At 29.6% G+C, this 1,153,433-nt stretch overlaps 5 protein-coding genes, 1 long non-coding RNA gene and 1 other non-coding gene across 10 annotated transcripts; 4 read left to right on the top strand and 3 right to left on the bottom strand.

Moving 5' to 3' along the window:
- Nucleotides 1–179,778: 179,778 nt before the first annotated feature.
- Nucleotides 179,779–295,402, bottom strand: LOC142329370 (uncharacterized). The gene is made up of 3 exons (XR_012757482.1): nucleotides 295,281–295,402; nucleotides 276,794–276,870; nucleotides 179,779–180,214 (listed from the first exon to the last, which is right to left on the bottom strand). It is a non-coding gene; the product is annotated as an uncharacterized LOC142329370 (long non-coding RNA).
- On the top strand, nucleotides 184,720–184,791 carry TRNAE-UUC (transfer RNA glutamic acid (anticodon UUC)). Its single transcript has one exon. It is a non-coding gene; the product is annotated as a tRNA-Glu (tRNA).
- On the top strand, nucleotides 207,806–710,555 carry LOC142329369 (uncharacterized). Of its 3 annotated transcripts, XM_075373889.1 has the most exons (17): nucleotides 207,806–208,210; nucleotides 361,950–362,015; nucleotides 501,751–501,811; nucleotides 607,016–607,209; nucleotides 629,605–629,668; nucleotides 633,481–633,576; nucleotides 639,973–640,073; nucleotides 644,948–645,079; nucleotides 645,694–645,867; nucleotides 647,226–647,466; nucleotides 649,169–649,356; nucleotides 650,287–650,516; nucleotides 653,933–654,509; nucleotides 661,123–661,240; nucleotides 692,493–692,618; nucleotides 708,336–708,481; nucleotides 710,203–710,555. In XM_075373889.1, exons 1-17 carry the CDS (start codon nucleotides 207,992–207,994, stop codon nucleotides 710,302–710,304), a joined length of 2,835 nt encoding a protein of 944 aa, XP_075230004.1. In that variant the 5' UTR covers nucleotides 207,806–207,991; the 3' UTR covers nucleotides 710,305–710,555. The 3 variants fall into 3 exon arrangements, with proteins under 3 accessions (XP_075230004.1, XP_075230005.1, XP_075230006.1); XM_075373890.1 differs by lacking the exon at nucleotides 361,950–362,015; XM_075373891.1 differs by lacking the exons at nucleotides 207,806–208,210; nucleotides 361,950–362,015 and adding an exon at nucleotides 244,846–244,954.
- Nucleotides 710,556–779,547: 68,992 nt separating this feature from the next.
- LOC142329182 (osmotic avoidance abnormal protein 3-like) lies at nucleotides 779,548–856,593 on the top strand. Its single transcript, XM_075373575.1, has 15 exons — nucleotides 779,548–779,619; nucleotides 809,545–809,700; nucleotides 811,032–811,317; nucleotides 812,637–812,876; nucleotides 813,601–813,740; nucleotides 815,371–815,617; nucleotides 821,936–822,122; nucleotides 832,672–832,894; nucleotides 837,137–837,297; nucleotides 838,090–838,190; nucleotides 841,834–841,920; nucleotides 849,215–849,219; nucleotides 852,398–852,503; nucleotides 854,316–854,540; nucleotides 856,469–856,593. Exons 1-15 carry the CDS (start codon nucleotides 779,548–779,550, stop codon nucleotides 856,591–856,593), a joined length of 2,361 nt encoding a protein of 786 aa, XP_075229690.1.
- Nucleotides 856,594–871,617: 15,024 nt separating this feature from the next.
- LOC142329473 (proton-coupled amino acid transporter-like protein acs) lies at nucleotides 871,618–920,176 on the top strand. The gene is made up of 10 exons (XM_075374142.1): nucleotides 871,618–871,798; nucleotides 877,158–877,389; nucleotides 883,469–883,619; nucleotides 891,862–891,986; nucleotides 900,434–900,518; nucleotides 903,595–903,873; nucleotides 909,966–910,144; nucleotides 911,947–912,116; nucleotides 916,210–916,338; nucleotides 920,118–920,176. The coding sequence occupies exons 1-10, from the start codon at nucleotides 871,618–871,620 to the stop codon at nucleotides 920,174–920,176; spliced, it is 1,590 nt and encodes a 529-aa protein (XP_075230257.1).
- Nucleotides 920,177–921,108: 932 nt separating this feature from the next.
- Nucleotides 921,109–934,841, bottom strand: LOC142329232 (gamma-interferon-inducible lysosomal thiol reductase-like protein). Its single transcript, XM_075373639.1, has 5 exons — nucleotides 934,584–934,841; nucleotides 931,334–931,468; nucleotides 928,095–928,265; nucleotides 924,305–924,466; nucleotides 921,109–921,478 (listed from the first exon to the last, which is right to left on the bottom strand). The coding sequence occupies exons 1-5, from the start codon at nucleotides 934,692–934,694 to the stop codon at nucleotides 921,311–921,313; spliced, it is 747 nt and encodes a 248-aa protein (XP_075229754.1). The 5' UTR covers nucleotides 934,695–934,841; the 3' UTR covers nucleotides 921,109–921,310.
- An 18,532-nt stretch (nucleotides 934,842–953,373) lies between these two features.
- LOC142329011 (ABC transporter G family member 23-like) lies at nucleotides 953,374–1,152,216 on the bottom strand. Of its 2 annotated transcripts, XM_075373254.1 has the most exons (18): nucleotides 1,152,057–1,152,216; nucleotides 1,057,398–1,057,452; nucleotides 1,014,125–1,014,233; nucleotides 998,607–998,774; nucleotides 997,239–997,371; nucleotides 994,895–995,049; nucleotides 992,811–992,918; nucleotides 991,130–991,223; nucleotides 989,240–989,374; nucleotides 981,538–981,674; nucleotides 976,614–976,836; nucleotides 975,651–975,828; nucleotides 972,325–972,440; nucleotides 969,367–969,437; nucleotides 968,424–968,512; nucleotides 963,002–963,178; nucleotides 959,706–959,792; nucleotides 953,374–953,923 (listed from the first exon to the last, which is right to left on the bottom strand). In XM_075373254.1, exons 4-18 carry the CDS (start codon nucleotides 998,723–998,725, stop codon nucleotides 953,703–953,705), a joined length of 2,043 nt encoding a protein of 680 aa, XP_075229369.1. In that variant the 5' UTR covers nucleotides 998,726–998,774; nucleotides 1,014,125–1,014,233; nucleotides 1,057,398–1,057,452; nucleotides 1,152,057–1,152,216; the 3' UTR covers nucleotides 953,374–953,702. The 2 variants fall into 2 exon arrangements, with proteins under 2 accessions (XP_075229369.1, XP_075229368.1); XM_075373253.1 differs by lacking the exon at nucleotides 1,014,125–1,014,233 and having other exon boundaries at nucleotides 953,375–953,923.
- Nucleotides 1,152,217–1,153,433: the final 1,217 nt, after the last annotated feature.

Here is a 1,153,433-nt window from a genome sequence, read left to right as displayed (position 1 = left end):
GATGACCGTCTTCGATTCTTTAATTTGATTTGAGTTTTCGATAGAAATATAACGACTAGTGGTTCATATTAATATTTTAATGAAGTCTTTGGTACTATTATTTGAAAATGTCTTTACAATCCGGATTGATTTTTTAAATTTCCCCATGTTCAAAACTTTACTCAGTGCTTTTTACTTATATAGGCAGAAGTTCGGAGATGAAACGTTCTTACAGTAGGTGAAAAATTAAAAAAATTATTAAAATCATTCAAATAAAGGATTCGTTTTACTGTAACAATTTAATAGTCCATAATCTTGTATTCACAAATCATGAAAAAATCATAAGCGTTTAGGCTTGATTTATTTGTTCTCTAAATACAGATGCCGGGAGACAATAATTTTAAAAATGTTGACATAAAAACAGTTGGAATATACGGCCTACCTGTTGCACCCTAAGATCGTTTCATTCTATTACTTATGTATTAACTTAAAGTATTTGAGTTACTTTTTTTTGGTACTACTTTGGATAATGCTAATTTTTTTTTTAATATATATATATATATATATATGATTTAATAATAAAATTACTGACGTAAATTGTGGTATGAAAAAAATATATTATATTATTTTTAATTTTATTTTTAAAAGATATTATTCATTTATATTAGAAAAAAGGCGGCCCTAGGGCCCGCCGCAAAAATGTAACATGGTTTATATTTTCTTACACGTGTTTTTGTTAAATGTTTTTGCCAGTTGTAACTAAATAACGTTCATTAATTTAGAGTACTAACAACAACAAAACCTTTTTAACGAAAGCTTCAAAATCCTCAACATTTTTAGCTGTTTCTTGAGTTGTGTTTTTTTAACACAGCTCTAATCCCAATGTTTTCCTTTGTTAACTTCAAAACACAAATATAATTATAATTTTAGATAAATCGTTCGTATCAAGAAATATAAATCGTTTGAACGAATAAATCATTCGTGCGCTGCGCGCAGCCACCCGGTGCACCACCATTGATCCCCTCCGCACCAATAGCAGTTAAAATAATAATGTGAGTACATGCAACAAACAAACTCACGCACCATCCTTTTGTATGGAGAGTGATAATATCCTTTTAAACGAATAAATGTACGTGTATATTGCCTTATAGTCCTTCTGACAGTTACGCTGGACACATCTGGTGGTGTACTGGGATTGTTAACTGTAAGCTACTTTTTTTTTATTTTAACCAATAGTAGCGCTATTATAGTTGTAAAAATTATGAAGGATTCTATTTTTACACTACTGCCAAAAAAGAGTGTAACTTATTGTTTATATATGAATATATGTTTGTTCCCCGTAGCAACTCAACGGCTGAACCGATTTTTATGTATGACCCCGCGTTGGAATCCTCACGTTACCGGGAGTCTCATAGGCTACATAAACACGTATTTATATTTAAATATGTTTTAAATACATTTAAAAAGTTTGAAGTAAAAATTGTACTATATACAAGATTGTCACCCCCACGTTTTTTATCCTATATTAAAGAGTAATGTTATCTATCAGTAATGTTTTCTTTTTGGCAGTCGTGTTTTATAATTCTTAATATTTATCTTTTGTGTTTTAAACTACTCAAGATTTTTCTATACAGTTTTATATATATATATATATATATATATATATATAATATGCCTATTCTATAGATTTGTATGTCTGTCCGTTCATGCAAATATATGATTCTTTAAAGGCTCTTTCTTTTATATAATTTCCAGCAGTATCATAATCTGGTTTGAAGACTAGCACAATTCTATAATTAGCTGAAGATCACCGAGTAATATTCTAATTTTTTATAACACAGTATACATTTTTAATTATCATTCATTCTTGTTGATTTATCTTAATTAAACTTTTCGTCATAGTTTATGATAAAGCAGATCCTTGAAGTTCCGATTCGAGTCCTATGTTTTTTTACGTAACGAGTATTAATTTTTAAGAGATGCTTCGATCTGGATGATGTTTTTTTTTTTTATTTCATAGACGAAATATTTTGGTGATCCCAAGGTAAATTTATTGTTGATAAAAAAATTTGAAACTAAAAAAAAATATATATTTGAAAGATTAGGTGCATGATCTGAAAAGACGATTTTTGCTCGAATTGGATTAATAATTGGGGATTGGTCGGATCAAAATCTTCAATTTTGATATGGTGCTTCTGTTTTACCGAGGACTGTTGCTACTAAGTTCTATATCGGGATCTCAAAGGAGATAGAGATTTAGAGGGGAGTTCGGGATCATATCTCTATCGGGGATGGACTTAATGAAAATTTTTCTCATTTAAAAAAATCAAGTATGTATAAACATTTTCTGAACATGTCTTTATTAACTCCATATTACTTCGATTTTAATCGAAATTTTGAAATTCCTCCTAGTACAATTTCTTAGTTCAAATGAGATTATATATATATATAATATGTGTGTGTGTGTGTGTGTGTGTGTGTGTGTGTGCGCGCGAGAGAGAGAGATTGAGTGAGAGAAAAAGCGTTTGTATGTAATGTATTGCTGTTCTAGTCCTATCAGGGTCGCCGTCTATTTTAACATTAATATCAAAGTATTTGATGAGCTTAACAATTTTCATCAAATGTAAAAACGATATGTCAAAACGTGTGTGAGATAAGAAAGAGATCGAAGAACATTTATTGGAAAAAGAAAAAGCAATCGTCATGGAAGTTTAGAGTAGCCGTTGTCGATTTTTCTTCTCTTTTATATTTATCATAGTCAATGATTGTTACTGCTATCATAATTTATAGCTGTGTCATTCTGTTCGAACTGATTTTATGCGGCACTTTAATTTGGAAAATTTATTCTAAACGTGCTTTAAATTTTAAAAAGATTTAATAATAAATATTTTTAAAAATGTTATGTGAATGTATAATTTTAAAGTTGAGGTAAAAAGTTAAATACTACCGCATCTAGAGAACCTTAGCTTAACCGCGGTGCGTAGTTTCTTTCCATTTTTTATTTTTATTTTTATTACTGTACGTTTTTCGCATTTGCAATTTTGCGGACCGTTTTTTTAACATAGGATAAATTTTCTTGTAGGCTTACAGATTTAAATTTAAAATAAAACCGATTTAAAAATGAATAGAATAAATCACACTTTTAACTATTATTCAATTAGACAACACCCAGTGTTTCTGTCAGCCTTTCATGAACGTAATAAATCATTCTACTTTAAGATTACGTACTGTTAATAATAATAATATTATTATTATTATTGCTATTGTATAATATTTCTTAGATTATATCTTTTGTTTTATTCCTGTATATTCATTTGAAAAAAAAACATCCGGAAATTAGCTCAAGGCCATTTTGATTTAATGTTTATTATTATACTGTATCTCAATATGAGGCGGTAATATAATTAAATAAAACAGGTGTGGCTTATGCATTTGTTAACGGATATGTAATGACATGTACCTGTTCATTAAAATGTTCGTATATATTATTTACACATTACATTTGTAGATATTTACCGGTTCGTAATATTATCTAACCTAACACAGCTTATGGTTACTGTATAATTTTGTGATAATATTTTTGTTTTCAGAAATGACATTTGAGGTAGTGTGTGTATGTGTGGGGGGAGTTCGTGCGCGCGCGTGTGTGTTATAAGAAAAACACGCGTACTCATATACAACCACTTAACAGAGCGCGCCCTAACGCTTGTCTTGGTCATGCATAAATAGAATTTTTTTTTTAAGTAATTTTCTAGAAAGTAATTTTTTTTAAGTAACTTTCTTGAAAATATTTTTTTTTCATAATTTTTGTACGAATTGTTTTGTTTGTTTTTTACTTTTTTTAAAGAAAAAGATCATTCACAAAGATCAAAAAAATTTTTAGCTAAATTTGATCGATTCAGCTTCTTTCCTGTATTATACACACACATATATATATATATATATATATATATATATATATATATGAAATTAATAATGGAATATTTTATTGTCACCTGACTAAGTCGCTGTGTAAAGTTTCACCATTGTATGATGTTGGGAAATAGTTTAATTAAAGCTGCAAGACTTAAGGAACTTTAGATAAGTAGCTAAAAGAAAAAGGTATACTGTTATGAATTAAATAAACGATTTGCCGACCTCCTTGGCTGAGTAGATTAAGTCTCGGCATGAATAGATTTAGTCTCGGTAGATTAAGTGTCGTGCGAAAGTGCCGGGTTCTGATTCCAGTCAATCATGGCATCTTTTCCTAATTTTTCGGAAGAATATGGGGTCAGCTATTTTTCTGTTTTCAATAAAATAAGATTGTATACCATAAACTTTTTTTTTAAACTTTTTAAGTAAAAGTAAGCGTTTTAAACCCTTTAAGGCGTTTTAAAGGGGAGGTATACCACATTTAGAAAACATATGGTTTTCTTCTTTCTCTTTTTTCTTAATAAAAATAATTTGTTTTTTTCTTTCTGTACAGGTAAAAGGGTTTAAAAGGGTATTCCCTTTTAAACCCGTTTTTCGTTTTTTAAAATTTATTTTTATTTTTAAATTTATTTTTGTATTTGTTAATGTGGTTATAGACTATTAAAGACAGTTTTTCAAAAGTATTTATGGAGTTTAAAATAATATATTCTTTAAAAATATTTTCATGCTTTTCATGCAAAAATAAATGTATTTTTATCTTCATTTCATCCTTTTATGTAAATATGTTAAATAGAAAAAGATTTTCCTTTATTTTCGCTTGATAAGCGATTAGAAAAAATAGCGTTAGTAATGTTTTATCTTCAACTTCTTAAAAAAAAAAAGGGAAAACAGTGAAAAATGTAAAATTATTCTCAAAACAATTTCCATTTTCGTTTTTGATTTATTTAAAAATGGTAGTACAATTTAAACATTTTTGTTAGTTACTTCTTCGACAACATTTCTTGTAAAGTTTTTTTTTTGTTACTAGCGAAAGATAATCTTTTTTAAAGCGTTTTTAAAAAAAATGTAATTTTAATTAGTCTCTATTTAGAAAATGTTTGCGTATTCGAATTGCAATGTGGTCCCTTGTTAGACGGAATGACGTATGTATAACGAATTTTCACAACATTTTTCCTTCAAAGTGGCGTAAAGTAGAACTGTTAGTAAGAGGGTTGATTGTCAGACCGTATTCTTTGGAGTCACCATCTGAGGGAAGTATTCATTGTATTGTAAATATTTGCTTTGTTGTGCCTATATTTTAGCGTAAGAATTTTTTTAAATTATAATAATAAAAGAATCAGGATATAACGGAAGCACCTTCTCGACAGAGACATCAGTTAGCGATGTCAGTATCCCTGAAAATAGTGCTTAAGATTTTTGTTATACCGTAAAATTGTATTGGGCACTGTCTAAATCTGTCATAATCAATTACATTTGTCAATTCCGTTTTGTAATTTATTTTAATTTTCAGTTTATTTACTGAAACTAAAGAACTTTTTTTGTTATGTTTAGTACCAAAGGAGAAGAAGGTCTACTGATCATAAAATTGCTAAAATGAAAAACCTTCTTTTTTTTTTTTCAATAAAATGTTTTACATAACATTCTATTGCTTTCTTAAATATACTAGTTATGGAATTTCTCGTTTATAAACGCATAAAATATTAACAGTATTGAACACTACTGCTACTTCTAACGGGTTACCGTTATTGAAAAACGTTTTTTAATTAATTCATTTTCCTGTTAAGAGGCATACTTTTTCATATAAAAAATGTGTTATAATGAGTCATATTAATCGTTGAAAAGTATTTAAAACAGTAATGAAAATTCTTCGTGAGTCTATCAATTCAGTAGTAAAATTTAACTTAGACATTGCCTATTGTAGGAACACTAATTTCGCCGCATTTATACGGTGTTTACAGCATTTATAAATGCTGTAAACACATTAGAATAAGACATCTAATTTTGCCTAATCTCAAACTGATCGTTTTTTGAAATAGTTTCTTTAATTTAATCCTAACATGTAAAGCGCATCGATTACAAGTATTTGCATCTAAAAGTTTGAGTTTAAACTAGGGTTTAACAGCATCACTAAACAGCTGTAGTAACTGCTAGTCGGCTGTAATAAAGTATATTAATTTACTAGTCATATATGATAAATGAGGAAAAGACAGATAGTTTGCCAAAGATTAAAAAAAAAGTTAGTTTTTGCGTGTATAAGGACAAGGTTATAATTTGTCCTTAAAAGTAGTGCATGCGCTCAAATTACTTCTTGTTAATGTTTTATTTAATTTATTCTAAATTTTTTCACGTGAGTTCTCAATGAATGCTATATATGCAATATTTTTCCAATATTATAACTTTGTAGTAAATCATGTTTAGAATTTACATATGAAAAAAAAAACACCAGGAAACTCTATCCTTTCTTTTAGCGGAAATATTTTTAGTAAATAATATTGTGGTATTTTAAATTTCAGGATTAAAATGTAGTAGGATAAATGGTTATCAAATCTTTCACGTTTATTAAATAACTAGAAAATTAAAGTTTGACGTAAGTAGGCCTAAGAAAAAATAAGTAAAAATTATCTTTAATAAAAGTCTTTGAAAGTTTAAAATAAAAAGGATGCCGAGACAGGAAGAATCTAATATTTGGGACCTGGTAGAAATTATTCTCTTTAGGTATTAAGGTATAACTAAGAAGCAATTTTTTCTTATGTCTTATGAAAAAAGGTGCAAATCGATTTTTCAAAACTAGAGATCTTCTGGTTTTCAGTGATTTCTTACATCAGTTGAGATGGAATGTTGAAATTTGTAAAAAAAAAAAATTAATTCTGGTCTATATGCAATAAACCAGGATAGTAGACTTAAGTAGACCAATAGAACAAAATTCAAGTTTTTGATTTCCCTGTTAAAAAATTTTCCATACTAAGTGAACAGAAAGTTTGCCCCTCTCTGTGTTAAACGAACTGTCGGCTATCTTAGACGGGACGATCGAGCGGGGTTTGTTGTACTATGTAACTTGATGACATTATCAGATTACTTAATAACGTGACACTATTGTGCATGAAATGCAAACACATTAATAATCTATTTGTTACTTACAGTTTAATTGTGAAGTAGTGCGTGCTGCGTAAAGTTAATTTGTTTATATTCGTTTGTGTTTTAGTTTTCCGTATATTTGCATTATGCTGCTTATAATAATTTTGTAGTTGTATTTTAATATTAGTGAATATTTATTTTTTTAGTGTTCTTCGAACAATTTTGAAGGGTTTTACGTCAAAACTTAAGTGAGCAAAATCTCTCCATAGAAAGCTCGGGAAATTACATGAAACGTTGATCAATTTATGGAAAGAGAGGCGGTTCCAAGCGTACCATTTATTATTCCTGTGAAAAGTATATAGAGGGAACTGCTGCTGCATGTGGGGTTTCGACCAGGACTGTTAAAATTATTATAAAAGGAAAGAATAAAATGTCGGAAGATGAATGCTCTTTTCAAACCCTAAAAATGTACAAACGGGAAAACAATTACTAATTTAGACTGTTTCGAGAGATGTTTAGTCAGGCGAATTGTTTACAATTTCTATTTGCTGGAAACAGTGCTCCCTACCGCTAACAAATTTTTAATTAAATGAAAGAGGCTATTAGTTTTCAGGATGGGTTATAGAGCGTCGGGAAAATCTTAAAAGCCTTAGGATTTCGATGGAGGGAAACAAAAAATAATAGAAATATTCTCATCAAAAATTATGAAATACGAGAACAAAGAATATATTTAAGATGTATAAAACGTTACAGAGAAGAAAAACGTCCCGTTATTTACGTATATGAAACGTAAATTTTATCTTTTCGTATCCCAATCAAAACGTGGTCTGACAATTCTGATCAGGGTATACATCATTGTATATCAAAAGGAGACCGAGCGATAATCGTGTTCGTTGGCGGCGAGATGGAATTCATAAACAATGCTTTGTTGATATTGAAAAGTAGTACGTCAAGACAGGATTATTACGACAACATGAACTCCGAAAATTTAACGCAATGGGTGAAAAACAAACTGTTCAAATCTACCCCCGCGATCGTTTGTAATATACGTAAGTGTAATACGATAAGCCACCTACCACAAAATCTAAGAAATCGGAAACGGTATCTTGATTACAGGAGAAACAAATACCGTTTCATCCTGAAACGCTTAGACCGGAACTTTACTAACTAGTTAAGCAGCACTAACCAAGGCATAAGACGTATATTTTGGATCGCCTTTTGGAAGCTCACGGTTATTCAGCCATTCGCCTGTCACCAGTCACCATACCACCCGGATCTAAACCCCTATCGAAATGATATGAGTAAATGTAAAAGGATATGTGGCCCAAAGAAACGTGACGTTCTAGTTAAATACCGTGATTACGCTACGTAAAGAAAGAGTTTCTAATACAAGAGAGAAAGACTGGTCACCGATGTGTGATAATGTGAAAAAACTAAAAGTTAAATATTTGGAGAAAGAACATTTAATTGATGATGTTGAAGAAGAATTTATAATCAATTTACGAAAAAGTGGTGATGGAGACAGCGATTATTCCTCTACAAGCGAAGACGACTTCGGCGACGAAGATTTTGCAACATGTTTAGATTAATAGTTTCTTTATTATATTAAGTCGAAATAAATATTTTTTTGTTATTAGTATTTATTTGTAGTTAAAGTAAAATAAATGAAATAAAAACAAGGACAAAAATAAAATAAATATAAATAAATACATATAAATAATACGTATACGTGGAATTAATAAATTTATACCCTGTAAAATAATGAATAAAAGATTGGAAATAAAAAGAAATGAATATGTTTAGAAGACGCATGATTTTTATAAAACTAGTACACCACAGACAGCAGCTGGCGAGGGGAAAACTTTCAGCTCACGTATTGTATGGTAAAAGAGTTAAAATTGATTGAAGTTGTATTCCCTGATATTTTTTACATTTTGAACCTGATGTAGAATTTTGATATCCTTTACGGATAATGAAATTTCAACTTCTCTCTTAAAATGAAAATGGTGTGCTGGATTATAAGTAAATTTCATATTTCTCTTATACAGAGTGATCCATTAAAAAAGTGACTATTTTAACTTGAAGAAAGGTGTTGATGCCTGCAAATGTAGGAAGTTTCGAACGATTATTATAACAAAAAATTGTAAGTTAAGAAATTATTTTATATTTATTTATTTCTTAAAATTTAATTACGTTTTTTCATATTTCTTTCCATTTATGTTTTTTCTATCGGGTCGCATGACTTTGCGCTCGGTTGTATTTTGCAATCCAATTGTGATATGAAATAAAATTCAGTTCTGAAAATAATGTCTGAAAAGACAAATTAAGGTCTGTTTTCTTAAACAACGCATTAAAAAAAAAAAAACGAAATAGGATGTAAGATAGAGGGTTCTTTGATTTTCTTGGGAAATTATCGTTTTAACTGAATAAAAACTAACAAATCAGTGCGGATGCCAATAATAACATTCTACAAAACTATATTTCGAGATAACCTTATATCATTTTTAAACTAGGTGAGGAGATCCGTAATTTCAAGGTTATATTTCGAAAGAGCTGGAAAATTTTTAACTAAGGCATCCAGTGAAGGATTAAATTTCAATATTAAATAATCATTCATTTATTCTGTTCAAAGAACGAATTTTTTTATTGCTTTTATAAACTGGTTTTTAAAAATAGGAAAAAAACACATTTTCTTATCATAGCTTTAACATAATTAGCCAACTTGAAGAAAATAATGGAATATTCTATTCTATAAACAACTTTAACAATTATTTAATTTAAAATGTTGCAAAATCTAACGGAGAATAAAATTACAAGAAAATTTTACTTTTTAATTTTTTTATTTTATAATTAAAAAATGTAATTTCTTTCTAATAATCTTTCCTGAAATTTACTCATTCGTTCTTAAAGTGGGCGATAACGCTCCCTTGTTGGCGTTGGAGACCAACAAGGTGGACAGTAGAAGGCGCACAAAAAATTGGGGGCGTTCAGGCGGTCTAGGTAGATAGATAATGGTAGCGTCTCGGGCTGTCATCCGGAGGTCCCGGGTTTGAATCCCGGTCAGGCATGGCATTTTCACGCGCTACAAATCATTCATCTCATCCTCTGAAGCAATACCTAAAGATGGTCCCGGAGGTTAAAAAAAAAGAAAAATAAACAAAAAGGTAGGCGATGGCTGATTAAAAAAAAGGCAAAAATTATTTTATCCGTATATTTCAAACTAAAATTAAATACCTACTACTCTAGTAAAAAAAAATTAAATTTAAATTAAAAAATTTTATTTTAAAAATAATAATTTTTATTTTTTTTTATTTTTTATTTTTTTAAAATTAAATTTATCCTTTTTTTTATAAAAAGTGATTGTTTTTAAATTATTTTAACTTGGCAACCAAGAGGTTGGCTGAGAGAGACGAATAAAAAAGAATTGAAGCTTGAATGCTTTACTTTTTGACAGTATACATCAGATTTCAAAAATAATCAATTTAAAAACAAAATCAGTGAGAAGAAAAACTTTAAAAATTTGAAACTTTTCTTCGTGCTTGATCGAGCGCATGGGGAAACGAAATTTTTTTCAATAAACTGCATTAAAATCGTTTAAAAGCTTAAGACTTTAGCTTTAATTTCTTTTTTTGTATGTCTCTACTATTTTCCTGAACCGAAATAATTCACTTAAAAAAATATTTCACCTTTTCGTTTATTGGTGCATATCTCCCGATCTAAGTAACTTATTGATACAAATTAGTAAGGAAATTAAAGGGGGGTTTAATTTAGCTGATCTAGCTTTAATGACAGATTGTGAAGTCTTTATTATAGCATTGCAGTTTTTGGCTTTAGTTCATTTTGTGTCGAGGTATTATGGTTTTAATTACATCATTGTTATATTGAATGTGCTATCACTTTTGTTGTTATATAAAACCAAATAGATACAATTGCAATTTTTTTAAAAGCAATTTTAATAAAAATACTTTCAAATATGATTAAATATGCGTTTTAATTGCTTTCATTTAAAATGTAAGTTTCAACTTAGAAATAAGATATGCCAGGTCTAAAAACAATAATTGCAATTGCTGTTTGTAAGAGCGTATCTTAAAAACAGTAATTGCAGTTATTGTTTTTAACAGATGGTAAGTTTAAAAATTTTGGGGGCGCTAGAAAAGTTTTGATTCTCAATGTGGGCGGTAGCCGAAAAAGCTTGAGAATCAATAGTTTAAATCATCAAAATTCATTTTTCACTTTATCCAATCGATATTCACTTTTACACCGTATAAATTATCACTATTATTCTTGTAGAAACATAGTCAGATTGAAATTAACAACATTTATTTGCCAAATAAATAAAATAAAGATTATAATGTATCGTACTGTATGGACATGTTATTTCATTTTTTTTCTCAAAAGCTACAGAAGATGGAAAGGATATTGGAAACTCAATTTTGAACTTTTTGAATTAGTTATAATGAGTTATCTCAAACGGGGATCTGACTAACCGGCTCGTATCTCACCTGGATACTTCTAAACGCTAAAATTCTACGCATGGGCAAAACTGATTCCAGGTGCATACTCCCTTTAGTAACTCGTTTGTTTTTTAAATTTATTAAAAGAAAAAAAAGTTTTTTTGATATACTACATATTTAATTAGTCAACGAAAATTCAGTGATCAGTAATAAGTTGTTCTACCCTTGGTAATGTACCCCAAGGGATTATGTATTGATGAAATAGGAACGTGCTGCCTGGAACGGTTTGTATCGATAATTATCTTTTGTTGCGGTTTCTCTGAGTGCAGATCGTCCTTTCTCATCGTTCACCTCTTTTCCTTGTACCTTCTTATCGGTTTTGGGCTCACTGAATTTACGTTCAGAACGATGAAAACTGTGTAGTTATACTAGTCTGTGAAATCACACAACGCTTGGGCGACTTTCTCTTCAATTGTGATCTTCCATTCGTTTCGTCTTATTATGCCATAAGTTGTAACTTAATCCCAATCTGCTACCCTTGGATTTTTCCTAATTGTTTTCATTGGCAATTTTTCAATTTCGGTTTTAAGGCTGTCGATTTGTGTTCGATTCATTTATGCAATATGTTTTCACTTATTTTAAAAGATTCAGTACAAAAAATATTGTAATATACAAAGATACAAAGAATGTATCGATTTTTCAGGATATGTTCTGCTGGTGAAAATAAAGAAGAGTGTTCATTTAAACATAGCTTTGGAAATGCTTCGTTATCGAGTATCGGCTAGCAAAAGATTTCGTCCTTATATTCTGCGCCTTGAGTAAAATTAAGCCAGACTAATTCTTGGGACCCAAATTAAGGGATAAAATTTATTGGTTTTATATGAAATCTGACCTGAAAGATTGGAAAAAATATGGGTAAAAGACAAATGATTGGGGGTCTAAAAACACACTATTTTATATTTGGCGTAAAATAACTGTTAAATGAGTAATGAATACGTGAAGTTCTAAATACAACTTATAGAGAATTTAATTCCGAAGAAAATAGTATGAATAAAATTCAAGTAAACTAAATCCAGGAGGCCACAAAAGACAAAAGGTCTGGGACCTATATATTTTTACTTCCTTGTACGAAGTAAAGGAAGTATTGTGATCACAAAATATTTCGGTTATCAGATTTCAACGGAAATATCCATTTTGACCATCCCTGAATACATTTTGACTAGTTTCGGCGTAACGTCTGTACGCACGTATATATGTATATATATATCTCGCATAACTCAAAAACGATTAGTCATAAGATGTTGAAATTTTGGATTTAGGATTGTTGTAACATGTAGTTGTCCACCTCCCCTTTTGATTACAATCGACTGAACCAAAAGTGTCCAGTCCAAAAAATCCAAAAAATTTGGATTTTGTACTTTTTCTTAACTGCAATAATAACCTCTCATTGAGAGCTTTTCAGTCTTATATCATAAGTGGTACTTATTTTCATTAGTTCCAGAGTTATAACCCAGAATCTTTATTAATGAAATATTTGGCTCCTACAAGAGGAAGGCACATAGGTTCAAATCTTTTTTTTAACTTTTTTTTAAATTTAAATATATTGATTTATTAATAATTATTAACCCGTGATTGTAAAAAACGTTTTACAATAAATAATTAACAATAAAAAAAAATAAATAAAAAAAATAGAAAGAAAAATCAGAAGTTATTAGTGAAAGAGAATTTTATGTACTTTTAAAAATGTATATATGTAATTTAATAGGCATTTTTACATATGTGTATATGTAATAGATTTGGAGAAGCATCTGATTATTTAATATTAATTGAAAATTATAATTTAGAATCGTATTATTTTTGGATTTTTTAGTTTAATTTCTGTTTAGTTCTATTTAATTATTCTGAAATCCCTGTTTAATTTTATCTACATTAAAGTTAACTACAGAGTGACTGAAAAATAAATCCTCACAAGAACAGCATATACACTGAATCATACATGCCCGATCTTTAATAAATTGCAAAAAATTCTTATCTTTTAGTTCATCACTCCTCTGATATTATCGGACAATATTCTCCCTAAGTCGGAGTTGATCATCATTTGTTTGTTGTCAATCATTTAATCGCTCGTTGGTTTGATATAATTATTCTGATGTTATTTCTGTACACGTTCTCTAGTTTTCAAATTTTCTCTCTCTTTTGTACTCATTATCCTCTCTTTAATTTTTTTATTCTTTCCTTGGTCTTATCGTTTTCTTCCTCGTTACATTTATCATCTTCTCTTAATCTTTTTATTCTTTTTTTGGTTTTAACATTTTCTCCCTCTTTCTATTTATCATCTTCTCTTATTATTTCTTCGGTTTTAACATTTTATTCATCTTTGTATTTATCATCTTCTGTTAATTTTTTTATTCTTCCCTTGTTCTTAACATTTTTTCCTCTTCATATTTATTTATCTTCTTGTCGTTTTTTTGACTTATATTTCTTGATGTTATCTTTCGTTTTGTGTATGATAATTTGTTTCTCATTTTTGATTATTCACCAAATAATCCAATAATATAAACTGAATATTTTACTCCATAAGGTAGAAATTAACATTTGTAACCAGTGCACAGGAGTTCACTAAACGGAATAGTTTAATTATTATTAACTTTTATTTATACAATACACCAGAAATCTGACATTTTTATTAATCACCAATTAACGAAGATACAAATAATACTGATCTAGTAATACAAGTAATAATTTTACTTTATCCTAATATTTCATGTAAGATTGTTGAATTAATAATTGTATAAATATTTGAGGTTAATAAAAAGCTAATATTTTAGCCATTGTGTTCACTTTATTAAAGAATTGGAGGATCGTATCTCACTTTCAAATGAAATAAGTTTAAATGAACTGCAGCAAAAAATCTGTATGTGTAATTTAATAGGCGTACAAGGAAGTCATTTGGTATCCACATCAAATTTGTTTTCAATTTTTCAGATCGGATTTAATATAAAACCACTAAATTTAACCCATAATTTTAGTGGCTGGAATTATAGTACGGCTTAAATTCACATATGGTGCAGTGATTAGGGGGGGGGGGGATATTTCGCCCGCCGATACTCGCTAACGAAGCGGTTTCTGAACCTATGTTTTTATTTTTTATTTTCGCCAGTAGAACATGTCTTGAATCGTTTTTACATTCTTCGTCAATTATTTTGTATATTATTGGCTTACGCTTAATGATGACTATTGTGAAGACGTTAATGGATTTTTTGACGTATCTGAAAAATAACGTGCCTGACTGGAAATCAAACATGAATGAAAGATAAGCGTCATTACCTTTGCACCTCGATGATTGACCAAATTGTATCATGATAAATATACTTTTACATAGGATTGATCTATTTGACTTAGCTAGAAGTACTTTCGGACGTACTATGTTGGTAAATTTTTGAAAAGACCTACAGTTATACGTTGACAGATTGTAAGATAACTGAAATTATTTAATAGGAAAGTGTTTGGCGAATTATAATTTATCATGTAGAATAACCTTCAAATAGATTTGTTTATTCGACCAAATAAAATCTATCATCTGCTACAATTCGGAGAGGTATGGGTTTTGCATAATTTTACGATAGTTGAATAAATGTCTGCTACTCGGTATTCTAAAAATAGTTTTCAATATAATCCATATGGTATTAAATTAATAAAAGTAAATAACCTAGCAACAAAAGTGCTGGATTCAAAACAGACTGACAACGCGCGATAATGCGCATACATCACGCTACAGAAGGTAATTTGTAATAATACCAAACCCATACGGTAATGTAAGGGTGGGGTGACTATTATCAACGAAAAAACTCCCAATCACCGGGTGATGTCGCAGACCTAGACGCTCGTTATAGCCGATGTAATCTTGGCCTGATTCTTGGCCCCTTGGGGGGGGGGGGCAATCCGAGGACTTGTTTTCTGTTCGACGACAGGACAATTGTCTGAATGATAAACGCCTTTTAATACTTGGTAAATTCAAATATGTTAAACAGCTTTTCTCTAAATAGATCTACCGCCTTTCTTTATCATTCCAGTGTCCTTAATGTATTTTGAAACGTCATAATAGAGAAAATAAATACTGTCGTTTGAAATTACTAATTTATGATAAGTACAGTTTTAAAACTTTATAAAGTTTCATTGAGAATATTTTTTGGGGGGATTTTTTATTCACGTTACTGTTATTCATTATGTAAATTTTCAATTGAGGGGTGACTTAATAAAATATCCTCGGATTTCAATTACTTTTAAAATAATCAGAATTGTTTTATAATTGCTGTGATATAATTTAATTTCTTCCTAAATTAAGCATGTGGTAATTGTTCATTAATAATTAAGTTGGAAGAATGTAAGTCATGTCTTATTTCTACATGTACGTTCTCCATTGAACTTCTACGATTAGTTTGTAAATGAATTATGGATTTTGTACTTTTATTATTAAAATTTAAGCTTATTGGAATGTAGGTTTTAATAGAAGCTTATCTATCTAAAATAAGTTCGAAAGATACGCACCTTAGTTGACCTGTAAATTAATTGTAAATAGGGTTTTTGTAACTATTGCAATTTTCATGGATAAGAGGGATTATTCTCGTGTACATTTGCTAATAATAAATTTTACTATTCGAGCACTTAATAAGGATATATAAGCTTATTTACGGATCAGCCCTTTACTGAAATGGACTGTAGATATTTAAATAAAAAAAAAGTAGGATGTCTTCATTGAAACATCAAACATATTATTTCTTACGACAGATGTTTGAATCGATTCAAAAAAATACTGTTACCAAAAGTTTGTTTCTTTAAATAGTCAAGAACTATTTTATTAATAATAATAATACCGTGGTAATAATTAACTATCAGTAATCGTCAGTAGTAACTCTACTGAAGATTAACAAAAATTTTGATGCGCAAAATTACGAGAACATGTACACTACACATTCTTAATAACATTTTTTCTTATCTAATATGACGGTCTTAAATGATTCCGAATTTAAACTGATAGTAATAATGACCTTGTTAAATGACCTTGGACATTTGATAACATTAATTTATAACATAGATAATAATTCTAAGTGGTAATAATATCAGTAATATTAACAATAATTTAAAAAATGACGCATCGGGAACGCCCGTGGTAATAAGTGACTGTACTCGTATCTCATAATTTCATATCATAACACTGTAATTAACTGTGCCTTAATGTTATGAGTTAATTTAAATATAGTATACTACAGACGTTGGTATTATAATGAATGGAATTATATAATGTTTTATGGTTTAATAATATTAGGAAATAATAGTAAAGTCACGAGTTGAACTCATAACTTTTCAATTCTTCTGTTTTAGTTAAAATATTTTGGTTAAAGGGGTTTTCAGGTGCATAATTTTAATCGAATTAACGTTTTTACCCATGAAGTTAAAGCGTAATTATTCTTTTCACGATAAAAATGTAACGATAAAAATTATGTGAATTATTGAGTATTGCTGTTGTTAAAAATAATCCACGTTGTAATCGGTATAAATTTCGAGTTTTCTAATTGATGTTTTTATTGAAAATTGTTTTTATGTGGTATTGCGATCGGTTTGAATATGATATATACAAATTATTTAGAAATATTCAGTTTTTTTGATAGCAAAAGGAATTTCGTATTTGGCCAAATAAAAATTTAGAGGATTCTAGTTTAATTTGTTCTAATATGTGATTTGCTGAGTGGATTCAAATTGTAATTTGTTACAATTTCAGGGTCTTAATTTATCGTAATTAGAATTAATTATCATAGTTGTTTAGTATTTCATTTCGATTATTTAAATTAATTACTTCCTTGCACGAAGTAAAGGATGATCGCGAAAAATTTCGGTTTCAAGATTTTAACGGAAATATCCATTTTGACTAGTTTCGGCGTCACGTCTGTACGTACGTACGTATGTACTCGTAAAACGATTAGCCGTAGGATGTTAAAATTTTTGACTTTGGACTTAAGCAGGCAACGTTTGAGAAATGTAAAACCAATTGTTAGGGATGTAGGATGTAGGGGGTATACCGAAATGAAACGACAAGCACTAGATAGGGAATCTTGGAGAGCTGCATCAAACCAGTCAAATGACTGAAGACAAAAATAAATTTTAACCAGTATTTTAATTTTAATTTTTTTTAAAGCTCATCATTGTTCATGTTGTAACATCTAGTTGTGCACCTTTCCCTTTTTTAGCAATAGACTGACCAAACCTGTTGAAGAAAGCCCAAAATCCCAAAATTTTAGGATTTTGGACTTTTTCTTAACTGCAGTAATAAGCTCTCATTAAAAACTTTTCAACGATATATCGTAAGTGCTACTTATTTTATTATGAATTAACAAAATTAGAACATTAGATAAAGATGCTACGATTTGCTGATGATATAGAAATTCTAGCTGAGAGTAAAAAGGATTTAGAAGAAACAATGAATGGCATGGATGAAGTCCTACGCAAGAACTACCGTGTGAAAATAAAAAAGAACAAATGGAAAGTAATGAAATGTAGTAGAAATAACAAATATGGACCACTGAATGTGAAAATAGGAGGAGAAAAGATTGTGGAGGTAGAAGAATTTTGTTATTTGGGAAGTAGAATTACTAAAGGTGGACGAGGCAGGATCGATATAAAATGCCGAATAGCACAAGCGAAACGAGCCTTCAGTAAGAAATATAATTTGTTTTCATCAAAAATTAATTTAAATGTCAGGAAACGATTTTTGAAAGTATATGTTTGGAGCGTCGCTTTATATGGAAGTGAAACTTGGACGATTGGAGTATCTGAGAAGAAAAGATTAGAAGCTTTTGAAATGTGGTGCTATAACAGAATGTTAAAAATCAGATAGGTGGATAAAGTGACAAATGAAGAGGTGTTGGGGCAAATAGGTAAAGAAAGAAGCATTTGGGAAAATATAGCTAAAAGAAGAGACAGACTTAGAGGCCACATATTAAGGCATCCTGGAATAGTCGCTTTAATATTGGAGGGACAGGTAGAAGGAAAAGATTGTGTAGGCAGGCAACGTTTGGAATATGTAAAACAAATTGTTAGGGATGTAGGATGTAGGGGGTATACCGAAATGAAACGGCTAGCACAACATAGGGAATCTTGGAGAGCTGCATCAAACCAGTCAAATGACTGAAAACAAAAAAAAATTTAAACCAGTATTTTAATTTTAATTTTTTTAAAAGTTCATGATTGTTTAATCGTAATTGTGTAATTTATTCATAGCCATTTATTACAGGCGGTGAAATGAAGAAAAAAAAAATCCGGTTTGTAATATATATTATTTCCGGTACCTTTTGAATCTTTTTCATTATTTTTTTACACAGTAACCATGTATGTTGTTATATTTATATGCATTACTACTATTAACATTTTTCAATTTTTTTGCCCAAAAATAAATAAAAAATGACCAAATTTTACTTTTTCGAACTTTTAAGAATGAAGATTGCTGGATAATGAAATTTTATATATTTAAATTAATGGAAAGAAACAGCATCTTGGACTACAAAAAATTGAATCCAAAACAAATACTTTGATTAAAATATACGAGCATTCTCCTCGGTGTACCGGCAGAGAACAATGCGAATAACGCACCAAGCATACCACTAGTCATTAACATGTTATTAAAAGAAAAATATTTATATATTTATATTCTATTTGTTTTACGTATACGGGAAAATGTACTATATCGGAAAATGCACTGTCTCCACCAGTGATGTGTGCCGGTTTCACAGATCGTTTAGAAAGAACAAGGAATTTCTGCAAATTATATCATTTGCATTTGTATAATTTAGAATTTAAAAATGTATTCATTTTTTAATTCAGGTTTTCGTATTATTACAGTATTATGTGCATTGGTATTTATTTAATCTTGGTAAACGGTATACATTCGTATGTTTTAAAATGTCCTAATCTAGGCTGAGTGTACTGACTTTTTTACCAGGTACTTGGAGCGCAGTTTCGAGCTTCGTAATGAACAGTGCCACAATGTTTGTTTTAGCAAATATTTGTTTCGTTAATTAGAATAATTTTGTTAAGCGTGGCCCGTTGGTATAAATATATAATTATAGTTAATATACTGAAAAAACCGCTTACCAACAATTGAGTTCTCAACTGTTTTCCATCTAACAATTGGTGGTTTCAACTCTTAGGTTGAGACCACCAAATTGACGTTTACGTTGACATAATTTTAAAACATCTGACGACCAGCTGTTATGTTTTAATCAAATATCACGATTTTATTACAACTTGATATGTGACGTTTTAATTAATATTATAAATAGGACGAATATGAGAGTTCCTGAAGATAGAATTTAATTTCGAAAGCGCTTGAACGCGTAGAAATCAATTGTTGGTATGCGGTTTTTTGTGTATATTAACTATAATTTTTTATTTAGGTTTTGTGGGCGTGCTAATTTTAAATCTGTATCGGATGATAGTGTAATGTAACCCAACCCACCGGGTTGAGCAGGCTTCCGTGGCGCGAGTGGTAGCGTCTGCTCAGCCTTTCATCCGGAGAGGTTTCCGGTTCGAATCCCGGTCAGGCAAGGCATTTTCACAGACGCTACAAATCATTCATCTCGTCTTCTGAAGAAATGCCTAACGGTGGATCCGGAGGTTAAACACACACAAAAAAAAAAACACCGGGTTGATCTAGTGGTGAACTCGTCATCGGAAATCAGCTGATTTCGACGTCGAGGGTTCTAAAGTTCAAATCTTAGTAAAGATAGTTTTTTGTATGAATTTGAATACTAGATCGTGGATACCGGTGTTCTTTGGTGGTTGAGTTTCAATTAACCACCCTATCTCAAGAATGGTCGACCAGAGACTGTACAAGACTATACTTCATTTACATTCATACATATCCTCATTGATCCTTTGAAGTAATACCTTACCGTGGTTCCGGAGGCAAAACAGAAAAAAGGGAGAGGATAATTTAACCCGGTTGTCCCAGTATGCTGATTTAATGCGATTTTTTTTGCATATGTTTGTATAAGTTATGCATAATATTTCTTTTTTAAAACTTTTTCTATTTAATTATAACTGTTTTAGAACAATTTACGTTAAATGTTATCCAGAATGGAGAAAACTATTACAGTTCCTAAATCCTTTACATTATATGACTTAAAATTTACTGAAATACTTAAAACAATATGCCAAAATATCTCATCCGAACGATAACTTTTTACGTAGTAAATTGCAAGGTCTTCATGGTTTCAAATTCGCTCTACTTTAGAAATAGATTAAGGATTGTGTCTAATTTTAAGACTTTAAAAACAATTTACATTTTAACATAAATTCCGAAAAGTTCAAACTTTAAAACACGCCATATAAACTTATTTTATTTAATTTTCTTAATTCAGAATTTATTTAGAAGGTTTTTTGTAATGGATGTTTATGATTCTTTTAGTATAATTATAAAACTATTTAGTGTATTAAAAGAGGATATAAGTATGTTTTGGTCGGGTTAATGTATTTTTTTACCAAATAAATATATGATATATTTCTAGGTATTGATTCAATATATTTTTCTAATCAACGACTGGTGCGTGATTTTTAATCCTTTTTCATGGACAGGGTTATCGAGGGAAGAGTTCAGGAAAATTACCGCTAATGGATAATAAACACACTTAGTAAAGACCACAGAATGATCCTGTTTCCTAGCTATGTAAGTTTGCTTTTATTATCTGCCCGAAGAGAATTACTCGTATAATACGGTTAAGATTTGTTTGCCTCTTAAGAAATGTATAACCCCATATTTATATAAATCAGTAATGAAACAGTATAATTTTCAGGTAAAAAAATATTATCTTTCCGAGAAAAAAAACACCGAAAAAATTACAGTTATGAATTATAGTTTAAAATTTTATTTAAATAAAGATTTGTTCCTCATATTTTAATGGTATTGGTTTTTTTTTAAATTGTATTATTACAAAGTACTTGAATTAGTTCTTGAATTAGCGATGAAAAACCCGGCGTGTAATACAATATTTCGGAACCAAACCCATAATTATTAGAAAAAATTGTACACAACGGAGATTACGTTAATATATTTTTTAATCAACTACAAAAAAGGTAATAATTTTGAATTTGACCCGAGTACAACTTTTTTCCCATACATGTACATTCAAGCTACGCTTCACACATAGATCGATTTCGATGATTCTTTTTTAAAATTTCATATAGGGTATTCCTTTAGTGATTTAGTTGTAAGTTTTTTGAGGTAACTTAAATGGAAAATTCTTTTGAGAAAATTTCATTGTTAAACCAATATATTGTTATAAAGTTTTCTTTTCTCTTTATTGTTTTGCTATGCTTTAGAAACCATCATTATGATTGATATTCAATGTATTTCAAAAACCTTTTTTGGAAAATTATGGGTAAAAATGTGTATTTTCGCTTTTCGTAGAACCTTAACTCAAGTTTGGTAGCAATTTTTTGGGTAAATTTTCTCCGTTCCTTTTTTTTTAAAAGAAATACAGGTTTCTACCCTTTTCGTATGTTTTTTTATACGTACCTATTTTTGTTGACTTAAACAAAATTAAATAAAATACTATAAAAAAAAAAAAAAAAGAATTAAAAGATGTAAAGCAAATTAAAAAAATAAATACGAATAAAATAAGAAAAACTTGCTTTGAAAATTAAAGATCAAAATAAATAATTTTTGAATTTTGATTTTTCACAGTCAATGATAAGTTGTTTTAATTTGGCAAGTCTAAAAATCTAAAATTAAAAAAAATAATTTCTTTCCAGTTTTCTATTGTGATAGATTAAACAAAATATTATTTTATTTTTTTTTAGGTAAAATTTAAAAAAAAATGTTACCTAAATTAAAAGTATATATATATATATATATATATATATATATATATATATATATTTCTTTTCATTCATTGTGTTCTCAAAATGGCCCATCTCCACTTTATACTATCTTGCGCCAATATTTTCGCCTATTCGTATTTTGCGTTTTCCCATTCAGAATGTGAAACCTTTTTCTAAATTTACCAAAAACTCCATTACACATTTTCTTCTCATACAATGTCCCAGCCAGTTCCTTCTCTTCTTTTCAATTACAGTTTACATTCTCCTACTTTCTTTTATTCTATCTAATTCCTTATTCGCTACACGATCTTGCCATCTTTATTTTTCTGCTATAGCCTCCAAATCACCGTAAAAGGATGAATGTAAATGAAATGTAGTCTCAGGTGTAGTCTTGTCTCAGGTCAACCATTTCTAAAATGTGTGATTATTTGAAACCGAACACCAAAGAACACCAGTATCCACTATATAGTACTCAAATCCTTGTAAAAGTAACTGTCTTTACGGGAATTTGAACCTTAGAACGCTCGACTTCGAAAACAGCTGATTTGTGATGACGAGTTCTCTACTAGACCACCCCGGTGGGTACGATCTTGCCATCTAACAATCATTTTACCCACACCTACATCTCAAATGCCTCAATCCGCCTTCTGTCCATCTTCGTTAATGTCCACGTTTCAGTTCCGTACAGTACGGCACTCCAACATAACATTTTTCCAATCTCTTTCTTAAATCCCAGCTCAATTTTTCAGACAACAGTTTTCTCCTCCTATTAAATACTTCCTTACTCCTAGGTATCCTCGTTTTAACCTCTGTGATGCAAGTAAGGTCTTCAGTTATAATGCTGCTAAGTATTTAAATTTCTCCACCTGCTCTAATACTTCATCTCCCACTCTGACTTCAATCTTTTTTACTTTTATATGTGATAACATGAATTTTGTTTTCCTTTTATTTACGACATTAAGCATTTCGATTAGCTTTGTTTCACTCTTCTGTTACCACCACCATATCATCAGTGAATCGTATACTTCCACTTTCCTTCCCCGACTGCCACTCCTATTTTCCCATTAAAACAACCTTTAATTATCTCTTCTAGATCTATATTGAACTAAATAGGCGACATGAAACATCCTTTCCTAATTCCACTTCCAGTCTCTAACCTTTCTTCCTTTCTGGCGTCTCATCTCCCACTTTAACTTTTATTCTCTGGTTACAGTAGATTACGTTTATTAGGAGTTTCTAGTCAATCCTTTTCAAAATTAACATTAATTTATACCATCGTATTCTGTAGAAGGCCTTCTCCAGGTCAACAAATACACCTTTCATCTCTTTTCCACGTATTTCTCCTCTGTCACTCTTAGCAGACCTATAGTATCTCTAGTTCCAACTCCCCTTCTAATGCCCATACAGTTTTTCCCAAATATTTTCCTCCAATTTTTTGAAAAGCCTCTTGTTTAAAACTCTTAGCACACCTTTACTGCATGAGATATTACGGTAATAGTCTTGAGTTCTTCACACTTTTTTGTATTTCTTTTCTTTGCAGTTGGTACAATTTTTGTTTCAAGGAAGTTCCTAGGCCACTTCGCTTCTTCATATAATTATATAATGTCGCTTAATTGGTTTTCTTATACATATTTAACTATGTGGTTTTATGAGGACTACTTGATCGCATAGCGCATTTTAAACATTTTTTATGAGAATTTTTTTTTTTTAATAATAATCTTTTTATCTACTACCCAATTAAAGATATCTTTTCTATGTATTTAATCTCGGTTTATTGTATAATTAGTATTTATCGCTGGTGATGGTCATAATTCGGGATAACCTTATTGCCAAGGCGGCCTCAAATAGCTGTAAAATAATTTTTATACGAGTAAAATTATTTTTCTTATAACTTTTATAAAACTAAAACGTACGTGTCATAAAATCTGAATTACATTATCTAAAAAAAAAAAAAAAAAAATTGTCCATTTACGCATTTAAAATATACAAAACACTTGGATGTATTTTCAGAAATTTCCGCATTAATTCTTTTATTTTTAAATTTTTTGCCCTTTAAAATTAGTTGTTTGATATTTATTTTATTTATTTATTTTAGTGGATCTCATGAGGGTTTTTTAAAATAGTTTCATCGTTTCGTTTTTAAATCAAACTAAGAAAAATTCATTTCATTGAGTACGCAACGTTAATTAAAAATGAGTGTTTGTATGTATAAAAGAAGTTAGTTATTTTAGATTGTGTTATTTGTACTGGTGGTTAGTTTGTCGGTTGTGTATTTGGTTATGAAAAGAGTTTCCCGGGTAAAGGGTATATATACATCGAGACGCTTTCACTCACTCACTCAGTCATTCATCCACAGGGCTAAGCAAACTTTTTTCAATTAACCTTTCGTATCAAAAATCTCTATCCTCTCGTGATATCTCGCTATATCCACTTACCCTTTGACCCTCTTTAACTTTAAACTCGGTCGGTTTTTCTCTTCACCAAAAACTCATGTTCCATAAACTAAATGGCTTTACAACTTTTCTAAAATGGAGTGTCGAGTTCAAAGAGAAATGGGCAAATTAAAGAACTGGGCTTCAACTCTTCCATTCCTCTAGTAATATTACTGATGTTTCTGCACATCACCGTGTAATGTTTTTTTTTTTACATTGAAAATTTAAATTCATCTTATAATTGAGTTAAAGGATTATGTTGGTGGGGGGAAATGTTGCGTCCACGCATGTCCTCTTTTTCGTTATCATCTTTCTTCCCCTTCTTTCGTATTCAGTGATTTTTTTTAAATTTCTATTTTCTATGTACATTCTTCTTCAAAGTTTGCTCATCTACTCTTATCCCTTCCTCCCTTTCTACCGTATCTTTTTCATGTTAACTTAATTATCCTTTTTCTTTCATGTCAAACAGCTCGGAACCTTTTTATATTCTTACTATGTTCGTTCTTTTTATTATTTATATGTATTTTTGAATCAAAAGATTTATTTACTTAAAATAAAAATAAAAATGTATTTCTCTTTTGTATGTTAATATATTTGAAAATGTTTTATATTTGAATAATATTTATTCAATTTATTTAACATAATATTTATTCTTAGTATTAAATTATAACAATGGTTGCATTAAATTTACAAGCAGATTTAACAATTGTGATTCTAAGCAGTTAGAATTAAGGTTTCTAAAATCTTGATAAACCCTTTCTATTTGTTGTATTTAATATCCCTGCAGAGTAGAGCTCCTCTTTAGTAAAAAATTGTTTTATTCATTTTTACACGATTTCTTTCCGGCCAGTCATTTTCGCGTCGATCTTCTAATTATATGGAAAAATTTAAATTACATTCTTCGTTTTTTTCTAAGATACCTTACCAAATAATTTTTATTAAACGTACATTTTTGTGTTTGTTGAAATATTTTTCTGAGTTATATGAGAGCCAAATTGTTGAATAATAGTTTTACTATCAGAACACAAGAACTACCGTATGAAAAAAACAAGAACAAAACGAAAGTAATGAAATTTAGTAGAAATAACAAAGATGGATCACTGAATGTGCAAACAGGAGGCGAAAACATTATGGAAGTAGAAGAATTTTGTTATTTGGGAAGTAGAATTACTAAAGATGGACGAAGCAGGATCGATATAAAATCCCGAATAGCACAGGCGAAACCAGCCTTCAGTCAGAAATATAATTTGTTTACATCAAAAATTAATTTAAATGTCAGGAAACGATTTTTGAAAGTATATGTTTGGAGTGTCGCTTTATATGGAAGTGAAACTTGGACGATCGGAGTACCTGAGAAGAAAAGATTAGAAGCTTTTGAAATGCGGTGCTATAGGAGAATGTTAAAAATCAGATGGGTGGATAAAGTGACAAATGAAGAGGAGTTGCGGCAAATTGATGAAGAAAGAAGTATTTGGAAAAATATAGTTAGTTAAAAGAAGATACAGATTTATAGGTCACATATTAAGGCATCCTGAAATAGTCGCTTTAATATTGGAGGGACAGGTAGAAGGAAAAGATTGTGTAGGCAGGCAACGTTTGGAATATGTAAAACAAATTGTTAGGGATGTAGGATGTAGGGGGTATACCGAAATGAAACGACAACCACGAGATAGGGAATCTTGGAGAGCTGCATCAAACCAGTCAAATGACTGAAGACAAAAAAAAAATATCAGAACGTGTGAAGCAGTCTAAAAATAAAATAATAATTGTGATAATAGTAGAGAAAAGTTCAATACTTAATTTTTTTTTTGTTTGTTGTATAAAGTTCAGCGTAATGGAAACATAATAATGAACTTCTTTATTAATTCAGGGTTATTTTTTTAATTAGAATATGAATTCAATATTAGCATTATTTTAATATAAAAAATGAATTTATAATAAACAAAGCTATTTTTACATTAAAATTAATTGTGCATAATTAGGTATATTGTCTACATAAATATTAATTTCGATTCTTATATATTAGAGTGATTATTATTTTTTTTTTTAATATTTTATTTTCTCTTTTTTTTCTGCTTGATGAATTAATTCACTACAGAAGCATTTGAAGCTTGTACATGGGAATATGGAAATGGAATTTTGTAGCCTATGAAAAATTCCACACCTGACCTGGATTCAAACCCGGGACTTCCAGATGAAAGGCCGAAACGCTATTTCAAATACAGTTTATACATATTTATCTCTCATCTACTTTAAATAATTAATACGTTTTCCATGTAATTTAATATAAAAATTAGTAATTACTAATTACAATTATATTTTATAATTACGTAATAAACTTAATTATGGTATTATATATATATTTTTTAATCAGTAATTTTAACTCTTTATTTTTTTGTTAATTAACAAAGTTTGATGTTCATTATTTTTTATAGTAGTTATATATATATATGTTAATCGTAAACATGTTTAATATTTTCAATATCTCTAATCAAATTTATTAGAGAGTAATATTTTTATTATTTTATTATTACACACGTGTATTATATAATTATTATTTTCATGTTTTATTATCAATTTTAAATATATTTGTTTATAACGTTTAACTTATTTAATTACTTCATTAAAATAAATTATCTACCTACTTTTATTTCTTGATTTTTAATATTATTCCGTTGATTAATACATAAAAATAATAATTAAATGAACTAATCGTTTTTTTTTTTTTTAATATGAGCATCGACTTCCAAGGCCATTAACTTTCGTCACTGTTAAATAAAATATAATAAATTCACCAGCAAGATCGTCAGATGTAATGGTGTATAGAGCCCTTACATTTTAATAAAACACAAGAATAAACGTAATATGGAATATTTAAACAAAAATAATACATATAACACTTACAAGGTGTAAAGGGCCCGGACATATACATAAAACACAAAAATATAAATAATACATTATGTACACAGTAAAATCAAATACACCATAAAAAATGTTGAAATACCATGCAAATTTGAGAACCCTAAAATGCCTAATTATTGTAAAGTGCCTTCACAGAAAGGGTTCTCAGTCAAATATATCAGACACTGACTTCTTTAAAGACTTACAAACGCATTAGAAACGCAACTTATAAACGCATTAGAAATTTGCTAGCATGTAAGTAAGCAAGTATTTTTTCTTTTTGGCCTTTTTTAAATCAGCAGCAATATTATTTCTTATTCCGTACTTCTTTCAGAGATTTTCATGTATTTTACTTTCTTCCAATAGGTGGTTAACAATAAGTGGTTTGTCACTTACACTGCACATTGTTCTTTCTTCTCCGGTTAACAAATACGAATTTGTTATTCGCCTGTGACCGATTCTGAGTCTGTTCAACACCGCTTGTTCCCGGCGAGTCAGTTTTGTGTCGCGCTTCCATTAATATAGGATAATTTTAATTTCATTCAGTTTCGTATTTAATCTTCTCCTTCATTAGTATTTTGGAAATCATTATTAGATGAACGTCTGCGCTTTCATTTCCTGAGATACCTGTATGCCCAGGAAGCTATACTAATACAAATCGCGGTCCATTCGTTTTATACGTATAGAATTTCTGATGCAGAAGAGTTACGCGAGGAATTTGGATATTATTTTAATTTTGTATTTCAAGGGAATAACCCTGCCTATACTATTTTCTACGATGGAGATTACTACAGTACGGTTACTATTGGTATGTCTTTTGTGTCAAAGTATAGATTTTAAGGGCCATCAAGTCTCATAGACCTAGAGCTTTAGTTAATATTGATGGTATTTCATCATTTATAATCAAACATATGGATGATTTTATGGGTCTAGTATTGCATGCAACAGCTGTTTAATGAAGTTTAACTAGTGGAATTTTTCCCAGTTAATGGAAGGAAGTTCTGGTTTCCCCTGTTCTCAAAAAGGGAAATCTCTATTTAATTTCACACCGTATGCCTGAATCAGTGTTGAATGTGGTTTCAAAAGTCTTTGAAAAGGTTTTCCACCAATATTTATATTCTATTCTCTATAATAGTAAAAATTTTCTTTTTTTTAACATGGGTTTGTGTCTATGAAGCCTACTGTAACTAATCTTAATGAAATGTTTTCCTTCATAGGCCCTGAAGTAAGAGGTAGAAAAAAGGCTGATTGATGTACATTTTATACTTTCAGAAAGCCTTTGTCAAGGTATCTCATGGTTTACTTTTGCAAAACCTTCTTCTTTTTGGTACAAAAAGTAGTATGTTAAGTTGGTTAAAGTCCTACCTTTTCGTGCGAACATTTAAAGTAAAGGTGTTGGGTAGGATTTGTAGTATGTATACTGCTCTATCTGGTGATCCCAAAGGATCTAATTTTGAACCTCTGCTTTTCATTCTTTATTTAAATGGTATCACCACTTTTATTTTTCAAAGATCCTTTAATTGCAAATGTCAAAAATGTACCTTATGGTGAATTGTAAAGGTGATCGGTTGATTTTGTAGGATGACATTAATTGAATATGTGTATGGAATGGTCAGTTATTAATAGAATGCCACTCAATCTAAAAAAATAAGTTGTCGTTACGTATTCTATATAAACATTAAAGTTAAAAATATATCTGATTTGTCATTGTAGAATTACGTAAAAAAGATACAGTCTTGGATTTTTTGTTTGATTGCGTATTGTTTGGGTTACAATAATACGCAATCAAACAAAAAATCCAAACAGAAAACAAGTTTTCTGAACAGCATCCAAATCAAGGAGAAACCTTGGATTGCTTTTATGGGTCTGTCACTTGTTTCAAGATGTCCGACCGATCGATCCTTCATCTTAATAAGACAATGGTTAGGCCAGCGCTCCACTACTGCACCCCAATGTGGAATTACAATAAAAACTACATTTATAATTTAATTGTGGCAGTTCAGAGTCCTCTTTTTTCATTTTTGACATACATTGGTTTTGGTAAAGCGTCTTCTGATTATAAAGCTCAGTGTAGTTTCTGGGGTATTAGCTTTCTGATTGATCGACGTTTGTTTCCGGATGTTATATTTGTTACTGAAGTTCTCAATAGAAATATTCTCAGTGTTATAACCAAAACACAAAAAGAAAAACTTTTTTTTGGATGCAGCAGCCAGCTTCATCGGTTCCTTTAGCAATATGCTTAAAAAAATGAATGTTTGTCTTTCTGATTCTGTGGATGTTGTTACTGATGGTACTTTATTAAGTGAAGCCATCTATTTTTAGTAATTGAGTAACTTATAGTAAAATCTCTTATAATTATTGTAGCTTGTTTCGGTAATTTGACTGAATTCTTATCTCTGGTCCTTTACTTTTATTATTATGTATGGATTTTATATTCTGCTTTGCCTCAATGTTATTGATTTTCAGTATGTTTTATACATATTTATTTCTTATTATATTTTTTGGAATTATTAAGGTTTAAACTATTATGTTGCACTTTCGACTCTGGGTCATTCCAGCTTCCCAGTATTTTACTTCAGTGGTAAATTATGTATGGCTGAAAGGAGAGATGTGAAGGCCATAAAAAAAGAAAAAAATATTATTATTTATAAACGTATCAATTGAGTAATATTGTTTCAATAACAAAAAAACGTATTTTTTAATAGATTAGTTGAAGTACTTTTATATTCAAAAGGCATTTTATTGAAAATAGAAACTGAAGCATAATGTTCTCTCATAGCTCGAAATATTGTAACGCAAAAATATCTCTTTTTGTGGTTTAATTCAAATAATTTTTTTTTTTATAAATGATTTTATATTTTTAGCAAAAGTTCACTTTTTTTTATATAAGTGAATGAAAATGTCAGAATTTTCATAATGTTAACATGAATTTTCTGGCACCAAAGAATTGACAACCTATTTTTGTATCCTTAAAAGTGTGATTTTTATTTTTTGAAGTATTACTAAAATATAATATTATATTTAAGGCGAGAGTCTAATAAATATTTAATAATGACGACTAGCTTTAGCGATCAATTAAGGCGCTTCAAAGCAAAACGGTACGGTCTGATCTTGTTGCAAACGAAGTATTTCCTTTGTTAATCAAATTTTATGTCATAAAGCTACTTTACATTGATTACACTTTTGAGTAAACCGTCACTTGCTCCGATAAATAAAACTAATTAACCTATCATGTTTATCCAAGATGTTCTGTATTTTTTATTGGAAAATAATTGTGGATTTGTTATATCTTCAATTGAAGTTTTGATGAGAGATTTATTCTATTAAAATAAATTTTAAAAAACTTGCTGAACTTTTCCAATGTTTAATTAAATATTATAGTTTATCATTTCTCTGATAAAAAAAAAATATTTTTACTTCATATTTTTGAATTCTCTTACATCTTGAAAGTCCGTTTTCAATTTTGTTGTAAATAATAAAACTGACGGAATCATTACGGGAGTACAGCTTGAAGTAAGTGCTTTGGTAGATAGCGTTAACGCTTTGTTTTGCTACAGAGATATATGCAGCGTCCGTTTGGAAACTATTTGCAAGTACATTCAAGGCTCGGAATGAATAGTTACGGGATGCTTGAAACCGAAGCATTCTGGATATTTATCCTTTGCTTGAAGTAGCCCCTTCAAACAGAAGACGCGGAATGGCTGGAGATATGAAAAGTAGGATGCTTAATGACCTATATATTAGATACCTTTTGTACCATAATAGTATTATCATCCCTCGTCACACAACCAGGAATAGTTTACTCGTACTGCGGAGAGTGGCACTTATAGCAATTTAACCTGAAAGTCATCGAATATTGTAATGGAGAGATACAGTTTTAATTAGTTTTGAACTACTAGAGGGACTCGTGAAAGGGTATTTTTAATCGTATGTTATCTTAAAAACAATTAAAATATTAACAACAGACCTTCACAAATGCAGAAGCATTGATTAGAAAGAGCTTTGGTGTAGGAATATTTAATTTTAATAATTGAGAGGATGATGAAAATTGCAAAATTTTGAAAGAGAAAGGTAGGGAGTGATGTTTTTCCGGAAACTGAAAATTTTAATAAGAGAAAATAAATCATCAATCGATTGTTAAATTAATGTTTAGAATGTTTAAAAAACTGTTGAAAACCCACAAATCAGTAAAAATATAATATTATTCATTAATATTTAAAATTTTTATTTATTAAAACCGATTCCAAAAAGAAAATCTAAGGCTTTACTCGGTACAGTTATAAAAAATGTTTTATAAAGAAGGATTAAATAATTTTGCCTTTTTAATTTGTTTGTAATTTTGGTTTTATTATGTCTTAAAAGTTTGTTAAAAAAAAAATTATACTTGTTTAAGATATAGGTTGCCTATAAAAATATCGCCGCCTGTAAAAAACAGATCCGTTTGAAAAAAAAATTAAAATTGAGAAACTGGCATTTGATAAAATAAGATAAAAAAACCCCAAAGAATCGATGTTAAGTAACTTACAGCAAGCGTGTGCTAATGCTCTTTGAATACTGGAATATGTGTTAATTTTCAGAATGTTTTATCCAAGAAACGCTCTTGGAACTTCATGTATAATAAATACTTAAATAAATTAATTCAGGCAATTATTATTTTGCTATATTATTGCAGTACTAAGTACAGTGTGGCACAAGGAAACGGGAAATTTTGAAATAACTCTCATAAAAGTAAAAAAAAAAAATGAATTTACAAGTTTTATTGTTGAAAACAAAAAGTAAATTACATGCCATTAAGTGTCCCAACATAAAAAATTTCGATAAGATTATGTCGTTCGAACGTATGCATTCCTGAAAGCGAATGCTAAGATTTTACATGGCACTTTGAAATATTTCCGTGGGAATTCATGGGACCACGTAGTCTGATAGTTTCAGTTTCTGTACAACTTGAATTTTGCAAGGGTGAACTTCAAATCTCTGTGGAATACTCGACGGACGATTGTTTGGGTAAGGTTCAATGCAGCAGCGTGTTTCCTTGCCGATCTCGTGGGCTCCTTCCAGTCGGGACCCAAACTGCTTCAATGTTTTCTGGGGTTCGTTGACCTGGTTGTTTCTTTTTTAGAGCTGAGAACACGTCTCATCAAAATTCTCAACTCATGTCTTGATGGTATGGCAAGATGGAACGCGACCATGACGTCCTATAACAACGGAATTCACGTTGAGCAGTAGTCACACTGCCACCATCTTGTAAAATGCCTTCATGGCAAATACACGATGTGTATCCACTGGTCATGATCCACTGGTTCATGATTACTAAATGACAGGTAGTTGTGTGCAGAAGGATGCCACTCCCAGCTTTCTACCATCTCCTCAAGGCTGCCATTACGACTTTCAAAATGTCCCGTTTTCCTGCGCTACCTTTACAAAAGACAGATTAAAAAAATCTGTAAATAAAAGATAAAAAAAAAATCAAATCATATTTTGATCTATCAAATTTTTTATCAGATAAAAAAAATCTGATAGATTATGTAACTGTGTATTTCTTATTTGGTAAATTATTCACTAACATTATGTAAAGAAATTACAATCGCGTCATCACAAGAATTTCCTTTATTAAAAATGTCTGTGGTATCCATTATTTGTCTGATATTGCTTTTCATGTATAATTTTAATCTACTTATACTTTTACAGAAATAAAAACTGGTGTGGACACCAAATAACTTCGTTGTACGACTGTTAAATCACATATAAATTTTTTTTAAAATGAAACGTACATAAAATTCTATTTCATTAATAACTATGATATTTTTTCATTTTTTTAAATTGTTATTGAATCATTATTTATCGTAAATTTTTTTACAGACAGAGGTTAATAATTATTAATAAATCAATATATATAAATTAAAAAAAAAGTTAAAAAAAGGAGATGAAGTCTGTTCGAACCGATGTGTCTTTCCCTATGATCCAAATACATATTTCATTAATTAAAATTTTATTTGGATATAACTCTGGAACCAATGAAAATAAGTACCTTTTATGATATATCGTTGAAAATCTCTCAATGAGGGCTTATTTCTGCAGTTAAGAAAAAGTCCAGAATCCATTTTTTGGATTTTGGACTTTTTTTGAACACTTTTGGTCCAATCAATTCCAACCAAAAGGGAAGGTGCACAACTAGATGTTACAATACTACTAAATTCAAAATTTCATCATCCTACGACTTATTGCTTTTGAGTTCCGTTAAACTGAAACTTTTCGCGATCACAATACTTCCTTTACTTTATACTAGGAAGTAAAAATCTAGTAACACTACGTAAAATCTTCTTATAATACCCCTTTCTTTTCATCTGAATTTTTAAAAAAAGGATGGAGGTAATATTTAAATCATTTACATTCATAATTCCGTTAAAAATGGATAATCTGTTTGTTATAAAGGTGAGCGATTGCGTGTTCACATCAGTACTTTTGGTAACCAGTTTTATTTTCAACATGACGTGTTACATTAATTTACGTTCATCACCTGTAATATAATTATCTCAATGAATCAGAATTAAGACCATCATCGAACATTTACTCCATTATACATAATCTAATATCGGAACTAATAAAGGAACTATTTTTATTATTATGTCCGAGCGCTTTCGAATATTCATCCATCATCAGGAACATAACCGCTTTTATAACAATTGTGATCTTCATATTGACATGACGGAGAAGCTCGACATTATTTTTACATTTTGACGATCGACTGTTGTATTTATAATTTTTTTTCCTTTAAATTCAGAATTCATCTAATATATTAATTTGTGAAGAAAATAATTGTAATCCATAACACATAAATGTTCCTGGTGATGGATTAATATCCGAAAGCGCTCGGATATAATAATAAAAATAGTTGGTAAGTGGAAATTATTATATAATTAACTCCTTTAATGTTTTACAGATTCAAATGAACTGATTGTGGAATTATAAGGCTTTAGATAAAGTGTTACTGTACCTTTTTATTGTAATAGAACACCTATCTTCAAAACTCTGAACATCTTTATTTCAAGAAAAAACATACTTTATAAAAACTAATTATTTTTTTCTGTTAATTGAAAAAATAATCGTTAAAAAAAAGTATAAATTTCCCACGAACCATTTTATAAAAGTTTTATCGGTACCTCAATTCATCTTTTCTTTCTTGTATGTACTCGTATATACTTTTATAGGTTATGAATATTCTATTTTATACTAACAATTTGAGTTAGTGCTTTTAGCGCGAGCACAAGGTATAAAGATGATAACGTAATTTGAGGTTTCTTGTACGCCAGATTCAGTACGTGCTGAACCGCCGGAAATGAACTTGTTGCTATTTATATCCAGGGCAGGAGGTCTTCCTAGCATATTTATACTCCCAACAATTCTAGAGTGCGCTTTTGTGCTAGTTATAACATACAGTATTTCGTGGGAGAGAAGAAATAAACCAATAAGAACTTCTGGCACCTCATCTGTCCCTCCTTTTAACTTTTAAACCCCTCCTACGAATAATAATTTAAATAGATAATTCTATTTTTTTTATTGTTTTATTATTGAGTTTATATTTTTTATTTATACTATGTTTCTAATTTATTAATAATATTTCTATTTTTATTTAAGCTTATTATGATTTCCAGTTCAGTTAAACGTTGATCACATTTATTATTTCATTATATGAGTTTACGAAAATTTCTTTAGTGTGATAAATATATTCTTTTCTGTATGAACGTGTTTTATTTTTAAGTACGTTTCGTTTTAATTAATAGAAAGGTGCACTCTAGTGTAATAATTAGTAATTTATATATGAGACCAAACTTCATAAATATCATTGCATATTATGTTTCATCCGCTTAAAATTATAGTTTTGAAGCAGAAGGAATTATGGTATTTTATTTCATTATTTACACCTAACCCACACACAAAATGTATTTAATAACATTCCAGTGGTCACATTAACCATTGCTAAAAAAAGAGTATCAGGTATAAACAAGATTGCTTGTCGGTATACCGTGTTCGTATTTATTAATTATCATTTTCATAATAGTGCATATGATAGGAATTCGTTGTTGCATATAACCGGATAAAAGTTTTTATCGTCAACTAATAAAATATAACATTTATTTATTGCTTTAATCGTTTATCACGTGATATTGTGGTGTATTTGTAAAGTTGTTTAAGTGATTGCTTTCTGAACTGTAGGCCACCAATTCGAATCTGATAATGGCTAGTAAAAATTTATTATTTAACTGATTACTCCCTAGTCATTTCGGCTTTAACGGATTTTACTCTTTTCATTGATGGGAAATTTTAAACGGAGATGAGTTTGCTCAACTACATTGAAAACCCGGGGTTTTTTTACTTTTCTTTCTCAATTTTTTTAATTTATTATTTCATTTTAATTTCTATACAATATTTTGTAAATTTCATTGTAATCCGTTTTTTGTTTAAATTTTATTTTGAGAAAAATAAATTAATTTTAAATAGTGAACGCCGATTTCCGTGGCAGAAAATATGAAAAACGAATTTATCAGGAAAATTCAGAATTTGTATCTTTTTCAGAGAGTAGCCATTTTTAATTCTCTATATAATTTTCATTCTATATTCGTACGCATAAACTTCCATTATTCGGTGAATTGCTTATAGACCAACAAATGTTTCATAACGCTTGTTCTTTAAGAAGACCACTCATAAAATTATTTATTGAATTTATTAATTTAATACAACGACATTTTAATTGATCTTAATTTTTTTAAAGTCAGCTGTATTAGTTTTTAAAGGTGAATTGATGAAATACGGTCATGTTGTATTTTGATGTAAATCAAATTAAACATTTATATACTCATACAATACAATTTATTTATTATTATTATTTTTTTTTTTTTAAATAACTCAATGCTGCTGTTAATATTATAATCTTAAAAACTTGCAAAATAAAATAATATTAATTTCTCAAAGATGGTACCGTTGATATGTTAAATGAATAAATTAACAATTAATGTAATCCACTTTACCAGCACGTTGATAGGCCGAAAGATCTAGAGTGTACTCTAGATCTTTCGGCCTAGCTGGAAGCCATCATTAGGAGTTAAACTTAATATATTTAAAGTCAAAAGTTTAAAGAATCTTAGTTAAAATTTAAAAATTATTTTAGAGTATACTAGTAGAGTAAACAGTCATGACTGTTTTAAAATTTTTAAGTATGATTTTTTAAACTTTTGACTTCAATTTTAACTCCTGATGATGGCTTCCGGGAAGGCCGAAAAATCTAGAGTACATATCAACGTGCTGGTAAGGTGGATTAGATTAATAGTTAATTTATTCATAAAATAATATGTATATATATTTTTTTCGATTTTTTTATATTCAGCGACGTAGTGGACAGTGGGAAATCTTACGCGCCGTTTTATTGTTTTACTTTTACTATAGTTTTCTTCAATTAATTTTGATATTCCAAAATTAAGCTATTAACTAATTCTTAACTCTAATTCTAAACTCTTGTTTAAATTTACTTCTAAATTTAAAAGTAAACAATTATAATTTGTTTCTAATAACATCATTTTGCTTTCTTTATTTTAGAAAATTGTTCATATTTAGGTATGTAGTTCATTAAAACTCTTACAGTTTGTAGTGTTACACGACCTCATCAGTGTTATTTCTTGTTTGTATTTTTTCCTGGTAAATCTTCATTGAAATTAATTTGAGTTGTCTTTTTCTTGTTTCAGGTAAAATTTTCATTGAATTTACTAGATAATTCTAACTGTATTGAATTAAAGGAATCACGTTAATATTTTATTTGTAAGTATATATCTTTAATTGATTTTTTTTTAGAAACTAATTTATGTATTTACAAAACAAAAAAATTTCATTCTTTTGTCGTATTTTGTTTTCACCATTGATATATCTTGGTTTTTTGATTCATTTATTCTTTATTAGATTATTTTTAATATTTTACTTACGAATTATAAATATCTATCAATTATAAATGTATAAGCTCGAACTCGTTTATTTATTCTTGTATTTTAGTTTTATCGATTGTTGTGGTTAAAGTATAATATTTTTAATTTTGTTTTATTAATATATATATTGTCGCCGAATGGCTTCGACGGCACGTGGCACATACTAACTTTATGGTAGCCCTGAAAAGGGCCGTTTTTGTCCTCGATTGGCTTCGACAGCTTGTTGGAGTCGCTAACCGTATGGTAGCCCTGAGAAGGGCTGTTGTCGAACGGCTTCGACGGCTCGTAATCCATAACCTTGTGGTGGCCCTGAAAAGGGCCAAAGAGCTGTTGAGTCCGGAAGCTGGTCTTCGGCGAAGTCGGGAAGTTGCGGCTCGTCCATTGAAGTCCGACCGGGCTTTCCCTCAGCGCCAGTTGGGTCCCCACTACAGCGTGGTAGTGATGGCCCCCAGAGCCCCGCATTGTCGGGTCGGTGTCGGTGTCGTTCATCCTTTGTCGACACGACCGAGGCGGTGCTCCGCGAGCGATTCCACGCTGGGCCGGCTACTCCTGCTGATTCCGCCGGCCAGGGCGATTGAAGCCCGGCGAGCTGGAGCGGGAAGGTAGCGTCCGCGTCCAGCGGCTCCCTCGGGGGGCCGTCCAGGCCTGCTGCTCCGGCGGGGATGTTGGCATCCGCCGGTGCAGGCCAGGGAACTTCTGCAATCTGCCACCTTCCATCTTCTTCTTCTTCTTCTTAGTCTTCTCCAGGTGGTGGTCGACGATGAATTGAAAATTCATTCTCGTGCACGCTCTTTTATTGCAGCCTGAGAGTGCTGGGGCTGCAGTGCTGCTATGGTGGGAAAACTGCGCGGTCATCTGCGGTGGGAGTGATGCTTGTATCAGCGCGTCCGTATACTGTGCGCCAGCTCACATCGTTGCTATCGTGTTCGCCCGCCCTTATTAAATTAGGCATATATGTGGTAACAATATATATATATATATATATATATATATATATATATAATATGAATTTAGTATGTATAAAATTACTACTACTTAATAGAAAAAAAACAAACAAAAAATATGTAATTTCCATCTTCATTTTCTTAACAATAATATAAAAGAATTATAATGATGATAATAATAAATAAAAAAGGAAACCAACCGTATTGTTTTATATATAAAAACAGGAGGTATTCATTGAAAAATGTATCATATATTTTTTTTTATTCTTTTCTTTACAAGATTTAAAACAATATTAAACTGAAATGCAAAAAAAAATGTAAGAATATATATATATATATATATATAATTGTTAAATTGAAAATTAAAAGTTATTAATAAAGATAAGGAAAAATAAAATTTTTTTTGCCTAAAACAGTTAATTCATTTAAATTTTACTTAATTTTTGCGTCATTCTTATAAAACACATTCGAATGAACATTTCCAAGGCTTTGCTGGAGCAGTTTAAGCAAAACGAGTCAGCTTTTTTGCGTCGATTCATAAGTGTAGCTAAAACGTGGATCCACCACTACACTCCTGAGACGAACCAAAACAATAGACTGCAAAGGGTGAACGTGCGAAGACGATTTCATCGGCTGGGAAAGTGATGGCGACTACTTTTTGGGATATTAACAGAATTTTGTTTATCAATTATCTTTAAAAAGGTAAAAAAAACAACGGGACACAGTATTACGCATCATTACTTGACAGGCTGTAGGCAGAAATTGCAAAAAAACCATCACATTTGAAGAAGAAGAAAGTGCTTTTCCATCAGGATAATGCGCCTGCTCTTACTTCGACGGTCGCCATGGCTAAAATTCATGAATTGCACTTTGAATTGGTTGACCATTTACCGTATTCACTAGATCTGGTCCCAAACGACTTTTTCTTGTTTCCTAAGCTTAAAGTTTCGCTTGGAGGAAAGGAATTTTCATCGGAAGGAGGTGATCGCATACGTAAACGTCTATTTGGCATAGAAAAACGCCAACTATTTGGAAGGTTAAAGGAGTTAGAACATCGCTGGAGTAAGTTTATCGACTTGAAAGGAGACTTTATTGAAAAATAAAACTATATTTGACAGAAAAAATACGTCTTTCTTTGTTAGACTCAAAACTTTTCACACAACCTTGGTATTTCTTGAAAAAAAAAAGTTAAAATTTTGTTTATTTAGAATTATAGATATTTATTTGTACGTTTTAAATTTACTGCCAACACTTACGGATTATTTTCTTAAAGTTAATTTTACTCAAACGCTTTCCCTTCAGTATGGGAGCCCCAGAATGAAAAAAAAATTATTTTTACTTCTTTCAACGTAAAAAATGAAAAGCATAACTAAACCGGCGTAACCGAGAAAGTATGCTATCCATTCCCGACTTTTCTGAAAAATTTATATGCTTTATCACAAATTATTCGAGTTTAATATAAACTTTCTACTACGGGAATGAAGTGAAATATAGTTGTATTTTTTTATCTCAATTTTATTACCTATAAATCAAATAACAGGTGTGTTGTTATTCAGATAAATTTTGAAAGTAAACAAATGTTAAAAATAATTATTTTTATCACATAAAATTAGAAATATTTTATCAAATTTAAAAGCATAAACTGTGAGCCATCTTGTTTTAAAAATATAAACCTCGCTTAGTATTCGTTATTCATTTTGTTTTTTCTATTAATACGATAGGTTTATTGTTGGAAAAGAAACTAGAACATACTAGATACTGTACATACTACTAGATACTGAACATACTAGTACATACTGTACTAGAAACTAGTACATTATTATTTAATATATATGAAAAATACTATGCTAATCGCCTAATGACATTTAAAAAAGATATTCACGTTTAGTTTACATAAAGTAAAATTTTAGAAATTTATTAAGTGCTTATTAGAATTCTTGTTATCAAAAAATTATAGTCTGTAAGTAATATTAATAGACTAGTAAAAATGAATACATTAAAAAAAAAAACATGAATCAATAAAAGAAAATAATTATCCGAAGTGTATCTAATAAAACAAAAAATGAAATTTAAAAAAAAAATTGCTAACAATTGTCCAAGCGAAAAGCAGAAAGATACTCTCGTAACGCTTGTTTATTTCAGTCTAAACCATCTTATCCTGTTTTTTGAACAGAGATTTGTTTTTACTGTAAATAAAGAAAAAAAAATTATATTAGTTCAATTCAGTATTTCTTATGAAGAATATAGACAAAGAAAACACAAGGTATTCTTCCCAGTAAACTGAATCGAGAACATTCATGTTTTCAAGCATATTAAAAGTAGTTTTTCTTTTCACAATGAGGTAAATCTCAAAACAAAAAATTTATTATTTCTACTGGTTTTTTTAAACTTGTTTCAGAAAAGAGTAGATGATTTATAATATGTGTTTTCTTTCTTTTCACAAACCATACTCTTCTTGAAGTGGATTGATTTCGACGATTCTTTTTTATTTTCTAGCTAACTTTCCTCTGTCGATTGTGTTTTTAAAAACATACCTTGTTTATATATAGACGATAAGAAAATATTTTTTGTTTTTATTTTTTTGTCTTCGTCGTTGCTTTTTATTGTTTTTTTTATAGCATAATTATATCTGATACATTTCTTATATTACAAGTATATTTTCTCATTCGAGAAAGCCGTAATATCTTTCAGTAATAGTCTCATTATATCATTTCACGACGGAAATCTCTTATTTTTGCGATTTTTCCAAACTATTTTTAAAAATGAGGGGCCAGTTTCTTCGTAGCCTTATCCATACTAAATAAAATTTTGAGAAAAATAATGATCTTATTCGCGGTAAAATATTACTGAGGATATTTCAATACTGAGTTTTTCGGTACCGTACCAACCAAATTAAGATTAAAAAAAAAGAAACCGCAAATAAAAAATACTAAAAGATATTTTAATACTCTTTTTAATTTTCTTTAAAATTTGACTTTTTATACAGCGTTTCAAATTAAAAATAGATGAGCTGTTTGTGAACTTTTTTGTCAACGATTTTAAAATTTAAAGAGCTATCGAAATGGCATTTTTTTATTATAATTTTACACGAATATATTTAGAAAATTGTATTTTCTGTAGTTTTCTTTAAATGGTAATTTCACGCTTTTTTATTAGAATTAAATTATGTATTTTAATACTGTTAAGGATTTATTTTTATTTTCTCAATTAAATTTTTGTATTTACTTAACATTCTACTTATAATTGGACGAAATATTTTTAATTTCATTCCAGTTATGTGAAATCTATATTAAGTAGTAATTTTATGAAGCGGCATATCATCAGATTAATTAAAAATTACAAAAAATAATTTTGAAAAAATATACATATTTTGTGAAGCGATATCATAGTATTCTATAGAAACGATGCTTGCCATTTCGTAAAATAACCGTTATGGAAAATAATATAAACGATTTGCGCTATATAGAGTGGAATGAAGTATAAAATCAAACAAATAAAATGACAGATGTTTAAAAAGATAGTAACAAAAAAAATTTATATTTTATCGATAACAGTTTCTGCTTGAGATTAATATGGAGTATTAAAGAAAATGTACGTATGAAGTGATAAAAGAAATAGGGTTGGTTGCGAGCGATAGAGGACTCTCTCTCACCGTCTCTATTTCGGTTGAGATCGGTTGAAAGATTTTGAAAGAGTTATTCAAACGTTCTTGAAATGATGTGAAGCCCTTTATCAAACGGTAAAAAGGAAAGAGAGATTCATTCTACATACGTATAGTATATCCTACAGAACTAAAGGAGTCTGTAAAGGAAGTGCAGTAAGCAGATGATATGACGTGATGTGTGGTGAAGGTTTTTGGTAAACCGTAATCTGTGTTTCACTTAAACCGCTTTCTCTTCTTTTCAACAAATCTTTAGATATTTTTTTTTCAAGGTAGATAATTTAAAAAAATGAAAAGTTAAGTAGCAAATATTTTAAACGTTATGTAATATTTTAAACCATCTTAATGTATAAATGGTTATTGTTTTTAAGGCACGAATATGTTCAAAAAACATAATAATTCTTTAGAATTAATAATAATTATAAATCTTTAGAATGTTGAAAATAAATAAAATTAAACTAAGCTTATTCCAGAAATGTTCCCAAATGTGCGTCGTAGAACCATTAGAAGCATCCATCACTGCTAGCTGAGTCAAAGATCTAACAAGCGGGATGAATTCAATATGTTTGTACTGTAGTGTAGGAATGAGTTGTACGGCAATCGTCGGGTTTTTTCAGAGATAAAGTTGAGTAGGGATGAAACTGCTATTGCCATTTTGATAAGCGTTTAGTCGCAGTGTGGAGCAGTGGAGAGGCGAACAACGTGCCTTTGCTCTGAAAGCGTTTCACAAAAAACTGTGATAGTTGCGTAATCGCTCAGCGTGAATTTAGAATAGCTTATAAACCATACAAATACCTTATAAACCTATAAATCAAGACTTGGATTCGTAAGTTTGTGATCACTAGTTTTACGTTAAAGAAGAAAGGTGGTTGTGATTAGGAGAGAGACATTTGAGCGAAGTTCATGCCGATCAACGCGTCGCCATTCTGTGTCGTTCGGAATGTCTGGCCACAGTATAATGTCTGGCCGCAGTATACGGCGAATTTTACACAACGTTCACAAACTTCACTCGTATAAAATTCAAATAACTCGGGTAGTGTACGAACGTGACTATAAAAACAAGGTAAATTTCTGTCAAACCTTATTGCAGTTAATGAAAGGCAAGACCTTGTTGAAAATTTACTGATGAATGATGAGGTTCATTTTCATTTATCAAGATTTGTAAAATTTCTATATTTATTAAAATTTTTTATTAACACGTAAAATTTCTGGTACTTGGCTTCCAAAAATCTTAGTCCCTATAAATCCTAGGGTAGTCTCTCAGGGTAAAGAGTAATGGGTGACTTTAGCAAGAGACTTACTGAATGTGTACGGCGGAGTGGCGGTCATTTGCAAGATAGATGTCGTTTTTGGAAATAAATTTCTCTTTGTGGTGATTTAAAATCAAAAATAGTAACTGCTTTCACGTCTATGTTGTGTTAATACTTGTTAAAACCAAATAAAATTAACAATCTACTCTTAATCATCCGATTTTAAAAATCCGATTCGTTGAAAAATATCCGAGGTCTGTAAATAAAGTTATGAGAATAATTCAGAAAAACGTTTTATTTACAATCCAATTACATGGACTCCGTCATGTTCGAAATAGTTCCCTTGGGAAGCCACGCAACGCTTCAAACGGTTTTCCCATTCTTCATAGCAGTGTTGGAACTCAGAATCCGGAATATCCTTCAGATGGGCGGTTACATTTTTTAAATGTTTTCTACTGTTCCAAAATGGTGTTCTTTGAGGCGTTTTTTTAAAGTCAGGAACAGAGAAAAGTCGCAGGGACTCAAGTCAGGTGAGTAAGGTGGTTGAGGAACCTCAGAAATATTTTTCTTTGCCAAAAACTCATAAATTGAGAGTGAAGTGTGACAAAGTGCATTGTTATGATGCAGCATCCAGTTGTCTTTGGTGGCTGGTCTCACGCGGGCAATTCTTTTCCGCAGTCTTTCAAGAATTTCTTGGCAAAAATTTTGATTTACAGTCTGTTCTGTAGGAAAAAGCTTATGGACAATGCTGTTACTATCGAAGACATAAATTAGCATGGTTTTGATTTTTGATTTGCATTTTTGAGATGTGGTGAATTTGAAGTGTGACACTCCTTGCTTTAGCGTTTTGTTTCTGGATCGTACTCAAATATCCAAGTTTCATCACCGGTAATTACATTTTTTAGAAAATCAGTTTCAGTTCGCCCTAGAAAACGGTGCACTAGAAGACTGTTATTGTTTTTCTGCTCAACAGCGAGGTTTTTTGGGATCAGTTTTGCACAAACTTTTTTCATGTCCAATTCGTTTGTCAAAATTTAATGGACTGTGGTGGTATGATTCAAATTCAATTGTTCTGCAATCATTCTGACAGTTAATCGCCGGTGGTACCGTATCAAGTCTCTGATTCGCCAATATTGTCGTCACTTTTTGACGTTAACAGTCTTCCAGAGCGTGGATCATCAGCTACTGATTCTCGGCCATCTGAAGATGCTTTCAACCACCTAAAAACTTGGCTCATGACAAAGCATCATCTCCATACGTCATTTTCAATTTTGGAAAGGTTTCAGTAGCATTCTCACCGAATTTAACACAGAACTTGATTGCACAACGTTGCTCATAATTAGTATCACTCATTTTGTAACGCACAACAAAAACTCGTTTCACGTAAAGTTTGTTTACGTCTCACGTGGCAACATTAGACTAAAAATATTACCTAATATAAATCAGCTGTTCATATAACCATATCTTTACTAGTAACTTTACACTGTTGTCACTTTGGCTGCCAAAAAAAAACTAGTCTCATTACTTTATTTACGATAATTCAAGTAATTTTCATGGAATAATTTGTAAGTGTTAAAAAGTTCTGGCCGATTTATAATCATGTTTTTTTTTTTTTTAAATAGGTAATAATTTCATTCATTAAGAAAAAAAATAGGTAATTTTTCTGAAAGATAAATTAAGTCAAAATAATTACCTAATTAAAAAATCAAATTAATAAGCCATGAGCCAATAATTTCCCCTACTGAGTTGAAGTAGCTCAGAAATACTCGTATGCTGTTTCACAACAAAATTGGGTTCATTTACTCGTTGCTTTACACTATATTTTTAGTTTTTATTACAGATGTGATGCGCATATCTGAGGCACAAGAAGGATCAGTGACTGTTGCTTTCTCTGAAAGTAATGTTGTTAAATTTATAGTCAATTCTTGTGGTGAACAGAGTGATGTCATTTGTAGGACATTTTACATTTTGATATTATATGCTGCAATGAATATTATTATATTATATGAATAATATAATAGGAAACCTTCCCACTTCCCACTTTCTTTTTTAAGTAAGCATGAGAAACTTATAATTCTTGTAAATGTTTACCATTATAGGAGCAACCTGTACTTATGTCAGTTACTTTTATAATTATTCCTACTCCTTCATACCATAACTACTCAGAGCTTAGATTCGGGTAACATCTAGGAGCATGTCAGAATTATTGAGATGAATCAATGTTTTATTTGATTTTGCTGTCAAAATCTATATTAGAATTGTATTTTATCTCCGTCTAAATTTTTTCTCCTGAGCTCTAATCCTTTTTTTCTTAATTTTATATTTTGATTATCTTTTTACCTTTGCATGCCATTATTATTAAGTAAATTTTATAAACAGCGGCGGAAAGTTTAAATCCATGTTACTACGTACATAAACTACATTACACAGTTTGGTAAACCGCTCTATTTCCTGGAACACGTTGGCTAGAAAACAATATCCGCCGTCAGATTGCGCAACCAAACCAGCATACGGTTTGGCTGTTTCAAACTTTTTCCCGTTGTTTTCCTTTGATGAGTTAATTCACCACAGAAGCTTTGAACTTTGTACGTGGAAACATGGAAATGATAATAGATGAAATAGCAGATCATCTTCATTCAGTTACATAATATAAATAATAAAATGTATTCATTTACTTAATTTGTTGTACTGGTTGAATTCAGAAATATATACTCTCTCTCTCTGTGCGCGCGTGTGTGCATGCGTGCGAGTGTGGTGTGTATGAATAGGGGAGTCGCGAGTTTTAAAGATTGTACTTACCAAATGCTTAATTTTAATTGTATCAATTTATGAAGTAATAAATTTAATAAGTTTCATTTATAATTATGTTTTACTATTTTTCTCCTAATGTTAATAACAGAAGAGAAGGATTAGTTTCTTTCCTTTTTTTTATAATAAATTTGTTGTTTTTTGTACACGATGTGCTTGGCAAATTGTATTCATTCATTCGAACTATATTCATTTATGAGACAAGCAAAGGAATTTTTCACTAATTAAGTAGCGAAGCCCACTGGGCTGGTTAACTCACTGTCGCAAATCAGTTGTTTAACAGCTGATTGTTGAACTCTAAGGTTCTTAGGTTCGAATAATAATATATGATTTCACGGATTTAAATACTAGATTGTGGATACCGGTGTACTTTGGTGGTTGGGTTTCAATTAACCACTCATCTCAGGAATGGTCGAACTGAGACTGTACAAGACTACACTTCATTTACATTCATAAATGTTATCCTCTGAAGTATTATCTGAACGGTAATTACCGGAGGCTAAACAGGAAAAAGAAAGGGTTTTCAATTAACCACACTTCTCAAGAATGATCGGCTTGAGTCTGTACCTCAAGACTGAGGTCTGAGGTAGAAGACTGTACCTCATTTACATGTACTATATATCACTTTCATTTCATTGAGCAACGGGAGGGTTGCTTATTGTTCAATAGTTGAACAGATTTTAACGTAAACATTAGAGGAAAATATTACGTGAATGAACAAAGTTTTGGATTCAAATTTTGCAATTAGTATACATTTTTTTTTACAAACACTCTTATTGGGAATAACATATAAATAAGTTTTTAACTTAAAAGGATCTTTGTATCCTAAGGGAATTTTATAATCAAAATATAATTTTTTTTAATTATTAATAAATCCTAGTAATAAACGTAACCTGTTCGTACTTGGAAAATTTTTGTCTTTAGTAAAATCTTTCTTTATATATAAAATATTTTAGTTTTATTCGACTAAAATTTATTCAAAAAGCATCTGACCTTATTTTTTTTCTTAAGAATTAGCTACAATCAAGATGCTGGTGTTATTTTACTTAGCGCAAAGCATCAGTTTTTTCTAGTCACGTTGATGAAGCCAATTTCCTCCTATCTTTCTGTATAATAGTGTTAAATGCTTTTGTCAAAATGAAGTTTTCCTACAAGCTAATTTTTGAAACTATACGTAAGAGCCATCATTAATAATCAGCGATGACGCTATGATGATGTTACATGAATAAAATTGCATTAACTTTTCAGAAATAGCCGCATCCAATAGAAAGTTACGTCAAGAAATTTTTACTTCTTGATGTTACTAAAAAAAATCGTAACTTAATTATTAAAAATTCTTTCTTGGATATATAAAAGATTACTGCAATGTCTGTGTTAAGAAATGTTTAGAGAATGTAGTTACAGAGGATTTGAATATATAGGATGGTTATAAAAATACTTTATCGTTTTTAGGAACTGTTCTTTGATATCACAGTTGGAAACAGATATCTCTTTATTATACGGCTATTAATTAAATCAGTTGTAAATAAATATATAAATTCATAAAAATGTAGAATCATAATATTGTTATTAGTTAATCTCTAAACGAACGAACAAAAGGAAATTAAGTAGCGAAAATTGTTGCGTTGTTCCAGTACGAAAGTAGAAAAATGTGACAATGACGCCTCGTTAACGGAAAAGTACTGAATTGTTTAATCTTGCGATTCACTAGCTTTGCCACTAATTTCTGATCATAAGCTGAAAATTTTGTCTTAAAGTTATTAATACATTGTTAAACAAACTTAACAGCGATGCTGAATATTACACCAAAATTTTTTTGGTTCAAAGTTTTTTTTTCAATTGGAATCCCTCTGCCCTTACCTTGTTAATTATATTTTTAAAGAGATAAGGAGCGAATCTAAATATATATCTACTTTAAATTCGGATAAGTCTTTATAAACCTAGTGCATAGGAGATTTAGATGACGTAGTTTTACTATTGTGCCGGCCTCCGTAGCGCGAGTGGTGGCTTCTCGGCCTTTCATCCGGAGGTCTTGGGTTCGAATCCCGGTCAGGCATGATATTTTTACACACGCTGCAAATCGTTCACCTCATCTTTTTCTTTCTTTTTCTTGTTTAGCCTCCGGTAACTACCGTTTAGATAATTCTTCAGAGGATGAATGAGGATGATATGTATGTGAGTGTAAATGAAGTGTAGTCTTGTACATTCTCAGTTCGACCGTTCCTGAGATGTGTGGTTAATTGAAACCCAACCACCAAAGAACACCGGTATCCACGATCTAGTATTCAAATCCATGTAAAAATATCTGGCTTTACTAGGACTTGAACGCTGTAACTCTCGACTGTTCACCTCATCTGCTGAAGCAATATCTAACGGTGGTCTTGGAGATTAAACGAAAAAACGTTTACTTTTGTAATGAAATAAAAATTTAAAGATATGTTCATCGTTTTTCAATTAATTTCGATCGGGTTTTTTTTATTTGAACTAGCCTCTCCTTTGGTTTGATTTATTATTAGCTATTTTCAGATGATCTCATTTGTTTGGAACGTTTAATTTTCTTTGAATGACTTAGTTATCTTTTTTTTCTGCCTACGTTTCTAATCAAATTACAAGCGGATAAATCTTAGGAAAAAAAACAAATAATGAATTGACAACAGCTAATTTACTAAGGAATTTCTTTAACCAAAACTAAAATATTCAGGAATTTCATATTACAGTATACGGTCACACTACACTACACGGTCCGGTGTTAGAAACACCGGACCGTGTAGTCCGGTAAGCTTATGACATCGTTTTGAAATGTGACCATACATTACTACTAAAATTAATTTTTTTTTTAAACTTTGCACCCACCGTAATTATTATTGATTCGTCGAATTTTTTCTCAAATAAGGTACCTAAAATATTTCATAATGCATAAACCCCTCTTTAATATCATTAACATATAAAAAGGGGACGGTTTTAATGTAAATTCTACAAATTATTATTATATTTTGTTCCTGTTTATAATTTTTATGTATGTTGTTAAAAACGGATTAATATTGTTTAATAAATATTAAACTATGTTAGTATTAGGTCTAGTTTTTGTTATTATTTAAGTTATCTATTAATTCAGTTTTAATGTGCTTGGTTTATTTACGACGACCTGGAAAATAATATTAGAACAATTTGTTATTTGTAATTTCTTGGAAGTTTTTTTTTTTTTAAGAAAAAAATGACGAAATAACCTTCATGTGATGTTTAAACTGATTTAAATATTAATTTTAGTTATTAATTTAAGTTCCTTGTTTTATGATTTTTTTTTTTCAATTTATATGATTACATAGTAACATGGTTTTAAGGTTTGTTTTTTAATATTTATTGGTTAGTTCCTGAAGTTACTAAATTACATTACATATACCTTATGAAATTTTTTTTACGTAATTTTCATTTCTTCATTCATGACATGAAGATTTTATTTATTAGACATTTTATGTTTTTGTTGGTAATTGTATTTATCAATATTGAATAGGCTTTTTTTATCAAATTACCCCAAGATGATGGTAACGTATTTTCGCCAACTCCTCCCACTCTATGTGCATTACAAAAAAAAGTTGCAATACGGAAAAAAATGAATTATTTCTTTACATATAGAAGAAACTTAACAGTTTTAATGTTAAAAAATAATACAGAATTTTATCACTTAAATTTCTTTTTATGTAATTTACACATTAGTTATATGAGTATTTATCAAAGTTTTACGAGTTTTCTTCGTCCAACCTTAGAGTTTGTATATTATTAAATAAAAAAGCTACTTTGGCATTTCGTAAAAGCTTAGTTGTGTCGAAAATTATAATAAAAAAAAAAATGAATTATTTCTTTACATATAGGAGAAACTTAACAGTTTTAATGTTAAAAAATAATACAGAATTTTATCACTTAAATTTCTTTTTATGTAATTTACACATTAGTTATATGAGTATTTATCAAAGTTTTACGAGTTTTCTTCGTCCAACCTTAGAGTTTGTATATTATTAAATAAAAAAGCTACTTTGGCATTTCGTAAAAGCTTAGTTGTGTCGAAAATTATAATAAAATTTAATAATAAACGAGGTATTCATAATCAAAATATAGAGCCTACAAAAATGAGCTAAATCAGTGCCAACGAATTGACTCCTTGTATTTTTGATATCTAATAAAAGAACTGTACTGTAAAATGAATTATATTTAGATAATGGAAATATTACCTTTATTACATGGTAAGATTACCAGTTATATATGAAAGAGTATACAGAATTATTGAAAAAGGTTGCAGCAGTTTAAAAAAAATCGTACTTCAGAAACTACTAGAGGTAATCAAACGAGTATTTTTTTTTCCAAATTCACCAATTCAAAAGGGTTTTTTATATACTTTAAAATATTTCAATATGAGCTTCGTTGATCGTTCTGCAAACATCCAGGCGATAATCGAATTTTGCCCAGGTCCGCTAGATCATTGCCTAGGTTAAAGTGTGGGAGCGCACCATCTTATTGAAACATTACTTTCGTAATTAAACGTGCAGTAGTACCATAACTAAATAAACATTTCCTGTGATAGTAGGCTCATGAAAAAAGAATGGGACAATCACACGATCGGACATCAAACCGTATCGCACGTTTATTTTTGGGGAATCTCTGATATCCTGAATGATTTCATTGGGTTACTGTAATCCCCATATCCTGCAATTATGCCAGTTGACACAACCACGACACGGAAAGTCGCTTCATAAGTAATCAAAACACGTTTAAAAATATTTCGTCATCGTCAATGTTATTTAAGCATTTTATTTTTGAGTTCAACAGGTTTAGGACAAACCGTAAGGTTTAATTTGATGTTTATGTGTAAAAAACTTCTTGAATTGGCGATTTAAAAAAAAAATACTCGTTTGATTACTTCTAGTAGTTTCTTAAGATACGATTTTTTTTTAAATTGCTGCAAGCTTTTTCGATGGACCTGTATAACCAAACCAGTAATAGTCAACCTCTTTGTACCTACCGCCTACTTTTATGTTTCTGTTAGTGGTAAAATTTTTTAACGGCCCACAGGTTCCACACCTCAATTGATTCCGAGTGTCGTGGCAGCAGATCCCACCCCACCCTGTATTAGCTCCTACCAAGGCCGCCCATGGGGGTCACCCTTGGATCACTAGAAGAATCATTCCGATTCTCTCTTCTGAATGGCTGAAATGCTCCTCCTCAGGAGAGCTACTCAATCCGGCCCTAGCCTACAAGGATCCGGACATGCGTTGCACATGTCCTTCACCTGCCTCGCGCCCTCACATAACTCGAGGGTCCCCCATGCCATCATAAGAAGCACTCCGACTCTCCCACTCTTGCGTGTGAGTAAGCCAAGGTGTTCTAGGCAAGGGAGTAGTGATGATTTATAAAGTAGGGAAGTATCTTTAATTTATAAAATTTATAAAGCAGAATTACGGCAAATTAAGGCGTATAATAATAATTACTTAAATACTTGTACTGACCGATGCGCGAGCTATTCAGTGACGAGGCTCTTTTGCTTGTGGTTGCACTACAGCGCCATTTAGTTTCACTTACGTAAAGTGAACGAAACTTATGCGCGGGCGATAACAAATAGTATATTTTTGGAAAATTTTTATTGTCACGGGGAATTTTATGAAAACCTAATGAAAATGTTTTTAAATAATGCTATGAAATTTTTTTAAAGTCAATTAAATTAAAAAAAAAGGCAAGTGCTACAGTATCGGACAAAACCCCTGCCGCCCACCGAAATCTGGAACGCCCACTAGTGGGCAGTAGGGACCAAACAATGGCGCTGAACTAAACAATGTAGATACATCATTTCGCTTTTATCCTAAATTTTGTAAAATTCTAGCACTATAAACGTTGGTTGTTTTCTGAAGTATGTAACGGAGCAATAACCAATGATAATTTATGCTTAGTTACAATTTATATGATTTTTCACCCAAGTATTGCTTTCTCACCACTTTATAATCTGTCCTAATTCTATTTGTTCTACTACGCAACCGTCTTTATTCCATCGCTGATTTCTTTATTATTATATTGTTGATATATACGTATCATATAAAATTTCACAATATTATATTGCATTAAAATGGTAAATTATAATTAATGGACTTAAATACAACAGTGATATGCTTACTTGCCTTGAGTTATGTGAATAAATAAATATTAATTAATTTAATCACGAAATTAAAAAAAAATAAATTATAAAATGGAATAAAATTAATATTAAACAACACGGAGAATAAAATTTATCTTCTTCTAAAATACTTTTTCCATCGCTTATAAAATTACTGTGAATACTTTATTTAAATCCACGATATTAGTTCCATTGTCTACGGATCCATTATGGTTTTTTTATGCGTACCATTTCCTGATATGTTCTTTTAGTTTCACATTCCAAAATCTTGATACTTTTTAAATAGATTGCTATCTTGTTTCTTTATATATATTTTTTTTTCCTAGCACTGCAGTCTCCTTTTTCATGTATTGGTAGGTTTTATTTTATTATTTTAATGCCGGATTCTTTTTAATTATATCAAGGTTATTTATTTATTCTTGTTTAATTATTTAATATGCATTTCTTATAGTCTATTACTTTGCGATACAATAAATTGATAATAATATTTGTGTTGTCTGGATACAATTTATTATACGAAAAAAATATTGTGTGTGTGTATATATTTACACACATCTCTCGTTGTAATTAGACACTTATGTAGTTTATAACCACCTAAGTAGAATCATGTCTCACGCTTAAGGTCATCCCTGTTTTTGTTACTAGATTTCAAGTATGGATACCATATCTTTCTACAAAAAATATTTCGTTCACCTTGGATATTCTGAAAAATAAAATTATTTGAAATTTGCATTAAGCGTGGTATAAAAGTTCTTAAGTAGTTTTATATTATTAAAATACTGTCGTACGATGAGACCTAATGTCAATAATACGCGCGAAAAATAATTTAAAATCATCATAAAAATATTAACGCTTGTTAGAAGAAAACCTTGTTAATATTTTTATGATGATTTTAAATTATTTTTCGCGCGTATTATTGACATTAAGTCTCATCGTACGTATCTCTTATGAAATCCTCTGGTTTACAATTAAGCTCTTCTTCTCTTACGGCAATCGTTTGTATTATTTTCTTTTTAGCTTTTTTGCATTCAAATCAGTTTGTATCCCATCTCGCACCTCCAGTCATCTCCTGGCCACCGTCCAGCAACCTTCACGTCTCTAACAACAATTATAGATCTTTCTCTTTTATTAATATATCGCACATCTTCTAAGGCGAGCTTCAATCATATTGTTAACAAGCTAAAGTTTCATATTTTATACATGGAATATTTGTATTTTCTGTCCTGACCCCCGTAGGGAAGACGCCCGCCTTGTGACGATACCGGTCGTCATACCACTTTGTTCTTAGCCGTAACGGGATATACCGGAGGTCATATTTTAGACTCTCTAAACTTGATAACACAAGTCATCGGTTTGGCTTCTGTCAGGATTCCAGCGATGCAAATGTCTCGGCAGACATTTTCATTAGTGTAGCATCACGTTCGAGTGGCTTCTTCCAATCACGACCACCTACCATAACTTACAATCTCAACTATCAAATTAACCGATTCGCGAAACCGCGATCCCCACGCTTTCCTCTAACACCGAAGGTTTCACACAAAAACTTCTCCTATACCTAACTTTAATTAGATTATGAACTCAGATCATTTCTCAAATGAGTCTTTAAACACCAAATCCACTATCCTTATATCAACAAAACAAATGTTGATCGAAACATCCCAACCCCGTAAGGGAAGACGCCACCTTGTGACGTTACCGGTCGCCATACCATCCCCTCCGTTCCCTTGCCCTGAGGGGCTTTACCGGAGGTCGTCTTTAGACCCCCTTTAGATCTCACAGTCATCAGCCAGGCCTCGGTCGAGATGCCACTGATGTAAATGCCTCGGCAGATATTTCCATCAGTAAAATACAAATCAAATTTTGCCTTCACTGCAACAATCTTGTCCAACAATTCAAATTACTCAAAGGCCTCTTCATTCAGTTAAAAATAGAGAAACAAATTCACAACAAGTTTAATAAATCTTTAATGTAAACATACCCTATTACTTTTTGTTCTGGTCTGTTTTCGGGAGCGAGGTCAATGCCTACACCCTCCCACACTGCAGCTCCATTACAGAATTTTCCACACATCCATTTTCATCCTAACAGCCAATATATCGGCTAACCGGGACTCGATTCCAAAACGACTACTTTGGCGAAGAAAATTACCCAGGTGGGCCACTAGCCACTCGGCTTGCTATTCTATCTTTACATCTGTAACAGCATCAGATGTCCTCAACCATTCTTCGCAGGGCTAAGAATCTAAGGAATCCAACAATTATGTTCCATTCCCTTTCGGTTTTCCATTTAACTTGCGAATCAAGACCAGAGTTGTTCCTCGCAAACTTTCTAGCTTTGGAACCTGGTAGCTTTGCTTCTACTTATTTTGTTACGTTTCGTTCTGTCGGGGGACTTGTTGAACTCGAGGGAAAATTTGATAAGATTTCAATTAATTAAATTCATTGCCTAATTAAAATAAATCCATTTGCCAAATTTCTTGAAACAGGTTTTTTCTTTCATTCCGTAAAAATTGCAAAGCGAACATTTCTGACTTGCCGATCTCCGTGGCAGAATGATAGAGTCTCCGGCTTCCAATCGGAGGTCCTGGGTTTGAATCCTGGTCGGGCATAGCATTTTTCATGCTCACAAAATGTTCACTTTATATTCTCACGACATAAGTTTCCAGCGTATTTGGTGAATTAATAATTAAAAAAAAATAAATAAATAAAGATAGTAAGTCACAAATGGAAGTAATCGGAACCATTGAAGTGAATATATCTTTGTTTTGTATGGAATGTAAAGATAATATGAAAAAAATACATCTTAGCAATCATTTAAATATGTATCCTTAATTATCTAAGAAATACATAGATAGCGCTACGAAGAACTATGTCGTTCGCTTATTTACAGTAATCACTGTATAATAAATTGATAAATTATAAATATATTCAGAAAAAAAATTGAAAAATGAAAGACGAAGCAGTGTTCAGAGTTTTTTTTTTATTAATTTCACTGGTGGGAACTACATAGCTATCTCTTCAGAACGTGACTTTGTCAGACAATACGTCATGTAAAATAAGACACGTTCTATTTAAGCCTAAACTTCTCACGCCTGTATCAGACAATTAAAATAATATTTAAACACAATGTTATATAAATATCTTTACATAGAAGTAGCAGTTAATGATGTTAAAGAACAGTTTAGATCCGGTGTAACAGTACAAGGTGAAATGATAAAGATGCTACGATTTGCAGTAGTAGAATTACTAAAAATGGACGAATCAAGAGGGGTATAAAATGCCGATTAGCACAGGAGAAACGAGCTTTAAGTCAGAAATATAATTTGCTTTCATCAATAATTAATTTAAATATCAGGGAAGCATTTTTTAGAGTATATGTTTGGAGTGTCACTTTATATGGAAGTGAAACTTGGACGTCGAAGTATCTGTGAAGAAAAGATTAGAAGCTTTTGAAAAGTGGTGCTATAGGAGAACGTTAAAAATCAGATGGGTGGATAAAGTGACAAATGAAGAGGTGTTGCGGCAAATAGCCGAAGAAAGAAGATGAAAATATAGCTAAAAGAAGAGACAGACTTATAGGCCACATATTAAGGCATCCTGGAATAGTCGCTTTAATATTGGATGGACAGGTAGAAGGAAAAGATTGTGTAGGCAGGCAACGTTTGGAATATGTAAAACAAATTGTTAGGGATGTAGGATGTAGGGGGTATACCGAAATGAAACGACTAGCACTAGATAGGGAATCTCTGAGAGCTGCATCAAATCAGTCAAATGACTGAAGACAAAAAAAGTTTATATTTTGTCACAAAAAAAATTTATCTTTAATATCTATTTCTACGTAAATGAGTCTTTACATAAAAAAAATAAAAAAAATAAAAATTACAAAGGGTATTATAGAATTACAGGAACGGTTAGGTTAAATTTAGTATAATTTGACTTTTATTTATGAAAGATATTTTATTTTTATTATAGGAGGGACTTTTAAATGTGTAACACTTAAATTTAGTTGACTGATTATGGGTAGAGAACAGAAGACCCAGATTATTCGAATCTCTCTTCACCAACCAAAATATTTTTTTCATATTGCAAAAAATTGCAATATGAAATGTGGTTTTTAATATAAATTTATTACGTAATGTTTATTTATAAAGATGTACATGTTTATTAAATATAAAGTAATAAATTATTCTGCATTAATATATAATAAAAACAATCATTTGAATGCTTGTCTTTAAATGCATTTAGAGCTGGTGGCTTAAATTTTATGCTATGTGACGAATTCGTGAAAGAAATTTGGCACTATATGATTTGCTATGCGTTAAATCATTAAATTATTAAAATTTCTGGTCTAAAAAACACGCAGTAGAACAAAGAAAATGAATGTTATATTTCATCAATATTCTCATATTAAAAAAATGAAAAATTCCAAATGAAAATAAGGAGATTATTAAATTAATTAATAATTAATAAATCAACTTAGATTGTACAACCAGTATGCAAATAGGTTTAACTTTGTAATACATTACAGCAATGCGCAGTTATACATACATATATTGCAAGCTATATATTACAACGTTTGCATATTAAAATAAATTATAATTTACTACATGACACTTAATTTTATATACGAATATTTTTACAATGAAGTATATGTATTGCGATACCGTAAATGTTGAACTAAATAAAATCTATTTGCCAAACCGAAAATAATTTATACCAATACCAAAAAACCGTTTATATATATATATATAAAGTAGAAGAGCGAAAAAATTTATTAATTTGACAATCCATTATTAAAACAATCCTGGGATCGAATCCTAACCAAATGATGTCACATAAAGGTACGCTATAACATTTTGTCCCGCTAACTTATCAATTATATTCCGTTTTTGTATGATATACGAAATTATTACCTTTTGTGTGTAGTTTAGAGGCGGGTTACGCTTCTATTACAATATATCTATTTTAAATACGGATATTTTAAAATTCCTATTTTGACTGTGGATATGACAGAGTATTTTTAATAACGTCTATTTCGTTACTACTTTCAAAGATTTTATAATTTTACTACACAAATATTTTTGTGATTATCTCCGCTAGTTTTTTTTTATCGAAGTGTTGAAACATTTTTGGTTGCTCATCAGTTAAAATTAAGAAGGCGAAACTACCAAAGTTGCGTAGGCATTTTAAAAATAAGATAAGCTAAAAGATTTAAATATTTCAAGATATATTACCAAATGTAACTGTTAAATATAGGGGGTGCACCTTGCAAACCTATCGATTAGGTTTGTATATATACGTAAGATGGTAAAATGGTGATTTAACTAGTCCTTGATTCGATTCCAGACAAAGGTTTTTTGTATCGTTTCACCCACTTTATCAAAAATATAAGCCTTGTCTTTAGATTTTATGTATCGAGAGAGAGAGATAGAGAGAGAGAGAGAGAGAGAGAGAGAGAGAACAAATTAAAAATTAAAAAATGGCTAACTCTAAACTTAGAAGTATATTTACTTTCTAAACTTTAAATATATTTAAAGTGAAGTTATTTTTAAATACTTTTTTAAACCATTTTCTAATTACTAATTAATTGGTTGAACCAATCGTGAAAACAAACCTAATTGATGACTCAATTTCTAAAGTTTAGAAAGTAAATATACTTCTAAGTTTAGAGTTAGCCATTTTTTATTTTTTTATCTGTTAATTTATTCTGTTTAAGTAGGGTTTCTGGGATCAGTGACAATTAAAAATTATTTCTTTAAAAGCTTTACGAACATTTATTAATATGTATTTTAGATTGTCATCCCCGTCGCGGTTTCGTCCGCTCTATATAGTTAATAATTGACCACGACGATTCCCGTAGCGGTCAATTATTAAATTTTTTTTTAATGTTTTTTATTCAAGCAACCGGAGGGAGGTAGGTGCATCCAGTCGCGTCGCACATACAATACCATTAGCAGTAGCTGTGTTGGTTAAACCACCGCACTGTGCACTATCACAGCCCTTACAAAATCGAAATTCAAAAACCCCGAAAACTCTGTTTTTAGATATTTACCTGAAGAATACTTGCAAGTCCAAATCTACTGAATACCTCAATTAGTATAGTCGGAAATGGGGAAACTTTATAATCATTGATGAACTCGTTTTTTAGCTTTCTTTTCTCCTTTTTTAGAGATCAAGTGACATCTACAATTGTAAACAGGAAAAAAATAGCCAGGTCTCAAAAAAATTAAACAATCCATTTTACTCCTTTAAACAAGGAATTTGAAAATCTAGAATTTGGTTTTCAGGCATTCGAATGAAGATTAGCCAGACCAAAAATTAAGTTGATATCTAGATTTTTTACCAAGAAATGAAAAAAAACCGGTTAATTTCACTGTTACTCCATTTTCATTCTAGAAATTCGGCAAAAGCATCGGCATCCTTTCTCAGCGTGCACTTATAGCATAAGAAGAACGTGTATACAAATCGTCATCAATTTATTTTCTGTAGTTCTTGCTGGGCGTTGATTGTGAATGACTCACTACATGTTATTTTATATATATATATCTTTTTTATATATATATTATGTGTGTGTGTGTGTACAAATACACATATATACAGTAAATATCATTTGTAGTGACCTCCAAGAGACTGACGATTTTAGGTCATTATAAGCGATAGCACAGTAGCCGTTTAGGTATCTTAGAGGTACTATTGTAATAAGCCATCTACACGAGTATTGTAATACAGTAATAGTAATAATAATTATTAAAAATAATAATTTATTTTCGCAAAAATATTATTAAAAAAATTTAAAAAACTATAGAATAATAAATATAAATACGGTAGAATAAAACAAGATAGAGAAAAATTGTAGAAATTATTTTTTCTGCAAATAGTAGGTTATTTTGCTTTACATCATTATGTTGATTAGGCCGTAATTTTTTTGATTTCACAGAATTTGTTTCAACATTTTTTCACAGTGTTCCACATCAACGATATTGTCGAATGACCTACGCCTAAATCTTTGACGATGTCCTTATTAGTTTCACCATTCTCTAACCTCCTAATAATGTATGCCTTTTCCTCTATCGTGAACTTTTTTCGCTGTCATATTTAAATCACAATTGAATGAATTACTCAGGATACATAAAATAAAATACTGTACCTGCAATATATGATGCTCTCACAGCAAAAGATTAACAACAACTGAATGTGGCAACTTCAGTTTACAGTAATCTTGTACAGGAAGAAGATAAGAAAAACAAGAACTATAGTACATATGAAAAGGAAAAGGTGACTCATTAAAACCGTCAAAATATTTTTGTAGCTACAATATTGATATACTACGGTACTGACTAGTCTCTTCCGTCCGTCATTATAAGCGATAAAATGTTGCATTGTAGTAGAAAGAATAAGTCATAATAAACGATATGTCACTACAACCGATGTAATTATAAACAATATACATACTGTATTTAGTATTAACAGCATACCAAACCAACCAAGAGACAATTTTTTGGTCACTATATCCGATATGTCATTATATCCGATGTCACTATAAACGATGCTTACTAATAAATATATATATATATATATAGTAGCAGACCCGGCAATACTTCGCTATTGCTCTATATATATATATATATATATAGAGAGAGAGAGAGAGTGAGAGAGAGAACACAATTGAAAATTTGATAAAAAAATTAAATAACTGAATTTCACAAATTTTACCTTTCACTTATTCTTCTTCCCCTTTTCCCTTTCCAACTTCTTCCTTTCACCCTTCTCCCTCCCCCTCTCCTAGTTTCCTTTTCACCCTTTCTCGTTTTCCCTTTTTCTCTTTCCACCTTTTCCATTTTCCCCTTTTTACCGCACGTAAATCGCTCCATTAGTTTTTTGGTCTTTAGCGGACACACATACGAAAATGCCTTTTATATATATATAGAATAAAATATGTTTGTATATTTATTTGTTTGTTTCGTAAATATCTCGACACCGGCCCCACCTAGGATAAAGTTTCTGCAAAAAATATTTCTTTTCACGTAACTAATATTCATATTCTGAATATGAACCAAATCGGTCCATAAATATAATTTTTCTAAATATCTCAACCCCAGCGCCATCTAGCGGGTTAATTTTTTGCAGAGATAATTCTTTCCGTGTAAGTAACATGTATTCTGAATATGAGGCAAATCGGACCATAAATACAATTTTTCGAAATATCTCGACGCCAGCGCCACCTAGCGGGTCTAAACTAATTCAGAAACTTTCCCTGGCATGCGTCCAACCATTCCCAAAAGTTTCATCGCTATCGGATGGATAGTTTAGGAAGACATAAGAGACATACAGACAGACAAACATTCATTTTTATATATATATAGATTACCAATCACATTAATTTTATATGTACTCACTTATTAAACGGTTTTAAAATAAATAACAAACGTGATAAAGAGTTGACTGTATATTCTAAGTTATAATTTGAAATAAATTCGTGTAAAATTCCTCAGTGAATATTCAAGCCTTATAAAATTTCCAAACAGGTAAATTTCCATTTTTCATTCAAATGGAAGTAAATTTTAACGGAAAATCGTAAAAATACATACGTATATAGTAAATAAATATTGTAAATTTTGAAGTGGCTGATTCCAGCGTAAGAATGTGTAAAAGATTAAGATACGAGCATTCATTAATTTTTAATAATAGTGCAATTTGATGAAAATTTATTTCATGTTTGGCCTGGTGTTTTAGGTTAGCTCCAGGAGCTAGTTAGGACACTGGTCGCTAAACTTTGTCGAGGCTCAATAGCCGTTTGTGGCATTTGGTTTTATGTTTTAGGGCGACCGAATGGGGTGGTGGTGGCGGGAGAAATGCCACGAAAACCAATCTTCACTGTGTAACACTTAAATTTAGTTGGCAGATTATGGGTAGAGAACAGAAGACCCAGATTATTCGAATCTCTCTTCACCAACCATATTGGCCAAAAATGCCCTGGCTCTACAAGTCTCGGTAATCGTAGTATAGATGCGATACTTCCTACCTTCATCCGTCCGACTAAAAATAAGGAAGAAGACATCAACCATAAGAAAAAGGGATGAATAATAAGATACAATGATGTATTGTTTGTCTATGATAAGGTTGCCCTTCGCAGAGGTGCGCAAAATGCAACCATTTCGTTGAAGGTTCACTTAAATTTATTATTAGTAAATGTAATTAACTCGTTTAAAATAAAAAATGTTTCGTGAAATAAAAATTAGAATAGCAATAGGCAAGGAATCATTTAATAGAGGAAAAAATACAGTTATAATGTAGTAAGATAACATTTAAACTTGAAGAATCATCGTTTTATGTTATAGTGTACTTCTTTATGGATGTGAAACGACGCACAAAAAAAAGGGGGAAATGAAAAAGTGGAGTCTTTTAAAATATGAGCAAGATAGAGTTTAGAGAAGATTGATACGTTAAATGAAGAATAACGAGGTGTGAACGAAAATAAAGGCTTAGTCAACAAAAATTCTGAATAATAAAGGTTGGAACATATCAATGAACATAATAATGGCTGGAACATATCAGTCCCAGTCATAAAAGTTTACAAAATTTAAACGGGAATAGTGGCTATCAATTATTCAACAGTTTTGCTGAAAATTGAAGAAAATGGAGCTGAATAGTACATGGACCTTTCTCGGGATAATTATCATATTATAATGAACATAAAATAACAAAATTTTCTAAATTCTCTATAATTGTTCAGTAGATTTACATTCTAACATTTTTTGTGAGATTTTTTCTTAATATCTTCCAGAAATAATTCATGAAATATACGGTGTCCCACGAAGAAACGGAAAAACTTTCAGATGTACTGGTGAAAATAATGAGAAAAGTTCATGTAAACATAAGTCTGGAAATGCTTTGTTTTCAATGGCTTATGGTTTGCGAAAGATTTCGCTCGAATTTCAGCTCTTCTAATAAAAAGAAGCTCTACTGTAATTTTTGGGACCCAAATTGATTCTATAATAATTCTATTCTAATTTTAATAATATAAATAACCTCATTCTTATTCTGGAATAACCTATTTCTGAATTAGAACAAAGTAAATAACTAAAACTGTTTTGAGGAACTTTGAAAATTTATATTTCATTTACTTTATATTAACTTTATATATTTGTTTATATTTTTAATATCGGAATATTATTTACACGAAACGAATTTTAGTATGATATATTAGAATCCGTATTTAGTTCATCTCGGTGAAGGGCAACGATTTCTTTTACATAATTTGTATCCAGTAGCTGTTAGTTATTACGATTTTTTTGTTATACATATTACATATATGTTAACAAAGATGACCTGTTTAAAAATATTTTGTTTCTCTAAACTAGAACTATATTTACGGGTAGACTTACAACGTATTTCTAACTTGTAATGTTATGCAGCAAGTTTTTTCCATTTTTTTAATAAAGCCGATATTAAGAATTTAATTTTAAAAGTTATTTATTAAGTTTACATTTAAGAAAAAAAGTTGTTGCACTATAAATTAATTTTTCATTTTTATAGTTTAATTAACTATAAATTATTTATTCTATAAATTTGTGATAAGGCAGGAAGATTATTTTTAAAAATGCATTTTATTTTAGTTAACTTCATATTTTTTGTATAACCTTTTATGTACCGCGTTATTGTTTTTATGAGATGAATTTATTATTAAACTTACGTTTAATTCTGATTTATAAGTTCTACGTTTTACAAATTTTCCATAGTATTATTATTTTTAGATTATTTACGTTTACAAAATTTTTAAATATTTTACGAATATTTAATCCAACCAAATTACACTTAGAGAAAAAGAAATGTTACCTGGACTTAAGTGGAAATGGTAAAGGGGCTTATAATAAACGTATAAAAAATAAATGCGTGAGTGGAGGTAGTGGAGAGTGATTTTGGGGATTGAAAAAAAAATTTCCAATACAAAAGTTGTAATCAAATTTTGTAGAAAAATTTTCCGGGAAAAATGCGAAAAATCTTTCCCTTTTTTCGTTTTTATTTTCAATTTCCGCAAAAATAATTTAATTTTGACAAAACTTTGTGAAAGTATACCTTTCTGTGTCGTAATTAACCATAAATAAAAATTTTTTTGACGTCAACTTTCGCCGGAAATCGCAATAATACAATTTTTCATCGCTTTTCAACCCTCCACCACCACCGCTCACGAATTTATTATTTTTTTTTATTTGTTATAAACCACTTTACCATTTCCACTTATAAATAAACCAGGTAAAATTTTTTTCCCCTCTAAATAAGTTACTTTGATCGGACTAATTACATGCATTTGTCTTTAGATCGTGTGCTGTATTATTATTTGTAAGCTTATTCACATTTGTCTGCGTTTCTGAAGACAGAGGGGTGGTTAAGTTATTGTATTTGTCTTAGTGTAAACACCGGCTTACAACTTAAGTCCTTCTAGCTGTAAGGGGTTATAGTAGGGTAAACCGTACAACATTCTGCAATCTGTATGTATGTGTGTATATGTATATGTTTGTATGTATTATGGGCATCTTTGTTTATAGGCTTGTGTTTGTTTGACAGTTGTTTTGGTTTAGCCGACAATCTCCTTGTTCTAACCTTGGCTTATGTTCACTTGCTGGTTGGTTAAGCCTTATTTGTTTTTAAGTTTCTATAGTATTGGTATTTCTCGCCTTTGTTTTATCTTATTGAAACTTTAAATTATACATCGCTTTTCATTATTGCTACTATTGTTGTATTTCAAAATATTTTTTATTTTAATTATTTCTTTGAAAAAATGAATTGTTTCTTTGATGAACTTTAAAAATCAAGACTTGTGGATGGTCATCAGATTTATTTCCCTCATTCCTCTTTGCTAATTAACCTTGCTTGTATTTTAGCAATTTGTTTTTCTTTGTCTGGGTACAATTGTAACATATTTTTAAGTTCACGATCAATTCCGATTGGCTGTTGAAAATAAACCGGCTGTCGTAGCAAGCAATACGATAATTCTGACTGGTACTTTTTGTATTTCAGGTACTTAACCTGCATAATGGACATTATAAAGAATGGGTAGATTAATTTACCTCTCTTTGTCGTGAAACAATTAATTGTTTTTATACAATGCTTTAACTCGGCAAAATGATTTTTTAGACTGTTGTAACATTTTTTTTTATTTGTTATTTTTTCTCTATTTTTTAATATCCAAATAAAAGTAACTTTTTTAGTAGCTCTTGTACCTTACAGCGTATACTAATCGAGAGGAATTGAGTTATTAGGTAAAAATAGGGGATTTTTTAACTTTCCTTATTTTATGAAATTGATATATAAAAATGTTTGTGATTACCATTTGGGAATAAAATATTTAATAAATCTCAGTTAATTTTATAAATTTCGTTGCAATCTAGTTCTTATCTATTTACCGGAAGGGAAATACCGTCATCCATTTTTCGTATCAATTTTATTTTTATAATTTATTTCCTGTGTATATTTATTCTTGATGTACAGTGGTGTATTCGGCTACGTGACGAAAAAAGGCAACGTCTAACCACCTTATTTCTCGTTTGTTTATTAAGCTTCGCATTGGATGTTGTTTATTCTTAGTAATAGCTTTACTGTTTTCGGTAGTGGCTTATGTTTCTTATCAGATCTTTCTATAGTCCTTCTACCCCCACCCGCGTCCCTTGAAGGCCTCCAGCAACCACAAGGGGGCGTTATTGCCCACTTTGAGAACGAATGCTCTAGAACTATGCTGCTAGAAGAAAAAGCGTGATTTTTAGTCAAATAATGAATATGGTTTTTTGCATTTTTAGGATTGATTACTAACCGACCCAGATGACGATTTCTATGCGTATAATTTTCTTTCTGGTAACTAGGAAAAGGTATTTGCGATAAACATTATTTTTCCACTATATAAGGATAAATAACTAATTCCAGGAAAGCATTACAACTTTGTTGTTTGCATCCTTGATTTCCGATTTTGTGTTTAATTAAAATGTTTTCATTTTTGCTTTATTTTTTCTTTACAAAGTAATCAAATAATTGTGATTCTTATTAAAAGTTGTTTTCTGTAGAAGTGATGGTTTAATTTTTTTTTTACGCCAGAGTAGGTATTTCGGTCATTTTATTCCTCACAGCCGCCATATTAACATGGCTTTTGTCAGTTACCATAGGTAAAATTGCTGGACGTACAAATATATGATCGGCTGTCATTTCTTCTTCGTTGCATAGGACGCACTGCGGAGTCTCATGCTCCTGTTCTGTTAAATGCGCAAATAATTGTGTCCAGTGATGGGTTCAACATGACGGTTTGCTACACAAACACGTAGGATAAAATGAAGGTGTCCCTTGTTGATCTGAATATCACTAACTTACTGTTGGGATTAGTATGCTTATAACAGTACATTCAGCTCGATGAAGAAGGCAAAGGAAGACCTTTTCTTATAATAGCTGTCTGTAGCGCTGAGAAGAACAATGGCAGGCACTGGTAGACTATTATGCACTGTAGGAGTCATTTTATACTCCTACAACCGTTTTTATATACACGTGTTGTGAAAGAAGTGGAGATACCGTGTTTTGTTCGTAAAATTGTAGTATCGATCGCAAGACCTAAATGCCGGTTGTGATCCTATCCGATAATCATTAAGGAAGTTATTTCTCTTGACTTGACAATTTGTACCGATAATAGCGCCTACTTTTACCTTTTGTGACGCTTTTAAATCCCTTTTTTATTTATTATCTGTTGTTTCTACTTATACGACGAACAATATTTTATTTAAAACGGCGTCAAATAGAAATATAAATTTTAAATAAAACATCTCCAATCGGCTACATTAATTTCATTTATATATGAAATAATATAACACAACATTCATCTTAAAACCTTCATGATCTTATTTCAAATAATAAATAATTTATTATTTGCATCTTTTGATTACAGAATTATTTCCTGGTTTAATAATTATATTTCATTTAATTTAAAGTATTTTAACGGAAGATATTTTATCTGACAGGAGTTTATTTTAAATCAATATTTTCTTAAATGAGAGTCAAGACTTAAAGAAGCTTTTTGTTGTTTTAAACTTTTTTCTAGATCTACTAAGAAAGTTTTTCTATGTTTACGAAGAAAAAATTAATATAAATTTAATATGTTTTAATATAATATGATTTATACATACAATTAATTACAATTAAATATACGCGTAATTTAATAAAAATGTAATATATAAATTTTCAATATATTAGCTTATAGTTTTTCTTGGTCGGGATATATATATAGAATGAAATATTAAATAATTTTTAATTTTCTGAAGATAACCAATCATACAAGATTATACAACACGCTATCGTGCAAAAAGTTTAATTTTTAAGATATTAATTAATTCATATACCGCCTACCCTTATATGAATGTTTTATAAATTTTATAAATGAAATTGAATGTTAAAACTAAGCATAGTTTTTATTAAAGTATTTTTTCTTTATTAAAATAATATGAATCTAAAGAGTAAATGATTATATTTATTTAAAAAAATCGTTATAAAATTGCTGATATTCTTGATACAGTTAAGCTATAATAAAATTGTGTAATCTTTTTTTATATATCCTTATGTAAAACTAAACTTTTTTGTACTTTGTGCGTTTTATATAGTTTTAAAAGTGTTCTTATAATCACTATAGCGCCTGCATATGGTCGTGTATACAATTTTCGTAGCTTCCTGTTATCCGTATTGCATTGGGTTAGAATATCTTGTCTTCTTAAAATAATATTGTAGTTAACTATGATCGGGGCGATTCATAAAACCATAACTCACCGGTTTGGTCTAGTGCTGAACGCGTCTTCCCAAATCAGCTGATTTGGAAGTCGAGAGTTTCAGCGTTCAAGTCCTAGTAAAGTCAGTTTCTTTTACACGAGCCTGAATACTAGATCGTGGATACCGGTGTTCTTTGGTGGTTGGGTTTCTATTAACCACACATTTTAGGAATGGTCGAAATGGGACTGTAAAAGACTATACATATCATTCTCATTCATTCTCTGAAATATTATCTGAAAGGTAATTACCGGAGGCTAAACAGGAAAAAGAAAGAAAAGATTCATAAAACTATAGATATAACCATTTCCTTTTCTTCTTCTTATTCTTTTGAGTAATAATAAGTAATAAAATGAAAGTATTGGGAAAATTCTTTTCATGATACTAAATAAGTAATTCATTATTCATACGTTATTTATTAGTATATTTTTTATAGTTTTAATTAAGGAAAGTTACACACACACACACACTCACACTCACACACGCGCGCGCGCGCGCGAGAGAGAGAGAGAGAGAGAGAGAGAGAGAGAGAGAGAGAGAGAGAGAGCATACACAACACATGTGTAATTTTTTTTTAATTTACAGTTTTTGTTGCATCTTCCATCTTTATGTTTAATCTGTACTTACAAGTGTCTAAATATTATTCGAGTTACCTATATTATTACATGTTACTAAATAACAAAATCCTGAAAAAATTTTACATTCAGGTTAATTTTTACAATTTTTTTAACTAATTAGTTAGTTCAATATATATATGTTTATCTATATCATAAAAATATTGAGGAAATTCGTTAATTCATAATAACGAGAACGTATTTTTAAATTAAATTATACAGTTTCTTTTCAGTAATTTTAATTAAATAAAAAAAGTATTGTAAGTACAAAAAAGATAATCTGAAAAGAGAAGAGTATATCTACATGAAAAGTAATTACAAAAAATATTTTTTTTTTTAATCACAGTTCAGTATTGATTCTAGGAAACTTTTTAATTTAAATGAACAGCTTCAAAATCGGATGAAATGATCTGGTGGTTGGTATTTAAAACATTATAGTTTTTGAGATTGTATTGGGAGTGATACGTAAACTGTATTGTTACAACCAAAATTATTTCACATTTATCTGGAAATTTAGTAATAATTCAAATATTGCAGTTTATAACGTAAAACTGTACATAATTTTTTTTTTATTTCTTCATTCGTTCATGATAAATACTATTTTTGTTCTTTTTAATTATTTTTTGATTATTAAACAATCATCAATGCGGTGATATTATAGAAAAAAGGGCAGTTTGAGGTGGAAGTTTCAGTGGATTTTATGTTGTTTTAAAGCTTGCTTTAAGATTTCGTTTGGGATTGCTTAAATAGACGACAGTCGTTCTCAAATATTACGCTAATTCGGTTTACGGTTGAATAAACAGTTAAAGTGCAGTTTTGCATTGTGAATATAGTACTTTCCTCTCTTTTGTTTTCAGATGGTCATATTTTAGTGGGTTTATTACTATTTATAAACTAAAAGCATCATTATCTTTATTTGTGTAATTTTTGTGTTCCGTATAAATTTAAAGCTAGTAAAATTATCTTTTCTTAAATTTTCTTATGTATAGAATGTTCGTACTACTACTACTATGTTTCGAAGAGTATAGTTTACAAAATTTCAAATTTTCACTCGGAATGGAATTATTTTCGTCACGATTATTGTAAGTTGTTATATAGTTAATTCATAAATTTTTATAAATAAGTTATTATTTATTGATTATTATTTGAGACACTTCCAACGGAGTGATTTGGAAGCGCTTGACTTCCATCGGGAACCACTGGCGGCTCGTAGCTAAAATTAGTGGGGCTGCAGGCTTCAGAAAATTTTTAGCCTTTGTTTTAAAATTGCGTAACAGGAAACAAACATGCATAAAATGGAAATTTATTCAGAAAATTAAATAAAAATCCTAAAAGAACAAAATCAAACCTTTTTTACTTACTGTAACCTAAATTGATACAGTTCAAGCTTGATCTCTTCATTTAAAAATGAAATCCACACACATTTAAAAAATAAAAAATTGAATACAGACGGAGTAAAAAAAAAACTATCTTCCACCAGCACGCCAGGATCGGCACTGTGGAAACGACAGGGCTCTCTCTCCCTCGCAGCATCGCGTGCAGCTTCCTATGTGCGCATGCGCACAGCAGCCAAACACCATGCCACTGGTACTGTGAAGCGCACAGTTCCATACAAAGATTTTTGTATCTTTTTATCTTTTTCATAAACTGGGGGATGGCTACTGATATTAAGCTTAAGAATTATATATTGTACAAGCATAAAGAAAGAATTACATCCCAACCCCGTAGGGGAAGACACCCACCTTGTGACGCTTCCGGTTGCCACACCCCCCCCCCCCAATTCCTACCCCTGATGGTATTTAACGGGAGTCGTCTATCGCCTTCTCACTTTTTACATCTAATTGTAATAAGCCTGGCCGCGTTGGGATGCCACCGATGTAAATCGGTAGACATTTACATCGGTGATTTATTAACAGAAAGAATTACAGAAAAATGGACTCTTATATTAAATGTTATCTATAATATCAAGTGAAAATAGGAGGTGCTGCAGTTCAACAGTGTCTACATGTGAGCCGACACTTATCGGGAAGGCTCTGCTTTCGAATTACAATTATGCTTAGTATTTTTCATATGCTAAAATGTTCAGCTGACATCAAGAAACTATAATTGGGCGTCAGTCGGTTGTTTCTGAAGTAAATAAATATTAAAAAATAAAATAAAGCTTAAAAAATTAATATTAAGAAAAACCCGATTTCAAAAATGAGAAATTTAAAAAAATAATATTTAATTATTTTTTTATTTATTTATGTCTACTAGGTTACGGAGTAACAGCACACCTGACATGATGTCAACATTACTCTGCAGATGCCAAGGCATCTGTGCTCTGAATGGCTTGTAATTGTAAATGTACTGGTAAATTTGAACAGACCAGGCCGACCACTCCTGAGACGTGTGGTTAATTAGAATTCAACCACTAAAGAACACTGGTATCTACAGTCTAGCATTCAAATCCATATAAAAACAACTGTCTTTACAAGGACTCGAACCTTAATACTCTCGACTTAAAATCAGCTGATATTGTGATGACGAATTTGACCACTAGACTATTTCAGGCTAATTTATTGACTAGACTAATTTATTGTATGAAAATTTCCAAGAAAGTTCTATTTTTATCTGAATCTAGAAATGCACTCCAGACGTTTGTAATATTACAGCTTTACCAAGGATTCCGATAAAACTTTTAAAAATAAGAAGTCTAGAGATCCAGAATAATTTTTTGTATTCTAATAGACTTACTTCCAATTTACCTGTTATACATATGAGTTTTTCACTTTTTTACTTGTCTATTAAAATAATTAAAATTAGATTCTAAAGTACAAAGATACTAAATTAATTTATAATAAAAAAATTTCAGAAATTGCCCGTAAATCCTAATTTTTATTTTTTTATTTTTATTGTTACTCTTCGAAATTATGCAACAGTATTGTTATAACGTATAGTATAAACTTGAATAAAACATTTTATATTAAAAAAATAGTATTTTGCTAAACCTGAGAGCTAATCCCAGTCAGTCGTGGTATTTCACACGCTTCAAAAATTGTCATTCATCTCAACCTCTGAATTAATACCTAACGGTGGTCCCGAAGGTAAAAAAAAACCTGACAGCTACTTCTAGGTGAAAGTGCTATTCTTATCAGGAATGTAATTTTCTTTTTCTTGGTTTTATTATTTTATTATTATTACTCTTATAAAAGTAATTTGTTTGCTTTTTCATTAGAAGATTTAACATAATTTCATAAAATAGATTATTTATTATAATATGATGTTTTTTCCCTTGTCAGATTTTTATAAACAGATTTTTTTTCATGAGTTTTTTTTATTAAAAATAATATATAGCCGGTGTAATAGAGTAGTATTGCAAAATAGGAGTGAAAGAGAAAAAAAACTTGTGAGCTTTTTTTAATAAACTAGGATGGTACATTTGTTTAGTGCATAATTGAATACGAAAAACTTTGATCGTAAATTTTGCTCAGTGAGTTCACCTATTGTAATTTTTTTTTGGATTTATTAGACTGCATTCGGTGATGGTAATTGCACAGTGAGGGTCGGATAAGATGGTTATTTTATTTTCCGGTGACCGAGGTTGTGTTATGCGGCGGGGGTGGGGGGGAGTGTTTGTGAGGAGGAGTCGGTATGTACCGGTTATATTATAAATGTCAATAAGCCTGGGAGACCTGTCATTGCTTTATGAGGTGAAGGGTACTAATAGTAACAAAAATAATAATAATAATAATAATAATAGTAAAAGTAATAGGAGTAGTAATCAGGAGAATGAGATGTGGAGGGGGAGCCTGGGGATGTCGGTCGGTTTGTCGTGGGTGGAGGGGAGTTAAACATAAGGTTTCGCGAGCCCGGGGCTGCCAAAGCACAGCCAGCAGCTGTGCAGCTCGCGCTTTCCCGGCGGCACCAGGAGGCGAGGCAAGCCATCCTCCTATATACCGCTCGTTTGTACGCTCACCGCCTGCCTGGATCCTTGCTCGGTTGCTTTTGCCACTCACTCTCTGCACTTACTTCCTGCCTGCTGCATCTATCTTCGTCTGCTCGTTCGATATCTTTTTATCTCTCTCTAACACCCTGGATGTCGCCCATTCCTCAAAATTATTGCCGCATCCCACTAGTTGTATCTCATATCTATCTATATCTTTTACAAAATTTATCTCTAAATAATAATACGGTTCCTAATACCGTACATATGTTTGTGAAAAACCCGTTTATCTCGGCTATAATTTTTTTGGGATACCCGGAAACTATTTGTGTATTTGAATTTTAAAATTTCTTTCAGGGAATTTTAGAGTAATATCTCCTCTCATTCCTTGCCACGATCTATAAACAAAATTAACCATTTAATTTATTTTGACGTTAAACAAATTAATTAGTAGTTATTTTAGTTTTAACATAACAACATATCGTCTATTTCTTAATATTCTGCGCGAAAGTATTATTTGGAATTTTACATTATAAATATCGTTAGGTTTTTGGCATAACATTACCGGCTCCCACACCGGGAAAGTTATGCTAATTTCTCAAGCTGGGAAAATTATTTTATTGTTTAACAAAATATGTTTTGAGGATCAAAGATTTGAATTTTTTTTCTAATGTGTACGTTGCAATGTGTACACATTAAATAAGAAATAATTTCAAATTTTTAATCCTCAAAACGTATTATTGTTTAACAGTAAAATAACTAATAAGATTTGAAGTTGCGAAAAATTTTTTTTCATTCGGGGGTTCCTATACTTAAGGCAAATAATTTTCGGTAAAATTAATTTTTAAGAAAATAATCCTGAAGTGGTGATAGTAAACTTAAATAATAACTTCTTAAATTTGTTTATAACTTACAAAGATACTGTCATAATTCTAAATAAACAAAGTTGTAATTTTCTTCGAAGGGGTGATAATTTTTGGCTAATTTTTTCCTCAAGAAATATTAAACAGTAAGGGTTATAAAAAAATTAAGATTTTTACATTTTAAATGCAACGGGCAACTTGTGAGATGGATTTAAATCTAAACTAAATTTTTTTTAAATTAAAAAATATTTTTTGTTACCTCAGGTCATTGGAGTAGGTAAGAAATTATTAAGTAGTTTTAAGATTAATTAAATTAATTAAATTATTAAGTAGTTTTAACTATACAGTAGTTTTAAGATTAATAAAGCAGTAGTTGTTTTTTTATAGATGCAAAAAACTCCCATTAACTTCTTTTCTAACGCAAGATGTAGTTAAAAAAAAATGTAAAGTAATTTTTTGGGCGGTGGGGATGATGAATATTAAATAAATCTTTTTGTAATTTGTAATCTTAATAAAAAAAATACTTCAACTTTTGTAAGAAAACTTTTTGGATAAACTGCCTCGTTAAAGATATTAAATTTTATTTCTCCCAAAACATCCTCGCTGTTTTTCCCAGTTTTTAAACAAATTTAGTACATTTCTCTGAAGTTAGTACCCGCCTACCGAATTTAAAGAAAATCGGTCTACGTTATACAGAATTATAAGACCAAATATAGAACAATATAATACTTACGTACATATCCACAAACGTCCGTTTGACAAAATATAGATTTTTTGAGAATTAGAATAAATTTTTTTTAAGCAAACATTTACAAAAATTTAATGTCTGCTTGAGGTACAAAGACCAATTTTTTTAGATTTTTTTTACCGATCTATACACTTTTCCATTATAGCTGCAGCTATCTGTCGCTATATAATAACATATATCGATATAGCCGGGAAAGTAAAGGCATTTTTTTAGTTTTTGTCTGAAAAGGGCAAATAGTGGATAGCTTAAAATCTGCAAGTCGAAAATTTTTATATTTCTCGGCCTACTAATTCAGAATCTTTAAAATTGGCGCGTACGCTTGTATTTAAATATCAAAATTTTTTTTTGAAATTTTTTTTACGATGGAAGTGATTTAATGCAACTGAAGTTGTTAGCGCTGCGCTTACGCTTTATGCTTCTTGTTCTTGGGATCTGTTGTTAACAGTTCTGTTAACAACAGATCCCTGTGTTGATTTATTGCAACTTGAGTAAAACAGTTTATTAAACTATGTTTTGCGATTATTTAAACGCATATGTTTATTTTAATGTTTAGAAAAAAAATTAATTTTGGAATCGTTTTTTTTTTTTATTCATAAATATTAGTCTGCATCCCGTACTCCTTTTGCTCCAACACTAACCAAACGGCTACACTTACTATTGCTAATGTTATCGTTGAATAAGAACAGGTGTTACGGGTTTAACCTACGGGTTAGTCTAGTGATGAACGCGTCTTCCCAAATCAGTTGATTTGGAAGTCGAGAGTTTCAGCGTTCAAGTCCTAGTAAAGTCAGTTATTTTTACACGGATTTGAATACTAGCTCGTGGATACCGGTGTTCTTTGGTGGTTGGGTTTCAATTAACCACACATCTCAGGAACGGTCGATCTTGTGAAAAAGACTATATTTCATTTACAATCATACATATCATCCTCATTCATCATCTGAAGTATTATCTGAAAGGTAATTACCGGAGGCTAAACAGGAAAAAGAAAGAAAGAAAAAGTGTTAAGGGTTTGGTTAATTATTTGTAAACATTGTTAAGAAATATTCGTATTTAGAAAATATTCGTATTTAAAAAATTTTAATCAATGTTTCTAGTAAATAATTAAAATAATTTTGGTAGTTTTTTTATTTTTAATACGGCAAACCTTTATTAAAGTATAAACATTATTACCAAAAATGTATAAGATAGTTTTACGAACTAAGAAATATATTTATCTGCGAAATTTAACGTCGTTTTTGTAGTTTTCCCCCCTAAATATAACTAAAAAACAACCATACAAAAATTAACTTCTAAATGTTAAGTATTTTAAAAAGGACTAAATCATTTAATTACGTGCAATTTATTGCGTTGAAAGATTATATGTTTTTCGACTTAATTTGTAAATTTGTTTGATATGTTTCCTAGTTGACCATAAACCTAATCGCAGTTTTGCGAATTATTACCAATAATTCACGAGGCAGTGCTGATTATTAAACCTAAATAATTATCAGTTATCTTTTAATATGATTTTATGAATATTTAAATTGTATGAAAGTAAATATTTGTTACTTATCTGATGAATCATTTATACATCTGCAGCAAACTAAATTAATGGCAGTGCGTCCAACAGGTCTCCTTTTGGTAACGGCTGTGTTTGCGTGTCAGGATAGTGGTCATGTATTTAAATATATTTTATTAAGTGCTGGAATTTTAAAAAAATAAATAAAATAAAGATACAAAAAAGGGTATTTTAATGCATTTCATGCAGATTTCAACATGAAAACGATTTTTAAAAACTTTCCAGTAGAATAAAATAGGCATAAACCTCGATTGTTATAAAAGATTACGTTTATAAAAAAGATGTACGCAACAAATTTTAATGAATTTCAACTCCGTTTGAGTTATAGGACATTCTTAATTTTTCTACAACTCCTTATTCGATCTAGTAACAAAAATTTAATAAAACAAATCCCGCTAATATAAAAGCTATCTGGCAAAATTTCATGTTATTTGTTTATATTATTGTTGTCAAAAGTGGGAGACCAGCACACATGCGAGTAGACTGTAAAGATTTTATTAAAGTTAGACTTTTATTAGTTATGGACTCGAAGAACATCAAATGGTCGAGAAATACTAATATCCGAGGTTTTATGTTTTTATGATGTTATAAACGGCCGGAAAAGCCGATAAAAAAATGTAAAAAGCATGATAACATTTACTGTAGTAACTTTTGGTTTCCGCTAAAGACGTAGTTGGAAAATCTAAATTAAAAAATGCAATATTTATTTAATGTAAATCTGCTGCACGCAGAGAGTTACATACATAGAAAAGCATATAAAATGAAATGTTTTTAGTTTTAAAACATAATCATAACCGCAACGAATAAAATTTATATTACTTTTATTATAAAATATAATATTAAGAGTTGAAAAGAAAAGTATTTACACAATAAAAAGATTTAGCATAAACGTTTAACTATTAGCCACCTTTGGAAAGTGAGATTTCTTTCTCATTTTTAAAAATGTCTTTTTAATTTCATGTTAAAAATCAATATTATTTGTATTTGTTTCATTCAAATTGTACAATCTCTTTAATTGGTGATATAGAAAAATAATATTTATGAAAATTCTTTAAAAAATTTGGTGAAAACCCACAACTGTAGTATCCCTGTTTCTCTAGTAAGATATAAATAAAAAAAATTGAAAACACAGTTATAGGTCTTTCTCGTCACGCGGCTAAAACCGCGTTCCGGGAGAGTCCTACAAGTGGATTGTTTCTAATGCACACCTTATATACACACACAAAACTTAATTTAAAATATTTGTCATTTTATTTAAATATATTTAATTTGCGTGGGCTTGGCGGTACCAGCGGCGACGGTAGGCACTAACTAAACTAATGTAATTTCACAACTTACAGGCAGACTGATGTAGCCGCGAGGCTTAATGCTCCAGGCCCCGAGTCAACCAGGCATTCGATTTCCAGACCCAGCCAGACCGGCTTATTTTTTACACTTAAATATTATTCATTTATTTAATTTTATCGCTCACCTGTGACGTCACAACATAGTAGGCGACTACAACAGCATTTTTTGGGGTTGGGGTTTGAGTTTGCAGAGTTTTGTTATTTTTTAATTGTTAACAAATGTGCCTAAGAAAAATATGACCTTAATTTGGCGAAATATCGGTAGTCAATTTTAAGAAAATTGAATGGCATCAATTAATGGCAAAATTATACAAAATTGCATCAAATGCATCAAATTGCATACAAAGACATCAATTAATGGTAAAATTAAATGGAAAAATTTAATTCCCCATATATAGAAGTAACCTGACAAATTTTTGTCAAAATCGGGCCTGTAGGTCTGGAGATATATGGTGATATAGAGGCCAACGCTGAACACACGTACATACGAACATTAATATCCGGAAAATTTTTATCTTGCTTTCTGGGTTCCTTAAATGTCAAAACTTCAAGATTCTATGAAAACCGCATCTGCCAAAATTGGACCGATTACAATATATTCCCTTGTAGAGCTATAGCTTTGTTATAGCGCTATCTTGACGGTAAAGTAAAATATCGATCAGTAACAATTTCTTTAAAACATTAATTGTTAATGTATCGAGCGTCTTTACATCTATATTAAATTCATATAAGGCATGCTGAATAGATTAAATAATTTATAGAGACCGATATTTTTTCTTAGCGGATAGTTCGCTCACTACACACAATCCCCATTTATTGTTTATTAGACTCTCTCTCACTCGCTTTGTTTCATCTAGTCTTGTTCTACTCGTGAGTTAGTGTGCGTGCTCGTATGTCATCCAATAATCTTAGCTTTCTGCTCTTTTTCATTCTTGATTTTTTTCCCCCTAATCTTGACTCCCAGTCTCCTTTACCCCTCTTTTTTCATCATTCTTCCTCTTTTTTTTATATTAATCCTTCCTTTTTTTCTATCCAGTCACATCTCTACCGCTTCTGTAACTCAAAAGTAGTTCTTTCTTTCTACTCGTTTCTGCTTCATTGATTTCTTTTATTCATTTCTTTTTTTAATAACTAAATTAACATTTCTTTTAATCTTATCCTGTTTAATTTTTTCTCAAGATTCTGTTTGATGTATTTTTTTATCGCCCGCACGCACGCATTCATTCTCTTTTTCTATCCCTCTGTATTTTATTTTTTTTTTGTCTCTGATCTTTTAAAAAAATGTTATATATCTTTTGATTAACTTTTAAATTATGTATTTTTAATTTTTTTTATATTGGTTCTCTTGGTTATTATCTTCTTTTATTCTTTATTTTTTATTATTATTATTTACCTGGTATTTAATTAGGTCCAGTTCTTCTGGAGGAGGGTTATATATTCTACTGTTTGTGTGTTCATTTTTTCCCTATAATTACATAACGACTGTACTGATTTTTTTCAGTCGTGCTATTGAAAACAAGGTATAAGACGATTTAATAAAAATAGCGAATTTAAAAACCACTAGATGAGTTTCAAATAGTATATCAAACAAAAATGCTGGAAAAGAAGATTTCAAAAGTATATAATTTATAAGGTTTCATAGTAACTTAAAAGCATCATTTTATTTTACTTTTATTTTTAAGCATCATTGTTATAAATAAAATAGTGCAGGCCTCAGCCGATCTCCATGGCCTAGTAGGTAGCGCGTCTCAGCATTTCTTGCGGAGGTCTCGGGTTCGACATTTTTTCATACGCTATCAATTTTCACCGGACTAATGACCGTAGCTGTTGATGCTCGCTCTTTCGTAAAAAAAAAATGTATTATTTGAATATTGATTTTATGCAAAAAAAGAGAAAAAATTTGAATTAATAAGTTCTTTCTTTTATATGAGTGACACTGCCTAAATACTATTTTGGAAAGAAAACTATTTATTTCCCATAAAAAAGGATGGTGCATGGGTTTGTTTTTGATTAATGCGCTCACTTTATTTTAGTTGCTAACGTAATGCGCCGAACGATTCCTTCGTTCGAACGATTTACATACTTCTTTACACAAACGTTTTATCTAAAATTATATTTCTATTTTGGGGATAAAAAAGGAAAACATTGGGGTTAGAACTGCGTTAAAAAATCACAACTCAAGAAACAGTTAAAAATTTACAGCAGGATTTAAAACAGTTACAACAGGATTTTGAAGCTTTTCGTTGTAAAATTAAATTCATGAACGATTTTTGGTTACAGTTGACAAAAACATTTAACAAAATCAGGTGAAGTGAAATATAAACCATAACATTTTCGCTATGGGCCACAGGCGTTCCGCCTTTATTCTAGTATTCAAATTTAGTTGAATACTGATTTTTGTGTTTGTGAAGAACTTCAAGGTTGCATAATCCCACCGTAGTTTTCTTTTCCCCTTTCTTTTACAACGAATATATTTGCCGCATGACCAAATTAATATATTATTTGGAGTTGATCTGCACAGCGCTGTGATCACCACCAGTTAGTCAATTTAATTTCACTTGATTGAAAATTTGAACTAACAGCTTGCGATTGATATAGAGGAATCGTCTTCTTGCTTTTTTCTCATCAAAATATTTTACAATACATCTAACAATATTTCTATTTTTACTAAAAATATGGTATTCTCATGTTTGGGGACTTTTCATTGTTTTCGATCTTAACCGTTCCAAAATAAATACTAAAAAGACTGACATAAAATAATAAATAAAATCGTAAAAACATAAGTAGACTAAATTTAATGACAACTGAAAACTCTGTAAATAAATAGCACAAAATTACAATATCTATACAACAATTTCAGCCACGGAGCAGTTCGTTGCAATTCGTTGTAAACTGTATACATTACGTAATGTTAGATAACCAATTATTAATAATCACTTCCTTTATTTAATTTTTAATTTACATTAAATTAGTTAAAATTGTAATAAATTATGACTTTTAGAATATTAAATGACATTTACAGAATATTAAACATTCTGGCTATCACAGATTTACATTCATTTTAATTCTTTCTCATTATAAAGGAAAGTAAAATCCATACCATTAATAATTCTAACAGTAATTCAAACAATCTGGCACAGTAATAAATCAGAATAAAGAAGAATATGACAGGTTATGTTTACATTAAGCAAGAGGACAAAGAAAACAAATTAATCTGAACATACTACCCGTCAAAAAAGAAGTTCTTTTTTGTTATAATAACACGAGAATATCAATATAATTAAGTTATAATATAAGCTACATAAATGTTATACTAATACAAATATAAATTATATCATTAAATGATTCAGTAATACAAGTTAAACAAAGTATATTTACAATTTTGTTTATCAATATAATATATGATAGTGACCACAAATCAATGACAATGTATAAAAATAGTAATACAATAAGAATAATCATAATGCTCATAATATTATTAACTTTGTAATATACGTAAATATACATATTCTTGAAACTTGTACCTATAATCTAATAGCGATTAGGATTTTTTTTAAATATATTGTTCGTGACGCACTTATTGCGAGAAGTCATGAGGTGTCCACATCAGATGTTTAATGAAAAAATACAAAAGATGGAAAGAGGGGAAAATAAAGGGAGAAAATGAGGAAGTACTTTTTTTATATATTTTGATGTCTTGAATCGGCCCTTAAGTTTGACTAACACCTTCTGGATACCTGTAATGTAATGATTAATTCTTATATGAATGGATTCTTACAGCGATAACGATATAATAATGCTAATCTTTTAAAAAATAATACCATATATAACATTATAGAATTTATGCCTCTTCAGTAAATATATTACTAACGGAAGATTGTACTTGAGCTGGGATTGCACTGTGAACTTTCATTCTAAAAATTACGACTAAGGTGCGCTTACCCTTTCAGTAATAGCAAACGCTGTTTAGTAACGGAAAAATTCAAAAGGTTTTTTAATTAAAAGATAGCTATCTGATTTAGGATCGTTATAATTTTGTAACCGCCGCTAAAAAAAAAGTTTACCAGTACCAAATTAAAACCGTCCTTTTTATACAATTTTATCAGAAAACTGCTTAACTAGGAAGTAAGGCATCGTTTATATAAGAAAGAGACTGAAAAATGGTTTTTGCCGTCATGTTTTTGGGGTATGCAATTTCAGGGTTCTATAACTTCGGCCAATAATCCAGAAAAAACATGTAGTAAAACAAAATATATTAATTTTTTTTTTTATTATGTAAAAATATATACTTTCATCTTCCGTCAAATTACAGGTCGTTTTAGAAATTATTTCGGCTTTAAGATGCGTTTTTAAAAATTGATATTTCCAGATGCAGTAAACAAGACCTGGGCTAGTCTAGTGGTTAACTCGTTATCGCAAATCAGCTGATTTCGAAGTCGAGATTTCTAAGGTTCAAATCTTAGTAAAAGCAGTTACTTTTTACTGATTTGAATACTAGATCGTGGATAACGATGTTCTTTGGTGGTTGGGTTTCAATTAACTTCACATCTCAGGAATGGTCGACCTGAGACTGTACAAGACTAAATAAACTTCATCTACATTCATACATATCTTCCTCACACATCCTCTAAAGTAATACCTTACGGTGGTTCCGGCGGCTAAACATAAGAGCCAGAACTGCAGCAAACAAATCGAAATTTTAACACTATTTGGAAATATGGTTTCTATAAAATTATAATTATATTTTTTAAGAAATTACAATTAATTTATTTACATTTTCTTTTCGATTCTGTGGATCATTCGTAGAGTAGAGAAAAACAATTAAATACTCAATGCTCCGTAAACTGTAGCAACACAACTACTATTCAGTTATACATCGGCACTAGACGATTGATTACCATTTTGCAAAACGAAGATCTTCCTGATAGAAACGCAGTAGCTTAATATTCTTTATTAAAAATGAAAGCAATTCTTTAAATGAAATGTGTGATTAATATAAAGAAACTTTACTGGCTCGTAATGGCCTTTAATGAAGTAAATATACGTACAAAGTTAATTAATAGAATCGTTATTTGTTAAAAATGTAACGTTAATTAATCATTTTAGTTTTACCTTGAATTGAACTATTTTCTTATAACTTAAGAATATTTTTTGTTTTGACTATATTATAACGACGATTTATCGATAACCAAACAAAACGTTACGTGTGTTATAATATTTTAAATATTATAAAAACTTATCAGTGTAATGTAACTGTACCAGTAATGTGTAGTCTTGAACAAACTCAGGCCGACTATTCCTGAGACGTGAGGTTAATCGAAACCCAACCTCCAAATAACACCGGTAACCAAGATCTACTAAAAACTCCTAGTAAAGGCAGTTACTTTTACTAGGATTTGAATACTAGATCGTGGATACCGGTGTTCTTTGGTGGTTGGGTTTCAATTAATCACACATCTCAGGAATGGTCACCTGAGACTGTACAAGAGAACACTTTATTTACATTCATACATGTCATCCTCTGAAGTAATACCTTACGGTGGTTTCGAAGGCTAACCAAAGAAAAAAGAAAATATTATAAAAACGATATGTCTGCAATATTATTCTGCATATAAGAAATAAACAATTTTATGGACTAAATTATGGATAAACAATGATTTAATTTTTAGATAATTAGATCTACACCTAGCTGAAATAAAAGTGTAAATAAATCTATTCTCAAATAACGAATACACCTGAATAATAAGCTTCCATAACCTAACAATATAAAATAAACACAATTTACATAAATAAATATTAATATCCATCTGCAATGTATACCCATTAGGATTTTTTTCTAATATCAAAAAAGGGGGTTTAATAACTGTTTTCTTGTAGTCTTCTTTAGTATAAACGATTTTTTTCTACACTAATTCTTAACAAAATATTGTAAAACAAAACAGTCGTTTATTTGGTATATACTACGATTTTTTTCTATCTGTTATTTACAAAATTGTGACAGCTCAAACTTAAATATCTTCTTTTATTAAAATAAATTACAATTAGGTGGATGTAAAACAGAACAGTGTGGAGTAGTCAGATAAAGGTAATGAAATTACTTCAATTCTGTTTTTATCCAGTTTTTCTACTGGAAGAAAAAATGTAAAAAAAATAATGAGTTGAACAATGAAAATGTAAAATAAACTGTTTTATAGAAATACGTTAATATATTAATTGGATTTACAGAAACATCTTTATTAAATCAGATTAAAAAATTTATTGACAAAAAGTATCTATAATGAGTTACTTCTAAACAATGAATAAAAAGCATGGAAAATGGCATTAATTTATTGAATGTCTCCTCTATAATCCGTTAATTCTGGCTGGCATCGTGCAACAGGTGCAGATGTATGATAATAATAATTATTTTTTTAAAAAACTGCCATATCTGACCGGGGATTCCAACCTAGAACATCTGTATGAAAGGGAGAGTCGCCATCACTTGGAAACTGAGAGATACACATACTAGGAGAACTAAGAGATCCTTATACGAATTGGAATCCGTTACTCTTTGCAACTTCATTAAGAGCATTGATCGCTCGTTGCAATTTGTACCTCACCATAGCAGTCTTGTTGCTGGCATACACAATTGCCAGATCATCAACATAGACGCTTTTGCTGATTTCTGCTGGTATGGCTAATATCAATTTATTGATGGCAATGGTAAACAAGGTACCGCTCAACGGCGAACCTTGTGGTATGCCATTTTCCAAATTTCTTACAGATGAATATTCGCTACTGATTCGTACTTGGAAAGTACGGTCATTCATATAGTTGCTGAGCAGAATAGGCAGATTGCCACGAATGCCCCATTCATGTATCTGGAGCATTATACCATGACGCCAGGTCATATCGAAAGCCTTCTGAAGATCAAAGAAGACTCCGACACAATGTTTCCTTTTAATGAAGCTGTTATATATAACGTCCTCTAAGCTGATCATTTGATCAGTGGTAGAATGGTATTGCCGAAAACCTGCTTGATACGGTGATATAAGGTTTTCTTTTTCCAAAACCCAGACGAGTCGATTAAAATCATTTTTTCCAGTATTTTTCCCATACCACACGTCAACGAAATAGGACGATAGCTATTGGGGTCTGTTAAATTTTTATTTTTCTTTGGTACTGGAACAACATGAGCTTTTTTCCACTGCTGCGGGTACGTTCCATCCCGCCATATTCTATTATAAAGTTCTAATAATCTACGCTTTGCAGTGGTATTCAGCTGCCCGATCATATTATAGTGGATTTCATCCGGACCAGCAGCTGTGTTACCTGATTTTTCCAACGCTTTCGCGAATTCTTCCATTTTAAAAGGTACATTATATGAGTAATTATACTCAGTTCTGAAGTTTAGTAGACCTTCAAGTTGTTCTTTTTTAGTACGAAACTCTTCTTCGTAGCGGCCGTTCTGCTGGCCTTTTCGAAGTGATTGTATAACAGCTCTGCAATTTCATATGGAGTGTCTTTTATTTCATCTTCATCTTGAAGGCTAGCTATGGGAGCAAAATCATTACGCCCACAAATCGCCTTCACTTTCCTCCAAACATCTGATGCAGTAGTAGTTTTCTCAATGGATGACACGTATTGCTGCCAGGATCGTTTTTTCGAGTCTATCATAAGACGTTTTGCATACGCCCTGTATTTCTTAAAGGCAACAAGATTTTCTATACTAGGAGGCTTCTTAAAGGCGTTATACGCCCTTTTCTTTCTTTTTATAGCTTCACTTATTTCATCGTTCCACCATGGAACGGGTTTCTTCGTAAGTTTCCCAGATGTTTTGGGAATATATCTCGATGCCGACTCAATTATTGCATTTGTTATGGCGTCGACATCGTCTCCGATAACTCCAGTTGTTTCTGGGAGTATCGTTCTAGCTGTGAAGCTCGTCCAGTCTGCCTTTTCAAATAACCATCTTTTAGGGATGGGATATATTGTTCTTGTAACATCAGTTACAATTTGCACCGGGAAATGATCGCTTCCATGCAGATCGTGTATGACATGGAAGCTGTACCTCGGTGCTATCGATCCGTTTTTAAGTGCAAGATCTATACAGGATGTCGATCCATCTCTGGCATTGAATAAGGTTCCTGATCCGTCGTTTAAAGTAATAAGTTCTGAATTCATCAGAAACCCTTCCAGTTCTCTTCGACGGGGATCTACTCGATCCGATCCCCAAAGAGAATTATGAGCGTTAAAGTTACCCACCAGTAAAACAGGTGAGCATAGGTTGTTGTTGCTCTAGGTCTGCGGGCGTTTACGATCTTTTTTGCTTCAAATTAGCTGACTTTTTGCAGGGTTTTTACTTCCTGCACAGCTACTTCGTCTTTGTAAACAGGACAGTTCCTGGATCTACAGGAATGCTGTCCTCTGCAGTTTTTACAGGTAGGAGGCTCCTTACACGGCTCTCCTTCGTGAACTTCATCACCGCACACGCATATTTGCGGCCTCTCACACCTAACAGCGGTGTGTCCAAAGCGTTGGCATTTAAAGCATCGCATTGGTTGCGGGACAAATGTCCGCACATCCAACCGATGTATGCCCGCTCTTATCTTCTCCGGCAAAGTAGGCCGGTTAAATGTAAGAACATGGGATGCTGAAGGTAGGACTTCGCCATTCCTTCTCATGTTCAACCTCCGACATTCTAATACTCCTTGCGGCGCTAATTCTTCTACAATTTCCTGCTCCGTACAGTTAAGAAGATCCCGACAGACCACAACACCCCTTGAGGTGTTGAGCGTGCCGTGGAGATCAACACGTACAGCTAGTTCTCCAATTTTTTTAAGACCTAGGATCTTCTGTGACTGTATATCATTTACAGTCTCTACATGAAGTCCTGTGAAAGTTTTCCTAATTTCCTTAACAGAGCTTCCAGCACATTTTGTTATTTCTCGAGCGATGAGGAATGGACTCACCTTCGAGAAATTACCGTCTTCTTTTGTAACAACTAAGTATTTTGGCTTTGGAACGTTGCTTTTGAAGAAAGCTTTTTGCAAGCTTTTCCTAGCCTCAACTTCAATTTTACGAGATTCCGCGGTCTTTCCCCGTTTTGCCTCAGGCGAAACGGCCGGTTCTAAACGAGGGTGTTTACGTGAACCCTCTGCCACGTTTAGTTGTTCAGTTTCCATGAACAAATAATCCCTTCTGTAGTAAGGCTAGCCGCCGGGGTACACGTCCACTCCAGGGCTACCAACCCTGGAGGTCCGTTCCGGTACTCCGGTGGAACCGGCATATGTCCTGGCAGAGAGCGGATGCGCAGTCTCTGCACTGACTCCAGGCCCTTACATACCGAAGCTTTCAGGGCTCCCATGCTCCGAACATGGGCACCTTAACTACATGCTTGCCATCGCGGGGGGCATGTGGACGACGAAAGGTCTCCGTTACACCTGCAAATAACTTTGACCGTGGCCGCCACATCGCCAGCTCTAAAGGCGGTATTAATCCATTTCCATAATCGTTAAGAATTTCGTATCTGCAGGTGGCCGCAAAGTCCAGTCCTGTAATTCGGCCTATAGATGAAAATCGGCCGAAAAAAGCATATCCGAGAAACAACACTCGGAACCCCGTTAGTCAGCTATATGTAATGTACTTAAGTACAGCTGTTGCCGCCCTGGACGTGGAACGTAGATGTTGTGTTCCGGACGTGGGGATTATCTACCTCAGGGCCGTACATAAAAGGTTTTTTCACTAATAACTTCTGATTTCTCTTCCATATTTTTTTTCTATTATTATCGAATAATTAATTATTGTAAAACTTTTTTTACAATTGCGGATTAATAATTTATTATAAATCAATATATTTAAATTTAAAAAAAAAAAGTTATAAAAAGGAGATGAAGTTAGATTCGAACCGATATGCCTTCCCCTTGTAAGATCTAAAATTTCATTAATTAAAATTTTATTTAAGTATAACTCTGGAACCAAAGAAAATAAGTACCACTTATGATATATCGTTGAAATGCTCTCAGTGAGGGCTTATTACTGCAGTTAAGAAAAAATCCAAAATCCCTTTTTTTGGATTTTGAGCTTTTTTGGATACTTTTGGTTCAGTAGATTACAGTCAAAAGTGGAGGTGCACCACTAGATGTTAAAATAGTCTAAAATACAAAATTTCAACATCCTACGGCTTATCGTTTTTTAGTTATGGAAGATACACATACGTACGTACAGACGTCACACCGAAACAAGTCAAAATGGATTCAGGGATGGTAAAAATGGATATTTCCGTTGAAATCTGAAAACCGAAATCTTTCGCGATCATAATACTTTCTTTCTTCGTACAAGGAAGTAAAAATGTTTTTCTCAAGATGGGATTGAGATATTTTAAAAAAATTTGGTATACATGTACCCAAATTTTTGGTAGGCGGAAAGTGGGTGAATGGTGGGCGGATAGCGGTTGGTAGGTGGGCGAATAATGAACATGGGTAGATGGATGACGGGCGGTTAATGGGCGCAGGGTTGTTGGATGGTAAACGAATAGTAGTCAGATTTTGGGTGGAAAGTGGCTGGGAAGTCCTGAATAAATTTAAGATGATATTTATTGTAAGCGTTGTTTATGATGGGAATTAACAATGCTTACAAAATAAATAATACGTCTATAAATTTTATCTAATTCCACTGAAATCAGGCAAACAATTTCCAGATTCCATAATTTTTACGATTCACATTAACAGTTCCAACCATACTTCAGCTGTTTACCAATTTGAAAAAATGAGATGTCATTTTGTTCACAATAAAAGACCATATTTTATTTAGGTTATTTATAAATTTTATCTAATAAACCATTATTCAATAAAACTAATATTTACAGAGCTATTAATGACTAAAAACTTGGCCACTATTTTGAATGACTAAACTTGGCAACTATTTTTGAATTTATTTTGAGGAAGTCGTTCTATACGAAATTTGGTATATATATAGACATAATTTCGTTAAAGTATCTAAATTCGTTCTTCGTTCTTAGGAAAACATTTTAATTGAAAAGCACAAAATAGTGAACAAAGGGAAAATGAAGCGTTATAGAGCATTTGTCTGCCGGAATCTTTTTGTATATTTTGATACATTGAATCAGTCCTTTGCCCAATAGTTCCCTCGATATTCTGTGTAAGTTAAAAAAATGTAATTAAAGAGTAGGAGTAAAAATAAATTTACAACCGAAGTAAAAGTTTCGGATTCGCCTTGCTCTGTTGATTGCGTGGTTGAACTGGCGCATATGTACATTTTATCGAGTATTAAAAACGTAAACGGAAAACAACAAAAATTTTGTTACATTTTTATCAACAATTATTTCAAAATTTCGAAATTATTTCAAGCTATTTCATATAGAATTGTAAGATTTTCAGGATATATTATGACCTTGTTAAAGATAGTCAAATTTTTACATGTTGAGATTGAAAATACACCTTGGAAAACCCCCAGGAAAAACTCCTAAAAAATTTTAAATGGCAGTACTCACTGTATACCTTTTATGAAAAGTGTTGTTTAAGACAAGAAAAGTGGTACAAAGAAAATTTCATTTATCTCATAATTTTTCAGTTCAAAATGGAGAAGAAGAAAATATCAGATTCATTGTAAGTTCAGAATTTATTTATTCTCAAAAAAAATGGGAATATTTAAAAAAAATAACAATATTTAATGTTTACCAAATCAGACACAAGAACTGTTTTCGTATGACTCAACACAATACTTCGGCTTACGGTAAAGAGCCTTATTATGCTACCTTTACTATTTTTATTAAATTAACGAACCATATGAAAATTTTCCCACTAATATATTTAAAATACAATTAAAAGATTTTCTGTTACGGGTACAATATTGTTCTATGTTGATGAATTTATAAATAATATTAATTACAAAAAAAAAAATTAATCAGAAAAAAAACATGATTGATCTGATCCTGTTTAACACGTACAGTTATATGTGCTCAATATAATTTTTAATATCGCAATCTGAATTTTGAATATTTAATAGTATTTTTAATGTCTTCGAAAAAAGTGCGGTGTTATTTTCGGTCGGTGTGAATGGGGAATGGAAATAACTTTTCTTCACGTTTTGAGGTGTACGAAAATACCATTTTTCTCAAATTGGAGTTTCCTTATATATACATATATATATATATATATATTTGTAGATTATGTATAAAATTTTGTGGGTCGAAAATCTCCAAAACTACTAAATTAATTTCGTTGAAATTTAAATACGCGTAAATGTGTATCTGAAGTTGTGCATCTGAAAATTTGATGAAGATTGTTTGAGTCGTTGTTGAGTTACGCTCAAATTAAGATTAAAAAAAATTGAGTTGGACAAGTTAGAAACGTGGTTCGTTATGATGCTGCAAGATGGAACGTTGAAGTTTCTTTATCTGCAGTATCTATAGTTAGCAATATTAAACAAAAAAAAAAGAAAATTATTAATAATACCAAATTAATTTAACGAAAAGTCTGTTTTTTTTTTTTTGCGAAGAACTGCACAAGTTTCTTTTAATATTTAATGTATCTACCTCAACAGACAAAGCTTGTATTTACGTTATAAATACAAGCTCATGAAATGAGTTTGGATTTAAATAATTAATACGGATTTTAAACATATGTTTTTTTTTTTTTTTTTTTAATTTGTTTTAATATTTATAATTTATCTTATGTTGACGTGAATATGTATAAATGTACTTTTGTGTGCTGATCAGAATAAAAATTTATTTAGATGTAATAAAAATTAAAAAAAAATCTCGTATTTTATTAAAACGAAAGAAAATTACGAAAATTAAAGCTGTGTTCACCTTTTATTTTATTTATGTATAATATTAAAAAATCATCTATTTAGATAATTAATTAAAGAAATAAATTTAATATATCAACTAAAAATAAATTTAAAAAAATATATCAGATATTTACTGAAGTATAACTATGTAAAACAATAATATAGTAATTAAAATTATATTATGTTGCCTTATTCAAGTTAACCCTAATATAATTAAACAAAGTAAACTCTAATTAGATAAAATTAATGAATCAATAGTTCAAGATTAAACCTTTCTTATTGTTGTTTGAAGCGAGACTAACTTCATCGTTGTGGATATTCCTTGACTGTTTTATTATTAAATTACTTATTTATCTTGATCGTTATTGTGATCAGTTCAAATGATACAAAATTAACATTTGTACTTTTGTTTAGTAATCTGTTCATTACTTGTTTCTGGTCTGTTTATTAAGACTATTTACGAAACGAACTCGAGAGGATCTCAGATTTAATTAATAGAAGCTTTGGTAGCCGGATTAGACCGTACAGCCGAGTTGGTAAATGGTATTATTAGCGTGATTTTCCCTTTTCAATGATAGATGAGTGAAGTTCAAATTGACGTCTTAACTGTTTTAAATCAATCTACTACTTCAAATAAGCAGATGGAGGAATATTTTTATGTAAAAATTAGGTAAAAAATTTACATCTCTTTCATTATTTCAAATATATTTCGGAAAAAAATTGTAATATCTCCAATTCTGTAATTTATGTTTAAAAAATTCAAGTTTACAAATTTAACATAGTATACATACTGTATTTCTTTATTTTATTGTTATAATTTTATAATAATTAAAATTAATTTACTTTTTCTATCTCTTTAAGTTTAAAAAAAAAATTATTGAAAACGTTTACCATCACGAAATTTTTTTTTCGTTTTTGATGTGTTTAATCTTTTTCAGTTTTTCCGTTTCAGTCCAGCTAATTGTAATTTAAAGAATTTGATCTCGATTGGAGATTTGAATATAATTTTTTCATTTACGTCTCGTTCACAAGATTCTAAGTAATTTTTTGAGTACGTATTTAGTAGTAAATATTTTTCTTTCAGTTCACAGTTAAAAAACTGTTTCGTTATTACTAGGAATAGCACATTATATATCTCTAGTTAAAAAATGTATAATTAAAAACAATGAACTCTGTAGTAAAAGCGTATTAGTGGAATTGGACAATATTAGAAATTATAGCTATTCGGATTTATGGATGAACGATTTCCAAGGAAAAATTTCCAACGACCTGTGTCAATATACAAACTTCAGCAATCCAACAAAGTTTTTTTTTTTATTTTCAAGAATTTTGTAGTACCAATTCGTCAAACTTAGGGAATTTAATCAGCTGAAATAAAATATGTTGTTTAAAATAATTACTTCTTTATTTGTAATTATGAACCACTTAAGTGTACAATGTTTTTCTAACATTCGATTCGCATCGGTTAAAAACTTTCAATAATAAGGTTAAGTTAAAAAATATTTATTTTTATTTAAAGTCGCATCAACAGTTAAAGTCCTTAGCGATTTATCAATGTAATGTAACAGTACCGGTAAATGTGTAATCTTGAACAAGCTCAGGCTGACCATTTTTGAGACGGGTAATTGAAACCTAACCACCAAAGAACGCTGGTATTTATAATCTAGTATTTAAATCCGTATAAAACAACCTTTATTAGGATTTTAACCTGAGTACTCTCGACTTCGAAATCAGCTGATTTATAACGCGTTTATCACTAAACCAGCCTGGTGGGTTGGAAATATAATTTTGTTGCTGAAATTGTATTAAGAAAAAATATAGGACAATTACTTTTAGTTATAATTTTGTAATATTGTTCCGATTGCATAAAGTTTGATAAAAAGATTTTTCTCTTTTTATCTATAAATTAGTTGATGTACCCGTTTATCGTACAATGTGTTTCTGGATTTTTAAACTGAAAGAGCAGAAATATTTGTATACTTTTGCTCTTTCAAGATGAGGAAGATGTTATTTTATCTTTATAAACAAATATGCAATTTTAAATTAGATCTACGAACGAAATGTATGAAAATCTATGTGAAAAAAATTATCTCCAGCTTTTTCGGAATATTAACAGAAAATATTAACCAGTTTCATCCAATTAAGGATGGTTTGAAATGAAATCCCATAGTTAGTTTTTTAGTTAGCGATTTGTATTTTTTCTTCAACATATTTGAAATATCTACGGGAATTAAGGAATTAATACTTCTCCTGTTACATTATTTTAGTTGTGGTTGGAGTTAAAAAAACAACAAAAAAAAGACACAGTTTTTTAGTTATATGGCGTTGAAGTTAACGAGCCTAATTTCAGCTTCTATTTAAATTAAATTACAAAGTAATACAGCCCCAACATTTTGAGCTTCTGTCATAATAGATTCAGAATAAATGAAGACATTAGAATTATACTTTTAATCCGATTTGATTGTATTAAAATTGGTTTTAGGGAGAATTCCTAAAGTTATCATCAATAATTGAATGTTGGAATAAATATTTCTAGAACAATTTTAACGTTGCATCTCAATTCATTTATTTTTAAAGAGAAGATTACTTCCTATTTATCCCCTTACTTATGAACGAAAAAAGAAGTCCTTTCTTAACGTTAGTTACTATATTGCTGCCAAGTTTTAAGTTTTACTTTCAGTTAAAACCGGTTTTAATTTTTGGATAAACAAACCGTTGTAATTCCCCGCGTAAGCTTAAACATTTGATGGGATAAAATACACGGAATAAAAAGTTTTTAAAGTTTAAATGACTTACCTGACCGGGATTCGAAAACTGGACCTTCTGATGAAGGATTATTATACGCTACTACTACTCCGCCATGAACTTCGGCGGAGTAGAATATATATTTTTTACAGATTTAAATTTGAATAGAGTGAAAGAGCTTAATCGTTGTTGAAATGGAATATACGAAAACGCTCAAAAATGTTTACGAAATTATTTATTATTTAAAATCTGAAGCCATTTGGCAATTTTGATCGTTAAATAATTATCATCAGTCGCTACTTAGGGAATCAGTATCGCGTAAAAAAAAAAAAAGATGAAGAAATAATAAATATTAATTAACTAGGAAATAATACTTGTAAAACTAGTATTTTTTATTATAGTGCTATCTTTTTCATTCCTCAAATGCATTAGTATCTTTATTTTTAAATGGGATTATCCAATTTTTTTACTTTATTTTTTAATCGATATTTCACTCAAAAAAAAAAAAAAAAAAACTAAGTGTTTTGTAATATTTCATAAATTTTATTTATCTTTGAATTAATATTTATTATTATTTGTTCATTATTATTTAAATTTATTTTTATATTCTATTTTCTCAAAATACTGATGATAATTATTTCTTATTCGAAATGACGTTAGGAATAATTTTAGATTTTAAGTAAAAAAAAAAAATACTTTTTTGTTAACCGTTGCAAGCTGAAATAGAGTTTATTGTTGTGCTGACAGTGTCATAAAATTCCGCTAGAAAGCGGGTCATTTACAATCATCAATAAATGTTAGTTTACTTGTTAAAAGCTTTTCTTTTCTGTTGATTTTGTATATCTTATCAAACATGTTTATTTATTAGGGTGAAATAAAGTTTTTTGATTTGAATATATGGGGTTGAGTTCGATTTTGAATTAGTATTTATTTGAAGTTATTTTTTCATTAAATTTTCATATAGAAAAAAATTACGTCATAAGGTTTGCATGTTTGCATGATTTGGTAGCAGGTAAATTTTTCTTGTAACATCGTATGATATTTTATTAGTTGATATTTAATTCGCGTGCATATGTGTATTTTCATTTAGTTAAACATAAATTGTGTATGCTTGTTTGTTTGTTTTCTCGCTTATTACAAGAACTACTGAGCCGATCTTAGTGATGTGTTTACAAATGTTATTTTTATTATTTGAGAAAGAATTTAGGTGAAACGTTATCCAAGTGAATCAAAAATTAGGTGAATAGTAAAATTTAAAAAAAGAAACTTCAAAACACATGTTCTCTGTAAAGAAGCTGTACAGCTTTATTTTTCATGAACTAATATTCCTCGATTCAATAATATTCTAAAAGAGATTGTTAATCGGTTTCCGTGGATGAAATTTGGAGAAAAACTCAAGTTTATTTTATCATTTAATTTATTAGAATCGGTCTGGTTTCATTCTAAACATGGAGAACGCATTTTAAAAGTCGTAATTGATTATGATAAAGGTGGGATTAAGGATTTGGAAAAGAAGTGACGATGAGTATTAATCTTTCATCTGCAAGTTTTTTTAAATAAAAATAATAACATTTTTGCATATACTTATAATAATACAAAATTATCCTTTACAAAAGTAAAACAGAAACAAAATATTGTATTTATATACAGAAAATAATTTGTAAATTTTTAATTATTCGTTCAAATTTAACTAATATTAAAAAAAAAAATGAAATTCATTAAACTTTTGTTTTATTTTTTTATCTCTATTTAGAGGTTTTCCTTTAAAAAATTTCGTGCACTAAAAAAAAAATCAGTCATTTAACAAGTTTATATAAACTTGTATAAGAAATTATATAATTTCTTAGGAAGTAAAATCGAAGTGTTCTTTTTTCTCTCTCATTTTCTTCTTCATGACGTTGAAACTTCATTTTCACTCTTAGAAACAGTTACAAATGAACTTTATTTTTTTAATAAGTTTTTTAATCACTTCCTAATCACTTTTTGTTTAATTTGTGTAAAGTTATATAAGTTCTGTACAATCTGAATTAAACGTGAATTTCTTTTGAGATCCCAGGTGCGTCATTGTTGGCGCAATTGGAAATCTTCAAACTAATATTTTCTATTTTATCATTATTATCATCAGCTAATTTTTTTTCATATTATTTTTTCTCTGAATGATGCAGTTTAATCTTAAAATCTATTTATTTTTTAAGAATTTCCGGAGTTACGACAAATTACGAATTTGGAGTTTTTTTTTTGTTTTTTTTTTACAATCGCAACAATTATAGTCATTTGCGACTAAAGTAACACTGTCATGTAGTATTATATAAAACAACAAAAATAAACAATAAATAAACAGGAACAATAAAGAATAAACATAGACAAATAATAACAATAAATACAAAATAAAATACATAAATCACACAAAAATCACTAAATCGTATTCTACATTCCACTGTAGGAGAGGAACCGCAATAAACAATTTTCACTTTCGTTCTGGTTTAATAGAAATTTCATATCCGAACCCAGGTCTAAGTTTCGTCGGATGGTTCCAAAGATTGGGCAATCAAAGAACAGATGGTGCACGGACCATTTGACCTTGCAAGCCTCACAGATCTTCTGAGGAGAGCCAAGTAGATGAGCGTGGCTAAGCCTGGTGTGTCCAATCTTTAGCCGAGTTAAGATGACTTGGTCTCTTCCGCTGCTCCGGGAAGGAGGTTTCTGGAGCACATTCTCTCGGTTGTTATGTAATGCCGTGGGGGAACTCAGCAACCAGAACCTATTCCACTGAGCCTGAACCTATTCCAATTTTACACGGACTGATCTCATGAAGTCGCTTGATCTCATGAACTCTCACATGTCGCTTGTACTCGGATGTCATTTATTGCAGCTTTCTTGGCACCCTCATCGGCCCGTTCGATCCCGAGGATGCCACAATGACCAGGAACCTATACCAGTACCACAGTCTTATTCATCCTTGCAAGGATATTATGAATAATCTGGACGATGGATTCAGAACGTAAAGTGAGTAAAGTTTTATTTTACTTGATTAATGTAAAAAAAAGAGTAATTATTTAATTATTAAACTTTTTTAATGCATTATTTCGTATAAAAAATTTGTTTTAATGAAAAAATAAGTGTGAATATAATAAATAAAGCTTTAAGTGTTTTAATTTTGATGTTAAAACATTTCTGATACAGAAGGGAAATTTTTATATCATATCTGCAATATGATTTGTTAATGTGCGTGAGAATGTCAAGTACCGAGATCTATAAGATAATTTAAAAAAAGAGCGGATAAAAGAAATAATAAAAATAAAAAATCCCACTACGAATACCATGCAGGTGAAATATTGCGTGACTGAGTTATAAATCATAAATATGGGTTACATACGGGGCTGGGTCCATTTCTCACTTAAATATGATATGGCCTCTACTGGTGTTTACTTCTTTCTCCTGTACACCCTTAACATTTTCTCTCATCTCTTCTTTTTTCTCTTTTCTTTCTTAAACTTTTCTTTCTTTACGTGTCTTTCTCATCTCAGTCACATCCGTACCGCTCTTTAATTTATACCTTTCTGCCTTTTTATTTCTTTTGTTAACGTGCATTATGAGTAAACTCTTTTCTTAATAACCTTATTATACGCACAACATTTTTTTCACATATATAGTTCTGGATAATTGGACCGTTAGTTAATTTAATGCTTGAATTATATAATAGCAAAATTAAGGATTTAACGGATTTAAAAATTGGTCAATCAATTCTAAACGTACAAAAAATGAAATCCCGTTTAACTTTTGATAGTGGATGTTTAACGACCGTAGGATTAGTTTTAGCGGAAGAACCGACAATAGCTCAATATGACTTGAATGCATGGAGCAGTTAAAATATTTTAAACTTTGAAATTTATGTGAGGGTCCTATAGAGTTCTATGCTTCCCATATCTTATAGCCCATCGATATTTGTCCTGTGGTCATTATAACTCTTGTCATCGTGTTCTTAGAAATATTGCTCTTCTTGGGGATTTTCTTTTCCTCTTTGCATTAGGGCACTGAATGAGCGATCGTTAAGAAAATCTATTCTTTGTAATCTTAACATTTACGCATCACATTTTTTGGCAAATCTCTATTCTTTTTAAGTATAATATCAGGAGTGTTAGTTTATTGTCGATACTTATTTCTTATAGGCTCCAATGTAGACATATAATAAACATTCAAAGCCATACCATTATTAGTGGTATGCTTATGGTATTATTATATGGTATTTACCTTTGTTAATGGTATGGCTTCCTTTGTTCCTGAAGGTCCAGCTTATATATGAACCTTTCCTGCTTCTGTACTGCAGGCTGTAGTGTAGCCCGACATATTAACTTTTTTCGTCTTCAGCAGTAATTTACTTGAAAGTAAGTAATGCTATTGACTTTCCTGATAAAGTATTATGTACTTTATAGAAAGGAATTTATTTGAAGGACTGTTCTTTCACTTAGTATATGATATATGATGGTACAGTCTCTGATAGAAATATTAAGTCCGTTGAAATAAATCCGATCAAATAGAAACTAACAGTCGTTGATAACTGTGTGATCGCGTCAAAATTGGAAATGCAAAATATTTCACAAGAGTTTCTTAAAGCAAATGACATTTATATCAATGGTTACGGGCTGAAAAAATAAGATATTTTTGAGGATTAAAAAGTTAATACTTTAATCGATTGAATTATCATTTCTAGGCCGTTCATTCTTACAGCCTAAATTTTATAAAACAGATCGGTTTAATTCGGAAATTAAATCGATACATTATTGAAAGAAATTTTCTTAAAAAAAGAAATGAATAAATGAACTTCTTTATAAACACCAAATTAAATCGCATATCATTGAACTTTAGATTTAGAAACATTATTATTTTATTTTGATACACTATTTTCCTTTTCGCGCAAACCTCCGGGGCAGTATTTTGATACTAGTTCAAGAGATATTAGAATTAAACTTGGACGACAACTGACATTCCCTCAGGATCTACTTGAAGAAGAGGGGGATGAAGAATGAGGATGATCAGTGGCTGGGCAGTCTCTGATGGTGGTAGTTCTATATTTGAGCAGTTTCAGATTTAGCCATGCGTCTTACCAATAGTTCTTCATTGTGTCACGTACGTAAAATATAAGCTATAGGAAATTGTGTGTCGTTTGAATTTGTAATTAAATATTATTAGGGAACATTTTGGAAGTGCAAGAAGAAGAAGAAGAATTGAACCGTTTATTTCAGACGAAGGAAGTAATATAAGTTGCAGCTAAATTAATGTGCAGGGGTTCTCAAACAGTAGATGTTTTTTTTATTAGATAATGAAACTTAAATTGACATTAAGCTGTATTTTTATTACTGTGCGAATAGTAATATTATTTTTAAATTAATCCACATAATAATAGGGCATTGATAATTTCCGATGCGTTATCATCTTTTTTATAATTTGTTTTTTCTTACATAAAATAAACTTATGTAGTAGGTTTAAAAAGTTAGCTACCATGTTGCTAAACTCTTCCGATTTGCGTAGACGTAAAATATAACCTAAACTAAGTTGTAACTTGATATTGCTTAAAATACTATTTTATTTTATTATTTAATGAAAACTAATAGAAAAGTTTTATATAAAAAAGTATGTGTCACAAAAGAGAAAAAATGTCTTTAGTGTTTTATTATATATCGAATCGCATTACATTAAACTTTGTTCTTTGCCTTATTCTAGAAATTACCAGTTTATTTAAAGAAAATCTTTAAGAACGATGTTAAATTACGCATAACAAATAGGCTACTCCGTTTGCCTCTTGTTTTTGCGTTACTGCAATTTAACGTTCCGGTACTTAATTAGTAAGTGAAATAGAAGTTTAATGATTAGTGTACTTAAGAGCAAATTTTTATCTATAATTTAATAATTTTAAAAAAATTTCGTCGGCTCATGCGTGGTTTCAATATGGCCCCTTTTTTAAGTGCTATTCCGGCTCCCGTTGAAAATAAGAACACGTATTTGCAATTAACTTTTTTTACATTTTTATATGGATATAATTTATATAATAATTAATAATTTATTTATAATTAATTCTATTATTAGTATTTTTTGAATTAATTTATATATTTATTAATTTATATAATTTTTATATGTATATAATTTTAATTACTGTTAGAATAACGTTTCTAAAGGAAAGACAGATTTTGATTAAACCGCTGGCAAGCTCGGTGTTTTGTTAAAAGATTTTTGACTACCTCCCATTGTTACGCAGTGAAAAGCTGTTCGGTACATCGGACGAATATATAAGCTTTACTATACGAGACAGGCTGTTGCTGCGATACGCATTACACTACTCATTACCGTAACGTACTGAAACAATTATGTGTTAGCATTGTAATATGTTGCAGTTATTGATTTGAAAAATTAAGACGCAGATGAAATTAAGTTTTCTTTCTTCAGTTTGTTATTCTACAAGGTGTGTGACGGGGATCTAACTTTTTTAAAGAAAAATAGGTTGGCAAACCTGATATGAAGGTGGGAATTGAAACGGTTGTGTACAAGTGCTTCTATATTTAGATGCAATTTAAGTAATATGGGAGCTGTGGACTGCTATATACTGCGTGTTCGTAGTAGAAACACATTTTAAAAATAACGATTCGGTTGTGATTGTTCGTCGGTATTTTAATATTCCGCTCTTGGTACTGTTTCCAGCCCTTAACGATAATGGGAAACTTCCCGAATTACTGCTTCTTCCATGAAAACCAAACTACCAAAATCTGTGTATTCCGTGAAAACTCTTTCAATCACTGACAAAATCAAGCAGGCGATGATGAGGAGTCCTCAACGCTCAATCAGAAAGCTCGTTCGTTTATACCGCGGCAGTACCAGAAGAATTTTACTCAAGAATTTGAACTTTTATCCGTATAAAACGATGGAGGAGCAAGATCTAAGTGAGTAGGACAAAGGAAATCAGATGACATTTTGTGCGAATTAGCGATGAAATGATCCTGCTAATGAGTGACGTAGAGCATTTTTATTTATCAGGGACAGTGAACGAATAAAAGTTTTGTAATCGTTGTGATACAGATCTTAAGGGGCTTCATGCGCGTCCGCACACACAGTTCACTGTTCACGTGTAACTACTGTCTGGTCAGCTCTGGCAAGTTTTGGAATCCTCAAATGGAGTTCCTCAATTCTTAGAAGAGGTGACAGTCAATTAAAGAGCTTGAAGTGTTTCGTCGTGGGATCTTGAATGTTGTGTGGTTGCAGCAGAATTGAGCAACCGCCTAAACCGCAGAGTTTCCATGACGGTATTTCGAGGTATGTTCTCAGGCCACATGATTTCCAACGAAGGAGATATTGGATGGCCGGCACGTTTGTTAATAAGCGATTATTTCCTCCGAGTTTATCTAAACTCTAGATTGTTCATCGTAGCCCTAGTAACATTAACGATCCCAAAACCTCCATATAAGAAAAAAATCAGAGCAATCCCAGGCAACTTGGTGTAAGGAGCGATGCGAATTCTGCAAGTCAAACTACAACAGTGAATAGAAAATGATGTGGAACATTTATTTGATATATATTTTTTTAAAACAAGTTACACCAATAAATGGCATTATACTTGCTGTAATTACATACTTACGTAAATTATATTTTGTATATTTTATGTATAAATACTTTATGTATAAAGAAATTTAACTTCGCGTTTACTGTACGTTATCTTATATATACTTTTATATATTTATTTTGAATAGCAGTTTTTTAAACGTTATTTATAAAAACAATGTGTTACTGCGTGATATTATTATTTTTATGGTTTTTTTTCTTGAAGAAAACATAAATTAGTATTATTACGAGAAATACGTCTACTCCTTCCTGCTAAATCATATTTTGTATCTACATTCAATTGATAGTTGAGCGCCTATGCGCGTGTTCCTACTTGTGTTAGTATTATTACATCTCTCCCTTATAAATGCAACCTATGTACGATACTCGCCCGTTTACTTTAGCCTATGTATGCTCCTTGTGTATATTTTAAACGCAGTTTCTTCACGATGTGAATTGTGCTAATCTAGGTGCATAAGACGAGGCGAAATCTTACCTTGTTGTACAAAGACTTTTGGTAGTGTTACTTTTTACTCTCCCTTATCTACCGAAATGTACGCTTAAAACGATAAACGTATGAACTATGATTAAAAATTTGGTGCACACAAGAGATTATTAATGTTATCAACGTTCACGGTGTAAAAGAATCAGTCTCCTCACAATTTATAGGATACTTTACGTGAACATTTAAGTGTTGATAGGCGACTTTACATGAACCTTTATGTGCGTTTTGTAAAAAGATTGTATATGTAAAGCGTGAACATTCTCACTCGTCTTCGCAAGCCTAACTCCCCCTCTCAATATTCTGTACTAACAAAATTTTGGGGGGGAGGGTTGGAAGTTTGTAAAGTTAATCAAAAATTAATTTCATAGACAATAACAGTTGTTTGTGTAACAACATGTAAACGCTATTGCAGAAATGAGAATTAATTAACATTTCTGTAGTTATAATATTTATTTATTTTCATTTTTTCTTGTTGTTGAAAGAAAACTGTTTAATAACGTTAATTCAACAAATTTTGTAGGAAATAGAATTTAGTAATTGATCAGTTTTATATATATATATATATATATATATATATGTATTTTTTTTTCTCAACTTAAACCAAAAGCAGAATTAGTGTTAATACCTTACTTTTGACTTTTTAAGTTTTACAAGTTGAAGTAAACAGTTGCCTAATTGCTCAAGATTAAGAGAAAAATGGTTTTTCAGGTACGCGCACATATTGTTTTGGAGTGTGTGTGTGCGTGCATTTGCGCACAAACGCACACACAAGTTAAAGAGTATGAGAAATGAATTTCTTCTTTGGTTTGGGTTACAAAAATGTTTATGCAAGCTTTTTCTACAAAACATACTCTCACATGGTTTGGGGTTATTTCCCCAAATATATAACTGAGTACTGGTAATATCCTTTTTCAGGGTAAAAAATTGTGTCCTAATTCACTTCTAATCGTTCTGACAGGAAAGTGAAAATGTAGACAGAAGTCTTTCATAAATTATCGTGAATAAATGAATTAAGTCTCACATTTAGCGCGCCTATAATAGAACGTAGATTGTGTTACATAGTCACTTAATAAATATTTGCTTATTCTTTATTACATTTCATAGTTTTTCGGAAATTATTTGTGTAGTTTACACGCTAATTTGTATTCGAAACTGCCTGATTTTGTGCTATATTATCATTTGTGATAGTTATACTGTTTGAATTTATGGTAAAATTTAAATCCTTACCAAGGATGCCAAAAGGTTAAAAAAACTTCATAGGCAAGTAGATGAGTCTATCAATAATGTTTGCTATTTTTTGAAGAAAGAATTTCTGAGGATTGGAAAATTAATAGACTGCAAGCATATATAGTTGGCATCGATAAATGCAAAGTAAGAACTGCCGGTACTTTTTTGATATCGATATAACACGTTCAACAATTTTCTGTTAAAAAAAAACTATTTATACCGGCATAAAATCATAGTGATGAAAAATATGTGTTCAAATGCACAATAGTTATCCACTGTCAAGTTATAAACTTGAATGTTGATTAGTTGGAATGTGTGATTTACTACTACGTCAGAATGTTCAATAATATTTCTTAAAATAAAATTTATTAGTTGAATCTTGTAGTAATCTATTATTTTTGATAAATTAAGTTTAGTTTTTTAAAAGTAAATCATTATTGTTTGTAGATAGCAGGGTGTTCGACATTTTTTGTGTCTTCACTTTTCAATAAAAATACTGACAAAAAGAAACACAATTTTCATGCATTTCATTTTATCGTTTTTTGCAATAATTTTTCGTTTCTGCTTGAAGCAGTTAAATTATAATATAAGTCCTAAAGTTGCATAAGTTGGGATTAAAATTGAGTACCTGCAGTAGTTAATTAGAGCCACCGTAAATTTGTGTATCGTGCATTATTTTTAATTTGTTTTTATTATAATGCTATTTGTAGCTCAGATTGTAACCGTTTGTATTAAAAGAATAAAGATAGTTGTTTTTTTTTACAATGAACCTACTGGAAATATATATTATTTAAAAAATGGAGTTTTATTTTAAAGAAATAATATTAAAAATTAATGCAATTCATCTTACCAACACATTGATATGAACTCAAGGTCTTTCGGCTTATTTGAAAGCCATCATCAGGAGGTAAGCTTATTGCATTAAAGTCAAACATTTAAAAGATCACAGTTAAAATGTAAAACAGATATGACTGTCCGGTCCTACCAGTATGAGTATACTGGTTTACATTTTAACTGTATTTAAAATTTTTGATTTTAATGCAATAATTTTATCTGCTAATGATGGGTTTGAGAAATTTTCTCATGTTTGAGAAATTAATTTATTTTAAAGATTCACATTTTTTATCTTCCAAACAGACTAATATCTCACATCATAAATAATAATAAATAATATTTGAGTATTTAATATAAAAAATAATATTTTTAATATTAATGTATAATATTTTATAACTTTTTCTATTTCCATTCGAAATCTATCCATACTGTTCGGTAAGTAATAATATTGTTAACCAAACAATGACGTAAACTTGTTTTATAACAATCGGCACAATATCCGCCAAAAAGAAATGAATGTATACAAAATATTAATTTTTAGACGGTCCGGAATTTAGATCTTATTCGCCGATTTAATCCGGTGTTGCTTTACTTAGTGAAAAACAATAATGTAACGAATGATAAACAAGTAACTAGGAGACCTCAAAAAAAAAATATATATATATATCTATAAATAAATAAAAGATACGTATATTATGGGAAACAGAAATGTTTATACAATTGCTGACTGTTTCGTCAGCAATTGTATCGAATGAACCGTTTGGGCGATCTACACATATACACGTATAATTGATAAATGTGCAAGATATATATTTATTATCATCCTTATAATATAAAATAACGAAAACTATTGGGGAGAGTTTTTTTATTGATTTTTTTACCGTAAATTAATCGTCGCGGTAAAAAGTAAAATAAACGTTTTGTTTAATTTTCTCCTGCTTTAAACCATTCTTTTTTTAATCGCAACTTCCACGCGGTAAGATAGTTTGCTAGCAAATAATTGATTAATTATCGATTGATTCTTGTCAAAGGGAATAATTACATCATTTTTTTATTATACTTTAAACTATTACGGACGAAAATTTATAGAAATCCAGTTTAATATCTGTCGTGATTGTTCAATCCCAGTTGCAACATTGTATTAGAATATAACAACAAATCTGTTATCGGCAGTAATTTCATGGGATTCATGATGGCTATTTAGTTTTGTTCAGGTGTATGCACTCACTTGTTAGAAGGGAAACGGTTCCCCCATCTGGTATAGTATATAATGTTGAGAGGACGATTGTATATGTTGTCTGCCTGGTGAAACGAGGGAATGGTACATAGTGAATGCAGTCGCTAGTTCTAATCAATTGCTGTTAATTCACCACTCGTACGGGCTATAAGACATTCAGGAAGAACCTCTCATATTGTTAACACAATAGAATATAACAACCGGGATTGTTGTCTCCCCACTCATTCTTCTAATAGATTAAACCCCCGCCCGACTTTTCGCTCTCGTCAATCGTTCTCTCTCGTAGTATTCTTTGTCACTCTTTTCATTCATATTTTCATTGTACCTCATACTATTTTATCGTTGCAGTCCTGACCCGATCTGTGTAGTACAAGTAAATACAGCCATACTGTCTGTGCTGAAACATTATTTCGGGGTGTTAAAAAAAATTGTTTACGTACAATTAAAATATACTCAAACATACGCGTGTTACTGCTGTCATTATTATTTTTTACTTTATTTGAAAGAAATTAAGGGAATGTGACTACTTTTTAATTTAAAACAAATTTACTCCTACGTGAAATTTTAAGAATATGCCTTATTTACTGCGGAATAATTAATATTTTTTCATTGTTCTCGCTCAATCGGGGCGTTTTTTTAATTGGTAATTCCATAATAGTAATATAGTTATCGATTATTTTTAAAATAATAGCTAATTTAGTCAATTTGTATATTATGATTGAAATATTAACTCGGGTAGAGAAAAAACAAACTATTAAAAGTAGTTTATGGAAAATAAATGTTCAGGTATATGCTTAATAAATTTACTTGTGTTCAATTAATTCCTATTCCTTGAAATTATATACTTTCTTTTTTTTTCATTATTAAATATGACATTAATATGTGAAAATTCCCTAATTGTTTTTTCTACGGATTCCTTTTTAGAATGTTCGAAAAGTATTACCAAAATCATACATTTTTATATATATAATTTGTAAATAATTCTATAGGTAGGTGAATTAAAGGGCAGATAGGAGGTGGACATTCCACACAGTTGCTCCGTATAACATGGCATATTTGTACTATTTGGCTAACCGACTGTTTGGAGAACTAGAATTAGTTATTTGACTTCATAACCATTCTCATAAATAATAATCATCCATTTTAAGCTTACCGGGAAAAATGAGGATTAAAGTGACTCGTTTACGTCTTCATTGACTACCACCTCGCTAAGGCCACCGAATTGAAGGCGAATTTCATTTTGTAAGCGACTTCTTAAATCCATTTAACAAAGGATTTATGAAATAAATATCATTATTCCCAGAGAAAGGTATATCATTATTGTACTAGATTGCTTACACGTATTCCTTGACGTAAGAAGAGCAAGATTGCTTGTCGAAGCAGCTAATGTAATATTTTACACATAACATGACATGACATAGGTCATTAAAAATCAAGATTTTAATATTTTTCAACAGTTTTAAATTTATAAACATGTTAAATCTAACAAAAATAATACATTAAATGAATAAAACACAATTTAAACGGAGTGTGTGTTATTTGATTACATATTATCTAAATTTTTTTACGAGACGTAATTAATGGCCACATGAGTCGTAACCTGACTGAAGAAGGAGTCATGTAATTCTGGAAAATTAAGTACAGTAAAATTGTTGTGTAATTCTGCAAAAGAGCTGGAGCTTTTCAGAATTCTTTGGAAGTGCAAAATCAGGTTGTTTTATTTTTTTAATAATTACGTATAATTAGATTTGTCCTGTATTTGAATGGAAATACTTTTATATCGAACTTCTTTTAACATTTTATTTTCCACGTACGCTGCTGGTATATTATTATCAACTAAATATTCTGTATGTGTTTAATGATTTTTGTGAAAGTTATAATTGACCATTAATTTTTTTTGTACTTTTTTTGAGCAATTTATTTTTACAATCGGTCGCCAAAAGGATTGCGACCATAAGTAACATTTTTAGACTAAGACTAACGTGTCAGGAGACCATCCAAAATAGTCCACTTCAAATATAATATTAATATACCTCTCACGACACAAACAAAGCAATTAGTTAAAAGGTAATAGACAACAAATAATAAAGTCACAAAACATTAAAGTCATCCAAGTAAAGTCATAAATATTAAAGTCATATAAAGGAAGATAAAAAGAGTACAGATTCCAAAAGTTTAAACACTCTTCAACATAATAACCTTGTATCATCCTACGGGTCATGCACTCTAATGATCATCTATGCCCTCAAAGATCAGCGAGGTCCAGTACATGTAGCCACATGTACTGGCTACAATTTTCTTCCTCACCATTATCAAGTAAATTCAGTGCCGGATGATTCTTAAGCTTGTCCAGCTTTGATATGTAGTCCCTACTGTTCTTACGTATCTTATCACGAACCACGCGACACCCCAAGATATCCGTGCATCTCATCGTTCCTAGCGAACCATGAAGCCCCTGAGACCATCCTAAACACCTTGTTTTAAAACCGTTTTTTTTAACCTCCGGGTCCACCATTGCTTCAATGGATGATGAGATGAATGATTTGTAGCATGTATGAAAATGTCATGCCTGACCAGGATTCGAACCCGGGACCTCCGGATGAAAGTCCGATAGCTACCACTCGCGCCACGGAGGCCGGTTTTAAAACCGTTGGATGATTTCAACGTTACTATTACAAGTAGTCCACCAAACCTCCATACTGGTTTCAGGAAAACCTATATAACAAAAATTTATTTTTCAAGGACAATGAAACCGTCTACCATGAAGCCATTCGTGCAAGTTAGCGTTCAGTTATCTCCATTTCTCTCTGAAGTGATCCTTCCAGGTCAATCGACGATGTAGACATATCCTTAGGTTGACCTTTACCCACCCAAAGCTACGCAATCATTCATTGATAAGGACGAATCCAGCTTGCAGTTTGGCCCAGGCAAGGTCGGGCTCACCCATTTACCGCCAGATTCGCTGTGTCGTTTGCGCAGGACGCAACTGTAATCTCTTCTGTACTGGGAAGGTCTGCAGTGTATATCAAATATAGAATCGGACTTCTGATAAAGTCCGGCAGAACTTCTGATAAATTGTCTATGCAGATAGACGATTCCTGGTTATATTTGATCTGAGAAAACCGCTTATCTAGGTAACTGCATAAGACAAGATAGACCGGTTGAGGTAGGTTTGGCTTCGGTTCGAAAAGGAAATCGGGAAGCCAAACTTTCTTGAATGACTGTCGAACGTCTAGGAAGGCTGTCGAATATTATTCCTTTCTTTATATGCAACCACTAATCACAATTTTGTGGACCAGCTCGATGCATGAATGGCATTTTGAAGTCTAACCTGGTGATCAGGGATTAACGTTACCCTTCTCTAAGACTGGCCATAATTTTTGAAGGAACAGGCTTTCAAAAACCTTTGAAAGGATAGGAAGCAAACTTATAGGCCTGTACAAAGATGCGTCATTTGCGGGTTTATTCGGCTTCAAAACATAGTGACCTTCCGTTCTGAAGGAAACCGTGCAGTCCGAAGTATCGCATTGAACAGGTGGGTTATACAAAGCGATCCCGAAGATGGTAACATGCACAACATTTTACCAGTCACCGAATCAAATCCTTCGGTCTTCCTCGAGCTCTTCGAGGAAATTGACCATTAATTCAATTTAATAAAAAATAGCATTTTGATTCGGAGTTTAAATTTATTTCACGTGATCAATCACAAAAAGGTTTTATTCATTTCTATAATTTTTGTAGTTTATTATTTACAATTATAAAGTAAAACGAACTTAATTGTATTCATTTAGTAAATGTTATTGTACCATTCTTTAAGATTTTATTATTTTAACGTAGTAAACACCACCATTACTGTGCTATCGACCGGTCAAATTGTTTGATTTGCCAAGTAATAGTTCATTTGAAATCAACTGAATCACGTTATTTTGACTGCAAGCCGTTTCAAACAGCTCACTACCAGATGTCCATTTACTAATTTATATTTATCATACTGTCATTACCTTGATAATTTATTAACGAAAATTATATTTCAAAATGATACTGAAAGTAATGGAAAGAATAATGAGTCGGTTCATCACGTACTACAATTAAAAACCCGCTTTATTAACAGTGTTGCCATTTGGTGAGAAAGAAACAAATCCATTTTTGTAAAAGAAAGAAACATAAACCCCTCTAATATAGGTTTCGCTGTTAACGGTACAATCAGCACGATTGCTACAAACATTGTCATCAGATGTCTTGAATATAATGATTAGTCGAGTTTAAATCTCTTTTTTTTATTAAGCTTCGGAACCACCGTTAGGTATTGCTTCAGAGAATGAGATGAATGATTTGTAGCGTGTGTGAAAATGTCATGCCTGACCGGGATTCAAACCCGGGTCGAGTTTAAATTCTACAAAATATTTTTGTAAAACTGGGTTTTTATTCTGTAAAGGATACAGAAAAGTGACTAATTTTCTCCATCAGAATATTTTTTTAATGGAGAAATATTTTTTAATAAAATTAAAAAAAAAATATTTCTGATTTACAGAGAAGACGATTATCTATTTATAAAAATATTTAAAAACGTGCCACAGCAAATTTTAAAATTATTCCGATAAAATACCATAAGTAAACGCCCTTAAAAAGGATTTAGCATATATTTTAATTAATTAAAATTTAATAAAAAAGTTTTAATTAAAACAATATAAATGCAGTTTTTTTATTATTTCAAATAAGATACCTATTAAAACGCTTGGTCTAATGTTGTTACGTAATTAATTAATGTTACTGATTTCCATAATCGGATTTAAAACTTACAGTTTAAACCCAATGGAAAAATTAGTTTTTAATGACTTCGAATGTATTTTTCAGTTGTAAAAATTAATTAATTATATATTGTTTTGATAATTGTCAATCTGGAATTAGACATTTCTATTTTATATACAATCAAATATATATACTATGCTGGTTTTTCAATCAGTTCCTCACTCACTCTGTCACCCTCTCTCTCTCTTTCTCTCTTTTTATCTCTAACTCCCTTTTCCTCTCCCCCATTCTCATCCTACAAGCTCACAGGATTGCACGTTAACTGTATTTAAATTACTTTAGATATTATGTTAACACCTGTAATAGGAAATTAATCTATAATCTAATTATCGATTTTTTTTTAAATTTAAATGGGTCCAAATACATTTTAATTTTTTTTATGGAATTATCTTCCTTTTAAAATAGTATTAATTTTATATTTAATGATTTATAAGATTCGTTACTATGTTTACTAAAAATTATGTTAAAACGGTCGTACTTTGATCATTGACGTAAATGCACTATAGTACTTTTTTACTTTGTCTACCACACCTTACCAACTAACTCGATTATTTTATTATTAGCTGATATAGGTTATTGCTGTACATTGTTATTTACATAGAGTAATATAAATATATATTGAAGACAAAAACCCAGGTATATTTAAGGAAAATATGAGTACAATAATATTTTATTTAAAAAATATTTCTTTAATTTTCTACAATATACATTACACTATTTTTGTGATAAAGGTTTTTTATAATTAAAATATTTTCATTATGCAATAATTTATAAATAAATCGTATTGTCTTATTCCCGTTACCGCGTATTATAATAACGGTTTAAATTTTAAAATAACTGATAACTTTATTCCCTATAACTTTTCTTGAATTAATCTTAAGGTTAATTAATCTTATCTGAAAATTCAGTACTAATAAAATGCTTCCCTTATTCTTATATATTCTCTACGCGACTGTAATGGTCATTTCTTTATTATATAATTTTGTTCGCTACCGGTTATGAATTTCATGTTAATTTAGATGATTTCCTTATTTAATATTAAAATAAATATAGGAATCAATTTTGTGCTTGCGGTCGGGACGGGAAATTAAAACGTTGACCGTGGTAATATGCTACGATTTTACCGATTAACTTTCATTCCCCATGCCCCTTATTTATCGTACGCGGTGCACGTGCGCGCACACACATACAGTATATATATATATACAGACACCCATAAAAAAACCTTTTTAAGTTGTGAAAAAATAATTCTATAATGGAATTAATTAAATATATATGATGCAGAATTAAATAATGATTTTCACACAAATGAGATAACTAAAAACAAAAAAACAAAAAATTAATAAAAACCTAATAAAAATATTTTATTATTTCATTTTCCTCATTTTTTTGGTGAAATTTGTTTAACTAGTGAGCAATAAGTAACCCTCCTCCACGGCCATTGCGATGAGGGTGATATTTATGACGTATTAATGAGGTGTAGTTTTGTACATAGTTAGGTCGTCCATTCTTGAGACGTGTGATTAATTGAACCTAAACCACTATCCGTTTGGAGAAGGAAAAGCAAGAATGTTCCACCGAAACAGGAATAATAGATCCCAATAACGTGATTACTGTTATGTTGATCGGAGCAGAAAAATTCGGGGCGGTTTCTGTTTCGTTTACAAAGTCTTGCATCAAAAGAAAAATGAAGCGTCCAGAGATGTAAAAAGCTTGTAGTACGGCGGCAGGTGTGCCCCGGCCGCTTGGTGGGGTTCTGGGAACGACATAGTTGGACCTGGTTCCCTTCTTGAAGAAGGGGGCGGTTCTGGCTGCTGGGTGGGGGGTTCTGGGAACGGCATAGTCGGGCCCAGTTCCTCTCCTCAGAACAAGCAAGACTCCTGAGGCTCGGGACAAGCAAGAGGATACACAGAGACCATGATACAGGTAAAAGTCCTGGAACCCAGGTAAAGAGCTTGACCGGAGAGCCAAGGGGTGATGGACAGCCCCCTGCGGAGCTGCCGTTCGTCTGCACTTGTGCGGATGGGCGGTGGTGATGAGGCACGGGGACTCCTGACCCCCCCCCCAAACTCAACGGCACCCCCGGGGTCGTGTTATGCTCAATTGCTGATCGGACCTGGGGTGGGGAGGAACGGTGAACTAGAAGTTGTAGTCGGAAGGGTGCGGGCACATAGGCTTAATAATAACATTTAGCCGAACCCTTGCGAGTTCAACACTCCCCCACTCGTGGGGATTACGTAAATGGTATTTCTTTGCAACATCGACAAAAAAACCACCTAAGTACACCGGTATTCACTGTTTAATATTTAGATCCGTATAAAAGCAACTAACTTTTACTAGGATTTGAACATCAGAACCTTCTACTTCGAAAATTAACTGTTAAATAACTGATTGCTACAAGTTAACTACTAGACCAACCTGGTGGGATATATATATATATATATATATATATAGGGTGAGAGAGAGAGAGAGAGCAAAGTTAGTCTTTAAACATTTCACGAAATTTGATATAAATAGTGTTGTTAAATCTTCTTTTTTTTATTGACTGTATGAATGTCCTACAAATTGTCTGTACATATGAATAGATTTTTTTTTGGTTATGAAAGAGTGGGCATTAACAACTGTGATCGTGTGCCTGGTGTAAATCGGTAGCGCATTAAACGATGCTATGCCTGACCGAGATTTGAACCCGAACCTGTGCACAAAATGTCGGGATGCTACCTACTAAGCCACGGAAGTCGAATTGATTTTAATATAATTCAAACATTTCTTTTTCTTGCTTTGATTATTATTTTGCGTAAATCATCGCTTTCTTCCCAAATCAAGTATATGTAATGAACCTCACACTCGATAACTAACTCGAAAGGATGAACATAGAATAACACACAATTATGTAAAATACGAGTAAGTGGGGAAATTTAAAAATAAATGTCATTTTAAAATTTAATGAATTCTATTAGTTTTATTAGAATTACGATAGTGTTCTCTGAAATACCGTAATTTTTACAGTTTGACGATAAGATATTCGATAAGGATTTTTAATTTTAAAATTTTGCCGGCCTGCGATGTTAGCGTCTCGGTCTTTCATCCACAGGTCCTGGGTTCGAACCCCGGACAGGCACGGCATTTTTCATACGTTACATTTTCATATTCCACGCACAAGCTTCAAGCTTATGTGGCTATCATCAAGAAATACAAATTGTGAAATGGAATTTTTGAAAACTTGACGCAACAAACATTGTAGATGATGGTAAATAACAACATTCACAGGTTTGTAACTGAAATGCTTGGTTTAATATAAGTTTTAGAAATATTTTTAGAAAAAAGTCCTTAAAAACAGTTGAGTTTTATTTACATTTTTATAATCCTAATCAAGTTCCAATATATCAACTTTGAAATTATTTTACTGTGAACGAGGAATAAAAAAAAATTGATAACAGTTTGACACCCTATCCTACAAATGAGGGTCACATCCCTAAAAGTAGAAGTTCTATGGTTTATTTTTTTTTTCATCGAATAAGCCTATTCTTAGAATAGCTGTATTACAGGGGAAAGTATGCTGATTATGTCAAAAATATCGGGATAACGGGTCTTTTACAAATCTTTACGTTTTAGGCTTGGTGGAAATTATTCAATAGACTGTGGAACTAGCTCTTTTAGACAAAAAATCATATGTATGTATGTGTATACATATGTATCGTACTGCTTTTGGCCTTATATCTCAGAATTAACTCAAACGCTTTTCTTCAAATTTGGGTTAATTATTTCTATATATATATATATATATATATATATATTTTAAAGAGGTGGAGGAACCCCATTTACGGGCGCATAGGCAGTGTCGGGCTCACTAACAGATTCCGCAAGATGTTATTAAATGCGTTTGTGTTCCTGCGCACTACCGACTGAACCTCCACCCTTGGCGACCTACCCTTCCTAGTACAGCTGGTGTGCATTACTTCAGGAAGGGAGAAATACGCCCTCACACACATTCAGACATCGCAGTCAACGGACATCGACCTCAAGGTACTTCACATTAGACTAAAATCACACCACACTACGACATCCAATCATCACTCCAGATTACATATCTCACGATGCACACTCCACACAACACATTACATCCAATCATATAAGCAAACACCTCACAGGCAATCGAACAGAGTACTTACCTCACTGGTCACCATCGGACGCGGGAGCGGAGTATCCACAGCCTCATCACATCCAGGCGACCCCCATACGTATGACGAACCCCCTAGGCTCTCAGCCGCGCGCCTGTCCGTCCTCGCACTCTCCGTCGACCCCTTCTTGGCCTACGATTTTCCTCGACGATGCGTAATTTCGTCATTACCGCTCTTGCAAATCCGGAAACGGCACACTAATATTCTTCACCATTCAGCATAATCTCCATTAGTTCCTCTGGTTAAAACATTACCTCTCTTCCAATGGCATCCATCATCTCCTCTCTTTCTGTGTTAAAACGAGGACAACAAAAGGACTCACGGAACGCCGACTCCTCAGTCTCACAGTCGGGGCATCCATTCGAATAATCCAATTCAAAACGAAATAAATATTTTCTTAATCTCCCATGGCCCCTTGGTCAGCAACTGAGTTAAATTAAAATCCAGCGAGCCATGGGTTCTTCTGGACCATCTTCCAACATCCTTTATTACTCTATAGGTTCACCTGCCCTTCTCACATCTGTCCCATCTTTCTTGTCTTGTCCTCATCAATTCCTCCGTGATCGCTGAAATCGCCTCTCTCTTCTCAGTCGGATTTACGGTACCAAGTTCTCGTAGTCTTCTCCTGCGTTGCGAACGCTATATCTTTCTATATATAGGGCATATTAATTTTTTCAAAATTCATTTAAGGGGTGAGAGGATATCGGGAAAAAAACAATTTCGTTTTTCTACAGAGGCATTTTAAAGCAGTCTTGTTATCTGTAATGCTTATATAAATAATCAAAGTAAAGCTTTTTCAAAAAATCAACCCCCACGTCTTAAAATTTAAATATATGTTTTATTGTTCTCCCTTCGGTTTAAATATTTTAAATACATTTTCGAAAGTTTATAATTCCTATAAAGAGGTATCGAAAAATGTATAAAATGTTTTTTAAACTATCGACCGCGGACCTAAAATGCAGAAAAGTGTAGTATTGTATGATTTGACTGGTGTAGACGGGAAAGTCGTGTATTACTTTGCCTGATTTATTTTTTATACTGTTTCAACTTAACAGTGTGAAACTATATTATTTTTTTGAATTATGTGTTATGAGAATAATACTTCACGATGAACAACAACCTTTGTCATCAGTGAACAGAGATTTACTTACGAAATATTTTCATTTATGAATAAAATAGACGTCTAATTTTTTGTTTTTAAGTTGCTCGAAGTTTAATTAATGTGTACATAATTTTTTCGTATTTAAAAAAAAAAAATTAAATACTCAACAGTTAGATATTTAAAAATGCAGGAAAAATAAAGTTATTGTCTTAAAAATTAGTTATTAATTGAACCTTTGATACTCACAGTAAATTATTACAGTTTTACTAAAATTTAAATATATATTAAAAATGAATAGAATGTATGAAACATCTGTCTTACGAGTTAAATATTGATTAAATTTAAACCATTTACATTTTCTTAAATAAAGAAAGAAATAAACGTGTGTTATTCTTATATATATATATATATATATATATATATATATATATATATACTATTGTAATTATTTAAAGTGTAATAATAATAACAGTGATAATATTTTTCTCACTTTATACAATTATATGTTGTCGTGACTAGTCCGTCTTAACATCGATGTTCCTTCAATTTTGTTAAGTAAACGTCTTGTTTTTTCATCCTTTTTTATTTATATCTCCGTCTTTAGTTTTCTGAATTTTTTTCTTTATTTTGCTGCACAGAGTTTAGAGAGATGGCTGTAAAGGTTAGAGGAATATCAGGGGATGTTGTTGGTAGTGGAGGGGGTTGAAGTTTAATAGAAAAAGAAGGAACGAATGAGTATAGAAAAGTGTAAGAGTGAGAAAGCGAAGTGTTAAGAATAGCAGCAGTGGGTTGACGGCCCAGTGGACCATACTGCACAATTTCACACTTAACGATCTAATAACCTAAACTTATATTACCTTCCACATTTTTAATTTCTTCACCATTAACTGGTCTTCTCTGATCTTTTACTGCAAATATCATCTCTCTCTTTTTTCTCCCTTATCTTGTCTTCTTATTATTTCATATTTCCTACATTTTTTTAAATTTTTTAATCAAAGAATATAAACTTCCAAGTTTTTTTAATATGATTTCTGTTGTGTATTTTTAATTTTAATTTTTTTAATTCAGCACCTGATATCTTTAAAATCCCTTCTCCTCTCTCCCTTTTTTTATTTCTCTCTTTCTCTTGAAGATGCATATATATATATATATATATATATATACAGGTGTCCCATATAAAACGACACCCATCAATCATTCATCCATGAAATTTCAAAAGTCAAGCTTACTCCCCTACTCGTTACTGAAATGGACTCGTCCAAAATCTGAACATCGCGGCGACGCAGTAGAACACTACCGATAGCAACAACAATGCAATCATAACGTTCAGTGTATTGCTAGAGACAAGATGATTTTTTCGCTAGATGAACGTGTTTTCATTGTTGAGTCGTACTTCAGTACGAAATCAGTGGTTGCAGTGCAAGGTTTGTTTCGCTATAAGTACCGAGATAAACCAGCTCCTAACAAAACATCAGTACTGAGGTTAGTTGCAAAATTTATAGAGACTGGTTCTGTTAATAACAAGGAACACAAAAGATCTGCGTCAGTGTTGAATACAGATACAGTCACTGAAATCAAAGACTGATTATTCGTCCCGCCAAATAAATCGATCACACGTTTGTCTGCTGAAATTAATTTGTCTAAATCAACTGTTCATCGGGCCACCAAACAATTACAATTACGACCTTATCGCATTCAATCGGTTCATCAACTTCTTGGGTCCGACAAAGAAAAACGGCTACAATATTGTCAACGGTTCCGTCGATTTCTGCGCGAAGGAAAATGTTATGGATTCGTTATTTTTCACGGATGAAGCATGGTTTCATTTGGATGGCTACGTAAACAGCCAAAACAGTATAATTTGGAGTGCTGAAAATCCCCACGTTTATCACGAAAAACAATTACACCCGCAGAAGTTGGGCGCGTGGTGCGCGATATCGCGGAAGAAAATAATAGTTCCTATTTTTTTCGAATACGCCATTAATGCAGAACGATATCAGGATATTTTATTTCAGTTCATTGCACTCTTGGAAGAGGAAGACAGACACTGCTTGCTACAACATGACGGTGCGACATCGCACTACGCAGGTTCAACTTCTGATTTCGTTGAGGAATTCTTTGGTAATCGTGTTATCGGTCGAGGCTTGTGGCCACCAAGATCTCCAGATTTGACTGCGGCGGATTTTTTTCTATGGGTTTACCTCAAAGAAAAAGCCTACAGCAACAAACCACGAACACTTGAACAATTGAAAGTCAATATTGAACAAGCTGTATTAAATATCCAGCCATAAACTTTGAAAAAAGTTGTAAGAAACGCTGTAAAAAGAATTGAAGCTTGTATTCAAGAAGATGGCGGCCACTTCCAACATTTACTCTAAATGTAAGGTAATGGATGGTAATAATAAAAATTACATTTACATTTACACATGCCTTTTTATTATTTCAATACCTACCACTATAAGGTTGGGCTGCATTTTATATGGGACACTCTGTGTGTATATATATATATATATACACCGGATGACCATTTGAAAAGTTACCACATTTATTATTCAAAAGCTATCAGTTTAATCGTATTTCTGTTTGCAGGCATGTATATCATTCTCGGGGGGAACCTTTAAAAAATTAATTCCAAAGGAGTCCCCCCCGAGCACCTCTCCACTACACCTACCCCAATTCAAAAATCTTAAATGGCAATGGTAACATTTAATTACATTAATTGACAATCCACCAAAAAAAAAATTGGTGTAAAGAAATTAAAAACTCGCCCACCCCTTTGCTCGGTAGGTGCGTAAAACCATTTTGCATAGTACTTTGTTAAATTTCAGTCAAAATAATTATAAAATTACGTGATATTACTACTTAAACCGTTTGAAATAATCATAATCTGTGAATTAAAACTATGAAAATTATTTTTTAAATTATCAACACAAAATTTCGTCCTTAAATATTTTCTAAATTTTCAAGGTGTGGAGCATCCCTCTTGATAAGGGTAATATTATATTTGAAGGTAAGTGCACTTACCTTCAAATCACCACAAATATTCTATTCATACACTGCATATTGAAGCTTTTCCAGTATAAATTTAAAGTTTTCATATGTTTCTTTCATACTAGCAGAATGACTCACAGGTACTGATGAAAATATAATGCCATTATACAGATGCACAGTGTTTAAACTAACTTTAGAGAAGCCAATGAACAGGTGCCATTCTGCTGGGATATGTTCATTACAAAGTATCTTCGTAAGAAAAGTAATGTCATTACAAAACACTGAGACATTTTCTTCAGAAAAAATGGTCTTTAAATTCAGAATGACGATTAGGATCAGTACGTATCTTTGTATTCTTTTGAAGAAGATTCCATGCCTTTAGCCGGGAAGCAAGCATTTCAGACTTTTTTCTTGGATGACTTTAAATCTCGTATGAGATCGTTAAAATTTTTTTGAGTCAGTAAATGAGGCTCAGATGAACTGTTTTGTTCAAACGTTGCATCACCAGAATCTGTCTGTTTCTTTTTCTTCCTTATTTCCACCAGATTCTGAGCTCTCTTCATCCTATGTCAGATTTCTGGAGGCTTTGTTATGGACAATTCTTCGCAGTGTAGAACTGGTCTCATTGCAGATTACAAGTTAGGATACAACACTGTATTTTTTGATTTTGACGTAATCCCTTTATGTTTGTTAAGCAGAATTAACAATCAGAAGAGTGATCTTTGGGTTCCCTCCAAATCATAGGGATAGCAAACGGCATGTAGCGTGTGCCATTTTTCCATGTAGTGAGAAGCCTAAAACACGATAAACAACAGATATCTGGAGCCCAGGCCCGTGTTTGGTCTCCGACCAAAATATAGTTCATAATACTTTTTGACTAATGGAGTAAGGTTTCGCCTTTGGGACTTGAGCGTCACTTCACCACATATATAACAAAAATTGTTAGGATGATTTAAACAAACTCTAGGCATTTTGTAATTAACGTAATTGAAAGAAATAAAGTTGTAAATACACAATAAACAATAATTCAGATTCACAAAGCACTCACAACTACGTGTTTACTTGTTCACTACTATCTCACAGCTGATATCGTTCTGATGAATGTGTGCTACGCTAGATCACGTTTGTTCATGTCTAACCAAGTCTGAACCTGCACAATAGTAGCAACGCTAACCGTTGGGTTAGCTCATCTGGTTCCATCATATTTACAATGCTAAGGAGCTTTTACTTGACAAAGGACTAATGGACGAAAAAAGGTTTTAAAATTATTTTAAAAAAAATTAAAATAACAAAAAAACTGTAGGTGATGGAGAAATTTCGAATATATATTTGAAAACAGGATAAAAAACTGCATTAATTACATCTATTGGTACTTGTGAGACAAAAATCATGTTGACCAGTGTAATTAATGAATCATATTTTTTAAGGTTTTATGTAACCCTATTTTAAATTTAATAAAATGTTAATATAAATTTATTCAACTTATTTTATATTTAAAAGCATACGTTTATTAATTAAATAATTTTTGTATCTAATCATAAGAGGTGAGATGATGAAATAGGGTAGATTTTTTTGTAGGTAGATATAATTTGTATTCAAATTTATTTCAAAAGAAGCTTGAAGTAATAATGTTTTTATTTTTTATTTTATGAAAATGTGTAACCTCTTTCAAAGAAATTAACTAAAAAGAAATTAAATTAAAAGTAAACATTCTTCTTACTTAGATCTTCGCTTTTAAATTCAACGCAAAACAATTAACTTAGACAATTAACTTGGTTGTTTTACGTAAACTTCAAAATATTTTAAATGAAATATGGATCGATTATGTTTTTTTTTTACCATTTTCTTACTTGAAGCTTGAAATATATATATATGTATATTTATTTAATTATATTTATTTATTTATTTATCTATTTATCTATTGTCAACTGAAAATTACATATGCAATATTATTCAACATATTTATCCTTGACGCAGATAGTAAAATAAAAACCTTAAGCGTTACCTGGCAGTTCATATCATTATAATAGGACGATTAATAAAAGAAGTAATTAAAAGCACAATATTTAACTAAATAAAATATATGAGTTTTGTAACATGATACCATAACCATAAAAATGTAAATTGAAGAATAAAAATATTAAGTTAAAAAAATACATACACTCAGAATGTAAAATTATTTAAATTTACATTGAAATCCAATAAAATAAAATACAATAAATTTATAATCTAAAAAAATTGAGAAAAAATAATTTCATTATGGAGAAATAAAAAAAATTACATTATAAGATAACGTAAGATAAGACAACTGAATACTATTATAAATTTATACTGCCTTAGCATTCACTTAAACATTCAGAGTTTTATATAAATAGATTTTTTAATGTTACGTAGTATATTCATTTATTTTGTTGTATGTTATTTATTATAATAATATGTTTAATTTATTGTTATTAGTGTGGATTATTTTTGTTTTTCATTTTGATAATTTAGAATATATATTGTTTCACCCATTCATCTATTTCATTGGTTAGAATACTATTTATTGTTTGAACATTAAAATGATTGAGTACTTTCTTAGAAAATATACTGGCGTAATACGAAAATTGACGTTTACATACAGTTAATTTTGGAACGAATGTGGTTTAAGTATTTGTTCCTACTGGACGAGTATTGTACGGTGAATTTTTAAATTTAAATTCATTTATATATTTTTTATGTGTAGTATTACATTCCTGATATATACTTGTCTCAAAATAGATACTTCAAATTCTTCAAATAAGCGTTTACCGGGATATAACCTTAGTCTACCAAGAGCTGCTCTAATTATATTGGTATCATGTTCCGGCCCAAATCTCGATTCCATATTGAAAAAGCGAATAAAAATATGCAAAATATATAATTCTTATTATTTCAAGATCTTTAATTTTGATTATTTTATAAAACGTATGAATAAGGTATTTTAGTCTTGATGTTGAATACTGTACTTGAACGTTCCACTTCATTATGATCGTCCAATATCATTCCGAGATATTTAATTGACTTGACTCGTCTGTTGACTGAAAACGGCGGTTACTGTTTATCGATTCGTTATTATTTATATTTATATATATATATATATATATATATATATATATATATATATATATATATATATATATATATATATATATAATTAGTATCCTTGTTAATAACAACGCGTTTTATGTTTCTATTATCTTGAGTAAACGTTATTAATTTTTACGTCTTTATTTGTTGGTATAATATAAATTTTAAATTTATATAAATAAATACAATAAATACGAATAATACGAGGCACAGTGAAACAGCAAACCGGCGGCTTGGTAAACTAAACTTTTTGATATTTATTTGACATACAATTCCATTATTTCTAGATTTCTAATTTTAATACATTGTATGTATTATTTATTTATTATTCTCAGAAGTTTGTCATTTTAATTATTTAATATTATTTTACGTTTGTATTTTATGAATTTATTATTTTAACGTTGTTAATAATAATTAAGTAAAACTTTATTTATGACAATAAGTTCGGTAGTTGAAGTTGGTCTAATCGTATACATTTAGTAATAGTGATTGTACCACTCTATAAATTATCTCTTGTTACCACAGTTATTAATACTATCGCTGCACACTCGTCTGTTTAAGTACATGGCGGGTCGAGTTTTACTTATGGCTTTTAATTATATTTTGTTTAACTTAGTTTCACATTTGTTTCTATTGTATTAAATGAAATCAGTCATTTAAAAATAATTTATTTTAGGATATTTTACATACATAACTTTTGTTCTACGTTTCGTATATTTTATATTCTGGAAGCATTCTGTTCATAAAGCTATCCAAATATTTTACATGTTATACGTTATTTATTTAACGTTTCTTTGAGTACAGTAAAGTCAATTATTAGAACAATATTTCATTTCGCAGCACGCGAATATTATATTCGCGTGAGCTATTCGAATGTGGTATTAAAGGATTAAAACATATTAATAAAATCTTACATAGTATATTTAATTCATTAAAATTTATTAAAATTTTCACTCTTGAAAATATTAAATCACAACCCATGTTGAATATATATTTATTTATTTATTTTTTATTACTGGGATTGCTGCACTACTCTATATTTTGAGCACCGTTACATATTTTGTTTAAATGCTTACATGACATGTAATATCCTCTATCTAACTGCAGAATAGCTGAATAAATAAAGTTATTTATTAATTTATTTTCTTCATTGCGGTCGTTAATCAAAAAATATCTTGTAGTGTCTTGTTTTAAAAATATTTTCTGTTATGATAAATTGTCAATATTTGTCGTGTTATATTTTTTCCAATAAATTTTAAGTCGAAACAAACCGCTTCGTAATACGGGTAAAAATCACAAATTTGTAAATATGGTGAATAAGAATATATGTAAGATTATAAAACCACAACTATTATTACGTAGTGAATTAAGTAATATTTCTAAATAAAAATTTCTTTAAATATTACTGATATAAATATTAATTGAAAAAAATATGTTAAAAAATTGAAAACCACCTGGAAAAACAATCAGCATATTATAGACGTTAAGTATTCTTTAAATTTTAATTTTTTTCAAGTAGGTGCCACATTAAAAACAATTTTCAATAATTAACTAAACCTTAATTTGGCGCAGACTTGGAAAGTCAACTTTAAAGAAAAGTTTTAACTAATTTTTTATATCTATGTTATTTAAAATATAAATAGACTCAATAATTCTACTCGTTTTCAAAAAAAAAAAAAGAAAAAAAAAATTCGTTCGTTACAAAATGAAAGAAAAACTTACATTTCAGAAAAAAAAAAGATGCCTTCTGTTAACCTTGCAAGCGTGAGTTAAGGTGTAATGCGAGAATACTATTTTTTTTTTGCGTAGTTTATAATTAATCTTTTATAATTTAAGATATATATATATATAATATAGTTTTCCATAATTAAACTAAATTTTCTTATTTTGCTACCATTTTTTCGTGAATTATTGTTTGAAAATAGATTGTATTACAGAGTTACATCTTACTGTTTACGCCAATAATTAAAAAATATCATTAAATCGTCAATCTATTTAAGTCATCACCAGGGAAACTTTCTCTAAAAAATATTTGGTGTAAAAATATTACTTTTTAGTTAATAGAAAATGTATAAAATCTTCTTTTTCAAAATTATTTCGTGCGTATTATATATCTCCAATAAAAAAGGATGGTGCGTTGGTTTTTTTGTTATATGTGCTCACAATTACCATAAAGTTTTTCTCTTTTTACCACAAAGTTATTAATATTATCGCTGCACAGTCGTCTATTTAAATACCTGGCGGTATCGAGTTTTACTAATGGTTATAATTGCATTTTTATTTTAGCTGCTATTAGCGTAGAGCGGACCGCCGGGCGGCTGCGCGCAGCGCACGAACGATTCATTTGTTCGAACGATTTATATTTCTTGATACGAACGATTTATCAAAAATTACATTTGTGTTTTGGAGAATTAAAATTAAATTAAATTAGGTTTTTAAAAATTAAAGCGCATACCTTAACAGAAAAGCGATTGGAATATAAAATATTTCCTTCAGTATTTTAATATTTACTATGAAACTTTTTATACATCTTCAGATATATCGGCGTAAATATGAAGTGACTAATATAAACTATATTATATTAGTAATGTAAAATTATCGTATAAACTAATATACATATCGTAATATAAACTATCGTAATGTAAAATTATATATATAGAATATCAGGTAAAGAAAACCTTAGTTTCTAAAAGGATGATATTGATTGCTTTTTGATACTGTCACGCAACACTATTTCAGACACTCAGATGGAACTACTGCGCGTCTGTGTATTTAGGGTTACTAAACTTTGACAGGTAATATTTGTTTCAGTGATGAACCTTAGTAGCATTTAAGCGCCTAAGTGTTAGATTAACATCTAGAAAAACCAAACTTTCAGCTGTAAGTATCCCCACGCATTCCAAAAATCGCTTCTACATATTGAAAAAAATTGGTATTTCAATTTCTGTTTCGCGGAAAAAATTATAGGACTGATTTTTTTTTTTTAATAATAACGTAAATGACTTTATAACTAAGTTTAATGCCTCTACAAAGCCGGAAGTCTTTATCAGAACATAAGACGGATATCAGCGCACAGCAACCGAAGCCGTGATTATTTTGATAGAAATTTTTTAAGATCATCTTATTTCAAAAGAATTACGAAGCATATAGTCTCTTCATCTCATATCACTGGATTTTTTCTCTGGGGATTTTCAAAAGTTTAATATGCATATATATATATATATATATATATATATATATATATATATATATATAAAATATTATAATATAATATAATTAGATTATACTAATATAATCTAACCAAACTTAACCTACGCTCGCTTCGCTCGCTAACCTTGTTTTTAAATAAAGCTGTAGCTGCGGTGGCGTTAATACGTAAGTACCATTGTTTAACTTAGATTAACTGAAATTTTTATTTCTTCTGTTTCAGGTAAAATATTTGGATTACGGACTCTTTTTAATTCACGAGTTAACGTATGAATTGTATTTAGTTGGAGACTGTTTTACTGTTCTGTAATTGTAAGTAAAAATATTATAGGTATTTATTTATTATTGAAAATTAATACGCGTAATTTTAATAAATTATTTATAAACAAAATTTATAGTTTTTGTAAACAGTATTTTTATTATAATTTAATTCTTAAGCACGAAGCGGAGTTACTTTCTCTGTGAGTAATGATATTTTATATACGTCTAGTCGTCCTCTTCGTGAATAGAATAAAGGGGTCGCCTGAATATTAAATATCGTCTGTATCCATTATGAATGATTCCGTTTATAAAACTTAATTTCGTACTAATGTTTTTTGAATGATGGTATTTTACAGTTCTATATTTGGATTACAATTTTTTACTTCATATCGATTTGTGTTTTAATCGAGTCTTTTTAGTTTTAATTAGGGTATTTACTTAATAAAATGATAGTAAATGTGAGAACAACACCATTATGGATAATCAGATTTATTTTTAAATTCAGTTTAGTAAATTTTACATAAAACTTTACATTTTGATTATTTAGTCAGATTAAATGATAAAAAAGAAATCACTATGCTTTTCGTATATATTATTAGTTTGCATAATTGGCACAAATTAATCCCACAATCTTAGTATATTTTGATTAACTGGTATTACAGTTGGATAGTTCAGTATTTAATATCATTTGTTTGGTTAATAAAATATAAATAAATAAGAATGTACGTGGTTAAAATCTTTTTACTTGTACAGTATAAATATCTGAAAATTAGACGCTATTTGTTTGTTGTGTGCAAACAAATACTTAGCGTGTTTGTTGTCGTAACCGAATGATTGCAGGAGATTTAATGCAAGAAAGAGTTTTTTATCATAAATAATAAGTATTCTATGTCAGGATTACTAAGGAAAGTGTGAAATCAAATGGTTTTACCGTTTCTTTCTTTTTCCTCTTTAGCCTCCGGTAATTACCTTTCAGATAATACTTCAGAGGATGAATGAGGACGATATATGTATGAGTGTAAATGAAGTGTAGTCTTTTACAGTCTCAGTTCGATCGTTCCTGAGATGTGTGGTTAATTTGAAACCCAACCACCAAAAAGAACACAGGTATCCACCATCTAGTTCTCAAATCCGTGTAAAAATAACTGACTTTACTAGGACTTAAACGCTGGAACTCTCGACTTCCAAATCAGCTGATTTGGGAAGACGCGCTCACCACTAGACCAAGGCGATAGGTTAAATGGTTTACCGTTTGTTGCCTTCTTTGTTAACTAGATATATTGCTGCGTACCGTAATGCTACGTCTACGAAAATGCAGGTCATGTAGCTCTCCTCTTGACTTATACTCTGTTTTTCACAGAGATAATGTGTATAATTTACGTCGTGTTCCTGAAAAGGGGTTTTCAATAATGCCGCTTACGTAAACGTATGTAAAAATTATTTTTAGTTGAAATTTTTTTTATTATTAACGTTTTTTTTTTGTCTTCAGTCATTTGACTGGTTTGATGCAGCTCTCCAAGATTCCCTATCTAGTGCTAGTCGTTTCATTTCAGTATACCCTCTACATCCTACATCCCCAACAATTTGTTTTACATACTCCAAACGTGGCCTGCCTACACAATTTTTCCCTTCTACCTGTCCTTCCAATATTAAAGCGACTATTCCAGGATGCCTTAGTATGTGGCCTATAAGTCAGTCTCTTCTTTTAACTATATTTTTCCAAATGCTACTTTCTTCATCTATTTGCCGCAATACCTCTTCATTTGTCACTTTATCCACCCATCTGATTTTTAACATTCTCCTATAGCACCACATTTCAAAAGCCTCTAATCTTTTCTTCTCAGATACTCCGATTGTCCAAGTTTCACTTCCATATAAAGCGACACTCCAAACATACACTTTCAAAAATCTTTTCCTGACATTTAAATTCATTTTTGATGTAAACAAATTATATTTCTTACTGAAGGCTCGTTTAGCTTGTGCTATTCGGCATTTTATATCGCTCCTGCTTCGTCCATCTTTAGTAATTTTACTTCCCAAATAACAAAATTCTTCTACCTCCATAATCTTTTCTCCTCCTATTTTCACATTCAGTGGTCCATCTTTGTTATTTCTAATACATTTCATTACTTTTGTTTTATTCTTGTTTATTTTCATGCGATAGTTTTTGCGTAGGACTTCATCTATGCCGTTCATTGTTTCTTCTAAATCCTTTTTACTCTCGGCTAGAATTACTATATCATCAGCAAATCGTAGCATCTTTATCTTTTCACCTTGTACTGTTACTCCGAATCTAAATTGTTCTTTAACATCATTAACTGCTAGTTCCATGTTAAGATTAAAAAGTAACGGCGATAGGGAACATCCTTGTCGGACTCCCTTTCTTATTAGGGCTTCTTTCTTATGTTCTTCAATTGTTATTGTTGCTGTTTGGTTCCTGTACATGTTAGCAATTGTTCTTCTATCTCTGTATTTGAACCCTAATTTTTTTAAAATGCTGAACATTTTATTCCAGTCTACGTTATCGAAAGCCTTTTCTAGGTCTATAAACGCCAAGTATGTTGGTTTGTTTTTCTTTAATCTTCCTTCTACTATTAATCTTATTAATAAATCTACTATTAATCTACTATTAACGTAAAGATAATTTTTTTTATGTAACAATATTTCTTAAAAATAAATCGTTCATATATACGAGTAGATCAGATTTTGTGACGATGAAAGCTGTTATTCTGTTTTTGTAGCAAATTTCAAAGTTGCAAAAAAAACTTTTTTTAAATGTGTTAAAAAATATTAGCAGTCAGATAAAAGTAACGTTTAACTTTGTTTTTATTTTTAAATGTACCGTTGTAATCATGTTTATGACAGCTTTAACAGTAACATTTATAAAGAATAATTTCTTTTTTCAAGCACGAATTTTTAATTTAGAAAAAAAACATTTTTTTTATATTTTGGTTATTTTATTTTATTTTTATATGATCATTCAAAACAATTAAAAAGACTTTCTTAATGAAAAAAAGAACAAAATTTTAATTAATATAAATTTATTTACCCCGTATTCTGATACATTTCATTACACTGAATATACAAGTGTAGAATTTTTTTTTATACTTTAAAAATATTATATTATTATTATCTTCACTTCGTGGCTAGTTGGAATTACAAATACTGCAATAGAATTTATCAATCAGCTAACCAAAAAACGAATTTAAAAAATATATGTCCTGTCCTGTCCTTCCAATATTAAAGCTACTATTCCAGGATGCCTTAGTATGTGGCCTATAAGTCTCTTCTTTTAACAATATTAAAAAATATAATAATAATAATATAAATAATAATATAACTATATTAAAACTATATTATAGTATATATATAATAATTATCTGTAAGTTCATAGTTACAAATGGGAAGTACGTTTTTTCCCACATTCAACACTTTTATTTCGCTAGGTTGATTCTAAAATTTTTATATTACTTTAAATTCCCATTACATTACCATTACCAGTTATTCCCATTACTTCTTATAATTATGACTCAGTGCAAATCAGGGACTAGTCAGAGTTGTTTAAAGAGCAATGATGTTGATTATATCAGAATGAGATTATATCAGAATTACAGTTTGAATAGTTCAGTATTTGATATCATTACGTTCTCTTGGTTGATAAAATACAAGAGGTTATCTCTAAAGTAAAGACCATTTCATTGTAAAAAAGTGTATTCTGAAAATTTTTTTAAATTTTTTATTTCTCTGTAACTACATACCTTCTACTTTTCTAAATAATCCCCACCTGAATTAAGACATTTATCGTAGCGATACACCAGCTTCAATATATTCTCTTACTCTTCTGCCGCCAGTCCATTTAGCCATTGATTAACAACATTTTTAAGTTCATCGTCACCCGCTAATCACTTACCGCTCAAAAATCCTCTCAATTTCCCAAACCAGAAATCAGAAGGAGCAAAGTCCGGACACTATGGCGGTTGATCATAAATTTCCCATCCAAATGGTCTCAGTAAATCACATGTCGGACTCCCAACATGTGGACTTGCATTATTGTGCAGCAGGACGACGCCTCACCTCAGTCCCTCACCTCCCCAATTTTAAATGGCGCGCCGTAACTTACGTAGAGTTTCGCAATAAGCTTCTGAGTTTACTCCTATAGTCGTTTTTCACGTGGATGAAATCGATCAGTAGTACCCCAAACTGATCCCAAATGGCTGTGGCTTGACCTTTGTCGGTATGGTTGGTGATTGAGGATGACGCCATTCACTTGACTGCCGTTTTCTTTCTGGCGTGTAATACGAAATCCACGTTTCGTCGCCGGTAACAATCGAATTAAGGTTCTCATCACCTTTTCCTGCGTAGCGCATAAAATTCCAAAGCAGATCCCATTCGGATTTTTTTGTGATTCCGTTAAGACGTGCGGTACCCGTCGTGCCTTTCTGAAACCTAAGCGGTCGTGAACGATGCGATCATTAACAGCTCTTTAAACATCAGGAAATATAAGGGGCAGGTTAGAAATCGTTGAGCGACGATCTTTTCTGATTTCATCACCACCAAAGCGTTTCAACAAGTTCTCGGTGATTATCGAGGGCCTTCCTGAACGTTCTTCATCGTGCACATTAATTCTGTTTTTTTAACCTTTCCTACCATTTTTGGAGGTTTCATTCATTAATTTATCACTGTGTACAGCAACCAACTGCTTATGAATTTCAGCCGACTTAACGTTTCGATGGTTTAAAAAACGTACGATTGCAGGTATTTCACAGTTGGCGGCAACATCGATTCTCCTGTTCATTTAATACCGTAATAATTCACACGTAATTAAAGATACTACAACACGACAACTTACAGACAACAATGGAGTGTGTATATTACTAGCATGGTCAGGAACGACTCAGGTTTGCCAACCTTAAGGAGAAAAATTTCCCAGCGGTCTTTACTTTAGAGTTGTTCCTCGTATAAGTAAATAACAATGTTTGTGATTAAAATTCTTTTACTTTTACAGTATTAATATCTGGAAATTAGATGATATTTAATTGTTGTATGCAAATAAATACTTTGCGTGTTTGTTGTCGTAACCGAATGATTGTAGGAAATTCGATTCAAGAATGAGTGTTTCTCCAAACAATAAGTATTCGATGCCAGGATTACTAAAGAAAATGTGGATTATATCATTATATCAGAATGAAATTGCTGCTTGTAGGATTGAATCTTATCTGCATTATGTTGAGCTTGGTATTTTGTTATTATATAACATATTCAACTAAGTTAAAAAAAAATATATAAATCATTTTTCTCATTTTTTTGTCACATCTGACATGGCATTTTTTGAGAATGGTTATGTCTTTTCAAGAGTGACGTATCGGAGTTTCATTCCCGTCTCGGATAACCAATTAGTAATAGCAAGCGATGAATTGGATATAACGTATAATGTGAAAAGACAAACATCTTTTCAGTAAATTAGGAAAAAGTGAACATGGTCAAATCAGAGTCAATAGCGCTTATAGAATTTGAAAAAGAGCCTATAACGTATAAAATAAATATAGACATTTCTATATTGATTATCACATTTCATAGAGAAATGTGATGATTTTCGCCGAAGAGTTGCCTTATCAAAGATGTAATTAGAGATTTCAACTATTTTTTAGAGGCTGTAAAAATCAGACGCAGCATATAATTGTTATTATGTAAGGGTGTAGGTGTTGTATCAGTCAGTAGCTATGTATGATTAGCTGATTAATCATCAAAGTAAGAGCATGTTGGAAGCCCTAAAAATGAGTAATTATTTGGTGCGTTCAGCAGAAATTTCAAGGCTGCAGCACGTTACTAACGAGACAATCAGAGACATAATAGTCAAGAGGTCCCAGTGATGGGACTCCGGTCTTGACGCCATGCTTCAAATGAGGAACCCCAAAGGAATCCCCCACCGGAACAACGGCCTTACTTTGCCCTCCTCATCGAAGTTCGATAGGAACATTAAGGGAGTCCCTGTCCAATCACCGGCAGCGGGATATCTAAGGGCCCACCCCTCCTGGACAGGGCTGTCCCAACCCAGGTATTCCCCAAAACACAGAAAAAATACCTTATGATTTGGTCTTGGTCCGGCAGCCGCGTCCCTTGAGAGAATACCCCCGAAAACAAAGGGTACATTTGGCCTTCTTGGGCAATCCTTACGTAGATGCCCCGCAGTTCTACAGTTAAAGCAATGTTCTCGCCTATCGAAACCGCCGCAGGACCCAGCTCGGTGCCCAACTCCCCAACATCTATAGCAACGCTCCTCAGCTGACCTCCTTGAAACCCGGCAAGACACCCACCCAATGCGGATGCGGCCGTCCTTCAGAAATTTATTCCCGAGCAGAAGCGGAACCACCATCTTCGCCACTTTTGTATCCCCAAATGCGGGCCGCAGGGAGAGGATATCTATCATCACTGAGTCTCCAGCCGTCTTGCGGATATCACGCACAAAATCCACTTCAGAGGTAAGGGCGCCTACGTCCTTTATGAGCAAGTGAACACGTCGAACGCTCCTGCCGGCTGTAACTGTCGTGGCCTCCACCTTATCCAAAATTTTCCGGCGTAGATGTTCAGTAACTTTCCAGTGTCTGTAACTCTGATGTGAAGGTCCTCTTCCTGACCTCGATGCGCCGAGAGTATACCTCCTTCCCCCGGCGACACGGAGTCCTTTACAGTGTGAAGGAGATGCGCATATGTTTAGCCTGCCGCCTTCACCACCACTGTCGTGGTTGGGGAGGTACACTCTACCTGAATCACGCAAACCGTAATATCTGTTACAAGAAGGAAATGATTTTAAGTGTTTGCGAATTAAATCTACTGTTGAATCTGGACTATTAGGTCTATTGAAAAGGATTTCTTTGAATAAATTCTGTGTGATTTCAAGTCGATTTGCCCTTTAACCTATTTCATGAATTCCCAGCATTTTTTTCCGAAAACTTCATATTCCTCCACTTCATTTTTAAGTGTTCCGTGAAGTTATATTTGAAAAAGCTCCACAGTCTGAATAATTTACCTCTGATTTAATGGCGGTTAACAAAGATATAACTTTTGAGCATCCTTCTAGAATTAACTGTGCTTTTTTTTATGGCTTTTCTAGTGTTTTCTGAAACCCGATCAAAACATTTTCAACTTACAGTCAATACCCACCTCGTGGCTCATTAAGTTCATCATTTTCGTGTCACCACTCATTCATCTGTTTTCTTTCTTTTTCAAACAAAGCCTTCATTATTCATTTAAATCGAAAATTTTACTTTACACAGAAAATTTTAACTTAAAATAAGTAATTGGATAGACAAGCATTAATCAACTGGTGTTCAATGAAATAGAGAGGTCATCCTTACAAATAGAGTAATATGTTGTCATCAATCGATAAGTTATAAAATGTATTCAATACAAAAAAATGAATAACATTGTGAACAAAGAAATTAATACAATCTTTTTATTGATATTTACCGTTAATCGTAGACCGAACGGAAGGATAAGCCCCTTTTATGCTAGGAGACAAAGACCGGCATTGAGATATCCTTTTTATATGAAAATTATAGATGGAGAGATCACCTTCATCTCAGGTTCACGACCTCTTTAAATGAACTTTTAACCCGGACGGTTATTCTATCCAATAATACACGTTTCATTTCAGCTCATTATGGATGACATATAAATGCCGTAGTATCAGTTGTAGTTCGATAAAAAAACGAATCCAATTTATTCTATGCGTCCTTCACATAAAATATACGTAAAATGTAACATTATATGTTGTAACATGACCGGTATAGCGGACCTGAGTAACGGATTCCTACCAATTAAGAAGAAAATAGTAGAAAATATAATAATAGGAGGAATCCAGAAAGGGCCTAAAAGGAATCTTTTTAGTATAGGTAAATGGTTCGTTTAACAAATCGTCTTTTGTAATATTGCCCACTAACACACAATAAATGGATGTTCTTCCGTGAGAAGAGTTACCGGACCAAGGTTAGAAATGGGTAGGAATGAAAGGGCTCGATCGATCGTTCTCACGCTCAACTGGGGTCTGGTGCGGCAAGTAAAGAAGATAGGAGTATAAATAGTCCGGGGAAGACCAGGTAAAATTAGTTCTGCGAATCAGTCTAAGCGAGATGTTATGATGTCAGCCTGCGAGATGTCAGTCAGCGAGAGTATTCTGCGAGGAGGTCAGTGAAGGAGCGAATTTCTAGTGAACTAAGTTCGACGCAATTACGGTGTCGTTACAAGTAATTCCAGTACATGAAAACAAGAAATGGTTCGGTGAGTTACTGTAAGACTATAAGTGAAAGAGATAGTGTACTAAATTTCATTTATAAACTGTTAGGATAGTTTTATTTGTGAGCAGAAAAGGTATTTGCAGTATAAGAACTTTATACTTGTCTTATCGATTGTACTATTGTTGTTAATTTAAGACTAGTGGATAAAAGTATTAAGACTAGTGATCATGCTAATGTATTTTGTCGATGGAACTGAATTCTGTTTGTCATTATTTATTTACATGTGATCACTGTTTATTATTATTATTATTGACATTTATTGTTATTATTATTGTTATGGTTGTGATTACTATAATTAATATTTGTTTATTTATTATTGTCATTATTCCAATTATTATTGTGTGTTGTATTTTTTTTTTTACTCTGTTTACCTCGTCCCCAAAGCCGGACCCGCAATTAAGCATAACAGCTTCGGGGGTGCTATCGCCTCAAACTACATCGTCAGAACTCAAGACCCATTCAGGTAGCCGGGACTCGGTCTTTTGATTATTTGTCATGTGTCAAATGAGGGAACCCCGAAGGGATCCTTCCACGGGGACTCCGATCTTAACGCCTTGCTTCTTGTGTTATCAGTTGTCAATCTCAATATCCTGATCGAGCCGCCAACACACGACATTATAATGGAATATAATAAATTAATGTAATTCTTTCCACAGGTAATAGTGCATCATATTAAGTACTTTCACTCATAGGAGATTTTTTCCTGATATTAACGGAATTTTTAAAAAAATATATATATATACAGGGTCATCATAAAAGAATGGTGCGGTTTTGAACATGGTTTAAATTAAAACAGAATTACTTACAGTTTATGTTTTTTATTTTTCAAATTTGTCTTCTCAAATATTTTTTTACATAATTAATAAATTTCAATATGTGCGCCCTTAGTCGCTCGACAAATGTCCAAACGATACTCAACTTCTCTACAAACATTGGTTAACATTTCTTCGTTAACGGTTGTCATTGCTTCATTAATTCTGTTTTTTAAGTGGTTTAGGTCGCGAAGTTTTTGTGTATAAACAACGCTTTTGATGTACAAAAAAGTACAAGAAAAAGTCACAAGTCTGGACTCCTTGGAGGCAAAAGTACGGGTCCTTGCCGACCTATCCATCGATCTCCAAATTTTTCGTTCAAAGCGTCCGTGACCAATGCATTGAAGTGCGGGGTAGCACCATCTTGTTGGAAATGAAGTCGATGAATGTTTTCGAGTTCATCCAGCTGAGGAAAGCAATAATTGGTTAACATGTCAAGATACACAACTCCATTAATTGTTTTTTCAGCAAAGAAGAAGGCCCTATTACACGATTTTTCATCACACCACACCAAACATTAACTTTAGGCGAATCGCGTTGTTTCTCAATAATTGCGTGAGGATTTTCAGAGCCCCGTATTCATGAATTGTGTCTGTTAACACATCCATTCACATGGAATGTAGCTTCGTCTGTAAAAATTATATCATCTAAAAATGATTCGTTTTCACTTATTCTGTCCAACATTTCAACAGCGAAATTGTAACGTTTTACACCATTCATTTTTTTATGTAAAACTTTGTGAACTGTTGATTTTGGAATACCTAATTCGACGCTTCGACGGGAGATGGACTTCCCAGGACTTCTAATTGCCGATTGTCTAATTAGTCCAACCTTTTCGTCTGGTACACTTGGTCTGCCGGTTGATTTCTGTTTCTTAACCGATCCAGTTTCTTCGAATCGTTTGAACCAACGTAATTTTTGTGTGGTGGATCTCTTCCGAATTCACGTCGAAACGCACGTTGAACTAAAATTACGGATTTTAATTCAGGTATCAATAAAACACACTTTGCTTTGTCTTTATCCGAGAACATAGTAACTCACTAAACTCACCGCAACAACAATACAAGAACTGACATCGTGGTTACAACTGCTGACAAACAAACTTTTGGGTTGGAGGCTTTCAGGGATACCAATAAAACACCTAGAAATTTCCCTACAATCTTCCTATGAATTACTGAAACCGCACCATTCTTTTATGATAACCTTGTATATATATTAATATATATATGTACCGTATTCAATATATATATATATACGGTATTTATACATTTACATACGATTCTATAAATATTAAAAATCTGTTTATACGTAATCTCTTTTCTAGAATTTTAGGTATAAATATATAATTTATTGTAATTTTCCATTAAATATGTATATTTTAAAAAAAATTATATCTTTTACGATGTTAAATTTTGTAATTTAATTACGGAATTTATATACAATTTGAATAATAATTTATTAATTATGTTAATTAGCATATTCAATTAGTTAAATTAGTAAACCTAATATTAATGTTATTAAATTAACATTTTTTATATTATATACAACCCGTCATTACTTACATAATTATTATAGTTAATTAAATGAATTTCCTAACTGATGATAGCGCTTGTTTTGTGTTTATATGTATGTAGCATATATTTATTAATAAGGAGATTGCTCTTGAAGCGGCCATAGATGCATTCGTTGTACGACTGTGAGCGCTGTTGTATAATGTTGCATACTTGAAATGCGTTTGTGTACGTATGTGTTTATCCTTGTGCGAGTACTTTGGTTCATACAGTTGTATACATAGCGGGTTTAATCAAAGCATATACATTAATATACTCTGCATGGTTTTGTACATACATATGCCTAGAGATATATATATATATATATATATATATATATATATATATATATATATATATTATATATATTTATATACGTATGTATATGTTGCGTGTACTTTGAAATTACCATTTATGTGTAGCACCATTGATATTTATGTTTGTATTATGTTAGTTTTAGTTATTATTACATTATACAACATTTCAAAATCATGTTCAGGGGTTATGTGTTTGTTTGATGTATATATATATATATATATATAAATATATATCTTTGGGAATATACATAAAGATAGATATTATAACCGAAGTTAAACATATTATATTCTCCTTTCTTACCCTAGTCTACTGATTATTGGCTATTCCTTTTACTGGAGTTCAATTCAGTAAAAAGACGACTTTCTTTGAAGTACAGTTGCACAGTTATTATGTTTGTCTCATAAATTATTATGCTAGCTTTATAAATTTTTGTATGATATTTGATTATTCTTGAGGAGCTCTACCATTCATATCCTGAATCACAGTTTTTGAAAAATATTAGTATATAAAATTTTGATGACAGAGATAGAAGAACAATTGCTAACATGTACAGGAACCAAACACAACAGTAATAATTGAAGTACATAAGAAAGAAGCCGTAATAAGAAAGGGAGTCCGACAAGGATGTTCCCAATCCCCGTTACTTTTTAATCTTTACATGGAACTAACAGTTAATGATGTTAAAGAACAATTTTGATTCGGAGTAACAGTACAAGGTGAAAAGATAAAGATGCTACGATTTGCTGATGATATAGTAATTCTAGCCGAGAGTAAAAAGGATTTAGAAGAAACAATGAATGACATAGATGAAGTCCTACGCAAGAACTATCGCATGAAAATAAACAAATACAAAACAAAAGTAATGAAATGCATTAGAAATAACAAAGATGGACCAATGAATGTGAAAATAGGAGGAGAGAAGATTATAGAGGTAGAAGAATTTTGTTATTTGGGAAGTAGAATTACTAAAGATGGACGAAGCAGGAGCGATATAAAATGCCGAATAGCACAACGAAACGAGCCTTCAGTAAGAAATATAATTTGTTTAGGTCAAAAATTAATTTAAATGTCAGGAAAAGATTTTTGAAAGTATATGTTTGGAGTTTCGCTTGAAATGGAAGTGAAACTTGGACAATCGGAGTATCTGAGAAGAAAAGATTAGAAGCTTTTGAAATGTGGTGCTATAGGAGAATGTTAAAAATCAGATGGGTGGATAAAGTGACAAATGAAGAGGTATTGCGGCAAATAGACGAAGAAAGAAGCATTTGGAAAAATATAGTTAAAAGAAGAGACAGATTTATAGGCCACATACTAGGGCATCCTGGAATAGTCGCTTTAATATTGGAAGGACAGGTAGAAGGAAAAAATTGTGTAGGCACCACGTTTGGAATATGTAAAACAAATTGTTAGGGATGTAGGATGTAGAGGGTATACTGAAATGAAACGACTAGCACTAGATAGGGAATCTTGGAGAGCTGCATCAAAATGACTGAAGACAAAAAAAAAATCAAATTTTGTTCATTATTTTACTTTTAGTAAAATCTTTCATTGACCGCCTCGTTGGCATAGTAGGTAGTTTGCTTGCCTGTTATTCCGAATGTCCCGTGATCGATTCCTGGCTAGGTTTTGAAAAACGATTTGAATCCAAAATAATCTTAAACGTACTTAGTAGTTGGTGTGAATTTCTTTTTTTTAAATTTCTACAACTTATCTTTTGCGATATAATTCTAAATAATTGTTTGTCATATTTTGCAATCGTTTTGTTAACGTTTAGGAACTCTTCGCATATTTGAGTGTTGATCTGTGAATACGTATATCATATTTAGAACTAATAAATTTTTTCTGTTAAACATTTAATTTAATGGGTATATATAACTGAGCATCGTGTGAGACCTATAAATGCATTTAAATATATTATTATGTTGATAAACTCTGTTCAATTTAAATCATTTTTTTTTTTTTTTACTTCTTACTACTGATATTACTTTATTGTAAAAAAATTACTTATCGTGAAAGGCAGCATTAGAAGAATGAATTCTGCAAATGAAAATAAAAGATACTTAAAGGATTTTTAATGCACTGTGTTTTATATTATAAAACAGTACATGATTTATATATACACTATTGGACCAGGAAATGCTTCGCTATTGCTAAATTTGAGTATATGAATTAAATAAATCTTGTGTTATATTTGACAAATTATATTATTTATAATAATAAAATGTACAATATTAATTCATTATTAATTTTTTTTCTTTCTTCTTATAATCCTCAAAATGTTTACCAAAGTTCAAACCTCACCAATCTCACTGCTATATAAATCATAAAAAAAAAGCTGACAACACAGTTGTAGGACATTAACGTCATTCGGCTTTTTTCTGATGCACAACTTAATTTAATATATTTATAATTTTATTTAAATACAATATTTTTTGTTTATTTAATTCAATGATTCTAACTAAAGCACGCGCGCATACCGTATTTCATTCGCACCGGGTGTGGCGTTACTAGCGTCACTTGAAATACATTTTTACACTTTAAATATTATTTATTTATTTAATTATGTCGCTCAATTGAGACGTCACAACATACCAGACGACTACAGCATCTGTACGTCAGCGCTACACTAGGGCTTCTTGTGGATGAGAGGGGGTACTAATGACAAAGTATACTTCTTAGCCAGTAGTTTATTTACAGAATTTTTTGGGGTGAGGGGTGCGACTTAGTAAAACCAAGTTTAGCGGCTTTTGAAAATGTGAAAATCGATACCCCACACCTCTATGTTTGTAACTTTCAGTGCGAACCCCACATGGGATTTTTACGGTCCGACCGAAACGTGGTGTGGTTAGAGCCCCAATTTTGTGAAGAAAAAGGTTTTGGCGCAACGAGAAGCCAATAGAAAAAACTGCAACCAAAATCATCCCTTGCATTGCCTTCTATACTCTTCAAAATTATAACCATTTTTAGTGTTGGGGTTGAAATTTAGCAAAACATTTTTTTTTTTATTAATATTCACAAAATTGTCAAAAAAAGTATAACCTTAATTATTCAAAATCTGGTGACGATTTTGTTTTTTCTACCTATATCACCCTCTCCGTGACCTGTTAAATTGAAAAATTAGTAGCATTCATCCCCTGCTAAAGAAATATTATAGTCAAGTTTGGGGAAAATCGGATGAGTAGTTCTGGAGATATAAGACGATTTACACGCCAACATACATACATACGTATGCACATTTTGTTGAGGAAATTGCTATGCCATTTTTCGGTTTTCTGGGGTCCTTCGGGATCAATTCATCAAGATTCGGTGAAAACCAGATATGCCCAATTTTGACCGATCACCATACTTTCCCTTCTCTGTAGTTATAGCTGCTAGATAGACGGGACAGTAAAAACGTATGAATAAATAACCTAAAACTTCTTTTACTAAATTTAATATCGTTGTCTATATCGAGAGATATCGTCTATATCGGTTGTCATTGTCTATGTCGATCGTTGTATATCGAGGAAGTCAATATCGACTTCCTCAGACAGTTATTATGTTATCACGTATCATGTTATTAAATTATTAAATATTACAATTGTTACCGTTCACAATGTTCCGTTACATTATGATAATATTCCATGGTTACTGATTTACTTACTATTAAAATAGATTTTATAAAAAATTTGTCATTTTTATATTTAATGGTGTTAGATTATAAATAGTTTTGAACCGCTGATTTGTTAAAAATAGCGAATAAATATGCTTGCGTAGTCTAGTTTGAAATGGCTTTGTATAAATTAAGTTCTATTTTTTACAGAAATTTTAACCGTCGACTTTTAATATTTTATGTCGCTATTAATTCCTTGTCTTATTATCTTCATCATTGTGTTTTTTCTCTTAGTTTCCTTTATTTTTATTCTTTAATTTGTATAGTTTTATCTAATAAATAAATAAAATTAAAATAAGTTTTTTTTGCATCTAATTAATAAAACAAATTAAATATAAGTTTACTATACTTTATAATCATCGTAATGTGTAATTTAAAAAATAATAATAATAATAAACCTTCAAAGAAATGTTTAAAACTGTTCTGTTCTATTGAAAAACCGATCAAAGAATTGTTGAAAAATAATAAACCAATCGAAGAACTGATTTCTTTTTCTGTTTTATGGCTTGATGACTAATAACAATTTGTGATCGTTGAGTATATTTCCCTTTATAGTAACTAATATTTTTATTTATCAACCAAATGATTTTATTTTTAACATAAAAATTGAATATATTAAAATTATTTAACTTAAAAATAATGATAATATATATATTTTTTGTAATCTTGGTGCGTACGTTGCAGTCTGTTCAACTAGTAAACAATAAGCAACCTTCTATGACCCAGTGAAATGAGGTTGATTTGTATGACTTGTATTCTTGTTCAAACTCAGGTCGACCATTCCTGAGACGTGTGATCAATTGAACCCTAACCGTCAAAGTACACCGGTATCCTCTGTCTTTATCATTTAAAATTGAAAGTTATGTTACGCAAGTTTTATTGGGTATACGTAATTAACATCATTTGAACTCAGGCTTCTTTGATTTATTTATATTTTAATTTATTAATTATGCAGTTTTAAAGTGGAACTAACTTATGTATTAATTACATTAAATACAGTTGTTAAGAAAAAATATTCATGATGTTATTATATTTTTATTAAATAGATGTTAAAATATTATTTTTCGCATTTGAAATCAATTAATATATCAATTAAGTTATTACAAGTAATTTATATTTTACTAAGGAAAATTTAAATATTCCTCAAACCTCCCTTTCATTTAATGAATTCTCTTTAGCAGTTTCAAATGTCGTCGTTTGCTGACGACATTTAATTTACATAAATACATATTTATGCATAACTAGTATAAGTTATACCAATACAAGTAAGTTCATCCCTTTTCCTCCCTCAATATTTTGTTTATTTTACTCGTTGCGTTTGCATACATACACATGCAAGCGCGTTTGCCGTTTTATAAATAGATTTCCCCTATTGACAGTATTATTGTACATTAACAACTTTGAGTTAATTGATTTGCAATTGTTTTTTTTTCTTTGTTCTAAAATAAAGAGAGAAATTACAATTTGTTTTTAAAGAAAATAAATTAATTTTATTTTTCCTTTTTAATAAATGTATAAAATTGGTAAAGTATTGCTATTTATTATTAAATGATCTCGGGTTTTTATATTTCGTGACGGTCGATATATCTTAAGTATTAATTTGTATTATTTATAATTTGAAATTCATAAATTTTAATTTATAATAGTAAAATCAGATTTTAAAATTAAAATTTATAGTTAATTGATTTATACAATTAATTCATACTTATAAGAAAATTTAATTTGAAAATTACTGTATAAATCGGTATGTGGTTGGTTTAGTTTTTATATTTTGTATCACCAGAAACGGTTTTAACTACCAGTCGTAAGATTCGGTGTATTAGTTTGCTTGTTAAGGGAATTGATTTTGTTAATTTTAAAGAAATTAAATTTGGGATTAAGGGATATTTTGATATCCATTATTACATCTCGAAGTAGGTTGGGCTTAGGAATATTTTACTTGTAAATTTTTTTTGTAGTTGATTCCATGGGAATTACCATTGAAAATAGATTTCAATTAAAGAATCTTCGAAAAACAAATTTTTAAACCAATCTCTTCAGTAGTTTTGTATTTGTATGTATTTTATTGTATGCCGTAATTAAAATGGTTAAAGTCTTTCTTATGCAGGATAGAAAGTACAAGAAAAACTGTCATAGCCAAAGATCAAATAACCTATGTTCGGCTTATTAAGGAAATTGAATAGTGTAGTGGTTTCCCTTTACATTTTTCATTGAGCCAAATATTCTGCATATTAACATGTGAAATCATATCGTATCGGTATATTGATATGTAAAAATAGAACGTGATATAAATTTTCAGCTCTGTAAGTGTCACTTTTATTTTGTTCAGTGTAGGTACTGTCAATAGCAACATTACTGTCAAAGGAGCAGCTCCTGGCTAATGCCTTTTGTACGAGTGTATCAGATGCTTTATTTTATAACAAAAAAAAAATGAAGTGGGCATCCCACATGACTTCCTTGTACTCCTACTAAATTACATGTACACATTCTTTGCTGCATTTCATTTAAAGTTATTTCATTTGAAAGTAAGATACGATTCTCCAATTCTTTAATAACGCGGACAGTGAAATAAAATGAAATAAAATTTCACACATTTTTTTGTGTTGTCCGTATCAGTATTTTATATTAGTTTATACATTAATTTTGTTTCACGTCACTCAAGTAGTTATGTGGTGTAAGTGAGAACGTGTCGGATCTGTAACCATGCACAGATCGGTTCGAATCCAACTTCATACACATATATATATTTAACTTTTTTTTAAAATTTAAATCTATTGATTTATTAATAATTACTAACCTTTGCAAAAATTTTTGAATTAAAATGAAAGTGCATAAAATTTTATTTCACTAGTAACTTCTGACTTTTTTGATTTTTTTTATTGTTATTATTGAATTATTATTTATTGTAATAGTTTTTTAGAATCAGAGGTTAATAATTATTAATAAATCAATATATTTAAATAAAACAAAAAAGCTAAAAAAAATATATATGTATGTGAAGTTGGATTCGAACAGATGTGCGTTCTACTTGTAAGAACCAAATATTTCATTAATTAAATTTATTTGGCTATTTATTTGAACCAATGAAAATAATTACCACTTATGATATATCGTTGAAAAGTTCTTAATGAGGGCTTATTTTTGCATTTAAGAAAAAGTCCAAAATACAATTTTTTTTGATTTTAGGCTTTTTTGGACAGTTTTGGTCCAGTCAAATACAATCAAAAGGGGAGGTGCACAACTAGATGTGATAACAATCCTAATTCCAAAATTTCAACATCCGACGGCTAATCGTTTTTGAGTTATGCAAGATACATACGTACGTACAGACGTCACACCAAAACTAGTCAAAATAGATTCAGGGAGGTCAAAATGGATATTTCCGATGAAATCTGAAAAAAAAATTGTTTTTCCGTTCGGAATTATTCTTTGCGATTTACGGCATTAATATTGAAAAACAATTAAAGAACCGCGTTCACACCGTATAAATTTTTATAATACATTTTCTAACTGTTAATTCATTTTAAAAATTTAAATAGCCGCAGTATATATTAATCTTTAAAATTAATTAAAAAATTTCCACATATTAATTTTAAAAATAAAATCTGCATTTTTAGTTTCTGCATAGAATTTTGATTTTTTATTAAATTTTAATTAAAATCATATTAAAGCTTTAAAACTGTTTTCATAGATGTTCGCTCGTAGTTATTGAAATAAATATTTTTCATTAATTAAAAAATTCAATGATTGATTATGAAACATGTTTATCCATGTCAACAGATATAGATATAAATGTAGATATATAATTTTAAAGTTTTAATTACGTTTTTTAATTAATATTTCATTTAAAAAACTGGTCTCTGTGAAAATTTTAAAAGGAGATTGAAAAAAGAAAACAATTAGAAAGTTTTCTAATTAATTTTAATAAATTTTCTGGAATCTCATTGTTTTGATCTATTTCTAATTTTTCTCTAAATAAGGTATTAATTTATTTCATTGTTTGTTATCCTGTGTTTATATGTTATGATTCCAGAAATTTTTAACTTATTAAAATTTATAAACGTAAACTATTTGTGCTGATCGATGATTTTAATATCGATATAATTTTTAAAAAAATGTTTCACTAATATAAATGTTTATATACTTTTTTTTTATCAGTAATTAATAGTTTAATTGCAATAGAGTTTCTACATAATAGAGACAAAGTTCAGAATCTTCTTTTTTATGTTACTTTTGCATAACATCGTTATTCGATACTATATAATCAAAGGAAGTATATGAAGTCGGTTTTGTTCCGATGTTTTGTAACCATTTTTATTGTGTATTTACTATAAACTGGGCTTACAAGGTGCTGTTGAAAGTAGTGATGTCGGTCTACAGAGTCGGTTGTATCTTTTTATATCAAATTTACTACTTAGACCTTATTACGACTTTCATCATTTTGCACTTTTCCATATAACACCGATCCACTCTTTTGTGATCGCGTACAATCCTTTAGTTTTTTAAACCTACTCGTTCAGTAATAACTAAAATATCTTTAGAATTAATATCATTTTTCAATTACGGTATAATTAAAATAATGGAAGTAATTTGATATTTTAGTAATGGGGTTTTTATATTATTTTTTGCTATATTTGTAGTATTTTCTCCTAGCGTATTATTTATAACAGAACTTTTAACATTGATGAAATATGCGGATACCCTTTTTCAATTTCCGTGTTTAATCATCCTGAACTTAGGCCTTTAGCAGTTTTTTATTTATTTATTTTTTTTTTTTTTTACGGTATTAAGAGCTAAGTAACCCGGCGTTCTTTATTTACGTTATGAATCATAAAATATTTTCAAGTATTATTAAAAAAAAATTAGGTTTTAATTTAAAATTTAATGTTCAACATTTTTTATTGTGTATCTATAGTAAATTTTTAAAATTGTAAATTTCAATTTCATTGTAAAAAAATATTCCACTCGGACGAAATGAAGCATCTGATTAAAAGTTTATATTATTGATTAAAATAAATATTGTGATCGGGAAAAATTTTGGTTTTCAGATTTCAACAGAAGTATCCATTTTGACTATCCCTTAATCCGTTTTGACTAGTTTCGGCGTGGTCTGTAGGTACCTACGTATTTACCTCGCATAACTCAAAAATGATTAGCCTTAGGATGTTGAAATTTTGCATTTAGGGCTTTATAAATCTAGTTGTGCACCTCCCCTTTTGTTTGCAATCGACTGAAACAAAAGTGTCCAAAAAAGACGACAATTCCAAAAAAAATTAATTTTGGACTTTTAATTAACTGCAGTAGTAAGTCCTTATTGAGAGATTTTCAACAATATATCATAAGTGATACTTATTTTCATTGGTTCCAGAATTACAGCCAAATGAAATTTTAATTAATAAAATTTTTGGATGTTCTAAGAAGACACATCGGTTCGAATCGGACTTCATCTCCTTTTTTTTACCTTTTTTTTAAATTTAAATATATTGATTTATTAATAATTATTAACTTCTGATTTTAGAAATAATTTTACGACGAATAATAATTCAATAATCACAATAAAAAAAATATATCACAAGTTATTAATGAAATATAATTTATGTACTTTTCATTTTAAAAAAAAATGTTTATATGTAATTTAATAGGCGTACAAGGAAATCATGCGGTGTTCACTTCAGATTTTCTTAATCTCTTTTTATGAATTGCTGATTTACTAATAAAGTAAGCTACTGACGTCTAATGGCAATTTAAAAAAAAAAAATTCAAGTAATTTCTCGATAAAACACAACATAAAAAAAATAATCTGTGTAAAATAGGCAGCTGGAATAAATAAACTGAGTAATTAGAAAAATGGATTCATTCACGCATAACCTGATACCTTGTTATCGTGATGAGAAAATATTATAAATCTGAAGACATGAATTTATGACATCGATTTCGTTGAAGATATATTAAATAGATAGATATATTAAATACAGAAGAATTGAGAGGAGAGTGGAAGAAGTGTTAGGAGAAGACCAATTTGGTTTCAGGAAAAGTATAGGGACAAGGGAAGCAATTTTAGGCCTCAGATTAATAGTAGAAGGAAGATTAAAGAAAAACAAACCAACATACTTGGCGTTTATAGACCTAGAGAAGGCTTTCGATAACGTAGACTGGAATAAAATGTTCAGCATTTTAAAAAAATTAGGGTTCAAATACAGAGATAGAAGAACAATTGCTAACATGTACAGGAACCAAACAGCAACAATAACAATTGAAGAACATAAGAAAGAAGCCGTAATAAGAAAGGGAGTCCGACAAGGATGTTCCCTATCTCCGTTACTTTTTAATCTTTACATGGAACTAGCAGTTAATGATGTTAAAGAACGATTTAGATTCGGAGTAACAGTACAAGGTGAAAAGATAAAGATGCTACGATTTGCTGATGATATAGTAATTCTAGCCGAGAGTAAAAAGGATTTAGAAGAAACAATGAACGGCATAGATGAAGTCCTACGCAAGAACTATCGCATGAAAATAAACAAGAACAAAACAAAAGTAATGAAATGTAGTAGAAATAACAAAGATGGACCGCTGAATGTGAAAATAGGAGGAGAAAAGATTATGGAGGTAGAAGAATTTTGTTATTTGGGAAGTAAAATTACTAAAGATGGACGAAGCAGGAGCGATATAAAATGCCGAATAGCACAAGCTAAACGAGCCTTCAGTAAGAAATATAATTTGTTTACATCAAAAATTAATTTAAATGTCAGGAAAAGATTTTTGAAAGTGTATGTTTGGAGTGTCGCTTTATATGGAAGTGAAACTTGGACGATCGGAGTATCTGAGAAGAAAAGATTAGAAGCTTTTGAAATGTGGTTCTATAGGAGAATGTTAAAAATCAGATGGGTGGATAAAGTGACAAATGAAGAGGTATTGCGGCAAATAGATGAAGAAAGAAGCATTTGGAAAAATATAGTTAAAAGAAGAGACAGACTTATAGGCCACATATTAAGGCATCCTGGAATAGTCGCTTTAATATTGGAAGGACAGGTAGAAGGGAAAAATTGTGTAGGCAGGCCACGTTTGGAGTATGTAAAACAAATTGTTGGGGATGTAGGATGTAGAGGGTATACTGAAATGAAACGACTAGCACTAGATAGGGAATCTTGGAGAGCTGCATCAAACCAGTCAAATGACTGAAGACAAAAAAAAAAAAAAATATTATATAGTTTTAGCTAGTTTATCTAATGTATAAATAAAGGTTATATTACCTAATACCTAATTTATTGTTTGTTCTTTCTTCTTTTGAACGTTGTGTTTTGTTGACGATTGTGATCACGGATTGACTGAATTAAGAAATTCTAAGAATTATAATAAAATAAAATAAAAAGTTTCTAAAACACACTTTTTAGGTTTCATGTACAATAAGTTCGTTAAATTGCCCGTAAACAGACTTTTGGAAAAAAAAATTTGTGAAGAATTTAATTCTGAGAAAACTTATGTAATGAACATGAAAAAGAGCTTAAGAACTTTGTAGTTTACTGAAAATAAAACATAACAAAATGTGGCAGATAAATACTGTATTACATTCTAAATTAAAACAAAAATCATTTCAAATTGGAAAACATGTAGAAACAAAATCTATTATTAAAAATTTGGAATAATTATAAACTGGCTTGTTGTAATACTCTTTTTCTTCTGTATTCTTATTTGTTGAACATTTCCTGAAATTCATTCCCTTTCTTCATGAGATACTCATGAATATACTCATGAATTACCAGTTATCTATTCGTGGGTGCTTACGTAAATATTTTTTTTTTTATTAATCAGCAACGGAAAAATAAAAGTATTAAAGTTCTGTTCCAAAAAAAAAAAGAATATTAAATATCAGAAGAACATACAGAAAACATAAACAACCGTAAAATTCATATTTATTTCATTAAGATACGACGCCCGAAAGAATACACGAATGGTAAGAAGAAAATATTAAAAACAAAATCAAATAATGATTTACAAAATAAATGAAGGTATAATTTAACAAAAATAATAATCAATTGAAAATATTAAAATAATCCATAAAAATAAATGCACAAAAACCAATTTATATATATAAAAAAAAAATTGCGGATATTTTATATAATTTAATCATAAAAAAGTTTGCATGTACGAGTATATGAAAAAAAACAAATCTGTAGATTTTAAACCAAATAATAGTCTACAATTTGAACATATTTACGTATTCTCAAACTAATTAAATGAAGGGTAAATTCTCTTCTAAGGAATACATAAAATACACTATAATGATGTGATCAAATTTTTATTTGAAAAATAAACAGATCATTTAAAAAGATATTTTCTGAGTATTTACAACCCCAGTTAATAAACTTAAAATTATGAACTCGAGAATAATTTAATTATTCTAGTAAATAATGTTAAGAGAAATAAATTCCTAGAAAAATATATCTATATATAATTTTTTTTTATTTATCAGTTATATTATTGATTTAATGCATAGCCCATTCTAGATAATGCTGTTCTAACTAGTTGTATATAGCCTCTTCAAATGTATACGTTATCTATCGTATATGTTTTGGTTTTTATACAATTTTAATACAGCATTCTCTTATCAAATTAACTTAACTGGATGTTCAAATGAGTAGATGTATATGACCTACTAACCTATTTTATTTGTTTTTAAGATTTTTCCAGAAATTTTTCTTTTTATCTTTTCAGCTTTAAAGCTCTTTATTTTAAATTATATAACAATTTAATTTTCACCATCCCATATTTTTTTTCCTATCTGCTTTTCATTTTATCCATGTTTCACTATTGTAAAGGGATACTGCCAAAAATAAAAAATTAATTTTTTTTTTATTCATAATTCTACATTTAATAATAGAGCAGTTTTTTTTTTGTAGCCCTTTTTTATGTCTAACTTACTATGCTCATTATTGATTTCGTATTACCTAAATAGGAAAATTCTGTAACTTTTGGCACATTTTGTTATCGAATATTAGTTCCTCATTTTTATTAAATTTCCTTTCGATCCTCTCCACCCGAATAGTTCACCTTGGAAAATATTAGATAATTTTTTTTATTTATTTGTGGTTCTTTCTTTTGTTTTTCTGTTTGCTCACTACCTCTCAATTTTTTCTGATATCTCCGTCCTTCGTTCTTCAGAATGTTCACCTCTATTGTTCTTGCGTTTTGACAATTCTTGGAATCTTTTTTTCACCTTTTAATATTCTCTTTAAAATTTTTATTTTTCTTATTATTTTTTTCAGTTAACTTCATTTCTTTTAGGTGCTATTGGACTTAGGTAAACCATTTGCCTTTAACATTTTTTTTTATATTGGAAGAAATAAAAAATTTGTTTAATCGATTCATTCTAAGTAAATGGGAGTAAAATACAATTCATCTCTTTCTTATTTTGTCTGACAAGTTTTCAATTATAATATAAAGTTTGTTATTTGGAGAATTAATTTTACCTGATTATTTTGAAATTTAGGACCTAAAAGTTTTCTTATAATTTTCCTTTATTTTTTATGTTACTGTATGACCTTTGTTGCGCAGTATTAGGGTTTCTGCCGCATAGAATGCTTCCAGTTTTATCACAGTTTCATGGTGTCGAAATTTTGAGTTCCATGATAAAGACTGTTTGGTTATATATGTTTTTCGTTTGTTTGAAAGCTAATTCCATTTTATTAGCTGTAACTGTTAACGTTTTTTTATCTAAAGAATTCCAACCGATCCATTCTCGGAGATATTTGAAAGTGTCCAGTTTCTCTATTTTTTTTTTTTTTATCTTTATACTTTAGTTTTTTTATTTATTTTCAGACTTAAGAATTTCTCTTTTAGCAGTAAATCTATGCCATTCTAACTCGTACTTTATTTTATATCAAACGAACCAAATATTATCAGCGAATTATGATGTCTTTATTTTTTCTTCTTAGGTTGTATTTTTTATGATTCAGCATATAAGTTGGAAACTTGTGCATTGGAATATGAAATGCAAATTTTTTAGCGTATGAAAAATGCAATGTCTGATCGAAATTCAAATCTGGGACCTCGGGATGAAAGGCCGAGACGCCTCGGTATCTTAATCATTCAGTTTCATGTGAAATAAAATTAAAATAACAACCAGGATAGATTGCATTTTTGTATATAATCTTTGTGGTTAAGTGCATATATTATTCAACAAAAAAAGAAGAATGATAACGATCTTGAATGATTGTTTATATAGACTTGTAAGTAACATAATAGGATGGTGATCGATCTGGAACTATATTGACAATATTTTTAATTATATGGTGAACTGTAAACTTTAGTATATGTTTGAAAACCGTGTTTTGAGAATGAAAATGTGATAACATTCAACAAAAACACAGTTTACCTCGTAAAACCTATTTATATAATTTTATTAACTTACATCGAATGTAAACAGCTTCCTTGTAGTCTTGTCACTGGGTGATCGATAGAATTTAATCGACTCCTTGGTGAAGGTAATTTTATCGTGTACTCGTAACTTCGAATAACTGAACAATTATTGTGCGATTAATATAATTTTGAATGGATTAGAAACGGAGCTTTTGATTTAATGCTTTTCGTAAATGCTGTTAGGCTTTACGTAACAGCTAAACGTACCGTTAGTGAACAAAAATATATAAATCATAGTGTAAATTAATTAATAGAATACTTAGCGGAAAAGCAAATAAGGTTTTAATAACTTTAAATTTAAAAATTACGGATAATGATAATTAAAAAAAATGTTAGATTAAAATGACGTACGATTTGTGTAATCCATTAGACATTAAAATGTAAAGAAATATGGCCTTTTTCTTGATGTTTATACCACAGTTGGTTTTTTATTTTACAGTGTTTTATTTTAAGTAGCCTATATTTTATATAGAACTTATTTTTGTTTTTTTTACATTTTGTTAACTTGAGAAATTTAAAATGTAATTATGAATTTGTTTTAAATGACTCATGACTTTGAATTAATCGATAGAAATCACCCAATTATACTACTTTTTAAGCTATTAAAAATATTATTATACTACTTTTAATCGATTCTAAAAACTTCGTAACCTAACAAAGAACTATAATAATAATAATTATTATTATTTAATTGGCTACATAGCCCCCTTATTGAACGAAACTATATTACTTGTTCTGAAACTTTACAAAACTAAAAAAAAAAAAAATGAAGTGTTGAATTGTTCGTGGGGGATTGGCCATGCAAAGCAAGATAAATAAATATATTGAAAATTGTGTGCAGCAAAGGTCCTAAAAGACCTAGAAACGAAAAGTTCGACAACATATAATTTAATGTATAGTAAAAATGTGAATCTGTTTGTATGATCTTCAGTAGACTTCGAAACCGATAGTGTAACTCAAGATTTGTTATATGTTATTTTTATTAGTTTAATCTTGGTAATTAGAAATTATGAAAAATTTTTTGTAGGTTTCGTCCTACGTTAGGTAAAAATTGATTTTTTAATTTATTTTCATTTAGGTAAGATATTAATAGATAGATAGGTAAGAATATAATTAATTTAAAATAATAATTAATTATAATATAATTAGCGGCTCAGTAGCCGGTAAGTATGTAATTGCAATCCAAATAAAATACTTTACCCACCGGGTTGGTCTAGTGGTGAACGCGTCTTCGCAAATCAGCTGAATTGGAATATGAGAGTTCCAGCGTTCAAGTCTTAGTAAAGTCAGTTATTTTTACACGGAATTGAATACTAGGTCGTGGATACCGTTGTTCTTTGGTGGTTGGGTTTCAATTAACCACACATCTCAGGAATGGTCGAACTGAGACTGTACAAGACTACACTTCATTTACACTCATAAATATCATCCTCTGAAGTATTATCTGAAAGGTAGTTATCGGAGGCTAAACAGGAAAAAGAAATAAATAAAATACTTTATCGTATTACATTTTTACCCAACTACCGAGCATAGGAGTGGTAATGTGTTTTAACTTGTGTTTTGTATATTTGTTCCCTTCTTTAACTTCATAGATTCAATCAATTACAACTAACTTTTGGAAAGTAATAGGTCCTCGGTCTGAAGTAACGTCAGCTATCTTAGTAAATTGTCTTAACCAAAAAGGGGGGACGCTAGACTGGGGGACAACATTTTAAAATTACGCTATTTTCAAATTTTAATGATGGTATTCCATAAAACGATAAAAAAGAAACAATTTTTATCTCATGATTGTTTTGAAAAAATCATCGTTCTCGAGATGTAAGCGAAAAATTACTCAGGAAAAGGAAGGAATTTATAGCGGTTAGCGCCCGCCCGCGTGCTGTATATTGCCGGTATGCGTTGCATTGCATCGTTATTAACATTTAAACGGTATCGTATCTAGATGATTAGTACATTAAATGGTGAAGTTGTGGAAACAGAAAAAAAAGCGCTAAATAAATAAATTTTTTAAAAAACAAAAAATCCGACAACTAATTGTACACATTTACCTAGAATAATTATGAAAAAGGAACAAAAAATAAATAAACAGTTTTTTCTTTCTTTTTTTTCGGACATTATTTCTAGATAACTTAGTCAGCGATGTGAAATTTAATAGTATTTCTACGTTTTTGTTATAAACGGGTACCTGTGTAGGCTGTATAAAATGATGACTTTAATGGCCTCCACTTTGTTAAGAAGATTAGGAGATACCCGAATATTATGTAAAATGAAGAAGTAATGTAAAATTTCACATCGCAGAGAAACTTACGGTAATCTGAATAAAATGTCTGTAAGAAAAGAAAGAAAAACTTGTGTAATTTATTTTCGTTTTTCATAATTATTCTACGCACATGTCTACAATTAGTAGTAGGTTGTTTAGTTTTTTTAATAATTATTTTATTTACCTCTTTTTGTTTTTAGGTATGCTTTAATCTTATTCCTCATGAAATAAACCAATCCCGATGATTTCTTCTTTTTTTTTTTGAATAAGTTACTCTGGTAATTTCTCGTTGTAAGTTTTTTTTTTTAGATATCTTAAATGGAGAATTTTTTAAACAGAGGATTACATTGTCTACATTAAAGATTTGAAGATATTTTTACAATGTTTTTATTACAATCACCGTTTAGTTATGACATACAATAATAATATTGCTTGATAAAAAATCAATCTATATCAAATTACTTTCATTTGATAAATCAAGAAAATTATTTGAATAAATTAAAATTAAAAAAAATTAATTTCACATTCCATTGAGCCTTATTCTCGCTCGGTGGCAGTCTTTTTAACTAGTTTCTTTGAGTTTCTTTTTTTTTATTTTTAACATTACATAAGTTAAGCAAACACCTTCTGTGTTTCTTTGCAATAAACCTTTCTCGGTGTAGGTGAAGTATTATTTTTATTTTTTTTGGTAGACAGTCATATTTTGACTAGAAATAAAACAGTGTAGATTAAATTAAACTTAAATAAACAAAGTTAATTAAATAAAAAAAAATCCCTTTCGGCATGCCTGAAGGCGTTGATAGATTTCACCGGTGCTAATTATGGGATAAAAATGATTTCCACCTTAAAGTTAAGAAAAACTTCAAATCTACTCAATACGACAACGGTTGCATGTGAAAAAAGGTTTCACATGATCAGCATACGACAAGCCCCTTATTATTACAGCAAAATTTTGGTCATCCCTTGACATAAAGGTTGGTCGTATCAAAAATTGTTTCAGATGAAAGTTTTAAGTAATGCTTAGAGAACTAACGACCACTTTAAACCGATTTCATATTGTGCCTATTAAAGGAGGTATGATTTTTTTGTAATCGAAACCCCATTTTTTCAACCCCCTGGGCCAATGGTTGGTGATTTAAAAAAAACTTTACTTACCTATGTTTTAGGCCCTTATTCAAAGAATAGTAGGAACTTTAAACGAATTGGATATTTTACTTAATAAGAAAGTTATAGCGATATTTTGTTTTTTCGAAAAAGCTCCCCCATTTCCACCCCTATGATGATTAAATTTTGACTGTTAACGAACTCGACCGAGATTTTTGGACGAGTTTTTTTTAAGGAATAATTTTAAAGTGATTGGCACAAAATTACGGCAGTGATCGTGTCCACAAGAAAGTGAAATTTATATATATATATATATATATATATAAACCTTTTGCTGACGGTGGTTTTGAGGTCTGGGGGATGTGAAACGCTAAGATATGTCGAAATTTTCCGTAAGTCGAATCATTACAATAGGTAGCTTTCTTAGGAAATCTACCTAAAAAACGCATTAATAAGTAAGTTATATTATTCCATTCTTTTACAGATTTAACATTTTTGAACCCTGACCAAATGTATACCTGTGCCCAAAAGTATAATTAACTTGCTTTTAGGTATTGCTTTTAATTTTGTGTCGATTTTTAAAAAAAAAAGTCGAAACATTATCCCTGGTTTTTTTAGTCTATTTTTTAACTTTTTTTTAAGTATGTACTCAAATTGTAACTGTACAAATAATTTGTGAGTATTCATCCGCCTGGTCTCCCTTTTACACGATAATTCCTGAAGAGTGAAGTTATTGTCATGAATCTTTTTTAGACAGTATTACCTCATCGCATCAATAACTTAGATGAGCCGGATTCTCCTGGAATATACTGGTTTACTCTGCGGTTAAAGTAGAGCAAACTTTACTAGCATTTTACTCGCTTTCGTAAATGTCCCCCATGATTTAAAAAGTAGCTTTATTTTTATATCGCTGTTCTGAGATTTTTACGCTATTTTCTATAGTTTCTTTAAAATTATTTTCCATTACTAATCGTTTTATTTTTTTATTTGAATAATTTATTCATGTTTTTAGTTCATGGAATGAAATTTAATTGCTGACATAAGTGCGAGTCGAATTATTAAGGATTTGTTTATCAATTATATGTTTAAACGGTTTATGATTTATCTTCAAATAATTTTAGGACGAATGAATTGATTTTTATGAAGTAAATATCAAACGTTTTCCCCAACATGTAAGTGAAATTTCACAACTAAAATAAACAAAAAGCGGAATAAATTTGCTTTTTTAAGCCGAAAAACCGAAATTGTTTGAAACTCTCTAGTGGGGTAACAAATAAAAGTATAAGAAAAAGAGAATTTAAAAAATTTATTTCTTTTAAGCTTACTTAATAATATTACGCGAGAAAAAAAGTTGAATTTCATACACACATGCGCACGCGCGAGTGTGTAGAAACTACTATTTTTTATAAAAAACATAAAACTACAAATATTAAAATAAATTTAAAGCTGATTTAATAAATCAATAAATATGACAGTTAATTTGAATAAATAATTTATAAGACATATGGATTCATGGGAGAACTTTCTTTAAAAAAAAAATCTTAAGTGGACACTACATGACTTCCTTGTATGTTTATTAAATTATATATACTCATATTTTTACAATCAGAGGTTAATAAATTATTAACCTAATTATTAATAATAAATCAATATATTTAAATTAAAAAGAAAAAACTTAAAAAAAAAGAAGAAAGGAAATGAAGTCTGATTCGAACTGATATGTCTCCCCCTTGTACGATCCAAATATTTCATTAATTGAAATTTTCTTTGGATATAACTCTGGAACGAATGAAAATAAGTACCATTTATGATATGTCGTTAAAAAGCTCTCAATGAGGGCTTTATTACTGCAGTTAAGAAAAAGTTGAAAATCAAAATTTTTTCGATTTTGGGTTTTCTTGGACACTTTTGATCCAGTCGATTGCAGTCGAAACGAGAGGTACACAACTAGATGTTACAGCAGTCCTAAATCCAAAATTTCAACATTCTACGGCTAATAGTTTTTGAGTTATGCCAGATAAATAGGTTCATACGTACGTATGTGTAGACGTTACGCCGAAACCAGCTAAAGTGGATTCAGGGATGGTCGAAATGGATATTTCCATTGAAATCTGAAAACCCAAATTTTTCGCGATCACTATACTTCCTTACTTCGATCAAGGAAGTAAAAAATTGAAATTGTTGTTGAATAAAGCAAAATAAAACAGTGATTATCTAGATCATCTAACAAATACAATTTACATATATGGATTTATATTATATTAATATGCTTCATAAAGTTTAATATTGTTTTGCCTTGTGAAACCAACAAAAAACAATTTTGTTTCAATTTTTGTTTATTCGTGTTTTATTTTATGCTGGAGCTGACTATTTTTTTAAGGAGCTTTTAAGACCTCTTGGATTTCGTAAAAATTTATTTATGTTTAGTTAAATTTTTTGCGTTTTTTTATAATAAACATTCTTATTTTTAATAGTACGACTGTGATATTAGTTTTATATAAGTTTTTGGTTTTAAGATTTTAGTTTTGGCCTGTTTTTTTTTGTGTTTGTTCGGGCAATGATAACTCGAAAGCGTTTTTCGCTCTCAAAAAAAAAAAATGAAAAAAATTAGTTAAAATCTTCCTCTATATTCTACTTGTGATAATCGGTGTATGTTATATTAGTAATATGAAAAAAATAATTAGAAAATCATTTGCTATTTAGTTTTTACTTGTAACGATTTTCTTTCGGAATGCAAAATTCTTCGAGATATCAAATGATTTTCTTTTATACTAAAAGGAAATAAAATTTTAGATATATTGGCGCAATGTAATACGTTCTCGGATTTTTCTTTTGTTAATATCTTAATATTTGATACATTTCAAAAAAGGAAGAGGCTTTCAATTTTTTCTCTTATCAGGCACGTTAGGTGTTCCGGGTGTCTCAACCACACCTCTGAATTAAAGATGTGTAATTTAACAATTATATTTTGAAAAATACAATATTTATAATGATAATATATATATAATCATTTTGAAATGCTTATTATGATCATTTGTAAAGGCAAATCGGTTCTTATTTTTTATCTGTCCGCCACGTATTTTTGCATTCCAACGGGTTCAGACAGTAAGTAGTAATCAATTTACATGCTAGCTATGTATTATTTACTTAAATGTCATTATATTTTAAAATGAGTGAAACAATTATTACAATCTGATAATTACTCTATTGACAGGAGCGCGTATCATTCAACTAATATCTTCTTGTTTTTATTTTAGTTAGTATTTCACTTCAATTAGATCGATTCGGAGTTTTACTAATTTACATTGTACGAAATAAACATTTGGCAATTACCAATCACGGAACAGAACGCTTTGCAGTTCTTTATTAATGCCGGGGTTCTATCGAAACATTGCCTACGTCCAAAAAGTCACAACATAACGTTGCGTATAAGCGCTAGAGCGAAATTAAGACAACAGAATTAAGTTGCACTGCATAAGTTAGTTGCAAGTTCAGTTAAGTTGTAACAAATTTTAGTTGTAGACTAGCGGGAGGTTTGATTAAAAAATTGATTTAAACAATGATTGTACGTGGCCGGTAAGTTTCGGAAAATCAGTTGAATAAATAATAGTTCCTCAGTACAGTTTATAAAACACAGCATAACAATAAAACGCAGTTAGACACGGTTCTATCTGGACAGTATTCTTTTTATTTAATTACCCGGTTTGTGATTTGTCGTATTCCGAGATGACATAACCAAACTTTACAGTTTCGTAACGGGCAATTCAAGAATATCAAACTCTAACTTTTTTATGTATCTCGTATTAAGGTGAAGATAAATTAAACAAAAGGACTTTTACGAGTTAGAGTTTTACCTAATCTTTTTATTAAAATAACAAATTTTCTTATTTTTGTTTCTTGGCTTAAGAAAGAAGGTAAAAACTGCAATGTTACTATCCTACTGACGTTAATATAGCAAAAATATTTCGGATTTTTCAATAAGTAATAATTTTGTAAATAAGGTACATTCATCAAATTTTGAATGCAACATTGTAATTTTTTAAATTCACAAACTTAATAAAAATGCTAACGTGCTGTATGCATTTCTGATTTTTATTTACGTATGTTCAAGCATCTTCATCGAGATTTCGGTGGTAATTTTTCATTACACAAGGGAAGTTACATAGGTGGTTATTTTTCCACGAAAAATTACATTTTTTATATGTTTGAAGATATTTTCCTTATTTTATTGACATCATCGTTTGTTTCAGATTTATGTATTGTAATTAAGATCTATTGTTTGATTTAATTTTGATATTCAATGTATTTTTGCGTGAAAAAAAAGAAGAGAATTAGTTTGAAAACGTTTGCTGAACAATATTTTAAATTTTCGCATTCCAGAAAGCCTAAGCTCATTCTCAGCAGTAGTCGTTTACTGTTATTCCTTTTCTTATTTTTATTAAGACGGTGGTTTTTTTACTTTCTCTTTAATCATTAACGGTTTTCTTTATATCCGGGAGCATTTTTTTTATAGCTGTAAATACATTTTAATTAATTTGTACTTTATTCTAGAGTCTGGTAGTTAGTGTAACGGTTCTGTTTAAATATTTCAAAACCATACAGACATCTTAAGTATAATAATTTTTTAATTTTTTATTTGCTTTTTTTACATTAATTTTCAAGTTTATTATGAGTGTATAAATTAATAATTTAATTCGGTGATGTTAGAATAACTCCCGTGTACGGGTGTGTGTGTGTGTGTGCGTTCGAATGTATGTGTCGTCTCGACCAGTCCAGATGTCATATGCCGATGGGACTGTTGTGTCATTGTTCGTGGTGTTGATTGGCGGACAGTTGCTGTTATCGGTTTTAGTTAATTTACTACTCGTATATAATATGACAGAAGTTATTTTTAAAATCTAGAATTCACCAGATAATACACAATCGTTCGAATTACGATTACGTTAATTCGGTATATGTATGTATAATTTTTACGTGCATACGTACTCGAACATTGAAATGATATGAAATGAGCGATTTGCAAGTTGTTGGATATTGATCAGTTGTAGCAGAGCAAACACACTTACACACATACAAACACTATACTTACAGATACATACACACACATTCACAGTATCAGGTGCTGCGCTGCGCAGGGGTGTGCGCCCTGTTTTAAACCTCCCTCGACAGTCTGGCCGCGCCCTGGGAAATTCCCTCTACTATACTATCTATCTATCTATCTATCTGTTTCCATCCGTACTTGTGTGTATGTATGTATATACACACACTAACACACACACATACATTCATACATTACTATCATCTGTACGTAGGATAGCTCCTGTTTCCCTTCTACAGCCTTGTTACCACTTGCTTCTTACCAATCGTAACAGCTCAGGTGGAATGAACGTTCTTGAGCGTATCTCTATGATGAGTTCTGCATCAAGCTACTCAACCGCATGATATTCATATGTGTACTAGTATGTGTGCCGGCGTATGTGTTTATAGTATCAATTTTAAATTTATTCATAATAGTTTAAAATTCTTAAAATTTACCACTATTTTAAATAACCGTTTATCTTATAAAGTAATAACCTAAAAAGATATTAATTATTAATAATATTTCATATTTTTAATTTGATTTTTAATGTGTAACTGCGTTTTCGACCTTTGAAAAATCAACTTTTAAATAAAGAAATTAAAATATTATTAATAATTTTAAATACTTTCGCATTTAGAATAAATTTATCCTATTCAAAAAGTGAAAAGTTAATCTATTCTTTTGATAAATTAAAAAATATATTTAATTAAAATAATATTGTAATTGACAATTTAAAAGTAGATGTAAATAAAAAATAAAAATCGCTCATGCTGCAGGAAGGCTGTGAACCTACTGGGTGCTTTTATAAAAGGAAAATCTAAGTTTGAAGTATTTAATGATTAAAACATAATAAAATTAGTACAACTGCTGAAAAAAAATATATATATCTACGGTGATTTTATTCATCTTATCTTCATATTCAGCTCATATAACGGTGATTTTTTGTCGACGAATTGAGTCATGAGTTATAAATTATGAATTATTACGTAAATAGCCACCCAAATACAAATACCAATTCTAAAAAGTATGCCCTTTTTGTTTTCACAATAAAATACCTTTTTCTTCTTCTTTGTTCTGACGGATTAGGTTGTGTAGCCAATTCTGAAATCCTATCAGATCAATTTTTCATCGGTCTTCCAAGATCTCTTGCGGTTTGTACTTTCATATCCGCTTGTTGATTTTTTCCTCGTTCATTCTCTCTTCAGCTTTAGTATTATAATTTTATAATGCAAAGCGACAACTAGTAACTCCTTTCGTATGTTAGCACTTCTTAAATTATTAAGCTTTAAGCATCCCTGGTTCGCTTTTAGGAATCTCATTTCGATTGATTCTATTTATCGTTTGTTTACTTTTATTTTGTCAATACCCAGGTTTATTGAGTAACATAGCGACAACTAATCTTATTTGAGTATCCTTTCTGGTCTTATCCTTTTAATTATTCTGCTTACACTCAGGAATCGAGTGACCTTTTTTTTCACCATCGGCCTCTCCATTAACGTACACATTACACCGACGTAAGTAAATCGCCTTACTTAATCTGGGCTTTTGTCGTTCGAAATTATGTTAGACTTTATTAAATCTTTGCAGAGTAAAGCCAGATCATTGTCTTAGTTGTGGATATTATCAAGTTAACGTATTTAAATTATGAGAGAATAATTGATAGATTGATTTTTTCATACAATCTTTAGATTCGTCATAAGGATCTAATTACTCGTAAAAGGTTCTGGCGGGGAACCAACGTCAAATAGATTTCAACAATAAATTCCAATTATGCTTACTGTTACTGTTTATATTTTATTTAACATAATCGATCAGCTTTACCGATAAATGATATTTGTGTCGACGATCGGGACATGTGGGTTGTTATTATCTGACGGGATGGAAACGAGTGAAAAGACGAATCCTTGGGATCTTAAAAGGATTACGGTATGATAAACCTAACATAACCTAGGCTTCTAGACTGCTTCTCCAAGTCGGGGATACCGGTCAATGTTTTGCTAAACAAAAGGAATCCTTATGGTTAACATAAAGGATTCTAAGGAAGAAAATCTCGATTGGAAATTTTGTAGTATTGGAGGCAGTAAGGTGGCAGCCCCAATACCATTATTAATCTGCACAGCGCCCTGATGCAATCACAGCATTCTGAAGAATGACAAAAATCATGATCAATCCTCGATTAAGAACAGGAAAACCGGAAGACGATAAAATATATAAGAGTAAATAAATATAAATAAGGATTTAAGCTTACAAATAAAACAACTATGATAAGAGATAAATTTAAGGAATGATCTAATGCTGGTGTACGAAACAATAAGTGATGATAAATCTTTCTGATCGGATTATTTTCTTTTTATTGCAAAAATTTATTTATTATTTTTTTTCTTCAGTTATTTGACTGGCTTCTCTCCTCAAAAATTAGATTAATATTGTCCGTCCAGCTGGAGTACTATGTGTACAATAATTCATGAAAGACTTTTCCGAATTTTCACATCGTTATCTCGTTTGAGTTTGAAGATTAACCCAGCTCACCTAATATTTATTAGGTTGCAACAAAAAAATTGCCTAATTCGATGATTTGCAAGATTCGATGTAAATATTGAACCGGAAAATTTTCATGACGCAAACATTTTTTATAGTTAGAATAAAGCTTTTTATAGTTAATAGAAAATAGTCAGTAGAAAATTTTACTGATTACAAAATAATGAAGGCGATAAAAAGTTTCTTCTTTGTCATACATTTTATTCATAAAAAATCAATTTAATTTGACTATCTATTTTTTTCTATTTTTTTTTTTTTTTTTTTTTGTATATTTTACTTGTCCTAATTATATTGTTTGGAAATTAGGGGTCCAAATATCGCCCACGTATGATTCTAATCCCACTTATGATTTAACTTAAAAGACTAATTCAAGTTCCATTTGTCTAAAAGTAGTTGTAATCTATTATCTAGCGTGTTATCTAAAAATAAACTGAATCTAAAGAATAATTTTTTACACCCAAAAATATTATTTTTGCAACTGTCATTATTCCCCATTCAAAAAAGTGTTCCTAATATCGCATACGTCTAAAATAGATTGAACTAAAACGTAGTTTTTGTTATGATCATACTTTCTTTATTAAACGTGAAAATTACACACAAAAAAATTGAAAGTAATACAAAACTGCTTTTTTATATTTTTAGGAATATAGTTAACTTACCATTTTAACACGTTTTCTAAATGCAACATCAAAATAAAAAATAACTTATGAACATTTTACACTAACGTAACTGTTTGTTTTATTTACTTTCCTCTTATCGCATTTTTCTTTCGACCATTTGTAACATATTATACATTTTAACCATATTTTCTCATGATAGTCGTTTGAGTAAAGTCCTTCACAAATTGAACATTGGGCATCCATGATTTTCTTCTTCACCGCAACTGTTGTCGCTGTCATCAGTTGACACATAATTATTGAGATTCTTCATCATCTTCTGAAAAGGAAAAAACTTCCGTTTTTCAGAGCTGGTTTCTTTACAGCTTTGCCTGATGTTTTTCCAGAACTTGATGGACTTTCATATGAAAGTGTTTTTCCATTTTTTCCTTTTTCGTAGATTCTATGAGAAAGGTTTTTAAAGAAAACCTTTGACAAGAGCAGTAGATGTAGCTCGAATGATTGATGTGGAGGGAAGTGTGAGGGTGGGTATTGGACGAATGTCTTTTAGAGATATTACAGGTTTTGGATTGTGAGATAGCTCTAGAGGAGAATTTAGCTCTTCAGGATTGTTTGTTTGTTGCTGCTCCTCTTGAGTCACAGATTGATGGTGATGTAAAAAATGTGCATCTGTAAAAATGTTAGGATTAAAAGGCAGAATTCCATTTGCCTAAAAAACCTTGTACAGCGACTGCTATAGTAGCTGTTGTTATGTAGGCCTTTCCTACCAGTTTTTTCTTTATTCTGTTTAGCCTCCGGTAAGTAAGAACCACCGTTCTTACTTTAGAGAATGAATGAGGATGATATATATGAATGTAAATGAAGTGTAGTCTTGAACAGTCTCAGGTCGACCATTGCTGAGATGTGAGTTTAATTGAAATCTAATCCAAAGAACACCGGTAGCCATGATCTAGCGCTTAAATCCGTATAAAAGTAACTGTCTTTACTAGGACTTGAACCCTAGAACTCTCGACTTGGAAATCAGTTGACTTTCGATGACAAGTTCACCATTAGACCAACCCGGTGGGTCTTCCTACCAGTTCTGCTATTTGGTAAACTGTTGTAGACCGGAATGGACGCATAGCAGCTTATTTTCAAACTCTTGAGCGTAGTATGTTTTTAAGACCTTCATAAACGTTTTGTCTAGTGGCTGCAAGTGATTTGAAGAATGAGGAAGAAGACATACCAAAAAGACAGAATTTTCACGACCAAGGTCAATCACACCAATGTTGCGCGCGCGTGTGACCATCTAGGATAAGGACTACAAAATCATCCTTCGTCGGTTTACGTATGAAATAAAATGATTCATTGACTTGGTAAAGAGATCTAATTGTGTCCACCCGGAGGGATGACATCCTGATATACTTCCAGGAGAATTTGCATTCACGAGTTCGTCTTTCATCCTTTTTCTCGGGGAACACGATCATTGATAGTACAAAGTTACGAGAAGATGACATGCAAGTCACGATGGTTAAAAGGTGACCGTGTTGAAGAGAATTTATGTTCTTCAGGTTTTCCTTTCGAAGTAACAGCTTTCATATTCTTGTGTTGCGCACTGGTTATTCCAGTTTATCTACGTTAATAATTCTTTTTGAAAGAAATTTCATCGCTGCAATTCAGATTTAAGAACATCAAAGGATTATTTTAAATTCTCAAGCGGGAATCCCTTGATTCGTGCCAAAGAAAGCGGTTGAGGTTTCCTTTGAGATAAGCCATGGTCTTTCTTGAAAAAAAGACGAAGACACTTCCTACGTGCATTTTTTTCAGAAAGTGGGTGGTGTATATTATTTTTAATGGCAAGTTGAAACAACCATTCTTTTTACATCTTTTGCCGTAAATTAATAATAAGTTTTATCCATTTGTAAATAATACTCAACCGATTGATCTTCTATAACAGGAGATAAAACAGGTCTAGAGGTACATCAAGTAATTTTGGAAATTCATCTTCAGGTTTTTTATATAATCTTTTAATTTAAATCTAGGCTCTTGTTAGAAAGTGCTCATTATATCGCCTAGGGCGATAATGGAAACACTCAAGTGGGCGATATTGGGAAACACAAAGATGGCGGCCTCCACCTTCGGAATTGAATCGAAAACCAAGAAATAAACTACACAAAAGGTAGCCTGTTACAGTAACTATCACTGCTTCAAATGATATAATATTATCACTTGAACTTTACTGATTGTACTAAAAGTAATGAAACACGTTTATTAAGTCACCGTACAGCAAAAATCATCAAAACTTCCGGTAAAAAAAAACAACATAAATAGTTTGGCTTTCACAAAAACTACTGAAGAGAAAAGCTTTGTAGTTCCAGTAGTGGCCAGCAGCTAGCAGCACTGTTCAAGAAGCAACCGTAGTAAGGACGACGATATTTGAGCCTTCTATCCTAAATATAAATTTATTTAAGAGATTGGTTCCTACTTAGAACAAAAAAAAGAAAGATTTATAAATAAATAAAATATTTGTTTATCGAAAATGTTTCGAAATATTTTATAATTAATTAATTCATCTTTCTCTTCGTAACCTTTTGTAAACCGGTAGGTTTACACATATGTTGGCTACATAAATGTTTACTATATTGCGCGAGCCGATCTATCTTTACTCATTTATAATTAATCTCCTAAAATACCAATTGCATGAGTTTTTATTTTAAAAAATCTACATCTAGTTTGCTTTTTAAAATAGAAAAAAAAATGTGAAAAATAAGTTGAAAGGTTGCTACATTTATTTAATAATAGTATGATGTTAAAAAAAAATTCAACGAGAATACTCACTCCCCCCTCACATCTCAGACGATGTATACAAAATTATATCAACATATCTTTTGAAAGAGTATGTAAATTATTTTTACTATAAAAAAGTGACAAGCAAATACAATATACTTTTTTAACGGTGGGATTCTCCAGTCAGGAAATGACTTTACAGGCTTCACTCGTACTAAATTATATTTTAAAAGTGTTTTAAAATAAACTTTTTTGTGCAAGTTAGTATTGTGTTTCGCTACTAAATAGAACGGGTACTGAGTTTGACTTATAAACTTAAATTTTTTTGAAATTTTATAAAATTTATCTTCACTAAAACATCGTTTGATATAAATATTATAAGATTTGCTTTTTGTTATAGTCCTTTGTTAATGCAAATTTTTATCTATTTCTTTGATGAATTTCTTGTAATTCAATTTAACTTTTAACCTACAGTTTAAACTTTCTACTTATTATGTTTATCTATTAATTTATTATAATTTTTTTAATTATCGTATTTTATTATTATTAATATTTTCTTATTTATTTCTAATAAATTATATCCCCGCTCATATGAATAATCTACATAATAAATTATTTTCACAACAGGATGGAATATTATACATTTTATACTATTTGACTTATTCTTTCTGATCTTTCTTATTGTAATATATATAAATAAACCACCTTAGATTCAGACGCATTAATTAGAATTATTTTATTTGTGAGCAATGATGTTTGGTGTACAAATAATCTCTGTGATAAACAGAATGAAGGTGTAACTTGTAAAACTGAATTTAACAGCATTTAGTTCGGTTTGACGTAATGAACAACCGTATATTTGGCTTATATACAGCAACCTGGCTTATGTCCGTATATACAGCAACCGTGTATTTGGCTTACTACTATTAATTAGGATGGCAAGAGGAGATACTTGTTATTTTAAATAAAAATATTTTTGTAATTTTTTGGAGTGATTTGATTCAACATGATGGTCGCCTACAACTATTACGATTGTAGCACATAACGTACATGGTTATATAACTAGTTTTGTTTTTACTAAATAATATATCGTTACGAAACTCTGCAATACGTAGAATTTTTATAAACATTTGATTCCTACTTAACGCCTCCACTGGAGGGAGATTTCTGAAAGGATTGTGTCATATTGATGTTTACTCTTGCTATTTTTAAAATTCTTGAGCTTGTTCATTTAGGAACCTTCACTTGTTTTTGGATCTGATAATTTTTGGAGTATTTGGTTAACACAAAGTCATTGATAAACAATAAATATTTCATATTGGTAAAAATGCCTTGATTTCCTTAGGTATTGCGGTCGTATTTGTGTGTAATACTTGAACGATCCTTATGATTTATTCTGGATCGGATTGTTTACCTCTTGCTGCAGGTTTCCACGAATAGATTGTTCTTTTTTGTATTCTTGCCTATTTTGTCCCCCTTTTCTGTTCTGATCTGTTATTAGCCTGATTTTGTTGGGACCTGTTGAGCCTGTATTTTTTGGTATAACTTGGATGAAGGCTATCCTGTGAGCCGAGGTAACGACTTTTGTGGGTCCCAGTTTTCTGTTCGTTACTGCACAATAAGTGTAATGGTTTAGGGTTTATCGGGTAAAGATGATTCTCCTAATTTCTTAAAAATACGAATTATAAATACAACAATATATATTTGAGATAATTTTAGTTTTATCAGCTTTTTCCAGCGTTCGCCATTTTTTTCTAATCTTTATTTACTCATTTTCACAAGTTACAGATGTACAAGCAACACACCATTCAAAGAGATTCTTTCCTTACCTGAAGAGTTAAGTAAAAGTAGTACAGTATTAACTATCTGGTCATTAAACAATTGAAATTTTATGTAATTACTGTAAACTAACCTATTCATCTCCCGAAATTTCACTTTTTTATTCTACGAAATAATTATATTTGAAGTTGCTTACAACAGCCGGGTTCTGAAAAATCGCAGTATTGCTGTACTACTGTAAACAATAATATCTTACCTCCAACACGCCATCATACAGAGTTCTATTTCTGTTTTTTTCTTCATTTCCAAGAAAGGAAATAAAAGAAGTATACTTTTATTCCGTACATGTACTTATTTCATATTCTAGCCATCGGCCTGCGTGTATACATCAGTTAGAGGTAAGGATATAAATATAGGCTGCCTTCCGATACATATTTTTGGAAGTGCACTGATTACATAACTCTTCACCTTTCTCTTAAAATTTTTCTAATGATCGTTTAACCTCATGCAGTTAACATCACTTACTGTACTGTAAAATAAAATTCAAAACTTTCTAGATCATAAGTTTAAATAGAAATTTACTTTTAAAGAATTTGAAAATTTTGTTAACGGTAGGACAGCTTAAGGAACGTAGATAAAGAAAAAAATAATATTATAAATAACAGAGTAAAAGTTAAGGGACGATAGGTTGTGGTTGTGTTGACCAATTCGAAGAAGATATAGAAAAAGAGATTGAAAAGAGGATCGTTTCATTAATAGGGATTTCTCTTTTGAAGTGCCCGGAAGCAGCAAAAACGGACTAGTGTAAAGAGAACTATGTTGGAAAGGCTCTTTCTAACTTATAGACTATGACGCTCTCTTAATATAGAAAAGTGAAAAATATAATGATGTCCGCAAACGATGAAAAAACTAAAAAAAAGTATCTCTCATTTTTGTATTTCCTTGTAAAAAATTGCTGCATATTTTTCGATGTTCTCTCAGGAAAAAACTGCGCTGTAGTTAAAAACTGGATTATTTACCTTTAGAAAATCTATTAACAGTTATTATGGTAAATTATTTTGAAAAATTAACATTTGTTTTGTAATTTGTGCAATGTTATATAGATAATATTTTTTTATTACTATTACTTCAATAGTTAATAAAATAAAATGTATCTAGTAGTTTACTGATTTGGGCGTCGGTGATACTTTACATTTAATTTCCTAGTAAGTGATCGTTTTGTTGGATGGATAGACGTATTTCTTGAGATTGATTCTTATTATAATATTACAATATAGGGATTTTTCGATTTTATTTTGCAAGTTATGCATTTAAATCGTTTCATGAATTTATATTAAGTTATTATTTCATTTAAATTCATATTTTTTTAACCTTAAAATCTATCCTTAATATTAACGTCGTTATTAACAACAAAAAATAGTATTATTTTAGAATTAATGGATTAAATTTATTATAAAAAGTCTTATCCGTACATTCGGTAACATTTTGCCTTTGATTTTGATCTGTAATATAATAAATATTATATTCGTAAGAGTATGTTTCTTATTTATCGTTTTGCTATTAAAGTTAACGATTAACATTTATCAAATAGTTTCCGTTATTATTGCCGATCAAATAAAATCATCAATATGAGAGATGCAACGTAGGTTGGCGGAAGTTGCCAGTAACATTACTTTACTACTTTCCGTACGTTATTTTCGCTACTGTATAAATTTAAAAAATGTTAGCTGCGATTTATTTTTAATCAAATTATTTTTTATGTTTGTCGAATTAAATTAATGCAGAGGAACCGGTGGATTAAAACGTAAGCTTAACCTGATGTAAAATTTAAATAATTTTGAATAAAAAACGTTTTCTATCTGATAATATTATTATAAAGTGATGAGTGCTTCAATTTAAAAATACAATGCGTTTTTTTTTATTCACTATTATTGTATCATAAAATAAATGTTTTATATATATATATATTTTTAAATTATTACAATTTTTTGGAATAAATTAGAGTGTAATACAAAAAAGTTCCAGAAATCACAAATAAAAAAATTATAACTGAATGATTGACATAAGTATAACATCTTACTTGCCGTCATGTCTGAAATAACTCGTGATATAACGTTCTACAACTGAAATAATATAGGAAGGCCGGTTGTAACCGTTACAAATTACAGACATACTCTAACCACATTCCTGAAGCTTTTTTTTTAGCCTCCGGAACAACTGTTAGGTATTGCTTTAAATGATAAGATTATCGCATTTTTGTATCGTATGAAAATGCAATGTCTGACTGGGATTCGATCCGGGACCTCCAAATGAACAGCCGAGATGCTACCAATAGTGGCACGGAGGACGACGATGCCTCTTGTGAGTACAGAACTATATATATCAAATCGAGTAAAATAATATAATATCACATCTCACTTAATCTTTTAAAAAAATTATTTTTTAGCAAAAAAAGACTTGCAAAAATTACAGAAGTTAATGTTTTCCTGTTACGTTATCATGCAACTACTGGCCAACCTAAATAATTTCTATTTAATTTAATCATTCATAAATTAAATATTGTACAAAAAATATAATACTATCTAAACGGTCATTGAAATAAAAAGTTAGTCCTGATGATAAGTTTACAAAAATCTTTTGGGTTGATTTCTTTTTTACCTGGAAATCTTAAGAAGTTGAAGGAAATTTTCTTAAATCTGGTCAGTAATTATACTTGGATGCTATATCTGTAGGTGTATAGTTAATTATTATATTAATGAACGGTGGCCGATGACAGTAAGGAGGAACCATTAGCGTTCAACGATAAACGTATTCGGCTGGATCTTTTAAAAAAATTAAAATCTTGTCCGATAATAGTATTTTGATTATTTCAAAAGCATTGTCATTAGGTAGAGAAAAAACCAACGTATGCAAAATTTGTAAAATGTAACATTTAATTGAAAGGTAAAAAAAAAATAGTACATCCATAGGAAAATAGTACATCCTAGTAAAGTTAAAGTAATTTTATTGTAAAATATAGTCTATGCTCTATACTATACCATAGACCACGGGTCGGCAACGCGGCGTCCGCGGGTGCCATGGCGCCCTCGATGAGACTTTTACAGGCCTCACACACCTACTAAACCCAATAACCGTATCGGCGTCGCGCGTATATAAGACAATATAATTGCGCAAGTTCAGTGTCAGTAAATAGCAATCAAGGTCATACACTGACACACTTGCTACTTAGCACGTAGGAATATTTTCGCTTCTGATAAATTTGGTAGTATGTTACCGTATTCTGTATGTTACGTATTTTGAGTGTTATTATTAATGACTATAATTTATTATTTACGTATTATGAGTAACCATAACACGCAAGATTGTGGCGCTTTTCACTGTCAAATACGTATCGTGCTGGTTAAACGGATTTTATAAATAACCCATCATGAATAAGTGTAAAAAAAAAAGAATTTATTGTTTTATTAAGGGGACAATTTTGTTTTATTAATTTTAAAGGCAAATGTATCTGCTTATTATGTAATAATAGTGTGGCACCCCCCAATCATTTTTGAATTTATTTTGCGCCCTTACTGGCAGTCTCTGCCATACTAAACTATCACCTTGGAGTAATAGATTTTGTATACTTATTTCCATTAATTTCTTTACATCTACTGATGATTGTCTCTAAAATTTGGAATGAGCTAATGGTCATTTATATTACTTTCCCGTCTAGATAGCTCTGTAGCAAAGCTATCGCTCTAGAAGGGAAAGTATAGTAATCTATCAAATTTGGGCATATGCGGTTTTCACCGGATCTTGACATTATGACACCTAAGGAATCCAAAAATCCTGATGAAAATTTTCCGGATGATAATGTTCGTATGTACATGTGTATGTATGGTGTTGACCTCTAAATCACCTTATATCTCCAGAACTATTGAACCGATTTTGATCAAACTTTGTGTCTGAGTACTTCTATATAGGTGTATTGATGCCATACAATTTTCAACTTAAAAGGTCAAGGGGATGAGGCTGTAGAGCAAGGTCACCCACAGTATCTCGAGATTTCGCCTAATTAAGGTTATATTTTTCTTAGGTACGTTTGTTAACAATTAAAAAATAACAATATCTGCAAAAAAAAGTATTGCAAAATCTCACTACCACCCCATAAAATGATGTTGCAGTCATCTGCCGTGTTGTGACGTCATAGGTAAGTGGTGTAGTATTAAATAAACGAATAATATTTCAAATGTAAAAAGGTAACACGGTCTGGCTAGGTCTCAAACGCGATCGCCCGGTCGACCCGGTACCTAGTACTTAAGCCTCGCGGCTACACCAGTCTGCTTACCGTATAAGCGAACTTGTGAAATTACATTAGTCTAGTTAGTGCCGACCGTCGCCGCTAGTACCTCCACATACGCGCGAATTAAATACGGTATTTTAGTTAGAATCATTGAATTAAATAAACATAAAAATATTATATTTAAATAAAATTTTAAATATTTTAAATTAAGTTCTATGTGTAAACCCACCGGGTTGGTCTAGTGGTGAACGCGTCTGAGCAAATCAGCTGATTTCGAAGTCGAGAGTTGCAACATTCAAATACTAGTAAAGGCAGTTACTTTTAATACTAGATCGTGGATATCGGTGTTCTTTGGCGGTTGGATTTCAATTAACCACACATCTCAGAAATGGTCGATCTGGGATTGTACGTCACTTACACTCTTGTATATCATCCTCATTCATTCTTTGAAGTAATATCTGCCGATTCCCGGTGGCTAAACAGGAACAAAACGTTTTGTGTAAGCCGTGCATCAGAAACAACCCACAGTTAGGACGTTTTCAGAATGCGGATTTAACCATGTGACGGGAAAGTCCTACAACTGTGTTGTCGGCTATTTTTTTATTTTTAATCTTCTTTGAGATTTTTCTTTTTTGTTTTTTCTTGTACTATTAGTAGTGTTTTACTTAAAGTTATCGATAATATTTTAATAAAATTATTTGTTTACTCAGTGCTAGGTTCAAGAAGAATTATACATCCGCTATAAAAAAGTAGGTTTTATGATCTATATTTTTATCTTGCAAATTATTCAAGTTACGGTAGTAAAATTGTCATAAATATACAATAACATTTTATATCTAATTTAAAATATTTTATTTTATGGTGGTAAGCGGTACAGTTTGAAAAGTGTAATACAATGAATCTACTGACTTTGTCAACTTAAAATATTTTTTCTACTGTAGTTTTTTTTTATAGAACTTCTTGCAAAATGATCTGTTTTAAATATTGATATGATTTATTAGAATGTTTTTTTTTTTGATAACAAGATGTCTGTTGGAATATATTTAAATACGTATTAAGTAATATATATTTAAACGAAAAATTAATTTCAATTTCATCGAATTTCCTTTTTGGGTTATGAACTTAGTGATATACCAAAAAATACCCTAAATCTGTTAAATTCCAGTATACTAATTTGATTAAATTGTTCCATTCCAAAGACAACGCGAGTAATATAGATCTATCGCCCTTTTATATTTATTTGCAATAATCCTTGAAAAACTAATTATAAAAAGGCTGGCTAAATTTTCAATCAAAAATGAATTTTATTGCAAAAACCAGTTTGGGTTTAGAAAATGACTAAATACAGAGGATGCTTTGTCAAAAATGTTGACGCAAAATTTATAAAGTGGTAAGTAAAAAGAAAAATGTGCATGTCTTTTTAATGATATCAGACAAACGTTTGACACTATTCACCACGAAAGTCTATTTAATAAACTCCGTAATACAAGAGTAAGAGGAGTGTGTAATGACTGGTTTGGAAGTTTCCTTTCAGATATAACCGAGCAAGTCAAAGTAGGTAATAATTTAGGTATAAGCAGATCAGCAAAATGTGGAGTCCCTCAGAGCTCTGTCTTCTCGGACAGAGCCTGGTGTACTATTTTAATACAGTAATATATCAATACATTATATTTATTAAATATATGTACTATATTGTAATAGGAGGACAGAGCCTGGTGTACTATATTAATGACTGATGTGAAGGAAAACCAAACGGATACATCACATTTGGTTATGATACAGACTGAGCTATTGCACTGTCAATGAGGACCGACTAATTGAAATAGTTTATAGCTTTTTCCGAGACATTAACCTGTGATTTCAAGTTAACGCTTTAAGTATAAATGTAAACAAAACTAGAATAAATGAATTTAATTTAAGAACTAATTCAGTTTAGCCATTACTGTTTCAAATGTACATCATAAAATGTAAAACTATTAACTGCGACTGCGAGAGTGTACAGGAAGCGGTTAGTGCGAAGTATTTAGCCATAGTGATTGATTTCATGACGTCTTGAGCACATCACTCAGCGAAATTAAAAAAAGAAGTAAACTATGCTTGTAGAAAACGTTATTTTATTCGTAATCTTTCCCTAGAGTATATTATAAAATCTTTAAATTACGCTTTAGTTAAATGTAGTCCTCAATACAAAACATCAGTGCGAGGAGGAGCTTACCCTGAATTAAAAATTCTTACAATTGGACAAAAATATATCATGAGAACTATTTCCAAAAAAACCTCGGAACATTTAATTTCCTACCCATTTCCAGGGAATGGAATCTCTTACCCCTTCGATACTTGTACTTATGTAAACGACAAAACTATATTCGCACTGCTTACAGCATGCGAACATCAGCATCAAACCAAACAAAGAGATTTTTCCAAACAAAAAGAAATCTCTTTGTTTGTTTATATTTTATATTTTTATCGCACATCTTATTTTAAATGAAATCTTTGCAGACATCACACAACTAAAAATAATAACAAAATTTAAATCGGCACTAAAAAAATGGTTATTTGAAGAGGATTAGAATGAAAGTTTCTTTTCAAAAATAAGCTAATTTATCGAAGTATTATATGTATTATAAGTATAAATAAGTTATATTTTGAATATAAATAAGGTAAGAATAATAAAATAAAGTACATTAAAATGAATAATATAACTAAACGCTTATTCAGAAATCACATCACCATATTCCACACCATGAATCATTTTACACCACTATTATTTCTCATTTTTTTCTGTTTTTCGAAAAGTTGCATGTTAATAATAGTCCTCAGCGTAAACAATTCAGTTGTTTAATTATTACAATTTTCACATTTGTTAAGTTTGGTAACTCCCAAATAAGATTTCCTGGGAATCACCTAGTTCTCATATTTTTAATGATCAAAAAATCGTAATATATCAAGAATATGTTAGGTAATTTTCTTTCATTGTTATTATAACAGTACTATATATATTAGTATATTTTCATATAGCTGTATATATTTATGTCGATATAAGAGTTTTTTTTAACATTCCCAGAGCTACTGGTACAGCCTTAAGCATTACCTCGATCGCTCCTTAGAGTGTCGTAGCAGCAGATTGCCCCACCTTGACTTGGCCCCCCTAGAGGCCCCCATCGGGGTTTCCCCTGGATCATAGGAACAACCCGACTTTCGCTTCTGAATAGCCGAGATGCCCCTCCCCAGGGGAGTTGCCCTTCCATAATCTACTAGCTTCCAGGCATGCATTTCGCATACCCTTCCCCTCATCGCGACCTCTCAGATATAAGAGTATTTATTTATTTATTATTTTTTTTTAAGTTTACAAGAATTGTTACTAAGTTACAACGTAACTTTGTACGAAATACGTACTTTGTAAAAGATGAGCATAAAACTATTATTCTTATTATTAATTTATTGTTATTTATTTAATTTTTATTATTAATTTCTTATTTGATATATATGTGTGTGTGTGCATATCTTTTCTCAGACTGAAATTTAATTTACATATATAGTATACTAAAACACTTATTAATAATAGTGGATCATGATACGAAATGAAAAAATAAAAGCATAATTGTTCAAGTATGCCAAAAACAGAAAACTAATGTTTTACTCGTAAAAAATCGTTGTATTATAGTCAGAATAATAAACCATATTGTTAATAGTTGTTATGTGATTCAGTTACAACAGTAAATTGAAAAAGAGCCGTTTAAATTATAAAAGAAAAAATAGTTACATCTTCTGTTTAAAATTGCTAATCCAGCTGTAATAAATACGATAACTATTAATTATCGTAGGTTTTTATGTATGGATAAGATAAATATGTCAAATCGATTTTCCTCTTTCAGATTAATATATTTATTTATCTGAAAATATCCAGTGTTGTAGAAAATTGAGTATGTTAATATGCAATTTCATTTTTCTACTATTTTTCAAAGTAGTTTTATTTCTTTATTATCTATCTCTTTCACCTTTCTTTTTTTTTTTTTTGTGAAACGTAATAATAAAATAGGATTCTCTATAATTATTCCTAGAAATTATATCTCTTTTCTGAAAAATATGATGTGGACACCACATGACTTCTCCTTGTGTGCGTATTTAATTACATATACACATTTTTTGCTGCACTCATTTAAACTTATTTCATTTAAAGGTGAGATTCGATCCTCCAGCTCTTTAATAAAGTGGACAGTTACTCAATTTCATTGTGGTGGACACCACATTTTTTTTTGGTGTTCGTATCGGCATTTTGTATTATTTTATTTATTAATCTTGTTTCACGTCAATCAAGTAGTTATGTAGTGTAAGTGAGAACGTGTCGGATCCGTAACCAGGACACAACGGTTCGAATCAAATTTCATATCCATATATTGTTTTAACTTTTTTTAAATTTAAATTGATTTATTAATTAATTACTAACCTCTGTAAAATTTTTTGAATGAAAAGTACTATAAAATTTTATTTCAGTAATAACTTCTGATTTCTTTTTTATTGTTATTATTGAAATATTATTTATTGTAAAATTTTACTATCAGAGATTTTACTGTCAAATATATAAAACTATATATTTAAATTAAGAAAAAAAATTAAGAAAAATATATGTATATGACGTCAGATTCGAACCGACGTGATTTCCCCTTGTAAAATCCAAATATTTCGCTAATTAAAATTACATTTGGCTATAACTCTGGAACCAGTGAAAATAAGTACCTCTTAATGATATATTGTTGAAAATCTCTCAATGAGGGTTTATTACTGCAGTTAAGAAAAAGTTTAATATCCAAATGTTTTGGATTTTGGGCTGTTTTTGGACACGTTTGGTCCAGTCGATTGCTATCAAAAGGGGAGGTGCACAACTAGATGTTAACAGTTGTCCTAAATCCAAAATTTCAACATTCTACGGCTAACCGTTTTTGAGTTATGCGACATACATACGAACGGACATACAGACGTCATGCCGAAACCAGTCAAAATGGATTCAGGATGGTCAAAATGAATATTTCCGTTGAAATCTGGAAACCGAAGATTTTCGCGATCACAATACTTCCTTTACTTTGTACAAGGAATTAAAAAACACAGGTAATGAATTACATAATTTTCCCCGCTGCCCCTTCAATTTAATTTTCAATTAATTTTTGAAAAAAGTTCTGAGGTAGCCAGAAATCTTTTTTTCATCAGTCATTTTAAGCTCTATTTGTATCTTTATGTAACCAAAATTATGAATTCTTTTTTTTCATATCATTATGTAAAAATATTTATTTTTAACTTTATGATACATAGTTAAATAAGTAAATATAATAAACTGATTATTTCTGTACTTTTGGAGGACTAACTGAAAGTTGAATGGTGGGATTACTGTTTTGTGTTCTTGTTCTCTTCCAAATCTCATAACTAAAACCGAATACAGAATGACTTTTGTTGATATGTCGATCAGCTGTACTCTATGCTTGATATTATTTGTATCTACTATTGCTGATTTCACCACCTCTTGTGTCAACTTTAAAATTGATTATAATTAAACTAAAATCTAAATGAAAAAAAAGGCTCAATTCTTTTAATAATTTCGGAGTGGTCCCATCGGGAGAGGGGTTATTTTAGACAATTTATTGTTTAACAAAATACATTTTGATCATCAAAAATTTGTAATTGCGAAAGTATTTATTTTTTCATTTTGGGGGTTCTCATACTCAAGTGGAAGCATTCGGGTAAAATTAATTTTAAACAAATAATTCCTAAGTGATGATAATAAATTTAAAAACAGGACTTTTCAAAATTGATAAAAAAGATACAAACATACAGCATAATTTTAAATAAACAATGTTGTAATTTTTTAGAAGGGGATGAAAATTTTGACTACATTTTTTTTCAAGAAATACTAGTAAGGAGTATCAACAATTTTTAATTTTTGCGTCTTAAATACAATGGATAATTTTTTAGGTGAATTAAGATGTAAAATAGATTTTAAAAAATTTATTATTTAAAAAAATATCTTTTGTTACCATACACCATTAGCGTGGGATGGGCAAAAGATTTTTATAGGTTTGAAAGACTATTGATGTAGAAAATATAGTTGCAAATAACTCCCATAACCCTTTTTCTGAAGCAAGATATAATTAACAAAATAAAATTATATGGTCATTCTTTTAGGAAAGAGGGTGAATGTTAAATAAAACGTTTTTGTAATCTGTGATCTCGATAAAAAGAACATCAAGTTTTTATTTTAAAAAAACCTTGTTTTTATGTGTATTGCCCCAGTAAAAATTTGAAATTTTATTTCGTCAAAACATTCTCCCATTCTCCCAGAAGGTCAAAACCTTCTTTTTCCAATTTTTTGGAAAAACCCCCCCACCATCAATACCCGTCTATCATGTTTGAAGAAAATCAACCAACTACGTACAAACATACGCACAAATGTGTAAATCTGACAAAAATAAATTTTTCGGACTTTGGAGCATTTGAATAAAAAATTATTTTTGCAGATTTAAAATGTATTATTTATTTTAACGTATTTAAAATTTTTTTACTGTGTATAGTATTGGTATATGCAATGAACAACTTTTGTATTTCTCTTTCTACCATTAAGATGGGTATAAACTTGTTTGTTTATCAAATAACTGTATCTTTTTGATTTTTTTTTTTGGCTTTCTTTTAGAAATGAATATCATCAAACCATTCCGTTAACCGATTTGATGATATTATTCATTCCTTTCTGATTTGTGCTAACCTTTTAACTTAACATAATTATTAAATCTTTCACCCTCAATATCTATTTTATAAAATCCAGTTTTCTTCCCCTACACTTTCAACTTTCTAGATTCTTCTGTTACCCAATTATCTAAAATTGAACATTTTAATATATGTTTTACTAATTTAATTTGTATCTGTATAAGATTCTACCAGAAATTCTTCTTCTCTGCAATTCGTCTTAAAAACTCTTTTCATTTCAATCTTTATCGATTTTCTTAACTCATTTTCCTGTAATACCATATTTTAGTTTAATATCCTTTATTCTTTTCCTTTCTGTTTTTCGTATTACCCATGCTTAACTACAAAAAAGTTATAAATGCATTTAACTCTACACCTATGGTGATTGCACTACATTCCAGTTTGATTTAAACACTCTGATTTGTTCAACTTACCAGTATTTTTATTTCCTTGTACAAAGTAAAGGAAGTATTATGATCACGAATAATTTCGGTTTTCAGATTTCAACGGAAATATCCATTTTCACTAGTTTCGGCGTGACGTCTGTACGTACGTATATATCTCGCGTAAATAAAAAACGATTAGCCGGAGGATGTTGAAATTTTCCATTTAAGACTGTTGTAACATCTAGTTGTGCACCTCCCGTTTTGATTGCAATAAACTGAACCAAAAGCGTCCAAAAAAGCCAGAAATCCAAAAAATTTGGATTTTGGACTTTTTCTTAAATACAGTAATAGGACTCATTGAGAGCTTTTCAACGATATATCATGTGGTATTTTCATTGGTTTCAGAGCTGTAACCAAATAAAATTTTAATTAATGAAATATTTGGATCTCTGGGGAAGGCAAATCGGTTCGACTCAGACTTCTTCTCCTTTCTTTTATTAACCTCTTTTTTTTTAATTTATATATTAATAAATCATACTAATTAACCTCGGATTGTAAAAAAAATGTACGATGAATAATAATTCAGTAATAGCAAAAAAAGTGAAACTATCAGAAGTTTTCTGAAAAACTTTCTCTTCTAAAAATGTAGTTTGTATGATTGATATGTTTTCTGATACTAGTTATGTTTCTGGATTCACTTTTGTGGTTTTTCTTTTTGTAATATGTTACATAAAACACCTAAGGGTTTATTATCATGCATTAGAAATTTAATATGGTTAAATTCTCCTTTGTACCAAAGAATTACAGTGAAGAGCTGTGTGGTGTGAGTGAATATAAAAATCCGGTGGAATTTCTGTAAAACGGGGATGAAGGTTTTTTAAACCTGTAAAAAAGTTTGTAATTGTTTTTTTTTTATTGAATTTTATTAATATTACGTCTAAGGTACTTTCATCGTCTCGATAGTTATTTTAATCGTGCTAATGCCATCTCTCATCTGCTAAAAAGCCTAATTAATAATGTATAACATAATAAACCTTCAGTCTTCAGAAAATGGATATTTTTTTCTTTATAAACGTTACATGCAGGTAGATAGTAATAGATTCAGTTTTTCGTGATAACATTGTACCCACTAAAAAAAATTGTATCATATCATACATAATACGTTAATTAAACGTGAGTTTCATTAAAATTATCACATTTATATAACCTCTTTGTATTATGGAATCCCTGTAAAATTCACTTTACGTACTAATTCATTAATAAAACATTTTACGTAATGCATAAATCAGTTGTTATCTGTACGCTTTAATTTTTACTACTGGTGTACCATCAGAACTTAAAATTGAGATAAGATTCACCATTTACTACTTAAAACGCATTGAATACTTATCATATGACGTCTATGTATTTTTTCGTTGAGTACTACTGTAGATATCGGCCCGAGAGAAAATTTAAGTACTCGTGGAACTAAATAGTAAATAATTTTCTCTCTCTCTCTCTCATAAAATATGCCTGTTTTATACGGTAAAATTACATATATTTTTTCGGATAGATGTTATCAGGCAGATTTAGTAACTATTTTAGTAATTCGTTTTACGCCGGTCACCGACTTTTCCACACCCTACCATTTATTGGTTTACATCCAGTAACAAAATGAATTCTCTAATTCAGCAGTAGTATGAATATAATTTAAATAAAATTTACTAATCTCAGCAAGGCTCTACAGCATCTACAACAGCTCTAATAACAATAAACTAATTGGAAATAATGCTAACGGGTTGGATAACTATTCTGTAGAATGTTTTAAGCAAGAAAATCGTTAAAAATCGATTTCTTTAACTATTAACATCTAAAGAATTAAAAGAGCTGTTTCGTTTACCCCGTTAATTTAAATGTAAAATGAAAGATGGTGTCAATTAACTTACGAGTATATTTCGTTTCTATTTATCTAGTTAGTCGGTAATTTATACGTTGAATCCGTATAGTTTTTCATCAGGATATCTAATGTTTTCAACACGAGAATGGATTTAACAATTACTAGTACGTATTTCTCTAAGACAATACAGATTGTTTGTAATCCGGTCATAATTATGTTTCATTATTTTACTACTTCAGGGGGCTGAACTGTTGTTACTTTTTCCTTTTAGCCTCCGGAACCACCTTAAGGTATTACTTCAGAGGATGGTATGCATGAATGTAAATGAAGTGCAGTCGTGCACAGTTTCAGTTCGACTATTCCTGAGATGTGTGGTTAATTGAAACCCGACCACCAAAGAACACCGATATCTACGATATAGTATTCAAATTCGTATAAGAATCTTTATTAGGATTTCAACCGTAGAAGTCTCAAGTACGAAATCTGCTAATTTGCGACAACGAGTTCACCACTAGACCAGTCCGTTGGGTTTCAGGAGACTGAACAGCAACGACCAATCAATACTAATAACAATGAAGTTTCTCTATGCACATTTTTTTTATATAAATGATTTTTGGAGTTTTAATTAGATAAATTAAAAGAAATTGTTGTATCTTTATTATTATTATTATTATTAATTTAATTTATAACGATAATTTTTTAATAGTACCGAAAAAAATGACTTCGAAGAAGTTCCAGAATACAAATTAATATTCGTATTTTATATCGTTAAGGACCATCGCAATATCTATAAAAATGATTGCTGTTTTCTTGATATCATGATGGGTAGAGATGTTATTTTTCACTGTTATTTTGTAATAATGCAATTATTATTTATGAATACACTTTATATTTACGTAAATGTATTTAAGTAAATACATTTTCATAGTATTGGAAATGAAAAGTAAGTGCTCTCTATGTCCAAGATAATCTTATTCTTTCAAAAAAAATAAAAACAGTAGCAAAAATAGCTTTATCAGTTGAAATGTCTGAATTTTATCATTAAATCATTAAAAAATTCATTGATTTTTCTAATGATGTCGAGTAAAGAAGAACTCGTACGATAAACTAGATTCTAGACCCAAAAACTCAATTTTTTCGTATTATATTTTTGAATGTCAACCTATTCCATGCAATCTACCTCGGGGTAATCTGTCGCTGGCTAATTCCTTCTTTAAATTTCCTTCCAATTCATTCTTTAAATTCTTTTATACGGGTCTCCTCTTGAGAGCCATGAAATACTTTGGATCTTAATAAGAATTTCTTCCTAGTTCAAAGGCATCGAACTGGTGGGATACAAGACCTTTATGAGGGTCTTCTTCCTTCTTTTATCTTTTGCCATATTCGTCGTGTCTTTCCAAAATAGGAAAATTGCTTACATTATATATATTTTACTAAATAATGTGAATAAATAAATATTCTTTTGAACGTTAATTCATTTGTATTGCCAGAAATAAATAGGATTATAGATAATAAGTCCGCTTCTTTAAGATTCATGAGAATGTATTGCGAGATAGCTTCGTGCACTTGAGGAGATGTAGTTTACATGCACGTTGTACTTGGCGAACTGTTGCACTATTTTACTAAAAGTCATTAGCTTTCATAAACAATTATCCATTAAATTACATTGTTCTACAATAATATATATATATATATATATATATATATATATATATATATATATATATATATACAGACACACACACACACACCTTTTTTACGTGTAAATACTGATTTGAAAGCATTTAAGAAGATGGACCAATATTATATTTCCGTAATTAGAATATTAGAAATAGAAGTATAATCAGTAGTACGTTTGTTGAGGTGGATTGAACTTTGGTGGGCAGACCTACGTAGCTCGGTCTCACGCAGTGCACTTAAACGGCGGTTACAGAAGTGCAAGCCAGCTAGCGCTTGTTTGAGCGAGCGGCTTTTTCAAGCAAATAGCTCATTGTATGGTTACAAAACCTTCAGCACGTGTTGCCTAAAATAAGTCCTCAGTAGCCGGTCTACCAGTTTGTGTATTCATACATTTTTGTTAGCCGAAATGAATTATTCTTTAAATGAAGAAATATTTTTATTGGAAACTTCTCTTTTAAAATATAACTATTTGCATAAACGAAAGCAAGTAGTATATCCTATTTATAAAATACGACAGAAGCTGGGTGAATTACACCCATTTACAGAAAATGTTTAAGGAAGATAATAAAAGGTTTTTTAACTATTACGGAATGTTATAGGCAACTTTTTATTACACAATAAACAAAATAAAAAAAACGGTATTCAGAAAAAATACGATTTCACCAGAGGAAAAACTTGCAGTTACAATAAGGTAAACATAATTGAAATAATGAGCAGAAATTTTTAAAAAACTATAATTTATTAGGTATTATTAACTATTATAAACTGTTGGTGTCGGAGTGGATTCGTTTATTACTTGGAGAGCCAATTCTCTCATTTTCATTCGGAAATGAAGTTTCTGAATTTCAGTCTGCATCATAAAGGGATTCTCTTTCTGTTGTCGCCTCTTTTTTTTTTGCCGATTCATTTTTGTCAGAAGTAGTTTGATCCGGCGAATGTGTCAAGGATGGTAAAGGGGCCGAAATAGGGTTCACAATTTTGCCCTGAAGTCGTGGGTTCGGAATTACTTCTTCTAAATTGAAAGAATTGCTGGAACACTTCCAGTCAATGGTGATGGTGCCATGATGTCTTTTAAAAAAGACATCTGGTCCATACAGATCCATTTCTTTTGAATACAACTGAGGAATCAGTCCCGGATTTATTACAGCCTGCCAATTTACTTAATTATTGTCTGTAATTATCTCTTAACACTTTCCCATCGTTTCGTAGCATCTTGTTCTGAAACAAAACAGAACGAATTATCTTAATTCTCAAATAATTACATAAGGTGATAAAAGCACACAATTACTGTAAAGTAATAATTAATTTGTTCTAGATTTCTTTCGACTGGAATTTCATACCGGAGTTGGGAATTTTTTTTATTTTCTCTGAATCATATCGCTGATAGTGATAGAAGTTTGTGAAGTTGTATGGAAATCTAAGCAATACATATGGCAAAGCCTATATACGATGATAATAAACAAGTAGCAAAATATATTTTTTTTTAAATGTTGATTTCCAAATTATATAGAAGCGATAGTTGGGAAACATATCTAAATTAAACTTCCTGCTAAATCAAGAAGTATTTACTACAACTACAAACATTATTTTTCCACTGTTTTACAAGGTGTTTAAGATGCAAATTACAGTTTGCATTGAAGTCGGAACATTCGGAAAAAAAAGCGACGGGGGCGTTTTCGAGTTCTCCAAACTTTTCATATTAATCAAAAGTAATAATTTCAATATTCCACAACCCGATTTTTTACCAAACACTGATATCATCTGTTATGTTAGTAGATGAATATACGTTGAGAACGTATCTCATGAGACCGCTTCCGAAAAATAAACTTCTGAGGTAAATTCTCATCATGTATAATGAAAGACTTTCAAAAGCAAGGCACACTATTGAATGTGCTTTGTGATCGCTACAGCTAACTGGTGAATATTAGGGAAAGCGATCAACACCGATGTGAAAACAGCTTACTTGTAACGAAGACAATTTGTCTCCTACACGACATAATTTTAGACAAAGAAGGTGTTAAAAAAACAGTACTAATGCGATTCCAAAATTCAGCTTCCATTTCTGAACACAATAACACGTCACAACGTCCGGAATCAGCAACAGGGAATCTTGCAACACGTTTTACGACTACAAGTACGGGTGATTTAATTAAGGGGTAAATTTACTTGGTGTGTCCAATTCTTTTACTCTTTCTTCCTAGAATTCTGCAACTATGTTCTTTTTACTATATTGTTTTCTTTTCATGTCCCATAGAGAACGCCCTTTTTTAACTTCTAATATTAATCTTTCTGTATCCACTGTAAAATATCGTAAGTAATTTATTTAAAAAAAATAAAATAAAAGTTTACGCAGTAAAAATAGAATATATATGATATATAGAATATAATACTCGGCATGTAATGTTTTACATGAAACTTCCACTTCCAACAGTACTACACGCGCTAGTAGATCAAATTCAACTGACCTTTTTTTTATTTAACCTCCAGTGACCACCGTTAGATATTGCTTCTCAGGATGAGGTGAATGACAAGTAGAGTGTGAAAATGCCATGCCTGACTGGGGATTCGAACCCGAGACCTCCGTATGAAAGGACGAGACGCCACTCGCGCCACGGAGCCGGCAAAAAATTCAACTGATTTGCAAGCTAGTTTCTGAACTGCTAGAGTCAGCTGATGCGTATTAAAATTTTAAAACTTACCAAACCTATTAAAAATTAAAGCAATCGAAAGTAGCGCTTGCAGTTCTGAAACCATCGCCAAATACTTTGTGTAGTTAATGCAGTCGTTTAATTGATCGGTGAAGCTTACTAGAGGGAATATTGTTATTTTATAAATTAATTTTGTACTTAAAATTCAATAATTCGTTAAAAATAATTATTTTTTTTTAAGCGTTTGATTTTAATTAAACTAGAAATTTTGGAATAAAACAGTTATTTATAATTATTTTTATTATTAAATATGTGTATATCAATCTTCTACTTATAATTTACTATGAAATTAAAAAACAATTTAACTTTTAAAATTCCCAGTTGTATTAATGATTATATTTTCATAGTATTTCATCATGTTGTGGTTTTTTCTTCTTTCGAAATTAGATTAAGTATTTAATCGCTACCAAAGTATTTAACATTTTTATTACTTATGTAAGTTTAATAGTAAGTGAATGAGGAAAATTTGATTATAAGATTAGTAATCTTTTTTTATGAATTTATTTAATTGTATATAATTTTACGGAATGGGAAAAGATATGACTCATATCTGTATCTCTATACGTATAATGAATGCAATTATTGTATTTGACATTTTCATTCATATTATAATTGACCGGGGTTTTTACTTATTCTTTGTTATATTACTATTTGGAAGTTTATTCTACGATATTTGTATCTATTAAATTCTAGGAATGTGTTGCCTTGTTTTAGTGAATTTTAATTTTACTTTTTTTTTGTTAGACTAAATAAAGTCTAAAAGAAAAAAATAAAGTCTAAATAAAGAAATACTAGTAGTTTTGCAAGAATTATTTATTTTTTTTTACAGATAATCATCTAAACATTTAAATAATTCTATTTTTTTTTTTACAGTTATTTTTGTTAATAAAAGTCTTTGATTTTTAAAGATATTTTAATTGTGACACGTTACTAATAGAGCATAGATAATAAGAAAATTAGATTTTTCGTTCAGAATTCCGATTTTTTGAATTTAGGACCGTAGGATTACTACCGTAGGATACCGTAGGACCGTAGGATTTTAGATTTAAAATAAGACATTATTAAATTCCGAGCAGTAGAAAATTTTTTATGAATTTTTTTCTTGTTCGTTCTCATAGTGTCTGTGGATCTCTTTCATTCGTAGTTCTAAATCTTTTTAAAAATTTTCTAAATTTTTATTTCGCAAGTATATCTGCTGTGGTTATAATAAAGGCAAAAATATAACTTTCAATACACCCCCAGAGAAAACAGTGACAGCTATTAAGCCTGTATATACTGACTTTAACGCAATCAAAACTACAGAAACGCTGCTTACATGGCTAAAATCAAACCCCGAATTAAAGCTTTAACGGCTGCATATGACAAAAGATAAAAAAAAAAAACTGTATTTGTAGGACTCAAGATTCTTCAACTTGGTGTAACAGATGTTGCTACTTTTTTTTAATGATGATTTTTAAAACTATCGTTTTACAAAGATAAACGCGGAAAGTTTATGACAGACAGTTTAAATAGACCGAAAAGGTTGAAAAATCTGAAAAATGCATCAGAAGTACATAAAAAGAGGAAGTTGTAAAAGATTAATAAAAAGAAAAGGGCAGGACACAGAAAAAGGTGAGTACTGATTTTACACCTTAGTAAGTAAATTTTCAATAAATATTATCTTTAACGCTCTTTTACTGAAAAATGTGATTTTTGTAACTTTAGGTACACGTTTCGGAAGAACGGAAGTAATTAACTTGAAAATTTTTGCGCATGTGGACCACCATTATTAACCATGTAAACTGATGTACTATTATTACCAACATAAAAAACTGATTGAAGAAAAAATTAAATAGTCACTATTATTATGCAAAAACTAATACATAATTTTTTTTGTACAGAACTGCAATTAAGCTTCAGCCTATTTTTATTCGTATGAAAAATAAATACGTATTTTATTTATAGGTTATATGAGGATATAATAGGTAAACTGCTCTTCAGATAATACAAGACTGCTTGATCATTTTCCTAGAAGTTCTATATTTCTATAATTTTTGGTACTGCATATTAGTTTTATACTTAGAATACGATTTAACAACTTATAAATAAATGAAAAAGAGGTAGGAGTCTGTAATAAATGAACGAAAATGTAATACCTCTGTTATTTTTCCTTCTTTTTTAATAATAAGGGAAAATAAAGTTTTATTAAAATTTGATTGAAAGATCTATTTTACTTATTACCATGGAACATAATTTTTTTTTTTCATTTTTTAATATAGATAACTTTTACAATCTTAACAAGGGAATATTTACTCCCGAAATCGTTGGTATAAGTTAGTTATTTCCGAATAAGATACTAAACTAATTTGATTTTGAAAGGGGCCGTGTTCAGTCTTTAAAATATTAACTTATGGGTTTTTTAAGAAAGAAAATATGAAAATAAATATAACATAGATTTTTTATGGTACATAATATAAGCTGATATATGAATATATTTTGTACAGCGCATGCTATGTTTTAAGAATTATGATTTGATGTTCAGCATGAAATCAAGGGGTTATTGTTTCTGAAATCAGATGACGGGTTCATTGCTTCTCGTTTCTAGTTATAAGCGTTAACGGTTTATATCCATGAGGTATTATGATTTTAAATCAAAACCGTACTGTACCATTTATATTATTACAGCGTGCTCTATTATTTACTTTAACCAGTAGATATAGATAATGTGTACATGCACATGCGCGCATACACAAAACACCTCTAATTTACAAATATTTTATTATAAAAAGCTGTGTATAATTATCGGTAATCTTTTTTAAATACTGTAGTTATTAAGATAATAATAATTTTTATAGGCGTTAAGTAATATAGCGTAATGTGTAAATAATACTTATTTCAAATTATGGTTACGTAAAAAAAATCCTATGTAACAAATTTTTAATATTCACTTCATGAAATGTATCTATGGAAATAATTTGAATAGCAATGTACAGCTTGTTTTTTAAATTGTATATAATGTAGCGTTGCAAGCAGTTCTCCCATGTGGTCTAGTGGCTAGGATATCTGGCTTTCACCCAGAAGGCCCGGGTTCGATTCCCGGCATGGGAAATTTTTTTCAATTTTTTTTTTAAACTATTATTTTTTTATTATCGTAATTTATTTTTAAATATATATATTTTTTAATTAAAATCTACATATATATAAATATATAAGCTTTACAAGCTTGATTTTAATAATTTTTCTAGTAGTTTCTTTTTGAACATTCATACAATCATTTTTATTTGTATCTTGGGTTTTTTTAATGAAACAGTTGAAAAAATAAGTTGTATTTTTAAATTATTTGAATACCAGAACTATATTTCTTTTTTTAATTGACGGATTTGAAACGGTTTTGTGAATTTAGATGTTTTTATTAAACTAGTATTTGTTTTTGGATGTGACTTAAATAAATATGACTTTTTTTAAACGATTTTATGCCTTTTTTTAAAATAACAATGAAGTGTTTAACATCGAAATCATTAATTTATTTTTATAATTTTTTTAAACAGTTTTTTTTTCGTAAGAATTTTAAACTTGTAAAAAAATTAATACTTTTAATTAATTTTTTTTCATGCAAAAATGATTTATCCGACACTTTTTTGTTTTATGTATATATTGCAAGATAATCTTGTTATATCTTTGCCTACAAGCTTGAAGCTTGTGCGTTGGATATAGAAATAAATTTTTGTAGAATATGAAAAATGCCATGCCTGACCGGGGATTCGAATCTGTGACCTCCGGATCAAAGGCGGATTCCCTAGCACGCCGCTACGGAGATCGAAATTCCGTTTAAGTAAGTTTATTAAAAAAAAAAAATACTTTTCGAGTTAATTCCACTTTACATCGATGTAATACGAGCAAAACAAATCTAAAAATACATCCTATTGACCGTTTGATTATTCATTTTTCCTCATTGTTCTTCTTCCTCAGTTTGGGTGATTCGGACTAACGACCAAATTTTTTTTAGTTAAGATCATTCTGCTAATAATTGGTGTATCTGTAAATAATTTTTAATTATAAAAAAAACTATTTGTTAATTTTGCTAAGCTCTGTAAGAAAATGTAATTAAAATTACACTAATAGTATTATGGTAGGGACGAAATGGTATTCGAAAAAAATAAAATTGATTACTTTATCGATAAATTGATGTTCAGAATGGAAAATGCTGTTAACAATATTTAAAAAGTGATTGTTACTGGGTCCCAGATAATCATTATCGTCGGAAAGTTACTGTAAATCTCCTTTATTGGCACGAAACATAATCAAATTTTTTACATTCTCGGCTATATATATATATATATATATATATATACAATAGCCGGGAAATTAAAAGTAATTTTTATATATACATAAAGGAATGCATGGTGATAATCAGCCAAAAAAAATATCTGTACGTTTTTGATAAAGGTTGACGTTTTCACCCTAAAATGGTATTTCTAAGTACGTACGTGCGTACTTACACGCATGAACGTTTGTTGCATTGTTTTTCGCTGATTAGCTTTAGATTGGATGGACCGATTTTGTTTAAACTTGATTAGTACATGGGTTTATCGTAGTAAAATTTTGTGCAAATATTTCGAGGGGGCGTAAAAAATTTGCGATTCTTTTATTTTCGACTTTTGCTTAAGGTTTAGAAAAAACTTTCGTAGAAAATAATTTTGCGCTTAGAAAGTTCGTAAGAAATTCATAGAAAGTTTATATAACTTTAAGACCATTTTTTTTTTACCACGGAGTATTTGACCCATAATTTGTTAATATTTTGTGATGAATTTAAGCAAAGATTTTTGATTTTATAATGTAACTTAGATTTTAATTTTATTATCATTCAGTAATAGTTTAAATGAAAATAGCTATAAATAAAATTCTTGAAATCGTTTGAGAAATTAATTTTCAAAATACAGTTTCGGTTTCTCAATGCAGAAAAATATAGTAATTCCGTTACCATTTTTTTGGTTACAAATATGTATTAATTCTCTACTTAATAATGACTGGTTATTTTAAGTTATGCACATTTACTTGCTCACTGTATTTAAAAAAAGAAGTGTATATAAAAACTACTGTTCCTGCATTTTCTTAGTTCTTGAGAAATAGCCGATAATTGGTAAACCATAAATGAGAAAAGATTAATCAAATGGATATTTTCTTTCGTTTTTTTTAATATAAAATTAGTTAGAAATGAAATAAAGTTGTATAAACAAAAAAGTAATTTATATAAATAAAAGACAATCTTCGTTTTTGTTTGCCCTAATAACTAAAAAACTACCTAATAGATTGCATTGAAAATTTCACAATATATTATTATTTTTTCCAGGAGTACTTACATGTTATTACTTACTTAATATTTAATAATATAATAATTTAATAACACAGTATTTAATCACATAACTTTTTGAGGAGGTCGATATTGACATAGACAACGATCGATATAGACGATATCTCTCGATATATACAACGAAAAGCACACTAAGAAACAATTTTTTGAAATTCCGAGTAAATAGGGTTAAAATGGAGTAACAATAAAATGAACTATTTTTTTTTTTTACTTTCGGTAACAGATGAATATATCAACTTGATTTTTGGTGTGTGTAATCTACATATGAATATCTAAAATATAGATTTTTGAAATTCGATCTGGAAAGGGATGAAGAAAAGCAAAAAATTTGAACAGTAATTGCAAATTTGCCCCATTTCCGATTATATAAACAAGATATTCAGTAGATTTGGGCTTGCAAATACACTTTAGATGAATATATAAAAACCATTTTCGGGTGTTTTTTAATTATGATTTTTTTTTATGGAGTGCGACGGTGTTTAACCCGGAGGCTCAACCAACATAGTCACTGCCACTGTTACTGTATATGCGACGTTTCTGCCTGCAATTATTTCCAGTTACTTTACTGAAAAATATAAAATAAAAAAAACATTGACTCCGACGAGAAACGGAAGTAACCATCCATGACACGGCTACGCGTGCGAAGCCGTGTCATGGATGCTAGTAGCGGAATAAAATAAGATCATCCTTGATTTTTTATCCTTATTTTAAGCAAAAATCTGTTTGGAAAATACATAACATGGTTAATATCGCTTGCGTTTATATTAATTGTTAAAAAAAAAAATTAATAATTATATTGGATCAAAAATCTTTATCAATTCTTAAATGTAGGCTACATGGGCCTATTTATTTATTCGTAATACAGTATTTTTATTTTGTTGTTATCAATTTGCGTTGTTTTTTAAAATTAAATCTCACCAGCTGTGGACGATCGTCGAGCAAATTCATTAAGAGGCAAGCTAAATTTCTCTCGACTTTACGATTGGAAAAGTCTTTTTTTACAACCTGGGAAAATCAGAACTTCTTTTCAACAACTGGAAACAATCCACCAAATAAACTTAAATAATTTTTGCAAGTCTAGAGTAGTACTCTCTTCCATACCTTAATCGTAAACGGTAGAATAACATGAATACTAGTTCCAGCTGTAAATCTTAAAGATTGTCTTTAATACTTTTTTTGTAACAATAAGTATATTGTTATTCATATTGAAATCTCCATAAAAATCAAGAAAATATGCGACATTATTCACTTGGAATACAGATTGAAAATATTTTCCTAACTCCTCGTACAATTCGTATGCACCAGTGATTCCTTTATTTTTCCTGTATAGCCTCCGGTAATTACCGTTCAGATAATACTTCAGAGGATGAGTGAGGATGACATATGTATGAATGTAAATGAAGTGTAGTCTTGTACAGTCCCAGTTCGACCGTTCCTGAGATGTGTGGTTAATTGAAACCCAACCACCAATGAACACCGGTATCCACGATCTAGTATTCAAATCCGTGTAAAAATAACTGATCAGTGATTTATCTATTCTAAACTTAACGTTTCTGTATATCTTTGCTTACTTTTTGTACACCATATTAGGGTTTTTTCGTGTACTGCTGCATTTTTTCCATGCATAGAATTTCCCTTCTTTTCAGAGAAAAATTTTCAGTGGATTATTTTGCTTGGTTGCCTTCATATATTATTATTATTATTAATAATAATAATAATATTTTTAAATTGATTATAGCTATGTTTGATAAAACTATAAAAACCGTTCTTTATGTATGTATTATTAAAACGTTTGTAATTAATATATTACTCGACGAAAATAATAATTTTAATACTATTTTTTGACTATATATTGCTAGGCGGATTTTTTTAAAAGTATTAAGTTTTTTATTTATTAAAAATAAATTACTATACATTTTCACTTCATTTGTTTGAAATTAAGTTTTGTTATTGCTGTTTGTGACGTAGACCAAAGGTAATTTTAGCTGGGGTCGGTATGTAGGTAGATAGAACAATAGCAAAATCAAACTCTTGAAGGGGAAGATATTTAATGACAACCCACTCGCTGGACCTTTGTACACCTGTTTAATTGGTTTAGATACTTTGCCCTTAGCTAAAGTTATATTAGTAACATAGATGTATTCATTTATATTTCACATTAAATGCGGTGCATGAAATCTATTTTTATATTTTTTTACGAAATTAATAATAAAATTATACATTTAATGAATATAAAATATAAATTTTGATCGTACTTTGGTTAAAATAAGTTTCATAACCGTACCTCTCACTCATGAAATATTGAATACAATTATTCGATTATTTTGATACATATTTTTTGTTATGGGGCCGTATACAATAAGAGCAGAGACTATATATATGAAACAACAATCATTGAAACAAGAAAAAAATCAATATAAATAAAAGAGAATAAGAAAATAAAGAGAATAAAGATCTACCGTTATTTATTCATTTTCTTAGAATTGTATGAGAAATATGGTCATTGAAAAGAGACTTCCAACAGAGAACCATCTAAATCCAAAACTACTTCCTCAAAATGTGTCCGTTACTGACCTACCTCATAAAAGGATTTAACTTTTAATGTCTTCCCCGATATGTAATGATAATAGCTTTCCCCTAGATCTAGAGGCTTCCTGTTATTAATGGACTTATTAGATTTTTAATATCACTATGCACAATCGATTGATTCACTTTAAATTTCACCTAATTCGCAAATTTGTAATCATCAACAAAGAGAAAATCTTAAATGTAAATGATGGAAAACAGAGTACCCAAATTAGAATTGAGGAACACCTGATTAGCAATAAAAATCCTACCTAGAATAACTTGAAAGTTCTAAAAGATGAGACAACTCATCTTTTCTATCAGATCGATCAACTTTTATAAAAAGTATATCATGAGACACCTTGTAAAAAATTTCCTGAAAGTCTAATGTAGATTTATCAGCTTATTTTCTAACTTCGACGTTAGAACGTTTCATTAAGTTTAGTAAAAGTGAGATTTTACATTTGTTCTTAAACTGAAACTTTGCCAGAAGATCCCTTTCAGAAGACCACTTTCCAGAAGACCACTTTTCCAGAAGACCACTTCTGACATGAAAGACATGAAAGTGGTACCCGATTGGAATCTGATTATATTGTTTTTCTTTCTTTCCATATCTATCATGTAATCTTTTTTTTTTTTTAAATTTGAAACTGAATAAAAAATTTGCTTTTCAAACCTTTGATATTTAAAATATAATACTGAAATTATAACTAAAGATATTATCTCTGCAAGTTATCATTAGGAAAACTTTTACCATCTTTTCATAAAAAAAAAAAAATTAAATAAGAGTAGTAAGTAATTCTTCAAAATTTGAAGCAATCTGATGGTGAATTTCATTTGTTTGAATCAATCATGTAAGATTTATAATATCAACGCTCTAAAAATTGGCTATTTTTTCAGATTTCTAAAAATAACCACCTAAAAAAATGTTAAAAAAGAATGTAAAACTGAACGGGCTAAATTTTAACGTCTATTTTATGAAATAAGCTGACTACATTTCCCATTATTCTCAAACTTGACTGGACATACGACTATTAGTACTTAAGAGGATAGTATTATGCTCTATGATTCCATAAGTTTTTTATGATAAAAATAAGACAGGATAAACTGCTGTAGTTAATGAAGTTTGTTTTGGTATTCAGTAAAATAAATTTTCATAATGGCTTTATAACAAACTTTATTATATTACGTTGTTTTACTCAATGAAAGAAAATGATGGGAGTACTTTACACGCGTGTAATTATACCGGCTTTTGTTTCCTTACTCATAATTCAATTTATATTTTTAGAATATTAATAAAGTGGAATTTCAGCGTAAACGGTGGTTGTTTTATTACACGCACAAAATTTATCCATATTCAAATCGCTTATTCCTTATTCAACTTAATATGCAAATAATAATTTAATAATTATCCGGAATTACAAATAGGATTAAGCTACCAAATAAAGTATAACAAAGAAACATCTTTAATATCATACGCAATTTGCGGAAGCAATTAATGACAATTATAATCTCCAATCACACATTTATTGACCTCTTCCTTTGTCAAAACATCAACAACATTCCGAAGTCCAAACGGCGCTATTGGTGTCACACGCAAACACACACATACAAACAACTACTCTTTAACACAAACTTCATTTCTTCGTGGGTTCCCTTCATAGAATAATACAGAATATTATAATTATTTATTTCAGCACCTTCAATTTTATTTGAGGTTTAACTCATATTGTGGTCTTTTTTATTTCTTTTATATTATCATATTTTTCTTTTTAACTCACGATCCAAACAGAAGGAAGTAAATGAGATTGGGTTTTATGTAAATGGATTATTTTGTACAGATTAAGAAGAGATTAATCTGTTACGATTTCATAGAATTTTTAAAAGTAATTTTACGTAGAATTTATGTCAAGAGATTTTAAAGTTTGTTCCAAAGGACGTTTTATTTGATAACTAAACCGAATTATTTTTATTACAATTTATTGAATTTATAGTGTAAATTTTTTTTTTACAGTGAACAGTGGAAAACTCAAAAACCTTTCTTTGATATTTTATTACATATAAAGAGTAATTCTGCAAATATTATTTTGAATTTTTCTAGGTTATATTTTTCTTATATTATTAAGCTGATTTACCTACTTGGATATGACTTTCATTTTTTATTGCATTTTAATGGTTTTTCTATAGCTGTTTGATTACTTTTGTTTTGTAAATCAAACAGCCACATATTAGATATCGATTACCTATATATAATGAAATTACACAAGGCAATAAATATTTTATATTTATACCCAAGGATGACGATAAAGCTAAGCCCTTATTACAAAATTAATTTTACAGGTATCATCAGATCATATATTGTAGCTTGTAATCGTATATCACGTTTGTTGTTCATAGCGTCTCTACTGATCCTTACTTTCCATTACAGTTGTTTCCGTTTACACTAGTAACGTTGTTAAATCATTCATACTGCAGTACCGCTATACCATAACTAATAAAATATTTTCGGTTATTCAATTACGATTTATTTTAATGATTCTTCATTCTGAAGTGCTTTTCTATTTCTGATATCACAAATCAGTAGTAAACAGATATTTTACATTGTAGTAAAATTAATTTTGCAGGTTTTAATGAACCCTTAGATTTGTTTATTACTTTCTTTTTTTTTAACTTGTTATAACAAAAGGAATTAATGAATTATTTCAATACAGATACAAATTTCCCTTAATTTTTTTAAGATAACTTATTTTTGAAGAAACATTATGTAGCTCAGTTCGATTTATGTGAAGTGCTTTGTATTAGCAAAGTTTAGGTAGAAAAAAAACGTTGCTCTTACGGAAAAGAATGTTGCCAGTTGTATTCTTTTAATATTCAAAAACACATGCGTGCACGTAATGAATTACACGACGGAAGGGTTCATTTGTTAACTATTTTAGAGTGTTGTCACGCTTCCTGCAGTATTCCCATACGCATTTTATAACCATAGGAGCAGCCGAAATAAAAGGAAAATAAAATGCAGTACCTTTTTCAAAGAGCCACGAGACGATAGTAAACAGAGAGGAAATGTTGTGGCTGCAGCTAACAGTTAACTTAGGCAACAGCAGTTATTAAGTTATAGACCCACCGGGTTGGTCTAGTAGTGAACGCGTCTTCCCAAATTAGCTGATTTGGAAGTAGAGAGCTCTAGCGTTCAAGTACTGGTAAAGGCTACTAGTAACTACTTTTATATGGATTTGAATACTAGATCATGAATACCAGTGTTCTGTCGTGGTTGGGTTTCATTTAACCTCAGGAATGGTCGAACTGAGACTGTACTAGATTACACTTCATTTATACTCATACATATCATCCTCATTCATCCTCTGAAGTAATATCTGAACGGTAATTCCCGGAGGCTAAACAGAAAAAAGATAGTTATTAAGTTATAAACTCACCGGGTTAGTCTAGTGGTAAACTCGTCGTCGTAAATCAGCTGATTTCGAAGTCGAAGTTCTCAGGTTCAAATCTTGATAAAGGTAGTACTTTTATTCGGATTTGAATACTAGATCGTGGATACCGATGTTCTTTGGTGGTTGGGTTTCAATTAACCGCACGTCTCAGAAGTAGCCGATCTAGTTTGTTCAAGACTATAAATTTACCGGTGCAGTTACATTGCACCGATAAGTCGCTAATGACTTTAATTGTTGATGTGACTATGAATAAAAATATTTAAAAAAAAGTTATTAAGTTATACATTTCCTATTACTAGTGCTGTCTACTAAGCTTTTCCTACACTATAACCTTATTAATTATAAACTTCATTATACTGATTTGTCAATAGAAAATAACATTATACTCCAGGCATTGTGTAAAATAATGCGATCGGTTTTCTTAGACACCACTTACTCACTTCTCCCACCGGCCATACAGTATGAAATGACATTAGTTATAAAATCGTGTGAATTGGATGTTAATTTTTAATTGAGATTTAGCGAATTTGAGACGTACTTTAAATTATTTTGGCACTGGGATTTTATTGTATTTTTAATTACAGTTTTTATCACCCACCGGGTTGGTCTAGTGGTTAACGCGTCTTCCCAAATCAGCTGATTTGGAAGTCGATAGTTACAGCGTTCAAGTCCTAGTAAAGCCAGATATTTTTACATGGATTTGAATACTAGATCGTGGATACCGGTGTTCTTTGGTGGTGGTTGGGTTTCAATTAACCACACATCTCAGGAATGGTCGAACTGAGAATGTACAAGACTACACTTATTTACACTCATACATATCATCCTCATTCATCCTCTGAAGAATTATCTAAACGGTAGTTACCGGAGGCTAAACAGGAAAAAGAAGAAGAAGAAGAATTACAGTTTTTATATAGCATTTATGAAATCCACCGGGTTGGTCTAGTGGTGAACTCGTCATCGGAAATCAGCTGATTTCAAAGTCCAGAGTTCAAATCTTAGCAAAGGCTACTACTTTTATACGGATTTGAATACTTAGATCAAGGATACCAGTATTGTGTAGAGGTTTGGATTCAATTAACCACACATCTCGGGAATGATCGACCTTAGACTGTTCAAGACTCTACAGTTAATTTACATTCATACATATCATCCTCATTTATCCTCTGAAAATGATTCTGGAGGCTACTCAGAAAAAAATCTGGTGTGAAATTCACATGACTTCCTTGTACCTATTAAATTACATATAGGCATTTTTTCTAAATGAAAAGTACGTAAAATTTTATTTCATTAATAACTTTTGATATTTTTTCTTATTTTTTGTTTATTCTTATTATTGAATTATTATTTATCGTAATATTTTTTTTTAAATCATAGGTTAATAATTATTAATAAATCAATATATTCAAATTAAAGAGAAAAGCTTAAAAGAAAAGCAAATAAAGTCTGATTCGAACCGATGTGCCTTCCCATTGTAAAATCCAAATATTTAATTAATTAAAGTTTTGTTTGGCTATAACTCTGGTACCAATGAAAATAAGTACCACTTATGATATATCGTTGAAAAGCTCTGAATGAGAGCTTATTATTGAAGTAAATAAAAAGTCCATAATCGAAATCTTTTTTGATTTTGGGCTTTTTGGGTACTTTTAGTCCAGTCGATTGCAATCAAAAGGAGAGGTGCGCCACTAGATGTTACAGCAGTCCTAAATCCAAAATTTCAACATCCTACGGCTAATCGTTTTTGAGTTATGCGAGATACGTACGTACACGGATCACGCCGAAACTAGCCAAAATGGATTCAGGGATGGTCAAAATGGATATTTTCGTTGAAATCTGAAAACCGAAATTTTTCGCGATCACAATACTTCCTTTACTTCATACAAGGAAGTAATAAAGGAAAAAAGTAGAGTATTTATAAACATCTAACAGTTTTTTCTCGCATCAAACAGACAATCATTTATAATTACAATTTAGCATATGATTCGTTGTAACAAAATTATTTATTGCAAGAGTAGGTGTTATTAAAGTATTTATTGTTTGTGATAAAGAAATATGATATTCTTTGCCTATAAAATAATAGACAGTAAGAAATAATAAAAAAATTTCCCTAAAATGTTAATGTGACGTAAAAAAAATCTTTGATAATCCAGATAAATTAAGTTCCTTGCCGGCTTATTATAGTTATTGTAATAATAATCTGGTTATGCTTAAAAAAAATAAGTGCATTGTTTAGAATAATATTCATTTTGGCACATAGAGTATAGTTTTGACATATTATATAAATATTTAGCCATCCCCATGACAGTTTGTCGTCGTTCCAACTAAAACCAGATGTTTGCGAAATTATTTTGGCAAAATGTCTTAAAAGGTTGTGAACTGGATTTTATATACATGTATTTACATCATTACCGCAATAAATAATGGGTTATCAGTTTTCTGATTATGTTTTCTGGTACATCCGTGTGTTTTTATGAGTTAATATAAAATTAATTGTTTTTGATTTATATTTTTACGGATGAATTTGAAGATTACAAATTTGTTTAATAATAATGGTAAAAAATGAAAGGGCATGTTATTTTATTTTCTTATTATTTTTCTGTTAACTTAGGTGTGTTTCATTTTTTTATTCAAATTTTTTATACAAAAAAACTGAAGCTAAACCAACAAAAAGTAATTTTTTTACGAACTTAATTAACGTTATAAATTTATGAAAAGCATAATGATCTAGAAAAAATCTAATAAATTCATCACAATTTGAAAAAAATAATCCCTTCTAATTCGTCATTTTCGCATAATTTAGACATTTTTGAATCAGTGGTTTTGCGGTTATCGTCCTACTTCTCAAAGCTTTTTTCAATCAAAGACGGCTATTTTTGAAAATTATAAAAACAGTGTCTCTTACGATAAAGTCTCTTATAATAAGATAATATGTGTAGTGATGAAAAACAACTATTATTGTGTTTCGGATGATGTGTTACTTGTAATAAACAAAAATGTGATTAATATATCAGATATACGTATGATGTACAATAACCTTCAAAAGAAAATGATAGCTGGTGTTTTATTTAGCGAGTAATCTCTTAATTACACTCATGTATGAGCAGTTAAAAAGGAATTATTACAATTATTATTTTTGTACTCTTTTCACGTAGCCGGAAAAATTCGAATTAATTTAATAAGTTTGTAAGATACGTTTCAGTATTTATACAGTTAATACGATTATATCTAGTTATTATATTTCTAATTCATTTTCAGCATTTCCTTATCTTAAATAATCAAAGAAATGACTTAAATTTGAAATACATCTCTTTCTTACATCTTTTACTAACTAATATCGTAGGTTTTTATTTTTTGCTGGTATAAAAGGTATTAAAATCGTACTATTTTATTTGTATTTCTCAGCTCTGATAATTTTATCGTAATTCTGTATTATCTTTCAAATACTATTGTAACATTATCTGTAAATCGTATTTTGCATAATTTTAATGACCTTGAGTTTTAAAAATATACTACAAAGTATTATGTAGCGAATATTAAATTATAAATATTTTGTTGATAAAAATTCTTTTTTTTTCCTTACTTCTTTTTTTATTATTTTTTTATTCCATTTCTTTAGCAATATTGTTTTTTTAACATAATTTATTATCAGCGTCGTTCTTTCGCCCTTTAAAATTGTATCTCTTATCATAAAAACAATAACAAAATACATTTAACCAGTTATTTTTAATATTATTTATTGTTGTTTACGTTTCGTTTAATTGAATCAAATTATTAGTATTGTTTCTCCGAGAAAACAAAGAATATATTAGTTTATTTTTTCCGTTATGATTTATCAAAATTAAATGTAATTAATTAAAATTGCTTAAGTAAATAAAGAGATTTTTATCTCTTGCTGTATTAAGGGTTTAAAAAAATGAAAATATATAAACTATTTTGTAATTTTGATCAATACTGTTAGTTTTTATTTATAATTTATATTTATTTATGATAACTTTTTAATTAAGTTCACTTACTGCGATACCGTTGTAGCACAGCACTCTTAAATATAATTTTAATATAACCGATATTCATTTTTATGGAAATAAATGGTTTTGCATTATAAATTATATAATTGTAATTAATTATTTATAATTTTAAGAAGAATTATAATTGAAGTTTGGACGAGGAAAAAAAGAGAATCAATTAAGCTATATTTCAAGAACCGAGTATCTGTGATAAATATGTAAGATCAGGAAGGTAAATTCCAATACGAAAAGGAATGGGTAAACGATGTAGATTATCGTTATTGCTTTTCAGTTCAACGATGAAAAGATTAAGAAAATGAAATTTAAACGAAGAGAATTATTTTTTTTTACCTGCAGAGAAATTTAATTTGAAAATTAATAACAATTAAACGAACTTAATGAAATTTAATAAGCGGAAGATAATACCGCGTGTTTAAAAAGCGAAGCAACCTCTTTGTTTGACAATGTGAATTTATTACAAAAATATAATGTTAATAAAATACTTATACAACAAATCTCAAATTACCTTTAACAACTTTACTATAGATATTAAAAATAATTTCCTGTGATCCCGATGCACGTTTGTACACGTTTCATAACATTTGCAGCTATTTTTCTTAATGTTTACTCAGTAATATTTGAAATCTCACTTTCAATTTTAGCCTTCAATTCATCAAAAGTATAAGGATCCTTTTTAAAAACTACACAATTTAAATATCCCCAAAGGAAAAACGCCTATTGATGTAAGATCTGGAGATCCTAGGTGCCACAACCCTTTTGATATCAAACGATGGTCAAAAAATTCTCGTAACATATCCGGCGTTTCATTAGCAGTATGACACGTTGCTGGAACCAATATTTTCAGCAATAAATTGTTCGATTAAGTTGTGATAAACTACACCATCTACAGATTTGTAAAAAAATAAATACCCTTTTATTCAATGCCGGGTTTTTATCTGATGTTTGCACAGCAAACATCAATTTTACGTGCGTGTAATGATCGTTCATGAAACGCGTGAGAATTTTCAGGGCTCCATATTCGGCAGTTTTGGCTGATAATGTAGCCATCCGAGTGAAATCATGCCTCGTCATTGAAATAAACACGATCCAAAATTTCTTTACCATCGTCATCATCAAGAGAAGGAAACCGACTCAGAACAGTCTGTAAATGTTTCCCGTGGTCTACTTCTTTAACATCTTGAACGATACCGATGCGATTGTAACTTTTTAGTAGCCCTGAAAGCTGTAGATTGTAAAAGCCCAGTCTGTGAAGTTAACTTTCTGAGCGATTTACTGCATGAGCGAGATAAACGTTCATTCACATCCTCCAGAACTTCTACTGTTAACAGTGATGGTCGGCCTGTGCTTTTCGATCGTGAAACTCCCAGTGTCACGAAATTTATTAATGAAACGCGATATTGTCGACTTATTAGGAACTGAAGAATTGGGAAATTTTATCCAAAACTTGTCTTTCACCCGTTCGTAAGATTTTTACACGCATTAAGTTTCAATAATAAACCATGTTCGTCCTTGGAAAACGACATAGTTAACACAATAAAGACGAATTTATATTGGTATAGCACTAGTGCATAAGAAGGATATTTCAAATATTACAAGCCGATAACCTTGAGTACAGTGTTGCCAACTGACTTGTAGGGAGAAGTAAAATTTACCTATGCATGACTTCTACGTTCTTAGTCTTAGGGTTACGTCCATTTTGAAGCACTCGTTAGAAAGCCAAATATTTAGGTAGGTTCGCTACAAACCATGAATTCTATTATTTAGGTGGTAAAATTACATTGTTATTATAAAGGAAGAAGGTTAGCGAATATAAAAATATTATTTGTATAGAGCAAATCATTTATCTTAGGGCAAAAATAGAGTCAGAAAGACATTTCAATCGAAGCTTTTGAAATGTTATTCTAGATTAATTAGGTTAGGTAATTTGATAAAGTTGAAAATGAAGGGATTCGAAGCCCAAAGGCTGTTTGTGACAAATTATCAGCTGTTGCATCATGTAGACACTTGCTGTTAAATAGTTTACTTCTATAATACACCCGACTACTGCTGAATACCGGCTCACTGTTACATATTACCGGGGTGAATTGAAAAATTAAAATGCGGTTAATGTTTAATTTTTAGATTAATAGTTAATGATAGTCGGAAGATGTTTTATGCGTATTAGATTGTATGAATAATGTTCCTTTCTAAAAGCAATACAATCTCTGATCAATGGCTGATGTTAACCGAAATCTTTGAGCTTAATTTATCTAATTCTTTGAATTTGATTTCACAATTGTAGTATACATTACAAACATTTTACATTTTAATTTCATAAAATAAAGACCTGTGAATATCTATTTATAAATAACATTATCTTCTCAAGAAGCTAACAATCTGAAATTTGAATTTTTTATAGTTTTCAAAAAAGAGCATTTGTTTAACAACACTGATTTTTTTAAACATAATTTTTACATGCTTTTCTTTAACTTAGAATAGTTCAACCATGTCCTCAAATTACCTTAATTATACTCATTTCCGACGTCATACAATGGTGAAATTTTATACAGCTGCTTAAGTCGGTGACAATAAAATATTCCATTATTAACTCCATATATTTTAATATGTATAATGTCTATATATAATACAAGGGGAACATCTTGAGAAAGGGAGTTGAATCGGTAAGGTCCGATTCGATTGATTTTGACTTTCTATTCAGAACGAGTCGTTTTTTTTTAAACCTCCGGGACCACGGTTAGGTATTATTTCAGAGGACGAAATGAATAACAATTTTTGTAGCGTGTGAAAATGCCATGCCTGATCTGGATTTGAACCCGGGACCTCCGGATGAAAGGCGAAGACGCTACCAGTCGCGCTACGGAGGCCGGATCTTTGATGGTTGGGTTTCAATTAACCACACATCTCAGGAGTGGTCGATCTGAGACTGTACAAGACTATACTTCATTTACATTCATACACATCATCCCTTATTCATCCTCTGAAATAATACCTTTCGTTAATTTCAAAGGCTAAGCAGAAAAAGAAAGAAGGTGGCTGTTGAAGCGGAATTTAATGTAACTAACTTAAATTTACCTTCTAAAATTTATGTGCGCTAATCATCAATTTAGTTATAAGTAACTGGTATCATTTATAATAATGAAAACTAATTATCCAGGTTATAATTCAGAATAAAAGTACATATAGATATTTTTTTGTTTGGTAAAGAATTAAAACTACTAAAGGAAAAACTTATCATTTTATATACTTTAAACAATTAAAAAAAAATAGTGTGGTATAATTAGCACTTCACGAAGAAATTTTATAACTTAATAGAATTTATATGTTCAAATAGGATTTCAAACACCTCAGTTCTGTGGAAGAAATAATAAATGAAATAATATAATTCCTCAGAATAAATTTTATATTTATATTTATATTATATTTTACATTATTTACATGTAAAATTTGATAATTTATTTCGAAAAAGTAGAAAATACTCGTAAAGTAATTTTTTTTTCAATTTTTATAAAACATGCTTTTCTTTAAAAAAAATGAAACAATTCGCGCGTTGTAAAAAGTAAAAAATAGATTTTTTTCAATTTTTTTTTAGATTTGATAAATTTATGTCGAAAAAGTATAAAATACTCGTAAAATAATTTTTTTCAATTTTTAAAAACCATTCTTCTCATTAAAAAAATGAAACAATTCGTACTACAAACTACAAAATAGATTTGTTTTCAAGAAATTTGCTTTTAAAAAACTACTTTTAAGAAGATTACTTTAAAAAAATATTTTCTGTTTATATTTGAAAAAACTAAAGCATGCTTTCATATACAACCACTTTTTATTTGAACGCGCCCCACGCTTTTTTTTTAAATTATGTATAGAATGAGTTACAGATAATTTAAATAATTTAAAAGAGTAGGTCTCTAAGTTTCGAATAACTGCCTCATGAGTGCGTTAGTTATAGTGACCTCAAAATGGCGAATCAATAACAAAAGGCGTTCTGTGTTCTCGCGTTCGCGAAAACAAATTCGGTAGTCACGGTGCAGCGTGCTTTTCGAAGGCGATTCGACATCAATTCGCCCTCTCCGAAGAATATTTGACAATGGCTTCGACAGTTTGAGAAGATTGGGTGTCTGTAAAGGAAAAAATCCAAGACGACCACGGTTTCGGAGGGAAAAGAATTCATTGTAGGAACAAGAATTGTAGCGAGAATTCATGATGCGTTTCGGCGTAGCCCAAATAAGTCCACAAATCGAGCTGACATCAGCGTGTAATTCCTCAACCATTTGGCGTGTGCTAAGAAGACATTTACAGGCAGCTCGTTCAACAACTTTCCTATAACGACAAAAGGAAGCGACTGGAATTTTGCGAATCGATGCAGGAGAAAATAGAAGACGAAACCTTTATTTCACGTTTAATTTTCACTGATGAAGCGACTTTTCACTTAAATGACATCAATCGTCATAATGTTCGCATTTGGGGATTGGAACCCACACAAGTAACAGTTGAGCATGAGAGAGATTCTTCTAAAGTGAATGGTTCTGTGCAGTGTGTAAGGACAAGGTTTACAGTCCTTTTTTCTGTGAGGGGAAACACCGTTACAGGACAAACCTTTCTCGACATGATCCAAAACTGGCTCTTCCCGTTACCGCAAGCAGATTTAAATGACTTTATTTTACAACTGATGGAGCACCACATCATGGTACAAGCTTTTTGAATGAAAAATTGCCCCGATGATGGATTAGTAGAAACGGTGCCCAAGATCTTGCTCTTTGTACTTGGCCTGCGAGATCACCAGATTTAACCGTATATGATTTTACCTTGTAGGAATATGGGTCTTGCTTTTTGGACCACCGCTACCCACAAACATCGATGACCTTAAACATAGAATATCATCTGCGATCGAGTCAGTGAATCGTGACATGTTGCTACGCATCTTGAAGGAATTCTCTTATCGCCTCTAAGTTGTCCGTGCTGCTTCTGGTGGTCACATTGAACACTTGTAAAACAGGAAATAAAACTCGGATATGAGTAGAATATATACGATTTGGTAAGAATTTTCTATTACTTTTCCTTAATAAAATATTAAGTTAGGAAATCGGTTCATTCTTTTTAAATAACTGGTTATTGTTATTATTACTGTTGTTGTATTCTATATAAGGTTAAATTAATGGTATTATTCCCGAAAAAAAAATAGTTAGATAATTCTGAAGAATAACAAACATTCGATATCGCTGCTTACTAGAGAAAATGCAAAATGGAGAGGGGTACCGTTGCATTTATCACTGATCGTAACAAACGCTTGCATGTTATAATACAAAGCAGAACTAAATTGAATTGATTTTCACCACTAGTAGTTTTCACTTATACTCTGTTCACTTCAGGGATTGGTAGTGAACATCATGCCATTCAACGATGGTAACTCAAATTAGTGCCTCTTGAGCGTCAAATGATAGAAGTTGACAGTTATTACAGTTACGTGTAAATAAATAACTGTTATACGTTTATAAAGATTAAGAAATAATAATAAAATTGTTATTAAATGTTAATAATTAAAATCAAATAATATATTTTGTTATGCAATAAATTAATAAATCCGTTGAGTGAAATAAATTTAAAATAAAAATATGTCACCTTTTATTGTAACTACAGATAGCTACAGAATTTTTTGTAGTACTTAACTATATATAAAATTCTGTTTCAGATTCGTTTGGTATAACAGCGATCAACCCTAGTTTAGTTCGTTATACGCTCATTCGTGCTGTCGTTATGACAGCTCAACGTCTTTTAATAAACGTCTTGTCCAATTTTCATCGTTTCCACCCAATTCTTCTACATCCTGTATCCTTATCTTTTTTTCAAAAAATCGAGGTATTTTGTTCTTTTTTTGCGGATTTTTTTTAATAAAGTTCTTTATTTTCAATTTATATGCATTAACGTAATATTTAATTTTTTTATTTAATTTTTTTTTCATTATGATTAACAATAAGGCAATTGATTAGAATAATAAAATCCAAATGAACAAAAATGAAGAGGTTGGTATTCAAAACCTCCGGTTGGTATTAAATCAACCTGTTATTTAAAAAGAATGAACCGATTTAATAACTTAATATTTTATTAAGGAAAATTAATACAAAATTCTTACCAAATCACATGTATTATGCTCATTAAGTTTCCTGATTTTCTACGACCCTGTATTAAATTAATCGATTTTAGAAATATCAGTTTTAATTGCTGTGAAATATTTTAAATAATTTTCTGTTAACATAGTGTGACCCATCGACTAAGTTTCTTGTATGTGTGTATATGTATATATTCACATATCAACATCATTTTGTTTTTTCTAATATTTATATATATTTTTTTTTACATAGGAGTCTCATGAGAAATTTATGAAAAATGTATTCTCTTTTTTTACGTAGTTTTATTCTTGGTATTTCAATTTTTAATTTGATGTATAACAGATAAAACTTGGCCAAATGTAATTAATTATTCAATCAGTCTTTTTTTATGGTGCTATCCACAGCTATATACAATTTTAAATAATTCTAATTTCTTTGGCTTATCAAAATCTCTCCAGGAATATTTTGGTTTCCAAAGGTTGATAGTACGCATTATCACTGAATATTAATATCGCATTTTTACAAAATACTATTACTGATACTTTTAGTAAATGTATAGTAATACTGTTACTAAATTAGTACGCATTGTCACTAAATATTGAAATATAATTATATAATATTTTATTATTAGTTTATTGTATTTTAATTAATCCTTGAAATACATTTTTCTAGATTGATGTACATTTAAATTAAAAAAAAAAAAGTTAAAAAAAGGAGATGAAGCCGGATTTGAACCGATGTGCCTTCCCTTTGTAATATCCAAATATTTCATCAATAAAAGTTTACTCTGGAAGCAATGAAAATAAGTACCACTTACGATATATCATTGAAAAGCTTTCAATGACAGCTTACTACTGCAGTTAAGAAAAAATCCAAAGATTTTAGTCTGAGCTTTTTTTGGACATTTTGGTCCAGTCGATTGCAATCAAAAGGAGAAGTACACAACTACATGTTACAACAGTCCTAAATCCAAAATTTTTCAACATCTTACGGTTAATGGTTTTTGAGTTATGCGAGATTCATACGTACGTACGTACGTACAGACGTCACGCCGCCGAAACTTGTCAGGATGGATTTGTATTTGAATTCAAATACAAAGCGTTTCCAGACTTATATTTATTTGAGCTCTTTTCATTTTTTTCACTGTAGAATATGTCTTGAAAGTTTCTCCGTGGGCCGCCATTCTGTATGTATATATATATATATATATGTATATATATACTTTTCCTTTGTGTCTACTAATGATGATTGTTTACCATTTGAAATGGCCATCTATGTTGAGATTAAAATTTTTTTTTGTCTTCTGTCATTTGACTGGTTTGATGCAGCTCTCCAAGATTCCCTATCTAGTGCTAGTCGTTTCATTTCGGTATACCTCCTACATCCTACATCCCTAACCGCATTTTAAAAGCTTCTAATCTTTTCTTCTCAGATACTCAGATCGTCTATGTTTTACTTCCATTTCAAGCGACACTCCAGACGTATACTTTCAAAAATCTTTTCCTGACATTTAAATTAATTTTTGATGTAAACAAATTAAGATTATAAATAAAGTCGAATCTACGTGCTGTTATATGAAACCTTTTAAACAAATGTAATTTATGATAGAGAATGAGCGACTTAGAGAGAGAGATTTTAATACTACTATCTTGCATACATTTATTCGTATATGTCACTATTTCTGGTGACCATTTCCTAATTTTCTATTTTATTTTTCATTGATTTAGTTGACACTCTTCAATGTCTAATATATATGTGTTATTTTTTTTTTTTGTATAACAACCATAAGATTAGTGCTGAAAAAATTTAAGACCCGTACATTGAATCGAACTGGAGACTAATTGATAAGAAGTTAATATGTTAAAAATTATAAAAATTGCTTAATGAATGTACGGATTTGTGTTTTATCTTCACAAAAGATTTGCCATATCTTGTTATAGCGATTTTAAGTCATGAATATGGTTAAATTAAAAAGTAATTTTTTCAATAATATTTTCTATTTTAAAGCAGTCGGATTTTGCTTTACTAAACACGTATATGTGTGTATACGCGCGCGCGCCCGGCCGACAAATCCTAGCTGAATATTGAATAAACTCGGAATTTATTTTTAAGTAAAAACAAATGATGAAAATTAAATTTTAAGAAAAATCGTGTAAGGGTTGTAAAATTAGTAAAAGTAACTGCATGATGGATAAGGTATGCATTCAGAATATTTATGGGACAACCGGTAAAAGGCCGTGGTTCATTTTTTCACTTATTTATATTTCTGAATATATAGCTTCTTTTTTTTTGTTCTTTCTTGGGGAAAAACTGCTCAAGTTATATTTTCATTATTAAGAAAGGTGTATAGAATGATATGATGTATATAAATAACCGTAAAGGATTTAACCATCGGTTAAAATATGTTATATATATTTTTAATATATTTCTACCCTTGTTTCTTGTTCAGTATTTTCTTTTAAATGAAACAGAGTTCATAAAATTAATGATGTTTTCCCGATACGATGTATATTTGTTATTATTTAATTTATTTTTCAAGAAAATATATGTACATTAACAAACATACATTATCTTTTTAAAACCCCTGAAAAATCCGAAACCACCGTACATATTTGCACTTATTTAGTTTGATTTTCTGAAGATTTGGCAGTAAAAACACATCAGTAATACCTTTTTTGAAATAACATATAGTAATAATTTATTAGAAATAAAAAGTAAGTGCAATAAGCTTTGTCATTGTCATATCGCTACTTATTAAAGTCGACGTTGATATTGAACATACATACTCGCAAAATACTTTCGCTAGACCATCGTCCGCGTATAGCGGAGATTAACAAAACTTATGTCAAATATATTAGCCATATAAGATCGGGTTATTAGTAATTATTAATTTTATTATAATTATAATTACCGAAATAATATACTAATTACGTAATGTTATAAACAAATAATTATTTTTTATAATATTATGTAATTGTATTGCCGACATAAAACAAACTGTAAGTTAATATAAGAATATTTTTTTTCTTTGAAATAGTAACTAATAAATTGTTTTAAAAAATAAATTAAAAACATTTCTCCGAGATCTGTGATTTACAGGATTTTTTTGAGGTTAAACCTTTTGTACTATTAATTTCTGTATTTAGATTTGCTTATTTTTATTCGGTAGCTCAAGGTTTTTTTTTCTAAGCGAAGAAACTAATAATATGTATTTTAGTAATGTAAAATAATAAATAAATAAGCTGTTCTTAAGAAAAAATTTTTGAGTTTTTTTTACATAGTTAGTATCTTACTGAATATATATATTTAAATCGGAGAAACGATTTATAATTCGCATTGATCTTGATCTCTTTGTAATTGATAAACTTTTCAGTTTATTATCATAGCATATCAATCAACTGGAATCTTTTTCATTATTCGGGTCATTTCTCTTATTGAGTTAAGCAATTTATGTAAGCCATTCGCAACTTGCATATTTTTTTATTAATTTATACTGTCTGATTTTTTTTTCTTTTAACTGTGACGTTTGTAAAGAATTTTATAAACGATATTCTCCAAACTGAATTTTTTTTTTTGAAGTAATGATATTCGCTTAACTGTATGGTTTTTCTCTGCGGTGAATCGAGAATAAAGTTATAACATGGTAAGGATTTTGATATTCAGTATCATATCATATCGTATCATATCAACAGCGATAGGAATCCTTTGAATTCATTGTACTTAGCATAGAGAGCTTACTTTTCTTGAGGTTGGCTATTTCATCAATAAAAATGTTTTTATATGATGTCAGGTCACCTACACTTGGTATGTTATCGCACCTAATATACAATCGCACATTATTCAGGAATACAACGTAAATACGTTTTTTGAACTGTGTAAAGGATATGTTATTTTATGATTTTATTTAATAATCCTGATTTATTTAATAATTCTGAGTTGAAAGGTTAAATTATATTTTTATATTTACTATATAACACCATAATTTTTTATTATCTTGCGGTATTTACGGTTAATTGTTTTACAGCGATTTACGATTGTGATATATCGACTATAAACTGGTGAATTAAAAAAAATAATACTAAAAAGAAATAAAATAAAAAAACAGAACTGTAATTAGTGTCGAAGTAGTTAATTTTAATTTCGTTATTTTAAATGTATATACTCGTAAGTGTGTTGATTGATGTGTTAAAGGGTGGTCGTTATTTTTTCTCTGTATTTTTGTTCGATTGAAGCTGAGGTGAGTTGAAACCTTCTTGATTTTCCGTTAGTGTTATTACGGTTGTATTTTGAGTTATTGAATCGAAGGGGGTTATTTATCGGACGAGGGGTAAAAATGTTTATAAGGATTGATGTGTGAACGTGTGATTGAAAGGGGATCCGCACATTTTGGGGTAAAACGATTGGAAAATATTAAAGTTTTATCGGTCGGTAAGAGATCGGTGCGAGGGGAGTTAAGAGGGAAGAGAGTCAGGAGGGAGGGAATTTCGGTAGGTCGCAGGGATATCGGCGGCGTATCGGGATGACGGGCAGACTGTTAGCAGGAGCGGCGCAGCAACGACTAGGCAGGAACAAGAAGCGGTGGAAGTCGGGCGAGGTGCGGAGTAGAGGCGATACGAGCGAGCGCAAGCCCGGTGAAGCGAGTGAGGTTAGGTGCGGAGGTGGGGAACGGGGGAGCGGTAAAGTAAGCAGGGCAGCCGCGGTCTCGGCAGCGCTCTCTCCTCGTCGTCGTCGTGTTTCGTTCGCCGTCGTCTCCTCAGTCAGTAGGCAGCATGTGGTGATGTATGTGTGATGCAGCAACAGTGTGGACTGTGCTCCGCCCTAGCGGAGGTGTTTCGGCGGATTATGTGCATCGGTGCAAGCCGAAGAGGTTCCGCGGATTCTTATTATCAGGAGGTGGCACCGGCAGCAGCCGCAGCAGAAACTAGTACTTCTGTAACGGCTACTGCCGGAAATATTATCGAACAACAGGAACTGGCCACGATCTGCGCTAGTGCCAAATCAACTCCCGTAAGTATTCGAATCCGTTATTCGTTAACGTTTTTTTAATGAATTGTAAAAATATACTTCACCGATCATTTTACCGCATCGATAAAGGGCGACGGTGAAGGTAGAAGGGAGGCCATTTCCCTATCGTGCCGATGAAACCGGTGTTTAATATATACATTTAAATATACTACTACAACTACATATACAACTACATATACTGTTATCGAACACAAACACCACATGATTTTTTCATTTCTTATAACAGTTGTTTTAGCCTCTGGGAGTCATTTTTTATCTGGTTGATATATTATATTTTATTTATTTTTAACGAAACCGTTGATAACTTTTAAAATAAAGATTTTAATATATTTGTTATCGCTATAGCGTGCTTTCAATTCTTATAATTTATGATCTTTTTAACATGCATCCGTACAGTTTACAGTTCATTCACTATTTATTCTGCTAACGTTAAATTCAACGCGTTAATTTGAGCTAATTCATATTTTACACGATTAAGAATAATTTTAATAGATTAAACATTTCAAAGATAATTAAAGAAATAAACTATTGCGAGTTATTTAATTGTAAATATCATTTATTTGTTATTTTAACTCTTTGTTTCTTATTTTTTCTATATTTATTTAGTAATAGCGTTTCTTTTAATTGTAGTAAAATTGTAAAAAATCGTGATCGGTTAAAATAATAATATATAAATAATTATGTTTATAATAATTTAAAAATAATCGGTATGAAGGTACGTAACCTATTAAATACGGTTAACATAAACTTTCAAGTTATGATAATTATGTGTTTTTTCTTGAGCTGATATTTTTTTGTCATTTATTTTTTTAATTATATTCATAAGATGTACATCATAAAAATATCTACATTTAATAACACATGTCTACCTTGTTACTTTTGTAATTTTTTGTTAGTTACTTTTATAAAGTTACTCTAATTTTTTCATTGTAAATAATAAAATTTCTAGCTGTTATTCGTCTTGCATGTTAACGACTTAATGAGAATCTTTAATAAAATTCTTTGTGTAGTAGAACCGAATAATAATTAAAATTAGTCAGTAAATAATATTATAAAAAACCGATACGTGCTTTTCAAAACATTAAATATTTTCATTCAAATGATCGTGATTTCTATCCGATTATCGATAAAGAATTTGATCATTTTATGTTATAAATAAATAAAAATTTGACAGTAATTGGATGTATAGCCGTTTAACTAATATGTAAATAAATAAAATTTTTCCTAAAAATATTAGTGTTAGATAATTGGAAGGAGATAAAAAACAAAACCGGAAATTAGATAACACATGTTGCTTTTTCCTAATAATAATAATAATAAATAAACAAAAACTATTAATAGTAAAGTTAAACAGAAATAAGTTTCAGTTTGTTTAATTTCTAATAACCATGTTACTGTTAATATATATATTTTTTGTGCTAAAGAGTTCTTTGGCCGGAAAAATGTATTAAGTTATTATTATTAATATAATTTTTTACAATTTATTTAAATATAGGATTATTATTACTATTATTACTTTTTAATTCTGCTTCAGAACTAATTTGGGTTAAATAAAAAATCGGAATAAATTTATTAATTTCCTTAAAATTTCTCGTTAACACCTGAACTATCTGAACGTTATAAATAGATCATTTACAAAAAATATATATATATAATTTTGCTATGTATAAATTTGTTTTTAATTAATCTTATTTATTTTTTTATTTTTTTGAAATTTTATTTATTTTAAATCGAGATTAAAACTTTTTTTTAAAATAAATTTCGTTCCATCTTTACATATTTGTCGACATACTATAAATAAAACTTTTATGATATTCCCGTAAACAACACACACGTACACTGCACATTTTTATTTTTAAATTTTTGAATGAATTTCGGTGTTATTAAATAGTTAAAAATTCACCGTCGAAAAATATTAACAATCACAATATTATATTATTTTCTTCCGTTGTTCAGTGTTATCTATATAGCGTAGTGTTATCTAAATAACGCAATCTGTTGGCTACAATGAGTAGTCGGAGTTTAAAATGATTTTGTTATTAATTATATTTGTCGAATAATGGGAAAATTGAAAACTTAGCGAGAACTCTTAAATTTGATAAATAAAAAAATTATTGGTGTAAATTATCGTAGGTCATATATTATTGTAAGTCAGAAGTTTATACACACTTAATGAAAATTAAAAAAAAAATTGCTGAAATTTATTTGGCAGAACTAAATGTTGTTTTTCTTTTTTTAACATCTGCTCTTTTTCCTATTTGTTCTTTAAATTCAGATTCTTAGGTAATTGTGTTTTTATCATTAAATCTTCCTTTCCATTACTATAACTTCATTTTGTTATAGCTTCCTGTTAACGGAATTTCATCGTTCTAGAAATTTTAATCTGCCGTCGACTTTTCTTTTCTTTCTTTTTGAAAATCATATTTTTTATATTTTAATAAATAAAAATGAAATCCATTAAATCTCTGGACTATTTACTGTTTAAAAAAAGAAGAAATATTACATTAAATAATAAATAAATAAAGTAATAGTAATAATAAACAAAAAGTAAAAATTATACCTAAAAAAAAAATTCTGAACAAGAGAAATTTTTTTTTGCCTGTAGTTAAGCAGAATATTTGACAAAACTTCTTATACAGCACCGTTGTATCTTAATAACCTAATGAATTGTTTATTAGTTCGAATAACCAGTTCGCTAAATAATTTCTGTATTTATTATAATAAATTATTTATTATTATTATTATTATTATATAGAATAATAGTAACTTAGAAACAATAACTATTACTTTTATGTAGATATTAATAAAGACATTCGATCAATTGCTCAATCATTATCATTAAATTGTAATGATAACACTAATTGGTTTGATTTATATAATTTTAGTTTGTATCAAATTAAATTTAAATCTAGATGTTTATTAAAATATGAATGAAATAATTGTATGTGAGAGTGTAATGTTGGCCATTTATTTTGTTTCATGGGATTTATCCAGTTAGTTGTAATAAATAAATATTTAAACAAATTTTATATATATATATAATTTTTGGTCGGAAATTAAATTGATTGTTATAAAAGTAACTGCTTAATGATTTTACAAAGAACTGTATTGGTAAAAAGAAAAAAAAAACATTCTTGTAATTTCGTCTGACTGAGATTTCATAACGATTATTTAATTTAAACTGAGTGAAAATTTTCAAAGCAAATATATAATATCGTAATTTATGTTCAGTTTACCCATTAGATTCCTAAGTAAACATTTGTAATCGATCTTAGATCGTAAGTAATTTCTGAAAGTCGTATAGTTTTTTCAGAAAAACAAGGACTAATATCATATATATTAGAGAAAATGAGAATTGTAGAATTTCCTGTTTTCTTCTTTGTAACGTATTTGATGAACCCAGAATAAGAATAATACAGGTAAAGTTCAACTTTACAAAAACGATACGTATTTTTTTCTTTAAAGGGTTTAATTGTATTGTGAACCATATTAGCTTACGATAATCAACTTCAATTTTAAATACCTCGGGTGCTTAGATATGTATGAAAGAGTGGGACATTCAATGTAAATTAATATATCTCTTTCTGTTGCGATACAGTGCATTATGTTCATTTATTGCCTCTTTGTCTTTAATTGGTGCAGAAACATTTAAATTATAATATTTTTCGATATTTTGCTCTTTAAAAATTGTGATACGCTTTAAAATCAAAGGTAAACGTTACTATTTATTATTGTTAATACAATTTGAAACGTATTTTTGGAATTAAATTAAAATGCAATAGTTCACAAGATTTTCAATATACGATAGTTTTGTTATGTTTTTTTTCACTTGGAACAGAGCATAATGTTTCAAGAACACCATCCTTGAACCTCTGATTACAACAGTTCATCCTCCACTTAACGTAAATTTGGAAACGAAAACTATTAAATATTTTAAAGTAGGATGTGCTGGCTATTACCTTTTATATAGTGCAAGGAGTACAATAATAATCGTTTACTTCTCGGAATCAACAGATTATTGTATTGCTGTCTGTTCTCCGACCGGCAGTGTGTAAAACAAAACATAGTTTTTTACCTATGTATAAACAGTCTTCCGTTTGTTCGATGTGTACTGTACTTGTAGGAATATGTTTTTATGACTATTCAATAATGAGATTATTATTCGAAAATTGGTATTGAAGTCGTTGTGGTTGATACAATTCTTTTTTAATTAGTTAAGCTTTTCTTTTTAGATTGTTATAGTATAAAAAAAATTATAAAATGGTTAATTTTTTAACCCCATTTTCTCAAACAATTTGATAAATATTGAATTTAAGCGGCTGGTCCTCGTCAATCTAATAATACCCATCTTACCGCAAAACACATTTTTTTCACTAATTTCTAAATTAATTATTTTAAACTGTTTCTTTTATTTAACTTAGTTTTAAAAAGAAAAGTACGGTATTATTTTCAGTCGCATGGTGTGAATGGAGAGTAAAATAACTTAAAATTCGGGTTTCCGAATTATATATATATATATATATATATATATACCTATGTATAAAATTTTATGGCTGGAAAATTTCCAAAACTATTAGATCAGTTTCATTGTAATTTATATATGCTGTAGTAGTGTATCTGAAGTTGTGCATGTGAAAATTTTATGTAGATTGGTTTAGTTGTTCTTCAGTTACGTTCAATTTAACCTCAAAAAAACATTTGAGGTTATGTTGACTGTGTAGTGGTGTATTTTTCGTGCGCGCTATGCAATTCGCTCACAGTGGTGAGCGAATTCAAAGCTGATGCTTTTGCGTCGGGGTCTACTGGTTAATCGAGCGTATGTAGGGAACGTAGTGCGTATGTACTTTAAAAATTAGAAATCGGTATGTTTTTGACTGTGAAATAATGAGGATGTCGGAAACGAAAATTCGGTGTTCTTGCGGAGAACTGCGCTAGACTTTAAAAAGAAATTAAATGAAAATATAAAAAGTTACAAAATTTACCTTTGAGAACTTTAATATTATTCTATAAAAAAATTAATTTATAAAATCCTTAATTTTTAACAAGAAAAAAAAGAATCTATGTTGATAGAAATTAAGCTGCATACTTGCTTATTTATTCTCTTAGAAAGGGAATCTTGAGAGCTGCATCAAACCAGTCAAATGACTGAAGACAAAAAAAAAACACTTGCTTATTTGTAATTTTGTTTGTGAACTATAAGTAATATGGAACAACAATTTTCGGAATGCAGCCTTTATGTAAATGAGGGACCGAATGAATAATTTCTTTGGTTGAGGTTTTTTTATCATCTGTTAGTAATAAACACGTAATCGATTTATCTTAAAAATTGTTAATCGATTAAATACAGGATTGTTTATATGAAATATAAATAAATTGTAATAAATTAGTTAAAATGTTTTTTTGAGTTATTGTAGTATTAATTTGTAAGTTATTATCTGCTGAATTCTCTAATTATCTCTGATATAAATGATGGAATAAATTAATTTATACCTCTTTTACCAATTTCTTATCGGTAAAGTGAGGAAGTAGATAACAAAGAAAAAAGAAAAAAGAAAGTTGGAAAGTAATAAAATCAATGAATCATTTATACTTGCAGAGTTTTAAGTAACTTTTAAAAATAAATAAAATACTAGTTAATAAATAAATAATTATTGTTCATTTATGTATATAATTTTAATACAGATAATTAGAAATTTCTTTTCAGAATTTTCGTATTATTTTATTTTAATTTTTATTTCGTTGAAATTTAAGATACTTTTACTCATCGTGGATGGAAAGAGTAACTAACTTGCTTTCCGGTAGGAAAAGAGAACTGCACTTAAATGCAGTTACTATTATTGAAATAAATTAGCTAACAAAAGCGTAAGAAATGATTTTAAAAAAATCTACAACTCGATGCTAATTTTAAAAGTTTAAAAGACTTTAAAAATTATTATAAATGTAAAAAAAAATTGAAATTAAAAAACTACCAACACTAAAAAAAAAAAAAATAGAAGTATAAAGTTTTGATTAATTTTTTTTTTGTAGGATTGTTTTATCTACAGCAAAGTTTCAGTATTTTTTATAATATTTAATTTTCTATTTTATTTCATTTTTAGTTATTATTATATACATATAGAACATTTTTCTGCATTGTATTTTAAGTATTTATTTTGTTTATTAATTATGTTTTATTTTACTTATTTATTAATTATTATTTTGATTTTATACAGAATATAGATTACCATCTAATTAAAAATTTTTATATTTTGTTAACAGTTCTTGAAAAATTAAAAAAAAAGAAGAAATTAATGTACTCATGGTTAATTCATATTTTCTTTTACGGAAACATTAATATTAATTACGGAACATTATTTATTTTACGGAAAACATTAATGTGGTTTTCTTTAACTTTAAAAATCTGATGTGGACACCACATGACTTCTTTGAACGCCTATTAAAAAATTACATATACACATTTTATTAAAATGAAAAGTACATAAAATTTTATTTCATTAATAATTTCTGATTTTTTTTCTTAATTTCTTTTTTTTTGTTATTATTGAATATTATTTATCGTAAAAATGTTTATACAATAAGAGGCTAATAATTATTAATAAATCGATATATTTAAATTAAAAAAAAAAAGTTAAAAAAAAGGAGGTGAAGTCTGATTCGAACCGTTGTGCCATCCCTTGTAAGATTCAAATATTTCAAATTTATTTGGCTATAACTCTGGAACCAATAAAATAAGTATCACTTAAGATGTATCATTGAAAAGCTCTTAATGAGGGCTTATTACTGCAGTTAAGAAAAAGTTCAAAATACAAATGTTTTGTATTTTGGACACTTTTGTTCCAGTCGACTGCAATCAAAAGGGAAGGTGCACAACTAGGTATTACAATAATCGTACATGTAAAATTTCAACATCCTACGGCAATCGTTTTTGAGTTATGCGAGATACATACATACGTACGTACGTACAGCCGTCCCACTGGAACTAGTAAAAATGGATGGTCAAAATGGATATTTCCGTTGAAATCTGAAAACCGAAATTTTTGCGATCACAATAATTCCTTTACTTTGTTAAAAGAAAAAAAAAACAATTTAAGTTATTTTTAAAAATTGTTTCTCATGATATTGTTGGCCTGTCCGAGGCATGAGTGAATAGTGCTACTTACCCTTCAAAAGTATTAGACAGGTTTTTTTAAAAAAATAATATTCTTAAAAAAGGTTGTGTTCAGATGTTTATTTGATTATATACGACTATATTAACAATCAGTAAAAAAAAAATAGAAATTAGGTCGTAGTTAAATTTTTATGGAAATAGGAAAGACGATGTGCGTTTATTCAGTTCATATTCTTATAACTTCCTTTCTATTATCTAATAACGTTACAGTTATCATAAAAAAAAAATTAAATTTAATAGCTATTTGGCCTGAATATTTGTAATAATAAAAGTATTCTAAAATTCTTATTACAGGAGAAAAAAAATTATTTTTTTTTTTAATTTATTAATTTATCATTTTATTAATTTTTTGTGTTTCTGATTTTATCCCTTTTTTTTAAATAAATTAATGGGTTCCAAAGGTTCGTATTATTACGAATTTAATTATTTTTACATTCTAAAAATAAATACGGACGTAAAAAAAATTAATAAAAAGATTTCTATATTATAATACAATTATTATTACTTTTTAATATTAAATATATTTATTTATGGATATTGTATTATATTTCCGATATAACAAATTTATGGAAATGGAGTAATTCATATAACAGTAGTAAAAATTACAACGTAATTTTATATATATATTTCTGTTTTTTTCTTTGACACCGGTTACTATAAAACCAAGCAGAACAGTTTAGTTTCTGGCTAATTTTTTAGCTCTCAAGTACTTCATTCTTTCACAATGCCGCTTCTTTCTGTTGATCCCTTTAGGTTAACGCATTCTTTCTTCTCCTTTCGGGTGGGTTTCTTTAGATTTGAAGATTTTTTCTAAGCTTCCTTCGGTCTTTTAAATCGTTACCCTTAAGTATTTGTCTTGTCACAATTTCAGTTGTCAAAAATTCTCTTCCTTAGCCTGTTTGAATTCATTCTTGTCAGATGTCCGTAGAACGCTAGTCTTTACTTACGTATTGTTTTCGTGATTCTGACTAACACCCGGTAAAGTTTCTCATTCTTCGTTAACTTCCAGTTATCTTTAGTTTTTTAAGTCCTAGGATTTTCCCATCTTTCAGCAAGTTCCAGTTTTTGTATTTTCCCTTGGTTCAGAACTACCGCATTCTGCCGCGTATAAAACTCCTGGTAGGATTACCGTTGTATGCCCGTCTTTGAGATCCGTTTCTTATTTTATACGTCCTTCGTTAGGCCATAGGATTTTAGAATCTTATTGATCCTGACGTTGTTTGCTTCCTTCGTTCAAGTACCTAAATTTTCTCGTCTTCTGAATTCTTCCGAGCTCTGTCCGTATAAATTTTGCGCCCTTAATATTTGTCTTATTCTCTGTTTTTTTCTATGGAAATTTATAATTAAAAAAATTTTTTTCTGGCTATTCCGTGTAGAATGGCCAAAAAGGCAGGTTTATTTCCGTTTTATTTGTTAAAATAAAAATTAATGATATTTTTTAAAATCAATTACCTTTTTCTTATCAGAGCTGTTATTTCTACCGACTTTTCGAAGAAAAGAACGGTATTTCTTACGGTCACATAGTGAGAGTAGCGGGATGAAAACGATTTTCTTTACGTTTTCAGGCATGACGAATACAAAAATATTATTCACTTATATTGGTGTTTCCTTATATATTTATTTATAGCTCTTATATAGGCCTATGTATAACATTTTGTGGTTCGAGAATCTTAAAAAAATACTACATCAATTTCATTGAAATTTAAATATGCTATAGTGGTGTTTTTGAAGTTGTGGTTGTGAAAATTTAATAAAGAGTGGGGTCAGTCGTTCCTTAGTTACTCTCAATGTAAGGTGGAAAACATTTGAGAGAGATAAATTTGAAGCGTGGTTCGTTATGGTGCTGCAAGTCTAAACGTATGTTTTAAGTATTTACCAATAAGATAGCAGCTCAAGATTGTTAATCCATTAAAGCAGAATTTTAAACATAAATATCTGAATAAATCATTTTTTGAACATCGTATTTATTTTATATAAGAAAAAAAAATTTTTTTAATTCATTAAATTACGGATATAATAATTTAATTTTGTTATAAAAAGAAAATATATTTTAATATTAAATAAATAAAAAATACACCTTTTTTATTTTTATTTTTTTTTGTAATATCTTAGAGTTGAATGACTTGTAATTTTTTTGAGTTTTATTTCAATACATACCGTTTTAATTAATTTAATGTATTTTTTTTTTTAGATAATAGCGGATCTTATTCGGATCGAATTGATTAAGAAATGAGTTAAAATATGTTATTTTTTTAACAACAAATAAAGTATATTTAATTAATTAAAATATGTTTTTATATTTTTCTTCTCTTTTTGTACGTTTCTGAAGTTTATTTTTTATCGCTAGATGGAATAATGATATAAATGTTTAATATTTTTCTTTGTAATTAATTTTTACTGTTTAAAAATTAAAACCTTAGATTCATATTGTTTATATTCGTTATTATACGGTTTAAGTATAAATATATTTGTATTTACGTACAAATATATTATTATTTTTATCATTCTACAGGCATTAAGCTGCTTTGTAATAGAATGGATAATATTTAGAAAAACTAGAGTTTTCTAAACTAAACTGAACTAGTTTTTCTAAACTAAAAAAAATTAGAGATTAAAGTTAGAAAAGTAGAAAAAGCAAATATTTCCTGGATTGTTATTTGTTTTATTGTCAATTTATTAAATTGCTTATTAAACTGTATTGTATCATGCATAATGATACATTTTTATGATTGACGACGACTTTTTTCTCAATTTACATTTTTATTTTTCATTTCTTCTTTGTGTATTTATTTATTAAAACTGTGTTCAGTAATTTGACTCGAAAAACATTTAATTACTGTGATGATATAAAGAGATTAAGTTGTAGTTATGATAAAATTAAGGCATACTAATAAAATATTGAACAAAAACAGATTAATAAAGAATTCTGCAATTGAAAAATGTTGTGAGTATTTTTGTACTAAATTATAGTTTGAAGGCGTTATGTACCGTATGTCGCACGAAGAGGTATACGCATTTTATTTAGTATCACTCCTCGTTCATTCACCCACCGATTCTATTTAAACTTTACAGACCTTTTAACGAAGGTTTTAAAAATATTCTGTTGAAATTTCAACCTTCTAGGATTAAAAACAAAATGGCGGTTTTCAAATAAAAACATCAATTTCAGATAAACCAAATTTTTTATTCATTACAAAATAGCTGGTAAAAATGATTAAAACCAGATAATATATTGTTAAACAGCTGTTCAATTTAATAAAAAAAGTTAATAATTAGTCATAACCATGACTAATTATCTAACTGTTTTTAATTATTCTAGTTCTAATTTTAACCTGTTTTTAATCATTTTTACCAGCTATTTTGTAATGAATAAAAAATGTGGTTTATCTGAAATTGATTTTTTTTATTTGAAAGCCGCCTTTTTCTTTATATAAATTCTAGAATGTTGAAATTTTCATAGAACATTCGTTAAAAGGTCTGTAAAGTTTCAATGGTATCGGTAGAGGAATGGGAGAGTGATACTAAATCATAAGCTTATATACCTCTTCATGGGACAGTATATGTTTATATGAATTTTTAACATATATTTTTTTTTTTAATTCTCTGGATGAATTTTTGTTTGTTAATAGTTGACGTTACTAATATTTTAATTTTTAAAAGATTTTTATCGATATAAATATTTTATTCATCTAGAAAAGGTATTAAAATAAAAAAATAAAAATTAGGACGTAACTATTAATCTTACTGTCTTGATCATTATTTGTTCAGGATAATAATTTTCAAAAACAACTTTAATCCTTTTCAAGGTAATCCCATTTGTATAATTATCCATCACTGTGACTCCACTAACTTCAATTTGACCAACATTCGCACTACTTCATTCATATGTACGAGATCTTTTCAGAAAATAATCGAACATTTTTAATTACACGCCAACGGAGATATTTAGTGACCTGCGGTTGGCAGTATTGTGTTTCACACAACTTCCTGTGAAACCACAATTTCTTGGATTGTTGATATCTCGTTTAGTTTTGGTGTTATTGTTGTTTGAGTGCAACATGTTTAAATGTTAGTAACGATTTTTGTAATGTGCGATTTTTTCTGATTGAACTTTTGTCTCGATGTCGTAGCCGTAAACCCAGCTTTCGTCTCCCGTAACGATCCTTTGCATGAATGTTTCATCGTCATCGGCTTGTTCAAGAAGTTGCCGAAATACGTCCAACCGATATTCTTTTTGCTGGTCGGTCATCAAACTAGGAACAAACTTTGCTCTTATTCGATTCATGTTCAATTTTTCAGTGAAAATGTCATGGAATGATCTAATCGAGATGCTAACCTCTTCTGCAAGTTCTCTGACAGTCAATCGACGATTTGCACGCACCAGATCGTTGATTTTCTGAACTTGGGTGTCATCAGTTAAAGTTGAAGGCCTTTCTGGTCCAGGATCATCCTCAGTCAACTAACGACCACCTTTAAATCGTGAAAACCATTCGTAACATTGGGTACGACCCAAAGTATTGTCTCCGTAAGCTTGTTTTAAAAGTTGAAACGTTTCTTTGAAAGTTTTTCCCAGTTTTACACAAAATTTTACATTTTGTTGTTGCTCCCGAAAAACTTACATTACAAAAATCGCTACTAACACTTAAACACCTGCACTCAAATAACAATAACACGAAAAGTAAATTCAAGGACTGTAGTTACGTGGGTGGTTATGCGGAACACAACACTATCAACCCCACGTCACTAAATATCTCCGTTGGTGCATGATTAAAAATGATCGGTTATTTTCTGAACAGACTTCGTACGTAAGAATTTTTTTTTTTTTTTTTTTTTTTTTTTAGTGTGGACTCTTGAAATGTCGGGAAAAACGAAAAAAAGTGGGAGGACTGAAATATTGACCGATAGCATATTGTTGTGTATTGTATGTAACATGAGACAAAAAAGGAATATTTAATTAATTAAATCCTCTTCCGTCACAATTTTCATACTTAATCCATCTCTTTGTTTCTGATTCTTTTAACATGAGCTTTTTACAGGAGCATCCCGTATTACTGCACCATCATGGAACGTTTAGGATTGTACTTTCTTTTTAATTCATTTTGTAAATACAGTGTATCTAATAAAAAAAAAACAGTTTTTATGAAGAAAAAAAGAATTATTCTTATAAAGAACTCTTAATGGAAGGTAATGAGAAATTTTTTATAGGTTTAAATTAAATACTATTGTTTTATTTTATGTGCTAGACGATTATTTTACCTGACGTCTCTATAATTAAAAGTAATAAAACATCATTAAATATCTACGTGCAGTAATTACTGATTGAATTTATAAAGTTAATGATGGATGATACCTAAGTGTACATTTAGACAAATATGAAAAAAAAGACAAAAAACATTAAACTACTATTTTAATTAATAAAAACATTATTCTTGCGTATTTATAATGTTATTATTATATCTCCCCCTTTTTTTTAATATTAACTATTTTTCCATCCCTAATTAAAATCGTATAAATTATAAAATTATAATTTCAGCACCACTCATATTGTGCGATTGTATTTTTATTGCCTTTTTTATTTTATTTTTTTTATTATTCTTGCTTGTGTGACCTTGGTTTTTATAGCCCGATAAACATATTAAATAGATTGTATATAAATCTAAATTTTCATGTTCAGAAAAAACTTAATTTTGATTCTTTAATAGTTTTAAATTAATCAGTTATATAATCTTTAATTTTAAAAATATAAGTAAAATTAAATTTTAAGAAAAAATCTGTTAAAAAAAATCCTAGGAAATTTAATTAATTTAATTTGAAAGGCGTTATATTTTAATTATGTTATTGTTTAATTATATTTTTTTTTATTTCTCTGGATGAATTCTGGTTTAATCTATTGGAATAGTTGTTACTACTACTTTAATTTTTAAAATATTTTTATCGATATAAATATTTTATTCATTTAGAAAATGTATTAAAATAAAAATAAAAAAATTAGGACGTAACTATTGTTCTACTTCAGAATATGGTTAAGCTTAAAAAACTAACCGTTTAAAAAAATTCATGAAATGAAAAATATTAGATAAAATCGTGTATCTGGTAAAAAGTATGAAAAAAAATTGCTAAGGAGACTAATATAGGTTGTGAGTTAATGTTATCTTGATTGGAAAAAATTCCTTAATATTTTTACTTTATGTTTTCCAACTAATTCTCTTAATTTTTTAAAATTAATTATCAACACAAAAACTTAAAAAATGTCTAAGTTGTCCATGTAAATAATGAAATTTTTCGTTAAAATTTATTACTTTAGTTAACTGGAAAGTATCTACAATGGGATCGGTAAAGGAATTTTCTAATGATAAAAAAAAATCCCTTTCGGCACGCCGGAAGGCGGAGGCAGATTTCACCGGTGCTAAGTAGGGGAGAAAAAGATTTCCACCTTAAAGTTAAAAAAAACTTCAAATTTACTCAATACGACAATGGTTGCATGTGAGAAAAGGTTACAAGTTTAGCAAACGACAGCTCCATCTTCTTACAATTCCAGCAAAACTTTGGTCATTCCTTGCCATAAGGGTTGGTCATATCAAAAATTATTACAGATAAAAATTTTAGGTAATATTTAGAGAACTAACGACCACTTTAAACCGATTCAATGCTGTGCCTATTAGTATGTTTCATTTTTTCCACACCTTGGGCCGATGGTTGGTGATATCAAAAAACTTTACTTAGATAAGTTTTAGGCCCTTATCCAAATAATAGCAGGAACTTAAAACGAATTCGATATTTGATTTAATAAGAAAGTTATAGCGATATTCGTATGTTTTCATAAAAGTCCTCGCATTTCCATCTCCATGGTTCGATTTTAGCCGTTATCAAAATCGACCGAGATTTTGTGACGACTTATTTTTAAGAAACAATTTGAAAGTGGTTGGCGCAAAATTACGCAATAAATGTATATATACATTTTTGAGCTGACTGTGGTTTTGGAATCTGGGGGATGTGAAACGCTAAGATATGTCGAAATTTTCCGGAAGTCGAATCATAGTACCAATTATAATAGGTTGCTTTCTTATGAAATCTACCTAAAAGGGTATTAGCTAAATAAATTTAATAAAAAAATAACGTTTGAACATAACATTAACAAAATCTTCCATTTTTCTTCTTTTTTTTTTTTTGAAGCTGCTTATAAAATGATAAGCATTACTGTAACTGCTATAACAGCAGTGAATAATTAATGGTGAAATTTTAATAGCAAAGCAATTCTAGTTTTTTTAAAAGCATTGTTTTATTACTCAGCGATATAGTGCCTACTTAATTAATATTTTATATCAATCTTTTTCTTATAGAACGTAAAAAGGTTAACAAATTAGTTGTTTATACGAGTGTGTTAATTTCAGTATGTGTTATCTTTAATTAAGTTAATTTATTTAAGATTTTAGTATCCGATGTAAGTCGAAAAAAAATTCTTTTATTACGTCAAGTTTGTGTTATAAGCTATATTTTTTAAACTAATTTTTTTTAAATTTATCATCAGTATTTCGTAATATCGGACATATTTTGATGAAAGTTCTTTTACACGATACTAGAGCAGATAATATCAGTATATATATATATATATATATATATATATATATATATATATATATGTATATACTTTTTTAAATTAAAAATAGCTAGCGTGTGGATATTGTCATTACAAAGAAGATAACTGAAAAATAAGACGATAAGGCGTTTTCTTTGGAAATCTGTAACAGAGTACGGTAGAAGGCTGATAAAATCGATCGCCTACGTTTTAAGGAATTTAATATATTTCCGAACTTATTTCCGTGGGATAAACTTCCCAAGTATTTATAATTGAAAATTTTTTTACGTGAAATTAAAAACAAAAATCATTTAGTTTCAGCTCTAACATTGCGGGGGGGGGGAGGGGAAATAATATTTTTAAATAACCATGTGATTTTTAAATTCCATTTACTTTAGAATACATTTTTTTTTTCTGAGAAAGATGTTATTATTTGATTTTTTTACGTTTAGTATCAGCTGACTATACAGGTTTAGTTCATTTTGTTTAGTTTTAAGACGGCAATTATTGACACGTTGCCGTTAATTAAACTCTAACAGTAAAAAAGCCTAGTAAGTCTATGGTAACTTTAATAGGTTTTTTTTTTAATGTAATTTTTCATTTTACCCTCATTACACTCTGCTTTTTATTTCCCCAAACTCTTCCATTTAGTTTTTTAACAGCCCTTATAGTTTTTCACAACCAACTTTTTTTCTTGTTTAGACTCCGGTAATTACATTTCAGATAATACTTAAGAGGATTATATGTATAAATGTAAATGAAGTGTAGACTCTTGTACAGTCTCAGTTCGACCATTCCTGAGATGTATGGTTAACTGAAACCCAACCACCAAAGAACACCGGTATCCACGATCTAGTATTCAAAACCGTGTAAAAATAACTGACTTTACTAGGATTTGAACGCTGGAACTCTCGACTTCCAAATCGGCTAATTTGGGAAGATGCGTTCACCACTAGACCAACCCGGTGGGCTAACCATTTGCTATTATATATTATATACTTGGCCGTATTGTAATTTTACGTTCCCGAGTGTTGTAGAAAATAACGTTGGGTAAGTATCACTAGTGTACCGAAAATAAACAGTCGAGATATACAATTTTTTTTAATTTTTTTATTTAAGGGACTTGGAAAATTAAGGCCAAAACCGCTTACAAAAATAAAATAAATAAATAAAACTGCGTAGCCCTTTTTTTATATTATTCAGGAACAAATACACTTAAATATTTAAAACTTGGTTGGTTGATTTCTGATACAGGATATTATTGTTATTGAGTTTTTAAAGATTCCGTCGAATTGAATAGGTAAATGGTATGTAGATACGCTTATGTAGATAAAAATGACCGAAGGGAAAGTTTTTCTTACATATTTATTGACTTTTCGATATAATTAATGATGTAAAATGCTTTCTCATAAATCAACCCTTTCACAAAAAATTTCATACGTAAAACGTTTTGTTATATGTAATGGTTTGTTTCAAAATTCCTAATGTAATCTGGATGTTACTTATTAATTTAAATTATATTTTGTAGATGTTAGTCTTACTTTGGTTTGTGTTTACTTACAAATTTGAAATTGAATAAGATGATTCCCATTTATAAAACATTGATGTCGTTAATTTTTTTTTTTTAATTTAAAAAAAGGGGCAATACAGATGTCACATCTCGATATATTTATCCAAACAACATTTTTTGATACATGTTTATTTTTTTCAATACTGTAATATTCGCAGAAAATTATTTTAAAAAATGATCCAAATATGTAATATATATATATTTAACTAAGTTTGGTTTTCAGTAGTTCTGCTATAATTTAATAGCCTATTAGTATGTGATAGATTTCTGGAGGACAACCGGGAAAGTTATGATTATACATTACCACAAATTTCGAAATAGTGGAATACCATTATTAACATATTTTTATATGTTTCTCTGTATTTTCGTACAAATTTATTGTAAGAATAATTTTTGTATATTCATTATGTTTTGACGTAAGAGATTTTCTGTTTAGATGATATCATGTTATTTAAATTAAATATTCCTCTTCTATAACAGTCTTCTGCTGTATGTTTGATAGTATTGTAGTGAGACTCGACAATCACTCTCACGGGATGAAATCCATCAATGTTTGAAGTGCATTACTCTACATCTGCCTTGTACCATCACATTGTAGCTAATTTAATAATAATATGCTTAATTAAGCTATGCGTCTTGTATAATATATTAGAATCCATAGAAACACGTAAAGTACGGTTTACCTCAGATTTTATGGAATAATAGTACATAATTAATGCTGTAATGAATTGAAACGTGAATCGCTGAGTAGATAAATATCAAAAAAAATTGAAGTGTTTTATCATTTGTTAAAATTCTATATGATAAAATAAGTAATTGATAAGAAATGTAATATAAGTTGAAAATTACAATCCTACTTGGATAAACAAGGATTGTTCCAGGAAAACATATCCGGATTACATGACAATCTCCTACATATCTAAGAAAATTTTTTTTCAAAAAATATATTGCTCGCGTTTATTAAAGGCTTCACATAGTATGATTGAGTTAGACCTAAATAAGCATCTAGTGAAGTGGTTATGTTTGAAGTGTATTTTTTTTTATGGATATGGAACATCAACACTAAGAAAGAGGAAAGGTTTAAAGGGTTTTGGAAGCATTTAAAATGAGGTCATGGAGAAGATTAATGATTTAGTTAATAGTGAAAAATTTATAAGTAAAATATACGAGAATTGGAGCTAATAAAAAAAAAGTTTAGAGTAGGGAAGTTAACTAACTGAGTGGGACATAATATTACGAAGGATATCTCTAAAGTAAAGACCGCTGGGAAGTTTCTCTCCTTAAGGTTGGAGAACTTGCGTCGTTCATGGCCACGCTAGTAATCTGTACACTGCATTGTTGTCTGTACGTTAACGCGTTGTAGTATCTTTGATTACGTGTGAGTTATTACGTTATAAAATGAATAGGAAAATCGATGTTGCCGCTGACTGAAATACGTGGAGTCGAACTTTTTGAAAACATTAGAACGTTAAGCCGGCTGAAATTCATAGACAATTGGTTGCTCTGTACGGTGATAATGTAACGAATGAAATTGTGTGAAAGGTTTAAAAATAACAGAATTAATGTGCACGATGAAGAACGTTCAGGGAGGCTCTCGATAATCTCCGAGGACTTGTTGAAACGCGTCGATGACGAAATCAGAAAAGATCGTCGCTAAACGATTTCCGAACTGGCCCTTCTTTTTCCTGATGTTTCAAGAGCTGTTATCGGTCGCATTGTTCATGTTTAGGTTTCAGAAAGGTTTGTGTACGTTGGGTGCTCACGTCTTAACGGAACGTCACAAAAAAGTCCGAATGGGATTTTCTTTGGAATTTTTGATGCGCTTCACAGAAAAAGGTGATGAATTCTTTAATTCAATTGTTACCGGCGACATATGAAACATGGATTTCGTGTTACACGCCAGAGAGAAAACGGCAGTCAAGTGAATGGTATCATCCTCAATCATCAACCAGACCGATATAGATCAAGCCACAGCCATTTGTATGTAAACTGATGGCCACAGTCTTTTGGGATCGGTTTGGGATATTGCTGATTGGTTTCATGCCTCGTGCAACGACTAAAAATTCAGAAACTTAATGCAGATACAAGGGACCTGTTTCAGGGCAGATATTCATTTGGTGATGACTAAATTATGAATTTGTCTTAACTCTTATTAAAAATCGTATCCATATTTATATTAAAATTACTTCGGGAAGGCTCATTCCTTTCTCTGGTAACCAAAAATAAGTATTTGGTATTTGACAGCTCAAGTTGCATTCCGAAAAGTATAGAAAATAATCGTATATACGATAAAGCAAATAATTTTATTGCAGATTTAGTACGAAGCCTTCTAAAATTTGTATGAATTGATTTCTTCTCACGGGTTTTCTTTTATCTGCTGGCTGAAGATAAAATTTTAACAAAAACTTTCAGCGGAAAAAATTACAATTAGAAATTTTAATTAGAATAATTACAATAAGCGGAATAATAATTCTAATTAGAATAGATTTGTAATACTTTTCTTGAAGTGATCAACGACGATTATTCAGAAGGAACATTTTTACTTCCTTGTACGAAGTAAAGGAAGTATTGTGATTGGGAAAAATTTAGGTTTTCAGATATTTCAACGGAAATATCCATTTTGACCATCCTTAAATTCATTTTTACTAGTTTCGGCATGGCGTTTTTACGTACGTATGTATCTCGCATAACTCAAAAACGATTAGCCGTAAGATGGTGAAATTTTAGGACTTTGTATCATCTAGTTGTGCACCTCACCTTTTGATTGCAATCGATTGGACCAAAATATTCAAAAAAGCCCGAAATCAAAAAAAAAATTGGATTTTCGACTTTTTCTTAACTGCAGTAATAAGCTCTCACCGAGAGCTTTTCAACGATGTGTGATAAGTCGTACTTATTTTCATTGGTTCCAACTTATAGCCAAATAAAAGTTTAATTAATGAAATATTTGGACCATACAAGGTGAAGGCACATCGGTTCGAATCTGAACTCATTTTCTTTTTTTTAACTTTTTTTTTTAATTTAAATATATTGATTTATTAATAATTATTAATTTCACTGTAAAAAAAAAAATTACAATAAATAATAATTCAATTATAACAATATGAAAAAAAAAAATATCAGAAGTTATTAATGAAATAAAATTTTATGTACTTTTTATTTTTTTTAGATGTTTATATGTGATTTTAATAGGCGTACAAGGAAGTCATGTGGTGTCCATTTCAGATTTTTTATTTTATTTTTTATTTGTGTTTAGCGTCAGTAGTTAAGGTGTATTTATAATTATTTAATACAAAAGCTATTTATATACAACTGGTTTCTTTTTTTAGGTGAGATAATAATTTTCTGGCACTAAATACGTGTTTCTGTTGTTTTTCATTTCTCCTGTTTATAGTAATTTATCCTAAGATCATAAACTTTATGCTGTTATTAACTAAAGTTTTTTTAATCGATTAAGCACAGTTCGTGAAACGCAGTGTATATTTCTTCGTTTCTCCTTAAAGTATTTATATGCTGTTATTAAAAAGTCTAGACTCTAGACTACTCTAAAACGGGGTGACTTGGAATGCAGATATATTTTTAATAGTACTTAGTTTTTAAAATAAGTAATAACAGTTTTAAAGTAGTAATCATTGTGTGGGTTGGTGTAATTTAATTTTTTTTCTTAGATGTGATTGTAAACAACATAATAAAATGATCACAATAGCAGTGACAAATCTCAGTTGAATTTTTTGGATTAAATCCAAAATTTAGTTTTATTGTAGTCGAACTAGCATCTTTGTAATTAAAAAAAAAAAAACAAAAACAAAGAAATCGATATCTTCTGCTATAAACTTCCTGTTATCATTTAGTAATCTTTTTTATAGAGTAGTGCAATGAACTTATAAATATTATTTTATGATTTTGTTTTATTATTATTTTTTCCTTACGTCTTAATTTCTTTTTTATTGAAAAGATATAAAAGAAATTTATTATTATTATCCCTCATAAATATTATAATAATATATCAGTATATATACTTACAAGCATTTCATAAGAATATCTTATGAAATGTTATCTTAATAAGAATATAAGCAAATTTAAATAATTACCTTATTTCATATAAATAGATCAAACTTTAGAAAGCATAAATAAACAGGTAGGTGTTTCTGAAGTAGTATTAGCAGCGGGAATATTTCAGTAGAGAAAATAATGTACGGCGTTATGACGTCATAGGTACCAAAGGTGCCAGCCATAATCCATCCCTACCCTGCGCGTCAACTGATCTTTCTAAACTTTACGAGTAATTTTTTTTTTAATACTTGGTTACTTTTGCATAGTGCTTAGAATTTACAACTTAAGTATATTTCGTATTTGATACGTCAGACCTATTTTGTTTTTTTGTTTTTTTGTAAATTTTATACCACATTGGTAATTGAACTTAGAATTTCAGTATATTAAGGAGTATACCGAAATATGCTTCCTGCTTTTAGTTTATGCATTTTCTACATATATATTTTAATAGTTTAAAAATATATATATATTTTTTAAATTATATAAATAATCTTCAGATTTGTTTCTTTTCAAATATAAAAAAATTATTATAGCATTTAACTTTTATACTAGTTCACGTAATGACTGACGTAACCTGATAATATACTTTTTATAAGTAGGTTTTGATAATTTATTTTTATAAAATGGTAATAAAAAAAGAAGAATTCAAAATATTTGAAATATGCTTACATGATGTATGTATTTTTAATTGGTATGTTGTAAATGTTATCTGTAATTACAAAAATAGTAGTTTACCCATTCCATTTTTACTCCTTTATATTTTTAAAGTAGCTTAATCGATAAGATATATTTAGAACAGTGTTACATAAGTAGTTAACCTTTTTGTTTAATGATTTACTTGTTAGTTACTTAAGAAAAAATTGTGGGTGAACTGTTATCAGTAAATAAATAACAGTGCATATTCCTTTTGCAAACGTTATGTTGAGTTTTTTTTAAAAATATGTGTTGTATTAATACTTTATTTTAAGCTCTGTATTACTGAAATATGCCTACCGTTATTTCGATATTGCAATATACTTATCTAATTATGTATGTAGCCTAACACTATATTACGTATTTTATTTATTATATTTTGGAAAAAACATATTAAAAAATATGTATAAGATCTAACAAAACACACTTGACAAACGCAGCAATTTATAAATATATAAGTTAAACTGTTGTGTTTGTTCTTAATACTAGATCGGACAAACTGGACGCTCATTCATTCACAGTTTGATTATCTCATACAGGCGGACGTTCACGAACTGTGCACTCTCTTAATATCTTATCTTCTGCTGGGTGCATCTGTAGGGAACAACACGAATAGAGCACCAAGTCTACCACCCGTTATTACCTGAAAAATACTATTTGTTTTTATTTGTATCTTAAAATATAGTGCTTCCACCGACAATATGGGCCGACTTCACAGCTAGTTTAGAGAAAACAACGGAATATGGTGAATCGTTTCATTGGGGGTTTAAGTGAAGGGTTAACATAGCCGTCTCATTTTTAAATAATTTTGTAAATATTCTTTCAGAATTTCACACAGACTGATATATTAAATTGAAGAGTGTAAACTAACCTGTTATATTTAAATATCTTATAACCAGACGTCGAAAAGAATTCTTAAAAAATACAAAAAAAAATATATACAAAAAAAATACAAAAATATATCACATTACATATAATCTTTTATTTAACTAAATATTTCCATTACTTTTCATTTTAAAATTTAATAATTATCGCATTTATTTTTTATTTATTGGTTATTTATTAGATATTTATATAATTTATTTTTTACTTTTCAGTGCATTTTTATATTTGTTAATATATTATATTTTGTTGTTTAAAATTATCAATTTGATTTAATTCTTATTTTTTACTTTTTAGAGGGGTTTTCTAATTTGTTTCCTTTTTTTATTTATCTTAATATTAATATTAGTTAAATAAAACCTTTTTTAAAAAATAATTTTTTATATGTAATCAAATATATTTTTGTAATTTTTTTTTAAGACTAAAAATAAAAGCTTTTAAAAAGTAAAAATATTTATTTTTACACATCGAAGTTACATACGTGTACCAAATTTCATTGATTTTCATACTATAGATCAAAAGATATAGTAGTTGCAAGATTTGATCGTTCTTATAGCGAGTTAAATAAAAGATTTTAAAAAACAAAATAAGTAAATATCATAAAATGGGCAAACTGTAGTATGTTAAATGTTTGAGGCATTTTAATAAACAAATGTTAAACTAGAATCTTAAATTTTATAAGTTAAATTATATTATTTGTATTCTTATAACTAATTTTATTAAACAAACTTGCATTCATTTTTTAATTAGTATTTTCATATTATAACAATATTATCAGCATTAGTATTTATTTATTTAACTCAGGAAAATGGAGCACAGTTTGTCTGTAATAAATTGTTCTAATCTAGGGTGCAGTGCACTGTTCGTGTAATGATTTTTATACCCAGGTACTTGGTACGCAATTCTGGGATGCCGATACAGACGTTATACAAAAGAACGGAATCAAATTTTATAATTACCTCATAAAAACATTCATTTCATTTCATTAACTTTCCTTTACTTTTGTAAAATCAGGATACATTCCTTTGAATGTATCCTGTCTTTACAGTACCGCAACATTATTATTTAAGTTTTATATATCGCACATGACAATCAAAATCTTAACATACTTGTTACCGATCAAAAATTTACACATACAAAATTTGAAAAAAAAAAAATTAACACTATATTTGATTAACAAACGCTACGAAGGTGGAATATATTGTTCGATTACATTCTTAAAGTACAGAGTTATTACAAACAATCTTTCCGATTACAAACGTATTAACTTACATTTAATAACACTTAGATACATGTAAGTAGCATCAATGGAAAGGAAAACTCAAACCTTTTTAGTGGTTGGTACAGTTGTGTAGTTTTTGATTTCGTTATTGATTATTGAGATGGATTAGGCGTGCTGGCCGTGACGATAGTGAATGTTTGCGTTGGCCTCTACGATTCCCTGACCTTTCACCCTATGACTTTTTCTCTGGGGTTTTGTCAAACAACGCGTGTAGTACCGGTTACCTTTACCGCCTACCCTCTAGGATCTTCGTGTTCGCATCACAGAGGCCACTGCATTAGTGGTTATTCCAATGTTACAACGTGTATAGCAGGAACTGAACTACAGACTCGATGTAACCCACCGGGTTGGTCTATTAGTGAACGCATCTTACTAAAACATCTGATTTGGAAGTCGACAGTTCCAACGTTTAAGTCCTAGTAAAGTCGGTTATTTTTACATGGATATGAACACTAGATCGTGGATACCGGTGTTCTTTGGTGGTTGAGTTTCAATTAACCACACATCTCAGGAGTGGTCGAACTGAGACTGTACTAGACTACACTTCATTTACACTCATACGTATCATCCTCATTCATCCTCTGAAGTATTGTTTGAACGGTAATTATACCGGAGGCTAAACAGGAAAAAGAAAAGTACACCAGTCAAACGGCGGCTGACTAGACACACAATAATTCGCATACAGTATGTAGCGCGCATGCGCGCTACATACTGTATGCGACACACATCACACATACTCGACACACATCGAGTCTGATGTGTGTCGCGTGGATCAGGGAGATCACATTGAACACATATGATGTAATGTGAAACAAATATAATACAAAAGTATTTCCTTTTCATTTGTAGTTTCCCTTTTAATTGATGCTACTTTCGTGGGTCTGAGTGTTGTTATTAAACGTGAGTTACTCAAGTTTGTAATCGGAAAATTAATTTGTAAAAATCCTGTAGTTTTTTTCCAACCTTTTGAAGATGAACTATATTAATAACACTACTATCGTTAACTTCAATGCAAAAAGTGCTGCTAATTGGCCATGAAAGTCCTTTCAAGAAAATATTACCGTATTTCGAATGCGATTCGTTTAATCTTATATCTATATAAAAAGGATTGTTTGTCTGTTTGTCCCGTATGCGTTCGTATACCATTCATACAATTGCGATAAAACTTTGGTGAGTTGTGCGCACGCCCGCAAAGATTTCTGAATTAATTTGGACCCGCTAGGTGGCGGTGGGGTCGATATATTTCGAAAAATTATTTTTATGGTCCGATTTGGCTCATTTTAAGAATATATATTAGTTACGTGAAAAGAAATATTTTTGCAAAAATAGGATCCGTTAGTTGGTGCTGGGGTCGAGATATTTCGAAAAATTGTATTTATGTTCTGATTTTGCTCATATTCAGAATATGTGTTGCTTACATGCGTACCTCTGCAAAATACCTCTCCAAAAAATGGACCCACTAGATGGCACTGGGGTTGAGATATTTAAAAAAATTGTATTTATGGACCGATTTGGTTCATATTCAGAATATATATTAGTTACGTGAAAAGAAATACTTTTGCAAAAACTATACCCGCCTAGGTGGTGTCGGTGTCAAGATATTTACGAAACAAACAAATATACAAACAGACTTTCTTCTTCTATATGTATAGAAGGCAGTGTTGGTATGTATGTCCGTTATAGACTAAAAAACTACTGGGTCGATTTCCACGCGGGGAAAAGGGAGAAGTGAAAGGTTAAATTTTGTGAAGTTCCGTAATTTTCACATTTTTAATGTTTTATCAAACTATCAATTGTATTCATTTAATCTATATAAATATTCTTAATCTAGCAATAGCGAAGCATTGCCGGGTCTACTAGTATTTAATAATTCTTAACTACTATTATCACGTTTAGTAATTCTTTTTAAGCAAATAACAAATAGCACTTTCGTTCGTTTTTATATTTAGAGTAGTTTCGTTGAGCTACCTTTATTTAATATCAGAATTATGAATATTGTATATATATGTGTGTGTTATTTTCTGTTCAAAAAATAACCAAAGTTTTTTTTTACTCTTTATTATTAATTTTACAGAATAAGTCCTGGATAGCTTCATTTGAAATGGCCTTTAAGGTCCGTGACAAATTTGCTTTAATGTCATCAATAGTCACAAAACGGCGTCCTTTCATCACTGATTTTAATCTCAGAAATAAGAAAAAAATCGCAAGGAGCAGGTCTGGCGAGTAGGTAGGCTGAGGGAGGACAGTCATCTAATTTTTTGGTACAGAACTGACGAAATGACAAAGCTGAGTCTGCGGGCGCATTCTCGTAGTGAAAGAACCATGAGTTGTATTGCCACAACTCTGGTCTCTTTTTGTGGAATTTTCCACGTAACAATTGTAAAACGCCTAAATAACACTCACGGTTCACTTTTTCACCTTGAGACAAGAATTCAAATTGCACAATTCCATTAAAACCGGAAAAAAACCAGAGATCATCACCTTCAACATTGGATCCAGATTGATATACCTTCTTGGGGCGTGGAGATCTTTTGCCAATCCATTGTGATGATTGAACTTTTGTCGTAATGACGTAGCCGTAAACCTAGCATTAATTCCTGTTATGATCCTTTGCGTGTTTCATTGTCAGTGTTTTGTTCAAGAAGTTGTCGACAAACGTCCACTCGATGTTCTTTCTGTTGTTCAGTTCATCTGTTGTTCAATTTATCTGTCAAAATGTCATGGGATGATCAAATTCAGATGTTAACCTCTTCTGCGAGTTCTCTTACAGTTAATGGGCGATTTGAACGTACCAAATCGTTGATTTTCTGAACGTGGGTGTCATCAGTTGATGTCAAAGGCTTTCCTGGTCGAGAATCGTCTTCGATTGACTGAAGACCACTTTTAAATCGTGAAAACCATTCGTAACATTGTGTACGACCCAGAGCATCATCTCCGTAAGTTGAAACGTTTCTGTGAAAGTTTTCCCCAGTTTCATGTGAAATCTTACGTTGTATCTTTGCTCCCGAAAATCGCACATACAAAAATCGCTACCCACACTTAAATAACAGTAACACGAAAACTAAACGCAATATCAGAAATCCAAGAACATGGTGTTACAGAGGGAGTTATGAGAAATATAATGCTGCCAACTGCACCTCACTAAATATCTCCGTTGGCGCGTAGTTAAAAATGTTCGGTTATTTTCTGAACAGACCTCGTGTAGGAAGTTGTACGTTAATTGATGTGTATGAGATCCATTACATTGTTGGTAACGAATTTGGCTCTATTAGAATATATAAGGTACATTTCTTTAAACGTGTAACTGAATTTATGCAGCCGTTTTATAACGGCTGAATAAATAACGGCTAACGTTTTATAACGTTATTTAATAACGTTGTAACGGCTGAATTAGCCGTTATATAACGGCTAATTGAGGTAATAATTTACATATTTAGTTGTATTTATATTCTGTTATGAATGAAATTATTGTAGGCTGAAATTTTTATGGTAGAGTTTTACGTAAATCGAACATTAAGGTTAGTTAGTATTAATGTGAAATGACACATGGTAAGATAGCCAACTTGAAATTAATATAATCAAATAGAATAATTCGTTATGTACATTATGGAAGTAACAAAATGTTTTGCTAAATTATGGAACTTTTTATCAACCATCGTACTGGTAGAAAAACTACTATTTTTTTTATTTAAATGACGCCACTGATAAAACGTTTTACTAACCCTTTTATTTTTATTCATGGGTTCTCATTATCAAAACTTGAAATATTATATTTTTTAAATACTAGATAAGAAATGTTTACAGTTATTTTATCACTGATAAAAGCTTCCTGTGGTTAAAAGCTTTATTGTGCAGAAAAATTTATTACGACCGTGGTTAAATTTCAGTTATCTTTAATATTTTTGATTTGGTTCATTTCGATAATAATCATTTCACGATACAATTTTCTTCACCCATTTTATAAACGATATGAATAATTTTAAATTTGATCTGGAGAATAATTTTGCTAACTGCCATTGTATATATATATATATATATATATATATATATATAAGAAGTAAAAACTATTTGCTATTAATAATAAAAAAAGGAAAAATTTTGGAAAATGAAATTAGACTGGTTTTTGTAAAGAATTAATATTTGATTTTATAAACTTCTTTCTTTGATGGGGAAAAAATCAGAAAAGCTTCTGGTTTTCGATGGCAATATTTTTGCTTTTTATAGCCAATGGAAGGGAATAGGTACTTCAGGGAAAATAATATATATATATATATATGTGTGTGTGTGTGTGTGTGTGTGTGTTTGTGTTTGTGTGTGTCTCTTCTGTTTTCTATTACCGAATAGATTTTGCAATACCTACCCAATAGCGCTTCAGCCGAAAGCGTAATGCACATATTTAAAACCTTCTTGCTTCTATAAAGTTAAAATCGATTGTATAAAAGGTGTACAGATATTAAACGATTTTTACTGTCGCGTGAATAATTAATAATAACATGGTAGATTATCGGAGCAAGTGCCTTTTAAGTTAATAATTCAGTATTTCATTATTTCTCGTAGTTAACCACGTACGAAGGGGGTATCCCTTTCTCTTGACAGTTTTATGATTCACCTTTTTATTATAGCGATTTTGCATTAATAACATGTATAAAACTAGAAAAGGAAAGGTATTTTCCATTTTCTTTACGAGATGTGTCATAGCGTTACGTTACGGGTTTAATCAATTTGTTGTTACAGTAATTGTTTATAATCATTATGGAATGATATACGTCAGATTCTTGTGTTAATCCTCCGTCACTTGGAGTAATTTTATGTTAGCGTTTCAACTCCATTGTTTACATTAAAATAGCGATAATTCACAGGTTTAATCTTTCACTAAGACAAATGAAATCGCTTATACCGGATTAGTTAGACAGATTCCCATTGTAAAACTTTAACGAATACTTATTACATTGATTTTTTTCCTTTTCCTTAGAGTTACGTGATCAATTCGCTAAAATAACTCTTATTTATTGAAGTGATATCTATTTAAGTTAAAGAAAATAGAAATAGAAAATTGAAAAATATCCAAATCAACAATATTTTCCTTTATTTATTTATTTATTTTTATTACAATCGGTCGCCAAAAGGATTGCGATTATAAGTAAATATTTTGACTGTGAATAACGTGTCAGGAGGCCATCCAATGATAGCCCATCTCAAATATAAAAATTAATAATATGCATCAGCTCTCAAAAAAAAAAAAAAAAAAAAACTAAGGTAACAGATTGCAAATATTAAAGTCAGATAAAGGCAATCAGAACAATAGAGCTATCGTACATGAATTGAAAATTTAGTTAAAGAGCCTACGACATTTTAAAACTTATGCGTCTGGTAAATTGGAAAATTGTCTAGCAATTTCTAATCAGCCTGATATTTCTCAGGCTTATTGTAATGAACCCATACAACTTTGGGCTAATTAGAAAATGTGTAATTGTTAGGAAATTTTTTCTTCCAAATCAGTTGGTATTTGGAGGTATTTGCGGAGAAATTATAAATATAATCTTACTAAACTTAACTTACACTCGCTTCATTTGCTAATCAAGATTAGGGAGCGTAAGTTCGTTTGGTTATAAGCAATAATGCTTATATTGGATCTCTATTTCTTTTTAATGATCAAACAATTGCACATTTTCTATATAGCCTAAAGCTTATGGGCTCATTACAATAAGCTTGAAAAATATCAGGGTGATTAAAAATTGCTAGATAACACTGGGGAAAAATAGAATTTTTCCTTATCTCAGGAAGAAATATGTGATTCTGGTAGTATTATTTCTCCTGAATTCAAATATGATATCGGTTTTTCCCAATTACGCAAGTTTTCTGAGAGTCAGGCATTTATAACTTCAAACATTTCAGTACTTTCTGCATTCTTAACTATACAATATTCAAACATTTGATACATAGAAAGTAAGAAATGACGATTTTCTGCTATATTTCGCCTGTGGAGCATCCCTCTTGATGGTTCAACAATAATCGGCTCGTAAATTAGGATTCCATTTTCCTTGATACCTCTTTTCAATAGCTGAAATCTCTTTATGAAAATGTTCCCCGTACTTATCGCTCCACTGCGCCAAGATTTTCCGGGAAGAAATCTAGGTGCGAGTGCAGGAAGTATAAGGACATATTTCAACCCAAATTTTCATTACATGTTATAAGATGTTGACAATATCACGGTAATTTTCCGCCTTTCGATTTCCCAAAAAACTCTGAGTAACATGTTTGAATGCTTGCCAAGCTGATTTCTCTAGTGGATTCAATAGTTGCTCAAACTTTTCATCATACATTAGTGATCGTATTTGTGGACCCACAAATATTCCTTCTTTAATTTTTGCATCACTAATTTTAGGAAACTCCTGTTTTAACTACATGAAACCAGGAGTATTGTCCATGGTCTCGTCGAAATTCTTCATTAATTCTAGTTTGATATATAACGGAAGTAGATACACATTTATAGGATTACACAGTAGGTCAGGTTACACATTTTTCTCATATGATATCGTTAAGATTTTCTTGAGTCAGTAAATGAGGCTCATATGAACTGTTTTGTTCAAAAGTTGCATCAACAGAATCTGTTTCTTCCTTACTTCCATCAGACTCTGAGGTCTCTTCATCTAATGTCACATGTTCTGGAGGCTTTGGTACAGGCAATTCTTCGCAGTGTGGAACTGGTCTCATTGCAGATTGCAAGTTAAGGTACAGCACTGTATGTTTTAATTTTGACGTAATCCCTTTAAAGTTTGTTAAGCAGAAATAACAGTCAGAAGAGCGATCTTTGGGTTCCCTCCAAATCATAGGGATAGCAAATGGCATGTGGCGTGAGCCATTTTTCCATCCAGTGAGAAGCCTAGAACACGATATACAACAGGTGGGGCCAGACTCTTGTTTATCCCCCACTTTAAAGCCAAAATAAGTCATAACACCTTTTTACCAATGGAGAAAGATTTCGTCTTTGGGACTTGAGAGTCACTTCACTACACACATAAAAAATTGTTAACAATTGTTAAGATGATTAAAAAAAAATCTAGGCATTTTGTAACTAACGACTAATTAAACGAAATAAAAAGTTGTAAATATATATTAGACAATAATTCAGACACACAAAGCACTCACAGTGACGTGTTTACTGGTTCACTATTATCTCACAACTGGCATCATTCTGATGAATGTGTGTTACATTAGATCACGTTTGTACATGTCTGAATCTGCACAACAGTACTAACGCTACCCTTTGAGTTAGCTCATTTGGTTCCATCATATTTACAATGCTGTAGGAGTTTTTTCTTGACATTGGACATATGGCCGAAAAAGCTTTTTAAAATATTTAAAAAAATTAAAATAAAAAACTGTGGGTGATGGAGAATTCCGAATACACATTTGAAAACAGGATAAAAAACTGCATTAATTACACGTATTGGTACTCGTGAGACAAAAATCATGTTGACCAGTGTCATTTTCCAATTTGCCGGGTGCATTGTAAAATAACAGCAGTCTTTACAATAATCCTGATTTTTCAGTTCGCCAACGATAGATTCAGAAAAAAATAAAGACACCGAATTTTCAGCAGAGAATCTGACCGCCGACTCTAGAATCAAGCACCAGCTTTAAAGACATGTCAAATTGTGGTGTAGATTCTTAAAATTTAAACTATCTTTGACCGCTGTATCATCCCACGTTTCATGCTTTTCAATGATCATCCATCCTTTCAAAGATCAGAGAGGTCCAGTGCATGTAGCGTTCTCAATCATCATATTTCCGTACCATTGTCATATAGATTCAGCGCCAGATGGATTACATGTTTGTCCAGATTAAATAAATTATGTACTCCCTACTGATCCTCTGTATCTCCTCACGAACACGTGGCACTTTAAGATATCCGTGGGCCTAGCGAACCATGGATCCCCTGATACCATCCTGAACATCTTGTTTTGAAACCGTTGGACAATTTCAATATAACTATTACAATTAGTCTCCAATACTTGTGCACCATACCTCGATATTGGTTTTAGGAAAACCTTATAATTCAACAATTTATTCGTCAAGGACATATTAGGTCGTCTACCAAGGCGCCAGTACATTCCTGCAAGTCTAGCATTCAGTTGCTTCCGTTTCTTCCTTTAGGTTGATCGTTTTATTTTTAATTTTTACCTTAATTATGATCTTCAGTTTGATTTAATTTCGTAACCATGAAGGCTACGATATTGTTAGTTGATCAAATAAACATTTAATAATTTTTTTTATTTATCAGAACATTCCAAGGTCTAGATGATGTATTGAAAAATTAGCCTGTAGTGAGCCCCAAATAACAGTGCATAAAACTAGAGGAATTCAGTGGCCTGGTATAGTGGCTGAAACGGATAAAATTCTATATTATGATTGCGAAGATTGAAAATTCCGGATATGACAATTATTTTGTAGGCCTAATCAGAGATTAGATTCAAGTTTTATAAAACGCGAACGTTTTTCAGATATTTTGCTCAAAATCTGATGTGTACGTAATTATGAGATTTATCGTTAGTTCATGCCTATCGCTCTGAGTAAATGCCAATCAAAATAAATGAGACTTTTATTCCGTTACAAGTCTTCTATAAGTTATTTTACCAATGATGAAAATTTACAGAGGAAAATTTTTCAAATGTCATGTAATTTAGACTTTCAAAAAAAACGACTGAACTTTTTTCGACTGTTATTAAATACTTTTATCATGGAAATATTCTTCATAAACTTCATTTTAGATAGATTTCATTAAAAAACCTACTTATTGTGACGGATAGTATGATTTGACTTCCGGAAAATTTCGACATAACGTGTTTCACATCCCCCAGACCACAAAACCACCGTCAGTTCAAACGTTTTTATATATGTGTATATATATATATATTTCACTTTCTTGTGAACACGATAACTGCCGTAATTTTGCGTCAATCACTTCCAAATTTTTCCTTAAAAATAACTCGTTCCAATATCTCGGTCAAGTTCGTTAACGGCCAAATTCGGAGCATGGGGAAGGGAATGAGGTTGTGGACTTTTTCGAAAAAACAAAATATCGCTATAACTTTCTTATTAAGTAAAATATCGAATTCGTTTAAAGTTCCTACTATTCTTTGGATAAGGCCCTAAAACCTATAAAGTAAAGTTTTTTGATATCACAGACCGTTGGCCCAGGGGGTGGAAAAAGTGGGATTTCGAAGACCGAAAAAAATCTAACTTCCCTTAATAGGCACAGTATGGAATCGGTTTAAAGTCGTTGTTAGTCCTCTAAACATTACCTAAAAATTTTTCTGAAACAATTTTTGAATGACCATCCCTTACGGAAAGGGATGACCAAAATATTGCTGGAATTGTAAGAAGATGGGGCTTGGTGTATGCTAAACATGTGAAACTTTTTTTCACATGCAACCTTTATCGTATTGAGTAAATTTGAAGTTTTTCTTAACTTTAAGGTGGAAATCTTTTTTATCCCCTACTAAACACCGGTGAAATCTATCTCCGCCATCCGGCGTGCTGAAAGGGATTTTTTAAAAATATGCTAAAAAAGATTGTTCTAAATTTCAGTAACATATTATTTACATCAATATAAGAAGAAAGAATCATATAAGCGATCCGGAAACGTATTTTTTATTGACTGTCTTTCCTCCGTTTTTAAAATTTAAACTTCATAACTTGATGGAATAACTGTATCCTGATAAAGTTTGTGTGCACATTTACGTAAGATTTTTTGATAAATAATTAAACATGGTAGTATTAATTATTAATAATAACTTCTTTAATATTAATTAATTCTTATATTTTCCGGTATTTTCTTTCATACGTATGGTTGTAAGTTAAAATTCCCGATCAAGTTTGGCGTTTTTTATATGCTGTAAGTATATCTTTTCTTATATTTTATGTGAAATTCTGGAATTAAATTATGAATTAATCATCTATAAAATAGAACAACCAGTAAACAAACATTAACTTGCAAAATCTTATTTACTTCCATGGCGGATATAAAATGTGATGCAAAACTGCATCTTAAGGTTTATAATTACTTTCCGGTAAAACTCATTCGTTTGCAATTGAATTTCAATAAATAAGATGCAATTCTGTTTTCAATAAAATGTTTGACATTTATGTAATGACAACATAATTATACCAAACTAACTTTGCAGAAATATTAATGATTTATATTTTAAAGCGTCAATCTACAATGTTAACTTATTTGTTTATTGTAGAACTTTGATGGAATTGTTTCCTGTTTACGCCAAATCTTATCCAGGTACTATTGTTTATATATGAATTTACGTTTTAAATTGGTTGAAAAGACATGAGAATTTATATTTTCTAAATATAAGTTTATATGTAATTTTTTTCTTATATTGGCTTCAAGAACACTTTTCAGAAGAACTGATGGTATTTTTGGTGTCAATGAACAGCCGATTTCTTATTAATATCTTTTATTGAAAATTCAACAATACTTTTCTTCTATATTACAGAGCGAGTAAAAAGTATAGAAACCTCTCAAAAACTTTGAAACCGTTCCAGGTAGAATATTAACTTCAGAATAAGGGAATACGCGCACCCGGATCTGGTAGGTTAGGGTTGGGAAGGGCAGCCCTCTAATGGAGGAATGTGTCGGCTACCAGAGTGGAAGTCGGTGTGTTCCGATGAGTCTAGAGGGCAAGAGGTGGATGCCTCTTGGTTAGAGGAAAGACAAGATGGGCACAGACTGCTGCCACGACACACTGAGGCGACTGGTTTTGTTTAATGGCGAGAGATCAGTTGGCTTGGAGATGTGCTTAATGATTAAAAAAAAGCTTTAGGATAAGGTATAGCTCAGCTCCTTTACCTTTTGATGAGAAATAGAATTTCAACCCCTTCTTGGGGGGGGGGGGGGTGGCCCAGGGGTTGTAACTCAATTATTTTAAATAGTGTGATACATCATTTTAATGGTGTCTTTAATACAAAAAAAATGTAATAAATAAAAAATTGGTACTATGTCTGTATCCAGAATGGCGGCGGGATAAAAGTTTGGATTTTGAAAAAATTACACTGATCAAGAAACTGTCGTCGGTAGTAAATAAAATTTAAAAAATATGATTAAATGGATATTATCGAATAGATTTATTTTTTTTAAATTGTTTATTAAGCATAACGTTTGCTTATTTTCCTTGCATTTCATTTTAATAAATGTTTGAGTTGTCTTCATTCTGTTGTTTGACAGTGTGCCAATCGGTTGTAAAAGGATGATACTGCATTATTCAACAATTCCCTAGTGATATCTTGTGTTAATTCTCAAATTCTGTTTTGTAAGTGATCGATATTTTGGGGCTTATTATGTTAAACAGTACTCTTTAAGTGGCCTCTTGGAAATAATCTTATGATGACAAGTCTGATGATCTCGCCTGTCATTCTATTTGATCCCTTCAGCCGATCCATCTTCCAGGAAAAAAATGAATTTAAATTTCACGTACATAAGTTCAAAATGAGACGAGGCACCATCTTCTTGAAGATGTTTTGGAAGTTCGGACCAAGAACGTTTTGAATGTTTGAAACGATATGGTCGAGAAGAAAAGCCTCATATTTCACTGCCTTTAAATTTCCATCAATAGCCCTATCAATCATCCACCAATACCTGCCCGCCCGTACATTTACTTTGACTGGATACTGTGTCTGTGCCTCACGATACCAGTGTGGATTAATGTCAGTTTAGTATCGATAATAATGGCGGCTTACATTGTCGTTTAAAAAAAATGTGGCCTGATCATTAAAAACTATGTTGTTCAATAAATTAGGATCGGCAGAAATATTGTTCATCATAATTTCGCGGAACTCAAGTCTTCGATCGTAGTAATCTTCATTAAGTTTTTGCACTTGACGAATTCCGGAGGATTTGAAATTTTCACATTGTAATGTTCGAATCACTGAACTTTGGCTAATATTGGGTTCTGGTGCTGCTGTTCGAGTCGAGGAATGAGGATTCTCAAAAACTTCTTATGTAATCATTAACGATTTGTTATTATTTGTTGCTGATTTCGGCTTCCCTGGTTTTCCCCTATTATTAATACTCTCTCTGTTTCTTCAAATCGTTTGATGGTTTTTGACACTGTACCTTTTGAAATACGGGTACGATTTTTAAGTGTCGCATTAAAGTTCATAAACTTCATTACACGATCTAACTCTATTACCAAAGCCGCACATTATTAAAAGTGTGACGCAGTACTGTTCATTAAGTGATATGTTGATAGCAATTTTAGCAGGTAGCACAGAAAAAAATTAATGCAGTTAAAAACAATTACATAAAAGGTAGAAAAAGATGTAAATTACAAAAATAGATGACAAATGCGGTAAAGGTAGACAAAATCAATTACCCAAACGATCACAATAAATTCTAATAAGAAACTCATCAGTGCAGTTATGAAACACTAAATGAATATTACATAACAATAAAGTTAGCCTCATTTTTGCAACAATGTTAAGAAATCAATGATCAGCTGATGGGCATTATTAGGTGACAATAATTTATTTATTCATTAAACTGGAACAAAAACAATTTTTTTTTGTTAAATCATTAATTTTTTTTTAATTTTTAAAAATTTTAATTTACTTTTAATTTAATTAAATTTTAATTTAATCCAGTTTAATTTATTTTTATTTAATTTTATTATTTGAGCATACTAAATTTAATAATTTTCAAAATCCAAACTTTATCCCGCTGCTATTTTGGGTAAAGACATCGTACCACCTTCTTTATACACAATTTTTCTTGTCTTTTAAAGAGACCTTTCAAAAGATTTATCACAAAAAAGATGTTACCATAGAATATTTGAGTTACATTCCCTTGGACATCCCCGCGAAAAAAGGTTGAAATTTTATTTCTCGTCATAAAAAGCAAAGTAATTAACCGATACCTTATTCTGAAAATTATAGTATTTTGTCTGGAACGGTTTTAAAGTTGTTAAGGGGTTTCATACCTTTAACTACCTTTGTTATTTTTTATTTTCTAGGCTTCTTTCTTATTCTCATTTTTCCTCAACCTCATTCTCCAATTATTTCTAATTTGAATATTTTTTTGAAACTATACTATTAATTAAAATTTTAACCTTTTATAACAGATAATTAATTAATTTATTTTTTATTAATTTTGGATTTTTAGGAGCTCTCAATCTTTTTTCTATGAAAGTTATTAATATTTAAAATTTAAATGCACAAGAAGTGTTTTTTCTGAGGTGATATGGCATAATGAACCAATTTTTATTATAAAATTACTTTTTTACTATCTGTTATTAATAAATATATTATCTTACTGCTATTCACTAGCAGTTACACATAATTAATAATTATTGTTTCTGTTTGTTTCAGGTAAGTCACCAGTACAGTTTTTCTACAATATTTCAGGAATTCATAATTTGTGGATGTCGATTATCAGTTTATTTATTGGCATAAATAGTCACAAATTTTACCGTATACAATAGTTATCGTCATATGTAAGTTAGTACTTTTTTTAATTAATCTTTAAAAAAATTAAAGTAATATTACCCTTTTGTATTATTTTATTTATTAACGTAGATGTATTTTAGTACTTTACTTTTAGTACTTTAACGTATGTTCCTTTTAAATCTCAACCCTTTATCTTTTATTTCACGAGTTATTTTTACGAGAAGAAAATTAATTAAATATCTATATCTTAGAATAACAGTTGGCTTATTTAATGCTCCATTTAATATAATCGCTTTTTAAAATAAGAAAGTTTTATGAAAGTCTTACCTTTGACAATTTTAAGATAACGCACTTTATACTTTATTTTTTAAATATAGTTAATACATATTTCAGATTAAAAGCACTTACGTAAAAAAAGATTAATGATGAAGTGAAAATTAATTTTGAAGTAGTTTTTTTATACGAGTGTTGTACAATACTGTAAATTACTCCTACACGTTAATTTAATACCTTAGCCTACGGTATTGTGTAGGATGTATGAAGTGGTTTCGAAGTATTTTACCAAATTTAGAAAATTGATCATCTGTAGAGAATACTTTTGTTAATATTAGGATATCACTTAACTTATTAAGTGGTCAGGTTGAATTTTTTAAGAGAATAGTATTGTTTTCAGTAAAATAAACCTTTTAAAAAATAAAAATAAAACCAATTCCAAAAAAACTCTCACAAAATAAAGTAAAAAATATAAACATTAAATTCTTTAATATTTTATCTTTTTAACGATTTTTCAAAGTAAAGTACGGTATTACTTTCGGTTACATGGTTGGAGTGAGAGGTGAAAAAGGGTTTTCTGTGCGTTTTGAAGTATAAGAAGTATGAAAAATACCATTAATTTATATTGTGGATTTCGTTTTATATTTATGTATCAAATTTTGTAGCTCGAAAATCCTCAAAAGTAATCAGTTTAGTTGAAATTTTGGTATGTTCTAGTAGTATTTCTGAAGTTGTGCTTGTAAAAATTTGACAGATTTATTGAGTAGTTACGCTCTTTTTAAAGCACAAATTTTGTAGCTAGAAATCTCCAAAACCACTTTATTAATTCTATTGAAATTTATATGCGCGGTAGTAGTGTATCTGAAGTTGTGCATGTGAAAATTTGATGAAGATTGGTTGAGTCGTTCTTGAGTTACGCACAAATAATTTGAGCGGGATAATTTAGAAGAATGGTTCGTTATCTTGCCCCCTTCAAATTCCCAACTTCAAGATGCTGCAAGTTGGAATGTTGATGTTTTTTTATCTGTGGTATCTATTGTTAGCAATATTAAACCAAATAAAAAAAAAAGATATTACAATCTTAAAACCAAATTAAATTAGTGAAAGTTGGTTTTCTTGCACAGATCTGCGGAAGAGTTTTTTCCTTTTGAAATTAGCTACAAGTAAAAAATAAATAACTATCTAAAAAAAAAAATTATTAACCCGAGTGCCGATGAAGTAAAAGATTTAAAGATGAATTAATTATCATTTATTTTGGTTTATGTTTTTTACTGTTTTAAAAAATTATATTTTATAAAAATTATGTTATGGCTGCAAAACCCATTGTTTTGTAAAAAATAAACCGTTCGCAAAAAAAAGAATGCTGATTAATTTGGGTTCTTAATAAAATAGAAGAAAAAAACAAGCAGAGAAATAATGAAAAGAGATTACTACAAAGAATGAGCTAAGGCTTCTTTTTGGAATTCAGATCTTTTTTTTTTTTTTATTTTTTTTTTTTAACGTTCCCCAATGTTTGCCTTTTTTTACTTTTACATTTTCATCCGGTTTTATTATAAAATCATTTTGTATCCCATTATTAAGTTATAATTTATTTTTAATATATAAAATTATATGTAGTGCAGTATATAAAACAGCACATTTGCATAAGTGATTGGTTTTCAATGTGGTTGATTAATTTGACCACAACTACATTTTAAAGCTCTGATCATTCTGATAAATTAATATTCAATATTAATTCAAACCAGTAAATTATTTATATTATAAGTATTTGGTTATACAATATTGTAAATGAAACAATAATATCTTTTAATTAATTGTGTAAATAAAATTTTAAAAATCGTCTCGTGTGGTAAAAAGAAAAAATTAACAAATTTAATTTTGTGACAGTGAAAAAAGTTCACTGAAAGTAAAGATAAAAATAAATTCTAACTCGACCTGAAGTTGCACTGTTAATCTTTGTACTAACCTAATTCAAAGGTAAAGTGGCGCTTAAACTTTTAGTTGTAGAGAATAGTGTCTATTAATTATAAAAGTATTTTTTTTTATTTACCTTTAAAGTATGAGTATTAATTTTCTTTTAGTATATGTGAAAATAATTATAATGTCAGCATAATTTCGATTATATAATAGTATCATTATCGCTACATGAATCCAATAATAAATTAAGAAAACTATAAACAAATCATAATAAACTGAAATCGTCTTCGTGACCATTTAATTTTTATTTTAAAAATTCTTACGTTGATGTTATTTGGAAGAAACTTAATAAGATATCACCAGAAATTTAACATAAACAAATAAAATAGTTTAGATTTTGAGTAATTCTGTCTTTTTTTTTTTGAAGTTTGTTTAGAACAAATATGCAGTTGTATTTTTTTTCATCAGGTAAATTGTTTACATTTTTACTAGGAAATAGTTACGAATTGCATCCTCAAATATTGATCTGGTGTTGCTTTTGGTGGTTACATAACAGATTTTTTTCATGTATATGTTGTTGACTGAATTAATATTCTACATGATTCAGTACATGAAAACGTGGAAATTATTAATATAAATTCCTGTTGATTGGATTATATCATGAACTGATTTTGTATTTATAAAATTTCAATTCATTCGTTTTCTGAATGATTTTGTTTATAATTTAAAAAAAAATCTTTTCCTATAAGAACATAATCTTTTCCAAAATTTATGACAAATTGATTTTTTAACCGTCTAGATAAGAACCGTTGGATTTTGATGCTACACAATATGAAAATATTTAAGAAAATATATTGATATCAGTTTTTTCTTCTCTGCAATATTATCATAGATTTTCAATAACCTTAATGAAGGTTCAGGGATCTTAGTCGAGAAAAAATGGTAACTGAGATACCAAAAAAATTCTGTCAATACAACAGGTGTACTTCATCCTCGCTGGAATAATATATGTTAATCATAAATTGCCTGATTAATTGGATGAAGCTCGAATTTATATAATTAAATTATTGTATAATTAAAAGTTTTTCATATTTTTTATTTTACCTATAATTTACTATTAAAAATAACTAACTGACCGATGATTTGTATCATTTCCAGAATTTTGGATATTCTCCGTTAAAGATTAATATTTAGAGAACCGTTAATAAATATTTTCTTTGTTCACGGTTGTTATAATATTAGGTTTTTGGATAATCAGATCAGAGAGAACTGTTTGATTAACACCAATAATAAATACAGAATGTTCAACTTAAAAAAGATCCCATTACTCAGTAGTTTATACTAAATGCATATTTTTGTTAAAATGCATATACTGGTATGAGATGTGTAAAATAATGTGGAAGATGTTGGTCGGATAAAACCTTATGTTGTGTGTCAGCGAAAGTTTACGGAGAAATTTGAAAAGGAAGCATCAGTGAAAAGTGTTATTCAGAAGTTAGTTAAAAATTTCGTGAAACAGGTTCGGTGTTGGATCAGAAACGTCCCCGACACAGGTCGTTTTGACAAGGCAGGTGTACCGAAAATTAAAGTAGTTACCCGATCTCCTCTTAAATCTTTGCGGAGGCTAAGCCGAGTAAAGAACATTTCACTAGGTGTAGCCCACACTGCAGTGAGGAGAATGCAGAAATTTACCCTATCAAATGCTGGTTTTCCATGAGATAACTAATGCTGATTATACTGAAAGTATTATTAATATCACTGGTACATTATTGGCAACATTGGAATTGTAATCAAGTGTTTTTCATAGATGAAGCGTAGTTTCACCTTGGTAATTATGTTAATAGTCAGATCTACCAGACCTGGGGTACTGAAAACCCTCACATTTCCTTTGAATCTCCCCTTCACCTACAAAAATTAAGCGTATGGTATGCGATTTCAAGGCGACGAATAATCTTCCACTATGACAACAATTGCGTTGTTTACGCTCGTATTACCAGCCCTACATTCATCGAATAGATCTCGAATTCTATCGATCAATTCATTTGGATTATCCCAGTAAAGATATTCAGGTCTCAACTGTTGTCGATTGAAACGCAGGCTTAGCAGTCCTGAGCTGCTTAGTCCTGTGTCATCATCAAAAACCGCCGTCACTCTCATAATGCATTCTTCTTCTGATGAATTCTTTGAATGTCGTCTTGGCGATGAGTGTAGAGAGTCGTTTCTGATCATATGTGCCGTTTCTGATCTGTACATTCATGCCGGATATACAGCCGGTTGGTGGGAAGGCTCGTTAGAGTAATCAGATACTCCTCTGGCTGGAGTTATACCCAACAGTCCGGACCGACCTAGAGGAATAGGAAAAAAAAAATCGTTCCTGATCAGTTACTAGTTTGAAGTTGATTCGATTCCGGATGTTTTCTATTCATTTGGCTAATACAAGTTTTTTATTAACTTGTGAAAGTCTTTCTTGAAATCATTCCTAGCGTTTTTCTTAAAGCGGTATTGAGGTCGATGTAGTCTATTAGCCAAGGTCCCAGGCGGAACTGTAACACCGTATGCACCTTTATCACGACCAAGACGTTTCTTATTGCCTGCTTTAGCACTACATAACGCGGACATAGTGATTTTTTAGAAATAGAGTGGTCAGTAGATTTCTACAGTCGGAACCGGGTGGCATTTCTTTCGTTGGTCGTCAGGAAAGCCAGCTCGTTGTGCAAATCGTGGAGATGAGATGTAACTCATCTCATCGAACATGTAACCGTTCTCGTCATTGTCAGTATGTAACATTAGACTGACGAATACTCGTTGGTTTTTTCGTTCATCTATCCATTCGAATTGCGACTGTGACGACACATACTCAGCCGTAGGGATTATTGGAATCTACAAACGCAATATATCGATTAGATAGACTCGGATGGTACACCTACCATCCGAGTGATATCCTTATTACAATCTCACCGGATTGTTGGCCTTAGCGTGTTTCTTTATGCATGTCGTTATACCACCTCTTATGCCTGACAATAGGGGTATGTACATGTTCGGATCGCTGAGCAGCTGTATAAAATGCACTTTCAAATATTTCATTAATATTGTTTAGTGCGTATACAGTTACCGAAACCTTATTTGCTTTCTCGAAACGTCTTTGATTTCAGCTGGAAATTTAACTGTGCTAACGATATATTTGTCTTCCAAAGCTTAGTGTCGCTCATTTAACTACTGAGGATCTCGTCCAGTTACATATTTAGATACTGCAGCCCATTTGAAGCAGTAGTTATCATCATTTCGAACATTGATCACAGCCTTCTTAAGTTTAATTACTTAGGGAGATCGATGTATGTCGATCTCCCGATAAAGGGAAATAAAGGGAAGTATTTATGCGGATTAACAGACCGTCTATGCTCAGCAAGACCATCCGCTTCCTTTCGTTAGAAAGTCTGTCTCTTCGTTTATTATTTTATCGAAGGCCTTTCCTAGAGCTTTATCTATATCGGTTTTGTTGTTGACTAGGATCAATTCTGTTTTAAAGTTTGTGTTTTTAGTTTCGTATTCTTCGTTACCGTCTGCTTTTTTTCTACGTCTTTTGTGTGTCCTCTTGAAATAAGTTGTATTTTATGGCTTTTTCATATTCGTTAAGCCACTTGGTAAATATATTTATAAAATTTTCTTTTAGGCTGAATAGAAATAGGTTTATGTATCTTTTTCACCACTCCTTTTATTACTGTAGTAGTATGTAACCAGATCGCTATTGAATGTGCTTTCAATTTTGTTGAATAGTGACAGTTCGCACAGTTTTAACCTAACATATTTTATTCTTGATTCGAGAGAAGGACGGTTTTCGAGACCTGATCCCACTTTTTCGTTATCATCCGGTAATCGCACTCTTTTACAATTTATGTTATACGAAGCAACAAGCAGTTAACGCTGACTAAATGTCGACTGTTGTTCGCCTTAGTAGATTGAGAAACGATTTTTCGGCCACCTTTTCTATTTAACCTATATCGTTTATTCTAACATCACCGCTGTAGATTTCTATATTGTCTTTATTCCATTTCATGTAACTTTCGTGTTCTGTACAAAACCTTCACGTTCCATAACAAGGCTGAAAGTAATAGACCCCATATTTTTAACTGTATTTGTAAGCAAGCTTTCTATATCTACCCCGATGTTAATCAGAAATGCGATATCGTTTGCTTTATAATCAGAATGGTTTTTATGCTGATGTAACATCAGGTTACATTTTTGTACTGTTGTCGCCCAGAGATTGAGTACTTTTGATTCGTAGAGATCTAGTCTGACCTGTTTCAGTAGGTTTGATTCGCTATCATGAGTAGCTGTATAACTGTACTCTCTTAAAAGTTGACATGATAAACGTCCAACTGTTACTTGCATGATAAGTAAGGTACTCTCATACGGTATTGCATTATAGCCGTAGCTCCGATACGCAATCTCGAGCACCGGCCGGAGGCAACATCTGCTGTGACGTCACATGATCTCAAATTGCGCTACCACCCGGTCTATAAGTGCAGAGACCGGCCCGGTCTCTGCACTTATACCGATGGACCACTACTTTCCAACACACTTCTGACGTCACATGACCTTGAATTGCGCTTCCTCTGGACTCAGATTATATACCTAGACAGATCGACCACTTCGAAACACCCTCAACCTCTGACGTCACACGCCGTGGCACATCTCTTCATCAATCTGTGACGTGTATGACCTTGAAATGCGTTAGAGCCGGCGTTTTATATACTACTCACACACCTTGCAGGAATTGAAGACAAACATTACCTATGCGATCCAGGAAATAGACAGGGTATTTAACAAGAGTAGCCAGAAACATGGTCAAACGTGTTAACAAGTGCATAGAAGTTGATGAACATCATTTTCAACACTTTCTGTAAGTTATTATGTAAATTTTTGCCAATAAACTATTATTTATAGAGTAAAGTAAGTGACGGGACCTCTTTTAAGTTAACACTCTGTAGCTGCAAGAAAGTGATACATAAATAAAACTGATTTTAGTTCTGGTTCGTGCAATTTTCGATCTTGTTCGGAAAGAAACTTGTTAACCTATGCAAAAACATTTTGTTTCATCGTAATGTAATCTTTAATTTCTTCTCATTGTAGGCTAAATTAAAAGTAAAATCTTCTATCCTTTGCTGGAATTCGTTAAAATTTGTATCAATTCTCACTTTTTATAATGAATTATATTCTCATTAAACTTTCTTCCATACTGAGATGATTTCCTTGGCTTGAGTCAGTAATTAATTTCCTTGTTTTGTCAGTTATTTAATTTTAATTTTCTTTTTCTCAATGTTTACCATAATTGGCGCAGTTTATAATTTTTTCTCTAATAACTTTCAGCTATCATCGTAAAACATTTTAAAATCATTAGGCCTATTAATTTGTTTAACCCATTCGGAACAAGCACTTTCCTTCTATAGATAATAAATTAATGTTTTTAATTGTTAAAAAGAGTACTTTTATCGTTGGGATGTTATTATTGGTACTGTTTATGAGCGGTAATCCATACCTGTAAGGTAGCTAAACTATTCTTTCATAATCATTTTTGACTTTGTTGATTGAACTTTAATCCTCTTCGACTTTTAGTTGACACTCTCAATAAATTATTTTCGAAAACAAACAAAAATTAAAAATTATATAAATTCATAGTACTTATTTCTGTTTATACATTTATTTCATGGTTATTATATTATTCGTCTAGAAATTCGAAATTACATTTGGCTATGGAAATTATCATTTGCTTTATTTGATGGGAAAGTACACGATATAAGGTTAATAGTAGCCGGGTTTATTTTCCGTTGCCAGTAATCAAACGGCTTATTGACTTTTTATTAACAGTTTACGTACATGAAAATTGCTATTTACCACTACGAATTGGTTTTTAAATCGGTTTGTTATTTCATTCTATTTATGTCCGTTTAAACATCGGAAAAAATGTAATGTGAAAAATAAATGCTTAGTCGTTATTGAAAATATATTTTGTTATATTTAAAATGGTTATTAAAACGGAAGTTGTCAATGCAAATAAAACGGGAAAGTAGAAAAACGAAAAAAAAAATTGCTGAAGAAGTTTTACTACAATAGTTGAAAGTTTAAATGTAAGAGTAGTCCGAGACATGTCACCGATTTACTTTTCGGACATTTTTTCTCTTAATCGTGGATACTTTTTTAAGAATATTAATGTTTTGAATATAGAGGATATTCTTTATTAAGGTTATACAAATTATTTTTTTCACTAGACAAAGTCGTTTCTTCTCTTGAAGGACATAAAACGTCAAAAGGACACAAAAAATGATTGTACTATTCACATGTAGAATAGAAAAGAAATCTAGATTGTCATGTGATTGTCATGTTTTCCAAATTTCTTTCAAAGTGACAACTGATGAAACTAAATGATTTTTTTGTTTTGTTATTATGTAAAGTAGGAAGTGCGAATGACAAAACATTTCATTTGTATGAATTAATTAATTCGAGTTTATTTTACATTAACTCATTTCAACAGTTATTAAAACTATGATTGTTATACTCGTATTCGTACACACACATATTTATACGCAGACTAATTAAATGTTTTTAAATGAACACATGAATAAAATCTGCTTAGTAGATTGTGTAAAATTATGATTAATGGTTGTAATTATAACTGTTAAAAGATAATAAAACAACCTGTAAGTAACACTGAATCTTTTAAATTTAACTCCCCTTTAATAAAATTATATGTATTTTTCCCCCTGTCTTTTATTTTTAAGTTGCTTTAACGGATTATGTTGTTTTGATTGTTGCAAAACGTTCACCCAGTTCAACAACTGTACATGAATTTTTAAAGTTATTGTTACCTCTCTCGGAATTATATTAAAAAATCTGATGTGGACACCACCTGACTTCCTTGTACGCTTATTAAATTACATATATACATTTTTTAAGTAAATAAAATTTTATTTTACTTCTGATATTTTTTCATTGTTAATTATTAATAAATTAATATATATTTAAATTAAAAAAAAGCTAAAAAAAAGAGATGAAGTCTGTTTCGAACCGATGTGCATTCTCCGTGTAAGATCCAAATATTTTATTAATTAAAATTTTGTTTGGCTATAACTCTGTGGTGGACACCACATTTTTTGTGGTGTCGGTATCAGCATTTTATATTAGTTTATGTATTAATTTTGTTTCACGACACTCAAGTAGTTATGTGGTGTAAGTGAGAACGTGTCGGATCCGTACCCATGCACACATCGGTTCGAATCCGACTTCATACACATACATTTTTTTAACTTTTTTGTTAATTTAAATATATTGATTTATTAATGATACTAACCTCGGTAAATTTTTTTGAATTGACTTGAAAAGTACATTAAATTTTATTTCACTAATTTTTTCCATTTTTAATTTTTATTGTTATTATTGAATTATTATTTATAGTTTTTTTTTTTTACAATTAGAGATTAATAATTATTAGTAAATCAATATATTTAAATTAAAAAAAAACAAAAAAAAACTACAAAAATATATATGTATATGAAGTCGGATTCGAACCGATGTGCGTTCCACTTGTAAGATCCAAATATTTCATTAATTAAAAGTTTATTTTGGCTGTAACTCCGGTACCAATGAAAATAAGTATCACTTATGATATATCGTTGAAAAGTTCTCAATTAGGGCATATTATTGCAGTTAAGAAAAAGTCTAGAATACAAATTTTGAGCTTTCTTGGACATTTTTGGTCCAGTCGATGGCAATCAAAGTAGATGCATAACTAGATGTTACAACAAGTCGAAAATTGTAACATCCTACGACTAATCGTTTTTGAGTTATGCGAAGATGTCTACCTGAAACTAGTGAAAATGGATTCAGGGATGGTCAAAATGGATATTTCCGTTGAAATCTGAAACCCGACATTTTTCGCGATCACAATAATTCTTTTACGTCGTACAAGGAAGTAAAAAATGCGTTTAAATCAAATAAAGTTCTTGCGGTTGCCAGGAATTCTGTCGCCTAACTTCTCCGGTAAGCACTAGTTCCTTTTTGTTTTTTTAAAATATCATGACATTCTAGATTTGCTTATTAATGTAAGTTTTACTGTTTTTTTATCCAGTTGTTAAAAATATGTTTATAATAGGACCACTATGGTGTGGAATTACAGGAAGGGAATCATCAATTCTTTTCAGTTTCGTAAAGATGCGAAACCCCTTTACCCCTTAAAACAGGTTCCGATGAAAAAATAAAATATAGCCATAATCGAACTGTTCATTTTCAAAACGTGTTTTACCTTCATGAACAAGTAAAAATATTGAATAGTGGCAAAAAACTTTAGCCTCCTTATTTTTATCCAAGGCTCTGTACTTCCTTTCCCTTTACAATAAACAGAAATTGAGTTATTCCGATATTCAACTTAACTGTTCAAAATAATTTTTATCAACGTATTTGCTGGAATTTAAATATTTAAAGAAAAAAAGTTGATAAAAAATATTTGATTTAATAACAAAAAAATGACTTGTATAGATTGTATAAAAAAAGGATAATTTAATAAAGTAAAAATATAATTGAAAGTTTAATTAATAAAAAGTCACAGTTTATAGAATAATTTTATATAAGTAATTTAAATTGAATAAATTCTAATTAGTCAGATACATACTTTCACTATCTTACTTTGTCTGGTCAACGTCAGCATTATCACGTATTAGGTCATCTTCTGTTTCATCCATGGCATTTGTAATTTTTTAAAGGAATGAAATATTTCATTAGGGATTTTATTCCAGGTGATAGAAACCATTCCCTATTATTGAAGAGCTTTTAATCTTTCTGGAAGCAGTTAGAGGATGGTTTGCTGAATATAAGCACCAGTTTGCGTATTCTTTTCTTACGTCATCTCTGAAAGGTTTCATAATCTCGAACCATCGAGTGACTGGAGCCGGCTGTTCATACCGCCCGAGATTATCACCAATTCACAATTTTCTTTGTTAATTTATTTTTCGCTGAATTCGCTAAATGTCCTTTAAATTCATCCATTACAAGCTGCTTTTAGGTTTTCTGAGAATTCTTAATATTCTGTTCCACGCGACATTTACCCATTTTTCCATAATTTTCGGAAGTCATCTAACCATTCTTGTGGACATGCAATGTCATGTCATCGAGAAGTTTCTCGTTTTTGGGTTATTGTTTTCCTATTTAATATTAAGAATGACGGTAGTTTTTGGGCGTCTGCCGTGATACATAGCATTACACTAAGACGTTGTTTTTCTTATCCTATACTAGTGTTTTAATTCTTTTTCATCCTTTGAAATTGTGTTTATTTATGCGGTGTATCAAAGTAAAGGGAGTTTTAAACGAATTTCCTATATTCTTAAATTCATATCTGTGTTTGATTGATTTCCCTGAGACTGAACCAGCTTATCTACAAAATCCATAATAAGTTTCTGTCAGATTGAAGTTTATCTGAAAAAAAATTCCTCCCTATTCATAAATCTGTACTGGCCTCTTGATGCATTAAAATGTTAAATTTATCAATAGCCTTTTTGGGTTTCAATTGTAAGATTTTTATTGTTACGGCAGTATAAATCGAGCAATATAATCCTTTATTTCTGGAAATCTTACTATTTTAGGTCATGCGAAACTCTTTGTTGTAGATTTCCGATTAAAAATTAAATCACGTTGTTTACGGCATCGACGAACATTTGTTTCTTCTATATCGAACTTTCTGGCAGCTGATCTATTCTCATTTTCTTTCACGTATAAAATCACCTTCCTTTTTTATATTGGCTACGTAAGGAAGTCTTCTTGATGCCATTGCTAGGACACTGATGGATAAGACTGACAAAAATATAGACGATAAAAAATGTAGTTTGTAAAAAAATTAAATAACTAAATAATAGAAATAGGTAAGCACATAATAACCAACTTATAAGATAGACTAAATATTTTATAAAGTTTACCACATGCATTGGTATTTCTCAGATCATTATTAAAAACTAAAGGATTATTAACCTCTAAACAAAGTAAAAGGACTCATTATTGTTCCTTGCTTTTACTAATGATCCCGATATCATTGTGAAAAACTATCTAAGAAAATAAGTTAAAACTACTGAAAAAAACTGTATTAACTCTGGAAAGAGGATGCTTTATTTTCAATTGTTAACTTTCTTAAAATATTAATGTTAAATCGTAATAATGTAAAGTTCTTAAGGAATTAGAAAACAAAAACCTGAGGATTGTAAAAAATCTACAATAAACTTTTTTTAATTAAAAAAAAAAAAAAAATAGTTTGTATCTAGCCGCACCCGATTTTTTTTTTATATCAGAGGGAAAAAATGTCGCTTCTATTCAAGTAAATAACTGTCAGATATTACTGAATTAAATGAAACTACAATTAATTATTGTGCATTATCTTTTAATTATTTATCTGCATTAATTATTTTAATTGTTGCCGTAAGATATATTTACTTTTCACAAATAGTCTAAATTTGCGGTCAATTAAGCTTTCTTATTATTTCAGATTAATTTTAGTCTTAACTTATTCATCTCCGACATTCTATCTTAATTAGATATACTGCTTTGCGGATACCGGTGTTCTTTGGTGGTTCGGTTCACACATCTCAGGAATGGTCGAATTGATACTACGAGACAACACTTCATTTACACTCATTCATATCATCATTCATCCTCTGAAGTATACCTGAATGATAATTCCCGGAGGCTAAACAGAAAAAAAAAGATATACTGCTTATTTCATTTCCAGACAATACAATCACTCTTTCAAGATTCTGTAAGATCAATTTTACCCTCACATTCTCTTCCACCATACATATTCTTGCTAGAAAGCTGGTATAAATCTTGACGTATGAAAGTCAACCAAACCAAAACGCAATATGTTACGTTTATATTTCTAGTCGAAATATACCCTCCCATTTTCTTTTATAAATCCTTTTCCGGGATTTGATCATGTGCGCTATTTAGAGTAATTCTTTTACAACAATTAACATAAAACCGTATTGTTATCAGAGCTTCTTTTCTAATAAAACTAGTCAGTGTTGCTTAGTTGTAGTTTTCTACTACAGATTTTTAAAAAAAATATATTTTTATGATAAAACTTTGACAGAAAAGGTAAAATATTTAATATTTGTGTATTCTCAAAAGTTATATTTGCTAAATTATTATGTAATCACTTGGAACAAGCATGATACTGTTAAAGATAGAAGACTTCACACTCAACGATTCAAACAGATACTTCTACAATCTAAAAGTACTGTTTTTCTCAAAATTAATTATATACGAATACCTTTTGTGACGTATTTGAACTTAACGTGGGACAAGTATGTGGCTTTAAAAAATTTTCCATTATCGGACGTGTATGTAGATTCCAATAAAAAAACAATGCGATTACTGATATATGTGCACCAACGTATTTATGAAATACAACACTATTCACTATGACCTACGCATACCCTTCAAATTATACCAATATTTAAGACTAATTAATGAATTACTCTTGTCCATTAACTAATCGTTTGTCCCACCTCACAGTCTCTGACATTCTCGTAAGACGATTAATTTGACAATGGAACAGAGATATTCTTGATAAAATAATAATACGGGTTAGATCATAACCCATTAATTAGTTTCATTAAAAAATTATGCACACTGTATTGTTCTGCATAAAAGGATATCACTTCAATATTCAATATTTCATTATAAGTTCTTGATGTAAAAAAAAAGTGGTTTGAATTTGTTTTAATAATAACAAAAATATAGAGATAATAAAACGGTTTGTTATAATCTACTACCTCGAAAAGGAAGGTTTGTCAAGATTATTACAGGATTCGTTTTATTTCGATACTTCAAGCCTTCTTTAGTGAACACAAAAATAAAAAGTAAACCGGTTTCCTGTATAGTTGTTGGCATCTATTTCCCTTTTTTCTCAGTGACGATTTAAACTAAAAATCATGAAATTTGGCATGGACATTTACTATTTTTTCAGTTCGGAAATAATCGGAGATATTTGTTGATATATATATATATATATACACACACACACAGCACAGATTGTTCCGGGACGTGTTCGCCGAACTTCAGGAATTAATTCAGGACACCAAAATGAGTAAAAAAGTTAATATCGACATAAGTCCTATTTTTCTTTGTTTTCCATCTGGAATCCATTTTGTGATTTTCCAACAAAAAAATTATTTCTCAGGAACGGGTAAACCTACTTTAATTAAATTTGACAATTCTAAGTAGTGTTTTGTTCTACAAAATAAACAATATTGAAAATTCCACGTTTAAAAATTTCAAAATGGCGGCCATCTTAATGTTTTAATCTTCAATATCTTTTTAATTATTTGTTTGATCTAATTTTTACTTTTACATATTTATTAAGCATTTTATTTTTAACAAAGTGACACATCATTTGTAAAAATCCGTTGACAAACAATCGAGTTATTCCAGACAACCCGGCAGTGGTTGTAGAAGAATGGAGGTAGAAGAATTTTGTTATTTGGGTGGTAGAATTACTAAAGATGGACGAACCAGAAGCGATATAAAATGCCGAACAGCACACCCGAAACGAGCCTTCAGTCTGAAATATAATTTGTTTACATCAAAGATTAATTTAAATGTCAGGAAAAGATTTTTGAAAGTATATGTTTGGAGTGTTGCTTTATATCGAAGTGAAACTTGGCTAATCGGAGTATCTGAAAAGTAAAGATTAGAAGCTTTTGAAACGTGGTGCTATAGGAGAATGTTAAAAATCAGATGGGTGGATAAAGTGACAAATGAAGAGGTGTTGCGGCAAATAGATGAAGATAGAAGCATCTGGAAAAATATAGTTAAAAGAAGAGACAGACTTATAGGCCACATACTAAGGCATCCTGGCATAGTCGCTTTAATATTGGAAGGACAGGTAGAAGGAAAAAATTGTGTAGGCAGGCCACGTTTGGAATATGCAAAACAAATTGTTAGGGATGTAGGATGTAGGGGTATACCGAAATGAAACGACTAGTACTAGATAGGGAATCTTTGAGAGCTGCATCAAACCAGTCAAATGACTGAAGACAAAAAAAAATTAACTTAACTTCAATTTTATTGAATTTATTCTTAAAACAATAAAATGTGTTGGGCTTATTGGTTTATTACTTTAAAATAATCAATATTAAAAAAAAAAATTGCGTAATATAATTTTATTTTAAAATTATCAGATTATAAATTAAACTAAAATTTTATTTTTAACAGTTCTGTAAGTATTCTTTTAAAGTCTGGGAGCAGACTTTTGAGGGTGTTATTTAGTATATCATAATTTATTCAGTATGACTATAAACAAAAAGAAGATCCTTACAAATTTCGTATTTTTAAATTCAGCGTTTCTTTAAATGAAAAATTTACAATGCAAGCGCTGTAGGAAAAGAAGCGGTGTTAAGGAATGTGGATGCTATTATGCTATTGTAAGGAACCGTATGACTAATCGTTGTGATATCCTACTGGTGCTTAGATCCGTTTACTCATTCAGCTTTAAACTGACTTCCTTAATCGCGCGTATTTTGTCATCTTGATTAGTGGAATTATTTCTCTTAATTTTATGGTAATCTTTTTCTTCAGTTTTTAAATTAGTTATATTTATAAAAGTTAAGAATGGAATCTGTAATTAATTACCGAGTGGTAACTGACTTCATTTAAAAAAGTATTATAAATAACTATTTAGTTCTATAAAAAGTAAATTTCTAATTCATTATTTAATCCGTAAAAAAAACAGAGAGAAATACAAAGAATATATTACTGTTTTGTTTTTACCCCTGAAATTCTTATCTTTTTTTTTCTCTCTTATTAACGAATTTCTGTGTAAAATAAATGGAAGTACGGTTCAATAAAATTGGTATCGATGAAATCGTTGTTAAATTTACAGTGCCGTATCTCTTTTCCAAGATATCACAAAAATCCTTTATCAGTGGATTAATGGTATTAATGGATTAATAGTATTGAAGTTAGGAAAATAAATTATTTAAAGATAACAATTTAAACTAATGAGTGGTGTTGTTAGAAGTTGAAGAAAGATAAAGATGAAAGTTAAGAAGATGAATCAAAGTGCTATCGACAGATGATTTTAAAATTATATTCATTCAAATTGAACAAAACAATTGAGACCTTCATACTGACATGACGAATACGTTGACATTATTTTACCTTTTGACGATCAATTGTTATTTTTATCATTTTTGTTTTTAAAATTCAAGTTACTTTAATTAATGATATGTGAAGTAAATAATTATAATTATAACACATCAATGTTCCTAAGGATGGATTACTAATCCGAAAGCGCTCGAACATACTATTAAAGATTTATGGTAAGTGGAAACTATTATATAAATAAATTCAAAATTATGGCAGTAAACTGTGCGAAAATACAAACGATAAGGGCAGGATACAGTAAACCAATTAACATTTATACAAAAAAAATTAAGAATTAAACAAGTAAAAACAGTAATATACAGCTTAAAAAGCACTAATTTTAAAACACTAATAGAAAAGCCAGAGAGTAGCAATTATTAGGAAGAATCTAATAAAAAGAGACTATTATTATATGGTAAGATAGAATTACACTCGGAAAAGTATCTTCTTCAGTATTATGTTACTTCCTTATAGACGCGAAACATGCATACTAAGAAAAAGAGATTAAGAAAGGCTGGTCGCATATGAAATGTAAACGTGGATGAAAAATACAGTGGAGCGTAAATAAGAATAGAATCTCAATTAGAACAACTTAAAATAGTGAAGGTAATAGAACAGGACGCATCATGAGAGGAGACGAGTATTATTAAAACAGTGTTAGAAGGTGCGAAGAATAGAAAGCGCTAAGGAGTAGACATTTAGACGATTTAAAGAGAAATGAAAGTACAGTTTTAAAATTTAAAGTTCTAATGCTTGAAATAGAATAGAACGAAGACAGATTTTGTGCAAGAGATCCGCTTCAGGAAGGTAAGTTATTACGATTTTTTATCCGTGTCTTTCCTAGTAAATTGACTGTGATATGATAAAATATTTAATGAATAATTTTGCAAATGTGTTATTAAAATCCATAAATGTTTTATACATTTATAATTAATGTTTGTCCTTCACGTACAAACATTAATAAGAATTTATTAACATATCATACGTTTTGATTGGACAACTTTCGTTCTTATTTATGTAGTGAAAATGATACTATTAAATGAAAATTATGAAATTTGATTCAGTAATCTAATCGCATTTTATTTCTACATCTCTACTTATGTATTTACGTTTGGTATATTGGGTAATTCTTATATTTTTATTGAACATCTATAGCATTAATATTTAAAATTGTTATGTACAGGCCGGATGTTAAGGAGTGAAGTATACTTGGTGTAGGGGGTAATAGTTGTTATGGAAACGGCATTCCTCCAGCTCATCTCGTTGGCTAACAGCGTACGTTTCCTTAGAAACGTCTACCACTACCAGTTTGTTCATTTTCCTCGATTTGCCTTTCCTGGAAAGTACATTATGTATACGAGCCTCATTCTGTATCACTAGGTTTTTTACGTGTTCTTATTTTGTCAACAAGGATATTCTGTTATATTAATTGATATTGTTCTGATGACGTCGGCTATCTTTGTTGTTATATAAGCAACTTAATTATACTAAGATGAATAAATAAAGTTTAAGAAGAAGTAAAATTAGGAAAATTTAAAATTTCGTTCGTCGATTAATTAATACGTAATTTAAAAAAAAAGTAATTTTTTCCGTGCTATTTAATTGCACAACATTTTAAATATTAGAGTATACTTTTATTAGACTACTGTTATTAATAGTGCAATAACATTTTCATCTTATAATCAATTTTTTGCTTATTATCGTGTCTTATGATGTAAATTTTACTAATGCAGTATAACTTATATCCCTCCATACACATATATATACACAATAAATCATCTGCTGGCTGCTATTGCGATGTAATTGAAAGTTTCTATCTACTTTTAAAGGTAATGATGTATTTCTATATAGAATTGGTTAGTTATGACATTATACCAAGTTATAAATAAAAAGTAACATCCCTAAAGTATGTTTATAGAAGATAATTGCCTATCATGTATGATAGTCTGTTGTTTATACTTCAGTTTTTATTATATATTTTTGTATTAAATATTTGTTAGCAGATTTCGTCCTGTACTATTCGCTCAGACTCCTGTACATACTAATATGATGGTTGAATGTTACTCATATGAATGAATGAAAAGTTAAATGTATAATATAGGCAGTATTTATGAAGCCCGTAGCTTGTATTTGAAAGGATTAGGATACTCTATGTAGCATTTCGATCCGAGATTTTTTTTGTACAGTAACTATATACGAAGTAGAGCTCCTGATAGGGCCACTAACAGAACCCCTTTCGTACCACTCCGCTGCCTCCACGGAATTTGTGCGGTCATACTAAGGAAGTTCGGATCATAAGAGAAAAAGCCTCTTCTAATGATCCTCACTTCCGTAGTATGAATCCAATAAGTGTGTTGTAAAAATCCTTACACCACCGAGGAGGGAAGGAAAAGTTAAAATAAAGAGAAAAACCGATCTACTCATAAAAGAATAGGGTTCAATAACCTTTCGGTTTGTACACACTTTCGTTATCTTTAATAACTTGTTAGCTGATATCTCGTACAGCTTTGTTGATCGAGAACCTGTGTATAACTGTGCCACTTGTTCGTGTGGTGAGTGTATCTATAGCTTGTTACAATCTCTGAATCATCAGATTAGAAGTTTACGTAACTAAAGTCCTTTTAAAAAAATGCTGACGGTTAGTAATTTAGTAGTAACAACTATTACCATCTGCTTTACAGCAAATGGCATGAATACTTGAAACACTCTATAGTAATTCAAATACCTGAATATTAACGGACGGCCCTAAGAAATCGTAAAACATAGATAACATTTCATTATTTCCTAGAATAGTTCGCTTGTTAGCCCCTAGGTTAAACTTGCGACGCAATTCCGTATAACATATACAATCTACAGGGATTTGATGCACTGTTAGTTGGCATTCGCAGCGTGCACAAACGGTTGCATCTGTTTACGTCATGAGATATTCATGAGTGAGTCTATTCGTAAACGACAAATATTAAACTCCTCTCGACGGTTATTTCTGCTTGATGAGTTCCACGGTGACACTTTGTTTGCAGTTGGATGAAGTATATTGTTAATATTGTTGTATTCCATTCACTTTACCACTCATTATAAACCAATCTCTTTAAAAAACAGACAAGATCGTTCGAAGCGACACGATAGGTGAAAGGAGGCTGGAAACAAGCTCCTTGCCAAGACTGGAACGTGTACGTACCTCGTAAATAGCGAACATTTATGCCACTCTGACACACTTCAATTTAATCATGGCCTCAATAAATTTGTTTACATCCATCCAGACTTACAACATTTTTATAATATCAGCAGCTGAAATATTTTCTAAAATAAAAATAAAAATCGTTAGTTTTTTTTTAACAGCCTAGGCGGGCGGAACATCCTATGTCTCACTTTCTCGTTCGCTTTTTTGTTAAGTTTCTAAGGAGCAACAAATATTTTATACTCTTGCTTATGCAACCCTCTATATTGATTTAATGGAACACATATGTAAGATTTTAATCGAGTTTTCAAATTTAATATGAAATATAAGTAAATTCAATCATACATTCCAAAATTCCTAGATTATCTAATTCTATTGTCTGTTTGTAAAAAAAATAAAATGCTAGAGTAGTACTTGTATTTTTAAAATGGATCATTCACAGAAAAAATATATTGTCATGGAATTTTAATTTTTAAAGTTTTACCCGGATTTTTGTAATTTAAAATTAGAAACCAAATCAAATCTCTACTTTTTTTGTAAAATAAAATTTTAAGTAGTATTTTTTCTTTTAATATTTTTCAGGTTGTTTTTTAAATGTATTAAGTAAGTTTTTGTAATTTTATTTATTTTTTTTTTATGGAAGATTATTAACCTATTTCTTTAATCGAATGCCTTTTTATATTTTTTTAATAAAAATTAGTCATGTATAACATAATTGTGTCGTTTGATTTAGTTAATACAATGTAATATAAAATGAGATAGAAATAAGAAGAAGAAAAAAGTCGTCTTGTAGTAGCTACGTTACAGTTGAGACTATTCACTGATGGGTGATGATACCGTGAAATTGATTCTTAAAATTGGAACCACGCGCCATCAATCCATAAGTACCTAACCTTTTTCACGGGTTACTACCCGTCATGACTGATATTCTCTGTGCTTGTGCTTCATTCCATTGCCTTATCGATATTATTATTTTTTACTATTGATACATGATACGTTTGTTTTTATAAGCGTAAAATGATGACAAAATTGAGTGGACGTATTTTATTGATTAAGTTGATTGAAAAATTATGTGGAAAATTACATTTGATAAGATTTTCCTACAAATTTATTATATTTGATTCCATTAAAATTTCTTTATGCGTTATAAACTTATAAAAACATTCTTCTTCATATTATATTTGTTTTTTATTGTTCGTCTACATATCTCCAGTTTATTCTTCATTTTTAAAAGATTCTAATATTTTCCTTCGTGATCGAAAGTTTTCTAAAATCTAGTTTACCTATTTGTGGTTTACTTTTGTTATTATAAATAATGTGCTCTGTATTTTGAGAATCCTTTTTAATTACTTTTGGAAATGTAATGCATTGGTAATGGTTCATAAAGGTTCAAGGTTCAATAAAAAAATCATAGGAAAAAATTATCAGAAATCTGCTTGATCAATTCCATGCGCCAAGGTTTGCCCTAAACAGATATCGTATACTATCCCATCCACACTACTTTTCTGATTGTAGTACTTGACACACAAATTACGACTAACCTCAACTATATAAAATGAACTAGTATAGTACGAGGGTCGTTCAGTAAATAAAGAGACTGTTGAATAGTTATTATTTATTCAATCACAGTGAAAGTAATGCTACATTCAACATAATCACGGGCTATATTTAGGCTTATGTCCTATATTTCTGTGAGATTTCATATTCGAGTAGTAAAGAATTGTTTACCCTTTCTGTCTGAGCCATTCTTGACTCGTTAAGACTATTTCCGAACTTTGTGTCCAATTTAAAAGCTTTGAAAAGACCTAACAAAAAAATCTGATGCTGCGAAATCGGGATTTTAAGTTGGATATAGCAACTCTTCTCGACTCAATTTTTGAATAGTTCCCGTGTCTTTTGAAAGGTATGGAAACAGGCGAATCGTACCTTTTGAGATAGAATCCTGGACTTTTCCACTTTATTGCAAGATTCACTGCTTGTATGTTGTTCTTATAATTAATCGCAATAAATTGGACCTTTATATTCCCAAACACCGTTAGCTTCGCTTTACCGGATGACACGACATTTTTTCCTGCCGGGATAAATCGGATGTTTCCATTTCTTATTCTGACGTTTGGATTACGGCTCAAAATGGTGAATCCAGGTTTCATAATAAGTTGTTATACAATTTAAAGAAGGAATTTGCAATTACCTTAAGGAAAAATCCATTGTTTAAGTTCCGTACAAATATTAATTCGGGTCGTGTTTGTGATTTTGAATCAATCGACGTAGAACCCACCTTGATTGAACACGTTTGCGTATTCAGCTTATTAATAATAATGGAATTGGTAGTGCCGATACTCGCATACAAATTTGCCATTATTTTATGCATCTGTTCTCACGAGTAATATCATTAATGCGATTTCCCAAAATGTCATTCGAAACTTTCATCGGTCTTCTGCTATAAAAGAAATCAGTGACACTTATTCTACCCGTATTAACTGTTCAATCCACGTATAAAAATTTGCGCGGTTAACACTTTCTACCTTACTATTTTAAAATCCGATAGTGAATTTTGGCCTTTACAAGAGGTTATAACAATGAAAATTCTTTTCGAACAGCTGATATTTTCTATGTGTGATGCCACTTTGAACGTCAGACACTTTCAGTTTATTTTACTATATAGTTTTTTCCGCTCTTGCCATCTATCTCTTTATTATTCAACTATCCTCTTACACAGAACTGTAAAAAACTGATTTACAGTGAGAACGTTACATGTTGTTTACTTTTGTCATTAAATTAGTTCGAATATTTCATCGCTGATGTTAAAAATCGTTTAATTTGATCCGAAATCCAAATTTAATTATTTTTTTTCTTAGAAAATAAATTATATCTTTTTACGACATTTTATCGGCAGTATTTGTAAAACGCCTAAAAATGTTTCAGTATGGTTTTTTCAAGTTAGCTCGAACACTAATCACAATTTTGGGAAAGAAATGTCTGTCTATATTATTTAACATCTTTAACGGAAAATCTGTATTTATTGACGGAGCGAGCAAAGTTTTGTTTTGCTTATTTATATGTTACGCAGCTGTTCCAAAAGTGATTTCTGTTATTTATGAAATTCTATTATGAAATGGAAAGATGTATTTATAACAAAATTTTGAAAAATGTTCTGCATCAATATAGCTACTAGGATGTGGTGCAAGGCAAATTACAGTCATTAAGCCACTCTCTGTTGACAGATTAAGCAACTGAGCCAGTAGTTTTCCCCTTCTTTTCTAACACGTCCTATTTCACATCTCCAATCTATCTCTTACCGACTATGAGATTGACAGTTATTCTTTCGTATTCTACTCCATCTTTAAACCTGATATTTGTCTCTGAGACCGTTCTCCTGTTATTGTACAACGTAATCTCAGTTGTTAGCGGATTCAAAATTTTATATTGATTTTTGATAATCTTATTTTTTTTTCTCTCCTTGAATACCTCATTTACAAAAAGGTAGGAAAATATACAAAAAAAAAAAAAAAAACGTGGAAATGTGATTGGCTTTCAGTCAACTATGTCCAGTAATGTGCCTGGAAATAAAGCTTACGTTGCTGTTAATTCGTTAAGATTATTTTTACAACTGCCTATACGTTTCACAATTAATTACGATCAACAATCTTTGAGTCACATTGTTTTACTTTTGACTTCATCAGTTCGATTCATTAAGAGGTCAGTTTGTTATATATAAAAAAAAGGTTTCAATATGAAATGAGCGAGGTTGTTTACAGAATTTTTGGTAACTATTATTTTTTCGTGCAATATCAGAAATTAATATATATAATTTAATTACTTTCTAGTAATAGTTATACTTTTTAGTGGTAATTGTAAAAACTCGGGTTTTTACAAATTTATAAAACAAATTTTACTGGAAAAAAATTATTTTTTTAATTGCACTAATTAACGTTAATTAGTGCAATTTAAAGCAATTACTATTAGCAAGTAATTTAAAACAGTTACTATTAGCAAGATTACTTAAAATTGTAGCATGTTAGTTAAGTTTTAGGGATTACAGTTCTGACCTTCCACAGAATTCTCGTTTCCTTAGATAAATAATTTATATTTTTCTTTCAACAGATTTTCCACTCGTTTCGTATAGTGGATGCGACAAATGTTCGTCAGGTGTTATTTTCCTAGTTTTTATTTTTGTGGGGGAGGGAGATATTTAATATTATTTTTTTTAATAAAAAATATATTGATAAAAATGTTTGAACAGATTATTTTTCGGATAAATTATGACCTTTGGTGGTAAAAATTTTAGAATGTTTTATTTTGCGGGTATATTTCGGAGAGACGAACTTGACTGCATAAATTTTAAGCATTGTTAATGGCAAGTATGTAAAGTGGAACTATTGTTGTATAGTAATGTTCATCCGATGATGTGTCTATTTTACTAGGATATTCCTGGGTTCCAAACTGGCAATATATTACATTGCTACCACTAAATAATACTAGACCTAATAATTATCCCTTAACACCAAACCACTAACTATTAAGCTGCAATTCAACACAGTACGGTCTAAGTCGACACCACAACCTACATAATACATATACATGTTTTAACCGCTGCTTGTTATATTGTGTCAGTTAATCAGAGATGTACCGTATGTGAATACTGATTACTTTTAAAGTGTGAAGTTTTAAATTTTCCTTTTTGAATGTCTATTTTTATAACATTATAGCATATGTAATGACTGTTTTTAATATAAAGCGTAGACAAATGATGAAGATTAACGCGAATTTATGTATTTAATACTTTTTTCTGAAAAATTAACTCACTTCTGTTTTCTTTAAACTTACACAAAAACGTGTAAAATATTTGATTTTGTTACTAATATTTTCTGCAGGCTTCTGTTAATAAAAGTCCAGATTAAGAAGGTGCTTCCAAACCAACCAGGGAAATATCTTCCTGACTTCCTACTAGCATGTTGTCAAATACTTCTGTTATATCTCATCAATTTAAAAGTCAGATTTATATAATGTTTTGAGATTTAAATGCATCCCACGAATTAAACAATCTAGTTTTCTACACACAGTTTCTTTTATTATTAAAGTTTGAATTGTATTATCCTTACGTTTTGCCTGTGGGTTACTAGTTAAAACTTGCTTATTAACCGCGAAACAAATTACTGTTAGCTTGAATCCTTGTGTTTCCAATTTACTTAATCGTTGGGTTTTAATTTAAAAATTGTGCAGTTTCATTTTGATTCAAAGTAGCATAAATATGTAATTGAACCTCATTTTCTATATTTCCACCTGTTTTGAGATTATAAAAGCCATAAAGTACATTTTGGTTGCGTTTCACCCACAAATTTATTAACCTTAATTAACAAGAATTTATATATAAACATATACGTATATGTTTAAATAAATTAAAAAAATTATACTATATAAAAATACTATGTACAAAATTGTCACTAGACCGCTCTTCAGTTGTCTTATATTAAACAGCATTGGTTTTTTGGGCAGCCGTTTTTGTTTTAATTTTTAACAGATTTAAAACTTGTTTTCCAAATTTATAAACTATATATGCCAAGTACATAATCTAGAGTACATATCATAATCACCTGCATTGAATAGAATGAAGATAGTTACGTGTCATTTTTTTTTTATACAAAATACCCAAATATTATAAAAAATTCGACCTTCAGAAATGGTGTACGTTGATTCGCTCTGATACTTGTAGGCGTGTACAGTACTCCAGGAACTTCTCAGATTTTTTCTGCAATTCCTGAAGATACTTTAAATATATTATTTACTATTATTATTTATACATAGACGTGAAAGCCTTAATAAATATATCTGAATTTGTCAATTTTTGTTGAGTTACTTAACTTGAATAACTTTTTTTTCTTTTTTCCCCGCCCCCTGGAGCCGGATACGCGACTAAACATAAACTCGGGAACACCGAGGGATGTCATAGCCTCTAACTACCTGGTCGGGAACAAAGTTCCCGCCAGTGCCGGGACTCAGTCTTTTAGGTGTCATACCGCTAGTAAGGGGACCCCCAAAGGATCCTCTCATCGGTACTCGGTATTTATACTTTGCCTACAAGTATCAGAGCGAATTAACATACACCGTTTCTGAAGGTCGAATTTTTCATAATACTTTGGTATTTTGTAAAAAAAACCCCTGATAAGCAAACTATCTTCATTCTATTCAATGCAGGTAATTATGATAAGCACTTAAATTATATATTTGGTATATATCGTCATATAAATTTGAAAAAGAGTTTTAAATCTGTTAAAAATTAAAAAAAAAAAAACAGCTGCCAAAAAAATATTGCTGTTTAATATAGGATAATTAGACAGGGTGCTAGTGACAATTTTGTACATAGTATTTTTATATACTAAATTTTTTTTAATTTATTAAACATGTATATATATATATATATATATACACGACTTGATAACTTAACTCATTTAATGTTACGATGCTATATTTAAATATAATTCTATATCATTATTATAATTGGAAAATTTATTTTAATCGTCTATCAGTGACTAACGTTTAATTTTATTGATTTTTATTACATACATATACTGTTAATTATTTTTTCTCTTAAAATGCTCTTTAATAAATTGCACGATGGCGCCTACTTTTTAAAAGTTTTATTTTTCTGTTTTATATCTATTTATTTACTATTATATTTTATCTTTCTGGAGTTAAATATATGCAGATTTATTAGAAGATTTAATAATTTTTATGTTGGAACTGAGGTGGATTCATTTATTATAATTTGTTTAAATTATATAATACACTCATCATCTGTAAAATTGTTTTATACGTATGCTTAGAATTTATGTTTGTTCTTCAGAAACCTAACCATTATTGGTTTAATCATGATTTTAATATTCTAGTCACGTTTAATATAAATGCTTTGCAATATATGTCTTTATTTTATTAGTATTATTCCTTGTAGGCCCATATATATATATTTTAATCCACTTCCTGTACCTCTGTAGTGAAATATATATTGTGCATTGTCATTATTTATTATTATTATTGTTACTGCTATGTTGTTTTCAGGTACTGTCACCTACTTTTGTATATTTAGTAAGTCTTGTAATAAAGTACCTACTTACTATAAATAATGGTATTTTGATTTTTTTGTTTATTTATTTAAAGGCCTAACGTACGGTAATATTATCTATATTAACAGTTTTGTTTAGATATTATATATAGTAGATTTGCTGTTGCGTAGTTCGCCTAATATTAGTTTATGTTTTGGAAGTAAGTCGCCGTACTTATAAATGATATAATATTCATTTGAAAAATATCAGATCGGTAATTTTCTTTGAAGTTTTAATTTTTTATTTTTATATTACAGTTATTAAGCGAAAGTATTAGGTTATACTTTCATTATGCAACAAGTTTGTTGTTATAAAATGAAATTAAACGATTGTTATCGAGTTATCTGTTCATTTTATTACTATTTTTTACAAGAATACAATGGGAAGAAAATGATAATATTTTCTACGTGAACGTTACATGATTTTGTTACTGCTGCGTAAAAGAATCTATATTTACATTGGAAGAAGATAACGGTCAATTGTTATAATAAAACTCTTAAAAATATGAATTTCTATTCTGATTTTAATTTCTTTTTATAGAAGAAAATTTGAATATCTAAGAATATTTTCTAGATGTTGAATAATGATAAGTTATAAAAACTCTAAACCTTTTACTGCAGCATTTCTTCTTCATCTACTACAGCATTTTTGTTATATTTGCTTCCTTTTTGTTATATTTTATTTTTTCCTAACTAATGAACAATAAGCAACCCCCCCCCCCAACGACACAATGAGATGAAGATGATATGTAAAGTAAAGTCTTGTACAGATTTAAGCCCACCATTCCTAAGACGTGAGGTTAATTGAACCCCAACCACCAAAGTAAAGCGGTATCCACTATCTAGTATTAAATTTATTCACTAGCAACCAAAATTTAATAAACCTCTCAACCTCCGACTTCGAAAATCAACTGTTAAGCAATTGATTTGCGACGAAGACTTAACCAATAGACTAGCCCGGTGGGCTTTAGCGTTAGCTTTCTCATAAAAGTATAATTATTTGGAGTCGGTTTCTGATAGATTAAAATACTCATATGTATTCCATAAAATAAGTATTTATTTGTAATATTGTGGTATCGTACGTATTTATTTATTTAGGAAATAAATTTATAAAACTTGACTAAAAAAAAAGTCCTGGATTAGAAAACATACCTGGAAGTTCCAAAGAGCAAAACAGTATTTTTAGTTATTCTATTGGATTATCCCCACTATTAATGACGTTAAAACTATTACAGATACAATTTTTTTGACGTTACTTATTAGTTTTTTTAAATTTCTAAGTTTATTTGATATCGTGGCAATTTGTTTAGTGACGTTTTCAAAGTAAAAAGTAAATAAATTAATATACATTTATGTAATTAATAACCAAAAGCTATTTATGATTAAATTATTTAATATTTTCTTTGACGTAAGCCTAATTATATGTTGTATTTGCTTACTGATAAATAATAATTATCAACAATATTTTTATTATTGTGATTACAATAATAAAATTCATGAATCGTGTTTGATTATGCTTTTATCGAAAATTCTACGGTTAAATTACATCGTAACGTATCTATTTTACCCTGGGAATTTCCTGAACGTATTTTTTTTAAAAGTGGTTTTATTTTTTTCGTCATGCATTTTAAATATTAAGTTATGTAATCTTTTATTTATATAAGATATATTTTATAGTAACCTACGTATTATAAATGCATATTTTAAATTATCGAATTAATATTTTATTATTTATTTGTGTTTTATTTAAAGCAAATTTGTTTTATTACAACCGCAAATTATTTTATTACGATTTAATCGATGTTTTGTGAATCGTTATTAATATGTTGGTACTGCAAAAAATAAATAGAATGTATTGTATCTTTTTTTTTTCTAGATCTTTTCCTATGACTTTATTTAGAAACGTAGTAACTTACTTCATAATAACGAGGCTCGGCTGATAAATTTTGCACAGTAGCGTGCTATACGGAGACAAAATGTACTATCGAGTTGGGCGTGGAAGCATATGATAGCTAAACTCTCCCTCTACAAACCTGCTATAATGCGTTGAAATGCGTTTATCGGTTTGCTTTTAGTAGCAGTTAAATTGGAGTCGAGTACGGTCAATATGTCAACACGGTCAAAACAGCGCGCAGTGATCGATTTTTTAACAGCAGAAAATGTGAATAGTACGAATATTTTTCATCGTTTAAAGCAGTTTACGAAAGTGAAACTATTGACAGATGGGTGAACAGGTGAACAGGTGGGTGTTGAAATTTCGTGAATGTGAAGCTGGTAAAGCGACAATTGAAAATGCACCTCGCAGCGGACGACCAGTTTCTGGGACTGACGAGAAACATTGTAAGGAGGTGGACGATTTGCTTCAAAGTGACCGGCAAATCACCCAGCAACGCAATATTCAATATTGTGTCCGGGGATGAGAGTTGGGTACATCATTATGACCCAAAAGAAAAATGGCAAAACATGGAATACAGACATTACGAATCGCCAAAACCCCAAAAATGTAAAATTTAAGCCTCGACAAAGAAACTCCTTTTTACGGATTTTGGGATGCCAAACACGTTTATGTGACTGGAGTATCTGGAACATGGAACGACTGTGAACTCCGAACGGTATACTGAGATGTTGAGACATCTCAATAGACGAGTATGTCTATTGACGACGAGTATGTCGCGTTCGAAAGATCACCATTCCCATAATCTTGCAACATGATAATGCGTGGCCTCACACATCGCACGCCACTACAGAGGCTTTCCGCAAGCTGAAGTTTGAGCCTGTTTCGCATCCGCCATACTCGCCGGATTTGGCTCCGTGTGACTTCCACTTCTTCCCTCATCTCAAAAGGGATCTCAAAGGTAATCATTACACCATCGAAGATGAGGTGAAGGAAGCTGTGGCAACTTGGATCCGAGAAAGACCGCCAGAATTTTTCAGTGACATGCAAAAACTTGTCACATGTTGGGAAAAGTGTCAGTGTAAACGGGGGTTATATTGAAAAAGAAATACTGCATTTTTTAGCTAAGGTATTGTACTTTAATTCATTTTTTATTTCATTCCAATATCTGTTTTCATTCTCATGTTACGAATATATGTGCAAACTTTATCAACCGAGTCCTGTACAGTAAAAAATAGCGGACGGCCTTAGTTTTATTTTCCATCCAGTTTTCTTTTTCTATTGATATAGTTAAAAAACTAATTACTTTGCTTACGAGCAAAAATTTCTGTTTAAAAAATCCCTTATTAGTTGTCTAAAATTAATGTTTTCTAATTTTCTAGTAATTAATCACCAAATTTGTGAATTTTTAGTCTAAAAGATTTTTATTAATCAGTCATTTTTCATCCTTTCAACTCTTTTTCAGTAAGGATTGTTATTTTTATGAATTAAAGATAGATAAATTAATTTATAGGTTTTGATATTCTCAATTATAAAATGTGAGTAATGGTTAACAGTAACTATTAGTAAGATATGAACGAAGTAGTGTTCGAAAAAGTATTATTTTTATGTTAAATTTACTTATGTTAGGAGGAAGGTTCTATAAAGGCCTCGTGATGGCGTAGACTACGTAGTTATTGTGACTGCTGGCCAGTGGACAAGACGTCAGAGGAGGATGAACTATTTGCACTGGAACTTATCCGAAAATTCTATTGGAATTTTTTTTTTATATATCATTTCATCAACTACGTAATAATAATTGTTTTTCATTTTTATATATGTTTTCTTATACAACTTTAAAAAACGAATATGCTAGGGGTTTTAATTTTGTTTTTATAATCATTGATTCATTGTACCATGATTCCCTATTAATATTTCTAATTATCATTTAAATTTTTTATTAATAAAGATTATTTCAATTTTTTCCTTCTTTCGGAGTGTTTTTTTTATTTTAATTAATTTATATATGATTTGTTGTAATCTTTCATTTGCTTTACAAACTCTCAGATTGGCATATTAATTCGCTTGTATTGTCAACAAAAAATAAGATTATTAAAGCCAAATAGAATTAAAAATTTTTAAAAAAAATATATCGAAAGAACAGTTATTTTATATTGTGTAAAAAATAGGTAGTTATAATAAGAGTAAAATATGATAAAATTCATCCTAAAATTGAAAAAAAGAATGAGAAAACAACGTAAATTATTACCATTACTACTCGATTGTGTGTAATATCATTAAATATTAGAAAAGAAAGTTAAACCCGGACTTAAGTCTAAGATAAAAAGTATTAAAATTCGTTCGTGGTGTTTTTTTTTTTTTTGAAAACGTACCTCACTAGGAGATTCAGATATTAAATAAATAAGAGCAAAAAAGGTTTGAAATGTAAGGTTTGAAACGAAAATGATAATATACTAGTACTACACAAGCGGTATGATGAAAAAACGGGAAAGAATTTAAGTGAAAATAAAGAAAAAAAATTATACAAACGTGTAGATCCCGAAACGCTTTTTTTGTTATAACTTGCGAAAAAGTTTTCCCCTATTTTTGCTTCAAAAGTAAAATTAAATCCTACTGAAATTTTTGTGATCTAACTTACAGGCGTAAATTTGATGGTTTTATTTGAAAAAATTAATAAAAAACCCTAAAGCTGTATTCCTAGTAATTTTCAAGAAAATTGTTTCAATAGAATCGCAAAACAATTTTTTAGGTTTTACGTACAATATAACTTCGTTCAATTACCAATAAAAAAGAATTGTTGAGAATTTAATTCTGACAAAATTTATATAAGTAAAGTAAGATAAACGTATATAACAGTTTATTAAAAATAACAGACCGAAATGTGGCAGAAAGATAGATATTGCATTATAATTTTACACCAAAACAACAATCACTTCAATTTTGGAAAATACTTGGAAATAAAATCAGGTATTAAAATAAAAATAAATAAATAGAAAAATTAATAAGGCTGTAATTTAATAACATTATTTAAATTAAATTGTTTTATGTTAAATACATTAATAAACAAAAATTCATTGTTAAAATGAAACCTTTCCGTGTTTATTTGAACTTTTGTCTTTTTTTTTCGCTTGTTGAAGCGACCCTGAAATTCTTTTGTTTCTTCGTGAAACAAATTTTATTGTTGAATCGCGTTCTGTAATGTAGACTAGACAAATCTTGTCCGTGTTTATACGATCTATAAATAAATTTTGTAGCTTTAAATTTTTCGATATCGTTTTTTTCCCTTGAGATGCCGGAGAATTGATTGAAAATCATTTAACTAATCGTAGGCGTTCTATTGTTCTTACCAAATTATTTTAGCGGTATGTGACATATGGCTTGAATTATATCTTGCCTCTATTTCTGTACTGACATGAGAAGGATCCTGAAAAAAAAACACTCAAATGACAAACATACCATACATAACTTATCATAAAGACATTTTTGATTAATTAAATTACAACAGAAAGTAAGAATAATTTCTAACTTCATTAGACCAAACTAGTTTATTTATAAAATTTATTTATTTATAATTAGTTTTAATTCAAAACTAAAAATGTTTATGAATTCGAATTAAAAAAAAATAAAAGTAATTTTTTTAAATTCATTTTTTTTATTAAGTCGCTTGGTGATACACGTGCTGTAAAACGTGTACCACTACTAGAACGGTAACACATGGTTTATTGATTACTGATTTACTGCTTCTGTTTTGATTATTAGTTTATATCGATGATGTAGTACGAATATAATACCATAGTTATTATTTGTTCCAATTTGAATAAGTAAAAATATCTTAGTTTTTATATGAGATTATAATGCGGTCTTAGCTTTGGTATAGTTATCGATAATTGAGTTTTGTATTCTTTTACGAATATTGTACGCTGCCTTAATATTTCATAAACATTTTCCTCTTGATATACTATAATAAATTCTGAATGGTGTTAATCAGCGGATTTATGTTTGTAGTCATAATCAGCGTAATGTGTTATGTTGGTATATTTTTGTAGCGGTTAGATAACAGTTAAACATTACTTTGTATTAATGCGTTTTAAAATTTTTGTTAATTAATTCTCGGTACTTTAACCTACTTTTTTGTTTTTCTTTTTTTTCTTTAAATGTTATTGTAAAGTTTAAAACTATGCGTTTAAAAATGTTACTGTTGTAATAATAAAATAACCAGAACGATTATTGTAACAATTTAGTTTATTTTTGAAGGTTATTTAGATATACGTTTATTTATTTAGTTTTGCTATGAAATTTATTATCCATGTTTGAACTATTTTAGTATACTAACGAGTTTTACTTTTAAAAATATATTAAGTTGTTTTAAAATGTAACTTGTTTTATACATATACTGTGTTGATCGATTATTACGAAATAAGGTTATCACGTTATAATGATCAAGATTTTAATTTTCTATTATTACCATTATAACAACGTTTACACTTAACATCGTTTTCAGACGTGTAATATAATTGCGTAGAGGTAAGTTAGCGATGATAAAATTTAACCTAATTATTAAAATTAATTTGTCGCTTCTATTCTTATTTTTATTTTCGTAATTCATTCCTTTACATCTCTAAAGAAATAATTGGTATCCTTTTACTCAGCATTACCCTCTCCCTATTATTATAACTCATCACTTGACTTCCCTTTTTTTGTTTTCAGTCAAAAGAGTGTTAATTGAGCTTTCAACCACATTGACGCCACCCTATACCATCTGTTTTGTCTACAAATGAGGCGGAAGTGTTCTAATTGTGGATTTTTAAACTGTTCAGTTTTTGAAAAGCAATATTGTTATTCAAGTTTAAAATGTGTTTTATTATTTCGTTCTGTAGCTATTTTTTTTTTAAATACTGTGTAGGGATTTTTTTAAAAATTAAATATACTGTTGAGAGATAAGTGCAATTCTGAAGTTGATACTCAGATGAGCGGACGTGATTAAAGTTATTTGACAGGAAAGATGTATTACAGATTTTTTTCGAAAGGATAGAACGATATACTGCTTCATCATACTTTATTTCACAGTTGTTTTTTTAACAGAAAATTCATTGAATTTTACCTATTTAATTTTACGTAGATTAATCAAATAACTAGTTATATCTCGTTTAAGAGATGACGATGATTTGTCTTCTGTAGATATTCTAGGCTTTCCGTAGAGTTTTTTTTTGATGGTCAGCAGTTTTATTTTCTGGGAGCCCAGCCAGATTTTCAGAAATGTACTTATGCTTTTTAGAGTCTATATGCATTATGAAGCTGGTGTAGCCGTACGGATTAAGGCGACAGTCTAGGCAAAGGTCTACTTTGTAATATAAATAGGTTATTTTTTTTCTACTCGTGGACAATTTAACTTTTAATCAATCGAGTACTTGCTTTGGACATTATACCAAGGGGCAGAATCTTGAAACTAGTAATATCCTCATGTTATACATAATATCTCTATCAAATTGCTTAAAATATCTTCTTAAAGTGAGCTCCACTCTTAAAAATAGAATAAAAAAGTAGAAAAATTCCATTTTCTCCTCTTTAGCGTTTGATCACTCATCTAGTTAGCTTTATACTAGATTTTACATCTGATATTGGAGTTATTCTAACTTTCATAAGGCCCATAGATCCCAAATTATTTCATGTGGTCTTTTTTCTAACATGGCATCGAAGTTTATCATCCGTTTTCTCGGCTAACTTAGATCTTTTTTTTTCAAAAAGAACCTATTCCACAACCACTTTGCTCCAGTCTTTATGAGTTTTGTCCGATTTTTTTTTTACAAACATATCTTTTACAATGATCAGTAAAAATAGCCTATACTTGTTAATTTTCAACTGGTATTTTGAAGAAATAATATAAGATTTAAAGCAAAAATTTAACAGTGAAATTAATTATTCTAGCAGGAAAAATAACGGTGTTAAGAGTAATTGAAAACTTTTTCTATGTTTTGGCAGAAATAAAAAATTAATTAGAAAAAATTATGAAAGGCGTAGAATTGTTACTAGGTGAGAACTTTCAATCTGGAAATAAATAAGAGTAAAAAAAAAGGTAATGAGATATGACAGAAAGAATAATAATCAGAAATTAAATATTATAATTGCAGAACACAATATATCATATGTAAGGGGTGTGAAAAGCAGATTGTCATTAGCAGGTAGAACTTCGCTACTGAAGATAAATTTGCTACTATCAAAGATAGATCTAAGAATTAGAGAGATAGAATTTGAAAATGCAAGTTGGATTGTAGCGCTTTATTTTAGTGAAACATAGAAAAATGAGAAGAGCGGAAGGAAAAGAACAGAATCGTTTAAAACCTGGTGTTACAGGAGGAAATTGAAAACTGGGTACGTTGATAAATTTCGGAATAAGATGTCTTGACAATAGAAAATAAGTTTTTGGATAGTTGTAAAGAGGTGAACTAGATTGGTGAGCTGTGTAATAAGTAATACGCTTAACTATAAAGGCTTAATTAATTTGATGATGAATTTTTTAACTGAATATACAGAAAATAAAACTTGGAATATAGAGAATAAAATAATCGAGGATGTTTATTTTAAATAAGTTAGTCAAGTATGTTGAGCTTAAAAAAGATTAGCACAGAACAAAAAGGAGTAATTAATAGCATCAAACCGGTCAACTGATTGATGAAAAAAATAAATATGATTCCAGTTACTGTAATCGAATTTAACGATGCATTTCTTATTAGTCGCAAATTAGAGGCTTGTTCGTATCCCAAAAAAGCAGATTTTTTAAATTTATTTGCCAAAACTGTGAACCGTAGTAACAGCAGCTACAACGTCATTTCATCTTCTTGATTCCCTTTTATATTTTATTTCTCCTGAAGATCAAGTTGAAACGTTCTATAACGTGTTCTGTCTTGTGATATCAAATTCATTTCAAAGTATTTGATTCTGATTCCAGAACCTCTTTTAAAAAAACAATCGTTTGTTATTCTTATTCTTTGATCCAATATTTCTTTCGTTTCATTCTGATCTTTCTGGGCATATTCATATTTTTTCTTTTCAGGATTTTCCGAAATATTTTTCTTTTGAACATCTATTTTTTACCATAATGAATTATAAATATCTTGTTTATTATTTGAAAAGTTATTTCGTTTCTTACTTTATCAGTTTATGTAATAATTTTCTCCATCGTGATCTCACAAATTTTTTAATACATCCGATTATTCCGTATATCTTTTTTGTGAATTTCACATCGTTAATTGTAATTCAGATTCAAAAAGTGAAATTTTGACTTAATATATGTTTTACAGTTTATTTCATTACAAATAGTAACAGATGCTTCCTTTTTCAATATTATTTTAATTTTATTTGTATGTCATTAAATAATATGTTTACGGATATATCAGTGTAATTAGAATTATTATTTGATGCAACCTGTATATTATCGGCTGTGGTAGATGATTGAGCAGAGATAAACTCTCTCCGTTAAATTGCATGTCATCTTTAAGAATAACAAGCATCCCATGTTAGGTGTACTAAGAAGAATGATAACTGATATGATTTCTCGTTGCCCTTTCCACTGAGCCAAGTACACTATTGTATATCAGCATACTAAGCGCAATTAAATGGTGGTGACACCATCATTTTGTTTATCGCGATGGCTGCCTTTCTTTTTCCTATTTAGCCACCGGTAATTACCTTTCAGATAATACTTCAGAGGATGATATTTATGAGTGTAAATGAAGTATAGTCTTGTACAGTCTCAGTTCGACCATTCCTAGATATGTGGTTAATTGAAACCCAACCACCAAAGAACACCGGTATCCACGATCTAGTATTCAAATCCGTGTAAAATTAACTGACTTTATTAGGACTTGAACGCTGGAACTCTCAACTTCCAAATCAGGGTGATTTGGGAAGACGCGTTCACCACTAGACCAACCCCGGTGGGTCGCGGGGACTGCCTGTGTATAAACAACTTTATTACTCTGATAAATAGTAGTTGTACCTCTAGTGTGTTATAATGTGAATTTCAGTAGTGCTCTTTACTCATCACAGTATATAGACTTTTCCCAGTCATTCATTTATGTTCTTCGACCATTACCATTCTGCGTCTTCCTTCGACTTTTCCTTCTAAAACTAAAATGTTTTATCGGCTTAAAGTACTGACTCGAGAAAGATTACGTTAAGCAACTAATTAATGTAATCTTTTCTACGAGAACAATTCATTATTCACACTGCCTGCATCCAGTCAGATGAAAGATACTGCTACGTTAAGTAAATTGCACTACATTCCATCTATGCATTATGATGAGTAAATCATAATGATGAGTAATGAGCAAAATGATGAGTAATGAAATTCAGATTAAAATGTTATTAGAACTATTATTCGTTTTTAACTTAGGGAATAAATTGTGTAGTCCCTCAACAAGATGAATTACTAAAAGGAATTACGGAAGGAGACATATTTTACTCTTTAAGAGTGATTATTTACCGTATAAATCTTAATAAATTTTTTAGTTTTTTCAAAAATTTACATTTTTAAATAGCCTTAACTGTCAAACACAAAAAAATATTATTAACAGGACAATGTGGGTTTACCATTACAATCGATATTAATTTATTACCATTATAATTTCATTATTATTATAATAGTAATAATAAAAGAAAGAATTTATTGTGTAGGAAATTTGCGTAGGTGATGAAATTTGTATGCAGCCGACGTTATCAAATAAATGGTGTTCCCATATTATGGGTTATTAGGAAGCTATATTAAAAAAGAAGAATTACAGTACAATTTTAAACAATACAGTAATTATTTTTGTTTTATTTTGTACGCAGCCAATCTTTTGCGTTTTATTGAATAGTAAAATGAATTCTTTATACGGTTTTGGCATTAGGCTTTATTATTTTTTACGTCATAAGAAAATAGGGTAGGCTTTCTGCGGGGTTTGTGATTTAATGGTACACCAAAATTACGTTTAATTTGAAGACTTGAAAGAAAATAGTATAGTTTTCAGAATTTAAGGATGTAAATTAATGATTTTTATATTTATATTCAAATTTTACGTGTAGCATACAGATTTCATGGATCTGTCACAAATCAAGAGGTTATAAGATTCATGGGTGCAGATCGATTATTATTTGATACCATTAAAAGCAGAAAGCCAGCCAATTTTTGTCGTACTTGTGTGTGTGCGCGCGCGCGCGCGCGCGCGCATGTTAATGAGAGAGAGAGAGAAGATAAATACAGATTAATTTTTTAATTATAAAAGTGAAAGTTGAGGCGGCTACTAATATTAATAGTTTAACATAAATGAACGATTACAAAACACGCACACTTTTCTGAAGAAGGTAAAACAGCGGTTTTACTAGAATTGTGGTTAAACTTTAATAATGGAAACCGCAGTACGCTAAGAAGATAACGGCGGACTGCCGCAGATTTTGTAGTTTTGTTAACTGCTAAAAATATAGATAAGGTTAGTTTATTTTTGTGATGACTACAAAAACAATAGCTAATAGTTTAATTTATTCTACTCTAATCTTTTATTTATTATTTCTAATTTTTAATGTTTACAATTTTTAAAATACTGTTAAAAAACAGCGATGAAATATAACAACTACTTCCTATATTTTCAGAACACCACTTTAACAGATTACAACCAGCTTTAAAATACAGTATTTTATTAATGTATAGATCTAATTGAAATCAAAAAATCTCAATTTTTGTTAGTTTTTGAAGTATTTATTATTCTTTTAAATGCATTCTTTTTTTTTTTTGCAAATCCCAAAATATTAGGAATATTTTTACCAATTTCCTATTTTACTTTTATTTATTTTACCTATCTACTTATGCTGTCTTTTTTTTTTTTGTGCGATATATTATTAAAAACCTGACGTCTACGTATATTTTTATAACAAAAATTTAGGGGTTTGGGATTTGTTTATGTTGCTTTTTTACAGTTTCCTACTGGAAAATAAGTTTTCATTCAAGCAGAATCATCACAGAGACTTGACAGTGAATGTATATAAAAACAATGATATAATATATAAGTAATGATAAAAAAAAGAAAAAAAGTATATATGTATATATTCCTACAGGCTTACATATTTATTTTTCTATAATTTCATTACCTTTGTATAATAATATACAATGATATGTGTATAAAAACAATGATCGATTCGCTCCCACAGAATAAATAAATATTTCTTTACTCATTCAGAGAAAATAGTATACTAATTTTAATAATGTGAATAAAATGTAGTCTTCAGAGGAAAATTTCCCTCAAATAGATAAATTAAACAGTTGCAACTGATTGATTTCTATATTGGACAAACGGGACGAAGCTATAAACAAAGATATTATGAAAAACCACTCTCAAGCGACACAGGATCGACATTTTACCAACCATCTAATAAAAGAAAATCCCACCAACGTTGCAACGTAAGTTAACCTAGATTACATCTTAATTATTTGAAGATTTTGAAATTACAATTTAACAACAATGATATGTCAAATTAACAGTTAGAATACAATTTCATAATTCTCAAAAATCAAATTTTCGGCCACATTCTAATTCGAAATACATCCATTTTAACTAATTACAATTAATAACGACAAAAAACGACGCCAGACTACAGCAACAATTGACGCCAGATTAGCAAGAAGAAGAAGCTAATTGAATCAATAGAAAAATGACTCATCGAAAATAGACAAATGGAACTTTATGGTGTATTTTTTTAAATTAAATTTCACGCTTTTTTTTATTAAAAATTAATAGTTTTGTTTATGTAATTTTCAATTTTCTCCAGAATAACTTTACTGTCTGATGGTAATTAAAATATAGAAAAATAAATATATATATATATATATATATATATTTTCCCCTTTTTTTTCTATTAAGTTCGTAAGTAAAAAAGTTTTAAAAAAAAGTTTTAACGTTTGCTAGTTTATTAAAAGAGTAATTTATTTGTATTTATCTGTTCATAATCCATTTAAAACCGGATATTTAAATCAACCTGAGAAACGTTTAAAAAAAATTAAAAAAAAAATTATGTTTGGTGATTTTTTAATTTTTTCATTAAATTATCTCTTTGTGATCACGTCCTTAAAATGACCTCATTTTCTTGCAATATATATTTGTTTTTGTGCTATCATTTTAAATGTTTAAATGGTATGGAAATGTAGAAATAATGATACAGATTTTCTTTCTTTTTTTTTTTTTAACTGTTTATTATAAAATTCATTTGTGTTACGTTGTTACGCCGCATCATGGGAAATAAGCGTGGGAGATTAAAGCTAATACCTGTCAGACATGAAGGTCATTTGTAAAATACCATCGTTGTAAATTTAAATGCTAAGCGGAATTCTGTATGCTTGTATTCTTCCGCATTTTTTATTTTTGTTTTGTTGGTTCCAAAGTTTTTATTTAAATACTGGATTTAAAAAAAAATCACGTATACGTACGTAATGAGTATGGCTGTAGCTAAAGAAAAATTTATGCGAAAATTGAGAAAGGAAGATTTTTATGTAAAAAAAGATGTTTTGTATATTAAAAAAAAAATCTTTCTTTATTTTATATTATTACTATTAATTAATTTGTAATGTATTGCTTTGAAAATACATGTAAGTAGTTGACTTTAATTTCTATTTTTACACGACGGCCCAAAAAAGTGTGTAATGTATTTAGGGTGTATATATGTTTGTTTGTTCCACCGTAGCACAGCACAACGGTTGAACTGATTTAGATGTATGACCCCCGCGTTGGAATTCGTACGTTACTGGGAGTGTTATAAGCTATATAAATATGTATATATATTTATTTATAAATATGTATGTCGTAATGGAGATTTGACGGTTGAAGCACAACCGCCAAATCTCTTTAACCCATCGGGTTGATCTAGTGGTGAACGTGTCTTCGCAAATCAGCTGATTTGGAAGTCAAGAGTTCCAGCGTTCCTAGTAAAGGCAGTTATTTTTATACGGATTTGAATACTAGATCGTGGATACTGGTGTTCTTTGGTAGTTGGGTTTCAATTAACCACACATTTCAGAAATGGTCGACCTGAGATTGTACAAGACTGCACTTCACTTACACGCATACATATCATCCTCATTCATCCTCTGAAGTAATACTTAACGGGAATTCTCGGAGGCTAAACACGAAAAAGAAAGGAAGGTTGAAGCACAAAGTTTAATGAATTGAATTAGTGAACTATGAGCCTCTATTACCGTGTGATCTGGGTTTGAAGTGAATAATTCAAATCAATCGAATGAATAATATTACAAAAGTAATAGAATTAAATTTACTTTAAAATAAAATATTACAAAATAAATATAAAAAATTTCTGTTTAACAATAATGGGCTTCCCGTGGGGCAGCGTGTGGTGAGGTTGATGGGAGCAACTCTTGCGGGGCTAGACCAGTCATCACCATCAACTGGTAACAAACGGAATTCTCCTGGGGCGCTGTTTTGGGATGTGCAATGGGATGCTCTTATAATATCTTTGCAAAAAATAATCCGATTTCCAAACTTCAAACGAGATATTTGTTAGTAAGTTTAAGGTTAACTTTTGCGTGTTAGAACGAGTATGTTGTAACTGATAACAGTTATTCGGAAATTTTGTTATATTTTCGCAACCAATTTTCCGATTTTCAAAATTCAAACGGGGTATTTGCTAGTAGTATGATACAAAATTACGATGGAACCAAAGTAGTATAAAAATTAACTGACGTGCTCAGAAATGGACCTTATTTATACGACTGCCCAAAAAAGACTGTAATGTATTTAGAGTGCATCTGTGTATTTATGTACGTTTGTTTATTTCACCGTAGCTAAACGGTCGAACCGAACTATATGTATAACCCCGCCGGCCTCCGTGGCGTGAGTGGTAGCGTCTCGGCCTTTCATCCGGAGGTCTCAGGTTCGAATCCCGATCAGACATGGCATTTTCACAAACGCTACAAATCATTCTTCTCATCCTCTGAAGCAATACCTAACGGTGGTCCCGGAGATAAAAAAAAAGAAAAAATATAACCCCGCGTTGAAATCCTTACGTTACCGGAAGTGTTATAGTCTATATAAATATGTATGTATATATAAGTTTCAATAAATTTATAAAATTTGTAAAAAGTCATACTGTATACAAAATTGTCTCCCGCACGCTGGTAATTATCCTATAAAATACCAATGTTTATCAGTAATATTTCTTTTTAGCAGTCGTGTTTTTTTAATTTTTAATGTTTATCTCTCGTTTATTTATTATTATGAAAGAGCGGGCATCAACAGCTATGGTCATTAGCCCGGGGGAAATTGGTAGTGTATGAAAAAACGCCATGCCTGACCGGGATTCGTCCCCGGGACCTTCTCACGAAATGTCGAGACGCTATCTACTCAGCCACGGAGGTTGGCGTTGTTGTTTTTTTTATCGAATTTTTTATAGGTATTAGCAATGAAATAAAATTATTAAATAATTAAAATAAACGACTTAAAAACCCCGAAATAAAAAGTAACAAAAATAATAATATTAATTTTTCTTATTTTGTCTTTTTGAAATCCACGGTTTTAAAAAGGCTTCAAAACTACTATTATAAATACATTGATTAATCTTAATTTGAATCCGACTTCAGAACTTCCATATTTTAAAAAAGATTGAAACAGTATTATGGGGCTACTTTATAGCTGTTTTTTTAAACCGATTTTATTGGTTTTTTAAGTTTATTTTACGTTTTTTTAGTTTATATATACATACATCTTCAAAAAGCACTACTCTTATTACAAAAAAAACCTTTTTCTCCAGTAAGTTGTGTCTTGTATTAATTAGAAAAGGAATGTAGAAAGAAAAAAACGATATACATAAAATCATTATAATTTTTAGCTGAGATTTTCTGGAGCATTAGAATATATTTTTTTATTCTAAATTTTTCAAATATATTTTTGAATTTTCACATGAAAATACTTTGATTATCAGAATGATATTGCATTATATATTTCATTATGCTGTAATAATCTAACAGTTTTCAATAATTACGACAAAAAGAGTAATATATATCTTCAAATTGTCTGTGTAGACATTAAAAACAAATAGATTCTACATTTAGTTATCTGTAAGATATTTATAATGTGACTGCTAGAGGGACTTGCTCAAGAAAATAAAAATGTAATATTTAAGTTGATCCATTTCGTCACATAAAACTTTTACTTGAAAAAAAAAACCAATCTAACTGAGACCTCTTCCTTTTTTTGAAGATTGTTTAATTACCAACATATAATGACTCAAATATAAAACCGATTATATAATTAAATATGTATTTGCTTTGCTGCATTAAATACAATAAGGGAGCATATATTCATAGCATAATTTCAAGATTTCTGAACTAATGAACTGGCGCTGAGAATAATTAAGTTTAGCCGGGACGGAAATAGTTCTTGGCTTGATATTATACAAATGGGGTACAAGTTAAGTAAAAGATTTTTATCGATTATTGATATTCAGTCAATTTCTTTTATTTCTTCATCTAAATTTTTATACTCCAAGATTGCTCCATTTCAGTTGGTTTCAGCAAAGTATTTGAAACAGCTATTTGTATGTAATGTATAGTATTACATCTCTTATCTGTTAAAGCAATATTGGACTATAACTAGGCCTAGTTTTCTTAATGAGAATAGTTCGATTCCAATACGACGTATAATTATTATTTTTCTACTTTTGAATGAATATTGCATTGCTATTTGTTCTGTACATGGTTTACTTATCGTAGTATTTTTTTTTTATCAATTGTTTTAATTAAATTTTATGTATTTAAAATTTTTTAATCATCGGTCTTTGTATCGTAATAATAATATATTTACGTATACAAAGAAAGAATTTATGTTTATTGTTAAAAATTCCATTTTAGAAATCTTTTTTTTTTATACATTATATATTTGCTTGTTATATTTATTATTAAAAATAAAATTGATCGCTTTTAGATAAGATAAAAAGTGTGAAAAATTAGATAAGTACAGTTGCAGTCGGTGAGTGAAAGATGATGAGGCGAGGTACGGTAAAGCTTGTTAGTCTAGTCGGAGGAATTATGATGGTATGACGGTCAGAAGTAACAGAACGGATGTAGGATCAATATATGTACATACGTGATCTGTTAAACGAATAGGGGACCACGTGCTTTATATCACACATCTCTCTGTTCAAGTTTTTAACACCCACCGCTTTCTAACCGAAATTATTTATCTATATATGGTTTTGTTGATCTTTATTACGGTTTAAATAAATAAAAGTTTAATGCACATATATATATATATATATATATAAAACTGCATCTTGAATTATCCTTTTTATTTTTATTAAATAGATCGTTCCTTTATTTATTTTTAAAAAATCTGATGTGGACATCAAATGACTTCCTTGTACGCTCGTTAATTAAAATTTTTTTTTCCCCTTCAGTCATGTGACTGGTTTGATGCAGCTCTCCAAGATTTCCTATCTAGTGCTAGTCGTTTCGTTTCAGCATACCCCCTACATCCTACATCCCTAACAATTTGTTTTACATATTCCAAACGTGGCCTGCCTACACAATTTTTTCCTTCTACCTGTCCTTCCAATATTAAAGCGACTATGCCAGGATGCCTTAGTATGTGGCCTATAAGTCTGTCTCTTCTTTTAACTATATTTTTCCAAATGCTTCTTTCTTCATCTATTTGCCGCAATACCTCTTCATTTGTCACTTTATCCACCCATCTGATTTTTAACATTCTCCTATAGCACCACATTTCAAAAACTTCTAATCTTTTCTTCTCAGATACTCCGATTGTCCAAGCTTCACTTCCATATAAAGCGACACTCCAAACATATACTTTCAAAAATTTTTTCCTGACATTTAAATTAATTTTTGATGTAAACAAATTATATTTCTGACTGAAGGCTCGTTTCGCTTGTGCTATTCGGCATTTTATATCACTCCTGCTTCGTCCACCTTTAGTAATTCTACTTCCCAAATAACAAAATTCTTCTACCTCCATAAGATTTTCTTCCCATATTTTCACATTCAGTGGTCCAACTTTGTTATTTCTACTACATTTCATTACTATTGTTTTGTACTTGTTTATTTTCATGCGATATTTCTTGCGTTGGACTTCATCTATGCCATTCATTGTTTCTTCTAAACCCTTATTACTATCGGCTAGAATTACTATATCATCAGCAAATCGTAGCATCTTTATCTTTTCACCTTGTACTGTTACTCCGAATCTAAATTGTTCTTTAACATCATTAACTGCTAGGTCCATGTAAAGATTAAAAAGTAACGGAGATAGGGAACACCCTTGTCGGACTCATTTACTTATTACGGCTTCTTTCTTATGTTCTTCAATTATTACTGTTGCTGTTTGGTTCCTGTACATGTTAGCAATTGTTCTTCTATCTCTGTATTTGAACCCTAATTTTTTTAAAATGCTGAACATTTTATTCCAGTCTACGTTATCGAATGCCTTTTCTAGGTCTATAAACGCCAAGTATGTTGGTTTGTTTTTCTTTAATCTTCCTTCTACTATTAATATGAGGCCTAAAATTGCTTCCCTTGTCCCTATACTTTTCCTGAAACCAAATTGGTCTTCTCTTAACACTTCTTCCACTCTCCTCCCAATTCTTCTGTGTAGAATTCTAGTTAAGATTTTTGATGCATGACTAGTTAAACTAATTGTTCTGTATTCTTCACATTTATCTGCCCCTGCTTTCTTTGGTATCATGACTATAACACTTTTTTTTAAGTCTGACGGAACTTCCCCTTTTTCATAAATATTACACACCAGTTTGTATAATCTATCAATCGCTTCCTCACCTGCACTGCGCAGTAATTCTACAGGTATTCCGTCTCTTCCAGGAGCCTTTCTGTCATTTAAATCTTTTAATGCTCTCTTTAATTCAGATCTCAGTATTGTTTCTCCCATTTCATCCTCCGCAACTTCCTCTTCTTCCTCTATAACACCATTTTCTAATTCATTTCCTCCGTATTACTCTTCAATATATTCCACCCATCTATCGACTTTACCTTTGGTATTATATATTGGTGTACCATCTTTGTTTAACACATTATTAGGTTTTAATTTATGTACCCCAAAATTTTCCGTAACTTTCCTGTATGCTCCGTTTATTTTATCAAAAAAATAATAATTTTTTTTTTTTTTACAATTATTTATTGTAACATTTTTTTACAATCAGAGGTTAATAATTAATTATTAATAGATCAATATTTTAAATTAAAAAAAAAACTAAAAAAGAAATTTATGTATATGAAGTCAGATTCGAACCGATGTGCCTTTTCCTTGTAAGATTCAATTATTTCATTAATTAATACTTTATTTTGCTGTAACTCCGGAAATATGAAAATAAGTACCAATTATCATATGTCGTTGAAACGCTCTCAATCAGGGTTTATCACTGCGGTTAAGAAAAAGTACTAAATCCAACATTTTTTAATTTTGGGTTTTTTTGGACACTTTTGGGCTAACAGATTGCAATAAAAACGAGACGTGCACAACAAGATGTTACAATAGTCCTAAATTCAGAATTTCAACATCCTGTTGCTAATCGTTTTTGAGTTATGCGCGATACATATGTACGTATAGATGTCATGCCGAAACTAGTCAAAATGGATTCAGGGTTGGTCAAAATAGATATTTCCGTTGAAATCTGAAAACCAAAATTTTTTTGTCATCTCAATATTTCCTTAACTTCGCACAAGGAAGTAAAAAGGGGCAGTTAATGTATTTTTTTTTATAAAAATCTTTACTTCTAATTGTTTTAAATAATAATAAATTGTTTTAAATAAATTTATAATAATGAATTGTTTTAATACCAGTAAATATAAAATGACTGATTTTCAAAACTTTCTTTACACTCGTATATCATTACTTAAGCTGTTTTTTGTTTGTACAAAATTGATTGATGCGAGAATAAATATTAGTTGAAATATAATGTGTTGTATAAACATAATTGTAATGAAATCTATAAATTGGTTTATCGTTTTAATGGAATTTTTTCAATCATCGCTTGTATTCCGAGCAATCTAAAAACATTAAAAATCAGAAATACTACAGAATGCACTTATGTCTGAATATGTTAGTAGAAATTATTTTTTAAATTACGAATTATCGTTTTGTGTTTTGAATGTCTTTATTATATGAATTCAGTTACTTTTTTTTGGTAATTGGAAGGTGTCTTTTAATCTTGTAAACCGATATTTCCCCGTAATTGCACCGTATAATGTACTATTACTCACGGAAAAAAATTACATAAATTTTTTGGGTTTAAACTTTCTTTTCAAAATTAATTATGTGTTTAACGGTTTTAAAATATCTAAGAGGGCAATAATCAGAGTAGTTCTTTAAAAAGTAATGATGTTCATTGTATAACCAATCATTGTGGTGATCAGGATGAACGTAATCATCTCGGTGAATGCAACGGAAAATCACTACCCTTCATGGTTTCTAGTCGGGTTTGATTTTTTATATTTCGATACGGCAGTTTTATTTCTAGTAGACTGGTTTCTCATGTTGGATAATGTGAAGATAAAAAACGTTGACAAGCCTGTATGAAATATGATATAATTTAACCATTATGAGATATTTTTTATTTGAGTAAATGTACATAGATAAATTACGAGGCTCGGCTGATAAATTTTGCACATATATGCGTAGCGTGGGAATGAAAAGAGATATTGGAATTAAATAAAAATGAATAAAAGTACAATGCCTTAACTACAAAATGCAGTATTTATTTTTCAATATAATCCCCGTTTACACTGACACTTTTCCCTACTTGTGACAAGTTTTTGCATTCCGTCACTGAAAAATTCTGGCGTTCTTTCTCGGATCCAAGTAGACACAGCTTCCTTCATCTCATCGTCGGTGGTGTAGTGATTACCTTTGAGATCCCTCTTGAGATAAGAGAAAAAATGGAACTCGCACGGAGCCTAATCCGACGAGTATGGCGGATGCGGGATAGGCTCAAACTTCAACCATCAAAGAGTTTGCGCGGTACCCATCGTGCACAGATTTTATCGTAATCCAGTTACTAGATAATATGGCCTACTTGTTCTTTAGATATGCCTAACTGAATAGCGATGTGCTGCTGGGTGATTCGCCGGTCACTTTGAAGCAAATCGTCCACCTCCTTTCGATGTTTCTCATCAGTCACAGAAACTGGTCGTCCGCTGCGAGGTGCGTCCTCAATTGTCGCTTTACCAGCTTCACATTCGCGAAATTTCAACGCTCACCTATTCGCAGTATTCCTGTCAATATTTACATGCTGTAAACCGCTTTTAAACGATGAAAAATATTCGTAGGATTCACATTTTCTGCTGTTAAAAATCCGTTCACTGCCCGCTGTTTTAATCGTGTTGACATATTGGCCGTACTCGACTCCATTTTAAATGCTGCTGAAAACAAACCGATAAACGCATTTCAACGCATTATCGCAGTTTTGTAGAGGGGTATTTTAGCTATCATGTGCTGCTGCCACGCCCAACTCTATAGTACCATTTTTCTCCCTGTGGCACGCTAGTGTGCAAAATTTTTCAGTCGAGCTTCGTATAAAATTTAAAAAAAATAGTTTGACTAGAATTTATATTTCTATTACAAATAATTATTTAAGACCGTTATTAAATGTTCTGCCGAAATCCAAGTTCTGACTAGTTGTGACATAGGGGGGGGGGGGGCGAAGTAATAAGATGTGAGATATTGCCCGTACAAGTCGTATTCATATTACACAACTTTTGATTAACAACAGTTAGTTTCTGTCGATTAGTAGTAGTAGGTACTACTACAAAAACAACTGTAGTAATATTACACAGCAAGTTACTTCTACGAACATAATCCATCACTACAGTTTTGGCAAACTCCATTCCTTTCAAATACTTAGAGCTTCGACTTAGTAACTTAATTTTTCGATTTTGGATTTTTATAGCAGTAGTTGATAATATAAAATAATAGATATCGAAGAGTCAATTTAAAAAAAAAAATACCTTTGAAAAATATAATGACGCTATACATACCTAAATATATAATACATCTCGAATTTTCATCATCACCTAAGCAGCAGGTCCCTTACGCCTCTACTATTTCCCTCTTATCTCTGTACCAAGCCTTTTTCTTCGTCTTCTCGTGGTTTCTAATCTTCATTTAGCTCATTTATTAACTTTATACGTCCTTTTCCTCGCTTCCTTTCTCCTTCTATTGATTCTTCCAATGCAATTGTCAAATTGTCTATCCACATTCCTCACCGGTTTTCTTTTCTTTCGTATTCTTTCCATATAAGTGCGATTTTTTTTCTTTAATCCTATTCATTACTTCTTCAGTCCTCACTTTATTCATCCATCTTACTTTCTCAGTCCTTTTTCATAACCACATATCAAAAGTCCCGATCCACTCGCTCTCCTTATTCCTCTTCGTCCGTGTTTCACTTCCATACAACAGGACACTCCATACGTAACATTTGGCTAAGATCTTCTTCAACTCAAACCTAGACTTTTGTTTGATTAATTTCCTCATCTTATTGTAGGTTTCTTCTGCCAACGTTATCCTTCCTTTTATTTCCATTGTGCTCTTCCAGTCCTCTGTCACCATTATCCCCAAATATATGAAATTTCTTGTTGCTTTTCTAGTTCCTCCTCTTTATTGTTCTATTAATTAATTTTTTTTATTATTCTCATTTCTTCCTCCAGGATTGTTAATCTTTGAATCGTGTGCGTCCCATCAACTAGAATTTACCATTTCATCCGCAAACCTTATTACTTTTGAACCATATCCTAAAGATAAGTACATGTATAAACTAAGTATTTATATTTACCTTAGTATTTATTACTAAGTAATTCAGTTTCTTTACTATTTCATTCAACCAATCTCGTATTCTTAGCTAAGAAATTTTACATGCTTATTAATAGCACTTTTCAATTTCTGACAGGTGAAATAGTGTAAAAACTAAATGATTGCTTTAAGGTCGTTCAAGTAAACTAAACTAAATGTTTTGCTATTTGATAATTTAAAAATATGTTCCACGTATACTCTTTCTAGTCTGATAAAAATAAAAACGTTTTATAATATTTCTATTTATCAAGGATTTTTAGATTATTTGGATGGAGTCGGGGATGAAACATTTTTATTACAAACTTTAGTCTGGATTATAGGAATCATCCAGTTATGTTTCATTATATTTTAAATAATATTTCTAGGTCTGTCATATAAAAATTGTGCTAACATTACAATGAAAAAAATTACTAATTAATTGAGATAAAATTACAATGAAAAATTGTGATAACATATATAAAATTGTGAATTTAATTTTCAAAATAAAATAATTTAATTTAAGCTATGATTTTATTCTAATTAAATCGTGTATTATATATAGAATTTTCCGTTTGATGATTTAATTATATATAAATCTATGACTTTCGTTAAAAAATTTACATATATATATATATATATATATATATATATATATATATATATATATATATAAATGTGTGAGCTATTTAATTAATTAATGAAATTACGTAGCCAAAATAATTATTATTTACAATTTATTTTACGGTTTATAATTAATTTTCTATTTTTTTCTGAATATTTAAGATCAATTGGAAAAAATTATTTAAGTATACTATTTATAAATGATAGTGTTACAATTTATGTGTATTTATTAAGTATATATAAAAATAAGATTTGTTTTTAATTAATACTTTGGCATTATAAATTAAGGAAGTGTTAATATAACATAACACACATTTCGGTAACTTGTCTCGGTATAAACCTATTTATACGAATCCGTGTGTGTATGTATTAGTTATTCACTTACCTCTTAACTGGTTACAGGAAGCTTGTTATGTGTTTTGATTTAATTATTATTGATGAATATTAAATTTACACCTGTGATACATTTGGCTTTCAGTTATCATACTGAAGGTTAAAACTAGTTAATGCATTGATATATCGTGTACTTATAGCGTATATTTAATGCTTGTTATCTTGCTGACGATTAAAAAAAAAAATTTTCTTAAATAATATTTCATTATTTTAAAACAGTTAAGGTGGCACTAATGTTATAAATTTTATTAACATTTGCATAGAGCTTAAATTTAATTCTTTCTCAAATTTTAACTCTTATGACCTTGAGTTCTTATTTGTTTTCATTATTACAAATTTTAAATAATAAACTAATGCCTTAAAATTTCGATTAAAAAATTACCAAACAAATAGATATCTATGATAATATTTTGAAAAAAATTTCAGGTGAATAGTTGATAAGGTTACCAGTTATGCTTATCCAAACGTTGAACTCGAATTATTCAAAATAATGATAATTTTACTTTCCCGTCTATATAGCAGCTATAGCTATATATAGAAGGGAAAGTATGGTGATAGGTCAAAATAGGGCATATCCGGTTTTCACCGAATCTTGACGAATTAACCCCTACGGATACCAGTAAACCGAAAAATGGCTTCGAAATTTTCTCAACAAAATGTGCGTACGTATGTATGTATGTTGGCGTGCAAAATCGCCTTACATCTTCAGAAGTACCTCGATTTTCACCAAACTGGGCTATAATATTTCTATAGTAGGAGCGTTGATGCTAGTAAATTTTCAATTCAAAAGGTCAGGGGGTCGGGGATACAGAGGAAAGAAACGAAATTGTCTCCACATTTTGTATAATTAGGTTTATATTTATTTTTTTGATAATTTTGTGACTTTTAATGAAATAAACAACCTTTGTAAAAGAATTTTTTTACTAAATTTCACCTCCACCCCTAAAAATTATTTTAATTTTGAAGAGTTCAGGAAGCAGTACAAGGGGTGATTTTCGTTACATTTTTTAAAAAACTATTTTTGTGAACAAGTATAAAAAAATATCTTTTAATTTTTTTTTTTTTTTTTTTGTTAAATTGCACCCTCTCACCAAAAATAGGAATAAATTTGGAACGTTGTGGGTCTTATTCGTTGCAGTTTTTTCAATTAGCATCTCGTTGGTTCCACAAATTCGTTCCCCATCAAAGTGGGGTCATAACCCAGCTAACCTGCACCACTACACACCCCACATTCCACTTAGCGTCCGTACTACTGCTGTAGTCTTCTGCTTGTTGTGACGTCATAGGTGAGCGGTACAATTAAATAAATGAATAATATTTAAAATAGCCGCTAGTACCGCCGTACCCACGCGAATGAAATACGATATGCGCGCGCGCTTTAGTTAGAATTATTGAATTAAATAAACAAAAAATATCTTATTCAGATAAAAAAAAATATATTTTTAATTAATTTGTGTGTGTAACCCAGCTAACCTGCACCACTACACACCCCACATTCCACTTAGCGTCCGTACTACTGCTGTAGTCTTCTGCTTGTTGTGACGTCATAGGTGAGTGGTACAATTAAATAAATGAATAATATTTAAAATAGCCGCTAGTACCGCCGTACCCACGCGAATGAAATACGATATGCGCGCGCGCTTTAGTTAGAATTATTGAATTAAATAAACAAAAAATATCTTATTCAGATAAAAAAAAATATATTTTTAATTAATTTGTGTGTGTAAGCCGTGCATCAGAAAAAAACCACCTGACGGAAAAGTTCTACAACTGTGTTTTTAACTTTAAGTTCAGTTTTTCATATTATTCTAAATTTTATTTCAGATTACGCTATTTTTTTATAAGTTAAAAAATACAGGTTTTTAAAATTGTTTCATTTAATTCTAATCTATTCGACTTATTCAATCTCTATCAGTACCTCCTCATTGCCGTAGTTAAACGTTGTTTTTGTAATTAATAGAATCGATATTCATTATTTATAAGCTGCCATACCAAATTTTACAATTGATAACCGTTCTTGAAATGTAAACCAAAATTAATGCCGACACAATCATACTCGTATAGTTGAAATAATGTAGGTCGGTCCGTTGTGATAAATTAAAAAAATTTGTTATAACAGTAGTAACCTTTGTAAAGTAAAAAATAAATATTATCTCGGTATAACATCATCGAGCCTTTCATTTGTTCAGTCGATGTTCTTGTTTGTACGTATTATTTAATAACTGTTGTTTTCAATATGAAATTTTCACTTCTATACAAAAGTCTTCCTAGTCTAAGCAGTTTAATTTTTTTTCAATTGCGTTCTCTACTGGCCAGTTGAAATTATTCCTATAATTTGTACGCATACAAGTTTACAGTTAAAAATATTGTTTTTAACCGAAATGTTTTTTGTATTGGGTACAGGCGTATGAAAAGGTCGAAAAACACACAGAATTGTTAAGTCTTGTAATATATTCCTTCTATCATGATAAAAGGTACAACAGAATTTAATTTTAATATTTAATCAGGGTTTTATTTATTTATTATTTAGTATGTTTTCAATATTATTCTCTGAAATAATCAACTGTTTGTCCAATAATCAATAAATATTATATAAGATCTTTTTAGGATAATTATCTCGAATAAGGTTTGTTAAATTTTGTATTTGTAGATTGCGTTTAAAAATTTGCTACATAAATTTTATGACAAGTCTTTATTTAGATAAATCCTAATAAAGGAGAATAATTTGTTTTTATTTTGATTCCAATGACCTTATTTTAGTGATTAACTTGAAAAAAAACAATTTTTTTTTTAAAATTTGAAACATTATTCTTCATAGTATTTTTAATGGATCTGCTGAATTTTAAATCGTCTACAATTATATTTTTTATGAAGAGTTTTGCAACTATAACTTGTACCGATATGCAATACGCTGTGTTATTTTCTTTATCATTTTTATAGGTTATATATATTAAACCTCTTTGATTTTTAGAGAATAGAAATAAATCATTTTAGATGTTTAGCTCTTGAAAACGAAGTTATTAATGTGTACGTATGTTGTTCAAAAACTATATCTTGAAATTCAGCGTTTGTAATTTTGTGTTTAATTAATAATCATTATTTACGTTTTTTTTTTTTTGTAAAGCTTAAATAACATTTTATTGTTATTGTTTTAAAGTAGAATTTTCTGTAAAAATATTTCTCAATTTTTTTTTGTTAAGCAATTACGTTTTAATTAATTTATAGTTTTTGATTTAATTTTATTTTATTTTTGTAGAGATTTTTTCCAGTACGCACACCGTTTTTGTTCTTCATAGAATTAATATCGAATAAATTATTTAAATAATTGTAATATTTTTTGTCGAAAATAATTTTAAAAGTGTGACGTAAAATATAATAACCGTGAAAATAACAATAATAATTGCTATTATAAATTCATATCACGTTTAAAAATAATAGAAAACTCATCAAATACTTATTTGCATATTATTATAACATGTATAAATCTGTCTTGTGAAATCTGTTTAAAAATTAATTATTTAATTATTGTTTTGCGAAGCCTTTTTATTAAATTAACAATATTGATAACGGGAAATATAAATTTATATTTATGTTATACTTAGGGATAAGATGAAAAGAATTTGTTTGTTTACGCATCTTCAAATTTAAATAGATTAATGCAGTATAGATTACTATTGCAACAGCATCAGCGGTATTAAAACCTTAATTGATTTCTAAATAATAATAGCAATAATAATAAAAAAAATTACAACGCATAGGAAATTGAATGATATGAAGATTAGTCAAAAAAAAAAACATAAGTATTATTTATCCAAGCAGATAAATAGAACAAACAAATCAAAAGAGGATAAACGGCAGTAACTCTCTATTTAATACAAATAACAAATAGATCGAAATAAAAAGCACACACAAAATTACTAAAGAACAATTAGAAACGCACACAACCACACGCATCGATATTATAATACGGTGAAGTGTACTTCGTTGATTTACCATTAATTCGGATGATTTATGTAATTTTAATAATCAATAATAATAGTAATATTACCCTTGTGCTATTGGGGAGTAACGCTACCGCGCACTCGAGTCAGCCCACCTTGGTGAGGACTATCCTTCCTCACGGCAAATCTACATGTTCCGATCAGCGGAAGGAAAGCCTCGAACAAGCGCGACCCAAGCGAGGAGGAACACGAGACAAGCTGACAAGATAGAATGGACGCACCAGAACAACCTACAGAACGTGTTTTGCCGGTAGGTCATCCGGTAATCACTATGTAGGCTTATCAGACAACCTTTGACATGGAAAAAGGACGTAAATACGACAGTCATGGGTGTTATTACAGAGCCACGAATTTGAAACAAATAACCATCGGTTATAAAAAGACTATACATTAACTATTTATAGTTATGACACCAGAGTATGCAACGGTGTCAGAACAGAGACGTAGCGACTAAAGAAGGGTGATTATAACATAAGACTCGCCGATTTAGAGTTCAGCCAGATAAAGAAAGATGTACGCACAGAAATGGAGGGCAAGAAGAGTAAGCGAGCGCTGACTTCCTGGATCAAGAGTCGAGGAGCCAAGATAACGTTGCCACTGAAAGCTGCGTGCCAAAGGAAGCAGACGAAATCCGACATCACGGCAAGCAGAAGGAAGTCCCGAAAACCAACAAAAACAATATATTAAGGGAATATTCGAAAAGACGTTGGTGAGATTTGGAGATGTTGATCTACATCGATCAAATAATAGCAGAAAAAATCGAGGTTAAGGACTTACAAAATACCCAGCTATTCATATACTGCGAAGCGATCGCTGCATTCAAAATTAACGATCAAGAAATAACAACCAAAACCTGGAATGCCCATTTTTCCAGGAAACACGGCTGGCAGAAAAGTCATAGGCAGGTGACCCGAGAAAATCCAACGGCCATAATAAAAAGACTAGGAAACGCAATAATTAATTGAACAAAAATACCGCAATAATAGTAATTTAAATACTTGAAATAATTTTTACTGTATGGATTTTATTTAATGATTAAACCCTTCTATTTTCTGATAAAAGCTCTGCTAATATTACGAAATCTTAAGCTGATATTGTTTAAGAGTTTGGTTTTCTATTCGATAGGATCTCGGATTTGCTTTCAATTTGGGCCCTGGAGTTTATGGGATGGTTTCAAGAACGAAACTTTTGCTGTATTCTTTGAAGAAATTCCATTAAATTTCTGTCGGAACTCTTCGTTATTCATATTTAAACTGCAGCTCTTCATTGGTTACTTATGAATTATACTTTGTTCACCAGAAGAAATATATGATGAAGATTTGGCAGAAATGTTTTAACCGGTATGAGTATCAGTTGGTTTTGTACTAGACCCATACTAGAACTCTGGACAAGTTGAAAATATAGGCTGGCTTTTTCCGGGCCAATTCTGTTCTAGGAAAAGTTTTCGGTAAGATCGTTCATAAACGATCTATTTGTTGTTTATTGGTATATGTTCCTTATTGTTTATTGGCAGGAACAAATTCATAAAGTATATTTTCCTGATAACAGTGTTTTTATATATTTTTTTTAAGGATATTCGGAATTTGATGATATACTCGTATATAATCTATAGACATGTTCATGATCTGCTGAGGCCCACAAGTCATAATGGTGATCATGAAGAAAAAAAATTCTCAATTAAATCCTGTTTTACTAATATGAGCAATTCCCAAATCTATCGAAGCAAAATGTTAAGTAAAGTAATAATGGGTTTCCGAGATTGGTTTAGGAACCTAGGGATACAATTACGTTAAAACCCCTTGGTGGGTGAATAAGAGTTCACTTTCTCTCACAATCGCATGGTATTTCTACTAATATAAAAATGTATAGTGTATATTTCTAATTGTTTAAGTATTTCAAACTCACAGATTTCTTTTTTGCATGAAAATCTTCCTGTTTTTTTTTCATTTTCCTTTTGTCTCATTACCGTATAAATTATAAAATTATTCAAATTCTTTCACTTATGTCTTCTGATTTTATTATTTACCTACAGTTTCTTTTATTTCCAACATATTACATATTGTGTTCTTTAATTTACTTATTATCACTTGTACGGATGTATTTATTGAGATTGATATTATTAACAGAAGTAATTTGGTTTATTGGTGTACAATCTAAGATGCTGTGTTAAAAAATTTACTAAGGTTCGCTTGTTTTTAAAAAGAGTTCTTGATATAGAAACCTTTTACAACTTTCACCTCGAGTAAACCGATAACGTATAATTTTTTTGTTCTTCAGCTTGTATAGTTATTGATTTCAATTTAATTATGACATTATTGCATATAACGATACGATAAAATCGATATAATAACGCGGTAGTATTGTAGATTTTTTTTTTTTTTATCTATTAACTACTGCATCGGAGTATTACATTTTAATATTTTACAGCTGGTAATAGTAACGTTACATCCATTTTTCTATATTTTTAGTCGTTTAGGTTTATTTTCAGCTTTATGTTTAATTAATATCACTATTTATACTTATGTTTGGTATACGTTAAGCGTAAGTATTATTTTTTAACATATTTACAAGTAAAAAATTCAAGGTCATTGTTCACTGTTTATTGGTCGATTTACATTTCCTTGTAACTCTTTTTTTCTTTTTTTTTAAATTGTTTCACAAGTTAAAATAAAATTAGATTTTATTCTCAGAATATTGATTTCAAAATTATTACCAAATTGTGATATCGATTGAATGACTGACCGTGGTCGCAATGCATCTGTTAAAGAGGGTGTAGATTAAAATTTTTTTGGTCCCCACTTTTTTTTTTCTATTTAAAGATAATAACACGAACTCTGGAATAAATTTAGGAATGAAGCTAATTCATATATTAATCCCCCTTTTATATTCCTTGATCGGTTTAGCAGGGGATTTTTGAAGAAAGTCCATATTTTTAATTATTAGGCAAGGAGACCTTCAGTCATAATTTAAATCCAGAGTGATTTCATCTTTTAGGTTTGCAACTAGTATCCAGAATTGCCAAATACATCAGTTTTAAAATGAGAGAAGGTTTTCACGTATTTGGAACTCTCTTCGGGTGTTAACATTTATGATCTGACTGGAGAGGTTTGGCATTTGTCAGAGATGTAAAGTTGAACAGATTACGCGTAAATGAAACCGTAATTGGGCATCGGTTATTTTATTTCTGAAGTAAATAAATAATTAATGGTATATTTTGTTGCACACTGCTCTGGGAAAAACGGTTTCCCTTAATTTATCCACTTAAATTCTAAAGCAGTGGTTAAAACAATTATTTTTAATTGTAAAAGCGTACCTACCCGATCTTAACACAAACATACACACACATATATATATATATATATATAGTTAATATATACCCATCAAAATAAGATAATTTTAGACAAATAAGCATGCTTTATTTTTTATTTTTTAAAGTTTGTTAATGATTATTTATGATAGTGTAAATTGTATAATAATGAATAATTCAGGATGTTAAAATCGGTAAGAAGTAACACTTGGAAAGAAATAGTAAAATATTGTGAGCTTACCTCAAAAACTCGGATGCTTCACGTTCATTCATTAAGTCTTTGTTTAACTTAATGCAGTCGGAAGGGATCGTTATTTTAGAGCCGTAAATGAATTGTTAAAGAAACTTAATTACCGTTTGTAAAGAGAAGTTATTTTATTATTTTTTTTAAAAGTTGATTCATTTTAACATAAAGATAACATTTTAAACGATTTCGGTTTTATTTCATTTTTGTTTTATTGAAGTTGGAACCTTTTTATTCTTTCTTTTAAATTATGATGATTTACTGGCCTCAGGATCGGTAAAATATTTTAATTTATTTTGTTTGGTTTAAAAATTAACCAATCAGAATATAATTTTGAAATTTTAAATGTTGTCTTTAAATCGATTATATTTTTAATCGATAAAACTCTCTGCCTTACCATTTATATTATTTCTCCTTTTCCTTTTTATTTAAGATAAACTGTAATGGATAGTAACTGTGTTTTTTTTTTGCAATTTACGAATACAGCAGAGTATTTTCTTTGTGAATTTATATAAGTGTAGGTGTTGTATTTTTGTTCGTTTTGTGTACAACTGCCATACAATGCGTTTACTTTGTTAAATTGAGGTTAAAAAAAGGAATGAAAAATAAAAGTAAAAAAAGAAAGGGTAGTATATAAAAGCTTTAACTAATCTTTTGTTACCTTATCTTTTAATTTTTTATTTTCTAATTAACTGCTTATTTAAAAAAAAACTTAATACTTCATGTTTTTAAATAGTTAAACTACAACGGAAAAAGTTTAAATAAGTTCAGTATCTAACTAAGAGTAAATAAATAACAGAGTAAGAGTAAGTAAATAAGTTACTTTTTGTAATTCTTTCTTTGTCTGAAAATTTTTAATAATAAATTTTTAATTAAAAAAAATATATATATAAATAATTATTGTTTCTCTTTTTGAATATTTAAATGGAACATTTGAAACTTATAAATCGTAAATTGGAGGATACCGTAATCCGTATTATTAATTGAAGCTTACGGAACTACTAGTTCGTAGAATATTAATTGGCTAGTTAAAAATTTTTCTATAAGGAAGAGTTAGCATATATATATTTTTATATTTTGTGTTACCATGACCTTGTCGAGTTCATGGCTCGTTAAGGTTAGTTTCCTTTTGATTGCACCGTATACTATTACGTAACTTCAACGTAAATTGCTTATTTATACATATGTGGGTAATTTATTTAACATAATCCTATTAGTGTAAATTAAATTGAAAAAAAACGATACTTTCATTTATAACATTATAAAAAAATTTTATACTTGCTTTATTTATGAAATTTAAACATGTGAATGAACATATTTATCCGTTATTTATTAAATAAAAAATAAAAAATTGTTTTGTTGGTACTATCCAAAAAAATTACAATGCAATTTTTTACCTTCATAATAAGGTAAATTTACCTTACCTGAAGGATTGCCCTCCCACTTGTAATCCATCGGGACATTAGATATTTTTACCCGAGCGGAAGCAACGTATTTATGTTGACTTGTAAAATTTGTTTCATAAAAGTCGCTTTTCCTCGAGAATTTGGAATCATTCTCAAAATTGGTATAATCTCATTCACCCTCGAAGTTACAGAAGTATCAACCTTTTTTTCCTGTTTAGCCTCCGGGAAACACCATCAGGTATTACTTCAGAGGATGAAGGAGGATGATATGTATGAGTGTAAGTGAAGTGTGTTCTTGTATAGTCTTAGATCGATTATTTCTGAAATGTGTGGTTAATTCAAACCCAACTACCAAAGAACATCGGTATCCACGATTTAGTATTCAAATCCGTTTAAAAATAACTGCCTTTACTAGGATTTGAACGTTGGAACTCTCGACTTCCAAATTAGCTGATTTGCGAAGACGCGTTGACTATACTAACCCGGTGGGTCACAGAAGTATCAATCTAATTGAAGTCATCATGATCTCAACTAGAGAATCAGGATTAAAAAAAAATATTATAATCGATCGGACCCCTTTTTAAACTCTTGAAACTCGTTCGGAAAAAATTCAACTGTGTAATCCATCTTGTTTTCTTTTTATCAACAACAACTGTTGAATTTTTCATTCAGTCCTCTCTACACGTTAGAAATGTAAAGATTTTGTTTTGAATTTTGAGTATAAATCAGAAGAATTTATTGTTACAATTTTATGTGGTCACATAAATTTTTTTGAATTTTATGTATTTTAATCTCTACGATCAGAAATTGGCTGTTTTAGTAAATTAAGTAACTAAGATTATTCGGAAAATGGTCACTTCTGCTCGTATTTTACCCTCACGGTATTGAAGTTTTTGAATAGGAACCCGTGCATAGCATGTACAGACATAATTATTTGATTTTTCGCGTTTCTATTTGTGCATTATAACAAAATAATAAAGTAATCATTTTATTTATTTTTTTGTTAACTCATAGTTTTACTTCCAAGCGAAAAATTATTTTTGTAATAAGGGAAATAAAAAATTATGAATAAAAATTGCTACGTGGTCACTTCTTTTACGATTTATGCACTACGAATTCTTGAATCGATATTGTTACTTTTTTATGAAAAAATTAGGAATATAAAGAATTCTATGTGAAAGATCTGAATAGAACTATCTAAAGTAATAGTACTATCTGTTTAATTCAAATCGCACGTATGTTCCTTCACGCTTTTTATATTGGATATGCGGAATACCAACCGGTTGTAACGAAAACCTGAAATGATAATTACCTATGTTAAAGGCTAATTTTAAACAGATCTATATGGTTGAATAACACTGTAGAATTTCCAAATTGAATCGTTTAAATTGTATTTCTAAGCAATTGTTTTACACATTCGAACGTTGTTGGAAGTAAACGATTTTCCTAAATGTTTTATGCAAATATGCGAAATTTTAAAGAAGCGTAGTAAGAATAAGAAAAAAACTTGTTTAAATAGTATTTTTCAGTTTTTATTAAGAAAGAAATTTATGAATTATAAAAAGAATACATTATCTGTTAAACATTCGTGTACCTTTGACATTCTTTTAAATTGATTTTCATTTTAATCCTTGCTTTATTTTGTAAATTTAAAACAAAAATAAATAAATTTAGCTCTCTTGTACGACGAGATTGCTTTTTAATAACATCGTATCGTTTTATTAATTGTAAATATTCTTTATATTATAAAATCACTGGTATATCTGCTTTCTTTTCCACGTCTACAGATTTTACATAAAATTTCGTTTGGATATACAAAAAAAATTCTGTAAATTTAGAGTGATACAGAAAACATGGGTAATGCTTATGAATCAGTTTATTTCATATTTATAATTCAGTAATTGAACTAATGCGAGAAAACCGCTTATAAGATAATACAATTAGGTGAACGGTAATTACCGTACTAGAGAAAACCACTCTAGATAGTGTGGTTTTCTCTAGTACGGTAAAATGGTGGTTATGAATTCGAAAATTATCTGATATTTTTGTCACGTGATTTCATCATTATTTTATTATTCATCGCTTTTTTTGATAGTCAACTTAGACTATTTTTTGTTTAAAACACGTATAAATTTATTGATTAAACTGTCTTTTGAAAAATAATTATGATTTAAAAGAATATCCTACGTCCTTGTCTTATAATTTGGTAAGTTATGCAGTTCGGTTTCGTGGTTTATGTAGAAATATTGTCTTTGTTATAGATACCTATATGTTTAATCGGTTCTTGTTTTTACTGAACTGAGTTGTTCAATGTATTTCGAAATTTTATAAATTAAAAAGCTAACAAAACATGCCAAGTTTATAATAGATTTAATGAAATTGTTGTCGTTATTTTTACTTCCTTGTACTAAGTAAAGGAAGTATTGTGATCGCGAAAAATTTCGGTTTTCAGATTTTAATGGAAATATCCATTTTGACCATATCTGAATCCATTTTCACTAGTTTCGGCGTGACGTCTGTGCGTACGTATGTATCTCGCATAACTCAAAAACGATTAGCCGTACGATGTTGAAATTTTGGATTTAGGACTGTTGTAAGAATTAGTTGTGCACCTCCTCTTTTGATTGCAATCGACTGAAATAAACTTGTCTAAAAAAGCCCAATATCAAAAAAAAAAAAAAAAAAAAAAAATGATTTTGGACTTTTTCTTAACTGCAGTAATAAGCCCTCATTGAGAGCTTTTCAACGATGATTAAATGTTAATTACTTTCATTGGTTCCAGAGGTATAACCAAATGAAATTTGAATTAATGAAATATTCGGATCTTATTAGGGGAAGGCACATCGGTTCGAATCAGACTTCATCTTTTTATTTAACTTGTTTTTTAATTTAAATATATTGATTTATTAATAATTATTAACCTCTGATTGTAAAAAAAATTACAATAAATAATATTGTAATAAAAAATAAATATCAGAAGTTATTAATGAAATAAAATATCATGAAGTTTTAATTTAAAAAAAAGTGTATAAGTAATTTATATTTAATCGAACACAAAGTCATGTGGTTTCCACACTAGATTTGGTGAACCATCTAATTATTCGTTTTTGTTTTCAATTTCTTGATTATTACATCATAGTAATTTTAAAAAAACATAGTATTTTGTAGATATAAGATTTATATAAATACATTTATTTAAAGAGTAATAAAGGGACTTTTACTCTATCCTAATATTTCAGGTAAGATTGTTGAATAATTGTATAGATATTTGATGTTAGTAATTAATATTTTAGCAATTGTGTAACTGTCCACTTCGTATGTCACTTTCAAATGAAATAAGTTTAAATGAAGTGCAGTAAAAATATGTATATGTAATGTAAATTCCACAAATCTATTTTTTTTTTTTTTTTTTTTTTTTTTTTTTTAATCAATTCCCCGTTCGTTTTCAAAATCCTTCACAGTATAATGTAGGCTGGATTATTGTAATTGGATTTTACATAGAAAGATATGTACTAAAAGCACATGCAAAATAATAGAAATTGCTTTTATATTACTCTTAGTACGAAAGAAGCGAATCTGTTTCAAAGGTGCGTGCGTGCGTGTATGCGTTTGTTTGTATGCAAAAGACAAGTATCAATAATAGACGGCGTGATGCTGGACCCTTGTGAAAACAGATAACTACCATGAAGTAGCGGGGGCGTTGAACGTTCGTGCCTTTGCAATAACATCAGATGAATCGGTCACATTTTCAGAAAATCTCATTTTAACATTACTTCAATATACAAATTAATGAATGGATAAATTGTTTTAGATACATTATTACTTATGAACATATTTACTAATATCATAAATTAAATCAGACTATTAAAACACAATGTGTATAAAAACACTACAAATGTTGAAGATTATTTACTTTACTATTATAACATTCTTATCCGTACTGATAAGACATAACGAGTTTTGATTGTAAAATAAACTGAATAGAATATAGAATAATCGTTGTACTAAAGCTGTGAGTGGATTTTGATTGTGTGTATTGAGGTCCTCAAAAAGAAAAAAAAAGTTTCTTATTCCTATATTATCTTTCCGATAATTATCTTTTTCCAGATACAACAAATTACTTGATTAACGAGTACCTCTTCTGATGGAAGTTTTGTTTCAAGTTCAAAGTTGTTGTTTTATTTCGCATTATTCAATGATTATTTTGTAGTTAAGATTTTTTTACATTTAAATTTACAATGAAGTATCCTTCTCTTTAAATCTCTCTCTTTTTAAATTTTCTCTTAAATCTCTTTTTACTCCCAAGAGAACTGAAAAAGGTATGAATGTCTGTTATATTAATAGTACACGCAAAGTGCTACAATAAGATACGCTTTGCTTTTTCCCGGCTATAGTTATTAACGTTTTGATGTTAACAAACTTTATTATTTGACTGTATTTATAGTTAATACAAATAAAGAATTGTGCTAAACTTTTATTGAAGTAAATCAATTATAACACGTCAAATACTATTTACAAATATTTATTTTTGATCTGAACCTGATGGCCATTTTGATTGTTAAACGATACTCATTATCTGATACAGCGGAAAAGAATATAAAAGAGAATAAAATAAAGGAGGAAAAATTAATAAATAATAATAAAAAAAATATTAATTTATCAGTAGTATTTACCAAGCATATATAATCATAAACAAACAAATGAAACGTGTGTGTACACACACGTTTCATTTGTTGGTTTATGTTTCAAATTCGAAATGTTAAGCCTAACACCATCTTATTTTAATACATCTTTTATTGTTATATTTATGAATCGTTTCCTCTGAGTGTTGTTTTAAACTCTAAAGCCTCGACTATCATTTGAAATGCGAGTAAAGAGATATAATAAACTATTATTAAAATAAATTAAAAACCGATAAAACAGTCAAAAAAAATGATAAATTTTATAAATTGTATATATAAAGGCAAAGGATAAAAGTTTTCCCAAACTTACGTTAACTACCTGTAAAAAACTTATGTTAATATCCCTGCAAAAGATTTGACAAGGAAAAGGGTGATTTTGATTACCAAATACAATTCATTGTATTTTCAGATAAAATCACTTTTCGTAAAGAAATCTATTCTCTATCTTTGGTATTCAATCCTAAGATTGATCGGCAGCAAGTCTCCAAAGTCCTCTATCCTGAGCCTTCCTTTTCAGCTCGACTTAGGTTTCACAATTCACAATCCTCATAATCTGCTTGATATATTCCAGCCTTCCTCTCCCCCGATGATTCTTCCCTTCAATCATTACCTCGATAATAATTTGGAGCAGCATACTGTGTCGTAGTATGTGGGCAATTAGCACGTCTCTTCTCTTTGTAAGAACAATCATGAACTTCCGTTCGTCATTCATCGTTATTTTCTGTTTAGTCTCCGTAACTACCGTAAAGTATTACTTCAGAGAATGAATGAGAATGATATGTACGAGTGTAAATAAAGTATAATCTTGTGCAGCCTTGATCGAGTTCTTCTTTCATCTGGCTCAGTAATATATTATTTGTAATTCTGTCAATCCACCTCATCCTAAGCATTCGCCTTTGCCGGTCTCCGTGGCGCGAGTAGTAGCGTTTCGGCCTTTCATCCGGAGGTTCCGGGTTCGAATCCCGGTCAGGCATGGCATTTTCACGCGCTAAAAAAATTATCATTCTTCTCATCCTCTGAAGCAATACCTTACGGTTGCCCCGGAGGTTAAAGAAAAAAAATATATTCGCCTGTAGCATCGCATTTCAAAGGCATCCAGCTTCCTTCTACCCGCTTTTTCGATCGTCCAACTTTCGCTACCGTACAGAATTACATTCCATACGTACGTTTTTAGAAGCTGTTTCCTTATATCCAAATTTATGTTGGTAGTACAGAACAAGTGTTTCTTCTTGTTAAAGGCAATTCTTGCTTGGGCAATTATCATTTTTATTTCCTTGGAACTTCTCCCGTCTGAAGTAATTGCACTGCCGAGGTATTTGAATTCGTCAATCTGTCGGAAAGTCTCACCATTCAGTTTAATCTGTGCACTTCTATATACCCGACCACAAACCATTATTTTGGTTTTTGTTCTGTTTATTCTAAGGTTGTAATCTTTAGTAAATATGGCGTCCATTTTTTCAGTAATCTCGATCATATCCTTTTCATTATCTGTAATCACGGCAATGTCGTCCGCTAATCGTAGTATATCAATTTCTCTTCCTGGATAATAATGCCGGCTTTGACTTCTTCCCTCACTTGATCTAATGCCTCCTCTACATAAGAGTTAAAGAAAGTAGGTGACAGTTGACAACCCTGACGCATCCCTTTAGGTATTTTTATTCTTTCTTGTGGATTTGCGGATTTTTAAAATTTAGTTTTTTGGAACACATACATGCATCGTGTTCGGGCGATAATAACGCCGATGCGTTTCTCGCTCAGAAAAATGAAATAAAAAAAAATTACTCTTTCTTGATCTCCTCCCATTTTGATGAATTCCTCCTCATTTCTATACAAAGTCCAGATGATACTTCTATCCTTCCATTTCATCCCTCTTTTTTTGAGTATCATGATCATTTTGTCCCTATTCACATTATCGAACGTCTTTTCAAGGTCGATAAAGGCGATTTAGGTACTTTTGTTATTTTTTAGGCTCTTTCGTATTACTCATCTTGGTGTTAACATAGCTTCTCGCGCACCTCTTCTTCCTCTTTTGAAGCCAAACTGATCTTTACTCGGGACCGTGTCTAATGTCTTCTCTATTTTTTGCAATATTGTACATGTTAAGAGTTTATAATAAGTTATTATATTGGTTTTCTACAACAAATTATAGAAATCTATTATTGAACTTGATTCAGACGAAAACAACGTATACGTTTTAAAACACATCCAAAATGATAATTTTCAGTCTTTTTGTAATAAAATTCTTTGTATTTATAAAATTGTTTTAATAGATTAAAAAACTGTTTAAAATAGACATTAAAATTAAAAGTCTTAAGATTTTGAACTTTTAAGACTTACAAATAAACCTGTTATTCAAAGTGGTTTTAATAAATATTTATTTTCTGTTGTTTCGTAAGTATCGTAAATTTTTTTCTTATTCATACTTTCTTACATTTGTAATTTACCTATTTTCTCCTGATGTTGATTGAACAGTAAAACTGAGCTCTAATTTTAAATAAAAAATTTTACACGATTTTTTACTTTTTTATATATTTTTATTTATAGTCGCATCAACAATCAAAGTCTTTAGCGACTTATCAGTGTAATGTAACTATACCGATAAATGTGTACTCTTGAACAAACTCAAGCCGACTATTCCTGAGACGTATTGTTAATTGAAACCCAACCACCAAAGAACATCGGTATCCACAAAATTTTTTTTTTTTTTAACCTCCGGAACCACCGTTACGTATTGCTTCTTAGAGGATGAGATGAATGATTTTTCACTTGTGTGAAAATGCCATATCTGACCGGGATTCGAACCCGGGACCTCCGGATGAAAATTCGAGACGCTAGCATTCGCGCCACGATGGCCGGCGGTATCCACAAACTAGCATTCATATTCGAATAAAAGCAACTATCTTTATTAGAATTTTAACCTGAGAACTTTCGACTTCGAAATCAGTTGATTTACGACAAGTTTACCACCGGACAAATCAGATGAGTTTGTTCTTCTTTAATGTTTAAAGTATTGATTTTGTTTTGTTTTTGATTGTACTGACAGTAGTTACAAAATATAATTCGAATCAAGTTGAAATTGGAATAGCAAAGTCTTTAAACATAGTTATTAAAAATAAAAGCATGGTGTATTTACAAAACTAAATGAACTTTAAACTGTTAGTAATATATGTTGAAACTACGTAGGAGTTTTACTCCTTGTAAAGATTTAACTAACTATCAATTGTGGTTATCCCACGTAAACTAAATAAAATCATACTGATAAAGTATGAGTTTGCGATGATTTGTGACAGATAATAGACAATTACACAGTATTCTTTTTCTATTAAATTAGTAGTAATAGTAGTAGTAGTAGTAGTAGTAATAGTAATAGTAGTAGTAGTAGTAGTAACAACACACGTTCAAATGACGGTAGTTGACTTTAAAAAAATTACAATAATTCATGCTGTTGTCATTTATATAATGCAACCTTGTTCTTTTTCTATGATTATATTGTTACACCTGATTTAATATTAATAATAATGCACATTTAACTGTGTATTATGTAGATATGTGACCTCTTTTTTTGTTCAATTGTTTTATTTTTATTTTTATAATGTTGGTAACGTTACTGTGATGATTATTAATAACCTTGATTCATATATATATAATTTTTTTCTTTTCTAAAAGGGTATTATTATGCTAATAGTCCAATGTCCTTCGTGAAGGATTATCTATGAAATGATTCTTACATAATGTTTTACTTTTTTCTCTTCTAAAAGTGTAGTACCATTTTACTTTCCCGTCTATATAGCGCTATAGCAGAGCTATAGCTCTTGAAGGGAAAGTATTATAATAAGTCTAATTTGGGCAAATGTGGATTTCATCGAATCTTGACGTTTTGACAAAAGAAACCCATAAAAAACCGGATAGAAATTTTCCACATGTTAATGTTCGTAAGTATGTGTGTTCGGTGTTAGCCTCTAAATCATCTTATATCTACAGAAATACTGTACCGATTTTGACTAAACTTGGTCAGATTACTTCTATATATAGGTCATTGATGCCATTAAATTTTCAACATAAAAGGTCAAGGGGTGAAGCTGTAGAGCAAGGTCATCCTCAGCATCTCGAGATTTCGTCTAATTAAGGTCATATTTTTCTTAGGCGCATTTGTTTACAATTAAAAAATATAAATATTTGCAAAAAAATTAACATCCGGAAAATTTCCATCGGTTTTTTAGATGTTTATTATGTGTCAACATGTCAAGATCCGGTGAAAAGCCCAAATTGAACCGATTACAATAATTTACCTTCTAGAGCTATAGCGCTATCTAGACGGGTATGTAATAACAATATTTGCAAAAAAGTTTTGTAAAATCGCAGCCCCATCCCAAAAAATGCTTTAAACTAGTGGCTGTGTGTGAATACTACGTCAATAGTATCCACCTGTCAATTAAAGCTGATAGATTAAATAAATTAAGCCTCGGATATTTAATTTAATGATTGGTAGCACTGTTAAAGTGTAAAAAAGCAACTCGGTCTGTATCAGCAACTGCATCGCCCGGCTGACTCGGTAGATGGTGTGTTAGCTGCGTGGCTACACCAGTCTGCCGACCGTCACCGCTAGTACCTCCACCTCCGCGCAAATAAATACGGTATGCGCACGCGCTTTAATTAGATTCATTGAATGAAATAAACGTAAAAATATTTTAGTTAAAAAAGATAACAAATATTTTAAAATTAGGTTGTGCGTGCACATACACACACATGTGTGTAAGCCGTGCATTAGAAACAACTGTATTGTCAGCTTTTTCCTTTATTTACGGTTTCTAAATCACATTAAAAAATTCTAATGTGGACACCACATGACTTCATTGTACGCCTATTAAATTACATATACACATCTTTTTAAACTGAAAAGTACATAAGATTTTGTTTCATTAATAACTTTTGATAATTTTTATTTTTATTGTTATTACTGAATTATTGTTTATCGTAAAACTTTTTTTACAATCAGAGGTTAATAATTAATAATAGATCAATATATTTAAATTAAAAAAAAGAGATGAAGTCAGAATCGAATCGAGTGCCTTCCCCTTGTAAGATCCAAATATTTCATTAATTAAAAGTTTTTTTTGGCTGTAACTCTGGAACCAGTAAAAATAAGTACCACTTATGGTATGTTGTTGATAACTCTCAATGAGGGCTTATTACTGCAGTTAAGAAAAAGTTCAAAATCCAAATTTGTTTGGATCTTGAACTTTTTTTGGATACTTTTATTTCAGTCTCTTGCAATCAAAAGGGAAGGTCAACTTGGTCAATCAAGGGAAGAACAACTTCATGTTACAACAGTTGTAAATCAAAAATTTCAACATTCTACGGCTAATCGTTTTTGAGTTATGCGAGATACATACGTACGTAGGTACAAACATCACGCCGGAACTAGTCAAAATGGATTCAGGGATGGTCAAAATGAGTATTTCCGTTGAAATCTGAAAGCCAACATATTTCACGATCACAATACTTCCTTTACTTCGTACAAGGAAGTAAAAAGAATCTAGCTCATTAATTTTTGTGTAACCTAATAGAGTTAAATAGTAATTAATTAGTTGAACTATTTTAAATTAGCATGTTTTAAAAAATAACTCTTTCCTTTAAATATCATAGTTCTTTTTGTTACTTTATTAAAATATTTTTAACGAAAAAAAAATTCGATAAGTTTATTTACAATATTTCGTGGCGCCTCTGTGAAGAGGCCGCGGAATATTGTAAAAGCTTCATAATTAATTGAACCAAGACATTTATTTATAATAATTAATTTATTGTTACAAAGAAAAAAATTAATGAAGATACATGAGTTTTATTTACTTTTATCTCTTGCTTACGAGTAGTCATACTTTTACTTAGGGTAGGGCGCCATGGAAAACCTTTTATTGAAAAAGTGCGCCGCGACTCGGAAAGGTTTGGGAACCACTGCTCTAATAGATAAACCAGAGCTGCGTTATATTTCCAGATATCTTAAGCGTTTAAAACCAATTATAACCTGAGTTACACCTATAGAAACCAAAAGTAGAACAAAGTGTTTACTACGTTTTGCTTTGGAAATCTTGTTTTTCTTTCTTTTTTAATCATCAACTGGTGATTCAGAATCAAGAAGGGAGAGTCAAAAGTTTATTATTTATTTATTGGGGAAGAATATGAAATTTTTTAATAAATAAAAATTTGTTCGCCTTCTTATAAAGATTTCTTTTGTTTATAAAAATATTATCACAGGCCCCATTTTAATAGTGTAATTTCTTCATGAATTTTGTCTATGTATAATATAGCTTAATAAAAGAAAATCTATGTAGCAAACTTATTTTTTTGTGTCTTGCGTCATAATAATTTTAACTGTTTAATTCCTTTTAAAATCTGTTTGCCAAATTTAATTAATTGATTATTGATAAACATTTTATTGTAGATCTTTAAAAGGTTACCAACTGGTTTTTAATTTTTATTGTTTTTGTATTAAAGTTAATATGAAAGGTTTATGCACGGATTTTTAATGTAGTCTTGTCCGTTTTCTTATTTTAGAATCGACTAATACACGTCGATTCTATCTAGAATCTATCATTTTGGTCTAAAATTAAAAAACTTTCTATTGTGATTTATTAATAAATATGTAAATGATACGTGGGAATAAATTTACTGTGATGTACAACATATTGGCAACCCTACCGATTTCACGTTTAATTATCCTGTCTTCTGTTCTATTGTTATAGATTTTATTTCTAGTTTGCCGTTTGGTTTTGTATTTCTAAAAAATAAAGAGGTGTGTCGTGTAAGAATGCTACATTTCGGTTTTGTGAAATGAGGTATTAATACTTCTTACTTAACCACCTTTTAAATGCTTTGGTTTTTAAAATGTTGTGGTCAAATACAACAATGTAGTAATCAGAATATTATATATCAGTTTTGACAGCATTTTACCTTTAATAAATTTAAGTGTAGGTAGTTTTTTTATGTTACTTCATTATACATGACGGTAACCGAATGGAGAATTCTGATGTAATAGACAAACTAAAAGGTACAGCGATGAAACTAGAGTACCAATTTTAAATAGACTTTTTTCTTTATTTTCTGAAAGGTTTTATATTGATTATGTTTTTTTATAGAAAACCGAACGATACAAGCTCTTTGAATATACTTTCGAAATAAAATTACGTTACTTCTTTCCTGCGTTAGTTATAAAAATGGATTACTTATACATTTTAAAGCTATATATTTGTAAACATATTTTAATATTGTTATCTATAGTTTTGTGGTCTTTTTTTAATGTAATACTATGTAAATATTGTGTTTTATAATAAAAAAACACTGTTTTATATATATATATATATAATCACTCCGCTAATCTCCGTGGTGTAATAGTAGCGTCTCAGCCTTTTATCCGAAGGTCCCGGGTTCAGATCCCGGTCTGGCATGGGCATTTTTCATACGCTATAAAATATGCTAAAGTGGACGTACTCACACCAGAGGTCTTATCAATTTAACCGACCTGTTTGTACATATACTCGTATATAATGAAATTTTAATTTATAAAAATTAACAGGCCATAATCTGCAATTAAGTTAATCAATGAAAGGAATTTGAGAAGATATTCTACTTAGATTGATTAAAATATAAAGGAATATTATTTTATGACCTTGGAATGATAAATTGACTGTTTATAATTAGGTAGACTTACCTAATGTAAACCGTAATCAAATATTATTTTATGAAATGTCATCCTGTTGTATCTTGATAAAAGTATTTATTGATGTTGACATTTAACACTGTGTGGGAATTGAAATTTGCGAGATATGTTAGCATATGTTTTATTACAGCACGAAACGAATTACAGATAAAAAAAAGTATTTCATTTTGGCTTTTTACGTTGAACTAATTTTGTTAATTGATTCGTTTTGTAAATGGATATATTTGTTTTTATATGTTACGAAGAAGTTGTTGAAATATTCATTCCTTACTAGACATCTTTTTTTATTTAATTATATACTTTTTATTTTTCAAATATTACGCTTTCTTATAAAAATAACATTAAATTATTCAATAAAATGACTTTGGTCTAATCTGTAATATTAAGTAGTAAGTTTGATTAGAGATTTAATTATATAATTTATTGTTATAATAAAACCGGTTTTTTTTAATAGCCTAGTTGTTTTTAATTAGGGTAAATTTTTTTAAAACTAGTTAGTTTTATTTTTATGAATTTATTAGTACGGGATTATAAACTAAAAATAGAAATACAATTAACAAAACAAAATACAATCTTTTTTTACATAAAATACTTGTATCATTTCTTATATGTGTAATTTTTATTTGTTAAATTTTATAATTAATTATTTATTCGCAGTGTGCGTGCGTAGGATGTATTTATGTATATAATATAGGTGGGATGAATTGTCAGGAACGTCGGTCCGAGCATGCGCTCGTGTTGCTAAATACCGGTGTTCCCCTCTGAACCTATAATCCTTTAATGTGTTTCATGTAATATTAAAGAGAAAAAACTGACAGCACAGTTGTTTCGATGCACGGCTTACACACACACTTTAATTTAAAATATTTATTGTTTTATTTAAATATAATTTTTTTTCGTTTATTTAATTCAATGATTCTAAATGAAGCGCGTGCACACACCGTATTTAATTCGCGTGGTGTGGCGGTATTAGCGGCGACGGTCGGTACTAACTAAACTTACACAGATTAAATTTCGCTTGTACGGTCGGCAGACTGGTGAAGCTGCGCGGCTGAACGCATTAGGTACCGAGAGAACCGGGCGATCGAAGTCGAGATCCAGCTAGACCGAGTTACTTTTTTACATTCTAAATATTATTCATTCCTTTAGTTCTACCGCTCACCTATGACGAAACAACATAAAAGTAATTTAGAGCATTTTTTTAGGTCTGGGATGCGATTTCGCAAAAATAATTTTTTGCAGATATTGTTATTTTTTAATTATTAACAAATGTGCCTAAGAAAAATATGTGCTTAATTAGGCGAAATCTCGAGATACTGGGGGTGACTTTGCTCTATAGCCTTACTCCCTTGACCTTTTGAGTTTATAATGTAATGGCATGATTGCCCCATATTAGAAGTAATCTGATCAAGTTTAGTTAAAATCGGTTCAGTAATTATGGAGATATAAAGTGATTTACAGGACAACACCGAATACGTACGTATATACAAACATTAAACATCCGGAAAATTTCCATCCGGTTTTTTTGGGTTCCTCAGGTGTGAAAACGTCAAGATCCGGTGAAAACAGCATATGCCCAAATTGGACCGATTAAAATATTTTCCTTTCTAGAGCTATAGCCCTGCTATATACGGGAAAGTAAAAAGACTATAAAAATATACGGTACAGCATGTACATTTAATTTATTTTCATGTATGGTATTGTTTATACTAAGTACACTTTGTTAAAATATATATATATATAAATATATTTTTTAGCCCCTATAGTGTGAATCTGAAAGCAAAATGGTAACGATATCTTTTACTATAAAAACGTTTATTTTAAATTTGGAAAGTACATTTTGATATGTTCGATTTACCCATTTTATATTTAAAACAATAGCTTTTATTTTATATGCATTATTCATAACAAGGACATAAAAATCAGTGATTGATGATGAGATTTGAAAAAAATTAATGTTTATTATAACGTAATGATAAATCATATTTTTTTGTTTCGTTTAAACTATCTAAGGATCACAATGAATAGCATTCAATTTCCTGATATTTGTTTCCTTTGGAAATTTAACTTCTGAAATCAGTGTTCTGAAAAGAGACCTCTCCGCTACATATTCTTTTGATATCTTAAACAGTTTAAGATACTTCTCGACATCTTGAAACCAGTTCGTTTTAGTTTCCCTGTTTTCAAAAAAATGAAAATATTTATTTTGTTGAACTACTGTTTTCCATTGTGTATATAGATATCCATAAATTGATGAATCATATGTATTAGACAGACAAATTATTTATGCATTTCATTACTGTAGCTCTAAATGTATTCAGAATCCATTTTTATAACTTATGTACTTTTATCTCGATAGAAGTTCGATAAGCTTGTATACTTAGGTTGTTTGTAAAAAAACGTTATATATACTAAACCTTTGATAAAATATATTAGTTTCGTTAAAAAATATTAGTTCTACTGTTCTAAAAGATAGTTTTAGTAAAAGGTACTACAATTTCATCGCTACTAGGCTATCTGATTAGTCTACCTAGTAGATCAACTTTCTCCATTCGATAACTTAGGTGAACAAATTTTATGCCTGATTACTTTTTTTTAATATTTACTATGAGCTATAATATTCATATAATATCTTTTCTGATGAATTTGACACTTAATAACTCGCTTTATAGTAAAAGTAAAAACTTATGGTAATCTTATTTCGTTTTCTAATCATCTTTTCTTCTAAGTAGTACAGTTATTCTTAATTACTTTCAAATTTATTTTACGATAAAAGTTTAAGAAGATTGTTCTTATTGACATACTTTAAATTAATTGTTTTTACAATCAGGTGATAAGCTCAAAATTTATAAAAAACTTTACCTTTCTACCTAGTAACTAATTTTTATTCATTGTTATCTGCTAGTTTGGATGTATTTGGACTAACAATTTTTCATTTATTGGCAGCTTTTGAAGTAATACATGTTTCCCTTATTTTTAAAAATTGGAAATTCTCGTATTTTCATTTTTATTAACCAAATTTGAAAAAGTTAAAAAAGTAGAAAATTCCATGATTCCCGTTATTATAAATGGAATGAAGTAATATTTATAATTTTTTTTTAAATTAAATAACTCCTGCAATTATAGTTGTGTAAAGAAAAAAGTGCTGGAACGATAATGAAATGGGATGAACTACTTATTTGCTATTATTGCTCATCTTATAAATTCCCATTTTGACGCGAATTATTCTATTTATCATATTTTTGATTCCTGTCTAAATAGCGTTATAGCTTTAGAAGGGAAAGTATTGTAATCGGTCCAATTTGGGAATATCTGGTTTTCACCGGATTTTGATACCTATGGAAACCAAAAAAACCGGATGGGAATTTTCCGGATGTTAATGTTAAACCGGATGTTATGTCCAGAACGCGGCTTTAACCGCGTGACGGGAAAGTCGTACAACTGTGTTGTCAGGCAGGCAATATAAGACCGAGTCCCGGCTCCCAGGGTAGGGTCGCTGGGCACGTCATTGTCGGACCTGGTGGCTTTGCATTGGGGATTAGAGGCAGGACAAGGAAATTATGATCCCACCGGCGGGCCTGCCTGTCATGCCAGACTTACAGCCGGTAGGCGTGCGGTTAGGCTCGTTAGAGTAGTGGACACTCTCCCGGTCTGTGTTTATGCTTTACGTGGATCCGGCTCGGTGGAGGAGGTAAAAAAAAAAAAAAGTGTTGTCAGATTTTTTTATTTACAAATGTAACTTTATTTGCGTTGCAATAATTTTTTTTCCTTATTACGTGTAATTTTATTGTTCATTTTATCAGTTAAAAAATACCAGTTTTTTACTTTAAAAATAGTTATTCCTGATTGAAGTTGCTCGATAACCTACTACTTCTTCTATTACCTATTTAAAAGAACATATTTTTAGAATTGTTTATTTGTACATTTCATACTAATATTGTCTTTTTTTCTTAATATTTTTAAAAATAAAGGGGAACTTTTCTTTAGCTTTTTTTCAACATTTATGTAATTAAATATTACATAAACTTTAAGAGAAATTAGTTTGTAATGAAATAATAATAAAGACCATCTAATCATATTATATCATCATAATCATGTTATGATCATCTAATCATGTTTTTATCTTTATTATGCAGATAATAATTATTGTTAATTTCTAAGTAATCGGGAAAGATAACACAACTGAAATACTGGTTTGGTATTTATTTTTCTAGGATCATTTTTCGTGTATTATTTGTTCTATGTACTTTTCTCTTTGTTACGTTGTGTGAAACGACGGTTATAATATTAGTGTTTCACCGGTTTCTTTATTTAAATACTTGTACTTAAATAATACTTGTATTGCATCCTCACACTGTTCTACCGATTTTTTGTTAGTAAAATTTAAAAAAAAATTAAGATTGCTCATTCACTGTGTTCGCGCACGCGTGTGCGTGTATATGTGACTAGAAAATACGTGAAAAATGTCATTTTGATATTTGCCATTTCTTTTTAAAATGCACAAATACAAAATTAATTGTATTTTATATAATAAAAAAAATTACTCTGACAATAGCTTATTGTTCATTGTTATAATTTGGTTATATTAAAAAAAAGAGTGGTGAAGGGCTTTATTATATAAATATTTTTTTTTTTTTTTACTTTTATTCTTCTTACCTCACAAAAATAGTTAACAGTTAGTGTTATCCTATATTAAAGTATCGTTGTTTGTATTCCTGAGGTTCTTGCAATTAATTATTAATAAACACCATTTCTTTTTTATTTCTTGTCAGTTCATTTTTTACATTATCTATTTTTACTTTGCTAATTTTAGCCTAATTGAGGGTAATGTGATAATGTGGTATATTTGTGTCCCTGTAACTCCGAAACGAATGCATAGATTTTTATGAAATCGGTGTTAAAGCTAAGTTATTTGGCGTAATAGTACGAGCAATAGTTATATAGGACGATTTGAAAAAAACTAAATATGGAAAGATAAATGTAATTTTTCTGGTAACCATAAAAATTATTAAATTTATGAAATTCGTTAAGTCTAGTATCAAAACGCTTTTGGAAAGTTAGTTTTTAAAATATATATTGTGTTTAGTGGTAATGACAAGCTAGTTAAACAATAAAAATGTTAAATTCTAAAGTTTTTTATTATTGTACAATTTATTATTTTGTAAAGGTTCCATCACAGTATTACAATGAGGAGTATTTATAAAATTACATTATGGAAATATTAACTAAACTAAATGTTATTTGTAGTAATTCAGTAAAATTATATAGGTTATTTAAGATAAATTTAAATCCAAAGTTTTTTACAGATTTCTTTCTTAGATAGTATATATAAGTACGAGTATTATATGTCAAGACGTACATTTTCATAATTATCTTCATTTTATTCGTTAGGTTACAAACCATAAAAAATACAACAGATAAAAATTCAAAAACATTAATATAATGTATATTAAAAAAAAAAAATACATATTTGTATTAATGCAAAATAAAACAAAAATTGGCGAAGTTACTCTCCATCTTTCGCCTAATTTCAAAGAATCAAAAAGTTCAAAGAATCACACACATTTATTGATTAAAAAAATGGATTGACCTGAAGTCCGATCACAAAACCAATTAGATCAGTCCATTTTGGTCGGGAAACTGTATATGTGTATGTTGTTTTGCATGTCTGCCTACTTCAAAAACAAATTTTGGATTTTATAAAAAATTTTGTGTAAAATTTAGCTGTTTTATAAATCCAATTTTTTAGTAAAATATATTCTGTACAGTTGTAACCTAATCAATCAGATAAAAATTGTTTTGAAAACGTATTTCTTGACTTTGTTTTTAGAAATGTTAATATCAAGCCAACAAAAGTTTTATCTGCAGTTATTATTATTATTATTCTATATATATATATACCCGATCTGTTCAGAAAATAACCGAACTTTTTTTTTAATCGTTATTATTAATTTTACAGATTATTAGTCCTTGTCCCTTTCAAAGTACTTCCCTCCCTTATTCCCACACTTTTCCCAGCGGTTTTTCCACTTCGCTAAATAGTCCTGGATAGCTTCATTTGAAATAGCCTTTAATATCCGTGACGAATTTGCTATAATGTCAAAAATAGTCTCAAAACGGCGTCTTTTCATCACTGATTTTAATTTCAGAAATAAGAAAAACTCGCCAGGAGCCAGGTCTGGGTAGTAGTGAGTCTGAAGGAGAACAACCTGATTTTTGGCGCAAAAGTGACGAATAGACAAAAGACGAATGTGTGGGTGCATCGTAGTGGTGAAGGAACTACGACTTGTTTCGCCACAACTCTGGTCTCTTTTTGCCGATTTTTTCATGTAACCGTTGTAAAACGCCTAAATAGTACGCACGGTTCACCGTTTCACCTTGAGACAAGAATTAAAAATGCACAATTCCATTGAATTCGAAAAAACAGAGAGAATCACTTTGACATTGAATCGTGACTGATGTGCTTTCTTGGGGCGTGGAAATCCTTTGAACTTTTGCCTCAATGTCGTAGCCGTAAACCCAGCTTTCATATTCAGTTATGATCCTTTGCATGAATGAATCGTCATCGGCTTGTTCAAGAAGTTGCTGACAAACGTCCACACGATGTTCTTTCTGCAGTTCGATCATCAAACGAAAATCAAACATTATTGCAACTCGATGCATGTTCAGTTTTTCTGTCAAAATGTCATGGCATTATTCAATTGAGATGCTAACCTCTTCTGCAAGTTCTCGGACAATCATTCGGCGATTTTTACGCACCAGATCGTCGATTTTCTGAACGCGGATATCATCAGTTGAAATCGAAAACTTTCTGGTCGAGGTTCATCTTCAATGACTGACGACCACTTTTAAATAGTGAAAACCAATCGTAACATTGTGTACGACCCGGAAGATCATCTCCGTAAGCTTGTTTCAAAAGTTGAAACGTTTCTGTGAAAGGTTTTTCCAGTTTCACGCAAAATTTTACGTTGTATCGTTGCTCCCGAAAATCGCGCATTACAAAAATCGCTACTAACACTTAAACACGTTGCACTCAGATAACAATAACACGAAAACTAAACGAGATGTCAACAATCCAAGTATATGTGGTTATAGAGGAAGTTATGCGGAATACAATGCTGCCAACCTCACGTCACTAAAATCTCCGTTGGCGCGAAATTAAAAATGTTCGGTTCTTTTGTGATCAGACCTCGTATTCATATGTGTATATATGAATCATATATATATGATTTCTATACATTACATACATACATATATATATATATATATATATATAAATGAAAGATGCTTTTGCAATTAGATTACTAGTAAAATTTTCGACAGATATAATGGATGTTTCTTTTTTATTGAATTGTACACCACTTAGTGTGATTTATAACAAATATTTAATAATAATGTAAATCCTATGATTTTTACGCCTAATTTGATTAGGTAGCTGATGAGTAGGATAGTTTTAAATAAAATAAGTGTTTTATCAAAATAAAAAAGCACAATATTTACACTCAGGGACATTTCTATAAACTTTAAGTAAATTGGATCATACTCGCAATCACATTATAAGGAATTCCCAGCGGAACTCCTCAAAACTTTCACACTACTATTACAAATAACTTTTGTGACAAGCAGCACATACACTAAATAATAATGAACAATATTTAACATCTAACAGTACAATAAGAAAAAACAAAATAAAAGAAGTTAAAAATATCAAGAAAAATGATGATACAATTAGAAAAAAGGTAAAAGAAAGAATATGAAATAAATTTGAAAGTAAAAATTGAAGAGATAACGCACAGCACGCAGGTATAGTTACACGTAAGACACTATAGAGTCACTAAGGTCCAGAACGTGAAATCGTTTTAATTTTCTAACATCATCCTCGTTGTCTAGGAGGTTCAAGGCTAAGTGATTCACGTGATTTTTAAGTAATATGACTGAAATGTTGTATTTCTTTCCAGATGTAACATAAACCTAAATATTCGTGTTATTCACTGTTTTTTTTTTCTAATCCAAGGAGCCACTATTATATACACCTCGCTAGTTTAACTTGAAACCGCTTAAGATTTCGACATTGGACATAGTTTTTTTTCTTGCCTCTTAGATTAATTATTAATAAATTTTTCTCTGTGCGAGATATTTATTTATAACTAGCGTACCCCGTCACGACTTCGCCCACAATATAGATGTAGCTTCACTCGCAATACTTTTTTAATGTAATCAATTTAAGATAAACAAAAAATTTATTACAATTCCAAATCTAGCATTTCCATCGCGGCTTCGCCCGTGCCTATGGTTACTTACGCTTCCCGTCACGATCAGAGGGTCATTGCTCGCTTCGCTCTCCCTTCCCTTTTCCCGTTTATCTTTCCCTTACTTCCCTTTCCCGTTACTTTTACCCCATTTCCCTCTGACCGTTCCTCTTTACTCTTTTATTTTTCCCTTTCCATTTCCTTTTCCCGTTTTTCGTTTTCCCCTTTTTTATTTTTTCCATTTTCCCCTTCTTCCCTTTTACCTTTTTCGATTTTTTCCTATTTCCCTTTTCCGATATTTCCCTTTCTCTCGTCTTCCCCGGTTTTCGATTCCAGTTGGTTTTCGACGAATTTCGGTATGGATTCATTTTGCCGCTAAGCAGAAATCATGGTAAAATTCTTTGTTATTCCTAATTTAAAAACAAAGCCGTTTCACATGAACACATGTTTATTATGAACTTTTTTATTATTTTAAACAGAGAAATACAGCTGTAAAATTTAACGGCATTCTTCTGGAACACTCACACACTCATTCTGTCACTCTACGCGCGTATACAATGTATTAATATTAGTTATTTGACAGATGTAATGAATTACTTCATTTCCATGCTTTAACTACACTTTTTATCTCAACCAATTTTTTTTTCATCTGACATCTTCAGTTATTTGCTTTACATATTCCAGTTTTTTAATTTGATTTTAATTTAATTATTTATTTATTTTAATATTATTTTAATTAAATTTATTTAATCCCTTCCCTCTTCCACCATTTCCCTTTCCATTTCCTCTTCCCCGTTTTCCCCTTCTTCCCTTTTACATTTTTTATTTTTTCCTATTTCCCTTTTCCGATTTTTCCCTTTCTTCCTTCTTTCTTGCACGTAAATCGGTCCAGTAGTTTTTTAGTCTATAGCGGACACACATATCGGAAACATTGCAATAGAATCGTAAAATATTTGCGTATGTTGCTTTTACGTCAACAGATAGTGCTGTTAACACGAAATTTAGTTTTTTATCGATTTGAACCCCTTAAAAGCAAAATTTCGCAAATCCTTACTTAGTGCACGCCTACTTAAAGATAAGAATATACCCTGAAAATGTCAAGTCTCTACCTATAATAGTTTTGGTTGTACGTTGATTTATGAGTCAGTGAATCGGTCAGGACATTCTCTTTTATACGAGAGATTTGTTAGGTATTTTGTTTATAATTTTGACATTTTTACCTGTTGTTTAAGTGTAATTTCTTTTTATTTCTTAGGAATTTTAAAATTTTAGATCACATGTTATTAATTTGTTGGACGGTTCACCAAACAACTTTTCTTATATTACCTACTTTTACTTTAAAGTCTTTGAGAAAGCAAATATTTATTATACTGAAAAATATGTTGCGAGTATATTTTACAAAATCGCACACGGAATAGTTGTCTGAACCGGTGTCTCTGTGGATCATTTTACTCCTTGCTGAAACTAGATATAAATTGATAAATTTATTAAATGTAAAATGTAAATAGAATTGAATAGTTTTGATATTATACGAACCTTGTCGGATAACATTATTTTATTAAAACATAATATACTAATAAAATTAATAATGTTTGATCAATTTAATTAATATTTTTAAATTAAATTAATTTATAAGCCTGTTTAAATTATGTTTTATACACAAATAATTTGTATGATTAAAATCAGAATATTATCGCTACAGTTTTTTCCATTTAATTAATTTGATTTAATAGTTGTTATTTTTAATAATGTTAATTAATTAAAGAACAAGTTTTTTTTTAGAAATATGTTAAAATATAAGCGTGTAATACGTATATAAATTAATTTTCTTGTGATATAAATATTATGCCGGCCTCCGTAGTGATAGCGGTAGAGTCTCGGCCTTTTCATTTGGAGGTACCGGGTTCGAATCCGGTCAGGCATGGCATTTTCACACACGCTACAAATCATTCATCTCATCCTCTGAAGGAATACATAACGATGGTCCCGGAGGTTAAACAAAAAATGTGGTGGTATAAATAGTATGTTTTTAAACTAAAAATAAAAGTGATTAAAAAGGAGTAATATTTAAATGGCGTATTATTAAGCATGAACTTTGCTATATTATCTAAGTTTATTGTAAATCGGTGTTAATTTGTAATGGAAGTCTACTTTTGTGTTTTATTTTATTTTGCCAGTACCTTTATAGTAAAAAAAAATTTTTTTTAATTAAAAAATAAATTCATAGTTAATTAGATTTTAAGTCGCTATAGTTTATATTTTATAAGATAAGATGAATTTGTTTTATTTTTCAATTAAAAAAAAAATAATAATTTTGTAAATTATTTTGTTTTATTTAAAATATATTATCTTATTTTTTTTTTCTTAATCCCTGTATAAATCTAAATTTCAAGTTGGACTGTCTATACAAGATTATTACGGTTGTTTTGATTGAAAAATAAACTGACCAGTTTTAATTAAATTACTCATTAGCTTTTGTATTAACTACGTTGTTTCAAATGATCATTTTGTTTTTGTTTTTAATGAAGCTTCCTTTTTTATTTATAAAATGAAGTAGCGTTTTACGAGCAGCACGCTCTAAGAAAATATACGTATAAATAAACAAATAAAAAATGACATTGATGATAGTAATGTTCTTACAACATAAACCGGTTGAATATAAAAATGTAAATTTGATATTTAAAGTAAATTCGGGTCATTTTATTGATGCTAGTAAACCTTCACTTTCTCATATTTTATGTTAATTGTTAGCGTGAAATTTTTTTATCAGATACAAAATAATCTATACCCGAAAGTATATTGTAATTTCGTATTTTGTGCTGAGATAATATAGAGACAAAAAAAAAATGGTGTGTATAATGGATTTATGTATGCGTATATATATATTGTTTCTATTTTAATATATATCGGGAATAGTTTAACCTATTATCCTAACATCTTATATACAAATTTCTCTTTGAATATTAATTCTATTCCTTTTATTTTAATTTTGAGAAGTGAAAAAAATAATTTAGGGGTGGCACCACTTCATGGGAGTTGGGATTAACGAAAATATTACCCGTATAAATTTTTACTTGTCAATAAATAATATTTTTTTCTTTTTTAATTCGGTTTAATAAGCTCCTAAGTCATAAAATATTTATGGTAAGATAAAATATTTTATGATTTTATAAAATATTTAAAAATATTTTTTTGTAAGTAATAAAATACTTATCAATATTTTAAGTCACCCTATCGGGATGTACCTCATTCGAAGATTTAGCCCATTTTATATACATTTTGGTGTTAAGCACAGTGCAGAAAACCATTTACATCAAATTAATTTTTTTTTAATATAAATATATATATTATTTTCAATTTCCAAATAGGCTATTATTTTTATTTACATTACACAGTACTTTTATTTATTTATATAAACTTAGTAGTCGGCGAACATATAATTTAATTAGAAATTAAATGTTATAGTGTTCCTGATTAGAAAAATTATTGTTTAAATGGCGAATAATGAGTACAAAATGAAGGAAAATTAATTATTCGGTTGTTAGGAAGGAATTGAAGGAAAGAATCATATTGGATAACGGGAGAGATGGTAGTGGAATGGTAAAGTTCAACGTCCACCGTAGTTGACCGAACGTACATATAGAAAATTATTACAGTTATGATAGCCGTTTAAGTAATCTAACGATTACAACTTTAAAATAGATTTTTATTTTATTTAAACTTTTTAATTATTATTTAAGAAATATGTTTTTTTTAATCTTAAAGTATAAATTGAATAATAATATTTTTTTTTTGTCTTCAGTCATTTTGATGCAGCTCTCCAAGATTCCCTATCTAGTGCTAGTCGTTTCATTTCAGTATAACCTCTACATCCTACATCCCCAAAAATTTGTTTTACATACTCCAAACGTGGCCTGGCTACACAATTTTTCCCTTCTACCTGTCCTTCAAATATTAAAGCGACTATTCCAGGATGCCTTAGTATGTGGCCTATAAGTCTGTCTCTTCTTTTAACTATATTTTTCCAAATGCTTCTTTCTTCATCTATTTGCCGCCATACCTCTTCATTTGTCACTTATGATATTATGTCACTAATAATAATATTAATAAAATAATATCGAACAGAAGTGACATATTTTGAAAGTGACATGGCTAAACAAATGTATTTTTGTGTTGTTATTCACAGAGTTGATTATACATCTTAAATTTATTTTTAAATAAATCCATTTTATTTTTATTATTTTTTTTAACGATAATTATATTAATAATGTTTGTTATTCTTGTATTTTGTTATTTTTGTTGTTTTGATGTTTTATATATGTGTATTTTATTATAACGGTGGTAAAGATGATGTTCTGCTTCAAAAATACAATTTGGCACAGTGAAATATAAACAGGCCAATAATAAAATTACACTAATAACATACCATAATATTACTATTATTACAGAACCATATAATTCATTGAAATTTATAATTTTAATACTGTACTTTATTTTATTTTATTAAGAAAATACTATTTTAGTATATGATAAAATTTATATTTAAAATAATTATTCTCAACGACTAAAAATATATTTATATACATAGAATAGAATGTCTGTATGTATATTTGTGTGTTTATTTATAATGGAGTTTGTTTAAATGTATGAAATCGTTGATCCAATCTAAATCATTTTCTTATACCACTGTATTTATTTATCATTGAGATTTTGAATTTATCTATATAACTTCGTAATTAAAATTTAATCACTAAGTTTCTAATTAATGTATTACATCCGTACGTAAAATTTACTCAAATTCTCCATACCAACTGTTATTAATAATTTTTTCATTTTAGAAAATAGTTATTAATCTTTTTTTAAATATATTACTTTATTGATTAGTATTTTTGTTATGTTAACATTGATTTAAAAAAAAAATAATAATTTAATTTAATGTTTATATATATGTACAGAGCGATTCGAAATTATGGAAACCCTCAACAACTTTAGAATAGAATCCTGTAATTTTCAGGATAAGGTAACGGTCAATTGCTTTAATTTTTGACCGAAAATAAAATTTCAACTCCTTCTGGGAAAGTGGCTCGGTGGTTGTAACACAAATATTTTAAATGGTAACTCCCATTGTGTGATAAATCATTTTAAACGTTTCTTTTAAAACAAGTAAAATGGTGTAAATGTAGAATTGGTACGATGTCTGTACCCAAAATGGCGGCGTGATGAAGTTTGGATTTTGAAAAACTCAGAAGAACAGTAGATGGATTCAGGGATAACGAGAAATAAAGATCACCAATAAATAACCGCTAGAACGGAACATATTTCGAGACAAAAACAAGAATTTCGGTGGGTTTCAAAAACCAGCAAAACAAGTCAACAACTTGGCGTGGTCTGAGAAAAGAAAAAAGCTCCTTTCAACAAAAAAAAATTACTGGAGAAAAAAGCCGTACATAAAGTTGTTCACGCGGTTTATATATTGCCTAAATCGGGGGAAAATACATATAATTTTGGACATTCAACCTCTTTCAGAGGAAACGTTTTCGTGATCTTACTCGCTAAAAATGCAGTTATGCATAAAAATGTTAAGGATTAAAAATTTAAGAAAATATAATTTTAAATAGTTTTTAATGGAATTTAAAAAAATATTAAATTTCAGGTATGAGGATTCCGTCCTCAGTCTTTTGGAAGCGGTTCAGTTTTTGGGATTTAATCGTTAGGAGTACATGTTAGTGAAAGATCTCAAGAGTATAAGAATTGAAAACTTTTTTGTCGATTCAAATAATTTTAAAATAGTTTTACTTTATAAACAATATTACAATTTTTTTATTTTGTTTTATAGTCTTTAGTTTTATCAATTTTATTTTCCAATACCGATATGCAGTGATTTTTATTGAATGTATTTGAAACTTATAAAAAAATTACTGTAGTTTGACACATTTTTATTTACGGCGTCATATTGGAAATCTGTTATTAACTTCAGCAGTTCAAGAAATGAAATTTCCTTATTAAATTTTGATATTTAAATTACATTTTGTTACACAAAAATTGTTAACTCTCATTATTGTTTTTACATACCTGATAATTAAAAAGCTTGGATGGTTAGATTACAAAATTGTTTGGATATATAGTTCTGTTGTTATTTGGTCACATCTGTAAGGATTCCACCATTGAATTCATAAAAACGTAATATAGGTTTTTAAATTTTGGGAAGTGGGAGTTATCCTATTGTTACTTTACGTAGAAGTCGTTGATAAAATGATGTAGTATTATGAAAGGTGAGACTTCATACAAATGAAATTTTCTTTAATTATATTCTGTATTTATATACTAGCAGACCCGGCAATGCTTCGCTATTGCTAGATTTCAGTATATATATATATATTAAAGGAATACAATTGAAAATTTGATAAAACATTCACAAAATGAACATTAAGGAACGTCACAAAATTTAACCTTTCCCTTTTATCCTTTCGTCCTTTCCCCCTTTTCCTTTTCTCATTTTCATTTTTACAATTTCCTCCCCCTTTCTCATTCCTTTCCCCACTTATCTTTCTTTTATTTCCCTTTTTCCATTCCTCTTTCCCCTTTCCCATTTTATTTTTTATACTTTACCCTTTCCATTTCCTTTTCCCCGTTTTCCCCTTTTCCTTTATTTGCATTTTACCGTGCTTCCCTTTTTACCTTTTTCAATTTTTCCCTATTTCCCTTTTCCGATTTTTCACTTTCTCCCTTTTTCCCCGCGCGTAAATTGGTCCAAATGTTTTTAGTCTATAGCGACACACATACCGGAAACACTGAAATGGAATCGTAAAATATTTAGTATAGCGTGTGTTGCTTTTTCGTCCCAACAGATAGAGCTGTTTTAAAAAAAAGCATGTTTTTACCTGTCACAGGTGTGACATCTTAGGTATATAAAAAACGCGTGTATTCGAATGCAACGTTGTGACAAAATTTCAAAGCAATCGGTGAAGAACTTTCGGAAATTTAAGGTTTTGAACCTCCAAACATTTACAATTTTAATTATATAGATTAGAGCCATTATTTTCTCATATTAAGTTACGTAAAAGAGTTGAAGGAATGACAATTTCACACATTATAATATTATGAAAAGGGAGAGCTTATGGAATTATTTTAACTGCTGTTCTTGTTAATAGATTGAAAAACTGTATTCACTGTAGAAATAAATGGTAGCATGTGTGGAAAAGCAAGTCATTAATAGCGGTTTTTTTAAAAAATTTAAACCTATATTAATCTTAGAAATAATTACAAGAATCGATCACTTTAATTCAGTATAGGTCGATGTACGACTTACCTAAGAGGGATCACGAAGTGACCTTCTATATTCTCTTGTTTTTTTTATTTTTATATACATTAGTGTCCAGGCAGGTACATTTAATACGGTGAAAGGAGTTGTGCTTATAAACAAGTGTGTGCACGTACACATTCACATACAAAACACAGTTTTCTAAACCCGTCTTTCCTTTCACTGTCACCTGGCAGTATCAAACGTGCACTAATATCGTACACTTTCTTTCACGAATTTCTTTGTTTCACCTTTTAATTAAATTAATTTTCTATTATATTATTAACAATATATTTATTCAGTATTTATTATGTGAACTGTTCAGTATACATATTACTGTTCACTTGTATATTATGTGTAATTCTCAGTTTTATTTTTATTCTTATAAAATTTTATTTTATTTATTGAGTAATTGAAATTATTATTTATTTATAATGTATATTACGTTTTGTATCTGACTTTCACGGATAGTGTAAATTTCTGTCCTCTGCATTACCTCTCCTTTTTCAAATGCTCTCTATAATTTCAGCACCCAAAAAAAATAAATAATAAATTATATTATTAATGGCCAAATTAATTCATACTGAATAACTTTTAATTAATTTGGAAAAATCTTCTTTATATTTTAATGGAAGATAAAACAAGGTTTTTTATATTTCAAACAAAGTTTACTAAACCAAATATATGCCTCTTTATTTGACTACTGTTTACCTTTTTTTGTGGTAAAATATTAATTCCTTCACAGCGTTTTGTCGAGGAAAACTGTGATGAGTGATCTTCAGGCCTCTTTTGAAGCCAACTTTATTTCATTTAAAGAGTTCTATAGAGATCGAAACAAATGGTGTTCTAATGGTGCAAAATACATCTATACGATACTATACGGTGGACACATCAAAATCTCTTACCAAGTTCTCTCAATTTTCAACGGGTTACCAAATGTGCGTACTGATGTTGTCGCGATTGAAGACGCTTCCTTCCCATCGATCGACTCTGGTCGCTTTATCTCGATTGCTTGGCTGTAATGTTTCAGTTGTTGACAGTAGAGTTTAGAATCAATCACCGACATTGCGGCAACAGCTTATAGTGAATAGTTCTTTTCTACTCCCGTCTCATACACACAGCATCACTTTTTTTGGCGTCAATAATGTATTTGTCATCGTTTATGGAGGTCACCTCGCTTCGACCACGATCCTTTTGTTGCATTATTGCCGTATGTAATCCATTTTTCATCGTCTGTAATGAGCCGTTTAAAGATGGTTAGATTTCGTTCCGTTCTAGTAACGATTCTCAGTTGGAAATTCGATCCGTTAAAATTGTCATTGTTTCCATTAAATCACGTGGCACCAACCATCGAATTTTTTTTTTGTATTCAGCCTTCTTCAAAAAGTTTGAAAATATTTCGTGATCGATTCATTGTTCGTTAGTCATATTTCGAACGCTAATGTGCCGGTCTTGTTCAATTTTTTCCTTAATTTTATAAACTTTCTCAGTCATCGGCCGACTAAAGCGAGTTGCATTATTGACATCAAAATTTTCAGAATGAAAACACATGAACCACCTTTATGCCACGTCTACTGATACTGCATCAAGTTCATAAATTTCACAAATTTTTTTATCGGCTTGAGTCCCATTCTTCTCTTTTTTTTGTATGTTAAAATTTTAAAATGAATCTAATTTCTCCTTTATTTTCAGTCATTTTCATGATTCAGTAACTTTTAGATAAATAAACTAATATACTGAAAATCGTAACTTTTCTAAAAAATACTATTGTTATGTCACCTTTTAAAAGCAAGCAAGTGTTACCAGGTTTGATTGATATTAGTAGAGCTTTGCGAAAGCCGTCCATCAGAAGAATATGAAGAAACCTTTCCCCAACTCATGTAAATTGGTCGAAAAATTAAAATGAATAGTTAAAAAAAAAATTAGATTAAAAATTTTAAAAACCCAAGACGTAAAAACCTTAAGTAAAAGATATTAAAAAAGTGGTCCTCTAAAAAGAATTAAATAATTGCCTTTTTACCTTATAATCCTCTGTGATATTATAATACAATTCCTAGTATTAAACAATTATAAATATAAAAGTAAGTCTGTTAATTGTACCTACCTACAACAATAAAATTTAAGATTTTGTTTAACCGTCGTGCGTGACCCGTACACTGCGTAGATAAGCTTTAGTTATCATTATAGTCACGCTTATCTTTACAGTCTTTATTACTTTTTAAAGATTAATAGGCCTGTGTCCAACTGCGGGACGTTTATTATGATGATAAAAGTTTAGTATACTTGACCAGCGCAAATTATTTAATAATCCATACATGTAGGCTTGCTGGAGTTAGATAGACTTAGAAACATTCAAAAGCCGTTTTGAAGAAACATATCTATTGCAGTGTCTCGTGGCGGCTTATATCCGTAAAACTAATCTAAGAACCTGTTCTGAGGTGAGATACCTACGTAATGAAAAAACCGCATAGAAATCGTTTCAGTAGTTTTTGAGGAAAATGGTAACAGACATACGCACAATCTCTTACCCCAAAGCCTTATTCCGCCTTTCGTTCTGTCGTAGGTAAAAACTACCGATTTAAATTATACAGAGAAATATAATTCTGAAAAATAAATATAAATAGATATTATTTTTGAGATATAATCAAAATATGTATGTATTTCATAAAAGATATGAAAATTTGTATTAAAAAATGTTTAATTTGTAAAATAAGTCAAATTTTTATGTGTAACATACGACGATACGTTATAGAAAGTGGGTATTAAGTAAATGTTGTGGACATTCATTCTCAAGCTTTAAAACTTCATTCTTTATTATTAACGTAGTTTACATAACTTCCGTTAAAACTGAAATGGAATCGTATAAAAACAAATAATGATAATAATAATAATAATAATAAAACATGCTTAAAAACTGCATTAAAAGAGTCAGTATTTCTATAATTTCGTGCAATTTGTAAGCGATACGAAAATAGAAATAAACAACTGCCAACAACTTATTTTAACCCATATTTTAGCGCGGATTTCAAAAGTATTTTCAAATTCTCTATGTCGGTCATGAAAGTTTCCGTTAAAAATATTTTCCATGTAAGTATCTGGAAGAAACTTATCGAGGAACCATCAGAGAAAATTTAAAAATAAGAACTTCCTCAAAAATATTTAAAAAAAGGCTGAATTCGATTTATTATTCAAGTAAAACTTGTGGAACTGAAAAATGTCGGTCAATTAGAAATGACCAAAGAATAAGATACAAATCGAAATAAATTAAAAATTTAAAGAATTAAACTTTTAATAAGAATTTTGAAATATTCAATAGATTACAAAAAAAATATTATATCCCTTAATTATTTTAATGATTATAAGTAGTATAGTTTAGCTCAATAAATGTTACTAATCTTTTGAAATGACTGGTTTTTCTTATTTTTTCTTATCTTTTGTCAAAGCGATTTTTTTTCTTATAGATTTACTTTGAAGCATTTTATTATTTGAAATTGATATGCTGTAAATTTTTATCATAATACATAACTTAGATTATTAATCATACCTGTTAGTCTTTCCTTTTTTTTAATTTTCATCAGTTATTATAAAGTTTTTCATCTAATAAATGTTACTAATGCACAGGGAAATTAAATTTAAATTTGGCTTTTAATTCAGTAATGTATGAAAACCCGATTATTAAACAAACGAGTATCCATAAGCAAATACGGCTGTGTGCTTTTGTATATTTTATTTTGTTTTGTGCCACTATTATTTACCAGGATGATAATTTCTGAAACGTTTCAAAGACTTTTATGTAATGTATCACGTTCAATAAGTTATAATGAAACCTTGTTTTTTTTCTTCAATTGAAAGTTTATTTTTGTTTGTTTTAATAACTTTAATTTATTTTAGGCTGTATTAATTTTGTTCAGTGGTTTACGGTAGTATCGGTATATTGTTTAATTAAATTAAATTAAAGGCAGGTAGATTGTTAAATTTAGGCGGGGTGGACTCGTTGTTTTACAAAGCAGCCATATGATGTATGTATAGGGTAATAGGGGGTGAAGGAGTGTATCAGAGAGCTTTAGCTTTTATCCTAGCATCCCGATGGTTTGCACACTATGTATATTTTGTGTACATACGGCTCAATTCACCATTCAATCAAAGCGAATATTCAATGTACATAACAGCAATTTATTCTCTATATTGAAGGGGCAGTTTGTTGCTATGGTACTAAATATATGTAGAATTTTCGGCTGTGAATATGCGCTCATCCGCGTGAGGGAGAAAACATATTCACGTTATTTGATAAATTCAGCGTGCACACAGTTTTGTTTTGATGTAGTTGCTTATTAAAAATATGAAAATGAATGGTTTATGTAGCTCGGTAATAAATGAACACATTGGTTAGTTCAAAGAAGTGTAATTTTTAAATCCAAAATCGAATCAGTATAGTATAAAATTCGATATTTTCCAATCAGGTGCAAAAATATTATATTGAGACAAAACTATAGTTATAAATAGGATTTTTTTTTAATTATACTTGTATTTTAGCCTGTTTTCTCTGTTATTTTACCCCTGATAAAGTGACGTTCTCTACAGCTTGAATAATTTTGAACAGGAGGAAAAATGTTTAAATTTTACGAGAAAAAATTAACTACGAGTACACTGTAGTACCATTTTTCATACGTTTTTACTCGTATACACTACTGAATTTATAGTAAAAAAAAAGAGCGAAATATTTCGATGAAATTAACCTTTTAACGCAAAAAAACAAACTTAAAAACAAAAAAATAAATTATTTAGTTTTAAAATTAATTTTTTTTAAAAATCGGTACCCTTCATTTGGTATCATCTTCAATAGTTGGAGATTTAAGGAAAAATTGAAAAATCTTTTGTGAAATTATTTAAAAGTATGTTGTGTTATTATTTTGTTTTAAATTGTTCAGTTTATTGTTATTTTTTTAATGTGGATGACTTACAAACAAAAGCTATAAGTACGAAAAAAAATATTTGTAATTGATAGGCGAGAAACTGACTCTTGATGAAAATAAAAAAAGGATTGTAGAAAAATGACAAAGAAATTTTTATGAGTTTGAGATGAGGTTCTCAGGGTTCTCTGGACTGCAAATATATTAATATAATTCTATATTAATTAATATAATTCTATATAATAATTAATTATAATAATGTAATTCCATATTAATTCTGTTTTCGAATTAATTTTCTTGAATTTTCTATTTAAAGTACTTGAAATATCAGAATAAAATCAGGATATATATCATTACTTTGTAAAATACCAATATTGTCCAATTATGGCGAGAGAGATGAAAACAAATTATTAGTTGGTTAGTGTTATTTCTGTTTAAAAAAATCTTCGCATTTTATCTGAAACAATTTTTAATGGGCCACGAGAGGTGAATCCTTTACAGAATGCAATAAAGATAATCGAATTGTACCGGATTATCATACCTAATACAAGAATACGAATAATCAATACGAGATATACACATGACATATATTTTGCAATTTTTTTTACGAGTAAAAAAGTCTAATAATGGGATAAGTATTCTTTATCTTGCTTAATTACTATAATGCAGTGTATTTTTTCCAGTAATTCTATATGAGACTAATAATGTTATAATTATATTTTCCTAACTAGATTTAAGGAATGTCAGAATATTTATCTCACGATACAACACTGGTAATTAAAATTGTTATTATAATATTATCGGCATAGTATTATTATTCCATTATATATGATTAAATCTCATGAAAATGTTTTGTAGATAAAATAATTTAGAGTAAGATATCACTATTTTTTTATTGATTAATTTTTTTAATGTTTATGAAGTATTCTAAAACAGCTGATACGAGCGGTGTTTTTTTTTTAATTTTTCTTTAATTTTGGCTGGATGTTGTGTGTATGTCACAGTACAAAAAAAGGACTCGACCAGTCGAGCTGAAATTTTAACTGTTGCTTCTTCTATCCATGAAGTTGTTAAATTGGTATTCATAAATTAATATTCAGGTTCAGGACAAAGGTTTAGGTCTAACTTATGATATTTTAATAACGGCTCATTCATGTGGACTACAACTTTAACTGCAGTTTCTACTTCCTTTCACAGTAAAAACTTTAATAAAATTTAAATGAATATAAATGTTGAAAATGTATTTGCGCTTGTTCGTCATAAAATTCTGTCTATTTTCGACTTAAGGGAGTAATATTTTATTGATATACGTTGGATTTAAATCAATCCACTCCGGTAAACAACATCTGATCGAATGTAAACAAATAATGTCACGGCATTCTGAATACTTACAAGAGCGAACTTTAAACATTTGTTCTGACAGTGTGCACCCTTCACCTGCGGAAATGCAAAGGATCTGAGCTCTTGGAACGAATCTAATTTTTTTCTTGTATTAACTGGTTTCGGCTTGCGGTGTTTCTGGTATTCGGTGTTTTCAAGTGAATTAAATCAAAACAAGAATAAAATTTCATATATTTTTTCTTTACTTGATTCCTTTACTTTAAGTTAAAAATAAATAATTATTAATATAGAGTAACAAAGATGTTTGCTAAAAGAAATTGCCTTGTAATCTAAAAACGATAAAATAAATATAAAATAAAAAAATTTGTTCAAAAACAAAGTTTTTCCGATCTAAAATAAATATAAAAATAAAAATTACTAACTAGCGTTATTGAAACACGAAAGATTTTAATTGGCGAAAAGTTGGTAAATTGATATTTCACATTTCACACGGTATACCGAAACTGAAAAGTTAAATGTCTTAGTAGAATAAGTGCAAGAATAAAGAAATTGAAAAATCTTGTTAATGCAAATATGTTCTTCGGTTTAGTAGTAGAACAAATGAACCTAATAAACGATTATTAGTAGATGAATGTAAGTTGTTTGTATAATGCTGTTACATTAGTCTTCTGCAGTTCATAGAAATATCAGTTTCAGTAACACAAAACCTAAATTTCCCATGTTATCGGTTGATAATTTGCATTTTCTTAACAATGATTAATCTCACAATTCTATCTGCTGAGGGTGTGTATTGGTTGTTACAACATCAGTGGTTGTAACTCATACCCACGGGTATGCGTTATTTGTGGGAACACAGATCACCGGGCAGATGAGTGTGCTGCTCGCGAATGAGTTGCTGTCCTGAAATATGGCTGTTGCCCAGTGTTGGGGTGCTGGACATCCCCTATGGAGTCGGCGTCTGTCCACGCTTGTGTGGGTGGCCGTCGGCGATGAAGCATGCAGATTCTGATGCCCCAAAGCTGGTGAGACCTAGTCTCGGCAGGTGCGGCTTGTAGGTCGCGCTTGTTAAGAGGCAGGCAGTTGAAGAACCGAGTCCCGGCGGAGGTTGCCTTCGTTTGAGGCAGGCAATGGTGGTATTTATTTTCATTGGTTTCAGAATTATAGCAAAATAAAATTTTAATTTATGAAATATTTGGGTCATACAAGGGGAAGACACATCGGTTCGAATCCGACTTCATTTACTTTTTTTATATTTAAATGTATTGATTTATTAACCTCTAATTGTATTAACCTTAACCTCTAATTGTAAAGATATTTACAATAAAAAAAAATATGTAAAATATATTAGAGGTTATTAATGAAATGAAATTTTATTTGCATTTTAAAAAATATGTGTTTATGTAATTTAATAGGCGTACAAGGAAGTCATGTGGTGTCCGCATCAGATTTTTTAATTAATACTTAATCTACGATAGTTTTAAATAATAACGCTTATTGCATAGGCGCAGATAATTATTTTTGAAATGGAAAATTTGTAGCCTCTCTGTTTTATTGGTAGTAGCAGAACTATTCACTTGTAATGTTAAATGTTTTGTTTTAAATCACGGTACTTAGTGTGAGTGGGTTTCATCTTCTACTTATCATGATCCCTGAGAGATCCCTTGCACCTCATCAGTCTTATCTATTGCTGGATTATCTATTGCATTCATACCTGTGGCTGGATAAACTTTTAATATTCTCATAACTTTCCTTTTACATCCTCTACAACTTTTATTCTTTTTTTTTTTTGGCTCTTCTACTGATCCTTTTATCACTGTTCTAATTAACCCTTTTTTCATAGATGTCCCAGCTGGTTAGTTTTTCGTATGCTAAATTGTTCTTATTAAGCTGCTGCTTTATTCTCATTCTTTCTCCTCATTACCTCTTCATCTTTTTTTACTTTATTCACTTAATCTTTTCCAATCTTCTCCATGTCCACATTTCAAAAACCTCCACCTTTCTTTTTCTCTTTTTCTTACCTTTCTTGTTTTACATCCATACAGAGAATACTCCGTATATAACACTTTTTCAATAAACTTCTGGTCTAAATCCAGATCACCATTTGGTAATTATTGCTTTCTTTTCTTTCCTTTAAACTTACGTAATCTCCTGTTAACTTGGTATCTACGGTTTTAGTTGTTCAATTGTTACTTCTTTTGTATAGTTATTCATCGGATTTTTCTTAACAACCCTCACTATTTTATTTCTCATTATCATTATTTCTTTAGTATCATTCCGTATTCTATCACAGCATCTTGAAATTTTGAATTCATTTGTTAAATATCCTGCTTTTTATCTTCTAAGAGAACCATGTCATCTGCGAACCTTTTGCTATTAATTTTCCTTCCTTATACATCATTTTCTTCTACTTGATCATATAGTCAACTTACTTATTACCTGTAGCCGGGGATAGGCAACACTCTTTCCTTATTATTCTTCTACCTAGATCAAGCCATTCATTTTGGGCATCCTTTTTATTTTCATAGCGGTTCTCTTGATTCAAGTAATACTTTTTTTTGCGCTTTGGCTTCTTAATATTTCCCTTTTCTTATTATTTAAGAACACTGTATTACCATGGAGCTCCTCGTGCAGGAATAACCGTCGAGAGAACGGTTATTATTTTCCGTTTGCGAATAGGGAACACTAGGATCATTCGTGGATCTCTCATAACTCAGACCGATGCACTCGTTTGTGTTCGTCGCGACTGACAATTAAGGGTACACCACTTCCTTGTAGAATGTGTCTGTTATACGATATTGCGTCGGAAGTTTAAACTAGGGGCTAACATCCGAAATATCTTAGAGAACAATGAGAGGATGTTATCGAATATTTTACGATTTCTTAAGGGTGTCCGTTTACATTCAAATATTTGATTATTACTATGTTGTGTTTCATCTATTTATGCCATTTGGCCTATGGCAGATGGTAATTTTATTGTTTTAATTTAAATTTTTAATATTTTATTTCATTTCGCCTTTAGCATACAGTTTAGGCACTTTTACAGTACTTTGTGCTGTATTGCTTGTGGAATATTTTTTGGTATGATATTGTGCGTTTTAATTCTTTCATTTTATTTGTTTTATTATGTTGTTATTTCATTTTTGTCTAGTTTTAATTGTTCATTTTAATTATGTTTTGTTCTGTTATCTTAATTTTTAAATTTGATGTTGTTTGGCTAAATTGCTTATTGCAGTAATTTTGTATCCGGGCACAGATAACGAAACTTCTTTGTGCGCTCAAAAAAAAAAAAAAAATAAATAAATAAATAATCTTTGATTAAAGAGAAATTAAACTAACCGTCTTATAATCGTGACACTACTCCTTAATTTTTTTTGAGATTTAAACTATGATTCCCTTCTATTCAGACTGTAAACATGATGCTGCTGCTGTAGGTAGTTTTTTGACCTTTTCCTGTTTTAATATTTTGTTATATTCTTGTAATTTGTAAGTTATTATCCCCCTCTTTTATTTATTAAATCATCATTATATTCCTGTTCTGTTCTTTAGTATCCTCAACATAAATTTTGTTTTGACCTTATTTTTTTACTAATTTAAATATCCGTTCTTATTTGTACGAGTCACGATTCTAAAAACCGTAATTTATTTTCTTTTATGCATAAAAAGAAGATTCCAGTTTTAAAACCTTTACCTCTTTGATTTGTATTTTTAAATATGATTAATAAAAATATCTTAAATTATTGTTTAATAATTTAAGATATTAATCCTTAGAATTAACATTTAAACCTAGTCTAATTTAAAGATAGAAAACTATTTTGTTACAAGCTTTTTAAGTTTGAAACCGGTTTTTTGAGTTGTATGTTTAAATAATGTAATCTATTACCTTTTAAAAACCATTATTAAAGTGAATAAATCATTCATTAATGTGTTAAATTAATATTAATCTTTATTTTTTTATTTGGAAGATTCATTGTGATGGCATACAAATCGTATTATAAAATTGAATAATTTAAATGATTTAGGACATAGATTGTTTATAATATCAAAGGATGTGTTTCATGTCTTTTAATTTGATGAGAAGCATAATTATTAACTGTTTTGAATATAACATGTGTTAATTATAAACTACAGTAGATGTTAAAGATATATTCAGATGCTATATTATGATTATAATAGGCTACGTGTCATCTTTAGAAAGTGGATCAGGGTCATCATTTTTAAAGTTTAAAAAACTTAAAAATTACATTTATCTAATTAAATTAAAAATTTAAATACCTCAAGGGAATAAAATATTTTTTTTAATTTACAGGTAGTTTTTAATAAAGTATTAAGAAAATAATATAAATATAAATAATATAATATCTTGAATGACTTTTTGAAACCTTGTAAAATGTGATATATAAATTACTAAACAGTGTGCTTCTTATTCAAAGGTAAATTGCTAATATTAAACTGATCCTTTTGTTTACATTTATATGTACGTTTATATATATATATATATATATATATATATATATATGTTTATATATATATATATATATATATATATATATATATATATATGAAATTTTTATAGGGATTTTTCTTTACCTTATAACATTTTATTTCCGATCTATTATTTAAAGCTCAAAAAATGTAAATAATCTTAGCTTTTGATATTCGTTTGAAGTACATATAAAGTTTTCATTAATAAATAATATTACAACATGAGCCATTAGAAAATCTTTCTTTGCTACTAAGTTGGTTTTAAGAAAATAAATGTTTGTTTTTTTTTATTTAAAATAATAAATCAGCGCGTCATTTAATATTTTTGTTTTGTTTTATTAAATGTAATATGGATAATGTTACTTTTTCGTTCTTTATTTTTTTATTAATTTTTTTTCATATTTATTTTGCAGTTAAAGGACAAACTTTTTTTGTTTACGGATATCATCAGCATATGTTATGTCCTTGTGATTTTATTTTGTAGGATATTATCTCGCATTTTTCTCACGTTTTTGTTGCGTAAAAGTAATTTTTTACTTAAGTAGTTTTTTATCACGTTATTTAGTTTTTTTTTAATGTTATCTTTTCGGGAAATAAACTTGTTTATATCTGTTTAATATATTTATCTGCATATTTTGAATGACTAATATATCCAAAAAAAAGGATAATAAAAAACAAATTTGAATAATGGTATAATTATTTAAGATTTTATTTTCATTTATAATATTCCCATTTATTTAGGCTTTTTATTTATATTATATCCTTTTTTTTATTAATTTACCAATAAACTCGCTTATGCGTTTGAATGTGAAACACATTTTGTTGTTTTTTTAAAAATACCATAATTTCCTGGCCCGAGTGTAGCGTCTCGGCCTTTCATCCGGAGGATCCGGGTTCTAATCCCGGTCAGGCATTGCATTTTTCAAAATTCCATTTCTATATCCCACGTACAAGCTTCAAGCTTATGTAGCGATATCAAGCAAAAAAAAAAATTCCGGATGAAAATGTGATGAAACATTATCGCTCCGCTATGAAGGTAGATTTTGTGCACGCTGTTTATAATAAGCCGAAGTATTATTATAGGAATTATTATTTTGAAATCCTATTGCTAAACTTCCGTTATTTTTATAAAAATTCAGAAGCTTTTTTTATAAAAAAATAATTTTTTTTTTTTTTGTCTTCAGTCATTTAACTGGATTGATGCAGCTCTCCAAGATTTCTTATCTAGTGCTAGTCGTTTCATTTCGGTATACCCCCTACATCCTACATCCCTAACAATTTGTTTTACATATTCCAAAAGTTGCCTGCCTACACAATTTTTTCCTTCTACCTGTCCTTCCAATATTAAAGCGACTATGCCAGGATGCCTTAGTAAACTTCTAATCTTTTCTTTTCAGATACTCCGATCGTCCAAGTTTCACTTTCATATAAAGCGGCACTCCAAACATATACTTTCAAAAATCTTTTTCTGACATTTAAATTAATTTTTGATATAAACAAATCATATTTCTAACTGAAGGCTCGTTTCGCCTGTGCTGTTCGACATTTTATGTCTCTCCTGCTTCTTCCATCTTTAGTAATTCTACTTCCCAAATAACAAAATTCTTCTACCTCAATAATCTTTTCTCCTACTATATTCATATTCAGTGGTCCATCTTTGTTATTTCTACTACATTTTATTACTTTCGTTTTGTTCTTGTTTATTTTCATGCTGTAGTTCTTGCGTAGGACTTCATCCATGCCATTCATTGTTTCTTCTAAATCCTTTTTACTCTCAGCTAGAATTACTATATCATCAGCAAATCGTAGCATATTTATCTTTTCACCTTGTACTGTTACTCCGAATCTAAATTGTTCTTTAACATCATTAACTGCTAGTTCCATGTAACGATTAAAAAGTAACGGGGATAGGGAACATCCTTGTCCGACTCTCTTTCTTATTACGGCTTCTTTCTTATGTTCATCAATTATTACTGTTGCTGTTCGGTTCCTGTACATGTTAGCAATTGTTCTTCTATCTCTATATTTGAACCCTAATTGTTTTTAAATGCTTAACATTTTATTCCTGTCTACGTTATCGAACGCCTTTTCTAGGTCTATAAAAGCCAAGTATGTTGGTTTGTTTTTCTTTAATCTTCCTTCTACTATTAATCTGAGCCTAAAATTGCTTCCCTTGTCACTATACTTTTCCTGAAACCAATTTGTCTTCTCCTAACACTTCTTCCACTCTCCTCTCCATTCTTCTGTATAGAATTCTAGTTAAGATTTTTGATGCATGACTAGTTAAACTAATTGTTCTGTATTCTTCACATTTATCTGCCCCTGCTTTCTTTGGTATCATGACTATAACACTTTTTTTGAAGACTGACGGAACTTCCCCTTTTTCATAAATATTACACACCAGTTTGTATAATCTATCAATCGCTTCCTCACCTGCACTGCGCAGTAATTCTACAGGTATTCCGTCTATTCCAGGAGCCTTTCTGCCATTTAAATCTTTTAATGCTCTCTTAAATTCAGATCTCAGTATTGTTTCTTCCATTTCATCCTCCTCAACTTCCTCTTCTTCCTCTATAACACCATTTTCTAATTCATTTCCTCCGTATAACTCTTCAATTTTTCCACCCATCTATCGACTTTACCTTTCGTATTTTATATTGGTGTACCATCTTTGTTTAACACATTATTAAATTTTTATTTATGTACCCCAAAATTTTTTTTAACTTTCCTGTATGCTCCGTTTATTTTACCAAAATAATAATTATTAGTTTCATTTGAAAGTAAATAAATAAATATTAATTCCCACTATCTCTTCTTTTAGTTTCATTCTTATTAACAGGTTAACTGTTTCTTTCAATACATATTACTGTATTATCATAAACTGCTGAGAGAAATATCGGCTGGAAGGCCAATTTTGCTAGCTTTTTTTTTTCTATGAAATGTATTATGACGTTACTTTATGGGAAAGCTTCCAGAAATACAAAATTTTACATAACTAAGCAGTAAAAACTGAAAACATATGAGGGGTCAACAGACCCCTCACAGCGGTGGTGTTGACAAAACATACTTGATATTTAAAAAAATTATGAAATAAAATTCACATCATTTATAATCTTATGAGCATCATATTATTTTGTATTTATTTACCAGACAGCATTATCTTAAATTTGCATTTGCTGATCAGTTCGTCAATCTATAACTTTTACTACTACTTTTACTATATTTAAAATATTATATCCCAGTCTATAATTTCACTAACAAAATACACTACAAAACACTAAATATAAATCATACTATAACACATCACTCATTTAGTTTTATTTTTGTCTATCTAGGATTTGCAACGTGTGTTTTGATAAAGCATATTGGCAATTAAATTACCAAAATTTGTAATTATCATAAACGTTTGTTTATAACCCACCTTTAAAAATGCATCAAATAAACAACAATAATTCACAAACCACAACAAAAAACATACATTTTGACCTGTTATAAATTTTATAAACAGAAATTATGTTGTCTCTATCCAACAAAATAAAAAATTATGAAAATAGTAATATTGTATAGTAAGTTGTTCCTAGGGAATAAGTAAGATTCTATTACTTCAATTTAGCGGGTTTTAAAATTTACTAAAATCGTGCTTTCCTAATGCTGAGGTCATTTTCAGATTATTTGGAGTTTTTTACGCAGTTTGATACATATATCTGCTGGTACAATGTGGATATCTGAACAAACCCAATCTCTTTCTCTTATTAGCTGATGTGAGGGAATGTATAACCCCTCACAGCAGTAGCGGAGTTTTTACGTGAGTAGCATGATAACCCCTCGTAGCAAAAATGGCACTAACATAACTTAAGTCGTGGCGGTCAACTTGTTAAAGGTATAAAATATAATCTGTATCGGGAGTAATTTTAATGTAAAATTATTTACGAAAAAATTAGCACAAATAATGTGATGCCTGACGAAATTTTTAATTTTAAAAAAATAATATTTTATAGTTTAGTGTTTATAAAAATAAATTTGTTATTATTAAACTTTCTTAATTGATTTTTATTATCGTCCGGAAATTTTAAATATCTAATATAGTTTTCTTGAATCGAAGTCCGTAGGCATCTGCGTCCCACGTTTATGTAATGAATGTATCTGTCACTTGTTAATATCCATGGATGGCCTGGACAAGATTTGTAAGTAATTAGAAAGCAGAAATAGAATAGTGACGACTGGACAATATTAAGGAGCCGTTAGCATTAATTAAAACTGGTTCTTCGGCAAGCGATTCTGTCATCTTTCATCTCTGTTTCTAAAAGAAAGAAGATTTATAATTTAATGTTATTTATTTCAATGTATTAACATTTATGTGTTACCTTTTAAATACCATGTCCTGTTATAACATACAATTTTTAATTTAATTATTAACATATAATTTTTGATTTATAATTATAATTTTTTTATAATATGATTTTTGTTCTAGTTATTAGTGATTTTGCTGGGTACATGTAGATTTAATGTGGTGGTGGGGTTACTAATTGCATTATCATGTTTATTTTATTTGTTACACCTAATTGTTTAAATTTAGTATAAAATTTAATTATTTAACTTAATTTTATATCAATTTTAATTATTTACTTTTCACAACTTTTTTAAGTATTTTATTTCTATTTTTCTTAGCAAAACGATTTATTAGTTCATTAGTGTGTCTTTTAGTTGAAAGTATCTCTGATAACCAAATTTTTATTTTTAAAATAGAAAAAGAAATTATACATTTTATAGATTTATAATGCAAGGTATAGATTATATTGATTAGTGGCCGGAAATATTGACCTTGGTTCAATTTCACTAAAATACAGTTAACTTTTTTGTTGTTTTCTTTTTTTAGTTGTTATTTGAAATTGTATAATTTAGTTTTTAATTAACTACGTATATTTTTAATCAAAATGATAATCTGTAGCAAAGATAGCATAAAATAATAGAACAACGCTCGCGTGTGCGCGCACCCCACACACATGCACACAAAATACTACTTTCTTCAATAACTCCTGTTTAATTTATTATTGCCTATCAATATTTATTTATTGTTAAATAAAAAATTTATTTATTAATATTTATAAATTTCAAAACAGGATTTATGGGAATAGATTCTATATAAAACAAGTTTTTCATTGTTTTTATAACAATTATTATATAATAATATAAAAAAATAATTTTCCGAGTAAATATGGGTCGATAGTTAAATTACAACAGTAATGAAGTAATTGCTTGGTCATTCACCATAACTCAGCAACTTGATTGAATTTTTTATTTGTTTTTATAATGCAGTATTATCGTTATTTTTTGTTTATAAACATTTATTTATTAAATAATCTTGTACAATTTTAAATTATATAATAAGCGTGAATTATAGACATTTTATTATCTGCAAGTGTCTGACAGAATGATTCGTACTTTTTTGAACTCTTCGGGTTAATTATTTGAGGGCATTAGTTAAATAATTTAATAACAATAATATATATATATATATATATATATATATATACTAGCCGATTTGTCTAGCCAGAACCTGCATCCTTGGGGCTCAGATCAACCCAGGCGAATTCCGGATCCAAATTAGGGGCTCCTGGGGGCCTCAGGAGGCTCCAAGGAGCCCCTAATTCTTGGTCAGGTCAAGGGGCCTACCCTCCCGGAATGCTCTAATTTGTCAGGACATCCGCAGAACTTGCTTCGGTCACCATTCCCATCTACCTTGAGTGCTCCAGGATTATTATGTTACCCAGGATAACATACAATGCAGACTTTAAAAAATCTTGTCCCTCATTATCGTAACGCGTGAGGATCATTAAGGCTGACGCCTTTCGCTGCATTTTGTGATCGTCGCTCAACATTTTTGGGAGAACGTACACACAGTTTCCGGTATCCTACGTCTTTAGTAACAATTATGTACAGAGAAGATCTTGAAATTTATGGGATTTCTGCCAAACGTTCACTTATCGTAACCTCCGTTTGACGCGGACAAAATCATCAACACGCTCAATTAGGCGTACAGTAGCGACAGACTTCTGTCCTTGCCCAACTTCGTCATGGACATTCGTTCGCCCTTCTTACACCATTCCCGTACACTAGCATCACTCATAAAGTTTTCACCATATATTCGGTTCACTCCTGCGATGGATTTCAGCAGCGCTACATCCTTCTGCTTGCAGAAAACTTATCATACTTTACAATTCACACTTGGCGGGAGGATCGGTTGTGGCGGTCACAATCAATTTCCCGTAGCTCGGCTCAGACTGATGCAATGATGCAATGCAGACTGGAGCCGGCAATGGCAGAGGTTGTGGTAGGGAGACGGTGCAATCGCACGATGCGCAGATCTGGCTTCCGCCTATTTCTTGTTTACTTACTTGCACGATCGGAGGTTGAAAAAAACCCTTCTCGTATTATTGTTTCGAATCATTCAATTCAAACCCAGATCACTTAGGGATAGAGACTCACAGTTCACAGTTCATTAATTCATTTCATTAAAGTTTGTGCTTAAACCGGCAAATATTATATATTAGGTGTGTGTTTGTGTGTGTGTGTGTGTGTGTGTGTGTGTGTGTGTGTGTGTGTGTGTGTGTGTGTACATACATTTTTTCCGAAATTCTTTGTGTTGAAATATATCTAAAATCTTTTCAGTTATGCCAAGAAGCATGGGTGAAAATTTGGTCGCGTTTGATCGAGTAACGTTTTTGTTTACCTCGAATAAACAAAAACCCTCTTCCTCTTTATATAATAGTATATATATATGTGTATTTTACATCAGGGCTGGTTGTTCATCTTTGCTTGACTAACAACTGCATCACAAGAATAGTGAAATAGGGGTTTAATTAATTGCTTGTATTATTTTTCATAGTATAGTGTTATTATTAAGGTCAATCCACAGAATAATAAATTAAGGTAAACTTGTTGTGATCTTTACGAATGACGAAATTACACTTCGGCATTAATCTTATGCAGAAGGCCATTTTTTTTTTTAATTGATCATCCCCAGTAAGTGGATTTTCTACTACTTTTCGATTGAAAAAGAAAGCTTTATGAACAGTTTAGTTGCCGTTTAGTGGCTTTCAGAAGGCCAACCCACCGGGTTGGTCTAGTGGTTAACGCGTCTTCCCAATTCAGCTGATTAGGAGGTCGAGAGTTACAGCGTTCAAGTCCTAGTAAAGTCAGTTATTTTTACACGGATTTGAATACTAGATCGTGGATACCGGTGTTCTTTGGTGGTTGGGTTTTTCAATTAACCATCTCAGGAATGGTCGAACTGAGAATGTACAAGACTACACTTCATTTACACTCATACATATCATCCTCATTCATCCTCTGAAGAATTATCTAAACGGTAGTTACCGGAGGCTAAACAGGAAAAAGAAAGGAAAAGAAAGGCTTTCAGAAGGCCGAGCAGCATTGGGACGCCTACTACTTCCATTTATATCTTATGAATAATCGTTCTTCTTTATCAATCGGGTCACTAGAATCAACCTGCTGCAAAGGGCAAAGGTCCATATAATACAGTTCATAGAGAGAGGGATTTACACCCTCTGATATCCTTACATTTCGTTCCTTGTACTTGAGTTACATGCAACCTCTATTAGTGTATGTCTAGATTAACGTAGTTTTTCATCGCATAATTTTTAATTTATCAAATTTTTTTTAAATTTTTGTTTCATCAAACAATTCTGATTGATTAATCTAATTAGTATTTTAGATTGATTAATCTAATATCCATTATTAACCTGATTACGAAAATTACTTATTATTGATTACTTTTTGTTTACTCCCATTGCTATAGAATGATGTTACACTTTTACATTTTTCCCAAGTCTACATATCCATACCAAATAGTGATTTTTCAATTAGTTTCAAATAATTCATAAAAAAAAGGAAGTATTTACTTGTATTATTTATATATCCATACATACACTCGTACTATCAATTTTATTCCACTGAGTATCTTTAAGAACTGAGTATCCAGTATCATAATTTCGAACCTATATGCTTCTATTATTGTTGAACTTCTTATCAGGTTTTGAGTGCTTGGTGGAGTGGTGTGCCAAATAAAAATGATATAAATTTCAATTTTCTCTTACCTTTTAGAATAAAAAAAAGTAAATTTTAATTTATTAGAAAATAATTAATTTACGGATTTAAATTAAAAATTGTACCTTAAGTAAACCATTTTTTACTTAGGGAAGATCATAAAACTAGACTATTATTTTCTTTTCGTTCCGACCACTATGGATCTCACGTTTGCATAATTTTGATTTCTTTTTCTTTTCCCAGAAGGTTTTCATTCTTTTGCTGTGTTGTCGGCTTTCTTTCCTTCATCTATTCAGGCTTATATTCTTCTTCTATTTTCTCTCTGGAAACTTAGATTCTCGTATCACTTTTTTTAATTTATCTCCGTCTTTACACTGATCCTTAGAAATGTTTAGTGTTTTTAGATCTGTTTTTATTTCTTTAAACCGGTTAGTCTTTGTGACTGATTTTGTAGTGATTAAAAAATGTGTTTTGTCAATCTTTGATTGTTCATTCTGCGTATATGTCCATAAAACTGTAATCTTCTTTTCCGGATAAGTGCCGTATTTTTTCGGTATATTTGTAAATTACAGGAATTTGTGAATTATAAAGCAGACTATTTTGTTTAAGAGAAAATATTTATTTTTTAACCTTTATCTTTTAATCAATCATAAAGATAAATAGATATTTATTTGATACTTTTAATTAAAAGTTATGGAATAATCTAGATGATAACTAAATTATAATTTTGATTAGTTGCTTAAGTTATTTACGTGTTTGCCTATTTTAAATTAATAAATGTTATTACTTTCTACATCAAGTGCTAGTACTGTTATCATCATTTTACTCGTATTTTTAATATTAGGTTGTCTAAAATGTATTGAGTATTCGTGGTTAAATTTAGAATACATTTATGTTATTAGAAAATAATATTATGAGGCCACATCGCACCCTTTTTTCGATGCTCTGCCATTTTTCTGGCAACACCATAATCCCGTCGCCACAGAACTTCTGTGGTTTCTTGTCAAAAAATTGTGACACGTGGTTTTCAGGCCTCTTTTGAAACAACACCATTCAGGGAGTTATGTAGAGACCGAAACAAATGATAGTCTGACAGTGCCAGATACGGACTATACGGTGGATGCATTTAAACCCCCCAGTCAACTTCTCTCGATCTCTGACGGGTCGTTAAAGATTAATGCGGTTTGGCTTTGTCAATATAATATACGACGCCATTTCTGTTGACCATTTCAGGCCGTTTCGTTTGAATAGCTACGTGCAATCGCGCTAATTGTCGACAGTACAGGCCTAGTCTGACTCACCGGCTTGGTCTAGTGATGAACGCGTTTTCCTGAATCAGCTGATTTGGAAGTCGAGAGTTTCAGTGTTCAAGTCCTAGTATAGTCAGTTAGTTTTACACGGATTTGAATACTAGATCGTAGATACCGGTGCTATTTGATGGTTGGGTTTCCATTAACCACACATCTCCGGAATAGTCGACTGAGACTGTACAAGACTACACTTCACTTACACTCATACATATCATCCTCATTCATCTTCTGAAGTATTAACTGAAAGGTAATTACCGGAGACTAAACAGGAAAAAGAAGTACAGGCCTAGTCTATCGTTCTGCGTTGCGGCAACAGCTTGTGACACACGATGCCCTTCTAATCCCACCAAACCTTCCTGGGCGGCAGTGTGGGATTTGCGACAGACTGTCGAGCTTCTCCTCGCTTCGATCACGATGTTTTTCATACACTGGTGTCATAGGTTATCCACTTTTCATCACTCGCGATCAGCACTCGAGACATGGCTCGATTTCGTTAAGTTTCACTATTCGGTAGAGATTCTCAGGTAGAAATTCATTCAATTAAATTTTTCTGATCAGATCATGTGGCACCGAAACGTCGAGCTTCTTTTTGTAGCCAGCTTTCTTCAAATGGTTTAACATATTTGATGGATTTTTAGGTCATTGGCGATATCATGACTGCTTACATGCCGGGCGACCTTTGCCAGAATACGCTAACGCTATCTCGTGCGCAAAAGAGTCAATACTTTTTAGAAAACCTATTATTGTATACATATATACCTTTGTATATATGTATTTATTGTATATATATTTATATACATTTAATTTTTTCTTGAGATGACGGGCATCGACTGCAGATTTATAGCGAAAGAAATATGCCATGCCTGTCCTAGATTCGAACCCAGGACCTTCGGGTTACATTTTGTTGTTTTTATAAATTAAATATAAAATATATTTATAAAAAAAAAACAATCGAAAAATAAGGAAAGTTCTACGAATTTTAATCACTTTTAACACATTTCAACTTTGTACATCCACGTAAATCGCACAAAAAAATTCTAAAAATATCTCCTATTAACTACTTAATAACAAATCTTATCGTATTTTCTTGATTAGTTTTGAAGTTTTTCCTCCAATCATTTTATACTTAACGATCCTTTTTCGATTAGCTATTTCATTCAATCTGTCATCAATTTTTTTAATAAATAAAAAAACTGGTATATTTCGTTTGATAAATTAAATAAGAAAATGTTAGGTTAATTAAATGAAATTTATTTAAATTTCATTAATATTAATTTAAATAACAAGTATTTTGCAACACAATCTTTGTAATTGCAATTGTGGATCATTAATCGTTGATAATGGTTTTCTTACAAAAGATAATGTTTATTGTCCGTACTAATTCGAAATGTTTAATCCCACCTTTATATAAAAATTTCATTTAATTAGTAACTTAATCGGTTTCTGGGGGGATTTTAAATTATTGTACAGTTTTTCTACTGAGCTTATTAAAAAAAAAAATAGTAATTTTTTTAAATAAAAAACTTACTATTACTTTAAAAATGACCGGTAACTGAAAAACTGTTGATCCAGGGAAAACCAAATTTGGAGAGGAAATTGAGAAAATATTTCTTATTAAGCAGTTAAATGCTAATTCATGTTTAAAGAAATTTTTTCATAGGGCATAGTATTTGTGTAAGGTTACAATTTTTTTTTTTTTTTTTTAGCAAGTACATCAGTAATGAACGTCATGATATTGTGTAGGTTAACATCAAAGTAATTTTGGAATAAAATATAAGCACTTCCTCGATTTTTTTCGTAACTATGAAACAAACTTATTGAAATTCAAACATATTACAAAATTATAGTGCGTTTAGTATGTTTTATTTTATATATTATAGTGATTGTATTATATTGTTCTGAATAATTTAGATCCTAGTACTTAAAATTGTAAGAATGTTATTATGCTACCAGGAGTGTGGCCGATGTAATCGGTGGCGTGCGTTTCCATAGCAGCCGATACTTTAACTAATTTGCTTCTCATTACTTCGCTTTTTCAGAAACAGTGTTGTTATGTATATTCATCACTTAATCTTTTCTTTTATTTTAACTCAGCAAATTCTTTGAAATTATACCTTTATTAATCTTATCATTCCTTTAACGAAATCTTTATTTTCTGGTTTTTTTTTTGTAGTGATCCTTATCGATTATGTTTTATAAAACTCTGCATAGTTTATTTTATTCACACATAGTCATTATTAGTTAGTATTAGTAATAATTAAATTTAGCTGTTACTTTTTTTTTTTTTTTTTTGTCTTCAGTCATTTGACTGGTTTGATGCAGCTCTCCAAGATTCCCTATCTAGTGCTAGTCGTTTCATTTCAGTATACCCTCTACATCCTACATCCCCAACAATTTGTTTTACATACTCCAAACGTGGCCTGCCTACACAATTTTTCCCTTCTACCTGTCCTTCCAATATTAAAGCGACTATTCCAGGATGCCTTAGTATGTGGCCTATAAGTCTGTCTCTTCTTTTAGCTATATTTTTCCAAATGCTACTTTCTTCACCTATTTGCCGCAATACCTCTTCATTTGTCACTTTATCTACCCATCTGATTTTTAACATTCTCCTATAGCACCACATTTCAAAAGCTTCTAATCTTTTTTTCTCAGATACTCCGATTGTCCAAGTTTCACTTCCATATAAAGCGACACTCCAAACATACACTTTCAAAAATCTTTTCCTGACATTTAAATTCATTTTTGATGTAAACAAATTATATTTCTTACTGAAGGCTCGTTTAGCTTGTGCTATTCGGCATTTTATATCGCTCCTGCTTCGTCCATCTTTAGTAATTTTACTTCCCAAATAACAAAATTCTTCTACCTCCATAATCTTTTCTCCTCCTATTTTCACATTCAGTGGTCCATCTTTGTTATTTCTACTACATTTCATTACTTTTGTTTTGTTCTTGTTTATTTTCATGCGATAGTTTTTGCGTAGGACTTCATCTATACCGTTCATTGTTTCTTCTAAATCCTTTTTACTCTCGGCTAGAATTACTATATCATCAGCAAATCGTAGCATCTTTATCTTTTCACCTTGCACTGTTACTCCAAATCTAAATTGTTCTTTAACATCATTAACTGCTAGTTCCATGTAAAGATTAAAAAGTAACGGCGATAGGGAACATCCTTGTCGGACTCCCTTTCTTATTAGGGCTTCTTTCTTATGTTCTTCAATTGTTATTGTTGCTGTTTGGTTCCTGTACATGTTAGCAATTGTTCTTCTATCTCTGTATTTGAACCCTAATTTTTTTAAAATGCTGAACATTTTATTCCAGTCTACGTTATCGAAAGCCTTTTCTAGGTCTATAAACGCCAAGTATGTTGGTTTGTTTTTCTTTAATCTTCCTTCTACTATTAATCTGAGGCCTAAAATTGCTTCCCTTGTCCCTATACTTTTCCTGAAACCAAATTGGTCTTCTCCTAACACTTCTTCCACTCTCCTCTCAATTCTTCTGTATAAAATTCTAGTTAAGATTTTTGATGCATGACTAGTTAAACTAATTGTTCTGTATTCTTCACATTTATCTGCCCCTGCTTTCTTTGGTATCATAACTATAACACTTTTTTTGAAGTCTGATGGAAATTCCCCATTTTCATAAATATTACACACCAGTTTGTATAATCTATCAATCGCTTCCTCACCTGCACTACGCAGTAATTCTACAGGTATTCCGTCTATTCCAGGAGCTTTTCTGCCATTTAAATCTTTTAATGCTCTCTTAAATTCAGATCTCAGTATTGTTTCTCCCATTTCATCCTCCTCAACTTCCTCTTCTTCCTCTATAACACCATTTTCTAATTCATTTCCTCCGTATAACTCTTCAATATATTCCACCCATCTATCGACTTTACCTTTCGTATTATATATTGGTGTACCATCTTTGTTTAACACATTATTAGATTTTAATTTATGTACCCCAAAATTTTCCTTAACTTTCCTGTATGCTCCGTCTATTTTACCAATGTTCATTTCTCTTTCCACTTCTGAACACTTTTCTTTAATCCACTCTTCTTTCGCCAGTTTGCACTTCCTGTTTATAGCATTTCTTAATTGCCGATAGTTCCTTTTACTTTCTTCATCACTAGCATTCTTATATTTTCTACGTTCATCCATCAGCTGCAATATATCGTCTGAAACCCAAGGTTTTCTACCGGTTCTCTTTATTCTGCCTAAGTTTGCTTCTGCTGATTTAAGAATTTCCTTTTTAACATTCTCCCATTCTTCTTCTACATTTTCTACCTTATCTTTTTTACTCAGACCTCTTACGATGTCCTCCTCAAAAATCTTCTTTACCTCCTCTTCCTCAAGCTTCTCTAAATTCCACCGATTCATCTGACATCTTTTCTTCAGGTTTTTAAACCCCAATCTACATTTCATTATCACCAAATTATGGTCGCTATCAATGTCTGCTCCAGGGTAAGTTTTGCAGTCAACGAGTTGATTTCTAAATCTTTGCTTAACCATGATATAATCTATCTGATACCTTGCAGTATCGCCTGGCTTTTTCCAAGTATATATTCTTCTATTATGATTTTTAAATTGGGTGTTGGCAATTACTAAATTATACTTCGTGCAAAACTCTATAAGTCGGTCCCCTCTTTCATTCCTTTTGCCCAGCCCGTATTCACCCACTATATTTCCTTCCTTGCCTTCTCCAATGCTTGCATTCCAATCTCCAACTATTATTAAATTTTCATCTCCTTTTACGTGTTTAATTGCTTCATCAATCTCTTCGTATACACACTCTACCTCATCATCATCATGGGCGCTTGTAGGCATATAGACGTTAACAATCGTTGTCGGTTTAGGTTTTGATTTTATCCTTATTACAATGATTCTATCGTTATGCGTTTTGAAATACTCCACTCTCCTCCCTATCTTCTTGTTCATCATGAAACCTACTCCTGCCTGCCCATTATTTGACGCTGAGTTAATTACTCTAAAATCCCCTGACCAAAAGTCGCCTTCCTCTTCCCACCGAACCTCACTAATTCCTACTATATCCACATTTGTCCTACCCATTTCCTTTTTTAAATTTTCTAGCCTACCAACCTTTTTCAAGCTGTTACTAAAAAAATAATTTTAAAAAAAATTTCTGGCACTTCAAACATTCATGTCATCTTTCCTCATCATAATTATAAGACATTTAAAAATTACCTCTTAATCTAATGGCTTAAACTAACTATATTGATGATGGCATGAATAATCGAAAGAGATTGCTAGAATTTATGGTAAGAAGTAATTTTATTTGTTATTATATATTTATTTGCTGTAATTATTTATATATATTCAAATTATCATTTGCTAATTACTGAAGTTTGTTTACAACGTTTTTAATACCAGTTTTAGTTAATCTTAGCCGTTATATAGTAATATCATTTTTTTTTTGTTAACAGTAATCCACTGTTGTATATTATCATTCCTTTTTTTTAAATAACTTCATAATTCTGTAATTCGACTAAATATTAAAGGTTCACATTACAATAAATAAACCGTGGATGACATAATTTTAAAAAAATGTTTTTTATATGATGTTGACCTGTAAATTTGTATTCTATAAATGTTTTATAAGAGTTGTTTTCCTTATTTATTAACATAATGTAGTCCTTATGTAAGAACGAAAAGTGTTTGTGAGCTTGAACTGTATTGTGTTTTGTGCGGTACAAAATACATTTCAGATTGGCACAATTCCAAATAATTTATGATTATGATACAGCATGTTGTATAATTACGAGGCAGTATTATTCCTTGTATATACATTTAAGTGCTAGTATCGCGCTTGAGTTCAACGTTACGACGAAGCAGGAAGAAGAATCCCAGAAGCAAAATTCATTATTACACATTAAACACACGCTTTTACTACAAAAATACTTTATGACTGACGCATCAAAATTATTGTTTGACGTCAATGGACACAGACACTCACACTCATGTATATTTATATAAACATACATGTTTCTTATTATTACACTGAAAATAATAGTATAAAACTTTTTAATTTTATTCGACTCTACCCCACCCAAACCTTTGGGAATTTTAACAGAATGAATTGTTGACTATAAAATATATGTTTATTATTAAAGGTCAAATTTAAACAGTGGGTGTGTATGTATGTATTTGTTTGACTATATTCGTTTCTTTACTTTCTAACACGTTACATAAACAGCAGAAGCTTTTCGTTACGTATCTTGTACTAAAATTATAATCCTATTCTTACTACGGCTATCATGTCGTATCGATATACTAAACAGAATACGCTGCTAAGTTTATTTTACTACACCCCCTACTGAAATCCAATCAACGATCAACAAAAATGGTTCTATGTAATAATCTTTTATATAAAACATAAATAAATACCCATATACTTTCCTGCCCATTATATGATTTTATATATCTACTGTATTTTATTATATGATATATATGATTTTATTTATCGTATATATCAGAAGGATTAGGAGGCCGAAATTTGACCGATAATTCTTTAGTTTCGGATGAGGCTTTCTTATTAAGGACTCATTAACTGTTTGTTTTAATATCTTTAAAACGATTCTATTGCTGTATAGGCTGAAAAAACAACAGAATGAGATAAACAATCACAACAAAATAATGTGTAAAAGTTTTTGTTTATTGCTTCTGATGCCTCTCGATTGGGAGATCCGTTACAGAGATACCATCCTAGATCCCCTCAAAATTCCTTAGAAGATCGGAATATCTTTATACTTTATACAGTATGAAAATATCATACGACTTCTGAATAATTTCGTGCTCAAATTTGCTGTAATATTTTTTTACCTCGATATATAAGATCTAATGGAAAATAATTTCACTCAGCCTTTCCCAAAAATAATTCTTATCCATTCCAAGAGTAGTGTAAAAGTAATGCAAGTATCCAACTGAGTTCACTAGTAAACGATTTCTAGTTACAAACGTTTAGCTATATTGTAGAGTCCTAATATTAAATTAAATGAAATAGTTTTTGTATACTTTTAACTTAAGTCAGGTACGGTTTACACTGAAAATTAAGCTAAGGTAGGTTTTGCTGATATGTTTACAGAAATAACGGATCGAATATTTACATTTGCTGGTTTTTAGATGGAAAAATAAGATATGCCTGGTTACGGCACGTTATGATTTTTTTTCGGATTTCTGGCTCGGCTATTATTTCATTTTTCATCTTAATTCATTCAGGTGTTGAGATTTTGTTTCATAAATATTTATAGAACAGCTTAAATTTATTGGAACACTCAATGAAAAACAAAAAAATCCTCTTAATAGAAAAATTAATTAACAGTAAAGTGTGCAGACTTATATTTTAACATTTGATTTGTCCTCCCTTTTTCTTTATTAACTCCTGCTAACGTTTAGGTAATGATTCAACTAGTCTTTCAGATTGTTTTCTAAGTTCATCCTCATGGAACCGTACTTTGATTATTGAAGAAGTCACATAAATATTTGTTGTACTTCTTTGGCAAGTTTTAAATGAAAAATTGACCACAGATTCTCGATCGGGCTTAAGTTTGTTTAGTTTCCTGTCATGCCTGGAAGAACGTTTGTATTTTTTTCATTGAAGAAATTTTTGTACGTGGATTATTTAGATGTACGGTAACGTTCGAGATCTTGCTGATAAATCCCATGGTCGGCTGGAAAAGAATTTTGTAAGAATGGAACCGCTCTGAATTCATCATTCCTTCATCTGGAATCGATGGTTCTGATCCATTCATGAAGCAGGACCTCGTAACTTTTTCTTGAGAAGATGTTTGCAGAATGTGAGAAGATATGTAACCTCATTTGGACTTTTACGCATAAACTTTACGTTACCATGGACTTAAAAATGTGATTCATCAGAAAAGAGAACTCGTTTCCATTGTTTTACTGGGTACTCTTTATAGATTTTAGGTCGTCTTAGACTATATCTTGCGCATTATTGCAGTAAGCAGTTGCTTTTTCATTGGTCGGTGTGCTCTCCGATAGACTTCCCACTTAATATTTATTTTTCCTCCGTTTAACAGTACTCATATGAATATGATCACCATTTTTTCTTATTTCTCTATTTAAATCTTAGAACAGATAACCTAGGATTTATATTATTTTTTCTAATCAAGAAATGATTTGTTTGAGAATTGGTTTTCCTTTTACGACCGTATTTTACTTCTTTTTTGGGAGAAAAAGAATCAGGATTTTTAAATTTCTTTAAAATTCTGTTTACAGTAGCCAAAATCTTACATTCTTCAGCAATTATATTATGTTATTGCGTGCTTATATGTTAACATAAAGTAAAATTGGGTTACGTTTTCGAGGTATTGCGTCCAACTTGTTTGGTAAATGAATAACTAAGCTTTAAAAACTATTACATTATAATGTGGTATATTTGACAAAAAACTGACAACACACTGCAAACGACATACCAAACATGTGAGTTTAGAGATTGTCTGTCAGGGCATGTGTGCCCTGACAGACAAAGAGGTTATGTGTAACAAAATACATATGGTAAGAGTAGCTACAGTGTTGCCAACTGACTGTTACAAAATATAGCAAAATTCCCATAATGTTCTGAATTAATTTGAGCCGTATTGTAAGTAATACTACATTTTGGTTTATGTCTTCACTTTTATGAAATTGAAAATTAGCAGATTACAGGGAAAATTTTCAGAAGGAAAATTCTTCCTTTCAAAAAAGCAGTTTTCTAGAACATCAGAACTAACGTCTCTGGAATAGATGTTAAAGAATAATGAATATTAGGTCAATAAGAGAGACCATAGACTAAATTAGCAATGAGTTTGAACCGAACTTGAACAATATTATCATAGGTTAGCATCACAAAAAAAACCTGACAACACAGTTGTAGGACTTTCCCGTTACGCGGTTTACACACGCATACACACACACAAAACTTAATTTAGCACGTCAGTGCTACACTAGTGCTCCTATTAGCGACAAGGAGTACTATTGACGTATTACACCCACTTTTCCACTAGTTTAGAACATTTTGGGGAGGGGGATGCGATTTTGTAAAAATTTATCTTTGCAGATATTATTTTTCATTTGTTAACAAATGTGCCTAAGAAAAATAAGATCTTAATTAGGCAAAATCTCGAGATATCTGGGGGTGACCTTGCTCTAGAGCCTCATCACCTTGTTGAAAATTTAATGGCATCATTTTTCCATATGTAGAAGTAATATGACCAAGTTTGGTCAAAATCGGTCGAGTAGTTCTGATGATATAAGTTGATTTATGGAGCGACATCAAACACATACACGTAATATGAACATTCGGAAAATTTCCATCCGGTTTTTTGGGTTCCTTAGTTCAAAAAACGTCAAGATCCGGTGAAAACACTCATATGCCCAAATTGGACCGATTACAATTCTTTCCATTCTACAACTATAGGGCTAGACCGAAAAGTAAAATGGTTAGCCAACCTATCGCTAACCAACTTATAATGGTTAGCTTTGCTTTTAATAAACTAGTTGTAAGGTTTATTAAAATTTACCTGTAAGAAATTAGACCATCATATGATTTAAAAATGTTTACGCACACACGTTATTATTGATATTATTTATTATTTATTCATTTTTTTTTTTTTTTGCTGTTTCAGGTAAGTGTTGGATTGGCCCTGTGTTTGAGGCCAGCATTTGTCGCTGCTTCAATAATACCTCTGCTTGTAAGTTTTAACAAAGATATTTAATAAAAAAAAAAAGTGTTACATGTAGCCGCATCAACACCTCTTTGTTACATACTTATATTTCGCCTTTCCCCATCTACTTAGAATGCATTATTAATTACTCTATTTACGTATTCATATAATTATAATACAGTTATTAGTAGTATTTCTTTATTTTATGTATTACTTTTTTTTGTAACTGTATCATTTCATTTATTTAAAATATCCTTATTAATTCATGCAACTGTCACATGACCGACAATAAAAAAAGATAATTTATGTTCTATCGTGAGCCAGTTTATATAAAAGCGTGTGCTATGGGGCAGAAGATAGCCAGCCTTGTAGTATTTTTATGTTACTCTAGACACAACTTATTTTCCATTTATTTATTTATATATTTAATCTATTTTTAGTTTTAGTTTTGTCTAAATGTTTTCTGATTCATCTAAACACGTTACATTGACTGTTCTTTAGTTATTTCTAAAACTTACCCTCAATAAGGAGTAGTAAAAATAAATCGCAATCTTTTTATTTCATTTAAGTGTATATATGTTTGTTTTTACTTTTTAATTTTTTTTTTTTTTATTTTAATTTACTTTTGTATAAATTTTTATTATTTTTTACTACTTTTCTTTAAACAAATTGCTAAGCGACATAGTTTGTGATTCATCTGTCTGTTTGCTCATTTGCATAATTGTTATCTGTAAATAATTAGTTTTCTTGTTGTTATTTTAATATATGTTATAGTATTTTTAGTGATGCATGTTTTTTATAAGTTTTTGCTTATTGTTGATTAATTGAACTATTTTTTTATAAAAATGTCAAGGCTAAATCGGGATCGACGTCATTTAGTACATATTGATGTATATTACATTAAACTCTTTTACAGTTACGTAATAATTTGTTTATATATATTAAAAAAAAACTTTATTTGCCAGATATCTTAATAAAATGATTTGACCTATTTTATTGATTCATTTATAATTTTTAATTACGCCAAAGCGGTGGAAAATACTATGTAAATAAAATAACGTAAGGATTCCAACGCAGGGTCATACATCTAAATCAGTTCAGCCATTGAGAGGCTACAGTGGAACATACTACATCATACATACGCCATAAATAATACATTACTCTCCTTTTTGGATAGTCGCGTCGTGTAATAATTATTAATAACAATAATAATTCAGAAATTTATATTTTACGATTGAGTATTACATTTGTAAGAATTTCTATTAATAAGAACTACCATACGACACGTTTGAAGAAGAAAATCATTTAAATCAGTATAAATATAATTATTATTATGACAATTTGCTGACTTAAGTCTTTTTTGTCGTCACTAAATCTATGAATATAGTTTTACCTAAGAATATACTTTCACATTAATTTCTAGTAACAGATGTAGCTTTGTAAATTGTACTGTCGTATGCTATGCAGCGTTAAATAAGGTCCATTTCTGTGGTGTATATCAGTTAATTTTTGTTGTGGTTTGGTTCCATCGTCAAATATCCCGTTTGAATTTTAAATCGGAAGATTGGTTGCAAAGATGTAACATTTCCGAATAATCGTGAATTGTTAAATCGAGAGTGTACCTGATGAATGCAAATGTTACCCTTCAACCTACTAACAAATACTCAGTTTGAATTTTGAAAATAAAAAAACAAAGATTTATTTTTTTAAATAATCTTATTCAGTGTCAGGAACAGTAAAAAATTCCATCTAAGATTCGGTTTTTGACTCTGATTAGCCAACTGGGGTATCAGTGACATTCTGTTAAATTTTTTTATTAATTTTTTACAATAATTATGTGATGGAATTACCATATAAAGTCAAACTATATATTTGATTTTACAGAACTATATGGAATTGTGATAAAATTAATTAGAATAATTGTGTTTTTATTCGTTACGTTTTTCAATATATGAGTAGAGTTTACTACTGATTTTCAGATAATTTTTTTTAGTTTATCATAAAAGTATTTTTTGTTATATTGAACACCTGGTAAAGCAGTTTCATTTTAAATATTTTTTGAATTACTTTTAAATTACATAGGTTTTAAAAAGTTAAGTAATCCATTTAATCGGACGTACGTATAAATAACTTTCGGATAATCGCTATCTTTAAATGTATATTAATGTATATTTTACTGAGTTATAAACCCTAATATCGGCTATGTTGGAAGCTATGAATGAATGTTTTTCATATATTTGCAGTTGTTTTATGTATAAAATTTAATGTCTACATACAAAGAGGTTTAGGCGTAAAGTTCTTTGTTTACTTGAAATTTTTTTTTTAATAAATTAATATAATTAATTTTTATATTTTAATAATAAAAAAGTTAAAAAATATACACATATAGGGAAAGTATTTGTTTGGTTAAAATATTTGTTTTCTTTTTCGTTTTCTAAAAATTTCTACGTAGTTGCTTTAAAAACAAACTTTAACGTGGTTATCTCAAAATTATTTTTATTTACCATATTCGAAAGTACGTAATCATCTACGGTTGTGAATTATATAAAATAATATCTATAAAGACTGTTAAATTAATAAAAATTAATTTATAGTGTTTTAATTTTACCCTCTCACCGAAATGAATTATTTTGTTTACTTGTCATGATTTCTAGAAATAAGTAGTTAGTACTGCAGTATTAGCAGCAGCTTTTTTTTGGGTAAAATTATGGTTCAACGGTAAAAATATAAAATAATTTATAATTCATTATTAGTTTTTTCTTTAAAATCCTATGAAATAAGTATGCTTTTTTATTAGTAATACATTTACTTGAATAGTAAAAAAAAAAATAATAAAAAAAATAAATTGGCTTCCTATTTGTGCAGGAACCGTTTAAACAATTACACTATATAGTTTTGGGGCTGGGCCCGGGAACGCCATAGCCGGGCCCGGTATCCCTGGCCATAGCGGTTAGAAGCAGAAGCAAAATAAAAATAAGGAAAAGATCCGGAACCAGTGAGCCGACCTGCCATGCCGGACGTACTGCTGGTAGACGGGGAGACTCATTAGAGTCGCAAGGACACTCCCCTGGGCTGAGTAATGCTTGCTTGTTGAGCCGGCCCATGGGAGCAGGTGAACAAACATAATAAAAAGTATATGGTTTTGTAAATTGAAATCTGTAAGGTTTTAATGTATGATGAATTTAAAAGTAGACAAATTAAAAAAAAAAGTGCTTATTCTCTAAAAAAAATTTTTTCTTCAGTAATTTAAGCACTGTTATAATATTCAAATAAATTAAATACTTTTAATAAACATAATTGGTTAATAATTAAATAGTAAAAATTCCGTTGGTAGTTGATAACTGTAATCGGTACTTTGTTTGTTTATATATATATATATATATATATATGTGTGTGTGTGTGTGTGTGTGTGTTGTATATAAGTAATTGATAGTTTAATATCGTTTCGATTAATGTCTTTCGGTATTGCATAAAAGATTTCTATGTTATTAATATTCAGGTAAGCTACATCGGTAAAATTCCGTTTGGTTCACTTTCAAATCGGTTCTTGAAAGAAATAAAGCGTTAGTATAATGATGTATTTTTATTGAGATTTAACATAAAGTATAATTCCATCTAACTTTTGTATCAGAATTTAACCGATATAACCTTTCATCTAGTAAGTCCTCAGTTTGAATCCAGGTCATTTACTATACGAAAAAAAAGCGATAGATTTTAATTTTGCGCTTATATGGTGTGGAAATAATTTATTTCATTTATGTCTGTATTTTGTTTTATTATTTAATCTTCTGGCCGATTATTAGTCTATTATTTATTGAATTTGAACCGAGCTGCAAGTTTAGTAGCCAAACGACTTTTATGTGAAATAAATAATAATACCCAATCCTTTACAGAAATATTTGCAGGTTCCTCATTGTTGAATCAAATGAAAAATGTTACTAAAAATCTCTTTTTAGGAATTACAGAAATAGTTTTAAGACGGTGATTAGTTTCCTTATCAGATAGAGTATTTTCGAAATTTTTTTCTAATCTTCGGGTGATTTTTGAGTAGATCAATACTTAATTATGTCATTAATTTTATATAGTTGACGTAAATATACGTAGTAGATATTTACCCTTTCAGATTAAGTTACAAAATATGTGAAGGAATGTAATTTTTAGAGTATCTTCTATCCTGGTTATGATAAGTTAAATTCTACGTCTTCTAAAGGACATTCTTTTGAACTAGATTAAACTTACCCCCTTAATATAATTTCGTGAAGTTTAGAAGATAATAAAATTTCTCGTATATTGAACGAAAGAGTTGTTTTATTTTAAACTTTATACGAGATGTGGCTATTAAATAACAATGCTGTAAAATATATATATATTTTTTTTTTAATTTATACATATTTAGTTATTATCTCCTTCAATATACACCCCTCCTCTAACCCTACAATGCACCATGCGAATTTTCCAGTGTTCGAAACCGTGCTGGAAGTCTTCTTCTGTAAGCTGTTTCATGACGCGTGCTGCTTTTTCTTTCACAGCTTCAAGGGTCTGAAATCTTGTTACTTTTAATGCAGATTTGACCTTGGGGAGCAGATGAAAGTCACATGGTGCCAGGTCAGGCGAATAAAGCGGATGGTCTAACATCGGGGTGTTATACTTGGCTAGAAACGTCTTGACAGACAATGCTGTGTGAACCGGTGCGTTGTCCTGATGAAGAACCCGTGACTTGTTCTTCCACAATTCGGATCGTTTTATTCTTACTTTTTCACGGAGTTGAGCAAGGACCATTAAATTAATACAAGAATAGTTAACCGACGGTCAGATCGGATCAGATTACCAATTTTTAATATTTTTATCCGTTTTTGACGTGGAAGGGGGACCCGGGCGAACATCATCTTCAACGTCTTCTCGGCCATCTTGGAAACGCTTAAACCACTCAAAAACCCGGACACGTGATAAAAATTCATTGTCATATACTTTTTTTAATAAAATATGAGTTTCAGTAGCGATTTTTTTTAAGTTTCATATGAAATTTCACGACAATTCTTTGCTTTAATAAAACACTTATCATTTTTTCGGCAAAACAAAAACCAAATGTTATCCAAACGAAGGCCACGGCCAGAATAATATGTTTACAGAAACTGAAATGGCAACAATCGAAAGAGAAGGCTTCACGATACACAACTGTCGGTCATACGAATATGGCGCATGCGAAGTTCTTTTGTAGCAGCATTAGTCTCGTTATTTAATAGCCACACCTCGTAATTCCGAAGTTCAGCATTTTTTACATCAGTATAAACTTACTCACTAAATAAGTAAAAATCTACTTATCTATATTTTACAGACTATTTCATAGTGTGTCCATTTTTTGTCTGCACGTGCGAGTGTACATATCCACTAGTTGAGCGACAATTTTAGACCGATTCTGATAATCTTTATTTTTATAGAAAGGAGTCAATATTGCTTTAATTCTTTCTAATTAGTATTATTAAAATCGAAGCCGATAATGTAATATTGATTATATCTAATTAAAATATGTACTTTAATATATTCTGCATTTACTTAACATCGTAAAATTATATCATTCTCAGATATACACATTACCGATTTTCTGATGATGATTATCACAGTAAAATTGTCGATTACAAGTACTAAGTATCTTCTTTACGTTTTGGTCTGACTTCTGGTTTAATGTTTTGTTTTTTCTTTTTTTACTGTATGGCATTTAATTTGGATTTTTTTTACCTAGTCATTTTTGAAAATCCTTTATTACGTTTCTTTTTATTTCTGTATAAGCGTTTTCTTATTTGTATAAATATATAATATATATTTGTAGCGTGTGTTTAACATCTATCTGAGTGATCTCTCATAATTCTCATCCTCCATTCTATTTTACATCAGTTTATAATAATCTGCCATTCCTCTTTTCCTCCTTATGAGCCGTTTATTCTTGTTGCTCGATTTAAACACATCCTCTTTGCCATCACTTTGATGGTTAACTAATGTCTCCGTTAAAAGTGTCATCGTAAATGATACAGTACTTCTGTCCCTCTAATCTCTCTCTTTTAGCATCTAGCTAATTTTATTCTATCTTTATTTTTTCTTTCTTCAGTTGTTTTATTTGAATATTTGTAAATATGCAAATAAAACACACACACATATATTTTTTATTCATTACTTCATTTTATGTATTTTTTGTAGGTCACATGATTCATGCGATATAATCACGTAGTTCACATGAATATAAAATTGCAATACTGATTACAACCTGTTCCAGTTTAATTTTTGTATTGTAATCTACAACGGTAACTTTTAAACAATTGATAGGTTTCTGAGCTTTTATTTTACAGAACTTCAGAAAATGTTCTTTCATTATTAGACATTTTTCTCTGTTGAGGTGATTAAAGAGTGCTGTGTAACGACTGCAAGTAAAATACAAATTAAAGTGCTTGAATAATTAAATAAACATCTTCTCAATACCGTTAATTTTGTTCATCCTTTATAGTCTTACTACTTATATATTGCACAATATTGCAACTTTTTGTATTATCATCATACGCCCTTTGGCAGATTCCTTCTGTATCTCGTCTTTCTCCATTCTCCTCTATTCCAATTTAATTTTTTACGTTCTTTTACCTTCCTTTTCTTTTTAGATCGTCTATAATTGTTACTGTTTTTCCGGTTTCTCTTTGTTGTTATTAAACGTCTGTGTCATGTGTTCAGTCGAATAGTAGAAGTATTAAGACAAATTTTTATTTTAATTGTGGATTATTGTTTAAAAAAAGAAGAATTGTTTATTAATTGTAAAGCAAAAACAGGGTATTCAGAATTTTTACGCTTCACAATCACAGTACTCTGATACAACTTTAATAGAACGTAAAAAATATGAATTTTTAATAAATAAATAATATTAAAATTTTTTCCTCTATCTGTTTTTACTTTGTAGGTGTTTAAATCGTAATTTGTTGATCAGCATGACGGTACATGTTAGAACCTTTGAAAATTATTAAACATGTTTTTAAGTATAAAATAGTCACCTTCAAAATTGAACGGAAATTGTATTTCCAGAAGATGCTTACAAAACTGGTTACGTAACTTATCGAATATTGAAATTCTACTGAAAAGAGAAGGGTTATTATTAATTTCAATTTGTTTTAAATATAATTCCCACACTATTTTTTAATTGAGAAAAAGGATTTTAATTTTTAAATATACTGATTAAAGTGTCAATTTCCTTTATTTTTACTTTTACTGTAATTTAACTGAGGTTGACAAATTACTTTGTGCTATTTTTTCTTTGGCAGAGCTACACTCGTTTAAATACAACATAAAATACTGTAATATTTAAATACCAAGTAAAATTAATATTATTTTGAGTTCAAGTCCGGGTTATATTTATCTACGAAGATATATAACCTCGTAAAAGAGGGATGTACTCCTCTCTTTAAAAAAATAAATTAAAATTAAAAATTAAGTTTATTTTGATAACAGCAACATAATCAAATGCAAATGTTACCTGTGTACAAGTTAATTAAATTTCTTTTTCTATTTCTGAAGTTTTACTCTCCCGCAGTGATTAAATTCCATGTAGGAGCCGGCGTTATTCGTACAATTATGTTATTTAATACTTTTTTAAGGTCTGCAAGTGAAAACCCACCGGTGATGAACTCTTCATTGCAAATCAGCTGATTTCGATGACGATAGTTCTAAGGTTCAAATCCTATTGAAGGCGGTTATTTTTATACGAATTTGAATACTAGTTCGTGGATACCGGTGTTGTTTGGTAGTTGGGTGTCAATTTACCACACATCTCAGGAACGGTCGATCTGAGACTGTACAAGACTACACTTCATTTACATTCATATATATCATCCTCTGAAGTAATACCTTACGGTGGTTCCGGAGGTTAAACACAAAGAAAAGAAAGGTCTGCACGTGAGGTTATTATGCTAAGTTTTATATTTAACTGTTGAGTAATATAATGATCTATTATTATAATTATTGTTCTATTTAACTAGTTATATATGGTACTTATCTTGTTCCGAAATTCCTCATACAAGATGTCTGTTGATATAATTCTAACGTTCAGCAATACGTTCTGGGGACAGTATAGATTGTATCTAAAATCTGTGACATCTATCTTTCGGTAGGCTGTATTCACTTTTTTTTGTGTGTATTATATATCGTTATATTTAACTTATAGTGTTCAAATAATTTTAAAAGTCTCAGGTTTTCCTTTAATTCCTATATCTCTCTTAATATCTGTGTTAAAATTTCATGTTTAGGCGTATCAAATCCTTTCGAGAGATCTATAAATATCCTAGAATATTTTTTTTCTTACTCCATCGGTTTATTACATGATTCGTTAATTCTAAAAGATATTAGGTGCTGTACTCTTTCGGAATCTTAGTTGATTTGACAGTATATATTGTTTATCTCTAAGAATACCTTTAGTCTAGGTTTAATACATCTTTTGAATAGTTTAGCAAAACGATAAGTATGTAATGACTTATTTTTTGAAATTAAATAATACTTACTTTTGAATTTAAATAATGAAAATTTTTCCTCCGTTTTCAGTCTGTATTGTATAAATTTATACAATATTAAACCATACATTCTCATCTATAAAAAAAATCTTTATCTTTTGTAGAAATATTTTTTTAACAATTAACTAGCTAAGCTTTCCCTGAAAGTGTATTACACACTTGTTTTCCTTTATGATTAAATGAAGTTGAATAAATTTCTAATAAATTTAATAAAGTGTCTCGATTTATAAAATAGATATATAAATCGTTTTTAAAATTAATCTAGAACTGATTCATTACACTCGTCTTCATTAAAGAAATTATGTCAGTCAATATTTTTATTATTATTGTTGTTGTTGTTGTTATTATATTTATTGAGTAGTAAGAAAGAGGTCATAAATGCCAATTAAATGAAGGAACATATGGATATTGTTCTGAATGATATTACGGCCAGTAAATAGGATAAACAGATTCATCATTTAACAAAATACATATGTTTTTTGATTTGATGTTGTCAGTAAGTTATACTATTTTAAATTAAGTTTAAAATTAAGATTTTATTTTTATCAAATTAATTTATCTAATGAAAGAAGATTAAACTACAAAAGGAGATAATTTTTTAGAACATAAGAAATATACTGTTGTTAGATCTTATAATTATAAAATAGTTTCTTATCAGTCCGAACCAAATTAAAAAAAATTTTTTTTTTATTAAAATGTCACTGATGATGAAGAAGAATATCTTGGTTAACGGCAATTCTTCTGGACCTTAAGTTCAAGTTTTTTTGCATATTATTTTATCAATTATCTTAACGTTTGTTTCTGAGAGAGGGGTTTCATTATTCATTTGATACGATTCCTTTCTGCTGTGTGAAAATCTTTTAACCTTGACCCACTATTTATATTCTACATTCTCAGTTATTTGCGGAAAAAATTTGTGATATTAAGGCCATGAAGTCTTAAGACGAACTCTTCATTTCGATATTTCCATATAGTTTTCAACGCCTTTCTGTAATGCCGTATTTCAAATTATTTCTCTTTTTTATTTTTCTTCCTCTGTATTTCACTAACACATTGCTATCTACTCTATTCAAATAAATATATTAATGAATTTTTCTATTTTTAATTCCTAGATCAAAATTTTATATCAGAATACGTATTTTTTGTATAAAAGTTTCCTTTTAATTTTACTAACACAATAATGCAACTTGCAACTGTTTTTGTTTTGTTATATTCTCCTATAATATAACAACAAAATTTTATTTCTGAATAAAAAATATTTATAAAAAAAGCTTAATCAACATTTTATAGACACCAAGAACTGCTCGTCTGTCAGATTGAGTTTTCATATCTAATTATACTACTACAAACAAAATATGATTTCAAAAATAATCGCAAAATAATTTTTTTTTTTGTCTTCAGTCATTTGACTGGATTGATGCAGCTCGCCAAGATTTCCTATCTAGTGCTAGTCGTTTCATTTCGGTATACCCCTACTTCCTACATCCCTAAAAATTTGTTTTACATATTCCAAAAGTTGTCTACCTACACAATTTTTTCCTTCTACCCATCCCTCCAATGTTAAAGCGACTATTCCAGAATGCCTTAATATGTTGCCTATAAGTCTGTCTCTTCTTTTAGCTATATTTTTCCATGATAGATGCTTCTATCTCCATCTATTTGCCGCAACACCTCTCTCTTCATTTTTCACTTTATCCACCCATCTGATTCTCTTATAGCACCGTATTTCAAAAGCTTCTAATCTTTTCTTTTCAGATACTCCGATCGTCCAAGTTTCACTTTCATATAAAGCAACACTCCAAACATATACTTTCAAAAATCTTTTCCTGACATTTAAATTATTTTTGATATAAACAAATCATATTTCTGACTGAAGGCTCGTTTCGCCTGTGCTATTCGACATTTTATGTCTCTCCTGCTTCTTCCCTCTTTAGTAATTCTACTTCCCAAATAACAAAATTCTTCTACCTCCATAATCTTTTCTCCTCCTATATTCATATTCAGTGGTCCATCTTTGTTATTTCTACTACATTTCATTACTTTCGTTTTGTTCTTGTTTATTTTCATGCGGTAGTTCTTGAAAGTAGGACTTCATCCATGCCATTCATTGTTTCTTCAAAATCCTTTTTACTCTCAGCTAGAATTACTATATCATCAGCAAATCGTGGCATCTTTATCTTTTCATCTTGTACTGTTACGCCGAATCTAAATTGTGTTCTTTAACACAAAATAATAAATAACCTAATTTCCATTTTAATGGAAAATCCTACTGCTGTTAACCGCTAGACAGAATAAAATAAATCAAAAGCAATAATTAATACACCGCGTAAAAGATTTCCATGAATCTCTATCATTTAAGTTATTTTCAAGTACTTGCCGATTAATTTGTAACACATCCCTATAAAATTCTTTAAAACATCACACGACAGTCTTCATCTGATTTAAATTTCAGTCCTTTAAATAATAAATTATTACGTGTGCCCGGGTTTCGTAACTTTCCAGCCGACTCAAGATTTTGGCGTTTTCCTCCTTCAAAGATCGAAACTTCTTCTTTCAAGATCTATTTTCCTCCTTAAGATCGCGAATCGTAGCCGATATACCCAAAATATTTTCTTTTGTTGCCAGCTTGGACAAGTTTTCTTCGAAGAATTTCTTCATCATTGTTTTCATGCCTTATAGGAGATGCTCATTTTTAGATCCCTGGATTCGTTTTGTAGCCTGGTCTTCTTCGTCAAGCGAATTAAATATACGATCCCGTTTTCTTCCTCGGGACTGCGGCGTTATCCATAATTTAAATAAATATTTGTATGGAAGCAATGACAATCCGAAACGCTTTTTAAACTGTATATAAATAATATAAAAATCACAACTATTAAAAATAATACTGATTTCAGAAATGTTTCAAATTTAATAAAATACGCGGAAATTATAATTTACTAAATGCCAAGCACCGTAAAGCGTACAATACATCTAGCAACAGGCAACGCTGATAAGTGAGTGTACCGCACTACGTACTCACTCAATCAAGGCTACAACTCAACTCCTTTCTCTCAACTCATCCTTTCTGTCATTTCATTACTTAGTTTTATTTTATTAAAATTTTTTGTCTTTGAATTCAACCGACGCAGAACTTTTTTAACACCATTTTATTTAAAGTACATAGTTATTGGGAAAATTACGGAAAAACTTTTTTTCTGAATTATTACGCTGTCCTCAGATTTATCCATTAATTCCTTTATTGGTTCTTGTATATGTAACTAGTAAAATAATTTGAACAAACAACATTTTTTCTTATTCTCGTTCTTCTGTTTTTATCAGAGCTATATCTTGATTCTTATATAGATATAATTATAAAAATATATAATAAATAAGTTGCTCGCTTTTCTTTTATTTTCCGAATTAAAACTTCATTTGCATACTTATTATCTCGTAATATAATCGCTTGTAAACTCTTCTAGTCACTTTTTTCTTTTGGTAAAAAAATAAGTAATTTTTATAAATAGCAGAAAAATTAAAAAAAAAAAAATCCTTTTGACGCAACGAAAAAGTTAATTTTTAGATTTGATTTTGGTTTTTTAAATGTTATTCATAATCCTTTTGAATTATTCTCATATTAACCGTAGAATCGTACAATCTTCGTAAAAATAATTTAAGCACTAATAAATACACTTACCTAAATAAAAAGATTAGTTTAAAGTAGAACAAAATGCAGAAGTCCAGAAAACCAGCCAAGTTAGATATAAAATAAATATGTTATAATTTAGCTATTTTCATGTTGTTTTACCTCAAGGCTTTTACTTTCAGCTATTTTTTTTTAATTTTGTTTTTATACGCAAATGCTTGGGTAATGTTTTTAGACTTAATAATATGATTATTATTATTATTAGCCCTGCGGTATAGTTAGCTGGATATGAAGGGCCGGTCTTTTCATGGCTGACTGTCTAACTTGATTTTAATGGGGTTCACTTCCCTCACTTCATGACTTAATTAATGTGTTGCGGGCGCTTCCTTCTCCTTCATCCCTAGTAGTTTGAGAACATCCTGGTTTCTCATCCCTAATAATTCTTATTAAAGTTCATTATCATTACTTTCTGAACTTTCATAGTGTTTACTAGATTCCATTATCAAGTTTGGTTGGATACTTCCATGTCATGGTTAACGGGAGAAATATTACGAAAGGATCAAATCATGTTATGTGGTCTTTTATGTTTATAATTTTAGTGAAAGTTGAAGATTATCTTTTACTAGTTCTCTTAGAAACTAATTAATTAAAATTTTAATTAAAAAATTAAAAGTGTTGTATTCTTGTTTCATTTTGATTCAGATTATTAAATCGATATGAAATAACATACTTCGAAATTATTCAATATAACTAAGATTTTTTCATAATTTCTCTATCTGTTAAATTTTTGCTTATCACATGTTCCAAATACAGGGTTCTCAACTTAAAAAAGACCACATCACTTTTTTAGTCTATAAATAGTAGTCTATTGGCAAACACTTACATAATAATTTACAGAAGGTATAGAAAATGATATCCATCCACTTCTGTTTACGTGTCGACACATTTGATTGTTTTCCTGGTTACTCTTGTTAACTATACCCAGTCTAGTTCCTGGATGATGTCGGTGATCTTTGTCGTTAATTCCTACGGGGTGTGTGGATTGATCCTATAAAAAATTTTATTATCCACAGATATCTGGACTAGTCAGATCAGGGGGATCTTGGTGGCCACAATTCTTTAGAAATGTTTCTTTCACCAAACGACTATGTAGCATCTCCATAGTTGAACTAGCGAGCTGTATGTCAAGTGACGCTATCCTCTTTCAGCTAGCAGTTACGCTCATCCTGTAAGACTATACAGTGTCGGATAATTTCTTGATAGACGGCAGCATCCAGCTTCTTTTTTTTTTTTAAAGTCTCTTATTATTTGTCGCCTTACAACCGCATAGCATACGTGTATTTTTTGTGGGTGTAGGGGAAATTCAAAGAAAATGTGCGAGTTTCCAATACCTTAGGTTCAGTAGGTGTGACTATTAACATACCCCGCCGAGGTGAAATCACACTTCATCTGTGAAAAACATTCGATCCAAAATGCCAAAGTTGCCTCTAATGAAGTTCTTGAACCGTTGACAGTACTGAACCCTTTTAGCATAATCAGCGTCAGTTGGCTTGTGGAAAACCTACATTCGATACAGATAACATTTCAGCATTCTCCTCATCGCAGTGTGGGCTGAACTTAGTGGAATATTCTTTTCCCGGCTTAGTCTCTGCAAAGTTTACGAGGAGATCGTGTAACTGCCGCTTTATTGTCCTGTACGAACAGCATCGTTAAAACTGATCTGTATCTGTTTCTGGTCTTAGCACTGAAACTGTTTCACGAAATTTTTTAATTAACTTCTGAATAACACATTTTACTACACTTTCAGTTTTCTCCGTGAACTTTTGTCGACACACAAATGGGATTTCGTCTCTAAATAAGTTTTCATCACGATCACCTGTCACGATTACGCAGCCTTGTTCAAAAGTCAATCCTGAACACAGACTGACACTATTCAAATGTGCAGGCAATAAACAGTCTACTCCATTGCAGCTCCATCGTACTAACATCTTCCACACTATTTTACCCGTCTCACACCAATATATGCATCTTAACAAACATATGTATGTGGTATAAACTACTGAATGATGGGGGCTTCTTTTAAGTTGAACACCTGTAGTTGAAGCTCTACGTATAATCTTTATACAACTTTTTACCGTCTTAAATCAAACATGTACCGAGATCCAATAAAAAAGAAACCAAAAAAAAAGATTTTCAAAATCAAAAGAAAATTGCCTATTTTTAAGTTAATACTTTGCCTTCATTTATAGAAAAATAAAATGTACAATGGACAATTGTTACGTTTTTTTTTTATGTAATTACTTTTTATAAACACTTTCTTTTTTGTTACGATTTTGTGGATCGACCAAGCAAACAACCTAATTTTATTATTCGGATCGAATTCATATCAAAAAGCTATTATAAAATAAAGAAATGTATCATAAAAGATTAGTTAATATAGTTGATAACTAATTAACAAGTATAAATGACTAATTTTTCAATTTATTCTTAATATTTTAATTTTTTGAAGTCAAAATTTAAAAATGAAACCTAAAACTATAATGTTTTTACATATTTTAGTCGGTTTAAAGTTGATTAGTTTTATCTTTAACTGAAATATGAGTAGGCCTGCAAACCCCGCTGAATATGTGGATAAAAAATGGAAGCAAAAAACGCAAAAGGTGAGAAAGCTGCTTCTTGATAAAATAATAAGAAATGGAATGCAAAGAGATGACGTAAGGAACGCAAAGAACTTGCATGAGCTATCTGTCTTGAATGTAGAAATATTTTTATTATTTTACCTTACGCTTACATAAGTTTATTCATTAATAATATAAAGTCAAGAGGTTTTTTAAATCTACTTTTAAATTTTCGGGATTTAAATCTCCTTACAGATTGTTTGAAGTTTTGATGGAAAATTATTTGAAAAACAGAACGAAATTACTTTGGATTGACACTATGCTAAAACTAATTGGTGTTGAAGACAAACAAATAAAATATATCTTCAAATTGTGTACGTAGAACTCGTAATCTTTCGTTTAAAAGAATTTTTTAAATTCTTTTCATTTAGATTAATTTAAAAAAAACTACAAAATCACCAGAGGTTTTTTAATTGCAAAATAATAAATAAAAAAGTCATCCAAATTAATTAGGGTTCCTTTAGTTGAAAGTATGGATTGAACATAAGAAAATAATACCAGTAAATACGGCTTAAAAAAAAATCTGCTAAAAAAATATATTTATACCTTTTAAAATACTTTTTATGTTCACAAACTTTCTTCATTTATTCCTTCTCATTTATATTAATATTCTGAAATCTTGTATAATTTATTTTTTCCTAAATTTTTGAAAAATATCTACTAAAGAAATATTTTCTAAAAATACGTTTCCTCAAATTTATTTTTGTTTCCTTCTGGAATTATTTTTCATCTGGTAAAATGGTTAAACTTTAAACGTTTTTCTTTAAAGATTTATTAAAGTAAATTAGCTTTACCATTCAAACGTTTATTATTATAATTATTGTTTATTTTTATTACCATTATTATTTGTTATTATTATTGTAGTTTAATTTTGGTTATAAAGTTTATTTCTATTAATGAAGCCTTCTGAAACGAAATGATTTCTGTCTTAGGTATATTTTTATGGTATTTTCTAAATATATCATTCTTATTACTGGAATTAGACTAAATAAACATTTTATTTAATTGTATTCATATTAATTTATAATAGTTTTACCAAGATAATATCTCCTTAATTTCCACAAATCATTTAAATTTCCCATTAATGATATTATTCATGAAAATCGTGTTGCTGAATACCGATTGTTCCATTTCCGAATTATTAATGACAATATTCCATATACGTAAGTAGATGTTTGAGGGATTCTCCTCCCACACTGTTTTGTTCGGAGCTATTCAACCGCCCACTTTTGTTCCGCACAATTCATCTCTGGTATAACATTTTAGTAAGAAGGCGGAAGTATTATTTTGTAATTTTTAAATGATGTTTACGTAAGATTATAAAAATTACGTAGATGAATATCGTCTTTTAAAACCATCTGTGTAATACACCATATAATTTGATTATCTTTATTCATGGGTTATTATTTAATGAATTGATTTTACAGTTTTCTTTTTATTCATTTTTTCTGCTTTGTTATTTTAAATTAAATCGTTATATAATATAATAATTTTTTTTTACTTCCTTAACAGTTTCGTCAATTAAAAAACGAAATATTCTTTTTTTGTTTTTTAATTAGATATCGTAAACGGTGGGCTAAATATCAGTTTCTCCCGGATATTCATTTAAGTTCTGTTCAGATAGAAAATTTTTTTTAGTAATTGTCAAATTTAAATTACTACTAAATTATTTAGTTTATTTTGCTATCTATATTGAGAACAATGGTGTCTAAGTACACCGAACAGAAACTAGTTTTTATGTTTCACCGTCGGTGGAAAATTAATAAGGATACTGCTGCAGTTCATGAAGAACTTCCTGCGAGATTTACCGGTTCTCCAATACCGCTCAGTTAACATTTGCGTAAGTTAAACATAAAATTTTGAAATATTCTAGGGGTTGACGATGCTTCACCATCAGGTAGGTCTAAAACTAGTCACGCTTAGAAAACTAACAATTTACCATGGGTATAGTAGAAAAAACCCCAAACAGTAATCAAAAACGTTTCCATTTGGGTGGAAATAACCAGAACAAGTTTACGGAAAGAAACTGAAGTTTAAATGATTGAGATACCGCTATTACTTAACGTTTTCCTTGAAGATGGTTTTGACAGAAGAATGGAATTTTGTGAGGAATTTATTATTCGTTGTGTAGCAGTTTTTAGTTCAGCAATACGGTCTGATGAATAGTGCTTCAAATTGAATGCCCTATTAAACCGTCATAATAATGAAACAACTTACCGTCTATATTTGACTTGTACCATCCTAATATGACTTTTACCGTAATATTTGGTGTGGGATCGAAAAAAAGGAGTGCTGGGACCTTATACTTTCATTGAAAGTATAACTGGCAGTTCACATCTTGAGATGATTCCCGACCTATTTAACAACCGGTGTTAAATACACCTGGCATGACGTAAAAATATTTGGCAGCAAGATGAGGCAGTTCCTTACTATACCTTTCAAGTTAAGAAACTGCTTCAATCAAAGTTACCCCAAAATGGATAAGATCTCGATGAATAATTGAATGCTCTTCATGCTCGTTTGATTTGATGCTGTGTGATTTTTCGTTCTGAAATTATCACGGTACTTTATTCAAATAACGTGAACTACCTCAAGCTGTTGATTGAAGATTTAGCCGATTTTATTACTCGGAAAAGTATATCTAATTCGGTGGTTAAACGCTAATACGATTTCATACGGGCAGGACAACGAGACTGAATTCTTCGTCTAATATTTACTGAGCATTAATAATGACACGTTTTTTTGTTAATTTTTTTTTCATTAGTTGTTTTCTTATTGGTAATTGAGAAAAATTAATTTTACCCGGTAAATTATACGTGTGTATTATTTTCCATTGTATTATTCTGTTATTCCGTTGTATTATTTATTAGGTGCAGCATTATTTTCCTTGTGAATAGATGGGTAAAGGAATAGAATAATGTTAGGGAGAGTAATTAGAAATTCATTATTTTTGACAGGTGGAAAAGAAAATAAAGTAAATCTTTAAAAAGATTCTTACTTCAAGTAAATATTTTACTTTATATGAAGTCTTTTATTCTAGTAAATATTTATCTTTTTATAATTATATCCTTATGTTTAATTAATTCACGGTAATGTATACGTAAGTTAATTTGTTTATTAAATAACACTTTAGTTCTGTTTTTATCTTTTCTCTGATATGTACTTAAGTGGTTTAAAATACTTTAGGACGCTTTGGTTCATCAAATCATTGAACCTAAACAGTTTTGGCAGCTTTACAAAGTAACAGATCATTAATTGAAACAAATCTTCTTAAACATTTATGTAGAGGTTAAATAACTGATTTTCTCTTCTACATAAATGAAAAATGCTATTCTAATATGTATTTTTGTTTACGTATTTAGTCTATATTCACGAGGATTTATTTACTAGCCCGCGCAGTTTGTATTTATGTAAAAATAAAAACAATTTATTTAGGAAATGTGTAATTGTGTTATGTATATAATTGTTTTTTTCTTCGCGAAAGTGAGCAGATATATCTCGTATACGTACATCCAAGATAACCATTCATACCCGCTTAACAAAATCAGTTATTTTAAAGATTTAAAAAGATATTTTTAAACATATGTATATATTTTTTTCCGAATATCTTACTGATAAAAGTATTCTTTTTATTAATAGAAAAAATCAGTTGATGAGTTAAGAAGAAGTTATTTTATGTTATGAAGTTCATAATTTCTTGATAATTTTAAAAAATGTACTCCAATATACCAATAATGATATACTCCTGTACATGTTATTATTCCATTTTGGTGAAGCAAAATTTTCTATACAGTTTAATATGGAAAATCTATGAAACCGGAAGTGTACGTTGAAAATTTTAATAAAAGTATAATAATTGCAATCTCAAAAAATATAAGAACGTACCATAAAATATAAGTATTGTACCATTAGTTTGATATAGTATATATCTATAATACTTCCAACACAGTAATTTACGGACGAATAGAATGTTAGACGGAAACTTTAGTGTAGATCAGTGTTTCTCAACCTGAAGGTCGCGGTGATTTGAAAGGAGGGATGCAAAAATTAGATTACAACTTTACACATAAACAATAATGAAAAAATTTCACGAATAAAAAACCATTTATTATAAACATTTTACTTACATTTATAAGTACACATGTAAAGAAAATACATTAACGAGATGGTTGGATTTGTTTTTCATTTAAAAGTTTCTCCATAGTGGATTTATGTTAGAAAAACACAAAAGCAAATTGTTTTCAAGTAATAAAAGACAGTTCCTTACTTTAGTTTCTGACACAACCGTAGATAAAAACCCCTTTTCGCAGAGGTAAAACTTTGTGAAAGGGATTAATATTTTCAATGCTTCAGTGACTAAATTTCCATATGCACTTCGACGAGCAGCCCAAAACGTATCTAAATCTTGTGAATTGTAGTTGTAACGTTTTATCGGCAGACATTTCGATGAGCTGATCGTGAGTCCCAAATGGTAACTGAGCAGCTGCAACAACGTATTCACTAAATGGATTCGGTACTCATCTCTTCGACAAATCAATTTTATTCTTCCGGAAAATAATCCGCTTACTGAATTTTTAGCTCACCCAATTGCACCTACATGCTATCTAAACTATAGTGAATAATTATAATAATAATAGAATAATAAATGAATAATAAATAATAATAATAATAGTCTTCTTCATCAAAATTTTTCTCAATGTAATCAGAAGTGATTGGAAACATATCAAAATTTTTGTTTTGAAGGCGAATTATCCGGATATGAAGGTTCATAATGAAAGCATAAACTTTGTCTGTCAATAAAATGTTTGTATCACGTCCTTGTAAATTCACAAGTCGTTTAAAGTCGTTTAAATGCTAAAATACATCAGCTAAGTAAGCCAACAGCAAATTTTACTCATTATTCTGTAAAAACATTGAGAATTTTTTTTTATCCTGGAAAGATATTAATTAATTTCACAAATCCAATAACTGGGTAACCATCGACTTATATACGAAAAAAATGTTTTTATTTTCAACCGACCGGAGTTGTAGACGGATTGTTTGCAGAATTGTGGTTCTAATGTAAAAAAAAAAATTATCTGTCAACAGTAATTACTAATAGAGCTTCCGACTTACTTCCGAAAGTTTAAGGAGAGCCTATAAAAGAAAACTTTTTAATTTTGGCTTATAATAATTGTTTATAATAATACATTATTAAAAAAAAAAAGAAAAAAAGAAATAAAATACAAAATAATTTATGATAATTTTTTAAATTAAAATTATAATAATTAAAAACGGAACTTTTCAAGAACTTTTTGTTTGTTAATTTAATTAAATTTTTTAACAAAAATTGTAAGTTGATGAGCGAACAGAGTATCTTTAATAATGACCGACTAATGACGGTTATAGTGCTTTTTACTTATTAAAAGTAATTCATGTAGTATGAAATTCATTCCCTTAACAATTATGCTTGAGAGAAGTTTATTAATAACAGAGTTTAATTATTGTTAGATTAACGTGTAAATTTTTGTAGATTAATTTTTTCTCCTGTTTTCCCTGCTGTTATAATTAATATAGCTGAAGTTAAAGTATTATTATTTTAAAAAATGATCGTTAAGTCGGAATTTTTAAACTTAATCACTTTCTCTTGTTCCCTCCAAACAAAGATGTTTATATATGTATATGAGGTCTGTAAATAAAGTAATAAGACTATTTTTTTTTTTTTCAACCAAAGTGGCAACACTGTAAAGTAACTAGTAAACATATGGTTATATAAACAGCTGATTTATATTAGGTATTAATATTTTTAGTATATTGTTACCACGTGTGACTTAAACAAAGCTTTCGTGAAACGAGTTTGTTTACATTGCTGTGCGTTACAAAAATGAGTAATATCAATTATGAGCAGAGTTGTGCAATCACGTTTTCTGTTAAACTCGGTGAGAATGCTACTGAAACTTTTTCAAAATTGAAGAGGGCGTATGGAGATGACGCTCTGTCACGAGCTCAAGATTTTAGGTGATTTAAAACATTTTCCGATGGCCAGGAATTAGTTGCGGACGATCCACGCTCTGGAAGACCGTTAATGTCAAAACGTGACGACAATGTTGAGCGAATCAGAGACTTCATATGGTACACCGGCGATTAACTGTCAGAATGATTGCAGAGCAACTGAATTTGAACCGTACCATAGTCCATCAAATTTTGATTAACGAATCGGACATGAAAAACGCTTGTCCAAAATTGTTCCCAAAAATCTCACTGTTGAACAGAAAAACAAGAGGTTGGAAGGGTGCTACGATCTTCTAGGGCGAATTGAAACTGATCCTGATATTTCAAAAATTGTTATTACCGGTGATGAATCTTGCATATTTAAGTACGACCCAGAAACAAAACGTCAGAGCAAGCAGTAGCACATTTTAAACTCACCACGTCCCAAAAAAACAAACATGACCAAATCAAAAATCAAAACCATGCTAATTTGTTTCTTCGATAGTAATGGCGTTGTCCAGGAGAAGGAGTTTTTGCCTACAAGACAGGCTGTAAATCAATTTGTTTACCGAGAAATTCTTGAGACTGCGAAAAGAATTACTCGCGTAAGACCAGCCATCAAAGACAACTGGATGCTGCATCATGACAACACACCTTGTCACACTGCACTCTCAATTAATGAGTTTTTAGCAAAAAAAAAAACATTCCTGTAGTTCCTCAACTACCTTATTCACCTGGCTTGAGTCCTTGCGATTTTTTCCTGTTCCCGACTTTAAAAAACACCTCAAAGGACACCATTTTTAAATAGTAGAAACCTTAAAAAAAATTTAACCGACCATCTGAAGGATTTTCCGGTTTCTGAATTCCAACACTGCTATGAAGAGTGAAACCCGTTTGAAGCGTTGCATGGCTTCCCAATGGAACTATTTCGAAGGTGATTGAGTCTATGTATGACTGGATTGTAAATAAAAAGCTATTCTGAACCAGTATCATTACTTTATTTACAGAACTTTTATATGTTTTTGTTTACCATTTAACAGTATATATGTTACATTAATTAGAGGGATTAATTTTATTAAAATTTTGCAAAGACTTTTTTTTTGTAGGCTTTGTGTGTTGGTATTTTTCTTATGAAAATATTTTCAGGCAGTAAGAAGGTGATCTCTGTCAGAGATGCAGATGATTGCATATGTTGTTAGTGATAAGATATGAAAATGAAAAAAGCAACTTATGAATCCTGAGATTTATTATTACGCTACGGGAGGGGGTACTGAGGAAATAATGAGTTAACAGCCGTAAAATCATTAAAAAATTAATTCTTTTTTAAAGGGAATCTGAAAATATTTAAACCATAATTAAACCCCTCAAAACACACAAACGTGTTTGTGTGTTTTGAGGTGTTTTATATATATATTTATATATGTTTGGAGGGAACAACAGAATAAATAGTTTAAATGAATTAAACTTTGTAAGCATTGGTTGTTATTGTAGATAATTTATTTTAGTTTATATATTACTAGCTGACCCGGCAATCCTTCGCTATTGCTAGATTTGAGTATATATATTCAATTTAAATATATAAATTATTTAATGTTATGTTATTAAATGTTACGTTAATTTAATTATTGTTAGATTATTTATATATATATATATTTGTAACATTAGAAAATAAAATATAATTGCATTTTTTAAAGATTTTGTCCTTTAATTTTTGCTTATTATTTCCTCCACATCAATCCCTCTACAGCGTAAAAATCACAGAATTCATAAGTATTTTTCACATTCAATATCTTATCACCTATTTTCAATACAAAATTTTTTAACCATTACCCATCAAATGTTAATTAATATTTAACTGTAATTCATTAATCATATTAAACTGTAAGCACGTAATAAAGATAAATTAATGACTAACAATGATAAGACGTTGTAAAATGAAAAAAAAATAATTTAATAATATTAATAAATGCCTTTATTATTAATAATACATAAGCAAAAATTTCTTACAGAATGTTAATTTTTATTACTAAAGAATGCTTGTGTATGTGTAAACACAATAAATATGTGTAAGAAAAAACTAACCAAGCATTTTATCGTCGAAGGATTTTTAATATTTTAGTTATAATTAATTTGTGAATCCGTAAAAAATAATATTATTACTGCCGATAAAACGTTTTTAAGAAATCAGATCTATTTTTTCATGTATTCTTGGAATAGATGCTAAGATCATTCGATTGAGATATAATTAATTAATTCTTCTTTAATTACGTAAACACCTGAAACTGTATTGTTAGAATAAGTCCTCCAGCAATGAAATACGCCAAATTTTCCAGATATCTTTATCTTTTTGTAGTTCTTCTTAAATAATTTTTATTCAGTTATGTCGATTCCATTCTCGCTTTAATCATCCGTTTGAGATCAGTAATAAACAATCATTACTGCTGCGTATAACTGTTACGGTTATTGTCGATGTAGATCTACATACATTCAAATTTCATTTTTACATCATTAAAAATCAAAATATCTATTAACTTAAAATTATTATTAGAAAAAAGCGATCAAATTTTTTTCAATTTCTTAAACCAGAACGTTTTTTTATATCAACCTTAATTTTATTCTATCACTTTGACTGTGACATATTAAAGATATATTTTAACGAGAATGATGAGGTAGATGAAATGATAATGGAAAAAATGTTACACCACTGCCAGGAATCGAACCCAAAATTAGAGGATTTAGATACTGGGCTGGTATGCTAACCATTTACTGGCTAACGCCCAGTTGGTGTTCCCGAAAACTTTGTTGATAGGTTAATTGCGATATTTTAATGAGAATAAATAGTTTAAGTGAATTAAACTTTATAAACATTTTTTGTTATTGTAGGTCATTTATTTTAGTTTATTACTAGCTGACCCGGCAATGCTTCGCTATTGCTAGATTTGAGTATATATATTCAATTTATGTATTAAATCTTATTTTATATTTAATTTATATTTTTGAGTATTTATAGATTAAATGAACACAAATGAAAGTTTGATAAAATATTAAAAAACTGAACATTACGGAACATCACAAAATTTATCCTTTCCCTTTTTGCCTCTTCTCCTCTTCATTTCTTCATCCCTTCCACTCTTCACTTCTATCTCTCCCTTTGTCGTTTTTCCCTTTCTCCATTTTTTCCTAAAATATTTCTTTTCACGTAATTAATATATATTCTGAATATGGGCCAAATCGGACCATAAATACAATTTTTCAAAATATCTCAACCCCATCGCTACCTATCGGGTCCATTTTTTCAGAAATATTTCTTTTCACGTAACTAATATATATTCTGAATATGAGCCAATCGGTCCATAAATACAATTTTTCTAAATATCTCAACCCCCAGCCCCACCCAGAGGGTACATTAAAAAAAAAAATATTTCTTTTCACGTAACATATATATATATATATATTCGGAATATGGGCCAAATCGGACCATAAATACAATTTTATTCAACATTACATTACAGTTTTATCAACCATGATAAAACCTTGCGGCGTCACAATTAATTATGAAATACAAAAAAAATATGTATGACTTAAGTCCCGTATTAATTATTTAAAATATCAACACGTGAAATTATGTTAAGGTAAATATTTGAAGACTTGAATACTAAATTGTGGATACCAGTGTTCTATGGTGGTTGGGTTTCAATTAACCATACATCTCAGGAATGATCGACCTGAGACTGTGCAAGACTACACTTCATTTACATTCATACATATCTTCTTCACTCATTCTCTGAACTAATTAATACCTTACGATGGTATTAAAACTAGAAAGGTTTTCTGAATAACTATATAAATGAAATAATTAATTAATAGATAATTTGGAAAATTTGTTTCTTCTATTATAATTAATGCTATCTTTATAAACAAATAATAATCAATGGTTAGTGTTTTTACGCATATGTTGAATTCTATAACTATTATAAACGTTATATATTTGTAAGTGTATTCAAATGTTTATTGTTTGTATTTTTTTTTTTTTTTTTTGGTTATTTAATACTTTATCAAACCATATGCTATTGTTATTTACTCTGAATATAAAGTAACTCACTTTTTGTGGATATATTTACTAGATAAACCTGTACGAAAACTTAATTTTATTAGTTGCTCGTCAGTGATTCGTAAAATCGTTGTACGTTTAGCCTTGACATACTGTAGTTAGAATTTTGTTTAGTACACGTTCTTATACAAACGCTTAGCGGTGCTATGTTACGCTTGCTAGAAATCATTCATATAATTTTTTTTTTGCAATTAATTTCACTGCAAATGCTTATTTTATTTTAACTTTTCTTTGTATTTTTTAATAATTTTTAAGAAAAAATAAGTACGTACTTTATTGTGTTTATATCTTTTTATTAATACTGTAAAAATATTATTTCGAAGTATCTGTATGTTAAAGTATAGTTTACTTGTTTATATGTACCTATATTTTAATATTAAATTTATTTTGTAAAGATAAATGATGAACGAATGTAATAAAAAAATAATTGAAGATTAGTTAAGGAAGTTTTTAAAGTAAAGAAATTACCTATTTTTATTTTACTGAACAGTGAACGTAGTTTAAAATTCTTTGTTTGTGTTCGTTTATGTGAACAGTCGAACCAAATTTTATGAAATAAATAGAAAACAATTCGTCTCAATCATGGGGTGATTCCGAATATTGTAAAATTTCAAGAAAATGATACAGGAATATATATATTTTTTTAATATTCTAAACTCCAAACTCGTTTAAAATTTATCAAGTATCTGAAAATATCAAATTTCGGAAATATCAAGTAAAATTGCTTAAAAATTTTATAGTTTTTATATTTTAAGATTATGTAAAATAGTTTTTATACACGTATTTACTAATATATATATGTCTTAAAAATATATTTTTTTGTCTTCAAATAAATTTACAATCGGTTATATTATTACAGACACCATACGAAAATATTATCGCGTACAATCACGTTAGAGTGGCTTCCATTGAAGCTTCTCAAAAATTACATGCTAATAGTCCTTTGCAGAACATTTAATGTAAGTACACATATAAAGTAAGGTCAGAGAACAGCATTATCAGAAAATAAAAATAATCATAAGGATTCACAAACAAAAAAAAAAATGATAAAACAGCGAGAGAAATAAATTAAAATGAAACTAAAAGGAAACTAAAAATAAAAAAATAAATAATAGAACGAAGTGATATAATGAATTTATATGCAACATTCAGTTTATGCAGTTCCGCCTCAAATCACAGTCATCAAGATCCAACATGTGGAGTCGGTTTTCCTTTCTAACGTCTTGTTTTGAAAGAAATGCGATTTCCTTTTCCTTGTCGCCTTTGTAATAACGGTTATCAGGACAGGTGAATGGTCAGACGTCGAATTGTAGCTATTCTAACTTCACCATATAATGATGAAATACCAGAAGTAACATAGAAGACCAAGTCTGATCTTTATCGGATCCAATGGCTAGTGAGATGGTTGCATCCCAGAGATTACATTAAGGTGCATGTTAACTATGTAACCCTTAAAAGTCCAGCCTGTAATAGTTATATGCGGAGATCCCCAGAGAAGATGTTTCGCGTTCCAATCACTCCCTACAATAAAACGGGATCCTAGTGTTGAAAAGAACTCAGAAAATGGGCCATCCATGATCGTGCAGCGAGGAGGATAGTAGATCGCGACAGTCTGAGAGGTCCAAGCCAGTCTAGGATCTCAGTCCTGGTCATCTGAATGTGATTTGATCCGCACTCTGGTGGTTGGTGATGCTTTATCATATTTCTGATGAGTACTACTGTACCTCTATGCGCCTGCTATCAGGATGATTAGTTGTGAAGACTAAGTAAGACTTGTAAGACTGTAAGAATATAAGACTTGTAAGTAGTTGTGAAGACTGTTAGACTTGTAAGTAATCAGGATGATTATTACGAAGACTAAAATAATTACTATTAGTGAAGTGTATCTCAGAGAACAGAACATCTAACGGTTCTGCCATAATTAAAGCTGTAGTTCCTGTCCTCGACCAGCGAGACCATTGATTTTGCAGGTAACAACCCTTAGAAATCTAAACATCAACATATTTTGTTGATCACCTTAGCAAGCAAGACTATTAGGTTACCTATTTGCTGTTCTAGTAATTCTGTTATTTGTTAGTTTTGGTAGCTTGTCTTCGGTATCATCATAGTTGTCGCTATAAACAGCCGCGGAATAAGATCTAGGACAAAGCTTGGGATGTGTAGGTGGATCCCTAGTCGTTCGTTTACATAATGAAGGGAAATTTACATTCCCAAGTCAAAGGAAACGATCCATTTGTTCCGAGTTTCGAGTTGATTAGTATCTGTCCCTTTGTTTCTGTTCTCTGTCCAGGATTTTCTTATATCCCCTGCATCCCCAGTAGTTAGCGAGATGGTCCAATTGACAGAGCAATCAAGTAGTCGGAGTATTTTTGTTTTTAGAGCAGTCTGCAATTCTATGACCTGCTACACATTTAACACAGCGATAAGGCCGCAGGCAGTTGTTCTTTGTGTGGCTATACTATTGGCATCGCATGAACTATACTATCCCAGGATGTTTTCTGGGTGTTTCAAACGTAACCCCACGGTTCGCGATGAATTTCAAGTTAAACATCTTCCTGTTATGTTTGGGATCCAAGTTGATGAAAATCGTCAACAACGGTTCCTTTGTAACCCGATGACGGGCATTTATTGTGCTTCAGACTATGTGTTCTTGTTCGTCAATTCCCTATGATGATATCTATCGGAACCGAGAAGTGTAAGTTTCTCTGAAGAATGCGAAAAGCCCTCTCGTCCTTCACACTGTAGTCATAGACCTTCACATTATTTATTAAGTATCTGTTTTTATCAGCCGCATAACATCGGTAATGCGGTACAGAACTATCGGTGGGAGCTTAATGGCGTTCCTTTGACAAACTTCAACGTTACCATCCTACACTGGGAGTCCTGGTAACGATATGATAAAGGTAATTCAGTAGTGATATCAACGGAAGATCAAGACTCTAAGCGAATGCAAAATTGGAATAATCTGCTATGGTGTAGCAGTTGTCTGTGAATTTGTGATCATCGGTCTCGCTTCCAGAGGCGTCATCCATTTCGAATACAATGTTATGGCTAATTAGTTTTCGACGAGATCGTTTCCTGGGATCCATGTTTGACGGCGCCAAGGGTCCGCCTTTTCTAGAAGATAGTAGAGAAGAGCTATTCGTCTCTACCTTCTCCATTACAGGCTATAGGTTAACCCGAACATTTGATAAAAAAAAAACCGGGACAAATAGAAAGTAAGTAACATACAAAAAGCATTTTTGAATGCAATACCCTTCTCAACAGTTACATAATAATCCACATCCTCAATCGCTATTTAAATACCACCAACTCAAGAGGAAGAGATAAACAAAACCTCTCGCTGTAGAAATAGCTGACTTCATGAATAAATATTACTTTATTTTCGTAATGTGTACGTTGCAATCTGTTCAACTATTGAACAATGAGCAACTCCCCTCCTCGTGGCTAATGATATGAGGATGATATGTATGACATGTAAAATTTGGTGTAGTCTTATACAGACTCAGGCCAACCATTCCTAAACATGTGGTTAATTTAACCCCAACCTCCAAAGTAGACCGGTATTCACTGTCTAGTATTGAAATCCGTTTAAAAGAAACTAACGTTTACTAGATTTTGAACCTCAGAACCTTCGACTTCGAAAATCAGCTGTTAAATAACTGATTTGCAAAAATGAGTTAACCACTAGATCAACCCGGTGGATATGAAAAAACAATTAAAAACAAAAGTTAAGGTATTTGATGATTCAGTAAAATAAAAATAGTTAATACGAAGAGGTTTAAATAACTTACTGGAAATTCTTTAGAATTTTTATTGAAATTAGAACATTTATGAAAAAAATCAAACATGAAAAAAATATATGATAAATTTTATAACTATTTTTAACTTATCACTTTAGTATTCCGAAATTTATATGATTTTACTCTTTTTTCTCACAATAAACACTGTTTTATGTATATTCAAGCGATTATCTTTACCTAGTGAACCTATTTGCATGATTGTTAATTTTTATTTTGGAGAAAAACCTCAAACCTCAAGTTGAATATTTTTCTTAGCAGAAAAATTTTAATTGTGCACATGGGCGATTTATAAAAAAATAGTACTTTTTTGTCATCATTGCTTACTATTAATTGTTTCGGTGATATATTCTGAAATCATTTGATATTAATGGTATTTTGGTACGAAAATTTAATGGAAAATTACAGTAAAAATTTAATAAAATTTTTGCATTGCAGAGAATCTTAGTTCATGCTTGGCAGTTGTTTCTTTACGTTATTTCTCTCCAGTCATTTGTTTTTTTATCAGGAAGTAGGGTTTCGCTAAAGAAAATTAATTGATAAACATATAAACAACATTAATTAATAAGTAATAAACAGTAAATCATATTTCTACAGTCCAGAAAGTTAGCTCACATTCGTTAGTAGTATGTTTTTAATGTCACTTTCCATTTTTTTTAATTTTTAATGAGATGTTTTCGCTTTAGCATTTTTTTTTTGTGTCGGGAGGACACAAAATTTTCTTTATGAAGAGTGTTTTTTTTTTTTTTTTTAAACTAACCAACTTTAAAGTAATAATACAAAAAAAATGTTAAATAAAATTAAGGTATCTTTAATTAAAAATAATGCTTGTTTTTTTAGATTGTGACCTTTTAAAATTGGTGAAAATTATGGAATAGTAAATTCTTAATAGTTGTAAGTCTTTAATTTAACGCAGTCTTCTTAAGAGGTAGAAATGTAATACTGTATATTGAATTGAAAAGATTCAAACAAGTTCTAAGAATTTAATTTATCTGTAGAATTGATAAAAGTATTATTTCTTGGGGTTTACCTTGCAAAATGTTTCTGTCAATTTTATTACAAATTTATTAAATTTTATTTTATTACTTACTACTTTTATAATTTGAACTTTTTTATTCTTAATTATTATTGTTTCGTATACTACATATTATTTTCTTTTTTTTTTAATAAATAAAATATACTGTTTTTTTTGCTTTTTTTGGAAATGAAAAAAATGATTATTTTTATTTTTTCATTAAGCGATGTATAGAAAATTTTCTACCTAATAATCATCTCAGTTTTTCTATAAATTTGCTTAAACTAAAAATAACTTTATAAAAAAAAACTTTTATCTGGATACATTATGACGTAAAATATATCTGTGTTATAGTAAGTAATAATATATTGTCTATATATCTTGTATGGTATAATATTCTTTCTTGTTATTTTTCCCTTAGAAATAAATATGAAAATATTTTAATGAGAAAAATGATATGAATTAAATGAATGATAGATGAAAAAATGCCAAATACATGCCAGGCTTTTTAACCCAAGAACTTTGATGTATCACCCATTATGCCTACGAACTCAACCGACGCGACGGCGGTGCTTATATGATTAATGATGTAACTATACGTTATAAGTATTTTTTTTTAAATAGAAATAATTGAAAAAACTTATTAGATGATAAATGATAGTTAAATGTAAAGATATATACTGTAAATTCTATGAATGTAACATTGTTTATATTATGGTAAAAAAGTTATTTTTTTTTTTATATATTTTTTTTTTATTCAGAAAAATAAAATGTGGTGGGAAAAATATGAAAAAATTTGGATTACAGTTGCTTTTGAATTAATGTTATTGCTTTTAATTGGTATGATGAAAACTTCTTAAGTACAACTCAAGAAAAATACTGTATTTTTTGCAATATAATAAATTTTATGGAAATAAATGTGTATACTGTTTAAAACGTTCTCTTAAGACTTAAATTCAATTTAATATTTGTTTAATATTACAACACTATATCTTGGGATTTATCCTCTTCCAGTGTTTACTTAAATCTACTATTGAAGGATTGTAATCTGTATTTTATTACAATGTTATATTTGTTCTTTTTATTGTAATACAATGTAGAACAGTTCCACCGGCTTTTGTGAAATTGCATCTAATACAATTTAATAATTCATCTAAAAACCCGGGAATCATATATTAGATGTTTGATGGTTTGAAGAAATAGCGGTAATTAGACCAAGTTATGTCTTCAAGCATATTACAAAAGAGTTTGAAATATTATATTAGTGTTTGAAAAGCGAATTTCAAAAGAATATATAATATATATTTTTATGTTACACTCTCTGTGATATTTATCATTAAACATATCAGAAGTTTAAAAAAAGTAAAAGTACAATTGATTAATAGCTCTCAAATATTAATTAAAAAATTATTAAATAGAATTTTAATTAATAAATTGACTACAAGTATAGATTATTTAAAATATTTCAATAAACTATAAATTCGGTAGATGTTACTCATTTAGAAATTAGTAACTACAAAAAAAAGAGAAATATATATTTGTTACGTAGTGTTTAAATGGTTTACGTATAAGTTTTACAAAATTTATAAAACTGAATTTTCTTGTAATAAATTTTAATTTTTTTGTGTAAAGGGATATTAAAACAATGAATTATATTAATTGTGTTTTTGCTTACAATATTTACAGCAATGAGAATTATAGCAATCTTAAACATTGTAATTGTCATTAAGGCATTCCGTTTTTTGACAAATGATATTTTACCGCCAGTAAGATATCACATTTACACATTTAAACAATATCACCTATTGTATAAATGTGTAAATTTTCTTACCTACTGGAGGCAAATTATCATTTGTCAAAAAACGCAATCTATGTTTTAATTGCCTTAATAACAATCACAATATTAAAATATTTATAATTCTCATTGTGTAAATATTGTTAACAAAATCACCATTCAATTTTACATGATAAGCGAATTATATTTCACTTATGTTAAGTGGACCGTGAATAAAGCAAAAACTGATTCGAATTAATAATTATAGTGTAATACATCTTGCGATAATATAATGAATCAACAAGCTTGGCGACTAGGCGGTATCTTATGGTTGCATGGTTTTTTTTTTAACCTCCGATACCACGGTTAGTTATTACTTCAGAGAATGAGATAAAAGACAATTTTTGTAGCGTGTGAAATTACCATGCATGACCGGTGTTTTGAAGTGGTTGAAGAAATTTGTAGTGGACTATGTTATAGTAGTTTTCTATTAGGTACTGTTCGTCTGTAGGCCGAATAAATAAACTTTTTACACTTTTAATTGTTATTATAAACATAAATTTAATGAAGATTGTAAACACAAGCATGTATAAATTAAGAATACAAATCTACATCACCGGTGTGACCGATACTTATCGACCAAGCAATATTCTCGCCTTACGTGAAATTACCTCATACTAGTACACCAGTCAAAACCCACCGGGTTGGTCTAGTGGTTAACGCGTCTTCCAAAATCAGCTGATTTGGAAGTCAAGAGTTCCAACGTTCAAGTCCTAGTAAAGGCCGCCAGTTACTTTTATACGGATTTGAATACTAGATCGTGGATACCGGTGTTCTTTGGTGGTTGGGTTTCAATTAACCATACATCTCAGAATTGAGAATATACAAGACTACACTTCATTTACACTCATACATATCATCCTCATTCATCCTCTGAAGAATTATCTAAACGGTAGTTATCGGAGGCTAAACAGGAAAAAGAAAAGTACACCAGTCAAACGGCGACTGACTCGACACACAATAATTCGCATACAGTATGTATCGCCCATGCGCGCAACAAAAACATCAAACTAATCCTAAACAACCGGGATTCGAACCCGGGACTTCCGGAGGTTGCATGTTACGCATTAACAATTAATGAATAAAACACATTTTTAATAAAATACAAACAAATTATGTTGAAAAGAAGAAAAAACTATATTTAATATCAAATAGTACCATAATAAAGCACTGCCTGAAAAAATTAATTTATTAAAAAATTTATAAAATAAAAAATTGTCAAAATAAAATAAAATTTTCAACTAAATAGGAATTTTTATTGTTAAACGATCACCAGTAGATGGTAAAAAATTAATAATAAAAAAACAGTTGACAACAAAGTTGTTGTAATTTCCTGACATTATTTATTCTTATACGGTTGAAAAATAATAATACATGAAGTTAAAAACCATTAAAGGATGGATATTTTTATTTTTTTCTGCTCCTCACCACCAAAATAACCTCCCAAGAAAAATTATTGATTTTTCTACGATTACTATGTAAATTGGAAACAACTAAAAAAACTATCACTGAAAAATGTACAACCACTAAAAAATTACAGTAAGATTTCTTTTTTGGAAGTGGTCTGAATTATAATGATATTTTATTGTAATATTTTTATTAAAAGTTTAAATAAACCAAAAAAAGATTTAAAATTTCAGAAATCGATATTTTTAAACATTGATCGCCTCCCCCCCCTCCTGTATTGCCACTTTTTTTTGTTATTTTTTTTGGTGTCGTTTGAATCACTACTACGCTAGGAAGACGTAAAAAAATTCGGTTAAAAATATGCAGTAATTAAAAAGATAGTTTTTTTTCTTTTATGGAAGGTGGATTTTGGGGATAATTTTTTTTTAAATGGTAAGATAAGCTTTTTACTCTTGTAATGAGATTAATATAAAGTAGAGTTATGAGTTTGCGAAATTTTGAGAAAATTAACGTAAAGAAATTATCTACTCCATTTCTTGGTGATATCGATTCCAAACTTTTACCAACAAATTGCCTGATATACACTAGTCTCTGTGCGCAATATTTCATCAAAATCGGTTTATTTGTTGAAAGTAATTAAACTTCAAACACGCAAACAAGTACGTAAGAGCGAATATTACTCCCAACTTTTTTTTTTTGAGTCACTGGGTAATGAGACTCGAGAAGTGCCAAAATCACATACCCCATTTTTGGGACTGATTACCATACTTTTCTTCTTGAGTTCTAGAGCTATCATGCCAAGAAACCCAACAGTACAGAAAATAATAAAAAATGGGGCAGTTATAAAATCACTGATAACTCGTACGAAACCTGATAATTCTTACGAATCTCATTATAACTCTTACGAAACAGTCTAAAAAGAGTATTTACACGTTTGTTTATTAAAGATAATTATTAAATATATCGTTTTAGGCAGTTCAATTCGAAAGCGGAATGTTATCTTTAAAAAGCCTAAATCCCCTGTCAATTTAGAATAACCGTACCTTTAATTGCAGTTTTATTTTTTTCATTTTATAAGCATACTTTTTTGTGGTGTTTCGTAAGAATTTTAATTATTATTTTATCATTCTCTATTTTTATTTCGAATTCTTCAGTATTTACTGATTATAATTGCTTACAATTTGCTTAAAAATCTAGTTTCAAATTTTTTTTGGAAATTTTTTTATAGTGTTTTCTATATTCTAATTAACCCGCCAGGTTAGTGTAGTGGTTAAACTTTTCATCGCAAAATCAGCTGATTTTCGAAGTCGAGAGTTCTAAGGTTCGAGGCCTTGTTAAGGCTTTTATATAGATTTGAATGCTAGACTGTGGATACCTGTGTACTTTAGTGGTTTGGGTTTCAATAAACCAGAATGGGAAGGCGATGGCAAACCACCGTCGGGAAAATTTCAATGACAAAAAAATCAACGTGTATGGAATCGCCATAACGACTGAATAGTCAAATTTGATTTTTGATATTCTAATTTAGTTTAATAACCGTTTAGAGCATATTTATTTCTTTGAACGAATTTATTAAATTATTTTTAATATCATTTAATAATTTTTAAATCCTGTTTTTAACAGTTTTTTATTTTTTATCTGTTAGATTATTTCAGTCGGTTTTGATTTTTTTTCAGCTTGTATAAAACGGCGTCACGTTCGTCATTTTTTTTTTTTTTTTTTAATTTTTACTTCCCATTGTGTGTTAGTGTCATTTATCTAACACTAGGATTAATTGTTTGATAAATATATTATGAAAATTGGTTCAACCATTTAGAAGTCAAAGGGGCACTAACTAATGAAAATACCACTTAAACACATCTTTTTTAAATCTGTGACACTGTATTGTTATTGATATCTGTAAGTTATACAAGAGAAGATTTTATTTACCGGTATTTTTAATTTGTACATAACAATAGTATAAATTATAATTACGTGTATTATAAAATCATGTATTTTGATTTATTGTTTAACGTTTATTATTCAGATTAAGTATATTGGTTAATAGAATTATTTCAGATAATTTATTAAAGTAATTGTACATTATATTTTCATATATTGTTTATTCTTTTTCTATTAGAATATTTTATATTTAATTTGTTTATAACACTTCAATTTACGAGCTTTGTAATAAATTCGTTCTGCAAAAATAAATCAATTAATTTATCCTTACTGTGAATATTTAAAAAAAAATTACATTTAAATAAACCTGAAGGAGTTATTTAAAAGGCTATGGGTGGTTTAATTACTTTATCTGTAAATAAAATATTACATATTAATAATTATATTATGCTAATAAAATCAATTATAATTGATTATTTGTTTATTAATTAATATTATTTACTTTATTTATGTGATAAAAAACACTATTTCACGTACAGAATTTAAATGATTCTTTCAAATCACTTTTTTTTTCTTGTACAATGCGTTTAATGTACAAGTGCAGACATAACGCAAATCCACACGTTGATAAAAACTGGAAGACACTCGTTCCAATTTTTTTTAATTCTGGTTAAAATTAGTGGAAAACGAATTTCGATTAATTAATTAGTACACGGTAAATAAACACGAAAATGTTCTCTGTTGATTCCTCCCGTTATTAAACTGAGGAAGTCGCAGATAAGTGATCTATAAAAATAAAAAAAAATAAGTATATAAAATACTTGAAATAGAACTTGTTTTTGTTTATATTTGCCTAATAAATAAAGTTTTAATTTGTACCTGTTTTATGTGATTCTTTTTTTTTTTTTTTTTTTTTTTAATTAGGTGTACAAAAAACTTGTGACCGTGAAGTTCATGATTGAAAGAAGACAGGTCATAGTATAAGTTTTCTCCAAAATTTTGTTAAATCTTGTCATTTCATGTAATTCGAACGAAAAAAATAGTTTAAAATTTCTTTTAGATTTTTTACACTGTATCAAGACGGTTATCTGTTTAGACTGTATCGAATTTTTAGCCGCTGCCCAATTTTTAGTTATGAACAATAGTAAAATTAAAGAAAAAGGTATCGTAAATCTCCAATCATTTTAATCAACTATCAAGGAAACAAAAAAAAAGTAAATCGGAAACTTTCAAAACCGGATGCAATCATTTCCAACGGTAAATAATTATAATCCAAATTACAGGAGAATTTTTTTTTAAATAATGAAAGATAAACTTAAAAAATAAAAAAGCAAAGAAAAAAATTATAATTATTTAATAATTTAGTAAAACTTTTTTTTTTTTTAATAGCGGAATAATACATTTTTTCTTTCTTGCTAAACTTAGGTATTATAAGAATATAAACATGTCAAACATTTAAACCATTTTTTTTTTCGTTTTAGGAATAATATCCTATACTTTCGAAACGATACAAAAAGATTATTTCCAACCGTATCTATAAAACAGCAAAAAATAATATTGTAGTTTCAGGGTGAACAAGTCGAAATGTAAAGTTATTTTTTTTAAATTCCTTAAACTTTCAGTCGGATTGAATCTCCTTTATGAAAGTTATAAAGATAAATTAATCTCAATAAAGGTTAGTGATCTTATGTACCTTTATATTTCACATAGATATATCTCGTATTTCATAGGAAATTATTATTTATTTTTATTGTCAGTATTTATTTTATGTTCTTTCATTTATTTAAAGGTATTTTTTCTGATTAAGTTTACCTTTATTAATTTCCTTGTACCGGTTGTCTGAAAAGTTTTGAGCCTAACATAGAAAGACGTCTTTTTTTCTGTCAAATATAGTATTATTTTTCAACAAAGTTCTCTTTTAAGTCGATACACTTTTTCCAGCGATGCTCTAACCTCTTTAATCCTTCCAAATAATATCCGGCGTCTTTCTCCGCAAAATAGACGTTTACGTTTGCGATAACCACCTTGTCCGATGAAAATCTCTTTCCTCCAAGCGAAACTTTAAGGTTAGTAAACAAGTAAAGTCGTTTGGGACTAGATCTGGTGAATACGGTGAGTGGTCAACCAATTCAAATTGCAATTCGTGAATTTTATCCATGGCCACCGTCGAAGTGTGAGCAGATGTATTGTTCTGATGGAAAAGCACTTTCTGCCTGTTGTTGTTTTACCTTTTTAAAGATAATTGATAAACAAAATTCTGTTAATATCCCAAAATGTAATCACTTTCCCGGCCGATGAAATCATCTTCGCCTTTTTCAGAGTACGTTTACTCTTTGCAGTTTACTGTTTTGACTGTTGTTTCGTCTTAGGAGTGTAGTGGTGGATTCACGTTTCATCTAAACTTATGAATCGACGCAAAAACTCTGACTGGTTCGTTTTGCTTAAACTGCTCCAGCAGGGCCTTGGAAAAGTTCATTCCAATGCGTTTTTGATCCAAAGTGAGCAAACACGGCACCCAACGCGCGCATAGCTTACGCATATTCAATTCTTCAGTTAATATATGACGAACACATTCTTTGGATATGCCCATAGCCTCTGCTATCTCTCTGACCTTAATTCGTCGGTCGTCCAGTACCATTTGCTAAACTTATTCGATGATATCGGTGGTGTTTGCAGTTTTTGGCCGTTCCGAACGCTCATCATCAGCCAAACTGATACGATCATGTTTAAATTCAGCTGTCCATCTTTTCACGGTGGCAAAAGATGGGACAGAGTCCTCGTAATCAGCGTCCAACACGGTTTTAATTTGCGTAGGCGTATTGTCTTTCAAATGCAAATATTTAATCACGGCACGATATTCGATTTTTTCCATTTTCACAAAAACGCACACAGTGACTTACTGAAACAATTGTCAAACAACAACTGAGCTATCAAATTGGCTGAAATTTTAGTGAGTACCTTTAAACGCATGCGCGAATATATTCCCTAACTTTTGTTGACGAGTGCTGCCATCTTCATGTTGAGGCTCAAAACTTTTCATACAACCCTTTATCTTCATTGATGATAATTGTTTAACAACCTAAACCATGAGCAATTTTTTTAGATTAGGTTTTTAAGTAAACGCTTTGTTACTATATTCTGTTTAAAATTTTATTTGAATAATCGTTTGGAATAACTTTTCCTTTGCATTAAATATCTAATGTAATGTTTGGTATATTACGTGTAATATTTTTCTTTCATATTGAAAATTGTTTTTCAAAATTAAATTTTCCTTTATAATATTTAAGATTTTAAAAATCGTAAACATTATAGATACAGATTTTTAAATTACTGCAAATAATGTGCATTTTATAAGAAAAATTTATCTTATTTTCTTTTTTATTTAATTCGAGGAAATTAGGTCGAATACGGATATTTTCAGATTCTTCATTCTATTGTATTTTATTGTTACTACTGGATCGATGTATCTAATTTCATATTTTTTTTTTTTAATAAAAGATATTTTTTAAATATTGTAAATTTCTTTGAAATTTAAATCGATTACCCTTAGAATAATAAGAAATAAGTTCAGTAAAATTTTAATATATGTAGATTATTTTTCAGGTGTTACTTCATGTGTGTATATTTTTATTTGGATATTTGTCGTATTTTTGTAGATTAGTTATTCATGCACGCTACTCGTAGTACCCTTACCGAGTGTGAGAAATGAGGCTAATCTGTTGTTTTAGTTGGTTGTTGTACTTGTGTTATTAGTGTGATGAAACTGTTTAAAGGAGTGGTATAAATAACATAAAGTTGGCAGAACTGCCAGCGTAAACGAGGTGCTGTCAGTCAAGATGAACTGTCATACTTTTACTTCTTATTCTTTTCCAATCTTTTTACTATTGCACTACAGCTCACACTAAACAATCTCTAAACAGATCTTACCAGCTGTTGTTTGTTTTTTATTGTTTTGTTTTTATTTTTCCTTCATTCTTCTACGATTGTTGACTTTTAATTATGTCGTTAAAAACTGTACTCTTCTTATTATCTAATAATGTATTACGAAATGAAAAATATGGCATTGCTTTCGTTAAGAAGAGCCTATGTAAAGCTGATTTATTTTGCTACAGATAATGTAGTTTTTTAAATGTTTCCCAAAAATTTATGTTAAGATCTGTTAGATGCTTTGGTAAGTTAATTTGGACGTTTAAATAATTTTTAGAATTTAAAAAAAAATATTTTTTGTCATATGTTAATACATTTAAAAAATTAATAACTGTTACTACATAACACTTATAATAATAATAAAAAATTGTCATTATTATTGTTATAATATGAGACTTTAAAATAGGATTCATGCAGTGATTTCATTGATTTATACAAAACGATTATACTAGCCGTGTTGTATTTTTGCCGATGAATTTCAAGATAAACAGTCGTAAAAACTGACAATATTCGAGAGAGGTCTTATCTTAGTCATTAATTTTTCAGTGGTCATTTTGCAATTTTATACAATTTTAGAACTATATCCAGAAGATAAAAAAATAAAATTACCCTGTTCAGATCTTTTTTAAATCTTCTCAACTTTATATCCTTATGAAAAGCCAAAAAAAATTGTCTTTCTTAAGACAATTTCTTAAGACAAATCTTAAACCTACGGTCGTCCTAAGCGTGTTGAATTCGCAAGTAAAATGCTTAATAACATTGACTATGACGAAACGTTTTTAAAACGTATTAAGTTTACGGATGAAGCGACTTTCCATGTCTGTGGTTGTAACAAATTGGCATGATTGTATTACAATTTGGGGATTTTAGCAATGTAATAAAATTATTTAGTATGACAGAGATTTCCAAAAAATAAACGTGTGGTACGGTTTGATGTCCGTTTATGTGATTGGCCCATTCTTTTTCATGAGCCTACTATCACAGGGAATGTTTATTTAGACACGCTACAGTTGTTCCCGCAAGTTTATCAAATTGAACAAGAAATTAATGTTGCTGTAATATTTCAACAAGATGGTGCGCCCCCACACTTTAGCCTAGGCGTTCGACGCGCTCTGAAAGATTCCGTAATCTTTGGAATGGTCCTTTGCTTTGGCCTTCGAGAAGCCAAGATTTGACACCCCTAGACGTTTTTCTATGGGAATTCGTTAAAAAAATTGTCTACAGTAAAAAAATCAGGGATGTACAACATATAAGACAATGGATCACCGCTGCTATTGTCACAGTTACACCTGTGATGATCGAGTGGACCTGGGCAGAAGTCGATTATCGGCTGGATGTTTACAGAGCGACCAACGGAGCTCATATTGAAACATTCTTAAGATTTGTAAAAAAATCTTTTTGGTTGATGAATTTTTAAAAAAAATACTCGTTTGATTATCTGCAATAGTTTTTTTAAATTGTTTGTAGATTTGATAAATTGTTGCAACGTTTTTCGATGATCCTGTGTGAAGTGTGTATGTGTGGGGGGTGTGCGTGGGCGTGTGTGAGATATTTTTTAATGTACAGTAAATATATAATAAATTTTGCAAGCATGGAGCCATGTGTCTTATGAGCAGCAAGTCGTAGTTTCATATGTAATCTACTTATTGCGAGATCTTTAATTAAATTCTTCTTCTAATTAAGAATAAGAAATTTTTGATATTATTTTTCCTCCTCAAGTTAATATGTTCTTATCTACTTTAAAAACATTTTTTTTTTAATATTATTCCCGACTGATAAATGCGAGATAACCGAGAAGAAGTTGACGGTCCGTGAAGTGTAAATTCAGTTACAGAAAAGATTGTTAAAGACCGCATTCTTTGTCACCAGACACTCGCGATGTTTACATTTGTTACATGGGTGTAAAATCAATTTTGATTCCAAAGGACTCAAAAAGGGTAATCTTATTTAATCTTTTAAAAGAAATTTGAGTAATCAAGTGAAAGGGGATAAGTTAAAAAATAGAATGAGGTATAAAGTAACACCACTCTAAACTTTTTATCATTATTATAGAGTAAGTTAATTAATTACTGAGTTCAAATTAATCGCTATAAACATACGAGTAAGTTGACTAATAAAGCTAGATTTTGATTTCGTTGAACTTTTAAGTTTAATTTAATTTAAAAAGTTCTTGTCGTTCTCTGGTCATGGATTCTTACTTTTTATTCCGAAAGGGTATACTTTAAAAGTTAAAAAGAATTGTTTTCAGTGAAACACTGTTTTCATTCTTATTTCTGAAATCGTTTGTCAAAATGTTCCCTGGCAAATTAGTAGACAGCGTTGCACAAGGAACGGGAAATTTTGAAGCAACTTTCACAAAAATAAAAAAATAAACTTACAAGTTTTATTGTTGAAAAACCATAATGTAAATTACGTGCCATTAAATGTTCCAACACAAAAAATTTTAATTTCTATAATCAATATCCATAAGATGATGGCGATTCGAGGGTACGCATTCCTGGAAACGAATGCTGAGATTTTGCATGGCACTTTGAAACACTTGAATGGAAATTCATGGGACCACGTAGTACAACGGTTTCAGTTCCTGTACAACTTGAATTTTGCAAGGGTGAAACTTCAACTCACTGTGAAGTATTAGGGGAACGATTGTTTGGTTAAGGTTCAATACTGCAACGTGTTTCCGTGCCGATCGTCGTGGGATCCTTCCAATCGGGACCCGAACTGTTTCAATGTTTTCTGGGGTTCGTTGACCTGGTTGTTTCTTTTTTAGAGCTGAACCCGTCTCCTCGAAATTCTCAGCCCATGTTTTGATGGTGTGGCAAGATTGAACGCGACCATGACGTCCTCAACTGTAATGACTTCGGAATTCCCGTTGAGCAGTAGTCACACTGTCACCATTCTTGTGAAATGACTTCACGGCAAATACACGTTGTATACCGACCTACTGGTCCATGATTGCTAATTGGCAGGTAATTGTGCACAGAAGAAGTATGCCACTCTGAGGTTTGTACCACCTTCTTATGGCTGCCACTACGACTTTCAAAATTTCTCTTTTCCCTGTGCCACCCTATATATATATATATATATTCATATACCTTCCTATCATCAGCTCTAGAGCTATGCTGCAAGAAGGAAAGTATAGTAATCAGTCAAAAATTAGTGTGGTTTTTCTCATTTCTTGACGTTTCATGACCCAGGGACTCCTAAAAGAAAAATGAGGGGTTAATGTTCTTATTTATGTACGTGTATTGGCCTGTTTGAAGCTTTAATAAGTTTTGACTGGATAACCCGATTTTGTTGAAATTTTATACAGAGACTTGTGTATATTAGTAAATTTCTTGTTATGTTTTGCACACATAATCCCAATTTATATTAAGCTCGGTACATGCGTACATGCACCTTTAAAAATAGGATTTTCCCCCAAAAATTTCCCTTCTTCAAAAATTGAAAAAAATTATCTTTTTATTTCTTTGATATTTTTAACCGATTTTGTTTTGTGTTCCTAGGCATAATAGTTGTGTAACTAACCCAACATAATAGTTTGGGGGCAATATTGAGGTGGGGGAGCCGACCAAATTTTTAAAATGTTGATTTTTGAATTTTTAGAATTTTTATATATTAAAGTTTAAATAATTACGTTTAAATAATACACTTTTAGTAATAATATTACTATTAAATTTCATATAATTTACCCCCCCCCCCCACCACCAACCATGAAATCTTAGGTAACATTTTTTCATGTATCATTATTTTTCCACTACGTAAGAACAAATAATCAGTTTCAGAAAAGTATTATAAGTTTTTGTCGGCTTTTTTAATTTATTTTTCCAAGAAGTAAGTTAATTTGTACTTTTTATAAATCATAAAAAAACATTCTTAGGTAAGTTGTTTTTGAAACATTTATATTAAAATGTTATTTAATTTTAAATATAACATGTGGTGAAATTTTTCCTATTATGCCTTTTATCGTCTAAGTCGTTAAATAATAGTAAAAAAATTGCTTATAGAGAAATGGATCCCTCGTTTAAAATTTCAAAAACCATTTTTTAATAACTTTTTTTAATTTTTTTTTTCAAAAAAAAATTGAATTTATACAAGAGTATTCAAAATTTCGTCCTAATGTCAAAAAAAAAAAATAAAATAAAATTTTATTAAATTCTTTTTACAATTGCGTTTATATATATTTACATCCTGAGTTAGTAAATACAAAAAAAATTATTTATCATCAATATGAGATTTTGTATGTGTGTGCGCGCGCGCGGGTGTGCATATGTTTAGGATTTCCAAACCTGCAAACCTAATATATTATTTCGAAAAAGCATTACTGTGATGTAAACTATTACTTAAGATTTATTTTGAGAAATATTACCTTTTGCTGTATTTTTTTTATCAGCATAATGTTATTTAGTGATTCTTCTTTTATTTTTGTCTATTTCGTTTAGCTTAATTTTTCCTAACCATTGATTTTCAGCTTCATTTCATTTCCTAGTAATATGCAATCTTTGAGAGAATTCGATGCTATTTTTTTTTTTTTTTTTTTGCACATTATTATATGAATATGTAGCTTGCCAAATTTAGCAGTTTTGGATATGAGCCAGATTGGACTTTAGCTCCATTCAGATTGCCTTCATTCAGGAAAATTGAAAACATTTTTTTTATCTTTCTTTTATTCATGATTAGAATATTAATTTTAGTAAATTAGCATTGTTAGTTGAATGATTTAATTTTTTATTGTATTCCAAAATTATTATTTTTTTTGTTGTAATAATAGAGTTGTGTTTAGTACAATAAAGCTATTGTTTTATGAATATTAATATCGTTATCATTGTTTTTAATAATTACCTATTAACATAATAGGTTTAACGTAAATGTTTTCTTTGCATGATTTATTTATGTGATAAAATTGTTATTAAGATGTTAGTTATTGTTCAATTTAATAATTTAATTATTGTTAGTTCGGTTTAATTTATCAGTTTAATATTATCTCTGGTAAATTTTGCTCGGTAAATGATTAACATGTACCGTACGTACTCCTCTCAATCTATCATGTACTACATAACATGTTTATATGTTATCTTAATTTACCATGTATAATATTGTAATGAGAAATTTACGTTATCGAACTATACAAACTCTTTGGTAATTTGAATATTTAGTTTCTAAAATTATTAAATATTTTAATTAATAAATAATTTTAATAGAATCGATTGTTGTATTTTTAAAATCAGTCATGTTTTGCTAAATAAAAAAACTACGTACATAACTTGGAAATATACAGAATGTTAAGATTTTAAATCCGTTGTTATTAAATAGTACATTATGCAACGAGCCTATAATAGCTATAAATGAATGCGAAGTAAGTTACGACAAAAGTCTTGGCGAGTTTCGTAAGCTTCGCAGCAGTGCATTATTGACCATTATAGAGAGTTGTATACCGTATTTTTCCTACGGCTGAGAAAATATTGGGATTATTGATTTAAATGAATGATAGAAGACGTTTTTTAAGGAATATTTTTTTCTAATTTCTCAAAATACATCAAACATTACATTTCTGTGACGATAGGTTATTAGTCATAAATTTTGCCTTTTCTTTAATATCGATCGGTGTTACTATTAAATCGGATTAAAATCAAAGTAAAAAAAAAAACAGCTGATAGATTAAAAAATACCCGTTTCTGATTGATAAGTGCTAGGAAAAAGTTGGCTTTTGATCGGGTGAACACTTGTATTATAACAAAAATCTGTTTCTTAATGACCCTCATTATGATACAAGTTTCAGCCGCGTAATTCAAATGTTGTAAATACATACGAAAAAATAAGCTACATTTCCTTTATTTGGTCTATTAATAAACTACTAGTAGTGGCGAATGTGTATTAAGTTTTTTTTACAGAGTTAATATTTAGAGTAAGAATCATTTACGTATTAAAAACACCAATTAACTGGTCAAGAACGTGTTTATGATGGATTTACTGCAAGATCTTGTGTACATCAGACGTTATCTTTAAGTAGCATTTAATTAACCCTATTTATCGTCAATTGCAAAGTACGATTTACGATTAGTTTTTCTAAATGAAGAAAAAACACATTTACTCAGCCCAATTAAAACTATTATTAACGACAGAATTGTATAGGAAAAAGTGTGATTTACGTGGTAGATGTACGGAAATGATGTGTTTATTTAACTAAGCCAGAACAAGCGTACGAAATAAAATAAGCATGTTCTGAACACCCAAATATGATTACCGGAGCATTGAAAATTGCATTTAATGATTGTTTCGATGGAAGTTATTGAGTAGTATCCTCCCTACAGTCCGTATCTGGTGATATACCACTTTTATCTTTTCTTGAAATTAAAGAAATCTTTTAGCGGAAAATTTATGTATACTGATGATAATTTCCATCACACTATACCGAATGGTTATACATATGCAAGCGGTAGAGTTCTTGAACTGAAAGAGGCTCGATAAACTCGTCTTCCGACAAAAACAAATGCTTACATATCAATAGGAATTAATCGTATATTTAAAAAATTAGTTTTATATATTTTCATTTTACAAACAATTGTTATCAGTTGAGTAAATTAATCTTATATAAAAAATTACCTTTGTACATTTTTATCGGAGTAATATGTCGGTTATATTTAGTAAAACCAAGTTATAATATTTTCCTAACGAAAATTATGACGTATCGTTATTAATATCGCGTATAGAATTATCCAAATAGTATTTTGAATCTTCATACCTTCAAATACGTGGTTACGTGGACTGGCTGTGATGTAAGTCTGCATTCCCCCGCCCCCTTTTATTTACCAGTTGTCCCTCTAACAAAATTTCTATAATTTTAAACTAGAATCTAATATTGGTCCTTTTTTTACTGGATTTAACGTAGTCTTTTGTACATTCTGTATGATGAGTAGGAACGTTGTCATGTTATTTATTAATTACTTAATCATTTTCGAAACTGGTAGTAAAGTTTTTTTAATGAAAGATTTATGGTTTTTGTGTTTTGATTTTCTTATTACTATTTTTGGGTAGATTTAATAAGAAATTTACCTATTGTAATGGGTACCATGATTTGACTTACGAAATATTTCGACATATCTTCGCGTTTCACATCCCCCAGATCCCAAAACCACCGTCAGCTAAAAAGTTTATATATATACTCGTATATTTTATTTTCTTGTGGACACGATAACTGCCTTTCGAATTATTCCTTAAAAATAACTCGTCCCAAAATCTCTATCGAGTTCGTTAACGGCCAAAATCGGACCATGGGGTTGAAAATGAGGGGGTTTTAGAAAAACAAATATCTCTATAACTTTCTTATTAAGTAAAATATCGAATTCGTTTAAAGTTCCTACTATTCTTTGGTTAAGGGCCTAAAACTTATGTAAATAAAGTTTTTTGATATCACCAACCATTGGCTGGGCGGGGGTGGAAAAAATGGGGTTTCCAAGAAAAAAAGAATCATACTTTCCTTAATAGGCATAGTATCGAATCGGTTTAAACTGGTCTTTAATCCTATAAACGTTACTTAAAACTTTTGTTTGAAACAATTTTTTATATGACCAACCCTTACGGCAAGGGATGACCAAAATGTTGCTAGAATTGTAAGAAGGTGTCGTATGCTAAACGTGTGAAACATTTTTTCACATGCAACCAGTTTTGTATGGAGTAAATTTGAAGTTTTTCTTAACTTTAAGATGGAAATCTTTTTTATCCCCTACTTAGCACCGATGAAATCTACCTCTGCCTTCCGGCGTACCGAAAGGGATTTTTTCTTTTGTGGTAGGTAAATATGTTTGTTCTTAGTTAGGTATAATAAATTTCCAGTTAATTTTGTTTAATTTTATCATTCTGCAATAATAAACGAGGGTATTACTTTTATGGTACAAAATATTATCTGTGGCATATTTTCCTTATTTATTTTTCGATTTATTTTATTAGGAAACTTTTCTAATATTTCATTTCGTACAATTTATATTATATAATCTGTCATCCGTGTTCTTAAAATGTAATTGTATAGAAAATTGTATTAAGAAAACCTTAATATTTTTAAGAGACTTTTTTAAGATAATTCGTTGATAACGAATTATATTCTGTGTTGTGAATATACGGTAACAAAGATATTATTGTATATAACTTTTATTTATATGTGTCTTCGTCTTGACAAATAAATTTTACTTTTGTCGTTATCTTTTAACAATGATATTAAAAACTTTCTTTATTATCGTCTACCTTTTTATTTTACATCTACTCTTTCTTTTATTCACATTTGATCTTGTTTAAACATTTCTAAGTCGTGTAAATTATTATTTTTGTAACTGATAAAGTACCGTTGTCAAGAAGAAAGTTTTGCACCTTTGACATTATCTCGATGAAGAAAGTTTAATTATGAAATATATGGGATAGAATATTCGACATGCTCATTTTATAATATTTAAATTGCATACTATTATATATTTTCATCCATCTCGTAGTTAAATCGAAAATTCTTTTAATCAGGTCCAATTTCCATGAAAATTTTTGCGTAGCATTATTAGGATTTAGGTCGTCGAGTTCGAAGATCAGCCGAATTATTGCAGAATGTATTATTGATGTAACATAAATATATTAATAAATATTATATTGTAATCTGTAAAGCTAATATAGAACATTTTTGAGTTATCTATACTTTGATGATATAGTGACATTTCCTTTTTCGTAATTGAGGTAACCTTACCCGATTTTTTACGCTTAAAATATTATTTTTTATCGTACTAACAAAATCTGTAAAACTAATTCACCTTTTGTTTGGATATTTATCTTTTGATTTATAAATAAGAATCTGCATCAATTTTTTTTAAAGTACACTGGATTAAAATACGCTCATGGTTTCCTTATTTTCCCGTTTTATTATTGTGTTTGCTAAATACACAACTTTATTATTATTATATATGATATGCGTATATTATATTTGATGTGTCTCATTTATAAATCTTCATGAAACAACCAAAAGATGTTTTTTTTCTATTTGATTTTAATTCGGCATAGAAGGATTAAAAACAATTTACTTTGCCAAATTCCATCTTAAAATAAAAAAAAAACAACAAATTACTGTTAAAACGTTATATGAAAAAAAGGTCACTATCTTAAACGGCTTTGGTTGGTGTGTTGGTCTTATCAATGAATTTTTCAAATTAGACTTTTGTTTAAATTTCATTTATTTTATACATTCATTCTAATCTAAATTTAATACAAAAATATTTAATTGATAAAATTGACAATTAAATTATATCAATATTTTGTTTATATGTTATTAATTGAAATTTTTTAATATGTTTATCGTTATTTAACGTTAATATAAAGTTAACTTTTTTTTTTATATTACATTATAATTTTGATTGATTTGTATAGTAATACGGATGTCTTGAATATCTAGAACAGTTATCTTTATTCTGGGCCGTTAGCATTTACATCCCTTGTTTATTACGATTATACGTATTGCTTGATTTATTTATTTCTATTTTTTCCTTGGCGTTCATAACGATAGTCAGTTAAAAGGAAAGCTAGAAAATAAACTTAATCTCAGATGCTCAAAATTGTAGCATTTAACAAAATCTGTGTTGTCATTTAATTTTCAGTTTTTAAGGACTGTATTTTTGCACTTCATAGATTCCTAGAAATTATACAAATGGCATCCAATTACCCGAAAATCGTCAGAAGTTGCTTGATTTAAGTGTTTTTAGAAAAAATATCATTCATTGAGTTCCGATATATATATATATATATATATATATATATATATATATATTTTTTTTTGAAGTGAAAACCTTTTTCTTCATTGAATAAGTTTGATCCATTAGATTCCAAGATTAAACGCTCATTCGTGTAAACTTGGGCCTACCGAGTTTAGCTGAGTGAGGGACAAACGGGTAGTGAATACGTATGATAGATACGAGGCATTGTTGTGACACGCTCATTCGGGTAACTTCGGGGAGACGAGTTTTTCCGAGCGACAGAGAAGGTTAGTTGTGCGTAGCTTCTGTACTTGGCTGTGCCTCTTTTATGTTAAAATACAGTTATAATTTTGTTCGGTGTATGTGTAGTTATTTGTGTAACTGCTGTACCTATCTTACATTTACACATTGATCTACATTGATCACATTGATTATACATTTAGTGCATTATTGATCTAATATTGTAAAATATTATTGAAGAGTAATTCAGTCACTGTGTATGTAAGTAAATTTGTGCATATATTTCTCATGTATATATGAGATGCGACAGTAAAATTTTCAAGCGTATTTTTCATTACGTATACGCCTATTTTAGTGATATACGAATGGAAAATAAATAATTTGTCATATATAAATATGAAATATTAATTTATTTCTTAGTTCCTGATTCTTTCAGTTAACGTTATTCATAATATTAAGATCATTAATATAATATATACATATATATGCTTTTTATTGTTTCAGGTAATTTGTATTTTATTTCACGTTATGGCAAAAATATAGAATTTTTTTTTGTTTTTCAAAGAAAGGCCAGGATAAAATCTCATCTTGAATGTTATTCGTACTGTTAGTTGTAGGTCATAAATATTATAACTGCCTTCACTCTTTGTCCGCGCTGTACATATTTTAAATTTATTATTTTTCATATGATATAGATTTGTTTGGTTCATTATATCAAGATATTGTAATGAACAGATTAATCTGTTTACAATGACAAACAGGAATCATCTGTTTAAGATGACAGCAGAGGTTATATTTTGCTTTTAATTTCGGTTTTCTTTCTACATATATAAAAAGATCTTTTTCGTATTATTTTTTTAATATATATATATATATATATATATATATATATATACATTCACACAAACACACGTGCCTACTTTTTTTAAAGAATTACGAGAAAATATTTTTTGAACTCTGATTAATTAGATCTCCATTAAGTTCGCTGAAAAGGTGTGCATTCAAACAAATTTATATGCAGACGTGTAAAGTATTTAAAATGTTGTTTGTGTGTGTGTGTGTTCTGTGTACCAGTCCGTATATTTCTGTATTCAATCCTCTTTTAATGTTCAGGCTGAGAGCCAGATTTACTTTAATGTTATACTGTTGGAAACGACCCAGTCAGAACCTGTCAAATTTTAATCTGCTGGTAGATGTTTTTCGTTCGATTTCCCGATTAGGGAATACAGTACTATCATGTTTTTGTTTTAATTTTTGTCACTTATAAATAAAAAAATGAATGTTTTGTCATGTTAGTAATATTAAAACAAGAAAGTATTTATAGGAAATCATTTGGGAGTTACGAACAAATTCAGGGATTGAAATTAAATATTATTTCGTAAAAAAAAAAATTATTTTAAATTATTGTTTAATTTTAAAAAAAATATGCTTTATGAATTATTATGATTTCCTGAAGATTTTGTACTCTTTTAAATTAGATAGATAGAAGGTAAATATAAAAATCTGAAGTTTTATGTAAAACGAAGAAATTATTCTGTTCGTATAAACTTTATGATAAATTGAGCTGATTTTTTTTTTAAACAAACTTATAGGTGAATTTATAAAAGTAAAGATAACGAAATCATCATTTTTATTTTGAGTCTTATAAAACGGTTAAGCCTTAATAATGCTTTAATTTTTCTTTTAATGTTAATTAAAGGGTTAGGTTATTTGAAACTTACGAAATAATTTATTTTTGAAAAGTTTTGTTTAATATCTTTTGACTGTGCTATTTAATATCTTTTGACTGTGCTAAACTATCTGTAATAGTAGATTTATACTGTATTCGTGTGTGTACACACACCAGTGTTTTAAAAAAAAATATTTGTGTATATGCTAATACAAAATTAAATTACATAAATAATAATTTTGTGGTGTTAAACTATTAATTCTTTGTGTCATACGCAGAATTACTTAAAGTAACTCGTAACCCAAACTATTTAGTTACTAATGACAAAACGGTTAGTAAAATTGAACAAAAAATGTTTTTTTATTATTATAAAATAATACATATAAAAAAAAACTGACAATACAGTTGTAGAACTGATAACACATTTTTAGTCAACTGTGCATTGTGAGTTGTTTTTGATGTCCGGCTTACACACACAGCTTAATTTAAAATATTTATCATTATATTTAAATCTAATATTTTTTCGTTTATTTAATTCAATGATTTTAACTAAAGCGCGAGCGCATACCGTGTACTTATTCGCTCGGGTGTGGCGGTACTAGCGGCGACGGTCGGCACTAACTAAAATAATGTAATTTCACAACATATACAACTTTCACAACTTACATAGAACAAATTTCGCTTGTACGGTTGGCAGGCTGGTGTAGTCGCAAGGCTTAACGCACCAGATACTTAGTCAACCGGGCGATCGATTTCGAGACCCAGCCAGACCGAGTTACCTTTTTACAGTTTAAATATTATTCATATATTTAATTCTATCGTTCACCTGTTACAGCATAGCAGACGAATACAACAGCATTTTTTTGGGATAGGGTGCGATTTTGCAAAAAAATCTTTTTCAGATATTGTTACTTTTTAATTGTTATCAAATGTACTTAAGAAAAATATGATCTTAATTAGGCAAAATTTTGAGATAGTGAGGGTGACCTTACTCTATAGTCTCACCCCCTTGACCTTTTAAGTTGAAAATTTTACGGCATTTATGCCCCATATATACAATTAATCTGACAAAGTTTGGTCAAAATCGGTCCAGTAGTTCTGAAGATATAAGGTGACCTAGACAGCGATATCGAACATGCACACGTGCATACGAACATCCCGAAAATTTCCATCCGGTTTTTCGGTTTTTATTTTGGATTCCTTAAGTATCAAAACATAAAGATCCGGTGAAAACCGCATATACCCAAATTGGACCGATTACATTACTTTTATTGGGGAAACTCTAATTTCATTGGAGCGTTTAACCACTTAAATGCACATTTCTTCCGATTTATAAAATTAATTCAAAAAATTACAACAAAGTTGTAAACCGTACGGTAAGAGTCTCACAGATATCATTTCTTCCTCTCAAAAATTTAACAAAATGATACAAAAAAAGGTTAACATTTCTGTTATCGAAATCTGTTATTAATTTAGAATTTTGTTTAAAAAAAAAATACTTGTTAAATATATGTAATAGATAATAAATATAAAATAATAGATAATAAAATTGTTTAAGCGAAAAATTTTAAATAGAAAAATTTGTTACAAAACTCTTTGTTTAATAAATGAAATCGAGTCGGTAAGAGTTTTGTAACAAATGTTTCTATTTTAATTTGATTGACGCTGGTTGTCCTATCTATTTAGTAAAATTGTGAAAGGTTGAGGTATTCTTTAACTTGAAAGTGCCTAGTGAAGAAATAATTATTTTATCTTGCTCGGAAATGTATGGAACGTTTATTGGAGGGTCGGTAGTGGAAAATTCGGAAATCTCGCCTGGAATTCATTACGGATGGCTGCAGTAACCTCAGTATTTTTCTACCGATACTGAAGTATAAAGATGACTTCTTATTTTGGGTATTTAAACGCCATTATTCTTAATATAGATTCAAAAATGAACTGAACAAAAATCTAACAAAATAATTTTATGAAATGATTATTACCAACTACGAAACCATAATTTCCCACCTGTTAAAGACATTTTTTAGAATTTAAATCGGCAAGGAAAGAAAATGGTTTTTTAATCTGTCGTGTATAGGTCGTATTTTATTGCAGTTTTCCTTTATAATGAACCTTAGATAAGTATTCTAAATTTTCTTATCTAGAAATTAGTTGTGAATATAGAGTAAAGTATTTTACAATGAAACTAAAAATACACTCCCGGATATTCACGGATAACCCGTGTATAAAAATCTATTTGCATTTTAATAAATTTATTGAATTTATTAATTTAACTTACATAGTGTACTATATTTTAATAATTTAACTATAAAGGCCACATAACACAAGTTAAACTTCCTTGTGCAGTTCATTTAACTGAATCAGTGATTACGATCAGTTGGTATTTAAACCTAAAGCATCATATATATATATATATATATATATATATATATATGAGCATTTATACATATGTATGTGTTTAATTTGTAGATTGGACCTAAATGTATATTTTATATTGTATTTTTTATCTTTCTATTATGTTGTAATTTACATTCTAATATTAATCGTTCAGCTTATACTAATTGTATTGTTCTACAATCCTTAATTGGATTTATTTAATTATGTTTTATTATATCTCTAACCATTACTATTATTTTTTTAAATTACATTTCCATTGTTTGGTAATAATTACTTCCTTATTGTTATTTTTACTGTTACAGTTTTTACTATTAATATTAGATTCTTCTTGTAAATGATATTTGTTTAGATTAGTATTTTGTGCCTCACTTTTTAATTTATGTGAATTTAATTTATAGGATTATTAATTTAGATTTTAATTATTTTTTACTTTTTACCGGTACCGTCATATATATGTGCAAATATATCATAAATTAAAATTAGAAATTAAATTTAAATAATATATATATATATATATATATATATATATATATATATATATATATATATATATTAATTGAGTAAGCTTATTTTATTTATGTTATATATTTTTTATTCAATTCAATTAAATCTGTACATTAAATTAATTTTTTTATTATTATTTGTATAAATTCAATTAATCGTTTTTATTTAATTATCATGTTAAATAAATCTAATTGTCATATTTATCAACGCATAAATATTGCAAATTCAATTTACGTCTTTTATTGTAATGGTGAATTTAATTGTAAAAACTAGTCATAAATTAAGACGATTATTAAGTATTACAATCGTATTATTTATTTTTTTATAAAGCCTGAATGATCAAATTTATGTTTCTTTCTTTAGAATTTAAATGAAATTTAATTCATATATATATATATATATATATATATATATATATATATATTTATTAATTTCTCGGCGAATGAAGTAAGAACTACGAGTTTATGGAGTAGATATAGAGTATACGAGTATATAGAGGAAAGTATAGTGATCGTATAAAAAAACGGGGTATCCGGTTTTTTTTGTTGTAGATCTTAACGTTTCAGGGTACAATTAGTTCATTTAGAAAAAAAGCATTTGTATATATAAGTGCGTAGTATGTACGTATATGTGTCGCACTGCTTTTGGCCTATATCTCACAATTGACCAACAGATTTTCTTCAAATTGTTCTATATGTGGGGCATTAATCATATGAATTTTTCCAAAATTTCCATGGTGGGTGGGGGGATATTGCAAAAAAACGAATTTTGAACTTCTTTTAAGGCATTTTAGAAAAAAACTTTAAAAACAAATTTGTTGCTTATATAAAAAATAAATTTGCATATATAAATATTAATCTTATATAAATGGTTATATAAACTAAACAATCCAATTTTTTTCAAAAAATCAACTCCCACCTTTTAAAATTGAAATGTTTTCTGTTCTTATGCTCTATCTTCCTTCGGATTAGATATTTTTCAAAAAATGTTTGAAAGTCCATATTTCATATATAGAGATATTAAGAAACGCCTACAATTTAAAAAAAAAACTAAAGATCTCGTTCTTAAAATGCAGAAAAGGTTTTGAAATTTTTTTTCTTACTTTCGCCTTTATTGAAGGGGGTATTAGATATAAAGAAAACGTTAATTAGTCATATTATACAGCTTAGCATATATATATATATATATATATGTTTTTAGAAAAAAAATTCTTAAACTCTATTCTCCACTTCCAAAAAACATGTATTGTGATTTTTAGCTCTAACTCTGAATTTTTTTTTAGTTAATATTTTTTTGTATTTTTTTTCATCACTTAAAGGACTATTAAAATGAAAGTAGTTTTGGCACAGATATATTCAGGATCCAAAATGAGAAACAATTTTTCTGATTACTTTTATAAAAGTTAACCGGCGTAGCCGAGAAACTCATGCAATACTTTACAACTTTTTTTTAATTTAATTTTTTGTATTGTAATTGTATCGTTTGCCAAGCCTAATCCTGATAAACCTCATACATACAGTACACGTGGTCGAAAGACCACAGATGTTCATATGTACTGTCAATGACCTTAGAAGTAATTCGTATGTTAACAGAGAATCATATTTGTAAAGTATTTTTCAGTAAACTACTTTTTTTTCTAATGGGAAAATTTATAAAATATAAATAATATTTAATATTTTTTTACTAATTTAGTTCTATTTCGATTTATTTTCTTATGACCTTGAGAAATGCTTATTTGTTTTCTTAACATTAATTTTATTCATCTCTTAATAAAAATACAGTTCAAAATACGTTGTTCAACAACGTTGAAAATACAGTTCAACATTGCTGAACAGTTAAAATTGCGAGTGTAGAAACAAATAAAACTAATGACAAATAGGGTTGATGATCTGCGTTACGTTCTCATGTCGTTGATATGTTTACGTATTTATGTTATTTTATTATCATACAAAAATAAATAAATTCAACAATTAACTTAGTAAAGACAATTTTAATTAAAAGGTATATAATAACTAACTTTGATAAATAAATAATGCTGATAACTAGAGGGCGGAAGCAAATACTGATCGGTGAAGCCAGAACACCAATGTTTTACCCTTTATTATTCCACCAAAATGACCTCTCATAATTAGAAGTCTCCGAGCTCTTTAAGAAGGTAAATTTCATTTTAAATTTTCTTGAACACTTTAAATTTTAAATGCATTTGATTACTCTTTCTTTGTAACGTAATACATTTTCTTATAATAAAGAATTTTCTTTTTAAAAGACATTTATACTACCCTCATGAAGGAATGTCTATCTTTCCTATGAAAGACAGAGAAATTGAGGGTGTATAACACTTCTAGATTAATCACAATGTTTCCTTACGTTCTTGTGTTTGTTCTTTGTATATTTACACACATGTTGTTTTGTGTACGTGCAGCTGTAGTTTTTTGATACAGGTAGTGTGGTAGTTATAAGTGTAGAGTTAAAAGCTGATGTAAAAGAAGATGAATACACGTGTAAATATTTGTACATGTGTATAACCAATTCTTGTTCTATTTCTTTATATAATTGGCTTTTCCTTTTTTATTACGATCTAAGTAATTTATAAGGTTTACTCGTATTAATACGTTTCATAACAACAATAATAATTATGTTATTGAGTATGTTATTACTTTTTTGTTCCTTTGTTTGTTTGTTTTTTTGATGTTTTTTAATAATTATAATTATGATAATTATAATGATAATTCTTTTTTAATTTGGTGACTTTTTTTATTAATTTTTACCTTTAAGAATTTTTTCTATTAATAAATAGAGTACCGTTGTATAAATAACCTTTTTTTTTTTTTTACAAAGATCTGTTTAGAATTTTTTTATTTTGAAGTTTATCATTTTATTTTTACTGTTTATTTTTTAATATTATTTTTTCAAAAGCCTCTATTCAGTGCTTTTCGGCTTTACGATTGTCTAAGTCTTAATTTTATTGACCAGTAAAGCCGTATAAATAATTTAAAAAAAAAAACAAAAATATTTCTTTTATGTATGATTTTAAGACAGTTTATTGTATAATCACCTTTTTCTTACTTTTTCTTTTCACTTCCTTGTACAAAGTAAAGGCAGTATGATGGTCACGAAAAATTTCGGTTTACAGATTTCGGCATCATCATTTTAACCATCCCTAAATCCATTTTGACTAATTTTGACATCTTCGCATAACTCAAAAACGATTACGCCGTAGGATGTTGACATTTTTGATTTAGGATTGTTGTAACATCTAGTTGTGTATTTCCCCATTTGATTGCAATCGACTGGACTAAAAGTGTCCAAAAAAAGCTCGTGCATACTTACGTACGCACGTAAGAAGTTATACTTCTTTGGCGTGAATAAATAAAGAATCTTTTTACGCATTCAAACAAATTTTAACTGAGTCAAACGATTGGTAGACGACATTAAATACCATGAATAAAAGTTTGAATAAATAATAATTAAATTAATATATGATAAATATAATAAAAATAGTTTTATTTTATTACAGTGTATTTTATCAAAAATTTTGTTTTCGGTAATTTAAAATTATTTATTCAAAATCAAGAATTTCTCTGATGTGTGCTATTTTTTCATTAAAAAATATAACTTTACTCATACAAAATAATACTTACATAAATATAGCCTCAAATCTTGATACACAATTTTCACAAAAAATAAATAAATAAATAAATATACGCTGCAATATAAATAAAGTTTTATGAATATGAACAGCAATATTCACAGTTTAAAATATCCGTCTTCAGAAATCCGTGAATATAAATACATATATAAATATTTATTTATTACTACTCAATATCTGTTATGTTTATAACACGTGTTAATCACTTAATTGCATTGAACGACTGACTAAATTAGACACTACACGCATGTGCGTGCAAACTGATCCACTTGGGCCTGCGCAAATCTTCATGGTGTGTTACATCGGCGCGCGCAACTTCCGTAACTTACTGAAAATACACTCTGATCATTTTCACCTAACGCGTCAAAAGAAGTATAACTTCAAAATAATCTTTTATAAATTCCTAATACTCGTTCGTAAGCGATACTGAAAACTTTCTTCTTGTTTGTATTACATAGCTATTTTAATACAATGATCTAATTGGACAATATCTCTAGTTTTAATTTTTAAATTACAAATTTGTTCTTGTCGTATTTATATTACATTCATTTTAGCATTTTTAATTATCAAAAATTACATTTTTTTTCTCATAAGTGACACATTCCATTTAATATGCTTCTTTCTTTCATATTCCTTTTATGATCACACGCACGCACTTCATTAATATTTTTATAAAAAAGGGAATATTGGAATGACAGTAATGAGAGGATATTAACCAAACAATAAACGCGGGAATTTCTATGAAAATCTATGTGATGTTCTGTTGAATTTATATATTTAATAGTACACTGCAGTATAAATATTGACTTTACATGTATGCGCTTGCGCGTACTTAGAACATTAATTTATATCTACACAATATGATTAAAACACATAGCTTATGTTTGCGGAAATAGTGAATTAAGTTACACATAAGAAAATAATTAGATTTTTCAACAGAGATTTTTATTAACAAACAATTTTTAAACAAAGATTTTTGTTATAAATCGAGAAGAAAGCGATTCAATTTTTTTCTAATTCAGAACAGTGGTAAATTTAAGATTAAAATTATTATAAAATATTTTTGTTAAGGCAATTTACATACGTAATTGAATACTAAATATTGCCTCGGAGAACTAATTTGTGTGTTTACGCGCGCGTTCTTGCGTGTATGCATGAGTCGGAATATATACGAATATATATATGTACAGCAGTGTTTTGTTGGGAAGAGTATATCGTACGTTTTTGTTGATCGATATGAATATTCAGTGATCTCTCTCCCTCGGTCGTCTCTCTCTCTGTTTTCTATGGTTACGAAAGGTTCTCCTTCGTTCGTTGTTGCTCTTGTAGCTGTTATACTGTAAGTCCCTTTTTCCCGTCACTCAGCTTATCTTCACACTTCTCATTGATTATTTTCTCTTCGTATTTCTCCTACGGCTATTTAACTCTTGTCGTTCCGTTTCCCTTCTATTTCTCTCATATTTCTTGTTAAACATACATATTTAAAAAGAAAAAAAAGACAATATGATACAAAGAAAAAAGTTTATTGTTTTTAATTTTTTATGAAACGAAATATTCACGGATATTTTCATTATTTAACGTAGAATGTAACGCAAATTTTCTAATCTTTCTTATTGTTTATTTTGATAAAAGTTAGTTAAAGATTTATTATTTTATAATATAGCGTATCCAGGTTATATTGTGACTAATCTTTTATTTTTGAATGTTGTATATCGATTTACATTTTAATTGTGATAAAAAAGATAAAATATTGTTAATATTAAATTATGAAGTATATTTTATCTAACCTTGTTTGTTATCGTAACATTTTTTACGCGTTTTTATTAAAATGTAGTTATCATTCAGTATGAAGCATATAATAATAAGCTTCATTATGAAGTTGTACAATAAGTTGAATTTTTATTTAAATTTTAATTATACTAATCACGTTATATCTTTACTGGTGAAGTAAAGTTTTATATCTTTACTTGCTCCCTTCATATTGTTACAAATTGAAGATGTTTTTTTTTTTTACATATTTCTTTTTATAAACCTACAAACTCTTTATTTCTTTACAAAAATTTGTGTTATTACTAGCATCTATTAACTTAAAGTTCCTTATCGTCTCTCTATTTTGGCGTTTAGGATCAACGGGGCTTTTCGGTTGTCGGATATATTTTAAGTACTCTTAGATATTCCAGTCATGAATGATTAATTTTTCTTTAAATTTCCATCCGCATGAGAAAAAATTCATTATACATTGAGTAATGCTTGAAAATTAAAGTCCTATTAAGGGCGATATCTTCGTTATCTTTATCGTTTGTGTTATCTTTACAATATTTCCCTTTTCACAATAGTTAATTTAGATTTATTTTCAAATAATACTTACTCTCCTTTTTAATATCAATTATTTTGAATTGCTTTATCCATGTTCTTATACATTTTAACAAAACAGTTACATTTTCAACAAGTTATTAAGCTTCTAACTTATTGGTAAAGATATAACTCTTCTTCTATAATAAGGCGCAGTCTTCTTCTTTCTTTATCAAAAGGTCTTCCATGAAAAAAGGACTGTTTCACCCAAATATACTTCACCATAAAAATCCCAGAAGTATTTTAAATTTATCGATTTCCATATATACTAGCTGCAGGACGTACAGCTAGTATATATAAAACGCCTCCGCAGCTGGGCCCTCCGTGGGGGTTGCCCTGGTGGGCGGTGTTTCGGAATGCTATTATTAGGTGTCCAAAATTGATTACCACTTGTGTAAAAATGGTTTTTTTTTTAATGATGTAAATGATCAAGGAAAAGCGAAAAAAATATCAGCAAATCTTCCCAATTAAATTTAATTTAGATCGGTTTAGGCATCTTTTAAAGATTGCCCATTCAACGTTTTCATCAAGATCCATAATTTACGTATGCAAATTAACTCAATACGAGAGTTGGAAGCTTAAATATAAATTCAATTAATTAATTTATTATTTATATATTGTATTCAACTTGCACAACAAATTACCGTAATACGAAATTTAACTTCCTTGACACAATAACAAAAGAGAAGTTGGCTTCAAAATCAAACAAATCGCTAAGGAGGATATATAGGACTCAAAATTCTAATCTTGACCGTTACTGTTTCTTCTAATTTTGACCTTTATTGTTTACCATATGATTGATCCACCTGTTTTGCCTGTGCGTATGTTTAATTGTAACTACAAGGAAAAAATCATATATACGATTCTAAATGAATAATCGATAGTATTTTCAGTATCGAGTTTTTGTATCGAAAATAGTTGTGTTTAAGATATGCTACGATATTGACGATATATATTAACAATTACGATATTAAAAATAGAGAATTAGACAGATTCATTTAATAAGAGTAACCAAAAAAGTGAGAATTTATAAAAAAAAAAAATTAGTGCAAATTTATAAAGAGTAGGAAAAAGTGAAACATTTTTATTGTTGTAAATAAAAGAGGAGGAAATGAAAACAATTCCATAAATAAAAAATGTATTATTAATATATATTTCGCATATATATCGATATATGATAATATAATAGGTATAAACCTTTTCTTTCTTTTCCCTGTTTAGCCTCCGACAATTTCGTTCAGATATTAGTTGAGAGGATTAATGAGTATGAGTGTAAATGAAGTGTAGTCTTGTACAGTCTCAGGTCGACCATTTCTAACATGTGTGATTAATTGAAACCCAACTACCAAAGAACACAGTTATCTACGATCTAGTATTCAAATCCGTATAAAAATAACTGACTTTACAAGTACTTGAACTCTGGAACTCTAGACTTCCAAATCAACTGATTTGGTAAGACGCGTTCATCACTAGACCAACCCGGTGGGTTAACAAATATACACCTGACTACCACGAGACATGTACTAACGAATCGGGATTTTCCCCTAGCGATCGGTATATCGTGTATATATATATATATATATATATATATATATAGCGGAACTGATATTCACTTCCGCTCTCAAGTTGTAAAACGTATTAATTCGTTGATAATAAAACGATTTAACAGAAGTTAATTACGAAGCAGTCTGCGTTTTGGTTTTGTTTGTTTTTTTGCTTATGTGTTTTATTTAACTGAAATATTTTGTGGAAATCTCCCTCAACGGGTAAAAAGAAGGTTCGGCTAAGTAAATCTGTACTGATTTTTTCATACATATAATTTAGTTCTCTTTCGACACAGACCGATGAATTACAAGGATTTTTTTAAACAAACTTTTAATAGATATTATACAGATTTAACACAAATGATATTATTCCAATGTTTTTTCTTAGTTTGCTAAAAATTACATTCTAAAAGTTCTTGTTTTATGAATATTAAAGCGGTTTTACATTAATTACTTTCGTTCGCAAGTTGTAAAACGTATTTACCTGTTGATAAAAATGGATGTAACAAACATTAATTAAGAACCAGTTTGCGTTTTGCTTTCGTGTTTTTTTTAATTAGTTAGTTGTCAATATTTTATGTTTTTGGTTTTTTCTAGGTATTAGTATAACAATTATCAATACTGATTAATTACAGGTACTATTAATTTTTTCTATTTTAATTAACTAACAGTTTTACGCTGTATTTTTTAAATTGACGTTAATTATTATTAGAATATTTAATATATAATTTTTTCTTATGGACTTGAAAATATGTTGATTTGCAGTGGTCTTAAACCAACATAAATGTTAAAGTTTATTTGTTTATTATTCAGTCACGCAAAAACTAATCGCATCGATTTCAATAAATTTTTTTCTATCGAGAAACATACATGCTACAAAAAATCCTGCAAGCTATTTATCAAGCAGTATCCATACCTGCCTAAACTATCAAATAAATGAGCGACGACGAGTTCATGCTATACGTCCAGTACGAGTATGAAAACGCTTTACTTGAGTAATTTATTGGGTAAATTATTCAACTAAAAATATTTTTTTTTAACGATTAAAGCTAATATCTTTTATTCAAATATTTTCGTGATTTAGCGGAATTTTTACGGCCAGATGACCTCACCGAGTTATCTATTAGATGAGGTATGTACGGTATAGTAATTTTTATATATGAAAAATTCCATACCTGACCTAGATTCGAACCCGTTACATTACGATTAAAAATAATTATTTTTAATATCGGATAGAGTATTTTAAATATGTATAATGCAAAATACCCTTTGTTCTATCATAATAATTAGCCTTAAGTAACATTTACCTTTTATGAACTAGGAATAGTATATTGATACGGGTGCTATTAATTTTTTTTACTTTTTCAAATGTGCAGTTATGCTTAAAACGTAATTAGTGTCTGTTATTAATTAGAGAGTTTAAAGATTATTAAACATGCAAATGTAAAATGTAGCTCAATTCAAATACTTGTAATATCACTTGAAACTCTTCCATTAATCCCAATATTAACGTAGAGTATCGGTTTTGTTTGGTAGTTTATGCTTTAATTATGAGCTTAAACGATAAATACCTTTAATTACGTTACTGTTTCATCACATTGTTAAATTACGTGAATTAATGATTATCACAGTATACATACGTGTGTATATACAGGTATCCGGGACGTATTCCCTGAGCTTTAGGAACTGATTCAGGACACCAAAATGAGAAAAAATTTCATATCGGCATAATTTCTAATTTGCTTTGGTTTCTTTCTGGACGTCATTTTGTGATTTTCAACAAAAAAATTATTTCTCAGGAACGGGTTAACCTACTTTAATTAAATTTGGCAAATCTTAGACTAGTGTCTTGTTCTTAAAAATAAACAATTTTGAAAAGTCACCTTTAAAAATTTCAAAATGGCGACCATCTTAATTTTTTAATCTTCAATATCTTTGTAATTATCTGTTTGATCATTTTTTTACTTTAAAAAAATGTATTAAGGATTTTATTTTGAACAAAATGACACCACATTTTAAACATCCGTTGACAAACAATCGAGTTATTGCAGACAGTTAACCCGGCAGTACGCTTGCAGACCTAATGCAAGATGATAATTTTTATTAATTTACTAACTATTATTATTAATCATTTCTATTACGTTTAGTGGAGGAAATAAAAACAGGCAAAATTATCAGCTTGCATTACGATGCGCAAGCGTACTGCCGGGTTAATTGTCTGCAATAACTCGATTGTTTATCAGTGGAGTTTTACAAACGAAAATAGTTAGATAAAAAGTATTTACCCCATAAAAAAATAAACTTATATTTTGAGAAATGATATTACAGGATAATTTTAAAAATGAGGTAGGTTGATAGAATACGAATTGAAGACGTTTAAGAATGATTGGAAAAACGGGAAAGTTGTCTGGAAGAAATGCTTCTGGTCAATTTATTATTAAAACAAACAGATTTAGTGAATTTCATTGTAAAAGGAAATTTAGGGATATAAACAATAAATGAAAATAAATATTAAAATATATAAAATCGAAGATCTAGAGTACGTAAAAAGTAATTTGTGGCTCTTAATTGGCGCAGAATAAGAAGGAATGGAGAACTGCATCAAACCAGTTAAACAATAAAAGATCCCTTCCCGATCAAAATAAAAGGGAAGAAAATATATATTAATTATTTATTATTTTCTAATACTTTCGTTCACAGATAGAAAAAAAAATCGAAGTTGAACGTCGAAATTTCTAAGCGTCTATGATTGATCCGGGTTAAATATACTTTCACCAGATTTGCTCTGTATTTTTAATACTAGATCGTGGATACCGGTGTTCTTTGGGTGATTGGGTTTCAATTAACCTCACATCTCAGGAATGATCGACCTGAAACTGTACAATACTGCACTTCATTTACACTCATACGTATCAACCACATTCATCCTTTGAAGTAATACCTTACGGTGGTTCCCGAGTCGAAACGACATTAAAGAGAGAGCTTCGCTTTCTAAAAATACTTTTCTGAATTAAAAAAAAAAAAACGCTACATTATGCATTGCTTCTAAATCAACTGATTATCGAATTAATAATACAAAGCTAAGAATTTTGTTTAAAAGTGTTTCTAGTTCTCTATACAAAAGATAGATTCGTTCTCGGTTAATGAAGCCATCCACATCCCGTGGAAATAGTAATAAATTAGAATATCATTGACTAATACATTGAAATTATTGCTGCGTAGCTTATTATACGAATTTTAAAACGCGGAACTTTAATTTTAAAACGGTGAATTTTTAATTACGAAGTTAGAAAATACAACAGCATTTAGTGATAAATTATTTGATATCGTAGGAGGAATAATTTCCACTATCAGGACACGCCCACACTCATTTTGTTGTAATAACAATATTACGGCAAATCCGTGCGTTACTATGGATACTGTTCACAGATTTAAAGGCCGTTATTGGTTTTTAACAAACCCCGGCTGTTACACGATTACTCATTTTCCAACTGTCAGTGCCATTCTACTTTTAATATTACTTATTATACGGATTTCACTATGTGTTATTTCATGTATCTTTTCTACTGCTCTCAAAATTAATATTGCATATTATTACCGGAATAGTATTAGTTGTAATTTAGTCTATTTAAAAAATATATTTAAATATTTATAATATACCGATTATATTTCGTAACGTGTAACATAAAATCGAATAACCAGCAACGTTTTTAATTATTGTTAAATATCTGGTAAAAATATAAATTTTCAATTATGTTAAATATAAACTAATTTAATATTATAAGTTATATAAACTTTTGAATGTGCGCGCGCGGTTGAGTTTATGCGTAAAAGTTTTTTGTTTATATTATCGTCCGTTATCAAACTTATCTAATGTGCTACACTTTACTTTCATGGTCGTTACCTGGAGTGCTTAACGTATTCCACGATTCGTTTTTCTAAATTTGATGTTTCTTTTTCTTAAATAATTGTTTCATTCTCTTTTAGTTTTACTGCCTCTATCACCAGAGTTACCACGAACTTTTATACAGCTTTTAACTATACTTAAAAATTTAATTTTATTATTCTAGTTTCTTTATTCTTTCTATTTTCTTTCTTTTTTTGTCTTTTATGTAAATAAATTTTAACTTTACTCGTAATAGAAAATATTGATTTACGCAATTAATAAGTAATGTCACATTTAGATTTACTACGGTTTTTTTATCTTCTAAGTTTTTTCTTTCTTTTATACATTCTGATTCCCGTAGGGGAAGACACTCGCCTTATGACGATCCCGATTGCCACACAATCGCTTCTGTTCCTAGCCCTGATGGGCTGTACCGGAGGTCATTTTTTCGCAACACTGTCATCAGTTTGGTTTCTTTCAGGATGCCACCGATGCAAATGACACGGCAGACACTTCTGTTAGTGTATTTACACAACATACTATCGCCTTCATATGGTATTTTCCAACCACGACCACGTACCAAAACTTATACCACCCTTAACTATCAAATTAATCGATTCGCGGAAGCGCGATCCCCGCTCCTTCCTCTAATACATGCGGTTTCACACAAAAACTCTTCCTATTTCTAACTTCAATTAGACTATGCATGCAGATCATTACTTGATCGAGTCTGTAAACACCAAAAATACTATCCTCATATCAACAAAACAAGTTTTGATTACAACTCTTGTCGTCTCACTGTTTCCGATTTCCATCGTAATTTATCTTAGAAATTTTCATATTACGACGCAGTCTAATTTAGCAGTTGTGTTAATTATACGCCTATGAGAAGCCGGTACCACCGGAAGACCAGGGTATATTCTGTAGGGTTACCGTACCTTAACCGATAATTCTCCGTTTTTAAGCTACGAAAATCTTGAGGTTTAATTTTCATTTTCTTTTTTCTTGGAAGATGAAAATCCACCTTTCGTTTTCTTTTATTCTGCTTCATAGTGACAACTCACATACAGCCGTACGTTGTCTGGAAATGAATCCAAGGACTTAAGAAAGATTTCGACAGGGCTGACCGACTACCCACGTGTATATTACTTTGTCCTATTCCATGCTTGTAACAATTAATCCGCTAGTTCTTTTTACCAGCCTTTGATCAAAATCGAAGCTTCTCCAGATTATTTCGTAGGCCCATATTTTAATTTATAAAAATTATGAATAAACCTTTATATCCAAATTTAGTAAACTTATGTCCTATTTATTTTTAATGTTCACATATTTTCGTTTTATGTAAATGTAATCCTGTAGATTCAAATTTACAATTTCTTCAGTGCCATTAAAACAGTAAAATCTTGTATCAATTATAACTTGTGATTTTATTTATTTATTCTTTAATTTACAATGTACTGTTAAAAATTATTATATAATTCTCATTTTTTACATTCGTACGGTATATCTCTTTCATATTAGGATATTGTGAATTTGAAAATTATAAATAATGTATTTTTTTTTTTTTTAATATCCGAGTTGAAATTTTTGTTGTTATTACGCAGCACTTTTTTTGGATATTCATACTGGATGTTTGAAAAATAATTCTGGGGTTTCAAAATCGAATATAGTTTTTATTTTGCAAACTCAGTAGTATTTTATGCGTAATATTTAAGCGACAACAATTTCAGTTTACGCATTCTCGTCACGATCAGCTGCGTTAGGCTGTTGCACAGGTCAAGCTGTTGTTATGAGCCCGAACTTCAGTACCGCGGAATCACTATAAAAGAAAGCAGTCTACCGTATAAATTCTCAGTGATAAAAAAACGAAATTGTGTGAAAGATTTTTGAAAACTGAAAGTGTTTTAAAGGACACTACTCCCCAGATAGGTCTAAAGCAAGTTCCGAGAACGCAGAAAGAATTCGACTATCTTTACAACAAAGTTCAAAACGATCAGTTCGTAGTGTTAGTCGTCAAGTAAAACTTCTCTAAAAGCTCTTTCAATAATTTTGTTCGCAAGATTACAATTTTAAACTCATATACAATTACATTTTAAAGTTTTTTGTTTTGAGTCAATTATTTACGATTTTCATAATAATATTAAAAAAAAAATATGTAACTATGAACTCATATCGATAAGATATATGTTTATCATCTTGCTAATAGAATGATTACATATTTTTTTGTTGCTGCAGAAAATAATTATGAAATAAAAAAATTAATGAATTTAAAAAAATTGGTTCGAACGTTTCTTTTTATCGAACACTAAGATTTTTTTTTGTATATATTCCGATTGCATTTTCTTTCTTATATTCTTCATTATGATATTAATTTTCTTATAAATTTTTTGTAGTATTTTTCAACTTGTAAGTTTTTATAAAACGATTATTATTTATGCACTGTAAACTTTTTTTTTCTATTGTTAAGAACTTCCTTCTTTATCGGGTGGTTTTTTTAAACAATTAAATGTGGTATATATTGATATGTATACACATAAATTTCATTTGCATACAATGAAATGTCATAATAATATACACTACTTTTACTATTTGTGTGTGTATGTGTCTATATATATATTGTATGAATATATATACTATTCATGTGTGAATATGCATTGACACGTGCCTTTGTAATAATTTCCTTCTTTTCAATTTATTTTTGTTAATCTTTTTTTCTAGTTAATCTTCTTTTTGAAACGATTAAAATAATTTTACGTCGACTTTGAATTTTTGATAGCTTTTTTTTACCTGCATTAATTAATTTTATTCAAATTAATCATCTCCAAAATTTTTTATATACGTACACCACGCCTCTTAAATATTTATTCATCTTCAGGTTAATTAACTCTGTGTATGATTTATATTTTATTAACAAAAATCGATAAAGGGAGGAGATGCTTATATACTTCTTTTAGACCGCTTTGTCGTTTTTGAAAGATTCTTTCCATTTAATTTATGTTGTTCCTCTGATGGTCCTGTTGTACCTTTATTCCTTCTCTTCATATAAATTATTCCCTCCATACAAATTTTTAAATTTAAAGTTGTTTAGGTAGATATATGATTATCTACCTAATTTTGGTAAAAATGGATATTTCCGTTGAAATCTGAAAACCGAAATTTTTTGCGATCACAGCACGTTATTTACTTCTTACAAGGAGTAAAAAAAATTAAAATATTGAAAGAGTCAAAATAAACCATATCTAGTAGTCATATTTAAATTTATTTGTCTTAAGGAGTAATCTGCAACGAACGGAACAGTTAGGGAACCATCCCTATCGTATCTGGGCTTTGCCTTGGAAAAGATCGCCAACTTTTTGCTGTTCAACATGCATTCCGTAATGCAGTATACTTCAGAAAAAATCTGTTAATCTTGCTTTTTGTTTCAAGCCTAAGAAACGGAGCTAATGCATTGATCAGTTAATATTTTTCCTTGTTTCCTCCGAAGCTCGTTTCCCTAGAATGTAATGCATCTGGATGATACTCTATTTTTAACAGAAATTAAATTTCACTTTACAGAACATAGATAATTATCATAAAATAAATAGGTGTAAGATAGCATTTAATATTAGTTAAATATTGGTGTATTCATTCATGAATAAACATGAATGTATTTAATAGTTTGTAAAAATAAATAAAATTTATAATTTTCTTTCTTTTTAACATAAAAAAGAAAAATGCTATAATATTTTGTATTAATGTAAAAAAAAAGTATATAATTTGTTGCAAGTCAGCATTAAATTGCTGAAATGTTATTATTTTTACATTTGGGGTCGGTATAATGAATAATGATGGTATAATATGGTGATTATTGTTTTGAATTATGTTTGAAATATGTTAATTTTAGTTATTTTATGTAGTTGAGCGTGATACGGTGTTGTGTTTTGATCCCACGCACTCTTATTGTAATTTGCATAATGTTGTTACTCATTTATATAAGATTATATTATACAGCTTAGCTACATAGTCTGAAATAGGACAACATTTTCTTTTCAGGTTTTTCTTTATTATTATTTTTATAAATTTTAATTTTGTACCAAATTAATAAACGATTATTTATGAATTGTTTGTTTTGATTTATCTTCTTTATTTACAAAAGTAACTATTATTATCAATTGTAAAAAAATTTGTTTGACTATTTTTCTTTTACACGTAAAAATTAGAATTTGTTTGAGATTTTTTCTTTGTAAAATTCTCTGCTTTATTTTATGAAAAAAAACCTGACAACACAAAGTTGTAGGATTTTCCCGTCACGCCGTTAAAGTCGCGTTCCGGGAAAGTCCTACAACTATGTGTTGTTTCTGATGTACGGCTTACACACTCGTACATCCACAACTTGATTAAAAATATTTATCATTTTATGTAAATGCAATATTCTTTTGTTTATTTCATTCAACGATTCTAAATAAAGCGCGCGCGCATACCTTATTTAATTTGCGCGGATGTGACGGTACTAGCGCTGACGGTCGGCACTAAGTAAACTAATATAATTTCACAACTTGCATAGAACAAATTTCGCTTGTACCGGTGCTTAGCCGGGAGGCTTAACGCACCGGGTACAAGTCAACCGGGCGATCGAGTTCAAGACCCAGACAGACAAGTTACTTTTTACACATAAAATAATTTTCATTTATTTAATTCTACCGCTCACTTGTGACGTCACAACCTAGCAGTCGACTACAACAGAATCTTTTGGGATGGGGTACGATTTTGCAAAAGTTCTTCTTTTTTTAAATATTGTTATTTTTTAATTAAGAAATGTACTTCAGAAAAATACAACCCAAATTAGGTGAAATCTCGAGATACTGAGGATGATCTTAGCCTACAGCCTCACCCCGATGACCTTTTACGTTGAAGATTTAATGGCATCATTGCCCCATATAAAGAAGTAGTCTGACCAAGTTTGGTCAAAATCGGCCCAGTAGATTTGGAGATATAAGGTAATTTAGAGGGCAATGCCGAACACACGTACATATGAACATTACCATCCGGAAAATTTCGATCCGGTTTTTTGAATTCATTAGGTGTCAAAACGTCAAGATCCGGTGAAAACCGCATATGCCCAAATTGGACCGATTACATTTCCCCTTCTAGAACTATCTAGATGGGAAAGTAAAACTCTATCAGAATTAATTTATCTCAGGTAACTTGCAATGTTGTTCCAAATTTTTATTAAAATTAATGAAAAGAAATTTAAATCTTTGACCGACATTTTTATTAAAAATAATAATTGATACATCATAAAAGCTCAGTGGTTTTACATGGAAATTTGATATGAAACATTTGTGGCGTTTGAAAAATACCAAGTTTGACCGGGATTCAAACTCTGAAATTTCTGAATGAAAATTATTAGATACAATTCAGACTAAACACTTCAACTAATCACTTGTAAGCATTGAATGCTTACAATGAATCCGCCACGGATATGAATGGTGTGATTTTAAATTGAGACCTTCAGGATTACATTATGAATAATTTTCAACATTTATATGATTTGTAATTATTCTATCCCGTAACGTACTCGTGGGTTATTCATTAGTTCATTAATTATATAAATGGTAGTTATAAAATTCTATTACAGTTAACTTAAAAAAAAAAACTACTTATAATAATGCTAGAGTACGTCTTTGTAGAAGTTATGATAAACATTGGAAAGCATCGACGAAGTCGATATTGCCTTAAGCATAGTAGATTCATTTTTTCCCTGCTTCCCGCAACCAGACCCCCAATTAAGCATGAACATGATTCCGGGAGGTGCCTTTGCCTCTAGTCGCCAGACAAGGGAAACGCCAGGCCCGGCATGCCGTTCCCAGCCTCCATCACCCAGCTACCGGGACTCGGTCCTTTGTGCTTCACTCCCGAAGGGACGGCCCTGCCGGGACTCAGTCTTTTAGCTCAACGGCTCCAGAGTCCCCGCACTTCATCACCACCGGCCACCCGTGCAAGCACGGGCGAACGGCAGCTCCTTACGGAGCTGTCCCTCACCCCCTCGCTTTACATATTTCATTTACAGTATTCCCGACACAAACCCCGTCACAGTGTCGAAGTCCACCGAACTGTATAACATCGTTCCAACGATGGTCCCCACCTCGAAATGCCCAGTTACGGCAGTACAGTCGCGGCGTTCCTCGTCCCACCGCGGGCACTAGAATATCACATGTTCCGGCGTGTCAGCCAGAATCCCAGTTCACCAAATTTCCTCCTGGCCCACGGCTCAATGTGCGTGATCAAACGATGCGTTCACCTCCCTTTCGTGGATGCATCCTACCTGGCTTGCCAATTCCTACAGTTATGTTGGCATCGTTCTTAGATACACCCTGATAAACTTGCGTACGAGCCGCTACCAACTGCTGAAGTGGCGGCATCCCAGTCACCACCAGAACCGCCTTAGTCGAGACAGAGGCGTATGCCGACGCCACCTCAAGAGCGTGTGTTCGATGTACGGCGTCCTCCAACGTTCGATAGTAACTTAACCAAGTTCTTGACATTCTGCCCAGCTTTCTCACTTACCGCCTGAACGTGACGAGTGAATGACCGCCTATAATCCAACCACACTCCAAGATACTTGGCAGCCTCTCGCGATTGGAACATAAAAACCGGGAAAGGTACTAGTCGCCGCCATAGTAGATTCATTTAGAAGACGGATCCCTCACGTATTTTCACTCGTTATCAATTGTTTATCATATATCCAACGGAAAAAATCCGTAGGGTTGATATTCTTAAACTAATTAATTATCGGTCCTGCAATTCATCAGAATTTATGAATTAAATCTTCTCGGGGTTCGGTTATGGTGAATAGCGCATAAAATCTCAGAATTATAGAAACTAGAAGTAGCGTGTAACCTTTACATTATTTCTCTAATTATTCCCACTTTTACTTCAGATATTTTGCATACATCACAGAAAAACCTATAAACATATGTAAAGTAATAAATTGATATTCCCTATATTTGTGGGAAACAGTGTGTTAAACGTACTGTCTCCACACAGCAGAAGATTTAAATTTTCTTATTTTAATAGTTCATAATTTGCACAATTATAAAAATTTAATTAACATACCGGAATTTATATTTTATGAATTTGTTATAAAATTAAAATATTTTAATGAAAATATTTTAATAAATTCGAGAAATTTATAACATTTTAATTGTGTGTTACTGTAAATTAATTTTCTCCTTTAAATAATGGGGAAGTTATTAATATCAGACTACAGGAATAATTTCGTAAATGATAAAACAGTTAACTACTATTCAAATTCCGGAGGAACAGCGCATCTCCTCTTAGTATTATTCGTAGAAAGGTTGAAATTAATAACGCTATCATTCATTATTCGTTTCGTCTTTCTTATTATATTACATCTTGATATCTCTTTTTCTTTCTTTCTATTTCTCTCACTCGTTTTTCGTCTCCCTTTCTCTATTGGTATCTGTTTTAAAAATATGTAATAATATTAGCACGCTTCGTTGTTTGAAAATTTAATAAAATTTTGGTTGATGATATAAAAACAAAATAAATTATTCGTACGAATTAATTAAAAATATTTTTAATATTAAGATTTTATTGTTATAATTTCAAATTTATATTAATTTTTTTAAATATTAAAAATGTATATTATATCTTAAGAAGAATTCTAACAGAATAAAGAAAAAAATATCAACTGAAGAAAAACATTAAAAAGTAATGGAAAGGGATTCAGATTTTCTTGCGTCCACTAAAACACATTTAACTGTTTTTAGTTTTTAATATTTAAATTATTAATTTTTATAACATATATAAATCACTCCAAAAACCCGAATTCTATCACTAATTATACTATTACCGGGCGATTCAAAAAGGACTTTACTGCTTTAAAAGCATATAGAAATTTATTTAGATAATTTAAAAATCCGGTTGAGGCCTCCTTTCGTAGCAAATCACATCAAGTTGTGACTTTAGTTCATTAGTACCGAATTCGGCCAACAGTGATTTTAAAAATGGATCATTTGCTAGTGCGGAGCATGCTGTTTCCTTTTTTACTTTCTGTTTAGCCTCCGGAATCACCACCGTCAAGTATTACTTCAGAGGATGATATGTATGAGTGTAAGTGAAGTGTAGTCTTGTACAGTCTCAAGTCGATCATTTCTGAGATATGTGGTTAATTGAAACTCGGCCACCAAAGAACACCGGTATCCAGGATCTAGTATTCAAACCCTTATAAAAGTAACTGCCTTTACTAGGATTTGAACGTTGATACTCTCGACATCGAAATCAGCTGATTTGCGAAGACGCGTTTACCACTACACCAACCCGGTGGGTACGGAAAATGCTTACTGTGAGTTTAAGTTTCACGATTTGCTGTCAACAGCTGCAGGTCAACGTAATTTTCGGTAGAGAGCCTCTTAGCAGACACATAATTTATCCTCGGCACTAAATCAAAGGTCAATGTGTTTTGTGCTCAAAGCAAAGACTATACGTCCCGTTCTTCTTCCAGGAAGCAACCGTAAATGGTATCGTTCATCTGGACATGACTCAGACTAACGTTCCTGACATGTACGGTTAATTGAAGCCCGACTACCAAAGTTTACCGATATCCGGTTTCTTGTATTCAAACCCTTATGGAAGTAACTTACCTTTACTAGAATTTAAACATTAGAACCTTCGACTTTAAAAATCAGTTGTTTAACAACTGATCTGCGACGAGATTTTACCACTACCTGGTCGGTCATATTACATTAAGAAGAGAAAATAGCTGCAGTACACTTTAAGAATAGTACTAAAGTCTAATTTGAGGTAGAATTTATTGTGTACCAATTAATTTAAAGATTTATTTGCTAAATCACGTAATAAACAAATAAATGCGATGATATACTTTTGAACATGTTTGTAAAAGTTCAGACAAATACCTATCAAAATTTAATATATTTAATTCAGTTAATTAAAATAACAAATATAAGTGATGTTAAAGAACAATTTAGATTCGGAGTAACAGTACAAGGTGAAAAGATAAAGATGCTACGATTTGCTGATGATATAGTAATTCTAGCCGAGAGTAAAAAGGATTTAGAAGAAACAATGAACGGCATAGTTGAAGTCCTACGCAAGAACTATCGCATGAAAATAAACAAGAACAAAACAAAAGTAATGAAATGTAGTAGAAATAACAAAGATGGATCACTGAATGTGAAAATAGGAGGAGAAAAGATTATGGAGGTAGAAGAATTTTGTTATTTGGGAAGTAGAATTATTAAAGATGGACGAAGCAGGAGCGATATAAAATGCCGAATAGCACAAGCTAAACGAGCCTTCAGTAAGAAATATAATTTGTTTACATCAAAAATTAATTTAAATGTCAGGAAAAGATTTGTGAAAGTGTATGTTTGGAGTGTCGCTTTATATGGAAGTGAAACTTGGACGATCGGAGTATCTGAAAAGAAAAGATTAGAAGCTTTTGAAATGTGGTGCTATAGGAGAATGTTAAAAATCAGATGGGTGGATAAAGTGACAAATGCAGAGGTATTACGGCAAATAGATGAAGAAAGAAGCATTTGGAAAAATATAGTTAAAAGAAAGAGACAGACTTATAGGCCACATACTAAGGCATCCTGGAATAGTCGCTTTAATATTGGAAGGACAGGTAGAAGGGAAAAATTGTGTAGACAGGCCACGTTTGGAATATGTAAAACAAATTGTTAGGGATGTAGGATGTAGAGGGTATACTGAAATGAAACGACTAGCACTAGATAGGGAATCTTGGAGAGCTGCATCAAACCAGTCAAATGACTGAAGACAAAAAAAAAAAATATATGTGTTGTGGTATTATTAAAGTATTCAATCTTAATATTTTTTGAGCTACGATGATTACTTTTTCTACATGCTTCTAGTAAATTTTCTTACATAAATGTTAGATTTTTATAATAAATCTCCAGCTTGAAAGGTTCTGTTAAAAATATATATATATAACACAACTAAAGAGAGATATTTTCTCAGAATTAAAAAAGATTTTTTTCCTGTGAGAAACTACATTTTACACGTTCGTAAGATTAAATCATCGCGACTGTTATAAATAAGAGTAATAATGAAACCCGTATGTTGCGAATGAACGAACATGTTCACGAAATCCGGATAATAAATGTGCTGTTCTAGATGTTCTGTGAATTTATTGATATTCGTCCGTTCCTGTGTACTGTAATTGCCATTAATTTATCGAAATGTTTTTGATAAATAAAATCAATTAAAAAATAGTGTTTATCAAATTGTTCACGTATAAAATTAAATTAATCCAACCCTTTTTATATATATAGGATAATCATCAAAAGGCAGCTGTATAATTTCTTTTTTCGGTGCAGGCATCAATGAACTATATTGTTTATAACTAATTTTACAGTAAACCTCCCGTCAATGGACATTTCCAAACATGGACAATTTTATACTTCCTACCTAATCCCTTGAAATAAGTTTTCTCAGTAATTAATTTTTTATTACAGATAGAAAATTAATGAAATATATTTTTTATTTTTATTGTATAACAAATTTTTAATTTCAGCGTACGATAAAAGTAACAACAAAAAAATAGTTAACATAATTTGCTATTTGTTATGTTATGAAAACGTTTATTTTTAAGAAGGCGTTTTTTATCGTTTATAAATGACGCCATCGCGATTCCCACTTCATGAATCATCAAGATATATTCTCACGATGATGTTTTTTCTTACTCATTTGTGTATGTGATACGAAACATTCCACGTAATAACCTATACATTCCATGTTAAATTTAATTAGTTTTTGATAAAGTTTATCATGGTAGTTAAAGTTTAGTCATCAACTGAACAAGTTTCATTGCGTGCTATAACTTTCGTGTGAGCGTTGCGAGTAGTGTATTCTGTTGTTTTTATGTTAGTTAATTCGTTAGCCTTAATTCGTTTTGTTGTAAAAAAAACATTAGGCCTAACAAAAAACATTAAATGAAAAAATAGAATCAAAAAAGGATGAAAAATTTGGTGAAGATAGCAGAAATATTTCAAATATGGGACCAAGATTGATTTCTCTAACCTTTTTGAAATATAAATTTCTTTTTATAAAAGTTTCAGTTTATTATTAAACTATTTTATATTTATTATTTTTATTCTTTGTTAAAGTTCATGCTATCTTTTATCTTTCGTGAGATAATTTTTATCTAAGCTACAGATATAAGAGGCGAGAAGTAAGTCGTAGTGGGCGATCTGAAATTGAAGTTTTAAGTGATGTACTTGTTTTTAAGCTAAATTTCCGCTTTGGGATTACGTAAAACAACAGCTGCTTGTATTTTTTATACTTGTATTCTTAAAACCCCGTTAAAAATAGTTACTTATAGTGTTTCGGAAAAAAGTGTTTATTTGTCAATTAATATTTGAAGAGCTAAGGAAATAACGGGGTTTTTACATTAAAAAATAATTGTTGAGATTGATTATAAGGTTAAAAATCAATTAGAAATTCATATTTTAATTTAGAAGTGCAGTAAATTTATCTTAAATACAGTTTAGTGCTGTTAACTGGCTACAATTATTCAGTCGATTAATATTTTTGACGCAAACGTGCATTTTAAATGCGAAAAATATAACCAAATGTCTTGACAATTTACTTATCTATAAATGGTAAATTTTTTAATAAGTTAAGATCAAAATTATTTTTTTTCTAATTAAAAAAAAACTAAAGATCTTGCTAATAAGGTATTTTTTACAGTTTATTAGATTTGTGAGATTTTTAATTGCTTTATTTTTACTGCTAGAAATCTCTTTGAATATCTTTCTTATTTTATCCCCACAGAATTCTCCTTAAAACTACAAACCTTTACATTTTACGGTTTTACAAACTCTTCATTACTGTAAGGATGACGTATTTGTACGTGGATAGACAAATCTTACATTGAATTGATTTTATTAATGAACATGTTTTATAAGTCTCTTATAAAGAGCTATAACATCCAGGATTTCCTTCATCAAACAAATTATACATTTTATTTAAATTAAGAACTTCAGCTAAAAACAGACTTTCCTGGAATCCATCAAGTCATAGCGGCTATTCCTTAATGGATAGGATGAAATATGATTATCTTCTGGCATTTTCCATGAACGATTCCAGTATTTCCTCCTGTAGCTTTTTTTGCAGATAGGTATTTATTGTAAGAATTTATCTAGTTGCTTCACCGTTTCTTCATTAATTCCATGCATAGCTAAAAATACATTTTAAAATATCAGATTCATTTACTTATTCATCTAAAATATCCTTGAATGATTCTGAATTTGTCGTGTGCTTGCTTTAACTTTGACTCCATGCCACTTCAAGATATTCCGCGAGTAATGGGAAGACCTGATATAAGGCCGCATAAATAATCAGACAACTCCATAATTGAATTCTTTCAAACAAAACTTTCTTGCTCCAGAACTGAATTAAAACCTTTCACCATGTAAATATGTTAACTTCTAATCATGTGACATTAATTTTCTTCCTAATTTCAGTCATTTTGTAGTATTTTTTTCTCTTGTTTGATGTCTGACTGCAATGTATGTATTTTTTCTCTCGATTTTGAGCTAAATATTATTTACAATCAATTTACTTTAATATATTCAGTTAACACGCTAGAAACACAATCACTTTCATGAAAAATAATAGAGGTATAATCTAAAATAATTTTAAATAGGCAATATCGTATAAAAGACGTCTGAAAATATAATTGAAAAACAAATGAAATTTAACAACAAAGAATACACAAGACTGATGTTAATTTAACAACACTATTCGTTTAGTGTTGTTAAAATTCAAACCAACTTCAGAGAGCATACACAAAATAGAAGTACAATCTCATTTTATGAAATTTTGTTAACGATTGAACGTAATTAATTTTTTTTTTTTTTATTTGTTTTGTAAGCGGAAAATAAATGAAACAAGACAGAGTCTTTTATTCCCAGGATTTATGGAACGACCCTTTTATTCCCTATTAATTTTTTTCTAACTTACTTGGAAGAAAATATATCTTGTTTATTTATAAAAAGAAAAAAAAAAACATATTCAAAGCACTTTAAACAAAATTGAGTTAACAAAATGGTGGTCGTAACAAATTTTTAAAAAAGGGAACTAATCTCCTTTATTGTTTGTGACCTTCATGTATTATTATTGTTCTTTCTTTATTTATTATTTTTTCTTCAGTGTAAACTGTTTATTGATTTTCATAATTGAGATGGTCGTATATTTTATAAATTTAAGTAATTTTTTTCTATAAACGGTTTTTGGAATGCAGTTTTGTTTTTCAATATATTTATAAACGAGATTAAATGGAAGTTGATGGAAGATTAAATGGAGATACAATGGAAATTAAGTTAAATGGAAGATTAAATGGAGATACAATGGAAATTGATATAATTAACACATTTAAAAAATCAGTTGTATATAAATTCTCTACCTTATTTTGTCGATAAAAAGTTTTATCTAATATAAAAAATAATTTTCATTTGGATTAAATTAACGAATATTTAATTTAATTAAAGAATATGATATAATAAATTTTTTTCTGCGTGAAAAATATCAAGCCTCCAGGGATTTGAACTCTGAACTGTAACGATGAAAGGTAGAGACGCTACTACTTCGCTACGGAAGTTTTATGAAAATAAATTAAACGGGAAAAAAATATCATTAATAATAATCGTAATAATTGTTATGTCAAGTAATTAAAACATAAAAAATAATATTAAAAGTAATGCCATATTTTTTTAAATTTATTTTTATTAAGATTAATTTTCTTATAATCTTAGTGAATATTTTTATAACGTAAAATTTTAATTGGTCAAATCAACATGATAATTATTTGAAAACCGGAATGTAATACCTATAATAATGTTATCTTCGTGTATTTTAAAATGTATTATTCTTATTAAAATTTTCTATTACCTGCGTGTTTTACTGAAATAAAATTGGTGTACGCTGTTTTACTCTATTTTTAATATTTTTTAAAGTTTTTTACGTTTGGCTGTTTTCAGTCGGTTTACATTGGTGTGACTGTAAACTGCGGTTCTGTTTCGAGTTCCATAGAGTAAAGCCCCTACTGAAAAACTGGGGCGCCAGACGCGCGAGCTGCTGGCAACGCTTGCCCGGGCGTTCGCGTGTAGAAGCAATGACGTCACTCCTGGGTTGCTTTCTCCCAACTTCCGTCTCTGACGTCATTGGTTGCTACTTGTGTATATCTTTTTTCTCTTTCTCTGCAGGGGTTTCCACTTTCCATTGCCGGACCCAGGATGTAATACCGATTGTACATAGCACTTCGTTTCTGTATGTGTGTTGGTGTACGTGTGCACGCTCACACGCGCTTGTGCTCGCGCAGTTGGTAAATATACAATACTACTGCTGTGCTATGTCTATAGTTGCTATTTATCGATTACTGTACATGTGAAATATATATATATATATATATATATATATATATATATATATATATATAAATATCGCACACACCTCTCTCCATTCCTCTTGTCACCCTACTCTACCCTTTTTCCTCTTCAATCGCTTTTGCTATAATCTGCTATCTCTTATCTTAACACTCTTTGATTTAATTGCAGCCATCTCAACTTTGGCATTTATCATTGTGTTGGCCTAGTTTAGTGTGCCCTGAACCAGCTTATAGCAAGCTATTTCGCTGTAAAATATTTTAATTGCTGTTCTAACAATGCATACGAAATTTACTTATGTTTTGGATTCTATTGATTATTTTTGAAAACACAGGTAATTAACATTGGTTTATTATTTTATTTTCATGTATTATTTTATTATTAATAATATAAAAATATAGAGAAAAACAGCAGTAAGATTTAATCACATTTATTATTTTGTTTCTTGGCTTTTTTGGAATTAATCTTTGTAACTGTAAATTTTTTCCTATAAAAAAGTAATATGCTCAGATAATATTCTAAATAGAATTTATTGAGAAATTATAATTCTATAATTAATTATAATTATAAAACTATATTATTTTTCTATAAGTGCTATTTTTTTTCTTTTTCGGCCACGTTGGACTACTTAGTCAATCAATTTCCAGTGTTTCAAAGAGCATACTGCCTTAACCTTCCGGTCCTGCCAGTGCTTATTAAGAGGGTCTGATCTTTGTTTCCGCATTTCGTCTGCAACTTCCACTGTGCGTCTTTGGGTCTTTTCTGTAGAGAATCTGCGTTTTTTGAGAGTGTTGTTTATTTTTGTCTTGTCGTAAGCGTCCTTGATCCGCAGTCCAATTTCTTCGAGATCATTCTTAATTTCTCTGATGTATTTTTCACTAGTTTTCTTTTTCAAATTCTTGAGAACCAGTTGTTTCATAATTCGGCCTTCAGGCATTCTTATATGTGAAAAAAAATTAGAATTCCTTCTCTTCTTCATCGCTGATAATCGGGTCGATTTCTTAGAATACGGTTTCATTAGTGGGAATTTGCCAAATCCCATTTTTCTGGTAATTTTTGTTTAAACAGGTTCTGATGATCTGCGTTCTGTTTTAATTAGTTGGTCGGTTTTAGCTTCATTTCTAATAAAAAAATTGGTTTCAAAGGGCATACATTGTATTATAGTGGCGAATTTTGGAGTATATTGAAAGGCTTTTTTTATTGTAGATCTGTAAGGTTAAACCTTGTGCTTTTCTAATTTTAGATCTTTCTTTTAATTTGCAGTCGATGATTTTCCCTAAATATTTAAACTGCTGGACTAGTCAGATTTCATTCCTATTAATTTTGACTTTAATCGTGCAGAGAGAGTGAGTGGCCGTAATTTTTGGTTTTTTCATAAGAAATTCTTAATCCAATTTTTTTGGGCTATATTTTCGAGGCTAGAAATTTGTGAGCGAACGTCGTACATTTTCAAACCCAGGAGGGTCAAGTTGTCGGTAAATTCTAAGCGGTTTATTTAAATAACTTTTTCTCCTCTTCCAATTTTGGTTCCGGATTCCTATCCTGCTAAATTTTCATTATATAGTCCAAAGCAATGTTAAAAAGTAGAAGGGAAATTCCGTCCCCCTACGTGTCTTCGTCCAGTTTTAATGGTGAAGGGATCCAAATTTATCCTCGGAATTTCACTTTGTGTGGGTATTTTTTAACACCAGTTCGATCATTTTTACGAGTTTCGGGTTTAGCCTGTAGTACTTGATGAACTAAAATGCTATTTTATTATTATTTTTTTAATTAAAATTTTATTTGAACTTTCGAGTAAATGTTACTATGACTTCTATTAACGGATTCAATAAAGGAAAACATTTTTGAAATAGTTTTTAATTAAATTGTAATGTTACTGCTTATTTTACTAAAGAAAAAAAAGCTTTTGTATTCCAATCGGTTTCTGTTTGAATTTAATAAAAGGTTCAACATTGCGTTGAAATACAGCAGATGTTAGCGAAAATATTTGTAATTTATAAGTACACTTGATTAATAAATTACTGTGATCTTATTAGTTTTACGAAAATTAAGTATTGCAACTCCAGTATGGGATTTCAGTCGACAAATCAAATCATTATGTTTTTTTTTTAATACTGCATAATGGTCGATTCGAATAGTACACTACATTTACAAATATAGACTCGCCGGCACATAGGTTGGCGCAGGGACTGAAAGCCTATGTACTAGCATTTTGCTTGCATTGACCTCTGTTAGAAGCAAACTAAAAACATTGTCATTCTTTATATGTCTTTCGTGGTATGCTAATATATAAAAAACAGATTTCATAAGCTCGCTGTAACGTATATAATTGTTGAGTTTTATTCTAAATTGTATATTAATGTTGTCATCTAGGCCTACTTCCTGCATGAACGGCATGGCATTATAATGGAAAGAACGAAATTTCTACTACAAATTTTCCTGTTTCGCGAAGAAGGAAGACCGATTGTATACACAGATGTAACCTACATTCACATTAAATCATGCGACATTAAAATCGTGGGTAGACACAACAAACCTTCATGAGGGACTGAAAACACCAGTATCCAAGGGCTCACTATAAATAATTGTTCATGCCGTTTGTAATAAAGGATTCATTAACAGTGTTTTACTTAGCCAAACAACGAATTAAATGTTCTACTGCTATGACGAAGATTGAATTATATGTTGTATATTACACAAAGAAAATCTAATAGAATTTAGAATTTCTAATAAATGACATTTTCGAAAATTACGGTCACACAGTTCTACGGTTGCCACCTTATCACCCTGACTTAAATGCCATTGAAATGTTTTTGAGTCAAGTTAAAGGGCAAGTAGCTAAAAGAAATACAATTTTTAATACTTCGGACGTTTTTAAGTTAGCTGAAGCAGAATTTCATAAATTGTCTGAAGCTAAGCGAAAAAATGTCTGCGAGCATGTTGTCAACGTTGAAAAAAATATATTGAAATTTTGTGATAAATGAATTCAGAATCGAATACGAGGTCTTTAGAATCTACCGACGACAGCGACTTCGGAATTTGCGAGCTACAGCAATAAAGTGAGTAGAAAAAATAATTATTTAAGGTACTTTAAAATAATGATATTAATTGGGATGCTAAAATAGTTTTAATTAAATAGCATCGTATATATTTTTGGCTATAAATATCATCTATGATAATTGACAATGTTTTCAATCGGCCTAGTACCGAGCGAAATGTTTGCTGAATGCTAGTAGTTTTTTGTGCTAACTGATGTGCTGATAGTTATACGGATTAACAGATGTGTAATCATGTTCTTTCGTATAAGATATGTTATCACAAAATTTGTTGCTAATTTTATTGATTTATAATTGTATTTATCTTGAGTCTGTGTATAACATTTTATATCAAATAAATATCCTTTATCTGCTTTGGTGTTATAAAAAGTTAAATTTAAAAACGATATGAAAATATTAAAAACATTTTTAACATTAAACAAAGAAATTATTACTAAATTTAAGCTGCTTAAGGAAATACTATCTTCATTTCTTACCAGATTGTTTTTAACAGTTATATCTTAAAAAGTGTTCTTAAAAGATTTATTAAAATTACATTTTGTGTACGGTAGTTTTTTTTAACACTTATGAGAAAATTTCGGAAAATTATTATTATAAAAAATTTGCAAATGAATATATCTATTTTTTTTTTAAAAAAAAGCAGCACGCCTTAATTTCTGAACAAAATGTTCTTTTAAAATTTTAACCTAAACGGTTAATTTTTCAAGTACGCACTGACTTCTTTATTCGTATAATTGATAAAATAATTTTTTATAAAAAATTTGTTTTTGGAAAGTTTCTAAATTACCCCAAAAAAGTTTCTAAATTACTGTGATTTTAAAAATAGAATCCAGTTCAAACTGTATTTTTCATTAAAATTTTGTAGATCGTATTACAGTTTTAGAACTGATAAATAAATTGTGTAAATAAACAACAATATTGGGCCTCTAGTCCTGCTCCTTTGATTTTAATGTATGTATTTTTCTGATTCTATTAACCTAATTCGATGTCCTTGGTTTACCAATGGTTTATGTTGGCCGTACTAACTAAAACTAGTTTTTTTTAAATAGTATTTTTTCTGGGTTTGATACAAACGCAATTCAGTTCAGTAGTTTTCATTTCATTGACTATACTCTGTTAAATGTATACATAAACTGATTTTTCCAGGTTACAGTAGCTTACTGGGGATTGAAATTAATACATGATAAAGTTTGTTATTTTTTTGTTACATTTATACAATATATATATATATTTATTCTGCAACAAAAATAGTACATTATTGTCTTTTTCTGTCCAAGAATTATTTATTTGTTTTTGGAGGAAAAAAGAACACAAGAACAAACTATTAAGTTAGAATTTTTTTTGCCCTTATTTCCACTTTCCTTTCTTCTCATACTCTTTTTGTCTTGCTGTTTTTTCTGTTAACAAAAAATGTGTACTTTTTAAATTTAATGATTAATTAATACATTTTAAGAACTTTGATTGTGCGGATCCTTTTGAGTTTTGTCCTAGCGTTATTTGATTAAAGTTTTGCAAATTATTTAAATAATATTCTTTAACTTTTTTAGCCGTGTAATAATTTTTTTATGTTTTGAAAATCCATATTTGTGCTTTTAATATTGAGAAAAGGTTTTATGTGTTCTATTAACTTTTCTAATAACTTATATTTTTTCCTTTTTACTTGTATTCTATTAATAAAATTTTTTTCATAAACTAAACAATTAAACTGACCATTATTTAATGTCTTTTCATATAAAAAGAATGAGTAAATTATGTGAGATAAACTTGTACCAACAAATATTCTACTAATTTTTTTTTAAATATATTTTTGATACTAACAAAACTTGAAATTAATTTATGAAATTTCATTAAATCTTGTTTAGAAAATTATTCTAATTTTTTGATGATAGATTGATATACTGTAATTTTATATTTATTGTCCTAAATATAAACTTATGTAATTGATTCACAATTGCACAGCAGTACTTATAGGACTGATTTTAGGATATAAATATTAGCCGAAAAGTTTTTACAATATATATCCGGAAACGGTCTATTTTGAGTTACTATTAGCGAAATATTTCACCCTGATTTCTGTTCTAAGAATAAAATTAGGCTATGCTAAATATCTTTCTTTTTTCTGTTTAGCCTCCGGAACCACTGTAAGATATTTACTTTAGAGGATGAATGAGGATGGTATGTATGAATGTAAATGAAGTGTAGTCTTGTAAAGTCTCAGATCGACCATTTCTGTGATGTGTGGTTAATTGAAACCTAACCACCAAAGAACACCGGTATCCACGATGTATTATTCAAATCCGTATAAAAATAACTACCTTTACTAAGATTTGAACCTTAGAACTCTCGTCTTGGAAATCAGCTAATTTGCGATGACGAGTTCACCACTAGACCAACCCAGTGGGTATGCTAAATTTCTTAGGACCCAAATTAAGCTTAAATAGCTAAACTATTAATATTTCCTGTAAGTTCATAATGTGTCCTTATATTATTCAAATATATACATATTTCTCTTGTTTCCTGTTACGTATAATATTACAATAAACTCCTGTTACAATAAACTATTTTTTATTTTTTTATTTGTTAACCTAAACAGCGAAACGAAACTGCTAATAAAATTATTTTTATTTACTACACAAATCTTAAATTTTTATCAGTTGTTATTACGAACTTGTTAAAAAAAAAAATTTTTCGATAATTTAAATTGTTTTAGAACTAATATTTTTATTTATTATTTATTTAGGAATTATGAAGCAGTTTTTTCTGTGTAAAATTCTAATGTGTTTCTGCCATAGTCGGATTTGTTTTGAATTTAAGTCGAATTTCTAAAACCTGGATTTAAATTTGACTTTATTTATATAAATTCCCTCAAAATTAATGTTTTTACAAATTCTGTTTGATAATATTACTTGTTTGTTGGCGATTTAACAAAGTTAATTTACGGTAAATCTAAAAAAGCTACTATTTTTTCGATAATTTTTTAAGTCTTGTAACAATTTTCTCAAAAACTACTTGAGATTCACTTTAGGGGAGCATGTTTTATTCATTTTTTAAACTTAAATAATATGTTAAAAGTCATCAGATTTTCCCCTTAATTTGGTTACGATATTCTAAAAAAAAAACGATATTGTATAATAAATAAATATTATATTATATAATATTTATTACAAAAAAAAATATTCTACGTCATTCACTATTCTATGACATCCAAAATTCACAAAAAAACTGGTCTGCTACTGACAGTAACAGAACAGCTGTCAATATCGTCCTTAGAAAATAAAATTTTCATAAACTGTTTGATCAAACCAAATTTTCCTACCTTATCCATCTAACCCTACTTACTGGTATTATATCATACTGATGTAATATATCATATTACTGATGTATCATATTATATCATTATTGATGTATTATATACCTACCTAAAAGAGTATAAATTGCAAAATATAAATAATAATGCATAATTTTGAAAATAAAAATCATCATTCTCCCTCTCCCCCGATTCTTTAGATGCAGGTTAAAATAACCGCTTTTGATTATTTAGAAAATCTTTGCTAATTTATTTATGTTTTTGCCTGATGAATTATTCCCACACATAAGCCTGAGACTAGTCCGTGGGAATGTGAAAATGAGATTCTTTAGCGTATGAAAAGTGCCATGCTTGATCGGGATTCGAACCCGGGACCTCCGGATGAAATTCCGAGACGCTACCACTCCGTCACGACGTTCGCCATTGGAAAGATGTTTTTACCGAATCTGATGATGAAAAGACCAAAATACTGTCTTGTGTATAATTTTAATACCTGTTTTCTCTTTTATGTCTTTTCTCTTGTACTACTATGAATATATGTTCCATCTTAAAAAAAAAAAATAAATTCAAGTCTAATGAATGACAGTTTGGGTTTTCCGTCTATATTTAGTTTTCTTCCTTTATGGTATGTAATCATCTGCAATTTGTTTTCTCTTACTTTTCTAATTCTCCGATTTATATTTCTTCTCGTTCTGCGGTAATTTTTTAATTCCATGATATTTATTACACCTGCATATATGATATCCAATATAAAATTAATTATATCTATCTGTCTTATTATAAACAAACTATATCAATCAATCTTCCTGTTAACATGCGCTGAAATTCTCATTTTTGTCTAATTTATCGCTGATTTATTTTTGAGCCTATTTAATTTTTAATATTCTTCCGTAATATAAAGTTTCAAATCTTCTTTTATTTAGCTTTCATATTAACCAAGTTTTCCTACAATAAAGAGTTGGCCTTCAAAAAATTAATAATTTTTTTATGTTATCAATTTTTTTCCTGCAAAATTATTCTCCTTCCTTTGAATATATTTTGTTACGTTTATCTTGCATAATTCTTCATCTTTTTGCTAATATTAATGCCTAAACAACAAAATCTTTTATCTCTGTATTTTATTATATTAACGTTCAGTTAATCATTATATTCCTTTGTATAGCATTTCTTTATATTTATTTTACTCTTATTTATTTTTAGATCAATTAAATAAAATCATACTGATTCTTTTTAAATTCTTCTAAAAGAATGATATCATCAGTGAACCTTTATGTCTGTATTTTCTTGCCTTGTATTATTATATCGTTTTCAAATATTTCTTAATCTTTAATATTGTTTTATTTAATAAATGTATTAATAATTAAATATGAATATATAAATAAAATATTTAATTATACTATAATAATTTTATCGTTTGATATAAGGTCAAGTAAGAAGGGTTTTTACAATATGATATTTTTAAACGCGTTTGTGGAAACCGGTGATCCACATTATGGGTCAATGAAGCCGATACTTTTATTAATCGTACAGTATGTTGTTCTGTTTCTTATTTACCTACACAATTCCGCCTACGTTAGTTTATATTATGTTGGCTATAGGCCTATACAGTCGCATTAATTCGATTGTTATTATTTCTGTTTTATTTAATACTGTATTCCATATAAGTTTTATGTGTGTGCCTAATATTTATTGCGTTTCTCATTAACATTTGTTTAAGAATAAATATTTTTTAAAATGGTCTTCTAGATATTTACGGTAATAATAATAATAAACTCTGTCGCAGTAAGTACGTCAGAAGGGCGGATTTCTGGTTTTAGTTTAGAAAGAAAGTAAGTTGTACTGCTGTAATGATTTTTGAAAATAATATTACTTTCGGTGTTTTTTTTTTTTTTGGAATTTTATCTTTACATAAGTTGTGTCATCTTTAACTAACATGTGTCGTATTCAAAACAATTAAAACTTCAAAACTTTTTGGACACCGACCCCTTTATCCAATATGTGGATAAGAAATCCATATTCTGTGGATCATGTAGTGTGTAGGTTATGATTTGTAATTGCACTTGATAAAGTTTCACATTTGAAGCGAAACGTCATATCATTGGTTTGTGTTTTTTTATGTAATAATTGTAATATTATAAAATTTTATAATGGTTGAGTTACCTAAAGATTTAAGAAAATACAATATTTGTGATCTAAATAGTTTATCTGTGTATTTGTAACTATTTTTATCATCTACTTAGTGATTCATTTGATATCTGAATATTTTCTGCTTTTGTTTTTATTATAATATCCAACCGAGAATTATTCATTTATGATTTTATATATATATATATATATAATTGACCGGGTGCAATAGCGATTTCCAAATCTTTTGAAAATCTGGTACTAATAATAAGTAATAATAAGAATTGCACACCATTACTAAAGAATTCATGCCCCGCATATGGGTGGTTGAGGATGGAAATGGCAATCTCATATGTGACCGGGAAAGAGCTGTTGCAAGATGGAAAGAATATTGTCGATTCTACAATCTGTAATGGAACCTTATATCTTATGCAGTGAAATCGAGGTTGCAAACATCTTAAGAAAGGTTACTCTCCTGGTATTGATGTCTTATTAGGAGAATTTCTTAAAGCAATGGAACAAGAGGGTATAGATGTACTTCACTCACTGTGTACCAGCATATGGGAAATTCCAGAGTGGCCTGAAGATTGGACAAGCTACCTTTTTATTCTTTTACACAAGAGATCAATTTGTTCTAATTACCGTACTATTACAATCATATCTCATTGTAGTAAAATATTATTTGAACATAATCAATCAACTTCTTAAACTTTTTATACTGCGTCACATACCCATAGAACTGGCAAATTTCGTTCAGGGCAAGGGAAAACGGGAACAGATCTTAAATATAAGACAGATAATTGAAAAATCTCATGATTTTGGTGTTCCTGATTTTATTTGCTTCTTGGATAATAGGAAAGTTTTTGATTGTGTTGTCTGGGAAAATTTGTGGCAAATATTGGCAGAATTCGGTGTTTCATTTCACATACTACCTTTACTGATAGGTCTATACAGCAAACATACAGCAGCTGTAAAGAAAACGGAGTATCCGAATTCTTCAGATTGTATAAAGGCGTTCGACAGGGCGTGTTCTCTCTCACAACTGTACAGATATATGCCAAACATCTCATTAGAAAAGCCCTTGATGGCCGGACTTGATGCATCTCACTTTGCGGAAAACCGTTAATAATTTTCGGTTTGTTCACGATATCACTGGTCTTGCCAAAACTAAAGATGAACTTTCTGACTTACTAGTGAGTATCAAGGATACAAATCTGGAATACGAACTGGATAAACTGGCGTAAGGCTAGAAATAAACAACGTATCGATGCTTTTGAGACGTGTTCGTGTAGGATGCTACGGTTACCATGAATTATAAAACGAAACAGTGCGTCATTATCGAAGAACTTAATGTCTCACAACGACTTTCTTCTGTCGTGTCGATCAGAAAATCCTTCATTTTTTTGGACTTATTGTGAAAAGAGAAGAGAAGCTCAAAAAACCATTGTAGGAGGAAAGAATGAGGACAACAAACCACGGTGGGCAAACAGATGGATAAACCAACTCAAGAATGTTACCGGTTTATCTCTCCAACAGGGGAGCTGAAAAGTCGGGCAGGATGGCGACGCTCAGCTGTGAATAAATCGATTGATGATGACAATATTTACAAAATATTTCCGACCATTTTTCATTAATAATTTTTTGAAAATAAAATAACTGAATTTTATTTCAGTGTTTAAAAAATTAATAGTAAAAAAAACCCTCAAAAACTAAATAAAAGAAAAGGCAACTCAAAAGACAAAATTCTTATAGTTGCATTCTTTAAAAATCTTTAAGGCCATACATGAAAACTATAAATTTTAAAATATTTTTTCTTTTAATACTTGATTCTGATTGCCGTTTACTTTTCTTTTTTTTAATTTTCATCATAAATCTTTATTCTTGTTAAATTGAACTTCTTGCGTCTGATATTGTTAACTCGTGAAAAAAAAGAGTAATTCTGACATCTGTACTAAATTTTTAATTTAAATAACGAATCAACTTTTCCGGTTATACTCTCACACTTTCGTAATTATATTTATTATTTTACCAAACAGAAAAAATCATACAACAGCCTACAGCTTTTTGTTATCTTCGAAATTTTTTTTATTTGTAATATTTCGTATGGAATGAAACATTGAAATATAATCGGTATATAAGAATTTTGAAATTACAGCTTTTTTTAAATTTTAACTTTAAAAAAGGTTTTAAAATGAAGTCGGAGAGAAATTTATGGAAGGTGTTTTTTTTAGATTTGTGGTACACTATGCTATATAGAATATTAGATATTTTTTGGATGTGTATGCGCGATGAAAATTATAAGAAAAAATCTGATGTGGACACCATATGACATCTTTGTATGCCTATTAAATTACATATACACATTTCTTTTTAAATGAAAAGTACACAAAATTTTATTTCACTAAAAACTGTAAATTTTTTTACAGATATTAATAATTATTAATAAATCAATATATTTAAATTAAAAAAAGGAGATGAAGTCTGATTCGAACCGATGTGCCTTCTCTTGAAAGATCCAAATATTTCATTAATTAAAATTTCATTTGGCTATAACTCTGGAACCAATGAAAATAAGTACCACTTATGATATATCGTTGAAACGCTTTCAATGAGGGCTTATTACTGCGGTTAAGAAAAAGTCAAAAATCCAAATTTGTTTGGATTTTGGGCTTTTTTGGACACTTTTGGTCTAGTCAATTGCAATCAAATGGAGAGATGCACAACTAGATGTTAAACAGTCCTAAATCCAAACTTTCAACATTCTACGACTAATCGTTTTTGAGTTACGAGAGATACATACGTACGTAGGAACAGACGTATGCCGAAACTAGTCAAAATGGATTCAGGGATGATTAAAATGGATATTTCCGTTGAAATCTGAAAACCGAAATTTTCCACGATCACAATACTTTCTTTACTTCGTACAAGGAAGTAAGAAATATAAACAAAAAAAAAAGAAAAATGTAAAATGTAGCAAAGATGAAAGCATTAACTGAGAATAGAAAAGAATGAAAAAAAATCAACTATTCAAATGACTGATGCCAAAAAAAATAAAACGGAAAGCAAAAAACTTCGCAATTTTGTCTAAATAGATGGGGAAACAATTTTAATATACATATATATATATATATATATAGGGCCTCTCTTAACCGAGGTAGTTGGGATTGTTTCCTGTTGCCGGCTCGGTTAACGGTTTAAAATCGATATCACTAATCCACTCTCATCACATCGCATCGACTCACATAAACTTAGTGTGATTTTTTTAACGAAAACGTTTGTCATCTTCTTTTGTCTTAACTGAGTAACACGGTCCACAGCAGCGCGATCACGCCGGTTTTATACTAACGTTAAGTCAAACAAGAAACATCGTTTCGTTGTATCTGGAGCATTCAGTTTTTTCTTAAGGCTTTCCTTGCAAAATAGGGCCAGATACTGGTACCCCGAAAGTTCTCTGCTGCCTGAACGAAAAGGAATCGATATCATTTAAAGCATCCTAGACAGGTTTCTTCAGCGTAGATCGTTTATTTAAAAACTTTTCAGACACTTTTGAACAGTATTCTTCAATTTCTTTTTTGTTCCGTTTCCAATCGCCGACGTTTGTTTTTCCGAAACCAAACTCATTAGCAATTTTTTAATCGATTCTCCGGCATTTAATATTTTAATTGCTTTTAACTTTTTGTCCGTTGACACTACCACACGTTTACGTTTTGTGTTAGTAATGCCTTTGCTACAACTAGCCATTGTAACGCAATAACAACAATACAGTACATACAAATAAACAACACAACACACTACAGCTACTACACTTTATTACAATACGGCAGATACACACTCTCACAAAATATAAACCGATCTTTACGCGTATTGTAGATAACAGAAACTAAAGAGGACCTATTGTTCTGCTTTACTGTCACGCGCTGTAAATACGCATTACTAGTCATTACGCAATAGTAATTACGAACAACGATTCATATTCAGTAACAGACTATAATAAAATTCGTACATGGAGTAAATGGCATCTCGGTTAATTTTTTTTTTAGTTTTACTGTACTTCAGACTTTTTGTACCTGAGGTTAATTATGGATTTAATGAATGATTTGTAGTTTAATGAAAATATGCCATGCCTGAGCGGGATTCAAACCCGCAACTGTGGGATGAAAGGCCGAGACACTCGACGACGGCGGCCGGTCATTTTGGTTAAGGGAGGGCCTACTGTGTATGTATATATGGTTTTAGGCGACCTTATATGAGTGATACATCACTCCTGAAATTACATAGCAGTTTTCAAGAGTAACAGGTATCCTATATCAAGCGTATCTGAGGAGTGAAGCACCTCCATTCGCTTTTGACTGAGGTGAAAATATGTTTAAAATTCTTAAGATATAAGTACACTTAATCTCATAAACCATGTATTGCGCAACGTCTTTTTTTTTTGTTCAACCTCCGGAACCACCGTTAGGTGTTGCTTGAAAGGATAAGATGAATGACAATTTTTGTAATGTGTGAAGATGCCATGCTTGACCGGGATTCGAACCCGGAACCTCCGGATGAAAGGCCGAGACGCTACCACTCACGCCACGGGGGCCGGCTGCGCAACGATCTTACAATATTTAAGTTTTTGAGAATATTACATATATTTATACTACTTTTCATTGTTGAACAACTGGTCTGCTTAACTTTTACATGTATCAAATATCAGAAACTTTTTCTGTATTCAGACGTTTAAAAAAACATTGAAACAGTGACGTATTAAGTCCTCTAAAGCGGCACACTACATTTAATTAGCACCTCCATTCGCTTTTTGACTGAGGTGGATATAAGTTTTGCAATTCTGCCCTCCCAAAAGTCAGGTAATATTCAGTTCGACAAGAGATCACTGACACTCTCTTCACTATAGAAAATGGCTGCAATCTAAACCCCCGTTTCTTCTAGAGAAAGCAACTCGTGACTGACTCCTTTTATTCCTCATTTGTTTTCCACACATCATAGCCAGAAGAAAGACTGGAACGTATGGTGTAAAGTCAGCTTAATGTTGCGAAACATTCTACTCTGAAACAATGCTTAAAAACATTTGATTTAACAAAATTATATTTCTAACAAAATAAACATATATAAAAGGAGGTGCAATTAACAATGGATTTTAATTCATATATATAAATTAATTTTACCAAATATTTTTTTAAATTTATGTTTTGTATGAATTGTAGTAGTTCTTCAGAGGAAACTCTACAGAACAGAACAGGACTAAAATGGATATAACATGTCCCGTTTTGTATTTACCTACATGACTTTCCAAATTTTCTTGATGCAGTATTGTTACATTCACAGATTATATCTTTATTATCTCCATATCTCAAAAAGATATTCGTACTTTAGAGGATATTTACTAACTATTTAGAGTAGTGGCTTATTATCTGGATAATAAGAATTATTGCAAATAAATTACAAGAAATTACAGTAATCTATAGACTAACAATAACTATTAACAACATATCACTCAAAATCTCTAAGTACGTTGTTTATTCATTCTTAATTGACATCTCATGAAAACTTCCGTCCTCTTATTTATACTCTCTCTCTCTTGTACCTAAGAATTCGTAAATTCGATGGATTTGCTAGGATAAATGTCATCGCTCCTTCTTTGCATCTAAAAGTCGATAATCATACCTGTTTGAATGTACGATAGCTTCGCTTTTAGGGCTATCATAATTTAATTTCAAATATGTTTAAGAATATCAGTTAAAATTCTTAAGATATAAGTACACTTAATCTCATAAACCATGTATTGCGCAACGTCTTTTTTTTGGTTCAACCTCCGGAACCACCGTTAGGTATTGCTTGAAAGGATAAGATGAATGACAATTTTTGTAATGTGTGAAGATGCCATGCTTGACCGGGATTTGAACCCGGAACCTCCGGATGAAAGGCCGAGACGCTACCACTTGCGCCACGGGGGCCGGTTGCGCAACGATCTTACAATATTTAAGTTTTTGAGAATATTACATATATTTATACTACTTTTCATTGTTGAACAACTGGTCGGCTTAACTTTTACATGTATCAAATATCAGAAAATTTTTCTGTATTCAGACGTTTAAAAAAACATTGAAACAGTGACGTATTACTTCCTCTAAAGCGGCACACTACATTTAATTATTAATCAAATCACACAGTTAATCTAAAAATACTTCTTACGTAGATATATCGGATATCATTTCATTGTAAATCACAAATATAAATATACATCTCAACAGTCGACCATCGGGCCAATTTATGTCAGTTCTTCTATTTGTCATTCGCTTATTATACTTAATTATTTATTTGTGAAGTTTTGCATAATACAAAATTGAAGCTGATAATTTTTTTACATATTTCTATCGATTTAAAGATTTAAAAAATTTTTTAAAATAGTTGTTTATGCATAATATTATTATTGAATGGTATATATTTTTTTATATCGATTTTTCTTTAAAATTTTTTTTGACATCTTAACTTAATTTTAAAAAAGTTTTCCTTGTTGTAAAAATGAGTCTTTAGTTGATCATTTTATTTTTTGTAAATATTTATTTATTGATTATAATTCAGTATAATTAAGAATAATTATTTGGTATTTATTTCAATTAAAAGCTGTGCGACTGTTCTAAATTTATAGGGACACTAAAACTCAACATCAAAATGTATGTATATTTTATTTTAGAATCATAGAATAAAAATAAAGATTGGGTTTAACAACGTTAACTCTTAGCTCATAAAATGTAGTAAATTTTAAAAGAAATAATTCAAAAGTTTGTGAAATATTTCTTTCATATGTAGTTTAGCCCACCAAATTTTGATTTTTTAAAATACTATTTAAAAATTTTCTTTGAGATGAAGGTAAATTTAAAAAAAAAGATCATGTATAATTTAGAGAATAAAGTTGCAAATCTATGCCTATTAGATATATAGTCCAACGTAATATTAATGATAGGTCATAATTAATCTTATTATAATTGTATTTTTATTATTGTTGTATTTAATTTTTTTTTCATGATGTTTTACTCTTGTTAGGAGTTGTCTCGTGTTTTATTTGATGGACAATTGATTGAATTTGTTTCTGTCTTATTATTAAATAAGGTAGGAGTAACTTATTGTATGCAAATGTTACTCCTGTTAATGTTTTTATTTTTTTTTTTTATAATTATTTTTGATAGTTTTGTTTGACAATGAACGACTCGTGTTTTTTTTATGTACAAATTCAGGAAATTTATTTCTTTATTGCATATTTTTGTGTTTATTTTTTAACTCCTGTTGTCATTGCACGCTTTACATTTTCTTCTCAGTTTTATATCCTTATATTCCTTTTTTTGTCCAAAAAAATAATGTTTACACTGGTTTTTACTGTAAGCTTCTGTTTTTTTTATTGATATCTTTAAATCATTACTCATTTTTTGTTGCTTACTTATCTTAAATTTAAAATTCTATATACTGTAAATTTGGATGCTATAGGAAACTTTTCATTTCAAAATTAATTTTTTAAATTGTAGATTTATATTAATTATTGTAAACGGGTGAAATAGCTACAAAATTTATTATTCCAAATTTTTAAATCAAGGAAATGGTATTTCAGTTACAATTAAAATTATTTTTCCAGTAGTAATATGTCTTCAAACGGAGAATGGTTCCATTTTATTTTCCCGACGAATATCTCTTGAATCTTTATTTAAAGGAGAAAATAGTAAAGATGAACATGTCAAAAATGGAAAATCGGGATTTTTTAAAAAAATCTTTACGATTTAGAACCCCAGCAGTTCATCTAGACCAAAAAAACATGTACCTACGTATGTGTCGCACTGATTTTAGAAATATTTGAGCCAAATTTGAAAATATTTCAAATTTGACTCAAATATTTCTATATATATAGGGCATTGATCATGTAGATTCTTTCAAAATTCGTTAAGAGGTTGGGGGATATAGCGAAAAAATCAATTTTGATTTTCTTCAGGGGCATTTTAGAGAAATATATTAAAACAAATTTGTTACCAGCAATGCATGTGTATATAATCCAATTTTTTTTTCAAAAAGATACTTCTTATAATTCTTAAAACACTTCTTAAAATTGAAATATATGTTTTCATTTCTTTTGCTCTATTTTCATTTGATTTAAATATTTTTCAAAAAAATGTTGATAGTTTGTACTTCATATATAGAGAGCTATCAAGAAATATCAACAATTTTAGAAAAAATAATTGACCCGGTCTAAAATTCAGCAAAGTCTAAAAAATCTCTTTTCTTCTTATTTTAGCCTTTGTTGAAGGGGGTGATAGATTTAGAGAAAACTTTACTTAAGGGAATTTGTTTAGCTTAACATATATATCAATATTTTTAGAAAAATCTTTCTTACAATTTATTCACGATCTCCAAAACATATATATATATATATATATATATATATATATATATTGCATTTTTAGATTTTTTGCTCTAAATTCAATATTTTTAATAGCCGGAAAAGTCTTGCAATACTTGTCAGTTTTTTCTGGGAATAAATTGTTTTAAATTTTGTTTTCTTTAATTTAAAAAATATTTTGCTAGAATTTATTCTCAGTGAGTGAAATAAAAAAGCCATGTACGTCACAAGAAGATTGAATTTTCGTAAAAAAATTAAAAGAAAATATGCTTTGTTAAAATAATATTTTTTTGAGTTTTTTTTTATTACAACATAAATGAATAAATAAAATGTAACGAAAATTTCTAATTACAACAAAATGATATAAATTGTATTAGTGTTGATCATTTAAATTAGTATATAATTAAGTTTTCAATTAGTTTTAAGATGAGATCAACTTGCAATTTTTCTTAAAATCGACTTTCCATTCTAGTGTAATGCAAAACGAACAAATAAAAAGCAATAGTGGGTATATTTGTTTTGTAAAAACACCAATAGATTGCATAAAGGTAAAACACAGAACTACGACTAAGTCACTAATGAAAATAAAACTTCAGCGGTGTATATGTATATTTAAAATTCTGTATTTTGTAATGTTTATAATTTCGATATATTATCGTTATTTTTATTCACCAAGGCTGTAGTACATAAAACTCGATGTCAGTCATTAAACCGCTGCTTCATTAATCTTTTAAATAAAAATGCACAGAATCTATAAAAAAAAAAAAAAAAAAAAAAAAAAAAAAAAAAAAAAAAAAAAAAAAACTGAAGAGAGGCTATGATTACATTTAGTTTCAGAAATTAACAAGGTTTTTCTAACCGAATTTATCTGCATTTATTGATGACGGTGATATAGAGAGCTATGGCTCAATTGCAAAGTGGTTGTCATAGCTTGATGGGGAGCAAATATATTTTAATTGTATAAATTCCACGCGTTCCGGCTTGGAAGAGGGCCATGGCTGTGGGGCGCAACAGGAGAATCCTAGAGGGGATACAGCGTTGCATGGCCCTCAAGGTGGCATCAGCATTTGCCTTTGTGTCAGCACAGGCGATGCTGGTGATCATGGGGCAGCCACCTCTTCAGCAGCTGGGACAGGCTCATGTGTTGGGCCACGAGAGTTCCCAAGGGGGACATACATGCGGCCCTATTCCGAGATTGGCAAGCTAGGTGGGATGCGTCCACCAAGGGCAGGTGGACGCACCGCCTTATCGCGGTATAAAGCCGTGGACCAATCGAAGGTTTGGTGAGCTGAACTACTGGCTCACGCAATTCCTGACCGGCCATGGGATCTTCCGCGCCTATCTGTGTGGTAGGAGGAGGGTGTATGACCCCTACTGCCCGTACTGTGGCAACCCGGAAAGCGCAGAATACTTGGTATTCTGGTGCTCGCAGTGGGATGAATACCGCCTAGCTTTCTCGGCGATTACCGGACCTCTCAGCGTGGAGAACATCATTGCCACCATGTTGCGGAGCCCCAAGAGTTTTGAAACCATCACAGGGTTCCTGGCGAGGATTCTTCAGGAAAAGGATCGGGGGGGGGCTCTCGGGGATGAGGGACAGCACAGTGCGGAGCTGCCGTCACACGTGCTTGAACGAGCACGAGCATGAGTGGGCGGTAGCGATGAGGCACGAGAACTCTCGCATCCCCGAGCGATAAAGACCGTGTCCCGGCGGGGATGCCCCACTCAGGGTGTGATCCCGTTAGAGGCATAGGCATATTGACCGAGTTCCGGCTCCCGGAGTGGGGATCCTACTCTGGGGGTTTGAGGTGGGCGCAAAGTGAGATCCGACCGTCAGGCCGAGACGTGGAGGCCCGTTAGAGTAAAGGACACTCTCCTAGGCTGTGTAATATTTAACTGCAGGATTCTGTTTCTTCTTCCGGGAGAAGAAGATAAAGAGAAAAAGAAATTGTCTAAATTAAATTACCACTTACGAACAATTTAAAAGGTGTAAATCCTAGTACTTTCGAAGCTGTTACTCCATGTTAAGGTTTTTTCTAAAATATGTTAATTTAAATTCAAATTGAAATCAATCGTTTTTAAATTAAACTGTTATGTTCATAATAGTCAGACGTCGAGAATAAAATTAATTCGTACGTCAATAAGACACTAACGTCATGTTTGTAAGATGTTTGCGAGGATTATTTTTTGCGACTGTTGGTAAGTGGAAACTTATTTTATACAATTGTATTAATACCAACGGTGCCAAATGCTTAGTAAATTACGTATATATTATTTATATGATATATATATATATATATATACACGGCCATCGTATATATATGATGCATGAACATTTAAGAAATAAATTTCCTTGTAAAATAGTACTCGTACTTTTGTGGTTTTTCCACGTATTCAGCTTTGTTACCAAATTATAAATTATTTATAAAATAATTTATTACACGTTTTTAATTCGCTTGATATTGCTCCAATCCATTTTAAAAGTAATTTGTATATTAGACCACTTTTGTAAAATCAATCGCCCTTTATTTTTTATCGTGTGTAGAAATTTTTTGTTGCTTTGCAAATGTTATTATAATAGTTACTACCTAAAATTACATTAACCATGTCTGGAGGTTATATAATTATTTATAAAAATTAATTACTCTTTGGTGGGGAAAAAGGTAAAACTGTTTGAAAACATGAAAACAATTTTTTTTTATAAGATTATTTATAAATCCGCGAGACATTTTAAATCAATATTATTAACAAATTATTAAACAGGTCTAAATTGTATTATGTTAAAATGAACGTATATTTTTCAATTTATTTTTCTGTATATAATCTTAAAATGTTCACCGCGTAATACTATATATATTTAGACGACGCTCCTTTTCAGTCCAAAGACGTGTAAAAATCTCACGATCGAACATCCTTAAAATGTCTTAATGCAGTTTATATGTTGAGAACAGTAGGGATTGGAGCATAAAAACGATGTTTTTCAAAAATCTTCTCAAGAAAAGAAATTCATGGTATTAAATCTGATAATCGGGACGATTATCCCATTAATATCTCATCAACACGATCGGTGCATCCCATCCAACGTTGGAGCAAGTTTTCATTGATATATTCTTATATTTCATCGGGGCGAACAGGCATAGTGTTAGTAGATATAAACCATTCTTCTCTTTATTATGCTGTGTTATCAAATAGTTTTCCAAAATGTTTAAAGACGGTTATATCTGTGACGGTAAATTCCTCAAAAGAAAACGGCTCTTTTAACTTGATTTTTGAAACAGTATGTACACGCTCATTTGGTTTCCTTCATCTGTACGTTATGATGATACGGAGTCCTATGCACTAAAACATTACTTTAAAATTAATGATTCCGCGATACCGCGAACCTCGAAAATGTTGTAGCACTTTGATATGTAAAATGAAAATGCACTTCTTTATCATCAATACCGTGAGAACCTGCATAAATTTGTTGAGTTACATACACTTTGGACGCAATAGACTTTCAGTTTATTGTAATGTGATGACTCCTTATATAAGTTTAGACTTCTCGCTTTACGTATAGGTTTGCCTAAAACTATTCAGTCTCTTCATTTGACCCTGGATTTATCCGGTAGAGATGCAGTACACAGGCAGTGTTCATCCCGAAACTTTTCGTATCAATTCATAATAATCTTTTATATAGAAGGATATTTATATATTCCATTCGAAGTTGTTGTTACACTGTCATAATAGACTTGAATTTTGGGTATTCTAACGTAGAGATGACCTTTTCAGATTGATCCAACTTTATCTTTGCTACTACAGTCTTCTGTAGAAAAACTGTTAAAACTAAGTAGACGCGGTTTTCTGTATAGTAAACTAATATTTTTTTTTTTTTAATGTAATACAACAATTTATTTCATAATTTTTAATGGTAAACATTTGTTGGATTTATGAACGACGCGGTTTTACATTTTAAGAAATTGACGAAAATTAAATTTTAATTAAATAGTCTTTTTTTTTTATTAATTGCTTATTTTATAATAGTTATATAAATCTGGTGCTCGACTGTGCGAGACGTTTTAGAAAGTGGAGAATAAAAAATGGATAGTTGTGAAAGGAAAATAAAAGATTGTATATTCATTTCCGTAATTGAAATTGAAATGGATTAGTGGTATGCGAATACATTGACCTTTATTCACGCATATCACGTACATATGCCTAGTGAATATTCGATATGTTGTGCAGGGTTAAATTTTATTATCTCTTGTAGATTAACTTCCGCTACAACTAATAGAATGGTCTAGGGACTATAATATATTGTAATTTACATTGTTTGCTCTGCAGCTAGTTGTAGTAAGTTGTTCGGACTAAGCAGGGTTAGTTGAGTGTTATCATTAATAATTATTAGTTAGATTGTTCCTCGTTCCTGCATCCCCTTCTATTCTTATTCTCTCACCCTACTTCGTCTTTATATTTCTCCTCTTGTTCACACCCTCTACTTACCCTTTCTATCTCTCGCTTCTTCTCCCTTGTCAGTATTATTTCATTATATACGCTTACACTGTATGCTGCTAGTTGTTATGTGGTATATTCTAGTTTCCTTTACTTTCTATACGTTTTAGCTTGGCTATATGAATGCGGTTGGTGGTGCAATGGCGGTTCTTTCATGAATAGCCCTTTTACTCGTATTATGAGGAATTTCAATTCATTATTTCTGATATAGCCCCCACTACTAACGTCATCACACCTCCTTCTCACTAAGTCTTTAACTAATCCCTACTCTCTTTCTTCTTTTAAAAACCTCCTCCACTTCTTCACACTATTCTAACATCTTACAAACTTTTATTATTTTTTTTGTCTTACATTTTTCTTTCTTCATAACTCACATAGCTTGCGAATGAACTATTTATTAATTAGTCTTATTATTAATGGTTTTATTTAATTATACTTGGTTTAGTGTTTGTGTATGTATGAATTTATTACTTAATCTTATTTTTCACTTTAACTATATAAAAAAGTTATACTTACATTATATAATGGAAGTAATTTTTTGGTAGTCCTGAGTAAGATGCTATATCCGGTAGTAACTAGTACTTCCATAATACTTGAAAACTTTTTGGGAATTTTTTATTGAATATCCAAGGATATGAAGCAAGGATAAGAGAAAAAATAATTATTTTAGTTACTTTTAATAAATCAGTTTTCGTAGATTATTGAATTTAAATAACCTAAGTTACCTTTTTTCTTACAGCAGTTAACATAAATTTTTATTGTATAATGCTAGTAATACAAATCTTAAATAAAAAAATTAAAAATTAAAATTGAATGTTTGTCCGATTAGCGTTCCTATACCATTCATCTGATTGCGATGAAACTTCGGCGAGTTGTTGTGCACACGCCCGTGAAGGTTTCTGAATTAGTTTGGACCCGCTAGGTGGCGCAGGGGTAGAAATATTTTGGAAAATTGTATTTATGGTTCGATTTGGCTCATACTCAGAATATATATTAATTACGTAAAAAGAAAAGAAACTACGTACTAAGAAATATTACGTAAAATAAATAAATTTTGCAAAAAATGAACCCGCTTGGTAGCACTGAGGTTGATATTTGGAAAAATTGCATTTATGGTCCGATTGGGCTCGTATTCAGAATACATTTTAGTTACGTGAAAAGAAATATTTTTGCGAAAATGGAAAAAGGGAAATAGCGAAGAAGGGGAAAAGGGAAAATGGGAAAAAGGGAAAAGTTAAATTTTGTTTAAAGTTCTGTAATGTTCAGTTTTTTAATGTTTTATCAAACTTTCATTTGTGTTTATTTAATCTATATAAATGCACTCAAAAAGCTAGCAATGGCAAAGCATTGCCGGATCAGCTAGTTAAAAATAAAATAGTGCTAGCTTATTTAAAATTTGAATTAAAAGATAAATATCTGGGTAATATTTGACAGATCACTCTTATCCTGATGATAATGGAATCCATATCACAGGCTTAAAATATATTTAAAATACATCGTATCGGATCCTACAAAAATTATGTTTCCTCGAATACTAGAATTATTTTTCTTGATTTTTTCCCGTAGAAAATATCGTAAGCTAATTTTATTGTGTTACTTAAAAATATATTTTAAATATAAAACGATATATTGGTTTAATGTAATTTGTTGCGTACCGTATCGATAGGGTTATTGACATTTTGATAACAATTTCCTGAAAACGGATTAGAAATCTCAAGAATAAAAAGATTTCCATGCTGGGTTTAGGTAGAAAAGGTTTAAATAATTGGTTATATTCTTCAGTGAACCGATTAAAACTCGGTAAATTAGCATATCAAGTTTAAGTGAAGTTATTAATCGGTCCTTTAAGCGAAACTTTTACACTGTTCACCGGTTGGATTGGTCATATTTTGAACATCATTACTCTAAACCGAAAGTAGATGTCTGACGTCAACTATTTTACACGTCGGGAGTATAAGAATCATTTGTAACGTTTATAGTGTTAAACAGAAGACTATCTCTTTATATTTTCAAATAATGTATTAATTAACGGGGGAAGAAAATGTAGTTTTACGTTTGCTTATAAAGTTATTATTTACACTGATGAAGGTTTTTTTTAAATATTTTTATTTATAGTCTCATCTACAGTTAAAGACATTAGTGACTTATCAGTGTAATGTAACTGTACCGGTAAATGTGCATTCTTGAACGAACTCAGGCCAACCATTCCTGAGACGTGTGGTTAATTGAAACTCAACCACCAAAGAACACCCGTATTCGCGATCTAGTATTCAAATCCGATCTAAAGCAATTAACTACCTTTATTAGGATTTGAACCTGAGAACTTCGACATCAGCTGATTTACGACGACGAGTTTACCACAGATGAACCCGGTAGGTTATCGGTGAAAGTTGGAAATGAATTTTTGAAACTGGTTGATTTCTTTTATTATTGAAGAAACCGGAAATAAATTATTTGTTAAATGCTTGGTTTCGGTCTTTTTTTATGTCGTTTATGCATATTTTTCTTAGCATCATTACAATATTTTTGCTATGGAAATAGCAAATAAACTAATTGTGTGTTGTTTCGGTAAATTAAAGACAAAGAATTGTTAATGAAAATAACTACGTTAATATTTTAGTATCAAGTTGGTTTTTTTTTTATTTTATCAAATATTGAATCTTGAAAAAAATTAAAGAAAATTTACAGTCTGTATAAAATTTTGAATTATATACTTTTTTTAGTATAGAATTACATAAAAATTCGGGTTTCTTTAAAACTAATATTAATTTATATTGAAATCTCGTGTTGTATTATATGTACAAAATTGCGTTTAAGCGTGAAAACCATGTTTCATTGAAGTGCAAATATCTGTTAATGACACATATTGGCAGTATAGTAGTTTATTTTGAAGTTAGTCGTTTAAAGTTATACATAGAGGATCCTCGTTGTTTAGCTCAGCACGGGGCATTCAGATACTGTTTCTGAACATCGTTAAATAGTAATTTCCTGTCGGTTCTCTAACCTTCACTTCCCTTGTAAGACTCTACTACGATTACATGATACGAGTAAACCTCCCTTTTCCTAGTTATATTCGAACTCTTCCTAGTGATTTCTCATCTTTATTAAACGGAAGAAGACAGAATATTTTCGCAATATTTAGGCTAAAAACTGTGAAAGAAAACATTTATCTTATTGTTATATAATGTGTTTTTAATATTTTTATGTATCATTTATAACCATTCTATCGTGTAAAATACGAATAGAGCGGTATACAATTTACCAACCACAATGAACGTTTAGTTAACGTCCAGTTCGTATTTTCCTTTTACTATAAACTTTCTCTTGATCTTTGCTTTCTTTACTACTTTCTTCAAATCATTTTAATTTTGAGGTACTGTACAATATTTATATTTACTAATATCCACTTTTCCTTCGGCTTTTTTTTCTCCATTTTCTTTTTCATCAACTTTCTTTCAACTTCCCTCCTATTAATCCTCATCCCTTCCGCCTTTTCCTCCCCCCTGATGTTTTCCTTTTTTAATGAATCTTCCTTCTTCTTCCTAAAATTTGAATATTATCTGCTCCAGTTCACAAAAAAAATTTCATTTAAGTAAAGTTTCGCCGATAACTCTCAGTTGTTCTTCGGTTAACATTTATTTATATTTCTTTGCGGATTATCTTCCATTTATTGTTTTTTTTTTTTTTTTTTAATTTATGTCAAAAAAAGAAATCAAATTTAAATTATTATTTTTTTTAGGTACTCTGCATTTCATAAGTGCTGATAAACGCTTGCTTGAAGTTAAGAAATATAAAAAAATTAATTTGTTACTCAATGAAAATTTTAATCCAATGAAAATGTTTTACGTAAACTAAAACATTTTAGCAATGCTTCGCTATAGCTAGATTTGAGTACATGTATAAATTAATTGAACACAATTGAAAGTTTGATGAAACATTAACAAAATGAACTTCAAAAAATTTAACTTTTCCTTTCCCTGTTTTCCAAATTTCCACGCTCCATTTCCCCCTCTCACCCTCCCATTTTCATTTCCCCATTTCCCATTTTCTTCTTCCCATTTTCATTTTTACCGTATTCCCTTTCCCATTTTTCCATTTCCCTTCACAATTTACCCCTTTACCTTCCCCTTTCCTTTTCCATCTCCCGTTTTTCTTTCCCCTTAATCTTTTCCTCCTTTCCCATTTTATTTTTTCCTTTCCCCATTCCATTTCCCTGTTTTTCTTTTTTTAATTTTCCATTTTTTCCTTTTTACGTTTTAATTTTTCCCTTTTTCCCCGCGCGTAAATCGGTTTAGAATTTTTTTAGTCTACAGCGAACACACATATCGGGAATATTGAAATGGAATCGTAAAATATTTAATATAGCGTGCGTTGCTTTTATGTCCAACAGATTACCTGTCACCGATGTGATATCTTAGGTATATAAATAGCAGGTATATAAAAAAACGCGCGTATTCGAATGAAACGTTTTCAATATTTCAAAGCAATCGGGAAGAACTTTCAGAGATTTAAGATTTTGAACAAACGAACATTTAAATTTTTAATTATATAGATAATATATTTTTCAAAACCTTTTTAGAGTATAATATTAGTATTTTAATTAATTTTTGAAAATTTGTTAATTAATTGGATCTCTCTAAGAAGTAGTTGTTTTTAAAATGTTTTAAATTCACTAATACAATCTGTATTTTTCATTTTTATCACTTTTTTAAACAAATTAATTATAATATTTTAAAGTAAGTATTAAAATATATTTAAATTTATTTATATTTAATTTATTTTTAATATATATATTTGTATAGACCACATTTTTTTTTGTTTTCAAAGAATTGGCTTTAAAGTGCTGCTGTTACAAGATTTAGGTTTGTGTACTTAGCTACATTTATCAGTTGTAAAAAATATGCGTCAGTAAAAATGAAACTACTTATTCTTTTTTTTTATGCATTAAAATGTACGTACTCATGTTTAACTTTCGTTTCTTTGCAGCGTTGATTGAAAACTATTTTTATTTTTTTACCTTCTCATCTGTTTTTTCCTACCGAAATTGCACACTCTCTCCGTTGTGTTTATTTATGTAATATCGTCAGTTGTGTTTTACAATATACATATATGTGTGTTATATATATATATATATATATATATATATATATATGCGGGTTCATTTTTGAACATTTATTATATAAACTGCTACGTATAAATGCACTTTGGTTTAATGTACATTTTTAAAATAAAATTAGATTTTTTTTAACTTTTTTTATTTTATTCAAGTTATCTTACACAACTTTGTTCATAATTAAATTCTCTACAGGTTTTTTGTAAATGTTTTAAGTTTCTTACTCATTTAATAAAGTTATTTTACGTCAAACATAAAAAACAGGGTTTTTTACCCCAATAATTGGTTTTCACCCCAGATTTTTCAAAAATTACTGCAGATACGATTCTGGGATCTATGTTTTTAATTTTCCAGGTCAAAATCCATAAGAAATCACTAATTTTGCTCTTTCATTAACTTTGGAACGAAATCTTTCATTATCCGTAACTCGCAAACGAAGCATTTCAGGATATTTGTTTATATGAACTTTTCCAATATTTCCACGAGTAGAATAGGCTATGAACGAGGTTCATGGAAGTGATATACTCTGTATACACCCATATGTACGATTTATTATTAAAATTTTGTTTTCTCTTCTTTGGACAATTATGTTTTATTAATAACACAAATCTCTGTTCCGGAGTTTGACTATTGTGCTATTATGTCATTAATACTTCCTTATTTTTCAGTATCTACTTTACTAGATTGTGAATACCGGTATTCTTTGGTGGTTGAGTTTCAATTAACCACACATTTCAGGAATGGTTGACCTGAGACTGTACAAGTCTACACTTTATTTACATTCATTCATATCGTCCTCAATCATCCTATGAGAAGTAATACCTTTTGGTGGTTTCGGAGGCTCAACAGAAAAAAGAAAGGGCATCTACTATACTATAAAATTCTATAATTAAATGGTAAAATCAGTGAAAGCCCCAGGTATTTTTTTGGGGTTAGACCAACTACGGACCACCCAAAAAAAACATTTATTTTTCTTTCTCCGAATATTCATTCATTCTTTCTACGTTTTTGAGCTTTCTTACATCCGGCCGTTTCACTTGGTATGATTCTTTTTTCTTCTTCATAATTTTAGATTCAAATTTGTATATCTTTTGTCTGATTATGCATAACCTTCTCATAAAGTCTATAATACAAAATACCTCTTTTGCCGATTTTTCGTAAAATTATATAATAAAGAAAGCAAATTTAATACAGAATTAGTCTATCGTAATATTTATTTCTTGGGAAACAGTGAATCGTATCATGATAGGCCATAAGAGATATTTTACATCGCTATTTGCTACAATCTGAGGTATGTGCTGTGAAAGCGACCGTTTAATTCCGATAATTATACAAGTGTATATAAGAGATTAATTTGGGGATATCTGTATGGGGAAACCGCTTCACTTCTACTGTACCCTAGTAAGCTTGACATTGAATTCTATTAATTTTTTAAAATAGCTATGCTAGTTTCTCGAACGATTTGTAACTCATATCAAGTCGCTTATAACTATTAGGCTGTGGGATCCATCGTATATATAAGCGAAATATCACTTCCTTATGCATTAAGGTATCTCCTGAATACCATGGACGTACAAAATCTAAATTTTTGAATGGGAATTTCACCTATTTTTATTTATTACTATCTCGGTCATGCTAAATTTACTTTACCAGAGATGAAGTGGATGATTTGTTAAATGAAAACGTACCGGACACGCTAGTGGGAATCGAATTGGACACCTGCTGACCTATAGAACCTATCAGTCACCATTATAATTATAATTTCTTTGTTCTCTTAATTATAATCTACTTTGATTCTTCCTGGTAACCGCTAATAATTTTTTTAAATAAATTTAACTCGTAAGAGATGAGGTCTCTTGATCGTTAGGTCATTCTGCAGCTGGGTATCCTAATCAACCGCGAGTATTTTATAAGAAGATATTCCAATTTTAAGTTTCTATATCTGTTTTTTTTTAATTTTATTTCAAAGTTAGGTTTGTTTTGTTCTAAAATAGTTTTAAAAGAAATAATCGCAGAAAGCCAGTTGGAAAAACTGTACCTTGTAATGTGATAAAAAAATAATTATTTAAATAATAGATTTGAGCTACTAAAATATAATTTTTTTTATCATGATATTATTTTTACCAGCACTGTTAATAATATTTATTATTATTCTGAAAAGAACAACAAATTTTAATTATTATGCTTTTAAATTAATTACAATTAAAACAAAAAGAAGTAGAGTAAATCTGATTAGATAAAAATAACAAGCAAGGATATTAAGAATAATATTTTTACTATAGTATGGCCTATACACACACACACATACACACACACACACACACACACACACACACACACACACACACACACACACACACACAAGTTTCTTTTTGTTGGTGTAAGTACACGAAATATTTTCGTTTATAAATAGAGAAAACTGTCGTTTATGACATGGGCAACAAATTTGTTGGAAACGATGGGAGGGGGAGACTTTCTGCCTGTCAAGTTAACAAAATAAGTAGTTACGTTGATATCGGATGCAGGAAGTGAGTTATGCTACTGCATATAATAAATGGGATATTTTGGGTAAGGGGAAAATACTCAAAAGAGAGAAGGAAAGGAAAATACTGTGGTCTAATGGTAGTAGTTGTAATACTAGCAGTAAGTACTGAATTTAGAAACGGTTGCGTGTAAAGTCAATACCGTACGGATACCTTATACATTAACATACACACACACTTGTAATTCATTGTGGTAGTATACTCGTATGAGGTGAAATAATAGCATAGGGAAGATGTCTGACTATTAAAATAAATAAGGTTCAACAAATTTGCCTATGAGTCATGCATTAACCTATAAAACAAGTTCTCTTTATTTATTTAGAAGTTATCTACTTATTTATTAAAATCCTGACTATAACGTGTTGATATTTACTGTGATTTTTTTTTCACCAAAAAATATTGATACTGTATTTTTAATGTTATTAATGCATTCTGATCATATGTAGTAACAAATATATCACCTATAAATCTTAAATGCATACATTCCAATTAATATACTTTTTTTCTTTTTTTTGAAATGAAACATTTCAAAAAATCCATTTTTAATTTTATTCAATTAATATCTCGCTACTCAATATTTATTCATTTATTTTTTATTAGATGAGAACCAGTTTGGTTTCATAAAGCGTATAGTTGCAAAGGAGACAAACTTTTTTTTTTTTTTTTTTTTTTTTTAAGAGGTGGGGAATCCATTTACGGACGTCTAAGCAGTGACGAGCTCACTAACAGGTGCCGTAAGATGTTACTAATATACGTATGTAAACCTGCGCACTACCGACTAAACCGCCACCCCTGGCTACCACCCTTCCTTGAACCGCTAACGAAGCATTCCTTCTGGAAGGGGGATTACAGGCCCACTTATACACTCATACGTCATAGTGCAATCGCATCGTAATAGGAAAATCAACAGAAACACATCAGTTACAGCAAAACAACAGCAAACAAGATACATCACCATACATCAAGATACAGAAACCAGATTATGAAACTACATACAAAGAAAAAAGTCACACAATATATACAAATACAAGACAAGAAAAACTCAAGAAAACAAGCCTCACCACAATATAAACATAGAAAAATAATAAATAAAAAAATAGCAAAGGAGACAAACCTAGCTCTTTTTAAATAGTAAAATCATAAAACATGTATGTGGTACATTTAATCATAAATGGAACCACATTCATGATATTTGTATATGTAGTAAAACAATTTGATAATATGGAATGAAATAAACTGTTTAAAATTTCAGAGGAAATTTTAATAATAATATAGAAAAGAATACTAATATATTATCTGTAAAAAAAATCGTTAACAGGGATATAAAGTGAAGAAAGGTAAATTCCGATCCGAAAAAGAGTGAAACAGCCATTTAATGTATTCCTATTACTTTTTAGCTTGCGTATCTTCTGTATGCAAGTTAAAAATATTTAATTATTCATTTATATTTAAATATTGTTATATTTAATTCTTGAACTGAATTAAACGGAAAATATAGGAAATAAGAAAAAATAAAAATATCAATATTCGGTGATAACATTGTTCGTTTGGTCGAAATTAAAAATGGTTTGGAGAAAATGCTGAATAGCATGGATATATTGCTAGAAGAGAAATTTACTTAGAAAATAAATAAAATTAAAACCAGTTAATGAAATTTTACAAAAAAAAAGAAGATAATGAAAAAATACTGGAACCCAATATACTGGAACTGGGATATTCATAGAGTTTTTTTTTAATAATTTAAGAAAGAAACTTGAAAAAAACATGCATACTGTTGCATATGGTGAAATGTGTGCATGCTACAAGAGGTTGTTGAAAATTATGTGGGCTGATAAAATACGAAATGAAAAAGTCTTACGTTAGGTTACGAGAGAAATCTATGACAGAATACTGTATGGTAGACGAACTGAATTGATAAGACATATATTAAGAAATCCGCGTTTAGTTAATTTTATAAATCATGGAATATATACCGGCTGATTCAAAAAGGACTTCACAACTTTAAAAGCGTATAAAAATTTATTTAGATAAGTTGTAGATTAGGCTGAGATATTTCACAGCAAAACACTTCAAGTTTTGATTCACGTAGTTCATTAGTACCGAATTTGGCCACCAGTGCTGTTAAAAATGGATACAATTACTGGAGCGGAACGTGCTCGCTGTATGTTTTGGTTTCACGATTTGCAGTCGGCAACCGCAGTTCAACGTAATTTTCGTAGAGAGTACGGTAGGGAGCCTCCTAGTAGGCATACAATTAATTTACTCCTGGTTTCAAATCTACGTTGAAACAGGTTGTTCTGTTAAACATAAAAAGTCACCTGGACGCTTACGCGTTCCTGAAATTGATATGGAACAGCTCAGAGAAAGCTTTGCACGTAATCCGGAAAAATAAACTCGACTTGAGTCACATGAGACTGGAATTCCACAAACGACTGTTTGGCGCGTATTACGTAAACAATTACACTTGAAGTCATACACTAACCGTGGTTCAATAGAATACAGATGACGACAAAGTTGCTCGGTTACAGTTTTGCTTAGAGACGATGGATAGAATTGCAGATAACAAATTATTTTTAGACAATGTAATTTTTAGTGACGACTCAAACTTTCATATCGGTGGCAAGGTGAACACCCGTAACTACCGAATATAGGGTAACTAGAACCCTCGTGAAACTTCGGAGCATATTCGTGGTAGCCCTAAGGTCAATTTTTTTTGTGGCCTACGCAAACAAAGACTGTACGGCCCGTTCTTCTTCCAGGAGGCAACCTGTAGTATATCTGGATATACTTCAAGATTTCCTAATTCCTCAGTTAGACGATGATGACCAAGATGGACTCCATTACTGTCAGCAAGACGGGGCACCATCTCACTACAGTCTAGAAATCCTAAATTTTCTTGATACTCAATTCCTAGGTCCGTGAATCGATCGAGAAGTTCCAATTGCATGGTCATCTCGCTCCCCATATTTGACCCCGCTAGATTTTTTCTTGTGGGGTTTCATTAAATATCGGGTTTATGTACACCTTTGCCTGCTGATGTTGTTGAGATAAGACCTCGAATTAACGCCGCAGCTGCAGAGAGAACGCCCAAATTGCTGGCTGCTGTCTGGAATGAAATCGATTTCAGATGGGATGTATGTCACATTACAAATGGAAGCAATATCCAACCGAAATAAATGTTGGGTGACAAACGTGATATGTTTTTCTAAGAAATGAGAACTCAACCGAATCTGTAAGTTCTCAATAGATTTTTATATCCTTTTAAATTTGTGAAGTCCTTTTTGCATCACCCGGTGATGCACTTACATATAACGTAGTTTCTTTAGAAATGTTATTAGTCCACATATATCTTTTTATTTACTACCGTTTAAGAGAAATAATTATATTTATAATAGTAATAATTTCAGGGTTTTATTTTAAGTCCAGGTCTTGTCTCATAAAATGATGGAAACGTTTTCATTGTTTATGTTTTCATTCTTTCTTTCAACTAGTATTTTATTGCTTTTTTTTATGACATCTGTGTTATTATTATCGCTTTGTGTCGCTTTAGAGGTTTAAAAACAGAACTGTAAGTTTAAATCAGTGGTGCAGTATACTCTTGTGTCGTATAACAATTTATTTGACATTATAAAGTGTATTTATTTATAACTTTCTACGTACTTTCGACATAACGTCTTCTTATGTTGTAAATGTGAAGTTATAGTTTGCGGTCGTTTAAAAGTCTCCTGTGCTTTTACTTTGCCCTTAACTTTTAATTATATTTCATCGCACTTTTTATTTTTTAATTCATTGTTTATACGTACTGTATTTCCCTTACGCTGTAATATGTTTATCAAATGAGAAAAAGTTTTTAAGAGTATTTATTTTCATTATAGTACGTAGTCTAATCTGAGTTTGTGTATACTATTGAGTAATTTGTTTTTCAAACGGGAGAGGAATTTTCTTAGTATATTTAGTACAATATATAATTGAAAAACCTACTTTTGATTGAATAGTATATGTATTAAGTAGAATTAAATCAACCGGAAATATGGGGGAAAATTAATTTTTCATTATAATTAGAATTTTCTGCTTAATTTGAAAAAGTATGTAGCATCTTTTTATTAATAACGACGATATACAGTTAGTGAAGATTACGAATATGTCTGTCTGATATTCAATAACAAGGACGTTCCAAGCTTCTATAGTTCGGCTGAACTGCTAAGAGCGCTGATATGATCATGCGCAGTAGTTATTAAATACCTACTTATCCTTCTACGGCTCATAATTTCTAGAACAATCCGTGTACTATAAGATTAAAAGTAATACATAAAATATTTTATTACTGTATACACGCGATAGTAATCATGTTAAGATACAAAAAAAGTATTTCTAATCCTTAAAATAAAAATAATAATGATATTACGATTACAGTAACAGTGAATTCCTAAGCTACATTTCCTAATAATTATATGTTTTGACGTAAAAACCTTTCATTGAAAATTACTTCTTGGTGATTTACTTACTTCTTATATTTAGTAACAACTCGTTACTAAATACGATTTTTATTACACAACACGTTACTGTATATTAATATTTCATTACATAAAGAAAGCCGTAAAAGTTATTCAGTGGCTGATAACAATATTAAAAAATGTTTACGAATTAAATAATGATGAACTATATATATGCTCAAGCATATGAATTATGTTTTGGATTACGTTGTTCCAAAATGTATAAATAATCAGTTTTTATTACGGACTCAGTAAAGTTTTAATTGTATAAACATTCAATTATATTGCGTACGTTCACTTTTAATACGAAAACTATAGTTAGAAGCAGAAAGTGTAACATTTAAGAGTATCGTATGAATTTTTGTAATGGATAAGATAACATTGTTTATTTTTTTTTTTTAACCTATTTACGTGTCGAAATTGAATAACCATATTCTTTACATAAATTAATACCAATATAATTAAATAATATTTAATTCTCAGTACTTATTGTAGGAAATACATATAATATTTCATAAAATAGGAAAAAAATTAGCTTTTAGTTGACATTCAAAGTTAACCTACCGGGTTTGGTCTAGTGGTGAACTCATCCCTGCAGATCAGCTGATTTGGAAGTCAAAAGTTGTAATGTTCAAATCCTAGCAAAGGCAGTTACTTTTATACGGATTTGTTTAGTAAATCGAGGACACCGGTGATCTTTGGTGGTTGCGTTTCAATTAACCACACACCTCAAGAATGATCGACCTGAGATTGTACAAAACTACACTTAATTTACATTCATACATATCATCCTCATTTATTCTCTGAAGAATGGATCCGGACCTTACGATGGATCCGGAGGTTAAACAGAAAAAAAGAAGCTAACATTCAAAGATGTATTGCTTTCTGTTTACTTTATCTTGTAGACGAGCGTTCTCCGTTCAGTAGTCGAGCTATACGTGAATTTTTGTGTTTCAAAAGATTAATAATAAGATCTAAAACGAATTTATAATCTAAGAAATGTTATGATCGTTTTTGTCTTTATGTTCAACTATTAGCCGATTATGGTAAAATACCTTTTATCTTTTTTATATTATTATTTATCCTCATGTTTCTTTTTTTGAAATTAATGTTATTGGGACATATGGCTTTTTCATGCATGCATGCGTGTGTGTGTATGTGTGTGTGAGTGTGTGTGTGTGTGTGTTGTGCGTGCGTGTGCGCTCGCGCACTTGTGTTGGCAACTTCTTATTCATCATGTTCCTTCTTACTCACTGCTCCACTATCTATTGCAGATACTGCAGCTTAGTTGGTATACTTAGAAGTGATGTCATCGTTCTAAAATGATATTCCTAAAGCTTAGACTCTTGAGCTGAAAAAAGTAGGAATGTATTTGGACAAGTTGATAGATGTCACTTACTGTATCAGTCGATAGAAGAATATTCCCTATCTTTACGTCGGATTTCTCCTTTACTTTTTTCCTGTTTAGCCTCCGGGAATTATCGTCAGGTATTACTTCAGAGGATGAATGACGATGATATGTATGAGTGTAAGTGAATTGTAGTCTTGTACAGTCTCAAGTCGACCATTTCTGATGTTTGATTACCTGAAACCCAACCACGAAAGAACAACGGTATCCACGATCTAGTATTCAAATCCGTATAAAAGTAACTCTGCCTTTGCTAGAACTTGAACGCTGGAACTCTTGACTTCGAAATCTATTGATTTGCGAAGACGCGTTCGCTACTTGACGGGTTAACACGACAGGTTTCTCCTACTCCACTTATAAGAGTTTATTTTTATTTTTGTTTTGACCTATATCATTTAAAAAATTACAAGCCTGACGTGTTAGCTTTTTCTTCAATCTTTTCAACTATAAAACACTAAGCAACCCCCCACTGACCAATGAGATGAGGGTGATATATGTGACATGTAAGTGAGGCGTAGTCTTGTACAGTCAAAGGTTGACCAATCCAGAGTCGTGTGATTAATTGAACCCCAACCATTCAAGTATACCGGTGTCCATCGTCTAGCATTGAAATCGGTATAAAACCAATTAACTTTTACTAGGATTTGAATATCAGAACCTTTAACTTTGAAAATCAGCTGTTAAAATATTTGATTTGCGACGAGTTAACCACTAGATCAACTCGGTGGGCTGATAGCTAATTCTGTAGATATTAATCAGATCTCTTGTAGAATAGTTTATTTATTAATTTCTATGCCATGACTGCGTGGATTTAAGTTAAACTTTTAACTTTGGAGAAAACAGTAGTTTTGTGTTTTAAAATAACTTATTGAATGGGGAAAAAATACAGATTTGGCTTTTTTTTAAGGACATCTTTATTTTGTATTCGTTTTATTTCATTTATTTATTCTTCTAGTGATAAGCTCACTACCAATTATAATCACGTTATACCCGTATATACAGTTTTCCATTAATTATATTTTTAAGTCTATTTATATTAATGAATGTGAAAGTTTTCTCTTTTTTTTAGAGTAAACTTATAGAAAATGTAATTTTCTTTTATATATAAATAAATAAATAAATAAATATATATATATATATATATATATATATATATATATATATATATATATATATATATAAATAAATCACTTTTATGCTTCTGTAAGTAGCATATAAATTTTAGAAGTTATATATAAAAATTAGCTTGACTAATAATTTTATGAGGTCAAAATTCTATTCAATTTTAAAGTTGAAAAACAATTTAAATAACCCGCAGCTGTTATTAATTTGTAGGTTGTTTCTAAAAACAAAGTTTTGGAATGTTAAATTCCTACAGATTATTGTGTAATTCTGTTATGACACACAGACACGTATATGTATACAGATTAATATATATGTATATCTATACACACACACACACACACACACACACACACTCACACCAAAAAAAAAACCAGTAATAATGATAACGAAAATAAATAGATATATTTAAGAGAAGTATATAACAGTGCCAAGTATCAGTGCCAAAGCTGCATTTAGAACAAGAAGTAAAATACTATAACGTGTAACTCTCTCTTCACAGCATGTTTACTTGTGTTCATTTGTGTATTAATGTGTGTTTGTGTGTCCAGATCGACTGGAAAATGTGTGTGTCTTTCTTTCATTAGATTTCAACCCTATTCTATTCGAACACCTTTATAAATTCAATTTTAAAAAAAAAATAAACATACTAGTGTAATAAATAAAACAATGATGACGTATTATTTATTGTAGTTGTGAGACATGGTTTCTTTAAATTACCTTTAATAAATGAAATTAAAACTAACGTTTTGTAGACCACATAAAAAAAACTATTTTAAAAATTAATTATTAAAATTTATAGGTTCTAAATATAAATATATATAAAAAAATTGGAACAAAATTATATTTATTTTCGTAAAGTGTTTAATTAATATGTGCATTAGTAAATTAGTCCATTAATTATTTTAATGAAACTTTTTCCCGTTTCCGAGTGAGATACTCAGTTTATAGACGGAACACCGTAAGCTGCACGGTGTTCCAATTTTTAACATTTTCTAAGATACCACATAGTTTAGATTACTGTATTAGTTTTTAAGCTATAATTTTTTCTCATCTTGTGTGGGAGTTTGTTGATTTATTATTTTTATATTTAGAGAAATCAAAAATACGTATCTTAATAGTGTGTTACCTAAGGATGTGTATAATATACGATTTATGAAGCGGTTGAAGGCTAAACTAGTAGATTTGTGTTGATAATATTTTTATTTTTTTATTTATGTGTATGTTAATGTAGGTTAATTAATATCTTAAAGAGTTTTTTTTCTTTTTAGCAAACCATTTCTTATTTTTATCGTATTTTATTTTTTAGTATGATTTGTAGCTTAATTGACCGAGGCAAGCGTTTACTAAAATAATAAATTGGCTGTCTTGATTCTAAATTTTATGTTAACAGTAAATTAATCTATTTTGTATGATATAATTTTCAAACGACTGCTCAGAATTCATGATTTTTTTTTTAAACTTGTAATATTAGATATTCTACCTATATTAGTATGGCCTGCTGAATGTATTCAGATTCAAAGCCATTATCCTTATGCAGTATCATTAATTTAATAGCAACGATTAAGTTGGACTTTTAATAAATTATTTTATATTCAAATAAAAGTGTGACTTACTATACAGTTATTTAGATTGTATGTGGTTTCTTAGAACTGTAGAAAAACTGTTGTAACACAATTAATCAGGAATTATGCTGGATTGTCGTTATTACAGGATTTTAAAAATAAGAGTGTATGTTAATGAAGAACGCTGGAAAAGTTTCCAAATCATCTTATTAAAAATTTGAAATTATTTTCAACTTCTACCAATCAAATTGATTTTGTTCTTACTTTTTCCCCATAGAATTAGTTGAATATTCGTATTTGTTAAAATATTATTAACGAAAAGTTCTTAGAAAAAAAAATGTAACAGTTTTTTGTATACAAAGATATAAATAAGATTTTAACTAAATCAACCCAGTTGACAAATAATTACTACTGCAATAATAAAACTGATGTAAGTTGGCTTTTTTTAATTACACCTTAATACTTTCCAATAAAATTTTATTATGTTAATATTTTATGAATTAGAAAGGATTAGAAGGTCATCCATGTATCATAAAGACATTAGATCTAGGTTGACCCTTTTTGTAAAGCCGTACGAAGTACGGGTAACCAATTATAACTAATCTTTTTAAAATGGAGGCCGACTGTTTTGAAATCCACGTTTTTGGATCACTCAAAGTTGATTAGTCAAGACAAGTACTAATCAAACTGTTACTCTGAAGAAATTACAATGCGCTGATATTTTTAATAAATTTATTGAGTGGTAGTTGTTTGATTTACAGTTGGTTTCCTTTGTTCATTCGAACCTTTACTTTTTTTATAAGTATTAATTAAACAGGCATAATTTTTATTTACCATTTTATTTTCATAAGCATGAGTTTAATGGACACAGGAGGGTTCAAGTGGACAGACTCTTCTGGCTAGACGGGAAGGCCGATTGAAGCGAGCCATGACCGGCTAAATATTCCCTGATCGCGAGGGACACGTTACAAGTAGCTTATTTATTCTAGCACTATTCTTTCTTTTTCTGTTTATCTTCCGGAACCACCGTAAGGAGTAACTTCAGAGGATGAATGAGGATGATATGTATGAATTGATAATGTATTAATGAAGTGTAGTCTTGTACATTGTAAATGAAGTGTAGTCCCGATCTATCATTCCTGAGATGTGCGGTTAATTGAAACCCAACCACCAAAAAAAACCGGTATCTACGATGTAGTTTTTAAATCCGTATAAAAGTAACTGCCTTTACTAGGATTTTAACCTTAGAACTCTCGACTTCAAAATCAGCTGATTTGTGAAGTCGAGTTCACCACTAGATCAACCCAGTGGTTCATTCCAGCATTATAAATATCTGCTAATGTATTTAATAAAGAAGTCCTGAAATAAAAAACTCAAACAGCATTTTTCAGTGCTACATTCTAAATGGATCCTTATCAGGTCCATACATATTTAAGCACTGTGCAATAATTACTTGTTTATCGCATATTCCTTCAATATTTTTAATTAGAATTTTTATTTATCGTTTTATCAGAATTTAATGAAAAATATAAAAGCAATATTTTTGATTGCCGGCCTCCGTGGTGCGATTGGTAGCGTCTCGGCCTTTCATCCGGAGGTCCCGGGTTCGAATTTCGGTCAGGCATGGCATTTTCATACATGCTACAAATCATTCATCTCATCCTCTGAAGCAATACCTAACGGTAGTCCAGCAGGAGGTTAAACAACAAAAAAATCTTGATTAAATAATATTTATTTATAAATAAATAAATAAGTTTGTTATAAAAAAAAAATATTACGAGTGAAGCAGCATTGATAACGCGGGCGAAGCCGCAAAGGGAAAACGCTTATTTATATATTTTAATATAAGTAAAGACAAATTTATAAATTAAATTTAATCTAATTTAATTTTAAATTTATTGAATTCATCAAACAATATATACACTTGACAGTATGTACGAATTTTATCATCTAAAACGCCTGGATGTCTTCTAAATACGTCTCTGTAAATTAATGACTTGTAGCTCTTTGCCTTTATTTAGCGTATGTTTATTTTGAACAATGGTTGTCTATGCTTTGTCGTACGACGAATTAGTATTATTTTTAATGGATCGTTACTGAACTTATTTTAGTGGAATTAGGTTTACGGTACCGGAAAGTTTAAAAGTTTTTTTTTGTTACCTATTGTGTTAGTAAAAGCTGTTTTTGAGGTATATTCTTTTGTGCAATTCTTATGTTTATCTCCTTACTTTTTCCTTTATTTTTATTTATTTTTTTGCTCAGAAAAGTAATAATGTAGTGGATAATTGGCACGTGAAGGCTGTTCGCTTTTATTCATTTAAAATTTGATCAAAATCGTTATCTAACAAAAAAAAAAATCTCTAGAAGATATATCTAAAAAAGTATTTCTTTTGAAATGATTTTTTAATTTTCATTACTTTTATAGAAAAGAAGATACAGATTTATAGGCCACATATTAAGGCATCCTGAAATAGTCGCTTTAATATTGGAAGGACAGGTAGAACGAAAAAATTGTGCAGGCAGACAACGTTTAGAATATGCAAAACAAATTGTTAGGGATGTAGGATTTAGGGGGTATACCGAAATGAAACGGCTAGCACTAGATAGGGAATCTTGGAGAGCTACATCAAACCACTCAAATGACTGAAGACAAAAAAAAAATTAATAGAAAATATGTTTCCTATTTTTATTTCCTTAAGAAGGGAATTTAAATACTGTGGATAGCACTTAAAATTAATATCTTAGAATTTTTTTTTAAATTTACAAACAAATAACAATAACAGCAAGATTTATTACTGATTTTGATTAAAGCGTCTCTAGAATATTTTGTTTTGGCTAACATTAGATAACACCTATGATTGAACTGTAACAGTTTTGTAACTAAAAAATTGTAACATAATGTTTACCAAATTAAAACTTATTCTATTACTTAAAATATTTTTTTCATTGTGTTTTTTAATTTATTAGTAACTCGTTTAAAATAGCGTAGTACGTTTACATTTAAACAATAACATAGGTTAAATTACAGCTTTTAAATACCTTTTTTGGTATATGTATTGTTAGAGTTGTATCACTTCGAAAACACTTCTCTAAAGTAAGTAAGTAACGTTTATTAAAATATGGACTATTATAAAATAAATTAAAAGATTGATTTTATTTATATTACCCTTTGATTTTTCAATAGTGCTGAAAAGTTTAAAATAATTTTCTTTTTAAATGATTTAATTTTATTTTTAGTTTTTCTAATTATTCATAGAACGTTTTGCTTTTGAATTATTTCTAAAACCTTTCATTTAAAATATTATTTAAATATTAAATAAAATGCACCTATGTACCTTTATGCTAAAATAAGCTCCTGCTGTTCGTAGATTTAGCGCTTTATTATGTTTGTGCATTTTAAAATTATCAAACAAAATCTTGCTTAAAATTTAAAGCTATTTAGCGTGTGAATATGTATTATGTTAATGTTTCTCAGTCGGTAAGTAACTTTAAATACGTTATTGAATAGATATTTTTGGCTAGATGCAGATTTTGTAATCAGTGTTTTTGATTAATGGTTCTGAGGTAGTGTTAGCAAATAGAAGGGGATTTATTTACCCTTAACTGATTGTAACACAAACGATGAATTATGCAACGATTTCTCACTATATTACTTCCACTCTTATCCTTTATGCATACTCTATCCTTTCTTCTTGCTTTTCACCGATGAATAAAGGGAACTACAGATAAGGAAGAGAGAGAATCATGGAGAGAATGAATGAATGACAAAGTACGTCATCAGTTTAACGTACCTCCTTCTTCTATGTTGTTTTTTGGATATTTTTTTGTGTTGAAAGAAACATATTTGCTTCACCAAATTTTTTTTATATCCGCTAACAAAAAATGAAAAAGAATAAGCTTGAAATATTTAACTTTTTTATTGTCTTATTTTATTTTTCGATCTGTCTTTAAATAATACACTAATGTATTCGTAGATATGATTATATATAATTTTAAAAACAGCTTACCAAATTCCAGTTTAATTTCCTCGAGCGCTTTCGGCAACTATGTTACCTTCAAGAGGAATATAATTATGATTAAAATTATAAAACTACTATATTTCTAAATTTGAATTTTATATATATAACAATTGATCGTCATTTTACTATTCGTGAAATGTTAAGTTTAAGTCTAAGTGATTACGTCCGTCTTGTAATAGTTTCACAATTGTTTTCAATAATATATATATATATATATAATATATCGTGTTCGAAAAACTAAACTCGTAGATATGCATTTGATAAAATCTGTAAAATAAATATTTCTTTCCTATTAAATTAATTCATGAAATCTTTGTTGTCATTTATAATTTTGTATTCAAAAAAAACATATATATATAAAACACCCTTATTGAGCTTTCATCCCGCAGCCGATGAGATGTTTTAAGTGTCAACGATTCGGACACACAGCAGCAAGATGTGAAGCGCAGGAAATATGTATATGTGGAGAGAAAACACATGAGGGTTACCCAAGTAAAGACCCTCCAACCTGCGTTAACTGTAAAGGGCATCACAATTGTCGTTCAAGAAACTGCCCTACATATAAATTAGAAACAGCAATTCAGGAAGTTAAAACGCTTCAGAAGGTAAGCTATCCTGAAGCAAAGAAGATTGTTAATAAGCGTACACCACGACCATCGACTTCTTATGCAGAAGCAGCGGCTGCCCCTTCCACATCTAAAATTAATGTGGAGCAGTTGCTTAACACGATGGCACCAAGTCTTGCGACGATGATTGAAAGAATCATTGATTCAAAGATTGAGTCGACTCATCAGAGAAAACAAAGTAAAGATGAGAAGGCTCATCCCCGGACTGACGCCGTTGACATGAGAGACACACCAGCGCCGTTTAAAAAACCAGCTAAATCTGCGATTGTAAAGTCACCAACTTGTGTAAGAATTAAAAATCTTGATTTATCTGACCAAGAGAAACAGATCGCTCCGTCGTGTAGTCACAAATCTAAAGAAATTGTGACAAGAGAACCTGAATCTGCGGAAATGGAGGTGCAAGTTATTATAGAAAAAGCACCAGGCGCAGATGAAATAAATATTTTCAAAATGATTGGATCCTCAATGCGCTTTCTACTCGCACCGATCCAGACTCCAATTTTTGCTTCGTGTAATTCATAGGAGTAAATTGTCCACCACAGTCGTGTATTTTATGAATTAATATACCGTCCCGGATGAAACCACATTTCATTTATAAAAAAACATAATGTCGAGGATACCTACGGAATTTTGGTCAATAAAACGTTTAAACCATTGACAATAATTTACTTTTTTGGCACGATTTGTGGGGTTTAGTCCTTGAACACATACACTACTTTGTAGGAGGAAACGTTCAGTTCTTTTCTTACAGCTTCATGTTTGGTAGCAAGTCCGGTATCTTGCTGCTGTGCCAACTTTTGACTTTGATGCACTTTCGGCCATACATCCGAAATATCAAGCAGTTTCTGTTCGTTTAGTGAAGTTGGTCTTCTCCTTCGATCAGCGTTTTTAACCGTGCCTGTTGCCCGAAATCTTTCGATAAGAGTTTGATCCGCATTGCGGTGAATAACAGGAGTATTTGGAAACGTTTCAGAAAACCTCTTCTTTACTAAATCAGTACGCTTATTACCTTCATAAAAGACGTTCAACGAGAAAAAATGCGTTCCTCCATCGAAAGAACCACTACGTTTCTCGCAATTATTAATTTCGATAAACGAAACGAATCATGTTCAATCACAAGTCAACAACTGACTTCTTGGTTTATTATTGAGCAACGCTCAACGAACACACAGGACAACCAACACGCCGAAAGAATGTACCACATAATTCTAAACATATTGCACAGCGACTTTCCGAACGCACTATGTAGTTATTAAAGTTTTTAACTCATTTGCTTCTTCAGGCATTCTTTCTTATTTTGTTAATCTGATTTTTAAAACTTTCCCTCAGTCTTGAAAAATCCCTACGCTGAGGGATAAATCCCTCAACGTGGCAACAATGAACTCTCGGTTTATTACCAAGTGAAAAGAGTAAACTAAACATTGTTGCAGATGTTCACATCACTCAAAATTATCGGCAGGAAGAAAAATTAAACTCAGCATTTTTGCATGTATTGATTGATACAATCTGTCTAAAAATAAATTTTAGGGTATGTATAAATTAGGTTGTTCGAGTATACAGTTTTTCTGAATGGCATAAAACCTATTTTTAAATTCTAAAATTTTGCTCTTACTTCACGGGACTGTGTGACACACCAGTGTGTTGCGACTGTGTTGTACACCACTGTTCACCTCATTAACTCAAAACTAAAATCACCTGATGTTGTAAAATAAAATCAATCCAGCGTAAATATTTCAATGGTATAACAAGTGATAATTGTAATGAAATATATTTATTAAATAAAAACATCTGATGACTTCCTTGTATGTCTATTAAAGTACATGTACACATTTTTGCTGCACATCATTTAAACTTATTTAATTTGAAAGTGAGATACGATCCTCCAATTCTTTAATAAAAGTTGACAGTTACATAATTGTTAAAATATTAGTTTTTATTAATATCAAATATTTATAGAATTATTAATTCAACAGTCTTACCTGAAATATTAGGTTAGAGTAAAATTCCCTTGATTATGCTTTAAATAAATTGTTTACCAAATAATTGAAAAGCTCTCAATGAGGGCTTATTACTGCAGTTAAGAAAACGTCTAAAATACAATTTTTTTGGATTTTGTGCTTTTTTGGACACTTTTGGTACAGTCGATGGCAGTCAAAAAGGGAGGTGCACAATTAGGTGTAACAGCAGTTCTAAATCCAACATTTCAACATCCTACGGCTAATAGTTTTTGAGTTATGCGAGATACAAATGCACAGACGTCACAACGAAACTAGCCAGAGTGGATTCAGGGATGGACAAAATGGATATTTCCGTTGAAATATGAAAACCGAAATTTTTCGCGATCACAATACTTTACTTCGTACAAGGAAGTAAAAAAAATTACCAGTTCATAAGTTTGGAAAAAAATCAAGTTACTGCATTAAAAAAAACATGTATTACAAACCAAACATAACATTTATTTTAAAAAAACTAAATATCTTATGAATTAAATTAGCAAATTAAATAACAATCACTTTTACAATCAAATATTTAACTTAAATCTAACTGGATGATTATTTATTTAATATTTTGTATTTTATAACTTGGAAACAAATATTATTAAAATGATAATTTGGAGATTACAAAAATAAACGAATGGATGAACTCAACAAATAATAAAAAAAATTATCTTAACATGCATATATTTCTGTTGAAATTACATTTCAAATTTAATCTTTGTTGTTTAATTTATTTGTACAGTATTAAAAAAAATTAACCTTTTTATAACATTTTACATTGTATAAACCAGATCGATTTGTAACTAAAATTGTTAGATTAAGTACATTTAAGGGCAAAAGGGAGAAGAAAATTATTAGGATTACAGATCATTTTAGTAGGAACTGAGAAGGATAGCCAATAGGATTATAGATTATTTTAGTAGGATCTAGGGAGAAGAAAAGTAGGATTATAAATTATATTTATGGCGGGAGGAGAGATAAATATGGTTGTGAGGATGTGTACGTGAATTAAAGTTTAGATAATCTCTTGATCACTTTAAATGAAAAAGAAATTTTTAATGCGATTTTTTTTTACTATTTTTTTTCTACTTGAAAAAGTTCAACAATTTTAAACGAAATATTGGGTTGTATAATTTAATAAATTTATGGTCGATTATTTTATGAAAAGTACTGATATTATCAACTTTTTTACTTTGTCGGTAATTATTCCCAATGGCAGTTATTTATTTTTTGAGAATCTCGCTCCGGTTTTAGACGTTTACAAACAGAAATATATTGTAGAAGCAGTCATAATAATTAAAGCAAAACTATCTCTAAAATTCCATCCACAAAACTCTTTTTCCTACACGTAAAAGGAATATTTAGAGAATCTCATTATTGCCTGGCTAGTAATAATTTTTTTCCTGAATTAAATTTAAAACTTCTAAGCGGTTATCAGAATGAAATTAAAGTTCTAACGTAAAACATTTTGGAAAAACAGAATAATTTTGTTTTTTTGTTTGATCAGACTGAAAAAAGTCTTCCAGTTTTACATATAATCCATAAAACTTATTCCTCATTTATCCGATTAGATTTACTTTACTGTAAATATTGCAATATCCCTTGTAGTTAGTTAAATTATTGTTGTACCGTATCCCTCCGTACAAGGAACGTGACATACGTCTCACGTAGGGTTCTGTACAGTACAATAATAATTATTATGGAAATAAATTGTAGGGTGGTTAATATGAATCGTAGTGGGGGGTGAGATGTGGATTTATATACACCAGGGATCGATATCTAAACGTAGTAATATAACAAGCCGCAGTCTCACGCACTAAAAATACTATTGACACGCACATTTACTTACCACAGGACCACACGCACGCGATTGTAACAACTCGTAACTCAGTCGCAATTTCCTTCTTCTAACGTTCGTTCCCCTCATTTTATCGTTCTTCTTGATCACCTTTATAGCCAGATCTATTTTACATAGTATTGTTTATGTATTTCATTTTTATTACTTATTACGTAAATGCAAACAATTTATTTGTGTCACATCTAATCATAGATGTACATTGTTAAGTACGGAAGAATTGTATGAATGCTTTATTTTTACTCTTTATTTTTATATTGAATTTATTTTTAATTAGATTAATCTATCATCGTATTTTTGGTTTAAGAATGTTAACATGTAACAAAATATGAGATTATTTAGAGTAAGTAATATGTGGTTATCTCCTAATATTACTTTCCCGTCTAGAAAGCGCTATAGCTCTAGAAGTAACAAAAATTGTAATCGGTCAAATTTAGAAATATGGGGTTTTCACCGGATCCTTGATGTTTTAACACCTAAGGAACCCAAAAACCGGATAGAAATTTTCCAGATATTGTTGTTCGTAGTACGTGTGTTCGATGTTGGCCTCTAAATCACCTTATATCTCCAGAACTACTGGACCAATTTTGATCAAACTTAGTCAGATTTCTACTTTGTATGGGGTATTGACACCATTAAATTTTAAACTTAAAAGTTCAAAGGGGTGAGGTTGTTAGCAAGGTCATCTTCAGTATTTTGAGATTTCGCCTAATTAAGGCTATATATTTTTTTGGGACATTTGTTAACAATTATAAAATAACTGTATTTTCCAAAATCGCACCTCTTCGCCAAAAGATGCTGTTGTAGTCGTCTGCTATATTTTTACATCACAGGTGAGCGTAGAATTAAAGAAATGAATAATAACTAAAGTGTAAAAATTTAACTCGATTTGGCTGAGTCTCGAATTCGGGCGCCCGGGTGACTCGGAATCTGGTGCATTAAGCCTCCCGGCTATACCAGTATGCCGACCGTAATTTATTTTACGTAAGTTGCGAAGTTACATTAGTTTAGATAGTGCCGACCGTTGGCACTAGTACCGCCACACCAACCCACCGGGTTGGTCTAGTGAGGAACGGTCTTCCCAAATCAGCTGATTTGGGAGTCGAGAGTTCCAGAGTTCAAGTCCTAGTAAAGATAATTAATTACTTTTATACGGGTTTACAAAGAAAGCAGGGGCAGAAAAATGTGAAGAATATAGAACAATTAGTTTAACTAGTCATGCATCAAAAATCTTAACTAGAATTTTATAAAGAAGAATTGAGAGGAGAGTGGAAGAAGTGTTAGGAGAAGACCAATTTAGTTTCAGGAAAAGTATAGGGACAAGGGAAGCAATTTTAGGCCTCAGATTAATAGTAGAAGAAAGATTAAAGAAAAACAAACCAACATACTTGGCGTTTATAGACCTAGAAAAGGCTTTCGATAACATAGATTGGAATAAAATGTTCAGCATTTTAAAAAAATTAGGGTTCAAATACAGAGATAGAAGAACAATTGCTAACATGTCCAGGAACCAAACAGCAACAATAACAATTGAAGAACATAAGAAAGAAGCCCTAATAAGAAAGGGAGTCCGACAAGGATGTTCCCTATCTCCGTTACTTTTTAATCTTAACATGGAACTAGCAGTTAATGATGTTAAAGAACAATTTAGATTCGGAGTAACAGTACAAGGTGAAAAGATAAAGATGCTACGATTTGCTGATGATATAATTCTAGCCGAGAGTAAAAAGGATTTAGAAGAAACAATGAACGGCATAGATGAAGTCCTACACAAGAACTATTGCATGAAAATAAACAAGAACAAAACAAAAGTAATGAAATGTAGTAGAAATAACAAAGATGGACCACTGAATGTGAAAATAGGAGGAGAAAAGATTATGGAGGTAGAAGAATTTTGTTATTTGGGAAGTAAAATTACTAAAGATGGACGAAGCAGGAGCGATATAAAATGCCGAATAGCACAAGCTAAACGAGCCTTCAGTAAGAAATATAATTTTTTTACATCAAAAATGAATTTAAATGTCAGGAAAAGATTTGTGAAAGTGTATGTTTGGAGTGTCGCTTTATATGGAAGTGAAACTTGGACAATCGGAGTATCTGAGAAGAAAAGATTAGAAGCTTTTGAAATGTGGTGCTATAGGAGAATGTTAAAAATCAGATGGGTGGATAAAGTGGCAAATGAAGAGGTATTGCGGCAAATAGATGAAGAAAGAAGCATTTGGAAAAATATAGTTAAAAGAAGAGACAGACTTATAGGCCACATACTAAGGCATCCTGGAATAGTCGCTTTAATATTGGAAGGACAGGTAGAAGGGAAAAATTGTGTAGGCAGGCCACGCTTGGAGTATGTAAAACAAATTGTTAGGGATGTAGGATGTAGAGGGTATACTGGAATGAAACGACTAGCACTAGATAGGGAATCTTGGAGAGCTGCATCAAACCAGTCAAATGACTGAAGACAAAAAAAAAAAAAAAAAAAAAATACGGGTTTAAATACTATCGTGGATACTGGTGTTCTTTGGTGGTTGGGTTTCAATTAACCACACACACCACGCGAATTAATTACGGTATGCGCGCGCGCTTTAGTTAGAATCATTGAATTAAATAAACGATAAAATATTACATTTTAAGAAAATGATAAATATTTTAAATTAAGTTGTGTGTGTAAGCCGTGCAGAAACAACCCAACTCGGCTTTACTCGCGTGACGGGAAAGTCCTACAACTATATGGTCAGTTTTTTTTTTTAATAAAAGGAATGATTAATAATTTTTTATGTTGAATATTAATCAAACAAATTAAATGTATTTATTCTAATGAGATTATTTCCTAACTAAATTTAAATATGGTAATCTTTAAAATAAAAAAGGATGAAACTTTTTTAGAATTTTCTAACGGAAAAGAAGATCTAAAAATAATTTTCTTAAGAGATTTCCAAAAGAAAAATTCTCATATATAATTTATTTTTTTATTTTTAGTCGTTTCAAATTGATGGCTTAATATTCGAAGTACTGTTATAGTTTTATTTTGATCTCAATTATTAACAAATAAATAAATAATCAACTTTAATATATTAGTTGTTAAGAGATCTTTACTTTCATCCCGTAGTTTCTGGTTTTGGATACAAGTCAGGCTTTACTTTTTCAATCACTACAAAGTAACTGTTTGGGTAGTTACCCCTTTACTGGCTTTTATTTTAATAAATAAAATTTTAAATATAGTGCACTGTAACATTACAACATTATTGTTATCATCGTTTTTTACTCTTAAAGCAGTAATATATAATACTCATTAATTCATTAATCAAAACCTTTAAATAGCAAAGGAAGACTAATAGTAACTTATTTGAAAAAAAGGTTATAAGCTGAACATTGTTTTGTTCAACGTATTTTTTGTTGCTAACCGTTCTGAATTTGTACGCCAAAATCCATTTTTTTTGTTATAAACTGAGAAACAGTATATGCCTGATCGCTAATACTTGGTAATATTTCAACTTTTATTATCGTGGTACGATTAGGTATATTAAAAACGTCATTAAATTTATTTAATTTAATATGAAATTGCCACCTTTAGCGAAAATGCATTTATTGAATTTCTTGTGGAACTGTGTTTTAATACGTAATAATACTTTACTAATTTGTAAACAAGCTCTTAGTTTCTCTCAAACATAATATAGATTTTTTTTTTTAAATTCTTTGTATTGTAATAAAAAAAAGAGGAAGTTTTATTGTTTTTATATTTTATTATTTTAAATTCAATTTTAAAACATTTTTACGTATATAAATTTATTTACCCAATAAATTGGCAACATTTTTTAAAAATAAAAATTGTTGTATTACTGTTACATGTTATACATTGAGTAAATTAAAAAAAAATTTATCTGTCTGCATTTTATTAAATATTAAAAAAATAAATTTTAATTCGTAAATATAGAGAGGATTTTTGTCAAAAACTAAAATTAATATTTTGTTAAAATTAATTGTAGTCTAAAAACAATTCTATTTGAGAATTGAAATTTTGTTTTTGTTTTAATGAACGTATGTATATTGTAATTGTATGAAAATTGTAGTATTAAATATAATTATATAAAATGTAATATAAAATATTATTATAATTAAATTTCTGTTTTATTTTTCTATTTTAATAACGAATAAAAAATAAAATTTCAAAAGGTTATTGAGCTTTATAATGCATGTACTTGACATATATTTTTGGAATAATAAGTGTGAAGAATGATTAAAATATAATTTCATGAAGGTAATTTTAAAAAAATAAAGATTTTAAATAGAAATAAAAGATAATAAAAATAAAAGGAAATATTATAAGTCCCTTTGATACGCGCAAATTAATTTTAACGAGGTTTCCCATGAAGAAATATTTAAGAACTTTGGCTGGGCTTTAACTACCTGGGCTTCAAATTAAATACCATGATGACCTAATAGAATAAATAATAAAAAAAAGAAAATTAACATTTTATGCTTAGTTTAAGCATAAAATCACCTGAATGATTACCTTTTTGCAATGTCTCTAGTTATAAGAAGTACTAGACCGCTTAATACTTAAGTTTTTAAATTAGTAAATTTATTAAGTTTACACGATTGCATATCTTAATTTTCTAGTATAGATTTATTTATATTTGTCGTCGTTATATTATATTATGATTAAATTATTTTTAAAATGATTAAGTTCAATAAATCCCCTTATTTAAGATGAATTTCACATTTAATAAAATAATGATGTTCCATGAAAAGTGACTTATACTTATGTTTCGAATCTTCTTTTTCAGTTAAGTACCCTTTATTACGCCGGTTGTTCTCTCTTTTTTTTATACGACTGTCCAAAAAGAGTGTAATGTACAAGGGATATCTATAAAGTAAAGACCGCTGGGAAATTTCTCTCCTTGAGGTTGGCGAACCTGTATCGTTCAGTTACTACGCTAGTAATGTACGAATTGCATTGTTGTCTGTAAGTTGTCGCATTGTAGTATCTTTGATTACGTGTGAGTTATTACATTATAAAATGAATAGGAAAATCGATGTTGCCACAGACTGTGAAAAACGTATACGTTTTTTAAACCATCAAAACGTTAAGCCGGCTGAAATTCACAGGCAGTTGGTTGGGGTGTACAGTGATAATGTAATGAATGAAAGAAACGTCCGAAAATGGTTTCAAAGGTTTAGAAGTAACAGAATAAATATCCATGATTAACGTTTGGGGAGGCCCTCTATAATCACCGAGATTTGTGGAAACTCGTCGATGATGATCAGAAAAGATAGTCATTCAACGATTTCCGACCTGGCCCTTCTTTTTCCTAATATTTCAAGAACTATTATCGGTCGCATCGTTCACAACCATTTAGGCTTCAGAAAGGTTTGTGCACTTGGGTGCCGCATGTCTTAACGGAACGTCATAAATAATCTGAATGGGATCTGCTTTGGAATTTTTGATGCGTTACACAGATAAAAGTGACGAGTTCCTTAATTCAGTTGTTACCGGCGATGAAATATGGATTTCGTATTACACACCAGCGAGTAAACGGCAGTCAAGAGAATGGCGTCATCCTCAATCACCAACCAGATCAACAAAGGTCAAGACACAGTCATTTGAACGCAAACTGGTGGCTACAATCTTTTGGGATCGGTTTGACTTATTACTGATGAATTTCATGCTACGTGAAACGACTATAAATGCAGAATCCTTCTGCAAAACTCTATGTAAGTTACGGCGCGCCATTCAAAATCGGCGATACGGGCGGCTGACCGACGGCGTCGCCTGCTGTACGAGAATGCACGTCTACATGTTGCGGGTCTGACGCGTGATCTACTGAGAACATTTGGATGAAAAATTTACGATCACCCACCATACAGTCCGGATTTAGCTCCTTCTGATTTAGCTTTTTCTGATTTGTTTGGGAAATTGAAAGAATTTTTGAGTGTAAGCGATTCGCGGGTGACGATGAACTTAAAAATGTTGTTAAACAGTGGCTAAATGGACTGACGGCAGAAGAATACGACGAGGGTATATTGTTGCTGGTGTATCGCTACGATAAATGTTTAATTCATGTGGCGATTATATAGAGAAGTAGTATAAGGTATGTAGACTACGAGAAAGAAAAAATATTTATAAAATTTTCGAAATAAATTTGTTTACAGTGAAACGGTTTTTCCTTTAGAGATAACCTCTCGTATTTAGGGTGTATGTATGTATATTTGTCCCACCGTAGCAGCTCAATTGCTAAACCGATTTAGATGTATGATCCTGCATTGGAATCCTTACATTATCGGGAGTGTCATAGCCTATGTGTATATATGTGTGCTTAAAGTAAGGAAAACTTTTATACAAACATATGTCCGAAGACGCTTTGTTATCGAGTTGCGACTAGCGAAAAAGTTTGTTAGGATTTAAGTTCCCCCGGTAAAATTTCAGTATATTAGAGGTAAACTTGATGGTTTCTTATGTTTTTTGACCTGAATAATCGAATAAAACAGATCTCAGAACTGTATTTCCCGTAGATTTCGTGATATCCAACATAAAACAGAAAGTTTAGGTGACGAAAACATTTTTTTTAGGTTTGAAATAGAAGAAAATTGTTAAATGACCAATAAATCCGTAAATTTTTTATCAGAACTTGCAAAAAAATTATTCTCAGAAAATTGATGTAGTAAAGGCAATGTAAACAAAAAAGAATCATTTTTATTAATTGCAGATTTAAAGAAAAATCGTATGGATTGGTAAAAATTAAATACAGCTGTTTTTAGTACAATGAATTTAGACCTTTGAAAAATTAAAATATTATTAATTTACTTTTAAAAAGTACTCACTGTGGTTTAAACTCTAATAATTTATTACACGACTGCCCAAAAAGGAGTGTAATTGTTTAGAATGTATGTATGTTTATTTGTTCACCCGTAGCATTTCTGCTGAACCGATTTAGATGTAAAATCCCGCGTTAGAATCCTTACCCTTACCGATAGTTTCATAGGCTCTATATATATATATATATATATATATATATATAATACAGCTTAATATGGCAGGATGTTTATTCATATATCTGTTGAATTAAATAATAAAATTACCATACTAAATTTATTAGTAATGGAAAATAATATTAATTACCCTACAAAGACAAAGAATCTAATTCAAATAAGAGAAGAAGTTAATGAAAATAAAAATAAAAAGTAAAATAATATATATATATATATATATATATATATATATATATATATATATTATATATATATATATATAATATATATATATATATATATTATATATATATATATATATAATATACATATATATAAAACTGCCATTTCGTTTTTTTTTTTAGTTCTAAGGAAAATGTAATAAAACAAAGCTAGTAGCTTTGTTTGAAAACAAAAGGTGTATTTACTAGTACGTATATAATCGTATATTTATAATTATACTTATAGCATATATATATTTTTTATTTGTTTCTTTAAAATAATAATAAAAAAATAAATAAAAATCCCTTTAGTATATGCGGGATCACGTCTCTTATCTTTCCATTATCTTTTAGTTTATGGGTAGTCGTATGACTTGCCATAATTTTCTCATAAAATGTTCATGTTTGTTACTGTTTATAGAACCATTTCGAACTGTAATATACATACCTAGTAAACATGTAACATGCATACATAAACGTAGTAAAATAAGAGATGAGATTCGTTTAGGATTTATTAAAACAGTTCTTTGTACATTTTTTGTTCTCTGTCTTTTTCTTACTATTACGTTTTTTTTTTTTTTAAGTGAAATTAAAACATTTAATATTTTTTATTTCTTAAGTTAGAAAATCAGTTAAAAAATTATCCGATCAGTTTGTAATTGTATCGTAGCATTGATGTGTTGACCAAAGGAAGGAGGTAAGAAAAATTCCTGGTCTGGCAATTAAATAAAAAAAATCCGGCAATGAATTGCATAATTCCCGGCTAAAAAAAATTGGATGCTGAATCTGGGAACTTTTTTATGATTAAAATATTCATTAAAATTGATTTTAAATAAATAAAAGTAGAAATTAAATAAAGGATATTCGATTTTTTTAAAAATATTTATTTCCTTTACTGAAGAAGTATTACGTTATTTCAGTAACTTTAACAAATACGTTTTAAGCATTAAAAATTTGAAATATCATAAATATTTTTTTTTTAATTTATCATAAATTTTTTTTTAATTAATTTTTAAGAAAATATTCCGTAAGTAGTGATAGGTTTAAAAAAGCTTTTCAAATTGCTTAAAAAACACAGATATAGCTACAATTCTAAATAAAAAAAGTTTTAATTTTCTAGGAACAGGGTGAAAATGTTTGAATAAACAGTAATATCTATAAAAAAGAATTAAGACTTTTATATTTTAAATTGGTAACTTAAGAGATGGATTTAAATTTAAAATAAACTTTAAACAGATTTTTTTTAAATTAAAAAAAAATATTTTTTGATATCATACACCATTGGAGTGGAACGGACAAAAACGTTTTTTAGTAGTTTGAAGGCTTATATAAGTAACTCCAACAATATTTATAAAACAAAGATTCCTAGATAAAACAAAACTCGTTTTCTTTAAACTATTCCTAAAATGTTAAAACAAGATTAGGATAGATTTTCAAAATTTCATGAGTCTATCTAACACACTGAATTAAAAGAAAAAAATCTGATATGAACACCACATTACTTCCTTGTACGCCTATTAAATTACATATACACATTTTCGTTACACTTCATTTAAACTTATTTCATCTGAAAGTGAGATATGATCTTCCAATTTTTTAATAAAAGTGGACAGTTACACAATTGCTAAAATATTTGTTTTTATTAACATCAAATATTTATACAATTATTAATTCAACAATCTTACCTGAAATGTTAGGTTAGAGTAAACGTCCCTTTATTACTCTTCAAATAAATGTAAGTCTTATATGTATCTAATACTATGTTTTTTTAAATTATTATGATGTAACCATCAGCAAAATGAAATCAGAAAAAACAAGAGAAGGTTACTACTAAATTTTACAGCGATATTTATTATCAGTAGATTGAAACAAATGCATAAATAAAGATAACAGTTTATGCTTTTATTATTTGATGCTTGTGTGTGGGAACGTGAAGATGGAATTTTTAGCGTTTGAAAATTGCTATGCCCGATCGCAATTCGACGCCGGTATCTCCCGATGAAAGACCCAGACGCTACCACTCCGCCACGGAGATCGGTAAATATATTTACATTTATTGTATTATTCATACATACGGATATATTCTACATATTATATGCAGTGTATACGTGTACATTATATTTATATTTATTATTTTATTATTTTTATATATTTTAAAAATATTTTGCCAGTTGTTTGACTGATTTTTCGATCCGGGTGGCTAGGGGCCCACCAAGATAGGCGTTTTGGCATCTAGTCCCGGTTAGCTAGATATTTGCTGTTAGGATGAGAATGGAGGTGTGGAGAATTCTCTGATAGAGCTACGGTGTAGAAGGGTGTAGTCATTGACCTCACTCCCGAAAGAGGACCAGAGCATAGAGATATAGGGTACGTTTTCATTAGACTTATTAAATTTTTGAATACGGTATGTTTCTTGATTTTTAAATAAATCAAGAGGACATTTGAATAAATGGAATTTTAGAACAAAATTGTTGTTGTTGCGAACATCACTTCTTCCTTTTTGTATGAGAATAGTATATCTTTGGTGTTAAAGACTCAATCAAGTAATGATCTAAATGCATAGTCTAACTGAAGTTAGATGTGTGAAACCTTCGATGTTAGAGGAAGGCGCGGGGATCGCGCTTCCTCAAATCTGTTAATTTGGTAGTTGAAGTTTGTAAGTTATGTAGCTGGTCATGGTTGGAAGAGGCCAAATGAAGGTGATAGCAAGTTGTGTAAATACTTTGACGGAAATATTTTCTGAGACATTTGAATCGGGCGACACCCTAATAGAGGCCAAACTGATGTGTTATCAGGTTTAGACTTGATAATACAAGTCTTTTAATGGAGTTAAAAGACACCCTCCGGTAAAGTCCATCAGAGCTAGGAATTGAGAGGGTGGCGTGACGACTGGGCTCGCCATAAGGCGAGTGCCTTCCCCTACGGGGGGGGGGGGGTCAGGATTATATTTAAATTTTATGCAAGTATATTTACATAATTACATACCCGGTTTTTTTTAATATTTTGTTAGTCGTTTGACTGATTTGTTGCTATTCTCTATACCATTCTGTACTGCACTAATCTTTTAATCTCAAAATTTTTGCTAGATCCTGGAATTTCCGGTTATCTACTTTTTGTATGTGTTCCATTGTTATTCTGTATAATTTGTTCGTTCAATACATCCTTCTTTTAACAAATTATCCTAACCTGGTTTTCTTAATGAAGATTAACTGAGTCTGGGTATCTTCATAAAGTCCTACCAATCGAATTCGTCTGTTTACAACTTCCTCCTGCAAAATTCTTTCCTTTCCAATTCCTTTACATTTTCAATTTAATCGATCCATTTAATTTTAAAATTCTTATGCAAAAGAATTTGCATTTCAAAGGTTTCCATTTCTTTTTCTTTTTCTGTGATCCATGTTTCACTACCATAAAGTATTTCACGTTACAGTTATATTCCAAGAATGTTTTTTTTAATTCTTAGTTTCAATTTGATACTAGCAGGCTTCTCTGTTATGAAAATTCTTCTTGCTCGTGTCAGACCGCTCTTTTATACTGCATTACTTCTCATTACTTCTCACATCCTTTGTAATTTTACTACCCAAAAAAACATTCTTCCGCTTCTGGTACATTGCGTTTTCCTATCTCTATATTTAATTCCTCATTGTTCTTTCTATCACATTTTTCTTGTAGTTTAATTTATTTTGAAAACGGTTTATTTTCTCTCCTTTTGCAATAAATCCGTCCAGAATTTGTTTTACTCATTGATTTCCACCAAAGGAATAGAGTTACCTGTTAATTTTATAATTTTAATTTTCTTTTCCTTGAATAATTATTACGTTCTCAAACTTATCTTTCAGTTCCTGTAATTTTGATAAAATGAAAAGAAATATTTCACAGATGGAATAGTCATTTCTGGTTATAGAATGGTCAAGGTTGGGATTTCTTGGTGATAAATTTGTACAGATAAAAGCAAAGCTAGTTAAAAGCGAATTGCGATTACAATCTAATGTACTAACGTTTTCAGTGTTTGAAAATAAATCGTATATTTACCAAATTTTTATTTTTATTAAGTCAAAATCCAGCACGTTTAAATCTTTATTGAGTAGAAATAATCAGTTTTTAAAGAGATTTTTAATTTATTTTTTGTTGGAACTAGAACGGAAATTTTTTTATTTTTCGTGGCTCAAGATCCAATAAGTAAATTTAGTGCCTTCTATAATTAAAACGGATCATGTGATTGATATAAAATTTTAATAGAACATACATGAAATTATCCTTATAAAAAGATTCTTATGAAATTCAAACTGTATCATTAATTATTAAATGAGCAATATTTAAGCCGTCAAAATTTTTTTCAAGAATAACTTTTTCTTTTATAAATAAAAATTCGAAAACATGCAAGTGGCATTGTTATATTTATTTCATTTTTCCTTGTGAAATTAAAGTATATTTTTAACCGTAAGTTGCGTTTCGAAGTGAAAATAGATTTTTATTTGGTTTTTTTTAGTTTTGGTTCTTTTCATTTTCATATGCTTGGATATGCAAGTGCATATCCTTTAGCTTTGGAATATCAGTGAACTCATATCTTACAGTTTATAACGTATTTTGAAACTTAATTTATTTTTGATTCAATTTGTTGTATGTGACGATTTAGATATACTGTCATCATTTCTACAAATCGAGATTATTAATTTGTTATTCCAACTACGCCTATTGGACATTAAACAATGGTAATATTTGTTTATTATACTACTACTAATTAATTCTGAAAAAGTAAAAATGTCCGAGTAAGTGGGATATCTGTTGTTTGAAGATTTAGAATACAAGCCGAAATCCTGTTAATGAAGTAGTTTTTCATTAAATTTTATTTCCCAAGTGGGATACTTTAATAATTTATGTTAATTAACGGTAATGTTGCAGGAGTATTGATCGATCTACCTCTGCTGTCGCAATGTAATTACGGCAGATTCGTTTAAGGGAGTTTAGTTTCGTAATAGGAAAAAAAAATCTGATCTGGACATCACATGACTTCCTTGTACGCCAGTTAAATTACATATACACATTTTTTCTGCACTTCATTTAAGCTTATTTCATTTGAATGTGAGATACGATCCTCGAATTCTTTAATAAAGTAGACAGTAACACGATTGCTAAAATATTAGTTTTTATTAGCATCAAATATTTATACAGTTATTTACAATTTATACAATTATTTTTTTTAAACATATGTTTGTACTATCTTTTTTAAATTATTATGATGTAACCATCAACAAAATGAAAACAAAAACGAATAATCAGATGTTTCATCATATCTGATGTGGACACCACATGACTTACTTGTACTCCTATTAAATTACATATACACTTTTTTTTAAAAATGAAAAGTACATAAAATTTTATTTCATTAATAACTTCTGATATTTTTTCATGTTTCCTTTTTATTGATATTATCGAATTATTATTCATCGTACATTTTTTTTTTTGACAGTCAGAGGTTAATAATTATTAATAAATCAATATATTTAAATAAAAAAATAAAGTTAAAAAAAGGGAGATGAAGTCTGATTCAAACCGATGTTTGAACTTCTCATTATAACATCCAAATATTTCATTAATAAAAATTTTATTTGGCTATAATTCTGGAACCAATGAAAATAAGTACCACTTCACAAGTGGTACTTATTTTCATTGGTTATCGTTGGTATATCGTTGAAAAGCTCTCATTGAGAGCTCATTACTGCAGTTAAAAAACAGTCCAAAATCCAAATTATTTTGGACACTTTTGGTTCAACCGATTGCAAGCAGAAGAGGGGGGGGGCGCACAATTAGATTTAATAACTGTCCTAAATCCAAAATTTCAACATACTACAACTAATAGTTTTTGAGTTATGCGGGATACATTCGTACGTACGTACGGATGTCACGCCTAAACTAGTCAAAATGGATTCAGAAATGATCCAAATAAATCCGTTGAAATCTGAAATCCGAAATTTTCACAATCTTCACAATCACAATACTTCCTTTACTTCGTACAAGGAATAAAAACTATAAGATTAGGACGTACAGGGAATGTATTAGATTTCTGACGATATTATTTTCGATTTTAGTAATATGCACTTGATTGTTTTCGCTATGTACTATAGCATACTGTTTGTAAGAAATATTATTCTTGGTAAAGTTTCAGTAATAACTATTAAATACGTGTATTTATATTTAAAATAATTTTAAAAGAGAAATATTATTCATTTATAAATAAAGATATTTTGCAAAGTTTTTTGATTATCAACGACTTGAATTCTATTTGAATGTATTACTATTATTGCTTTCACTATCCGTAGCGCTTTATAAAAACAAAAAAAGGCATTTTTTTTTTTTTTATTGTAACTTAGGAAGTTACTTTGTTGGAGAAAAACAAATTCCCCAGAATCGTTGCCTAGATACTATATTAATGTGATTTTAATACAATTTATAATGTAGGATTCGGTAATTTATAATTCTGAGTAGATACTTAGCCTAAAATTAAGGAAGTTATAATTTTTCTCAAACTATTTTTTTTAATTTTTTTTTCAGTTTATTAATATCATATAAACCATTCGCTGTACATCAGAAATATTTAGGATTATTATCTTTATATATAATTCTTATTTTCTTATACACTTTTCTATAAAAAGAAAAACTTGCAGGAATATAGAATCTTAATAAAAAAGAAAGAAAATAATAATTTAAGAACAGTTTAATTCATTATTTTCCTGTCAGTGAACCAAATCTTACCCAATTTTCTTAGCAAACTTATTATTATTAGTATTTTTATAACAATAGTTATTAACTACTAAAAGATTTCGTTGAAAAAAATTAAACCATTTTAATGTTATTGTTCGGAGAAATATCAAAATATCAATACGAAGTATCGAAATAGCAAAGATGATTATTATTATTACTGCTGCATAATAGTATGAGAACTCTGCCAGTTACTTTTTTCTCATATAATTTTTATTTATTTGTTTATTTTATTTTTACTTGTATGTATTTTCCCATACTAGTAATCGATGTCTTACTGTTTACTGCTATGTGACATTTATATTATTATTTTTATTGTTGCATTTAACAGTTGTGGTATAATAAATACTTGATATCTAACTTGTTGCTAGGTGTTCCTGACTTTATAATAACTGGAAAATTCTTTGTGCTTTCACTACTCTTTATTTTATTTATCTTTATTTTTTTTCCTTTAAGTTTTTTAATTGACATTTATTTAAATATATACACATATAATATTATTAATGATTAATATATTTCTATATTTCATTTTTGTTGTAGAGAGGCTCTGGCATATCGGTTGACACAAATGACCCTCAGACTGTTTTGATACGACTACCTGGTAAGTGGCTTTTATTAGAATTTATCTTGAAAATAATCCCTACTATTTTGAATTTAATTTTTTTTAAATATATTATGTACAACGCCATTTCTTCTTCATCAAATTTTATCTACAAGAAAATCATTTCATATCCCTCATAAAAAAAAAACAAAAAAAAAATGTAATTTGCGTTTGACTATAAGTGCTTAAGATAATTTTTTATGTTCGGTTTGCACAAATTGTCATGAATAAGTAATATCCCATACCAGATGGAGAAAGTGATGTGTACCTTCTTCTTCGAGCAAAATATTCTGTCCCGCATCAGTATGGAAAAACCACAGAAATATTCGTCTCTGCATCTTTAATTTGTTCACCACAGCGATTCGCTGTATTGCAAACATCATTTACTGTCACAAAAAGCAATTATAATTAAGTATTTCTTGTACATCAGGTGCCTTACGTGTTCTACATAGCTACACGATTACGAGGCATAATTAATCATAATTATTGACTGATATTGTTAAGCAACTAATTAAAATAAACTTTTTACTTTACTATCATCATAGTTCTAGAGCTGTGCTGCAAGAAGGAAAGTATGGTAATTGTCAAAAATGTGTATGGTATACGTTTTTGCATTTCTCGATGTTTCACAACGCGGGGACCAGAAAACACCAAAAAAAAATAAGCGAGAGCAATGTTCGTACGTACGTACTTATGTAAGAGTGTTGGCGTGTTTAACGTTTAACTAGATTAACCGATTTTGATAAAATTTGGTACAGACTCGTGTGTAAGGGGTAGTTTGTTGGTAATAAAAGTTTTTGAACCAACCTGGTTGGTCTAGTTATGAACGCGTCTTCCCAAATCAGCTGCTTTGGAAGCCGAGAATTCCAGTGTTCAAGTCTTAGTAAAGTCAGTTATTTTTACACTGATCGGAATACTAAAGCGTGGATAACGGTGTTCTTTAGTGGTTGGGTTTCAATTAACCACACATCTGAGGAATAGTCGAACTGAGACTGCACAAGACTATATTTCATTTACACTTATACATATCATCCTCATTCATTCTCTGAAGTAATACCTGAACGGTAATTCTCGGAGGCTAATCGGGAAAGATGTAGGTAATAAAAGTTTGGGGTCAATATCTCTCCAGAGAGTCAGGTAGAAGATAGTTTCTTTGGGGGTCAGTTTTCTCAAAATTTTACAGACGTAACCCCACTTTGTATTAAACTCAGTATATGCATACATCCTTATCTTACCTTAGAAAAAATTCCCCAAAAAATAGAGCCTTTTTGAATTATTATTATTACCGATTTTTTAAACTTTTTTCATGTATAATTATTTTTCCACTATATACGAATAAATCACCAGTGCCAGGAAGGTGTAACTAGTTAGTTTTCTGACAGTTTTTTCATCATCAAATAACGGGTTCTAGTATATACATCATCTCAAATCAGTCCGGGATTAGTGGATACAATAAAAAATAGTTATATTTTTACAAATTTGTACAGACTTACGTACGTAGGTAGACTTTTTAAGTATTTAGATAACGTATTTGTAGGTCTGAATTTTGCATAAATCCAGTACTAGTGCTGGAAGATAGTATTATAAAGTATTGATTTACGCATAACTTAAATTAGAGTTTTACTAGTATACTTATATATAGATATCTTTAAATATATAATGTAACGTCAGAAATATAATTTTGCATTAATTGTGATTTTTGATGAAATAAAATTTTATTAAAAAAAAATAGGAAGATAATTGGTTTTGGATGTGGTATTAATGGAGGACGTTGAAAGTTAGATGGTTTGATGAAATACGAAATAAATGAAGAGGTCTCAGTAAAATAAATTGGAACAGAAAGATATTTGCGTCAGGAACATTTAAAATTTCAAACTAGATTAAACGGCCATTTATTATAATATTGAGATTTAGTTGGTAATAGATGGGTGTGTAAAGGATAAAGAATGTGAAGGAAGAAACAGATTGGAATTTATAAAACAAATCTCTGAAGGTGGAAAATCTATTAAATGTGCTGAGATTAAAAGGTTAGCGCGGAACTGAAAGAAATGAAGAATAGAATCAAATTAGGCAAATGACCGATTGCTTATAAAGAAAAAAGTTCTTGCGCATATCTCTTCTATCTTCATTTGTCTAATATTGTCTTCATTTGTTTTTTCTATTTTACACAAATCTTTTTGACATTAAATTGAACGTAACCCAACCAATCACAAATATGACTTCAGATCCATTACTACAGTATATTTAAATTTCAATTAAATTGATTTGGTAGTTTTGGAGATTTTCGAGTCAAATTTTATACTTAGGCGTATAAATAATTATATAAAAAACATAATTTAAAAGTGATTGTTATTTTCATACCTCAAAACGTAAAGAAAATTCATTTTCACTCTCCAGTCCCAACATGCGACCGAAATTAATTCCATACTTTCTTCTCAAAGTCGGTAAAGATTAGTTACAATTACAGTGTACAAAACACAATTCGAAGATATTATTTAATAAATAATTTTTAGAAGCAGGCAACGGTTTTGTTATTACTATTCCCACGTTTGACTGTAAAACGGGAATATTACTAACCAAGACTAACGGTATTTACCCACACGATTTATTTTTGGAGAAGTTAAATTATATTTTTGTTTTAGAAATCGAATATTTTTTATGAGATTGTTGACAAATGTTACTTTATCGTGTTGTCGGATTTTAAATTTGTTTGTTTGTGTAACAGTTATTTTAATTATATCGAGTAATATTACGGTGTTGCTTTATTATTTAGTTAGTTTATAGTCGTCTGGTTAGTAGTGAGTGTTACGTTGTTTTGAAACAGATGGTATATGTGGAGGTGTAATTTTAATACATGTGTGTATGTACACATATATATATATATATATGTAGTGGTTTGTGTCATTCCCCAATGTTTGCGCGGGAGGAGGTCGGATTTAGAAAGTCAATTTTCTATGTCATTATAGTGCCTGTGGGATTATTGCTTGGTAGTCTAGTAGTGTACTTAACGACACCAATGAGAGATGCACAGCGCTTGATGTACGCAGTCACTACACCACTATCTCTCTTACGCCATATACTATCTAGACTACAAGCAGGTCGATTGTCATAACGTCATAGCTTTACTGTACTTACCTCTTCCTTTTCCTTTTCTTTCTCATCTTTTACTTCTTGAAAACATTTTTGAATTATTTCACTTTACCCTTACCCTTTTCTTGTTTTATTTTCCCCTATTTTCAGTTTCATTTTTGCCTATCTGTTCCTACTTTTACCGCCTACATTACAGGTTTTTTACATTTTTTTATCCCATGGGAAATGAATGACGTCAGCTTCCACCCTTCATTATTTTTGATTTGTTTTTAAAGCGGAAAAAAATATATTACGAATTATGTTCTTTAACGTTCTCAGTGGATATTACTTCGTAATAATAATTTATTTTCAAAGTTCGCATTGTTTTAATTGAACCATATATTGATGTAGGATTTTATATAATTTTTGTCATACTTGATTTAATGTATTCTATAATTATTATTCATAAAATCTATTTATAGACTGAAATAATTGTTTATTTTGTCGATCTTTTTCGACCTACAGCAACTTTATATAAATATATATATGTATAAATAAAATTATTTAAAATATAATATAAATTATTTTACTTCAAAATATTGCTAATTTAAAGAAAAGTAATAAATAAAAAAAAATTCTGGATTGGTGTTTTAAACGATTAAAAATTTACAAAAATTTATTCTTCACTTGGAACGTATTTAACAATAAAAAATATTTCCCCCACTATAATCAATAAATAAGAATGATTCGTTTTGGTTAGTTAAAGCAGTAAAAAGGAAGAAAATTATACAACTGCATTTTTTTTTTTTTTTTATATAGAAGTTTTTACTTCAATCACTTGTGATATACTATTCGATTAATAGCTTCTCGATTGGAGAAAAAAATATTTGCGAAAATATTGAAGTGATAAGTTGAAACAAACAAATAAACATTGGGGAAAGTTATAAAACTCAAATTTTTTTTAACCCAGTGGTGAGGTTGGTTTTATGATATTTTTTCAACAATTTATTGCTATTATTTGTGACTGTATTTTGTTTTCGAATAGGCCTGCAAATACAACAGAACCACGCAAACAACATTTCAATTCCTTCTGTTCTGATTTACCCTCTTTCTCCTGCAGAATTCTTTCATTCTTTCGCTATGCTGTGTTTTTCATTCTTCTGTCCTGCATTTGCGCCCTTTTTTCTTTTTTGAATTCACAAGAACCTCTATTCTTTGGATTTTTTCTCTAAATTTTTCCTTTTTTGACAATCTTTTATTTTTATGTTTGCTTTATTTAGGTCTTCTTTTACTTGTTTTGTACATGAGGCTGGAATTCAACCGAATATTTCCAAAATTTATCAAAAGATTTTTGTTCAGTCTGTCTGAATCCATTCAAATCATATGCCCCACAAAATTTAGTCTTCTTTTTCGGATTGTGGTTTCTGTGAATTGTGTGTTTTTGTATGTGTGGTTTCTGTGGATTTAACTTGATTCTGTATCCTCTTTTGCTTTTTATGGGCCGTGGATTATTCTTAAAGTTTTCCTTTCGGTTTTTAAAATTGATTCTAGTTTTGTTATATTGGAGGATTCTGTCCCGTAGAGGATTACTGGTTTCTGTACTGTATTATAGTGTCTCAATTTTGCATTAATGGATAAATCTGTGTTGTACAAATGTTTAGTTAAAAATTTCAATCTTTCGATAATTATTTTTCTGCTTTCAAACGCCTTTTTATACGAATCAGTTGAGGTTATTATTTCGCCTAGATATTTAAATCTATCTTCTATTTAATTTTTCCAAATTTCATTTCTATACATTTCTTATTTTGTTTAGAATTTGTCGTTATTTCTGTTTTAGAAAAAAAAATTGTAAACCAACTTTTTCGGCAATTATTTTTGAATCCTCAACTTGGGAATTTTCCACATTTTCTGAATTCACCAGTAAAATCCAATCCTCTGCGAAAGCTAAACAATTTACTCTTATTTCTCCTTTCCCTGCCCTTCCAATAGCAGTTCTAATAACATTCCAAAATGTTTTCATTTTTTATCTAACAGTAGGTTAAAGAAAATAGAGTAAAGGATATCATCCTGTCTCAGACCTATATTTGTTTCAAAAGGATCGCTGATTTCACCTAAAAATGTTATTTTTGAGAATGTGTCTGTTAGAGCTAGTTTTAGTAACTTTATATTTTCTGATCGACTCCAAATTTATTCATCATATCAATAGTTTTGTTTACGGAATCATAGGCTTTTTGAAAATGTACAAATGTTATAAAAAGCGGGTTTTATCTTAACGACTTGTTTTTAATTTCAAACTTAAAATCTGTTATGAACATCCCTTTCTCTGAACCAATCCCTTTTAAAGTCTCTTTGAAAGTCACCTAATTTTGGATCAATTTGAATTTTTAGTCTGTTTAATAGAAATTTAGAGAAAAATTTATATGTTACCGGTTTATATGTTTTTTTAATATAAACATTGTATTACTAAAATAACGTATTTCATCCTAATTATTTTCCTCAATCGCTGCTAACACAGAAATTTGCAGTGATCCAACGAAATTAAAAATATTTCTCTTATATTTTTTTTCCTTCGCCAGTTCGTTTAATCGTTACCTTTCCGTTTGCCATCTTTGGTGGATATCCTGTTCCAAAAAAATCTTCTTTAAATTTTTGAAACGTATGGAAGTTGCTCGGTATGAGCTGTACGGGAGATAACTAAAACCGTCCCGTCCATCTTTTCTAAGCGGACATGCCACAGCTGCATAAGTATTCGTTATGGTAGATCAACTCTTTTTGTCAGCTGATCTAGTCGCTGATTTTGGATAGTGTGATGGGAATTTCAAAGTGTTTTTTTAAATAGACTTTTTATTAATTGATGTTCCTTATGATCAATCTACAGGACACAATACAGATTCAAAAATTATGTGGTCAAAGAAGTGGCAAAACGTTTTGTTGTTTCATTGGTGATTAAAAATGATGCTACCCACCGAAGTGAGACGTCTCATCCCGAAGTGCTATACGACAACTAATATCTAATCAACTTTTACAATCGAGACTTATCTGTATAATGTTTAAAAACTTTCCAACGCTTATTCTATAATATATTGGTTCGTGGTATTCCGTTATCATAAGCGGTTCCCGTATCAAACAAGAAACCTAAACTTTTTATTTCTTTTAATTTCAACATCAAAGCGCTTCTTCTATTAGTTGGTGTTAGTCGAGAGACGCCGGAACTTCTTTTGTTATGTATTTTCTTCTAATTATCCGAAATATTTCGTAACATTTTCATAGATTTCTTTAATTGATAGCATTTGTACAGCACGAAGTAACTAGTTTTCTATTAATTTTAGCCGGTATAAAGTTTAAAAGCACAAATTACATCACTGTACAAATTACACAGTTAGTATCTTATTCATTTTCAAATTTTAATATTTACTCGCAAATTAACTTAGAGAAGCGCTAGACATTGCAGCTAAACCCACCGGGTTGGTCTAGTGGGGGACGAATCTTCCCAAATCAGCTGAATTGGAAGCCGTTCAAGTCCTAGTAAAGTCAGTTATTTTTACACGGATTTGAATACTAGATCGTGGATACCGGTGTTCTTTGGTGGTTAAGTTTCAATTAACCACACATATCAGGAGGAATGGTCGAACTGAGACTGTACAAGACTGCACTCATACATATCATCCTCATTTATCCTCTGAAGTATTATCTGAACGGTAATTTGAGGCTAAGCAGGGAAATAAAAGACATTGCAGCAAAAAATATTCTTGAATCGACCGGTAGTATTTTAAGTCGGTTTACCACCTCCGAACAAGAAATTATTGTAGGACATTACGTCTATGATAACCGATATAAAAAAATTACAGGTATCATTAATATTCACGAACTGCAATATCCTTTAAAATAAGTCCTGCTATCGATATTTTGAATTTTATTTTTTTTAAATTTAACAAAATCAGTCCCTCTTATAATAAAGATGTGGAATATCTATTCAGTCAGGTTTTTAATCGTTTATAAATACAAATATAAAAATTCTGTCTTTGAATAAATAACATTATGAAGCTTAACAAATAAAGCTCAATAAATAACACGTGAAGCTTATTAAACAGCAATAGTACTATATCTTATGACTGTTATTGTCAAATTTAATTTACTTTTTTTAATTCCACAATATCCTTCTGTTTATTACGACATTGCCTTCGGTGGCTCAGTCTTTATAGAAATGCAATGTCGGTTGATGCTACTGAATGTGATAATGCTCATTTGCATCGTGTGAGCACGTGTGCTAGTGGAAATAGCGACCAACTTCAAAGTACAAAACGTAATCAGTGATCCTCCTCCATACCCCAAAACTACCGTCAGCTCAAAAGTTTATGTATATTCCACTTTATTGTGGATTTAAAAACTGCCCTAATTTTGCGCCAATCACTTTCAAATTGTTCCTTAAAAATAACTTGTCCCAAAATCTTGAACGAATTTGTTAACGGCCAAAATCGGTCTATGGGGGTGGAAATGGGGGGGGGGGCTTTTTCGAAAAACCAAAGTATCACTATAACTTTCTTATTAAGTAAAATATCGAATTCGTTTAAAGTTCCTACTATTTTTTGGATAACGGCCTAAAACCTATCTAAGTAAATTTTTTGATATCACTAACCATTAGCCCAGGGGGTTGAAAAAATTGGGCTTCGATGACAAAAAAGAATCCTACCTCCCGTAATAGGCACAGTATGGAATCGGTTTAAAGTGTTCGTTACTCCTTTAAATATTACCTAAAAATTTTGTCTGAAATTTTTGATATGACCAAACCTTACGGCAAGGGATGACCAAAATATTACTGGAATTGCAAGAAGATGGGACTTGTCGTATTCTGAATATGTGAAAGTGTTTTTCACATGTAACCATTGTCATATTGAGTAAATTTGAAGTTTTTCTTAACTTTAAGGTGGGAATATTTTTTTATTTCCTACTTTTTTTTTTTTTTTTTTTTTTTACCCCTACTCTCCCCGACCGGATATCCATTTAAGTATACTCAGTCGGGGAGAATGTCCTTTTACTCTAAGGGAGCGTCCCCCGCCCCGCCCACAGGTTGTACACCCGGCACGGCAGGTTAGCTCCCCCGGTCTCGGATCTTTAATTTTATTTTATTCGCCTGCCTCTAATCCCCTGCCTCGGAGACGGGGTATGGCTACGCCACCTCCCATCCCCTCAGCAGGGAACCGGGTCTCGGTCATTATGCCTTTGCCTCTAATCAGCGGTACCGCCCCCACTAAGCGCCGAGGCATCCGCAGGAGCGGCACCGCCAACCGGGACTCGGTCTTTTATTTGTCCCACACTCCCCAGGAGTTCCCCCCCTTCTCAGGAACCCGCACACCACGGCGTACGGGCCCTCCACGGAGGGACTGTCCTCCCTACCCTAATTTCACAAACCCCTTCTTCTGTCCTCTTCTTCCTTGGTGCGTAAGATTTCCCCGGCAAACCTACGGAACCAATCCCAGTTATCGTCACTATAGACCATCCAATTTAAGAGGTTTTCAGGTGTAAGTCCGTTGTCCGAAATTTCTCTTCTATTTGGAGCCCATCTTGGGCATACAAACACAGTGTGTTCCGCATCATCAGTCTCTGGGCAGTACACACATTGTGGGGTAGGTCTTATTCCAATTCTAAACAGATAATGGCCGAACGATCCATGCCCCGTCAACAGTTGTGTCGTATAAAAATCTGCATTACCTATTCTATTACTAGTCCACATATTTATGTTGGGGATTAGTCGCCTGGTCCAATCCCCAACTCTAGAGTGTGTCCATGTATCCTGCCACTCTTGATCAATTAGCCGTTCAACCTCATCTTTGGACATACCCCTATATCTAAATGTTCTTCCTTTAATTTGTAAATCAATGGGTAGAACCTTCGTTAATATACACAACGCGTCGTATGACACTGTTCTGTATCCCGCGGCTACACGCAGTAAAGCAAGCCTATGTACTCTTTTTAATTTTGTTTTGTTTCTTTGAATATTCATTGTATCTCCCCATATCGGGGCGGCATATAAAATTGCTGACGTGATAGCCGCAGTTATCAGTCTCCTTATTACCATTTTCGGTGTACCATGGTTCTGGGAAAGAGTCCTCAATGCCTTAATCAAAGGAGTGACCTTCTTACAAATCATCTCTACGTGTTTGCTAAATCTTAGGCTTTTATCCAAAAGAACCCCTAAATACTTTGCTTCTTTGACATCCTTAATTCTCTCTCCTCTAATGTTTATATTGAGGTTTCTAATAGGTCTTCTACCTGAAAACACCAAACAACAGGATTTGTTAGGGGATATCTGTAGCATGCTTCCAACCAGCCATTCATCAATTATTCGTAACGCCTGATTTGCTTTATCCTCTAGGTTATTAACTTCTCTGTCTTCTACTAGGATAGCAATGTCATCAGCATATTCAACAACAAAAACCCCCTCGGGATAATCCAATCTAAAAATTTTGTCATAAAAAATATTCCACAGTATAGGCCCAAGGACTGATCCTTGTGGAACTCCTCCAAATATCTCAAATGTGGATTTTCCTTCTAACGTTTTAACCTCAATGAACCAACCTCAATGAATTTATCTCCTACTTAGCACCGGTGAAATCTACCTCCGTCTTCCGGCGTGCTGAAAGGGATTTTTTTAAGTTGTGTGATTGTTACAAATGTAAAAAAACTTTATGTTTAATAAAAATATAATGGTTTTCTTTCAAAGATTTTGTGAAAATTTCTGCAAAAAGTAATACTGTATGTCAAAATACAATATATATATTGGCACCTAGCATAAATATAATGTATTTTAAATTATTTTATATATATATACTTACTTCTGGTAAATGAGATTATAAATTTTAGCAAACCAGTTGTTCCTAAGGTAAAAAATATAACTTTTATGTTAGCTTTAGGCTGACTGATATGTTAAAAGATATATTCTAATCAAAGAATCTTTTATTAAAAAACTATGATTTAGTACGACATAATGAATAAACAAACTATACGCCATTTGCTACCTAAATCACGCGTTCGTAATAATTCAAGGGCGTGATTAAAACATATTTATTACAATGTGTTATCTGATATTAATTTTTAACAAAAAGTAAATAGTTTTATAATAATAAATGAAATATGTTTGCCAATGACAGCTGTCGAGAGGATCTTTGTTATTATATCTATCAGTAAGTTAAGTTCATTGAAGTTACGTTAAAGTTAAAATAAAGTTTTAAAGTTTTTTGTAAAGTTATTTTGTTTAAAGTGTGTAAATGAGTTAGAAACTTTTAAAAAAGCGTTCTTTCACATTTTTCTGTTTTTTCTCCTTAATCATTTTTGTTATTATTACTACTATTGTTATTTTAAAACTTTTGAAAGGTAAATCTTATTATATGATTTTTCTTCAATTTTTGTTTTAAAGTGGAATAAAATTTAATTTAGTCACTTAAATTTAATTTATTATATTTATTTAACTATTTATTAAATAGCTTGTAAATTATTGTAGGATACTTATTTATAATTAATAAGTCAGTCAGCTTGTTTTCCGCTTTATTAATTGATTTTTAGATCTCCATTCATTTTCTGTTTTGTTATTTGATGACTACATAATTTTATTATAAATTATTTTTTTTGGTATCTAGGAAACACCTAAAAAAAAATCTAAAAACTGAATTTTACTAATTATGAATTAATAAAATTTGTAAACCTCTGTGTGGTTATTTTTAAAATTTAAGAAAGATTAAGATGAAATAATTTTTAAAGACAAAATTAAATGATAGAAGTTAATTTCAGATTTGTAAAAGAAATATAACTGGGTTGAAAGATGAATCATACGTTAAAAGACATCGTATCATTTATCTTCTTGCCTGATCTTATATTTACGTATCTATTTTCAAAGAAAATACTAAATTAATTTTTCTGAAATTTTGAAAACATACTAATCCAGATGTTTTACATTAATTGAGTTCATGTTGATGAATGTTTTACATTTTAAGTTGACATTCAATATATCAGATTTTTTCGCATTTAACTCTTTGTTTTGTTTATTCTAGATATTTATAAGATTCAAAGTATTCATATCTATTAATATTTCTATAGATAAAAGTAAATTTTTATTTAATTCCTTCAATTAAAAATTTCAGTACAAAGGTTTGTTTTTTCATTGACGTATGGTGTGTTGCAATGCGTGACCGTATATTTGTTAATGTATCTTGCTGCTATAAAATAATCCCCATTTTTCTGCTTTTCTGAAAGTTGTGAGTTGTAAGTTAAAGAATGGAGGTTCACTCAGGCCCATATATATATATATATATATATATATATATATATATATGTTTCTTATTATTATTGATATTTAGTTGATTTAAATCCCTATCGAAATGTGAGGAAAACTTAAATTCTAATTTTTTCTGAACTTAAATGTCCGTTAAATTCAACAATTCCACCCATATTTGCCTTTATTACATTGGATAAATTAAAATCATCCATCCTATCAATCGTTTAAATTATTAATTGCTGGGAATTGTACATGAAATTGTTTTCATCGTTAGGATTAGGTTCATTCAAAATATGCTATCAGAAGTTCACTTACGTCGTAAATCCATGATATTGTACTCGTAAACAAAATTTGAGTTGGCGGTTGCCCACCCTATCTGCTTTGCTGCTCGACCTCACTGCAGTGGAGCAAAAAGGTAAAATTAGTGTTTTTGGTAGAAAAATAGTGTTAATAATTATAATCTAGTAAACTATAATAATATAGTATAAATTATACTTATAGCGTATGTCGGTAACTTATTACTATACTATTACAGCTTGTCATTCAAAAATAGCTGGCCACACTACATTTTCTATAGCGTTGGTTTGTTTTCAGCATTTTACTTACCATTTTATAATTTAGGGAGAACCAGTTTTCACTCGCATCTCGACTCAGAGTTCAGGAAAAAATTGGTTGAGGCTTTATTTTGGTGTGACTTGATTTTTCCAGTGTTGTAAGTCATTGCCCGTCCCAGTATATAAATTATGTTTTGAGTTATTGCAATTTTCGTGTTTTCAGCATTTTTCTTAACATTTTATTTTATAGGAAGGATATTTAGAACGTTGAGTAATTGTTTTAATAAAAAAGTTGCAAAATAAAACATTACTTAACCAGTAATTAATATTAATATAATGAAATCATCAAATTTTTCAAATTTCAAAGCTAGATTTATTAAAACTTTTAGCATGAATCCAAATTTTGTATCTAGAAAACATGCTGTTACGTTGTTCTAAAGAATTACCGCCAAGTACTTCGGAATAACATGAAGTCATTGCTATTATTTTTTAGTAAAAGTTTTAATTATTTTTTCGCTTTTAAATCGAGTGTCTTTATATAAAATAGATTTTTTCATCTATCATGGACGCCTTAGAATTTTACGTAGATATTTTATTTAGAAACACATTCCATAATTTCAGGGTTAAAATCGCTCAATATACACGAACTTCAAAACCGTATTTTCAGACTGCTATTTCATTTCACTTTTATGCAACCATCTTAGATTCATTTGAGAGTTTTCCAGACAACTATTACGTATTTCTCACGTCAAATCAAGATGCATACTTTTCATTTTTATATGTATAAGTATTGAAGTTACAAAATCGTCATGCATTCTATGATTTTATGAGTTCAGTTTAATGATATTAATATTAATAAGTCCTCTTAACAATATTTTCAATGAAAAAAATATTATCAAACGTTATTAGTAGGTATAATATGATTCATTGCCCCATTAGATACTAATCAGCTAGACAAAATGTTAATTTTATACAAATTGTCTGAAGTAAAAAAAAAAAAATATTTATGTAAATTTTTTTTGTCTATAGTCGTTTAAATCGCCGTAAATTTGATACTTATGGATTTTTTATAGGTGGGGGGAAGAGATATGAAAAAAAAAATAAAAGATATGTTAGGACAATAAACTCTTACAGTCCACATACATCATTAGAATATCGGTGATTAAATTTACAGCATCTGTGCAGCATCCACTGGGTGCGAAATATTGAATCAAAATGTGTTTTGATCGATAAGGATCTAACCAATGTTAAGTAACGGCTGATTAACTTTTGGATTGTACAATCTTTTATTTGTGTATTTTAAACTCGTGTACATAATATTCTACTTTATATTTCTGTGGTATTTCGTTTTTTAATATACTTTCTTTTTAATCATATAAAAAAAAGCTGACAACACAGTTGTAGGTCTTTCCCGTCACGCGCTGAAGCGGCGACGGTTGGTACTAACTAAACTAATGAAATTTCCCAACTTACATAGAAAAAATTTCGCTTGTACGGTCGGCAGCTGGTATAGCCGCGAGTTTTAACGCACCAAGAACTGAGTCAACCGAGCGATGGAGTTCGAGACCCAGCCAGACCGAGTTACTATTTTATATTTTAAATATTATTCACTTATGTAATTTTACCACTCACCTGTAAAATCACAACGTAGCAGAAGACTACATCAATTTTTGGGGTGAGGATGCGATTTTTGAAAAACTTTTTTTTTGTTGAAAATACTGTTATGTTTTAATAATTAACAAATGTGCCTAAGAAAAATATGACTTTAATTCGGCGAAATTTCGAGATACTGAGAGTGACTTGTTTTGAAGCGTCACTTCCTTGACCTTTTAAGTTGAAAATTTAATGACATTAATGCCACATGTATTGAAGTAATCTGACCAAGTCTGTTCAAAATCGGTCGAATGATTATGGAGATATAAAATGATTGAAATGACCCACCGGTCTAGTAGTGAACGCGTCTTCGCAAATCAGCTGATTTCGAAGTCGAGAGTTTCAACGTTCAAATCCTAATAAAGGTAGTTACTTTTATACGGATTTGAATACTAGATCGTGGATATCGGTGTTCTTTGTTGGTTGGGTTTCAATTAATCACACATCTAAGGAATGGTCGAACTGAGACTGTTCAGGACTACACTTCATTTACATTCATCCTCTGAAGTAATCCTGACGGTGATTCTCGGAGACTAAACAGGAAAGAGGTGATTTAGAGGACAAGAAAGAACACATATACATACGAATATTAACATCCGGAAAATTTCCTTCCGGATTTTTGGGTTCCTTAGTTTTCAAAACGTCAAGATCCGTTGAAAACCGCATATGCCCAAATTCGACCGATTACAAATACTTTCCCTTCTAGAGCTATAGCGCTATCTAGACGGTAATGTAATATTATTACTTAGTAATAAATAATATTGTTACCACATAAAATTTAAATCATTATAATTTATCTCATACCTAACTATTTTAATTATTTATTAACTATTATAAAATTTGATTAGTTACCTGATTAAACATATGTTTTGAATTATTTGTATAATTTTTTTTTATAAATTTATTTTTATTTTTAGGCCGTATGTCATTTTGTTCAGTACAATGACAGGAATGAATGGTATTTATTTCTAGTGCCTTATTGAAGTATGATATTGAATCGTACTCTTTTATAGAGATAATAATAGCGGTTTGTAAAACCAACCGTTGTTAATGTATGACGTTGGTGAACTTTGCGTCTGTGTTAGATATATATTTTATTGTATTATGTTATATACGAGTATAATGGTATTTAATATTTATTTTATTAGTTCTAAAATATTGATCAATAAATGCCTTTATAGCTACCTCACATTATTTACTAATAATATAAATATCATTGCATTTTTTAATGTATTGTTCTTCCACCTTTATCCTAAACTATTGTTAATTAATTATAATAAATTAGTAAAACATCAAATATACAATTAATGCCATTATATTTGCAGCTATTAATTTGTATATCTGTTAGTTAAAATTATATTTTCCTTCCACTTTATCCACTCAGGTTTATATTTTTTTCTGTACTCACAAAGGTAATACAGTGAAGAATCATTTAGTTTGATCGGCCTTTTCTAAAAATTTTAAAAACCGTTGTGAGATTTTTTCCTATATAGATAACCGTTATCAAGGGTAACAAACATTCCATGCCAGGCGTATTAAGAAATAAAGCCGTTTATCGTTGCTTTCTTCATTTGCTACCTATATTACTAAATATTTTCTCTATACCAAGTCTCCAAAATGCTGGTGGTATTCAGGCCTACAAATGAAAATTTCATTTTGTTTTTTAAAGGGTGACTGGTTGTCTAAAGAACATAGGAACTTCGAGTTCGTATGTATAATTTTCCTATCACTTTCTCTTTGAGAAACCGATGCCTGTTGCCCGTTAAACAGAGTGGGCCAAATAAAACTGGTCACAGGAAATAAAAATTTAATGAAAAGCAAAAAGGTAATATTAAATTACTTACATTTATTGATTCTCGATTACAGGGCTTTTAGAAAAAGGGCTTTACTTACAGTGTTGCAGTGTAATTTTTAAGTCTCTGTTGAAAATGCTCGCCACCAGCCGTTATACAAAGTTCAGCACGGCAAATCGTGTTTAGAAAAACTTTCTGTAATTCTCCAACTGGAATCCTGCCAATCTCTTGCATGTTGTCTTTCAACTCTTCCAACGTCTGTGAGTTGTTCTTGTAGACTACCCTTTCAGATAATCTCAGAGGTAAAATTCGCACGGCGATAATTTTGGAGATCCAGGCCTTTGATTGTTCTATCCTTCTTGAAATCTCGGTTGATTCGATGGAAATAGATTAGAAATGTGACAGACATTGTAGGAATTATTCATAAGAAGGTTCTTCTGGAGTCAATTTATGCGTAAATTTTTCGTACGGTCGTAAATAGCCGTCGGTATTAACAATATCCTCAAAGAATACTGGGTTGATGATCCGGCTTCCAGAAATTGCACACCAAAAACGAATTTTTAAATCATGGAATGGTTTCTGATGAGTTTCATTTGGTTTTTGTGTAGCCCAGTGCCGCGTATTCTGAGAATTAACGTAGTTTGATAAGTGGAACCGCCCTTCACCTGTTGAAATGAAGAGAAAAGGACCAAGGAATCCTTCACTAATGTTCTATAAGAGCCACTGGCAATAATGTGCTTATTTACCTTATCATATTGTTTTAATTCATGTACAACACTCGCGCGATAGGCTTTCTTTTGTAAACCGTGAAGTATACGCCAAAACGATGTTCGAGAAACTTCCATTGGTTAGGATAATCGTCGTGTTGACTTGTGAGGACTTCTTTCAATAAAATTCGCTTTTTGCTACATGTGGAATTATTGATTCTGCAGGAACATTACTTTTGCAAAAGTTATGTTCCTTTACTTTTGCAGTAAAGGAACATTACTTTACTGCAGTAGTAAAGTAATGTTCTTTACTACTTTATATTTACGGATCGTTGTAACCTTTCTCGAACCAAATTTACTGAATTTGTGCGAACATATTCCTCCACAGTGAAAACAATTGATCAGTTGAATACACCATGGCGCAAAACACTACAGACTCGCTTAACGGGAGAGGAAGGGCGAGGGCTTACGAATGAACTAATGACCTTCAACTAATACGCATGCGCGACAAACATACCATCTTCTGACACAGTACGTGTCAAATGGCTGAGATCGGTTTCATATGACCCACTCGGAACCTCAAGTGCTTTTTATACATACATCTTTCAAAAGGTCTGGATCAGATATATATATATATATATATATATATATATATATATAAACCTGCTTTTTTAGTAATGGAATTTTTGAAACTATTCGAACTAATTTTGTGAATGCCGTTACTAAATCGCTTAGTTCTTTCAATATATTCTTTTAGATATTTGGATTAACAAATACATGTTCAATTAGTTTTATTTAACTTACAGTTAGTTTAGAGATATTGTAGAAAAATTGTATTACAGACTTCATTTAAATCAACCGTGTACACCTTGGTGGTGTTACACACCCCCAAGGCAACCGGTCCCCACCGGTTAGACATAACTCGATCGCCTCAGGGTGCGGTGGCAGCAGCCTACTCCTCCTAGTTTAGCCCAACCCAGAGGCCACCCACCGGGGTCCCCCTTGGATCGCAAGGATGCCCCGACTCCCTCTTACGGGCAACTTAATTGCCCGTAAGAGAAAGTTGGGGAGGGAGTTCTTACGAACTCCCTCCCCGTTCGTACCCTACTAGGATCCAGGCATGCATTACGCATGCCCTTCCCCTTAGTCGGACCCTCTCACACCGCAAGGGTCTCCAAGCCATCATTAGAAACACCCCGACTCCTCCGCTGTAGCAGGCAGGCGAGCCAGGATGTCCTAGGCAAGGGGGTTGCCTACCTGGCCCTACACGTCGCCACATTTCGGGTGGTTCCTTTTATTTTATTTTCTGCAATCCTAGCAGCAGACGCCTCCCACAGGAGTTCGTGGGCCAACCCACTCCTGTTCGCAGTGAGGTAGAAGTAGCCGTGACCACACCGCACACAGAGCTTCCAAATCTGTGACCCTCTAGGCCGTGTACTTTTTTAATTTACCTTATATAGACAAACAGATGATAAGAATTTCTAATTTTTCTACGAACATTTCTCTAAGCTAATTAGAAAAATAAGATGATTAATTTTTATTTATTTTTTTTTTTAAATTAAATCTTTTAAGAATATAAAAATTATTTTTTAGCAGGTAATAAACAAAATGATTCTGTATTCATACTGTATGTAAAAATTTCACTGTTATGAAAGTCCAGTATTCTAACTTTTGGATTTTTATTTTTTTAAATAACGAAGGTTTAGTTAAAAACATCATAAAAAACAGTAGAAAAAGAGAACGCAGCAAGTAATAATTATTTTACATGGTATTTATTTAATGTTTTTTATTTTTCTGGGTATTGGGTTTTGCGTTGAATCGTTAAAACGTGCCTGTATGTGCTTTATGTGAATAACGTGCCTATTGGCTTGTGTCACGGTCTTTGAGTTTTCATTTTATGTTCATCTGTTGGGAATACAGTATATTCGTTTTAAATTCTTTTCTTATAGTTATTATTTGTTTTCTTGTTTTTATTTTTAATATTTTAATTGGATTATTGAATTAAATATAGTTTTATCGAAGTCAGTAAGACCTTTTTTTTTTTTTTTTTGTTACTCAAGCGCTTGGCTATGCAGTATTTTTTGTATTACTCTTTTGTGATCTATTTTATTGCAACTGTTATTTTTACTTTAGTATTTCTGTGTAAGAACATTTGTTTATTTTTAGCTGATTCATAAGTAACAGCTGTGTTTGTCACACGTTTTAAATGGTATCTATTTAAAAGAGAAATCTTTTAAATACATACTATTTAAAAGATCTGTTCATTATGTGTTAAATCAAATGTGCTTGCGTGGTTGCGAACATAAATACTTTTGTTCGATTGTTAAACGCGTATTTATTTATCTAATATGCTACATATGGTTTAAATTTAAACTGTATTACTTGTGTAGATCTAATATTTTAATATAAATTCAAGTATTGCTACTCTTAATGTGTTAATATATATTGTTATGATAACCTTTGCTTAGTATAATTATTATTATTTTAAGTAAATCTTAGTATTATTTGCTTTTTTATACGTTGATTGAAAAATATCCATTTGTTGTCAGTTTTTTAGGTTACGTACACAAATATTTAGTTCTTAACTGTTAGAAAGACCTTTAAAAGTAAGAAAATATTTTAACGTGAAGGACTTTAAACTTAATTAGCAAAGAATTAACTTGCAAAAGTTTTAATCTGTTTATAATTATTTTACGATTGTTTCAAACGTTTTAATTTTTCTTTGACGTTGTTCTGAAGATGATGGTTAGAATTAGAAAACGCTAAGCGGTTAAATATATTGATAAAACATACGTAAGTAATATATTTACTTATATTTTAATAATTTAGCATTGTTTGCTTAATTATTCAGGAAATAATAAATAGATAGTGTAAATAATTTGGGGCTTGCGGATGTATGGAATGCAACATTTTAGAAGCCCTTGTTAATCTTTTGTGGTGAGAAAAGCCAAGTGTTAAATGATCCCAAATTTATATATCAATTAAAAAATAAAATAAAAATCAGCTGGGAATGGTTACATTTTTAATTATCTTTTAACAGGTCGAATTAAAATGATTAAGATCCAAAATTAAAAAGAACAAAATGTTTAGGACATATTGGAAAGGAATTTAGTTTTATTTAGAATAATATTTTATTATAAAATTTACATAAAAATGAACGATTAAATAAATAATTTCAGAGATCTTGTTTTTTTTTTAATTATGATGACTAACTTTTCTGCTAATTATCTCCTTCCATCGATTTAATCTTTATTTGAATTGACCAGAGCATTCAAACGTTAATATTTATCAGATAAACAACATTATATTAAAACACGAAATGCCGACATGTTTCTTCTGTTCGGCCTTAAATATATATAATTGTTTTTACGTAAGAAATTTTTTTAAAAAACCCACTGACTGTTTGATTCAAATCTTTTAAAACTTGATAGAAAGAATCTCAACCATAGAATGTAAAAAGAAACTCAGCCGTAAATAAAATTTTAATTGTGAGAAATAAAATATAATAAATAATTTATAAACAAATATTTAGACTCAAATTAGATGATTCTCTTTTTAACTTTTTATCAGATTACCTGAAACATTTTAAATATGATCCTTTCTAAGCATTTAAAATAATTTATGTTTGACACTAGGTTAAGTGTACTCAGTTTTTGTGGATATAGAATCAAAATTTTGCAGTTAACGAAGGAACTCTAAAAACTCTTTAAAATATATATAGGTGATTCCATATTGCACGGCAATCTCTTTGGAGATGATTCTATAGCCAAAAAAAAGAAAAAAAGTTCATATGATCATAGATCAGAAAACGGTTCGTTTGCGAGACTTTCGGCTCGCGAATCATGCTCCCTGTGTGAAATTATCGAGTTTGTGTGTTTTGTTTCTAATTCTAGCTGAACTTTTCAAATTTGTGTTTATTATACGTTATTTACATCAATTTTCTCAGAATTAAGTTCTCTACAAAAGTTAACCAGAAATTTTTATTCTTTTATTGGTAAATTAACAAAGTTATTTTATTCCAAACTAAACCTTTTTTCCGACTAAACCTTTTCTTGTTTTACTCCGTTTTTCTCATAATCTAAGTGTGATAGAGGGCTGCGAAAACTTTTATTCACTTTCATAGATAAAAAACCATAAGGAAGCATCAGATTTACCCCTCGAATCTTTACCTTTATTTTTGCACTCTTAATTTGTACCAGAAGTATTTTAATACGCTTTAAATTCACAGTGGGAGCGGAAATCAGGGCTAAATGTTTCGCGAGCCAAAACTCACTAACGATCTGACCTATGTTTATAGTATTCTTAAAACTGTTATGTATTAATGTTTTCATTTTTTAAATTATACTTTATATTAAGAGTGACAATAGTTGACTCTTATCCTGATCGGGATTCGAACCTGGGACCTCCGCACAAAATGCCTAGTCGCTACCTACTCGGTCATGGAGGTTGGAAATGTATATTTAGATTACTCGCAAACTCTATACAAAGAATATCCCAATAACAGATATACATTATATCTATAGTACGCGTATCTATCTAGTACACACTGTACTTGATTGGTGGTTTTTCTCACACAAAAAAAAAATGGAATATATAAATGTATACCAGAATTTTTATATATACATATAATTTTTTTTTATATAATCCTTTTTACAATTATTCAATTGTAAAACAACAAATATTTTTTATTTAATGCTAATACAACTTTGAATTTTTTATATTCTTCAGAAAGTAAGTTATTTTAAAAATAATCGGTAATTTTGTTTTTAAATATGATTGGTTGGGATGATTGCTTTTGATTGTTTAATATTAGCCAATAAAATTTGCAAGTATTGTTTTAAGTCAGTTTCTTTACCCCCTGCGCTACACTACATTTGGTTTTCTTAAATTTAAATTTTATTAAAAGATTTTGTGGCGCTGTTAATAATTATATATTTTATACGTAGGGGAGTTACATCGATATCAAGATGAAGGAAAGAGGAATTTAGAATTTGTTTTTTTTTTCTCTATTTTTCTTTTTTTATTTATTTAACAGTGAATTAAATTAATGCGGTGTAGAATGGTTGGTCGTATTTTATTATTGCTATTACTGTACTGCAGTATAGATTGGCATAGATATGTTACCGTAATGTTTTTCTTAACTATTCCAGTTTCTTCTTTTTTTTTAATGTGAACGATATAGAGATCGTCTTTTATAAGCTACTCTCAGTTCTACACTACTCATTTTAGCAGTATAGATGTTACTGTAACGTTCTCTTTAACTGTTATTAAAATACGTTTGATTCATAACTAACGTTATGTTATTCGTACCAATTTTAATTCAATGGGTTTACAGGATAGTATTAAGTAAGTATTTACGATTAGAAAATGTTTAATTATATAGATTTGTGTTGTAGATTAAACATTTTTTTTTTAATCCGCTGTATATTTATAAATGAGTAAATAAAACCTTTTTTTATCTCGTTAATGCTTTCAAAAGACGTGATAGATATTAAAAAAAACTTAATAAAAAAATTAATATTAACTAAAATGGATCTATTTAAATTTTAAGGACGGATCGGGATATAATTTTATGGTTCCTTATGAATTCGCTTTTATTAATATTTCGTAAAATTACAAATAAGCAAATATTTTAAATATGATATTAAAATAAAATCTTTGTGTAAAATTTTATATCTTTTAAAATGATTTGCCTTTTGAACTTGTAACTTTTGTACCCCCTCCACCACCCAATTTTAGTTTAAAGAACACTTATATATTTTATTAATTTTAAATATAAATTTGATTCAGTTATAAGCAGATTCCTTAAATAATTTTTTTTAAATTATAGATTCACGTTTCAATAGAACCTATTTACTTCTTTTATACAGCCCCTTAAAAAAAAAAAAAAAAAAAAAACAAATATTAAATATTAAGTTACAAGAAATAAAAGATTGTACCAATCATTTCATATCGTATCATTTTTATTTGCAGCTTAACTGTCAGGTAATATGTATATAAGTTGTAAAAAAAACAACAAAAAATTTTTTTTTGACATTTCTGTATTATTTTTTTTATTTGTACTAAAATAATGTTTTTATTGAAAAACAAGAAATTACAAGGTAGATTGTAAAATTTTAACAAACGTAATAAAATTATTTTAAATTGAAATTGATAACGCAGTTATCAGTTTGAGTTATATTACTTTTTCTGGTTTTGTTTTGTTTTTTTTTTGGGGGTGGTGGAGGGGCATCAATCGACTGGTTTAGTGCTGTTCTCCTGTTCCTTCTATTTTAAAAAAAATATTTTAACTAGTTGTAGTATTTGTTAGTAGTAGTGAAAAATATTTCCACGTAAGTTACATCTTATGTTTGTTATCAGTAATCTGTTTAATATTATATTCCAATCTTTCTCTTGCTCTAGAGTTTTTACAGTTTTTGCACATTTTTCCCCTCTCGTATCTAATGAAAAATACCTCTTCATTTCGTATTTTATCAGCATGTAATTATTACAGGGAAATAGTAAAGGTACATTTTGAAGTCATGAAAATTTTACTCGTAAGTTTTTTTTTTAGGTTTAATTCACCATATAAGCTCGAAGATTGTGCATGGGAATATAAGATAGAATTTTTTTAGCGTATGAAAAATGCTATGCCTTACCGGGATTCGAACCCGGAACCTCCAGATGAAAGACCGAAGGCCGAGACACTACCTCTCCGCCACGGACTTCGGCGGGGTTTTGGGTAGCTTATTAAAAATTTATTATCGAAAATTCTGTTTTACATAACTGAATATTATTTATTTTAAAATATCAGGAACTCTCATTTCAAAAAAAATTTTTTTAATTTTTCTAATTTTTAGGTGTTTTAATCTAACTTAAATTTTTAAAATTTTTTTAAAAATGTCTAGATGTTGCTTGCCATAGTAGGAGTGATTTTTTTTATAATAATCAGATAGTCAGGGTCTATAATACACCCAAGTCTTAATGAGGATATCTGTTAAATGTTTTTAAAGGGGTACCTTTTTTGATGCTATTCTAATATTACTTCCATTTCTACTCTCAACTAATTATTACATCCGAAGTCCTCAACTGTTCATCCTAAATATGTACGTTTTATTATTATTATTATTATTTATTTGTTTGTTTCGGGATTTAACTAGTAAAAATTAAGTTACCTAAATATAAATAATTATTTACATATAAACATTAAAATAAAAATAAAAAATCAACAGATCACAATTAATATACGAGATTTCAAAACAAATACTATATAATTAAATGGATTATTTATGAAGACTTTAAGATTAATTATACAAAATAAGATTTTGAAATTTATTGTAGAATTCATCAGAATTAAATTATGTTAAATAATAAAATAAATATTCTTATAAAAATGAAAAAAAATATATATCACTTATCTGTATGTGATATATTTTTTTTTTTGTAATCGCTTTAATTGAAATGTTGAAAACATTCATAATAAAATTAAATATTCCATTTATTTTGTCTTACTGATTGATTGATTGATTAGAGTAAATCATTAAATTGACCTTTTATTTCTTGAATATCTTTGAATATGAAATTCCGCCTTACAGGTTTATATACTACACAATTTAAAAAAATCGTTTGTCATAGTATTATGACAGATTGCACATAGACATAGTTTAACAGATTGCATTATGATCGACAATACATGAAAAGTTTTGTTACAATAAATAAGAGAGAAAGTTGCGTTTGTTCAAATATGCTGTCTTTCGGTGTGTTCCGATCTTTTTTCATTGAAAAAGTGATTTTAAAAGTAATTTTTTTTTATTATTTATTATTCCAAGTTTTTATTTTTATTACTTTTTTTGTAGTTATGCACTACTGTTTTAGATTTAGGCTTTAATTGATTCTGATCAATTAAAGCCTAAAAATGAAATACAAAGTATTTCTTTCACTTTACTGTTTTTACTCAACTACTTTTATCCTTTATTTATAAAGAGATATAGTTAGGCAGAGGGAATCAGGGGAACGGAATGTCTCCTCTACTCTTTAGTGTAGTCTTGGAAAGGTCATAAGAGAATGGAGGATAGCTTGAAACGATAAAGGCCTGAAGTAAGTCAGATTGGATATGCGAGGGAAAATGTAAACGTTCATTGTCTAGTCTTTGCAGGTGATCTCGCACTTTTGGAAAAAAATATAGAAATGGCAGAACAACAACTAAATGTTCTACGTGCAATGGCCAAAAAGGCAGGCTCACAAATTTCCATATAAAAAACAATAACGAATATTGAGAACGCACAAAGATTGTTACGGACAAAACTCGGAAGAATTAAAAAGACGAGTAAATTTATCTACTTGGATGAAGTTATCCAACAAAAGGGAATGATCAATAAGTAAACATCGTCAAGATCAGTAATATTCTGAAATCCTATGGTCTAACGAAGGACGTGTGCAATAAGAAATGGATCACAAGGATGGGCAAGATCAGGCGCTATACAAATGTAATCCGACCAGGAGTTTCATAAGCGACAGAATGCGTAGCTATGAACCAAGGGGAAATAGGCAAAGTGGAACTTGCTGAAAAACGGTTACTATTAAAAATCCTAGGAGCTAGAAAAATTAAAAATTGTTGGAAATTAAAAAACAAGATTTTGGGGAAACTTTACCGGAAATTAGACAGAATCAGAAAGTAATACGTAAGCAAAGACTGGAAATTGTACGGACATCTGAGAAGAATGGATTCAAGTAGGCTTACTAAGAGAATTTTTGACAAGTGTTATGGTGACAAGACGAACGTTAAATCATTCAGGCAAGTTAAAGAAAACCTAAGGGTAGCAAACATAAAATTGACGGATTCAAAAGACAGAAGGGTCTTTTAAAAAAAGAACCTGGAATTCAAAAGGATCCAGAAGGAAAAGAAAGAATGTGCTAGTCTAATGTGGTCAGAAGAAAGAAGGAAGCGGCACAATGAAATAATGAAGTATTGGAGAGCTAAAAAACTAGCCGGAAATGAACTATTTTACGTGGTCCTACAGTGACCGTTGTCGAAGAAAATAGGTACAGTTACTACTTTTGTAAATAATTTATGAACCATAAATTAGTTGGCTCTCTCAAGAACTACGGAAAGCTGCCTCGTCTTAGGAATAAACTTTTTGGCTGGTTTTCGACAGATACAAAATGAAAAACGAGGTAAAAAACTTTTATTACTCTATTATATTGCCTTACAATAGAGTAAGATAATGGTACTTATCTTACTCTATTGTGGAGTAAGGTAAGTTCCGTTAGGTTATTTAGGAATTGATGTACATTAATTTAGCCTTTATAAAATAGATTTTTCCTTATTTATAATTAAATTAGTACGTTGAAGCAATGTAACGAAGAATATTATTTTACATTTACAACTTATTAAATAGGGATATTCTATTTAAATCTGTCATATTTGTTTTAACATAAGAATTAAATTTTATTACTTAATGTTGTGAAATGTTATTGTATTTTTTAAAACGTTTATCTATTTTACCCACTCATATTATTTTTTTACGTTTTTTATAATATTATTAAACGTTCTAACATTTTTAAATATTTCGAAATATTTAGTTGTTTCAATAAATCTAATCATTGGTATAAAAAATATCTATAAAATCAACATCAAATTTATAAATAATACGTAAATACGTATTATTATTAGGTGTCCTCAATTTAATGATTTAAATTCTTGATGATGAGGAAATTTGACGTCAAAACTGTTATTTGTAAGTTGGACTGGTCGAGTGTAACAGAGTTTAAAAGCTAAACATATGTAAATACGTGAGAGTTCATTTGTTGAATAAATTACGTCTGATGCTTTAGTATAGCAGGTGTACAAGATATGTGGGTGATGCGGTTTTCAAATGTAGGGTAGTTGTTTATTTTGATATACTGTAATATTCTGGAAATTTATTACTGTGATTTTGTAGTAGCCAGTCGTCGCCATTGTCGTCGTCCTTTATCTTTATTCCTTTTATGCTTTATATTTCTTTTTGTTTTTTAAATTTATTTATCTTCATCTCTACCAATAATTATGAACTTTTACAATAAAACCGAATGTCGTTAATTTTTCTATATTAGAATTCAAACGTAACATTTATTTGGGATTATGACATACAGATTTCATTTCGGTTATATACTTCTAGCGTCTACTCTTCTCTTGTTTTTCACTATTACTATTTCAGCTACATCTAACCGTAGCACTTCTGCTATATTGGATTTGGCAACTTGTCAAAATATCTTCGACTCTTATTCAGCGCCCCGATCTATTGGCTAACATTTCACGATGATCTGTCACTGGCAAACAAAAAAGAAAAAAAAGTTCTATCTTCTTTCTTTATCTTTTTTTCGGTATTCTTCTTACTATTCCTTTTTTTTTATAAACATAAATTTGAAAATGTTTCTTTTGCTCGGAATAATTTTCGTTTCATGTATCTTTGAGTTTCATTAAAATACTGAAACAAATGAATTCATTATGTCAGTTTATATCTCTTTCGGTTTAGTTTTTTTTTTTTTTATTATTATTTATCCACAAGAACGGCTGAATTAATCTCAGTAAAACTTTTCCATATGCACTTATCGAGCCCGATTGAAATCAGTCTTTATCATCGGTTTAAAATTATATAATTTATAGTAGTCCTAGCTAGTAGTCCTTTTTGATTAAATTTATTATAAAAATACTATGTCGAAAGGATTATGTAAATTGTTAACATTTTTTATAGAGAACAGTTTTTGAGATTATGATCGGAATTGCAACACCTGATCGAAAGAAATTTTTATTACAGTTTACTGGATGATACGCATTCTGAAATGAACAATTCTAAGAAAATAATTTTATCGAACGCATTTTGTAAAGTTCCTCTAATGTCCCTAACTTTTTATTGAATGAATAATTGTGATGAAATTAAGGATGTGTTTTTAAATATTCTGTATTAATAAGTTCTGAAAATATTATGATCTTTTTTTTATTCCTGTATTTAATAAATAAATCATAAAACAAACACAAAAACATGGCATGGGAAAGTAGGCCACCGATCATAATTGATCATTCAATAATAAAAATTAAGATGATCATTCAATATTTTGCTAAATAAACTAGTCAAATATCAACCAAAAAAATTAAAAAAAGCTTTTTCATATACATTTAGTGATTCAGTATTGTTCAGAATATTTTCCCGTCTAGCGCTATAGCTTTAGAAAAGAAAGTATTGTAATCGGTTCAAATTGGACATATGCGGTTTTCACCGGATCTTTACATTTTGACACCTGAGGAACCCGAAAAACGGATGGAAAAATTTCCAGTGTTCATATGTACGTGTGTGTGTTCGGTGTAGCACTCTAAATCACCTTATATCTACAGAAATACGGGACCGATTTTGACCAAACTTGGTCAGATTATTTCTATATATGGGGCATTGATGCCATTAAATTTTCATCTTAAAAGGTCAACGGTGGTGAGGCTGCAGTGCAAGGTACCCTCAATATCTCGGGATTTCGCCTAATTAAGGTGTTATTTTTCTTGGGAACATTTGTTAACAATTAAAAAATAGTAATATTTCCACAAAAAACGTTTTTGAAAACTCGCACCCTCACTCCAAAAAAATGCTCTTAATAAACTAGTGGCTAATTGGGTATACTACTGCGTCGTTATTACCCCCCTCTCACCACGAGAAGCACTTTTGTAGCTCTGACGTAGTCGTCTCTCTCTCTCTCTCTTTTTTTTGCCTGTTACGCCTCCGGAACCACCGTAAGGTATTACTCCAGAGAATGAATGGGAATGATATGTATGTATGTAAATGAAATATAGTCTAGTACGGTCTCAGGTTGACCGTTCCTCAGGTGTATTGTTAATTGAAACTCAGCTACCAAAGAATACTGATATCCACGAACTGGTAGTCGTCTGCTATGTTGTATCGTCACAGGTGAGAAGTAGAATTAAATCAATTAATAATATTTAAAGTGTGGCTACCTTCCGCCACACCCGCGCGAAAGAAATACGGTATCCGTGCTCGCTTTAGTTAGAATCTTTGAATTAAATAAACAAAAAAAATATATTTAAATAAAATTATAAATATTTTAAATAAGTTGTGTTTACGTGTGTGTAAGCCGTGCATCAGAAAGAACCCGCGTGAAGGAAAGTCCTGCAACTGTGTTGTCAGCTTTGTAAAAAGCTATGGTATGCTACTAAATTGATGAATCTTCTGATTATTCCTCCTATATATATATAAAACATACAAATCATTTTTTACTTCAATTTATTTTTATTTATTTTTCAAGTGATTACTTCATAAGGGCACAAAAGTTGTGTGTGAAAATTAAGAACATTTTCGTGAGTAGAGTCCAGTATTCGATGGAGATCATGTTCGAAACAAAATCAATAAATATTTTTATTTTTTTAATGTATTATTCATATTATAATGGAGAAAAAAGATTCAAAAAATGGTTGAATTTTAATGAAAAAAAGGCATTTACTGGTGACTGACAAAGCTACGGTAACCGCTTTATAAGATTTGGCTAAGTTTGCTTTGAAGAAGTGTATTGATTGGTTGTTATGTCTACCCCCAATTGCGATCGACCACGTAACTTAGGCTAGTCAATATTCGTTAAACTAATCGTATAAGAATATAGGAACGGTATGTTATTTGTTTAACTTTTAAAAAAGTTAATTTTTGAAAAACTTTGTGACAATTTATACATTTTAAGCTCTGTTCGTATTCCTTCTGATAAAATAATTTGTTTTTATTGAAAAACAGTAACCGGACGTGAGAATTCTATTTTTTTCATATTTTTATGTAAAAGTATTTATTTCTAATTTTTTTTCTTCTTGCTATCCTGGAAATTTGTACCACCTTTAAACAGAAATCGTAACCACCAATATTTATTTTTAATTTTATGATTTCTGCATTTGTGGAGAACTTAATGAAAGTTGAACGGTAGAGCTATTATTTTATGTTATTGTTTTTTCCCAAATATATATTAATTAAAAGGTCGGCTAGTGAATACAGAACGAAAAATGTTCAATTAGTCCAGAGACTTCAGTTATTTTTTCATCGGCTATTAAAAAAAAAAAATCAAGTATCGTAATAAATCTTAATGTTAATAACATAATTTTTTTATTAAATTTAAAATTAATTATATTTAAATATTTTAATTTTTGAAGCCTTGATGCTTAACAAAATAAAGCAGTAATCGAAATATTTAATATTACTATATTACCATCGCAGTTTCGAAAATATTCGAATCATCCATAAGGGGATTTTTTTTAATTATTAAAATATTCACTAAAATTAATTTTAAATAAATTAAAATGAAATTTAAAAAAAAATAATTTTTTTTATCTTTTTTTATAAATTTGGGAGCTCCCCGTCTTGGAAGGGGTATTTAAGTTAATAATAGTGACTTTATTGTTTAAAAAACATACCTTTTGAGCATTAAAAATTAGAAATTGAGATTTTTTGGGCTCTCATACTCAAGGGGAAGCATTCGGGTAAAATTAATTTTTAAGAAAATAATTCCTAAGTAGTAATAATAAATTTAAAAAAAAGTAACTTTAAAATTGTTTTAAAAATAACAAAGTTACAGCATAATTATAAGTAAACAGGGTTGTAATTTTTTAAGAAGGGATGAAAGGTTTTGATTAATATTTTTTCAAGAAATACTTAACAGTAAATAGTATACAAAATTAAGATTTCTATATTCTAAATTCAATAGGTAACTTGCGAGAGGATTTAAATTTAAGATAAATTAAAAAAATATATAAAAAAATACTTTTTGTTGCCTTTGATCATTGGGGTGGGATGGACAGAAGGTTTTTGTAAGGTTTGAAGGCCTATTAATGTAGAAAATGTACATGCGAAAAATTTTCGTAACTCATTTTATGAAATAAGATGTAGCTAAAATATATACAGTAATTTTTAGGGAGAGGGTGAATTTTAAATAAAAACGTTTGGTAATCTGTGATCTCGATAAAACAAATTTCAACTTTTATAAGAAAATCGGTTGCTAAAGTACCCCAGTAAAGATTTAAAATTTTGTTTTGGTCAAAACGCGTACCTCTTTTTCCAATCTTTGCAAAAATTTAATGCATGCTTTACCCAGAAGGAAGTACCTTTTTTCTACCAACTTTGTCGGTTGGACCGATTTTGTCGGTCCAACCGTGGACCGATTTTCTTTCGTGGAAGAAAATCGGTCCACGGGGTTCAGAGTTATAAGACCAAATATAGGTCAACATAAACACGTACTTAAACATAAACACGTACACAAAAATGTCCGTTATTCAAAATAATTTTTTTGGATTTGAGACCATTGGAATAAAATATTTTTTCGCAGATTATGTACAGTTTATTTATATCTATCTTATTTAATTTGTTAAATATTCTTTTAAGAAATGTCTCCCTAAGGTACAAGAATTATTCAAAGACAAATTTTTGTAAAAATAATTTTTGTGCAATCTATACACTTTCCCGGTATATCTGTAACAGCATGTATCGCTATAGCCGGGAAAGCAAATATCGTAACTTATAAAAATAATTATATATAAAAAATATATATATATGTTATATATGTGCAAAACAAAACCCAATAAATAATAACAAATCTATCAAAAGAAACTACGAAAAGTAATTTTGGATCTTGATATCTTCACATAAAAAACCTTTTAATTATATCTATATAAAATATAATTACTTTTTAACTGTTTATAAACAAACATTAATTAAAGAAAGCCTAATCAAACTCTACAGCTAACGTATTTAACTGATTTTCTTCGTTAATTTTATCATCATTGTCTTTCATTGATGCACGTTGGCGTTTCTTTTTTTTGGTCTTGTTAATCAGATTATAGCTGTCAGATTACGTTAGCTAAATTAAGTATTAAAAAAACCCTTTTAAAAATTAGTGTGAAGAATTCCCTTCACTACTTAAAAGCCCTTGTTTATGCCAAGATTAATTTTTGTCAAATTTATAAGATTAAAACGGTTGAAAAATTTGTGTTTTTTTTCAATCTATAAGTAAATAAAAATATCAAGAAACAAATGGTGTGATTAATTTACATTATGTTAATTGTACATAATTTAATATATTACAGTAATTAATAGTTTAAAAAAAAAAATTAATCGAACATAATTTTTTAATTTTAATTAATAATATATTTGTATCGTTTATTATTTATATAAAAATGAAGCAAACTGCTTTATTAATTTTTCATAACAGTTCATTGGTCTTTATTTATATATTTTTATAACGTTAACATTATCCAGTGTTTGCGTGATATTAAATGACTGTCGAGCTACCATTAGTGAATTCATTTTATTATAGTAAATTATTCATAACTTTAATTCATTAAGCAATAAGTCCATTATTTTTACTTTCTTTTTTTTTAGCGTGATCGTGTAGGTTATATAGGCAAAAGATAATGATTAGGAGGCTGTAATTAATTAGCTGTGATCCTTCACACACTCAAATCTAACACTGATAATATTAGGAATAGTAAAAGTACTATCCAACGTAGTTTCTACGTCTTATCTACTGAATGAAAATTTAGTAGATTCATCATTTTTTTTTAAATTAATATTATCTGGTATTCTGCCTAGCGACACCCCCATTACACCAGTGCTTGCTTCTTCTCTTTCATCTCCTTATAGTTTATAAAAAGAATAAGTAGCTCTTTCTGGCCGGTAACTGAATCTAAAAATTTAATGGTCTCAAGAAATTGGTGAAGTAGGGTTAGGTTGTTAAATATTACAATTAAAATTAATTAATTCAAATAACGCTTACCTTGTAGAGATCAAATATTAACTAAGTTCTCATATCCTTTAAAGGAATGACTTTAAGATAAGCTAAACCAAACCTTTTGTAATATATGAAACGTATAATATATACGTTTATAATATATAAACGTGTAATATGTAGAAACGTATTTTGCATTATTTCAGTTTTAATAATGTAAACGTTAAAATACAGGTTCTATATTTGAGATGAATATTACAACTTAATACGAACCGTTGTCTTTAAACTACAATGCAGCATCTTTTGAATGAAGCTGTTTGATATTAATCGATATAACTGAGTTGTAATAGTGAATTTAACGATATTTAAAAAAATGGAAATTGTTTAACAATTTCATATACATTTATATTTAATTTATATTTATAATCGATATCATTATTATAGCTAAGAGTAAATCTATAAAAATTTAACATGAAATTATTCCTACCTACCCTTATGTTTCACGTATTAAATTCTTCCACTTATCATTTAACGTAATTTTGTTCGTATCATTCTAGTAATTATTTCAGGTAAACGTACTTTATTTTTGTGTATGTATTCTTTGATGTCATGAACAGTCTTTGTGACTGTTCCTAACTGTACCTGACTGTGATTCCCGAACGCTGAACAGGAAAAAAAAAGCATTATTTGATGAGTTTCGCCAAATGATTAGTTATAAATAATTATACGATACTGTTATTATTCACGTGCAACTGAAAAAAAAAAATCAAATATCATCTGAATGTATACGATTTAAAAAAAATGATATTTGTTACCTTTTCCATTATATTGAAATAAAATTCCTTATAATTTGAAATATCTTTTTCTGGATAAATAAAGCTTTTAATTCCTATTGGGTAAACCTTTTTATAACCGGCTTCAAAGGAAATGAGAGGTCTCAATTCGACTCCCCTTGTGTTACACACACACACACACACACACACACACACACACAACATATATATATATATATATATATATATTAACTTAAATGTAATTTATTTAAGTTTATTTTCCTCTTGATTGGATAGAATTAAATATAATAAAAAGACATATTTTACTTAAAAATATTACCTTTATTAATTTCTTGGGTTAACCAATCAACTATACAAACATATAAATTAAATATATAACATTTCACTTAAAATTCTCTAAGCTTCCTCAGGTAGCAACACACATCATACAAAATTCTCTTACATACTAACATCTTTTCATACTCTTAGTTGTGTATTTAATTTATTAGTTTGTATAGTTGATTGGTTAAACCAAGAGATTAATAAAGGTAATACCTGTAAGTAAAATATGTCTTTTTATTATGTGCGCGCGCACACACACAAATCCACACAAATATATATTCAAGCCTTACTTTTCATCAGATGGGCCAATTGCTACATTTTTATTTCGTATAGGAAGTTATTTTGGTGTTCACCATGGAATTTTTTTCCCATAACCTTAATAGAAAATGCTTAACGAAAAATTGCATTGTCTACACATACGATTTGAAAAAGATATTTATCTTTTGTCGTCGTAGTTTCATAGTATTGGATTTTTTTTCCGTAGAGATAGACATATAAAAAAACTGTTGCCATTCTGTTATTAAAAATATTTTCGCGTGAAAATTAAGAAAACCTAACTATAACAACAAATAAATATTAAAAATTAAAAAACACGACTGCCAGAAAAAAAAACCATTGCTGTTTAATATAGGATAATTAAAAAGCGTGCGTGTGACAATTTTGTATACAGTATTTGTATATTTTTAAAATTTTGTAAATTTATTTAAAAATTATATATATAACCTTACAACATTATAAAAATAAAAAATAAAATTAAAATTAAAAATTTGTATTATACAAATAACCTATCACATTCCCGATTACATAAGGATTCCAACGCGGGGTCATACATCTAAATCGGTTCAGGCGTTGAGCTGCTACAGTGGAACAAACAAGACATACATACATTTCTCTCCTTTTCGGTCAGTCGTGTAAAAACACTAGTAAGACAATAACTTCATACATTTGAGATATGAGGTTTTCGAATTGTTCAGAATGAATCTTTGAGATGCTGCAGGTTATTCAAAAACGACTCATTCATCTGATAGATTTTTCAAATTTTTTAAATTTATTTAATCATATATATATATATATATATATATATATATATATATATTTATTCATTTAAATAGCCTATGAAACACCCAGGAACGTAAGGATTCCAGGATTATATATCTAAATCGGTTCGGTCGTTGAGCTGCTACGGTAGAACATCAATACGTACACCCTAAATACAATAAACTCTTTTTTGGCAGTCGTGTAATAATAATCCGTATTCTTTTTTTTCTTTTCTTTTTTCTCCCTTGTGAGAGAGAGAATAGTGTGAGCGTGTAAAGGGAGAATACGTATTCTTCCTTCACATGCTAATTTTTGTAGCGTGTGAAAATGCCAAGCCTGAACGGGATTCGAACTCGGGACCTCCGGATGGAAGGCCGAGACGCTACCACTCGCGCCACGGAGGTCGGCCCTCGCATCATTTTAGCTTACGTTCACATATATCCTTTTTATATATTTTCTTTAAACTTGGTTATTTTGTTTTTATAAAGACGCAGGTTTTTTTTTTTTTGTATGCCTGTCAATATTTTAAATAACATAATATGAATAAATGTAAAATAAAATTAACTTCTTAAAATAAATAAAACTGACAAAGAGTCGACGCAGTAAAAGTTTAAAAGTAATATTTTTTAAATCTTCGTTAATTTTTTTTTGCCGCAATTTTTAATTTAAAATCGGTTCCAAATTGGAACCATAAGTAAATTTGAAAAAAAAAGACTATCATTATCTAACAAATAATTGATGTATTTAGCGGTCCTGAGACCAATTTGGATCTATGGAATCCAAGTATAGGGCACGACAAGCGAGAATAATATTGAAGTCGTACACGATTCCAGAACAAACATTTTGATAAATGTAACAGAAGCGCCGTGGTTTGCGAAAAACACTGTAATACACGATTATCTAGGATTGCCAACCGTTCGAAAGGAGATATGACGGCGATTCAGTACAGTATGCAAAATGAGTTTGAACAAACACGTAACTACCTCGCCATTAACCTTCTGAATAACAGCGAGGACGTTAGCCTAAAGCAACTGGAGGTGTTGTGCACCGTCAGAATTCTTCATTTCGTTTCGCCACTTGCTTTTGTTAGTTTTTTGATTAGTTTCATTATTTCTTTGTGTGATTAATTATTGTTTGTGTGATTGATAAGACTAATATTTTGGTGTTTTCTGTGCCTTTTATGTTTTGAAATTGATTAATGTTCCTTGGACTCATCTTTGTATGTACTTATGTTCATTAAATATTTTATGTGTACTATATGTTCAGTACCATTTGTTATTTACTATATATTTGTTGTGATATATTTTTGTAGTCTCGTTTTCTTTTTTTTTATAGCTATATATCTAGTTTGCCTAATTTTACAGCTGATGTTAATATATCCATTTATTAATATTATTGTATTGTTCACTCTCGTTCATAACTTAACGCAAACATGTTCATCTCATCTCATTTATTATAAAATACTACACAACAATATAAGGAATATAAAAATATAAATAAATATGTAAAAGTATACAAAGAAACATTAAATAATCATTTGATCAAGTGAATCGGTGAATTTTATTTAACGTAAAGTTGTTCTATGAATTACAGTATGTAGAAGTGGGCATGATCGCGAACACTATTCGACTTACACAGATTTTTTGTGAACATTTTAACTGTATACTCTTAGACCGTTTAGATACAATCATTGATCTAAAGTTTGAAAGAACTATACAGTTCTCTGAGGAATTTCGATGGAAACCCCTCTCTGCATACCATGTGAAATTAAATTAATAAAATGCAGGTAAAGTTCTAAACATATCTGAAGCCATTTATGACATTTTTCAATCGACTGTTTTTGTGGTATGTGTGTGATTTACTTATTAAGCTTTGTTTAGAATATTAAATTTTACGAAATACTTTAAAATTAATCACAGAGTTTCAGAATTGAGTAAACATTTTCATTTTGTCAGTCGATTCCAGAAGAAATGTAAATGAAATACGAAACGTTACTAATATTTTAATCTATTGTTATTTAATTTTATGATAGGTAATAAATTTCAGATATTGTTAATAACAACTATACTAATGTGGCTCATAATTTATAACTTAATGTTGCTGTAGAATGTGTTTCTGTGTGTCATACAGTGGAGTGTAAAACGTGACAGACTGATAGTTTATGCGGATTAATTATCTTGAACGTAACCTGATATATATGTACTCGTATGAATTGATGTTCTATGTGTGTACGTTAAATGAAAGTGGTAGTAGGGGAGTAACAGATTTGAGCTTTGATTGGTTAAATAGCGCATCCAATTAACCCTACGTGCTAACACCATGATCTACCATCCGTTTAAACCATGCATCCATGCACATATTTTCAAATAACCGTAAACTAGATGTAACAGCAATTTATTATCCGATTGATATTTAGGTCAGTAGCTTTAATAAAATATCTCTTTTTTTAAATGTATCAACTTTGTTGTTCAAAATAAAAGTAATTATCATAATGTGTGATATTTAGTTCTAGACTGAAATTATATCAGGTTATAATTTATTACCATTAAAATGTAAAGAATTTGTTTTTTTTTTAATATTTGATAAAATTATTTGAGCATTTATTAAAAATATTAAATATTAACGGCATAATTAATGACACGATATCGGTAAAAATATTAGAAAAAGATTAATTACAGAAAAGAAAATCCATCAGAATTCAGTTCCTTAGAAGCATAGTGGTGCAGTAGTATTATAATTATCGTTTAAATGACTAGTAAAACTATATGAAAAGGAAGCGGAAAAGAATGGAAACAATTCTTGAAAGAAAAAAATTCAGAGAAAGTAATAAAATTCTAAATGTACGTATAAGTTAAAAAAAAAATTTTCTTTATTTGGTGATTAAAATACATGTAAAAATAAATTTAGTTGATTTTTTCTTCACTAAAGTGTAGTTTTTAAATAAAATTAACAAGTAGTTGATTTTTATTTATTTTTTAAAGAAGCAGTTAAATTACTTAGCCAGGAACAATATACAAAAACTTGACTAGAGAAAAATAGGGAATTACATCACCCAACGCGATTTCTTAAATAATAAATATTATTTAGTATTTTCTAACGTTACATAGTTTTCTTTGTTATTGACTTCAAGAAACTAATTTTTATTATTAATAAGCATTTGTCAATCAATTTCAAATTCGACCTGGGAAGGAAATAGCGATATGATGTTAAAAGTTTTAATCTTTATATGATTATTACTTTCCCGGATATAGCGATAGATAAAGAGCTTGCTTTATTTATAGACTAAACATTGACTTATTAATGAATTTGTTAGCTTTCGTCTTGTAAATCAAGGATATACTTTCTAAGTAATATTTTAAAGTATTAATTATTTATAAATATATTGACTTGTTTGATGAAAAGTTTTGCTGTATTATCTTAACAAAGTTTGAAAAATAGTTATTTTTTTAGCGTCTGAGCTGCAATTAATCGACATATTAAAATAGTTTATTGTGAACTGTGTTATGTCTCTCTCTCTCTCTCTCTCTCTCTCTCTCTCTCTCTCTCTCTCTCTACATATATATATATATATATATACGTAAAAGTATGTTAATAACTACTAGATTGTTTTTTATTTTTAATAATGTAACAAATCAAGGTTGTTTTATCCGTATTTGGAAACAGGAAATGCTTTTGGCATTTATATGAAATTTGATTGTAAAAGAAAAAAATAATTAAAGCTGTAAGTATGGCAGATGTTATCCTTTCTCTTTTTTTACAGCCAACCAACGTATATGGCATTCCCTTTATCCTAACAAAAAAACGTTTATGCTAGACTAGGGTCGAATTTAATTTTTGTATTTTTTCACATTTCTGTTTTCTTATAGAGAATGTACTTGAGCACATGGATATGTAATGATTAATGAAAATGGTTTTAATTAAATTTGAATAACATAATATATAAAAATTGTATTATTTTTTTAAATTTAATTAATTTTTTAATTTGAATTTTAAATTAATGAAGTATTATCGTTAAGAAATTTTATTAGTGTATTCTTCTATATAGTGTACACTATTATATTAAATTAATTTTTTTTATTCTTAAAACGTAATGTACAGTTTTTTACTGATTGTTGAGGCAATGGCGTTTTTTAATATACAGACTGATGTACTGTGAAATAAATGATTAAACATTAAATGTGATTAAATAGGTTCTATGCCTTACATGACATTTTTATTATAATTTTTCCTGTTTTATTTTTTATGGCGATTTAATTTTTGTATGAATTTATTTTCTGGGTTTATAAAACTTAAAGAATTTACTTAAAATGAGTGTAAATGTGTTTTATTACAATTTTTCTTTTTTTATTAATTTTTACATTAGCCAGAAAATTATAAATTTTTTTGATGTTTTCTTGGTTATCTATCCTTAAATAAATTTTAATCTTTAATCGCTTATCTTATAACGTCAGTATATGTTCTATATACCACATTCAGTTAAAGACTTTTTAATTAGCAAAGAAATATATGGTGAGCGCCGTGACATATATATCTTAACATTTTAGATTTTTATTATAAATTTTCTATAAACTTTACACATCTTGTGTTTGATTTTGATTGCTTGGCTTTGAACTAAGTTAGTTCACCTAATTTTAAATGTCAAAATACCGCATATTCCGACATGCTGATCAAATTTTTTGATCAGATTTCTTTCTTAAATTAACTTACTCAAAAATATTTTCCTTTCTTTTTATATTATAGCCTCCGGAACCACCGTAAAGTATTACTTTATGGTGAATGAATGAGGATTTATATAAGAATATAAATTTAGTCATGTATAATCTCAGGTCGACCATTTCTAAGATGTGTAGTTAATTAAAACCCAACCACCAAAGAACACCGGTGTCGACGATCTAGTGTTTAAATCGGTATAAAAGGAAACTGCCTTTACTAGGATTTGAACCTTAGAACCTTCGACATCGAAATCTGCTGCTTTGCAATGAAGAGTTCACCAATAGACCAACCCGGTGGATCCACATAAAAACATCTTAACAACTTAAATTTCAGTTCTCATTGTTCCCATTACTTAGAGCATACTTCTTTTATAAAATTGGGTGGATAAACATTATCACAGGAAAGATAAAAATGTAATTAATCGTATATCAGTCAAAAAAAAAAAAACACTGCTCACCTATATAACGTTTTAGGGAAGGGGTAGCAATTTAACGTTCATACGATTAAAAAATTTAACAATAGAATTTAATCGTTTCTGATATCCATATGTGTGCGTATTTTTTTGGTTATAACAAAAGTGATTTTATTTTCTTAAGAATTAATTTTAAATCCAAAAGTGGTAACAACTTTTTAATTTCAGGTAAATAATTTTTTTTTTTTTTTTTATCTTCAGTCATTTGACTGGTTTGATGCAGCTCTCCAAGATTCCCTATCTAGTGCTAGTCGTTTCATTTCAGTATACCCTCTACATCCTACATCCCTAACAATTTGTTTTACATATTCCAAACGTGGCCTGCCTACACAATTTTTCCCTTCTACCTGTCCTTCAAATATTAGCGACTATTTCAGGATGCCTTAGTATGTGGCCTATAAGTCTGTCTCTTCTTTTAACTATATTTTTCCAAATGCTTCTTTCTTCATCTATTTGCCGCAATACCTCTTCATTTGTCACTTTATCCACCCATCTGATTTTTAACATTCTCCTATAGCACCACATTTCAGAATCCAAAGTGGATTAACTGCAGAACAAGCTTTCATCGAGAGCTTTTCAAGGATATATCATAAATGGTTCTTATTTTCACTGGTTCAGAGTTATAGCCAAATAAAACTTTAATTAATGAAATATTTGAATCTTACAAGGGGAAGGCACATCGCTTCGAATCCGACTTCATTTCCTTTTTTTTAATTTAAATATATAATTAAAAACTTTTGACAGAAACCAACAGAGGTTAATAATTATTAATAAACCAATACATTAAATTTAAAAAAAAAGTTAAAAAATATATATATTTAACTGAAGTCGGATTTGAACCGATATGTGCATAGTTATGGATCCGACACGTTCTCACTTATATCAGATGACTACTTGAGCGACACGAAGCAAAATTAATATATAAACTAATATAAAATGCTGACATGGGTACCACAAAAAATGTGACGCATGTGGTGTTCACCACAATACATTTGTGTAGTTACACAAATGTATTGTGGTGAACAATCCATTTTATAAAAGAATTGGAGAATCGTATCTCACTTTCAAATGAAATAAGTTTAAATGAAGTGCAGCAAAATATTTGTATATGTAACTTAATAGGCGTACAAGGAAGTCATCTGATGCCCACATCATATTTTTAATATACAAAAAGATGATCAAATAAAATCTTCTTTTATAAAATCTTGTGTGATGGTAAAACATCTTAGATTGGTATTTGGAGGCGAGGAACAAAGTTAACGGACTCTTCTTTAGGATGGCATTTTGTGATTTTTTTTTCAAAAACGTAAAATTAGTTAAAATAGATATTTAATTATTGTCTCAATCCTCTACAATTTATTGAATTTTAATGATAAATAATTTTAATTTAAGGATTATAAGGTTAAACACCATATCATGTATACAGTTGTTTTCATGAACAATTGATGCAGCTACCTAGGGGTCGTAATTAAATTGAGCTGCATCAAATAATTCAGCAACTTTTATATAATGCCCATTCATATTTATCCAGTTATTTTTTCTACTGTTCACTTATTTCGGTCGGTAAGCTAATTACACAAAAGTTAATTTATCAGTGAGAAAATATAATATTAAGGTAGCTTATTATTAAATTTGTTTTTCACGATGTTAAGTCATTTTTAAATGTAATTATCGGAATAACAGAAAACTTAAAAAAAATATAATTTTAAAAATACACTAAAAACTTTAATTCATGTTTTGTATTTAGGTGTACATTAAATAGAAGCATATATATGTTACGGTAAAACCCCCGTATACCGGTAAATCTTAGTTTTACCGGTAAATTCTAACATTTACCAAGTTACTTGGTAAAAGTCCGAAAAAATCTTGAAACCTCATTTAATTCGGACTTTTACCAAATCGTTTTGGTCATTGTTGACAATTACCATATTCTGTTGGTAAAAGTTGACAATTCTGTAACGAAATCACTTCCAAATAGGAAAGAGCATGAATTTAAAAATGCTGTTCTCAATTTCGGGATTTCAGTTCAAAAATTGCATTAAAATTAATCATTTTCAAACGGGAGAATAATCAGTTAATAGTTAACTCTAAAATACACAGTCTGGGTCTAACACCCGGATTGTTTTTTAACCCAATTTATTTTCAATTTTTGCTGGGGGAAAAAAGTTTTGAATGCCAACTGAACCGTTTTTCATTAAAACAGTTATTTGGTTCGTTCAAACCATTCTAAAAGGAAAGATATAAAAAACCTAAAAAAATAACTAAAAATTCTGTTTTTTTAAATGTAGCATTCCAGTTTTCTGTTTATCGTAAAATTCGTCTTTTACAAAACACCATGATTAAAAAAACATGCTGCTAATAAAATGTGATTGAATTTTATTTAATATTATTAAGAATAATTTTTACACAAAAAAGTTAATAGATTATTCTTAATGGTAATTGTATTCTACAGGCTTTATCCTTTGAAAAGGATTTACTCTTTCAAATTCATTATTTCATATTTATTCTTCAATTTATACGTTGATTTTATAATCTTTTAAATGTTTTGTTGTAATCTTTTGATTACAACTAATGTTTTGAATCTTTTGAAAAAAACCTGTTTCATTTTTCACCCGCAGTGCACTGAAATTCCTAAATTGGGAAGAGCATTTTTAAATACATACTTTTGAGTGATTTCATTACAGAATTGTCAACTTTTACCAACAGTCTATGCTAAATATCAGTAATGACCAAAACTATTTGGTAAAAGTCCAAAATAAATGTGTTTTCAAGATTTTTTCGGACTTTTACCAAGTGACTTGGTAATTGTTAGAATTTACCGGTAAAACTTAAGATTAACCGGTATTCGGGATTTTATATATATATATATATATTCTAAATGTAGGCTTTTTGAAGTTTGGGTCAAATTAAAAACTGTGGCAATAAAATTTACTCATTTTTAATTGTGCGCCGATTAAAAAAAAAGTACTTTAATTATTTAAAAAAGTATTTATTTTTTATTAAGTCTAATTATTGTTTTATAGTTTTTTTAACTTTGAGTTCTATTCATATTTAAAATATCAAAAGGCTTCATAAAACGCTGCCTGTTAGAAAAAAAAATCACCAATAAGATACGTAAGTCAAGAAATATACGTATTGATATATATTAGAAAAGAAATTGAGTAAACCAACGGAAAGAGGTTGCTACCGATCATGTGTTAAGGGTCTCTGGAATGCGAAAATTGAATTATAATTATTTATTTTTTTGTTAATTTATTTTTTCTATCATAAATTTCCAATAAATTTTTCTAATTTTCAAGTGAAAATATTGTAAAACTGATCTACGTTTATGTAATTTTTTAGAAATATTTTTTCATTAAACATTTGTTTAAACTTATCTGGAAAAATGTTAACGGGACTAGCATAGGAACTTCTGTTGCCATACGATAATTAACGAAATCGATTAAGGTGAATCTGAACATATAAAAAAAATAATAATTGAAAAAACGAGTCAAATTGGAATAATCTCATTAATTGATCTTGATAAAAAATTGTTCTTTCTCTTATGTTATCTAAGTTTGCGATTGTTAATGATCATTATCATCATCATTTTATCATTGCTTTTTTATCATGTTTTATTTATTATTAATTACTGTTTTTCAACTCGAACAATTTATAAATGAAGTCAATTATATGAATTATATTTTCTTCTTAACCTACTTCCTAAAGGTTCAGTAATTGTTTTATTTCTTTATTTCTCTTTTTTTACAATTAAGTAATTGAAATAATATTTTATTTATCTATTTTTTTAATATTTGTATTTATACCCACATCAACAATTAAAGTCATTAGCGACTCATAAAATTTGTATTAAACAATTACTACATTCTAAAAAAAAAAAAGTTAAACTTTTAAGTTATGCTATATTCCTTAATTTTAAAATTATTTTACCGGAATTATATTTATTAATTTTTTGTTAATGATACGGTTAAATCTTTTACATTACCAGTTTATCTCTTTTTAATTATTGAAATATTCTAGGTTATCTGTGTTTTTTAAATTTCCTTTCAGTTTGGATGTTTTTAATGACTTTATAAATGAATTTAAAAGAAAGTTCTGTTTTTAAAATGTATTTTCAATTTATCTAAGATTTGTTTTTATAAATAATAAGTGTGATTGTTGTAGACAATTTTTGAAAATAAAAAAATTATTCAAATTTAATGAATAAATAAATTATTACTTTCGTGGGATCATAACTGCTCTAAAGCAATGCTGCAAAAAGAAAAGTATGCTAAACAATCAGAAAATAGGGTACAGGTTTTTTTTTAATTTCTCCATATCTCATACCCCAGGGACCTCAAAAAAAAGAAAAAGAAAGCGGGGTAATGTTCGTACGTTTGTAAGTATGTTGGCGTGTTTAAGATTTAATTACTTTTAACTGGATTAACTGATTTTGATGAAAGTTTATACATGGTCTCGCGTACATGGAGCAATTGATAAAAGTTTGGGATCAGTATCTCCAGGGAATAAATAGCTTTTTTTGTCATTTTTTTTCAAAGTTTTGCTAATTTAAATTATCCCACTATATTAAGTTTAGTACATACATGTATGCTTATCGTTGTCATCCATGTTTTTTTTTAAATTTGCCTCAAAATTCTCCCTTTTCCAAAAATCTAAAAAAACTATGATTTTATTTATTGCCTATTTTTTAACCAGGATAAAAATAATTTACTGTGTGATAATCATTTGAGTATGCAAATAAGGAAGCAGTTCGCTAAAAATTATGTCTGGAGCGTTCTAACATATAATATGGACGCTTTGGGAAGCAGAAAGAAGAAGACTGGAAGCAATGAAAATGTGGATTTGAAGGAGAATAACAAGAACAAGCTGGGTGGACAGGAAAAGAAATGATCAAGTGTTAGCAAAAGTGAGTGAGAGGAGGTCCTTGCTGAATGTTGTACAAAGAAGTAGCGAAATTGATGGGACATGTGCTATGACATGACCAGTTGTTGACGAATATATTTGAGGGCAAGGTTTTGGGTAAAAAACCTAGAGGTAGACCGAGAATTAATGATGATGATGATTTTAACAGAATTTTTTTTGTCTTCTAGGCATAGTTCATATGACCCAAAATTATACTGTAGGTAATATTGGGATGGGGGAGCCAATCAGTTTTAAAATATGAATTTTTGAAGTTTTTAATTTTTTTTTTGTTTTTTTAAATTTTGCAGTAAAATTTCATCATAATTCATTCCCACCACTAAAAAAGAATTATTAGGTAACTTTTTATTATTTCTACAATTTTTTGTCATATTTTTAGCGGAATATTTTTATTTCATTTAATATATTAAACGTAGAAGAATTAAAAATATTTCTTGGAAGATAATTTTGGTGGTGGGGAACAGAAAAAAAGCACCTATATTATGATTTTTTTAAACCTTTTTTTATTTATTTAAACAAATAATGATAATTTTACAATAAAATTTCATTATAATTACCCCACTCCAAAAAAAAAAAAAAAATCTTAGGTAACCTAATGAAAATAATCTTAGGTAACATGTATCATTATTTCTCCACTTATAAGAATAAATGATAAATGCCAGGAAAGTATTGCAATTTTTTTTTCAGCTTTTTTTAAAAATAATAACTAGAATTTTAAAAACAGTCCGTGAATGTTAAGGTTATTATTACTTTAATATTCTGCATGAGCAGGCAATATATATTATTATAAATTGCTTCTAAATTTAATAAAATTGTTTTTTTGAAAATTTAATATCCTTTTTTTAATAAAAGACACATGTTGTATAACATATAGGATATTTTAATTATACACAGTTTTTTTTTTAAATTTATTTTTATAACATTGTTTTTTGTGGTCTTTAAATGACTGATTGATCGATTTTATACATGTTTGTAACTGAAAGATTGACATGAAAGCAAAGTTACGGTTTTTAAATTTTTTTTAAAGAAGTCGGTTTATGTTACATAAAAGGATAAAGTTGATTGTCAGTTTTTCTATCTCGTTTTATTCTCATTTTTTGCTTCAGAGTTGTTCTCTTTTTCTCTTTTACGTTTATTTTTATTGACAACCGATAAATATGTTATTCAGATACGATAATGTAATGCAGTAGATTAGTATATGTTTTGGTGTATTTCTTTGCGACACGGTGTAGCTAGAGAGTTGTTTTATCGTTTTTATTTCTGTTATATTTCATACAAAGATATTTTCCTAAAACAGTTTTAAAAGACTTTAATAAATTGATTATTACGTCGTAGAAAAAACTCATAATGATGTTGTTATCTTGTATTGTAATGCAGATTTTCTTCATTGTTTGACTCCAAAGAATTATGAAAATAGTACTGTATAGTGCGTACAATGAAAGTAATAGCTTGTGTTAATTATATTATAACCACAACAGTGTAGGTGATCATACATGATATATAAGTAGCTCTTGAAATCGTCAGCTCGTTAGCAAAATGATGCTTGTTCTTAGCAAAAAGCACTAAGGAAAGTGGTTTATCTTTGTGTTCTTCATTGAACTGAATTACTGTAACTCATTAGTATGCTAAGTGCTTAGCCCTTTGAAATGCAGGTGACATTTATATGTACGAGGTCTGTAAATAAAGTAATGAGATTGGTTCAGAAAAACTTTTTATTTACAATACAATTATACATGAACTCTATCACCTTCGAAATAGTTCCCTTGGGAAGCCACGCAACGCTTCAAACGGTTTTACCACTTTTCATAGCAGTGTTGGAACTCAGATACCGGAATATCCTTCAGATGGTCGGTTATTTATATATATATTTTTTTTTTATATGTCTTCTACTGTTCCAAAATGGTGTCCTTTGAGGTGTTTTTTTAAAGTCGGGAACAGGAAAAACTCGCATGGACTCATGTCAGGTGTATAAGGTGGTTGAGGAACTACAGGAATGTTTTTATTTTCCAAAAACTCATTAATTGAGAGTGCAGTGTGACAAGGTGCGTCGTCATGATGCAACATCCAGCTGGTTTCACGTGGACTATTCTTTTCCGCAGTCTTTCAAGAATTCTCGGTAAACATATTGATTTACAGTCTGTCCTGTAGGCAAAAATTCCTTATGGACAATGTTATTACTATCGAAGACATAAATTATTATGGTTTTGATTAGCTCATTTTTGCTTTTTTGGAACGTGGTGAGTTTGAAATGTGCCACTTCTTGCTCTGGGGTTTTGTTTCTGGCTGGTATTCAAACACTCAAGATTCATCACCAATAATAACATTTTTTTAGAAAGTCAGAATCGGTTTCAATTTACCCTAGAAGATCGCGCAACAGTGATTTTCTGTTCAACAGTGAGGTTTTTGGGACCAATTTCGCGCAAACTTTTTCATGTCTAATTCGTTTGTCAAATTTGATAAACTGTGTTATGGTTCTATTTCAATTGTTCTGCAATCATTCTGACAGTTAATCGCCAGTTGTACCACCGTATCAAGTTTCTGATTCGCTCAACATTGTCATCACCTTTTGATGTTAACGGTCTTCCAGAGTGTGGACTGTTGGTATCTGATTCCCGGGCATCTGAAAATCATTTAAACCACACATAAACTTGGGCTTGTGACAGAGAGTCATTTACATACGCCCTTTCCAATTTTGAAAAACTTTCAGTAGCATTCTCACCGAGTTTTAAGACACAACTTGATTGCATAACGATGCTCATAATTAGTATCACTCATTTTTGTAACGCACAACAAATACTCGTTTCATGAAAAGTTTGTTTACGTCTCACGTGGCAACAATAGACTAGAAATATGAATACCTAATATAAATCAGCTGTTCATATAACCATATGTTTATTAGTGTTACATTTACAGTGTTGCCACTTTGGCTGCCAAAAAAAAAAAACTAGTTTCATTATTTTATTTACAGACCTCGTACAAGTGAATATTTCATTCTTTTTCACTGTAGGGACTTAAATTGAACTTAGCATTATTTTCTTAGAATTCGACTCTGATTAGTAGTTGTTATAATGTAATTAATTTACATATATAACTGCTATAAAGAAGATTATATGTGATAGTTTAAAGCAGACAATATGTATGTATGTATGTATGTGTGTCTGCCAAGAAATGCCTTAATAATCATAACAATTATAGCTGACCTGACCCAAGACGTAGTCGCACGCTTAAAGCCATGAATTACAATTATTCCATCCCAACGTAACAATAGTGAAGAATAATGTAGTTTTCCGTTGCTTTGTTCATTGAGCCCAGTTGTATCAGCTATTCCTTACGAAATGTAACTATTATTCTCTTTTAAATTGTCACCTTCATTCTGTTCACTGCATTCACTTCTTGTATCGGTAACATCATAACTTTCAGAGAATAAAACTCTGTAAAATTCTTATTGTATCTCAAATATTTCATATTTGCCACAGCTATAAGAAAAAGTAGTACAGTTAATGAAAATTAAAAAATTATTGTACTCTTTATACGGTAAACAGTTGAATACACACTCTGCTTCAATTATTATGGGAAATATGTATTTATGACAATATAATTGTCATTATATTATAACTAAGTATTTTTTTTTAAATTTTAGTTTTATGTATATAAATGATATATAAAGATCTTTGAAACCAAGGTGCACTATTTTTTATAGTTCTGTTTTTTCCCGCTCAGAAAATATTTACGAAAATTTTCTCGGCGCAATTAAACTACAGTTCGAAAAAATAATTGTGGATATTTCTTAAAATTAAGGAGGTTTCTTGTTATGACAGGTAAAAATAATATGGATGCTGAGAAATTTAGTTAAAGGAATCAAAATTTTGTTTAAATATCAGTTTAAACACATTTAAGCTGTACAAAGTTCACATAAATTTATTAAACTTTAAAAATAAAATTATATTTGTGAAATTTTAACAACTTACGAACAACCTTTCTTCTTGGTTTTTTTTTTTACATTTGTTTATGTTAATTTTATACTCGACGTTAAGGAGTATAAAATCCAATTTGTTGATTAGATTTTGTGCAGACATCTGTGAATAATAAAAACAAGTTTACTGATTTTTATCAATAAATTATGTTAATAAAATGTGGTTTGAAATTTTATTCTTTTATGTTGTTTTATTGTGTATACAATAAAGGTTAGAATTTCAAGCAATCATTTACTTAATAATTCACTCTATTAAGTTTATAAGTTCACCTGCTTGTCAGTGTTATTGTTATGTATACATATATATAAATTAGTAATGGAGACACGTGATCTCAGTATTGTGTATAATATATTGCGTTATTAAATATCGTTGATTATTCTATACTTACTTACATTACAAGCCAAGTATAAACTTAAGCAATCATCTTATGTTACACGTCCAATTATTATGTGGTTAAAGCTGTTTGTAATTCGCTTATCAATTTATCTCATCTCATCTTTTGATGATGATATTATGTATTATATCTTTTAACATGTATGTGTTTTACGTCGCATATTACAAAGATTTTTTTTTAATTTAAATATTCTACATCTTTTCCTGCATCGTTTAACATAATTCGTCTTTCTTTGAGTGACACGTTTTGTTTTTTCTTCGTAAGAAAAAACTTCACCTGTCATTTTAGGTAGATTTCATAAGAAAGCTAGCTGTTGTAATGGATACTATGATTCGACTTTCGAAAAATTTTAACATATTTTCGCGTTTCACATCCCCCAGACCCCAAAACCACCGTCAGTTCAAAAATTGATATATACATATTTCACTTTCTTGTGGACACGATAACTGCCATAATTTTACACCAATCACTTTCAAATTGATATATAAAATATAACGACCCAAAATCTCGTTCGAGTTCGTTAATGGGCAAAATCGGACTGTGGGGTGGAAATGGGGGCTTTTTGAAAAAAACAAAATATCGCTATAACTTTCCTATTAAGTAAAATATCGAATTCGTTTAAAGTTCCTACCATTCTTTGGTTAAGGGTCTGAAACTTATCTAAGTAAAGTTTTTTGATGTCACCAACAATTGGCTCAGGGGGTAGAAAAAATGGGGTTTCAAAGATAAAAAAAAATCATACCTCCCTTAATAGGCGCAGTATCGAATCAGTTTAAAGTGATCGTTAGTCCTCTAAACCAAATTTACGGTAAGGGATGACTAAAATGTTACTGGAATTGTAAGAAGATGGGGTTTGTCGTATGCTAAACATGTAAAACTTTTTTCACATGCAATCATTGTCTTATTGAGTAAATTTGAAGTTTTTCTTAATTTAAGGTGAAAATCTTTTTTATCCCGTACTTAGCACCGGCGAAATGTATCCTTGCCTTCCGGGGTGCCGAAAGGGATTTTTTCATTTAATATGTTTTTAAAATATATCTTATTCGAAACAAATCAAAAATCAATATTCTATATATATGTACATATATAGTATATAATATACTATATATATGTATATATTCTTTATATATGTATATATACACACATATACAGGTGGTCAACTCAAGATGGCCATCATTTGCATCTCAGAAACTATAAGTTTTGTATGAAGCCTTAAATGGGGAACCTTTCCTAGTTTTCCCTACATTAAAAACTTTTGAAATCTTCACTCTTTTTCCTGTATGGCGGCTAACTTCATTATTTCAAACGAAAACCTCATGTTTTTTATTGAATTTTGGGATAGAATATTTTAAAACATTTTTATTCTGTTGTATTTTTTCTAAATGCAGCCGTTACGGAGCTACGGACAGTTGTAAAATCGAATATATGGCCATCTGCATTATTTTAAATGAAAACCGAATGTGTTATATTAGTACCTACTTGTCAGATTATGTATTTAAAGTTCGAAAATTAAATAAAGTGAAAAATAAAGAAGATATAAGATAAAAAGTACCTTGAAGCGCAGTGTGTATTTATTTTTATTTATTAGGAAGGAAGAATTACAACAGAATTGCAGTGTAATTTATAACAGACTTTCAAAATAGCACCAACAGTAAAAATGCAGGCAATCGATCCCCTGAAAATGTCATTAACAGTACTGCTTCCCATATGAAAATTGTAGGATATGCTTTAAAGTAAATCAGTCACAATATTATCAGTAACAACTCTTTCTAGCCATGTCTTTTTTTTTTCTAAAATTTCCCATTACTTTGTGGATTTCCAACTAATGTTGCAAATAGTTTACGGTGAGGTGTCTATCTGGATATCGCTGTACATATATATTTCTCGCTAATGTTGAAATCTTGTTACTTAAAAAAAATTTTCAGCCTATCCAGTTTTTCATTATTAACGAACTGCATTATTAAAATAAAAATCAGATATGGACACCACCACATGACTTCCTTGTACACCTATTAAATTACATTAAACATTTTATTTAAATAAAAAGTACATAAAACTTTATTTCATTGATAACTTCTGATATATTTTTTCATTTTTTTATTGTTAATATTAAATTATTATTTATTGTAAAGATTTTTTTTAAATAAGAGATTAATGATTATTAATAAATCAATATATTTAAATGAAAAAAAAAACTTTAAAAAAAATATGAAATCTGATCCGAATCGATATGCCTTCACCTTGTAAGATCCAAATATTTCATTAATTAAACTTCTATTGAGCTATAACTCTGGAACCAATGAAAATAAGTAGCACTTATGATATATCGTTGAAATGCTCTCAATGACGGCTTAATACTGAAGTTAAGAAAAAGTCCAAAATCCAAATTTTCTTGGATTTTGTGCTGTTTTGGACACTTTTGATTCTGTCGATTGCAATCAAAACGGAAGGTGCATAACTAGATGTTACAACAGTCCTAAATCCAAAATTTCGCATCCTACGTATAATCGTTTATGAGTTCTGCGAGATACGTACGTACGTACAGACGTCACGCCGAAACTAGTCAAAATGGATTCAGTTGTGGTCAAAATAGATGTTTCCGTTGAAATCTGAAAACCGAAATCTTTTACGATCACAATATTTCTTTTACTTCGTACAAGGAAGTAAAAATTATACAAACTGCTAATAAATAAACACTCCAATAAAAGAAACAAACACAATTAAAGAGAATTTAAAACTAAAGTATTTATTATTAACTTCTTGACAACTCAACTGCTAATAAATAAGAACTGCACTGTCTTCAGTGCGGGCTTGTCGGCGGCTGGCAGAGATTTTTCCTCTCCCTACGTAAAGAGAAAAAAAAATGAATAAGAACAACCAAACATTACAATCACTGAGTATATTTATAAATTTGAGACATTTTTTAAGAATTTAAAAAACTGGTGATAATTATATAGCATTAAAGTTTTATCTATTGTTTTCATAAGTTTACAAATGTCGCCTCGTAGCTCCGTAACGGCTGCGTTTAGAGAAAAATATCCAAGTATCGAAATGTCTTAAAATAATATTCTTTGTTATTATATGCGATAAAAACATGATTTCCCATTATTGAAATAATGAAATTGTCCGCCATATTGCAAAAAGGGCGAACATTTCAAAAATTACTAATGTAGGGAAAATCTAAGGAAGGTACCCAACAATTTAAAGTTTCTCTTAAAAGTTATACTTTCTGATATCCCAATGGTGGTAATGATGAGTTGATCATTCTGTAATATACATTTTTTTTTTTCTAAAATCTGTGTTAGAAAATTACGAAAATAAAGTTGAGTTTACTAATAGATACAAAAGATGTATAAAATAAATATTTATATTAATTGATACGGTTTCATTTTATTATTTCGATCGACTGTTACTAATATATGCTATACATGTTTACATATAATTAAAAGAAAGTACAGAATTATTACAGAAAATGAAACCGAAGAAAACAAACTGAAAAAGGTTTTTCATTATCATCAAATAGTTAACTGTGAGAGGCAGGTCCCTTGAACGATGTTCTTCGTCTTCAGTCTCATCCATTATCAGCTAAAGTGAGATATTGATAGCTCTCATTTACTTTATAAGTTAATAGTTTTTATTCTTTTCCACGTCCTCTTTGTTACTGCTATTTATCCTTCTAGCATTGTTTTAATCAAGCCTTCATTTCTTTCGATTCATCCCGGCCAGTAATTATTAATTTATCTTATCAAAAAGATTTCATGTTAATTCTGCTGACTATGTTTTCATTTTGTCTTTCCATTTAATTTTCTTCAAGCTAATCTAGCCCAAATCTCAGATGCTTCCGCCTTTCTTTCTCTCTCTATTTTTTCTTAATATCCATATTTCATATCCGTAGAGATATATTCCAAACATAATATTAACAAGAGCTTATTAAATTCCTATCGTATTTTATTAATAGAAAATCTTTCGCTACGTTTAATTAAAACATTTTTTCAACTAGTAGGCGGTGAACCTGGCAGTTTTTTTTTATTGAATTTAAAAGAATTGAATTCTACGAAGAATATTTATTAATAAGTTAAAAACTAAAATGAATTAAAAATGGAGTATTTGATCGTAATTGATTGTATTGTAGGATTATTCAATAAAAATTTGGTATACTAAAAGCAATATCATAAGCGAAGTTTTTAAAGACATCGTACATCATTATTTGACAAAGACTTAGTCTTGACAATCGCGTTAATGATTGTCGAATACGTATTTGTACCTGCTATTATATCCTAACTTTTTTTTTTTACTCTAATACGTACGTACTTAGTTTATCTAAAACATCTTTTAACTTTAAGTACGCGTATTCAATGGTAAACTGAAAAATACGCGATTGTGTTAAACAGTAGGACATAAATCTTGGAGACAAAATTTAAATTTAATAATGAATTAAAATGTGAAAGATTTTAAGAATCTTTCGCGTAGCAGTTGAGAGACGGATTGAAAATGACGTCAAGATGTTAAGGAAAGACCACTTGTTCACAAGTAACATCGGTAAGTAACTTGGCGACGGAAATTTTCTTTCTACAACCTCCCCTTTCCTTCGGCCACTATATATGAAAGTTTGTGGCCATTTTGAAATGTAAGATTTTTATGAAAAATTGTTACACGCTTGACGTTCCTTCTAAATATCATGGAAACGTACTGCAAAATTTCAAACAAATTCAGAAAGCCTGTTTGGCTGTAACTGTACCATAAAAAAATTATTAACATAGATTAATATGTAAATAATTAAAGTCATAAGTTGTTATATATTCTTTATTACATTTGAAAATACTTTTGTATGTATAAATTGAATGTTTAATATACTTGAAATATTAAATGTTTATTATAATTGAATAATAAAAAATGAATAATAATAATCGCAGAATAATGCGATTGCCATTTGTAGGCGACTGGCTGAAACTGAACAAGAGTAACGACTGAAAATGAATAATGACCACAAGAATGACGATGGACATCCCTAAATAATGTTGCTGGAGCCGCTGAATTATCAGCAGTCGAATGCATACGAAAGGAGCCGGGTTTATTGTAAATATCCGAATGAATTTGACCGAAGCCGAAGATATTTAAATATAAAAATTCTATTAAATACATTAAAGCTCCAACATTTAAACGATAATAACAAAGTATAAATATGTAAAGAGTATTTAAAAATTAAAGAAAGCTAAGTCCGAACAACAGTAACTAATGATTTTCCTCTACATGAAATAACCAAAACGAAATGTTTTTGCAAGATAAAACTAAAAAAAAAAAAAAATATTGTAGAAAAACAACATGAGTCTTTTATATTTTAAATTGTAGAAATACGTTGAAAATAACACACAAATAACATATATACAATACATGAATCGTTTAAGAAAAATTATAAAGTAAAATATCTTTTGTTCTGTAACTATTTAAATACATCATTAAAATACATAAAAATACCAATGTGTAAACAATGCTTAAAAATTGAAATTTTATATATACAGCTTATTACGTATTTTACATAATAAATCTTAGAAAAACACTGTATTTTTAATTAGTTAAACTTTACTTATAAAGAAACGTTGTCAATAATATTCCATTAAACTGTGCGACTTTGCGGTGTGATATCCGGTAACATCGTACTAGAAAACAAAATTTATTCAATATAGCTAAATTTGTAATAAAAATCGCAATACAATTTAACGATTAAAGTTTCCATGAAAGTATATAAATACTAGCCAGCCCGTGTAGCCAGAACCTGGATTCTCAGGGCCCAGGTCGGTCCAAGCAAACCCCAGAGCCAACTCAGGGGCTCCTTGGAGCCTCCACCCCCTTTTTTTTTTAGAAAAACCAATCAGTTGGTTGGTTCTTTGAGATTTTTCGAAATGAAATTTATCAAAAAACGTTCTCATTTATGCCAAGAAACGTGGGTAAAAATTTGGTTGCGATTGATCGAGTAGTTTTTTTGTTTATCCTGAACAAATAAAAACCCTCTTCGTCCTTATATTACATATATATATGAAGGGAAAGATACGAATAATTGGGACAAATATTTTCCAATTAATAAATTAATGATTTTAAACATTTATAATAATACATATTAAATCTTTTCATCATAAAAAGGAATACAAAAATTTGTTACCGTTCATCATCTGTCTTAGTTTTTTGTGTGGTTGCCACAACCACACGAAAAACTGTTACACAGAAATTTGACATCTTTAAGAAATTCGGATGGTATGGATAAAATTTTCATAACCATACAGCATTTTATGTACTATTACTAAATGTATAAACGTAGTTACAAACTGGTAATGGTAAATAACAATTACTGACATTAATTGTGAACTAAATATGCATATTGCTTTACGTAATGTAGCTTTGCAGATTTATTTACATAATGACAAACGTGTTCATTGATATCATGGAATAAGGATATGTTGAGGTGTACCAATAGACACATTTGGATTATTATAGAATAGCGGGGCAATCATAGATTAGTTTCAGCGTTATTTTACCTTGGTATCTATTTAAGATTCTCATACACAATTACAATCAATTAAGAACAATTGTGTGTGTAAAGCTCCTTGTTTCAAGGCCAAAAAAAGTCTTCAACTTGAGGCAGACATACCTTTATTGGAGGGGTTGACCGCTCACCAAATCTCTCTCAATCTGTTATTTACGACTAGTTATCGATTATTTCAGTTAAAATATTAAACATGTATAATCATTTACATTTATAAAAATATAAATGAATAAGAGAAAATTAATTGATATATGTTTTTACTTCCTTGTACGAAGTAAAGGAAGCATTGTGATCACAAAAAATTTCGGTTTTCAGATTTCAACGGAAATATCTATTTTCACCATCCTTGAATCCATTTTAACTAGTTTCGGTGTGACGTCTGTGCGTACTTATGTATCTAGCATACCTCAAAAATGATTAGCCGTAGGATGTTGAAATCTTGGATTTAGTGCTTTTGATTGCAATCTACTGGACCAAAAGTGTCCAAAAAAGCACAAAATCAAACAAATTTGGATTTTGGACTTTTTTTAACTGCAGAAATAAGCCCTAATTAAGAGTTTTTCAACGATATATTATAGTGGTAGTTATTTTCATTGGTTCCAGAGTTATAGCCAAATAAAATTTTTATTAATGAAAATTTGGATCTTACAAGAGGAAGGCACATCGGTTCAAATCCGACTTCATCCCTTTTTTTTAACAATAATTTAAATATCTTGTTTTATTAATAAATATTAACCTCGGATTGTAAAAAAAAATGTTTTTACAATAAATAATAACTCAATATTAACAATAAAAAATAAAAAATATCAGAAGTTATTAATGAAATAAAATTTTACTTTTAATTTTTTTTAAAAATGTTTATACGTAATTTAATAGGCGTAAGAGGAAGTCATGTGGTGTCCACATCAGGCTTTTTTTTGGGCAACTTTACTTTTAATTCTACGTATGACTGTCAGAATGTCTTTCATTTTTAATTTGCCGACCGGATACTAGAAGAATCTTAATTTTCTTTGTTCCTTATTATAAAAATCTTATTAGCCAAAAGAATCCTAGAAGCCAAAAGACCTGCTGATATATTGGATATTGAGTTTTTAAATGTGAACTAAAGTTTACAATTTCTGTAAATGACTCAACATGTATTTAGTGTAAAATTAATGAACATTTTAATAATTTAGAAATAAAATTTTAATTTATACGTAGATGTTAATTAGTAATTAGTTATTTTTTTAATTATTCAGTGATGTTATTAGTTTTAATTTAATTAACTAATGTTGTCTCCGTTATAAAATGTTTAAACTGTTATTCATAATTAAATAATTTAATTAATTTTATATTTTGCGTTGTTAATATTAGACGTCAATTTCGTTTATAATTATGAGACTAATTTGAGTTTAAAAAAATATAATTTTTTTATAGCATCGTTTTGATAAAAATTTTTAAAAAATGTGCTAAACTAATATATTTTGATTATCAGAGCAGTGTTTGCCTCAAATCAGTGGGCCAATTTTTAAATCATTAGATTTATTTAATTCATAAAAATAAAAAATAAATATTAGTTACAAATAATAGTTGAAATATTGAATACTAAATATCGGCTGATCGATACCGGATAACCACTGTTTTTTTTTTGTTTTTTTTTTATAATTTACTAGATTATATACGATATTTTTTTAAATAATTATTAAGTTTTTATGTCTTACAAACAATGAATCGTAATAAATTTACAAGGGTTGATACTATTATTATTTTCTATGTACTAGTCCAACGGAACTGGACTATATATATATATATATATTTATTTTTTTTTATTTTTTTTTTAGCAGTCAATTTTTACAATCGGTCGCCAAAAGGTTTGTGACTATGAGTAAAGGTTTTGGCTGAGAGTAGAGTAACGTATCAGGAGGCCATCGAAAGTTAGCACACCACAAATACAATATTAATAATATGCATCACCTCTAAATGACACAAAAGAAGCAATAACAAAGAAAAAACAGATAACAAATCAGATAGCAAAACAGATAGCAGAAAATAGACCGCTGATTCAAAGCCCACCACCAACTTCAAAATATGTCAAATTGAAATATAGATCCTTAAAGTTTGAACTATTTTTGATACTGTATATACATTTTGATACTTCCCACGGGTCATGCAATCCATTGATCATCCATGCCTTCAAAGATCAGCAAGGTTCAGTAGATGTAGCCTGTTTAATCGTCTTACTTTCTCACCACTATCAAGAAAATTCAGCGCCAAACGATTCACATGCTTGTCCAACTTTGATATGTAGACCAGACCCTAGTGGTTCGCCGTAACTGCTTATGAACACGTAGCACTCCAAGATACCCGTGCATCTCATCGTTCCTTCTGTTACAATCCCCTGTTACAAAAGCTACAAGTAATCCCCAATCCTTTTGAACCATACCTCCATATTGGTTTTAGGAAAGGAGGAGCCATACATTCGTACAAGTTTACCATTCAGTTGTTTCCTCGTCTCTCTGACGTGATCCTTTCAGGTCAATCGACGATGTAGTTGTAACTCTAGGTACCATGTTCGCGTCAGAGAGAAGAATATCGTCCATTTTAACCGGAGGGCAATTACTCCTCCTCATAGTAAATGTCACGTGACTCGATTTGGCAGGATTGACTTTTACCACCCTCCGTTTACGCAGCCATTCGTTGATAAGGTCGAGTGCAGCTTGTAGTTTGCCCGAGGCAGGCAAGATCGGGTTCATCATTTACCCCCAAAATCGTTGTGTATTCTGCGAAGAACATAACTGGTCACATATATTATTAATATATATGTGAATGTAATTTTTTTTTCTATCTCCTCGCGAATGTTCTCGGTAGATCTCATCCAGTCTCAGATCGATTACAACTGTCATAATTATAAGATCATGTACAATCGTATATAAAACTCCGGTAGTATTGACATTTTTAAGTGATAAAATTTCAGAAATCCATAATTTACCAATAGATTGAAAAGTTTTTATACAACATTTTATTAAAAAAAACTTGTTTTGGAGAATAAAAGTTTTAAAAAATGACATAAATTTTATTTTTTAATTTTTAAGTAAATTATTGTTAAATTTAATTATTAACTTAAATATAAAAATAATATTTTCATGTGTGTACTTGTTCTTGCTTTTTTTCCCTTTCACTTATATTTACACGTGTTGAAAAGATTAAATTTTTTATTGGCGGCGATTTATTTGTCTTAAGACATTTATTTTAGGATATGAACCATTACGCATTATTCTTTAATATTATTCGATATATTACGGGAGGCGGACGATTTAGTGAAGGATGAGGGAGTTATTCACTGCTGTTGCTGCTACTTTAAATTTAAGCTTAGGGCTATATATTATATGGTTTGCTCCCTATATGTATCGTCGTTGATACGAATAGCTCTCTTCCTGTGTGTGTATATATATATAATATATACATGCTGTTATATTTATCCATTTATTTTTGCTTATTTTCTTATTATATGTTCTTCATATTTATGAGAATAATAAATATATAAATAATTGATCCTGTGTCTTTATGTGTAACTTTTAAATTTTCCTTCTCAAATAGACTTTTACTAAATTTTAATAAATGATGATATTATCTGTATTCTAAAAAAACTAATAATGTAAGTCTATTAGAAGGTACACTAGTTCTGATTTCACCTCATTTGAGTTAAGATATTTAAAGTTCTTGCAGTATTCTAGATTGTCTCTGCTCTAAAATGGAATAACCATATAAAATAATTAGGAACGAGAACCTCCTTTGAATAGTCCAGCTATTAAGTTTAGAACTATAAAGATTAGTCTTGAACAGCGATAGACTTACATTGTAGGGTTCTCTTTAAGAGCACTTTATTCGTCTACAAATTTTAACTATATCTGCACCTTATAAGTACACCTTATTATAAGTATTACACTTTATTTTTATCATGTTAAATCTCAATTAACAAAATCTATAACGAGGACTTTTATTTGATGTCTTCACATTTTAATAATTGAGGGAAATTCATGAAATAATCAACACTAAACAGCTTTTGAACGTTTTACAGTTTAGATTCATCGTTGTTGCTACTCTATATTCCGTTGATCAGTGTTTAAAAAAAAAATTAAATATTTTTTTTTAGAGCGATAGAACATTGAATTTAAATCAAACACATAAAAAAGTAAGTTTGAAGCCAATTTTATTTTTATTTAAAAATAACTTTGTGACATTTAATTTTTGTAAATAAATTTCGACATATATTTACCACGACTAGCTTTGAGGAACCGGATTCAATCAATCCAATTTTGAACTATTTTTTCAAGTAATTGGGAACGTTATCGTTAATAATACGAGTTATGTTGGCTTCCTAAGCGTCAATTATTGTTGGTTTATTAGCGTAAATCAGAGAATTTACATATCCCCAAAGAAAATAATACAGTAGTGTTAGATCACATGATCTTGCAGGCCAATTCACTGGACCATTTCGTGAAATAATTTTTCGCTAAATTGTTCTTTCAATAAATCGATTGTTTCGGTAGCAGTATGAGGTGTGGCACCATCTTTTGAAACCAAAACTGTTGCTGGTCGATGTCATGCAAATTTGAAAACAAATAATCACTGGTCTGTAACAATCACCATTGACAATAATACGCGCTCCGTCCTCATTTTTAAAGAAATAAGGACCAACGATGCCTCTAGCATGTAGCCTGCAACATACAGTGCATTTTTCGGGATGAATTGGAGCTTCGAGAAATTCCTGAGGATTGGATTTACTCCTTATACGGCAACTATGTTTGTTGACATAACCATTTAATCAGAAATGAGCTTTGTCACTAAACACAATTTTTCGATAAAGACGTGGATCAGTTTCCGATTGATTTAAGCACCATTAATCAAACAAACGACATGTATTATTATCTTGCGGCTTCAGTTCTTACACCAATTGCATCTTGTATGGGTATAAATCAAGATCTTTACGTAAAGTTGTCCACGTAGTGGATGGACAAAGTCCAAATTGTTGAGAACGGCGACAAATAGACACATTCGGATGTTCTTCAACATTGGCACTGAGAGCACCGATATTTTCTTCTGTAGGTACAGTTCTTTGTCTTGTTGGATTTTCATCGAGTAGAGTAAATGTTGTTCGAAATCTATCAATATTTCGAGGAATACGTTGCTCTGATAGACTACTACTATGTGCACCATCAACGTTACGAAGTGCGCTATACGTTTGGCAAACAGAACATTGATTTTGGAGATATATTTCCACAATTTGTAAATGTTGTTGCGGCGACAGGTCTTTCCTTGATCATTTACCAATGCTCACTGATCTGATAGGTCAAAATAAAGTGTCATTGAAACAAAACAATATCAGCTATCTCTATCGAAAGTTCTATCACTCTAAAGAAAACACCCATATTACACACACGCGCGCGCGCGTGCGCACTAACACACACTTATTATTTTTATTAAGCTATAAAACACAATTAAACATGTCTGATTCTATCCATTCCTGAAGTACTTTGTTTTATTTAAACTTAAAAAAGAGTTACAGTATATTTATTTTCTCTTATATTTAAAAAAATAATGCATAAGAATAATTTAAAAAAATGCGAATATGTGTTTGCTAAAAAAAGTCCAATATTTAAAATTGAGTGCTTCAGACATTTTTAACGGTTCTGACATCTTTATTCAAGTTGTGACAGCTATCCTCGTTTTATATATAAACTTTAAAAATTATAACAAAATATTTTTTTTATTTCAGAAGGAAATTAATTTGTATATGGCTATGTTAGCATTAATGTAATAAAACTGCTGTCAGTTTGTTGCTGTGAGCATAACGACTAATTTTTGACGAGCGTGAACTTTCAGAAAAAAAAATCAAAGTTTATTCTATTTTTTATATTCTTTTTAAGATGTAAAATTCCTTCGTTTTAATTTAGTAATAAAGTATAACTTCATGTTTTCTTTAAAAGTTGTTAGACGTGCAGAATCTAACAGACCCATCACCGTAATTTTTAAGTATGTATTTTTTTAAATCTTAAAAAAGTTCTTCTGCTGGTGAAAATTGTTTTTATTATTATTATTATTAAATAAGTAAATATTATAAAAATATTTCTTAAGAAATTACTACTTTCTTAATTTTTTTAAAAAATGATTCAATATTTTTTTGCTTTTTTAAAAAAGGGTTTATATCTTGTCGGAACGGCGGAACATTTAAAAAAATTGTAAATTAAACGTGAAATTACTGTCGTTCAGTTATTTAATTGAATTTAGGTCCGATAACTTAACATCAAATTGGCAAAAACCCAGTAGAGTTTAAAAATAAAATTATCGAAATTTATCTTGCATGAGAATAATTGTTTTCTATTTTCCCGTCTAGCTCTATAGAAGAGATATAGCTTTAGAAGGGAAAGTACTATAATCAATCCAATTTGAACATATACGGTTTTCACCGGATTTTTACGTTTGATACACAAGGAACCCAAAAAACACAAAACCTGATGGAAATTTTCCGAATTTGTGTGTGTGTGTGTGTTCGATGTCGCACCTTAAATCACCTTATACCTTCCGAACCTCTCGACCGATTTTGACCAATCTTGGTCAGATTACTTCTATAATGGCATTGATGCCATTAAATTTTCAACTTCAAAGGTCAAGAGTGTGAGGCTGTAGAGTAAGTTCACCTTCAGTACCTCTAGATTTCGCCTAATTAAGATTTTATTTCTCTTAGGTACATTTGTTAACAGTTAGAAAATAATATTTCAATAAAAAAAATTTGCCAATCGCACCCCGTCCCCAAAAAATTGTCTAAATAAATTAGTGATTAAGTTGGTGTACTATGTCATTAGTACCCCCTCTTACCACAGGGAGTGCTATTGTAGCACTGACGTACAGCTACTGTAGTCGTCTGCTCCGTTTTGACGTCATAGGTGACCGATAGAATTAAATAAATGAATAATATTAAAGTGTAAAAAACTATTTAAAGTGGCTGTTAGTACCGCTTCACCTGCGCGAATTAAATACGGTATGCGCTTGCGGTTTAGGTAGAATCGTTGAATTAAATTTTTTAAAAATATTATATTTAAATAAAATGATCAATATTTTAGATTAAGTTTTGTGTGGTATGTGGTGTGTAATTCATACATCAGAAAAAAGCCGCGTAACGGGAAATTCTTATAACTGTGTTGTCAGCTATTTTAACGTATATTAGTTATTTATTTCGTTGTTAATTTTAGTTTTATATAAATAAATGACTCAACATAAAAACACCTCTTATAATTATTCAACTTATAATGCAGATATAGAAATTAACATGCTCATGTATTTGTCGTTTTAGAAACGTTAATAAACTATATAATTTGTTTTTACCTTGCAGCTTTTTTCTGTGTTTTATCCGAAAGACTACGGATTCGAATCCCGAACAGGCTTTGAATTTTTAAGACAATAAAAAATTAATTTCATCATTCATGAAAAAGGACACCCATGTTATTGTTATATTATTATATAAATAGATTAATCAATAAGTTTACAATAGTTTTATGTATGTTTTAATTTTTCTTTTCTTTCTACTATAAAATTTTCAAAAATGAATTAATGTTTTAGAAAAAATTATTTGAAAATGTTGATCTTTGAAAATACATTTTTTACTACTAATTCTTTAAATTTTCAATTAAAAAAAGAAGTGTGAAATGTACCGTTAAAATAAATTATAAAAATTAAACCCGATAACTCATCGGAGTGAATGAAGGTAAGGCAAAGTCACTTTATATCGGCCAAAAAGACAAAAAAAAGATAAATGTTTTACGGTCAGATAGACGAGAAAGTGGTTTAAAAAGAAAAGAATCTTTTATTAAAACCGCATTTTAATATGGACTAAATAAACACGGCTTATTTTGTTGTAAATTAGAACTTGATACATATATTTTAACCAAATTCACGTAATTATTTTTGACACTATCGATATCTAAATGTCATGTTTCAGGCATGTAGTAGTATAAAAAATAAACAATGCGATGATTAAATGTACGTTTCATTTAAGTTTAAAAATCGATAACTAAATTTTAATTTTTAATTAAAACATTGGAGATCAGTTAAGACGCTACCACTCCGCCGATCTCCGTGATGGAGTGGTAACGTTTCGGTCTTTATTCGGTGGTCACAGCTTCGAATCCCGGTCATGCATGGCATTTTTCATACTCTAAGAAATTTTCCATTTCCATTCACAAGCTTCGATGCTTGTATGTGAATTAACCATAAAAAAATTTCTTTATTGTTTATCAAAATTGACATCAAATTAACGGATTTTAATTTATTTAAAAAGTTGAACTTTTTTTTAATTTTTTATTTAAAGTTTAATTTATGGCTAATAAACGACTTAACGGTAAGATATACGAATTTTCAAATCAGTCTTGCATACTATATGCTTAATATGGATGTTTTTAGAAAACTTTTTTTTAATAAAAATTAAGAATTAAATTTAGCGAAAGATTTTTTTTAATGTAATGGAGGATTTCCTTTGTATCTAAGAACCGATAACCCGTTTAAGCTAAGTAATTCAGCTGATCGTTTTAATTAAGATTTTAAATTGTATGAATGAAAGTTTAATGTTTTAATTCCATAAAACGGAGCATTTATTCAGTATTAATTTACGAAATGGTTGTTTCTATTTAACTCTTATATTTATATTCAGTAGAATGTTATGTTGCCATGGTTTGTAACAGTACTGTACAACGTACGCGTACCACCAGTATATTACATAATGTGTTAATAATTAATTCATCGTATGAACAATTGCATTTACAAAATATTCTGCTGCTTTAAACTTACTAAAAAATTAAAAGGAAAACTTTAACTTGTATGCTTTACGTACATAATTTTGAATTCTGTTAATATAATAATGTAGCAATCTCTTTAACAATGTATTAGATTATAAAACCCAAGTACTAAAATTTATGTAAAATGTGATTGATTATTTTTAAAATCTTTTTAATTTTTAAATTTCATTTATAATTCTAGCATCGCTATTAATATGGTGCAAACAATTGTTATAGTTACCATTTTAGTAACAACAGTTATAATTTCATTCTGTGTAGTTAGCTTCTATAGTTAGGTCTATATAACTGCTGGGCTAAATAATAACTAAATTCATAGGAGAGGAACAGAGTAGAGGTGTGTCGTCAGTAAATTTCTAAAAACATGTTAATCAGCGACGTACATTTTATCCATCTACTATATGATTGTATGCGTTCTTCTCCTGCTAGATAATATATAATGCATTTAACTTTTCTTCTTTGTTTTTCCTGTTTAGCCTCCGGTAATTACCGATCAGATAATACTTCACAGGATGAATAAGGATGATATGTATGAGTGTAAATGAAGTATAGTCTTGTACAGTCTCAGTTCGACCATTCCTGAGATGTGTGGTTAGTTGAAACCCAACCACCAAAGAACACCGGTATCCACGATATGGTATTCAAATCTGTAGTAACTGTTTTTACTAGAATTTGAATCTTAGAACTCTCAACTTCGAAATCAGCTGATTTGCGATGATGTATTCACTACTAGATCAACCCGATGGGTTGACCAAGATCCGGGTTTTGTCGTAGTTGAAATTTTTAAAAATATTATCATTAAAAATTTGTTATCTTAAGACATTTTTCAACAAAAAAGAATTGCATTATTGTGTTGTTGTTATGTAGTTATTGATTAGTTTTCCTTTTTTAATGCTTTCTTCTTAGTTTTACGATGTATGTACGCGCGTAAGTGTATGTATGTATATACATACATACACACACATATATATATATGTATGTATATACATACATACACATATATATATATGTATGCATACACATATGTATGCATATATATAAAGTATACATTTTTTCGTGCAGCTTTTATTTTATTTGCCTACTTGTTATTTAATATATTTGCTACCTTTAGAACTTGTTTGTTTTGTAACTTTTTATGTCCGTAATTTTGTTTCTTTTAAATTTATAAAGAATCAGTCATAGGCTCTTTTTTCTGTAATTTGTATTCCATTATAAAATTGATGATTAAAAAAAATATATTCATTGTCCAAAAATATCATATAACATCATTAAGTTATTTTAAAAGTTCATTATAATATTTTTTAAACTTTATTTCTGTGTTGATATAAATAAATAACCACAATCCTTATCGATTTCATTATAAAATTTTTAAAAAAGAACCAGTATTACGGAATTTGATATTTCACCAAAATATTATCAAAAAATTGAGAAGTATACCTTTGTGTATTTTTTTCTTCATTATTTTTAAATGTTCAATTAAATTATACTATATTGATTTTATAAGTAAAAAAGGAACCCTATGCATAGGAGCTAAATCAGATGATTACAGTTAACAATTTTAATCGGTATTTTATTTTCTAATTATCATAAATTCACATAAATATTTATTTGATAGGAAAACGTAATTCTCTATTTCTTTGTTTTTGTAAGTTTATTTAATTTTAAAGTAAATCTAACCGTTAAAATGTTATTTAAAACTATCAGTTATTTAAATTTGTTACGAACAAGAATAAACCGCAGTGATTTTTATTAACCATCATTATTAATTTTAAATCATTCATCATAAACTACTGAAACGTCTTTTAGTTTCGGCGTGACCTCTGTACGTACGTATGTATATACGTACATAACTCAAAAATGATTAGCCGTAGGATGTTGAAATTTTGGACTTTTGTAACATCTCGTTGTGCACCTCCTCTTTTGATTGCAATTAACTGAATCAAAAGTGTCCAAAAAGCCCAAAATAAAAAAAAAATTGGATTTTGTACTTTTTCTCAACTGCAGTAATAAACCCTCATTGAGAACTTTTCAACGCGATATTACAAGTGGTGCTTATTTTATTAATTCCAGAGTTATAATGAAATAAAATTTTAATTAATGAAATGTTTGGATCTTATAAGGGGAAGGAACATCGGTTCGAATCCTACTTCAATCTCCTTCCTTTTTTTAACTTTTTTATTTTAATTTAAATATATTGATTTATTAATAATAAATTATTAACCTCTGAGTGTAAAAAAAATTACAATAAATAATAATTCAGTAATAAAAAAAGTATGAAAAAATATCAAAAGTTATTAATGAAATAAAAGTTTATGTACTTTTCATTTAAAAAAAAAAATGTGTGTATGTAATTTAATAGGCGTACAAGGAAGTCATGTGGTGTCTACATCAGATTTTTTTCAATCGGAGGTTAATAATTATTAATAAATCAATATATTAAATTTAAAAAAAGTTAAAAAAAGGAAATGAAGTGGGATTCGAATTGATGTGCCTTCCCCCTTGTAAGATCCAAATTTTCATTTATTAAATTTTTATGTGGCTATAACTCTGGAACCTATGAAAATAAGTGCCACTTATCATATATTGTTTAAAAACTCTCAATTAGGGCTTATTACTGCAGTTAAGAAAAATTCCAAAATTCAATTTTTTTTTTTTGGATTTTGGGCTTTTTGGACACTTTTGGTTCAGTCGATTGCAATCAAAAGGGAAGATGCGCAGCTAGATGAGCTAGATGTTAAAAAAGTCCTACATCCAAAATTTCAACATCGTACGTCTAATCGTTTTTGAGTTATGCGAGATAAATACGTACGCACAGACGTCACGCCGAAACTAGTCAAAATGGATGTTTCCACTAAAATCTGCAAACCGAAATTTTTCGCAGTCATAATACTTTCTTTACTTTGTACAAGAAAGTAAAAAAAATTAATGAACAATCACTACCTCTATATCACCATCATTCGTACCAGATTTTAAGTTAAACTTTTTTCATACGGATATATATTATATGCTAAAACCGGTAATGGTTGTAGGAGACCTGATTTAACGCTCATCACTACAAATAGTGTAGCTCATCATCGCAAATCAGCTGATTTTGAAGTCGAGAGTTCTAAGGATCAAATCCAGGTAAAGACGGTTACTTTTATACGGATTTGAATATTAGATCGTGTATGACGGTGTTTTTTGGTGATTGGGTTTCAACTTACTACACATCTCAGGAATTGTTGATCTGAGACTGTACAAGGTTACACATCATTTACAGTCATACATATTATCCTCTGAAGTAATACCTTACGGTTTTTACAGAGGCTAAACAGAAAAAGAGAGTAACATAATATGCGACTTAAAAGTGACATTACCATTTTAATGAATAACGATGCATCCTTAGCCATGATTACAATGAAAATTTAGAAACGAATTGGTTCCTGATTTCCCGTTGTTTTTTTTTTTCAGTTAGTCAAATATACTGTGCTATATTAACATGGCGAGCTCACCAAAATGTATCGGTATTCAGTTCTTGAACTGACAATCTTCTCATTTGTTTACTTGAGGGACTGGCTGCTTTATGAAAATGAACCTCAGATCTGAAAATTCTTAGATAAATTTTCTGGTAACTGTTGAACATCAGATATTTTACGTATATCATAACCATAAGAAAGACTAAGACCAATGTAATGTAAAACAAGAAATTAACGTATTCCTTTCACTTGTAAAACAATGCTTTATATTTACTGCTTCAAGTTAGTATGGAAAGTCAAATAGAGACGCATACAATCAAATCCAGACAAAATAAGTCAAATATATATATATATGTATGTAATTATTTTCTGAAAATTCAAATATTTTATTATCTTGGTTGCCACTGTGTTAATTGATCTTAATATTATATTGTAAAGAAAAACACACCAAACACAGTTATATAAAAATTTAATAAACTTCCAAGAGTTAACTTTTGCGGTTATCCCGCATCATCAGTTGCTGATTAATCACCAATGACGAAAGCTAACTCTTGGAAGTTTATTTATATAACTGTATTTGGAGTGTTTTTCTTTACAATATCATATTTATAGAAATTTGTAAAAAAAATATTTAATTATTTTTAAATTTACGGAACCTCAAAAAAGTTGAAAAATTTGTTGGTGTAGTTTTTTTGACCGATAGCAATACGTTTCTTCTTTTGTATAATAAACAGTTAGGAAAGAAGCACGGTGACACATAATGTTTGTCGTATTTATTTAATTTCTAAGTGTTGCCTACAGTTAACATGTCATTTATATGCTATGTAAATCTATAATTTTTGTTTGAAGCAAACGGGTAAGGCTTTTCTACAATTTTTTATCGGATACATCAAAGTTAAATGAACGGAACTAAAACATAATGCTCTATCCCGGCTTCATATAACTAAAGTTTATGCGTTAATAAAATGGCGCAGTCTGGCTACACGTATGTTATTTTAACGGTTGGTCGTCTAGACAGGCTAAATAAACCTAGTTGTTTATTTTTTCATAAACTAAAGTACCCTACCGAATAGTTCATTGTGTGCTGCATAATTTTGTAGATAAATTTATATTGTGATAGCAATTAACCGAGTATCTTCACAGTTATATTGATAATCTTGGTGGTGGTCTTGGTGGTATAAAGTGATGCAGTATTTTTATTAATTACTACGAATCATATTTCCGTACGTACGACTATGTTATGAACTAAGTATAAAACAAATAAAAAAATTTGATGGGTACATTCATTCATTAGAGATAGATCACATAATGGATGGTTCCCAATCTTTGATTGGACATTTTATTTTATATTTTTTCTCTGCTACAAAATATACCAGCTATGTAGACGGCCTATTAGTGATTAGACCTCTTTGTACTAATCAGCCCGCCTAATTTACATGTTCCTGTAACACAACATTTTAAAAGTCTCTTAACTGTTTCCTCACTGATAACATTTTATTCAATGAAAAATAATATTAAAAATTTTATAATAAAAACGAAAGAAGAATTTTTAGAAATTAACATTTGGAAAAAAGGTTTTATGGAAGGAGTTTCCTTTTTAATTTTCATTAGTACTATTTCTAACAGTATTCCTGTAGATATATATTTTTTTGATTAGATAAAACCTTGTAGAAAAAAAATTAAAATTCAGACCCCTTCATGATACAGCACCCTCTCATCCTCATATGATTTTTAATAGCTGAAACTTTTATGGAATCACTTCTCTTAATCTTATTTTTTTCATATAAAACCAAATAAGACTACTAAACAAACATACGATTTCTTTTTAAATTTTGAACGCAGAATTTATCAAGATGTCAATAATACAAAAATCTGGTGGTGGTCTTTTGTCAGAGGAGAAAAGGTTTTTAAAATTAGTCATTGAGGTAGAGGAATGATTTTTTATTTTTTCAAAAATTAATTATTTTTGTTCTCCTACCCCCGAAATATTTTTGTTTGAAGGGTTTTTAACAACCTTTTTTTTTATAATATATTATAGCGTAATATCTTAAAATAAAATTTAATTTTTCCTAATTTTAAACCAGTTTAACCGATTATTATAATATCTTTTTTTAATTATTTTTATTTTGTTAAAAAGTAAGTTTATAGGTCACTTTGTAAAGGTAATAATTTAATTTAATATTAAATTTTATTAATAAAAGAAGAGTTGAATTCTAAGTTCTACACGAATGTCGGATAAGTTTAGCATAATCATTGTCGGCTTTTTTTCCCGTTGCAGCTGAAGACTCTCTTTAAACCTAGTAGATTTCGTATCCAGTATTTTCAAGGCAAACAATCGCAAGAAATTTACTTCGATTGTTTTTTCTTCAATTTATTGAAGAAGTGGGGTGATGACATTCGAAAATGATATTGGAGATGAGTTCTTTTCCAAATAATCGACGCATGCGATCGTCTCCAATTTTACCTATATTTCCATCAACATAACGTAGATTCTAATTAATTATTCTTGAATTTTTCATCGATGTTTTGTTGTCTACAATAAACTTGTTCATAGACCGTTCATTTTTTACCACAAATTTCCTGTTATACCTTCCTAATTAGTTAGTGATTCGGGTATGGCCGGCCTAGCGCTCATGGATCTCCTCATTCGAAAGACAGAGGTGATGTACCAGGGTGTGAGCAAGGTGGAGGCGGAGGAATCGCCCCTTCACAGTTGGCAGGAGACATGGGATCAGTCGACCAAGGTCTAAAAGATTGATCCCGGACCTCTATAGATGGCTCCACCAGTAACAGGAGGAGCGGAGAGTTGACCCGGTTCCTCATCGATCACGGAAGCTTTAAAATATATCTTGCAAGCGGGCGTTTAGACTCTAGGCCGAATTTGACTATTGCGGGAGGGAGGTCAACTCAGAGCATACAGTGTTTGGGTGTGAGAAGTTTAAGCCACATAGAACAGTATGCCTGAGAAAATTCGTCATGATAACTCCCAAAAACACCACCGAGACTGTGCTGCAAAAGAGTGGCCATGGAAAGCCGTTTCGACAATGTTGGTTGCAATTATCCGGTTGCAAGATGACGTAAAGAAAAACGCTTGATTATACACTACGGAAATCTATTTTTTAATGAGACATAATGATATGCTTATAAGATACATGAACAACTACAAATAATTTGTGTTTCTGTACTTTATTTTATCGTTATATAGATATGAAATGAATGAATAAGTAAAAATAATTGTAATTATTTATTTACAAGCCTTGATTACAAATTACCAGAAGTAAATAAATAAATTTTATCGATTGATATTTTTAATTTAAATCATTTTCTTTAAAATTGTTTCAATTTTATAAATGATAAATCGTTAATGAAATAAAACAGTTTTTTTTAATTTAAGTTGTTTAAAAAAATATTTTTTTTTTAACATATTTGTTTTATATTTTCAACCAACTAAATCATAAAACAATAATGAATATATGTCGATTTTTATGGGAGGGTTTTGACGATTTCTATTTTTTCCTTGGAAGGGGGGGAGGGTGAGTTAGAGTTAGAGCTGGAGTCGGATGAACACAGTGAGCAATTTAGATTCAATCTCAGTTCTGGTGTAGGTACGCCCCGCCCTTTCCATAGGCGTCTCCTACACATTCCCATTGCGTCGCGCGTTACTCTGGAAACAATGGGAGTATCAATTTGCCAAATTAGCTCCGTTGGTGAATAGGATATCTGGAATGGGAAAATGGGGAGAGAATATATATATATATATATATATATATATATATATATATATGTAGCCTACAGTGGATCTGCTTACACGTTTGTTTGAAATACAAGTGAAATAATAACATCAGTGTGGTTTGGTATAAACATTGTATTGTGTTATTTAGATGATCATTGTAGAAGAAACAAAATGCGTTTATTGTATCCTGTTGTGTGTTTTTTCTCTTTTATATTCTTTTTTGTTGTATTAACCAAAGGCTACTGCATATTCAGAGTGTTGATTTTTTACTTTGATTGATTAGCTATAAAAATCATATTTTGATCTTTTATAAATTTCGATAATCAATAATTAATTTTGATTTAAAAATATTACACTTTTGCACGTGTTAACTTAAAAAAGAAAATCTGGCAAAGGATTACTGAACTTTCCCCGCTTTGTCCCTTACATTCTACAAAATTTTAAAGTGGAAATAATACAATAAAATTGAGTTGTTTTGTAAAATTTGTTTAATATCAAATTAAAATTGTATCTAGTGAAAATACTATTTTTGTTAGTTTGATTGGCCGGATACTGGAAGAAGATTTGATCCGTAATTGTGAAAAAGATCAAAATTTCAGTATAAAACAAAAATTGGTCGGATTTGACCTTCTTGATCAAATGACGTTTTTAGATTAAAAATTATGCAGTATATAAAGTATAATTTAAAAAAAAAAATAGAAATTCCTAGTGAAACGTTTCTAGTCCCGGTTAACTCTATTGACCAAATGATGTTTATATAATCTCTGAGCTAGTCCGAAAGACTAAGATGAATTCATCTTGAGCCAATCCGAAAATATTAATGTAAATATATGCTAACAGACGTACGTACATAAATCTGAAAATGTTTGTAATTTTTTTTGTGTTTTTTGTACTGTGGAAATCTTAAAATGTTGATACTGAAAATTTTGGCTGATAGCTATACTTTAAAGATATGTTTCCGCAGCAGTGTTAGAGCTAGAGCCATAATTATGTGATTAATTAATTTTATAAAGGTAGGATTAGTGTTACGGGACGTATTATCAATAGGGAGATCAAAAAGGATGATTAAAAAAAGCATATTATGCAAGAATACAGTTGTAGACATAAGATTACGTTATTTAACCGTTATTGGAAGGGAGAAGGGATGCAATCGTAGCTACCAACTAAGCGCTATACTAAAAATATTCCCATTCGAGTATCAATTTAATCGTTTTGTACCTCAAAAACCACTAGTGTTTTAAATTGAGAAATTTAATTAAGCACTAATCCTTATCCCAAAAAGCTTTTTCACTGTGTAACGCATGGAAAATTAATGATTAGTGTTATTAAAACAGATATTACTTATACTCTTACTGCATTTAAAATAATTTTGAAACGATTCCTCATCATTTTCGTTCGCTCTCGAATTCTTTTCATGATAGGGTTCTAAAATCAAAGAAGTATAACTATTTTCGCATTCCAAATTTGAAAGATTTGAATCCTAGAATATTTTTACTTAATTATAACAATTCTTTTCAATTTTTACGGGCATCCGTTCCGTACGTATAATAAAATCTACTTATATTAAAAATTCATTATAGATATAGTTTAAAATAACTATAAATTATTAAAAGATGCAATTTTTTAAAATCTTATTTATTTTTCCTATTTTTGATACAATGTTTTGTTAATAACAAATATATAAAATAAACTTGTTAAAGAAAAATAAATTTAATTTAAACAAGTCTACTTAAAAAAAAAAAAAAATCTGATGTGGACGCCAAGTGACTTTCTTGTACTCTTATTAAATTACATACACAGTTTAAAAAAAATGAAAAGTATATAAAATTTATTTCATTATAAATTTAAGATATTTATTCATTTTTTTATTATTGAATTATTATTTATCGTAAACGGTTGTTTCAATCACAGATTAATAATCGTTAATTTATGAATATATTTAAATTAAAAAAATAGAAAGGAGATGAAGTTTGATTTGAGCCGATGTGCCTTCCTCTTGTAAGATTCTAACATTCCATCAATTAAATTGTCCAATACATTCTGTTATTCGGTAATATTTTTTAACTTCAACATATTTATGTATTTGGTATCCTAAATTGTATGGTTTATATATATATTACAAAATTTTTCTTTGTATTTAGTTCTTTCCTGTGCTTGTTCTTCTATCGTCAAATTAATTAAACCTGGATGACTTAATATATGTATGGTCTATTAACCTAGTTTGTTTCTCTTTACACGTTCGTTTTCTTTACTTGATTCTTTCACAGAATTATTTATGATTCTCCCAAAGGTTTTAAGCCATATATGTCATAAATTTTTGAAATCTAAAATTTTATTATTCTTTTTAATTTTTTACTTAATTCTTTTTTAACGTCGAGGATTTTTTTAAATTCTTAATTTTATGCTTGTCAAGAATTTTTTTGTAATTCTTTGACGTAAATTTGGTACAAGCAGGATTCGTTTTATTGTATGAAATCTTTTCTTGCCTCTGCCAATATTTTTTATGTCTACTTTACTTCTTCTAACCTTTATAATTTTATTACCTAAATTAAATCATCTACAGCTTCTGGTATATTAAAAGTAATAATTTCTATTTTTGATTTCTACCGATATCGATCATTTTTTCTATGTTAGTAAAGAATCTGCGATGAATTAATAGGAACTTCCTTCCGACCAGTATTTCTTAAAGAGCTGACTATAAAATAAATCACGTCTAAAGTAATTTTTTTTTTTTTTAAATAGTGTTGCTGTTAAAAATATTATTACAAAGATTAGTAGGCTCTCACAAAACAACATATATATACATTTTTCTTCTAAGTATTACGAAACTTTTGAGAGAAATTTTTGTTTGAAACTTTTTTATGATTAGAACATTGTAGTTTTAGATAAACGTAAAATCTTTTATGACTTTTAGTCGGAAACCGTTGTTTATCTTTAGGCTACTTTTTAATTCCGGTTTTTCTTCAAACTTTTTGATTAATTATTTAATTTATTACTAATTACCTTGTTTTTATACCGTATTTTAGTTCAGTGTTTTCGTGTAGGGATAAATATGTTGTTAAATGAGAAAGTTATCCTATTTGCAGTAAATTTTTTTATTACTTTAAAATTAACACTTTTTCAGGTTTTAATCATATCTAGGTTTGTTATTTAAAAGTTGTTTAAAAGTTGAGTAAACAAATACAATTTGAAGATGTTCTTTTACTGTTATTTTATTATACTTTAAACAAATTTTATCATTTTTTTGTGCTATTTTAATACATGTTGGTTTCTATTTACTGAATATTAATTACATAAAATAAAAATATAACAAATATAAAAATTGATTTGTATATTAGTAAATTTTTTTGCTTAGGATTATACTCCTTGAATATTATTATTTTCCTGTTTTACATTTCTTTTCTTTACGATAGTGTTGTAAAGTCTAATACTGTCGGCTAACACTAGATTTATTTTTTCTTGTTTTAATCAGAATTTTTTTTTATAGTCGCATCAACAATTAAAATTGGGGCGACTTTTCAGTGTAACGTAACTGTACCGGTAAATTTTTGTAGTCTTGTACAGCCTCAGGTCAATCATTTTTGAGATGTGAGGTTAATTGAAACCCAACCACCAAAGAACACTGGTATCCACGATCTAGTATTCAAATCCGAATAAAAGTAAACTACCTTTATTAGGATTTGAACCTGAGAAGTTCGACTTCGAAACCAGCTGATTTACGACGACAAGTTTACCACAAGATCAACCCGGTGGGGTTTAATCAGAATTATTTCTTCGACTGAGTCATAATCAAAATTATGCTTTTTAAGAAGTATATTTATAAAATATAAAGTTGACTTTTACATTTATTTTAAAAGTAAATTCTGAGTTTTTCAAAAAACGATAGTTTCGAGAGATATTGTAATGAGTGAGTGGCATTTCATTCTATATATATATAAATTTGTCGTCGAATCGCTTTTTAAATCTTTAGAAGCTATTATCAAAAATTTAACTTTAAAAAAAAATTTAATTAACGAAGTACACTAAATAAACTGGAAGCTTTTGCGTGTAGATAGAATGGTAATTTTGTTCCGCCTTAAAATCTGGAGATTTTATTACAAATCATTTTAACATACAGGGTTTAAAACATTTATAATTCTGCCAGGGTAATAATAGACGTACGTATAAAAATCTCCAACTTCTGTTTTCCTGATGTTTACGATATGGCAGAATTACCATATGTACGTTTAACCAATTATGTTTATTACATTTTGAGTACTGATTTTTATCAAAATAATTTCATAACAGATTCCTAAATTGATTTTTGTATTTAGGAGAGATTGTATGGGCTACATTGCTCGATTAGTGCTTCAGTCGGTAAGGTTATTGTAAAGATACACTGTCTGTGGATTGACCAACAGATATCACTTCTCCTAGCTCATTCCAGGAATACGCCGGCTCTGTACGTATTGACATGTTCAACACAAGCCTAAAAGAGTCCATCTTTGAGTCCAGTTCTCAAAACCCAAAAGTAGAATGGACGCGATGTACGTACGTACGTTTGTCGCACTGCTTTAGCCTTATTTACCAGGATTGATTAGACCGATTTTTTCAAGAAAAAGAATTGCTTGTTGATAAAGGAGAATCTACTTACGGAGGAGATTTAGCACACAACAAATCCCATCAGAGGTTAACTAAAAGCATTTATGTTGTAACAGGCGATCACTCGTAATTCTTTATGAGGTATTCTACCCAGATTGAGAGCAGAAGAGAGGCTCCTCGATACTATTTATCGATACAATTTGTGTAGTTAGGTTTCAATTAACAATACATTCTGTCCTGATGATCCTGAGCTATAACAAACTCTAATTTCATTCACTACAAAACATTGATCCTCCTGGCTTTAAATGAAGAAGCCTACATCAAACTTTAGCAGTATTATTCAAATAAATCAGGTAATTAAAAATCTGTGAAAACTGGTAAACGATTAAATACTTGCTGTAACAGAGTGTGACTGAATCTGTTCTCCATTGGTTTAGGCTTTAAAAACAGGAAGCGAAGATTTTTATTGTGGCTCCCTTAAAAAGCCTTAATGTGATATTAGGCAGTCCAAATTTGTCTGCTGCCTAAAAAAATTTAAACTAAATCTACTATAAGTTTATTCCTTTCTTTAGTAGGTATTGCTGCTGGAAATACTACAGTTATTCCGTATCGCCGGAAGCGAAACAAAAAAACAGTCATGAATCACGAAAAATTCGACGTGAGGGGAAGAGTCTGCAGAGGACTGTTTTCAAGAACAGTTTACCCAGCCCTGAGTACCTGGTAATTATAAGAGAAGAAGGCAATTCCACTAAGGTAATACCTTTTATCATTGCTCGTGAAATAACTAATTGCGCTGGTGGCTAGTAAAATCATCCATGAACTACAACGTTTTGTACATGATGTGAACCCAATTTGTATATGTCTGCAAGAAACTCTTTTTCAACGAGATGTAAATTTCAATTTAAGAAGATATATTTATCGGCGAGATCAACCCCAAAATATAAGTTAGAGGTAGAGAAGCCCCATCATATTAGCGTCGACCAGAACTACCACCGAAGTGGTTGAAATTATTACAAATCTGCAAGCGGTGTCAGTCAGAATGAGTCGCCCGATGAAGATCACTATCTACAGCATATACTGTAAAAATGACGTAATGGGTAATTTAATTACCCAATTCCTCAACCCATACTATTAATGGGTGACTTTAATTGGGGGTTAGATAAAATTTATCTCTGGTGAAGAGTTGGAAAAGTTCCTTTTAAATTCTAACATTGTTGTATTAAACAACGGCTCAGGAACTTATTTTAATGCCAGAGATGGATTGACGTCCTGTATAGATTAATCAATCGTAAGTGCATCGTTAGCATCGAAGTACCCTTTCAAGGTTTTAGAAGCTCTCTACGGAAGCGACTATTTTCCGATGCAAATTTCGACTATCTTAACGAAAATATATCCCATCCCCAAAAGATGGTTGCTTGATAAGGCAAACTGGACGAACTTAACAGATAATACAAAACTCCCCTGAACAACTGGAGTTATCGAAAATTATGTTGACGCTATAACCAATCTTATATTTGACTCGGTATCAAAATACATTCCCAGAACATCCAGAAAACTCAAGAACCAATCCCTTCCGTGGTAGAATGATGAAATTAGTGAAGTGATAAAAATGAGAAAATGAGTGGAGTGATAAAAATGAAACGCCGAAAATGAGTAGATTTATAAACCAGGACTATAAACTAAATAATATTCTAATATTAAACCAATTGGAAGTAGGAAGTCTGATTATAGTATAACCAATTCGCCAATAGTAATTCATTTCGGATAAAGGAGGGTTTATTTCAAAATTTAATGGACTTATTTCCAACCAAATAATGCTGTGGTTAGAAGCTTATAATAGGAGCTGTTTGTGTTACCTACGAGCGGTTAGAAATTTTTTCAGCTTCAGGTGTTTGTTATATGAATTGTAAAATACAACGAATTTATTTTTTAGTTTTAAATATAGAAATAAAAAAAATTAATTACAACAAGAATCAAGAGAATTAACATGGTATAACGAAAGTCATTAAAAAAACGGTTTAATTTTTTTTAAATTTATTTATTTACTTTTTTTAATTAAAAATGATATCCCCAATTAAAAATCAAACCCATTCGTTAATGTTTGTTGATTAGAAAATTTAAAACGTTTTTTAAAATGTTTTTCCCGTTAATATATTTTCTTTTTTATACGTTTCCATATTTAAATGAAACACGGAAAACATAGCTCAGGTCTACCCGGATACGAAATCTTATTTATTCATTTTAAGGTAGCTTTTAATTCTAGTTAAAATGAACTTTACTTGTTACCTTAAGTTGTATTTAACTTAACTTTACTATATATCTTGACAAGTTTAACTTTTTATTAACGTCACAGTGTTTTATGGTAATTTGTTAAGAGCTTAACTTTAAGTTAACTTTTTAAATTAACTTCAAGTTAACTTTAGATAATGTTTGATTATTGAACTTTTAACTTTTTTTTTAACCTGAAGTTATTTATTTTCATTTATTGGGTCTATTAATTTTTTATCTTCAGTGTTGAATCGACTTGGAACTAGAAAAAAGATACATTCAAATTATACTTTTATCGTCGCCTTTTTATTTAATTTATTTGTATATTTAAGCGATATAAATATTTTTAATCGACGAATTCATTTTAAGATTACGATTTTTCTTAGTTTGTCCTTTTTTGGAATTTTCATTGATTCATTTTAAATTTCTTTTTTTTCAATACTTATATTTATAGTCGCATCAACAATTAAAGTCATTTGCGACTTATCAGCGTAATGTAACTGTACCCGTTAATGTGTAATCTTGAACTAGCTCAGGCCGACCGTTCCTGACACGTGTGGTTAATTGAAACCCAACCACCAAAGAATACCGGTATCCACGATCTAGAATTCAAAACCGAATAAAAGCAACTATTTTTATTAGGATTTGAACCTGAGAACTCTGGACTCACCACTAGACCAATCTGGTGGATTAAAATTTTTTCTTTTGATTTTTTTAACAAAATTTTACATGCGCCTACTTGTTTTAGTACGTAGTTATTACTAAATTAAGTAATATGTTTCGAATTAAGGTTCATCTGATTATTAAAATTTTTATTTTTATTTTTAAAACTGAAATTCATGACCTTTTTAAACAAACAGTAACAATATTATATAAATTTATATGCTTGTGCTGTGCTGTTACACGCGCACACGTAAGAACGGCTTTAAAACAGAAGAGATTTAACAACAGGAACAGTTTTACGTTGTCTGAATTAAAATGCTTGTCAACCTTAAGCTTTAGAGGTGTTTTTGGTTGTCAAAACATTACGTTATAATAAAGTACCTCTCTTTTTCTCTTATCAAAAATTGGTTTATATTAAAAATTTTTTCTATTCATTTACTATACACTTTATATAGTATTTATTTATGAAAAAATATTTTTAAAAAAATCATATATTATTAAAATGAAAATCTTTTGTACATTTATTTTTTTATTATCATCCTAATTGATTTTGAAAAATGAAAGAAAAATACAAATAAGAAGTTAAACAGTATAACTCATACAGTTTTTTTTTTATTGCTAATTACGTTTATCATTTTTCATCCTCACTTTTGCGTTTGAAGTTTAATAACTCGCCTAGTAAGTTACAGTAAAAAAAATTTGATGTGGACACTGCAGACTTCCTTGTACGCTTATTAAATTACATATATACATTTTTGCTGCACTTCATTTAAAGTTCTTTCGTTTGAAAGTGAGATACGACGATCCTCTAATTCTTTAATAAAGTGGACAGTTACACAATTGCAGTTACACCACATTGCATCACATTTTTTGTGGTGGTAAGTTAGAACATGTCGGATCAGAAACCATGGACACATCGGTTTGAATCCGACTTCATATACATATATGTTTTTATAACTTTTTTTTTAATTTAAATATGTTGATTTATTAATAATTATTAATCTCTGATTGTAAAAAAAGAAAAAAAAATGAAAAAAATGAGTAGTTATTACTGAAATAAAATTTTATGTACTTTTCATTTAAAAAAAAAATGAGTATATGTTATTTAATAGGCGTACAAGGAAGTCACGTATTGCTCACATCAGGTTTTTTCTCTCAATAATAACAAAAATTTCGTATTAAACCTAATAATTATAAACAGTTAACTGTGAATCATAAAAATAATTTAACATAAGAACTATAAAATACTCACTCAGTTAACATGAAATACGTAAAGTTCATTCAAAATAATCTTAAAAAAAAATCGTAAAATAAGGTGATCGGTATATAATATTAATCAAATAATTTATTTTTATACAGAATGATTCAGGGAAACGGGTGTTGGTAGCCTTGGGCGATGGTCAGTACTTAAAACTGATCTGTATATAACTGGATCTGAGGATCTCATGTAATGGAATTGGTAAAAACTAGTACCACCAAATGAGTGGTTAGAACTAAATAAAACGAAACAGCGCATGCGCAGCGGTAAGTGTAAGAGTAGGGATAAAACTACATTTTAAACCGACGCAGTAGAAGTGTTCAGATTTTGTACTTTGAACACTGATCTCTATATAAATTTTCTACAACTGTCCGTAAATCTTTGTATTGCAAAAATGATCGTTCTTTTGGTTATCTGAATTTTTTTTTAACCTCCTGGTTCACAGTTAAGTATTTCTTCAGAGGATGAGATGAAAGATTTGTAGCGTGTGTAAAAATGCCATGCCTGATCGGGATTCGAACCCGGGACCTCCGGGTGAAAGGCCGAGAGCTATCACTTGCGCCACGGGGGCCGGCTTCGTTATCTGACTTGAGTAAAATAAACATCCCTACTATCACGATTATAGTCGCATAAGCGTACAATGGTTTTATTTAGTTCCCAGCCACTCATTCTGCGGCGCTGGATTATGCTTCAAATTGAAAATTGAATTGTATTTTAGGCCATAAAGATTCTCTATCCAGTTATATAGAGATTAGTGGAACTGAATAACTTATTGGCTCACGTCATCTTGCCGTTTAGTTATCGTAGATATTTGGAGTGGTGGACAACGTGTTTTTGACATCAAAGCTTTTTATGAAAATAATGACAGTGGAGAGTGCGCATAGATAATTTCGCCGTCACTTTAATTTTGGATAATACGATCGTGTACAGTCACTACGTACGATGGACACAAAGATACATAGTTTTAATGAAACAGGTTCAGCAATGAAAAAGAAACCTTTGTGGTGTATCGTACTATATTGAGACTGTTCAAGCAGCTACTATAAGAAGCCCATACCCTTCTACTGGTCGTCATCAGTGTCTTTACTGTTGCATAGTTCAAATTTTCGAAGAATACTGTTATAGGATTTACACAACTAGCAGATGGTTCAGGAACTGAAACCAAACGATCATATAATGCGCCATCAATTCTGTGAACGAACGGTTTTAAAAAATATCGTAGAGGAACGAACGATTGTAGAGGTCAGTGACTTTGTTTTATTAAAACTGTGAATGTCAGATGAAGCCCATTTTCACCTTAGCGGGTTTGTTAATAAACAAAATTTTAGTTTTTTCTCCCAAAAAACACACACACAGCAACATTAGCGCCTTACTATAAAAAAAAAGTTTACCTTGTGTAGTACGTGTCATCGTATTTTGAATACGCGTGCGGCCTCACGACTACAATCAAATGAGACTTGGCTATGCTAAAAAACCTTTTGCGCAAAAACTACAGACAGTTCCACAATGCCTCAATTTCAAAAAAATGAATCAGCATCAAATATATCACGAATATCGATGGTTGCTATATGCCAATCGTTTGGCAACTTTATAATTTCGAGAAATGGTGATATTCCATAGCTTATCAAGTCTTATGATTTGTCGGTATGCGATTTCTTCTTGTGAAGTCACCTTAAAATCAAAGGTCGGCTACTAAGTCACCCTGTTAACGATAGAACTAAAAGCCAAGATCCAAACAATTCTTGTTGAAATGTTGCGTCGAATCGTGTGTTGTTTCATTACGAGACTGTAGGATATCTACGCAAAAATGGAGCTTACCTACAAAATGTGATCTAAAAAAAATACATTCTCTTAAATATTCATAAATGGCATGGTTTTTTTAATATTATAAATAGATTCATTTAATATAATTTTTTCATAAGAATATTTAATTTTCAAAATTTCCCATTTCCCTGAATGTCTCTGTATTAAAGATTTGTGTTTTGAAAATCAAATCGTTACACTGTAAATCGAAACAAAATTTTCTACAATTATAAACATTCTATGGTTGTAAATTGTAAAATATATAACCGGTTTTCTTATCATATCTGACTTTATTTCGGTATTTTTTCGGTGTCACACAATATTTCCATTATGTAGGGAACAGAAATAAAACATCAGACTTACACATCTATCTGATTTTTATGTTGTTTACGAATATCATATAATTTTAATTTGGTAATTAATATTGGCGTATAATTTAAATGCAATTAGTGATTTTAATAGTATTGGATTAATATTGTTTATTATTACGTAAGCTGTAAATATAATATGTAATTTACGTATTTAAAAAGAAAAAAATTTGATTCGTGTATTTAATGTTGTCTGAAGCTTTTGTTATGGCTAACGTTAGATTATATTAATAACGTATTGACATGCGATATCATAATAATAGTAATAATATTGTAAAAATGTAATATTAATTTTATTACCTGTATTATAAATAACCTAATACTATAATAAAAATCGACATTTATGTGATTAACTCGATGTATGTCAGATATGTAAATTTACTTATTTATTTTAATTTTTTACTCTTGGAAACTCGTTTTTCTGAATACTGATTATATCTTTATATAAAAATCTTATATCTGTTGTTAAAAAAAAATTTTAAAACATTATAAATTAAAATTTATAATGTTTTAAAATTTTTTTTTATCTTTACATATTAAATTGAGAGGCAAAATAATGGATGAAGGCTTTCCAAGTTATGTTACATCGTACATCAAAGGACAGAGAAAAATTTTTCATCAATAGTAGTGGATAGAACACAGTTAAAAATACAAGATATATAAACTGTTCCAACTTTTTTATTTTAACATTTTTAAAAATGTAATTGTAGAAAAATGTCTATATATTCTTTTTCAAAAACTTAAAAGGAGAGATGATATAAAATTATAAATATACAACTTTAGGTAGGAGTAAATAACTAGAAAATAAAATACTCATTACTGATATTCGCTGATCTTAAATGGGGTGGATACTTTTTTTAGCAAAAATTAAAAATTAATTACAAAAAATAGTGAATGAAATGAGCTTGTAATCGTTAAAGAAATTGAATTTGTAAATAAATAAGGCTTAAGATCATAAAAAAGGAAATAATGTAACGTAATTATTAAGATAGAAATAGAACAAATGTTTTTATGCAGCAAATTTTAAAGGGTGAACAAAATAAAAAATCAATTTTTAAAAAATTCATCATCTGTATAAATTTTTATTTTCCCTGACGCACCATATCTGTGTTCTGCATCTTCTACTGATCTTTTTTAATCAATCTATCTCTTAATCAGATGTTCTAACCTTCTCATTAACTGTCTTCACTCTCGACTTTCTCTGTCCATTTAATATTTTTTATTCTCCCATTTGTCTACGTTTCAAATGCCTCCGCTTTACTTCAAAAAAAAAAAAAAAATTCGGAAATACTGTGTGGGTTGTAGAGCGTTACGGCAATACAAACGTTGAGAGGCAAAGTAATGGATAGAGGCATCGAAGTTATGTTACATCATACATCAAGGGATAGAGACAAATTTTTCATTAATAGTAGTGAAGATAAACATATTTAAAAATACGAAATATATTAACTTTTTACTGATCCGACTTATTTGTTTGAAATTTTTGTTTTAAATTGTTTTTCTAATCGAGATAATATCAGATTGCTATTATCTTTTATTGGAATACATTAACAAGTTCACTGCTATGAGAACCGTTTCTGAGTCATAAGTTATATGTGCAGCTGGGCTGTGAGACCCGTTTCGATGTCTCATTGGTTTACAACTTCTAAGGCTGTTTATTGCGTCTAGTTTTCTGGAAAAAAATTTCATACTTTAATAGAGTAAATTACAACGATTCCATCTGTATGTTTAGTTTCTTTGTACATTGCCTCATTCAAATGTTACTAAGCTATTTCCCCATAAATTATGCATTTTACATTATTGGTGTAAAATAACCAATTTAAAAAATAAATAAATTTAATTTGTAGAACAATTCTGTAATTTAGGTTTAGGCGTGGATATGCTCTGCATATGTGCCTGGACTGTTTTTACACGACTGTCCAAGAAGGAGTGTTTTGTATTTAACGTGTATGTATGTGTGTATGTTCCATCGTACCAGTTCAACGGCTGAACTGATTTAGATGTTTGACCCCGTGTTGGAATCCTTACGTTACCGGGAGTGTCATATGCTATTTAAATATGTATATATGCTTGTTTTCTTGTAACCAAAAGGCCACAAAAAATCATACATACGATTCTAAATTGATAATCGATACTATTTTACAGTATCTATTTATTTGTGTTGAAAATTGTTGTGTTTTAAGATTTGCTACGATGTTGAATGATTGAATTACGGTAGTAAATTTTATTAATTTATTCCGTGGCAGTGTTTGAACAACATCTGCTTTTTTTTATTACTTTGGTTTGGATTAATAATTCTAAACGTTTAATTATTCGCTGATTCAATAAAATAAATAACATTCCTTAGTTTATATTTCATAATATTGAATTATAATCTTTAAATTTCTATTTTATACATTGATATTATAAAACATGTTGAGTCTCTGATGGCTGGTACTAGACTGAACAATAGAAAATAATTAGATGCAGTGTTACAATAATCATATAAAATATCAGCTGTTAACAGAGCCAACTGAACAGAGGCAAATTCAGTTAATTTATAATGAGTAAGAAGAACTAGACAGTTTTACAATTTTATTTTTACAACATAAAAGGAATGAAAGTATGAGTCTTAACAGTGTCATATATTTATATATGTTTAAATAAATTTAAAAAGTTTGAAAACAAAGTTATACTATATACAAAATTGTCACTCGGACGTTTTCCAGCAGCAAGGGACTCTGTCCAGGTTCTGCGATAAAGTAGGGAGTAATAAACTCCCGCCAACTTTGCATTCCATTCACTCGGACGCTCTTTAATTATGCTATATTAAAGAGATGTTTGTCAGTGATAGGTTTTTTTGGCAGTCGTGCTTTTAACTTTTAATATTTTATCTCTTGTTTTGTAAATTTTCCATCAAAATAATTATTGATGAACTTGTAAATTATGTCCATAATCCTTTAAAATATTTTTAAAAACTGCTACTTTCATTAGAGATATTTTATTTTTTTTAATATAATGTGTTTTTTGAATTATGTTATTACAAATCGAGAAGTAAAAAAAAAGGTAAGAGATATTAAAAAAAAAATTATGTAATGTTTTTTTCATGTACGTCGTAACCCTACCACACAAAATATATTCATAGATTGCATTATTAGATTAGTATATTCATAGATTGCATTATTTCCGATGACTGAAATAGGTTTTCCTATTTCGTCCTTGTAAGCAAAAAAAAGAAGATATAATTAAAAGACCCCCATTTATGTTTCATTCGCTGAATTTTTTTTTGAGGTACAATTTGTGTCTCGCTCATCAAACTCCTGTGAGACCCAAATTTATGTCTCACTCTTTTTACTTTTCTTTTACGAAGTAAAGGAAGTATTGTGATCGCGAAAAATTTCGGTTTTCAGATTCCAAAGGAAATGTCCATTTTGGTCATCCCTGAATCCATTTTGATAAGTTTCGGCGTGACGTCTGTACGTACGTACGTACGTATGTATGTATATACGTATGTATCTCGCATAACTCAAAAACGATTAGATTGTTGAAATTTTGGATTTAGGACTGTTGCAACTTCTAGTTGTGCACCTTCCCTTTTGATTGCATTGACTGGACTAAAAGTGTCAAAAATAAATGGTACTTATTTTCATTGGTTCCAGAGTTATAGCCAAATAAAATGTATAGCCAAACTAATGAAATATTTGGATCTTACAAGAAGAAGGCACATAGGTTCAAATACGACTTCATCTCCTTTTTTGTTTTAATTTAAAGACGTTGATTTATTATTAATTATTAACCTCTGATTGTAGAAAAATGTTTTTACAATAATAATTCAATAACAAAAATAAAATATGAGAAGTTTTAATGAAATAAAATTTTATGTACTTTTAATTCTAAAAAAAAAATATGTAATTTAATAGGCGTTCAAGGAACTCATGTGGTGTCCACATCAGATTATTTTTGGGTAACTTTATTTTTAATTCTACGTTTGACTGTCAGAATGTCTTTCATTTCTAATTCGCAAGTTTAAGGTAAAATGAAATTTTGTATAGAAAATGTGTAGCAGTGTAAGTCAAATATTCCTGTTTTGGTTTAGCAATCAACCTGTTAAATTTTTTTTTTTAAATTATGAAGTTTTCTTTATTTAAATAATTCAAAAGATTCTGCTTTACATGTAATTATAACTGAATAATGGTTTTAATTTACGTTTATTTTACAAGTAATTTAACAATGTATTATATATTTTTTAAATTTATTCTGATTATAAAATAAGTAATAAATAAATTAGAAACTAATGTCGTTACGTGAATCAAACGTAATAATTTTCAACTATATCGTTGATGAAAGGATTTAAAGTTAAATGCAAACGATGGAAAAATTCAGCAACATCTTTACCAGCTATTTTATATGCGAGTATATACATTTTACATCTATTTTAAGTTCATAATTTATATATAAATGAAATTATAAATTAATTCTGTTATTGATATAATTATTTTTTCGTGTGTGTGTGTGTTTTATGTGTACATTTGTATCTTTCGATTAGGTTTCATTAATAATTCGTCAGATTTCTGTTACTAATGAACGCACAGTGTACTGTGAACTAATTAGTCAACAAATACAGTACAAAATGATCATGAAAATAGAATCGACGTTTTACAGTTGAAACGTTGGATTCAAATTGTTTGCATTATACAGTTATTAGCTGATATCCCATAACTCCCCATTCCTATTCTGTGTATCGGATTACATGTAGTTTATTTAAACTCATCCTTCTCACTCTTTCTGTTGCCTTTCTCTTTAATGCTCAATCATTATCCCCTACCATTTACATGTTTGCTTAATAAACGGTAGTTTTGCATTCGCTATGTTATTATTCATCTGATTTAGCTGCATTGTATTTATAATTTTTTTCCTTTGTTTTGTAAATTGATTTAAACTATCGCATAATCTGTTATAATTGTGATTTACTTTATGTTTTATCTATAAATTTTATTTATGAATTCAAAATATTAAAGTAATTTGCCGTTTCTTTCGATTAAATAATATTTTTATCCGTTTAACATTTCATTTAAATCAAATATTTTAAGGGAAGCGCCATACTCCCTATCTATCGCATGTTTAATTTGGTATATTGAGATACATGTTTCTAACAAACCGTTTGAATTATAGATTTCGGTTTTTTTGTGCCTTATTTTTGTCATTTCTTTAGTACTTGGAATTAAAATTATTAACTTTGAACTAAAAATAACAGTTTGAAATTTCTTTAGTAAAACTAAAAAAAATGCTATTTTTTATTTTTAGTTTTCGACTTAGTAGAACAGCAATAATTTTAGTTCCATACATCACATGTGTACTAGGGAACATGCTGGAAAAAGTTCAACCTTCTAAGTCAGTTTCTGAGAAAATTGACCATTTGTACAAAAATTGACCGTAAAGTATAACTTGCTCTAAAATCGCCCTGCATCATAGTCTGTATTCTCATCAGACTCTTCTTTTGCCTTAAATAATTTCGTCTTTTTTCTCTATATTCTTGTTTCTTTTGTGACATTCTTCATTGCTTTCTGAGCTTTTTTTATACGCAAAATATCCACATTCCGAATTGCCTTTACTGATTGCGCACAAAGTTTTAACCCTAATCTCTTATAAATGTCTAATTTTCTGTTATTACCATCATTAAAAATGTCATAACTGCATTAAACACATTTATTCTAAGAGTTATTAGCCTAACAAATACATTTTTCAGTATTTTTGACCACACTACATTATTAAAACTTTCCTTATTGTTTTGTGTGCGATCATGAGGACATTTACTTAGCAGAGCTTGGTCAGCTAAGTCTTTGTATATCTCTTTGATTGCATTCATAACAGGTACTGGTAAGCTATTTTTGTGCTGGTAATTAAGTTTCAGTGACTGAAATTTGTTGTACTGAAACCAGGAGTCTTCCTGGGTACAAACCTCGAGCCGGAGAAATCCGTTGAAAGTATGTGGCCCAAACATTTTTTTTTCAATTCTTCAAGATTTGACCCAGCTCTTCTTAAGCCAACCCATAATAGGCTTGCAATTTGTCTGTTTGTACATCGGTGAGCCTTTTTTTCCTCCCAATACTTTTCCATGAGCTAATTTCTGCCCTTTCATTTCTTTTTTCAAATCTTTAAGTCTCCTTCCCATTCTTTTTCCAACGTGGCCCATTCATTCAGGGTTTTCTATGATAACTTCATTTCCGTGTGGTTTGTCTTCAATTACTTTCATAAATCCTTTGCTGTCTCCATCCCCGAGATATTTTAGATAACGTACCTTATGTTGAATTAAATTTTCAAATACCTGAAGAGCTCCGACCACCTCTACACCACCACTGGCGCCTTCACAGTTACTCGTGCAAATATGTCTGTCTAACACTTCCTTGTCTTTTGATAATAAACATGTTTGACAGTATTTTGAGTACAATGAAACATCAAGAATTTTTCCGGTATCAAAACTGATTACACTGACAAACCCATTCAACGATTTGTGACCTCGACGTTGCCATGATCTGTTCAGACATATGGCTAGGTCACGAGAATCATTACTTTCAGCGACAGCTTATTCAGTAGCTGCTATAATGGAATTTTGAGCATATATTTTGAAAATGTTCAAGAGCTCTTTATTATACTCATGATATTTTTTTGTAGGCAGAGGTAAATCAAGCAGGGCACAAAACATGTTAGCAGTGCTAAACCCTTTTCCAGTTGTTCTCATTGCTTAGGCTAATTTCATATTTACATCAAATTTACCATTAGCACACTTAGAAGAACTATAAAACTTATTAAATTTTAAATAAATAGAACATTTCATTTGAACACTAACTGCTAAGCCATGTTTTCCTTGACCGTAACATTCAGATCAATCTTTTCCACCACAAAATTTACATTCTACAAAATTTTTAATAGCGCTACTAACAGTTGAAAAGATCGAAAATATAATTACCACTTTCCTCAGCTGCAAAGTCGTAATATTAGTGGAACTGAATTTTTTTTGAGGACGAACTTCGTTGAGGTGATTTTTCTGCGACGATGCACTTCTGACAGGATTATCTTTGTCAGGATTATCAGTGTGCAGGTTATCTTTAAAAGTACCTGTAATAGATTCAGCTAGATCTTTCTTCACGTATCTGTTGCCATGGAAAGTTCTTTTTTTAGTTTAATAACTTACTTTTTGTCTAGGCATTACAAAAAATAAAACTGATAAACCGCACACCACATTAATATTAAAATCACAACCTCTCACGAGACCTTTCAAAAACTTTACAGAAAAACACTACAATAAAATAGAAAATTAATCTTATAGGTGGCAGTGTGAATAACAACTGCTTTGCTGCCAACCTTTGTAACACAAAGCAATTTACGTTTCAAAAAATAAAATTGTTCTCATAGAAATAAAAATGTTGTCGAAAAATTTACTCCGTAAGTCGTTTAATAAATTACTCGCCCTGATAATACTTCATTAAAAACTATATAATTTCCGTAATTTTTAGCGTGAAACCATAATATTTATATGAAATTACACAGAAGGAGATACAGATTTAAAAAATCGATTTTTTTCGATTAAATGAGATGAAATGAAATTATTTATTTAATTAAATTAAATTATGAATATCATTTTAACTTTCTTTCGAATTTTAGATCGTAGATCGGTTTAAATCTGTACGTTTTTTTTTTAAGAAATCTTTCTTTCGGAAATTCCAAATTTTTCTTTAATCGAATCTGAATTCATATCAATATTAGTTTTTCCATTCTTTTATGCGCTATTTTTATTTTCTATTTTTTTAAAGAATTATATTTAAATATAACCACACAAAATGTTATTTGCCAAATAATGTTTACGACTGATAGTTGGTTTAATCTACATTGAGGGTAAGTAATAATCATCGATCATTAATTGAACAACAAAAGGTATCTGGTGTTAAATCGAGCGCTTAAAGTTCATACAAAATATTAATTGGTTTGAACCTAATTCATTCATAATATTTTTCATCTGTTGAGAATTTTTTAACAAAAAACAAAGAACAAACCGGCGGCTTCGATTGTTATTCATATTCATAGTTTTATTTCTATGAAGTTTAGTTTTGACGTATCGGTAATTATATATATTTTTGAATATACAGCTCGGGTTAAAGAATTTCAATTTAATAACATAACTTTTCTTTTTTTTGTATAATCGGTTGCAGCTGTTACTAATTTCTTGTCGAGGAATTTTTTTTTCGTAAAACAAAACATTAATGGTTATCTCATCAAGACTTTACGATAGATATAATATAGAAGCTTTAGATCTTTAACGTTAATAATCTACGGATTTGTTTATTCGTTTAATTAAATTATTTAATTTAAATTGTCAGATATTACAGTGTTGATAGGTAACAGATGGTTAATTATTTCACTGACGAAATTATATTATTTTAGTCAGATCTAATCAATGCGATAGAGTAGTCCGGTCTACTGTTTTGATTTGACAGCCTTCCACCCGTCTAGTCGACCCTTCTATAACCGTATACCATTTTACGTTTCCGTGTAATGCGTTAAATAATTCATTCGATGAATCATTGCAATTTTGTTTTAACTTGATTTAATTTTATTCTTTTTTTCTCTTATTATTTAGAATGATCTCGTGTTTTATGTCGGTTGCATTTTAATTATTTTAACTGCTTTTATATTACCTTTTTTTTCTAGTAACGTTTAAGTATAAAAAACCCGGTGAAGTGATCAATGTTATTTTTTTTTTAAATAAAAAAAATAATCAGTCTCTTTTCAGAAGTTAGTAGGAATAAAATTTTAAAATAGTTTTTTTATTATATTAAAAAACTTATTGAGAAGTTAGGTCAAGGAAAAGAACTAATTGCAATTGGTTATAACTAATTTCGTAAATAGATAATAATTTTGTACCTAATACACCCCATTAGTGTTGTATAAGCTTTTTTTAACAGTTAATTGTAGGACTGATAAGCGTTAAATAAACTTTACGTTTATAAACAGAAAATTTGTACAGAATGATATAATACTTTTCAGTGTATATATATATATATTTAAAAAAAAATTAAAATCAGCTTATTCTCTAATAGGAAAAATTACTACTATATACGGTCTTGTTTCTTATTATTAACCCAAACAGTTGAAAAATCTGAAAATAGGAAATGTCGGACTTTTCTTTTTTTTTAGATAATTAGATCGAAACGGATGTTTTGTATGGTCATCTATGGAGTATGACCATCTATAGAATTATTATTCTATAGTATTTTATTGATAATTCAAGGTGAAATCTCTGATATATGTGTACGTTCAAACCTAGTGCACGTGGAATTGTCGGTGTATGTAATTATCCCATAATCGTTTTAAAGTCCTTCTATTATGTTTAATTATCATTTTATTAATGGTCAATTTAATCTAAATAAAAATATTAATATATAAATTGATTTTACATGACAAATAAAAATTTTATCCATCGCAAAAATCTTGTACCGTTGATATTTATTTTCGTATAAATATGCAAACGTTCAACTAGTGAATTATAAGCAACCCCACGCGGCCCAATAAGATGAGGATATGTATGACATTATGAGGTGTAGTCTTGTATAGACTTAGACCGACCATTCCTGAGACGTGTGATTAATTGAAACCCAACCACCAAAATTTACCAGTTTCCATCGTTTAGTATTCTGATCCATATAAATGCAACTAGGTTTTTTTAGGATTTGAACTTCAACTTCAAAAATCAGCCGTTATACAACTGATTTGCGAAAACGAGTTAGCCGTTAAACCAGCCCGGTGGGAATTGCGTAATATTTATTAAGAAATACTCAAGTCATTTACATTGTCGCCGAATGGCTCCGACGGCACGTCGGAGCCCTGAAAAAGGGCAGCTCACATCTGAATTGCTTCCGTGTTCGTCCGCCGATATTAAATTAGGTATATATGTGGTAACAACTGGCAATTGAAGAATAAATCTCTTTAGCAAAAGAATAAGTACATAATTGCCTTCTCGTCTGTATAAATATTTCCCTTTATCCGGTTATACTCCACAATAATCAGTCTTTAGTAAATTATTAGTTAATTGAATTATTTCATTAATGATTTATGAAATAATGATATATCTATTGATATTCCTTTATTTCATTTTTAAATTTTACAAAATATTTTTTTAGTATTTAGTTTATAGACAGGAATTATGATTTAATAACACTTGTCAAAGTGATTTTTTTTCTTTTTTAATAAATCACTTTGGTTGTAAGGATTAACAATTTTAAGTTTCATCACTAAAGGAGGGTTGAATTTTAAACTCTACGAAAATACTACAAAATTTCAACAATACAGCTTTTTCTTAATTGTCATCCAAAATTCTCTGTATTTCGTAGGTTTTAATGTAATCATAGTTTTTAATGTAATTTTAGTTTTATTTATTTTTTATTTAAGTTTACTAAGGGTCACTGTTCGACGTATTTCTACGATGTTGTTCTATTTACCAGTAAGGGGTTTATAACTTAGCACAGTGTGAACAGTGATATACCGTTCGGGTTCCTGTTGGGGATCGAATGTATACATACACTTTAACTCACACCATAAGAAAGGCACCACTTAAATACTCGATAGGAGGCTAAGTGTATTGTACTGTGTTGCGGCTAGTGTGTTGAAGTGCTTCGCTGTCGGTATCTTTCTGACGATCAAACTTGAGTGGAAGAAATAAACTGAAACTTAAATTGTTCGATTTATTTACAATAATATTATTAATATGTAATCAAATTGTTTTTAGAATGAAATATTAAAAAAATAATAATAACAATAGAATTAAATTAAATTATTAACAATAAAAATACCGTTCAAGTAGAATAATTGTATGAATTGCATGATTAGTTGTCTCAAATCATTCTTAAAAAAAAAAAAAAAAATTAGATACGTTATAGTAATGCTGAGTTCTTACTAAAACAATTTATTAATAAATTGAAAAAATCTATTTAAAAGAATGGTTTTTCAAATTGATGCATATTCTGTATTCACGCAACATATGGATGCTTAAGAGAGTTGAACATATTTGGACTCCTTCCTTTCCTGTTGATCTTAAGGTTACATAAAACGATCAAGTAATCGTGCAAAAATATCGATCACATTATTCTTCTACCTTCGATGCGTTGCACTGTTAAGAGACAAATTGTGATTTACACATACGCATTTATTTTTAGTGTTCCCTTATTACTCAGAATTAAATGAGTGTAGGATATGTCTCAGAACTTTAACGTAAAATTCAATCCTAAAGCTACAACTATCTTTTAAAAATATTTATTACTAGCTGATCCAATAATGCATCGCTATTGCTAGATTTGAGTATATATATATATATATTTTATCCTTCCTTTTTTCCGCTCTTTTCCTCTACCAGTCTTCACCCATTTCCCTCTTTCCTTTTTCTCTTCTTCCCTATTTCGCAAAAATATTTCTTTTCATGTAACTAATATATTTTCTGAATATGTGCCAAATCGGACCATAATAACAATTTTTCGAAGTATTTCGACCCCGGCGCCACTTAGTGGGTCCATTTTTTAAAAAAATATTTTATTTCAATATATATATATATATATATATTGAAAAAAAATATTTATAATATATATATTTCAATATATATATATATATATATATATATATATTGAAAAAAAATATTTATAATATATATTTTTTTTTTTTTCTGAATATGAGCCAAATAGGAACATAAGTAAAATATTTCGAAATATCTCCACTCCAGCGCCACGTAGCGGATCCATTTTTTTGCAAAAAATATTTATTTTTACGTAATTAATACATATTCTGAATATGAGCAAAATCGGACCATAAATATAATTTTCCGAAATACGCCACCTAGCGAGTCCAAACTAATTCAGAAACCTTCACGGGCGTGCGCACAACTCACTAAAGTTTCATCGCAATCGGATGAATGGTGTAGGAACGCATACGGGACAAACAAACATTCATTAAGATCGAGGAATGAAGTAAAAATATGTTTCAATTAAAACCTTTTTTTTTCAAACGTTTTATGTTATCTTAGGTCCTGAAATCATATTAATCATTTCTCCATTAACTTTACTTTTATGTAGTATATGATTTATTTTAATTCTATCTAATGATATAGTTTTATCGACCTTCATAATTTTTTTTTCATTTGTTACGTCATAATTACTTTAATCTATTTTTAATTGATTATATTGATTCAAAAGTAAACAATAATCAGCCTTGTTTCTGCTGACAGACGTGAATCGCATAATCGATAAGTAATTAATTAATCTTAGATTTCTTCTTTCTGCTGCCGCTACAGCTCGTTATGATCTTTGACCTCCTCCATAACAGCCCTCCAATTTCCTCTAACATCAATAAATCTTCTTTATTCTTTGTACCCCATTAACACCAGATTCTCATCCTCTTCACTATTTCATCTCCTCTTCGATCTCCTTCTTTTCATCTTTTTACTAAACCATTTTTTAAATTATCTACTGTGTTGTCTATTCTTAAAATATGCCGATCTATGTAATACCACTGTAAAAATATGAATTTAAAATTCTCCCTTGACCTTACCATCTGATTTTATTCTTTGTATTTATATTTAAGAAATATACTTTAAAAAATCTATTTAAATTTTTTTTTATCAAACCGGATAACAGGAATATTTTCGCTCAACGAAGGATAATTCTTCGACTTATAAGAAAGGACTTTATTATACTTCCAGTGTAGTATATAATAAATTGACTCGCCTTTAAAAAATCTTTCACCTTTTCAAAATTATTTTTTCGTAATAAAAAAAACGTGAAATTTTTAACTCATTTTGTATTTATATTTAAGTTCGCATTCAAATATTTTTCAATGTATGCCTTTAAGAAATATATTAAATTTTGTAATGACTTTATTTCTTATTTTCTTTATAATTATTTCGCATTATTATCGTTTTAATTGTTAATATGAATTTCTCTTTTTTTAAATTGTTTGTTTTATTATGATCAAGGTTCTTTCTATAGTTTTCCTTGAACCTTCCAGGTAAATAATTGAGCAGTTTCTTCTTTTGCCTGTTGTACAGCACTGATTCCTGACCTGATGTACTTAATACAGTATGTTCAACTTAAAAGCGGCCCCATCACTTAGTTTAGTCTATAAATAATAATTTATTGGTAAAGACGTACATAATAATTTACAGAAAGTTTTGAAAATTATGTCCATCCTTTTCTATGAGCTATCAACACGTTTTACCTTGTTCCTGGCTGCTCTTGTTAGCTGTACCCAGTCTGTTTCCTGGATGGCATTTGTAATGTTTGTCTTCAATTACTGCAGGGTGTGTGGATTGCTCCTATAAACAATTTCTTTTAAATAAATCCGCAGAAAGAAGTCTGGACTAGTCAGATAAGGTGATCTTGGTGGTTACAATCCTTTAGAAATAATTCTTCCACTGAAAATATCCTGTAGCACCTTCATAGTAGAACGAAATGTATGAATGTATGAAATGTATGGTAAATGGCGCTGCCACGTTTCAACCAGCAGTTACGCTTACCCTCTTGCAGTAAGGCTATGAACTGTTGGATAATCTCTTGGTAGACGGCAGCATCCACAGTTTTTGTCAAAAATAATGATCCTATTTATTCGTCACCTTGAAACCGCACACTATACGCCTATTTTTTTGTGGGAATAGGAAAGATCCAAAGAAAATGTAGGTTTTCAGTTCCCCAGGTCTGGTGTTTCCGACTATTAACATACCCACTAAGGTGAAACCACACTTTAATTGTGATACTTGATAATAATCAGCATTAGTTAACTCATGGAAAACCTGCATTCGATACCGATAACAATTTCCGCATTTTCCTTAATGCAGTGTGGGTTGAACCTAGTGAAATGTTCTTTTCTCGGCTTAGTCTCCGTAAAGATCTATAAGGAGATCTTGTAACTACCAGTTTAATATCCTGTACGATCTCTGTCGTTAAAACTAACCTGTGTGGGGATGTTTCTGGTCTAACACCGAACCTGTTTCACGAAAGTTTTTAACTAATTCTGAATAAAACGTTTCACTGGTGCTTCCTTTCCAAATTTCTCTCTGAACTTTCGCTGTCACATAAGATGAGATTTCGTATCTAAATAAGTTTCTACCACGAATATACGTTCTTCAACAATTAAACGCATTTTAACAAACAATTACACATGATTACGCAACTTTGTTCAAAAGCCAAGGCTTGACACAGACTGGCAATACTCAAATGTGCAGGTAATAAACAGTCCTCCCCACTCCAGTTCCAGCCATACCAACTTCTTCCAAATTATTTTACCCACCTCAAACCAGTATTTGCATTTCAGTAAAAATACGTATTTAGTATAAACTACTGAGTTTTGGGGCCTCTTTTAAGCTGACCCATCCTACATATACAAGTATATATATATATATATATATATATATATATATATATATATATATATATATATATATATATATATATATAACATCCTATTTGTTTATTTATTTATTCATTATTTCTCCTCTACTATTTTTACATAATTTCATAGCTACATTATATTTTCACATTAAAAAAATTCTTATTTCAACATAATTGTTAATTGTACTTAAAACATTTTTTATTATAGTTTGTATAGTAAGATTATTAAAGTTTCTAATAAATCTAGTTCTGACGCAATTTGTCGTTACAGATTCTTTAAAAGAAATATATATATATATTTATGTGATAGTCTGAACGAAATATTATTACTAGTTTGAATCAAATTATCATCATCGTATGGTATTCTGCCTGTGGCAGGACCCATCACTGTTGTCTCTATCTGTTTCCGTTCCATGCTTTTCTTTTCGTCTCATTATAACCTTCACTACTCTTTATGTCATTTATTAACTTCAGCCTCTTCTTTTTTCACTTTCAAGAACTGTATTTATTATCTCTTTTCCCCTAATTATATGTCCGATCCAGTTTCCTTTTCTCCTTCTGATAGTCGCTAAAATTGTTCTATCTTCATTTATTCTTCTACGTTCACCCATTGTATCTCTTCCATCCTCCTCTAGACCCACGTTTCAAAAGCCTCGATTTTATATTTTCCTTTTTCCCCAGTGTCCACGTTTCACTACCATATAAAAGTGTACTCCAAACATAGAATTTTACCAATCTCTTCTTCAGATTCAGATCCATGTTACTGCAGAATAGGTTTTTCTTCCCAAAAAAATGCTTCCTTTGCCGTTGCATAGCTTGTCTTGAAAACCCGTTGCTTTCTTTACTGCTCTGGTCTTCAGTTAGAGCTGTCCAGAGATATCTGTTCTTTACTAGTTTAAGTTATCTTTCTGCTGTTACAATATCCATGTCTTCCCCCTCATTTTTACCTTCATAACTTTTGTTTTCCTCACATTTGTTTTCATTCTATATACCTTCAACATTACTTCCAGTGTTTTTATCTTTCCCTGTAATGTCTGAGTGTCTTTTGCTACAATCCGTATGTCGTCTCACGTCCCATGTACCTATTCTCACTGCTGTGTCTTTTCTATGAAACTTCTTCTGCTGCTTTCCCCGGAGAACCGAATGGGAAATTATTTTACCTCCGGAATATTTAACAAAAGAAGACATCACCGTAGTTCCCCTGACTTGAAAAAGTAATATAATGGTATTCCTTTACCTTCTGTATTTTAACGCCGTTAACTTCCTACTGAAGTTTCTTCCGTCTTTTGGAGCGATTTCTCACCCCCTGGGCAATAGAGTGCCCTGAACCGCTACCGCTCATCCGCCCCCCGAAAAGGCCGTTGGCACTTGTAGGGGCGGAGCTCCTTATCCCTAGAGCTGTTCGTTTCCTTCATTCGTTAGCCGCTTGTGTATATCAAACCAACTTTAATATATACTACGGTTGCTCCCTCTCGGCCAAGGGGAGGTGAATTTCAGGATTTTTCCTTCATGAAATCTTAGACCTAATTGGCTTTTCTTAGATTCTCTAGTACTTTTACAGAATCGAAATAAGAAAGAGAATATACGGATCTTCATTATTTAAACACTTTAAAATAATGCCGTTCCTGATGAGACACAGTTTGATGATTTGCAGTCAGTACTTAAAAGTCTTCTTTAAACCAAAATAAAGAACTGCGGATAAACATTTCATACAGGTGAAAAAATATACGCTTTTATTGTTACTTAAAAAAAGAATAATTGTTGTTCATCTTTCTGCTTTTTCAGTTTAATTATTTTTTTAAAGTGATTCAATTAATTAATTTTTTATCTACATATATATATATTAAAAAAAAAAAAAAAAGAATAATGCAAATAGAAAATAGAGCTGGAACGTTGTTCTGTTTCTCAAGTTATTTTGAAAGCTTTGTGTTGACATTTTTTTCTTTATAACTCGTTTCCCGAAAATCAATATTTACTTCTGCATGCATGCACACACTTATCCATGAAGACTAGCGCTTAAACCATATTTCAAATGTTTACGCCAGTACCTGTGTTCGACCTTCGTGCTTATAAACTTTGATATCAAATCAACAACGTTGTATCTGAAATAAGTTTTTTTTTTTAATTTTTAGTTCGTTTTTCTTATAAAAATCAGCTACCCTTTTGTAATTGCATAATCACATTTATATTTTCTTTATAATCTTTAGTGTTACTAAATAATTTAAATTTAATCTAAATTTTATTTCAATTAATATTTTGTTTTGAAGAGTCTTAATTCTTTAAATTTTATACCAAAACGTATTTACTATAAGCATAAAAAATTTATGCTTATTCTTTCAATTTCAGATGAATCAGTTTATAAATTTAAGCTTGAAACAAAATGGATGATAATGGGCGTGTTGTTAAAATCGTATTTTATTTTTACTCTCATGCTGTTAAAATATAATATAGAAGCGAAACGGTAGGTTAAAAGGTTATCCACCCGGATTGCTTTAATTCCCGACGATTTAAGATCTCAAAATCCCACAGATAATCCGGTAATTGTTCAATTTGTTCACTTTATTTCCAAAATAAATTGCAGCTGAAGTATTGAAAGACCCTTAGTTTAAAAATGTTGTGTATTATTTTTGTCTATTAAATATCTTTGTTAAAATCATAGAATCTTTACGTGTAAATTAAATAAAAAATCATCAAAACAGTTTATAAGTTTTTTATATTTTTTGTCAACAGGGTTGTAACTAGGTTAAGATATAACTGACAGCTAAGATTTCAGTCGTGTAAATATTCAGTCCGTTTGTTAAAGGACTGAATACGAAACGGCATGTTTCATTAAACCAGGTTTTGTCGTTAACACATAATTCTTTCTAAAAACCTCAAAATTAAGGTAATGGAAAGAAATTGAAATAATTGGGTTGTTCTGAATTAACGCAATCTTAACAGTTTACATACAGTTAAAACTTATAACATACGTTATAAGTTTTAGTTATGTACTCAGTAAACAGATAACACTCGCTACGAAAAATTAAGTAACTTTCTTGCTTAACAAAAATTAGAGAAAAAAAATTTTTCTTTATAATCGTTGATGTCCTAATAACATTTTATTCGATTTTAATAATATGTATGTTACGATTAAATTCGGTTTATTTTATCTTTACCGAAAATGATCTAGTCAACGATTGAAGTAATGCCATCTACATCTAGGGCGCACCAGATTAACATGTAGATATATTATAATATCAAGCGATATTCCCATGTATTTCTGATACAATTGCCGTTTGATTGTCCATCACATTATCCTGGATTGCATCTATTTCGCGGCGTTATGTGTCGATTTAGGATGCAAAATAATATTTTTTTTGGTTATAGCGAAAGAATGTTAGACATAATGTTTTAAATTTTGTGTGTGGAGTATATCATGACCTGAATTTCTAGTTTTTACTTACTTTTTTAATTCACAATGTTTTTTTTTTCATGGTTGTACTTGAATCTTGCATCCTTAATTTAACATACTTCCTGATATTGCCGATTGATGAGATTTTTCACAGTTACTAAGGTCGAGTGACTATACAATATTCCACCATTACTTTTGCAAATATCCCTCCGCACGGGTGTAAATTAAGAATGGAAATTAAGGGTGCGGGTGTTAAAAATTGCAAAAGCTGCAAAATGGCTATGCGGGGTTTTTGGGATCGCAGATGACAAATTCGATAGCTGTTTGACATTAAAAAAATGACAAAAATTTGATAGGGGAGTTTTTGTGGTTTTGATAACGGTTGTATGGATGAGACATGAGAAACAAAACAAAGCATACGTTTCATAGAAGTTTAATTTTGCAATACTTGTGGATATACAATATTTTTTTGTTTTTCCACTGTCTATATATATATATATATATATATATATATAAACTAGCTCTACCGCCACGCTTCGCTGTGGCACATTGTGGTTGTATGGATGAGAAATGAGAAACAAAACAAAGCATACGTTTAATAGAAGTTTAATTTTGCAATACTTGTGGATATACAATATTTTTTTGTTTTTTCACTGTCTGCGTAGATAAAAAGGCTATCTGGTTTGCCGATTCGGGAACACGCAACATACAGTTGCCCATGTGAGAAGCAATCCGCATCTAAATCTAAACCACACAATTCTAAATATTGACCTTGAGCTTTATTGATTGTGATTGCAAATGCCAATCGAATTGGGAATTGCAATCTTTTAAATTAAAATGGTGTATCGGTCGGAATTATGGGTATTCGAGGAATACCCATATACCCATATTCACCTTTGAAAGGCCCCGTTAAAATCGTTGCTACGTTATTCACCAATTTCTTAACTGCAAGTCGCGTGCCGTTGCAGAGTTTTGGCTGATTAATATTCCGCAACAGGATAATTATCATTTTTTTTTTATCGAACCGTTGCTAGAATCAGTCTAATAAGGAATGTTTTCCCAGTTCCTCCTGGCGCATCCAAGAAGAAGGTCCCCCCCAACTCCGGCATTTATCATTTGCATTATGCGATCATAAATGCCTTTCTGTTCACGCGTTAATTTGAGAACGTTTGATTGGACATATGACTGAAGATCACCAATGTTGTAACTCTGTTCACGGCGTAAATCCACATCAAATGAAGCAATCGCAGCTCGGGTGAGTGCTGGCATTCCCAATTGACTAAGAACTTTATTTGCAATAGCTAAACACTTGTCTTCAATATTTATCAGTGCTTCGTTGTAAATGCCTTCTGTAAATTCCATGGTCATATTGGTATTTTGTAGACGTACTTTATGCAAAATATCCTCAGCAATATGCGATCGATATCTTTCCCATAACTCTGTGGGAGATGAAGGGAAGCAAGCGGTCAATATAATTGCGTATAATATAAGCGCTTACAAATTTGGTTTGGATGTGCAGTGTTGCCCGCGTCATTAATACATATATCTTACTGTTGGTCGTTTTCTAATAAATTCAGAGCTTGGTGAAAGGCGCAGCTCAATCACGACACGATCACACAAAAGTACCTCGATTAAAGTGAATATTTAATTCAGATTGTATAATAATCTGAATCAGATGCAAGTGGATACTTTTTTTTTTTTGTTAATAAACAATGTAATTGGGAACAGGTATTGTTTCACATGTGACTGCGGTTGTCGTTAGCTAGTATGGCGAGTGTTCCCCTCGCTTCCGGCAGATGGCGCGGTCACTGGTACACAGCTGAACGTTAAAAAAACCTGTTTTCTCGCGGTCGCGAGTATGTGACATAAAAAATAGATAAAAACAATCTTTGATGCGGGTTATATATCGTGCTAAAATTTGAGCTCAATCGGTGCAGAACATTTTGAGTTTTTGAAGCATACACAAACGAACTTAACATTTTTATATATAAAGATTTGTGGGTTGCGAAAAAAAGCCCTTAAGTCGTGCGAAAAAACACATCATTTTAAATACTTGCAAAAGCAGAATAATGCTTACAAATTACAGAATAATCAAACGGCGTTGATTTCAGATGTTAATAAACTGCTAACGTAAGTAGAAGTTGTGCTGCTTCAGTGTACAACGTGATTCTCGAGTATGAATCTACTAATAAATTACAGTCTCCAAAGAAAGCAAAATTGGTTTTCCTTTGTTTACATTTCCAAATTAAAAATGTACAAATTAAAAATAGATTTATTAAAAATAGATGAAATCAATCTTTGATGCCGGTTATATATCGTGCTAAAATTTGAGCTCAATCGGTGCAGAACATTTTGAGTTTTTGAAGCCGTACACAAACGAACTTGACATTTTTATGTATATAGATATATAAATATATATATTTATTTATTTACAGATGATTATTGGCGGGCTTGATGATGATTTATTTCAGATGATTATTTCGTTACCTTGTATAATGATTGGAAATTTGTTTAATATTTTATAAATATATTAGAAATTCCAATATATTATGTTATCTTTTGAAATCCGAATTAATCTACTAATTAAACTCACGCAATGTATGATACTAATTTGATTATTGTATGACTAAAAAGTCTGAAACAAGTTTTTAGAAATTTTCAGAAATAATTGTAATATTATTTGTAATAATTTTATTGTTATGTCGTTTGATGCTGGACAAGCAACAGTAATTCTGTTTTTACTGTTATTATTATTATTATTATTACAAAGGTTTTTTAACTGTTCTGTTGCACAAACAAAGCAAATAAAATAAAAATAAAAAAAATTATTATTATTATTATTATTCAAAAAGAAACCCTTAACACTTCTTCGTGCTTTGTTTTCTATAGTTATTTCAGTTGTATATACCCACGCTGGTTTTGCTGTTTTTAGTCTTATCTGTGTCATTTCTGTTTTTCGTTAAAAATTCTGTTTAATTTCTTTTTTTTAATTTAGGTGTTTTTTGTGAGTTTTTGTTGCTTTTAAAAAATTATGTTTATCAACACCGTGTTTTTAATTTTTCCCCAAAAAAATTGCTACACAAAAATAAATGCTAAATATGATATGTTTGTGGTTTAACGGTTTAAGTATGACTGACCCCCCAGTAGTGGAATTTCTTGGATAAATTTGTAATTTCCCTCAAATTTTAATGAAAGTAATGGTAAAAGAATAATTGAAATCGGCTCAGCAGTTCCTTAGTTTTAAGCGAATGTCGTTAGAAATAGACATACAGATATTCTGATTTGTAGATCTATGTAAAAATAGTGATTTTAGGTAAGCTAAATTCTACGTTTAAATTGACTAAAATCCATTTAAAAGATTATTTTTTTTTTTTTTAATTTAATAGAAAGTTATTATCATTTGGTTTATGAGAGTGATTAATTTTATTTTGCATGAAATTTGTATTTTATGCTCTAAATAATTTCTAATTATTATTTTTTTTTTTTTTGGCAAAATATAATGTGTTTAAGGTTATAAATTTTAGCTTAATTAAAAATTAAGTTACCTTAGTTAATTAAGGTTTAAATTGGTCCATTCAGCTTTTTCTCTATAGACGAAGTATATAAGTAATAAAAATTACACCAAAATTTTTGGCATTTATCTTTCTTATCTATTCTATTTTATCTCTTAATATAATTTTTTTTTCTTTCTTGTAATTTATCATTCCTTCTTAGATAACGTCCAATATTAGTCCCTACAGTCTTGGCAATCTAGCGTACTTTTAGGCTATCCAATTTTCTTTCTTGTTTCCCTTTATTCTCTCTTTTTTTGTTATGCTTTCATGTATATAATAAAATTTACCTATATAATATATTTTCTTAAATTGTTCTGTTTTTTTGTGCATAATTTCAACAGTACTACCCCGGTTTTTTTTTAATTACTATAAAAAAATAAAACTTACTTAACTATTTATTTAATTATTAGGCGTTATTACGTATCATGTTGGTAACTGGATTGAAAAAAAATCTATAAAGTGTAAGTGGAAATGGAAAGTGGATAATAGATCTTTCGATTTTGGCGGTGCAGTTTATGTATAATTAATATGTCAGTTTAAACGTTTTTTATTTTTTTATAAAATTTATTTAAATAAATAAAAAACGATTTTACAAAACGAAAGAAGTAAACGTTTTATTATTCAAATAAGAATCATTTATACAGACTCTTTCAAATTGTTTTAATTAAAATTCAACGAAAATATAATTACTACTTCGTCATCAAGGTCAGTAATATTTCCTTATTATCATATTGATTACCTATTGTATTACTTATAATACATATTGTTTCTTATCTCATCTCTGTCTACTTAGATTATACTGAGGTCAGCAGATAGTCGCATACTATGCGATATCTATATACTATCTTATAACTTCATTTCAGTAGGTGAAATTTTAGACATTTAATGCATTAGATATGTCATTTTACAATTATAATCATAATAAAATATTGATAACATTTCTATTTCGCTGTATTTCATCAGTTTTATAAAAAAACAATGATTTAAGTAAAGTTTTATAACCGAGTAAATTATAATTATTAGAATATCCTCAGTAAATTTTCGTGATCATAATCTCTAACTAGATAGAATTAACCAATTTAGTATAACGTTATATCACGTTCGATATTTTATTAACATCTTATTGGTTGCCTGATTTTAGCAAACTTCGTCATTTGTGATAGGTTTTTTTTTGCTCATGCGTAATTTTTTTTATATATTAACATATAGAAGATTTTAATTAATAATCTGTCAGTGGTAATTTAATTTATCATAGATTCATTAATTTCAATGTACAGTTAATCTTAATAAAAAGTGTAATAATTTTTATCATACTAACATTTTATCAATTTATCGTAAAATAATTATATAATCGTACAAATTATTTTTTTAAATTATCATAAAAAATAACTGAGAGAAATGTAAATCTAACGATTCTTATTCGCTAATATTTGTAATCAAATACTACTTACAATTAATTAAATTAGCGATTGCGACTCCCTCCGGAGAAGGGGGCGCATTGCTTCCTCCAAACAACTAGGGCCCCGTTATGGCGTATTCCTGCTAGCCCATAAAGTGCTAACACCGAAAGGACTACAGCGGAAGGTCTGAAGGGGAATCATGTCGGGAGCACCTGGCTCAAAAAGCTTAGTCTCCCGCGGTCGGACCCAGTAATGGGTTGAGAACGCTGGTCCAAAAAAACGGATACGAATGCAAAACACAAAATCCGTCCGTAAATATAACAAAAATTAAAACCTATAACCGATACTAAAAGGAAACCCCTGAAACACGCCCGATTATAGAAGATTATTGGCAGTACAATAAGTTTTGACAATGGAGTGGTTCCGAAACGCGTCAACTAGAAATGAAAGAATGAAGCCAAGAGAGGTAGCGAAGTTTTAAACATAGAAACTATAGTGATCTTAGTAGAAACAACAACAATAACTTATCAGTTAAATATCTAAATTTGTATTAATTATTATATTTATTTCGTTTCAGAGAGCTTAGGAACAGCGGCTGAAAGGAGAGAGCTGTCTGAATCTGATTGGGTATTATTAGAATCTTTGGAAGATAGACCACGTACCGGCCGATTTTTAACAATGCATAAGAGGCGTCGGAAACGTCTTACTACACGGTGTCTGTCACAAGACAGCCCAGCTCTATTGGACGATATACATCATGGCCTAGTACAGGTATATACAAAAATGTATTATTATTATAATTATCCTTTTTTTATTTATATTTCGAAGAATCGAGTTTTTTAAAAATATTTCAGAAATCGATTATCTTAACACTTCTAGAAAATCTTGACCTTTTCATATTATTAATTACCTTTTTTGTTTACTTAATTTTTTCACAAGAGTTATGAAAAGTAGTCTTTTTTTTAAAGTAAAAGAGTTGGTTTTAATAATCTTCTCTCTCAGTTGTACAGGTATCCATGATGGTATTATAAAAAAAAACGTTTAAAAAGGTTTGAATCAATTAATTTAGGGTTGATTAGTTAATTCTAAGTAATGTTTTAGTGTTAGTTAATTATTTTTCTTTAGTATTTTCTTTCACCAAGTTATATAAATGTTTATTTTATTTATATCTAAGATGAAAAAAATTATTAGACTATATTGAATTAATAATGAAAATATAATTTAGTATTTCAGGGTAATTCTTTATTATCAATTTAATTTTCAACTGTTTCGATGGACGATAAAAAGTTACAACTAATTCTTTTCGAAAGGTTGTTAAGCTGAGCTAATTTGTTATGCTTACTAACGAAAGCTTCTAAAATTAAGACAGACTTAAGTTCCTTAGTTGATCATGATTATACTACTTGTTTTGGTCGACTCGCATTAGAAAGATTAAGTAACTTTGCTCTTTGCTCATTTTGACTTCTTTAAACAGATTGTCTTGATTTCATATTCTCTTTATTGTTTTAAGTATTGATTTATAATTAATTGACATATTTATTATAATTTTATTTTAATTCTATAAAATTAAGTAAAGAATTATCTTCTTCATCGGTAATAATTAAACCTCATTTTATTGTTAATTGTATTCTGTTGTTTGCGGTATGCTTTCATATTTTTAGTTCCTTAGCCCTTTTTTTTCAAACTACCGACTTTAACCTCTTACTTATAACATTTAATTTCAGCTCATCGAAGATCTTTATCTTTAGTTTAGTTCTCCTCTTGAGATAAACATCTCTGAAAGTTAATATCTTGTTATTATATGAGGCAGCCTATTTTTATATGTTAGTTTATTAATTTTTTTTCTCTATTATTATTATTGTAATCAGATTCAGCGTTCGCTTAATTATATTCATTTATAATATTTCAATTTGAGTGTTAATCAAATTTTTTTAATATGTAAACTTTACTGGCATATTATTGAAGGTTTAAACTAATTGTCTGGAAGAGGATCTTAATATTTACATTACTTTAGGAAGGATTAGGCAATCCAGTTTTCGACCTGCAGGTATTTCAAACTTTATTTAATGCATAGCCACCAAACACAAAGCAAAGTTTATCCTTATCTGACCACATTATGAACACTATGATTCCATTCATATTTCCCCACTTATATGGTATGAATGAATTATCAGCCTGACCAAGTTTCTAAGAACCCTAAATGGGAAAGATGGGTCAAGGGTAAATAAAAAAAGGTTGAATAGTGATGAACGATAATCAGTATACTCATGAAACTACAGCGGTAGACAAACAACTGAAAGGCAATTTAGTGTTCTTGGATTAAAATAATAGATTTTATAGAAGAAGTTAGGAAATCCTCTGTGTTTAGAATAAAGTTAAAAAACTAAGTGTCTTAAACAAGGTCAATTATAAATATATCCATAGGATAACTAGAAAAATAAGTTTATATTACGGCTTATTAATATGTGGCTTGTTATTGTTGATAAGTTTTTATTTAGTGTGCTCTCCATGAATTAAATAATTTAATCTAATGTTTCATAACGTTTAATTCTTAATTTCAATTTTATCATGTTGTATAAAATTAAACATTTTCTTCATACATTTTTCCCTTTCATTTGTACATTATTCAAGTATAATGATATTTTTATTTTAATGAAACATTATTTTATAATCTTGTTGTTGTACACTTATATATGTAAAATTTGTTATTAAATGTAAGATAATGAATAGCTTTCCTCATTGTTAGTTTATGTAATAATTTCAAAGTTTCTCTCTATAGTTAGTATTATTATTGTTCTTGTTTCTTCTGCCGCTGTCTAATTATAATTTAAATTTATTGATGTAAATTAACACCAGACTTTAATAAATTACATTGTAATATTGTTGTTCTTGTTCTTCTTCTTCATAAAATTTCTTTGTACAAGCCAGCAACTTTGTAATGAACTTATGAACTTTCAAACATTTAAATTTATTTATTATTTAATAATTTTGTTTAAACAGTTATGGATTTAGTTAGTATTAAATTAATATTCCAAACATTCAAGATTGCATATATAGATAATATCAAAATTAATAGATTTATCACTTTAAATTTAAAGTGGGTCATTTCTAATCTTAGGCTGACTACTCCTTAGAAGTTAAGTATCATGGGATTAACATCATCAATTACTGCAGCTGATCTGTGAGAATTAATATATCTTCCAAAAAAAGTGTTAGTAAAGTTAAATATTGTTTCCGTTGAATGCCTGTAGTAATCTAAGTTCAATCTTTTTTTTTAACGAAAAATTTTTCATAAAACATTTTACATTTTATTTATCTTTATTAGTCACCCTCTGAATAGTCAGTATATAAATAAATTTTTTATTCTAATAGGTAAATAATAACACACTAAGTAGAACGCATCAGGAATGGGCAGATATACTACTCTATAGATAAACAAAGAAAGTGCCCCAGCATTTGTGTAAATCAAGAGAAACATAGTAAAATCTTGATCAAAGAAAGATTACAGAATATTCAATTAGGTATAGAATAAGAAATAGATCCGATTAAAGTTCATAATAAAAATACAAGCATATGAAGTTATTTTAAGGTAAATTACATGAAGATACTAAGTATAAAAAGTAACTGCTAAATAAATAACAATTCAGAAGACATCAATGAAAATAATTTTATCACAATTTTTTACATATTGATCAGATTGCAGAAATTTTCTTTTTTAAAATTTTATTATTATTATTTAAAGATTTGTAAACAGAATAATTCTGTTTTTATTAAAGAACACCTTTTAATTATATTTCAAATAAATTGATGGGAAGAATTTTTAAACAGTTTGGTAATTTGTTAAAAATGATAATGGAACAATAATATTAATAGTAATAGTAGAAGTAGGACTACAGAATTAATTTTTGTTATAAAATAATTTTATTACTTTTGTAACTATTCAAGAAACATTTTGTTCAGTTTAATTAATAATGTAAGTTATTTAAACTATCGTAGTATCTCAAAAACTATGCTGTTCTTTTACTGCAGCCAAAGTTTGTCAAAAATGATCTGAACCAAAAAGTTCAAGCTTTTGATCTTCAAAGAATGATACTTGGGTCTTAATGCACAGTCCAGCACTTCCTACTGAACAAAACAAGAAAGTTGTTTTATTTTAGAATGACTTGATTTCTGCCATATTTTTATTATGTTCTCTTCAAACTGTGAATAATTTACACTTAAAACGTTGTTGCATTTTCAGTGAATCCCTAAATCATAAGGAAACATATTTGGATTGTAAATTCTTTGTGAAGCTGGGGGATGGGTAAAAAAAAATGTGCTACCATCCCTAAATAATTTTTTAATATTATATGCACTGAAATAATATCATTTCATTAATTTTAATTTCATTAGAAATTTCTCTGTCAGCGAATTATTAGTTCTAAATTTTCTGATAACACCATGTTTTTACTTGTTAATGGTTTATAATATTAATCACTTTTTACCAAATTTTGCTCACATTTTAAGTAGCACTTAAAATAGGTATTGTTGTTAAATTCATTCTGAAATTTACTTATTGTTATATTATTTCAGTAACAGTATAGGGTTTCATCAAACATATAGGAAAAGTGATGCAGAAGCATTATTTTACATGCTTTCATACAGTGTTTAAAAAATTTCTAGAGGCACCTGAAGTATAATGCACACTTGGAACATAACGAAAAATCAAAATTCTGTGCAAAGCAAGAGATGCTGCTATCTTGGGTTCATTCCCCTACTCTGTTTCCCTTTCTTTTTCTGTTTAGCCTCCAGAACCACCATAGGATGAGTGAGGATGATATGTATGAATGTAAATGAAGTGTAGTCTTGTACACCCTGTAGATTAATGAGTTAAAAGTCGCCATGTTTTCATTCCAAGGGTGGAATCTACAGAGCAATAAAATACTTAAAACACAACAATATAAGAATAAATAACATTAAGCATATTGCCCTAAATAATGGATATGATACTAACTTAATAAATAAATTATATAGCAAAATAAAAAATAAAATATACATAAAGGACAAAATAAAATCAATAAATAATAACACAACAAATGAATACGCCAAGGCTGAATACAACATAAACTATAATAAATTTAATAAAATATTTAAAACAGTTAAATTAAAAACAACATATACAACCAACAACAAAATAATAAAATATATAAATAACGAGGATTCTTCTATAAAATACAATTTAGAAAAACAAGGAATGTATAGTCTTCTTAGTTGATGCAAAAACTGCGATCTTAAATATACTGGCACGACAAATTGTTTATTTTCAATCAGAATTAAAGGCATATTAGATGCATATCTAAAAATAATAAAGAACAATTTAACTTCACTAAACAGATTCTGTATAATGGACGTAGTAACCCAAACAAATTTTTTTAAATATTAGAACACTAACAATTATCATAAAACTAGCATATTGGAGAAATTACATATATATCTGAATAACAATAAATTAATGAACAAACAAATCAGATTTGATAATGATATTATAGTAAAAAAAATTATACAATAATTAATAGGTTAGTAATACTTCATTTCATGTCTCATAACAGTCGTAAACATCCTACTGATGACATTTTATTTTACTTAATGTATAAATTATTTTAATTATTGATGATTGACTGTTAAAAATTTTAATTTCATTTTAATTTTAATTGTAATCATACATATAACACTATATGTACGGATACAAATTCATAGTTTTAAATAATCCCTGATGGTGCAGAAATGACTGAAAACGCTTGGATAATACATTAAAAAAATTGTTGATAAGTGGAAGTATATTGTTTATACAAAGTAAAATGTATTTAAATAGGTGTCTAGATTAGATAGTAAATTAAATCCCTTTTCTATGTAGCAATACCTTAGCTCCTAAAATGTCTTCGAAAGTGAAGAATAGAAACTTGACTAAGTAAAAACTGAGACTTCATTTAATAAACTGCTTTTCAATGATCGTTGAAGGTAAACAATTTGAGTGCAGCTTCTTTTCGGATGAGTAGCTCTATACTGTCTTCATTTAAAGACCATTGCAGTACAAATGATTACTCTGTGGGGTTCTGGCTGAGTAGTTATTTTGTATGTCCTCATGCCACTTACTTATGGGGAGGGCCAAAGTTTTTTCACTTATTTGTTGTATTTTATTCTTTGGTATTGTGTAATTTGTGGAAGAAAGTAATCTTTGTTGCAGCATCTGTTTAAGCTGATTAATATAAACTCTTTGATCGTTAAAGTGCTGCTCCTTCTTAAGTAAAAAAATTCCTTTTGGGTTGCTGGAAGGTGGAGGTAGATTTCTGTGCTAAGTAGGGGATAAAAAAGATTTACGCCTTAAAGTTAAGAAAAACTGAAAATTTACTCAATACGACAGTGGTTTCTTGTGAAAAAAAGTTTCACGTGTTTAACATACAACAAACACTATCTTCTTGCAATTCCAGCAACATTTTAGTCATCCCTTGCCGTAAGGGTTGGTTATATCAAAAATTGTTTCAAACAAAAGTTTTAGGTAATGTTTAGAAGACTAACAACTACTTTAAACTGAATTGATACTGTGCTTCTTAAAGGAAGATATGATTTTTTGTTTTCGAAACCCCATTTTTTCCACCCCTAGGCCAATGGTTGGTGATATAAAAAAACTTTACCTAGATAAGTTTTAGGCCCTTATCCAATGAATAGTAGGAACTTTAAACGAATTTGATATTTTACTTAATAAGAAATTACAGCGATATTTTGTTTTTTCAAAAAAGCCAATCTTCTAAAATTAATCTAAGATCCAGAATGCCTTTCCTTACACTCTGTAAGTAAAGGCATTCCTTTTAACTGAAACTGAAGAGATCTTCATCTAATACATGTTCTACCACATATTCTATTTGTCTGTAAATACTTAAGTGAGTATTTCTAATGCACGTGTTAAATTTGTAGTGCAATAGTTCTCACATTTATCTACTCCTGCTTTCTTTGATATGGTAATAACTAATTTAAACAAATTTTAAAGTAAGATGTTCTAATCTCATAAATTTAGTGTAATAATTAATGAATAAAGCTTATTCAGTTGTATTACTCTTAAATAGCACACTAATTAGGTAATTCAGATGGCACATTAGAATAGGTAAAGCCTAATACAAAATAAAAAAGAAATCTCAGTTCATATAATTTAAGATTTCATACAATGTGATATTTTATCAATTTATAACCCCCTTTTAATCTGGATATAGAATTTGTTTCAGATTTCAACAAGCCTTTGTGGTAGTGTTACTATTGCTTTAGATTCTGTAACATTAATTTTAGTTCAAACTTGTGTATCATGTTTGTTGTATTATACATTAATTATAATTGACTTGTATCCTGTTACATTGAACACATGTTTTGTTAAAATTTAATTGACCAAAGGTGACCTATGGCGTAATAACAGTACCTGAACTGTACCTACCTATCCACTCAGCTTTAGCTTTGTGTTTATGCTTGTGTTTATGATATTATGTAACTATATATTACAGTTGCATAGTATACATTTTACTAGTGACAGCAGTAATCAACTTCTGTTAGAGTTAGTTATATGCAGCAGTCAGTCAGTCAATTAATTTACTTAGTGTAATTTTCTTTGACATGTATATTAAAGAGAGTAAATGTAGAGTAAGAATAGTAGCATGGAACTGACAGAATTATCAACAGTTTTTTTATGAACCTTTTACACAAAATGTCTGAGTATTTTTACATATATATGAATTAATTACATATATTCTTTTTTTTTTAAACTTATTTTTGTTGTTTTTATAGGTTATATATTTTTTTTAAATAAATTTAAAAGAGAACATTTACTCTTAATGAAAATTAAGTTTATTTTTGATTTATTTAATCACATGTAATATATAAATAAGATACACATGTTGATTTTCAAGACTGTTTAAATATTTTTTTAACAGTAAGAGTAGTAAAAACCAGCTGTATGTCAGAGTGGTACAGAAGTTTAGGTTTAGATGTATATTAGATTAAACTAGATTTAAAAAAAAGGAAATGAAAGCAGGGGGTTTGTAGTCTAAAATGCATTTTGAATATAACCATTTGCACTGTGGTTTCAAGCACAATCCTAACTCTCAAAATAAAAAAAAATATGAAGACTGATTTACCAACTCAAATTGTGGTTTCAGTCATTTTTGACTGGTTTGTTGCAGCTATTCAAGATTCCCTACCTGGTGCAGTTATTTCATTTTGGTATACTAGGGACATCCTTCATCCCTAATAATTGTTTTTTACATATTCCAAACGTTGCCTGCCTGCACAATTTTTCCTTCTACCTGTTCCTCCAATATTAAAGCGACTGACTGACTATTCCAGGATGCCTTAATATGTGATCTATAAGTATGTCTCTTCTTTTAACTGTATTTTTCCAAATGCTTCTTTCTTCATCAATTTGCCATAACACGTCTTCATTTGTTACTTTATCCAACCATCTGATTTTTAACATTCTCCTATTGCACTACATTTCAAAAGTTTCTAATTTTTCTTCTCAGGTACTCCGATCATACAAGTTTCACTTCCATATAAAGCTACGCTCAAAACATATACTTTCAAAAATGTTTTCCTGATATTTAAATTAATTTTTGATGTATAACAATTATATTTCTGAATGAAGAAATATTCAATGAAGAAATGTTCGCCTGTGCTATTTGCCATTTTATATCGTTCCTGCTTCGTCCATCTTTAGTAATTCTACTTCCCAAATAACAAAATTCTTCTTCCTTCATAATCTTTTCTCTTCCTATTTTTATATTCAGTGGTTCATCTACATTACTTCTACTACATTTCATTACTTTCGTTTTGTTCTTGTTTATTTTCATGCGGTAGTTCTTGCGTAGGGCTTCATCCATGCCGTTCATTGTTTCTTCTAAATCTTTTTTAGTCTCAGTTAGAATTACTATATCATCAGCAAAACATAGTATCTTTATTTTTTCACCTTGTACTGTTAATCTGGATCTAAATTGTTCTATACCATCATTAACTGCTAGTTCTATGTAAAGATAAAAAATAAATAGGGATAGGGAACATCCTTGTCTGACTCCCTTTTTTTATTACAGCTACTTTCTTATGTTCTTCAACTATTATTGTTGCTATTTGGTTCCTGTAAATATTAGCAATTGTTCTTCTATCTCTGTCCTTGAATCCTAATTTTTTTAAAATGCTAAATATTTTATTCCAATCTACATTATCGAATGCCTTTTCTAGGTCTATAAATGCCAACCATGTTGGTTTGTTTTTCTTTAATCCTCCTTCTACTATTAATCTGAGCATTATAATTGCTTCCCTTGTCCCTATAATTTTCCTGAAACCAAATTTGTCTTCTCCTAACATTTCTTCCACTCTCCCCTCAATTCTTCTGTACAGAATTCTAGTTATGATTTTTTATGGATAAGTAGTTAAGCTAATTGTTCTGTATTCTTCACATTTATCAGCTCCTGCTTTCTTTGGTATCATGACTACAACACTCTTTTTGAAGTCTGACGGAACTTCCCCTTTCTTGTAAATATTACACACCAGTTTGTATAATCTGTTTATCCTCACCTGCACTGCGCAGTAATTCTGCAGGTATTTTGTCTACTTCAGCTTATCACTAAGCCTACTTTCAGCAACATTATCAGTAAATTGTGGTCGCTATCAACATCTGCTCCAGAGCAAGCTTTACAGTCAACTGAGAAATCTGAATAGGGAACTAGTTTACCTCCAGAATATTTTACCAAGGAAGGCGCCTCCATCTTTGTTGCAACAGAAAGTTACATTTTCTTGGAAAAAAGCAGCTGTAGTTTTCCATGTCTTTCAGCTGTGCAGTACTCAGAAGATTGAGTGATGCTGATATGTCCGTTAAGTCCTGCTGACCTACATCCTTAACAACTACTGAAAGAGCTGCTGCCCTCTTTCAAGAATCATTTTGTAGTCTAGCTCTCAACAGATACCTCTCTGATATGGTTGTACCTTCAACCCAGCTACTGTGTATCACTGAGCACTCAAGCCCCCTCACCATCGGTGAGGTCTCATGATTCATAGAGGGAGAAAATCGTACTGTTTAAGAAGGGAAATTACTTAAAAAAAAGCAATTTTTATTGAAGCTTTTACTTTCTAGAAAAGATGTCTTGACTAAATCTTTGCTATATTTGTGTTTTCTGTTAACTTATTTCATTAGAAACCAACTTTTTAACCACTCCCCCAGTTAAGACTGTACTAACCCCCATTCAGGATCAATAAGTTTTATATTTCTCCTAGCCAGAAAATCAGCCTCAAATCTGGAGTGCACATACACACCAGTTTAATTCTGCATCATTAGGGATGAAATACTTAAAAATATTTTTGTAAATCCCATACCTGCCAAGTATCAAATTGGTGTGCATTTACAGCCTTAAGAATTGCTTGACTATCCAAAAATAGGTTATTTATTTATAACAGCCCATTGAGATATTTGTAGATATACCCAAAAGTTGAAAATATGTTATCCTAAAACACTGTGATGTATTTCCCAAAGCATGTATTTACTGTGATGTATTTCCCAAATTTATAATGAACTATAGTTACACTTAACACAATGAATGTAGTTTACCTAGACTCCAAATGAATAAAATTAAACAAGATGCGAGGAGACTTTCAGAATATCATATGACATAATCAGCCCGTGACTACAAACTACTAATTTTTTATTAGCTTGAAATTAAAAACGTACCCTGATATGGAATCTAGGAGTATATTAAAATATGGCAAACTCTCCTTCCCATACAAAGGTCATAGATTTGCTTATAAATCTTCTTAATCAACAAAGTCTCCGAAGATGTCTGAAGATTTCCATAATGTAATATGAATCAACCAGTCACTCTGCAAAACTTTTGAAACCATTTCACCGATTTCTTTGTAAAAAGCTTTCATTTGTAAATGATCTTGGAAAAAATCCCAAAAATTGAATGAACAGAATTTTTGTAATAATGTTAACTTAAATAGATAGCCCTGTAAATTATTATTTAATAAGGTGAGGATGTAGAAGATGCAACACAAGGACGAGTTAAACAATATATGCTATATAAATAATACTTTGCAAGTTGTGTATGTACTTTATTTAGACAGGTTGCTAGAATTTCTCATTAGCCATTTTATATAGAACTATGCAGCCTTGCAGTAAAGTTATTCTAGAAGGAATGTAAGAGTCAAAAACTTAAAGGGGAGAAAAGAGAAGAAAATATGAAACTGGTAGTTGATTTAGGATGTAGTATTATTGTACAGTTCCTACTTTGATATTGTAATGAAAAATTATTATTTGTTAAGATGGATGTTAATGATGATGATGGTGGTGGTTATGGTGTGTGTGCAGTGTGGGAGAAAAGTCCCTTTACATGTTAATAGCATAGTACAGTTAGATATGTAGATAAAAATTGTTTTGATACAAAAAACAGTATATTTCAACATTTATGTCTGGTTAACATTAACATTTATTGTGAATAACATTGTTACAAACGTTCAGGCTTCATTTATCAACAATGTCAGTGTACACTCCTCCATGTTCGATGTAAAGATTGATGCATCGCCATGTTCATGTGTGTATTCACTGCAGCATATCAGGAGTGATCCTTTCAAATGCCATGCAAATTCTGTCTTTCAGTTGATTGTCATTTACGAACATCTTTTATTATCCTCTGTAGTGCATTGGTCTGGGTTTCGTGGAGGCCATGGCAACAGTCTCGTGATCCACGTCCAATCCAGAGGTTTGAAAACTGTTCATGTAGTCGTGTGCAGAAACTCAATATTGGAGCACCATCCTGTTGAAGTGTAAGGATGTCAATTATTCCTCTTGACGTTAATATTGGAAGCAACCATGTGTTAGTCATGTGAAGATAGTTGTGCTGGTTCACAGAACCATCAAAGAAATATGGTCCAGGCAGATGATCTGTCGTTATCCCTACTCAAATCATAACATACGGCGAATTGCACTCGATTTCCTCATAAAAGTGCAGATTGTCTTTTGCACATAAAAAGATTACGATTTCGTGAGCTACAATACATCGCACACTCGTCAGAGAACATATCGTTTTTTTGATCATTTGCATGTAGGAAGCGTGCAAGCAGCATTTCATATGCATACACACGCTGTTCCAAGTCACGATCACTGAACTCATTCACTGAGAATGGCCAAAAACATGAAACATTCAAGTCTTTCCGCACGTGATCTCGTATAGTCATTCGCGGGTTGCTTAATTTTTCAGACCGCCTACGGGTTAACTTCATCGGCAATCGTTCAATTGATTCCGCCACCGCAACACAAGTTTCGGTGCGAGTCGTAGACTTTCCGCTACGTCGGGCATCGAGAACACTTCCCATCGCAAAGTTTTTCGTCTCCAAAGCGAATAACCTTGGTCGTGATGGCGGCGGTTTTCCAAACCACACAGCGAAGTCCCTCAAAATGTCTGTCATTGGCTTCTTTGTGATCTGACGTTCGTGAACCCACACAGAAGCCACTAAATGCTTCTCAGCAGTGAAAGCACTTGTATCCGCCATGTTTTAACTCGAGACTGTCACATCCTTCCCACAATAACCGAAGTGACATGCGCAGGACTCAGCTTATGGCGGGAAATAAAGAGTCAGTGTGCTCAACAGAAAAATACAAAAAATAAATAAAATACAAAACACAAAATAATACAAAAATATAGTTTTGTTTTCATCTACATTTGTCTAACTGTAATATGCTATTAACATGTAAAGGGACTTTTCGCCCACCATACCATATATATAGAGAGAGAGAGAGAGAAAGAGAGAGAGAGAGAGAGTGAGAGAGATAGATAGAGAACAATTCTCGTTCTACAATAAAAATCGATAATGTAAGCCTGCAGAGTCTTGAATCTATATATTTGTAATTGACAGTTGATTTATATAAGACTGGTGGATTTACTCTTGAATTCTTAATAGCATGAATACCATCCAGTAAAATCTAACTGACAGCTCATGTGGATTTGTTTATTTTTATACCTGACGTAATAGTTTTTATTAGATTTATGTTTATATGTATTTGATATTGATTTTATTTAGTTATAGTTTAGTTTTGTTGAAAAATGTGTCTATAATCCGGCAAATTGTATCATATATTTGAAATTATAATAATAATGTTAGTTTATTTATTGATTGTATCCTTTTACTTGTTTGTGAGGAAAGTTTATACAAGATTATACTGTTCAAATATTGTCTTTGGATATTTATGTATAAATCTAGGCAAAAAGAAAAATTCATAACAAAATTATATATATATATTGTATATATTATATATATGTATATATTGCCGCGTCTTCGCGGCTCGATCTGGATGGTGAGAGATTAGCAGTTTATATAATTACAATTTATTAGTTTCATATCATAAATAAAAAAAGACAATAGTTATAATAATAACTAACGACAATAACAATAATAATAATAAACAATGATTACATACAAAATAGAATTTAAAGTAAGCTCAGGATTTATTTACAGGTAGTTAAATCGTAAAAACCAGAATTCATTCCCATTGACGAAAGACATTATCATTACTGTTAATATTTACACCTTTAACAACTGGTATTATATTACTACGAAGATAAGATTAGGCTAAAGTTCTTTAACTGCAAATACTTACCTGTTCAACAAATAAAACTACCCAACATTTTATGAGTGAGTTTAATATTTTATCCCTTTCACTAATTGTCTCTCAGTAACTCACTGAACAACTTCCTGCATTCCCTCACTGTCCACACTGGAATGCTTGTGACGTCACTTAAATCGCATCGAACTTGTACGCCCTAGAAATTCCCTTCTTCACTGACTCGCCTAATAACTGCTCGCTTAAACTAAACTTAACTCATCTTTCCTGGAGTATTTATACTCCTATCATCTTGATCTGCAGAACCAGATTCAGGTGAAGTGTGAGAATGATTGTCCGACTCCTTACATTTTCTCATAAATTCCTACCCTGGTCCGGTAATCCTTTTAATTGAATAACATCTGTTGGGGTGTGGCAGGGGACAATATTGCATATAACGATTGTTAAACGGACCTGTTAGCTTTATAAAAAGGATCAATTTTGAATTCCGTCGATTTCTTATTTTCTACTACTTTCTTCTTAATTGGCAGGAATCCGTTACTCAGCTCCATTATACCGGTCTTGTTACAATATATATATATATATATATATATATATATATATAGAGAGAGAGAGAGAGAGAGAGAGAGAGAGTGAGAGTGAGAGGGAGGTAGAGAAATGTATATTTATTTATTTCATTCCCCTTTTGATCATGAATTTGGACGGTGGATTAATTTTATTTTACATTTTTGTTTTTGTGCAGTTTTTATTACTAATCAACTGATTACTGTTATCAGTTATTATCACTTGATCTTAGTAGGAGAGAAACTGCTCTTTACCCCATAACTCTTAGCTAAAGACACATGTTTAGTGTTGCTAAGGCTATACGTTGCCGGCCTCCGTGGCGCGAGTGGGAGCGTCTCGGCCTTTCATCCGGAGGTCCCGGGTTCGAATCCCAGTCAGTCAAGGATGGCATTTTCACACGCTACATTGTCATCTATATCTCATCCTCTGAAGGATGAGAAGGTTCTTAAAAAAGAAGAAAAAAAGCTATGTGTAACAGTTGACAAAAATGGCATTGGAATCGGTCTAAATTGTTTCAAGGGCGATAATCTTACACATATTTTAATATATACTCGTAATTTATTAAAAGGCATTGTAACAGCATAATAAAGTTAATAAATATTTAATTTCAGAATTATAATTTAAACATTATTTTATTCTGTTAAGCAGTGAATTTTATGTCTCTATTTTTCTTACATTCTTTTTTTTTGATGTGAAAAATTTCTAATTTTTTGAAGAAGAAAGGCAGTTACTGGATTAATTTTGAAAATAAAAAAATGTCCAAAATTCACTGGGAAAATTCACTTTTGAAGAATGTAAAAATAATTTAAATATATTTAAATCTCCCCATCTCTTCATCATAGACAAAAACAATCAATTATAAAAAAATTATTATAAGGGTGAATAACCCATTTCGACATTTATTATCTATGATTACTATCTTGCAAGGGGTACAATATGTAATGGTATTAAAAATTATTATTGGAAGTGTAAAGAAATACTAAATGTCCATTGTATTAAAATTTTTTAATCTAAATTATTAATTCATATAACGGTTGATGTAGGAGTCATAGCGGCTCCTACCCCATTTATTTACTTACTTTAAGAAATAAGTAAGATCCAAAGGTTAATAATAATTTTCAAATTTCACTGGAAGATGGTTTTAATTTTAACTTCTGTGTAACAGAAATTTTTTAAATCATGAATTTATTAAATAATAAATTTTTGTTGTTAAGTAAAATATTATATTCTTGCACCAGTCATCGAACCAGGGACTTTAAATTTATTTTGTTGCATCAGTTTTTTTCCCTTAATAACAAGTAGCTCAGGATAAGGACTAATCGTGTTTTGGACAGGGTCATATATCTATATAAGATTTTTTAAATTTATTTTTTCTTTTGATTTTTTGCCAAATATTAAAATTTAAGGATTTTAAGAAAACGTTTGACAGAATTAGGTCAACTTAATTATAATGATAAATGACAGTGAAAAGAAATAACTAACCTTTTAACGTTTATTCAGATTATTGTTTTTATTTAGAAATACTTTTAATTAACATAATTAATATTCATAATGAAGTATAGGAAATATTTATATGATGAAATAATTCCATAATAATTATTGACAGGATTTCTTTTTGATGTCCTATATAGCACAATTGGCAGGGAAGAGGTTTCACTATAAGACTAAACCACAGATGTGATGAACTGGTTTTGTTATTATCTAAGTCAGATCATTGTAGATAGATATTTAACGATCTACAAACTGTTTAAATAGATTCATAAAATTTATAAATATAGTATTGTAGTTGTTGGGAAGTATCAATTGTTTATATAAAAATTTTTCACTTTAATAGGTTGGTAATACTTCATTTAATATTAACACAGTTTCATAATAGTCGCAAACATCTTATTAACAATACGTTACGGTCTTATTGACGTACAATTTAATTTTATTTCTTGACGACCGACTATTATGTATGTAACAGTTTTAATTTAAATACAGATATACGTTTGAATTTGAATTAACATCTTTTTGGAGTCCCTGATGATGGGGTAACAGCTCTGAAAGTACTGGGATTTATATTTTTAAAATTGTTGGCAAATGGAACCTAATTTTATATAATTGTATTAATACCAACGGTGCCAAATGCTTAGTTTGGTACATTAATTTAATGTACCTTTTTTTTAATTGCAATTGACGTGCATTCTGTTTATACATTATAAAACATTAATAAATTATTTATCGTATAATATATAGGTAAACATAGAAGTATATTAATTTTTTAATGATTCTAAAAAAAAAAAAAAAAATAATAATAAAAATAAAAGTCATTAATTTTATTAAAACAAAATTTATCGTGAAAACAGTAATATAATGATCTTATAATAATTAAAAATAAAATATTGTAGATTTATTCAGTTACTAATTTGAAATACTAATAAAAAGCTATGATAATTGGTTATTTAAATAAATTAAAAAAGCTGATAACACAATTGTAGGACTTTCCCGTCACACGGCCTTTTTCTGATGTGCAGCTTACACACACAACTTAATTAAAAATATTTATTGTTTTATTTAAATATATTATTTTTTGTTTATTTAATTCAATGATTCTAACTAAAGCGCGCACGCATACCTTATTTCATTCGCGTGGGTGTGGGCGGTACTAGCAGCCACTTTAAATACTTTTTTACACTTTAAATATTATTCATTTATTTAATTCTACCGCTCATCTGTGATGTCACAACATAGCAGACTTCTCATATCTCAGGAATAGTCGACCTGAAACTGCACAAGACTATATTTCATTTGCATTCATACATATTATCCTCATTCATCCTCTGAAGTAATGCCTTATGGTGGTTCCGGAGGCTAAACAAAAAAAGAAAGAAAGACGACTACAGCAGCTGTACATCACTACTGCACTAGCGCAGCTTGTAGTGAGAAGTGGTACTAATGACGCAGTATACCGATTTAGCTACAAGTATATTTAGAACATTTTTTGGAGTGGGAGTGCGATTTTGCAAAAATTCTTTTTTGGAAATATTATTATTTTTTAATTGTTGACAAATGTGCCTAAGAAAAATAAGACCTTAATTAGGCGAAATCTCGAGATACTGAGGATGACCTTGCTCTCCAGCCTTACCCCTTTTGACCTTTTAAGTTGAAAATTTAATGCCATCAATGCCTTATATGTAGAAGTAATGTGATCAAGTTTGGTCAAAATCGGTCCTGTAGTTCTGGAGATATAAGGTGATTTAGAGGGTAACACTGAACATACACACGTACATACGAACATTTGGAAAATTTCTATCTGGTTTTTTTGGATTCCTTCCAAACGTAATGATTTGATGAAAACCGCATATGCCTAATTTGGACCGATTACAGTACTTTCCCTTCTAAGCTATAGTTCTGCTATAGAGCTAGACGGGAAATTAGAAACTAGATTATGCTGTAAAATCTATCAAATAAATAAATATAAATAAATGACCATAGTCATTTTGATTATTAAATAATCATCAGTAGACTCATAGAAAATGTATGTATAAATAAAGATTGTCATAAATATATGTAAATATTCATCCTACCCTACTAAATAGCATTTGTATGTGTGTCTGTATCCGTCCCCCTTAGCTTAGTACCGGAATGTACCGATCACTAGCGGAAAATTTAGATTCGTTAGTACATGTCTCTTGGTGGTCAGGTGTATACTTGTTTTATTATTATATATTGATATATACAAAATATATATTAATAATATATTTTTATTTCCTTGTTTGAAGTAAAGGAAGTATTGTGATCGCGAAAAATCTCGGTTTGCACATTTCAATGGAAATATCTATTTTGACCATTCCTGAATCCATTTTGACTAGTTAATTAAAACATTTTAATTAAAACATTAAAACATTGTTAAAACATTTTAACATAGTTAAACGTCTGTACATATGTATGTATCTCGCATAATTCAAAAATGATTAGCCGTAGGATGTTGACATTTTGGATTTAGGACTGTTGTAACATCTAGTTGTGTCCCATTTTGATTGCAATCAAGAGCTCATTGAGAGCTTTTCAAGGATATATCATAAGTGGTACTTATTTTCCTTGGTTACAGAGTTACAGTCAAATAGAATTTTAATTAATGAAATATTTGCTGAATTCCTTTATTTACTTACAATCAGCTTCTACAATGAAGCTATAAGCAAGCAAGTCATATGACTGACCATCAAGTGAAAGAAGACCACCCAATGATAATCCTCAAGAAATACAAAAACAATTGCATGACATAACAAACAAACAATAGTATAACATAAATAATATAACATTTGATAGTGCCTTTGAATGTCCATTCAAATGTCCAGTCAACATCAACATTAAAACAACAAAATAAATAACAACTTTAAATGGAACAGTAAACGAAACAGTAACTTTGAAACAGCCAAGAAACAATAAACATGAGCACTAAGCCGCCAAACCGGATCATGATACAATCTGATCATTTAACAATCAGATTGGCTATCTAGAGTTAGATGGCCAAAACAATTTTTAAGTAATTTTATTTCTTTGTAAAACTTTTTAATCAAAATCATGTTTTCCAAATTACTAAAGTGAAATTAAATTTAAATCGGTAATTAAATTCAGTTACTAATACAAAAGTATTTCTTCTACTAAAGAATCGCTTTATTGTAATGAACAAAGTTAACTTTATTATAGAACATAAAATTTCATTCAAAAAATCATCAAATAATGTAGATTATTCTCATCCAATGTTATTGTAAAGGTACAAACGTTGATCCCTGTTATCCATCACTTGTTAGCCTGCTACACTGGATAGTAAGATTTGATGTTTGTACTTTGGCAAATAACATCAGTCATTTGGTTAACTGTCAAGCTTCTCATTGCTTATTATACCTTAATTAAAATATGATTTGCAACTATTTCATTCATTGCATTTATTGGAACATGTTGCCATCATCAGATATAAATATACTAATTCATTACATTCTAGTAATATAATGTATGATTCTCTGACATCTACATAATCAGGTGATTACTTAATCACATCTTAATTTACCTATTACCCATGTAATAATTATTGTTTTATGTATTACATTGCATATTATATAACATTAATAAATTGTTACTTTTAATGTATTTTAAAATTAGCATATGGGCATTATAATGGGTTAGTACATTTCTTTATGATGAGAACTTGTTCCTAGAACATATTTTTTGTTTCAAAGAATGGAAGTTATAACATGGATTTAGTAAAGCATTTATTATTGTTATGAATTGAAAACAAATTATTATTAAGATCACATGATAAATGTTGTACCATTAAGCAATAAGTATTCTTTTATTTAATGTTATAATTTGTAAAAAAAAACAAGCTATTATTTTCTATCTTTAAAATTTTCGTAACTAATGAAAATTTTATATTTTAATTTTAATTTTATTTATGTATAGTTTAAATTTTGGTGTTTAGGCCAAACCATGTTTAAAAATTATAGAGTGGTTTTCAAAATGACTACATTACTGTTTACTGTGCAGTTAAGGTTGTAAAAATCTTCATGAATTTGAGATGGCTTTTACTCTTAATTGAGCCTCCTCAAAGACGGCTGCTAGGAGTGCTGAGTTTTTCATGCCATTTTACTTTGTGTTTGTATTAAGTTGTGAAGCATGTTTATTGTTCATGTTGTGTTTGATGAGTTTTTATGTTTTAAATTATGTTTTTCATTTGGAATGTTGTTTTTGTATTATTTATTTACATATTTTGAGTAGGTTGAAATTTAAAAATACACAAAATTATATAAAAAAAATCTAAATGAATAACCACAATTAAAAGAAACATATATATACTTGTATATAGCACATTTTGTAGGTTACATCATTCAGTACTGGACAGAAAAATTTACATATACACTCATTGTATTATTCAACACTTCAAAATATAAAACATAATTTCAAATAAAATTACAAAAAATTAAAAGAATATGTTTTAATTAATAGATGTAGAATTTAATACCAACTGAAGATGTGGAATACCATGAAGTATATATAAATTACCTAGTACAGATTATTGAGATAAGACATACTTTACCTTAATTTTATCATGATAGTACTTTCACAGAATGCTGCATCTTCAGTCATATTTGAACACACCCTATTAATTGCACATGAAACAGAAATATTAACAAAATACAATGTAACTAAAATAATTCTTGCACATGTGTTTTTATTTTAGAACTTAGTATTTTACAAATTTTTTTATTTTTTTATTATCTTTATTTAATGTGCAATTAATAAAATGTATTCAGTCATGACTGAGGAAGCAGTATCCTGCGAAAGTACTAACAAATTAAGGTTAGATATGTCTTATCTAACCTAACTAATATTCTGTACTAGTTGGTTTGTATTAATCAAATTTAGAATATAAACACACACACACACACACACACACACACACATTTATTACACATAACATACTTTAAATACATTATGAACTACAAAGATCCTTCACAACCTAAAACAAACACCATTTTTTGCATCCAACTACACTGAAAACACTCTCAGTGGCATTGTCAAAGAACGTTAATACATATTTAGGTAAAGTTTTTCTAACTTTCATTTCAATAAGATGCTGTGGTCAATTTAAGAACTGTTCTTATTAATGTATAGACTTTTTTCTTATTAAAATAAAAGATGGTAAAATTGATATTTTATCTTGTCTTTTTATTTCTTGATATTTAATGTCACTATATATATTTCTATGAAATTTTGAATAATTATTGGTTTTTATGTGATTTTCATTTGAAATGAGAAAGAAATCAATTCAGCTGAAGCAATTGATTTGAAGTGGCTTTTTGAATGGAACATGTAGAGATTTAGCACTTCTAAACACTATTGATACAGCTGCTTTAAATAAGTGCAGATTAATTGCATGTTACCTCGTGTTCTTGATCCTTTCATTTCCTCTTTGATTGGTGTGTTGAATTTCAAATTGTTTACAATTTTTCATCTTCCGGGATGTTTTTTCTTTTTTTTCTGTTATTTATTATCTGATTCATGAAAGATATATCATGTTTCTTTATGTTATTATAAAATATATCATGAATTTTTTTTTATTGTTATTCATATGAATTAGAGCAATTTTTTTATTAATAGTAAAACATTTAAAATGAAACATCATTAAAAATTTAACATTAAAAAACATATTCAAAAGTCTTAGGTGTTCAATTATATTTGGTGAAATCTTTTACTTCCTACTGTAAACAATTATTACTTGCTGTACTTTAAAAATTTTAGCTTTTGATATCGGAACATATTTTTTCATACTATAATAAAAGGTAGTTCATTAGAAATAAATTTTCATATAAATATTATAACATTTACTGTAAGAAGTATGCATTTCATATTTAATCAGTTATAATTTTTTTTACACTCTCCAGTAACAATGTTTCAAAAAGACAAAATATTTCAATAATTTGTGTTTTTTTAATGATTCGTCACCATGAAGCAGTTCAGACCGAACAAATTATTCTAAATTTTTTTCTCTAATTCCTAAATACAAGGGTTTTTTGAAAAGTTCTTGGCCTGAAAAAACACAAGATCCTTCAGAATTTTTTTTATTTCAATTAGTTACCTTCCAATTTAATACATTTAGATCTTTGACACACTTTTATTTGTTCCCACCAACTGTTTGGACTGTTGTTTGGTTTCTGCTGTTATATAATGTCAAAGAAATTCAGCAGAATCAAGTTTAAATAACTTTAAATACCCTTGAGAAGTGTTAGTCAAACACATAAATTTTTAACTGTTAAAAAACACGGCACCCTTTGAGTGGAAGCTTTTCATACCCAATATGTGTTTAAAATGTAGTGAACAGTGAATTGAGATTTGCAGTGCCAGCAACTTCGTTACCTTCAGGTGGATGTACATAATTTAATAAAGTATTGTGGATTTTTTTTGGCGATTGATTGTTTTGTTCAAATGTTTATCAACTTGAATGAATGTACGATCATGTTTAAATTCAGCAGCACACTTTTTTCTGTTGAAAATGAAACGGAAAAAATTTTTAGTGGAATCTTAACTCTTTTTGTATGCCTGTTTGAGTTAAACCTTTTAAAACAAAGTACTTTATAAAAGCTTGAACTTCAGTTTTATCCATTTTTCAGAAAATGCCAAAACTTGTTTCCTTTACTCGATCAACTAAAGCAGTAACATCAAATACACACATTTAGTTGCTTGTTGATAAAGTTTGTTGAAAAGTTTACTGAAACTTGGCAGTGATCCATGTAAAGTATTTTAGTTGACAAATATCATGCTCATTTGATCATATTTTTGCCATCTCTGAATATTAGAAGCATGTTTTTTATGTAAAAAAGAAATTAAAACATTATAATGATCGTGGTATAAATACTAAACCATTAAACTGAAAGTATCAAATTATAGTTGTGGCATGTAACACACTATCTAACAGTAAATTCTATAATATAAATGTATCCTTTTATGGTTATGAGACTTCACCCTGGCCACATATTATATTTACATACAGTAGGTTTATTTTCTGTATAATAACTCTATGCTAGATTGTGCCTGTCTGCTTTTGATATCTTTCTTTGTCCTATCTTTTAATTCTGCAACTTTGTGTTTCTAGCTTAGTATTTTAACGTCTCAATTATCTCCTTTCTGACATATTTCATTACTTTTTATCACATTCCATTAATCAATAAGGAAAAATGCGGTTAAAAATCTTTAAAGACAGATTTTTAATGAAAACCAACACAGATTTACAGATTTCACTATGCCTATTTTAGGCATAGTCTGTGCCTATTTTAGGCATATCTGTATAGGTGTATAGCCTCAAATCTCTGAAATTTTGTTAGTTTATTGAATTTATTTTAAATATTTTTTTATTTTATTCAATCTTTTTTATTCTGGTTCTTACATTTATAAATTATGTTTTTATTTATAAACAAGACTTTTTTTATCTTTTTCAGTGTGTGCTGGATCGTGTTTGGCAGTGGCCATTCAATGCGTTTACATTGGATACTGTCACTGGAGGTAAGAATTACAGTTTACTAATATATCACTTTATAACTAATGAAGTAGTAATATTAGTTCTGATCTTTTTTTTTTTAGTGAAATCTTTTTATATTTGAAGTCATTTTATTAACTTTAATTAAGTTTTATTTCATAGTTTTACTTTGTCATAGTCTAGTTACTTATACCATTTCATGAATTTAGATTGATTTATATAATACACTTCTTTATGAAACTGGATAACTTGTTTTGCCTTCTAGATTGTTCAAATTAGTCAATTTTTGGTGTTAAGTAAACAGTTAGATACAATTAAAATCGATCATGATCCACTTAAAATTTCATCACATGATAAAATAACTGGTCAGTAGTCAAACAAGCCTCAAATTTTTAGATGAAAGTGTATTCAGTGTTATCTTAATAATGCCTGACCTTCTAACATTTTGGTTTAAAATGATTAATGAATAGTGCCTTAACAATAATTACTGAAATAGATAAAAAAATAATCATTAGAAAACATTTCTAATAAAATTCAGGCCCACCGATATGTATGAGATTTTTTATCATGAAAATGAAATTTGTCAGAAGTTGTGATCAAAGTTACATATTTGTTAGTTTAATCTACTACAATTGGCAATATCTCTTTGTCTACATTTAAAACAAATGACTGGTAATCTGGATTTGACATATTTTTAGGGTAGATAAGAGAAAGTCAATTATTGCTACAAGCTTGTCAAAATTTTTATTTATATGTACACAACTTTTAAAATAAATAAAATAATAATTTGGTTATTCTTAATGCAGATAAATCTGGTCTTATGTACAGCAGTGCAATATTTAGAATGAAGTAAATTAGTCATTTTCAGAGACCGCTAATTGTTAAAAATATACATTGAAACATTAACTAACATTGTTTAACTTTAGTGATTTATAGGAATTAGTTTATTAAACCGTTGCAGCCATACTGGCACTTTATCCTTACTTAACACTCTTTAATTTCTGGAATTATATACACTGAGACATTATAGTTGGTATAGAACTATTGTTTATTAATTGATGCATTTTATTATCTTACCCAGGACTGTTTTTAGTTAACTAGTCTATAGTATCAAAAGGGAATTAATTTGATATCATTTTTAGTTATTTTTTTCATAAAATTTAAATACATTGTCAAGCTCGAACTAGTAAAGATAGATAGTGCTGAAATTTGAAGTGACATGTTTATACAATTAAATTACTAGGTAGAATGTACAAACAATCACTACTCTATTTGTGTATCATTTCTACTATAGATTTAAAAATCTGATTCTATACAAAGCGTTAACCCAATAGATTATTTAAGTAACATTTTTTAGAAAGATGCACTTTGCTGTAAATATATTATCCTAGTTTGTGTTCATTCTAACAACATACATCCAAAAATTGACTGGCAACTAAGATTTTGTCAAATAAGTTTTACTGAATTCTAACCAAATTATCATTTCCATATATATTTTTCTTTTATGAATATTTGTTAGGCAATATAAATTTATTAAATTTACAGCCTACTAAATTCTGTTGTTTAAACATTTGTTTTCATAAAGTATTGTGAATTTTAAACAAATCTGTTCTTATAGTAATTGATAAAATTGTGACTTTAGTAAATTAGCTTGTAATATTAATTTTTCTGTTTTATCTACAAGCAATGTACTTGTTTAGCACAAAAAGTTAAGAGCACTTAATTTAGAATGTGCTCATACTTCACAATAGTCAGCATTAAATGAATATGAAACAGATTCAGTTTATGTTGTTTGCCAAGTTGCTATGGTTACACGGTAGTAGCATCAGTTTATCTTGCCAAATGTCTGCAGTAGGGTAAATAATACAATGCGTAATTGAATATGTATATCGTCTTGTGCTTCCTTGATTAATTCACTATCTCAGTTGTGCTGGTACTGATTCTGTTGTTCTTGATTGTATTTTACTGTTACCTTTTCATGACTTTTAAAAAATAATTTAAATTGTGTTGTAATTCAAAACGTTTATTCTTACTCAATTTGCGTGTTTTGAATTCGTGTTAAAAAATAGTCTGGAAGATCACATATTTGTAAGATCACAGCAGCTGTGTATGTAAACAAATTACCTTCCAGTCTGGTAAGTGATTATATTGTTGATACAGATCATTAATTCATCCTTTCAGTCTGTTAATCTTTGAAGAGATCTATTGAATAATTTTTTTATCAAAATATTGTGTAAATGATGAATACACACCAGAAAATTATTTATAAAAGTTTTTCCTTTTTTAACTTCTGTAGAAGATAGGTAATTAATAAATAGATATAATACTTTCTCTTGATTTGTTCTGAAAAGTTTTTCATTAGTTGCCGCATCTGATTTCAGTTAATTGACTGTCACAGAGTATACATTTTTTTTTAACAAAAGAGATTGATTAATTGCAGTTCCAATAATTCTGACTGGCCTAATGGATGATAAATGAGAATGAGTTGTTACCACCGTGGGGTTAATGCTTTGAAACAATAATTGTTTTTTTATACGTTTTATAATTACCACAAGATCTAATGATTTTTTTATCGTTTTATTATATTTTAAACATAGAATGTATAATAAATAACATTTCTTTTAGTTTTTAATTAAATTTTAATTATTTAAAAGTTGTTAATTTGTTTTGTTCTGCTAAGAATATGTGTGTGTATTGTACTTCTGTATTAAAAGTGAGGACAATCACTACAATAGCTAATAATAATTATAATAACTGTAGAAAACAGAGGTTTTAGGTAATTTTTTCTATTATAAAATATTGGTAATTTACCATACATAATAACAAATTTATACAATTTAATTATGGTTGTAAAATCTTTTTTGCTTTTTCAATCTTGGATGTGTGCTATTACTGGTTTTAATGTGGTGTTCAGATTTGAATAATTATAAAAATTAATGTAAATAAATTTTTCATGGCCTAAACTACCTTTCTTTTTTTATCACTTTCAAGTAAAGTTTTATTTGTTTAATGATGAGAATACAGGATAACCTTTTTTACTGGAGGGAAGTGATTATGCTTAATAATTAATTATTAATTTGATTATCTAGCTAGAAGACAAAGCCCAATGCATTCACAGGTTCATCTTAATCTGGGAATTTATCAAATGGACACCATCTGATAGTCTGTATAACACCATATAAAGTTCATCCATTGGTCTTAGGTCTTGTGTATACACATATCATACATTTTAATTGTAATGCGATCATCATTTAGCTGTAGTTTAACTATAGATAATTATAATTGTGTAATTTACTGTATTGTGGAACCTAAAAATAAATATTCTTATCTGTCTTATTTGAATCTGGATCTTGCTATAATAGTAACTATAATAGAACTTGTAACTATAATAGAATTACAGTTACAGCAGGTAATTGGTGATGGTTCTAACCATTCGCTCAATTTATTTATTGAGTGAATGATTTGCATTTGTAGATTATATATAATAAAATATTTGTGACTACTTCAGGTTTTAGGCATAATGAAATATATATAGGTACATAGCCATAGCCTCAAATCTTTAAAGATTGCTAAATAAACATGTGTAGTTAAAAAAAAAAAAAATTACTGTAGGAGCACCCTAATTGCTTAATGCTTATTCATTGTCAGACCTGGATTGCAGGTTAGATCAAAGGGTGGGTTTACTGAGTATATGTTTTTCTAGTAATCAACATATTAATTTTCTTTGGAGTTGGCAGTTATACTCATTGACCCGTATGTATATTTTTCTGTCATATGTACTGCTTTAAGGATGCTATTGTATTGGAATAATTAATATTCTTATTTATTTTGATCACAGGTAGATCACTGCCAGTCTTGTGTGTTCATTTGTTCCATTGGTATGGTCTAGTGGACCATTTCAACCTAGATGTTGTAAGAGTATGGAAATTATTTAGTAAGTATGTTTATTAATTTTATAACTTCATATAATTTGTAGTACTTTGTTATACTCTGTGTAATTTAAGATATTGCAGTTATTAATTTACATTTTTCTACCATATCTAATTGATGATTCCTTTGTTTGTTTATGTTTTACAATAACTTTAATTCCACCATTCTTACTAATTATGTTATACACCTTCAAATGTTGACATTGTACCTTCTGATTGCATTTTTATTTTTACTAATTGTGTTTCTTCTTTTGAATTTTGTTTATATTGTACAATTGTTTACCTAAACATTCTGACATAGAGTGGTCTGCTATGAAAAATGCAGACTTGACCGAGATTCAAACCTCAGGAACTTTCCAGATAAAAGACAGAGCTAAAGCTCTGGAGTTAAGTAGAGCAAAAGACTCCACTAAACTTTTATCTAAAGACTCCACTTTACCACAAACATTGGCTGATTCAACAGAATATTTTTATAGCTGATTTCAATTTGTTTTAAAATAATGATTCACTAGAAAAAATGAGATTGATGTCAGAATTACAACAAAAAAAACTTGTTAGTTAATGAGTCTCTAGTTTGCCAAAAAATAAGTTTTAAATCATTTAAACTTTACTTTGGGAAAGCTAAATTATTTTATTGCTGAATGAAAAGTAAAAGTATTTGTTAAAATATAATTTTAAATACAAAGGTTTTATTCTACTTTTTAAAGAAAAGTTATGTCTAATATTCAAATATATTTTTATATTGTTCAAAATGATTTTATATATATTTATGTTTAGGCTTCTGGACAGAACGTATCAGCAAAATATATTTAATATGAAATGATTAGGTTGGTTGTTAGTAAAACTATCATATCAAATGTTTTATTTCATAACTTGGTACATTAGTTTGTTGTTTTACAATATTTGTCCAAGATGTGTATTTGGCTATGTTGCATGTGAAGGCTTTAGTATAAGAAGCAGGGTTTCATTTCCAAATGTTTATGATAAAATCAGTCCTTATGTTAAAAGAATGAAACTGTACTTACAAGGCTGAATATCATCTGGATTTTGATTTGGTGTGCTAGCGTAAATCATTATGTTTAGTTCAGAGAAGAGATGACATGAAACCACCTTTTTCCTTTTTGATGATTAATTCACCACATAATATATGAAAGCTTGTGTATAGGAATATGATATGAAATGTTTTTGGCATATGAAAAATGCCAAGCTTGATCAAAATTTGAACCCACACCTTTCTGGATAAAAGAAAAATATGCTAACTAGACGTCATAGAGGATAGCAGAATAGTAACTTCATTCCTCACTCTCCTTAGCAAGCATAGTATGGGATTGTTGTAATTTATAGGACTGCCTATATTATCTTTTGGAATGACTTGTGTCACATGTCAGTTCACTTCCAGTAGTAAGGTGTGGCAGCTAACATATTTTGTATTTTTATTTTTATAATCAAGATAAATTATATAATGTTCTTCTTTTATTTAGTAATACAGGTATTTTTAATCCATTACATACTCATTAATCCGGACTTTAATGGTCAAAACGTAATGCTTAAAGTCTGGGATTAAAATGTAAGTTTTTTGGTGTACCGTAACATATCTGAGTCAGTAATATATTTTTCAAAAATTATCTCCACTTTGTTATTGTTATTATAATAATGATTTTTATTAATTACTGTTTAAAGCATCTTATTCAGCTCATAAAACCTGCCAAACCTTTTAAAGTAATTATATATATATATATATATATATATATATGTGTGTGTGTGTGTGTGTGTGTGTGTGTGTGTGTGTGTGTGTGTGTGTGTGTGTGTGTGTGTGTGTGTGTGTGTGTGCATGTGCACATGCATGTTTAATTTAATTATTATATTTTTATAAATATGACAGGATAATCATTGGTCTAAAAATATCAAAATGAAAATAAAATAGTTATAAAACAGTTAAAAGGGCATATTTAAAAAAAGAACTATTTCACATTAGTTAGGTTAAAAAGTAATTAAAAAGGAAAACCTTTCTTTGACTTTTTTTCAAGTTTTTTGGAGGTGAGTTTTAGATATTAAACAAAATTTCATAGATTAACCCAGAAGTTGTTAGGAAATAAAATAGTGTACTACTTTACTTTTATTACTATTACATTATTAATATTTATTTATTCACTTTGATAGTTGTTTACTGATAACATTAATAAATAAAATACATTTAGAATTAAAATAATAACAAAGAAAAAAACAATATTTCAGTTTTATCATTTTTTCTTTTAGTTTATTTTTGTATCATTTTTGGATTTCATATATAAAATAATGGTAATTGTTATTGGAGATTATAATAATATTAATCTTAAATTAAAATTCTGAGGAAATTTATATATAATTTTTACTTCCTTTTACTGTTATATTTTATTGCTTATAAAAATAATTAGTCAAGATGATTATTGAAACTGCTTATTTCATGAATTAGAAGTTTTTATACATACACACACACACACACATATATATATATATATATATATATAAAATTTATTTTTGTGACATGATAAATTGCTTTGAATTAACTACTTACGTCATGATGTAAAAATAAGATCCATTTGAACTTCACTTCAGGGACTTGTCATTTCAATATGTTGATCCATATTTCAATAAAATGTACACATACTCTTGTAATGTAGTATGCTCTTGTATACAACATTGTTACATTTATGAACATGAAGTTATTTGTTATATTTATTTTTTGTCATTCTACATTATTTACATTTATGAATCTAGAATGAAAGTATATATATTGTTACCACATGGCATGCTTCCTATCAGCAACTGCGACCCATTAGATGTTGGAAGTTGCGGTGCACCTGCACACACACTTCTCCCTCCAAGTCAGCTGACTGCCCAACACCCCACCGCAGTGGCATGGTGGCTGGCTTTATAAGAATCAGCATAGTAATGTGAGAGCTTTCACTTGCAAACCATCACCAGGAGAAGACCATGAAGAAAAAGAAAGAAGCCTCCTGGCCAGTCAAAGGTGGAATCTCGCAGTGGATGCTGACATCACTGCCAGAGCAGCAGGCTTGGCCGGCCTGACATGAAGCCCACTATTGCCAGCAGGCATAGTGGTGAAGACAGAGCCAGAAGAGCACCATTCAGGGAGAATGGCATATGCTACGCCAGTGGAAGATGACCAACGCTGACCCAAAACTGTGGGGCTCTGGAGGTTACTACTAAAGCGGATGCTGTAATGGTTATCTGCCATTATCGAGTCGACATTGCTGGAGACCAGCAACTGAACCCAACACTTATTCTCAGGGCTACCTCATCAAACAAACTTTTCAGGGCACCATTATAAAGACCCAAAACAGCCCTTTTCAGGGCTACCACAAGGTTCTAAGGTGCCACCTGCTGTCAGAACAGTTCGGCAACAAGATATTTATATATTAATTTTTTAATTTTAGTCCAACGTTTGTGTTAGTAGCTTTACTTTATTCATATTTAAAATAATAATAAAATTTCATTTTTTCATTTATCAGTTATTAAGAAGAGTGTTTCTTGCTGTCATGTATAAAATAATTGACAAAGCAGAAATCTGTAATTTTAAACCTTAATTTTATGTCTGATTAATTTTAGTTATTAGCTGATGATGAGCTACTGCGGTTAAAGAATGGATCCAAGAAGAGGTAGCTCAAATTCATGTAGCAACACACATATTAGGAATGAGTGAAGCAAAATAGTTGCCATCTTCAAAATGTATTTTTAAGTAATCGTAAATGATGTAGTTCATTTTATATATGTAATAAAGTGTTTAAGTTTAAGTGGATTTGGTGGACTAATCTTAATAATAAATATGGATCAGCTGTCAGCTGGTTTGACCATTGATGGATCATCTCCTGGGCCTTATATAACAACTAGGAAACGTTTACCGGTTGCGTGTTCAGATAGAGATCCTTGAAGATAATCTCACAGAAAATTAATTAGAGGCAATATTATCTCTAATTGTTGATGCCTAAGAAAGTGACTCTGAAATTGATCACAGACACAATCTGATCACTTTTCGTGGTGGACCATCCCAGTGCTTCGGAAACAAAAGGTACCATAATCCTCCAAAAGTACCTCTGATGAGCTGCCGTTATCAAATCATTTTGATAATCTTCCAATGGAGGATAAGAACATTGAGGTAATCCAGAAGAATGCTGTTAAACCTCTACTATCAGTACTTTATGGTATCATGGATGTCATTTTGTTATAAGTTCTTGAAACAACTGTAGGCAAGAATGACTACTGCATCTGTTTAATAGGTTTTAAATAACTATGCATGCTCTCTAAAGACATTGAGATATTTAAGAAAGTAATTAGTTTAGGTTGTGAACATAATCTCATCAGACGTAGTTCACGTGGAAAGAAGAAAGGGCTTTGCAAGTAGTACTCAGGAAACTGCATTACCTAGTTACAGTGGATACCATTAACGAAGAAATTAAAGAACATGAGCCCAAAGTCTATAGTGTAATTAAAATCTGACATAGGGCGACAAAAGAAGCGATGTTTTTTTTTTTTAATCTTTAACCTCAGAATAACAACAAGGAGATATTTAAACTGAAACATGTCACTAAGTTTAGTGTAACTTTTGAAACTCTAAAAAAATTCCCAGATCTAAAATAATGTATGCACTTTAAGCAGTATGGCCATACCAAAAATAACTCTTAAATTCAATCAGAAACTATCTTGATTCTTCTATACAAAGTCTGGAGTTTCTCCGTTCGATTTTTACATCAGACCTTCCACCTCCAGATTATATCACTGTTGTATCATTTGCAGACAACATAGCAATCCTATCTGATTATGAACATCCAAATTAAGCCTTGGTTAAACTACAATTAGAGTTAGATGAGATCAGTGCATGGCTAACAAAATGGAAAGTGAAGGTGAATGAGAACAAATTGAGCCGTGTGACATTTATGATGAGAAGGGGTGATTGTCCATGGGTCCACCTGAATGGCATCTACATCCCTCTCATAGATCAGGTATGGTACCTTGGCCTACACTTAGGTTGTCACCTTACGTGGGAGAGCCATGTGGTAGAAAAGAGGAAGCAGCTTAACATCAAGTATGGGAAACTAAACTTATTGCTGAGTAAAAAAACACATTTATCATTAACTAATAGATTGTCAATCTACAAAGTTATCCTTAAACCTACTTGGACGTATGGGGTACGGTGAGTAACAGCAATAGATAATTCAGAGATCCCAAAATAGATTAATGAGGACCATAACAGAACCACCATGGTTTGTTAGGGGGTAGAGAAATTCATGACTGTCTAGGATTATCTTCTGTTTATGAAGGGAACCAAATAATTGGCTCGCAGTAAAAACAAGTTAGAAAAAAATTTTAATTATCTGAAAGTAAATCTATTGGACATTGGCAAAGACCAAACATTTCCATGTGCTGGACCTGAGAGGTATAACCATAGGAGACTTGGAGAAGGAACCTAGGAGTGCAGTGACTTTGTCAGTGTGTTGTGAATGTTACTATGATAGTCTATGAATTATAGCTATTTCTATTTACCTATATTTATTTTATCTATAGTGTTGTTTTCGTGTATCGGTATTAATAACATTGTTTTCATTTTTTTCTTCCTGTGATTTGTGACTTATTTCTAGTGCTATGTTAAGTATTGAATTTTACTTGGACCACCCGTGCATGTGCTTTTCTTATATATCAAGTGTACCGTTTGTATGGTTTAATGACGGGTTTTATCAAGGTCCTCTCTTTATGTAATTATCACGATTCAAATTTATTTAGGGTCTCCTATGAGGTACCGATTTTAAATGCTAACAGACAAATAAAAAAAAATCATGGTTTATTTTTAATCATAAAATTCAATGCTGTACCTTGTTCCTATATTTTTTAGTTGCACAATCTTAATTTTGAAAATGCATTAAAAATAATTATATTTTCAATTAAGTAAGATAGAAAGATCAAGTTGAAAAAATATTGCATTTGGATGTTAAAAATATCGAAAAAATATTGCATTTGGATGTTAAAAATATCACTAAACATCCATATATTTTACAAAGCTTGGGTCCAGTGAATTTTGTTTGTGTTCATGAGAAATTTTCTTCTGAGAATTCTTCTCTGTGACAGCATTAAATGCTTGAGGCATAGCTTGGAACACAAAATGGCCATTCTGATGAAGAATTGACAGGGTAAAATATGTAGTATGCTTAAAATTTTCTATGTTTGTGAATGTGGAATAATACTCTTAAGAAATTTTACTTTTTCTAGACAGAAAGAGAGAATGTGGGAAAGAGGTAGAGGATAGTTATTTAACAAATGAAATGGTGCATGTAATCTGCAAGATCAATGTATTACAATTGTATAATTAAGAGATGTATATTTATAATGTATATTTTTTTCTTTTTCAGGTTTAGTAGAGGAGGGTTATCATAGTACAAATCCTTATCATAATTCAATACATGCAACTGATGTTACCCAAGCAATGCATTGTTTCTTACAAGAAGAAAAGGTACATACAAATGTAAAATAATATGCTGCCTTGGTTAGGTTTAATTATTCTAAATATTTTATTATTTGCTGGATCATTCAAATAAATAAAAGTCTTTATTTTATTTATAATATAAATAATTTTTATTGTAACTTTGTACTTGTAATTCATATATATAACATTATTACATTATATATATTTTATTATATAACATTCATAATAATCACATGTTGAGTCTTTGAAGGATGGAACAAGACAAACAATAGAGCATTAGACAAATTCGTTTAATAAGAGTAACATAAAGAAAGAGTGAAAATTTATGAAGTGTAAGACAAAAATGATTTTTTTTTTCATTTTACATATAAAAAAGGAGGAAATAAAACCTGAGTCTTAACATGTTTTTTTCTTTTTAGTTTTAAAAAAATCATGCCTGCCAAAAATCATGTTTTTTTTTTTAGTTTAATTTTGTAAGCAAAACTATTACAAACAATAACATGAATTATATGATTTTTACAGTTACAAAAAGTGACATACATGATACAATCCATAATGTTGCTTTTCAACAGAATAACAAACAAGTTTAATTGTGAATTAGTGAACAATAATATAATTAAATTGTTAATATTTATGTTTAGTTGAAACGGTATTTACATTCATTTGTGATATAATATTAATAGTATTCATATAAATGTATTATAAATTAATTAAAAAGCTCATAATAGTATTTTGAATAATAATGATCAGCATATTTGCTTAAATAAATAATAATACAATTGAATATTTTAACCTACAATAATTTGAAATTACATTCTCATTAATCTTAAATAATAAATAAATCTAGGGAACCCTAATCCTCAAGATCAATAAATTATTACTGGTATCTTATTGTACCTAAATATATAAATCATTACATAATCATATAATGTATAATATAGATATGAAATCATAATTAAATTAATACAAATATGTAAATTATGTTACAAATATTAACACAATATTTATGAGCATGTAAACAGTCATATTATGAATATAAATCGATTGAAATTACAAGATCAATAGTATGAAAATAATTAAATCAATAAAAAAACATTACTTAAAAATATTCAATAATTTAAGATTGATAATAGGCATAATTTATGCACAGGTCTTCTTAATGGACCATTAACTGAACATAAATCAACAACCCTTACTAGTTTGTCAGAACTCAGGTAAACCTGGGTGGCAGTTCCATGTTTCCAATGCATAGGTGAAGAATTTTCATTGGTAACTAATACTAAATCTCCAATACAAAGATTACAGGAAGGAAAACATCTTTAATTGCATTGCTGTAAATAATCCTTAAATCATCATCTCCAGATAGATTATATAAATTTTTGGAGTAATTGCCAGTGGCCTAAGCAGTTTTAATTTTTTGGTAGTTGGGTTCAGGCAAGAAAGTGAGTGGACATCCTATGAGAAAGTGTCCTGGAGATAGAGGCTCTGGATATCTATGATCTGTTGAAATAGCAAAAGTAGGACAGGAATTGAGACAGGCTTCAGTTTGTGTTAAAACTGTATATAATTCTTCAAAATTAAGGATTGTTTGTCCAGTTACATGACGCATATGAAATTTAATGCTTTTGATTGCGCTTTCCCGTAAACCACCAAAATGGGGTGAAGAGGGAGGAATAAATGACCAGGTTATACCTTGTGTAGTTGTGAATGCTTGAATGTCTGATTTTAGTTTTCTGAATTTAAAAATTGATACAAATTATAAAATTTATTTTTGGCACAATGGAAATTGGAACCGTTATCAGAAAGGACGAGTGGGAATACCCCTACGTGATATCAATTTTTTAAATGCTCCAATAAACAACTGTGAAGTCAGATCAGAAACTAATTCTAAATGAATAGATTTAGTAGTGAGACATTTGAAAAGTGCTATATAAGATTTACTTAAGGTCTTGGACGTCTGCCTGCCATGACGAATGATAACTGGACCGCCATAGTCTACTGCGCATGTAGAGAATGGTTGAGAAGGAATAACTCTGGAAGAGGTTAACTGACCAAGAACCTAGCTTTTTGCATTATTTTGAAAGTATATCATACATTTATGAATGATAGAAGAAATAATTCGTTTAATATTTATAATCCAGTATTTCTAGTGTAAAGAATGATGTGTTAATTGAACACGTGAATGCAAAATACGCAAATGTTCAGCATTAGTTTTGTAATATTTGCATTTTGATGTAAATGAAAGGGATTATGAAAGGATTACTAGCTGGAAAGGCTGGTGGCTTCAAAAATTATTAATGATGTATAAATGCTAGTTATGATGTGAAAGGTTACGGGAAATTGTTTTCAAATATTATCAATGTAGGTGTAATTCCAACTCTGTATTGTATTAGAAATATTATTTTGATCCGGGTAAACATTATTATTATAGTTTAATTAGTTTGAGCTTTAATGTATATAAGTTGTTGGCTAAAATAATCTCAAACTACATCCAGATCACTGTCAGTAGTAAGCGGAACCAAGACCAAGTATCAAGTTTTTTTTACTTTACAATTAATCATCTGCTAATATAATAATTATTAGTTAGTCAGCTAACTGAAAAGTGTAATGATTGTAATTTAAGTTTTTATCTTGCATTGATTGATTTCCAAAAAACATTTGACTCTGTAGAACATGAATACATATGGAAAGCATTGATGGCAGATGGAGTGAAGATGTTTAACTAAATGAAAATTGAAGACTGAAAAATTGTATGAGCATAACAAAGGTCTTGGAAAAGAATGACAAAGAGTTTAGAGTTGGAAAAGGAGTTAAACAGGACTGTTCAATCTCTCTGATTTTATTTAACTGTATCTTATTGTTGACTCTGTATTCAGGAAACTGAATTGGAATAGTAGCGAATGTTAAGGGCAGGTTCTGGAACAGTTTGACGTTTGCATATATGTGATAATTTTAGTAGAACAAGAAGTTTACAGACTATTAAATGTATGTGAGGTCAGAGGTTTGGTGCTGAATACGAACAAAACCAAAATTTGATAAATGCCTTATCAGCTTAAATAGGTAATAATAGAATGTATTAATGAAGTGATTTATTTGGTACATTTCATCTCTTTTTTTTAAAGGACAGTTAAAGAAAGAGTTGGATAAAGCGTTTGCCTGTGAAAAACATAATATTAATAGAATAAACAGTAGATAAAAGGAAATATGATAGAAAACTGTTTATTAACATTATTGCTATATGGTTGCTGTAATGGTTGATTATCATTATTACGACATGACCCCCAGTAAGAAAATGAATGAAAAACTGGATACAATACAAATGCAAATATCATTTCATATGTGTGTTTTCAGATGTTTAGAACAAATAATTAAGAATAATCAGCTGTGAGAAGAGTACAAGTTTTTATCTAAGAGGTTTCACTTGGCCAGAATAATCTGGACTGATGGGTAGCAAGAATGACAGTTGGTTATCAAAGACCTAGAAGAAGAAAAATGGAAGAGAGAAGTTTTTGGAAGGATAAACTTAAATGGAAGTGGAAAGATGTTGAATGAAAACAGCAAAAGATAGGGATTGGTAGAATATTTGTAACAGTTTCATTAAGAAAGTAATCAGCTCAACCAACTTCTTAACCTCCTTCAAGAAAAGCTCAGCTCTTTTAAGGTGTTACAGAACTGTTGTTTTTGTATAAATATACTGTATCCCATAAAGAATGCAACTTTTGAGTGCATAATAACATACAAATTTATTGCAGATCTCTTTCAGAATTCGTTACATGCTGGTTCTGCAAATATTCAGTTGTTGTGAACATCTGCAAAGAGATTTCACCGGAATTACAGCAACATTATCACTCATGATGGTGTTATTTTCCACAGAACGATTAAAACGAGGATGCCCTGAAGGTTTAATGTTCACAACCAAACCAGTTTTCTCAAAATTAGCAATCAGTCTTATCACAGTTGACTTACTCGGTGCATTACATTGAGCAAACATTCCACAGAATTTGCAAACAGTCTTTGCACAACATTCACCACATTTGTAATAAGTTTTCACTATGACAACATTGTTCCGTCGTGAAGTGCTCCATTCCTACCCGTTCAGAAAACAGATGACAATCATGCACTATTCGGTGCTCCGTGACTGCTAACCACAAAGACAACAGATGAAAATCACGTAACTTTCAGTGCTGCCAACTTACTAGAATAGAAATGGCAGGCATTTCAAAAGTTGCGTTCTTTATGGGACACCTTTACATCATTCCTTTAGAATAATATATATGGGGACAAGATCTAAGTTTACGATAAATGAATTTAAAAATTTGTTTTTAGAGTTATACCTAGAAGATTAAAAAAGTGAAATTTGTGTTATAGATCATATTTTAGTGTGCTTTCATTTCTAAAATATGCTTAAATAGATTTTCTAAAAATACTTGATGGTAAAAACTAACTCCAATTTTGTTATGGAGTTGTCTTTGTGTTTGCATCATATTAAGTATAGCAAAGCCGTTCTAGCAAGGCACTTTCCTCTCTACTTACAGCCATACATCTATTCCTCTCTGCTAGCATCTTGCTATAACTACTCAGCTATGAGTTGCTTATTTTTTTACTTTTTATTTCTAAAAATGAATGATTAATCCTTAAAGAAAGGTTCACTGGAGACATTATTAAAAACAATGAGAAGTATGCCTAGACATTTACTAACATACTTCAGAACTTATAAAAGTAGAAGTATTATTAAGAAAAAAATTGTTGCTATTTTTACAGACTCAATTGTTGTTTCCAGGATTAAATTAATATTACTACAATTTTGCATTTGGTACTTATATTTTGAAATGAAAATATTATTATTACAATTATAAATTCAAAATTATTAATTAATGTATTTCATATTTTTGTGTTTTTAGATTAGAAAACATTTAACTCCATTAGAGACTATGGCTTCATTAATAGCAGCTGTAACACATGACTTGGATCACCCAGGTGTTAATCAACCATTTCTTATAGCTACATCTAACCACCTAGCTGCTCTTTATGAGGTTATAATTATTTTTAAATTACAGTTTTCTTGTTCTATCAGTAATTATTTAGCAGTTTTATTATTAAAAAAAAAAACTTATTAAATCTGTATATAAAAATTAGGGTATTGGTTTTGGTGTTTTACATACATATTTAAATTCTATTAAATAAAGCACCTAGTTTATTTTAAAAATAAAATACCCTAAAATGTAAAAAAATAATACTTTCCTCTCCTTTTTCTTATTTTGAATTTTTGAAATTGACAAAAAATTTAGGGTTTCTAAGTTGGTCATTGTATTTATTTTGGTTCTACTTCTAAAAGATGAAATTTAAAGAAAAAATAAAAAAAAAAATATTATATTTTACTTTGTAAATTGTTTACTGAAATCAGTTATCTTATTTTTCATAAGTCTATTTTTTTCCAAGAATTTTATTCTTGAAAAGTTTGACTCACTTTGATGTAAACTGAATTAAAACCAAGGTATTTTGATTTCACCACCATATCTTCAAGATTACTGATTTTAAATCTCTGGTTTTGTAAATTTTTGGAAGTATTAATACAGATTATAATTATTTTATGAAGTGGAATTATATATGATGTTTTTATAAGTTTTAATTTTATTTATGTTTATAGAACACATCAGTTCTTGAAAATCATCACTGGAGATCAGCTATTGGTTGTTTGTTAGAGAGTAATGTTGCTCAACAGCTGGATGATAGTATCAGGCCAGAACTAGAACGACAAATCAGTTCATTAATTTTGGCAACAGATATAACAAGGCAACAGGAATTCCTTACAAAATTCAAGGTAAATTCAAGGTCCATATAAGAAAAATATTTATTGTGATAATTGTAGAGATTATTGTTTACAGAAAAAACTGTTCATATACATTTGTCTTATTTGATTCTATAGTACTCTAAAAACTGTTATTTTGTTAAATTTTCATTTTTATATATTTTTTTTTCTGAAGGAAATGAAATTGTAGTTATCACTCAAATTCTAGTACTCGGTTAAAATCAGATTCATTATCCACAGGTTTTAAACTATTAAGTTGTTTTATTGTAATCGTGTCTTGCCTTTAAATGAATACACTGGTTTTCTAAACACGATGTTCTTTGATTATACGTATACGCATATTTGTTTATATCATTGGCCGTTTACGTCTCAAGTGACTGGATTAAATCATTTTGTTTTATTGAAAATATTGGGTTGTTTATTTACTCTGGGGTGGTAGGTATAAAATATTTTATTACAAGCTTTCACATAGTGTAAATCATTTGAATGATCACTTTTCATTTAGTTATCAAATCTAAATTCAAAAAAATCTGATGTGAACACCACATAACTGCCTTGCATGCCTATTAAATTACATACACACATTTTTCAAAATGAAAAGTACATAAAAGTTTATTTCATTAATAACTTCTGATTCTTTTTCATATTTTGTTTTTTATTGTTATTAAATTATTATTTATTGTAATTTTTTTTTACAGAGGTTAATAATTGTTAATAAATCAATATATTTAAATTTAAGAAAAAAATTTTAAAAAAAAGGAGGAGATGAAGTCTGATTCGAACCGATGTGCCTTCCCTTTGTAGGATCAAAATATTTCATTAATTAAAATTTTATTTGGCTATGACTCTGGAACCAATGAAAATTAGTATCACTCATGATATATCTTGAAAAGCTCTCAATGAGGGCTTGTTACTACAGTTAAGAAAAAGTCCAAAATCCAGATTTTTTTGGATTTTGGGCTTTTTTGGACTCTTTTGGCCTAGTCAATTGTAATCTAGTTGTACACAACTAGATGTTACAACAATCCTAAATCCAGAATTTCAAAATCCTATGGCTAATCGTTTTTAAGTTACACAAGAATCATATGTATGTACAGACGTCACGCTGAAACTAGTCAAAATGGATATTTCCATTGAAATCTGTAAACTGAGATTTTTTGCAATTACAATACTTCCTTTACTTCGTACAAGGAAGTAAAAAGAAGATGTCTTCTTGTTCATGTAAGAACTGACGGATTAATGTGATTAAAATATCAAACTAAAATAATGAAATAAACTTAATTTATTATGTTAGTTCTTGTCATGAAATTCAATAACTATGTTTTCTCCTCTGATTTTTTTAAAAATTATTTTTATTTATTTGTTCACAGAGGTACTTGGACCAAGATGAATTAGATATGAGTCGTGCTGATGATCGTCATTTTATATTACAAATTGCTCTTAAATGTGCTGATATATCAAATCCTTGTAGACCTTGGGATGTATCAAGAAAATGGTCACAAAAAGTTTGTGAAGAGTTTTTTAGACAAGGCGACTATGAACGACAATTAAATCTCCCTGTAACTTCATTGTGTGACAGACATTCTACATCTGTACCAAAGATACAGGCTGGTATGTAAAAAAGTAGGAGGTAAATGTGTATATTGGTTCTGTTTTTTAAAAAAATCGTGATAAATACATAAAAAAAAAGAATTACTTATTTACAGTTTTTAATACTTTATAATTTATTTATTTTAAATTACCTAGTAAAGACAGATACGATTTCAATTCGATCTTTTGGAATTTTTTCATTTTTTTGTTATGCTTGTGATACAGTTCCTACCAAACACATATCAGGTGTTTATAAAACTATGTGATAAGGTTCCTTGAAATTAGGAGGAACAAAATAATAATGTTTCATAATGGTGGTTGTCAATTTTCTGTTAATTTTCTTAGGGAAGATGGAAAGATGTTATAAAGGGGAAGTTGTCATTACCAATGCATTAATAATGTGGTCTTCACTCTATTCCTGATGTCACCCACAATTTCCAGTTTCTTTTGACAGCCACATTTTAGATATCTTATTCTTGTTTTACTCCATCTGTAAACTTAAAATTTGTTTTGGAAATTAATGAATTAATATTGTACATCATTGTGATTTTCTAAACAGTATTAAATGTAAAATTTTATGTTTTGGATAAACTTACTTTTTGTCATTTTCTTTCAGATTCCTTATATATATATGTGATTAGTGCTCATGTCACTACTAATACAATAAAATTATTTTTAGCTCTGACTTAATCAAACTTTCTCAAGTCAGTTACAATTTAAATTCTGTTTTATATTTTAATTTTTATTTTATTCGTCTTATTTTATTGAATAGCTAATTTTTTTAATTCATTCAAAAGTTAATTAGATCTAATATTTATTTACATACTGATTTTTTTTTTAAATCTTCAGGCCTACATTGATATTCATATAATGCAATGAAGCCAATTTCTGTGATTTGTTATTCAATTCTGCACTTCCTTTCTATTAGAATACAGAGAGGAAGAAGGAACTCTATTTTGAACTCTAAAAATATAATTAAAATTTATAAAATTAACTTCTGGTAGAGTTTAGATTTAGAATATAGGTTTGGATTATGAGAGGAGTGAGAGGCCTGGCTTTACTTGATAGATTCCTCAGTCCCTAGTTACTTTTGATGTGCAGCCCTGGTGTAGGAAACAAGTCTGTAGATGCCCATCTACAGAACTACCATCTCACCAAGTTATACAAGGAAGCACTGTCTACTGTTTTCTTAGTCTTTAGTTGTAGTCTAGTAGTGGCTAACACATTGTTATTTTCACCCAACTATTCCAAAAGCAGGTTATTGCCTACAAATGGTGTAATTAGTGTAGACTCTTGTAAATACAGAATAGCTGTATTGATCATTTTATGACAATTTGAAGAAAATAAATATGAATTGAGGATACTACCAATTCAAAAACCAAAAGCCATAATTGTTCAAAACCTTTTACTGAGGATGCTTTATGTACAAGTGCTTAAAAAGTAGATAGCTACATTCAAAAATAGTGAAATAAACATATGAAAAATAGTTATAAAAAGTAAACTAGATATATAATTTATTAGAATTAAACATAAAAGTATTGATATAAATAAGTAAACTTGAAGAACATTTACTGAAATAAATTAATAGCTTTGAAAATTGATAAAATAATAGTACATGAACTTTGAAGAACAAGTTGTCAAATTTTTCAGAGTATAAAAAATATTTGGTTGAGCCTTCATTGGCATATTATTTATTCATTATAACTACTTTTATCTGTTGCAGGTTTCTTCCGATTTGTTGTTGCACCTCTATTTGAAGAATGGCATAGGTTTCTTGGCACAGGTTTATCAACTAGTATGATGGGTCATCTACGGGGTAACCAAGCACGTTGGGAAAATATGTTACAACAAGAATTGGCTGAAGAAACAAGAACTGAAATATCTGAGGCTGATGAAATACCTGATGAAGAGGTAAATCATGTTTCTTATAGTGTAAAATAGTTAGATAAAATTTTGATTATGTTTCATTGCTCATGGAATTAACAGTGATTTTTTTGACAAAAGGTTTAATAATAACTATGTTTCAAGTTCTATAGTAATCAGTATTGTTTTATAAAATTGAATTTTATCTGACTAATAAGTCATAGAGCCATCAATAATCCTAGTTTCTGATATCAAAGGTTTTTTCCTAGGACTGTTAATATTTTTGGATGTTTTGTCTAAACTAATGATTTGAGTACTTTAGATTTAAATAGCCTATAGTATATTTATTTTTAATAATAATTGTTACCTCTCTCCAGATAATCTGTTCTATGTAATACTCAAAGCCTGATTTTTTTGTGGCACTGTAGTGTCACAATTTTTTTTTATAAAATTTTGGAAAGGAAGGATTGTTTACTCAAAATTATATTACTTACTTTTTTTATACTACAGTCTCCTGAATACAATCAGAATACGACAGTTACCATTGCAGGAGAAAACTTACTAATATATAGGACCATATTTCCAATTCATCTATTTCATTATTTACTTATGTTGTTTCTAAATAACTTTAAATATTGATTAATAGTGTTTAAATTTTATCGCTATAACTTCTGAAAATCATTCACTTTCCTTTTATGTATGACTCAGAGATGAAGTGATTTGAAATGATGTTATTTAAAGATATCTATAATGCTGTTACTGTTGCCACTTAAATATTTTAGAATATTAATATAGGATATGTATAATATATTTACTTATACAATTTACTCCATGCATTGTGAAAGAGATGTAAACAATCCGAATTAACATTTTAAACATTTTGTAGTTGATTTAGTAGAAACTGAGTTTGAATTGAACTGTTTTTATATCTTATTGTGATTTATGATACTGATTTCTTTTATGATAAAATTATTATAGCGTATGTTAAAGGTGGTTGAAGAAGTCGAGAATGATGACGACGATTTCAGACGTGGTTCTCTAGATGCTCAGACTGCAGCGGATTCAGTATTGTTAGAGAATGCTGGTCAGTCTGATCGTGTTGGCCGACGGCATTCTGTCCCTCTGAGTGTGATGCGAACGCCAACTATCCAACTTCCATGCACTATTGTTCGACGTGAAAGCCTTCCTGTTGCTGATCCACGCAGGAGGTTTGTTAATATAGATTTACAAAAAATATTAGCATGTTTAATATATATATATATATATATATATATACATAGAAAGATAGTCCGAATCAGAGGTATAGGTTTTCAGCGCCTGGAGACAAAGACAGTTTTCACACCCTCTTTGGCTCCCTCATGACAAGTTGTGAGCTGTAAGGAGGTCCATCATGCTTTCCCAGAAATTTTCAATTTTTAGAATATTAAAACCTACATTTCGTGGCATATTTTTAGGATTGAAAAGGATGAAAAAAGTAAAATAGTTATGGCAACAATAGTGCTTTAAATACATAATTAAATAATAGAGAAGGACAGAATAAACAAACAAGAATGCATATAAAACATCAATAAAGAATTATTTTGTACTAAATCAAATATAACATTGCAAAACTTAAAGTATTACTTTGGATATAGTAAGCTGAAAAGTTAACAAAAGTAAAAGAAATAGTTTGATGTAATGCTTTAGATGTAATTATGTAACTTCAAAAAGAAATTTTCCTTGCCTTTGCTGTTGCAAATTTATCAATTAGTTTCTCAAAATTTATGTTGTCAGTAACCTCCCGCTCAACACTCAGCAAAGCCAAGGCTGACAATCTATTCTGTTCCATGAATGATCTCAGGTAGGACAGGATAAGTTTTAACCTACTAAAAGACCTTTCACATCTTGCAATGGATGTTGCAATAGTCAGTAAGATCTGAGGATCAATTTTCAGATTTGGAAATGCATAATCCCTACAGCACAATGAAGCGAAGCAGGTCCTCTGGTAGTGAAAGCTTAACATCAGCCCTTGTCTTGAGTAGCATTGGGCAGTCCATTATTTCACTGAACATCTCCAACCCATCCAAGTTTGTATCATAAAAGCTAACCATAAAAATGCATCTCTGTTTCAAGCTACTTTCATTATTGTGCACTTAAGTTTCTTTATATCTAAAGCCAAAACTAGAATCCATAATATTTAACATATCTAATGATGTCTGACATTTGTTCTTGTTAAGCACCATCAAGAGTTGAATCAAATTATTCCATAATATTTGGCTCTCTGGATGTCATACACTAGTTTTTCTCTAACTGCAGATGCTAAAAGCTGGATGAACTCATTTTGTGTTTCTGGTTTAGCTTTAAAAGTTATATAAAATTTCCAGCTTTCCATGACTCTCTCGTTTTTCAGTTTCAGTGGTACTTTTTCAATGGCCTTTTAGAACTGAATTTTATTTATTTTATACAGTAAACACCCTCTTAAGTACTTGTCACCATTTTTCCTTCTGTTTAGCAATTTTATTTTGAAGCTGTGCATCTATTAAACCTTCTTTTTTTTATCAGCCTCTTTGCATATTGTGAAAAAATCCCATTGCCTTTGGGAATTTTCAGTGCAGTAATTTTTTCTATTTTTTCCGAATTATTTAAACCATTTTCAAGTTTCCAGAGAACAGCTACTGACTGCATCTTTTGATAAGAAAAGCAGACATGGAAAACAGAATACTGCACCCTTAACAGGGGAATACACTAACCCAGATCAACTCATCATCTTATACTCAGTACTTTGTGGGTAAATCATATTCAGAATCTGGTTGTTCTGATTCTGAAGATCTGCTTTCTTCCACTTGCAATAGTAGTTTTTGGTTTTTTACATTATCTTTATTTTGCTTCATTATTTTGTTATACATTGATCCATTTATAAATGAATATTGTGAGTGTTATTTTATGGTTGAATCTGTGTTTATTGACACTCATTATAAATTATAATTTTTTTTACAAAATTTTGTTCTTTTTTGATGTGTCTGAATATAAACATAAAAAATTTGTTCTTATTTACTTACACATGTGTATATTTAACTATTCTAATGTTCATATTACAGCTCTATTTATGCCTGAAGTTCTGTGTATAACAAATTCTTAGATCCTTCCCTCTTACTAAGCTCACAAAACTTTGGTGTTTGATATTTTTCATTACTTTGACTGTGAAGAATTATTGAACACTTTTATTGTTACAATTTACTATTCTTAAAGGTGCAGTTTTTATAAAGATGCAGTTTGTTTATAGATTTCAATATATTTTTTTCCAGTTTTTTAATATTACTGGAAAAAGTTTGATACTTCTTAATCTGATGATATTTTTCTGTTATTTAAAAAAAAAAATTAGGAATTTAATTTTATATCTACCTTAATATATTTATTTATTCTTATTGGATACCTTTTCTAACATTTATTCATACAGTTAGTTATGTATAGACACAAATTTAAAGGTGTCACAAAACATGTATATATTTCACTAATAATGTAGATAATTATATTGTGTAAAAATTCTCATAGAATGAAGCAAATTCATCTGTGTTAATAGTTAGTATAATTTTGATGTATTTTTATTAAATACAGTTTTTATTTTGAAACATTTCTTTTAAACATAAGATCATGAAATACCATATTTTGGAACTTTTGTACATAATTTAAACTAGAAGAGAAAAATGTATTATAATATAGGCCTATAGTTGTAGGTACACACATGCACACACACACACATTTATATTTATAAATATATATATGTAAAAATATGTGTATGTATATATACACACATGAACATGTATGTAGAAAGCATGGTTATAAAATGTTAAATTTTAACGTATAATTTTTTGCACCATGTTATCAGCCATATCTTGTGTACGGAAAGGAAGTTTGTGTCCAAAAATTAGATTTTCTCAAAAAGAAAAGAATATATAGGATGTATTACAAACTTATCAGAACTCAAAATGCAAAAAAGAATCAACACAGATTAATAAGTAAACTAAAAATTACACACCAGTGAACATGTTCTATGTGGTAATATATGTTTTATTTATGTATTAGAATTATATGAAACTGTAGTTTATTTATAAATGTTTAAGGAGTTCCATAAGGAATTGTTGCCATTACCAATTAAAATATTTTTCCATGGCAAAAGTTGTTCTAAAACGTCCTTAATTTATTTTTTGTTAAGTTTGTAATTACTATTAGTTATTCTTCATTAATTTCTTTTCATGATTTATCCAGTTGGTACACCTGTAATTTCACTATAAATGTAGTATTTATATTAACCTTTCCATTCTATTTTAATTGAGATACTTAAAAAAACTTTATTGTTGAGAGACAAGATTATCAAAGAGTGTTGTTTACAGTTTATGACTGCTTACAAGTAGCTAAAGTATCATTTCATTTTCTTAAGAATTCCAAGTCCTGATGGCACCATTTGACAGAATTTGAAAACATTGTAGTTATATATCCTTTCTAATATTTTCCACCATCTGGTGGAATTAAATTTTACATTTACTTTATGTATCTGCTGTCATGTTAAAATTGTTAAATTTAAAGTAAAATTATAAAAATATCTATAATCATTATAAACTTGTATGTATTCTGTATAATTTTTTAGGATGACTTTGGGTCCAATATTACACCTGGAAGAGGATGAAGAGGAGCTTCAACAGTTATCAATGGTGTCATCATGTAGCAGCAATGGGTTACAGAAATCATCAGAGTGTGGCAGCGGAATGGATGAACGGCCAGTCAGTGCTGAAAATCTGTTACCAGAACCTAGTATTGCTAGTATTACAACTTCAAAGGAAGCAACTCGGTTACAAAGTGTGCTTCATGGTTCTACACTTGCACCTCCGCAATCTCGTTTACCCTTAACTCGTCAACAAACGTTCCCACCACTTCAACCATATGTTCGTGTACGATATATGTCGACTACCGGTGAATTATTGGTCGATCATTCATCTTCATCATCATCTTCAACATCATCATCAAGATCTAGTGCAGGTGCTGGTGAACGGACAGAATCGGATTGTAATGGTGGTGTGCTCAAACGTGATTCTAGTGATGATAATGTGCCATCAGATAAACAACCTAAAGTTCCAAAATTAATGAGAGAAAAAGAAAATGTTGATCCGCGTAGAGACTTTGATTTGGATTTAGTACCTGGAAAATCTAGAAGAAATATACCACAGGTCTGTAGCCAGTATAATTTTATTTTTAGTTGTAATAATTATCTTGCTATTCATTTTTATTTTTATGATAATACAATTTCAATTTTAAGTGGATCTTTTTTATAAATTTTTTATTATTATTATTATTACAGTTAAATAACTCATGATTCAGTAATCATTAATTATTAATTCATTACATATTTTAAAATTTGTAGATTTATTTATTTTTTAAGTTAACTAGTAATAAAAGAATTAATAAAATTTCTTTCTTTTTTAAAGAATAAGAAAGTCGTGATTACTGAATGAGCCATTATCCTTTTTCTGCATGCTTTATGATTTTATTACATTTTAGTATTTTAATGACCTTACAAACAGGTTGTCTACATTTATGGTTTTATATTCTGTACAGATAAACTCAGATAACTAATTGTTCAGTTGTGGTAATTTTGCTATGATTTAAAGTAATTTTTTCTGCTAAATAAACATGCGAAAAAAAAGTTAAATACTGCAGTAAGTATACTATGCTATGAATTACGTAAGGAGGAACAAAATGGTATTTAGCCTTTCAACAAAGTCATCACAATTTACCTTTGAGGAGTAAAAACATAGAAGTTAACAGTAGAAAACAAGTGTAAAAAATCATTCTCAGAATGCAAACTTAAGAGCAAGTATGTAAAGGACTTTGGCCTTATCCAGTACTCACAGCTCAAGTAAATTTTATTAAAATTACAGGATATAATATAAAATTTTATTTAAAAAATTAACTTTTTTTCAAATAGAATGAATTTCAGACAAATTAAGAAAAAATGAATTAATGAAAATTTAGCATTCTACAAAATTTAATTTCTTTTACAATTGGTGATGGACTAGAACTTTTCAGATTTGTTTTTCTCAATGAAAAAAGAAATTATTTAAATTTTTAATTTAAAAATTTTTTTATGACATTTTTTTTACTTTTTCAAATTTTTACTTCCTTGTACGAAGTAAAGGAAGTATTGTGATCATGAAAAATTTCAGTTTCCAGATTTCAATGGAAATATCCAATTTGACCATCCCTGAATCCATTTAACTAGTTTCAGCGTGACGTCTGAATGTACATATCTATGTAATGTACATATATATGTATCTCACTCACATAACTGAAAAACAATTACCCATGGTTGAAATTTGGAAATTGAAATTTTGGATTTAGGACTGTTGTAACATCTAGTGATGCATTTTCCCTTTTGATTGCAATTGACTGAACCAAAAGTGTTCAAAAAGCTAAAAATCCCCAAAACATTGGACTTTTTTTTAACTAAAGTAATAATTCCTCATTGAGATCTTTTCAACAATATATCATAAGACTCATTAGAGATGCTACTTATTAAGAATATAGTGGTACTTATAAGGTTCCAGAGTTGTAGCCAAATAAAATTTTAATTAATGAAATATTTTAATCTTACAAGGGGAAGGCACATCAGTTTGAATCGGACTTCATCTTCTCTTTTTTTTAACTTTTTATTTTAATTTAAGTATATTGATTTATTAATAATTATTAACTTCTGATCATAAAAAAAATTTACGATGAATAAATAATTCAATAATAACAAAAAAAATATGAAAAAATATCAGAAGTTTTTAATGAAATAAAATTTTATGTACTTTTCATTTAAAAAAAATGTGTAAATGTAATTTAATAGGCATGCAAGGAATTCATGTGTTGTCCACATCAGATTTTATTAAATTAAGTTTAAAAAAAGAATATAGAAGTTTTGTCTTTTACTGAATTATTTTTTGTGAACATAAATTGATCACTTAGTTTGTTTGAAGGCAGTTCTTTATGTATTTCTTACTTTTTAATGAAAAATCTGAATTTGTATAAGCCACTAAAAATGATTTTCAATTACTTTTATTATGTCACATTTTTGAAAAGTGCAAAAATTATTAAATTATTACCAGTAAACGTTAAATTTTCATTATAAAAATAATTTATATTTTATCTAAATGAAGCCTTCATATTTTTTTTTATTTAGGTTTTTTACTTAACTGTTTTGTAGTTATAACTTAAACCTTTACTTAATGCTTGGATTCATTTGTTGGAAGTCTTAAAAAACTCAGTCTACTGTATTTAAGAAAATCATGGACTTACATGTGAACGTACTTGTGGATAAAGTACAGAACGTCCTTTCATTTTAAAATTGGTTAAAATTTAAAAGTACCAGTTGTACTATTATTCAGGTGGAAGAAAAACTGCATGTAGGACACAATAACTAATTTGATTTAGTTTGTTAGAATTGCTCTTTGAAATATGTGCAATGCAATTTATGTGAAATATATGCCGTGCAATTTATGTAGTGTTAGGAACAATTCTTAATTCTACCTGTACAAAGAAGCTGTACTCAAGCCATAGCATTAATTATACTTTACGAAATTGTTATAAATTTTTTTTGTATGTTGTATGTTAACAGCAAGAAATTAGTGGTCAAATTAGTTAACATAATTTTTTGTGAGTAGAATAAGTTTGAAATATTTACAAATTTATTATTTTATTACTTGTCTTTCTGTAAAATTAGATCAGTAATTTGGCATTTGGTTCAACATTATTTATTACCTACATCTCATATTTATTGAATTAACATAACAATATTTACAGTAATTTAGAATTAACTTAAAATACTTTAAGTCTTTCATATAATTATTAATTAATTACTAATATCTGATTATTATATATATATATATCTTACACAAATGTACGTTACATCTACAGGCATAATTTTTACAAATACAAATAATTGTGTATTTATTTTGATAGGGAAATTTCAAGTTTTCCAAAATGTTTACTATATTTTTGAGATAATACATTACTTTTAATTGTATTATTTCTGGCTATATTTCAAATAACCATCCTGCCAAGAATATTCAGTGGCAGATCATTCATTTACTTTAAATGAATCAAACATCTGCAAGCCAGTTATTAAAATTTTCAACAACTATTAAACCTTTTTTTTGTAATTAAAGTGATAGTTAATAGTTTAGTAGTTGGGCACTGAGATTTCTATCTAGTTACAAATAGTAACTGTTAACACATGTACATTTGTTCCACCAGTTCCTAACTTGTGATTCTTTCATTTTTTGTGAAAATTTCATTTTTTTCTCACTAATCACAGATCTGTGATAGTCTATTTGTTATTTATAGTTATTTATATATATATTAACTGGGACCCCGAATAGAAGGCCAAGATACTACCACTCCACCACGGAGTTCAGCATATCTTAACTATACAAAGATCATAAATAGTTATAAATATAGTACCAGTTTATTAAACAGGTGGATGTAACAGAACCTATAAGTGATGTAAAGACTATAACAAAAGTGGATAAAATTTATTTATTACTGGTCAACTTAGTATTAGAATAGTCTGCTCATATTTAAAATAGTGATTGTAAGGTGCAGAAGGTTTTGGTTGATTAGTCAAGGTTTGGACCAGACATTGTCAAACATAGTACATGATTCTACACAACCGTGTTCATTCATATAAGCTGCATTTTTATTTCATAAATAACAGTGTCAACAATTAAATATTTAGTAAGCTTGCTTATTAATATAATAGCTAGGGTTCACATTTTGCCCCTGGTTTTTGTAAATGGTTGACATTTTGGTATTTTATACTGACCTTTAGAAGAAAAGTATGGTATTACTTTCAGTTGCATGATGGAACAGGGGGTAAAAATGAATTTTTTTTATGTTTAAGAATGAGGAGTGCAAATAGCATTCACTTAAATTGGGGTTTCCTTATATATATATATATATATATATATATACACAAGGTGTGTGAGAAAAGTAATGAGACTGACTTACCAAAGTCTGACTTTACTTACCAAAGTTTTTATTTTTTTTCAAACAACAATATTATCCCCTTCAAAGTAGTTCCCTTGGACAGCTATACACCGGCAGAGTTGTAGTTCCCACTCCTGGTAGCAGCACTGGAAGGCTTCAACTGGTAGGGCTTTTAACTGGTCGGTCACATTCTTTTGAATGTTCTTCAGAGTTCCTAAATGACGTCCTTTTAAGACATGTTTCAATTTCGGGAAAAGGAAAAAATCACAAGGACTCAAATCAGGTGAATAGGGGGTTGAGGAACCGTAGGACTGTGTTTTGAGGTCAAAAATTCCCTGATGGAAATGGCCGTGTGACACGGGGCATTGTCATGATGAAGCATCCACTTGTCTGCAATGTCTGATCTTATGCAAATCACTCTTTTCCTGAGCCTTTTAAGGATATCTTTGTAAAACACTTGGTTGACAGTTTGTTTTGGAGGAACAAATCCTTTATGCACGATACCCCTTCTGTCAAAAAAGCAAATCTGCATGGTTTTGATCTTTGATTTGCTCATTCGACATTTTTTCGGTCGAGGCGGAGTGTGCCACTCTTTGCTTTGTTTCAGGATCATACTCAAATATCCAGGATTCATCATCTATGATCACATGATTGAAGAAGTCTTGGTCATTGTCAATCCTCTCAAGAAGATCAACACACCTTTCTTCGATTGTCCTTCTGTTCTGTTGTGAGGTTTTTCGGCACTACTTTCGCACAAACCTTTTGCATGTCCAAATCGTTTGCCAAAATTTAATGTACAGTGAAAGTGTTTAAATTTAACTGTTCACTCATCATCCTTATTGTTAAACGACAGTCTGATCTCACAAGAACCCTCACACGCTCAATGTTTTCATCAGATTTTGAAGTTGAAGGTCTCCCTGAGCAAGGTTGGTCTTCAACATGTTCTCGGCCTTTCCAAAAATGATTTGTGCCAGTGGAAAACTTGTGCTCTTGATAAGCAATGTTTCCCATAGGCTTGTTTCAACTTTTCAAAGGTCACACTAGCGGATTCCCCAAGTTTAACACAAAACTTGATTACAAAATGTTGCTCTAAATTCCAATCCTCCATTTTCATAACACACAACTTCACTGATGGTGCTGTCAAAAATAATGTGTTGGCTGAATGGAGTTGTAACTCGTACTGAGCATATGAAAGGGATGAACAAACCGGTCCAGCACAGACCGGTAGACACAGCATTGCCAGATCGCTCGCAGTGTTACCAATCTCATTACTTTTCTTATACACCTCGTATGTAGGCTTATGTTCAAAGTTTTGTGGCTTAAAAATCGCCAAAACTACTAGATCAATTTTGTTGAAATTTAGATATGATGTAGTAGGGTATCTGAAGTTGTGCGTGTGAAAATTTTATGGAGATTGGTCGAGTCTATTAGTTGAGTTACATTCAATTTAAGATCAAAAGCATTTGAACATGGCAATTTAGAAATATGGTTCGTTATGATTTTTGCAAGATGGAGCCGTTTCTTTATCTACGATATATATTGATAGCAATATTAAAATAAATTAAGAAAAAAAATTATTTAAAAAATTGGGCTTTTGCACAGAATTGCACAAAAATTTTAGTAAAATCAGTTACTATTGTACGAGTGTGACACATTAAAATAAAGGTACCTCCACTTTAACTATTCCACAGAAATCAATCAATAAACATAAATTAATTAAACATATCTCACCAACTGAGAGTCAAATTAGAATTTAGTTCATCTTAATCTTTTTATGATTATTATAATTTATATACATTAATAATCATATGAATAAAAAAATACTTGTAGGTTCTGATCATAGAAAAGAATAGTTGCAAAAATAACACATTTTAAAATGTATGCTCACATTGATAAAGAGGAATACATTCTAAAAAGCATTTGATGTGTATGTATTTCTAAATTAACGAAATTACAAACAAACATAACATGAGTAAAATTTACAAAATAGTGTGTAACTGTGATAGTACTTTCAAAGTATTAACTTTTATTTTTATCACCTCTGACATGCTTTGGCTCATCTTTTAGTGAGTTAAATGAAAAAGAAATGTAAGAGTAAGTGAGAAAATGTCAGATTCTTGGCAGGATTGTTTAATATAGCAAAACATTTAATTTTTAAACACAAGATAACAGTTATAGAAAATAATTTAAGAGTTTCAGTTTATTATTAGTATAAAAAATAAAAATTATATTAGTTGAAAATAATTAGAAAACTATTTATATTTCCAAATTTAATTCAAGTAAAAATACTATGCACTCAAGTAGTTTATTACTGTTATTAAGAGAAATATTATTACAAAATTAAACAGTGTGTAGAGAAATTTCAGACTGTTACGGTTGGCTATTCTGATACTATATTCTCAGTTCTTCCTTAAAGGTTTACCATTTATCTTGTCCACCCATAAAATGATCACTTACGAAATAAACATTTAACAAATTTTTTTTATATATGATTATTGATACATATTTATTGCAATAATAATAATAACAATAATATATATATATATATATATATATTGCACTAATGATAGAAATTATGTAATTAAAACTGTTTGTGATCTAAGGATCAAAATGCATCTCTCACATAGTGAGAGGTCTATTCTGTTACTATAATTGGTGATCCACACATTAATATTGATATTATTATTAGGTAACATATATATATATATATATATATATATATTTAAAATTAATAAATTTAAAAATTTAATTATTAAATGATTAAAATAAAAATATTGAACAATTACTGTATTAATGTTTTATTTTCATTTTTAGGGATTAGCTAGACGGAGAGGTTCAGCACCAGTAGTTCGTCAAGAAGATATTTCAGCACAAGTATTAAGGAATGGCGCAGCAAGACGAGGCTCTGTACCATCTGATGCCATCCGGACAAGTAGGAGATGTTCTCTATCTAGCAGGCCTTTCCGGCATATTCAGCCGGAAAGGCTTGAATTCAGAGTTTAAAAATCTATTATTATTGTTTCATAGATGTTTTACACATAATTTTGTTTTTTGTCTTTTATTATGATTATAATTTGAAGAATCATTATGACTGATTTTTTTGTGTTAATTATTGTTTGAATTAATTTTTATATTATTTTATTAAAGAAAAAGAATAGTTTAGTTATTATCTTTTTTATATTTCCTATATTTTTATTTTATTTATTGTTCCTTTGAAGTATTATTTTCTTTATTGTTAAATTTCTTCCTAATTAATTATCAATTTTTTTATCTGAATTAAGAATTTTATTTTTTGTACTATTATGAGTGTTGTGTTGTTATGTTCATTTAATTTTGACTGTAAGGGTTTTTTATTACATATTTTTAGTAATGTATGATCTAACAGTTAGAGTTAAGTATTTCATTGATACAATTTGATAGAAAAATTCACACATCTTTAATTTCAATACTTATGCAAATGAATGACAGTTAGATTTGTAAATAATTTTTACTTCAGTATTTCTTTCTGAAAATATTATTTACAATACAGTTTTAGATTTTGTTACTAATTAAAATTTATTTTATAATTTTTACTGATATCTTTTACATAGGCTCAGTCCATCTTTACATTAAGAACTGATTTTAAATCAATAATTTAAAAAAAATGTTTTGAAGATTTTTTTGGTTACTTTTCAAGAAATGTATCGAAAAATCTATTGAGTATCATTATACATCTTGTTTTTCCATATATAGGAAGAGTTTTGTACTTAAATTTTGACTAATTTAAGTTAAAATTTGAATTTTGTAATTTTCAATTTTAATTCATGATCCCATCTTTGTAACAGAGATCTGTTATGTACTTTCGTACATTTCAAATACCTTCGAAGCAATTTAAAAGTTTTAAAACATCAGTATTTGGCACATTTCCTTACAACCAGAAGTTTTTTTTTGTCAGTTCAAGTCATATTTGTAGCAATTAGTACTGTCAGGCTTTCTTTTGATTATTTTCCCCCCTCCCGAACACATTTCTCCTTTAAAACAAAGAGTTCTTTCTAGCGCCAGTTTAAAACAAAGACCAGATTCATCATCATTATAGATTCTTTTAGTCCGAATAGTTAATCACTTAGCAGAGCAACCATTACATGTTGTATTCTCAAAAAAAAAGTTAGTTTTTATTGACTACAACTCAGGCTGACTATGTCATCCCAGGAATGTTCATAAGCTAGAAAAAGCTGTTAATATTAGCAGGTGTATTAGACTTGTACACTGCATAAATTCAAAAAATCATATTGGAGAATATATAGTTGATTACTGTTCACTATGTTTTTTTTTAGTTCATTAAATACTTTTCTGAGATAGCATTTAAAGAAAGAATTCTTCCCACATCGAAAGGATATTCTTTTTTTGTGGTTTATCTCCCTCAAAAAAAATATCTTTGACAAATGATAATCAATCACTTGTTTTCAGTTAACAGGTCAAATTAACAAGTAAAATTTTGATATCTGCTGATACCTCCTTTACTAATCAGTACCCAGCAGTTGAAATTGTAGTTACTCTTTAAGTGTTGTGATCGTGACATTGTTAAAGTGATTAATATCAGTACTAATATTTTTATTTATTTATTTTTAAGTGTTATTTATTTTTTTAAAAACAAAACCATATCTATATACAAGTTTGGCATTTTTTTAATATATTTTTGATTTTGATTTTCATAATATTATGTACCAATAAAGTAATCGGTTAGAAAAATTATTATAAAAAATGTTATAGTGTAAAATCAATTGCTAAACATCATTAAGTTTTTCAATAACAATGTGTTCATGAAGGATGAAGAGCACTTGTAGCTGAAGAGTAAATTTATGTGAATAAATAATTTAAAATTTAAACTACATTCAGGTGTCATTTAGAGTAACTGTCATTAAATTTTTTGAATTGTTAATTAAATTTGTGTGTATTGACAGCAGGGGTGTCCTCTTCTCTTGTATATACTGACTCAAGTTCCTTTAATTTACCAGTGTCCCTTGTAAATGTCCATAAAAACACAAAGTAGTTTATGTAGAAACATCCAAAGAAAAAAACCAATAAGAAATAGCATATTTCACTGGTTTTCCTCAAATGCTGAAAATATTAAACAATTTATTAAATGTGATCTGAAAAGCCATTTTTGTACAATTTTTGTGTTCTAAGATATGAATGATTCATTTGTTTCTGTCCTCTCTCCTAGGTTATTAAACTGGTGCTTTAGTGAAAATTTGTTTGGTATATTAATTAAATGAATTGTTAATTTAGATTTCTAATGTTTTGTTAACAAAATGTTGAGCTACATATAATATTTTTAGTAGGTGAATAAAAGAATTTAATATTCTTTATTTAATGTTTGTCGTTTAATATTAATTAAAAATATTCCAAATCTTAGATTCATAATTCCAGCTTCACAGTAATGGAACTTTTAAAAACAAAAATCACTACCCCAAAAATTAATTTTTTCTTATACACTTTGCATAATGTAACCCATCTTTGGGCACCTCTGCTTGGTAGTATGTTACTTAGATCTGTATATTTTTGCTGTTTATGTCTTCACTACTTTTTATTAATATCTTGTGTATTTTTGTGTTTTGCTTATCAGAAAATATCTTCTGATGGTACAAATCGTCTACAAACAGGAGAAAAATCAAATTAAGTACGTTAAGGCCACGTTGAATTTAATATGTTTATGTCCCCTCACTTATTTATCTCTTTTGCTCTCTATATCTTCTGTCTTATCTATCTCCTTACAATTTTTATGTTTATTTTTTATGTGTTGAAATAAAAGAAAGAAGTTCTATATCATTACTGTTGATCTAGTACAATTATGATCTCGAATTCATCACCTCACTGTAGAGGAATTCTCAAATAGTGTCAGCACCTAAGATTCAGTTTCCAATTTGTATGTGTGTATAGATATTGTATGTTGTGCTAAAAAATAACCTTTTATATATAGATGATATTATGTGGTATTTAAGCATATATCAATACACATATATATGTATTATCTTTATACATAGGAAGCATCACATATATACTCTCCCCCATCTCTAGCATCTGTTACAATTAATCAACAACTGCAAATTTATTTGTGACTGCAAATTTTAAATCTTAATCTGAAAAATGAATGATCTTAAGTTTAAAATCGTGATCCTAAACAAATCTATCTGTTGTAAGTTTGAAATCCCAATCCAGACATTGCCCACTCACTCTGGAAAATTTCAAATACCTTTAATGGCCCATTGCTCACATAATGAAACTGTACTTTCTTAATTTAAAAATTCTTAATTTTTAAATTTTAACTTCAGAACAATCTACATTTATACAGTTAAATATCCATCTTGTACTTCCTTCCTATCCATCTTTGCAGTAAGCTGAAATAATTTATTTTGATTAATTTGTAAGAGGTAACAGCATTTCTTAAGATATTTGGGATACTTCTTAGGTTATTTTTTAAGTAGGAAAACTATTAAAAGTATTATTTTTAGTATTATTGTCACATTTATTGCCAAACATAAATTAACCATGTTTTTTTTATTCATGGGACAACAAAAGCATTTCAGTGATATAGATTATACAATTTTGCAGTCACTTTTTTCTTTCTATTTGGAACAAGCAAGGCAGGGTCCAAATTTATGATCACAGGTTTCTTGGACCATTTAGTGGTAGCAAGAGTAAACTTATGGTTGTATAATTGTGACACTTCTATATATCTAGATGCTACTTATATACAGTTATGTGTGTTGTGTAGTATATGTATATTTATATATATAAATATTGATTAATCATTGTCTTCTTTTTTTTAATTCACATCACAATAAATATCCTATTTACATATATATATATATATGTGTGTGTGTTATATCCCAAATTTACTTATTTCCAAATTATAATTCATTAAATTTTGTAAAGAAAGATAAATCATAAAGTTGTAAGGCTTTAATATGAAGGTAGAACTGTATTTTTATCTACGTAATTTTAAAAGGGGTGAATTGACTGATTATTGTGGTTTAAAAATTTTTCATCAGTATTCCTTAAATTTATTTAAAATTTAAAAAAAATAAAATTGATGTGATTTAGTGTTGTGTCTTTATTGGAAATATTTCCTCAGTAGAGTATTGACAATTAAAGCATATTACCTAACTTCAAAGTATTTATTTAAATATTAGATTTGCTTTTGTATTAAATATAGTAATTATATTATATTAAATATGAGTAAAAAAATTATATTTTTGAATGGAAAATTTATAATAGGATGTGCTACTGAATCATTAATGTTGTTATGTTATGATTCATTATTGTCTTGCAACTGTTATTTATTGCTTGACAAATTGTAACAAATCCTGACCTAGGATAAATATATTTTATTTACATTTCACTTAGTGTTGTTTATGCTTGGTACACTTGCAAAAATGTAGTTGATAAATAGCATGAAGTATATTTATTTTCAATTATATATTTAATATTGAAATATTTACATACAAAATATATGTTTTTTTAAAGAGTATCTGTATCCAAAATTTAATAGATGGGATTTAAAATAAGAAGGATAAAATATAGTAGGCAAGCAAACATTTTGACCATGGTTTGGTATTTAAAAATCACAAACTCCTTTGATTTAATAAATTGGAAATAAATAGATTCTCTCATTTTAGTTATTTGAGATTCTATTAGTATGAAATAATTTTTTATACATTCTTATTAAATAGGGCTACCTTTTTTCAATGTTAAGAAACAAAGTATAAAATATATATAATATGTAATTAATTAAAACTCAGAAAAAACTAATTTAACAAAATTCATTTAGTAGAGTAATTCTTTCAAGAATGGTTCTTTAAACTAAAGAGAAAAAGTCTGAAATTTATTGCTACTTATGACAATATAAATTTTTGTTTTTTGACAATTAATCATTTTTCTGTTGAATTTTATTTTTGGTATAGATCTAGTAGAAGTACATTTGATGCACTAGACTGTTATTTTAGGTCATCAAAATGTGTATTGAAGATTCTTATAGTGTTTCATGTTTCATTTCTGAATTTGACAACTGACCTTTTCATCAATTTGTCAATATTTTTCATCAAAATCTTTCATACCTCATTAATAATTTTGATTTCTGATTCAATTATTAACTGAATTTTCTTTAAATGATTGTAATTTAAACTACATTACTTCATAATTAAACATTTTAATAAAAATAACAATAAACATTAAAACATGCAACACAACAGAAATTAAATTTTCTCTGATAAAAAAAAAATCCCTTTATTAAATAAATTTAATATGCATCAGGTGGTTTACAATTTGAGTTGCCAGTAAAAAATTAAATCATTAATGTAAAAGCAACCTGTCACATTGCACTTCAATGAATAATTTTGTCCATCTTTCTTTTTATATGTTTTCAGTTGATTTTTGTTATTAAAATTTAATTGTTTTCAAGATAATTTTCAAGATAAATAGCTAATAATTGTACTTTAAATCACCAAACTCAAGTTTGGTAAAAGTTAACTTTTTTATTCAGTTTTTCTAAGAAGTTTGAACTAAAGGCTTTTGAGTATACTCCAGATATTTATTAATTCATATCAATTATGTTTTCATATGTAAATAATTTGTAATTTCCATGAAGATACAACACCTAATATTGAAGCACATAATTTTCTTACTAATCTTTTCACTTTTAAAAATTTAGTTCTTATTGACATATTAATGTGTTTCATCTACATTTTAGTTATTAAATAAAATATACTTGCTTTTTTGTTAATTTAACTATCAAGTTTTAGTAAAAGTATACTTATATGTAAAATATACCCAATAATAATATAAAATTAACAGTTTCTTATTTATTTGATGTGAAGAATATTTATTAATAAAGACAAAATCAGTATCGTGTGTGTGTGTGTGTGTGTGTGTGTGTGTGTGTGTGTGTGTGTGTGTTTGTGTGTATATATATATATATATATATATATACATATATATATATATAAATGTGTTATGTGATATGTTATATATTTATTATGTATGTTAACAAGATCATGTGATAAACATCTATGAATATAAGTATTTTTTTTTTAGGTTTTTATGTTTTATAATTAACTTATTTATTATTCTGGTAACTTCACATACATATGCTAGTATATATTTAAATATGTTTAGAATAAAACCAGCAGTAAGTAAAATTTGAAAGAAAAGACAAAAATAGAAGAATTAAGAAGAATAGTAGATTAAGTAGACTACTATTCTTAAATATAAGAATTCTTATATTTTTTTTACTAATTAGTATAGGTTTTATTTTCAATTAATTTTTAGTTATGATTTAAGAAAAAAATTTATAAATATTTTGATATATTTTCCCTCGTTTTTACTTTGGTGTTAATTCAAAAAAAAAATGAAAATCTTATCTTATCTTTGTTTTTTTACAAAATATTTGTTATATACTTGCATATGTGCATTATATTAACTTGTAGTATAGAGTATTATATAGAAGATATCTTGCCATCTCCTTATTTAATTTTTAAAAATATTATCAAATGTAAAAAAAATTATACTCTTGGTGTAAGTTTGTTTTACACTTTGTCAAAAAGTTTGTTTTACACTATGTTTGTTTATAATATTGATTATTTTAGTTTTTATTGTGTGAAATGTAAATTTTGTTATTTTTTTATTACTAATTATATAAAAAATAATTTAAAAAAAAGCAGTTATTAAAATTTATTATGCTATAATTAAAAGTTTTTTTTTTTAATATTTGAATGTAAAAAATATATATATCAATATATGGTTATTGGCATTGTAATGTTTATTGTTTTGATGTGAATTTTACTAAAAATGTTTTTAAAATCATATATTTACGACATGCTTTTAATGAGTTTTATTTGTTTGTGTAAACAGTTATTTTTATTTGTGTAAAATTTATTAAACATTTTAATGATCACAATCAGCTATGGCTGTGAAATTTTCTGTTTTAACTGGTAAATGTAGAATTTTAAATTAAAAATACCAAATTTCCTATATTCATTGGTTTATTTAAATGAATTATAAGAGGTATGATACATTTAAAAATATAAAAATATATTTTCATAGTGTATTTGAAAAGCTCAAAGACAAAAGTTATTAAATAGAATAAAAATTGATATATGCCATTTCCTGTGTCATGGTTTTAAAGTCTCCTCTAGTCTTGACATATACATTAGAATAATTAAATTACGATTTGACTATTCTAATATTCTGTTGCCAGAATTGCTTTTAACTAATGCATTACATTTTAATTACATTACAATCTGATCTGATTGGCCAGATTGTTATAGGGCGGCACTGTTTTACATAAACATCAATTTTCAAAAGAATTTAAATCATATATGATAAATCATAATAATTTAAAAATTGTTTTTTAAATTTTTAATAAAATTCTGAATCTGCAAATTGGCCTGTAACAAAAAATTCATCTTGAATTGGTTACAGAAAAGCAAAAGATGTAATGAGCATTTGTTGGCAGAAAATACGAATAATTGCATTTTTCAAGTGAACCCTTGATTTTTTTTATCAAAATTATGTGTATATGTTTTCTGTAAGTATCTCTATATGCATACAATAGGATAATGATAATTTATTAATGAAATTTGTATATTTAGTTATTAAAATTATATATATATATATATATATATATTATTTTAACTGAATGAATTGGATGTTTTCAAAATCTGTAGTTTGTCTTTAAGATTTTATTACCAATGAGTTCTGGAAATTTTGTAATTTTTTAAAGTGCACTTGTTTGCAAATCCTTCTTATTGATTATTGACATTAGAATGTTTAAAATTTTTTACTGTTAATATATGTACTAATATTATAATTTCTTTTTTTACAATTAACCCACTGTGTTAATTCTTTTTCATTCTTTAAGGTTATTATTTTTTTTAATGATATTAAATAAATAACTAATGACCAAAAAATATAATAATTTTTTTCATTATCTGATCAAAATTGATTAATAATAAAATTAAAAAAAATATTGAAGATTGTGCCTTTTTTAGTAAAAATATTTATTTACTTATGTGTGTTACTTATTGTTATTAGTTATGATATTATTAATAATTTTAGACTATAAAAAAAATCTTGAAATATTATTTTACTTATTTATTTTTTCCATTATCTTCCTTAATATTTAAAATTATTTGAGTTTTATTAAAATATACAATCAGCATGAAAGCCATTCTTTGTTTGGATGTGAGAAGATTTTGATGTAAAGAGAATATGTGCAAAACAGTGATGATGTATATTAATGAAATAACGGGTGTTTCTTTATATGAAATATTAGACTGTGAGGATGTTTTTCAGATTTCATTATTTTCAATTCACTTTTAAAATATTTGTTTTCAGATTTATATTATATGCAATTAAATTAATTGTTAAATAAAATAACATAATTTAATAAAGTAAGTTTTTTGCTTGATTTGGTGTACTATTATAATGAATTGTAAATATAATTTATTAATTTATTATTTTGTTAAATAATTTTTTCTAATATATTTCCATTGTCGATAGTTTTTTCCTTAAATAAGGAGAACCAATTTTTTCAAAATGTACATGATTAGAATCAAAGAATAAAATTAAAAGTAAATTATTTTACTTTTTTTATTCATTTAATTGTTTAAAATAAACACAGTATATTAATGTTTACTAGCATTATATAATTAATAAATTAAATATGATGAATTAGAATTTGATTTAAGAACTAATATTAAATATAAATTTATATACAGTTGCACCTTACTGATTACTGTTAATGAATTCTTCAGAAATATTACTAAACACAAAACTGCTAACAATTCATTAGCCATAACTAAATATGTATTAAATTCATAGGTTAAAACATATTTTTAAGACAACAAAAATTTTTAATTTAATAGATTTTTTAATGATCCATAAAAGATTAAATGAATATTCATTAGTCATTAATGATAGATGTTTCTGTAAAAAAAAAAAATTAAACCAATAATATAAAATGTAAATTACATCTGCAGGCATACATAAAACATTATTAATTTCTATTTTTTTAAGTTTATTTTAATTGAATCAGAATTATAAATAATTTAAAAATGCACTACTTATTTAAAAATTTGTATTGAAAATGTGCTTCTAGTATAATGTATGTGCTTAGTAATATGTTAGCTTACCTACTCTATTTTAAGATTCATTTCTGATGATTACAGTAAAGTATTATCAGAAAAATATTATAATAAAAGAATAATTTCATGAAAGTTACAGAAAAAAGTAAAATGAGAGTTATTTCATATCAGTTATTCATATAGGGTTGATCTACATTGAAAACAAAACGTATTTTAGAATTAATTTTACTATTGTATTATCAATTTTTTTCTGTATACATGCGTTTCTAAAATTGCGTTTTAAAATTTCTAAATTATGTAAATTGGAACTATGTTGTTTAGTGAAAAAAAATTAAATAAAAACAAATTTATTCAGTGATAAATTTGTTAAACTAAGAAATCTGTGATTATGTGCATACCTGTAAAATTAAATCATTGTTTGGTGAACTATAAACGATTAGGTACAACTGTATTTAGTTTTATCTTTATTTAAGTTTTTTGATAACATTTTTATGAAGTTTCAAAAAACATCTTTTAACACTTGTTTTTTGAACATTAAGTTCTTTTACTTACCCAACATTATGAAAACGTCAATTCAATGCTTAACTTATTTTCTAAAAAATAAAATAATGATCAACTCTCTTTCAAGTAATTAATATACTTTTCCTTTTTCTTGAATAGTTTTCCAATTAGATATAAAATATAATTCTGTTTAACAAATACAGAAATTATAAAAATACTCTAAATAATAAAATTAAAATAAATAAATGAAGTAAATAAACATATTTATTATTCATTTTTTAATCAAATAGAATGTTAGAACTTGTTCTAGGAAACAGGTTAAATTTGTGAATTTTTTGTATGTACTGATTGGTTCAATATTTCAGTTTTACTTTAGTTTATTCAGTTGTGGCTCTTTTCTTCTACAGTACTTACTGAAGATTTTTAGTCTAATTACAAGTAAGAAGGTTTTTCCAGTCACATTGTGACAAGTCTTGAGACAGTAATATTAACTGAACCATAAGAACAAAATATACCATTAACATTGTATTTAATTATTAACAATAGCTGAAAATATTTACCAAAAGAAATAAAAATATTTTTGCTGTTTTTAAGAGTTCTTGGGTTGAATTCCAGTTAGATGTGTTTTCCTGTCCACAGAATTCATCTAAATCTTGTTATTAAAAAATATAAAATAAAATGATTGTAAATGAGTATGAGTCCTATATTTGCTGAAAGAATACATTTTGTTAATACCAAAATATGAAAATGACTTTAACAGTTAGTGAAATATATCTAATGATTGGTAAACCAACCAAGTTGGTCTAGTGGTTAAACTCTTCATCACAAAATCTGCTGATTTTTGAAGTCAAGAGTTCTAAGGTTCAGGTCCTTGAAAAAAGCACATGCTTTTACATGGATTTGAATGTGGATACTGATGTTCTTTCGTAGCTGGGTTTCAATTAACCGCACATCTCAGGAGTGGTCGACCTAATTCTGTTCCAGACTACATATTGAACTAGTACATTTACACATATTCTGGACTATATTACACCTATGTCAAGCCTGAAAAGCTGGTAATGGCGTAATTGCATTTCCCTATAAACACACACCCAGACCTGGCAGTAGCTGGAAAACTGGTTGGAGAAAAGAATATTTAATGATAAGTAAAATCTACAACTTGTCACGAGAAAAATAACAAGATTAAAAATTCTAAAGATAATAATTATGTTTATAGAAAATTGAATAAATAATCTGTAATAAAACTGATTCAAATTATTACCTAAACAATTTTTTATTTTTTCGTTTCGATCAATCAGTATTTTTTAAAGTTAGTGAAGTTTTTGGTATGAAGCAATAAAAAATTGAAATTGGTTTGCTTTGTTTATTAATAATCTAATTAATCAAATTTCAGAAATATCACTAATTTATTATTTTATTTTGTACACTTTAAATATTGCTGGGTAAGTATAAATCTTTAAAAATCGTTAAAAAAAATTTAGTACTGGAAGAATTAAATAGGTAATTATGATTATTAAAAGAAAAATAAATAAAAATTAAATTATAAAAGGGGCCAATTTTTAATTGAATGAAAAATTTATTTATTGAAATTGATTATCATTGAAGAACACAATATATATTAGAATTTCATTTAATTCGATCCGTTGTTATATTATTTTAATGTATAATTTCTTAGAGATTAGTTACCAGGTTTAAAGAAATAATTTCCCCTAAATAATTACGAAGTTATTTTATGTATATTATCAATTTCCAATTGACTTTTCTAGATATTTTATTATCCAATTAATCATGATGTGTATATTTCAAATTAAGACTTTATTGAATAATAAATGATTAATTTAAAATGGTGTTTAATAATAATTAAGTAATTAAATATCATATAATAATAAATTAATTAATATGTATAATAAAAAGTAATACATTTCGTTATTTGTTAGCTTACCTTGAACGTAAAAATAAAATAGAGTCTTTTAATAAATAGAATATAGTCTATGTAAAGTTTATAGAATATTGTTATAGTTTTGATGTTAATTTTTTTTTTCTAATTTCCAATACAACTGTATGAAATTAATGTAATATTTCATGTTAATAATGAAAAATATTATGTAAATTAATCTTATTGCATTAAACGTTGTTTAAAATAGAAAAATATTATAAATATATAAATTAATATAAATGAGGTAATGTCCAGTGTGGGCAAGCAGGAGTAAACAGAACAAACAATCTGAAGAGATCAAAGTTGAATTTATAGTGATGGTAGTGAATAATGTGATTTATTTAAAATATCTGTTGTTACAGTGAATTCTTAGCTTACATCGTATCTTACTGAAATATAGTGTTGATGATACAGAATAATGTGACTGAGAGGATGACTGTTTGTTAATCGAGCATTTAAGCTCTTTCATTTGAAACAAATGGTATGTGATTGTCCATTTGGCATGATGGTTTTTATTTTTGCAACAAGTGATGAAATCTCCATAAATTGGTTATTCAGATATTATTTTTTAGATAAGTTGCCTCATTTGTAGAATTTCTTTTCTTAGTGGTTTTTTTAAAATCTGTTCAATATTTACTTTTTGAGCTGAGGCAGGAGAAACAAGATTCATTTATATGATAAATTTATGGATACACTTAATGAATGAAATGGTTCAGTCTAGAGACAATCTTGAAGCTTGAAAGATAACTTATATCATTGAAGAGAATGTCATCGGTCAATGAAGTAAATTAGTTATTACCATATTGCTACAAATTAAGAACTACCTGTATCACTCACTCCTGGTTACCCATCGAGGACAGTATCTTGTAGTTGGTAATTTCTATCCTTTTTGTATATAAATGTTTATTTTTTTAAGTATTACTCTCAGTACTTCATTTATTTGAAAAAATAAATAATTAAGATTTCTTTAACTCCTCTAAGCTACTTGTCTATGTTAAGTTACTTATTTGTTTTTCATTTCTGTGGAAGTAATTGATTATGATGTTCGTATTCTTCTCACATACTTCCAACTTTAATTCAAAAAATTAGAAAAAAATGCAGGTTAAAAGGTTTTGGTAATGTATAAAAAACATAAAAATGATTGGTTAATTTTATTTGGACAAAATTGATATTGGAGGGTTTTTTACTTTCCATATGCTTATGGTAACTTATTTCTGATATAATATTTTAAAGTTTACTGATACCCCTCAAAAACAGATATTATGAGTATACTGTAAATTTGGTATAACCTTTTATGATTTTTTTTTTGTGTTTTGGAGTCATAATTACTATAAAAAATAAGCTATTTTGATTACACAAATCCCTGTTGCATTAGGATATTTCATTTATTTGTCAAAATTAATTGACAAAAAGATTTTTTTTTAAAGTATTATTCATTTTGGCTTTAATAATTGTTTTATTTTATAGCAATCATATTAATCATGTATTATTTTTCATGTAGTCATGGGATAAACCAGGTGACGGTATTATAATAATATATAATTACTAAGAAAAAAATTTATCGTATAATATTTCTGTTATTATCAATAATTTACAAATAAAGATTCGCAATAATTTTATCTAATTGGTGAATTATTTTAACAGGACATATAACCTGATTTGTGCAGGTATACAGTAATGAATTTTGACATCCATTTGTCCATACTTTTCTAAACTAATCTAGTATGTACTTCGTTTACCTATTTAGCATTATAGACAAGCAGCCAGCATCTTAAAATTATCATACACTCAAAATCATATACGTATATGTGACTCTCCTGTATGCAAAGTTGCCATTATGAGAGTATCTTGTATGACTCTCCCTTAGTAAAAGGAGTAATAAGTGATTTTTTTATAAAAATTTAATTTCTAATTGTTATGTAGAAAAATTCAAAGAATATTTCTCATGCCTTGTTGAGGATAATTTCAATTTATGATAATATTTAACTATGAATCTTTGGGTAAGATAATATCTTAATATTTTATTATAAATAACATAACTGAATTAAATATCTTTGTTAACACTCATGATAAAAATGTTTTCATATTGCCTACATCTTTATAATTGTTTGACTCTTCTCTAATATTGGATTTTGTTTTAAATAATTGTACAGTAATAACTTATTTTTATTAATAAATCTTTTTTCGTTTAAATATTTGTTTGCACATTTTTTCATATTGAACTCAATACTTTTTTTATAGACCTTATTATACTTTTAGAAGAACCCTTGCGTACCCATTTTATTGTTTGTCAAATATAAAGGCATAATATTTTACTATTGAAATAAAATTTTGTAAATCATCATGAAATCAGTTATGCCTCAACGAACTGTAAGCGCAGTTACATTTATTTACTACTCTTGCCCATTCTTGTGTTGATTAGTATCAAGATATTACTATTAATTAAATCCTACTGACCAAAATAACGCTGGAAATATGCATATTCAAGTCTAATTAATAATAATTGATTTGAACTGGGTTTGAATCTTGGTCTTTGAGTATTATGTAACAATTATCAAAACATCTGATAAATAATGGTTTTACCATTAATGAATGGGTTTAATCATTTATTTTTCTGATAATTTTAATGATCTCAGACACTTTATATTTATTTTTTTTAAATTTACACTTATATCAGTTGTTAGAGCTATTAGTTACTAAAAGAGATATTCATAAAAGGGAAACGTCATGCACATGTTTGCAGCAGTGCTGCAAACAAGTTATTGTTGGTAATATGCATTTTTTCAATTTTAAATGCTATTAATTGCTATAGACATTAAAGCTACTAAATACAAAAAGCATGTAGTTGTGTGTATAAAGAATCATTGTATAAATTATTCCTACACATGATGTGTAGGAAATAGTTCATATAACTTAGCTTTGCCAGTTGATGTTTTAAATTTACATCAAATGCTCTTAGTTTACAGGTTGTCCCTTCCAAAAATATATAATTATACAGAACTGCAAATTTGTAGTGGTTGTAGTTTATTTTTGTCTGTGACCAACTTTGTTGTTAGTTTATACCTTTAAATTTTAGAACAGTATTCCTAAGATATACCAAGTTAATTCAACTATCACAATAAATCAAGCTGAGTTAATGATGGTAGAATCTATGTTTATTGGTAAAAAAATAAATGTAGAGACCACCAGGAGTTTAATATCAGAATTCCATGTCATTAAAGTACCTGATGCTCCATCATTTATACAATCTGCATTTTTACCCTGCCTTTTTATGGAATGTAAGAGTGCAATTATTCTATTTTCAGAAGAATTCTATATATAATTATTGTTAAAACTGAACTCCTGTTTTGACTGATGTAATGTAAAATTTAATATATCTACAAATGAAATTTATTCTAACATTCTGTTGAGGGTATGAAAACATTCTTTGAATTGTTCTTGCTGATAGTATAAATTTAATTTTGTACTACAGTTAATTTTTTAGTTATTTAAATTTAAAAATCTGATCTATTAACTTTCTATTTTTATTGAAAATAAAGAATTAATTCTTGTTTTTATGATCACTTATTTTATATGTTTTACTTTCAAATTCTTCAGTTGTTATTTTTTCAATATTTTTATGCAAAAAAAGACTTTTATTATTTAATTTTTAAATTATATTTTGTTACATAAATGATTAATTTTAAGTGGTACTGAAGTAAATGTTAAATTTAATATAGTTGTTTATTCATGTCTAGTCATTATGTTTTATATTATGATATCAGATCAAGTTAGTGAAAAAAATTATGTTTAACTTTATTCAGTGTATCTTTAAAATAATCACTTTATGTGTGAGTATCATTGTTCTTTTGGACTGTAAAATATTTAAATTATTATTGTCCTTAATATTAATTAAATTAAATTTTGATTTTATTTCAAAATTTGATGTATTATAGAATAAATTATTTTGTACTTTAAAATATAAAATATTTAGTACAATAAACCTCTCATGATTAAAAAAATATGGGGTAATATCCATTGCTGATATAAAAAAATACAGTTTGATAAGAAAAATTATTTTTTAGTTTTAAATATTGTTTTATTTTTTATAACTGTAATTTTTCAATTTTTTTTATGTAGGGTTATTAAATAAAATACAATATTATATTAGAATTAGATCCCAGTCTATGGTATCTTTACACATCAGAATATTTGGGAGTTCATAAAAAGAATATTAATTAATGATAGAAGAATTCTTCATCAACAATATAATTCAAAAGACAGTTTATAAATTATGAAATTAATTGAAGAATATGAGAAAAGCAAACTTTTACTTTTCTTCATTTTTTCAAATTTCATTCATTGTTTATTCCATTAAGATATTTTATAGAAACTGTTAGTCTTACAGAGTAAGAATAATCTGAGCATTAGCTAATGACTGTTATCAGCAATGTAAAATTTAATGATTTACTATGCATTTTATTGTAGGAGTATTTTAAATTTATTAAACATTTAGGAAATTCTATCCTAGTAGCAGAATATAATTATTTATAATATTAAATAAAAACTTAACTAAAATATAAAAAAATATAGAGAGGTATGTTTACTGTCACAGTCACTTGCATAAAATGAAGTATTTTGTTGCCGTTCAATCTGTAACAGTTAATGCAGTTACTTGTTATATATTATAATAATAATAAATAATAATTTCATCATCTGCTATAGATTATAATAGCAACAGAAGAGCTCATTTTATATCAGCTGACTGTTAATGTAAATATACCCCTGTGTATTTTTAATTTAATTTTCATATAAAATATCCTGATGAAGCAGATATTTGTGTGAAAGTACTAATCAAGGAGGAAAAAAAGCAGTTAGTGGAAAAATTAATTTTTATAGATAATTATATTTTATACCTTGATATGGATACCATTTTTTTTAAGTTTGATATCCCATTATATTTAATTTTTTTTAATCACAGACCAGTAATATACTGAGATAAAGAACTGGCCTACTTATTTTCATTGGTTCATTTATTTTCAGTTAGAACATATATATTGAAATTAGAGGAACTATATTTATCAAAAATATTTTATTAATATAAGGAGTTCAGTTATATTTAATTCCATGTTAACCAACAGTGTTATAGTTTTACTTGTTAACTATTTTATTTTCAGTCTTTTTTTGTGTTATTTATTCATACAAACATGTATAAATAAAAATGATCAATTTTTTCTTACTGAATTTTGTGTGAAAGAAACAGAAAAGATAACTTTGAAGTAAACGAGAAAGAAAACTGAAAAAAAATTGAACATTAATAAACTGTTCTCTGTAGTAAATTAATAATTTATTAAACAATATGTATTTAACATGTTTGTTCAGACAAAAACTAATTATGACTTGATTACTGTGGGCAGACAAGTTCAAGCTAGTAAATTCTGGTAATAAGTGAAAGACATTCTTTACATCTTAAAATTGGTACATGTATTTTTGATACATCAATTCATAACATTATAAAATAAAATGTGACTTAATCTTCAAATGAAATAATTACATAAATATTTTTATCTTATATTACCAACTCAGTTTTTTTTTAAATATTTGTTTGCATGTGTACATGTTTGTTTCCAGAGTATAATTTTCTTATTTTTTTGTTGACATCAGAATTGGTAGGTACATCTGAAAGTAGGTATAATAAATAAATCTAAAAAACAGCTTAAAGTTATGAAAATGCTTTTAAACTGAATGAACAGTTCCGTATAGTACACTTTGTTATGGATAGTAAAAATAATTCTAACAAAATCAATAAAAAATAATAATCTATGCCTGGGTTTCAAATTTTCCTATTATACTTAAATATCAACATAGCCCTTTAGTTTACAATCTACTTAGGTGTATGACTAATCATGCATGTTTCTCTGCTACATCATTTAGACATTATGACCATTTATACAGTACGGTACATTATAACAGTACAGTAGTACTGTAGTAGTACAGTATATAATGAGGTTTTACTGGAATTTGTAAAATTATAAAATTTTTCAACAAACTGAAAGTAAGTCATTTTGAAAATTGTTCATTCTTATTACACATAAAAGAGAAATCAATTCTAAAAAAAAAAAACTTCTTTAAAAATTGCTTTTCTGATTCTTTGTTTTTGTGGAAATGTCAATTATTTAATTCTCTGAGCAAGAATTTAGACACTGATATAATGATTAATTGAAGCATTTTGTCATCAGTTGAAATCATTGAATTTTCATATTATTATTTTCAGTTAAATGTCCATCAGCATTTTCACTCTATTTTTACTATTTTGTCATAAACTACAACTATACTTTTATTTACATAATATTTATTATCCATATTCATTTAAGTCGAAATACTTAATCAGGTTCATTTAATTTTCTCTGGGTTACAAAATTTCTGGAATTAAAGAGAATCAAATACAAATAAAGCAAATTTCAATTGTAAATATTATGTTATCATAAATATCACATTTCTATTATAAACCTTCTATGTTGTTTGTAACTAGGGACAAACATCTAGAATATTATCATCTTAAAATGGCTTATTATACTGTTTAAACTGATGATTATTTCAGGTAATGCACTTGTAAGTGAATGTATCACAAATGTGATGAGAGAAAAGGAATGGTTTCTTATATAACGTTAGTAGCAAGGTGTGTAGATACAACATTAGGTACAAACATTACATAACTTATTATATTCTGTTTCTTTTTTAAGGGAATAAAGGATTTCTCATATCTAAAAATGCCTGTAGGTATCTGTATTTGCATGGATTAGTTGACAGAATTATTTAAAAGCCCAAAAATAATTTTTTTTAATTTTTATTTTTTATTATAGCATTTGTATTATTTCAGCAGGTTATAAAAGACAAAATATCATATATTTATACCTGAGTAATATGTTAATTCATAACTAAATAACCTGAATAATATTAATTCATAAGTTTATCTGTATCTTTTTCATTTAACATTTTTTCATTATACAGTATATGCATACTGACTGATCTGATTAGTGAAAAGTTCTATTTAAGCTTTTATTTGTTGCTTCACTAACTATTGAATTATTATTGGTTGATGTCCATTCTGCTCACCCTTAGGCTTTATCCAGTTTTAAGCTATATTACTGATAAATTTATCTTAATAATAGTTACAAAATTTATTTTAATAATTAAAAAAAATAAAAGTTAATGATTAATTTTGTCTGTAAAATATTTATGTAATCCTTTTCTGCTAATAATTGAGATATGGTAAAATGTTCAATGTATTTTGTGTTTTTTTTATCTTTAAAGAAATTATAAAAATTATTTTTTTTGAAGTGAATAGATAAAAATGTTAAATAATAAATTTTTAAGTAAACAGAAATAATCTTATTAGTGCACTTACAAAATGTCTGTAATATCTTGTCTCCTGCAACTAATTGCAACTATATTGTTATAATAAACAGTAAAAAACCACATATGATGTTGAAATAAAATGTGTAAAATAAAATATTCTCAAGGTAAACTGTTAAGAAAAAAATAAACAAAAAAAAAATTTGATATAACTGAATAAATACACATTTATAAACAATAAATAGAGACAAGATTAGCAAATGAGCATGGCACACAGTTATTGTAAGACAATGAATTGCATTGAAAATAACCAAATGCTAGCTACTTACTTGCATGCAACACAAAAAAATAATACTAAACATATCATAAACACCTTCCACATAATAATAAAAATGATGACTTGTGTGCACACGTGCACGTTTGTAAAGGAAGAGATACATGCATGCAAGCAAGTCATCATTTTTATGTAAAAACACACACACACATTCATATATAAATTATAATGAGTTTAAATCTCAAACAGCCAGCTGTTGCTGCAATATTTTGCTGATCAGCTATTATTTTTGTTATTCCATACAAGTTATATCAAGGATTGAGATACTCATAGTGTAGTATTTTCTTCAGTATGTATAACTTCTGTTATGTATTTTAATGACCATAACTATATGCATATTGCCCCATACATGAAAAGACTACAATAAAACATCCTTATAGATATATTTCTTGAAAATTATGCTTAAAAAATTTTCAGATTTATGTTATGTAGTTGTGAGAGGTATTGTATTTTTAAAATATAATATTGTCTGTATTATTGTATGTATAAATAATTTATAATTGCATTTTATAATGTTATTTTTTAATAAAAATTTTGTTATAGTGAGACATTTAATAAATGTTTGCTGACCAATTTTTTTAAAAATTATACTGTTAAATTTATATTTATATTGTTTTTGTGAGTAAGTATAAAATATTTATCTAAATATAAATTTCTATCCTGTAATATGGTTTATTGCAGAGAAAATTCGTTTTTCTTTTCTTTTTTTTTACCTAATTAGATTCTATTAGTATTATTTGCTTTTCTATTTCTACCCAAACTGTAACTATTATTAGTGAGTTAAATTTTTTTCATACTAATCGTAGTCTTGTGAATAGTAGCTTGCACTATTTCTTCTCCTTCTTGCATCTTTTTATTTTGCGTCATTTAATTTACAACATTGTATTTAAATATTCTTTGCTTTTTAATTTTTTTATCTGTTTGTTATTTCCATTAACTGTTTTCATTATTTTAAATTATAACTTGTATTTTATCCATTTCAATTGTGGTTATTAACTGAATTTCATCACACAGGTAAATTTGTGAAAAATAAAATTATACAATTAACTCTTTAAAAAGCCTTTTGTATAAATATTAAAAAAAAATATTTATATGTATTTGATATTTTATTTTGTCGTTTTATGCACTATTTGCACTGCAAAGAGAAAGAATGCTGATAAAATTTTATATATATTTTATAATTGTTTATACATAGAAATTAATTGCACGTTGTTAAAATGTTTTTGGATTGATTGAAATGATGCTGATAATGCAATTTTTGAGTTTTGAAAATTTAACTTTGTTGCAGAATAGAGGTAGCATGTCTTTTCTCTTTTGATAAACTCTTTCCTTCAAATGAACATTTATTTGCTTTAATATTTATTTATCTATTTATTGCTAGTTTGAGAGGAATACAAGACATTTGTATACAATTTTATTTTTTTTAATTTAGATTTTATAATTTTATTTTAGAAGTCACATATGAAATAGAATCTTTTTTATTTTATTTTTTAAATTATTTATTGACATTACAACAGTTAGAAAATTCAAGTAGAAAAAAATACTTTACAAAAATGCATACAAGCAAAAAAACAAAAATATTTTTGAAATTTATAACATTTTTGTTTGCTTTTTTTTAATTATTTGAAATATATAATAATGTACAAATTTCTTTCAAGATAAGTGTTTCAAGATAGTAATATGAATATAATTGACTACTTATGTTAATAAAATATTATCATTACAGTTTATATCAAAGTTTGTTAGAGCTTCATTGCTATGTAAAGCATTGTTAAAAGTTGACTTTAATGTTTTCGTGTGATTTTTGTACCAAATCTAATTTAGATCTTAGTTCCATATTTTTATATGTATTTGCCCTCTCTATCATTGATGTGTTTTCTTGTTTATTTTCCTGTTGATCTATTTCTCTGATTTGTAACATTCAGTTAATTTAATTTTCTGTTATTTATATGCTTTATTAAGACATTTAGAAACTTTTAAAATAAGTATTTTCTTGCTTCTGTGTGTTAATAGTGGTTATTATTCTACATAGTACTGAAATGTCTTATATAAGATCAGAGTAAAGATAGATTACAAACTCATAACACATGTTGGTTAAGTCTCTTTCAGTTTAGATATACCAAATGGCCTGAAAGTCATGTTACATAAAAAAAAGTTTTAAATAAATCAGTAAATAATAAAACGAGTGTTTATTTAATAGATTATTTTAAAAAAAGATGTATTTTAATTTTTAGAACAGAGTTTTATAATAATTATTAAAAATATATACTACTTACTTCTAGAAAAGTCCTCTCTCTTCATAAGTGATTTTTATTTTTTTTTATTTCACTTTTGATGTGAGTTTTCAAAAGTATTAGAGAAAAAATTTAGTAATGTGAGCTCAGGGGTCCTGGGGACATATTTTTTTAATATTAGATGTTAGTAAAAAATTATATCATAAAGTTTGAGGTTTTGGTTGCCATGTAAACTGACACTCTCTTCTTATAAATAACAGTATATATCTTCAGGCTCTAAAAAATTAGTTATTTGTCTTACTAAGAGATAAAACGACAAATTATTATTTTCAAATTATTGAAAATAAATGATCAAAAAAATAATATAAACTTGATTCCAAACATCATTTACATTATTAGCATTACAGTCATAAAAAATAACTTTTTTCAAATACATACTTCATATTTAATTCAAAAGTTGTTTATAAATTAAAACTTTACAAAATATTTTATTAGCATTATCTATAGTAATAAATAAACAATTGTGCTAGTTAGGTCCCAAAAATAAGAATACAGATTTTTGTGAATTTATAAAATAGAAAATTCATATCTTCAGTTATTAAGTGTCATAAAAATTTCTTCTGTAAAAATTATTCAAAAATTAAAAGCCAGTTGATTTCTTTTACTTTATTATTGAAGAAAATAAAACTAAATTATTATAGATAAGAATCATCTATTAAAATAATAAAATTTTGCTATATAAATTATTTTATTTTCTTTAAACTTGAATTTTTATCTGTATTTCTCATAATTAGATGGTCTTACACCACATGAAATAATCAGGGAATGTAACAACCTACAAAATAAAAGAATTTTAAGTAATAATAAATATTAATAAAATAATTTTTAATGAACAGGTTCTCATAAATTATGAAAATGATTTAGAATCAGATTCTGTTTTGGTGTAAATACTACTACTACTACTACTACATACTGGCAGTTAGTATGTTTAATACTGTAGACATCACAATATCGTATATGGCAAATAATATATTAATTAAAGGAATTATTTATTTTTTTTATAACTATGACCAACAGACATACAAGAAAATTAGTACAGAGAAAATTGAATATAACATCTCCACATATATTATTAATTAGTCATGTTAACTTAATGGAATTATTGTAAAGTGATTTCATTTGTACGTAGTATAACCCCAGAATGTTATGAATAAAGATTAAAAAATATATAATAATGTATTGCAGGTGCTCTTCTAAAATCATACAACAATCTGAAAATATACCCAGAGATATATAGGGAAATTACTGTTATTGCTGCTGGTAACACTGATTTCATTCTTTACGTGACATGTTTTTCTTTAGTCTATACTTGTTTAGTGTATTGTTTATCGTGCAGATACATACAATGGATTTTTTACTAATGGATATTATTTTTTGGAATAATGTCTTAATTCTAAAATTAGTTTGTACATTAATTTAGTACAAACTAATTCTTATATTCAGATACAAACATTATTTTGGAGTATGTTTTCTGATAATTGTATGCCAAATAAATACAGTATAAAATGTTTAATTTATAGGGGATAGGAGATAATGCTTAATTTGGTCAACCTTTAATGCTAACATTTTAAATTGTTCACAATGTTAAAAATTGACAGCTGTCGTGTCCTGGAAAATTACAGCATAAATTACCTTCTCATGACAGAATTACAAAAACAGCATTTCTACACCTGCATGGAAGTTAAAATTACAGTCTTAATCCAGTCTTGTTCAAGAACTTAAATAATCAGATAAAGTAAGCTGAGTAATTATTTAATCATATATTAAAAATGTGCTAATAACATCAGATAATGTTTATCTTGGTGAAAAACCATGGTGTCATTAAAGGGCTTAAATGCTATGTATAGCCAAATTTAGAATAATGTATAAATCCACATATGATTTAAGAAAAACGTTTTTAAAGAAAAATTTGATATTTGGTGCTCCATTTTCTGGAAGAAAATATTAACCAATTACTTTCAACAAAACTGTGTAAATACTCAATTTAATAAGACAAGTAACTAAATTTTTAAAGCCTAAAGATAGATACTTTTAACAAGAAAGTGTCAGTTTATACAGCAATCAAAACTATAAACTTATGAAGTAATCTTTTACTACTATTTAATATTAAAAGGATTATGCCCCCAGGACTCCTGATTTCAGATTACTAAATTTTCTTCTTTAAGACTTCTGAAAACTTGAAAACCAACAACAAAAGTGAAATTAAAAAAAAAACAGAAGCTGCATTCCAAAAGGTATTTCACACATATTAAAATAGTGAACTTGTCTAGGAGTAAGTGGTGTATATTTTTAATAATTATTATAAAATTCTGTTCTAAAAATTAAAATACATTTTTTAAACTAATTTGTTAGATACAACTATTTGCTGATTTATTTAGAATTTTTTTGTGTTACATGAGTTTCAGACTGCGCGCACACAACATGGACACACACCTTAATGCAAATAATTCACAACCCTCTCTACCATTTAATATTGATTCAGTCTTGTTTAACATTCCGTAATTCTAACCCTGCAATACAGGAGCTATGGTAGCTTACAATAATACTGTAGTGCATGCTCTTAAGACATGTAAAATTAACAGCATGAAAAGTCTTTTCCACACAGAATAGTCAATAAATTCTGTTTTAAGCAAGTCATATTTGTTTCAAGAATAAAGCTTTTAACACTTATACTTACAGAGATGCTGTATTAAAGGGCTAAAGAAAAAAACAAATACGAATCTTATTTGAGCTGAACTTGCTAAAATACTGAGAAATCTGTGAATAAGTGCACCTACAAAATCTATAAAACCTAGAATTTAGATTCATTAAAAAGTAGTGGTTACTTTCTCAGATACAGATATAAGTGTATGTAGTACACCACTGAACCAATCATCTGATATATTGAAGATTTATAACACGAATATTCCACCAAATCACCAAAAAAATACATTTTTAAAAATGTTAATACATAGTTTAAAATGTTTTTAAACTTTCAAAGATAACATATAAATGGAAAATTAATTTATGCCAAAAATGGCAAAAGACTGTAAAACCATGAAAACTTAAAAATTTAGTGCTTGGTAATTGAATAATTACACTGAAAGATATAAGTTAGATCCTTGTCAAGAGTTTTCTCTTAATTTTTTCTCATAGAGCATAATACTAGTTCAGTATTTGATGTGCAGCATCTGAGATTATAAGATACCTAGCAAAAAGCTTTAATATTATGCATTTCAAAGATGGGATGAAAAGTAAATTTTTTCTATGGTGAAAAACTGGATAAATAGTGTTTGTTTACACTATAAATCTTATTTCATGTTTACAAAGCAACTAAAAATAAAATTAAATAATGTAGTGTTGTTTTTTCTATTAAAGATCTTTATCATTTTTCACAAATTTTATCAAGTTAAAATAAGATAAGAAAGGAAGTTCATTTTTTCAAATTAAGTCAAAATGGCCTTTAATTATTAAATTTATTATATATATATATATTTTGTGACTGTGCTAGTTGTTTTACAGTATAATAATTTTATTTTTTATTTTATGCCAATCTTTCTTAGTTTTTACTGGGTTTATACTGCAGAAATTTGGTGGGATATGTGTGGCTGAATACCAATGTATGTAATCAAAAATTCTACCAATACATGGTGTAAATAAATAGTCATCATAGATTCATTAATAATTAATTGGTGTTATGTAGCTTGGTAATTTTTATGGAAAATGGGCTTACCACTTTTCTTTTTCAAGTTGTTATAATACTGCTAAATTGAAGTAAATTTGCTTTTATTAGATCTACAAGTATGAAAACCATAATATTTTCTAGTTACCTTTTTAAAGCCCTTTATATTCAGAATATATTATCATTAATATTAGGTACAATATCTAGAGCAAAAAAATTTACCTTGCCCTGTTTTTATGTACTACTTGTCCTGGTTTTTATACTGCTGTATAATGTATGTTCATCATGAAATCCCATGATGATCACTTACATTTATTTCAATAATGTATAGTTATTACTATACATTAGTAAATTTTAGAATTGTATTTGTTTGATTTTTCAAAATTAATCAAAAGTCAACTATTTTTGTATAAGTAGTGAAAAGATATCAATATTTATTTTATCTACATACCATTTTTTAGCCAAATAGTCTGGAGAACTACATTGGAAGTTACATAGAATGAAACACCTCTTAATTTTAACTAGATAAATATGCATTGTATGTAATTCACTTGAGAAAAATTGATAAAATTATATTGAGTTTTAGAGCAGAAATGATTGAAAATACATTTTCTGTAATATAAATATTGTTGCAGGAGAGACTACTTATGATTGTTACGAAATTAAAAAATTGTCATTTTTTTTATTATTATGTTTATCAAACAGAGTGTTTCAAATTACTGTGTACAATTAAATGTCCAGACAGAAGAATTCTATGTAGAGGAATTACTTTTGAACAATTAAATTGTTGAATTAACATTTTCACAAAATGAATTTTTGCTCATTCAGACATCTTTTAAAGAACGTTATTGTTTTTTACCTTTTTTTTCAGCATGGAAAAAATTTATTGTAATATTTTTCTCGGTGTAAGAATAAACATGAAACCCTTTTCATCTCATCTTTGAAATACATAATATTAAAGCTTTTTGCTAGGCATTTTATAATCGGAAGAAACTGCACATCAAACACTGTAAATCAGTATTATGCTCTGTGAGAAAATTAAGCCCAATCATTCACAGATTGTTTACTGTTTGTTTACAATTTTACAAATTGTTTACGAATTTGTTTTCTATTTAACTAGTTAATGTCTTCACGACAAACGCTTGTACAAGGACCTAACTGCATTTTTCAGTGTAATTTTTAATTTACCAAGCATTTCATTTTTAATTTATCATAGTTTTACAGTCTTTTGCCATTTTTGGCATAAATTAATTTTACAATAATATTTTATGCTAACACTTTTAAATTTTTATTGTTGTATTAACATTTTTAACAATGTTTTTTTGTGAATTTGATAGAATATTTGGGTTATAAATCTTCAAAAATAAAACTATATCTGATGATTTGTTCAGTGGTGTCTATATGCACTCATACCTGCATCTCAGAAAGTAACCAATACTTTTTTATGAATCTAAATCCTAGGTTTTATATATTTTGTAGATGTAATTAATACCCAGATTTCTCAATATTTTAGCAAGTTTAGCTCAAATAAGATTCCTATTAGTTTTTTTCTTTAGCCCTTTAATACAGCCTCTTCTTAATATAAGTGTTAAAAGCTTTATTTTTGAAATAAATATAACTTGCTTGTAGCAGAATTTATTGACTGTTTTATATAGAGTTATATATTATATATAGAGTTATATAGAGAGTATGCTTTTAATTTTGCATATCTGAAAAGCATGGACTACAGTTTTACTTTTGCTACCATAATTTTTTAATTTGTGTAATATTAAGATCTTTGTGGTAGTTTTTATATTTGAGTAATTGTTTATTATGAGGTGTTTGTCAAATTTGGACTGAGTAACCTAATGCACTAACTAACTCTGCTAATTTCTCAAAAATAAATAACTTCATAAATGAAAGCATGAGCATTGAATACGAGTTCAAAAATGGTAATAGATTAAATGCACCAGAACAATATTAATTGTGCAAATTTGCAATAATATTCCCTACACATGCTTTTAAGATCAATGTGTCTCATATACAAAGTGATGTATTATTACAAACATGTCAAACAATGCTGATAAAATTTCTAAAATATACTTCTTCTTTTAATATTTCTACTTTTTAAAATTACCCTAATTGTAATTATTACATGTAGTTTCCAATAATATTATAATCCATGTACTGAATATGCTCAAAAACAGCTGTCTGAAAGGGGCTCATTACAGTTAATAAGTTATGATGTAGGCAAATCATATATCTGTACATCTTACTGTTATACATTGCTGGAAATTGTTAGAAATCAAAAAATCTGTCAATTAATTATTGAAAATAAAACAGTAACTTATTGAATGGTAGAATACAGATTGGTATCGGTTGAGTTTCCAAACAAATCTTACTTTATCATTTAATTATTTTAAAATATGTTATAGATATTATTTCAATCAATCTATTAATTATTATTACTTTTAAAGATTTAATTAAATTTAAGGTGACTGAAAAGTGACAACCTGATATTCACAGTTAAGGTTATATAGGTTGTGTGATATTTTAATTATTCTGTTTAGTAGAGATATTTTATTGATTGTAATTGGTTTTATAAGGTAGTCTAATCTTGAAACACTTCTATAAATATAATTTTCTTCTTGAAAAATAGGAATTTTTTAAAAATAAAATGAAACTAAAAAATAATGAAAAGAAACATAAGGTAATTGTTTAATACATAAATTTGAAACAAACTTACAAATTTATTTATGTAATTTTAAACTGAATTTTTATTATTTTAGATATATTTTTTCTCATTAATTAAAAAAAAAATTATGGACTAGTTTCTAGTAATGTAATTACTATTGGTGTTTTTAAGTTAGCTACCTTACACTGTTATGTATCAGAATCGTAAGTATTTTTTTTTTTTTTTTAATTATTATACTAACATCAAATAATATTATCTAAATTAGATTTCGTGTATGAATTGTCAAGAATCATATCTCTCTGTAAATTATTGTAATAATTAATTATTTAAAAAATGTATTATATTGATTTTAATGGAGTGGCAAGGAACTATTTCATTGTAGCAGCAATAATAATAACAATAACAGTGATTAAAAATAGTTATTTATTAATAAATTGAAAAAAATTCCTATAATTTCAGAGGTGTTCCAAATTTTCCTTATAGGCGTAAATTATATTCTTGATTTTTCCTCTTTTTAAATTACTTTTAGTAAAGTTTTTATTTTTTTGTGAAAAGAGCATTTAAAATGAACAAAAAGAGCCAATAAATATTTGAAAAAAAAAAGTAATATTACTCTTCTTTTAAAGAAATGAAAAGTAATGGGTGTACTTGAAAATAAAAGTTATAAAAAAACCTTATTGACATAATTATTAAATAATAAAGGAAAATTGATTATCTTTTTATCGGTTTACATTTTAAAATTACATTTTTGTGAAGTTGGGCTAATTTTAAAGAATATGTTACACCTGTTTCCCATACTAAAAGAGACAGTATATTAAATTACTTTACGACCAATCGATGTTAACTAATTTGTTGCTAACTCAGTATCTTTTCAAACTTTCCTAAGGCTCTGGCAACTATTTTTGCCAGAACTATTTTAACTTTCCTCAGGCAACTATTTTTGATACAAGAGGTTTGAATCAATTTATTTTCTCCGAATGTAATGAACGAGTTTAATGAACAGTATTTATTAGTCAGCCCCTGTAGTTTTCAGTGAAAATAGAACTAAGTATCACCTGCATTTGGTGAGCTTTGCATGTTATATGCAACATTATATTTGGCTCAGAGAAAAACAGTATAGAAAACCACTTCTTTTGTTAATATTCCTAACAAGCTGACATAAGATAGTTGTTATTCTTGAAAATGTATATGTTACTTCTTAAACTAATTTATAATCTCCCTTGACAGATTTCCTACAAATTTCCTTTAATAGATAGAATATCTTTATCTATCAACATCTTTATTAAAGATCCTTTAATAGACAGAATTACAAAAATCTTTCAGTTTATCTATTTTATTTCTTAATAAATAGATTTATTATTCAGAGTAAAGGTTAATCTAAAACTTTTCCCATGAATATGCATAGTTATTTATTATTTACAGCTACTTCATTTTCTTTCCTAATGTTAAATATTAACAAACAGAATAGTAAACGGTACTCAGTAAATAAATACACAAATAAAAAATATAAAAAATTTTTTATTAAATATTAAACAACTCTGTTTCAGATAATCTTTTTCTTACAAAAGCTTTTCAAAGCTGATTATTGATTCCTTCAGTGGAATATCCAATAGCAATGTTGCTAGAAATGCCTGTTTAAAAAGGGCAGGAAATCCTTTAAGTATGTAATTAGATAAAACAGATCCCATGTTGTGTATGTTCATTTAATATTTATCTGTAAGTTTTATATCTCACTCTGGCCACTACAGGTTTATGAAGCCTGTCAGCTAACCACTCATTTTTAGAAGAAATTAAATTGTTATTTTGTGAGAACAGGATTCAAATTAAGAACCTATCAGATTAAAAGCAGACATGCTAACATTTTGCCTTGAAGAACTCTATAGAGCGGCAACCTCCATTACACCAAAACGTTTTGTGTTTATTAGATTTTTGTATTTGTAAATTTCACATTAAGTATGTTGAGCATTTGGTGTTTAAATGATGTGTGTAACATTTACATGTTTTAGTTAATGTTTTTTTTATATGTGTTCTGTTTCTACGAGGTTATTTATAAAATATGATTCTCTTATATGTAGTATAAGATTTCAAATTACCTCACATACACATTATACACATATAAAATAATAATATGTAAATTTTACACAGAATATAAAAATCAAGATTTTAACATAATTGAAGGATACATTTTACCAAATGATCAAAATTTATTAAAAACAGTATATAAGATGAGCAAATACACTATAAATATTATTTGATTATATACTTAAGGAGTTTTCTAACCTTCTAAGATGGATACCATTGACAGCAGTGCTGTGAATACTTCTCCAAGGAAGGAGTTAATAATTAGCTCCAAAAAGCCTTTTAAAGCTTTTGCTTTATACAGCTTTATATTAGCTTACATGCTAAACATCTAAGGATGTTTAGTTGTCATTCCATCATGACTCAGAGTGAGTATCTTTGTTACTTTTCTTACTGGATTTTAGCACTCAACCTTTCTCTTTCAGCTGCAGGGAAAATCAAATTTTATAAGTTACAGCAGTTCTCCTCATTGCAGGTTTTTTATGGTATCACCTTCCAGCAGGGGATCATACCTTTCCTCCAGGTTTATCTTCTTAAGGTTTTTTAATAGTTAACTGGGTTTCCTCATTCTAATTAAAGAGCACTTCTGATTACACATTTTGCTCTTAACAGATGTTTGAATTTTGATTTTTACTGTTTATTAGTTTACATTTTGTAATTATGCATTTCTTTTTATTTAAATTGATTTATTAGGGTTGCGATCGATTTTTCATTTTTACAAAATTTTAAGATTTACATAACATTTTCATGTCAATATAGTATTGAAAGTAAAAATTGGTGTAAAATATTTCTTGTTTAATTAAATAAAACTATCTATATTATCAAATTATTTTTAATATAGTTAGTTTTATTTTTTTTGTTAAACTTCAAAATTTTGTTAAAAAAAAAGAAAATATAATAAATTTAGGATAATATATAATGTTATGATATAATTAATTTTTATAACATTTTATGTTTCACCTTTTATGAAAAATTGTAATTTTACAAATGGAATCATTGTATTACATCACTCACCACAAATCTTATTTTCATTATTTTTGTTAAAAATGCTATAGTCATTAAACTACCACATATTTTATTATTGTTATTATTATTGTTGTTATTATTATATTATATGCTTCTAAGCTTTTTTAATGCTTTTTATATATTATTTATTTCTATTATTTATTTAAAAATACAAATATAGTTTTTGTGACGTTCTTTGCCCACTAATTTGTTCGTTTTTGCTTGGTGTGCTTTAAATCGCAGGTGTCTTGAAACCTCTAGAGTTGAAAGAGAACAATTCAACATGCCTGAGCATGCCTCGAAGGTCTTCGCTCCCGTATGACCTTGTACGACATACGCACTCACACACGCCCCAATCCTTCCCCACAGGTAATGCTATCTCTCATATTTCATCTCTGTCTGTATCTGTCTCTGTCTTTCTCTCTTACTTTCATTGTCATTTTTAATCCTTTTATCTCTTCTTAAGCCTAAACTTACTTGCACTTCTCTTTCACATTATAAATGTTTAATTTATGTCTCGTCATCATCATCATCATCATCATTGTCATTATTTCAGCTCAGTCATTATCATGTAAACAATAAAATCAATTTATTTTGCATATTTTTTAAAGCTTTAGTAGTGGCTTCATGTCTTTGTATAATGTTCAATATGTGTAATATCTACTTTTGTGGAATAAGTTTTGTTTGTGGATGAAAATTTTCTGAAGGACATTGGTTAAAATAAAAAAAGAATTAAATTTCTGTGGCAACATCTTCAAAATGTAGGTATTTATTACTATTCTATTTATAAAAGCATGATGATTTCCTCTTTAAAACCTTCTTTTCTGAGATATGATAGTTATTATTTTTTATTACTTTGTATGTTTGGTTTTTATATATATATATATATATATATTGTGTTTTTTTATGTTTGTATGAAACCATCAAACTTGAATTTGTACAAAAAAAAAGCTTTAGAATAGGTCAGAGAAAATTATTACTTTACGTTAAATTTTTATTTATATTAAATCTCTCATTTATATGTTTTGCCTTAATGTAAATACCAGTGTCTGAAGAAAGCATGCTAGCTGTGCTTGTAATAAATGTATAAAAGTTCAGAAATTTGTGAGAGTGAGTTGTTCATCCTGTTATTCACATTCAATGTTTTATTAACTGTGAAGGATTGGTAGCCTTATTTCTCAAAACAAATTTATAAATCTAATTCTGTATCACAATACAGGGATATTCCCTATTTATCAAAAATCTGTATGTTCTTATGTTAATTTGTTTTTTTTTTTAATGAAAATTACTGAATTTTAAAATATTTAAATTGGGAGTTGTTTAATTTTTGCAAATTTGTGGGGAAATCTCTCCTCATCTTATAAAAAAATTATCTTTGAACATTTTTTTCACTAATTCTAGTTAGTTATCGTATAAGAAATAAATAATTAAGGAAAAATACTGTCCCTGTAACAGAATCAGTATTCCGTATATAAAAGCCATCCCATCAAATTTTAAGTATTTGAAATTTATTAGTTGCGAGATATGAAATTTAAATGAAGTCATTACTCCATATTCCTTTTGAAATATCAGACAAAGTGAAGCTTAAGCATAGCCAAAACATATTTTATACTGATAATTAACTACTAAGTCACAGTAGAATTAGTTCTGTGATGGAGTGGTAGTGTCTCAGCTTTTCATCTGGAGGGCCGGGGTTCAAATCCCGGTCAAGCATGGCATTTCTCATACACTATAAAATTCCATATCCATATCCAATTTACAAACTTCAAACTTTGTGGTAAAATCATTAAGCCACAAAAAAACTAGCATTCATACATATAAGATATTTAAGGGAAGAGTTTTTTGAAAATCTTATTACTATCAAAAAGATTACAAAATAAATTTACCCTTCAAAATAGAAGTAAAACACACGCGCGCACACACATACGCACACACACACACACACACACACACACACACACACACACACACACACACACACACACACTCATATATACATACATCAGCCAATACAGACAATTTTGTCATTTGTTTTTGCCAGATCTTAACGTTTCATGCTCCCTGAGTCAGAAAAAATATATATGTTAATGGATTATTTTTTATATGATAGCAATAATTTCCAGTGAATTATATTCTATAAGTATTATTTTAAAGTAATATTTTCATTGTATTATAAACTATAAGAAAGTAAAAAATAAAATTAAAATAAAGTTTCAAAAAACAAATGATTTTAAAATTGTATTTTACAGCACACAGGGAATAAAAATTTGAATGAAGAAAGTTTTACCTTTTTTATAGTGAGGTTGTTTTTCTTATTTTTATCCAAACAATATTTTATTGATTAAATTGCCTTCCTCAGGGGTATGTTACATATTTTAATTAAAACAATATAAATGTATTATTAAGAAGAGGAGATCATTCTTAGTCATTAGTATAAACGAGCTGATCAGTTTGTTTATTTGAGCAGGATATTCTCTAAAAGTTTCAACTTTTCAAAATTTAAAAAAATGTATGATAACCTTTGAAAATTCTGTTTAGTTAATTCTATTGTGCGAGGCAGTGTGTCTAAAATAATAAGACCAATTATTTTTTATTACATCTTATTGCAAACTTTATGAAAAGATGTAAAACGAACTGCCTTTATCATTATGAAATTTCAGTTCTTAATTTAATAGCTGTTTTTTCTTTAAGTAACACCAGTGGCGGCTTGCATATAGAACTGCGGCTTGCACTGCAAGCCGCAGTGCAGCTTGCGGCTTGCACTATGGAACTGCAGCACCCCCTTTTTCCACTTGATATTATCAATAACATTTAATATGAGTCCTTTTTTCATTAATTCTTTCTTTATACGTGTACAATATATAATCCTTAAGCTTAATATCCGTAGCCATCTCCCAGTTTATGAAAAAGATACAAAAATCATTGTATAGAACTGTTCACTTCACAGTTCCAGCGATGTGGTGTTTGGCTGTTGTGTGCATGTGCATATAAGAAGCTGCATGCGAGACTGCGAGGGAGAGAGAGCACTGTCACTCCTGCAGTGCTGATCCTGGTATGCTGGTGGATGGTAGTTTTTTTTTACTCTGCGTGTGTATGGAACGTTCCTTGTTCATTCCCTTTTCTAGTTTAGTCGGTGGAAGGAATATGAAAGTGGTTTAGTTGTTTTTTCAGTAGTGGTCAGAAGATGGCGAAAAGCAAGGGCTCTTTGATTGCCAAATCTGTCCAAAAATACGCTGGAAAGGCGAAAGAGAAGGCAATTAGTAAAAACCAATTATGTATTTGTTTCTGTGTGCATAGAAATTTAAATTAAGCACCATTGAACTATAGTGTTTTTAAGAGCACATTTTATTAAGTTGTAATCTAATAATACTAAAATACATTATCTGTATTGATATTTTATTATTTATTTGGTTAAACCGAATATGGTTTTTAAGCACAATGTGCTTAAAAATCGTGTACCATATTCTTGAATGTGATAAACTGTAGAATTAGATTATTATCCTGGTTTCAGCTATTCTCTTTGATTAATGTTTTTTCAGTTCTTTTATTTTATAGAAAACTTTAACAATGGCCTTGAAAAGGCCCAGAAAAAAAATTTATGTAGCAGCACCCTCATTATTTTTAGCTATGAGCCGCCACTGAGTAGCACATAGGATAGTTAGTATCCCTTTACTGATTAAAAAAAAAATATATTTCTTTATTTAATTTACCTTTATTAGATGATGAATATTTTTCCTTCACAGTTTAGTTTTAACTATGATCAACCTTCTCATGAGATTGATAAATAATTGTTTCTTAGTCCTGAGAAAGGTGTTAGCTGCATCTTCTTATACCCTGATAATCTTTTTAAGTGCTGAATTATCCATTGGGACATCATCCTTCAAATTTTCAGGATGCTATATAGAAATTTTGAGGATTTGAAGGAATATGAAGGCTGTTAGTGAAAAATTTCTTTAATGAACTGATTAAACTTTCTTAAAGTTTAAAGATTAAAAAAAGATTAATCTTTAAACTTCTGAAATTAAACATTGCTAAGTGTTTTTTACATTTGCTGAGGAAGCTACATATATTTGGTTTATTTTGACTGGTATCTTTAACAGTTAGTGCTGTATTTAAAAAAAAAAAATAATCAGTTTGTACACTAAAAGAAAAAAAAATGGTTTTGAAATTGATTAATTAGTATGGTAGTGATTATCTTCTAATATTTTATTTATTCGTAAGTTATTTATATCCCCTGGTTCTTATTCTTCCCAGCATTTTACCAGTGAGTTAGTTAATTTATTTGTGATGACAAATTGTAGGATCTTAAAATTTTTATGTTTGAATGATGATGTAACTGTTTAATTAAGCACTTGCTTTTATTGAATATCATTGCAGTATTAACTCCATTTAAAACAAAAATTACAGGAAAGATATGATAAAATAAAGAAGAAATTAGAACAGGAAAAGTACTCAAGTACTTTTTTTTCGTATTGTATTGTACAAAATCCATTTTTATATTCTGATTAGAATATATTAATTAATCACTCTGATTAGGAAATCATGAAAAATAAAAAGATCTGCTGTATGTATGATATTGTTTGTTGTTTCATAATGAATGTCATAATATTCAATATCACACTAATGTTAAATGTAATTATTTGTTGTAATTGCCTTTTATATACTTAGTGTATCTGTTTGCATGTGTATATTTTAGTTATTTATTTTTATACATTCCACTATTGTTTAATTAAACTGCATTTGCCGCATCTTATAGATTTTAATTTATTCTTAACCTTTTTTAATTTTATGCTGCTCATGAATTAAAATTATGAACGAATAAGCATGTTTTCTGTTTATGTTTTATTAGTATTTTTATTGTTACTTAAAATATATTTCTGTTTTAATTTTATCTGACTACTAAATCTTATTTTTTGAAAAATTTATTATGAAAAGTATTGATTGATTAAATATAAAGTCCTCCAAATTTATCTAGACTATATGTACTACTTAAAGGATATGAAATGAGGATAAATTAATTGTTGAAAGCCTTCAGATTGAAAGTTTTTCTCCTACGTCATAAAGTTTAAAATTTTTCTCTGTAGATTGGTAACTATATTAGTAAATAATCATTCATTTGCTATGGGACATATATTCTTAGATGTCTAGTTAAAGAAAAAACTAGTTTCATGAGATCTTACTGTAGCACTTTTTCTTTTTTTTAAATTTCCTATCACTACTAAATTTAAGGTGAGTTCAGATATATACACTACCTGTATTTAGAATGGGGAGAATTTATTTTTAAAGGGATAAATGTTTTTTTTTCAATCAAAAATACTTTTTATTCTTTTTTGAAAGAGTTATGTTTTGCCATGAGAACGGTAATTTCTCTATGAACACTTGCTTCAAATCTAAATAAAATTATATTATTTTACACATGGACTTCTCCCATATCTTATGAAATTTAATAGTTAAATTTCATTAATAAGTTCAAATTTTTAAATAATTGTTATTTTTAAATAATATAACTTTGCTTTTATCATGTAGCTTTCTTTTGAAAATTATTTTTAGATTTTCATTTATATAATTATCCCTTAAACTGTATTAATCAGTTATAGGAGAAAAATTCTAATCAATCAATTCTAATCAATCTTCAATTGGATCTCTGGTCTGAGGAATTTCCTATTGTGAACAAAATTTTTCCTTTTTTTACAAAAGGTTTTTATCTGCTTCAGGGATTAAACCAGAACCCTAGTATTATTACACCAACAACCTAGTAGGTTGGCCATTTTATATCATGTAATTATAACACTTTTCTGTTAAATAAAATTAACTTTATGAAATTTTACAATGTAGAGCATAGCTCATATACTTATTTTATTGCTGTTTATTATAATGATCACAATAATTTAGCAGAATTATGAAGAGATAAAAGGGCATTAAATAAATTCATTTAGATGAAAAGAAAGTTCTCATAAAATTTAATGGATCTTGAATGAGTTCTTTTCTACAAAAATCAAAAGAGAATACTAAAACTATTTTTGAAGTAATGCTTACTGGGAGTTTAATGGAATCCATTTCCTAGTTTAGGACTAAATTTAAAAAAAAATTCTGTTTCTAAGCATTTGGTTTTGCTTCATTTTAATTTTTTTACTTTTATTGTTTTACCATTTGTTCATTAATTAATAAGTACTGTTATTTAGTATCATTTATATACTACTGCCTTAGACACTTGCTATTCTATGAAAACAATATATACCTTTGCAAAGAAAAACTGCACACACTGGTGTTATTTTATTTTGATGATATGTAGATACTGATTTATTAAAAGTGTTTTCAACTATTGCCAATTTATCATATTCCATACCATTTTATTTTAAAATTAATTCAAATCTGAAATACTTATTGTATTGTAGAGAATTATATTATAACTTTTTACAGTTAATGATCTTAGAAATCTGAAAAAATACCCTAGACACTATAATTAAAAAATTATAGACATTATAGAGTCGGGTGTTTTATTAGAAGACATAGTGGTATTACCCTCAGATATTATTGTGTCCGATCATAATAGTTTCTACTAAGGTTAAAGGAAGACTAAAAAATATAATTAATTGATATCCATTGAATTATTATAAATATACACTTCTGAGCAAATTCATGAATATACTTTTGACAGATAATAGGATTAACATTTTATAATGGAATTCATAGCTAGTAATGTGTTTATATCAATCTGCAAGATTGACTTATATCACATATTTACTTATATAAGTGCTGTGAAATTCAAAATTTTTTGTTTTTAATTTCTTCTTTTGGATTTGTATTCTTGTTTTAATGAGAAAGATAAGTTGAATAAATTAATTAATGAAAAACATATAAGAAATGAAATAAGAGGGTAGTTGATCTAAAAGTCAGTTTTTTTGAGGTGGAAAGCTCTCCCAGCCCGTACAGACGGCAAGTGTTGGGCTCTCACTGACTAAAACCCCTGCTCCTTATTATACAACATGCCCTGATGCCTTTTAGCCTTACTTATAGCATGCTATATACTTGTCAGAGTCCTTGAATGGGTCAAAGAGTCCTGGACACATCAGCAGTAGTGACGACCCCTAAGGGCCCCCAACTCTCTCTTTACCATGGCTGGCCAGTAGCAGTCAAGGCGCAAGGCTTTCCTCATTTTTTTCTTATACTTCCTCTCTGTAGTAAACAAGACATATTTATAATAATATAGTCACATAATACACAGTGTAAAAAAATAAAATTAATAAAGAAGATGAAAATAACACATTGAAAATTTTATATTCTACCATCTTCTTCCTCTCTCTCATCCATCATCTTCTGCTGCAGTATTGCCCTGCTCAATTCTGCAACAGAATTCCAGTTTTCTTTGTTGCAAAAAACAGTACATCAACCAAACTGTCAGTAGCCAAGTGACTGCTGTATGCCACTGTCTACCTCTGCTCACCTGTTGCACTCAAAAAAGGTGTGCCTGACTGAATCCTCCAGGCCACAGTATACACACCTACAGTCTTCTCTTCCTTTCTTGCTTGCCAGATGGACATTGAATTCTCCATGCCCTATCAGCAGCTGGGTGAGCCATAAGTTGACCTCCCCATGCTCCTGATAGACCCACCTACGTACATCTGGGATGATCCCATACGTCCAGCGGTAAGATATACTCTCATCCCATCTCTTTTGCCACCTTTTCAGCATTGCATCCCCGGCTTGCTTCTTTGAGGTGTCCATCCATCAATCTATTCGTCCATGTATTTTTAGATACATCAGAGGCTTGCCTGCAACAGTGAAGACTTACTGGACACTGTTCTGTAGGCTTTGGCAAAAAAAAAAACTTGTAACGCCATCCTCCTTTGGATTCCATTTAAGGTTCTTTTGTTTTGTGAGACATCCAGTGTTCAATGCCAAACCAGGGCTGCATATGCAACCACTGACTCAATTACCACAACCTAGAGCCTGGTTTTAGATGACCTTGGTCCCCCTCATTTTTTGCATGAGTTTGGAGAACACCATCGTCATCTTTTCTATCTTCTTCGAAGTTTTGAGGGCATGGGTTGTAAATTTCATATTATGGTTCACCCGTATTCCTAGGTACTTAACTGAGGCCACCAGGTATATAACTGTACCACATACTCGAACAGTTAAACAAGGGAATCTAAAAGTCAGCTGACAAACCAGTTATTTAATTGTAGAATTTATTTATTTTTGTATAGGTCATGCAATTTAAAGGAAAACATTTGTTAAAAATAAAAACATTGTCATTACAAATAGATTTATGATTTGATTAAATTTTTTTCTTAACAGTTTTTATTAATTGTTCTACTATTAAAAAATACTTATTTCATTTTGTTAATAAAAATTTTTATTACTTTTATTTTATTAACATTTAATCCGTACTAAAATTAATATCTTAATAGTGTGTGTCATTTGCATTTCCAATCTGACAATTTATTTAACAATTGATTTAAGGTAAATTTGCTTACAGTTGATATTATATGCATTATTAATATATACATAATCATTTAATTTTGTTATCCATTTCATCAATACATTATACGGGTAGAAGTTGAATTTAAAAAAATATATATATTTTACAGTGTGATCAAAAATATTGAGAATGTTAATTTTTATCAAAAAGAATTTACTTTTTTTCTATATTGATATTGTCATTTTCAAAGTTGTCCCCCAAGATATGACATTTGTGATAAAATTTCTTCCAGTCTTCAAAACATTTGTGTAGTTCTCTTAATCAGTGGGAACAAGAAAAAGTTTCAGATGCATGTCTGGAGATTCTAAGGCTGGGGCATCAGTATGATGTTTGTTATATCTTTGACCAAATAATCATGAATTTATTGTGAAGTGAAAACAGGAGCATGTTATCATGGTGAAAAAATCCAAGAGTTTTTTATGCAAAATGACCACATTCGTGATCGTTTTCTTTTGACTGATTCACATAAATGCCTTAAACTGAAATTATTACTGTATGTTGACCATACAATCGTGTGTAAGAATATGATGATGCCATGCTAATTGAAAAAACGGTAAGGAAAACCTTAACATTCGATTGAATTTTGCATGCTTTTTTGGGTCTTGGTTCTTCAGGAAGTTTCCATCAGGATGATTGGACCCCTTCATTCCAGTATCATAACCATAGCCCATATTTCATCACCTGTTATACACCGTTTGAATAATTATGATTCATCAGTATATCATTAGCTAGCAATTGTTCTGTGATGATTTTGCAATGTTACTTTTGTTAAAAATTCAATACATTTGTAACAAATTTTGCTGCTACTTTTTTCATACTCAAAATGTCAGTCAAAATTGTTTTACAGAACTGTAAGAGATTTCCACCTCTTCAGCAACTACTCAAATATTGATTTGAATATAATTGATCACAAAGTCCTTTAGTTTGTCAATATTTTCATGATTGTTGATGTGTTGGGACATCCAACTCTTTTGTTATTTTTACAACCTTCTTAAAACTGTTTGTACCACTCATAAACCCTTTGTGTCAACATAACAACCTCACCAAAAGCCTTCTCCAACATCTTCACAACTTCACTGGATTTTATTCCATTTTTAACACAGCATTTAATGCAGATTCTTTATTCCATAATATTCAAATAGAATAATTCACTACTCCAATAAAATATATTCGAATTATTCAGCTGTCAAATTTTAACTAGACATCCAGTATAGCTGAAGATATTGATATACATTAAAGAGAATTCTGCTATGACATAGGAAAGAGACAAACTCAGCTGAAAAAATATAGCTTACAGATTATAAGAATTCTTGTTATTTTTTCATCACATCATACGCATCTTTTAATGTTATTTTTCTTTTTTATTTGGATAATAAATATTAATTACCATTTTACAGCAATTTTAAATTATTATAAACATGTGTTGTTTATCTGATTCTTGTACAGAGATTTGTAATTTGCATACCACAAATAAACTTTTTGAAAAAACAATGAAAGCCTAACAGTTTAGAAATTGTTTGTTTCTTATCAGTTTGTTTAAAAATAATATCACAGTCAGGTGGGAAGAACTCAGATTAGTGGGTATAGTCCATCATTTTAATTACATTTGAGATTTTTTGTGAGGGAGGAGTTTACTTATTGTCGGCACTTCAGCCATTTGGCTTATTGTATAGCTAACAGATAGGAAACAAGAATCTCCAGGACAGTCCACAGGAAACCCTTTGCTTCCACATACCAAGAATGCATTGGTACTTCAGGTCCTGCTGTCCTCATCATGAAAAACTACTAGGATCAATCCTGCACTTACAGAATAAATATTCTGAATAAGGGACCAAGCAAGGGTAAGGACTTTTCCTGAGATCCTTAGATTGCTTAACAATCTGTTCTTATCACCCACTCTTTTGGTGAGAGGTAAGAACAGATGATCTTTCCTGATGCATTGAGAAAGATAATTCAGTAAGATTTTTTACTGACTTGTCCATTTAATATACTTTACATAAGGAATAACAATAGCCCACATTAAAAATCCTCTTTCCCATACCAGTCTCATAGTTCTATATTACATCGTACAATAACTTTATAATCCATGTACTAATACTCTATGAATACAATAACAGCACATGAAATAAATATTCAGACATAATATTCAATTGAGCTGTCACTTAGGCAAATCATATTAAATACAATCCATTCTCATTAAAAACAGGAAAGAGATGGAAAACTTTAATTAGGGTTTTAAAATATACCTTTCTGCCAATTTAAGAAACACTAGAAGAGTGTTCTTGGTTGAGTTATAAAATATAGCCTATCAATTTCAGTATATATTTATAATATTTTTTAGCACCTTTTTTCCATAATACTGTCAATAATAAGCTAGTGAATGTGAATTAAGGATAAAATGAATTTGGCTAAGGTCATCTTTATACAGTTTCTGTGTAGAGATTGCTAAGTTAAACTAAATGGGCTCAGTTTCCTTACATGCTGTTTGTATATGTTAATTTTTTCAAGATTTCGGAAGAACAGCCAAAAAAATATTTAGTTTACTCCTCAATAGATAATTTTGAGAATTTTCATTACATTATATATAAAATTAAATGTGAAGTTTATTAGATTTCGATTTAAATATGTTACTCATGTCTGAATCATCAGGCTATAAGTCCAGTTTTTAGATGGTGTTAACTGTGATTAGTCTTGGCTATTCTCAGGTTAACTTGTTTTGTTGTTTTTTTGCATTACTGAATCTAAGTAATTAAAGTATGTTGATTTTTTACCATTCAGATATATTATGTTTATTTTCAAAAATTATTAGCTCTAATAAATATTTTTTAAGAGTAGTTTTTGGTCAGCAAGAAATTTAATTTAAATGTTTTACATTAGCCTTTATTTAAACGTTTAATACATTTGTAACTGATTTCTTGTTGAGATGAATATAGTAATAGTTTTTGGTTTAGATTTGTTTATTTTATTCATAGTGAATTTAATTATAAATGTGCATGTATGTATGTGTGTATGTGTGTTTGTGTGTTAAAATAATATTTACTAAATTTGAACTGTATTTATCATATCACTGTTGTAAAAGCATTATACTGTAATTAAAATCAAATAATCATAAATTATTTTCTTCTGTAGCTTCAACAATAAAGGAAAAAAATTCAAAATTATTTATGTATCAGTGTTTAAAATATACTATATATAATATACAAGTATAATTAATAATTATATAATATACATAAATATATTCATATACTGTGATTTTGAGATCTGTTTGTAATTTATAAATATTATTAATAAATTATGATGTTATATTTAATTGTTTGTAATCATTTAGTGAAATATTTCTTTTTAGCTTGCAGTTTTATGTAATTCCTAACAAGTATACTAACTGTTTTTCTCGTAATGTATTACAAATATAGTGTAATAAACAAATACTTTATTCTGATCACACCGTAATTATATATTACATACATCATATGACGAATGGTAGGTGCGATATTCCATAAATAACAAAATGGATTTGCTCCAGCATTTGTCTGAAAGAATCAAAAGAAACTCTGAAAAAACCTTGGTTGGTTATAAAATTAAAAAAAAAATTAATAAATAAAAAAGAAAAGTGGCTACAATCCATAAATAATAATTATATGGAATAATCTTGATGTAGCTAGATAATAAATAAAAAAAAAAAAAAGTCTATACAGAATGAAATAAAGATATGAGTATGTTAAATGAGTATGCAGACCAAATTTAGGTTCATCTAATTAAAGTGTAATATTGCTTAAAAACTCATCAATAGAGGAATTTCTTTTCTGTTAAAAAAATAGATTAATTTGATTTTTAACTAAATGAGCTGGTAGATATTTTAAATAGTTAGCTAATTTATTAAAAATATAAATTAAAATCTAACAGGGTCCTTTCTTATAAACTTAAGTATTGTGGTAAAAGAAAAATATTTTTTGTCTAGTTTAATATAAGTAAATATTTTATATTTAATATTTTTTTAAAAATGATTATTCTTTTTAAAAGTTGCATATTTTTAAATTTAGATAAATTCTTGGAAATATTAGAATTTTTAATTTACAAAGATCTAAAGATTCATGTTAACATTAGTCTACATGGATCTTAATTACTGGAACCAAAGATTTGACAGTTCATTTTTGTCTTGAAAATTTGTTCTTGCTTTCAGAACTTTTTGAAGTATTCCCAAGGTGTAATATTATATTTTAAATATTAAAGTGTAATAAATGTTTAATAAGGTTAATGATTGACTGGTTAATATGCTAAATAAAAAAAGGTATGATTTTTTTATATAGAGAATTTTAAACAACATTCTCTTAATTTATCTGTATAATGCACATTTCAGTATACATTAATAGTATATACAATCATTAATTTTAATATTAATGAAATTGAATTTAAGGAAAAAGCAGTCAAAATTTTCAGTTAAATATTTTTCAGCATATTCATTTTTGTCATAATAGTCATGAAATTGAGTTTTATCTTTCTGATAAAAATTATTATAAAATATGGTAAAAAAGTTTAGGCCTGAGGTTAAATTAACTGGTGTATGATTCAAGTTAGATAAATTATATTACAACTTTCTTGTATTCACTTGTCAAAAATATGTACAAAAAGAATCTTTCTTATGGTATTACATTTTTTTGTTAAGATTTCTTTAACATAGATTATCTCTTGCTTCAGTTGATTTTATAAATAAAATATGAATGCCATTCAGAAAGTAAAGAACTGCACTGCTTGCAGTATTTGGTTGGTGACCTCTCAACAACAATAACTTTTCTTTTATCAGCAAGTCATGTGTAAGTCTAAGCCATATTTTGAGATTGTAAATATTTTATTTTTTCTATCCTAACCATTTAAGATTGTAAAAAAAGGAAACCCTGCCAAATACATAACTGGAAGCGTGATTCAGTTTTTTAATGCAAGAAAAGTTTGTCTTCATACATCTTTAGGCAAATAAGGGAAGAAAGTATATGTTGGTGAGATAATAAATTTGTTAATGTGAAAAATGGTGCAACATCTTTATTGAAGGCAAACCCTTTCTTATGACTGAAGAACTGAAACAAAAAACTGACTTTCACTAGTTAACACAAGTGAAAGTTAGGTTAGATGATTTGCTGTTGATACGTCATGTTTATGTACTAATATTTCAAGGTCTCTTCTACATAAAAATCTTCATGAAAATTTGATACAAGAAAATCTTTACATGGATTCTTCGACTGCTCTTTGAAGATAAAAGCAAACAGGAGTGGCCTTGATATTGCTTGATCGATGTTAGTGAGAATTTTTTGAATTTGTGAATCATGCTATTACTGGTAAATGAACATGGATCTGTTAGTAATTCCAGTCAATGGAGTACACAATTCAACAACTCCTTTACAATGAAAGAAATAAGAAAAACCGAGCACATAGAAAATGATGGTATTTTGTAGAACAGGAGTGGTTGACTGATTGATTTCATGCTAAGTGGAACAACAATATATAAATAAGATTACTGTGAAGTACGTAGTAGCTCTATTGTACCATAAAACAACACTGCTTATTCTCAAACAGCATTGTTTTTTAACTCCCAAAACAGCAGTATTTCATGTTCAGTCATTTTCATGTCCCTTTAATTTTTTTAATGTATATTTTTACATCTTTACATGTGTATTTCATATTTTGGTAACATACAACCCTGCTGCTAGTGTATGTTTGTACTGAACTTCATTTTTCAATGTATTAAACTACCAAAATTTCTGCCACTAAATGATTAATAAAAAACAAAAACTAATGAGGTCAGTATGAAAAATATCATAACTTTAACTAGGTTTTTCTTAAATTTCTCTGTTTAACTATTATATTGATGTGGTGTCTTTCTTCATGATTTCCTAGAATAAAGAGACTCCATATAGCATTTGATGTTTCATGGAACCATATTAAAATTTGCTATATATTACTAAATACAACGTATTTGTATTTCTTCACTAAAAAAACGGTAATGAGAGATACTGACACACATATCTGCTTCTTCTATTATAAAAAAGGGGTATTCTACAAGATTAGTACAATTGTATGTAAATTTTTTGTAAAATATTTTGTATTTATTCTAGTTATAACTAGAGTTGTAAGTTGATAAAGTAGTGCAAACCAAATTCAGTTTGCAGCTGCATACGCTGGAAGTGAAGACTTATCATAATATAAAAACTAATAGCTAGGCTAAAAAAAAGAACCTTGAAGAAGTGGTAATTACTAATTATTTGTAAATATATTTTTGTTATTCAATTATATAAATAAGTACATTTTTATTATCCCTATCAATTGCAGTAAATTATAGCCTGAAATTCTTAAATATTCTTGTTAAAGATTTCAATTTTGGTTGCATATTATTACATCATGATCTCAAACATTTGTTGAAATTTTGAGGAGGATAAATTAACAATAATTTTTTAATGTTTTTTTTCATAATAATGTTACATAATAATGTTTAATAATAAAATATTGCTACATCTTATAAAAATTTAGTTAGTTTCTGAAAACAAAGACTTTATGATTAGACTGTAATCTTCTCTGATCTTAAATAGCACCACATTTAAAATTACTCTATCCATTACTTTCTCATTTTTTTAGCTATCTATGCTGATTATTCTTACAAACTGTTCCAATTAACATATTCTGAAACTAGTCTATAGTGAAACCATCTGTCTGTTTTAGTGTAGATTGCTGTTTCATATTTTTGCTTTTTCATTTTTTTTAGGCTTTAGTGAGGGAATGTGGAATAGAAATCTTATAATTCACTCAGGTATTGTCTTATAACACTAGCTTAGCTGATCCTCATCAAAGAACTGTCAATATATTTGATCAATTATTAACACCCATGATTCCCCATTGGTGTTAAAGTGCTGAGTAGACCTTCATCTAGATAGACCTATTATTCTAGACCTTTATCTAGATAGTCTTTTTATGGCAAGTCCAGTGTGTAGAGAGATAATGAAAACCTTTCACTTGAACCACTAAAATAAATCTCTGTGAAATTTATTAAGTTTGGACCATACACTGTCTTACAGAGAATATCCATTTGAGCGTCCTACGCTATTTATTTTAATTGACTTATAAAACTTCATAATTTAACAATAAGCTTCTACTGTTACTGTAGTCCAAGCATATGTAAGTTTTGTCAGTGAAATTCCTTTATCTTCTCAAAACAATATAAGCATAAGTTTTTGGTGTGATTGTGTCTGTTTGATTTTACGTTTGGCTTGCTAGAGGAATGACAACGCATTCATTGTACGAGCTAAAGGACTGTTCTTTGGTCTCTACATCCATGAACTTGATCCCCAACTCAAGTTCTTCTCACATCTGGTCACAATTTTTTCAAGATATTCATCCTTGTTTTGTTATGGCAATCAGGTTATTTTTAACAGCCAATTAGAAGTCAGTTTTGGAATTCTTTAAAATGAAGAAATATTAACCTCAAAAGGTAAAATTTTGGTAATGATTTTGTACCTTTTCATTCAGTTAAGTAAAGGCAAATTCAGAAATGTAGAAAGTTATATGTGAAATTATTTTAGAAATTTTTTCATAAATTTTATTGAACTGGAAACTTTGTACAGGGCATGAAAGTGATGTAGGAAATGGCCGTTCAAGAGCAAGTCGTAGTAAGAAACACCTACTTAAAAGACGTAGTTCAGGAGGCCCAGAAACATTCAGAGCATGGCCACCTGATCATACAGCAAGACGAGGCTCACTCCCCATTGAGGTACTCTCAGGTGGGCACTGTTCTAGTCTATTCTAGAATCTGTTGTATTTTTTCCTTTTAATGTTATATTCATTTTTTTATTGATAAGGACTTTGCATGATACTTAGCCAGGGGAAACAATATTTATTTTATAATTTTGCTGAGAATAATTATTTTAACTATTTTATAAAAATTGTTCTGGTACTTAGAAATTTGTATTACTAGGTAGAATAGGAGAAAGAGATTTGCTAATTAAAAATAAAATCAAATGTATTACTTAAAGAAAACAAAATTTAATTTAAAAAATTATACTTTGTCTAGTTGTTAAAGTTATGTACCCCTATTTTTTCTGATGTTGAATTCTTCATTGTATTTATACAGTAATGTAATTTAATACAAATAGTTCATTGCTGACTTCATTAAAAGGTTTTAATGGAGCTTTTATGCTTAAGGGTAGAAAAATGTTACTAGTCGTACATATTTAATAGATATTTTTCTAATGGAGCATTATTGTGATAACATTCACTATTGAAAATTTATCAGAAAATTAATAATAGGAAATAACTCAAAAATTTGCAGGGAAATTTATCTAAAAGTCAAGGCAACTTTTAATTGATGGCCTACTGAATACTATTGCTGCTAAGCTCCTTCAATACTATTGTGCTCATTGATGAGATAAGGATTTTTTAGTCAATTTATATTTCATCCTGCATCTCTGATATAAAATAACCATTAATATCATTCTTACCAATATAAAAATGCTACTACAGACCAGATGAGCTAAAGATGCTTCCAGTCAGTTACACCTGAAGACTATGACATTACTAACCAACTCTGTTAACAAATTCTAACAAAACTTAATATTCCAGATCAGATGGATATCTTTGGCTGGAAGTCGAATCAACTGAATTAATCAGCCTCTTGTAGTTCTATTACAAATTGCAATAATCATTATCATTGACACTCTATGAATGAATAAATGAATAGTTTGTTGATTCAGATGCATCATTGTAAAAAAGATGAAAAGTTGCTTCTGAAAATTGTGTGCTACTTGAAAAAAAATTAAAGTAATGAAAATCTTCATATCAAACAAATATCCAATAAACTGCACAATGAAGGTGGCAAAATATGCCTTAGTAAACAAGAAAAACCAGTAAACTCTTCAGGGATCCTTCATGGGAAATAATCAAAAGGGTCATATAGAATAAAACATTAGAAATGCTGTCAATATGTGCCATCTCATCTTCCAACAGACAATGGAAAGACATCAAATGCACTTGAGAAAGTAACAAAAAATAACCAGAAATCAGGTATGGCAAACTAATGGTAACTCAGTTTATATTTGTCTTGCTGCTTGCTCCACTGGATCATGATAAAAAATTCTAATTAGAGCACTATCTGTAAGGACCAGAACACCATAATGGACAAAGATCTTTTTTTTGCAAAAACACAAATATAATTTGATACAACTATTGAATACCAGAAAACAAATGAAATAAGACCATTGATCTTTCATTAAAAAAAATATATTTACTTTTAAATTCATCAAATAAGAAAATTTTTGTTTATGTAAAACATTTTGTTTTACCATCTTCAGTTAATTACCTGTATTTCTTTGATTACTTGAATTAACTTTATTACTCTAATTATTACTGAAAAGAGAATCCAGGCTTATTTATAAGATTATTTTTTTTAAATAATGTCTTTTGTTATTGAATGATTTCCTGCCTTCTTTTTGGCAGGGACCAGCAGTGGGAGCCATGGGTTCGCTGGGAGCAGTACTGCACTCTAGTTCATTGCTGCGTCAGCAACAACAACAGCAACCAGCACCAGTCCGACTCTAACTGCCCATCTTCAGGTATAAATTAAATAACTACTAAACATCATGAAAAAGAAGAAGAAGAGAATTCGGTAAAAACAATACTAACTGCAAAAAATGAACTTTTATTTTCATTGAGGTAATAATAACTTCATATAGATATAAATGGAATCAATATCAAAAAAAAAAATGATGGTGATAAATAAATATATATTATATATTATTTAATATAAATATATAGATATATTAATAATATTTATTTATAGAACATATAATTTTTTTATTATTTTTTAAGTGACCAAATATTTAAGAAGGAAAAGATTATTAATTATTAAAAGGTAAATGAGATGTAATTATTATATTGTATTGTATACTCCTTGGTGTTCCCCTTGCCAATGTTTTTACCTAATCTTTATTGTTACAAGTAATATAAATCTGTTATATTACTTTATTTCTACATATTTCTTGAATATATCTTTGTGTAAGTGGTGAATAAATGTGTGTTACTCCTACTGTATTATTATGTATTTATGTAAAATTGTGATAATTATAAATATAAATATAGAATGTAAATTAATTTATGTTGTAATTAAATTTTTAAATGTATTTGTGTGTATATGTGGCATATGTTTGTGTGCATGAGAATGTACATGTATGTTCTAAAAATAAAATTTTTATTATTTATTTAGTAAAATGTATCAATATCTGAATAATCAATCTATTTTATTGGTTTTATTACTATTATTAAAAATATTTTAATTAAACAAAAGTTTTACATCCGATTATAAATTATTAAAATTTACTTTGAGTTGCCATTAGTTTTCGTACTGATATACATTTTTTATTATATTTCATATTTAGAAATTCTTAAGCTGTTTTTTAAGTGACTATTTTTGAAGTTCTGCAGGCATGATTATAATGATTATTGCTTTAATTGAAACATTTCTTTGGCTTTTTCAATAAATTAACTACTGTTTTCCACTGTGACTTTTGATCAGCTAAATTTATTCACCTATGAGTTTGTTGAGGATTGGTTATCTAATGTTTATTATTACAATTTTCAAATGATGTATATTTTTTTACATTAATTGTAAAAAAACACTGTAATTATAAGCTACTATTTTTAATTCATGGAATTTGTTCCTCTAAAAATTCGTTGGAGCTAATTATCAGCACCTTCCTCAATGAGTTGCTTATAACAATAAAGCTACTAGAAATCTATCAAAGAAAATACTAATAATAATTAGCTGTGAAAAGCCTGTGAAAGAGTAAGTTCTACTAGTCTGAAAAGTAATTTTCAATTTTTGATAACTTAAATCTGTAAGTATTTTTACTTGTGTAAATTTATAGAATTAAATAAATCCAGAAAATACTGTAGTACTGGAAAAGTGTTACTGAATAAAGCAACCAATAATGATAAGAATGATTATAAGAATGATCATAAGAATAACTAATGATAAGAATGATCATTCTTACCAATAAGAATGATTATTGGATATTCATCCAATAATCATTCTTTAATCAGACTAATTTTACAGACATTAATAAAAATAAATAAATAAATGGTTTATTTTTATATTTAACTTTATTTTCTATTTTTCACTTAAAAAATAATGTAGTAATTATGATATAAATATGTAAAGGATACACTAATGTATCGTTTAATAATATCTATCTCAATTTTTTTTGTATCGTTTAATAATATCTATCTCAATTTTTTTATGCCTAGGACATATAAAATACTTGAGTTTTAAGAGGCTTTTACTAATCAAATTTGCTTTTTCTCAGAGTAATGATGATTTGTTTAGCAGAGTAAAGGTGTTGTTACTTGTAGGGCTGAATATCATCAAAACCAATGAGTTTGGCATACTGATATGCAATCTTATATTTGACACAATAGAAAACACAACAGGAAACTACTTCACACCTCAATTCCTCTTTTAAACCTGGGATTGGGTACTTTTTATTATTACTATTGAAGATGGATATGTCATTTTCAGTATTGATTTAGAACTGGCGTGGGTATAAAAAATTGTAAAATCTGTAAAACTGCTTTAATTCCAAATTAACCTACTAATTAAACTGATGCAATGTATCGTAATAATTTGATTAATGTATGAATAAAAAAAATAAAGCAAGCTTTTAAAAGTCTTTAAACATTATTGTAATATTATTTTTTTAAATACCTAAAATTCAAGTATTTTTTAATGAATTATGTCTTGACTACAGTTTATATGTGTATGATTGGATGTTAATAATTTTAAATAATTGATTTATGATATTTGATTGAAATAAGTTGAATTATCTAAAAGATTGTTATCAAATTTTTTAAAGCAAACATTAGTTTTTATCATTGTCCATTGAAAGGATTTTAGGAAGTAACTAAAATAATAATAATAAAAGAGAAATAATTTTACAGGAATTAAGTCAGTATTTTAAAAACATGAGAGGGTTTATTTTTAATTTTGACCACATAAATCAGCCTATGTTTTTTAAATAACTGAACTTTTCTGTTGATATTATTGCTTTATTGCATATTAGTTATGACATCAGCAGTTAAATGGCTTGCTATTTACTAATTTAGATCATTTAATAACTTTATTATCACTGTAAGTGCTATTTGTTGAATTTGTTTGTTAATTTATTGTTTCCAATTTTATATTAATTAATTTATATTATTGTAAAATAATAATTATTAAATTATTTCATAACAAGACTGTTTCATTGTGTTGTGATCATACAGGTTCTATTAATTTAACCTAGATGCAGATTTAACATTATTTTAGGGGCATCGACTACTTTGGTCATTAGCCCCATCCCACTTCAAAAAAAAATAAAAAAAAGGTTCAATTATTCACATTTTCTATGAATCAAAAATGTTCAAAAATTTACGTTCTTCTAACTTCGAATCCAGAATATTACTTTCTAGGCTTTCCTTTCGGCCATCCTCTCTTGCACCGTTTCTCCATTCTTCTGACGGCCTCAACCTCTGATGACAGTGTATCTGAGGCCTCAGACATGGCATCGTCTTCCTCTCTTTCGGATGCCAGTGACGTTCTGCGGCTGACGTCAGTTGATGAAAGTTTCGTCGGTGCTGTTAGCATCTTTGCTAGGGAATCTAAACTAATAAGCGATGCAGTCTCCGCGGCGGATGAGCTGGACTCTATCTCTACTGCAGTACTGGGTCCAGCTGAAATAGATGCTCTCACCGAAGCTGATCTTTGCGCTTTTGGAGGCTCTATTGGTACAGGTTTTATATTCTCTACGTCTGGTGGTTTCTCAATAATAACTTGCACCTCCATTTCTGTAGATTCAGATTTTCTTGTCACAATTTCTTTAAACTTGGTACTAGACGACGGAGTGATCCGTTTCTCTTTGCTAGATAAGTCAAGATTTTTTATTCTTACTTCAGTTGGTGGCTTAGTAATCGCAGGTTTAGCTGGACTCAATCTTTGAATCAATGATTCTTTCAATCATCGTCGCAAGACTTGGAGCCATCGTGTTAAGCAACTGCTCCACGTTAATTTTAGATGTGGAAGGGGCAGCCGCTGCTTCTGCGTAAGAAGTCGATGGTCGTGGTGTACACTGATTAACAATTTTCTTCGCTTCAGGATAACTGACCTTCTGAAGCGTTTTAACTTCCTGAATCGCTGTTTCTAATTTATATGTAGGGCAGTTTCTTGAATGACAATTGTGATGCCCTTTACAGTTAACGCAGGTTGGAGGGTCTTTACATGGGTCACCCTCATGGGTTTTTTCTCCACATATACATATTTCCTGCGCTTCACATCTAGCTGCTGTGTCCGAATCGTTGACACTTAAAACATCTCATCGGCTGCTTAATAAATGCTCGTACATCAAGCCGATGGATGCCAGCTCGTACCTTTTCAGGAAGATTCGGCCTATTAAATGTTAAAACATGCGAGGCCGAAGGAACAACTTCACCATTTCTTCGCATGGTTAGTCTGCGACACTGAGTCACTCCCTGACTCGACATTTCTTGTACAATTTCTTCTTCTGTACAATTAAGAAGATCGCGACAAACAAGAACTCCTCTGGATGAGTTCAGTGTGCTATGCGGTTGGACAGAAACCGCAAATTCACCGACCTTCTTCAACGCCTGGACTTTCTGGCTTTGCACGTCGTTGATAGTTTCGACGTGTAATCCATTAAAAGTCTTTCGGATTTCTTTAACGGGACCACCAGCACAATTTGTAATTTCTCTTGCGATTAAGAATGGACTAACTTTTTGAAAGTTTCCATTCTCCTTTGTAATAATTAAAAATCTTGGCTTAGGTACACTATAGCCAAATAAACTTTTACGTAAGTCTTTACTGATTCTATCAGCATCTTTCTTGATTTTCTCACACTCTTTGCTATTTTTCCTCTTCGCTTGTGGCGAATCGGAGGATTGTAAACGAGGGTGTTTACGTGCACCCTCTGCCACGTTTGATTGTTCAATATTCAAATACCGTTAATCCCTTCTGTAGCAAGGCTAGCTGCCGGGGTACACCCCCACTCCAGGGCTACTAACCTTGGAGGTCCGATCCGGTACTCTGGTGGAACCGGCATATGTCCTGGCAGAGAGCGGATGTGCAGTCTCTGCACTGACTCCAGGCTCCTACTCACCGAAGCTTTCAGAGCTCCCATGCACCGACTTACATGGGCACCATTGCTACATGCTTGCCATCGCAGGGGGCATGTGGACAACGGAAGGGTCTCCGTTACACCTGCAATAACATTGACCCTGGCCGCCACATCGCCAGCTCTAAGAGTGGTATGAGTCCATTTCCAAAATCGTTTATTATTCCATTTCCTGCAGGTAGCCGAAAAATCCAGTCCATTTAGTGACCTGAGGTTGGAAACAGGTCAAACTTAAAAAAAGCATAACCGAGGAATTTACTCGGAACCATGTTAGCCAGCTATATGTAATGTACGAAGTACAGCTGTTGCCGCCCTGGATGTGGAACATAGATGTTGTGTTCCGGACGTGGGGATTATCTACCTCAGGGCATGAAAAATATTTTATTCCTTTATAATTAACTGTTAATGCATCCTAATTTTTTAAATTTCACTTCTTTATAAAAAAATTATAGCAAATATTTAGAGTTCTTTTATAATTATAATGAAATAATTTATTACATTTTAAAATAGTACTTGCAAGTCATTAAAATAACATTACATTTTTTTATATGTATTTTCAGTCCAATTGCTTTTTAATAATTATTTTGAAAACAAATTTTTTAGATAAAGGTAGAGAAAGTGAAGTAAGATCTGATTTAATCTTGATAATACATTTAACATTAAAAATATGTGACATTAAAATATAATACTTAATCAGTTTTATTTTATGGAATTAACTGTTTTGAGAGTAATGTTAATTACTTTATGTTTGTAGATGTGTAAAATAAAAAAAAAGATTATTTATTATTATTATTTTAAATTATAATAATATAAGTAAGTAATTTGTTATATTATTGTTTAAAAAAATTGTATTTTTGTTGCTTTTGAGCTCATTATTTTATTATATTTTTTTATCTTTTTACAAGTTTGTTTTACAGTTGTTACTATTCTCATTTGAATATCGATTAAATTATAATAATGATAAATAGTGAAAATTATATGATGAATCAATTTACTTGCATGTTTTTTTTTGTAATATTAAAATGTTCATAAATACCATATTCCAACCAGTAAAAGATCACTGTATGCTTAATTTTTTTTATATTTAAGTTTCTTCTACTCAGTCTTTTGCAATCTAAGTGGAAAATTAATAAACATACCAATCATGTTTCTAGTTGATTTTTTCCAATAGCTAAACCACCACTTTAATATGAGAGATGAATAGTTCAAATTGCTACAGACACCCATTTTTTCTGATTATCTACCAATAATCAGAAGTTCACTTATTAATAAGTACTTAAAAAGCTACTAATTTAGATCCTTATATAATATTTGTAATTTAAATATTAATGACAATGATTAATTGTTTTTCTAATATTTATTTTTAAAAAATTTAATTGAATTTATATTTTACTTATTCAAATTAATAACCCTGTTCAAGAAAATTAAAAAATTAAATGATGTACATGGGTTTCCCCGCTACACATTCATTTCATTTTATCTCATTTGTATTTGCATGGTGTATAAATAAAAACTCTGTTTTTGTACCCATTTTCTTCCTACTAAATCGAATAAATTCTTTACTAATTTACTTTATAGAAACATAAGTGACCTTGATAAGCAAAGGAAAATTTACAAAAACTTTTGCTTAAGAAAGGAATAAAATAACAATTTTTAATGGAAAAATAATGTTGTAGAAAAGAATAAAATGTATAAACAGGAAAAAATAGAGAAAACTTTCAGTATGTAGACGTATAGTCTTCTTTTTTATTACAATCTCTGGCACGCTATTGCATTTATTTTAATGAGAAAATGATGTGGTGAATGAAATAACAGGTCAGATCCATGCCAGAAATTGAATTGGAGACCATTTGATCTAGTAATCAGGATAATCACTGCTCCAGCTGACAGCCTTCTACTTGTTTATTTAAAAAAATTTGGTGATGAGAATAACAGGATACTAACATACTGACAATTGATAAAACTAACAGATAGATTATGAAAAAGTTGGAGGTAGCGACTCGGAATTAAATAAGAGAAATAGAAGCACATTTATTGAGAAATGATAGGATGTAGTTTTAATCAGCTAAGAAAATACTAGAAATATTCCCTTATCTGATTTACTTAAGTTTTTTAATGGTTATCATGTGTACTCAATTCGTGTTTATAGTATATTTTTATTTATTATATCTATATGAAATATATAAATTAAATCCTGTCCCTTCTATCTGCACTAGAAATTACAGACAATTCTTGAAATCAAGGAAATTGAAATTTGGTGGACATGTTTTATTTGATAAAAATAAATAGAAAAAAAGAAAAGTAGATTCTAATAGAAAATCTTTAAAAGTGAACTTTGAAAAACAATGAAGTAAACTCATTAAGATGAAATTTAGTTTCTGTTCTAAATTGTTGAAATTTTTTGTAAATTCATTGTTATAGATTTTGTATCTTCAAATTCATGTATATATTTTTAAAAATAATAAATTTATAATTTATTTTTAATCAATGCCATATTGCTTCAGAGGATGAGATGAAATGACAATTTTGTAGTGTATGAAAATGCCATGCCTGACCGGGATTTGAACCTGGGAACTACAAATGAAAGGCTGAGATGCTACCACTCATGCCATGGAGGCCAGCAAATTACTTTACCTCTGCAAATATAATCATTGTAACACTTCTAAAATATTTATTAGCCTATCTAGAATGCTAATTTTTTTGCTGGTATAGAAATATTATAAAAATTCTAGTATAAATTGCTTCTACCTTTTTTGTCTTAACTTATCAAATCACTGCCTATAATATCAGATTAACTGATTGTATCTAATGAATGAATTGAATTTTTTTTAAATATCTCTAAAATTGATCTAAATAATAAACCCTGATATCCAATTAGAGGTTAACGAAAAACCTACAATTTTTGTACACCATATTTTCTATGACATATTTTCTCTTGTAAAGATCAACAGTTTTACATTTTTATGTGTTTTTTATTTATTTCTATTATTCATGATTTTTTTATTAAATCACTAATATTTTACAGTAATAACTAAAAAAAAACCAATGGTGCTTTATATGCTCAATTTTAGAGTTTCTTTATTTTTCTTTTGATTAATTTATTATTAATTTTTTAATGGATTTATTTAAAGATGTAAATAAATCCTTTATTGTAAAACAATAAAGGTTTTTGTAAAATGGTGAGCTTGATGAAGTAACTGTAAGAGCTCAAGTGTTGGAGATTAGAAAATTAAAACCTTTCTTCTCAGGTTAATTAATTTTTAAATATACTTATAATAAAGTTCAGTGTCTGAGCTAATCTTATTAAAGTATTATGTGTAATTTGATTTTAGTTTCACTTATTTTGTATTCATAGAAAAATGGCAATATAAAATTTATGCCAGTCTTTAACAAATATTTTCTTGTAAGCTGCTATTGTTTAGGTTTATTTATATTCACAAATCCACACTTTTTTTTAATAAAAAACTGTAACGTTAAATAAAACTGTCATTAAAATGTTTAAAATGAATGGTTGAGTAATTTTAAATATTACGTATAAGTAAAATGTTTTTTATTATTAATCACTTTATGTTTCTTTTTTTTAGACTAATATTAATCATGAATATTATTCATTTGTCAGATTATACAATTATAAAAAAGTAAACAAATGTTTAAAATATATTTTTTAAATATTTTATTATATCACATCTTGGGTTATGTGTTAAAAATTAAAAGTAAAAAAAGTCTATGTTTAAAATGTGCTTTACTTACAAAAATTTAATTTAATTACCAAGCATTCAAAATCGTAAATTAAAAAAATTGCATTCATTTAAATGGTTACTATCACTTTCAACTTTCAATATATTTTACATTTTCATGTAAACTAGCTATAACTCACATCATTGACTTCAATTTCCTGATAACTGAAAGTTGTTCAGTACTACACGGGGTATTAAACATTATATACACATTTTGTTTAAGGTATTACCTCCTATAAAGTTTTAGGTTTGTTTTTGAACATTTTTGATTTCAGAAACTCCTAAAAAAAGAAACTGGGTGTAGTTAAGTCTAGGGATCTTGATGTCCAATTGATGCCATCATTGTGTGAAAAGAAGTTGCTTGGAAACATATTTCCTAAATATCTAAATATTTATTGAGACTCTTAGTGTATGACTTTTAATTAGATACTGATTTTATAAGGGAAGACACCAACCTTGAGACGATCCCGGTCGCCGCACCATCCCCTCCGTTCCTAGCCCTGATGGGTGTTCAGACCCTCAAAACCTGATTACATATCCCAGTCATCAGTCTGGCCTCTGTCTGGATGCCACCGATAAAAATGCCTCAACAGATATTTCCATCGGTTAAAGAAAAACTCAAACAGTTGCCTTAATATCAAGTCTTACCCAATTACATGTTCTTATTCAAATAACAAACCAAACAACTACATTAACCAACCTCTCAAAAGCATGAACCACAAACCCCTCGCCTGTCTATAACCAAAGGAGCCACTTCAACCTACATCAATCACATAATGTTCCAAAACTGGACTGATTCAATTTATTTAATTTTTGGGCCTATCAAATCTGAAATTATCGTCCCAAATATCATAGTGCATAAAAACTTATTATTTGCAACATTGCAAATTTTGACTTATCAAAACAAAAGAAATTCATTAATCACAAATAATAAATTAAAAGGTCAAAATAACCGATCTGATCCAGCAGTCTCGAGATCAAAGCCAATCAAACCATACTCTGAGTCACAGACCATCACAGGATCTTCAATACAACACATAATAAAATAAAATCTAATAAGAAATGTAATTAACCGGGCAAGATTGGTGGTACCTATCTTGGCAGAAAGAGCACCCAAATGGGCCCCTAGCCACATGAGTCACTAAATACTGTTATTAAACATTGTAGCTACTCTTTCAAGTAACAATTACTTAATCTCTCAACAATCGTCCACCCAGCCTGGTTTTTCCAATTTTCTGGCAGATCTAAACAGACCCAATATCCTTGAACTCTGCAATAACCTCTATCCTTCTTGCCTCATACACTGAACAAATATATAACAAATGAAAGGCATCATCAATTACCCCACACAATGGACATGATCCCCAGACATATACATGTAACCAGATCCATAGTATGTGACTTGTATACTGTTGCAACCATAACTCTTGTAATATTATAATCCTAAATAATGTAATTCTTCTAGCAAAAGGTTGACCATTTTGGCATAATATTCAGATGATACAGTCACTGTTATATTGTTTTCCTTGAAAAAGAACATGTCAATAATGCCAGATACTGAGTCACCGCATCTCTAAACTACTCTATGTAGAAAAAACGAAACTATGGTGCATTTTCATTACGTAGGGTAATTTAGAGTATCATTTTGGATTGGTTTTCAGCCCAAACTTCATAATTTTCATTGGATTACTGAAATATATTGCAAAAATAAACCTTAATGATAAGTTATTCAGTAAATGTTTCTACATAATCTGTATTTTGCATGGGTGAAATCCTATGTTCTTCTGGAAAATACTAGATTAGTTCCAAGTTGTAAGTTCTACCAGTAGATTGAAATTTATGGTACCAATCGAATAGTAAGTTGTGTGAAGAAATTTTTACCTAACGATAGAATTATAGTAAAACTTTTGTTTAACTAAAACTGGCTTAATTTTGATGTAGAATGATGAGTTGAAAACTCACTGGTTCATGGGCTTGTTGTACATCATTTCTAACATTTTAAATCATACCTATAACAACAGCATACTGTTCTATCCTATGTATGTTTGAAGATAGCACTCTCATATTTGTTAAATATTCTTCTTGTTCTTACAAATTTTGGAATGAGCCTGATTGAAAATATTTGTTTTGCTTGATATCTCATACATAATTTAATTTTATTAGGTTATGAATTTCATTTTCTCAAATTTTTTAGTTTTGATTTAGTTATTGACAAATTTTTTAATTTCCTCCCCACAAGTTAGCACAACGTGAATCTTAGTTTTGTTTATCTTTCACAATGATGTACAAATAAATTATCTGGATTGTCCACATCTAGTCAACAGATAAATGCTGGAAATTGTTCTTAAGAGATTTATTACAATGGTATTTATTATTTTTAATAAAGGATAAAAGTTCATCTTTGTGTCCTTCTTGAGCATGATGTATTAATCGTCAACTTTAATAAGTAATATACATTACTCAAAATACATTTTTATAATTGTTATGTTTTACTGATGATAAAAAAAGAAAAAATGAAAGAAATTAGATGGTGGAAAATCCATTAGAAGATATCTGGCATTTAAATGAAAATTAAATTTTTATTATATTATGTTCAAATAAAATGTATTTATTCTTATCATAAATACTCAACTAGCAGTAAAACAGTTAGTCCAGATTATACAAAAAGTACAAAAGTATATGTTCAATATCATAATTGCTTTTGATAGGATCTGTCGACAGATTTTTTTTATTATTATACTAGTCAACAAAACTTTGAAAATAAAATAACCACATCAGATGTACATTGAAGATCAGGGTAATTGCTTCATTTCAGGGTAGCTTAGGAATTTTATCCAAAAAAACTAAGTGAAGTTTTCCACTTGGATGTTAGTATTGAGGACAGAAAAATTTTAGATTCATGACGAATTAGACAGATGAATGATTGATTCTAAGGATAAAAATGAATTTATTACATATGTAATTGTAATGTATATTCTGCAAGGGCATTATTGGTATTTATGTGTATATTGAAAAATGCAAACAGTAATGATTACAATAATAATAATGATGATGAAAAAAATAATAATTAAGCATATCATTTATGTAAAATATTACTGGTATTTCTGACTGTTAAATTTAATAACTTTTTTTTAAAATTAAAATTGAAAAAAAAGTTTATTTTTTAATGCTGTAAGTTACCATTTTATTACAGATTTATGTTTTTTTTGCACAATTATTTGTCATACATTGTTTTATATTTTGCGTGACATTAAATTACTATCTTTTTTCTTATAAAACTTATTTATTTACTTTTGTTGCAATAACGACTATTAATATTGTTTACTTATGATATTTATTAATATCTAAGTACTTGGTTTTTTAATTAAATAACTCATTCACTATCACCAAAAGATTTGACTGATAATACTAGAATCCCAATCAAAAATTGGAAAAAAATAATATTTTAAAATGTAATTTTTAACACTATAACTAGTTTATTAACTTTACAAAACAACACTTCTAGAATAATTATTAGTTTCTGTAAATATTTTACAATACATTGTCAAAAATGAATTTTAAAATATGGTAGGCTTTTGAAAAGTGAAATATGTTTAATCGTTTAATCTCATAGATATGGTTAGTGAACAGAAATGTATTGCATTTCAGACTCTATATTTTTTACATTGTATTATTTTCAGTCTTTATTTCACAAAGTATTCTATAAACAAAAGAAATCTTATGACTTGAAGAATATTTCACTTTAATAGAACAGTAAATTGAGTTTTTCATTCTGTTTATTGTACTCAGAATGGAATGCAAGCAATGTTGTCTCTTACCTTATGTATTTAAAGTAGGTGAAAAAATTTTAAATTATTCTATTCTGAAGAATTCAATATGTTAAATAGAAAGAGAGTGATGTTACTGTTATAATGTTACACAGTAATGAAGTTTGAATGACATATTGCATGTCTAAGTGTCCATGGTATGTCAGAAACAACTTTTGTTGTGTATTGTGTGTCCATGGCAGTGAATAGGTTATTAATGCTAGAAACTATTTTAGATATTATGGTGTAATAATATAAAGTGGTGTAAGGTGTGTTTACTATTTTTTGTTTTGTTAGTTTTTGTATATATATATATATATATATATATATATATATAATATCTGGCTGTCCAAAAAAATGAATGGCAAATTGTGAAGTACATTATTTTTAATTGATTGTAATTTTTTTGAGTCCTTAAAGTGTTATTAATCCATTAAACATTAATCCACTCATATTTTTTTCAACATTAGTTAAATGGTTTGCCCTGTTAAAGTAATTTATGTAATAAATTACAAGAATAAATTTAATTCTTGTTGAGAGACAAATCTTTTATGTTTTGAACACAAACATCTATCTTCTGAAAATTCCTGCATTAAAAATAGTTATCAATGTGTAACATTTCAAACATAGAGCATACATTTTAAATGGACAAATTTAATTCAAATCATAATGATCTCTATGAATATGAAAAGCAACTACACCCTGATCAAAGATTAAAATCTATTGATAACTACAGAACTACTACCAGCTTTTCATGAATACTCGTAACAAAAAAAAATTGCCTCAACCTAAAAAAAATTCATTATTAAGTAATAACTTTATTTTAACATGATAATTTGACAAATTGGCAGATTTATAATTGCAATTTCAGTACAATCAGTAGTCTTTTTTTTAGCTTTACACTTCTCTGTCATAAATTTATCAGAAACCTTCTCATTGTTCTGATAAAGACTTAAGAAATTATTATTTTTTAAATTATTTTATTTGATCTTAATTTTTTTAAATTATATAAGTTTATGTAATTGCATTATAAATTCCTCACTGACGACAGTTGGTCTTAATTTCAAAACCCTGTTTCCACTTAAGAAAACAAAAAAAAACTGTATTACTTTACTTGTAATAAAATCTATTATTGAGTAAATGTAAATACTGAGTCTTTTTTCCCCTCTATTATTCATCAAATCAAATGATGAGGTCATTGTTTCACAAATACCAACTTATCTTCCTCCATAATCCCTCTTGCATTTGCTGTCTAATCAAATTACAATTAACATTTTATTTTCATTATTTTACCTTCACCCATCTGTGTTGATAATGCTGAGTTAATAATGTAATGTTTTTTTTTTGTTTTTTCATATACTAAAGTTAAGAGTTGTTAATATATACCAAATTCATGAAGGGAAACAATATGCCAACCTCTTATTACACAATGTTATTTGTGTATGCAATTCATCCAAAAGATTCTAAGTTTTAATTTCTGTTAGCCTTGCCATTTTACATATATTTAAAAAGTGTTCATCATTTCCCACAAAAAATCTTATAAAAAACAGTCTTATAGTAAAACAAAAAAAAAACTCCATTCATAATTTTTAGCTTTATGAATCAATGGTTAGGAACTGTAATTCTCCTTTAATTTAAAAAAATTAATTCTCATTTAATTCTTTCAATAAATAGATGCTTCTTCCTCAAATGTCCCAACTGTTACAGAACCATTAGTTTGTAAGAATTTCAGATAAACTTTTCATTCTGGTCACAAAAAAAAAATACTGAATGTTTCATATTGTTGGAAAAAAAATGTTTCTGTTATAGTACTCATCTCTATGCTGGAGTGGTAGGGTGTCTGCTTTTCATTCAGAGATTCCAAGGTTTGAATCCTGGAAAAATGAACTGGTATGACATTTTTCAAATGATACAAGATTCATAACATCACCCAATAACTGTTGCTGAACATCTTTTGTTGTTGTATAAATAAATAAAATGGAAAGTATTTTTAAAATTACTAATAAAATTTAATCAGGGAAAAAAATTTTAATCAACTTTTTTTAATATTTGCACTCAGTAAAATTAGATATTGAAACTGGTATTTATAAGATTCTGTATTTACTAAAAATGTTATGAAATTTAAAAAATAAATAATAAAAAATGTGATTGTTATGTATAAAATATAGAACTCTGTACTAATCTCTAATCGTTCATTAATTTTAAATTCACTCTGAAAAATTATGTTTGGATAAACAGTTTATTTTTTTTATTTTTACTGATTGTATTAATTTTTGAATGAGTTTAGATTTTTTTTGTTGTAAATATATACCTTGTTTAGATTTTTAGTTTTGTATATATACCTTTTACCTTTAATAGCTGATTAATGTACTGGTATATTAATTTTAATTTCCAGTCCTCAAGAATTTTAATATATTTTTCAGGTTTTGTTTTTAATTTATTTAATTTTAATTCAGTTATGTTGAATTATTATAAAGTTTTATGATTTTAATATTAAATAAAATATAAAAAATAAACTTTGTCATAATTTTAGCTTATGAACAATGCTTTTATAAACAATAATTTCAATTAAATGTGTATAATTCTCTAATATAGAAATATTATTACTTTTATAACCCAGGATAATCATTCTATGTGGAGAAAATTCTTCTTAACTTTTAATATGGAATGATAATTTGCAATGGTGTAATTTTCAGCTTGAAAGAAATTAAAGAATTAATATTTTACTTTTTAATCCATTTTAATTTTTTATTACATTAAAACCTTTTTATAATTCTGCACATCATGCAAGTACCAATAAATTAAATAAGTAGGCTTTCAATAGTAGCAAGGTTACTCTAATACGTCATCAGCTAGTTAGTGTAAATTCATTGTTCACCTTAGTCCATATGGTTGTGGTATTTGTATTTAATGTAGGTGGCTCATATATTAATGTCTTAAGGAATTTGCTAATGGTGCTACGAAACAACATACATATATTTTTTGTCCAAAAGTTTTTCTTTAATTTGTTATATATGGTATGTGTATAGTAGATTTGCTGTTTATAAGTTCCAATATGATCATAACCTAATCTGAACAGTAAAAGGTTGACTAGTTAAATTGAAATTTTGATCATAAGATGTATTGAATGGCCATTTTAGGAAATAATAGAAAGTCTGGGTAATAGCCATTCAGCTATTAGGTTTTTTGTAGTCATGTTTAGGTCTACAGTCAGTCATTCTCCCACCAGTGACAAAAGGTTGCACCAACTCTACATTTTCACATTTTCTCTACAACTTTAAGGGCATCCTTAGTTTGGCTCTGCATAACCTACAGAAAGAAAGAAGGGATCAAGAATGAGGAAAAGGAATGAATATATGGTGAGAAAAGATTATCTATAAAAAGAAGATTGCTACACAAGCCAAATAACACTCCCTAAAGGATATCATCCAGCCCCCTACATAGGCGATAGATGACATCTCACCCATAACAACTTTTAAGATTTAAACATTTTTACTCAGTATGTGTGGTTGATCATTACTGATCAAATTTGCATAGTGTGTTTCAAACGATAGAAAATTTCCATATCATATGCTCATACAAAAGCTTTAAGTGCTTATGTAAATTATTCATTAAAAAAAAAAAAAAAATGTGAAGAGAAAGCTAGGTTAAGAGCTTTTTGATATCAAAATATCTAGGTTGGTTAGATGTAAGCTTGGTTCTGTGAGAATCATACTATTACAATGTTCATTACTCATGTTTACTACAAATTTACTGGTGGGTCAGTTTTATATCATATAGCACAGTTTCCTTAATGTCTTCTATGTAACACATTTACACACTATTTATTAAATAACATTCTGATTGGAAAAACATATTTTTAGCATTGGAAGTCATTTTTAATTTGCATAGGACTACTTTGTAATTAATTACAATTTCTTCAGTATTATGATTATGGACAATCTTTTTTATGTAATATTTTATTATTCAGATCTTTTAATTAGAGCAAACAATTTCTTTTATCAGACTAAAATTTTATCTTTATTTAAATTGAATTCTGTTAATAATTTATTAATATAATGCAATGATTTCATTTACTCATCATTTATATTTACTGAGTTATTACAATAAAAAATGATTAAAATTTATTTTCTAAAAAAAAAAAATTATTTTATTCTGGTATTAATTAATATGAGAATATTTTAGCTTTAGCCAGCTGAATTAAGACAGAAACTATTTAAACCAGATCCAGGTTGTTGGAATTCAATTCTATATGGGCAATAAATAAAAAATTATGGGTTAGTCATTATACAAAAAAAACAAAAAACTATTGAACATTTTTTAATTTATTTTTTATTGTACACACTATATGTAGTCTTTATACTTGACTATTAATTGTTTATGGTTTTTTGCTTAGACTTTAGAAGATCAGTAAAATCAGAAAAATGTATTATTAAAAAAAAATATAGAATTTTTACTCCAGGGTATAATATAAAATTTATGAAAATATAATGTATGGTATTAGTTGGACAATAAGGGTACAACCAAAATTTATTTAAAAAAAAAAAAATTACACTAAGTATATAACTGTAAAATTGCCTTCCTATTATTATTGTATTTATTATTAAAAATATCTTAATAGCTAAAAAAAAAAAATTAGAAAATATCATTTTCTCATGTATTAATATCATTTAATCATTTACAAAACTATATTACCTCCAGGGTTATGTTTCTGGGACCACAGAATTTTAAATTAAAAAAAAAAATTATAACCAATATCAATTATTAATTTTTTGTTCATTATAGAATTTTTGATGTTAAAAATACAAAGAACAATAAATAGTCTACAAAGAAAAAATGTATTACATTAATGTTATTTTTTTTTTTATAAGAAAATTGAATTAGTTAACATCTTTACTTAACTTAAATAATTTGATTGGTATTAAAAAAAATTGTTGTAGAAATTAATAACAAAATAAGTTTACGAATGTTAATGTTCAATTCTGATGAATTGTAACTGATTTATTTGGTGAAAGCTTAACAGAGTAGTGTAATAGTGATAGAAATTAAGCAGTCCTAGACTTTTATTTGATAGAATGATTGATATCTATGTTTCCTTAGGAATTATTTTTGTCTATTAAAATCAAATAAAACAAAACTATGAATAAATTATTTGTGTTGAGTATAGTACTGGAGTATATACCTTATTTTTGTTTATAAAAAAAACATTAATATTTATTTATAGTATTATCATTTATATTTTTTAAATGTGTAAATTGGTAATACTGCTTCTTCTTATGATTTTTGTATGACTTTTTTTGTAATAACCTTCTCCATCGTTCTTTGCTTTTTTCATTCTGTTACCTCACAGTATTCTTCTGAATTTCACAATTTAAATAATGCTTCAATAGGCAAACTCTTATATTTATGAATAAAGATTTTAGTTACCTTCAAGCATACTCTTCTTATAATCTTATAGCTATTTTCATTTTTCCAGCAACTCTTTTTCAATGATCCTTCTTACAAGGAAGACATAATAATTGTAATTCATAACTACTATAGTAATAACAATATTGTGTGAAATTCCTTTTGATTGGCAGTTTTGAATCTTAATTGAGTCACTTTCTTTATTTAAAGAAATTAATGGTATAATTTGTCCACTAATCATGTAATTGCTGTTTTACTGGTGCTTCCTTTTCATATTTCTCCCTGAACGTTTTTACTGACACATAAAATGAGATTTCATTTCTAAATAAGTTTCCTTCATGAATACACATTCTTCAACATTTAACCATATTTTAATAAACAGCACTCAATTTTGCAACCTTATTCAAAATCCAGTGCTCAACACAGACTGTCAGTACTCAAATGTGCAGGCAATAATCAGTTCTCCCCACTCCAGCTCCAGCCGTATTGTCATCTTCAACATTATTTTACCCATCTCACACCAATAAAACCATTTTTTTTAAATATGCATTTAGTATAAAGTACTAAGTGATGGGGCCTCTTTAAAGTTGAACATTCTGTGTATGACATCAACATCAATAATGTTTAACCTACAGTTTGCATTCTACATACATAAATTTTTGTTTCTTTGACTTTGAATCTTTCTGTACCATTTAGAAGTGACAACTTTTTTTAATTAATTATTAGTTAATTCTCTACTTGAAACTTCTATTGATTTTATTTTTCTGATATCTCTAATTGCTATATATCAGTATTGGTACACCTTTTTTTAAAATTAAATCAGCTTATTGTCATATATACTTTGTTTTATAATTTATTGATTTAATAACTGTTTGTTTACAATTTCTTTATTTTTAACCTGACATTTTTATTGCAATTTTCTTCTTATTTTCTATAATAGTGCACATATATGTTCAAAATATTATAAACAAAAAAAAAAAAAAATTAAATATCTGACCAGTGTAAAAAATAATTTAAGACTGTTTCATTAATAATTAATTAGGTTAGTGTATTATACATATGAATATAATATGAATTAATATATTACACATATTTGAAATTAATTATGAAAAATTGATAAATGTATGTATATTTACAAATTTGTAAAGTTAGCTTACATCTTTATTTTCATTTATTTGTTCAGGTTATGATACTTTTTTCATAATAGATAAATTTCATTAATATTTAATTGCTAATAGGATGAAATATGTTTATAAAAGAACTTATTGCATCGAGTTACTTTTTATTATAATGTTGTAAAGATGTAAGCTGATTTTATTTAGTGTTGTTTTTATTTGAATGTCACCAGTAAAGTGTTCTTTATTATATAATGTGTAGTAAAAATAATGTAATGATCATAACATTTATGTAAGTTGTGTAACCCTTACAAATTTTTTTCTGTTAAAATATGTATTTATGGCTTTGAAAAGAATGAACAAAATAATTATTGAACACTTTGCACATGGCGACTATGCGTCTCTAATTTGTATGTATCTTTAGTATCAATGAGAGCAGTTTTTATGAAAAATTAAATTTTTACTTATATTTTGCATATTTATTTGATTATATAAAGAGGAGGAGACCCAATGAGTGTCTCAGCCATTAGTTGGACTGTTTATACAATTCTTGGAAGGGGTTTTCTCTGTTTTTTAGTAAATTAGATTAACTATTCCTTACCTGCAAAGCTCCTTCAAGGAAGTAGTTACTATCTCTCTATCTTGCAAACAAAGCCAGTGAATAGCCCATCTGATCCATGTAGCTTCTACATGGATCATGTAGAAAATGGGTCAAAGTAGAGGGAAGAAATCCCTTGGGAAGTTGTTAATTTATTTTCTTGCCCATTACAGTAAACCATAAGTGTTATCTATCTATCACTCTCTATAATTTCAGGATTTCTCATTTTATTTTAATTTTTTTAAATAATTATTTTTTATGTTTTGCCAAGATTTTTTTTCTGGTTTTGGAAAAAAGTGCTTGATATTTTTAAAATAAACTTTTTATTGTGTTTATTATTTTGTAATAAACTTAAATAAAATTAAATGTATTTTCCATTATAAGTAGTCATGTATGTTGAAAAAAATGTTCTACTAATCCTTAATGATTTTATGTTATTTTTATTTCATATTTAGAAGGAAGGTAATCCTAATTGTCTTTTCATATAACCACTAATAAGACTAATTAGCTTTTTTCTTTTTTTTTTAACCTTCGGAGCCGCAGTTAAGCATTACTGTACAGAGGATGAGATGAATGATTTGTAGCGTGTGTGAAAAATGGCATGCCTGACCGGGATTCGAACCCGGGACCTCTGGGTGAAAGGCCGAGACGCTACCACTCGCGCCACGGAGGCCGGTCAAGACTAATTAGCTGTTTGAATATATATGTATATATCATATAATCTCTAATAATTCACATCATACTTATATCTTCTTCATACTTATATAATTATAAAATTATAAACAAACTAATCTTACAATTTAAAAAAAAACATTTTTTGACATTGAATGCTATGTTTATTAGCTACTAATATATGTCAATAATGAACAGAGATAATGCACTCAGGCTATTTAAATTGATGATCTACATGAACCAGTTTTTAAAAATTTTTTAATTATTAATGTTTATCTTTTACCTTTAAATTTTCAGGGTACTATACCAAAGTTGTTTTACATGTTGTGAAACAGTCAGGTTTTAATAAATTCAGTTGTTAATCAGAACTCATTATAAGTTTTTAAAAGAAAAGTCAATAAAAAAAGAAATATTTTTAATCCATTCTTTATACGCTAAGTTATTTATTATTACAAGTTATTTATAATATAATAAAAAATGGTTTAAAGTTATTTAAATGAGAAAAGAAATGTTATAATATACTACGCTTATTATTTATTTCTAAAAAGTTTGTTTCATATTATTACACTTCTCCTTGTGCAAAGTGTTATACTAATTAATCAATTGGGATTGTCAGTAAAAATTAAAAAATAAATAAATCATCAATTGTATGTTTTAACTTTTTGCATTGATACAAACCCAACGGTGTAATTTGGTGTGATATTGAGGCTTTACCTGTTTACACAGTATAATTATAACAATAATAATGATAATGTTGAGTGTTTTATGTTATTTTTTTAAATGTGTAATAATATCAGATGTAAATGTTATGATAATAATTTTTTTAAATGGTTATTAAGAGCAGTGAAGATAACATTTTTACACACTGTTTCTTAGGCTGTTAAATGACTTGTTGTTGATATATTAATGTAATGTAAATCCTTGTTCATAATAAATAATAGTTTTAATTAAAAGAAAATAATAATTTTGTTCATTCTTTGTAAACCTAGTAGTAATATTTGTTACGTACTTGTTTTTGTTCTATAACTTATTAAATTAAGAATATATTTGAAAACTTGCAAATTAAACTACTATAGCCTTTGGTTATTTTTGTTTTTAAATTTGAATATAATTTGTTAAAATATTTAATAGTTTTGAATTGAATAAAATTAACTTTTTGGTAATTAAGGAGTACTGTCATGTTGCAAAATAATGAAATTTTGTGTTTGCAGCTAAATATTTAACTGAATAATTATTATAATATTAAAGATTAAAGACTATATAATTAAGTTTCATTACAGTTTAAAGTGATTTTATAAAAATTAAAAAAGTAATTTAATTTTTTGTTTCATAATTATAAATTAATATAGAAAAGGGATGCTGATCTTGATGTAACCACACCAGAGCTTTGATTGTAATTTAGCATAGTTAAAATAAGTTTATTTTAAATAAAATATTACATTTTTTACAGTGCTTCATTATGAGCTTTTCTTGCTTCCAATAGCACTTATCTTTGCAGTGCTCTAGTAATTTTTATTTTTGGGTCTATGCTCAAATATAACTCATAAATAAATATTATTCAGTACATGATTATACAATATAAACAATATCACTAATGAGAGCTATGATCCTACCTAATTCATAAAAAAGATTCCAACATTTGTTTAGATGGATCAATGAAAACTTTGAGAAATCATTGATCAGACCGGTGTACAAAATACAAGATCTATAATAAAAAATAAAGAACTGGTTGAAGACCACATTAATGCATAAAAATTATAAATATGGTACATAGTTAATCCGAGTTTTGATAAACCAAGCACAACAAGAATTCAGAATAAAGCTAAGTCGAAGTTAAAATAAATGTGTATATTACAATGCTATAATAATATATTCATGTACTAGTATAATCACAAAAACATAACATTATATTATGCAGTTTATTTTTGGCAAAAGATATCATAATTACATTAGAATGAACAGAATAAAGAAATGCTACTATATGAACATGAGATGAGTTATATTCTAATACTATATTTCAGATCAGTGCAATTTTTTCAATACAAAATGAGTAATAGGTATTGAAACAAGAATTCATGACATAAACTGTGAACCTTTACATATTTAAAAATATTATTTAATAATTAGTTCTATTACACACAGATGCAATAGTGACACCCTTTATTCTTTTACAATTAGAGTGTATTTATGAACAAAATCTGTATCAAAAATGATTTACCATTGTTCATTGTTAAACATATTGTTTTTCTCCTTTATAATAACGCTATTGTATATAATCTTTTGTATTGTAAATAGATTTATAGAATTTCTATAAATATATCATATTAGTACCATAATTTTATACATTATGGTATTACTCAATCTCCATTAGTATTTATTGTGTTTTAGTATTATCTTATGTTACTTGAAGAATTCTTTAATTCTAGTCCTTAATTTGATAAAATAGGATCTGTCTTTACACCTGATTTTTCTGGAATTGGTTTGTTAACTAATACTATCAACTATAAACAAAGACATATCTCCTTATTGCTAAATATTAAATTGGAAGCTGTAAGCAATACTGACAAAAAACTAAAATAAACTTATAAATGTACTCGTAGCTTGCTACCTCTGAGTTAGTGGAGTTACTTGGCTGGAAATACAATCGATGATAATCTAATCAAGACAAGATATTGGTTGATTCAATACAGCTTAATACAAGTGGGTTTAAACTCTATCTTTAGATAAAATACAATTTTTTTTCTTTAGAGATAACACATTCATAGACTTAAATCATAAAAATTTAGAATTTAATTTGATGAATACTAATTTTGACTTTGAAGACATATATACATTTTTGTTATCAATTCTGCTAGAGCTATTTTATGCTAAAGTTCTGTTTGAATGATCATTATAAATGGCTTCTACTCAATTTCTGATTTTTACTTACCGGTAAGTTCCAAAAACATCACACATTGCATTATGTTTATTCAATAATTCAAAAGGGAAGGTAGGTTTCTGATTGACTAAAACTAATTTAATTTTAAAAAATGGCCATTTTCAGGAAAGTTCCTTTTTTGTTGGTGTTCATTAGAGCATAAAGCTTGCCTATTATTTTGCCTATTATTTTTTTTCTCATTTAAGAACTTTACATATTATAATCCTTATAAATTCCAGAAAATGTTGTTTATATGATTATTAAATATGATAAATAATTTTCATGAAAAAAAACATTTAAAAAGAAAGTACATTATTGTAAATTATATCTGTATAAAAACTTTACAAACCAACCTTTGAATGGGTGTAGCTGCTTCTTACTGAATTCCAGCATCTAACTGACACGCATCCATGCACTTTCTTGAATGCATGGATGCATATCAAGTGACACATTCATGTATTATTCAGACATGCATGCATTTTCTTGAATATATGAATACACTTTATAAATGCACAATATGTTTTTTCTGATAATATTTTTTATAATATTTAAATAATTTTTTTTTGTTGGAGATCATAATATGTTTTTCAAGTGAATTTATTTAATTTATCAATTTGATGTGATTATTAATAATCAACCAATTGATTATTAATAATTTATTAACAATTGATGTATATCAATTAGTCTTTGATCACTATAACCTAAAATTTAAAAAATTTTCATAAAACTATTTTTTTAAATTATTTTTTATTTAGTATTTATTTATTTAGAAATAACTGGTTGACAGTCAGTTGCAATTACTGTGATGGATGATAATGATATTTTGAAGTGTGAAAAATGTCACACCTGATCAGGACTTGAACCTGAAATTTCTAGATAAAAGGTAGAAATTCTACCACTAAAATTATTTTATAAATAGGGAGGCCATGAAAAGTTGTTCTATCTCATTGTTCAAGATCCTTGTGAGAATCATACTCAGGATTTTTCAGTTTCTATTTTTTTACTACTTTAGGATTTTGTTGAAATTTTTGGGGTTATAATAGATATATAAGTATATGATTATATAATATTGAAATATTTATATTAAATAATTTGCAACATGACATTAATTACATTGTAACAAGTTAACCTAATTTCAATCTGATTAAAAGATAATAATAATTATAATAATAATAAATGTTATCTTTGTCTATTATATATTTTCTCTTTTTGTCTTTCTACAGATCTTTTACTGTTTATTCTCAATGACCAAAGTGGCCAGATGTATACGCTTAACCAATCTTCCCTAAATAATAAAATAAAAAAGAGAATACTAATGATTAAAAAAATGCAGTCAAAATGTTGTTAATGTGTTTTCCCTCTTCTACTTCTAATAATACTTCATCTGTGTTTTGAATTGAATCTCACTAAAATACAATTTTATTATTATGTACAGTAAATACTAAAATTACATTGCTGAGATGATCGTAATAATAATAATATTAAAATAACATATTTATATATATATCAAAATATGTTAAGGTACTTTATCAGATAAATAAATAAAATGGTTATTTAATTATTGCTGTATATTTTGACTGCAGTTAAATTACTAATAAGTAATAGTAAAAAAGCTGTATTAAAAAAATCCTTAATTGTTTATTGTATGTATGTATATAATATATATTCATTTGTATGTATGTGTATGCATCTGAATGTATGGATGTTATTATTTATTTATTTATTATTATTAAAAAAGAAAGTAGAAATGAAGTTTATAAATGTAGAACATAAATGAATAAGGTAAATTAGTTAAAAAGAAAAAGAATTAAAATAGGTTGTAAATTGTTAATTAAAAAAAAAAATACTATTTTTATTTTTAATAATTATTTATTATCTGTATTAATGAAATAATAATAAAAATGTAATATTACATTAATTTTTAGCTCAATAATAGTAATGATAATAATAATAATATTAAATTTTTAATTTATTAACTTATATTAATTTAATAATTTATATTACTATTATTACAGTTATTAGTTAATTTAACAGTTTAAGAAAACATTATTTATTTAATTATTATTGTACAGAAACTACATTTTATAAGACTGATGATTGATAATTTTATTATTATTATTATTATTATTATAAACTATTAGTAGAGGTTGTTTCAGCATTACATTATATTATCATTATCATAATTATCTTATTATTATTATTACTATTATACTTACATTATTGTAATTATTATTATAATTATTAAAAAAATAACGATGTGTTTGTGGTATTTGTTATTTAAAAAGAAAAAATAATAAATGCAATAACTGGTTTGTTGATTTATATACAGCTTATTTTTTCCCCGATGTGTTTATATAATTACAAAGATAGTAGCGTGGGGTAGTCATGGTTAGTATTATTTCATCTGGTATTGGGATTTTTCTATTTTAGTAAAAATATTTTTTATCTATTTAGTGAATTCATTAAAATGGTTCATTTTTATTTTAGGATTAGAACTTCTTTGGTGAATGTTTTCTTCATTTCTGTGTTGAGATGGTGCAGTTGGTTAGATGCTAACCTTCTAGTGCAGAAGTTTGATGGTTCAAGGCCTGGTCAAACCATTTATATTTTAATTACCCCTTAATTTTTCCTCAGTTACCATTCTATTGTTGAGTTCAAATTAATAACATGTACAGGCCGTACAATCTACAGACAGATATAATAAACTATATGTACACTCATTACATGATCAAGATATGCATCTGTTTACAAGACCTGAATCAAGAATGCTTCATTAGTTGTCTGAGAACTTCTAGAATATCATAAGAATCGATTAATCAAACCTCTGATATAGGAAACATTATCTTAATGAGGAAGATTAGAGAGGTGTAATGATAAGTGAACAAATTATTGGACACTTGCTGGGAACTGAACCCAAGATCAAATGGTCTGAAAGCCAGCTTGTTAACCACTACATCAACTAAATCAGACGGCTGCACAGTTGTGATAATTTTTTATTTTTAACATAGTTTTTATTTTTGACAGAAATTTAATTGTGCTGTACATTTACTATAAGAGCATTATTAAGATACATAAAATGTTTTAATGAAAAAAATATTCCTATCTTAACCAAGAGTCTAAATAGTTATTGTTTTTTTAACAGCTATCATATTGAAACTATTAAAAATATTTTTAAAAGTACATAAATACAGAAAATTCTCTTCTTAAATTGTAATTTTTTATATAATCTTATAATGAAATTGCTATTAAATGGCAAAAATATAAAGTACTTATTATGTAATTCAAATGTGCTTTCTTCAGATAAATTTTAACTCACGAAATTAATGCAGAAATAAGAACAACTTTTCGTTTTTTTTTTTCTATAATTAAATTTTTTTCATTATATTCTTCTCAAAATGTAATTCTTCAGACTAACTTATTATGGAATACTAAAGTTAACTACCCTCATTTTAAATCACTTTTTTGTTTTAAAGTACTTTAAGTTTGTTTAAATTCATTTTATCTGTATAGAAATATATATATATATATATATATATATATATATATATATAGAGTTAAAAATATATCATCCTTAAAATGTACAACTATTTTTATAAGGAAATTTTTTAAGAAATTTGATCAAAGGTTCCCAATCTCCTATGTATTAAATTCACTGAAATTTTATTTATTGGGTTAGTAATGGATTATTAATTAGTAATGTATTCCTATAAACTTTTTTTCACAAATCATATAATTTTTATGCTCAAGTGGTAAGCAATACAAGTTTGATACATAAAAATATTGATTTCACCTTTCCTTTGATCAGTTTCTGACATGAGATTATTACTCCCTTCTCAGGTACATTGACTGTTCATTTAGACAATTCAGTCTGCTGTACATTTTCTTTTTGATATGGGTACAAATTTATACATCAGATCAAAAAAATTTCTCGTTAACAGAAATTTACAAAATCTATGTTATTTGCAAAATGTTTCATATCTATAGAATGTACAGAAGAAGCTGGCAAAATATTGCATGACTTTTTTGGCTATAAATAATAAAAATTAAAAGATGTAGAGCAAACAAAAACACATAATATACATTTTTAAAAAGGTAAAAAATGGTGAGGAATAAATTTTAAGAAAAATCTTTCACAATATTCATATATAAGTTATGTTCAACAAATTTGTTTTGAGTAAAGTTTTCTCTAAATTCAACACCCCCCTTTAATAATGGTTAAAATAAGAAAATCATTTTTTTTTTTAATTTGTATGTAGAAGTTCAGTAACTTAAGGTAGATAATGTAGAAATTAAAACTATAAATAAGAGTGTTCAAAGAGAGAAACATTAACAATGTAGAAGACAGAACATTATAACACTGGAATCAGCAGAATATATTCAACAAGAAGGTACTGTAGAAGAAGTTGTGGTTAGAGTAGGAATAGTAATGATCTTGAGAGCATCAGCTCACTCTGATGTGAATTACATAATTAATTGGATGGAAGACCAAATTCCATTTATTAAAATAAAGATAAGGCAGTTAGTTATTTTTAAATTACAAAACCACGAAAAGGAGATCAACCGGAAGGAAAGTACAGACCAGTCCTTAATGAGTTGGCCAAACTTTAAGAACGCCTGATTGTAGAATAACTGTGGGCTGAAATTGGGGAAATTATCTTTATATAAAGATAAAGAGGGTTTTTGTTTGTTCGGGATAAACAAGGAAATTACTCGATCAATCGCAACCAAATCTTTACCCATGTTTCTCTGCATAACTGAAAATGGTTTTAGGTATATTTCATTTTGAAAAATCTTGAAGAACCAAGCGATCGTTTGCTTTCAAATTTTCAGTATACATTCATATTATACCATGGAAGGTTTTAAGCCATAGACCAAGGCCCTAGCTCCCTTGAAGGTTAAAACATTAAAAATATTCATTATTTCTTCACCCCCAAGGAGGGTAAAGTTCTAAATTAAAGATATTCATTAAGTGGAAAAAAGATTAATACTTTCACTTCATTGTTATATTTCTGCCCCCATGGCAAAGAAATAAGTTATGCATTTTTTTGTTGTTAAAGGTGTGTGTACCTTAGTTATCATAGCTATTATTATTCTGTCTTTTGTAAGATTGTTTTCAGGTTTCTATAAAGCCTAAATACTTTAATTGCCAATATTATTCTCATAATCATGAAGATTTCGAACAGTGCCGGAGTCCAGGAGGCCTTCTTAGTAGACGGGAATGGCGACCGAAGCGAACTCTGCGGGTGTCCAAGGCGTCGCCCCCTGCAACATGGGAATGGCAAGCGAAGCGAGCTCTGCGGTCCTGGTATAGGCCCCGTGGTCTCGAGGAGCCCCTAAGTTGGGTCCGGGATTCTCCTGGGTCCTGAGGGTCCATTTTCTGGCTAGACGGGCCAGCTAGTAGTTATAAAAAAAATAAAAATACTTCTCGATATTTTCTAAAATATATGTGTGTATATATATAATTATTTGTGAATTAAAAAATACATTTTATTTATAACGAATACATTAATTTACGATGTAACTTTTTTAGTGTTAATTCTGATTTTGTACATTAAAAAAAGTCATTCATATTTATACTGAGGGTAATTTTATTTTTTTATTACAAAATGTGACAAATGAGTATGACAAAATGTGTTTTAAAAGAAAATAAATAAAACCGACACACTTGCTAAATGCATGAAAATGTTTGTATTAATTATTTTCCAGAAGATCTTGTGGGATTAAGTTACTTAATTAAGTGGTTTGTTTATCTTTTATAATCAGCTTGTTAATCAGCGGTAGGTTAGAGACCTACGTGTTAATCAGTAACAGTTACTACGCAAGCGAACGAATTAGAGGTGAGTTAGAAAAGGAATGCTTATTAAAAAAGGGATAGTTAAAATGATTAGTACTGTTGGTAGCACTGAGTTTGATAGTTGGGTACTACCTACCTGACAGTAGCACGGGTTGGTTGCAACCGCCGTTATCGGTTTTCTGATTATTTTTACCGGTGAAGTCTATTGTTTATTAATACTACACACCAACGAAATGGATTATTTAGCAAGTTGATTTTATTATAATGTGCTATAAATGTGTTTCGTAATATCTGATTTTTTTTAAAAAGTAATTATAATAATATATTGTGATGAATATTAAAATTATAAGGGAAGCACATGAAGCAGGTTAGCAGTGGTCATTGGAAGTTTTAATAAACAGGTTAGTTTTTTTTCATAATCCGTCAATCATAATTGAAGTATTAGTCAATTTGATCATTTTTGTATCTCATAATTTGCTTTGTTCGACATTTTCTTTACGTTCGCTAATTTAAAATAGTAATTGACATTAGGCTATCATTTCATTATTTTAAAATGTACGCCTACATAGAAATTAGTAAATTTCATATACATATCTCACTTTCTAAAACAATGATATGTTCTTTACTCTTACAGTAAGAGGTACTTTTATAACGAAAGTCTGACCAGTTGTGGAATATTTGTTATCCGTTCTGAATTGCAACTCCGGGAACTCGAAGCTTTTCATGAATTATGACCCAAGTTTTTATTTTTCAAGAATGAATTAAATTATTCCGTTTCAATCATGATGTGGTGTTTACTTGTAGCCGCCGATAGCGTTTTTCGTAAATTATTCTACTTGACTGTCTTGTGTTTATAGCCATGGTAACGTAGAGATCCTTTCTCGGTACTACAATCGAGTGATTGATAGCGGTCAGGTTTAAAAGCTCCATGTACCATTTAAACTATTCATTAAAATTTTGTCGGGAATGACACTGATATCACATGATTTTTTGTATGGTTGTTATTCCAATACGTCTCTTTTTTGTTGTGTATTTTGTAAATGTTAAAATTAGCCTAGTGTAAATTTTCTGCAAATATTTATACAAAAAAGCTTGTGTATTATTAAAGACAGAAAAGTTTAATTTTTAAATGCGTAATTAAAAGGCGTGAATAATTTTGGTGACATTGTAATTCGAAAACGTCGTAGCACCGTTTTAAAAAACCTTAAATTTAAAAGAATTTACGTAACGAATCTTTCCTAATTTTCAAAAAATTAGTAAGCGTGTGGTTGCGCGCGCCCATGTTAAATCATGAATCTTCCAAAATTACTAAAAGGTCCATTAAAAATGTGTGTAGTTGATTGTCAAAAAAATTATCTTACTTTCATGAACCAAAACTAAAAATATACCATTTTAATTCCGATTAACGTTAATTCCCTTCAAAATTATATTTCCTTTGTTTTACACAAACTGGATTTATTTTTTAGTTTTATTTAAGTAAACAGAGATCTACTGGTTGATAATTTAGTCTCTTGAAACATAAATTTGACGTAAACAGTTACTCGTAAGTACCTTTGCAGGAACTTGTGTACATTTAGAAGAACCAACAGAATTAAATTTAAGTTCTTTGAATTTTTGATGTAATGGTTTGGCACTTATTAATTATACGGCCGTGAATTTTTTGACCGACCGACTTTATTGATCTTTTTCTTATATTACGTTTTAATAGTACTGCAATAAATTTTGATTTTTTAAAATCTGTTCCAAGACACAAAAAGATGGGTAACCGCTAAGCCTCATAACAGGTAAAAATCGGCACATACTAATTTGTTGGTTCCTACTTCTGTGAATTTTTTTTTACAAGTCTAAAAAATTGTAATGTCCTGTAAATTCGCTAAGAGAACAATTCGTATAATTTTTAACAAAATCAATTTTCTTGTAAAATTGTGAATGAAATAACAATATTTTCACATTTGAAAACTTATCTGCCATTGGCGGTTACACAGCTTAACTTAATTAAGCTGTACAATAATAACAGCGTTATAAATATTTTTTTATTCCTTAAAAAGCAGAAATGTAAATTAAATACTTTTTTCACACTAATGATTGATTGCTAAAATAAAGTTTTGTAACTAAGGTGTTTTTATTGTCTATGATAAATATGACTGGCCAGTAGTATTTATTTATTTGCTAACTTCTGTTTATTCATTAAATTCAGTTTCCTTTCAATCCGAGAGACTGTTACCCCCAGCTAAAACAGTGCTTATATACGCTTTGCATTCGGATGCTAAAGGTTTTTTCTCTTTCTTGGATATCATTGTTGGTTTTCGCCAACAATAGGTTATACTATTTTTGGTTAATTCTTCAGTCTTCTATTACGTAGATTTCATAAGAAGACCTATTATAATGGGTACCATGATTCGATTTCCGCAAAATTTCGACATATCTTCGCGTTTCACATCCCCAGACGCCAAAACCACCTTCAGTTCAAACGTTTATGTATACATTTATATATATATATATATATATATATATATATATATATATATATATATATATATATTATTTATTTCACTTTCTTGTGGACACGATAACTCCCGTAATTTTTCGTCAATGACTTTCAAATTGATACATAAAATATAACGACCCGAAATCTCGGTCGAGTTCGTTAATGGGCAAAATCGGTCCATGGGGATGGTAATGGGGGACGCTTTTTCGAAAAAAAACAAAATATCGCTATAACTTTCTTATTGAGTAAAATATCGAATCCGTTTAAAGTTTCTACTATTCTTTGGATAAGGGCCTAAAACTTATTTAAGTAAAGTTTTTGCATATCACCAACCATTGGCCCAGGGGGGGTGGGGGTGGAAAAATGGGGTTTCGAAGAAAAAAAATCATACTCCCTTAATAGGCACAGTATCGAATCGATTTAAAGTGGTCTAAACATTACGTAAAACTTTTTTCTGAAACAATTTTTGATATGACCAACCCTTACGGCAATGGATGACCAAAATGTTACTGGAATTGTACAAAGATGTGAAACTTTCTTTTACATGCACCCATTGTCGTATTGAGTAAATTTGAAGTTTTTCTTAATTTTAAGATGGAAATTTTTTTTATCCCATACTTAGCACAGGTGAAATCTACCTCCGCCTTCCGGCGTGCCGAAAGGAATTTTTTTTCATTTCATTTTCATTTTTACCTCTTTAAAAAAATTCGCTTGTGAAATCGGTTTAAAAAAGAATACGCTTGTAATAATATGATGTAACAAGCTTGTAACTGTTGAAACAAGCTTGTAATGATATGATTATGTAACAATCTGGTGTTAATATGAATTATATTATCTAAAACAAACCGTACCCAATTCGGCAGTCGGCCGTGTCCAGACGCTGACTCACTTTGTTGTGGTAACTCTGTTGAACACTGACCATCATTGTTTAATCTAACGAGTCTGTAATCTCGTATGATATGCAAATTACGGGTGATAAAATCAATCATATTGCCGCAAGGAAGATTTTAAAGATCATTAAACAATATAGTTATTGCTATTCTAACATTCTGTTTACTTAATTCCTTGACAAAAAATGTATATAAATTTGTCATCTTATAAGGTTAATATAGAAAAAACCATTTCTTGTCTTATCTTCTACATGAAAGAACAGATGTAAAGTTAATTAAAATTATCACAAGATTTTATTTTAAATTAAAATATTTTACAAAAACAAGCCTATCTGCGTGGCGGAATGGTAGTGTTTCGGCTTTTCATCTGGGAGTCCTGGGTTCGAATCCCGGTCAGGGGTGAAATTTCTCATACACTATAAAATTCAATTTCTATATCCCACGCACAAGCTTTTTTAAGCTTACGAGGAATTATCATCAAGTAAAAAAAGAAGATTTTTAAGGCAACACGCCTTTGGCTGTAATCAGAGGTAAGCGGGTATTAATAGAGTTATCCTTCCATTCATAACTACTAAAAATAATATTTTAAGTAGAGTATGAATGGCATATCATATTGTTGCAACCTCACTAGCTTTGAGCGTTTGGCTGCAGTCGGTTTTCGAATTCAACAAATGTTCTGCTATATGTTTTTTTCTAACGCTGTCTGTGAAGTTGGTGTCTTATTTTATTGTTAATAAATTCTTTTGTTCGTTCTATTTTAAAATTTAATTTCGTTACTATACATAGAGCCGATATATACATATGAAGAAATTTATGAAGAAAAAAGAAGAGCGTTTCAAACAGATCCAAAGCAGGTCCTACCGCATGAAAAAAAACAAGAACAAAATGAAAGTAATGAAATGTAGAAATAATGTAGATGGACCACAGAATATAAAAATAGGAAGAGAAAGATTTCGGAGGTAGACGAATTTTATTATTTGGGAAGTAGAATTACTAAAGATGGACGAAGAAGGAGCGATATAAAACCGAACAGCACAGGCGAAACGAGCCTTCAGTCAGAAATATGATTTGTTTTCATCAAAAATTAATTTTAACGCCAGGAAAACATTTTTGAAAGTATGTGTTATAGGAGAATGTTAAAAATCAGATGGATGGATAAAGCGAGAAGTGAAGAGGTGAGGAAAAATACAATTAAAAGAAGAGATAGACTCATAGGTCACATATTAAGGCTTCCTGGAATAATCGCTTTAATATTGGAGGTACAGGTAGATGGGAAAAATTATGCAGGCAGGCAACGTTTGAACACACCGGATTGGTATAGTGGTGAACGCGTCTTCCCAAATCAGCTGATTTGGAAGTCGAGAGCTCCAGCGTTTAAGTCTTAGTAAAGGCAATTATTTTTATACGGATTTGAATATTAGATTGTGGATACCGGTGTTCTTTGGTGGTTGGGTTTCAATTAACCACACATCTCAGGAATGGTCGAACTGAGACTGTACAAGACTGCACTTCATTTACACTCATACGTAACATCCTCATTCATCCTCTGAAGTAATATCTGAACGGTAATTCCCGGATGTTAAACAGGAATAAGAGAGGCAGGCAACGTTTGGAATATGTAAAAAAAATTGTTAGGGATGTAGGATGTAGGGGTATACCGAAATGAAACGACTAGTACTAGATAGGGAATCTTGGAGAACTGGATCAAACCAGTCAAATGACTGAAGACAAAAAAAATTTGTTTAATTTTAATAAGCGATATTTTGTTCATTTTATAACTATATCCATTAATTTTTTAGATTTATAATTCAAACTTTTATGATGAAAATAGTACCTATATACCTGACAGTTTTGTACATTTGGTTATTATTTTGCGCGAGAATATGGAATGGAAATTTTTTAGCTTGTGTAAAATACCATGTCTGATCGGTATCTTCCTCGGAATCATCCAATGAAACGCTGACGGTCACCTCTCCGACATGTAAATCAGCGGTGTTGAAGTTACGTTGCTATTCCGATTAAGTTAAGTCTTCCATATTTTAAGTTGTTTTTAAATCTACCTAAAAAATTTTTATTTTTTTAATTCTAATTTCACAGAAATATGATAAAATACTGAAATTGTGTGAGTTTCTTGTTGGTAAATTTTACGTACTGTTTTTTGGACGAAAGTTTTTTCTTTTAGTTTTTTCTCACAGAAAAAGGGAATGCCTCTTATAATAACGAAGTTACGTTAAAAATTAATGATTGAACAGTGCTTCGTAAACAAGAAGCACCTACATGGTCTGACGACGAGACATGCCTAGTTATGCCCCTACGTATCCGTAAAATTACGTATAATAGAATCTTACAATTTTTCAAGATTTTATATAAATTAAACTGCATTACAATTATCTGTATTGGATCTCATACTCCAGATGTGCTTGTAAGTTAATTCAGACAATCCTTCTTAGATTCAGCAATTTAGATAAATACGAGGGTCATCCAGAAAGTAAAAACCGTTTTTGTTTTATAAAAGATTTATTCTATTTACTTAAACGTTAATTTATGCTTTATAACGTAAATTTTTAAGTTGTTTTTCTACGTAATCACCTCCTTTGTAAAATCGTGGCTGTAGTTTTTAATAAAGAGGAGTTTGATGAAGAAGCTTAAACCACCAAAGGCTCTTTTTCCGTCAAAGCGTTGTTTGTTTCCTCCATGTTTTCTTTTATAAGCCCACCATTAATTTCTCTATTTCTATTAAAAACTTTGGGGCGACAATATTTATCGAGCTGTGTTGAATGCTCTTCGTGTCTGTGTTACGGTATAGGCTGGATTTAAAGATTATGTACTGCAAATGAATTGCTATAAATCTAATTCCTTCAAAAATAGGTGACCAAATGATAAGTAACATTAACGGTTTGTTTTCTTCAATTAGTGGGAAACAACAAGTGAACATTTATCAAAATGTTTAAAAAGAAAAAATGTTCAACAAAGTGAGGTTGAAAACAAATATCTTCATAATTGTGTTTGGAAATATAATCTTGTTCATGAAGGAAAGCCTGACGAGGTTTGTAGAAGCTTCCTAATAGATTTGTTAACAATTTCTATAAAAGACTTAATATAATAAAGCAGAAAGTTGTTGAAGACACAGGCTTTGCTGAAAGACGAGATACTCATCAAATCGTTTTCATAAAATAGAATAGAATATTTGGACGGTTGCCACGGTGCCTCTCCCCCCTTCAGTCCAGATCTGGCACCGCCGGACTTCTTCCTCTCTCCTCGGCTCAAGCGGGACCTCAAGGGAAACCGATACAGCTCCGTAGAAGACGTCCAAGAGGCCGTGACTGCGTCTCTGAAGGGGATCCCGGAAAGCGAGTTCCAGAAGGCGTACGAGCAGTGGGAATCGTGTTATACGTGTTGTGTCGAAACACAAGGGTGATATTTCGAGGACTAGTAAGGATTTGTACCGACTAGTTCAATAAAAAAATTTAAATTAATTCAATCCTACTACTTTTTGGTCCTACCCTCTAGAACTCTTTTACCCAACAATTAAATTCATTTTTTTTTAATTTGATGCGGCTGGGGGCCAAAATAATGTAATTACGTCAAAATTTTGTAGTTGGTTAGCATTTACTAAATGTATTGGCTGAAACTTGGCCATGTATATCAAAAAATTACAGAAGATAGAAAGTATTTACAATCCCGAAAATTACGAAGGTATTTTAGAAAACTGCCGTGATGATCCAAAACCACTTAACGTTAAGCATGGAAGCCCCATTATAAAAAATATATCATCTGATCTTGAAAAATATTTTTTTACGAAACCCAAAACTAAAAATGACAATTTTTTTATTCAGAAATATGTAAAAATTGTGCATACGTGGAACAGTTCTGGCACATAGACATATACGTTTATTTATTGTCTTGTCTACGCCATTTCAATTTCTTAAATTACGCGATGTAATTAAAATACATTTTGAGTCGGATGGTCAAGGGAGACTTTCGACAACAAAAATAGAAGATATTATATCACTTATGTGTTTTTTGGTTACAAAAAAAACTAGATTTTATGAAAATATAATCCATAATGTTTTAAATCCTGATAAGAACATTTTTGATGATGGCATTGAGGATGGTGTTAAAAGTGAATAGAAATACAATTATTTTTTAATTTTATAAATATGCTAATAATGAGTTAGATGTTTATTTTCCAAATTTTTATAAATAATCAATAAATAATGGTGTGTGTGTGTGTGTGTGTGTGTGTATATATATATATATATATATATATATATATATATATGTCCAAGTGTTATTTTGATCTTTGAACATCACTTTGATGGAAAAAGAGCCACTGTTGAAAATTTTTATAAAATCCATAAATATTATTTCAATTGAAGAAAATATTATTCTATTAACTTATTTTTACACATATGTACGACAGTTTCTCAGAAACGACTTGGACGGTTTTTCATAACTCTTTTTCTGATTTGTTAAAGAAAATTTCACAGTATTTTCAATTGGTAACGACCATACAACCTCTGTTCTGGCGAATCAAATCATATTTGTCGTAATTTTCACCTACTTTGTACACCATTTATTCAAGATCAGATGCATCGATTTCAAAATTTTTATAATTTGTTTTAAGTAGGGTATTCTTGCCGCCGGTCGATAACATTTTTTGATAGGTATTGTGCCAGTACTCGGCAAGTATCGTCTTAATGTTTTCTTTCGTACATTAAGAGATTTTTTGAGACCTCCGTTTCTTCCGTTCGACGTTTTACAAATGAGAAGAATGTTTGGTTGGCCTATTCATAATTATTACAATTAAAATGTTTAAGCCTTTATACAAAAGAAATGTATACGAAAAAATAAACACGGTATAAGGACACTTTTCCAATTTTTTAATAAAGTGGACAGATATACAATTGCATTTGTGGTAGACACCACATTTCCTCACATTTTTTTGTGGTGTTCGTATCAACGTTTTATGTTAGTTTATATTTTAATTTTGTTTCACGTCGCTCAAGCAGTTATGTGGTGTAAGTGAGGACGTGTCGGATCCGTAACCATGCACGCATCGGTGCAAATCCAGTTTCATATACGTATATTTTTTTAACTTTTTTTTATGATTTATTAATAATTTATTAACCTTTAAAAAGTGTTGCATTAAAATTAAAGTACATAAAATTTTATTTCAGTAATAAGACAGGAGCTTTTTTCGGCAGCATCCGTCATTTTTTTCAAAGCCAGTGTAATAGCAGCAATCTCTCCGTCAAAATTTGTGGCATTTTTCCCAACAGCTGCTGAAAGTTGAAACAGGCTGGTATAAACACCTGCGCCTGCATCACTATTTGCTCATTTAGCTGATTCATCTGTGTATATTCGAATCCATTGTGGCTCAGGATAGCGTTCAGCTGTAGTGGCCAATGCCGCCGCCTTTTGTTCTTCCACAGGAGTCAAGAATTTGTTAATGGGTATTATTAAGTCTAAAGCAACCGTAAACGGACGAGTCTAAAAGCCATGTTTTGACAGGTCTGGCAGAGGCTCTCTTAATTCAAAGTTCAGGCCTAGATTCGAGGTGATAGATTTTGTCACATGGCTAAATGTCACTGGTTTTAGCTTCTGGATTGTATTCCTATTTTTGCCCAGTAGTCACTGCCATTTATAAGAACGCGCTCATAAAAGAGGATGGCGTTCCTTTCTCGTTTGCCTTTTAAGGACTCAAGTTCTGCCTGTAATTGCATGGCTAATATCGGCGGTTGATTTTGCTGCACCGGTAATCATCCTTAGTGCCTTATTTTGAATCAAATCAAAACGCCTCAAGGCTGAGTCAGTAGCTGTCACCATAAATTTCGGATCCATACTCCTGAACTGGTCTTATATATGACGTGTAAGCAGTTGCTAAAACTTCTGCGGTAGTCCCCATTTTATGGCTGTTATTCGTTTCATCAGTCGCAGCCTAAATTCACCTTTCACTGTAGTATGTTCACTTTGTTTAGCTCAATTCAGTTTATTATCCATCATATTTCGCTTCGTTAGTCCTATTTATGCGTTGATCGTTAAACTTCACTTCTAGGTCACGTTGCTTTGTAGATAGCGTAAATAATTGAAAGACTGTTTTCTGTGGGTTGATGATCATTTAGTTTACGTCCGACCAGCTCTTTAGCCCCTTTAACTTATCGTTAGTTCACTTTTCAAGAGCTGCGATCTTGCTGCTGGTCCCCCAGATTATCAAGTCGTTAATATAAAGTAAGGTTTCTGTATCAGGCGATTTTTCTATCATAGTATCGATAACGTCATTAACCATAACAGTGGTTAACACCGTTAATGGTGTTAAAAATACAACTGTAAGAAATGAAAATAATAATTCTTTTTACGGAAAAAATTTCTAATATATTACAATTCCAGAAAAATGTTTTTTTTTTTTTTTTTTTTAAATGTAACTTTTGATTTGTATAATAGGTATCTGTTAATTTTGTAGAGAATCTGCTTAAAATCATTAGATGAAATTCCTCACATAATTTACGTTTCTTGTATTTTTGTTTAATGAAACTAATTTTTTTAAAAATACGTTAATTTCGAGAGTAAATACGAACATTTTTAATAAACTATGTATCTATACAAAATATGTCAAATTTTTGGTAAGACAGATACAGATAATTTCACGGAGACAGTTTTAGAAGGTAGCAGTATTTTTTTGAAAGCAAACGTGAATTTGAATAAAATGAGAATAGTTGAAAAAAAAAAGAAGAAAAGAACAAACTATTACTGTACATAATTTAAACATGTTGAGCTTCGTAGGAAAGCGGTAATGACGTCTTTGCCTCTCATCCGGAGGTTCCAGATTTTAATCCCAGTCAGGCATGGCATTTTTCGCTCGCCAAAAAATTATAATCATCAGTTACTGTTACTCGGCGTCAGCCTGCTGTTGCTTTATAAAAAAAAAAAATAAATAATGATTATTGTTTTCTCTACTTATTTGAAGTCATTGATTTTCTGTTCATACTAATTGCTTTTTATATTTAATCAGATTTTTACTGATTATTTTTCATTCGTATTTACTAATAAATTGCTTGTAATTTATTTTCAAATTGAAGATAATGTATATAAACCAAGTAAATTTTTCTCATTTGTATATGTTTGTTAGGTATCATAACCAAAAATGTTTTAGGCGATCTGATATAAGATGCCAGGCTTACTAAGGAAAGTGAGGAGTGCAGTGGTTTTCTGTTGTCTTCTTCAACTAGCCAAACGTACTATTGTATAACAGAATGTCAATCCCAACAAATAGTTGACGTTAAGTCTTCAATTGACACTTTTACTCTAAATCACAAGAACTGGGTGTACATTGAACATCATTACGATCAGAGAAAGTAACTCGTGACTAGTACCTCTTGTACCTCAGATGTATTACATGTATCACAGTCATAATTAATTTTGGGACAAGTATTGCAAAACAACAAATTAATATACCACTTCTGTCCAGAAACAATGCATTATAAACATTGCTTCTTTTAGTGGTTGGGTGAGTGAGTTTCTCATTTATATTGAATTATTTTAATTATTATTTTTTTTTAATCTTTTTCTTAATCTACGGTGTCTAATAATTTTTCTTAAAACGTTATTTGACATGATGATAATCACTGATAAAGATTTTTTCTTTCAGGAAATTAATCAGTTGGTAGGGGAGCAGTGATACCATTTATTATTATTTTGTAATAACCTGTTACATATAAGCTGTGATGCGAAAAGTTGTAGAATATTTTTGTATTTTATTAAATTGTTATTAACGTTATTAAAATAAATTTATAGTTAGTATCACTATATTAAGAGAAGGAAAAAAATGAAAAACTGAAAATAAATTTCTTACTTCTTTATATCGGTCAAGGGCACTAGTCTTTCTTTTTTGTATAGCCTATGTTTGTAAAAAAAAAAAGAAAGAAAAATTGTTATATTAACCATTGTTGTTCTTCATTATATTTTTACCTCTATTACAATCGTATTATTAATAATACTGTAATATGTTTGATGTTTTTAGGAAAGAGTTTATTTACATGTTGAATGTTAGTCATCGTTGCTTGGCTACCACTTATCTACCCCCTCCTCACTTCTAAATACACCGACAGTAATGCTTGAAACACCTCTCTACCACCTCTTAACTATTGTCACATCCCCTCTATCGTAATATTTACCACTTCTGATATATCAAAAGTATTTCGATTTTTTCTCGATATTATTACTCGTAATTGTATAATGTTTGTTTATATATTATTAGTTTGCTTACTAAGTGGTTTTAATCATATTCTTAGGATTTAATTGTAAAAAGTTTGTTACAACTTATGTAAACAGGATGTTTACATAAAAATACGTTATGTTTTATCAAAAACTGTTAGTTATTTAAAAGTAAAAAAGAAAATTTAACTTTACAATATCTTGTAGTTTTATAAGTTACTCATAAAAAAAATTGAAATAGATTGTGTAATATTTATTAAAATAATATAAAGTTGAAATCTTCATATATGATTCCTTTTGGAATAGCTATTCTACAATTCAATTTGAGGTTCCAGAATAATAGAGGACTAATGAAGTATGAGTCACGTGTCTAAATTACTTTGATTCATAGATTATTATAGTTCTTGTTTATAATAGTGTGAAGTTCGCGTGCTGATTTTAATCTATTTAAGAAATTGCATGCTTCATACAGGCCAAGGGCTACTTCTATGGATTGCACTTGTTATTTTCTTTTTCTTAAACAAAGTTTTATAGATTTAGTTGACCTCTTACATTGCACAACTTTTATCTATTCAATGATTCATTAATATGTATTGATGATGCATTGATTATTTATTTTTTACTATGTATGTGAATTTATAGTTACATTTTTTACGGTAAAATTTTTGAATAATTTAATATCCAGGAAATAAATTAATTGTCTGCTCACATACCCAACGGAGGGAGAGAGAATACCTGAACGGCATATACTTTTTTTAAATGAAACTCGTAAGCTGATGGCAGATGTATAGTCTTGGATTTGATTCTAACCTAGGCTATATTACAGCATATAAAAAAATCTGACAATAAAGCTTTATACTTTTCTGGCATTGGTTATTACTTCCTTGTACGAAGTAAAGGCAGTATTGTAATCTCGAAAAATTTCGGTTTCCAGATTTCAACGAAAATATTCATTTTGACTAGTTTCGGCGGGACGTTTGTACGTATGTATCTCGATAACTCAAAAACGATTAGCCGTAAGGTGTTGAAATTTTTGATTTAGGACTGTTGTAACATCTAGTTGTGCACCTTCCCTTTTGATTGAAATCGACTGGATCAAAAGTCCAAAATCCATTGGCCTTTTTTTACCTGCAGTTATAAGCCCTCATTGAGAGCTTTTCAACGATATATCATAAGTTGTACTTATTTTCATCGGTTTCACAATTATAGCGAAATAAAATTTTAATTAATGAAATATTTGGATCGTAGGGGAAGGCATATCGGTTCGAATCAGACTTCATCTCCTTTTTTTAACTATTTTTTTGTTAATTTAAATATATTGATTTATTCATAATTATTAACCTCTGACTGTAAAAAATTTTTACCATGAATAATAATTCAATAAAGAAAAATATATATGAAAAAATATCAAAAGTTTTTAATGAAATAAAATTTTATGTACTTTTCATTTTACAAAAATATGCAAATGTAATTTAATAGTGGTACAAGGAAGTCATATTCACATCAAATTTTTTATTCTTATATAGTGTAAAGATGATACGTGAAAAAAGTCCAAAAAATCTATAATTTTCTTTTCTACTGCCCCGATACCAAAATCACCTCCGAAGAAAGGTTTTTACTATGTTAAATGTAACAGGAAGTAAATGGAAGAAAAAAAAATGTACAAACAGTAAAGAGTTACCTATGGTTCCTTTTTTTGAAGGTGGGGGTGATTTATGATGAAATTTTATTGTAATATTATTAAAAGTTTAAATAAACCAAAAAAAGTTTTAAAGACTCAAAAATCGATTTTGTTAAACTTTGATTGTCTTCTCCATCTCCAATATTGCCCCAAAGTATTATTTTTGGGTCACTTTCAATACTATTATTCTTAGGAAGACGAAAAAAATATAAGTTAAAAATATGCAATAGATAAAAAGATAGTTTTTTTTATTTTTAGGGAAAGGGAAAATTTGGGACAAATTTTTTTTTAAATAGTAAGATACGCATGTAATAATTAATTTTCCGTCGTAAAATGGGGCTATATTTACAAAATTTTGTTCCCAAAGAAACTAACTACCTCATCCCTTAGAGACATTGACCCCAAACCTTTACCAATAAACTGGCTGATATACACAATTCTCTGTGCCAAATTTCATCAAAATTGGTTTTTCCAGTCAAAAGTTATTAAGCTTGAAACTTGCCTTTATAATTTTTTCGCTTGAATGTTATTTCATTATATAAAATTATATAAGCGCGCGCGCGCGTGTGTGTAAAAGAGAGATTTAAGAATGTAAATTAATAAGAAATTTTGTCAAAACAGTTTTTCATAAATTTTATATTTTTCCCCTTCTGATATTCTGGTTACGTAAAGGAGATACTTAGGCCTGTAAAAGTGATTTCCATCATAATTATGCTAATACATTATACAAGAGTAAATAAAATATTTAATACGAACTTTGAAAGCGATGTTTAGTTTTGCATGTTAGCTTTTATACTAGTTTTTTCACTAATATGACACTTCGTAATATTTTCTTTAACTGAAAATATTCGTATCCAATTTCACTAATAGAATTGAGAAAATAAGTTAATAAATACGATTGATTAAACACTTATTATAACTTTATTTAACAAATCTATTAAAATTAAATTATGAAATTAATATTTTCAAAAATCATATAAATTTCTTATAAATGTATTATTTTAATATCGTAAACAAATCTAAAAAAAACATTTTTCAGAGATATACACTTCGTAAGACTGATACATCGTACCCTACTAAACGGCATTTGTATATGTTTCTGTATGTAGCACCGGAATGTCCCGATCACTAGCGGAAAATCCCGATTTGTTAGTACATGTCTCTCGTGGTGGTCAGGTGTATACTTGTTATATTACTATATATCGATATACCGTATAAATATATATATCGAAGTTTTGGGAAAATTTAGTACTTTTTGACCGGGTATGAATTTTCGGACGAAAATCGCAAATATCTGAAAACGGTCTTTCTAGCGCTCTGAAAAATTTTTTCGACTCCCTCGCCAATACTCAACCGCTTCCAGTGGTACCTGTCGAATGATAATATTTTCAAGTGTCCCCGGGGCGCCGTTCGGAACTTGTGGAAGGGGTGCGATGGAGTTCACCGTAATATCTCGCCAACCGCTCGTCCGATTTTCACGATTCAAACGGCGTATGTACCAGCAGGTCGAGCGCTAACTGTTTAACGTATCGGGTACACTCTTGATCGACCGGATCAATCACTCATTTCCCGGTTATCTGGAAATTAAATCGTTTAGACCAGCGTTTTGATTATACTCACCCACCATAAAACGTATCGATCCTATCTTTCGCTAAATACGCTCAAACCTGTGCGCTATTGCAACTGTAAAGTATAAACTTATGAATACTAAAAAGCTATAATGCTAATAAAAAGCTAAATACTAATACTAAAACTTATAAAATATCACCATAAAAGCTTGTTGTCAAATCCGTTCTGAGATACCGTCCTAAAATTATTTTTTCTATTTTAGTGAGTTTAAGAGTGGTGTTTTAAAATTTTTTACATATTTTTTTATTTATTTATTTGATTATTTTTCTTCATAAAATAATGAACTGTAACCAAAAAGTAGGCATCGGAATGTACGATCAGTAGCGGAAAATCCCGATTCGTTAGTATCAATTTCTACAGTTAAATTTCTAATTTAACTTTCTTTATATTATCAGTTTTTAATCATTCAAAAAAATATTTTTTCACAAGAGGTAATCAGTTTTGGACATCTAATAATCCTATTTTGATACGCCGCCCGCCAGGGCAACTCGCTCGGAGGTCCTAGCTGCGGAGGGGTGCAGTAGGCACGCCCTGCAGATAGTATATGGAATAAAAAGGTAGAGGCTATTATATCTCGGCTTACCGTTATTGAATCCAAATAAGGATTTGTCGAGTTCTCATCCGATTGTTGCATTTCCCTTCCCCGATAACTAGACTATCTTGTCGGTAGACTCTGGTTAATGTTAAGACTTTAGTTTGATAATATTTCATAAGATTCGGACAGACTAGCTCCAGTTTATGTTTTTAAAAATATACAAAATCTGTTGCCGTCAGCAGCATATAACCTGAAGCTATTTGATATTCCGTCGTAAATGTTTTGTCTTATTTTCATCACCTTTTATTTTCCCGGTTATTAATCCATAAACATCTACTTTTAGAAAACTTCTTATCCAAATCCATATGTTTTGATAACTTTCAGTATTTTCTGTTGATCCTTTTTGTTTTCAGTTTTTCTTTTATTGTCATATTTGTCCGACTAATCCGATCCATTCTTTTTTCTATCCGTAATTTTATCGCTTTAAAGATTTTATCAGACTTTGCAATGAATTTCGATAACTCCGCTTCCTAAAGTTACATACTTATAAGTTATATTATCCCCGTTTCCTCCTTAGCTCCTGTCTAAAGTTTCATGCACAACAATCATATCATCGTACTACACACTTGCTTTAGAATTACTATTCTGACGTTAATTTAATTTTGCAATAATTCTTTCGTTATCATTTTCAGATATTTAAATTATTATAATTTTTTTTTCTACTTTTTTTAACAAGTAACTATTTTTGTTTTTCTGTTCAGTGTTTGTAAAACTTTGGTTTTTAATTCAGAGGAGTGTCTAAATGTACTGTTCATTTGGGTATTTCGTGTACGCCACAGAATTCTTGGGATAGACGAGGATCTCCCGTAAAGAAGCGTGAGCCTGGTAAGATTGTGAAGACCTGTTGAAGTTAATGGGTCCTTAGTATTTTTCCAATTTGTATGGGCTAGTTTTCCTAGGGACTCGGTTTTCAAAGAATATTTTCCTGTCGGTTAATCTTTACAAACAGATCTTCGTGGAACTTAGGTGTTTACAGGGTTAAGCTGGCTCGTGTAATCTTTCCTAATACATATTTATTTGTAATATATGCATATTTGTACATAGTATTACGAGTACAATTGATATCCTGTAATCCGTTAAATATTTTCTTTGGATAGTACTGTACTTGCCGAGACTGTGAGGGAACACGGGATGGTGAGGTGGGCCTCACATTAGACCACTAGAGAAAAACGACATATACAGTATTCCAGGGTACACGTTATTCTAAGGTAGACTATATTCCTATAATTATAGAGGAAGCCATATCGCTGTTTTACTGGTTACAGCTGGAAACATCGTTTTTAATTACTTCAGGCTGAATTTTAATTGTTGTAATGATTGGAGGTGGAAGAATAACTCCTAGTGAGTTATATATATATATATATATATATATATATGTATTTACATTTTTTAATTCTAATCAAATTTTAATTTCGATTGAAAATTACTGCTGATTGTTTTTTGTTTTGGGTAATAAAATATTTAAAGCCGTACACAAAGTAAGCTCAGTCCTGAGCTCCCTGATCTACTTGTAAGAAGCTTAAAATTTTGCTATTTTTTGAAAATGTTTGTTTTTCTAGGTATTTAATATTTGATTTTTATGAAGTAAAATTCATGATTTGAATGGGACTGGTGTAAATTATGTTAGCATGTTAGATTAAGTTAGGTCATTTGTATTTGAAAAGTATGTGTACAATATTAAAAGAAAAGCTCTTAGTAATGACCTACTTAGATCCATTGTTTACAGTTGTATAATATTAGAGCTGCACGAAAATTATGAGATGGTTTTTCTTAAGAAGTAATTGTATGTTCAAGAAAACATGCGCGTGAATGTAATTTTTATACACGCACACATATTTTTTAAAGTGATTTTTGTAGGCATTCATATATATATATATATATATATAAAATATTGTTTTCTTTGTAAAGGAAAATAATGTTCGCATAAAAGATAAAATCTAATTAACAAAATTTAATATATTACTGTAATAAATAATATACAACAAAATAAATTAATATACTACTTAACATTAAAAAATCTACATATATAAAACTGTGAATGCTAAGGCAGTATTAATTCATAATATTATTCAGTTGTCTTACCTTATGTATTATCATACATTATCTTATAATGTATTTTTTTTTATTTCTCCATATGAAATTATTTTTTTTTAAATTGTGAATTTATTATATTTTATTTCAATGTTAACTTAAAAAATTTAACATTTTGATTCTATGTATTTTTTTTAACTTACTTTTTCAATTTAATTTTTTACGTTTTTTTTATGTATCATGCTACAAAAATCATGTATTTTTATTTAGTTAAATATTGTATTTTTAATTAGTTATTTTATTAATCATCATAATAATGATATGAATATCCTATTACAATGATATGAACTCGCGGATAGCGCTCAGTTTCTTTTTCTACCTGCGTCAAGAATAAATATGTTGAATAAAATTCTATCTGTAATTTTCAATTGACAGTAAATAAATATTATTATTAAAATTGTTTACAATGTAATTACCTCTTGTGCAAATTTTTTTATAATTGAATTGAGTGGTTTTCCGATAGTTACACCTTTAAATATTTTAGTTTTCATCTTTACATATTTTCATTACGATTTAAAAGAAAACTAAATAAAACTGAAATAGCATTTAAAATAAACACACTAAAAAGTGAAAAGTAACACAATTCAAATATTTAAATTTAGGCTTTTTTAAGTCTCATCATATTAAAAACAAACAATTTACGAACTCAAAATTTATTGCCAAATTCAAAAAATAGATACATAAAAAAATCTGAGTGGTCACCACATGACTTACTTGTACGCCTATCAAATTACATATACTCATTAAAAATACATAACATTTTATTTCACTAATAACTTCTGTTTTTTCATATTTTTTTATTTTTATTGTTATTATTGAATTATTATTTATTGTAAAGATTTTTTTACAATCATAGGTTAATAATTATTAATAAATCAATATATTTAAATTGAAAAAAAGTTAAAAAAAAGGAAATGAATTCGAATAGAACCGATGTGCCTGTCCTTGTAAGATCAAAATATTTCATTAATTAAAATTTTGTTTGGTTATAACTCTGGAACCACTGAAATTAAGTACCCCTTATGATATATCATTGAAAAGCTCTCAATGAGCGCTTATTACTGCAGTTAAGAGGAAGTCCAAAATCCAAATATTTTGGGCTTTTTTGGACATTTTTCGTCAAGTCGATTGCAATCAAAAGTCTAGAGGTGCACAACTAGATGTTAAAACAGTCTTAAATCCAGAATTTCAACATTATACGGCTAATCGTTTTTGAGTTACAAAACAAATCCAAAAAAATGAATTTTGGACTTTTTTTAACTGTAGAAATAAGCCCTCATTGAGAGCTTCCTAACGATATATCATAGGTGGTACTTATTTTCATTATTTCCAGAGTTATAGCCAAATTAAACTTTAATTAATGAAATATTTGGATCTTAGAAGGAGAAGGGCACATCTTTTCGAATCAGACTTCATCTCCTTTTTTTTTAATTTAAATATATTGATATAAAAGTATTAATAATTATTAACCTCTGATGATAAAATTAAATTACGATAAACAAAAATAATAAAAAAAATATCAGAAGTTATTATATGAAATAAAATTACAGAATTATTAGTTATTAATTATAAAATTATACTGAAATTACTTTTCATTTAAAAAAAAAAAAATGTTTATATGTAATTTAATAGGCGTTCAAAGAAGTCAGGTGGTGTCCTTCATCAGATTCTTTTTTTTCCATGAAGATGCTTTGAATATCGAATTAACTTTTGACTTAATACGAGAGTATTATTAAACTAAAACAATCTAATAATAAGAAATGATGGTGATATACAAATGAAAAATATCTTAAAATTGTCTATATAACCCTATAAATTTTCGTTTAAAAATTCTTCCACTGATTTTATCTGGAAGAATCACCAAAATCACATCCTCTACAAAATAAACGAACAGGTATCGAAAGTTTGGTTGCAGTTAAGGCTTCAAATGTGGATCAAAAGGAGAACTGAGAACCTCATTTTTTGTAGTCTGTTTAAAAAAATTGTTTTCATTTATGAAGATTTTATTTCCAATTCCTGGAAACACAATTTTGCTGTCAGAGATTATATTTGTTTTCTAAATTCCTCTTTTCTATTAAAAATAATATTATTTTTTCTTTCGATAGTTGTATTGACATAATTTAATGAAAATAAAACTTTTTATGTTTTGTTGTTTCCACCTTGAAGCGTGGAAACAACAAAACATAAAAAAAAACTTTAAAAAAATCAGACCTTTACTGGCAATCGAATCCAACATAAACTCATTTTGAAAGCTAGTTATGGATTTTCTGTAATTATTTTTTTAAATATATTAATTGTTTATTTTTTCTCATTAAGATTGTATAAAAAAAGAGATAACTATTTTTTTATGAACAGAACATATACTTTAAGATGTTATGGAAAATTTCTAATTCGTGTTAACTAGTCTGATCAAGATCGGGTGAGATGATTAACGAGAATTAAAGTTTCTCATCCGGTGAACATTCAGGTACCTTCATTGCATGTGTTATGATAAACATTATAAAATATCGTTAATTATAGCTTAAGGTAAAACTTGTAAGTAATGAAAAGTAGTAAGTGAATTATAAAGTGATATAACTTCTACTCATTTCGGACAAAAGAATTTTCCAGTCTTATTATCTATCTACATCTGTGTTAAGCTCCACGTACGAGGTAAAACTTTCAAATTTTATAATTTCATTAAGTAAAATTTTTTTTATTTTTAAATTTACGGTATATTTTATCGCTTAGAATGAATTTTAGTATTCTCATAAACTACGTAAACAAAATCTAATATAAACTATGGCACTAATCAGTATTTTGCAGAATTTCAAAGCCGAATTTAAAAAAAATCATTTTTCTTTAACTTTTATTTAAGCTTTTTAAAAGGTATTTTATCTTAGTATCTTTAAATAATTTTTATAAACTACTTTTACTCGACTACTAAAAAAAAATATATATATAGTATAAAGTAATTTGTTTTCAGTTTATAGATTCACATTGTTGTCATTTTACAAATAACGGAGGAATTTCATATTAATGTAGTATCAATCTCTTACTATTGTAATCAGTCTAAAATGAAATAATCGTTTATGGAAATAAGAAACAAAAATCTGTTTATAAATATATCCATTCAGTCGTATATAAACATATTCAGTATTGTTTCTATAAAAGGTATGGGTTCTATGGTCATCGAGAGGATTGTCGCATCCCCTGGGCAGCTAATCCTTCTCCCTCTCCGCCAGCGAAGTAGCTGGGTTGTACAGCGCTCGGGGGAAGAATTTTCTTTTATGTCCATCGCACATTTTACTCTTCTTGTATTGACCGATCTTATGAGGATGAATTCACACTAAAAAAAATCCGTATCGGCACGCCGGAAGGCGGAGGTAGATTTCACCGGTGCTAAGTATATATAAAAGGATAAAAAAGATTTCCATCTTAAAATTAAGAAAAGCTTCAAATTTACTCAATACGACAATGGTTGCATGTAAAAGAAAGTTTCACATGTTTTTAAAACACGAAAAGCCCCATCTTTTTACAATTCAGCAACATTTTGGTCATCCGTTGCCGTAAGGGTTGGTCGTATCAAAAATTGTTTCAGACAAAGGTTTTAGGTAATGTTTAGCCGACTAACGACCACTTCAAATCGATTCGATCCTGTGCTTATTAAAGGAGTATGATTTTTTTATCTTCGGACCCCCATTTTTCCACCCCACCTGGGCCAATGGTTGGTAATATCCAAAAACTTTACTTAAATAAGTTTTAGGCCCTTATCCAAAGAATAGTAGAAACTTTAAACGGATTCGATATCTTACTCAATAAGAAAGTTATAGCGATATATTTTTTTTGCGAAAAAGCGCCCCCCATTGTCTGGTTTCACCCATTAACGAACTCGACCGATATTTTGGGTCGTTATATAAGTGACTGGCGCAAATTTACGGCAGTTATCGTGTCAACAAGAAAGTGAAATGTATATATATAAAACTGACGGTGGTTTTGGGGTCTGGGGATGTGAAACGCGAAGATATGTCGAAATTTTGCGGAAATCGAATTATGTTACCCATTACAATAGGTAGATGGTAGCTTTCTTATGAAATCTACCTAATAGTTATAATAAAGATGTTTACTAACATGTTTTTTTTTTAACCTCAGGATCCACCGTTAGGCATTCTTCAGATGATGAAGATGAATGATTTGTAGCGTGTGTTAAAATGCCATGCCTGACCGGGATTCGAACCATGGACCTCCGGATGAAAGGCCGAGACGCTACCACTCGCGCCACGGAGGCCGGCTTACCAACATGTTAAAACACAATGTGTCCACGGCTTTGCTAAAATCAGTGGTAGACAACTGCAAACAGATTGTTTCTCAACCACTTAATTAAATTTAGTTAAAGTCCGTTTAGATACAATATAATTACAAATTGATAATGTATAATCTTCTATCATACATGACATGATCTCCCGGTTGTATGTAGAAATTTTTCAAGTAACATTTTACAAGTATAGGACATAAAAGTATAATCATACGTAAAGACGTAATCTTGGTGTGAAAAAAAAAATCGAACGATGTATGTACTAACTTTGGAATGTATATTGTAAATTATAAGAAAAGTAGGTTGTTTCAGAATATACAATTAGACGAAAATTACAATTAGATGGACGTCTTGTTGGAACGAGTGGGTTAGTTGGTTTCGGAAAACAATTTCAAAAACAAAAAAAAAATATTACCAAATTACTTCAGAAAAATTTTGAAATATGATGACAATGTACACGAAGAAAATTCTCGCAAACAGTATTATTTTAGATCAATTCCATTTGGAAGGATTTAATAATGGAAACGCGAATACGTAAAATTGTCTAATTACGAGAATTATTTTTATTAATGAAAATGATTGTCGTTAAATATTGTGAGTATGAAAAATATTAAAAGAGACATTCCCATTGAATTACTGTGTCGACAACAATCAACTTTAAAGTTCTGTGGAGGAATTGAAATTTTAGTTTTAACGGTTTAAAATACTGAAGAATGACATAAAACCGAAGATAGCAGATGGAAAACAAAAAAAGAAGAAAAGCAGAGGAAAATTCAGATTGCCGAGGAAAAAGGCAAAGAGCAGAGGAACTTCGTAATAGTAGTTTTTACTTAATTCTTTCATGATGAAATTTTTTTTTCTTAATGATACAGCGTAGTTTTTTCACTTACGCTAGTTCCCAGGTACATGATGTTTATATAGTCTAATATTGTATTTAAACGGCAAGTGCACAGCCATTACTTCTTTTTATGAATTTTATTTCATACAGGTAAAAAATATAACAGTTTTCTGCTTATCCTATTAAACGGAATTATTGTGACATTTGTCCTTTTTGCAATTAATTATTTATCTATGTACTCTTAAACCCGGTGTACAAATTGTCCCTTAATCTCATAGCAAAATGTCCCTTAAGGCGCATAGCGCCTTAATCCAGGCGCTGTCTGGACGAAGCAGTTAGAATACTTAGTGTATGATAACGATTTAAATATTTTATGCACAATATTTGCTAACGCATTCTACAATTGGCAAATCCAACTACTATTAAAAAATTTGTTGGAAGATTTTTCAATATTTTGAAATAAATATAAAATATGACATATTTTAATGGTGGTTCTTGCACATCGTTTTTGTTATGTTATAGTACAGTACATATATTTTTATTATTTTGTTTATCTGCATGTAATCTGATAGAAAATATTACATTGCGGCCAATAATATTCTATTCTGTTTATTGTAATACATATGCGTGCAGATAATTCGTTACCACTATTTATTTTTACTCTTTTTTATTGATTTCTCGGATATCATTCTTTAAATTGATAAATATCTACAATATTCTTTTAAATTTTTAATTTTATTGGTGTAATAACGATAGTTTTTTTTCAACATAAATCACTTTTTTAAAGTCACTCAAAATTTTTCTAATACGAGTATCTATTAGGTAAATTTCATTAGAAAGCTACCTATTGTAATGGGTACCATGATTCGATTTCTGAAAAATTTCGACATATCTCAAATACGTTTCACATCCTCCAAACCTCAAAACCACCCGTCAGTCCAAAAGTTTATATATATATATATATTTCACTTTCTTGTGGACACGGTAACTGCCGTAATTTTGCGCCAATCACTTTCAAATTGATACATAAAATATAATGACCCAAAATCTCAGTCGAGTTCGTTAATGGGAAATATTGGACCACGGGGGTGAAAATGGGAGGGGTCTTTTTCGAAACAACAAAATATCGCTATCACTTTCTTATTAAGTAAAATATCGAATTCGTTTAAAGTTCCTATTATTTTTTGGATAAGGACTTAAAACTTATCTAAGTAATTTTCTTTGATATCACAAACCATTGGCCCAGGGTTTGGAAAAAATGGGGTTTCGAAGACAAAAAAAATCATATCTCCCTTAGGCACAGTATCGAATCGGTTTTAAGTGTTCTTTAGTGCTCTAAACATTACCTAAAACCCTTTGTCTGTAACAATTTTTGATATGACCAACTCTTACGGCAAGGGAAGACCAAAACAAAAAGAAAAAACAATTACAACAAATATCGCTATAACTTTCTTATTAAGTAAAATATCGAATTCGTTTAAAGTTCCTACTATTCTTTGGATAAGGCCCAAGGAGTGGAAAAAATGGGGTTTCAAGGACAAAAAAATTATAGGTCCTTAATAGGCACAGGATCTAATCCGTTCGAAATAGTCGTTAGTCCTCTAAAAATTTTATCTGGAACGAATTTTGATGTGACCAACCCATACGGTAAGGGATGACCAAAATATTGTTGTAACTGTAAGGAGAGGCTTCCCATATGCTAAACATGTGAAACTTGTTTACATATGAAACCACAGTCGAATTGAGTGAATTTGAAGTGAACGTAAATTGCTGTGACTTAGTACTGTGTATATTTTAATTTTTGCAAGTGATAATAATTTATGTGTTGTAATGTAGACTTATTGTACTTTGAAATCATCTTTTCAACATCACTGTTGTTACATTTATACATGTTTTTAAATAAAACTTTCTGAAAACATTGTCTTTTTTTATCAGTATAAATAAACAAACCATTAATCCTCAAATAGGTGTGTTGTCAAGCAATTCAAGAAAAATCATAAGGAAGTCTTGATAAATTTACCAATAGCTTTTAGAGTAATAAGAAAACGTAGTGTCCGTAAAACATGGAAAGTAATGTTTAATACGAGCTCATAAAATTCGAATTCGCTAACACCTATTTTGGCCCGGTGAAATCTACCTACACCTTACGGCGTGCCGAAATAAATTTTTTTTATCATTTTTGGCGTCTAATATGATTGAAATAAATTCAATGAATGTTTTATTCTAATGCAATAAAAGAAATCTTATTGACAGAAACATATTATTTTTTTATCTTTAATTCTTACCATGAGGGTGTACGCAGTAAGTAAAAAAAAAACTACGCTTGCTTCACATTAAAAAAAATACTTATTGGTAGCTGACTTATTAATAGCTTATATATCTTAAAAGGTTTTGTTTTGAATACCCTTTATATACTATATTTATCGACACTAATTTACTAACGCATGACTAAAGTTTAACCAAGTATTGTTACGACTAATTTAAAAAAATACAGGTTTGTTTTATTTTTTCTTGTTTTTTGTTCTAATAGTAAAATAGTTGTTAAACCAATTGTTTAATAGCCGATTTTCGAAGGTTCTGAGTTTCAAATCCTAGTAAAGTTAAGTTACTTTTATAGGGATTTGAATACCAGACGATTTGGTTGGGATTCAATTAGCTATGCATCTTAGTAATGGTCGTCTGTGTCTGCACACAGTTTCGCCTCATTTATATGTCATACATAATATCTTCATTGCAATTAGATGATGGGATTGTTTATTATTCATGAATTGGAACAGATAGCAACGAACACATTAGGAGTAGAAATTCCTGTTTTCTTCTTTTTTTTTATTAGTATTTTCAGTAACCAAATATTAATAAAACTTAATTTTCCTATCCACTTTCAACCTAAGATGGAAAAAGCTATTTTAGCTTTAAACATCTCTCGATTTCGAATCTTTTATATTTTGGATGTTTTTTCCTGAATATCTTTCAGTCAATTGGCCGCATGAGTCTTTAAATTAATCGATCCTACAGTAGTTTAAGACTTGACCAATTGATATTATGGTTATTTGGAGTAGGTCGGATGTTGTTTTACGAAATAATTTTAAAGCATTTTTTAGTTATTGATTAGATAGTGTCCTCAGATTAAATATATTTTTTTTAACACTATATAAATAGTAAAAATTTTATTAATAAAGTGTAAAAAAAATAATTTATTTGATTTAATTGATTTTCTCATCTGATTGAGAGAAATCCGTAGTGCTGCCAATATTAAGAGATACAACAGGAGGCTCAATTTTATGTTTTTATTACATTATTCAATTTCCAATAATTGTTTTAATAGTATGCGTTTCATGTTTTATACAGTTTTTCCTTTCCTGTTAGGAATACTACTAGCATACTTGGTATTTTTTTACTTGCTTCATAAAATAACCAAGCTTTCTACTAAAAATGAATACGTAATTTAAAAAACCAAAGTATGCTAGTTCGTTTAAAATTAAAAAAGAAAACCTTTTTGACTTGTGTGGTTTTTTAATGAAATTTATCGTTTTTGCATAATTTGGATTTAAAAATGTTAAATGATCGCCATTTTGAAATATTATTAGCTAAGGTTGTTTATTTTTCTAACAGTAGTTCTTCACCTTAGTAAGAACCATACCAAATTTCAATGTAATTAGGCAAACAATTCTGGAGTAAAAAATTATTTAGTGAAAAAAAACAAAATGGTGACTAGCGAGAAAACAAAGCATTTCCAGTCTCACATTTTGAAATTTTTTCTTTATTTTAATATAAAAAAACCACTGCAGAAGTTTGGCGGTCTGTTTTAGAAACACTCGGTATATATCAAATTTAATTGGGTCACGAAAAAATGATTAATTAATATCCGATCATTCTCTGTGAAAAAATAAGTTATGCATTTTCCAAAATGGTAAACGTGACAAGAATAACAGAAGCTCTTATTTGAAACTGAAAATTGTACAATAATATGTCTACACATAAAATGGTATAACACGCAAACCAAAATGTATTACCTTTATTGAGTTTTGGTATTCCATTTTATTTTCAAATAGATATTCAAAAATTAATGCAAGATAGCGATTAAATGCATTAAATAATGGAATCGGAAATTACAGCAGAAACTAAAGACATAAAACTTACAGAGCTTAAACAACATTATGCAGCAATAATTTGGATAACTCTACCTTCTTTATCGAGAGTTGTTAGTGTTTCATATGCTTTTTGTTAGAGTGATCGGTGTTCCTTGCTATTCGGTCTCTCGTCATTCTAACATCATAGAATAGAGTTTGTACAGTGTTGTACCTACAGAAACTTAAAATTAAAATTTTTTAAAAATTATTTTTAAATCTTAGAACAAAATAAAATTATTTTAATTAAAGAGAGTGAACGCTATCTACTTCGCAAGAAATATTAGAAAGGATCCGAGGTTCCTTGCATCAAAATCATCAACGTAACCATCACTCTCACTTTTATTATCTTCTTGTAAAGAAATAATAAATGATTCCTTAATAATGATTTTACATCGTTGCTATTATTTGTTTGTGAAAGTTTTGTCTCCTCTCAGTGAATTATCTCATTGATACCTCTCTGGAAAACTTGAATACCTTAGGTTAAATGAGAAGCTTATCTCCTAATTTATGGGTCTTTCCAATACGCTCAGTACAATAATTCATACCCTTTACTAGAATTATGAGAAATTGTTGCTTCCGTTATCGTAGAACGATTTAAATTAGACATTCTGAACATTGAAATAACTGACAGTTTATAAAAAATAAAAGAATGTTTTTTTTTTCAGATGACTTGTTAGATTATTATTTAATAATTATTTATGAATGACAAATTTAAAATGTTAAGTTATGTTAGTAAATATTTCTGTTACATGAATATTTTTATATATCGTCTCGCTGGCTATTTTTTTTTTTTTTTTTTTGAAAAAGAAAGAATTATTCAGTAAACTACTTAATCGTTTCCTTGTAAATAATAAAATATAAATTCCTCACAAAGTAGTCATGCGATTATTATTCAAATGTGAAACGGAAGTTTCTCTCTTCAGGGGCATTGGCCGAATCAGTTAATAAGTAATACTTTAAACGATATGTAAGGTACGTATAAAAATAAAATTTAAATTTTCTTGAACATCATTTTTTAGTTAAATACCATTAAGAAGTTAGCATATTTTATTTTTAAATTGAATAGAAATCTTGGGGTAACTTTATCGAGAGTTGAGAGCTAGTGTTTGATATGTTTTTTTGTTAGCGTGACCGGTGTCGCTTTCTATTCGGTCTCTTGTCATTCTAACGTAATAGAATATGGTTTGTACAGTCAATTTGTATCTACAGTGTTGTAAAAATGCATAAATCTTCTATCTGACTTCTCGTCCAGCTGAGATATTGAATGAAAGGCTCTCACATATTTTTTGTCGAAAGACTTCTACAGACAATTCGCTTTTTCATAAATACGTTTATTAAATTTTTTTAAAATACAGGGTTTTTAAAGTAAATATATATTTATGATATAAATCATGTATCGTCAACCTATAAGTGTACAAAATAATATTAAAAATCTACATTTCTACGTAAATTATATTTTTATAATTGAAAATTCCTAATTGTTCCAATTTTCTGGACAATGATAAAACTGATTTATAAGATATATCCTACATTAGTTGATTAATATTGTATTTTGTAGTATTTTCAATGTATTTTGTTATCAATTAAGATGCATAGCCTAAAGTTATTATGATATTAAACGATATAACTTTCCTAAATTTTCCCGTATTTTTAAATTCTATTAAGTTATATTTTCTGCAAATCGTTAAAAATTAAAATAATATCTAAGTTCACTGTAGAACACGAAACCTTTTTGAAGCGCCTTCAGGTAGATTCAGTTGAATTACACTTTCCTGGCGTCATAGCTCTCGAGCTGTGTTGCAAAGAGGAAAGTATGGTAATCAATCAAAAAATGAGGTAGGGTATTTTTTTGCATTTCTCGACGTTTCATTAACCAGGGACCCCAAAAAACAAAATAAGTAGTTGGGGAGGGTAATGTTTGTACGTACGTATACGTGTTGGCGTGATTGAAGCTTAATGACGTTTGATTGGATAAACCGATTTTGATCAAATTTTGCACAGAAACTCTTGTATATGGGGTAATTTGTTGGGTCAATTTCTCCAGGGGGTGGGGTTGATAATTTTTGGGGGTCAATTTTCTTAAAATTATGCTAACATAACTCCACTTTATATTAGATCAGTACATGCGTGCGTGCATATCTTACGATTTTTAAAAAACTTTGCCTCAAAATTCTTCCTTTCCCAAGAATCGAAAAAAGCTATCTTTATAATTTTGCATATATTTTAACCAATTTTTTACGCCTTTCTAGGCATAATAGTAGTGCAGGTGATAAAACAAATAAATTTTGGGGATAATATTAGGGGTGAGGAAAAGAAAAGTTTAAAGAAGTTTAAAAATATCCACTTTTGAACATTTTAAAACTTTTTTTAGTTTATTTAATCTTCAAATAATAATATTAAGAGTAAAAAATAAAATTTCATCATAATTCACACCCCTCCCCAGAAAAGAAATCTCAAGTAACTTTTTTCATGTATCATTATTTTTCCATTATATAAGAATACATAACCAATTCCAGGAAAGTATTGGAACTTTGCTTTCAGATTTTTTGGTATTATTGGTAAACCAGATTATTCATTTTAATCATGCCTTGCCATCTTGATCCTAAAAATTAGGCTTCAGATTTGTATATACTTGAGTATATGTAATGTACATATGCACAAGATGTTCTTAATAAGGTGAGACCAAACTCTAGGAAGAGATTCTACTTAACATACTGAAGAAAAAATGTCCAGTGAGCATAGGTCCGAAAACGCGTATTTTTCTGTCTGACAGCCATTTTGTATTTTTTAAGAAAAAAATTATTTTTCAAGAACGGTTGAAGATAACGCAATAAAATTGTGTAATTTATTTTAAAATAACATTTTTTATTAGGAAAAAAAATAACGATACTCTTTGTTGACAAATTTCAAAAGGGCGGTCGTTTCAATTTTTCAATCTTATATATCATAGGAATTATTAGATTTATCAAATAGTGATTATTATAAAAAATTATGAAGCATATTTTTGTGAACAAAACGGCACCTTATTCAAAATGTTATGTGACATTTCAAAATCCGACGACAAACAACATAGTTATTGCAAAACGTAGGCCGTAACCGATATGTAGGCCGTAAGTTTTTTGTTTTCAGATATAACCAGGAATGTATTGACTTTCCTGGCATTGGCTATGTATTCTTATATAATGGAAAAATACATGAAAAAGGTTACTTGAGATTTCTTTTTTGGGGATGGGAGAGAATTATGATGAAATTTTATTTCTTACTATATTATATTATTATTTTAAGATTAAATAAACTGAAAAAAAAGTTTTAAAAAGTTCAAAAATCGATATTTTTAAAAGTAGGCTGTAAAAATCGGCTTTACCAAGAAAATCATCCAAACCGCCGTCAGCCAGATAGGAAATTATTTTCACATCTTCATGCACGTTTAAGTGAAACTGGGAGCTGCAAAGCCGTCATAGTTGGTAACAGTAGACCTAAAACAGTTTCAACGCTACAGGTAGAAGAAAGGGTTTTGAACAAGTCTGCACAGGATCCAAAATTATCCTGCGAAAGAGTTGCTATCTAAGAAAACATGTCTCGTATATCTCGTAATACAATATGGAATAATTTACATCGCAATTATTGTACCCATATCATCTGCAACGGATACAAGCTCTTCTACCAGGTGATAACAGATCAAGGATTGCATTCAGTCGGTGTTGATGTGTTATGGGTACACATGTTAATTAACATGTGTGCCCATAACCCGGAGTGGATATCTAACATTCTTTTTACAGACGAGACGTCTTTCACTAAGGATGGTATAAACAACTTCCATAATCAACATGTTTGGTGTGAGGAAAATCCTCATGCACTATTTCAAGCAGGAAGTCAACACAGGTTTTCTTTAAGTGTTTGGGGAGCAATCTACATGGATAAGCTAATTGGGCCTTTCTTTTTGCCTCATAGATTGACAGGGACTCATATTTGGAATTCATAACAAATAACTAACCTGAAAATCTGGAGGACGTTCCTTTGCAGAGCACAATGGACATGTGGTTTATGCATGATGGTGCGCTTGCGCACTTCGCAATTGGCGTGAGAGAAAAATTAACTGATCGTTTTCAAGGAAGGTGGATTGGTCGGGGCGGTCCCATTCATTGGCTTGCACACTCTCCAGATCTGAAACCATTAGACAAGCCAAAAAAACTTACAAGGAACATGTAAAATCTCTTTTTTATTCAACACAAATTTTTTATGTACATCAGTTAGAGGATAAAATTGTCCGCTCTTTTCAAACAATCTCGGAGCAGCCAGGAATTATTAATTGTGTACGCCAATCACTAAATATGTAGATTGTTGTGTTAGAATGAATGGAGGTCACATTGAAGATTTATTGTGATTCTCATCAGAAAACAAACAAAATTTCACATGCTTTTACAATAATTATTATTAAATATCCATAATGTTGAATTTTATCAGAAGATTTGATTTAGTTAAGTGAGTCATAGTAATAAAAAAAACAAGATGGCCGCCATATCGGTTAAGGCCTACTTTTTGCAATAACTCTTGTTTGTCGTCAGATTTTTACGACTAAGGTGTAGTTTTGTTTACAAAAAAAAATACTTCATAAGTTTTATAATATAACACAATTTGATAAATGTAATAATTCCTAAGTTATTTAAGATGGAAAAGTTGAAACGACCGCCATTTTGAAATTTGTGAACAAAGAGTATCGTTATTTATTTTTTTTTATTAAAAAATGTTAATTTAAAATAATGAACAACATTTTATTGCATTGTCTCTAACCGTACTTGAAAAATAATGTTTTTCTTACAAAATGTAATTGGCAGGCAGACAGAAAAATATGCGTTTTCGGTCCTATGTTCAGTCGAAATTTTTTCTTCAGTATGTTAAACACGCGTAGAATCACTTCGTAGAGTTTGGCCTCACCTTTTAAGGACACCTGGTATATATATATATATATATATATATATATATAAATTAAAATCATATATTTTTTTCTGATGAAATTTAAACTTAAAAATTCGTCGTTTCATTATACTAAGAAATTGAGGCTTGAGATTTAATTTTCTATCGATCCCTCTTAATTACAATGATTATTACAAGATTTTCTTCAAAATAATTGAAGAAAACCAAAAGAAAAATTTCCTTTATTGATTTATTATTAATCTAAATCGATTTTTAATTTATATGAAACGAGTAAAAAAAATTCTTAAAATATGTTTTTTTTTTAATTTGCTTAATAACCAATGTTTTCATTATCACGTCCAATTTTTTAATTTTTAATTAGTGATTACCGATAATTCTACAATTAATAATATCCTTTTCAGGCAGGAATGGTAATTTTTTGTAATTACAAAAAAAATTCATGTTCGTTTTAGTATTTGATAAAAAAATATGTTTTTCATCCAATATCTGGCCTGTTACGTAATTAAGTGGTCAGATAGAAGACAATTTTGAACAACGGTTTTTGTTTGCCCCTTTGCATGTAACGTCACAGTGACTTTTCAAGTAATCAAATAAACAGCGATCTAATTGAATACTTTTATCAGAACGACAGATGTGCTCATAACCATTCATTCGACCTTCGTTTGTAACGTCACAATGTTGAGGGGTCGGATGAAGTTTCATTATTATTTTTACGTTTATAACCTGGGTATAATATTTTAAAGATACAGTTACGAGAGAAAAAATTGTTATTTTTGCTTATATTGACTTTCAGTAAATTGAATTTTTTTTTTTTTTTGGTTGTTTGTAGGCGAAAAACGCTTGGGCGTTATCATCGCCCGGTAGGTATTATTAAAAGGGTAATATAACTCCGAAATAATAAGCTATACAAGGTGCAAATGTAATATTAATCATATAATAAAAATTTACTAAAACAAGCCAAGAAGGCAAAATAAAACCCAAAACTAATATCACAGACAAAGTTGACAAAACATTCAAGATAAAATAACAGAATAAAGAAAGTATAAAAACTTACCTAACTCTGATGGGTTGTGCAAAAATCCCCACCCCGGATAGTAAAATTAAACTAAAAAATCAAATCGAAAATAAAGATTAAAATTATTAAAAAACTCTCCTTACAGAAAAACATATATAAGTATATTAAATCCTTTGCAGTAACCCAGTACTATGCAAAAAGAGAAACATTCGCTCCAAAGCCCTGCCATCATTACCCAAGACATCACGAATGCTGCTGGGTATATTAAACTGACGACGCAATGCCGCATAACATATGCAGTCCACGAGAATGTGATGCACAGTCATGCGGCAGTTGCATCGTGTGCACAGGGGTGGGTCTCCTCCCGACATTAGATATTCGTGTGTGATCCTCGTATGCCCCAACCGTAACCGGCAGAGGACCACTTCCTCACGACGAGAGTTCCTGCAAGAAGAGCCCCACGGCAACACTGAGTCTTTAATCCGCCGAAGTTTACTATCGACGACAGCCGTCCAGCCACTTTGCCACTTTGCTCGCAGTGATTGTTTAATATGATTAATAAAATCAAAGGTAGTAGCTCGGGTAGTGAAAGGAGGCTGAATACACGCATCTTTCGCAGCAGAATCCGCCCTCTCATTACCAAGAATCCCAACGTAGCTAGGGATCCAGCAAAAAACCTACCCCTTTGTTTCGTTTTTCTAACTCAGCGATTTTATCATAAATGCCAACGACGTCAGGATGTACGGAATAAAGGTTTTCCAACGCCTGGAGAGCACTGTACGAGTCACTGCAAATAAGAATGTTCCTATATTTAGGGCCAACGTTACTTAGAGCCCTATCCACAGCGAGTAGTTCCGCGGTGAACACACTCGTAACACCGGGTAAGCCAAACATATAAGTCTGTTCATTGAAAACAAAAGCACAACCAACGTTACCCTCATGCTTCGACCCATCAGTGTATACCACCACGTCTGGGTTCGACTTGGTGAGGAGAAACTGGAATACCTGCTGGTAAACAATAGATGGCGTTGATTGTTTATCATACGTTGTAAGATCAAACGTAAAATTTATATGGTTTATTCTCCACGGGGGATTCGAGCACGGACATGATGGAAAGAACGACGGAGTGCCAACATTCATACGCTGCAGTAGATGTCGTGTACAGACACCCACAGGCGCAGTACAACGTGGACGGCCCTCATACTTCCTCAAATTAGGATTCTTAAGAACTGGGCCAAAAGCTGGGTGATTCGGCTGTCCGCTGAGACGGGCAAAATAAGATAACAAGAGCTGGTCTCGTCTATCCCAAAGTGATGGCTCACCACTGTCTACAAGTAAGCTTGCAATAGGGCTTGATCTAAACGCACCCGTGGCAAGCCGAAGAAATGAATGATGCACACCGTCCAGCATCTTAAGTACGGTTTGACGAGCTGAGGAATAGGCGACACAACCATAATCCAAACTGTAAATTGAATTACAGCTTGGCTTTATTCAGATACAGTTCTTACTTTATGGATATACATTTTATGTATTTTGTATAAATTTTCTTTTTTTTATATACATTATACCGGTATAGTTCATGATTTCCGAAGAAAAATTAGGAATTTGGTTTTATGGTAAATTCTTATTCGATAGAACAAGGAGGTTTATTTTTTTTTACAAAAATGCTCAAATAATGTATACGTTTTACCTATGTAAATAAGTTTCTCTAAGGGTACCATTTGTAGCAACAGATATAAAAAACGATATTCTGTTTTATCCACGGTCGCTGGGTCGTTTCCGATGCGATAGCAGTAACAGTTCCGTTAACCTCTCACGCAAGTGACTAAATTCATGCAAATCCTAAGTCAGGAACTTTCACCGAAGGAGTGATATTCTTTATATGATCCCAGAAAAAAAAGACGACGTGAAATCTGAACTTCGCGGTGGAAAGGAAATAAAATCAATCCTCTCTACCGATCCACCGATAAGAAAGACTTGAGTACATTTCTAACCAACGAGTTCAAATTGTAGTAATGTGTCCATTCTCTTGATTTACACCGTAAATGACTGAAGCATATCTCTATAGTTTATAGTCATGATGATTTTTTTCTGCAAAGTAAAAGCCCATATAAACGGATATGTAAGCAAATCCACATGAGTTTTGAAATTTCATGAGTATCTTTGACAAATTAAACTCATTTGGTTGCTAAAATTTGACATTTATGCCCATTCATGCAACCCTTAAATAAAATTTCCGTCATCCGTAAAAATAACAAGTTGAAAGAAACTGCATTATTCTTATTTGGCTGGGATAGCATTTGGAAATCCGATTCATTTACGATAAGGATCCAACTTTATTTCGTGTCTTGGCTGAAGTTTCTAATGTCTTCTGAAGACGATTAAGGACAATGCATTTAGAAAAACCGAGGTTTAAATTGCGATGGATGATTTAATTCATTTGACTCGTATTGTAAGACTTCCGAATACATTCGACATCTTCTTCATTAGTAAATACTCTTTGAGAAGGTTTATTTTTTCTGTAATATACATTTCTTTAAACTTTTGAAGCGATGTAGTTCAGTATTATAGTATTATTCAGTTTTGTTAATATGTACTTGATAATTTTGTAAAATATTATATTAAGGATAAAAGTTATTAATATACTTTTTTTTTTTTTTTTAATTATTGGGTTATTTAAAAAAAATGACTTCTATTTTTTTCACGGGATGCGTAAAACTTCGTATAAAATTTTTATAAATTAAATATTTTGCTTTGTTTTATGATTACTCCCCTCCAATGTGGTCATATTTTTACAAAATACTATACATAATTTCATAATATACTTATGAAATGGCCATCATAATATTATACCAAACTCAATACAAGTTTTATATATGTAGTTGTACTGCAGTACAAGCCTGTTGTATTGATACTATAGCCGTCTGCTATACAAGCATCGTCATTTCTGTTTCGTGTTAGCAACAATTATATTAAAGAAATTTGTAAGAACTTGACAGTATCACAGGATTACGCATGCGCTCTCTTTATATCATATTTGTAATCCAATTGCGTAAGTATCTTTACCATGGAATAGAAATCGTGAATTTAATATAGACTCAATAAGGATGTTATTTGAAATGAATGCTACAATTGATTTTTTTAAGTATTACTTATTACTAGCCGGTTAGGGCTCGCTTCTCTCATTCGATCGTCTAGTCAGAGAACTCCGCCCTCTGGACCCTCGACGGGTTCGTTATTCTCACAGTATGAGAATATTAAATATTTTACTGATATTAAAGAAAAAATAATTAGTTATTTTACTTCATTTTACTGTTACCATGGGACAGAAATATATTGAAGTAAAAGGACTAATCTTTATTCTTTAATTAATATTTTTACCCCCCAAAGGGGCTACGGCCTCGATATATGGCTTAAGACCCCTTCCCTGGAATAACACAAATTTATACTGAAAGTTTGAAAGCAATCAGTCCGTTGGTTTTCATTTGATGCTGTTGTAAACAATTAAAGACAGACAGATTCACAAACTTTCGCGTTTGACTGACATGAATTAATTCATAACCGAAGCTTCCAGGAAGCTTGTACGTGGGAATATGAAGACGGAAATTTTTAGTATATGAAAAATACTATGCCTGACCATGATTCGAACCCGGGACATCCGGATGAAATTTGCCGAGACGCTACCACTCCGCCACGGAGATCGGGATTATATATAACATTGAAAATTATTATTGCGTTAGTTTTAGCTTATTATTAAATTTATTTCTAATTCAAAAGTACCTTAAACTGTACGTAAACAAGAAGGGGTTGTTCACCCTTTATTGTTTGCATGTGTATAAAATACCGGTAGAGTTCTTTTGTTTTAATATATTCATCGCCTGAGAAATAGTAGCTCTAGCTAATTTGTGTAGTAAATGTTAAGATTCTACTTTTAGAAACAACTTTAAATTTTATGTGTAGTTGTTATTTATTAATAAAAATTGTAAAATTAATTCTTCTTAAATTTTATCAAAGGTATCTTTTTTTATTTTTAATTTAACTTATTAGTGAATGTAGACGTTTTTTTAATGATTTCTGATTTATGTAGAAATAAAAAAGAATATTATTTAATTCGATGATTATTATTGTTATTATTATAATCATTGATTTATTACTACTTTGTTTTTACTTAAAGTTTATCGACCTTTTTGTTAACCGACACTTAATATTTTCTTTGCGTTTAATGCCAACTTTTCTGTTATTTCAATGTTAATATTATCATAATGTAACATTTATTTGACTTAACTTCCTTTTTACTTTTTTCCGTTTGTTAAGTTTCTGATAATTTAATTTAAGTAAAATCGATCGGTTCGTATTAAATTTAATAAGATTATTTAATTAAATATTTAAATTTTAAATGCTGTACAGTATTTTTCATTTCTTTTTAATTCTTCATTATTCAAATAGAGTCATGTTATTATCATTAATTAGTCTATTTCATTATAAAATTATGTTCTATATCAAAGAAAATATGAACATATTGATAGTTGCTAGGTTGTAATAAGTTGAGAAATTTATTTATGTTTTATTAACTTGGAAAAATAATAAGATAAAGTAAATTGGAATTTGTCACAAAAATTCTAAAAGAACAATAGTATGGAGTGATAAAGGATTTCGTAAAATCTATACTTTAAACAAAAAATAACAATATAAGGATTATATGTGAAACAGAACGTAAAAGAATTTGAAGAGGTGGTACAGCATATGTCGCCATCTTTATTCAATCTTTATGAGAAATCAAAGCAAACTGTTGAAAGTTTCCGTGGTGCGATAGTGATATAAGCGAACGTAAATTCTGTTACGTATACAAATGAACCAGTAATATTAAATTTGTTGAAAATAAAAAAATTATCAAAGTGATGATAAAGGAATGGTAGACAAAGGAGATGAGAGTAATTATATTTACCGCAAAAATTATGAAAATTTTTGAACTATTAGACGCTAAGATAATCCGAACGTTCAGAGATGGCTGTGATGAATCACGAGAACTGGAGTACGAGTTGACCAGTTCCTTACCGGTCACGGATGTTTCAAGAGATACTTGTGCGCATGGACGGTGAGACCCTCCGCGGATTGAGTTTATTGCCGGGAGGAAGTTACCGAGGGATACAAGGTGTTCGTGTGCGATCGGTTCCAGAAGTATAGGGCAGCACGCAAGAGAGAAGTCGCCGTGCTTATCCCAGAGAACATGACTGGGACTGCTACAGACCGAACGATTGCGGCACTCAGTATCCACGATGCTGGTTAAGATCATTCGAACCAAGTTGGCGGAACATATCCGGGAGTGAATAACAAAAAAAAGTTAGTTAAAAAAACAAAAACTGCAGGATCCCGACAAATTCGAGTTGTGGGGCCAGAAATGTAGACCCGGATGGAAACAAAACAAATGGGGTGCTGTGGTAATACCGTAAGGGGTGGGTTCGGCATCCCATATTGTAGAGAAGGAGAGGTTTTAGTGGGTAGGCCCGTAAGGGAGAATCCCACACTACTGTGGAGTATGAGACTACATGGTGCCTATAAAAGATTTTCCTTCTTCCGAAGTGCGTTTCTGACTACGAAATAGTGAGGGCGTCGGAAACGAAAAGTCGGTCTTCTTGCGCAGAAATGCGCAAGTTTTTTTTAAAATTCTGCTTGCAGAAAATTGTTGTTGATGGTTTTTTTTTTTTTTTTTTTTATGAGAAATTGGTATCTGTATTTTATTTTTTTATTTAGATAGTCATGAATTTAGTATGAATGATTGTAAGAGGGGATGCGTATTGGCCTGCAATCATATAAAATTTGTTCAAGATACGTTTGTAGCAGAAATTTATTTTTCGAAGTTAATAGTATTAAATAGATAAATATCCATTCGTGATCATTCACCACACCTTTTTTCATGTTCTAGTCTCTTATTTAGAACATAAAATAATATAGCCTACTTTTGAATATTTTATTTTTTATTAAAATAACTACTCTATCTCATAGGCGAGCGTTTACAACGGTTGTTGTAAACAATCATCCTACTCTCTACTTGCCACTTCTTTCGGTCTTTCAACTAATTTTCTGAGACGTCTTGCCTATCCGTAGAATAACAAATATTTTGCTGCTGTGATATCCGAGGACGATCATGTTTCCATCTCTCAGGTGGAACCCATCATAAATATTCAAAGGAAAATGGTTTGAACTTAATCACTATAAAAGGTCTTACCATTAATTGTAGCTGTTTATTATTTTCTCATTAACCATATCAGTTTTCTTTTCTAACTTAATCCTACTCTGAACGTCCTCATTTTGCTCTTTTTCTTTAAAAATTAGTTTACAGAAAAATTAACTCTCAATTATTGGGGGGAGGGGATCCTCCAATAATTCATTCTTATTCCCGGCAGTTTTTGTCACAGTTTTCCATTAACAACCGTACATCATCAACTCTCAATCATGTACTTAAAGATGTCTTTTGACTCTTGAATATAAACTGATTATATTCACGAATACTAGGTGAACTAATGAATAATAAGTGTCATTTGATGAGATTGGATTTGATTGATTGGTTTCTTGGTAGTTATTTATTAATAACAATGAATGCAGTTTTCTAGTTCCCCTTTACCAATTTTAGTGTCAAAATATTTTTCAGTCTGCTGTCAGGGCTTAAAATTTTCCTAAACAGTGATTCTCCTTAACTTTTAATATCTGTGTTTAAATCCGATAACTGAGCCCCAACAACTATATTCTGGAATTTTTTCTCGCTAACTTCAAGTACCGAAGTCACATAACTTTCAATCAGCATTTTTGATATGTAAGCCATATCTTTTTCACCTTAGAAACTTACTTACTTACTGGCTTTCAGCCAGTAAGATTTGATTATCGGCAAACAATAAGTCATGTATGCAACTATCTCCCAGTTGTATTTTTACACTATTGGGTACACTTCTACAGGGACTCACAAAGTGTATGCGATAAAGAGCATCTTTGCCTCAAATATTTGTTCTAAAACGTTTAACTTTTCTATATTCACTGAGTATACAATGCAATACGACATTACAGACAACGAATAAATTGATTAAAGGAAGCACGATGAATTATGAAAATTCAACTGGCTGAGTTAAAGCCAGTCTTGAATTGACTAGTGTGAAAGAGGCAGGGCTTGATTTATTCAGGAAGAAAAAATTTTATTGCACTTTGGATTAAAACAGTATTGAAGCAGACGGCTGAATCTAGGAACGCAGGCGGGACTCATTGGGTTGGTATGAAATCAGCTTAAATTTGGCATGAAAGTTAGGTACTAAAGAAGCGGCTGGTATGTGTAAAAAAGAATGAAGATTAATTCAATATTAATAATATTGTGTATGAAAGACTATTGAGTGGAAAAATTAAGATCATACAAGTTTAGTCTTTTTGTCGTTAAGACAGATCACTGAATCTTTTTAATCGAGATTATTTATACTGTTATTTATGTCGAGAGTATTTTATGCTCTCGGTGAATAAATTCGTAAAAAACAAAATTTAAACAAATGCATATATAAAAGTTTCATAAATTTTACTTGTCTTTTGAAGTTGTTGGTAAGTTAAGCTTCATCTTTTTCTTTGTGAGAAAGTGAGAAGAGAAGCAAAACATAATATTAGGGGATATAAAAATATATAAATTTCATAATAAAGAATTTTATGATTTTTTATTTATTTATTAGTGTTACCTAGATTCCAATCTAAATATAAATTTTATGTAATTTATTTCTTTATTATTTTAATTGTTTGTTTCAGACTGGAATGGCCGAATGTGTTCAAGTAATAGTAAGATGTCGTCCTATGAACAGTAGAGAGATAGCACTCAAATGCAAGGTATATTTTCTAGAAAATATTTTTACTGGTTAAATTTTTTTTTACAGTTATTTGAACATAGAAATAGTTATTGTAATTGAAAGGTGTCTTGCTTGCGGTATGAGTTTAACTGTAACGAAGCTACAGTAATGTTTATACAAAATCATAAATATTATCTTATAACCATAAGGTTTTACATTCTTTGTCAGTGGAAGGGAAACCTTTTATAAGCCATTCCCCCACTCTCCTCTTCAACACGTGATGCTGGACCCTCCTATCGGTATTATCACAGCACCCCGTATGTCTTATCTTCATCCGCCCTTTAATTGCTGGCCCCAAACCTCAAACGTACCCCTAGGATTACTCGGAGGAAGTTATTCATCCCTTGATATCTTCTGCTAACTTGGTTCGGGTGATCTTAACCAACATCGTGGACAAATGGGCACCGTGCCAACATCGTGGGCAACACAATGAATATTATGCCCCACGGTACACTGTTGAATGTCTTTTTCACATCAGACAGGATCGTTCCCGGAATCAAATGCTATGCCTTCAGCCCGATCTGGCCTCCCAAATGTAAATGTCGGAGGTATGACCAACGTCGGCATCTTCCGGTGACATGCCCTTACGGAAGCCAAACTGGAGGTCACTAAGACCGCTAGTTGCCTCCAGTTCTTGGTTGAGCCTGTTAACCAGCACCCTCTCGAAAAGCTTACTCAGATAATTGAGCAAGCAGATCGGTCTAAAGAATGCTGGTTCGCTTTCTTGCCACCTCTTCTTCCTCAGGAATACAGCCGGGTAGACTTCCAAGATTATGGGAACCATTCCTGGTGATGGCGTAGTTTAATGCATCAACCACGTACTACGGTGCGAGCTTTACCAGCTTGACTGCCTCCTAGCGCACGCCGTCCAAGTCAGGGCTTTTAACGCGCTTGATATTACAACTCGCTTTCACGAGCTCCACACAAGAGCTCGTGAAGGGATATCGAGTGGGATATCAATGGCAGCTATTTCTTCGCGGTTTGTCTGTCCGCATCGAAGAAAGAGATCCTCCACGCAACTTAATAGAATAGTTCGTCAAGCATGGGAAGACGCCTACCAAATCTTTTGGTAACAATTTTGCAGCTGTCTCCTCACTTATGCTCCTCGAGGCCATCGACGAGTTCCCTCCAATTCTGCCGTTTGGTCCTGGAGATCTTGTACTTTTTTACATCCTGTCTAGTCTTTAAGAACTCGTCCCGCCAATAGGTACGGAGTACAATATCACCCTTCCTGTTGGCGTGTATCGTCAACATACGCTCCAGAAATTTGGCCCGGAAGGAAGCCAAAACCTCCTGACTTCAGGACGAGAGACATTCTTCTGTCCCCTTTCTAGAGGTCTGATAGCACACAGAATCGCGTTATGATCTGACACCATCTCGTCCTCCAGGACTTCCCACTCATGGTTAATAATTGGCCCCTTGAGTCACAAGAATGTTACATTAACGTTGGAGACGGACTCATCCCTTTTGATAGTAAGGGCGTCGCCTTGATTAAGGTAAGTGAATCCCACTCCGGCCGAGGTCTCAGAGAGCGTAACGTGGCGGTCACTCATTGTTCCGCCCCACAGCGGGTTTTTAGCACTGAAATCGCCTCCTGTGAAGACGGAATTGCCGACTTTCTCCTATCTTCATCATTAAACCGTCCGGGCAATGATCGAAAGTATCGAATGAACAGTTCAGCGAGATATAACAATTAAATAAAGCGCTGTCGAAGTGTCTAGCTGGGTATAGTTTGGGTCGTTGCCGATGCGAATTACGGGCAAGGCACCAGAAACCTCAATAACGGCGGCGCTGCTGCAATCATTTGCCTCACAGCGGCCAATGTCATATTTGGCAAGCTGCACAACATGAAGTCGGCTTTCTCCCGTCTTACAACCTCTCAGACCAAGTTGTAGACCCTCCGACTCTTGTTTCAGTTGATTTGGAGGGCTTCATTTCCTATTTTTATGGAACTTTTTACTTCCAGTCCTGTGGCAGGTAGCTTCGCAGGCTGCAAATTTTTTGCTTCTTTACACTCGGGCCGTTTGTGGCCTGCCTTGCCACAGTTGAAAAATGCGCCGAGTAGTCAGGTTCCTTGCAATTATAGGTAAGGTAGCCTGTATTCCAGCATCTAAAGCACTTGGATTCTTCCTCCCGTCTGACAATGTGGCAGTTTATCTACCCGATTTGGATCCTGACTATACCGTCAGGTCTGCTTCTGAGTATTGCCAAAAGTCGGCCTGAGGGATGAGTACGACGCCGAGGCTTCGTTACCAAGTGCACGCGAGACACCCCTCTTGCACATCTTGGGATCTTGGGACGTGGTCTCAGCAAGTCCTTCACGTGAAAAACAGATTTCTTATCGGTCTTCCCTCTGAAAGTCATCAGCTCCCGCAAAATGTTTCTTTATCGTCTCGCGTAGCGACTCACAGGATCGCATGCACTTTTTACGCATATCTGTGTTTCATTTTTCCTGCCTTTCCTTATGGACAGGATGTCTTTCGCCTCCTTATCGGGAGGCGAAAGACCCCCGATTCTGCTGAACTGAACTTAGGAGATCGGCGAAGGACTTCCCGTCTTGACTTGATAATCATAATCTCACAGACGTCCTGCATGGCAAACGTTATAATTTGTTGAGTCTGACTTTACCCACTTCTCGGTAAAAACAGCGAATTTCCTGTCTGAACGTCTTGACAGGTATTGTACAAGGTGACGAACACAAAGTCTGATCTTGTGTTGTGGATACGACTCCGGCATCCAGCCTAGCCATATCCGACTTCTCCATGAATTTTTTTTGATGAGCACATCTGCACCTCCCTTACGACCAGTTTGAAGTCTATGAAAGGTCTGATGCAGTGTAATTTCCTTTGCATCGCCTGCGACGAAGCCGGCGGCGGGTATGCTCAAGGACCTGACCCTGCTTCACCCGACCCTCACACTTAACGAGTGACTGAAGCTACGGGATCCTGGTGAAGACCTTCTGCACGTAGAGTAGTTCTTCATGCTAGTCGCCAGGTCAATAATAACAACTGTGTCCGCCTTATGGTAGTTGCAAAAGGATTGTTTCACGAGCCAACTCTTACAGACCCACAACCTCATTATCTGTCACCCGCTGTAAAATAACGGAGTATAGTTCGCTCCCCTTCTTCTTTGTTGTCTGGTTGGCATCTTCCGCTCTTTCTTTTGTTCTGAGGACACATTTTGATTCCTTAAAAGGGACGAGGTCATCAGCTGCTTTGAGGAGGCGGGCGCTGCTTGTTTAATTATTCTTTAGATTCTGGATTTTTTAAGTAAACGCAAAATTAAAGGTTAATACATTTTTGGCGGTTTTTCATTTGGGACTGAATCTAGGTAAAGGGATTTAAAGAATAATTAAAAATGTTTAATTTTTTTATCTTTTAGTGCATTATATGTTGTTTAATTAATTTATTCAGTGAATTGTTGGATCACATGAAAATTAAGTTTTTCCGACGATATCTCTGAAGTAATATGAAACTGAAAAATATTTTTTCTCAGGTTTGAAAATTATTTTTATCAAAAATTTGAAAACTTATCATCGATCTTCGTGAGAAAATGGCAGTATTTCATTTGAAAGGTCCCGGGTTCGAATCTTGGTCGGGCGGGAGAGTATATTCGAAAATATACTATTACAGTCAACAAACAAACAAAATTTTATTCAAATATTTTTTGGAGAATTCAAATTCGAAATTTTGCAAAATAATAGTAATCACGCTTGTCCTACAAAAGTCTTTGTACTTACTTAGGCCGTTTATTCTTTAAACACATTACGGTAATTTATTTATCTCCTAATTATAAATACTTGATAAAATAAATGAAAGATGTCATATAATTTTATATTTTTCTTTATCCTTAACAAAAATGTGAGTGTTTGTACCGTTGTTTTTTTCCCGCTTAAAACATAGGAACAGCTGAGGCAATCTGAATAATTACTTTGTTGCTATATTTATTAAATTTGGCGGATATTTTTAGTGAACACAGCAAAATTTAAAGCGAAGGTGTCATTTCTCGTTTATTAATACTTTGAGTCGCGGAGTAAATCATGTCATCTAAGAGATAAGTTAAATTTCTCTTAATGATTGAATTTTGTTTCAGTATTTAATTTATCAAAATTAGGTTAACAGTTCTTGAGATATCAGCGATTTAATAATAGACATTATTTCTGCTGATTTTTTCCATTACAAAATAATGGTGAAAATTATTATTTTTTTCATAATGTATAAGTTGGAATCTGTTCAACTAGTGAACAGTAAGCAATCCCCACCACCCACTGAGATGAGGATGATGAGAATGACAAGTAAATGAGGTGTATTCTTGTACATACCCTGCCGACCATTCTTAAGACGTCTGTTTAAATTCAAGCCCAAACCACCAACCAACCCAACCCAAACACCGAAGTACATGGGTATCCAATAGTATTCAAATCATTATAAAAACAACTAACTTTTACTGGGATTTGAACCGCTGAACCTTCGATTATGATAATCAGCTGTTAAACAACTGACTGGCGACAACTAGTTAACTAATAGATCAGATCGGTAGGCAAAAAAAAATTTAAAATATGAACTTTGTAACTATAAATAGAAATCAAATTTTATTATAAGGATTTTTAAAAACTTCGTTACATTTTATTCGAATTTGCGAATAAAAATGTAACGCGAATACAAAAAATATCTTTTTTGGCTTAGGTTGTTAACATACCTTGGCCATCAGCTCATAGTTATGCTGTCGGATTTTTTTTTTAACAAGCCAGAATCGTGTAGAATGTGTTCGAAAACTATGTTGAATTGTCATTTATTGTATCATTATTTTTTTAAACGAGTATATTCATATTGTTCAAATACGTTAAAATTTGGTTCTTTATTATGTATGCATAGAATATCAAAGCTTGTGTCACTGTTGTTTTTATTGAAGTGATTTTTGATTTGTGTCAATGAAATTGTTGTTTTGTGTCATACTTAAGGGATTATTTTACCATATCATGTTAACCCATTATCTCGAATTGTGTTTGTTTTTCAGTCTTTTTGTAAGAGGGTTCATGAATGGCAAAACCTGGATGCCCTTAAAATAGAAGATAAAAATTGCAGGACAAAAATAAGTCCTTAATGGTAAATTTCTTTATTTACCTGCTCAACATCATATTAACCAAATTTCAATCGATATAAATAGTATTTGAAACAATTTTCTTTTGAAATTTTGTTTTTTATTTCGAATCAGAACCGAGAGGTTCACGCTTCTTTTAGAAAAAGCTGTTTTTTTTTTGTTTTTTTTTTTGTAGGAGTTTTCCCTATCATCATTGTAATGTCGTTGAATTATTTCAGGCATTGAATGATATCTGAGTACATAATAAGATATAAGAGATTTGTGTGAAAACCTTTTTCGGTGTTAGAACTTCCACTTCGGTGTTAGAACAGTATTAGAACACTGCGCTTCGACGAATCGGTTAATTTGATAGTTAAGGATTCTAAGTTATGGTTGGTGGTAGTGATTGGAAGAGGCCAAACGAAGGCGATAGTTGGTTGTGTAAATACACTGATGGAAATGTCTGCCGAGACATTTGCATCTGCTGAGACATTGGCATTCTAACATAGACCAAACTGATTACAATGATGTGTTATAAAGTTTAGAGGGTCTAAAAGACGATCTCTGGTAAAGCCCATCAGGGATAAGAACTAACGGGGTAGTGTGGCGACCGGGATCGTCACAAGGCGGGTATATCCTTCTAGGGGGGGGGGGGGGTCAGGATGTAATCTCTGAAGTTGGAAACCTGCAAAATAATGCTTGTAGGAATAATATACTTATTAATATTATTCTGAGAAAGGCAAAAGTAAGTATTATTATACTTCACAGAAAAATATTTTGTAAAACACCCCCTTTGAGTTATTCCGGTAGTCCATCACCCCTGCAGTTCCTAGCCCTGAACGGCTTTACCTGCAGTTCTCAAAATGCCCTCGGACATTTCGTGTAGCAGCACTTACCGGGCTTAGATTTCCTCCCCCTCAGTTATCCTCAGTAAAAGCCTTCTTCGGGCAGTGCCTTGAGTCGGTACATAAATACCGACACATTTGTAGTGAAGTGAAGGAAATTAGTAGCATAGCCACCGAGAGAGAGAGACTGAAAATAGTACATGACGTCAGGAGAGTAGTCGCGCCGATTCGCGTGTCGTGCCAACGGTTGACCCTTTCTTCTACATTTCGAAAAGTTTTTTCATGATTTATTTAAATATTTCAGGAGATTTAACAAAATATCATTTATAAATATTTTGACTTGAAACATGTTTTTGGTAGAATTTTGACTGAGGGTTCCTTTTTGTGTAATGCTGTAGCTAAGAATTAATACCGAAGGAATACCGGGTAACTCAGATTGTTTATATTTTTGTATTAATTTTTTCCTCTAATGTTTCTGTTGTTAATTTTGATAAAAATTTTGAATATAACTATGATTTGTCTGATGGTATTTGCTGGAAAAGATATGGAAAAAATTTTTATTGTAATAACTGTAAAGCCTACATATAACCGGCAAGATAAATTAAAGGTGGTTATTCAATTTTTGACTTTAATAAGTAAAAAGTCGATGAATTATACAATTTATTTAAAATAAAAATCTAAAATCTATTATCTATTTCAGCTTTTTTATATTAATTTTTTATAATGTTTTTTTTTTTTTTTTTTGTAACGTTGCAGTATGGTTATGATATCGTGTACCATGTAACCTGATAAGTGTGGAATTAGGTCGTTTAACGCTCGAAGGGTCATTTATCAGTTTCATCGAATAACAACAGACAATATTGCTTGTTTTTTTTTCAAATATATCGTACATTCAATCGATCAGCAAAATATTGGTATGACGTAATCAAATCAGTTTGGCAATCTGGGGTCGTTAGTAGCTAACTATACAATGATTTAATATAGCTATTATTGAAGCCCTAATGGATATTTGTTTTGTACAACCACTTTTTTACGTGATTTAAATTTGTAAATCGTAAAATTTGCCATTTATTTCTTTGTAATCTTCATTTGATTTAGAAAGGAGGTATTAACTTAAATGTAATGGTTTAAGATTAATGCAATAAACACTGTTTTACTTATAAATACATACAGCTTGGGTGATATTTAAGTATACAAACAGCTTTATACTGCTTATCTAAAAGGTATTTGGAGGCTGAAAGAAATGGGGTTCTACATAGTTGAAAAAATCTGCATTTTTTGGGGTTTTTAATTTTTGTCCGCCATATTGAATCAAACTTTTTTTTTTAATAGGAAGGTTAATCATATGTTCATATAAATCATATGACACATGATTTCGATTTTAAATTTTGACAAGAAAAACAATGGTAAAACCCGTTTTTCTGTTAATGCCTTCGTTATCGAATTATAAACATTCAAAGTTGCAACAACGGAAAAATTGTGTTAATAAAACGAGGTAAACACGCTGCATGAACAATTTTATTGCATTTTACATTCAAAATGCGTATAATAACAAACTTTAAACAGTACTATGATATTGATAATAATAAACTATAATAGTTTACAACACAACAAATTAAACAGCTATACAGAGTGTTTCTAAAATAGTGGGCTGGCTATACTTTTTCGGATTCTACTTGTAAAACTAAACAAAAATATCCTTAGGAAAAGTGGTAAGTTCTTCTTCGTTCTCCCCCTGTTCACCATTTTGTTATTTTTATATAAAAATTTATATCTCAAGTTCGGAAGGACGAATCACATTAATATTTGGTAAGCGTCTTGGTAATAAAGTTTTAAAATTAGCAAAAAGTCAGGACTTAAATACCTTCGAAAATTACAAAATGGCGGCCATGTTTATTTTTCAATCCGTTATATCTCCATAAATATTAGTTTTTTTCAATATTTATGTTATTTGTTAAAATATTAAGCCTCTTATTTTGAACAAAATTAAATTTTATTTTTTTAAATAGTTTAACAAGTAGTCAAGTTATGGGAGAAAACTGATGTAATTTTGTGTCAATTATTAGGTCTATTATTGTGACAAAGTTATTACTTAATTTGTTACTAATTTACAATATCAAAATTAACAATAAATAAAAACAATTAATATTTCATCGAAGTGGAGGACATGAAAACAGACACATAATTACAACATCAATTTTCTGCCATAATTCGGCTTATGGCAGGTGTTAACCGATGTTAACCGATTTAAAAAAATAAAATGTCTTTTTGTTCAAAATAAAAGGCTTAATATTTTAGCAAATAATATAAATATTGAAAAAAACTAATATTTATGGAGATATAACGGATTGAAAAATAAACATCGCCGTCATTTTTTAATTTGCGAAGGTATTTAAGTCCTGATATTTTGCTAACTTTAAAACTTTATTACCAAGACGCTGACCAAATATTAATGTGATTCGTCAATCCGAACTTGATATATAAATTTTTATATAAAAATAGCAAAATGGCGGATGGTGGGAGAACGAAGGATTACCATTTTCTTAAAAATATTTTTTGTTTAGTTTTACAAGTAGAATCCGAAAAAATATACCCAGCCCGCCATTTTAGAAACACTCTGTATATCAACTGATATTATATTATTTTCTGGTCTGCAATACATCTAATGATTTCGCATCAGTTGTGATAGTTAGTTCTTAGTCTACCGGTGCGAGGACGAATCTGTACAGTAACGGTTTCTTCAAATCGCTGTTGTGTCTTGATCACAGTCGATTTTCTTATCGGTTATCTGTTTGTAATTCTATTCTAAATAAATCACATACCTCTTTTAAACGCCGAACTCTGTCACCATACCGTAACTCTGTCACCGTACATCATTAAGAGAATTATTCTTTCGGTTTCGCTTAAAGAAGGAATTGTTATTCGAAGATTTAGAATTTAATTAAATTTTTATTTAATTTTATACTAATACATTTTATTTATTTTAAATGAAATTTTATACTAATAATTTTTATTTTAACTAATAATAAAACTTTCACAAAAAAAACAACTTTGAACCACAGGCCTATAATTTAATTTTTACTAGCACTATTAAATTTTACCATTTTAAGTATGTTGAAGTAAAAAGATGAAATGATGAGTTAATAAGTTGTGTTGTTTCAACGTAATACAAATTGTTGTAAATTAACAGCTGATAAGTAACAAATATCAGCTGATATTAACACCGGTTTAACTTTTATTTAGAAAATAATATCAGTTGATATAGCCATTTAATTTGTTGTTAGTTATTGTTTATTATTATCAATATTGTAGCGTTGTTTAAAGTTCTTTATTTTATGCATTATGAATGTAAAATGCAATAAAATTGTTGTTTTACCTCGTTTTATTGTTACACCAATTTTCCGTCATTGCAAGTTTGAATGTAACTCGACAAGGAAGATAAGGAAGGATAAGGTTTATAACTCGATACGGAAGGCATTAACAGAAAAACGGGTTTCACCATAGTTTGTCTTGTAAAATATTAATCGAAATCATGTATCATATGTCTACCTTGCTATTTAAAAAAATTAAGTTTCATTCAATATGACGGAAAAAATTAAAAACCCACCATAATACAGATTTTTTTTAACTATGTGGAATCCCATTTCTTTCTACCTCCAAATGTCTCTAGATATGCATTATAAAGCTGTTTCTATACTTAAATATCACCTGGTTTATATGTATACTTGTTTACGGTAGTATATATATATATATATATATATATATATATATATATATATATATATATATATATATATAAACTATATAAGTTAGACTTTCTAATGCAATTCATTAGGTCAACAACCACACAAACAAAATCAAAAGCAGAAAACTTCGACGTTTCGTCCAAGATGTAGGACTTTATAAAGACAAACCACAAATGACAAAAACGGAATGGAAGTGGCGGGAGTATCACCATTTCTCCCTACGAATCGCAGAGCCTGGACAAAGTCCCTTGCTGCTGTGTGATTCTGTAATCGGGCGTGTTTCAAGGGTTTTCTTTTAATGTCGGTTATAGGTTTTAAGTTTTATTTATGGACGGATTTGGTGATTTGCGTTCTCATCCGTTTGGACCAGCATTTTCAATTTATTACGGGGTCTGATCGTGGGAGATTAAGCTTTTTTGAGCCTGGTGCTCCCGGCGTGATTCCCTTTCAGACCGTCCGCTGAAGTCCTTTCGGTACTAGCACTTTATGGGCTAGCAGGAATACGCCAAAACGGGGCCCTAATTGTTTGGAGGGAGCATTGCGCCCCATTCTCCGGAGGGAATCGTATGTACTAATTAAATTAAATTGTAAGTTTTAAGGATATGTGGATAAAGGGTTACAGATCTTCATTTTCGTCTTCTGTGGCTGCCCTTCACGTTGCTACTCTGCTGGGTTCTACAAATGACAAAAAGTAACACAAGAAAACACATCTAAAACCCCCCCACTACTAAAAATCTGCGTGTAATGTATGTTTTTTGTTTGGGTTGTAACTTAATATTATCATTGGAATGGTGGTCGGAGTATCTTCGAAAATGATAACATTTTTAATAGCGGGGGTTTTGGTTTTTATTAGATTACATGGTGGGGGATTTATAAGTGTTTGCTTGTGTTGTTTGTCATTGTATTTTTTTTCATTTGTCTTGATAAAGTACTTCATCTTGGACGAAACGTCGAGGTTTTCTGCTTTTGTTTTTGTTGTTTTGTTTGTTTGGTTGTTGACCTAATGAATTGCATTAGAAACTTTTCTAACTTATTTATTTTTTTTATTTTTGTCTAACCAAAGAATAGAGTTTAGTTATATATATATATATATATATAGTATATAAGCGTATATTATTTTATTTATTTTGAGTATAAAATCTACTAGTATATGCAATAACATTTTACGATTCGTGCGTTTACTAATCCTAATAACATCAAAATTAAAAATTAAAATTAAAATGTGTAATAGAATATTAAATTAGGTAATAAAAATTAAACTAGACATAAACAAAACGTTAATATTTCTTAAAATTGTTAAATGCCGTGAATGTACATTTTAGGATAATTTTATAAGAGATCTTTAATAAGGTAACAAAAACTTGATAATACAGGTGTACAACTTAAAAGAAACCCCTATAAATAATATTTATTGGCAATCCCTTACATAATAATTTACAGAAAGTGTTGAAAATGACGTCCATCCAGTTCTATGCATTTGTCAAAATTTGTCTGTCGTGCTGGCTAATTTTGTTAGCTGCATCCTGTCTATTTCCTGGATGACATCGGCAATGTTTGTCTTAATTTCCTGCAGGGGTGTGGATTGCTTGTATAAACAATTTTTGTTAAGTAACCCCTCGGAAAGAAGTCTCGACTAATCAGATCAGGGGATTTTGGTGGCCGTAATCCTTTAGAAATGATTCTTCCTCCGAAAAACTCCTGTAGCATCTCCATAGTAGAGGGCTCTATGGCAAGTGGGCGCTGTTCTACTGCAACCAGTAGTCACGCTCATCCTCTTGCAGTAAGGCTATAAACTGTTGGATAAAATCTTGGTAAAAATCCAGTTTTCCACAGCTTCTACAGTTTAAAAAAAAAAAAAAACACGGGTCCTGTTATTCATCGCCTTGAAACCGCACACCACAAGCCTATTTTTTGTGGATGTAGGGGAAATTCAAAGAAAATGTCCTGGTTTTCAGTACTCCAGATCCGGTAGTTCTGACTGTTAACATACTCATCAAGGTGAAACCACGCTTCTGTGAAAAAAGTTTGATCTAAAATGCCATGTTGCCGCTAATTAAGTTTTTGAAACATTGACCTTAGTGGTCCCTTTTAACATAATCAGCATTAGTTAGTTCATGGAAAACCTGCATTTGATACCGATAACATTTCAACATTCTCCTTTCAAAAATTTCAACATTTCAAAATATGAATTACATACGTATCACCTAGGGTGTTTCAGGGTGTTTTGGCCAAACTTAAGGAAGACTTAGGACATTAAAATAAACAAAAAAGGTAATTAAGGAAAATGCTTTAAGTTAATTTGATTTTCCTTCTTTACGCTGTTTTGTATTTTTTTTCAGTAAAATTCTATATCTTAAGAACACATTGAGGTATTATAAAAATTACAATACCTCAATTCGAAATTTGGTATACATGTACCGAAAACATCTTCAAAATAAATAAGTTTAAAAATTTCAAAATAGCAGCTATTACACTTTTTTAATCATTAACAACTCCGTAAATACTAGTTTTTCCTTCATTCCTGTTTTAACTTTTAGTAATGTAATTATTCCTAATTTAATTTGTTTTCTAGACATCCTCTTTCACCGGAATCTATAATGTAATCGCTGAGTTGAACCATCGCAACACACAGAGAGTTTCTGCTGGATCCCTAGCCACTTGGGAATTCCGCGTAATAAACGTGCAGATTCGCTGCTAAAGACGCGTGTAGTCAACCGTTCTTCATCATTCGTGGTACTACTTCCTACTTTATTAATTGTGTAAAACTCACTCTTCGAGCAAAGTGGCAAGGTAGTTGGACTGCTACAGTGAATAATAAACTCTGACACATCAAAGATAATGTGTTGCCATGGGAATCTTCATAGAGAAAAATTCACCGAGAGGAGGTGGTCCTTTGCCGATTGCGGTTAGGACATAACAGAGTTACCCACGGGTATCTGATGTCAGGAGAAAATACACCCCTCTGTGTACGACGTAATTGCCGCTTGAATGTGCGCCACATCCTTGTGGATTGCATATGTTACGCGGCCTTAAGTCGAAATTTAAATTACCGAGGAATATTCGCCACATCCTAGGCAATGATAAGGATATACTAGATCGGGTATTGTTACTTTACGAACTATCGGTATGCTCCATAAAATTTAATGTTATCTAACGATAAAGTTTGATTTTATTTTGTAATTCGTGTTGTATATTTTATATTAATGGTTACATTTCTTTTATTATTTAAGTTTTATTCTTGTTATTATGATACTTTTTCATCTTATTTTATTGATATTTTTCTTATTCGAGAAGGGGAATCTCTTGTAGTTTTTTCTGGGCGATTATAACGCGTAAAGAATTATAGCACAACATTATTAAACTACATACTTATTTCGATCCGCTTTAACAATTTCAGCCTTATTTCAGCTGTTTACTAACCGATTTGAACAAATGAGCTGTTTTTTGTTCCCAGTAAAATTCATTTTATATAATAAATCATAATTCGGTAACAGTAATTTTTTCGAAACACTAATATTTTTAACGATTGAAAAATATTATAATGGCCGCGATTTTGGTTTTTCAGACTTATTTGTAGAAGTCTTTAATGGATTTATTTTTTGTCATCAGTCATTTAACTGGTTTGATGCAGCTCTCCAAGATTCCCTATCCAGTGCTAGTCGCTTCATTTCAGTATACCCTCCAGATCTTACATCCCTAACAATTTGTTTTACATATTCCAAACGTGGCCTGCCTACACAATTTTTCCCTTCTACCTGTCCTTCCAATATTAAAGCGACTATTCCAGGATGCCTTAATAAATCTGTCTCTTCCTTTAACTATATTTTTCCAAATGCTTCTTTCTTCATCTGTTTGCCGCAATACCTCTTCATTTGTCACTTTATCCACCCATCTGATTTTTAACATTCTCCTATAGCACCACATATCAAAAGCTTCTAATCTTTTCTTCTCAGATACTCTGATTGTCCAAGTTTCACTTCCATATAAAGCGACACTCCAAACATACACTTTCAAAAATCTTTTCCTGACATTTAAATTAATTTTTGATGTAAACAAATTATATTTCTTACTGAAGGCTCGTTTAACTTGTGCTATTCGGCATTTTATATCGCTCCTGCTTCGTCCATCTTTAGTAATTCTACTTCCCAAATAACAAAATTCTTCTACCTCCATAATCTTTTCTCCTCCTATTTTCACATTCAGTGGTCCATATTTGTTATTTCTACTACATTTCATTACTTTTGTTTTGTTCTTGTTTATTGTCATGCGTTAGTTCTTGCGTAGGACTTCATCTATGCCGTTCATTGTTTCTTCTAAATCCTTTTTACTCTCGGCTAGAATTACTATATCATCAGCAAATCGTAGCATCTTTATCTTTTCCCCTTTTACTGTTACACCGAATCTAAATTGTTCTTTAACATCATTAACTGCTAGTTCCATGTAAAGATTAAAAAGTAACGGAGATAGAGAACATCCTTGTCGGACTCCCTTTCTTATTACGGCTTCTTTCTTATGTTCTTCAATTGTTACTGTTGCTGTTTGGTTCCTGTACATGTTAGCAATTGTTCTTCTATCTCTGTATTTGAACCCTAATTTTTTTAAAATGCTGAACATTTTATTCCAGTCTACGTTATCGAATGCCTTTTCTAGGTCTATAAACGCCAAGTATGTTGGTTTGTTTTTCTTTAATCTTCCTTCTACTATTAATTTGAGGCATAAAATTGCTTCCCTTGTCCCTATACTTTTCCTGAAACCAAATTAGTCTTCTCCTAACACTTCCTCCACTCTCCTCTCAATTCTTCTGTATAGAATTCTAGTTAAGATTTTTGATGCATGACTAGTTGGATACATTAGTATGTATATTGATACATTAGTTGGACTTTAATGGATACATTTTGTAAATTTTCAAAACAAAAGTAGTAGAAAATAAAATGTTCGTGTTTACAGATTCATCAATCCATACTTCTATAGTTTTAAAATGTTTTATTAAAATATTACGATTTTTGACCTCGCAAAATGTTACATTAAGATTTTTTTGCTTTAAACCTATTGTTCCTCTGTTACGCTATACTACAAGTAAAGTATGGTACATAATACAAACAGTGTTATCTGTTGTTTTTCGGAAAGTATGGACATTTCATTATTCAACTAATCCCTGCTGTGTAGGAAGTGAAAGTGAGTGAAAAAGGCAAAGGGAAAACCACCTTTTTCCTCATTTTCTCTCATAAGTATAATACTAAATGTAATGTAATTAGTTAATGCTTTTTGGAGTGATTGTTTTCTCGTCAGGTAGCCGTCTAGTTACAACATTTGACCTATTTACGTTTAGTTAGTATAACTGCAATTAGTCAGTGACATACTTGCTTGGTATAATCTTACGCTTATTATAGAGGTTAAAATATTGTTTATGTGAAGTCACATATGACAATATGTGCATATAAAAAAAGTATGGTACTACATTTTGTGTCATGTATATATTAAATTATTACCATTCTATATTGTACTTAATATCATTTGCCTAATAATACTCTAGTGGTTTTATGCATTAATGTATAGTTCTTTTGATTTTTTTTTTTTTAGATTAGGAGCAGTAGGTAAGTGAACTGTACTGAATGGCAACAATATAAAATAAATAAATAAGCGATATTTTTTTAAATAGTATATTAATTTACTGTGTAAAAATGAATGATTTATATGATATCTATAATGAACAGTATATCGTACGCGACGAGATATCAATTTATACAATCAACAATAGAATAAATCAATAAGTGAACTTAAAAAAGTGCAACAAATTTTGCTACGCTAGATTTATATTTTCGCTCAATGTATATAAGTCATGGACGCTTGAGAAGTACTATTCATACTTTTCAGTCAATGAAGTTCTTGCCACGTCATACTTTGGAATTTTCCGTAATTCGGCTCTATAATTTTTCACCCCTTTGTGTTCACTGCCACTGCCATCTAACAGTGCACCACATGCTTGTGGATTGTATCTGTTATGCGGCATTGCGTCGCAAATTTAACCTACGGGCTAACATGCGAACTATTCAAGGGGATAAAGAAATGTTGTTACCTTATGTTTTTGTTTTTTCTTAGGGCCGTCCGTTTACATTTAAATATTTGAATTACTGTAGTGAGTTTCAGCTATTCATGCCAATTGCCGTAAAACAAATGGTTATTTTTTATGTTAATTGAGATATATCATGTGAAAATATATCTTTATTACAACAAATATGTGGTGCCCGGGCGATAACAATGCGGCAGTATTTTTCGCTCCCCCCAAAAAAATTATTATTATTATTATTCATTTTCGCCCATAAATACAATGTTTGAACTTGAATGTTTCATGATTATGCGATCCTAAGTTGTTTTCTTCTTCTTTTTCTCTTCCCAAAATCTCTTCTTCATTCTTTGAACTTCATTCTTGTTACCTTTGTTCTGTCCACTTTGCTCCTGTTTTCTTCTTTTCTTTTACTTCAAATTTTGTGTTCATAATTTTGTTTCTAACTTTTCTTCTTTCTCCCATCATTTCCATGTTGATCCCTGCTTGTCTTCGATTTTTTTCTATTTTGTGATGCCAACTGGTTTTCCTGATTCAGCCGATCAATATACCAAAGATTCTCCTCGTGAGTCTGTTTTTGTTCACTCACTGTATATGCCCGTAGAATGTAAGTCTGCGTTTTTCTGATCATGTTTGTGAGTGTGTCCGTTCGTTCATGTAATTCTCTGGTTGGTTTCTTCATCCATATTCCATCGGTATGTACTGCTCCAAAAAAAACATTTTCTAAGTATTTCCCATTTTATTTTTTCAGTTTCTGTGATATTTGATGCTCCAGTTGTGGTAGTTTCTGATGCGTACAATGCCTATATTGTATATATATATGTATATATATATATATATATAATTTTTCATCATCTTTAAATACACGGAGATGAAATATTATAGTTCCATATCCTTAATAACAATAAATAATAAAGGCCTATGAATAAATACTAAAAACCTTCTTTTTTTGTTTTTGTTATAGATGAGTCTGAGAAATGCCATTTATGCACCTCCCCCCCCCTCCATAAATGGGGGAGTGTCGGACTCGCACGGGTTCGGCTAGATGTTATTAAGAGCCTTTAGGGTCCAGGGATTCAGAGTCCCCTTGCTTCATCACCATTACCCATCCGCACAAGTGCAGACGCACGATGGCTCCACAGGGGTCTGTCCTTCGCCCCTTCACTTTCAAGTCACTTTCTTCGCCTGAGTCTCAGTTCTTTTGTATGGAACATACAAAAGACCTTGCTGGTGATCTTCAGTCCTCTTACTGATCTGGGTCCTAAATCAGGCTCTATCCCATTCTCTAGCTTCTCTCGCTTTAGTTTTCAGGGTACTCCTTGCTAGGTGTACTACCTCGTTCCGTTCTTCCTGTCAACATGTATGGAAATGATTCTTCCGGAGAAAGCCAGCTTAACCCGACATCTTGTCCGACCACATCTCACCGCTGGCATTGGTAGATGGTGTGCTCAACGGTATCCTCAAGATCGCAGTACCAGATGCTCTCCTACCAAATCGATGCAGAAATACTAAAAACCTATGTTAACGAATTATCCAATTATTTCTAAGCAAAACTTCAAACCTATTTTTAAAAAAAAATCAGTAATTTTTGGGCTTGTCGATTTTGGCCGTTAATTTCTTTGATTCTTATTTTTAGCTAGATGGTTTTGTAATGATTCCCCTAATACTCTTATTTGACGGAGAGATGTAATTTTATGTAGAATATTAAAATTTCAAACTGGACTAATGGTTATTATATATGTTATTTTAAAGAGTTCATTGAGACGAGAAAAATGATACAATTAAAACTAAAATCTGATATCCCAATCCAAAATGGCGGCCAACAATGTATTTGTTTTTGATAGCAAGAACTATAGTTGTAAGGGTCCTTTTAATTTTTTTTTGAGATATCCCGATTCTCTCTTTGGAAATCTTTCCCGAGAGTCTAACTCAGTAAGCCTCAATTGAGAGTATTCGGTCTTCTCGGGAGGGGGGGGGGAGCAGGAGCGACTCAAAAATTTTAAATTGGACATATGATCATGTGGTACTTGTTTTAAAGGTCGTTGCGAGACAAGAAAATTGGTATAAAAAATTAAATTCTGACTATTTAAACTATTTAGACTATTTTAATTAAAAATTGAAAAATTAATTAAAATTTTTCAAATACTTCAATTAAATAATTTTACTTTTTTTCTTAAAATAAAAAAATCTGATGTGAACTCCACATGACTTCCTTGTACGCCCATTAAATTACATATACACTTTTTTTTTAAATTTAAAAGTACATAAAATTTTATTTCATTAATAACTTCTGATGTTTTTTCAAAAAAAGTTTTTTATGTTATTATTGAATTATTATTTACTGTAAAGTTTTTTTTTACTATCAGAGGTTAATAATTATTAATAAATCAATATATTTAGATTAAAAAAGAAAGTTAAAAAAAAAAAATGTAATGAAGTCGGATTCGAACCGATGTGCCTTCCATTGTAAGATCCAAATATTTCATTAATAAAAATGTTATTTGGCTATATCTCTGGAACCAATGAAAATAAGTACTACTTATGATATATGATTGAGAAGCTCTCAATGAGTGTTTATTTCTGCAGTTAAGAAAAACTCCAAAATTCAAACTTTTGGACTTAGGGCTTTTTTGGACACTTTTGGTCCAGTAGATTGGAATCAAAAGAGAAGGTGCACAATTAGATGTTACAGCAGTTCTAAATCGAAAATTTCAACATCCTACGGCTAATAGTTTTTGAGTTATTGCGAGATACATTCGTACGTACAGACGTCACGTCGAAACTAGTCAATGGATTCAGGGATGGTAAAAATGAATATTTCCGCTGAAATCTGAAAATCGAAATTTTTCGCGATCACAATGCTTCCTTTAGTTCGCACAAGGAAGAAAAATTGGAATCGACCAAGTAATCAGCATCGTTACTCGATTTATTTTCAATTGAAACACACGGGATTTTTTCAACCATAATTAACCGGAATAGTAACTAATCTAGTTACTGTGGGACTTTGATGCGTTCAATAAAAAAAAACAAGAATGCTAAGCGAAGAACTGTATTGCGCATAAAATTTCATTTTTATTCAGAATTCTTAAACATAATTATTCATAAACTCTTATTTATGTAATAAATTGAATTTGCAGGTACGGAAGGTGTCGAAAACCCTATTTTAAAGATTATAGGCGTAGCGTCGCTGCCTTTCTTTCAAGTTGTTTGTACTATAGTCGGTAAAGTTGAATAACTGGTCCTGATTTTTTTGTTGAACCGAATACACTGTTATATCTTGCTAAAACCATCATCATCACTCACAGGGAAATCAATTTTTTACTAGTATCAAAATACATGGAATTTTTTATTTGATCATAGCCATAAGAAACAACAGATAATTCGAAACAACAAATCATACGAAAAAATGTATATATCTGTTGGGATAAAGTAAATTATTGATTTCTTTACTTTTGGTTTATATAGTAATGCAATATATTTACGAAGGTTATTTGATATTAAATATTAAAAAGATAACTTGTTGTTACCTTGTAAACTTATACAGCATTTAGTCAAATAATTTTTTAATGAATATACCTATATAAAGAAAAAATGAATGTCGTAATAAAAATCGTGCTACGATTAAATCTTTTTTATGAAATTTAAAAGAAAAGCAATTCATATTTCTTGGAAAAATAATAAATTTGTAATATTTTTTATTTTATTTATTTACAGGAAATGAGAAACAGTTGCCAGTAGTATGTGGTTTAAAAATTGTTAAAATTAACCTTAACACTACCAAATGTCACGCAACGAATTATCGTTCGTATGGAATGGTATGACCTGACCTTCAAAATAATGATAATAATTTTATCAAGTGGTTTCTATGACGTCTTTTGTTGTTTTTGTTGTGAAGGTAGTGTTGATGAACTAAAGGGGTGTTCATCTACCTACACTTTATGTTATTGTTGTTGTCTGTTACCTACCGGCATATCAAATATCATTTTATATATTAATAAAATAAAATTACGATTTAAGTGTTTAGAAAAAACCAACAGTTGGACAATGACAGTAATATAAAATCAAATCAATATCGTATTGATTCGTAAACTAAATAATTGTTGAAGGTCAGGTTCTTATATTAGAAGTGTAAAAACAAATGCAAAGTCGTACTGTTCTTTTATAATTAATTATTTACTTCGGAGAATACATTAATAAATAAATAACTAAAAACCAACAAAGAAAATAAACATGTAATTAACTCTAATGCCCAATATATTTTTATACTAATTCAAAATACTGAGTTGATTATTTACTAAGAAAATTAGTTTATCGGATATTAAACCGTCTGTCACAATAGGGTGGTAGTTTTTAGCGATATTATTTTAAACTAGACGATGTAAATATTTCATTCGAATTTAATTATATAATAATATTCTGTTTTTGAAGTATCGAACTAAGTGGTGAAGATGAAATCCCATCCACATGTGGGCTAATGGTAGTTAATGTCTTACAATTCAGATAAAATGACAAACTGTTCTATCTATGATTTTACAAGACGTCAGTTCGAATGGGAGTAGAAATATATTACTCATCAGAGTTTAGAAAGCTTAGTTGACGCTTAGGATGGGGATGAATTGTAGAACCGCGACTGGATTCTTGGTATTAACGACGTCACTTTACTTTATTCCCTCCACTGTACTATTAGCAATGTTACTGCTAAAGATATCCTAGGTAGAAATACTTTAAATTTGTGTGTTTCCGTTTTCTAAACTTTTGACGAATCATACTCAACTGCTGTATTGTCATTTTTCTAATAGCCTGCTTGTTCTGCGATCGTATGATTTGAAAGAGAAAACGTCTCTTAGAGTTGAGATATGGTTGTGATTTAAAATAAATTTGCCTGAATCTGTTTCTACATGTGGAGAGATTTTGTACATATTTCCGCCTTCAAGGTAACTTTTTCGATGTCACTAATCGCCTCGCCAAAAATAAAGATTGATTAGAATTGCCAAATTAAATTTTCTTGTAATTTTTAAAGCTTAAAGAATGAAAAAAAAACAAATACTAATTATTTGGTTTTTAAACACGAATACTTTGCACAATTACAGCAAAAAGGTTAATCGTTCATTTTCCATCTATCCGGCATTCGAGTCGGACATAGTAGCTTTTGTGGAATTATTCACAAAGATTGTTATGAAGAACTAGACCAAAATGATAATTATTTCTTACTAATCCATGAGAATCATCAAGGAATGACCGGTAGTGATCATTTCGTACTGATCGTAGGACTTTTACTCGTCATGTACTCGAAACTGAAAGCACGCAGGAGGAAAATTTAGTATTGAGTAGCCGATGTGATAGGTGAAGATTACGCATGCACTGTGGGCAACTGCATTACAATGAATTTGATTAAAAAATTTTCTTTTCTATCTGTTTAGCCTCCGAAACCACCGTAAGGTATTACTTCAGAGAATGGTATGTATGAATGTAAATGAAGTGTATTCTTCTCTTATACAGTCTCAGATCAACCATTACTGAGATATGCGGTTAACTGAAACCCAACCACCGAAGAACGCCGACCTCCGTGACGCGAATGGTAGCATCTCGGCCTTTCATCCGGAGGTTCCGGGTTCGAATCCCGGTCAGATATTTTCACACATGCTACAAATCATTCATCTCATCCTTTGAAGCAGTACCTAACGGTGGTCCCAGAGGTTAAAAAAAATATATATATATGTATATATAAAACCACCAAAGAACACCGGTATCCATGATTTACTATTCAAATCTGTATAAAAGTAACTGTCTTTTGTAGGATTTAAACCTTAGAACTCTTGGCTTTGAAATTAGCTGATTTACTATGACGAGTTCACTACTAGGACAATCCAGAGATAGAATTAAAAAACCTCTCCCTTTTTCTCTTTAGCCTTCGAAACCACCATAAGGTATTACTTCAGAGTATGAATGAGGATGATGTGTATGAATCACATTCAAAATGAAGTGTAGTCTCAGGTCGACCATTCCTGAGATGTGAGGTTAATTGAAACCCAACCACCAAAGAACACCAGTACCCACAATCTAGTATTCATATTCATATAAAAGTAACTGTCTTTACTAGGATTTGAACCATAGAAGTCTCAACTTCAAAATCAGCTGATTTGGAATGTTGAGTTCACAACTAAACCAAACCGATGGGTTCGCTTAATTAACTTATTTCTTTTTTTTATCCTTTGGGACCACTGTTAGATATTGCTTCAGGAAATGTAACGTGTAAAAATGCTATGCTTAACCGTGATTCGAAGCCGGGACCTCCGGATGAAAGGCCAAGCTTAAAAAACCTAAAAAATTGTTACTTCACATCCTGTAAATTTAATTGAAAGGAAGCTTGAATAATTACTTGAAATTTTAAGCAAATATTTTACTTTGATAAAAATTGTATAATGCTGTTGACTATTTTAAAAACTTTTGTTTGGGATTATAGAATTAAAGAAAGAATTGATTTCTTATCATAAGAAACTAAAGAATATTTTTTTGGTGTTTAGCTTTCATTGACAGAGATACCTCAAAAGGTTGCAATAACATTCCATAAAAATTCAAACCCTTATCTAGAATAACTTGAGATCACCATTTAAAGGTAATTAAATAAAATACTGAATGGACCCTCCAGGCAGTCACACATGTATTAATGCTCGGTAAAGTTACAATGTAAAAGGCAATGTAAAATTTTCTTTTCAAATAGAACAAACTACAGACAGTTTATATCAAAACAAGGGCAAACAAATTAAATATGGATGTTGATAAAGAATTTTTGCATTAAATTGGGTTTTTTGTCCTGAAATGTGTAGATTTTGCCTTAATTTGATACAAGGAATAAACTTTTTGAAAATTACACTTCGACCTTAATAAGTACTTGAATATTTTTTAATAAGGAACTTCATTAAAAAAAAAAAATATAACCGCTTTTGAAATATTATAATGAATACCAACTACCAACTATTATAATGTAATAATTGTGTCAGATTTTAACTTAATTGCCTTGGATTGCACTGAACCTTTTCAATCGAGAGCCTCTTAGTTCTACAAAAAAAAGGAGTCAACAGTAAACAAAAACAGTGTTATGAAATTTTCTTTTGCATTGTAAATAAAACCAATTTTCTGTTTATTAGCAACTAAAATCTCTTAAAACATCAAGCATAAGTATTCTACTTTATTGTATAAGCATTCTGAACTTTATGCTAGTTTATTATAGTAGTAATATCATAACTAAAATATAAGAATATATATGAAGATTCAGGATTAAAAGCATCACTTTTAAAGAATTCCTTAAATCTGTGTTTTGTTTCTGAATGGAAAACTATTAACCTGAAAAAAATATGTGTTTTTGATAGGAAATTATATATTTTTTCCTGAGTTTCATTTATTCTTACCAATAGGTATGTTCTTTTCGTGTGAAAAATTGATTTGTACATTTAGAGATTTGAATTGTCATAAATTATTTTATGTGTCTCAGGATCATTATTTTAAAATATCTCAATAATTTTCATTGAGATATTTCATAAGAAGATATTTTTCACAGTAAGGAGCTATCCATACTTCAAGACTCACAGAAATTCACAATTCACCTCTGCTCTTCAACTCTATTCCAATAATTGCAAAATGTTCTTAAACTGAAGTAACTACACAGGTTTGAAATTTGGAAAGTTTTAATTTAGAAAAACATATTTATAACCATCTAAATAAATAGATATAAATTTTTTTTCAAAATTCTACGTTGTACCAAGATATCAACTATACCTCAGTTCAAAAATATTTTTAAATGACAAATTATTATATTTAGCTACACTTTCCCTAATTGTAATTGAAAAGGCAAAACAACTAATGCAGTCTCTTAATTAATACTATAAACACCTGCTAGACCAAAACCTGATAATATTATAAAATTCTGTACTACTCTTAGCTACTGCACTAGCTATATTTTAATATCAGTTTTCAAAATCATCTAACAGTCCCCTCAAAAAAATATCTTTTTATTGTTAAGTCGCAATATTACAATTTCTAAGAAATTTAAAAAGCTATTGGTCAGAATAGATACATTGAAAATGTGAGATTAATGATACATTATTTGCACATTTAATATCCATACCCAAATGCATAAGTAATAACATTCTTAAGTGCTATTTAACATCAGTTTAATGATCTATCTCCTCAAGTCAATTAAATAATAACATAGCAGTATTTATAAAATGGAAATAATGGAGAAAAATTTTTTAAATGAAATTTTTATTCAATTGAGTGAAAAAGTTAAAATAAATAAGTTAAGTATCCATATTGCACTGGTTTTGATACATAACACATTTTTTATAAAAAACACTTTAGCACTCGTAGGTGTTATCCAGATTATCTCAGAATCATAGTAAAAAAAAAATTTTTAGCTTAAAGAAACTAGTTGCTGCAGATGTTTTTAATAATTTCTTATATAATTTTTAATTATTCTAACTAAAAAAGTACGACATTCGTTCATTAATTAAATACACAAATTGTTCTGAAGCTAAAATAGTTTTATTAAATCAAAGTAACTTTTTTTCACTTTTCAAAATAATTTCCAGCAACATTAATATACATATCTTATCTCAAAATCAGCTTACTTATTACCTAATGCAAAGGAATCTTGGATTGCAAAGGAATTTGTCTTAATGTCAGAATCAGTTTAGCAAACGGTTTTTTTCATGCATTATTGCTGTTAAACTTCGTACCACATTGTTTCATTGAGTGCCAAAGTAAGTGGAAATCTGATAAGAACGAGTCAGGACTGCATGGAGGTTGAGGTAATACTCCTGATGTAATTTGTTAATGGTTTCTTGAGTTAGCTGAGCTGTATGAGGCCAGGCATTATCGTGGAACAGAATGATTCCTTTGTACTGAAATCCAAGGTGTTTTTTTCAACATTGCTTGATTCACTTTGTTGATAAGCATGTTACAGTAGTATGTGCTGTTTATTTTTACTGCTCTTCTAGAAAATTGACAAAAACCAGTCCTTTTGCATTCAAGAAAATTGTCATCATGATTTTTCTTGCTTGGGTTTGGGTTGGATTGGGCTTGGAATTTTTCTTGAAAGGTGAACTTGTGTCATTTTCTATGCTTGTCTCTTTGATTCCAGTTCATAATGGTGAATCCACATTTCATCATAGGTTACAATAATGTGCAAGAAGCATCACCTACCTGTTGATACCATTATTTAAGTTCTGTGCATGTGAAGTTTTGCCTCCTTATGGAGATTTGTCAACTCTCTTGGAAACCAACTTGTGCTGAGTTTTATGGTACTTGAGTTTGTTAGTGATAATGTTATGGACTGTACCAAAACTTGTGATTTCTTAACTATAATATCAACTTTAATCTGTCAGACTTCTTGTGAGAGAGATGTGATAAGAGAGTTTATATGAGTTTCAAGTGCTGATGAAAAACGATCCTCTTTTATAAAAGAAGCCTAACCATTGTAAAATGGGATTTTGAGGTTATAAACAAAACAATTTTACTCAAACAGCTGATCAAAAGTCATACAATGTTATCAACTTGCTGATCTGAAAAGTATCATAACTCTCTAATCAACTGTTTGTCTCCATGCCTCTTTGTATCTTTAAATCTTAAATGACCCTTGTAAAATCAATAAACGTTTATAGCAAATTGGATAATGAAAAGAATAACTGCTATTAGTAGGAAATAATTCTTGGTAATAGTTGTACTTTCAATATTGTAAACTATTTTAAAATCTCAAAAAATTCATAATAAATAGATAAATTGTTAATAATTTATAAATGTTAACTGAATAAATTATTTAACTAATATTTGTTACTTTTGTAAATATCAGATTATATATTTGCCTTCTCTACCCATCATTTTCACAAAATCATCTCACAATATACTCAGGATCAAAAAATTTAAATAATTAATTTTAGTTTCCCTTATTCTAACTAAAGAGTAAAAACAATCACAACTATAACTGTATTAATAATTTAATTTAAAGTATAATTTCTTAATTAAACTGCATTTTCATAAAGACCTAATTTTCATGAATCACAATTGTTTAACTATTTTGTCCTCCCTTTAGAAGGAAAATAAATCTTATATTTTTTACTCCCTAAGTATTGTTATTAATTAGTTAAAATTAAACTTAAAAAGTAAAATCAATTTTAAGTGTGAATACAACAGTGGTGTTTATTTTATTGTGTTTTATGGCTATTATTACTAAAGTAGAATGTAGTGTGCTAGTATGATGAAATTAATCTAACAAAAGGGTTTAAAAAATGCAGAAGTCCGACTTGGTCACAGTTGACATTTATCAGAACTAAACCCAACTAGCAGACTGTAGATATATGTGTAAGGAAGATGTGATATTGTCTTTATTTTTGTCTATGTACCATCAGCATAGAGATCCCAGTACAATTTTTTTTTGTGCATATTCTTGTATAATATAAAAGTGAATGAATTCATTAGTAGGCCTGATTGAATCAAGCATTTGTTGTTGAATGTAAACAATTTTATTATGTTTTGGTTTATGTTCCTTAACAAAAGCATAACCTTATATGGTTTCTTGTATGAATTTTGTTTCTTTATAAGGTTAGTGAAAAGTTAGGTTACATCAAAATATGCTCAGTTATGTTTACGTAGTTTGTTGATTAGTCATCTCATATTATTTATGTAGGAGCCATTTTCAAGTAATATTAAGTATAGTCTAATGGTTCTGTCCATATATTTAGCTAATCTGTTTGCGAGCGTTGTAATGTATCTTTTATGATGAACGACTATTGTTAGTTGTGTTTTTAACATATTTGTTAAAAGAAACATTTGGTGCTATTGTCACTTATATTTTTTGTTGAATTTACATTTGCTTCTTATTTTTAGTTTAGAATTTTGATGTACCATCACATTTTAGTTTAATTATGTTACTTTTCTTATATTCTTATTTTGTGTCTCATTATGTATTATTATTCAGGAAATTTTCTTTGTCAGCTTTTATTTAGGGTAGGTATTGAGCAAGTCTTTTTTGAATTCATTGGGAATTTTCAGTTGATTGTGCTTGTAAAATGGTAACTGGCATAAAACACAAGAAGAAGCCGAGCCAGAATATTGAAAATCATCCTTAAGCATAACTATCTTGTGCCAGACTTACATAGAAAATTAAAGAGTGAAGTGATGTCCTGTTATTTTTTCTCTGAGCCGAATATACTGTGGAAAATCCTGATGCCAAGCCCACCGGAAATGATGATATTCAGTTGTAGATTTGACATCATTCTCTTCATTGTAAAGGCTGGACCTGTATTAAAAATCATTACTTTTAGAGAAAGCAGCTTTGACTGGTTTCTCTGTACCTCAGATGCTTTATATACATCACAGCTATAAGAAAGAATGGGAGAAGTATTGTAAAGCAAGTATAGTGTACACCTTCCTGTTGAGAAACAGTGGATAACATTGTGCCTTTATTCATTAGCAAAGAAATGTTTGATAATGTGGTTTAATTAATGTTTCCTTTTAAGACTACTTATTAACTTAACTTTTTTGAAATTCTATAATCATCTTTGAGGTTATTATTTTTTGTTTGTATTTAAAGTAGCATTGACTGTTATAAAAAGTGTAATCAGCTTGTAATGAACTGCCTCAGTATTTTAACTTTGATGTTCTATGGGAACTGAATATTGAATGTGGCTTTGATAGTTAGGATTTTACTTTACTTCATACCCTTCAACTTTCAAGATGCTATTTCTTTAATCAAATATCGAACCACCAAGTTGGAAAAAATGGAATTTAACTTGTTAGGATTTGAGAGTGTCATTATTTCTGATTAATAATTTAACAATAACCTCATTTAAATAAATAAATAGGGTTACTGAAAATTATTTAAAATTCATTGTATCTTACGAAAACCCAAATTGGAAAAGTTAGATTTAGAGTTATATGAGTGGTTTTTCCTTCAACGATCAAACGATGTTGCACTTTATGGACCAACTCTCATAGAAAAAGCCGAAGAATTTAAAAAAAGGAGATTACAGAGGAATGTAAATTTTCTGATGGTTGGTTATCAGAGTTTAAACTTAGACATGGAAAAAGAAAGTAGAATATTTCAGGCGAACTCAAATCATCAGATTTTGAAAAAGCTGAAGAGTACTATCATACCTTTAATAAATTAGTCAAGGAGCACCATTTGACTTCTGATCAGAGAGATAATGCTGACAAAACAGGTTTGCAGTTGCCTTTTCTATGAAAGTCTGGTAGGAGTTAATGAAAAAGTAGCTCATGGTTTTAAATTAACATAGAGCGCATTACTGTTTTGTGCTGTTCAAATACTGCTGGCACTCATCTCGTGAAGTTGTTGGTCACTGGAAAGTCCAAATGCCTTCCGGCAATAAAATACTTACTTATTTGTTAGTGGAACATAAAGTACAGACAAATGCATGGATGAATAAGAAAATTTTTGAATATATAAGAAAATTAATTGGTTTCTATATAGCTTTGTTCCTTCTGTGAAAGAACATTTAAAACAAATTGGAGACTGCCAGAAGGCAGCAAATCTGTCTTAATTCTCAACACTTGCACTGCTCACCCTAAACTTAAACTCCAGTCTGGTAATATTTTTACATCCTGTCTCCAAATGTGATGGAAGCCATTCAGCCAATGGACCAAGGTGAGATAAGAATATGAAATTCCATTATAAAACACTTTTTCTTCAAAATATTACTTTGCCATCATGAATCAATTAATGAATTCTTAAAAACCTTCAGCATAAAACATAAGATATTTTGATATAGCTATTTCCTGGAATACAGTAAAATAAAGCACCTTACAACTTGCTTGGAAAAACTTGTTTACAGATTTAATCAAAGGTTCTTTAAAGGAAAGTAAATTTGATATAATGGCGTGTAAGAAATTCTATCAACCGGTATAGAACTCGTGCTTCAAACGTTACGAGTAACCTTACTGAAGATGATATAATTGAATGGGTTGGTGCTGAGGTAGAAGCTGAATCGTCATGGGAGATAATAAATGAAAATTTGATTAGCTCTGTTCAAAAAATAATGGCAGTGATCATCCGATGATGAAGACAAAATTCCACAAGAGAAACATTAGTTGGGCCAGTGCTGCTGATTCATATGCTTCTCTGTTAATATTTTGTTGAAAGTCAGCTGTGCTACTGGGAACAAGAAGTTCTGCAAATGCACCTGCTTCAGTCAACTTTTCTGCAAAAATTTATCACTTAACAGGAAACCTGATATTCGTAGATTTTTTTGTAATAAGAGAGTGTAAAACAGTTAGGTTGTAACTGTACTTTTGAATTTTGTGTACCATATTTTTTTTAAGTTTGCATTTTTTAAGTGTATTCAATAAGTAATATTTTGTTTAGCATGTATACTGTACTGTATTACTGTACAATGTTTTAATTAAAATACTGAACCATAGTTTACAATGTTTTGTGAATATTGTGTGAATTTTACAACCATGGATAGTTTTGCCACAGTTTTTCTGGACGAGTAAGATTGTAATTTTACATTATTATCATATCTAATTCTAGTTATACTACAGTAGTTTATTCTATAGGCCTACTGTAGATAAAATTAAATCACAATTAAATGATATCTGTTTAATATTTAAATGTATTTTAATCCTAAGTGTATATTACAGTATAGTATTACATTATTTTTATGTTGCATTTCTGACAACCCACGTAATGTATAACATGTTAGTATTGTTCATATTTTAGTAGCTTGTTATGTTTAACAAGCTACAAGCTTGTAATAAGCTTGAAGGTAACAAGCTGTTTTAGTAGCTTGTTACCTGGAAATTCCAATAACTGGCAAAACCCATCCCCCAATTGTGTCAGATATCGGAGTAGTTACTGTAGAATGTTTTAAAATAATGGCCAGTCAATTTAACTTTTATTATTATTAATAAATGTATGTTTATTGTTATTTTGAAAACTTTGTTCTTATTTAGAAAACTGAGATAAGATTCATGGACTCAGGAATGAAATATATAAATATTTCTGGATGAAATAAGTGATATTTTTTTAATAAAAAATAATATTATACTGATTTTTTTTGTACATTTTACTTCTTTTATTTGCAATTTTATCCAATATTAATTTATTATATTTGTTTTTTATCTCCTGTGTGTAATAATAGTATAATTTTTTATTTCAGAATGTGGTGTTAATGGACTCTGAACGATGTACTTGCTCTTTAATCAATCCAAATGATTGTTCTGCACCGCCTAAATCTTTTACATTTGATGGAGTGTACTATATTAGTTCAACCACTGAACAAATATACAATGAAATCGCTTATCCACTTATTGAGGTAGTCTTTACAACTTAATCAAATTTAATCTTACTAAACGTAAGATAAAGATATTTTTAATAATATTTTTTCATTTAACATTATGGCATTTGTCTTGGTGTTTTCTTTTGCTATTCTGACAGACAATATTAGTAGTTTTGTGAAGTTGGGAAGACATTTGTTTGTTAAGGATGTAATCCAAAATTGTATTAGATTTCAACTGTATCAGTTTATTTGGTTTTGTGTTTTTATATTTTTATAATCTTTAACTGTGTTAAATGTGACTCTTTGTGTGTATATATACCAGGTTGTTGTGAAAATCTCTTTCATAGAAGTAATTTCCTAGTGTGAACCTAGTGTTACTATGAGGTGCTATCATGTGTTTATTGTATTTTTGTTAGTAGATGAGTTCTGTTTACCTGTTGTTAAACTTTAGACTTTATGTTATTCGTAGTAGTTTAGTTTTTGGTGAATAAATTTTTTGTGCGTGGTCATTCATTCTTGTTCGAATGGGAATTTTTCAAAACAAAAAAGTGTTTATTTACTATACCTCTTTTTGTTAATTACCTAATTCTTAACATTGGGCTCACTCTTAGTAGGCTAACTGATCCTACTAACTGAATATATTCCACAATGAGATACATATTTACACCAATCACAATATTTATCAGATGGTTTGATACACATACCTTCTTGTCACCAGTGAGAGATTTCTTATTATGGTTCTAGGTTCATTTTTGAGCATGGGTGTAAAACTACACCATAATTAATCTTAATAAATCATCTCGTAGAAACAAGAAATCCATACAAATTTTACAATAGCACATAAAAGTCACATTTGATAAGCATTAACAATAAGAAATTTATGCAACCTGGATAAAAAATATTCCCACTTCTAAAATGTGAACCATCAACAATACACTATGGATGAAGGAGCAATATCCAAAAACTTGAAAAAATTCTCTATAAGTACATTCCCATTTGTCAAGAAAATGATTTATATTTTTAAAGATCTAGAAACTTTTTCATCTTATTACCATTTTACAAAAATTACATAAGATTAGTTAAAATTATAGATACAATCTCTTAGATGTAATGCATACACAGTAGTTCTGGAATTTCTCAAAACTTTGCAATACTTAATGTCTGGTATTGTGCACAAAAATACTGTAACTTTAAAATACATAATTTTTTTAAACAAAAAAGTTCTTATCCTTTTGTGTTTTCTTGAAATTTGGAGAAAAATCTAGAGCTTTTCTCTTCCTGTTATCCTCTGTTTCTATTAAATGAATTATTAAATTTTTGTATTAAGTATTTCTTACACTTTTAATTGTTATTCTTTTATTTTTTAGGGCGTTCTTGAAGGTTACAATAGTACTGTATTCGCATATGGTCAGACTGGTTGTGGTAAGAGTTTTTCAATGCAAGGTGTTCAAGAACCTGCATCGCAACGTGGTATCATACCACGAGCATTTGAACATATATTTGAAGCTATATCTCTTGTTGAAAATGTTAAATACCTAGTATTAGCATCATTTCTTGAAATTTATAATGAAGAAATAAGAGATCTATTGGGAAATGATAATAAGAAAAAACTGGAGTTAAAAGAAAATGCTGATAGAGGGGTTTATGTTAGTGGTAAGTAATTACATTTTAAAAATGTAACAAATTAATGGTGTGTAATATAATTTAACATGAATATGTTGACCGAAAGATTTAAATAAATGTATTTCAAGTAGAACCTATGGAGGGGTAAAATGGTAGATGAAAAAATGTAAACCTTTGTTGGGAAGTAAACCTGAAACCATGTATATGATCTGAGAGCCAGCATGTTAAACATTTCACCAACTAGCTACTCATTTACATGTTAACATTAAAAAAAATTTTTAAAGTATTAAAGCTAGTGCTATAATATTAGGAGTCAGTTGATATGCTGATCGTAGCATTGTCTTGCAGTGGTGGTATACATATAGAAATCCTATACAATATTCATCCTACCACTTCACATTGCATTCCTATCACTTCAAATTACATTTAACTTATCATACTTTAAAACCATACAAAAATTTAAAACCTTTTATTTAAATTAAAAATTTTTAATTATAATCCCAGCAAGAGATAAAAACATAAAATATAAAAAAAATTGTAAAGTAAAGTTGGTGAAATGGATAGCGCATGATTATGCTTTGCTTACGTTTTTGTTTTTATTTTAAAAGTTTTAATTTTGACTTGGTTAATTTTAATTAATTGATCTTTGTAATTAAAAAATCTTTTTTCTATTTTTATATTGTTTAAATTTTTATTCTTTTATCTCTTGTCGGAATTATAATTTAAAATTTTTAATTTAAATAAAAGGTTTTAAATTTTTTCATTGTTTTAAAGTGTATAAGTTAAATTTAATTTTAAAAATTTAATTAGTTTAAAAATATTCATAAAAGCGCTTCTGTTATGTAATGAAATAAGGTAACCCATCCTATTTCAATTGTTCTGTACTTACGGTTCATCTATTAAATATAAATTAACAAAATATATATATTTATACATTTATTTTTACAGAATATATGTATATATTCTGATGCATATAACTTTATTGAAAAGACTTGAATTCTGTAATATTTATATTATTCTATTTTTAAAAAATATTACCATATTGTAATATCATTTTGTCAATATTATACGTTTGATCAGTCAGGAATTAATAATTTGTGGGTATTTGATCCATTCCAATTGCTTATGATTTTATTAAAAAATTATGTCTGTAGATTAGGAATATAAAGAATTTTTAGCAGAGTAGGAGTAAAAGTCTGGCCATCTTGCCCTGGCAAGAACATGGTTGGAAAGTTGTTTGTATACTTTGAATTTAATTTTATTAATCTTGGCTATAATTGGAATAGAATCTAAAAAAATATCCCAAATGATAAGTTTATGAATTGCAATCATATTTCATTTATTAACAGATTTATCTCACCATGCTGTAAGTAGTGTATCAGAATGTCAAGAACTAATGGAACGTGGTTGGGGGAATCGTTCCACTGGTGCAACATTAATGAATGCGGATTCATCTCGTAGTCATTCAATATTTTCAATATCAATTGAAATGATGCCATTTTCTGATGAATTAGATACAAATTGTTCAATAAGACGTGGTAAATTAAGTCTTGTTGATCTTGCTGGAAGTGAAAGACAAGCAAAAACAGGTATATATTATGTTTACTAATTATTTAACTATTTATTCATTTAGCATAGACTTTTAGTTTTATTAATAATTTTTATTGTTTCATATTACATTTAATACTTAAGCCCTCAAGAGGTCCAGAAATTCTTGAAGAAAATGTTTAATTTTCATTATTGGAAATTTTTTATTGCCTGTAGCTTATTTTTTCAAGGTTCATGAAACAATGGTGGTGAAGTTTCTGTAGCAAAATCAGTTTTTCAATCTCATCACTTATATTCAAGTTTTATCAATATCCTTTTTATACTTCAATGTTTTTTTAAAGTATTTTAATAATATTTTTTGATGATTAGTTGTAAAACAGAGCTCATTAAAATAATACATTTAAGAATTAGTTTTTATTAGGTTTTTTACCATAAAAGTATCTGAAGTACTGAAAACTAATTTGTTAAATATTTATAAAAGTGTTTGTAAAATCATCTTATATTAAAAAAAAAACGTTTGCTCATCTTGCAGTCAAAGACATCAGCTTTAAAAAACATAGATCTAAGCATTTTTCTAATCAAGTTATTTTCATTTTAATTACAGTCCACCTACATCTTAGGATAATTAGTAAAATTCACTCCATTGTTGGATGATGTGTAAGAAATAAAATCAACTATAACATTACAAAATTAAATTGCATTAGTGTTAAATATATTTAGTTGTTGCAATATACAATACTGTGAATTCTTTTTAATTCTATCCAGGAGCAACTGGTGAACGATTAAAAGAAGCCACAAAAATTAATTTATCGTTATCAGCATTGGGTAATGTTATTTCTGCTTTGGTCGATGGAAAAGCAAAGCATATACCATACAGAGATTCAAAACTCACTAGACTCCTTCAGGTAATACTGTAAATATTTAATGTTTTGGTTTTTAATTACTTTTACCTTGTTCTTGATTTAAATAGGATTTCATTCAAATGACAATTAAATTGGTTTCTTTGGAAAACTAAGTTTACTTTGTATTTTTTTATTATTTTATACAAGGAATTCCTTTATAGTTGCTAATAAACTAAAGCACACTTCAAATTTTCAATAAAGTCATAAAAAAGATTGCATGTAATCAATTTAGGGGTTCTTATAAGTTAAGGATTGTACCATTCTTAGAAATTATCACATTACCAAAAAAGTTCATACAGCTGCCATCAGTATCTTGTGTGTGGTGTTGGCTCACCTTGTTGAAACTAAGCATTTTCATTCTTTTCAACAAATTTCAATAATTTGTCAGCAAAGAAATATTTACATTATGGTGATTTAATAAATCTCGACAGTCAAGGCTTTCACCATTCTTAAAAAGCAATGGACCATTGCTCCATAAGATGATATTGTCTTGGTTTTTTGCAACAAGTGCTGATAAAGCTGGCTAGGATTTTATTTTGCCATTACCATAAAATCTGATTACTGATGAAACCATCTCTATATGAAATTGAAATTATTATATTTCTATTTTAAATACATAATCTAGAGAGAAAGATAATAAAGTATAGTAAGTTATATTAATACCTCTAGTGTATGCAGATTCCTTTCTGTCAATTTGTTTACAGAAACAATTGCTTTGAAGCAAAAAATATGACGGCTTTAATGTTCTGAGTGCTTGTATCTTGCTTGTTACAATGCAGAACTGTGTAATATTTACAGTTCAAATGTGTTTCACAGATGCCAGTTTCTCTATTTGTTCTCTATGCCAGTTTCTAGTTTTTTATAAGTTAAAAAACTAGAAAAAAAATAAATTAAAGCAGAATTTAATAAAATATTTCATCATATAAGTTGTGTAAATTTTTCTCAACTTATCAAAATTATTATGGGATTGTTGATGAAAAGTTCTCATTTTTAATAAATGACATCATCCTGGGCCATACTAAATAAGTACCATTTAAGAGCTGATGAACTTAGTACTGAATATAATAATTATGAAAATATACTAGTTCTTGTGACTGTCAATATCCTTTCATTGTTAAGGACTTTTACAGATGTTTGATGCTATTAAAGTAAGTGAAATGTTTATCTATGTTGTTAACAAAGAATAATTTTTGAAAATAAAATAATGCATCGCTTACAGTTAGGAAAATATCAGAATTTTTTCAAGAAAAACCATAAGACCAACAAAATTAAATTGGGATAAATAAATTACTTCTAAGGGATTATATAAATAGTAAAAATATATTGTTTGACATTGTTTTACTGCACAGTTCAGTTTGTTATTGGTTTGTTTGAACATGCTTTCCTCTATTTCATTAATTTTACTTCAGTTTGAAGTATCTTGACTCTCATAGCCTCTTTTACACAAAATTTGTTAAAACTTTTAAAAACTATTCAGTTCTTTTTGTATATTTTTCTTTCATTGAATTTTATTTAATTGTTAAAAAGTATTCATAACTTTTTTTATTCCATTTGTGAATACATATGTAACTATCCACATACAACCTAAAGTTTAATAATGTACTTATAATTTAATGACATAACTGATTTTTAGGATTCACTGGGTGGTAACACAAAAACACTAATGGTAGCTTGCTTGTCACCTGCTGATAATAATTATGATGAGACACTATCGACATTAAGGTATGCAAATAGAGCTAAGAATATACAAAATCAGCCACACATAAATGAAGATCCAAAAGATACTATGTTAAGAGAATATCAAGATGAAATTAAAAAGTTAAAAGCTATGCTAGAAAGTAATAATTACATACAACCAACACAACAAATTATAGTACCTGGTAATTATTACTTTTTTCCATTACTTAAGTGTAAAATTAAAGTTATGAGAATTTTTCTTTTTGAATTATTATTTCAAGATTTATATTATTTAATAAATATTTATATTTACCATCTGTCATCAGTTTTCTGTCATATGTTTGTAGTTATCTATTGATTGGAATAATTTTCAATTGACATATGTTATAAAAATTTGTCATCATGGTGTTTTCAGTTTATTGATTGGTTGTTTTTGTTTTTAAATAGATTTATTAATTGAAAAATAATACTTCTAACTTGTGAACTGAGTAGTTTTATCAGTGACTGTGACCCGACGTACTTTGACCTCAGCAATCTCCGATGATAATGCATCCCCATGAAATGAGGCAACACCACACCACACTCACAGATGATATGCAGTTTTCCCACCACATCCTCGTCCAGCAATAAGTTATCTAATAGTTTTCATAAAATGTTAGCCTTGTCTGAAATCACACCAAATTGAGTCAAAAGGGTGGACAGAAGAACATTCTTCTTTCATTTATGCCCTAAAAGGCATGTATGATTCCCCAAGGATCCTTATTCCCTTGCTCGCCAGGAATCCTGTTTTGTAATCCTAATCTTGTAAAAGTAGGAACATCTACATTCTCTGTAGTTATTTACCAACTCTGCCCGCCGCTCAAAATTGCCCTCTCTTTTAGTTGTTCTCCACAAACAGCAGACTGTTTCAATGTGTAACTCCTGATTCACCACGGTGCAAGCCTCTCTCGACCAATATTGCGTGGAATCGAACACTCAAAAGCATCAATGAAAGCTGCCAACAGTGTCACTGTCAGGTGCTCTAAATCCAAAGCATCCAGATTCCTGTCCAACACATGTAATCTGACCAAAAGCCTATCCAAAAACGTTTTCCAATCCACACCTCTGTGCAAAAATGACCTTGCTGAACTGAACATTACATCAGTAACCCTCACTCAAGCCACCAATGGCCTCAAAAACAATTAATTGTAATCATAATTTGATTATGATCACTTAAGGAATCATCAACTACCTTCCAATCACACACACTGGGAGGAATAAACCTCCCAACGTGAACTGTAACATCCATGTTTGTTCCATAAAACAACCGATGCCCGTCCACCATACCAGCATATTTGTACAACTTTCCAGGGACCTAAAAACTTGAAGATTGTATTGGGTAAGAAAACTCCCAATCAATTTGCCGCCATCAGTGTATCTTTATGCCACAAAAGCAACTTAGTATTCACATCTGCATCGATAATAATTGGACTTCGACCAGAGAATCTGAAAATATTATCCCAGATCTTAAATGACGATCAGCAGGATCATGATACTGAAAATACGAACTTGCAACATAAAAATGCAAGTTCTGAATTCTATCCAGACAAATCCATGTGACTTTTAGAGAGCTGCCACAATCGAGTTCCCTTCTGCATAGAACGACAGACAAACTATCTGAACTGTATAGAACCTCTTCCAACCAAGAAAACCTCACAGATCACCAGACACAATGTAAGGATTTGCAGAAGAATAACATCCAGACAACTCTGCAACACAACCTCATCCAGTTCAATCTGCACAGTGTAAGCACCTTGAGCATTAAATTGCCCAACCTAACCATCTAATGAATTTAAATAGATAACAACAGCACTCAGTTAACAACCGCAGACCTTACTATTGACTGAGTGTTTACAATCCTTTCTCAAAAGTTTACAATTGAAACAGGTTGGACCCTCTGACTTCTTCAAACAGTCCTTCCGCTTGTGCCCTTCCTCATCCCATTGTGCACAGACTGCCAGCAAATCACAGAACTTAGCCCTGTGACCATACACTTAAAACATTGCTGGATGTCCAAGTACTCTTTCACCCAACAAGACATGAAATTTATAAATACTGTTCCCTCAGATGTCAAACTCTTAAGAAGAGATGGGCTCACCTCAAACACTCCATGGTAACGCTCTACTTAGTGCCTACTCGTTTTAGATAGAAACTGACATTTGTACTTAAAAGTTCCCTTCATCCATCTTGGTGTTCTGCTCTCGCAAGAGAGACATTAACTCACCCCCTCAGTCAGGTGCCAGTCTATGTCATATATGATTACTCTAGGGCACCTCTTTCTTTTTAGGGTCGACCCTTATATGAATAGTATTCAAAATAATTTCAAAGCATACAGTTAGTGTTGCCAACCTAAGGTCTAAATTAGGTATTTCAAAGATCTGTTTTACTATCCCGAACTGGATAACAAAAGTGTTTTCAAAATATATTTGTATGAATGTTTTTTCCTTATTTCAAGCTCTAAAATCAATTCCCAAATCATTTCCCTTTCCTTCTTAATCATTCTGTACATTACACTTAAAATTTTATTACATTTTTTAAAGGAGTGAATAATAAAAATTTTGGTTTTAATTTAATTTTATGTCTAATTGTTAATGAGTAAAAATATTATTATTTAATATTTTTACTCATTAGCAGTAAAAATGTATTATTAAGCTTGAATAAAAATCAGCTAAATTCTTATTAAAAAAAAAAACAAAAAAAAACAAGTTAAAAGTTATCTTTTTTTTGTATTATTACTTAAAAAGGGGAATTTCCATCAGACTTCAAAAAAGTGTTATAGTAATGATACCAAAGAAAGCAGGGGCAGATAAATGTGAAGAATACACAACAATTAGTTTAACTAGTCATGCATCAAAAATCTTAACTAGAATTCTATACAGAAGAATTGAGAGGAGAGTGGAGGAAGTGTTAGGAGAAGACCAATTTGGTTTCAGGAAAAGTATAGGGACAAGGGAAGCAATTTTAGGCCTCAGATTAATAGTAGAAAGAAGATTAAAGAAAAACAAACCAACATACTTGGAGTTTATAGACCTAGAAAAGGCATTCGATAACGTAGACTGGAATAAAATGTTCAGCATTTTAAAAAAATTAGGGTTCAAATACAGAGATAGAAGAACAATTGCTAACATGTACAGGAACCAAACAGCAACAGTAACAATTGAAGAACATAAGAAAGAAGCCGTAATAAGAAAGGGAGTCCGACAAGGATGTTCCCTGTCTCCGTTACTTTTTAATCTTTGTTATTTGGGAAGTAGAAATACTAAAGATGGACGAAGCAGGAGCGATATAAAATGCCGAATAGCACAAGCTAAACGAGCCTTCAGTAAGAAATATAATTTGTTTACATAAAAAATTAATTTAAATATCAGGAAAAGATTTTTGAAAGTGTATATTTGGAGTGTCGCTTTATATGGAAGTGAAACTTGGACAATCGGAGTATCTGAGAAGAAAAGATTAGAAGCTTTTGAAATGTGGTGCTATAGGAGAATGTTAAAAATCAGATGGGTGGTTAAAGTGACAAATGAAGAGGTATTGCGGCAAATAGATGAAGAAAGAAGTATTTGGAAACATATAGTTAAAAGAAGAGACAGACTTATAGGCCACATACTAAGGCATCCTGGAATAGTCGCTTTAATATTGGAAGGACAGGTAGAAGGGAAAAATTGTGTAGGCAGGCCACGTTTGGGATATGTAAAACAAATTGTTAGGGATGTAGGATGTAGAGGATATACTGAAATGAAACGACTAGCACTAGATAGGGAATCTTGGAGAGCTGCATCAAACCAGTCAAATGACTGAAGACAAAAAAAAAAACTTCATACAAAAATAATGGTTACCACTGTAAAGATGAAAAAACAAAACAAAGAACGTGAAAATTTTTGCTACCGCATGTTACACTCAGTACACATATGAAAGAGATTGACATTATGGTCTAACTAGATTCTTCTTAAACAGAATATTATTCTTAAATTTTATGATTTTGTTTTACTGCTTTATATGATGTCCACAGTATTTCTTTCATCTTCTCCATCCATAGTATTAATTCTATTGATTCTTATCAAAATATTTTCTTCTTCTTTTTCTCTTACTACCTCACTATCTCATTGTTGCTTTTCTCCTTGTTCAAAATACTTGCAGAGACCGTACTCAACTTTTACAACTTGATTTTGCTTCATATCTTGCAGTAAAAACTAAGGATCATTTCAACATAAACATTTTCTATTGTAGCATCCTAACTTCAGATAATACATAACATTCTGTCGTCCTTCACACATGCATCCTAACACTAATACTAGAATAACATGCTCAGTTATATTATACATATTTTTTAGACACCAGTTTACCCATCATACTAACATGTCTTGTTATTTCAATCCTGATTTTATCCTATATCTGATATATTTTATGTATTCATCTTGTTGAAATGTTACAAATATTTAGACTCCACAAATTATTATTACCTTCTCCTTTTTGGTAACTCCTATTCTTATACTCTTCATAATCTATATACTCAATAATGTTTCTATTTACTTGTAAATTGTACTTTTCTAAAATCTTTAATCAATTTAGTTTTTGTTAAAAACTTATTTTAAAGGCATGCTTTTAAAGTAAAGCTTGTTTTGTTTTTGCTGCCTACATGTGCGATGTAAACAGATGATGCTTGCTTAGTTCAGTTACTTCAATCAATCTTCAGCTGCTAGCAACAACAGTTTAGTAATTTTGTTGTTAGGTGTTTATAATGTTTGTAATTTGGGTTAATCCATTTATAATGAGAGTGCTACAATTGGTGATCCAGCCAAATGTAAAGTACGAGGAGTAGTCCAATTTTTGATAGCATAAAACAATTCTGCAGCTGAAATTCACAGGCAGATTTTTTATGTTTATGGGTCCATATGAGTGATGGTTTAGTAAGACAGTTCATTTTGAAAAGGGTGAACAAACGTTCAATGATGAAGAACATAGTGGTTGGCTATTGGTGATAATGGATGATTTGATTGAAAAAGTTAAAAAAAATTTGAGAAAACAACTGCTTCATCAATTCACAATTGTCTTTGATGTTTCATGATCTTTGATTTATGAAGTTTTGACTGAAAAATTAGGCTATAAAATATTGGGTGCTAAAAATCTTTATAAACACACAGAAGAAAACTGTCTTGCTGCAGTATATGAACTTTTATGTCATTATAAAAATTAAGGTGATGAATTGTTGATCGCATTACTGGAACTGAAACTTAGATTTCTTATTCGAACATCGAGTCAAAGCAGCAATAATGCATTGGAGGCATTCGTCATCAAAAAAGATCAAACAAGAACATTTGTTAAAGAAGCTCATGGCTACTGTTTTTTTTGGACCAAAATGTATCTTGTTTGTTAAACTTAGCGATCACAGAACTACTATAATACCTGATACATATTGCAATATTTTTGTAGCTCTAGAGCTATAAAAATATTTTTTTATTGTTTTTGTATGACAATGGTCATCCATACAATGTAAATCAGACAGTGAAGCAATTGGAAAAAATTATTTTAGAAGTCTTCAACCATACACTCTGTAGCCCTGATTTAGCTCACAGTGATTTTTTTTTCTTTAACTAAAACAGTGGCTTGCATCACAAATATTTAACAGTTATGATTAATTGAAAAATGTCTTAATGTGTGGTTTAAGTCACTGGCAACAGAATTTCTTTAAGAAGGAATGAAGAAGCTAGTAAAACATTATGAAAAATGTGTTGCTGGAGGCAACTGTGTAGAAAAATAGTAGTAAATAAATGTAGTTATTATGTGTAATAAAATTGTCCATATTTTACAGTTTTGTTTTTATTTCAAAATGGATCTTACTCTAAATGCCTTATGTTTTTCATTCTTGTCATACAACCATTATAAAGTCTTATCAAGTCAAAATATATTTTAAAGGTACTTGCCATTCTTCTCTTTAAATAGTTCAATGTTAATTTTCAAGATCCCCTATGAAGGTCTTAATAGTACCTTTTGAATGTCTTTAAATGCTATTTCTTATTTAATATTATCTTTTCTTATATAGTTCTTATTAGAACTTTAACTGAGTAGATTCAGTGCATTTGTATGAGAAATATATTAAATCTCTTTGATTTGACTGACATATATTATACTTGTTCTGTAATGTTTGCAGTGTGGTTCTTTCTATCAAATCAAATAAATTTTGATTGCCCAATTACCACATTAATTTAATTTTTAGGGCTAAAACTATTTTAAGTTAAGGTGCAGGCCAGCCCAACTTTAGGCTTGGCTGACCTGGACCTGAAGAAGATTATATGCATAAAAAATGTTAAGTGTTACTTTGACATTATATATAACATTTATCTGAAATGTTGAATTAAAATAAAATTGAATATCGTTGAAGTTAATTTTATGTTATTACTTTCCTATTGATGTTATTACCTAATAGATTCTGATAATTCTGTGATAGTCTTCATTGATGAATATTTTAATTTTATTTTGATTAGATGAAAATGTTTTAATACAAGAACGTGAAAAAGTAAGATGTGAATATGAAAAAGAAATGCAATCATTAAGAGAGCAATTTAATGCAATGCATAGTACAAAATGTCAAGTACAGGCTGATTTGCAAGCACTAAAACAACAATATGAGCAGGATCTTGCACATATTAATTCTCAGGTATGTCTGAATAAGTTGAAATGTTAATTTTTTTTTTTTTTACTTCAATACTCTTTCACAATCTTAAATCTTTTATGAACTACGAGGGTTAGTCAATTATCCACAATTTAGTTATATTTTTGTTTATGTTGATAGTAGTGTCATGTTGCGTAGATGATGCATGTGTGGTTTAATTGTTGTTATGTCTGTGCAGGTTTGATACTGCTAGGTTAGTTCCATTATCGCTGCCCTGCCATTAACCATGGCTGCTCCACTTTCTGTTTGCACCAAAGAAGTGCAACGTTCAATGATCCTTTTTTTGTGGTTGGAAGGTGTATCAGGGACCAAAATTCATCGAAAACTTTTGGTACAGTATGGGAACAGTGTGTTGTCACAATGGAGTGTCTACGAATGGATTGAAAAATTCAAATTTTGGGCGACAAAAGTGGTCGCACAAGTGTTACGCACGACGAAGGAGCCGGATGACTGTTTACCTCCACAAATGAGGAAAACATTGAGCGTGCACATGACATGGTTTTCTTAGACAGACTAGTAACTATTGATGAAGTGGCACATCATCTGTAAATTAGTCACGGTTCTGCCTATGAAATCATCCACAACAGACTTGGGTTTCATAAAGTCTGTGCAAGATGGGTCCCAAAACAACTCTCACAGTTGCTTAAACAAATGCGCTTGGACATCTGCTAAAAGCATTTGGATCGCTATGGTAACGAATGGGACCTTCTTAGACAGAATCATCATGGGTGACGAAACATGGATCCATCATTACGAGCTGGAAAGTAAATGGCAGAGTATGGAATGGAAACATCCAAATTCGCCCTGCAAAAAAAAGTTCAAGACCCAACCATCTGCAGGAAAACTGATGCTTGGTTTTTTGGGACACACAAGACCCAGTACGTGGAACATTATGAGGAAAGGGGCACGACAATAAACAGTGCGCGTTACAGTGAGATGCTTACTGCCAAGCTGAAGCCTGCAATTCGAAGCAAACGCCGAGGACTGCTGTTGAAAGGTGTTGTGTTGTTGCACAACAATGCTCATCCACATACTGCTGCCCACATACTGCTGCCCACACTGCTGAAACGCTCTAGAAACTCAAATTTGAAGTACTGGCTCAACCTCTATATAGTCCTGATCTTGCCTATTCTGACTACCACTTGTTTGGTCCACTCCAAGAGGCATTAAGGGGCTGTCGATTTACCTCGGACAAAACGGTGAAAGAAGTGGTGCATTCCTGGCTCGCAGCTCAACCGAAAACCTTTTTTTATGAGGGCATCAGGAAGCTTGTACAATGATGGACCAAGTGCGTTGAAATGCAAGGGGACTATGTTGAAAAATGATGTTCATGTAAGTTTCCTATTTGTACTGCAATCAAATTTATAACTACATTGCGGATAATAATTGACTTACCCTCGTATATGATTCTGTCAAGCTCAAAGCTTACTGAAATAATACTTTCATCAGTATTATGCAAACTTCTAGTAATGAAATAAGACAAATATAAAATTAATTAAAACATTTTTCTTTTCAAATAATACAGAACCATTTATTTGCTGACAGTACAAAAAAATTTTAATTTGTTATTATATATTTTTAGTGTAGTAAAATATACAAAATTTATAACAAAAAAAATTCCAAATTTTTGCAGTTGGTAAGTGTGAATTATTTGCCGCTGTTTCTCATATGCTTCTGTTAGTGAAATGAACAGATGATTGAGGTAAAATCTATAAATTTTCTTTAGGCACAAGGCTTATACTTATCTTCAAAAATAGAAAATTCTAAGTTATATATAATATTTTATAAATTTCCCTTTGATAAGTAGGTAAATATAAATTTAGAGTATAACTTTTAGTTAGAAAGTATTTTTTTTGTAGGTAATTTATTTCATTTGTATGTAGTATGAAGAAAATACTACTATACCCATAAGAAAGGAAATGTCACATTACAGCTTGCTTCTATCATATTGGTGGAATTCAGCGTAAAGCTGTAAGAGATTCTGAAGCAGTTTTAGAGGTCTTATTGCAACATTTTTAGTTTTTGCACTGATAAATGGTAGAAATTACTTCTATCTACACATTTAGTGTGAATAATGTGAACTTGGATATTGCATCTCATCCATGCCTTGTAACAGTTCCTAAAAAACAACGGTTTAGTCGTTGCAGTATGAAAAGAAGTGTGATTTTAAATTTTATCTAAATCCAAAACAAATGATAGATTTGTCTTGTTTCATATTTAATTACTTAAGAGTATTATTTATTTAAATATGATGCCAACAATTAAATGTTTGTTTTTATCATTAATATAAAATGATTATTTTATTATTAATTATTTATACATATATTATTTTATTGTTAATTTTTTATTTTTGTAATTTCTAATAATTTATGTGTTTCATATTTTCAGGCTCAGATTAAGCAATCATCTACACCATGTAAACAAGTTGTAACAGATGCATTAAATAGGTAATGTTTACAGATAATGACAATATTAAGTAATTAATCAAATGTACAGAAATTATGATTTCATTTCTTTCCTTTGGTGAACATTTTTCCCACCTGAGTAGGGACTCAGGTAACAAATGACAATTGAGTTGGGGACATGTAACACATATAAAGCAATTTAGGTACTTAACTACAAAAGGTACCAATCAGTGTTGCTTTCTGAGAGATAACTAAATGCCACTCATTTCAATGGACTAAGCATGCTGATATACAATAGTATTTTCAGTTCTGTGAAGAATGCAGTGAGAAACTAATACACTTTTCATCTTCTATGTTAGCCTGGCATGAGATTTATTGTTCTTGAAAATGGTTTTATTATTTTCAGGTGTGATATGTGTTTAATGGTAGATCACTTGGATGTGAAACCTAACAATGCTTATGTGTAGAAATTTAAGAATTTTTTTTTAGAGATTACAAGATCTTGCTTTATCTAATAACATTTTAGTTATTAGCTTTAGTTATTAGCTTTAAACACCACCACACAGGAAATGGAGTCCCTGTTTATCCACCTGGTAGCTTTCCCATCAGTTAATACCAAAAGGATGTGCTGGATCTAGTATCAAGGTCTCAACATCGTCGGTGAGGAGGATCTAGCAGAGTCAGATGTAAATCCATAGAACAGAGAATGTTAAAGAAGAAAGGGAAAGGGTAGATGACGAGAAAGGATGAGCTACTCATTGTACTAGTTTCCTATTTTGCCCAGGAACATTTATTACAATACATTATATTAAATGTACATAGATTTGAATCTCAGCATGATATATGCAGTGCAACTTACAATTAACTCAAATTCCAAACTACACTCAAACAAATATTTCTCTTTCCATAAAGTTTTAAAGGATTTATAGGTTCCTTTTGAAATAAAATTTTCATTTATCAGTTTTTAATAAAAATAAACAAAGCTAGAAATTAAAAATAAAACAAATATTAAAAGAAATAAAAAAAAGTGTTTGAGTAAATCTATAATAATTTGTAATTAATTATTATACTGTAAGTTAACAAGACATTTAATAATATTAATTAATTAAATTTTAAAAGTCTGATCACTATATTTTATGAAAAAATCACAACTTAACAGTGAACATCTTTTTTTTAAAATATATCTTACAAATAAATTTGTAATAATCTGAATCAAAGTTTCATGACTTGTCTTCACTTTTGTATTTCTGCTCAGATTTTAAATGATGTCCATTCTTCATTTATAATTCCTTCTTTTAACTTATATGGGAAATTCTATGCATAAGCAAAGATTTCACTGATTACTGTGTGGTAGTGCATGTCATGCATTGAAACTTTATTAGAGACATTCCTGCTGTTTCTTAAGCAGGACTGCTGCCAAAATAAGTGCTTCTGCAACACACACAACAACCACCAACAAAAAACATGTTCACAAAATAATGTACTAGCATAGATATATTATAACAGAATTTTTATTTCGCTACAGGAACACAAGACAATGCACTCAACTATTAATATATGAAAACAAAATAGAATAAAATATGTATAAATAAATAAATAAATATATATACATATATAATGTATTTGTAATTAATCATCTTAGCAGTATGTAATAATTATTATCAATAATAATAAAATTAAAATATTTACTTTTTACAGTGTGCACTGCACACTGTAAAAGTGCTGATGTTAAATGTTATGAAAACAAACAGTAAGTGAATATTTTCATTTTATTATTATTGATAATAATATATAGATGTACAAATATAAACAAAAAAATAATTCAGTTATCTTGATACCAGCATAAAAAAGGTGACAACACAGTTGTAGGAGTTTCCTGTCATGTGACTTTTTTCTGATGCACGGCTTACAAACACAACTTAATTAAAAATATTTATCATTTTATTTAAATATAATATTTTTTTGTGTATTTAGTTCAATAATGCTAACCAAAGAGCACGTGCATACCGTGTTTCATTCATGTGGGTATGGTGGTACTAACAGCCACTTTAAATATTTTTGTATACTTTAAATATTCATTTATTTAATTCTACTGCTCACTTATGATGTTACAACATAGCAGATGATTATAGCAAATCAGCTAATTTCAAAGTCAAGAGTTCTAAGGTTCAAATCCTAGTAAAGGCAGTTACTTTTATACGGATTTGAATACTAGAGCATGGATACCAGTGTTCTTTGATGGTTGGGTTTCAATTAACCACACATCTCAGGAATGGTCAACCTGAGACTGTACAAGACTACACTTCATTTACATTCGTTCATATCATCCTCTGAAGTAATACCTTAAAGCAGTGTTTTTTCAACCTGTGGGACGCACTTCTCTAGGGGAGCGTGATAACACTATATGGGGGGTGCGAGCTTATTAAAAAAAAAAATTCAAAAAATGTATTAATTTACTGAAAGGAAAGCAAAACAAAGTATATTCTGACATAATAAGTAATAAAATACACATTTACACTGATATAATAACTTATAAATAGAATCACATCAGTGTAGCACAATATATTTAATAGTTAACTTATCAATACTAAATAAAAAACAAGTTTAATAATTATTAGTGACTCCCTTGGACCTATCTTACAGAGTAAAGTTTTTAGAAGGAAGTTTTAACATTAAAGACAGTCCGAGTTCTTTTTCTATATTTAGCTGAGATCTATATCTTGTCTTCAAAGCAGCTGAAGGAATAGGAAACCAAAGAAATAATGCAGCCCATAGAACCAAAAAAGAATGTGGGGTTGGGAACTAAAGAAATAAAAAAATCGGCGGATCATAGAAATGTTGGGTATAATGAATGATAGGACGATAACATGTAAGTAGAAAATTTATGTTGATTTGGAGGTTAGTGGACTGTATAGGATAATGCTAGGACTGGAACAATCCCTTGGATTGGTATGAGAATGAGTATACTTGATATATATATAAAACAATATTTAATAACACTAAACTATAGTAAATACAAATAATGATCCACTTGCTGATGGAGCAGAGCTGTGTTACTTACAAACAAAGCACTAAGCCGACTGCTCACTTGAGGACGAAGTCGGTGTTGCTTATGACAAATAGTAATCATAACTGATTTAATGATTGGTAAGAATCAAATCTTATTACGAGTTCTCCCACCACTTCTCAATGTCCAACAGCTGTTCAATTGAGAAGTTGGGTGCTGAGAATTTTTAAACCATCTCGAAACTTCTCAGCTTCCAGTCGGTTTTCCTCTTGTAGAAAAATGGCAATTTCATCTCTTCATAAGCACATTGCTAAAGTTTGCCACGTGATAACCATCTTGCCTCGCAATAAAATAGTAACACTGAATGTACTGCATCCAAGTCCTTGCAAAGTGCAGAAAAGATTCTTGATTTTAAGGGTATTATTTTTATATAATTTACTACATTTACAGTCGTTGTTAGCACAATATTCAGACCAAAACTCATTTCTCTGGAAACCAGAGCTTCTCTTTGGATCATACAATAGTTCAGACACATTGCGAAGATTTTTGTTTCACAAATGCTTGTATACTTCACAATCTTCCAGAAATTGAATGAGCATCATCGATGCATATTCTGATGCAATTTTTCCACACTACGTTTGCCTCGTTTATAAATCATTTAAGATAGCAAATAATGCGAGTGCTGTTGCTTTGAGTTCTATTGGTTTGTAGAAAATTAGTTCTTCTACTGCTCACATACCATCACAAAAATGAACATAGGCAAGGAAATGAGCATCTTTATTGCTATCTGTTGCCTCATCAAGCTGAATTGAAAACAATTTATCACATAATTTCCTGAAAAGCTGATGCTGTACATCTTCAGCTATATCATCAATTCAATGGGCAACAGTATCATTTGATAGAAGTATGGATTGCAATTGTTTGGCAAAATCATCTCCAAACATAGTTTCTACAATCTCAATTGCAGCTGGCAAAATAAACTCTTCACCAATGGTGTGAGGCTTTCTACATCTGGCTATTTTATATGAAACCTTATAAGAGGCAAGTAAAACCACTTTCATTTACAGACAATTTTTTTTTTTAAATGTTGTTTGCTTTCATATGATTTTATTTTTAATAATTCTCAGGATTTGTTAATGTACTCACGCTGAAGCGTTTCCAAATGTCGTTTAAGTTTATTAGGTTTCATATTATTATCTGCTGCCAAAATTTTTGAGCAAATGACACACAGGGGCTTTTTTCTTCATTTATTTCAGTACTGATAAACCCAAAATTTAAGTATTCTTGAGAATATTTTCTTAATTTTATTTTCGGAACCACAATTGTCTGTGCACTTGTTGATACTTTACTATCATCTAATGCTCGCTTACACCCACTTAAATATTTATCTATGAGTTTTTATAAACTACTGCCGTGAATATTTAATACTATGAATTGCAATTAACACACAAATTACAACATACAAATTCATTGTAGATTCAATAGCAATAGAAGGATCAACTCGATTGAGACTTGCTGGAATTGAATGAGGTACAGTATTTATACACATTTGCGCAGAAGATTGTGCAGACTTTCCAGAATGTTAAAGAAAAACTGGAACTTCTTGTGAAGCTATGAGAATGTCCGATATGGTGGACATAGGTCAAAGAGCAATAGAGAAGCATCAATTCTGGTTTTATCAATGCAGTGGATTGGTGTTACCAAATGTCAATAAATTTACTTATTCTTGGTAATTTTAAGGTTTGTAATTAAGGTAATTAAGGTTTGTAATACATTATTGTATACATTGTCATTGTATGAGAGGGGGGGGCAATGAAAATTATGATTGAAATTGGATCGCAGATACTGAAAGGTTGAGAAAAGCTAATGTAAGTTCTGAAATTGGTCAGCCTCTGTGGCACGAGTGGTAGCAATTGATGTATATCTATTACAGTAAAACATAGTCTTTTAATTTTTTGTTATTTTGTTTGACATTATATTTTATATTTTGAAATTTTTAATAATATAATGAGAGAGTATGTAAATTTTGCTGCCCAATACTGGAATGATGTAATCTTTAAAACTTATATTTTCCTTTGTTTTAATGTCATTATTGCAGAATGTTAGAAAGTTTTGAAAGTTGCTGTGCATTATACTTTAGAGTTACGTGGTGCATTCTGTTCTTTTGGTGTTAGGTTTGTTGCCCTGTGGTTCTTTGGGTGTTGCTCACTAATAAACCAAGATGTCAGTCGCTGAGTAGTGATTGAACATGCTTCAATTTTTTTCATTGTTTTGTTTGTCAGAATCGACAATTGTAATTGTAAAAAATTTAATAGTTCTTTCGGTAGAGGAACACATTTTTCTCATTGAACAAGTCTTTTATGAAGGTGATAAGTACACTGATTTAATGAAGCATATGTTTTCTGAAGACTTTCTAAATACTCCTATTCCTCACCGCATGCAGGTTGAACTCTTATTGAAAAATTTCAGGCAGTAAGTTCTGTTCAAGATCATCTAAACTAAATGAACAGAAGCTGCTTGATATTTTGGATGCTATGGCTGAAAGTCCATCACAGTTAACACATAAGTTATTACAATCGTTGCATTTAATTTTGTATATTACTTTTAATTCCTCTCAATTATTTTTATTTTTTAGGTATTTTATAGTGTGATTATTTGGTTTATATGATTTTTATATTTATTTTTATCATATACGTTAATAATTTTTGGTTTTGATGGTAAATTATAGGAAAAATTTATAAAAGGGAGAAAAAAAATTCCAAGATAATTATACTAAAATACAACAGGAAATAATAACATAAAGATTAATAATAGCTTATACCTAAAATATGATTACAGAAATTAAATAACAGAAGAAACTATCAATTTTTAATCATTATAATGAGATTTGTGATTGCCATTTTGGTTTAAATAGTCACAGTTTAATTTTTTTGTTACCATTTTGCTTGTCTCACAAAGACCTTTAAAATAACGTATCACATGACCATATGCCTCATTTAAAATCTTTGAGCTGCCCTGCCACCGTACCCCTTGAAGACCAAACACTCTAAACTGGGGCTAACTGAGTTAGCTTTTCTTATAAGAGAAGATTTTCAAAGAGCAAATCTGACTACCTCAAAAAACAAAACAGTTAAAGGGGAACATGTAACCATAGTTCTAGCTGTCTGAAAAAAACACATTGTTGACCACCATTACGAATTGGATGATCAGAATTTAGTTTTAATTTATAATTTTTCTCATCTCATCGAGCTCTTTAAAATGATATATTAAAGACCATTGGTCCCATTTGAAATTTTTGAGTTACCCCCGTGCCTCACTGCCCAAAAATAAAAAAGTGAATATACGTTCATTGAAATAGCCCCACAGTGCAAAGAAGAACGCCACAAATTGCATCCAATTATCTCAATTGTAAAATGTTAGATGGAGTTATAAGTTACTTTTCAAACCATCCAATGTATACATTTATACTATTAATTAATTTTTCAATTTTAGCATTACTAAAAATCTGTTATAGTTGTGATTATAATTTGTTTTATATTTTGTTTTAGTGAAAATAATATAATTAGCCCTGCTCAGCAACAGATATTAAAAAGGTTAGTTTATTTATTTTGTCATTATATTTACCTATAGTTTGCTTTTAGTTATCTGGCAATTAAATTTATTTAATGTGTATTTATTTTTACTAGTTAAGTATTTTAAAATAATTCTTGCTACTTTGTGTTGTGGACGTGAATTGAAATAATAAGTTCATCTGGTCATGTTTGTTATTGACAGAAAACTTGATTAAGGTTGACAATATGAATGTGTTTTTTACAAGGTGTTATGATCAGGTTAACAATATTCTGTTAAACTGATTGTCCCTCAATGAGTAGAATCTCATGGAATACTATTTTACACAAGTAGAATGATATTTCTATTTCTTGTGCTTAGATGTTCACAAAGTTCAGGAAGTCCAATCTTTTTGTGGGTATGCATGTGAACTCTGATTTTGTGGATATGTTATGTGTGAAGGTTTAGGAGGCTTTGTTTTACTCCATAAGCATGTTACTATGGTTGGAGTTTTGCATAGCTACTAAATAGAAAATAGAACCTCTGGTTAAGTTCTCAGGGAGACCCCATTCACCAAACTTTAAAAATACCAAGGAGATATTATCTTTAAAGATTTCTATGATCCTAGCATGGATCCAATAAGAAGTTAGTTAATCTCACCAAACATGTTCAGGGAGAACATATCAAAAATAAGGAAGAAGCATGGACATTAAGAAAGTGGTAATCTATCCACAGAGTAACAAGAAATTGGAATAAAAGAGCCATATTGGAATTGTAGGTGAATGTATATAAATACTCCAACAAACTGTTTTATTTCTAATTATAAAATGCCACCTGAAGATAGCTTTAGGAATAACAAAAGTCTTTTGTTACAATTGCTTTTTATTTTAATTTCTGTAGTCATCAATATCAATTTGTGTGTTGTCATAATTGAGCATGTAATAAAAACAAATGTTTGATAAACTAGCTGCTAAAGCATGGGTATGTCAAAGACTGGGTCAAGAGTCTACTGCCAGTAGCATTACTTTGTATTGGAATAATGCTGGGGTTGGAACTGGTTAGGCTGGTATGAAGTAACTAATGAGATTTATTTCTAATAATATTCAAATGATTAATATATATCACATGATCTAATATATATATAAAATAGGCTGGCAAGTTCTGGACTCAAACAAACCATATTATTATTTTAAATATGCTAAACATACTCATTCATCAGTCTCAAGAAATAATTTCATATTTATGTACTAGTCATTCTTTGTGAGCGCATAAAGTATATTAATAAACTATTTGAAATTAAATAAATTGAAGCCACAGTACTTTAATATATATTTTAGTTTGTTAGTACAAACAGTACATTGACAGCTAATCTATGTTATGTTCATAAACTTAAATATTTACCAATTTTTTTGTATATTGCATCTCGACAATTTTTCCACCACTACATGTAATGTTGTGTTAAATACCACTATGCAGTAATTAAGTTTTCTTTGTTTCCTAATGTAACAATTTTAAGTGTTAAATATTTCATTAATTTTTAATGGGACCAGATTTTTAATTTATTTAATAATGAGATTAAAATTTCAGGTTACAAAAACTGCAGGCAAGTATGGTTGGAGGTGAAAGAGCAGGAGACAGTGAACTGAAAGAGAAACGTATTCGTAAAAAGCGAGCCGCTGAACGTCGTTTAAAAAAACTTGCTCAAGTATTAGCACGAGTTGATGGTGAAGATAAAGAAGAATTAGTGTTAGGAGTTTATGATGATATTCAGGAAGAATTACGTGCAACGCTCAGGAAACATAAAACTAAGGTGTGTGATTTAACTAAAACGACTTGTGTAGAAAATACAAAGTGTGGTAATAAATTGTTGTATGGACATTGTGCCTTCTCTGCTGTAATCTTTATTTGCAGTTGCTTTCAAGTGAGAGTAGATCTGCTCAGAACTGTTGATAAATAACCAGAGCAAACTGGTCTGTATCACTGACATAATTCATACATCTGCACTTAATTGAGAACAGACAACTTTGCTTTGGAATACCTTTGTTGTTGCTTGATACATTTTTTATATGATGAAAATTTTCATTAAATTGTTTCCATCAACAGTCTTATTATTCTTCTTAATTAAACTATTTGTAGACTCCTAAGTTGCTAAAGTGTCACAGCATTTTTGCCACCAAAAACCACTGTATTAAAAAAAAATAGCTGGCAAAAGATTGCAAAACTTTCCCAGTACTGTGTCTTATATTAAACAAAGTTTTAATGGAAATAATACAATAAATTTAAATTGTAAAGTAAAATTTATTTATTTTTGATAAAAACTGTAAATATTATTATTATTTAGCTTTTACAAAAGCATAAATCAAACAATATTTAGTGCTATGAAGATAATAATTTTTTAAATAAAATAAATGAATTTAAAATAGTATATTATTATTACAATTTTGAAATGTTTGTTTTTGACTTTGAAAATTTGGGACTTGCGCATCAGGGAGCTTTTTTAATGATTAAAATATTTACTAAAATTGATTTTAAATAAATTAAAATCAGAATTTTAAAACTTTTTTTTTTTAAATTTGGGAGCACCCATTAAGGGAGACATGTTAAGTTGTTTTAGTTTAGTGACTTTATTAACAAAATTTGATTTGAGCATTAAAAATTTGAAATTGCAAATTTCAAATATTCAAGGGGACAAGGGGACTCAAATATTTAAGGGGAAGCATTTGGGTAAAATTAATTTTTAAGAAAATAGTGGTGATAATAATTTTAAAAAAATAATTCTTTAAGATTATTTAAAAAATACAAAGATACAGCCCTAATTCTAAATAAAATAAATTTTCTATTTATTCAGACAGAATAAATAGAAAATTTATTCTGTCTGAATAATTAATACCAATTATTCAGGCATTGAATATGCCTGAATAATAGGCATATTCAATGCCTATTATTCAGACAGGAAGGAGAAAAAAATTTTCTCCTTCCTAGAAAATTAAGATTTTTACATTTTAAATGCAATGGGTAACTTGCAAGATGGATTTGAAGTTAAAATGTATATATATGTATATATATATATATATATATATATATATACCATTTTTTTATATATATATTTTTTAAATTAAAAAAAAAAATTTGTTACACAGATCATTAGAGTGATCTGGGCAAAAACATTTTACAGTGATTTGAAGGCCTATTTATGTAGAAAATATAGATGCATAAAACTGTCATTAATGCCTTTTCTGAAGCAAGATATTGCTAAAAAAAGGAAAACCATTTTGTTTTGGGGAGAGGGGTGATTATCAGATAGAAAGTTTTGGTTATTTGTGATCTTGATAAAAAAAAAGTTTCAACTTCAGTAAGAAAAACCTTTTGCTAAAGTCTCCCAATAAAGATTTGAAATTTTATTTCAGCCAAACCACTCCTCCCATTTTCCAATTTTTCTAAAAATGTAATAAATTCTTTCCCCTCCCTCCAAAGGTAGTATCTGTCTACTAAGTTTCAGTAAATTCAGTCAGTGGAGTCCAGAGTTATAAGACCAAATAGGCAAACATACACATTTTTGTACATATGCACAAACATACTGACAAAAATAGATTTTTTTTGGACTTGAGAGCACTGGAATAAATTTTTTTTTGTAGATTATTTGAACTTTATTTAAATTTATATTTTTTAGACAATTTTTTAAAAATGTTTCCTTAAGGCAAAATTAAAAAAATACTAATTTTTACTGATCTATATACTTTCCCTTATAGCTAGCTACAGCTGCTTATATCACTGTAGTCAGGAAAGTAAAAGTAAATTTGTAAAAGATTTTAAATTTTCAGTGAAGTTGTGTCTGATTCTTAGAGACTTCATTTCTAGATGAAATTCTTTGCTTTTGCTACCTTGATTTTTCTTTTAACTGTCTATGACTACTGTATTCATTTGTTGCTAATAAATATTATTAATAATATAATAATAAATATAATATTACTAATAAATAAATATTGCTAATAAGCTGTAAGGAATCTTCATCCAGTGCTTTTCACTGATCTTCTGGAACCAGTTATTAATGATGCTTCATCTATTGTTATGTCATCATTTCTCTACTCCCTTTAGTATCCAGGATGCTACTTCCAGATATGTTTGAAGATTTTCAGATTGTGAGGGATGCAGTTTACCATTTTACCCAGACCCCTAGTCTGTTTTTGATGCCCTTTTTAAATCATCCCCATTTTATCATTTTACTTCCTTAATAGTAAAAACCTTCTTCTAGATTATTTTTCCTTATTTTAATGTTTTAACTCTCATTCTCTTTTCAGCATTTTCATTAGTTTTATTCTTGTGAATGTATAAAATATCAAATATTTCTTGACAAAAAAATAATTTCCAGCAAAAAAAAGAAAGTATATGTAAATATAAATAAATAAATGTATATAGTTAAATGTGCACATACACATATACATATATACTTCTTAATAAATAAACCATCAGATAGAGCAATTTAGCAAAATTCACCGATCAAGAAATTTCTTTTAACTCCTTATTCACTTTATTACTGACTTACAATTTACTTATATTAATAATGTAGTAAAAGTACCTTCTAAAATTACTATTATTATTATTACTACTGAATTAATAGTTTATGTAAATTTAATTATGAATTGAGACCAAAGATGATCTAACGATCAAAAGATATCTTTTTGTCGGTAAGTTTTGTTCAGTTACTCCTTTTGGTGGTTTATTTATTAATATTGGTAATCAATAAAAAGGAATGAAACTATACTTAAATTATTTCTAAAAATTATGCAGAGTGTATTACAAAGAAATAAAAATAATTTCAGGATTTTCTTCTGGTAAAAACAAAAAAATGTTCGTGAAGATGATTTACTTTTGTGTTACAGCAGGTTAAAAATGTTGCCTTGATTTCCGCTCCAACAATGAAAATGAGGATACACTAAAATTCTTGGGGTGGTAATTATGGAGCAAACTTGATGGTATTTGACTTAAAAATTAAAATAGCCCTACACTCATATTTCTAGCAATTTGTTTTAAAAAATTATTGTAAATTTAAAAAGAAACCATACTTTTAGGTTTGGCATAAATATTTACTTTGTTAAATTGCCAGTAAATAGATAAGATTTTGTAAAGAATTTAATTTTGAGAAATTGATGTAAGTAAAGTCAACTGAAAATAAAAAAATTAATAAATTTGACTTTTATTTAAAAAAGAAAAAAACAGGTTAATATATGATAAAGACAAAATTTTTAACAATATTCTTTTTTTGTAATATTCTGTACTTTCTTTGTCACATTATGTTAAATGTCAATAATAAAAGATTTCTTTTCTTTTTATGTACTCTTTAATTTTAGAAACCATTAATAATCAAAGGGTGCTAAGTTGGGTGAATGAACAGAATGATGTAGTTTGGTCGTTGATTTTTTGCCTCAAAACTCTCTTGCCCTCATCGGTTTGGATTGACAGGTTGTCATGCTCAATAATCCAAATACTTGCCTAGTCGCAGCCCAAATGTTTTCTTCTGAACAGAATCTTGTAATCTTTGAATCTCTTATGCCACTCAAAGACACTATATTTTCAGAGCACCCAATCAACATATACCATTTCATTGTGTCAGTAGCAGTTTTGTTGATTTTCACATAAAATGTGATGTTAACTACTTACTGCTCTAAATTTCAATCATTCATTTTTAAACCAAATTTTATGCACATGTGTTTATTGTTTTCACAGTAACCAATTAAGAAAGGATTCTATCAGTTTTGAAGTTTATGTAGTTTACATGGATATATATAGTTTAAATTTACATTCACACATTACTTTAATCATGTAAAAACATAATTGCTTAAACAATTTTAACCAAATCACCACGATACAGTACCTTCCAGAAGTAAAACATCAATGTGTAAACAAATAAATTATTTGCACAAATAAGTAAATAAGTTATACTGAGATGAAATTAAAGTGAGAACGTTTGTGAACTAAAAGGTTTGTATGTTTTATATATAGCATAAAGTTATAAATTTATTTACTTGTATTTATGAAGTATATCATTTTTCAGGTGCGCGGCTTAGAAAGAGAAATATCAGATTTACAAAGTGAATTTGAATCTGAAAGAACTGATTATTTGGAAACTATAAGACGTCAGCACCATCAAATTAAACTTTATCAACAAATATTAAATAAAATATTACCTACATTAAAAAAAGAATGTAATTATAGGTTGGTATTTTTTCCATTTGTTAATATTTCCTTGAAAAACACAAAAATATTTGTAGAATTTAATAGTTACTCTGCGTATTTCTTATTATCAATATCTTCTAACATTTTATAAAATGGAAAATTCACCTAACATGGTTTATGAGCCATATTTTTTAGCCATATTGGTGGTTTATCCATATTGATGTTCTAAATTTTTAGTGTTATAAAGTGAGAAAATGCATGGCTAAGGAAGCATTTTTTTTTTTTATTCATCCCAAGCTAGAATCGTATGCCATGTGAATATGAAATGGAAAGACTGTTGTGTATGAAAAATGTCATATCTGACCGGGATTTGTACCTGGGGCCTTCAAATGAAAGGAGGTTGTAGCATGCTACCACTCTGGAGTAATAGAATCTCAGCATTAGAGAATAACAAAGTGTAAAAATTCAAATTCATTTATAATGAATGAATTAAATTTTATCACCTACATTTTGGTGGGCTTGGCATTTGATCATTAAAAAAATTATAAAATGTAATATTTAAAAAAAATTATACAAAGAAGAATTATAAAATATTTTCTTAGCTAGCTTCATCTTTTAGCAATTGAAACTAACTCATAAATCATTGGGCTCCAATTTGAATATGTAAGACATGTAAGGTAACAAACATAAAAAAAATGGTAAAATCGGAAAGTTTATTTGATTTTATGTAAACATTTCTTCTGTAATTATTTTTATGGATACAACATTTAAAATAAGATAAGTTTTTGTTTATTTTAAAATATATTAATGCTTTTCTGTTTTTATGTACAGTAACATTGAACGAATCAAAGCTGAAGCTCAATGGAGTGAAGATTCACAAGCCTGGTTGTTACCTGACTTAATCACTTATCGTACTAAACTTCCACCTGCTGGTAAATATTTTCTTTTTATGTAATTTAATGATTTTTTTTTAATTTTCATTTTAATTTATTTTTTAATTTTAAATAGTTCTAAATAAAAAGAAAAAGAATATCATATTACTTTCCTGATTGTTACATATAAGAGAGTGAAGGTATTACCAGAGGTAAAATCCGATGAGATTTTTGGGCTCTAAATTTAACAAAGACATTTGTATAATTTTTACTAAATATTTATCTCTTTCTCAATCTCTCTCTCTTTCTCTCTCTCTCTTTATATATATATATATATATACATACATGTGCAATGCACTCATGTGAATGGATGACGATTGCTGTGCTCTAAATGCTTTATATCTCAGCTCCAGAATGTTCCAAAAAATCTGGAATTTTACATGATGCCTTACTTGAGTGGGCATTGATAGTATTATTTGGTGCTAATATGTGAAGGAATGAAGATATACTTAAGGACAGGATTTTAAAATGTGCAAAATTTGCTCCTAAAACAAATACTAGTATATATTTTAGTTACAATATATATATATATATAAAATGTAAATTATATTTACCCATAATTTTGAAATTACATGTTTAAAGGATTAAAATGGAGAAACATTTTACTATTTTATGAATTTCTCAGTAACAATGAAGATATCAACTTGTGTTTTGGAGTGTAATCTTCATGTGAATATCATCTTTAACACCAATTCCTAGATTTTTCAAAATTCGGCCTTTAAAGGGATGAAGAAAGGTAAACAAATTTGAACAATGATTGCAAATTTTACCCATTTTTGACTGTACTAAATAAGATATTTTACTTGATTTGATTTGAGTTTGCAATTCTCTTCAAATAAATATCTAAAAACCATTTTCAAGTTTTTTGAATCTCAATTTTTTAAGAGATGCAATGCTGTACAGCATGGTAGCTCAACCAATACAACCACTGCCACTGTTACTGTATGTGAGATGTGACTGGTTGCACCTGCCTCCAGTTACTTGACTAAAAAATATAAAATAAAAAAATATGAGAAACAAAGTATAGTCATCTCCTAATAATGTTTGTTAACTCTAAGAAACGGGTAAAGGACATTTTTACCTACATGAAGGATGGGTTACTAGCTACAACTGCTAGTTATAAAATGGAGGGAATTATTTTGAAACCCACATTCTTCCGATCATCAAAGTTTCAGGTCCTGTACTGACCACACTCTTGCTCTGAAGAAATTACAGTACACTGATATTTTTTATAAATTTAACAGGCTTTAATTTTTATTCTTCATTATTATTTTCACAAGCATGACTTAATGACTCCAGGGGGTTCTAGAGGGTATGCCCATGGCCATATAGGAAAGGCGAGCAAAGCAAGCCCTGACTGTCTAAAATATTCATATTAAGATACAAAATATTTTCATAAACTTTAAACTTGGTATTTCAAAATACCCTTCCTTAGTATGCACTTACACCATAAGAAGAACAATACAAATAACAAAAGAACACATAAGAAGAACAATGTATACAAATTTTCATCAATTTATTTTCAGTAGTTTTTGCTGTAAGTTAATTATGAGTCAGTCTAAAATATATTACTAAAATATTCATATTAGTACTGTGCGTAACTTATCAGTGTTTCATACCTCAACCTAATCATTAAGAAAGTTTCTTTCTCCCATACAATCTAACTGTTTCATCAACGGCTGAATATTTTTAGCTGGGGTAAAAATAATTCATTTTTGTTGTCTTTAAATCATAGGTTCTCTCATGTCCACTTGTTTAATATATTAGTAGCATTTATGACCTTGTGTAATTGAAATTGACATATATAAAATTTTGAAAATTTGTTATAAGTATTATTTAAAGGGAAAAATGTGTTCTGGCATTTATATTTTAGAAAACAATTGTTTTTGGTATTTAAATGTAAATCAAAATGTAGGTCACAACTGTAATGAAGAAATGTATTCTTTAATTTTGTATGTTTTGTTCTAATAAGGATTTTGTATGCGCTATCATTTATGATTAAATTGCTAAAACGTATATTTTCTCCAAAATTACTTTTTTCCGGTGTAAAAAGTACTTTTCTTTCCCCCAAATAACTGAAAAGTTACAAATTATTATAAAAAATAAGATCTTTAAATAAAATTTAAAGATCAAACATAATTTAATGATCAAATTGTGATCATTTGATAAATTTTTGTTTGGGCCCCCAAGTAATAAGATAAGTGTAATGCTAAAAATCAGGAATTTTTCACTATTTTCCTACATAAAAGCTAAATTAATCTGGCTGCACCTCTTGGAAACATCTTTCAGTGTGTTTTAATATTCTACTTTTATTTTGTAAATGGGATATACAATCAAAAAGTGGAGTTTTGCAATTTGTTAAAACACTTTTTTTACACAGTATTTTTGACTCTATGATGATGGTTATTCCAAGCATTTAATGTTAAAAGCATCTTAGAAATAAAGATTACTATTTTAGTTCCCTTTATTTTAGAAGTCGTCTTTTGATGTATCTTATATGAAATGTGAAAGTTTCTGAATTGATTGTCGCTAGTTTAAACATGTCCAGGTGTGAAGCATCACTAGCCTGTCATTATTTATTTATTTTTTGAATTCTTGTATATGGAAATTTTATTTACATACACATTTTAACAAAGAAAACAAAATGATTGGAACAAAACGAGGAAAAATATCACCAATTAAATCTAACACAAGCTGGTTTATAAATCAGTAACTACCAAATGGTCAGCCAGTACTTGAGTAGTACTATAGTACTTACACATATAATAGTCAATAATAATAGTACAGATTTGGACAACAGATTTACTGGTATGTCAGTTACTAACTACTGCTTTTATTCTAGCTGAAGCCTTATTTTCAACTATTGTTTGAAAAATTGTGCTTTATAATAATTATTATAAATGTTTTGATTATAATCAAAACATTTCTTAGAATTGTTCCATTGTAAACTTTAGCACTAAGGCGAATTGAAAACATCAGAGACATCTGCACGTACAATTTCATTTTGTATGTAAGGAATTTATTTCCTTTCCTTTTAGATTACCTCCTACATTTGTTCTTTGACATTCTTTTATCATCTTTTTACTATTCAATTATTCTTAGTATATCTCCTCCTCTTAAAACAACTCTTGAAGTGTTACTTTTTTAATGCTAAATTGGATTAATTCATTCCTCACCGTTACAAACCTTATTCTGTTTCTTACATTACCTAGCAACTCATAAATTAGAGTACATCCAAAACTCACTTCTAACTGAAGTATTAGTTGATCAGCCTAAGACAGTATAATATTTTATGGTGTGTTTATAGATTATTATTTATGTTAAGGATTATCTTATGTTCTATACTACCTCTTAATCGTTGACAGTAGTTTGTACAACAAATTTTTATTCTAATACCCTTGACATTTAAATATATGCAAACAATAATATGCATCATTACTATTTAGATGTATTCAGGCAACTTTAAAAGTATATGTTTCATGTTTTTCATCCCATAGTGGATTCATTTACATCCATTATCATTAGTTGTGGTGTTGTAAGGTTTTTTGTATTATATTTATGTATGCTCATTAGTTTTTGTCATTTTTAATATAAACTATTATTATGATCAAATCAGTATAATAATTATAAATCATAATCATAGGAAGTACATTATGGGGACCACGTTTCACATCTCAAACTGCCCCTGGACGTTTAGAAAGTGGTTTACCAAAAGTGGTGAAGAACTTAAGTCCTGAATCAACAAATCAGCAATCAAAACCTCGCAAAGATGCCTTAATTAAGGTCTGCCTGTCATTTAGCTCTTATCCTTTTTTATTAAGAAAAATATGTACGCTTGTTTTTTCCTTAGACTTTTTTGGTCGATCATTTTATTTTTTCATATTATTTTATTGGTGTATATTTTTCTGGTAGTTACAGGCAGACCCAAACAAAGCTACCATATTTTACATTTTTGTAGATATGTTAGTTTTATAGATTTATAAAGATAGTGAAGTAGATTAGATTTAAAAATTTGCATACTTCTTAAATTTTAATATCATTGCTTATATTTTATGAACACTAACAACTATTTTTATAGTTTGTTTTGTGTGTGTGTGTTTGTTTGTTTATGGATTTATTTGCCGGCATGGTGTGGTTCATAATGAAATCATAACATAGAACATTGTAAATTTCATAGATACATAATTTTTAATATATTTTATCAAATACAGCAGAGTAAGTTTAATATATGTTAAAAATGTACATTTTTTTTTACAAGAGTGACAAGAAATTGTCATTCATGTTAGATTAAAACATGAAAAGGTTGAATGAATAATTTGCTTTTTTTGTCATTAGAAAAAAAAAAAAAAGCTTTTAATTGACTGGTGAAGTAAGTGTTTTAATTTCACCTTTTGGCATTTTGTCAGTTTGTGTTATTGTGATGCAGTTATGAAGTATATATGCTTTTTGATTATTTCAGTATTGTTCCTTGGCAGAATGATGCATTTCTATTGAGTTTTAGCAAAATTTCCTATTTCAAAATGTTGACTGATGTCTTTCTTAAAGAAGGTGAAAGAAAGGTATGACAAGAGGAAGGGAATTTTCTGTCTCCAAATCAGAGCTGCTGACTGAGTAAACATGTGTATTCCATACACTCCTAACCCAACCTACTTCTGGTGACATATAGTAATTCCAGTCTTTCTCTCAATTAACCCAGCGGGTTGGTCTAGTGGTGAACGCGTCTTCCCAAATCAGCTGATTTGGAAGCCAAGAGTTCCAGCGTTCAAGTCCTAGTAAAGCCAGTTATTTTTACATGTATTAGAATGCTAGATCGTCGATACCGGTGTTCTTTGGTGGTTGGGTTTCAATTAACCACACATCTCAGGATTGGTCGAACTGAGAATGTACAAGACTACACTTCATTTACACTCATACATATCATCCTCATTCATCCTCTGAAGTATTATCTAAACGGTAGTTACCGGAGGCTAAACAGGAAAAAGAAAGAAAGTCTTTCTCTCAATTGGTTTATGTTATATACTTCACTTTTTCTTGTTTTACTCTTTCCTTAAACTAATATTTGTCTCAGAAATCAGTTTCTTACTGTATATCACTTTATCTTCTCAGTCATGTTTGTTTTCAGTAAATTAATGCTTTATTGTTTTCCTGTCAGACACCTTATTAAAAAAAAAATCATGAGGGTAGAGCAATAAATTAAGTAAAAGTTTTAGTTCACCAAAAATATGCCACAAAGCCAATGATAGTGTCCCACAGATGATTTCCGTCCTTATCAGCTGTCTTTAAGTAAGCCAAAGTATCATCCTTCACACAAAAACTTGGATGCATTTTAAAAGTTAGATGATTGGTAGGCATTACCATAATAAATGGCTATTGGTGGAGAGGTTAGGTAAAGGAATGATTCCTGAAAGGGTGCAGCATTGTCAATAGATGTTAAGAAGATTGATATCTAAATAGTAGATTTGAAGCAAATATATTTTAGATTTTAAATACTGCTCATCTGAAAGCAATGAAACTAAAGCTGTATGTTATATACTATATTTCCCTTTACCTTTTCTTTTGTTTAAAAAGATCAATTTAATGGTGTCTTCTTGGTAAAATATTTCCCGATCAGATCAGTAGGTGGTTACTGTTTAAGAGGCAGTCGTCAAAGAGAATAAAAGATAAGACATTTTTTAATTGAAGCATAGATTGTTTGATGATGAAATAAAAGTGGTAGGTTTAATAATTTAAAATAAGAAATTGTTTAGTTAAAACGTAGTTTAAAAATGTAAATGCAAGAGTAGAAGTAATAAATAGAAATATTGAGCAAATAGAATGTTACTAAAAGCCTACATCCAAAAAATTTATTCAGTCACAATACATTCTTAGTCCAAGTCTACAATAATATGCCATTTCTTCAGAATTATTCAGAATATGAAGATGAAGAGGTGAGTTAGATTTTATGAGAGAATGCAATGTCATATTACGAAAATAAAGCATTAAAACTATGTTATCAGAAATAATATATGATAGGAATAAGGTGGAGAATAGTTATTGAAAAACAGATTTCATCTTCATTGTATGTCAGATTTTTTAATGAAAATCTGTGTCACATGACCAATTTTGTATTCAAAAAATCAAAGTTGGATTCAAGATGGGAAATAAAAATTTAAAACTTTCTGTATGAAACAGTATTTTTCATGCCTGTATAATGTGGATCTCTTTCTGTTGACAAGTAATTCCTACTTTTGTAATATGAAGTTATTTCCAGACTTTTATTAACATTTTATATATCATATTTATACGTATGTATTAGTAAAATTTAACCATTTTTAGGAGTTTATGTACATGTACAGTAAATTTTTATTTCATTTCTTTCATATACAAACTGTTAACCAATAGAAAATCTGATCAGAGTTTTGCATCCAAAACTGTCAAATGATAATCAGACTTTTTTTTTTTTTTTTTAATTTTTAAGTTTTCTCTCCTAATCATTAGATTTTTTTTTATAAATCCATTATATATTTGTTTTATAATGTTACATTGATTATGGAAATATTATTATTATTCTTTATTAATAAGATTAATCTTTTTTTTTTATTATAACCTCTAATTATGCAATATTTAATTATTATAAATTATTTATATTAAATGATTAATATCAGTCAGATAACAGCCGCTCAGTATAATAACGATTGTAGAAAATATTAATCATCATGCTACCTGATTCAATTGGTTTTTTACTCTCTTATGTACTTTTTATTTTAACACAAATCAGTTAACCAATTACATCTGGACAGAAGTAAAATAATGTTTTAAACCAATTCACTGAGTGTAGCTTTGGCTGTTATTTTACACTATATCACACCTTTCAATTTGCAGGATGTATTTACATGAAATGTTCCATGACATGCAAATACATGGAATACATGCAGTATTCCATGACATGTTCCACTTATTGTGGAATTATTAGATTATAAAGTTTATTATCTTAAGAGGAACTAGTAAAATATTATTGTGACTAATTTGTTACGATTTAAATGGCTGTCTACTGATGATACAAAAGTATTCTTCAAAAGTTTTTTTTTAAGAGTTTAGAGAGCTCCAATGCTGAGACATTGGATCCCTCAATTCAATTATCTCAGATTTGATTAGCCTTGAGTCTTAATAAGCAAGGTTTCTTATTTTCATTCACCTACTTTCCATCTAATTAAACACTTTATAATTGTAATTAGTTTGACCTGTTTAGGCTTTACAGTTAACAACAGAAAAAATATTATGTCAATAGTATATACCTGAATTTAGACTAATTTAACATTAAAAATGCTGCTGTAGTAGCTTGAGTTATTTTTAAAAAAAATGAACTTGGACTTCCTTTTCTCCAGAATGTTCTTTTTGTTATGCATTAGAACTAGACATTAGCTTTTTAAGTTAAATTAAAAAAAATAGTGGTAAATTCAGTTTGGTTTTAGTTCATGTAGATTATGTCACTGACAATATATTGTTGAATTTTTTGTAAAACTTTGATTAGACTTTTTTAATTTATTTGGTTCGTTGTTAAATGGGTTTTCTTTAATTTTTTCTCAAGATGTATTGTGTTTCATGTATGTATAGCAATATACATATGTATATGGTTGAGTATATGGAAAATGTTGAACCCTCATATCAGCTAAACTTATGAAAAAAATCAGAATTACAATAACTTCCTTGTATGAAATAAAGGAAGTATTGTGATGATGAAAAATTTGAGTTTTCAGATTAAAATGGAAATATCCATTTTGACCATCCCTGAATCCATCTTGACTAGTTTCGGCGTGACATCTGTATTTACGTGTGTATCTCGTATAACTGAAAAACGATTAGCCGTAGGATATTGAAATTTTTGATTTACGACTTTTGCAACATCTATTTGTGCATCTCCTCTTTTGATTGCAATTAACTGAGCCAAAAGTATCCAAAAAAGCCCAAAATCAAAAAAATTTTGATTTTGGACTTTTTCTTAACTGCAGTAATAACCCCTCTCATCTTATGTGAGTTTACACCAGATTGATGTCTTCTGTTTCTGTTAGTTATCCTAAACAAAATGATCTTCTCTAGAGAATAAAATTTATCCAGATTTTTATTTAGATCCTCCTCTCCACTTTGTCTAAATCAGTAGAAGGCCTTATCTCTCACTCGCTCTAACATTCTAATCATCACTCATAGCAAGTGGGAAGCTAGAGGAATGAATTTACTTTAGAGTTTTCTCAAGTGAGTTATTTCAGAAGTCCATTTTACAAAGTGAAAAAGATCATTCCACAATTTTCATTCGGTTTTCTTGACTGGAATTTTTTACTGATGTGGACTTACATATTGATAAATATTATCCCAAATTCTTGCCTCTGATCTGATGGAAACTGTTCCTATTATAATACAATAACATTACTTAATTTCTCTGATAATAATATGAATTTTAAAGAGGAAATTTTTATTTTATATTTTCTCTATCCTCACTTAAACATTTGGCTATACTTTGTTACAAACTGATACCATTGCCCCAAGGAGAGCCTTCTTAAGAAAATACATAATAAAAATTTCCTCGTCAAAATTCATATTTTTATCAGAGGAATTAGGTAATATTATTGTATTATAATGGGAACAGTTTCCACCAGGTCAGAGGCAGGGATTGGGGATAATATTTATCAATATGTAAGACCAAGTCAGTAAAAAATTCCAATCAAGAAAAGTGAATAAAAATTATGGAATGATCCTCTTTTTTATTTTGTGAAATGGACTTCTGAAATGACTCACTTGAGTAAACTCTAAAGTAAATTCACCGTCCTGCTTGTTCACTCACTTGCCTAGAGTGATGTTAGCATGAGTGAGAGACATGATCTTCTACTGATATAGACAAAGAGGAGAGGAGGACCTTAATAAAAATCTGGATAATTTTAATTTTCTTTCAGTAAGACCATTTTGTTCGCACACCAGGCTTTTTCAGTGGACATTATTCCTTTATAAAAATAAATATAATTTACATGATAAAATTAACAGTATTAATACACTTTATTATATTTGAGAATAAGCAATAGCAAATAATAAGTAATAGACTAATTAATTATTTATTTAATTTTAAGTACTGAAATAAATACTTTTAAATTTAATTTCTGTTAAGAGGTTGCATGTTTTTTCTTTGAGAAAGTGAAATGAAATAATGGAAGTATCAAATTTATAACAACTATCTTTATAACTACATTATTCATCTTTTATTAAGGTTTTCTCACACAACATTTAGAAATTTATTGTAATAGTGCATGTAACATGCTATAAAATTAGTAAAATGCACATTTTTTTAAATTGTTAAGCTTGCATTAAGACGGCTTGCAGCTGTGCACATTTTGCATGTCTCGTATGTTATCAATGTTATACAGGCCCACTAGCTACTGCTGATGCAGCATTAAGGAATAAGTCATCTGGTTGCAATATTGAACCAATGAAAAATGGCAGACAGTCACAGACTCCAGAAGGTGATGATGAACCAGCATTCTCCATTTTACAGGTCATATACATAAAGTATTTTATTTAGTTACATTTTAAGAAATAGTCCTAAAATGTTATACTATTGTGTTTTAAAAACTAATTCATCACATACATTTATTTTAATTTTAAATATATATCATTTCATTATTTCTAGTGCTTTTATATCAATTTTGAAGTTATAAGTTTAGAACTGTCAAAAACATTTATTTCAAATCACAGTTTCATACTAGGTTCGATTATTTATCCTCTGTTCTATTTAATATTATGCAGAAGGCTTGTTCACAAGAAAATGCAGATTTTGAGGAAAAAAATTAATTTACAAAATATTTGCATGATCTTTTTTACTGAAAGTATAAAAGCGTTTAAATGTTTCTCTGTGAAATTAAAGAGTAATGGCTAAAGATGGATGAAAAAAAAACAAATACTGTATGTTAGAGATGGTAAAAGAGAAAATACACGTCAGTTAGAAAAGTGACCCAAGGTACACTCCAATTAGTGATCTCAAACAAAAAAAAAATAGATCTCTTGAGATAGGATCATTTGCTCAAAATTTTTTCCGTGTTGTAAACTGAATTAAAGGTTCTATACTTTATTAACTCTTGAGTTCATATTAATCAAGGTAGCAATCCCACCAAAAAGAACAACTATTAAAATTGTAGGATATAGAGATTTTATTGGCCAAAATTTCATACAAGACAATTTAAATCTCAAATTTGTTTTTAAAATTTGAATGTGAAAAAACTATAATGGAAGTAAAGATATGTATTGTCATTGTCAAGTAATCCAGGACGTATTAGCCGAACTTCAAGAACTGATTCAGGACACCAAAATGAGAAATAAAGTTCATGTCGACATAAATCCTATTTTTCTTCGTTTTCCTTTTGGATATCATTTCGTGATTTTCAACAAAAAACTATTTCTCAGGATTGAGTAAACCTACTTTAATTAAATTTGGCACATCTAAGGCTAGTGCCTTGTTCTACAAAATAAAAAATTGTGAAAATGTCACCATCAAAGATTACAAAATGGTTGCTATCTTAATTTTTTAATCTTCAATACACCTCATTTGCAAAAATCCATTGACAAACAATCGAGTTATTGCAGACAATTAACCCAGCAGTACACTTTTGTACCATAATGTAAGATAATAATTTTTATTAATTTACTATTATTATTTATTATTAATAATTTTTATTACATTTAATGGAGGAAATAAAAATAAGAAAAATTATCAGCTTACATTACATTGTGGAAGCGTACTGCTGAGTTAATTGTCTGCAGTAACTCAATTATTTGTCAACAGATTTTTATAAATAATATATCATTTTTTCAAAATAATAAAATGCTTGATAAATTTTATTAAGTAATTCAATATATAACATTTTGATCCTATTGGCAAATAATTCTGATTACTGGCAAGAAGTCTCCTTCTCCATTGTGAACTCAATGTATTGTTTGTAGATAGAACTTGCCAGTTTCCACTTGAACTCCTTCACACATTAACTTTTAGTACAACATTAGAATAGCTCAAGTTATTTCCCACTGATCCCCACTTTTACTCTTCCATTACTTTTACTAATTAAGGATGACCTTTCTAGTATGAGTACAAGATAAATTTAATTGTTATAAATTTTTAGTCTGAATGTGATTTGAAATCAGAGCTTTTTGGATAAGAGCCAAAGAAGCGTTCTGCTATAGAGATTTTACAGATTAGAAAATCTAGAAAAAATGTATTAAACCAAAAAGATGGATTGCAAAAATAAATCTATCTAGCCAGAAAATAATAAAAGTGTTTTAACTGAATATGAAAACGTTGAAGAGATAGTTCAATGAGTTGTGTGTGTGTGTTGATGACTTGGAACATCCAAAATAATTTCTACATGTTATTTTCCCTTAAAATAATTTTGACAACCAACTTATTATGAATTTTAATGGACCACAGTCCATTAAAATCCTTTACTTCATCAGATAGGTGAAAAAAATTCTGACTTATGTTTTGGGCTACCACTTCCCAACTACTTTATACTTATCCTAAACAGACACAAATATAATATTACAGACACTGTAAGAAGTCAAAAAGATAAGAGAAAAGCATGTGGAAAATCATAGGTAGCTGGAAATAAGTAGGAGTGTTAAAGAAACTGGATTTTTATATTAAAATATATAAACAGTATGAATCTACAAAAAAAAAAAAATAGTTACACATAAAGTTTCTACTATTTTCAAGTTTTTGTTTGGAATGGTCTTAAAAAGGGAGAGTGACTGGAATAATTGAAGAATTTTTATAGAAAATACAGGAAATTTTGTGGCTGATAAAGCTGATATAAATTATAAAGGAAACTACCATAAAAAGGAGAGTTTGTTTACGTCATTAATAGACCCTTTCTATGACAGCATAATGATTTTAAATGCAAAAATGGCGAACTTAAAAATGTCACATTTATAGTGAACAAAACTTGTAAAACAGATTTTAAGAGAAGAAGAACTTATTGCCTTATTTTAAGGGCTGTAAGATATATTCCTGTAGTTTATTACTGTAAAATATGAGGAGAGATTTATATTGATTCCTTACAAAGTGGGAGTTGCTGATGTTAAAATAGAATAACTTTAGAAAATTTACAAGAATTTTATCTAAGATTAAAACGGACAATTATTTCTTCTGTATCTGAACATTACACATGATTTTAGTAAGAGAAATGGAAAAATATTTGTATGAAAATTGTAATTTTACTATAGTTGACAATGTGTTTGATAAGTTCACAAAAACGTAATTGTAAAAAATGACAACATTGTAGGTCTAAATTGTTTAACATGGGTTAATAATAACACAAGAGCTAAGATTTTTAACAAGTCTGTTTGCCAGTTAATTTCTACTGGTGTAAATAAATTGTTGGATTACAATTCCTTCCAATATTTACTTTACATAGGCTATTTTTTAGGGGATATTTATTACACTTTCCATTGTCTTTGGAAATGAGATTCAACATCTTAACAATTTTTTAAATTTTTTTTTTTTTTTGTCTTCAGTCATTTGACTGATTTGATGCAGCTCTCCAAGATTCCCTATCTAGTGCTAATCGTTTCATTTCAGTATATCCTCTACATCCTACATCCGTAACAATTTGTTTTACATATTCCAAACGTGGCCTGCCTACACAATTTTTCCCTTCTACCTGTCCTTCCAATATTAAAGCGACTATTCCAGGATGCCTTAGTATGTGGCCTATAAGTCTGTCTCTTCTTTTAACTATATTTTTCCAAATGCTTCTTTCTTCATCTATTTGTCGCAATACCTCTTCATTTGTCACTTTATCCACCCATCTGATTTTTAACATTCTCCTATAGCACCACATTTCAAAAGCTTCTAATCATTTCTTCTCAGATACTCCGATCGTCCAAGTTTCACTTCCATATAAAGCGACACTCCAAACATACACTTTCAAAAATCTTTTCCTGACATTTAAATTAATTTTTGATGTAAAAAAATTATATTTCTTACTGAAGGCTCGTTTAGCTTGTGCTATTCGGCATTTTATATCGCTCCTGCTTCGTCCATCTTTAGTAATTCTACTTTCCAAATATCAGTTATAATCTCAACTATAATTCATTGGTCTTTTTGGATGAAAGAGTATGTAAGTTTCAAATGCTGGAGTTGAAACTTCAAATTAACACCCAGAATGGTGTTTGTTAGTCACTGAAGTTCAACTCTTTAAATTTTTCTACCTGCTTATAAAGATTTTTGTGGTTCATACAACTTTGTCTGTATTGTTTAGTCATACTAGAATAATTTTTGAACCAGACTTTCACCTTTGGAAAGCAAAAATCAGACCATTATGTGCTATTTAACTAATTCACAAACTTCAACAGGACTCACCATTGTAAAATGAAATTTTCAAGTTATACACAAAATAACTTTACTCAAACAGCTAACAAAAGTAATCACAGAGTTACCAACTTAGTGTTCTGAAAGTACCTCTTACAAACTGTTTTGCTTCCACAGCTGTTTGTATCTTTAATTGTTAATGATAATTGTATGTAGACATACTGTGGAAAAGAAGTGTTATTATTACTATAAGAGGTTTATAAGAGTATTATGATTGATGCCATTAAAGAGATTATCGATAAGCCTTCTCTAACATCCTTAATTTTAGATTATGTTTGTTACACATTTTCATTGTTTCATAAAAAGATACTATATAATAATATGAAAAAAAAAATAATAATTTTATCATAACATTAATAAATAACATTAATAAATTACACCACTGAATTGATTTTTTCCCTGTTATTGTTATACTGTATTTTTTAATTCATAAATTAGTTTTCTTCTAATACTTGTGAAAGAATATTAATTTAATTCATGGTATGAACAATTAATTTGGGATTTAATTATGTATGATAATTTAATATAATTATGTAATTGGTTAATAATAATTATCTAGTTTACAGTAATGGGTTTTGTGTGATAGCCAATAAGTAGAGTTATTTTTGTTATGTTTTTGTTTTATGTCTTTAATAACTCATGAATAATCTCATAGTCATTATTGATAATTCAATTAAGTTTTTGCTTTCATTTACTATATATGTATTTTTGGATTTTAATCAGCTAGCATATTGGACACAATAACAATAAATTAATAATAATATTATCAATTTTTTGTATTTAAGTGTACAGTAACTGTAATGTGATAATGTTCTTTAATTAACAGAAATTACAACAAAGTGAAGAAGAAGACTTCGCTGGTAATTATTTTAAACCAAAGCGAGCTACTGAATTGCTGATTCGAGCTCAAGAGGATGCCAATAAAACGTATGGTAAGTGGAGAGGTTAGTATTATAGTAATTATTCATTTCTTGTTTTATTTAAAATTTCATTTATAATTTAATTAAATTATTTTTTAGTCTGTGTTTTCTGATCTCTGTGTTAAAGCTGTGTTTTCTCATTAGTTTTTTACATGTTGAAAAAACCAAATCTTATGAAAACCATGAAAGAGTTACATAAACATACAGATTACATGCAATGGACATCAGAAATATACACTGCTGGTATTAATTTTTCAATATTGGTCAGTCATTCATATTTGATAAAGCATGTGCCAGACATTTTATCAGTTATGAGCAATAATGTTTTGCACAGATATTATTCTTGTTTACATTTTAGAGAGAGGAGCAACTGTCAGAACTGATGTAATAAGGAAATTTATAAATTTTTGTTAATTACTCAGAGAAACAGATAGGCAGACACCCAGGTAAACTTTTATGTTGAATCATTCTCCAACAATGACAATATCAAACTCATATATCAGAAATCACTTCCTCTCTTTAGAACAGTGGAAAACCGTAATTTATCCATTATTCAGCTCTGATTTATCTTGGAAGAACGCATTTTACCATTGATAAAAATTTGAAAGGAACAGTCAAAATATTCTTACAGAAATTATATGGAAAACTCTACAGAAGCCAGTTGATAGATTTATTTACACTGGGACAGTTTTTTCAGTTATCTAAAAAAGTAAAAAACTGTATATTTAATTTATTTTTCTACTAAATGTCAAATGAATGTTTTAAATAGAAAATGGATGTTACTCATATGTTTTGAACTATGTTTTTATTACAAAGACTTTTCTGTGTTAGCAGCTTATGAGACTTTTTCATAAAAGGGCTACAGCTAAAAAGGACTTAAATTTTTTTTATTAATTAGGGTTAGGCTTAGTCTTGTTTAGATTACAATGATTTTATTTTGCAAATTATTCTTGTCTTTTAATGAAACGGTAAATTTAAAAAGTTAAATGTTTGATCATAATAATCATGTTACCTCACAACAGGCCAAGTAATGATAATGCAAAAAAAGTTGATAATATTGTCCAGTCTCAGGTTGACTGCTCCTGAAATAGAATTGTTTATTGAACCTGTGATCAAAGTATAGTAATAATACAGTGATTCAAATGCAGTTAAAGGTAATGCAGTAAAGGTTAAATGCAGTTCATCCTCTTTAATTTTATTTTCTGAAACAAAATAATTAGACAACTAGTTAACAAAATCCTATTCAAATTATTTATATTAAGAATGAATTTTTAACTCATAATTCATCATACATCATCAAAAGAATTTTCCAGTTCCATTTTTACAATCTCTTCATTATCGAAGATATATAAATGTTGTTTGTTGCTGATTATTTTAATACTATTTTAATTAGATGTGGATCAGTAATCTTCATGCACAACATTTTGTTACAGCAGATAGCTGGGTTTATATGACTTCAGTTTATATATTTATTCTATAACCCTTAAGCAGCATTAAAGAGCCTGAGTCAGTGAGGTATCAAGTTTTTTGTATTAATTTTCTGTGTTATACAGTTTAGCTGTAAACAACAGTTCAAATTCTACATGGAAATTGCTTGGAAGATGATTGTTCAGTGTAAATGAAGATGGTGAATGCTAGCTATAAAAATAAATACTATTGATCCAAAACTCTGTGCATCTTTTTTAACTTGCTCTAAAAAATGTATGGTTCATCTAAGATGTATGAATCTAAATAGATTCATGACAGTAAATTTAATATTAATAATATTGTTTCAGTAGTAATGCATTGTTTATTGTAAGTTGTATTATTATTCTTGTTTAACAGAAAATGCATCACGTATTTTGAAACTGAGTGGTACTGCAGCAAGTGATTCAGCTGTAGTGGTGAATAATGGACGGAGTGGAAGTAGTCTTAACTCGAGCTTGAATCAAAATGGATTTCATTCATCTTTAAATTCCCTTCATGGCAGTTCTATAATGCCTGCATTAGGTTCATCATTTTTAAATAGTTCATGGAGTGGTACAGTACCTTTAAATAATTCATGGTTAGGTAAGTAATAGCTTAAATGTTACTAACATAAATTTGAAATAGTCTTATGAATCTCTTTTTTCTGAGATTGATTTACTTCATTGTTGCCCTCATTATGTGTTATATGGCATGGTTCATATTTTGCGATTGGATGTACACAATGTTGCTAAGAAACATCACCGACTGTGTTGTGTTTAAAAAATCATTTTAATGGTCATATTCTGAGTGACAGCATTGTAAGGGATTGGCATTGGATATTTGAAGAAGGAACAAGCTAAAACATTTAAGCAAGCACTACTGAATCAAAATGATGACTACAGTGTTTTAGGATACAAAGAAATTTTACTGTCAGCAGCTTATGGAATCTGTGATCAGAATAATGAAATGTTTGTTGTGGCCTTTATGCATTATTGATCATATAATCATGTTACCTCATAACAGGGCCAAATGATGTATTGACTGTAAAAAAAAATTGTTAATCTTGTCTAGTCTCAGGTTCCATTCCATTAATTGCACAAAGTCTTAACTTGAACTGTTAAAGTGGAAGATTTTCATCCTCTTAAGCCTATATACTTGGAAAAGAAGGTACTTGGTACAAAACTGGTTCTTGGTGAACCTTCTTTTCACCAAGATGAAAGTCTGGCTAGCTATCCAGCACATTGAAATCAATGAAGAGCTTATGGCCGGTGGTTGGTAGCAGAGTTCTTTGATAAAGGAAGAACTGGTATCACCAGGTGTAATTAAGTTGTATAGATAACTTATACAATAAAACTGTATAAATTCAGGCAATAAATTGTTAAAATTAATTTTAGAGTAGACTTTATTATAAAATCAGATAGCAGTTAAGTATAAGAAGAAATAATATTGAAGGGGATAACTTTTTGAATTGATTAAATGATTTCTGTATATGATTTGTATAAATGATTGTAAATAAAAATTCTGGTCTGCGGATATACTAGAATTTTCTTGCAGTAAATTTGTTTAGATTAAATAATAAACCAGTATAAAAAATGAATTTCAATATGTTAACTTTTTCACTTCCAGAGTATTTCAATCCTAGTAAAGGCAGTTACTTTTATATGGATTTGAATTCTTTTATACAGATTCTTTCACATCTCAGGAATGGTCAACCTGAGACTGAACAAGACTACACTTCATTTACGTTCATTCATATCATCCTCAAATACATATCATCCTAATGCCTTATGGTAGTTCCGGAGGCTAAACAGAAAAAGAGAGAGTATTCCAAAAGTGATCGATTTAGAAATGAAATCATTAAGATAATCTACATGCCATAAAGGTGAGAATACATAAAGAAAAAAAATGGAAACTCCCTGCAAATAAAATAATTAAAGTCTGCCTTGTCATATGAATCACTCTAACACACCTGCGTGATAATTGAGTTGCATTTCTGTGTTAACGTATTAAAAGGAAATTGTGATTAATTTTGCATGAATTTCATATGCAATCCCTCAGTACAGAGTCTCAGAGTTTAAAATTCTAGCTAGTTCTAAATAAATGAAAAATATGCAAAAATCAAAACTTATTGAAATTTATGATTTTTCTAAAATTACCATAACATTCAGTGTAGCTTATTGAAATCTATATTTAATTGTTGAGTTACAAAAAACAATTCTAGCAAAGTTTATCTGTCATGAATGATGATATATTTCTGCATATTGCACAATGGCAAAATGAAAGGTGGCAGAATGCACTAGACATTCTTCGGATAGCCATATCATGAAATTTGTTTGTTCTGACTGTTTTTGATAGTTCTGGACATACTTGTCTGTTTGAAATCTACCATGATTTGAAATTTCACTTTCTAAGGACTACCATTTGTTATGTCTTCAAATTGGCATGATTCTGATATTTCCATAACATATTAATTGTTTTAAATTTTCCTTAATTAATTATTATAATTTATTTTTAGTTTATTTTTGTTTTAGATAATGGATTTAGAGTATCACCAGAACTTTCTACAAGACGACCATTAAGACTAGAAGCTTTACCTATTGGTGAAAAGAAATCTCCTCAGCAAAAATCAGAACTTAATACTTTAGATGTTATATAACAGCTAATGTATATAGTATAATTGTAAATTACAATTACAATTTTTAGTGCAAATTTTTTATATAAATTTAACTTTATAAATTTGCAAAAATTTGTTGGTTGTTAATAACCCAAAGTGACCAAAAATTGATATTAAATATGTTGTTTAAGTAATTAATTTGTTTTACATTAACAACTATGTAGTCTTTTTATATTTACAGTTACAGAACACATACCCAAGGTAGGTTCAAAATGTGCTTGGAACTAGTTTATTTAAAACCTACTTACATTGAAAAGTTTTAGAGTACGAACTAGTTTCTGCTGTTTGTCTCTGAAGGTTGTTGAAAACATTACTGGAACACATTTTGAAGTATTGTACTTATCGATATTCTTGTGCCTTTTTCCCATCAGAGGATTTTTTCAAGCAAGGAAACAAGTGAAAATCAACTTGTGCCTTATGCGGGAGAGAGTGGTTGATGCTCTGTGTTTACCATGTCATATCATTTACAGGCATTTTGTACAAGACAATAATGAGAAATTCTAACAATCTCAAAAATTCTTTAATTGCTCCTGTTACAGATTTCAACATTGTAGATCTTCCACTGCTTAACTAATTCCCCCTAAAACAAAAGTACTTAATAATGCTTTTTTTCTGGGTTGTGTTTTCTGACATTGTCAATTGCAAATAATTAATAAAATTTGTACATTTTTTTAGCATTTTAATGTTATGCCATAAGATGCTAGCCATCTTATAGTAATTGCAGAAATTTTATTTGTGTTTAATTATTGTTATTTTATAGTTTATTTTCAGAGTTTATAATGATTGGGTATTTTTAAATCCTTAATCACATTGTTATTTATTCTTTAAGTTATATTATTTGACTTTGTGTTACGTGGATAGTTTAGTCTCATTTACTTTCTAAGCTTTTACTTCCTTGTATGAAGTAAAGGAAGTGTTGTGATCACAAAAAATTTAGGTTTTCAGATTTCAACAGAAATATCCATTTTGACCATCCCTGAATCCATTTTGACTAGTTTCAGTGTGATGTCTGTACATACGTATGTATGTCACATAACTCAAAAACGATTAGCCATAGGATGATGAAATTTTGGATTTAGGACTGTTGTAACATCTAGTTGTGCACCTCCCCTTTTGATTGCAATCAACTGAACCAAAAGTATCCAAAGATTTTTAGATACTGGACTTTTTCTTAAATGCAGAAATAGGTCCTGATTGAGAGCTTTTCAACAATATATCATAAGTGGGTACTTATTTTTATTGGTTATAACCAAATTAAATTTTAATTAATGAAATGTTTGGATCTTACAAAGAGAAAGCATGTCAGTTCGAATCAGACTTCACCTCTTTTTTAAATTTTTTAAAAATTTAAATATATATTGATTAATTAATAATTATTAACCTCTGATTGTAAAAAAAACATTTTATGATAAATAATAATTCAGTAATAACCAAAAAAAAGAAAAAATATCACAAGTTAAATATGAAATAAAATTTTATGTACTTTTCATTTTAAAAAAATGTGCTTGTGTAATTTAATAGATGTACAAGGAATTCATGTGGTGTCAGATTTTTTAAAAATATCTGATATTGCTTAGGTCCTCCACAGTATCATCATCCTTATTATTGTAGTTTTTTAAGTTTTAACATGAGTTAACATTGAATTTGATTGTTTTTAACAAGGCGTAGTTATAAAGTAAACACAATTAGGTAATTAAAAAATATTAATTTGTTTTTAAATAATATTCTTATTTCATGAGAGGCCGTAACTTAAACTTCAATTTTTAATATAATTTCCACCAATATTACATTTGTCAGTATACAACCAGTTTTTAAATAACTTTTTATAAATTGATACCTGTTGTGTAGTGCTCAATTTCATACATAATAGATCTTGACATTTATAGAAATCCTAAGGAAGTATCAAAAATACAAACCAAAAGGTTTACAATCTGTACCAGATTATTGTTAATGACATAAATTCCATCCAAGTTCTTTTATCCTTTGTTATATTTTGTAAACTGTTATCTCAACTCCATCACTTACTGCATTTCTCCACATCTGGCAGTAATTCCCTGCCAGTTTCACATTTCTTGCATTCAGCATTCAAATCACTGATAACAGTAAACAGGTCCTTCAGTTCCCTTAATCATTTAAAACAAACCTTTAAAAAAAAATTCTATTTCTGTAATGGCATTTTAATTTATTTATTTAGTAAGTTAATTTATTAAAGGAACTCGGACCACATGTATGCAAAGGTGATTGAAGCACTTCTGCAGCCACATTTTGAAACAATAATTATTTTTCTGAATGTGCCTAATTATTAGTTATACCTAAAAACATGCTTAATGTTTTAACTAAGCAATAATAACCTCAGGGCTGCTTGCAAATATCATATATAAGCAGTAAACTATTACAGACTGAAATTTGTTAGTCAAAAGTTCAATTGATTATTCAGTTCAACACCTGGTATAACTAAAAAAAAAAACTGATGGTTTAAAAAGATATAAATAGATGAATATAAGTTATACTTGTATTATAGAATTTAATCTTAATAATATTGTAAATGAATGCTTTTATTTTGGGATTTCAATTAATGGCACTCTTGTATCGTTAATTTGATTTGAGATTGCATAAAACTCAATAAAACATGATTTGTAATTGCATATGTATTTGGGTATATAATTTTGACATCTAAATTTTAGTAATTTTTCATATACATGCAGACTCATTAAGACCATCTCTTCAATTAAAAGTTTCAAAGTTGGTAATACGAGCTCATATGAAGTAATAGCTGATCAATCTCCCAATTATTTTAAAAAAGAGGACATGCTGAAAATTCTATTTAAAATATTTTAATAATTTTTAATTTTAATTTCCTATTGTAATTATTGCTTGATTTTGAACACAATAAATTATTGTGTAATAAAACAAATGAATAATTATGGCGTTTCAGTCATGTTTGATAAAAATTATAATTTATAATACTCACTATTATAATTATTATACTCACTTGTTTCTGTTTTTTAAAATATTTTTAAAACTTGTAATGTTTATAAATGTTAAAACATCCATTTTTTATTCATTGGACAGTAAGAATAATGAATTGTGAAAGTGCTCATATAATGGAAAATCTAAGACGATAGAAGGTGATTAAAATTCGATCAGAATTATAATGTATATATTTTATTTTTAATTAATACAAAATAAATTGTTGTACCTTATTATTTATTTGTACCATCATGTAAATAATTGTATGTTTCCAAAATGATGTGTTATGGTGTAATGACACTGGTTGTCTTCTTATGTACAATATGTATCTATTTAGGGAGTTAATTAAAAATTCAAAATAACTATATTTTATTTATAAAAAGAAAAACAAAATATTGAGTTAGATATATTTAATTGAATGTCAAATTTACATATGGGGGACTCTTTCCACCATTTTAATAGAGACTAAATTTTATTTTTGTGTAGAATTCATGTAGAAAATATTTAAAACATTTATGATCCATTCCTTTCAATAGGGTTAGATGTTCTTGATCTACAGCTCTTCCAGCTGATAAATTAAGGTGTTTGTTTAGGGTCCCATCCTCATAGCTCTGTAATCCTTCTAAATGTGGTGTTGTATTTTATTGATTTGCCCTTTTTTATCTATAATATTACAATATTTCTTATTAATAAGAAATATTTTTTTTATTTTCTTTATGCTTTACAATTAATGATTCTCCTTTTCTATATTTCTAGATCTATCACTATCAACTACTATTCCCTTTTGAAAATTCCTCATCTTTCTATTGTTTATTTTAAATATTTTGAATTTTTTTTTTATGATTCTCGAACTAAGTTTAAACATAAATATTTTAGTATTTTGAGCAGTTGGTGGCTTTTTAATTTCTGGCCAAATATTAATCAGACTATTGAAAAAAGAATAATTTCTTTATAATTATTAAGTTAGAATGTATTAATTTTTTTATCTCTATTGATAAATTAGGCCAGTACATACAAAATTTAACCACTTTCTACAGCCTGGTTTAAATAAAAAAATCATGTTTTTAAACAAACATTAATTTATCATCAATGTTGCAATTGATTTCAACAATGCGTTAATTTATCAGTTGGTAAAAATATTTGTTGATGTACTAAATGTCCCACATTCGAATTCAGATTAAGGGTTTTTGTATTACTTTCTACTCATCTTGTTTGGCAATGTTTTTCTGGTTTTGTTCAGCAAACAATAATAATAAATTATCTAGTTCTTTGAGAAAAAATAAAACTACTACCTACATAAGCATCGCCAATATAAAAAATACAGATTAGCTCTATGTAATTGTGTTTATTATTATTTGCTTACATATTTTGTTTATTATTATAAGGATGTAAAATTAGGCATAACTTTTTTTCACAAAGTTTTAAAAAAGAAAAATACATTGTGTGAGTAAATGTTGTAATATTATTTTTATTTTTTATATATGTAAATTTCATTTTACCTTTATTTTCAAATAAAATGTTTTTCATTTGTAGTTTACAGAAAAAAATAATTTATTTTGTAATATATGTCAATTGTATATAAGATACTTAATAATAACTCTTTGGGACCATGTTCAATATGTAAATTTTCTTTATAGTGTGTAAATATGATAGATAGTACATAGTGTTAATAATACAAATTGATTGATATGTTAGTTACCATACTTAATTTGTGTTATAAAATTAATGTGTATTAGGTATTTTAATTACAACATTGATAATTTGTTCAGTTAGTATGTAGGCTGCCTATTTTAAGGATTTAGGGGATTTTGAAATTTTGTGTTATTACGTTTCTTTTCCTAAAATTCAAATTTTGTGAAATTGTTACCTTTACAACCATCTAATATAAAGTTAAAAACAAGATTTTTAAAAAAATAAATTGATATCATTTTGCAGTCTGTATAAAAAGAAACAGTTGATTTTGTTATTTTATATAAAAACAACCATAATCCAAAAACAAAAATTTTTCAACATTAAGAAAATTTGTTCAATTATTAATGTTAAAAAATTCACCTAAAAGTTTTTTTTAATTATATCTTCAGCCCTTAAACAATACGTAATTTCAAAATTTCAAACATTAAGGTCTTAACTGATTTTACAGAGAAGTATAAATGAGATTGCCTGAAATGTGGTTTTTCTTGACCATAAAAATTATAAGAAGATAAGACAAATTATTATGAGAAATATCTTTCACTACTATTTACTTTATTTATAAAATTAATAAAAATATCTTTAAACTTTAGTCCATAAAATATTTCTTAAAAACAAAGTTCAAAATGTATTTTCTAAAAAGCCTATTACTTAATATCTCCTTTCTCTATTATTTTAATTATTTGAAAAATCTTTTATTTCATTTGATATTATATTATCTCCACTTAAATTCTAAAAGTTCCTGTTTTTTGGATGATTAAAAAATTTAGATAGCCTATGAACATCTTAAAGATACTTGTAATCCTGAAAATTTATATTTCACTAGAAACTTTTTTCTCTTTCTTTCCTTTTTAACATCTATGCATATTTTGGTTTCAAGGGTAGCTTTGTCAGTTTTAGAAAGAATAGCTTGAAAGTTTCTAAAAACATTCACTGAAATCACCAAGCTGAATTTTCTGCTAGGGTATTTCTCATGATATTTTGATATCATCTTAATATCGTCAGTAATTTCAACAATACATTTAGCCTTTTTTTTACCAATAAGCTGACAGTCTTGGTACATTGGGTAAGTTGATAATTTGTAACATAATAGTTACACATATTTAATCAATGTATAACAATACAACATGTATAGACAATGCATTAATCTACAAGGAAATTAGATCATTAAATAATATTTTTTTTGGTCCAGAGAGCTGTTTCTTTTAAGTTTTAGGTCCTCTCTAAAGTCATAGTTTTGCAAAATATTTAAATATAAGTGATCATTTTGTTCCTTTCCTTTAATTTCATTGTGTTATCATAATGAGCTTATTGTCTCCAATATCATGCATACCGAAGATAAAATACCAAGCTGGGAAACATAAAACATGTCACCAGTGTAAAAATGAAGGAAAAGTAGATTTTACATAAAGTGAAGTGACAGGACATAATTTACCTTGTTGAACTTTTAGTTTACAGTTTTATTAGATTACACAGAATTTGTCAACTTTTTAAAAATTTTATTTATCTATGTAGCAACAACAGGCTTACATTCTCTTACAGCTTACTAGATGAATCATAAATGAATTTTTTAGCATGTGTAAAATGCAATGCCTGACTGGTATTTGAACCAGGGTTCTCCAGGTAAAAGGCTGAGACACTAACATTCTGCCTCAGAGATCAGCTGTATCCCTTTTAATTTCTATTTACACATTTCTTCATCACTTCCCACAAGTTTTATTTTTGTAATTAATTTTATATACACTTCATGCATTCCAAAATATTAACTATTTTTTTAAAAAAGTTAATATTTAAAAAAAAAAAATCTTATAATGTGAAAGATAGAAAAATTTATCCAATATTTCAATAAAAATTTTCATATTTTTGGAGCCTGACAGTGTTTCAGGATGATTCTCATGATAAGAATTTATTCTTCATTAATACGGGAAATGCATGAAGCTTGAAAATATTTGCTCACATTTAAAATTTTTTATACAGCATGCATTTTCACTAGTTTGTTACTTTACTGCCCCACTTATCAAAGTCATGTATGTAAATTTTATTATATATTCTGAATAATATTTTGAATAACTCCATATAAACTTCAAAATACTTAAGATATACCTTAGTTACAGTGCCTTTGTTTCAAATTTTGAATGAAATTACTGCACTGTTCCCTGTCTGTAATAGATGCATCTTCAGAACGAGAATCTTGTTCATTTGTTGTTTCAAATGAATTAAACTGACCCACAATAAATAGAATCAAGAGGTATAATTTTGTAGTATTCCAGATGGTTACAATTGTAATAATAAAAGTGATACAAAATTTTATTACATGAATCTAAATTTACAAAAATTTCTAGAAATCAAATGACTACATAAATATGAATTTTGTATTGAAGGTAAAACTCAGACTAATGATTTTGTCCTTTGAGTATGAAATGTAACATTACATACTTAATGTTACAATTTATTGATATTTTGCAACTTTTATTAATTTTAGCTAACAAATTGCATATCTACTATAAATCTCAGAATTGATATCTGGCTGTCATTATTAGTTGTGATGTTTCTGATGCAGAGACAATTACTTAAAAGAAGTAAAATAATTACTGCATTTTTGTTGAGTTTATTTAATCATTATTTTTTATCAAATTTTTTATATTAAAATGAATTCCATTTAGTATATTCAGTTTAGAATTATGTATATTCTTTAAAATAATCTAGATTTTTGGTGTCGTTTCTCTGTATGGTTGGTGCCTCATTTTCAAGATTAAAAAGTTGTTATTTTGTCATACACATATATGTAAAACTGTGCATGATCAACAATATTAGTGAATGATGCTGCACAGCTGCCTATCATTAAAATTATCTTAGTGTTTTAATAATATTTGTATATTCTATATTCTGTTTATGATATGTTTACCATGTACACAATGAAATTCGTTCTATTCATTGAAGGTATGATTACCAAAATTAAATTTTGTATACAATGTTCTTTATACTAAAGAAAATGTAACTAACTACAATAAATTATTTATTTTAAATTTCTTTTTTTTAAATATATTAATACTGAAGTCATGAGCAACATAATATCCAGATCTCATTCCAGCTGCTGCCAGAGAATGGGATCCCTCCATCTTGTATCTTTATCTCTTCTTAAAACATGCTGTCAGGAATTGCCTTCTTCCATTCATCTCTAGTTCCTTCACCATTCATAGAAATCTCTTTCCACTTATTCTTTTAACATGTCTAAAACATTGTTATCCCTTCTTTCAGTTCTCTCCCTAACCTTCTCTTATGCCTACATTCTAAACTACGTCTTTTTTCCATCAATTCCTTTTAGAAATGTTATTTATCCTGCTTGCTTTCTGTTCCAGTCTTTGTTATCTAACATAATTCTATACATTCATTATTACAGGCAAACAAAATTTAAACATTGTAATCTTGGGCTTTTCTCTAACCTTTACATTCTATACCAGCTTTATTTTGTTTTATTCCATTTTGCAATCATATGGAACCTCATTTCCCAATTACATATAATTTTAAACCACTATTGTAAGCTATTCGTTCAAAATAAAACTCTATTAATGTGCAACCTATTTATCTCAAATTTTTCATACATAAACATAGCTTCCAGTATTATCACTAATTATAATGAACATATTATTTATAATAATATGCATTAATATATTTTAGGTTTATTTTAATGCTTCTGAAATGTTTCCTTCTTGATAAATCAGCTTTGGGGTTTTTACCCTATGAACTACTTAAAATCTGAATTAATTAAATTGTCTCTTGTAATTTTGTAGTAAGCACACCAGAGACGAAAATTATCATTTTTCTAGTAACTGAAAAACTAATGATAATTATGGTTGTTAATAAAAATTTATTATACAATGTATTATATTGCATTTAAAATGTGATATAACTTAATGAATTATAATTAATATTTATTTTACACAGTAAAACCTGAGTTAACAGATTTCACTGGACTATTACATATGAAACTAAATTTATATCGTATTTAAGAATATTTCATTCACTAACGGTAGTAAATAAAGATAAGTAAAGAGTCTTACCTTGAAAATTTGAAGTAATCACTTCAACCAGTAAGAATAAAAGTTGAAATGCTGTACTCAACTTTGAACGTTTATTGTTCCAGTGAGTGAATACTTCTAAAATTTAAAATTTATTCTTCATGTAATTCATCTTGAATAAAGTTAAGGCAACACTTCAAATTTTTAGTAAACAGTTGATAATTTTTAAGCTAGGGTATTCAGTTGTTCAAACTGTTTACTTAACTTATTTCTCTATTCATTCAAGAATGATTATCCTTGAGGTAACATGTTACAAAGAACAAAGAAGTTCTTCGTCCATCTTCAATCCATCCAAATGTAAACAGCTGTTAAGATTTGAATCTGAAAGTGTTGATTTTTGATTTTTTTATGTGATAATCTTTTGCCAGAAACTGACAAAACTAGAGGTGTTGCACTAAACCGAAGAGACAAGATGGAAGTGTTCTATGTTGTGTTACTGATCCTGGTTATCAAAGTGGAACAGCAGAAACTTTTGGTCTACATTGTATGACAATTTGTAAAATGTTTGATTTCGTTTTGGATTCCAATCTAGAAGGCAGATGAGTGAATAACATTCCTGTCAATGCTGAATGAACTGAATGAAGCACAAGTGAACTGATTAGCTTGTTTCCGATTATCTACTGTCATTGGTGCTTTTGACTGAACCTAAATTAATCTTACATTTATCTTTCCTGGCAAGTACATAAATAGGAAGGATTATGCTAGTATAAATGTACAAGCAACATGTGATGCAAAAAAAGGTTCACTAGCATAAACACACAATGGCGAGGGATATACATGATGGCAGAATTTGGAGATGAAGTGCAATAAAAAGAAAATGTCAGTGTATAATGTCAGGTTCTGCTTGCTTGGAGATAACTGTTATGGAATATCTTTATGGCTCCTTGCCCCTTTCCATGAAAAATTAATGGACAACAGGGATGATTCAGTTATTACCTTCCAAGGAAAGGGTCATTGAAGAAAGAACATTTGGTCAATTAAAGATGAGGTTCCCAATACTAACTAGTATAAGTGTATTTTCAGAAAAAAGTCACGTGTTGAAAGTAGTACAAAGTAAGTAAAGAAAAAAGTATATGCTACCAAGTTTTGTATAATGTTACCAAATATTTAAATGATAATTTGGAAATACCAGATGAAAATTTTGATGAATATAACGACCCTGCTGTGGACTCTGGGATAATTTGATGAAGATTATGAGATAAAAACTATGGGGGAACAAAAATGACATTTTAGGATTGTTGAATTTGTAGTTCCTTCCTTTTCTCCTTTCTTTTTAAGTTTGATAAAAAATTACAGACCATAAAATTAAAACATAAATAATCAAAAAATGAAACAAAATTATAAAAAATAGTGTAAGTATGGTCAAGTAGCAGGGGACTTAGCAAGCATATGATTTCCCAAACCAACAAAGCAATAACAATTTGTGTTATGATTTTGTTAGTGCTTAATGGGGAGGTCCTTCAGCAGGTGCATGAAGCACCTGCTGAAGCACCCTATACATCAAGCTTAACAAGCGTGCAATTTAGTCAGATAATAAGTGGTAATATATTTTAATAATAAAGTGGTAACTTAGTCAATTATAAGTGTAAAATTTAAAATAAGGGATCATGAATTTATTTAGTAAGAATAATTTGTATCTTTATTCAATCAACTGCCAATTTAGTTTTACAATTTTGTCCACCACTGTTATTGTACAATCACTTTTGAAATTACTGGATTTTCATACCTGTTAAACAGCGCTTTCTCCCAATCGTGCAGCTTAATTGGTTTACCCATGGCATGGTTTTTTTTCATAATAGTCTTCATATTGTTCAGATATTTTTTTTAACTGTGATGGTGTAACTTGTTTACCAATTTTATTACTAAATTTTTCCATCAAAGCTTGTCCATGCCTTTTATTTGTATTCAATTATGTGCAACAACGTAGATTTATTTAATCAAATTAGATTATCTTTTAAAATTTCAATGAAACTGATCATCAAATTGAAATTTGATCATCAAATTTCAACGTTCGATCTGAATGAATTAATTGCCTTCCTCACTGGCTATGATGATTGTTCTTCACAGAATATGACAAAAAAACTGAATTCAGCTATGTGAAATAACAAAGGTTTGAGTATGTTACAGGCAATATGATGCATTTGATTTCATCATTCTATTAGTCATCATAATAAAATACAAACTAATGAAGGCAAAATTTCATACATTTCAGTATTCACTTTCAAGTGAGTACTTAAATGTTTATTACACTTTACCAAGTGAATACTTATTTACCTTAAAAGTAAACATTTGTATACTCTAATTCCATTGTATACTTAAAAGCAACACAATACTCGGAAAATAATACTTTTAAGTCATCACTCACGAGTTATTCCTTTTTTTTTAATTCACCAGGCTTAATATTTTAAATAAGAAAACTTAAAATAGCTTTGTTTAAATTCAGACTAAATTTTTAATTAACCTATGCATAGATATATTTATTTTGTGAAGTAAATATATTGGCCTTTGTTCAAAGAAAAAAAATGATTATTTTAATTTTGACTGAACATTCTTTTTGAGATACTTAATTTTTTATAAAAATTCTACTCTTACAAATGATGTTAATCAATATGGAATTACTTTTTTTATTGGGATATTTTTGTGAAAGTAGTATACTAAATAATGCTGTACTACAGGATTTGGTTTTCATTTCATTTGCCTCTGCTGTGGCATCACTGTTATAATATTACTTTGTTTTTGTTGTCATTTTGGACTTTATGATCATTCTTATGCGAAGTGTGTTTAGATGTTATTTGCATGATTTGAAGAGTATAAGTAAACTTTAACTTGCAGTTGAAACAGCAGAAATTGTAAATGTTTGGTATTGTCTTGTAAGCTGTAATCATTTATACAACTAATTATAATTAGTTGCCAATTATATGAGTTAGATAATGAAATTTGATGAAATGAATTTAATTAATAAAATGAGAGAAAAAAATAAATCAATTAAAACTTTGACATACTGTGTAATTATTTAACACTGGTTAAGTTGAACAATATGAACAAAAGTACAATATGTAATATGTACTATTTGTAATAGTACAATATGAACATGTGTAACACTGAGGGGCAACTTAAAGCAGAATCACTATAGACTAACCACATTTGTGACATGTAACATTTTATGAACAAAATGAAAATTAGTCTGAAATAAATTAAATTAGTCTGAATTTAAATTAACAAAAGTTAAAGTTAGCAAAACATATTACCATATTTTACCATATATTACATATTTTTAAAACATATTTACCATATTTTATTTTTATGTTTGAAGTGAGCATCCTGTGGAATGATACACTTTTGCGTTGTCATTTCTTGTTGAAATTTTATATTTAGCTCATCCATACTGTGGGGTTTTGATTCATAAGCTACCCTTCAAATGGTCCCAAAAGGAAAAATTGCAACTAGTCAGATCTGGAGAACATAGATCTTCTGTTACAATTTGTTCTGTAAAAGTTGCATGAATGTATGCTTGTGAATCATGTGATGTGATACATTATACGATCTTGTGGGAAGAAGCTCAACTATTAATTACAGTTTGTTAACTGGGTATAGGATTTTTGAAAATTGTTTGGTACACTTTTGTATTATCAGGCTGTCAAAAAATATTGTTCCCCACTATATGATTACCATCCATTTACTGTACAGCTGTTTTAATGCAGATTTGAACGGTTTATTAATGCAGACATCTAGTGGTTGCAATAGAGATGTCAATCCGCCTGGAATTATTACTTTGTCTGTCATACCCTTTTTTTAAAATGTCTTCCACTTTATCAGACGTATGCCCCCGATAACTATCCTTTACTAGCATACCGGTATTTTTTTAAAGTAAATATCCTGATCGCTTTTGCCATACAAACCTGATCCAATCTAAAATTAAGGTTTCGTACATCAAACATGATTCCTGTGCTCTGATAATAACTCCTTTTACCTGTAGGGTAGGAAGAGTTTTTTTTTTTAAAAACTATGTACGGAGGTAATTTTGATCCATCAGAAGTAATGCAAAGCATAACACCACACCTTTGTTTTTCATTACTGCCAGTGCGAATCGTAACACTTTTTTCACCTTTTTTAGGTGAAAATTAGACATTATCTAAGATTTATTGTGTATTTGTGAAAATGTAATATTTTTTGTTCATAAGGTTTGAAAGTCGTTGAGAAATGGTCGTTTTTCGTCTTATTGACTATTCATTTCGTGTAAAAAATCGTGTAATCCATCCACGTCGTAATTTGATATCAACTTTGTTAAATGATTTATCGATATCACAAGCATATGATTGACACATTTCTGTCGTAACAACATAACGGAATTTCCATTTTTCCATAACAAAGTCATACAGTTTTTTTTCTATGTCTGTGTAATTTGGTTTTAAGCCACAAAAAGCCCTTTTATTACCAGTGAATTTCACCAGAAGTTGTTTCTTCCTAAGCCAGTCTCGGATGCAGCTTTCATATACGTCAAATTTTCTTAATTTCGCCCTATTTGCATTTTTTTCAGCCTCTTCTACAACGCGCAGTTTTTCATTTATTGTAAAAGACCGTAGACACTGTCCTTTTGTACTCATTTTAATGCCATAATTAAAATAAATCACCGTATTAAAGTTTACAAGATAAACTAAACAGATAAAATGCACATAACCGTCCACATATACAAACAGTACTATGACTATGGCGAATGTACAAGACGACGATGGGTAACTGATACTATAACTGTAGTGTAATTAGATGCAGCCTATCCAGAATGAATCATTTTTATAAAAATACCGTAAGTTCATTCCTGTCGATAATAAAAAAAGGATGTTAATAATTAAAGATGTATTTTGTATGACCGGTATTTTGTAAAACGTTTACTTTACGTAAATTATCCTGCCTAATAGCTATGTTTCAAGTAGGCCCCGCACCCTTATTTTTTCTCTCCAATTCCAAGAAAAAAGGGCGGGGCGTACTCGAATAAATACGGTATATATCAAATCTTTAAATGTGGTGACAGAGTGATAGTTTCTCTGCATATCATTCGGGTAATTCTGTGTTTTAATCCTTGGCAGGCATAGCATTTATGCATAGGCTATATACTTCATATCTACATGTGCATACTTTGAGCTCATGTGGCGAATTAATCATAAAAAAATTAAGAAAATCTAATTTACAAAAAATAGGTAATTAATTCTCTGTTACGAAAAAATTTCACAAAAGAGCAATTTCCATGTAATTTGAAACTGAGTTGTTGGAAACATTTAATATTTTGTAATACCATTTAATGAATATTACTTCACTGATCAATTAAATATCTTATTTACTAATAATTTTTAAAATAAATAAAATATTATTTTAAATAAATGTAAACATATGTTATGCATAGTAAAAATTACATTCAATTTAAATTTATCATATGTTATTTTAAATAAAATTAAAGTGAACGATTTTTGTTTATTTTTTTTATACACTAATAAAGATAATTCATTAGCAGTAAACTTATAAAATTTAAGGTAAATTCATAATTTATGTACCAGTTACAAAGTATAATCAATTAATATAAATGTTCATTTTATTTATTGTAGTTATTAGTACTTTGCTAGTTAACCATAATTTGTTTTGCAAAAATATATTAATTTTATTTGACTGTTACTGATCAGTTAAATAAATGTCAGTCAGATTGTGATTTATTTTGCATTCTCACATACATGTTCTCACTATTTGTAAGATATAGTGATTCTGTTAAATTTTATGAATCTTTATATATATATATATATATATATATATATAATTTTTTAAATTGTAATAAGATAATTAGAATGTTATTTAAATGAAAACGCTAATTGGAATACTTTCGTGTATAAATACTGGAGAGAAAATTCTTTAGTATAAAAGCAAAGTGTTTTTGATTACTGGTAATAAATTAAAACTATGAATCTAGAGACAATAATTTCTTATAAACTGATTGTTCCACAATATTTGGAACATCTTAGAGAGTAGGTTTCTGGAAATAAAAGAGTGTATATATTAAGAGAAATATATGAAGCTTAGGTTTGTATGATAAATGCATCAGGTCTGTTTTGGCTTTCTTCACAGCCAACAGTATTCCCTGGTTAGCCTTGCTGGCCTGATATCAGTGAAAACACAACTTGTAACACTTAAAATACAAAAATACAAGGACTTAAAAAAATACAAAAATACTCTTAACCTTCATCTGGAGGAAATAATTGTAAAATACTTTGAGGGGGAGAAAAGAATGAGTAAAAGTGAAAAGAAAGAAGAATGTCTAAGATTAGCTAATGATATGATTCTGCAAGCAAAGAGTAAGGAGAAAGTAAACAAGATGCTTGAAGATCTTGGCAAAAAGTGCGAAGAATATAGAATGAAAATAAGTAACAATAAAACAAAGAGTATGATAAAAGGAGGAAATGGTGAGAGTAAATATTAAATTGAATGATGAGGAAATAGAGGAAGTAGAATGATCAGATATCTAGAAAGTACAATAAATGAGCGACTACAGAGGTAAGAAATGCAGTAACATTGGAGAAGCAAGGTTAATTTTGCTTTATGGAGCAAATGAAAAAAGGCCCTCCTCTTCTGTAGATTGAATCCAATGGGTTTGTAGATAAACCTCCCACAGAAAGTGCTGAACAATGAAGGGAGTAAAGGTTATAGAAAGGAGACTATAAAGCAAGGTTTCATTCTGCCAACATACTGCTTTGAGTTCTCTCCAGAAACCAGGTACTATCCTACTAATTTTCTTTAAGAGATTTGTGATCTTATCCATAAAAGGAGAGCACATTATTGAAAATGATTTTGCATAATGCTTTTTTAGACTTTTTAAAGTCTGTTGTGAAATTGCTTTTATCCAAATATGAAAAACTACTTAAAACTCAGTTCGTGTTTCCTTTTTCAGAGAACAAAAAAATCTATTCTCAGATGCTCATCCATCTCCAGAATTTGTTTCATGATTGAACTGTATGTGAGCCATAGCTCTTTTGGAAGCTTCTGACTAATAGTTGAGATCATTTATCAGTGTTAGGGATTTTCCCTTAGAGTAGAATGAATGCAATTATTAAAAGATTATATGAATATAGCAAAATTCAAATCATTATTGTACAATGAGTGCATCTACAGACAAAAGCAACATGAAAATATTGAATATTGTTTTCTTGATTTCACCTAAGAGTAGAATGTGTTTTTAAAATTACACTGAGAAACACAGTACAGTGTCCATAAAGTCTTTCCATGACTACAAATATTTATTACATTAAAACTGTTACAGTTACAACAGTGCAGTTTGTGGCAAAAGAAAGAAAAAAATTATCAATTTTTTTTACCAATTTTTGTCCAATCGATAATCACTTTCATGCCATGTGTTGGTCAACATTCAACATTTTTTATAACACTAGCAATAGCTTCAGTTATTCTCCGTCTCAATGTATCCAGATCAGGTACGGATGTTGCATAGACTCTGTCTTTAACATAACACAGAGGAAAATGTCTAAGGGAGTAATGTCTGGTGATCGTGGTGGCCAGGGAGTGGGACCGCAATGTTCCCAATCATTCCGAATCATTGAGATTCAGAAAATCTCAAACTAGTAATCCCCAATGTGGTGGTGCGCCATCCTGGTGGAAAACCACCCTAGGTTGCAAATAATTTAGGTGAGGTATTCCAAAGTGTTGCAGCGTATCCAGGTAAATGTTAGCTGCTATTGATTGTTCAGTAATAAAGAAGGGACCAATGATTCTGTTGTGCATCTAACCATACCACACATTCACTAGGGGAATCTCTAATTTTTTCCTTGGTAAAGTACGCATTTTCTGAGCCCCATATTCTCACACTATGCCTGTTTACTTTCCCCAAGATGTGGAAAGTAGCCTCGTCTGAAAAATACACATATTGGTACTGATACAGTTATAAATAAATACCTATTTACTCGTATACACATACTGGTACTCATTGTTGTTATCAATCCGTTCCAAAATCGTGGTCACAAAGGCAGCATGACAAGGGTCATCATCTGACTGTAGGTGTTGCAATATCTGAACTTTATACACGTGAAACCGTAGTTTCTTGTGTAAAATTTTGTGCACTGTTGACCGGGGAATCCCTAGTTCAGGAGATGCATGACTGGTAGATTTGGAAGGGCTACGTAGAAATGCTTGCTGCACAACCTCAACCTTCTCTTCACTAACGGATGGCTGCTCTGATCACGGAAGGTCAATTACACTTACACTTTCCTTAAACTTTGCATACTTCGTAACGATACTCTTGCCATCAGGTGCTGGTTGTCCCATATTCACATCTAAAATTTTGCTGCACAGTAATCGATAATTTTGACTTGTAATACAATACACATTGCGCTGGATTGATGCCATTTCATAAAAAATTGATCGCACTGCCCTCTAATCTGCCTCTACCTGTAAAAAACAAATATAAAAAAATCTGATGTGGATACCACATGCCTTCCTTATACACCTATTAAATTACATACACCCAATTTTTTAAAATGAAAAGTTCATAAAATTTGATTTCTTTAATAACTTATGATATTTTTTTTTATTGTTATTATTTATTGTAAAAAAAATTTTACAATCGGAAATTAATAATTATTAATAAATCAATATATTTTAATTTAAAAAAAAAGGAAATAAAGTCTGATTCCCCTTGTAAGATGCAAATATTTCATTAATTAAAAATTTATTTTGCTTTAACTCTGGAACCAATGAAAATAAGTATCAATTATGATATATTGTTGAAAGGCTCTCAATGAGTGCTTATTATTTTAATTTAGAAAAAGTCCAAAAACCAAATTTTTTGAATTTTAGACTTTTTTGGACACTTTTGGTCCAGTCGATTTCAATCAAAAGGGGGAGGTGCACAACTAGATGTTGTAACAGTCCTATATCCAAAATTTCAACATCCTACGCCTAATTGTTTTTAAGTTATGTGAGATACATATGCACATACAGACATCACGCCGAAACTATTCAAAATGGATTCAGGGATGGTCAAAATTGATATTTCCATTGAAATCTGAAAACAAAATTTTTTTTGCGATTACAATACTTACTAAAAATTTGATAATTTTTTCTTTCTTTTCCCACAAACCTCACTGCTGTAACTGTAATAGTTTTTTTGTAATAATGGGAAGACTTTATGGACACTATTTTTATTAGGCAGGTTAAGTGACCACATTAAAAGTACCATAATCTTCTAGGCACTATTATTGTTCATGCTTGTCCCTGGAAACAGAATATATGTTGAAAAAGAATGGCTTGAATATAATTTTTTTTTTTTAATTTCTGTTAATCTTCATTTTGTCTAAAGATAAGAGAAGTACTGTTAGGGTTTTTTGCCTCCTTGGGTCAAAACATTTTTTTTTTTTAACTGAAAAATGTTATGAAAAATTTAATTTGATTGTATATATGTTTGATCTGTTTCTCTAAACGAAAACCTACAATAGTTGTCCAGGATCAGTACCAAGGAAGATGGGATCCAGGATCCCATTTTCCTTGGTAACGATGCTCCAAGGTCAGAATATCCTGATGGAAACACTCTCCTTGCTCATCGCTGATAGACCCCAAAGTTTTGGTAAAAAAGTCTAGGTGGATATATAGGAAATGAATTTTTAGTGACATCCTACATCCTAAACATTTGTAGTTTTCTAATAGCTTATTAACAAAAAAAAAAAACATAGTTTTCATCTTTTCTGTTGCCTAAAATTCCACTCACAATGTCTGTGAAGGACTTCCATGCAGCTATTTTACATTCACTAAGTCTGTAGTTAAAAGCTGAATCCTTGATTTGCAGACTGATTTGCATCAAAAACAGTTTCTTGATTTGTGCACCAATAAATATACTCTCCTTCAGCTTACCATCACTCAATTTAGGAAAACTTGTTTTTAAATCAATAAATCCTGGTCCATTTTTGTTTAGTGTTCTGACAAAATGTACCTTGAGTCCAAGTTTTATATAAGTGGCAGCAGTATGAATTTACCTCTCTCAATAAATGATAAATGCTTTACATTTTTCTTACCAGCCATAAAGCTCTGCCACAATGGCCAGTTCTTTGCTTGGTAATGACGTTTTTTATTGAAACTACCCCAAGACAAAGAAACCAACACTATTTCATAAACCCACCTTGTAAACTAAGAAGTAACACAACAACTTTCAGATCACTGCACACTTGCTACCTACGCTCTTTGTATTTTATTGCTTCTAATATAGATGCCATATTTTCAAACGTTTCTTTCATGTTTACTGCATGAACTAATGGAATGGACGGCTGTCTGTTATCATTATACAATAAAACTACTTTCACGATATCTTTAGAAGAGTCAACAAAAAGACACCATTCTTCAGGAATATGCTAATTTCCAAGCTATTTCATCAGGTCATTGACATCAGTACAAACGCACATGAATTTTTCATAGTAAAATAAGTTGAAAGAGTTTTATTTCGTGTTCTAAATGTAGTAACTTTTTATTCCGCTAGAAGATTCCACTGTTGCAATCTAGACTCTCAGAAATTCAGCTTGCTTCTTTGACAACCTTAAATTGCCAACTAAATCATTAAGTTCATGTTGTTGAAATAAATGAGGAGATTTATCATCAGATACAGGAAGAAATTATTCAACATTCTCTACTCATCTGCTTCATTTTCATATTGTTCTTGCAATGTCGGATTAGATGGTACAGGTACAGATAACTCCTAAAATTTTACTCCTGGTAAAGGTACAGATGACTTTAGAGCTGAGGATACATCAGCATATTTTATGAACTTTATATTTTGAATGAAAATCGAAATGTATTAGTCATACAAAAGTAGCAGTCGGTGAAGTGGTACTTAGGTTCATGTCAAATCATTGGTACAGCAAATGCATATCATTTACCTTTCAACCATTTAGTTAAAGTTACTGAGCACGATATGCATGAAGCGTCCAGATTTTATCTTGATTCCCGAATGCACAATTAAAATAAAATTTACAAGCTGTTTTTATCAATTCAGAAATAATCTTTCTTTGAGATTTAGGCATAAATTTACAGACATAACAAAAATTATTTGGAGGATTTGAACATCCATGAATTTTTATATCAAATAAAAACGAGAAAAATCACTTTTGTATTCCAAAGAATTGATGATATATTTAAATGAAAATATAGCAAAACCCTAATAACTGTATGAAACACAACATACAGTATAGACAAGTGAAGCTAGACAGAATAAAATTTTAATTCAAACATACATATGTTTGTAAGTGCCTATTTCTTATAATACATTGTTTATATTTATTTATTTTTTTGTTATTAATCATGTATGCATATTGTTTAAAAGTAAAGATATGGAAACTATTCTTAACTGTAACCAGCAGCTGATCAAAATGAGTTTATTATAAAATTGTTGTAAATTTACGTAAAAATTTTATATGGTAACACAATTTCAATAGCATATTTGAAATCAGCATTCAAATTACAGTGAGAAAAGTTGTGTAACATGTTAGGTATAAATTTTTTGTTGACTAGTAATAAATAAAAGGTATAGAGGTGCTGAATAACTAAAGAGAAAAATATAAAGATGCAGATTTATTAAAATTAACATTCAAATATCCTTTCTGAGATTATTATAAAATGACCCAGGACAGAATATACAAGAGTAAAGCTCTTAGTAGAGATAATAAGAGAATCACCCTGGGATGCAGTCAAATAATTTTTTTTTGTTAAGGTGTCATTAAATTGAATAACTTGAAACCTCCTTGTAACAGAATTACAACTTGTAAATACATTTTTCAGAAGAAAAAATGTCAAAAGAAAAAGTTCCCCACACACAAAGTACAACATTTGCAGAAAGGCCTGAGGTAATTGGCATCGAACGAACAGAAGCAGCTACTCCTCAGGCATATGATAGCCGGCCATTGCTTACTGGTGTTGCAGGTACAATACAAAGATCTCGAAGTGTTATAATGCGCACCATAACTACTGAAGATTTGGCAAGATCCTCGATGTATATAAGACACCCGACAACGTAAGTAAAAATCAGGTAAAATAAGTACATTTGGTTTTATTTACAAATACTGTTATTGTTAAGGAATAAATTTATATAGAAAAATTTATGTCATCCTTACATCTTAAATGTCATCTTATGTCATTATTTACATCTTTCTCTTAAAGATTCATTTTATTTTAAAACAAACAGTAGTCTTGAAATAAAAATATATATTTTATTATAATTTTTGTTCTTTATGATATTTTGTTATCGCTCATTTAATACTTGTTGCATGAGAAGTTTTAGTGGTATTTACTTTTCATGTATAATTAAAATATTATTTCAAATACTTTTAAAATTTATGAGATAGTGATAAAATTTTGAAAAGTAATTTCAAAAAGATCATCATGATCTCTCAAAAGTCATTACCATTGCAAGCAATCAGATAATAAATAATACCCGAAACCGATATTAGTAATACAAAATTAAATATTACCTAAAATCCTACTTTCAAATAAAGTAAAAATACCAACACAAAAAAAATTAATACTACATAATTCAATTAAAGCACATAAATCTGTCAAATAGCAAGCAAATTATATTACTAAATGTCCTTTTGTACCAGAGAATTAATTTTTAGTTTTATTCATAAATTACAAATAACAGTATTTTTATTTTAATAATAATCTATATACAACATGATTGTTACTCTCTGTATCATATTATCCAAAATTAAATTGAAATTATGGAAAACAAATATTTGAAAAAATCCATAATAAAAATATTTTATGAACATTAAATCACTGGTGTTTTAAAATAGTATGATTAACATATAAAAATTAATAAATATTATATAATAATCTTACATGTTATAATCTATCATTTTTTAAAGTGAAAGTTTTAAAACAAACTAGAATGTAATTAAAAGTGTAAAACTAGAAGAAAATTTCAATTGTTAAACAATAAACATCAGCAGATATGAATAATTATTATAAACAAAAACCAAACACTTTTAACGTAAAAAAATTACTACAATGGCAAATGTCATGAGGTAGCTTAAAATTTCATCCTATCTCACCAGGTGACGAATCCTGGATATTTGAGTACGGTCTTGAAACAAAGCGGCAAAGCGAAGTGTGGGACACTCCATCATCTCCTCGATCGAAAAAATGTCGAATGAGCAAATGAAAGATCAAAACCATGCTGATATGCTTTTTTGACAGTAGGGGTATCGTGTATAAAGAATTTGTTCCTGCAGGACAAACTGCCAACCAAGTCTTTTACAAAGGTGTCCTTGAAAGGCTCAGGAAAAGTGATTCGCGTGAGACCAGACATTGCAGACAAGTGGATGCTTCATTATGACAATGCCCCGTGTCACACGACCATTTACATCAGGGAATTTTTGACCTCAAAACGCATTCCTACGGTTCCTCATCCCCCCTTATTCACCTGATTAGAGTCCTTGTAACTTTTTCCTTTTCCGGAAATTGAAACGTGTCTTAAAAGGACGTCAATTGGAACTCTGGAGAACATTAAAAAAACTGTGACCGACCAGTTGAAGCCTTCCAGCGCTGCTACCAGGAGTGGGAACGACTCCGCCGGTGTATCGCTGCCCAAGGGAACTACTTTGAAGGGGATAATATTGTTGTTTGAAAAAAAATAAAAACTTTGGTAAGTAAAAAGTCAGTCTCATTACTTTTCTCACACACCTCGTATAACACCCCACCTCCGCAACCATAGCCTCAATCTGGGGATCAATCTTTTTCTCCAATTGCCGGTGTTGGACGTTTTCCATTCTGTTTGCCATTCCTCATTTAGCATTTCATCGGCATCTTTCCTGTTCATGCCTTCAAATATTCTCTTCTCTTTTCCTTACCTGAAGATGGATCGGCAGGATCCCCGCCTTTATACCTGCCACAGCCGTTGAAACTGTTCTATAAGCAGCCGAGATTTTTGGATTCATTCTCCTTTGCAGGGAGAATGAATCCAAATTATTTATTTGTACATTGAATGCCGTATACCATGTCGGGGTGGCGTAGAGCATGATAGATGTGACTGCTGCCAGTATCATCTTACGTTTCAAGGCTTTCGGTCCCTATTTATTACCCATAAGTTAGCCTAGTGAATTTATGGTTCGTTCAGCCTTTTGTGTTATTTCTTCTATGTGTTTGGTCAACGTTCCTGATTGATGGAACCGGATTCCTAAATATTTTGTTGACTGTAATGTGTCAATCATGTGGTCGTTCACCTGATTCGGTTAGGTCTGATCTTCCGTCTTCCGATTTTCGGCAATGTTTGTGTTTTTTTGGCCTAAGGTTGAGGCCTCTATCGCCTCAATATAAATATAGCCCGCTAAATATAACTCTTATAGCTAAATATAGCCCGCGATATTGGCGGGCTATATTTAGCCCGCCAATTCTATTGCCGCGTTAGTTTTTTGTTCTATCTCATCTTTGGTATGTCCTGACACTAAGTCCGGTCTGGTGTCCTATTTTTCCACAATCCAGACATTTTTGCAGTTCCAGATATTCTTTTGTCCTGTGTCCGGTGCCTCCGGAATTGAAACAGCGAGGCACGGTTGGGACCTTTGCAGTTCCTTGACAGATGCCCGGTACTCCAGCATTTACAACACTTCACTTCTTCTTGTTGATCTCAATACGACAAGAGTGGCAGCCGACTTTTATTCTCTAAGAGCTTCGCATATCTTATCAATAATAATACAGTTTGCCCCCTTTATATTTCCGAATACGGATTTTAATGCGGCAACACGTAGCGGGATATCCGTTCCTATTTCTTGTTTAATTGCCTGAGTAACTTCTTCAGCTCTGGCATCTTCATCTAGGCCTTTGACATAAAATGCCGACTTCCTTCCACCATATGGTCTTTCCTCTACCACTGTGTCCAAAACGTTGGCACCAGTCTCATTTTTACGTCATTACGCTTCTCAGGGGAGTCGACGACTTGGATTTCTAACGATTCTGATCTCCCTTTTTGACAGACAGTATATCTGTTGCCATGTCGGTCCCGATACTTCCTTTAACTTGCTTTAGTAAGTCATACGTCGTGCCCGCCTTCTTGACAGTGACGATCTATGAAGTTGATCCTTATATCATCTTCCTTTTCTTTGGCTCTTTCTCGACCCGGAAAAGCGGCTGTTTATCTTCTATTCTCCGGGTTAGATATTTCACAGCCTTGCAAGTTTTGTCTCCCATGCCATAATTCGGTACATTAAATATAAGTTTGCCACGCTCGGTGTTGTCGATTCGATGTATTGCTTTACTTAGGTGTCTAATTATTTCGTCACTTTTTCGTCGACATTATTACGAAAGTTGTAATGTTATCCGTGTCTTCATCCTCCGGGTAGAATATATCTGTGCTTCTTGTGTCTCTAAGCACAGTGTCGCTAGGCATCACTTTACCCGAGTGTAACCGTTTCGATATCCCGGGAGCTGATTCTCGAATTTTTTTCGCGAATAAATTATTTATTAGCACAATTAGCACAATGTTCGTCAGTAAATATACACGGGCTCTTTCAACATCCTCACTAGGGAAACGTACTTGACAAACTCTTTTAAATATGTCCTTCGGCCAACGGTTTTTTATAATTTCCTCCAAATCTCCAATGTCTCCTGATTCCAAAACGTTCTCTACCTTTTCGCGGAATTCTGATCTATACTGTCTTCGAGGCTTAGGCCATTATTCGACTGTGTGTGTGAGTCAGTGCTCGGGTTAAACATATTATGTGATAATTCATAATTTGTGCATCGTAGCTTCTACATCTGTAGCAATATCTTGTACTCGGTATGCGCAATCTTTGACTTCCCATTTTGTATTCGTGTTTTGTCAAACATACGAAATCAGCTCTTCTATTTATTGCATTAAATGGTCCATATCTGTACCATCGGTAAGGTCCCCATCACTAGTACCGTCGTTATATTTTTCTCTTTGAGGACCTTGCCTTTGTCGTCTAATAAAATAAAACTCATGTATCTTCATTATTTAACTTTTTTTTTTACTTTATTATCATTAAATTAATAATTATAAATGTCTTGGTTCAATTAATTAAGAAGCTGTTACAGTATTTCATGACACCTCTGTGAAGAGGCCGCAGGTCCCCGGGGTGTCGCGGCGCACAGTTTGGGAATTACTGTTGTAAGCAACAGTATTATGTATTATTAAAGGTAATGTAGTATTACAAAAGTTATTAGTACAAAACATTCGTCATTAGCAAGGTGTATTTTGTTGTTTGCATTTGAAGCATACCAAATTAGCCCATGGGTTCTTCATATTTCCCTTTTCAATTTCACCTTCATTTTCCTTCTATCTGTCATTTTATGTTTTTTAAAAGAAAAATTTGTACCTCAATATCGGATTGAAGAGTTGTTATAGCATACATTATTTTTACACAAACTTCCTGTGATAAATAAAATACAGTATTAGATGTAAACATGGTCACAAATTTTAATACAGCATTATATGAACTTTTTTTATTGGTTATATCTCGATTAACTGTTAGTTTAGTCAAAATACACTTATTAAACAAAAATGTTAAGCTTTGCCTCATAAATGCCATATTTTTTTTTTAAATCAACCCATAAACAACAGAATTATTTCAGAAAATTAGACATAATTCTAAACCAAATTTCATGTCTTTCCCATTTTTTTTTATGTTATATTCCTAATGTGGAGGTTGCAATCTGTTCAACCTGTAAACAATAAGTAACCTTATAGCCCATAGAGATTATACAGTCTTGTACAGACTTAGGTTCAACTGTTCCTTATATTGTGGTTAATTGAACACACTCAACTACCAAAGAACACCTGTATCCAATGTCTTGTATTCAAATACATATAAATGTAACTCTCTTTAATAGGATTTGAACTTCAAAACCTTCGACTTCGAAAATAAGTTGTTAAACAGCTGCTGATATGGGATGATGATTTTTCCACTAGATCAACCGGGTGGGTTTCTAACACCATTAAATTAATTAGTTTGAATAAGCTGGCTGTTTAAAAATATTTTCAGTGTTATATAATGGGTAATTAAAGTTACTGTAATAATGTTGTGAAACATTATTCACAATTTAAAATTGCAGTTTTTTATTTATTTAATGATAATAATTAAAATATTAATTATTAATAACACACACTTTTAAGACATTTTACAAGATCCAACATTAACAATAACAAAGGAAAGTTATTATCATTAAGGGGAAAAAATAGGATTTAATAAATTATACCCTTTTACGTTTTTTGCAGTTCATTTGTGTATATAATTATGTATAAATGGTTATTTGTGTGTGGGTTTCTATCTACATTTCTATTCAGTTAGATAGCTATCTATCTATCTATATGCTATCTGCATATGAACGTTATTAACAGTTTCATTTTGATGAACAGTAAAACTAATTATAATATTCATGTGTAGGAAAAATTTTGATCATAGGATACATTCAGGATCTACAGAAGGATTTGGGTGGACTGAACTGTTCAGTCCACCCATACCCTCCTGTTGAATCATGGCATTTTTACAAAGGGCAAAAACAGTACTATTTATAAATAATGTTGCACTGAACAGCTTAAATATATACTGCAATAAAAATAGCTTTTCTTCCATGAATTAAAGAACAATTTGAGAGTAGGTTTAAATTTATTAAAGAAATATAGTCACACATTTTTTAAATTTTGTAGTACATGGAAGAATACAGCTTAGTATAAACTATTTAGCTGGAACCTTCTATGGAGCATGACAGCTTGGCTTGAAGCATACTATTTACATTGTATAGAATGAATTGAATTATAATAAGGTTGTTTAACATTTGTCCTATTTAATAAACGTGTAGAAGGTACATAAGGTACATAATTTAGAACATTGAGCATCATTCATGTTTTTTTTTCATTTATAGGACAGATAAACAAAAAAATTACAGTATTGTTTTATGTAGAAAATAAATTAGTTTTTAAAGAAATTAGTAATTTTATAAAAAAAGATCCCATATGAACTTGTGTGCAAACAAAGATTTTTTTTCATTGCAGTTGTTAAGTTATTAATATTATATTTTATAACATTCTAAGTTAAATACAGCCATTTTATTTTAAATGTAATGTAATATTTCAGGTACATAGAAACATTGATGAATATGATAAAATTGTATATGGGAAATGGTATGTTTGCAATGGGTTATGCTTTCAGTAATTCTGGGTTAGTTGTAGGTGTTGGAATTGCCACTACACTGATGATTATTACAATTTATAGTAATCATACTCTTGTAAGTGAATCATATATTTACTGAATAATTATTAGGCTAATTATATTATGTATTGTTAATGTATCAGAATCATTATTTTAAACTAATTACAAAATAAATCATAAAACTTCATTGGAAGGTTCAAATCAAACAAAGGTAAGTTTAAAAAAAAATTACATTAAGGATTAAAACTGTAAGAACAAAAAACAAGTATAATAATATATATATATATATATATATATATATATATATATATATATGTAAATCACAGTTCACAGGCTGCTTAAACAGTAGTATGCAAAAACTTAGCGACATTACGTGCATCCTTTGTTGCATCAAGTAGTTCCTTCTGTGTTCTTCTGGTTGAGCACAGATGACACTGAAGCAGATGGGCTGTAGGCTGCATATCGCCACAGTCACAAGCAACAGAGTGCATGGTGAAACCCTATCTCTGTAAGTTCGTCCTGCATCTCGTGCAGCTATTCAGAGATCTCCAGAGAAGTTGCCCAGTCCTCTTTGTGTCTAGGTAGAAGTTCTTCAGTGGGTATTTTCCACCCTTTGATATATGCACCCATTGCACAACACAAAGTAAGTCTCGTTTTCTTGAGTGTTCATGCAAGTTCCTGAGTGGTCATCAGAAAACTCTCTCTTGATCTAAGTTGTGGTCGTGCTGGTTCATAGCCATACAAAGGATGAACTTGGGATGTTAAAGGCTTGAACTTTTCCTTGTGAGGCTTTACTTTGCATCAGATATCATTTGTGCAATCCTAGACAGACAATACAGCTTTTCCAGGGATGTAGGTAATAAGCAGCTCATAATAATGCATAATGTTTAATTCAATGCCACGTCTTCTTCCTTGGTATGGCAGGATTTGTACCACACCAACACTGGACAAGCATATGCTGCTGCAGACAAGTATAGTGTGAGGGCTGAGGTTCTGAGTGTATCTGGCTTTGCCCCCAGGTTGTTTCAGTCAGCTTCTGCACCACACTATTCCTTGCAGTCACATTGTTTTTGGTGATCAAACAATGTTTCTTGTATGTGAGGGAACGGTCTGATGTAACCCCGAGATATCTTGGAGTTCCACAGTATACCAGTTGGATTCCTTTCTAAATGATGTCCAGTTTCTAGCTGCCTGTCTGATCTTCAAATAGAAGACACAGGTCTGCATTTTGGCAGGATTTGGCTTGGAGCTATTCTTCCTTGTAGTAGGTTTTAAGATCTTTTTTTTTCAGTCCATTGCTTAATGTTATCTCCACCTCCTTGAAACTGTCAGCTTCAGCAGTGAGTGCATGCACAGTCATCAGTATAGATGAAACTCTGAATTCCCCAGGTAGCGGCTGATCATTGGTATAGATGTTGAAAAAATAAAAATAAAAAACAGAAATTATATATTACTACATTATTACATAGTAATGCGGAAAAAAGTGACTGGTTACGTCATTATGACTACAATAACCCTACCCATCATCCAAATGAAGTAAATGGTAGCCAAATACCTGGTGTGCAGCTTAAAATGGAACCAAGCAGGCTGGAACTACAATAATTAATTAAGCCACTTTTACTCTGCTACTGTTACTTTACTACTACTGCCACTATTGGCTGTGAATGTTACTACTCTGTTGTATTGTCAGTTGTAAACTGTTCATGCCTCAGAGCAGTGTAGTTCTTTGCAGTTGTGTTTTTTTTATAAAATCCCGTATTCGATCGAGGTTGATGTACGGGAAGCGTATATACCTTCGGATCTTTTCAAGAAACACATAAAATATTCGTTGATTATTTCCGATGCCAGTATCACAGAAAAGAGTAACATACACGATTTGGTTGAAAATGGTGAACAATGGTCGGTTTCAAATACAACAAAATCGGCGACCTTTCGTCAGGACTACCGACGCCATACCCAATATTCAATGATGAATTTATGCCAGTTCAAAAAAAAAAAAATATAAGTAAGTTATTACAAAGGTTAGATTCACTATACTTCCTTCATCTTACGGTTATTAGGTAACTGAATACAGATAGCATATGTGACTTCCTCCACAAAGAAAGTGCATTGCACCCTCCAAAAACTATAATCCTTCCTACCAGACCGTACTATTACTACTAAACTACAACAATTACAACTAATTAAACTACAATTACAACTAAACTAGGCTCATTGCTACTAGACCGAAAGCCTTCAGCGAACGGACTGAATGAATCGCCTCGGGAGAAGGACGCAAATATCTTCTAAGGAATAACCAAAATAAAAATACTCCTAACCCGATCTACAAAGGACCGAAACACAATCTCCAACTCTCTCAACCTTAAAATAAAAACATATATATAACCGCCACTAAAAGTTAAAGAACCGAGTAGATGCTAGAGGTATAGTTAAGCACAATTCAAGGTCATATAGCATCACAAATTGGTGAAGAGATTTTGTCGCGGGAGCGGTTTCACGAAAGCGGATTCCTGTCACTTTCGCAGGTGGAGTTGGCAACATTAGCTCGACAACGACCGTTAGAAGGTATCGGCTGGCTAGGTGCAACGAGTTGATACAACACCCTAGGCGAGTACGTTAGGTTGTATAGTACGCCAACTTTTAAGATACAGTTCCGAATCAGTCCTACCTAAACGGACCATACTAAATCTTGTGAATCGGATGTATTCAATTTCTGGGCGGCAGCCACACAAAAATGTAAGCTGGAGTTGTATCAATACAAAAACCTTTACGATGACAAAGCAAATGATATCGTATTTCTGATCGACATCGGGTAAGATATATAAAACTTGCTTACAAATGCAAATGAAAAAACGAGCTTTATTACGTTCAGCCTTGTTTTTAGAATGTGAAGGTTTTTTTTACATAAAACTGAAGCTATATGAATTAAAGATGATATAGAAATCTGTAGCGGTGATATTAAGGTACACGGTATAGGTGAAATAGAAAAGGCGATCAAAACAGCAATTCTCATCCTTCATATGGTGGACAACATTACATCTGACTAACGTTGACAGCCAGCTTGTTACTCCATATGACTCTAAACTGTAAAAGCGTGCGGTTACCGGTCGATAACAACAAAGTAGGTTCAGGTCTCGGTAACTGTCCTCTCAAATCAAGAACAAAACGTGCTAGGTTTGAATGTTTCGAAAGATCGGTATTCAACATAATCGAAAGCGCATTCAATAGTGACCTGGACTATTACTATAGCAATGGACTTACTATAGCAATAAAAGGAATGGCGAAAAGGCTATAAATCATCCCTACTCAGCCTCAAACAAAATGTTTTAAATCTACTTACTGAGTCTCTTACGAATGTGAAAAAGATATAAAATTCTATCTATTACTAGTGTGTATACACGAAAAACGTAGAAAATTGGCAGAGTAATGAAAAATACGAAATAAAAGACACAAACTTTAAAGCAAAATTGATACTAGTTAATGAAACTGATTTAGGTAAAGCTGTAACGAAAGGAAGCGGGTGCTATTTGCTAAAGATGGACGGTCTATTAGTCCGCATAAACAAATCGCTAACGTGGTTCAACGTAAATCGCTCTTCCTAAAGTAATTAATTTAAAAAGGCTGCGATCAACGTTCGAAATGGTGACAAGTACTATTTCAAATGGGCTATACTATCGAAACATATAACCGGACGAGCTCCTCAGTGGTTAAATGAGCGATACTACGCTTTGGAAGACAAATACAACTTTAGCATAATTAAATTTTCAGCTGAAATCAAAGACGTAGCAAAAATCGAGAAAGCTAATAAGGTTTCAGTAATATGATGTAAAGAAAAATAACGAATAAAACTGATAAAGGTATGGGATGGGGAAAAACGTTTTCGGTAAATCAAAGCTGATTGCTTCGATTTACCCTTCGTAAAGAATGAGACGGCTAGTCATTACTTTGCACATCAAATTCTTCATGTCTGGTCTGATCACTGTTAACAAAACATACAGAAGCAATCGAAACTTGCCCAACGGTGCTTCTCCGTCTTCCAAAAGGCGCTGTTGTGATATGAAAATGCAGGCTCACCTCCGAACGCTGTTCGATCAATGAACCGGCTCATGTTAAAATGCTACAACTTCGTTTCATAACGAAGTTACATCCCAACTTGGGATGTATATTAAAGCCAAATATCCTTCCTTTCATGGTACGATTCTGTCTTCATTTCTAATAAACCATATTCATTAAGAATTTTGGTCGGAATTGTGTTCAACCTTCTGCTTGGCACTGTAAACGGGACAAACATTTCTCAGATCGATACTTCCCAGACGTTTACTGACAAAGTAAATTTTTAACTCAGATTCGAACCTTTCCAATTCCTTCTTAAATCTATGCAATCTGCTGTTCAGTTCTTCTATAGCATCTTTTCCCGTTTGCGACATTAATTTTGAACTACGACAAAAAGTATGTATTATAATCGAAAAATAGGTAAATAAAAATTTTAAGTAACATCTTAAGTTTTAAATTACATTTTACCCACGTAGTGGGTAACTATAACGACGATTTTATTCCTGGTAAAGGGATATTTTCTTTGTTTTATCGGCAAATAAATTTTTGATACAGGATTTGCATATTATGTTATATGGGCACATGTACATAATTATAACTCGACTGGATCAATTAAACAAATGATACCGATTGTTTTTTGAAATTACGATTTTCTGCTGTATTTCGACTGTGAAGGATACAGCTTGATGGTCCAAAAATAATCTGCTATCATATTAGGAATCCATTTGCCTTGATACCTCATTTCCATAGCTGAATTCTCCTGAGGAAAGTGTTCCCCGTGCTCATCACTCATTGCGCCATGATTTTCGCAAAGAAATTTTCGGAAGAAATCTTTGTGCGAGTACATTAAGTATACTTTTAAGGAGATATTACAATCCAAATTTTTATAAGATCGTTGACAATATCATGGCAATTTTCCGCCTTTAGATTTACCAAAAAACTCTGAGTAACATTTTTGAATGCTTTCCAAGCAGCTTTCTCCAGTGGATACAATAGTTCCTCAAACCTTTCATCATGCATTAGTGATTGTATTTGTGTGCCTACAAATATTCCTTCTTTAATTTTTGCATCACCAGTTTTTAGGAAACTTCTGTTTTAAGTACATGAAACCAAGAGTATTTTCCAAGGCCTTGAAAAAATTCTTCATTAATTCTAGTTTTATTTGTAATGGAGATAGCTACACATTTTTAGGATTACACAATGGGTCATGTTTCATATCTTTCTGTTCAGGAATGAGTGGTTCGCGATTAGGTCATTATTTTCTAATGAAATGGTTTTTGCTGTCCCTACTATCCTATTCATACAAAAAACAACAGTACCTTGTAACCAAGCTGCAGACCAAGAATAATTGCAATTATCTTCAAATCACCACAAATATTCCATTCATACACTGCATATTGAATCTTTTCCAATATAAATTTAAAGTTTTCATATGTTTCTTTCATACTATCAAAGTGAGCCACAGGTACTGATGGTAATTTATTGCCATTATGCAGAAGCACAGAATTTAAACTAACTTTAGAGGAATCAATGAACAAACCCCATTCTGTTTGGTTATGTTCATTACAAAGTATCCCCATAAGAGAAGAAATGTCATTACAAAACACTAAGCCATTTTCTTCAGAAAAATAGTCTTTAAATTCAGAATGACGATTTTGATAAGTACATACCTTTTGTATTCTTTTGAAGAAGATTCCACCCTTTTAGCTGGCAAGCAAGCATTTCAGACTGTCTTTTGGATAACTTTAAATCTCGTACGAGATTAAGATTTTCATGAGTCAGTAAATGAGGCTCAGATGAACAACTGCTTTGTTCAAAAGTTGTATCACCAGAATATGTTTCTTTTTCTTCCTTACTTCCATCAGACTCTGAGCTCTCTTCAACTAATGCCACATGTTCTGGAGGCTTTGATATGGGTAATTCCTTGTAGTGTGGAACTGGTCTCATTGCAGTTTGGAAGTTAGGATACACTACTCTATGTTTCGATTTTGACGTAATTTTTTAATGTTTGTTAAGCAGAAATAATAGTCAGAAGGGAGATCTTTGGGTTCTCTTCAAATCATAGGTATAGAAAATGGCATGGGACGTGTGCCATTTTTCCATATGGTGAGAAGCTTAGAACATGATAAACAACAGATATGTGGGGTCCAGGCCCTTGTTTGGTCCCCGAAACAAGAATGTTTTACATCCAAAATAAAGTTCATAACATGTTTTTACTAACAATTTGTCTTTGGGACTTAAGCATCACTTCACCACATACATAACAAAAATTGTTAGGATGATTTAAACAAACGCTAGGCATTTTATATCTAACAACTAATTATAAGAAATAAAGTTGTAAATATGTAATACACAATAATTCAGACACACAAAGCACTCACAATGACGTGTTTACTAGTTCACTACTATCTCAAACTGGCATCATTCTGATGAATGTGTCTTACACTAGATCACGTTTGTACATGTTTATATACATCTGAACCTGCACAACAGTAGCAACACAACCCTTTGAGTTAGCTGATTTGGTTCCATCACATTTACAATGCTCTAGGAGCTTTTACTTGACAATGGACAAATGGACGAAAAAACATTTTAAAATATTTAAATTAAAATAATAAAAAAATTGTGAGTGATAGAGAAATTCTGAGTACATATTTGACAACAGGATAAAAAACTGCATTAAATGCATCTATTGGTACTCAAGAGACAAAAATCATGTTCCATTTAATTTTATTTCTTTAAAAACGGGAAATTTATAGCTACTATTAATAAAATTATTTAATAGCAAATTAGTTTTCTCATTATGTCCAAAATAAGTGCATTTTTTTTGTCACTATCCAACTTTTAGTTGTGGCAATGATAAATTTGCAGTGTTTTACATCAATTTGAGAGTTATTCTGCACATCTAGTGTTCCAACCAGATATCAGTATTCAAAATGTTACCAACTGCCAAATGTCTTTTGATTTGTAACTGAAATAGTGGAAAAACAAAAACTAATCTTCTCTGTACAACCTTTAAGTGGATTTTTGTTTAAATAATTTTAATTGGGTCATTGGGGTTTAAAAGTTAAAGTTGTCCCAGAACTATCATTATTACATTACTCGAAACATCTTAATTAGGCTATTGTGACTGACTACTTAAAAACATTGTCGGTGGACAGACTTGAAGCTGTGTTTCAGAACAAACAAGGAATGGTTTCATTTATATCTGAATGTTTATTCACTCAAAAGCAGATATTGAATGATTGAAAATCCTCAACAGATGTTTGAGTGTACACTTCACCAAAAGAAAATCAGTGTAATGTGTAAAGTCAGTAGAGTTTTCACTTTATGTGTACAGATATAACATACCTATGTTGATTTTATTTCATTGTAATTTTTTAGAAAAATAAAATACTAATACTCCCAGTTTCTAGGTAGCGAAATTATACTTCTACAAGATATTTTGAAGACTTGATTACAGTTCTTACTCAGTGGTATTGCAGATGATATTTTTGTTAATCATGTTTATAAAAAAAAATATTAGGATACCTGTTCAGTATAATTTGATGTGTTAGGTGCATGTTTAATATATTATTTTTATCAAATGACTGTCATATGTGCTTGTACAGTTGAACATGGTTTGTTCAAAAATTTGAATGTTGTGGCTAATATCATTGTATGTTCAGTTTTTATGAAGTGATTTACAAAGATTGATTCTGATACATGTCTAATGCTTAGATGTATTCTTTTATTTAAAAATTTTGAGTTTTTATATATTTCAGAAAACTGAAGAGTGATCTGACTGTGCATGTTATGTGAATATGGTTTTAAACATTTTTGTTTTTTTTGAAAAAAATTTATTGTGCAAGTATAAACAAACCAATATGAGTCCTTTCCTATGAGTTTTCTCTTTTAAACTTTTCTCAATTTATAAATAAATAAATTGATTTTAATTTGTTGCTTTCTATACTATTATCATTCCTTGAAGAAATGGTTAAGATCTCACTTGAATGTTTAATAATTAATTGCATTTTAGTGGACTTAACATTTGCTGATGTGCAACAACTGTACTGTTTACTGATTCACCTAAGTGAAAAAGACAATCAAAAACCTAATTTTCTTAGCCTGACTTGAGAATTACTGTACTGTTTTCATGAGTTAGGTCTTGCAGCTACAACCATTAATGTTATGATTATGATGCAATACATATATATATTATACTTACATTTTATGATATTTGGATATTTATAAATGGAATATTAATTAATTGTATCACTTTATAGATTCATTGTGCAGAGGAAGTTAAGAATAGACTTAAAATTAAGAAACCACCTGATATGGCTGAGACAGTCTACTTTTGTTTTGCAAGTGGTTCAAATAGTAATGAGTGTTTTGCTATTACAATGAAGTGAGCTTTTATTTACGGTAAAAAATCTGAGTCGATATAATAATATATCAGCACAGAATTCATATTCACAATGAAGTAAATAATAAGTACTGTAGATCCTGTTTGTACAGCTATAACTAATTAATAAGTATGGTTTAGCATATTTAAACAACTAGATTTTTAAATGGTTTTTACTGTATTCCAGTCTTGGACTGGTAAAATTCATATCTTTTCTGAAAAAGACATGATATCAACTTTTATTGAGTGCTAGCCTGTTGTCATTTGCTTCTTTTTTTTTTGGGGGGGGGGGAATGTACACAACAAATGTTGGTTATTAGCACTCAGAAGTAATGCTTCTACAATAAACAAACACCAAATATCACGGACATATAAACTAAATAACAGTAATATAAAAAAATAAAATTAAAAATCAAATAGCACAATATTTCAGGTAAAATAGTAAAAATGTAAAACACATTATAAACATTAAAAAACATGTTACAACAATTATTAAATATTTGAATATAGATGCTTGGACTTAAGAAATAAGACATTCTATAACATTGTCATATTGTTTCCTAGAATATTTCAAATGTTCCCCTAATTTAAATTAATTTAATCCCCTCTAATTTAAATTTCTGTCTCAATGTCGCATAAGAGTTACTTGGAAGTAGCAGCAAACAAAAACGAATGCATTGCTCCAATTCATGAGATGTCCATGAGTAAGTTTAGTGTTCCCTATTCGCAAACAGCAAATAATAACCTCCTCTCGATGGTTATTCCTGTATAAAGAGCTCTGTGGTGACACAGCGTTCTTAACTGGCTGAAGTTTATTGTTGATGGTAGCATTCCATTCAGTTTCCCACTCATCACGAACCACCCTCTTCTGACAACAGACAAATCTTTTGAAACATGATTTTTTTAAGCAGGCTGTAAACAAGCCTCTTTTGCCACGCTAACAATACACTCATTGCCCAAAATTACAATATGGCTGGATATCCAGCAAAAGCTCAGATTTGTTTTACGCTGAGTCATCACAGAAATGATAGCGGGAATCTCACAGTCAATGGGTGTCTGTAATGCATGTCATTATTCTGTAAGGCACCTATAACACTCATGTAATCTGTACCTGTACTCTCATGTTCCTTTAATGCACTCGTGGAATCTGAACAGATAATTATGTATAGATATGTTGGGCTAAATATATTTAAGGTTTTGTTAATAGCATACAGCTTCACGATGAAAACACTGGTGATGCTGGGAAAGCCAAACATGTATGTTTTATTGCCAACCATATTAGCATAATCAAGCTACAAAGGAGTAGATCAAATGGTTTTGTTTATACCCAAAAGGTAGTTCACCTCTGTCCACTAGAAGACTTACCACAGTGCTTGAATGAAACGCACTGGAAGCACAGACAAATGAATGATTGACTACATTGAACATCCTAAGAGTAGTGGTCCATGTGGACGAATAAGCCACACAGCTGTAACGCAAGAGGGAATGTACCAGAGCTTGGTAGAAGAGCAACATGCACATTCTTTCAGCTTCCCAGTGAGCATTAGATAGAACTCTCAGCATTTCTAGCATTTTTAAACACTTTACCTTCAGTTCCTTTAAATATTGTTACCCTTGTCAGTCATTGGTGTAACCACAAATCTAAACAATCTAACCTGGGTGCATGGTTCACTGATTTACCATATAAAAACAGTTGAGGGTGAACATGTTCCCTCAACCAGGAAAAGTGAATGCATTTCGTTTTCCAGGGAAAAGGCGAATCCAGTCACTTACCTTACGATTCCAAATGGGTTATTGTATTTTGGAGCAACCCCTCGGCAGTAGCCAAAATTCTACAAGCATTGTTAGTAAATTGAAAAATCATTACAAATAATGAACACAGATTTATGCATGCAGTTTACTGTAGCATTTATGGCTATGGGAATCAAGGAAACATTTAGGACACTTCCCTGTGATATTTCGTTTCCTAGTGTGAAGTTGTCAGAAATTGAGCAACTGTTAGGACAACTCAAAAGGAGCAACTACTGAGAAGTCTTTGATGAGTGCAAGGAAATTCCCTTGTCCACCCCATTCTTGGAGTACATATAGGATCCCTTTCCTCCAGGCCGTGTTGTATGTCTTTTGCATATCAAAAAATACAGCAACCACGTGTTTACGTAGTAGGAAGGCATTTTGAATAACAAATTCCAGGGCAACTATATGATCGATAGACTATCTCGCTTGGTGGAAACTATATTGCTAGTGGGCAATTAGGGCTTTTTTCTCAAGGTACCACACTAGACACCGATTTACCATTCTTTTCATCAACTTGTACAGGATATTGGTCAAGAAGATAGGACAATATTTGAAGTGGACAATATCTTTACCAAGTTTCAGTATGGGTATCACCAATGCTGACCAAGAATCTGTAAGAACCTGGTCATAAAACATTTTATTGTAAAGAAAAAAGATATAATACGATATCCAAGAGATGAGGTGACATATTGATCCTGATGAGTATCATTTCCAGGGGAAGTGTCACAGGAATTATTCAATACATACCTTACGTAGCATGTAATTTAATCCAAACACAGGGAATTTTTTGTTTATTTCTGTTTTATGTTACTGCTTGACCACACCCATTCTTTAAGTTGCCTGTATAACATAAGGTTATTGTTCTTTGGTTACTTAGTAATCTTCATGTTATAAACAGTGTTTTATAAAAGTTAATTTCATTTTTTATTACAAAATCATATTTTCATATTCTGTGACTTGAATGTAATGGTAATAACTCCAAGAAAGTGTTCGAAAATTGTTCTTTTTCTGAGCATACCAGTATGAGCTATACCAATATAGCTAAAGTGTGGTGGGACAGTGAATGCTATTTTAAAAAGGTTTATATAAACTTGTTCCTTTTCACATCAAAGGAAATTCAAATGCGGCTGTAAAAAACTACTCTTAACACAAGATCAGTTATTAGTGAGAAAAAGTAAACTTAATCAAAAATCATCTGCTCTGGACTTAAATTGAGAATTAGTAACCAGTAGAAAAGATTTACACGTGACAACTCTTAGACGTCGATTTCTTGCAGCTAGATGGAAAGTTTGTCAGCCAACTAATTACAGCTTTTAATACCAGTTATGTGCAAAAATAGGCTCTCATGGGCCTATTTTCCAGTAAGCACATGCTAACTGGACCAAAGAAGACTGGAAAAATGTTATGTTTTCATACAAGTTACATTTTCATGTTCAGGGGCAAAGGTTCCATATGTTAGAAAAGCATCAGATAAAAATACATCACTGACTCATATCAAACAATCAGTTAAACATCTTTAGAAAAAAAATATTTCGGAGTAGTTTCACATTTGAAGGATCTTATTAATTTCTTCCACTAGATGGTTAATTGAAAAGTGAAGATTATATCAAGATTCTGAAGGAAATGGCTATGACACAGATTCAAAACAAATTCTCACAAGGCAAAAGAGTGTTCCCACAAGATTTGGCGCATGCCATAGTGCCAAAAAAGGGGAAAGATTTTTTGAAGAACAAAACATTAAAGAGCTCCCATGACCGGGCAAATCCCCAGACTTAAACCCATGAAAATCCTTGGGTAGTAGTCAAAAATGAATTGTACCACAAAAATTGATCTCATTAAAGCAATAATATCAGTATGGTTTCATGATGAAGAAATAAAAATAAATGGTAGTATACTTTTTATCAAAATCATGCATGTGAAGTGATTAAGAATAAAGGAGGACATATTAATTTCTAGATATTTTCAAATTGTACAGATATAATTTTATTTTCTAAATAAAGGTAGTTCTTCAGATTAATTTTTGCACACTTCTGTAGCTTATCAAAAGAGGAAGGAATGTTTAATTCACTTCATGCATCTTTAATAATAAATGGGATACTTTCTACCTGCAACTTATACCTCATAAACTCAGGACAGTATGACAATATAAGGGAAACTGACAAAATATAATTCCAATGTGTTTGCCTCATCCGTTGGTGAGGTGACAAAGATGCCGTTATTTTTCAGTTTAACTGGAAACGTTGTTTGTCATGATTTACTCATGACCCAAATTTTTCTCCACATAGCCAATGATGGAGTTGTCCAAAGAATGTATATACATAATTCAGCCAGGATATTCATTTATCACACCGAAACACTCAACAGCATACAGCTTGTTTTTGCTTCACAAGTAAATAAAAATATGTCCAAAGCCACAAAAGTGCTCAAAATTTGCATTTAATTGGATCATGATTTTTGCAGAAGTTGCATGCCACTAGTTGTATTGTTGATAAACAATATATGGTCAAAAATTGCCTATTCTTTAAAGAAACAAAGGTAATAATTAAGATCCAGTTGAAGAAAAATTGCAATACTTAGTATTGCTGATTGGGAATATAAGATAAAAGAGAACAAACAAGATAAACATAATCAGATATGACAGGATGGAATGTACCTACAGAAGTGGAAGAAAGTTCATATTGTTCAAGTCCCAAAAAAAGATAAAACTCTGACAGATCCCAATAGTTATTGTCCTACTTCCTTGACGTGTGCTATGGGAAACATTTTTGAAAAAATGATAAATAATTGACTAGTTTGGATTTTAGAAAGAGAAAATTTTTTTTCATTACATCAAGCATGCTTCTGACAATACCACTCAATTACCACTGAACAAATGATAAATTTAGAAAATATTATATATGAACAGCTACATCACAAGGACACAATGTTTTACCTTCTTGTTTTACCAATCTTTTACCTTCTGCAGTTCTTCTTTGACCTACAGAAGGCTTTTGATATAACTTGGCATCATGTAATAATGCTTCAATTACACCAATGGGGCATTCGCATCTACTGGTATTACTTGTCAACTATATGAACGTATTCTTCAAGTACGTGTTAACATTGAATACTCATCAGAAAAAATATTGGAAAATGGCATACCACATGCTCACTGTAGAGCTGTATCTTGTTCACGATCGCCATCAATAAACTGATATTAGCCATTCCAGCAGAATCAGCAAATGTGTTTACATCGATGATTTGTCGATTGTACATGCTAGCAACACTACAGTTATAAAGTGTAAATTGCAACGCACAATAAACACCCTTAACAAAGTTACAAGGAATAATGGTTTAAAATTTTCACCAGAGAAAACTTGCTGTGTACACTTCTTTAGGAAGAGAATTCCTCACCATAGTCCTGTTTTGACCATCGATGATCACCCAATACAATACAAGGACAATGTAAGATTTTTAGGTGTACTGTTAGATAAATCCCTTACATGGGGACTACATATGCAGGACTTGCGTGTTAGATGCATATTATTAAATGCTTATCAAACATTAATTGGGAGTCAGATAAGAAATATTACTGCAGCTGTATAAAGCATTGGTTCAATCGAAGCTTGATTACGGGTGTATTGTATATTCATCTGCTACAAAGTTGCATCTACGAAAGTTAGACGTAATACATAACAGTGGAATCAGATATGCCACAGGTGCTTTCCGTACAAGTCCGGTGGCTAGTTTAAGGCCAGAAGCCGGCTTAATGCCAGTCATTATAGAAGAGAGATCCTATTGTTAAGATATGTGGCAAATACATGGGCCTTTCCTATTCATATAAACAATAAAACATTTAATGATCGTCCTTTGGCTCCATTATATGAACATAATACTACCTATTCCAGACCAGCCAGAATACGATATAATGAATTACCAAGGAAATATGGAATCACTTTACCAAACATATTAGCAATTTCTTCAAGAGAAATACTGCCATAACTTTCACCAGCAGTAAGCAAGAGACTGAATCTCTTATGGAAAAATAAAAGAGAAATCAGTAGTAATCATCCAAGAGGTATTTTCATCCACCATCAGTAGTTATTAAGGAAACATAAAAATTTATACTGATTGTTCTAAATCCGAACATGGTGTTACATACTGCATGTATGTAAATGGGAAGCCCATTCATGGAACTGCCAGATGTGGCAAGTGTTATTAGAATTTGTTGCTACATAGAACATTTCTGTGAACAGAGAGTGCTCATATGTTCTGACTCGTTAAGTTCACTAACTGCTATTCATAACAAGAAAATTAAGGACATCCTTATTGCAAACATCCTCTCCATTCTATTTGTTTTAAATCAATGAAGACAGTGATTTGTATTTGAATGGACTCCAGAGCATGCTAGTATCCCAGGAAATGAAAATGCAGATGGAGTTACCAGAATGGCAACAATATGTGATAATATGGATATAATTTCTATTCAAGTGACAGATGTTAAAAATTGCCTAACCAGTACTATAAGAAATGCATGGAGTAATGTTTGGAGAAGGTTAAATACAAAATTAAATGCAATTAAAACTTCTCCATGTAAATGGAATAGCGATGTGAAACTAACTTGCTGAAAACAAGTGGCGGTCACCAGAATCAGTCAAGCACAAATAACAAATTCATATTTGTTAAACAGGGAAAAAACTGTTCTGTGGTATATGCAATTATCAGCTTACAGTCAAGAATCTACTGGAAGAGTATACATCTGAGCACCTCAGAAAGAGGTACGATCTAATAAGTAATATTGCTGCTGATTTGGAAAATGGTAAAAATGAAAAGATAGTTGCTTATTCACATGCCAGCGGGCTATTAACAAATGTATAAGTCAGTACAACTTTTTTGTTCAAGAATTTTCTATATGAAGTAGTTTTTTTATGAAATGGATTTTATTTAATCATCTGATGTTGCCAAGACTTCAGATATTTTATTTATTTCAGCTGTGTCCAACCCACAGCCCGATTATTCCTTTTGTTTGGCCTATTTAGATTTTACACAAATAGTTTTTTTAGTGAATAAAAAAATCTAACAAAAATTATAATACATTTTATACAAGTAATTGTACATCTATGTATATTTGCTATTATTGCTTAACACAGTAATACAGTTTTCATGGCTATTTTTTATATTAAACTATTTACAACATTCATAAATGGCTCTTATAGTCTTACATTTTTTAACTTATGGTATTAACGATTCTCACTGTAAAAGATTTTTATTTTAAAAATAAAATACATGTTTTAAAAAAATAATGTTAGAAACAAAATATAAATAAGTTTAGTTAGACTTCAGAAATTTGATAAAATCACTATTATAAAAAAAATATTATATTAAAAAATAAAAACTTTTTTGATTTTATCAAAAAGTTTTATCCTTTTTATCTCTTGTCTATGCGGTATGTCGCTCACTTCACATTCCTAGTATTTTATTGGCCCGGTAACTATTTTGGGTTGGACATAACTGATTTATTTTCTTACTTTTAATGTGTTTATTTTTGTGTTTTATTTTATTGTCAGGACACTTTACACTGAAAGTGTTATTGGTGTTTTGCAGTATAAGTGTGTTTAAATGTTTTTTTTAAATGAAATATAATTAACTAATTTTATGTTGCAGGACACTCTGAATATTAATATTAAAAATTGTTAGTGTTTTTTGTCATTTTCTGGGTAGGGTAGAGGCTTTTAAGAAGTGTCTGACTATTAGTACTGTAATATGTCTCTTACATCAAAAGCTATATATATAAAATGTTTGTAACATAAATTTTGAAATAGATAATACAAGTATTATTAAAGTTTCCTAACCATCATTAAAATTTCTATTATATTTTAATTATAGAATAGCAGTTTGTATTTCCCACCTAATTTTGATTTAATGAATCGTTGATAGTAGATGATTTTTTCCAGGTCAGGATTAGGAATTTAATCTGCTCTACCAAATGGGCAGCTCAACTTTCAGGCTTACAGTGTAGCCACCAGTTGGGAAATAAAATTTGCGAAATCAGTATATAGATGGCATCCTATCACATACCAAGGATCCACTAGTTTTTTAGTAAATCATCATCATAGAGTAGCTGGTAGTCAAACCTGTACAATATCTATCGATAATGGGACAAAGTGATCATTGAATATATTGAAACGAAAGCATGATCAACCAATCAGAATTGATTCAGGTAATTTACATTGTTGCCCAGGACCAAATTTAATATCCACCATTCTCTTGGAGCTCAAAAACATGGGGTTGAATTAAGTAGGATATCTACCTTTGTCTTCTCAACAACAGTTCATCCATGTTTCGTTCATCTGGTAGTAAGTGTACAAATATTGTTAAATCCCTTTGTTGTCCTGTTACATTTCCTTATGTTCATTGGTTTATTATTGCTGATCTGACTAGAAGTGATAGAAAGGCGATTTTTTATATCTATGTACATAGTGGTGTGCCTTTGGTAACCTATACTTGGTCATGGAGAAAGCATACTGCATTTAACATTATAAGATTATAGATCTGTAGTATAGTGATCATCGAAAAAAAATACTGCTCATAGTGGGTCCTGCAAGGAAAGGTTCAAAATTATATTATGTTAGTTTATCTTTTAATTACTTATGACATGATTTTTAATATGATTTCAGGATTACAGTTCAGATCTTTATAGTATCAATGCAAATTGGTATATGCTGTGTTATTATTGTGTTTACAGGAGCCACATTCAAAATGGTAATTTGACAAATATAGTATGAGTGTGTTCTTGTTAATTAAAGTGAATTTTGTAAAGTTAATTTCTGAACAGAAAGTGTAGTAAACAATTTGCACCTTAACTATTTAGTGTCAAGGTTTTTAAAAGCTTTCAGCTAGAAAGGACAATAATTGTTAGAAGTCTGTAATAAATTTAACATGTCATTTAATGAATTAAGTAAGCTTTTAACCTATTTTACTTTTGGTAATATCAATACCAGGAAAAGGTTATTTATAGGTGGCAATGATTCATTTGAAAACGTTTTTGATAAAAATAACCACATAAATTGTGTAGGTAACTTTTCCCTTTAGTTGGATTATTATTAGACCAGTAAACTATAAACTAAGTAGATGTCCTAAATTACTTTTACTAAGTGATCATTAGTATTTTTTAACATCAATGTTCAAATCAATATTAAAAGCAATTCTCTGGCACTGAGCTGTAATATACAAAGTGTACCACAAAGTTCTCCCAGGACGTTCATAACTTATTCTATTTGTGAAAATAATGGAAAAAGTTCATATAAACATATTTCCTAAAATGCTTTATTTACAAGTAACGGTGAGTGAAAGATTTACTCAGATTTCAGGTACCCTGGTGAAATAAGGTCGTAATGAAATTTTTAGGACATTAATTAAGGAACAGAATTAGTGACTTCTTATGGTTATTGACCTGAAAAATCAAATAAAATAGGTCTCAGAACTGTATCTGCAGTAATTTTTGAGAAATCTGTGGTGAAAATCAACAAATTCGGGTAAAAATAATGCAATACTTTTTGTCATGATTATATTATTTAATACAATATATGAAAAGGAATACAATAAATTTTTTTTACCCAGTTCTTTTCCACTTGTAATATTCCTGTCACATGGGTGATTGTGCTGAGTCGTGAGTCATAGAAGAATGAAGCTACTTGCTTTTTTAATGACATCAGTTACCTTTTTTTTTGGTGTAGAATTTTTCAACAAAGTATGCATTGGCTCATGTGATAATAATTACTGTTACTACAAGTGAAAGATTGAAATTTTAAAAGTTTAATTTATAAATTTTCATTATAAAATAATAGTTTGTATCTGGTAAATAAGGAGTACAAATTTGGTACAGAATTGATCAAATGATAAACTGTAATATTAAAGCTATAATGTTTTTTATGTTCATAGCCCATAAAATCATAATCAATGATTCTTCTACAAAGAGAAGGTTCTAGAGTCAGGACAATGATCAGTGGAATATGGCACCAATAAATGGGTACTTGTTAGGCCTGCATGGAAATCCTTGTGGTGCCATCAGCACAAAAGTTGCCTCTGGTTTTAATCAATAGTGCTTTTCTCTATTAAATAATGTGATTATAATAACTAACTGATTTAGAAAAGCCAAAAGTAAGAAAAGAAAAATCTTGGCAGTTACATATTATAATTAAAAACTTTTACTGTGCATAACATTTTTTTCTTAGATTAGACGTTAGGTATTTTACATTTATTACAAATACAAAATTATGAAGTATACCATTTTCCTTGAAGCCAGACTACATAAAAGTAACTTTTAATTTTATTTACAGAGTAAATTTATTTTTACAGTTAAATTCTACATCAATCTGTTGTAGAGCTATGTATGTGTAAATGGATTTTTGGTACTGCTAAAAAGATGAAGTTGCATATGCAAGATAACCTTATTATAATAATCAGGTGATATTATAATAATAAAAAATCCTGGATATAGAAAGTTTTGGTTGGATAACAAATTAATTCTTCTTCATATCCCAGACCACTAAGAATATTCATGAACACATGCTGCAGCTGAACTCTTACTATATGTTTCAAATCTTCATTGGTACATCCATTTCATTGTCTTATGCAAAATAATTTCCTTCTTCCAACACTTTACTGGTCCACAATCTACTTTTCAATTAAGTCGGTGGGAGGGGGGGGGGGGGGGGTAATGGTTCCAAAACATGAATGTCTAGTAGAAACCTAAAAGATTACAGGTATATTTTTTATTGTGAATTATGTTTATGAGCTGGTTAATAAAGGTTGAATAAATTGTTGTGTAGAGCTTTTAAGTGTACATTGTATCATTGTTTAAATTGTTTTTTTTTTTACCAATATAGAACATTGTGCAACTGGAACAGTTCAATGTATATATTCCAGGAGGGCTGTCTTTTTTGTGTTTTTTATGTAATAATTTATTTTGTTTTTTGAATGCCACATTATATCCAGATTTTTTTAAGTTTAAGAGATATTTTTTCTGAGCCTTTGTTTATATAAGTTAATTTGAAAGGCATAAAACTGAACAGTTTTGATTGTACAAAATTTGTTTGTATATTTACAAATTAATTTTCTTCAAACTTGACAGCCTGCAATTTATTATTATTATTATTAGATGCTTGTATATTATTAGATAGTAATTGAATATTTTTTTTTGTTTCTGAGATGTTGAAGCCGTAAATTACATTTCATAACACATTCAATGATGTGTAATTCATGGGATGGTATTACACAATATTTTTTTTTTTTTTATTGCAGATGAGGTTAGTAATTTGGGTATTAGGATAGTAATATTAACATTGATAGATATATCTGTGTTTGTAAAAACTTCTATTTCTACTTCTTTCCCTTCTTAAAGTTCATATTTGTTTTCCACGAGTTAAATGTTTAATTTTTTTTTTTTTGTTTTAATTAGTGTTCAAATTTTCATAAACCAAATGGAAAGCTGACTGATACCTTCTCATAACTGTTTAAAAAATATTTACTCAAAGTTTTAGCCCACTCAGGATTATCTTTATTTGATATAGTTTCCATCACTATTAAACAAATTTACTTAGATAGTAATAGCAATAGGTAGGGATTTACACAATGCAAAATTTTTTCAAAAAGATTTACTTTTTGAAAAGTGATTTACTATTGAAGATTGTTCAATAGTAAAAAATACAGACAACTCGCTAACAATTTTAAGAGAGTCTGTAGTACTATATTAAATTAACTAAAAAATATGATATTTAATTTTGGTAATCATTTTTCTGTTTTATTTATAGATTTTTTCTTTTTTGTTTTTCTTCAGCTTATTGACGGTTTATTAGGAAGAGTAACACTAAAACTGTGGCTTTATCTAATTTTATTTACAATTCCAATGTTAGCTACAGCTCTAATCAAAGATCTTAAATATTTGGCACCATTATCTTTTATTGCTAATATACTTCTGACTATTAGTACATTTATTGTAATTTTTTTGATTTCTCAAGATCTTCCACCGATCTCAAGTCGCAAATATGTTGGTGATTTTCATGGATATCCGATATTTTTTGGAACGTTCCTTTTTGCTGTTTCAAGTATTGGAATGGTGAGTAAAACTTTGATGAAAATCTGTAAATATATACAACTATGCATGTTGGCATAAAACACAATAATTTTATATACTTTTTGAAGGTCTGTATTTACTCTTTTATATAACACATTGTTAATATGTTTTCATTATTTAATACTTTACGTAGTACTCTGACATAATTCCTTCAAGTATGTAAAATTTTAATAACCAAGTTATTTTAGTTTAATTTTCTTTACATAATCTTTTGAAGAAGGTAATTTTTCTAAAGAAAATATTAGACACTGACTAGCATAAAATTGTATCAAATGAGACAATATTATTACCACAGTTTTTACTGATTTGTAATTATATCTTAAAATATATATATATATATATTTATTTTTTTATCATTTTATTCTGAGACAGAGATTTCTTTATGTAGCAACCATTTATTTAGGATGTAGTTTTATTGCAGCCTTCATTTAGTTTATTGTACCTTTAATTTTTTTACTGAGGTTTATCATATATGCTCAGAAAGTTTATGTACGCTGAGGTTTATGAAGTTAAATTATTTTCATGTTACTATAATTTTACTGGAATCAATTTTTTTTTTTTTTTTAAATTATTATCGTTTTATATATCTGACTTATTTTTAGTTAAATTATATTAGATAAGGATACTTTGGTATGAGATTTCTAGACAACAGACTATGTTAATTTCTATGAATGTGCTTTGTTTATATTCAATATGGTGTAATTCAGTAAGTATTCCTAATTGAATATGGGTGTGTCTTGAATATCTTACTGTTATCAAAAAGAACTGAACTCTAAACATTACATCACAGGAAAAAAAATCCACTACTAAATTATTTAGAATAATTTGTATATTATTTTAAGGGCTTTATTTGAATCCTACCCATGAACTCCACCAAGAGAATTATCATGTTCAATCTGAGACTCATTTTAAGGATTCATAGCAAGAGAATTGTCAAAGATATATCCAAACCTTAATACATTAACCATGTAATCTCTTTTTCAAAGCTTTCTTTATACTCAGTAGTTTATGTACATATCATACTTTCTTTATAGTCTGTAATTTATGTGTATAGAATTAATTACACTGATAGAAAAAAAAAAATTTAATGTTTCTCTAAGTGTGATACCATTTCTTGAATTGCTTTTTTGCATACATTACAGATCTGAATACAATTTTTCTATCACCCTTAGTTTTAAATAAATTATGCTTCAAAAATTTAAGGGCAAGTATAATTAAAATCTGAAAAAATTTATAATTTTGCATGGCCGTACCTGTGTTAGAATCATTTCGCTGATGCTTTTCTTTTATAAATAGCCTCAGGCACATCCTGAATTAATGTCCAACAGTAATCGGCTAGATGTTAGTATTCTATTTTCCTTTATAGCCGCTTTCCATCATTGAAATGTCTTGGTGGAAATGCTCACCATGTTCGTCTCTTATGTCTCCGAGGTTGTCTGAAAAAAATCTAGATGTATGTGATGGAAATTTATTTTCAAACACATATTACATCCCAAAGCTCTGTATGAAGTAAAAAATTGATTAACAATATCGTGGTAATTGTCATATTTTTGTTTGCTGAGAAAATTTTTCAAACCTCTTTAAATTTAGCCCAAGCTGCACTTTCTACATTATTTAAAATTAAGTTAAATACATCATCTTTGACCAACTCTCTTATTTGAGGACCAACAAATATTCCTTCTTTAATTTTTTTTTCACTTACATTTGGAAATTACTGCCTGATGTACAAAAATCCAGGACTATCCTTCATTGCTTTTACAAAATTTTTCATTAATCTTAGCTTGATATTGTCAGGGGGTAAAAATATTTTTTTTGGGTTCAACTAAGGGCTTTTATTTGAATAATATTTTTCCCATTTGGAGTTAAGTTATCTCGTTTCTTCCACTCTTTGGTAACATAATGTTTATTCCTAGTTCGGCTGTCACATTCGCAAAGAAAACACATGTACTTAATATAGCCTAACTGCATGCTTAACAAAATAGCTATAACTTTCAAATCGCCACATATGATCCAGCTATATTTTCTATAATTTATTTTTTCAAGAATGTCTTTCATCACATTGTATGTCTCTTAAATTAATACCATAAGTGATTGGTATCAAAGGATTTTTGTTTCCGTTGTGTAGTAGGAACCACTTTTAAACTATACTTGGACAAATCTAGGAAAAGGTGCCATTCCTCAGGTTTATGAACTTTTCCTAAGTGCAACATAAGCTCATGAATATTTGTGCAATAAACCAATTTGTTTTCATCAATAAAGTACTGAGAAAGTTCTTTTTGTCAGCTTCAAAAGGCCAAAATTTTTGTATTTCTTTGAAGTAAATTCTAACCTTGCAGTCGTGATCCTAACAATTCAGCTTGATTTAAATCAAGTTGAATTGTTAGGATCAAGAATTGATTTAAATCTAGGTAAATTTAAATCTCTAACCAAGTCATTTAATTCACCTTGTGATATAAGATGTGGCTTATTGGAAGATAATTCAAAATCAAAATCATTGTTGTCTCCTTCAGTACTGCCTGATTTTCCATTGCTGCTTTTGAAACATACATTTACAGGTGGCTCAGGAACTGGATTAATTTCACTGTGGTTCATTCCTAATTGCAGAATGCAATGAAAGATATTTTACAGTATGTTTAGATTTTTTAAAAGTTGCAGACACACTTGTTAAACAAAAGTAACAATTGGTTACATGATCCTTTGGTTCATGTCAAACCATAGGTACATATGTCATAATATGTGACTATAATATGATTTAATTCTTTGTCTAGTATTGTTTATTTATAGCTTAAAATTATGTTAACAAAGTTAAACAATAGAAAATGGGCTAACAAAATACAAAATAGGAGCTTAAAATGCTATCTATGCATTAAAAAATGAAAAAATCCTTTAATTAAAATTAAAATGTTTTTCTAAAATCATGGGTGATAGAAAGATTCTGAGTTCATATTCATTTCAGCATCAAAAAACAGATTAACATCATGTATGGCATGTGAGGAAACAAAAATTAAGTTTATCAGTAATTATTAAATCTTGTTCAATGTGACCCCCAACAAAGTTACAGTGTATCATCATCATTTATTGAAAATTTTATCATTACTGTTTAGCTATAAGTAGAGATATATTCAAATTACCAGCTCATTGGCTCATAATATTCAAACAAAGCCTTGAACACATGGGTATAAAATTTTATATTACGCTCCCTTCTCACTATTGACGTGATCACTGACAGGCGTAGCTGAGCGCGGGTCGACAGAGGGGTACCTAAATCCCAGCCATTAAAGACCACTCCTTGCGGATCATCCAGTAAATACGAAGGTCCAAAAAGGAATGTAGTTCCTTACAGGTTCCGTAACAGTTTGTGAACGTTCGATCTCGTTTCGGGGACAGACTTAGAGGACGTGGTCCATCGTATCATCAGTCCCACAATCCGGGCAATGACTCGAATCCACCAAACAAAACCTAGCCAGACTCGCCCGAAAGGCACCATGCCCGGAGAGAAACTGTGATATACCGATTGGGAAGACCCATCCAATCGCACCGAAATCAGACACTATAGGAAATATACTATGCGTGTAGCCACCTGTGAGGGATTCGTTCCACCTAACCTGCCAAATGCAAGGCCTAGGTCTTCAATCCCTTGCTTTCGTTCTGACGTCAATAGGTTACTTAGCTTGGAAATGTTGCGTTCCCTACACGCATTAGCCTAGATATCTATTCATTTGACCCCGGCTATAACACAGACTGCCTCCCGCGATACTGTTCTATAACCGTCTATAACAGCCAGCAAGAGGAGTCGCTGGATCCGCAACAAAATGTCCGCAGAATAAAGCCATGCGTGAGCCCAGACAGGCGCAGCATACATCATAATATCTTTTCTGACACCTTTGTAAAGGATACGCATGGTATGGTAATTCAACCCGCAATCGGGATGACTGACTATACGGACTCCATTAAAAGGATCAGCGGCTTCTTTTGCCACATACTATAGATGTCCTTGAACCGAAAATTTTCATCAAGTATAACACCCAAGCATTTTTGAGCCGTAACGTACCGAATGGAACGACCAGCAATCCGAATCCGGATTCGTCGGGAAGCAGCCAATCGGCCCTTAAGCAACATCATTGTAGTTTTCTGTGAGCTGAAAATCATCTTATGTTGGACACTCCACAGTCGGAGTGTATGGCTAGCCTGAGCAGCTAGGAACTCTACTTCGTTACGCGATTCCCCTCCAGTCAGTTACAGCGAGTCGTCATCATAAGCGACAACCACATGACAGCCTTAAACGCAATATGGAATCGAATTCAATGATCCAAAGAAGGGGACTCAGGGCATCCTTTAGCTAAGGTCATACGAACCTCCGAGCCGCCATCACGCAGGGAAACGGTCCGATGGCTGAAATAACTTGAGAGCACTTCTAATTCATTTCGTGTACATTTACGCTTCTGCATCTGAAACAGGGCAGAGGGCCACCATAAGTTATTAAATTCCCCATATTTGTCCAGAAAAGTCCCTAATACATATTTACACTGACTAGAGGAAGCTACATCCATCACCTTTAGTATGGCATACTCAGTGCTCTTGCCCGGTCGGAAATCACACTGGTTGTCCATTAGCAAATTATCAGTGACCAATTTAACGTTAATATTCAAATAAGGGCCTTCTAAAAAAACCTTGCCAATCGTAGGCAAGAGCGTTAGTGGACAGTAAGAATAACTAACAGTAGGTTCTTTGTCACCCTCTTTGAACAACAACACCAAGCCTCCAGGCTTCCAACATGCCGGAAAGTGGCCGGTGAAGAGCAACCTAAAGAGGAGAATTTCGGCCAGTCTGCCTTCCTATGCAGGAAGCGCTCCCGGTAAACAGGAGCCCCTCGAGTGCAGAAAGCTCTGCACTTCCCGGAAATCGTCTTTGCTGTTTAATTGCAGTCTTAACGAGAAACAGGTGCTCTTTGCGACTAGGCTTCCGCGGACTATAGCGGATATGGCTCTTGCCAACGAGGGCCACTCCCTAGGGCAGTCCAACATTATGGGCGGGATTTTCTCCCTCTTCTTGATCGGAGCTTGTGAGGGAGTTTCCCCTGCAACTTCTATGGTGGTGGCTGCCGTTTCCGGACCGCCCTCGGTGGTGGTTGTTTCCATGGACTCAATGTCCACGGCTACCAACGCCTCGTGCTTGGCCCACTTCCGGGCTCCCGAAGTTAGAAACTCTCCAACAAAATTTTCCAGCGAGGGAGAACGAGGAGGTGGTGGGCGATTAGTTGCCATTAGGCTAAAGAAAAAAAAATTAAATCTTAATTTTAACACTATTATAAGTTTAGAATCACGTCTCTAGTGAGCAACTAAATAAAATGATTTACTTAATACTATTCACTACTTAATCAATAAAACAGTTTGAAAGTAATAAAATTACTTTGTTATAAGCCTAAAAATAAAATTTACATACATAACTAATTGTTAAACACTGGTAAAAAAAATAACTTCTTTAAAATAAAAAGTAAACTATGATAAAACTACTTATCCGGTTTGATTGGAAGGTCAAACAAAATATGTAACGCTATCACTGGCTGGACTGGGCATCCTAACGGTATGTTGGTGATGACACTTGACACTGTCTGCTGGTCTTTGGCAGTAATTATATCTCCTGGCCTGCAGAACCAGTATCGGACACCTCCTTTTGATTAATGAAGTGTAATAATTTTCATTGTCCATTCACTTAGATTTTTCTGTTTGTTATTTTATCAGTCCAGTAATTCTTCTGGTTGAACAGGAGCTTTTGGAGAAGTCATTATCTGTATTACAAAAAACAAAATGTTCTTTGTAATAAGTGTTCTTTGTTTTTTATTAAGGTTATTGTAAATAAAGAATCCCTTTTAGTTAATTCTAAATTCTTCTTTCTGTATTTTCTCTCTTTTTCTTCTTAATTGGAATAAATCCTTTGCACTGGTCCTGTTACAATATCAATTATTGTAAACTGGTATTAATAAATTTCAAAAAATAATTTCCTTTTTAAATATGACAGCAGATTTTTATTATGGCAGAAAAATTTAATGAATGTATAAATTTATTTGATTTCAGACAATACCACTTAGAAATGAAATGGAACATCCATATCTATTTAATGCACCATGTGGAGTACTTAATGTCTCAATGTTTATAAACCTTTTTTTTCTGTTATTGCTTGGAGTTCTTGGTTATCTTAAATATGGTGATGACGTAAAAGGAAGTGTAACACTTAATTTAGAAGCAGATTTAGTGTAAGTATATTGATATTAAATTATTATAATTATATAATAATATATTGATATTATTATAATTAGTATTTTTTATTACAAAAGGTTTCTACTTTGATATTCATTAGAGTTAGTTTATAACAGCTAGCATCCAAATTCCACTGTAGTGTTTTGAACTTAACATACGAGGCTGAATCTACACTTTCGCCAAAGCACATTCAAGGTTGTCTTACTTTCTTCTGTGTATGCGTTCTTAGTGTTGGTAAGACTGCAGTCATGTGTGCAAAATTTGATCCCGATCGCATCTTTTGCCTTCCAGCTATTAGAATGTAAACATGTCTGCCCTCCGCTAGCAGTTTGCGCAAAAGATGAACAATGATCAGTGATCTGATTTCTCTGGTCTGAGAGTGTGAAAGGGGCTGAAATTAATCTTACGCTTTTATCACAATACTTGATATTTCTTTATCACATAAAGGCATTTTATCGTGGATCAAGAATTTTAAAAGTAACCGAATGCATAAAGAGGTAGTAGGATGTTCGTCATACTCCACCGCGGTTGATACAATTCAGCAAACTCGAGAGAGATTCTGACAAATAGGCGATTTACCATCTATGAGGTAGAGTCTTTAATCGTCAGTCATGGTTCTGCCCATCAAATCATCCAGCACAAGCTTGGCCTTGGTAAAGTCTGTGTGCGTTGGCAAACCAATGGGATATCATCCCCTAAGTGTTGAACATGAGACTGTTAAGTAGAATTTACTCGGTCTTATATATTTACATTTACCCTTGTTACAATAATCATAACTGATAATAGCTGCTAAAAAAATATCAGTAAGTGCTGATAGCATATGACCATTGCAAGTGATGTTAGGTGGCTTGTACAGAGTGGGCAGGAAGACTCTTGTAACAATGACCTTGATCATCATCTTTATGCATGTCATTATTGCTTGAACACTTTCTGAGAGCAAACGATAAAAAGAATAATGACATGTTTTCAGACGAGCATGCGATTTATCAAAACTCTTGTAACTGAAATGTTTTTCTGGGAGAAAGACAATCCTTACTTTTTTGAGGAAATCTAACTTTTGCATTTCTAATCTCTTTTGCATTTTCTAAATTTTGCATTTGCCTCACATTATGATTTGGTAATGACAGCTGAATATCTTCTTGGTCTTTAATTTTTTGATGGCACAGTTAATCAACACAGTTATCTCAGAATGATCGAAAAGTGGTTGATTCCAGAATTAATGGCAAAAGGGATTATTTACATCATTGTGTTAAAGCAAGACATGCTCCAGCACATTTTGCTTTGAATGTTTGCAGATGCCTTAATGAAATTTTTCTGTATCGCTGGGTTGGACGTGGGTTAGAAGAGTTACTGGTTACATTGCTTTGGCCAGCAAGAAGCTCTGACCTCAACACACCTGACAGTGCACTCTGGGGTTTTGTAAACGAAGAGTTCTGATCCGAAATGCAGATACGTCAAAAACGAGCAGCTCGAAGATGCTGTTTGGTCAGCATTTGAAATGATCATCCCTAATATGCTCTTTGCGGATAAACAACTGAACATGGAGGTGTATAGCTTTGCTTTGAACATGGTTGAACACTTGCAGACATTTTATAGAAGGTAAACTGGTGCAGTTTACCTTCTATAAAATGTCTTATTAAATTATTAGGGTAGGTGCTACCCTAATAATTTAATAAAAGCATAAAGGGACTTCAAACTGATCTGTATTTTATTAAATTAATACTAGGAAATTTTAATAAACTTGCATAGAGGTTTTATATATTCTTTTTTTTCTTTTATCTATCTTTTTCTTTAACAGGGCAACAGAAATTATGCTATTATTGATAGCTTTGTCAATAATGTTCAGCTTTGCTTTACAATTTTTTTTGGCTCATTCAATTATTTGGTCCGGTTTATGTCAATTGTTTGGAGATATTAATAATGACTGTCTAGAAACAACAATGAGAGTGATACTTGTACTGCTAATCCGTAAGTAATAGTTACATTCTTATTTTTATTGAGATGTAGCAATTGCTATTACCACTAATCACCAGTTATCGCTTCTCACTGCATTTATTTTTGTGAATATATACTCATAAATCTGTAGTCAGGTAAATGCGCACACATGCACAGAAAATTTTTTAATGAAATTAATTTAACAATGCTGTAATAATTTTTTTAAGATGATTTACAGGTATCATGCAACTAAATAAAACAAGTTCTGTTCGCAGAACAAGATCTGTTCTGTGATGCCAAAGAACTTGTCTAAAGCTCAGTTAAAGTATAAGTTATATTACCTGGATTTTAATGAATATAATGACTGTTATCTGGAGTTCAATTAATGCCACTTGTCTCGGAATATTTGTGTAGACAATACAAGAAAACTGATAAAGTAGTTTTGCTCATAGTCTACAGTTACATTAAAAGACAGCTTAACATTATAAAAAGATACATTGCTATTAGCTATCAAATATTAAAAAAGTAGCTATTGAAATTTTCATTAAACTGATAAAATTTTAACTAATGTTCCATACTTCACTTTCACTATAGAAAGATATTGAAATCATATTTCACATATGATTTTTACATTAACATAAATATAATTTATATAAATTTAAACTCTTAAAAACATTTCATTAAGCAATGCTCAATAAATACAAGTAGAACACAATTACAAATCTATGAAAAAGTGTACTTTAACAAAAAAAAACACTGCCAAAACTAAACAAAAACAACAACTTTAAACTAAGCTCTACAAACAACAAAAAATGCTACAATTTGGGGTTCACAAAAGTGCCAAAAAACAGTTAAAAAAGTGTATACTTATGATTTTGTAAATAAACATCCTACCATGTTCTGTATAACATTTTTATCATTAAGAAACATTTTTTTTCAACCAGTTTGAAAAAAAATACTACAAAGAAAAAGGTTTTCAACTCATATGAAATCATTATTGTTTGGCATCTAAGAACTGAAGAAAAAGTACTAAACAAATTCTCTAACACTTAGGAAGAATTTTTGGATAGTAGCATAATTACTAATTGGCTTTGGTTACAATAATGGTTATGTAATGCTACATAATGATAGATTTGAAAGAAGGAAAATCTACAATTGAAAACCTTCAGATCATAAATGTTTTGATTTTGGCTATAAACTGAACCTGTAGATCTAAATTTGATGTTGTAAGTAACTGAACTAAGATCATAATCTCAATTATAATTATGAACCTTTTATATCTAGTCATAACTAATCACTGAAAATTATCTACTTTGAAGCACCTTATTTTGATGTACATTTCAATAATCCAGTGTTCTAGTTATTAAATGTACGATTCAATCACAATAGACCTTAAAAATTAACAATTTTGTTATGAGAGATAAAATAGATCATTTTATTTGTGAACATCGGTTGCAGGATGTGGAACATGAATTATTATTGCTTAGCTATCATTTTTTGTTGTGAAACATAAAAATGGGAGCAATTCCATTTATTATATATCAGTTATAAAGTGGATTATCAAAAAGATTTGTGAAGCAATAAGAATTATTTTAGAAAACCTAAATTTAATTATTATTATTTCTGGTTATAAATCTCCCTCGTAGAAACTTTTTTCAACAGTGTTGATAAGCTGTTTTATACATTCAAAGTGTGTCACAAGGTTCTCCCAGGACTTTCATATCTTATTCTACTTATGAAAATAATGAAAAAAGTTCACATAAAAAATATATGTCCTTAAATGCTTTGTTTGCGAGTTACAGCTAGTGAAAGACTTCACTCGGTTTTCAGCAACCCCGGTGAAATGAAGTTATACTGAAATTTTTAGTCTGTTAATTACAGAATCAGTGATTGTTTATGATTTTTGATCTGAAAAATTGAATAAAGTAGGTCCCAGAACCGTATCTGACATAGTTTTTCAGAAATCTGGGGTGAAAACTAATAAATTGGGGTAAAAAACCCTGTTTTTATATTTGATGTAGTAAAACTTTGTTAAATGGGTAGTAAACACATAAAATGTTTTTATGTGAAATGTGAATTTGTTGAGAATTTAATTCTGAACAAAATGGTGTAAGATAAGTGGAATAAAACAAAGAAAAGTTAGAAAAATTTAAATTTTATTTTGAAACAGTGAACTAGACCTAAGTGCATTTATCTGTACCAGTTTATAATAAATCGTATCTGTATATTACAGCTAGTGCCAAAATTGTTTTTTATATTGATTTGATTATTGATGCTAAACAATACTAATGATCACTAGTAGTTTAGGACATCTACTTAGATTATAGTTTAATGGGCTAATAATAATCCAAGTAAAGGGTAAAATTGCCTGGACAATTTATTATTTATCTCATCTCAGCATTTGGAGAGGTGGTTCAACTTAATGTTTGTAGAAACTACACTCTACTCTTGTTAGACATTCACTAATTGCAAGGATCTGTTTACAGTACAGTAATTATATGAGTTCAAAAGTTTTAACAGGTCTAATAAAGAAAGAAAAAATGTAACTGATTGACTTTATAAGAGAGGATTTATAAAACGGCAATGAAAATTATTAAGTCCTAAACAAGTGAAACTAATAAATTTTCCTTCTCATTTGTCATTAGATTTATTTAACAAAACTGCTTCTTTAAATATACTCAAAAAATTTTTTCAATAGATGTGTTTGCTACAGGTGTAATATTCTGCAGGATATTACAAATATCCTATATGTTTGTAATATAGAATATTACAAACATTGCAAATCTGTAGCAAGAAACATTGTAATAATAGCTGTTGTGGGTTATTGCAAAGGAAGGTGGTCACACCTAATAAATTAATAAATTAAATTATAAAATTCTTCATTTCTAAATGTCAAAAGATTATTTTAGGAAGTCTTTAAGTATGTTCTGAAATAGATTATTTGGATAATTGCAAAACCTTTAGCAATTATTAAGTTACTTTCAGTTATTATGTTTCCTGCTTATGTATTATTAGAACTGTCAAAGATAATGCATATCTTAAAAAAGAGAAACTAGTTGATCCAAAGAGTTACTTAATGCTAATTAAGTAATGCTAATTAAAACCTAAGCACTTAGTGCTAGTTTTTCTAAGTTAAAATTACTGAGGCTGTTGTAAAGAATCAGATAGAAAATCATTTGAAAGCTTCAACTTGATTTCAACTAATAATCTCAGGTATTGGATGAGTAAAATTACTATTTATGTCTTGAATTAAAAATGCTGTCAAAAATATCTTAAATATTTTCGAGGGAAACAAAGTGACTATTTATACATCATCTACTCAGAGCAAGAATAAATATTATTATACTATACCATTTCATTTTCTGGTGAATATAGTACATATTTGAAGTACAATATTACTAAAGTAGTAAATTTGGTTTTCTATTGAAGATGCCTCACATACAATACAGGGATAAGATACTGGTGTCAAAAGACTATAATGTTTGTCTTTTTGAAGCATAAGGCTCTTATTTTTCTGAGGTTAATTGTGCTTCTGAGGTTAATTGTGCTGATTTTATCCCTAGAAAAATTAATAATGTAAGTTTTTCTCATATGATGGGGATAAAGTGAAAACAGTAGTTTTCCAGTGATGATTAGATAAATCCAGTGAAAATTTTTAAATCATTGACACTGAAGCAATGAATTTGCAAACTCATATGTCCTTCAAGCAGCACTCGAACACAAATTTGACTCCTGGCAACATGTTCCAATAAATAGTAGAAATTGATATATGTATTAGATAACCAATTTGAGTGGCTGATGTAAATCTTATAAAGTTATCAGATTTAGATGTTTATTTCAAATTAAACATTTGTTTAAGACAAGAAAAAAGGAGTGTACATGCATGATTTTCTCAAAATTCAAAAGAAAAAGATAGTTTCCCATGAAGCAAGAGATATGATTATGGATGAGAGGACTTTCTTATGAAAATCAGTTTAATGCAAAGTGCAATGGTCTGAATATATTCTAAGTGATTAAGTAATATAGATATTAAACATTTCTTACTGTACTTAATTTTAACTAATGAAATTAATTGAATTGTTTATCCACAAGTAAAGTTTAATTTTTATGTGCGTTTTTCTTCCAGTTTTATTATCTGAAGTTATACCAGATCTTGGTCTCATTATGTCATTTTCTGGAGCATTATCTTGTAGTGCATTACTGTTATTTTTTCCTCAAGTGAGTGATATAGTTCTTCGATGGCCAAAAGATTTTGGTTGTCTTTTTTGGCGTTTAATAATAGACATCTTAATCATTCTCTTATCATTTTTAAGTATAGTAACTGGTGTATATGTTAGTGTACTTCAAACAATTAAGAAATTTAGTAGTTTATAACTAATATTTCCTAAAAAAAAGTTTCCTCTAAGATTTTAGAATTTTTTGTTAAAATTTTTATATAATTTAAAAAAACAACTTAATTGTGATAAAAATTTATCCTTGACTGTTTTAATTTTTATATATAACATTTATACATGTGTGGCATTATATAATGCAATGAAAGCAGTGCAGTAATTGACTAGATAAGCCATAAATTGACCTTTACTTCTGCCAGTTGCTCTATTTTCTTAAACAAAAAAAGAGTTCATGGCAACAAATAATGAAATTAGTTTGTTTTTTAAAGTGAAAAATTTACTTTATACCATATCTTTCACCTTCTCCTCTTCTAAGATCAAACCAGAAACAAAAAATATAAATCAAACTCTTAACCTTTCATTCAATTAACTAATTTTTTATTTACTGAACCATTTGCTGAAATTTGTTACTTCATCTACATTCCTGAAATGAAAGTATAAATGATCAAAACACACACACATATACACACACACACACACACACAAATATATATAATATAAATATATATTTACAATTGTAAATAATATTATATCATTATTTGAGCCACCACTTTGGGATAGGTGGGACCACCTACTAGCATCTTATTCTGCTTGTCTTAAAGGACAACCAAATCACTCAGTTTTTAAAGCAGTCCTTGTGAACACTCATTTACAACAATGTGAAGACCATCTACACATACAACAATACGGGTGTTCATACCCAGCATTTACTGTATCTTTAAATTTACACCTATTTTCCAAACCTATTCCTCCCTGTTCATATCCTTGCATGGAGACACAACCCCATAAAATTTAATTTTGACCTTACCATATATAATAAAAAAACAAACACCTATCATATTGTCTTTCAGCAATTGTTTTACTAATATCTCTCCATGACAAAGCCAGATGCAATAATATGCACAGCTGGGTCGAAACAGAATGAGACCACTGGATGCGTATTTTTTATTAGTGGCAGAACCTATATGTTCAGTCTGCCTAGTATAAGAAATGTCGTTGCTGTCAAATTGTTCGCCATCAATAAAGCTTTTAATTCATTGAATTAAAAGCTTCTATAATAAAAAATTAAAAAATATAATAAAAAACTAAAACCAAAGCACTGTCATGCCCTGATTTTAGTGATTCATGTGAATTCCAAGCATTAGAAGATTTGTATTCTAGACATCCTATTATTAGCAAAATCTATAATGCAATTGCTGGTTGAACCATCGCAACACACAAGTGAGTTTCTGTTGGATCCAGAGCCCACCATCCCTAGGGGTTGAGGCACCTGAGACAAAGAAAGCTGAGGCCTCCCATGGCCAAAATCATAAAGTAGTGTAAATATTAAAATTTGGTTGTTAAAGGGAATATAACTGAAGATAAACTAAAAGTGAGAAACAAGAAACACATTTTGTAAATGTATAGTCAAATGAAGAATATAAATATTGTATGATTTGTCTGTTTGAGCAGTAATCTTTGAAAGAAAGTTTTATTAAAATATTTACATATTATTCACAAATACATATTTACGTACTTATATATTATTCATAAATTGGAGAACAAACACATTTTTTTGAGTCTTTATGCAGTAGGTAAAGTTTTGTGATTTTCAGTTTCAAAATTTAAGTGATATCTATCGGTTTTGACACCTCAAGAGAGGGCACCATTAGGCATTCCATCTGAGGTGGCACCTTGGTCACCTTGACCCCCCTCTCCACTCCTAGTTATGACACTGGTTGGATCCCTAACCACGTGGAAATTCCAGGTAATGAACATGCGGATTTTGCTACTGAAGATGCATGTAGTCAAATTCCTTTTACCACTGTGTTACTTAATTAATGCTACCTTTATTAGTTTTGTAAACACACTATTTGAGTAAAGTGGTAAGACGACTGGACTGCTAGAGTAGATAAACTCCATCACATCAATGGTACTTTTCTGCCATGTGACTTTTCATGTAGAAAAATTCACTGAGAGGAAGTAGTTATCTACCAATTGCAGTTAGGACATAAGCTACCCACAGGTATCTGACGTCATCAGAAAATGCACCCTTCTGTGTACTATGTAATTGCTGCTTGATTGTGCGCCATATCCTTTTGGGTCGCATACATTATGCAGACTTGCATCATAAATTTAAATTACCAAGAAACATTTGCCGTATCCTGGGTAACGATAAGGTCAAAGGTAACGATAAGGTTTTTAAGGTAAGGTCAAAGGTTTTTAAGGTAACGATAAGGTACTCAAATATAAATTTTATTTGAGTTTATATTTTTTGTTTGCAAAACAAAAAATTGATTAATTTTAAGTAAATTTAGTGAAAAGTTTAGCTGTGATATTGGCAGTAAGCTTTTCTTTTTTAATATTTAGTTTTGGTTGGGTTTTAGTTTTTTATTTTTTGTTAGAATATATTTGTTCTGGGCGATGATAACGCAAAAGTTTTTTTCATCCTTCCAAAGAAAAATATTATTGGAATTTAAGTGTATATTGGAGGATCTTGTGTTGATGTAATCAGAGAAGATAAATAAATCTTTTAAATTACTAAATACTTTTTTCCTATGCTGGTAAAACAATTAACATTACTAGACATAAATTAGAAGTTTTTATAGCCCTTTGTGTTCATGCTTTCATTATCAATATGTAAGAAGCCGTTTTTGTTACAATTCTATGAATAAAATATTGAAATTATAAGCAAGTCTTATTGCTCCTTAAACTTCATTTTAAAAAAATGATTAATTTGCACTGCCCCTCTTGCTTTTAACACATCTTGTTTATCTACCCATAAATTGTGATTCTTTTATCATATCTCTTCCAGCGAACAAAGAGTATGTTTCCCTTATGCTTTAAAACTTTTTCAATCAAAAACATATCACTGAATTTTGTTTTGATTAGTTCATCGTTGTAGATTGTACCTTTTATAATTTCACCTTTCCCATCTGCTAAAACATAGGTGACCACAACAGTTTATTTCACGGTACGTATTGAAAACACTTCCAGTTCTGTTAAAACCCTTCAGCAAACAGTTTCACAGTTACTTATCCTCACTTTGTCAATGACTTTAAATCGTTTCTTATTCATGTACTTACCCTAATTCCATAAATAAAGTGTTAAGTTATACATTATCTTACTTTTATTTTTTCATCACGTTCTTAGGTTTAAAGTCGATTGTTCTGTGATACGTATTGTTGTTATATTGCTTACACATCTTCAATGCTCTGTTAAAGCGTTCACCTATAGATGCTTTTTCAATGGCTAAAAGTTGAGTAATGATTGATACTGATTTCTTCATCAGTGATCGTACTCTAAAATTAAACCACTTCTTACCATTGTCAGTTTGAAAGTTTTTCATCTTATTTGCTTTTAGTATAGGCTCAAGAGCTGTGATGATTTCTTCAGCAGTTTTACTTTTTAAAACAAAAATTTTGTAAAAAAAAGTTAATAATTTCAATATATATTTTATTTATATTCTTTATTAATATTAGAGTACAGACGCATCTGCACTTAATTGACCTGGTATAAATCATCAGTGTTCTACATTTCGTGTTTGATAATTCCAACTAGGTTCCTTGTGAAGCTCATGGACAATACCTTCTCTCACACCCACTCTTAATAAAATTGACCATTTTTGAACATTTATTTTTTACAATAATTATATTGTTTCCAGGTGATGATAACAAGAAAACATTGTTTGGCCAGAAAAATAAGAAAAAAATAGTAACCTAATTTTAATGGGCTTATCTATTAAGATAAAGAACATAAAACAATATTTAGTACGACTTACAGTCTTATGGTATTCGAATCTACTGTATCTGTCTCACCTATGAATAAACACTCTCAACAATGCCTTTTAAATGTTTGACTGACGTAAATTTTCAGCAACCTAATTGAGAAGACAACCTCCGTTTGATGAATAAATCTTTACTTGTTAAGATGTGTTACAACTGATAAGACACTTCTATTTACAAAACTAATACATCTGTTTGGTTTTTTAAATTAATGCGTCACAGGGTGAGGGGTGCTCCTTCCAAAACACATAATGGGTGCATTTTAAGATGCCTTAGCATCTTAGGAGATGCTAAGGTGTTTTCTTTTCTTACGTTAGGTAATTAACACCTAACCCATCGGGTTGGTCTAGTGGTTAACGCCTCTTCCCAAATCAGCTGATTTGGAAGTCAAGAGTTACAGCGTTCAAGTCCTAGTAAAGCCAGTTATTTTTACACGGATTTGAATACTAGATCGTGGATACCGGTGTTCTTTGGTGGTTGGGTTTCAATTAACCACACATCTCAGGAATGGTCGAACTGAGAATGTACAAGACTACACTTCATTTACACTCATACATATCATCCTCATTTATCCTCTGAAGAATTATCTAAACGGTAGTTACCGGAGGCTAAACAGGAAAAAGAAAAAAAAAAGGTAATTAATATCTAAAAGGTCTTAGAGACATACATAAAGACGTTTGTTTTAGAATTCCCATTTCTGTACTATTTCCATTTCCATTGTATAGACAAATTATATCATCTACATCTATGATTTTTTGTTAGTATATGTTACTGTTGGTTTCTGCTTTGGTAGATATATATTTTCATAATTTTTACAGTAATGATATGTATGTAAAATCAAAGTATAAGTATAAAAATAATAAAATAATACATTGTCAAATCAAATATTTACTTTTTAATAATTATTTTTATCTTCTAACCATAATTTATTACAAAGAAATATATTTTCTTTCTTTCTTTCTTTCTTTCTTTATATATTTTATTTCAGGCCCATGTAATATTTTAGCTTACACATAGATAGCAAGATGAAGTAGTTACAACTGAAGAATGGCTAGGAATTCAACCTATAGTCTTAAGTATATGTTTCATTTGTCTCTGATACCTTACTTACTGAAAATGTTTTTCCTCCATTTTTATGATAGTAATCGTGGGGTTGACAATTAAATTTTTCCCCATAATCTTCCAAATAATGACAACAAATATCATTAAAGTGTTTAAGTCCATATGAATGGATATACTCCTAAAAAATAAATAAATAATATATTTTATATTTGAAAAATAAATAATGTATTTTTCGTGGTTAAGAATTGATTATAAATAATTAAAAATAAATTTTAATATACAAAATATAAATATTAATTTAAAAAAAAATTAACTGTATTTAGTAAATTACATAAACAATATATGAGTAAAGTTACTTATTTTTTAATTTGTGCCTTCGCGTAAGAGAGGTTGTTTTATGTTTAAGAAATGTTATTTTATCTTTAAAAGTAATAAAAGAAAGAAATTGTGTATCTTATAAATTTGGAAGAATTGAATTTTTAGAAAAATAAAAAATTACTGTTGACATTCTGCTTGATGTTTAGAACACTAACTGGGTGGATGATAAACTTAAAAAAAATTATGTAATACAATGATTCCTGGGACATTACTCTCCTCTCTTAGGGTTCTAGAACACCAAAAAGGTGTATTGAATGACTAATAGAATATAACAAGAAGGTTTTGAAATTTTCTTTTAATCATACAAAATTTGTCATCAAATAAAAATAATTGATGTGTTTCTTGAGTTAAAGATTCAAATAATAAGTACTAATTACAAAAGAAACCGCTCTTAAATGCTCTCTCTTTCTGAAAATAACAGCTTTTCAAATTGATGTGTGAATGTGTGTTTGTAATGACATTACAGGTTCTTAAAAACAGTGTTGTAATAATTGAGAGTAACAGGAAACACTAATGTTAGCAATGTTTTCATATTTAATACCTTCAAAAGATATGTTAAACTGGGATTTTTTTTAACATTTTTTTTTAAATTATTTAAATTGTGAAAATACTTTAAAAATAAAAATAAAAAAATGAGGTAATTGCATTATTATTGTTTCATGTATTTATTAATTAATTTTATTTTTATGTATGTATTAATTTACATTTAACCACTTCCCATTTGTTGCATTTCGTAATGCTGCTCTTATCATACTTTTCCTATAGGTTTTATAGGTTTTTTATCCTTCCATGCAAATAATAAATATTATTTTGTTATCTAAGGTGCAACACCTATACCATTCCTGACAAATTTGTGTAATGCACATAATCATTACATAAATCATAAATTATTAGTAAATAAATCATATGTTATTTTTAAGAAATTAATAAGTGTATTTGTAGATTTAATATTTACATTCTGTAATTTCGAATTTGGTTTTTTTTATAATTATGGAAAGATATGGAAGTTGACGATAACAAGAATTTAGAAAGTGAGATTTCTTTATTTGTTTTAAAAATTAAATATAACAAACAAAATTGAAAAGCATTTTAGTTTAATTTTTAAATTAAAGCAGTAAAAGCAAGATGAAAAGGAATCCTGAATATACCAAATTCATGGTTACACATAATAGCTTAACTACAGAGTGGTACATATTTATAGGATGTTGTATATAGAACACAAGATTTGAATTGCGTGCCATTGTCTTGTTGTTAGATCAGTAGCATTACTCGTTTCTTCTTTTATTCTTTTACTGTTTGTACACCACAAACTCTTTTTTACTCTTTTTTTCTATTTGTACTGTTACTTATTGCTTGTAATGTGTAGTTTACATGAAAGACAATGCATTTTTGATAACAATTACAAGAACGGTAACTGTTACACAGGGACAGTTCATTGAGTGCGAATTGCCCCTGGATAACATTTTTATCAGTACGAAGTGGAATTTTCGGTCAAAAAAAATGCACCTTATATCAACAGTTCAGACTTTGATTATAAATTCAAGGAAAAAGGACATTAAATGGCTTGGGCCTCTCAGTGTCTTGAAAACAAAACCGTCATGAAAGAAACTGTTGAAATAAGTCCAAGGAAATAGATTGATCATCGTTCACAATTGGCCATCCAAGAAGAATAAGAATACAGCAAATTCTCAAAAAAGATTTTTGTCTGACTGCCTTTAAATTTCAACTGATGGAAGAACTCAAGCTAACAAATCATTTGAAAATTTATTAGTTGGATGTTGGAAAACCAAGAAATAGACAGCAATGAAAATTATTTTTAGTGGTGTACAATCTCAATTGAACATGTATGTCAACAAACAAAATTTTCAGATTTAGGACACAGAGAATATTTGTTTTGTAACAAGCCAGTTAATCCACAATCTATTATTTGGTGCGGATTAATCGGCCAATGGAGTAATTGGCCGTAGGTTCTCGAAAAGGATGCTGAAAAATGCAGTAAAATGGAGAACATTACTGCAACATGATAATGATGAGTTTCAGTTGCCTCAGTTGTATAGTATGAATCTTGAAGACATGTAGTCTTAGTAGGCCATCCTGACCCTGTATGGGAAAATTGGCATGTGGCAGTTTCAGTTGCCACGCCACATGGCGTGATTTCTCTGACTTTGATAGGGTAGAGAAATCTGACCCATTGGAGGTGAAACAACTGAATTTTAGTGAGGAAAATTGCCTCATCTACCACCTGAAGAAACAGCCAGAAATGGCTACCAAGGTCTTGTGAACAGATACCATGCTTTGGGAGTTTGTGAAATATCGTATTTATTTCCCAAACCAAAAACATCTCCACAGGAATGATTGTCTCAATTTATTGTTGATCAAACAAAAATGCAGAAAGATGATCCAAAATTTTGTTAAAAGAGGAAGAGTGCATTAGTATAGTCACAGAGAAAATTGTCAAATATTTTGCACTACAAAATAGTACATATTGAACTAAAATTAAAATATCTGTAATTATTCAATAAAAGACAACTTTTATTATAATATTAAATCTAGGATTCATTATGGGATACTCTTATATGAATTAGAATCATTTGTATATATACAAAAATACAGATTAGATACATACGTTTTCATTATTTTTACTAATTACTGCAACTGGAACTTGGTCTACAACTTCTTGATATTTTGAAGTTTGATTTATTCTACCAGAAAGTAAACAACTGCCTAAATCACTTTTCACACAGTCCATTAAATCATCAAAACTTACAATTGAATACTTCTTACTGCACTGAAACAGTTACTCTTCAATTAATTCAATATATCTAAGATCCAATCCATTATACTTAATTCTGAAAATAATGTAAACAAATACTTTACTCAGTTATTGGAAGGATGTGTCTATCAGCTCTCTGAAAATTGAATGGTACAATTATTATTATTATTATTATTAATCGCACTTGTATGGGCTCCAATAAAATAATGTTATTCATTCTCTAGACAAATGAGTCTCTCCTTCTACTTATATAAAAATTTTTTTTTTTTTAATATATGATAAAAAGTTAGTCCAGAAAATTTGCTAAATCTTTATTGATAGCAGGAAGCTTATTTAAAAATAATACTAATGATTTTTTTTTAATTTTATACAACCACATTTGTCTAATTTACTTTATACTGGTGTATAAAAATTTGATATGGACACCACATGACTTGCTTGTACGCCTATTAAAATTACATATATACATTTCTTTAAAATGAAAAGTACATAAAATTTTGTTTCATTAATAACTTCTCATATTTTTTTTTTTATTGTTATTATTATTGAATTATTATTTATTGTAGTTTTTTACAATCGGAGGTTAATAATTATTATTAATAAATCAATATATTTAAATTAAAAAAAGAAAAGTTAAAAAAAAGAAGGATATGAAGTCTGATTTGAACCAATGAAATATTTGGCCCTTGTAAGAGCCAAATATTTCATTATTTAAAATTTTATTTGGCTATAACTCTGTAACCAATGAAAATAAGTACTACTTGTGATATATCATTGAAAAGCTCTCAATGAGGGCTTATTACTGCAGTTAAGAAAAAGTCCAAAATCCAAATTTTTTGGATTTGAGTTTTTTGGTCCAGATTGCATCAAAAGGGGTGGTGCACAACTAGATGTTAACAACAGTCCTAAATCCAAAATTTCAACATCCTTTCATTACACCCACTAATCATTTTCGAGTTATGCGAGATACATATGAACATACAGATGTCATGCTGAAACTAGTCAAGTGGATTCAGGGATAGTCAAAATGTATATTTCTGTTGAAATCTGAAAACCAAAATTTTTCATGATCACTATACTTTCTTTACTTCATACAAGGAAGTAAAAAAAGTTTTTTATATTATATTATTTCAAAAATGTATGTCTTATAATATTTTTTGTGGTGATTTCTAACCTGCAAGCCAAAATTAAATGGAGAGGGTTTTTAAAATACAGATTTAAAGAAAACGTGGTTTTTAAAGGAATTAAGTAGCCATAAGCATGATATCTTAGCTATCTGCTTTTTTTTAGTTTTCTTTTATATGTATTCAGCTTTTGGAATGTCCAGTTTCCAGCAGTAATCAACAAGAATATTCAGACTCCATTTTCCATTGTGAGTTTCCATAATTGATATATCCTGGTGAAACCATTCACTGTACTCATCATTTACATCGTCAAGATTAAGTGAAAAAAATCCAAATGTGAATGCACAAATGAATTTTTAGATACATATTGCATCCCAGAACTTTATAATTTTCAAGAAGTTCACTCAGCAATTCTACACAATTTTCAGTCATCTTTTACACACAAATTATTTAATAATATTTTGAAAATTAAACCTGTGTTGCTTTCTCAGATTCATTCAAACTCCTTTCATTAGGTTATGTATTTGTGATCCAATGAATAATTTGAATTTTTGCCTTACTGATTCTGAGAAACTTGTCCTTATGGCATAAGAAACTTTGACCATTACAATCCATTACTTTGATAAACCTTTTCATTCAACAAAGTTCTATTGGAAAATACACAACCTTTAGATACAAAGAACTTGATAAAAGTAAACATTTTTTTTTTGGTCAGCTATGATTGCTTATCTCTTCAGCCAGTCTTTTTTAATATAGTAATATTTTTTCTGTGACAACTGTACCACTTACATAAGAAATAACCGTTTTTAGTATAACCAAGCTGCAGTCCAAATAAAATGGTACCGGATCTTTCAAAATTAATTATGTTGATATTTATCAGTTTTCTATTCATAAAATTTGTAAATAGTATTTACCAGATGACCTATTTATAGCTGTTAATTGTTTATATTTACTGAAGTGTAACCTCATATCCAACTAAAGAAGATTGTAAATGTCATTTGCCTATCAGCTGTTACGACAAATGCTCTTGTACCCTAATTAAAATTTAGTTTATCTAGTTTAAATTTAATTCAGAGTATGGTTATTTTAAATTACATTTACTTAATGATTTAAATAAGTTTCGGTGGTGAGGTTTATTGACCACACTGTATCAAGAATGGCATCCTTGCCTTTATTTTAAAAGAAGTCATAGATCCAATTATTATTACTCTTAAAGATTGAATTAAGACTTTAATAAATGGGGTATTTCCTAGTTGCCAAAAAACTTCATTCCTATTTTGAATTATTTTATTAAACTATTTTTGCCGCCATTTTTTCGTAAATAGCTGACTAATTTCAATCCCCATCATTTTCTTTAAGATTACTATGATTTATTTAGTTAAAATAAATTTATTTTATTTTGATATTTCTCTATTAATGAATTTTTGTATAATACTAACAATTTTTAGAGTAACACAAATTTTCTCCAAACTTATTTAACTTATTCCCTTGAATCTAGATAGATATATTTCAATAATATTATATATATTCAAGGCTTGTATTGTACACTTAACTACTTTTTGATTATGACCTTCAAAATTTTTATTTCCTGCAGATTTAATTATTTATTAAGTTTTAACTAGAGCTGTATCAATATTATTTTTTATTTCTATGTATTTATTTGTTCTATGACTGCTTATCTTTTTATTTTTTGTTATGATCTCAGCTTAAGGTTTTCCCATGGTTTTTCTTGAGCTTTCTTTGTAAATGATGGAATAATTCCTCCTATTAGCTTTGAAGTAGCATATCTATCTATTTTAGACATAATTTACACAATCTTATTAAATACTGATCTAAATAACATATTAACTTATGATATTCCTGTACTCGCAGTAAAAAATTCTTTTAAAACTTACTTCAAATCACCTATCAGTATAATTGTGTTATAATAAAAATTTCTATTTAATAAATTAAGTAGAAAACAACTTTTATTTAATTGTTTGTAATAATGAAATTTCCTGTTTAATGATGGACAGGTATCAATTTTATAAATTAAGTATTATATACTTCAACCCTTCTTTTACAGTACATTTTCAGGAACTGTGTAGACATTTCTTACAGAGTATATAGTTGGCAACACAAAATATTACTTTACAAAAAGATGATGCTGTAAAATACTCGTATAACAAACTAATTGTTTACTCTCTACTGCTCACCCTTTCATAGATTATGTTGATAAATGTAGGTATAAAATAATCCTCAAATCACAGTAAAAACTTCAGTAAAAGAATCATTCAGATCTGCCCAGCGGTTTTTAAGCTTATGCAAATATTAATACATACATACTGACATGGATTTTCATAAAAAAGATTATAGACTTAACATGATTGACCAATAGGAAATGAAAAAATAGCACCAACTGGTCAAATGGCTGATGACAAATAATATAAATATATATACTAAGTTATATACTGCTGTAAATATACTGTATACAGTATAAATTATATATACTACTGTATAATTTAAAACAAGTTACCAACCTTTTCAATTGCTTTTTTATCATAGCCATTTTCAGATAAGCAAGCAAAGAAGTTTAAAGACTGTTGCACTGATGCATCATTATGCAATTGACAAGCATGAACTTTATTTGTGAAACATTCATTTTTACCATTTGGACAAAGGAAATGATAATGTCCATGATGATATGATTGCTGTAAAAAAATTTTGTAGACATTTTACTAAAATAATATTACAAGCTAATAGTATGTTTATAAGTTTTGTTTTGAAGATTTAAACTAAACAAAAACATATGTAAAGCACTATGTTCCTAGTATATAGTTACTTATAGTTATTGTATGCTCTAATATTACACAAATATTTAATAGAATTGCATACAATTTTGCTAGATTCTTATTTAAACAATGTTAATAATAAACATGAGTATCATATTAAAATTATTCTTAACTATTAATAAATTCTACATTACAGTTAATTGTTTTTTATCGTACTTGTATTATACTATGTAATTTCTTCTGTTTTCCAGTATTACTATAATTTTTTTTTTCAATTTTCTACTATTCAAATTACATTCTTACAATAAGTAATTGTATTCATCAATTTAATTAGCAAGGTTTTAATTGCATGCATGCATAATGATGTTAACAAGACCCTATTATTAAAAGGTTTTGTTTTTTAGTTTCCTATATTTTTGAAAATTTCTTGCAACCATTTGCAAGAAATGAAGCAACCAAGCTTCATAGCTTGAAAATGAATAAATTGTATATCGCCCAACTTCAATTTTGTATGCCCAAGCTTACACCAAGGGCATTATGTGCTGTTGATATAGTCCATATGGAGCAAACATGTTTTCCTGCAATTAAAATATCATATCAGAAATAAATGTACCTCAAAAGATTGGATCATAATATCTAAAAGGGTTACAGTAACATCTTCCTGGGGAATAATATTACAAAATCAAGCCAAACAAAAATCTTAGCTTTTAATAGCAAAAAAAAAAAAAAATGCAGCCAATGATTTCATTAATAAAAACAAAATTTTATTTTTAATAAAAAAAATTACAGTTATTTTTTTTAAATGTATGATATATTTGCATAATCATAACTAATGAGATAAAAGACTCTAGCAATTCTTTTAAATTTAATTCCTGAAATAGTTTTAATTTTTCCAAAATTCAAATAAAGAATAGTCGAGTACTGAGATAATAATGCATGCTAACATGCTAATATGCTAATCTGTGCATGGCGAATTTAGATTGTTACTGCATCTGCAAGCTGGGGAAGCTTCTTGTCCAACACTATTTTACATGCAAAAGTTTTGATTATATTTAAGTAAAATAAAGTATATAGAAAACCTTTTATATGTAAAACCTTTTGGCAAATGAACTACATGGCATTCATGTTCATGTTACGTTTATAAATATCAGAATGCTTTCTAAACAATTTGTTGTTATAATTTCAGTGAAGTGCGTTTGAAAAGTAATTGTGCACCCATATAATGTTTTACCACATATATGGCTAATTTAATATCGGCGAACGAACACGGTATAGCAGATGTGAATGGCTCAAAGTATAAGACGTGCTGATACAAGCATCACTCCTACCACGCAGTTCTCCCACCATAGCGGCACTGCAGCCCCACCACTCTCATGCTCCAATAAAAGAGCGTGCACGGGAGTGAATTTGCAATTCATTGTCGACCACCACCTGGAGGAGACCAAGAAGAAGAAGATGGAAGAAAACAGAAGAAGGTTCATAACCACAAGGTTATGAAATACGAACCGTCGAAGCAATTCAATGACAACAGCCTTTCTCAGGGCTACCACAAGGTTAGCAATTACAATGAGCTGTCGAAGCCAATCGACGACAATAAACACTATTATTTTTTGAGAGACTGTTCACTATGATAACATTTATACAAAGGTTGGTAGTACTACATTTTGAAACACTATGGTAAGTCTGGTTCTTTGTTGTTCACTGCATGTTCATCACCTATGAATGGTTTAGACCGTGTCTTTCCACTTGCATATAGAATGGCATTCATTTTAGATAAGCAAATATTTCTCGTTGAATGTCTTCTGTAATCATGATGAGTACACACAGACAATGAAAGATCAATTTTTCCATTTCATTTCCCAGTACATCATTTTGTAATAGATATACTGATATACTATAACAGGGCTAATCAAAAAATTTAGGGAGGCTAGGTCGGTAAAGAACTATGAGCAAAGTGGTAGACCATTTGTATCCGATGGAGAAAAGATGCAAGATATACTAGCTGTTATGCAACGTAGTCCCAACAAGCCAATATGAAAGTTGGCATGCATGGCAAGCATTGATGTTGTAAACCAATGCAATTTGGAAGACAGTTCATAAGAAGCTCAGTCTCACCTCCATTATTAATTTCATTCTCGGTTAGTTCTACCGTGAACTGATGAATGATTTCACAATAACAAGCTAAAATTATTGTATCTATGAAGAATATTGGACTATTCTTCTTCTGGATATTGCGTTCCACACCCCAATCTTCTCATCATGCAGAGGAATTTCATGCATGTCATGTGAGTTGTTGACAGACCATTAGCGTGAGTTCTATACATGCACATACCCTGATAAATGGAACCATGCTTCATTGGTACACAACAGTCCAAAATAATGTCAGAATTGTTCGTTAGAAACTGTTGAAACCATTCATAGTATTGAAATTGCTTTCCAAAAACAATCCTCATGAATAACTTGTGAGAGTTATCGAGAACAAAAAGAAATGCATGTAGATATATGTCTTAATATTCATAGGAATCATTTCCAAAACTCCTGAAGGATGTTACATGTTGTTGTACTAGTGCATGATATGTGCAGTTACTATTCGAATGCACTGTATCATTTATTTTGTTCATATTTCTCACTTTGAATATAAAAAACTTTTTTTAGCATGATAAGTGCACCAAACACCCTTCTCAAAATAAAAGATTAGTTGAATTTTACTGGCAAGACATATTTTATGATCTCTTTTTTCACTGGGAAATTTGAGAAAGAGTGAGAGAATGTGTGGGGTATCTGATAATAGAAAGACACTTGACGCATAAGAATACAATTATGAAACTTTGTAATTTTCAGGTAATGGCAGTGCGCATCAGCATAGGTAAATAGCACTAGACAGTATTTGCAACTATTATTATTTGGGGGATGTGGGGAAAGAGCCCAAGTCATTTGATTACCTAAAGGGATGTAAAGTGATAATCAAGTAAGTGTAAGTAACTTACACGTGTACGACCAGCTGGAACAAGTTTAAGTCTCATGACACGTTGTAGTTGCGTATAAGTTGGTATAAGCTGTTCTACAAGAAAGCTTGAAAATTTTGGATCCAAAGAGTCATATAAAATTGTTACATCTAGAACCTGTGAAAATCATAAAAAATAATCATTTATTTATAAGTACATTTCCTCGCAATTAAAATTTCCTGAAAAAATTGTAAGTTTCTGCTTTAAAAAATAATGTCAGAAAATTTCCTCCCATTAATTTTTTCCATTAAAGGAATCTTAAATGATGATAATAATCAGACATCAGTTTATTATTTTGACACATTTAATATGAAATGTAATACAGTATAATATTCAACTATTGTAAATATTAAGTTTGGCTGAGCCTAAATTTGCCAACTAGTTTAATAAATACGTGTGTCTCACGAAGAAACTTTCAGGATATGTTCTATTGGTGAAAATAAAGAAAAAGGTTCATATAAACATACAAACTTTTTTCGAATGCCTTTGAAAATGAAGGCAATTATCAAGAAATGGGGTTTTGCCATCGTTTTTCTCGTAATATTTTACATTAAAATCGCATACAAATTCCACCTTATTATTTAAAAAAGAAAAAAGTTTAATAAAATGCACGGGTAATTTCAAACACCACCATAAAGTTGTAATTTTGTAAATTTACATTTGTTTTTATCTACTAGTATCGCTTCACTTTTGAAATGTTAAGCTGTTTCCATACCGTTTCTTCTCCCACAAATACTAGGAGAAACTCAGGATTTGTTCTCCTGGTGAAAAATAATGTAAATATTCATATAAACATAGAACTTTTTTTTCTTCTTTTCCTGTTTAACCTACGGTAACTACCGTTCAGATAATACTTAAGAGGATGATATGTATATGAGTGTAAATATAGTGTAGTCTTGTACATTCTCAATTCGACCATACCTGAGATGTGTGGTTAATTGAAACCCAACCAACAACCAAAGAACACTGGTATCCACGATTTAGTATTCAAATCCGTGTAAAAATAACTGGCTTTACTAGGACTTGAACGCTGGAACTCTCAACTTCCAAATCAGCTGATTTGGGAAGATGCGTTCACCACTAGAACAATCCGGTGGGTTATATAAACATAGATCTAGAAACGTTTTGTTTTGAGTTAGGCCTAGCGAAAGATTTCCCCCGGATTGAATTTGAGCTGAAATTCTGGAGCTGCTCGACGTGAATATCAGGAGAGATTTTCTGGAAGGTGGACTCCAGATACGACAACCTTTTCTTCGATGTGTCAAGCGTTTACAAACAAAAGGGCCATTTCCAACATGTTCATTTTTTGTTGAACGGCAAGTAAATCATTGCGTTAATGACAAACATCGTGAGATTCAGCCTACTCAGCGCAGCCCAGGCTCTAGTACAAAGCGAATTTTATGTCACACCGGTTTGTCAAAAAAAGTGTGGCGCAAGCATTCGGAAAGAAAATCTTATTCCTTTCCGCCTGCAGGTTAAAAATTTGTAGCTAACAGATTAGCCCCAGGCGTTAAACTTGTCATTGGCTTCTAAACAATGCTGTTAAGGTAAATTCTATTTTATTTACTGATGGTCGACTTACGAGAAACTGAGTCTAGAGTTCTAAAAATAGTAATTTATGGAGCGAAGACAAAACACATGGTACTGTGGAATCTAGTTTCCAACAAAGATTTCACATTAATGTTTGATATGGCATTATTTATGACAATTCTGGAACCATTTGTTTTCAATGAAAACCTTACGGGAGATGCGTACGTTCATTTCTTGAAAAATAATTTACCTGCTCTTTTGGAGAATGTACCTTTACGAACTAATTGCAAATGATTTTCCAACACGTTGGTGCAATGCCATACTTTAGTAGCTAGAAATTACTTGAATGCTAATTTCTAAACCCTATGCTGTTTATCCCATACATGGACAGGAATCCTGGACATATTTTACCTTTTTAAAAAAAATGTACACATCACTCATTTGTATAAAGAGCAATTATGGATCATAAGATGAAAGGTAGAAAAATGCTCTTTAATATGAACTAGGTATCAAATAGTTCTTTGACATACCAAAAATGTTACGTCATCTTGAAAATGACATCAAGTGTTACGGTTCATGATGTCGCATAATAATAATAATATTCTGTAAATTAGACATTTTTTAACAGAACTTTATTTAAAGCAAACATATGTCAGCCAAAAGTTTATGGAAAAATTACTGTATGAAATTACCTATGTTGTTAAAAAATATTGTATTAGATTGTTGTTTTTAACTGGAAAATGTCATTTTCTTTAAAAAAATTCCTTCCCCTTTACATCATAATACAGTTAGGTAACTGTCGGTTAGGATTAGGAGATCAAACCCACCGGGTTGGTCTAATGGTGACCACGTCTTTCCAAATTAGCTGATTTGGAAGTCAAGAGTTCCAGCGTTCAAGTCCTAGTAAAGTCAGTTTTTTTTACACGGATCTGAATACTAGATCGTTAATATCGGTGTTCTTTGGTGGTTGGATTTTAATTAATCACACATCTCAGGAATGGTTGAACTGAGACTGTACAAGACTACACTTCATTTACACTCATACATATCATCCTCATTCATCCTCTGAAGTATTATCTGAAAGGTAATTACTGGAGGCTAAACAAGAAAAAGGATTAGCGGATTAAATTACAAACTTTAGCATATACTGTTTGACCCAGACTATATTGAGTAATGAATCAGCTGGGGATGATATTAAAAATTTTATCATAATAAAGATTTTTTAGAGAAAATAGCTGATGGTTTGGGATGTAAATTAATTAAATTAATGATGTGAGGAAATTAATTCATTAATAAATTCATTTCTTTACATAATTTCAAACATTTAACCAGTGCTTTTTAAACTGATTAACTGGGCAGCTTTTCAAGTATTTAGAATTTTCAATGAGCAACTAAATTGTTTTTTTTCTTTTTTTAAATTTACTTTCTCTGCAAATTCCTTGAATTGTTTGAAATTTACATATGCTTGTTGCAAATTAAATTAATCACAGAGTTTACAATTTAGTCTATTTTTTTAAAATTTAGTGTGCTATAAGCTACCAGGAACACAATGAGAGCACTCTTTACAAGCAATATTATGTTCTTCTACAGGAAAGAAATAATTTACAATTTAAAAATTGCAATCTATAGGAAAACCTTTAATTATAATTTATATAAAAATATTCTTTAAGTATTATATGTAATAAAATATGTATCTACTCACTGTCAAAGCATTCACATCACTTTCATTTTGAACATTTTTACTAGTTTTTTGGTTAGTATTAGTAAAAAACAATAAAAAAACATCCAGTAAAAATAAAAGTTCTTGAAACATGTTTTGTATTCTGACTGTAATAATTTTTTTTTAACAAAAATGGTAAATGAAAAATAATGTAGTTTACTAAATTATTTTAAAATTCCAAAATAAAAGAATATAACTATTTTCTAGTTAATAGTTATTTGTTATTAGTGAATATGCTAATGTTTCTCCTTTTTATAATACCCACCTTCAGAATTTACGTTGATAAAATTTTATACTCTACATCATTAATAATTTTATTATGTAGCAAATGCTCGTTAAATACAACCATCATTCTATTTTATATACTTTTTGCTAATATCTAAAACTGAAAACTTTTGTTACATAAATTAAATCATGTCACAAACTATACATTTAAATTTAAAGTAATAATGATTTATTTTTCTATTTACGTTGTCATATTTTGTGAAATATTTATTTCTTATTTTAAAAATTTTACGGTATTAAGTGTTTAAAAAAAATAGCATTGGCTGATAACAAGAAAAAATGAATAAAACAGTATAATAAATCAGTCAAAAGAAATTATTAGTTTGTTGCAAAGTTTAATATCGTTTCTTTTTTTTTTTAAAAAGTGAAGCAAAAATATTATTAAGTAGATTCAAAAACTAATTTAAGAGACTATATTTGTGAATGAGCTATCTGAGAAAATAAAAAACCTTCCCTTCTTGTCTTACCTCTTCCCTCATAGCCCACTACTGCCTTTAACCTTACTAAAATGCTTTTTTATATCTCTATAACACAATTTAATATAAATAAATATTAAATTATAATCTATTTTAAAGCCTTCTATAACAGGAATATAATTAAGTGATAAGTAATAAATGTAATTAAGAGTGATAAAAACAGTCCAAGAAATAGAATATAAAACTGTGATATTTATAGTGTGATTATAATCTTACACTTTTGAGACTATTCTGCGTTGTGCTTGTTCATGTGGTTTTTTTTATTAGTCAGTTTATAAATTTTGTATTGACGAACTTGTTTGAATTCATGACTAACAGGTAACATATAAAATTTGCTTATTGTAGTTAATATTACTGTATTTTTTCCCAGTTTTAATGAATATCTATTTGGAATGGTTGATATTGATGTGTGTAATGCTTGTGTTTGTTGGAATTTGTGAATGTCCTTTCTGTTTGTCCACTATAATATTTGTTGTAATCCAAAATTCACCATAGTTGAATTTTTTAAATTAGCAGTTCCTTGAATCACATTGAAAGTTATAAAATCCTCTGTAATATCCATTTCTAAGACAATAAATTTTAGAGAGAGTATGAATGAAAACTTGAGCTTTCAAATACGCCCAGAAAAATGTCTGCTGAAAGGTTCAACAAATAGGAAGGGTACTGAATGTTGGCAAACCAAGAGAGACTTTTCTTCTGGAATGCAGCACGTAGTGTGTTCACAAAGTCGTACCATAAGAACTATGGCACTTCCTGCTGAAACCATGCTGTTTATCATTCCAGTTGCGACTTCTCAACTCAAGCAGAAGGTTTCCAACAAGTGGTTTATAATATGATAACATTTGCAGAAGACACAGCATTATTTTATGAAGCTGAAAGTGTATACAAATAAGGAATAAAATATTGAAGATCTTGTCTGAATGAGAGAAGCTGGTTAATCAAAAATGAGTTCAATTAAAATGACTGCCAGAAATTTTGTACAGCATAAAATATCACAGTTTAAACTGTAATACAAACGTAAATTGTACATGTCAAACTATACCTCAAGTAAATACGCTTAAATATCTGGGAATAATTTTAGATGTGAATCAGTATTGGAAGGAACACATAAATAAGATAAAAAAAGAAATAGGATTAAGTATGCATAAATTTTATCGAGATTAATGTTTGGTATAACTTGTTTGGGTGGTATGTATTATTCTAATATAAAGCCATTACTGGTAGCACAAAAATTTATAAAAGAATGATTTCCCTTAAAAATATAAGTGAATTATTTAGACTTTCAAAAAACTTAGCATCCTACCCTTAAGATATTTGTGTGTTACCTTACCTACTAGATATTTGTGAAAAATTTATGTTACCTTTGCCAAAAATAGAACTATAAAGACAATTTTTATTCATTTGTGACAACAAAGTTGTACAATTTGTTATCTAATAATCTAATTATATCTAATTAATCTAATTATATCTAATTATCTTAATAACATAAAGGATTCAAGAAACTCTAGAGAATACAATGATCTATTATTTGTATGGTTACCAGAAAATCAATGAAATTGAAAAATTATTATTCTAATTTAATTACTGAAGAAATTATTATTTTAGGATTACAGTATTTATAAATTATAACTAATTTAAATAACTGATGATGTATCTCAGAAGCTGTTTCACTTAAAAATGTTATTGTGATGGCAGCCCTCAACATGGATTTATATACAGAGAGAACCTAAATTTTCATATAACTTGCAAGTTTTGTGTTATATTGCAGAACTTGTTTTATTGAATTTTCTTTTTGTTATTATTATTACAAATATATATTTTATTGTGTTATTGTTTGTAATTGTGTGTGAAAAGAAATAATAAACAAATAAAATATATACTCTTATATATTGCAGCCCAAGTGGCAACACTGTAAAATTATTGGTAAACATACAGTTACATGAACAGCTGATTTATATTAGGAATTAATATTTTTAGTCTAATGTTGTCATGTGAGATGTAAGCAAACTTTTCGTGAAATGAGTTTTGTTGTGCGTTACAAAAATGACTTGATACTAATTATCAGCAACCCTGTGAAATCAAGTTTTGTGTTAAAACTTTGTGAGAATGCTACTGAAACATTTTAAAAATTGCAAAGGGCATATGGAGATGACGCTCTATCACAAGCCCAATTTTTTAGGTAGATTAAGGCAACTGGATGCTGCATCATAACAATGCATCTTGTCACACTGCACTCTCAATTAATGTCTTTAATGGCATTAATCTCCAATCGAAGCTGGATTAAAGGTAAGTTGCATATTCATCTGAATATACAACACACCTAGTTAGAGTTTATAACGAGCGGATATGTTTATCCTACTGCTTGCTTGTTTTTTGTTTATTATTGTATTTTTATATTCTTTTTTGGTATGAACGTGGACAAAGTTTAGCGAAAAATTTCTTGACAGTGTTTTATTTTTCTTCTTTGAACAGTTTGTGTGATTTGGATAGCGGACTTATAAGTTTTCAAGGCGTTTTTTACATTTTGAACTTATTTGACAGTAGGCAATAAGGATTAAAATTGCGTGTTTTAGCATTTAGTAGTAACAACTGTAAGTGTATTAGTGAAGTTGTTACTGTGTGTAGTGTAGATTATTTTATTGTTATCAACGGTTTCCCAGCAATGGATTTGTCTATTGTAATCATAATGGATTTTAGTCTATTGTAATCTTATCTGAACAACAGCTAGGATGGTAGCGATAAGCAGGTGGCTGTGTTATTGCTTGGTAGCACTGGTAGGACTATCTTTGCTTTTATTAGTCGATATATAACATTATTGTATTGATATTCCATTGCGCATATTTTGCGATTAGAAATATAGAAAGGTCTAAGAAGGTTTTGCGACAATAGTGGGTGCAGGGGTTTCTGTGTTAGTAGTGGTTGTGGGTGAGAGGAGCCCATTCTGCTAAATCTGTTTCGGCTGAGATGGAGCAGCAGTCTGATGTTAATTTAGAAAACACCCCCCCTCAAGGAGAACTAGTTATGTTTGAAGGAGTTACATAGTGTGAGCAGTACGCTCACTAAGCATGCCGAGAAAAATCACTCGGCCAGAGAACTGAAAGAGCTTGCCATAGATATGGTGAGGGTCATGACGGCACTTAGAGGATTTGTTGAATCTAACTCCTTTGAAAGAAAGGCGGAACTGAGAGAAGTTGCATATCAGACCAGGCCTGACTGCTGATATTAGCAGCAAACTTTTACGGCAATTGGAAGAGGGCGTCAAGAATAATGACAGATGTCCTCATGGCCGTTAAATGGAGGAGAGAATGGTTCGTCAAGACCGTGGAACTGGATGAACCGGTATTTCTAGAATGAGAGAGGGACGAGATGATATGAGGGTCTAGGAACAAGAGAAGGATTGCTGTCATACTCTATCTCAATAAGCCGAAAAGCAGATTCTCGAAGTCAACATTTAAAGTGGCTCCAAGGATCAAACATTTTATGGTTGTGGGTCAGCTACTTGCCAGTAAGGAGTCAGCCACAGTTCTTCGGCAGGGAGATGACCTGGAGGACTTTGAAAGGAGAGTGTTTATTCTCATTATTTAATTCTCCATAGAAGAGGGGTATTTCGCATCTAAGGAAGGGTATTACCGAAATTTTTCTCCAAGCTAAACTAGATGTTATCTTTGGAGTCGAAGGGGCGAAGCAGTCAGGGTGACAAGGAAAGTTCTGGTATACGTGGGTAGAAGAACTAATAGGACAGCGGGTTTCTATGTTGAAAAAGAGTAAAACTGATGCCAAGAGAGATAGATCTACTAGTGTGGCAACAGTAGAAAGGGTGAAGAATTTTATTAGGACGGCAGACCATGGGAAAAATACTTTTGCTGGCCTCCTTAGTGAAGTTAAGGGAGAAGTTACGGACATAGACTCGGAAATTCTCTCTGTCTGTAAGGGGCAGGGAGAGGATATCTTGATCAGAGTTAAAGATGAAGCTGAAGGCCCTGAGAAGCTAATTAAAAAACTCCAAGGGGTTCAGGGTGTTAAGGTGGCATTAAAAAAGAAAGTTTGAACCCGGATAATTAACATTAAAGACATAGAAGCCGTAACAACTAGGGAAGAGGTGCATCAGTGTTGTGGCTGCTGTAATTGAGATTGACCAGAAAAAGCAGTCTTTCTGCTTTTTCTCATTCTAAGAAAAACCTGCTCACTCTAAGACGCAGATGGCCTTCTTAACGATTAATAATGAGGAGGTGGAAATGCAAAGAGGTCGATTCAGCAAAGGGATAGTGTCCTGCAGGGAAATCCCATGCTTTGATGATGAGAGATGTTTCAAATGCTGAAAGATGGGCCACAAGGCCGTAAAATGTCAAGGCCCTGACAGATCCCGCAGTAGTTGTTTTACGGCAAGGAAGGACATCTTAAGTCTGGTTGCAGGAAGCCTATGACCTGCCGAAAATGTGGTGCGGAGGGCCACAGACTGGGGAACCCTTTATGTAAGCAACCATGAAGGTATTGCAACTGAATACCAACAGGAGCTGTATATCCCATGATCTCTTTTGGACCATTGCGAGGGATATTGATGTGGACCTCCTACTACTGGTCTCGGAACCTAATCTCAGTGTTGTGAAGAATGATTGATGAATCACGGATCCCGAATGCTCATATGCCATCACCATAGTGTTACATTTCCCCAAACATACCTACAGAGGAACTGAGGGATCTGGTATTTATAGGAGGCGATTTTAATGCTAAATGCCAGGAGCTGTGAAGTGAGATATCCGATGAGAGGGGCAGACAACTCGCTGATGTTATGGAATCTCTTGGCATGGTGTGTATTTCCATTACCCCTATGAAAGGCGTATGAACGCCTTTGGAAAATGGAAAATCTGTTTTGGACTAAACATTCGTTAGAGAGACCTATATGGGCAATGTTCATTGGCAGGTGTTGGAGGATGAGACCTCAGCGATCATAGATGTATTGGGCGTCCTGAACACGTGGGCTCTTGGAACGCGAGACACAGATATCGAGACTTCAGAAAGGTTTGTGGAGAAGGTAACTGGACAGGATGAGTTAAGAGCTGGATGAGCTTCATGATGTTATAGTTGAAGCCTGCAGAGGCCCTGGGTGGTTGGGATAACCGAGAGAGACAGACCAATTTACTCGTGAAACACAGACATTGCTGTAAATCAGATCGACTTGCATTAAACTCCATCGTTACTTAACACGTATAAGGAGACTCAGGATTTTTCATTGGATGAGACTACTGTTTCACAGCTTAGATAGGCTAGGAAAGACCTCAGAAGGGTAATAATAAGATCAAAGAGAGAAATGGAAGGAGGTTAGCAGTAAACTCAATGATGACCCTTTTGAGGATGCCTGTAGAATAATTATGGGCAGCTTTTTATTGAGAACTCCTTTATGTGAGAACTATAAGAAAAAATTATATTATCCACTTCCAGCAAGTATGTTTACGGCTCATATTTACTTTAATCTTTTGATGTTCTGAATTTCCTTAAATCAAGTTCTAATATTGATCAGGCCATCAGTAAAATAACTTTCATAAAACTAGAATTATTTAGGACAATGCCAATGACATTTATGGAAGCCACATGTAAAAATTAGGGATAGGACAAAAGACTTCTGTGATCCCAAAATACTAACACAGTCTGTCCAGTACTGTTGTTAATGAAACTAGAGCTTTCCGCTATTAAGTTGGCAACATCTACAACTTCCAAAAGGCCTTCCCACCAAAATTTGAAAAAGTTTTCTTTTAATATCTTTGATGTGTTAAACTCATCTTTGATGTGTTAAACTCATCTTTGATGTGATTGTAACTTTTTTATTGTATAGAAATAGATTACAAAAAAAAATTTATAAAGAAATTTATTATCATTATGTATTTATAAAAATATTTTCAAACAATGTTTAAAATCATACTTAAACAAACAACAATAGAAATATGTTAAAATTATTTTGCATTTATTTTTAATTCATTACAATATCTTTACTGTACAAATACAATTAATTAATTTTTTTAATTAATTTCATAATGCACCCTCCTATAAACATTCTTTTGGTTAAAAAAATTATTCAGTTCTTCAATTTTCATGAGGCAAATTCATGAGGCAAAAACAGATTTACTTAATTTTCCGGTGCACTTTGTTTAATGTATTTTTACCACCAATAGAAATTGAAAAAGCAGTTTTAAATATCATTATTAAAAACAGCCAATGAAAGGCAATTAAAATAAAGATCCACCAGGATCTTTTATGACATATTATATAAATAAATTCAAATGACAAAGGTTGTTTAGCACAATCATATCCAAAATATTTTAATTTATTTAATTTATTATTAATTTCTTCATCAATATCTGATGCTTGGTCAATAGCTTCATAAATCTTATCATAACCGTAACCATCATCATCATCATCATCAACATTTTTTTTTTCATTAAAAATACTAATAATATCATCATTCCTATTTACTTGATTTTTTTGAAATTCTTCCTCTATATCTTCTCTTCTATAATTAAAATCGTCATATCCATAATAATCGTACACATCAATTGTTCTTAAATCTTCACGTCCCTTGACAGGAAATGGCATAGTTCCACCAGCTTTAAGTAACACAAGATAATAATTTGATAATTCTTTAACATAATATTCCTTGTATTTCTTTTCATTAGTGCCTCTATCAAACAGTCGAAGACTGAAATATAAACATTAAAAGCAAGCATTATAATTTTAAGATAACCTAACAATAAAATAACTACATTTTTAATAAATTGAATGCAGTTAATGGAATTAAATTGTAATACTAACTATGTATACTTTATGAGTTGCATATTGTGAGGTTTAATTAATTTTTATTTATCTTTTCATAACCTTTCTATTTGGAGGTGTATGTTGTTTGTCCATTATAGAAATTCATACAATCAGTAGCTGAATAGTCCAAAGATTTTTTTTCATTTTCTGAACACATACTATTATGTAACAGTTTATTTTCACCTTAATATCTGAAATCTTTCCTGCAATCCACTTTTTTTTTACTGTAAGCTATTTTTCTAAGAATACTTGTTTATGTTTGTTACTCTGATGCATTTCTTTTTCCTTTTAATCTTTACATTATTTCTTCACAACAGAGGATGTGGAACTTGTTATCTATAAAGTTTTTAGTAAACTGGTATCATTTATATAATTGCCATTAAAAAATGTATTGCTATTTGCAAAAATACTTGTTTTACAACAAATAAATATTTGTTTATGCTGGGTGAAACATATAAACTTTCTTTATAATTATTAAATATTAACAATTTGCTTACAAACTGGATCTTTTTCTTTCATAAAACTTTTCTGAAGTAAATAGTAACATCGCCTTTTTAGCAGAATCACTGTTAGCATTGTTGGTATTCCTGTCTGTCTTAAAAAAAGATAGATAGGTAGATAGATAGACAGGTATAATTCCTTAATTATAAAATTGAATAATATAATTTATAAATATGTTGATTGAATCTTTTAGCATAGCACATCATAATTAGTCAAATTTTGTGTTTTAGAAATCTCATTTTATGTATTAAAAAATAAGAATGCAAAATTAGAAAGGAAGAATATCTATGTAAGGTAGCTTGTTGATAATCTTCAGGTGTGATTTAAGTTAATCAAGATCAAATGTAACAGCCAAATAGCAGTCTCTATTCTTATTATAAAATAACTATTAAAATAGCCAAATATTAATTAAACCAAATCATTATATAATTTTCATTAAAAAATGTATTACTATTTGCAAAAATATTTATTGTACAACAAATAGATATTTGTTTATACTGGGTGGTGGATTTAAAATCGGTCTCAGCCGTCTAACATCGTATCTTCTAACATAACAGTTTAAGAAGATGGTATTGTTTGTAGTGATTGCGTATTAGTTAAAGGTCACTGATTCACTCGTAAGCATTCAGCATTCAGCATTCCCCGCCTGTTCAGTGAGTATAGTGTGTATACATCATGATGTATTCAACTGAGCAATGTGTTTTCATTGTATAAAAATATGTTCACATAACTTAAATAAATTTGGTTTGTGAAAGATTTCAAGGGCTGAATTGTAGAACTAATGTTCCTAGAAAATCAACCATTCAAGATTTAGTGAAAAAGTGGCAAACAACCAGATCTGTTACCAATGCAAATATTGTGAAACAACCAACTGTCCCAATTCTGGAAGTTCTCGCTGATATAGCAAATCGTCTTGGAAGAGTCTTCACAAGTCAACACAACGATTAGTGCAACAAAGAGAAGTTTCTCAAACATCATGTCTGCATATACTTCATAGTTTACAAATAAAAGCCTATCGTGTGATTGTTGTGGATGAATTAAAACAACATAAGGGTAAACAAGTAAATTACTGCCAGTGGCTCTTACAGAGTGTTAGTGAAGGATTCCTTGATCCTTTTCTTTTCATTTCAACAGATAAAGTGGGTTCCATTTATCAGGCTACATTAATTCTCAGAATACGAGGCAAAACCCAAATGCAACCAAACAGAAATCACTTCAAGATTTAAAAATTGGTGTTTGGTGTGCAATTTCTGTAAGCCAGTCACTGTACCAATATTCTTTGAGGAAACTGTTAATACCAATGTCTATTTACAACTCTATGAATAATCTACGCATAACTTGATGCCAGAATAACTTTCTAATGGATACTTCCAACAAGATGCAATGACTTGCCACACTTATGAATGGTCTCTTCACTCGAATCTACTGAAATTTCACAAAGAATCAGTAAGGAATTGTGGCCACCCTGATCTCCAGATTTATCACCTTATGATTTTTATATATGGGCCTATCTGAAAGGGATAGGCTACAAGAACAACCCACAGGCATTGGAAGAATTGAAAGACACATACAATAGTTTGCCAGGATTCCAGTTTGAGAATAGCAGAAAATTTTTCTGAACATGATTCACTGGCTGAACTTAGTATAGCGGCTGGTGGTGAGTGTTTTTGAACAGACAATAAAATTACATTGCAATCATTTCTTTTTTCAAAGCACTGTAATTGAAAATAAGTAAATCTAAATAATTTTATATTACTTTTTGCTTTTCATCTTTAAATTCTCTTTCCTGGGGGCCAGTTTTATTTGGCCCATTCTGTACTATAACATCAAAAACATTCATTAGTGTAATTACTATTTTTTGACTAGTTTAATCGTACATAGGAGTCTATATAAATCTTTAATAAGTATAATTAAAAAAATATAAGATAAATTTAAAAAAAGGATAACACGGGCTGGATGGCTAAAAACTACCAATACTAAATAAGATAAGATACAAATACCAAAAATAAGTTGTTTAAAAACATAATTTTTAAACACCAATTATTTAAGTATATACAAAAACAATATTTTACCTCTTTCTTCCACCCAATCAACTATATCCCACCACTTCTTCAGATCTTAAGTGAATACAACTACACTTATCAAACAAAAATATCAAATAACCCTGGTAACTTATATGATGAAATATTTTATTTATACAGACCTACAAGTTTAATATTTACAAAAGTATCATAACTTTTTTCTCATAAAGAAATGCTTTTTTTATTAAGTGTATTTTTTAAATAATTTTAGAAAAAAATTCTAGTTAAAATTATTGGAACAATATGCAGAACTTATAATCATAACAAATATAAGATGAATGATTATTATACTTACATTTCATTTAAATCGATTGCACGCAGAGCTATGCCTTTTAAACAATATTTATTCATGTTCATACTTAATATAATAATAAATATTAGTGATTTAATATATATCAACATGTTTCTAAGTAATATTAAACTGTGGTACTAAAGTAACATTTTTTGAAAAAAGAAAAAGAAACTAAAATACATTTGTAGTATTTTTTCTTCTTCATGTGAAAAATAAAGCTGATTTTTATTTACAAGCAATAATATTGCTTCTAAAAAACAATTAATTACAATAAACAATATTCTTCTACAGGTGACTAACTGAATGCTTGCGATTTAGATAAAATTCTATATAATGAAAAGCTCTAAAGTTTTATTAATGTTATTATGGAAGCATCAATGCCATATTACACTGACATAAATCTTGTCATTTCAAAGAAAAAGAATATGAGCAGTTTTACATCCACCTATAAATGCCACTATTATTCACCACATAGAAACCTCAGGCACGTAAAATATTCATGCCTGATATTACAACCTATTATATTTGAAACCTGGATAATGTTAAAGGTATATTCATTATGGCTGTAGAGAAGTGCAAACTAAGAATCTGGATATCAGAGAATCTTTTTACTCAAGTCAGATGAAACCAGACTATTTTCCATAGTTAATTAACAAGAAGGTAAAATTAAAATGATAGTAAATAATCAACCAAGTTAGTTAAACATTACCAGTCTTGCAGAATACTTAACCCACCGTGTTGGTCTAGTGGTGAACGCGTCTTCCCAAATCAGCTGATTTGGAAGTCGAGAGTTCCAGCATTCCAGTCCTAGTAAAGCCAGATATTTTTACACGGATTTGAATACTAGATCGTGGATACCGGTGTTCTTTGGTGGTTGGGTTTCAATTAACCACACATCTCAGGAATGGTCAAACTGAGAATGTACAAGACACATACATAGGTACATTCATTTACACTCATACATATCATCCTCTGAAGAATTGTCTTAACAGTAGTTACCGGAGGCTAAACAGGAAAAAAGAAAGTCTTGCAGAACACTTACCTTATGGAGAATAAAGAATAACTCAGTAATTTTGTTAGTCTCTGCCTTTCATCCGGAGGTCCCAGGTTCGAATACCAGTCAAGACACTGCATTTTCATAAGCTACAAAATTTCAATTTCCATATCCCATGCACAATCTTCAAGATAATGTGGTGTATCATCAAGCAAAAAAAAAAGTGTGATCTTTTTTCCATAAGTATCAAGCAATAAAATCATTTGCATGGGTTAAACATTTAAAGTTATAAAAAATAATTATTTTTTTAACAGAAATCTTATTTAATAAAACTATGAAAAAAGGTGAAATAACTGAAAATTAGTCAACTGTTGTTTTTGGAGACAGAGTGTTTATTTGCTGCTATTAATATTATTAGACTATTTAGTAAACAGTGTGTACTAATAACACCACTTCATCATGCGAAATTGCCAGTAATTTTCTTAATGGTATTTATTTGTTAGGACAATTTATTATTCGATCAATAAATTATAACCTACTGCGTTAGGGTGGTAATTATGGATCAGTTGTCTGCTGACCTAGGTATCCACAATGCATTGACGCCTGCTAGTAACAACATTCAAAATAAAAAAGTGAGGACATCGTAATGCATCAAACAGGTGTATAAAAAAGATATTTATTTTTTTCACATCTTAAAAACTAGCTGAGCAAGAGATTAGTTAAAGGGTATATCTTCAGGCAGCATAAATACAAAATTAAAAAAAAGATACACAAAGCATAAAAAAACACTTTTATTCTTCAGTAAATAAATAATTAAATGCTTACAAGTAATAGTTACTTAACAATAACAAATCCAGCTATTTTGTCTTGTTACATTTGTCAAAGAGTTCTATGAAAAGAAGAAACATTAGGCAACATTAGGCATTTTTCAGTTTATTTTTAAAGCTTATTTTATTTTTTTCACTTAGAATGCTTTCAGGTAACAATGCCAATAATTTGTTTCCATATATAAATTATATTTCCCATTATAATACTTTCCCATTAACCCACAATACAATTCCCATTTATACTTAGGTTTTTTTCTTAAATAAACTGAGCCTATGATAACCTTAATAACCATTCCTATTTGCAGTACTATACTGATGACTGATTTTTATGTTAATTATATTTGTACTTCTTTCATAATTTATAGTTTCAAAAATATACAAACATGGGACTGCAATTATGAGATTTTTTAAAAAGAGGCTCACAATGAGTTTGAGAATGGGCTCCAAATATATGTAATTCTCAGAATTCTTCTTTAAAATTTTTTTTAATTCTTCTTTTTCAAATTTCCCTTAACTGCCCCATCCCAAACAGAATAATCGATACAATATATAGCTCTCATAAAGGCTATGGTAAATTATCCTCAAGAGATTAGTATTTTCTAGTATTGATACGCTCTGCAGGATGAATAGAACTTAAAGAGTTTTTCCTCTAAACTGTCTTATCTGACTAGTCCAGCTCAACAGACAAATTTGGGTGTTTATACAAAATATCACATTCTAATTAGTCTGAAAGAGTCCCAAATAATGTAGAATTTTTTCTTTGGTGAGTTTGTAAACATATAATTAAGTTTGTTTTAACTGAATTTATTTTTAAATTACTAATATGGGGCTAAGCTATTAATGTAAAAAGTTTCCTGCTCCAGAGAATCACAGCTTTTATTACTAGTGAACAATGTAGAATCATCTGCAAATAGAAAAAAGATTTTTCATAGGAACACACCTATATATTTTACCTTGTTCAACACATCTGATGACCCATGAGTACATTATTCGCTAAAATTGTTTATTGCTAAGTAGTTTCCTTGAGTTTTTAAGAATTATGAAATTGCCAATTGTCCACTAATAGTAAAAATTCACTAATATTTTAGATTAACTTTCCATGATAATAAACAAATAATAGATTCATATTAGTTTTCGTCATCTGATTCCGAGAAATCCGTAGTGCCGTCAATATTAAAAGATACAATTAGAGCCACAATTCGGTTTTCTATTATGTTATCAAATTCCCAATTATTTAGTTTAACAGTATCCATTATGTTTTATAGTTTTCCATAAGAGCTAGCTTGTTTTATCAATGACCCAATAAAGCAATTTTCCCGTTTATCGTGTTTAAAACTTTTTACAATTTTTAAAAAGTTGTTCTTTGAAAGTCTAATAGATTGTTATTGTCATTTACAACTTAACACTTTGTTTACTCTAGACAATTTGTTTTAATATTAAAATTCGTGTACTTGTTTACGAATCGTTTTTTTTTTTATCAAAATCATCAAATTTTCATTAACTGACTCAGTGGGGATAAAAAAAATACTACATTAATTAGTAATAACATTAATTAGTAATTTTAATTCCAGCTTCTTAAAATACAAATGAGTAATGAAATATGTTGTATTGTATTAATTAATTAAATAATGGATGGAAATGGTAGAAATTAGAATTAAGTATGAAAATAGAAACAAAAAAAAGTGATAAAATATGGATTGTTTAAAAAAAAATTAATATAAAATTAAGGTAAAAATGTACATGGCTAGTTATTGCACTTGGGAATTAGACCTGCAACTCACAACAAAGCCTCTCCAGTTTTGAAATTTTTTTATGGTAAGAGTGATGGAATAATTATTATAGAATACATAATTACATTGTTCTTTTTTATAATATTACGGTCACAGTTATTCTTAGAAAGCAAGTTAAATTATTTAGTAAGTGATTTAAAGACAATAAAATGATAAGCTTAATGTAAAGATCAGATATATGAACATTATTACAAATAATAATGATTAAATTAACAGTATGGTTCACAAATAGCTGAGTTGTATACACCTACATGCATTTTATGCAAATTTCTGCTGTGCAGTAACCTTTCATTCACTTAATATCATAAAAAAAATTGAATATCACTCATAGCAAAATGAATTCAGATAATATTTTTAATTAAAATGTTATTCATATGATAAAATGAAGATAAAATATTAAAAAAATAGATAAATTTTAGGTTATGCATCATGAATATCGCAAAATACAAGAACAGGTTTTAATATTAGGCTGTCTACTTTTGAAGAATTTGTAGACTTATTTTCAAATTGTTACAAAAGTTTTCATGAATATGCTAAATTTTCATGAAAAGAGCCAAATTGTGTGGCAAATTGAAGGCTCGATTTCTCTAACTCTCCAAACAGCAGTGTGTCATTGATAATTTTTTCAGTGGGTAAACATTATTCTTTGTCCAAAAGTCTCAGTTTGCTGATTACATTTCACCCAAAAATTTTGCAGGCATCTTCAGGCTGTGACAGTACAGCATATGCCTTAAAAAAGGCATGTGCCGTAATTTCAATGCCTTGAAAGATTGGTTTGTGGTATAACTTACCCTTTTTTGTTAACTTCATTGTTTTTAAAGGCATTCCCCCTTGAATTACTAAAGAATATTTTGTATCAGTTTCAGAGTTCCAAACAAGAATGTTAGATACTGAAAGAGATTTATATCTGTTTTGAAATTTCCCATACTGCTTAAAGCGTTAGATGGGAAACACATGAAAACAACTCCATCACCTAACTCTGGCAGTTATTACTACAGTTATAAAGGATCACATAGTATTGTATTATTGGGGTTGGTTAATGCCAATTACGAATTTGTTAAGGTTGATATAGGAGTTAATAGAAGAGTGTCTGATGGCGGTCTCATTGAATTTACAAAGTTTTATAAAAAGATGATGGATAATGATATTCAGATTCAGAGGACTTCACATCTGCAGAACAGCAGGGATAAAAAATGTGTACATACATGATGGTTAGTGATGATGCTTTTGCATTATCTACATACATAATGAAACCATTTCCAAACAATACTTCATAGGGACGAACTTATATTTAATTATTGATTATCCCATGTAAGACATGTCTCGGAAAATGCATTTGGCATACTCGCTTCAAGATTCAGAATTTTTCGTACTACAATTAATTTAAAGCACGATATTGTTGAAGATATCGTATTAGCGTCATGTGTGTTACATAGCTGTCATAAGACGTAGAGCCTGGCAGGCAATCCTACAGTCCACCACATTGTTTGGATTTAGAAAATACAGAGAATGGTAAAATAAGGAGAGGTGATTGGAGCAATGATCATCAGTTTATAAGTCATCATGTAAGCTATTACAGACATGCTGCAGAGGAAGCCAAGCAACTGTGACTGTATTTTTCAAAGTACATTAATAATGAGGGAAAGGTTTTGTGGTAAGATTGAATAGCATAACTTTTGTACTTATTTATTCCAATTATTAAACTTAAAAATTTAAAGAGATTTATAAAATTTTATAGTTAGTTTTTTGCCACTGACTATAATTACAGTAATAATTCAATGAATTTTAAACTGAAATAAATACCATATTTTAACATAATTGTAAATACAGAAAAAAAATATTGTAAATGTATTTTTTTTAAATATTTAGAATGATTAATTAAAATAAGCATAACTCACTAACATTTTCTTTGTTATTGTCTCTTTCCTCTCCTTGTGCTTCTAGTCAATCTTACCATAATATCAAGTATTATTATATAATACTTGATAATAGTCGCAAACATCTTACAAACATAATGTTACTGTCTTATTGACGTACGAATTAATTTTATTCTTGACAATCGACTATTATGAACATAACAGTTTAATTTAAAAATGATTATTAATCTGAATTTAAATTAACATATTTTAGAAAATCCCTGAAACTGGAGTAACACCTTCGAAAGTACAAGGATTTACACTTTTTTAATTTTTGGTAAGTGGAAACTTAATTTATATAACTAAACGTTTTTTCTCAGACCTTTGAACCAATATTTCTTGAGCATAACAGTTAGTTTCATTCACTATTTCTGTCAGAAGTTGATTTGTGAAAAATAAATGAAAAAATTAAACAGGAGATTGTGGTTCATAATATAGTGGTTTTTTTATAGCCTACCATATGAATAAATGGGAAAATATCAAAATCAGATTATGTTTATATTTTTTCCATACACAAACTGGGGAATTATCACCACATGCTGCAGCCATAACAATTAGAGCAGCATTAGAATCATCTGATTCATAAAATGAATCAGAAGTATTGTCAAGAGCAGGTAATACAAAATCACTGTTGTGAAGACTACACCTACTATTATCAGATATACTTCTACCAAATAATGGAGATATTTCTGCTTCAGGAAGTTTTTAAGATTACAGGCTGCAGACATTCATTTTGAAAGGTGCGAATATCGTCACCGTGAATGCAGGAATGTTTGTCGTTAGTGGAATACGGGTGGTTATTACAATTTCCTTCACAAAAACCAGTTACACCCTCATGTCCTCTACCCTCAGTTTGATGGTCACATCTTTCATAGACAAATCACGAAAGGACTCATCATCTTGGGGATGGAGGCGAGTCTCCTGCAGACACATTATTAAAGGATTTTGTTCCTTTAGTAAGATTTCAATATTGTCACGGCAAACATTCCACTGAAAAAACTTTGTACCCATAAATAGTCTTTTCCTGTTATTACAGAACTGAGTGCGTATTATTTGTCAAATATAATCCGGTTTTTCTCTTTGCTGTTTATGACTTTTAGGAGGGGTTTGCTTCTTCAGGCATGTCATGGCCTCTATATTCTCGAACAGATCTCAAGATGATTGTGGGGACTTAGAAGCCTGGAAGCTGTAGATTCTGTGCCAGGCAACAATTTTTTGAGTGATCCCTTCATAGGGATCTTGGTAGTTTGCTGCGTTGTTGGTGCAGTGGGAACTTTATTTGGTTTTCTACCAACTAACGTAATTTTTGGTAAATCAGTTTTCCACCAATAACACTTCTCTTCTTATTTGCATTCTTTGTTAGCTCTATAATAATGGTTGTGAGCAAGGTGACCTGATCAGATAAAACCTAAACAAGCTGTTTCAATTCCCTGCAGGATCTGCACTGTTGATTCCCCGCATTCGTAGGGGTTTGCTTTGATGTAACTGCTGCAAAAGAAACATATAATTTTATCAGGTTGCATGAGTTCAGTGTCTTGTTTATACTCATTTCGTGCAGCTGGAAATGAAATTGTGATCCCCCACAATTGACACATTTTTCTTCCTCCTGGCATTCAGTATTGTTGTGGCCTTCTTTTGCGAATTGAGAACATATTGCAGTATTCGAGCAAGAAGTTCTAGTGTGGCCATATCTTTGACAGTAGAAACAACGCCAAGGGTTGGAAATGAATGGTCACATTCAGATAAACATTGTAATTGCAACCTACTCTTATTTTTTCTAGTGGTACGGGAAGGTTAAACGTTAGCATAATCGAGGGAGTAGGTTCCTCCATTTTGCTCTTACATTTCATAATTCGTCTCACCGCTACAACATCTTGAGGATGAAATTCATCAGTAATCTCACTAACATGTATCTCCAAGAGCCCTGACAAAAGATTACTTCTGTGATGGTATACAGGGATTTGTGGCATACCACTTTTATGTTAATACCACCCATGTTAGTGAGATGCAAAATTGATCAACTCTGTTCGTTACTAAATGTCTCAAGAATCATGCCATCCCTCAATTTCCTGACATTTTTAGGTGAACCACTTGATCCTTTATAACTCTGCTTATCAGGAAAGGTGAGACCTTTTGAAGGGAACCTCCTTCCTGATTGTTTTTAAAACTGTTCTCTTCAACAGAGTTTTTATCCTCATCAGACAATGCTGAGGTATGACTATAAGGGTTAAAGACTCAAAATTTTGATCCCATGAGTCCCGAAGAAATACAAGACCAGTTCTGTACAGCCCACACGTACAGAGGCTAGAGCTAAATACAACTGGGTTTGCCCAGGTGCCCTGAGGATATCGTTCAAGACTCACTACGTATAACCATCCATCCATTGGCAAGATAGTTTCCACCTTGAGTTATGGTTACGTTTCATCAGTTGTTGCAACAGCACTGAGTGTAAATGTAATAAGAGATTTTGTAAGATGTGTAGTTATGTAACAGTATATGTTGTAATTTGTGTAGTGTTCTTGGTACAATGTACGTATATAATGTAAAGTGTTCTGCAGCTCATGTGTAGTAGGAGGAAAAGCTGCAAAGACTAGGCCCATGGGGATGCCAGCCCCCAAAATCTTAAAGAATAAGACTCCCCATCAAAGGGGGTTTACTTGTCAAGTTTAAACTGGATATATAGAAATTGATAGTTGCAAGATAAAAATTACAACAAAATTTTTTATCATTTATTTTAATTAAATCAAATTCATTTGAACATTGAAAAAATAAATGATAATAAATAAAATGAAAGATTGTAAAAAAATACTCATTTTTTCAAAATTAATATATGTTTTATGATACCTAAAAACTGATAATGTAATCTAATCATAATTATTTATATACTAAATCCTAAGTCTTAAATGTTATGTTCTAATATCAAGTCATATTTTAATGCAATTAATAATAATTTGACAGTATCTTCTCTTCTATTTGGTTTAATACATTAATAATGCATAGTAAAAAAAATGAAAAATATAAATATTATATAAAAAATTCTATTAACTTTATAAATAACATTCTTTAACATTTTCAAATAAAAAAAAATGTCCATTTCTTTAAACCACACAAAGAATTATATTTAAAAAGAGATTACTTTAGAATCTTCTTTTTTTGTGCAATAAAGTACGAAGTAGTGGTTAATACCAGTGCCCATACAATGGTTGATATATAACCTTTATACACAGTTGGATGATCAAGAAAATGTGATTGCACTGCAATTGATCGATAACTTTCTACAGCTGGCTGCAACGGTATTGCCCAAGCAACTTTACGCAGTATATAGTGCATTCCTTGTATCGGCCAAACAATACCTGAAAAAAATATTAATACTTTTATTAAGTCACATAAAAAACATATAAATGTTGTTGCCTGTTTGTAGATAGCATAGTGGACGATTTCATAGATAGCAGACCAGTGGTATATATCAGGAATGATGATATCACACCTATATTTTTGGCCTATAATGGGCGCAAACACTCCTGGATCTTGTCCTTAGTCGTCTAAGCTTAGAAGAAAAATTAAGTCTTAAGTAACACCAGGCTCCTATCTTCTGGACACGCATACTCTTACTTGAGATTAAAACAGTGAAATTGTATAAAAAGTTAAAAGAGGCAAGCTCCCCTAGATAGAATATTATAAAAGTTAAATGGAAGGAATACACATGATAATCTGATGAGGACATAACTGAGATATTACTCAAAGGTATTAGAGACCACATAAATAAGGAAATGAAAGACCAAATTATCAAATGTGCCACAAAATTCATACCAAGAGGTCAAATCAAAAGGTATATACCCCTTTCTGGATAGATTAACTTGAAAAACTTAGGGTGAAAAGAGATGCAGCTCAGAGGACAGCTCAAACAAGCAGCTCCCATAAGGATTACGTAGCCCTGAGACAAAATAACGGTGTCCTTAAAAGACGCATTATAACCTCAAAGAGAGAAACTTAAAGAAGATTCCATGGACTTTGGGAAAGATGGAGTTAGAGTGTACAAATTCATATCCAGAATTAACAATAGCCAAGTCAAGGCCAATGAACGTATGATAGAAGGGTCAAAAGTACTGACAAGACAAGCAGATATTGCCAATAAATTCTGTAAGATATTTGTTCAAACTATCAATTTTAAACCCCAAAAAATGAAACCCTGCGTACCCTAGAATAAGGAAGCTACTAATTGGGTAAATGAACAATTCTCTATGGGGGAGTTAGCATTGGTACTTGAGAACACAAAAAATGGAAAAACACCTGGCATAGATGGCATGTAACCAAAATTCCTCAAGCATAACAAGGAAAGGGAAAAAATGGTTATTTTGAAATTTATTAACCTAACCTGGGAGAATGGATATGTCCCAGATCTTTGGAGAAAAACTCAGGTCATACAAAAAAAAGACAAACCGAACAATGCTTTTGACAGCTATCGACCAGTATCACTGATGAGAACTTTCTGCAAGTTGGAGAAAAAATGTTTATGAGAAGACTACAATCTGCCTTAAATAACATCAAGAATGGCATATCGCAGCACCAAGCAGGATTTATGAAGCATAGAGATAGCATCGAGCAGGTAGCATGCCTTTTCCAGGCAATTAAAGAAAGATTCCATAAAAAGCAAAATACATTAGCTATATTCATTGATTTTAAATTGGCGTTTGATAGACTATGAAGGGTTAAACTATTGCACAAACTACTTTTCCTGGAAATCAATGGTAAATTAATGGGGTGGAATTACTATCCCAATGTCTTATTAATGTGAAATATAGGACAAGCACCTCAGGATTTAAACATGTTAAACAGGGACTTTCCCAAGGGTCAGTACTCAGTCCAATGCTCTTTAATGTAATGGTTAATGATGTTATTGATACACTGATGGGAAAATTGGCTGGTACAGAAACCTTACTTTATGTTGATGAATTGATAATCTAGGGGACCAGCAGCAAGATCGCAGTTCTTGAAAAGCTGGGCTAACAATATGTTAAAGGTGCTAGTAAAAGCAACATGACCTCGAAGTGAAGTTGAACGATCAGCCTATAAGTAGAACTAATGAAGCAAAATATCTGGGACTAGTGCTGGATAATAAACTGACCTGGACTAAACAAAGTGAACATGCTGTGGTGAATCTAGGCTGCGACTGATGAAACGAATAACAGCCATAAAATGGGAAGCTATTGCAGAGATTTTAATAACTGCTTATGTGTCGTATGTAAGACCAGTTCTGGAGAATGGATCCGAAATTATGGTGACAGCTACTGACTCAGCCTTGAGGCGTTTAGGCGTTTCCTTTATGAGCACATTCTTAGAAACGGCAGTGACTACTGGGCAAACAATAGGGATACAACCCAGAAGCTAAAAACGCAAGTGTCATTTAGCCATGCGACAAAATCTAGCACCTTAAACCAACACCTGAACTTTAAATTAAGAGAGCCTCTGTCAGACCTATCTAAACATGGTTTTGGATGTGTCTGTTTATGGTTGTATTAGATTTAATAATGTCCATCAGCAAATTCTTGACTCCTGTGGAAGAACAAAAGGCGGTGACATTGGCCATTATAGCTGAACGCTATCCTGAGCCAGAATGGAATCGAATATACACAGTTGGATTAGCTATTGGAACAAATACTGATGCAGACGCATGTGTGTATACCAGCTTGTTTCAACTTTCAGCAGCTGTTGGGAAAAATGCCACAAATTTTGACAAGGAGGTTGCTGCTATTAGACTGACCTTGGAAAAAATGACGGATGCTGCCGAAAAAGGATGGTGCTGCTGTTGGATTCAAAGGCAGCACTGCTTGCAATTGCCTTTAGTCAACCCTTCTTATGGATTCCTTGTGTGCCGAAAAAATATGGTCACCCTCAGTAAGCCCATAGATGGGCTAGTGATGCAATGGATTCCGGCCCATTGAGGTATCTAAATGAACAAACAGATCGCCTTGCACGCGTGGGTGTTTGCCAACCATAGCCCATCCTGCCTATTTCATTGCGTAGTGTGAAACGAGTGGTCTGCAGTGTTGTCATACATGTGTTATCCTTGGGGAGAGAGCAAGAGCAACAAATTTTAGAGATTGTGGTGACAAACGCTGGCCATCAATGCCCAACACGGATGTGTTTGGTATGTCTGGTAGCTTTACCTATGGTAACTGACAAGAGCCATGTTAATATGGCAGCTGTATATTGGGCTGTGAGGAATAAAATGGCAGAAGAAATGACTACTCTGGAGTAGAAAAAAAAAATACTTTGTGGTTTACAAATTAATGTTTACCTGTATAATTCTAAATTAACCATTTTTCTAGTTCTTGTTTTTTGTTTCTAGTTCATTGTATAATTTTTTTTTTGTTAAAAATTTATTTGTTTAGTATATTTTAATATTGTGGATTTCTTTCTATCAGTATTTATCTATATTTTTTTATAACTATTCTTCTTAATTATTTGTTTACTTTTAATAATTTTTCATAAATTAAGAGTTATTTTTTCCCAAATTGATAACTATTGATTTTTCATAAGTCATTGATTTATGAGTTATTGGTTTTTGAGTTTGACTGATTTATGAGTTGTTGATTTCATGAGTTACTGTATAGATTTTCTCAATTTGATTTGTAACTGTTAATCCATAAAATTTATAGTGTGAAAAATAGAAAACACAATACATTTATTTGGTAAAAATAAATATCATGAACAAAGGATTTATTTAAAATATTTATTCATATTTTTCAATTTATTATTTAATAAAAATGAAAAATCTATTCTCAATTTAAAACATATACTATTTAAATTTTTGTTATTTTTTAACAGCAAAATTCATTGAAAAACTTGTGTATAATAAACATACATTGGAAAATGAAAGTAATTATAATTTTCTGGTATACTTATTTAAACATTGCTGAAATTCTCAATATCCATTTCTACTAAATTTTCTCTTGCCTATGATATTTGTAAAACCAGATATTTTTTTAACTTATAAACTGATTGTTATACTCACAAGTATTGGGCTTTGTAATACTAACCCACTGTGGTCTTCATTGCAAAATTTTCTTTGTGTAATTTGAATAATACATAATCTCAATAGCTTGATGTTATTATTGTATAAAAATTTTTTTTTAGTAATCTAACTTCCATCTGATCTTTTTTTAATTAATGTACTTGTAATGTATCAATAAAAAAATAATTTTTTTTAAGTAAGAATTTTATTGTCATAAACAAATAACTATTTATTGTAATTCAGATCCTTGCTTATATAATGAAAATATGTTTAAACATATGATGAAATAAAAACTGAATAAATAAATGTAAAATATGTCAGTCAAGATCATGTATAAAATTATTTTTAAACATAATCCTGAGTAACATCCAAACATTTTTGAGAGCACAGGATGAGCATCAAATCAACATATGTTCCTAATTGAAGAGATCTGTTGTCTGATCCTTGAATAAATAGATGACACTTTGGTGGATGTCATCAATGATTTGGGTTTGCATGAATTTTCCATTCAAATATTCCTTTAATTTCAGGATAAGATGAAAATTCAAAACTTCCAATAGAAACTTTTACAATTTGTTCTGTCATGTTTTGAGAAAAATTTTTAATATTTTGCAGTGCCTTTCTATGTTTCTACTCTAAGACTTTATGGTTGAAGGAGTGTATTTGAACTTTTTACGCTTTGTCGGAAAATGTGACTGGTGCCATTAAATGTGACCGAAGATTGAGTTTCAGAAGTGTAGTGAGGCATGATGCCTCATCTCCCGATATAGTGCAATCAAAGAACTCATTTTCTTCTTTTTGGTAATGGACATGCTAGGAATTTGTTGTATGCAATACACCTGTAATGGAGATGTTCATTGAAAATGTTTTAAACAAACAACAAGAAACAGTCTGGGAAAAGTTGGGTGAAGTCTTTTAATTTTGAATCTCCTGTTTTATCAAAATTTGTTCATTAAAACTAGTTTTTAATTCTCTGATGATGCAGATGATGTCCAAATCTTATGTCATTAAGCATGGTTGATTTCCTTTTGTAAATTGACACAATTTCCACATATTTGCCTAATTTATCACATATTTTCCATTCATTTCAACTAGCTGTCGATAATATCTTTTTCAAATGGGTAAATGATTCTTAAATTTAAAAACAAATTATCAATTGAAACTTGAAACTGAAAGGATTGACGATTGAAATTAAAAAAGTTCTGCTTGGTATAAACTGACACTGTCTAGACAAATTAAATGTTCTAACCGGATTACATTCCAGAAAAATATCTACTTATGTTGGTAAAATTTGCAAACAATTCTTGCTTTAAAATTTACCCATATAAAACCTAATTGCACGCATTTGTATATATTTTTGCTATATAAAAAACATTTTAGTGCAGTATTATTGTTACATTTTTACAAGTATACTCAGTTTGTATGTTAAATCAGAATTTTAGTTTCCATCTATGGTTGTATAATTGATGGCTGGTAAAATTATGTAATCATAATCAGAATTATGATTATCATTTATTTTAAATGATTTTGTCAAAGAAATATTAATTTTTAAAAACATACTAATTTTTTTAACCGTCTTGTCATCAATTTATTAAATAAATATGATAAATTCATCATAATCTAAACTTTGCAGTAAATTATAATAAGTCTAACTTTACTTGCTTTAATTTTCTATTTTCCAGGAAGGAGTTTTAGAGTTTTACTCATCATCAGTTCTCTTTCTTCATGCAAATATTAATTTTTTTTATGCAAAATTATTAAAACCCTTTTTGTTAACAACATACTGTCATGTTAATTGTAATTATGTCAGTGCACCAATAACTGTTATTGTAATTTATTATTATTTTCAGTTGGTTAGTATATCCCTCCTATGATATTTAATTAAAGTTCTTTATGGTTTAAGTACTAGCAGTACCACTCATTAATCTAGACAAAAAAAATTTTTGTCAAAACTAAAGTGGTGGTAACAAATTATCATTCATTGTTTTTATCTCTAATTATTTATATCATATTAAATTAGAAAACATAGTAATAATACAGAAAAAGATTTAACAAATTACCTAGAGAAATGCATGATAAATAATTTTAGAAGTTATAAAAAAATGGTTTGCTTTACTTACCACATATTGTAAACAGAACAACAATTGTACCAGTGCTTGTAAAAAGTGCTAGTTTTTCATTATCAAATATTATCGCCAAAAAGAAAGCTGAAAAAAAATGTTCATCAAATATTAATATTTAAAAAATAATGTTAACTAAACCTACAGAATGAATGCAATCAGTCCCATGCAGGAACATAGATAAGAAGGAAAAGGTATTCTTTATGCTACTCAAACAAAACCACACATCTGGTTTAGATTTGGAAACCAAGAACATATGACCACAGGGTAAATATGAAAATAAATGTTATTTTTATTACTTAATAATGTAAAAATAATACATATTTAATGAGGTTGAGTTTTCAGTTCAGTTGAATCATATCAAGTTACACTTCATGCATATGTGCATTATTATTTTATTATCTACTAATTATTTTTTTTTATTTTCTATATATTTTTATGATAGTTAATTATGTTAAACTGAAGGTACCAATAATGTAAAAGCAAGTTTAGCCCTACACATAAGCTCAATGATAATTATAATTAATTAATTTTATTTTCTTGAGATAACGCTCCTATTTTTGTAGAAAAATTAGATGTCATCAGTGTATTATATGTTTTCTAAATACCAAAACTATCTTCCTGTAGTTTATATTATTGTTTTTACTACACTAAATAGTTAGTGGTACCACCTTCAAATATCACACAACTGTTATGCTCTAACACCGCAGAAGTATAATTATATTTAACAAAAAACATATATTTCTGTTGTTTAGATGTGCATATTTTTGCTGTAAACAAGTTATCAATTGCTTCCTGTACCATTAACAAGTTTTTCCTTCTGTAAATAACAGACTACAGTGTAAGATCATGAAAAAATAATGCATTTAGAAAATTTTTTTCTTATTCTACTTTTCTTAAATATTTCTTCCACTTTGTTCTTTTAAATTTATGAAAAGAAAAAGTAGGGCAGAATTTTTAAAAATATAGTTGATGCATTAAGTCATTACTTGATGTGATGAAAATTAGATCAATTAATTGTACTTATGGATTTGAGATGGGCTTCTATCTTTTTGTAAGTAACATCCGCTTTTTCTGAATTTACCTATAGTATTTCCTGTAAAATTTACAGAGTGATTCACGTAGTATTACCGGCACTTTCTGAACTCATTCTACTAGTGAATATAATGAAAAATTTCATATTAACATGGGTCTGTAAAGGCTCTGTTATCGAGTTATGGCTAACGAAAGATTTTGCCCTGATTTCTGGACAAAGAGTGAAATAAAACCATACTGAAATTCTAGAAACTCAAATTATGGGGTAAATTTAATGGTTTCTAATGGGTTTTTAACCTTAAAAATTGAATAAAGTAAACTCCAGAACCATATCTCAAGTAGTTTTCATAATATCAAACATAAAACAGAAAAATTTGTTGTCTAAAAACACGTTTTTTTTATGTTTATAAAACAAAAACTTTGTTAAATGACTAATAAATTTGAAAAATTTATTATCAAAACTTGTAAAGAATTTAATTCTGAAAAAAATAGTACAATAAAAAATAAATACAAGTTTAAGAAATTTGATTTTATTACTAACATCGCATGAAAACAAAGGGATGACACATACAAATAATATTTTCTTTCCTGCATTTTGCAGGAAAGAAAGGAAACGGTGGTGATGTTTCATTCGACGAAGGGAGCAATCGACTAAGTGGTGTCCCTCTGTGGATCGGCACCACAAGACATGACGATGAATTGCATAACAGAAACCTAACTGGAATAGATGATTGTGTAAATACATCACAAAGTACACCACACAGGCCATGTGGCACGTCCTGGTCAGAATCTGAGATTAAGGAATTATGTGGTGTTTTTACTACTGTCAGGTACAATCAAGAGGCACCAAAAGAGAAATTTACGATTTATGGAGAATGCACAACTCAGATTCAAGGCCCAATATTGATAGTATAATCAGAGACATCAGATTGAATAGGGCGAAAAAATTAGTGACAGAGAAAAGATTGATTCAGCAAGATGTGAGGAGGGCGATACTAGCCTAAAATGAGCGCCAACCTGGCAAAGAACACAGGATTCAGAGTCAGGCAAATCAGGGTCAAGGCGCAAACAAAATGACTGCTTATGTCAAAAAAAATGACGAGAGAGAGAGAATATGGAGTGGAATGATGAACTGTTGGCAATGATGGACCTCCTATCACAGCAGAATGAAGTTACAAGCATGGAGATGCATCAAAGATTCCCACCATTCAAGATAAAAAAGAATTCCCACATACGACAGAAATTAAGTAGTATCAACCTCATAATACAAAATATCGTGAAAAACACTGAAGATTTAGTAATAGTGGAGATCAATGATCTAATATATGCAGTCGCACGAATGATATCCAACAGGAAGAGACTGAAAGAAGGAAAAGCAAAGGCAGTAGAAGGAAAAGGAGATGAGAGGTAGAAGAATTACACTAACAGGACAGGAACCTCCATGGGCCAGGAGCATCAATAGTAGAACCATGCAACTGAGAAGCTCTCTGAGCAGGTGTAATCTGATGCCAGCAGCTGGAGATCCTATTATGATTTACTGCAGAGGATCAGAAGAATTCATCTCCGAGATCTCCTGACCTCCTGACACAGGTGTCTCTGAGACAAACTGGAGTTTGATCTTGAGACCTTCAGGAAAATGAAAAAAAGAAGAAAGAAAGATGGTTGAAGGGTAAACTTAGGCAATAAATTTTAAGAAGTTAGTTCTTATATGCTTTTGACTTAATTACTGATTTAATTTTTTAATTGCTGATCTCCATGGTGGAGTGGTAGCATCTCAGCCTTCATTCAGAGGTCCTGGGTTCGAATCCCAGTCAGACATAGCATTTTTCATACACTATAAAAATTTGATTTCCATATCACATCCCACACAGAAGTTGTAGCAATGTGGCAATATCATCAAACCTCCTCAAAAAAAAATTAATTTTTAATACTTCGTGAAAACATTTAGTGTGTTAGTTTTAAGTGGCAAGCGCCCTTTATACCCTTATCATCTTGAATTTATTTAAGATTTTCATATACTTCAACAAGTTCTTTTTAGACTATTTTTTTTGACAACACTAGTCTTGTGACTATGTTACTATTGTTTTTATCCAGGTGTAAAAGAAATATTTTCTTTTTTTATGTGGAAAGGGGCAAATGAACACAGTAGTCGATCCCCCTAAAACTTCAACAAAAAGAAATAATGTATATTGTCACAGTTATGTATGGAAGGAATATGCAATTTATTAGCTTATGTTAACATTTCTATTAATTTCGCTTACCATAGCATATTCCAAGATTTTCAACAAGAAACAGTAGTATAAGAAGTAATGTCAAACTTCCATAGAGTGGGTTGTAGTACATGACATATCCTATACACATCATTAAAAGTGTTTGTATACTCATAACAATTATTTGAGTAAGAAAATGAGCTGAAACCATTTCTAGTAGATTCAGACCTGTAAAATAAAATTGAAAAAAAAATTATTTAAATATATCAATTATTTCATCAGAAATATACAAAAAATTAGTTTTAACAAACTGTTACTTGGTTTATCACCTACAAACACTTATAAGCTCACTAAATGTAATTCCAAAATATAATGGCAATTACTTTTCAGTAACTTTGAGCTGAAAATTATATTTTAATGATTAAAAAATTTGTTTCAAATTTTATTAATTTAATTTTTTTATTTAAAGCAAATTAAGTGAACAACCACAAAAAATATGTATGTGGTCCATATAAATATTTATATTAACCTATTTTTTAGACTAACTGTCAAAAAATTCCTCCCTCAATTTTCATGAAAATTTATTTTCCAATTCTTTCATTATATACAAAAATCAATACAAATCTGGATTAACACGTGATATAAAATTATAATGAAAGTAAGATATTTGTAAAATGTCAATTTTTTAATTAAAAATGTAAATCATAGCAAATATGAATCATTAAAACAACAGTAAATCTTACCCAAAGCCTGAAAATATTGGAAGTGGTACTAAAAATCATTCCTTTCCTCCTTTGTTTAAAAACAAATAACAGATAACATTATCACTACAGATACATGCTGAAAGATAATATTATCACTATTATTTAATTAGCCAAGAACAATAACTGAAAAAATTAATAATACGGACCGCTATCATCAGTTTGACAACACATTTTCGTTAGTTAGCAATTGCACATGTATAATTTTATTTTTACTTTCAATCTTAAACAAAACTATGAGTTCTCAGTTTTTATATAAAAAAAAAATTATATAGACAAAAATGCAATAAAGTGGATGTTTCTATTATAATAGGGTCTGCTTTCTATTTTAATTACTTTATCACTATCATCAGTGCATAATTATTTATCAAGTCATCTGCTTGGAATTATATATCTAAAGAAAAAGAATGAGTATATGGAGTAAGTTATTGTTTCCTCTGTACAGAAATTATTTCAGCACCTGTTTAAATGATCATTTCAGTTGCTGCACTTAAATTACAGGAATCCTTTGATTAGTGTACAAAAAAATTTCAGACCATGTATGCAATACAAACCAACATCATTAGTGTATTTCAACAAGTTAGAATTTCCTTTTTGCAAATTCTCATTTACAACTGAATCTTTGGGATTGTAGTATACATGATTAGAACACTGCAATAAATTTATTTATTTTTTTTTAATTCTGTTAATATTACAACTTCTGTCATCTAATTGTTATATTTTAAATTAGTTTGTAATTTTATTCATTAATAAATTTAGCACAACTACCTTATATGTAATTAGCCATTACAGTATTATATGTATTATTTGATTATTAAATTATACAGAACTGACGTTTTAGATGCTAACTAATTTTAAGGGAATTTATAACAGTAATCTCTTTTTTTGAGCTCTGTCAATTTGTAATATTTTATTTTATTTTTTTAAATATATAAGTATTTTTTTATTAAATTATGGGATCTACAAATACACTTTATAAGCCAACAAATTTTAAAAATTAATAAAATAATGAAAACTTGAGATTTCACACAATTTTGTATGAAATTATAATTTTATAATTACAAATCATGTTAAATTATAGTAGGTCCAATGTTACCAAGTGTAAAATGCTCAGAGTCACTCAGTTTCATGGATACATATGATAAGGTTTCTTTGTAAGGTTTAATTAATTTAAAAATATACTGTAAAATTTGTTAAATTATATTTTCTATGAAAAAATTAATGCATAACTTTAAATAATATTTTATGAAAAATATTTATTATTGATAACATTTTAAATAAGGAAAAAAAATTAAGCTGATAGTAATAATAATTTTAATAATAAAAAAAAAATGCCTTAATAGATAATTATCTATAGTGTGTGATGTCATTAACAATACATAAATAACAATAATCAGTGGATGAGAGAGTACTTCTACTTTTTATTACATATTTAGCAGTGATTTTGTTTTCTTTTAAAATTAGATGCAATTTATTTATCAGTAATTTAAAAATATATTTTATTTGCTATTCAAATACTTTTATAAAACAAATTTTTTTTGACACTTCTTTTATATTTCATAATTATTTTTTTATTTATATATTTTTTTTACTTTACATATAGCTCATCTTGTCTTCAGTTCCTATCCAGTACTCAATGTCTATGAATGAATGTCACTCTTATTTCAGCCTAACAACAACTCATCAATAGATTTCCTACTTAAGAATTACCCTTTACAGAAATGGTTATGAAAAAGAGTAATAAATGGAAACTCATCACTTTGGATACAAAGCTTGAAATTATTAAGCAATTTGATAATGGGGAATGCAAGCAAACATAGGTTGAACAATACGCTTTGTTAAGTCTACAATATGTGGAGTTTTAAACAGAGGTAGCAATTTCTGAGAAAAAGGCAGAATTTCATCTTCATTTTCAGGGGTATGCAATACACTAGAAATAGAAGCTTATTTGAAAGCAAATTGCATTCAATATCAAACCTTTGAAGCTTTTTTCTTCACTTAAAGAAAGTAAATACCAAGGGGATACTGCAACATTTAATGCAAGAGCTGGTTTTGGTTAGAAAATTTCGAAGCTCAATTAGGCTTATAAATGTTTAAACTTACAAAGCAGCAAGTGCTAATAAAGATGCGGTAGCCAAATATCCATAAGGGTTAAAGAACATGAATATGATTATCGTCAAATCTTCAATGTTGATGAAATCTACCTATTCTGGGAAAAAATGCCAACAAGAATATTTTTGGCAAGAAAAGAAGTGATGACACCAGATTATAAAGCATCCAAGGATAGATTAATTCTTCTAACCTGAAGTAATATCGAAGGTGACTTCAAATTAAAGCCGATGCTAATTTAGCTTACAATGAACCCAAGGGCATTTAAAGGCTGTAATAAGAAATCCCTTTCAGTAACTTGGAAATCAAATAAAAAAGCTCAGGTAATAAAGCAGTTGTTTGAAGAATGGTTCAATATGCATTTTTGTCCCCAGTGGAGAAATACTGCAAGAAAATAATTTAGATTTAAAAATTTTTTTAAATTCTAGATAATGTCCTTGGGCATCCCACTTACGTAATGATTTAAATAGTAATGTAAAGTTTATATTTCTACCACCAAATATGACTGCTTTACTACAACCAATGGACCAAGAAGTTATGCCCATATTCAATGAATATTAAATGCAAAGAACTTTCACCCAAGCAATTCAAGTTACAAATGGAGATAATTCAATCACTCTAGAAGAATTTTGGAAAAAAAATTGATATTAAAAAAGCAGTTAAAAGCATTCACGAATCTTGGGAAGAAGTAACAAATAGCTGCATGAAAGCAGTCTGGCAGAACCTTCTGCCTGAATGTGCCAATGATTTTGATAGGGTTTCAATATTCTAGGCCGTGATGTTATTGATGAAATTGCTACATTAGGAAGAAATCGTGGCTTTAAGAAAGTAGATTTGCAAAATGTTAGGTTATTGGAATTGCATTCAAAAGAACTAAGCAACAATGATCTTCTTGTTGACCATCAACAGATATATGGGGATGAAGATGAAAAGGAAGCAGAAGAAATGAAAACGAGTCACAATGAAATTTCAGTAAAAAAAACTTGAGAAACTGTTCAAAACAACTGAAGAAGCAAAAGATCTCATTTTAGAGATTAATCTAAATGAAGAAAGAAGCACAAATGTTCACCAAGGACTAGATAAGAAAATTATTTTGGCAAAATCATAGAGGAGAGGAAAAAAGCTATGACTGTTCACTTGAAGCTATATAAGTTTTTTGTTAAGGAACAAATGTTTAATTTAAAGTTTTTTTTTGCAAAGATAAATCAGTTATTTAAAAAAAAAACATATGCAACTTTGTAAAAAATTTTAACTCTTACTATAAATTTTTAAATACCTCCATATACGTATTCCTCATTGATTTAATAATATAGATAGATTTTGAGAGAGAAAAAAAATTGTATTTTTTATTTTCCAGAATTCATTACATGTATTCCCATTAGTTTTTTTTTTAGTTTAATTAGTGCAGTTTTAATATGTGCGATGTACTACAGGGATTTATTAACTGCACTAATCAAGCGATTCCTATATTACTTTCATAACTATTAGATTTTTCAGCAATACCTTCTTGACTCATATATATAAGTACCATTGCAAATGCACAAAGCAAAATAGCTACTTAAGGATAAAGTTATATTGATAGTTACATAAGTAATATACATCTATTTTTTACAGCTTTTTGTAATAATAATGATATGATGTTTAGCATAAAGTGTTTTTATAATTTCTTTATTTGCATTTTTACATAAATTAGCTAGCTAATTATTCAATTCTTAAATTTTTCAAATGAAATTAATTATTATTAATAAAAAAAGTAATCGAGCTAAACCAGAAATATTGAAAAGTTTATGAAGAATACAAATATTGGTATACTAATCGAACTTTATTTTGAGATCGATTTTGAAAGATTAAAGGAACACCCGCCAAACAAATCTAGTTTAAATTATATTGAGAAGTTTATTATAAATATACATATCACTTACATGACAGACAGACAGACTACAAGACAGTGACAACAGTAAGTTCAACAAATCTCTACAAAAACACACACTATGATGCATTTCTAAGAATATATAATTCAATTCTTAAGCTCAATTTATGTTAGAAGAATGAATGTAAATAAATAATGTACTTGTTTATAATTAGAGGATTTCCAAAGAGTATTTTCAAGTTTTCCTTCATTTATGCTTGTTTGTCCAGAGCAAACCGGTTTTTAGGAATACAGATTTAAAACTGATGATGCTTTTTAATCAATTTATTCAATTTTATATATATATTTTTTTGTGTAATTATGCATGTATTTTAAACAACAAATCTATAAACAGTAGAAAAAATTATTCTTCATTAAAGGTAAAACCTTCAGATATTTCAAAAACTCACATAATAATGAAGTGATATCTAAGAATGATATTAACAAAAATCTGTTCATAACTGTTAGAAAAATGAAAGATAAAAAAGGTTTTCAAAATTAACTTTACAATTTAGTAATGTGCTATTATCCTTTACTAAAATTTCATGTAATAAAATAAATTTTGGACTTATAATGTGAATAAATTTAACACCATACTAGGAAAAATATTAGGATTTCAAAAATTCATCAGACACAGCTGAATCAGTACCCCTTCTACTTAACATAATTATTATTGTCCAATAATTAAATTTACCTGCAACTAAGCTTCTATCTAACTGCCCAGTAGATTTTTCTGCCATCAATGAGCCAGTAGTAAATATTACTGGCAAGTAAAAACAAAATCTGCAATAAAAAATATGAAGTGGAATGTAAAATACCAACAATAATTTAAGGAAACTTTTCTATCCTAACAGCATATGATAAATAAATAATTACAAAAAGGTATTAAGAAATATGGGCAACAATGTAATTTACTTAATCAGGCATTTGCATGTACTCTTGCAAATTAATATTGTAATATTGTATAATATGTAATATTAAAAGAAATAACTAGATTTAAGTCATGCACAATATTTCAGTGGCATACAATGTCAAGTGACTGCACAACATCACTAATACATATAGATATTTGGGAGGAAATATAATTTTTTTAAATGTGTTGAATAAAAATTTCCATATTATAATAAGAAGATATGCAAATGTGTTGCATGACATTCAATTATGTAGATTCATAAATGAATGTTAACATCAATTTAATGAATGATATGACTATTTTTATTTTGAGTCCTGGTTTCTTTTCCTCCTAGCACACACACAAACATGTGCACATGCATTATTATACTCAATGACAATATCAACAAATATCATAAAAACAATGCAGTGCTTCTTTACTGCTTGAGCTATCAAGGTATTTAGTGAATATAGAGAGAATGATATGACAGTGAAAAAGAAATTACATTAACTTTTGCAGGAACAACTATGAGATAGCGATTCTGTATATTACTACACTGTTAACTGAGCTGTGCACACACTGCAGTCACTAGATCATTAAACAAATCACTAAAAATATTTATTTTTAATGAAATAAATATGATAATGAGTTTTCTCTAGTAAATTAAAATTACTCTGTTCAGTGATTAAACTAAATAATTTTAATAAACAACAATGAACTTAATAAAGTAAAAATCTATACTTACGATGTCATAAGTCCTGGTACAGAGAAATGTAGAAAAGATGGTTGATTATTTCCAAATACTGGTTTTTCAAACTGAAAGAAAAAATATATCAAAATCACCATTAAATTCTGTTAAGTTGTTGAAAAAAAAACAATTGTAATGCAAATCTTAGGTGAATTTTACAATAATTATATTAATAACACAGGTCAAAAAATAATAATTTGAAACCGAGATAAAAGTAGGAGAATTAGATTGTATTTTTTTTTTGCTAAATCTTAAAATGAAATCAATTTCTTTATCACCCTCAGATTTTTAGTTATGACCCTTATATTGATAAACTTCTTAAATAGCAGAATACAAAAATAATAATAATTAGAATTCCTACCTTTATTTTGCAGACATTTAAGTTTGCTTATCTTAATTTCTTTTTTCTTATTTTCCTTTTGTGTTCAATGAAGTCTTCTCTTTTTATCATTCAGCACTAGTCACTCATCATAGATTCATCCCATCTGCCTTGATAACATTATTCCATCTGCAGTCTATCTTTGTGAAACCTTTCTCCTTGTTCGTCACTGATGCTACCAAAGTTTAAAGGGAAAAATTTCAAATAGAATGTAAAAAATGAATTTTCAATGACATTCTGCAGCCCAAATTTTTGTAGTTCATTTATATGGTGATTATGGTTTTCAGCTTTTTTGTTTCCAAGATAACCACTAATGATATTTTTGAATGACTTCCATGCTGCTAGTTCTTTAGGATTCATTTTTCTGTCATATATATTCTCACAAATTAATTTTCTTATTTGTGGCCCAATGAATATTCCCTCTTTTAATTTGGCTTCACTTAACTGTGAAAAAACTTTGGCTAAATATTTAAAGCCGTCTCCATCTTTATTTAATGCTTTTATAAAATTCTTCTCAGGCCTAGTTTTATGTGTAGAGGTGGTAAAATAATACAATCTGCTTCGACAAGAGAATACTGACAAACATTTTCTTTTCCTGGGGTAAACTTATTTCTTTTTGGCCAGTCTTTAAATGCATAGAGTTTATCTGTAGCCTAACTATCCCACAAACACAACAAACACATATACTTTGTAAAGCCACTCTGGAGACTGAGAAGAAGTCCTATCACATTCAGGTCAGCAATGGTTCGACATGAGTGTTCATCATAATCACTAGTTTTTTAAATTTTTGACGTATTTTCATACGTCATATTTCTTTCATTTCTACAGCATGTGCTACTGGTATAGAAGAAAATTTATTCAAGTTATGTAGCAACACTGCCTTTAAACTTCTTTCTGATGAATCTAAAAATAAATGTCAATCATTAATAACATATTCAATATTCAATGTCAGTTCAGACAATAGCCTCCTAACATCATGGCAGGAACAAATTAAACCATCTCTTCTAATGTATTTCAGTAAACTTCTTTTGATTTCTACATACTGAAATTTTAGTATCCTTGTTTAAAAAATTTGATTCTTTAAGAAGTGAACCTAGAAGTTCTGCATGTTGTTTCAACAAATACAAGTCACAAATTAGGTCACTCATTTCAGCTTGTCTGCTTGTGTGATGAGGTGGGGTTGTATTTGATTCTTCTGGAATGTAATTAATATCTATTGAAGTTAATTATTCATCGGTTGAGCCTTCTTGGGTATCAAAAATTTCTTTCCAAGAAGTTGAAGTGATCGGAATCAGTAAATTAACGCCATGAAGTAGTACTGGTCTAATACCTGAACGAGCATTTGGATATGCTATACTGCTTTTATTGTTTGAATTGAAACCAGTAACATTTGTTAAGCAAAAATAGCATTCATCATAATGGTCAGTAGGTTCTCTCACCAAATCATACATATGCCAAAAGGCAACGCTCTTTTTTTCCTTTTAACCACTGGGTTAATTTAATGCAGCACTTGATGCATGCTACATTGGAGCCCAGGATTTATCTTGATCTCCCAAAGGACAGCCAAAATAATGTTTGAAAGCAGTTTTCAACAGATTAAATAGTGATTTTTGTTGACTTTTTGTGGTGAATTCTCTGCAAACATAACAAAAAATATTTGGAGAATCTGCTGTTTTGGAATACATATTCAGATTCAGCATATAAAATACTATGTAGAACACCTACAGTTCCAAATTTTATTTTGACCAGTGTAATTGGCATAAATACTTCAAACAGTTCATCCAATCTGGTTTGGTGTACAAAATCAGTTGTTTCAAAATGCTTATTAATTAACCAGATTTTCATCTTAGTAAAGAAAATGCAGTCACTGAACTCAAAGACTTTGCAGTACGGGGGGGATCTACAATATCCCTTTCACATTGCTCATGAAAAGCCATTGCCTGATCTCTGAAGTATGGTTACATATTGTCATACAGAATTACAGCCTTCATGATAATTCCATGCCATTTATTTTGGACTAATCTGTAAGAGTTTTCAACCTTTCACAATAGCATTATAAATAACACGAAATCATAATAACAAGGAATTTTAACTGAAAGTCAGCTTTTGGAGTAGCTCTCATATAATCCTAGTAAATTTATCACCAGATACACTTAGTATTTATTAATCACCTTTACAGCATTTTATTTATGTTAGATCTTTATCATCTAAATACAAGAAATAGTAAATTCATATCATATAATAAACAATAATTGACTAATAAGTAGCCCTCAACAATTTTTTCATAATTTCTTAAGGTTAATAAATAAGAAATCCTTCCCAAAATTCTAAACAAGATGATTGTGGAAAACTTCCACGATCATCTTGCTTCCATAGATGGTAAAGCTACCATCTAAATAGGGAATTTACAGAAAGTAGTAACATCTCTCTGTTAATCCTGCTTGAAAAGATGAGAAGTAAAGCAGCAAAAAAATGAATGGGAATTGTTCCATGGAAAACCAAACCAACAATCTCACCAAAAAATAATTATTAACTCAAAAGTATAATTTTATTAAATTAATTCTAAGATAACTTACCCTGACTGGAATGCTTGCCAATTTAGGTGATGAATGACAGTTTATGAATAGCTCTTGAAATAATTTTAACATGTCATATATCAAATCTCGTTTCAGCGTAACACTCATCCACAGATCTATTTAACAATAAATGTATTATGAAAACTTATTTTTATAAACATAAGAATCTAAAAAAAAGAAAAACAATCAAGAATATAACAAATTGTTATCTAGAAAACAATTTTCTTTTCATTCTTCTTTATCAAAAGGATAGATTAATAGTTGTTTTTTGATTTTATAAGATTTCTGTTAAAAAAAATCAATAAAATCTATTGATGGTATATTTTACCTCTTTCAAAAAATGTTAAAATTCTTTACAGGTTTTTTACCATCCTAAATTTTGATGAGACATTTGACACTTTACATTTTTGGGTAAATTAAGCATATTCATTATTGAATGTCACTAACTGAATTATTATTGAATATCTCTCCCCCCTCACACTCTCTCGCTCTCTCTCTCACGTGCGCGCGCGCCCGTGTGTGTGTGTGTGTAAAAGCATGTATGAATGATATACACTATATGTTTTGTTCTGCAGTAATTTACGCTTATTTAATCCAAAGATTGTGCAGTTCATAAAAAGAAGAACTACGAGACAATTCTAATTAAATAACACATTTATGTTATTTAATTAATTCTGTTATTGTATATTTCTTATACTGTTATTATAAACATTTCCATGCATTCTAAAAATATTACATTTAGTTATCATAAGAGAATGCCAAAATTTCACAAATTTGTAGCTCTAGAAATACTGAATATATTGAATTGATTTAAAAAATAACTGATCAGAAGGTTAAAGTTTATGACTGATTAGTCCATTTGTTGGTCTGCAGATGTTGAAATGATATTCTACCTGCTGCCAAAACCATTCAACCTTTTCTAGCATAACCATAATCAAACAGTGAATCTTTTAATTTATATAATATTTTTTTGTATCTAAAGAAATATTCTCATTTGGGTTGTGACTGAAGCTGCTAGATAGCCAAGAGGTGGGCCCATCTTCATTAATTCTACTACACAGGGATTTACATTTTTGCATACAGGACAGCTGAAACGGACTAGCAAATTATCTTCTAAATATAAACAAAAATTCAGCAGCCTAAAAATCATATTGCTATAAGTTTTGTTTAGCATAAAATATCCAAATTAACATATTTAGGTTAAATGTGTACTTTGATTTCAAATTTTATATGCATTCAGATACTGCAAATACTAATTCAACATTTTGTTTTGTAATTAACCTAACCTTTTTTTCTGTTTAGCCTGCAGAACCACCATAAGGTATTACTTCAGAGGATGATATGTATGAATGCCTAACAAAGCGTTTCCGAACCTTCATACCTACGAATATTATTCTTTATTTCCACTAGTAGAACATGTTCTAGAAGTTAATACATTTTACAAGAACCAGGCTGTATAACAATATTTTTAATTTTGATATGTTTAATCTTTAACAATAATTCTCTGATAATGTCGTAATGTGTCATAAAAATTAAGAAAATATTTGATAAATAATATACTGAGTGGCTCAACATAAACTGAACCTTTTCTTTCTTTTTCCTGTTTAGCCTCCGGTAACTACCGTTTAGATAATACTTCAGAGGATGAATGAGGATGATATGTATGAGTGTAAATGAAGTGCAGTCTTGTACATTCTCAGTTCGACCATTCCTGAGATGTGTGGTTAATTGAAACCCAACACCAAAGAACACCGGTATCCATGATCCAGTATTCAAATCCGTGTAAAACATAAACTGAACCTAGAGCAAGCAAAGGACAAATGAACTGTAAGTTGATATTAAACAAGTAAATAAAAGACAAAAACCTACTTACGTGGATTCCTCTGTCTCTACAGATATTACTGGAAATGTTTATTCCCATGGTGGACCAGGCACAGTTTGGGCCTATGAATCACATTCAGTGCAACTTGCATTAACTCGTTCCACTGGATGTTGGTGATGGCATTGTGTATATTCTGTTGCAGTGTGTAAACAGTTCGTGGATTACTCAAATGAAACTAGCCCTTCAGATTGCCTCACAAGTAAAAATCACAACTGGATAGATTAGGCAACCATGGAAGCCATAGATTCTTCAAGACATCCCGTCAAGTGTGAAAACTAAGTGCACTGTTTCCAAGGAAAAGTTTGCTGTTGCACCGTCCTGCTGTAATCGGGAAACATCGTTTGTCTAGCGTCAGTTGCTCAACGAAGGGCTAGAAGATGTCGGCGCAATGTGGTGAGTTCATTGTTTCTCTGAAGAAAATGGATCTAATTATTCTCAACTCCGACACACCGCACTCTACTCCAATCTTTATGTCATGCAGCGTAAGTCGAATATTTGTCGTCGATTTCTGACAGACCAGTATTGCGACTTTTGAGAATTAATGTTATCACTTACATGGAACCATGCCTCGTCCATCATTAAGTAGAGATTTGAATCAAGTAAACCACTTTCAAAATCCTCCAGCAGTAGCCATGTCCAATACTGTACATGTTTATCATGGGCTGTAGGCTTTAACTCTTGTAAAGCCATGATCTTGTATAACTTCAGGTTCAGGTCCTTTAGGATGTGCTGGCATGTTTTTTGCTAGCGAATACCTTCCTTCTGTGCTTCAGTCCTTTTCACAAATGGGCATTGATGCTTCTTATTAAGCACAGATCCAGTTCACTCAAACTTCTTTATGAGCTCATATGTGGATGACTTAGTGGGTGTTTCACTGTTGAACTTGCATGGAATTTTTCTTGCAGTCTTTTGATCAATCTGTCCCGTGTGTAATATTCCTTGACGATGAATATTTTAGCATCCTTCATCAGCGGTATATCCGTGTGTGTGTGCACTGCTAGTTGGCTTTATCACAACTGCATTTCCTTCATAACTACAGGTCATGTTCCTCTTCCTGCGCTTTTCCCCCCTTGACATTCAAGAAAGTGTGCATCACAGCTTACTACAAGGCATCAAAATGTTATTGCTTTTGCTACATTGAATATACTAACGCTTTTCAGTTTCTCCTCTCCTATGTCCAGTTCAGTCTATCTTGGGTTAGAACTTCAGAACAAGTAAAAATCATAATGTAAACAAAACATAATAATATTTTTTTTAAGTATTAAAAAAATTTTATAATATTACTTTTTTTAATACTTTTTATTTTTATTTTTTTAAAGTGTTCTGTGTGTGTGGTGTGTGTTTGTATATATATGTGTGTGTGTGTGTGTATGTATATATATATATATATATATATATATATATATATACATAAAATAAGTAATTACTGATATTATATTCTTACTTGACATATCAATCCACACATCTATAATACTGCTATTTAGTACACCATCCAAAGTACGTGAGCCATCCTCTATTCTTTGGAAAACAGAATCTGTGTAATTACTACGAAACTGAATAACACCCATCACTTCTCCTTTTCTAGCAGCATATTTTGCATCATCTATGTTGGAATACTCTTTCTGAAAATTATCCAGTTCAGAAGATATTTAATTACAATGGAATCTAATGAAATCAATACAATGGAATTAAGAAACCATTATGGATTATGTTAAGTATTTGAGTATGAGAATACAAAGAAATTTCTCCATTCAATGTATTTCAACTATTTGAGTGGTAAAAATGTAATGGAATTAGCTGTACTCCTGTAGAGCTCATTCCACCTGTTAAAGTCAAAGCTAGATAAAAATGATTAAAACAAGAAATAAACAAAGCCTGCTAAATTTATTTCTATTAATGTTATTAAATCATTTTTATTACTTTGTGCTCTTAATATATTTTAATATTTCCACAAAATACATTTATTGTTAGTCTAAACGTGTCTTCAGTTTGACACAGGAGTCATCCATCAGTTGTTTATAAAAAAAAATTACGTTGAATTACTTGCTTTGTTTGGGTAATAGTTAGTATGTTAAAATTATAGTTTAGGTAGCTTATTAAATGTTACATAATTTATATAGATATTTTAAAAAACTTGATTTTTAACATTAAATTATGAAATTCAAGTTTTCATAATTAATAAAATCTGCAGGTACGGTTTTTAATTCTTGTTAATATATAATATGTTATTATTAAAACTTAAAAACATTACTCTGGGAAAATAGTAATGAGGATTTGCCATAGAATTCTACTCTCATGTAACTTGAAGCCTTATTGTAGAGTATAGTAATAATTTGAATTAAATATTTTTAGTATTATAATTATAAAAAAACAAGTAAGAAAAGATGTAAATATTCATACAACTTACAACAATAAGTGATCTATCAAGAAGTGAATCGATGTAAAGACATGATAATGGCCGACTGGAATAAGTACAATTAAAATAATGCGCTGTTGATCTGCAATCTTGAAAACCATTTTTTAATTCTAATGAAACAACACCAACTGCACTACCAAAGTCTTCTTTACCAAGAGTTTCATTAACTAAGATGGCCACAACAACAGGAAGCACAAATAGGAAAAATAACATGCTGAAAAAAAGAAACAAAATTATTGGAATTTAAGTTAACATATGTAGGAATTGAACTGACTGATTTAATAATTAATATGAAAACAAGTATAATTCCATTCAATATATACTTTATATATAATTAAGGAATATATAATTTATGTTGGATGTATATAGTAAACCAAAGACTGCATAAGGATGTTAATCTGTACCATTACATTTACGAGGAATATTTCTAAAGTAAAGACCACTAGGAAATCTCTCTCCTTAAGGTTGGTGAACCTGTGTCTGTTCATGGCCACACTAGTAATGTACACGCTACATTACTAGTGTAATGTATACACGTAATGTAAGTTGTCGCATTTGTTTTTTCCCATATAGTCCGAAACTTAGCTCCTTCTGAATACCAATTGTTGGGAAATTGAAAGAATTTTTGAGTGGTGAGCGATTCGTGCAAATTAAAAATGCTGTTTTATATATATATATGTGTGTGTGTGTGTGTGTATATGTATGTGTATTGTGTGTGTGTGTGTATATATATATATATTATATATATATATATATAGATGAAAGTATAGGTAGGAGAAAAATGTAACTGAGCATACTGTAGGCAAACACCTGCAGAAAAGTTGGACTTTTTTGTTACTCTATATGTGGAACATTGTCAAAATTGTCCTCCAATTACTGACCAATAGGAGGAGGTTGACAGTGATGACAGTTCTTGTGATGATCCATAGAGTTACAATAATAAAACGTGCTATTATAATGTACATAACATTTTTATTTCTCTCATTTACTCATTTTATAATTTTAGTTTTTAATTTTAAGTAAACATGATGTTAATTTTAATTATGAGGCCGGTTTTAAGGTTTGGGATGTTGCAATAAATTATATATTACATTAACAATTGCAAAAAGTTTATAATTCATTATAAATGCACCATTAGAACATTTAAGTTGTTGAAAACTAAGTTTTTGTTTTCATCATTAAGGTGGATTCTAAGGGTTGCAACATTGTAACACATCATAAATTATGTTTCAGAATATGGAACAATGTTTATTCTACACATTTAAATGATTTAGCTACAAAACACTTACATCTATAATTTTAACAATTTTTTCATAAGGGGTGGTTATAAAGGATTGAAATGTTGCAATAAATCATTAATTATGTTATAAATAGTAAAGGGATTTTAATTCATTATAAATGCACCATTAAAACATTTCAGACTGTTGAAAACTAATTTTTTTTAAATTTCATTATAAGGGTGGTTTCTAAGGGTTGAAATGTAGTAAATAATCATAACTTATATTCCAAAACATAAAAGAATATTTATTCTACATATTTAAACATGATTTCAATCTATGAAACATTTAAGTCTATGGTTTTTTAATTTTTTTTTAACAAGGGTTAGTTTTCACCCCAAAAAACAAAAAGGACACATCAAGAACATATAACTTTTGAAGCAGAGGGTTAGATAAGCTTAATTACAAATTTTCATGAAATTCAATGTTGTTGGAAAGAATTCTATGGTAATACTCTATTTTTTACCTTCTATCACTAGACTATAAGAATAATAGTAACTCAGTGGTAGCACCCAAAACAACCCACAACTGAATAAATAATTTCTCATTTCAGTACCTACTACAGTTAACAAAAAGTCCTTTACCAGTACATATACATATATACAAATAGAGAAATATTTTTTCAAGCATTTTTCCCAATGTATCGTAATTTAAGTAATTAATATAATCGAAACCACCAGATATAGTACATTAAAAGTAAGAGACACTTGCCAACTAAAGAACTTTCAAAGATTTACTTCATCATCAATTAAAATTAGAAATTACACATAAAATACATCAGCATACACTGCCTTACTATATAATATTAAAACCTCTTTCCCATATCATGGCATGACAGTGAATGATATTCTTACTGAAATATTAGTCTATGATAACAGGTCTTCAGTCTTTATTATATCTATAGTAGACTATTTAATTTGTTTATTAGTTGAAAACAATTTTTTTTTATTACATGTTATAGAAGCTCATTTTATTTCTTAATGTATGTAATTGTACATATCAGTAATTTATACAATTACTGATATATACAGTAATTTGGAAATAATAGAAATAAATAATAATAATAGGGAAATAGATATTCTTGAAAAATATTATATCAGTAAATTTAAACACAAATTAACAGAGTACAAATGGTTTGTTATATAAATTGGTAGACCTGTTATCATAGTCTAATATTTCAATAAGAATTATCACTCATTTAGTGATGATTAATGATAATGACATTTGTCATGCCATTGTATGGGAAAGAGGATTTAATATAATATGACAAGGCAGTGTAAGCTGATGTATTTTATGTGCAATTTCTAATTTTAACTGCTGATGATAAAGTAAATCTTCAAAAGTGCTACAGTTGGTCTTAATCCACATGTGATTTTAAGTAAGTTGAGATGTAAGTCATTTTTGGCAAGTTTAATGAATTATATTAGCTACATAATAAATTATAAATAAACTAATTTCATGTTTAAGAATTTTAAAATTATTATATTAAAAAGCTTAAAGTAAATAAAACTTTTAAAACTTAATACTATATTTTAAAACTTTTAGAAATAAATTTAACTCGGTCTCCTAAAATGTTAATCATTTTTTCTTGCAACTGATGTAAATTAATTTCAGAGCATGATAAAATTATTTAAAACTCTTGTTATTAATTTATTATTTTGTCATACAAGTTGTCTTCAAAAAGTATCTGTTCAAGAAACACATCTCCTAAGGTGTTTGATGCTTAAATGCCAAAAGGAGTTCTGTGCATTCACAGAAAGTATCTACCACTCTGAGATTCATCCTAAATGTTCACTTTACCAGCTTCTGATGTACAAAATTTTATTGCCCACCTACTCTCAGTACTTTGATTAATAGTTTAATTCATTACAAATAGCTTTGAGATGATGATAATGATGAAGAATGTCACTAGCATTAACTTTTTCCGCTGTTAAAATTCAATCATTGCAAATTGTTTAGGGCATGTTGACATAGCCAACATACTCAACTCCATAAAAAAGATGAGAGGGTATGGGTCAACAATTTTAGAATGTTAATAGTAGAGGGATGAAATTACAAGATGGCAGCACTGTCGCTTTGTGTAACATTTTATTTTCTCATTACATTTCAGTATGCATTATGATCCAGCTGCCTCTCGTATACATGCACACTAGTAATGCATTTGTAAAGAAATGGAACACAAGTATGTCAGGGAATTTTTTATCCCCCTATTTACTGCAAAGCCTGGACATCAGTCCATCAGTCCCTTACTGCTGGATCTTTCTATTTACAAGGTGAGTATTTAATTTTAATCAGTTACATATTTTATTTTAGTTTGTTTTATTATATGGATGAAGTTTGGCATTGTGTTCCAAACTTTTGTAGATTGTGGATTAGTAAAATATATTTGAATTCTTCTCCTGATGTGATTCCCCTTCAATCTATCCACTAAAGACCTTTTGGTCTAGCAGGAATCTGACTAATGGGGCCCTATTCTTGTAGAGGGTCCAATGTATTCCTTTCATAAGGGAGTTGCATATAGTGGCTGTAGATGGTATTGTGCTCTACCAACTTTTATTAGATAGAAATATTCAAATTGTAAATTCTAATTTATTTATTAAAGTATTCAAATATTTTTTCTTGAAAATTAAGTTAGACACTTTTTGAAAATTCCTTATATACATTGTATAATTACTGTTGTAATGTCAGCTTAGCTTTGTTAACTTGGTAACTATGTAATATTTCTACCTTTCCCTACTGAAATTACAGCAGCACTAGTTGTCAATTTCCAATAAATAACACCTTTTGACTTTACTGTTAATTAGAAATTGCAAAATATTTCTCCCGAGAGGTTAAAATTTCAAGCAATATGTTTATAATTTTATAAATATGATTTTCTCCCTCACCTCATAAAATGATTTCTTTTTTAAATTCAATGAATTAATTGAAAAGCATATTGGAATTTATCATGAATATACAGAACTTTAAGACGTTCACAAATTAACATTTTCGACCATTTATTATTTTATTAAAATTTTATTTATTGTGTTGATTGATTAAAATAACTACTTTTAAAATTCCAATTTCAAAAATAAAATGAAAATTAGTTACTACTTTTTCACGTCTAAACTCTTCTGAATAAAAAAAAATTATTTGTTTATTTTTAAGAGTTTTGTTTCTACAGACAATTTTTTTGTGTGGTAAAGAAAAGTTTTACTGGTGGATGGTCTTCCTGAACATCAATCACTCTGCTAGAACAAATGAAGTATGTAAAATTGTTACAAATTATAAATTCCTTGCTTGATTGGGATTTGAACTTAAACCCTTTCAAAGGAAAAAAGAAATCCTAACACATCACCAGATTGATAGTATGATAATCTTTAAATTTGATTATTCTGTATTACTCTTAATATGTGAGTATAAACTTTTCACTTCCATAAACTGTTATTGATTCCTAACTAGACAAAAATTCTCAAAAGATTCATTTTTGCAGTCAAAAATGTTAAATGTTCCAAACATCTTCCATAATGAATAAAGTAAATTTATTTTTAAATTTAATGAGAAAATAAATTATTATAATTGCAATGTTCATTTCTTAAAATAAAAAACATATGCATTAAAACAATATAACTAGATGTTATGTAAAGTAACTCACTCACTGATAATTCCTCATGTTCCATACAAAAGTTTTGACTAGTTGAGCAAGAAATCTTTGTTTCCTCCATACACCATTCTTTTCCAGAGGATTTGAAGGTTCACTGTTAGTAATAGAAGAAGGATTATTGTTTGTGACGATCTAAAAAATAAAATAAAATAATAAGTAAACAATAATAAAATCATTTTTCTAGATATATGAATATTGAAAACTACTACTACTATTCTGTTGTGATAAATTATTTAAAAAAAGTATGTTTCACTTTTTAAATGTTTAAGGACTTTATTTTAAATGTCCTTACTTTTATAATTATTTCTGGATTACTTTATGAATACACTTTAAAATCATCCTGCCTAAACTTATGTAAGAACATGTAAATATTTTTTTCCCAAATTGAAAAAATTATCTAAAATGAACAGTTTTGATTGTAGTAAGCACATGATGACTCAGAATTTGATCAAATTAAAAAACTAGAGAATTCATTACCTATAAGAATAGGATAAGGAAAAAGAAACTTTTTCTATATATATATATGAATGTATATGAATATGCAGATGAATATAGTGCAATTTATCATAGATAAAATTAATTAAACATTAATTTATTGTTTTACATTATCTTTCCCAGTCATTTGTATGGCTGTGATATTAATAGATCACTGGAAGCATCACTCAGAGTTGCTTTGTCTGAAAGTAATGATGTTCATTATACAGGTAGTGATAAATATTACCTGCATTTCAGAGGGGTTGGCATATAGAATGTGACAGTATATCAGTTTAAACCATTTCATTCCTCATTTTCATCCATTTCATTTCATTTTCTCTAGTAAGCCTAATGATAGGATCTTATTATTCTTGGGAATAGCTATACCATTTTCTTGAAAGACAAATCTTGTTTAGTTTTATATGTATTAGTCATTATCCTCTTGAAGACACTCCGAAAACACTCAAGGAAATCAAACTGGAATTTAGTAAGCTGTTTTAAAGCTATATATAATAATGAAAAATTTTGTCTCAGTTCACCTATGTCATTAGTGAACTTATATTATTTAATTGCCATCTTCTGATGCTACCAGTTGTTAGCTTACTTCCTCTTCATACAAATGGAATAAAGGGTTGTCAGTTCACATATTTCAAAGTATTGTGATAATAATTGTCCAATTTTTATACCATGTGGAAGTAGTGAATTAATTTATGCGAATATCAACTTGAAATCTGCCTTCTTTGCTGCCAAATCCTAACTACTAATAGCCAATAATACTAATTGCTAATGTTTAAGGACAGAAGGATAAGAGAAAATGAAAATGCTACAAACAATATTACCAAAAGAGAAACTAGTTCGTAACATCTAACAAACTGTGCTTGTACATATACAAGCATGAAACTGATCTACACAGTATGTGTTTAGAATTCTGTTTAAAAGTATTCTGTGATTTGCTGAATACTAAATCGTATTTACTACATTGTCAAAATAAATAAAAAAAACAGTAATTTTTGTAGATAAAAAGTTCATAATTGTATTATCTACATATACATTATAAATTTGAGTTATAATTTTTTTACTGTGTAAATAAATAAATCTTTAGGCATAATGTTTAGGATCGGACTTTTAAAGTCAGATTGAGCCTCCATGAGGTGCGGCAGGATATATCTAGAATAAATAGGAGAAATTTGTCCAGTGAACTGAATCTAAACAAACTTTACAACTTCATCTATCAACAAGTCATATTCCACTACCACCTCACTTCATCACATCTAGAGTTGTATCTCAGGACCTAGTCCCACCACAGGTGACCCCTTGACAGTCAACCATGAAAAGTCTTTTAAGGAATTTTCCACTGGCTGAACCAAGCAACACCAGAGTTCAGAGAAGGCATCACTAGGATAAAGTGGCCTACCACTTAGAAAATAACATGCTATTGGAAGGAAGCATTGGAATGCCCTAACACTGCACAGATGATCAAGAACAATACAAAATGCAAAATCAAACTGAATCAAATATATCAAAGCTATATTTCCACACACAATGTAAACTCATTCATGCAGACTGGTAAACAAAAAATAATAACACACCTAATGCACCAACACAAAATTCTCATCATTCGACTGCAGGAAATAAGAAACACTGACCAGGAGTTCAAAAAACAAATCCAAAAATACAAACCCAAACCCTACTAATAAAGGATGAAAACCATAATCTGCTCCATAACAATAAAGACAACGTGGAAATCCTATCAAAATATTTCATTTCCTAAATTGTGAAGAACCAACAAAATTCTAAAACTTTGATACCAGCACCCCAATAACAACACCACCAGAAAACATCAATTCTTCCATAATAAAAAAAAAGTTTACCCAGCACTGGATGAGTTACAAAGCGGCAGGAGAAGATCAGACCATGTAGAGGTCTGAAAACATGCAGGAAGACCAGCAAAAATTGCTCTTCATCAATAGCTTCAACATCTGGATCAAAGAAGAGCTACCAGAACACTGGTCAACAATCCTTATCCCGCTACACAAAAAAAGCAGACAAAACAGACCCTAATTATAACAGGGGAATCTAACTCCTACACGCATACACAAAATTCTTTCAAGAATCATCCTCAACAGGATTGATTTACAACTCAAGAAAGAAATAGAATACCAGGAAGGTTTCAGACCCTGGAGGAGCTGTCCAGACTAGATCATGAGTCTTAAGCTAATAATGGACTACAACAGAAAAAAGCAAAGATATGGTGATAATGTTTGTAGACTTCAAGAAAGCATACAATTGCATCCACAGAGAATCCCTACTAAAAATTCTAAGACACCTCAGGCTATATCCCAAATTAATAAACATCATAAAACAGATCCTTACAAACACTATGTCAAAAGTGAAATTCAGAGGCGAAACATTTCAGATCAAAACAGGACTGTGCCAAGGTGATGGACTCTCACTGCTACTATCCAACTGCGCTTTGTAAATGGTAATGAGGAATGGATCAAAAAATGCCTCCCAAAAATAAAAATAGGACAAAAAATCAAAACAAACTGTCTTTGTTTCGCTGAAAACTTGGTACTGTTATTAAACGACATCGGCAAACCTAAAACATAGATATTAGAACTTCAATTAAAAAATAGTAACCAATTACTATTAAAGAAATAATAACAAACAACATAAACAAAACCTGAGGCAAACAAGAACAAACAAACTAGCCAAAGCACAAAAATTAATCTGGTACAGCTACAGTAAAAAAGTCTATCCATAGACGCAAAAATAAGACACTACAACACAATTATAAAATTGGAAGCCACAGCAGAAACACTTTTCCTCCTGAAGAGATAATCAAAGACCACTATACTCCAAAAAATTGAAAGAAGAATTGGAAAAACCAACATCAATAAAAAGTACCAGAAAGACAGGCAGTGGTGGATTGTGCCCAACAGAGTTGTATACAAAGAGTTAGAATCCATCATTGATACCATACGTAAAAGGAGACTAGGATTCTTTGGACACATAATGAGGATGCAAGATTTGAAACTTCTAAAATAGCTGGTATAGGGTGCAAAACACCAAGACAGGATGAAGATGGATTAGAGAAATAAGAGAGGATCAGAAGGAAATTGGCCTTACATCAAAAGACACAAGTTTGATAAAATCAAACAAAAAAATCAAGGACAGAAGCACTTGCATCACACTCAAAAAAGTTTCACAAAACCAAAAAACTCACTAACAAACATCTTCAGCGCCAGAAAGGGCACAGAGATTGGAACGTATGGAAAGTACTGGGAGGACTGCAAGGTCGAAACAGTCCCTTCAAAGAAACTTTGATAATAGATTGACTAAAATGATCCTACGCGGTCATAAAAGTTGAAAAAATAATAAATAAATTTGTTATTCTATTCTGTACATGACAACACACTATAAATGTAATGTCAGGAATGGAGAGATATGTCACTTTATAAATAAAAAAAGTAACTACCCCAGCAGGTAATTAATACTATTTACCAATGCATTGTCCATATACTTACTCAGAACAATATATATATATTGAGAGTATATATATATATATATATATATATATATATATATATACTCTCATATCAGAGTATGAAGAAAATAAAATTTAATTTATTCAAATTAATTATACAATTTATCATTTATCACTTTACTCTTTTATCCCACTGAATACTTTCACAGAGATATCTGCTTTTTCTGAAGCTTTTTCATCATATGACAAATAAAAAACCAAGACAAATTCTAAAATTGTAGGGATTTTTTTTAATACCTCAGTCATTGAAACAAAATGAATCATTCTATTGTTATTATAATTTGTTGTTAGAACGTCAATCTATTATTTTGATAATGCATTTTTAAATATATTTAAAAATTTAAATCATGAATTTGAATAATTGAAATTAACTTTATTATTTCCCCAATACAGTCTCTATGTTCAAATTTTTCTTGTTCATTAATTACATTTTTTTATTTCTGTTTTTTATTATGTATATATTTTATTTCAGTGTAAATGATTTTGATTTATCACAGTTAATTTCTATGATTGTCAAGTTTTCTAGACTATAAAATACAAGTTTATATTTCCTGACATCAGCATAATTAAATTTTATCTAATATATCGTAAATGTTCCTAATGGCAGTTTTAAATTTTTTACATGACATTCTTATATATAATTTTTTATAATTTTGCTCACCATTCTATTTAATTGACATTTGCTTTATTTTAAACATTAGAAATAGATTTATTGTTATTAAATAATTTAAAAAAATCTGATGTGGACACCACAGGACTTCTTGGTATGCCAATTAAATTATATACACAAATTTTTTGTTGCACTTCATTTTTAAACTTATACCAGTTAAACTTTATTTAGTCAGTGTACAGGAGTTCACTAAATCAAAAAGTTTAATTATAATTAACTTTTATTTATATGACACCAGAAATCCGAAACTTTTGTTAATCACAAAGATACAAATAATACTGATCTAGAATAGTATATTATGTAACAAGAGTTGTAAGAAGCATATTACGCACAAGTAAAATTGTGCATAAAATAAGTGCATAATGTGTGTTACAAATCGAGTTCATGTACTATACTTTTTCTACAACCACAATCACTTCCCCATAACAAAAAGAAAAAGATGCCAATTGAAAGATACTTACATTTTTATTAGATAGAAATATAAATTTGAAGGATAGAGTAAGTATTTTGAAATTAATAATTTACAAATCATTCATATTATAAATGAAAAAATTTTCATTTATTTAAATGAAAAATTTGTATTGAATAAATTCAATACAAATATTAAAAAAAAAAAAATTATTTGAATTCAAATGTCAATAGTAATTAATAAAATAATTTTCAATGATCACTTTAAATTGAATACAATTCAAAAATGTACAGTTAGTACCAACATAACATCGTATTTTATTATTTTATCAAATAATTACATAAAATTATTTTTTTAAATAAATATATAAGTTTTAGAAGATTTTGCTAAGAAATTCCTAAAATAATACGATTCTAAATTATAATTTTCAATTAATATTAAATAATCAGAGATATATTATACATGATTATTACCAACATAACAATCAGTTATTCAAAATGTCAATTGCCCAGTCAATTGAAATTTAAAAGGAAATGCACAACTAAATGTTACAACAGTCCTAAATACAAAATTTCATAATTCTACAGGTAATCGTTTTTGAAAATGTGCAAAAGGTAAAACAAGATAGGCTTTGGAAATAAAATTATTCTAATATACTAAGATCATGCTTAACGTTTAAAAAAATTTTTTTTTTTCGTAACCAGATTATTTCTAATTCTGAAAGAAAATAACTATAGTGACCTTTCCTATAAAAACTTAAATCATTATAAGGCATCTAAGATCCATGTTACTGTAGCTAACAAGGAGAAGGCAAGGGCTTTAGGACACCGATTTGAACCCTGTTGCATGTGTGAATAGTAAGTATACTGTTTACATGTTTTCATCACAAAATACTGACATGCAACATTCAATTAGACTCAAGAAAAATGGCCCAATAGAGGTCCTTAGCATTTTATATTAGTTTATATATTAATTTTGTTTGACGTCACTCAAGTAGATATACTTACGTAAGTAAGTATTTATACTTATGTAAGTGAGAATGTGTCGGATCTGTAATCATGCACACATTGGTTCAAATCTGACTTCATACACACATAATTTTTTTAACTTTTTTTTTAATTTAAATATATCCATTTATCAATAATTATTAACCTCTGATAAAAATTTTTGAATTAAAATGAAAAGTATACAAAATTTTATTTTACTAATAACTTATGACTTTTTTTTTGTATTATAATTATCAATAAATCAACATATTTAAATTTAAAAAAAGAAGTTTAAAAATATATGTGTATGAAGTTGGATTCGAACTGACGTGCTTTACCTTTGTAAGATCCAAATATTTCATTAATTAAAATCTTATTTGGCTATAACTCTGGAACCAATTAAAATAAGTACCACTTGTGATATATAATTGTAAAGCTCTCAACCAGAGCTTATTGCTGTGAAAAAGAAAAAGTCCAAAATCCAAATGTTTTGGATTTTAGGCTTTTTTGGCCCAGTCAATGCAGTCATAATGGGAGATGGACAACTAGATGTTACAATAGTCCTAAATACAAAATTTCAACATTCTATGGCTAATCATTTTTGAGTTATGCAAGATGCATACGTACGTATAGATTTCATGCCAAAACTAGTCAAAATGTGGATTTAGGGATGGTCAAAATGGATATTTCTGCTGAAAAATGAGAACCAAAATTTTTTACGATACAGTACTTCCTTTACTTCGTACAAGGAAGTAAAAATTAAATACTTTTTTATTGTTCATTTTAAATGAATTACATTATTTTTTAACTTTAAGGTCTACATTATTCAAATTATTTCAATTCATAATTTACTTTACAAAAATACAATACAGTTCTATCATTTGTGATTTTTTTGAACCATAGGGATGATGAAGTGGGAAAAATGATGAATTAAGAAATTCATTATCATATACTATTTGTCTAAGGGAAGAAGATACTTTATAGAGGGAACAAAATCAGACTTATATTACCATGCTAAATATTAACATGTAAATGTTAAATATGTCTCATTTCCAAAATTATATTCAATCATCCTACAGGATTTCTAATCTTACAGGAAATAGTAATGCTCAACTTTTTTTTTACCTTGCAAAACTCTTAATACAAATTGAACTATTAAAATGTTTCCTTAGAAGTTAATAAAAAATTAAAATTTTATTAAAATATTTAACAGTTTTTTAATTGAACTACTAGACCAGCAGTTAGAAGTTGGTGGAACTGCATATATATATTCTTCATGTACAAAGAAAAATAATAAGATTATAAATGTGAATTTTTATTTATGCATTTAAAGTTATGTAATTATAATGGCATTTCATTTCCATTTGGGAACTTTCATTAATATTTGGTTTGATATAAAAAAGTCACACTATAAGACTATAAGAAACTTTTCATGCAATAAACTCTATACAGATGATATGGATAAAGTACATGTTCAAAGAAGAAAAAAACACATAAATTCAGGACTGTGATAAATTAAAGGGTGATGAATTAGAGGTTTTACTGAAATAGAAATAAAAATAATTGTATTAAGAATAAATCAGAGGTCAAGAGATAATTTGATTTTCTTACCAAAGAGGAATCACACAGAGTTTGCCGTTGACTTAGCTGTAGAAATGCTTGCTCTAGACTAGAACAGTTTTGATTTTGCATCAGGCATAATGGAGGTGCTTCAGCAAGCAATACACCATGTCTCATGAGCCCTATCTGTGCAGAACAACTGTAATATCATTAATCATTAATCTTAACAAAATGTATAATGAGTATTTTAATAGAAGTTCTATGGCACAAATCATTGTGTACAAAATTATACAGTTAGCTTATTTTAATTGTAATTTCTAACAATAAGATATTATATGAATGTATATCATAAAATATACAGCCAACGAAAAAGGTCGCAGCAGTTTAAAAAAAATTGTATCTTAGTAACTACTAGAGATAATCAAACAGTATTTTTTTCAAAAATTCATCAACTCAAAATTTTAATTTTTTTTTTTTACATACCTTAAACCTATGGATCGTCTTAAATAAGTTGAATTCGCAAATAAAATATTTAATAACATTAATGATAATGATACGTTTTTCAAACATGTTATCTTTAGAGATCTAGTGACTTTCCATGTCAATGGTTGTGTCAACTGGGATACATGGAGTAGGATATGGAGATCTCAGCAACCCAGTGAAATTAATGAGTATTACAGAGATTCCCCAAGGTTTGATGTTCAATTGTGTGATTGGCCCATTCTTTTTTCATGAGCCTACTATCACAGGGAATGTTTATTTAGATATACTATAACTGTATTTTTCTGGAAGTTGACCAAATTGACCAAGAAAGTAACGTTACTCTAATGTCTCAACAAGATGTTGCATTTTAGCCTAGGCATTTGACGTGCTCTCATTGAAAATTTCCCTAACTTTTGGATTTGACAACTAATCATTGCTTTATCCTCCAAGAAGTCCAGATTTGATAACCCTAGACTTTTTTTCTGTGGAGGTGCGTTAAAAACATTGTCTACAGTGATGAAATCAGGGATGTTACAACATTTAAGGCAATGGATCACTGCTGCTTTTGCCACAGTTATGCCTGTGATGATCCAGCAGACCTAGCCAGAAGTCAATTTTCAGCTGGATGTTTGCAGAGCAAACCAACAGGGCTCATATTGTAACATTCTAAGGTATATAAAAAAAAACATTTTGAGTTGATGAATTTTTAAAAAAATACATATTTGATTAACCCTAGTAGTTTTTGAGGTACAATTTTTTTTAAATTGCTGTAATCTTTTTCAATGGCTCCGTGTGTGTGTATATATATGTATAAAAGCACAAAAATATATTATGATCTAACGATAAGATTAATGAACATATCTTTTTCTTTTTTGTAACAAACTATTCCCAAGATTTTTCACTATGAGCAACTTTAGCATTTTCATAACATAATAATACTAAAATATTCAACTAGTATTTATTCACCTCATTTTAAATATTTTTTTTATCACATTAAAAAACGTTTGTCACTGCAATTTGATTATTTTGCTTTTTCTAAAATTTAGCTTAATTTTTTTTCTTCTGAAAAATATTTAATAGTAATATAGCACACTAATCTAAAGGGCAAAAAAGAGAAAGCAAAATGAAATAACAATCATCGTACTCTTAAACTTATACAAAAGAATGCAAGAACACTAAAAACAAAACAAGATTTTGATTTTAAACTCCTTAACACAGATATGAATGTTCTCAAATTTTCAGAAAAATTAAAAAATATCTCATTCAACTAATTGGCCAGTTATATGAGCTCTAGATCTACGGCCAGCTTTGTAGAAACTTTAAGACTGTTACAGCAGGTTTTTATTTAACATATCTGAAGCCCTTCAAACATTAAATAACACTCATCTCTTCAAACATAATCACAATAATCTAGATATTTAAAAAAGGAATAAAAAAAAAGAATTTTGTTTTACATACCGTATTTGCTTGTCTAGCTTCTTCAATATAATGTGTTGTAATAATAATTGTTTTTTGCTGAAGATTAGCCATTTTTACAAGACTCTCCCAAATACTGAAAAAACATAAAAAGTAATATTACAAACTTGTTTTGAATAAAATTAAATATTTCTAAAAAAACATGTATGTGTATGTGTATGTGCATGTGTGTATGTGTGCATGTGTGTGTGTGTGTGTGTCTGTGTGTGTGTGTGTGTGTGTGTGTGTGTGTGTGTGTGTAACTTCTTAAAATATGTGATGTGTATGTATATATACATATATATATATATATATCACAGATATTTTAAGAAATTACAAAAATGTTCTCAGCTTCTGCAGTATTTAGCACTTAAGTATGTATTATAATATTCATATGTACCTGTACATTAAGCAAATAACTGGGAAGGAAATATTATTTATATAAATAATATTTATTTCATATTTCATATATTTTCATATTAACATTTTTAAGAAATATTTTTGAAAAAATAAAATTGTGGCAGAAATATCAACTCAATAAATAGGAGAAAGAATGAATGGAAAGTTTTAATGAAAGACACAAAAATAAATGTTAAGGTCACCATCTGTATAGAATGAAATAAGAAAGAGTACAAAAACTTAGTTTCAGATCTAGACAAAAGATAAAAAAAGTCAAGAGGTAGATCCAAGTAGAAATGACTAAAGTAGTAAAAGGAAGGAAGAAAAAAGCATCAGGCAATTTAATAACATCTAATCAAAACAAATTTTGAGTTTTTTATATCTGTGTCTTAAGTTAATTTAGAAACTACTTAATCTATTAAACTCTCTTTGATCAAAGATCATTCTGAAATCTTAGTTGGAAGAAAATTCCTAGCACATTAAAATTATACCCTACAAATGATGTAACTAGAACACTCACAAACTGCTTTATCAATATTTATCTTTTTATTTAGAAGAATACTATCTGTTTTAATCTTTGTGAAAATCAAAAGGATATGTGATAAAAGGTGTGTTAAAAGTTAAAGATCAAGAAATGCAAGCACTCCAGATCAGAAAAGAATGAAGCATGTGTATAATTTAGGCAAGTTGCCCTTTAAAAATCAAGTGATTCTAAGATGAGTAAGAGGAAAAAAAAGGTGAGACAAATTCTTACACGAACCAAGTATGGTTCTTGTTGTACCAAGTATGTTGATAAAAAATTACATTGAAATAGAAAGGAAAGAAAATAATACATAAAATAGTCTCCAAATTTGCTGTAACTTCAGAGTACAGACCAGGACACACAGCCATTACTTGCTAAAGTTGCACAAAGAATAAAAAGCATGGAGATAGTTAATGAGAGATAAACTGTAAAGACCTCATTATTTCTGTATCCTGTTACTTAAAACAACATTGTGATAAGTATCAGCAGTTTCCAACCATGATGTCAGTTTAATAATGAATGAAAATACAGAATGATTCTATGCAATTATGTTTTGCTTTGTAAATTTTAGCAGATTATTTACTATAACAAGTAATATGTCTATTATGTTTTAAAATTTTATTTTATTTACAAGTCACCAGTATTGAGTAAATAGTGTATAGCATAAAGGGAATCTATAAAGTAACATAGAACTTAACAGGTAGCTCTCACACTGAATGCAATAATAATCATTAAAATTATGTTACTAATGAAAAAAATTACCTGCTACTAAGTACTGGGTCAACACCTACAGTAGGTTCATCAAGAATAAGAAGCTCTGGGTTATGAAGTAAAGAAATAGCAAATGAAACTCTTCTCTGCTGACCACCACTGAAATATTCAAACCAAAAGTAATTATTAGAGGTAACTGTGAGGCTAAACATTTACATAAAAATATTTTTTGAGACAAACCAAATCAATTTATTAAGTCTAATTTTTTTAAGTTGAAATGGATGGTCTTAAGCAATGATAGTGTTTGCTCATTCCACTCCAATCAACAGACTTTAACCAGTTTTCTTTTCTTTTCAAATAAAAAAATATATTTATTACAATTTTTATTTGTAAATGCATAACTCTACCAGTTACACAAACAGGTGATTTGACATGAGTCATAAATTAGTCCTGAAACTGGAGTAACCATACTAAGAAAATAATATGCACCCATGTCAGATTTAGTAGAGAAAGTGAGAAGTGGTTTCCTGTTGCCTTCTTCCCTGAGCCAAATATAGTTTAGGACATTGACACACTAAGCCATTTAAAAGTAACTGATATTCAGCCCTATAAATATCATCTTCATTCAGCGCTATAGGGGCACCATCATCACCTTAGGGACTGACTATATACTGAACATCATTACTTCAGAGAACGCAATTTTATTTGGTGTTTCTTGTACTTCAATTGCTTTACATATGTTAACCATAATAAAGACCACAACAGGAAGTTTAAAAATAAACAACTTAATCTTGTGAAACAATGTTTTAAATGCACTGTTGTACATACATACTGTTGAATCTCAGTTGGGTAATAATTGTGTCACGTATTCTTGCCATATCTCCTTTGATCATTCACACATGGCATTCTTCACCTCTATCACTTGAAGAATGTTTTCTGCCTGTATGGTTTACCAAAAGGATGAAAAGAAAAATGTCACTTAGTCCCAGGTTGGGACTATGGGCACGATGGTTCAGAATATCCCAACCAAAACTGTTAGCAGATCAATCATTTTGTGACAGTGTGGAACCAAGCATTATTGTGCAAGAGACACACTCCCTTCGTCACTGCCTTCTTCTTTTTTTTTGAATGGCCCGATGAAGCTTTTGGAGGGTCTTGCAGTATCTGTTGGAATTTATGAACTGACCTAGAGCCAAAAAATCAATAAGTAAATTTGCTATTCAATCCCAGAAAAAAATCGTCATGATTTTTTTTCAAAACTTGCATTTTGAATTTTTTGCTGACGGGGAACCAGTATGCCACCACTGCAAAGATTGCCTTTTGGATTCTGGAATATAGTGAGCCCACCACGTTTCATCCTCAGTCACAATTAGGTCGAGGAATTCTTCACTCTCTAGAGAACATAACAGTTAAGAAACTCCTGAGTACAATGAACTCAATTTTTTCATGTCCTGTTAACATTTTTGGTACCACAGCGTGACCAATTTTTGAAATTCAAACAGTTGGTTACCATTTCATTTTGATCGATTTTTGGAGACATTTAATGAAGTTTGTCCACAGTCAAACGGCAGCCGTTCATGTTTGTCAACAAATTCGTCTGTCACAATCGTCGATTTTTCGCTCCTTTATTCATCGTGAATGTTTTTTCTACCAACTTTAAATTCCCTACACCACTTATTTACTTTATCATGTGACTCACATTGCCGTAAACAGAAATAATTTACTGGTGGATGTTAGCAGGATTTTCATTTTTTGTAGTAGCAAGGTATCAGAAGAGGGCTCGCACTTCACACTTGGCAGGATTGGGAATTGCTGGGTTCATGTTAAGTCACGATTTGGACATAAATAATCAAGCTACTGACCCCCAACTAGGCTTGTTCTCTTCACTTAGATCACTCTTTCCTGCAGAAGTGCCAACTTTGAAACAAAAAATTTCCCAAAGAAACCTACTATGTAACCTTACTTTCTGAACATAATTCGTATAATTACAGAATACAAGTTTTTCATTTATATTCTTGAAAATCCTTTACTCTAGCCTTAGCTGAATCAAATAAATTCAATGAATTTGAGAACACTCTTACAATTGATAAGTATATAAGTTATATTAATACAAATTATTAGAATTGATTAATTACCTTAAACTTCCAATAAGTCTACTGGCAGGTGGTAACTCTAAAAATTTTAAAAGTTCTGAGCCTCTAGATTTAATTTTCCTCCAGTTCATACCGAAAAGTCTTCCAAAATAATTAAACACTTCTGCAACTGTCATCTCTTCACATAAAGACAATTCCTAAACATAAAATGATAATTTACACAATAATAATACACTATATACTTTTAACTGTTATAACATTATGAATCATTTCAGTGAAAGAATTAATAAATATCATTACTAAAATCTATGAAATCACTACTAAAATATATATTTTTATAACAAATTTAAATAGATTCACCTTATAAATATACTTTTGTTTATACCAGAAGTATACTTCACATCAGCTAGAGCTGATGTGAATATTTTCTGTAAGTGCACTTCCATTTATTTAGAAACAAAATTGTATTCAACTAACTTCAAAAAATGGGAGGAGATTCTCAAATTGACAAGTATGATTTTTTTTGTTTTTCATATTATTCTTATTCATTACCAAATAGCCTTTTTATTTTCTAGAGGAAATCCTTCTTGTGGTTCAATTGTAAGTTCTTTAAGACAAATTAAGAGAACAATTTTTTAAATAAAAATTACTCTGTCTATATGGTAATTTAAATGTATTTTTCTTTCTTTCTTATTATTATTGTTTGTCATCAATACTTAATGTTGTTTTATTAAAGTATAATAACATATAGTCTTATGTCATTTGACATGCAAAATATTTTCAACAGGTGGAAAAATTAGCATAGAAACACATTGCGCATTACAAAATACAAAATATTTTATATACTGGAATATTAGAGCAATCTCTGAAATGTTTCTTTGAATTCCTTTCTTACTTTGATCAAGACAAATACACATCACACACCTTTATGATTCTTACAAGATGTTTTTTTATCATGTAAGTAGAATTTTTTGTAGTTAACTAAAATAAATATAAACAGAGTTATAAGATAAACATTACATTAAAGTAAAATGGGAAAAAAATATTCCAGTAAATATAAAAAAATATTTTTTTAAACATCTAAAAATGTTTACTTTTTAAAACTGGTGCCTGTTAAGGATTGGTAAGTTGTTGATAGTGGCTTTAAATTTGATGGTGGTTTCTAAATGTCAGAATTTAAAGAAGTTTTGATAGAGTATTAATTTCCACTTTTTATTATTTTTAAAAAAGTAGTAATAGTATTCCATGAGATTTTCAAAGTGTTGCAAAACCAGGATACAAGGTGGTTCCTGGTAATCAGGTATTCTGGGTTATAGTGCATCGAGTTTATCACAATTTTTTTTTACTTTAAATTTGTTTTGAATCTGCAGAGCTATGAATATAACATTAACATAATTTTAAAGAGAAAACTATGATATTTTTTTTAGTTTAATTGTTCCAACTGTATTGTACATTGTTTTAAAAAGTATTTAGTCTGTGAGTGTACACAACAAAGTATTAGTAGTATATTGCCCTGTGTTAACAGGATGAAGTAACAAGCTTAGTGTAATTTTGAATATTTTTAATTGAATTTTTTTATCTAAAAATATCTTATAATATTAAATATATATTGTTTTTTATTTACTTATGATAATTAAGTGATCAGTGTTCAAATATCCATCACAGAAGTATCTATGAACTCATCACTTTTAGTAAACCTTGGGAATCCCTAAAATTATTGTCACATCAAAAAGTAAATCAGATACTGTTTCCCCATCCTGCCCCACTGCTTTTATACAGTCACTCATTTATGAAATTATAAATAATTCTAATAAATACTATCTAGTATCAGAAGTTAAAATTAAATGATCAATTTTATTTTCTGAAATTGGTCTTAGTATAATTTAATACTCAGTCTAAAAGGGTGCAGAATTTTCTGTTTCATTTCATCTTTAAAATATTAAAATACTACTAAAAATATACTAAAAACTCAACAATATGTTTTTAGTTAATATTTGTCTATCACTAGAAAAAATATTACACTAAATCAATGAGTAATTTGGATGATCTAATTAACAAGTAAACTACATATGGCTTCAGCCATGGTATTTACCCTTATTTTGCAATTTTATGCACCCTTTTATTTTCAAGTAAACATATTGTGAGTTCTTTCAGATAGTATGTAACATAAGTTATAGCAGTTCAGTCATGTTCAATTATTTTATTTATTTAGTCATTCTTTTTATCATACAATAGATAACACATTAAAAGCAAAATAAGGGCATAATTTAAAAAGAATTTTCTTTTAAATAAAATTATATGAAACCTGTTTGTTAACAAAAAATACTGTAAATAATATACAATAAGAAATAAAGAATTGGAACCAAAAGATATTAATTTATTTTACCTGAGGCATATATCCAACTTTTTCTCTTTTTTTGACTTTAACATATAAGCATCCAGAATCTAAAAGACAACGGCCTACCATACATCTTAATAATGTTGTTTTGCCACAGCCGCTTGGGCCAAGAAGACCATATCTGTAACATAAATATAAAATAAGATTTTAAAAAGGTTTTCAGTTTACTTGCACCAGAAATAACTGAAAAAATCATATATTTTAATTAATTGAATTGCACAGTAAATTCAATTAATTGTGCAAGTAAATTGCACAATTAATAAATAGATTTATAAAGGTCTTTATTCCTAATAATAATATTCTCTTTAATATTATCTATTCATGAAATTTTTGCTTTTTTACAGGATATTCCAAACTACCCTGTTTATTTGGCAGCAAGAAATAATCAAAATAATCTTATTTATAATTTAGACATTACATATATATATTTCCCAACCATATATAGTTACTTATCTAACTGTAATTACTAGTTTTTACAGAGCTTTTATAAACAACTTCATCCAATCAAACCATGACCTCTTCATTGTATTCAAAACTCTGGGTAGCCAACCAGGTTTTCATTTTTTAAAGAGTTACTTGGTACAAGTTCAGAGTATAAGTGTGATCATTATAAATTTCTTATTTAAATCATTTCTCATTTCTCATTTGAAGTAAAGTAAGCCTACATGTGATTTGCATATGGGGACATATGTTGTTATACAGAATAACAACAGTCTTTTAAACCATTCAGCAGTGTTTTTTTGGATTGACCTTTAAAGTTTTTTCAATAAAATACTCTTTGACCCACCCAAACCACTGTAAACATAATTTTTGGTTTGACAGTTCAGCTTGAATATTTTTTTGCTTTTTCCTCTCTGAATTTTTAGCATTAATTTCTTTCAACATTGTTTCTTACCGCAATATTAACATAAATATCAGTCAATAAATAATAATAGTATAATAATCATCAATACATACAGAAATGCTAAGTAGTCTTTCTTTCCTTTTGAAAAAAAAAATAAACACACCATCCATTTCACAGTCAGCAGAAATAACAAGATCCAGGTTTTATTGACCGCTGCTTTATCCTACATTGAACAAAGTGGACAGAAGATAGGTGTGTAACATGATTATAGATGGCCAGTGGCTGTTGCACAAGTAACGACACATTAACTTGTTTTTAATTCAAAAGTTAATTTCAGAGTAGCCATCACATCAAGTTTTTTTTTAATTGCATACAATGTTTTATTTTTTTTAACAGAAGCTAATAACCTTTCATAGAGTTTGTCATAGAACTATTGGTTCAATGGCCAATGAATTGGTTCAGTGAAATAAATAAATAATAAAAAATAAATAAATAACAAAGAATTTACTAACATAGTTCCCTGAGATACAGTCATATTCAAGCCTCTCAATACGACATTATTACTGTAACTTTTATATGCATCTCTCACTCTAACAGCAACGTGACTCTCTACTTCATTCAACTCCATCATTATTTCTGTTGAATTTTCTTTATTTTTCTTATTGTAACATTTTAATCACCTGAAAGAAAAAAAGACATAAGTAAAAATTAAAAGATACAAAGTAAAACATTCAATATTTCATAAAATAAAACAAGAACTATTTATCATTCATAAATTAATTTGTCACAAACAGAATAACATTAAAATTATCACAGTTTATATTTTTAGAAAATGTATTCTGTAATTTAAATCAATTTAATATAAGTTAATTAATTTAACCCCTCAGATTAAACAAACCAAACATAATTTAAGATACAGAACAGTGTTAAATTTTGATGCTATTGAAGTAAAACTGCAAAGAGGAATTGTCCAAATAAAAATAAATTAAAAAAACAGAACTTGAAATAAATTGATGAATGTAGAAGAAATGTAAAGAAAAAAAGGTAAGTACGAGTATAAGAATATTTAAGAAATAAAACTTATGAAAAACACAAAATATATTTCTCTCTGATTATAAAATTAAAAAATAAAACAGTTAAACAAAAATTGCAAATATAATTTTCAACAGTATAAATCAAAAAGTGAAAAGTTTGAATAAATGCAGTTCAAACTGTTACAGCTACTGACTCGGTGTGTATGTCATGTCATGTCATGTCAGTATGTCATGATATTAATCACTTCATGACTGTAACATTACAAGAACATTACAGCTAACAGGAACATGCAATAAGAGGGATGATGGGAAGACCAAGTTGGTCTAGTGGTGAACTCATCATTGCAAATCAGCTGATTTGCAATGCTGATGATTTGCAAAAGTCGAGAGTTCTAAGATTCAAATGCTAGTAAAGGCAGTTGTTTTTATACAGATTTGAATACTAGTCATAGATACCAGTGTTCTTTGGTGGTTGGGTTTCAATTAACCACACATCTCAGGATTGGTCGACCTGAGACTATATAAAGGTACAGTTCATTTACATTCATAAATATCAATCTCTGCAGTAATATCTTACAGTGGTTCCAGAGACTAAACAGAAAAGAAAAGTCCAAGTGAATTGTTTAAGCAATTTACACTACATTTAAATAAACTTATTGGCATTTCTTTTTAGCACATTTTTATTAAAAATAGAAATTGAAGTACTAGACAATCCTTCTGTAAAGCCTGGCGTATTATTCTGTGTAATGTAAATATAGTTCTGTCTGGTTTGATAAAAAGGGTATTGTTGTTATTTGGCTTCTTTCTATAGCAAAGAGTAAAGAACATTTGTAAATAATATAAACTCATCAGAAATGTCAAAACTTTTATTTAACTAAAAATCAGTCTGAATGATCATACTTACTTGCCTCAAACAAAGGTCTGACAACCCATTTTTGTATCTTGAAAATTCATTACCATTGTTTTAATGAATGTCAGATGTAAATTAGATAGGAGTAAGCGTGTTATTAATAAAATTTTATAATTTTACAACTTAGTACTTGATTCATCTACATTCAAAGTAAAACATATGGTTTGTGTACAAAAGAATTAATTTCATCATCCCATAAACATTCCATCATCTAATAAAACACCCCTTCTGTTATAATATTAGTACACTCCACTTTACAGTACTAACAATTACTATTACTTTGTACCAAATTTTTTAATTACTATTGCTTTCTATTACTAGTAATATTAGTATTACATTTTTTTTCATTATCATATGGAAATATTATTCACATGATTGATGTGATTAGACATTAGAGGTCTAATGGAATAGTTTTATCTACTTATAATGTTAGATACTTCAAATCTATTCAATGAATAATTATTTGAGCTGTTGATTTAAAATGTAAATATAAATTGCCTTTTTTTCTTCTTTTTTTTTGAATGCTTTAACTACAAACACAAGCTGTTCACCTTCCAATACAAGAGCTCACTACAAGTAAATTAAAAAAAAAAATTATTATTGCTGTTGTATTGTAAACTTTTGCAGAAATGATAAAATTATTGTACAACTACTTTTACCTATGTTTATATAGAGTTTTATTTCTACCTATTTTTATCAGTTTATAACATATATATGATTTTTTCAACTTAGAATATAGAATACAAAAGTCTATTACCATAAAAAATTTTAAAAAGCAAATATTAAATAAAACAAAAAACAGATTTAACAATATTTTGCTTTTTATTTTTTGTGATTTATCGCTTTTTTTTAATTTTTTGAGGAAGTTTTTTATTTTATTTTACACTACAGTTATTTTTCTTTTCTATGGTAGAAAGGTAAATTTTCATAGTAGATATCAATTCAGCTTATTTCACCTCATACAATTTTATCTGTCATCAAAACGATGTTCACAGTTTTCATCATTTTGTAAAAATTTCATTTACTTTCCTGAATGTTTACATTATTTCTCAAATGAAACTCACGTTTTTCCTCTGTAGCTGCATGAACAAATGTGCAATTTTTTTTTTACATAAATAAAGAATTTTTTTTCACTTAAAATGTTGAATCAACATCAGTAATTATTCTCCTATCTATTCCATTAAACTGTTGTCTGTATACTTTCCACCCCAGGTAATTATGTTGTAACATATTTTTTTTAAATATTGATATTAAAATTAGTGTTCTATATCATCAACAACCTGGTGCTGGCAGTTTCTTGAAATGCAGGCTAGAATTTCTTTCATAATGACTTCAGTGATTTTATTAACTTGTGATACTATATTCCCTTTTCATTTTTGTACAATGGTATGGTTAAGAAAATTCACATATATTCAAGTTGAATAACAAATTCAAGTTTATAAGACAAGTTACAGAATGTTATAAATAAAAGAGTGACGAATTACAGTTTTTACATTCATACCTACACACATACATACATATATTAAAACCTGTAATCATTCTTAATATATACATTGTCATTAAACTGACTTGACTACAAAAATTGATAATTAAAGGGTTAGAAAAATACATCTTCAAAATTACCCATACTAAAATTATAGTTTACTTATTTAAATCAATGGAACAAAAAACATTTGCATTCTAATTGTAGATGCTAAATTTATATTATAGATCACGAATAACGACTTTAGATTTAAAATTGTATAAAGATTCATGACGATAGTACTCTATTCATCATTAATTATACAATATAATAAGGTTATAACACAAGGAATTAAAACATTCTTTAATAATTCATTTTAAGGAATGGTTGTATTAACAGTTTCATACTATCTGCATGACAAATATTGAAAATGTATGATCAAAATTAATACATCTATATAAAGGGCCCTGATTTAAATATAATCAATAATAATTTGACATACATTCTAATATACTTAATCCATTTAACCTAGAGACAGATATATTTTAGAACAATTACAATACAATTGATGTAATTATGTATCAAATTACAATATGATAGTTATCATATTAATAAATATTGGGGTTGGGGAAAAGTTACTTTGTATTCTCATTGTAGATTGCTGTAGGATTGCATAACTCTGATATGATAACATTAATCAAATCACACAACACTAATGTGTTTTTCAAGAGTAATCAAATCTGGCAATATTTCTGTAAATATAACACTGAGCATTTTTAGAAACATTATTATTATGTTGGTTTATTTATTTAAAAGATTATTATCTACTGAAAATGAGTAAAAATAAAGGAAAATTCAATACATTTTGAATTTTATTATAAAAAAGGGAAGACTATGACTCAGCCAGATAAAAAAAATTGTGATGTTAATGGTTATGATGCAGTAACAGTGACCAAAGCTAGTTCGAGTTTCAGTCTGAAAATTTTGATGTCAAAGGTTCACCTTGTTCTGGTTGGCCAGTGACTAAAAAAGTATATGAAATCATGAAAAAACTGAGCAAGACCAACACAATAGCAATCATGATATAAGTAATGAACTAAACATTCACCAGAAGACAGTTTTAAACCGTTTAAAGAAGAGTGAGTACAAAAAAAGCTTGTGTTGGGTACCACGTGACCTAACAATTAAAAAGTTTAATGGATCTTGTTTCCATCTGTGAATCACTCCTATTATAAAAACAATTTTTGAAATAGTTCATTATAGTGATGAAAAATGGATCACAAACATCAATAAAATATGAAAAAGATACTCGTCAAAGCAAGGCGAAGCTTCAGAAATGATGCAAAAGCCAGAATTGATGCCAAAAAAAGTGATGATTTGTGTGTGATAGTATTGAAAAAGAACTGTTCACTATGAGGTACTGCTACCTGTCAAATAATTAATTCTAACGTCTATTGTCAACAAAAGAAAAGATTATGCTAAGCAATCTAGATAAAGTGACTGGAATTGATCAATAGGAAAGCTGTCATCTTCCATCGCGACAATGGCAGAGCCCAAACATCTTTAGAGATCCATTGAAAATCGATAGAGCCTGGCCATGAAGTTTTGATGTATTCACTTATTATAGTCATGACCCTGCATTGTTAATTTAACATTTCTTTCACTCTTACAGAACATTTTTAACAGTATAAAGTTAGCTTCAAAAAAGGCAATACTTTCTTCTTCAAGCATACAATTGTTATTATTATTTTTTTTTAATATTTAAATCTTAAACTTTCTTTAAATGATTTTTAACTTAAATACAAAAGAAACAATGAAGATATTAATAAAAAAAAAAGAAAAACTGAGAAAGAGTAAGGAATAATGTACACAAGTAAAATTTTAAAATATTAAACAACTTAGTTTCAATATATTAACAACATATTTTCTCCCAACGACCTTCAAAGCTAATTATCAGCACCTTCTTCAGTAAAGTTTACAGTTACATTGTTTTAATAATAGTCATCTTAAAAAGATTAGATAACCCTGTAAGTATGGCATTCCAATAATATATCTATAAATAAAATTGTAACTGTTCGTTTGTTCAAAATCTTAAATCTCCTAAAGTTCTTCACCAACTGCTTTGAAATTTTGACACAACATTGCATTCTAATATGTGCATGTTTTTATATATCTACTATTTATATACCTAAGATGTCACACCTGTAACAGGTAAAAACATGTTTTTTTTTTTAAAAACAGCATTATCTGTTGGATGTAAAAACAACACGCACTGTACTAAATATTTTACGATTCCATTTCAATATTTCTGATTTGATGTGTGTCCACTGTACACTAAAAAACTACTAGACCAATTTACATGTGGGGGAAAAGGAAGAAAGGAAAAAATCAGAAAAGGGAAAAAATCAAAAAAGGAAGAAGGGGAAAAAATAAAAAAAGGGGGAAATGGGGAAAAGGAAAAACGGTAAAAGGAAATGGAAAGGAAACGGATAAAAAATAAAAGGGGAAATGGGGAAAGGGATATGGTAAAAATGAAAATTTGAAAAGGAAAATGAAAAAAGGGAAAGGGTAAAGGAAGAAAGGGAAAGGTTAAATTTTGTGAAGTTAGGTAATGCTCATTTTGTTAATGTTTTATCAAACTTTCAATTGTGTTCATTTAATCTATATATATACTCAAATCTAGCAATAGTGAAACATTGCCGGGTCTGCTAGTTATTATATAAAAGTAGGTTTATATTGAAAACTAGAATAATTGTTTTCTTTTTCATTAACCTTACTTATCAAACTGCCCTTGTATCATTTTAAGTATGTCAAGACCTTAGTTTTTATTGCTAAGTGTAAGATTTGGATGTCGTACTGGTTAAATGTCTTGTTATGTCTATTCTGTTTCTATGAGGTGATTTGTAGAAGTTGATTCCATTATTTTGTGTAGTGTTTGTTCCTTGTGTCTGCACGTAAGTGTGTCCACTCCATATAAGTAATATTTAGTGCATTCATGCTGTTCCTATAAAATTCTTATTGCCATATTTGTCAGTATGTATTTTGTTAGTTTCTTGTACAAACTATGTATTTTCAAAGAGATATAGAAAATCATGACATGTTTCATCAGACTGTTTACAGTTAGATCTGCTAAAACACTGTTATTTCAGCTTCTTTAAATGCAAATGAATTACGAAATATGTTTAATTGTATCAATTCATTGAATAATGAAAAGAAACATTAGAAAAATAGATGAATTCAGTATGAAAATAAAAATGAAACAAAACAAAAGTGACAGATGAACCAAAAATAACAATAAAAATTGTTTAAAAAAAATTAATATACAAGAATACAAGAAAAAAATGTATGTGTGGGTGGGTTATTACCAGTTGAAATTAGATCAGTAACTCACATCATATCTACTCCTGTTTAGAAAATTCTCATGCTGAGTGAGTGATGAAGAAGTAGGAATTATTATAGAATATATAATAATTACAGACCCTCTTTTAGAATCTTTTGGGTCATAACTGATACTACAAAATGAGTTTAATTATTTAAGCAAAATAAAAAGTTAAGCTTAATTGTTATTATCAAACAGTAATCTAATGATTAAATTAACAATATGGTTAATTAACTCAGCTAATTAATTAGCTGAGTAATTTATTAAGTAATTTATTTAGGTGAGTAATTTATTTAGTTAATTTATTAATTAATGAATTAATAAATTAACTCAGTTAATATGGTTAATTAGCACAACTAACTCAGTTGTATGTACACAGACAGTCTGTAGCATGTAGTCTGAGTTGACTTGACTACATGCATTTTATGCATGTTTCTGTTCTGCCTATGTTCTATAATATGCCTTTATATATATTATAAATTATATTATTATTATTCTATATTATATTCTTTCATAGATTGCATCACATATATTACGTATGCAAATTACAAAACAATAATTTAAGAAAAAATATATTACAATATTATTTAATAAATCATTGAAGATTTTTTTTCCATAAAAAATGAATACAGTACTACATTCAATAATGTCAATTGATATTTTTACCTATTTTTTGGCAAAATCTCTTTTTAAATTACAATATGATTTTTTTAATGAAGTTTTAAGTATAATATTCTTAAATCAATGAAAAAAATAGTAATAATAAAATAAAATAGTAATAGTAATATTAATAAAATAGTAAAATAAATAATCAAGGTAAAATATGTAAAGAAGCACTAATGCATAACAATAATTTTCAGCAGCCTAAAATCAAGCATAAATGGGAAACAACATTGCTACTATAGAGCATAAATAATAATTATGATTTAAGGGCATTACGTTGATTAAATTTCTCATTTTGATTACTTGCTCCCATTTTAAGAAAAAAATCCTTGATTCCAGCTACAGAATTAATAGGATGTTATTATTTTAAGGAGGCAAATTATTTGAAGCAGTTATTGAATTAATCAACCTGCTCTAGTCTAGTAGTACATACTCTGGATTATAAATGAAAAATTGTCAGTTAGAAGTTTATAGAGTTATCTATTTATAATTTTTGCTAAATAAGATACTGTGAATTTTTTATCAACTAACATTGCAACTATTCTTTTAAACTTGTCTACGATAACAAAAAAGAATGACAACTTCTGCTGCAAATATACATGAAAAAAATATGATTAAATAGTAAAAAAATATTGCCAACAAATTCACAATTCTAGCAACTAATCTCTACCTCTCAATAGTAAACTGTAAACAATATTTACTGCTTTCAACCGTTCACTCCTCATCAGCCAAAACATTATTTTATCGGTTTATAACTACCCAATATTTTAAACTACTGTATAAACTGTGTACAACAAATTAAATATCTAACTTATCATTTTTAATAAATTCTTTGTAATTTTCAATCACGGAGCATAAAAAAGAAAAAAAGTTGTGTTTATCATTAAATGTAGTTTCAAAACCACTAGAATACTCACGTTGTTTCTACTAGATATATAGAAGGCCTGTCTTCAGGACAACGATTGAGATTTCTAATTATTCCACTAAAATAAACAATTTGAAGCAAATCTGTTACCAATTTCCATCATGAAAAACAAAAATAAAACTGGTAATGGATTAGGTATATAAAGAAGAAGAATAAATATAATTTATTATAATCTATTGTAAATAAAGTCTCACAATAGAAAGCAGTAAATGAACCCGAGAAAATAATGTTAACAAAGAATATATCTGTGGTAGAAATTATAATATTAGAGTTCTAGGTTTTAAAAGAATATTCGGTCTACTAGAGTCAATCACCCTCATTTACTTCAATAGGTGGAATTTTCTTTCCTACCATCAATTCTTTTTATTACCTATGATCTCTTTATCCCATTATCAGTTTTATAAGTACGTTGAAAGGTACATCAGTGGAGTTATGTAATGAAAGATCTACCTACAGATTGAATTTTTTATTTTGTTTCCTGTCTGTGGATGCATAATAAGCCAAATGGTTTAAGTGCTTATTGGGTTAAAGCCAGTCTTCTGATTACCTACTAAAAAAAAGTCAGATCAGCATAACTACACTACATTCTGAACAAAACATTAAGGTAGTTACACTGAAACGCCTTGGTTGAAATGTACTCCTTACATTGCAGCAGTACCAGTAGTTACATTGCAGCCTGACGTACCTTTGAATAAAACTTCGATCTTCAGAATCTATCAGAATCTATCTTCAGAATCCCTCTATGGGTTTTTACTTTTTATTATTATGACTTCAAACCTGCTTTTGAATTATTTTAACAATGAAATGGATAAATACTGTATTAAAACATCCCAGACTCTTGCTGCAAAATCAAATCTATGAGCAGCTGGTCTAGAAGTCAGTATGTTGATCACTACAACATCTGGCTATCTATAGGCTTTGCTTCCATTTCAGGGTTGCACAAAATACCAGACTACTAGCAGGTGAACTTACTGCTTCCAGAGAAAAGCTGGGCTCCATCCCCTACAACTTGGTAGTTTTACACATTTGAAACATCTCCTGACGATACAGAATTGACTTGTGTAAAGTTTAGATTGAGATCTTTAAGCATACACATTATAGTACGAACAAATCAATATTATTTCAATGTTATTTCATTTTTAAAAAATATACCGTCTGCTATTGTTATTTATTAATATATGATAAATAATGTGAAGCATACATATTAACTTCAGTAGATAGGTTGTTCTTTCCTAACAAATCCCTTTTCATTACCCTTGATCTTTTTATCCCATTACCAGTGTCTATAGGGATAGGTCTGACTGTGTTGAACATCCCATGCTGAGGATTAAAGAAGTTTGATGATAGAACCAGTGGATCATTGATGTTACACAATAAGGGGGTTACCTAAAGGGCTGGGGTCCTAACCCAATCCTATCAAATAAAATGAAATTTGGCTGCAGTTTTGATAAACTTAATCATAGATTAGACTCTTTTCAGTGATTTTGTTCTGCTATTAGTATTTTCAAGTACTGGGTGCTTGTAAACTATCACAAGGTGGCTTTCTTCCCCCTACAGGGTCGGGATGCTTGTAAACTATACACTGTCTGATATTAAATTATTCGGTAACTATTGATGGATTAAAATTTAGCTGTTTGTTATGTCATTCTCAGGCTAACAAGTCCAGCAACATAAGTGTAAATTAAATTCTAATGAACAATATAAATGGATAATATAGGAATATTAAAAGTAACATTTCTTAATATTAAAAGTAGTTATATTTTTAAAATCAAATAAAAGTACAAATTAATTTGTGTCTTTGAGCATTACAAAACAGCTGATATGTAATAATGCATTAATCATACTTCACTATAATACAGAAAATAAAATGTACTACCTCTTATAACATGAATATATGTCAAATATGATTAATTAACAGTAATTAAAGAAAGGATGTGTTCAGTTTATTAAAATATAAATCATTGCTTGCTTGTCAATAAAAAAATATATACAAATGTGCTGTAATTATCTATGATGTTGGTAAAACTGATAATAAAATTAACAGTACATAATTACTGCATTGAAAGACAGATGAAAATAACAATAGCTTTGTCACTCACTGACAATAACCTTAACCTTTCAACATTTTTTTATAACTTCTTTGGAATTCATAATTCATTCATTACACAAATATTCTTTTTATTTATTCATGACATGAAATTTGTTTATTTTTTTATATAAAACAAAACTTATAATTAAAAAAAAGATAGTAACCTTGAATATTGAAAAATTTTATATTTATTCAAAACATTGTTTGACCTGCATCTTATGGATATTTACTATACTGCATCAGCACACGAAAACCTTGACATCCAATTGTGGTATTAGACTATCAAAAATTACACGATTTAATTACGATTATTATTGAATATCTCTCATATAAGCTACATTGCAATGATAAGTTATAAGTTTAGCAATAAATGGTTTTACTTAAGTAGTGTTAAGAGCTAACCTATAGTAAAAAAATTTCCATGACACAGTATAGGCTACTTAAAAAGTTACAATTATTATCAGTATTAATGAGCAATAAATAAAATCACATGTACTGTAAGAAATTGTAATGAACTGATGGTTTGCCTGGCATTTCCACCCTATTTGGTCACCCTAAAGTATAAGACTGAATGTCTGTTCCACAAACAGCTACTAAGCCTTGAAACAGTTTAGTGACCAGTGTCCTAAATAGATCCTAGAGCTTACCTAACAGCGTGAGTGGACTAAGCTTAGTGCCATACACCACTGGTTTACGTGTCCCAACTACTCACTTGTCATATATTTACTAAAATGGGTAGGCGTACCCTGTCAACTACTTAAAATATATATGACATCCATAAATTAAAATTTACTTCGTCTAAACAGCAATTCGTTGCCATCCCTAGGTCACTAAATGCCAGCAAGTACCTGTCCACCATATTAAAGTGCTTGGAGCCCTAACTGGCTGGTGGTTAGCCATATATCTCAAGGTTAGCTTCCCACAGCAATGCATTAGGAGTCTTTCCCTTAAGTAAACTACTGATATTGGTGGGACAGCCTCTTCCGTGGGCGGGATATGGGCAACTGAATGAAATTTAGATCTGGTCCATTGTGATCACTGTTTCGTTCTGGTACTGGCCCGGCCCGAAACCGCATCCCAAATACCTCAGCCTCCTTGCCTCTTCGCAATCTCCACATGGCTGCTCGAACTTTCATCACTAAATCGATTGGGGGATGCTTTCTCAATACAGTGGTAGCCTCGTAGGAGGTTGTTTTAAAAATACCAGTGCATACAATTAAGGCTCTGCGCTGGGCACTCCTTAAATTTTGAACAAGTGCACTCTTCATATCCAACCTATGCACCCAAACGGGTGCTGCATAAGAGATCATGCTTTCAAAGACACCTCCGTACACCATGTACATTTGACAGCCAGACAACCCATAGTCCTTCTGAGCAATCCTTCTAAGTTTGTGCATCACTGAGATGGCATTCACTGCTACTTGCCTAATGTGATTGCTAAACAGTAACTTCTCATTAAACAAAACAACAAAACACATAGGTACTTATGAACTCTCGCTTGGCTGATCACACAGCCTTTATAGTTAATGTGGGGGTTTCGACTGTACGATAATTTGTCTGCAACCTTGAGAAGCATAAAATTCGTATTGGGCACAGAAATCTTTAAATTTTGAATGTCCATTCAGTCCTCCGCGGTTGACAAGGCGGCTTGCGCTCGATCTTCCAGCTGCGGTCGTGAATTACCACAAACTAAAAGGAGACAGTCATCAGCAAAAGTCTGGGCCGTGACCCCTTCTGGAAATGTCAATTCCAGAAACCTGTCAAATACTAGGTTCCACAGCAGGAGCCCGAGAACGGAACCATGCAGGCTTGCCCTGGTGATGGTCTTTTCCACACCTAGGTGTGCATCTTTAAACAGAACCGTATGATTAGACAAACAGTCACATACTACGGCCTGCAGGGCTACGGGAACATAGCGGTGTTTCAACTCATAAAGGACAGAACTCCAACACAAGGAAGGAAATGCTGCCTCTATGTTTATAAAAATTGCCAAAACATATTTACAGTCAGTGCTTTTCACCTCGGTAAGAGTATTTAAGATTCAATCCTTGATGTCAACCCATTTTGTGAAACCATACTGGCCTCAATTTAGAAAACAGTTCACCTCAATGCTTTCCCAAAGCTGTTTCACAACCAGCCTTTCAAGCAACTTGCCGATTACCGGCAAGAGGCTGATGGGCCGATGAGCTTTCTTATGACAGACATCAGATGATAGAATGAATATATCTGGGTCAAGTTGGTCAATCCCTGGTGCCTTTTTCAGTGTCATTCGAGAAACCACTTGGTCTATATCTATGAGATCCACAGCCCATATGCCAGGGAAGGGCATAGCCCCCGCCGCAACGCCGATCTCTGTTTCACCCTGAGCATCTGGAAACAGAGTATCCAGGAACGCCTGGTAAGTCACCACAGATGTTAAAGTGTGGTCACAACCACTAAACCCGCATCGAACACTACACAGCACGTGCAGTGGCTCATGCGTAAATGGTGTGTAATGAACTGATAACATATTTCAAATGAAAACAATGTGAATTTGCTGTCACACAAAGTCATTTTGTACTTTTATACCTACTAAAATAACGCACTCAGCATTATTTTTCATAACTATGTAAGCAAACTGGACAGTTCAAACAGTGAACATAATAAACATATGCATGTACATACATGCAACTACATATAAGCAAGGTTATACATCAACTTTTTGAACATAGCGTGTGCCATGTTTGGCACAGAAAAAAAAAGAACTTAGTATTATAAAGCAACTCTGTTATGATTTTAAATGGTTTTTTTAGTTATTTATATATTTTCAGTGATTCATTTAAGTTATGAAGAAACTGTAGTTCAAAAATATATTTTCAAGATTAATCATATTGTACAAAGGTTACTGGAAATACTGCTGCTTTATTTTTTTGTGGTTAACTGTTATTGTCAATGGACCAATTAATTGTAAAGAAAAACGCTAGAGACCAAAGCCTCCAATTTTATTTTAATTCAGATTATTGAATTTTCAGGATGCTATTCCCTGAGGCAGTCCAAGTGCTATAGAACCATCGAGTTGTAATGTAATTTACCACCAAGCCAGGAACCCCAACCACTATCATTATCTACTTCAAGATAATTGCCATTAAAAATATCATTACTATTAATTGAACATATTATTAATCTTGAAGTGAGTAGGAAACACCTTCAATATGTAAAGTATAAATTTTATTTATTTTTATTTATTTATTTATTTTTTTTTTTGCTTGATGAAATTGCCACATAAGCTCGAAGCTTGTGGACGGGATATGGAAATGGAATTTTTGTAGCATATGAAAAATGCCATGCCTGACCAGGATTTGAACCTGAGACCTCTGGATGAAAGGTTGAGATTCTACCACTTTGCCACAGAAATCGGCATTTGGTGTGCTTGTTCAGTGTAAAATGTTATTTTATCAAATGTTCCTGCATTTTATATTGTTGGCCATGTTAGATCATGGCTTATATGTGCTAAGTGTACAATTTCTAAAAGTTGATTGGTCGAGTATCATTCTGTTGTATGTAATGCCTGCATCTATTTTTGAATCCACATCCACACTGCATAATGTATATTTTTTAGCAATCACTGTATTTTAATTTTAATGGGCTGCTGTGTTTGTCGGTCTATGTTTTATAAGCGGTTTTCAAATAATTTCTAGATAATTTAAACATTTATTAATAACTGTACTAACAGTTAACTCCATTGATGGGAGCTGTATGATTAATACCCTAAAATGATCTTTGGATCCATAATTTTGGTGTAATCTAAAAGTTAGTTAAATGTTATAATATTTTATTATTCTATTTAATAAACTGAATATTTATTTTGTCTTTATAAATCCTAATCTAAATGTATCAAAAATATTTAAGAGTAAAATGTTTTTACTCCACTCAAAAATTTATTTCCCTTTCCAGTAAGTTTAAATTGTCTGAATGGTAGCATTTTGGCCTTTCAACCAGAAGGTTCAAATTTCAGGCATGACATTTTTCATATACTTTTACTGCAAAATTTCCTCACTGCATATCACAATCCCATGTAAAATTTTCAAGCTTATGTGATGAATTAATCATAAAAAAATTGTTGCCTCCCGATTATTAGAGGTTTAGATTAGTAGGAAAAGGTGAAGTTAGGTTTCACATAGTTCACAGGCTTCTACATCAACTAGTTTGGAATTAAATTCCTGTAAATTTTTCACCCATCATTTTACCTCTATCACATCAATATGTTGAGTTTGTAGCATCTACGGTAAGTAACAGAATAACAAGTAAAATTTGATTTAAAATCAAATTCTAATTTATCCTACCTTAACTGCTAAATGAATCGCCAAAAAGTGGAATAAATAAAAAAAACATTTCTAACAAATGACGATATCCCACATTTATCAAACTAGACAACATCCCACTCCAATGACCTTTGTGGTAGCAGTTCTGCCTTTCATCCAAAAAGTTCTATGTTCAAATCCTGGTCAACCTTGGCATTTTTTCACATGCTATAAAATTCATTTCATATCACAAACCCATAAGAGGTAGAGCAGTTATAATTAGGCATAGGACTATAGTTACCGGAGAGAATAAACAAATAATTATCTTTGATTTTACACAGCGTTATATATACTTCAACCTTCAAGAAAGAACCTTGCTTCCTTTGCCACTTATAATGTTAGTAGAATATCAAACTATGTAAAAGATCATCTGACTCAAACTAGTTTGAATAAAAATATTCCCTTTTGTTAAAATTATATTAATTAGCTACTGATGGGTTTTTAAATAATTAAAACTGAATATTCCATAACTTTCTGTATCCTCATTTAAATTTACTTTAATTATTCTTTTAAAAATTATTCTCTCTTTAATTGCATATAATTTTTGATTTTATTCGTAAATACAGAGTTCAAAATATACTCTTTTTCTTTCCTTTTTTAATGTCAAACTCCTTTGATCATTGTGTTCCTTAAACCTCCTTGGCAAATAGTGGAGAAAGTATTATTATTATTATTATTATTATTATTATTATTATTATTATTATTATTATTATTATTATTATTATTATTATTATTATTATTATTATTATTTTAATGAACAGTAAGTTTCTGAGTATTTCACTATTTTTATTTTATTTATTTTTTATTTTTTTAATGCAAGATTTACATTAGCATAGACATATGTCGGATACATTATCAACTTGTTTATTTTACAAGAACTTACTGTATAAATTTTAGCAAGATAATGCTAACAGAATATATTCATAAATAATTTACCTTCTTTATTACTCTTTCTTTTCCCTCATTCTGTCTTTTAATTTGCATAAGTTTATGCGAGCATGAGAGAAATAATAAAAAAAAAGAAAGGTGAGAATGTAAGCGGTCATAATGAATCTGTGTTAAATTCTGTGTATTAATTTAATAAATAAATAAAATATATGTGCATAATTAAATTTCCACCTAAAATATAAAGAAAATAATTCATTTTCTAAATTTGTCTGTCAAAATTAAACTAAAAAATAAAATAAAACTAGCACACTGTATTAAAACTGAAATAAGTATAACTTACAAATATTAAACAGAAATGATGTTCTAAAATTAAAAGCATGATTTCATTGTGTATAAAGTTAAATATTATTTCAAATAATTTCTTCTTCTTTTTCTACTGGAATCTTCACCTACAACATAATTTTATATTATTTTTTAAGAGATTATATAATTAAATGCCCACCTTAGGTCATTATATAATAATTATAATCCTGTTTAATTATATAATAAATAAATGCATGATGAAACAAAAGAATTGCATTAGGAAACTAATACAATTACTATTATTATTATTATTATTATTATTACAAAGAAGATTGTACTAAAATAGAATTCATCTTTAATGAATTATGTATCTTTCTTATTTATTTTATCTTAATACAGCTTTAATCCTAACTTGAACTAAAAAAACATTTTTCCTCCTAACTGTTATCTCTCCTTAGGTTTTTAATTAATACATTTTAATTTTTTTCATCAGATATTATGATAATATTCAAATAAAATTGTTGATTGTTAATAATATTGTTAATTACACAGCTATTGTTAGCTGTTACACAGAAAATAAATAAATAAAATAAAATTTTAAACGAAACAGAAAAACCATTCAAAGAACAATTTTGAATTAAAATTTAAAACAGGATTGTTATTTCCATTTTTAAACAGTTTTTTCGTAGATATTGGAAAATTTCTGTATTAAAAAAAAAATTACCACTTTTACTGAGGGGATCTTTCTAAAATTAGCTGTAGGTAACTGCTGTCTCTTTCTTCCTAAAAATAAATTTTTATATTATCCAGTCTTATTGACCTATAAGAGTTTGTTGTTGGTTTACATTATTTTTGGAACAATGCATCCAAATCCCTCATAGTCTCACCTCCTTTTTAGAGGACAACGAGAGGATTCTCATTACCAAAAACATCAGAATACGATTGATAGAAGAGTGTTAGATGAGTTTTAAGTGTTTTACTTACTAAATTAAGACTTCTTCTTTACCGAAGTTTGTTTGTTTGTATTTTTTTAAATAACGAAGAAAGAATGGATCAAAGAGTGCCTGCTGATAATTACATTCCACAAGTAATTTTGATCAACTCCCAATTTATTTAAGCAGCTGTATTTAGGTAGGCAATCTATCTTAAGTTGGGAGATTGAATGATTTAGACACTTTTAAACCTATCTTACCAAGTTCAACTTGGATTGTCTAAAACAATATTGCACATCTTTTTGTCGACAGATTATTTATTTTAATTTTACAAACACAGGTAGAAATAATTTTTCTATAGTAGTTTCTAAGCGTTATTTAATTGCTAATAAATTATTACATACTGATACATGTTATATTTCCAATCGACCAGCGCAACGCTAGCCGTTAGATGTCAGGGGGTGCTTGCAGTTCACCTACGCGTTCCTCCCGCCAAGCCAGCTGACTGCGCAACACCCTACCACACACAGGCAACCTTTGTAAGCAGCAGCACAGTAATGCGAGGACGTTCTCTCTCTGACTACCACTAGGAGAAGACCAAGAAGAAGGGAAAAGAAGAAGTTCCATGGCTGCCCCAATGTGGGATCTATCGGTGAATGCCGACGTTCCAGAGCAGCAGGTCTGGCCGACCCAAGACTGTGGGACTACAGGGACCACTACTACAGTGGGGACCCAACTGCTGCTGAAGGTAAGCTCGGTTCAATTCCAATGGACAAGCTGCAACTTCCGACACTACCTGTGGAGCCGAGGTGGCATTGCCAGAGACCAGCTATCGAAATCAACTGCCCTTCTTAAGACTACCTCATCAAACCTACAAACGGTCCTTTTCAGTGCTACCACAAGGTTTTATGATGCTATGATGCCACGTACCGTCGAAGCAGTCGGGAACAAGTGGTTCCCAATGTGGGGTGAAAATCGTCTGGATGAGAAGAATGGACCTAGCCACGCCTCTACCAAACAGATGTTAGTCGACAGACAAACACAAAAGGCGACCAACAACATTATTGAACGGCTGATTACGGGCAACCATACAAAATTTCCACCGATGATAATGGCAACTTACATCCCAAACCTGTAGGGGGAAGACCTTGTGATGTTACCGGTCGTCATATCATCTCTCCATTCCGATCCCTGAGAGGCTTTATCGGAGGTAGTCTTTAGACCCTCTAACTAATTACATCTCACAATCATCAGCCAAGCCTCGGTTGGGATGCCACCGATGTAAATGCCTCGACAGACATTTGCATCAGTAAAATACAAATGAAATAGCAGCCTACCACATGAGGAAAAGAACTGTTCCTTTACCATTTACAAACGCAGCTACAAGAGCAGAAAATGCCCATTGAAGTATGAGTCGACTATGCCGAAGGACAGCTGAAAGGAGTGGCTCTGTCCTGGGTTAGGCAGTACAAGGACCTATTACTTGATTGGTCCGTGTTCATTGACCAATTTCGGCATGAATATAATCGCTCACAGACTATTACCAAATAGTGGTCCCAATTTTATGGAAAAATGCCAGATTTTATGGAAAAATGAACTAATGGAGCTTTACCTGTGGCAGGAAAGGAAATTCATTCATCGACTAGGCATAGGTAGCAAGGTTGTTTTCCTAGCAATACTGCTAGAACAGCTCAGACCCAGATTCAACTTCGTCGTCAGTATCCTTGATACTAACAATCTGCTTCATCGAGCCATCATCATTGAAGCAGACAAGCAGGAGATCCAAGGTTCAATGAATTTGAAGAATAATCACGAAAGCCGCGGTAGTTTTAGATGGAGGTCGGTGGATCAAGTAGGTGGGCTTCAATGATGATACTTCCATGGCTAAAACAGAAGATAACGCAACTTGACGTAAAAGCAGCTTAGCTCCGTGGTGTCTTTACTGCATGGAGCGCCATTTCCCACGGAAAAGTCAAATAAAGAAGGCACAGGAGGAAAACGAATAAGAGTTCCGGCAAACGGAACCAACCGGGATCCTCAGTCAACAAGGCTCGGACATCCCGAGAGTCACAGTCGGAGTAGTAGGACAATTCACGAAGGCAGTCATAAATTCTGCTGTCAACTTCAGCTTTGGAAGAGCTGAACTGGTACCTAAGCAAGCCAATTCCAACAAAGATATCCAGATAGATCTGGCATGGAATTCTTCCTGCCGTACCACGAAAGTGGTGTAAGCAAGCTCCTGTGCGGCAACACGAAAATTTCCACCACGCTTCTGCTGGTCCCGGTGCTTCGGAAAGAACTTATCTTAGGACACAACTAAGCCTGAAAGAGCAACAAGCCGTGCTGGATTACAGTCATGGTTGCCTTCATGTTGGCAGGGAAAACCGTTAAACCGTTTTTTGGCACGATCGACCTGTACCTATAACATTGAAACTGCACTGGTCGGCAGCAAAACGTACAGCACACCCTGAGGTGGAGACAAGACTAGAGACGATATTGAAGCGGCATCGGGGAGTATTTTCCAGCATTCCCTTACAACGGACTCGGTGCGCAGTATATGAGATCCAACTTCAGGAAGGAAGCCGACCGTTTCGCTTACCGAAGTACTGGTATAGCGAAGAAAAGAAGCGGAGTTTAAGAGAACAAGTAGAAGAGATGCCGAGGCAGGAAATGATAGAGCCGTCGACATCGCCTTATTACTCTCTGGTGGTTACTGTTAAGAAGAAGGACTCTTTATCACATTCTCGTGTAACTTCCGGCGATTGAACGACATCACTGAAGATGTAGATTCACCTCTGCCATTGATCTATGAAACTAATAAAGACCTGGGAAGCACCCTCGTCTTCTCGGCAATTGACCTTAAAAGTTGCTGAATTAATCAAAACAAATGTGGCCAACCTATCTCGAAAAGCGCCATGTCCAGAAAGAAATTCTGTGGTATGCCGATTGGGGTAAATCTACTTAACAACCTGCACACTTCTCACATCAGGAAAAATACATGCGTGTATCGGCCATCACACGATTCAGTCCAACGTGATCTGCCATAAACGAAAACCTTGGTTGTTTATTCCTTTTATGCGCCCAGAGGTAATTTGGCCTACCATCTTGACATCAAAACGTAATTAGCGCTCAGTCGCAAGGATATCAGTGGGCTTAATACCAGAAATATCAAGCACCGCCTTTCAAAAGACAGTCCTATAGATCGTCCAAATACATAACCGAAATGCCATACTAACATAATCGAATCATTTAATTAAATTAAGAAGCATGTAGCTTTGAATTACATCAGTCAAAATATCAGCCACTTAAGAGCATTGAGTTATTTGAACAAATCCTTTCAGTAAAATTTTAAAATACGGAATCTATAATGTTGGTACTCAGCTCCCCATTCCTGCAACTGATTGAAGTTAGATATTGCCAATAACACATGTACAAAAATCATGTGCCAAATTTTATTCGAATCACTCTATTCGGTCTCGGGATATTAAGAAAAAAAAACATTGTTTTTTAGTTAGTTATGAAACCTCAAGGTCTGCAAAAATCAGTATTACTATGGAGTTGTACAATATAACTATAAGATAGTAAAAAAAAAATCACTGAAATTATTTCAGAATTGATAAAAAAAAAAATCAATTCAAGGTTGATCACAGATAAAAAATAAACACGAGTCGAATTAACATTTTTTTGGAAATCGGTTTAAAAGCAGGTGTTACGCCTGTTTATGAAAAATATGTTTTAATAACTAAATCTTTTATTTAGATTATTTTTTAAAAGATTAAAAACCTATTTATAAAATGGTAATTTTTATACATAACTCTTTAAATATAAAGTCAAATCTTTTATATACATTCTTAAAAAAAAATACCATGAAAATAATTAACAACAGTATTTGTGATTAAAAATAAAATTTTTATGGAAATAAAATAAATTTAAATAATTACACAAAAACATAGTTATTCAATTTAATTTTTCATATTTGACATTATATATTAAATCATTTTACAAATTATCATATTTTGTTGTTTATTCACAACATCAGCTAATTACGATGTCCTTAATAATTGACAAAAAAAAACTGCACACAATCTAATAAGGACGCATCTTTTATAAATAATCCCGCCTGAAATATGTTTTAACCATGACCATGGCCTACTTCATAAGTTCTTAAATCTTTTATCAAGTACTTGTGTGTATGTACGTGTAAGGTATATGTGTGTGTTTGTGATGCCACGCACGTAATTATTATACCTAGATCTATTCATTTATATAGATGTATCAGGGTAATTAATCTGTAGAATAAAAAATCGAAATATTGATCCCCTCTAAGAATTCTGTTCGGATAAACCGAAATGACCGATTTAACTCCGTCAGAATTCGATATTTTTTCCAGAAATCGTGTTTCAAATTTCCGATCCATAATCTTAAAAATTTCCTCTCCGCTTCAATTAAATCGGTACCTATTATAAACGAGTTCCTTTTTTGCGTCTGATTTAATCTTAAACGCAAACTTCCGTTTGTAGTTAACACTGTGTACTATAATACTGCATCTATAAAATTCTGCTAGTATAGTTTAAGTATTATTTTTAAAATCCCATCACATTTTTTTACAACTAAAACAATATTGTAATTCCTACTGTGACATATTTTCAGTTAATCCTTTATAAACTAATAAATTTATTTCAAATTATCACCTAATTAAGAAATGTTGTACAAATAAAAAACAAGCTTAATAATCTAAGATTAAACAAATTTCAAGTTTTTTGAATGGATTATAATTTTAATTCGGTGTCGCTCACTCAAATAGATTTAAATAACGAATCTTTAAGCTGAGCTGATATTCAACTGAAGTAAAGTAAAAGCTTATTTTGTATATGGTATCTAAAAAAATCCCTTTCGGCACGCCGGAAGGCGGAGGTAGATTTTTTACCGGTGCTATGTAGGAGATAAAAAAGACTTCCACCTTAAAGTTAACAAAAACTTCAAATGGAAAAAGTTTGACATGTTTAGCATACGACAAGCCCCATCTTCTTACAATTCCAGAAATATTTTGGTTCTCCCTTGCCGTTGGTCATATCAAAAATTGTTTCAGACAAACGTGTTAGATAATGCTTAGAGGACTAACGACCACTTTAAATCGATTTGATACTGTGCCTATTAAGGGAGGTAAGATTCTTTTTTTTCTTCGAAACCCCAGTTTTTCAACCTCCTGGGCCAATGGTTGGTGTACCAAACAACTTTAATTAGATAAGTATTACGCCCTTATAAAAAGAATAATAGGAATTTTAAACTAATTCGATATTTTAGTTAATAAGAAAGTTGTAGCGATATTTTGTTGTTTTTTTTCGAAAAAGCCCTCCCTCATTTCCACCCCCATGATCCGATTTTGCCCATTAACGAACACGACCAAAATTTTTGGTCGTTATATTTTATGTATCAATTTGAAAGTGATTGGCGCAAAATTACGGCAGTTATAGTGTTCATAAGAAAGTGAAAAAAGAAAAAAAAAAAAAAAAATATATATATATATATATATGGATAAACTTTTGAACTGACAATAGTTTTGGGGTCTGGGAGATATGAAACCTGAACACATGTTGAAATTTTTCGGAAGTCGAATCATGGTACCCATTACAGTAGGTAGTTTTCTTATGAAATCTACCTAAAAGCTCTGAGAAAACCCTAAATAATAATTTCGAAAAGATGCCAGGTGAAAAATTCATCTGGTTAAACCAGTTGAATTTGCCTAGCTTACTTTGTCTAAGCGAATGAAGGTAAACGACTAGATCTAAGAGAAATAATTAAAACTGTTTTAAAGCAGATCTAAGTCATTATTTTGATACGTTTTTGGGGAATAACAGGAAACACCTCCAGCTTGTAAATGAATCTCTGTTTGTCTTACATCACGACTGCACACGTAAAGTTGGAAACATTAATACATTTAACTATATATATATATATATATATATATATATATATATATATATATATATAAAACGAGTGTAAACGGAGAAATAAATATGTGAATTAGTCAAATCAACTTTCTCCATCTCTCTTTCTTTCCAGTTCTTAATTCAAAAGAATTTCGCGCGGACAAATTTCTAGATAATGGCTTTGCTTCTTATATACCCATACTATCGGTACCACTCTCTCTCTCTCTCGGTGTGTGTGTGCGCGCGCGCGCGCGACCGACCGAAAACTAACAGTAATTTAGGATATATTGTTATTGTCATTTTTGATCGGAAGGAGTTAAATACCATTTCACATTAGATCTACACTACGTAGAAACTAAGCTCCGAACCCCTACAAGCTGTGGCGAGGAGAGTTTTCTCACTATCACCGAAACTTTTTACTTCCTTGTACGGAAGTATTGTGATCACGAAAAATTTCGGTTTTCAGATTTCAACGGAAATATCCATTTTGTCTATCTCTGAATCCATTTTGATAGTTTCGGCGTGACGTCTGTACGTACGTATGTATCTCGCATAACTCAAAAACGATTAGCCGTAGGATGTTGAAATTTTGGATTTAGAACTGTTGTAACATCTAGTTGTGCACCTTCCCTTTTAATTGCAATCGACTGGATCAAAAATGTACAAAAAAGCCCAAAATCCATTTTTTTTTGGATTTTGGGCTTTTTCTTGATTGCAGTAGTAAGTCCTCATTAAGAGATTTTCAACGATATATCATAAGTACTTATCTTCATTGGTTCAAATTATTTAAACAGTAAAGTTGCAATGCAAATAAAGTTTCTCGCCCAAGTTAGATTGTGGTAACTGTATTCCATTCCCGGTTATTTTAAATAGCCTTCCAACTTGATAAACATGTTATTGACTCTGAATTTATTTATTTTTATTTGTCTTCAGTGATTTGACTGGTTTGATGCAGCTCTCCGAGATTCCCTATCTAGTGCCAGTTGTTTCACTTTGGTATACCACCTACATCCTACACCCCCTAACAACTTATTTTACATATTTCAAACGTTGTCTGCCTGCACAATTTTCCCCATCTACGAGGGTTTTTTTTCAAGGTCCGATCGGTCGCGAAATAAAAACCCGCGCAAAAATCGGATGAACCTTTGCGCAGCGTCTATAGTACGGCCTTCAATCACGCCGCGTCACTTCGTTTAGTTCTGAACACGCAAGTAGCACGTAAACATGTCTTCAACAATAGTGACGCCAAGTGTGAAGTGCGTGCGGTAATTCGATTTCTTCAGGCTGAGGGGTGTAATGCAGCTGAAATTCATCGACGAATAAGTAATGTGTACGGTGAAACTTCAATGAGTGACAGCAAAGTGCGACAATGGTACAGGAACTTTAAAGCAGGACGTTCAGATGTTCATGATGCAGGCGGTCAGGGAAGGAAGCGAGTGTCAACCGATGATCTCGTTGAGCGAGTGGATGAGGAATTCGAGAAAATCGTCGGTTCACAATTTCTGTATTGAGTGATTGTTTCCTGAAATTTCAAGGTCAACTCTCTACACCATTGTGAGTGAGAGACTTCAGTACCGCAAACTGTGTGCGAGATGGGTTCCCAAGATGCTGTCCGACCATCACAAAACAATGAGAATGGACGCCTTCCTAACGTTTCTCCAGCGCTACCACAATGAATTAGAAGATTTTTTTAACAAAATTGTCATAGGGGCGAGACGTGGGTCCATTTCGAAACTGAAGAAACAAAAGAACAATCCAAACAGTGGATGCATTCTCATTCTCCCAGTAAACCAAAGAAGTTCAAGCGAACCTTCTCCAACAGAAAGTGTATGGCTACTGTGTTCTGGGACCGGAATGGAGTTCTCTTGGTGAAATTCATGGTACGTGGCACGACCATCACTGCAGCCTCATACTGCGTGACTCTTCAACGTCTACGAAGGACAGTTCAGTATAAGCGGAGAGGAATGTTGTCATCAGGCATTGTCTTTCCCCATGACAATGCTCGGCTGCACACTACAGCTGTAACAAAGAAGCTCCTGCAGCGTTTTCGTTGGGAAGTGTTTGATCACCCACCATACAGCCCGGACTTGGCTCCATCCGATTTTCACCTCTTTGCTCACATGAAACGCTGGCTAGGAAGACAACATTTTGGCACAGACATCGAGCTGCAGACCAGCGTAGAACCATGGCTGAAAACACAGGCGGCTCCGTTCTATAACGAGGGTATTGGAAAGTTGGTACCACGCTACTACAAATGTCTAAATCGGGGTGGTGACTATGTAGAGAAATAGCATAATTATGTAAGTACTTGTTACAAATAAAAATTTTTTTATTTTCACTGTGGTTTTAATTTCGTGACCGATCAGACCTTGAAAAAAAAAATCCTGGTAGCTTTAATTTATGTAAACGTTTAAAAATATAAAATTATGTTGTTTTTTATTTTAAAAACTTATTTTCAATATATTTTCACGAGTTTGTGACGATCTTTAGTGGTTAATGCTGATTTTTTCACCCTTGTATTGGTTGATGTATTGTACATTTTTTTTAGAATTAGCCAAACGTATATTTAGAAAATGGTTGAAGAATACGATAAGATTTGAATCGTTTCTTTTCATTTGAGTTAGTTATGTGTTTATATAATTCATAATCTTTAAGCGTGTTGAGATTTGTACCTTTTTTTGTGTACTTGTAGAATATCAAAATTGCCCTGCTGCAATAAAATTGGCAACGTACAATGCAGAACAACTATACACATCAATAAAATATAATCCGAAATTAAACTTTACATCCGAATACAAACACATTACTCTTGACCTCACCAAAAAAAACACTTTTTGAAAATATACAGAAGCTCAACAAGGGTAGTCACTTTCATCGACCGGATATCACATAAATAGTCTATATTTAGAAATATGATCCAGAATATTCAACATAACCGTTTCACTTGAAGACCATACAGGACTCGAACAAAAGAATAGATATAAACAGATTTAAACACAGATGTAGATTTAAAACAGATATAAACACACTCGTTATTAGGCTCCTATATAAAATAAATAAAAGCAAAGGTAAGGAAAAAGAAAAACTTACATCGCCTAGGTAAAAAAACTCTGAAAAAATAGTACGCCAATTCAAAAAATATCTGGGTACAATGTGGCCTTCACACAACAAACAAAACAAATCATTACATTAAGAAAACAAAAAAAATGGCCCTGAAAAATAAAAAAGTAAACAGCTCCGATGCGCAACGGCCAAACGGGACGTAGAATCAAACAAACATACAGTAAACACTTTAAAGCCTTCCATAATAACATGAAATCAACATTTCCCCGAACCCACCAACATTAATAGCAACCTTGATATTTTACACGTACGCAAAAAAGGATTTCATCCCGACACATTTAAAGGTTATGAAATAAATTAACACATGATATACTAACTAAACAAACCCAACTCAAATCAAATATCCTCTAAACAGGAGTAAACGCCAGGGCAAAATCAGCAGTACCAATATATGAATATGGTGACGACAACCAGAAATATTTTGAAGTTATTATAAACTTTTAATTACTAAATTTGGTTTGATCTGTAGTAATAAAAGTTTATACATCTACGTAATTCACATTACCGAACGTAATTGACAAATAAAGTAGAAATAAACTATTTCCGTTATGGATAAAAGCATTTTTCTTATGGTTTATGAAGTGATTATCTAGGTTTTATTTTCTGTTACTCTCCTGTTTTTTCTGGAACGAATTCAGAATAAATTTAATAACGGCAAACTGTCTAATGTACCGTTAATTATAATAGTTATTGGCATGACATTTTTCATACGCGACAAATTTCAATTCTCATATGACAAAATGACCAAAGGAGTCGATTCCCGTCATCTCAAAAAAAAAAAATATTATTAGATCAATATTTTCTATAAAAGTACAACCAATTTATCCTTGGCTATGGGTAGTAACAACATAATTCAGAACAAAATAAAATAGTAACGTTTGTTCTAATTAATATCAGCTAAAGGGACCCACCGGGTTGGTTTAGTAGTGGTGGACGCATCTTCCCAAATCAGCTGATTTGGAAGTCGAGAGTTCCAGCGTTCATGTCCTAGTAAAGGCAGTAGTTACTTTTATATGGATTTGAATAGTAGGTCGTGGATACCGGTGTTCATTGGTGGTTGGGTTTCACTTAACCACACATCTGAGGAATGGTTCGAACTGAGACTACAAGACTACACTTCATTTACACTCATACATATCATCCTCTGAAGTAATACCTGAACGGTAATTCCCGAAGGCTAAACAGAAAAAAGAAAGAAAGGTTTCGTGGGAAAGCATTTGAGTGTGTTGCATTTCCGAGCCTTCACAGATGGTTAATTTCGTTACTAGGAAAATCCATTTTTATTACGAAGATTATGGCAACGTCGTGTCTCCTTTCCCACAGCACTAACCTACTATCATCCATATGTAATAAAGAAAAAAATATATTTTTAAAAATCATGGTAAGTTTATTAGAATATTTTATTTGTTACAACGACCTAATGATAAATTAATCCATTAAATTTTACCAGATGTCTCTTGGATTTATAGATTCAAAAAAGGGGGGTGAAAAGAGGGAAGAAATACAAAAGTGTTAAATTAGATATGTGAAATTTGGCAGATCTGTTCAAATATTTATGAAAACAATTCTTTAAAATTAGTGTCTTCTGAATTTTTGCTCAAAAACTGGATTCTTTTTTTTATTAATCTATAAACATTTTATATAAGGAAACAAAGAATACTTTTATACATTACGTAAACGCTAGCGTATTAAATTACAAAAATCTGACAGTTCATTTCGGATTTATCGATTTTAAAATCGAACGCATATAATACCTATTCAAAAAATATTGCATACAGCGTGTTTGGGAATTAAATGAAATACAAATACTTATTCTTAGTTTCATTACTTCTTAATATAGAATTAGTATGCACATACTAGTCGATTAACATTAGTTAATATTAATCGATGTGTAAATAAGTTGATAATAATGGTAAGACGTCCTTCCCGGTAAATCTTAATTTTAAGTATCCCTTTATCGTGTGATATATAGTTCATATGACTATAGGTCAGCAGAAGTTCAAGAAAAGAAGGCATTTTATAATGGTGTCTTCATAAGCTACAGATATCTCAAATTAAATTTTATCGAAGTTAATAACTTATCGATCTACTCATTTACATCAGAACATTCTTTTAATTACCTTTGTACTGATTTCTTTTTACAAATTTTCTTAATGTATACAAAAAAACCCAAAGTAACAGGTTTTTTTTATATGGATTATTATAATACATATAATTTGCTTAAAAAAAGATACGCAAAATAGTTTAATAATTGTGAAATTCATCAAAAAAAAAAAATGTAGGCTATTCAGAACTCGTAAATTTATAGCCTGTTGAATAACATCACTGGCGTAAATCACGTTTTCATTTTTAGTTGAATACGTAGTTCTTCATAAATTAATACCCATAGAATAAAAAACTATTTTTTTTTATAACTAATTATTTTCCATCCAGATTTAAAATAAAAAAATAAACATAACCAATCAAAAGCAATGCAAATATAGATATGAAGTAGATAAGAATAAATTACAGTGGTAATATCCGCTCTTATTAGTAAACACTCGTTAAGAATGATTAAACCAGTAAAATACACTTTTTATATAAAGTCAATTATAAAGACTGCTTTTATTTCACGTAATAAAATAAAGCAATAAGAATAGTAATTACTGCAAATCTTGTAATTTTGAATTTCCGATATGAAAGTAATAAACAATAATTATTAAAAACATACATTGAATTAAATATTTAAAAGCCTGGCTCTCTAAACTAATTAAAATGAAGTTAATTGTAAGTCGATAGCTTTTTTCTATAACAAAAAAATAATTTTATAATAATAATTAAAATAATAACAGCAATAAAACTTTATAATTCGAGTTATGACGTCGGAAAAGGATTAATTTAATCGTAAATTATTAAGGAGATGAAAAAAATGAAATTATAAAATGAAAAAAAAGTCCAATCACTAAAAAAAAGGAATCGTATTAAAAATAAGATGTTATTCACAAGTCTGTGCTAATCTTTTCACCTTCAGCCACTAAATGTTTCTTTTATGAATCCCTTGCTGCTTCCAGTTATTACGTAACGAAGTAATAAATTAATAATTTATTTTAAAGTATTCTTACAGCAATAACATGTATATAACAGTAAAAATGTTTTGTTACTCTTAAATTAAACGCGTGTCATGTGTTTACAGCATCATATTCCTGAATTAAATATATTTAATTTCGCAAAAAAATGTGGATTTGTGTACGTTAAAATGAATTTTCAATTAATTTAAATGTGACTTGCTAAATTAATATCTAAATGGTCCAACATTTAAAATAGTGGTTTAAATGGTCCACATATAAAATCAGGTCATGCAATATTACATACATTAAAAATCTAGTAGCTATCGTTTACAAATATATTTAAAATTAATAATATAGATTTAAATAGGACTAATATAACAAATATTTCTACGTCTAAAATTACATTTACAAATATTGTAGACAAACAAGAATTAATTTTAAATGAAACGAAATTAACTTTGAATGAATACGAAAATAGAATTGTTTAATTTCATTAATTAAATACGACAGATAATCGATTATTAATATACACAGATTAACAAATAAACAAAAAATTAAAAAAGAATACGATATAATTTTATCGTATTAAATTATCTATCGAAAATGTGTATTTAAGAATATAAATAAATAAATAGCGGCAAAAAGTCAATAAATATATTTTATTGAAAAACTAAATAGTACTTACGAAATTTTATAGAACCAAATATTTTTAAAGTAGAATTGAAAAATAAATTAAAAAATCTGATGGGACACCACGTGACTTCCTTGTACGCCTTTTTTATTTTTTTCTTCTTTTAATCTCCAGAACCACAGTTATGTATTGCTTCATGAGACCGAATGATTTATAGCGTATGTGAAAAATGCCATGCCTGACCGGGATTCGAACCCGAGAACTCCGGATGAAAAGCCCAGACCCTACCACTCGCGCCAACGGAGGCCGGCTTCATTGTACGACTATTAAATTACATACACACTTTTTTATTTTAAATGAAAAGTACGTAAAATTTTATTTCATTAATAACTTCTCATATTATTATTTTTTTATTGTTATTATTAAATTATTATTTAATAATAATTTATAATTATCGGGAATTTCCCTGACTGACCTACAGAATAAAACTGGAAAAATTACAAAGCTAAAAGATAAAAGCATTAGATTTAAACAAAAGACAGACAAACGACAAAATACAACGAAGAGGGTGTTTACGGATGAAGAAAAGAAAGCAAGATCTGAACGGATGAAGAAATACTGGGCAGCTCGAAAGAGTAAAATAACACGCTTTTCTCAGAAAAGATCCAACTAAAATTGACTTAAGTGGTCCCATGTTGGCCGTAAAAGCATAATAATAATAATAATAAATTATTATTTATCATAAAACATTTTTTTACAATCAGAGTTTAATAATTATTAATAAATCAATATTTTTAAATAAAAAATAGTTCAAAAACAAAAAAAAGGAGATGAAGTTTGATTCGAACCGATATGCCTATCCCTTGTAAGATCTAAATATTTCATTAATTAAAATTTCATTTGTCTATAACTCTGGAACCAATGAAAATAAGTACCACTTATGATACATCGTTAAATAGCTCTCAATGAGGACTTATGACTGCAGTTAATAAAAAGTCAAAAATCCAATTTTTGGATTTTGGGCTTTTTTGGACACTTTTGGTTCAGTCAATTGCAATGAAAATGGGAGGTGCACAACTAGATGTTACAACATCCTTTGGTTACAGTTCTAACCAAAATTTCAACATCCTACGGCTAATCGTTTTTGAGTTATACGAGAAACGTACAGACGTCACGCCGAAACTAGTCAAAATGAATTCAGAAATGGTCAAAATGGATATTTCTGTTGAAATCTGAAAACCGAAATTTTTCGCGATCACAATACTTTCTTTATTTTGTACAAGGAAGTAAAAATGTAAAAACTGTCAGTTTACTCAATACCAATAGAATGAGTAAATTTAACTTAAAAACTTCAAAACCCCTTGGTTTTAGATTGCCCAATTCTGCTAAATGCATGCCTCTTAATCCACATATAAAGGAAAATCTTAAAACAACAGGAAAAATATCACCGCCCATGACAAAAATTAAGATAGAGGATAACCGTTAAATATTCTTACGATTAAAAACTTTACAAAAAAGATTTTTAATAAATTAAAATATGAAAAAGGATGATATCGAATTTAGAATTAAATATCAATCTCCATTCGATGTTCGGTAATGAAGTTTCAGCATCAATACTGATAAAATAGGTTTCAAAACTACGTAATTCTTGTTTATTACGAACATTTTTTAAAACTAATTTTTAATAAACTAATTTTGTAATCATTTTCTACGCAAAGCTAGACTACAACCGATTTTTCTGTTCTTAGCACTTATAATGAACTAAATGTTTCATTTGAGGTGAATCAAAACGTTTCATACTTTCTTACCACGGATCCAGTGACGAATAGAAAAATTACAGAACACACTGAGCAGAAAGGAATAAAGAATAAAGAAAAAATCACGAAAAATGAGAAAGCTACAATTAGCCAACACACGAGAAATGTGAAAAGAGACAATTAGCACTACCCAAAACAGTGCATTAAGCCTCCTCTAGGCATTAGGAATCCATGCCACCGGACTGGTCTAGCGGTTAACTCGTCAACGCAAATCAACTGATTTCGAAGTCGAGAGTTCTAAGGTTCAAATCCTAGTAGAGGCAGTTACTTTTATACGGATTTAAATACAAGATCGTGGATACCGGTGTTCTTTGGTGGTTGGGTTTCAATTAATCACACATCTCAAAAATGGACCTGAGGCTGTACAGGACTATACTTCATTTACACTCATACATATCATCCTCATTCACCCTCTGAAGTAATAATACCTTACGATGATTCCGGAGGCTAAACAGAAGAAGAGGCAGTAGGATTCCGATCTTTCATGAGATCATGCTACCTTTACCAAGGTTGGGAGAAAATTACTAATCGACATTTTGCAATGACCGACCAACCCTTCAACAGAAACAAATTTGTTTTCCTTCAAATATTAAAACCCATCTTTACGTGCATTCATATTCTGAAATGTATACTAAATTATTCTGGGCTGATGTTTTCACACGTCATCCGTAAATTGTCTGTCACATTAGAATAAACTAGAATGTGAGATCAACGCAGCCAATAAAATATTTTTTTATTGTACTGTTGCTAATACTAAATGGATGACACCTCTGCTGGATCCATTTCTTTTCTTACTGCTCGATTGAGAATAAAATTTGGTTTTTTATATTTGGTGACAAGCTTATCTAAAAACAGTTTAAATTGTAGGGAAAAAGAATGTTCCGACACGGTAAATAGCCTTAATACAATAGGATTGCTTGGGATACGGATGAAGTTATCCCCTACCAGATTCATTAAATTTTGTTTTATTACAGGCAAGCTGGATTCAAAGACATATTAAAAGGTTTTGTACAAAATATATTACAATAGACATTTTCTGGTTGGAATATAATCTAAGAATCTTTAAAAAACTGCACAATTAACCATTATTTATGAATGTTAGGACAGCTTGAAATTTAAATACACATCAATGAAACGTAGAATTACATTTCATATAAGGTTAGATGTGTTTAATAATTAAAACGCATTAAGATTCAGTAGTTAATATTTATTAATATGAATTTTTTAATAATATATTATTTTTGATAAATTGGGTATTGTAAAAATAAGGAAATAATAATAAAATAATCATTTATATTCAGCTTCTAATTATGGATTGAAATACTGGACGTGGTAATTACTATGAATAAGGATTAAAAAAATAATAAAAGGTTAGACGATAGCAAATTATTTTAACACGCAAATATTGTATTATACATTATCTTATGCATTAGCTTGTTCTAGTTTCATGTTGCCAAGGAAAGAGAAGCATTTAAAAGTTAATTTCATGAAAAATTACGAAACTTAGTTAGGTCTAGGACGTTATACAGTCTACTACCAATTTTAAAAACAAAAAAATTAATTAGAGTGATAGTTAATTCAGACTGATACATTCTTATTTATGTGTACATGTAAATAATTATTCGAAAAGCGATAATCATTAAAGGATAAATATCATGATGTGTAATTTAATTTAAAAAGTATTTTATTTATCACAGTATTTGTAAAATAAAAATGTTACAAACGAAAAGTTTCCATGATGAACTGAAGGAAAAATATACAAAGGATAAAGTCTCGTGGAAGAAAAATTGCTCTGACGAATTGTATATATTACCTTCTGTAGTATAATATCATTTCTTGGGAATCCCTCAAAAATGAATTTTCATTCTGAAGACCATAAAATGAGCTGTCCGATTAATGTTTGGCTTCCATAAAAAAAATTCCATATTTAGAAAATTAAAAATGCTAATCTATCAATATCGTAACCAGACCGGTATAACAGGTCTGAGTAACGGATTCCTACCAATTATTATGAAAGTAATAGAAGATATAATAATTGGAGAAACCAGAAAGAGAAAAAAAGGAGAACCCTTTTTTTTAATAATAGGTCCGTTTTACAATCGTCTTTTGTTAGACTGCCCGGTGACAAACAAAAAACACCTGTTGTGAGGTAAGAAGAGACCAGGTTTGGAATTCATGGGAACAAAAGCCTCGGTCAACTGTTCTCACCCCTTCGACTTGGATCCATTCCGGCAGGTAAATAGGTTAGAAGTAAGACCAGCCAAAAAAAGTTCTATTAGAACCGTCGGCAAGACGTTACGGCTTTGGTCCCGCAAGGGCAGTTCTGCGAGGAGAGGCTGCGAATTGTATGGATTCGGAGGAGTTCTAGGAACCAGTCCAGCGACACGTTACGACGACGGTCAAGCGAGGAGAGTCACAGGTGTGAGTGTACGACTGAGTGTGCGAGACGTCAGTCCAGCGAAGAGGATCTTGAACCCAGTTTGATAAGAGTAAGATGACGCCACGAGTAATTCCAGTAAATAAGAAATACTATCGTGAGTTACAGTAAAATTATAAGTGAAAGAAATAATGCAATAAATTTCATTCATAAACTGTTAGGTATTTACCAGTGAACTTTGTACGATTGATAGTTGGTATAAGACTATTGATTAATAATGGTTAAGACTAGTAGTTTCTTTTGTTAATGGTTCTGAATTCTAGTTTTTTATTTATCTACCTGGAATAAATTCCTAAGAATTATTTATTTTGACTCTGTCTTGGGTGTAATCTGTATTTATTATTTACTATAGACATTTATCACTATTTTATGTGTAATATTTTGATTGTTATTCTTTGTTGATTACGTTATGTATTATGCTCTGTTTTTATGTCATACTTACTGCTTTGATTATATTATATATTATTGCATGTACTATATTATGTATTAATTGTTTGATTTATTATTATTGAAATTTAATATTATTATCGTTTACTATTATTATTAGTACTGTTATTCTGATTATTATTGTGGTTTTAATTATTATACTAATATTTGGGTATTTATTTTTTTTTTTATTAACAGTTCTGTTATTGTGACATTATTATTATCATTATTGTATTTATCACCATTGTTATTATTATTAATTTGTCTGGTTGTAATTATGAACATCGTAAACCAATAAACTGTAATTATATAAAATTTTAAATTGTCAACCTCTCAATATCCTGAAACAAGCCGCGAAACTCGCGACGATATATTTATTTATGAATGTGAAATCTTTGTTAAAAAGAATAATCACTTATTCTTAAAAAAAAAATAAAGATAACCAGTTTAATCAAATCAGATAACAGAGCTGTTTTTGTACAAATTAACGTAGTACTTCCAGGTCTTTGACTTCATACCTCCATTGTTATTTTTAATAAATTACCAAACCGTTTAAAACATTTTTCCCACCAATATAATTAAAAGATTTTCTTTTACAGAACAAATATTACTCTGTCGAAAAACTATTAAATACTAATTAAAGAATTACATTTTTAAAAAATTTTTAATTTTCTGCATCCTATTCAACATGAACAATAAATATGTGCTCAAATAATTTTCATTAACGCTTTTTGAATTGTGCATTATTTTGTATTTATTCTCATATTTAGTATCTACACATGTTTACCCTAATATTATTTCACATATTTTTGCGCTTGATGAATTAATTCATTGCAAAAGCTTACAGAGAAGCTTGTACGTGGAAATTCTGAAATTGAAATTTCATAGCGTATGAAAAATACCATCCATGCCTGACCGGGATTCCAACCCGGACAAGCGAATTTTAACTATTTACACGACTGCCCAAAAAGGAGTGTAATGCACGTGTGTTACACCGTAGCAGCTCAACTGGCTGAACCGATTTAGACCCCGCGTCATACTGGCTGTATGACCCCGCGTTGGAATCCTTATATTACTGGGATTGTCATAGGCTATATACATGTGTGTATATAGTGTATGTGTGTATATATATATATATATATATATATATATATATATTGATGTGTGTGTGTGTATATATATATACATATGTGTGTGTGTGTGTGTGTGTGTGTGTGTGTGTGTGTGTGTGTGTGTGTGTGTGTGTGTGTGTGTGTGTGTGTGTGTGTGTGTGTGTGTGTGTGTGTGTGTGTGTGTGTGTGAATTGTCATCCGCACGCTCTTTAATTATCCTATATTAAACAGCAATGTTTTTTTGAGGCAGTCGTGTTTTTTTAATTTTTAATATTTATCTCTTGTTTAAATAGTTAACGTGGGACTTAGCAGTTATTTAATTTGTGATACTGCTCTGATTAAGGTTTTACAAACAGTTTCCCTTAAACCATCCAGAGAAAATGGAAAAGTAGTCCCTTTTTTATTTGTGGAATAGCATATGTAGCTACCCATTCCTGTATTACTGTTAACATTAATTAATAATACTGTTAACATTATTTATGTAATTAATATATATTGATGAGAAGAATTATACTATAAAACCCAGGAAGAAGAAAACGAATAAAAATATACAAAAAATAATTGAATGATATAAAATTCATTAATATGTAGAGATTAAATCATCAGATTTGAACAGAAAGAGATAGAAAGACGAATCAAACCAGCCCAGAGAACAATGACGTAAAAAATAAATTCATTAAACGGTTCTATGAGTATTCTTTAAAAAAATGAAAAAAAATTACATTTTTGGAGACGTACTTCACCTCAATAATTTTAGTAGCTACGTTCATTATCATGTAAAAATGTTAATTATATGCGTTATTAATTAGAATTATTCAACAAAGAAATGGTTCAGAAGAACCGTTTGATTAAAATTTGCTTATTAGTACGTAGCTACGTCAATATCTTTCAGAATTTCTCAAGAGGGAGTAAAGAGTTAAATTACTAGTTTAACCAGTCCATTACGTATTGAAGAATAACGAATGAAAAAAAAATTTTTTAAAAAAACTGGAATTTTTTAACTCATCCTAGTTAATAAAGAAGTAATAATTGGTTGGATACAACTTTACAGATAAACAATGTTTTGGAATAATTCCATCTCGACCTAGATGGTTAAGTAATTTTAAAAAATAAATAAAAAATGTTAAAAAAATTTAAGATTCAAAACAGCATGACATCATTTTGTCTCAAATTAACCTTGACCTTTTCACATCATTAGACGGGTTTACCCTTTTAAAAGCTAAAATAATGACCCGTTAAGTACTACAACCACATAGTTGTAGACAACTAATGACGGCGAAAGATAAAATTCGTACTGATAAACTAAAATCAACTCACCTGTTCCAAACACAAGCTATTAGAGAAAGAAATGGATGAAAATAAATTAAAATAGATGGCAATAATCACAAATCATAAATAAAATGCATGACGTTTCTGAATATACAAATAAATAAATATATATTTATATATATTCTTTGTCCATTCTACCTTCGCCACTGAATTTGAAGTTTAATAAACTCGTTTCATAACAACATTCTAAAATATTTTAAATGTTGATAGCCTTATTTTCTCCAATTTCTGTTAACTTATAAAATTTCATTTCATTATTAATTTTTATTTTATTGATTTTTTTGTTAGATCTTCAGAAAAGCCCTAAAAAATAAAACTTTTATTAATTTTTGAGATCGGACTGAATTACAAACATCTATTTTTTTCCTGTTTAGCCTGCGGGAATCACCGTCAGGAATTACTTCAGAGGTTGAATGAGAATGATATGAATGAGTATAAGTGAAGTGTAGTCTTGTAGTCTCAGATCGTCCATTTCTGAGATGTGTGATTAATTGAAACCCAACCACCAAAGAACACCGGTATCCACGATCTAGTATTCAAATCTCTATAAAAGTAACTAACTGTCTTTAGTAGAACTTGAACGTTGGAACTCTCGACTTCCAAATCAGCTGATTTGGGAAGACGCGTTCACCACTAAACCAACCCGGTAGGTTGAATAACAAATGTCTTTTCTTTTTTCCTGTTTAGCCTCCGGTAACTACCGTTTAGATAATACTTCAGAGGATGAATGAGGATGATATGTATGAGTGTAAATGATGTGTAGTCTTGTACATTCTCAGTTCGACCAATCCTGAGATGTGTGGTTAATTGCAACCCAACCACCAAAGAACACCGGTATCCACGATCTAGCATTCAAATCCATGTAAAAATAACTGGCTTTACTAGGACTTGAACGCTGGAACTCTCGGCTTCCAAATCAGCTGATTTGGGAAGACGCGTTCACCACTAGACCAACCCGGTGAGTTAAATAACAAATATCTAATAACAATTTACCAAACCTTAATTGGTGCCAACCAAATACAACCCACAAAACTTAATTTCAAAAACTCGAGATTTAAAAGCAATTAAAAAAAATATTACATTTTATATATATTTTTTTAATTAATTTTATTTCTTAAGTTTGTAATATTTAAAAAATTTGTTTTGTTTTCTTTTAAACTATTAATAGGCCAATAAAAAGCCCGTAAGGGGTTAAAAAATGTAAAATGCGAGAAATCTGCGTTTAAATAAAAATAAGAAAATTAATGCAGAGAAAAAACGGTAAACGACTATAATCTAATAATTTAGTAATTTTTTATCCTGAGTTTACCAGTTAACTTTCTAGAATTTTTACTATTTAAATTTTCTCATTTGCAATGATTTATAAAGTTACTACTACCTTTCATTCTTAGGTTTTATAATAGTTAAAATAAGAAAATAAATCTGCTTAGTTACATGTTATTTCTACACACAAGTACTCTAGTGCCCAATATTCTGATCTCTCTGATTTAAAGTAATCATAATACATCAATGCACCACGCGTATTATTTTGTCCAGAATGACGGTCAAAATAGCCTGCTCGTCGTACATGGATTTTACGGTTTCACACTGATAATTAAGTATTCATTTGACTTGTTTATTAATCAATCTATACATAATTGTAAATACAAATTTTTTTACTACGAACCTAAATCCCTACAGAAGCTGACAATACAGATGTAGGACTTTCCCGTCAAGCGGCTAAAGCAGTATTCCGGGGAAGTCCTACAGCAGTGAGTTGTTTCTGATGCACGGCTTACACACACATATACGCATAACTTAATTAAAAATATTTATCATTTAATTTAAATATAATAATTTTTCGTTTATTTAATTCAATAATTGTAAATAAAACGCGCGCGCATATCGTATTTAATTCGCGCGGGTGTAGCGGTACTTGCGGCGACGGCCGGCACTAACTAAACTAATTTAATTTAACAACTTACATAAAATAAATTTAGGTTGTATGGTCGGCAGGCTGATGTAGCCGCGAAGTTTAACGCATCAGGTACTGAGTCAACCGGGCGATCGAGTTCGAGATTCAGCCAGACCGAGTTACTTTTTACACTTTAAATATTATTCATTTATTTAATTCTACTGCTTACTTGTGACGTCACAATATAGCAGTAGTTTAGAGAATTTTGGGGGTGAGGTGAGATTTTACAAAACATTTTTCTGCAAATATTATTACTTTTTAATTGTTAAGAAATGTGTCTAAGAAACATATGATCTTAGGCGAAATCTCGAGATACTGAGGGTGTCCTTGCTCTACAGCCTCACCCCCTTGACCTTTTAAGTTGAAATGTTAATGGCGTCAGTGACACACATATAGAAGTAATCTGACCGAGTTTGGTCAAAATCGGCCCAGTAGTTATGGAAATACAAGGTGATTTATAGGCCAACACTGAACACACGTACATACCAACATTAACATCCGGAAAACTTTCATCCGGTTTTTTGGATTCCTTAGGTGTCAAAAGGTCAAGATCCGGTGAAAACCTCATATTCCCAAATTGGACTGATTACAACCCTTTTCCTTCTAGAGCTAAAAGTAAAATACAATATGAGAAATTATTGGTATTGGTCTAGCGCTAGAATTATTGGAATCTATCCTTCAGATTTTTCTCATACATAGGAATCCTTCAGATTTTTCTCATACATAGGAATCCTTCAGATTTTTCTCATACATAGGAATTCCTATTTCATATGGAAAATTTTTATCAATAATTTTGCTGTCGTTTTATATTTTCGTTGTGAAAAATACCATTCAGTAGCAAAAATGTCTTATATGTAGAATTACAAAATTAGAGAAGTAAGAAATTATATTTATTCAATTTTGCAGAGAAGTTAGTGTTATTGCTTACGCAAAGGAGCATGGAAACCGTGCTACATAAAAAAATTGTAATATAAAAGATTCCTGCATTCGTGAGAGGCGAAAGAAAGTAAACGGATTTCTTGTAACCAAAAAAAAACAAGAGAGTATTTCTGCAGAAAAACGCGAAATATCAGGAAATAGAGGAAAAACTTGTAGTTTTATATGGAATGTACATAATCTTGGATACGCGATTTCTACATAAATGGGTCAGATAAAAGCCCTGGAAATAGCCGATGAATTAAATATCGGTTGGATGAAATTACACCTAGTCTTGACTGGGTACGGCGATTTCTTTGCCGACATAGTTTTTCTATTCGAAGATGGACGACAATAAAACAGAGGCTGTCAGAAATATACGAAGATAAACTGACAAATTTTAAAGAAATCTCATAAATTTACGAAAAAGGAACAATTATTCCCTAGAACAAATCAGAAATGCAGACCGGTCACCGGTGAATTTCGAAATGCCATTGACAACATCCATTCAAAGTGTAGTGCAGAGTGTTCGGAAAATAACGTTGCTCGGTGAAACTGACATCGGGAAAATTTACCCCCTACGTAATTTTTAAAAGATAATATCTTCCTAAACGTGAAAAATTTCCACCCTATATTGTCGTACGTGCACAATAAAAAAGAAAGGATGAATAATGATGATTTTTACTGGAACTTAAATGTGGGTTAAATGTGTCTGGGTACTTCAACGGCTGTTTTCACACTTACCGACATCGACGCGATATCGCTAGCGTTGGTTTTACATCTACCGACACGACACCGATACCGAGACGACTCAGTACCGACATCGATAAGAGTATTTTCACATTACAAGTTTTAACTTAGTTATCTACCGGTTTCAATGATATCTGCTTACTTCTAGTCACCTAATTTTTTCTTCTCTGCAGTTGTGGAATTTTCGTATCCGACTTATACGAGAATATTTCTTGCCAACTTTTTTCTCTGAGCATTTTATTTTTATTATCATCGTTCTATAATTGAACTTTCTACAAGTTCAATCAAAGTTACTATATCATATTTAAAATTAGCCATATTTTACAGAAAAAAGATTTTTTTTTACAAACCCAAAAAAATACAAATATTATTTTATAAATTGTAAGTTTCAATAGAAACACAACTAGTACAAAATAAATAATTAGCTGCGACGACGCAGTAACGACGACGGCGGGAGACCGGCAGCCCGGCAACATGACGGTGCCTGTAACCGACACCGATATGTCGGTAAGTGTGAAAGCTATACATCTAAGTTAATTTTTACGATCGACGATATCGTTTCGGTAAATGTGAAAACGGCCAATCAGGCGCTTTATTACTAAAACCTTCCTTACTTGTAATGATAGTTTTAGAGATCATACCCACGATAATGTAAAGTGGAAGACAAATCACTGAAAAGTGAGATCAGATTATTACCTGGTAGAATGACATATATTCTTCAACTTCTAGATATCTGCGTAAACCGACTCTTTAAAACCAAACCGAAAAAATTACAGAAACTGGATGGTCAACACGACACACAAGATTATATCATCTGGTAAATTAAGAAACTGATTTAGATCTTGAGTGGATTATTGTAGCTCGGTAAAAAATACCAAAGGATTTGATTGAACAATTTTTGATTTTTGTTCGAAATGTTATATTTAAACGCTCTCGATGGACGTGAGGACGATTATACGTGGTTAAATGATTACGAAGGTATCTTAATTCAACGGATGGCAGAATCTCAAGCACCGATGACAGTAATTCAGGTAAATACCTACTATAATTTCTATCCTTTTAATTAAATATTAACAGTATAGACTGATTTACTGACATTATGCTAATAACAAATACTGTTATACTTTCGAACTTCTGTGTTGATTTTATTAATAAAATCCAAAAAAGTAACAATTTTTTTTTTCCAACCCTGGATGCGCGTGGTACATCGGTGTATACTATATTTTTAATTTTACTCAATACTAAAAAAAAAACTCAAAATTATTTGTACTATTTCATTTCTTATTTAAATTAAAAATAATATTATGTTTATATTTTCTTTATTAGCAAAAACTTCTATTACTGTTTGTTTACGGTTAAAAAGAGAAGCAGTTTTAGTTTGCTTTTGTTTATTTTTTAATCGTGTATAATTTTAAACTGGGTTTTTCTTGTACTGTTAGATTGTTAATTAATACGTTTATAAAAATGACTGACGTATGATAACCGTGACTTTTATCTATTATAATTGCTGGCCTTTCTATTATAAGTATTATTTATTTCTATGAGAACACTTCAATATTAAAAGCTTTACTAGATATTTATCTTATTTATAATGAGGGTAATAAATAAAAATAGATTTCTTATTTATAGAAAAGTAAACAGATGGAAAAACCAAGAGATTAGCATAAAAATTAAGAAAGGAAAAAGTTTTTCGTCATATTTAAGCCCAAGAAGTTAATGTCAAAAAGTCACGTAAATCCATATACAAAATTTAAATAATATCAATCCCAAAATAGTTATAATTTTTTAAAACTATTGGTTATAAGGACTTCCATTTTACGAAGTGAAATTTTTTTATAGTTGTTAATTAAAACGTAAGAACGAAAACTGACTCAAATTTTGAAATATTTTAAACATAAAATAATCTAAATAATTAATTTAAAGAAATGAAATTTTTCTTAATTTGAATACTAGAAGGAAAAAAATAAACAACTTGGAATAGTCATTGGAATTCTAACGTCAACCACATGTACTTCTTTGTAACGATATAACAGAAAACGAATTCATTATCATCCTTTCAAGGATTAGATGAGAAACCTGTTCCTAGCACTCTATCTCTTTTTAAGTTTTTATCACGGCATTTCTTTCCAAATGAAAAAGCTAAGTTGATACTGTACGAGTTTAAGATTCCACTGAAACGTTTATACCTCTAAATAAAGAAAAATTTCGAGGTTTAGTTCAGGGTAATCACCATTCTAATAAATCTTTTACATTAAAAACATACGTCTAGATGACATAGGACAAACATGAATTATCATCGCACTTATTCTTCTCTTCAGTACTTCATAATATTACTCCATTAGTAATGTAAATAATACAGTCTTACTACGAGAAAAATATTTCATTCTATATTTATCAAAATTTTGGATCTGATTCTTCGGCATCCAGGAAGGGAATTATCATCAGCAATAATGAAAATATCCGAAAGACCTTCCCTTCGGACCCTCCCCCATGATTAACGTGAAGGAAAATTGATTTATCGCTATGTTTAAATAAATATTATTTTGGATCACACTATATTTTCCGGATAAACAGTTTTCCTTCTTCAAAATATGAAGAAATATTAAATCAAATTCTTATCGTTCAAACAATGGATAAAATACATTTTTAATGCACAGGAATATATTATGTTAATTTATGAAAAATGTAAACAATTCACACAAGACATCCTTTGAAGTACGAAATGAAGAATATATAGGGTGTCTGTTTTAAAACGCAATCCAGTTTAAAGAAAAATAATGTGTTTTATTTATGCGATTAGTTATAAATATTACAACCCACCGGGTTGGTCTAGTGGTGAACGCATCGTACCAAATCAGCTGATTCGAGAGTTCCACCGTTCAAGTCCTAGTTACTTTTATATGTAATTGAATACTAGATTGTGGATACCGGTATTCTTTTGGTGGTTGGGTTTCAATTAACCACACATCTCAGGAACGGTCGAACTGAGACTGTACAAGACTATACTTCATTTACACTCATACATATCATCCTCATTCATCCTCTGAAATAATACCTGAACGGTAATTCCCGGAGGCTAAATAGGAAAAAGAAAGTATAAATATTCCATAAATATTACCATTATTTGTGCAAAACAATATTGAGATCAAAACTTTTTTATAACAAATGTTGAAAGTGTCCACGATTTTCATCAATGCAAGCCTTTATCCTTTTTTCCATATTCCGTGCAACCTTTTGAAGTGTACCTCTTTCAATTTCTAGTAATTCTTGAGTTATGTTGGCTTTCAGTTGTTCAAGGTATGTGGATTATTTTTGAAAACACAACCTTTTAGATATCCCTAAAGAAAAAATCTGTAAGAGAAAAATCAAGTGACCTGGCTGACCATAATCCAGTCGATATTACTCTTTCACTAAAGAAATTTCTCAAAAGGTCCATTGTTGTTATTACCGTGTTACATGCAGCTACATCTTATTGAAACGAAGAATCTCTCTCATTTAATTCTAAACAAAAAATTACGTTACAGTTACTTAGTAGAGGTTTTCAAAGAATATGAGTCAATTATTCGTTGCCTGGAAACTGCACATCACACACCAATTTTCTGTTGGGGAAGAGGTCCTAAATGGACGATGTGAGGATTGTTGGAGTTCCAGTAGCAATCATTTCAACTACTAACGTAACCAGTCAAATGAAACTAAGCGCCATCTGTAAAAATACATTATCCAACACTTTAATGCTCTTCCGAAAAAACTGATTAAACTATTGACTTTAATGGAGCGTAACAGTAAAATCAAACGAGCGACACATGAATTCGGTATGTCTTTAAGTTAAGTAGCCGGGTGACTTTAAAGGCACTATACTATACTATTTTTCTTTTTTTGCGCAAGTTTTCGTAATGATATGTTAGAAGAGTTTAATAAACTTACCCAAACATCTTCCAATGTTTCGTCATTAAGTACTGAATATCTATTGTCTCTGATTGCAAACAGAACCAGTCCCTCTATATTTCTTTATCAAACGATGAATTGAAGATTTTTTTGGTAGATTCTTACCCGATAACTGTAACTGGAAAATTTCTTGGCATGACACAAGAAATTTAGTTATTAAATAATTTTCCACAATAAAAATTCTTTCTTCCGTTTCCAAAACCATTCTTTCTTAATAAAAAATTTGATGTAGTCACCACATGACTTCCTTGTACGCCTATTAAATTACATATAAACATTTTTTCTGCACTTCATTTAAACTGATTTTATTTGAATATGAGATACGATCCTCCAATTCTTTAATAAAGTGGACAGTAGATACAATTGCTGAAATATTAGTTTTTATTAACATCAAATATTTATACAATATTAATTCAACTATTTTACATGAAATATTAAGATAGAGTAAAAGTCCCTTTATTACTCGTATTAGTAGATCAGTATTATTCGTATCTTCGTCAGTTGCTGATTAAAAAAACTTTTAGATTTTTTGTGTGCCGTATAAATAAAAGTTAATAATAATTAAACTATTCCGTTTAGTGAATTCCTATATACTGGTTACAAATGTTAATTTCGACCTTACGGTGAATTTTTATTATTGGATTATTTGGTGAATAATCAAAAATGAAAAAGAACAATCATACAGGAAAAAGAAAGATAAAATGAAGAAATATATTTCAAAAAATCGACAAGAAGATGAATATGAAGGAGAAGAAAATGTTAAGAATTAAGGGAAGAATAAAAAATTAAGAGAGGGTTAATAATTATTAAATCAGTATATTTAAATTAAAAAAAAGGAGATGAAGTTTGATTCGAATCGATGTGCCATCCCTTGAACGATCCAAATATTTCATTAATTAAAATTTTATTTCACTATAACTCTGGAATCAATGAAAATAAGTATGACTTACGATATATCGTTGAAAAAATCTCAATGAGGGCTTATTATTGCAGTTAAGAAAAACACCAAAATTCAAAAGAATTTGGATTTTGAACTTTTTGGACACTTTTGGTTCAGTCGATTGCAATCAAAAGTGGAGGTGCACAATTTTGGTTTTAGAATTGTTGTAACATCTAGTTAGATGTTACAACAATTCTAAAACCAAAATTTCAACAAACTACGGCTAATCATTTTTGAATATGTACATACATACGTACAGACGTCACTCCAAAACTAATCAAAATGGATTCAGGAATGAAAAAAATGGATATTTTCGTTGAAATCTGAAAACCGAAATTTTTCGCTATCACAATATTTCCTTTACTTTGTACAAGGAAGTAAAAACACAGATAACCAAAAATAACTAACTGTTCGATAAAAATAAATAGAAAATTATATCAGCTGATTATTAAAATAACAACAATAGGTAGTCCCTCTTCATCCAAAATTATTGTATTAACTTTTCTAAAAAGTATTTTGCTTGGGTTGCGTTTTCAAAAAAACACCCAGGATATAAACAACATTTAAACAATTTAGCACTTTATCATTTTTAATTGAATTTAAGTAGTAGGAAATTATAGAGAATATTGTTACATTACGCACTAAACACATAAGTTCAACAGTAACACAAACGTAAGTGTTACGTAAACTACTCGTACTTATAAAATCATTAAATACTTGAATTTAGTTTATTTCGTTAACGCAGTGAATTATATTATAAAAAAAAAATACATACAGGCCTAACCAGTAAATTATAGAAGTGATTTATAAAAACGGCATAATAAAAAATATTAAAAAAGTACAATCCGTTAATAAAATACAAGATGAAGAACTATTAGGTGAAGTAAAGAAAAAAAAATCCGCAACACAATTTTGTTTTAAGAAAATAAATAAATGAGCCTCGGTATGCTGTACTTAATTTTAATTATTTTTGATGTGAAGAAAATGGGCTGGGTGATAACTACGAAGAAAGATAAACAGTGATTTAAAACAATAATTGAGGCAATAATAAATATTTTGAGAAACGATTATCAAAGAATAGAAAGGGTATCAATTTTGTTAGGTAACTGATTATACAATAAAGAACATAATTCTTATTGTAGTTAAATATGAACTCGAGATCGAGGAGAGATTTGGCAAGGGACTCATTATAAAGCAGTATATCTACCAGTAGAAAAAATGATATAATAATAAATAGCATAAATAATACATTATGAGTCTTGGCCTAATAACGGCCAAACACAAGATTGACAGCGCAATAAAAAATTCGTCTACAGAAGAAACAAAATTGTTCTTAAATAGTTTTATTGCTAAATATTTAATAAAAATGTTTGTTATTAAAATACGATTTTTAAACGCACGTTATAGATAAAGAAAAAATTTGGCGCGCGGTCATTCTGAGATAAAAGAAAACCAAAAAACAGCAGCCAATCAGCTGCTTTAGCAACTTTCTTCGATGGAAGATTAATCTAGAGTTAAAACAGTAAATGGTTGCAAAATCTAGTGAGGGCTTCGTTTCATGTTTTTTCTTTTTTTTTTTTTTTAGTTATAAACAGCGTATGTAAAACATTATTTAAGAAAATTACTAAAAATGAAACCGAAAATATTAAATTACATCGGTTAAGTTTGTGATCGTGTTGCGGTATATACTAACTTACATTTCCATTTAAAAATATGTAACTTTTTATCCGATAAAAATTGATTAACACTAACATTACTTCTATCAGATGCCATAGTAAAGATTACTATTTTTCAGTTAAATATTCAGTAAAATACAAAATGGGCTCATCTATTTTCTTACTATGGTATTTGCTGTGATTTCATTTATCACGTTCGCCGAATGCCGGCACCGGATAGTAGGTCCCGAGTGGGTGCTACTAAATCTGATATGTCAAAGTTAAACCAACATAATATTTGATGGGTAACAACTAAAGAATTGTTTTTATCATACTTTTTTCACAGTTATATTATTTGTGCAAATGAAGGTAAATTTTCCAATTAACTTTTGCTTCGTGCTGAAGTTTTAATCGTATCTTATTTCTGAAACAAATTATGAGTTTAAATTTTTATCTTTCTATAGAAATTAATCATAGGGTATCATTTTCCTCAAACTTGGTAGAAAAAAATTGACATTATTTTACGTTGGTAAAGGTATAAAATTCTCTATAATTAATCAAAATTTTCTAAAATTAATTAAAGTTAATCAAAATCATGAAAAACTTGTATTTTTTACTAAATTATTTCTAAAACTTCCTCTACTCGCTTGATTTTATCACGTTCCAAGATAAAATAAACATTTCAAATAAATCTGACATTGTAATATAAAATGAAAAGTAATTTAAATTGTGATATGTAATCTCTCAATTCCGAGTGACGGTTGGCTGGTTAGCGTAATTTCTACGCCCAAATTATGAACAGAAGTTATATAATAAATTATATGGTGAGTTGAAATCTTTCATACATTACTATTTTCATCAATTATTTAAGATTTTTTTTTTAACACAACTCCATTAAGATATAAAATATAGCCCCAAGTATTAAAATTTTTGCACAAGATAATTTAAATTTTCTTAATAATTATTGAGAAAAATATAAAAAGTTTTACGAGAGGTTGTCTCTAAGGTAGACACCGTTTCATTGTAAAATATTTATTCTGAAAACTTTGCACATATTTTTTTATTTCTCTTAAACTACCTTATACTTAAACTACTACTCTATATAATCGCCACATAAATTAGGGCATTTATCGTAGCGATACACCAGCTTCAATATACCCCGTCGTATTCTTCTGCCGCCAGTCAATTTAGCCACTGATAAACGGCATTTTTTAATTTCTCGTCGCACGCGAATTGCTTATCACTCAAAAATTCTTTCAATATCCAAGAAAAAATGGTAAAGTGGGGACTATGAAGTGAGCGATCATAAATTTACCTTCAAAATGTTCTCAGTAAATCACGTATCGGACCCGCAACATGTGGACGTGCATTATCATGCAGCAGGATGACGCCGTCGGTCAGCCACTCACGTCGCCGATTTTGAACGGCGCGCCGTAACTTACATAGAGTTTTTCGGTAGGTTTCTGCGTTTATAGTCGTTTCAGATGGAATGAAATCAATCACCAGTATGCCAAACCGATCCCAAAAGACTGTGGCCATCAGTTTGCGTCGAAACGGCTGTGGCTTGACCTTTGTTGGTCTGGTTGGTGATTGAGGATGACGTCATTCACTTGACTGCCGTTTTCTCTCTGTCATATAATACGAAATCCATGTTTCATCGTCGGCAACGATTGAATTAAGGAACTCGTCACCTTTTTCTGTGTAGTGCATCCAAAATTCCAAAGCAGATCCCATTCGGTATTTTTTTGTGACTTTCCGTTAAGACATGCGGCACCCAACGGGCACAAACATTTCTGAAGCCTAAATGGTGTTGAACAATGCGATCAATAACAGTTCTTGAAACATCAGGAAAAAGAAGGGCCAGGTCGAAAATCGTTGAGCGACGATCTTTTCTGATTTCATCATCGACGCGTTTCAACAAGTCCTCGGTGATTATTGAGGGCCTCCTCGAACGTTTTTCATCGTGCACATAAATTATTTCTAATACTTTTACACCATTTTCGGACATTTCTTTCATTTATTATATTATCAGCGTACACAGCAACCAACTGCCTATGAATTTCAGCCGGCTTAACGTTTTTATGATTAAAAAAAACGTATGACTCCACGTATTTCACAGTCGGCGGCAACATCGATTTCCTACTCATTTTATAACGTAATAACACACGTAATCACAGATTCTACAACACGACAACTTACAGACCATAATGAAATGTGTACATTACTAGCGTGGTTATGAACGAAATTTCCCTGCGGTCATTACTTTAGAGATATCCCTTGTATAACGCTTTGCATTGTATCGTTTTAGGAATCAAAATAATGTAATCTTAACGATTTGCCAGCGAAATCAAAAACGAAGAAAGAATAATTAACTAAATAACTTTTTTCTGTTTAATCTCCGGGAATTACCGTCAAGTATTACTTCAGAGGATGATACGTATGAGTGAGAGTGAAGTGTAGGCTTGTACAGTCTCAGTTTGACCATTTCTGAGATGTGTGGTTAATTGAAACCCAACCACCAAAGAACCCCGGTATCCACGATAGTATTCAAATCCGTATATAAGTAACTGCCTTTACTAGGATTTGAACGTTGGAACTCTCGACTTCGAAATCAGCTGATTTACGAAGACGCGTTTACCAGTAGACCAATCCGGGGGGTTAAATAAAATACCTTTTTCTTTTTTCTGTTTAGCCTCCAGGAATTACCGTTGAGGTATTAACTTCAGAGGATGAATAAGGATGATATGTGCGAGTGTAAATGAAGTATAGTCTTGTACAGTCTCAGTTCGACCATTACTGAGATGTGTGGTTAATTGAAACCCAACCACCAAAGAACACCGGTATCCACGATCTAGTATTCAAATCCGTGTAAAAATATCTGGTTTTACTAGGACTTGAACGCTGGAACTCTCGACTTCCAAATCAGCTGATTTAGGAAGACGCGTTCACCACTAGACCATCCCGGTGGGATAAAATGAAATACCTAGTCTCTCGATTTTGAACGCACATTGGTCGATTGGTAGGTTCTATCTAAAAACAAAGATGTTTAATAACATCTTAAAATTCTATTGATCAGTTGAATTTTATCATAGCCTTTATTGCAGAAACGATATTTAGGTATTACAATATTAAAATTTATTAAATTCTATACTGATGGCCGTGAGATGAGTACTTTTTACATCATGAAATAACTTCTCATTATTCGCCTACACAACTAGGCGAAAAATGAAAAACTTTCTCCTTGTTTTAATTCATAGAGAATGTTTAGATGTACATTTGACATCCGGATGAAAAGTAAGTTCTAAACAGATTTTAGTCTTTAGGTTATTATTAAAATCTTTTTCAAAACTACACCTTATTTATTGCATTTTGTTTAGTTACCTTAACAAAATAATGTTTCTTTGAAAAATTTAACATCAGAATAAGTAGCAAAAAAAAAGAAATCTAAAACCAAAATAAAACTACCTCTGATCCAGTCACCGCTCGGCTGGTAAGAAAATCTCATATTACTGTCAAACAAGAACGATAACTTGAAATTTGATTGGTCAGTTGAATTTTATTATAGTATTCATATTTTTAAAACTGTTTGGATGAAATGTCTACATTTTTTCTTGTCGACTTTTACTTGCAGATTTAATATTTTAATAAAAAATGAAAAAAAAAAAAAAATTAATTCGAAATACGTTGACTTTTGTATATGATCGCTCTCTGCTTAGCTAGCATCAACCTTGAACAGGTTTGTATTCTTGAACCTGTTTAAACTGGCTACTTGTCAATAATTAGAACTACGAACAATTTATTGGAAGAATTTAGTTTTAAGTGAAATTATTTAGTGATTTTTCATAAAGAATTTTTTTTTTTTTTCAGAAATACAAGCTTTACTGTTGCAAGTTAAGATATAATTTTATGCCTAGCTATTATAAGGTCGCAGTTTTACATATCACAAAAATTTGCCCTTTTAATTTTCTTTTAAACTACCAGAAAAAAGTTTTATAAATGATTTGTTAATTGTAAGATTTTACGAACCAAACTGATGTTTTCATTTTGATTTTGAAAAACGAATTAAGAAAAAAAAATCTAAGATTATGTTAGATATGTATTCTGAGTTCATATAACGATTGGTCTGTTAAATATTAATATTTATCTGATATGTTGTTAAATATATGGATGATAATTTCATTCTATTTATGGACAGAATTTAATGTAGCCAACAATTTTCTGTGAAACTTTTTAATTTTTATTTTAGAAGTGGGCGACTGTAGCAAATCGCTAATTATTTATCACTATAGTTTTGGTATATATATAATATGATGCAGGTATTTGCGTGGTACGAATTTGAAATGAACTAATGAATCTGGTATATCATAACTATCCAATATTTTTATATTTTTGTAATTTTCCTACTATAATAATGATTTTTAAGTCTCTTAAATAATGGAGTAAAAGAGAAGAATAAAACTAGATCTCGTCTCTCGGTTCCGAACATTGGTTGGGTGATTATAGTCTCGGATATAACGAACAGTATTCTTTAAAATACCATTGATCGGTTTCGATCTATCATAAATTTCAGTTTCTATAAATAGATGTTTAATTTTTCCATTTGAGTTTAGAAAAACGGTACGTACGCATAGATCTGACCGGATCGAAATTACTTAACGCACCGGGTTGGTCTAGTGGCGAACGCGTCTTCCCAAATAAGCTGATTTGGAAGTCGAAAGTTCTAGCGTTCAAGTCCTAGTAAAGTCAGCTATTTTTACACGGATTTGAATACTAAATCGTGGATACCGGTGTTCTTTGGCGGTTGGGTTTCAATTAACACATATCTCAGGAATGGTCGAACTGAGTCTGTATTAGACTATACTTCATTTACACTCATACATATCATCCTCATTCATCCTCTGAAGTATTATCTGAAAGGTAATTACCGGAGGCTAAACAGGAAAAAAAAAGAAAGGGTCGGAATTACCTATAGGCCTATTGTGAAATAGTTTTTTCCATTTTCCATTTAATTAATTACGGAAAAAATATATTTGTTATTTGTATCAGTTCCTTACTAATTTTTTTTTATATGGTATTAGAATTTAAAAAAAATTAAATCGAGATATATTCATTCTCTAGATTCTGAACGTAGATTGGTTTGATATTATAATCTAATTCTACGTCAGATTTGTAAATGATAATTTCTTAACAAATCTACTAACTGGTCAGTTGAATTTTATCGTCTGCTATAATTTTCTGTAATAATTGGCGAGTTCAGAAAGAAGAAACCACCGAAATTTTCTTTTAATTTGGGTCCCAAGAACTTTAATACGGCTTTATTTTTACTTTTGAAACAAAAATCGATGCGAAATATTTCGCTAGCCTTAACTGGAAAACAAACCATTTCTGGACATATGTATAGATCAATTATATCAATTTATTGATATTTTCTATTATTTTTTTATATTAATTTCCAAAATCAACTTTTGAAATATTGGCCCGCGCAATTTAGAATTACTCTACATATATTTTTATTAGTCTATTCACGTTATTTCCATCTTTATTCTGCGCTTTATGAAGGAACTGTAGCTTTGAATTATAGTTCTAAATTTTATGGCCATGTCAGTTCAGTTTCTTAAGCGTAAAGCTGTACCCATCGGGTTGATGTAGTGGTGAACGCTTCTTTACAAATCAACTGATTTCAAAGTCGAGAGTTCCAACGTTCAAATCCTAGTAAAGACTGTTTTACTTTTATACGGATTTGAATACTGTGTCATGGATAGTGGTGTTCTTTGGTGGTTAGGTTTCAATTAACAACACATCTCAGAAATGGTCGACACCTGCATCTCTAGAAGACTACACTTTACTTACACTCATACATATCATCCTCTTTCATTCTCTGAAGTAATATCACGGAGAGTCCCGGAGGCTAAACAGGAAAAAAAAAAGCCTAAAGCTGTAATTCTGTAATTTACATTACATAAATGTTCTCTGTTTTTACTCAAGTATAATTATTTTACAATAACCATTTATGCTACTTATAACAATTTTTTTTTTATTTTACCTGCATTAAAGTTAGAGATAATTTATTTTTATGTTGTTTGTAGGTAAAAGAAAATAACTGAAAAATTATAGCATCTAATCTTCTGCGCAATTAACAGGAGTCAGGGATGCTTAAATGCTATTATAATTCGCCTATAACTGGTTTTTTGTTTTTTATTTATTATTTTTTTTAAATATATAAAATGCTGTAAAAATTAATGTGCATTAAAATTATATATTATAATACCTGCGGTTAGCTGTAAAATAAATATTAAATAATAATGTTATATACCCAAAATAAATAGTTTATTAGTTCAATAAACATTTATGTTGTGCCAGTCGTACAAAATGACAAAATAAACGAATAAACCTTCAAAACTGACCTCTGTAGGGCTAAAGTAAAACAACATCAAAAAAATATATATAACAAAAAGTGGATAAACAGGTATTAAATATTATTAGAAGCAATAAATAATTTTAATTATTACAGAAAGAAAAATAGAAATAAATAAATGTATTTACGTAGTAATGGACTGACTTTACACAAATTCAACAAAAAAAAATACGTGAATACATATATCAAAATATTTTTCTAATTTTAAATGTCAAATGTTTTCAATAAAACTAATGTTACGTAATTCTTTATTAAGCATTAGCTTATCAGAAAGTTTATTACTTGATAATGAGAAATTTTTAACCGATTAAATGTAGCTGTTGTTTTGTTAACGTTATTCCTAGAAAAGGGAATCAAAAAAAAAATTCAATACATTTGCTTTTAATAAATGTATACCATTATTTTACGTCTGAATCCTCATTATCTACTAAAATTATTGCAAATAATAGTGTTTATTTAATATTAAAAATACAATTGTATACTACACTTATTTAATACGAAATTATTATTTAATCTAAACAATACAAATACAGTTTACAATAATTTTTAATAAAACTTCATTATTTAAAAAAAAAAAATAAATAAAATTATATGTCACATAATTAATAGGAAAATCTTTCTGAAATTAAGTAATTATCAGCTATTTAAATAAATAATTAAAACTAAAAGTAATGTTGAAAAACAAAAACTTTGTAGTAATCTAGTCTCACTAGCATACATTTTTACTACATTCTTGCGTTTCTTTTTTCTGTTTAGCCTCCGAAACCACCACTAGGTATTACTTCAAGGATAAATGAGGATGATGTGTTTGAATGTAAATGAAGTATAGTCTCAGGTCGATCATTCGTGAGACTAATTAAAACCCAACCACCAAAGAACACCGGTATCCACGATCTACTATTCTAATCCGTATAAAAGTAACTGCTTTTACTAGGACTTAAACCTTAAAAACTCTCAACTTAAGTTTTATTTTTTTTACTGCTGAAGCCAGTTTCATAAAAAAAAGAAGAGTTTAAATCTCAAAACTACCGGTTTAACAGTTAGCTTTGTAAAATAGTAAATTAAAGCAAAACCAAACAAATATTAAACCCTTAGAAAAAAAATTAATCGAGCACTTTTGACATTTTGCCATCGTAAGAAAAAAGTAAAAAATAAATATTTTTTACATAACTCTAATGATGTTAACGTTCATTAATTGGCTAAATATATAACATTACCACATTTTAACTGTTAATATTATTAATTAACGTTAAGTAAAACTATAGACTTAATTTATTAAAAATGTTTAATTTACAATTATCAGATCATTTTCATGAGATGTACATAAACAAATAAAAACTACATAGACATTTTTATACCCTTCCAGATTTTTCGAAGGGATACCTTCCTGTAACCGGTCAAAGAAAGGATATCAATAGTACATTCCTTCATTTTTTTCATTATGTCTAATATTAAATTTTGATATTTACCGCGGTAACCTGCCTATTAACACGGCTAAGGTCGCTGATAACAACAACTTAAATATAACATTAAAACATGAATAAAATAATTTTTTAAAGGTTAGGTGGTCTTACTGTACTATTATTTCATTATTTAATAACAATATGTGGCAATTGAAAAACTACATGTGAATGACATATGATATAACAGTTCATACCCTTTAGCGATAATTTAATTCAATTAATATAGTCCTTAAATATGTAGACTGACAAGAATTCAACATAGGTTGAGCTTAGATTAAACATCGGTGTCAAGGCCTCATATAAATATAATAATATTAGCCTTATAACAAGTACATCCATCTATCCGATAACCGAAGACTGGAAATCATATCGAAAACTAATCATTAAAACATTCAATAACTAACTGTTGTACCTATCTATCTTTGCCCGAGTGCTGAAAATATGATAATTACAAAAACTTTATCCTATTTTAAATTCTTGTTTGAAATCTTTAAAATATAGAGTTTTTATTTAGTGTGTTGGTTACACTCTGGAAAGCAGCGATGTTAACAGAATCGACATTAATTGGAAAAATTTTTACCCTCTAGTAAATAGGTTATTTTATGATTTATTTTCATCATTAATTTCTTATTGTTCAAATTATTTATAAATAATAATAACTAAAATCAAATCTATTAGAAAAAAAAGTTTATTCTGATTGTTTTTTATTGTCATCATTAGGCACTACGAAAAAAAAAATATTTACAAAAAATATACGTAAAAATGTGACAAAAAATAAAAACCAACAAACAAATAAAGAATGTTAATTGACAAATAAAAAGCAATTAAAAAACATCATACGATAAGAATTTTTATATTTTAGTTTTTTCAAAATACTAAAGAATAAAACTCTAAAGCAAAAAAAGGCGATCCAACTGAACTTAAGAAACATTAAAAATTTTATTCCTATAAATAAAGTTATTAAAAAGTGCTTAATGTGTCTATTAATCATATCTTAGAGTTTGTAAGACAAAAATGTCTTATTTTCAAACGTCTATTCCCTACCAGATTATTCACTTTTATATGTTATTTTTTGAATAACGGAACCATAATTTTTATTAAATGAACTCTTAAATTATGTAAATAAATCATGAACTTTATAAATAAAATTTTAAGGTGATCAAAAAGTGACGCAACCTTATGGGAAAATGAGCAAGTTACAATAGTTCTTGAAAGTGGCCTCCATTATACGATTCACAAACATTGGTTTGCGTGGCATTTCTCCCGCCACTATCCCATTCGGTCGCCCTAAAACATCAGACCGAATGTCTGTGCCACAAACGGCTACTAAGCCTCGAAACAGTTCAGCGACCAGTGCCTAAATAACTCTTAGAGCTTACCTAACAGCGTGAGCGGACTAAGCGCCTTGCCATACACCACCGGCTTACGTGTCCCAACCGCTCACTTGTCATATATTTACTAAAATAGGTAGGCGCACTCCGTCAAATACTAAAAATATATATGACAACCATAAATTAAAATTTACTTTGTCTAAACAGCAATTCGCTGCCACGCCTAGGTCGCTGAATGCCAGAAAGTACTTGTCCACCATATTAAAGTGCTTGGAGCCCTAATTGGCTGGTGGTCAACCGTATATCTCAAGGTTAGCTTCCCACAGCAGTACGTTAGGAGTCTTTCCCTTAAGTAAACTACTGATGTCGGTTGAACATAGCAACCGCATCAAGGAACTCCCACACGTTCCGACAATGCGGCTCTCGCCACATTGACTCGCCGCTTGTGAGTGGCCAATTTTCCCCTTGACCTCTAAGTTCCAGACTGGCCCGATCTCTGCCCCCCCCCCCCCCCAGAGCAGGACAGTCAAACATCAGGGGTTCATTTGACTGGACATATCTGACTGGACGTCCCCGCAGACGTACAGCTCTGCGGGGACGTCCAGTCAAATGCGATTCACATAATTGAATACGACGTTGCATACTCTTAAACAAATATTGTAACGTTTGTTGAGGAATTGCAGCGATATATCGTTCAATTTCGCTCTGCCATTCGGGAATGGTGTGAGGATGAGTTTTGTAAGCAGCAACCTAAGGCATCCTCACAAGAAAAAGTTAGGAAGAGATAAATCAGGGGACTTAGGAGGCCACAACCCCTTCGAAATCACTTGTTTATAAAAACACTGATCCAAGAAAGTCATACTGTTGTTGACTTATGAGCCGTAGCATTGTCCTGCTGAAATCGTGTTTACTTAAAACGGTCTGTAGGTATAGTTTATACAAATTGTTGTACCATCTGTATGTAGCGCTCACTGTTCCCTGTGCCATGAATGTTATGAAGATTCATCTTCGTAAAACTGCACACCAAACACCCACTTTCTATCCGTGCAGAGGAGACTCGGGCAGCTGATGCGGATTTTCCGTAAACCAAATGCGTGAATTCTGTGCACTCATGTATCCATCAAGGTGAAACCATGCCTCGTTAGACCAAAACCAGTCATCGAGTTTCTTCCCTATCTGGTGTTACAGATGATATGAACCATTGACAGTAAGCTACATTTTTTACCATTGTCTGCAGGTAAAACCTCGTGAACAACACGAATACTGTACGGATGCATCTTTAAACACTTCCGCAATGCCGTGTGGGCACTATCGACGAAGAGACTGACCGGATAGGCATCGCACAGACTTCTTGGGACAAACAGAATATGCAGCTTGCACGTTAATCAACATTTCTGGTGTTAACACTTTCAGTCGACCACTTTTGGATGCATCTGCCACATTCCCTTACTCTTAGAACTTGTTGCACACCCGCTTGATGGAGGACTTGTTTGGTACATCCACACCGTACTTTTCTGTGAAGGCATTCTGGGTCTGGGCATAACTGGCACATCTAATGTACTGGAGACAATGAATATTCTCTGCTTTATTGTGTTATCCATTTCCCTTAATTTTCCTCAATTAAACCATCAACAAAAGACGCAAATATTCTTCCATAAGGATTTTTTTTCTCTTTTTCTTCTTCTCCCCCGGGCCGGATCCTGCAGTTAAGTATTACACAGTCCAGGGGAGTGTCCTTTACTCTAACGGGCCGAGACGTGGTGACCCGCCGGTCAGATCTCACTTTGCGCCCGCCTGAAACCCCCCCGAGTAGGATCCACCAGGCCCGGCTATGCCGTCCCTCTTCCACAAGGTTGCGTCACTTTTTGAACACTCTGTTTATAATAAACACAGGCTAGATTTCACTGTTACTTCTTTACAGTTAATTAAGTAAACTGAAAAAAGATTAAACAATAGTTTACAAATAATTTATTACTTAAAATTTAAACCTACATGGTCATTTTTGTTATTAAATAATATCATAAGTAGATTTCTACGGAAATAAAAAAAAATACATAAAAAATGTAAATAAGATGAATGAAAAAGAAAAAAAAAGAAAAATAGATAAAATAATTAATGAACAACATTAATTGAAGAATAAACAGTATTTACGAAACACTATAAAACAAGTACCTTACTTGGAATTTTTTAATAAGAATAATAAAAATATAGAATTTGGGTCTTTATAAGTTTAGAAAACCAGAGAAATTGCCTTTAGTCCATCATTACTTGGAAATCGATCCCAATTTTTTTTTTTTTTTATAAACGATATTTTTAATAAAAATGTTTGAAAGAGGAACTGGACAGTTGGAAAATTTATATTTTCAATAATGAAGGAACAACTTTATTATTGAACGACAAGAGACCAATATCTAATGATACGTTTGAAGTTAAAATTTATTAAAAATGTTTTTGTGAATGCTTTTTATTATAAGAACATAAACAGTCAACCGCAGCCTTAAAATTATGTTCATGGGAGAGGATATTTTTTTGATCGGCTTAAAATACATACTGTCTTTATCATACTTGGGATGAATGCAATTATATTTCTTAAATATGAAATAATTCGCAGTGATTTTACGATTTTATAAGTGTAAAAATTAGCATCTTTTTAGTTTAAAACGTACATTTTTTCCTAATTGAAAATTAAAAATATGTATTCTTAAATTAAGGACAACAGTAAAATTTTGCTTTTTAGTTTTTCCCTGGTTTTCAATGCTATTCTTAGAAATTCAGATTTAAATACTTTTAATTCATTTATGTATATATATACAAGCAATTTTAACTGCATAATAATGTTTGCCCGTGAACTTAACGTGGATGCTATAATTTATTATATGTCTCATACATCGACCTTATTTTAATTATTTATGCTCTTTGCGTGGAATATTTTCACTATTACAAAATCATGCAGGTTGGATGTGTTAAGTACAAGGCAATAACCTTGTTTATATAATAAAAAAAGAAGTATTTTTTCTAACGTAGTCTCATGTAAACTATAATGTACACCAACTTTTACTAAATTCCATTACCATTTAAACTGGGTAGTAAACAAAAATTTAAGAATTATGTATATTAATAGTAAACTAAAAAATAAATTTAATTTAAATATGACTTACCTTCGGCAAATTTACAGCAGTTATATATATTAATGGCTAATAAACACTAACTGACCTATAACAAAAAAAAAACAAACCTTGTTAGTTAATAAAATTTTACCATGATAACGTTAAAAATACTATTTTTATGTTATACTTTAAAGAATGATTAATTAGAAGACCTAGCTTTATCAGTATCACTGGTATACTGTAGCCATTGAGAGTTATTGTTCTGCCATCGAAATTGAAAGACAATTCACGGGTAGTGTTACAGACCAAAAATAAATTATTATTTTATTATTAGCACCATAAAAAATACTCCCGTAATAATTAAAAATAAAAATATTATAGATAAATGAAATAGTAATTGGACATTAATGCAAGATAAAATGCATAAATAAAAAATAATTTTTTATATGTGTACTGCAAATATTGAAAAAAATTGTAAAAATCGGTCCACTATAAATTGAATAATATAATTTTGAGTCAAAAAAATAAAATCAGAAAAAATTTACGGAGGAAGAATAATTTGAAATAAAAAAATGTTTATTATTAAACTTTTAACAATGATTGTGCATATTCCCTTCTGAAATGATACTATTATATAAATAGTATCTATACTATTATATAAAGACTCTTGTTTGTTCGGGATAAACAAAAAATTACTCGCTGAATCGCAACCAAATTTTGACCATGTTTCTTAGCATAACTGAGAAGGTTTTTAGATGTGTTTCATCTCGAATATGAAGCAGTGCAAATTTGCCGGTCGAAGCACAAACTTTAATGGATTGAATTAATGAACTGTGAAGTATGTCTCTATCACTGTTTAAGCTGAGTTTGAACTGAATGATTCAAATCAATCGAATGAATAATATTACAAAAATAATAGAATTAAATTTACGTTAAATAAAATCTATTCTTCTATTCTATTATTTAAAAAAGGAGAGGGTCTTTGTGAGGGATAAACAAAAAACTACACTACTACTACTACTACAATGGAAATCAAATGTTTATCCATGTTTCTTGACATAACTGAGAAGGTGTTTAGATCTATTTCGAAGAACCCACCGATCGATTACTTTCAAATTTTCAGGATACATTTTTATTATAGTATAGAAGGTTTTAGGTCATAGACCAAGGCCCTGGCTCCCTTGAAGGTTAAAATATTTTTAAAAAATCATTTTTTCACCCCCACAGAGGGTGAAGTTTTAAATTAAAGATATTCATTAAACAAAAAAAAAATCCTTGTACTTCATTATTATATTTGTGCCTCCATGGCAATAAGTTATAGAAATATGTCCATAGAAATAAGTTATGAATTTTTTCGTCGTCAAAGGTATCTGTACTTTAGTTACGATAGGTACTATTATTCTATCTTTTATAGTTTAGTTTCTTTTTCAAGTTTCTATAAATTCTGTATACTTTAATTGTTATTTATCAATATTATTCTCATAATCATGAGGATAACGAACAGTGCATGGACGCAGGGAACGGAACCCTCTGGGTAGACAACCGAAGCGAGCTCTCCGACTATCCAAGGCGCCGTACTCCTGCAACACGGGCGAGCGAACCGAGCTCTGCGGCCCTGGAGTAGGTCGCGAGAAGCCTCGCAGTTAGCTTCGGGGTACGCCTGGGCCCTCAGGGTCCATGATCCGGCTAGTATAAAATATTTTGAGGCTTCTTCAAAAGCAGGAAAAATTTTCAGTATACAGAAGTAAGCTATCGGATGATTGGCTGGCAATTGTAAACATGAATATTGTTGACCGATATTTAATAAATTGTTATTCAATGAGTTTTTGTTTATGAATGCTCTAAATTTGTTAAAAAAATAATAATAATAATTCCCTCAAAAAAAATTAGCAATACCTCTATCAAACAAAGCATTATAACTAGTTACTTTAGCATTTAGTTACAAAGCATTATAAAGTAGTTATTTTATCGTAATCATAGCAAATTTATTCGGATTTAAATCGTAAAATACTTTTTTAAAATTTTTTTGTGAATGAGCGGGCATCAACAGTTATTGTCATTAGCCCGGTGGAAATTGGTAGCGAATGAAAAGATGACATGCCTGATCGGGATTCAACCCGGGACCACTGCACGAAATAGAGACGCTATTTACTCAACCACGGAGGTCGACAAAAAAGTGGTATTCTGCTGATGAATATTTAAATAATACTAATTAAATAAACCTGAATTTTTTGTATGTTCATTTAACATGTACATTACTTAAATGATTATTTAAACATACAATAATCAACACATTCAAAATAGTTATTTTATTCTTTTTTGATGTTATTTAATCTCAAATGTTTCCTTTCCTTTTCGTACCTTTACTATTTTTCATTTCTATATCATTTTTACGGCTAATAAAATAAACTTTTTTTATTGGATTTGAAACTTTTAACTCTACTCTGATCAAGGAATTCCCACGTTTTTCTTTGATCTTCTTACGTAAACTTGTAAAGAAATTTCTGTTGTTTACTATGTAATAACAGTAACACATCTACCTGTTTTTAACATTTTTATTACGTAATTAGAATTCTGTACACGTCTGAATAAAATGTCTGTTTACAATATGCCGACTATATATGTTAAAAAAAAACATGGATTGATGAATTTTTTTTTTTTCTTTAACGTCTAGTTTTTTTTATTTAAAACTATTTATTTGTTTTTTATTGGTAGAAAAATTCTTTAATAATATAAATTATTTTTTATTCCGGTTTTCCCGCACTCGTCCAAGTAATGTAAATAAAAATAAAAACATAAGTTGAAATTAACATGATATTTTTATTTATTTTCTCTAGGATGAAAAAACAACAAAACTAACTCATTGAAGCTATATAGTAAATAAAAAACTGATTTGCATTACTGAATCCAGAAAAAAAGTTTTGCTCATTTCTGTTATAGAAGATTTTAGTTGAGTTTTGGTTTAAATTATTGATTAAAAAATACTGGTAAATATTAAACAAAGATTATAGTTAATGATGAACATTTATTTATGATGTGATTAAAATGACGTGTGAAATTTTAGGGAGAATTTAATCTTAATTTTTAAGATAGCTATAATAGCTAAGCAGATGATTTATAGTTGTAACAATTGCAAGTAAAAAACAATGTTAGGTACTAGGACCGCCGTATAATTTATGCTATATATAAAATTTCGTTTCATAGATACAACTTAAATTGAGATGAACCCCGTTAAAAAATTATTTCTAGAACGAATCTTATACCCGTAAGAGCTTGACATTCAGAGGCCTTTCGAGGGATGCTGTAAAAATTGTTTAGCGATTTCTGTATTCGAAGATATAATAAAGATTAAATATTATAGTAAAAAAGCAAACTTATAAATGCAATGCAAAATAAAAATAAATTATAACTATAGCCAACAAGGTTTCCAAACTCTGAAAAAACACATTAATTTTTTTTTTTCAATCGGTTCGAAGTAAGGAAACACGAGTAAATCGTATTACAAAGAGGTTTCCAAGGAACACCCTCAATAAACCGTATATACATATATATATCTATAAAGATATAAATAAAGTACATACCTACATATATAAAGTTCATATATATAAACGTAATCGCACTGAATAAGACCACACAGGTCCAAGAGTTTACAAAGGTCTAATGAAAAACAAAAAAACAAAATTATATCATTAAAGAATAGACAAAGACAAACAAATAGTAATATAACAAGCTCATACAGATAAATGGAAAGAGGCTTCTCATCAAGGTATAGAAACATGCTCTCACATTTACGGTAATGAACCAACTTGAGTCACTCAGATAAAGTCCAGACGTGTAGACATTTCAGTCGCCGGACAGTCTCGCTGTTGTCTACGAGATTTCTTTCTTTCATTTTCCTGTTTAGCCTCCGGTAATTACCGGTTGTCTACGAGATTAACTGCTAGAAATTTCACGTGATTATCTAACCGCTGCCTATAATTTGAATCGATCCGTTTGACCTCTTTACGAACATGAAGTAATTCAAGATAGTCGTGCATTTCTTCTTTCCGTGCGAACCACGATGTCTCTGCAATGGATCTTGCCAACTTATTCTGGAATCGTCGTATAATCTCAATGTTACTCTTCCTCGTTGTACCCCATAGCTCTCAGCGTATGTCCAAATGTTTTTAGAAGTACCTTGTATATTAAAAGTTTGTTGGACAACGATAAGTGTAAACTCCTGCCTAGCAAATAAAGCTTTTTATATCTCTTGTTTACTGTTTCCTTTTTTCTCTCACGTGTTACTCAAACGATAATCAAGGTGGAGCCCAAGGTACCTATGCGGTCAGAGAGCCGTCTAGGTAGACTTGGAGATAGTCATCTCTTCTCATCGAAAAAGTAATACGAATTTACGAATTGACTTAATTTGATTCACATTTAGCTTCTTTTTTTTTTTTTCTCTCAGCTCCCCTGGGCCGGACCGACTTATTGGTATTACGCCGCCCAGGGGAGTGTCTTTAAACTCAAATAGGCCTCCCCACCTACCGGCTATATACCGGCAAGGCAGGTCGGCCTACCGGTTAGCTCTTTTTGAGAGTTCTTTATCAATATTGCCCCCTTGGGGACCCAAAAGGGCAATACTAATACACCACATTATTACACCACGCCAGACCCAGTTCGCCGCGACGCGGTACCGGGTCCCTTCAGTATTCAGTGTGCTGTTGCCTGACTGTTACCCGTGGAGTCCTTGGTGGCTCATCAGTGCCAACACACCGCAGCATGCTGGACCTCACCAGCAAGGCTGTCCACCCAGTCCTATTCTAGCCAACACCTTGTCTTCTCTCATCGGAGTATTTCTGTAGAACAACTTGTCTAACAAAACTAGCAAAATTATTCCAGTTTGACTCGCTTCTTAGCATGTAGTCTATTGTTGTCTCTGGAGTTATACCTGTGAGTGCCTTCTATGTCTAAGTGTGTCCCACCTATTGCACTCAAAAAAGGTGTGCTCAGCATCATCTATCTCGTTGCAGTAGTTGCAAATTGGCTCTTCTCTCTTGCCTATTTTGTGCAGGTAGTTACTGAAGGAACCATGTCCTGTAAAAAACTGCGATAGGTGATGATCAACCTCACCAAATCTTCTCGACAACCATGGCTTGATGTTGGGGATGAGGGTTCTCGTCCATCGACCCACAGCTTCCTGCGACCATCTTTCCTGCCAGATATTATAAACGGCATCCCTGACCTCTTGTTCTGGCTTGCCTTGTGCCCTCTCCACCCTCTTTTTTGCGATTAGGTCAATAGGAGGTGTACCCGATAACACGCACAGGGCGGCATAGGACACTGTCCTGTATGCGGACACAACACCTAGGAGCACATACCTGTGCGTCCTCGCCAGTCTCTCTTTGTTGCGCCTGATGGCGATAGAGCGCCACCAGGCCGGAACGGCATACATAAGCGAAGACACGACGGTGGTCGCCAGTAAACGGCGCTTTGAGGCCCGAGGGGCATTCTGCGATGACATAATGATGTTTAGACTTTTTATCATCCTTTCTGCCTTGTTGCATACATTGACTATGTGCTCGGTGTATCTACCGTTTTTCTGGAGGATAACTCCTAAGTACTTGATGTTATTCGCTTCTTCTATAGCATGACCGTTGATGGAAATATTGAACGGTTCTAGCACTCTTCTACCCGTAAAGGCAATACACCGGCATTTAGCTTATACTAAGTTAACTTCACAATAAAGCCATTTCTTGAAACAATAGCTCCTTTGAATTTTGATATTCATTTTGTACCATGATTAAAAAATAAACAATAGTTTTAGATCGGCCAAAATGTACTTTATTTTAAAATAAAAGTTGTAAAAACGTTCTGTTTTAAAGTTTTATTCACAGAAAAAGTTGTCTCAAAAATAAAGGTGCAATTTTTATAACTTTACCGGAAATAAACTGTACTGAAGTAGATTTAAAATTGTTTTATCACAAAGATTTCCATTTGATTCCAAAAAAAATGCTTCTAAATCACAATAGGATTATTTGATATAACCGTAAAATAAATGTAATTTAAACAAAATGTTGAACTTTTTTAAAATTCCATGTGCTTATTACAATAATCTTAAATGTATTAGATTTAATGTTGGCACTTTAAATTTAAACTTTATTGAAAAGCCACCTGATTGATTTTCAATAACTCAACAACAAATACAATTAAAATACATAAGTGATGTGAAAAGCAAAGATGTTCTGTTGTTGCTAACAGTATTAAAAAGTGAAAAACAATAATTACTAGCGACAGTCATATTAAAAAAATAACAAAAAAACTATACATTATAGTGAAGTTTTTCTACAGTAAAGAAGTCTATAGTTGAAGAGATAAACAATTGATTCTGGAATTGATTTCTGGAACAGAAACCTCAATATTACTGCGTAAATCAAATAAACTGCGGACAATTTTCGGGCCGTCCTCTGTGGCGCGAGTGGTAGAATCTTGGCCTTTCACTCGGAGGTCCCGGGTTCTAATCCCGGTCAGGCATGGCATCTTCACACACGCTACAAATCACTCATCTCGTCCTCTGAAGTAATACGTAATACTTAACTGTGGACCAGGAGGTTAAACAAAAAAAAAAAAGAAAAGTTTTCGGGGTCATCTGACAAAAGCTGTTAAAAAACGAATTGATTTCTGGATAATGTGGAGGAATATGATTTTAAAGTTATAATCCATCAATGAATTTACCAACCAACCTTTTACGAAAAATTAAAATTTTAATTTAAAAAATGTACATTTAAAAAAAAATATAAGAAAAAGGTAAAATTCCAGAAGAATTTTTTTTTTTAATTTTTCATTTCAAGGGCTTTAGATGGTAGCGATGGTGAAATCTTGTCACAAACAAAAATTAAGAGAGGGAAAATGATTAATTCTCTTCATAAACAGGTTAGCGTTTGACTTAACAGACTACCGGTAGCGAAATAATTTACTTTATATGAAAATTACTATTTTATATTCAATTAAAATAATATTAGGAAAATATAATAACGACAATATATTTATATAAATACTTCACCAACTTCTCTGGCAGAGTGAGATCGTTTCAACATTTCATCCGAAATTTCAGGAATCGGATACGGTCAGATTTAGAAACTTTCATACGCTGCAAAATTAATCTACCATAATGAAGCTGTAATTGGTCAATAAAGTTCTTTCATTCATAATATTAATATTTAAAACTTTGTAAAAATGTAAATCCGATCTCCATGGCGAAATGGTAGCGTCTCACCCTTTCATCTGGGGATCCTAAGTTCGCATCTCGGTCAGACACTGCATTTTCATACGCTACAAGATTCTACTTCCATATACGAGTATAAGCTTCAAAGCTCCTTTGTTGAATTAAATCATCAAATAAACAAACAAAAAACTGAGTTTTAAAAAAAAATTAAATGTTTTCCAGTTTCCTAATATTAAAAATAGAGATCATGCGTTACTGAAACAGATAAGATAATCTTACTGCAATAGTGGGATAGCGTTGGTTCCGCCTCAAGAGCCAATCAGAATGTAAAGAAAAAACTAGCAATAGCAATCCGTGTGTGTTTGTGTATTGGTAGTGTTAAAAAAACTAGTAATGTATAATTTTTGTAAAAACCACTTGTTTTATGGTTTTTTTTTGTAGTAAATGACTATAATTTGTTAAAAACGTATGACGCAGATATTTGGTTTACAATATTAATCCGAGGTCAAGCCGAGATCGATTTATTAACCAGCGACATTTATTATAATTACATTCAGTTGTACAGAAAAAGAAAATGTTTTAATATTTATACAACTCTTGTTAAAAACAACATTTTTTTACTTTAAAAACGTGAACAAAACAAAGCAATGCGTTAATTCTAAAGATGACATGGGTAATAGGCGTTGAAGATAAGGTGGGAGATTTCATTTAACCAGAAGGTGGGAATTTTGTCGGTAGTTATGGAAGGGTACCCACCGGATTGGTCTAGCTATGCCGGCCCGGCTTGCCGATCCCAGCAGCACCACCCGGACGGCCAGGACTAAATCTTTTTCTTGCACGCCTCTAATGGGAGGCACCCGAAGGGGCACCCCCATCGGGTCTACGGTTTTTTGCGCCTTGCCCAGTTACTCCTATTCCTCTCCAGACTCTTTTCATCCACCATCCCTCTCGTACTGTAGTCCTTCAAAAGCCTTCGTTCTCAGAATACCAGTGATCAAGGCCCAATTTCTAGTACCATGCAGCACAGCTGCTACGATATTGTCAGGTATAACCTTGCTAATCAACGCAAGGACCTCCCTTCTATCTTCGGCCCACCTGGCGCAATGGAAGATGGTGTGGTTCCGCCGAGTCACTGCTCTCGCAGTAGAAGCATCGATCCGACATCTTCGTTGGTGATTGGGTTTCAATTAACCACTCATTTCAGGACTGGTCGAGCTGAGACTGAACAAGGCTACACTTCATTTATATTCATACTAATCATCCTGATTAATCCTCTGAAGTAATACCTTCCGGTAGTTCCGGAGGTTAAACAGAAAAAAAACATTTTGAGACGGTAACTACCGATCATCATCGCGCAGTTTGCTAAATTATAGGTTGTTTGATCTGATCGCCAATTTAAATGCATAAAAATATGTCCTAGATCATTAAAATTAATCAATCGCCTGTATTTCTAGAGTAATCAGATAAAAAAAATAAATAAATTAATAGTTAATAATTAATAAATAAATTCATTTTTGTAATTACAATCACGTAATTGAAAACTGTTAAGTATGCCTGGAATTATAAATACACAAGAATTCAATTACCATAGATAATATCATTGTTTCTACTTTTTTTGTTATAATTTTATTTTTCATGTTATCTTTTTATCATAACTGAATAAATATAAGTCTACATTGTAGTTAGTGATTTAACAATATTTTTTGGAAGAATAAATTTAGTTTTTTACGCTATGGCAATTGCGGATTTTACTATTGTAGCCTTTACTTGTAATTTTTTCAAAATTGTTTCTTTTTCTTTTTATATATTTTTTTCTTTACTCCTAATTATGATCAACGTAGTGAGAATAAGTAAATTCTTGTGACGGTCTAACCAAGTCGTATTATCTGCTGTAATTCTACTGAATTGCACTAGAGTTCATTTTTATTTCCTTGTACGAAGTAAAGGAAGTATTGATGGCGAAAAATTTCGTTTTTAGATTTCAACGGAAATATCCATTTTGACCATCCCTGAACCCCTTTTGACTAGTTTTGGCGTGACGTCTATCCGTACATATGTACGTATGTATGTCGCATAACTCAAAAAAGATTAGCCTAGCCGTAGGATGTTGAAATTTTTGATTTAGGACTGTTATAACATCTAGTTGTGCACCTCCCCTTTTGATCGCAATCGACTGAACCAAAAGTGTCTTAAAAGCCCAAAATCCAAAAAAAAAAAAAATTGGATTTTGGATTTTTCTTAACTGAAGTAATAAACCCTCATTGAGATCTTTTCAACTTTATATCAAAGTGGTACTTAATTTCATTGGTTCCAGACTTATAGCCAAATGAAATTTTAATTAATGAAATATTTGGATCTTACAAGGGGAATGCACAACGGTTCGAATCAGACTTCATCTCCTTTTTTTTAATTTAAATATATTGATTTATTAATCTGATATATATTGATATATATCTGATTGTAAAAAAATTTAACGAAAAATAATAATTCAATAAAAACATTAAAAAAGAATATGAAAATATCAAAAGTTATTTATGAAATAACATTTTATGTAAAGTTCATTTAACAAAAAAATGTGTATTTGTAATTTAATAGGCGTACAGGAAGTCATGTTGTGTTACATCAAATTTTTTACAAAACTAGCCTGTCATTTGTACGCGTATTTACTTATTCTGTTTTGTTAACGTTATAAATAGACATTTTAATATTACTAGTTATGTAATTATCCAACTTCTAAATTGTAACACTCTCGCAGTATAAATTGCCATATTTACGGTAATTTCGTCAGTAAATAATCACATTAATTATTTATTTTAGTATACGACTTCTTTTATTACGCTAATAATACCACTCTTTCTTTTTTTTTCCATCTGCTTAACCTCCGGGAATCACCGTCAGGTATTACCTCAGAGGATGAAAGAGGATGATATGTATGAGTGTAAATGAAGTATAGTCCTGTACAGCCTCAGGTCCATTTTTGAGATGTGTGGTTAATTGAAACCCAACCACCAGAGAACACCGGTATCCACAATCTAGGATTCAGATCTGTGTAAAAGTAACTCCCTTTACTAGGATTTGAACGTTAGAACTCTTGACTTCGAAATCAGCTGATTTGCGAAGATGCGTTCACTACTAAACCAACCTAGTGTGTTACGCTAATATTTAGAGATATCTAACGGACCTATAAAGGCTTACGTAATTGTCAATCGGCAGCTATTGCTTACACACTATCCAACTGGTGGTATGAAATTATAAAAACGGTTATTTATTTTTTTTAAATACACTCAGTGTACTATTTTAAAATATAATTATGCATTATTATAACATAAAATTTGTTTATAATTTTGATTTTTTTTACATGAAATACATTATCATAACAGATTTTTAAAGTTATCTGATATTTGTAATCATATGAATACATATATATGATATTTATATTCGTCTAATAATCGCTGGGAGAATAAGTTATCATATACTGCATTCTTGCAGCACATATATTGTGGTTAATAATCAATTGCTTATTAAGTAACGACAACCTTGCTGGAGTAAAACTGTTTCCGTGAACTTTCACCTGAAATAAGATACTATAGAATTCTCAAGTGCACATACTCCTATACAATCATAGAATTAATAATTCATGTGTTTTTTTGTAATATTACTAAGTTAACAAACTGAGATTAAGTTCAAATTAGAAGAACTACAATGAAATATTCACAGTTTAAATTCTAATACGTTCAAAATATGTTGTATGGTTTTATATAATATTAAAATTACGTAGCATTATAATAAACATTTAATTAAATATTTGAAATCTCTACAATGAACGACATAAAGGCTTATTGATTTTAAAATCAACCAGATTGGTGCACAATAAGATGATACATTTGAATTTCGGATTACATTTTTATTTTTCAATTTAATATGATTACAACTTTACATACCAAACACTGTGTTTGAGGAAACTTTTTTACTTCATAACGTATAATCCAAATAGCGTTACGCCTAAAAATCTCTTTCAAGGTGAGTGTGTACGTTACTGATGACTCTACAACACAATTTTCTTGAATCTCTTCGAACAACTGAACTATCCGGGCATAAAAAAATCTTATTTCCATAAGATTTACAGGTCTTAAATAAGTTAAAACCTGCAAAAATCTCTCTTCTAAATATCCCCATAAAAAAAGTCAATGATTTAAATCCGGGCTCAAATGTGACTAAAAGAAACCTCAATTTTGGTGGCCCGGATGGTGATTTGATATTACGCGATTAGCAAAAATTTAATTTAAAAAATACAACACAACATTAGTGGTGTGAGGGGCTACACCATTTTGCATAAATCACTGAGCATCAATAGACAACTAAGTCGCATACAGTTTGGGTAGAAAATCATTTTTTAGCGTATCCAAACAGGTTGAGAATTAACTGTATCGTCAAAAACAGAGGCCGTATCTGCGATAGATAAATCTGCTCAAACCGTTACTTTAGGCTGTTGTTTTTAATGCAGGATTTTGTGGTGCTGCCGTCACCCAAAAGAGGTCACTTTGTGTGTTAAAAGCCCCATGAATATGAAAATAGAACTCGTCTGAAAACCAATTTTGAACAAATATCTTTCCCTTCTGACCACTGTGCTAACTCCAATCTTTTTTGCTTGTTAGGTTGTGTCAACTAATGCAGAATAATCAATTTGTATGGGAACAGCTTGAGATCACTGTGTGACATTCTCTGTACAGCAAGATGAGATATTCCCATTTCTCGTGAAGCTCGCCGCGTACACTTTCCCGGATTACGTTGTATGGCAACTCGAAATGCTTCAATATTTCCTGGAGAAATAACGGGAGCTGCTTTAGGTCGTTTCTCTTCTTTATCTGTCTTTATTATTATTATTTGTCTTTATCTTTTCCAGTTTTAATTTCGTAAAAAATATCATACATTTTATTTGCATCATAATAATAAGGTATGCATAGATCTCAAATATTGCATTATAAAAAATATTCAATAAAAAAGAAATAAAGAAAATTATGTCTGGTAAGGTAAACACGTGAATTATTTTATATTCGTGGGTTCTCGATCATTCAGTTTAGCACAGCCTAACTTTTTATAGCAAATACAAAATTCAGATTATATTTTAGCAAAACTAGAAAAAACCGTTATGTCAAGAAAATAAAGATTTCATTTTATAATAATTAAATATGCTATCTCATAAAATAAAAAAACTAATACATCCAACTTCAAAATTAACAGTAAAAAGTAAAAACAAAACACAATTTCATTTTTCATTAAGTTTCGAATTTTCATACAAAATGCCAAATTTGGAAAAACCATACATATCTATAATTTAATTCTGTTTTAAAATAATTTAATTATTTTTTTTAAATTGAAAAAGTATAATCTGTAACAACATTTTAAATTTGATTTAAATTTATTTTTTGTTACGAAAGAGCGAGCATCAACTCGTATAGTCCCGTTGGAAATTGGTAGTGTATGAAAAGATGGCATGTCTGACCGGGATTCGAACCCGGGATCTCCGCAAGAAACGCCGGAACGCTAAATACTCAACTATGGAAGTGGTTGAGTTTATTTTATTTTATTTTAATTTAGTTATTTATTTTATTTTATTTCAGTTATTTAGAATTAAATTATATTCAAAACAAGGATAGATCTACAAAATACACTACCATCATGAAGAAAGCTGTACGAATAGAAATCTATGGACGGGAAATCATCATTTTGATAAAAATGCCTCAAAAGAAATTTAGAAAAACTAAGTTATGTAACTAATGAGGAGTTTGAACTAAAGCTACCTAAAAAGCGAGTTCAGTTTTTTACCTTAATTTGTCCAAATAATTGCACCAAAGCTATGAATTATCAAGTAATGATAATGACGAATAAATTTTAAAATAACTTCAAATCGTTAATGTAAACAAGTAATATTTCGTTAAAACATTTTGCATTGATATTATTCGGAAGAAAACTTAATAAGGGACTACCAGAGGAGCTTTCTCAATAAATTTAAAAAAAATAACAATCGAAAACGGTATATTTGAGATCTTGTAAAGGCTATATTCATCTAAAAGATTATATACAGATCGCACTGAGACTTCCTTTTTTCTAAACTTTATTAATAAATGTATAAATTTTTATTAATATATAATTTATTAATCCAAAAAGAGTTTTCTGTACTAGTAATACTGAACACGATCAAGGTTAAAGAATTAAACATACTACTCAAAAACTGATCACGATTTGGAAATTCTATTTCTAATTTCTAAATTTAAATGTCTATATTCGCTGAAAAAATATTAACATATTTTTCTGTGCCTCTTTTACTGCTGATTTTATATAAATGAGCCTTAATGTCCAAAACAGTACGGTTAAATTGTCTACCTTATTTCTATTTTACAAAAGCAATCGTTTAAAATTTTTATCCGAACACTTATATATCATTACAGGTTTTTTTTTAAAGAGGAGGGGAATCTCATTTACGTACGCGTAAGCAGTGTCGGCCTCGCTAAAAGGTGCCGCAAGATGTTATTAATATGCGTATGTAAACCTGCGTTGGTCACACCTATCTTAAATGTTACTTCAGTAACTATAAAAAATTTAAATAGCCTTATTGTGATCTAATTATAGTAAATTATAATAAATTTACATTAAATACTTTCCTTATCTACAGGAATTTTGTAAACCGCTTAGCCAAAAATTAATCAAGTCAACCGGATAAATTCTTTTTATAAATTAACATGATCATTTAATGACTTACGCTCAACAGTAGTAAAATAAAATATAAATGTATTTATAAATACCTACACAATTATAAATTTATATGTATTTGGCCAGGAAGAAGTTCCAGTAGCGAACGGCCTTCGTAATGTTTTTCGCATCACCGCTTACGTTTAAGCTATACTAAAAGCAACTACGATTATTAGAACATTTTTAAATTTATCAAAAAGATATATATAATGCCAATGTTGAATCTGCCTTTACAACCTTGTCGAAGATCTAACTTAATCGGCAAACAATATAAAATAGGAAACAAATAATGATATCCAATAAAAGATTTAACTTGGTTTTAATATTTAGATATATATCTTAAAATTATACTTTAAAAATTATATAGTGAAACTGGTTCCTTATGAATCATTACTGGTAGGTAACAGAGAACTAAATGCGCTTATATATTGTAATATAGGGATAAAACTAATAATAAAATTTGTTTAGATAAAATTCTGGATCGTTAAAAAAAGAATAAAAAATACTTTAATGTAGTTATGCTAAAGAACAAGTAAAAATTATCAAACGGAAAGTTCCTAGTACATATAATAAATTAATGCTAGCTGTAAATGGGTAATAAAACAATTTAATTGTATTATTATTTAAAACAAAGGGTCAAAATCCGTTATATGCCCACAACGCTTCCGTTAGTAAGAGAATTAGTTCTTAGATGGCGCCACTGAAACGATATAATGAAATAAGAAAATAAATAACATTATAACTGTAATCTAACCAAACTTAACCTACGCTCGCTTCGCTCATTAACCTCGACTAGCAAGCGAAGCGAGCGTAGGTTAAGTTTGGTTAGATTATATTTATAATTTTATTTATTTTCTTGCCTCCTCTATGAATCATGAGACCTTGCCGTTGGTGAGGAGGCTTGAGTGCTCAGGGATACAGAGTAGCTGGACCGAAGGTGCAACCATATCGGAGAGGTATCTGTTGAGAGCCAGACTAAGGAATGATTCCTGAAAGAGGGCAGCAACTCTTTCAGTAGTTGTTAGGGGCGTGAGTCACAATGACTTAAACGGCCATATCAACATCACTCAGTCCTCTGAGTACTGCGCAGCTGAAAGCAATGGAAAACTACAGCTGCTTTTTTTCCAAGAAAATGTGGCTCTCTGCATTTTCATATAGCAATGATGGAGGCGCCTTCCTTGGTAAAATATTCCGGAGGTAAACTAGTCCCCCGTTCGGATCTCCGGGTGGGAACTACTAAGGAAGGGGTCACCAGAAAATTAAAAAATAACATTCTACGAGTCGGAGCGTGGAATGTTAGAGGCTTAAAAAAGGTTGGTAGGCTAGAAAATTTAAAAAGGGAAATGGATAGGATAAATGTGGATGTAGTAGGAATTAGTGAGGTTCGGTGGGAAGAGGAAGGCGACTTTTGGTCAGGTGATTTTAGAGTAATTAACTGAAGAAAGAAGCATTTGGAAAAATATAGTTAAAAGAAGAGACAGACTTATAGGCCACATACTAAGGCATCCTGGAATAGTCGCTTTGATATTGGAAGGACAGGTAGAAGGAAAAAATTGTGTAGGCAGGCCACGTTTGGAATATGTAAAACAAATTGTTAGGGATGTAGGATGTAGAGGGTATACTGAAATGAAACGACTAGCACTAGATAGGGGATCTTGGAGAGCTGCATCAAACCAGTCAAATGACTGAAGACAAAAAAAAAAAAATTATTTTCTTATTTCAATATAGAGTTTCTGTGGCGCCATCTAAGTACTAATTAACTACAGAAGTGTTGTGGGCACATAACGGATTTTGACCAAAAACCAGTATTAAAGCATAAAGAAAGATTATTTCAATACAAAAATAGAAAACCAGAACTTTTGTTTTAAAGTATAATTTTTTAATCTCTTCTCCAAAATATATGTTGTAACAAAAATATTATAACATTAAATATAATTAATTATTATTAACACCTAATAAAAATATTGTTTAACTAAAACATTAATTGTAATAAATTTTCATCTTATTATAAATAAAATTAAAAAAAAAAATAGGAGATGAATAAAAAAGAAAACATATAAACCATAAATGAGAATAAATTGGAAAAGAAAACGCTCAAAAATTGTTTATAAAAAATTATTTTTTAATTAAAGTAATAATGTTACTTTAATAATACTAATGTTAAATAAAGTAATAAATAAATAATGTTACTTCTCTTTCTTTTTCTTTTTTATTTGTTATTAATGTTTGTTTCGTGGACTATATGGTGCTAAAATTATTGGTTTGCAATTTATGACTATGCTTGAAATTTTATATTTGACTTTAAGTTTGCTTACAACTGTTTATTGTGTATTATTTATTTTGTGGGTTCCTTAAGGACCTTCTTATCATGTGCTTTTGTCATGAAACTTACTTATGGCTCCGCAGGAGAGCCGATTGTAATTATACTTGTTATTGAGCAAAATAAATAAATAAATAAAGTAATAATAATAATTAAAATTATTTAAAAAAACTAGATCGATTGTCAAACAATTTTCTTCCTAGATATTTAGGAATAAGTTTTTTTTGTTAAATGAAGAAATAATAATAATAATTAAAAAAAAACAAAAATATACATTCAAAACTGAACAAAACCAGAATATTTACCAATGTTTATTTAATAATAATAATAATTCAAAAACAAAAATATAAGAAGAGTCGTTTGATTGGCAATTATAATCGAAAGAAAAATTTACAACAAAAAAAAACCACTGATACCTCCAACTCAAACTGCTGAACAAATCCTAACGCGCGGCCCCTTTAAACAGTTAGATGAGATAAAAATATTATCTCAACAACGGTCAAAATTTAAGGAAAAGAATTAAAAAATATGTTGTAACAATATTTTAAGTGGCATTCATATTTTAAAACAGTAAGTATAATTATTAAGAACACTTAATTAAAAAAAAAATACATTTAAATAAAACATTTTAATTCTAATAAAAGTTATAAAAATATTCATTAAAAAGATTATTTAAAAAAAATACTTCAATTGATGCAATCTTACTTTAATAAGAATATTTTCTTTAATTTTTTTTTTTTTTAATTTATTAACAAATAAAAACCGCATTAAACTATTTTTACAAAAACTTGTCAAATAATCTTTTCTTAATTATTACGTAAAAAATATATTTAATAAAATCTTATGTGGTAAGCTTATCCAGATATTGATTGATTATGTAATAAAAAGAATAATTTTCCTCGAAAATTATTAATAAGCATTTTTTTTTAAAGTGGCTTTAAGAAATTCTTTTAAAAAAAAATTAAATTTGTTTTAAATTTATTTTTACAAAAAATATAGAAGCTGTTTCTAAAATACGTTTTACGGATTCTACTTGTAAAACTAAACAAAAAATATCCTTAGAAAAAACGACAATTTCCTTCGTACCCCCACTGTCCGCCACCACCAGTTTCTTATTTTTATATAAAAATTTATATCTCAAGGTCGGATAGAGGAATCATATTAATATTTGGTAAGCGTCTTTGTAATAAAATGTTAAGATTAGAAAAAATCGTGACTTAAACATTCTTGAAAATACAAAATGGCGGCCATATTTAATTTTTCAATTCGTTACATTTTCATAAATATAAGTTTTACCAAAATATATGTTATTTGCTAAAATATTAAGCCTTTTATATTGAACAAATTGATATTTTATTTTTATTACCGGTTAACAAGTAGCCGAATTATAGAAAAAAATTGATGTTGTAATTTTGTTTGTTTTTTTGTCCTCTACTTTACGTTCAATTCGATTAAATGTTAGTTGTTTTTATTTATTGTTAATTCTAGTATTGTAAATTAGCATCAAATTAAGTAATAATTTTCTCACAATAAAATGTAATACTACATAATAATAAAACAACGATCTGTGGATCTTACGTTAATTGTTGTAGAACATTAAGTATACTTTTTTTAAAACAAACAGTTAACAATTGTTAAAAGTTATAAGAGATGTTCAAAGTGTCCACCATTAGAAATTACACAAGTATCCAGTCTTTTTCTGAGAGATTGTCTTAATCGTTCAAAAATTCCGGGAAATCATAATTTCATAATTTCTTGAATCCATCCAGTGTTGAATATTGGAGTTGAATAAAAAAATGTTTCAAATGGCCCCATAGGTAGAAGTCAAGAGGGTTTAAGTCAGGTGATCGGCCAGACCAAAGCACTGGTCTATCCATTTTTCATGGAAAGTTTCATTCAGGAAACCTGATATCAACTGACTGAAATGTGCTGGAGCTCCATCGTGGTAAAACCACGTATTTCCTCTTAATTGTAGAGGCAGGTCTTCCAAAAATATGGAAAATTTTCGGTCAAATGAGTAAGATAATTTTCTCCATTTAAATGATTTGGTAATATGACAGGACCCAAAAGATAGTTATTAAAAATATCTCCCGTATGTCCAGGGAAAATCTTTGTTGATGGCTACTTTGGAAGGTACCATGAGGATTCTCATCGCTCCAGATACGCTGTTTGTAATAGTTTTGAACGCCACTACTCGAAAGAAGCTTCATTTTTACATTGCTAACATGATCAGCAGTAATAGCGTAAAATTATTCAAAAGTGAAAACTTAATATCAATTGTTTTATTATTATGTAATATTAAATTTTATTGTGAGAAAATGATTACTTAATCTGATACTAATTTACAACACTAGAATTAACAATTAATATTTAATCGGATTGGACGTAAAGTGTAGGACATGAAAACAGATACAAAATTACATCAATTTTCTGATATAATTCGGCAATTTTTTTACAGATTTAAAAAAAATAAAATGTCAATTTGTTCAAAATAGAAGGGTTAATATTTTAGCAATAACAAAAATTTTGTTATTTTAGCAATAACTTATATTTATGGAGATATAACGGATTGAAAATAAAACATGGCCGCCATTTTGTAATTTGCAAAGGTATCTAAGTCCTGATCTTTTGCTAATCTTAAAACTTTATTACAAACACTCTTACCAAATATTAATGTGATTCCTCTATCCGAACTTGAGACATGCATTTTTATAAAAAAAATAACAAAATGGCGGATAAAGGGAGAACGAAGGGAAATTGTTATTTTTTTCTAAGGATATATTTTGTTTAGTTTTACAAGTACAACCCGAAAAAGTATAGCCAGTCCACCATTTTAGAAACATTCTGTATTTAATGAATTGAATGAAGGACTTACAATTTTTTGTTTATTTAAAACTATACTTTTTTAAATTTTTAATAAATAAATTTCTTTCTATAAGTAGTGTTTCAACTGAAATATATTTTTTTAAAAGAAAAGTCTTTTTTTATGAAAATAATTGTTCTTCTTATTATAAAAATAATGTACAAAAATATTTGCATTTTAATCTGTACAAAACTACACTTTTTGTTTTAAAACCTTTTCGGTTATCCGAAAATATTTATCATAATTCTCAAACTAAAAGACGGTTTCTGTGGTAATGCAGGTCTTGTTGAACGAACAGATTTGGCTTATATAGTAAGTCAGCGGACGGACTGAAGGGGAATCCTGCCTGGAGGAAGACTCACACTCACTGTTCGTCTCCCAAGATCAGCCCGAGTAAAGCTTTCAGTCTGGTCTAAAGGATCGGAACGCAATCCACAATTCCGTCCGTAAACAAAACTGTTATACAATAGACAAAAACACACAAATACCTCCCCGATAATAAGAAAGCTTAGCAGCAAAGGACTGTTGTCTAGACTCTGCGATTAGTAGTGGGGATACGTAAATCTCCCGCTATCCTTGCGTTCTATTCCGTTCAACGGACAGTCAAAGTAGCAGCTAGTTTTGGTTTTGTCTCCAAATCATCATATTAAAACTGCCGTCTTGTCTCCAGATCATCAATTTGGGTTCAGAGGGGGGGCATCCGATTGTTTTTCTTCTTTTTTTTTTTTTTTTTTGTTTAGCCTCCGGGAATCACCGTTACGTATTACTTCAGAAGATGATATGTATGATGAGTGTACGTGAACTGTAGTCTCGACCATTTCTGAGATGTGTGGTTAATTGAAACCCAACCACCAAAGAACACCGGTATCCACGATCTAGTATTCAAATCCGTATAAAAATAACTAGCTTTACTAGGTCTTGAACGCTGTAACTCTCGACTTCCAAATCAGCTGATTTGGGAAGACGCGTTAACCACTAGACCAACCCGTTGGGTTAGAGGGAGGCATCCTTCATGTTTAGATAAGTATTATCCAAACGGTAGTTACCGGAGGCTAAATTACCGGAGAGGATGAATGAGGATGATATGTATGAGTGTAAATGAAGTGTAGTCTTGTACATTCTCAGTTCGACCAATCCTGACATGTGTGGTAATTGAAACCCTGAAACCCAACCACCAAAGAACACCGGTATCCACGATCTAGTATTCAAATCCGTATAAAAATAACTAGCTTTACTAGGTCTTGAACGCTGGAACTCTCGGCTTCCAAATCAGCTGATTTGGGAAGACGCGTTCACCACTAGACCAACCCGGTGGGTAGTGGGAGGCTTCCTACGGTTGACAAATCGCACAGAGCTGTTAATGCCATCGCACACCGCCTGAAAGAAAGGAGATTCTGTTCAGCGGCTTTCTTGGATGTGGAGCAGGCTTTTGAGAAGGTCTGATTTCCTGGTCTGCTCTATAAGTTGAACGCAGGATTTCTCAACGGTGCTGAATTACTTCAAACAAGTCAGACAGAACTACTTCGCATCTTTCTGTTTACACTTTCTAAGCTTTGAGATTCAATAATAAAATGTAATATTTACAAGAATACATGCAACTTTCATTTATTTATTCTTTCTTTACTCTTTCGAATTATCTAAAATTTATATTTAAAAACATTTATATAATTATAATTACTGTAAATTATTTTTCAGCCTCCAAATTCTATTATTGTGTTTATGATATCTTTGGATTATAATTTAAATAACAAGACAAATAATTTCTTTATTTACATATATACATTTGGAGTACGGTTAATACATTATACTAAAGTTTATGACATTAAGTGGACGTCCTTAAAATCGATATTGCATATTTCATAACAGGACTGCCATATTACATATAAAATATTTTTCCTCACTCCTGTTTAAGTTACATTTTAATATTATATCCCACGTGAAATGTTTGATCAAAATATGTAGACGAAAAAAATTAAAAAATGAAGTAAGATTCAGAAAGTTATAACCTTTAAGAACAATTAATTATTAAGTCTGAAAACAAGATAAAATCTAGAATTACTGTATCATACATGTATTACTTAAGTTTTAGGTTTAATAATTAAAATAAAAAATTAAAAAATAATAAAGTTAATTATTGAAGCAAACGACTCGACTATTTATCGGTAGGATAAATTATCTTTTAATAAAGAATATTTAATGTTTTCATAATTTGTAAACAGAATTATAATAGAAATGCAACAAGGTTAATTTAAATATAAATAATTCTCAAAACAAATTAAGGACTTCAATTCCAAACGATAAACAACATTTACCAAAATAACAATTAATCAAAACAGGAAAAAAGATATTAATAACTTAACTGAATAGATTTCATACGAAGACTAATATAAAAAGAGTTTTTTTTACATGTTTCAAGAATGACAATATAACATACATATATACATATATATAATTATAATAACCAGATGTATGTCACAATGATAAATTTATGTTAGCTATTTAATATTGTTTTTCTACGATTGACATGTATTTAAACGAAGAAATTAAAAGTGTACGCACGTTATTTTCCCATTATTCATTTATTAAAATATTACTGTCATAGAAAAAAACAGGAAATAACAAAATAATACTTTATACTCATTTAAAAAAAAAGCAGTCACTATTTTTTTTTTTTTATATCCTGTACTTAAAGAAAAATAATTGAGTTTAAAATATACAGATAAAACTCTTATGTTTTCTTTTTTTCATAAATGCGGAAACACGACTTAGTAAACTTATTTAAAATGATAATCGTTTTAACGTAATATTTTATAGTTGCCCCATAATTCAGTGATTACCAAAGAGTGCGGCCTCTTCACAGGAGCGCCGCGAAATATTGTAAAAGCTTCATAATTAATTGAACCAAAACATTTATAATTTTTAATTTAATGTTAATAAAGTAAAAAAATAATGAAAATACACGAGTTTTATTTATCTTTATCTCTTACTTAGTAGTCATACTTTTACTTAGGGTGGGGCGCCTTGGAAAAATTTTAATTGAAAAAGGGCGCCGCGATTCGAACAGTGTGGAAACCACTGCCATAATTAATAACTAAAAAAAATTTACTTTTGGCATTACTTCATTTTGAATTTAGTTTTATTATGTTTTATATTATACTTTACAACGTAAACATATGATGGACGTCAGTGACGACAAGTCCTTACCACACAAAACAGGAGTTGGAGCATAAACTAAGAAACGAATTTAATTTTATGGTAGTGTAGACAAAAGCACGAATCACGACGACCTGTGCTTCATTAACTTATAAGAATGCAATCTGTAACTACAGTTAACATTAATCTCTATAATAAAGGTTTTAAATAAAATTACAGTTAATTTTTAGAGATAAGGAGTGGTAGTAAAAGGTAAAGATAGACAGACACGGTAGGATGGAAAATATGTATCTCCTTGGAAAAGCTAAGAACGATTGAATAGTTCATTATATTTTACATTAACAGTCAATCAACATTAAAGAACTCATGTTAAGGTGGCGAAAGTAATAATATATTAGAATATATTATTCAGACAGACAGACGTAATGTCTTATTTACTTAACTTATTCTTGTAATGTCGTGTTTTATGACGTAATATATTCATATGTACGTTAAATAATAGCAGTTAAATATAAGTTCATAAATGAAAGTAACGTTAGATAAATTTACAATAATGTAATGTTAAAACTATATATTTTAATAAATATCCTATATATACATAAATTTACCAGAACGATATAATATAAATAAATAATATATGAGTATTATTACAGAAACGCAATTTAATACAATTATTTAAGCCATTACGACAAAGAATGTTAATAACTCTAACCAAATCAATATATTTTTTTCTAAACAAAATATATTTATTTCTTCGTGAGTAAGTGTGAACATTATTATAATATAATAGAGTTAATGAATGTTTTACAAAATAGGAGTGGTAAGGTGAAAATACCGTTATTTAATTTTTACATGAGTGTAACTTATTTTTTTTAAAATAACATAAATCTGATTAAGGCATGTCACAAGGTCAGACAATGATTTAATTACTCTTATTATATATTCCAATATTTTAAATAAACCTCAATTTTTTGGTATTTTATTAACTAATCTTTTAAACATATTTTACTTAAATGTATCGTCATTAATTATTTCAACCTGAATATTTTAATCCATAACTAATTTACAAGGATATTTTTTATTTACAAAAAAAAAATTAGCAAACCTCTATAGGTTGGTTTTTTATTTTATTTGAACTGATTTTATTCTTAAATTATAAACGGTTAATCAAAGAAAGTAAAAAGTAAGTTTATTTTGCCCCCCGGCTAAAGGATTTGATTATTTTGATTAATGAAATGCGACAGTAAATTGAGTAATATTGTGCTTAAGAAATTCTTATAATGTGCTTAAAAAAAAGGTTTCCCAGTAAAGAACGATGCTTGTACATCACAATAGAAACAACTTGTCTTTGAAGAGTTATATACTACGAAATATTTTATGGAAGGAAACATTGAGTTTTCTATATCGCATAAATTTTAGTTTTTCTGTTTTAAACAATTTGAAGAGATTCAGTACAATTGTATTTTAATGAGACAAAACAGATCTGTTTAGGTAAGGTTTAGTTTTTATAATAAAAAAGTGGTTTCATCTTAATTTGGAGTAATTGTTTTCACTAAAAAATGTTGTTTGGTAGTTTAAGATAAAAAATTACAACAAAAAATGTAATATTCCATTTTGTTATTTTAATAATGTAATTGATATCAGTCAGTAAGATAAAGATTTTCCTTCCCACCATGTCTAGTAAATAATGGATTTTACCAGCTTTAACTGGTTAACACCAGTACGGCTTAATTTAATAAAAAATACATAGGAATAAATGAACCTAACATGATAAGTTGTACACTAAAATTCAGTAAAAATCTATGTTAGGTTAAACTTTTTTTATCCAAACTGAAGGACGGTATTGTTTTTAAACTGGCTGCAGCGCTTGAAAAGTTAGATTTAGAAAAAAATTATCAAGAATAAAATCGTTTAAAAATAATATTTCCTACCTAAAAATTTCATTAAAAAATGGGGGTTGCCATCAAAAAAAAATTAAGCTTGTTGCCACATTATGAAAATGGATGAGACATCAGGAATACGAATATATTTTAAATACCTCCGGAGAGTCCCAAGTTTTAAAATTTTCATGTAGGTTTAAAAGTTTGTGTTATACTAATGGTGGTGGCCTCTGAAGTGAACTCTCAGTATAGAGGGTATCAGGAAGTTCTCCCGGGACTTTGGACTTTCATAACATATTTTACTCGTGAAAATAATGGAAATAATTCATGTAAACATATGTCCTGAAATGCTTCGTTTGCAAGTAACGACTGGTGAAAAATTTCACTCGATTTTCAGCAACTCCGGTGAAATGAAGTCGTACTGAAATTTTTAGGCTGTTAATTAAGGAACAGAATTAGTGACTTTATATGGTTTTTGACTTGAAAAATTGAATAAAATAGGTCCCATACCCATATCTGCAATATTACTTGAAAAATCTGGGATGAAACCAATAAATTAGGGTAAAAGTCCCTGTTTTTTATGTTTGATGTACAATAAGTTTGTTAAATGGGTAATAAACACATAAAACTTTAAACAAAACTTGTAGAGAATTTAATTCTAAACAAAATGGTAATAATATAAGTTGAATAAAACAAAAACAAAATTAGAAAAATTCGAATTTTATTTAGAAAAGAGTACACTAGACGAAAGTGCATTTTATGTACAATTTATAATAAATTTTCAAAAATGAGCCCGCCATTTTCAACACATTTCTTGGTACGCTTCCGTACTACTTTTGTTGCTCTTTTTAGTTCTTCATAGCCGTCCTTAATTTACTCAGCCGAATCCATAATGCGGACATTTCTCACGAGAATATATTTTTGTTTTGTTTAAAATATTTTTCATCCATTCCCAGTTGAAAAAAGCTAAAGGTGTTAGATCAGACGATCTTGGTAGCCAGGAATGTGGAGCTCCGCGACCGACCCATTTTTCAGGGAAATAATGATTTAAGTGAGTGGAATGGGCCCAAGAGAAGTGGGTAGGTGCGTCATTTCTGGAAGTATACTTCGCGTCTCAGCATTAGAAGAACATCTTCGAGCAGCTGCGCTAATTCTTTTTGAAGAAAGTGGAAGTAGACCTCAGCATTTAAGAGGGCGGGTAATATGAACCGTTCAAACAGCTGCCTATGAAGATGGTCGCGCCATACATTGATGCTAAATCGGGGTTGAGAATTGCCTTCCACCGTTTCATGAGGATTTACTTCTGCCCAAGTATGCTTACTGCAGAGGCTGTTGACGCGATCTCCACTGAAATTTCCCTCGTCGGTAAAAAAAAAATATACTTGTAGTGTTGTCGATTTGCATTCCACTAGTTGCAGAACTCCAAGCGAAACGGACCGTTTCCTGAGTGTAGATGTTGAACTGGCTGTTTATGATAAGGATAAATTGTTTTGTTTAAGTGGTTTGAATGAGAAACTTCGATCTGCTTAGATAATAATTTCATCGATAACACCGTCATTTGGACATATAGTTTGTAGCTGGTACGAATATACTAGGTAATGAACCTGTTTCCCAAAGATTGCGGAAAGTCTCGTTAATTGTTTTGGGATTTGGAATTCTGCAATTCGGGAAACGTATTTCATATTCTACTGTAGAAGCTGTAGCATTAACATTACATACTCAAAATAAATACCATATATCAGTATATTTCTCTGTTGTAAATAAGTACGGTATTACTTCAATGGCAAACCGATCATGTTCTAACTAAAATTTACAAAAAAAAACCTTCATTAACGACAGCACAGTTCACAGTACCCGATATACTTAATGTGCCTTACAGAATGATTTACATACTACTACAGGTAACTCTTTCAGAATTTCCCTCTCAAAAGTTTTCTATTTTTTTTAACAATGTAATGACGAATCGTACGTATATAAACATAACCTAATTGCCGTTAAATAAATTTGTGTGTTTAAGGTCAATTAGATGGATGAGGTTAGCGAGCGAAGCTAGCGTAGGTTATGTTTGGTTATATAATAATGATGTAATCTTTAAAGATAGCTAACAGAATTTGTTACATTCTTATTTATGTGAATTTCTATGGCGTCATCGACGTAAGAATGAGGAAGATTTGTTCTATTTGATACCTCCACATATTAGTGGGTTTCATCCTGTAGTATACATTTCGTTTAGTAAAATAAAGATTGGATTGAGTTTATAAAAGTAACTGTAATTATGATTTATAATAAATGTTATGTTTAAAAATATATATGAATCTTTAATTACATTCTCGTTACTCCAAAATTATTTTATCTAATCATTAAAATACATATATTTTTAATGAATTATAATATTGCACATTACAAGTATATATCGTTAAAAAATAGAAAACCTTTGGGGGGGAAATTCCAAAAAAGTACCTAATACAGTATTGCACATTGTTGAACAGCTGCCAACTTTGAAATAATGATTTTTCAGATAAGTTATTGTATTTCTGTCATTAATAAAAAAATTATTAGGTAAGTAATTTTTATATATTTATTTATCTTTATTTTACAATTGTCTAATTTCCAGTTTTTTACATTTTAAACAGTAAATTTTGTTTTTATAAATTTTTCACATCATCAAAAAAGAATTTAGTTTTTGTTTACATTGAATAATTCCTTTCCCGACAAATGTAATATTCCTAAATATAATTTGAATTTTTATAACTTTTCTTTGTTTTATTCAATTTATCTTATACCATTTTTTTCAGAATTAAATTCTCCACAGGTTTTGTTTAAAATTTTTATGTTTTATTACACATTTAACAAAGTTACAGTTGTACATTAAACATAAAACACAGGGTTTTTACCCCAGTTTATTGTTTACTCCAAATTTTTCAAAAATTACTGCAAATACGGGACCTATTTTATTCGATTTTTCAGATCAAAAACCATAAGAAATCTCTAATTCTACTTCTTAATTAAAGTCTAAAAATTTCATTACAACCTCATTTCACCGGGTTAGCTGAAATCCGAGCGAAATCTTTCATTAGCCGTAACTCGCAAAAGAAGCATTTTAGGACAAATGTTTATATGAACCTTTTCCATTATTTTCACATGTAGAATAGGTTATGAAAGTGCCGGGAGAACTTCGTGATACATTCATTATTTACTCGATTAAAGGAGCTTTTTTCATTTTCCTCAGAGGATGATGATATGTATGAGTGTAAATGAAGTGTAGTCTTGTACATTCTCAGTTCGACCATTCCTGAGATGTGTGGTTAATTGAAACCCAACCGTCAAAGAACACCGGTATCCACGATCTAGTATTCAAATCCGTGTAAAAAAAACTGACTTTACTAGGACTTCAACGCTGGAACTCTCGACTTCCAAATTAGCTAATTTGGGAAGACGCGTTCACCACTAGACCAACCCGGTGGGTTCGATTAAAGAGCATTCTATTGTAAACAAACCGCGTGGCGTTGTAATAAACTCTCTCGAAAGTTACGCGTACAAAGTATATGTTTTATGTTTGATTTACGATGTGATTTATGCTTGATGTTTTCCGCCGAATGAATCGAATTTTTATGAATTAATTACATGACAGCTATATTTAAAGTTATATTACTGTCGACAAAAACACGACAGACAATGAAGTTTTATGTAAATACTGGTGAGGACGAGTCACCTGGTGCATTACTTTTATCCCTTTTTAGCCCGGGAATTACCGTCAGGTATTATTTCAGAGGATGAATGAGGATGATATGTGTGAGTGTAAGTGAAGTGCAGTCTTATACAGTTTCAGATCGACCATTTCTGAGATGTGTGGTTAATTGAAACCCAACCACCAAAGAACATCAGTATCCACGATCTAGTATTCAAATCCGTATAAAAGTAACTGACTTTACTAGGATTCGAACGTTGGAACTCTCGATTTCAAAATCAGATGATTTCAGAAGACGCGTTCACCTCTAGACCAACTCGGTGGGTTTACTGACCTCCACTTGGATCACAATTAAGTTACGTATTCAGTACAGAATCAGTTTCTAATAACAATGGTCAGTCTAGATGTACTGCTATTAACTGAGGACTACGAGGGTTACTGAAAACACTAATCTAATAAATTACACGAATATTTTTGTGTCTATGTTGTTATTTTGGAAGTGAATGTAGTCTACATAAATCGATGTAATGTCATAACTTTTCATAAACTATTGTTGACTGTTTAACTAAACAACAGCGGGTAATTTGACAGTGGTACAACCTAATTTGTACTTGACACAGATATACATTAAATTTAACGAAATATTCTATACAACTTAAAATTGTTTATGTGCTTATTATAATGGTGTACATTGTTTAATTGTTTATTTTAAACTTTATAACTTTGGGTGTGTGTGTATATATATATATATATATATATATATATACTCATAGTAATATATATATATATATATATATATATATATATATATAAGTATGTATTTGTTTATTCACGGCTATTTAAAACCTTATAAAAACCAGTTATTATTAATTATTTATTGACATTACTCTAATAATAAATTTCGTGGTATTTTTCACGTACTACATAATTAATTATCACGCATCTGTATTATTGGGCGTCAGCTTATTGTTACTATATATACGAGCAGTGATAAAAAAATAACAAGATTCTTAATTTTTATCAAAAGAATTTCTTATTCTTCTGCATTGAAGTACCTTTAGTTCCCGGGAGACACAACATACTTATGCGTTCCAATTCAGAAAACATTTGTTGAAAGTACTTTTTATTTACTAAACGATTTTTTTCTTTCTTTCATATATAATTGCAAATCATTGAACTTTTAATGTTCTGTTAATAAGTGAGAATAAGAAAATGTCACAGTTCTCTACATCTGGAGATCACCCTCCAGACTTAGCTGGTATATCTATCTGAACGTCCAGGTTTTCCGGCAAGGTCTGGATTTATACGGTGAGGTTGTGGGAAAATAACGGTGTTATTTTTTTTTAAGAATAATCGCGAATTAATGGTGAACTGCGAGTTGGAGCGTAATTGTTGTGCAAAATCCAAGAATTTTTTGCCAACATTTGTTATCCTTTTTTCAGATTGCCTTACGAAAACACCGTAAAACTGCTAAGTAACACGTTTTTTGACCGAACAACCTTTTGGTAGGAATTCATATCAAGAAGATCCTTAACACTTGATCGAATTTGTATTGCTTTTTTCGATCTTGGTTCTTCAAAAACCTTACCTTGAAACGATTAGTCCTTCGTTTCAACACCATAATCGAACACCCTCGTTTCGTCATCTGTTATGATACATGTAATTAATACTAAACCATCAGCGATGTCAGCTAAAAATTGGTCTGCGATATTTTTGCGACGTAGCTTTTGTCGCAAAATTTAGCAGTTATAAAACAGATTTTGCTGTTATTCGTTTCATACCCAAAATGTCAGTCAAAACTATCTTACACAAGCCATTTAGAGATTCCCACCTCTTCAGCAACTTCTCTGATAGTGATTTGCTACTATTGATCACAATTTCCTTTATTTTGTTGATATTTTCATCGGTTGTTGATTTGTTAGGGTATCATTTGTTTCTTTTTCCTGTTTAGCCTCCGGTAATTACCTTTCAGATAATACTTCAGAGGATGAATGAGGATGATATGTATGAGTGTAAATGAAGTGTAGTCTTGTACACTCTCAGTTCGACCAATCCTGAGATGTGTGGTTAATTGAAACCCAACCACCAAAGAACACCGGTATCCACGATCTAGCATTCAAATCCATGTAAAAATAACTGGCTTTACTAGGACTTGAACGCTGGAACTCTCGGCTTCCAAATCAGCTGATTTGGGAAGACGCGTTCACCACTAGACCAACCCGGTAGGTTGTGTTAGGGAATCCTACTTTTTTGTACCTTCACGACCTTCTTAAAACTGTTTGTAAGATTCATTAATCCTCGATATCGACATAATATCCTAACCAAAAGCCTTTTCCAACATCTTCACCACTGTACTTTATTCCATTTCAACGCAAAATTTGTTATTTGTTCTTTGTTCCGTCATTTTCAAACGAAATAATTCACCACTTGTAATAAAATACGTCATAATTACTTAGCTGTCAAATTTTAACTTCGCATTTATTATGGTGAATATACATTACAGCAGTACCATCGTGTGGGAAAGAGATAAACACATTGGAAATGTCATAGCTCGTAGGATTAAAAAATTCTCCGTTATTTTTTTTTTTATATAACATCTTGTATAATAAAAATATAATAAAAACAATTTTACTAAATAATGTTAAATTAATTGTGTTTTTTAAAGACTTTTTTGCAGCATCATCAGTTCTCTTCTTTTTTTAGAATTCAGTTAATGAATTTAAAAAAAATAATAATAATAAAAAGTCGTTTTGAAGAATGGGCGTATATGTAATTATAAGTTATTGATTAAAATAGATTTTTTAAAATTATTTGTAACCTACAATAAATAACAAACGTAAATAATAAATAAATAAATAGTAAGTTAATAATAAATAACAAACGTCTATTATTAAAGTATGTTAAATAATTTAATTACACTGTGTATGCAAACTAGTTTTTTACAGAAGTATAAAAATAATCATATCATTACAGTATATTTAATAAATAGACATATTTTACTGAATACAATTATGGTAAAAAATTCACTTTACGAAGAAAAAAAATTATTCTACTATTGACGTCATATAAAAAAATGCGTAATAAAAAATATTATTTATATACATTTAATACACACTTGCGCACACCCTCATACGTATTTGTGTGTGTGTGTGTGTGTGTGTGTGTGTGTGTGTGTGTGTGTGTGTGTGTGTGTGTGTGTTTCATAATTTTGGATAAAATCTTTATTTTATTACTGATCTTTTTCCATACAGTAATAAGTACATAAATAATAATTAATTGAATTTAGTTAACCTCGTTCATAATATATTATGAACGATATATATTAACATAATATATTATTATTAATCATATTTGTACTGCTAATGCAGTACAAATATTCATAATTATCTAATAAATATATTTTTTAAATATTTATTAGATAATTTTAATGTGCATAATACTAAATTAACCTGACTATTAAGTATGATGTAAAAATACTCTATTTTCTATTTTTACATCGGCATACTCCGGAAAAACAAAATAGTTATTCAGACTTCTTTTGTTATTTGGAATTTTCCAATTCTTCATCCGTATACAAAATAAAAAAAAGTCATTACACCAACTATTAATAAAAAAATCTAATGTGGACACCACATCACTTCCTTGTACGCCTATTAAATTATATACACATTTTTTTTTTTTAAACTACATAAAATTTTATTTCATTAATAACTTCTGATATTTGGCATATTTTTTTATTGTTTTTATTGAATTTTTATTTATCGTAAATTTTTTTTCAATAGAGGTTAATAATTATTAGTAAATCAGTATATTTAAATTTAAAAAAGGCTAAAAAAGGGAAATGAAATCTGCTTAATAAAACTGGAACTAGTGAAAATAAGTACACTTATGATACATCGTTGAAAAGCTCTCAATGAGGGCTTATTACCGCAGTTAGGAAAAAGTCTAAAATCCAAATCTTTTTTGATTTTGGCTTTTTTGGATCCTTTTGATTCAGTCGATTGCAATCAAAAGGGGAGGTGCAAAACTAGATGTTACAACAGTCCTAAATCCAAAATTTCAAGTTCCTACCGCTAATCGTTTTTCAGTTATGCGAGATACATACGTAAGTACAAATGTCATGCCAAAACTAGTCAAAATGGATTCAGGGACAGTCAAATGGATATTTCTGTTGAAATCTGAAAACTGAAATTTTTCGTGATCACAATACTTCGTTTACTTCGAACAAGGAAGTAAAACAGCAAAGCTATTACTATTTTAATTGCATTAATTCAACTGCATGTACTTAATAGAATTAAATCATTAATTTCATTTTTTTTAAATTTCTTTAAGAATAAATATAAAAAATTAATTAAAATATAAACCAATAGTTTTATTTGAAATAAAAAAATATAGTTTAAATAATAAACTATTTATAATATGAAATCACCCAACTTAAGGTTACAATATTTCTTCACTAAGGTCAATGGCACTATTTGGTCATCCTTCCGAATCCACGTGGTGAACACACGTGGAATTTCAAGATACAAATCTTAGTCATGAAAACAACTAAATAGATTAATGAACTTTATAAAATATAGACAAAAAAAAATCATTTCCATTAACTTTCAACCGCCCGAAGCTTTACTTTTATTATTATTATTTAATTTATTTATTGTTTTATTATTATTTCTTAAAATCTCTTATTCTTTTTATTTAGCCTCTGAGACCCCGTTAGGTATTTTTTCAGAGGATGAGATGAAATGGCAATTTTGTAGCATGTGAAATTGCCATGTCGGACCGGGATTCGAACCCGGGACCTCCGAGTTTGTATAACTCCAAGACCGAAGACATTACCACTCGCACCACGGAGGCCGGCATAATTTCTTAAAACCTAAAACCTATAAAACTATTAACAACTGTGTCTCTTTTAAGAAAAAATAGTTGATTTTTTTTTGTATAAAATCAAATTAAATTTTTGTATTCCTCATAAGTATTTACTTTCTACCAAAATGGATGAATAGATAGATGTGTAAAGAAACACACATCCATATACTATCAAATAAACTAAACTTGGATGCCTTAAAATATGATTCACAAATTAAGTTTTCCTTTTATTTTAAGATTACGTGACAATTATTTTTCCTTTCATCCTTTATTTTTTTTCTTTTAAGTGTTTTTTTTAATTTTATTGCCTTATCTAATTTTCAACATCCTCCTTTAATTCATTATATTTCAAAGGCCTTTACTCTTTTCCTTTCTATCTTTTCTCTAGTCGCCACATTTTTCTATCATAAAGTACTACACTCCATAAAAATACAGTCATCGAAAAAGGTTGCAGCAATTTAAAAAATCGTATTTCAGAAACTTATAGAGATAATCAAACGAGTAGTTTTTAAAAAGGTTCACAACTCAAAAAGTTTTTTTTTAAATACGTTAGAATGTTTTAATAAGAGCTCATTTGGTTGCCAGCCGATTATCGACTTTTGTCGATAATCATCTCAGGCGTAACTGTGGTAATATCAGCTGTGATCCGTTCTCTTAAATGTTGTACATCCCTAATATTTTCTCTGTAAACAATGTCTTTAACGTATCCCCCATAGAAAAAATTCAAGGGATGTCAAATCTGGGCTTAGCGGAGGCCAAAGTATAGGACCGGCCCATCAATTTATAATAATTTCCTGTGTTACTAGGCTCATGAAAAAAGAGTGGGGTAATCGCACGATCAGACATCAAACCGCACCATACGTTTATTTTGGGGAATTTCTGACATACTCAATTATTTCATTGGGTTTCTTGGATCCCATATCCTACAATTATGCTAAAGCATTTAACACAAAGGATCACCGCTGCTAATGCCATAGTTACGCCTGCAATGATCCAGTGGACCAAGTCGATTATCGGTTGGATATTTGCAGAGCGACCAACGAAGCTAACATTGAAAGATTCTAAGGTATGTAAAAACACTTTCTGAATTTGTGAATTGTTTAAAAAAATACTCGTTTGATTATTTCTAGTAGTTTCCGAGGTAGGATTTTTTTAAATTGCTGCCACCTTATTCGATGACCATGTATTTCTTCTGATTCATTTCTTGATTATGTCAGTCTTCTTTTGATTTTTAATCCTTTGTAATATTACTTTCTAAATAAGAAAATACTGCTATTTCAGGTATAATATGTTTCCTACCTTATCACTTTATTCCATATTATTCTCCTTTCTGTCACATTTCATTACCTTTTATTTTTTTAACTCTTATTTGCTTTAATAAAGTTATTAATGCAAACAAATTTAACTTATAAGTAATAAAAGAAGAAAATTAGAAAATGATAACTCAGAAATGAATTTTAAGCATAACAGAATTTATGTTGTGAACAAATTTGACGGAAAAAAAATATATATATATATAAAACATTAATACGATAATATATGAGAAGGTTTCAGCGTTAGCGAAATAAACAGAGAAAAGAACAGAAATTTTCAAAATTCTCACAGAAGTATAATAGACAAGAATTATGTATGAGAGAGAAGAATAAATATAAAGTAAGTTACGTGAAATATACTAGTATAACAGGTTAAATTCTTAATAATTCCATAACATCCATTTTATAAATAACCAGATTTTTTTTAACAGGTTTAAAAAAAACTAGAATCTCATTTCAACCCGTGTATAGGTTGAAAAATAAATTGTTTCGATAGTAACAAACAATCTATAAAATAAAATTCTGTTTTATTTCTATTTCCAAAAATTTCAAAATTTTGTTAAGTCTACAAAAAAAAAAGAAGAGATTCTCAATTCAACCCATTTTTTTTTTTTAATTTATACTTCGGTCTTACTTGTTAATAAATAGATCGATTTTGATAATTTCTATTTTATTCTTTAGAGTTATTTGCTGTTTTAGTCCTGTAATTAAGGTTTTTAACTAGTGGAAACTTAATCGAAAGATTATTTTAACGAAAAATTACACTTACAACATTTCTTTTTAACATTCCTTAATATTAGATTTTTACATCACATCTAGCTGTATGCCCGATTTCGCCCTGATTGTCCCTCACCTCTATCCCAAATATAGTAATGATTCAAAATTTTTCTTGTTAAAGTGAGACAAGAAAAATATTCCGTATAGTAATCACGATAAATTTAATAAGGGGTATATTTTAGTTGAATATATTTTATGAATCAACTGGTTCAATAGTTTTTGAAACTCCATTAAACCAAGAAAGATGAATAGGTTCGAATTATACGGATCAACAATTCCAATCGTACAAAATACGTAGACAAAAAATAAGACCAGTCAGCCCGTACAGTTATAAATTTGAATCTTTTCCTTTTTAGAACTCCTGGATGCATTTTTGAAATTTTCTTAAAATTCAACCGAGATCGAGATAGAACCATCTTGAGAGTTTAATCAAATGCGCTTGGGCAGTCAAACGTGAAATTTCATTCTTATTAATATACAAGTAGATGATTATAGTCTTAAAATCACTTAAATATTAAAAGTATTCTTCCCCCTTTATATATTAAAATGTAAAGAACATTTGTAGGTAAATTTAGAGTATAATAATAATAATACATACTCCTTTTTATATTATAACAACACAGCAACTTTACAATCTGTTCAGCAAGATAATTGAACAATAAGTAAATAAGATCTATATTTGAACTAATATTAAGTAGTCACAGACCCAGCGGCTGGTGACTTAACGATAACAACGATATGAAACAGAAGAGCACTCCGTACAGCCAGACCATAAAGTCACCTAATTGAAACGATAAGGCAAACCAAGAATATTGATCCTTAGCAATCTTGAAAAATTACTGATCGTGTTATCCAATAAATTGACCGCCAAATAATTTGGATGCCGTTCCAAACGATATTTATACCGTAGGCTGATCAGAGAGATTTCCTACCGAACGGTTCGCAACTTAAGATCATTATACAGAAGTCTGTTCCTTATGTACCAGAGTATGTTTAGCATTTTTCTCAATGTTTTTGTCTGGTAGCGTTCAAGTATCTCAATAGTGGAGTTACATGACGTATCCCACAATTCAGCCCGTAAGTCCAAACTGGCTTAAAACTATTTATAAATCAATAATTTACTTTTTACTGAAAGCCAAGATCTACGTCCTATCAGCCAGTACATATTTTTAAATTTGAGATCCAACTGTTTCCGTTTATATTTGATATGTTTTGCCCAAGTAAGTCGTCGGTCAAGATGAAAACCCAAATATTTATAGTCTTGAAATCTCGGAATCGGAACATTGAAGATAGAAACAGGAGGACAGTATTTCTTACGAAGGGTAAACGTGACGTGCTTTGATTTTGTTTCGTTTATTTTTATTTTCAACATTAAAGCTACGATTAGAGGAGTGTTATAATTTTGAATAAAACGAGACGCAGTAGCCGGATACTCGTGGACAGCAAGAATTGCAATATAGTCAGCAAACGTTGCAACTGTGGCATCTGCCATAATTGGCTAATCAGCCGTAAACAGAACATACAAGATGGGTCCGAGAACGCTATCTTGAGATACGTCTGATTATATAAGGAACAAATCCGTCAAAGCCTCTCCATGTTTAACCTGAAAATACCTGTGTTCAAGGTAAGATTTTAGCACTAAGTAGAAAACATGCTGTTTTTTCAGTTTATAGAGCAACTCTACATGCCAAACCTTGTAAAAAGCCTGACTGACATCGAAGAAAACCGCTCAACAGTAGTGTTTCTCGTCTAGAGCATGATTTATAACGTTAATAATCCTGTTTGCCTGCTTCACGGCAGCATGTTGCTCCCTAAACCCAAATTAGCGAGCCGGAATTTGATCATCCACGAACTGCTTTAATCTTTTCAAAAACAGCTTTTCAAACACCTTAGAGAGCATAGGAAGTAGACTGATAGGCTTTTAGTAAGACGTTACATTTGTCGGGTCTTTATCCGGTTTTGCTATCTGTGAAGTTTTCCACGGACCAGGAAAATAACCAATTTGGACAATAGCATTAAAACTCAAAGTAACCAAGCGTATCGCATGCCGGGGTAGTGCCTGGAGAACCCGACCGGTGATCAAATCATACCCCGGCGTTTTTTGCTGGATGTATTTCATCGTTAATGACTGAAGGGACTTCCTGTACTGTAAAGCGCGTAATTGTCAAGAAGAACTGGAAAGAAGAAACCAAAAATCGGAGATTTCGCCAACCACCTCTGTATCTGTCTCGATATTATTGGGCTGGAATACGACGGAAAAGTGTTCAGCAAATAAGGTTCACCAAAGCGAGTGTTGACAACGTTTGCATTGAACCACCACTCTTTTGATATACGGCGCCTCAAAGCTTACAATTGTATTATTCAGAGATTTCACGTTAAAAATTTCTCTGTTATTAGATTTCGGCTCTAAATCCACGAAATAAAGCGGTAGCGGTTCCTTCGATTGACGTTGGAGAACGTTAGTAACATTTCTAAACTCGTGGCCCAACTTAGCCAACTCATCAACGATTACCGCCTTGTCTACCGAATGATGCATGCCTTACACAACCACTCTATATGCTTTCTCATGTTTGAGCTTGTATGTGTAATGACTGATACTATTTTCAAGCATTTTCTACCGGCAGAACTTTAACCGTATGACCGACCCCATTGTCTTCAATGTGTATCGTCACAGTAGCAGTAGAAAATAAGCGTGCTAAAAAATTCTTCAATTCTGTTACCAAGTTAACGCCAGTCACAAAAATAGTCTCGGGTCTCAATGATTTCGCATGGTAAAACGTTCATTTTCCACAATGTTTTCAAGAAGACTAAATTTGTTAGACATAGGAATTGTAAAAATAGATTGGCCGGCCGATGGAAAGCGAGTAGTAGGTTCTGTATAATGTATTCGTTGACGTTTTTTCGTCACCGGAATTTTATCAGCCTGCCAACTGACCTTTTCGGTTTGCATGTGAGGTACTACGTGGTAGGGATACGTAATTCTGAATTTCAAAAAGTTTTAGCTCAGAATTCAACTCAGTCTTAACTCGGTCTTCTGAATTTCAAAAAGTCTTAGTACAGTCATTTTTATTTTCATTCATTTTCTTATTTTTACCATAATGCAAATTCTAAAATTTCATCTGAATAAGAGAATTTTTTAACATCAATCTACTTTTACATATAAATTAACTTAAAAAAGTTAAAAAAAAGAAATTTAAAAATAAAACTATTAAAAAAGTTCACTAAAACGTAAAAAAAAAATGTTCAATTCTTCTTTAAATTACGATTTTTTTGAAGTAGGCGCCTAATTAAAAACAAACTAAAAACAATGTACGTAATAATCCTTAATCTGATGTCAATTTGAAAACATCGAAATTCTACGAAGAATTGAGATATTATTGTTTATATTTTAGTGTGATATTTTTAAGGTGGTTTAAATTATTATTTTGTAATTTTTAAGGTGGTTTAAATTATTATTTTGTAATTTTTTTTAAATTATTTTTATTTTCCTAATGTATACGTTGCAATCTATTCAATTAGTGAACAATAATCAACCCCTCTCACAGTCAAATGAAATAAGAATATCATAAATGACATCCACACAGGATGTGACATGACTTGTAAAGACTCAGGCCGAGATCATTCCTACCTGAAATGTATGGTTAATTGAACCCTAACCACCAACCAACATACACCGGTATTCACTCTCTAGTATTCAAGTTCGTATAAAAGCAACTAGTTCTTACAATGATTCGAACGTCAGAACTGTCGATTGCAAAAATTAACTCGTCGTCGCAACTGATTTGCGACGAGTTAACCACTAGACCAACCCGATGGGCTATTTTATAAAATGAATGAAATAAATAAAATAGTAGGTGAAAAATTATATTTAATGAAATTTAGATGAAAATTTAATTTAGAAATTATATTAATAATGTTTTCTTTAAAATATTATTTTTATTAAAATTTTAATTAGTTTTACAAATAAAGCGGTACGCTTGTTAGGACCAATCCAATCCCCCAAAGCAATGACCGTAAGAGCAAAACCCTTCCTAATAGAGTATACTGCAGAGTATATATAAATATTTAAGAAAAATAAATGTTATTCTTGTATTTAAACACATAACTGTTTTTTAATTACCTGTTTATATCCGTCATTTCCGTGTTTGTAGAAAATTATTATTCATTATAAAACAAAAAACAAAAATAAATAAAAATGTTATCTTCCATTAATTTATACTTATTCACTTTCAAACAGCATGTGTGTGTGTGTGTCTGTGTTTGTATGTTGCGACCTACAATATGCAAATAACGTTATTATATTACAATAACAACAGATATGCACAGAGACATATAATGTATGAGTATGAAAGTGTATGTAAGTTAGATAGTAGAATAAAAACAAGTTTTGGATTAAGTAATTTACTTAAACCACTTTTTAGTTTTAAATATAAAATTTATTATTATTTTTTTAAGTACCAGTAGTCTACTTCCGAGATCAAAACAAGTTGGTAAGTTATATATATGTTCTCATGATATATCACTCCTTCCGAAGGATTAAATTATACACATACATTATGGAGTTGTATAAATGCAAATACGCAAGATAGATAACAAACAAAAAATACACTCGTATACATACACACAAACATGCGCACACAAAACCGTAACTGATTCGTTATTTAAACTCTGTAATATAATAAAAAGTGAAGGTGTTGGTGTGGTATCAACCACACTATATACGACCTTGAACTAAATAAAAGAATGTCATCTCAAAATTCATTTCTTCTCATTTATATATTTTTTCTTTTTCTTTTTTGACAATAATAATAGTAATAACAATATATTATAGTTATTAATTTTTTATTCAAATCATATATTCAATTAACAATATAAATAAAATTATAATGTTTGTACATCAGTTACAGAGGGTGATCAAAACTATGGAAATCCCCTCAACAACTTTAAAACCGTTCTAGATAGAATACTGTAACTTTTAGGATAAGGTAACGGTCAATTACTTTACCTTTTGACGAGAAGTAGAATTTCAACTCCTTTTTGGGGGGGTGGCCCAGGGGTTGTAACTCAATTTTTTTAAACGATAACATCCTTTGTGTAATACACCATTTTAAAGATCTATTTAAGGCAATAAGAGTGGTATAAATAAAAAGTTGATACGATGTCTGTACCTAAAATGGCGACGGGATAAAATTTTTATTTTGAAAAAAATGATTAATTAAGCCTAAAGTTTGCTTATTTACTTACTTTTCATTTTAATAAATGTTCGAAATGACCTCCTTCTGTTGTTTGATAGTATGCCAGTCGGATGTAAAAGGATGATGTTGCATTATTCAGTAATTCCCTAGTGATATTTTGTGCTGATTCTCGAATTCTGTTTTATAAATAATCGATATCTTGGGGTTTATTATCATAACCAATACTTTTTAGGTGGCCCCATAGAAAGTAATCCAATGGTGACAAGTCGGTTGATCTCGCTGGCCATTCTATTTGACCCCTTCCAGAATAAAATGTATTTAAAATTTCACGTACCTGAAGACCGAAATGAGGCGGGGCACCATCTTGTTGAAATCAAGTGTTTTCACCGTGTTTGCGAATTTGAGGCCAAAAACATTTTGAATGTTTGGAATGATATGGTCGAGAAGCAAAACCTCATATTTCACTGCATTTAAATTTCCGTCAGTAAATATAGTCCCTATCAATCGTCCACCAGCAATACCTACCTGTACATTTACTTTGAATGGATACTGAGTATTGCCTCACCAATACTAGTGTGGATTAATAAGTCTAGAATTGACAATCATGGCAATTTACATTGCCGTTTAAAACAAATGTGACCTCATCACTAGAAACTATATTTAATAAATTAGGATCTGCAAAAAAATCTTCCTCATTAATTTCGCAGAATTCAAGTATTCGAACGTAGTCAGTCTCTTGTTGATAGTAGTCTCACTCTTCAAATTTTGAAGAGTTTGAAATTTCACTTTTTAAAGTTCGAATCGCCGAACTTTGGCTAATATAATAAAATAAGAGTGCTCATAAAGATCTTTTCTGTTTTTTTGTTGTTTTTTTTTTTAAATAAGAGTTTTCTTTTGAAATAAACACATACAAAAATAGTTTACTCAATTCATCAATTAGTAAAAAAAAAAAAAAAAAAAAAAAAAAAACAATATACGATCACTTATTTTTTTATCCTTAAACGTAATACTACATTTTATCATGAATAAATTATCAAAAATAATCTCATTACGAAACTTTTCAATATTTGAATAATCTAGTATGATTTTATTCGTTGATAATAGGAATTTACATAATTATGAATTTCAACCACTTCGATCAAATGACAGTAATCGCATTTCTATCAGAAAAAAAGATTATCATTAGAAGAAACGTTGTGAGAAGAATCCGCTGTGTATTACATCGGATTTGAATTTCAAATTCAAATAATTTGATTAAAAATTTTTATATCATTAATCATACTCTGATCTACACTGAAAAATCAGGAACATTATCAAAACTCGTTCACAAATTTTTTTTAACATAATATTTAAAATCAGATATGATCATTCCAATTCTTAAAAAAAATTATCATCAATAAATATTTACGAAGCCGTGTATAAAAAAAAGCTGACAACACAGTTGTAGGATTTTCCCGTCAAGCTGGTTTTTTTAAGACCCACGGCTTACACACAACATAAATTAAAATATTCATAATTTTTTTTAAATATAATATTTTTTGTTTATTGAATTCAGTGATTCTACCTAAAGCGCGCAAGCGTACAAAAAACAGAATATAATTTATTCATTTTTATTCTACACATCGTACTGTCATTTTAGATAAGTTTGCAAAATTTTAGCCTCCAAGATCTGTACTTTTTTAATTATAAGGTTCAAAAAATTAAGGAATTATTGTCGTGTAACACAGGGAACGTAGTAAATTTTAATTTGAGATTTCTATAAATTAATTTTCAATTGTTAAAATATTTACACATGTATTAAATATTTATTGGAGATAAGACTTTCTGTATGTATATAGGAATATATATATATATATTGTTAAATATTAAAAATATTTACTATTGGGGGTCATAGATTTAAATAATCGTCAGGGATACAGAGCTGAATATAGTGCTGGAAATAACCATGAAAATATTAATAATATAAATAAATCGGAAATAATTTAAATGTAATAAATTAATAAATATGATGACGTTTAAAATAAATTGAAATGAAAATCAATAAAAAACTTTTCAAAAATGTTTATTCCATTTACTTTAGAGGGAGATGATAATGTCTCTGACTGACAAGTTTGTTAATGTAAAATTATATCCCAGTAACTTCAGAAAACCTTTTCAGTTAACATACATCAAAAGATTCTTTTCAGATGCACAAACGACACTTTTCATATGAATTTTTAGATAACAGAATAGAGAGGCCATTAAACTTTTTTTCAATAAAATATAATTTCATTATAAAACGTAAACTCTCTTGTAAGTAACGAAAATTCAATAATTTCAGGTGGGAATCCTGCAGGGCCGAACAGTTATATTGTTTGCTGTAATCGACCATTTGTTTTACACTTTCTTAAGGTCACATACAAACGACATTTAAAGTTTTAGAAATTTTGAAATTTATGCAGTGTTATCATCGTGATGGTATCATCTTGAATTCAGAACTGACTTTTACAGATATTTCTAGAAAACTTTGAAAAAAAACTATATATTAGTATTTAAAAATAGCATCCGTTATGTTACCGGGCAAAAATATTGTAACTGTGTCAATGTAAACGTCTACTTTAATATTAGATTAAAAAAAATATATGTAAAAGGGATACACTTTGGAATTTACGTACAAAAGAATATGTGTGTGATGAATTTCTCGATTCGATGAATTTTCACTGTGAAATAAAATGGTCGTATAACACTCATAACGACAAAACGCCACCAATCATTTTAATGGCATTACTCTTAGTTTCTAAAATAAATCCGCCAAAATCTAAGTAAAATTTTTCAACATGCAATTTTATTACCGTAACCCTTTAGGGTGATTTACTACCCTTATAATCAATTTCATGCCAAAAGGGACAAAGATTGATAATACCGACTGGTTCTTTGAACAATAGATAAACTTTTCCTTACTTTCTACTTAATATTAACAAATTAATTTGAAATAAACAATAATTGATTATAAAAGGTTAGTCCAGTATCAAAAATAATCTAATTGTATTACCAATATCCCAAGCACTGTTTCCCGGGACATCAGATATCACTGACTGATGACTTTCAAGCAGATACTTCCGTTACATCTCTACGGTTTTTCGTATTTTTTTTATATTTTGATGTGAAACGTCTATAAAATCACACCGAAACATTCGGATACCGGAACAGAAATTTTTAGCCAAAAGGTCTGTATATCCTGTTTTAATAACTCCCTAACTATTAGTCTCAAAGACGTAAATGCGATGTCATTTTATAACTTATATTTTCAGCTCGCCGATACGACTTTGAGTTTGCGTCACGGGCGAGCGAGTTGGCTGGGAGGGGGCACAGCGTAGATCAGACAAAACTGACACTCTCGCTCATTTCCATTCAGTGTAGTCCACGACTTAGACGTGATAGCGCGGTTATTCGCGTGTTTGTCGAGATAGATTGATTTAAGTAATAATAAGTGTATTTTGGACAATATTTATGTGTAAAAAATTAAAGTAAATATGCAAAAAAGTATAAAAATTCCCACGCAAAAGCCAGCCGGAAGTATAAATTACGGATTTCGTTGGAAAGGGGAAGTAATGGTCCATGCACAGGTACTCACAAATGTTCGATAACGAACGAGTGAGACTATTTCGGGAGCATTGCAAAACTGGCAGGGCGCGATAAGTTAACGACGCCGTCGGCGCGAGCATCTCTACCGTTGCTTATTATGTCTTATGTCTCTTACTTCTCATATCACAGACAAATGTTGAACAAACTTGTTGTTGAATATTAGTCGTCTGTTTATATTAAAATTAAATTTAGTACATAATCAGTGTCTCGTTTTTATTTCAATCCAATACACTAAAAGTTACTCGCTAACATACAGACCGACCAATTTATCTGTAGAGGTGGCCAAACTAAGGAACTAAAATTTTCCATAGGAGACTTTTAGTTTTGTTAAAAAAATACGATGGTGGCTTTCTCATTTAACTCTACAGATAAGTTGGTCGGTCTGTAGCTCGGAGGAACTACATCCAAGGTCTGCAAAGTTTCAAGTTAAACCAACGGCCGTGCGCCCGATACAGCCCACCCGATTTTTTTTTTTAATTTATTAGAATTTATAATATTAATATTACAATAAAATTAATATTAACTACGTAGTATGAAGAAAGAATAGCCCTCTGAGTATAAGCTAACAGTTAGCGTACAATAATTTGTATTTATTAATTTAATTTTCTCGACTAGAAGTAGGTTTTAAATTTTGTTAATAAAATTGAGTAAAAATCAATAAATTCGATGAAAATCCATTCTGCCTAATATAAAGGAATTCTACTAGGAAATTTCATAAAAGAATCGCATTTGGCCGTTAATTGTATCACAAATATACTCGTATAAATAGACGAAGTACAAAAAATCGAGTTAAAACAGGACCTTTTTTCACTCGGTCTATTACACAAACTTACGGTTGAAGTTGTCACGCTCATCAAAATCGTCGATGGAGACTGCTGATGAGATGGCATAGTAGCATGAAGGTAAGCATCCTCATTCTTAAATGTTATACATTTTTTGCTAGAAAAATTCAGTTAGGATATTTTCAATTACCGATTGTAAAGTTTGGAGGCTTGTCTTCTAGTTACATCCAACAGTTCAAAAAATTAGAAATTTTTGAATGGCAAGCGATTCTTTAATGATGATAATTTAAATGGAATAGAGGCAAAGATGTATGATGATGATATTTAGAAGCTTAGATGGATTCTATGATAGAAAATTAATTTGGTATCGTAGATAAAGAGCATTAAGAAATTTATTACTAATAAAAAAAAAAAATAAATAAATAATATTTCTACTTTTTTTTAATCAAACAGCCTTTACACAATGATAACCTTCATAAACACGTAAGGACGTACCTTCTAGAATATTTTTTAACTGCATATTTATACTATATAATATATATATATATATATATATATATATATATATATATATATATATATATATATAAAGAATGTTATAGCTATTGCAATGTGCAATAGATATATGTAATTGTAGTTAACTACAATTAATTAAAATGTATATTAATTGTATATATATATATATATATATATATATAGTATTTGCAATTTGAAATAGTTAAAAAACTATTGCAAATTGAAAAAAAAATCAGTATACAAACAACTATTACCTTACAGAAAGTTAATCTACTTACAGAAAATAGAAAGTAAATTAGATTTAACTACCTTATTGATTTTTTCTCAATTTTATTGATTTAATAACTTCGCAGTAGAATAATTTAATTTGTAACTACTTTATCTTGTTTTTCACAGAAACGTGGTACAGTGATAGAAAACTATACATAAAAATACAAATTTTTTACATAATTGTTTGACTGCGAACCGGAGGTTAAAAAAATAAGTTTTAATGTATAGGCCAGTTTAAAAAAAAAATTCGATTCTCGGAAATTTAAAAAGAAAAAACTCTTATTTCGGTACGTATATAATTTTAACAATCATTTCGATACGAAAATAGCTGTAAAGGAAAGAAAAATATTTTATTAAAGCAATCTGTTATAAGATTTATAAATATAAAAAAGGTATATATATATTATTATATTATATATTTATTATTAGATAAATATAAATTTATTTCTGTTATAAGAATCGCTTCATCAGTGTCAAACAACGGCAAACACCATACTGAAAGCCGAAAATATCTTTTTTTTAAATTTAAATGACTACCATATTGAAATCTACCAATGGAAAAAATATTTAAAAGAATGATAAATCTCTGTTCTTAAATGTATTAAAACTTCAATTTTTTTTTTTTTTTAATATAACATATTAGCAATGTAGAAATATTTAATTTTGTTTAAATTTTGAATTAGCAATGTTGAAACATGTGGATCGTTGAAATTTAACTACGCGTAAAACAGTCTTATGGATATTTTTTTCGTAACTAAAAGTTTATTTTAGAATAATTTTAAATTATCATTATTAACTCAATAAAATAACAAGATTTAAAATATTAAAAAAACTCTTTTTTTTTCTTTAAGTGTTTCACAATACAACCCTTCAAACAAGTTTTTTTGTGTTGTAACGAACTCTATAACATTAGCAAATTGCATTACACAGATATAAATCCTTATCATCTTTCCATCGATATCATTTTGGTTTACCAATATTTATATACCAGTAATTAACAAATTTATCATAATTTTCTTTTCAATGTGGAATTCTTAAAATCTTTACTGTTAATTTAATTGATAGAATTGTATTAAAATATTTATACAAAAATTGTCCTTTTCCTTTGATTCATAGGAAATAAAAGTAATACAATCATAAATGATTATTAATTAATATTCTGATTAGAAGCCTATAAGTGTTTAGTGAATTTTAAAAAGTCAAACCAAAACGCCTTTTGGTTATTTTTGTTCCAATAAAAAACAAAAAAAAAACAAAATACGAGGAAACTGTAACCCCCGAGAGATATTCCCTATATATTAATACAGAATTCAATCTGTTGTTACTGTACGAGTAAATAAATCTTCTTTTTTTCTACTATTTTATCCCCTCCCTGAAATTTATAACAATAATGGAAGATAAAATGCGTGACCAATAAATTTAAAATTAAGGATGAGTAAAGAATGGAGAAACGTATCAATGCAATCAAGTTTCAAGTTACTAATGGAAAACCCCGATTAACCGCAATAGAACTTGTCCACCTAATAGGTTAAAACAAATAAAAAAAATAAATTAAAAATAAACACATAAATAATATTAAACAAACTTGGTTGACACATAACATTGCCGACGGTAATTAACTATTTTAAAATAAATTTATGAATTAAAGAATTAATTAGGTTATCTTAAACAAACAAATTTTTAAAACCAGTGACCCCAATAAAAAAAATATATAATAACAAAACCGGTATTTCGTTGAAGAACCTACTACAACAGAGAGATACTGAATTATTGTTGAAAGCTTTATAACATCATCAACGCTAATTACCGAAATCAAATCCGATATTACCCTGACATATATATATATATATATTTTTAATAATGTCTTAGATTGGCTTTTTTTATTGAAAACTATTATGAACTTGTCAATCAAAAATTAAAATTAAAAAAAAAACTGGCCAACGAAAAATCCTACGTTGCAATCGAACTATATCATACTTGGATCGCGATATACTTTTACCGAATAACTTGAAGCTTAATAACTCACTTCGAAGTAAGGATAGAAAAATTGAAGATGCATATTTGACTCTTTAATCAATTTTCTGTTAACCTACGAAATCTTTTTCTAATACGGAATTTGTTTGTCAAAAAGAAAAAGAATAATTGTTTTAAATTAATTATCAACCTAAATTCAGATTACGATCATTTTAAACGGATAAAATATTTAAAAATATATGGGTCTATTATTCTACACTATTTTTAATTTATCATGATGTTTACTTAGGTCATAAGTAATTAATAAAATCATTTCTTTAAATTTGATATATGTGTAAATCTAATGGTGTCTGTAACACGCAAAAACTATTCTACTAATTCAGCTGAAATTTTTCAAGAACATAGCTTTTATACCTAGAAAGAACAAAGAACTAAGGCCGTTAAAAATGTTACACTGTTTCCAGATGGTGGCCATTATAATGAAATGTGGTATCAACCGGATTATGTTCCTTGCTGATATTCGACTTTAGTATGGAAAAACTGTTGGTCGAATCGAATTCGGTAACCACTTTCAGTATTTGAAATTGAATTTTTTTTTTTAAATATATCTTTGTTTTTTCGATATCCCTTTTGGTTATAAAGAAAAGTAGCTTTAAAGGTGCGACAAGAGGCGCAGTAGCTCAACCAACATAGACACTGCACTGTTACTCTGTGTCTCTCTCACTGTGCGCGCGAGCGTGTGACGCGACTCGCTGCACCTGCCTCCGGTTACTTGACTAAAAAACATAAAATTAAAAAAATAATAATTTTTTTTTTAAATTGAGGAACGAAGTAATGTTTGTTGGGTAACGCCAAGAATCGAGCAAAATATCTTTATCCGTACGAAGACGGGTAACCAGCCAAAACTACTACTTTTAAAATGGGGCCCACTAATCTGAAACCCGTATATTTCAGAAAATTTCAAGTCCTGTGCTGAGAAAACTGTTTCTCTTAAGAAATTACAGTACACTGTAATTTATAAATTGAACTTACTTTAATTGTTATTTATCAGTATTATTCTCAAAAAAAATGAGAATAATAAACGCAGAGAGGGGTGCAAGAAGTTTCGTCCCGTGGCTAAACATAAGGACTAGGAAAACGATCCTGACTGGCTAATTCTAGCGTAAAATAATATTCTTCACTGTACAAGATGTAAAGCCAAATTGAAGAAAAGTCAAATTGGCATGAAGAATTCTAAGAAATAATGGCTCTTCACAGATGTTATTTTTATTCCGTTTCTTTTTATTTATATATATTTATTCAAATTTATAATTATTTTATACTACAAAGCCGGTAGTGATGCATGGTGTAATATGTTAATAAAATATAAAAAGCAAGTATATTATGCCTCACGAAAGAAAAAGCTCGTCTTTAATGTGAGATATCATACAAACTATTTAATGAAAAAGGTTAAGTTTTATATCGTATTTTTTGTATTACTAGGAAGAATTCAATTTATTTGGAGAAAATATGTAGGAATTACACTAAGTTAGCCATAAAAGTACAAATTTTTCGTTTGTTTTCTCAGTAATATAATTTCAACGTTCCATAGCATTGCTCATAAATTACTATATACAAAGAATTAGCAATTAGATGTAATTAAGAACAAATTTTTTACCTATTGTTTAAGTATTTCTTTAAAATAGCCTGTTTGAAACGCGCAAAAAATATATCTTATTAACTACACAATAATTAGTATTTTCTAACTGTTATATAGATAATATATTTTTTTTTTTAAATGTGTTTTGAGAAATCGAATAAAAGGAATATGTAGACTAACTGAATGTAATAAAAACAGGATTGTAACAACTTTTTTTTTTTATATTTTTTTTTAATAATTGTTATAATTGACTACATTATTTCAGAAAGGAAAGTACTGTTAACATACACATTATAAAACAGACTTTGCATCTGCTATTGTATGCTGCTCCTAATAAGAAAAGGCGTCTGTTAATCATATTCTTGAGATATACGAAATATTTAATCATATATTTAGTTAAAAATCTCTAAATTTAGGTCGTAATATATGCTTGCTTTTAATACTATTCACATTTCCTTACTTATTATATCAAAACTAATATAAGCAGCATTCTTTTAAAATTATTATTTTTCTATTCTCACTTTCATTCTACTGAGTAGGACACAATTTAATATACGTAGGCTGATTCTCATAGGTTCTAATAGCTTACTGAGGGAAGATGTGGTTTACACATAATAAAATTTTTTAATAAAACTTGAGAACTTTTATTACTGAAGTTTTGAAATTTTGTTAATATAATAATGTCATACACTACAATGTATTCAAAGGAAAAGAAAATTGTAATTGATACATATATATATAATGTCACAAAGAAAATCAAAAGATTTTTTATCCATTCTACATATTTCCTAGTTTCCACATTACGAAACACAGAACACATTACGATCAACCAATTGGGAAGTTTTTTAACCCTTCTTTCCCTCTTGTTTTTCTTATTACCTTTTTCTCCTTTTTACGTTTCTGCTAATCAAAATAATTGTAATATCTTTTATCTTTCTCTTTAAACTGAATATCTAGATAAAACAACTTGGTTTATCCTTTAATATATTATTTGATTCAAATTTTGAAAATTATTAATGAAATTTCTCTATGGTTTACTCAGCAACCATATAATAATTTTCTATTTTACAATTCCTGAGTATTTTGTTAAGCTAATATGGTAAATATAACTCGGATAATGTTTTCCCAGTTTGTTATGGATGAAAATGAGGGGTTTTTTTCAATTGTAATGAACATTAGTTTTAATTCAACATATTATATGAAAACAATACTTTTTGATAGTAATTAAATTATTATTTCTGATCAAAGTAGCTTTGTGTAGAAAAATAAACCCGATAATTGAAAAGTTGTTGATCCAAAACCCTTTAAACTAGGGTATATTGGGTATTGGGTATATTTATTATGAGGGTTAATAAATAAATAGAATGGGCGACAGAGGTGAGAAAAGATAAATTATCTAATTAATAGGGTAAATTATCGGAAAGTTGGTTATAATGTTAGATATTAGCAAAGTATTTGATAAGGTATGACATTTTTTAAATGTCAAACCTTTGCACAAATGTAAAAAGAGTGTTACCACATAGATTCTACGAAATCTTTAAATCATACTTCACATCAAACGTTTTCAAGTAAAATTCGATGCTATTCTAACGTATGATGTCTTCACAAAATATTCAAGATTCTTTTTGTTCTGAAGGCACGATACGAAGAATTGAAGTAAATAAAGAAAAGGTAACACATGTTATGTTACCAATATATCTGTTCTAAAATTCATGTCTAATCGATTGAATACAATTTTTCCACGTAAGAAGACAATCTGAACACAGTAGATGATCCGTCAACATGACTATTTTAAAATATATTTTAATAGGAAAATAATTTGTTATTTGTCTCGAACTGTATTTCGATCATCAGCTTATATGGAAAAGTTACCTCCAATGCAAATTCGAGGTAATTACGAAATTAAAGATAGGCAAATATAATTGTAGATTGGACGTAAATCCTGTTTATTCACTATCACGATTACAACCACCTATAAATGGATATTAAAAACCGATTTGTTCTTACGGTTTATAATATTGGGAAAGCGTAGTTATTTTAGAATCATAATGCTTGAAAGCTGTCGATCCAAGATCATTTGAAATATTTCCCGCAATATATCAGAATTTTTTTTTGATTTTTTAAAAAACATGCTTTTCTTCGAAAAAAGAAAAACAAACAAACAGCAATTCGTACTATTTTCATTTTCAAGAAAGTTATTTTTAAAAACATTACTTTCAAGAAAATTACTTTTAAAAAGATTTTTCTATTTATGCTTAACTAAAAATAAAAGCGTGCGTCGCGCTTTCGTATACAACAACTTTATAATTAAAGCACAAAGCGCGCCCCACGCTTTTCTTTTTAATTATGCATAAATAGAAAATTTTATTGAAAGTAACTTTCATGAAAACATTTTGTCTTTTTTTTTTATAAAGAAAAGCATGTTTTTAAAAAATCTTTTATAATTTTTTAAAATTTATTTCCTTTGCAGAACTTAGTTATTTAAAATTATAATTTAACAAATTAAATTCTCTTAAGTTATAAAATATCTTCGTAAAGTGTTAATTTTATCACTATTTTTTTTTTTTTTTTCAATTGTATAAGTATTTAAACTGACAAGCAAGGTTTTACTTTTAGTTGTTTTAATTGTTAGCGAACAAAAAAATATTTATATGCAGTTTTATCGAATTAGTTCCCATTATTATAAATTACACTATTATTATACACTATTACACTATTATTATAAATTACATTATTATTATTATTTAGTTATTTATAAGGAAATCATATGATTAGCGTACATAAAACATAGAAAGTAAATTAACATTAGTTATATTAAAATCTTCTTCAACAGCCACCCGATTTACCCATCGAAGCCTGATCTACTCATTGAATCGACAGCCTAAAACCAGACTGTTTTTAGGCATGTAAAAATACATTATTTTAGTTCTTAATATTCCTATAATAAAACAAGAAATAATAAAATTTGATGTGATATTTCAAGGAAGGCTTCACATCATGAAAATTATATGGTACTAAATTTATTATGTAACTTTTTTTAATAGAAAAACTGTTTACCAGAAGTGTTCTATTAAACAGTTCTGGTTTAATAGAACTGTTTTACTATAAGACCAGTTTAATAGAAAACTGGTAACAGTGGTGAATCATTGTGTGCATTACAAGTTGTAATATAAACAGATATAAAGTTTTTTAATTCATTTAGTATTCAATCACGTTATTTAATTGATTAATTGATTAAATTTTTGTAATTTGTCACTATTGATCACTTAATAACTTAGTTTAAATTTAAACTTATTGTAATTAAAGAAGTAAAAAATAAATATTAATAATTTATTCAAATGTAGCTCAACTGAAACGCGTTTATAAATTAATTTAAATGCAATCATTATATCAAAAACAAGTTCGTAATTATATAAATGACAAATGTAATAAATTTAAAGGAGAATTAATCAGTTAAATTGGTTTGTGAATTAAAGAGGGTCAGAACTTCGGAATACATTAGCATCGATCTATCTACTACAACAATTTACGTTTAACATAAAAAATGATATAAAATTTTAACAAAAAGCAGTAAAAAAATAATGACAGTTCTGAAGTAATAATAGACAATCGTAAAAAAAATTATTCCATGGCAACTTCATTCATTTTAATAACATGAAAAGTAAATTATAGCTAATGTTATTGTGAAACTAATGATATAAATATGACTCCTTAAAAGTTAAACATTTGAATATAATTACTGAGACGAGTGACTATCTCGTCACTAACGTTGCTGATTACAGTACACAATTATAAAGCATTAATTTCATGGCAAACTGGTTCAAATGTGTTGTGTTCTTATGTCAATACTAATTTTTAAATTATTTTAAGACAGATATTACAGGTCACGTCAAAGAATTGTTTTCAAAATGTATTTCTTCAATTAATCAATATATTTTAAAATCTGTTGATGAAATAGTTTAAGGTATAAACCAAAAATTAACGAAAGACAATTATAGGATAATTTTAAATATTTTACATTAAAAATATACAGTAACAACATTTTACTGCTACTCCTCTATATCACTGCCTGTCCTTTAGGTTTATCTGAATACGTTTTAAGATACTTCACTGAAAAAGGTAGAGCATAAAAATAAGAAAAATATCCCATGACTACCGACATTAGTCTTTTTTGTTCTGTTTTCCAAACTCAAATCCCACTATTTTATATTTAGAGAATATTTTGATAAAATTTCATATAAAACACCATACTTAACCTTATTTTTAGATTTTAAGATACAATAAAAAATTTGAATCAAATATTTGCACTGATCTACATAAAAACGTGTTTAAAATAAAATCTTGTATAAAGTTTTTTTTCAGATTTCCACTAAATCGTAGTTGTTTAAGGTATTGAGTGACTACCATTTTTAAATTTAAAATTACTAAATACATAAGTTTCGTAAAGAATGAACGTTTAATTTGTATCTTACATCTCTTTTAACTACTCAGTACGATATTTAGAAATGAATTTTTACGAAAAAAACCAACACAACACACAGCCAGATGGAAAATGACGCGTTTCTTTTATAGGAAATATATGTTTTTAGAAATGTTTATTTCACTTTGTTATGAAAATGAAGACTACTTTCGAAAACTATTTAGGTATATAGTTATTAAACAATTTGTGTGAGTGTGTGTGTGTGTGTGTGTGTGTGTGTGTGTATATTCTGATATTTACAGTACGTATATAGTATATATATTTACAGTCTTTGACTGCGTCAGTAAATGAAAAATTGTCAAATATAAAAATGCACTGAAAAGTAAAAAATAAATTATATAAATATCTAATAAATAACCAATAAATAAATAAAAAATAAATGTAATAATTATTAAATTTTAAAATTAAAAGTAATGAAAATATTTAGTTAAATAAAAGCGTGGCACAGTTTTTATAACAATCTTTTCGAACAAGTATTTATAGACATTTGCTCTATTTTAAAATATATTTTTTTGTTTAATGAGGTTGTTTAGTATATGTATATACTTTATTTATCTGTAATAAAATAACTCAAGTTTTAATTCTTTGATGGTTCAAATTTGCACCGAAATGACCTTTAAGGGTTAATAAGATTAAAAATAAAAATCTTTATCTAAGATTATATTTGTGTTTTGGGGATAAAAAAGGAAAACATTGGAGTTAGTGCTGTGTTAAAAATTACAACTCAAGAAACAGCTAAAAGTGTTCAGGATTTTGAAGCTTTTCCTTGTAAAAGTTTTTGTTTTTGTTAGTACGCTAAATTCATGAATATTATTTAGTTACAACTGGCAAAAATACTTAATAAAATCATGTGTAATGAAACATAAACCATGTAACATTTTTGCGGTGGGCCGTAGGCTCACCTTTTTCTAGTAATTTATATAAAATCATGGAATTCTACTTCCCGAAAGACGTGTTCTTGAAAATATATACTTCGTAGATATATTGTATTTATATAATTTAAAAAATATTTTACTGAATATTTTATAAATTTTTCTTAATGCAAGAAAAACGGAAACAGAAAATTATGCGATAGTGAAGCACTATTATTTTTTACTGATGAGTTAATTCACCACAGAAGTATACAAAGAAATTTTTTTTCTTTACTAATGTGAACGTTGCAATCTGTTCAAAAATATAAACAACTCCCCCCCCCCCCCCCCACCAAATAATAATAAGAACCCCCTCCCGAATAAAATGAGGATGATACATATGACATATAAATAAGATGTAATCTTGTGAATACTCATATGAATAGTATTCAAATCCATATGAAAGAAACTAGCTTTTACTAGGATTCGAACCTGAGAATCTTCGTTTTCAAAAATCGGCTGTTAAACAACTGATTTGCGACGACGAGTTAACCACTAGACCTGTAAATAAACTGAGCTACAAATAAACATGTGCGTGGGAATATGAAAGTGGACATTTATCGCGAATGAAATATGCCGTGCGTGACCGGAATTCGAACCCAGGATCTTCAAATAAAAGGCCAAGACGCTACCATTCCGTCACGTAGATAAAACTAAATTTAATTTGATAAGACATGAAACATAATAAAACGTTTGGATTCATTTTTATCATTACTTCTGTAAAAGTGGGAATGTGTATACGCGTGCATGGGTGTCTATGCGTGACACGCGCTATAGTTTATTTATTCGATTAAAACTTGGAAAGTCGATTCATATCTTAGTAGTTCCACTACCAGATATTACACAAAGCATAAAGAACTTTGAAGAAGTATCTTAAGCCAGTAATTGTTCCGAATTGCAATTCATTCATTCATTTATATATATATATATATATATTTAAAAGAAAATAGTTATCGTAAAATATATTTAAGAGTACTATGTTGGGATACATCTGATAGGGTCATGTCATGAACGTATGACAAAAGTTTTTGGTTCGTGTAATTGCGGGCAAAATAATTTAAATTACTGAATATACATTTAACAAGCGGTCGTATAACCCCTTTCAAAATCGTTCATGTTTTATATCATGGCCAATTTATGGTCTTCTAAATTAACTTGATTCGAATTGTGGATATGTAACCCGTATTTTCAGATAGAATTTAATTTATTGGCGAAGTAAAGTTTTCAGTAAAATACTGTTATTTTATATGTTATTCTAATTAATAAAAATACTGATATGAAAATATATCAATACAAATTGATAAAAATAATAAATTTTATTTTATTTATTAACTAAAAATAGTTCAGGACTATCCGAAGTAGAAAAAAGATTTTTATTTATTAAACTATATTAAAATGTAATTTATAACGTTGGAAATCTACTTTTGACGCATATGAAACCCGCCTCCGTGGCGAGAGTGTTAGTGTCTCGGCCTCCCATCCGAAGATAATGGGTTCGAAACCCGATCAGGCATGGCATTTTTCGTACGTTACAAAAGTTACATTTTATTAAAAAAAAATTATATAATTTTGATAATTATACCCAAACGTTTTTCGTTGGAACAACTGATTCAATTACTCATCATTTCATAATGCTCATTTGTATTTAAACACTACAATACATTCAATAATTATTAATAATTATGAATTTAGATTTAATATTTTTGATATATTTATTTATTTAATGAATCTAAATTGAATGTAGAAATGGTTTAATTAAAACCTGAATTAATAGCACATAATTTTATCTTGTTAAGTTGTGTTATTATATTAAAATATAATGATTTTTATTTTATACAATTTAAAATATTACAGCAGTAAGTTTATTTATTATACAATATTAAAATCTACATAATATTAATACATTTAAATTTATATAACTCTATCGGGGAAAACGTATAAAATTATACAATTTGATACATATAGAAAGTAAATAAGAAAATTTACATAAAATCTTACTCAGAAAAATTACAAATAGGAAAAAAGACATATCAGATGTTAACATAGCGTAGCGTATTTGGTCAGCTTTTACAGCTTATACTGTGTGGTAATAATCTTTCGTAATTCTTTTGACTTGCGGTTTTTGTCAGTGATTTATAAATTATTGAACCATGCAGCGTTTCCCTTTTTAATAAATATTTTATTAAAGCTTTACGACATCGTTACATTAAACTGACCTAAATTTAATACTACTCTTACTTGACATTTTTTTACTAAATATTAATAATAATAATGATGATAACAATACCTGAATTCAACGGTTTTTTTAGATTCTTTTAACTTGTTAAATTGTAAATTCCGATAAAAATTAAAATAATAAAACTTTACCCACTGAAACCTTTTAGTAACTATACATAAATAATTTTATTCTGTTCACTATATAATATTTAAATACATTACGAAAGTAACGGGAGTATATAAATTACTTCACGGAAAAAAAAGAACTGCACTAACATTTTTTAGAAGATTATTTGAGCACATATTTCTACAAAAGAAAATCTTGTAATTTTATTTTAAATAAATTAATGGAAACATTTTTAAAAAGCACGTAATTTATTAAAAATGGCAACTTAAGAACAATAAAGTTCTCTCAGGTAAACCGAAATATTTTGTTGCGTTATGTGGAAAAAAATCTTGTCTGGTATGATATGGTGGATTATTATATATATTTTTTATAATAAATGACCATTCTTCATATTAAAAGCTTAGTTTAAACATTTAGAAACAAAAAACAAAATTTAATAACTGATTTATGTTTAAATATTTTTTCTTTTCTTTGTAAAAAAAAATAGTTTAGTTTTATTTTAAATAAATTAATGGAACGATTTTTTAAAATAATTCGGTAATTTTGTAAAACTTGCAATGTAAGGATAATGTCTCTACACCAAAATATACAAAAACAGTTCCATTGACTTGTTTGGTAGAAATATTGTTATTTTATAGGAATAAATATAAAAAAATAGAAAATTCTTAAAGAACTACAAAAAAAAAAATTACTAAGTGTAAGAAAATGTTCTTAATATAACGGGAGGTTTGAAACAAGATCACTCTCCTGCACGTTCTCTTGCACATTTCGTAGCGTTCCTCCTGCACCTTTCATTCAAATGTAAAGTATTTTAACTTTGATAGAACGTCAAACTTACGTCAGTCCTAAGTCTAAAACCAATTGGTCTCTAAATAATGAATTTGGGTAACGAAGTAATAAATGATAAACATAAAACCACTACGCTGCACATAGCATCTTAAACCATAATGGGTATATACTTTTGAACGTAAAGTCAAAACGAGCTAAAACTCGTCATATTTCCAAAGATTTATGAATTAAAATAATGAGACAGAACTTAAGAAAAACTGTGGGCATTTTGCTTATTTTTTTCTTTTCCGTAGGGGGAAGAAAAGGTCTGCCAGCCGCCGCCAGGCCCGCACTGACGGCAGGGCGGAGCTCTCATCCGCTAAAAAAATCTTCCCCTCTTATCATGTAGGGACCAGATCTAAACCATATAGTATGTGCACAGCCCCTGCATGATCACCCGGGTACTCTACTATCCGAATCTAGATCACCGGAAGGCGTCCCTACGGGGCGATCGACGAGCGACGACTCCGAAGAGCCCCTGCCACCATTTTGCTTATTAAGTAGATCATTCATTTATTTATTTTCCACGTCGTAAAATAATAAATTTTTTTCAATCAAATCATTTCAAAAATGTTTTTATTAATACATTATTTTGTTTTATAATTTTATTATATCTGAATACTGTTATTTCTATTTAATTTTCCCAAGAAATTATTCCTGAAAAAGAAACGCTGTTTCGTTTCTTATTCAATTCTTTTATTTTCGTATTTTTTATATTTTTTATTAGTTTAATACTAAAATTAAATTTTATAAATTTAATTTTATAAATTAATTGTAGAAATTGGTTATTTGGTAAATAAAATTACGAAGTAAGCTAAAAATTAAAAAGTAGACGAATCCTATTAAGTAGAGTTTTTAAGCTTAAAAAACCATTTTTATGCTTTTGTGTACCTACTATTATCTAATATAGTTATAAAAACTACACAGATTTTCGAGGAGTGTAATATTATATGTATGTTGATGAAACATGAACAGTAGGAAAAGTAGAAGGAAAATAATATAAGCCTTTGAAATCTAGTGTTACAGAAAGATGTTAAAAGTTGATAAAATGGGCTTAAGATGAATAGAAGAGGATAGAAATTTACGACAAAATCTATTAAGTAGGCAAATAGATTGGTGGATCATAGATTGAAACATCCACGTTCAATTAAATTTTTGGTAGAGGATGCGTAGACAATAAAAACTAGAGACAAAGATAGGAATTTATCAAACAGATAGATGAGGACTTATTAATTATATTGAAAATAAAATGTTGCAGAGAACAATAGGGAATGGAGAACAGCTAAAACCAATAAAACGAGAAACTTCAAAAAACTTTAAGAATGGCTATGCCATTTTAAGGAATGCCGTATGACTTAAGGTCATCTACAATAATTTATTTTACCTGACAAACTTCCTTAAAATGTATTTTAAATTATACGTTATAATACAATACTATATTATGTAATTACTAACTTATTACAGAACATATTTGTATTGTAATTTTTAATTATCATTTTTAAAAATTGGTTAGGATGGTTGAATTAACAACCATGTTTATAAGACGTATTTTACATTAAAAACATTAAAACATATGTATATGTTCATATATATAATGTGACATGTTCTACATGTACATAATACACAATATTTACACTAAAAAAGTTGCTAAAGAAACAAACAATTTTATAAAAAAATGGACACTAAATGTATAAAAAGAAGTATACATAATAACATCAAGATCATCTTCTTATATATTCTAGGAAGAAAAAAAATTTGTATACCTTGTGAAACAAACCTGTTAAAATGAACTTGGCAGTAGTTGGCCGGTAAACCGGTTGGTTTATGTACAAAATTCTTACAACTCCAAAAAAAATTAATGAATTTAACTAATACGTTCGAAAATTAATTTAATAAATACCACAAATTTTTTTTAAAAAACCTTTTTTCTTTCGACTTTTATTGTTATTTTATTGTTATCTTTAATAAAGTACTAACGTTACCGTAATAAATTAATAAATTATACATTGAACAGTTATTTTTCCACGTATTTCCTAATCAACCGCTTTTGCATTTTTTCTCCATGTAAGGAAAACAAGTTTTATTTAAATTTACTTTAATATCTACAGATTTTAATTAAGAAAATAACCTAAATAAAAAAACCTTAATGCTCGATTAAAATTTTAAAATTACGTATTCCTTTATACATAAATACAATAATTTTTTTTATCTTTTTTTATGAAAGAACGGGCAGCTACAGCTATGACCATTAGCCCGGAGGAAATTGGTAGCACATGAAAGAAAATATGCCATTCTTGACCGGGATTCGAATCCGGGATCTCCTTACGAAATTCCGAGACGCTACCTACTCAGCCACAGAGGTCAGCAATATATTATTATTTCAGTTAGAAAAAAATTTAATAAAAACATTTATTACAAATAATTAATAACTTAAACATAAGAAATTAAATAATTTTTATGGACCAGAGAATATAGTCTTAAATATAAGTAAGATAAATTATTAATTACTTGATCAAGTAGTTGTGAAAAGAGCAGAAAGTAAGGAAATATAATCTCTATTCAGAAAGAAATGAGACAAGGATGTAATCTGTTTCTGTTACTTTTCACTTGCACATAAAAAAGCAAGGAAAAATCTGAGAATAATTACTCAAAGAGAAAAGATAAAAATGTTAAAGTTTGCTGATAATGTTATTATTTTTTTACAAAAACGAAAATAAAGTTAGAAGAAATACTGAAGGTTTTATAGGTAAGAAAGAAATTCAGATTGAAAATAAATAAGAGTAAAACAAAGGTAATAGAAAGAGATGTAAGGAGAAAAATACTAAGATAAACTGTTTTAATATACCAGAAGTTAGAATTTTGATATTTAAAGAGTAGAAAAACAAAGAATGGACAACGAATTCAAAACAATCAAAAAATTAAACAAGTTAGCTTTCATATCTAAAGAAGTTTGTTAATATCAGATGTAGATTAAAGAATATTTTTTGAAGACATTCTTGTGGAGTTTTTGAAAATTTGAGGGGCATACATGCCTTCTGAATACTTAAAATATTCACTAAAGTTGTTTATAAATAATTAAAATCAAAATTTTAATAATTTTTTTGGATTTTTTAAACAAAATTAGAGCTTCCCCCCATCAGTGGAGGTATATTAAGTTATTTTGGCGAGACTTTATTGTTTATCAAGATACGTTTCGGAAGTTAAAAATTTTAAATTGTGAAAAATCTTTTTTTTTTTATTTTGGGGACTTCTATAGTCAAGGGGAGCGAGCATTCGAATAAAATTAATATATAAGAAAATAATCCCTATGTGGCAATAATAAATTTAAAAAATAACTTTTTTAAATTGTTTAAAAAATACAAAGATAAAGCAATAAAATAAAAAAGAAGGAAAGAAAAAAGTCAATGTAAACGATTCATTTGGCCAAGAATGAAAACTGAAAAAAAAACGTTTGGGTATAGAGTTGAAAACGTTTTTGATGTCGATTAAAAACCTAAAATTTCTAAAATCCATTATTTCCAATATTAAAAAAATAATTCAATCACAGAATTATAAGGAGCACCAAATTTTACACATTCTTTAAATATCGCGGTAGACAACATTAACATAGGTTGAACCCACCGGGTTGGTCTAGTCGTGAACGCGTCTTCCCAAATCAGCTGATTTGGTAATCAAGAGTTCCAACGTACAAATCCTAGTAAAGTCAGCTATTTTTACACGGATTTGAATATTAGATAGTGGACACCGGTGTTCTTTGGTGGTTGGGTTTCAATTAATCACGCATCTCGGGAATGGTCGAACTGAGACTGTACAAGACTACACTTCATTTACACTCATACATCCTCATTCCTCTGACGTATTATCTGAACGGTAATTACAGAAGGCTAAACAGGAAAAAAAGAAAGAAAGGTTGATAAGTTGGAATCACTAAAAGCCTTCCATAATATCCACAAAATAACTAAGAGAAAGAAAATTATATTTAAAAAAATTTTTTTTATTACATTTTACAAAATATTAAAAAGAAAACAATTTTAAAATGTTTAAGAAATCCAACTAATGTTTGAAATTTTAATCAAAAGCTGAAAAATCATTCCTGAAATATTCTTAAGGTTAATAGTATTTTAACTACTAATTGTGCACGCGTACATAATCTAATAATAATAAAACTGAAGCATTTGCGGCTATCACATGGCATAATAAATTAAAATATAATTTTGTGATTTCAGGGTTAAGCTATAAACACACAAATATAATAATAAATTATAACTTAAAAGCAAACAAAAAACTGTAATCTTAAAAAAAAATTATAAAAAATATATTTTAAACATTTAATGGAAGCTTTGAATAAAAAATAAAAATACATTAATGGAAAAAGCATTAATAATAACTGTAAAGTAATTTACTGCAGGAGATAATGAATCTCATAATGGCAAAGTATATATCAGTCACTCGCTTAAGAGGCTTATATACTTACTCTACACTCATTAATTTCAGATAAAGTAATGATTCAAACAGTAAATGTGATAAGCATAAACTTTCCCATCGGACATACTCTTTTTTGGTTATGCTGGACGTGATAAAAATATTTTTATGTATACGCAATTAATCTTAGTGGAATCCGAAAGTAAAACATGCTAAGGTAAGTGGTTACTAAGAGGTGTTTTTTTAGATTACACCACAAAATAAAAAAAATTGTTTATTATTATAAAACTTTTTCACGATTAAACTGATTCAAACGATCGGTAGATCATGTCCCTTTACCTTTACACAATACTGAGTGCTTGTTGGTTAACTGTCCAGTTTCTACATGTTACGTATGTCTGATGATAGTTTACACAATAAAATGAGATAAGAGGCTACAAGAAAGCTGGTTAACAGCAATTCCCTTTATCAGCTGAACAATTGCTTCGATTAAAAATACTGAATAGTATTCAAGTTCTGCCAATATTGTAATTTTTTTATTACATTGTAACCCATTTAGGTTTAGTGAAAAGAATAATTCCACATCATTTTTATCGAATCTAAACAAAATATATTGGAAGAATGCAAGACAAAGTCGTAAGAGTAACACACTAAGATCCTAAAGAGTTCTTTTTTTAAAAAGACTGGTCATATTACTGTAAAAATATCGTAATATGTCCTTAAAATGTTGTTGATTCTGTTATAAATCAGTCTCTATTTATCTGTTTCTACTTACATGCTATTTATGTATTTATAACATTTTAACGATCTCAAATTGATATGAAGGACTACAGCTTGGCGATTTCAAGTATTTTGTTGATTTATTTATTTTATTTATGTAATGCGACCTCGACATGTTACACACGTATTTTAATGATGAAGATGATATAGACGAACTATATTACGAAAAATTCCATATCCTTACCGGAAATCAAACCCGAGACTAGGTCTTTCTTTCTTTTTCCTGTTTAGCCTTCGGTAATTACCGTTTAGATAATACTTCAGAAGACGAATGAGGATGATATGTATGAGTGTAAATGAAGTGTAATCTTGTTCAGTCTCAGTTCGACCACTCCTGAGATGTATGGTTGATTGAAACTCAACCACCAAAAAACACCGGTATCCACGATCTAGTATTCAAATCCGAGTAAAAATAACTGACTTCTAGGACTTGAACGCTGAAACTCTCACTACCAAATCAGCTAATTTAGAAAGACGCGTTCACCACTAGACCAAGTCGGTGGGTTCCCGAGACTAGTAACTGTCGTCTTTATCAGGTGATCTATACAGCCGATTGACTAGAAATTATCTCATGTCGTTGTAAAAATATCGATAATATACGTTTAATTGGTTGATTTAATCTTATCTTTTTATATAACTTTCAATTAAACATTTACGTATTTATGTGCCAATTCTTGGACACTGTGAAAGAGATGTAGCATTTAGATTTGGTTTTTTAAACGGAAAGATTCTTTCGAATTCATAAGATCAAATATTGATTTACAGGGTAGAAAATTCAGTTTAAAAATTGTTTTGTGGATGTTTTGAAGGAAAAAATAAAAACTTGTGAGATTTTTAATAATTAAGCCATTATCTAAATTTGGATAATTTAATATATAAAGATTGGCAACGAAAAATTACCACGGATTCAAAGATTTATAGCTATCAAATTTTGGGAAGACACACAAGTAAATTGAAAACTATATACATTAAATCTTTAAATACAAGAACCGACAAAGCTCCATTTCGTCCATTCTCATCATTCATGCTGTTTTCCTTGTACTTGTGGTCGCTTCTTTTCCGTTTTCGGTTGTACAGATGTAGCTAGGTGTGATCCTACAAGGTTTGCGCTGAGTATGAAGGAATAAGTATAAACATGATGTAACACGGTTCGAAAGTACTTTCTGTGAACCGAACCGAGAAATTTCCACCGTACCGGAGGCTGTACAATAAGCAAACGGAGGAATGCTTATCCAGTAAGCTCTTAATCCCTTTCAAACACAAATATAATATTTTGATTTAAATTTACTCAAAACAATTTTTCAGATAAAGGGAAACAAGTCGTCGTCTGATATCTGAAACAAAATTCCTACAAAATTTACAAACAAAAGTTTTAATTGAAGTTATATTTCTAACTATTTTTTTGTTGTAAAATGCATCTTTAGAAGACAAATGGTAAAACCGTTTTTTACTTCCTTGTACGAGATAAAGGAAGTATTGTGATCACGAAAAATTTTGGTTTCCAGATTTCAACGGAAATATCCATTTTGACCATCTCTGAATCCAATTTGACTAGTTTCGGCGTGGTATCTGTACTTTGTACGTGTGTATGTATGTTTGTATGTACGTATGTATCTCGCTGGCATAACTCAAAAACGATCAGCCGTAGATGTTGAGATTTTGGATTTAGGACTGTTGTAACATCTAGTTGTGCACCTCCTCTTTTCATTGCAATCGACTTGACAAAAAATGTTCAAATAGCACAAAATCCCCCAAAAATTGGATTTTAGACTTTTTCTTAACTGCAGTAATAAGCCTTCATTGAGAGCTTTTTAACGATATATCGTGAGTGGTACTTATTTTGATTGATGTATGACTTACAACCAAATAAAATTTTAATTAATGAAATATTTGGATCTTAGTGAAAGCCACATCGGTTCGAATCAGAGTTCATCTCTTATTTTTTAACTTTTTTTTTTTAAATTTAAATATATTGATTTATTAATAATTATTAACCTCTCATTGTAAAAAAAATATGATAAATAATAATTCAACAACAAAAAAAAAAAAAAACAAGAAAAATATTAAAAGTTTTTAATGAAATAATATTTTATGTACTTTTCATTTAAAAAAAAAGTGTAAATATAATTTAATAGGCGTATAAGGAAGTCATGTGTTGTCCACATCCGATTTTTCAGAATAAAATGAAATTTTTACGATTATAAAAGAAGTTTCACTGAAAAGAATCAATTTACTCTGAATAAACAGGAAAAAGATTTTCTATTAAAAAAAGCGTTAATTGGAGATCTGAAATATCTTCTTTTTGGACTGATTGTTGGAGAAGAAATTTTAATTGAAAATAAACAATAAAACAAAAACAATAAAATACAACATAAGAAGTATATTTACTTAGATTTTAATGTAAAGGAAGGAAAAATCGCAGAATTTTATTATTTAAGTAGAAAAATTATAGGGATCAAAGGATGAACGATGTTAATAAAATGCTGTATCCAACTCAGATTTAGGAATTAGAAGGAAATTAATTTAAATATCTGTAACTCAGAGAAATATTGTTCTTCATGGACACTGGAATAAAAACAATATTGATCTTTTTGAAATGAAATGTTATAAGAAAAATATGGAAGACAAAATAAATTATTAAAGTACGAAATGAAGAGGGTTTTAGACGAACTAGATAAAAAAGAAGTTTATAACAGAATTTTGTAAAACTTAGAAATTTAATTTTGACGTTTCATGTTTTATGTTTGACGTCATCTTTAATCTATCAAAACTGCTACATGAGTCATGAAAGGGTTTTTAGAATTTTCCTAAATCACTAAAATTATATAAATATTTTGTCTGCGAAACAATCTGGAACGTTTCGCAGGCACGATCTAGTTATAACGAAGCAATTTATATCCAACAAATTTATTACAAGTTGTAGTTAGAACAGGCATGGCCCAACAGTTTTTGCCTCCGGGCCGAATTGAAAAGAAAATTTTTTTCACGGGCCGAACGAAATATTAAAATTAAAAATAATTAAATAGAAAAACGATTCATTATAAGTAAACAAAATTTTATTGTGGAATTTGTTGTACTTTTATTAAGATTCATTAAAGAAAAGGTTTATTTAAATATAAATTGAACTCAAGATTACTAAATATTTCTTGGCAAGTTTTTTAAATTCCCGTATTCCGTTATTCAATTGCTTATAAAAAAAGCTAATATTGAAAAATTTTTCGCGGGCCGTATGTTGGCCAGGCCTGAGTTAGAATATACATTAAATATTTATTAACAATAAACTTGACGATTTTCCTTTCTCTGTTTTATCTTATCATGAGGAGCTCTCTCGTCAAAAATAATAAGAAAAGCGCAAAGCCCCTCCTTCTTACTTAGCTGTTTATATAACATTTGAAGAGCCTCTAAAGAATTACAAATATTTCCAACAAATTTAAATTAAGTTTACTCTATGAGTTAACAAAAAAATCGATAAAACAATTCGTGCATTAAGTTCAAACATAGAAATCGATATAATAGACCATTTGCTTCAGGTTTTATGACCCAAAGGAAGAATTATAGTAAACATTTTACCGAAGAAACTTCTATTACATTAACACTCACAAAAAGAATAACAAAAGCAGTACGTATATGTATAGTACATTTATGTGTGTATATATATATATATATATATATATATATATATATATATATATATATATATATATATAAGGTCAAATGATCAGTTAAATAGTTAGGAGTGGGCTATATTGAATTGTATTGAAATGCATCCTGGTAAAGAGCTATTGAATAAAATATAATTAAAATTAATTTGTTTAAAGCGGCAGCTTTTAACCGGAATTTCGTTCGAGCGGTTTTAAACTATGTTTCTTAAGTTCCTCATTTTCAGGGTTAAGTGATTCTTATTTAACTTCTAAATAAAAAAATAATCAGATTATAACTAAATTGATAAAGAATAACTGTATTATTTATATGTTAAATTACAACTGTAATATATTTATTCCAAAGAAATGAGAAAATTTGTGTTCCTTAAGTTTTTAAAAAGGCATAAGGCATATTATTTTTCTGTAGGTATAATTAATAGCTAGGTTTCTTATACATCACTGGCTTTCATACAAAGCCTGTCCAGATCTACTGTGGAATCATAAATCAAATGATATGAGCTGCGCGGAAAGTATTACATTAATATCTATTTTGTTCTTAATTTTTCAAATTTTTCCGGTAGGAACAATCTGGTGTTCGTGTAAACTTGAAGTCAATGAATTTTTATCGGTCAGGTTTTACGGCAGAGACTTTTAGATTTACATTAGAAAAAAATTGAAATGAGGTTATCATATTGAGAACCTAGCAAGTAGAATTTCATTCTGTTGTTATTAAAGCTGAAAATTGATTACTTTCCTTATATTGCTTTATTATATATTTATGGTTTAATTTCCTGGAAAGACATTCTTAGTTTTACAAAAACATTTAGATTGTAAAAACAGTAATCAGTTCAAGTGATGCGTTTAAACATGAAAAATGTAACTTTCAAGTTTAAAAAGCAAAATTTTAATTTTGTTAACTTTTAATTGTTGCATTTTCACAGCTGATAAAATTCTCTTTTTTCTGTTTAGTTTTCGGAATCATGGTAAGGTATTGTTGCTTCAGAGGATGAATGAGGTTGATGTGTATGAATGTAAATGAAGGGTAGTCTTGTAAAGTCTCAGGTCGATAATTCCTGAGATGCGTGGTTAATTGAAACCCAACCACCAAAGTACACTATCCACGATCTAGTATTCAAATCTGTATAGAAGTAACTACCTTTACTAGGATTTAAACCTCAGAACTCTCTACTTCGAAATCAGGTGATTTGCGATGACGAGTTCACTACTAGACCAATCCGGTGGATTAGCTGATAAAATTGATTTTTCAAAACTCTACCATAGCTCTCTCAATATTATAGCATTGCAACACTAAAATATTAGCAAAATTTCAGTTTAGTAATAGAACAGACCCCTATGTAGACCACGTTAAAATATTCAGTTTATAAACGTACCAATTTCCAGGAATGTACACATTCCAGGAAATTCGATTTATTAGAAATAAAACTTCTTTCTTCATTATGAACTCGGTGATGAAAAGTTCTCCGTATTCAACATAATGCACGAAATTATTTTTATTTGCCAATCATGTCAAATTTTATGTATTTGTAAACAATATTTTCATAACTATTTAATGCATTAGTTCATTGTCTTATTACTCTGATATTTAATTGTTTTATTCAAAATAAATTTTGAATATAAATATTGGATATTAATCAATATTATTATAATTATTATCATCGCTCTGAAACATATGATATATCTAATGACTGGTATTTTTAGCCAAATTAAAATTTTATAGCTTGCAACAGAATGAACCTCTAATACGTTCCGACTAAAAATCATCAGCCAAGTCCGTTGACTAACTTATACATGGTCTGTAATCATCATCTATTTACTGAAATTCTATATATAGATCTATTTCTATTACTTAAGTTATAGAAATAATTCATATATATGTATATGAGTTCATATATATATATATATATATATATATATATGAACAGTTAAACCGATTTTAACGAAACTTGCATCGTAAAATTATCTTATTCCTGACTAAAATTTTAGCATTTCCTTAACTGAAAAAATCTACTCAGGTAAAGGGAAAACCATCCAATGTTACGTACCAAAATTAAATGGCTGTAGACGACCCAAAACGAGATACCAACCATTCTGAAAGGGGCACAATCAAGCCTGCCACTTTCAAATGCAAATTTGCTCAACCAAATTTATTCGTTCAGATGAAAATCATATTCAGCCAAGAAAGAATGTTTTTTTTTTTTACAATATGTGTATAAAAAATATTTTTCCTGTGTATATTTTGGGTGAGTTTTAAGTCTCTTTTTTTTAATAAATATATTAGTAGAAACTTCGTAAATATCTTGTAATTACAAAATTGTTAATTTATTAACATGCTTTAAGATATTTTATTATTATTGTTTTTCATTTTAAAGTTTGTTATTTTTACGATCTATGCTCACTCCCGCATATCCCAGCTGCTTATATGTGTGAGCTAAATATATATATATATATATATATATATATTTATATGCAGTATTAGATTTAATACACTTATTTTAATAGAATAATATACATTTACAATTATATAGAAACTTTAAAATAGTAAAAAATTGAACAAAAAAAAGTAAAATTATTTTTCATGTTATACAGAATATTTTTTCATTTTTTCAATATATATATAGAATGTAACAAGAGAAATCAGAATGTAGAACGTGCAAATTATTGTTACGGCCGCAAACTAGGATAATAAGGAGAGGAAAATCCAGCTAGATGTTTGTTCCGAAACATTTATTTACATAATATGAAACATTAAATGAATGACATTTATTTCATTTAATATGAAATAAATCTGAGCGTACCAAAAAGATTAAAAAATGTTTTAAATTTACAAAACAATGAGTAATTAATACTCTGGAAATACCATTTATTGCTACATATTATTAAAAAAAAAGAAATTAGAATATTATAATTTTATAGGCTAAGTTATATTTAAATCTCAATTACAATTAAAACAGAAGGTGGAATAAAGGGATTTTCCAGTCATGTCAAATCTTTCTTTCATGTAACCGGAAAGAATGGTTTTAATTTTATTCAATACGATTTTCTTGCTTTTCCTTTTTATTGTATGTGTTTTAATGAATAACCACCAGTAGGAATTATCATTTTTTCAACACTATACTACGGTAAGTCGTAATGTTATGTAACAATAATAATAATAATAGTAGTAGCCACACTAATTCCAGTTAAAAAGTAATGTGTGCTAATATAAAAAAATATGTAGGAAATCTAAATTTATAAAATAATTTAAACTTCAATTATAAATAAACATACATTAAAATTTCTATATAATTGTAAATCCGAATGCATTATTGTTCTATTAAAAAAAAACTTATTAAAAAAATACTATTACCAGCATCCCGACCGCGGCTTCGCCCGTACTGTATGATTACTTGCGTTTCCCGCCGCGGTCGGCGAATGTTTTCCCGTCTAACCAGGAAAGATAATTTAGGATAATATAAAATAAAATAATATAAAATGAAGGCCGATTATTCTGAAACCCAAATTCTTCAGATCACCCTAAGTTTCCGGGTGTACTGACCAATTTGTTTCTCTGAGGAAACTACTATACACTGATATTTTTCCCGCCTGTAGCATCGCTACAGCCGGGAAAGTAAAAATTAAATATTTTTGTTTTAAATTTATGATTTATTAGTTTGAGGTAAATTAACAATATTAGATAATTTAGGATAATACTTTTTGTTTGGAATAATCAGCATATAGATCCGTAAAAAATAAAAAAATCTAAACAAATTGGTCAATTTTAAGTTTTGTGCCTTGGGAAGACATTAAAAAATGTTAACAAGAAAATAGATTATAAATAATCTGTGAAAACATTTTTATTCGAATGCTTCCAAGTTCAAAAAATCCAATTATTTTTTGTTAGACGGACGTTTGTGCGTATGTATATGTGCGTAAGTATATACGTTGATTGGAACAGTATAGGTGGGAAGGAATAGGAGAGCGCTAGAAGGAGTACAGAGGAATATGACGCTGAGGGTGGCATCAGCTTACTCCTCAGTTTCGACCGTCACAATTATGGTGGTAGTGGGGATGCCGCCATTGCATCTTTTAGCGAGGGCTCGGTCTAGAGTTCACGAGGGGGAGGAAAAGAAAGATGTTCATGCAGCCATGATGACAGACTGACAGGCCCGATGGGAGGCGTCTATCAAAATAAGATGGACGCATCGCCTGATTAAGCGAATAGAGCCGTGGGCCGGGAGGGGATTTGGTGAGCTGAATGTTTGCCTCAGCCAGTTCCTGACCGGCCACGGCGAATTCTGGGTTTACCTTCACGGAAGGAAGAGAGCTGTGGATCCCTTCTGTACATACTGCGGCGATCTGGATACACCGGAGCATGTTGTGTTCCGGTGTATAAGATGGGACAGTAAGCGCCGGGAATGTGCGATGACAATGAATATCGCGACTGCGAAGGACATCGTCGGTACCACGCTCAAGAACGAGAAGAACTTTAGTACTATTTCACGGTTTATTTCAAGAAACTGCAGACTAAAGACAGAGAAGAAAGGAACAGGTCCGACTGACATGGAACAGGCTGGAGAGAGGGAGTTGAAGGACAGCCCTCTGCGGAGCTGTCGTTCGTCCGTGCTTGTGCGGGTGGGCGGCAGTGATGAAACACGAGGACTCTGGATCCTTCTCGCTCGAAAGCACCTCCCCGGGCTGCGTGATACATAATTGTAGACCCGGCCCTGTTGGGGGGGGGGGGGCCGCGAGGTGGAGGTTTAGTTTGTAGGGCGCAGGCATTTGGCTTACACCTGGATCATCCCCTGACATGTAAGAGCCACATAGTAGAACAGAGGAAACAGCTTAACATCAAGTATAGAGATCTAAACTGGTTGCCGGGTAGAAACTCACAATAATCGTTATCTATTAAACTATTGATCTAAGAGTTATCCTTACCTGGATATATGGGATCCAGCTGACGGGTATGACGCGTAACAGCAATATTGAGATAATTCAAACATTCCAAAATTAATGGGCTAGGACCGTAACAAAGGTTCTGTGGTTTGTTAGGGATAAGGAAATTCATTACTATCTAGGATTACCTTCTGTCTACCAAGAGATCCAAAAATTTTGCTTCCGGTATAACAGAGATTAGACAAAAATGTGAACTATCTGGCAGTAAATTTATTAGACAACAGCGATGATAACAGACGACTAAAACGTTTCCATGCGTTGGACCTGGGAGATGTAACCAGAGGAATGGACGTGAAGAAGGAAGGTACGAGGGGGAATACAGAATGAGTCTGTCACTATTTAGTGAACGTCACTTTAATAGTCTACAAATTACAACTACTTCTATTATCGACGAATATTTGTTTTGTTTATAGTGGTGTTGTTTTCGTAAATTGGTACTGATGAAGTTTTTATTTTTGTTCTTTTTACCAGTGATTTGTTTCTGGTACTGTGCTGAGTACTGAACTTTACTTGGACAACTTATACAATTGCTTTTTCTAGATATGTGGTGTTGAACATTTGTATGTTTTAATGCGGGATTTCGTCGGGGACGAAACCGCTCACGTGATTATCATTAATTAAATTTACTTATGGTTGCCTACGAGACACCGGTTATAAATGATAACAGATAGACAAAAAACCAATTAATTTAAATAAATTTCTATCCTTGAAATATTTTGTAGAAATCTATCGTGAACATGTGTATATACGAAACATTTTCGACAAAATGGAAGTCCCTGGATTTGCAAACTTCGTTGAATCTAATCATTTAATATTTCATTAATATGAATCAAATAATCAAATATTTTTCATAAATAATATTTTTTTAAAAATATTTTTCAAAATTGAAGTGAGTCAACTGGAAAATATTTTATGTTAAAACAATATCTTAATAACTAAGATTTCCGTTAGGTTTTAGACATCCTTTACTTTAATATATATGTTTCTTTAAAATCGCATTAAAATTTATATAAATATTAACAGGAACTATTTTATTACTATATTTTACATTCATTCTTAATGTTAAAATGTCGGTAATATTTATATTATTTATGATTTTTGGACAATACACTAAAATAAAGTTAAAACTGAATTTCGAGTAGTATTTAAGAGATAACGTAACATGAACTTAAGATATACTGCACATATGAACATAAGAAATTTTTCACATGATTTAAAAATCCGTGATGTATCCTAATTCTTATTTTTTTGGTTCGTGGTTTCCGTGTGTAAATTATCGAGTTAATCGATCTAATTATCGAGGGTGTTTTTATTTTGACAGATCCTTTTTTCCGTATCAAGGTTGGGCTTATTCAACCCGTTATCGACGCTCATTTTTATATTCGGTCTTCCTCGATCTCTCTTTTCACGAGGATTATTTTGAAAAGTTTTGAGTGATAAATGTTCTGATGATATTCTACCTAAATGCCACACCAATTAGCTCAATAATTCCTAATTGTGTCTAACAGCGCCATCATATAGAGTCTAATATATTAGTTAAACGTAGCTAATATATTAGCTACGTTTCTCTTGTCTAGTCTAATGTAACCTACCCACCGGGTTGGACTAGTGGTCAACGCGTCTTCTCGATCAGCTGATTTGGAAATCGAGAGTTCCAGAATTCAAGTCCTAGTAAAGAAAGTACTTTTCTACGGATTTGAATACTAGATCGTGGATACCAGTGTTCTTTGGTGGTGGTTGGTTTCAGTTAACCACACATCTCAGGAATGGTCAAACTGAGAATGCACAAAACTACACTTCATTTACACTCATACATGTAATCCTCATTAATTCTGTAAAGTAATACGCAAACGGTAATTCCCGGGGATTAAACAGGATAAATAAAAAGTTTAATGTAACGTTCCGCTGCTCTTAGATATCTCATTTCCGCACCTTGAATCAAAAATTCTTTCTTTCGATGTCACTCATATTTCACTCCCGTAAAGTAGGATTGGAACAGCCAATGCTTTATATAAAATTTTACTTTAGTTGCCTTTCTAGCTCTTCTACTTAAAGTTTAGAAGGGAAACTAAATTTTCACTTCTACTTTTAAGAGTTGTATGTATTGCTCCATAAACAATTCTAAATTTACTCAATTTATGTAAAACATTCTCATAAAATAAGTCGCATCCTAAATATTTAAAGTGCGAGATCTGTTCAAAAATATTATTCTCAAGGACTATCTTCTTCCTAACTGGTAGCTTACCCAAGAAAGTCTTTTGAAAGTTATAAGACTAATTTTGGGTCAGAATTTTATTGTGTTTTTTTGCATTTTCAAAACAGAACATAAACAATCAATTCGAGTCGCGAAAAGGTTATGTTATATCTTATAAATGTTTACAAAACGTAAAGGAATAAGAAAACACTATCTAAATATGTAGAAATTTATTACTTTATATGTGCGTATGTACATCTATTAATAATTAACGTTTAATTTTATCTTTGCCATGCTGTTCAAAATATTTCTCGTAGTATTAAGGGATTTAAACTCCCTATTAAAATTTAAACTAACTTTAACGATAATATTAATGAATGACCTATATTATTTTCAGACGTTTTCTAAATATAACACAATATTCTCGCGACTGTTTGTTTGGTTTTGTTTTGAAAATGGTAAAAACTACTTTCAAAGACTGTTTAAATGAAGATTCATTTGAATATCCAGAAGTTTGGATTGTGATTTTATAAAAAGTTAACTCATTTGCGTGAAAAGTATCCATAACGGCATCAAAATTTCGATCCCAATTAATTCAGCCAGTAGTGTATAAACCTCCTTTACAATTTGTGAAATAAATACGGAAACCATGTACCAAATGAATACGAATAACGGTATATTTTGAGTAAAATCTTTTTAAAATTTCACTTCAAGCTATCCTTAAAACGTTATGTACCTAATATCCTATTTAATTTTTAATATATTTTTTCAGCGTTTCTCTTTAAGGTTTTCTTTTCGGTATTAACTGTAGAATAAAATTTAAATTATTTTATACAACGTGAAAAAAAAATTAAGTATAAAAAATCTTTTGTCGGTAAAAAAAGTTTAGACTTAATTAATATAAACCAAATGTAAGCAGACAAAAAATGAAAAAAATAATTTGTAAAAAACCACTATTCTTAATAGTCCGTACGAAAACTCGTAAGATATGAGTAAGATAAACTAGTAAGTTATGACAAACAGGAAGGATTATTTTTTTTATTTTTTACATAAAAACTTAAGGAATAAACAGAATAGTTAATGTAGATTTGATAAATAAGGAAACTGGTATTATACCTGTTGTTTCCTAAATATATTAAAAATCAGAATTAATTGTATGAAATAAAATTTTAACACGCGTTAACGTCTAACGATATTTTTTTTCTTCAGATTATTTTTGAAGAAAAAAATATTTTTTACAGTATTTATTTATTTATTTAATTTACGCATTAATACAATATATTAACTTGGAGGGGGAGCTACGTAATAAAACTTTAAAAAATACACATACACACCTTATAAACATTTTATAAACCTTATTATAAAATAAGGTTTATAAAAGCTAATGTAATCTAACTTGTAAGGTATGATAACAGAATACAGTGTTCATATCCAAAAGCCAGCGCAGTTACGTTATTAAACGCAAATAATAATCCATAAAAATGTCTGAAGTACGCTTTGATAGATAGATTTCATAAGAAAGCTACCTATTGTAATGGGTACCATGATTTGAATTCCGCAAAATTTCGACATATCTTCGCGTTTCACATCCCCCAGACCCCAAAACCACCGTCAGTTCAAAATTTTTTACGAGATACATACATTTATATATGTATATATATATACACACACACACACACACGCGCACACACACACACACACACACACACACACACACACACACACACACACACACACACACACACACACACACACGAGTGTATATATATATATATGTGTGTGTATTTCAATTTCTTGTGGACACGATAACTGCCGTAATTTTGCGCCAATCACTTTCAAATTGATACATAAAATATAAAGACCCAAACTCTCGGTTGAGTTTATTAATAGGAAAAATCAGACCACGAGGTGGAAGTGAGGGGAGTTTTTTCGAAAAAAAAAGTCGCTATAACTTTCTTATTAAGTAAAATATCGAACTCGTTTAAAGTTCCTACCATTCTTTGGATAAGGACCTAAAACCTAACTAAGTAAAATCTTTTGATATCGACAACCATTGGCGCAGGGGGTAAAAAATGAGATTTCGAAGAGAAAAAAAAAATCATACCTCCCTTAATAAACACAGTATCGAATCGGTTTAAAGCTGTCGTTAGTCCTCGATAAAGATTACCTATAACTTTTGTCTGTAACAATTTTTGATATGACCAACCCTTACGGCAAGGGATGACCAAAGTTTTGCTGGAATTGAAAAAAGATGGGGCTTGTCGTATACTTAACTTAACATGTGAAACTTTTTTCACATACAATCATTGTCGTATGGATTAAATTTAAAGTTTTTGTTAACTTTAAGGTGGAAATCTTTTTTAACCCGTTCTTAACACCGATGAAATCTACCTTCGCCTTCTTGCGTGCCGAAAGGGATTTTTTTTTAGATATTTTTGAAACAGATTCTTCCCTAAAACTAATATTATTTAGACCAAAAACAAAAATATATATAATGTATTCATCTTAGAGATATTCTATCAATCCCAAATATTCTCAGTTTTTGAATCTACAAATTTCTACTGTAATAATTATTTTACTTTTAAATTAAATGATCGTAGTTTAAAAATAAAAAAATATTTATTTTGTTTTCATTTTTACCCGATCGAAAATTTTAGATAGGACTCTGACATAAAATTGTATTGAAATACGATTTAAATTTTTATTGAAGAAAATGTATATTTTTTTGTAATTTTATTACGGATCACCAAAAATAAAGCAGTCAAAAATTATTTTAAAAAACCTATTAAATTTCTATGATAAAATGGCCAAATATAAAAAAAAAAAAAAAAAATAATCAATTATAAAATATAAATAAGATTTTATTTTACATATTTAAATAAGTTATTTTACTATACATACATCAAAAACCTTTCTTTTTATATAAAAAATTACAACCCTAAGATAACGAAAGCAGCCATTAATGGAAAGGCACTTTCATAACTCTCATTATAATTTTTAATACAATTTACACTTTACGGAAAAAAAATTAAAACGTAAAATATGTTTAATTTAAGAAATTATATTCCAATCATTATCAGATTAAACAAAAAAAAGTATTGGATATGTGTGTCTATACCAAGTACGTGTCGTAATAATTTAAAAAAAAAGAAACAATTATGTAAAATAAATTGCTAAGATGTATAAGTATTAAAAAATAAATAATAACAAATTTTGTAAGTTATTGGTAAAACTTTTACGTTGATTTTAAATTTAAAAAGCAATTTTTATGTATACGTTTAAAAACAATTTAAGTAATTTTTATTAAAATTTACTTGTCGATGCGATTTAGAAATCCCGAAGGATATTGCTTAATTTTTTTTTAAATTATTTTATAAAATTTATTAGACAAGTTTTTAGTGTAGTATTTAAAAATATTATTAATTAATAATTAAAAAAATAAAAATAAATAAAAAGTATCCTCGATAACGTTTAAAAGAAATAAGGAGTACATTAATGAAAAAATATATGAAAATAAAAATAATAAAAAAGTATCAAGGAAATAATATTATTTATTCTCACTTACACAGAAAATATAAACCAATCCTGTAAATAATACTCGTGTTAAAATTTAGAAGAATCTGTTGTGCTACATGTAAGATTTTGAAATTTAACTCGCGTCATAATTATATTAAAAATTTAGGGTGTTCTTATATGACAAACAACCACTTTTCTGTAACCGCACAGCAATTTCATTTTGTTATTAAAATTTTTATTAAACAAAATTTAAAAAAAAACAAGCTTAAGTATTATCGTTATTAAAGTAATTAAACAAAGTGTAACTTATTATGAAAAAAGAAAACATTACTAAAACTAGGAAGAAATGGTACTTAAAAAATCTGATGTGGACACCATATGACTTTTCCTTGCACGCCTGTTAAATTACATATACACATTTTTTGCTGCACTTCATTAAAACTTATTTTATTTGAAAGTGAGATACCATCCTCCAATTCTTTAATAAAGTGGACAGTTACAAAATTGCTAAAATATTAGTTTTTATTAACCTCAAATATTTAAACAATTATTAATTCAACAATGTTACCTGAAATATTAATATAGAGAAAAAGTCCATTTATTACTTTTTAAATAAATGTAAGTCTTATGTCTATCTAATATACAAAGATCATGTATAATGTTTAAAAAACAATTGTTTTTCGTAAGCAAATTATTTCTAATTCTGAAAGAAAATAACTATAGTGACCTTTTTTTATAAAAGGTTAAATCAGTTAATGCACCTAAGATCCATATTACTGCAACTAACAAGGGGAAGGCTCGGGCTTCGGGACACTGATTTAAACCATATTGCATGTGTGTAGAGTGGTACTGTTTATTACGTGTAATCATCACAAAATATTAACACGCAATATTCAATTATACTCAAGAAAAATGGCCCTAAAAATTTCCTTAGCATTTTATATCAGTTTATATACTAATTTTGTTTTACGTCGATATGTGGTGTAAGTGAAAACGTGTCGGATCCGTAACTATGCACACATCGGTTCGAATCCGACTTCATATACATATTTCTTTTTTTAGTTTTTTTTGTAATTTAAATATATTGATTTATTAATATATTAATAAATCAATATATTTAAACTAAAAAAAAAGTTAAAATAAATATATGTATATGAAGTCGGATACGAGCCGATGTGCCTTCCCTTTGTAAGATCAAAATATTTCATTAATTAAAATTTTATTTGGCTATAACTCTGAAACTAATGAAAATACCACATCATATATCGTTAAAAAGCTCTCAATGAGGGCTTATTACTGCAGTTACGAAAAAGTCCAAAATCCAAACGTTTCAAAATTGACACTCCGCTTTATATAGAGGTCTGACTGTATACACATTTTTGGCCCAATCGATTGCAATCAATAGAGGAGCATCTTCCCTATTTGTGAACCACAACTAGATGTTACAACAGTCCTAAATAAAAAATTTCAACATTCTACGGCTAATCGTTTTTGAGTTATGCGAGATACATACGTACGTACAGACGTCACGCTGAAACTAGTCAAAATGGATTCAGGGATGGTCAAAATGGATATTTCCGTTGAAATCTAAAAACCGGGATTTTTCACGATTACAATACTTCCTTTACTTCGTACAAGGAAGTAAAAACGACTCTTTAAATAACTGCTACATTAAATGCGAAGAGGTCCTGTAACAATTATCATAGATCAGTGACCCTCAACCTTTTTAGCTCCACGACTCCCAAAAAGTAAAAAAAATACTTAATGAATATTTCGCGACCCACAACCCAACTCAATAAAACCTAGTTAATACTATATACCTGTGTTGATAGCAAAGGATATGAACGTGAATGTATGAAGTGTGCAAACATGAGCAATTTACAGGTTCCAACTTATGTGTACTTACTTCTTGTAATTTGGTCTGCTTGCATAATATTCACTGTGAGAGCATTATGTTCAAATATGTATATGATACGTTTGAACACGTCGTACTCTCATCAGTATAAAAGAGCTGTAAAGGATTACAGAACGTCAGTCTAGTTTCGAACGCTAGGCGTGAGTTTGGTGCGTTTATTTAAATTCTTAAAACCGTAGTTTCATTGAAAATAATTGAGGTTTCGGTTTTTTAGTGAGCGGTCAAACGGTGTAACTGTTTTTTTTTTTTTCAATTAGATTCTTACGCAAAATGAAAAATTTGTGAAAAAACGAAGCGAGTCATCTACATCTCGTCAATTGATTGGTAAAAAGAAAAGATTTTAGTACAATGATAATTATTTAAATTATGATTTTACCTCATTGGATGGGAAGCCACAGTGCGTTGTTTACTTTCAAGTCTATGTTATTCTATTAATAACTACAGTTTGGGTAGTATGAAGATGCATTTGCGTGAGCTAAAAATTTAGTTGGCAGAGTATTTCCCGGAAGATAAAAATGATTCCTCGAAAAGATGGATGCTGAATCTATTTAGTGAAAACGTTTTTGCAGCTGCTAAGTTACCGGTTGAGATTCCCGACCAGCTGCTCATCGAAATGTCTGCCAATAAAATGTTACAACTACAATTCACACCTGAAGATTTAGGTAAGTTTTAGCTTGTACGGAAATTTAGACAGAAGTATTTATAATATTAATCCCTTTCGCTACGTTCTACCTCTGTGAAAAGGGTTTTACATCTATGGTTGCACTAAAAATTAAATATAGGAATCGTCTTTTATGACTTGAAAGCAATTTGCTTTTGTGTGTTTCTAACATAGACCCACGTATGGAGAAACTTTTAAAAACAAACGCAACCATCTCATTAATTTATTTTCTTTACATGTGTACTTATAAAAGTGAAATTGTTTTTAATAAATTATTTTTTTCTCATTAAATGATTTCAATGTTGTTTAAGTGTAAAGTTGAAGGCTAATTTCGCGACTCCCTTTCATATAACAGCGACCCCCAGGTTGAGAAACGCTATCGTAGACAATCTAACTGTTATTGCAAGCTGCTGCTTATAAGAAAACACTCTGGATAATCTATTGTCTTGAGAGATAATGCCATCTCTTGAGACATAAGCCACTGATAATGACAGATCGTAATATTAGACCACTTCTTATTTTAAAAATAACAATTTATTCGAGATCCAATAAGTTTATTTTATTTATTAAGTCGTATTACAATCATAAAAAAATTTCCTCTACGCTATAGTAAGCTTTACCTCATTATTATGGTCAACTATTGTATTTTATAATAATAATAATAATAGTAATAATAATTATTATGGTTATTATTTCATTGTTATCAAAATTTTCGTTATGCAGTATATCAGTAATACAGACGTATTAATTTTTTTTTAATTTTCTAATTTCATTTCTGTTTGAAACGATTTCTGATTACTTGAAAAATGGGTAATAATAGGAAACAACTGATTCAAAAACTGCCAGATAGGACTAATAAAATTCAATTCACATGGTCGTAAAGTCGAGTTAACTTTAAGAGTAGTCAAAAAGGATTCAGGTTTTTTGAAGATAAATTTTAAAAAAGAAATGAAATTTCCTAGGTTATTAAAAAAAAAGATTTGAAGAATAAATTGAAATCACAGTCGATTTTTTATTGTAATTTTCAAGCGAGTTAAATTTATTCTAGATAAAATGGCAAAGAAGTACGTGACTTGAACCATTTATATTGTAATAAATTTTAAAAACTCATAAATGGATATTAGTCAAATCATCATCTAAAATACCTCCAAATCTGCATTCGGATTTTTACAACACACATAATTGAAAAAATTTATAAAAAAGGTTACGTGAATTATGTTTATGACGTAATAGACACGCGTTAATATAGTCTACTTGTAATAAGAAAATAAACGATAAATACTTCATTATAAATATCTCATACTGAAGAGTTCCACACCAATAATCCTTTTTTATATTTTATGTAACACAGAGTCTCCTCTGACATTCATTTTTTTAATGATTCTGATTAAGAAATATTAACCTAAAGAAGTACAATAGGAAAGGATTAAAATAAAACAAGATAATAATTCTATTTCCATATAACTAACTAAGAAAAGGCCAACCGCATTGTATTTTATACAATTTTTATTAGAAACAGCTTTGTCGTTTTTCCTGAACGAATATTCTAAAGAATTCATAATACACTAGTGGCGTAGTTATGTATCATACAGCACTCCTACATCAATAAAATAACCTCATCATGAAGTAATCATAAATAATTTCATGTCTTAACCACTTGAAAAATAATTTTAATTTTTCTTTCTTTTATTAAACAGAACAATAAATAGATACACACGGAGATACAACATACATGTCACCCTGGGGAGACATTTTCCTCACACACACACACACACACACACACACACACACACACACACACACACCACACACTCACACCTCACACACACACCACACACTCACACACACACAACACACACACACACACACACACACACACACACACACATACACATACACACACACACTACGCCAGTAATATTGCAAGGTCTTAAATAAAATTTGTTATTCGAATGTACACAATACATTATCACTATGCAAATTAATAAATAACACATCACAGTAACACACCTAGCAATTTAGCATCGATATATAATTTTATTAACCGTATTTGTAAAATCATAACTCGAAGTTTTATCTAGGAAAATTCTTTAAAAAAATAAGGAAAACTTATAGCCAGTTTACTTATTTTAAAAGTACTCTTACTAAAAAACATGTTTTTAAAATATTACAAAATGAAATAGCCATTTTTTTTTCTCAATAACAATTATAATTACAATCGGCTCTCCTGCGGAGCCATAAGTAAGTTTCATGACAAAAGCACATGATAAGAAGGTCCTTAAGGAACCCCCAAAATAAATAGTACACAATAAACAGTTGTAAGCAAACTTAAAGTCAAATATGAAATTTCAAGCTCAGACATAAATCATAAACCAATAATTTCAGGACCATACAGTCCACAAAACAAACATTAATAACAAATAAAAAAGAGAAAGGAAGAGAAGTAACAAGAAATTAGATACGACACCACTAAACTTGACGGTGTTAGATTCCAAACTGTCACGCAGACCCTAAGTCGAGTACATGGGTTCGTTTCAACCGTCGGACGTCTGTGCTGTTATCGAGTAGATTAATTGCAAAGTAGTTTACATGATTCTCAAGCCTCCGCAGCCATTTTTTTTTAACTTCCGCAAAAATTTGCAATAATAAAATTATCTTTCAGTTATTCTTTATGTTACATTTAGTTGACAACGCCAACATACTTGCTTTGGCACCGACTTCAAAAGTTGAAATTTAAAGAACTGAGAAACCTGTTATGAATTTGGATTTTAGGGTAGATTTTTTCAGGTGATTTTATTTTTTTTTAAATTGTTTTCTGAAGTGTTTATCTAATTTTACATATTATAATTATATTTTTGTCTGAAATTTTAGTTAACATACGAAAATTCATGTATGAAAAAAATCTCCTCCTAAGAAACGCACAGCTAGGAAATTTATATCTGGTTAAAAATTTAAAAAAAGTAACGCGAAGAACCGACGTAAATTCTCTCCTGTCTTTAGATAATATTTAATCCATTACTTCACTAGTAAACATATCCGGGTAATTAAAGTAACATCTCTTTAAAAAATTCCTTTCGGCACGCCAGAAGGCGGAGGTACATTTCACCGGTGCTAAGCAGGGAATAAAAAGGATTTCCACCTTAAAGTTAACAAAAACTTCAAATTTACTCAATTCGACAATGGTTGCATGTGAAAAAAAGTTTCACATGTTTAGCATATGACAAACCCCATCTTCATATAATTCCAGCAACATTTTGGTAATCACCTGCTATAAGAGTTGGTCATATAAAAAATTGTTCAACAAAAGTTTTAGGTAATGTTTAGAGGACTAACGACCACTTTAAACCGATTCGCTACTGTGTCTATTAAGGGAGGTATGATTCTTTTTTGTCTTCGAAACGCCATTTTTTCAACCCCCTATGCCAATGGTTGGTGATATCAAAAAAATTTACCTAGATAAGTTTTAGTCCCTTATCGAAAGAATAGTAGGAACTTTAAACGAGTTCGATATTTTATTTAATAGGAAAGTTATAGCGACATTTTGTTTTTTCGAAAAAGCCCTTCCCATTTCCACCTCCATGGTCCGATTCTGACCGTTAACAAACTCTAACGAGATTTTGGGATGAGTTATTTTTAAGGAACAATTTGAAACTAGTTGGGGCAAAATTACGGCAGTTATCGTGTTCACAAGAAAATGAAATATATATATATATATATATGTATATATATATATATAAAAGTGTATATAAACTTTTGAACTGATGATGGTTTTGGGTCTGAGGATGTGAAACGCGAAGATATGTTGAAATTTTCCGGAAGTCGAATCATGGTACCCATTACAATAAGTAGCTTTCTTATGAAATCTACCTAAAAGGTAAAAAATCCGACATATGTATCTATTCAATTATAATTTGACTTGTTTCAGAAAAGTATTTTATGAAACATTATTAATAAAATTTATTAATAAATTATAAAATAATATATATTATTATAATATTATATAATATAATAAATATATATTATATTATAATTAATATATATATATATATATATATATATATATTTATTATTTTATTATTATTACAATTTATTATACTTTTACTTCATTAAAAGAAAACACATTAGATTAGACAAAACGTTCAATAATGTTCAGTATATTAAATCTTATAAATTTCGTAATCGACTACCTCTCTATTTTTCTGTTAACCTCCGGAACCACCGTAAGGCATTACTTTAGAGTATGAATGAGGATAATATATGAATGTAAATGTAATCTTGTTCAGCCCCAGGTCGATCATTCCTGAGATGTTTGACTACCTCGGAGTCAAATAAATGTGTACAATGAATTGCAAAAAGCCTTTGATGAGGACAATCATAAGATTCTTTTAAGTAAAACTCGTTAAATGATTTTAAAATAAATTTGTACGATTGATAACATAATATAAAAGACAACTTCTTTCTTTTTTTTTTTAAGTCTAGGTTTATTTACAATCAGGGAAATTTGTGTAAACCTTGAGTAAATTGGATCATACTCGCAATCACATGATAAGGAATTCCCAACGGAACTCCTCAGAAATTACATACTAGTATTACAAAGAACTTTCGTGGCAAACATCACATAGTACGCTAATTATGAACAATATTTAACACCTAACAGTAGAACAAGAGAAAAACAAAGTAAAAGAAGTCATAAATATCAAGAAAAACGATGAAACAGTAGGAAGAAAAGGAAAAAGAAAAAAATATGCAATAAATTTGAAAATAAAAATCGAGAAGATAACGCGCAGTACTCACAGCTGAAGTTACAATTAAAAAACTAGTCACTAAGCCCCACATTTAGCCGTTTTAATCTTTTAACGTCATCCTCGTTGTCTAGCAGATTCACGGCTAAGTGATTCATGTGGATAATATGTTTCATAAATGGTTTATTTCTGAGTAATTTGAGATTTATCCCTTAAGGATAAAATTTCTGTTGCATTCTATTTTTAATAATTTTATTAATAATATTGGAAGCAACCTTAAAAACGTTTTCAGAAATTTTATCTCTTTTAAACTGTGAACAGTTGCAGAGTGACATTGTGATTTTAAGATGGAGTAAAGAAAGTAAATTAAATTTTAATATCGAAAAAAAAATTTTTGTTAATTTCACAAGACAAAAAACAGTTGATTTGATTTTATATGATTTTTCAATTTATGTAAAACGGTAAATTTCAATAGCAGATTTAGGTATTAATTTTAATAACAAACTGGACTTTAATGACTACTATTATTTCCATCTTTAGAAATTAATATCGAATACAAAGCTTTGTAATGAGATGAATATGACAATTTGCTTTGCTGAATCCTCCTAAAGCTTAATATAATTATGGTAATTGTTAAGTGTAAGAAGAAGTTTGGTATAGAGATTTAACATTTCTATTTTTTAAATATATCCCTAAAATTTACGAAACGTTCATACGATTCTTTCATTTTCAGTCAATTGGTATTTAAAATAATTATTATTTATTTTCAGTCTTTAAAGAAGAAAAGAGAAATTTATAAATTCTCATGTCTCACCATTTACTACTACTCGGTTGAGTCGATTTATTTATTTTTTTGGTTGATTAACTACAAGACGCTAGCTCTGAAACTTTTACGTGAAATATTAAATTTTGTACGAATAAAAAGTGCCATGGCTGACTGGGATTCGAACCTAGGACCTCCAGATGAAAGTCGTGACGCTACCACTCCGCCACGGAGATCGGCATTATTTTTTAGTTTCATATCCAGAATAAATGAAAGAAAAACATTGAATGTAATTTTAACATTGAATATAATTGATTATAATTTGCTAAACGTCGTGCCTCGTTAGGTGTCGAGCCTCGTTAAGTTTGATTAATTTGTTATAAAATAATTGTTTATTATTCATTAATCACGTTGAGTTGTAGTATCTGTGTTCTCATATAATTTTTTTTTATATTTTCATGTTTTTATTTATAAATAATTGGTATCGTTTGTAGTTTATAATTGTTATTCTTTACAGTTGTTAATTACATTTTTTCTTAATAAAATTGTATTTGTTGTAATCAAGTTTAAGTTAAATAAAGTTCTAAGTTTTAATTTTCATTCTATGCTTTTATTTTCTTATATTTTATTTCAATTGCTATTATTATTTTGATATCTCCAATAATTATAGTACGATAATGGATGGATCACTGTAAACAAATTAACTGCTACTGAGTGCGTAAACTAAGGCTCTTTGAATGCGGGAAATTTGTTTTTTTACCTTAAATGTTCAGTCCAAATACCAATGGAAAAGCTATATATATAGCATATAGTATAAGATATACTTTCAAGATATACTTTTTTAAGATATACTCGTATATCTTAAAAACCTTCAAATGGCCAAGTAGCCAACATAGTTTTACGTTAAAAAAAAAGCTGAAATATAATACTCGTACGTGCTAGCATTGATTATCAGTGAAAAAAATGATACATGAAAAACGTGAAAAAAAAATTGATATTTTAATCAATATTTCAATATGCAATAAAATATAGTTTTTTCGATTTCTGTGAAAGTTTTTTTTAATGAAAAAAAAGCATGTATTTATGTACTGAGCTTATATAAGGTGGGGTTATGTTTGCAAAATTTTGAGAAAATTTATCCAAAAAACTATCTATTCCACCCCCTGAAGATATTACTAACTGAAATATTAGCCCTGGAGATATTACTCCCAAATCTTTACTAAAAAACTGCCTCATATTCACAAGACTGTGTGCCAAATTTCGTCAAAATCAGTTTATCCCGACAAAAGTTATTAAGCTTCACACGCTAATGCACGTACATTGTTTTTTTTTGAGGTCCTTGGGTCATAAAACGTCGAGAAATGTAAAAAAACCCACATCCCATTTTTTAACTGGTTACAGTACTTAATACCATACTTTAATAACAGCAGTAAAAGATCAGTGTAAACTAATAAATAAAAAGTAGCAAACTTTAAAAATAATAACTTACGTCATTAAATTTAATATATATATATATTTATATTTATAAATGCAAAAGTTTGTTTCTTTGTTTGTTGGAAGCGGCATCAAGCGAGAATCAACCGACCAATGGCTTTCAAATTTTCAGGATACGTTTGTGCTATCTCAAGGAAGAATTTAAGCCACAGATCGAGGCACTAGAACCCTTCGGGGGCTTAAGATATTAAAAATATTTATTAAAGAGACAAAGATTAATCCTTTTTACTTCATTATATTTCTATCAAATATAATGAAATAAAATGATTCCTTTTTCTTTAAGGAATATCTGTAAAATTTTTATTATTCTCACAACCATAAGGATAAAGAACGCTCTAGGGACCTAGGCGGCGGAGCCTCCTGACCGGTTTATATATATATATATATATGTTTTATTTTTTTTAGTTGCCTAACTGACCTTGTAACCATGCCAATTAAATATATACCACTGTCTTATGATTCTGATGATAAAATGATGAATATACCGAAGCAGTAAATTAAAATAATGTAAGTTATTTTCTTTTCATACACAAAAATGAGAAAACAAGCACTTTCGAGTCTCTTGTCTTCATTTTCGGTTACTTGCTGATAAATAAATATCACATATCACTAAAAAAATATATTGTTCAAATAACTAGCATTAGTATAATCATATTACATCTAATGTACGCGTTGTTATTATACCGTTTACCACCGCAGGTAGGAGTACACCTTTATCTCTGTTTATCTCTGTCAAGCGTACTGTACCATTAACCTTCGTAGTTGATAATGTTGTAATTATGACATTTAAGAAAAATATTTCTTTTCAGATATTGTATAATTATGTTTCATTAAATGTTATTTTTAATAATTATATATTTTCTTGTTCAGCTCATGAAAATAAATATTTGCTAATTTTTGTAGATTTCAAAAAATAGATTCCTAATGAAAATCTGTATATTATTCTTTTTTGAAGAAGTTCGATAAAAGAAAAATTTGTTCAAAACAGTCCGAAAGTACAGTGAGAAAAAATTAGATATTAAATGATTAATAAGACATATTAATTTTTTTCCATTTTATACGAGCTTATACGAAGGAAACTTGTATTCTTACCTTGTTTATGAAAGCCGAATTTTATAAATGAAATAAGTTTATAAACATTGGCAGAAAAGTGATAGAAAAAAATGATTTTATATATAGAAAAGTGAGAAATAATTTAAATCTTATTAAAGTAAATTTACTTTTATCTGAATGAGATAAAAAAAGTACAATAATAAAGAATTTAATTAATATCCTACCGGAAACAAAATAATACATTTTTAAAGTAATTATTGTAAATAATTATTTTAAAATCAGTTCAAAGTTGCTTTTAAAAAATGTTATTTCATCAAACTTAAAAAAAAAAATATTTTTTTATTTTACGGGAGCTCAGGTAAAATAAAGTCTAACACTACCTGTTCAAATTAATCTTAATAGTAAATCTAAACTTGTGACAATGTACCCATGTGCATGCAAGTATTTATTTTTTTATTAATATGTTTGTATGTATGTAGATGTAAATATTTTTTTTAAAAATGATTGAGTAACTAATACAGCTGTCATAATTTGAAAATATTTTTCATTCAGATTTTAGTATAGTAAAATTATATTATGAACAATTTTTTTTTTTAACTCTTAATATTTAACAATATTGAATTAATACAAATAAAATATTTTTTTTTTCATATTATTCACAATAGAAATAATGATTTTAACAAAAAATCGATGTGGAATTGATCCCAATGAGTTTTCAAAAGTGACAAGAAATTGCGTAAAAATATCACATAAACTAGAAAAAAAACTTTTTTCAAAAATCATAAAGTGTATATATTGACTTCTGATCTACGAAGATATCAAATAATATATACACCAGAAAAAACAATTTTTTTTTTTTCAGTGCAGTAAAATTAAACATTTTTTTATGAAATTTTATAATAATTTACATATGCGTTACTTACGATCATAAATATTTAATTTTGATTAGCCTTTTTGAACAGCCATTTAGTTTTGAAGGATTAAAAAAAAGATAAAAAAAGTAAATCAAGAAAATTAATGCAAAACATAATATCACCTGAATGGTATGATTAATACGATTGCATATTATATCATTAACACAGTCTTGTTAACCGTTGTTATACTTTAAAAAACATAAATTTAATTTTGTTAAATAAAATATTAAAATCATATTTGATCTTTTTGGTAGATTACATAAGAAAGCTACTTACTGTAATAGTACCATGATTCAACTTCCGAAAAATTGGGAAATATCTTCGCGTTTCACTTTCCCCAGACCCCAAAACCACCGTCAGTTTAAAAGTTTATATAAACATTTATATCGTATATATTTCTATATATTTCACTTTCTTGTCGTCACGATAACTACTGTAATTTTGCGCCATTCACTTTCAAATTGATACATAAAATATAACGATCCAAAATCTCGGTCGAGTTCGTTAATGGAAAAAATCGGACCATGCGGGTGGAAATCGGGGGATTTTTCGAAAAAAACCAAATATCGCTATAACTTTCTTATTAAGTAAAATATAGAATTCGTTTAAAAATCTTACTATTCTTTGAATAAGGGCCTAAAACTTATTCAAGTAATTTTTTTATATCCCCAACCATTGGTCCAGGGGGTTGAAAAATGGGATTTCGAAGACAAAAAATAATCATATCTCCCTTAATAGGCACAGTATCAAATCGGGTTAAAGTAGTCGTTAGTCCTTTAAACATTACCTAAAACGTTTTTCTGAAACAATTTTTGATATAACCAACCCTTAAGGCAAGGGATGACCAAAGTATTGCTGGAATTGGAAGAAGATTGGGCTTGTCGTATGATAAACATGTGAAACTTTTTTCACATGCAACTACTGTCGTAGTGAGTAAATTTAAAGTTTTTCTTAACTTTAAGGTGGAAATTTTTTTATTCCCTACTTAACACCGGTGAAATCTACGTCCGCCTTCCGGCATGTCGAAAGGGATTTTTTTTCTAAATACAAACGTGATCACACCAGAATGATAATTGTTTTTTTTTTAATTACATTAAAAAAAATAAATAGATTATGTCATTTTGGGGGTAAATGATATAGATTAGATAATATTTTAACCTCACATAACTAATAATTTGGAAATTTTTGAAAAATGAAAGCAAAACGAGAACATCAATAGTATTTTTGTTTAAAAGATATATGATTTTCAAAATTACCTAACAACATAAGTATTTTTTTTAAAATAGAATTTTAACAGTATACGCATACTCTGAATTTTTATAAAGTACTAACATTTAAAATATAATTATTATATTGAAATATAAAGACTTGATGAAAATAAAAGACAATCCTCATGTAGTAAAACTTAAACAGTTAATAAAAAAAAAATTAGATGTGGAAGGATGAATTTAATAAAAAGGACAAACAATTAAAAAACCCATTAATTAAAATGATTAAGCAGAATTTCATATATATAAGAAAATTTACTTGTTTAACAATACAAAGGTGTGTTTGTTAATTAATTATATTTCGTATTATATTAATAAATTATATATTATTATATTATATATATATATAAGTATATATATATAATATAATATAATATAATTTAATCATGTATTTTTGTTATTTTACAGGCTATTTGTTAACAATTATAAAGAAAGGTCTTATTTTAATTTTAAATTGATATTTTAATGTACCTTAAACATCAATTTTATAAATATACAGAATGTTTCTAAAACGGTGGGTTGACTATACTTTTTCGGATTCTGCTTGTAAAACTAAACATAAAATAACCTTTAAAAAAATGGCAATTTCTCCTTCGTTCTCCTCCAATCCGCCATTGTGTTAAATAATGACGAATTTTTTTATATAATATAAATATAAAAATGTATATTTAAAGTTCGGATAGAGGAATTACATTAACATTTTGGTAAGCGTCTGGTAATAAAGTTTTAAAAATTAGAAAAAAATCAGGAATTAAATACCTTCACAAATTACAAAATGTCGGCCATTTATATTTCAATCCGTTATATCTTCATAAATATAAGTTTTATCAAAATGTTGTTATTCCTAAAATATTAGGCCCTTTATTTTGAACAAATTTACATTTTATTTTTTTAAATTGGTTCACAAATAGTTATGGCAGAAAATTGATGTAATTTTATGTCTGTTTTCATGTCGTTCACTTTATGTTCAATTAAATTAAATATTTGTTTTTTTTATTTATTGTTAATTCTAGTATTGTAAATTAGTCGCAAATTAAGTAATATTTTTAAAAGCTTTTATTTAACTCGCTTTAGGAATAATCAAATCTTGCAACTGCTATATCTTTTGATCAATCGTATGAAAATCAATGAAATTTGGTACCCGTATGTAACTTCGATGACAATACAGCACTACGGTGTCGGAATTTGATATAACCCACCCCCACGACCCCACGCGCTACCCCTACGCTAAATTCATGTATTTAGTTGAAAATTTTAATTTCTCATGAACTATCGTCAAAATTATTGAAATTTGGTACACGTATGTAACTTCGATATGTAAAAATAAATATTTTTACTTTTTAGTCTTAATAAACAAAAAACATGAACAAAAAATAATATTCAGATGTAAATATTAGTAAGAATGTTTTTTTTTTTTTGGATGTAAAAAGTTTATTCTTTATTAAGACTAAAAAGTAAAAATTCAAAAAAAAAAAAAAATTCAAAAAACAAAAAAAATTACAAAAATATATTTGATAACATATAAAAAAATTATTTTTTAAGCTAATATTTATATTAACATTAATAATAAAAAATAAAAAAAATTAGAAAAACCCTCTAAAAAGTAAAAAATAAGAATTAAATCAAATTGAAAATTTTAAACAAAAAAATATAATATATTAACAAATAGAAAAATTCATTAAAAAGTAAAAAATAAATTATATAAATATCTAATAAATAAAAAATAAATAAGTGTAATAATTATTACATTTTAAAATTAAAAGTAATCAAAATATTTAGTTAAATAAAAGCGAGGTACAGTTTTAATAACAATCTTTTCGAATAAGTATTTATAGACATCTATTTTAAAATATATTTTTTGTTTAATGAGGTTGTGAGTATATGTATATACTTTATTTATCTGTAATAAAATAACTCAAGTTTTAATTCTTTGATGGTTCAAATTTGCACCGAGATGACCTTTAAGGGTTAATAAGATTAATAATAAAAATTAAATTTAGAAATCTTGCACAAAGTTATTAAATTTTGACGTAATCTGAAAAATTATTAATTATTATCATTATTATAATTGTAATCGTAATTATGAATTTATTAAATAACAATTCATAATTAATTAAAATGAAACTTTTAGCGGAAAGAATGCGTTCAATTTGGCTTAGATTACAAGCAGAATTCGAGGATGAACTTCAACTATGTATATACTTTTAATTTTAAAATTTAATAATTATTACATTTATATATTTTTTATTTATTGGTTATTTATTTATAATTTATTTTTTACTTTTCAGTGCATTTTTATAATTGTTAATATATTATATTTTTTTGTTTAAAATTCTCAATTTGATTTAATTCTTATTTTTTACTTTTTAGAGAGTTTTTCTAATTTGTTTCCTTTTTTTATTAATGTTAATATTAATATTAGTTAAATAAAAGCTTTTTTAAAAAATAATTTTTATATGTAATCAAATACATTATTTTCATTTTTTTTTTGTTTTTTTTTTTAAATTTATAAAACAAATTTTTAAGGGTAAGGAAGAAAAAAAACATTAATTTAACATAGTAGGTTACACAATGATGTAGATTATTGTTACACTTGATTCAAATTTTATAAATAGAACTTGATTTTTTATTGTTAAATAGGTATACGATAGTAAATTATTATATTATACGTAAAAGATTTTTGTTTACATATTACAATAATAAAGAATATTAATAAAAAAGTTAATAAAACCGAAATTATTTAACACTCCTTTTCAATTTAGGAGTATCAAAATTATAAAACAGTTTAAAACCTATCCATCAATAAGCAAGGTTGGCTTTTTGAAAAATATTAATAACGTGCATAGACTCGAACTGAGCCATGCTCTTTTAATGAATTTTAGTGAAACAAACCCATTGATTGATTATATGGGTATACAAATAGTTTCACCAATATAAAATTTCTGAGTTCGTTAAGTAACAAATATTATAATTAAGACTGACCCCGTGATATTGTGTAATGTTTATCAAAATTAACACATTTAAGATAGGTATCATAATCTACTTGTTCTAAGCGAAGTGATAGAGATATACAAAAAAAAGCTTAAAAAGGAAAATGAGGAGTTAATGTTTACTTTTTGCTGTCATCCTTAAGCCGAATTTATTATTATATATTGGCCCACCAAAATACTGGTACAGAAAATATAAAGCCCGAAATTCATTTTATTCACCATACAGTACTGATTGTGTGGTAATGAACACCATTACTCACAAGGAAAGCAACCCTGGGCAGTAGCTACATTACCTCAGGTTCTTTATTAAAATTATAGACAGAAAATAAGGCGCTAAATTAAAAAATATTCCATTTTTTGGGAAATAACACATTATATACATTGATTATATTTAGTAGCGAAAACCTTAGTCATCCGAATCAAATGCAAGATTAAATAAAGAGATTATTAGTACCAGATACGGTGATTAAGTGTATATATAAATTTCCTTAGACTAATTAGGTTTTTATTTTATAATAATACCTAATAGAGGTCCCAGAGGTAAAAAAATAAAAAAATTAGTTTTTGTGAAATTCATTTAAAAAAGGATTATTTGGAAGATATTATTAAGAGAATTATTTATATAAATTTACATAATACGATAATAATTTTGAAATAATTCAACCAAACATAATTTTCTTAACAGGAGCTTCATGTCTTTTCACAATATGGTTCTCTAAAGATTGGTGATGAGAACAAGGTGGAAGTATGGTAATACTGAAATACACATTTTAATTATGTATTTAATGGTAATGTATGCTACTGAAAAGGAAAGGAACTGATCATATTATATGGTAATTCTTAAGTTTATGTACTACTTCAGTGTTTCGTTTTATATGTATAACAATTATAATACAAACGTCAATTATTAATAAAATAAAAAATTATTATGAAAATTAAAATAGCTATTTTGTTGTATAATAAAATAATATTATTTATGATTAATTTTATATAAATAAATAATTAATAAATAAATACAACCAACCTCTAACAAAAAAAATTAAAAAAACAATGAATTAACGGTTACATAATATTGTATATTATTATTATAATATATATATATACATTATAATTTTATAATATATATTTATTATATTTAATTTATATATTTATAATATAATATATATTATTATTATAATCATTTAAAATGTAAGATGAATTAAATATTAATACTATGTTTGTTTTAATAAATGTTTAGTTCGATTTTTAAAAAAACTTCTATTCAGTGGTTCCTAAACTTTTGAGTCGCGCCTCGCTTTTTCAATTAAAATTTTTCAATGGTGCTCGTCTACCCTAAGTAAAGGTATGATTACTCGTAAGAGATAAAAATAAATAAAACTCGTGTATCTTTAATAGTTTTTTACGTTATTAACATTAAATTAATAATTATAAATATCTTGGTTCAATTAATTAGAAACTTTTATAATATTTCGCGGCGCCTTTGTGAAGAGGCCAAAGCGCATAGTTTGGGAATCACTGCTTCTATTACTTTATTAGATAATAAATTGCTTCTATTACTAGAAGCATTACTAGATAATAAACTGCTTCTATTACTTTATAATAATAAATTAATTATAATTTATGTTTTTTTTTTTTGGTCTTCAGTCATTTGACTGGTTTGATTCAGCTCTCCAAGATTCCCTATCTAGTGCTAGTCGTTTCATTTCGGTATACCCCCTACATCCTACATCCCTAACAATTTGTTTTACATATTTATGTTATAATTAATAAAATTATTAAATTAATATATTTAAAGAAAAACTATCTGAATTAAATATATATATTGATTATTACAAATTTAATTATATATATATATATAATTATATATTTATATAATTTATTATATATATATACTAATAAAATAAATAATCTTTAAAATAGAATAATTATTGATGAAATATTAATTTTAATAAGTAAACGAATTGTAAGACAAAAAAATTAATTAAAATTAAGTATTTATAAAATGATATTTACAAAATAGATTTACTTACAAATTTTAAATGATAGACTTCGTTATCAGTAATAATAGAAAAAAATTAAAGCTATAATAAGAAACCAAAAACAATAAACGTTAATTCATCTACAACGCTCGATTGTTACCGATGAACTGACGAAGGGTTCTGAATGTGCAAGAGATGTCTTACACACTTACACCTTTACACTGTGTATGTGCAAGCTTACGGGATGGAAGGGAGACGCTATTGCGACACCCAAGGTCATCCAACCCCAGCAGTGTTGTAGCAACTGTAGTGGTAGTGGTAGTAGTAGTAGTTCTCTGTAGGTTATTATATATATATATATATATATGTTTGAAAGTGTATGTATGTGTTATTATTGTAAACACATTAAAATACGCAAGTTTAAAGGTGGACAGAGTGATATTATAATTCATTCATTCATTTATTATCATATACAATGTTTAGAGACCACAAAGAAGTAAATTTTATTTAGGAATCTTTATAAAGAAATGTCTACTATATTACATCTGCTTTACTGTATTATTTTTTTCTTTTTAAAAACACATTGATATTTTTAATTAAAAAATTAAAATATTTTCCATTAACATAAAAAGGTCATTTAGATCACGACTCATAAAATACGGTAATTAATAAATTCTTTAACATAGAACAAGAACATAATCGTACAAAACAAATTTTGGTACCGCTCTATTATACGAGCACCATTATAAAATTTTTCTTCTGTTGAAATATAATATTAACAAACGTGAATGAAAGCAACCTTCAAACTCTCCTTGATAACGTTGTTTAAATGGAATATCCACTAATAAAGACCGTTCTTGTCTGAACATCTACTATGGGACCTTCTTTTATGTACGAAATTAATAAATATTTCTCAAAAGAAGAGTCATTAATATCTTTTCCAATTATATATCGAAAAGGTATTTACAAAAAAAAAAAATAACATTTAACTATTTTGGTCGGTGCATGGTCAAATATGAGGATAAAAAATTCTTCATATAGTGTAGTAGTTCAAGGTTAATTTACCAGTATGAATTGAATGTAAGTTAGAGTCGAGATAACGTATGAAAGTTTTTTATAATATTACATGATTATTGGAATAAAAGAGCCAATCTTCACAAAATAGCTATCTACTTTATACAGAGAAATAAGTTTATAACTATCTTGTTCATAATTTTTGAGTTATTTATGTCCCTCATGAAGAATAAATAATTAATCGTAATCATTTTTTTCATATCAAATATGAAAACCAAACCGTTTTTGATGACCTGATTGACATACAATCACAAAAATAGCATATCCATTTTTAATAATAAGAAATATTATGTAACTATAATATGATAATTTAAGTCTAATCTTTATGAACTCAGTACTACCATAAATATATCA

Source organism: Lycorma delicatula, chromosome 8, assembly GCF_047948215.1.
Source record: "Lycorma delicatula isolate Av1 chromosome 8, ASM4794821v1, whole genome shotgun sequence".
NCBI lineage: Eukaryota > Metazoa > Arthropoda > Insecta > Hemiptera > Fulgoridae > Lycorma > Lycorma delicatula.
Note: the sequence above shows the minus strand (reverse complement) of the source record. Positions and strands in the feature narration are given on the sequence as shown.

What these genes read in the sequence shown, in the direction of transcription:
- LOC142329369 (XM_075373889.1), top strand. Translation starts at nt 207,992, where the DNA reads ATGCAGCAACAGTGTGGACTGTGCTCCGCCCTAGCGGAGGTGTTTCGG. An exon ending in ATTGGATACTGTCACTGGAG is followed by an intron (nt 629,669 to 633,480) that starts GTAAGAATTACA and finishes TTTTGATCACAG; the next exon opens with GTAGATCACTGCCAGTCTTG. An exon ending in GAGGCTCACTCCCCATTGAG is followed by an intron (nt 708,482 to 710,202) that starts GTACTCTCAGGT and finishes TCTTTTTGGCAG; the next exon opens with GGACCAGCAGTGGGAGCCAT.
- LOC142329182 (XM_075373575.1), top strand. Translation starts at nt 779,548, where the DNA reads ATGGCCGAATGTGTTCAAGTAATAGTAAGATGTCGTCCTATGAACAGT. An exon ending in AGATAGCACTCAAATGCAAG is followed by an intron (nt 779,620 to 809,544) that starts GTATATTTTCTA and finishes TTTTTATTTCAG; the next exon opens with AATGTGGTGTTAATGGACTC. An exon ending in TGAAAGACAAGCAAAAACAG is followed by an intron (nt 812,877 to 813,600) that starts GTATATATTATG and finishes AATTCTATCCAG; the next exon opens with GAGCAACTGGTGAACGATTA.
- LOC142329473 (XM_075374142.1), top strand. Translation starts at nt 871,618, where the DNA reads ATGAGTAAAAGTGAAAAGAAAGAAGAATGTCTAAGATTAGCTAATGAT. An exon ending in CAGGAGCCACATTCAAAATG is followed by an intron (nt 900,519 to 903,594) that starts GTAATTTGACAA and finishes GTTTTTCTTCAG; the next exon opens with CTTATTGACGGTTTATTAGG. An exon ending in AATTTAGAAGCAGATTTAGT is followed by an intron (nt 910,145 to 911,946) that starts GTAAGTATATTG and finishes TTTCTTTAACAG; the next exon opens with GGCAACAGAAATTATGCTAT.
- LOC142329232 (XM_075373639.1), bottom strand. Translation starts at nt 934,694, where the DNA reads ATGTTTCAAGAACTTTTATTTTTACTGGATGTTTTTTTATTGTTTTTT. An exon ending in TTCCAGCTGGTCGTACACGT is followed by an intron (nt 928,266 to 931,333) that starts GTAAGTTACTTA and finishes ATTTTTTTACAG; the next exon opens with CAATCATATCATCATGGACA. An exon ending in TTAGTAAAAATAATGAAAAC is followed by an intron (nt 921,479 to 924,304) that starts GTATGTATCTAA and finishes TTTATTTTTTAG; the next exon opens with GAGTATATCCATTCATATGG.
- LOC142329011 (XM_075373254.1), bottom strand. Translation starts at nt 998,725, where the DNA reads ATGATGGAGTTGAATGAAGTAGAGAGTCACGTTGCTGTTAGAGTGAGA. An exon ending in AAGTTGGATATATGCCTCAG is followed by an intron (nt 995,050 to 997,238) that starts GTAAAATAAATT and finishes TTTTATGTTTAG; the next exon opens with GAATTGTCTTTATGTGAAGA. An exon ending in CTCTGTGTGATTCCTCTTTG is followed by an intron (nt 981,675 to 989,239) that starts GTAAGAAAATCA and finishes TTTATTTTTTAG; the next exon opens with ATCGTCACAAACAATAATCC.